General features: G+C 46.0%; 14 protein-coding genes, 8 long non-coding RNA genes, 2 other non-coding genes and 12 pseudogenes across 105 annotated transcripts, besides 119 other annotated features; 21 read left to right on the top strand and 15 right to left on the bottom strand.

Moving 5' to 3' along the window:
* Positions 11,974 to 12,865: an enhancer, noted in NCBI's record as "H3K4me1 hESC enhancer chr5:134880491-134881382 (GRCh37/hg19 assembly coordinates)". NCBI's record gives its function as "activates a minimal SCP1, AML or CMV promoter by ChIP-STARR-seq in naive H9 embryonic stem cells {active_cell/tissue: H9 hESC(naive)}" and the evidence as "EXISTENCE:reporter gene assay evidence [ECO:0000049][PMID:30033119]".
* Positions 12,866 to 13,756: an enhancer, noted in NCBI's record as "H3K27ac-H3K4me1 hESC enhancer chr5:134879600-134880490 (GRCh37/hg19 assembly coordinates)". NCBI's record gives its function as "activates a minimal SCP1, AML or CMV promoter by ChIP-STARR-seq in primed H9 embryonic stem cells {active_cell/tissue: H9 hESC(primed)}" and the evidence as "EXISTENCE:reporter gene assay evidence [ECO:0000049][PMID:30033119]".
* Positions 13,757 to 14,648: an enhancer, noted in NCBI's record as "NANOG-H3K27ac-H3K4me1 hESC enhancer chr5:134878708-134879599 (GRCh37/hg19 assembly coordinates)". NCBI's record gives its function as "activates a minimal SCP1, AML or CMV promoter by ChIP-STARR-seq in primed H9 embryonic stem cells {active_cell/tissue: H9 hESC(primed)}" and the evidence as "EXISTENCE:reporter gene assay evidence [ECO:0000049][PMID:30033119]".
* Positions 15,341 to 15,842: an enhancer, noted in NCBI's record as "H3K4me1 hESC enhancer chr5:134877514-134878015 (GRCh37/hg19 assembly coordinates)". NCBI's record gives its function as "activates a minimal SCP1, AML or CMV promoter by ChIP-STARR-seq in primed H9 embryonic stem cells {active_cell/tissue: H9 hESC(primed)}" and the evidence as "EXISTENCE:reporter gene assay evidence [ECO:0000049][PMID:30033119]".
* Positions 21,200 to 21,715: an enhancer, noted in NCBI's record as "OCT4-NANOG-H3K27ac-H3K4me1 hESC enhancer chr5:134871641-134872156 (GRCh37/hg19 assembly coordinates)". NCBI's record gives its function as "activates a minimal SCP1, AML or CMV promoter by ChIP-STARR-seq in naive and primed H9 embryonic stem cells {active_cell/tissue: H9 hESC(naive and primed)}" and the evidence as "EXISTENCE:reporter gene assay evidence [ECO:0000049][PMID:30033119]".
* NEUROG1 (neurogenin 1) lies at positions 21,702 to 23,384 on the top strand. Its single transcript, NM_006161.3, has one exon. The coding sequence runs from the start codon at positions 21,976 to 21,978 to the stop codon at positions 22,687 to 22,689; it is 714 nt and encodes a 237-aa protein (NP_006152.2). The 5' UTR covers positions 21,702 to 21,975; the 3' UTR covers positions 22,690 to 23,384.
* Positions 21,833 to 22,127: a silencer, noted in NCBI's record as "tiled region #242; HepG2 Repressive non-DNase unmatched - State 20:ReprD, and K562 Repressive non-DNase unmatched - State 10:DNaseD". NCBI's record gives its function as "represses a minimal TATA promoter and a strong SV40 promoter by Sharpr-MPRA in HepG2 and K562 cells {active_cell/tissue: HepG2 | K562}" and the evidence as "EXISTENCE:reporter gene assay evidence [ECO:0000049][PMID:27701403]".
* Positions 59,361 to 59,561: a silencer, noted in NCBI's record as "peak5480 fragment used in MPRA reporter construct". NCBI's record gives its function as "represses an SCP1 promoter by STARR-seq MPRAs in K562 erythroleukemia cells {active_cell/tissue: K562}" and the evidence as "EXISTENCE:reporter gene assay evidence [ECO:0000049][PMID:32103011]".
* Positions 66,311 to 67,167: an enhancer, noted in NCBI's record as "H3K27ac-H3K4me1 hESC enhancer chr5:134826189-134827045 (GRCh37/hg19 assembly coordinates)". NCBI's record gives its function as "activates a minimal SCP1, AML or CMV promoter by ChIP-STARR-seq in naive H9 embryonic stem cells {active_cell/tissue: H9 hESC(naive)}" and the evidence as "EXISTENCE:reporter gene assay evidence [ECO:0000049][PMID:30033119]".
* Positions 67,168 to 68,024: an enhancer, noted in NCBI's record as "H3K27ac-H3K4me1 hESC enhancer chr5:134825332-134826188 (GRCh37/hg19 assembly coordinates)". NCBI's record gives its function as "activates a minimal SCP1, AML or CMV promoter by ChIP-STARR-seq in naive H9 embryonic stem cells {active_cell/tissue: H9 hESC(naive)}" and the evidence as "EXISTENCE:reporter gene assay evidence [ECO:0000049][PMID:30033119]".
* Positions 67,473 to 67,767: a silencer, noted in NCBI's record as "tiled region #2127; K562 Repressive non-DNase unmatched - State 23:Low". NCBI's record gives its function as "represses a minimal TATA promoter and a strong SV40 promoter by Sharpr-MPRA in K562 cells {active_cell/tissue: K562}" and the evidence as "EXISTENCE:reporter gene assay evidence [ECO:0000049][PMID:27701403]".
* Positions 68,025 to 68,882: an enhancer, noted in NCBI's record as "OCT4-NANOG-H3K27ac-H3K4me1 hESC enhancer chr5:134824474-134825331 (GRCh37/hg19 assembly coordinates)". NCBI's record gives its function as "activates a minimal SCP1, AML or CMV promoter by ChIP-STARR-seq in naive and primed H9 embryonic stem cells {active_cell/tissue: H9 hESC(naive and primed)}" and the evidence as "EXISTENCE:reporter gene assay evidence [ECO:0000049][PMID:30033119]".
* Positions 72,263 to 73,111: an enhancer, noted in NCBI's record as "NANOG-H3K4me1 hESC enhancer chr5:134820245-134821093 (GRCh37/hg19 assembly coordinates)". NCBI's record gives its function as "activates a minimal SCP1, AML or CMV promoter by ChIP-STARR-seq in naive H9 embryonic stem cells {active_cell/tissue: H9 hESC(naive)}" and the evidence as "EXISTENCE:reporter gene assay evidence [ECO:0000049][PMID:30033119]".
* Positions 91,101 to 91,150: an enhancer, noted in NCBI's record as "active region_23175". NCBI's record gives its function as "activates an Ori minimal core promoter by ATAC-STARR-seq in GM12878 lymphoblastoid cells {active_cell/tissue: GM12878}" and the evidence as "EXISTENCE:reporter gene assay evidence [ECO:0000049][PMID:35858748]".
* Positions 91,351 to 91,490: a silencer, noted in NCBI's record as "silent region_16377". NCBI's record gives its function as "represses an Ori minimal core promoter by ATAC-STARR-seq in GM12878 lymphoblastoid cells {active_cell/tissue: GM12878}" and the evidence as "EXISTENCE:reporter gene assay evidence [ECO:0000049][PMID:35858748]".
* Positions 98,945 to 107,166, bottom strand: LOC124901073 (uncharacterized). 2 transcript variants are annotated; one of them, XR_007058945.1, is made up of 2 exons: positions 106,944 to 107,166; positions 98,945 to 99,362 (listed from the first exon to the last, which is right to left on the bottom strand). It is a non-coding gene; the product is annotated as an uncharacterized LOC124901073 (long non-coding RNA). The 2 variants fall into 2 exon arrangements; XR_007058946.1 differs by lacking the exon at positions 106,944 to 107,166 and adding an exon at positions 100,975 to 101,210.
* Positions 100,943 to 101,042: an enhancer, noted in NCBI's record as "active region_23174". NCBI's record gives its function as "activates an Ori minimal core promoter by ATAC-STARR-seq in GM12878 lymphoblastoid cells {active_cell/tissue: GM12878}" and the evidence as "EXISTENCE:reporter gene assay evidence [ECO:0000049][PMID:35858748]".
* Positions 101,203 to 101,252: an enhancer, noted in NCBI's record as "active region_23173". NCBI's record gives its function as "activates an Ori minimal core promoter by ATAC-STARR-seq in GM12878 lymphoblastoid cells {active_cell/tissue: GM12878}" and the evidence as "EXISTENCE:reporter gene assay evidence [ECO:0000049][PMID:35858748]".
* TIFAB (TIFA inhibitor) lies at positions 105,315 to 113,440 on the top strand. Its single transcript, NM_001099221.2, has 2 exons — positions 105,315 to 105,457; positions 107,717 to 113,440. Exon 2 carries the CDS (start codon positions 107,727 to 107,729, stop codon positions 108,210 to 108,212), a length of 486 nt encoding a protein of 161 aa, NP_001092691.1. The 5' UTR covers positions 105,315 to 105,457; positions 107,717 to 107,726; the 3' UTR covers positions 108,213 to 113,440.
* Positions 107,448 to 107,947: an enhancer, noted in NCBI's record as "H3K4me1 hESC enhancer chr5:134785409-134785908 (GRCh37/hg19 assembly coordinates)". NCBI's record gives its function as "activates a minimal SCP1, AML or CMV promoter by ChIP-STARR-seq in naive and primed H9 embryonic stem cells {active_cell/tissue: H9 hESC(naive and primed)}" and the evidence as "EXISTENCE:reporter gene assay evidence [ECO:0000049][PMID:30033119]".
* Positions 107,948 to 108,449: an enhancer, noted in NCBI's record as "H3K4me1 hESC enhancer chr5:134784907-134785408 (GRCh37/hg19 assembly coordinates)". NCBI's record gives its function as "activates a minimal SCP1, AML or CMV promoter by ChIP-STARR-seq in primed H9 embryonic stem cells {active_cell/tissue: H9 hESC(primed)}" and the evidence as "EXISTENCE:reporter gene assay evidence [ECO:0000049][PMID:30033119]".
* On the top strand, positions 110,318 to 113,452 carry DCANP1 (dendritic cell associated nuclear protein 1). Its single transcript, NM_130848.3, has one exon. It carries the CDS (start codon positions 110,558 to 110,560, stop codon positions 111,290 to 111,292), a length of 735 nt encoding a protein of 244 aa, NP_570900.1. The 5' UTR covers positions 110,318 to 110,557; the 3' UTR covers positions 111,293 to 113,452.
* Positions 120,228 to 120,387: an enhancer, noted in NCBI's record as "active region_23172". NCBI's record gives its function as "activates an Ori minimal core promoter by ATAC-STARR-seq in GM12878 lymphoblastoid cells {active_cell/tissue: GM12878}" and the evidence as "EXISTENCE:reporter gene assay evidence [ECO:0000049][PMID:35858748]".
* Positions 121,212 to 123,757: an enhancer, noted in NCBI's record as "VISTA enhancer hs1473". NCBI's record gives its function as "enhancer in: limb[8/9]" and the evidence as "EXISTENCE:transgenic organism evidence [ECO:0001131][PMID:17130149]".
* Positions 131,459 to 131,508: an enhancer, noted in NCBI's record as "active region_23171". NCBI's record gives its function as "activates an Ori minimal core promoter by ATAC-STARR-seq in GM12878 lymphoblastoid cells {active_cell/tissue: GM12878}" and the evidence as "EXISTENCE:reporter gene assay evidence [ECO:0000049][PMID:35858748]".
* Positions 153,695 to 154,261: an enhancer, noted in NCBI's record as "OCT4-NANOG hESC enhancer chr5:134739095-134739661 (GRCh37/hg19 assembly coordinates)". NCBI's record gives its function as "activates a minimal SCP1, AML or CMV promoter by ChIP-STARR-seq in naive H9 embryonic stem cells {active_cell/tissue: H9 hESC(naive)}" and the evidence as "EXISTENCE:reporter gene assay evidence [ECO:0000049][PMID:30033119]".
* Positions 157,178 to 157,683: an enhancer, noted in NCBI's record as "OCT4-NANOG-H3K27ac hESC enhancer chr5:134735673-134736178 (GRCh37/hg19 assembly coordinates)". NCBI's record gives its function as "activates a minimal SCP1, AML or CMV promoter by ChIP-STARR-seq in naive and primed H9 embryonic stem cells {active_cell/tissue: H9 hESC(naive and primed)}" and the evidence as "EXISTENCE:reporter gene assay evidence [ECO:0000049][PMID:30033119]".
* Positions 157,684 to 158,189: an enhancer, noted in NCBI's record as "OCT4-NANOG-H3K27ac hESC enhancer chr5:134735167-134735672 (GRCh37/hg19 assembly coordinates)". NCBI's record gives its function as "activates a minimal SCP1, AML or CMV promoter by ChIP-STARR-seq in naive and primed H9 embryonic stem cells {active_cell/tissue: H9 hESC(naive and primed)}" and the evidence as "EXISTENCE:reporter gene assay evidence [ECO:0000049][PMID:30033119]".
* Positions 157,684 to 158,549: a biological region, named in NCBI's record as "OCT4-NANOG-H3K27ac hESC enhancer GRCh37_chr5:134735167-134735672".
* Positions 157,779 to 223,285, top strand: MACROH2A1 (macroH2A.1 histone). Of its 32 annotated transcripts, none has more exons than NR_174486.1 (10): positions 158,435 to 158,604; positions 168,540 to 168,744; positions 187,524 to 187,630; positions 188,063 to 188,260; positions 197,062 to 197,169; positions 206,753 to 206,839; positions 211,609 to 211,698; positions 214,232 to 214,406; positions 218,091 to 218,238; positions 222,525 to 223,285. NR_174486.1 is itself a non-coding variant. In XM_011543730.4 (9 exons), the coding sequence occupies exons 2-9, from the start codon at positions 168,573 to 168,575 to the stop codon at positions 222,688 to 222,690; spliced, it is 1,116 nt and encodes a 371-aa protein (XP_011542032.1). In that variant the 5' UTR covers positions 157,779 to 157,880; positions 168,540 to 168,572; the 3' UTR covers positions 222,691 to 223,285. The 32 variants fall into 32 exon arrangements, 13 of the variants coding, with proteins under 13 accessions (XP_011542032.1, NP_001387330.1, NP_004884.1 ...); NR_174497.1 differs by having other exon boundaries at positions 206,753 to 206,843; NR_174498.1 differs by lacking the exon at positions 206,753 to 206,839 and adding an exon at positions 204,621 to 204,720.
* Positions 158,090 to 158,549: a silencer, noted in NCBI's record as "silent region_16376". NCBI's record gives its function as "represses an Ori minimal core promoter by ATAC-STARR-seq in GM12878 lymphoblastoid cells {active_cell/tissue: GM12878}" and the evidence as "EXISTENCE:reporter gene assay evidence [ECO:0000049][PMID:35858748]".
* Positions 158,560 to 158,729: a silencer, noted in NCBI's record as "silent region_16375". NCBI's record gives its function as "represses an Ori minimal core promoter by ATAC-STARR-seq in GM12878 lymphoblastoid cells {active_cell/tissue: GM12878}" and the evidence as "EXISTENCE:reporter gene assay evidence [ECO:0000049][PMID:35858748]".
* Positions 159,040 to 159,099: a silencer, noted in NCBI's record as "silent region_16374". NCBI's record gives its function as "represses an Ori minimal core promoter by ATAC-STARR-seq in GM12878 lymphoblastoid cells {active_cell/tissue: GM12878}" and the evidence as "EXISTENCE:reporter gene assay evidence [ECO:0000049][PMID:35858748]".
* Positions 161,913 to 162,002: a silencer, noted in NCBI's record as "silent region_16373". NCBI's record gives its function as "represses an Ori minimal core promoter by ATAC-STARR-seq in GM12878 lymphoblastoid cells {active_cell/tissue: GM12878}" and the evidence as "EXISTENCE:reporter gene assay evidence [ECO:0000049][PMID:35858748]".
* Positions 165,172 to 165,331: an enhancer, noted in NCBI's record as "active region_23170". NCBI's record gives its function as "activates an Ori minimal core promoter by ATAC-STARR-seq in GM12878 lymphoblastoid cells {active_cell/tissue: GM12878}" and the evidence as "EXISTENCE:reporter gene assay evidence [ECO:0000049][PMID:35858748]".
* Positions 212,986 to 524,392, bottom strand: PITX1-AS1 (PITX1 antisense RNA 1). Its single transcript, NR_161235.1, has 6 exons — positions 524,126 to 524,392; positions 505,144 to 505,212; positions 383,494 to 383,624; positions 223,505 to 223,908; positions 219,653 to 219,735; positions 212,986 to 214,511 (listed from the first exon to the last, which is right to left on the bottom strand). It is a non-coding gene; the product is annotated as a PITX1 antisense RNA 1 (long non-coding RNA).
* Positions 214,028 to 215,227: an enhancer, noted in NCBI's record as "CDK7 strongly-dependent group 2 enhancer chr5:134678129-134679328 (GRCh37/hg19 assembly coordinates)". NCBI's record gives its function as "activates an origin of replication core promoter dependent on BRD2, BRD4, P300/CBP, MED14 and CDK7 cofactors, with strong dependence on CDK7, by STARR-seq in HCT116 cells {active_cell/tissue: HCT116}" and the evidence as "EXISTENCE:reporter gene assay evidence [ECO:0000049][PMID:35650434]".
* Positions 243,841 to 244,041: a silencer, noted in NCBI's record as "peak5478 fragment used in MPRA reporter construct". NCBI's record gives its function as "represses an SCP1 promoter by STARR-seq MPRAs in K562 erythroleukemia cells {active_cell/tissue: K562}" and the evidence as "EXISTENCE:reporter gene assay evidence [ECO:0000049][PMID:32103011]".
* On the top strand, positions 309,489 to 321,432 carry LINC02900 (long intergenic non-protein coding RNA 2900). The gene is made up of 4 exons (NR_037895.1): positions 309,489 to 309,540; positions 309,854 to 310,053; positions 318,362 to 318,513; positions 319,677 to 321,432. It is a non-coding gene; the product is annotated as a long intergenic non-protein coding RNA 2900 (long non-coding RNA).
* Positions 309,840 to 311,039: an enhancer, noted in NCBI's record as "CDK7 strongly-dependent group 2 enhancer chr5:134582317-134583516 (GRCh37/hg19 assembly coordinates)". NCBI's record gives its function as "activates an origin of replication core promoter dependent on BRD2, BRD4, P300/CBP, MED14 and CDK7 cofactors, with strong dependence on CDK7, by STARR-seq in HCT116 cells {active_cell/tissue: HCT116}" and the evidence as "EXISTENCE:reporter gene assay evidence [ECO:0000049][PMID:35650434]".
* Positions 318,040 to 318,846: an enhancer, noted in NCBI's record as "H3K4me1 hESC enhancer chr5:134574510-134575316 (GRCh37/hg19 assembly coordinates)". NCBI's record gives its function as "activates a minimal SCP1, AML or CMV promoter by ChIP-STARR-seq in naive H9 embryonic stem cells {active_cell/tissue: H9 hESC(naive)}" and the evidence as "EXISTENCE:reporter gene assay evidence [ECO:0000049][PMID:30033119]".
* Positions 326,707 to 326,756: an enhancer, noted in NCBI's record as "active region_23169". NCBI's record gives its function as "activates an Ori minimal core promoter by ATAC-STARR-seq in GM12878 lymphoblastoid cells {active_cell/tissue: GM12878}" and the evidence as "EXISTENCE:reporter gene assay evidence [ECO:0000049][PMID:35858748]".
* Positions 326,767 to 326,926: an enhancer, noted in NCBI's record as "active region_23168". NCBI's record gives its function as "activates an Ori minimal core promoter by ATAC-STARR-seq in GM12878 lymphoblastoid cells {active_cell/tissue: GM12878}" and the evidence as "EXISTENCE:reporter gene assay evidence [ECO:0000049][PMID:35858748]".
* Positions 327,403 to 327,964: an enhancer, noted in NCBI's record as "H3K27ac-H3K4me1 hESC enhancer chr5:134565392-134565953 (GRCh37/hg19 assembly coordinates)". NCBI's record gives its function as "activates a minimal SCP1, AML or CMV promoter by ChIP-STARR-seq in naive H9 embryonic stem cells {active_cell/tissue: H9 hESC(naive)}" and the evidence as "EXISTENCE:reporter gene assay evidence [ECO:0000049][PMID:30033119]".
* Positions 329,669 to 330,169: an enhancer, noted in NCBI's record as "H3K4me1 hESC enhancer chr5:134563187-134563687 (GRCh37/hg19 assembly coordinates)". NCBI's record gives its function as "activates a minimal SCP1, AML or CMV promoter by ChIP-STARR-seq in naive H9 embryonic stem cells {active_cell/tissue: H9 hESC(naive)}" and the evidence as "EXISTENCE:reporter gene assay evidence [ECO:0000049][PMID:30033119]".
* Positions 343,355 to 343,855: an enhancer, noted in NCBI's record as "H3K4me1 hESC enhancer chr5:134549501-134550001 (GRCh37/hg19 assembly coordinates)". NCBI's record gives its function as "activates a minimal SCP1, AML or CMV promoter by ChIP-STARR-seq in primed H9 embryonic stem cells {active_cell/tissue: H9 hESC(primed)}" and the evidence as "EXISTENCE:reporter gene assay evidence [ECO:0000049][PMID:30033119]".
* Positions 366,246 to 366,425: a silencer, noted in NCBI's record as "silent region_16372". NCBI's record gives its function as "represses an Ori minimal core promoter by ATAC-STARR-seq in GM12878 lymphoblastoid cells {active_cell/tissue: GM12878}" and the evidence as "EXISTENCE:reporter gene assay evidence [ECO:0000049][PMID:35858748]".
* Positions 383,801 to 383,959: a silencer, noted in NCBI's record as "fragment chr5:134509397-134509555 (GRCh37/hg19 assembly coordinates)". NCBI's record gives its function as "represses an EF-1alpha promoter that drives an FKBP-Casp9 reporter gene in an ReSE screen in HepG2 liver carcinoma cells {active_cell/tissue: HepG2}" and the evidence as "EXISTENCE:reporter gene assay evidence [ECO:0000049][PMID:32094911]".
* Positions 420,612 to 423,304, bottom strand: LOC124901072 (uncharacterized). Its single transcript, XR_007058944.1, has 2 exons — positions 421,366 to 423,304; positions 420,612 to 420,755 (listed from the first exon to the last, which is right to left on the bottom strand). It is a non-coding gene; the product is annotated as an uncharacterized LOC124901072 (long non-coding RNA).
* Positions 421,449 to 422,331: an enhancer, noted in NCBI's record as "H3K4me1 hESC enhancer chr5:134471025-134471907 (GRCh37/hg19 assembly coordinates)". NCBI's record gives its function as "activates a minimal SCP1, AML or CMV promoter by ChIP-STARR-seq in primed H9 embryonic stem cells {active_cell/tissue: H9 hESC(primed)}" and the evidence as "EXISTENCE:reporter gene assay evidence [ECO:0000049][PMID:30033119]".
* Positions 422,332 to 423,214: an enhancer, noted in NCBI's record as "H3K4me1 hESC enhancer chr5:134470142-134471024 (GRCh37/hg19 assembly coordinates)". NCBI's record gives its function as "activates a minimal SCP1, AML or CMV promoter by ChIP-STARR-seq in primed H9 embryonic stem cells {active_cell/tissue: H9 hESC(primed)}" and the evidence as "EXISTENCE:reporter gene assay evidence [ECO:0000049][PMID:30033119]".
* Positions 489,269 to 489,958: an enhancer, noted in NCBI's record as "H3K4me1 hESC enhancer chr5:134403398-134404087 (GRCh37/hg19 assembly coordinates)". NCBI's record gives its function as "activates a minimal SCP1, AML or CMV promoter by ChIP-STARR-seq in naive H9 embryonic stem cells {active_cell/tissue: H9 hESC(naive)}" and the evidence as "EXISTENCE:reporter gene assay evidence [ECO:0000049][PMID:30033119]".
* Positions 491,341 to 492,032: an enhancer, noted in NCBI's record as "H3K4me1 hESC enhancer chr5:134401324-134402015 (GRCh37/hg19 assembly coordinates)". NCBI's record gives its function as "activates a minimal SCP1, AML or CMV promoter by ChIP-STARR-seq in naive H9 embryonic stem cells {active_cell/tissue: H9 hESC(naive)}" and the evidence as "EXISTENCE:reporter gene assay evidence [ECO:0000049][PMID:30033119]".
* Positions 504,096 to 504,155: an enhancer, noted in NCBI's record as "active region_23167". NCBI's record gives its function as "activates an Ori minimal core promoter by ATAC-STARR-seq in GM12878 lymphoblastoid cells {active_cell/tissue: GM12878}" and the evidence as "EXISTENCE:reporter gene assay evidence [ECO:0000049][PMID:35858748]".
* Positions 506,603 to 507,187: an enhancer, noted in NCBI's record as "H3K4me1 hESC enhancer chr5:134386169-134386753 (GRCh37/hg19 assembly coordinates)". NCBI's record gives its function as "activates a minimal SCP1, AML or CMV promoter by ChIP-STARR-seq in naive H9 embryonic stem cells {active_cell/tissue: H9 hESC(naive)}" and the evidence as "EXISTENCE:reporter gene assay evidence [ECO:0000049][PMID:30033119]".
* Positions 508,367 to 508,967: an enhancer, noted in NCBI's record as "H3K4me1 hESC enhancer chr5:134384389-134384989 (GRCh37/hg19 assembly coordinates)". NCBI's record gives its function as "activates a minimal SCP1, AML or CMV promoter by ChIP-STARR-seq in naive H9 embryonic stem cells {active_cell/tissue: H9 hESC(naive)}" and the evidence as "EXISTENCE:reporter gene assay evidence [ECO:0000049][PMID:30033119]".
* EPIST (esophagus epithelial intergenic associated transcript) lies at positions 517,619 to 518,835 on the top strand. 2 transcript variants are annotated; one of them, NR_105050.1, is made up of 2 exons: positions 517,619 to 518,065; positions 518,445 to 518,835. It is a non-coding gene; the product is annotated as an esophagus epithelial intergenic associated transcript (long non-coding RNA). The 2 variants fall into 2 exon arrangements; NR_105049.1 differs by having other exon boundaries at positions 517,619 to 518,070.
* Positions 522,877 to 529,932, top strand: PITX1 (paired like homeodomain 1). Of its 3 annotated transcripts, XM_047417318.1 has the most exons (4): positions 522,877 to 523,164; positions 523,717 to 523,953; positions 526,158 to 526,390; positions 528,345 to 529,932. In XM_047417318.1, exons 1-4 carry the CDS (start codon positions 523,131 to 523,133, stop codon positions 528,885 to 528,887), a joined length of 1,047 nt encoding a protein of 348 aa, XP_047273274.1. In that variant the 5' UTR covers positions 522,877 to 523,130; the 3' UTR covers positions 528,888 to 529,932. The 3 variants fall into 3 exon arrangements, with proteins under 3 accessions (XP_047273274.1, NP_002644.4, XP_047273275.1); NM_002653.5 differs by lacking the exon at positions 522,877 to 523,164 and having other exon boundaries at positions 523,438 to 523,953; XM_047417319.1 differs by lacking the exons at positions 522,877 to 523,164; positions 523,717 to 523,953 and adding an exon at positions 524,126 to 524,228.
* Positions 523,922 to 524,554: an enhancer, noted in NCBI's record as "H3K27ac-H3K4me1 hESC enhancer chr5:134368802-134369434 (GRCh37/hg19 assembly coordinates)". NCBI's record gives its function as "activates a minimal SCP1, AML or CMV promoter by ChIP-STARR-seq in naive H9 embryonic stem cells {active_cell/tissue: H9 hESC(naive)}" and the evidence as "EXISTENCE:reporter gene assay evidence [ECO:0000049][PMID:30033119]".
* Positions 525,725 to 525,932: a silencer, noted in NCBI's record as "fragment chr5:134367424-134367631 (GRCh37/hg19 assembly coordinates)". NCBI's record gives its function as "represses an EF-1alpha promoter that drives an FKBP-Casp9 reporter gene in an ReSE screen in K562 erythroleukemia cells {active_cell/tissue: K562}" and the evidence as "EXISTENCE:reporter gene assay evidence [ECO:0000049][PMID:32094911]".
* Positions 527,879 to 528,563: an enhancer, noted in NCBI's record as "H3K4me1 hESC enhancer chr5:134364793-134365477 (GRCh37/hg19 assembly coordinates)". NCBI's record gives its function as "activates a minimal SCP1, AML or CMV promoter by ChIP-STARR-seq in naive H9 embryonic stem cells {active_cell/tissue: H9 hESC(naive)}" and the evidence as "EXISTENCE:reporter gene assay evidence [ECO:0000049][PMID:30033119]".
* Positions 529,935 to 530,620: an enhancer, noted in NCBI's record as "H3K27ac-H3K4me1 hESC enhancer chr5:134362736-134363421 (GRCh37/hg19 assembly coordinates)". NCBI's record gives its function as "activates a minimal SCP1, AML or CMV promoter by ChIP-STARR-seq in primed H9 embryonic stem cells {active_cell/tissue: H9 hESC(primed)}" and the evidence as "EXISTENCE:reporter gene assay evidence [ECO:0000049][PMID:30033119]".
* Positions 530,730 to 531,319: an enhancer, noted in NCBI's record as "H3K4me1 hESC enhancer chr5:134362037-134362626 (GRCh37/hg19 assembly coordinates)". NCBI's record gives its function as "activates a minimal SCP1, AML or CMV promoter by ChIP-STARR-seq in naive H9 embryonic stem cells {active_cell/tissue: H9 hESC(naive)}" and the evidence as "EXISTENCE:reporter gene assay evidence [ECO:0000049][PMID:30033119]".
* Positions 531,532 to 532,731: an enhancer, noted in NCBI's record as "P300/CBP strongly-dependent group 1 enhancer chr5:134360625-134361824 (GRCh37/hg19 assembly coordinates)". NCBI's record gives its function as "activates an origin of replication core promoter dependent on BRD2, BRD4, P300/CBP, MED14 and CDK7 cofactors, with strong dependence on P300/CBP, by STARR-seq in HCT116 cells {active_cell/tissue: HCT116}" and the evidence as "EXISTENCE:reporter gene assay evidence [ECO:0000049][PMID:35650434]".
* Positions 532,112 to 532,571: a silencer, noted in NCBI's record as "fragment chr5:134360785-134361244 (GRCh37/hg19 assembly coordinates)". NCBI's record gives its function as "represses an EF-1alpha promoter that drives an FKBP-Casp9 reporter gene in an ReSE screen in HepG2 liver carcinoma cells {active_cell/tissue: HepG2}" and the evidence as "EXISTENCE:reporter gene assay evidence [ECO:0000049][PMID:32094911]".
* Positions 545,970 to 589,759, bottom strand: CATSPER3 (cation channel sperm associated 3). The gene is made up of 8 exons (NM_178019.3): positions 589,577 to 589,759; positions 587,574 to 587,727; positions 561,154 to 561,393; positions 549,527 to 549,709; positions 548,685 to 548,825; positions 548,176 to 548,295; positions 547,136 to 547,293; positions 545,970 to 546,145 (listed from the first exon to the last, which is right to left on the bottom strand). Exons 1-8 carry the CDS (start codon positions 589,672 to 589,674, stop codon positions 546,043 to 546,045), a joined length of 1,197 nt encoding a protein of 398 aa, NP_821138.1. The 5' UTR covers positions 589,675 to 589,759; the 3' UTR covers positions 545,970 to 546,042.
* Positions 566,941 to 567,505: an enhancer, noted in NCBI's record as "OCT4-NANOG hESC enhancer chr5:134325851-134326415 (GRCh37/hg19 assembly coordinates)". NCBI's record gives its function as "activates a minimal SCP1, AML or CMV promoter by ChIP-STARR-seq in naive and primed H9 embryonic stem cells {active_cell/tissue: H9 hESC(naive and primed)}" and the evidence as "EXISTENCE:reporter gene assay evidence [ECO:0000049][PMID:30033119]".
* Positions 580,289 to 580,801: an enhancer, noted in NCBI's record as "NANOG hESC enhancer chr5:134312555-134313067 (GRCh37/hg19 assembly coordinates)". NCBI's record gives its function as "activates a minimal SCP1, AML or CMV promoter by ChIP-STARR-seq in naive H9 embryonic stem cells {active_cell/tissue: H9 hESC(naive)}" and the evidence as "EXISTENCE:reporter gene assay evidence [ECO:0000049][PMID:30033119]".
* Positions 589,760 to 595,021: 5,262 nt separating the features above from the next.
* PCBD2 (pterin-4 alpha-carbinolamine dehydratase 2) lies at positions 595,022 to 652,535 on the bottom strand. Its single transcript, NM_032151.5, has 4 exons — positions 652,443 to 652,535; positions 647,200 to 647,331; positions 598,546 to 598,626; positions 595,022 to 597,080 (listed from the first exon to the last, which is right to left on the bottom strand). Exons 1-4 carry the CDS (start codon positions 652,524 to 652,526, stop codon positions 596,985 to 596,987), a joined length of 393 nt encoding a protein of 130 aa, NP_115527.3. The 5' UTR covers positions 652,527 to 652,535; the 3' UTR covers positions 595,022 to 596,984.
* Positions 629,139 to 629,273, top strand: MTND3P25 (MT-ND3 pseudogene 25; annotated as a pseudogene).
* On the top strand, positions 629,340 to 629,636 carry MTND4LP30 (MT-ND4L pseudogene 30; annotated as a pseudogene).
* MTND4P12 (MT-ND4 pseudogene 12) lies at positions 629,630 to 631,005 on the top strand (annotated as a pseudogene).
* Positions 630,396 to 631,039: an enhancer, noted in NCBI's record as "OCT4-NANOG hESC enhancer chr5:134262317-134262960 (GRCh37/hg19 assembly coordinates)". NCBI's record gives its function as "activates a minimal SCP1, AML or CMV promoter by ChIP-STARR-seq in naive H9 embryonic stem cells {active_cell/tissue: H9 hESC(naive)}" and the evidence as "EXISTENCE:reporter gene assay evidence [ECO:0000049][PMID:30033119]".
* Positions 631,207 to 633,018, top strand: MTND5P11 (MT-ND5 pseudogene 11; annotated as a pseudogene).
* Positions 631,886 to 632,647: an enhancer, noted in NCBI's record as "OCT4-NANOG hESC enhancer chr5:134260709-134261470 (GRCh37/hg19 assembly coordinates)". NCBI's record gives its function as "activates a minimal SCP1, AML or CMV promoter by ChIP-STARR-seq in naive H9 embryonic stem cells {active_cell/tissue: H9 hESC(naive)}" and the evidence as "EXISTENCE:reporter gene assay evidence [ECO:0000049][PMID:30033119]".
* On the bottom strand, positions 633,022 to 633,543 carry MTND6P4 (MT-ND6 pseudogene 4; annotated as a pseudogene).
* Positions 633,613 to 633,907: a silencer, noted in NCBI's record as "tiled region #11731; K562 Repressive DNase unmatched - State 16:ElonW". NCBI's record gives its function as "represses a minimal TATA promoter and a strong SV40 promoter by Sharpr-MPRA in K562 cells {active_cell/tissue: K562}" and the evidence as "EXISTENCE:reporter gene assay evidence [ECO:0000049][PMID:27701403]".
* Positions 633,617 to 634,363, top strand: MTCYBP18 (MT-CYB pseudogene 18; annotated as a pseudogene).
* Positions 651,452 to 652,037: an enhancer, noted in NCBI's record as "H3K27ac-H3K4me1 hESC enhancer chr5:134241319-134241904 (GRCh37/hg19 assembly coordinates)". NCBI's record gives its function as "activates a minimal SCP1, AML or CMV promoter by ChIP-STARR-seq in primed H9 embryonic stem cells {active_cell/tissue: H9 hESC(primed)}" and the evidence as "EXISTENCE:reporter gene assay evidence [ECO:0000049][PMID:30033119]".
* Positions 652,038 to 652,622: an enhancer, noted in NCBI's record as "H3K27ac hESC enhancer chr5:134240734-134241318 (GRCh37/hg19 assembly coordinates)". NCBI's record gives its function as "activates a minimal SCP1, AML or CMV promoter by ChIP-STARR-seq in naive and primed H9 embryonic stem cells {active_cell/tissue: H9 hESC(naive and primed)}" and the evidence as "EXISTENCE:reporter gene assay evidence [ECO:0000049][PMID:30033119]".
* Positions 652,038 to 652,979: a biological region, named in NCBI's record as "H3K27ac hESC enhancer GRCh37_chr5:134240734-134241318".
* Positions 652,220 to 652,979: a silencer, noted in NCBI's record as "silent region_16371". NCBI's record gives its function as "represses an Ori minimal core promoter by ATAC-STARR-seq in GM12878 lymphoblastoid cells {active_cell/tissue: GM12878}" and the evidence as "EXISTENCE:reporter gene assay evidence [ECO:0000049][PMID:35858748]".
* TXNDC15 (thioredoxin domain containing 15) lies at positions 656,031 to 683,896 on the bottom strand. 2 transcript variants are annotated; one of them, NM_001350735.2, is made up of 5 exons: positions 683,183 to 683,896; positions 669,484 to 669,971; positions 664,011 to 664,174; positions 661,242 to 661,372; positions 656,031 to 658,177 (listed from the first exon to the last, which is right to left on the bottom strand). In NM_001350735.2, the coding sequence occupies exons 2-5, from the start codon at positions 669,868 to 669,870 to the stop codon at positions 657,981 to 657,983; spliced, it is 879 nt and encodes a 292-aa protein (NP_001337664.1). In that variant the 5' UTR covers positions 669,871 to 669,971; positions 683,183 to 683,896; the 3' UTR covers positions 656,031 to 657,980. The 2 variants fall into 2 exon arrangements, with proteins under 2 accessions (NP_001337664.1, NP_078991.3); NM_024715.4 differs by having other exon boundaries at positions 683,136 to 683,295.
* Positions 680,190 to 680,249: an enhancer, noted in NCBI's record as "active region_23166". NCBI's record gives its function as "activates an Ori minimal core promoter by ATAC-STARR-seq in GM12878 lymphoblastoid cells {active_cell/tissue: GM12878}" and the evidence as "EXISTENCE:reporter gene assay evidence [ECO:0000049][PMID:35858748]".
* Positions 682,268 to 682,835, top strand: LOC124901071 (uncharacterized). Its single transcript, XR_007058943.1, has 2 exons — positions 682,268 to 682,422; positions 682,534 to 682,835. It is a non-coding gene; the product is annotated as an uncharacterized LOC124901071 (long non-coding RNA).
* Positions 682,623 to 683,328: an enhancer, noted in NCBI's record as "H3K27ac-H3K4me1 hESC enhancer chr5:134210028-134210733 (GRCh37/hg19 assembly coordinates)". NCBI's record gives its function as "activates a minimal SCP1, AML or CMV promoter by ChIP-STARR-seq in primed H9 embryonic stem cells {active_cell/tissue: H9 hESC(primed)}" and the evidence as "EXISTENCE:reporter gene assay evidence [ECO:0000049][PMID:30033119]".
* Positions 682,623 to 683,549: a biological region, named in NCBI's record as "H3K27ac-H3K4me1 hESC enhancer GRCh37_chr5:134210028-134210733".
* Positions 682,660 to 682,729: an enhancer, noted in NCBI's record as "active region_23165". NCBI's record gives its function as "activates an Ori minimal core promoter by ATAC-STARR-seq in GM12878 lymphoblastoid cells {active_cell/tissue: GM12878}" and the evidence as "EXISTENCE:reporter gene assay evidence [ECO:0000049][PMID:35858748]".
* Positions 682,910 to 683,019: a silencer, noted in NCBI's record as "silent region_16370". NCBI's record gives its function as "represses an Ori minimal core promoter by ATAC-STARR-seq in GM12878 lymphoblastoid cells {active_cell/tissue: GM12878}" and the evidence as "EXISTENCE:reporter gene assay evidence [ECO:0000049][PMID:35858748]".
* Positions 683,260 to 683,549: an enhancer, noted in NCBI's record as "active region_23164". NCBI's record gives its function as "activates an Ori minimal core promoter by ATAC-STARR-seq in GM12878 lymphoblastoid cells {active_cell/tissue: GM12878}" and the evidence as "EXISTENCE:reporter gene assay evidence [ECO:0000049][PMID:35858748]".
* Positions 683,570 to 683,619: an enhancer, noted in NCBI's record as "active region_23163". NCBI's record gives its function as "activates an Ori minimal core promoter by ATAC-STARR-seq in GM12878 lymphoblastoid cells {active_cell/tissue: GM12878}" and the evidence as "EXISTENCE:reporter gene assay evidence [ECO:0000049][PMID:35858748]".
* C5orf24 (chromosome 5 open reading frame 24) lies at positions 697,931 to 724,064 on the bottom strand. 6 transcript variants are annotated; one of them, NM_001300894.2, is made up of 3 exons: positions 711,454 to 711,698; positions 702,339 to 702,768; positions 697,931 to 700,309 (listed from the first exon to the last, which is right to left on the bottom strand). In NM_001300894.2, exons 2-3 carry the CDS (start codon positions 702,763 to 702,765, stop codon positions 700,269 to 700,271), a joined length of 468 nt encoding a protein of 155 aa, NP_001287823.1. In that variant the 5' UTR covers positions 702,766 to 702,768; positions 711,454 to 711,698; the 3' UTR covers positions 697,931 to 700,268. The 6 variants fall into 6 exon arrangements, with proteins under 6 accessions (NP_001287823.1, XP_016864539.1, NP_689622.2 ...); XM_017009050.2 differs by lacking the exon at positions 711,454 to 711,698 and adding an exon at positions 724,043 to 724,064 and having other exon boundaries at positions 697,931 to 702,768; NM_152409.3 differs by lacking the exon at positions 711,454 to 711,698 and adding an exon at positions 711,929 to 711,986 and having other exon boundaries at positions 697,931 to 702,768.
* Positions 711,252 to 711,987: an enhancer, noted in NCBI's record as "H3K27ac hESC enhancer chr5:134181369-134182104 (GRCh37/hg19 assembly coordinates)". NCBI's record gives its function as "activates a minimal SCP1, AML or CMV promoter by ChIP-STARR-seq in naive H9 embryonic stem cells {active_cell/tissue: H9 hESC(naive)}" and the evidence as "EXISTENCE:reporter gene assay evidence [ECO:0000049][PMID:30033119]".
* Positions 711,273 to 711,322: a silencer, noted in NCBI's record as "silent region_16369". NCBI's record gives its function as "represses an Ori minimal core promoter by ATAC-STARR-seq in GM12878 lymphoblastoid cells {active_cell/tissue: GM12878}" and the evidence as "EXISTENCE:reporter gene assay evidence [ECO:0000049][PMID:35858748]".
* Positions 711,353 to 711,732: a silencer, noted in NCBI's record as "silent region_16368". NCBI's record gives its function as "represses an Ori minimal core promoter by ATAC-STARR-seq in GM12878 lymphoblastoid cells {active_cell/tissue: GM12878}" and the evidence as "EXISTENCE:reporter gene assay evidence [ECO:0000049][PMID:35858748]".
* A 2,480-nt stretch (positions 724,065 to 726,544) lies between the features above and the next one.
* Positions 726,545 to 798,887, bottom strand: DDX46 (DEAD-box helicase 46). 6 transcript variants are annotated; one of them, NR_125341.2, is made up of 23 exons: positions 798,711 to 798,887; positions 793,574 to 793,762; positions 786,667 to 786,763; positions 783,805 to 783,970; positions 779,941 to 780,092; positions 776,420 to 776,533; positions 775,580 to 775,745; positions 774,601 to 774,721; positions 773,125 to 773,300; positions 772,080 to 772,201; positions 769,075 to 769,153; positions 767,444 to 767,560; positions 767,114 to 767,196; positions 762,652 to 762,816; positions 761,516 to 761,678; positions 749,725 to 749,918; positions 746,308 to 746,445; positions 745,821 to 745,970; positions 741,060 to 741,236; positions 739,952 to 740,170; positions 738,662 to 738,806; positions 730,646 to 730,719; positions 726,545 to 729,007 (listed from the first exon to the last, which is right to left on the bottom strand). NR_125341.2 is itself a non-coding variant. In NM_001300860.2 (23 exons), the coding sequence occupies exons 1-23, from the start codon at positions 798,725 to 798,727 to the stop codon at positions 728,960 to 728,962; spliced, it is 3,099 nt and encodes a 1,032-aa protein (NP_001287789.1). In that variant the 5' UTR covers positions 798,728 to 798,887; the 3' UTR covers positions 726,545 to 728,959. The 6 variants fall into 6 exon arrangements, 3 of the variants coding, with proteins under 3 accessions (NP_001287789.1, NP_055644.2, XP_011542060.1); NM_001300860.2 differs by lacking the exon at positions 767,444 to 767,560 and adding an exon at positions 790,606 to 790,749; NM_014829.4 differs by lacking the exon at positions 767,444 to 767,560 and adding an exon at positions 790,606 to 790,749 and having other exon boundaries at positions 741,063 to 741,236.
* On the top strand, positions 752,498 to 752,924 carry RPL34P13 (ribosomal protein L34 pseudogene 13; annotated as a pseudogene).
* Positions 798,623 to 799,112: an enhancer, noted in NCBI's record as "active region_23162". NCBI's record gives its function as "activates an Ori minimal core promoter by ATAC-STARR-seq in GM12878 lymphoblastoid cells {active_cell/tissue: GM12878}" and the evidence as "EXISTENCE:reporter gene assay evidence [ECO:0000049][PMID:35858748]".
* On the bottom strand, positions 805,509 to 819,118 carry CAMLG (calcium modulating ligand). Of its 2 annotated transcripts, NM_001745.4 has the most exons (4): positions 818,874 to 819,118; positions 816,143 to 816,603; positions 813,614 to 813,679; positions 805,509 to 806,907 (listed from the first exon to the last, which is right to left on the bottom strand). In NM_001745.4, exons 1-4 carry the CDS (start codon positions 819,043 to 819,045, stop codon positions 806,716 to 806,718), a joined length of 891 nt encoding a protein of 296 aa, NP_001736.1. In that variant the 5' UTR covers positions 819,046 to 819,118; the 3' UTR covers positions 805,509 to 806,715. The 2 variants fall into 2 exon arrangements, with proteins under 2 accessions (NP_001736.1, XP_047273747.1); XM_047417791.1 differs by lacking the exon at positions 813,614 to 813,679.
* Positions 819,481 to 819,530: an enhancer, noted in NCBI's record as "active region_23161". NCBI's record gives its function as "activates an Ori minimal core promoter by ATAC-STARR-seq in GM12878 lymphoblastoid cells {active_cell/tissue: GM12878}" and the evidence as "EXISTENCE:reporter gene assay evidence [ECO:0000049][PMID:35858748]".
* Positions 828,749 to 828,916: a silencer, noted in NCBI's record as "fragment chr5:134064440-134064607 (GRCh37/hg19 assembly coordinates)". NCBI's record gives its function as "represses an EF-1alpha promoter that drives an FKBP-Casp9 reporter gene in an ReSE screen in phorbol 12-myristate 13-acetate-treated (for megakaryocytic differentiation) K562 erythroleukemia cells {active_cell/tissue: K562(+PMA)}" and the evidence as "EXISTENCE:reporter gene assay evidence [ECO:0000049][PMID:32094911]".
* Positions 829,757 to 909,284, bottom strand: SEC24A (SEC24 homolog A, COPII component). Of its 7 annotated transcripts, none has more exons than XM_017008961.3 (23): positions 909,231 to 909,284; positions 896,080 to 896,547; positions 890,670 to 890,843; positions 885,780 to 885,857; positions 882,891 to 883,051; positions 882,449 to 882,621; positions 881,541 to 881,643; positions 877,938 to 878,064; positions 875,184 to 875,293; positions 870,764 to 870,876; positions 869,367 to 869,485; positions 865,009 to 865,064; positions 863,733 to 863,939; positions 860,420 to 860,540; positions 859,609 to 859,767; positions 853,734 to 853,907; positions 852,229 to 852,339; positions 848,778 to 848,953; positions 842,505 to 842,642; positions 839,493 to 839,597; positions 836,576 to 836,668; positions 833,996 to 834,099; positions 829,757 to 832,686 (listed from the first exon to the last, which is right to left on the bottom strand). In XM_017008961.3, exons 1-23 carry the CDS (start codon positions 909,247 to 909,249, stop codon positions 832,572 to 832,574), a joined length of 3,204 nt encoding a protein of 1,067 aa, XP_016864450.1. In that variant the 5' UTR covers positions 909,250 to 909,284; the 3' UTR covers positions 829,757 to 832,571. The 7 variants fall into 7 exon arrangements, with proteins under 7 accessions (XP_016864450.1, NP_068817.1, XP_047272604.1 ...); NM_021982.3 differs by lacking the exon at positions 909,231 to 909,284 and adding an exon at positions 908,493 to 908,881; XM_047416648.1 differs by lacking the exon at positions 890,670 to 890,843.
* On the bottom strand, positions 842,084 to 842,183 carry RNU6-757P (RNA, U6 small nuclear 757, pseudogene; annotated as a pseudogene).
* Positions 856,388 to 856,494, top strand: RNU6-1164P (RNA, U6 small nuclear 1164, pseudogene; annotated as a pseudogene).
* Positions 866,703 to 866,901: a silencer, noted in NCBI's record as "fragment chr5:134026455-134026653 (GRCh37/hg19 assembly coordinates)". NCBI's record gives its function as "represses an EF-1alpha promoter that drives an FKBP-Casp9 reporter gene in an ReSE screen in K562 erythroleukemia cells {active_cell/tissue: K562}" and the evidence as "EXISTENCE:reporter gene assay evidence [ECO:0000049][PMID:32094911]".
* Positions 895,877 to 895,936, top strand: LOC124901192 (U7 small nuclear RNA). The gene has a single exon (XR_007059144.1). It is a non-coding gene; the product is annotated as a U7 small nuclear RNA (small nuclear RNA).
* Positions 908,696 to 909,233: an enhancer, noted in NCBI's record as "H3K27ac hESC enhancer chr5:133984123-133984660 (GRCh37/hg19 assembly coordinates)". NCBI's record gives its function as "activates a minimal SCP1, AML or CMV promoter by ChIP-STARR-seq in naive H9 embryonic stem cells {active_cell/tissue: H9 hESC(naive)}" and the evidence as "EXISTENCE:reporter gene assay evidence [ECO:0000049][PMID:30033119]".
* Positions 908,696 to 909,270: a biological region, named in NCBI's record as "H3K27ac hESC enhancer GRCh37_chr5:133984123-133984660".
* Positions 908,981 to 909,270: an enhancer, noted in NCBI's record as "active region_23160". NCBI's record gives its function as "activates an Ori minimal core promoter by ATAC-STARR-seq in GM12878 lymphoblastoid cells {active_cell/tissue: GM12878}" and the evidence as "EXISTENCE:reporter gene assay evidence [ECO:0000049][PMID:35858748]".
* Positions 909,281 to 909,340: an enhancer, noted in NCBI's record as "active region_23159". NCBI's record gives its function as "activates an Ori minimal core promoter by ATAC-STARR-seq in GM12878 lymphoblastoid cells {active_cell/tissue: GM12878}" and the evidence as "EXISTENCE:reporter gene assay evidence [ECO:0000049][PMID:35858748]".
* On the top strand, positions 922,721 to 922,822 carry RNU6-1311P (RNA, U6 small nuclear 1311, pseudogene; annotated as a pseudogene).
* Positions 924,387 to 924,943: an enhancer, noted in NCBI's record as "H3K27ac-H3K4me1 hESC enhancer chr5:133968413-133968969 (GRCh37/hg19 assembly coordinates)". NCBI's record gives its function as "activates a minimal SCP1, AML or CMV promoter by ChIP-STARR-seq in primed H9 embryonic stem cells {active_cell/tissue: H9 hESC(primed)}" and the evidence as "EXISTENCE:reporter gene assay evidence [ECO:0000049][PMID:30033119]".
* Positions 924,387 to 924,966: a biological region, named in NCBI's record as "H3K27ac-H3K4me1 hESC enhancer GRCh37_chr5:133968413-133968969".
* On the top strand, positions 924,838 to 956,517 carry SAR1B (secretion associated Ras related GTPase 1B). 4 transcript variants are annotated; one of them, NM_001033503.3, is made up of 8 exons: positions 924,838 to 924,938; positions 925,471 to 925,589; positions 933,629 to 933,704; positions 936,614 to 936,733; positions 944,910 to 944,975; positions 947,992 to 948,095; positions 949,163 to 949,294; positions 950,600 to 956,517. In NM_001033503.3, exons 3-8 carry the CDS (start codon positions 933,647 to 933,649, stop codon positions 950,714 to 950,716), a joined length of 597 nt encoding a protein of 198 aa, NP_001028675.1. In that variant the 5' UTR covers positions 924,838 to 924,938; positions 925,471 to 925,589; positions 933,629 to 933,646; the 3' UTR covers positions 950,717 to 956,517. The 4 variants fall into 4 exon arrangements, with proteins under 4 accessions (NP_001028675.1, NP_057187.1, XP_047273213.1 ...); NM_016103.4 differs by lacking the exon at positions 925,471 to 925,589; XM_047417257.1 differs by lacking the exon at positions 924,838 to 924,938 and having other exon boundaries at positions 925,467 to 925,589.
* Positions 924,917 to 924,966: a silencer, noted in NCBI's record as "silent region_16367". NCBI's record gives its function as "represses an Ori minimal core promoter by ATAC-STARR-seq in GM12878 lymphoblastoid cells {active_cell/tissue: GM12878}" and the evidence as "EXISTENCE:reporter gene assay evidence [ECO:0000049][PMID:35858748]".
* Positions 925,017 to 925,126: a silencer, noted in NCBI's record as "silent region_16366". NCBI's record gives its function as "represses an Ori minimal core promoter by ATAC-STARR-seq in GM12878 lymphoblastoid cells {active_cell/tissue: GM12878}" and the evidence as "EXISTENCE:reporter gene assay evidence [ECO:0000049][PMID:35858748]".
* Positions 931,072 to 931,216: an enhancer, noted in NCBI's record as "145 bp enhancer 267 fragment used in the MPRA reporter construct; PK_construct_1619". NCBI's record gives its function as "activates an SV40 promoter by MPRA in HepG2 cells {active_cell/tissue: HepG2}" and the evidence as "EXISTENCE:reporter gene assay evidence [ECO:0000049][PMID:23512712]".
* Positions 931,137 to 931,150: a transcriptional cis regulatory region, noted in NCBI's record as "HNF4 motif; enhancer activity is reduced when this motif is scrambled". NCBI's record gives its function as "necessary for full MPRA enhancer 267 activity {active_cell/tissue: HepG2}" and the evidence as "EXISTENCE:site-directed mutagenesis evidence [ECO:0005528][PMID:23512712]".
* Positions 962,503 to 962,572: an enhancer, noted in NCBI's record as "active region_23158". NCBI's record gives its function as "activates an Ori minimal core promoter by ATAC-STARR-seq in GM12878 lymphoblastoid cells {active_cell/tissue: GM12878}" and the evidence as "EXISTENCE:reporter gene assay evidence [ECO:0000049][PMID:35858748]".
* Positions 963,048 to 963,187: an enhancer, noted in NCBI's record as "active region_23157". NCBI's record gives its function as "activates an Ori minimal core promoter by ATAC-STARR-seq in GM12878 lymphoblastoid cells {active_cell/tissue: GM12878}" and the evidence as "EXISTENCE:reporter gene assay evidence [ECO:0000049][PMID:35858748]".
* Positions 964,654 to 965,247: an enhancer, noted in NCBI's record as "NANOG-H3K27ac-H3K4me1 hESC enhancer chr5:133928109-133928702 (GRCh37/hg19 assembly coordinates)". NCBI's record gives its function as "activates a minimal SCP1, AML or CMV promoter by ChIP-STARR-seq in primed H9 embryonic stem cells {active_cell/tissue: H9 hESC(primed)}" and the evidence as "EXISTENCE:reporter gene assay evidence [ECO:0000049][PMID:30033119]".
* Positions 966,068 to 966,127: an enhancer, noted in NCBI's record as "active region_23156". NCBI's record gives its function as "activates an Ori minimal core promoter by ATAC-STARR-seq in GM12878 lymphoblastoid cells {active_cell/tissue: GM12878}" and the evidence as "EXISTENCE:reporter gene assay evidence [ECO:0000049][PMID:35858748]".
* Positions 974,439 to 1,033,657, bottom strand: JADE2 (jade family PHD finger 2). Of its 26 annotated transcripts, none has more exons than NM_001437916.1 (12): positions 1,033,627 to 1,033,657; positions 1,021,751 to 1,021,808; positions 1,019,583 to 1,019,677; positions 1,005,457 to 1,005,614; positions 997,676 to 997,836; positions 996,709 to 996,920; positions 995,299 to 995,466; positions 993,056 to 993,172; positions 991,086 to 991,550; positions 983,904 to 984,021; positions 980,770 to 980,898; positions 974,439 to 979,172 (listed from the first exon to the last, which is right to left on the bottom strand). In NM_001437916.1, the coding sequence occupies exons 2-12, from the start codon at positions 1,021,806 to 1,021,808 to the stop codon at positions 978,349 to 978,351; spliced, it is 2,505 nt and encodes an 834-aa protein (NP_001424845.1). In that variant the 5' UTR covers positions 1,033,627 to 1,033,657; the 3' UTR covers positions 974,439 to 978,348. The 26 variants fall into 26 exon arrangements, with proteins under 26 accessions (NP_001424845.1, NP_001424843.1, NP_001424844.1 ...); NM_001437914.1 differs by lacking the exon at positions 1,033,627 to 1,033,657 and adding an exon at positions 1,033,406 to 1,033,611; NM_001437915.1 differs by lacking the exon at positions 1,033,627 to 1,033,657 and adding an exon at positions 1,033,406 to 1,033,611 and having other exon boundaries at positions 974,439 to 979,169.
* Positions 975,527 to 976,058: an enhancer, noted in NCBI's record as "H3K27ac-H3K4me1 hESC enhancer chr5:133917298-133917829 (GRCh37/hg19 assembly coordinates)". NCBI's record gives its function as "activates a minimal SCP1, AML or CMV promoter by ChIP-STARR-seq in naive and primed H9 embryonic stem cells {active_cell/tissue: H9 hESC(naive and primed)}" and the evidence as "EXISTENCE:reporter gene assay evidence [ECO:0000049][PMID:30033119]".
* Positions 976,059 to 976,591: an enhancer, noted in NCBI's record as "H3K27ac-H3K4me1 hESC enhancer chr5:133916765-133917297 (GRCh37/hg19 assembly coordinates)". NCBI's record gives its function as "activates a minimal SCP1, AML or CMV promoter by ChIP-STARR-seq in naive H9 embryonic stem cells {active_cell/tissue: H9 hESC(naive)}" and the evidence as "EXISTENCE:reporter gene assay evidence [ECO:0000049][PMID:30033119]".
* LOC124901191 (U7 small nuclear RNA) lies at positions 979,476 to 979,535 on the top strand. Its single transcript, XR_007059143.1, has one exon. It is a non-coding gene; the product is annotated as a U7 small nuclear RNA (small nuclear RNA).
* Positions 1,002,448 to 1,002,547: a silencer, noted in NCBI's record as "silent region_16365". NCBI's record gives its function as "represses an Ori minimal core promoter by ATAC-STARR-seq in GM12878 lymphoblastoid cells {active_cell/tissue: GM12878}" and the evidence as "EXISTENCE:reporter gene assay evidence [ECO:0000049][PMID:35858748]".
* Positions 1,002,618 to 1,003,137: an enhancer, noted in NCBI's record as "active region_23155". NCBI's record gives its function as "activates an Ori minimal core promoter by ATAC-STARR-seq in GM12878 lymphoblastoid cells {active_cell/tissue: GM12878}" and the evidence as "EXISTENCE:reporter gene assay evidence [ECO:0000049][PMID:35858748]".
* Positions 1,008,214 to 1,009,213: an enhancer, noted in NCBI's record as "H3K27ac-H3K4me1 hESC enhancer chr5:133884143-133885142 (GRCh37/hg19 assembly coordinates)". NCBI's record gives its function as "activates a minimal SCP1, AML or CMV promoter by ChIP-STARR-seq in primed H9 embryonic stem cells {active_cell/tissue: H9 hESC(primed)}" and the evidence as "EXISTENCE:reporter gene assay evidence [ECO:0000049][PMID:30033119]".
* Positions 1,012,506 to 1,012,845: an enhancer, noted in NCBI's record as "active region_23154". NCBI's record gives its function as "activates an Ori minimal core promoter by ATAC-STARR-seq in GM12878 lymphoblastoid cells {active_cell/tissue: GM12878}" and the evidence as "EXISTENCE:reporter gene assay evidence [ECO:0000049][PMID:35858748]".
* Positions 1,013,106 to 1,013,205: an enhancer, noted in NCBI's record as "active region_23153". NCBI's record gives its function as "activates an Ori minimal core promoter by ATAC-STARR-seq in GM12878 lymphoblastoid cells {active_cell/tissue: GM12878}" and the evidence as "EXISTENCE:reporter gene assay evidence [ECO:0000049][PMID:35858748]".
* Positions 1,013,266 to 1,013,535: an enhancer, noted in NCBI's record as "active region_23152". NCBI's record gives its function as "activates an Ori minimal core promoter by ATAC-STARR-seq in GM12878 lymphoblastoid cells {active_cell/tissue: GM12878}" and the evidence as "EXISTENCE:reporter gene assay evidence [ECO:0000049][PMID:35858748]".
* Positions 1,013,636 to 1,013,865: an enhancer, noted in NCBI's record as "active region_23151". NCBI's record gives its function as "activates an Ori minimal core promoter by ATAC-STARR-seq in GM12878 lymphoblastoid cells {active_cell/tissue: GM12878}" and the evidence as "EXISTENCE:reporter gene assay evidence [ECO:0000049][PMID:35858748]".
* Positions 1,013,966 to 1,014,065: an enhancer, noted in NCBI's record as "active region_23150". NCBI's record gives its function as "activates an Ori minimal core promoter by ATAC-STARR-seq in GM12878 lymphoblastoid cells {active_cell/tissue: GM12878}" and the evidence as "EXISTENCE:reporter gene assay evidence [ECO:0000049][PMID:35858748]".
* Positions 1,016,062 to 1,016,993: an enhancer, noted in NCBI's record as "H3K27ac-H3K4me1 hESC enhancer chr5:133876363-133877294 (GRCh37/hg19 assembly coordinates)". NCBI's record gives its function as "activates a minimal SCP1, AML or CMV promoter by ChIP-STARR-seq in naive H9 embryonic stem cells {active_cell/tissue: H9 hESC(naive)}" and the evidence as "EXISTENCE:reporter gene assay evidence [ECO:0000049][PMID:30033119]".
* Positions 1,016,554 to 1,016,633: an enhancer, noted in NCBI's record as "active region_23149". NCBI's record gives its function as "activates an Ori minimal core promoter by ATAC-STARR-seq in GM12878 lymphoblastoid cells {active_cell/tissue: GM12878}" and the evidence as "EXISTENCE:reporter gene assay evidence [ECO:0000049][PMID:35858748]".
* Positions 1,016,644 to 1,016,883: an enhancer, noted in NCBI's record as "active region_23148". NCBI's record gives its function as "activates an Ori minimal core promoter by ATAC-STARR-seq in GM12878 lymphoblastoid cells {active_cell/tissue: GM12878}" and the evidence as "EXISTENCE:reporter gene assay evidence [ECO:0000049][PMID:35858748]".
* Positions 1,016,994 to 1,017,924: an enhancer, noted in NCBI's record as "NANOG-H3K27ac-H3K4me1 hESC enhancer chr5:133875432-133876362 (GRCh37/hg19 assembly coordinates)". NCBI's record gives its function as "activates a minimal SCP1, AML or CMV promoter by ChIP-STARR-seq in naive H9 embryonic stem cells {active_cell/tissue: H9 hESC(naive)}" and the evidence as "EXISTENCE:reporter gene assay evidence [ECO:0000049][PMID:30033119]".
* Positions 1,017,925 to 1,018,856: an enhancer, noted in NCBI's record as "H3K27ac-H3K4me1 hESC enhancer chr5:133874500-133875431 (GRCh37/hg19 assembly coordinates)". NCBI's record gives its function as "activates a minimal SCP1, AML or CMV promoter by ChIP-STARR-seq in naive H9 embryonic stem cells {active_cell/tissue: H9 hESC(naive)}" and the evidence as "EXISTENCE:reporter gene assay evidence [ECO:0000049][PMID:30033119]".
* Positions 1,019,550 to 1,020,103: an enhancer, noted in NCBI's record as "H3K27ac-H3K4me1 hESC enhancer chr5:133873253-133873806 (GRCh37/hg19 assembly coordinates)". NCBI's record gives its function as "activates a minimal SCP1, AML or CMV promoter by ChIP-STARR-seq in naive H9 embryonic stem cells {active_cell/tissue: H9 hESC(naive)}" and the evidence as "EXISTENCE:reporter gene assay evidence [ECO:0000049][PMID:30033119]".
* Positions 1,024,712 to 1,025,212: an enhancer, noted in NCBI's record as "H3K4me1 hESC enhancer chr5:133868144-133868644 (GRCh37/hg19 assembly coordinates)". NCBI's record gives its function as "activates a minimal SCP1, AML or CMV promoter by ChIP-STARR-seq in primed H9 embryonic stem cells {active_cell/tissue: H9 hESC(primed)}" and the evidence as "EXISTENCE:reporter gene assay evidence [ECO:0000049][PMID:30033119]".
* Positions 1,029,987 to 1,030,046: a silencer, noted in NCBI's record as "silent region_16364". NCBI's record gives its function as "represses an Ori minimal core promoter by ATAC-STARR-seq in GM12878 lymphoblastoid cells {active_cell/tissue: GM12878}" and the evidence as "EXISTENCE:reporter gene assay evidence [ECO:0000049][PMID:35858748]".
* Positions 1,030,407 to 1,031,526: a silencer, noted in NCBI's record as "silent region_16363". NCBI's record gives its function as "represses an Ori minimal core promoter by ATAC-STARR-seq in GM12878 lymphoblastoid cells {active_cell/tissue: GM12878}" and the evidence as "EXISTENCE:reporter gene assay evidence [ECO:0000049][PMID:35858748]".
* Positions 1,031,537 to 1,031,796: a silencer, noted in NCBI's record as "silent region_16362". NCBI's record gives its function as "represses an Ori minimal core promoter by ATAC-STARR-seq in GM12878 lymphoblastoid cells {active_cell/tissue: GM12878}" and the evidence as "EXISTENCE:reporter gene assay evidence [ECO:0000049][PMID:35858748]".
* Positions 1,031,827 to 1,031,906: a silencer, noted in NCBI's record as "silent region_16361". NCBI's record gives its function as "represses an Ori minimal core promoter by ATAC-STARR-seq in GM12878 lymphoblastoid cells {active_cell/tissue: GM12878}" and the evidence as "EXISTENCE:reporter gene assay evidence [ECO:0000049][PMID:35858748]".
* Positions 1,032,037 to 1,032,256: a silencer, noted in NCBI's record as "silent region_16360". NCBI's record gives its function as "represses an Ori minimal core promoter by ATAC-STARR-seq in GM12878 lymphoblastoid cells {active_cell/tissue: GM12878}" and the evidence as "EXISTENCE:reporter gene assay evidence [ECO:0000049][PMID:35858748]".
* On the top strand, positions 1,032,064 to 1,035,053 carry LOC124901070 (uncharacterized). Its single transcript, XR_007058942.1, has 3 exons — positions 1,032,064 to 1,032,200; positions 1,032,583 to 1,032,760; positions 1,033,622 to 1,035,053. It is a non-coding gene; the product is annotated as an uncharacterized LOC124901070 (long non-coding RNA).
* Positions 1,032,277 to 1,032,326: a silencer, noted in NCBI's record as "silent region_16359". NCBI's record gives its function as "represses an Ori minimal core promoter by ATAC-STARR-seq in GM12878 lymphoblastoid cells {active_cell/tissue: GM12878}" and the evidence as "EXISTENCE:reporter gene assay evidence [ECO:0000049][PMID:35858748]".
* Positions 1,032,907 to 1,033,226: a silencer, noted in NCBI's record as "silent region_16358". NCBI's record gives its function as "represses an Ori minimal core promoter by ATAC-STARR-seq in GM12878 lymphoblastoid cells {active_cell/tissue: GM12878}" and the evidence as "EXISTENCE:reporter gene assay evidence [ECO:0000049][PMID:35858748]".
* On the bottom strand, positions 1,039,574 to 1,039,856 carry RN7SL541P (RNA, 7SL, cytoplasmic 541, pseudogene; annotated as a pseudogene).
* Positions 1,047,917 to 1,048,590: an enhancer, noted in NCBI's record as "H3K27ac-H3K4me1 hESC enhancer chr5:133844767-133845440 (GRCh37/hg19 assembly coordinates)". NCBI's record gives its function as "activates a minimal SCP1, AML or CMV promoter by ChIP-STARR-seq in naive H9 embryonic stem cells {active_cell/tissue: H9 hESC(naive)}" and the evidence as "EXISTENCE:reporter gene assay evidence [ECO:0000049][PMID:30033119]".
* On the bottom strand, positions 1,048,436 to 1,051,114 carry LINC01843 (long intergenic non-protein coding RNA 1843). Its single transcript, NR_105045.1, has 2 exons — positions 1,050,832 to 1,051,114; positions 1,048,436 to 1,049,260 (listed from the first exon to the last, which is right to left on the bottom strand). It is a non-coding gene; the product is annotated as a long intergenic non-protein coding RNA 1843 (long non-coding RNA).
* Positions 1,050,846 to 1,051,500: an enhancer, noted in NCBI's record as "H3K27ac-H3K4me1 hESC enhancer chr5:133841857-133842511 (GRCh37/hg19 assembly coordinates)". NCBI's record gives its function as "activates a minimal SCP1, AML or CMV promoter by ChIP-STARR-seq in naive H9 embryonic stem cells {active_cell/tissue: H9 hESC(naive)}" and the evidence as "EXISTENCE:reporter gene assay evidence [ECO:0000049][PMID:30033119]".
* Positions 1,053,859 to 1,054,198: an enhancer, noted in NCBI's record as "active region_23147". NCBI's record gives its function as "activates an Ori minimal core promoter by ATAC-STARR-seq in GM12878 lymphoblastoid cells {active_cell/tissue: GM12878}" and the evidence as "EXISTENCE:reporter gene assay evidence [ECO:0000049][PMID:35858748]".
* On the top strand, positions 1,057,382 to 1,057,488 carry RNU6-456P (RNA, U6 small nuclear 456, pseudogene; annotated as a pseudogene).

The raw sequence follows: 1,080,959 nt of genomic DNA, 5'->3' as shown, positions 1-1,080,959 counted from the left end.
TCCACTGCAGCAGGCAGCCTCCCCAGCACCCAGCAAGCGCCACCCCTGGAGGGTTGAGTCTGTGGTGTGTGTCTGAGCACTGGGAATGGAGGGGGCTGGGATGGTGTACCCCATGCGGCTCCTAGGGTCCCAAGATTCCAAACAGCAGCAGCACAGCTGGTGAGAGACAGTAGCCTAGTGCCCCTCTAATTGTCCCTCTTTGTGGTGTTCAGTTAAGGACTCAGAAGAAACCAATCTTTGTATCTTTTCATGGTTAAAATTCTACATAGAACTGAAACCTGAAAGCAGCCACCAAGCCAGTCTTTGTTGGGTTTCTAGGCAGTAAGGACGCTGCATCTCAACACTTAGCACTCTGAGAGAAAGGGACTCGGTGATTCAAAGGGGAACTCAACAAGAGCCTTTTTCTCCCAAGTCCTGGCAATTTCCGACTCACTTTTAATCCCCGGAAAAAACGTTGGATCCATTTTCTCCTCCACATCGCATGGTTGTTCCTTTGAGTTCAGAAACTGTTGGCAGAAGATTTTCATGAGTAATTGAGCAGTTCCCATTTTCTACCCCATTCTAGTAGAATCAGCCGGTTTTTTTAGAACACCAAAAGGCTCATTTTTGGAAAAATTCAATACACTCAGAAAGTTTTTTTAAATTCAAGTGCCTGGAAATCAAAGAAATCGACGCGTTGTAGTTTCACAAACAAGCCTCAACTGCAGTCCTCAAAAATAAGGTGAAAGGCAGTGATATGGTTTGGCTGTGTACTCACCCAAATCTCATCTTGAATTGTAGTTCCCATAATCCTCACGTGTTGTGGGAGGGACCTGGTGGGAGGTAATTAAATCACGGGGGTGGGTTTTTCCCTTGCTGTTCTCATGATAGTGGGTAGGTCTCATGAGATCTGATGGTTTTGTAAGGGGCAGTTCCCCTGCACATACTCTCTTGCCTGCTGCCATATAAGACGTGCCTTTGATCCTCCTTCACCTTCCTCCATGATTGTGAGGCCTCCCTAGCCATGCGGAACTGTGAGCCCATTAAACCTCTTTTTCTGTACAAATTACCCCTCCTCAGGTATGTCTTTATTAGCAGCTTGAGAAGAGACTAATACAGGCAGGTTTCTGAAGAAGCCACTCAGTGGAAGTGAGTTTAATATACTTGTCCTAAAAGAGCATATTTATCCCAAAAGTCCATTCTCCAGATATGCTCTCCCAGATAGGAAAGGGAGTGTTTCCAGCTCAATGAAGAATAAGCAGCTTCTAAAAGCAAAGATCTCTTGCTTTCTCTGGGCCTGGAATTCCTCTCTGGGCCAATCATCATCATGTCATCATCATCATCATCATCAAAACTATCATTTCTAGAGCTGCTAAAATATGCCAGACCCAGCCTGAAATATGTGACTATTTCATGAAACCCTCCAGCTTTCCAGATAATAGGAATACTTGTCCCTATTCTGCAGATGAGGAACCTAAGGCTCTGAGGCTCTGAAGAACCACATATCTAACAGGTGGCAAAGTAAGGAGTCAAGCCAAAGCTGCCAGGCTCCAGATGAATTCTCTTTGCCCCAACATCCGGCACCCCTACTCTTCTCCAAAGCATGGGCTCAGCTAGTGAGAAGATCTATGAGTCTGTAGGTCAGACTGATGTTGAGGTAGGAAATGTTCCTCCTCCTCTTCAAGAAGCTTTCAGTTGACCCACCCAGATGGGCTGCTCCCAAATAAATGTCCTCTGACCAATTTCCCCAGATAAAATGGAACTCCACACTCTATTCTTTATTATTCCAGTCACCTACTGATTGTACACAAAAACCCAGCTGGGGAATCCTGAGATCCAAAAGTAATGTTGGTCCAGGCATTCTTTAGGATAGTTTGACACAATGTATTATCATTTAAAATGCCCATTTCTAGCATCCTACAAAATACCTGACCAGTACTCCTCAAAACTGTCACAGTCATCAAAAACAGAGAAAGCCAGAAACTTCGACAGCCAAGAGGAGCCTGAGGAGACATGATGACTAAACACAATGTGGTTCCAGGATGGGATCCTGGAACGGAAAAGTGACATTAGTGACAACTAAAGAAATTGGAATAACTATGGAGTTTGGTTAATAATAATGTCTCAGCTGGGCATGGTGGCTCACACCTGTAATCCCAGCACTTTGGGAGGCCAAGGCGGGCGGATCACCTGAGGTCAGGAGTTTGAGACCAGTCTGGCCAACATGGCAAAACCCTGTCTCTACTAAAACTACAAAAATTAGCTAGGCATGGTGGCAGGTGCCTGTAATCTCAGCTACTTGGGAGGCTGAGGCACGAGAATCGCTTGAACCCAGGAGGCAGAGGTTGCAGTGAGCCGAGATCTCGCCACTGCATTCCAGCCTGGGTGACAGAGCAAGACTCCACCTCAAAAATAATAACAATAATAATAATAATGTCTTTGTATTGATTAATTATAACAAATGTGCCATGCTAAAGTAAAAAGTTAATAAGGCCAGGCACGGTGGCTCATGCCTGTAATCCCAGCACTTTGGGAGGCTGAGACAGGTGGATCAACTGAGGTCATGAGTTTGAAACCAGCCTGGCCAACATAGTGAAACCCCATCTCTACTAAAAATACAACAATTAACTGGGTATGGTGGCGGGCACCTGTAATCCAGCTACTTGGGAGGCTGAGGCAGGAGTAGCTGGATTACAGGCTTGAACCCGGGAGGCAGTGGTTGCAGTGAGCCAAGATCACGCCATTGCACTCCGGCCTGGGTGACAAAGTGAGACTCTGCCTCAAAAATAAATAAATTAAGAATTTAAAAAGCACCCACAATTCTGTGCACATTCTAGCACATATATTTCTGGAGGAGCCCCCGAGTAACTGGTTGCCTCCAGGGAAGACAGCTGAAGTCAGCAGAGGGAGACTTTCTTTTCTGGAACTCCTGGGCTCAAGCAGTCCTCTCACCTTGGGCTCCCAAAGTGTTGGGACTACAGGCGTGAGCCACTGCACTTGGCCTTTCTTTTAATTATACTTCTTTTGATATGTCTGATTTTTATTCCTGTGCTTATACTTCTTTTTTAAAAGGAAGCAGGTCTTTTTTAATAGCAATAATTTTCTTTCTTTACATATTTAGAGTATCTGCTAAGTACAGAGTTCTCCATTTGGTGGGATACAATAACTGACTGCCATATTTACACGACTTCAGGGAGCAACATTTGCCAAAAAAAAAAAAAAAAAAAAAAAAACAAAACTGCCTCGTGGAATCATGCAATGCAGCAATCCATTGAGGAAAATACCAAAGCCACCTCAACACAAAGAGAAACTCACACTAGGAGAAATTGTAGACTTGGGAGCTGGACACTGCCCCAGATCGGCTCTGAGAATGAGGCACCCACTTCAAGCTTCAGTTTACGGAAGGAAGGACAGAAAGAAGAAAGGAAACCCCTGCTAACTTGGCAGGGCAGAAGGGGTCTGGTTTGAGTGTCAAGAAGAGATTTCCCTTCAAGGCAGAGATTCTACAATCCCCATCAAGGAACAGGGGCGAGGGAGGGTGGTGAGCTGCCCTCTGGGCACTTTTCTTTCCAAGTCTTTTGCACCCACCTCCCAACCCTCCCCGTCTGGAAAAGGCTTCCGGGAATGAAGAGGAGCCCTTGGGAGGCAGGCATTGAGCTCCACCTCGTGGCTGCTCAAACAGCTCCCTGGAAGTGGCAAATGATTTCCAGAGTGAATGCAGGGCTTGGAAATGCTCCAAATAAAGACGTTACCTAAAAGTTCATGGGACACCTTCACTTCCTCCTCCATCACTCCTTTTCAGTGCTGTGCCAGGTGAGGAAGTTTAGCCCAAGTCCCATCTGGGATCATAGCTGCATATCAACTTCTAGAAGCTCCCCAGCAGCTGGGCCCACTGGTTGGGAGAGAGCCCATCAATGGCCCTCAGACAACAGCCATGCCCATCTGCTGAGGTCCTCAAGAGGACAAAATGCCAAAGCAAAATGTCACATCTCTGGTCTACATGAAATAAATAAATGATTTGAACTCCTGCAAAACTAATGAGATTTTGCCACAGGATCTCTGAGATTTTGTCAGGCTCTTAAAAAATATTAATTCATAATATAATATGGTGTGGTCTAGAAACAGAGATGTATGATACCTGGCTTCTCTCCAGCCTGTTATTTTTATTTATACACTAAATCCCTGGAGATAATGTTAAAGTTTCAATTGCAGCCCATCCTTGCTGCATCTCCTATCCTCCCTTTATGGAGCACTTACTGAGTAATCGGCAGGACACTTGCACAGATACAGAGTTCCAACTCATTCTCACCAGATGTGTTAGCAAACTCATCTCGAGGCTAAGGGGAGAGAGACTGACCGGGATCAGCTGAGCTAGAGGACTTGGCCTCTGCACCTGCCACCATAGAACCAAGGATGCCTCTTACAAAGGCAAGGCTGGGGAGGGCCCTGTCCACCCACCTCCTAGTGACTCAGATGAAGACACTGAGGTCCTGAAGGGGCAAAGTCACAGCCTAGAACGCCCTCCCTCCCCAGCCCCCTGTCTAATACTCTCTCCATGAAGCCACACTGTCTCTAGCTAAGGCTCAGAGGGAGGTCATTCTTACTGTAACAGAAAGAGGGGGAGGCCACACCCACCAGAATATCATTGGACCCCATTCTCTGAGAAGTGTCATAAGCTTTCCAAAGTGTTCAACACGAAGGCTGTAGAGACCAAATTCTGGAAGGCCTCCAGCAGGTCACCTTGCCCAACCCTCTCATTTCACAAATAGGTAAACGCAGCCTAGTTATAAGAGCTGGGGAGCAGGGGCAATAGCCAAGGAGGCTCCCCCCATCATGCTTTATGTCATGACAGGAAGCTGAGTTTCATGGAAACTGAGGCATGGTCCCAACCCCATTCTCTGCACCCAAAGTGCAGTGCCATAGCTGCTCATATGGACAGACCAGGCTAGGCCTGAGACAGTGGCAGATAATGGAGGCAGGGTATAGGCAGAAGATCAGGGGACCTTACCAACTACACTGTGACCTCTCCCCCTGTAAAATAAGCAGCAAAAGCCACCTCTTTGGAATTGAGGTGGAGAGAAACTGGCTGTGTTGTTGCTTTTTCAATACACCTTGGAGACTTTTCCATATCAACGCATAAAGAGCCTGCTCATTTTTTACATACTTTATTCTCCCACACCTCTACTGATGGACACATGGGCCATTCCCAACTTTTATATTTCAAATAACATTGCAGCAAATAGCTTGTACATACATCATTTCACAGGTGTGCAGAAATACCATTTTGCTTTTCCAAGTCCTTGCTTGCTCAGGTTTTGCCTCTTTGATGGAGCCTCTCTAAGCTTCTCAGGCCAATCCAGGTCCCTCACTTCTTCCGCTCTCCTTCAGTTTATTTTCACAGATCTTTAGGCACCCACAAGAAAGGACAGAAATGGGCGGCCCAGGCTCCAACTCACACCTTTCGGTTCTGCGCGGCAGAGCTGTGCTTCCAAGTTCTCCTGCATTCCCCTCACCTCTCATCCCACTTCTCTTCCCACAGTCTTATACATACAGCCCAGTGCTGTGGGTCCTGTACCCAATGGATGATTAATAAACACTTCATGGGTGACAGATCAATGCCAAGTTGTTGTGCGGCCATATCTTATTCAACCAACAGGTGGCGTTGTTCTCCACCTCTGGACAGCTAAGGCCGCTAGCTCTGCTGGATGCCGCCTCCTGAGAGAGCAAACTCCTGAGGGTGGGATGTGGCTTCAATGATGACTTTTGTTCGTGTGATTGTCCACACAGCTTTCTACACAATCCCTCCAACAGCCCAAGGTCCTCACTGCAATTTTCTTTGGTATCACCCTCTTCCGTCCCATTCCATTGAGCAGGTGTGTGGCAGTTTGTATTGCCCTATATACGGGGAGACAGAATCGGAGACAGAATCGCCTAGTGGTTATGAACTTGGCCTCTTGAATCAAACTTATGTTCCAAACTCGATGCCACCACTCAATGGCCTCTAGCAACTGACTCCACCTGTCTGAGCTTCCATTGCCCTCAGCACAATAAGGAGTGTAACAGCACACACCTTGTGGAGTTGGTGTGAGGAGGAAATGAGACGCTGTGTGCAACATCTGCACAGCGCTAGGCACATGGTAAGTGCTCAGCAGACACTTGTTCTTGTCCATGTTATGTGGCTATGCATAGTCTGTTCAAAATTGTCTCTGCATCCTGCTCCTGTGCTCCTGAAAGCTATTTTTTTTTTTTTTTTTTTGGAGATGGAGTCTCACTCCGTCACCCAGGCTGGAGTGCAGTGGCGCGATCTCAGCTCACTGCAACTTCCACCTCCCAGGTTCAAGTGATTCTCATGCCTCAGCCTCCCAACTAGCTGAGATTACAGGCGCCCACTACGATGCCGGGCTAATTTTTGTATTTTTAGTACAGACGGGTTTTCACTATGTTGGCCAGGCTGGTCTTGAACTCCTGACCTCAGGTGATCTGCCCACCTCAGCCTCCCAAAGTGCTGGGATTCAAGGCAAGGCTTTCTTAATACCCACTGGTCCTCCACAGTTCTTCCCACACTAGAAGCTCGTTCCTGCTCCAGAGTCTGCACCTGCTAGTGCCCGGCCTGGAATGCTCTCCCTCTAGCTTACCCCATGGCTGGCTCCTTCTCATCCTTCAAGGTCTCAGCTTCAAGTCATCTCAGAGTTCTTCCCTGCCACCCCAGCTGCGGTAGGTCTCTCCTGATTTTCCCCACAATGTCACCCTGTACATTTAGCACTTGCTGCCACCTGCTGTGATCAGAAGTGTGTATTTATGTGACTGGGGTCTGTTTTCTCATGGGAATGTGAGCTCCATGACAGCAGCTCCATGAAGTTTTCTCCAGTTTCCCAGCACCTCACATGGTGACCCCGGCCCCTGGGAGGCGCATCAGTGGCTGGCGGGTGTCAGGTGAGTGCATGGCCATGTGTAAGCAGAGCTGCATCTCGTTCACTGGCTCCTTGGCATGCTCCTGTTTTCCTCCTGTCCCCAGGCCAACCACCACCTCTCTGATGGCAGGAGTGGAGTCTTTTCCCACCAGCCCTCAGCTGACCCACCACCAGTGCTCACGGGGAAGAGCCAGGACTTAGAGTGCTGGGGAGCAACTCAGAGGGCTGCTGAGGACTTAGAATGGGGCCAGAGCTCCTCACACTCCCCCACCCCAAGTATACCTCAGGGTGCTTCCTGGGAATGATGGAGGTGCGCTCACAAGTGGCTTTCCTTAAAGCCAGTTCCAGGCCTCTTGCTGCTGATGCTGTGACCCAGGTGTGCCCCGCACTCAGCCACTGCTCTGTGCCCTCTCACTCTGAGGAGGCCCTCCTCTTCCCTGGCCCTGGTGAGCATTCTGATGTGGACTGGAAACCCTGTTCATGTCTTTTCCTACATTGTGAGAAGCTGCTTGCATGGCTGTTTTTCACAATGAAAAGACATATTTACTCTGGCAAGTGCAGAGGGTTCCTCTGAGCACACACAATATGATTCAGAGACTCCCATGGGTGCATGCTTGACACAAAATCACCCTATGGAAGTCAGGTCTTCCATATTCTGTCCACCAAGTCAGAAAACATCCTCATGCCCCATGTTCACTTTGGACACACCCCACTTAGAAGCACATAGCTTCACAAATGTGGAGCAAATCACTCACACAGGCTTCATTCTCCCCTTCAGACAGATTTGACTGGAGCTTCCCAGCTTCCATATGTCATGGCAGGGCAGTCACTTTATCATTTAAAACACGTTAGATCCATGTCCACATTCAACGACAAAACATACTGAGCACCTCTTACGTGGCAAAAGTTGTTCTAGACATTGGGAACATGAGGTAATAAGCTAAACAAGGTACTGCCACCATGTGGAATTCTCAGTTTAGTAGAAGAGGCAGACAAGGAACAGGTAAACAAATATATAAACTGCTCCCAGCTGACTTGCTAGTGGAGGCAGTGTGATGCGATGGGGGTGACTGCTGGGGCCAGAAGGGTGGCTTTGGCCAGGATCAGGAGGGCTTCTGAGGCCAGACCTGGAGACTGAGAAGGAGCAATACAGGGAGCACTCCAGGCAGGAGGAAGCACGAGTGCAAAGCCCCGGGGAGTGTGAAAAACGCAGAGAAGGCCAGTGTGCTGGAGCTCAGAGGGCAAAGGGGGAGGACCTGGAGATGAGGCTGAGATACCACCTCCCTCCCAGGTCAGCAGGGGTCAGGTAATCCAGAGCCTTGTTAATCACACTTAAAATGAAGACACAGAGGTATTCTAAGTGTAATGAAAAACTTTTGAAGGGTTTTAGGTGGGGAATTTAAGTGATCTTTTACCCAGAAAAAGTTGATTAAACAGCATGGCAATGAATGAATAAAAGAACTGAATGAACAACTTCTGAATCTATAAACATATGCTACCTAGGGTCTCTTGGTGCCAAGGTCATGCTGAGTTCTGCAGGAACATAGAGACAAGAAGCTCAGGACAGCCCACAAACTCTAGAACCATGAATGCCACACCAAACCGAATGTTCCCTCCACTGCTTAGAGAAACTGCCCATTTAGTTCTCTGGGCCCCTCATAAACTCGACCCCCTGTGTGGGTAGGGAAAACAGATTGGAGAGCAGATAGTTTAATATCACACATGGAGCTGCCTCCCCAAGATCTCAGCTGAAGGCAGTGCTGCTCCCAGGATCCTGGAGATCTCTAGCTGGTCTCCAAGTCCCTGGAGGATGCCTTTATACCCCTCCACCTCCCACCCTCATCATCTCTTTTTGACATTCAGAAGATGAGGCTCAAAAAGGGATTTTTTCCAGGTAGCAGAGGGAACCCAGACCTCCCAATTCTCACCAAGATAACAGGAACAGAGACCAGCTCCAAACACAGCAATGTCCCCTGTGTGCCCATAGTCAGGGCCCTTCCCCACAAGAGCAGCCAACCCGCAGACAAGCACAGACCTTCTCCACCTTCCCCACAGAGCCCTACCCACCTCCACAGCTGAGGACTGCCCTCCCTCACAGAGTGGGACTACGGCTTCCATCCCCACGGCCCCAGCACCTTGCTGGAGCTGGCCACAGAGCAGGTGTTTACATAATGGGGCAGAAGGAGGATGGTGAATGGTGAAGATCATGGGCACTGAAGCCAGAGAGCCCTGAGTTCCATCCCGGGCTCTGCTGCCTGCTGGCCCTATGACCTTGGACATGAGTCTTAACTTCCTCAAGCCTCAGTCTCCCCATATTTTAAAGGCAGACAAAATACACCAGTCACAGGTTTGTGTCTGGATTTAATATAATCCACATACTGAGGGCTTAGCTGAGTGTCTCCCTCACAAAACTAGTTTACAAATGGTTTTATACAAATCTGAATGGTGATGCTGATGATGGAGTCAGGAAGTCAAGCAGGACTGACACTGGCACTCCTGGTGCTCATGCAAACAGGCACCTGGGACATATTTGTTAAAGCCAGAAAGAAGGAAGACTGGGATGTTCTAGAAAGATTCCTGCTTTTCTAAACAAAGTTTTCTGCGTAGCCCTCAAATTAGCAGAAAATCTGGTCCTGCTAGGTTCCCAGCACTCTCACCCCACCCTGTGCCAAACCCTAAGAGAGCCACCTCCCAGATCCCACTCCAGGACACCTCTCTGGGTGGTAGCAGGTGTTGCGGTGAGCAGCTTGTGGTTTTGAGAGCTGGTATTGTCACCGTGACAACTCCCCACTTCTCTCTCCCTCAGTGTCCAGAGAAGAGGCTGGAGGCGTCTGAGGGAGCAGAAAGAGTATCATGTGGCCAGGGCTTTGGCACAGCTTGGTGACAACTAACTGTGGCCATGGGAGTGATCCGCAGCAGCAAAGGCGTGGCCAGGGTTTCTATCTGCCCTTGCCTGACGCCCACCAGCAGCAGGGGTAATTAGGGACCTCTCCTCCACAGATTACGGTGCCTCCATTTCCCATCCCACTCCACTTTTATCTCCTAAAGTCACACAACCACAGAATGGGTGAATGAACACCCACCCAGCAAGCCCTCTTCTAGCCAAGTGCTGAGCACCCATCACAGAGGGCCTGGGGCTGCTGGTGCCAACTTGTGGGCCAACTCTCAGGTTATAGGAGGTGGAGTAATCCTGGAGAAGTGGTGCAATCCAACACCCCATGCCCTTCTCTTCTCCCCTTAAGGTGAGGAAGAGCTATGTATGTGCACGCATGTATCCATGCATGTCAGCACCCATGCAGGCATGAACACCTGGTGCCCATGCACAAATCCATTCCCTCCACAAATATCCCTTGAGCGTCAACTATACTCAAAGGATATGAATGATGATGGTGATGATGATGAAGTCAAGAAGAGGGACTGACACTGAGCATCCTGGCCCTGGGCACTCCCAGTGCTCATGCAAACAGGCACCTGGAAAAAGCTAGGCACTGCCAAGCACTGAGGGTACGGAAAAGGGTGGTGCAGAAGAAAAAGGGGTAGTCTGCGGGCAGATGTGGAGAGGTCACCTTTGTAGACTCCACCCACAGGCATCTTTTTTCCCAGCACTCACTGTCATTGCTATTCCGATTCCAGTCATGTTGGGGCACTGGTGCCTCTCTATTGCATCCCCTGCCCCCAAAAAGGGCTATTGGATTAATTCATTCCACTGTGACCTGGCTTACTTAGATTGACAATGAGTAATGTCCTTGTGTCCCCAGACTTCGGGTGAACCCACAGTGCCCAGAGCTGGAGCTGCAATTGGGAGCTGCCTCTCTTCCTTATATAAGGAGCAATGCCAACTTTCTCTTTCTCACCAAGGAGCTGCTTTTCCCACCTTCCTTCTGTCTGCCTCACCTGGGTTTGTATCTTCCCCTCTCTTTTGTCCCCACCTTCCCCAGGCCTGGATGCCTGTCACCTGGTCCCTGCTTCTCTTTTACTAATTCTGTTTCAGAAATACTCCATAAAGTGTTCATCCAGGCCCCAGTTAACATCAGCGGGGCACTCAAAGAAGTGAAATCTAAGCATTGTCACTAAGGGAGTATTTCATTCAGAATGTCCTTTTCTCTGTCCTCATCTCCCAGCATGGGGTACAAAGAATGAGGGGGCAGCAACGACCACCCCACTCAGCATATCCAGATTGTGCATACATTTTTTTCCAACACACACTGCTAATTTGTGATTAGATGTTGTGGCTCTGCACCCACTCATGAGCCCCCAGGGTCAGGCAGCCCTAGGCTTATCGAGGTCTACGTCCTCGTCCTCCTGGCTGTCAGGCCCCAGCCAGAACGCTGTCCTTTAGGGAAGTCGGAGTGGGCGGGGTCCCCTCTTCACCCTCCCCCATCTCCACTTCAGATGCAAAGTGCACATATGGCTCATCTCCATCTTTGGGGGAGGTTCTGTCTAAAGTCCTCCCAAAGATTCAGATTGTATGACAAATCACGTTCTAGACTACCACGGGCAAGAAAGGGCCCAGGCATTTGCATCATTACCCCCAGACAACAGCTTCATTAGGCTGAAAGGGAGGTTTGCAGCCTCTCGAGCTCCGAGCTCCGCCACTGACCTGGGCCTCTCACTTTCCCATTGTCTGTAGGCTCCAAGGCTCTCGCTCTAAACCATATGGTCCATTTGGGCATCTCACACTGCCTTCCAGGGAAAGCAGGCCTTGGGAAGCACTTGGGGCAAGTTAGAGGCCTGCTGCAAGATCCAGGTGCGAACTCGCCCCAAAGTGTTGTCAAACTGGGCCAGAAGAGAGGAACCACCAGCGACCAGAGAAGGCTGAACCCTAAAAAGCAATGTGTGGGCCCAGGAGGGGAGGAGGAAGGGTCCTGCGCCAGAGGGCAAAGGAATTAAGAGCCTCAGTATTTGACCCCTCAGAGAGCAGGTGGTCTGTTGGCTCCATGAGTCTGACAGCATGTTAGTATGGAGACCCTGGGATAGCAGTGCTCAGGCTAAGTCCACCTCTCCTCACCCTGGCCCCCTCGCGGGCCACAAGTATTTGGAGATTTCTCAGGGGTCCCCAGACTACAGACATTTCTCCCGTGAAGCCAATAAGCAGATGCACACTCTGGCAGCTGGAGTGTGCGGTTGCCATTCCCCTTCTCCAGTCCCCAAGACCCTGAAAACCTTAAAAACCAGATTGTCCCTGAGGATACGCATGTGTCCAGTTTAAAGGGGATTTGGGGGGCAGGGCCGTGAAAGCCACCCCAGCCTCTATCTCTTCAAAATCCCACCACTTTGAAACTCCATTTTGCTCCAAGCCTTTGCAAGATTCCAAACACTTGGAATTAACCCGGAGGCCACCGCCATCCCCAGGCAGCCACAGGGGCCTGGTTTCCCTGGGAGAGAAACCTATCCAGAGCACGCCCTGACCCCCGGTAGCCCTGAGGCCGCCAGCCCTGGGAGCGCACTCCAGGGAAGGAATTCGTCCTGATCTAGAAATGGGCCGGTGCGGACCTCGCGGATGTTTCTTTAAGAGCAGGGGAAGAAAACACAATCTCTCCTTGTGGTGCAGCACTTCCACCCCCGCCAACGGGGCGGATTAGGGCCTGGATTAACATTTTAAACTCGGCCAGACTTTCTGACTCAAAGATCTCTGGTTAATCGTATTACTATCCCTGGGATTACTGCTTTACTCGCTGCAAAACAGATTCTAAAATCAAATTGATTAAAGTTCCCTCCTGTCTTCTCTTTACTCCTTTTGGGGCGATAGGGGGAGAGGCTGTAGCTTCTTAAGGTGACGACTTTTAAAATCGAATCTTACTTCGCATTTCTCTCCTTGCCCCTCCTATCCTTCCAGGCCAGGCAGCGGTAAGAAGACTGGCTGGCGACACGATTCCTTTTTTCCCGCCCACGTCAGCTCCTAGTTCCTGGTAATTTATCCCATATTAAAACTTCTTTAAGTAAGAATGGACAAGCATCAGCACCTGCTATGCAAATGCGGCCAAATCCAGCCCGGGCCGCGGGGCGTGCGCGCCCGCCGGACCGCGAGCGGCCATTCAGCGCTCCCAAGGCGCCGGCTCGACCCTTCATATGGAAACCCGGCGGGTCCCGACAGATTGCGGCGGGGAGGGGCGGGGGCCAGAATGCCCTCCCAACCTCGGAAGGCGCCCAGAGGGGACTATCTGCACCTCTCCAGTGGGCTTTTTTCAGCCATACTCCATTCTTCAGCCATCTTTGTTGTTTCCTTAACGAATGTCCTATTTTAGTGCCAATGCCCGTTTTGCCGGATTTCCCTCCAGAATTCATCCTTATTCTCCATCCCAGCTCTTCCGGAGCGGCGGCAGGTTTTGTTTTGTTTTGTTTTGGTTTTGGTTTTGTTTTTGTTTTTGTTTTGAGACGGAGTTTCGCTCTTGTTTCCCAGGCTAGAGTGCAGTGGCGCGATCTCGGCTCACTGCAACCTCCGCCTCCCGGGTTCAAGCGATTCTCCTGTCTCAGCCTCCCGAGTAACTGGGATTACAGGCATGCGCGTGTTGGTAGTTTTCTAAGCGTAACAACTTTCCCACCGCTTTTTGCAGGCGTGGTGGTCACCAAGGACTGTAGGACCTTGCCCCGAGGGTCCCAGGAATGTGGATGGTGTGGGGTAGATCGTCATTGCAGGCCCCAAATCCGTGTCAGGGGCTCGGGAGCCAGGCGCACTCCCCGCCCGCAGCCAGACGGAGGAGGCAGGCCGGGTGCTGGCGCGGCCGCGGTTATCCTGCCGGATAACAAGGATTAGTGCGTTGGGGACGTTTGAAGCCGTGTCTGTGCTCACGTGGCTGGAGGCCGCGGCGCGGTCGCCTCTCGTGCGGCCCTAATCCCCTCACGCGGCTCCGGGCGAGCCGGCCCCATCGGGGAACTGGAACTTGCTGGCCCAGAGTCCCGGCTCTCGCTCCACGCGGGCGCGGGGTCAGGGCGCCCACGCGGCAGTGCCCACGCGTCCCCCCGCGCGCCCCGCCGGGTTCTCCGAGGCCCCCGCCGTAGGAAGAGCCACGGCGCTAGGGTCGTTTGCTCAAGACTTGGGGGGAAATCCCCTTCTTCCAGCCTAGGAGCCTTTATTTGTGGCTGCATAAAAGAAATCCAGAAACGCCGGGTCTCCCCAGCCAGAGCAAAACCGAAGTGGCGGCGGCGACGGCGGCGGCAAGGGTGGGGGCGCGGCCGGCGTCCCAAAGAGATGCAAAGTGATAAATACATTGTTTAGAGGCTGCCCGCTCGGTCCGTCCCTTGGGGGCATAGAAAATGAGGCGCTTTCCTCCCCCTTTAACTCGAGGGGAGTACTAATAATTCATGTATGTTATAATTCTTCACTGCCCCTAAGTAGTCTGGGAAAACTGGAAGAAAAGAAAATGCCAGAAAGTTATGGTAAAACTTAAGATGCGGCCGAAGTCGCTTTCTTTGCCCCTGCTGCGAGTGTTTGAATAAGAAGAATGCTCCTGGACTGTAACAAGCAAAAAGAATGAAGAAGACAAAAGATTTCCAGAAAAAGGTTTAGCTAGAAGACAAGGCAAGTGAAACTGAAAGGAGAAAAAAAGCTTTTACAATGGAACAATAAGTGTACTAATCGCTTTGATATATTATACAAGCCCAAAGACCCAAAACATTGTGTAATTATTTATAAATGACTTCTCCACTCCTGTGTATAATGCAGAGGAAAGAATAAAACTGCAGGCCACTCTCTAAATTATTTCTAAATAGACCTGGTTCAAAAGAAGGCAGAAGTGTTTGAAATAAAATAATTAATGGTGGATTTTATGGTTGTCTCATTAAAACATTTTAATTACTACAAACAAAATGCATTTGTATTTGAACCCAACATGAATTTATGTAGCTGAGTGTTAAGGTAGAGAAAAGCAAAAAGAAAACACTTAGCAATTTTTGTGTTTATTTCTGAATTCTTTCCATAAACCAATAGTCAGATTCCATTAGGATACATTTCACTGTGACTTCTTTTGTACACACAGAAGAAAACACCCTCACACAGTTTTCCCACACTTGACCCACAAGCATCCAGGGATGCGGAGGGCCGGGGGGTGGGTGGGAATGTGTTTATAATCTCTAGTAAAGACCTTCTCAAGAATTCAAAAATGAAGCTGGCAAAAATGAAACTGCTCAGGAAAATTCACCCTGGCTTTAGCAACTTCCTGTGGCAGGTGCAGCCTGGATTTGGGGAGCTAAACCTAGTGACAGCAACAGCAGGGCTATGGTTAGGGTTTTTGTTTTTATCTGAGCACAGAAGATTTAACTTCAAGTACTCTAAGAGAACCAAACTCAGAGGCTTTGAAGGTGGGTCTGGAAGGATTCGCAGCCTCTAGCAGCTGATGTGAAAATGACTGCAGGCCTCACTGCTGAGGAAGGGTGGGGCAATCACCTCCACCTACCCCCTCTTCAGGGCCTGCACCCTCCCTCGTGGGCCCTCCCTGCACAAGTGTGCACACCCCCCTCGCCTCCCCCACTGGCCTTTGGGCACAAAAAGGACATTGTTTCACCCAAGACTGGCCCTAACCACGAACACACTTCAAACCTTGGCCAACCCAAGCACATGCTGTCCCCCCATACCAGTGCAGGCTAGAGAACCCCAATCAAACTTGACAGATGCTTGTGGAAATAATGTGTTTGGCTGCAGAATTGCCCAGTGTCATTTGGGGAGGCATTTTGGACATAGCACAGAATAAAGGAGATGTGTGCCAGAGCTTCCGCTGGAGCCCAGGACTCAACCCGCATGTAGGCAGATTGCACTCCACCAAACCCATCAGCAGACAATGCTGAGCAATATTCAAGCCGACATCTCCAAATTGGGAAATGCATACAGACGGCACTGTATTTAGCAGGGCAGGGGCCGAGGGGGCCTCCACGGATTTCTAGAAACCATGGATAATTTGCCATTTTCCTTGCTCTGTCACTGAAAGACCCCTCTGTTTCCCCCCTCCTGCCTCGTTTCCCCCCTCTCTTTTGCCCCCCCTTCCACAACTGTCATGGGTCATCAGTAAAGAAAATAGAGAATTGTTTCTCTTTTCCAACCCCACCCTTCTTCTCTTATATGGAAACCCAACTGCATATCTTTGGGTGTATCTGATGCACTGAAAGGAACCTGCGAGCTCTGTGTCCAGCCTCATCATTCATCCCTTCCTCTTGAGGAACTGCATCTTTTTCTTCCTTCTTTTCTATAAAGATCACATTTTCTTTCTAAAATGCCACCCACAAAACCAATACAAATGCCCCCCAGATAGCTTCAGAAAGAAAATCATCATCGAAGTCAAGCAGTCTTGTTATAAAGGGTGGCCCTCTCCACAACTTCACTTTGTGTAAAACTCTCCACAACTTCACTTTGTGTAAAATTCCCCAACAAGGATGCCGCTGTAGATATCAGCATTGCCCAGTGGCCTTACAAACTCGGTGCAGTGCATTGACTGCCCTGTCCCCAATACGTGAGTGGCTGAGTAAGGTGCCCACAACATTCCCGTCTCCTGTCATAAGCTGCATCTGCAAGTTCATGTGTACTGTAAAAAACAAAACAACTTTGCTTTGAAACCCCACAAAACTCAGGTCTACATGGAAGTGCCACAGCACTCTTGAAATTAATATTCTATCTAACCAACTGGAGGGGATGGAGAATAATCAATCTGAGCTAAAACAATTTAGCAAGGAAAGTATGAAATGTGATAGTGTCCCCTTCCCCTCAGCCCCTTCAGATTATCATCTCAGTACTTGTTATTACAGGACACTAACCTTCCAGTCCAGTTCCTGTTACAGCATCTCTTAACCCCAGGTTGAAGTGTTTCTGATAACCAGCAGAGAGGCTATTTGGCTCAACCTTGCTTTTACAAAAGGGCTGGAAGGCTATGGACTCTAACTCCAAACGAGGACATACACATGGTCACTGAGACACTGACAGGGTAGAGGAAGATGCTCCGTCACAAATTCCAATCTGGATCCATCCCTGGATCTCTATGCCTACAGGCACTATAATTTGATGGTCACTTTAAAATCCTGAAATTGCCTTGTGAACAGCACAGACTCCTTTATATTTTTATTTGTTAACCACATTGATTTATTATATGTAAACTTTTATAATTTACCACCATTTCTCCCCTATTTTGGCCTTTATTTAAAAAATAATAATAAACCAAGTCTCTCAAGACCCTGGAAGCATCCAACACCTTGCTGCACCCTGAGAGTCCCTCCCTCTCACCTCTCAAGAAAGCTGTTTCTTCATCAGTGTGTCGATGCCAGAAAGGCCTTCTTGATGATGAAGTAAAATCACATCCCTGCTGGTCCCACCAGAGTCTTGAGTCAGATCCCTAGGGCTGCCTGGAACAGGTATGCCCTTAGAGCTCATCTTAGCTGTCACATAAATGTACTTGACCTGCTTCAAGAGCTGAGGCAAGCACAGGATAGGAGGGTGGTTGCTAATGCAAAATATCGATTCTAGTGTGAATAAATTGGCTCTAGGTATCAGTCAATAGTGACTTTAGCATGTGCTCCAGAGATTCTGATTCCAGGGGTACGGGGTGGGGACCCCCACCATCACTACTACCCCAGGTAACCACAGTGTAAGAAGCTCCAGCTTAATCCTTAGTCCCTTGGAACATCTGCCCCACCTTGGAACATCTGGCTACCCTCCCCTGCCCCCCAGCAGATTGGCAGCTGGATGTCCACACATCAGGCAGAACACCTGGTATGGTGCTCACCATAGCAGCGCCTGCTGTGGTTGGATTTATTACATGCCCACATCACCTTCTATTATACTCTGAGAATGAGGGTACACTCAGGTACTATGCTTAGAAGGCTTCGAGGGGCAGGAGAAACTTTCATCTTCCCTGGCAAGCATGCACATCCTTCTAACTGTGGCCTGGCCTTTTTCTCTTGAGGAGAGGCTCTGGGCCTCTTAAGCTGCCCGTTCATTCTCATCCTGCCAGGGCTCAGTTCCATCCTCAGTAGATCACTTATAGGAGGGCCCCCTGCAGATGCACTTATAAAAAGCACAAGGGGTAGGCACTAACAGCCAAGAAGGAGCCACAACATGCCCTGCCCAAGAGCCAGGAGCAGGCAGGGCAAGGCTTGGATGCTTGCCTGCTCAGCTCTCTAAGGTTCAGGAAAGGGAGTGAAGCATGGCAGGAGAAGGCACAGACCTACTGCTAGCTCATAAGGTGCGTCTGGACATATTTGACAAGGTGCCCTCTCTGAACAGGTGTAGCCCATGTCAGGGTGCATGGTTTGGCGGGTGGTAGAGAGGCTAGATTTCAGCCCTTACTTGCCCCCTCTACCAGATGTCCTTGTACAGTGAATGACTAGAACAATTTTAACAGCCCTGCTCAGAGAAAGAAGCAAGAGGAGGAGATGGAATGGAACAAGGAAGGCTGCCCTGGCCATTCAAGGGCCACCATAACTGCCCCCTTACCCTCTTTCCACTGGGTTCACCCAGAAGCCCTATCCTCCAGACCAGCACCCACATAGCCACTATAGTAACCCCCAGTCCTCTCTTTCCTTAAATTGTCTATTCGCATCCCACCCATCCTTCAAGGCCTTCGCGAGTCCCCCCTCTGCCAAGAAGCCTTCCCTTTGGGAGGTGCACAATGCTCTTCAGATCTGCTCCCTTAATAGGCCCTCGACACCTCTCTAGTCCTAATGCTACATCTCCTCTCCTTTAGGACTATAGGCCTGCTTCACACTCCACAGAGCACCTGACACAGGGCAGCATGCAGTAGGTTCTCCATGTATATTTGTTGATTGACTATGATGGAAGAACATAGAGTAGGGCCTGAAAGGACTCTTGAGTCTGGCCTAGTTTGACCACCAGCGATCCCTGGGGTAACCTGGAAAAAAGACCTCCCCATCTCCCACCTCAGTTTCCCATGTATGAGGTGCAGTGGATAGATGAATAATTTCCAAAGGTTCTGCTGGCACTGAACCCTGGCTTGCAAGACTCAGAGCCCATGATACCCATCAGCCAAGTTTATCACCCCTGTCACCCCAGTGTCCAGCACAGTGCCTGGCCCAGCACAGGCAATCAACATAGCCAATGGATTACTTCAAAATAATACAAGGATAATTCTCTATGCTTCAGCAACCTGAGGATTTAACTTGGTGTTTTATTTATGAAACCGCAGACACTAATCCTGGCTATCTGAAGCAGAAAAGCCCCACTAACGAAAGGCCCGCTATGGGAGGGCTCATGCAATCAGTGGGAAGGCTGGAGAACCAGGCTCAAAAAACAGATGGAACAAGGGCTGGCCCTGGGAAGAGTTCAGACAGGATGTCCACTGGTTCCTGGCCACCTCTTCCACCACTGGTCACTGGCTCTCCCGGGTTGTTGCCATGACACAAGTGAACTCTAGACTGTCACCAGCTCTGAGCCTAAATTGCAAATGGGGCAGCTAACTGCCTGTACTAAAATCTTTTGGCCACACCCTAATTGCTAGGAATGGGGAAGGGGTTCTCATGCATTCAAATTTCTCAACAGGAAAGCTCTTCACGTACCTGTCAGCCAAAAAAGTGACACTGGCCAAACCAATTCTCTCATTCAGGAATTTGGAAAACCATTTGTTGTAGTGGGTTGAAATAGTGGGCCTCCATAAGATATGTCCACCCAGAATCTCAGAATGGGACCTTATTTGGAATAAGCATCTTTGCAGATATAATGAAGGCAAGGGTTGCAAGATTAAATCATCCTGGATTAGCTGGGCCCTAAATCAAATGACAAGTGTCCTTACAAGAGACAGAGAAGGAGAAGACACAGAGAGGAAGGCCGCATGAAGAAAGGAGGCAGAGATTGGAGTGACACAGCTGCCAATCAATGAATGGCCAAGATGGCCAGGAGCCACCACTAGAAGCTGCAAGAGAGGCATGTCACAGATTTTCTCTCAGAGCCTCCGAAAAGGAGCCATCCCTGCCAAAAACTTGCTTACAGACTTCTGGCCTCTTGAACTGTAAGAGAATGAACTTCTGTTGCCTTAAACCCCCTAGTTTGTGGAATTTTGTTGTGGCAGTCCAAAGAAAGGAAGCTGACACAGGGAGAGAAACAGAGGTGGGGGGCAGAGAGAGGACCCTTGGGCTCCTGCTGGTTTACACAAGTCCTCGAAGCCCTTGAGTTCTTGAGAAGCCCCCGTATCCATCCAACAACTGCCCTTTCCTGAGTGAGCTGGTCGAAGCCACTTTCTGTGACTTCTAATAAATCTCGAGCCCTTATATATGACTGTGTCCTAGCCTTCCACTGAGATCAGGGGTACCTGCAGGGTGCAGTCGGGGAAGGGGACAGCTGGGCAGAGTCCCCTGAGCCAGAAGGCAAGCGCTGGTCAGTGAGTCGAGGTGGGAACTGCCACTACACAGCCCCCTTTCTCAAAGGGGCCAATCCCCCCCCAACCCAAAGAGTCAGCTAGGCTCCCATGGCAGCAGGCCAGGCATCCGGCCTGAGGCTACCACTTGGATATCAGGTGGGGGGCAGGCACTTTGCTGAAAGCTGCTCATTTTGTTTTTAATACCCTCATCCTATAATCGAGTGCTGTTCCTTACTATTTATCCTCCAAGTACAAAGTTGGGTGATGTCTGGGCCCCTGTGGCTCCTGGGTGAGTGTAGGTGACAAGAGAAAAGTAACTCCTGACATGCAGAGGGAAGACCTGCTGGAATAGGCGAGTTTAAGACACCGAAGGCGGGAGGGGGTTTGGAGGAAAGGGGTTCCACTGTCACCTGCTGCCCTCCAGGGGCCAGCTCTCTCTCGGGCCAGGGGAGCTGGATCCCCTGGCTGGCTCACCCTGAAGAGGGCCACAGAGGCTGCAAGCAGGGCTCCAAGAGACGGTGTGCAACGGATTTCTCCGGGCATGGGGCAGGCAAGGTTTCAGGAACGCCAAAGAAAAGGAAATTCTCATATTAATAATTATATTCTCATATTATTATTTATATAAATTCTCATATTATTAATTCTTATTAAGAATCTTGAGGTGACTTGTGGGCAGAGGTGCGGAGGAGGGTGGAGAAGGGAAGGGAAAGAAGGGAAGGGTGAGACCAAGACTCAAGGCAACCTGGGAAATCACCCGATCCTCTTTTCCACTCTCCTCTTCGCACTCCCCAGATGAAGGTCAGATTCTTTCCCGTTTCTTCATCAGCCTGAACGGAGCAGCGACACTTATCCTTGCCCTGCGCCCTGTGCCTCTGGCATGGCCACTCTCCAGTCTATTTGAAAATGATTTTCACCCTGTTCAGCGGATGCTGCACATTTAGTGTTCCACAAACATTATATCTGATCATCCTCCACAGGGTAAACTTTTGTCTCATCTTACAGGTGGGGAAAGCAATGCTCAGGGAAGTTAAATTACTCGTCCAAAGTCACGCGACCACTAAGCAGCTGGAGAGGGGATGCGAACCCAAACTCCAAGTACCCTCCAGGTTTCCGCAACTCACTGGGCGGCTCACACTTTCGCGCTCGCGCCCCGCCTCCCCGTCCCACCCCAGCGAGGGGCGCCCAGCCCGCCCCAAGAGGAGCGTGCCTCGGCCGCTAATCGCCCGCCGACCCCGCCTCTGTTTCACTGCCTGGAGACGCCCTGGCCAGCTTAGCCCGAGCCGACTCCCGGGGCCGCGCGACGCCGCCGATTGGCCGGCGGTAATTACGGGCACACTCCGGGTTGGGGGAGGGGCGATGGCGGCCTCCCGCGAGCATAAATTATGCAAATACCCGGGCGCTGCACGGGGATGACCTGCCGCCTCGCTCCATTCACCCGGGCTGCCGCGGGGGCGGAGGTGGCAAGGGAGGGGGGCGCCCATTGTTGCGCCGGGTACTTAAGGGGTCCTGAGGCCAGTCGTGTGCCACACTCGGTGCTCACACGAGCTGATCTGATCGCCGGCGACATCACTCAGGAGACCGGCCGGGCGCGTGGCCCCTGCAGGCGAGGCGAGGAGGCCAGGCCAAGTTCTCCGTGCGCCCCTGCACCCTTCCAGGCTCTCGCACCCGCAACTGGCACAGAGTAACAACCCCAGGCTGTTGGGAACGTAAGTGCGCCCTGGCGGCTCTGCCCTCAGTCCGGGCTGCAGCGCTCTGAGCGCCTTTCTATCTGTCCGTCGGTCCTGCACAGCGCAACGATGCCAGCCCGCCTTGAGACCTGCATCTCCGACCTCGACTGCGCCAGCAGCAGCGGCAGTGACCTATCCGGCTTCCTCACCGACGAGGAAGACTGTGCCAGACTCCAACAGGCAGCCTCCGCTTCGGGGCCGCCCGCGCCGGCCCGCAGGGGCGCGCCCAATATCTCCCGGGCGTCTGAGGTTCCAGGGGCACAGGACGACGAGCAGGAGAGGCGGCGGCGCCGCGGCCGGACGCGGGTCCGCTCCGAGGCGCTGCTGCACTCGCTGCGCAGGAGCCGGCGCGTCAAGGCCAACGATCGCGAGCGCAACCGCATGCACAACTTGAACGCGGCCCTGGACGCACTGCGCAGCGTGCTGCCCTCGTTCCCCGACGACACCAAGCTCACCAAAATCGAGACGCTGCGCTTCGCCTACAACTACATCTGGGCTCTGGCCGAGACACTGCGCCTGGCGGATCAAGGGCTGCCCGGAGGCGGTGCCCGGGAGCGCCTCCTGCCGCCGCAGTGCGTCCCCTGCCTGCCCGGTCCCCCAAGCCCCGCCAGCGACGCGGAGTCCTGGGGCTCAGGTGCCGCCGCCGCCTCCCCGCTCTCTGACCCCAGTAGCCCAGCCGCCTCCGAAGACTTCACCTACCGCCCCGGCGACCCTGTTTTCTCCTTCCCAAGCCTGCCCAAAGACTTGCTCCACACAACGCCCTGTTTCATTCCTTACCACTAGGCCCTTTGTAGACACTGTTACTTTCCCCCTCCCCTAGTCAGCAGGCAATAGATGGGGCCCCAGCTGCCGCCTCGGGACCCCCTCTCCAGGCGGAGGGAGGAAGCGGGAGCTTTAAAGCAGTCGGGGATACCTGAGCCGCTTGTTAGGTCGCCGCACCCTCGCGGCGGATGTCTCTTGGTCTGTTTCTCCGGCCCTCAGCCCAGCGCCCCTCCTGCCCGCCCCTAGACGGCCTTTCCTTTTGCACTTTCTGAACTCCACAAAACCTCCTTTGTGACTGGCTCAGAACTGACCCCAGCCACCACTTCAGTGTGATTTAGAAAAGGGACAGATCAGCCCCTGAAGACGAGGTGAAAAGTCAATTTTACAATTTGTAGAACTCTAATGAAGAAAAACGAGCATGAAAATTCGGTTTGAGCCGGCTGACAATACAATGAAAAGGCTTAAAAAGCAGAGACAAGGAGTGGGCTTCATGCATTATGGATCCCGACCCCCACCACTGCAGACTCGCTCTAGGAAGAACTGGAGACTCTTGCTTAGCTATTCAGGCACAGGGCTGGAGAGTACTTTAATTTATTCAAGATGCTTCATTCATATGAAAATGTATTTTTGTACATAAAGAGTTTATTCTATTATGAGCTATCAAAGTTTACATTTTTGTACTGCAGACGCTTCATGTAAATAAAAACTAAAAATAAGTCGCCAAGTTTCTTGCCTAATATTAGTGTCTCTGGGGCTTTTCTTGCTTTTCCCTGCTGGCTCAACCACTAAAGTGAAACACTATCCCACTCACCTCCAAAGCCTCTGTTCCTGTTTCAAAAACAATTAAAAAATAAAACGCACCTGATTTCCACCAAGAAATGGATAAAGACAGACTAGGGCATTTGGGATCTATCATTCCTTTCACCTTGTAAACACAAGGGAGATCTTTCAGGCTCCCCATAAGCCAATTAAGACTTTTTAGTAGGGAATTAGCCCCGGATCCGCAGCTACCTGTTGAGGTAGGGGCAGTGGGAGAGTCTTTCTTTTGAGGAACTCCACATCAGCTGGCTCTGTGTTTCAAAGAGAGGGGATTAAAAAGATCAATACAGTGTGACCACTGGTTAGGAAGTCCCAGTGACAGGTGGGCCTAGGCTAGGCAAGCAGAAGGGTCCACTCTTATAACAGCCTATTTAGAGGGGGAAATTAATTTGTAAACAATGCCTCCAAATTGTTGTCCATTGAGGCCGAGTTCACCCTGGCTGTGAGGTGTGGGATGAATCATGCTGGTGTGGTGTCCTGAGTGGGGTGTGTAGCTGCCTAAGATTGTGAGCTAGGGTGCCTGCATTCTTCTCAACCCCCATCCCCCCAACACACACACACACACACACTTAACACCCGCTCCGGCCCATAGTGGTGGGGAAGGGGGGGCACACAGAGGGAGGGCTCGGGTGCAGGGCTTGCTCAGCCAGGCCTCAGGGGCAATAGCTAAAGCTTTCATTTGATGCCAGAGAAATCAGCTGCCCAAACTCAGTGGGGATTTTTCTGGCTGCAGTGTGTTTGTCTGTTGTCTGACAATTAGCTAACAGCATCAGCTAGTAGCAGTTTTTGTTTTAAAATTTTAGAATGTGAGTAATTACAAGAGGTAGTTCCTAAAATGCTTTTACTATTTCCTCAGCTCACAAGTTACCCCACATTGTTAAGACCAGATCTCAGCCAGGAATGGTGGCTCATGTCTGTAATCCCAGCACTTTGGGAGGCCCAGGTATGTGGATCACTTGAGCTCAGGAGTTCAAGACTACTGTGGACAACATGCAAAAGTTAGTCAGCATGGTGGTGTGCACCTGTGGTCCCAGCTACCCAGTAGGCTGAGGAGGGAGGATCACCTGAGCCCAGGGAGGTAGAGGCTGCAGTGAGCCCTGATGGCACCACTGCATTCCAACCTGGATGACAGAGTAAGACCCTGTGTCAAAAAAAAAAAAAAAAAAAAAAATCTTTTTTTTCCCCACTGGATTCTTCTTTTCATGAATATAGTGATTTGGTGGCAAGGGTACAGAGGAAGATGGGAATGGGTTCAGGAAAATGTGTCCTGAACACAAAGCTGGTACAGTGAATGATATTTATAGAGAAAATATATTTGTTTAGGAGGCACATAGAAGCAGAGGGCCAGAGTACAGTCACTGATAGCAGGTTCTACTTATGGAAGCATTTTCCCTCCTCACATGTTATCATGATGAGTTGGATCCACAGATCCATACACTAGGTCCCTGAAGGCATCACTAAGCCCAGCCATTGGCAAGGCACCCTCCTTCAGACACAAAGGCTACTTTGCAGAAGGTTCTGGAAGTTGAATGCTTTCTCTAAGTGCCCCCAGAGAGACAAAGTCATTCAAGAAAATCTTCAAATCTCTTCTGCTAAAAGCTCCAAGGAAAAAGTTGTGTCTCTAAAATAACCCAGCCCAGGGTCTCACTCTGTTGTCTGTCTCAGAATTGATTCATTTGACTAGCTTTGTGTCTTCTGTTTTCCTAGCGCAAACAGCAAAATGGTCTGCATCAGATTTTCTGCTCTCCCTTGCCTAGGATGCTTGGAAGTGACTCGCTGTAGCTTTCTGAAGGGCACGGGCCAGATTCAAGAACGGCAAGTCTCCTATGGAGAGTCCAGCCGTAATATTGGCACACGTGTCTGGGACAGGGGAAGAGAGCAACAGATTGTGTCCTGATTATTGTCCAAGATCCTAGGGGAAAGCACTGGCAAACAGCTGGAGCAGGAGCTTTGCCTCATACAGCTGCATATGTGCAGCACTGGAAGCAGGGGGGAAGACATGTACCACTGAGACTGAACATAGCAAACCGTATCCTCAAGTTTGTTGTCACAATAGGCTCACAACTCAAGATGTATGACCCAGAGCACCTTTCCAGGACCCAGAGCACCTTTCCAAAAAGAAACGTCTTTAACAACATCGTTGGTGGGGGGTATCTCTACTCCCGCCGGTTAATTCTATTCTTCTAAGGAAGTAAGCATATATGTGCAGCTCTTGGAGTTCTCAAATAGGGGAAAAGAAGAAAAGTGATTAAAAATGCTTATCCCCACCTCAGGGACCTCTTTCTTCCTGCAGCAAACTCTCATTCATCCACAGGCACCTGTGGAGGTAGGGGGTGGGGTAGGGGATCAGGGGTGGGGTGGGAGTAGGAGAAGAGCAGGCTGGTTACTAAAATATCCTAAACAATGATAGAACATAGACCTCCCTGCTGACAGCCATGTCTCTATCCTCCACATAGTCTTCCACTAAGCAACCAGGAGGCACTTCAGAAGGCTTCTTCATTCTCTACCTTTATCTCTACATTTATTTTTGCCCTGGTTTAACATATGTATTTATTGGCTTTTGTTTTTTTTTTGAGACAGAATCTCACTCTGCTGCCCAGGCTGGAGTGCAATGGCATGAGCTTGGCTCACTGCAACCTCTGCTTCCTGGGTTCAAGCAATTCTCCTGCCTCACCCACCCAAGTAGCTGGGTGTACAGATGTGTACCACCATGCTCGGCTAGTTTTTTGTACTTTTAGTAGAGACAGTGTTTCACCATGTTGGCCAGGCTAGTCTTGAACTCCTGACCTCAGGTGATCCACCTCCCTCGGCCTCCCAAAGTGCTGGGATTACAGGCGTGAGCCACCACACCCAGCCAACATATATATTTGTATACACTGCTTCCAAGCCTTTGTGAAAGCAGGGAAGGGAAGATTAGGACGAACTAGTAAAATAAAGATTCCACCCATTCTCTTATTTCTTTAGTGACTCCTCATCAAGCCCCTACTATGTGCTGAGCACCTTTCCAGGCACTGGAGTAACCAAGACAGACAAAGTTCTTGGCCCAAAGGAGCTTTCATTCTAGTGGGGAAAGGCAAAATAAATTTATGAAAGATTGTGGTAAGTTCTGAGGAGAAAAAATAAAGTAAAAGAAGGTGACTCTGGAATGCCAGAGTGGGAGAATGGTTGCTGTTTTAGAAAAGGTAGTCAAGGAAGGTCTTTGAATGTAGTTACATTTAAGCAAAGGACTGGATGAAGACAGGGAGTGGGGAAGTCATGCCAATATCTCTGGTGAGGGGAGCATCCCAGGGAGAAGGCCCAGCAAGGGGAAAGCCCTGGCCATGCAGTGTATTAGAGGGGCAGCAAGGAGGCTGACATGGCTGGAACAGAGGGCAAGCCATGGGCAAGCATGGACAGAGAGATGGTGATATCATTTTGCTGTGTCCCTACCCAAATCCCTTCTTGAATTCCTAGGTGTTGTGGGAGGGACCGGGTGGGAGGTAATTGAATCACGGGGGCAAGTCTTTTCCATTCTCATGACAGTGAATAAGTCTCATGAGATCTGATGGTTTCAAAAAGAGGAGTTCCCCTGCACAAACTCCCTCTCTTTGCCTGCTGCCATCTATGTAAGACATGACTTCCTCCTCATTGCCTTCCACCATGATTGTGAGGCTTCCCCAGCCACATGGAACTGTAAGTCCAATTAAACCTCTTTCTTTTGTAAATTGCCCAGTCTCAGCTATGACATTATCAGCGGCATGAAAACTGACTAATACAGATGGGGTGCACAGTCAAATCACGGTGAGCCTTGTAAACTATTATAAGGACTTCAGGTTTTTTCTCAAGGTGATTGGAGGGCTGAAAACAAAGGTGTGCTATGAATTACCTTATATTTTTAAAGGCTACACTGGTTGTTATACGGATGATAGATGCTGGAGCCAGGGCAGAATCAGGGACCTAACTAAGCAGTTGACCATTAGTCCTGTAGAAAGGAGTATATGGTGCAAAGCTGATGAAAAGTGGTCAGAACCAGGACACACTTTGAAGATAGAAACACCAGGATTTGTTGTTGAGCATGAAAGAAACAGAGGAATCAAGGATGGCTTCAAGGATTTGAAGTAGGAGCAATGTGGATACAGAACCTATCCCAGAAAGCCCTCTACAAATGGGTAATTTTGCCTGAAATGCTCATTTTAGTACCTAAAACAAAGATAGAAACATGAGTCTCGGGGTCTGTATTAGTCTGTTTTCACACTGCTGATAAAGACATACCTGAGACTGGGCAATTTTTTTTTAAAAAAAAAAAGAGGTTTAATTGGACTTACAGTTCCACGTGGCTGGGAAGCCTCACAACCATAGTAGAAAGCAAGGAGGAGCAAGTCATGTCTTACATGGATGGCAGTAGGCAAAGAGAGAGCTTGTGCAGGAAAACTCCTCCTCATACTATCAGATCTCATGAGACTTACTCACTATCATGAGAACAGCACGGGGAAGACCTTACTTCCCACGTCCCTCCCACAACACATGGGAATTCAACATGAGATTTGTGTAGGGAAACAGCCAAACCGTAACAGTGTCCATGAGCTAAAAAGACAGGTTGGTGCTCAAGAGAACCACAACTTTGTCTGAATCGGGGCCTAAGATAAATGCCCCAAAGAAAATTTATGGCAAGGGTAGGGGAAGGGACTTGTGGTGTCACGGCCAATGCCCTCAGTATCACCAACCCATCCTTGCCACCCTAGTTAGCCCTTACGTAGCACTTACCCTGTATTCTGTGCACTGCTCCAAACAAACCACACATAGTAACTTATTTAATTCTTCCACCCATGAGGTTGATAATATAATTATCTCCATTTTACAGATGAGGGAAGTGAGGCACAATCAAAGAACTTACCTAAGATAACATGGCTAGTAACCCACGAAGCTGGGATTTGAACCTAGGGAAACTGGCTTCAGTGCTCCTGCTGTGGTTTCAATTATCTCTCAAGGAATAAAAATGAAGTGCAGCTGAGTGAAAAGCTGGGGCTTAGCTTCAAGCCCCAGTCTAACACAGGAGTAAGCTGGATCATAGCAGGAGGCAGGGCCACAGCTGCCATTCTAGGGCCTTTTGCTGAATGAGGAAAAGGGCACGTTCACCCTATTCTCTCACTTAGGTAGGAGAGAACTAGCCTGAGAGGGTTTAAGGGTGAGTTCTCTGGCAAAGACCTGGGGTATCAGTTTGCAGAACCAACAGAGCTAAGAACCTGGTGGCATCCTCTTGTGAAAAATCAGTCTCCACAAATCCACATCTCTCTAGAAAGCCCCATACATTTTACCAGTCAGTCCTAGACTTTTTTTTAGAAAATATGTATGCAGTTGCTCCAACCTCAGCCAAGCAGGGAATCAAGGCTGCAAAGTTCAACACCAAAGAGACCAATGGTGAAGATTTTAGCACAGAAGATGCTCCTGGTAAGTTTTACCAGTTGCCTGCAATGGCCATAAGCCAGTAATATGCCTAAGTATATCTCTCTTTAGGAGCTGTCACTTCCCAGAGAGGCTCAGGACAAACTCTCAGCTCAAGCACTGAGTTTACCTGCTGCTTACTGGGCTAATGGCCAGAAGCCAGGCAACCCTGAAGGCAGGATGGTAAAACTAGATGTTGGGGTTTCAGATGGCTGAGCTTATGCCATCCATTTTGGCAGGGTACTGTTTGTCTTCTAAGGTCACTGTCTTGTTCAGATGAAGACCACTGTGTCATTGACAGATGTCATCTTCTGGTCTTGAGAGTAAGGGGAAACATGCATCCAGTTTATGCCAAAGTGGTCTCAAGTCTCTGAGATACAAGCAAAAAGGAGAACCAGAGTATACACTGTTTCATTGACTCAAATTTGATCTTCGCTCTGTCTAAAGAACTGCACTTGGCCCTTAATTGTATGCTGCTTGCTTCTATTAGGTTAAACTCATCCTGACACAAACTGAACACCTCCTGCATAGCCAGCATATGAACTTGGTAGATTGTACTATTGTTCACAATTGTTGGTTCCTTCCCCTACTTTTACCATGCACTCCTATGTAGGCTGATAGTCCTTCCTGTCCCAGTGACTCTGGCCTTGGTAATGGGACTGGCTTTGGCTAATGGATTGTGAGTGCACGTAAGCTATGCCACATCCAAGCAGATGCTTTCCTTGCATTTGTACAGTTTGTCTTTGTCTCCACCTCTGCTTTCTCCAGACTCTGCTTTCCACATGAGGACAGCAGGACTGAGAAAGTGGCCACCTGTGTTAGTTTATTTTGCATCACCATAAAGGAATACCTGAGGCTGGATAATTTATAATGAAAAGAGGTTTAATTGGCTCACAGTTCTGCAGGCTGGTCACAAAGCATGGCACCAGCATCTGCTCGGTTTCTGGTGAAGCCTCAGGGAACTTTAATTCAAGGCAGAAGGCAAAGCGGGAGCAGACCCATCATGTGGTGAGAGAGAGAACAAGAGAGCGTGAGCAAGACAGTGAGGAGGAGGTGCCATGCGCTTTTAAACAACCAGATCTCACATGAACTCAGAGCAAGAATGTACTCATTACCATGAGGACAGCACCAAGATATTCATGACGGCTCCACCCCCGTGATCCAAACACCTCCCACCAGGCCCCACCTCCAACACTGGGGATTACATTTCAATCTGAGATTTGGAGGGGACAAACATCCAAACTGTATTGCCACCCCTTCAGCTTCAGTTCCAAATGAGAACTACCTGCTCAATTCCTCATCTCAGGGTCTGCTTCTGGGAGATTCAAAAAAACAAGGTAGTCTATATCTGAAATCTGTTCATAGTCTTTTCCTCAAAGAAATCTGATCAAAATATGCTGTACCACATAACTACACCTGGCTCTTCCTAGAACTGAATCCAGCTGCCTTAGCTTGTATACTCACCCATCCTCTCCATATCACCTAGGCCAGGACCACAAGAGCCCTCTCACCACCCACCAAACACAGCAGGGCCTTTCATGACTCTATGTCTTCTACCCACTTGTCTCCTATCTGGCTATCCCCAGGCCCTCACTCATCCTTCAAACTGCAGCTCCAGTGCTTTTTCCTCTGTGAAGCCTCTTCAGATATCCTAGGCAGACTTAGTCATTCCAACTTCCTCTGGGCTCTTATCACACTCAGTCACCTTCCTGATTATTGTATACACTGTGAACATGTCAGTTTCTAAGGGACTTCAGATTTCTTAAGCCCAAGAGGCAGCTCCAAGCCCCCTAAGACCTCTAATAATCCCCAGAACTTATATGCCATTATTCATGCGGTGCTTTGGTGCAATTCACAACTTGACTGGAGAATCACTGAAATAGTTCCCAGTCTTCCTAGGGAGGACTTAGGTAGTTCAGGCCAAGGAGAAATAAGTTGACTTTATTCGATCTTTCATCTGGTCCCAGCCATTTTCCCTGAAGGGAGAAGGCTATAACTCTGCAGGCAGACAGCCTTGTGGGTATGGGAGGGGGAGAGATACAGTAGAGAACCAGCCGTCACCTCAGGAAGGTGGCCAAAGGAACTGACCACTCACTTTTGTTTCAGCCACAGCCAACTCAGAGGTGCCCAAAGCACCTTGTTCTCTTCAGATTTCTTACCATCTCAACAGGGCTAACACCAAGGATGGAGCCAGTGATTCATAATTGCTCCAAGCCCAGAATCATTTTTGTTTTGTTTTGTTTTTGTTTTTGAGACAGGGTCTCTATCTGCTGGGAGTGCAGTGGCAATATCACAGCTTACTGCAGCCTTCACTTCCCAGGCTCAAGTGATCCTCCCACCTCAGCCTACCTCAGCCTACTAAGTAGTTGGAACTGCAGGGACATGCCACCCCACCTGGCTTTTTTTTTTTTTTTTTTCTTGTAGAGATGCAGTCTTGTTATGTTGCCTAGGCTGGTCCCAAACTCTTGGGCTCAAGCAAGCCTCCTGCCTCAGCTTCCTAAATTGCTGAGATTATAGGCATGAGCCACAGTGCCCAGCCACAGAGTTATTTTAGATTTCACTTGTTTGGAGCCTGGGGACTGAGGCTGCTGGGTATTCACTGAAATCTCTTCTTTACTTATTCTAGGACACATGACTAGACTATATTTCCCAGAATCCTTTGCAATTAGGCATGACCATGTGACTGGGCCCTTTTCACTGGGTCATGAGTAGAAATGTGAGCCATTTCTGAAACTTAGACTAAGACAATGGTGGAAACTTGAACTTTCATGTAAAATGTAAGAAGCTCAAAGAAAATCACTCTTACTCTAAAAATGAGAAAATCCAGATAATCTACAAAATCATTACTTTTCTTGAGCCAACAAGAAAGCTGAGGTCACAAATTGATTAAATTACAAAGATGGGAAAGCCCCCCTGACCAGGGGAGACAGGGCATGTTGACTGTTTCACCTCAGTCAAAGCACAAGAGAAAGAGGTGGCTTAAGGTAGGTAAGAATAAATCAACTAAAATTTTAATAAAATTTTTAACACCAAGTTAGGGCTAGGGTGTCAGTTTGGAACAGGGGAGCACACACCTACTTGCAAGCTGTTATCCATGAGCCTTCATCAGGTATTCACAAGAAAGATCAGGTCAGAACAGAAGACTGGAAGTTCCTCTGGTGGTAAAGGAGTTTAGGAAGTGATTTCTGCTTGGGAATAGGCACAAACCCCACTCATTTTCCCAGAGATTTCTATCCTTTAAGCAGACACATTAAGCCACTGAAGAAGGTAAACTATCTTCCCTAGAATATAGGCATATACCTATTGGTTCTATGGAGAAATAGAAACAAAATCCACCTGCTTCTTGTAGAGGTGTAGGAAATTATCTCAACCTCAGGACAAAGGCAAAGATCAATTGCTGCTAGAGGAGAAGTAGAGGCAAACACCGTATTTCCTGGGGGAAGGGTAAGGATCCTGTACCAATACCAAACAAAGTCTGCTACTCTGAAGGGAGAGAAAAAGGAAATTCCTTCCTTCCTCAGAACAACCAAGATAGGGTTTGCCTGCCAGGCAGGTATGGTGCTGGAAATCTTTAATTATGAAGCCAAGATGCCTAGGACTTGCCAAAGACTGAGGCTGGATGCTGTTATGAGCCTAACATTGAGTAATAAGCAACATCAGTCTAGTCCTGGAAGAGGAACAAGAGTATGGATAGAGATGCCCCCCTGGAGCACAGGCAGCCAAGAATAGTTGAAAGCTGAGGGAGAACAGAAAAAAAAAAAACAAAAACAAAAACCTCTTGCATCCCCCTCATCCCACTCTAATGAAAGAACATAGTAACAGTCCACTGCTGACGGGATTGGAAGCGTGTGGTGCACTTGATATGCTTTGGCTGTATCCCCACTCAAAATCTCATCTTGATTTGTAATCCAAATTGTAATCCCCATATGTTAGAGGTGAAACCTCATGGGATGTGATTAGATCATGGGGGAAGTTCCCCCATGCTGTTCTTATGATAGTGAGTGAGTTCTCATGAGATATGATGATTTTATAAGGGGCTTTTTCCCCCTTCACTTGGCACTTCTCTCTCCTGCTGTCATGTGAAGGACATGTTTGGTTCCTATTCCACCATGATTGTAAGTTTCCTGAGACCTCCCCAGCCATGCAGAACTGTGAGTTAATTAAAGCTCTTTCCTTTATAAATTACCTAGTCTCAGGCAGTTTTTCATAGCAGTGTGAGAACGGACTAATACAGTAAATTGGTACCAGGAGTAGGGCACTGCTGTAAAGTTATGAAAATGTGGAAGCGACTTTGGAACTGGATAACAGGCAGAGGTTGGAACAGTTTGGAGGGCTCAGAAGAAGACAGGAAAATGTGGAAAGTTTGGAACCTCCTAGAGACTTGTTGAATGGCTTTGACCAAAATCCTGACAGTGATATAGACAATGAACTCTAGGCTAAGGTGGTCTCAGACGGAGACGAGGAACTTTTTGGGAACTGGAGTAAAGGTCACTCTTGCTATGCTTTAGCAAAGAGACTGAGAGGCAGCTTTTTGCCCCTGCCCTAGAGATTTGTGGAACTTTGAACTTGAGAGAGATGATTTAGGGTATTTGGCAGAAGAAATTTCTAAGCAGAAAAGCATTCATGAGGAAGCAGAGCATAAAAGTTTGGAAAATGTGCAGCCTGACCATGCAATAGAAAAGAAAAACCCATTTTCTGGGGAGAAACTCAAGCTTGCTGCAGAAATTTGCATAAGTAACGAGGAGGCAAATGTTAATCACCAAGACAATGGGGAAAATGTCTCCAGGCCATGTCAGAGACCTTCACAGCAGCCCCTTTCATCACAGGCTCAGAGGCCTAGCAAGGAAAAATGGTTTTGTGAGCAGGGCCCAGGGTCCCCCCACGCTCTGTGCAGCCTCAGGACATGATGCCTGCATCCCAGCTGCTTCACTCCAGCTGTGGCTAAAAGGGGCCAAGGTACAGCTCAGGTCATTACTTCAGAGGGTGAAAGCCTTGGTGGTTTCCATGGGGTGTTGAGCCTGTGGGTGCACAGAAGTCAAGAACTGAGGTTTGGAAACCTCCACCTAGAGGATCAGAGGATGTACAAAAACACCTGAATGTCCAGGCAGAAGTTTGCTGCAGGGGCAGAGCCCTCATGGAGAACTTCTGCTAGGGCAGTGTGAAAGGGAAATCTAGGGTCAGAGCCCACACACAGAGTCCCCACTGGGGCACTGCCTAGTGGAGCTTCCAGACCCCAGAATGGTAGATCCGCTGACAGCTTGCACTGTGTGCCTGTAAAAGCCACAAGCACTCAATGCCAGCCTGTGAAGGCAGCTGGGAGGGAGCTGTACCCTGCAAAGTCACAGGTGCAGAGCTGCCCAAGGCCAAAGGAGACCACTTCTTGCATCAGTGTGACCTGAATGTGAGACATAGAGTCAAAGGAGATCATTTTGGAGTTTTATGGTTTAATCACTGCCCTATTGAATTTTGAACTCTCATGGGGCCTGTAGCCCCTTTGTTTTGGCCAATGTCTCCCATTTGGAATGGGTGTATTTACCCAATGCCTGTACCCAGATTGTATCTAGGGAGTAACTAACTTGCTTTTGATTTTACAGGCTCATAGGCAGAAGGAACTTGCCTTGTCTCAGATGAGACTGTGGACTTTGACTTTTGGGTTAACGCTGGAATGAGTTAAGAATTTGAGGGACTACTGTTGCAAGGGAATGATTGTGTTTTGAAATGTGAGGACATGAGATTTGGGAGGGACTGGGGTGGAATGATACGGTTTGCCTGTGTCCTCACTCAGAATCTTATCTTGAATTGTAATCCCCATGTGTTGGGGACAGGACCTCATGTCAGGTGATTAGATCATGGGGGCAGTTCCCCCACACTGTTCTCATGACAGTGAGTGTGTTCTCATGAGATCTGATAGTTTCATAAGGGTCTTTTTCCCCCTTTGCTTGGCATTTCTCTCTCCTGCTGCCATGTGAAGAAGGATGTATTGGCTTCCCCTTCCACCAGGATTATATGTTTCCTGAGGCCTCCCCAGCCATGCAGAACTGTGAGTCAATTAGACCTCTTTCTTTTATAAATTACCCTGTCTTGGGCAGTTCTTCCTAGCAGCATGAGAACAAACTAATCCCACTGAAGATAATAATAACTAGAAGAAAACAAACTAAGCTCAGCTCCTGACTAGACTGACTGAACACCCACCCCTCCTTACATATTAACTGCATAACAAAAATAGTGGCATGTCCAGGCATAACATTATGCCTCAAGCTCTACTGTTCCTCTACCTATGATGCTCAACATTAATCAAAAATCACAAGACACACTCAAAAAGAATAAGAAACAACCTACTCCCAAGAAATAAAGTAATCAACAGATCCAGACTCAGATGCAGCCTAGACATTAAGCCTAGATGTTAGAATTTTCAGATAGGAAATTTAAAATAGCCATGATAAATATTTTAAAACTCTGTTGGAAATGATGGGCAACATGTTTGAACAGATGGGGAATTTCAGCAGAGAAATGGAAACTATAAGAAAGAGTTACATTAACATGCTAGTAAATAAAATAGAATATCCAAGATAAAAAATGTATTTGATGAGCTCAGCAGTAACCTGGAAAGCCGAGGAAAGATTGTAACCTTGAAGATAGGTCAACAGACTTTATCAAAACTGAAACACAACGAAAAAAAGAGTGGGGTAGTTCAGTGTTCAGAGCAGAACATTGAAAAAATGTGGAAAAATAGAAAATAGTTTAACATACATGTAACTGGAGTCCCAAAAGAAGAAAGAAGGAACAGAGCAGAAGAAGTACTTGAAGACATAATGATTTGGAATTTTCTGAAAATAATGGAAGACTTCGTAGCACAGACTCAACAACCTCAGAGAAACTCCAAAGAGAACAAGTTAAAAAACAAACAAACAAACTTTAGGTGTGGCGGTTAATGGTTTGGATGTCTGTCCCCTCCAAATCTGAATTGTAATCCCCAGTGTTGGAGGTGTGGCCAGTAGGAGGTGCTTGGATCATGTGGGCAGATCCCTCATGAATGGCTTGGTGCCATCCTCACAGTAATGAGTGAGTTCACATGAGATGTGGTTGCTTAAAAGAGTATGGCACTTCCCTGCTGTCTCTCTTGTTCCCATTCTCACCATGTGATACACTGCTTCCTCCTTCACCCTCTACCATGATTATAAGCTTCATGAGGGCTCACCAGAAGCGGATACCAGCACCATGCTTCCTGTATAGTTGCAGAACCATGAGCCAAAATAAATCAATTTTCTTTATAAACTACCCAGCCTTAGGTGTTTCTTTATAGCTATGCAAAAATGGACTAGCACAGTGGCACATGCCTGTAGTCCTTACTTGGGAGGCTGAGGAAGGAAGATTGGTTGAGCCCAGGATTTCGAGACTACAGTGAGCTATGATTGTGCCACTGCACTCTAGCTGTGTAACAGAGTAAGACCCTGTCTCAAACAAAACAAAACAGAAAAAACTAGACACGTTGTAATTATAGTCAAACTGCTGAAAACCAAAGATAAAGCAAAAATCTTGAGGGTAACCAAAGGACAAAAAGACACACTGAATACAAATTAATAAAGATAACAAATATGACACTTTTATCATCAGTAATTATGCAAGCCGAAAGACAATAGAGTGATACCATAATGTGCTGAAGGAAAATAACTATGAACCCAGAATTCTATACCCACCAGAGAAAATAACCCTTTCCAAACTGAAGGCATATAAGGACCTTTTTCAGACAAACAAAAGCAGTGAAAATTTATTGCCAGAAGACCAGTGCTACATTAAATTTTAAGGAAAGATCTTGGAGAAGAATAAGTTTTGTGATATTGTTAAATACATATTTGGTCTTTGTCCCTCTTTCCTGACACATAGCTCCTAAAACCCTTGGAATCTACAGAGGAATAAGAGTGTCTTTTGAATGCTAATGAGATGACTAGTGGCTAGCAGCCCCTACACAGCTTCAAGATAGGAGCTGGTCATCAGAAAGACCAAGGTATAAATACAGTGTCAGGACCAACCCACCAACCTCCAGGGAGGGAAGAGGGGCTGAAGGTTGAGTTGATCACCAATGGCCAATAATGTCATCAATAATGCCTATGTAATAAATCCTTCATAAAACCCCAAAAGAGCAGAGTTTGGATGGGCTTCTAGTTAGCTGGACATATGGAGTTTCCTGGAGGGTGGTGCACCAGGAGAGGGCATGGAAGTTCTACACCCCTTTTCCCATACCTCACCCTAAGCATCTTTCCCATCTGGCTTTTCATCTGTATCCTTTGTAATATACTTTTTAATAAACCAGTTATCTAGGGATTTTCTCGAGTCCTGTGAGCTGTTCTAGCAAATTAATCAAACCCAAGGATGGAGTTGTGGGAACCCTGATTTATAGCCAGTCAGTCAGAAGTACGGCTCACAACCTCTGCTTGTGATTGCCATCTAAAGTGGCGGCAGTCTTGTGGAACTGATCCCTCAACCTATGGGATCTCCAGGTAGACAGTGTCAGAATCGAATTAGAAGAAACTCAACTGGTGTCTGCTGGAGAATCTCCTGCAGAGTTGTCTGCTGGTGGGGAGAAATCCCTGCACACATTTGGTGACTAGAGTGGAAACGTTGTATTGAGTGACCATGTGAGAATTTTTACAAACACTTTGGTATGTATACATAAAACTTTGATGTCAAATGAAAACTTGAATCTATACAAAGAAATAGAGTTAAGGAAATGGTAAAAATAAATGTAAAAGACCCTTTTTCTCTTATTTTCGGTGACTTTAAATTGTATAAAACAAAATGAATAGCAATGTATGTGGGGCTTATAACATATGTAAAAGTAAAATATATGGCAAAAATATTTCAAAGAATGAGAGGGAGGAATTGGAAGTAGAGTCTTGAAAGATTCTTTCACTTTATATGAAGTGGTATAATATTCTTTGAAGGTAGACTCACATAAGTTAACAATGTATATTGTAAACCAAAAATTTTAAACAAGGTATAACTAATAAGCCAATAGTGGAAATAAAAAGAAATAATAAAAATAATTAACCTAAAAGTAGATGGTAAAAGAAGAGGGGAAAAGGACTAAAGAACAGATAAGACAAATCAAAAACAATTAGGAAGACAGAAGATTTAAATTCAATCACATCAATAATTATATTAAATGTAAATTACACTTAAAGGCAAAGATTATCACATTGGACAAAAAGGCAAGACCCACTTACATGCTATCTACAAGAAATTCACTTCAAATGTGAAGTTATACACAGATTAAAAGGAAAGGAAAGAAAAAAGGTGTACCATGCAAATACTAATTAAAAGAAGCTAGAATGGCTATATTAATATCAGACTAAATAGACTTCAGAAGAAGGATTATTTCCAAGGATAAAGAGAGACATTACATAATGATAAAGGGAACAATTCACCATGAAGACATACAATCCTAAATGTGCAAACACTTAACAATGAACCTCCAAAATACATTTAAAAACTTATACAATTCAAAGAACAAATAGATAAATCCACAACTATAAAGACTTCAAATCCCATTTCTCAGTATCTCAGTAATGTATAAAGAAAGTAGACAGAAATGGGCTGGGTGTGGTGGCTCACGCCTGTAATCCCAGCACTTTGGGAGGCCGAGGCGGACAGATCACAAGGTCAAGAGATCGAGACCATCCTGGCTAACATGGTGAAACCCCGTCTCTACTAAAAATACAAAAAAATTAGCCAGGCATGGTGGTGGGCGCCTGTAGTCCCAGCTACTTCAGAGGCTGAGGCAGGAGAATGGCATGAACCCTGGAGGCAGAGCATGCAGTGAGCCGAGATTGTGCCACTGCACTCCAACCTGGGTGACAGAGTGAGACTCTGCCTTAAAAAAAAAAAAAAAAAGAAAGCAGACAGAAAAACAGTAAGGGGATATAGAAGATCTGAACAACACTATTAACTAACTTGATCTAATTGACATTTGTAGAACACTCCACCCAACAACAGCAGAATGTATTCTTGTCAAGCACACATAACATATTCACCAGGAAAGACATATTCTGGACCATAAAGGCATATCAAGAAATTTTAAAAAATTCAAGTCATACAAAGTAGATTCTCTGGCACAGTAGAATTAAACTTGAAATTAATAGCAGAAAAAAAATCTCAAAAATCCAAATAATTAGAAATTAAACAACACACGCCTAAATAACCCAATCATGGAAGAAAAAGTCACAAGAAAAATCAGAAAATACTTTTAATTGAACAAAAATGAAAACATGAAAATACTTGCCAGAATTCTGGGAAAGTTGCTAAAACAGTACTTTGGGGAAAATGCATAGCATTAATAATTGCTTTATTAGAAAACAAGAAAGATCTGGACTCATTCATTTAGATTTCTTCTTAAGAAAATGGAAAAACTAAGAAAATTTGACTCAAAGCTAGCAGAAAGACAGACATATTAAGGCAAGAGCAAACTTCAGTGAAATTGGAAACAGAAAGCCACAGAAAAATTTTACGGAACCAAAAGTTGGTTTTTAAAAAATAATCAACAAAGTCGATAAACTTCTAACCAAACTGATCAATAAAAGAGTGAAGATATAAGTCATCAGTATCCAGAATTGAAGATGGAACATTATTCCAGATCATGTGACCTTATAAATATAATAAGAGAATATTTTAAAGAGCTTTATGCCAATACATTTGATTACTTAGATGAAATGAACACATTTCTTGAAAAACAAAGACTACAAAAGCTTAATCTCAGAGAAATAGGTAATCTGAAAAAGAAATCTGTGGTCAAATACTTCCCATAAGGAAACTTCGAGGTCCAGATGGCTTCACTGAAGAAGTCTATTGTATTAGTCAGCCTCGGCTGCTAGAACAAAATACCATAAGCTAAGTGACTTAAAGAAGACAAATTTATGTTCTAAAAGTTCTGAAAGCAAAGCTAGAAGTTCAAGATCAAGGTTCCGGCTGACTCAATTTCTGATGAGGACCCGTTTCCTGGTTTGCAGATAGCAATCTTCTCACCATGTCCTCACATGGCCTTTTCTTGGTGTGTTTGTGGAGAAAGAGAGAGAGAGTGGGAGAGACAGCTGCTCTCTGGTGTCTCAAAAGGACATTAATTCTATCAGATTGGGACCAATACCCTTATGACCTCATTTAACATTAATTATTCCCTTATAGGCCCGAGCTCCAAATACAGCCACATTAGGAGTTAGGACTTCCAACATACAAATTGGGGTTGGGGGGATGCAATTCAGTCTGTAGCATGTATCAAACACTTAAGTAAGAAATTATATAAATTCTATAGAAATTACTCCAGAAAAGAGAAGAGGAAAGAGCATTCTTAACTAATTTTATGAGCCCAGCATTATCCTCATATCAAAACCAGGCAAAGATATTACAAGCAAAAAAAGCTATAAATGATATTCTTCATGAACATATACGTAAAAATCCTCAATAAAATAGCAGTAAATCAAATCCAGCAGTATATAAAAGGTTAAATGTACCATGACTAAGTGGGGTTTATCCTAAGAATGCAAATTTATTTCAACATTTGAAATTAATTAATGCATATCCTATAAACAGACTAAAAGAGAAACACAGTATAATCTCTACAATAGATACAGAAAAATCATCTGACAAAATTCAGCATCTATTCATGAAAAGAAAAATATCTCAACAAACTAGAAATTGTTATCAACACAATAGATGACATGTATGAAAAACCTTCAACTCATATCATACTCCAAGACTGAATGTTTTCCCACTAAAATCAAGAACAAGACAAGGAATTCTGCTCTCATAACTCTTATCCAAAATTGTATTGAGAGTTTTGTCAGTGGAATAAATCAATAAAAAGAAATAAATGTCATACACATTTGAAAGGAAGGAAAAAAAGCTGTCGTTATTTGCACACAACATAGCCATCTATAGCTACAGTTTTGGAAAGCAAGAAAAAAGTTGGATGATACACACCACCTGATTTCAAGATGGTGTGGTATTTGTGAAAGGATAGTCTCAGAGATAAAAGAAACCAAATAAATAATTCTGAAATAAACATACATATATATGGACAATTGATTTTAGACAAAGGTACCAAGGTAATTCAACTGAGAAAAGATAGTGTTTACAACAAATGATGCTAAAATACTGTTAGATAGCCACATGAAATAAAAACAAATCTTATACCTCACACCATAGACAAAATTATCTCAAAATGTAAGACTTAAAATTGTAAAACTTTTAGAGGAAAACATTGGAAAAACCATTGCCACCTGGGGTTAGGCAGACAGTTCTTAAATAAAACACAAAAGAACCTGGGCAACATAGTGAGACCCTGACAATAAAATAAAATAAAATAAAAATTAGGTGTGATGGCACATGCATATAGTCCTAGTTACTTGGGAGGCTAAGGTGGATGATCACTTGAGCCCAGAAATCCAAGGGTACAGTGAACTATGAAGTTCAAGAGTACAGCGAGCTATGATCATGCCACTGCACTTCAGCCTGGGTGATGGAGCAAGATCCTGTCTCAAAAAAAAAAAAAGTCATGAGCCATAAAGAAAAAAAAATTGAAAATTGTATTTTATAAAAAATTTTAAATGTCTGCTCTTCAAAAGACATTGTTAAGGAAGTTAACAATGATAGTTAACAATGATAAGCTATAGACTGGGAGAAAATATGGGCAAAACACATTCTAATAAAGGACTGGTATCCAGAATATATAAAGAACTCTCACAAATCAACAACAAAAAACCCAAACAACCCAATTTAAAATTTGGCAAAAAAAAAATTAAAACTGTCCTCTCCTCCAAAGAAGAGATAAGGTTGGCAAATGAACCCATGAAAATATGCTCAACACAATTAGGGAAATGCAAGTTCAGACAACAATGATATATCACAATCACACAATTCCTAGAATGGCTAAAATTAGAAAAACTGACAATACCAAGTGCTGCCTAGAGTGCAGAACAATTCAAACTCTCATATATTCCTGGTGGGAGTACTATTCCCACTTTGGAATAGTTTGACAGTTTCTTTTGACATTAAACATACATTTACCATATGGCATTGAAATCTCACTCTTAGGGACATAAGCTAAAAGAAAACATGTTCACACAAAGGCCTGATGCAAATGATTACATCACCTTTATTCATACTATCCTAGTTGAGCCCAGGTGCCTGTCAACATAATATATAAAGAAATTATTATATACCCAATTAAAATCAATTTCTTGATACATACAAAAAACATGAATTAAGCATTATTCTAGGTTTTAAAAAAGGCAGACTCAAAATGCGAAATACAGTATGATTCCATTTATATGGTGTTTAGAAAACGCAAAACTGTAGGGACTGAAACCAGATTAGCAATTTCCAGAAACAAGAAGAGGAGGAGATTAATTTAAAATGGAGCGAGAGAGAATTTTGGGGGGTAATGGAAATGTTCTATGTCTATGTCTTAGTAATTTCACAATTTGTCAATACTCATACCTCTGTGCATCTTAAAAGGGAAATTTATGTAAATTATGCCTCAATAAGCCTGACTAAAACTATAAAAATAATCATGGGGTGTTATGGGGCCTTGTCCACCCTCTGTTCTTTTTCCCATGACTGTCACCTGAACATGATGGCAACCCAGCTTCAACCATGGGGATGATGACAAAGCTTCAGACCAGTCCTTCTCAAAGGGTTTCTAGCACCAGTCCACAAAGAGGTAAGTACAGAAATTGAGAGGGTGAAGTTAGTAACTTTTACAGAAATTTAAGTAAGTAATATTATGGCTATTATATCTAATAACAAAACAGTGTAGGCTTGCATTTTGTGTCTTTGGGGTTTTTTCCTTTTATTTTTTCAGAAATTCATTTTTATTACTTTTTACAAAAAAATAAAAAAGAAGAAATTAGTTCTTCACCATATACAGTTTGAGAAGCACTGCCCTAGGGAATAGTGGGCCAACTTAGAAGGAACCTGCATCCCTGAATGACTGCATGGAGCAGAGCCACCTGGCAGCCTGGAATACTCTTCTTGGACTATTACATGAATGAGAAATAAACTTTGTTCTTTAAACCACTGTATCTTTGTGCCTTTCTGCTGTAGAAGCCAAACCTTACTCTAATTGTCTGGGACCTCCACAAGGACAGCTATCTGCTGACTCTGGGCCAATGCTTTAGTCCAGGAAAAGCTAAAAGCAAGAACTTTTTGGAGAGAGCATAAGCTCAAAACATATGGGAAAAGCAAGCAAGTCGAGCATTATTTTTCATACCACAGAGGATGTCTACAAAAGAAAACCAAAGTTCTTACTTTTTCAGCAGTGTATACAGCAGTGTACAGAGATAGAGGGATGGAATCATTCTAACAGCCTTCAAGTCCCCAGCACAACTTGGCTTTCTCCGGCTGCTTTTGGGAGAAGCAGAACTTCCATCAGCAAGGTCAGTCTTGCATCACTGGGATAAGTTCTGAGAAATGCATCCTTAGGCCACTTCCTTATTGTGTGAACATCGGAGTGTTCTTACACAAACCTAGATGGTACAGCCTACTGCACACCTAGGCTACGTAATATATCCTACAGCACTAGGGACAAACCTGTACATTTACATGTTACTGTACTGAACACTGTAGGCAATTGTAACACAGTGGTAAATATTTGCATATCTAAACATAGAAAATGTACAGTAAGCCCGGTGTGGTGGCTCACTCCTGTAATCCCAGCACTTTGGGAGGCTGAGGCGGGTGGATCATTTGAGGTCAGGAGTTCTAGACCACCTGGCCAACATGGTGAAACCCCATCTGTACTGAAAATACAAAAATTAGCTGGGCGTGGTGGTGGGTGCTTGTAATCCCAGCTACTCGGGGCTGAGGCAGGAGAATTGTTTGAACCCGGGAGGCGGAGGTTGCAGTGAGCCAAGATTGCACCACTGCACTCCAGCCTGGGCAACAGAGCAAGACTCCATCTCAAAAAAAAAAAAAAAAAAGAAAATGTACAGTAAAGATACAGTATTATAGGCCAGGCACTGTGGCTCATGACAGTAATCACAGCACTTTGGGAGGCCAAGGCAGGCAGATCACGAGGTCAGGAGTTCGAGACCAGCCTGGCCAACACAGTGAAACCCCGTCTCTGCTAAAAATACAAAAAATCAGCCAGGCGGGGTGGCAGGCGCCTGTAGTCCCAGCTACTTGGGAAGCTGAGGCAGAAGAATTGCTTGAACCCAGGAGACAGAGGTTGCAGTGGGCCAAAATCATGCCACTGCACTCCAACCTGGGCAACAGAGCAAGACTCTGTCTCAGAAAAGAAAAGAAAAGAAAAGAAAAAGGATATAGTGGCTGGGCGTGGTGGCTCACGCTTGTAATCCCAGCACTTTGGGAGGCAGAGGTGGGTGGATCACAAGGTCAGGAGTTCAAGACCAGCCTGGCCAGCATGGTGAAACCCTGTCTCTACTAAAAATACAAAAAATTAGCCAGGCGTGGTGGCGGGCGCCTGTAGTCCCAGCTACTCGGGAGGCTGAGGCAGGAGAATGGCGTGAACCTGGGAGGCGGAGCTTGCAGTGAGCCGAGATTTTGTCACTGCACTCCAGCCTGGGCAACAGAGCGAGACTCCGTCTCAAAAAAAAAAAAAAGAAAAAGGATACAGTATGATAATCTTATGAGACCACCATATATAGGTCCATCATTGACTAGAATGTCCTTATGTAGCACATGACTATGCAACAGTAGCAGCTTAAACAACTATAGCTGCTGCAGAAAGATGGCTTTGGGGTCTGCCTTCCTTGTATGGGCCCAATTAAGGGTTGGTAATTCTTTTACTGAGGGTGCTCAGGCAATGTAATGATGTCAATACTCAAACAACTGTGCTTCTTAAAAGGGAACTTAAAAGGGAACTGGACCAGTCCAGTTCTGCCATTTTCTAATTTTAACTTCATTTTCGCCTCAGTCTCCTCATCCATAAAATGGAGGATAATGATAGTGTCCACCTATATTATAGGATTTTTCAAGGTTTCAGTGAGAAGCAATTATTGTAAAGAGCTAAAACTAGGCGTGGCTTATTGAAGGAGCTGGATAAATGTTAGCTATTGACTGATTTAGCTGCAAGCCAATTACCCTTTGTAATGAAATGATCTTTCTGTGGTCACCAGATGGTCCCTACCCTGCTGAAGGCTGTAGGCCTTGAACACAAACATGACTGATATAACTTGATCCTAACACAGCAGTTTAGTGACCAATGCTATACTTCAAATGTAAAACCATGATTGGAGGACTAAGAGGGATATTACATTATACCTAGTGATAGTCTGGCTCAAGCCCAGATTCAAATCACACTGCCTTTGAGAATTCTCCATCCTGAGCATGAGCACATGAGTATAGTGTCTTCCAGGTTACAAAGCAATTTCACATCCATCATCTGACATTAGCTTCTCAGTGACCAGTGAGGTAGAAGGGATTATTGTATCTGTAGCACAGATGAGGCAAGGGGCTCAGAGGTTAAGTGGCTCACCCAAGGTCACAAGGTTAATGAGAGGAGAAGGTGGGGCTCAGAGCTGCATCTGGTTCCAAGTCCATTTCTTTTCCTGAGATACTTTCCACCTCTCCAGGCTTGCCTCCCATGACCCAGAGTACACCTCCACATCACAATTGTTTACATACCATGATGTGTAAGCAAGCAAAAGATTAATAATAGTGGGTATACGATTAAGTTGAATCATATTAAATTGCTAGTATTTAACTGCAGAAATAGTAATTTCATATACTTCAACCTAGTAATTAACATTTACTTGGATACTTACCAGCAGTTAGGCACTAAGCCAAGCACTTTGAATTGCATTGGTTTATATAATCACAATAACCCTCTTATCTCCATTTTAGAGATGAGGAATCCAAGGCCAGGGCTCCAAAGCTATGCAATGTGGTGGGGGAAGGATTTAAATCAAGGCATCTGATCCCAGGGCACAAGCACTTACCCACTGTACTGCCCTACCAATTCATTCCCCAGCAAGAAGACATTAACTCTTTTTTTTTTTTTTTTTTTTTTTTGAGACAGAGTCTCGCTCTGTCGCCCAGGCTGCAGTGCAGTGGCGCGATCTCGGCTCACTGCAAGCTCCACCTCCTGGGTTCACACTATTCTCCTACCTCAGCCTCCCGAGTAACTGGGACTACAGGCACCCGCCAACATGCCCGGCTAATTTTTTGTATTCTTTAGTAGAGACGGAGTTTCACCATGTTAGCCAGGATGGTCTCGATCTCCTGACCTTGTGATCCACCCCCCTCAGCCTCCCAAAGGGCTGGGATGACAAGTGTGAGCCACCACACCCGGCCAAGAAGACATGAACTCTAATGACAGAAACTATGTCTTATTTAACTATATAATGCTGCATGCAACACCTGGCATTCATTCATTCATTCAACAAATCTGAGGGCCTCCTAGGCTTCTTGTTGTGAGGCAATTCTCCACAGGTCCCAAGCATTTCTGCACATCTTGTGAGCAGATGCACTGACTGCTCTTTGTTCTGGACTACCTTTTCAAAGACATGTATATCAAACAACTCTGGAAGATAGAGATGGTGTCTCCCTCCAGAGCAAAGAGCAGACAGACTGTCCATTATAGTCAAGTTCCCTAAGCTCAGGGCTCCCCTCATGTAACTCACTGAGCATGCAGGTGTCATCAGGCCCTCTTTGTGTCACTCTGCGGAAGTCAGGGCTTGAGGTATCACTAAAAAGATGCTAATACTCTGCAATTGCTGTGAGTGATAAACTATCCTTCCTCTCTGACCCAAGAGTCTCCTATCTTCTATCAGAATGAAATGGTGGCAGGCAAACTTGTTAGCTTGCCAGTAAGATAAAGTCTCAGATTCAGAATTCTTGACAGTACTATGTGAGTACTGGTTAGTGAATAAAATGGATAAATGCATGTAAATGAGCACTCCCTTTGCACAGGGTACTGTGTCCTAAACATCCTTATAGTGTCTCCCAGGGAGCTGTTGCTGCCATTCACCAAGAGGTAATACAAGGAAATAGCCAGGGGAGTGGGTCTGGTCTCCCTGGGCTGACCACTGATCTGCAAGAAAGCAATGCTGGCACCAGCATTTACTGAGAACCTACTGTGTACCCGGCTTCAAATTTCTGAATTCCATAATGTCTACCAAGGAGCATTTATAAGTGCTTGTTGAGCAAATGATCCATTCACCTATTCAGCAAATATCTGTTGAATGCCAACTATGTGCCTGGCTCTGTTCTACAATTTGGGGGAATAAGATAGACAGGACCCCTGCTTTCATGGGGCTTATCAATTGCTGGAAGAGATAGTCAATAAACAAGCAACTACTTAAGTAAACAAAAAAAATCATTGGTGAAAAAAGCTCTGCAAAAGTTTAAAGAAGAAAATGTGCTAAGGAGTGAATGGGAACCACTTTAGAAGGGGTGGTCAGGAGAGCCCTCTCGGAAGAGGGGATCACTAAGCTGACAATGGAGTGATGAGAATCACTGTTGCTAAGATCAGAGGGACAAGCACTCCAAGCAAAAGGAATGGCTGGGACAGGAGGGACGTCAGTGTGGGTGGAACCAGTGAGGTGGAGGAGAGGGCGGAGGTGATCACAGAGAGGCAGAGGCCAGATCATGTGGGGCTTCATGAAGTTAAAAGGATGTCTCCTGTCAAAATGACGGTGGACACAGCTGAGTTCTTCCCATCAGATCCTATCAGCCCCAGTAACAAGGATGACCATACTGCAGAAGGTGCTGGATCTCGCGCCATGAGCTACTTTCACCTCAGCAACTCTGTCATCCATAAGGCAGCCACTTGCTGAAATAAATAAATAAATGAATAACTTAGGTAGCATGACTGTCTAGAGAAGGAGTATTTACCAAAATTACAGATGGCATGGAGTGTGCTTTTTTCAAGGGTAGAGCTCCTGCGACACCCAGCTGAGGTCAGTTGACATGAGCTCTTACTGAGAACCCCTCATGGAGATTGCCCAAAGAACAAAAGCAGGAGTTTCCCATGATGATGGGATACTCACGGCCACTGACGTGTGAAGGGCTGTTTCAGACATCAGAGGAGGGGCCGAGGAAGACCTTGCAGGTGTGCGTCAAGTCTAGAGTTTTTAAAAGGAGGGGAAAGAGGCAGGGCTGGAAGACTGGAGAGCTCTTGCAAATATCAGACAACTCCAGGGCCATCTTTCATAATGTAGCTAAAGGAAATATTGAAAAGAGAAAAGAAAAACTCGATAAACATGATGAACAGAAAATCCATTTATAACAACCAGAAAAAATCCCTAAGTACTCAAACCCAGAGGAATTACTCAATAGAGAAGAGCAGAATTGCATCATGAAAAAGTGTTACCTACCAAAAAGCAGTTATTACAACTATATAAACTATATAGCTTAAATTAAATGTTGGAGGGAAAGAGATTGCAAACTACATCCACATTATCAAGACGATTCAAAAACTAGCTATGTTACAAAGAAAAAGCCAAGTTTGGAGGACTTAGAGAGAGATGTCAATAGTAGTTCAGAAATGGTGACAGGGTGAAGTTACAGGTTTTATACAGTTGCTTACTCAATTAAAACATTTGAAATAAAAGGTCTCTCCTGATTTCAAAACAGCAATACAAGTTTTGAGGAAAACAATGTTTTCCAAAACCAGCAAGACCTAAAATATCAGAGTCATCTCCAGCTAGAAGTCAGTCACTCTGGCCAAGCAATTCTCTTGCAAAGATACTGCAAGAATTATTAGAAATAAAAATCACACCATTCGCCTTTGAATGTCCTTAGGCATTATGGCTTTTTCTCTGCCATAGGCAGTAGTTTTAATAAGTTGCCCTGCCAGATTCCCCTAATGATATGCTTCCTACATAAAAAAGGGCTTGTGAAACCTGATTCCTCTGACAGAAGTGAGCTCGGGTCTCTGAAGCAGCGAAGATTTCAGATTTCCGCCGGGTTTCCTTGCACCTGCCCTTGCGAGGCATGAGGTTTTGTGTGCAGAAGCCTCCAGGGGTTGAAATTTAGCCCTGTCCATGTAGCAGGAAGGTCAGCTGAAGTCACTGGGTCCCAAGACACTGGACTTCAATCTCCGACCAAAAACAAAACATCAAAACACTTCTATTCACGGGGACGTGCTTAGCAGCGCGCTGGCATTTACAAATGTAACGCGGCACCGCGAGACTCAGAGAAGGGGCTCTGCTTAGAAAGTCGATTGTTCTTCAGAGATCTGACAACCTCTGTCAGATCTGTGTCAGCCCGGCTCCAGCAAACACTCAGAGAAAGCCAGCCTCCTTCAGACCGAGCCCTGGCTGCCACCTGATACCTGAATGAAGAGCACAGCCAGCAAAATCCAAACTCCTTTCGGGATGTCTGCTTTTTTGGGAAATGGTTTTGACTTTCTCAAAAAAATTCATGTGGAAGAAAATTAATTTCCAATTAGCCTTTTTTTAATTTTTAACACAAAATAATGTACATTATTTATTTATTTATTCTAGATTCAAGGGTTACGTGTGCAGGCTTGCTACTTGGGTATACCGCGTGACATTGAGGTTTGGGCTCCAAGGATCTTGTCGCCCAAGTAGTGAACACAGTACCTGACAGGCAGTTTTTCAAGCCTAACCTCCCGCCCTCCTTCCCCTCTTTTGCAGTCCCCAGTATTTACTGTTCCCGTGTTTGTGTCCACATGTACCTTTTTTGGCCTTTAAAGACTGATGTGACGTACCCACTAATTGGAATGACGGTCTTTCCCAGGGAAGAAAACTTTTGCTCCATTTACCTGTGTATTTCTTTTTCTCTTTTACTCTTTTTTTTTTTTTTTTTTTTTTTTTTTTTTTTTTGAGATGGTCTTGCTCTGTTGCCCAGGCTGGAGTGCAGTGGTGCAATATTGGCTCACTGCAACCTCTGTCTCCGGGACTCAAGCTATCCTCCCACCTCAGCCTCCTGAGTAGCTGGGATTACAAGCACATGCCACCATGCCTGAATAATTTTTTTTTAAGAGATAGGGCTTTGCCATGTTGCCCAGACTGGTTTCGAACTCCTGAGCTCAAGAGCTCTCCCCACCTTGGCCTCCCAAAGTGCTGGGATTACAGGCGTGAGCCACCATGCCCGGTCTACGTATTTCTTAGTACTTTCCCATCTGGGCAGTCCCCTCAATTTATATTATTATTTGTTATAACTATGATAATTACAATAGCAGCCAGTGCTAACTGAATACTTACTGTGTGCCAAACACTATGCTACTCAGGTCTCACAACAGGGAACTATTGGTACCTTTACAGGAAGGACACTGAGGCTCAGAAAGTTCATGGGGCTTGCCAGAGGTTATGTGGATAGTAATTGGTAGAGCTTGGACTCAAAGCTCTCAACTGCTCTAGGCCTTGCTTTATACATGTCATGACAGTCCTTAAACAACATAAGAAAGCCCCCCGAAACCAAATAGCCTGACAAATCCCAGTTTAACCTGGCAAACATTGAATAGCTGCCTACCATGTTTGGGGCTCTGTGCTAGGCCCAACCCTCATACTACTGGGTGCCCACAGGACAAGGAACCAACTACACAGGTAGTAACAGTAGCCCAAGGCCAAATGCAACGGCTTAGCAGAGACACCAACAAGGGCAATGAGCACCTAGAACAGGGGGTAGTAATTCATTCCAACTGAGGCCCCGGCTAGTCTTCCGAAGGAGACAGCCTCTGAGCTGAGGCTTCCAAGCCAGAGAGAACATTTTCACATTGGCAGTATTTTTGTTTTTATTTTTTAAGGAAAGTGATAAGATTACTCTAGAGAACTTAGAAATATAGAAAAGCATGAAGACTAAAATAAAAATTATCTTTAATTCCATCACCCAAAAGTATCACCTTCCTCTTTGCATCAAAATAACTTTATTGAGGTATAATTTACAGGCAATAAAATGCACACGTTAAGTGTCAATTTGTTGATAATTGGCACATGAATATACCCATTTAACCACTATTGCTGCCAAGATATAGAGCATTTCTATTGCCCCAGAAAATTCCCTCATGACCCCTTGCATTCAATTCTCTTCCTCCCCTGGCTCCAGGTGCTCACTGATTTGCTTTCTGCCACTTTAGTTTTATTGGTTCTGGAATTCCATTCAAGTGGAATCACACAATATGTGCTTTTTTTTGTTTCTTTCGCACAGCATAATTTTTAAAGATTTAGTCATATTATATACATCAGTAATTCATACTCTTATTTGCTGAGTAACATTCCATCATATGTACATATCACAATTTGTTTATCCATCACCTGTTGGTGGACATTTGGGTGGTTTCTGGTTTAGAGTTATTACGAATAAGGCTGCTACGAACAGTCATATATAACTTTTTTTTTTTTTTTTTTTTTGAGACGGAGTCTCCCTCTGTTGCCCAGGCTGGAGTGCAGTGGTGTGATCTTGGCTCACTGCAACCTCTGCCTCCCGGGTTCAAGCAATTCTCCTGCCTCAGCCTCCCAAGTAGCTTTGAGTGGACATATATTTTCATTTCTCTTGGGAAAATACCAAAGAGTGGAATTGCTGAGTCATATAATAAGTGTATGTTTTACTTTGGTAGTAACTGCCAAACTGTTTTCCAAAGTGGCTGTACCATTTTACACTCCTGCCAGCAGTACGTGAGAAATATAATTGCTCCAAATACTTGCCCAGACTTGATACTCACATTCTTTTCAATATTAGCCTTTCTAGTGTGTGTGTGGTGGCATCTCATTTTGGTTTTAATTTCTATTTCCCTCATGACTAATGATGTTGAGCATTCTTTTCTCTGCTTATTGACCATATATATATATATTCTTTTGTAAAGTGTCTGTTCAAGTTCTTTGCCCACTTATACAATCAGATTAATGCATCATATGTGGTGGATAGTAGTTAATCCCAAACACTACTATGAGAGAGATAACAGAAAAGAAAAAAATCAAAGTAGGAGTGAAATGTATTTCTGAAACAAAACTCATGTTACGTATTTTTAATTTTATCAGAGTTAATTCCTGCCACTTTTTTTTCCTTTGCCTATTTTCATATTGTTTGTGTTCTTATGATAAGTTGGGAAGGCTCTTTATGTATTCTAGATGCAGCTCTTTTTTCAGACATACTCATCACAACTATTACTTTCCATTCTGTGGCTTGTCTTCTCTTTTTTTTTTTTTTTTTTTTTTTTTTCCCTTTTCTGGGGTAGGGTCTCACTGTGTCACCCAGGCTGGAGAGCAGTGGCGGGATCACGGCTCACTGTAGCCTTGTCCTACTGGGCTAAGGTGATCCTCCCACCTCAGCCACCTGAGTAGCTGGGATTACAGGCGCCCACCACCATGCCCAGATAATATTTGTATTTTTAGTGGAGATGGGGTTTTGCCATATTTCCCAGGCTGGTCTTGAACTCCTGGGCTCAAGTGATCTGCTCAGCTCAGCCTTCCAAAGTGCTGGGGTTATAGGCGTGAGTCACTGCGCCCGGCCTCATTTTCTTAACAGTATCTTCTGCTTTTATCATTCAGGCTTTTGTTTCATATCTAGGATATATTTGCCTATGCCAGGATTGCAAATATTTTCTCCCAGGTTTCTTCCGGAAAGTTTATAATTTTAATTTTTACATTTAGGTCTATTATTTCTTTGAACATAGATATCTTTGGATATGTTATATCCTTCTTTTAATAAGATCTCGTGCTTTTTTTTTTTTTTTTTTTGAGATGGAGCCTCACTCTGTCACCCAGGCTAGAGTGCAATGGCATCATCTTGGCTCACTGCAACCTCTGCCTCCCTGGTTCAAGCAATTCTCCTCCTTCAGCCTCCTGAGTGGCTGGGATTACAGGCATGTGCCACCATGTCCAGCTAATTTTTGTATTTTTAGTAGAGACGGGATTTCACCATGTTGTCCAGGCTGGTCTCGAACTCCTGAACTCAAGTAATCCACCTGCCTCAGCCTCCCAAAAGTGTTGGGATTACAGGCACAAGCCACTGCGCCCAGCCTCATGCTCATTTTTGACGGGGAAGGCTATGTTCCTGAGAGAAAAAGCGAAGTGATGACAGGGCCAGCCCATCCCATTGAGGCCAGCCCTGAAGTAGATGACCAAGGACATGACCAGGTCAGATCAAGTAGCTGGCACCAACCATGAGCTCACACACTACCTGTAACATTTAACAGGAAAAGGCAATACCACCGCCTTGTCCTCCCATGGGCTTCAGGAGGTCCAACATGGCTCCCCAACATTCTCTCCCATGATTCCCTCAACCCCCCATATGGCAAGTAACCTCCCAGTTCACCTAGCATGGTGAGTTTCCCATGGTAGCATTCAATAAGGGTTTCCCACCCAGAAAATCTGTAGTCGCAGGTGACTCCTGAGATTGAAGCCTGATGATTAAGAAGTCCAAAGCCCTTGCTGTTCCCCCTCCTTCCCTGTGGCCTTAACCTCACCCAGGGTATAGCTTTTTCCACCCACCCTCAACAGGGCTTCTCCAGCTGCTGCTCTGGAAGTGTCCTGACAGCCTCAGCACATCACAGCTGTAAGTTCTGGGAAGTCTACTGAGTTGAATGTGAGCAGCATTTACTAGGGGACATCTCAGGCTTTTGCACGCACCAACACAGCCACTCTGAATGATGGCAGCTTCATAAATATTCGTTTAATTGCTCCTGATTTGCACCAAGAATTTCCTGGAGTCAGAACAGAAAGCTTCACTGCAGGATGCAGTTTGAGTTCTCTGCAAACAAAGGTGCTCTAGCAGATGGCTGCGGAGAGAGAGGGGTGTAGAAATGTGGGATCCTTGCACCCTGGCATGAGAACCAAGTTCTGCTCTCTTGGATGAAGTAAATGGTTTCAGCAGCTGTTGCGAGCAAAGCCAGGGTCAGAGCTGAAAGACACCACTAGGATAGGAAGGGAAGAGAACCAACTTGCCTCCTTCCTCTGTCCCCACCCTCTACTGGGGACCCTCTTGGAAAGGGATGTCATCCTCTGAGCAGGAATCACAGCAACAGAATATTTTGCTTCTGAATTCCAACCCCAGCCCATCTCTACAGTCTGATGTCATCTCCTACAGGATGACCATAGTCCCTGCCCATCTGCCCTTTCAGGCCTTTTGGTAAGGGATGCAAAGTCAGGAAAAGAGGAAGAGAGGAGATGAGAGATTTGTGAGGTGAGGAGTGGACTAAAAGGCTCCTTCTGGCTCTCACCTCTGGTGTGCTTACATCCTTTTCCACCCAAGTAACTTAACAGCCCGTGGGCCAAAGAGATCATTTATATCCAAATCGCAATAACTCCAGTCCCCACTTATTCTGCCTCCCCCTTCCCTGGTACACTTTTCCCTATGTTTGACATCCTGGGAGTAGTTTCTGTTTTCTCGAATTCTGAGAGAGTCTCAGCTGCTGCCCTAGCCACATCCTGCCAATGCCCCAAAAGACCCCCAAAGAGAGAGGCCCTGCCGGGTTGGCTCTCCCCACAATTTAGAGGGAGAGTTCTTCCAGGGACTTTCCTGGCCCAGGAGAAAGAGAAAAATGGGTGGAGCTTCTGGGGGCAAGGCAGTCTAATGAAGTATGCACCAACAGAATGTGACCATCTCACCTGCCACAGACAGGAGGTGGCAGATTCTAAGAGAAGGGGGAGATGACGCACATTTGCCTTAATTCCCTAGTTCTGCATTTCTGATCCCTACTGTCATGGAGCTGATGTCTAAAGCATGAGTTGGTATTAGACGGTGACCAGTAGAATGTGCACAAAGCAAATCCTCATCCCCTGACCACACACCATTCCCCAACCCAAATAATAATCGCATCAGCTGCTGTGACAGTTGGCTTCTAACAGAATTGCCTTCAGCTGCAGGGAGCAAGGAAACGTGTAGGTGGTTACTCCATTCCCTCGGGGCAGCCTGCAGCCAATGATCCAGCAATGAGGGTACATGGTGGAACAATCTCGAGGTGCTATTCATACTCCAAAGCCTCCTATAAGATCAGCCTTCTTTTCTGGTTTCTCTAGAGGAAAAAAAAAAATCAGGCTAAGGCTGGACGTCAGCTGAACCCACAACTTTGCTTAGCTTCTTCCCCTGAATATCCTGTATAGGTTTTACCTGGAAGCACTCATTTAATAAATAGCTTGCTCAACAATACCTGATCTAGGTTCTGCTTTCAGAGAAGGCAACCTAAGACAATTAGCTAGGCTTTCAAAACAAGATGCAGCTCTCCCTAAGGCCTACATTGACAGCAGGTGCTGATTATATCTTCTTTCTGGGTCTCAGTTTCCCTATCAGTCAGGAGGATTTATTAGAATCCTTTACTGTGCTCATATTCTGTCCCTGTAGTGAGGGATCTGTGATCTAACTGGGACAAATGGTGTTTTGTCCCCCTTGCTTCTGCAGAAAAATCCCCCCAGAATACACCATTCTACTTTGACTATCATGAGGCATCAGCATACCTGCCACTCCACCAGCCCTGATACGTGTCATTTCAACCAATTAGGGGATGCCTATATCACTGCCCTCACAGTAAGAGTTCCCTCGTGCTAAAGGCAAGCACCTTTTTATATTCATTATTGATTATATTGGGTGCAAACTCTCTGAGATGAATCACTCCACAATAGACTTCACTTGGGCGTCTAGAAAACAGCCTTCAATTGTAAGCCTGTGAAATGCTATACCATAATTACAGTTTCCAGGCACCTCTAATGACCCATTAAGATGGATTTGTAGAGCAGGCAGGGCCTATGCAGCCAAAAGCAGGTGAGACTGCAGGGCCTAGCACTTTCTCTCCATGGGCAGAGACCCACCAGAAATCATCTGCTATAGAGAAAAAATCAGGAGAGAAGAGGTCTTATCATCTAATGCTTATCACCACAGAGAAGACAAATCCTGAAATGTTGACATTTGCTGGACTAAAAAAAAAATCACTTTGAGCATCTTGTACTTGACTTATGGGAATGCAGATTGGTATAATCACTTTGGAAAACAATTTGACATCATCCTACAAAATGCTATTCATCCATTACCCTGGGTCCAGCAATTCAACTCCTAGTCTTATATTCTAGATAAACGTTTGCACTTGAGCACCAGGAGATAAAGAAGCATTGTTTATGATGCCTCAAAGTGGAAATAACTTGAATATCCATTTTCAGGAGAATGGATAAATGTATTGGGGTACTAGTACCCAACAGAGTATTAAGCATGAATGAACTACAGCTACTTACATCAATATGAATGACTCTTAAGAAATATAACATTAATGGAAAAAGCATGGGCAGAGGGAAACTCATAATGATGATCGCAGTTGGTTTAAGAGTGCGCCTAAAAAAGATATGTCCAAGTCTGAACTCCTGGTACTGTGAATGTGACCTTATTTGGAAATAGGGTCTTTGTAGTTGTAATTAAGAATCTCAGGCTGACATCATCCTGGATGTTTGGTGGGCCCTAAGTCCAATGACGGGTGTTCTTTTAAGAGATAGAAGCAGCAGGTTTTAGACACAGACACAGGAAAGAAGGCCAAGTGAAGACAGAGGCAAAGATTGGATTTATGTTTCCACAAGCCAAAGAATGCCAGGAACCACCAGATGCTGGGATAGGCAAGAAAGGATTCTTTCCAAGAGCATTTGGAGGGAGTTGAGCCCTACTGGCACCCTGATTTTGGACTTCTGGTCAGAACTGTGAGAGAATAAATTTCCTTTGTTTTTAGACACCCAGTTTGTGGTAATTTGTTATGGCAGTCCTGGGAAATGAATGCTCTAGATCAATGGTCCCCAACCTTTTTGACACCAGGGACCGGTTTCACGGAAGACAATTTTTCCACAGACCAGGGTCAAGAGTTGGTTTCAGGGTGATTCAAGAGCATTACATTTATTGTGCACTTTTTTCTATTATGATTACATTGTAATATATAATAAAAATAATTATAGAACTAACCATAATGTAGAATTAGTGGGAGCCCTGAGTTTGTTTTCCTGCAACTAGACAGTGACAGATCATCAGGCATTAGATTCTTATAAGGAGTGCACACCCTAGATCCCGCACTTGTGCAGTTCACAATAGGGTTTGCGCTCCTAGGAGAATCTAATGCTGCCACTGATCTGATAGGAGGCAGAGCTCAGGGAGTATTGTGAGTGATGGTGAGCAGCTATAAATACAGACAAAGCTTCAACCACTCACCTCCTGCTCTGTGGTCTGGTTCCTAACAGGCCATGGACTGGTATAGGCCCATGGCCTGGGGATTGGGACCCCTGCTCTAGATCTTAGGTTGGGTGATAAGTTTCTGGGTACTCATTTTGTGTTGTAACTTATGTTTGTCTTATGTGTGTACCATTGCATGAAGCAAATATTGTAAAACATGCTAAGAACAAAAAGTTAGAAAAGCATATATAACCAAAGGAAAAGTTAAGATCCCTGAGAGATGTGAGGGATTTCATGGTGTCAGATCTCTACTATGTTGAGGGATCATGCCAAGCATTTTATTTTTATTTTATTTTATTTTATTTTATTTTATTTTATTTTATTTTATTTTATTTTATTTTATTTTATTTTATTTTTTTTATTTTGAGGCAGAGTCTCCCTCTTTTCCCAGGCTGGAGTGCAGTGGCACGATCTCAGCTCACCACAACCTCGGCCTCCCAGGTTCAAGCGATTCTCCTGCCTCAGCCTCCCAAGTAGCTGATATTACAGGTGCCCGCTACCATGCCCAGCTAATTTTTGTATTTTTAGTAGAGATGAGATTTTACCATTTTGGCCAGGCTGGTCTCGAACTCCCGACCTCAAGTGATCTGCCCATCTTGGCCTCCCAAAGTGCTGGGATTACAGGCGTGAGCCACTGCGCCTGCATGCCAAGCGCTTTATAGGTGGTGTGACTTTTAATCCTCAAAGCAACCTTGTGGTAAGTATGTTACCCATTTTGCAGATATGAACACTAAGGCTGGGGGCAGTGAAATACCTGCCTTCGGAGAAAGAGAATAAGTGGAAAGGCAAAGACTCAAATGAGGATCAATTTGCCAAATCCAGGCCTTTCCCACCATAACACACAACCCTAGGCACATGCATTTACAACCCTCAAATACCAAGGTTACCAGCTACAACTCCAGCAAAAAAGGTAAACACATATCCATTTTATTTCAGATTTCTTTTCGGGCAGAGCCGGATGAACATCTTTGAGCTCACCATTTTCACATGAATTATGCATTTAATGGGCCTTATGTCTTCCAACATATCTCACCATGACCTATGTAGATCACCTTCAGTTAATCGAAGAGCGTGCTTCATCCATCATCCATTCCTTGTTACCAATCACAGTGCTGCCAATGCAGAAATCTAAGATGAAATGAAGTTTCCTTGTTCTCTTACTCCTAGGGGTGGGGGGGGAGGGGGAGTAAAGTTGCTTCTCCTGTAGTTAATAAAGGGATCAGCTGAGCAATCTATTCAGAAGTAATAAACTATCTGGAGGCAGTTACCTTGGGGGTAGGACAACCTGCCATCCTAGTTCACTTGGAACTGTCCCTGTTTCAACACTGAAATTCCCGCATCCCAGGAATCCCCTCAGTTCTGGGTAAACCAGAATGGTTGGTTACTTTTCCTGGGGAAAATGCTCCTTTTCTTCTAGGATCTGAAGTATTTACAAAGGGGTGGGAAAGAGCAGGTGGGGTCATCTGATTCAACCTTGTACTCCCTTCTGTGGCTCAGCTTGAAGCCTTGCTCCCCCCTCTCCTTCCTTTCTTCTATGAGAAAAGACATTTGTCAGACTCTGAGGCCAAGCCAGGATGCTGCAGCTGGGGGCAGGGGACACGCTCACCCACCCCGTTAGAGCAGGTGCCAGCTTCATCCTTTCTCTTCCCCGCCCCCTTTAGCAATCAGTGAATTTTAATTCATTGATAACCAAAGGTCAGCTTCCAAAGCTGCATCCCAGCTTCCCTGCCATCCATGCTTGGGAGTGAAAGCTGTGGCGACACCTTGCACTGATGTCCCCAAGTGGCAGCATGCCTGGTCCTAGTTGAACGCTGGCTCTTAGGTTCTGCTTCAGCACCATCAACTAATGGCAGGCCCAAGTACCTCTACAGTTTAAAAGACCTCATGCATACAGTGACTCATTGGATCCTCAGGTGAACAGCAGGCATGTTTGTCCAATTTTATGATGGAAACAGACTAAATGTCAGGGTCAGAAAAGTGGCAGAGCCAGACCTGAGACTGGATCTGACTCCCAGGTGCACCCGGCCTCAGGATGCCAAGGCCTGGCTCTGCATGGCTCCAAGAACAGCAGGGAAGAGGTGGAGAAGGAATCACCAGTTTTTCACCCTCTCACCTCCCCCACTGCTTTAAAAAATGTATCATAATCCTCAAGAACACACTCAGCAGATGGTAGATTCAGGAATAAATTCAGGACTGCCAGATTTTCTCCACCACAAAAACCTCACACATGTCTCCCGCCTTTGCCTCACACACAGAGTGGGAGATGAGGATCCCTACGGTGAGCACCCAGCACGAGGGAGGGACCTAGCAGCAGAGGGAAGAGGCACAGGAGACCCAGGGTCCCCTCTGTCCCTGCATGTCAGGTGGAGGATTCCCTATCACCCATCAAAGGGAGTGAGTTAGTTCAAGATTTGCAGGCTGGCCCCAGAGACCTGTCCCAAAGTCCCCAGGCTGAGCATGACAGATGTGTCTCCCTTTAACTGAGATCTGAGTCATCTGACTCAAAAGAAAAAGCACTCAGCTCATCTTTCGCTTCCCTGGCTATGAAGCCAGGGTCGGGAGGGAATGGGGTGGAGACTGATCTGTTAAATCCTATTCTGGAAAATAGCCTGGGGTAGGGTGGGGCGGGGAGGCAGGCACATGTGTGTACATGTATGTGTAAATGTGGCGCACACCTTCTCTGCAGAAAAGGTTTGAAAGCAGTGCTTGAATTTGTTTGCCAATGTCATCTACTTACTGGGTTCTGCTAAAAGAGCTAGACCCTGTGCTATGTTTTATGGAGGAGGTAAAGATTGGTGGGTCTTAGGCCCTGGTCTCCAGAAGAAAATGAATCATGTAACCATCGTCTTTATCCCAAGTGTACGATGAGCCAGGCATAAAATTAAATGCTGGGAGTAAGTACAGGGTCATTGTAAAGGCTTCAGTAGCATTTCAAATGGGATAAAGGAGAAAATAGGGGGTTGTGGACTTCTCTTCTGAAATAGGTGTCCTCCTCTCCAGTAGAAGAAAGCAGGTGCAAAGTCATTGGACCAAATCCCTGCCTCCTTTGTTTTCCACTTTTGAATAGTAAGGTGGTCCCCCAAGGACTCCCTCCACTGGCAGTAACTGGGGCAGATCATCAGGGAAGAAACCTTAGATTCTTCTTCCAGATGAGACTGGGAGTGTCCCTGGGTCATGCCCAGTGGAATCCTGCAATCCACGATTTCTACCCATGGCTGCAGGGTCCCTGCACCAGTTTCCCCTCTCATCTCCCTGCTTCAGGTCTCACCCATTCTGGTCTGTCCTCCAGAAGGCCACCAGTGGATTTTAAAATACAAGTCTGACACACTCACTATTCGTTTACCTATTTCCAGGGGTACAGAATAAAAATCCTACAGGATAAAATTCCAGCCTGTTTATTTCCTCTGTACCTTCAGCCTCATCTGTCTTTATGACCTCCACGTGCTCCCTCCCACTACCCATATCATGCTTGCAGGCCTTTGCCCAAGCTGTTTCCTCTGCTGGGACATAACCTTCCCTGCTTCCTATCATTTATGCTCCCAACTCTTACCCAACCCTAAAACTTAGTTTATATCACCCCATTTATAATGCTGTCTCCGCACCACTTATTTCCCCAAGGGTCCAGGGACTCAACAACTGCACTGACCACTATATCAGAATGAGTGGCTTATCTGTCTGTCTTTCCCTAAAGACAGTGAGTCCCCTGAGGCCAAAGATTGCACTTCTATCATCTCTGCAAGCCCAGGACCAGTACCTACAGGATCTCAAATGATAGCCTGCTAAACGTGCTCTTGAGTTAGCAAGTGGATCGCACAATTTCCTCAACTTGCCCAGGAAGATTCCTAAATGGCATCCAGGTTGTTTCCAGTCATCCAAGTCAGCAGGAGCCTCAGTGCGGGTGTTAACGACATACTTTCGGCACAGGACAACATGCCTGACGCATTATCCAGGCAGTCCTAAAAGTTTCAGAGAGGATTTCTCCACCTTTCTCACAGCCTGTTTCCTGACTCGATGACCTCTAAAATTGACTGATATAGTTTATTTTTTGGGTGCTTACTGTAGGAGATATACTTTACTTTTAATCCTTTAAAAGTAAAATATCTCACTTAATCCATAAAACACCCTAGTATATAGTCAGCAATATTCGATTTTTCAAATGAGGAAACTGAGGAACAGAAAGATTTAAAAGATCCCTTTTATTTCCTGTAGAGTTGAAGAACAGGATTATGTCCCTGTAAATCTTGCTTAGTAGCTACCTTCAAATACAAGAGTGCCTTATTTTAAAAATAAAATAAAAAGGCCAACATAGCAAACACTGGACGTATCTAATAAGTAGCAATAAGAGACAGTGGATTCTTTGGTTTAAAAACACAAGTCAGAAGCACTAATTATCAGTTCCCCCACCCCCTTCAAGTGGGGGAACTGATTTTTGTTTGGAAATAATTCAAATCAAATTAATGCAATTCAATAAATATCTATTTCATGCCTTCTATGTAGTAGGCACTATTCTAGAAACTTGGGAAACAAAGAAAGACAAAGAACCCCGCCTTCAAAGAGCTAGTAGTGAAAGAAAAACAATGAAAAATAAGTGTAATAAACAAGAAAATATGTACCATATTAAAAGGTGCAGTAGATAGCCTCTAAGACCACTCCAGTCATCCTCGCCGCCCAGTATTCAGCCCCTTGTGTAGTGTCCTCCTACACTGATCAGGGCTGACCAATAGGATTGATATGGTTTGACTGTGGCCTCACCCAAATCTCAACTTGAATTGTATCTCCCAGGATTCCCACATGTTGTGGGAGGGACCCAGGGGGAGGTAACTGAATCATGGGGACCAGTCTTTCTTGTGTTATTATAGTGAGTAAGTCTCACGAGATCTGATTGGTTTATCAGGGGTTTCCATTCTTGCTTCTTCCTCATTTTCTCTTGCTGCTGCCATGTAAGAAGTGCCTTTTGCCTCCTGCTGTGATTCTTAGGCCTCCCCAACCACGTGGAACTGTAAGTCCAGTTAAACCTCTTTTCCTTCCCAGTCTCAGGTATGTCTTTCTCAGCAGCATGAAAACAGACTAATGCAAGGATGTTACAGAAACGATGGACTATGACTTCCAAGGCTGCGTCAGAAAGGACATTGTGGCATTTTCCTTGCCACTGTTGGAACACTTGCTTTGGGGGCAGCCAGCTAGCTGCAATGTCTTGAGAATACTCAAGCAGCCCAGTGAAGAGGTCTACAAAGTGAGGAACTGAGGCCCTCACCAACAGCCAACACCAACTGCCCACAATGTGAGCATGCCATCTTGGGAGCAGCTCTTCCATTCCCAGTCACCCCTTCAAAAGATTGCAGCCTCAGCTGACATCTTGACTGCAACCACATGAGACACCCCACAACAGAACCACACAGCTAAGCCATTTCCAAACTTCTGACCCACATAAACAGTGAGACAACAAATGTTTACTGCTGTTTAAACCACTTGGATAAGGACTCTTGCACCTCTTATCCCATTTCTAGGAGTCTGGGACAATTCCAAGGTTCCAATTTACAACAACCTAACTTATGCAGTTTTCCAGAAAATGTCTTCTACAGAAACAAAAAGCTAAACCTGCCTAGGAAGTGACGTCAGAACCATATGCAGTAAAACTGTGAGAAGAAGAGCTTGCTAGGGTAGGCAAGGAGTCTCCTCTCTGTCTGATGACTTCCTCCCGTGGCTGCTCTGTGATTCTCTTGGTATTTCTAAGCACCTTCTGCGCATCAGGCTTATGCTGGGTTCTAAGGGCTCTGGAAGGAAAGACAAGGCCCATCTCACACATGTACTCAATCAACATTTGTTGAAGGAATGTGAGCTGCCTTGGAATGAGTTCCTAAAATGCTTAGTGAACTTTCAATCTTCAAATATCCTTTGACCACGTAAAAAAAGAAAGAAAGTAAACCTGCACTGTCAGAGGCACCTCTTGAGCATTGCCAGCCAGTGGCTGGCCCAGGGCCTCTCCAGAAGGCAGGAAGGGAGAAGTGGTTCAAGCCTCTGCATCTTTTACCCCTAAAGGAGGCAAGGGAAGGACAGGGAGGCTTGAACCACTGGCCATGTCAAGCATGGTGGGCTGGGGGGCAATGACTTGTGCCTGTGCAGCTCCACACAAAGGAAGTCTTAATGATGAATCAGGGCAGCAGGGTAAATATTTAGAAAGAGAAGCCTCTCCTTGGAGGGCCAGCCTTTGTCTTCTTGTTCGAACTGAAAGGACTTGGTCGAAAAGGGGTCTGTTACAATGGGATGGGAAACAGGGAGTAGCCACAGCCAGCACAATGCTGTGGCCTAAATGATGGAGGGACTAGCGGTATGTGGAGAGCTGAAACAATAACCAGAGATAGGAAGCCTCTGCCGGGATTCTCCAGGGCACCGCCCAGGGACCTTCACACATGATGCTTTAAGCCCTGGCTTCAGCTCCTGGCAGGGCTTGGTGGTGTGCCCGGGATATTCTCCATTTATCTGTCTCTAAAAGCGAATATTCTCAAGGCTCCAGAGGACAGAGAGGGCTATGCACTGACTCCTCAGTCCTTCCCCAAGCCCATCTTTCCAGCCTCATGATCTGCTCTCCTCTCTTCAGTTAAGCCACCCCTGTGGAGCCTGTTTCTCAAACATGGCTCCAGGCTTTCCCCTCACAGCTGCCAGCAACTCTGGGTGGTTAAATTCCTCCCATTCCTGACTCTTCACCTCAAGATGTTCAGGACCTGGTTCTTAGAGAGAAAACCTTTTAAGCCTCTTCTTGGTAAGAGGCCATTAAGGTCTCTTCTGAAAGAAAACATAAAGATTTGTTTCAGAAATAAAGGGAATCATGGATTAAGTTCCACCTGTGTGTGATAGTCGGGAAGAGAAAGCCGTGCCTGCCCTGGCCTGCTTGGGCCTCTGTCTTGGCAGACACCAACGTTAATGGCCACTGCTAACAGGAGCTGCTCTAACTCACAAAAGGGAAACAGATTTCAAGTCTTGAAGCCTGAATCAGCCAAAACTACTCATTTCTTGAAACAGGCTTTGTTTTGTAATAGCCTCATCATGACTCATCATCAAGAAATAGGGCACTGGTAAGACCTTCCCTGGCACTCTGGTCTCCCTACAGAGGTCCCAGCCAGGGAGAACCATGCCTGAGTGCAGCGCAGCTTATGGAAAAGGTAAATACACACGCAGCAGAACACACTGCGGCCTTGGGCTGCCTCATTTTTCGTTGTATGAGAACCAGTTTTGTTGCTGGTGGCCCTCCATGGAAGCTGTGGTTTCTGATTTGATAAGCATTCGTACGAGCCATGCTCTGCTCCTGTAGGACAACATAAAAAGTGAGGAAACTAACATGGTAGCATTCACGGACCACTCGCCCCACCTGACATTAAACGTTCATTAGAACACAGGGCTAGAAGGACACCAGAGGCTTCCCACACCAGTTTCCTGCTTCATTTCCAGGAGTCTGCACTTCTTGGCACTCTGGAACAATCTATGGCCCTCCTGCCCACACACAGAGTTGGTGCCCATTCTGCCTGAGGAGGTGGAAATTTGTCCCAAATGGGGCCAGCCACCATCCATTCACCCATCAAAGTGACACCAGTTTATTGTGGGGTTATTGCCACTAGCCAGCTATATATAATCTAGGTGAAATGATAAATCCAGGCACCTGTATCTCATCACTGAAGATACAGGGCCATCGACACTGCCAGGCCAGCATATATATAAGACCAACCAATGTCCTCTATAGAGTTTGAGTCCACAGCAATTGGCAGAGTATGCACTGCTCAGATTGCTCCTGAGTGTCCTGTCTGCAGTCATTCCAGACCTCAGACCACCATTACAAGGGATAAGACATGCTTACTTGTCCCTTAGTGTCAGGGGCACAAAGGGTATCCAGCCCACTCTGAAGTGGGCTGGAAAGTGAAAAATGGGCAGCTGGATGTTGGCTGGAATGAGGGCACTAAATGAAAGCTTTAGAGGGACATGCCACATTTCTAAGGCAGCCACTGGGGCAGGGAGAATTAAGGTCAACAACATATGCTGACATTCATGTAATAAACCAGGACATACAGGTACCAAGTAGGGCCCCAGCATGAAAAAGATCAAAATCCAGATGACTTTTCCCATGATCCTAGGTGGCTTGTGAACAATAGTTGCAACACCACGGTTCAGCCTGCTTCCTCAAAGGTCCAGTAGCCCTAACCAGCAACAAGTGTTGCCTGAACACTACTTCATGCTCCAGCCCTACCCGCAGGAGCCCAGTTTCATCAACCACACAACCATGCCAGATGGGTGTGTACATAAGTACAAACCGCAATGATGGAGAAGAAAGTGGGGAGGTCGCCTGGTTTGGGTAGGGGGTATAGCTAGGGAAGGTAGACAAACATTCAACTCTGGGTTTCCTGTGACCTCACAGCCTCCTGAAGCAGCCCTACTCATGGCCTTGAAGCTCCCTCTCCCAGTACCTCTTCGGGGTACTAAGGCTCCCCTCTTAGCTCCAGGCATTCTTGAGAGCAGAGGGCACTTCCCGTGGTTCCCCTAGGCTGCCTCTCTGGCAGGTTAGGAAATTGACTCATTAGGATTTCATCCACCTTTTCACTGGCTACCTCTCCCGCTCCCCACCCCCGCCCTAGACTGCCTCACTAAGTCAACACTGCAATCTCTCTGGCTCAGCTAAGTGGTCCCTAGTGAGGAGCAGGCCTGAGCGCCGGGTAACCGAGGAACTCGGAGGCACCTGGCCGCCGGCATGCTCACCTGCAGCGCTCTAGGATGGGGTGCGCAGTGGGCAGCCAAGCGCCCCCCACCCAGACGGAGGAGGGGCGGGAGGCCCTGTTCCCGACCTGTCAATCACTGCCCGGCCCGCAGCTGCGCTCTCCGCAGCCCCAGCGCGCTGTTCCTCTGAGGGAGATAAACATCGAGAAATCCAATCCAGCGCCGCTTCAGAGATAAACAGATGTGCGGCCCTCTTCGGTCAGGAGATAACGCCCCTGCCCCGCCCCACGCGCCCGCCCGGCCTGCACCTGCCTGAGGCGACAGGGACGCGCCTCTCGGGAGGCAGGTTGCGTCCCCCAGCCTGGAGAAATGGTCTCCAGAGCTGCGGGTGGGGGTGGGGTTGGAGAAGAAAGAAGCTCGGTTTGTAACAAACTCATAATAGACCCTAGGAATCAACTGCCAAGGCTCGAATCCTGGCTCTGCCACTGTTTGGCAGGCGACGGCAACTTTAAACCTGGATGTGCTCATCCGAAAGATGGGGATAACCACAGTAGCATGCTATTGGGCGTCTGAGGTGGGGAAAGCGCTGTGGCCTCACAAACTCCGGCTCTAACAAAGGAGCGGCTGGATGGCCTCTGGGGCTAGGATCTACTACCAGAAGCTAGGAGGCTTCTTCCTTGACACCCAAAGTCAGTCACCGCTGAGCCCTTGGGAGACTTCCCTGCCCAGAGCACCACACAACTCACTCATCTATTCCACTGACAGCGGGGAACACTTTCCACGGGCCACTTCCTGTGGGGAGTGAAATATGACCTCTGCCCTTAAGATGAAGTTTAGGGACTCAGGAATGACAGCCGCCTGCAGATTATACACCTCCGGGCTGCCTCTGAAGCCTAAATATTCCCAGTCCTTTGTGAGGCGACTTCTTCCCTACCCTAGCAACTGGCTTAGACCACTCTCGCTTAACTGTGAAGGAAGGGTTTGTGGGACTCTGGAGCTACGTATAGCTTGATTTCTGTCCCTAAGACCACCAGGTCGGAAGCTGGGTGAGGGCAAAACCCCAGGGGCTTCAGCAAATGTGGGTGGCATGGAAGTAGGTCTCCCAGAGCGGGGAAGAGGGCAAAGGTGGAAGGGGCTTTTCCGGGCCCTCAGCGCACGTGCCTGCTCTGGCTAGGCCGCCCATCGCGTCCAGAGCACCTGCTGCGTGCGGCGACGGGAAAGGCCCCGGCCCTGAACTGGAGGTGGAGGCGGCTTGGCCACAGCTGGCTAAGACCGCGCCTACGCTGGCATCTTTTACTGGAGCTTCTTCCTCGCTCAGCCTGGAGTCTAGAGGTCCCGACATCGTCTTCTGAAGGGCCAGGAAATGCCGAGCCTCCGGGGTCGCCAGCCCCACGTGAGTTTGGGGTGCATTAAGGACTGCACCGGCAGGCCCCAGGCTCCTCTACTGGCGAGGTTAGAAGGAAATGCCTGGCCCTCCGTGCAGCGGCTGCCCTTGGGCCTCCGAGTGACGCTGAAAGACTGAGTCTGCGTACTGCGAGGGGCCAGCAGGGCGCAAGCCCGCTCTCACCGCTGAGCGTTGCGCGTTAGTTACGAGCTTATTAGTCCCCTCGGAGGGGTGTGAATCTACTGTGTTGCAGTAAGGTCCGAGTGAGCCCTTTCATGCTATTGTGCGCGTGGCTATTTAGCGCGGCGTTTGTGGGCCTGAAAGGTCCCGGGGGCCTCTCCGGTCCGCGCATTCCCGCGGCACCAGCTTCGGCTGCACCTCAATCCCCGCCCGGCCCGAAGCGCGTAGTCCCCCGAGCCACCGCACTCTCCTGCCGGTCTTCCGCACGCTGCAGCTCGGGTCGATGGCACGAACCGCTGAACCAGAGCAGCCCTCATACCTTGCTCCCCAAGGCCCTCGCCTCCTCCGCCCCTCTTCCAGCCAAAGTGAAAAAATGCATGTGGACTCTTTACCTCTACTTGGGGGCAATTGGACTAGGTTTAAAGGGCTATTGAGGCCGCGAGAGGCTGCCTCTCTCTGAATAGCTTTGTGCAATGTTTGCAGAGACATTTGCATCTGTTTGCGCTTGGGGAAACGGCCCCGAAGGCTCAGTAGCGAGAAAGCCCGAGGATTGTTTTGTGTCTCTCCCCGTCCCCGCCCTGCTCCGCGCTAGACGATTTTGTGCAGCGCTCCACGGGCTCGGAGCGGAGGCATGCAAAACCCGACCAGTTCAAAGATTGGGCGCCCTCGCTCTCGGCCCCCTTTTAAACAATTGCTGTTAACAATGCAATTTTAAGCATAAAATCGTCTAACTAGATTAAATCCACATGACATAAAAAAACAGGGGTGGGAAGGGGAGTCCTCATTGGCATAGAAGTGCGGACGCCTAACAGGATAGAAAGTGTGAAATGCATGCAGAGGTGGAAAGACCGGCAGGTGCCCCGGCCTCCCTCCGGCCGGACAGGGGCTGGACCGCTCGCCTCCCTCCAGTCCCGACACCCAGGGAGACGAAGTGGCTCCCAGGGGAACAGGCGCGCAAGGCCAGGCGCCCATCCTGGGGGACCCTAGGAGGGGTGAGGTGTACCCAAAATTAAGTCCCGGGCTCCTCTACCTCCTCCACCTGCAGGCCCCGCGATCCTGGCCCTGCTGCTGCGTCCTACCCTCCCCAAGTCCGAGGGGCGCGGGGCAAGTCTGGGGAAGACGGAACGCCCTCTCCACTCGCGAGACTGGGCAGACAGGCTCTTTCATGGAATCGGAATCAAAGTCAGGCCTTAGAAAGGCCCATTGCTATGGCAGCAGAGTTCCCTGAAAGCGACAAAGCCCAGGGCCCTCCTCCCTCCCTTCCCTTGCCCAGCCGTCCTCTCCCCTCCCCCTGCGCTGCCTGGAGCCACGCTCGGAGCGCGCTCGGACGGGTTAATCACTGTAAAAACAAAGAGATGAAAGGCTCTCCAATTGGAGAGCCCTCGGCGGCCTCCTCCCCGGCCTGGGGGAGGGGAGGAGGCCACTCCGGCGGAGCTTCTCTAGCCAGCCAAGAAGACGCTTCTGCCCTCCGCCGGGTGGAAGCCCCATCCCACTGTCCCCAGGCGATGCCGCCCACACAATCTGGCGCCTCCCGAAGGACCCGAGGAGGCTAGCGGAGGGAGACAGGCCGTCACCCAGCCAACCCCACCCACAGCCACCACCCCGCAAAACATAAGCACAAAGCCGCGGGCTTTTTCTCCGGGGCTAAAGAAAGGTTTGAGACTTGAGAAAACATTACTGGCTCTAAAAACAAACAAAACACGGCAAAAACGAAATTCATAAGCATTGAAGTAAATGTCTCTAATATAACATTGTTAACTAGTCAAGTTTAAATCCACTAGCTTCTATAGTTCTATATAAATTTAATTCCATGTGGGATCTGGAAGCATTTTATTTTTAGTATCATGTGGGGTGATGTTCAGGAAGATGTTTTAAAGGCTTAGAGTTTTCCTTGTAAACTTCACTTGGGGTTCAGGGCCATGCAGTGCAAAGCTGAAGGTCCTTGTTTATTCTGTGGCTGGTCCTTTGGGTCCGTGGCCCTTCCTCACACCTCACCCCCATCCCCATCCTCTCGGGCAGACTGGCAATGCCTTTGGTCCCCATTCCCTCAGTGCAGCCCCATTTAGTGCAGCTGAGGTGGGAAGCAGAACAGGGTTGCCTTGTCGCTCAACCTGTCACAGGCTGTGGAGCGCCTGTTGTCTCTGGCTCCTTCCTTTCACCCAGTTTCTACCCTCCGAGAAGATGCGGCACTGGGAGGGAAAGGAGGGGAAGATAGGCACATCTGCAGGGGTCCAGGGCTCCGGAGATGGGCTTCCCAGAGACTGTGCCTGAGTTTTGAGGAGATTACCACAGGGCTCTTGGAGAAATGGGGAGACTCTCCCTCTAGGGACAGCTTTCAGTAACTCACAAAGCCGAGCGGAAATTTTTTTTTCTTTTAGCTGTAAGCTCAGGACCACCCCGGTGCCCAGCATTGCCTACGCCAAGTGTCATCCATCCTCTCCCTGTCATCAAACCTCCCAGGGCAAACAGAGCTTCCCAACACACATGCACACACACACACACACCACCCAATGCCAATTCACTTCATTAAAGCTCCTGATTTAGGGTCCAGAGCCCTCAGATATTCCCATAGACATTCCCCCATCTAACAGTAAGAAAAATATTTTCCCCTTCGTGGGCCTCAATATCCCCACAATGACAGTGAGATTCCTGGAAAGCTCAGTGGGTACTGAGTGGAGGGGAGAAGTGGGCAGGAATACTCCAACCCTGACCTAGGTGATGCCAGTTGAATATCCCTGGACCTGAGGCTGCCTGTGGTGGGCACTGTCATCTGCTTCATTTCACAGTTGGGATCTGAACAGAGGGTGTGTCTAAGGTCCCCCAGGGTGAGATAGCTCTGCCATCCCCAGCCCTTGCACACAACAACTGGGCAGCTCTGACCCATTTGTCCTCTCTGTCCTGCCAGTGCCACCTTTACTGGGGTCCCCAGGCTGCTCCAGGGGAGAAGTGGGGCAAGGCCCCCAATTATAGAAGTGCCCAGGAGGGAAGTATCTCTCTCCATGAGCTTTGTTCCTAGGCTGACCCTTCTCCTGCCAATGAGGCAGTGGTTTCTTCTCTCTTCCCATTTGCCTCTCAGGGCACTGCCATCTGTCCCTGATTGCCACATCCATCCCTGCTGGGAGAGAGAACAGCGTGGGCCCCACCCCCACCCACTCAGTCTCAAAAGCCCCCATCAGGGAGGCTGCTGAGCCCACACATTTGGATCCACTTTCTGTGGTTTGTGCCCTGGGCCTTGGCAGGTCCTAAAACCCTCTCTGTGTCCTGGTCAGGTATGCAGCCAGGAGCCAAGCCATGAGAGCAACAGCTACTTCTGCCTTTAAAATCTTCCATTTTCACCTCTCTCCAGTTCTTTCTCCCAGGGACATGGGTGTTCCTTCAGCCCCTCCACCCTTCTTCACGGATGAAGGTAGGCACAGCCTTCTGCCCTTATGGAGCACCGTGCCCAAGGCCTAAGGTCAGGGTAAGCATAGGGCTCTGAATCCAAGGTTTGGCTCAAACCCAAGCCCACTTCCAAGCCTCAGTGGGCTCCTCTGTAGAATGGGGACAGCAGCAGTTCCCCTCCATGGGACTGTTGATTGGATCAAAGGCCACAAAAAGTAACAGGTAGTACTCACAGTGGAGTAATCACTTTGAACATCGTATTCTTTCAATGCCTGGCACCCTCTTCTTGTTATTTGTAGTGTGCTTATCAGTTGTTGAGCACTTACGCTGCTGGCGCTCTCTGTGTGTTTTCACGTGCCTGCTCACGGACGCTCCATTATTACCCCGGTGTGTAGATCTGATGGGGGGAACCACAGAGAAGTTAAGTTGCCTGTCCAAGCTTCACAGCCAGAAATGGAGCCTGGGATTAACCCACATTCCTCCTGACTCCAGAGCCATGCTAGGAAGCCCCAGCAGGTCCTCAGTGCCCCCTTGTCAACATCGGGTGTGCCTTCTCCAGACCAGCTGCCTTCCTTTGACCCACCAAGATGGGACTCCTCCACAGTCCTGGAAGAGCCTGTGGCCTTGACCCAAGTGCCGTGGAGAGACAGTTTGAGCACTCCTCTGAATGGGAACAGAGAGCCCCTGCAGGGGGAAAAGTTCAGCCTGTGAAATTTCTTTCCCTTCAATTTCCTTCTCCACCGGGTCTTGCTCACACAATGCCCATCAAAGGTGTAGCCTTGGTGGTGCTTTTTGCAGCTGTCCACAACACTTGGTGTGTCCATTCTGCATGAAGCGCACACCTCTGGGTTGCCACCATCCTGACTGGTGCACTATAGCACTGCCCCTGGCTGAGAGGCAGGCAGGTAGGATAATATCCCACCCATTCCCACTGGATGGAACTCTACTGTGTGCTCAGGACAAATCAGAACCCTCGAGCTTGGATCAGGCTTGATGAATCAGGCCCCTCTGAATCAAAGCCATTTGCTCACCATAGCCTCTTGGGAAGGGGAAAGGAAGGTGGGCAGATGGGAAGGGGTTAAGTCTCAGCTTGGGGTTCACCCTCCTCATTGCTCCATCACAGACCAGCAGGGTCTGCTCTGATCACCAAGATCCTCAGGAAAACAATGTTACAACCTCCCTTAGGAATTCTGATCAAGTCCAACCATCCTTTTCCCTTTTATCTGTCTTGTCTAGACTAATTTCCTCTCATTGCCTGAGAGCAGAAATGTATTAAGGGCTCTAATTGACCAAGATAATGAAGTATCTGCCACTGATTGTCAATCAGTCAAGTCCAAACTCCTTATTCGGAAGATGGGGAAACAGACCCTAGGAGGCAGTGACTTGCATAAAATCTGGGGTATGGACCTTCTATACCGGGAGGATGGTGTTTCCTTAGTACAGTCTTGCACTGCACAACAACGTTTTTCAGTCAACAATAGACCACACTTATATGACAGTGGTCCCATAAGATTATAAGGGAGCACATATAGAAATCTGACATATGGCACTTGATACTGACATTGCAGATCAAGTAGGAGAGATGACTGATTATCAGTAATGGTGCTTGGACATTTGGTTTTCCATATAAAAATATATAAATAAAAGCATATATACCATCTAGGCTTGTGTAAGTACACTCTATGATTCTGCACAACCACAAACTTACTGAACAATTCATTTCTTGAACATATCCCTGTCATTCAGTCGTATGACTGTAAGTAGATGAACATTCCCTGAAGGCCTAACTCTGCTCTAGGTTTCAGGAAAATACCTGTGAGATACTTGTCTCAGGGCTGATGGGTGACCTTCTGGGGTGAAGGCTTAACCCCTCTTAACCTTTGATCTCTGGCCATCGGTCCCCAACTTCTTCTCCAGGCTAAGTGAGTGCAAATCCGGCATCAGTCTGCCCAGAGGCCACCTGGGGGGGACATAGAGGCCAAGAGGCCCAGCAGGGACACAGCCTCTTTAAGCCAGATCAGTCCTGCCTGAGTGAAGGGAAGCCCAGAGGGAGAGAGGTGGTCACCCTGGGTAGGACAATTGCAGGAGGGACGAGCTGGGCCAGGCCTGGGCTCCACAAGGGCCCCTCTGTTCACATTCCCCGGATCAAAACCCACAGCTGGGATGTGCAAAATGCTCCTGGGAATGGTGAGAGGAGCAGCTGGCTTGAAAACCCCACATCCCAGTCTGGAGCAGGCTCCTCCAGGAGAGGCGTAAGGCCAGCCACGGTGCAGGCTCCAGAGAGCTGGGGACTTTTAGCCTACTTGAAAGAGCAAACAGCTTTCAAGTGCTCTCTGGAGCACCTATTTCAATGCTAATGAAAGACTCTTCTCTACGCATTAAAGCACATCTCCAAAAGACTCCCATGTAAGGGCTGCGTGTCCTTGTGCCTCTGTGTGTGTGTGTGTCTCAGAGTCAAATAGGGCCCAGGAAACAGAGTGCATGGGCTTCTGAGCTTCCCAGTACACCCTGCCCACATTCATCTGAATTAGAAGTGACAGAGAAGGACTTGTTGCCAACATCTCACCCATTTAGAAGTCACTCCAAGAAGGTCGGGCGCAGTGGCTCACGCCTATAATCCCAGCACTTTGGGAGGCCAAGGCAGGTGGATCACGAGGTCAGGAGATCGAGACCATCCTGGCTAACACGGTGAAACCCCATCTCTACTAAAAATACGAAAAAACAAAATTAGCCAGGCGTGGTGGTTGGCACCTGTAGTCCCAGCTACTCAGGAGGCCGAGGCAGGAGAATGGCGTAAACCCGGGAGGCGGAGGTTGTAATGAGCCGAGATCGTGCCACTGCCCTCCAGCCTGGCCGACAGAGCGAGACTCCATCTCAAAACAAAAAAAAAATTGCACAGAAGATCATCAAGCTGTGTGGGGACCTAAGTGAATCAAAGTGTGAGTTCCCAAGTCAGACAATCCTAGTTCCTGTCTAGACTCCACATTACTAGGCAAGATATTGGCCCTTGCTTTGAGACCCTATTTCCTCATTTGGGGCTCACCCCCCTCATTACTGCATCACAGACCAGCAGGGTCAGCTCTGATCACCAAATGGTAAGGATTATGAAGGCCAGGGGTTTTGGAAAGCATTTGTCACAGGCCCAGCACATAGCAAGGAGTGATCTCTGCTTGGTTGCTCTTCCCCTGGGCCCTGGCTTAGTGCTCAGCACACACAGGATAGATGAGTTTGGGATGAAGATTTCGGAAAGGAGGAGGCTGGCTGTTGGTGGTCAATATGGTGGTCGAAGGTGGTCAGGCATGCTCCATTGATTTTCTTTTTTGGAAAAAATAAACTGGAGTGTTTTGTTTTGTTTTGTTTTGTTTTGTTTTGTTTTGTTTTGTCTAAACAGGGGCCCAATAAGGGGCAACTTCCTAGAAAGCCTGACAGTTCATGGCCAATTCCTCAATGTCCTCTGAACCAGGCAGGGCTCTGCCACCTACCACGGACATCCCTGGTCAGTGACTTGGCCTGTCCATGCCTCAGTCTCCTCCTCTGTAAAATGGGGATAATAATAATGCCCTCCTCATAGAGTTCTTAAACACATTAAGGAAGCTTAGCCCAGTGCCAGGTACCAGAGTAAAGGCTCAATAAATGTCATCTTCCACCATCATGCACATCCTCCCATGATGATATGCATCCCACCTGCTGAGAATCCTGGTGGGAAGTGGCAACCCAGATGCAGACCCCAAATGAGGCAGCAGCCTAGAGAAGCAGGACCTCTCAGGCATTTTCTGAGGTCAAAAATGACTTCCTAGAAAAGGAGAAATGGAAAAACATTTTTCTAGTGGCTTTGTCCCCCACCCCATCTCACCTCTACATACAACTCCCTGCTCCTAGGGCTGCGGAGAGATCAGGGTGGACTAGGGGGTGAGGAAACAGCTGTAAGCAAGCTGGGGCTCACCTGTGCCCCGTTCCCACCCCCTCACCTAAGGGGCCACGCAGGGACAGGATGCTCACACAGGGTGAGGAGAGGGCTTGTTGCCTTGGGGAAGAGAAAGCCCTCAAGAGCAGGCCACTGATCTCAAAGGGAAATAATGGGATTTTCTGGGATTCACATTGATCCCCAAAGGAGAAAAGCTTCTGTTTGCCTTTTTTAAGCCGCCAAACAAGGAACTAAAGCCTCTTTGAGCCCTGAGTCGGGGCTGTCCTTTCTGAAGTCCTTATTATCCCTGGGGCACTAGGAGACCAGGCCCCAGTGCCTGGCCCTCCATGCAGGGAGATTTCCATTGGGCAGAGGCCTGCCTGGTTTCCTAGCTACTGTTATATACCCCACCGGACCGCAGGCACTGGCACCTTGACCCACAGTTCTTGCCTGAGGCCTGGCTCGGGCCCAGCTCCTGTCCTTGATCTATCCGGGATGCGTTTCCACATCCAGGAACAAACACGTGAAGCAATAGCTCTCTAAGCCACCAGATGCCACATCCCAGCACCCCCCTCCCCTCCCACAGCTGAGCAGAGATGATGACAGTGATGATAGTAACAGCCACATTGACCTAGGCAGTCTTCCCCTCCACCCGGCCTTGCCTCTGAAGATCTCAGTATCTGATCAGACAACCAGTTCTCACCCTGAAGAGCTGATCACAATTGCAGGCCCCAAGTGACTCCAGTGAACTCTTACCGCTCGAACTGTTCTTATAGCCACACTCCAGATGTGGTCATCATCCACCTCCTCAAGCTTCACACACATTCACACACTCTCACACCCCACAAGCACACACACACTCATGTCCACACACACCCCGCAAGCACTCACACACTCACACCCACAAACACACACTCATGTCCACACACTCACACCCCACAAGCACCCACACTCATGTCCACACACTCATACCCTACAAACGCAAACACACACTCATGTCCACACACACCCCACAAGCACTCACACACTCACACCCACAAGCACACACACTCATGTCCACACAAGCATTCACACACACTCATGCCTGCACACTCATACCCCACAAACACACACTCATGTCCACACACTTACACCCCACAAGCACACACACTCATGTCCACATTCACCACACAAGCACACACACGCGTGTCTGCACACTCACACCCCACAAGCACACACACCCTCATGCCTACACACTCATGCACTCTCACACACCCCCACAAACACACACACACCCCAGACTCAGTTTCCAGCCTTCTCTCTGTCCAATTCTTCCACCTTCACTCCCTCAGACATTCCTCCACCCCAAATGCCCTCTCCACCCTTAGTCAACTTCCTCGAACTTGACAAAATGACCTGATCCTCCCCACACTCCAGCCTGTTTCTCCTCTCCACCCTCCAGCCTGTTCCTCCTCCACTCCCGTCGCCAGCCCAGCAGCCTGGGAGGCCTCCTCCTCTCCTCTCACTTCCTCTCTCCACTCATCTCCTTTTGCAGATTTGACTTCCTAACGTGCCAGTGGCTCCCCACTGCACTTGGAGATAAAGCCCAAGTTCCTTTTTGAGGTTCATGAGCCACATGGTTTATGACTTGCCCATCCTTCCAGCATGATCTCTTGACAGCATCCCCTGGACATGGCTGTGTCTACACACACACGTATGCACACACATGCACACACAGAGCGGCATGCTGCTGGACTGCACTCCTGTGCTCTGCTCACATGCCACCCTCTGTCTGGAATAGCCCTTCCCCTCCGCCCATTCCTCTTCTTTTTTTTTTTTTTTTTTTTTTGAGACGGAGTCTCGCTCTGTCGCCCAGGCTGGAGTGCAGTGGCACCATCTCGGCTCACTGCAAGCTCCGCCTCCCGGGTTCACGCCATTCTCCTGCCTCAGCCTCCTGAGTAGCTGGGACTACAGGCGCCCGCCACCTCGCCTGGCTAATTTTTTGTATTTTTAGTAGAGACGGGGTTTCACCATGTTAGCCAGGGTGGTCTCGATCTCCTGACCTCGTGATCCGCCTGCCTTGGCCTCCCAAAGTGCTGGGATTACAGGCGTGAGCCACCGCACCCGGCCCTCTCACCCCTCTTTTCCATTACTTCTGCCTTCCTGGGGTTGAACTTCCAATAAAATGTTAGTACTTAAGTTTTTGTGCTCTATTTTTTAAGGATACCGACGGGTATCATGTTTGGGGACCAGTAAGAAAGTGCTATGGTTGGAAAGTGGGAGAGTGATGTAATATAAAGTTGATGTAAAGTCAGATGGTGTTGGGTCCAGGTGCTGACTGCCAGGGCAGGAGTCAGTGCTTCTCCTTGAAGCCACTTGGGCACCGTGAGAAATGTGAAAGCCTGCACTGGGTAGATATCTGCATTGTTCCTGCCACAAGCTGCCAAGAAGCTACCCCACTACAAAGCCAAGAGGAGAACACCAAGTAAGACTGCAGTAATTCTCACATCAAACCAAAGGTTGGAACTATTGAGAGGCAACACAGTTGCTATCATTGTTGCCGCTGCTGTTTTTACATTGCAAAGTGATTACACACCTAGACCCGGGAGCTGACCCATCTTTGCTTCCTAGCTAGGTGACCCTGGGCAAGCTGCTTTATCTCCCTGTGCCTCCATTTTCTCATGTGTAAATTGGGGATAATAATGGTATCCACCTCATAGGGTTGTTGTGAGGACTAATGCACAGTGCCTGGCACATGGTATGTGTTTGATAAATGTTAGCCATTATTATCGTTACCATGAAACATCTCAAGAGAAACACCCATGCACACCTCTTAAATCACACACTAGCTAAGCAATCTGCTGGCTCTGAACTCCGGTGGTCAGGGTGGGCCAGTCTCATCCTAAATGCCAACCAAAAATGCCACCTGGCAAGGGAGCTGCTATTTCAATTGCCTATTAATGCACTAAGAGACACAAGATTTAAGCAAACTTTAACAAAGGCACAGTGTCAAATCTAGGATCCTTGAGAACCCATGCATGAGGTTCTTCCAGAGCTTATCCTAGACACCCAGACAACTGTGCACCTCATGGGGCCATACAGACCTCACTGGCTTCCATGATGCAGAAGTGTTGACAGAGAATATTGGATACGCAAGAAATGACCATTCCCTGAAGCCCACCATTTCACTTCTAAGAAAATATCCGACAAGTGTGTCCTTACATGTATGCTAGGTTGAATGTATAAGAGACTCAAGCTGAGCAATTAGACTCTATTTCAGGATGTTTGCTAGAACTAATGAGAAATCCACACTCTCTTTTTGCTGGGGTTGTTTAGCTCATAGGATGTAAGTCTGGAATGGATGATACTATCTTGCCTTCATATGAGCACAAAACCAGAACAGAGGGAGCAAAGCTAAGAGACAGACAGACACACACACAGAGAGAGAGAGAGAAGCCATCATAGGAGCACTAGGATTCTGCTGTTCTTGAAGTCAAAGCCAGGTTCATGACTGGCACAATTCAGCAAGGGCATTCCAGGTGGAGGCACATCAGAACAAAGGGCTGGGACTGGCAGGGGAGACACAGTGCAAATGGGGATAGGAAACAGCCTGGCCTGGCTAGGATGAAGGGAGGGTGGAAGAGGGGAGCCCCAGAAGGTGCTCTTGGAGCCACTCCTGGGGGTCCTTGAGCATCAAGTTGAGGAGCTGATTGTTCCTCTTTAGACAACGGTGTGTGAGCAGAAGAGTCACAGGATAAAGGTGGCTCTTTATCATCAAGATGGAAGGGAGGGGGTGCAAAAACCAGGTCAATGCCTTGGAGGCCCATTGAGCAGGTGTTTGCCTGGCGGCTGGTGGGCAGAATGAGGCAGGTGCAGAAGGTTTTGGCCCTGGCCCGCCCTCTGTCCGCAAAGGCAGCTCCAAGGCCTGATTCTGGCCCAGCTAGCTCCCCTGCTGGTGGCTTGTACCACTCCCCCCACCACCACCAGCCACCCCCACAAAGCTAATCAGCTTAGGATGGCAGCAAATGAAGCCTCCAGAACTGCAGAGCCCTTACTCTCTGCAGCAGCAAATTAACACTTCAATTAAAAGCCAGCCAAGCCAGGCCTGACATCCACACTCTCACTGGGTGAGGATTTAATTAAGGATGGTGGGGAGGTAGAGGGGAGGAGGCGACCTGGGAACGCCCCACCTTGAGCTGACCACCATGGTCAACCTATTGTTGTTTCCAGCTCAGACTATGGGCTTGAGACCACCGAGCACATTGGAAGCAGCAGCGTTTCTCAAAGTGCAACAGAATCCCCTAAAGGGGTGGAGAGGACTGTCACAAATGCCTTTTTCTGTGCCTCACCCCGCCACCACTTATCCCAACTTTCTGAGATAGCCCAGGAGCCTGCTCTTTTATGCATTTCAAGGTTGGGTTCTGATGCCTGTGGGTGTTGAGAACGGCTGTTTCTGTAGATTGTGAAAGCAATTTCGCAGATCAAGATGATCAGCATTTTAAACAATTGAATGAAATGAAATGGAATATCAGAATAGAAAATATCAGAAGACATCGCATAGAGTGAGAGGAAGTATTAGTTAATGCATCTTTTGCTTTCATTTTGTGTGTGTGTGTGTGTGTTTATATTGAGCTGCTATGAATTTTTTTAACTGTAGATTTCAGTAAAAAGAAGTAAAAAAAACCCAAAAAACAAAAAAACCCACATTCACAACATTTCAGCAACAAGGAGGTGTTAAAGCCCTCACAGGCACCCAATTCAATGAAATCTTAACCATAGCTGTTCCTTCAAGCCTATTGATCCTAAAACATCATGATCGCTGGAAGCCTGCCCTTTCCCAGAAGTCATCTGCAGACAAGTAGGAAGGTGCAGCCATCTGCTCTTCTGGGCGTTGACAGGCCCATTCCAGGCCCACACTGGGGCAGGTGTCAGAAAGGGGCCCCCAAAAGAGACTGCAGCCAGGGCTTGTATTGATGGCAAGAGCAGAGCCCCAAAGCCAGCCCCACAACCAGACTCAGAGTGTGGGGCAACGCAAAGGTGCCAGCAGCACTACCCTACCTTCTAGAGTTCATGGCCTGCATGGGAGAAAGGGGAGGAGGTGCAGGAAAGGGTGTGAGCCTGCAGTGAGGCAGCAGCCAGGGAGGAGTGGACAGAGGGCAGGCCTGGGCAGTGCAGGAGGGGGGCACCCCAGGCCAGGCAGACGGCCTTCCCGAGTGCCATATTCCCCAACCCTTGCAAGGCCAAGCCGTCCCTGCCCTCTCTGCCTTGGAAATCCCTTTGAGCTAGAGAGGGCAGATGGGGGTCAGAGAGTGATGAGCCCTGGCCCCAGCCCTGTTTGAAATCTCGGGCCAGGGGCGAGGCCTTCGAGGTGGGGTCGCCACCTCCAGGGCAGCGGCGTCCTCCAGACTAGGCCAGCTCGTTGCTAGGGCCCCTCTTCGGAGGCATCAGGTTATAGGGCCGCGTGGAGCAGCCCATCTGCCGGCTAACTTCTCACTTTCCCCCCTAAGGCTGCCTGTGACCCGGCTCCCCGGGCTCTGGCCCGTGTGTAAAAGTGGCGGGGGGCCTTTATTCCCACCGAGCCCCTTCTCAGCAGCTCGGCAGCCAAACTGCTCTTGGATTACATTTTGATGAGTTTTCAATTTAGGCTTAGCAGACAAGGGAAGGGAGGGTACGGGGGCAAGGCGGTGGGGGGGTGGGCAGGGGGCGGGCAGGGGAGCCAGCGGAATAAATGCAACAGATGGGTCCAATTGTACTGCCTAGGCAAATGAAGGAAGACATCTGTAGCTCCCGAATACTGGTGGTCTGAAACGCAATTAGCCCTCTGTGAAAGGGGCCCCTCACAGCCCCCTCGGCCAATCCCCTCCGAGGCACTGCTCACGTTACAATGGCCTTGACCACAATCCATTGAGTAGAAAAAGGAAAAAAGAAAAGAAAGAAAGAAAGATTAATCCAGGAGTTGCTGGGCGGTGGGGCTGCAAGTAGAGTTGCTATGCTGGAAAGGAAAGGTTACTTACGTTTCTGCTTTTCTCTTTTTTTGCTTCTCAAGATATCTACTGTAGGTCCTTATTCAAGAGAAGGAGAGAGGGGAGGGTCTCACTTTTTCGCTCGGTGAGGTTATATGGACCCACATCTCCAGTGGTTATTAATCTGCAAATTGCTCAGAAACCTCAATTTTCTACTGACTTGTTTGGGAAATAATGAATGAAGACACAAGTCCCTGCGGTTGAGACTGGGCCCCACCCCCTGCCCCCTGAGGAGTGAGAAAGCTGTTATGTGATAAGACCCCTTCTGCAAGCGATAATTATGATGGCTGCTGTGAGTTCCAGGGAGTTGTCTTGCACAGTTGGAAACGTGAGTTCTGCCCGATTCCTCTGAGTTCCTGCCTCCAAATTTCCTTCTTGTCCCGAGTGCTGGGGAGCCCCACTGAAGAAATGGGAAAGGATTTGGGCCTCAGTTATTCGTGCATATTTATGATTGATGGATCCTGGTAGAAAACGGGGTGGGGAGCTCAGTACAATAGTAGGGGCTACCCCTGGAGGGGGTAAGACAAGGGTACCTTTAAATTACCCTCCTGGCTTTGTTCCCCTCCGGGCTGGTCCTTGGCCATCTGACGGGGAGATGGCCGCTCCCCCAAAGAAGGTGAAAGAAAGCCCACGTTCTGGCGACCCCTTCTTGGGTTTCTCTGCCCGTGCCCTTCAGAGCCATCAGACGGCCCCTGAAGTGCCTGGGCTGGTGTCACAGGGTCCCCCCCAGGACATCCACAGCAGCTCAGTGTCTCCCTCACAAAGAATCTTTACAGACTAAGAACCATGGGGCACACTCCTGTTGTTTGTTTTGTTTTATTGTGGTAAAATATACATAATGTAAAATTTATTATTTTAACAATTTATTTTTTTTGAAATGGAGTTTTCGCTCTTGTTGCCCAGGCTGGAGTACAATGGCACAACCGCGGCTCACTGCAACCTCTGCCTCCCAGGTTCAAGCGATTCTCCTGCCTCAGCTTCCCAAGTAACTGGGATTACAGGCATGCACCACAACGCCTGACTAATTTTGTATTTTTAGTAGAGAAGCGGTTTCACCATGTTGGTCAGGCTGGTCTTGAACTCCTGACTTCAGGTGATCCACCTGCCTCAGCCTCCCAAAGTGCTGGGATCACAGACGTGAGCCACCACGCCCAGCTATTTTAACCATTTTTGGGTGTACACTTTAGAGACATTTAAGTACATTCACATTGTTGTGTAACCATCACCACCATCGATCTCCAGAACTTTCTCATCTTCCCAAACTGAAATTCTGCAACCATTAAACACCAACTCCTTATTGCTGGCTCTCCCCAGCCCCTGGCACCCACCATTCTGTTTTCAGTCTCCATGGATTTGACTACTCTAGTGACCTCGTATTAAGTGGAATCATAAAGTATGTGTCCTTCCGTGACTGACCAGCATATTTTCCAGGTTCATCCATGTTGTGATGTGTGTCAGAGTTTCATTCCTTTTTAAGGCTGCATAAAATTCGATTGTATGGATATACCACATTTTGTCTATCCATTCACCTGTAGATGGACACGTGGGTTGCTCCCACCTTTTGGCTATTGTGAAAACAACTGCTGTGAACACGGGTATACAGATACCTATTCCAGTCCCTGCTTTCAATTCTTTTGAGACTATTCTCAGAAATAGAACTACTATATCATATGGTAATTGTGTATTTAATTTTATTGTTTTTATTTTGTTTTTTTCTTTGTACCTCAAGTCTGGAAGCTCCACACGAAGGAGATATCAATTCAGTCCCCAGCAGATGTCATTTAAAGACCATATTGATGATGATTTCTAATAACCTTAGAAAATGGATGCTTGGATTCATTTTGAATTCAGGTCCTAGTTGTTTTGGTTTGCTTGAATTTAGAATTATGCATGATACAAGCCCTGGGTTCTCTGTAACACTGGACTGGTTGCTGAAGCTGGTTTGGGGTTCACATTCCACTTGGCTCAGGTCTCCATCAAAACCTGGCTGCTCTGGTCTTTTTCTTTCCCCAGGTTGGCTAAAGTTGCTTTAAAAATGATCCAGCTCTTTTTGGTTTTTGTTGTTATCATTGTTTTCACAATTATTCTCATATGTGTTTAGACAAAATAGTGGACACTTGCACTTAATTTTTCAAGCTTCATTAAAAAAGTGCTCTAAGATTCAGGGATTTTTCTAATTAGTCAGCACCTGACGCCATTTGGTTAATCAAGGGAGCCAGAATTGAAATGAATTGTCTGCGTTCAGACTCTGCACTGGCATAGAGATGGTTTGAAAATATTAGCAACTGCCCCTGCCCCCAATTTTCTGGGCTGACCCTGATTTCAAGTGCTGTATTCTGTTGTGTTATTTCCATGAACTCTCTGCTCTGCACAGTCCAGAAATCACAGCATTTTATCATCCAAACTACCTCTCCTGTCCTGGAAATAAAACAAAAATATTGTGTCTGGCCACAGGCCCCATGGTTTGGAAAAAAAAGTTACTTGTACCCCAAGAGTGCGGAAATCACCGGAGCCTGAGGGAGGTAAGTGAATTGCTCCTGCTCAGGAATCTTCCTCAAGTCTGAGTCAGTTCCTCCAACAAAGGGCATAAAAATCCTGAAAGGCATTCCGCCTCAAGGCTTCTTGGAGCAGGTTGACCAACCAATGCTGTTGTCTCTTCCCTGGGCCTACCACTGTACCCTCTTTCAAGGGCCAACTACACCTACGGAATTATGTGGGCCTTCACCCTGCTCCCAACCAGGCTACGTTCTCTATTAGAAATGCCGCCCCCAACCCAACCCACATCAGACGTCAGGATCCAGTGGGACTGGCTGATAAGACCAGCATTCCGGAGGGAAAGGGCAGGGCTGCAGAGCTAACGGAGCACACCTGCGGCCATGCACGTGTGGCCATTTCTGCAGGAGCCTCCAGGGCTGATTCTCCAGTATCCTTCACAGAAGCTGCAGCCCAGTCTTTGCCCACAGCTGCAACTGGCTAGGAGAAAAGGGAGCTCTGACCTGCCAAATAAAGACCTGCCCTCCCAGTGAATGGGCTGCACCCCTGGTCCTCATCATGGGAGTCCTTTCCCCGCCTATCTGGGCCAAGGCTCCACCTGCAGGTGCAGACTCTCCAGGTACACTTTGGCCAGCACCAGCATGTAGAACTGTGCCTCATGTATCTGGATGAAAGGAGCCCTATGTGCTTACTTACTGCACATCCTGCACTATAGGGCCAGGAAGCACTTTGAGATGCAGCCCTATTTGAGCCTTCAACCACCCAGAGAGACCAGGAGTCAGCACCCTTACCCCATTCATCTTTGCTCACACTTACTGAGTCCCTCCCATGGTCCAGACTCAGTTCTAGGCACTGAGGACAGAGAAAGGAACAAGAGACAAGGAACCTGCCCTCAAAGAGCTTACATACCAGAGAGGCAGCTAGTCGGTAGCTAATATGACTGATATGGCTGTCAGAAAGTGATAGGTGCTATGAAAAACTCCAAAGTCAGGAGCAGTAGAGACCACTGGTGCTCAGCCTCTACCAGTTCTCTCTTTCAGGACACTGACCACAGAGAGGCTTGTATTCTCCCCCACCTGCAGTTAGGCAGAGCCATTAGGCTAGGAGTGGCCAATGAGCTGTGAGTCCAAGTGATCCCTGCCACTTCTAGGCTGCAGCACTAATTGCTAGTACAAGACTCTCTAGCTGTCCTCCTCTGTCACAGTGACCCACAATGTTCCAGAGAGCATATTGTCATTCAGCCTAGTTCCCTGAGGGAAAAAGTGGAAGACAACCCTCCATCAATCCATGGTGGACATATAGCATAAGCAAGATAATACTCTTTGTGCATTCAGCCACTGGGGTTTGGGGTTATGACTGCCACACAGCCTAGCCCATTCTCTCTTTTTTTTTTTTTTTTTTTTTTTGAGTCAGGGTCTCCAGCCTATCACTCTAGGATGGAGTGCAGCGGCACAATCAGGACTCACTGCAGCTTCGACCTCCCAGGCTCAAACAATCCTCCTACCTCAGCCCCACTAGTAGGTGGGACTAAAGGCACATGCCACCACACCCAGCTAATTTTTTAAAAAAATTTTTTAGTAGAGAAGAGGTCTCACTATGTTGCCCAGGCTGGTCTCAAACTCCTGAGTTCAAGTGATCCTCTTGCCTCGGCCTCCCAAAGCACTGGGATTACAGGCATGTGCCACCACACCTGGCCCCTTAGCCTATTCTTATTAAAACACTGTCAGGGGCTAGAGTGGCAGTTTTCAAACAATTTGATCTCTTAAAAATTACTGAGGATCCTGGAGGGCATTTGTTTATGTGAATTGCATCTATTGATATTTGCTTTTTTAGAAATCAAAAGAAAAATATTTATTTTAAAATAACACCATTGTATGTTAACATAAAATTTTTATGAAGAACATAGTTTGCAAAACAAAAAATTAGTGAGAAGAGTGACATTGCTTTATGTTCTTGCAAATCTCTTGAAATGGCTTAATAGAACACAGCAGAGAGATTCATATTATCTGCTTCTGCATTCAAGCTGTTCTGCTATGTTGTTGAAGTATGTGAAGATCCGATCTCACATAGATATGTAGCTGGAAAAACAAGGACCATATAAACCTCCTTAGAGGATCCTAGGGACCCTCTCCCCAGGGGTCCTTGTAACACACTTTAGAACCCCTGGACTGAAGAGGACTGAGAGAACTGGCAGCTAGAGTGGGGTTGCCTAGCCCAGAGGCAAAGGTGGACTGAAAACGGTGGGTCAAGAGATGACGGCCTGCAAGATTGAAACGACTGACCTTGTTGAATTGGGACCTGGCGTTTTGGAGGCTCTGATAGGCAAGAAGGCCAGAGCAGGCAAGGAAACTGTGAAGCCAATGACTGGCCAGTTTCTACAGCTCTCGCCAGGTAGAGCAGAATGTGGGGCTATCTGGGCTTCTAACACCAGCCTCACCCTCTGCCCACTTAGACATTTAGGACAGTCTTCACCTTTAAACATCTCGCCACCATTCTCGGGTAAATTATTTGTCAGTTGCTAAGGTCTCATTGGAAGGTGGACCTCCTCAGATATTCCCCAAAGCATCTGCAAAGGATGAGTCAGGGAGAATTTCAGCCTTATTCTCGGTTCCTGGGATGTGCCCCAGAGACTCCAGGACATCAAAGACTCAGCTCTGCTGACCTTAGGACCAGTAGTGAGGAACTGGGACATGTGCACAGGGGGCGGGGCAGGGGCCCAATACATGACCAGGAGCATGGCACAAATCCCCTGATCCAAAAGAAGGACAAAGGAATGAGCCCTCCTTCCTTGTAAATAATTATAAGTGAAAGTAGACATTAGTAATAAGAATCCATCTCCTTTATTAAGTTCTAACAAAATGCCCAGTATTTCCTCCCAACCTCCTTCAGAGGCAGATATTATTATCTTCACAGCAATTTAAAAGCCCACACAAGAGTGTGTACAGGTTGTGGATTTTCTTTTTTGGTAACTTGTTATTTTAATAATTTTGAACTTTCAAAAAAGTTTCAAGAGTAGTAAAAAGAACTCCCAAATACCAAGATTCACCAGTTGTTTGCATTTCCCAGCATGTGCTTTCTCATTCTATCTGTCTCCCGATAGACAGACAGATGCCCACTTTTAAAAAACTGAACTATGTGACAGCAAGTTGCAGACAGCATGACACTCAGCCCTAATACTCCAGTGTGTATTTCCCGAGAAAAGGACTTTTTTGTTTGTTTGTTTGTTTGTTTGTTTGTTTTTGAGATGGAGTCTCGCTCTGTCGCCAGGCTGGAGTGCGGTGGCGTGATCTCTGCTCACTGCAACCTCCGCCTCCTGGGTTCAAGCGATTCTCCTGCCTCAGCTTCCCGAGTAGCTGGGACTACAGGCGCCAGCCACCATGCCTGGCTAATTTTTGTATTTTTAGTAGAGACAGGGTTTCGCCATGTTGGCCAGGATTGTCTCGATCACTTGACCTTGTGATCTGCCCACCTTGGCCTCCCAAAGTGCTGGGATCACAGGCGTGAGCCACCGCGCCTGACCAGGACATTCTTTAACATAACTTTAGCACTATGATCAAAATCAGGCAATTCAACAGTGACACAATGCTATCATCTCACACCTGGTCCATAGTCAAGATTATCCCACTATCCTGGTCATGTCCTTCACAGCTGCTTCTCCCAGGCCAGAATCTCATTCAGAATCCTGCATTGCTGGGTTCTGCACACCTATCTCCTATCTCCCACTCTGTTGTTTTGGCAATGAAATTATTTTCTGTCATCTCTTTTCTCTCCTTTCACTTGGATTAGTTCTTCAGCCTTTCTTTGTTTTTCATGACCTTGACATTTTGGGGGAAGTACAGGCCAATTATTTTGTATAATGTCCCTCAAAATGACTTTTCTGTTCTTTCCCCATAATGACATTCAGGTTATATGTTTTGGCAGGAATACCAAAGAAGTGATGTGTATCCTATCAGAAGGTGCTTGATGCTGAATTGTTCCACGTTGGGGATGTTAATTTTGATCATTTAGTTAAGGTAGAGTCTGCCGGGACTCTCCACTGTGAAGCTACTATTTTTCCTTTGTAACTAATAAGTGAAAAGGTATTTTGAGACCATAAATATCCTGATCCTCATCAAACTTTCACCCATTAGTTTGAGCATTTATTGATGATTTTGCCTGAATCAAGAATTGGTTTTGCAAATATTATTATTTAATAACTTAATGTTTGCAAAATGGTGATTTTTGAATTCCATCATTCCTTCTGCATTTGTTAGTTGGCATTTTACTATACAGAAATGCTTTTCCTTCTATTCATGGATTAATTGTTAATTTATTTATGCCAGTTTAGACTCATAGATTCTTCTTTTATTCGACCGGGTTACAATACTATCATTTATTTGATGTTTAAATTGTTCCAGATGCAGCTTGTGGGAGCCTCTTCAAGCTGGTTTTCTTGTCCTTTCATGCCTCCATCCTTTTTTGCATACTCCCTTATTCTCTGACGTAACAAGACGCTGCAGGCTCATCTTGTACTTTTCCTGTCTCAGCCCTGAAATCAGACAGCCTACAAGGAACCCTGGTTCTTTTTATTCGTCAATGGTATTTAGAAACTGAAATCTGAGTAAGTGTGCTCATTGCTACTGTGGTTTTATTGTTTCTAGACCATTTCATTATACAGAACTAGGAAATATATGTATTATATATGTACATATACGTGTGTGTATATATATATATATCTATCTCTGTGTGTGTGTGCATATCTCCAATCTTCCAGCTCCAATTCAACGCCATAGAATTATTGCAAACCTTCCTCAGTTCACTATTTGTGACTTTAATACATTCATTCATTTGCTCAATCTTACAATACACAGTATATGGCTATACCCATAACACTGTGAAGGCACTCTTTCTATGTAGAGTTCAATATTGGTGTGCAGCTTTCTTTGCCTTTACACTGGGGGTATGTAGTCAAAAGTATTGGGTCCAACAGTTACTTGGCTTTCCTTTTCTCCCTTTAGTATAGTTATTCTGTTCCTTGGAAGTACAAATTAGGTTTATTTGCTTCTGTTTGTATTTCATTTTGATGTTTTCCCCCTCCTAGTTGATTTAAAGGAGGCTGTACCCTTAATCACTAACTGTTGTTATAATTCTTGTTCAGCTGTGGGTCCAGGTAGTACAGGACTCACACACTGCCCACACATTGCCCATACTACCTGCACCCACATCTGAACAAGAATTATAACAACAGTTAGTGGCTAAGGGTTGTTGTAGAATTTTTTCCTAATCCTACAATATCACATATGTTCATCCTGATTTACAATTCTGGGAGACCTTCCTAACCATCCATTCCAAATGTAGCTGCCACAGACCCTCTTCTCTTCTTCCAAACTGGAGTCCTACTTCCTCACTTCCTGGCCTCTGCCCACATGTTCCTCGACTCAGACATCTCCACTATGTCCTCTTAGGTGCCAAACCCTTCAAGGCCCACCCAAGTTCCACCTCCTCCAAGATGCTTTTGAGACCCTTAGGAGAACCAGACCCCAGCTCAACATGGTTAGGATCATAGGCTGGGCCCAAGGAGGTGGGGGGAGCCCCTGTGAATGAAATACCAAGTGGCCCTGGGTCATGTCCAGGCCCTAAGGTGCAACCCAAGTGGCTCCTATGACTGTGGATGTTCTGCTGTGCTTTGGCTTCTTTGAGGGGAGACTCAGAGGCAGGAAGTTCCTGTGAAACTCATACACTTAATCAAGTTTTCCTACTATGTGAATGGAGCCTGCGGGAAAGTGGACCCACTGGCAGAGCCCTGATATTAGGAACTGGAGCAAACCAGTTCAGTTCCTCTGTGGAAAGTCCATCCCGGAGGGTGGGAGGCAGTGGGCTCTGGGATGTAGGGAATCTGAAGGCTAGGTTTGGGGCAGAATCTCCCTCCCTGCCCACACATACACACCCCCAAGTCCAGATACTTGTGCTCTCAGCAGCCCTGGGCAGCCCCCCATCAGGACACATGCCCTCTGCAGAACCCCATATGGAGAACACAACCCAGAAGAGGGGAACTTAGAGTTAGATGTCAAATAGCATCACCCCATAGTTCCACCAGTAGCCCCATCACAGAGGTCCTTCTTGTTTCTTAGCCCCCACCTTGGTTCCCAGGACTTTGGTCAAGCCTTGGAGGATTCCCACTCTCCCTTTGCCTGGGCTATGAAGCATGCAGTCCTCGTGGTGCTGACCGCCATCAGGGGCTCATGAGGGGTAGGCGCAGTTTGAGTTTTTAATATCTTGCCACTGGGTGCTCCTCCCTGGTCCACTGGCAGCCTCCATCCACTCCAGGTCCCTCCAGACACACACCCTCCTTGGATCCATGGCCCACAGGATGCATCTCTAATGCCCCATCAGCCCACCATGGCCTGTCAGTGTTGCAGAGACCAGCAGATGCTGCTGAGCCCTGAAGGATATAGTTTGGCATTCCAGGCAGTCTGTTTCCACTTGGGGACAGTGAGTGAAATTTAGCTCTTATTACTCAGACACTCCTCCCTCTGCATGCACATCTAATGAGGCAGTGTGTACCCCTGGACACACAAGCTGTTAAACTGCAGACAGGCTGCAGCTTTCCAGTGAGAGTGGATTTCAAGGGTGTATTTTTATAAGGAAGAAATGACATAAGCGTCCCCCTTTGTTATTTAAATTTCATGAAAATCAACTATAGATGGTGTGTAATTGAGCACAGAATAGGGCCCAGAATATATTCTGAAATAACGGGAGCCCTTTTATCAGGTTATATATGAAAAAAAATAGTCAAAGAAAAGCAAAATCTCCATGCAAAATAATGAACTATTTGAAGGAAGAAAAAAAAGAAAAAGGGGATGAAGTGCGCCTAGGAGAGTATTCAAGCAGCCGGTGTTTTTTTCTTGAGAAGTTTCTTGGGAGCGGAGTTTAGAGATGGGGTGGGTTGCAGTCATCATTGGTTGACCTGGGCTCAGAATCAGGCCGTACACATTACTTCAACCAGAAACCAGGCCAACGACATTGCAGGAGTCTTCCAAGGTGGATGACCCTATGTGAGGCCCAGAAGCACTGCAGGTCCTAAGAGGAGGCCTCCTACTGACCCTCCTCCCCACCCTACCCTCTGCACTTTCTGTCCTGTGGTCCCCGGAGGCCATGAGCCTGGGTAGCCAGGCACTCTGTTGGGAAATGAGAGCCGATCTGGGGGCTTGAGTCGGGTGGAGCCTGGTGGCGCCTGTGCTCAGGAGCTGGCCTGACTCCGGGCGGGTGTTCGCTTGCTGCTGTGGAAGGCTTCTTTGCACTGATATGTTCACAAGCGGCCCACAACAGGCCCCCTCTCTATCACCAGCAAAGGAGGGGCCTGACCCTGGTCTTCTCCACGCACCCTACTCCATGTGCTCACAGCTCAGCTTCTCCTGATGGGTCACTCATCTCATGCCTGAGATTTGCCTTCTCTGAACCTCCATTATCCCATATGCCTAACGAGGACGAGAACATCTCTGGAAAGGGTTGCTGTGAGGACAGCGTAGGAGACAGCGCTCAGCGTTCAGGCTCAGTAAGGTGCCAGCCACCTGATCGGTACTGAATGCAGACAGCACCTCCCTCTTTCTGGCAACCCCACCCCCCTCCACTCATTCCCTGCCGCCCCTGCTTCCTCTGGGGGCTCCCTGCAGCTGGAGCTCCCTGCAGAGGCCCGGGCCAGCCCTGACGCCTGGCTGCGGTGGACGCCCTCAGAGCTAGGGCACCCATCTTCCAGAGAAGGTGCCCAGGCTGAGCTTCGTCGTTAAACTCCGCAGAGCCTAGAGGTGCAACCGGAAAGAACAAGTCCCCTGGAAACGACCCCGCTGCTGCCATCGCCACTGCTGGTGCTGCTGCTACGGCAGGCCCTGGCTCTCCATGCAGTCTCCAGAATGCCCTCATCTACTCCCATTCATTTCTTGAGCACCACCTGTGTGCTTGGTCGTGCCTGGTCGTCTGAGGCACAGCCCTGCGGCAACGCTAACTCTAGCCTTCTTCCCAGGAGGCGCAAGTTTAGAAATCTTCCAGAAGGCGCAGTTTAGAAATCAAGTGCTCTCCGGTCCTAATTGCGGTCACACTGAGTTGCAGTGGCCCTGCGATGGCCTTGTATATCCTCTCCCAGGAAGGCTGAACACCCAGCACACAGGACAGACCCTGGTACTCAGCAGGTGCTGCATAAGCGTCTGTTAAATGCAGGACTGGAGCAGTGCAGAAACAGCTCTTACTCTGAAATCGCAGGCGCTTCCCGGGGAGTCCCGCACCGGCGCAGACGGCGGATCCAGGGCGTGGAGGGGGCCGGGGAACGGGTTCAGAGTGCCATCTACCGGCAGTTCGTCGGACTGGCAGGAAAGGCCTTGGCCCTGCGGCGGGATGGAGCCCCCCAGACTGCGCTGTTTGCTACGCTGCTCCGGATCCATTCACTCTCCAACCGCTCTGCAATCACTTCGCAATCACCAGTAAACTTTGCCGCCTACTTGAGAAGAGAAAGGTAGGGCCCAGGAGTAATTAGCAAGTCCTGAATTGTGCTGAGAATATCCAGGAAGGGGGCTTGTCTTTCACCAGCTTCTCCTGCGGAAGGGATTTCCCCCAAATTCTCTTTATTGGGAGGCTTTGAGCAGGAGCCAATGACTGCAGTTCCTGCAGAACCGGGGCAAGGGCCTGCTCCCTGGGGGACCGGCAGGGGCTGGGGTTAGTCAGACCCAGTGGACATACCAACTCTGCCACTTACCAGCTGTGTGACTGAGAGCAAGTTACTCTCTGCGCCTTAGCTTCCCCATCTGTAAAACAAGCCCCATGATAGTACCCCATGGTAGGATAGTTATGAGGATGTAAGCCAGATGTAACCCAGATGCCAGACACCCACTGTTCCCGAGGGTCTGGCTGCCCTTTAGTGTCCGATAGCAGAAGAGACCCAGCCTTCATCCTCCTTGGTCATCGTATGGCCAACTTTCATCCAGCTCCCCTCCCTCTGTGCCCTGGGAATCAACAGGTTGAGCTTGCCCACCCTGGCGATACCAGCTTGTGGCTGGTATTCCCTCATCTCACCTCCTGACTCAAGCTCCCCACTCTCCTTATCTCGGGTGATCTCTCGACATCTCATAACAAGTTTTCCCAGGCCCCACTGCTCCCCACAATGCTTCGGCTCACACGTGGTCAAGACTGCTGCTACATCTTAAAGCAAAGTAGGACCAGACCTGACTGGGATAATACTAGGAGAGAACAACAGAGCATGATGGAAACCTGCAAACTAGCTCCTGGGTGCGGCTAGGCTCAAAGTCCTGAAACCACAGCCCACAAAGGGGTCAGCATCCCCTCGAAGAGGGACTGCCCCAACCATATGGCCCTCTCCTCCAACAACACACTCCTCCAGCTTTCTGAGACTCTGTAAGGAAACTCGCTTCCTTTCTATTTCTGCAATTCCTCACATTTCTGCCCTGAGTGAAGACAACCTTTGCTGTGATTCTACAAAACAAAACTCTCAGTATTTTTCTTTTGCTGCCTGGAACCTCTGCATCCCAGAGCTGCAGCTTGGCTTTTTCTATGTAAAATCAAATGCCCTGTTAATTTTTTTCCCTTTTTCAAAACACAAAGAATAGGCTGCTCTCAAAGATGCCTCCTACAGAAACTAAAAGTCTAATGGGCCAGGCTCATGTGTGTGATCCCAGAACTTTGGGAGGCTGAGGCAGGAAGAGGATCACTTGAGGCCAGAAGTTCGAGATCAACCTTGCAACATAGGTTGGTCTCTACAAAAAAAAATAGAAACAAAAACTAGTCAGGTGTGATGATGTGTGCCTGCGGTCTCAGCTACTGAGAAGGCTGAGGTGGAAGGATGGCTTGAGCCCCAGAGGTCAAGGCTACAGTGAGCTGTGATCACGCCACTGCACTCCAGCCTGGGCAACAGAGTGAGACTGTGTCTCAAAAAAATAAAGTAAAATAAAAATAAAATGACAACGGTTGACATTGATTTTCTGATTCCTAGTCCACGATCCTGTGTAAGCTGTGTGCCTGTTTATCCCTTCACCAGTTCCCAACAACACTGTGAGGCAGTCACCATTTTGTCTGCATTTTTTAGAGGAGGAAAATAAGTATACGAAGGTTATGGGGGTCCCCCACATTCACATAGTTAAGTGTCTGTCTCCAGATTCAAACCCAGGCAATCTGGCTTCTTAAAGCTTCACCTTTAGCTTAAAGGTAAAAGCACAGGATCTGAGATTTCAAAAATGCTGGAGTCCCATCTTGGCTAGAACACCCTGTTACAAATGTGGGTGTTGAGTTTTCGCAGCATGGCTGGAGCACGGGAGGCGCCCAGCGAAAGGGGCACCTGGGGCCAGCAAAGCCTGTAGCCAGGCAATAGTGCACCAGAGAGGCAGCCTCCCATTCCACCCCTACCTCTCTAAGGGGTGATCTCTGAGTAAGGGGCATCTGTTAGCCTTGCCCCATCTCAGGCACCATCCTCAGTGGCTCACATCCCACGACAGCCGACATCCTTCAACAGCTCCTTTATTGTCTTGGAATAGAATCCAAACCCTCTACCAGAATCTAAAAGGCCCTGCAAGGACTATCTAACCCCACCTGGTTTCCAGCCATCTCTCTGTTACTGCTCTTCCCTTCGCTTGCAGGCAGTTCCCTGTCTAACCAAGGCTGCTGCTTCAGGGCATTTGCACTCAGGACCTCTCGGCCTGCTGCCTTACTCCCTTCAGCCTCTGATGAACCAGAATCTCCCCAGGGGGGGTTTCTGAATGCACAGTCATCCCCCACCGCAGCTACATGCTCACCATTCCTATTCGTTTCCTCCTTCCTTTCCAGACTGTCTCTAGAATGCAAGCTTCCTGAAGGAAGGCTTGCCAAACGTGATAGGCTTAGTAGTGGCCCCAAAGACACACCCACTTCCTAAACCCTGGAACCTGTGACTGTCACCTCATGTGGCAAAAGATGGGATCAAATTAAGGATCTTGAGATGGGGAGATTTCCCTAGATTATCTGGATTGACCCTAAATACAACGACAGTATCCTCATCACAGGAAGGTGGTGGGAGATTTCACACTCGGAGAAGAAGGCCACATGAAGATGGAGCAGAGAGATTTGCCCCAATAGAGAGACCCTGAGCACTCCAGTCTGTCTGGAACTAACACCAGCCACCCAGGCTATCTGCCCCATGCCCCAACTCACGTGTAGACTTTGGCTCCTTCATGGTGATTTCTGTTATTTGGTTCTGCGGGGGCTCATGTCCTAAGGAAAAAATTACATTTTGGCTAACTAGGGTTTACCACACCTCACAAAAGGATTGCAAACTCAAAGGCTTACAGGAGCCTAGAACATAAAATAAATATATACGAAACAGGACTGGGGGAACTGAGGCAAACTGGGATGGAGCGCCAAGCGTCTGCACCAGCAGACGAGTGCCCTGCAGGAACCCGAGCCCAGGCCAGCCTCATCTCCTGACTTTTCAGCTGAAGCTGCAAAAATTGAGGGTTTTATTTCCAGGCTTCCAATTTTAAAATGTTGACAACTTGGACAAAATGTATACAATACCACACTGTGTGGCCCATAGTAGCTGCTAGTTTCTTCTTTGCGGACAGGGACCCACTGAGGCAGAAGGCACCAAATCCAGGTGGCTCCTAGCTTGATTGGGGTGCCTGTCCTGAACATTAGGACCACTTTCCCTGCAGGATCCATGGGGGAATTCGATTCTCCCAAGTGAAAACATCAGAATTCAGTTGAATTCCGATGCAGCTGCACGTCTGCAACAAACACTTCCAACAAATAATAGAGTTGTGACATTCATCATTCCAACAATGAGAACAAATACCAGAATTGAATAAAAAGTTGTGTCCTTGATTTTCCTGGGTGCTGTTGTTGGAAGGCGGGGGTGGGGGGCACCTCAGCTCCTATCTAAAAAATCATCCAGGCCAAGCAGTTGTCAATTAAAGACTGAGAAAGGGAGGAGGGAAAGGCAGCCCTACTCACATCTCGCAGGGCAGCTCTCCACCTGAGCTGAGGTGGGCAGAGTTAATTCCTCCAAGAGCCTTCAGCCTTGAAGAGGTGACATGGAGGTAGCTCTAGCCCTGCAGGGGGAGCAACTATGCCGAGTCCCTGAGAGCTGCCTGAGGGTGGGGACAGCTGTCCCCACCGAGCGTCGCGTCCTCTGAAAACACACAAGCAGGCAATTTCCTGTGCACAAAAGTTGCCCAACAGTGCCCCCTAGCACTCATAATGACATACCTTCTTAGAGTAGGGCCTGGGAGGTTTTAGAAAGTTATCTGAGAGAAGAGACTAGGGAAAAATCTGGTTCTCCAAGTCATACTTGCCAACAACATTTGGGTGTGTTGGGGTTGGCGAGCAGGAGTGGGTAGGGGATGGGGGGGAAAGGAAGGCAGATTAAGGGTGGCATTTATCAAGCACTGGCCCTAGCATTCGTGCCAGGGTTCCCTGTTTCCAGGAGGACCAGATCATGGCTTACACTGAAGACACATTAAGGCTTGCCAAGGTTGAGCTGAGAGCCCCCAGGCTTGATTTAAAGGTGTTGGAGGCATTCCATGGTCTGTGGCAATCCCATCAGCAGTAGAACTTACCTGCAAATGGCTGAGCCACGATGGCCCTGAGCCTCAGTTAGAACCTCTGCAGCTCTACAAGCCACTTCTTACTGCAGATGGGCCCATAGGAAAGTATGTGCCCATCCCATGCCATGGCCAGCCAATTGCAGGCAGACAGCTAAAGGCCAAACACCAATGACAGGTTCTGAGGTAGGTTCCCAACACGTACACAGCAGACACCCTTCAGGTAAATGGCCAACAAAAAGAAACAGCCAAAGTCACTAAGTGAACCACTGGGTGACAAGTTGCCCAGGCCCAGTTGGTGATTTATGGCTCATGAGGTGATGCAGTCCCAGGGAGCTTCTGGAAAACTACTTGGAGAGAGCTCTGTAGGCAGGATTGCTCATTTTCTCATCACTTTTCCATTTTCATGATATAGATCCCCCCTGGGGCAGAGGGAGGAGGAAAATGCTTTTTATATTATGGTAGTGGCCATGTGGAAAAGACATATTTCCCTCAACATTCGATTCCGAATGAAAACGCACGTTTGTAAAGCATATGTGAAACATGTCATGCACGAAAGGTATGAAATATTTATTGTCATGGCTTGGGTTCGTTTTGTGAAATATCACAGGACAGGGAGAAAACTGTTAAAAGTGAGAAACTGCTGGGGAGAATGGGAGCTGCTGGCCTTAAGGATACCTTCACAAAGCAAGGCAGCAGACAGTGCTGGGAACAGAGTGGGGTGGCTGGAATATAGATTCATGTGTGCTTGTACTCGCATCAAGACTCTCTGGAAGGATACACAGGACACCATTACAGCAGTTACCTGTGGGGAGGAGTGTGAGAGAGACTTTCCTCTCTACTTTTTATTTTGAAAAAAAAAAAAAAAAGTGAACTATGTGAATATGTTACCTTTTCAAAATGGGATATAAAAATAAAACAAAGCTTTTCATTTTGGAAGGCTCAATCATTGAAGAGAACTAAAACATTCAGAGCATATTTTGATGTAAAAATTTTAAAAATCTCAAAAACTAAATTTCCTCCCTCTAGCCATCCCTTTCTGTGTATCCAAAGGTTGTCCATCAGCTATGCTCCAATTGCTGCTTATCTGCTTCTCCAGCTCCCAGTCCTCTCTCTCAGGGCTGTCTTCCCCACAGCAACACCCCAGCCCCATGCTGCTGTCCTTGGCTCTTGGCTTTTGTTCTGCACTCTGAGAACGTGGAGGGCTGACCATGGCACTTCTCAGTGCAGCAGTTCTGTGGAGCCGGCTCAGCAATCAGTCTCTCTCAGTGAACAAATCTGCAGCCGGGGAGCCCAACAGGGTGAGGTGCAAGCTTGAGAAGTCTTTCCAACCCTTGAAGAGTTTGCAGTTCGGCTGGGAAAAGGAGACCCTGTTGTCTTTCAATATCTATTTCCCCTTCTCCTATAATAATAGAACCCTCCTTTTGTCATTGATCACACAGCTCCCAGGCACCCTGACAGCTAGGACTAGCCATTCCCTGAGACCAGCCAACAGGATGCAAGCAGAAGTGATTGGGCAATTTCCAGGACGCATCTTCCGAAGGAAAGGATGTGCTCCACGCTTGCCCCCTGCCAGTTCCCCCTGTTTGGATGTGGGTATGGTGGGGGTGAGCCATGTGAGGCCACATGGGCAAGGGCAATGCTCTAGGGTCGGCAGCGTGGCAAGGGGGAAGGAGGCTGGGTTGCCGACACTGTGGAGCAGCCATCGGGGCCCTGGGCTGCTCACACCTGGCCTATTAGGTGACTCTTGTTCAAGCCACTGCTTGAGATCCAAGTTTTCAAAATAACAGAGAGAGGGAGAAAGAGAGAGAATATGTAGAGAGAAAAATTTAGTAAAATGAAATAATGTAATGAATCTGGAAAAGACAAAATAGTAGATTGCCACTTTGTCTCTCTTCATCCAGGTGCAGTCAGTCAATCAATACTGATCACAGTGAGGGATAGTTATTAGGTTAATGCAAATGTAATTCCGGTTTTTGCCATCGAAAATAATGGCGAAACCACAATTACATTTGCACCAACCTACTATTGACCCACTTATGCCTAGTGTTCCATTATTGGAATGCTAAGCATGTGGGAGTTATCTATATCCTACTGCTCAAGGTCATTACCAAGGTCTGATTGCAAAAATTCAAAAAATTGCAACCTCAGGCATAAATGGGTTAAGCTCTCACTCTAGCAGGCTCCATGTTCTGTGCTTTAGAAACACAATCTCATTTAATCTTTACTCTGTCGACATTTTACAGAGAAAAACTGTGGCTCCATGAGGTTAAATGACTTGCCCAATTCCCTTGGCTCATGAGAGGTGGTGCTGGGATTGGAACTCAGTCTCCCTGACCCCAGAGCCCATGATCTTGGCCACTGAGCCACACTGCCTCCCGAAGAACCCAGGTTTCAGGTTCTCTGGATGTGACATGTCCCAAGCTTACAGCTGGACACTTGACCTCCTTACTTTGATGGCCTCCTGTGTCCTGGGGGCAGTGACTGCATATTTTTTATGAGGGGCTGTGGCTGTGCCCTAAGATGTAGGACACTCAGCAGGACAGCAGAGACAGGAAAACAAACTAGGTGATGAAGGTCAACATGCCACATCATCCGGCCTCTAGGGCTTTGGAAGAGTCGGGGAGAGACTGGAGGGAGGACCCAAGAGGGCTCGGGGCTAATACAGCAGAAACCTCAAGTGCCTCTGCAACAGCCTGGGAAGAAGCAGCCTGATCCAACTCCCTGTAGTCCTCTGGGGTTGCCGGCTCTCCCACATTTCTGCTCCTTTGCTCGAGCAGGTCCCCCTCTTGGAATGTCCTCTTCTCCTTATCAACTTAGCCACTCCTACCGGTTCTTTAAGACTCAGCATTGGTATCAGCTCCTCAAGGAAGCCCTCCTCCACCCCGAGGCATGCCTTGGCAGCTCACCAGGACTCCTCCCATGGCACTTGCCCTACTGGTGCAGAGCCACCCAGGGTTGGGTGCAGAGGAAGCCAGGGTCTCTCTGGGCCTAGCCTCCTCCTTGGGAAGAGATCCAGGAGCCCCATGGGAAACACAAATAAACACACAGGAATTTGGCTTTAGAGGCATGTGGGGCAGAGTCTTGAAGCTGAAATCTGGCAAGCATCAAGCTCCTGCCTCGCTGCTGTTCTGTTCGTGGTCAGCTATTAGTCCCATGGGTTCAGAGCACATGTACACATAAGGATGGTCCAGGAGCCCCAAAACCTAGGGAGCCTGCCACCAAAGCCGCCACTCCCTGGAAGTTCCCAGCATCTCACTTCTCTACCCCAGACCCCAGGTTGCGTGGGGTCTGTCATCCACTCCAAAGTGAGGTTTCTGTCATTCACTGGATTTTAAATTCCAATTTTTATTTAATTGGTATAGGGGAATTAAAAGCAGACAATTCAGTTTTGCAAAACAAATTCACAGAAATTGCTGGAGGAATTTTCCTTTGTTTTGGCAAAATCAAGCCAGGTCGCGCTACCCATGGTGATGGCAGCTTCCTGGGGCGCATTGGAGGCTCACAGCTGTGAAGCTGGGTTGGGCTATTTTTCTTGGCACCAGAATCCCCCTTGATTTTAGGGTTCTTCTGAGGAAGCCTCCAGCTCATGATGACTATTCCAGATTCAGGAGATGGCTTGAAGGTGTTAGAAGCAGTGTGAGATGGTGGACACTCGGCATGGGCAGCACAGGCCCCTCAAGCTCCCACACAGTGGAGTTCAGTGTTCCTGTGGGTATTAGCCAGCATTGTAATGAATCGGCTTTCTGGAAAGAGTTTTAAATGAGGAGTCAATACAAAAGTCCAGAAATGCTGTGGACCCTCTGGGTTTTGTGCACCTACCATATTGGGAACGCAGAACTTTGCTGTGGGCTTTGAGTCTGTGACCCAAACTCATTAGAAACAGTGTTTGGTGGTGATGGTCTGGCCACAGCTTTACGTAGAAGCCCATGGTGGGGGAAAAAGAAACATAATAATCACATAACCCTTGCCCCCAAAATTTGTGACACCAGGAATACTTGGGAAAGCTCAGTGAGCGAGTGGCACAGAATCCAGTTCATGGGCAGGAAATGGCAGAATCCAAGCCTGGCAGGGAGCTCATGGCATAGAAGATTCATCGATCCTCTCATTAACACTTCCCTGAGATTTATACTGTTACAAACAATCCACACTGCTGAGTGGCTGCTTCCCCTGCTTCTGCTCTGACTCCTACTCTTAGCTCCATGCTCATTATGAGTGGGAGGGGCATTGGGTGTGGATTCACCTGGGGTCCATTCAGGGCATTTTGACTCAGAGAAAGGAGGACCCCTCTCCCTCCTCCAGCGCAGCCTCCTGCCATGGCTTCCCCAACCTTTCAAACTATCCTCCCTCTTGGGCCCCAAGAGAGGATCAGTGGGTTTAGGGATGCTGCCACCTGGTGGCCACAGGCTATCGGGACTCAGCGGCCAGCCACGTTAGCTTGCTAGGGCTGGAACCAGGTACTCTCCGCTGAGTGTCACTGGTGGCCAGCGGGCTGGAGCACACATTTTGAGAAGGCCAGGCAGCTGGACTCCAGAGACACCCTACCTTTGAGGCCTGAAAGCTTCATGGTTAAACCCAAGAGTCTCAGAGACTGTGTTCAAATCCTGTCTCCGAAACTTCCCAGAAGGATGACCTTGAGCAAATCAACTACCTGCTCTGAGCCCCAGCTTCCTCATTTGTGAGATGGAGAGCCTTCCTGGACGTCAAGGATACAGGTCCCAGCAATTACTTGGAGACTTCCTTTTACTTTATTATAATATAAAATGGAATTTATAGGAAACTCATGCACATTAGGAATTCAACTCTAAAGCCATGCTTATTTTAAGCAAAAACTGGAGCTGTCTGAAAACTTAGGTTTTGTGTGCGCAGTTGTTAAGTCTCCTCTGACAGCCCGTATCCCCAGGGTGCATTTTTGCTCTACCATCAAGGGTTCTACTAAGAGCAGTTCTCACTTATCAATTCTCACCGCGTGCTTGGCACTTTCCACATATCTCATTGAGTCCTCACAACAACAGCAATTTGTCCCCATTTTACAGAGCAGAAAACTGAGGTGCAGAAAGGCTGCATAACTTGCTTGAGTTGTTGCACGTAGGAGCCAAGCCTCAGACCTGAGTCCGTCTGGCTGCAGAAGCCTCACTGGTCTAATGTTGGAGAAAGCCCTGGAGGTGGGAGTTTCAGGGGTTGCCTGGGGAGGCAATTGTTCTGTCCCTGAGCCCTCCCTGAGCACATGATGGGGGACATTTGCTGACTGATGTAATATGTCCCAGGATCCCAACACCAGATGCCCAACACCCAACCAGAGGCTGTCCTAGCCAAGGGAGCCAGGCTGAGTGAAACCGGCACTTCCCCAGCTCTTACCCTTCGGGCTCTTACTCTCCCTTCGTGAGACTTCCAGCTCCCATCTGCCTCCGGAAAGCCAACAACCAGCACTGTGTATGCATACTCCTACCCACAAACCTGGGGCATTCCTCCTGGCTTCTGAAAGATGCAGACTGGGCAGGACTTCTCCTTGCCAGGGAATTCCCTGGTTGTTTCAGTTCTCTTTCTTGTTGGAAACTGCTGTGACCCAAGTTATGAAGGACACAGGCACCATGAACACATGTCCTCTCGCCAGTCACCCTCCCACGCCAGGGCTGTGAGCACGGACATAGCCCTCCCCTCATGACTCACGATTACAACAGAAGGCAGTGGGAGGAAAATAGGCCCAGGGAAGAGATAGGACTTGCCTGAGGTCACATATCTAGAGATGACAAAGCTCCCTACCAGGCTTCTGCCCACTACCTTACTCTGCTGGTGGGCAGAAATAACTGGGGATCACTGAGGTCTTGCCCAGACTGGAGCCCTGAAGATGAGGCCCTTGCCCAGGGTTTAGGGATGCTCAGCAGGCCAGGTGGTCTTTGGACCAGGGAGACTGATGAGAGGAAAGGCCCTGGAGCATGGCCAGCCACCTTCGCACAGTAGGCTCAGCCCCATCTATGTGCCTTTGCAGCCCTTGAAGTGCCTTGATGTAGCCATTTGGGTTTTCGGTCATTCATCTGTCTATCACTGCCCTGAGTAGGGGTGTGGTGCCGGCAAGAGGCCTGGGATCAAGTTTAGCTGCCTAGCCTACACATGGCTTCTCTCCCACCTTGGAGTGGCCATTCGGGTTTTTGATCATTCTAGCTACCTTGCCTGCACTTGGCTTCTCTCCTGCACAGAGCAAGCAGCAGGTCTGGCATGCTCTTAGAACTACTCCTTTAGGTTACTACTGCCTTCCATAGGTTTCTAGAGAAGGAGTCATAGCAAGTCCCCAAGAATTGTCAGGAGAGGATTTTCTCAGTGATCTGAGCTTTGCTCCCTACCCTTCCCCAGTACCAGGAAGAGCCAAGGTACAGGAGATGGGGGAAGAATACAAGAAAAGGCAATTGGAGAGATGTAAAGACCATGATGGGGCCTTCACTGAGCTTCAGTCACCTGTCTTGCTTGGTCTGCCACCAAAGATCTTGTGGTTCTGGGGGCTAGCCCTGCCCCTCACTGCCCTCCCCCCAGATCCCCCACCTCTCTGCTTAGCTTGCTATCGAGGGACCAGGAGCCACATTTGTTTCCAGACCCATATGACTGGCCCCAAGTATGACCCAGAGGGAGTATGTGGCACAGCTATCAAGCTATCTGGACCATGGAGGTGTATTGTGGCTAGGCCAGGGGACTGGAAGTCAGCTCACCTAAGTCCTCACCCAGCTGTGCTACAGATTTGCTGTGTAACCTTGGCTGGTCACTTCCCTTCGCTGAGCTTCCAGGTCAGTTATTTGAGCATCTGGCCCTGAGGATCTCAGGGTGGTCAGAAAAGGCCCAAGAGTAACCAGTGAGGCCTCCAGAGTAGCAGCCCACCGCCCGGAGAAGAGCAGACTTAGAGACCCTTAGAGGAAACAGCCTCCAAGGCCACCATGCTGAAGGGTCCCAAGTGCCTCAGCCTAGAAGAAGGCAGGAGGTGAGCTACTGGAATGGGTCAGTATCTGCCCAGGAAGAGCCAGTGCTGGAGCCCTTCTTCTCCCCTTCAATTTTACCCAACCCAGGTGCAGGCCTGGTCTGGGGCTGTCCTCATCCTCCCTACTTGGATGTCCTCCCTGTTCCACTGTGCCTTTCCAAGGCTTCTCAGCCTTCATTGTCATTGCTAATGTATTACTCCACTTCCCATCTATTAGCTTGTCACTAAGACATTATTATTCTTTTACTGATTATCCTAGAGATTATATCATGCACCTTTGACTTATTAGTGTCTACCTTAAATTGTAGTTTTATTGCATCCTGGACAATGCAAGGACCTTGGGACACTATAATTACATTTTTACCCCTCCCACTTTTGATGTTATTGTTGTCATATACTTTAATTATACATATATTCTAAATACATTTTAAAATGTCATCATCCTACTAGCAAACTAACACAGGAACAGAAAACCAAACACTACATGTTCTCACTTATAAGTGGGAGCTAAATGATGAGAACTCATGAACACAAAGAAGGAAACGACAGACACTGGGGTCTACTTGAGGGTGGGGGGTGGGAGGAGGGAGAGGAGCAGAAAAGATTACTATTGGGTACGGGGCTTAATACCTGGGTGATGAAATAATCTGTAAAACAAACCCCCATGACATAAGTTTACATATGTAACAAACCTTCACATGTACCCCTGAAACTAAAATAAGTTTCAAAAATAAAATGTCATTATTATTGTTTTTCATATGGTTAATATTCACTTTGATTTATATGAATATATCCATTTCCATTGCTCTTCATTTTCTTCTACATTTCTATGCTTTCATTTGGGATTACTTTTCTTCTGCCTGAAGAACACTAGAATTTACTTTAGAGTAGGTGTACTGTTGGCAAATTCTTCAGTTTTTGTGTGAAAATGACTTTATGTCATCTTTATTTTTGAAGGATTCTTTATCTGGGCATGGAATTCTAGGTTGGCGGTTACTTTAGAGCAAAATATCTTCAACAAACCAGGAATAAATGAAAACATCCTCAATTTGAAAAAGAACATTTGCAAAAATCCTGCAGTTAACATCATACTTACTGATAAGAAACCAGAAATTTTCCCACTAAGATCAGGAGCAAGACAAGGACATTTCCTCTCACTATTCTTTTTCAACATCGTTTAACCAAAAAGTTTTAACCAATGAAGTAAGATTAAAAAGGAAAAAAAGGTATACATATTGGGAAGGAAGAAAAAAACTGTCTTTATTTGCAGATGACGTAATTGTCCATGTAGAAAATCCAAAGGAATTGACAAAAAAGCTCCTGGAACTAGTAAGTGATTAACGGACGATTGCAGGATACAAGATTAATACATAAAATCAATTACTTTCCTATATGCCAGCAATGAACAAGTGGAATTTGAAATAAAAAACACAATGCCATTTCCATTAATATTCAAAAAAGAAATATTTCTGTATAAATCTAACAAAACATATACAAGATCTATATGAGGAAACCCATGAAACTATGATGAAGGAAATCAAAGAACTGAACAAATAGAGAGATATCCCATGTCCATGAATAGGAAGATTCAATACTGTCAGGATGTCAGTTCTTCCCTCCTTTATTGATAGATTTGATGAAGTCTCGTCAAAATCCCAGCGAGTTATTTTGTGGCTATTAACAAACTGATTCTAACATTTATATAGACAGACAACTCAAAAGAGCCAAGACAAAATTGAAAGAGAAGAACAGAATTGAAGGACTGGCAGTACCCAACTTCAAGACTTACTACAGAGCTGCAGCAATCAAGACAGTAAGGTATTGGTGAAAAAATAGACAAATAGATCAATGATACAAAGTAGAGAGCCCAGAAATAAACCCACATGAATACAGTCAACCAATCTTTGACAAAGGAGTAAAGAGAAAACACTGAAGGAAAAAAAACATGGTCATTTCGGAAAATGGTGCTGAGACAACTGAACACCTATAAGCCAAAAAAAAAAAAAATCTAGACACAAACCTTACACATGTCAGAAAAATTAAAATGTACGTATAGAACTATAAAACTCCTAGGAGATAACGCAGGTGACTTGAACACACTGGTGGACTATGAAATGCTGGGCTACGTGAAGGGTTAGCACCTTCACATTCCAGGGCAGCCAGAGCCCGCAGTGCTGGACAAGCGACCATCTTCACCCCTTCCAAACTGCATGCAAATAGGCAGAGCTCGGGCGATGGGGAGTGGGCATGAGAGACCACCTTCTCACTGTTCTGCAGGAGAGATCATGTTCTATGAGTGGCCATTTACTGCCCTCTCCATCCTCCCCGTCCCCAGGCCCTGCCCTCTCCTGAGACCCTCAGGGAAGTGCCATGTTGCCTACAGTTTCCTTGGCCAACCTCTATCCAGCCAGAACGCTCTCCTCATTCTCCCACACTCAGGGGACTCTCCTGTCCCGTAGCCATCTGTCCCAAAAAGCTCTTCTTTTCTAACATGCCTGGGCTGCTTTGACCCCATCCTACTGGCAGGTGGAGAGGAACTTTGCAGATACCCTGGGTGCAGGTCCTAAGGTCCCTGGGGGTGGGGTAGGAGAGGCTGGCAGAACTGAAACCCAGGAAGGCAGGCCATCTGTCTCAGAAGGGGCCCCACGCTGGGGTTTCTCAAACTCTCAGCAGTGGAATTGCACTTCTGCAATGAAAAATTACACTTCTATTTTCTTTCCTAAAGGGAAAAAGGAAGAATGCAACAAAACTGAAGTATGTTCTGCCACGTTCCTGAACTGCAGCCATAGGAGCCCTCCCAGCCCTACCCAAACCAGCCTACTCCCTCTCAAGAGCTCACAGCTGCAGGACTAGAGCCAGATGTGCCCCGGCAATAAGGTAAGTTGAAGCCAGAGGGGCTTGAACCCATGGGGAGAAGGGAGGGCCTGGTGGGGCTGGGAGGAGGGCTCCCCTGAGACACACATTCTGGAGTGTCTTCCTCCTGCCCCGTCCCAAAGGCTGGATTTGTAGGGCTGGGTTTCTGTTTCCCCAGAACACCTGGGATCCAAAAGACACGGGACAGCCTGTCGTGGATGGGCTCCTCTTTAGTGGGAGATTTCTGTTAGCTCTGGTTGGAGCAGAGAGTAAGGCCACACAGCAACTGTGAATCTTTCTTCCTGAGGGATTCTTTCAGGGTCTCTGTGCCGTGATATTAGTTTCTGGGAGTGAACTCTTGAGTTTCCAGCCAGGCCTGACAGCATGGGTTGCCCAGCCCACCTGTCCTGGGCTCAGCCTGTAACGCATACCTCGAGAAAAGGCTTTCTGGCTGGGCGTGGTGGCTTACGCCTGTAATCCCAGCACTTTGGAAGGTCGGGGCGGGCGGATCACCTAAAGTCAGGAGTTCGAGACCAGCCTGGCCAACATGGCGAAACCCCGTCTCTACTGAAAATACAAAAATTAGCTGGGCATGGTGGCGGGCACCTGTAATCCCAGCTACTGGGGAGGCTGAGGCAGGAGAATCCCTTGAACCTGGAAGACGGAGGCTACCATGAGCCAAGATCATGCCGCTATACTCCAGCCTGGGTGACAGTGTGAGACTCCATCTCAGAAAAAAAAAAAAAAGAAAAAAAAGAAAGGCTTTCGGCAGACTATGGCCAGATGGGGTGTGGGTAGAGGCATATGTGTGTCTGTGCCTTAGGGGAAAGGGGGTGCCCTCAGGCCTCTGATAGTGAAAGGGTGCCCTCACTATCAGACTAAAAGGTCTCAGCCATTAACCTACTGCATCTAAAAGGCAGGAGGGGCAGCAGGTTCAAGACCTGGAGGGACATTGAGTTCAAGCCACCTGCAACAGGCTCGCTGTCCCACAGCCTTTGAGACATGATCCCATTTGTGGTCTCTCTGGGTGATTTCACCATGTGTGTGTGTGGGCTTCTCATTTAGCCACTCGGCAAATGTGCCCCTGGACATTTATGGTGGCCAGGCCCTATTTGTATGGGGCAGTGGAACATGGGGCAGCAAGAACCACAGCCCAGACCATACCCAGCCCTTGGGAGGCCTCAGGGGCAGGAAGAGAGGAACTCAGGGAAGACAGGACAAGGGCCCACAGAACTTGGGCATGAAATGCAAAGATGGAATGAATGGAGAGTAAGGTTGGCCAGGTGTCCTGGGGGATTCCCCCTGTTGTGGGAGTCAGAAGGCAGCGAAAGGTCACCTTCCCCAGGGAAGGGAGCTTCACAGGAGAGGTAACACTTGAACAGGGCCTTGAACCGTGGGCAGTATTTGGACACAGAGTTTGGGATGGAAGATGCATTCTTAGGAGAGAAATAATGTGAGCAAAAGCCTGGTACCCAGAGAATGTATAATTAGTTATTCAAATCCACTCAACCCTTGGTTCCTGTTGAAGATGATGGCAGGTCCTGGGCCACAGGGTGCTGGTGGACATAGCAGAGTTTGTGTTCCTCAAACCCATGCAGGAACAAAGCTGGCCATTGTGAGTGGCCTTCCAGCAAGTGCCCATAGTAACCACTCGGAATGTGCTAGCTGTTTACTCTTCACCAGGGTTTCTAGGCAGCCTTTCTGGTGGCCAGGACTAGGCTAAGCATCCTCCTTCTGTGTCCTTCCACACATCCTGATGCTAGAAACACCTCTCTCCTCCACCAGTGGGTGCTCCCAAGAGTCAGGGCTCGGTTCGTTGTTGAATCTGCTTCTCCCCAGCAGCTGGTTCCCTGCTTGGCTCAAAGGAGGATTCAGCAAGGGTTTGTTGTGTGACTGTCAGATACAAGGAAAATGTAGCCAGTCTGTCTACCCTTTCCTTTCCAAGAAGCAGGGCCAAGTTGTCTCCAAATAACCAAAAGATTACCAAATCCCCACCCTGCAAGCCAGCATGCCTTATCCCTTGCATAGACAAGGACAGATATATCTATACTACAGAAATCCAAAAGTCAGACAGAGTGGGTGGCATGTTCTATTCAGAGTATGAGAGAGACTAAGCTCATGACCTTCCACACCAATTCCAGCCTTGGCTCCATCCTGGCTTGGGCAGAGTGATTGTATGAACAGGCACAGGGCCCCTGAGGTGGGCAAGTGTGTCTGGGCTCAGGGAGCCACAGAGGTCTCTGACTGAAGCTGAGCCTGTGTGTCCATGTTCCAACTTCCCAGGACTTCTTCCATGGAGAAGCCCCTCACCGTCCTGCGAGTGAGCCTGTACCATCCCACGCTGGGCCCATCTGCCTTTGCCAATGTCCCACCACGGCTGCAGCATGATACCAGCCCTCTGCTTCTCGGACGGGGGCAGGACGCCCACCTCCAGCTGCAGCTCCCTCGCCTCTCCCGCCGTCACCTGTCCCTGGAGCCCTACCTGGAGAAAGGCAGTGCCCTGCTGGCCTTCTGCCTCAAGGCCCTGAGCCGCAAGGGCTGTGTGTGGGTCAATGGGCTGACGCTGAGGTACCTGGAGCAGGTCCCCCTGAGCACCGTCAACAGGGTCTCCTTCTCAGGCATCCAGATGCTGGTTCGCGTAGAAGAAGGCACATCCCTGGAGGCTTTTGTCTGCTATTTCCATGTCAGCCCTTCACCCCTGATTTACAGACCTGAGGCTGAGGAAACTGACGAATGGGAAGGCATCTCCCAGGGGCAGCCTCCCCCTGGTTCAGGGTAGCAGATCCAGGTTGCCTGGGGTTTCTCCACGGCCCTTCCCAGACTTGGGACAGCCCTCTCCAGCCAAGACCTGGAGGAGGAACAGAAATACAGCTCCAGAGGGAACCCCCAGACAGTGCACTCTGCTAGCCCTGCCACTAGAGCAAGCCTTTGCTAGATGAAACAGGATTTGAAATACTTGAGCTGCATCATGCAAGGTTGACAAGCAAAACCCACTGGCTGCCTTGCTCATAATGAACCAATTCTGCAAACACCGAACAAACAGCCCAGGGGGGAGAAGCACCCTCTGTGGCCAGAGCTATGCAATGTAATGGGAACATCATATACTTTTAGAGGCCCTGAGGGGTTCTGGGGAGCCTCTCTCAGCATTTCCACACATTTCTCCCTGTTGTCTGACTAGGAGTTACTTTATGTGGTTCATTTTGTGTGCTGCTTAAGAGCAGGAGTTTGAGGTTGCACCAGGAATGCGTGGACACATGTAACAATTACATTTGTGGTAGCTTGGGGTTACCTTCAGCTTTCAAATACCCACAGGCACGCGGGGCTTAGGAAAGCCTGAGTGTAATAAACTGCAAGTATTTCATTAAGCTGGCATACCCAATAGGATTCCCTGATCCCCAGATGGGCCACATGCACGCCACGCTGTCATGCAGACGTGGGGGTGGGAAATATAGACGAGGTGTAAGAGGAAATTGGAAAGGTGGGACTCACATTTCTGGAAAGGATGCAGGCAGGGCTCAGGGTTTCCTGAGGATGGGAGCTGGGAGCTGGGCCTGCCTGGAAATTCATTGTCCCCCTTATCATCCTCATCCTCACACTCCGCATTCTCTGTCACTTCTGGATCAAGGCCTTGGTTGACTTGAGGGCAAGGTCTTTAGGGAATGAGGGGATGGGGTGGGGGTTTGTGTAAGAACTCAGCCCAGCAGTTATTTCGCTCAGGGTGAGTCACACACCAATGGGGGTGGGGGAATTCCTTCCAAATAAGGGACTCGTTAGGAGCCAGGTACGCCAAGGGCAGGAGGATTTTCTCGGTGAACAAGGGCAGCAGCTATTTGCCACGCCATGCTGAGAAGGGGAGAGTGTGGTTTAGAAACAACGTTCACTAGTGTGATGCAGGGAGGGATCTACATGGTCACCATGATCCCAGACCCCACTCTCCAGGGAATCTGAGGCACCAAGGGCACAGCCCTGTTCCCCTGGCTGACTCGAATCTCTGGGTCTGTAGCTGTCAACAATTTCTGTTTTCTGCCCAAAAGGATGATCGTTTTGCACCCAGGGCAAGCTACAAGGAGGTCCAACTTCACTCACAGGCCCTGAGCATCTTCTCCATCAGGAAAACAGAGGTGGGCAAGACCCAGGCTTGCCCTGGTGTGGGAAGCTTCCTCTCCAATAGGGATGAAGCAAAAACACTCAGATCACAGCCACAAGGCAGGGAGAGCAGGGCTGCTAGGAAGGGGCTCTCTGATGCTGTGAATGACCCCTTGGGACCCCCAAAGCAGTTCCTCATTCATTCAGCAAACCTTCACCAAGCACCCACCTTGTGCCAGATCTGTGCAAAGCCACGGAACTGAACCAGAAGTGAATAAGGCAAACTCCCTCAGGGAGTTTACCTTGCACTCAGGAAAGTCAAGCATTCAGGAGTGCATTACTTATTTGATCACTACTATGATTAGTGCTATAGTCATTGTATTTTTCTCTCTCCTCCAGCTGGGCTCACATTCTCTTGTTAAGTGGCCTTGCCTGTTGAGTGCCTACCATGTGCTTAGCACTCTGCTAGGTGCTGTGTGTATTAACTGCACTTAACAGATAAGGAAACTGAGACTTGGAAAGGTTACATATCTTGCCCAACATCACACCATCAGTAGCTATGCGATTTGGGCAAGTGATTTAGTCTGCTCTTGCCTCTATTTCTCCCGCTGGAAAATGGGTAAGATAATAGTACTACCTGCTAGAGTTACGAGGGTCTTAGAAGGTGACACCTGTAAAGCATTCAATCAGTGCCCAGCACACACTTAATAAGGGTTAGCTACTATCATGAGACCTGAGAGAGGAGGGCTCACCATCCACACGGAGCTAAGGAAGACTCACACCCCAGTAAGCTGGCTCCAGAACCCAAGGGCTTACCTGTGCTCTGTGATTCCCCAACTAGGGATTTAGTTGTAGCCACGGACCTGGTAGGCAACAGGGAGGGGATTTTAATCTGCTCCTTGCATCAGAAGGTCCAATAGGCAGGGTTAGTATAATGGGAGATGCCCTGGTAGGGCTGGCAAGGAGAAGAAGCCACATGTATTTTGGTCTGATGAAAAGCAGCAGTGATCTGTCACTGACCAAAATGGTCCCCCAACTATGCATTACGGAGCAGCAACCCACATACAGAACTCGAGAAGCCACGGCCTGGAGACTGTACCTGGACACCAAAGACTGGAGAGAGGAGCTGGTGGGGAAACCCCAGAGTTCCCAGGGTGCCACTCCCCAGCTCCACCAGAGAACTTTGGGAATGAGCTGCTGCCCCTGAGTGCCCCTCTCCAGGGCCTCAGTGAGGGTCTCTACCCTCCAGGGAGGAACAAAACCTTGCCAGCTGGGGTCCTGCGAGAGGGGGCAGTTCAATTCCTCCACAGGGGACTCTGCAACTCCAATCTTTCGAGTGAAGCATCTGCGAGGCCCTCAGGGACCCAGGATGAACTGCATAGCAGCAGAAGGAAGACAGGCCAGACCAGGCGGGAGGGAGCCCGGAAACATCTGGTTTGTAGTTTCAGACTCTACCCGTTCACAGTTCACACAGTCTCACCGGGAAACTCACACCTTGCCCTGTACCAAGTTTTTAAGGCAGTTAAGCTCTGCCCATCCGAGACTTCATTTTTCTTGAGTAGAAAATCACTGAAATCATCAGATCCATGGCACCCACCTTCACTTTCTCCTAACAGCTGGAACCGTCAGGCTGGCTTCAGGGCCTGGTCTTCGCACTTGATATCACTATCCCTCACCTGCTCAGACAGCCAGAGCAGGCGGGTGAGTTCCTCCCAACAACCTCCACTGCATTCTCTCAGCTCCCACCGCAGGGCAGCCCACGTGCCTGAGTGAACATGTGTGCGTGTGCACACACGCAAGTATGCACAGACATACACTAAACACGAACATACAGTGCACATGAACGCTGCTCCCAGCTAGGGCCCTCTGGTCAGACTGCTGCCTGGGTTAGAATTCTTGTCCCCACCCCCACTTACTATAGTTCTGTGATCCTGGACAAGTAACTGAATCTCTCCGTGCCACAGTTTCTTCTTGTAGAAAACGGGAAAGTTCACAGTACTTACCTCCTTAGAGTCATTGTGAAGGTCAGTTTGAGGCATCACAAATTTAAGGCACCCAGACATAAGGGTCAACAGGGTTAGCTATCACTGTCCAGTTTGGTGGGAGGAACTGAATGCATGTAGGCACATGGACCCAGTCTACACTCAGGCACAAAAGGAGCTACATTAGTTACATTCAGGCATACCCCAGAGCACTACAATTCTCTGAGACATTGTCTGGAAATCTAGAAATCATCTCCTTGCCCTTTAAGGTATTTTAACCCTCGCATTCCTCTGCTTTTCCAAGAATGTGAATCTTGCCAAGCTGTCCGTGAGAGACACGGGCTCCCCTCGAGGGAGACTTGCAAATGCTCCATAAACAGCCACAGTGTGGGGCTCTGCCATGAGGAAGTCACAGCAGACACGCTAGACAGCATAGTCCTGGATGCAACCTGGAGGAAGGGAGGCCCATGGTGGAGCACTCACTCCGTGCCTGTCTGCCCGGTGAGACCTCAAGTTCCTTGCAGACAAAGGCCATGGGTTGTTGGCTCTTGTGTTCCCGGTGGCCTTTCCAGAGCTGAACAGAGGACAGATGCACAGACGGGGGGGCTCTGGTGGTCAAGGCAGCAGTCCCCTTGGATACTAAAGTCTGAGCCAGGCCCCTCAGGCCCGGCATGGGCAGTGCGAGGCCCATAGTGGTGGGAAGCCAGTTGGCCAGCTGGGGTGAGAAGGCCGCGAAGCCATGGGCAGACAGGAAGTGGAGGTGAATGTCTCTGCCTCCTGTAGGCCTCAGCAGGGACAGCACAGACCCTCTGGCTGGGGCAGCGCAGACCCTCTAGCTGGGGCAGAACAAGGCTGGTGCTTCCTTCTAGTCCTTGAGACTTTGTAGCTCTAACTCAAGCAGAACCCTGGGGTTTTGGGATTCTGTGTGGTGACTGCTGAGGAAGGTTTATGGATTTGACAGGGTGCATGTCACAGAGAGACAGTTCTCAGTCAGCACTTCCTGTCCCCTGCAGAGGCTCATAGGGGACAGCCCCTGCCAAGGAGACCCTGGAGGGGCTCTGAGGATAGCAATCAGAGGTTGGGCTGGCTGGACTGAGCCCAGGCCTGTTGCCCACCAAGTCTCCATAGGTTCTAGTCTGACCCCTCTCTCCACCCCTGGGCTATGCAGGCCAGCCCGTGCAGACCACCCCCGACGCGTCCACTTGCAACACCCGCCTCACTGTGCCAACACTCCATCCACACAGGAAAGGACTGAGAACGTGATGCTTAACCCAAAGGAGTGAGTTTCATAGGATGGGTGGCTTTAACAGTTTCACAGCAGGACACTGAGGGAATATTTCCCTATCCCTTCAAATGGACGGTCACTACAGAAACGTGTAGAGCAAGACTTTGTCAAGGGGCTGTTTCCAGGTCTCCCGGTGTCTAAATAGCAGAGCTGGAATGGGAACTGAGAACCGATTCTTTCCACAACCGCCCACTGAGCAGCAAGGCTGCAGCCAGCAAAGAGGTGCGGAGGCAAGCAAGCTCCATGTGGTGGGGACAGCGCATTGCGACCTCCACCACCCCTGCAGTGGGCTGCCAGCTGAGCCACCTGTCTTCCACTGTATCTACTGTACGAACTTCTCCAGCTCTGCTCTGTTTTCTCTTCCTCAGCATCCACCCCGTGACACGTAGTGGTGGCTGATGTCGCCACAGTACCATGAGGTTAACAGGTCCTCCCTCCAGCTTCCCTCATGGTGGCAGCCTAACCTGCATTGCAGCCGTTCACCGGACACCGCACCAGACCCTCAAAACCCATCCAAGACTGTGGGAGGAGTAAACAACCCAGCCCAGTTAAGAGGAGATGCCGAATTTAATGAACCCTATTTGAATTGCAGGGCTGTGATTCCTCTTACCTTTAACGTGAACTCACAGGCGGATTAAAGTGAAATAAAACCTACCATTTGAGTTACATTCTCAGCTGATTGGAAACATGCATTGCCTCCCCATGACCGGGCCGTGAGAAGGGAAGTTATTATCTTTCTTTAGAGTTTGTAAACTCTTTATGGCTGAGGCAGCTTTAATCCTGCTGGGGAAAAAAAAGGATCCGGGAATCAATTGCTCCTATTTACCTTTGTTTTCCAATCACATGCTCCAGTGGGAATAAAACATCCTAAGTGAGGGGATGTGGGGAGCCAGGTGATCCCTGACAGAAGAGTTTGATTATTTTCTTCTCTAGGCATGTGAATTGAAGGAACTTTAGAGTTCTATTTGGCAAGGGGTCTCATTTCACAAAAATGTGCACCCCAGTAAGGATATCAGCACTCCTGGGCCATTACTGGTTCCTCTGCCTTTTCTTTCCAGAGGAAATGCCCTCCATTCCCCAACCATGCCCACTTCTTTAAGGGGTGCTGGCAGCAAAGGGCCCAGCTCCAGGCATTTGGCCAGGAAGGAGTCCGAGTACAGGCAGATTTGAATCCAAATCAAATCAGTCCAGGAATGAGGAGAAAACCTGTGGAGACTGGGGCTGTGGAGGAGGCTCTAGGCTCTCTTTCCCCCTCTCCCGTTTCTCTGACCCTCCCTGTGTGTTACCTGACAACACAGTTCACATGCAGCAGGTCCCAAGTAAGGCCGGCAGGAGGGCCCAGGCTCTGAGCCAAGCACTCTAACTGCTGGAAGGGGGCCTGGCTGCGATGTTTGCCTTGCTTTCCTTTAAAGATGTGGAGGCAGGGGATAGAGGTGGGAGTTTTCAGAATAAGGCAGAGGCATAGGCCTTTGGAGCGAGAGCACAGCCAGGCAGCCAGACACGAGGTTTCCATAATTGCTTCTCTGAGGGATCAGGGGCTGTCATGATGTCATTTGCTCAGAGGGCTTGCTACAGATGGGCTGAACATGGACCCTATTAAGTCACCTTGTTCAGTGGGAGGCCTATCATTCAGGATCCAGTCAGAAATACAAAAGCCAGTCTAAGTATGCAAAAAATGTAATTCAGGGAATTGGGTAGGGAATCACTGAGAAGCCAAATAGGGAATGTAATTCAGAGATTAACAGAGATTGTTCCCACTGCTGGCTCCAGGCTGGAGCGCAACTGAGAGGGGGTGTTACTGGAGTCACAGTGGGGAATGTCCAGCCCAGGGCTAGAATACCATGGAGGCCCCCTATGGTAGCTGGGACCTAGAGGGAGAGGAGCCACAGAGGAGAGGCAGCTGCCGCCAGCAGCTGATGAGGTGATTCCACTTGACAGGCTGACAGAGGAATGAATACGTTGGCTTCTCTCCTTCTTTGGCCCCCCAAACCCCATTGGCTGAAGCCAGCCAGAGGAAAGCTGACTGGCAAGCCTGAGAAATGCAGCCTCCAGGGGTCAACTTCCCCGCAGTACAGAGCAGGGGATGAAAGAGAGAATCACGGTCCTGACGACAAACAGCCAAATGGCCAGTACAGAGACCATGGCCATGTCAGTGCCCCTCAGCCTCGCCTGGGGCCCTGGGGTGGCCACCAAGTAGGGAGAGCAGGAAGGAGAGGCCACACCACAGAGGACTCCACCCTGCAGGGACTCCTGAGGGGCAAACATAGGTCCCCACCATCATTGTCACCCCAACCTATGTGACCTTCAGCATCTGTAAGGATGGAGGGAGGAGGGCAAGTACCACAGATGAAGCACAGAGAAGACCCAGGTACAGCCTGGCTGGACCCACACACAACTCACCCAGATGCCCTGCTTTGAACACCAGCTCCCGAGATAGGCAGAGGGCAGGGCAGAGACACCTGTCCTCAGGAAGCCAACAGGCCCAAATCCCACTGCCTTCCACTTACAGAATCCAGAAACTTCCTTCCTCCCCCAAGCCACTTTTCCCTCACCTATACAATGGGGATACTATGAGTACCTATCTCACCTCTGTGAAGATGAAAAACACAACATGAGTGTGCCAGGTGCAGGGCTGGGCCCATTTCACATGCCAGTCGGCTGGAACCTCCCACTGGCAGGCAGAGCCCTGCCTGTGGCAGAAGCCGTCTTGGACATGTCTGTAGGTGAGCAGCCACCTACACACAGTAGGTCCTCAGTCAGGGCTCTCTTGACAGGAGAGAGAGTTGAGAGGAAGAATTTGGGTGGGGTGAAAGCAGACCACTAGGGTCAAAGCTCTGAGAAGAACCTCAGTCAAACCACAATACAGCTCCTGACAAAAAGGGGAAAATATATTTTAAATAAATAAGTGCCCTGAGTGAGAAGAGGAAGGGTCAGCGGTCTTGCTCAGTGAATGGAACCACGGTATCCAGGGGACCCTGAGCCCGGAAGCCCATGGCAAATTCCAGCAGGGCCACGCAGGGCCCCACACCCCATCCCTCTGCTACCTGCCAACAGGGTTTCCTGTTTCCAGATGGGCCTCGTCTCCTTGGTGTGACACGACCACCCAGCCCTTCCCACTCAGAAATACACGCACAAGGTCCAGAGCTCCCAAACTTGGAGAGCTGCCCCGGGAGTATTAGAAGCAGGCAGGCTGGAAGCTTGACGTTAGAGGCTTCCAGATCCAGCGCTGGGCCTCATTACTGGGAAACACATGGTCGTCCCCTGTGGACACTCTTGGAGGCCAAGGCAGGAAGCTAATCCTCGGGGGTCTCTGTCTTTCAGTTTTACGTTCCTCTTCCCCTGGGCCTACAGGGTCTGTGGTTGCAGTGCAGAATTCAAGCCAAAACATCAGAAAGCCTCATGTGGTCTGACTTCTCCTTCCCCTCTCCATTCCCCAACACACACACACACACACGCACGCATACACACACACACACACACCCCTGCATACACATATCCATCCATACATACACACATGCATACACACATACCTGCATGCACACACACACATGTATATACACATGCATACATACACACACACACCTGCCTCTGGGCTCTGTCAAGCACCCCAGGTAAAGTGTTGGTTAGAAAACCACATGATAATTATGAGCTGTGAGTTTTGCTCCACAGTTATAGAAAGGGAAAATACTTCCACTTGAGATTCTCAGCCCGCTTTACACACCGGAGTGAATATTTTGGCTTAGCTCAGAGGAAAACAGAAGCAGAGAAGCGACCCCACTAGAGGAATGGTAGGGGAGCATGCTGGGAAGGTCAGAGTGTTCTGGATAAAGGGATGCATGCCGTAAGAGCTGGCCACAAGTTCCTGAGAAGGCTGGAACAGCTAAGTCTGATGAAGAAAGCACTGGATTGAAAGGAAGACGTTCAGCATGGCTGAGCGATTCTGAGAAAGTCACCAGGAGCTCTGCACACTTCATTTTGCCCATCTCTACAGACAGAATTGTGCTGACAAATGTTTAGCAGCTCTCTGAGTGGCAGAGGCGCTCTGATTGTAGTGTTTGCTGATGTCCGTGATGTAAATTGTCTTACCACAGTCAACTTCAAGGTATCAAAATGACATCACTGAATGTGGAATTGGAAAGAGACACACAGTAAGCCCACCATCATGTGGCATTCCCACCACACAGATACAATCAGTGTAAATAGCCCCAAGGCCATAGATATAGTAAGGTATAGTAAAATAATTAGGAAGCAGTGAGTTTTGATTTATTTATTCACTTTGTATTTAATATCATTTTGCCATAAGTTCATATAATTGTTAATAACTTAGTTACATTAAAAATTTAACAGTTTAATGAGTCATTAAATATAATTTAATCATTTAACAATCAGCTTTTATCAAACACTGTGAGACAGTTCCAGCGCACCACTGCATGGAAAAAGTTCCAGACCCTTGTGCTCAAGTGCTGGCTGGAAAAACAAGTTAATGTCTTGGAAATAAACTTGGTACCTAAGCAGAAGCCCTGGAAAGGCCAGAGTTACCATTCTAAGAAACACGTACAATATTTTGTTATTTAAAAGTGAATTCATTTATATTTATCATACTAGATATTTAAAATAACTTTGAGGATGTTAAACCATTCCATGGTATAGATGAGGAAACAGGATCAGAGAGGGAAAGGGAGGCCAAGCCCACTCAGCTGGCATTTGATTTACTCTAAACCCCTCTCTTGTCTCCACCCCTCCCTTCGTGGCCTTGGTGAGGGGCAGCCCACACCAGCACACAAGCTCTGACTGCACTCCACTGTCAAAGCTCACCTTACAGGCATCGCCAGACACGGTTCACAACTGGAGTGCCTGTGCCAGGCCTGGACTTGGCCCTCTGGCTTTAAGGGAATATTAAGTAAGAGGTCACACTCACTTCTTTCCTAGGACTTCTGTCACAGAGCTCGGGGACAGTGACATTCAGAGGGTGCCTTCCTTCCAAGATTGGAGGAAAACACAGCTCTCTGAGATCCACCCATTTCTCTGCCCTCTGGGACACAGGATGTTGGTGTCTCTGCTAAACTGATCAGAAGGCAGCAGAAGGGCTTTAAACTCAATTCTCTGAGCTGTAGCCAAACCCCAAGGCCTCCTGGACACCGAGAGCTGGACAGTGCCTGGCTGACCACCCAGGCTGCATGCAGCGTTACCCAGCAGCCCCTTGGAGATCCCCAGACAGGCCACCACCCCGCCCCGCAACATGGAGCAGCCAGCACTGGATTCCAGGACCTCTGCTTGGGGCTCAGATCCCAGACCCCCAAACTCACATGTGGCTGGAAACCAGCCCCCACAAAGTCCTCCCGTGCAAAATGAGACCTTCTCCCACCTCCCACCTTCCCCCAGCTTGGCTACTTCCCCTCCAGCTTCTGGGTAGGAGATACTCCATTGCCCAGGCCACACCCCCTCAATCCTTTGTCATTTCAAATTTTCTGGCATGTAGGTTTGGTATGCTTGGCTCTTTTAAACATCACGCTTTATGGCCCTTTGCAGTGTAATTTCGTTCCTGTCCTGCCATTCAATTTGAATTAAATATCAAACAGATGTGAGTCATTTTTTTTGCTCTTTTTAAAGAAAAAGTTTAATATTAGAGAGCATGCCCTCCTATAAGATCAGGAAAGCCATTTGGAGAAATAAGCCCCTTCAAATTAAAAAAGAATCACATTGATTAACGTTAAGATGCTTTCAAGTGATACATTTCGAAGTGCTAAGGGAAGGTGTTTCCAGCAAGCTATAAAGCAGCCCGTAGAAAGAAGGGGAAGATATACGGCCCAAGGCTGATGGGGAAATTGGAGCTCTGAGAAGGGGCAACCCCACCTGGGAGGAAGCTCTGAGCTTGGAGATGAGGTTCACAGATGATGTTGGGGGAGGCCATCTTCCCTGAAGGCCTTAAGCGGGCCCCTGTGCTCTGCAGCCTGTGTGGTCAGGCCGGGAAGGGAAGCGTGAAGGAGCTCCATTTTGCTCAGAGAGCTGGCCTGGCCTGAGTGCCCATTCCTCTTCCTCACATGCGTGTGCTAGCTTGGCCTGTCTCCCTCAGCCAGCTGTCCCCAGTGATTTTGTATGTCTGGACATGCTGAATGGCTTAATCCACTCATTCCTGCTGCAGTCTCTCGGGTAGTGCAGTCTTTGGCTTTTTGTGGGTCTTGGACACCTCAGAAAATGATAGCTATGGCTTCTCTTTGCACATAGGAACACACGCAACTTGCATTCAACCTCAGGAGCCTATGGTTTCCTGGTGTAGATTCTCCCTCTTCCCCCAGCCCAAGACAGCCAGAGCGTAGAGCATTCCATTACCAGGACACTCAGTGCACAGGGCCAAGGCCTTCCTCTCACAGAGAACGGGAACCTATGTTTACTGAGCACCACGTGCCTAGCACTGTGTAGGGGCTTTTGCATGAGCCAGAGGAGCTGGTCGGTCTCCAAACTGCTCTCCCTTCTTGGCAACATGCATACCTGGAACTCAGTGTTATTGGACCTGCTGCCGTTCATGGCTACAAGCCAGGGCTGCTCCTAGCGCCGCCTCAGGCTAAAGTATTTCCATGTGGTCCTTTGACTCACTGCACCTAAAGGCAGCTCTCCAACGACAGCCGGCTCACTACAAATGGCATTTCCACGTGGCAGGGCAAGGAGCCAGAAGGCATCTGATTCCAGCTGGTCTTGAACATCCTGGACCCTGGGACAAGGCTCTGCATACCCAAGGTTTGCCTCTGGGATGACGTGCAAGTGCCCAGAGACCATGGGGAGCATCAGGCCCCACTGATGAGAAACAGAACCAACACTTCCTAGAATTCCTCAGACAAAAGAGAAGTTGAGTTGAGGGATTTAGAGCAAAGAAAAGCCTAGACTTCGGTCTCAGACAGCCAAAGTCTGGATCCCAGCTCTACCACTTACTGGCTCTGTGACCTTAGGCAAGAGCTCAACCTCTCCCAGCCTCAGTTTCTTCTTTCTGTGAAACAGGAGTATCACAGGTCTTACAGGGTGTCTGGGAGGATAAAATGGGGGTGCCTGTGAAGGACTCTGCACCGTGCTTGACCGACATTAAGGCCTCAATGTTTGGAAATTATCTTTTTGCCCCCTTCCCTCCAAGGTGACAAGCCTCCTATCTGATGGTGCTTGCTGGGGCCTGGGGGACTGGGAAGTGAGTCACAGCAGGCTCAGTCCCTGAAGGAACCATACCGATGGCCACAAGAGGAGCCGCAAATGCAAAAGGAGTGTGCGTTACTGTCTCATAATTCCTGTTTCAGGGGAGGGAAGAGGGGGGAGGGGAGAGGGGAAGAAAGCAGCAGAAATATCTGCAAGTGGTTTTAGAAGAGGAATTGAAATTCACAAGCCACTGCTGCCATTCCAACCGTTATTTTCATCCACGGCAATTCAGTCGCAATGTACCGAGATTCATCCTGAGAGCCTTGGGTGTGGGGGCTGTGGCGGGTGCAGCACAGAAATGGTGAGGCCCAGCTTCTGCCCTCCAGGGACCCAGGACCACATCCAGATTCCAGAAGGACTCTGAGCTCAACCTGACAAAGGCTGGTCTGGGCAGAAGGGGTTTCTGAGCGGGGCAGGGACGAAGTCATACCTTGAAGGATGGGCCGTCTGCTGAGAGAGAGGGACAGCCCCTGGCTATGCCTTGCTGCCCACTGGGCAGGGGCCCAGGGACAAGGTAGCCAGCTCTCTGAGTTCTCCATTTAGCCCCCTCCACCTCCCAGCTCACATAGCCCCACACGACAGACATTTATTTGTGTTTCACTAAGAACAAGAGGTCCTTTCTAAAGGGGCTGCTCGCTGCCCAGCCTGGAAACTCGTAACAGCAATGAAAACACATTTCTCTTACTCTGCAGCTAACAGGGTCAGCAGAGTGTCACTCAGAGTCCTGAGGATGTGGGTGAGGCTCCACTCCCAGCCCCTCCTCAGGAGCCCAGGTCTCTCTCCAGGTGACAGGGGCAGGGGGAGACATGAGGCCCTAGGCTGTTAAAAGGGGCTTACTATGACGGTGGCTTAGCCCCATAGCCTCCAAGATCCCCAGGATGCCCAGTCTGAGTCCAGAACCTCGTGTGGTGGCCACATGCATTCTGTTGACTGTTTCCGTGTTCCCTACGGGGCAAAAGCTCAGCCACAGGCTTTTCTCCAGCGTTTGGGACCACATACATTCTGTCCTGGACTGATGACATGGAGTCTTCTCCTAGTAGGAACTTGATAACTTAGACACATTCATATCTGTCTCTGCTCTTATTTAATTTTCGTGTTTTAATATGCATTTAACTACGTGGATAACTGAAATGTATTTAAATAAACATTTACTTACATGCCCCTCCAATCTTCCTCAGGGTACACACTTTCTCACAGTTGTAATCAGGCTACACAGACTCATTTTCCTCAGTTATTTCTTGGAATTTCATATGGCTCCATCCTTGTCATATTGAGCTTATTGGTTACACATTATTATGTCACAATACACCTTAGTCTATAACTAACCAATGAGCATTTTAACTGGTTAAAATGTTTTTGCAATGGTTAATGTAATACTTCAAAGTATTCATCAAATACTTTTTCTTTGGAACAATTCCCTTGAGAATGTTCCCAGGGGCTGCATGCTTTGTGGATCCTCTATGTGCCTGATGTTTTGCAGACTATCTCATTAATCCATGTGCTGATCCAGCAGACTTTGTTCCTATGATGCCCATTTTACAGATGGGAAAACCAAGGTGGGTAGGGTTGGAGTGGACATTTGCCCAGAGCCAGCCAGTGTGTCTCCATGAGCCATTTCTTGGAATGCCCCTCCCTCCAGGTATACTCTAAGTGTAACGGGAGCCCCGAGTGCCTTTACCCATGGCAGTGAATAACAATGGTGGGATGCTTCAGTGGCAGTGAAAAGCTGGTATGGGATGAAGAAAGCTGCTTCTTCAGCCTCTGAAACCACTGCTACAGATGGCCATCTTGAGCCAAGCCCAGGGCTGCCCTCCCCGACCCCTCCAGAGACCCTTTAAGTAAAGGAGGAGGTGGTTTTTGGATCTCTAAGCCCCTCTGAAGATGTGAAAATGGGGGCAGGTCAGCCACATGAAGCGCCAGCTACAATGTGTAAACACACCTCAGGGCGATGCTAATCTCCAGGTCAGGCCCTGGTGCCACCAGCAGCCCACTGCAGACACAGAGGCTGGGGTGGTTCTGGCCAAGGGCGCTGTGTGATCTCGTGTCCATGGCAGAATGTCACCGGGTTCCCAGGGCCAGGCAGCAGACCACTGGTTGGCACCTCTGTCTGCCCTGCAACGGTGTGAGTGCCCTGTCCAGCCTTCCCTAGATGCAAAGCTGCCACAGTTGCCAAGCCAGAGAGGGGCCCATGGGCTCATGCAGGCATCTCAGCCCCTGGTTGTGCCCCTGGGTGAGGTGCACGGGGCTAATCAGAAACACCTGTGTACATGGAATTTCCTGCCCCAGTTCAGCCTTCATTTCCTCTGCCAGTAAAAACCCAAGACGTGCAAAGGTGAAAGAAACCAGCCAGTCAATCACCCAGACGACGGCCACCAGGGCCGCAGAGACAGGACTTTCTAAATTAAATTTTAATTCCCACCCGATGGCCCAGCTGAGACAGCCATGATTCAAACCTTGCAACGGGCTGCCTTGGCCAGGCAGACCTTCACCCAGGTCCTTGCAGGAATTAACCCCACCCCCTGGCCAGCGGACGGTGCTGTCTGCCTTGGCCATCGGGTTGTAGAATGAGACCCCAAGAATGAAAGGGACCCCCTTTCCCTTCAACTTCATTGTGCAGCTGCAAGAGTTGCCCAGCTGATTAGCTGCTCACTACTTCAGACTGAATTATTAGGTGCTGGAGAGATCAGAGCCCGCCAGTGACTCGGGGACATTTAGCAAGACAACATCAAAGGCAGGGGCTGCCCGGGTCCAAAGTGTAGGATAACGGTTAGAGCCCGAGGGTCTGGGCTCTGTCCTGGCGCAGCGGGTTTAGGTGAGGAGAGAGTCGTAAAAATGCCTCCGTTTTTCCAGAACATTTTTCCAGAGATTCCTGCAGGCTCGGGGAGGAGGGGCTTGGCGTGAGAAGAAGAGAAGTATTGAGCTGCCCACTTTATGGTCAAACAAACTGCAGCATCTTCTGGGAGAATGACTTGCCTGACCACACAGCTGGCTGGGAGCAGCTCGCCAGGCTGAGCCCATCACCGGAGACTGAGTCACGACCCCCATCTCCCAACCTCAGCCAGACATGGGAGGGACAGGGAGGTGGCCTTTAGAGGCAAATATCCAGGGGTAAGAACTCGGGCTTGGGAGTCATGGAGTCCTGGACACGAAGCCCAGCTTGTGCCCTTCTGCAGGCTGACTTTCCCCAGTCTCAGCCTCATGGTCCACAAAATGGAAAATAACTGTAGCCCCCCCTAGCCCTAACCCTCATAGGATTGCTGCAACGAGAACAAGGGCAGAGGGTGCTTTACGCTGAGGAATGTGATGAGCCAGGGCCAGATGGGGCGACCTTTGAGAGAGAGCTTCTGCTTCTCTGCCTGTGGCCTATCAGCGACAGTCACCACGGGAGCAGGAAGAGATGGCCCTCCCTTCAGGAGGATCTGAACCCCTGCTGGACACCACTTCCTGTCAGCCTTATGTCCGGCACCACCATGGTGAGACACATATGTCCCCCTCTCCATTCTATCTGATTGGCCTCCTTGTCAAGGGGCCCAAATGCATATCACTGGCGATGGTGGGCGAGCCGGCAGGGTCAGGAGTACTGGCACAAATCCTCCTTAGTTTTGCAGAAGCAACTGCACAAGAGAATGTTTGGGATCTTCAGGGCAGCAGATGGGGCTGGAGGCCATGGGCCGACTTCCCAGCAGAAGGACTGTGTAGCGCTCCCCAGGAAGCAAAAAGTGTCCCAGGGTTTCAAATCTGCCTTCTTTTAAAAATAGCTTTATGATTTTTAAATGATCCATACCCGTGCTCTACTGCAACTACATACAGTAACAACATTGCTCAACAATGTTGAGCAAAGCCAGCCAGACACAAATGAGTTCACACTGTGTGATTCCATTTATATGAAGCTTAAAAATAGGCAAACAGAATCTCTGGAGTTTAAATCAGGAAATGGGTCAGCCCTGGGGGGTGGTGACTGGAAGTTGACACTGGAGGTAAGAGCGCCTGTGATGTTCCCTGATCTTGGTGCTGGCTACATGGGTATGACCACGTAGTGAAATCCCCTGAGCCACACACTTATGACTTGTGCACTTTTCTGTATGTCTGTTATATCCAATAATAAATTTCCTTAAAATAAATGGTCAGGCTCATAGCAACATTGTATGTACAAATAAATAAATATGAAACATTGGGCCAGGCACAGTGGCTCACGCCTGTAATTGCAGAGCTTTGGGAGGCTGACACAGGAGGCTTGCTTGAGGCCAGAAGTTCAAGACCCGCCTGGTTTTAAAAATTGCAACAACAAAAAAAATGCATAAAATAAATATAAAACATTGATCCTTATTGAAAAAATGTTTTTTACAATAGAAAATTGGAAACATGTCATTTATCCTACCATCCAGCTTAATTCTTATAATGTTTTATTATATTTCCTTCCCACCTCTTTCCATGTACTGTGTATGTATATTTGGTACTTTTAGTATTATTCTTATATGTAAAATTATAGATCTAACTTTTTTCTTTGTGTCATATTGTGAAGATTTTTGTACACATCTTTAATGACTTCTAAAAACTATCCTGATGAGTATACTATGCCACCACATGGACACATCATGCTTTAACTTAGTGGTTCTCAACCGGAGTGGATTTTGCCTCTCCCCAGAGGACATTTCACAATGTCTGGCTTGGGGAGAGGATACTACCAGTATCCAGCAGGTAGAGGCCAGGGAAGGTCTGTGTCTTGTTCACTTCCATTTCCCAGGGGGCTGGTCCAGACCTGGCACCTGGTCGGGGTTCAGTAAAAATCAGTAGGATGAAAGTGACCCTTCCTCTTTCCTCCCTTGCTTGTGAAGATGACCTGTACTTACATTTGAGTTTCTAGGCCAGGCTCTTTTCTGTCTTTTTCCCTGGATGGGACATATTAGAATAGTTTTTGAAAATGTGTCTAAGGGACTCAGGGTGAAAGTGCAAACCAATCTCAAAGAATACCTGAGTTGCCAGGCAGCAAGAAGACACTGGCACACATTCTCAAAGATGAGCCCAGAAGATATTTCATAATTGCCCAAGACAGTCTCATTACTTTAGTCTAGTAATTATTACTAGACATTATTATAGTCTAGTAATTTGCTTACTTTACAGGCAAGGAAAAATTTATTCAAAATATACAATATATTGTGCCGATTACTGGGAGTAGAATACTGGAAGAGAGATCATATACCACTGATGGAAGAAGTACAAACCTGACCCTGGCACTGGGAATATTAGGGAGAGAGAACCATCTCTCTCTCATCATTAAGGCACGACCATCTTCAACAAAACCAGAACCCAGAGTCACCTCCTGCCTCTGGCCTTTGCTGGACCCAGCAGAGGAGGCTGGCTGGAGAAATGCAGGGCGGAGAAGGAACCAGGACAGGGCTCTGAGGCCGCCCTAGAGATGGGTAGATGGCACTGCAGGGCCCCAGATCTCAGGGCCACCGGGTTGATTTTAGAGTCACTGCTAGTCCTTTGACCCCAAGACTGCCATAATCAGACTCAGCCTGGATAAACTAATGTGCCCATCCAGACTCTCAGACTCACTGGGGCTCAGTGAGCCCCTGGACCCTGCATGGAGTGGCATACCTTCCTCCTCGCAGTGTGGAAAGTGCTCTGCTTTCAGGACAAGCTCTGAAAAGCAGCATGAACTGTTTTGTTTTCTCGTTTTGTGCAAGAAAGCCAGTTGGCATACCCTATCTGTATTTCTAAAGTGGCCATGGATTACCTACATCAGAGGCACTTCGGATGCTTGTTAACAAGGTACATACTGGGGCCCCACACTGGACTTCCTGACTCAACCAATCTGGGAGCAAGTGCCAGGAATCAGAATCTCAATAAGCTCTTCAGGCAATACACACACACACACACACACACACACAATATACACATATACATACATATATACACACATATATATACACATATACATATATAAAACATAAAACATGTCATTTTAACCATTTTAAATATTCAAGTCAGTGTAATTACAATTCACATTGTTGCACGAACATCTTCACTGTTTTCAACATTTTGTGTGTGTGTGTGTGTGTGTGTGTGTGACGAAGTCTCACTCTGTTGCTCAGGCTGGAGTGGAGTGGCACGATCTAGGCTCACTGCAACTTCTGCCTCCCAGGTTCAAGTGATTCTCCTGCCTCACCCTCCCGCGTAGCTGGGATTACAGGTGCCCATCACCACGCCTGGCTAATTTTTGTATTTTTAGTAGAGACAGAGTTTCACCATGTTGTCCAGGCTGGTCTCGAACTCCTTACCTCAGGTGATCTGCCTGCCTCGGCCTGCCAAAATGTTGGGATTACAGGTGTGAGCCACCACGCTGGGCCGGTTTCCAGCATTATCACCCCAAACAGAAACCCTATCCCCATTAAATAATAATGTTTTCCCCTTCCCCCAGCCCTTGTAACCTCTAATCTACTTTCTGTCTCTGTGAATTTACCTAGCCTAGATATTCATCTAAATGGAGTCATACCATATGTGTCCTTTTGTCTCTGGCTTAGCTCACTCAGCATAATGTTTGCAAAGTTCATCCATGTTGTATCATGTAACAGAACTTCATTCTTTTTTATGGCTGAATAATATTTCATTGTATATATGCACGCTACATTTTGTTTATGCATTTATCCTTCTATGGACACTTGGGATGTTTCCACCCTTTGGCTATTATGGATAATGCTGCTATGAGCATTAGAGTTCAAATATCTACTTGAGTCCCCGCCTTCCTTTTTGTGTTTGTGTGTATACCTAGAAGTGAAATTGCGGGGTCATATAGTAACTCTATGTTTCACTTTTTGAGGAACTGCCATACTGTTTTCTATAGTAGCTGAAACATTTTCTATTTCTACCCACAATGCATGAGGGTTCCAGTTTCTTCACATCCTCACCAATGCCTGTTATTTTCCTTTTTTTTTTTTCTGCCTAATGTGCATAGCTTTGGGATGTGGGAGGAAACCCGAGTGCCCAGAGAAAACCCACGCAGGTATGTGGATAATGTGCCAACTGCACACAGACAGTGGCCCCAGGCCGGAATTGATTGTTTTTTTTTCTCATCAATCTTATAACGAAGCAACATTGGATGAATGGACATTATGGGAGGACTCACTGTATAGCCGTCTCAGTAGGTGCGAAGTGGAATCTCACTGTTGTTTTCTTCAGATCATTCTCACACACGCTAAAGTTGGAGAACTCTGTTGTCAATAAAACAGAGCACTCAGCAGAGAGACAGGGACCCAGGGTAAAGAGAAGGGGATTTTTGTCACTTTTCAAAGAGTTCATTTTTTTAAAAAACAAACGCTGGTTGCTAATGCTGAGTTCAGTGGCCCATCGAGAGCATTCCATAGTCCTGAAGTGAATTTGAAGAGTTTGGGGGCTGCAAAGACTGGATTTAGAGTTGCGAGGCTGCAGGCAGGCTTGCGTGAGCGGGGCAGCGGGCCAGTGTGGGTGACAATGGTGCTGTGGAAGCCCATGGGCAGGGCTGCACTCTCATTAAGCTTTCGCTGGTGAAAGGGATTGAGTCTGAACATCTCTCCAGGGTCTAATAATTTTATGAGTCGGCTTTGTGGGATAACTTCACTTTTTTGGAAGCACTGTAATGAGAATGCGCAATAGGAAAAGTGCCAACTGGCTTTTTAATAAAGTCATCTGAGGCAGGGGTGGAAGAACAACTTCCCTGCCTTCCCACCAACACAATTTGTGCAACAGGACTCAGAGGGGAAGATACCAGGCTTCGGGCCCATCTTGACAGACACCAAATAGAGGGATTTTCTTATATTCCAGGACTCTGGTCCAGGCTGAGTAATAAATCTCTCTGGAAGCGGGGGATGCCTCCTCATAACCCTGTATCAGCTGCCCATTAGTCATGGGGGTTCTGAGGGTCTGGGAAGGGTTGCGTGGTACCCAGAGCTGACCCCTGAGCCCCCGTAGAGGCTGCTCTCTTCCAAATCCCAAATCCTGCCAGAAGAAATGCTCATTGCTTTAGGTGTAATTGTGCTTATTTGGCTACACTGGGACAATTAGCAAAGCAGAGTTCTGTGGGTAAGAGCACTCTCAATGGGACTTGTAAGAGCCACAGCCAAGAGATCAAATAACCCCCTTGCTCTCTGTGCAGCAGGCCTGGAGTCCATCAGAAGGACACGCCCAGCCAGCCACGATGTAACGTTGGTGCAGACAGCTAGCGGGGCAGTGAAGCAAGCAATAAAGAGGCCTAATCTCTTAAGGCAACATGAATTGTTGGCGAGAACACAAGGGGAAAGCAACGTTAGCCAAGGATCATTTTCTTCTTGTTGTAGATGCCTGCTGACTGCTTGGAAAAACCAAAGTGGGAAAAAATCCTGCTAACACTGGTGGGCAGCAAGATGCAATTTACAGGACTGGTTCTGTACACAGTTAGTCTTCTTGTAATGATTAGTGACTACTATTGACTGAGCGCTCCTTCTGCAACAGGTATTTTACATTTAATAGCTTGCCTAATCCTCATGATCCTGAAAAATTAGCAGTATTATCACCCCGTGTTGGTCAAGTTCAGTGTAAGAAACAGAAGTCACTCTAAGTATTTCAAGCAAAAGAGGATTTTCATAGAGGGAATCAAATGTTTATAAGATTGTGGTTAGGGCTGGAGGAGCATGTGCAGGGGGGTGACAATGAGCAGTTGGATATGTGGACACATCACACAGCTGAGCTATCAGGAAGCTGCTGTAGCTGCCACCAGAGCTACTGTCACGACTACTTCTCCCACCCTTGAAGCTAGTGACCATCTTCCTTGGCTGCCTCTAAACTCACCACAACCAAGTTTACCAGCAACCTCAGAGGGAGGAAGAAGGTGTCCCTCAGTTCTGCCTTATAGACCTCTCACAAGAACCATGACTAGTGGAATTTATTTCCAGCCAGAGCCCTAGCTGCAAGGGAGTCTGGAAAGCTTTCCAGGCTGCCCAAGGAAGGAGAGTAGAAGTGAGAATTAGAAGACCTTGCAGCCCCATTTTTCATTTGAGTCCAGAGAGATTAAGTCATTTGCTCAGGATCATCCAGTTGGTAGTGGAGCCATTACTTGAGCCCAAGTTTGTAGGACTCTGAAGCCTGATCTTCCCATTGCTTTCCAGAGAATTTAGGAGAAAAAGCGTACTACATGTTCTAAGCATTCCTTTTAATTATAATTATATTGGATGGTTATTATTTGATCTGATTAAATTCCCAGTGGATTATTCTGAATTTTAGAGATAATGACTCGACTAGGGCAATTGTGACAAATGAATTGTTCCAGTATGAGGGGAGAGGGGGTAAAGAGGGTGAGAGAAAATAAATGGGTCTAGTCTGGATTTAGGTGCAGAGCAAACCTGTTTTCCCCTAGATCCCTATTCCAGGCTCCAGGTTCTGGAGCCCCAGCCATGGGCAGCCTGGGGAGCTTTACAGCATCATTGTTGGAGGACAAGCATGGAAGAGCAACACTCACAATTTAGTCTTACTGGCATTTAGGTGTCATGGATTAGGGCATTTCATCCACACAACAACTTATGAAGGAGGCAACTATCTCCATTGAATTTCATACGAGGAGATTGCGTCTCAGAGAGGTAGAATGACTTGTCCACTATGACACAGACCATCTGTGGTAAAGCCAGAGTTGGCCCCTGAGTCTGTTTCAGTCCATATTCTGAAATTCTTAGCCCTTGGCCATGTCTATACCTCCCTGACCTTACAAGTTCTGGCAGCCTCTCAGAGCACACAAAAACCTGGACTAGTCCAAAAAGGCTGACCACCAGTTGGGTGGAAACTGTTTGTGGCAGAGCCATGGTCACCGACTCCCCTGACTCCAGTCTGGAGAACTCAGTGGAGTGGGCTCCAGCAGGCCCGGGAACCACCTGGGGCTAGGCCATCTCTCTCTACCAGTGATTGCTTCCAGATCCATCGTGCAGTTCCCCACTGCACCTCGTCCTGTGAGACTTGGGGCAAGTCCTGAAACCACATTGCTCCAGCTTGAGAAACCTTAATGGCTTGTTAGTCCAACCTTCCCATTGCACAGATGGAGAAGCAGAGACTCTAAGAAGGTACCCTGCCAAAGATAATTCCCATGGCTGGGATCGGGGAGGGCATAACCCAGGCCTCTTCATCCTCGCTTCAACTTTGGTGCTAACATTTTTAAAAAGAGGCATTATAGCCCAAAATAATGGGCCAGCAACTGAGCACCCCTTGAATTCCTCTGATCACCGAGAACCCCTCTACCTGCCCTTCCTTGCTGGCAGCTTTGGAGACAGTGGTAATGTTCCATTTCTCGACCTGGATGAGAGTTACCTGGCTATACTGACCTGGTGAAAGTTCATTGGGCTGGACACTTACTTTTTTTTTGTATTTTTCTGTATTATGTCATGCTTCAATTAAAAAAAAAATCTTACTTAAAAATAATGTTGGCTGTACACCTTCCCCAGGACCAGAAAAATATTCCCATGTTTTAATTGAAAGGTATCTTCCTCTAATCTCAAGAGGCTGAAAAACTGTATCCAGTGCTGCTGTCAACTCCAGAATTAAGTAGACTTGGAGATGAAAAGGCCAAGAAGGTTCAAGGGCTCTGACAGAAGCTGAGACATTCCTTTTACTTTACTTCACGAGGCAGAAATGCACCCACACAAATGACACCTGTGGCAGAGACTTAATAGTTGTTTACAAACTACATCTTCCTCCTGGGCAACCAGCTAGACTACACTTCCCAGCCTCCCCTTCACGTAGGCACAACCATAAGACTGAATTCTGGCCAATAGAATGCCCAAAGTGGGCAGACGTGATGGATGCAAATTCCAAGTCTGGCCCATAAACACTCCCTTGTACAACCCCTGATTGCCTTTTTCAATCTACTGAGTAAATAGAAAATTCTCTGAAGCCTTAAGAAGAGTGGAGCCATTAGCTAGGAGGAGCTTGTGTCCCTATGACATCACATGGAGGAGAGCAACATAGGAGAGTTACCTAACCAGGAAGACCTATGATGGGTCACTGCATGAGCAAGACATAAACTTTATTTTGCAAAGCATCGAAATGCATAACTTATTTGTGGCAGCAGTTGGCCTACTCTGAATAATACAAGAGCCATTCTAAAATTAGGCAAATAATCTTCTCAACCTAAAGTCAGCCCCAAAGTATTTTTAAAAATCTGAGAAGCTACAGTGGCCTCTTGCCTGTTACCTATTGACTCATAAATCAGAAACAGTTTTAACAAGGGCAATTCACCTCTTTCCCAGGTCATTAGGGCAGCAGATCAATGGAGAAAGATTCATTCTTATAAAATGTGAGATTTGGTAGTCCTTTTTAAAAAACTATTGTTCTGTCTCCTCCCTTGTTGACAAAGAGCATGTAATAGCAACGTTCTGGACCCCTTTAATACAGGGGCTAACAGTTCTGTACCACCAGAGGGCGATACTATGTAATAGCTGGTGCACATAATACCTGAATCCTCATGACAGTGAGAAATGGAGTCAACATTTATAGAAAGGGGCCAGAGGCAGACACTAGAATTGTGGACAGGTTCCCGAACAATAGGATGGGAGACAGCACAGAAAGCTCCTTTCACACCTACCCCCCAGCTTCCATCTCCTTTGCAATTGTCCTCACAACTAACTCTGCCCATATTTTTCCAACACGTATAAAAATTCTCCAGCTGAAAGACCTGCTTGCATAAGGCAAGGAAAAAATGTGCTCAAGCTACCACCTACCAAAACATCCAAACACGTAGAGCTGTTAGAAAATGAAGACACTGAGAAAAAACAGAAAGAAGAAGACAGGCACACAACGGGACAGGCCCCATTTTGTTCTCTGTTGGGTCTGGGGCCTGCAAGAGTCTACAAGAAAACAGCAGTTTCTCCAGCATTACCCTGTGGTTTCCTGTTAAAACCAAGGGTTGAGAGTTCTGCTTCCTAGAATGGGGAGCTAGCTTTTTTCCAGGCCAAGCCTTTAGCTGAAAATAACTAGAAAAGGACAAAAATATGTCATTTAATCTGTGTGATGGCATTGAAGAGTAATGACAGACCTCCAGAAGCAAGATCTAGGGGAGAAGGAAGCCCAATTTTCTCTTCTTTCTTTCTTTCCTTCTTTCTTTCTTTCTTTTTTTTTCTCTTAAGACAGAGTTTCACTCTTGTTGCCCAGGCTGGAGTGCAATGGCGTAATCTCAGCTCACTGCAACTTCCACCTCCCGGGTTCAAGCGATTCTCCTGCCTCAGCCTCCTGAGTAGTTGAGATTACAGGTGCCCACCACCATGCCCTGCTAGTTTTCTTATTTTTAGTAGAGATGGGGTTTCACCATGTTAGCCAGGCTGGTCTTGAACTCCTGGTCTTGGCCTCCCAAAGTGCTGGGATTATAGGCGTGAGCCACCACGCCCAGCCAAGGAAGCCCAATTTTCAGCAGTCCTTCTCCTTGGGATATTTGCCATTTCAAACTTTTTGGTTGAAAAGCTGGTCAGAAAGGTCCAGCTGAGAAGCTGAGAAGAACTTTTGGCCATCTCTCACCTGGGTGCAGGTACAAAAATTAGAATTCAAGATTTGCCAATCAGGAGAGGCTATGATAAGCAGCTCAGGTTTTAAGCTGGGATCTCGAATATCTACAGCATAGGAATAAGAGAATCTTGGCCCAGGTTTCCTAGAATGCAGAGCCCAAAGAAAAAGCTTGCATGCTTCCTAGGAAATACAATTGCAGGGAAGCTGGAGTGAGGAAGAAAGGTGAGTGAAGCAGAGTAGGATGAACATATATAAGGAAGTGGATCACTGAGCTTTACAACAATCACAGCTGACTGCTCCATTTCATGGGAAATGCTATGTGTCTCTGAACAGTCCTTCCAAGGGTATGCAGGTTGAGAATTTTCCTGCCAGTGCCTTGCATCTCTTGTCCCCTAGAGTAAAAGTTCACTCCATAGAGGGTTAACTCCTACATTTCCATATTATACGCCAATCCCTTTAGCAGTGCCAAGACAGACATATCCCACACCCTTTACATCTGGGTGTAAAAGCTGTAGGGGAAGCCAGAGACACTTCACAGCAGACTCATGTGTTAGAATAATGCTGACTTGAATGCCTTTTTCAGAGTCAGTAACCCTTGTGTTGGCCAGGGCTGAACAGGTAACCAATAGCCCTAAAGACAGGCGAAACTCATAGGATCTGAGAAAGAATGTAAGAGGTATTTGATACAACGAGTGGACCAGAACTAGACCAACTCTAGCCAAATCTAGCTTCCAATATTAAATCATTTCAATCTCTGATTGGATTATGGAGATCTGCCCCTGGAAAGGCAAGACTAAGATAAAGTCCAGTGAGGGACTCCCTCTGGGTGCAAAATGCAAGGGGGCTCAAAAAAAACTTAATACTTGTCATAAATAATCTATAATTGCAATATTTTAAAAATCAAAATTAATGCAAAATATTTATGACAAAGAAATATCAAAATGTTTGGAAAATGGTGTTTTGATTGGAAACTGCAAGATTAATGACAAAAGGAACTGCGCAGAAATAAGAAACTTTACTAGTGAAGCTGTTCCTCACAGGGATATAGGTTAACAATTCTGAACCTGCTGCACATATATGATGGGAATGAACAAATGAGTAAATGAAACAGAGAGAGGGGGTGGAAGCCAGGTTTCCCACTGTTAGAGCTAGAGGTTGCAGAGACGCATGTGGGGAAGGCTGGAATGAAGCATGTGGTTGTAGATTAGTGCAGACAGCAGTATGAACTCATGAGTAGCTTAAAATAGATACAGATGGAGAGAGACAGAAATAATTGCAGACATGTATGTATATAAATATATATGTGGGTTATTACATATGTACATATACTTCCTAGCTCTGTCTACTGAGAGGGCCTAGGAGCGATGATGTTCTAGCAACAGTGAGGATGCCCAGTGCCCTAATCTTGGTTTCTGGTAAAAGCACGCAGGGATCTTTGGAGAAATGGCTGATTCTAAGGCTGGGCCTGAAGCTCATCCTGTAGTACCAGAAAATAAGGAAGTGCTCAAAAAAAGCAAAACCATAGGGACATGACTCAAGAGCCAACCCGCAAGAGCTCTCAACAGCTAAATCTGGAACAATTTCAGCAACATGAAATTACAGTATTGGATTATAACCCCAAGTGTAAAATACATATCCATGAAGCCATACTGATACAAATTATTGAATAAATAAATCAAGGAATTCCAAATAATTTATGTAGCTACTCCCTGCTCCAGGAGGTGGACTTCACTCTCCTCTCCACTTTCAAATGTAAGCCATGCTCATTGAGTTGCTTCCTAAAAATAGAGTACAAAGAGGCGGAAAACACTCGCTTTATGGAGGAGAAACCTCGCCAGCACTATCTCAGCCCTGGGATAATCAGTGATGAGTCATGTTGATGGCGTGTACCTTGATATGATGTGATAAGACTGGCACTTCACCTCTGGTCTTCTTCCCCCAACCATGAGAAAAACATCAGATAAACCCAAACTGAGGGACATTCTACAAACCACCAGTACTCCTCAAAACTCTCAAGGTCTGAGAATTTGGAGAAACAAAGAAAGTCAGAGATTGTCACAGACCAAAGAAGCCTAAGGAGACACAAAGGCTGAATATGATATGGCAGAAAAAGAGCATTAGGGAAAACTAATGAAATCCAAAGAAAGTACGGAGGTTAGTTAAGAGTTATGCACCAATGCTGTTTTCTTAGTTGTTACAAATGTGCCATAATAATGTAAATTTTTAACCATGGGGGAAGTTGGGTCCAATATACATGGAACTCTCTGTACTATCTTTTCAACTTTTCTGTAAGTTCAAAACTATTTAAAATAAAACTTTGATTTAAAAATAAGATAAACAGGTAAATCCAAATAAATTTTCACTGTTGAAAACATCAATAATAACGTCTTGGGGGGATTATAAATATGTTTGATATTATTTATAATTAAATCATATTATAACAAATAACACATGTATTATGATTTATATATTAAATCATAATACATGTGTTATTTGTTATAATATGATTTAATTATAAATTATTAATTAAATTATTTACATATTAAATCTTAATAAATATAAGCATATACAATTATGCATGTAATTAAAATATGCAACAATAATAGCACACAAAGGGAATAAATGGAGCTAGGATGTTCTAAAATCCTTGCATTGTCTGGAAAATTGTAAAAATATTCATTTATATTAGATTTTAATAAATCAAAAATGCATACTGTAATCTCTAGGTTCATCACCAGTAGAATGTAACTAATGACTAATAAAGAAGAAAGCTATAATAATATAATATAAAAATAATACAAAAAGGAGTAAGAAAGGAAGTCGAGCTTAAAAGAGGTGAAACAAGTAGAAAATAAAGAGTAAGTTATAATGCTGAAACCCAAATACGTTATAAAATTAAGCATAAATGAAGAAAGTGCTCAAAATAAAAGTGTAATTAGATTAGATACAATAGCACTGACAACCAAAACCTGCTTTAAATATATACTTAAATATAAGGATACAGAATTACTTTAAAATAACTGGGTAAAAAAAATTTAATTCAAACATTAATTTTTAAAAGGTTGATGTAGCTAAGGGGACTTTAAAACAAAGCATTACTAGAGATAAAAAGGAGTAATGTATGTTTAAAGGATCAATCTACCACAAATATACAACAATTCCCAATTTGTATGCACTTCATAGGTTCAAAATATAAAAAGCAAAATTCACAAAACTAAAAGGAAAGACAAATCTACAATTAAATGGGCGAAGATTTAAATACATTTCTCTCAGTAATTGATAAAACAAGCAGAAAATAATAAGCAAGCATTTAGAAGATTTGAACAATATGATTAAAAAGTTGATCTAATCAACATATCTAGAGTATGACCTCCCAGCAGTGAAAGAATAAATATACATTCTTTTTAACTGCACATGAAAATTTGCCAATATTGAACATACATTAAGCCGCAAAGCAAATTTAAACAGATTTCAAAAAACTGGAATCACACAGAAGATATTCTCTACCCACAGTGGCATTAAGCTAGAAATAAATAACAAAGTTACTAGAAAATCCTCAAATATTTGGAAATTAAGCAATATACTTCTAAGTAAATCATGGGTCAAAGAAGAAATCACAGTGGAAAGAAGAAACTAACTGAATAACAATAAAAATACAACATACTAAAACCTATGGGATACAGTAAACCCAGACTTAGAGAGAAATGTATACCCTAGGATTCATATAAGGGAAAAGAGGAATGAGCATCTATCCCTAGGAAGTTAAAATTATGACAGCAAATTAAACTCAAAGAGTTCCACTTTTTAAATTTCAAAGTAGATAGTGGAAAGGCAACGCTCCTGCTAAAATGACCTAGAAAAATCAGACAACTTATAAAAATTATGTATTCAAAAGTATCAGAATTATAGAAATGATGGATTAGAGGAAATAAATTCCACTGAAAGGAGAACCTTTCAGGGTCAAGCTGAAGATATCTATCTTTGGGGTATTAGTAGATCCTGGGCACAGGCCACAGATTGAGAATCTGGGGTGGGACCTGTCACAGGAGTCTCCTAGGTGCAGAGTTTTAGAAAGTCACATGAGACTAGAATTATACAATTGGAGACTTGAGGGGCTTCAGACACATGGCGGGTTTCCTTTCCAAGACCTTAGCTGAAATCTCAAACTTTACAGGTCAGGAGGCTAAATAATTAATCCCAAATCTCAGAAAGCTGAGAATTTTCCACAGTCTTAATATGCTTGGTAGACAAAAATCTGCCTGGGGAGTGAGCAATGAGGAGCCCTAGGAATGATAATAATTGACACTGACAATCTCCCACTCCCTTTCCTGGCAACTGGGCATACCTGGAGGCCAAGAATCCAGTCTTGGCACCTGGCAGAAGCCTGCTGCCGTAGAACTGAGAAACCAGCCTGAGGTAGTTGGAGAGCCTCAACTACATTGTTTTCCTTTTCAGAATGACTGCAAAATTCTGAAAGTGCTCAAGGTAGGAGGCTAAAAATTTAAGCCAAAAACCTCTGAAAAGCAGAGCGAAAAGTTCCCATAGTCTTTAGGGGATGAGAAAAAAAAAATTGACACATCCGTGTCTCAATTCTGGAGAGCCGCAACCTTGAACAGGGACAAACCAGAAGTAAAATGCATTGAACTTAATTTGTGCCGTAAGTATAACTGAGTGGTATAATGGGTAAATTGTAGTAAATGTTATCAGTGACCTGATCAGATTCCTTTGGGCCATATCATTGTAGTACACAGTGACCTGACTTCCAGCAGTTTGATGGCTTTATTCTGGATGCTGAAGCCCACTCTACACATGCACACAGAAGAGTCAGATAATCAATGTTTCCTGGGAGCAGCCTTCAATCAATGACTAATGAGAGTTAATTAGTAAATATCTCCACACCTTCATCTGTCAGATAGGCAAACTCTTAGCATGTATTCTACATGGATGCTGAGCATTCCCAAGCAAGAGAAAACTCCAGTTACTTACAGTGAGAACTTGCTTGATAATGAACCCTTAGTTAACTGTATTTGCTCTCCTGTCTCACTTTTCCATTCCATTACCAGTGTTTTCTGGGATCATATTTTACATGAACAATTTGTTCTCAAATTCAAAATCAGGGTCCACTTCTAAAGGAACCCAAAGTAAGAAAGCAGAAGACAGGATCAATAAACTTGAAGATAGATTAATAGAAAATATCCAAGCTGAATCACAGAGAAAAAAAGAATGGGGGTTGGGGGGACGGGGGAACCAGGACCAAGTGTAAGCAACCTAAAGAATACAGCCCAAAAGCTTAACTTGTGTAACTGAAATTAACAAAAGAGGAGAGAAAAAATGAGGCAGAAGCACTATTAGAAAAAAATTATGGCTAATTATTTTACAAGCCTTAGGAAAGGCATCAAACCGCAGACTCAAGAAACCTAGTAAAACTCAGACAAGATAAATGCAAAGAAAACCACACCTAAGCACATTACCATAAAACCACTGAAAATGAAGACTAAGAGAAATCATGAAAGTAGATATAGAAAATGGACACACCACCCTAAAAAATCTCAGTAAGATGGAGAGAGAAATTATTACCAGAAATGAAAACCCAAATCCAATGAAATAATGTTTATTTGAAGTGCTAAAAGAAGCCAGGCATGTTGGCATGTACCTGTAGTTTCAGCTACTTGGGAGGCTGAGGCAGAAGTATGGCTTGAGCCCAGGAGTTCAAGGCCAGCTTGGTCAACATAGCAAGACCCCATCTCAAAAAAAAAAAATGAAGTTTTAAAATAAAATAATTGTCAACCAAGAATACTGCATTCAGTGAAAATATTCTTGAAAAATAAATATGAGGAGTTCTGGCTTCTGGTGAGACTAACACTTTTGCAGATAACAACCTTTTAAACACAGACAGATTTTAAAACATAATTATTTGAGGGTATTGAAAATTGAATAAACCAGACAGAAATTAGATGTAATCCCACCCCTGAAAAATGAACTGTAACAGATGAATAGTAAATTTAGAAGACTCAAAGAAAAAAAGCAACAGCTGGAATCTTGAAATAAGTAAACAGAGATTCCAGTTGCTGCCCAGCATAAAAGAGAAACAGTTTGAAAAGTTAACTTAAAGGACTCAAAGTTAACCATTTCCTAGAATAAAAATTATTCAGAGAAACATAACAGAATTCAGAATCTACAAAACACTACTCATGTTGTTCACTATTCAATCAAAAATAAACAGAACTGTGAAGAAACATACAAATATGACCTACATTGAAGAAGAATATCAGTTTATGGAAACTCAGATGTTGCAAATAATAAAGTCTTTAAATAACCATCATAAATAAATGTAAGTATTTAAAGAAAATGATGGACACATTAATGGAGAATCTCAATAGAGAAAAAAATTGTTTTAAGCCAAATGAATATTTTGGATCTGGATAGTACAATAACAAAAATGAAAAAATTCACTGGATGAGCTTGACAGCAGATTGGAAATGACAGAAATGAGAGTCATCGAAATTCAAGTCACAGCAAGAGAGGTTATCCAATCTAAAGAAAAGAGAGATGAAAGAATGAAGAAAATGAACAGAAATTCAGAGACATTGTGGCCAAATATCAAGTGGTTTACTGGTTTAACACACATATGACATGCAATTGGATTCCCAGAAGGAGAGGACACTTTTATTGCTTGTATTAAAAAAAGGAAAAAGAACTTAAAATAAGCGATCTAAGTCTTTACCTTAGAAAACTTAGAAAAAAGACAAAGCAAATAAAACCCAAAGTATGTAGAAAGGAGACAATAAAGATAAGAACAAAAGATCAGTGGAATTGAAAACAATGAGTAGAGAAAATTAACAAAGCCAAAAGTGGTATCTTTGAAAAAAAATCTATAAAATTGATAAATCTTTAGCAAGACAAATGAAGAAAAAAGAGGAGAAAGCACAATTACCAATACCAGGAATGAAAGAGGTAATATTACTATACTTCTTACTCAAAGGGGAAAAAAAGAGAATGTTATTCTCTATTTTTTTGAATAATAATGTTATTCAAAGGCAAAAAAAGAATATTATGAATAACTTTATGCAAACAAATTTGATAACTTAGATGAAATTAAGATATATTTTTAAAAACACCCTGTACGCAAATTTTCATAGAGACAAAAAATAGAATGGTAGTTGTCAAGGGCTTGGGGGGAGAAGAGAGTGGGAGTTATTGTTTAATGGGTTCGGAGTTTCAGTTTGGGAAGATGAAAAAGTTCTGGCAATAAGATGGTGGTGATGGTTGCACAACAATGTAAACATCTTAGGCCACTAAAATTTTCACTTAAAATTATTCAAATGGTAAATTTTATGTTATGCTTATTTTTCTACAGCTTAAAAAATGATTTAAGAAACTGACAGAAGACAAAATTTAAAATCTTACTACTCTAAAACTGTCAAAGAAATTGAATTTCTTATCAAACCCCTCTATAAACACACACATCTCTCTAGAACGAGATGATTTCACTGGTGAATTCTATCAAACATTTAAGGAAGACTTAATGCAAATCCCACATAAACCCTTTCAGAAAATAGAGAAAGAAGAAACACTTTCCAACTCATAAGACCAGAATAATTTTGATAACAAAACCAAACCAAAATATTATCAAAGAATAAAATACAATTATAAATCAACATCTCTCATAATAATTGATATGGAAAAAAACCCTCAACATGATATAGGTAAATCAAATCCAGCAACATATAAAATGGGTAGTATGTCATGGCAAAGTAAGGTTTCTTTCAGGAATATAAGGTTGATTTCACATTTAACAATTAGTTAATAAATTCCACCATACTAACAGAATAAATGAGTAAAATCATATGATGATAGCACTGCAGAAAAAGCATATGACAAATTTCATTGCCATTATAAAAATTCTCAGAAAATTTGAAAGAGAAGGGAATTTCCTCCATTTGCTAAAGAACATCTACATAAAACCTACAGCTAACATCATACTAAACATTTTCCCTCTATTATGAAAAGGCAAAACTGGCTTCTATCACCAGTTTTATTCAATGTTATATTAGAGGACCTAGCCAGTGAATTAAAACAAGCAAAAGAAATAAATTGTATTCACACTAGAAAGAAATAAAACTGCTTCTATTCTCAGACAATATTTTTTAACCTAGAAAAATCTAAGAAATTAACACCAACAATAAAATCCCTAAATATGATAAATAAGTTTAGCAAAGTTTTAGTATAAAAGGTTAATATATAATATTCAATAGCATTTCTACATATTAGAAACAAATAATTACAAAAATGAAAATCAATTGCATTAAAATAGCACCAAAAACTTAAAATGCATAGAAGTACACTTAACAAAAGCTGTGCAAAATCTTTACTCTGAAAACCACAAAACACTGCACCAAGAAATAAAAGACCTAAATAATATGGTAGATGGATATTCCATGTTCATAGATTGGCCAATTCAATTTTGTTAAGTTATTAAGTCTCCTTAAATTAGTCTATAGATTCAACACAGTCTTAGTCATAATAGTGGGCTATTTAAAAAAATAAAAATTAACTGCTGACTTTTAAATGTATATGAAATGCAAAGGACCTAAAATAACTAAAATAATCCAGAAAAGATGAACAAAACGGAAGCACTTGTATTATTTAACTTCAAGATTTAGTAAAAAGTTATAGCAATCAACAAAGTTTAGTGTTAGTAAAAGGATAGACAAAAAGAGCAATGGAACTGAATAGACAGCCTAGAAATAGAATGGCATTTATATAGTTAATTTGTTTTCAATAAAGGTGTCACATCAAGCCAATGGGAAAAGAGAAGTCATGCTATCAAATGGTGCTGAAGCAACTGTAAATCCATCTGAAATAAAATGAAGCTTGACTTCCTAACCTCACACTTTGTACAAGATTTAATTTAAGATGGATCATAAACCAAAATGTAAAAGCTAAAAGTGTAAATACATATAAAAATCTATCACCTAGGGCTAGGCAAAGATTTCTTGGATAAAACCAGAGACACATAATAAGAAAGAAATTTATTGATGAAAATTGAATTTATCAAAACTAAAATCTTATGTTTATTAAAAGATACCAGCAATATCATTCAGGACATAGGCATGGGCAAGGACTTCATGACTAAAACACCAAAAGCAATGGCAACAGAAGCCAAAATAGACAAATGGGATCTAATTAAGCTAAAGAGCTTCTGCACAGCAAAAGAAACTACCATCAGAGTGAACAGGCAACATACAGAATGGGAGAAAATTTTTGCAATCTACCCATCTGCCAAAGGGCTAATATCCAGAATCTACAAAGAACTCAAATAAATTTACAAGAAAAAAATCAAACAACCCCATCAAAAAGTGGGCAAAGGATATGAACAGACACTTCTCAAAAGAAGATATTTATGCAGCCAACAGACACATGAAAAAATGCTCATCATCACTGGTCATCAGAGAGATGCAAATCAAAACCACAATGAGATACCATCTCACACCAGTTTGAATGGTGATCATTAAAACATCAGGAAACAACAGGTGCTGGAGAGGATGTAGAGAAATAGGAATGTTTTACGCTGTTAGTGAGAGTGTAAACTAGTTCAACCATTGTGGAAGTCAGTGTGGCTATTCCTCAGGGATCTAGAACTAGAAATACCATTTGACCCAGCCATCCCATTACTGGGTGTATATACCCAAAGGAATATATATCATGCTACTATAAAGACACATGCACATGTATGTTTATTGTGGCACTATTCACAATAGCAAAGACTTGGAACCAACCCAAATGTCCATCAATGATAGACTGGATTAAGAAAATGTGGCACATATACACCATGGAATACTATGCAGCCATAAAAAAGGATGAGTTCATGTCCTTTGTAGGGACATGGATGAAGCTGGAAACCATCATTCTGAGCAAACTATTGCAAGGACAGAAAACCAAAGACCACATGTTCTCACTCATAGGTGGGAACTGGACACAGGGCGGGGAACATCACACACCAGGGCCTGTTTTGGGGCTGGGGGGGATGGGGGAGGGATAGCATTAGGAGAAATACCTAATGTAAATGATGAGTTAATGGGTGCAGCAAACCAATGTGGCACATGTATACATATGTAACAAACCTGCACATTGTGCACATGTACTCTAGAACTTAAAGCATAATAAAGAAAAAGAAAAGAAATAGGCAAACCACAGACTGGAAGAAATTATTTGCAAGATACATAACAGAGAAAGCACTTGTATACAGAATGCATAAAAACTCCTACAACTAAATAATATAAATGACAAAAAAGTCATAAAAATGAGCAAAAAACCTGACAGATACTTCACAAAAGACAGTATTCAAATAGCCAATAAGCCCATGAAAAAGTGCGCAATATTATAGAGCATCAGGAAAGTGGCAAGGATGTGGAGTGACCCAAACTCTTATGTTGTTAGTAGGAACATTAAATAGTACAACCATTCTGAGAAAACTCTTTGGCAATTTTTCTTTTTTAAATTAATTTTTAAATTTTAATTTAATTTTTAACTTAAATACCCTTAAGGGTACAAATGGTTTTTGTATAAACAAAATGGATGTATAAACAAAATATGCAAATGGATGAATTGTATAGTGGTGAAGTCTGGGATTTTAGTGCGCCTTTCACCTGAGTAGTGTACATTGTACCTAACAAGCAGTTTTTCATCTCTCACCCCCACTCCCAACCTCCCTGCTTCTGAGTCTTCGATGTTCATTATTCCATTCTGTTTGCCTTTAATAATTTCTTATTAAGTTAAATATGCATTTATACTTTGACCCAGCAATTCCAATTCAGTCATGTATACAAGAGATATAACAACATATGTCCGCAAACCAACTGGTACAAGAATGTTCATCTCATTTTTATTCACAATAATAAAAAATTTGAAAAAAAACAAAAAACTAATATCCATCAACAGGAGAATGGATAAACAAATCATGGTATGTTTATACAATGTAATACTATTCAAGAATAAAAATAAATGAATTATTAATATACACAGCAACATGGATTGACCTAAACATTATGCTGGACAAAACCAACTGAGCGCAAAAGAAACATACAGTATAATTCCATATATTTGAAGTTCTGAAACAGGAAAAACCAATCTGAGGCAAAAAACATTAAAACAGTAATTGCCTCTGGGCGTGGGGATTAACTGACAAGGTACTCAAGGGAACTTTTTGAGGTAACGAAAATGTTCTGTATCATGACACAGGAGGCATTAAGTGGTGCATCCATTTGTCAAAAGTATACAGCTGAAATGTCTGCACTTTCATGTATGTACATTCTACCTTAAAATAAAAGAACTGCTAAAAGTCATCATCATCAACATCATCAAGTGGAGGAGCTGTTGGAGTATAGAGATGCAAGAATTGCATAATTTGAGAATTGTTGTAGCTAGGAGATGAATACATGTGAGTTAGTTATGTTCTCCTCATTTTGTATAAGTTTAAATTTTTCCATAATAAATTTCTTGTTAACAAAAGTGAAATAAAGAAGTTTCAGACAAACAAAAACTAGGAGAATTATTTGTGTGCAAGCCTTTATTTAAGGAAACACTAATTGTAAATTTTCCAGGAAAAAGAAAAATGATTCACATAAAGACATGCATACACAAGGGGGAATAAAGAGCACTAAAAAGTATAAATATGTGGATAAACATAAATTTATATAATTGCACAATATAGTCCTAAGTAATGTCTTATGGAATTTAAAATATATGTAGATTTAGGATTCACGAAAACAATGCAAAAGTTGGGAGAATAATGAAGTTAAAATATTTCTAAATACTTATTGTAAATATTCTGAAGTGTTGAAATTACTATTTTTTGGTAACTGTTAAGGATGCAACTTGTAATATCTAAGGCAACTACTATAAGAATAGTAACATATTGTAAAACAACAAATTAATCAAAAGAACTGGAATATTAAAAATATTTTATTAATCCAAAAGGAGACAAGAAATGAGAAAAAGGAATATAAAACAGGTGGGTTGGCTGGGTTTGGTGGCTCACGCCTGTAATCCCAGCACTTTGGGAGGCCGAGGCAAGCAGATCACCTAAGGTCAGGAGTTTGAGACCAGCCTGCCCAACGTGGTGAAACCCTGTCTCTACTAAAAATACAAAATTAGCCGGGTGTGGTGGCACATGCCTGTAATCCCAGCTACTCGGGAGGCTGAGGCAGGAGAATCACTTGAACCTGGAAGGCGAAGGTTGCAGTGAGCTGAGATCGTGCCATTGCACTCCAGTCTGGGCAACAAGAGTGAAACTCTGTCTCTAAATAAATAAATAACAAATAAAACAGGTGGGTCAATTAAAAATCAAATGGTAAGATGGCGATATTAATCCAACTGCAACAGACAAACTTTAAATATGAGGACACAAAAAGTTTTAAAACAAATGACTGAAAAAATAGACCATACAAACCCTAAAAGAAAGCTGATATAGCAATGCCGACATCAGACCAAATCAATTTCAAGAAACGTTATCAAAACAAAAAAGGAAAATTTCATAATGATAAGAAGATCAATTCACTAGGAGTATGCCACACACATATATTACATATAGCAGTATATAATTAATAATATGATTTCAGTATATATAAAACCAAAACTGACAGAACCCAGTATATAATTAATAATATGATTTCAGTATATATAAAACCAAAACTGACAGAACCCAGTGTAAAATACGGTTTCAATATATATTAAAGCAAAACTGACAGAACCCAAAGAGAAATAGACAAGCCTACAGTCACAATGGAAGACTTTAACACACTATTCTCAAAACCTGATAGAATAACTAGACCAAAAAAGTCAGTATGGACATTCAAAGTTTGAAAAACACAATTTAAAAAAGCTAGAGCTAATTGACATATATAAATCATTGCAGCCAACAATGATAGAATTTACATTATTTTCAAGTGCACATAAAATTTGTGACAAAATAGGTCCATGAGTTGAAGCAAAAAGAGGCTCAACAATATTCCAGTGTTTACAAGCATCCATAGTATAATCTCTGAGTACAACTAAATTAAGCTAGAAGTAAATAGCAAAATCCACAGGTCTAAAAATCAAACATGTACTTCAAAAATAATATATAGTTTAAAGAAGAAATTACAGCTGAACGAGAAAATATTATGAACTTAATAATAATGAAGATGCTATGTATCAAAACTTATAGAATACAACAAAATCAGATAAAAATTTATAATTCTAACTACATATATTAGAAAGTAAAAAAGATCAATTACCTAAGCTTGTATCTTAATAAGATGTAAAAAGAACAGTGTGTTAAATCCAATGAAAGTAGAAAGAAGGAAAGAGGAGCTGAAATTTAATTAAGTAGAAAAACTTTAATAGAGAAATTAAATAAAGCCAAAAGTAGGTTCTTTGAAAAACTGATAAACCCTTAGAAATATCAATTGAGACAAAAGAGAGAAATCCCAGGTTATCAGTACCAGTAACAACAAGGAAGACAGCACTACAAATGCTGTATTAAAAGGGTAAGAGAGTATCTGAACAATTTTACTTCAAGCCAGAGAGCCCTCAACAGAAATTGAATAAGCCGACATCTTGATCTTGCATTTCCCAGTCTCCAGAAGTGTGAGAAATAAATTTCTGTTGTTTAAGCCACCTAGTTTATGTTTTGTTATGATGGTCCAGGCAAACTAAGACAAGTAGAGAGTCCAGAAACAAATCCACTGTCACTTGATCAATGACACTACGGTGCAACGGGGAAAGTATAATTATTCATTAACTGGTGCTGGAAAAATTAGATAAAATGATATCTTATATCATATTTTTGTATTCCAGATGGATTGCAAAGTGTGAAAGATACGTTTTTCTGCTTTCTTTTTAGAAGTGTTTTTATTTTTTAATTGAGCTATAACTTATATACAGTAAAGTACACAAGTCTTAAAAAATTGATGACAGTTTTCATATACCCAACAAGATCCTTCATGATCCCTTCCAGTTACACCCAAAAAAATCACTATTATGACTGTCAAAATAAGTAAGTTTTGCCTATTTTTTTCACTGAGATCTAGAGGGTCTCTGTTCTCTTACCCTTGAAAGACTGTGGGAAATTCATTTCAGCTCTTTGAAAGTGTTGAGTTTAATTTTGTATCCTCATGCTCCATACAACTGCAAAATCTGACAAATGTCGTGAAGCCTTTTTAGACTGGGTGGGTTTTTGAGACAGGATCTCTTCCTCTAGCAGGACTTTGTCTCTTGAGCACCAAACTACAGGAAATTGTATTTTGCCTGTTAGAAACACTCTGCCGGACTTCTCAGCCTCCTACACACAAGCCTCAGAACTTATCAAGTGTTCTATGGGAAATGCAAACATGTCTGGGGGCTCTGCAAGTCTCCAATCTGTCATATGAATCCTGTGCAGCCACCAAAAGCCTTGCTGGGTTCTATTCCTTCCATACAGTCTCTCTGCATGAGTTAGATCCAAACTTCAGTCTGAGCCTATAATCGGAAAAGGCCCCTAGGGAAGGAAGCTGCTAGTAATCATCAGTTCACCCCCTCTGCAATTTAAATTCATATTGTACTTGTTGCTTCCAGAGCCCTTTGATGCCTTTTTTTAAAGTACACAACTTTTTACACAGTAAAAATGTCACAGTGAAATGTTGTCACAGTAAGAATGTTGGGTTGCCATGACCTACTCATCTTACTCAAAGGTTGATGACTGATAGAGGGTAGGCAAAGATTTCTTAAACAGCACACAAAATGTGTTAATCATAAAAAAAACCTAATAAATTGGATGGACTACATTAAATCTAGAAATTTCTATTTATCAAAAAACAATTAACTGATAAAAGAACCAAAGAATGCCTAAATAAATGGGGAGATATACTGTGTCCATGGATCAGAAGACCCAACATAGTAAAGATGTCCATTTCTCCAAAACTGATCTATAGGTTTAATGAAATTTCTATCAAAATCCCAAGGGTTTTTTGCAGATATAGACAAGCTTATTTTAATATATAGAAACTCATAGGTTCTAAAATAGCTAAGACAATCTTGACAAAAAAAGAACAAAGCAGAAGTAACCACTCTCCTGGTATTAAGGCCTAATACATAGCTCCAGTAATGAAGACATGGACTGATATTGGCAGAGGGACAGACACATGGGCCATTGGAACAGAATAGAGAACTCAGAAATAGACCCACAGCAATATGCCTAACTCATTTTTTTTTTAATTGATCATTCTTGGGTGTTTCTCGCAGAGGGGGATTTGGCAGGGTCATAGGACAATAGTGGAGGGAAGGTCAGCAGATAAACAAGTGAACAAAGGTCTCTGGTTTTCCTAGGCAGAGGACCCTGCGGCCTTCCGCAGTGTTTGTGTCCCTGGGTACTTGAGATTAGGGAGTGGTGATGACTCTCAACGAGCATGCTGCCTTCAAGCATCTGTTTAACAAAGCACATCCTGCACTGCCCTTAATCCATTTAACCCTGAGCGGACACAGCACATGTTTCAGAGAGCACAGGGTTGGGGGTAAGGTCATAGATAACAGCATCCCAAGGCAGAAGAATTTTTCTTAATACAGAACAAAATGGAGTCTCCTATGTCTACTTCTTTCTACACAGACACAGCAACAATCTGATTTCTCTATCTTTTCCCCACATTTCCCCCTTTTCTATTCGACAAAACTGCCATCGTCATCATGGCCCGTTCTCAATGAGCTGTTGGGTACACCTCCCAGACGGGGTGGCGGCCGGGCAGAGGGGCTCCTCACTTCCCAGAAGGGGCGGCCGGGCAGAGGCGCCCCCCACCTCCCTCCCGGACGGGGCGGCTGGCCGGGCGGGGGCTGCCCACCGCCTCCCTCCTGGACGGGGCAGCTGCCGGGTGGAGACGCTCCTCACTTCCTACACGGGGCGGCTGCCGGGCGGAGGGGCTCCTCACTTCTCAGACGGGGCGGCCGGGCAGAGGCGCTCCTCACATCCCAGACGGGGCGGCGGGGCAGAGGCGCTCCCCACATCTCAGACGATGGGCGGCCGGGCAGAGATGCTCCTCACTTCCTAGATGGGAAGGCGGCCGGGAAGAGGTGCTCCTCACTTCCTAGATGGGATGGCGGCCGGGCACTTTCCAGACTGGGTAGCCAGGCAGAGGGGCTCCTCACGTCCAAGACGATGGGCGGCCAGGCAGAGACGCTCCTCACTTCCCAGACGGGGTGGCGGCCGGGCAGAGGCTGCAATCTCTGCACTTTGGGAGGCCAAGGTAGGCTGCTGGGAGGTGGAGGTTGTAGCGAGCCGAGATCACGCCACTGCACTCCAGCCTGGGCAACATTGAGCACTGAGTGAACGAGACTCCGTCCGCAATACCGGCACCTCGGGAGGCCGTGGCTGGCAGATCACTCGCGGTTAGGAGCTGGAGACCAGCCCGGCCAACACAGCGAAACCCCGTCTCCACCAAAAAAATACGAAAACCAGTCAGGTGTGGCGGCGCGCGCCTGCAATCGCAGGCACTCGGCAGGCTGAGGCAGGAGAATCAGGCAGGGAGGTTGCAGTGAGCGGAGATGGCAGCAGTACAGTCCAGCTTCGGCTCGGCATCAGAGGGAGACCGTGGAAAGAGAGGGAGAGGGAGACCGTGGGGAGAGGGAGAGGCAGAGGCAGAGGCAGACCGTGGGGAGAGGGAGAGGCAGAGGCAGGGAGAGGGAGAGGGAGAGGGAGAGGGACGCCTAACTCATTTTTGACAAAGGTGCAAAACCAATGCAATGGAGGAAGGACAGCCTTTTTTGCAAACGGTACTCAAGCAAATAGACATACACAGGAGAAAATAAAATAGGAAAGAAAAAATCTTGCTCTAAGCCTCGTACTTTATACAGAAAGTAATTTAAAATGGATTCTGAACTTAAATGTAAAACGTATGGCCGAGCGTAGTGGCTTACACCTATAATCCAAGCACTTTAGGATGTCGAGGCAGGTGTATCACTTGAGGCCAGGAGTTTGAAACCCGCCTGGCCAACATGGAGAAACCCGTCTCTATGAAAAATACAAAAAAAAAAAAAATTAGCTGGGTGGTGGCACGCACCTGTAGTCCCAGCTACATAGGAGTTTGAGGCACAAGAATCACTTGAACCCGGGAGGCAGAGGTTGCAGTGAGTGGAGATCATGCCACTGCACTCCAGCCTGGGCTACAGATGAAGACCCTGTCTCAAAAAAAATAAGTAAATAAATAAGTAAAAGAAAGAAAAAGGAGAAAAATCTTTGGCTAGGCAAATAATTCTTACTATGACTGAAAGAATAATCCATAAAAGGAAAAATTGATAAATTGGACCTCATCAAAAATAGAGACTAGAACAATAAAACATTATTTAACAACAAAAAGAGTGAATTACTGCTACATAGAACAACATGAATGAAATCCAAAGATAACAGGTTAAGCAAAAGAAGCCAGACACACACGAGTACATATTGCATGTCTCCATTTATGGAAAGTTCAAAACAAGCAAAACGAATGTGTGGTGTTAAACGTCAGGATAATGTCTATTTTAGGGGCTGGAAACTGAAAGAGGGTACAGAGGAGGAGATTCTAGGATGCTGATAATATTCTGTCTCTTGATCTAGGTGCTATTTACACAGGTATATTCACCTTGTGAAAAACTCATGCAGCTACACACGCTTAGAATTTGTGCACTTTTCTGCATGTGTATTATACTTCAATTAAAAAGTTTAAAAAATTAACCCCTCCAAAGTAGAAAGAAATAGGTAATAAATAAAATAATAGAATGATGAATTAAGAAACAAGCACAATAAAGATGATCAATAAAGCTGGTTCTTTGAACAGACTCACAAAGTGGATAAACCATGGCAAAACTGATGAAGAAAAAAATAGAAAAGACACAAAAAATGTATCAGAAATTAAAAAAAGAAAGGCCTATAACAACAGATCAATGAACGTGAAAAAAGAATTATGTAATATTATTAGTAATTTAATGTCATTAAATTTGAAAACTCAGTTGAAATGAATGAATTCCTAGAAAAACACAATTAACCAAAATTTACACAAGAATAGATCATTTGAATAGTAGATGTGCTTATTGCTACAGGGATGTATTTCGTTCTTGGCCCTTTCAGCAGACAGAGCTAGGAAATGCATGCATGTATATACACATATACATATACATACACATACATAGGTATGTACATATATGTGCACATATACACACACATATTTATATATACTTATTTTAAAAATCATGAGTTCACATCATTACTTCTGATTCCAGTACATCCCTATGTGGTACTTTCTTGCCTTCCTCCATTCCGTGGTTGTATGTCTCTTCTTCCACAGGGAGAAATCTGGCTCTCGATAACATCAGCACATTTACTCATTTGCTAAAGCCTATAATACATCCAAAATTATTTTAGAATGGATTTCCCCATGCCACTACAAAAAAAAAAACTCAAAAAAAAAATCTCAGGATGTGTTTGTAATTCCTCCCTGTCCCTCTTCCCTACCATAGACTGAGAGTATCAAATACTGTGGTCATAAATTTCTTGGATTATTTCTTTTTCTCCCTTTTAGTGGGATTATGACATTCATATGAAACACAATTAGATTCATTGGTTTTAATTTGCTTTATGTTTTAGGAATTTTCTCCCTGCTCCTTTTTATAGGTGTCGTTTTAGTTTTTTAATATGTAGAACATTAACACATTTCTAAAAGTCAAAAGTATACAAAAAAGTATACTCAGATAAGTGTCACTTTCTTCCTTATTCTTTCTGCCCCTCACTCCTTATAGGTAACTATTGTCATTGTTTTGTAGTTTATCCTTCCTGTGTTTCTAGTTGTATTTGTAAGCAGATATATGTATGTTTTCTTAATTTCCCTTTTTTCTTACACAAAATGTCACATACTCTCATTTGCACTTTGCTTTTTTCACTTAATATCTTTTGGAATTTACTTCATATCAGTTTACAGAGATCTTCGCCGTTCTTTTTTACAGCATATAGTATTCATTGTATGTATTATATCATATTCAACTAATTTCCTATGCTTGTACATTTAAGTAGCTGCCAATATTTTGTAATTCCCAATAATGAGGCAACAAATAACCTTGTACATATGTATTTTTGTATCATTGGTGATGTATCTTCAGGATAAGTTCTAAAAGCATAATTACTTGGTTAAGGGTAAATGCAGAGATAACTTTTATTAAATATTGTCAAATTTCCCTCCATAGATTTGAAGCAGTTTGTATTTCTACCAGTCATGTATTAGAGAGACAGCCTGTTTCCTACAGCTTTGCCAGTATAGGTTCAAGCTTTTGAACTTTTGCCAGTCTGGTAAGTAAGAAATGGTTTCTATGTGTGGTTTTGTTTGCACTCCTTTTATGTATGAAGTTGAATATCTTTCCATACTTTAAGTACCATTTTTATATCTCTTTGTATTAGTTGTTCATATCTTCTGGATATCTTTCAATAAGATATTAATTAATTTTCAGAAGTTTTTTTTGTTTTTGTTTTTGTTTTTTGAGACAGGGCCTGGCTCTGTTGCCCAAGCTGGAGTGCAGTGGCATGATCTCAGCTCACTGCAGCCTCAGGCTCCCTGGCTCAAGCATCCTCCCATCCCAGCCTTCCAAGTAGCTGGGACTACAGGCACATGCCACCACACCCAGTTAATTTTTGTATTTTTTGTAGAGATGGGGTTTCACCATGCTGCCCAGGCTGATCTTGAAATCCTGGGCTCAAGCTATCTGTCCATGCTATCTGCCCTCCCAAAGTGCTGAGATTACAGGCATAAGCCACTCTGCCTGGCCAGAAGATATTAGGGAGTGCTATGAACTAAATTCTGTCTCCCCCAGATTCATATGTTGAAGCTCTAACCTCCAATGTGATGGTAATTGGAGATGGAGCCTTTAGGAGGTAACGAAGTTTAAATGAGATCATAAGGATGGGGCCCTAATCCAATACAATTAGTGTCTTTATAAGAAGTGACATCAAAGAATGCTCTTTCTAGCCCCCCAATAAACCCCCACACACCCATGCAAAAAATGCTATGTGAGGACGAAGCAGTTGTCCACAAGCCAGGAAGAAAGGAAGAAAGCCCTTTCCAGAAACCAAACACTGGTGGAACATTGAGCTTGGACTTTCAAGCCTCCATAACTGTGAGAAAATTAGTTCCTATTGTTTAAGCCACTCAATCTATGGTATTTTGTTATGGCAGCCCAAGAAGACTAAGGCAAGGACAATAGTTTTTATCTGTGCTATATTTTGCCAATGTTTTCTTCCATTTTGTCATTTGACTTTTTAATGGTGTTTTTCTTTCCATGCAAAAGTTTTGCTTTTTTTTTTTTTTTGGGACAGAGTCTCACTCTGTCGCCCAGGCTGGAGAGCAGTGGCGCGATCTCGGCTCACTGCAAGCTCCACCTCCCGGGTTCACGCCATTCTCCCGCCTCAGCCTCCCTAGTAGCTGGGACTACAAGCGCCCGCCACCACGCCCGGCTAATTTTTTGTATTTTTTAGTACAGACGGGGTTTCACCGTGTTAGCCAGGGTGGTCTCAATCTCCTGACCTTGTGATCCGCCCGCCTCGGCCTCCCAAAGTGCTGGGATTACAGGCGTGAGCCACCGCACCTGGCCGTTTTGCTTTTTTTTTTAAGGAAGGAATATTACAGTACTCTTTTCAGATAATTGTGGATATTGTTCTCTGATTCTATACTAAAACTCAACAAGTGGTCAGCTCTTAAAGGTTAGTAGTTATGTAGAATCTGAAAACATCACTAACTTTTCATACTCTGTGACATTAAATCCATCGGTTTATCTTGCACTTTGAATGGATCTTTTTACCTATGCATAATTTTGTGACATCTTACATGGGTCATTTGAAAAATATTGGCTAGCTAACTTATGCAGATTTTCCAAATGTTGACTGATTTTAAAATACAACATCAAAAAGTCATATTAGTTAACACTATCACCAATCTCATCAGAAAAGTATTGGGAAGCTGTCAAGTTCATGGTAGCAGATACAAGCTTTTAAATTTTAAAAAATTTGTTTCATTAAGGACATTCTCAGTTCTTAAGTGAAACTAACACTCTCTTTCTGTGGTGTGTGTGTGTGTGTGTGTGTGTGTGTGTGTGTGTGTGTGTGTGAGATGAGGTGAAGAATTCTATGGCTGCTAGTACAGTTTGGGGCCACTGCCTTGACTCATGCTAAGCCTCCAGCTATTTACCCAACAATGCTTTTGTGTCATCAGTGCAGATGTCAACACAGTGAAAAAGGCAAATGAGGCTTTCATATTATTATGAAAATAGTTTTGGTCACAGATCACTTGAAAGGGTCTCAGGGACCCCATTGTGGTCTGCAGAGCACATTTTCACTGCTCTACAGGTATCCTAAATCCTTCAACCTGTATTTTCAATCCAGTTCTAACCTCAGGGGAAAAAATATTTAAATTCAGAGATGCCTCTAGGCATGAAAAGAGGTAATACAGTCCTCTTCCTTCCTACAAACTCTCTAGGATGGTTTCCCATGGCCCCTTTGTTATTCCTCATTAAGGGTAACTACTCACCTGTACTTATCTTAAACAAGGGCATTAACTGCCTCAGCTTCCTGACTAGATGCAGTTACAGGCCCGCATACCACGCCCAGCTAATTTTTGTATTTTTAGTAGAGATGGGGTTTCACCATGTTAGCCAGGCTGGTCTCAAACTCCTGACCTCAAGGGATTTGCCCACCTTGGCCTGACAGAGTGCTGGGGTAATAGGCGTGGGCCACTGCGCCTGGCCAATCTTTAAAAATATTCATAACATCTTTATAATAGAGTTGGAAACAGCCTGAAAGAAGAAAAAATAAGGAGTTGGTTAAATTAACGATGGCCAAGCTTGTGGATATTGTGAAGCAGTAGTTCTCAAAATGTAGTCTGCAGTCCCCCGAAGGTCACTGAGACCCTTCCTGGAGGTACAAAAAGTCACAACTATTTTCATGTTAACATTAAGACATTATTTGACTTTTCCCTGTGTTGATCTTTGCACAAATGGTGCAAGAACAGTAGTGGATAAAACTGCTGGCGACTTACCACAAATCAGCAATGGCATCATCCCATACTCATCATCATTTTATTATTTATTATGAAGCACTCACAGCCAAAAAAAAAAAAAAAAAAAAAAAAAGAGAGCCAGTTTAACTTAAGAATGTCCTGATGAAACAGTAAAAAGCATTAATTTTATTAAATCTGACCCTTTGGAACACATTTTAAAATATTCCACGTGACCAAATGGGAAGTACGCATACAGCATTTCTACTAGGATGGTCATCTTGAGGAGAAGCACGTGTGCAATTGAGCTGTGAGTTAAACTAGCTGCTTTTCTCATGGAACACTAGCTTTTCTTGAAACAAGGGCTGACAGCAAGGCTGCATTACACTTTCATGGCCCTAGGCACTTTTACCTTCATGAGTCCCTTCTTCTATAAAACAATAGAAAAAAAATTTTACAACCGTGTTCGTAGAAAGACAAATATATTAACATTATATATTAAAATATTTTCTTCAATATAAAAGAACTAACTTTCATTTTCTTCTGATTTTAAAAGAAATTAAGACATTTTCGTGGGCCCATAAAGTCCTGGGGGCCTGAGTACTGTTTCTAATGGAGAAGCTACACCTGACAGACAAACTATGGGTATTCAGAATTGGGTGTACGTAGGGCTGAATACTCCACGAGGCACAGTTTTAATATACAATATTAATTTATTTGTCTTTATACCAGTGCAGTTGTCTTTTTAGTGGAGGAAAGGGCCCATGCAGGCAAAAATGCCTATGGCCCATGAAAGTCATAATGTGGTCCTTTGTTTGTGGTAGACATTTTCTTGAAAATGAATGAAATGAACCTGTCATTTCTAGGAAAATCACTGTGACATTATGTTGTCAGTGATAAACTTGAGCTTTCAAGCAGAAATTACAATTTTGGGAAACTCGTATCTGCCACCAAGAGCTTGACAACTTCCCAATACTCAAAAACCTTCAGATGAGATCAGTGGTGCTATTAATAGATGTGATTTTCTAATATTGTACAATGAAATGTGTTTACATTTGTAAGATCCGTATAAATCAGTGAACTGATATTTCCCAAATGATCAATGTATGATTTTACCAAATTATGCATAGCTAAAGGACCCAGTCAAGATATAAAATAGGCCAATGGATTTTAATGTATTAACTGAGTTCAAAAGTTTATTGATTTTTTTTTTCAGGTTCTACATTGCACTTAACCTTTAAGAAACGACTCCTTGCATTTTGGTGTGGTATGAAAAAAGAACATCTGTAATTATCTGAAAAGGCGATTAAAATCCTCTATTCTTTCCCATATACATATCTACATAAGGCTGAATTTTCTTCACATACTTCAAACAAAACAACATATAGTGACCGACTGAATGCAGGAGGAGGCATGAAACCAGCTATCTTCTATTACACCAGACATTCAAGAGCCGTGCAAAACTGTAAAACAATGCCACTCTTCCCACTAATTATTTTTGTTTGGAAAGTATAATTATTTTTCTAAAATACATTATTTATGTAATATAATTTCTTTCCATGTTAACATTTTTAAAATAAATTAATAAATATTTACTTTTTCTCAGTTTTTATTTCTAATAAAGCAAATATTGATAGATGTAACCTATAAAACAAAAGCTCTTCAGGGTTCTCAGTAATTTTTAAGAGGGTCAAGGGAAACCCAAACAGTTCCAGTAATGTTATTGTAGAACAACTACCCAGTAAAATGCTCATAAAGAACCATTAAGTTTAAAGTGCAGGTGACAATCACTAAATAGAGTAGAAACTCTGTATGTTTAATGTTAAGTGGATATAGATAAAAAGGCTGGAATGGGAGCAGGCTGTTCTCTCCTAGCAATGAATGTAGAGTGAGTTTTATTTTTTGAGCATTTTTATTTTTCATGTTTTCAGAATGAGCATAGCTTTGTCATTGGAAAAAAATAAAAAACCTTTAACAGAAGAAGAAGCAATAGCAGCAGCAGCAGCTGGTACCCCTCTCTGAGCCAGATTAGGGGAGGAGACAGGTCACCGAAGTGGAAGAACAGGACACACAAAGCGCAGGAGGAGAGAGGGGAGAGAAGGTGGAGGCTTCTGGAGAAGGATGAGGTCAGAGCTGCTGCACTGAACAGCTCCAGAGGACAAAGGTCCTAGTGTGTTCTATGAGAATGGCACGCTGTAGAGGGGCATGGAGGTGGGGCCGCCCCAAGATCAGCTCTTGGAGGAGTGTAGACTTTAATTCCACCTGGTGGTCCCTACAGAACGGAGAGTCCTTGCCCAAAGGCACAGAGAAGGATGGAACAACAATGTGGTGTGTGGGGGAGGGTCTCTGCACCTTTCCTGACATCTTTTCTTCGGGAGATCCTCATAGAACCATAATGCTTTGTTTTGGGACCAGAAGCATCATAAGCATCATCATTTTTCCAGCTTCATCTCCTGTTACTTTCCCCTTCACCCATTCTACTCCAACCTCACACTCGCTCTGTCTTGACTATTTTGGACACACTCCTACCCCAGCCTTTGCACTTGCTATTCCTCATGCTCGGCGCAGTTCTTCCCCAGACATCCACACGGCTTGCTCCCTCAATTTCTTCAGGCTTTAAATGTTACTTTCTCATAGAGGCCTTCTCTTGTATTTGAGCCTCACTCTTATCTCACACTTCCTATTCCCCTTCTCCGCCTTATTTTTCTCCACCCCATGGAGACCCTCTGACACATTCTCCCGTTTGTCTGTCTTTCCCCCACGAGACTGCAAACTACAGGAGGGCAGAGATTTCTGCCTGTTCTCTTGGCTGTTTCATATCCAGCACCCAAATCGATGTATGACACAAAATACGTTCTCAGTACTTAATCGAATTAACGAATGCATGAATGGCAGGTATTGGACATTGTTTTGCAAACTCTTAAAGTAAGGTGTAAAGCATCCCGGTGAGGTGGAGGTTACTGCCGCTGCGATTCCCGCGCAGCCTGAGGACTGGGGGGTGGGGGTGGGGGTCTCTAATTACCTCCATAATCCCCAGTAGCGGCACTTTAAACTTCACATCAACCCTGAGGGATGTGTATTATTATCCAAATTTAGTTCACAGCTGGATGGAGAAGTGGCTTCCGGCTCCACACTTTGGAGGGAGGGGAGTAGAGGGCAGGCCCCCATTTAAGTACCCGGGATGGGGCACCAATGCCTTCAGGCGGTAAACCAATTTAGGAAGACGTGGCGGGCTTTGTGGCGGCTCCTCCTCTTTCGGCCTGTCCGCAGTTTTTAAAAAACGTGTGTGATGATAAGGAATCACTGTCTACATTAGTAATTCCCAACTTGGGTCCGAAAGTGAACTTTTGCTGAAGCGAAGTAGCTAACCGCTTCCATGTGCAAGGCAGGTTCCAGACTTCGGGGTGAGGAGGATTAACTGAAGGACCCCAGGGGAACCGGGTGCGCAGTAATTGATCTTGGGGCAGACCAGGGCTTGGCGGTGGCCTGTATCTAAAGACAGCGGGGTCTCTGAGGCGGGGCAGGGGGGAGTTGGCATTGACTGGGGAGGGAAGAGCGATCGCTGGTAACAGCCATTGTGCCTTCCCACTGGGTTAGTGGGAAGGTTCCTAAAGATGCCGTGGCAGCGACAGTCCCGTGCTCAGAGCCAGGCACACAGTAGGCGTTCACTCGAGACGCAGAGTCTGGGACGCGCCCTGAAGAAGCTCCTCTCCAGGGGCCTGGCCCTTCCCAAGGACTGGGCTCTGGGCGTCCCCGGGGTCATGGGTCAGACCTCGCGTCCGGGGTGCGGGCTGGTGCCTGGGCGCAGAGCGGCCGGCGTCAACGGGTAGGGCGCGGGCCCGGGGTCAAGGCCGGGGCGCCGGGCGGCACGGGCGCGGAGGCCGGACGCTCGGGGCCGCGAAGGGATGTGACGAGCGGCGCGCTGTGCATTGTGGGAAGCCGGCCGCGAGGACTGGTTCCAGTTCACTCGGCAGCGGCGCCGGGCGGAGGGGGAGAGCGCGGGCCGCGCGGGCGGGAAGCGAAGAGGCGGGCGGGCCAGCGAGGAGCGCGGAGAGAAAAGGCGCGAGCGGCCAGGAGGGCTCAGGCCGAGACACCTTGCAGCTGCCGCCGCCGCCACCGAGCCGCCGCGTAAGTGCCGCGCGGGCCCCCTTGCCGCACTCCCTGTCCCCGCCGCTCGGGTCCGGCCGCGGGTGCCCGGGAGCGGCCCGGCCTGGCGCGCACCGGTGTGGTGCGGGCCGGGCTCGGGCCGCCGGGTTCGGTGTGGCCCACGCCGGGTCCTCGCGCGTGCACTACGTCCTCCCAGGCCTTGTCGGGCCGCGCGGGATTCCCTTTGGTTTTGTTCAAAAAAGAAACCTGGAAACCAACTTCTCTTCGAAACGCATCCCCCTGCCCGCGCCTGGGCGCTTTTGTGGGAAAAAAGCGGTGCTGGCGCCTACCCTGGCGACCCTTCCTGGGGCGGGCTCACGGGCCAGGCCCGAGGCCGCAGGAGGCCCCGCGGCGCTGGCTAGGCAGTCTGGGCCTGGGCACCCGGGAGCTGCTGTGAGCAGAGTTGTACTTGGTGAGGCCCCCGCCGGCCCGCGAGTTGCCGGCCCCGGCACAATAAGTCGGGCCCGAGCCCCGGGGGGCCGAGGTGTAGGCGTCTGGCTCGCTATCTGCAGGGAGGGGAAGGCGGGGGCTACTCGCGGGATTGAAGCCGGGCTGGTGCGGGGGACCGGGTTGGGGAGTGGTCCAAGGATGGGCTGGAGAGGGGCCACGGGAACCCCCGCTGCTCCCGATTGTCTCGGTATCAGCCTTTTGTTTGCTTTGTGGTAGGAAGGGTTTGCTTTTTTTAAAAGGTAACTCCGGAAGGCTGTAGGCTTCCCCGGGTGGAGAAGGCCAGCAGGAAAGAGCCTCGCTGGGGGTGGGGTGGAGTGGGGAGGTGAGTGTGCAGGATGCTGCTGGCAGTGTCACCTGACAACAGGTGTGCGACATGGCGCTCCCTACCCCCACTCCTGCAGGGGCCACAGATCACTCAAGGAGTTGGTCAGTACATTGCTTGAAAGGTTCTTTTAGACAAGATGTTAGGGGAAATGTTTCTGAGTTTCAAAGTGAGAGACTTCTGTACAAACAACTGGGACAAACCTTGAATTCAACAATTACAATGACTATAAAGGCCTTGTAAGATTTTAATGACCCAGTAAACAGCACATAAGAATAGACAATTAGAGGGGGCACTCCTGCTAGCTTCCCTCTTTTCTTCCACCTTTGTGGTTTGAGGTTTTACCGTTAAAGTAGGGGGTAAGGGAAGTGTTTTGTTCCAAAGCTCCCTGCTCCAGGGAGTCGGGCATTTTTTAACAGTCTTAGGTTTGAATGGGAGACTCGAGTTGTAAATTAGGTGGAATTCACCTACTGCAGGCCACCTTTAGGCTACTAGCCTGTTGTCAGAGGTGTTAACTCTGAAATGGACACCTCTTGCCTGCAACTGGAATTAATACCCATTGTACACATTTAACTAGAGTTGGGCAGCAGCATCTCAGTCTTGCACAAGAGACTCTCTGATGAGGATGAGTATGTTTTCAAACTTATTTTTTCTTAAACACAACAAAACTCTTGAAAGACTTCAAATTCTTCCCCCTTCTAGTTTTACAAGGAGAGAGAAATCTTTCCAGTCTGTTCTTTGGCTTCGATCTGTCACCATTGTTAATGCTGATCCCTAGATAAGGCATTAAGAGGGTTGTCTAAATGAAAATTGTTTGAGGCAGGCCTTTAGAAGGAGGCATAATTTAACTCACATTTTATTAAACTTTAAGAATTGTCTGGAACTTCACATGTGACATTCTAGTATACAACCATGCCACTGGTTTAGTTTTTACCAAATGGGCCAGTGTCAGGGAGTGACACATCTCCATCTGATGTTTCTTCTGGTCCCTGAGAGAGGCGAACTTGAGGAGCGCCTCGCATTCCTTCCCCACTGAGAAGCTCAGAGGGCATGTGTTCTGGGACCTGCCTTCAGAGCTAATGCGGCCCCAAGTCACCTAAAGGAGATTTATTTAAATAAAAGCATAAACTGAAAACCTCAAGCCGAAGAACCCAACAAGACTCTATATGTGTTGTTCATCAGAACTGCAACAGCCTCTGGTTTTATTTGAGTGTCCCCAAGGATTTGTGACAGCCTTTTCAGAGCCCCATTCCTAGAACATGGGCTGGGAAGGGGCAGGAGTGATTGGGGCCCAGATCTCTGTGGGTCCTTCCCATATTCTGTAGGTTTAGAGGTCTTTTGGGCCCTGCCTCAGTGCTTACAAGTGAGCCTGAGTGAGTCAACTCTTCATTCCAAAGAGTTGTATAGCTTGTTTGCTTGGACCAAACCTGTCAGGTCAGTGTCTCAGAGTCTTTCCATAAAGATTTCCTGAGAATCAGCTCCTGTTCAGGCACTGGGGACACAGCCGTGATTAAGAAATGCCTAGCCCCTACCTTGGGGGAGCTGACTTTGGGAGAAGGCAGGCAAGTAGCTGTTGTAAAATCAGTGCAAAAGGCCCCACGTAGCCCCCCAGCAGGTACAGTAACCTAGCCAGGAGTGAGCCCTTATCTGGCTTGGAAAGGTCAAGCAGGAGATGGCTGGGCAAAGGAGGGCAGATGGGGACAAGTGTTTGAGGCCTGGGGAACCCCATGTGTGCATCTTAGAAGAAAAGAACAGAGGTCATGTGGGGAACTGCCAGAGGCTCGGGATGGCTGAGTCCTGGTGCGGAGTCAGGTGAGGCTTCAGGGAGGGACAAACAGGACAAATCACAAAGGATTCTGGTCAGACCCACACTTTATCCTAAGAGCAACTGAAGGGTTTTGAGCAGGAGAGAGACAGGATCAGGTGTTCTTTTTATTCTTATTGGGAACACGTCTACTCGGCAAATAATGAGTGGATTCTACATGCTAAGCCTTATCAGAGTCCTGTCCTGTGAAGCCCACACTTTAACTTTTCTCTAAATAGCCTTCCGTGAGACTGGTTATCTTAAGAGTTTGGCACAACCTTTAAAAGAGAGAGGAGTATGTAGAAAAGTTTTTTTGTAAAGCAGGCAGGCAGTAACTTGCTGTTAAAATGTAGCAAGCTGCACAGTTCCTTCAGTGCATCTCGGGAAGCGCATCACCGAATGGGTTTGCAGAGGTGAAATTTCAATCCCAGACTAGCTTCCCCAAAACTGTTTCTTGCTTGTGGTAAATGACATTTGTGTTTGTGTTTTGTTTCTTCCTGCCACTGAAAACATAACAGGAGTAAGACACATCTGCTGGAACAAAATGCATGGTTTATGATTTATTTACTATCTCAGTTGGTCTGTCTCTTCTGTTTGCAGTCCCCTAGTTCACTGAGAGTGGACTGTAGGTTCTTTAATCATCTGGCTCACTTTTTGATATGGTGTTTTATGAATGGAGAGAGATATTTTTCCTGATTGGCTAGAATACTAGAACAGGTCTCTGATCCAAGCCAATCAGAGTGCAGCTTGTGAACCCCAGCTCTGTGAGCAATGGTTGTCTAGTATATCCACATGCCTCTGGGGACATGACAGCGGGTGACACCGTTAATCATTTGGTGTGATAGGAGTAAACGGAAGAGGGAAGAGAATGCTGTAAACAGGATTAGTGTCTTGTCCTTCAGAATTAAGTTTCTCAGGTTGGCCTTTGTGATTGGAGTTGATGGGAAGGTGACAAATGCATGTGGATATGCGGGCATTTATCCAGCTGCCAGAATGGATGGCGTGGTTCTTCCTCATCAGCAGTTATTTGAGCACTGATAGCTCAGACTCCTCTATCCTCAGGGGCTGGAGATAGGGCTCTTTGACTAGCAACTCCCCAGCAGTTCTAATCAATATTGCATGGGATCAATAGGCATGTATTCATTGCTTAGATAATAAAATACTTCATGATTGACTATTCCAGCGGTTTCATGAGTGCCCTGATTGTTTAAGGGGTTTCTGTGCTGTAGCTTAAACAGGAGTCAATCTCTTATAGATGTGAGGAAGGTTAAGTATTTTCCTGCAGTCTATGGTACTGAGCCAGAGGCAGGAGGAGAGGTCACTGGAACCATAGAACTGTCACAGAGTCATAAGGCCTCAGTGTGCCTTATGCCCAGCTATCAGGGCAATTGGAGTGTTCCTTTCCTGAGAATCCCCAAGGTAGCTCTACAAGCTCCCTGAATTTTGAGTGTCTGGGCTCCTATAGGGATTTTGCCAGGTGTATGTACATGAATGTCCAAGAGAAGGTCTCTGATTGGTGTCCCACTAGCCATAGCTCCCAGTCCTGTGGGCTTTGGAAATGCTGCCCTCTCCTTTCTCCCTATCCACTGTCAGTGCCAACTAATCAGCTACCTTGTAGCTGGCATGTGCATGTCTACCGGGTGCCAGGCAGGGTGGTGGGTGCTTGGAGATACAGTGGTGAGTAGAGCAAATTGGTTCGTTTCATCAAGACAGACAGGTAAATAGGCAATGATGATACCATGCACTGAGTGCTAAGAATGGGATAGCTGGTTTCAGAACTTATATGTAAATGGGATCTAGAGTGACTGGCAATCATGATGGAAGGAAGGGCTGGAAACTGCATTTGCAGAGTACTGTATATAAGACTAAGAAAAATAATTGAGTATATTAAAGAATAGGGGCAGCCTGAGGGAGATTGTGAGGCACTTTTAGCTGGGCCCTGGGTCTGCAGCTGCCACATCCATTGAGGGAACTGGGAGGGAGAAATTCATCCCGGTGGATCTCTGGTTGTTGCAAATAGAGAGATGTGTTGGAGGTCAACAGGGCCTGTGCACAAGGTTGGAGTCTGGACATGCAGCTGCCCCAAACTAGACTGTGACTGACAGAAGGCATGGCCATGGCAGGAATGCAGAAGAGGGAGCACATTGATGGATCATTGCCAGGGAAGGTATTGGGACCAGTAGGCAGGATTACTCCAGACAAAGGGCTAGAGAGATGTTCAGACTGAGCATGCTGGGTGTGCTGAAGGTGCCAGTGGGAATGAAGGTGGTTTGCAGTGCAGGGAGCAGCCTGTTAGGATGCCTGCTGGGAAGGGATAGGAGGGTGTGGCAGGGCCTCCATGGCACTTTGGTTCTTTGCCCCTACTGCCCCTCCTAGTAGTACACAGCTTGTTGTTCTCATGTCCACCTTATTCATGGGGTCTACATAGCCAGCCTTCTAATTAGTCCTGTGCTAAAAGAACTGACTGCGTTGCTCCAGTCGCATCTCGATTGCTGAGGGGCCTGTGGTCAGACTCTGTTGCTTCTCACTGTAGCCTGACTCATCTCTCCATCCAGCTCCTCTATAAAAGTTTGTCTTTGGGTAAGCTTTGAGGTTTTATAAACAAAGTTAATGTTTATTGTGATTTATAATTGGAAGAGTTGCAGAAATAAAGACCACAGAGATCCCTTCAAGATCAATCACAGAACCTTCATTTTCTAGGCCAATAACAGCCAAAAGGGCAGTCAAGCTAATGTGCAATGATGAACAGACACAGTTGCCTGAGGACCTATCATTGTTTTCAAAGCATGCAGAGCCATGAGTGAAGCCTCCTGGTTTACTGAAGGAAGGAAGAACACATCTTTGTCAAGTTTGACCAGATAGTATAGCTGTTCTCCTGTGACCAGCTTCACTGCCCTGCAGAGGTGATGAGTGCTTAGGAAGCTGCTTTGTCTATGATGTAGGGCTGTCTGTTTCTCAAACAAGGCTGGATGCAGAACATGGGTCAAACAGGGCCCAACAGGTTTTGGGTGGTAACTCATTCTGGGGTTAGGGTCAGCGTTCAGATTGGTTTATCATGTGACAGAGACTGGCTGTTTCCTCTTTTCTTCTGAGTAAATAGCCAGAGTACATTTCCCAACCTCTCTTGCAATTAGTTGTGGGCATGTGACTAAGTTCTAGTTGATGGATCATGGTCAGAAGTGATGTGCCCCATTTGCAGGCCTGGCCCCTTAAAACCCTCATAGGTTATTATCCATGGTCTTTTTCTTTCCATGGCAACCCTGGGAATCATGTATTGAAGATGTGAGAGTAACAAGATGGGAGGCATCTGGATCCATGAATCACTATGTGGACAAGAAACACCAGCCAATCATGGAAACCCATTTTGGATTTTTCGGGAGTGAGAAATAAGTTGTAGAGACTTATCTGTTACAGCAGCTAGCAATGTCTTCAGCGCAAATGTCCAAGATCTGTTCTGCAAGAAGATGGCCTTTTTTCATCTTATTCACATTATTGTTTTTGTTAACTACTGAGAACTTGCCCAGTGAGTGAGTATCAGGCCCTTACATGGATGCTTTGATTCACTTCTGCCACCAACTCTTTGAGGCCCTTACTAGCATCATCTCCACTTGAAAGATAAGAAAATAGGTTCAGAGGGGTTAAATCACTTGCTCAAAAATGCACAGCCAGTAAGCGGCAGAGCCATGGTTATAATCAGGTCAGTCTGGCTTTGGACTTCTAGTTTTTAATTATAATGCTTAATTGCCATTGGCCTCACAGTCACTCTCCCCCTTGTCATGGGTGCCTGACTGGAGCTACCCACACCTGCATAAACCTCTGAAGAGCAGGATGGACCTGGCACATTCATGGGTTTATCTGGAGACTGCACAACTATGAGTTGGTTTTCAAAAGGGTGTTTTGAAAACCACCACACATTGCTGGATGTCATAAGGCTTCATGGCTTAGTCAGAATTCTTTCATAGCTGTGGCTGCAGCTTGGGGAACTATAGTTAGAAGTGCAGGAAGAACATGGGGAGGGATAAAGTACAGAATCTCTGCAAGACAACCCCATTGGTGGGGAGACAGACTTGAGGCCGCTTTATTGGACAGGAGCCTGACTCAGAATGAGAAGTGAAGATGTTCTTCTGCCAGCAGGGTGGCACTGGAGGAGCTGTGATATTTCAGACCTTTCTTGGGATGAGTTGACTACAGTGCTTCACATCGAATGGCTTGCAGTTCAGTCAAGTTGGAGAGGCATGTGCTGGGATATATATACTATGGGAACATGGAGCAGTGAGCAATTCCAGGCTGTGGTCATGTCCACAAAGCCTCCATGGCAGAGGGAGGCTGTGAGTGTCAGTTCAGCAAGTTGACAAGAGGACAAAGGGCATTCCAGGCAGGAGAACTGCGTGTTCAGAGACATCCTTAACACAGTGTGACAGGCTCAAGAAGTCAGGGGTGGCCTGAGGCATGTGAGCCAGGGCTGGGGTGACAGGAAGCAGTGCCACCAAAAGTAGCTGAAGTATGCTGTTTGTGGCTAGCTCAGAAGCTCAGGCTGACAGGGAATCATCAGAGTAGGCAGAGCTGCTTCTGGTGTCCATGGATGAAGACTGGTGCGGTTGAGAATAGGTCAGAAGTAAAGAGGCTGAACCAACGCAGGGAGGGTGATGAGAAGAGGCCTGAGAGGTTCTGCAGGCGGTTCAGCAGAGCTTGGCTAATGCTTGGGTGCTGTGGGGTGGACAGAGAAGTCTGGGCCAGGTTCACTGCTGTTTGGCTAGTTTGGTGCATGACATTGCCACTGATGAGGCTGAGAGACCCAGAGGAGTTCAAGGCACCCATGGGACTTGTAAGTGGGCCCTTGCCATCAGCAGTCAGAACAGAGCTCTGAGGCTCAGCGGCCAGGTGTTGCACTGGCATAGAGACCTGGGAGTCACTGGCATGTTGATGTAAAGACTCAGCTAGAGTCAGAGGAGGGAAAGACAAGGAGCACCACTTTTAAGGAGTCAGCGTGTCTAGGACCTGCCAGGTCTCTGAGTGCTAACGGATCCTTTCTGGAGGAGACCACTGTCCAGTTCCCACATAGGCAGCCCCAGACATGCCCAGCAGGTCAGCTGGGAAACAAAGCTGAAGTCTGTGCTCTAGTAGGAAAAGGGCTGAGCTGCTGTTAATCATCACTGACCACAGGCCTCCCCTGCTGAAAGGGGGAGACATTCCGATTTAAAAGCTCAGTCCAAAGGCATCAGGTTGTTGGTCTGTGAAACACATTTGTAGTAAAGCAAAAGACTGCTAGGAAACCCAATGACAGCCTTGCCTGAAAACACAGGCACACATACATATACACATATCATTTCCTGCTCAGAGTGAGCACAGGCACCTTTTTGCAAGGAATGTTTTAAAATGGAGTTCATTGCAGCAAGGAAGGGATCCAACTAATTGTTTTGGAAAAACCCAGACCCTTCTGGGTCTCTCTAGCCCTCAGTGAGCAGTTAAGACTGGGTGCTCCTTGACAGGGCGCTCATGACAGAGGCCTTTACTCTTCTAACATCACTCCAGAGCCAGGGCCTCTGCCATCTTACCTCTGTTGGGCCTGTCTACACAGTAGCCCCAGAGTGCCCAGAATTCTGTTTTCTGTCCTCACAGCCATCTCTGTGGCTCATCCCAGATGATTTGAGATGCACCTGGGATTAGAGAGGTGTTAAGTGTGGACCGTGGCATGTCCTGACAATGTCCCTAGTATAGGTTGAGCATCAGAGTAACAGGGACTCCTATCCCTGTGGCCTCCAGTGGTCACAGCATTGACTGCTGGTGCTGGAAGGCCCCAAACACCATGGAGTGTGACGTCAGTTTATCAGTACATGGGAGACCTGCCCAGTTGGTTCAGTGAGCAAACATGTTCATAGGGAAGACTTTAGGGGGCCCCAGAACAGGCCAAGGCCCCTCATATCCCCTCTCCCAGCACCCTGCACTGGCCCTTTGAAGCATGCATTACGTTTATCTTTTAAATGACTAGGGGGTTATTTATTGTCTTTTTCCCCACCAGTTCCACAGGGACCACATCTGCCCAGCATAATACCTGAAGTGAATGCATAAATGAACAGGATGCTCCAAGTAAACATTCGAGACCTTGGATGGTGCTACAGTAGGAATACAGTTAGGGGCACCCCTCCACCCACCTGCAGTCTGATGGGAGAATGGGCACACGTGCATCAATGCTGTGGTGTGCAGCACATGGGGCCCTGAGGATGAAACAGCCAGATCTCAACATTTGGGAGGGCTGGCAGAAGGCAGAGGCAAGTGTGAGAGATAATGGAGGTCCCAGCCAAAGGGAACAGCTACTGCCCAGGCAGGGAGAAAAGAAGTGGAAGGGTATTTGGGGGGAACCTTGTGTGGCTCCCTGTTTGCTAGTTTAGACCACAGGTGGCCCAAGGCAAAGCTGGACATGTGTGCCAGGCCTAGATTTCTAGGGCATTACATGGCAGGCCAAGAGTCCTGGTTCTATCATGAGAATTGTGGCAGCCACAGAAAGCTTTCAGGCCAGGGCCGGGGCATGTTCAGGTGGGTGTGTACCCAGATTGCCCCACCCATGGGGTAGAGGGTGGATTAGAGGAGAGGGGGCTCTGGTAGGGAGACCTTTTCAGGAGACATTTGTGACCACTTGATTAAAATAGTGATGACCAGGATCCCATCACTGGAGGTGGAGAGAAAGAGCCCCACAAGAGGTGTAGAGGAGGGTTTTCCTCTGGACTGGGTGACTGGATGGGGATTGGGAGCAAGGAAGGAAAAAACACCTCTCTCTCTCTTCTCTAAAGATTGGCCCATCTGGTGGACTAGAAGTGCTCAGAGGGCCTCTTACTGCAACCTGACTATACACTGTACTGACTCCTGTAAGCTGTTCTTGCCTCTCACAGATAAAGAATCTAAAATAGAGACACTGCTTTCATCAGAGAATCTAGGTATCTGCCTTTACATCATCTTTTTAGGGGAGGGTGTCATAGCTGTTTTTCTTTTATGAAGCCTTTGGTAAGTTTATCAGCCCCAGTCTCAAGTGTATGAAAATGCAATTATTAAACAAGTGTATAGAATGTGGCCAAGAAATCCCATTTCCTTTTTCATCATGTGGCATAATGGCAAGGCACTTAAGTAAAATTGATGTCATGGTATAAATTGTGCAAAGCCAAGCCTTTCTTTTCAGGGATCAAACTGCTCCAGCGGAGTGCATCACCTGGACCCGGAGGGCCCTGCAGCTACAGACAGTGGCATCTGCAGGCAGGCCTGGGGCCTTCCAGGGGACTAGAGTGTACCTGGAAAGGGGACATGTGCTGTCCCCAGCCACCCTGACCGGTGTGCCTCTCGCCTTCACAGTGTGCTCACTGATCCGCCTCCAGGGCCACCGCCATGTCGAGCCGCGGTGGGAAGAAGAAGTCCACCAAGACGTCCAGGTCTGCCAAAGCAGGAGTCATCTTTCCCGTGGGGCGGATGCTGCGGTACATCAAGAAAGGCCACCCCAAGTACAGGATTGGAGTGGGGGCACCCGTGTACATGGCCGCCGTCCTGGAATACCTGACAGGTGAGTGTACCTCAGTCAACCCAGACACCACTGGCTTAAGATGCAGAAGTTCTCATAGTTCTCCAAAGACCACTTTTGTTTCTTTTATTTTGAAACAGCTCAAACCTACAGAAAAGTTACAAGAAGAGTACAAGGAACATTTTCACCTAGATTCTCTAGTTGTTAACATCTTGCCTCATCTGCCTTATCTCCCCTCATTGTGTGTGTGCATGCAGGCATATGTGTAGATATTTCTGTATTTATTTTTGGCTGTTACATAGTCCATTTTGAAATTTCCTCAGCTGTCCCAATAATGTACTTTATAATTTTGTTTGGTTTTCTTTCCTAATCCAGGATCCATTTCAGGATCATATATTGCATTTGACTGCCAGTTTGTTAGTCTTATTTAATTTTGAACAGTTTGCCAGCTTTTAAAAAATCTTCCATGACATTGATACTTTTGAAGAGTCCAGGCTAGTTGTTTGGCAGAATGTCCTCCAATCTGGGTTGGTTTCAGGATTAGATTCAGGATGAGCATTTTCTTAGGAGAATGGCATCAGAGATGCTGCATCCTTCTCTGTGCATCACGTCGGGAGGCACCTGACGTGGTTTGTCCCGTCACTGGAGATGTTCTGCTTGCTCATTCAGTTAAGGTGGTATCTGTTGGATTTTTGCACATCCTGTACCACGGTATTTCACCCAGTGGCTTCAGCAACCCTTGATGATCTTACCTGAATTTGATATTACAGTGGTGGTTATAAAATAGTGGGTTTTTTCATTTCTTGGTGGTTATAAAATAGTGATTTAAAAAATTTATTTCTGCATCTCTTAGTTGGCATTCTTTTGTAATAAAACCTTTCCCTGTGCCCTTCCTCTGTTTTTTTTTTTTTTTTTGAAGTATCAATGTTGGTTTACAGATTTTTTAAAATTTAGTAAGTTATATTCATTTCATTACTCGCTTTAATGGTCACATCACCTCAAATTTGATCTTCAAGCTGGTTCTGATATCCTTTTGCCATGTCTCCATCAGTTTCTGTACATTTCCTTGCCTTCTAACACAATAAGGTATTCCAGCCTTACCCTGGACTTCCCTTGCCCCAGTCTGGGACTCAGCCTTCTCTCCAAGGGGTCCTTGGTCCTGTTCACAGATACAATCTTATTTGTGGTTTCACAGCAATTGTGCAAGGCCAGCTGGGAAGGGAGGGAGACTAACCCCATTTTTAGTGATGAGAAAGCCAGGCCTCAAAGCATAAAGGACTTGTCTGGGGTTATATACAGCCTGCAAGGGGTTGAGAAGGGACCCAAATCCTGCTGTCCTGTCGTAATGCTTTCACTGTGTATTGCCTGAGACATGATCAGGTGGGTCTGATCAGGAAAGAGTACTCTGATTCTTGCAGCCACCTGTGCTACAGCCAGAAAGGACGACTCAGTAAGACAGGGTACCTCTCCCAAAGCGATACAACCAGGCAGCGGAAGGGCTGGGTTGCTTCCTGCACTCCCTGCTCTCTCAGTAAGGCAAGGCCGAGGGTTTCCCCATAGCAAACACAGTCATCAGGAAGGTAAAGTTTTTGTGTTCTGTTGAAAGCATCTGGGCATGAAAAGTAATAGTGTTAGATTTAAGTATTTGTACATATTTTGGGACTTCTGACTTTCTGCTTAGCAAAGACTCTTATAGGTGGCAGGCCTGGTAATGTGAACTAAGCATGATTCTTCTGTGTAGATGAGGAAACAAGCCCAGAACTTAGGTGACACACCCAGGAAAGCTATGTATAGCATTGGCAGTCATCCAGGGAGACTGGGAGAAGTTGCTAGATAGGAAACAGAAGACATTTTAGTTCTTGCCTAGTTAGTGTACGTGCTCTGTGACCTAGAGGAAGCCACCTAACTTCCCTGGACCCCAATTTCCTTACAACTCAAATGGAGTCAACTGTCCCTACTCCAACTCCAGGCTGCTGTGAAGGCCAAAGGTGCTGTGCACATAATGGGAAAGCTAATGTGCTACACAAACCCAGGCAGCCCCTGGCTCGCGAATGCCATGATGCCCATTCCTGGGGTGTTCACAGACACCATCATTAGGTCAAGTACAACCTCAGTGTCATTTCTTCCATCTAGCTTTCTCTTCTTTTTTGAAGGGCATGAATGGGGAATACCATTGCTTTGTCATATCTCAGGCAACTACTACCGGTGCTGCATAGAAATCTGTGTTTTCCTGGTCTGGGCATAGCTGGTTCTGAATCTGAGCCCAGTGCTCCTGAGGTGGATATCAGCAGTCCATTCCCATGGGGGCTAGAGACGTTGACTCAGTGGCTCACACATCCATCATCCCTATCCCCAGCTATTGTGGGTGTGTAGGAGAGGTCACAGCAGGGCATAGGACTGGCCAGGAGAGCCCATCACTATCACTGGAAAAGTAGCTCAGAGCAGATCCTTACTCTGGCATCAGCCACATCAGCTCTTGTATATTAAATAATAATATGTATTTTTAAATTTTATGAAGACCTTACAGCAGGGCTATAGTTGGCTGAATCTGAAGCATTTCCTCTGCCTGCATGCGGCACTGAGTCATTGGCATGACCATGCCTGCCCCTAACATGGAACCAGGCCCAATTGACCTTAGGAGGATGTTCTGAGCAGTTAATGCATGCCCAGTCACTGCTGTGGTTACTTATGTCCTGTTTTGTGATGGGAGAGGAGCCAGACTCTGGGGCCATGTCTAGTGAGAATGCTGCTCTGTTCCACCCCTCAGAACAGTGCCACACACCCACACTGACTGTCCTCAGAAGGTGACCAGCCCTTAGCCGATTGGGCAGGGATGTGGGAGCACGTGGATGTTAGACATTCTGGGTCTAACTTAGACATTCTGGGTGACCCACTTAGAACTTTGTTTTTTGGCCCTTGAGTGAGAAGGAAGTGTGTCCAGGCCCTCTTTCTGCTCTCCTCTTCACTTTTGTTTCCCTAAAGGCCTTTTCTCATTCACTCCACATGCTGTCTGCCAGGCACCGTGCTAGGCTCTGTGTGAGAGTGCAGGAGTGATCAGGGCAGAGTGGCCTCTGCTTCATGGAGCTCACACTCTTGTCTGGAAAAGACAGCCAGCCAACCTAGATAGTTTAGAGACTGAAAGTGTTGCAAGGAGTAAAAGCAGGCCAAACGAGGGCCCAGGCTGCTTGGGGGCTTGGAGATGAGCTGGCCAGGGAAGGCTTCTCTGAGGAGGAGAAATCAGCTGAGCCCTGGAGAGGTGCCAGCCAGCCCCACAAGAACTGGGAAAGGGGATCTGCCAACCACTTATCTGTCTTGATGCGCCTGCTGGGTGCCAGGCCAGCCCCTTCCCAGAACATGGGGAAGCTACAGAGAGAGGGAGAAACTGGAGTACCAGCCTTCAAGCAGCTTAGGGTCTGGTCAAGGATGTGACCCCGACATTGTGCTCCAACACTAGGCAGACATCTGAGGGAAGTCCCACCCACTCAAGCTCTCCTTGCTGAGAGCTGTGATGTCCCTTGCACAGCTACACACCAACCCATCCCCACCCCCAAAGGGCTTCCTGTCCAGAAACAGGTATAGGCAAGAGAAAAGCTGTGGTGATGCAGGACCACCTGTGCTGCAAGGGGGGAGACAGGACTGCAAGTGGGTGTCAGGAAATGCTTTCTGGAGAATGCTTGTTAACCAGTTACCAGAGCTGCCCTGCTTGTTTAGGTGTCACTGAAGTTCCTAAGAAGGGATTGTTTTCTTCTCTGCATGGCCCAGACTCTTAGAGGTGGCATGTAGTCAAGCCCAACACCTGGCATGACAATTGCAGGCATGGTGATGGGATGTGCCACATGGAGGCCCATTTGAAGTAGCTGGGCCAGGCCCTCTGCCTTCCAAAGGCCCCTGTGGGAGAGATGGGAGGGGTCTGGATGCCCAGGGATTGCTAAGAGGACTGCTGAGCTGCAGTGCCAACCTAGGACTAGGTGCTTCTGAAGCAGGGAACTGGCATCTCCTTGGTGACCAGCTCTGGGGACCACTTGGGGTCCACTGTGTTCTAGAGCTGGGTGGTTTAGAGTATGGGCATTGGTGCCAGAGTTGCCACTTCTTACTTGTGGCTTAGGCAAGTCACTCACATCTCCATGCTATAGTTTTATACTCCGTGAAATGAGGATCACAGTAACTGTCTCATCAGGTTCTTATGAGGCTGATGTGAGAGCATGCATGTGAAGTCCTTATTCCATGCCTGGACATTGTAAGTGCCCAGATGTTAACTATTAACATTAGGGTTAAAGTATGAGAGAGGAAGGGAGTCTCCAGTAATCTTGTTCTTTTTCCTGTCTCTTGTCAATGACCAGAGCCTTCACACTCCTCCAAAAGGCACCCAGCATCCTCTGATAGCAGATGTCCCAATTTGAAGCTGCCTGTTGGTACTTGGCCAATCCTTGTGCAGTTTATGGAGCCAGCTCCTGACCTGGGGAAGAAGCAGGGTCCCATGAGTGATCTTTATCCACTTTACAGACTGGATGAGGCCCAGCCATTGGGCTTGACTATATCCTGAAATAAAACCCCAAGGAAAAGGGACGGTTGTTAGAAATACATCTTGTTTGCCATCTGGTTTTGGCTAACAAAGTGATTGTCCTCATCCCAAGTTTCAGCTTGTTTGACTTCCAGTCTCTAACTCAGGTCAGATGTTGCATATCCCTTTGGTGGTAGTCATAGGGCCACAACCCATCCCTGCCTCCATCTCCTAGAAGTGGGTAGAGAGAGCCTGTTCCTGTCAGCAGCACATCCTGTTACACTGATACTCATTTCAGCCAGCATCCACCTCACTTGGCATTTCTGATGTGGGATGGAATCCTACAAGCTTGGAAGATTGAGGTAGGCAGAGCCTGCAGTTGGTTCTGTCACTTACCTTGAAAATAAGTCCCAAATCTCTTTACCACCTTCCTATCCGGGACACTCAAATGTGTCCTGGACTCAGACAGCTAAAAATAGAGCAGGAAGAAGAGGACAGTCAGGCTTGGCTCTTTGATGCTCCAAGGCTCTAGGAGCTCCCACATCCTTGCTTGTTTGCATGAGTGCACCTCCCTTAGACTAACTGACGCTTCAGGCCAGAACCCAGCTAATGCTTGCTAGTACCTTCTTGGGCACTCATGCTGCACTGGGGCTTATGCCACAGCATTTGCTGTGTTCTGCAAAGCCCTTCCCTCACCCTGTTTTCCTAAAATTAAAACACACACACACACACACACACACACACACACACACACACACACACCACACCACATCACACAGGAAAGGGACAATTAAGAATTTTATCTTAATTCTTAAAGAATTCTTAAAGAATTTTATCTGAATTCTTAAATTAAAATTAAGAATTTTATCTTAATCACACGGGAAAGGAGCCAGGGGCTTACAGCTAGAGAAAAAACACTGAAGTTGAAACTCCAGTGGGTACTCACAGTGTGCAGACTATATTTAAGTGCATGTTCCCTTTTCTGGTTATGTGAGTAATTTGTTTGAAAATTGAGAAACTAAAACTCATTCATAATCCCACTACCCAGATTTAGCAGCTGACACTTAATGCCTTTTGTGTATGTGTAAAAGACAGACCTTAGTCTAATTATTTGTTGTTATTAACATACGCTATTGATGACCTTCATTGACGGCCAGTCACAGAAACATCACAGTGCATACTCTTACAAAGCAAATTGTGAAGTACTTTAGGAGGTGCTCCCCACATAATCTAAGTTACCAAGCTTCCTTCAGTCTCCCTGGGGAATAGATGATTCCATGGTGGATAAACATTCACTGAGCATTTGAAAAAGAATCAGTTCAACACTATGTGCCTTTGACATTTCCCTGATGATGTGGTATTATATGGCCAGCAAGTTAACAGACCCAAGTGGGTCAGGCCTCAGGGTTTGAGACTAGAGCCTGGAAGCCACCAGGAGGTGGAATTCCACCAGTACTTCTCTATCTTACCCAAGACGTGAAGGTGCAGCATAGCTTGATAACATGCTTCTCCCAGGGCATGTGAATCCAGCTGTAGAGCTCAAAAACAGTTTTTATCTGGTTCTTCATGGTCCTCCTAAAGAGTCCATGAAATTGTTCAGGAGAGCGTAAACATGATCTGGGCCTACTTTGTGAAGCAATGGGCCCATTTTCCTCTGCTCTCCCAAGGCCAGCGGTCAGACTATAATACTTGGATCTGAGAGGGGAAAGACCTCATTGCTTCTTGATGCAAATATTTTCTTCCAATCTGTGGCTTGTCTTCTCATTCCCCTAACAATGTCCTTTACAGAGTAGAAATGCTTGATTTTCATAAAGACCAGCTTAGTAATTATTTATGGTATAGATTGTACCCTTGGTGTTGTGTCCAGGAAGTTACTGCCAAACCTGAAGTCATCTAGATTTTCTCCTATGTTATCTAGGATTTTTATGGGTTTGCATTCTACATTTAGGTCTATGATCCATTTTGAGTTAATTTTTGTAAAGCTTGTAAAGCCTGTGTCTAGACTTGGCTTTTTTGCATGTGGATGTCTAGTTGTTCTAGCACCATTTGTTGAAAATCTCATTGCTATCTTGAAGATAAGCCATGGTGCCTGGAAATCTTCAAAAGTCAAAGGAGTGTCACTGCTGTCTCATGATATCACTTTGAAGGGCAAAATGCAACTGTTATTTTTACCATCAGGGTCTGCAGATAGGTAGACAAGTTCCACGTGGAGGGTTCTGCTTTTGCTTGGGCCAACGGACAAGCACACAACACCACAAAACCTGTTTCTGGTAGACAAGTTCCATATGAAGGGTTCTTCTTTTGCTTGGGCCAACAGACAAGCACACAGCACCACAAAACCTGTTTCTGGAATCAGGCAAGGAAAAAGGTGTGACCAAAACTAAGTGTGCCTTCTTTTCATCTAGACCTTCCATTTGGGATCTATTTACTTCTTATTGAAGTATATCCTCTAGAATTTTATTTATTGAGGGTCTTTTGGTGATAAGTGTCCTCCACTTCGGTTTTTGAACATGTCTGTCACATCTATAAAGTTTTCAGCCATCATTTCTTCAAACAGTTTATACTAGTCACTTCTTATGGAACACAGATTAAGCATACGTTAGTATTTTACTCTGTCTTCTGTATCTGTTAATCTCAGTCATGTTGTTAATTCATGTCTTTCTGGACTACTTTCTGGATATTTACTTTTCATCTGTCTTCTAGAACTATCTTCGTGTTTACTCTTTCTCCAGCTGTATCTAATCTGCTGTATTAAACAGATTCAGTCACTGAATTTTAAATTTCAGTCATATTTTCATTTATAGAAGTCCTATTTCATTCTTTTTTGAATCTGCTTGGCCTTTTTTTTGAAATAGGATCTCACTCTGTTGTCCAGGCTGGAGTGCACTGGCATGATCATGGCTCACTGCAGCCTCTGTCTTCTGGGCTCAAGTGAGCCTCCCACCTCAGCCTCCTGAGTAGCTGAGACTATAGGTGCATGCCACTGTGCCTGGCTAATGCTTGGCCATTCTTTATCATCTTTTTTTCTCTTCATTTTAAGTTTTATTTAAATATATTTCACATGATTATTTTATATTCATTATTTAAATAATTCTAATATATGGAGTCTTTGCATCTATTTCTGCTGAATTTTGAATCATTGTTAGGAAAGCCTACCTCCTTCCAAAACTATAAAGACTTCTCTTCATGCTTTTGCTCAATATTTTTATATTTTTTCACATTTATACTTTGACCTATTTGGAATTTACCATGTGATATGGTGGGAGATAGAGATCAAGTTAATTTTATTTCACATGGTTATCCAGTTATCCAAACACAATTGAATATTTCATCTTTTTCCTGGTGATCTGAGATGCCACCTTTATCAGACATGAAATTTCTAGATACAATTAGTGCTATTTCTGGACTTTTATTTTCTGCTTTATCTGTTTGTCTTGTTGTATACTTATTTCCCATATCCAGTAGGTCTTTGTCTTTTTACTTTTGTTGAACTTCTTTTCTCTAATAAGTAATAACACCAATGGTAAAATCCACATGCTGTCAAAGGATATACAGTGAGACATGCATTGCCCTTTGGGCTCTTTTGCATTTTCAGTTCTCTTCCCAGGAGATAATCCATGTTACTAGTTCTTATATATGTTATATATCTCTTTAATCTTTTCCCTTTTTATTTAAAAATAAATCTAGAAAATAAAATGCAAAAATACAGGAAATCAAAAGGATAATGGGCACATGTAGTATGCAGAGGCTGTCTTATTTATATTTGGGCCAAGATCTTGGGAGAATATGAGGATCTTTGATCTGCCCTTAATCCCTCAACACCCCTAGACCCCTCAGCTAACCTCGAGGCTGACATGGGACTGTGAGTTGAGGCCTGCCTGGATCCTGGGCCCAGCCTGAGGCTGCGCTCCCTGGGATGATAGCTTTATAGTTCATGCTGCCTGCTACGGAACCCAAGTGTGTGTTCTAAAACATGAAACTAGGCCTGGGCGTTGGAGAACCTTCCTTCACTGCCATCCTTAATCACCACTGACCACTGCAGTGCTTGGTTCACTTGTTTAGTAATTCGTTTGGAATGATTGATTAATGAAAGAGTTAGGTGCAAAGTCCCAAGCGGGGTGCTGGGGTCAAAAGAATCACGGTTGATTTCCACAGATTTGTAGGGTACCTATGACGTGCCTCACATCAGAGCCACATTAGTGATCCCAGGCCTTCCCCACCCCTCCCTCACCTTTGTATACAGCTCCCAGCACAAGGCCAGATATTCCGCAGCTACATGGTAAATAGTTTTTTATTGAAGGCTAAGAAGACCAGTTAGAGGAATGATGAGTTTCAGGGGGAGGGAGTATTGGTAATGTCAGATACTACCAGGAAATTGATGAGGATGAAAATTAAACTAGACCCCTGGATTTTTAAATGAAACATGATTAGGATTAACACGGGGGCAGAGTGGGCCACACCTGTGTGAGGGGAGGTATGCAGCAGGGCAGCTGTTGCTGGCAAACAGTAGGGCGTTAGAAATGTAGCAAGGGCTGATCCTCATGTCTGCCAAAAAAAAGCCACAGAGGAGGTCTCGGCAATACCTTGAAAAGCAGAGGAAGTCAGGAGCTGCCCAGCTGATTAGAGATAGCAGTGTCCCAGGAGTGGGACCCAGCATCCCAGGTGTCCTCCGTGGATGACCATCAGGACGGGCTTCTAAAAGAGCTATTAACACTTTGTCACTGAAAGGAGAAGGAAGAAGGTAAGAATTCCACAAATGTCTTTTCTCCCACTGTCTTCCTGTTAAAATACCAGCAACCGATAGAACATATTTACAGTGTTTCTGCTTGCTTTCTCCTGCCTGAAGGCTTCTATGTCTAGTCAAGTCAACCCAGAGTAAAATCTGAAAGCAAAGAGCCACTCCTCAGAGCTATAAATAAACTCTAGCAAGAAGACAAACCCAAAGGGTATTAATCATTGTCAGCCTCCGTCTCTTCCCACCACCCTCTTCCAGTTCTGGTTGCCAAGAAGATGACATAAAACCTCTTTGGGTTTGCCAGGCTGCTCCACTCAGCCTAACTCTCTGACCCTGGATCCCTCCCTTTCTTCCTCCTCTTCCCACCCCACCTGCTTCCTTTTTAGGCAAGTGCATCTTCCATTTAGTGGCTAGAACATGTGGGTTCCCTGGCACCCAGTGCTGGGCTCTTTAAAGGCCGATAGTAGCGCCTGGTGCTGAGATACCCTCTCACGGGGTTGACATCACCCCATCTGCCTACAGGGGACACTCTGGGATTTTATAGAAGGCGCGTTCCCTGCAGAGCTGTGGGAGCCATGTGGAAACAAACCCAAGGCCTCTGGAAATGGCTAATGTGTTGGTTTCCCTTGCCATCGATATTCTGATTGATGCTCCTTGTGGTAACTAGTAGCTGAGGTAGTCTTTGGTTCACATTTATGTTGCCTCTATAAATCTGAGTATTGACTGCTAAAAGTCAATATCTGCTGTTCATTCAGAAAATGAGGGTACTTAACTTGAGTAGCATTGTTTTTCTTGCCCTTTCACTCCCACCCCAGGCCCTGGCAGTCTCTAGTTCATATTCTAACTGTGGCTTGTAATACTAGTTTTAGGGACTTCGGGGGAAGTGCTCTGAATTCTAGGTAAAGGTGGAACAGTTAAGTTCCAAAACATCTGCCGTATGTTGAACAGTTACTGTGTGCTAGGCACTGATTAAATGCTTTACATTTGGTAATTCATCGAATCCTCAAACCACCTAGCTTTCTTAGGAGTAAATTGAGGTTCAGAGTTTAAGTAACTTCTCCAAAATCACACAGCACAGAAACCTTAGCAGTCAGAGGAATTGGACCCCAGAGCACTTCATCCACTTGGCATTTCCTTTGTCTTGAAGCAGCCACCGTACACCTCAGGAAGACTGGTAAATGCCCGGTCCCCAAGGCTGGCTCGATGAAGACACAGCCTGAGGGGACAGACTCTGCAACAGTCATGGGTGATTGCCAGAGACATTCCTGTGGCCTCGTATGGGCAGGGAGGACAGGGGTCCTGCAAGATAGGCCTTGAAGGATAGGCAGCCCTGGACAGGGATGAGGAAAGTCTAGAGCGCACAGGCAGGAGGTGGGTGTGAGCACAGGAGGGGCGAAGTCCCCTGGAGTGACATGTGCTGGCCCGCCGGGAAGGGGCGGTCTGGTGCATGTTAGAGCTGCTGCTGTAGCAGTGGCAGAGCAAGCGAGGTACTGGGCAGAGAGCTGCCCTGAGGAGCCACAGCAGGCGTCGGAGAGGGCAGTGCCCAGTCAGGTATGGGGAGCTTGTGTCACTCAGTGGCACTGAGGAGGGCTGGAGAGTGGGAAGCTTTTTGGCCAATGTCCTTTCATTGTCCCCTTAGCGAAGAGGAGGTGGAATCCTAGGTGTTGGAGCTTAGGCAAATCCTTAGACAAGCAGTCCTCAGCATCGGGAATCCACACCGGCAGACAGCACAGAGGCCAGGCTGGTAAAGACCTCAGGAGCTATAGTGCCCTCTCAGGGGCCTCCCTTTCTATGACACACTCACACTGCTCTAAAAACAGCCATGAAAAAAGAACCTAGAAAGTCTTCGCATGCTCAGAACCATTTTTTGGGAGAAGCAGGATTAAGCAGGCTGGGACAGAGTGTCTGAGGGTAAGGGGGCTTGTGACCTGTGGTACCAAAGGCCAGCTGGGGCAGCCGATAGCAGAAGTGCCTGCAGCTTCTCATCTATCCAGTGTTATAATTATTTTCATTTTGAAAGGAAAATATGCAGAAGATAAATTCAAACAGCACAAAAGGGAGTAGAGCAAAACGTCTCCCTCTGACCAAGTCCCTGATTCTGCTCCCAGTGGGCGAAGCTGCTCCCCTGTCTTGATGAACATGTGTAGCCCGATTGCAGACGTCGCCTCCTCCCCCAACACAGTGCAGCCCACGAAACTCACTGTTCTGCTCCTCGCTCTTTCGCTTTGAGTCCATCTGGGAAACCGTACCATGACAGGGCTCCTTAAATGAGTTTCCTCTTTACATTATACTCTTCAAATCATTTCATTTCAGCAGACATCGCTGATTGTTCACCCCTTCCTGAGATGAATTAAGAACAAATGGCTGTGGTTTTCCCTATCAAAACAAACATACATATTAACCATTTCCTTGTAACTTAATTGAGAGTCCTTGACAGCAAGTGATTGGTGGGTCAGAGGTCCTGCCCAGCTGCCAGCCAGGCCTTGGAGTAGAACAGGTTTCTCAGGGCCTCCCCAGGCACCTTCTCCTTCCCAGGGCCTTGACTTCTACTGCCTGAGCCACTGGCTCTGCACGCTCTGCTGTGGTCAGACAAAAGCCCCAGACCTCATTCCAAGGTAGAGATGCCTGTGGGGGCGCCCTGGGTGCTGTGTTCCATCAAGGCAGGTCTGGCAGCACCGAGGTTAATCGAGTTCAAGTGCATTTTTCAAACATATGTTAACTGTTAAGCATAACAGCAAAGAGTAAACTATTGGCAGAGGAAACACCAGGTTTTCTGTTGCTTTTTTCCTCCTTTTGGCACAAATCCATCCATCGAAATCATCCAGTTATAGATAGAGGAAATCGAGGCAAAGGAAGTGCAGTTTTCTCCTGGTAATCAAGCTTGTCGCACTTTTTTAACAGTGCAGTTGTAGCCTCAACAGTAGTAGCTTGAATTTACTGAGTATACTAAGCATTTTACTTGGTAACTCATTAATCTCATAAGCCTAGAGGTAACCTCAGGTATCACTCCCCCTGTACAGAATAGGAAACTGAGGCTTAGATGCACTTGGCCACATCTTACAGATAATTACAGGAGCTGGGATCCAAACCCCGACGGTCTGTCAGCAGACCCCGGGCTCTCACCACAGTGCCATTTGCGATTGCTGCCCTCCCCTGCAGACAGAGCGGGCAGCTGAAACAGCACCAGAGGTGAGGAAGGCAGAGGAAAACTTCCTGACAAGGAAGATATTCGGGCACTGAGTTGGGTTGGTGGGTTAGATTAAGGTAATGTTTGCTAAGAATCATAGCTCCCCTGTGTTATTATGTATAATGTAAACTTATTTATTTTTTACTTTGAAATAGGGCTGAAAGTTCCAGTCAGTGGAACTTACTTTACAGATTCCCAAATTAAGCTGCATTTCCATCTTATTGGGAGACTTTGTGGGAAGGCAGAAGACTGGACCAAATGCTGTCTCTGAGACCCCTGGCTCCTCCTGGACTTTTCGGAGGAGTCTGCAGTGGGCTTAACAACAGTAGAGGAGTTTGTGTCAGGCTTGGAACCATCTTTGGAATACTACTTTCAATCACTGCTGTAGGTTTTATTTTCTCTATGGAATTCTGGTTCCTTTGAGGCCCCTGGGACAAGCAGATGGAGAGCTTTGCTGTGGCCCAGAGCTCCCAGCTGATGGCTGGGCAAGCTTCAGACCCTGCCACTCAACCTCCTGAAAAGGTGGGATGGGGGCAATGGATTCTGGGATGCGGCTGCAAACACTCAGAGCCACCAAGGGAATTGGAGGAGGTTGTGGTGTGGTCAGAATGCAGGAAGCTCTTAGCAGTCACCTTCCGATTGGGGTTGATTGGGTTAAGGCCTTCTGGGATGGTGTAAAACAGTTCTGAACTCAAAGGACTGCTGATGGAAGGATGATGAATCGAAAGAAATACAATAAACAGATTCCTTGTCATGTTGTTGGCCTTGTAGCAAACATGTTTTCTCCTTGGGATTACGTGAACATTTGCTTTTCTTTGATTTCTGGTTGTTATTTTCAGTATTTCTTTTGTTAAATGAGCTCTGTTTTACAGAGCTTCAGACAGCTCCGTTAAAGCCCCTGACTCTTTCCTATTGCAAGGGTTGTGTTTAGAGTTTGGCTCAGCCTCAACACATCACCTGTTAGCTGTTAGGAGTCTAATTCTGCAAACCATGACTTCATCTTGCTGAAGGAAGATAGACAAAATGCTTCAATACAACAGATATGTTTTAGTTCAAGACATTTGGAAAAAAGAAAAAGGACCCTAAGCCTTTCGTCTCTGGGTGGACTTGCAAAGTAGACCTGTCAAAGGTATTCATGTTCAGACGGCTGGTCTGTAGTCAAAAAGGCTGCCAAACCATGCTGTTATCCAAGGATGTGGGAATTTTGTCAAGCGGCCTTAAAACAGTCATGTTCAATGAAGCTGGGGAACGTTTGGCCCAGGATGTCCCTGCAGGGCTTGCAGCTCTGAGGAGAGGGAATATGGTTGCATCATCTAGGCCACTACAGATGATGGTGCCAGCCACTCACTAGTTGCCAGAGACTGGCCCTGGCCAGGAGTGAGAACCAGAGGCTTATGTGTTTTGAAAAACAAAAATCTTAGAAGAGTTAATGAGCTGGCCAGTTTGCTCACCATTCAACTTGTTCCCTTTGCACCATTTATAATTGGGAACTTTACCACACTTACAGTCCTCTTCAGAGCAGACCCTAAGCGCCTTGGGCCCCAAATCAGTCTAGTATTGGTCATTGGTAACAAAACTTAGACTGTCACCGACTGAGAATACTTGGCTTGATGGGGTGGAGAACCTGGTAAGGGGTTCTGTTTCTTCTCCTAATTGTTCTTTTCCGTTTCTTCCTGTGGTTTCTTATGGATTCCATTTATTTTGGTTACAGCCTCCAGGCTGTGGCTCCTGAAAATTTCCTTCAAGAGAGAATCCAAGGGCTGAGCTCTGGAAACTCTGGAGAAAAGGATTTTTGTGTCCATAGATCTGGTGTTTTCCTGGTTATCTTTCTCAGAATCGCTTTTCTTTTAGACCAGCCACAGACAAAACAGAGACTCACAAAACCTTCCAAAACATGAAATGAATTGAGTGCAAGAACCCACCCTCCCCCTTGTAGGAAGGCATCGGCTCCATTCACTTTGAGGCAGAGGCTTAAGTTGGCTCTGTTCTAGCCTAGGAGAAAGCCCTCCTTGCTGGTGGGAATGTGAGGGCCATCCCAGTGTGCATGGGGGGCAGGCAGGCATTGCTGTACAGCCCTGAGCCTGGGGCCTCCATGACTTTGCCCTCCATATTATTGCAAAGCAGAGGATCACTTACAGGGAAGAAAACTACATCAGGACATCTCCTTTGGTGACGTGTGCCCTGTCCCAATTCCTCAGCAGTCAGTCACCCTCTCCGCTCCCCCCTGAATAGGAACATGCCCTGGAGAGCAGATGGGAACCGTTCCATCTTGTTGAGTTGCTGGCATTTTGCACCTCTGCTGTCTCTGCAGCAGGCAACTCTTTCTTAGCCAGGAAAGCCCTTTACGATGGCTTTTTCTAAACCTGGACTAAGGATGAGAGGGTGAGTATTACTGATGGTTGGCAGGGGATGAGTGTGTATTCTGGGTTACTGCTTTTGTTAAGTCGGGCACCCTCCATTTTCCCTGGCCATGGTGAAATGCCCCGGCCCTCTGCTGCTGCAGCACAGGAGAGGGGTGGGACACTGAATATACTTCTCATAAAAGGTGTGTTTCTGAGGTGCTCTGTCTTGTGTGTCCCTTAACGATGGGGTTACTATGGTAACTATCCATCTGAAAAAAATGCAAGAGTAAACAGAAGATAAAGCTCTTGCTTAACTAGCTGGAAGGTGGATCTGTGCCCCTCTTTGTTATCCCTACTTGACACAGCTCCCTCCTCCCTACCCACAGGGCTGAGGGCCCACCCTATGGTGGTAGGAGTATGGAGAGGCAGTAATTTTGGCTTGTGCAGATAAAAGATGAGCTGGGGTTTTGCAAAAAGGAAGAGTCTTGGATTCTGGGGCTCCTTGGTAAAGAAGGCAACAGAATGACATCCCTGCCCAGCTCTTTCTAAGGAGCTGAGATGCTCCTCCTTCTGCCCCTCCTTATCCACCTTGCTACTCACTGTCACTTACAGGTTGGTCCAGTGTGGCATCCCTGATTCCCAGTTGAATAGCAAAACATAAGCATGGTCCTTCAAGTTTCTCTAATGGAGAAACTGAGGCTACTGAACTTTTCAGTCACAAAGTAAGAGCATAAAGGGGTAAAGCTTGCGAAGCCAGGGATAATGTCCTCTAGCTCCTGGAGAATCCATTTTCAGGTTTCTCAACCCGATGTGCTTACTTCTGGGCTACTCTGTTGCTTTCTGTTCTTTACATACTACCTGCCCTCACCCAAGTCAGGGGCCCAACCACACTCTTCAGGTCTTTTTATCCATCATTCTCATTTTTCCTGCACAAAAAAAAAGTGAAGGCAGCACTGCAGAAAATATAGACCACATCCCTCCCCTCCTCCCCGACCACCAACGGCCACTGAGCCTTCTCTCAGGGAGGGCCTTCCTCCAACGTTTTGGGCAGGAAGAGGAAACAGGCCACCTCCACTTTCCTGAGAAACTGTACCTTCAAACGATTTTCTTGCCAAAGGGTTGGGCTTAGGACTTAGCAAAACAGGTCACCACTGTGGGCATTCTCCTTCTGCCTCCCTTCCTCTCTGTTAATGAGGGGGCAGATAAAGCATTCTTGGCACATTATGGTCAGAAGATTGTAATCCATCAGCCTCCTCCTGTATATTCTGGCTCTGCAGATACCGATGGCCCAAAACTTCGTTGTGGCCTCCAAAAGGGGAAGGTTGTGGAAGGGAGGGGAAGCCAGCAAAGTGGGCTACAGCTCAGTGGTGCTTGATATGCCTCTCAGGCCTTCCTGCCGTGAGGATTCTGCCCAGCACCCATCGTGGCTGACTCTCCTTCATGTTCCATTGCTCCCAGGCTCTGTGTTCTTGTTGGGCTTAGACTCTTGGTTTGGCATCCTCTTGGGCCGTGGGCAGGACAGTGGCATTACGGATGTGCTCTCCCGCCCATGAACACAGGAGAATGAAGGCCAAGCTGGGCTGGCCAGGCAGGCGCTTCTGCATTCACAGTACCCAGGGCCCAAGGTCACATAGGCATCACAGGCACCTTTTTGGCTTGGCCAAGGTGGGCCCATCACTGCTGGGCATTGGGACACTACCACGATCAATGATAGGGAAGCTTCAGTGAAAATGCTGGGTGGCCATCTCCCTCCTCCACTGGTAAACTAAACTGTGCTGACACTGGTACAGGGAAGGGAATAGCGTTGTGGAGACTGATGGGTGAAAGTGGGAAATGTGAGCCCCTCCACCAGATTCCATGTAAGCACTGGCTATCTTGCCTTCCACCCTGCCTTAGTTTTGTGGCTCTCACATGTATAAAGCCCAGGTAAGGGACCCTGTGGCATTCTTTATCACTCTCTGTATCACTGGCATGTGTAGCCCTGCAGGCCTGGGAACACTGAGAAGACAGGGGCCTCCTGGTGCCTTGGGTCCCTCCTGCCAAGCACAGAGTTGTGTGTCATCAGTATGGTGATTACTGAGCAAAGGAATTCCTGCCTTGGATTTAGGGGGAAACCTGCTATTTCAAGTGTGTCTGATCTCCTCCCGCCCCTGCCCCCAAAGCTAATATGAGAGTTTCCTTGAGTAGCCAAGCAATTTTTCAGCTTTACACACATACAGCAGGTTATTTGCATTGGGTGGAGCTGTTAGTACCTCTTAAAAATGCATGCCCTGTGTCATACCGTAAATTTTTAACACACGATTTTTATGCAGCTAGAATTTTCTTCCTAGTTATTTCATAATGATTCTGAGTGCTGGTGTTGCTGGAGAAATCTAGTGTTTACAACATAACTAAATATTAGAAATTCTTTAGTACTGGGAGGAGGTCAGATTTGAGTTGGGCCCAGAAGGGTAGCCTAGAATGACATCCCAGTGTGGGCAGAATTGCAGAAGTGGAGAATATAAGATCCATTCTGGGTCTATCCGTATGCCTCACTAAGAAAACAAGGAGACAGTGATGAGGTTGACAGGTTACCAAGAGAACTGTAATGCCAAGGAGAAAACCAGGTTTTGCCAAAGGGTACTTCCTAGTTCCCACCATCTTTGGTGCTGTGGAAAACCTGTCTTGTCTTGTGAGACTGTGCCCAGATGGCAGGTAAATCAGCTCTTAACTTAGTACTAACTATGGGTTATGCTCATAGCCCTTCTAGTTTTTATTTTCTTGCATACATTTTATTTTGAAAAATTTCAAACATACAGAATGTCAAGAATACACTGATTTCATCACCTTACATATTTGTTTCCTTGTGTTAAGAACTTTTAAAATCTATTATTTTAGCAATTTTTAAATATACATGATTGTTAACTATAGTTACTATTCTGCACAATAGATCATTAAAACTTCTTCTAACTGAAACTTTATGTCCTTTGACCAACATTCGCCCCGACCCCACCCCCAGTCCCTGATTCCACATAGAAATGAATTCATGCTATATTTGTCCTTCTGTGCCTGGCTTATTTCACTTAGCATAATGTCCTCCAGGTTTATCCATGTTGTTGCAAATGACAGAATTTCCTTGAAAGAGGAATGTTCTTATAATCATATACCTAGATTTAACAACTGTTAACATTTTGCCATATTTGCTTTATTCCTTAGAGCTTTTTCAGAATGGAGGGCAAGTTGTAGGCATCAAGATGCTTCACCCCTAAATACATCAGCATGTATCTCCTAAGAACAAGGATGCTCCCTACAGAATGGCAATACCATTATTACACTTAAGAAAATAATCCCGTGTGTCTGATACCCAGTCCACATTCAGAGCTCTTCAGTTGTCTCCAAAATGACTTTCCTAGCTTTTATTAAAAGAATCAGAATTTCATCAAGGAGTGACACATTATATTTGGCTTTTACATCTTTTTCACCTTTTGAATCTACAACAACCTCCCCCCACACACACACACTTTAAAAAATGTATTTGTGATGTTGACTTTGTAAAGAATCCAGTCACATCCTTCCAGTTTTGCATCCAGATGTGCAGGCATTCAGCATTGATGTAATCAACAAAGATTTAACAGGCCTCCTCAATAGCAAGCCATCCTGTCCTTGAAACTCTAAGCAGGCATGGTATACTCTCAGGGACCACACTGAGGACTTTGGGTTTGGCCCTGGTGACATCTGCAGTGCTAACTGCAAGCACCCTTTCTGGGAAATGAGAGCTGGAACTGGGTTCAGATCTCAGCCCTCCCACTCACTCACTCAGTGATCTTCAGCTGGTCCCTTCTCCCTCAGCTTCAGTTCCTTCATCTCCCAAACAAGGGCATTGGACCTGGGGCTTCCTAGGTCCCACTCAGCTTTGCCATTCAGCACCTCTGTGACTCTGCCCACAGCTTTTCACCTCAGGGTAGCTGCTTCCTGAAGCAGCTGCCTCTGCCCATTCCTGGCACTGTGAATGTGGGGACCGGGGCGGGGACACATGGTCCTCTAACATGACCATACACTCATCTCTGCTCCCCACAGCGGAGATTCTGGAGCTGGCTGGCAATGCAGCGAGAGACAACAAGAAGGGACGGGTCACACCCCGGCACATCCTGCTGGCTGTGGCCAATGATGAAGAGCTGAATCAGGTATGGGCCTCTCCCATCTCCCACTGATGTTTGAGCAGGTGGTCATACTGCCCAAGAAACATAGCTGAGAGGCTTTGGTGTTGGCTGGTTATGAAAGGTGTGGACTGCCTTTTGGATTAATTAGCAGCTTCTCTGCCTCCCATGGCAGTTTTTCCCCAAGGCCTTATTGGGAGTGTTGGGGGAAGCAGGATAATACAAGGTATTTGGCTCTCCCGAAAGGAGAGAGATGATCTAAATTCCATTTGAGTGAGGGACTCTGGGGACTGGATCCCTGAGCAGTGAGCTTGAGTCCTGGCAGCATCCTCATGGAGGATGCCATGGAGGAAGGAGCTGCACCAACCCAAAGCAAGACTGTCCTGGGCAGGGCTGGCTTCTTGAAGGTTAGAAGCAGGGTATCTGGCTCACTATCTGCTATTCTGGTTTTCCTGAAAGCTGCTAAAAGGAGTCACCATAGCCAGTGGGGGTGTGTTACCCAACATCCACCCCGAGTTGCTAGCGAAGAAGCGGGGATCCAAAGGAAAGTTGGAAGCCATCATCACACCACCCCCAGCCAAAAAGGCCAAGTCTCCATCCCAGAAGAAGCCTGTATCTAAAAAAGCAGGAGGCAAGAAAGGGGCCCGGAAATCCAAGGTATGTGATTTGGCCAGAATGTATGAAGTGGGATAGGATGGGGTACGGATAAACAGGGTTACCAGGGCACCCCCCTCATTCCCCCTGTGGGCTCATCCCACTGATGGGAGAATAAAGGAGGAACATGTAGGAGCTGATTACTCTCCAGAGGGGCTAGTCCAACACAAGTAGCCAGAGTCAGGAGGCCCTCCCAGAGTCTGGACCCAGTTGAAGGACAGAACCTCTGTAGGCAAGGGGGATGGGTGGTGGGCTTTCAGGGATAGTGTCAAGCTGGAAGGACTCCCAAGCTGGCCCTTCCAGGGAGATGCACACACCTGTGGGAAGGGGGCTTCCCTGTGTTAGGGGACAGCCACTGTCTAGTCCTGTGGCCAGCTACCTGCATGCCCTGATGCTCAGTTGCAGAACTCTCATGTTGCCATGGCTGCATGTCTTCCATCAGGGCGCTCTAGACAGTTCACTCCAGAATGGTTGCCTCTGTCAAGGAGGAAAATGGATGTATTACTCAGGTGCTTCTTCCTGGGCCTAACTTGGATTGGCTGGGTCCTAGGTGCTGGAAACCCTCTCATTAGTGTTATCTAATGTCATCTTGGGTGGAGAAGGCCAGCAGACTCCAGGTCATGATCCTCAGTGTGGAGGAGCACCCTCCGGAGGTCCAGGCCTGTGATTGCTGTGCTCACCTGTCTGAGCATGAGCTGGAGACTACAAGGCAACTGGGATACATTTTCTTTGTTCCTTCTTTGCCCAGTCCTACTTGTCAGCAGTTGTCACAGCCTCCAGAGCCAACAAACAATGGACAGTGCCACCAAATCTTGGTCTCTAAGAAAATGGAATCTTGAGGCTGCCCTGCTCTGAGGTACCCCTTAAGGAGTCCTCCTTCTGGCCTCCAGCCAGATCAGGAGGAAATTACCCATGGCAGAAGGTGACCTCTGTATTTTGCAAGACCCTCAATAAGAAGTCCTGGAAATGCATCTGTGGAATCTAATGATGCAGTGTCAGGAAGTTCTTCCTACATGAGCCCAAATCCTCTCACCTGAGTGAGACAGTGAGGACACCTTCCCAGGACAGGCTCAAGGAGCTGTGACCAGGTGAACAGAGCTCCTCCTGTCCTGTCAGCATGTCCTCTCCTTTGAGCCTGCCTGTGCCTCAGGCAGACTGGCTTTCACCCGCATGCAGGGACATCTTCTGTGAACCCCAACCTTCTTGCATCCACACTGTTTGTGGCTTTTAGTTGAGGTGAAAGAGGCTGTATTTCTTTGCATGCACAAAATCTAAATTCCTCTTGCCAACATGCCACCCACCCTTAGGCCCAGAATCACTCCCAGCTCTTTGAGAGAGAAACCCAATATTGAGGAGTGTCCTATAAGTTATTTCCAGACACTTGCATTCCATCTAGCTCACAAGTCCTGGAAGAGGCTTGAGGCCAGGCAGGGATTTCACAGAATGCGCCACTGCTCATTCCTGCTAACTATAGAATTAGCAGATTGGAAAGTTTCTTTTTCCCTTTCAACATATGCATTTGGGAGGAGGGCGGGGAAGGGAAGGCAGGAGGAAAGTGCTTGTGCAACCCTTTCTAAATGTTAAAAAGGCAACGAAGATACTGAATCTATCATCTTTTGATTATGAGCCCCAGAGACCTGGCTGCCCACAGAGCAGGGCCCTTGGTGCTGAGGACCAGCAGGGGCAGGACCACGTCCTCAGCTTAGCCTTTGCCCTGGCTGTGTCCTGAGCCATCACCCTCCTTCATGCGTTCACTGTTGATACTTGAGTGGGTCTCTCAGATGCCAGTGTCTGCTGGCAAACCTGGGCTGAATCTTGTTCCTGTTACTCTAGTCTTCCCCTAGTAGTTTTTGTTCTATGACTTTCTGAACTTTCCAATTTAGTAAACACTAGGAATTCATCTTACTTTTTGGACTTGAAGTATTTGGAGTGGGGGTGTCTTTAGCTCCTAGTAGCTATATTTGGAACTTAGTGTTTCTAATAACCATATGCCAATAATCACTCGACCACTCAAATTTCCCTTGATTACAAAAGCAGGAAGCCTGTTATGGTGGTCTGTTTTTCTTCCACACAATAAAACACATTGTCTACTTACTGTACCAGTATTTGGCTAACATTAAACCCTGGGGGAAGCTGAAATTGGAACCGTGAACAGCTAATTTTCAAAACATTTGTTTAATGTAAATTGTGGTGTCAGCTCCCAGAAACAGCAGAAAAGCCTGCATCTCTAGGTTTAAGTGGAATGTTCTGAAAATAACCTTTCCAGGGACATGCAGAGAAAGCCTTAGTAACATGCTAAAGCACTTGTAGTGAGAGTTGGTATTTTTCAGGTGTCAACACTTGAATTCCAAATCATAATTTTTCCCACAATTCTACATAATTTGGAGGTTTTGAAAATCTCCAATTGTGACAGCTGAGTCAGCTGTAGTGGAAATGGTTGGAGAAGGCAACAAACTGCACCAGGGGCTGGGTGTCCAGAGCCTGACTGTACACTAGGGCTCCTCTCTACTTGGGTGGCTTCAGGCAAGTCTGTTCCCTCTCTATGCCTCAATTTACCTCCATCTATAAAATGATCAGGTCCATTCCAGCCTTACAATTCAGTAACCGTATGCATATTACATAATGTTTTTGAGTAGGGCACATGTATGAGTTTGGACAAAAGAGTATGCAGTAAAAAAAATTTTGCTCCCACTGTAGTCCCTCACCCTACTTCTCCCCAGGGCACACTCAGTGAGTTTTTATGTCTCCTTTCAGAAAGTCTGTGCATATAAAAGCATATAGAGATGTAAATCCCTCCCCATCCTACTTGCTCTTTTTTTTTTTTTTAAATAAAAATCGTATGAGCCCCCTATTTTAGCAGTGTGGCATAGTGATTAGGGGTGCAGGCTCTGGGGTTAGCTATTTCCTAGCTGCATGATCTTGGCAGGTTGCAGAACATCTCTGGTGTTCAGTTTCCTCATCTTTAAAAAGGAGATGTAACACAAGTGGTTGTGAGGCTTAACAGAATTCATGGAAGTGCATAGAACCATGTCTGGCACCTGTGTTCACTGCCCCTGTCATATTCTGGGCAGTCCTTCCATGTCTCTGCATGTAGAGCTGCTTTAGTGTTGCATAGGATGACTGGTCACTTATGTGATATATAAAAACAGTGTAGCCAGCTGAATTAGTCCATTCTTACGCTGCTGTGAAGAAAGGCCCAAGACAGCAATTTATAAAGAAAAGCAGTTTAATTGAGTCACAGTTCCACATGGCTGGGAAAGCCTCAGGAAACTTAGAATCATGGCAAAAGGCACCTCTTCACAGGACAGCAGGAGAGACAGGAGCAAGCAGTGGAAATGCCAGACACTTATAAAACCATCAAATTTCATGAGAACTCATTCACTGTCATGGGAACAGCACAGGGGAAACCATCCACCATGATCCAGTTACCTCCACCTGGTCTCACCCTTGACACATGGGGATTATGGGGATTACAATTTGAGGTGAGATTTGGGTGGGGGGCACAGAGCCAAACCATATCATCACCCTTCTACAAGTGGACTTTTAGATTGTTGTAGCGTTCATTCTGACAAACAGTAACTGTCATTGTTTGTGGATCTCTGTCCTCACATGCAAGTAAATGTATAGGATAAAGTCCTCAAAGTGAACTTACTGAGGCAAAGAGTGAGTATATTTTTAGCTTTGGCTATTACTCACTTTTAGGGCATTTTAACTACATTAATCTCAAAAACTGCCTCATCTTTTTAACATTTAATACTGAGTTTTTAAAAAATGAATATTCATTAGACCAATTTGTATCTAGTCTGTATGCACTAGTTACTATTCTCAGTAGTGGAGATGTGGCAGAGAACAAAGTCCCTGCCTTCCCTCAGTGTTCAGGGAGGAGGTGCAGATTCATTACAGAAGGCAGGAGGGAGTAGCTGCTATGACAAAAATAAAGTGGCGTGATGGCAGAGCCAGTATTATTTTACATAGGCAGTGAGGTGAGGTTACTCTCATGATACTGGAGCAGAGCCCCAGCAGAGTAAGGTATTTGGCCATTGAAGTGACTGGGGGCAGAGAGCTCCTGGCAGAGGAATGGCAAGTAGGCCTGAGGTGGGAGCATGCCTGGCCCCTCTTAAGAGAACGTGATAGGACTTGCCTGTGGAATCCCTAACGTTTTTGTAACATGGATACTTTTGGCAGTGAGGGAAGCCTGGGGACCCTTACTCAAGATAAAGATTCCAAATGCATAAAATAAAATACCTAAAATTCAAAGGAAACTATGCCTAATTTTGTCCCTCAGGTTAAGATCCATCAGATGTACGCTAAGAATCATAGGATAACTTTCAGGGGATCTCTAAGAAGCCAGTTTTTGCCAAACTTTTGGATAAATAATGATCTCACCAGGGATTTTTTCAAACACAAACCATCAACAAACCTCACCCTATCCCCATGTGAAAACTACCCTCCTAGATCATAAATATAGGCTTGCTCCTTACCACCTGGCAAAAGCCCAAGGTGATTTTAGTAGAGTGCCTCTTTCTCTTGTTGAGGAATAAATATTTAAACTGCAAATTGAGTGATTAACGTTCTGGTAAGGGAAGCCAGAGAAAGGAATTGGTTCGTTTGAGAAGCTACTATTAGAAAAATTTGCTGGCCTTCTATTGAAATTTTAGGTTGTTCAAACATTAGAATAAGAGACTAAACATAGGTAAACATGGGGTGATGATTTTACATAAGTCTTTCTGGATGCTCAGTTCTACAGTTTCTTAAATGTCTCCCAGCTGACTCTGACCTAACAGGTTTTCTGCTGCTCAGAACAAAGCTGGGCGAGTGTCCAATACATGGAAATTTATGGGTTTGTAGGACAATATAAAATTATAACAGTCTTTCTGGAGCTGACAGAATTGCTTGCTAACTTTTATTTCCCCCAAACTGAGATATGAAAATAATCTACCACTTAGTAGATTCCATTTCATAGAAGAAAGGGCATTTTTTTTTATTATACTTTAAGTTCTAGGGTACATGTGCACAATGTGCAGGTGTGTTACATATGTATACATGTGCACAATGTGCAGGTGTGTTACGTATGTATACATGTGCCATGTTGGTTTGCTGCACCCATTAACTCGTCATTTACATTAGGTATTTCTCCTAATGCTATCCTTCCCCCAGCCCCACACCCTCCCACAGGCCCTGGTGTGTGATGTTCCCCGCCCTGTGTCTAAGTGTTCTCATTATTCAATTCCCACCTATGAGTGAGAACATGCGGTGTTTGGTTTTCTGTCCTTGTGATAGTTTGCTGAGAATGATGGTTTCCAGTTTCATCCATGTCCCTACAAAGGCCATCTGACAAAGGGCTAATATCCAGAATCTACAAAGAACTTAAATTTACAAGAAAAAATCAACCCCATCAAAAAGTGGGCAAAGGATATGAACAGACACTTCTCAAATGAAGACATTTATGCAGCCAACAGACACATGAAAAAATGCTCATCATCACTGGTCATCAGAGAAATGCAAATCAAAACCACAATGAGATACCATCTCACACCAGTTAGAATGGTGATCATTAAAAAGTCAGGAAACAACAGGTGCTGAAGAGGATGTGGAGAAATAATGCTTTTACACTGTTGGTGAGAGTGTAAACTAGTTCAACCATTGTGGAAGACAGTGTGGCGATTCCTCAAGGATCTAGAACTAGAAATACCATTTGACCCAGCCATCCCATTACTGGGTATATACCCAAAGGGTTATAAATCATGCTACTATAAAGACACATGCACACATATGTTTATTGCAGCACTATTCACAATAGCAGACTCGGAACCAACCCAAATTTCCATCAATGATAGACTGGATTAAGAAAATATGGCACATATACACCATGGAATACTATGCAGCCATAAGAAAGGGCATTTTAATACCAAAACATTAGGAAGAGACATGATTTCAGACAATAGGCTTTATGAAAAACTTGGGCATAGTTGCTATGATTTGAATGTGTTAACACCTCACAAGCAACTGTAACGACCTTAAGCACCTGCCCTGTTGTCCCGTTGGGTGGGTACCTTGAAGGGAAAAGGCAGAAGTTTTTTGCCAAGTGGGCAGGCTATATAGGACCAGGCAGTGATGGCTTGTCTCTGGAGTGCTTTACTACTTTCTAAGGCCAGTCGTTTAATCAGGAACTCTCCAGTCTTAGTCTCATTTTCTTTCTTTCTTTTTTTTTTTGTATTTTTGGTAGCAGTGGGGTTTTGCTGTGTTGCCCAGGCTGGCATCCTCCTGCCTTGGCCCCCCACAAAGTGTTGGGATTACAGGCATGAGCCACCACTCCCAGACCCAGTCTTATTTTCCAAATAAGGAATCTAAGGCTTAGGGAAAGGGAGCAGTTTTCGGGTCATGCTGTTGGGGGAGCCAGGACCCAAATACAGAACTTCAGAGTTCAAACTTCAGAGTACTATCACTTTTATGTCCTGTGACTGTTTTTAACAGTTGGAAAATTTACATTATTTTCTCCTTATTTCTCTTTTGCTTGCCCCACAAACTTTCATCTTAATGTAACACATTTCTATTCTATTTTTTAGTTCTGCAACAAAAATAATGTATATAAATTTCAATTTTGAAAAAGTGTTTTTTGACTTTTATAAAAGCATTAAGTAGTAGATTCTACAAGATTGGATAGTTAGCACATTTATTAATAATATACAATTGATCAAACTGACAAATGCATTACAAATTCTAATAACTGTTAAGGAAAAGGTAAAATTTTATTGGAAAAACATCTTGTAATGGGCTGGGTGGATTTTTTCCCCCTAACTAGTTCAGGTATCCTCAGATGAATATTACTTATTGTTGAAATGAAACAGGGCTTAGCATCCTATTTTTATATATTTCTAGGTATGAATGTCTGGAAAATCTTGTTCACTAAAAAAAATTGAAATGGAAAGGGTTTTGTTATAGCAACATCATTCAGTCCTCTGAACTCTTTGATATATGCCAACAATACATAGTGTAATCTCATCAATTTGTTTTAATAAACATTTTAGAATAGTGTTAGATTTACATAGCGTTACAAAGATAGTACAGAGAGTTCTTGAATATCCCTCACCCAGTTTCCCCATTGTTAACATCTCACATAACCGTGGTACACATGGTCACAACAAGGAAATCAACACTGGTCCATTACTGTTAACTTCACCAGTCTATTTTCTGAAGATCTATCAGCTGTTAACTCAATTAGGTATTGCTTCAGTTTTGTTGAAAGCACAGGATTAAAAACACCTGACTTGTGAAAGTCTGTTATGCAGCCTTTCCTATTCTTGGCTCCTGAAAAGTATATCAAAAAGGGCTTCACTAAGATTTACCATATAATTGTTGATTATACCTGTTTCTCTTTCACTCATCAAATGTTAAACACTCAGTAGGAAAATCAAAATAGTGATAATTTGTAATGTATATTTGCCAGTACTATATTTCTTGATAAAGTGCTTTTTCTCTTACTTATAGCATAACCTTGGAACTTGAGATTTAGCTCACTAAATTTAGAAAAAATGTTTGCCATATAACCTAATTGCTAAAGCAGCCCTTATTGTTAAAAGCCATTAGCAAAAGTAGACCTTACTTTTCATTGTAAGTAAAAAATGTTAATATGCTCCTGTTAATGAATTTGAATCCTAAATAGGCAAATGGATAGGACACAGGCCTTGCCCAGAGTTTATTCAGATTTATCCTTCAGGAAAGCATGGCCATCTGTAATATTTCTCACCCCTTCTTTCTGGATTTTCTCCCACTAGACCCTCCCTCAGGAGTGAAGTACTTTTTATTAATAATTTGGGGAAGGGAAAGGTGAAGTGTCTAAATGAAAACCAATGTTGTTCTCACTATCCTTACTCTACAATTTATTTGAATGCAGAAAATCTCCAAATTAGCCAAAGTATCCATTTCTAATACAGGCTTTGTCCTTAATAGAAATATGCCAAAAACACGCATCCCTACTCCCACAGTGGTGTGCCATATTAGTATTTACTCTGGGAAGTGGGAGGAGGGTAGTTATGAAAGGAGCTCTGGCGTGGCACCTTGACCACAGGTGTACTTCTTACGGCAGATCAGTTGTAGGAAAATGTTAGGAAGTAGAGGATCGGAAAGTTGTTTTCTTAAACTCTCCATGTCATGTACCTCTCTCAGAAGTTCCTTGGGAACTCCAGGGCATACATATTTCAGTCTTAATAATGCTGAGGAAGAAGCTGAAGACCAAGCCAAGAACCATGGGTCAAGGGGTCTGCAGGGAGACAGATGGTTCATCACAGCCACCACATGCGTCCTTCTCTAACACTGGCTTTAAGGAAGGAAGGGTGGAAGCGAGTCTGACCTTCTGGAGTCAGGAAGGTTAGAGGGTTATAGTCCTTAGTCGGCTTTTTGAGAATTAGTGACCTAGAACAGTTTTTCTTCTTAAGCTTGAATAGTATTACAGACATCTAGAAAGGAAAGACACTTAAAGATCCTTAATTAAGAGACATTTACTTGGTCTGAATTTATGAAAATGGTTCTATTCTAAATGATCACTGTAAAGTGAAGTTTTACCTTTAAGTGGCTGGTTTTTTTTTACGATCATAAAGTGATTAACATATAACTTAACACACTCCACAGAACTCTTGTACCTCAAAATGAGTCTGAGCTCCCCCTTGGAGAAACGCTGAGAACTGGTTGTGGTTTAGTTTCCTGTTTCCCCTTGGGTGTTATGGGTGAGGCTTGGGAGCTGCCTCTCTATTAGGATGCCTGTGTCTGTGTGGCCCACATTCTGACCCTTCCGTCTGTGCAAGAAGAAGCAGGGTGAAGTCAGTAAGGCAGCCAGCGCCGACAGCACAACCGAGGGCACACCTGCCGACGGCTTCACAGTCCTCTCCACCAAGAGCCTCTTCCTTGGCCAGAAGGTAGGCAGATGCGCGGCCTCAGTCTACTCGAGGGCCCCAAGGGACAGGTGGGCACAGGCTACTTCCACTGGAAGGCTGGGGGGATCCCGGGGGCCACTCCCAGCCTCGTGGGTAGACAGAGTGGGCTGTGAGCTTTGGGAGTGGCCTCAGGGAGGGCTAGATGCTGGGGAGGCCACAATGCTGAGGGAGGACCCTGGCAGCTGGGGAAGGGAGACAGTGGTAAAAAAGAAGAGGGCAGGCAGCTCCTGTGGGAGATGGGGACCCTTGGTTAGTCTGGAGGAGGAGCTGCTTCTGTGGGATAAACTGGTCATCAGATAGCACCAGCCAGGGAATCAGGCAGAAGTCAAGCCTTGGTGGTGGAAGGTGAACAACCTAGCCGGCAGCCTGCTTGTCCTGGGGGGCACTAACGGTAGAGCCTCAGGTCTGATTCAGGGCTCTACAGGGGATTGTTTTCAGACTGTACTGATGGGTGCACTGGGTTTCTTCACTGAACCACCAGATGACTCTTCCAGCTAATTGTTTGTTTGTTTTAACCATGGGCAATATATTTTCAGCCGCCCCAGTGATGCAACTTTGCCAGGACGCCATGGTTTTGTAAAAGACAATTCACTTTTATTGAAAATAAAAATGATGCAAAGGCTTTTAAGACCTGAGAATGAGAGTTAACTAATATTTCTTTATTGACATCAAAAAGGGGTGGGAAGAAAGAATTAAACTCTTCTTAATTTTTTAATCCTATACTTAAAGAATTAAAGGAATGAATTTGACGTTCCAAGTTAATCTGTGTTTAGTTTGAGTGTGGTAACAAACTTGGATCTGAAGCTGCATCATTTTTAAACCCTCACTGTCAATTTCTTTTGCATCACAGTGACACGGTTCCCTCGCTCACGTCATTGCAAGTTCTCCTCCTACCCCTTTCCCTCTTTCTGTCACTAATTGCACTCTCTCTCATGATGCAATTCCTGTGGTGGACTCTGTGTTCCAGAAAATAACCATTACTGTTTACATTTTTAACCATTCTTTGTATTTTGTATGCATTTTTCAAAAGAAAAAGTAGCACTAGTTGTCATCTTAAGGTCTGGGGATTTGAAAGTTTTTGTTTTAAAATATTTTTTGTTCCTTTAAAAATTTCGACTCAGCAGTGAAGACAACTGCCTGGGTCTACTTTCACCCCTGTAACATATTCCTTGGGTAATGTATTGAAAGTTAACGTGACCCATCCACATTACTTCCATTTGAAATACAGAGCAGTTCAGCCCTTGGGGTCACCTTCTCCCTCTTTTCCCCACTCTGCCCTTAGGCACTCCCACCCTGGCCTCTCCCCTGCCTATGTTCTTGTTACCTCCTGCCAGCCACTCCAAAGGCAGCCTCAGATCAGAATTCCTCATACCTCCCTTGCTGGATGAACTAAAATATTTCCAAAGTAGCAGCAAATATGGCTGTAAAAATGTCCATGCAAAATGCAGATGCCCTTCTTGTTGCTGTGATCTTCTGAAAGAAATGGGATCACGGCCTCCTCTGGGCTCTGTTTGTTAGCCCTGGAGGGGAGGGGGCAAACACCACAGACATCTTGCTAGCTTCTCCCAAGAGCCAGGAACATGTCAGCTCTCAGCAACTCAACTCTTCCTTTTCAGATACATCTGGTCTCAGGGCCAGGCATCACACGAATAAAAATAAAGTACAGTAGAGTAAAATTTTGGCTAATAATGACTGTTCCCTACTCAGAGTTGGTAGGGTGAGGATACAAAAAGCCATAGAAAAGTATTGATACTCTATAATAAATTACAAACATATCATTTAATGTTATTTTTAAAAATGGAGAATGAAAGCAGTGAACTTAGCTTAACAGTGAAATTAATGTGCTTATCTTGACTTTTGGAAGGAAAATTTGAAAGGAATGGTTAAGCTGCCACCCAGTATAAAATGGTCAGCCATAAGAGGGGCTGAATGTAGACCCAGACAGACCACCTAGCCTTCTTTCCCATATCACCCCCTTTTTAGTGGTGAAAACAAAACACCAGGCTACCAAGAAACTGCCCTTCCTGTTTAATGTGCTTGTGACTTTATGATCCAAGAGTCACATATCCAGGAAGAGGTACCCAAAAATCTAGTGCTGCAGACACTGTTTAGCAGAATAAACTCCATGTTTCCAAAATAAAGCAGCATCTTAAGTCAGCCTAAGCACCAGTGTTAGAAACTAGGGTTCCAACTGCCCTTTCTGGAATCCTACACCCCTGCAGCATGAGACGGAGTGAGCATTGATACATTAGAGCATTATTTTGAAGCATTACTTTCTGGCTTTTTATTGGCTATTACTGTCAGGTGAAAATCATGGCATATAGTGTAAAAAAGGCAAAAATCATGAAACTAACACACAGTTTTTACAAAAAGCACATTTAAAATATTATAGACATTAATTTTGACTTGGATTTTAGGAAATGTTTCAAAAGGGGTACTTTAGAATGGTGACTATATGGTACCCTGTGTCCTATGAATCTCATTTTTCTATCTGTGACACTGAAACCAGTGCTTGAAGATTGCAAGCAAGCTGGGGTGGAGAAAGGTGATATTGTGCATGCTACAGCCCTGTAAGGCATGGTTGCTAAGCTACTCAGGAAGCATGGCCCAGGCTTAGGAGCCTGACCATTGATGTTAATGATGTATTTCACATACTGAAGTCTCAGGAGTCATCATAGCCATTACTCTCTGATTTTGCCCAATGTTCACACACATTGTTGAATTGTTTTAAAAAAGAAATCAGTGCTGTGAATCTGAGTCAACTAAATGCTTTTGCTTTGTGTTCAGCCAAGATTTGCAGCCTTTTTTCAGAGGTTTTAAAATTTTCAGAAAAAACATTTCTAATGTGTCTAATGTGTCAGTGGTAACACTGACTTAATGGTAAATGGTAAATGATTTAAGTTTCCTTGTCAGAGTCAGTATTATTTGAAGGAGTTAGGAAGGCAGTCTGAGGCTGTGATGAGTCTCCTTACCTCCCAAATGATCAAGATGGCAACCCCAGCTCGCAAGCCATTCAAGGCGGGCATAACGTACCATGGGTTTTCTCCCTTTGATCCACATACCCTTCTCCCGGGAGCTGGAAGAACTGTGAGGAGAAAGGGAGCTCTTGAAGTTGAAGCATCAGTGAGGAGAAAAACCATTCACCCCTTCCCCCCACTATGGCTGAGGACTGGCTTCTGAGACAGTTTAGGAAACTGACAAAGCCATGAAGGAATGGCTCAGCTATCGACCATCTGGACATCCAGCAGTATCTATCCATGTCCTTATCTTTGTGGGGCTCTTTCTAGCTGGACACACTAGATTCTGCCCGGCCCAAGGCCTCTGGAGAAATCCAGCTTGGGCATGCATGCATGCAGGGAGAGCCACACAGCACAGCTGTGAGGGCAGGAGCCAGCCCTGGAGTGTGCCCCAGGGAAGACACAGCTCTCAGGAGGAGACTGGAAAGGGTCCTATGGAAGACATTGCCCTTCCCATTCCCCTCGTTGAAGTGAACTTTGGGGACAGGAAAATAACTGCATTTTAGGTGGTCAGCCAGGCTTCCTTCCTTATCTGTTATGAGAAAATGAGAGACACCAAAATCTGACAGTTACAGGCTAGATTTAACATACTACTCAGGCACTATCTTTAACAGCCACTTTCATTAACTAAAATTGGGTTTCTAATCATATTTTTTTAAAAGAACCAAGAAGGAATGTACTATTTCCTGTAGCCAAGTAGGTCAGGTCAGGCAGTCTGCATGTCCATCCAGACACTCCTTCCCTGTCATCATCGACAGACCGCCTCCTGCCCTGCCCTAAATGGTGGGGGCCAGCCTCCCATCCAGGCGAGGACAGCTTGGCTCTGAGCCACCTCAGATACAAGCCAGGCCCAGGGCTCAATTTCTGAGCTCTGGCATTTCCATTAACAATGCCTTAAAGGAAAGCAAGCAGGGGCAGTCATTTTATGAGTTATATCTAAGGATGTTTGATGTTCAGTTCTAACTCTACATGCCCAGGGGAACCCCAGCACTGGCTTAGGCACTGTGCAGCACTCAGGGTTAGGGGGCCACACCCACTCCTGCCTTCAAAGAGATTATACTCTGATGAGCATATACCATGAGTAAAGAACAAGGGTTTCCACGGACATCCTCACCACAGGGAAGACTCGGGTACTGCTTGTATCAGAAGCTGGCCCAGCAGAGCCAGTGAGGTTAGGATTATCGGATCCCAGTGCTGGAAGGGATCTTGAAGGTCCCTTGGCTACGACCCTTTCTGCCAACTGTGCAGCCACGCGGGGACCCCCTTCTGCTCTATAACTGGCAGTGCCCTATGATTACTTTCCTCAGTGGCTAACAGTCTTCATAGCTGCTTTAAATTCCTCATGCTGTGGTTTAAAACTTAGTTTTCCATCTTTCCTAACGACGGTACAAAGAAGCAGTCACCTTATTCAAATTCTGAAACCATTAATGATCCTTATTCCTCCCAGAAAATCAGACTAATTTTGGGAATTTTTACAGTTCCCAGAAATCTGATTTCCTAACCCACAAGGACCACTTCTCTGCCATGTACTTCAGATGGACACACACCCCTCTGGCTGATAAACCCCACTGGATCTGACCCTGGCTGGTGGGAGGGGACCCTGGGGCCTCCTAGGACTGGACCTCTGTCTTGGCTCTATCTCGCTTATTCATTTGTGACTGGACAGTGGGAGCCTGTCCAGACACATGTGTACCTGGTCCATTTGCACGCTATGCTCATGGGCTTTCTTCTGTATAGTGGAGCTACTGTCTTCGTTCATGATCATCTCACTGTCAGCTTCTGCCCACTGGCCCACCTGCCAAGCTGATTACCCATTTGTCCTTCCAAAGTACTTGAATTAATTTGTCTTCTCCCCTTCCCATTCTCTTCCCCTGATGCACACATCCCAAGCACACACTTTCTAGTCAAGATTGTTTAAAAATACATATTTGTACACATTTTACAGCAAAAAAACTTTTGTGGCTCAGCTGCATACCCTGAGGACTTCTGCTGAGCCCCAGTGCATAGCAGAGCATAGTTGGAAAATCACAGCTCTAGCCTCATCCACAGATGTGAAGAGTGAAACAGCACTTGGTTGGCAGGAAATCCTCAATGCTGAGTAGTAGTGGCTCCCTGAGGTACTGTAGTCTGCACTTCCAAGAGTGGGGATGCCTCTGGTCAGAAGGGAAGGTAGTGAGTCCAAAGGAAGCTGAGAATTCTCCATGAGCTTGAGTTCTGTTCGCAACTGCTCCCTTCCTTCAGCAAATCCAAGTTTCCCCCAGAGAATCCCATTCCCCTAGACAGAGCAGGTGGTTCTCCCGCGAAGAGAGTCAGATACAGGCCACTGAGGGGGTCTTCCTGGCTAGCTGAAGCAGAGCCCGCCAAAATAGCTTCTTTTCCAATGAAACATTTCTGAATATAACACCAGAAGCATCTATACAATTGGAAAAAATTGCGTGAATTTTAAGGATTGAACATGTATTGTTTTAAACATAGGAATTTATAGGTGCCTTAAAAGCATACACATCCACATTACACTGAGTAGATCGAGTCTTTTTCTCCTTTGCCTGCCTTCCTCACCAACCTCCTGCCTCTTCACACTGTGTGGGGTGTGTTTTGGTGGTGTGTGGTGGGGAGTATTGGCTTAATTTGAGTTTTTGTAAATAGCATTTGCTTGGAGCCAAATGCAGAACTAAATAATAGAGTAAAATCCTTTGCCTTGTTCTAAATCCTGAGAGTTCACTTGCCTTACCCTAAGGCCCCCGACTCTGTGCCCACCCACACCCCTACTCCCCAGTGGCAGCAGTCAGGCCCCAGCCCCCATGCTGTCTCTTTTCTGTGCCTCTGTCCTGGTGCCAGGGCTCTGAGCTGCTGAGAGCTTCGCTTTGTGAGATCACCCCCATGGCTTCCTTCAGCTTCAAGGGTGTGGGTGGCCTCTAAATCACTCTATAGTGCGAGGAGCAATAACCCAGAAAGTCCATATGAATAATACTTGGTCCTCTTCTCTGAGTCTTTAACCAAAAATGAAGTCCACTGCCCTGGCCAGAATTCTTCCTTGGCTGTTTGACAAAACTTAATTCCACAACTGTTTCCTCCCAGAGGATGACTCTTAGTGTAAGCACATCCCTCTTTGAGAATCTGACTGTTTCTGGGAATCAAAAATGTGGGTTTATATTTCCGATACTTCTGGAGTGCCAGGTTGTTTGGTTTTGTTTTCAACAAAATGTTTGGCCCTAGAAATGCAGCAACTTGCTCTGTTGCCAGGAGCTTCCCTGCCAAGTGTCTTGTGCACAGCCCTCTCCTGGGTGAGCTCCTGGACAAAGCCTCATGCCCTGGTAAACCCTGCAGACTGCAGCCACTATTCTGGCCTAGGTCATAGTCTTGAGCACCAGCTCTGCTAGGGCTACTCAGGCATTGCACTTGTCTGCAGGTGTTAGGAATTTATGTTACTGAAGAGTGAGCAATGTCATTGTGAGAGCATGTGCAAGAGCAAGCTTTCCTGCAATACCTAAAGAAAAGCAAGGGGAATAGTAGGACCTGGGACAGCAGTCCTAGGCCCATTAATTCCCCTTGCCCCTCTGACAGAATTTCGAACTCAGTATTCTTCGAATACTCAGATGCCAGGGTTGCCATTGTAACAGAATAACAGTGGCTGGGGGACACCCATTCAGTGGCTCTTCAGAAAGAACAAATTCACTGGGTGGATATAACACTTAAGGAAAATGCTCAATAAGCCACCCATTGAGTCTCAGAGCAACCTGACCAACAAGGTGAAAACCATTTAAAAGACACATTGTCTTGCTGGAGAACCTTCCTCCCCTGGGTTTCACCATGGAACTTCAGCATTACATGACTAATGGGCACGTAAATTAAATGTTACTAAGCAAGAGACTATTCTCACTTCTTGCCACCCTGAGCAGGGCAGGGAAGCCAGCCAGCAGTCACAGTGATGGGGACAGCCTTAAAGGCCCATAGTCACTTGGAAGACAATGGCAGAGCCCTTAGGGGTTTGCCCAAGCCAGGTAGGATGTTAGCACCAGCCTAGTGCTCAAGGATGAGGACAGTCACATCCACCAGCCCCCAACCCTCAGCAATGAGTACTCATTCTAGGTCCTGATAGCTGCCTTACTTTGGCCCCCAGATCACAAGTCCCTTTAAAGGAAAGCTGATCTCCTCGTCCACTGTGGCTTGTGCTTCCTTTTGTCCCAGGTGCCACCCACGGGCTCTGAACATTCATCCTAGTTTGCTTGCTCCCGCATCCCGAGCAGCATTTGAGTCTTATGTTTGAAATGGGTTCATTTGAGCCAGCAACTCCCTGCTTCCCTTTTGTGCCTCGTGCACTTGGAGTGTCCACTGTCCTTTACCTGTATCCCAAGGCTCCTTCTCTGAGACTTCCCAGCTCTCCTGTTATTTCCCACCTCATGCTTTTCTTTGCAGCTGAACCTTATTCACAGTGAAATCAGTAATTTAGCCGGCTTTGAGGTGGAGGCCATAATCAATCCTACCAATGCTGACATTGACCTTAAAGATGACCTAGGTAATTGGGGACGGGGTTCGGCACCACCAGCTGTCAGATGAAAAGTTATGGAACCCAGAATTTAGGCATTTCATCTTCCCAGACTTTACAGTGGTCAAGCCAAATTTCCAAATCCAAGATTGATATTTGAGTGTAGACGCTGAATATCAACTTACTCCAGGCCATTCCAAGTGTAAACGGTCTGTTTCATTAAGTGTGATTGGCTACTCTCTCCTCAATTGCAAATACATTGCCATCTGAATTCTCTTCCATAATGATCAAACTGACTGCTGGTTACTTGGGGAGGGATTTTTAAACGTGTTGGTTTTTGTTTGTTTTTTTGTTTTTACTTTAGAACTGAAAAATCTCAGGTAACTACAAAATGATAGTTTCTCCATTTAAACCTTAATTAGAAATGACAAAGCTTGAAAGAGAAGACAGGCCACATCAGTATGCTATTAAGCTGTCTTTAGTCCACAATTTACTACCATCACTTCAACTTTTCTTTAGAACTGAAAACAGTATATGACTGAATGCCACCTTCTTGAATTATTTGGCTAGAGGATGGTATTAAACAGAAGGGCAATATCTCCAAGTGAGTTCTTATGGAGGAAAACTGCCCCAGAGCCATGGTGTCTCCCTGTTCAAGATGGCAGATGGTTCAGGGCAGACTGAGAGGTGCCCCTCAAGTGTCCTGCCTCTATGGCTTTATCTTTGCATATGTGGCACTGTCAGCTCAATGGCACGACAGGGCTGCTCTGCTGCTCTTCGATGTAGAGGCTTGCCAGGGGAAATAGGCACACAGATGCAGCCTCCTTCCTAACCCTCAACTGCAATCTATTTTGTATCCCTTGAGCTCTCAGCTTCTGCTGTTTTTGTCAGATAGCAGACTTCCTTACTGGGAGATACACTCATTCCATGGGCCCAGGCCTGACCCACACGAACTGGGTGCAACAGTGGGCTGAAAACATGAGGACTGGACTCAAGAGTGTCCAGCTTGAACTTGTTTTCCAACTGCCTTATACAGATACTTAAAAAAAAAAAGGCCACAAGCTAGAAAAAGCAAGGATTCTATCCAAAGCACATTTTATACTAAAATACAAAGGCCAGGTGCAGTGGCTCACACCTGTAACTCCAGCGTTTTGGGAGGCTGAGGCAGGAGGATTGAGTGAGGCCAGGAGTTGGAGACCAACCTGGGCAAGATAGTGAGACCTCATCTCTACAAAAAATAAAAAACTTAGCTGGGCTTGGTGACACGTGCCTGTAGTCTCAGCTACTCAGGAGGCTGAGGCAGGAGGATTGCTTGAGCCCAGGAGTTCGAAGCTGCAGTGAGCTATGATTGTGCCACTGCACTCCAGCCTAGGCAACAGCAAGATCCTATCTGTAAAAAAAAAAAAAAAAAAAAAAAAAAAAAAAAAAAAAATTAAACCATAAAAATAAGATAGGCTAGAGTAAGAGATGGGCCTGGAAAAATATTGATAGAGATCGGCCCATATGTTGAGGGGAAAAAATAAAGGCAGTCCTCTACATATATCAATACTGTTCTCTGGGTTTTCAAGAGAAATCCCTTGAAGGTAGACAAAATGGTAAATGTCACAAGAATAAAAATCAAAGCCTGCAAGTTGACTGCTGCAGACAGAATGGAGAAACTTGTTGTTTTGGTTGGCCTGATGGTCCACTTTTTTTTTTTTTAAACAGATGCCATGTTTTAGTAGCCTTCTCAGTGGGATGCCAGCTTTATAGGCTTTTGCGAAGTGAAACGGGGCATTCATTTTATTTCTTTTAACCTTTGGAAATGATCTCATGTGTGTGTTTCTCTTTTTTTGGACTTCTCATTCAAATGTTTAATTTAAACATGTCACATTTGATATTCCTCCTCCTCCTGTCCTCACCCCCATCCACATGTGCGCACACTGCGTGGACTGATTGCCCCTTGGGCTCATATGTTGGAATCGACCAGGTAGGCCAGCCCTGCCATTGGGGCATTAGTAAATGTGCCTGTGCGTGGGTCTCGGTCCAACACAGTTGATATACATTTGTTTACCTGTTATAGTTGCAAGTTGTACAGGCTGACATTGCCTCGATCGACAGTGATGCTGTCGTTCACCCGACAAACACTGACTTCTACATCGGTGGTGAAGTAGGTAATGCCTAGCCGGGTGCTGCCGAGTGTGTGTGTGCATGGTCAGTCGGCCGCTGCAGACAGCTTGATCCTTTGACAGCTATGCAGGGCTGCATTCATTTCACACTTCCAGCTGTCCTGACCCTGTCTCCTGTCCCTGGGTTGTGAACCTGAGTAATAAAGCTAGCTGTCAGCCAGGATGTCATGCATCCTGGCTGATGCAGCTCACAAATGGACATTTCTGGTTTGAAAACTGGTTCAGCAGAATCGTTTCTTCACCTGCCCCACAAGGCACAGCTTTGTTGGAGACTGGGTTCACAGATGATTTCAGCTGCAGGAACAATACAGGCACATGGACTGAGTGACAACCAAGACCATCTCCATGCACTCTGAAGAGCAGACAGACACATATGCCTGTGCACAGGTCACCACCCCCACTCCCCTGACCCCCGCCAATCTGTCTCCATGTCAGAAGCACACTTGTTCCTGAAAATGGCCTTAAAGCCTCAGGTGCACAAGGAGGACCCTTTCCAAATGCTTGCCCACACTTAGGGTTCTCAGACTTCAGGTACATGAAAATCACCTCAATCTGACATGGTATCCTTAGACCACTCATGAGAAACATCATCCTAGACCCAGAAAGCACCTTCCTTTCCCTTGGCAGCTGATAAGGCATTGTTGGTTGATTCCTGGTGTGCTAAATAGCTGAGGGTGGCCAAGAAAGAGGGCACTTGAGATGCCATATCCTGAGGCTGCAGATTCCTGGCAGGAGTATCAAATAGTGTCCTGCTTTAAGAACACACTGAGGGACCTGAGGGGGAGGCACCCATGTGTGATAGAAAAAAAGCACAGCTTTAGAGCTAGGTGGAAGGAACTGGAATCCTACTGTCACCATTTACTGATCATAGGGCCTGGTCAAGTCACTTAACTCCTCAGTGCTTCAGGTTCCCTATCTATTAAGTAATGGTAATGATGGGAATTACATTAAATGTAAGCAAAGCACCTTGTTTTGTAAAGCCTGGCTCATGATTGGTGCCTGCTGTAAGGTATCACTCATGTGTATATATAATTTTTATAGTAAATGTACTGGTCCTGAGAGCAGCCCTCTGAGTGTGGATTCAAATACCAGCTTCCAAAGAGAATGGTTACATTTCCAGTCAGCAGACAGTGAAGTCATCTGGAAGGATGAGGAGATCAGGATTTTCACAAGCGTCCTGGATGCTAGATGTGCAGTAGCTCACAATCTCTGGCTGCCTGGCTCTGCTTGGCATCACTAGCAAAGACTGCTGTTCAGTCTTCCCCAGCCACTGCAATTTGGACTAATCACTCTCCTGGGCACTTTGGATTTTGGACATGGATGGAAAGACAAACTGGATGGAAAGTCAGAATTTGCCAAGTCTGCCAGGCCAAAATGAAATCGGGCTGTAAGCAGTTAAACTCCCCTTTCACAAGACTTTGGAGGAGTTAAAGAGCTCCAAAGTCAGGCAGCTTAAGGGAAAGATGCTTCCTTTTTAAACCAAATGAAAATTTGATAGAAAGGAAGTACTTATTTAGAGAAAAATAAATGAACAGCTAAGGGCTTGTCTTTGTCATAGCTGGGAGTGACTAAGGCCTGGGTTCATCCTGCCATTCAGGACATTTGGTGAAATGGGAATTATGAAACTTTCCAGGCAAAAGTATCTTACCCAGGTCCAGGGAGAGGAGAAAGTTGGCCTGCCTGCTGCAGCCTGAGGAAGGCCGTGCCCAGCAGGATTAGCCATGCCAGGAGGCAGAGTTGCAGCTTTGAGATAGGGCTGAAGCCTTGAGGAAGTAACAGGCAGACCCAGCTGTGCCACCCAGAAGAGCCCAGTCCTTCCTGAATTGTGACTGGAATGGGTCTCTTTGGAATAAGGATGGTGCTAATGCTTTTCCTCTGACATGTTCACCTACAACTCATTGATAGGCACAGGGTGGGGAATTATTAGCTTCCAAGCCACAGGAGCAATCTGGGCCCAGGACCCTGGCACACATCATTCACCGACACTGTAACACCTGCAGAAATCCTCAGCAGGTTCAGACACCCCAACTGGCCAAGGCAGAAAGACTGCCAGGTCAGAACCCAGTCTTCCAAAGCCCTTCAGGGCTTTTCTGCCCAGCGGACCAGTCCAAACCAGTATTGACCCCAGATATCTTTTACAATCCCAATGATAAACCAGATTCCTACATGGCCTCAATTGGTTCCAGCTCCCACTTTGATGTGTGAGAGGAGAAAAGAGGAAGCTAGTAATCACTCCATTTCTCATATTTGGTGTGAAGTCCTGAGACTGCTGGAAGAAGGAATCCGAGTGCAGGAATGCTTAGCCCCAGTGATTAACTTTTACCCATCAAAAGTTCTTTCTAACAGTGAAATAGACCACAGGCCTAGCCTGACATTTGTCCAAGCCTAAATTTTCGCTTAGGCTGTTTTGAACACTGATACTTATGCCTGCTTTCTAAGCATGAAATAATGTCCTTGTTCTCATGGGAGTAACACATGTTTATGCTTGGGGGCAAATAAGCCAATTGCTTTATGATTAACCCTGAAGTTAAGCCTAAAAAGCAAGAGTCTTACAATAAGAGTGTTGACAATATGGTTGAAAATGGGCCTGTTTCTTGTTAAAAAGTACATGTGTGTCTACATGAACATGTGCATACATATGTGTGTGTAGGAGTCAAGTCCTGACTGGGTTGATTGCCTGCAATCTAGGGTTCAGTTTTTAAGTTTGGGAAATGCATTTAAGTGTATTTTAACTTGGAAATTTCACTTTTACTTAAAGCAATATTTATAAGTAAAAATTTTAAACACTCTTCCTAAGATAAAACACCTTTAATTATAGATCAGCCCATTTTCTTAAATATTTTAGAAAGGAGTTGGTAATCATGATAAAGTAAAAACATTATTTTACCTTTCAAATTTCTCAGTTCTCACCAAAGAGTTAATCTGATAAAGACTGAGAATGCTAACTAGTCCAGCCTCCAGCATTTTTGTTGCCCTGCCTCAAGCTGGAGAATGGGTTTAAGACAGAAGGCTAGACTGGGCCCCAGGGGCAGCAGTGTGTGGAATCCAGCTGGTTCCGGCTCCAGATTCCTTTTTCTCAGCTGCAGGGATAGTTTAGGTGAACCTGTATTGGGGTCTCACTCGCCTGGGTTGCATCCACTTTGTAGTGGTGGAGTTGGGCTCTAAGCCCCCGGCCTGCTTCCTCCAGTGCATGCCCCATTCAGCTGCCACCTCTGATGCTGACTTTACTAGAAACATGCAGCAGCAACAGGTGTGACATTCTCACTCTGCCATTTAAAGCCTGTGCTGCTTTCCAGGACAGGTAGAGGCAGGAGGGCAGTCTGAGATCATGAAGGGTAACACAAAATCCCACCTCAAGGATGCTAAGTTTGTGCCACCCTCTCTCGGACACAGCTGAGAGCTCCCCTGGGCTATGGCTGCTGGTCATGTTCATCTGCACACCCCAGGTTTCCTACAGCGGGTGGGTACAGGCCCAGTCCTAGCCATTAGCCCTGGTTCTTATTTGGGACAAAGCCCAAGCTATTTACTCTTCTTCCCAGACACCTCCCGGGGTTAGTTCACCCCTGCAGAACAAACATTCAAAGGAGGCAAGTTTCACTAAGATAATTAACCCTGGTCATCGCAGGGTGACTCCAAAGAGAATTTGGGCTGGTGCATTCCGATGCACCTTGACCGTCCCATACCAGAATTGTGCCAGGTGCACCTGGAATTTTCCAAGACAGATGTGAATCTTAAGGGGAGTATTTTGTCCTCTTGTGAGGAAAAGTACTTTAAAATGTGCAAAACTGAGGAATCAGAGCTTAAGGAAGACTCAGACCCCATTCTGGCCAAACTTGAAAGGCTGATCTTGTTGCTAACTTTGATTGCCACTTGCTATCCCACATGAGCATCAACCCAGAGTTCTCATAGGTGTTGGTGATCTTGTTTGGGAACTTGGTTTTCACAGCAGGAACTGATTACTTAGCAAGTGCCCTAATTGAAGAAAACACATTGCTCCCAATCTCCATTGGCTTTTGTGAAAAATCTGGTCCTGAGCAGTTAGACATCCTCCTTTCCAAGCTTTTTATAGAACACAGATTAATCTTTAAGCTCTGCTTCTGATGTTGCCCTTCTTTACTGAAAACAATTCTGAATCATTAGTGTAATTAAGAAAATACCGTCTGAGGCCATTTTTATTTTGTATTTGCATATGACACCAAAGCTGCAAAACAGGAACTAAGCATGGTAATAATGCTGGTCCAAAGGTGGCCAGGTATGAACACTTCCTTCTAGGCCTGCTGCCAGGAGGAGAGCTGGCTTATTGATGGGAGCATTGTATGCTGCTGAAACCTCCTTACTTGGGGGTTCTCCCCAGAGACAGAGAAGAAAACCTAAGGCAGGCATTAGTCTTGGAAACCAGTACCAGCTAGTATCTCATGCCAATGAAAAGCATCCAGGACAAGCATGTTTGCAAAAAACAAGCATGTCCTGTCTCTTTCACATCTCTGGCACATCCATGATCACCCTGAGTCAGACCCAAATAAGGGGCAGCAGAGACAGCCAGATGAAGCAGCAATTTGAGGGTAGTAACTGGTGATGACAAAGCCCTTCTCAATTTTACTTTATTAACTTAGCCAAGGCTTAGTTCCTGTTTTGCAGCCTGATGGAAATTTAATAGATCATTTGAAGTATGTAATCACCTGACATGCTAAGTGTCTGTGTGTGCCGGAGACACAGAATGGCAACCTGACCCCACCCTGTCCTTGTCTAGGAAACACGCTGGAGAAGAAAGGTGGCAAGGAGTTTGTGGAAGCTGTCCTGGAACTCCGGAAAAAGAACGGGCCCTTGGAAGTAGCTGGAGGTGAGGTGGGAAAGCCACCGTGCTTATCTGGTTGTGACACATGCAGTATTAGGAAAGCCATTTTGTGAGAGGGCTTAGAATTCAGAGGTGTGTGGCAGCACAGCCGCATCTTCAAGATGGAGGCCAAGGACAGCCTGTAGCTTTACATCTTAGAGTTTCACCACATGCAGGTTGTCTGGGAAAATCACCTTTGCATTTTTTTTTATTACTTAAAATAGCTCCTATATGTTTGATGTCTAGATCACAAATTTTAAGAAATTATAGGAGCTGAGTTTGGTACATCTAAGAGCTGAGAGTGAGTGATACTGAGCCATCTGCAAAACTGCTGGTGAGAGATACAAATTAAAAATCTTCAGCCATCTGTGTGTGTAAGAGGAAACATATAAATACACATTTCTCATTTGCCAATTACACCTTCCCTGGTATAAGGGGAAGAAAACGACTTGGCATCTGATGTGGGGAGAATTATTGCTAAGACCTGGAGGCAGGGTACTTCTTACTGCTTCAGGCCTGAATTTAGGTGGTCATTTGGGGTGTGCAGGACAGAGCACCTCCTAAGGACCTGAGAGTCCAGTCAGTGGGGAGGCCCAGCTCCCCCACCAACTGTGTGAGGACAGATCACCCACTTCCTCACTTGGGGCTCTGGTTTTCTCTTCTTACTACCCGATTCCAATGCCTATTGTGTCTTTTAAATCCTCTGTTTTAAAAATGAATCTTAAGCTCTCTCGGAGGGTCCACCAGGCCGTGCACCTCTATTCCCAGTGACAAATGACACCCCTTCCAGGCTAGTCTCAGGATCCAGTAGGATTCCCTTTGCTGATCTGTGCCTTTGACCTCTGCTCTGCCACTTCTGTTTTACCTGCAAGGGGCATGACATACAGGGTAGTAATTATGAAGTTCTCCCAGGCAGTTCCACCAAAGTCCCACATTGTACAAGGGAAGGCATACACAGTTTTAACTACCTAGCCAGGGGCAGCTGGCCTTTCCCCAGGCCCTTTAAAACACCTGTTTGACCAGCCTGTGGGTCCTTTCCCATCGGGGTTCCAGCTTGAGTCCTGCTGGTAGCCCTTGGCACAAGGCCTGGTAGGCAGCCTGGTGCTGCCATGTACCAAACTCTGCTGGGGAAACCTCAGCCACAGCAGATGCAAACCCATTAGGTATAGCATGGTTCAAGATATTTTTGCTTGTTTCAATAACACTTTTGTTCTTGATTTTAAGGGCTATTTTAGAAACTGCTTTAAAATATTTTTGAAAGTATAAAGAGGTGAATAAAACATACTCCTGTTCCACTGTGCAAAGATAGTCACTGTTAATGTTTCTTTCCAGTCGTTTTCTATGCATAGTTTAGCCATGACTTCTCATGGGGACAAACCCACTGGTTTAATTCAACCCCCAATGTCAGGTTTTTATAGGTCAGCCCAGAGTTCTCAAGCCCAGTCACAAAGCAGAGCCAGGACTCAAATTCACACCCTGTGACTGAGCTGTTTCCACTGTACCATGAGACACTACCCACAAATCGCTCCTTCTCCAGTATCTATGACACGACCATAACAAACCATACCCCTTGGACAGATATTCCTTAAAAAAAAAAAAAGTTTCAGAAATAGCCAACCAAATACAAAAAGTTTGGATGTTTTACTTTAGCAGTGGTGTGGAGACTCTGGTGTGCTCTTGTATAGAAGCGTAGCATGCAGCTAAACCCAGTGCCCTGGAAACCTTCTTTGCAGAGCATCTGTGGACAGGGGTTCTGGAACATGCTCTGGGAGACATGGTACTTTGCAGTTTGTGGCAGACCCCAGGCCTGTGTCCTTAGATCTGGCAAGGGAAAGGCAAGTCTTTGGTGGAGATGTATAGCTAGAAAGGGGCCCCTCTTCTAGGAAAAGAAAAACACAGTTCCTTAAAAACTAATCTAATTCTGCCACAAATAAACAGGATCCGTTATTCACACAGTGAGGCCATCCTCAGCAGGGAGAAGACAATGGCAGAGTGGAGATGCTGGTCAGGTTGCTTAGCAGATCATTTAAAGCAGTTGCTTTCCTAGTAGCTTTGTCCTGAATTGGGTTTGGGAGATTTAGAGAATACATCATAGTAGAGACAAATACATCATATTGGTGTGCAAGTCGATAATTAGCACACCAGTCGACTTGAAGAAGAAGGGTTGGAAACCCAAAACAATTATTTTGAGGCTGCAAATGTTCTGACACGTTGAGTTTGCGTTCAGTTGAGTTTTGATGGATAAGGCTCTGCCTCTGGGAGAACCGTGTATGCTTTCTGAGAGTGGAGAGAGGCTTACTACGAACTTGGTCAAAATTCCTGGTGGTGACACATCATAATGCCAACTTTCCAAGGGTGTGGCTTGGCTCCAGCTCACGTTGGAATCACAACGCAGCAGACAGCTGTGGAACTCCTCGGACACAGGGCATTGGAGGGCCCAGGAAGATATACCGTGGCAGGGGAGTGGGTCTGTGTTTGGCATCTTGTGCTTTGCAGTGAACCAGAGCTCACTGTTTCTGTTTCATCCCCGCACCACTAGCTGCTGTCAGCGCAGGCCATGGCCTGCCTGCCAAGTTTGTGATCCACTGTAATAGTCCAGTTTGGGGTGCAGACAAGTGTGAAGAACTTCTGGAAAAGACAGTGAAAAACTGCTTGGCCCTGGCTGATGATAAGAAGCTGAAATCCATTGCATTTCCATCCATCGGCAGCGGCAGGTAGGGGCACATGCTTGTTACGTATCGGTCATGGGTGTGTCTCTCTGCGCACACATGGCCCATAATTGTGGTGCTCTCACTCTGTGCAAGGCCCACGGAGGCTGCCTTAACCAAGGAGACCAGAAGCACAACACAGGGAAGAATGCAGACATTAAATGATGGTGAGGGACAATTAGAGAGACCCAAATCCCAAGGATGATATAAAACTTAAGTTTTGATAGCAAATGTCATCACAGAAGGGGAACCCAGTGTGTACTGGGACCACAGAAATGGTACCTCAGAGAGTAAGTTTTGAGGGGCACAGTGACTTGGGTGGAGAAGATCTGGAGGCGTGAATACAGGGATACAAACGAACAGCTTGGCTGTCTCAGAATAAGGCTATAGCTGTGTTATGGTCTGTCCCCCAAACCACAGTATTCTTTGGATAAAGCCCTCTGCCCCTTTCCTTTCTACTCACAAGTATATTTCACCTCCTGAGAACCTGCATCTCTACCTGACTCCCTGTCTTACTGCCCTAGGGTAACCCTGCTGGCCTGCTAATGAGGTAATGGGACCTGGTGGAACGGAATGGGGAATTACGTGAGATTGAAACAGGGCTGGGCCCTACTCCACTTCCTGTCCCAGAAAATCCCCAGGTAGACTCACCAAGGTCTTCACGACCAACACAGTTGCCCCTAAGACATACACATACCCGGAGGACCACCACAGGAGAAGTCTAGTTTTTCGACAGCTGATGATGCAGGTAGGGCTCAGGGCAACCCCCACAATACCTACCTGGTTGTACACCCCACACATGTCAGCAAATAACCTATCAGGTTCCTGCCTGTTGGAGCAGCACTGCACTCTGGCTTAGGGGTCAGGCCTGGAGTTGCATCCTGGCTTGGCCACTAACCCGGTGAGTGATGACATGTAAATTAACCCCCATTCTGAGAAGTTGGCATAATAATCCCCCCATGCAGTATCTCAGGGTTGCTCTAGAAATTAAAGGAGCTCTTAGAAGGCAGAGTGCTTTCAGAAGTGTGTCCCATGATGCAGACATGAGGACCTGTCAGGGCAGAGCCACCTCTGAGATTGTGTCCCACTGCCCATTGCTAGGGTCCTCCCTACCAAGGGTCTAAGTCCAAGAGTCCAAGGCCTCTGGAAGGCTCGAGGTCTGCATTGGGCACTGAAGCAAAGAGAAACTGGCCTTTAGAGGCTGTAGCTGTTAACAACTTGCGCCCAAGAGGAGCCATAACCTGGGGTTCTGTATTGGCAGGTGGCTTGCTTTGGACAGAGTACCTGCCACTGCTCCTGGGGCTTCCCATCCCAGCTTGTGAGCCTTCTGGGGTCTCTGCCCATCAGCCCCTCCCAGCACCCAAGGAAGGCAGGGCTGTGCAGCATCAACTGCCTATGACACTGCAGGCTGTCCCTTCTGGGCGAGCCTGAGCAACAGTCCTCAGAACCATGTCCTGAACTGACAGCTGCTCTCTGCAAAGCACTTTCCTTCCAAACTTTCTAGAGGATAGAGAGTAGATTTTGCCATTTTCCGCTTAGGCAGGCCTCGTGATTTTGCCTCCTGCATGCTGCCATCACTGAGGTCCCACACCTCAAGTACTGGTGGCAGAACTAGTACAGAGTGGGCTTCCTGTCACTTGACATTCTGCCTAGTAAAAGGCCTTGTCCACAGGCAGATGGGCACTGCCACCGTTCCCCAGGGCTTTCTATGGCCAAGGCCATGTGTGACTGGCAGGACCCACCAGTACCAGGCTCTGGGGAAAGATCTCTGGTTGCACCTGAACCTTCTCTGGAGCCTGTATCACTGCCCGCCACCCGCCGCCACCCCCACTTCTCCCAGTCAAGGGCAAAACAGCAGAATGAGCATTTCCCCAGCAACCCCTCACCAGTTGTTGAGCTATGGGCAGGCTTGCCTCCCCCTTCCCTGGCCTCACATCTCTGGGCTGTCTGGTCCTGGGGTTCTGTGAGTGAGGCCCCTCAGCTCTCCTATCCTGTGTGACCTTTGGTTAAATGAATCAGCCTCTCTGCCCTGGTCTGCCTTATCAGCAAGTGAGGCTATAGGGACTGCCCATCCTCACAAATGGTTCTGAGGCTCAGTTAATTAGTGCTTTCAATGCACTTTGATCTGCTCTGATGAAAGGTGCTTCCGCAGAGGGAGGCAATAGGAAACTTTATTGGAGGTAATAATTTCACAACCTTTCATATGGGTATTGGGAAATTTTTAATTGAAGCATAAAAGTAATTCTCATAAAAGAGCATCTGTTATTACAAACTTATTTACATTTTTCATGGAGTAAAAAGTAGGAATAAAAATAATCAATTGAAAGCTTGAAGAGGGGGAAATGCCTAAGGCAGCACATGTGTACAGCTACCCAGGCCACATCTGCCAGGCAGACCTCACCCCATAGAGCTGTGTAAACAGCTGCCCTCTCTTTCATGAGTAAAAAAAAATGGGATTACACCAGAGCCGGCCAGTAAATCACAGTGGGTTTTAGGAGGGGAAATAAAACAGCTTGTTTGTTGCATCCAGTGTCTCTGGCACGGAAGTAATGTTGGAATTAAAACAGTATAAAGGTAAGCATGTTGGGAAAGAGCCATTGGTAAAGGATCACTCTCTTAGCTGAGGCCCAGTGGCACAGCCTACATGGATGGAAGATGACCATAACCACACCTGTGTGATGGCTCCCTCCAGCCTGTGAGGCCCTGGCATCTGGACATCCTGTCCTCAGCCATTCTGGTCACGATATTTATGGATACCCCCACTCCCTCAGCTCTGTTTCACATTAGGGGTGACCCCTCTCCAGAGGGGTAGTACATAGGGAATACTAGTTTGGGGCTTTGATTAAACTTTCCTTAGATTTATAAGCTTAAAAGGAAAAGCTGGTTTATTTTTTTCAAGCTACTATTTATGGGTATGTGTTGAGCCCCAGGCGCGGTGCTAAACCCTTTATCTGCATTATCTCACAGCAACCCTACAAGGTGAACAGCATTATTCCTTTCAAGGGCAAAGAAACTGAAGCATAGAGGGGTTAAGTAAATCATCTGAGGTCACTCAACTTGTACTTGGTAGAGTGAGAATTTGATCAGAAGCCCTTCGCTTCAGAGCTGTTAGGCTCATGGAACCCCTGCCTCCCATCTCCATTGGTCAGCCAGACCCCAGGTCCCACCACCTCATCCCACCATAGGACTGCCCCCTGCCTGCGTACTCTCTGTGCATAAAACACTACCTGGGAACTCCCTGACCTGCCCAAGTATAGCCATCAGCCTCTTTCCCCTCCTAAGCATTGGCCTCAGAGGTGAGATAAAAGGACAGAAACTCAAGAGACCTTTGAATGGGGGAGAATTTTTCATTTACCCAAAGCCCGGGGGCCTGGAGTGGGAGGCCACTTTGGGGCTGCCCCATCCCCTCTCTAGCTGCAGGGGGCACAGCTCAGGGGAGTGGTGGCCCCATCACCATCGCTTCTGAATGTTCTCCCTCCTGTATACCATTGCTCTCGGCTCAGGATCCTGATGACTTGGATCAAAGTGGCCTGTGGCTGGGGCAACTTCAACCTGGCAATTACTAAAAAATGGTAAAGGCCTAAGAGCAGCCCACAGCACAGTGCGAGGGGGACCTAATCTTAGCAGAAGAATGTCTATACCCTAAGTGACAGACAAAGAATACCAGAATCCACCTCTACTCCTCCCCAGCCGTCAATTGCAAGCTCGCAATCTGTCTGCTCCAGAAAAATCTCCCTGGACTCCCAGGATACAGCCTCTCCTGCTGTGACTCTCTGAGGTCCCTAATGAGCTCCTAGCCTGGATTTGCTGCATACCTGCCTGGCCCCAGCCCTGGAAGGTGAGCTCACTGAGAGCAGGGGTGCTTAGTGAAGTCCCACTCAAGGAGAGGGCTGAGAAGAGCTGGGATGTGGTCCTTGGTGCACCTAGAGTCCCTGCGTGTCCAGACAGGACCGTGGGACAAGCATCCAATGCGTACACCCCCCAGCCATTACTGAGGAGGCTGACCCAAGAGGGCATCTTGCACTGGCCCTGGGAAACTGAGGTCCAGGACTCTTGGGAAAGGCAAAGGGCATTACAGACACAACTGGAGTGAATTTAGGGAAAGCTCAGATGTCTCTTTAGTCTGCTTAAGGTCCTAGCCCTATGGTGTAGGAAACTCTTGACTCCAGAGGAACTTAAGGAACATGCCATAAACACAACCCACAGGCCAGGTCAGGGGCTGAAGAGAGAGTGGAAACAACAAACAGTGCACGCATCTCCCAGGTGGGGCTGATGGTGGCCGCAGTACTGGCAGCCTCATCATCACCACCATTGTCATCACTGCACAGACCCCTGAAACACCTAATTTCTAGTGGAGGAAATTAATGCTTAGAGAGGTTAACACCCTGGCCCAAAGCAGCTGGGATTCAAACCCAATTCTGACTCTAGAGTGGAAGCCCTTAGTCCCTCTTGCTCTGCAACATCTGATCTGAAAGATAGGCAGCACAGCTGTAGGACAGAGTGGCTGGCACAGAGGCCAGGCCAGGCAGGAATGGCTATTCAGAGGGGCCGTGGTTATGCAAGTAGCAAGTGAACCCAGCTGAGAAGCCAAAGATGCAACACCAGTGGGCATGACTGCTCCTGAAAGCAGTCAGTACTGCACTGGGGAGCCTCTATGTAGCCCCTGCTGCTGCATGCCCACGGTCACGGCCAGCAGCTCTCTGGGGTCTGAGGCCAACATTGTTAGCACCGTGTAACTGCAACGACAACAGCAGTTACCCAGTCACAGCTATCCCAGGGACGAGGGTGGAAGGGGCAGTTTTCTACTGCATGAGCCTTTTAAAAGACCCTTCAAAGCCACCTACTTTATAGACAGCTCCTCTTAACTGAAGACTCTCTGTGCCATGCCCCGGTGCTTTGCATTTTCTTGTCCCAGACTCTGATTCCATTTCACAGGATGGGGAAACAAGGCACCGAAGTGGGACCACAACTCAAATCCTGTGTGACTCCGGGAAATCCTGAGCTCTTAACCACTCTGCTTCTCTACCCTGGAGGGAGTAGGGCTGTCAGGCCACCCAAGCCTCAGAGGCAGACCTGGGTCTGACCTGCCTCAGCTGCTGCATGTGCCACCGCTGCCTCTGTCTGGAGGCTGCAGGGCTGTGTGTGGAGTGCTCTTGCAGGGCATCCACCTACACATTCCATTTTGCTACAAGCATTCTAACTGGCAGCAAGACATTTTGAGGCCCACCAGAAAACGTTAGGAAAGCCGTTACCTCCGCCATTCCTTCCTGGCAGCCTGCGCAGTCCAGAGCAGCCACAGTCCCATAGCAGGGTTTCTTCCTTAGGCTGTAGCTTCCTAGGACAGAGGGATGGATTTGTCAACAAAGGGTTGTCCTGGAAACAAATCCAGATTCATGTTCACCCACCAACAACCCTGAAATGCTTGCAAGGCCAGGGACATTCCGGTGGAACCGTCTGCTCTCTATTAACGGGACGGTAGGCAGGTGTGGGCACTGCAAGTCTAAAACATTTGATACTGACCTCTCTCCCCCACTTGCAGATCCTCAACATCTGGGTCCACCCTGCCAGCTTGGATTATAAAGTCCATGCTGGCTATTTGTAGAACAGCAGTTCTCAAAAGCTGCTAGACCTGCTGAATCAAACTGTTGTGTTTTGACAAGCTCTCCAGAATTCTGATGCAGGCTAAAGCTTGAGAACTATTGATGTAGAGGAATAGAAAAGAATATTTCCTCACTGAAAGTCACATACTCTTTTGTAAGGGTCCAAGGCAGAGGCAAGGAAAGCCTCAGGAGGGGTCTGTGTCAGAAAGCACTGGTCACAGGCAGGAGTGACTGGCACACTTTTGGTGTGTTCCAGGGAGACCCCTTGGGACCTCCCAGTCAGCATGGCATGGCATGGGCATGGGCCAGGCTACACTGTGTCTGCATCATACCACATCTCACCCAGCTTGTGTGGGATGTAGCTAACCGTTGTTGGAGACAGCTGCCTGGGCATGCAGCCCGGCTGCAGCTACAGAAGCCCTGCCCCAGGGCTAGCTCAGCTAGGCAGAACATCGGGCCACCTGACAACTGCTGTTTGCAGTAGCTCCACAGGCCCTCAGCCCAGCCCAGCTCCCTGTGCACGTGTGAGGCTGAGACAGGCAAGAGGGCACCTCACTGTAGGGACCTTGGAGCTGGCAGAGCATGGTCTTGGGATTCACATGCAAAATGCAACTTCTCACAGCTCCTCTCAGCACCCTGCAGCCCCCGTTGATCCAGGTCACATCCACAGACTGGGCTCTGCCTGCTCCAGAAGCCCTTGGCCCCTAAGTACAGGCTGCAACAGGACCGAGGATCCCAGCCCACAGTTAGAAGCAGCCTGAGCTGCTGGAAAGATGCCCCCCAAAAATGGAAGATTGAGTTTTTATCTCCTCAAGCAATTCTCAACGTGGCTCATTCCAGATAACCTGTCCTCTGTGCTCCTTGACTCCTGTGAATATAGTCAGGGCAGCTCTGCCTGGTGTGGGCCAAGATTTCAGATCTGCAAACAGCACTGGTGCCAGAGGAATGACCTGCCCACTCTCAGCAGAGCCCTTTTCTTTCACTATACATGCCGCCCTCCATCCTGGCCCACCTGTTAGTCTAGTCTAGAATCACCAGGGTCTCCCGGGAGGAAGCTGCGCAGGTCTAACACCACTCTCGTGGCCAGAGCGGCTCTGGAGCTCTGACCCCTCTCATGGGAAGAGTTGTATGCGCTGGCTGCTCTGTGGCTGAGGAGCTGCCGCCTGTGTGTGAAGGAACCCTGGGTTGCCCCCCACTAATTGCCCGCAGGCTCCTTCACATAGGCTGGGGGCACATCTCTTGTCCTCTAAGAGTGAACTCCACTCCTGAGGCATCCAGAAGCTCCTAAGTCTCCACCAGCCGGGTGAAGCCGTGTGTGGTCAAAAGCAAGTCACAAGAGGGTTTCCCCTGTGGCTGTGAAATGCACTGTGCACTGTCAACAGTGGATCGCTGAGATGTTCCAGGGCCAAGCCAGGAGGTTCAGAGTGCACAGGCATGCAGTGAGTGAAGCTAGCAGTACTACAGTAGATACCCACCTTACCACCTCTGGAAACCCCTCCACCTGGCAGCAGGTGCCTCATGTGAGGGAGAGCTCCAGCTGAAATAGGCGGGTTGGCCCAGCGCTTTGGACACCAACACGCCCACAGGCTCAGGCGGATCTGTGACTGTAGATCTGCCAATGAACAAAGAGCCTACCCATGAGAGCTGGCCCCAGACTCACCCTCAGTATCCTTAACTGTAAAATGGGACCAGTAAGGGATGTGAATCCAGGGCCACTGGCTCTAAACCCAGGTTTTCACTAGACCAGGCAAGCTGCCCATCTCCTCCGGGGTCCCCTGGGCTACCCACATGCCATGCTGACCAGGAGCAGCCTCAGGCACACCACAGAGCAGTGAGGGCCAGTCTTGCCAGTCCTGATTTCACATTTTTAAGTCCAGAGCACCTACCTCCAAAAATTGCCACGACATTTATTTGAAGTGGAAATGTGTGTGGATTCAAACACATTTGGCTTGGAAACTTGGATGATAGCCCAGAGTTGAAGAGCCCACAGCTCCCTGCGTTCTGGCCTCTGGGGTGGTACCGCTGGTGTGTGTTAGAGGGTGGATTCCTGGGCGGTGGCCCCTGGTGTGAAGGGGTAACTCTTCTGTGTGGGTGGATAGAGGTCAGTGCCTTCCCAGAGAACCTGCAGCCATCCCCTGGGGCTGACATCAAGAGCCTGGGCTATGGCTCAGGCACTGTGCTAGTCAAAGGTATCATGGAAAAAGAAAATCAGGAGCTTACACTGTACTTCGGGGGCTTAATGCACACCACAAAACACTATTCTGTTTGCTGGCTACTGCCTTCTCTAAAAGCACATAGCACATCCTTCTGCAGGTGCCAGCTCTCTGCCCAGTTGTCTGTCCCCCATCCCATCTTCTGGGCACTGGGCTTTCCCACACTGGCGTACAAGCAGACACGGGGCTCAACAGACACCGACCCAACACAAGGCAAGCTGCAGCACAGAGGGAGGTGGCCTGTAAGGTGGGGCAGGTCCTGCAGCCCCCGTGGCATCCCAGTTGCTGAGTGCTTATCTTCTCTTCTCCAGGAACGGTTTTCCAAAGCAGACAGCAGCTCAGCTGATTCTGAAGGCCATCTCCAGTTACTTCGTGTCTACAATGTCCTCTTCCATCAAAACGGTGTACTTCGTGCTTTTTGACAGCGAGAGTATAGGCATCTATGTGCAGGAAATGGCCAAGCTGGACGCCAACTAGGCTGAGCAATGACAGAACCAGCTGCACCATGTACCCCACCTTCAGTTTAAAAGAAAAAAAAAATCCCCTTCACTCCTACTGGGAGGTGGGACCCCTTTCATTTTCAGTTTTGCTCATCTAGGGAAAATAAGGCTTTGGTTTCCAGTTTAATTGTTTTTGACCTTCTAAAATGTTTTTATGTTAGCACTGATAGTTGGCATTACTGTTGTTAAGCACTGTGTTCCAGACCGTGTCTGACTTAGTGTAACCTAGGAGATTTTATAGTTTTATTTTAATGAAACCCTGATTGACGCACAGCAGTGGGGAGAACAGCGTCTTTTACCTGTCACCGAAGCCAGGAAGCCCCGTTTGTAAGCGTGTGTTGTGGTGCTTTATTGTACATCCTCCAGTGGCGTTCTTTTTACTCTAATGTTCTTTTGGTTTCCCCCCTCAGAAGAATCATGAATTTGCAACAGACCTAATTTTTGGTTACTTTTTGTCTTATTGATGGATTTGAAAATGAAAGATTTAATAAGGCAAAGCAGAATCTGTTGTCCTTAATTATATTTGCAATTTGGAATTTGTGTGAGTTGATTTAGTAAAATGTTAAACCGTTGTTGTGACTGGTGTGTTCCAGTTATTGTGCCCGTGAGTCACAGGTCTTAAGTCGGCTTCTGCAGTCCCAGGATGTGGGGGCAGGGCAGTCCATCCCCCTCAACCCCCACCCTGCTCCCACAACTCCTTGGATGCTCCACAGTGTTCACTGCAACCTGGGTGGGTGTGGGCCATCTGCTGGCCCCAGTGGTTTGTAGAGAGAATTTTTATAAAGTCTCACCTTTTGGTTCTGTGTGACCCTTGGGCCAGGGTGTTATCCCCATTCCCCGTTCCACAGATGAAGGAGGGAGTGTATCCAAAGCCGTGCAGGTGGCATGTGGCAGGCTCCAGACCCTGAGCCCAGCTCTCTCCTACCATTGTCCCCTTCTGACAGTCTGTGACTTAGGGCTGGGCCTGGCCACTTGCTGATGAAGCTGCTGGAGCCTCATTCCCTCTGCCGAGGCTGCTGGGTCTGTCATCCCTGCAGGACAGGATCCCTGGCAGAAGGGTGCGTGGAGCTTTCCAAGGAGAAGCCGCCACAGCCAAGGCTCCTGGGATGTGCTGGCAGCTTTCACGTGCCTTCTCACCGCCAAGGCTGTTGAGGGATGTTGATTATCTAGGAAGACCTCAGCCAAGCCAGAGTAGCTAAAATATATGTTAGCAAAACATGGACACTTTTTGCTTCAAAGGGCACTTACACCTTAACCTAAATTTGCCTAAAATACACAGAAGACTCTTTCCGTCTCTTGAAAGAAAGAAAGAGGAAAAAAGAAAAGAGAAAGAAAAGAAAGAAGCCTGCGTCTAAAGCAGACTTTAACCAGGAAGAAATATGCAGTACACTTCATATCGTGGCCGAATGTAAAGGATCATTTTTCCTTCCCAAACTGTGCCTAATACAAACTCCTCAAAACAGAAGGTCCTAGACCATCACACAACCAATCTTTTCCATGAAAGGCAAAGATTTCCAACTTAAACCTGAAAGTTGATTTTTCAAAATTTTATCTGAACATAAGGAGTTATGTTACGTTTCTTTTCCAAGATCTTTGCTGGGTCTAGATTATGTATTCCTATTTCTTGATTTGAAATGAGAGAGAACGGTGGAGGAGGTGGGGGACTGCATTATCTTTTTAAGAAGCTGATCTTAAAATGATACCACTTCATAGTTAATACCAGCAAACTGCTTAGTCAAACCATACTATGCGGCCCTCCACCCAAGAGCATTGTTTGTGCAGGTAGGATCTGCAGTGTGGATGGAGGGTAATGGAAAATTGTGGCCACTGTTAGCTGGTCAGACTGATATTTACTGTATGTCAGGTACTGTGCTGAGTCCTTCATGGGTATCATTTCGTTTGGTCCTTGCAATAACCCTATAGGGCAGGTCCTATTATTAGATGCATTTTTTAGCTGGAGGTGATCACACTGCTGAAAAGTGACAACCAGATTCAAATGCAGAGTTTCTGACTACTGTGATATAGGGTCCCGGATGGCACGTGCTTACCAGCAGCCAAAGAGAGTCCATTTGGCCTTGGAATTTCTAACTCAGAGACTGAAACACAGAGGGACTTGTAGGTGGAACCAAGGTTTAAATGACTTAATTGGATGGGCTTACCTTTGGAGGAACACCATAGAAGCAAATGTGTTTTTCAAAGATCTTCCACTAGATGTCACCAAAAGGACTGAGAACTAGAGAAAAGGGCTGCGATTTCTGCTCTCCTTGTAAGATTGCACAAAAGAATAAATTGCATTTATCGCTGTTTGCATGAATGATTTACCATAATCACCTAAATGTTTCTAAACTTTGAATAATCCAAAGTGCATCATGCCCTGTGATGTGGGCACACTGTAGAAATTCTTTTCAATGAAACTGAGGGAAAGTGAGCCAACAAGTTGCCTGGGGTTCCCACCATTGCTAAGCCACTCAGTTCGTTTTTAAAACTGGGATCAAAAACTGTTCTCTGATGTCAGCCTCATGCTTTAAGGGGGGAAAAAAGCTCATTACTTTTAAAAAATTGGTGCAACTGCAAGGAACGTCTTGAAATGCACACATGCCTCTATTCAAAAGACAAGTTTGCACTTAGTAAAACTTAACAGAAATGCAAGTATTTTGTGAGGGGGTAAAATCCTGCAGGTTCTAGAGAGGTTAAGTGTTGCAGCCCAGCCCTTCTCTTCACTGTAAGCCTTCAGAGGCAGGCTTGCAGTGGGTGTCACCGACAGAGCTGTCCCATCCACTGTCGCTGTGCTGAGTCCCCCCAGCCTCCCTCGAACTCAGAGCCATGCAACCCTGTGATCCAACAGCAGCATTAGGCAGACAATACCCACTCCCATTCATTTCTCAAGAACAATTCTTGCCCTCAACAGCTGGGCCCTGCCCTGAATAATCCAGACGATTTTCTCAGTGCTCCTCCATGGGCCCCTTTAAATGACATCTGAGATCTAACGCAATGCTGTGGCTCCAACTGGTACTGAACTGACAATAACAGCCACTGTATGTGTGTGTCCTCTACATACATCATTGACTTCTCATGGCAAACCTATGAGGTAGGTAATACTATCTCTGTTTTACAGACAAGGAAACTATGACACAGAGAGGTGAAGTGTATTCCCTAAGGTCACACAGCCATGAATGGTGGAAGTGGGATTTGAACCCAGCTCTGACTCTACAACGAGCTCCCTGGAGCTGAACTCTCCTTTGCTATCCATCCCAATATTTTGTTCTTCAGGTTATACAGGGCTTCTTACGTGCTCACTGGGAGCTCCTGTGTGGCTGGCCCTGGGAACATAAACAGAACTTGTTGGATGACAGATGAATAGGAATGTGCATTTAAAGCAATCCAGTGATCAACAAGGACTTACTAAATGCTTTCTATGAAAGAGGCCTCGGATTAAGGGTTTCTTACAAAGGCAGGTAAGCAAGCATTGTCCAGCAAGCACTAAACTCAGAGAAGTACCTGCTAAAAAGGCAGGGGCTCAGGGCAGGGAGTTTTGCTCACTGGCTGAGCAGGCTCAGGGAGGGCTTCTTGGGGCAGAAAACCTAGTGCTGAATTTGATAGGAAAGGTTGGAATCTCCCAGGTCAGGAGGGCAAAGCAATGGGTAACAGATGGCAAGCTGGCATAGAGGCTGCTCTATCAGCCCCAGCTGGGGAGCTCCTGCACCCTCTCTGTGGAGAATCTCAGTCTTCACCCGCTTCCCACCTAGGACAGCCACTTCAGCCCTGGCCTCTGCTCGCTACACGCCATCCCCAGCATTTGGAGTTGTCTATCCATGGATTTGTCTGTGGCAGAATTCCCCCTCCCATTCAGGGTCAGGTGACTGTATTTGGTCACAACTACAGTCAGCCCTGCCAGAGGAATTGGCTTACACTAAGGCAAAAAAAGAAGAGGTGGGTGTCCCATTCTCACCCAGCGTCCTGCCCCTCCCAGTCCTGGGGGTGGTCAGCCTTTCTCAGGAGGTGGAAGCCCTCACTGGGCCTGTCCACTCTGGGCCTGTCTACTTTGGGTCAGGCAAGCCTCTCAGTTCCTCATTTGTCACTCAGGCTGCCTCGTCCATCACCCCGAATGGTCCTGGAAAAAGGGCTTGCTCAGTTTACTCATTAGCAACTATGATGTTTAATTTTTGCTGCCGGGCACTCCTGGCCGATGTTATCTTGGGAGCTGGCCTTGGTGCCGCCTTCCAGTGATCCACCTGAAGGCGATGGGGCGAGGAGGGAGTCCTGGGACCCACTCCCTGCTGAGAAGGGGAATGCTCAATGGCTGGGGCGAGGCCACCTTTTCTTCGCCTTTTCTTCCACTTATAACTTGCCTGTTGTGTTTGCTTCTGGGGGCCCCCCATATCAAAACAATATCACATGAGCCTCCTGACAGGCAATAACACTGCTCATTAATCCCCAGCCCCCGCCCTGCCCTCCATGCTCCTCCGCAAAGGTGTGTAAATAGAGTGGCCTTTCCCTGACCCTGGAAACCAACCCAGCCTGGGCTGCCTTGTCAAACTCACAGAAGAGTGTCTTAGAAACACTCTCTCCATAGGAAGCACTTCCTCCTCACTCCCCTTCTCCCCACTAAGCGACTCCCACCCCTCCCACACTCACCCATTTCCATGGGTGCACACGCACACACACATACATTCACGTGCACACAGCGAGGCCCCAGAGCCCTCTGTGTTAGCAGAGTATAGAAATGAAGAACATGCAGACAAACACCCTTTGAACCGGCCAGAGAGCAGCCAGGATTCTGTCTCCCACAAAACATAGCTGACACTACTCCTCCAGAGGCCCTCCTTGGCCTAGTTTGCTCTGTGAAGTGACCGGAACTGTCTGCAGATCTTCTGCTAATAACTCCCTTGGCTAACTTAGAACAGGGTGCCGGGACTCCCCAGCGTCTGATGGGGGACCCAGCACCCACAGCAGAGGACAGCAGCCACTCACCACCACAGTCTGCACACACTCAGTGTCTGCATGAATGTGCCCTAGAGCACTCCTAGCAGGTCGTGTACTCCCTGGCAAGGAAGCCCTCTGATGGCCCTGCTGGGCCAGAGGAGGAAAACAGTCCCAATGTCACAGGTTAAAGGTCACCGCCTTGGCTTCAGGTTTGTAACTGCTCCTTGAGGAGAGTAAAAAGCTGAAAATCCCAGAAAGACACCCTCCAAATCTTATGTTCAAAGCCCTGAAGCCAGAGCAATGATCACTGAGTGATGATCACTGGCATGGCCCTAGAACACATGCAGGCAGGAGGTCAGATCTGCCTTGCTGGGGAGTCTCTTCCTGTCCTGAGCCCTGGGACAGGCACCCGGGATCCCCACATCAGGAGTCACACTATCCCCCATTCCCATATACACCCTTCCCGTCCACCAGCCTGGCCTGCTAGGCCAGAGCCCAGCTTCTTCTGACACAGGGTGATGGCACGTCCCCTGCTGACCACCACTGCTCACCCAGGTCGGGCCCCAGGCATGACCCTCTCAGCTCATCTCCCTGTTCACTCTCTGGCCAGACTGGCTGGGAAACCTGATATTTCTGTCCCTTGAAACGACAAGGCTTCCTAAGCTTAAGAGAATAAATTAGAGTTGAGTTCAAGTAGGCTCAGCTGCGGCGGATGGGCAAATTGATTTGCTTCCCATCTGGGAGATTAAATTCCAGTGCCCAGAAATGGCAGTGGGGTAATGAGCTGTCAGTCAAACGGCGCAGAGCCAGGGCCGCGCACGTAATTGAAAGCCAGCAGCTCCTCATTAGGTCCCATGGAGGTCCTGGCTGCAGATTCCCACCTCAAGGAGGCCGCTGGACCCCAGAGAGAATGCACTTGGCCGCGAGGCCACATCCTCTAGAGGGAAATGCCACCTTGGGCCACTGCTGGGCTAACTTTAAGGAACTTTCACTGAGCTCAAGGTGCTTATGATATATTTCTCCGCAGTCACTAACAGCCCCTCCAGGATTTAATTATGGGCAAATCCACTGGAGATTCCACCCAAGGGGCATCTTTTTCCAGGGGGCCCTCTCCTGTCCTCCTATGTGTCCCTAGTCATTCCGGGTCATCTCAAAGGGCCACACCCCACTCAGCCCTTTACACATACAAAACACCCACACTCACCCTGCCCGTGTAATCCTACAACACCTGCAGATAGTGATGGCAGTGTCTCCATTTGATAGCTGAGGAATCTGAGGTGCATGGAAGTTTAGAAGTTGCCTTCTAACACCTTGGCAGGCCTGGGAATGGAGAAAGGAGGGTCCTTTTCAGCCTCATCTCACACCATCCCCTCGCATGCTCTCTACTATACTTCCTCCCTAGGGCTACTCGTATCTCACCTTGAGGCCTTTGCATACACCAGTTCCCCACCAGAACACACTACAGCCTCCACTTATTTGTAATCCTACTCAACCCTGCAGGGCTCTGCTCTTAGACATCCCTTATGCTTCCTCCAGGAAGCCCTCCCTGACCATTCTGTCAGTGGGGAGGTGCCCTCTCTCTCAGTGCACCCTGCACTGCTGCCAGCCACAGTGCTGTGCCTTCTGAACAGCTGTCATGTGGTTACGTGGCCATCTACCCCATCAGATGCTGAGCACCACTCATGCACACATTCCATGAGCCCACTGGGCCAAGCTCTGTAATAGACTCTGGGGACAAGCAAAGGAGACCCTGCCCTCCATGAAGGCAGAAGCTAGGGGCCGCACACCTGCTGCGCCCTCACTGCCTCACCCCAAGGGCACAGGGCAGGGCAGGGGTTTTCTCTTGATGGCTCTAAGAATCAACAACAGGACTCAAAGGCCAAGCAGCAGGCAGAGGGCCTGACTCAGAGAGAGGAGCATGGGAATAACATGCCCATGTGAAAGTCAGCCCGGGTGACAGCTGGGGGTAACCCATCATGCTGGACCTCTCGCTTCAAGCAGGTGCATGGTGGCTTCAGAGTGGAGTCTGATGTTGGCACCAGGCCACAGCTCGGCCCCATCTTGCCACTGCTAACCACAGTCGGGGTCTCATGGCATCTAGTGCTTCTGCTCTTGCAAGCTCCTGACTTGAAAAGGGAGTGGACATGGGACCTTCCTGGATAGATGCCAAATCCAGTGTCAATCAACAGGGAAAACAGTGGGCAATGTCTGCAGGAGATGCCTGTGAATTACAGCAGCAGAGATCCCTGCCTGTGTGCCAGTCAGCGTGGGTGGGCAATAAGCTGAGGAGTCTGCGTGCATCATTTCATCAAATCCTCCTAAAAGCCCTGCCAAGGGAACATCATAGCCCCGCTTTCTAGGTAAAGGGAGCTTAGATCAGAGAGGTGAAGTGACTTGCCCAGGCCACACAGCAGGAACCTGGCAGAACCAGGACTCACAGCCAGGGACCTGCGACTCTGTGGTCAACTCTCTTTCATCCTGGTATGCTGCCTCCCAAGGGCCTCAAAAAGGACGAGAGGTTCGGATGAGCACCTCGTCCAAGACCAAAGAGCTGGAGAGAGGAGGACCCCGGGCAGGCCCTGAGAGTCTGGGCTTCCTTCTGGGCCTCCTGGGTAAAAAGACCAGGGACCCCAGCAAAGCCCAAATGGACACACAACGGGGCCCAAGTTCTGCTCCTCCCAGGTTGGGGTCCCGGCCCGGGCCTTCCAGTAATTAGTGCGCCCTTGTTAAGACTCAGTCGCGCCATTCCCGGGCCAGGACTTGTTTTTGTTCCCATGCGGAGGCCCTCGCAGGAAGGCCAGGCGCACGTGCGCAGCCCCATAAATCCAGCCGGCGTCGCTCATTACAAGGTTCCGCCTCACGGCTCCGCCTGCCCCAGCCCGCGCGGGCTTCTCTGGGACGGGCCTCCCTGCAGCCCGGCTCGGCTGCCCCGTGCCGCCCACAGCCTCAGACATGAGCTCATCCAGCACGACGCGTGTGAGGAGGTGGCGGGACGGCGCTCTCACAGCAAGGGGACAATGTGCCCATTAAGGCCTGTCAGCCTCCCCGCCGCCGACCCACCCACCCTCTGAGCAGGACCACCCCACTCCGGGCCCTGGCCAGCCTCTGTGGACGGTACAGCTTGAAGCCAGTTTTGGGGGATGTGTCCCGGGTGTGGCCGTCCACCCAGTGAATGCCACAGGAAGTCCAACAAGGCAGGGAGGACCTGCCTGGCGGGAGAACTGGGCTGGGCAACAGAAAGGCCCCAGACGGCCTTGCCTCCCTGCAGGCAGATTGGCCAACTCCCTGTGGGATCTCAGGCAGGTCGCTCCATCCCTCGGAGCCTCCATCCCCGCAGCTGTAACATGGGAAGCTACTCACGGCCCAGGCCACCCCGCTGTCAAGGGCATTGCCAGGAATAGATAACAGGATACAGGGAGGCGTCTCACCATCCAGGGGGCCCCGTAGAGGTGGCCTGGGTGGGGTGTGGTGGTGGGGGGGGCCAGGAGGGAGCCAGGTGAGGGAAGCACTGGGCATCTGCACCGGTGACCTTGAGCCTCTGCGCTTGGCTCTCCTTCAGTAGGAAACCCGGCTGGTCCTTTACTCTGATATGAGGAGCTGGTTTAGAGGCAGGAAGAGGTAGGCCACCATCGCGTGCGCTTTGGGACAAGTCACCACCCCTCTTCAGGGCATGTTTTCTTCTGTAAAATTGAGTTGGCCACACAGCATCAGTCGGAAATCCTTAGTGGATGGGAACCGCGACTCTTACTTTGATTCCCATGGAGGGTGGAAGCTGTGTAACTGCCACATCTGAAACCCAGGGTCTGGCTGCAGTCTGTGCTCCAGAGCAGCCAGCTCATGCCCAGGTGGCGATCACTACCACACCCCATCAGAGCCCATCTTTACTGCATGTGGCCAAGGGTGCTGGAGGCATCGGCCAGCCCCTCCATGCAGCGCTGTCACAGCTCAGAGGGGAACTGGGCAACATCCACTTGGAAGGAACATTCTAGAACTGCACTAATACAGTAGACACTAGTCACGTGTATTTAAACTAAAGTTAAATACAATTAAAAATTCAGTTCCTCATTCACACTAGCTACACTTCAAATGCTTGGCAGCCACATGTGGTTAGTGGCTACCATGTTGGACAGCAATGATTATAGACATCTCCAGCATTGCAGGGAATTGCACTGGTTAGCTCTGTTCTAGAACACTTAGCCATGGAGCCCTTCAGGGCGACACCCCATGTTTTCCATATCATTTGATTCAGTGTATGGAGCAAAAGCCACAACCAAGGCATTTCCCCCAAGCAAATGGTTCTATGCTAGTAATAACGATGACAGTGATATTATGATGCTAGAAACCATAACACCCATGGACTGAACATTTCTATGTCCCAGCACAGTGCTGGGTGCCCGACATTCACATCACATTCAACTCCCTCCAAAAGATTTTATCATGAGTGACACACCTCTATCTTACGGACTCAGACAAGCTAAGGAACTCCAGCAAGGCGGTGTCGCGAAACTAGCTCTGACTTCAAAGCCAGCCTGCCTCTCAGGCACAGAACCTGTCTAACCTCTTCCTGTGTTTTGAATAGATGTGCACCCAGAGGGATGACTGTCCTTTTAAAAAGGCGTCTGTGTTTCCCTTCCTGGCTTTCATTTAGCTTTGAACACCTCCTCCTCTCAGGAAAGCTCAGACTTGTTTGAACCTGGGCTAAAGGTCACTCAGGGGCTGGTGTGGAATTTCATGCCCTAGCCAGGCCTGCAAGGGGCCAATGAGGCTAGTCTGGTCCCACCAACCATCCCCAGTTTCTAGAGGGACCTGCTCACTGCCTGGCTTCAGCCACCTGAGGCCAGGTACCAGGTACCCTGGGGAGTGCGAGCTGATGGACTGAGGCCACAGCTGTACTTGCAAAACCCATTCAGTGACACAGCCCCCTGCACGGGTCAGGTCAGCAGAGCTGAGAGGCACGCAGATGTCAGGTGGATGCCCCGATGCATACGCACGTGCCTGTGAGCAGCGATGGCCCACATGCTCCTGCTCAACGCCATGGTGTGGCACACACGAAGGCATGGAGAGCAGGACAGGGTGGCCGTGGCCAGGCCCTCGGAGTGAGCCCTGCACCTGCATCCACTAGGCCACCCATTAGCTAGTGGGTGAATTAATGAGTGTTAGGCTCTGGTCTCAACACCTGCTGGGGTCACCTGGTCACCCTGCAGTAGCCTTCTGCAGAGCTCATCGCTCTGGGCCACAAAACGCCTGTCCTGCCATCCCCAAACTCCTCTAACTATATCCTCGTGGCAACCCCAAGAGACTCGCATGCAGAGTTAGGGACCACCCTCCAACTTGACAGATGTGGAAACTAAGACCTAGTGAGCAAACGCTGTTTCCAAAGCCCATGACTGCCTCCCGGGGCTTGTCCATGAGGCTCGTCACCTCTCCCTCAGCCGTCCTCTCCAGGGTGTGTCCCACAGGCGCGCAACTGTGGGCTCTATGGCTCCCAAGGCCAAACGAGTTCACCAGAGGGACAGCTCCAGGTGCCCTCCTCTCTGCCCCAGGCCTGCCATCCTCCCTCACCCCTGCAGGCCACCCCAGGACCCAAGTCACCAGGGAGGATGATTGCTGAGCTCATCTGGCCTGAGTACTGCACACAGGACATTTCTCCCACAGACACCTGCTTGTTTAGAAACCCCAAACGCCAGGCGGCCCAGCAGGCCCGGCCCAATATTCCCGGGCACGGGAACTCTCTCACCCTCATACCCCAGAGGGCCACATGGGCCAGTCAGTCTCCAGCAGGGACTCACCAGAAACAGCCCGGCAGCCTCAGAGCAGCCTTCACATCCAGACCCCTCTGCCCACTGGCATGAGCCTGCCGCAGCTCTATCTTAAATAGGCTCACACCTCTGTGCTGAAGGCTGAGGGAAGCACTGCACCCCCACAAAGCCTGATCCTACGTTTGTCTCGCTGAAGCCCTAGGGCTCCAGTTTAAGAGACTTTTTATAGACTCCTATAAAGGAGAAAGTGAACTTTTAACATGTTTGCACTCCACTAAGTCAATACGCATAAAAGGGACAGCAGCTGAGCTTCCGCTGCCCACTTGCAGTCCAGCAGGGCTGGAGGACCCTGTCAGTGCCATCCAGCTCTGTTGGGCACCTGTGGCTGCTTCTCCTTGCCCATGGGCCTGGAGCATGGCCCCCAATTCATAGGCTGTCTGTCCACCAGGGCCATGGGCGGGCACTAATGAAGCCAGAAAGCCCCCCCTCAGCTGGGCTAATGGGTGGCTCCCGCCCTCGTTCAGCCAAGACGGCCCCCCAGATGCATGATTTTCATGGGAAGATTTAGAGGAGGGGAAACATGGAAGCTGTAAAGTTTTACTAGGAATTCTCAACCATCCTCCTTTGGCCCCGACATTCATGCTGCCCTTCATTTTTAAGAGAGCTTCCTATTTGCTTTGAACTTACCCCTTAAAGCTAAGCAACCCTGTGCCCGCCTCCAGGATCCAGGGTCCAGACTCGGACTCCAAAAGTGCCTGCCTACCCAGAAGGAAGAGAAGGAGACTGCTCAGGGCACCCCAGAGGGCATTCTCGTGCCAAGCCTTGTCCTGGAACAGTCCCTAAGGACATCGTCTGCCCACTTGCCACCCTGTCAAGGTCAAGGGAACCCAGATTTTATGACTGAGACCCAACACGTGCTCCAGGGTTGGGTTTGCATACATCTGCACACAGCTTTCCGTTCAGTCATTGGTACTGAGCACAGTACCAATGTGCTATGTGCCAGGCACAAATGAGTGATGCCAACGGCAGCCTCCACCGATTGGGCACTTGGTGGGTATTAGCTCAGTGGTTCAGAAAGGACACATCAGAGTCAGTTCCTGGGTTTTGAGTCCCAGCTCTGTCACTTGCTACTATGACCTTGGATGTCATATAGCTTCTCTGAATCTATAACTTATCTATGCAATAGGAGCAATAATTACCCCACACACACATATACACAACCACCGTGAGACTGTTGCGTAGATTAAATGGCACGGTATATGTGCGCAGCATATAGTAAGTACTCAGTGAATGGTCATGTGGAACTCTAACAAACCTGTGATTAAGAAATAGGAAATGCCATTATCCCTTTCTTGAGAATGAAGGAGTTGAGGTTTAGAAGGTTAAATGACTTACTGAAGGTCACACAGGGACAAGGAGACGCAACTGAGCTTGGGTCCCAGTCCTCTCAGACTCTAAAGCCCACAACCTTAAACGCTGTCATGCAAAACACTCCAGGCTTGAGAAGCAATGCAGGTCCCTCGATAAGTGAGAAAAGTTCAGTGTCAATAAACTTACAATCATCAAATCTACAAAGTGATTATTTTAATTTCAGCGTCACAGTTCAGTGTTGGTTGTCTGGGGTTGGCAATAGTGGGGATGGTAGGAGTAGTACTACAATGTTTTTGATGCTTAGAGGAGTCTAGGGCCAATTTTTTATCGGATGCAGATCAACTGGACATGGCTCCTGAGAGGCCAGGCCACCAGAAGGTCTCTGACTGGCCGTGCACCCAGGGAGGGGTGGAGAGGGAAGCATTGCAGGCAGATGTCAAGGCTGCCCAGTGACTCCTCACAGAGCTGTCATCGCTCTGCCACATCCTGGTCCGGAATTCTCTGTGAAACTGAGATCTCTTTGCAAATTTTAAGGACTGTCTGCTGAGCCTTTTTGTGGAATTTTTTGGGACTCTTCATGAAAGAGTTTCTCCTTACCCCTGAATGCATCAAGAAGTCCTCAGTGTTAACGTATAAAGCTAGGACTGGGATTATGTTCCAGCCTGGAATTAACCAGTTGTACAAGTCAGAAATGGATGGATCCATGGAGAACAACTGCGGAGCAGGTAGGGAAACTGAGGCCCAGGGTGCAGAGGGACTTGCTCCACAGCCCATCACCGACACTTGTCAGCACCGGGAGACAGGTGTCACAGTCTCGTTTGGCTTTCTGTCTGTGCCTCTTTTATAACAGCCTTGAAATGCCCAAATCCCATGGCAATTGTCTGGGCTAAATTCCTCTGGATGAAGAGGTGATTTGTTTTTCTTAAGTTGTTCAAAGGTCTGGGGATGTGTGGATCCATGGGTTCTGGGAGGAGGCCCACTATGAGCAAAGGCTGGTCTGTTCATGGAAGATTCCCAACCCCCTTAACAAAGCAGAACACCAAAGTTGATTGTCCCTGGCCACCCTGCCCCCGTGTCCATCACCACAGCCTAACAGTCCCTCTCAACAAAGTCAGTTGCCGATCACACGCTCTCTTCTTAAAGCTGTGGATGAAGGTGTTGGTTTAGTGCTGGCTCTCTGAGTACAACAAAGCCAAAAGGTATTTCTGAAAAAAGCTCACACATCCCACCACTGTTTTGGCTTTCTATACAGGGACAAAAGTAGAGTGAATTCTCCTTCCTGTTCCCTGATGTTGCTCAGAAGCCATTTTCTGGCTGGCAGTCAGCCTTCTGGGAGCCCCAGCTCTCCAGAGCACAGCCACGGGGCCAGAAATTGTTGAGAAATGCAGCCAAATGGAGAGAAATCACTCACAATGCTCACAATCGTGATTCCATAGGAAAGAAGGGGCACCTTCCCACAGCGGTGACGCGGACATTGTCCCCGTGAACTGTATCCCTCTGTTTGCTCCATGCGCTGTCAGGTGTAATTCCAAAGGAGACAGATGCTGAGGCACTGCAGGTGGTTGGGCAGCCAGCTGGCAGCAAGAGGGGGACCAGGCCTCCACAGAAAGAGCACTTAGGAACAGTGGCCTGGGTACGGCAGCGGGGCCTGGAGGGAGGCAGCTCTGGTGCGTGTCAAGGACTGGGCTCTGCTGTTTTTCTCCTCTAACCTATCCTTGGGTCTTCATGACTGTACTAGTTTCCTGCTGCTGCTGTGACAAATTGCCACAAAATTCGTGGCTTAAAACAACACAAAATATCTCATCACTCTGGAGGTCAGAAGTCCACGATAGGCCCCACTCTACTAAAAATCAAGGCGTCAGCAGTGCTGTGCTCTCCTGGAGGCTCTAGGAGAATCTGTTTCCTCACCTCTTTCACCTTCTGGAGGCAGCTCACATTCTTTGGCTCATGGCCCCTGCCCCCATCTTCAAAGCCAGCCGTGGAGCATCTTCAGACGTCTCCCTCTCTCACTCCACTGTCATCATGTTTCCTTCTCTGACTCTGACACCCCATCAAGGGGAGGACATTGGGCCCAGCTGGAAAGTCCAGGATACTCTCCCGCTTCAAGGTCCTTCACTTAATCACATCTGCAAAGTCCCTTTGCCATGGAAGGGATCACAGGCACAGATTCTGAGGATTAGGATGTGGACATCTTTAGGATGATGACATCCTCATAGGTCCTTGGGGCATAAGTGCGCCTCACACCACCAGAAAGATGGATGAAGTGTCGTCATCAGGAAAGGTAATGGGATCTATGCACTCTGTTCTCAGAGAGAAGGAAATCCAGTAGATGAGGCTCTGCTTTCCCCATTCTTTCTCCCAGCATTGTCCACCCTTGGAAGGAGCATCCTGTGCCCTCAGGATGACTGGGACTGCGAGGGCACCTGCTGGCCAAGGGAGCACAGAGCCCCTCTCCTGTGGCTGGATTAGTCCCAAGGCCAGCTGGGCCCTTCTCCCTTGCAGGGGTTAGGGCTCAGGCCCTGTACCTCTTAACCTGTGTCTTCTCACAGCAGGTGGCCATGCCTCACTCCAATCTTTCATAGCACCCGCCTGACAAAGCTCAAACACGGGCTCCAGCCTCCTGCTTTTCAAGTTAGTTCTCAACACTGCAAATTCCTGGTGGGGGTGAAATATGAGTGCAGCAGAGCCACAGGCAGTCCAGTGGGGCAGGCTCTAGGCTCTCCCCAGGGCAGCGAGGGGACACAGCAGTGCTGGCTCTGAAGTCCACTCCTGCTTCCGCCGCTGTTTGGCTGTGCCACCGTGGGCAGTGGGCCTGGGCTCTCCAGATGCAGTTTCCTCAGCTGGGAAGTGGGGGTGTTCATGGTCTCCTCCCACAGGCCTACCATGAAAACGCAAGGAGGGGGAAGATGGCAAAATAGAGCAGGGGATGAACAGTGAGCCTTCAGGATGGTGAGTGGTGGCACTTGTTTCACTTTTAAATCCTGAGATTTTGGCACACAGTGCATCCTCGTTGCATATTTGCTATTATATTTGAAACATTTTTCGTTTGCATTTTGAGGTGCCCTGTCCCAGATGAACCGTGGCGTGGGTAGCCAAGAAACCCGACCATGCCTTCCAGAAAGCGGGCATGGTGAGAAGACCATACATTGGGCTTCCCTCTGCCCCTCAATTCCAGGTCCCTGCATCTGCCCCACTGTGGGCACTGAAGGGGACAGATGCCCTATCACACCTGCCCTGGGGGTTCCTCCCACAGACAATCTTGCTGCTGCTCTCCACCTGTTCTTCATATGCGCAGACTAGGGTAGTCATTCCCAGCTGGCAGGTCAAGCATCAATCTGCAAAATTTGCATGGGATGGAGTTGGTGTGGACATTCTGAGCCTTCTTGTCAGGGACCTCCTTAGGGCCTCAGGTGCCTTCATTAACCACATGGAGCATCAATGATGGATCGCCCGCACTCCTCCCTGGCTGAGCCCACAAGACCCAACATGATCAGAATCCCAGGCACAGTGCAACCCAGAGGATGAACATCTACCCTTTTCCACACATGGGGCATGCAGGCTTTCTAGGGCCCCTCAGGGGCCCTAGAGTGCCTGCCTTCTCTTTAGATTTCTGTCCTCAGCATCAGCCTCCTCCACAGCCTTCATTTAGGAAAAGCCCTTGCAACCCAACTCACATTTAGGCACAGGCACATAAGCACAGCCACCACAGCCTCCCAGGAGGACTTGGACATGGGCAGGCCAGGGCAGACCACCCCCAGCTGAGTGGGGAGCAGGGGACTCACTTGCCAGGGATATGAAGAAGTTATAGGAAGGGGCCTGCCCCCTTCAAGCCCCCTGCTCCCAAAGCTGGAGGGCCATCACTTGGCCAGGCTGTAACTCACAGTCTGAATTACTAGTTCTTTCATCTGAGCTCCCTTCCATCGCTCAGACCAGAGCCAACAGAACCCAGCACCATGGACTCTAGGAGGCCTTTCAAAACCAGCAACGACAGGTAGCATTTGTTAATTCCTTATCATGTGTCAAGCACTGAGCTACAGGCCCTACCACAACAAGGGAAGAACCATGACCCTCATTCTCACAGGTAGGGAAGCTGAGGCTTTGAGCATTTAAGGGACCTGCCCAAGTTCATATGGGCAAGCAACAGAACCAGGGCTTGAATCCAGGTCTGTGTGACTCTGAAGTCCCTCCCCGCCCCCCCCTTTTTTTTTTTTTTTTTTCTTGAGACGGAGTTTCGCTCTTGTTGCCCAGGCTGCAGTGCAATGCTGTGATCTTGGCTCACTGCAACCTCTGCCTCCCAGGTTCAAGCGATTCTCCTGTCTCAGCCTCCTGAATAGCTGGGATTACAGGCACCCGCCACTATGCCCAGCTAATTTTTTTGGTATTTTTAGTAGAGATGGGGTTTCACCATGTTGGCCAGGCTGGTCTTGAACTCCTGACCTCAGGCGATCTGCCCACCTCAGCCTCCCCAAGTGCTGGGATTACTGGTGTGAGCCACCACACCCAGGCAAGTCCACTTTCTTAATCACTACACTCCTCTCCCTGCCCTGGCACTTCCCCATCGAAACAGAATCCCATCCAGAGGTCCCAGCTTCAAGTCTGCTGCACTGAGAAAGTCTTTCTGAACCTAACTCAGCACACTGCATCCAGCAGCTGGGCCACCAGACCATTCCAGGGCCCGAGCAGAGCACCCGGCCCTGCCAGCCCAGGAAAGTGAGGCTGACACAGAATAAGGGCCCCTCTAGTCCCTGAGGCTGGAAGTAAAACCAGTTGTCAGGCTGCTCTGATCAGCTTCCTTTCCTCCTCTGCCACGAACATTGCTGGAGCCTTTCCTCCAGTGATGGGGACATCCTAGTATCAACAGAAGTGACCAAGCAGTGGAACAGGCTGCATGCGGCAGAGAGTAGTGCTTGGGGAAAAAGATGGAAATGGGGCTTTCATCATGGAAAAGGTATAAGCGGACACTGCTGGTGCAGGAGAAGATTTAAGTCCAAACTATGTGATGAACCCACTGGGATCCTTGGGAATGAATTCTGATTTAAAACAAAAGCTGAGGAGCCCAGGGCCCCAAAAGATCTTGCTGGTGAGCATTTGGGAGTCACTCAACAAAATAGCCACCAACACCCACACCCACCTGTCCCTCAATGTCTTGCATCCACACTCTAGTCACCAGAGGCTCCAGATCCTGACCTTAAAGACCACAATGCCTCGGTACCCCTCCAGTCCTAACCACACCACACAGCCCTTTGCCTGTGTGTACTGCATCCCACACCCTCATTTTAAAAGATTTACTCTTTGTGTCATTTGAGTGTCTACTACTGTCATGAAAAGGGAAGAGGAGAAATTCTGTCAAGGCCCACCCCAGCTGACATCCACAGTCAGCTTGCACATGCCACACTCAGAGCCGTGGCTGTGCAGGGTTGTCTGCCTGTCCAAGGGTCGTTCTGTCTGCGCTGCCAGCCACATAGCCTGGCCCAGCCCGTTATGCCTTGCCATGCCTTGTTTTCTGAAGAAACACAGGGCAGTGAAGAGAGGGTGGACCTCAGAGCCAGGCAAACCTGGCTTCTCAGTTCAGCCACCTACTAACCTTGTGGCTTTTTCTACAGCACTTGCCATTTTTAAGACTCAGTTTCCTCATTTGTAAACACTTCAAAAGGCTGCTGTTTCAATACAATTATATGAATAGGCAAGACACTAACATAGGGTCTTGCACACAGCAGATGCATTTAAAATGCATGAATTACTAGGTTCTTTCATCTGAGCCTCCCTCTTGCACGCAAGATGTAATTCATGCACCTTTTGTTTATATGTCCTGTCCTCTCTCTGACAATAGCCTCCATAAAGAGAAACTGGGTCTTTTCTTCCTCTGGATGGCCCCTGGGCTGAGTCCAGGGCTGTGTCCTAGAGGCTTCTTGAGAAACAGTGCATACTGTGTGCCAGGAAGAGTGAGGTCAGGGTGCTGTGCAACGGAGACCTGCTCCTGACAATGTAGCAGACCACCCTCCCACCATAACAGCCAGAAATGCTGGATAAGACATAATAAACATAACTTTACATGTAAGACTCAGCTGAAAAAGAAAAGAAAAAAGGACAGGTGTGGAAATCCACAGTGCTAAAAGCTGCAGCTGAGGCCAGAGTTGCATGAGCACGGCAGCCATGACTGTGTCACCTCCATGATCTGCCAAGCCCAACTCAATATGCCAAAAGCCAGACCCACCATTCTTTGGAGCCATCCATCGTGCATGCACTCACACAGTCTCTCACATGTGCTCAACTTAATTCTAGGTATTTGGGGCTCTTTAGGCTTCCACAGGAGCCATTTTGTCCTGTTAAATCAATCTACCAGGTATGACCTTAATCTAATCAGAGGTTTTAAGGTTTTACCAAAGTTGTGTGATGGCCATATCTGCAATCTGATTTTTGTTCTGAGACAATGTCTTAATGGCTATGCTTTAATTTCGTCTTTGACCTATGGCTATATCTTAATGGCTACACCCTGAATTTGGTGAGGAAACAGTTCCATTCTGCAACTGCAAAAGTCTAAGAACTTCAGGACTGTCAATTCTGTTTGCAAACCAGCCAGTTCTTTACTGAGTTCATTTCTTTCTTGTAGCACCTTATAAAATGCAACCAATAACAACTGACCCATACAAAAAAAAAAGCCTCGGACTCCCACTTTCTATTGGCAGAAGGTAGGCTGAGAAAGGTACTCAGCCACTCTAGGGAGGGTATATTTTTAATGCTTTTTTTTCTGGAAGTCGACAAGGAACATGGTGGAAAGGAAGGAACTCCCAGAGGGTGAAACCAGGAGCCAGTGGATCTGGGAGCTGTTCCCAGAGAGCAGAAGCAGGACCTAATCCAGGAATATTGTCTAACCCCAGGGTAGGAAGACCTCACGGTATTTTCCCCAAAGGAAGAATCTGCTGTGAACCCCTGTTCTGTGCTTCCTGCTTGTCCCCCTTTCAAATGGGACAGTTGTGGCTACTCTGTCCCAGCTCTTCAACTGTATATTGTGGTTTTTTGGTGGGTGAACTGGGGGCAAATACTTGTCTCTAGTTCATGGGCCTCTGGGTGAATAGGAACTGATGGAGACAAGACTTCCAGCCTGATGCTGTGATTGGATTGGAAATTTTTGAACCATCTGGGGAGGAAGTAAGTACATTTTGCTTGAGGGAGGGAAGTGAATATTTGTGATAAAGATGACAGGCTGAGGTAGATTGTATTATTGCTCAGCAAATAATCCCCAACTGACTCCATGGCTGAAGTGGACTTCTCACCCCCTTATTTGGAGCTTTGCCACGTGACTTTCTTCAGCCAATGGAGTGTGAGTGGCCATGATATGTGCAGAAGTTAAATGTACTTCTGTGGTTTGTCTTGGCCCTATAAGGCCTGAGAATTCACCCAGGTAACTGTGCCCCTGCAGCCTGGGTCCTGGAAGGAGAGCCAGGTGGATCAGACCTGAACCAAGTGGCTCTGGATGGAGCAGAGCCTCCAGGGCCAACCCACGAACCTGTGAGCAAAAAGTAATTGTTTTTGTTGTATTTGGTTGTATTCCTCTCAAAAATTTACTGTAAGATAGACTGAAAAAGTTTATTATATATCTAATCAGATTTCCCAAAGATAATAGGAGGAGGACGAAGAATTAAAGAGATGATGGCAGATACTTTTCCAGAATTGGTAAAAGTTGTTAACCCTCGGGTTTTGGAAGCCAACAAATTCCAAGTAGGAAAAGTAAAATAAAAATAAATAAATAAATATTTTTTAAAAATCACACTTAGACATATTGTAGTGAAACCGTAAAGCTCTGAAGACAAAGAGAAGACCTGAACGGTTGCCAGGAAGGATGAAACATATCTCCTGCCTGCATGAGTTCCGTGCCTGAGGGGCTGCACATGGGAACAAACACCTACACCCTTTATTGAGGAGATTTGCCAGGCAGGTGGCTTTATGGGTGTTATGTTATCTGGAAGAAACCTTGGAAGGCCTCTAATCTGGCCCCCTCAATGAGAGATGAGGACACTGGGTTCAAAAAGGGAGAGAGGAAATGTCTGCATCTGTTGTCCCATTTTCTTGGCAGATATGAGACTTGAGGCCACAACACCCACCTCCCAGCCTGTGTTTCCTATCACAGAGGCTGAATGTTCCTGGGCCTGGCCCAGGTGGTCACACAGAGAACAGGTGCTTCTCCAAGCCATGTGACAGGGTCTAAGAAGGCAAGGAGAGCCCTCTAAGACCCTGATGCATGGGTTGTGTAAGCAGACCCTCCTTGACTCATGATAGATGTGCCTTGGAAGAAACTGCCTTCAACGTGATAGCTGGCATTTGGGGCCTCTCCTGGCACTACACACCCCCAGTACCCTTCCCAAGAGAGCGCACAGTCCAAACCAAAACCAATCCCTGCCAAGAAAAGGCATGCCCAACCCTATTCAAAAAGTCCCCAGCTAGCCACTCATCCATCTTGGAATGACCCTCTCAATGCAGACACAGCATAATCTCTCTCTTATTCCCCACCTTGCCGAGGTTGTTCTAAGGAGAGTAGCCGACAGAAACAGCACATAAAAATGAGCCCAGGAACAAAATCCCCAACTCCAGAAAGATGAACATCTATTTGTGGGTGGTGGACCCAACTTCCTGGGATAGCTTCCCACAGCCCAGGGCCATCTGCCATGTCCCATAGGCCCAAAGGTGTCAGTGCAATGGGGTCTCCATAGACAACAGTTGTCTCGGGAATCTGTTCCCACACCTTCCTCCTGGGCCCCGAGAAGAAAGGACAGACACAGCTGCAGGTTTTACCATGGCCCAGCCAACATGGGATACCAGATGCAAATGAAGAGGCTGTGGAATGTGTGGACTGGCAAGTGAAGAAACAGCATTTGTCTCTGAGCAGAAGCTGCTGGGCCTGGAGGTGTGACTTGAGGCCATTACTCAGCTCAGTGACAACCAAGGGTTTCCATACTTTCATTGAAGAATCATCTGGCTAGTGTTTCACTAGATGGCACCCCTGGAATCACCTCACAAGTGGCTACTTATGGAGAATTCACTCCGTGGACAGACTTGGACCATCCATTCACACTTGGTCAACTCCTGGGCTCCTGTGTTGGCTAGAGGGTGTGAATTCTCACATTAACCTGCTGAAGTTAATGCAGAAGAAGCACCTCCAAGAAAAGAAACTGAAAGTCCCCCTAAACCAAATGTGGTTACAAGTTGATAACATGGAATGCAACTCTCAGGCAATCTTACCTCTTCAGGATGTTTTAGGGGCCAAGAAACAGGCCACAAGGTCTTTGAATAGCCCAAAAAACTGTCACAACTTCCATGCACTGAAAGCTCATTCCTCTTCCTCACAAGACACCTCCGTGAGAGCCAGTGATGCTTCCTCTAGCAAGCGGGTGCAGACAGGAGCAGCGGTGAGAAGGTGAGCAGGACTACCTGCAGGTGGACACCGACACCAGCAGAACACAACAGCTGCCAACTGGAGCAAAGGCATGCAGGACCATCCAAACAGATGAAAAGCAACTTTTAAAACGTGGCCTGCCACCATTCCAGGCAGGGACAGTGCCACATATCTAAGCTCTGAATTATAGCACACAACAGGGCCTGGCACATCATAACATGCAAATATGTTTAACTTTTTAATTGGAAACAACTGTAATTAATTTTGCCTGAATTAATGATTATTACTATGACTGCCAAATAGAGACCTTTCTAACCACATCGTTCCTTCCACATTGATCAGTTGGCATTCTACAATGAAAAGGAGCTTCTCTTCATCCACATTTATTTATCCAAGTGTGGGCTCATGGACTGCTGTTTAATGGGTTTTACTCCATCACCATATTGTACATTTTGATGTTCAAATGTCCCAGTTTGGGCCAACGGGAGCCCCTTCAAACTGTTTCCATGTCCTTTTGACATGTCTGCATCCTTCTTTGAGCACTTCTTTACTCTCTGGCATAATGCAGTGCTCCTGGCCTATCTTGTACTTTTCCTGTCCCAGTCCTGGAATCAACCGTTTCTCCAAAGTCCTGGTGTCCTTAGCAGAAAATGACATTAGAAACCATCATTGGAGCAACTAGGTATGCTATTTGTTGTATAAGTGTCATTGCTTCTAGGCCTGCCTGCTCTGTCGAAAGAGCTCAGAAGTATGCGCGCGCGCGCGCGTGTGTGTGTGTGTGTGTGACATAATGATATTTTAGTCAATGACAGACCACATATATAAAGATGGTCCCATAATATCATAATACCATGTTTTTACTGTACTTTTTCTATGTTTAGATACAGAAATACTTACCATTGTGTTACAGTTGTCTGCAGCATTCCGTGCAGTAACATGCTACACAGGTTTGTTCCTAGTGCTACAGGCCATACCACATAGCCTGGGTAGTAGGCTGTACTATCTAGGTTTGTGTGAGTACACTCTGATGTTCACACAGCAATGGAATTGCCTGATGACACATTTCTCAGAGCATCTCCCTGAAGTTAAGCAACACATGTGTGTGCATATATGTGTGTGTATATGTATATCATACATTTACATCTACACTTATTTCTATACCTACATTGAAAACCATGAGTTTACATCAATACCTCCAATAACACTGGGTTCATTTCTAACTTTCCCACTTCCATATCTATAACTCTTGTTTTCTAACAATGAGAGAACTGGTCTGTTATCCTCAGTATGTTTACTTATCTGGTCAATCCTCCTATATGTAACCAAGTTCTTGGACCCATCAGGCTGCCACCCACTCAGTTACTTTCCTCACATGGCATTCAACCTCTGCCAGGCCCTATTCCCTGTTTGGCTTGCATAAATGCTTTTCTTTTTAAAAATAATTTGAACAAATTATAAATTACCATAAAATTAACTCACTTTTTAGTATATGATTCAAAGATTTTCAAGTGAATTTATAGAGTTGTGTAACCTCCACCACAATTCAGTTTTAGGTACTTCCATCATCCTCAACAAACTTCCCAGTGTCCATTTGCAGCCAGTTCCCATCCCCAGGCAACCCTGATCTGCCTCTTCTAGAAATTTTATATAAAGGGAATTATATGCCTTTTTGGCATATGACTGACTTCACTCAGCATAATGTTTTTGAAGTTCATCCATGTTGTAACATGTATAAGTAGTTCATTCTCATTGCTACATTATATTTCATTTCATGGATATATCACACTTTGTTTAGCCATTTACCAATCGATAGACTGGATTTGGATTATTGCAAGCTTGGGGCTACTGTGTATAATGCCACTATGAACATTTACGTACAGGTCTTTGTGTAGGCACGTATTTTCGTTTATCTTGAGTAGTGCTGTAGGCAGAATAATGGGCTCCCAGAGATGTCCAGGTTGCTAATCAGCTGACCTTAAGAAAGCAAGATTATCCTGGATTATCTGGGCAGGCCTTGTATAATCACAAGAGTCCTTAAAAGTGGAAGAGCCAGAAGAGGAGGTCAGAGTGAAACAATGTGAGACGGACTCAATATGCTGCTGCTGGCTTTGAAGATGAAGGTTATGAGTCGAGGAATTGTGGGCAAGCTCTGAAAGCTGGAAAAGGGAAGGAAAAATATTCTCCCTAAAGCCTAGGGAAAGGAACGTAGCCCTGCCAACACCTTGATTTTAGCCCAGTGAGATCCTTTTGGACTCTAACCTCCAAAAGTGTAAGATAATAAATTTGCATTGTTTTAAACCACTAAGTTTGTGGTAATTTGTTACAGCAACGATAGAAAACCAATACAGGTAGATACCTAAAAGTGTATATTGGTTGGATAGTAAATTTATGTTTAACTTTTTAAGAATCAGCCAAGCTGTTTTTCAAAGTGGTTGTGCCATTTTATATTTGTATGAAATGTATGATCTTGCTCAGTTTCTAGAGCCTTTCAGGTGATTTTTACTGATTTTCTCCAGTTTTATCATTGCTTTTGGGGGAGAGGATTTTTCAAACTTCTCATTCCACCATACCAGAACCCAATGATTTTTTGATTAAATTATCTACAGAAAAGAGGAGGAAAAGAGGGAGGAAGCGGGGAAAGGTCAAATGTTTGTGTTGACTTACTGGCAATACTGGAGGGCAACAGATTTCAAGGGTTCAATCACCTGCCCGTGTCTTATTAGCTGTATGACCCTGGCTGGGCAAGTTGCCCCACTTCGGCGAGACTGTTTCCTCACTATAAAATAGTACTGGCAATTATAGGATCTGCCTCCTAGGTTTGTGATGAGGATTAGATAATACAGTCAAAGTACATAGTCAGTGCTTGGCCCCTAAGAGCTCTCAACTGTTGACAATGTTTTTAATGGTAAGGGCAACAAGAACAGGTTAAATTTTGTAATATCCTGTTCTATTTAAGTAAAAGATGTGTAATTGGAAAAACCACAGAGTATGCGTTCCTAGAAATGTAAACAGCTGTCTTGCCTGGCATATTTTTCAACTCACTCATTCACTTCAGGCACCTAAAATCTAACTACAGAATTTTACAAGTCATCTGTTGCCAATGACTATCCATACACCACCATGTCCTTCCATCAATAACAACCCTATACAATTGTATATGATTTATACTTTTTAAACATCTTTTCAGTATATATTTTCACAAGGTCTTCATCCCAGTGGATAGATAAACCAAGAATTCTCTCATTTGACAGATTAAGGAAACTGAGGACCAGAGGTGTCAAGTGATTCACTCGAGGTTCTACAGCAAGGAGGTGGCAGAGCTGCTTCCATTTCCTCCTCTTCATTGCATGTCACTGGTTTCTGCCCACGGGCATGGTTTCCTCCTCTCTCTCACTGACATCATTCATGTTTGTTCATTGAATGTGGAAAAGATTAGCTTTCATCCAATTCAAAGATGCTAATAACACACTTAATGTCTATGAACACATACTGATTTTATTATAATCCTGCTCCTCTTGCTGGAAGCAGCCATGCCTGGCTTGGTGGAGATTCAAGACTCACCATTACAAAGAGTAAGCTATGCTTAGGTTAAATTGGCGTTTGTTCTGAGCCCAGTGGCATTTTTAATGCATTTATAAAAATGGAAATGAGTCAAGGTACCCAAGGCCGATTAAACAGGCAAGTCAAACACCCAAAGAGCCCACAGCAAAGGCTTTGCCTGCAGATTCACAGCCCTGCCAACAGCTCCCATGCTCAGTCCTTCCGAAGGGCTCGCCTCCCAGCACAAAGCCCTATCAGGCCTGCCATCTTAGACAAATCTTCACAATGGCCTTACAGCTTCAGTCCTGTCCCTCTCACATTTCACAGATGAGGAAGCAGAGACTCAGAGAGGTTAACTGACTTCCTAAGACACACAGCTGGCAAGTGGAGTCAGGTCTCAAAATTCTTTGAACTTCTCATGCTGCTCCCGTGTTCACTGATAAAGAGACCCCCTCCTCCTGCCCATTCCTTGCTAAGCCCCCTCTGATCCAAAGAGCACAGTGTACAGGCTAAATAAGTGTATAGTACAAGAGAAGGGGTGTGCAGAACCATTTCAGCCACCACCCAAGGCCATCTCTGTGCAGCCTCTGCCCTCCCCAGGTTCATGTACAAGGTTAATTTCTGATTTGACGCCCTTGAAACAAAGAAGACTTGGAGATAGAAGACACTGGGTACAGAGGAGCAATGCCTCAGGGTCTCATGAACTTGTCAGTTTTACTATTGCTATTATCGTTTTTTGTTCTCATATGGTTTTTGGGTTTGCTGCTCTGGGAAAAGCTAATCCATTAAATGAGCGATGCCTCGTTCTCTTGAATCAAGTGTTTCACTTTGTAGAGGGCACGGAGAACAAGAAAGTAATGTGGAATTATACTAGATCCTGTTTAAAATCCAGGATAGATGAGTCAGAAAATGAAGAGCCACGTGTCTCCTCTGTCTCCTCGTCCTCTCTCGCATGCACACATATACATGACCAAAGTTCACATTCCAGCCCTGAAGGATGTTTTCTCAAGGCCCCTCTCCAAGCTGTTCCAAAAGCCTGAGAAGGCAGTCCCTGCATTCAAGCCTGTCCTGCACTGACAGCCCGCCTGGACACTGCAATAGCTTAGTGGCAAGGGCTGCACCTGCATGACCTCAGATGCCAGTGAGGGCCAGGGAGCATCCCCCACTCATCTTCCAGAAAACCTGGAGAGACAGGCCACATATGCAGCTCTCCCTTGTGGCCTTGGAGTGAGACCATTGAGATCACCTGGCCTCCAGGGCTGCTCCCCACATTCCCCAGGGTTAGGACAAGTTGGGGATATGGAAAAGGGGAACAGACGAGACACCCCAACCCTATTTTAGAAGGAAGGTTATTCACATTCATTCATTCAGCCCCAGCCAGGGCTGGCAGACAGCGTACTAGGAGCTGGTAACTATCACTGGCACAGCACTTCGTGGTTTCCAAAACTACTTATTTCCCACACGTTCTCTCTGGTGACTCACACAGGGCTCCTATTGCCAGACAGGGTAAATGTCATGCCCGTTTTACAGATGAGCACACTGATGTCCAGAAGTGACTTGCCCAGATCACAGGGCAAGGGAGTAGCAAAGCCAGGCTAGGAACCCAGAACACAGATGTGCAGGCAGGCCATGCAGGCCACACCGCCCAAGGCTTCAGAGCCGTCGGGGTCCTCTTGTGGCAGGAAAAGTGGGCTGAAGAGTGACACATCAGAAATGTTTTGGCCTCCACCTCAATTCCAGAGATGGTGGAGGTCAACATACACCTCCCTGCCTGTCCCGTCAGCACTGGGACGATCCTTTCACCAGCCAATCCCCACCCCACGTTCCCTGCACCTAACTGTTCTCATCTTTAAATGCACACATCATGAGTGGCTTCCTCATGAGAGCGCCACAGGAATTGAGAAGGATAAAGCCCACGTGGGTCTCTTCGCCATGCCAGGCACAGGGTGAAGCGCTCCCTAGACATCAGCTCAATGTATTATGATTGCTCCTCAGTGTCCAGCCTGGGCACACCATCAGGGCTCAGCACCTTCACCTGGATTGACCAGGGCCCCCAGGTCAGTAGGTTGGTGTCTTCCCTGCCCTGGCCCCCCAGGAGAGAGGAGGGCAGTGGAGGGAGGGAAGGAGGGAGAGGAGGCATCCGGCAGGGCCCTGGGCCACCTCGTGGCCAGGCATTCCCGCTCCTCGCCTTTGTCTGCACCCCTGTAACTGAGAGGCCTGTCTAGACTGAGCGGCTACTAGAAGTAATCCAGGGAAAATCTCCCTGAAACCCGATCCCTCCCCTTATCGAGGGGCAGGCAGATTAGCCTGATTGATTGAACAATGGACGCCGAGGCTTTAACACGATCTCCATGTGGCTCCCGTGCAGAAGAGGCTCTGGGCAGATGCAGGGCCTGCCTAGTGGAGGAACCTGTCCTGTGGGGTCAGCATCATCGGCCTCCCAGGCTGCTGGAGGGAGAGAGCTGAGAGGACCCACTGCTACCAGGGCGACACTAGAATCCTGACCACCACTTGCACCATGTAGGGGCTGCTTTCCCTGCACAATCCAGGTCCTTGGTTGGGCTTACGTGCTCCACATTGTGAGTGCCTGTCGTCTTCGTCATCGTCATCATCGTCATCACTACTGCTATTTCACAGGTAAAGGCACTGCGCCTAAGCAACTTGCTCAAGGTCACACAAGAAGAAAACGGTACAATCTAGAGTCGGCGCTGGTCTGTTTGACACTGAGGCCTCAACCCTTGCCCGCCCTCACATCCTGCCTCCTTGGTGTTCAGACTGTTGTGGTCAGTGTGACACAAGCCCTGGCCATTGTTCCAGATGACCCTCCAATATCCGTCAGCAAAGCAGTCCTCAATACCACCATAGGTGTAGAAATGCTCTGCAAGCCACACACACCTGGCAGCCAGCAGCAAGGCCAAAGGGCATCATTCTCTTTTGTTTTTATCTAAACCACCATGATTGGGAACTAACCTATAAACAAAGGCAAGGCTGTCCCTAGCTGCCTGCACCGAGAGCCTTCCAGAGTGTGATGTCCAAAGAGAAGGCAAGGATACTGTCACACATGGGGACCATCAGGTCAAGAATAAAAGGGTCATCCTGGCCACAATCCGTGGGTCCCCACAGGGCTGGCTGCAGGGAAGCCCCATTGGTACCTTCTGTAATCCATGTGCTCTGGGACAGCTTGCAGGCAGGGAAGGCAGAAAAGGCAGGGAGGGGATGGATGGATGGATGGATGGATGGATGGATGGATGGATGGACGGACGGACGGACGGACGGACGGACGGACCAGTCACAGCCCGGCCCATGCCCAGCACAGATGAGGCTAGCAGAGGGCAGTCCATGGCAGGAGCACTCAAGTGGGCCACACCTGACTTCCACATACCTCCACCAGTCACCTGTGACCCTGGGACAGTCACCTACCCTGTCTGAGCCACATCAGCTTCATTTTACAAACAAAATACTAGCCACCCACCCCTACCCTGCTCTCCCAGGATAGATAGAAATTAAATGAACCAACCTGCACCCTAAATGTAGGTTAACCTCCTTCCATGGCAACAGACTCAACTCCCTAAGAGTAGAGGCCCCACCCAGAAACTTTTGTTAAAACTCAGAATTGACGTAACTTACCAATGAAATGTAACTGTCTGATAGCAACAAGGCAGGAAAGTCACGTTTGACTGTCCTTGGAGTGCTGATCCAAGGTGGTGCATGCCAGGCAGCCCTTCAACACTGCCCACAGCACAGGGCTAGGGAAGCCTCTCTACCTCGGGCACCACCTGTGTGGCTCTGCAACGCTGAGCAGTGTCTGCTAACAAGAGGGCTGTGGCACATAGGCCTCATTCCACAGATGAGGAAACTGAGGCCCAGGAATATTTCATCAAGGAAATAACATAGATTTCCCCTTAGCTCTTAGCAAAAGGGTTTCCATGGAAGCATTATCAGCTCATTAACTAGAGTGAGTAACACTGATCCCCCAATAATACCACTTTGAGATTCGTTTGCAACCTGAACAGCCAGCTGGGGTCCTAATTCATTTCAGCAAATGACATTCAGTGCATGTCTGTCCTTGTGATCTCGGGTTGGATAATCCCTGCACTTCTGGTTTCCTGTTGGCCAGGTAACACCTGTGCTCCCCAGCAACACCCTCCCCACCCTCTCACTGTGCCCCACACAGATCTATGTCTGCCACCCTCCTTGCCACCCCACAACCATTCTTGTATCTTACTCCAGCTAGACCCTCAGCCCAGGACCTGGCCCCATTCCACCTTTGGGATTGCAGTCCCTTGGGTCCTTTTTTCTACTGCCTCAGGCAGCCAGCCTACCCACTTTGGAAGACACCTGCCCACTGGGCCAGAGAGCAACACCTTCATCTCAAATAATGGGCCAATTTCTTCCTGTGACTTTATTATCAGGCAGGGAATGGCCACTAAGGCCAGCCCTCCCTTAGGGATGAGGCCCATGCCAACTGGGGAAGGGGTCTGGGATAGTCCTGACACTGGCATGATACCAGGCAGGACATGACCACAAGGAACTCTGGGTGCTAAGGACAAAGGGGACACAAAGGTAGGTGTTTCCATGCAATTCAGTGTGCATGCCAGCCCCTACGTGGGCAGCAGGGGTGGGGAGACAGCCAAGATCCAACTCCTGCCCTCTGGAACCCCATCCAACCCAGGCTTAGCATGCTGAGGGTCGGGAGGGGCTGGTAGCTGAGATGTAATTTTGGGGGGTTGCTCCCTAGAAGTGGGGCCTCTGGGTTCTGCTTTGAGAGACAGGCAGGAGGTCTGGGGCACAGGTATCCCAGGAGAAGGCAAGATGTGAGGGAGGAAAAGGCACAACTCAGTGGGACTTCCTGGGGGAAGGACATGCCGGGCTCAGATCACAGGTAAACTGTGCACCATGGGAAAGGAGAAGCCACTGAAGATGCAGAGCAGGGCTGAGTTCTCCAGAGACCATTCTGGGGGCAGAGGAACAGGTGGATGGAGCACGCAGGCAGAAAGAGAACGGCAGTAATCGGGCATCACAGCAGTTCAGGCCGCAGAGGGCTCCAGGCTCTTTACCTTTTACAAGCTGTGTGACCTTGGGCAGATTACTTAACCTTTCTGAGCTTTGGTCTCCTCCTGGGTCAAATGGAGACTAAAACAGCAGGGCTGTCATGAGGATTGAACCTGATAATGCATGAAAAGCATTTAGCATGGTGCCTGGCACACAGTAAATGCTCAATAAATGTTTGCTTAAAAAACAAAAAGGCAAAGGCTGACTTCTTAGAGCCTCCTCCCTCCCTCAATCTCCCCAATCAATAAAAGCAGCCCTTTTATCTAAATCCCCGGGACCAAAGGGAAACCAAACACAGCAGCTGCTGCTCAGCCTCCCAAGACCTGCACCCCGCCTGCCCGCGCTTCTCCTGCTGGGGGCCCACCACTGCAGCTGTGGCCAAGGAAAGAATGCTGGCGCAGTGACCTGGCCGTGAACCTTCCCCCCAGCCTCCAAACATGCACAAAAGCATTTCGTCTACCTAAGCAACACAGGCACCACCCAGCCCAGCTCACCCTGCCCCACTGGGGAGCCCATGGAACCAGGGTGATCTGTGCAGGATTACACACCTGCCTGGGTTTGCTGCCTCAGACCAACTCTGGGACGCAAGAAAGAAAAAATGAAAGAAAAATGTGTTCTTAATATTCATGACTCTGGTGGTATTTTTGAGCACAGCGCTGAGTTCCTCCGTAAAGAGAGAAATTCAATCCAGCATAAAACATGCTTGATAGAGGAGGGGGTAACACAAGCTCCTGAAACCCTGAGAACGGTTTGTTGGTCTTTTCACAAGAAAACTGTGGGATCTTCCAGGTGGACCAAGAGTTTGGGAGGCACACACTCTGCAAAATTATCGGGGAAACAGATCAGCCCAGACTCTCAGGAACTTCAGAGACAAGTCCTGCTGGCTGCTGTTCTTGGTGATGTGGCAGTGGCCTGCTCCCTCGCATGGTCCTCGGTGGCTTGTAAACCATGGAAACATGCAGGCAATCTGCCATGGGCAAACACAAGCAAGATGGCATTTCACATCTGACAAGAGGGGGACTATTTCTTTGGCCATAGTTGGGTCACAATTTACTTCCTATAGTGCGATGTAGCAGAAAGATCATGGGTTTGGGGGTGGGTAAGACCCCAGGTTTGAATCCTATTTCACAACTTAAACACCACATTGCTTACCCAATCTGACCCTCAGCCACAGGTAAAACATGGAGAAAATGGGAGCTACCAGTGAGGCCTCTTCTGAGGGTAAAATTAAATGTGATTATGCTCATAAAGTACTGAGCCCTGTGCCTGGCCCATCACTGGCACTCCGTAAGTATCTGTCCCCTTCCCTCAACAAGTGTCCATGTGGGAACAAAGCACATCTACACGCCCCCACACCAAAGTGGGTCAGTGAATCAATTCTCTAGATAAGGCAAAATAATTTTTCAATGACCACCACTAGATAATTGAAATAAGGGATTTTTTCCCCATGGAAATTATCTAAATAAGTCTCAAGTTTCTTGTGGCTGCAATAGACATGGACTGATAAACAAGGGACTTATTCGCCCTGGATGAAAATCTAACCCCTGGTCATATTTCCAGAAGACAGAAGGACAACCTTACCTTTTCAGAAACTGGGATAAAAATGCAATTCCCAATCTCACAATAATTGTTTAGTACAAAGAACCAAGCTAGAGAATCCCTGGGGAGATACAAAATTCATATTAAGATAGTAGAAATTAAAAGTCCTAATGAATGTGACTTTACTTTTTGACTTCACCTTAAAAAGAAGCTTTTGAAAATTGATTTGTATTTTCCATGTTTAAGTGAGAATACCTACGATGAGAGTAGGAGGGTCTAAAATCAGAATTTCTAAATTAGACCCTGATTCTTGTTACTTAGTGAAACTTTCTGTCCACCGAAGGGTTTGGTTGGCATCTTCTTTTAAACTTTATTGGGGCACAATTTACTTAAAGTAAAATGTACCCATTTTGAGTGTACAGGTTGTGGAATATTGACAAGACCAACCTAGCACAGGCAAGATCTAGAACAGAGCTCCCTAAAATATTCCCTCATGCTCCTTTGCAGTCAAATCCCCTCCCCCAGCCAATAGTTTTGTTTGTTCTGAAATGACATATATATGAAATTTTGCAAGGTCTACAGTAGTCCCACTTACTTAGGAGGGATACATTCCAAGACCCCCAGTGGATGCCTGAAACCACAGATAGCACCAAACCCTATATATACTAACTTTTTCCTATACGTATATACCTGTGATAAACTTTAATTTATAAATTAGGCTCAGTAAGAAATTAATAGAACAATTATAACAATATACTGTTAGTAAAAGTTATGCAAACATGATGGTCCTTCTCTCTCTCAAATATACCTCACTGTACCGTACCCACCTATTTTCCATGATGGTTGGCCTGGGAAAGCGAACCCTTAGGTAAGGGCACACTCCTGTGCTCTACGTACTGTACTGTACTGTTCTCCTCAGCATGTCCTTGAGATCCATCTACGAGGTCATGTACATCAGTAGCTTATTGTTTTTTATTGCCAAGTAGTATTTCATTGTATGAATGTACCACAATTTGTCCATTCACTTACTGATGAACAGTTGGGTTGTCTCTGGTTTTTGACTCTTGTGAATAAAGCTATTAATATTTATATAAAAGTCTTTTGGTGAACACATGTTTCCATTTTTCTTGAATAAATACCAAGGATTGGAATATGTTAAGTGTGTGTTTAACTTTAAAAAAAACTGCCAGCCCGTTTCCCAGAGAGGCTGTACAATTTTACTGACCCACCAAAATACAACAGTTCCAGTGACTCCATGTCCTCACTAGCACTTGGAATTGGCAGGTTTTTTACCATGTGAAATATATTCTTACTCTGTGGATTTAGTGAGGTATAAATTACAGTGAATAACATTTCACCTGTTTCAAGGACTCAGTTTGATTAACTTTGGTAATTGTATATAGTTGTGTAACCACAAGCAAGATAGAGAACATTTATTTCACGCAAGAAAGTTCCCCTGAGCCTCTCTGCAGCTGATCCCCTCCTCTGAACCCGGATCCTCAGCCACCACTGATCTGCTTTTTGTTAACTGTAGTTTTGCCTTTACTTGAAATTCGTATAAAAGGAATTGTACAATATGTAGTCATTTTTACTTAGCTTATTGTTTTTTGAGATTCGTCCACTTTGTTGTGTGTATGAATATTTTGTTCCTTTTTATTGCCAACTAGTATTTCATAGTATGAATCGTTTACAATTTGTTTATGCACTCACCAGTGGATGCTCACTGGACTGTTTCCAGATTGCTTCCATTATTCTTGGGTAAATAAGGAGCTTAATTGCTGGGCTTGGCAAACATGTTTAACTTTATAAAACACAGCCAAATAAACTAAACTAAACTAAACTAAAATACATAGCCAAACTCTTTTCCATTTTGTCTAATTTTGCATCCTCACACAATGCAAGGTATGAGCATTCTAGTTGCTCCATGCCTTTGTCAACAACACTTGGCACTGTCAATCATTAAAATTTTAGCCATTCAGTGGATGTTATTGCATCTCCCTGCTAAATAAAGATGCTAAACCTACAGTCATATGATTATCATCCATTCATATATGTCCTTATGTGAAGTGTCTATCCAAATACCTTGTCTGTTTTAACAGTGGATTTTTTTCTTCCGCTGTTTTAAGAGTTCTTTACATATTTTGGCTAAAAGTCCTTCACCAGATATATGTTTTGTGAATATTTTATCCCAGTCTGTCATTTGCCTGATTAACTGTCTTTTTTATTAAGACAGTTAATTTTTTTTTGATTATGTGACTTTCTTCTCAAAGAAAAGATTATGATTTTTTTATGATTAGTGTGACATCTTTATGATTAGTGACTTCTTTCTTCTCAAAGAAACTTTAGCCTATTCCATTGTTGTGAAGAGTTTCTCCTATTGGTTCTTCCAGAAGCTTTTACATTTTAGCCTTTACATTAAAGTCCATGATTCATTTGAGTTAATCTTTGTATATGATGTAAAGTAGTAAAATCAAGCTGCCTCTTCTTTTCTATATAGCTAGCCAGTTGTTCCAGTACAACTGTTGAAGCAAATATTCATTCCCTTAGAGCCTCTGCTGCAAATCAAGTGACTGTATATGTGGCTCTATTTCTGGACCCTCTGTTCCATTCTTTTGATTTATATTCTGTCCTTACATCAGTATCCCACTGAAGATTGCTGTACATTTATAGCAATCTAGGTTTTGAAATCAGGTAGTTTAAGTTCTCTAACTTTATTCTTCTTTTTCAATATTGCTTTGGATATCCTATTGTGTTTCCATGTAAATTTCAGAATCAACATTTTGGTCAATTTCTATTTAAAAATATGCTGTGACAGATGTGGATTGCATTGAGTCTACAGGTCAATTTAAGGAGAACTGACATCTCAACTATACTGAGCATTCCAACCATGAGCATGGTACACTGCTCAATACCTTTTAAGTTGCTTTTTCTCAGTAATGCTTTGTAGTTTTGGGAGTAAAGGTCTAACATATATTCTATTAAACTTATTCCTTATGTAGTGTTTTTTTGTTTGTTTTGTTTTGTTTTGAGGTGGAGTTTTGCCCTTGTTGCCCAGGCTGGAGTGCAATGGCGTGATCTCGGGTCACTGCAACCTCTGCCTCCTGGGTTCAAGCGATTCTCGTGCCTCAGCCTCCTGAGTAGCTAGGATTACAGGCGCCCGCCACCACGCCCAGCTAATTTTTTTTTTTTTTTTTTTTGTATTTTTATTAGAGACAGGGTTTCACCATGTTGGCCAGGCTGGTCTCAAACTCCTGACCTCAGGTGATCCACCCGCCTCAGCCTCCCAAAGTGCTGGGATTACAGGCATGAGCCACTGCACCCAGCCCCTTATGTAGTTTTTAAATGCTATTGTAAGTAGAGTTGTCTATTGAATTATGTTTTCTAATTGTTTATTGCTAGCATTCAGGAAAATTCTGATTTTTGTAAATTGACCTTTTATCCTCTGAATTTGCTAAGCTCACTTATTAGTGCTACATGCTTTTTCGTAGATTCCTTAGGATTTTCTACACACGTAATCATATTGTTCATGAATGAAGACAGTTGAATTCTTCCATTCTACCTGTGTGTGCCACACTTCTTTTCCTTGACTGATTGTACTGGTTGCAGTCTCTAGTTCAACACTGAACAGAAGTGATGAGGGTAGATAACCTTACCTTGCATCTAATGTAGAGGGATAGACAGTGTTTACTATTTCACTATTAGGTGTGAGGTAAGCTGGAGGTTTTCTGTAGATGCCATTTATCAGGTTGAGGAAGTCCCCTCTGCTTCTAATTTGCTGATATATTTTATTACAGTAACAAGTGTAGAATTTTGTCAAATGCTTTTTCTGTCTGAGATAATCACATGGTTTTTTCCCTTTAATTCTGTTAATGTGACTTACATTTATTGATTTTCAAATATGAACTCAACTTTGCATTCCTAGCATAAACACTGCTCAATCACACTATATTATTCTTTTTACACATTGCTAGATATGATAAAGTTATATTAAGGATTTTTATGTCTATGTTCATGAGAGATGTTGATCTCAAGTTTTCTTGTACATCTTTGTCAGGTTTTGGTATCAAGGTGATGCTGTCCTCATAAATAAGTTTATTCTTATTCTTACCCTTTCACTATTTTTTGAGTTAGGGTAAGTTTCCTATTTTTCATCCCTTAAATTCTTGATAGAATTCACCAGTGAAGCCATCTGGGCCTGGAATTTTCTTTATAAGGAGGTTTTAGATAACATATTCAATTATTTTGACAAGTAGAGGCCTATTCAGTTCTGGCAATGAGTCCTTGGATATGACACCAAAAGCACAATCCATGAAAAGAAAATCTGATAAGTCAAACTTCATTAAAATTAAGAACTTCTGCTCTACAAAAGACATGGTTAAGAGAATGAAAAGGCAAGCCACAGACTGTGGAAAATATTTGCAAAACACATATCTGATGAATAATTTGTAAACAAAATATACCAAACACCCTTGAAACTCAAGAAGAAAACAACCAACCAATTGTTTAAATGGGTAAAAGATCTGAACAGATTCCTCACCAAGGGAGACATTCAGATGGCAAACAAGCATATGAAACGACATTTAAAATCACATATCATTAGAAATACATTTTACCACACATTTCAGTACACTCATGTGTGCATGCGTAGTATAAATTCATTAAACAAAACTTTCATAAAACCATATTCTTATTAATGTTATGTACTATGAAATACTATCTTCATACTATTTTAAAAAGCAGAGATGTATGTGATGAACACTATTTGGTCTAGAAATGTGTTTTTAGAACTCTTTGCCTAAGAAATTAAACTTATTACCTCAAAAATTCACTTCAACAGAACATCCCATTCCCTGAAATAAAACTATTTATAATTATCACGATGATGATTGTAATGACATTAACGAAAAGAAATGCCTAGTGTATTCATGCTGCTAGTCACTTTTCTATATTCAGTTCAAATTCTTTAAAGTCTCCAAGATAGATCTTATAACCTCTGTTTTACAGATGAGGAAACCAAGTATCTTAGTCTGCTCCGGCTGCCATAGCAAAATACCAGAGACTGGGTGGCTTCAACAACAGATATTTATTTTCTCACAGTTCTGAAAAGTTTAGGATCAGAGTGCCAAGTATCATCAGGTTCGGGTGAGGCCTGCTTCTTGCTATGTCTTCACATGGGGGAGAACAAGGGAGGGTGAGGGGTGAGAGGGAGAAGGAGGCACGCGCCCTCCAGTCTTCTCTTCTTATAAGTGCACTAAGCCCATCGTGAGGGTCCCATTCTCATGACCACATCTAAATCTAATCACCTCCCAAAGGCCCCATCTCCAATACCATCACACTGGAGATTGGGGCTTCAACAGAGGAATTTTGGAAGGATACATTCAGTCCATAGCACCATGGTTCAAAAAAGCTAACTTGATCAGTAAGTGGTAGAGGCCAGGCTATGCCCTTGCCTACCTGACTTGAAAACTCATGTGTTCAGTAGATAGCATCTCCTGTTAATAAAGCTGGGCTCTGAGACAGCCTCCAAGTCTGAGCTCCTGCTTTTACTAATGTAACACATTCACTGAAGAAAGCCGAAGCTGAGCATGAAAACCAAGCAACAGCTTTAAGAAAGAGCATGGGGTTCATGTTCCCATACCACTCCTGATGCCAAGAAGGTCTCTTGTGGGAAAGTTCATGAGACTGGGGCAGGAGGGGGAACAGCAAGAGGAATGAAGCAGGTGCCATTGTGGCCTGGGGTGCTTCTCTCTGCTGGGTCATAGGCCATCCCAGCCTTGGGCCCCACCAGCGCCTGCACCCCAGGCTTGACCTCTGGATTCCCTTGGATAGTAAGGAGGCCTGCAGTGAAGAGGCGTCTCTCGTAAGATATAGGACTTTTAGATAAAACATCCAAAAATAAATCGGCCAAGTCCTAATGTCTGCCTATCACCAAGAAATACAATTTTAAGAAGTTTCATCACATCCTCCTCACCCCTACCTGAACCCAGGGCCTCTCCCACTCTTACAGCTTCCTATTCAGGGGTGGGGGTGGAGTCAAGGATATCTATTGTTTCCATCATTCAGTAATGAAACAAGCCTTGTAAGCTGAAATTTTAATATATTTGTAAATGTTTTTCTTTAGATGTCAAAATGTCCCAGTGTCAAAACAGCCAAGTCAACATGTCCTGCTTCTAAATGGCATCCCTGAATCAGTCATGTCAAAATGCCCATCATAACACCTCCCTGGGTGGTAACCAGTGGGAGTGACAGATACATTAATCCACACCCTGTACTCCCAGACTGGGGGCAAGGTCACCACCCAGGAAATGTGTGTGTCACAGAGACCTTTGCTGTGAATCTGCCTGTGCCTGAGATGGAGGGAGGTGGGGGTAAGGAGGAGGGGACAAGGCTTAGCAGGTCCCTGGAGGGAACTAGGAGGCCTCTGGGAGGTGGCTGGGCTCACACCCCTAACAGGCACCTGAATGTCCACAGGGCAGATTCTGAGGAGACAGTGGAGAGAACCCTGGACTGAGCCTGGGTTCTAGACCCACCCCCGTCACTAATTGCCTGGACCTCAGTCTTCTCTGCAATAAAATTAAATAGAAATCTTGGTCCTGCTCAGTTATTCAATGAGACATGCATGTAAAGTGCTTAGTGCCTAGCAAATGCTCCATGCAAAACACTAATATTAAAAAAGAGAGTAAACTATAGACTTTACACATTAATAATTAATAAATACTACAAACAGCTCTGTATCTGTAAGTTAGACAATTTAAATAAAATGAACTGATTCCTTGAAAGACACTCACCCAAGAAAAAGTAGGTCCTTTGTCTGTTACAGATAGTTTGAAACATTCCAATAAATAAAACTCCAGGCCCAGATGGCTTCACTGGTCATTTCAACCTAATATTTAAGGAAGAAATAATACCAATTGCACAAATCTCATCCAGAACATAGAAAAGCATGGAAGACTTTTACCTTTTTTCATGAGGCTAGCGTAATTCTAATACCCAAACCAGAGAAGCACATTACAAGAAAAGAAACTATAAACCAATATTTCTCCTGAACACAGACACAAAAATCCTCAAAACAACACTAACAAGTCAAATCCAGCAATACATTTTAAAAAAATAACAACTGAGTGGGATTTATCCTAGGAATGCAAGGCTGAATCAGTATCTGAAAATCAATGCAATTCATTGTTAGCCAACTGTATTAATATATTGTAAAGCTAAAGAGAAGAACTGTACTCAAATACTACATTGTAGTCTGTGAACTTAGTTTCTCAGTTATGAACTATGAGAGTCACATAACATGTAAGCAACTCATACAGAGTATGAGTTAGCGATTTTGAAACAACATTCTATGTGCTAGAGTTGAACAAATAAATAGATGTAACTGGAAATAATAAACCCTAGGTTTCTCATACTCTGAGAAAGCAATTACAAATAAGCAAATGCAGAAGGCTAGAATGAACACTGTGGTAGTAAAATTAGAGTCATCGATATTAACTAACAATTTTTAAAATATATTCTCAGGTAAAAACAAACAGAAATGAACATATGCAAGCGTTAATATACACACATATTTCCAAGTTCTGTGCACTGATAAAACCTAGAAGCAATGACATCCCAGTAGCAACGGGACATCTACTGCCCAGATCTTAGTTTCTAAATACCATTCTCTAATTTAAAACAATAACAACAACAAAATCAGGGCTTCTTGATTCAGTGTTTTATTCCAGGGCTGGAACAGAGAAAATACAGAAGGAACCTGGAGCATCTCATGGTGCCAGAAAGTAAAGAAGTGCTCAAAACAGAATGAGGACATGCATGCAGGGCATGGGAACCAGCACTGAAGAATTCCCACTGGCCAAAGCTGAAACACTTGGAACAACAAAACGCAAAATAGAATAACCTACAGAATAAAATAAATAGACATGGGTCAATACTGATATAAGTAAATAAGGGAGAAGGGATAGCTCTTCTTTACAAGAAAAACTGCAATTAATATAAGCAGAAGGAATAGGGAAAGAGAAGATCACCGTTAGAAAACTATAGTAACTGTTGCAAACAAGATACATGATGTATGTTTAAACTAGTGAGAGAAACTTTGAGCAGACATGAGATATTTGCATCACCTCAAAATATCTTTCAAAGTATTTATGGATTACAAAGGGAAAGTAGTAACCTCCAGTGGAGGGTCCTGGCCACCACCACCTGAACTAGGTGATCCATGTCAACACCACCACAGTATTAAGACTTAATGACACTATGTGCCCCTCGCCATAGGATAAACTGAAAAGGCCCATCACTTCTGGAGGATCTTGGCCTAAAATGCACAAATGTCGGTCTAGTCATGAGGAAACATTAGTTCCAGCTTGAGAGACAGTCTACAAAATAACTCTTCAAGCTGTCAAGATCATGAAAAACAGTAAAGATAAGGAACTATCATAGATTAGTGGAGACTAAGGAGACATGACAACAAAGCACAATGTGGGAACCCGAATTGGCTCCTGGAACAGAAAAAGGACATACTAGAAACACTGCGGAAACCTGAATAAGGTCTGTCATTGAGTTAGTGGTACTGTATCAATGTTAACTTCTTAATTTTAATAATTATACTATGGTTATACAAGATGTTACTTAATATTAAGTGAAACTCAGTGAAGGAACTCTTCCATGCTAATTTTACAACTTTCCTGTAAGTCTAAGTTATTACAAAATTAAAAGGCCTAGAACTTCCTTTAAGAGGGATTTGGCTCTTTAATGCACCCTCTCTCATACACACACACACGAATATATATGAGATAATGACATATATATAAGTAAAACATAATTTAAAAATAGCACAAGGAATAGAATGGAGTAAATGGAACTGTACTGTTGTATAGTTCTTACATTATAAATGAAGTGTATAAAATTAAAGATGCATATCTTAAAACTTAAAGCAACCACTAAAAACTAAAAACTAAAATGAAGTGAAGATGCACCTAATAAACCATGAATGGAAATAAATCATAAAAAATTCAATTATTCCCAAAAGGCAGAAAGATACTTTTAACAAAGACAGTAAAAACAAATAGAAAAAGAAACAGCAAGATGGTAGACTTAAACCCAATCCAATTATATTGATAATTACATTAGATGTAATTCCAAACAGCCCAATAAAAGGCAGAGGCTCTCAGTATAGGGGGAAAAAACCCATCAAAACTATATATTCTCTATAAGAAACCTACTTTAAAATAAGACATAGATATATTAAAGTAAAAATGCATTAAAATACATAAAAGATATACCAGGCAAACCTGAATCATGAGAAATCTGAAGTGACTTTATTACTGAGACAAAGCAGATTTTAAAAAAGCAATAATATCAGATAAAAAGGCAATTTCATAATGATAAAGGGGTTAATTCATTAAAAACTGTAATTCTAAATATGAATAAACTAAATGGCAGTATTTCAAAATACAACAAAATGAGAAAATATTTTTAACCCCAATGAAAAGTGCATCATATCTAAATTTGTGTAAGAGTACTAACATCATGCTTAAAGGGATATTTGTAATTTTAAATACTTACATAAGGAAAGACAAATGATCTAAAATAAAGATTGAGACTTTACCTTAGGAAGCCAGAAAAATAAGAGCAAAGTAAATTCAAAATAATTAAAAGGAGGAAAACAACTGCAGAGATCAATGGACTGGAAAATGAATAAACAATAGAGGAAAACCAATGAAACTAAAAGTGGATAATCTTTTAGAAATCAGAATTAGACTAGACTCTTAAAGAAAAAAAGACACAAATTAATACCAGAAATAACAGAAGATAGACATTAAAATATTCACCTACTATGTGCACCTACTACGTACCCACAATAATTAAAAATAAAAATGTTCACAGGCATTAAAAATAATAAGGGACTATTGCAAACAACTTTGTACCAACAATTTTGGCAATTAAAAAGAAATACAAAAGTTCCTTAAAAGATACTAATTACCAGAACTTACTCAAAAAGAAAGATACAAATCTGAAAGGCCTGTATCTTTTCTAATTTTATGTTTTAAATTCATATACAGTAAAACTGACTTTTGGTATATAGTTGTTCATATCCTTTAAAAAACATCAAATTCATAACTTAAACTATTCCTAACATTTCCGGCCCAGATGGCTTTACTGGAGAATTCTTCCCTTAGAAAAGGGAAGAATGGGGAGTGACTGCTAATGAGTACGGGATTTTTTTCTGGAGTCATTAAAACATACTGGAATTAGATAATAGTGATGGTTGTATAATCCTATAAATATACTAGGAACCACTGATTTGTACATTAACTTTAAAATGATGGATTTTATGGTATGTGAATTATATCTCAATATTTCTTTTAAGGAAAGAAAGACTACCAATCCTACCCTAGTATTTCAGAAAATGGGGAAAGAAGAAACAATTTTCAGCTCATTTTTTGAAACCAGCATTATCCTAATACAAAAACAAAAAATAAAAGCAATGCAAGAAAACCACAAACTATAAAACATTATTGAAAAAAGCTAAAGAAAAGCTCAATAAATGGAAAAGCATTCAATGTTCATGAGTTGGAAGACTTAATATTGTTAAAATGGCAACACTCCCTAAATTAATTAAATGTAGACCCTATCAAAATTCCATCTGCCTTCTGCAGATATTGACAAGCTAATCCTAAAAATTATATAGAAATGCAAGGGACTGAAATATCCTAAACAATCCTGAAAAAGAATAACAAAGTTGGAAGACTCCCACTTCCCAGTTTCAAAATTTTCTACAAGGTACTCAATTGGCAAGCTAACTCTAAAATTCATATTTTCTACAGTAATCAAGAAAGTGTAGTACTGGCAAAAGGATAGATATATAGGTCAATAGGATAGAATTGACAGTGTATAAAAAAATCCCATACATCTATGGCCAATTGATAACTAAATTGTCAAGACAACTCAGCGGGAGAAAGAGTAGTCTTTTCCACAAATGGTGCTGGGACAACAGAATATTGACAAGCAAAAGAATGAATTTGGATTCCTATCCCACACTATATGCAAAACTTAACTTGAAATGGATCAAAAACCTAAATGTAAGATCAAAGACTGTAAATCCCTCAGAAGAAAATTTAGGCATAAATCTTTCCAACCTAGGGTTAGGCAGTGATGTCTTAGATATGATTTCAACAGAAACAAAAGAAAAAATAAACAGGACGTCATCAAAATTTAAAAATTGTATGCTTAAAGGACAGCATCAAGAAAGTGGAAAGACAACCCACAGAATGGGAGAAAATTTTTGCACATCACATACCTGACAAGGGACTTGTATCTAGACTATATCTAGACTATGTAAAGAACTTTTAAAACTCAATAACGAAGTGATAAGTAACCCATTTTTTTTTAAAAAAAGGGGGGGGGCAAAGAATCTGAATTGACAGTTCTCTAGAGAAGATATTCAAATAGCCAATATGCCCATGAAAATAGGCTCAACATCATTAGCCATGAAAGAAATGAAAATAAGGCTACAATGAGATACCACTTCATATCCATTAGGATGGCTACAATCAAAAAGGTAATAGCAAGTGTTGACAAGAATGTACAGAAATTGAAGCTCTGGTACACATCTAGTGGGAATATAAAATAATGTAGCCACTGTAGGAAACAATTTTGCAGTTCCTTAAAATGTTAAACAGACTTACCATATGGCCCAATAATTCCATACCTAGGTACATCCCCTATAGAACTGAAAATACATGTCCACACAAAAGTGTGTACAAGAATGTTCATAGCAGCATTATTCATAATAGCCAAAAAGTAGAAACAATCCAAATGTCTACAGCTGGTAAACAGATAAAATGTGGTATACTGATATACCAGGGAATATTATTCAGCCATAAAAAGGCATGAAGTACTATTGCATGCTAACACATGGATGAGTCTCAAAAATTGTACGCTAAATGAAGGAAACCAGATACAAAAAGCTGTATAATGCGGCTGGGCGCAGTGGCTCACGCCTGTAATCCCAGCACTTTGGGAGGCCGAGGCAGGCAGATCACCTGAGGTCAGGAGTTCAAGACTATCCTGGTCAACATGGTGAAACCCCATCTCTACTAAAAATACAAAAATTAGCCAAGCGTAGTGGCGCATGCCTGTAATACCAGCTACTCCGGAGGCTGAGGCAGGAGAATCACTTGAACCCAGGAGGTGGAGTTTGCAGTGAGCTGAGATCATGCCACTGCACTCCAGCGTGGGGAAGAGAGCGAGACTCCATCTCAAAAAAAAAAAAAAAAGGCTGCATAATGATCCCATTTATATGAAAAGTCCAGAATAGGAAAATTCAGAGACAGAAAGTAGATTAGTAGCTGCCACGGGCTTGGAGAAGTAAAGAATGACAAGTGACTGCTAATGGGTATGAGGTTTCTTTTGGGAGTGATAAAAATGTTCTGGAACTGGTGAGTAGTCATGGTTGAACAACCTTATGAATATACTAAAAACCACTGATTTGTACGTTAACTTTAAATGGTGGATTTTATGGTATGTGAATTATATTTCAATAATGAAATGAAAACCACACACCAATATCTGTCTTAAACACAGATGCAAAAACCCTTAAGAGAATGTTAGCAAATTGAACCCAACAATATATAAAAAGGATAAAATGGCCATATGTTGCTTATTTGAAAATAAATATAATTTACCACATTAACAGAATAAAGGATAAAAATATATATAATCATCTCAATGGACACAAACTGACAAAATTCAGTGCCAGTTGAAGATGACAATTCTCAGCAAACAAGGAAAGAAAAGGAACAACAAAAATTTATAATTTCACAATTTCCAGGGTCAGGAATCTGAGTGTGGCTTAACTAGGTACCTCAGGCTCCAGTATCTCACAAGACTGTCGTCAGACTGTTAGCCTGGGCTACAACCAGTCTCTTCTGAAGATTTAAATGGCAAGGGATACATTTCCAACTTCATTCACATGGCTGTCGGCAGGAGTCAGTTTCTCACATGGCTGTTGGCAGGAGTCAGTTCCTCACAGGCTGTTGGGCTGAGGACCTCCGTTCTTTCGTTCTTTCCTGTTGGCTAGAAGCCTCCCTCAGTTATTTGCCCTGTGGGCCTCTCCATAGGCAGCTCACGACATGGCCGAGTTGGTTTCTCTCACAGCAAGCTAGCAAGAGAGGGTGAGCCCCAAGATGGAAGCCACAGTCTTTTCATAACCTAAACATTAAAGTGATAGCCAATCACTTCTGCTGTATTCTATTAATTGAGGCAAGTCAACAAGTCCAGCCTACACTCAAGGAAGTTGTACCACTCAAGGAGGTGGTATCTTTGGGGACTATCTTAGAGACTGCCTCTGACAAAGGGCTCATGAAAAACTACAACTAATAGTACTAATATATTTAATGGTGAAAAATTGAAAGCTTTCCTCCCTAAGATAGAGAACAAGAAAAGGATACGCAGTCTCACTAATTCCATTTAACATTATACTGGAGGATTATTTTCAGTGCAATAAAACTAGATAAACAAACCAAAACTAAATAAATAAATGAGGCATAAAGATAAGAAAGAAATAAAACTGCCTCTCTCCTGAGGATATGATTGTTTACAGGGTAAATTGTAAAGAATATACCAAAAAAATCCACACTACTAGAAAAAAGAGAATTTCACAAAGTCAAGAATAAAAATCAAAATACAAAAATCAATTATATTGTCATATTCTAGTACCAAACAATAAATGATGCTTAAAACAGAATACTTTATTATGTATATTTAACCACAATGAAAAATTGGGGAAAAGCACAATACTATTTTCAATAACATCATAAACACAAAATACTTAGGAATAAATTTAATAGAAGATGTGCAAGACCTCTACACTGAAAATTACAGCATATTATGAGAGAAATTAAAGAAGCTTTAAATAAGTGGGGAGCTATACCATATTAATGGATTGGAAGACTCAACATAGCTATGGTGTTCATTCTCTTCTAATTGATCTAGAGAATTAACACCATCAATCCCAATCAAAATACTAGCAAGCTCGCTTGTAGAAACTGACGAACTGATTCAAAAAAGTTATTTGGAAGTTCAAAGGACCTAGATTAGCCAAAACAGTCTTCACACAAAAGAAATTTGGATACCAACTGGGCCAAACAGACCTATGCAGAGTACTCCATTCAACAGCAGCATAATATGCATTCTTTTAAAATACATGTGGAACATTTTCCAGGATAAATTATATGTTAGGACACAAAATAAGTCTCAACAAACTTAAGATGACTGAAATCATATCAGGTATTTTTTCTGACCACAATGGTATGAAACTAGAACTCAATGACAGGAGGAATCTTAGAAAACTCACAAAAATGTTGAAATTAAACAACACACTCCTAAACAATCAATGTGTCAAAAAGGAAATCAAAAGGGAAATTTAAAAATATATTGAAACAAATGACAAGGAAACACAATGTACCAAAACCTATGAGATGCAGCGAAGGCAGTTCTAAGAAGGAACTTTATAGCAATAAACACCTACATCAAAAAAGAAGAAAGATCTCACATAAATAGCCTAACATTACGTGCCTCAAGGAATTAGAAACAGAAGAACAAACTAAACCTAAAGTAAGAAGAAAGAAAAATTTTAAAATCAGAACAGAAATAGAGAATAGAAAAACTATAGAAATAAATCAACAAAACTAAGAATTTTTTTTGAAGAAAATAAGCAAAATCAACAAACCTTTAGCTAGATTAAGAAAAAAAGAGAGAAGATTCAAATAAATAAACAAAATTAGAAATAAAAATGGAGACATTATAATGGATACCCCAGAAATAAAAAGGATCATAACAGACTATTATGAACAATTATATGCCAACAAATTGGATAACCTAGAGGATAGATTTATGAATAAATTCCAAATACAGCCTACTAAAGATCAATAATCAGGAAGAAATAGAAAGCCTGAACCAAACAATAATAAATAAAGAGATCGATGTAGTAATTAGAAACCTCCCAATAAAGGAAGTCTAGAGCCAGATGGCTTCATGGCTGAATCCTATCAAAATTTCTTAAAGTTTTCCAAAACACAGAACTAGAGGGAATGCTTCTGAACATATTTTATGAGGCCAGTATCACACTGATATGAAAGCCAGACAAAGACACCGTAAGAAAAGAAAACTATAGGCCAATATCTCTGATGAACATATATGTAAAAATCCTCAATAAAATACTAGTAAAGCAAATTGAACATGTCAAAAAGATTATATATCATTATCAAAGTATATAAATCAACCAATGTGATGCACTGCATTAAGAAAATGAAAGATTAAAAAACCCACATAATCATGTCAATTGATGCAGAAAAAGCACTTGACGAAGTCTGACATCCTTTATTGATAAAAACTCTCAACAATTTAGGTAGAGAAGGAAATTTTCTCAACACAGTAAAGGCCATTTCTGAAAAGCCCACAGCTAATATCATAATCATAAGGAAAAACTGAAAAGTTTTACTCTAAAAATCAGTATTGAAAAAGAATACCTACTATTGCCACACCCACTCAACATAGTACTGGAAGTACTAGCAAGAGCAATCGGACAAGAAAAAGAAATAAAAGGCACACAAATTGGAAAGAAAGGGGTAAAATTAACCCTATTTGCAGATGTCATGATCCTTTATGTAGACAACTCCAAAGATTCCATAAAACAACTGTTAGAAGTAACAAATTCCGTAAAATTGCAGGACACAAAATTAACACACAAAAATTAATTGCATTTCTGTATACCAATAATAATCTATCCAAAAAAGAAATCAAGAAAAATACCATGTATGATAGCATCAAAAAGGAATAAATTTAACTAAGGAGGTAAAAGAAGTGTACACTAAAAATTCTAAAACTGATAAAAGAAACTGAAGAATACACAAATAAGTGGAAAGATAGTGTATGTTCATGGATTGGAAGAATATTAGAAAAATTCCTATACCATGCAAAGCAATATACAGATGCAATGCAACTCCTGCCAAAATTCCAATGGCATTATTTACAGAAATAAAAAAAAATTCTAAAATTCATAGGGAAGCACAAAAGACCCCAAATAGCCAAAGCAATTTTGCAAAACAAAAACAAAGTTGGAAGCATCACACTTCCTGATTTCAAATTATATTATAATGCTAATCATCAAAACAGTATGGTATCCGCATAAAAATGGACATATAGACCAATGGAACAGAGTACAGAAATAAATCCGAACATATGCATTCAACTAATTTTTGACATGGACACCAAGAAGACACAATAGAAAGAGAATTATTTATTTATTGAAGTCTCTTTGATAAATGGTGCTGGGAAAACTGAATATCTACATGCAAAAAAAGTTACATTGGACCCTTACCTTACATCATACACAAAAATTAACTCAAACTGGATAAATGACCTAAAGAGGAGATCTAAAACCAAAAAACTCCTAGAAGAAAACATAGGGGAAAACTCCTTGATCTTGGCCATTATTTTTTGAGATGTCAGACCAAAATCTCAGCCTTCAAAACCAAATAAATAAGTGTGACTATAGCAAATTAAAAACTTCTGTACAGCATAGGAAATGATGTAAAAAATGAAAAAGCAGCCTACATATTAGGAGAAAATATTTTCAAACTGTATACCTAATAAAGGGCTAATATCCAAAATATATAAAGAACTCACACAACTCAATAGCAGAAAAATGACCCAATTTAAAAATAAGCAAATGACTCGAATACACATTTCTCCAAAGAAAACATAAAAATGGTAAAAAGATATATGAAAAGGTGCTCAACATCACTTATGATCAGGGAAATGCAGATCAAAGCCACCATAAGATATCACCTTATACCTGTTAGAATGGCTATTACTAAAAAGATAAATGATAAGTGTTGGCAAGAGTGTGGAAAAAAGGGAACCCTTGTCCACTGATGGTAGGAATGTAGATTGGTGCAGCTATTCTGGGAAACAGTACGGAGATTCCTAAAGAAATTAAAAATAGAACTGCCATATAACCCAGCAATCCCTCTTTTGGATATATACCCAAAACAAATGAAATCCCCACTTTGTAAAGGTACCTGCACTCCCATGTTCACTGCAGCATTATTCACAATAGCAAAGACTTGAGAAACAACCTAAATGTGCATCGACAGAAGAATGGATAGAGAAATTGTGGTGTATATGTAAAATGGAACAGTCTTAAAAAAAAAGATTCTGCTATTTGTCATAACATGGGTGAACCTGGAGGATATTGTGCTACGTGAAATAACACAGATACAGAAAAATACTGAAGATCTCACTTATTTTTCATGCAGGAAAATACTGCATGATCTCATGTGAAATGACAGATATGTTAATTTTCTTGACTAAAATAACCATTTCACTATGTACATCAAAACGTCACGTGGCACATCTTAAATATATATAATAAAAATGCAAATTCAGGTACAAATTTGAAGAACTAACATACCTCATTTTAAGACTTATAAAACTACAGTAATTAATACAGCATAATGTTGGCATAAAGATAATCAAATATATCATTGGAATAGAATAGATAATCCAAAAATAGACTCACACCTGTCTGATTTTTGGCAAAAGAGCCAAAACTATTCAACTGATAGAAGAAAGCATTATTTTAAACAAATAATGCTAGACAGTTTTTAAAATAGTGATGAACAATTGAATATTGATATGGAAGGAAAATGAATTTGAAATTGATGATAGGGTCAAAATTCATTTTTACCCATATCAATAATAACCAGTTGTGTCAGCTTTTCTTCCTCTCCAGTGCTGGGTGTTGTTAGTCTTTTTCATTTTACACATTGATATTATCATGGAAGAGCAGCAAACAACATTCTCATGTACTGCAGGTAGAATTGTAAAATAGTGAAACCATTTTGGAAAACTGACAATGTCCTTAAAAACAGCAAATATATATCTATCTACGACACAAAATTCTACTCTATTACTCAAAAGAATAAAAACATATGTCTGCAAAAACACTCTTGTTCAGAAAAATTAAATATAATTAAGACACAAAAATCCACACAAAAGATCAATGAAACCAAGAGTTGGTTTTCTGAAACAATAAGATTGGTAAACCGCTAGCTAGATTAACAAAGAAAGAAAAGACCCAAGTAAGTATGATCAGAAAGGACAAAGCTGACGTTACAATTGTTCCCACAGAAATACAAAAGATCCCCAGAGACTACTCTAAACAACTCTATGCACATGAATTAAAAACTCCAGAGGAAATGGATAAAATCCTGGAAACACAGAATCTCCTGAGATTGAATCAAGAGGAGATTGAAGCCCTGAACAGACAAATATCAAGTTCTGAAATTAAATCAGTAATTTAAAAAACCTACTGTGTCAGTCTGTTTTCACATTGCTATGAAGAAATACCTAAGACCGGGTAATTTATAAAGAAAAGGGGTTTAATTGGTTCATGGTTCTGCAGGCAATTCAGGAAGTATAGTGCCAGCATCTGCTTCTGGCAAGGGCCTCAGGAAACTTACAATCATGACGGAAGGCAAAGGGGCAGCAGGCATGTCACATGGTGAGAGCAAGAGTGAGGGAATAAGCAGAAGGAGGTCCCAGACATTTAAACAACCAGATCTCACGTGAACTGAATGAGAACTCACTCATCACCAAGGGGATGGTGCTAAGCCATTCAGGAGGGATCCGTCCCCATGATCCAATCACCTCCCACCAGGCTCCACCTCCAACACTGGGAAAGACATTTCAGCAGGAGATTTGGAGGGGACAAACATCCAAACCATATCACCTACCAACCAAAAAAATGCCCTGGACTGGAAGGATTCACAGCCAAATTCTACCAGACATACAAGAAAAACTGGTACCGATCCAACTGAAACTGTTCCCAAAAAAAATCAAGGAGGAGAGGCTCCTCCCTAACTAACTCTATAAAGCGAGCATCAGCCTAATATCAGGCAGAGACATAACCAAAAAAGAAAACTTCAGGCCAATATTCCTAGTGAACATAGATGCAAAAATTCTTAACAAAATACTAGCAAACTGTATCCAGCAGCACATCAAAAAGTTAATTCACCATGATCGAGTAGGCTGCATTCCTGGAATGCAAGATTGACTAAACATATGCAAATCAATAAATGTGATTCACCACATAAACAGAATTAAAAACCATATAATCATCTGAAGAGATGCATAAAAAGCTTTCGATAAAAATCCAACATCCCTTCACGATAAAAGCCCTCAACAGACTAAGCATCGAAGGAACATACCTCAAAATAATAAGAGCCATCTACTACAAACCCGAAGCCAATATCATACTGAATGGGCAAAAGCTGGGAGCATTCCCCTTGAGAACTGAAACAAGACAAGAATGCCCACTGTCTCCACTCCTATTCAATATAGTACTGGCAGTCCTAGCCAGGGCAATCAGGCAAGAGAAAGAAATAAAAGGCACCCAAATAGGAAGAGGGGAAATCAAACTATCTCTATTCACAGATGATATTATACTATATCTAGAAAACCCTAAAGATTCCGCTAAAAGTCTCCTAGAACTGATAAACGACTTTAGTAGTTTCCAGATACGAAATCAATATAGAAAAATCAGTAGCATTTCTATACACCAATAATGGTCAAGCTGAGAGTCAAATCAAGAACACAATCCCACTTATGATAGCCACAAAAAGAATATGATACCTAGGAATACAGCTAACCAAGGAGGTGAAAGCTCTCTACAAGGAGAACTACAGAATAACACTGAAAGAAATCAGAGATGACATAAATAAGTGAAAAAATATTTTATGTTCATGGATTGGAAGAATTAATATCATTAAAATGACCATACTGCCCAAAGCAATCTACATATTCAACACCATTTCTACCAAACTACCAATGTCATTTTTTGCAGAACTAGAAAACTATTCTAAAATTCATATAGAACCAAAAAAAAAAAAAAGAACCCAAATAGCCAAAGCAATCCTAAGCAAAAAGAACAAAGCTCGAAGCATCACACTACCCAAACTTCAAATACTATACTATAAAGCTACAGTAACCAAAACAGCATGGTTCTGGTACAAAAAAAAAAAAAAAAGGCACATAGATCAACAGATCAGAACAGAAAACTCAGAAAGGAAGCCATAAACCTATAACCATCTGATCTTCAACAAAGCTGACAAAAATAAGCAATGGGGAAGGGAATCCGTATTCGATCAATGGTGCAGGGACAGCTGGCTAGCCATATGCAGAAGGATAAAACTGGATCCCTACCTTTCATCATATTTAAAAATTTACTCAAGATGAATTAAAGATTTAAATGTAAGACCTCAAACTATAAGAATCCTAGCAGAAAATCTAGGAAATACCCTTCTTGACATTTTTCTTGGCAAATAATTTTTGGCTGAGTCCTCAAAAGCAATTGCAACAAAAACAAAAATTGACAAGTGGGACCTAATTGAACTTAACAGCTTCTGCATGGCAAAAGAAACTATCAACAGAGTAAACAGACAATCTACAGGATGGAAGAAAATATCTGCAAACTATGCATATGACAAAGGTCTAATCTCCAGAATCTATAAGGAACTTACATCAATCAAGCAAAAGAACAGATAATCCCCATTTTTAAAATGGGCAGAGGATACGAACTGACACTTCTCAAAAGAAGACATACATGGGGCCGATAAACATATTAAAAAAAGTTCAACATCACTAGTCACCAGAGAAATGCAAATCAAAACCACAGTGAGATACACCTCACACTAGTCAAAGTGGCTATTATTAAAAAGTCAAAAAATAACAAACATGCTGGTGAGGCTGCAGAGAAAAGGGAATGCCTATACACTGCTGGTGGGAATGTAAATTAGTTCTGCCACTGTGGAAAACAGTTTGGAGATATCTCAAACAACTTAAAATAGCTACCATTTGATCCAGCAATCCCATTCCTGGGTATATATCCAAAGGAAAATAAATCATTCTACCAAAAAGACACATGCACTCACATGTTCATTGCAGCACTGTTCACAATAGCAAAGAAATGGAATCAGCCTAGGTACCCATCAACTGGATTGAATAAACAAAATGTGGTAAGTATACACCATGGAGTATTATGCAGCCACAACAAAGAATGAAATCATGTCCTTTGCAGCAACACTGATGCAGCTGGAGACAATATTCCTAAGCAAATTAATGCAGGAACAGAAAACCAAATACCGTATGTTCTCACTTATAAGTTGGAGCTAAACATTGAGCACACATGGACATAAACATGGGAACAATAGTCACTGTGGACTACTGGGTGGGGGGAGGGAGGGGAATGTGGGTTGAAAAACTACGTATTGGGCACTATGTTCACTAACTGGGTGAAGGGATCTGTATTAGTCCGTGTTCATGCTGCTAATAAAGACATACCCAAGACTGGGCAATTTACAAAAGAAAAAGGTTTAACGGACTCACTGTTCCACGTGGCTGGGGAGGCCTCACAATCATGGCAGAAGGTGAAAGGCACATCTCACAAGGCAGCAGACAAGAGAAGATAACTTGTGCAGGCAAATGCCCCTTTATAAAACCATCAGATCTCATCAGACTTATTCACTATAATGAGAATAACACTAGAAAGACCTGCCCCCATGAGTCAGTTACCTCCCACCAGGTCCCTCCCACAACACAGGGGAATTGTGGGAGCTACAGTTCAAGATGAGATTTGGGTGGGAACACAGCCATACCATATTAGGATCCATGCCCCAAAACTTAGCATCACACAATATACCTATATAACAAACCTGCACATGTACCCCCATATCTAATATGAAAGTTGAATTTTTTTAAATCTTGTTCAAGAATGTTTGTATCAGCTTCACTCATAATAGCCTCAGACTGTTAACAACCTAACCTCCTTCAAAAAGAAAATCAGTAAACAAACAGGTATTTTTATACAATGAAAATACTGTTCAACAACTTAAATAATGAAATACTGATGCATGTGACAGTATGGATGCATCTCAAAATATGATGCTGAATGAAGAAACCAGACACAAATGAGTACATAGAGTACATACTGTGTGACTTCACTTACATAAAACTCAAGAATAGACTAAGCTAACCTATAGTGCTAGAAATAAGAATAGTTGCCTATTAGAAGTAGGTGGGACTGACTGGAAGGGACACAAGGGACTTTCAGTGGTAATGAAAGTGTTCTATGTCTTGGCTCTGGTGTTGGTCAAAGGTGTGTATATTTGTCAAAATTCATCAGGTTACATATTTAAGCTATATGCATTTCCCTGTAGGTAAATTTTGCTTCAGATTTTTTAAAAAAGTGATCATGCTGGCTGCTGCATGAGAATAGACAGTCAGGCTAGAGGGAGTATGGGCAGAGAGCAGTCAGCAGGCTGCAGCAGTTACCCAGGGCAGAGACGGCAGCGACTTGGACGCAGTGGCAGCAGTGGGGAATGAGACAGATTTGGAATGATAGTCTTCTCTAGAGCATCTTCTCTTGGGATGACAGCCCTCATAAATCTCCTCTCTCCCCTTTACAGTATTGCACCATGGGACCCATTGCACTAATTCTACAAACACTATCGACAGCCATCCATGCCAAGTACCTGATCATTTTCCTCTTCTCAGGATTCTGTTTATATATATTGGGATCCTGCCTGTGTTCCAAACCAGACTCTATCCCTTATTAGTGCACAATCTTGGGCAAGTTTAGTAACTTTCCAGAGCCTCAGTACTATTTTTATGTAAATGGGGATAATACTTAACATTTATCCTGAGGACTTATTACAAGGATTCGACGTAGATAAAATAATGCTTATTCTTAGGTTTAAATCAATAATGGCAAAGTGGCTAGTCCACTATCAGGCACACAGTGTGTAGTGAAGAAGGGATACACCCTTCCCTTCTTCCCCAGTCTCCCAAACTAGGTTGGTGCTTCTATTCTTGTCTTCCAGACCACATAGTGAGCCACAATGATAGGTGTGCTGCGGGTCCTAAATAAATATCTGCTTTGGTTATTGGCCAAAAATATCACAAAATAAGATACTTCGCGGAGTGGATTCTGGGTGCAGATTTGCTCAGCTGAGAATGTGGTTTTAGAGAGCATGGCTTTGCCCTAATTAGAACCCAACAAAACTCAAAATTTCAAATGTAACTCAGATCTTTGTGGGCTCAGCTCAACTTTGTGGTTGCAAAGTTTTCAAAAAATGTGGTTCTAAATAAAAGCTAAGGTAAAAGCCTTGCTTTAAAAAAAGCTAATAAAGACTATTGACTTAAATAATGCTTTATGAAGCAATATTATGATGTATTAAAAGCAAAAAGAAAGAAAGAAACATATGGATTAGATTCCCCTGGAAATATATCAACTTTTAAAGTGTAGGGAAATGGCACTCAGGAAAATATGGAGGCTTTGTTCAACTGAAAACACAAACCATTTTCTGAGTTTATTAAGACGTTTGCATCCATGTGATAAGCTCAGAGTGGGCTCCCTATTTTTTGGTCAAGTGGTATCAGACCACTCATCTTCAAAAGCCAGTCAATGCATCATGCAGCAAAATCAAACATATTTGAATAAGATAGAGACATTTTGTGAAAACACCAGAGTTGAGGGAGAAATGGACTTGGAATCAAAGCTAACTTGTCCGACGGGCTTCTATTTGCTTTCAACAGAAGATGACATATAGCTTCCAGTCAAAGATGGGGAATTAAACATACATTTACCTGTACTCCCTCGAGAAACACCACTTAATTAACAGTCAAAAGAATTTTGTTATGGTATAATCCCCATGGACAATGAGAACAGGAAAGAATACAACAAGAAGAACATTTTGGAAGCTGGACAAGTGGTAACCAATTTAGCTGATCTAAACAATTTATTCCTAAATCAACAGTAATAAAAGTCAAAAATCAACTAGTCAGGAAATGGCCACAACATTATCTCTGGAAGTGAAGACCAATGTGCATCTAAAAAGAGGAGGATTGGTTTACAATCGGTTTAGGAATCTGCCAAACCTTCAGATACCTATCGTCATTCCGTCTAGCCAGATGACAGCCTCTTCACCACTCCTGCAGAAGACCATAAGATTATTTTCTGGAAAGGATGAAATAGTATTAAGATCACCAAGCACTGTTAAAGGTGGATGTATCAGAATGAAAACAGAAAGATTAAGTGAAGTTTCACATGCTGTTATGGACTGAATAGTGTCCCCCCACCAATATCCATATGTTGAAGCCCTAATCTCCAGTTTGACCATATTTAAAGATAGGGCCTTTAAGGAGGTAATTAAGGTTAAATGAGGTCATAAAGATTGGGCCCTGATAGGACTAGTCTACTTATAGGAGAGGAAGAGACACAAGAGTGCAAGCTTTCTCTCTCTGTGGACAGGCACAGAGGAAAAGCCATGGAGGACATAGTGAGAAGGCTGCTGTCTACAAGCCAGGAAGAGAGGCCTCACCAGAAACCAACTCTGCTGACCCCTTGATCTTGGACTTCCAGCCTCCAAAACTGTGAGAAAATAAATTTCTGTTGTTTAAGCCACACAGTCTGTCATATTTTGTTATGGCAGCCCCAAAGGACTAATATGCATATTGAATAAGGAGATGATGAGCCTTCGCCTGCTAAGCTCCCAGAATGCTGGTAGTCAGATATATATCCTCCAGGCAGAAGACCGGAGAAGATTTCTCCAAGCAATCTGATTAGTTTCAGAAAAAAGACCAAAAAGATACCAACATAGACCAACATAGAGGATTTTCTACGAAAACAGCCCAGGTAGATGACACTACATGAAGTTTATGATTCAAACAGCCCCACCCAAGTACCTGGAGCTTTCAGGTCAGCTTTGTAGTTACCTTCACTCTTAAATATGAGCAACAACCAAGAATCACTAGGCATTTGAGGAAACTACCTAGTAGAAAATATAGTGTACAAAACAAATAGGTAAGGAGAAGAAAACTTTGATAAAATTATTAATATTAGAGAATATTACATCTATGAAACAAGATGCTATTTTAAAAAGGAACATTTAGAAAACAGAAAAGAATTCTTAGAAATGTTTTTAAATGATGGTAGAAATAAATGCAATAAAAATCTCAAAGATTTAAAGAAGTGGCTTAGAAAACAGAGAAGGCAAAAAGATGAAAAATAAGAGAAAAATAAGAATATGGGAGAAAAATTCAATAGATCTCATATTCAAATACTAGGAGTTCAGGGTCAGGGAGGAGGGTGGAACATAAGAGAAAAATGAGAGAGAAAATCATCAAGGAAATAATTTTCACAAGTAATAACCAAAATTGAAGGATGTGAGTTTCCAGATTGAAAAGACCTACTAAATGCCTCACACAATGAGCAAAAATAGATCCAAATCAAGGAACCTTCTGAAATTTCAAAATAACGAGGACAAAGAAAAACTCCAATAGTAAGAGAGAAACAAACAGTTTTCACACAATAGCCTTCTTAGCAATCCTGGAAGCTTGAAGACAATGGCACAAGTCCACCAATGTTCTGAGAGAAAAGTATCTCCAACCTAGAATTCTATACCCAGCCAAACCATCAATTAACAATGAGAACTTAAATAATAAAAAAAAAAAAGAATGAGGATACAGGCCAGGCGCGGTGGCTCATGCCTGTAATCCCAGCACTTTGGGAGGCTGAGGTGGGCGGATCATGAGGTCCGGAGATCAAGACCAACCTGGCTAACATGGTGAAACCTCGTCTCTACTAAAGACACAAAAAATTAGCCAGGCATGGTAGCATGCACCCACCTGTAGTCCCAGCTACTCAGGAGGCTGAGGCAGGAGAATTGTTTGAACCGGGGAAGTGGAGGTTGCAATGAGCCAAGGTTGTGCCACTGCACTCCAGCCTGGGTGACAGAGCAAGACTCCGTCTCAAAAAAGATAATAATAAAAATAATAATGAGGATACAACAAATACATTCTCAGACATGCAAGGTCTCAAAAAAAATTGCTTACCTCTTTGTAAGTTAATGAAAAAAAAATGTGCTTCATCAAAATGATGAAGCAACTCAAGAAAGAAGAGAACATGGAACCCAGGAAACAAGATTAGTAGGAAAGGAAACCTGAGGAATCGCCAAGATATTCATGAAGAGTAGTCCTCAAACAACAGCTGAAGAGCAGACCTAGGAAGCACCCAGTCTAGCTCCAAAGGTTCCAGGAGAGATGTCCTCAAAAAGATGAAATTGGTAGAACCAGAATTGTGGATATAATTTTGAGACAAATTGTATTCAACTTGGGGAGAATTTGGTGTTGGATTGGTGACATATACATAAAAAACTAAGCAGAGGGGGAAAAAGATTAACTCCAGGGAATAAATGTGGATCAGGAAAGTACAAGTCATCACAGCTCAGCTGTGAACAGCGTTTTCAGGGTCAAAGTAGTATAATCACTGAATATTGATCTAATAAAATTACACTATAACTGTTTGGAAAGATGGCAGATGGGAAGCAGGGGTGTCGACAGGCAGTGGGGAAAACAGCTAACTCTTCTTCTTCTCCAGTGAGGAGTCAATACACAATGCTGAAAATGGAAAATTCAAGTAGCAGAAATATAAATATGACATTTAGAGATACATATTTTAAAAATTAGCTAAATTACTAAAAGTAGATGCCTCTAGATAGTAGAAAATTGTTGTGGAGGGGTGATGGAGAAGTCCAGGACTTTGTGTGCTTGCACGTGTGTGTTTGCAACAAGCATGCTAGAGTTATTCTACCCTCTAAACTATGTGCAAAGGTAACATTTATTTTGAAATTAAATGTAAAACAAAAACTAATTTAAAAAAAAAACTTTAAGAGAAAAAAAGGAGGAGGAGGAAGGGAAGCAGGGTGGGGAATGAGAGCAAAAAAGGCATGGCTGCTGTGCCTGATGAGAAGCCACAGGCCAGCTGCACAGGCGGCTTCTTCCAGAGGCTCCCACCTGTCTGACTGCACTCCCGACAGAGGCCTCCGCTAGCTCCCAAAGATTCAAGCACAGAAAGCATACATTGTTCCTCAAATTCCGTACACTTGAAAACTGTCTGGATGGCCCTCACAGGAAATGCAGATTTGCACACCCATTTGGAAGATTCATTTTAGTCAGACTGACCCCAGGGTCTCTCCCCTGGAGAACACCTGCTTACCAGCACAGGGGTGGGGTTGGTTCTGAGGACGCAGACGGATCTCAGCCCTCACCCCAGCAGCTGTGTATCCTAATTCAACAGGGGGACTTGAGAACATACAACCCACTGCCTATTCTTCAAGGCCTGGGAAGAACAGGATTCCCTGGACACTGGCAAGTTCAGACCCAACCCCTTCTGTTTCACACTGGTCCAAGCACCGCAAGACCCCATTTTATGCTTGAACCTTCTAAATAGGTGACTATGCCTGAAAGCCATTTCTTAAATAGTTCTTAGTAGGATCTTAGAGGAAAAACATTATCAGTCCAAGCACACCCACAAAACTTGGAACAGCATTTTATTTCTTAACTACTAATGTGTAGTTCACATGGTTTGACTTCTTCCTTTATAATTATAAAAGTAATTCAGGCATATAATAAGAAATTCTGACACTATGCATAAGTAGAATAAGAAGGCTCTCTCCCTGCCAGGCTCCCAAGACCTCTGTCTAAAGGTAATCACTGTGAATAGTTTCTTATGCATTCAAAGAGGGTATAATCTAGACATATAAACATATGTATGAACATATACCTTTCATTTAATACCAATGGGAGTATTCTCTACATTCTCTACATAATGCTCTGTACCTTTCTGTTTCTGTACTTGACATGTCTTGATGATATGTTAAGATCTTCAATACATTATAGGCCCTTCATGTTCTAACAGCTTCAGGATATTCCATTGCATAGATGTACTTGGTTTAATCAGTCCTCTCTCTGTGGACATTTACAGTTCTTTTTTTTTTGCTGTAATAAACAGTGACATGATGGATGTTCTTAAATTGATATCACTGCACTCATTTATGAACACGACTATATCCATAAGATGAATTCCTACATATAAAATTGCTAAATCAAAAGGATGGTACATTTTTCATAGAAATTGCCCAACTTTCCTCCAAAAGTCTTATACCAATTTACACTCCCTGCCCTGACTGACCATGCCTGTTTCCCCACATCCTTTCCAACAAAATGCATTACCAAATTTTAAATTTTCATCAGCCTGCTAGTTAAATGCTATCTTGCTGTGTTAATAGGCATTTTTAAAAATGTAAGTTTCTTTTCATTTGCTTATAAGCTTTTCGCTTGATTATAAATACTTCTTTTTCTGTGAACTTCCTGCTCAAGTCTTTACCCAACTTTCCATTGAGTTATCCTTTTTTTTCTGATTTTTAAAGGTTACATATAAACTCAGGAAATTAGTCAACTTTGAAGAATTACGTGCCTGACTTATTAAATGCTTTTTTTTTTTTTTGAAACCGAGTCTCTCTCTGTCACCCAGGCTAGACTGCAGTGGCCCGATCTCAGCTCACTGCAAGCTGCACCTCCCGGGTTCACACCATTCTCCTGCCTCAGCCTCCCGAGTAGCTAGGACTACAGGAGCCCGCCACCACGCCCGGCTAAATTTTGTATTTTTAGTAGAGACGGGGTTTCACCGTGTTCGCCAGGATGGTCTCGATCTCCTGACCTCGTGATCCGCCCACCTTGGCCTCCCAAAGTGCTGGGATTACACGCGTGAGCCACCGTGCCCAGCCATTAAATGCTTTCTTAAATATTAAGTCCTATAAGAAACGGGAGAGTCCTCCCCGTCTCATGGAAGCACCTAAAAGCAAGAGAGTAGTAACCACAACAGCAGTGCTAACAGGTGCACATTTAATAGGTGCTACTAGTGTGCTGAGCTCTGTTCTAAATGTTTTTCATACATCATCTCATTTACTCTTTACCATAACCCCATAAGGAAGGTATCATTACCCCCATTTCATAGACAAAGAACAGGTCTAGAGAGGTAAAGTAACTTGCCTAAGGTCCCACAGCCAGTAAACAGCAGAGCAAGGACACAAAACCAGGTTTGTCCCATTCTAGAGACCCAGCTATTAACCACTCCCACACTGTCTACTGTCTGCTTCCCAATGTTTGGCAGGAAGTAGGGACTGAAGGTCAGGTTGGTCACTCCAAACCTGGTGCAGCTTGATGCCACCTTGGAGATGCAAACCACCAGTCCAGCATGTGGGATCTGAGGGCGGGAGCCAACTGTCCTGTCCTCTGCTGTGTTCTCAGTTTCTAGGAAGGTCTCTGACACAAAGTAAGCATGCAGCAAATGGTGGCGGAGTGACAGCGTGAATGAGTGAATTTACCTGACTTCTCACTTGACCACAAGCTCCTTGAGGGCAAAGACTCAGCCGGTCAGCTGTTTCTCCCCAAAGCGTAGCCCAGTGTCTTGCACAGAAAGGGAAAAATCAAACAATGTTTGTTGAATGCAGTGAGCCCTCCACCGTTTTTGAAAGATGGCTCTGCCAAGCTTCAGCTTTCAGTCCAGGTGGAGGAACACCACCAACTCCAGGAAATATTTTATTGGACAACACTTGACGTGTCTCCCTGGGGAAACCCCAGGTAAAAGGGCTGGAGGTCCAGGGAAACAGGTCAGGAGGATGAGGGTGGCTCTCCCAACTCACAATTCAAGTCACTGGTCCCCTTTCCCCTCCCATGCCCCCAAGATTGTGGCCATTCATGTTTCTCAGCTGAGAATAACAGCAGTCCAAAGCGAGCACACAGTTACCTCCTAGTTCACTGAGTACAGACCCAGCTTTCTACCTGCATTAACTCATCTGCTCTTCAAAACAACCATATGCAACATGCACTATTATTGTCCTTATAGGTGAGGAAAGGCACAGAGAGGTTAAGCAAGTTGCTCAGGGTAACATAGGGCAGAACCAGGACTTTAACCCAAACACACCACTGGGCTTTTCTGCCCAGCAGCAATGCTCTCCTCTCCTGAGGGCCCAGCAGCAATGCTCTCCTCTCCTGAGGGCCCAGCAGCAATGCTCTCCTCTCCTGAGGGCAAACCTCTCACATCCTGTTCATCCTTCCAGACTCAGCTCCAGCCCTCCCCGCTGGACAAGGGTCCCAGTTCCCACCCATGGCCCTTGGGGTCCCTCAGCTGGGCATGACTTTGCTCCTGGTTCTGTTAGCCGCAGCAGGACCAGCCTAGTCTTATTAAGCTCCTTGGGGTGCAAGTACGGACTCTCTATGAGGGCTTGCCTGCCCAGGCTTCCTGTCTTCTGTCCCCAGCACCATGTGCCTGGCAGTAGGGCCCTCAAGGGCAGCCTCCCTAGCCTAGAAGAGACCTGTCCCCTCAAATGGCTTAGTGGGTGTAGGTGCCACCGGGTGTGCCCTTTCCTCTCCTGTCTGGCCGAGACAGCCCCTGACCCTGAGGGAACTGCAGTGAGGCCGCAGTGAGCTGGGCCCCCTCTCTCAGGCCCGGCTCCTTTAGGCAGGCATTCCTGCCACTTCTGTGACCTGTGCTGAAGAGCCTGGCTCTGGAGTCAGACATGGGTTTAAATACGCTTACTATCCATATGCCATTGGACAAGTTATTCAACCTCTCTGAGCCTAGGTTTCCTCAGCTGTAACACAGGGACAGTAAGTGTATCCACCTCACACCACAAGGGCTTGGGGAGGATTAGATTAGTTGTTAAGACCCCTTACTTTTCCGGAACCTACGCTGTAGTCAGGCACTGGTCTCGTATCACCACAGGGACCTGCATTATGGAGCCCTCAGAGTGCCGAAAGCCCTGAGGAGCCCTTTCCCTGGGGAGTGGCCCTCGGCCTCCCCGCCACTCCCATGCAGGCCCAGCCCCCTTTCTTCATTGCAAGCCCGGGATCCCTGACAAGACAAGTTCTAGTCTACAGCCAAGCCCTGCTGGAGAGGCCAGATGACCAATGTCCAAGGCCTGCCGTGGCTCCCTGCAGCTCCAGCCCCACCATGCTCCCATCCCCAGGTGAATTCTCAAGCCTGGCAGGACCCCTGAGAAGAGGGAGAGCCCAGAGAGAAAAGCTGTGAGGAGGTGGCACAGTCCTCACGCCAGATCCTCCGCACCACCTGTCTTGTCGTTCACTTGTGGGCCCTTGTCCACTGGGAGCAATAACAGCTCCTTCCTGCCATCTCCCAGCCGCGCTGGGCATCCCTCGCCCACCCTTTCTCTCCCTCCTCCCTTCCCAGAGCTCGGCTAAGCTCGCTCTTAATTGGCCTGACAAAAACAGTCACCAGGGGAAGTCCTTGAAGTTGGGGATTTCAACAAAGCTAAACCACTAAATCCCACGGCCGCCAGCCTGTCTTCACAGCTTCTCCGGCTCTGCCAGAAATCACACTTACTCCCATGCAGAAACCACAGCCCTGGCGGCTTCAGTGTCCTCCTGGCCCACCCCCACCTTGGGCCACCTTATCAAGGCAGGCCAGCCCATCCTTTATCTGCCTGCCATCCCTAAGTGCTTCCATTCCCCGACAGGCCCCATAAAAGCTGGTAAAAGACAAAGCTGCCCCACTTTTGACATCACTGACTTCAAAGGCCCCGCATTAGCTGGGGTCGATCCAGATGCCTTGTCAAGTTAGGAGTGATGCTTGGTACTCCTGGGATGGCCCTGCTGGTCTGGGAATCACTCTGAGAGCCCCAGAGTTGCTCAATAAATGCACAGAAGTGGTTAACGGCATGGACTCTGGAGCCAAAGCGGCCTTGGTTCAAGTTCCAGCTCTGCAACTTGGTAACTGGGCAAGTCACTTACCCTCATAGACCTCAGTGTTTTCACCTGCCAAATGGTGCTAATGAAATTTTCCTATCTGGTCCTCCAAATGTCACTGGGAAAGGCTTTACATGGTGCAGAAGGTGTGCTCCTGTATAGGGATGGCTGCTTCTCAGGACCCCTGAGAGCCATCTTTATAGGGCCCTTGGTAGCAGAGAGAACTTTCCTTTCTGGAGTGCATCAGGAAAGAATGAATGAAGAAAGGACCTCAGCCACATGATATCCATAGCATCCACTCCCAATTCCCCACCACATGCCCAGACCCATCAGAGTTCAGGTTCCAAAGCCCCTCATCCTTTAGTGACAAAAATCTGCCCCCTAGGGAATAGGGAGTTATCATTTAGTGGGTACAGGGTTTCAGTTTAGTAAGATGAAAGTGTTCTAGAAATGGATGCTGGTGATGGTTGCAAAACAATGTGAATATTTAATGTGAATGTGCTTAATCCCACTGAACTATACACTTAAAAATTGGTAAATCTTATGTTATGAATATTTTGCCACAATTGTTTATTTTTTGAGATGGAGTCTTACTCTGTCGCCCAGGCTGGACTGCAGTGGCACAATCTTGGCTCACTGCAACCTCTGCCTCCCGGGTTCAAGCGATTCTCCTGCCTCAGCCTCCCAAGTAGCTGGAATAACAGGCGTACACCACCATGTGTGGCTAATTTTTGTATTTCTAGTAGAGATGGGGTTTCACCATGTTGGCTAGGCTGGTCTCGAACTCCTGACCTCAAGTGATCCTCCTGCCTTGGCCTCCCAAAGTGCTGGGATTACAGGCGTGAGCCACTGTGTCCAGCCGACAATTTTTTTTTTTTTAAAGTCTGGCTCCTCTGCCTCCCCTCAGGTAGAGAAAAAAGTGGAGACTAATAGAAATAAGGTGCTTAGCTCTTCCAAGGGAAGGCTGCATAAGGGAAGGCTGACAGTGGAAATGAAGCCCAAGCCAAAAGCTGCCTACCTCCTGCCAGCCCCCAAAGCCATCTGTGGCCCCTTTAGCCCCCTGTCGATAGGCTGACCACATGAACATAGGCAAGAGGAGATCTTGGCGAGGGGGAGCTCTTGGCGAGGGGGAGATATTGGCGAGGGGGACATCTGCCATGCTCATGCCCGCCTCCCAGAGGCCATGGAGTCCAATCCTGCCTGGCCATGCCCAGAAACAGTGGCTGCTCCAGACCCCTGCTCCAGGTCCTCAATACAAAGAAATAAGTGCAGAAAGGGGAAGAGGGAAGAGGGAATTAAGTCATCCTCAGCTTTCTCCCAGGTTTCACTGAGAAGAATCAAGGCAGTTTTTGGGCCCATTGCCCAGAGACAAAATAGGAGATGAAAATATTTATTTGTTCCTAAGGCTCCAGCAATCCCAGGCTGAAAAGCCCACCTTGGTCATAACTTACTGCAGCTCGGCTGCTTCCAAGGCAGGCCCTCCCCACAGGCAGCCTCCCCCTCGCTTGGCTCTTGGGGAAGATGTTCCACTGCCCCACTGGGTGGGGGGAAAAAGTGGGATCCCTGCCCCAACAGAAACTGAATCTATTAAATAAGAATTATCCCCTATTGGCATCAGGGAGCCATAAATAGCCCAGCCGCCCCAGTTGAATCACCAGAGCTCGCACTGTGTCAGCGTTTCTGTATAAACCGGAGCTTGCTAGGGGATTAGCTCACAGCCATAAAAAATTTGCTCCAGGCTGAAACTTGGCCTAAGGAAAATCTCAGCCCGAGAGTAGACTCTGAAAAGAAAGCCAGGCGACACCACCCCCGAGCCTCCTGAGGACGAGGGTGCCGGTGACCAGGACCTCTTACACTGGGCTCTGTGGTCACCAGCACAGAAGTAGTCAGCGATTTCGTGCACCAGTTGGGGTTGTCATAATTCAAAATTTGGGTTGTTTTTATTTTTCAAGCTAAAAGAAGGGGCATTTTCTGCTATGAGAACTTTGAATAGATCTGACTTTGAAAATGTGTAATCCAAACCCTCCCCTTTTCCCTCTGACAGTTAAATATCAAGCAAAAAGAGATTTGCCTCAGCAGGGAGCCAGTGCCCGTGTTGTTGCCTGGGACACTGTTGGGACAGTGGGTGCTGCCTCCCACCCCAAAGTTTTGAAAGCAAGGCCTGGGAACCCAATAGATCAGAAGGGTAGAATAACTCCATATAGGACACAGGCGTAGTCAGTGGGAAAAGGATGTTTTGTTTTGTATTTTTCCTCCCCTATGAATGGTCAGTCCGACACCATCTATTAAGTAAAGCCAGGCCCTTCCACATTCCATGTACATAAATAACTTCCTGGTAGATTCATGATCTAAATGAAAAGAAAAACTATTAAAAATATTTGAATAAATTTAAAAGAATGTATATGTAAAGCCAGAGTAGGAAGGGCTTCATAAGTCATTTTTAAAAAGTCATGAAGAAAGAGAATGTTTTAATATTTAGACAATATAATTAGTTTTACATTTTTAGGAAGCCAGATTTGTCATAGATAAAATGAAAACAATAGATGGGAGAAAATATTTGCAATACATATGGCAAAGGGTTTATTTACTGTCATAATAAAGGACTCCTACAAATTAATAAGAAAAAGTAAAGAATAGCAGAAAAATAGACAAAAAACATGAAATGGCAATTTAAAGAAGATAAAATGCAAGTTGCCAACAATGATAAGATGTGAAACTCCACTGGTAGGTAGGGAAATATAAATCAAAACAAATGTGAACCACCAGATGGACAAAATTAAAATAGATTGGTAATGCCCAGTGCTAGTAAGGGTATGGGGAATAGGAGGTCTCATTCATCACTAAATGTGATGAATTGCTACAACCTTTAGGAAAGGTATGTGGCATTTTTTTTTTTTTTTTAGACAGAGTCTCACTCTGTCACCCAGGCTAGAGTACAGTGGCGTGATCTCGGCTCACTGCAACCTCTGCCTCCCGGGTTCAAGCAATTCTCCTGCCTCAGCCTCCCGAGTAGCTGGGATTACAGGTGCCTGCCACCACACCTGGCTATTTTTTTTTTTTTTTTTTTGTATTTTTAGTAGAGACTGGGTTTCACCATGTTGGCCAGGCTGGTTTCGAACTCCTGACCCCAAGTGATCCACCTGCCTGGGCCTCCCAAAGTGCTAGGATTACAGGTGTGAGCCACCGCTCCCAGCCAGCATCCGGTAAAATTTAAAATACCTGCAGTCTCACTTTAAGGAATATGTCCTTTAGGCCATATCTATAAGAATGCTTATTGCAGCTTTGCTTGTTAGGGCCAAAAATTAAAAATGAATGTCTACCAGTTAAAATGTTGAAAAAAGTATGTCTGTGCTATCGAATATAAATATGCAGCTATTGGAAAAAAAGAATATTTACATTTACTAACATAGAAAAATGATGGATTTTTTTCATTTTTAATTCCTCATATAACACATTCTCCTTTAACATCTTCTGCTTTATTAGCGAGTTTATCTCTTTTTCTTATTGTTCTTTTATATCCCTTCATATTTTTCAAAAGTTATTCATATGTATCTGAAGGTTTGAATTTGCCCATGCCCCTTACTGATAGGAGAGATGTTTTTTCAGCAAGTTTACTAGCTAATGTAATACCATGATGTGGCATTCATTAAAAACAATGAAAGAATGTAATGTTTAACAGGAGCAAATTTTTATTTTTTTAAAAGAAGAAAAAGGTAAAATCTCTAAGTATGCACCTATATTTTTATTTAAGTTTTTGCATGAAGAAAGGCATAGAGGTAATCACCATTTACTGTTGACACTGTAACTTCAGGGGGATGGGATTGAAAAGGGGGACTCACAAAATAATTGATTTTTTCCTTATCCATCTTTATGCTGGGTTTGGCTTTTTATAGCAAACATATATTAGTTTCATAATATTTTAAGTAGGAAACTTTTCAGTCACACCAAAATACAAAGTTTATTGGTAGAGGGGAAGTGGCTGCAGAACCTCAAGGCATGCTTACTATTAATAAATACTATGGCGTACACTCGTCAATAGCCACTAAGAAGCAGCCAGAGAAGTGGCACAGCTTCTACACACAGGAGTTCACAGACAAGGGAGACAAAATACATGATGCTTTGAGAGAACAATTTTTAAAATCCATAGGGTGCAGGGGCAGACAAGATATGAGCCTCAGATATGAGGGCTTCATGGTAGAGGCTTCTAAGGCCTTGAGAACGGGAGGACTTGGATAAATGGGGGATTAGGGCCGTGCAAGAGATAATGACGGCATAAACAAAAGATCTCTGGATCTGAATGAGGTAAGGAGAAGCCAAGGGCCTAAGGAAGGGCCTGGCACACAGTAGGTGCTCAATAATGCTTCCCAAGCTCTGCCTGGGAAACTTCCTACTCTTCAGAAGGTGGCACTGGTAAAAAGAGTTTGCACATCAGTCTGAAAACCGCCTATGCAAGGGACTCATTTTGGTTTCCCTTTAAGAGCCTGGTTCTCTAGGGAATGATTCACAACCAGACCGCCCTCTGCCCCGAAATACTGAGCCAAAGGCAGCCTCTCTGCATGTCTGGGAGCCCCACCAGGGAAGCACAAGCCTGAAAGACTCACTTCTAGGGTCACAAGAACAGTATTCACACTGGGGCCCAGCCACGGTCAGTTCCCACAGCCACCCCCAACTCCAGGTCAACTCACCCCCATCAAAACACACAGTCAGTTGCTATCATCCCAGGTATTAAAGTTCCCGGAGAGCAGCAACCACATCTGTCTGCTCACTCTTCTACGTCCAGTGCCCAGCCAGAGTGGGTGCTCAGGGAACACACACTGAATTAATGTTTGTTGAGAGAGTTGGTCTTTGCAGCTGAAACCTCTGACTTTTCTCTCTGGTCTCTGGCAGACGGATACTACCACCAGGGTCTGGGAAGTAAGAGGTGGAATCTGGGGGTTACAAGACTGATAAACAATGTTTTGTTTTTGGGGACCAAAAGAAAATAGTGACCCACAGCAATATTCTTAAGAGAGTATTTGAACTATGGAAGAGGGCAGGCTGTGCGTCATTTTCAATGAGGAAGGAGGAAAGGGGAGAGTTTGCAAATTATTTTCACCGGAGGCACAAGCAAGCCGTCTGTTTCACACGTGATTTCTAAAGGAGGAATGAGGAAAGAGGACAGTTTTCCCACAAGCACATCCTTAGTGAAAAGCATGGCGGTTTATTTGTTTCAAGCCCAGGAATGTCTTGGTGGGGTTTTGATCCTAGATTGCTCAGGAACAGCAAGGCCAGCCATGAAGTGAGACTCATCCCCTTCCTGCCAGTCCCGTCTCTCAGCCTTCAGATTATTCATTCCTAACCAGGAAGCGGACAGGCCTCCTTGCTACAGTGCATGTGAATACCCAGGAGAATCATGCCCCCAGCTCCCTCCCCATCTCCAGTTCACAACGGGAGGTATTCACTTCATCCTGCTCAGCCTGCGCCCCTTCACTGTCCTAAGAGGGTGCAGGAAAGACAGACAGGAGCTCCCAGGCACACACAATAGAGGGCTCGTCCAAACCACCCCCTTATAAATTCTAGCTCAAAACCAGAGTGTTGAGTGTCCACTCAGCATTAAGCCCCATGCAAGGAAAATCTGCTCATGGACTCCGAGCTGGCAATCCCCAATCTGAGACTTGTGGCTTCCCTCCCAGAACCCACGAGAGTGACGGCTCCTTCTTCCCTCCGAGGCACTCACTGCTTCTCCCAAAACACCAAAGTACTGGCTCTCTCTCTTAATTTCAAAATCTTTGGCTTTAAAAATGTGTGCTTTCTGCTCAGAGGTACCAAGATCCCTTCATTTATTCAACAAATATTTAGCAAGTGCTTCCTGTGAGCTAGGCTGTGATCTTCACAGTGATGAGGTAGCAGTGAAGAAAACAGACAAAAATCCCTGCCTTTCAGGGCTTAAATTTTAGCAGAGGAGGCAGAAAGAAAATCTAATTAATAAATAAGTCATTTACCTAAGTGCTCTAAGATCAAGCCAGGCCCAGGCGTGGCGGGGTGGGAAGGGATCATGTTCAACCGGGTGGTCGGGAGGTTCCTTCCCAGCTCCTGCCTGTCCAGCCTTTATCTTCCTGCCGAGATGGTGTTATTATGGTTCCCAAATGTTTGAGGTTCAAGTGAAGAGTTCATCTGTAATGGGATTATTTCTCGCCCTGTTTGCTTTCATTACAGACCCACTCTCTCCAAGCATGAGAATCTAACCTTACCGAAAGCATATTTTGGTAATCTGATATAAACTAAATTTAAACTTTGACCTCCAACAATAAAAACGCTACTTTCCTTCTCTGAAGACCTGAAATTCAGATTAAGGGCCTGCCAGCTTCACTTTCCGGGTTTCTAACTGACTTCTAATTAGATTCTAAGCTTTACTCAGAAGGGGCTGGGGACGGGCCGGGGCCCATGGCGGACGGCAGCCAACTGGCCTGGTTTCTCCTCATTCCCATTAGAAGTCAGATGCTTCTAGCTTTCCCACACCCCGAATCCTGTGTTTTTGGTATTGTCACAGAGTACCAAGCTAGTGCAGAAAACTCAAAATAAAATTGCTGTCTCAAGCTACATTGCAAATTTGCTCTGATCCCGTTTTGCACGAACTGCTTTAATCCTGCTGCGGGTAAAGGTTAAGTATGAGCTTACTCAAATCTGCCCCCACGTCATGTTCTAATTCCTGTAGGTTATCTTAGTTAGAAATTAAGGCAAGCAACTGCGAGTCCACATGGGGGCTGTCTGCGGCCAGGGCTGCTCCCTTCGTCTAAGCCTTCAACAGCCTCGCCTGCCACCCCACTCGTGAACAATTTTCTGTTTTTCAGAGCTTGACATTCATATGTTGTTCAGGTTTGCTACACACAAAATTAATGCCATGCATTTCTTTTTTTTTTTTTTAAGAAAGAAATTAAATAAATGTCACAGTCTGGACCAGAATAAGCAACTGAAAATTCAAATTCAGGGATGTCCTACATTAATAACTATTCACCGAGGAAGCATTTCCTGTTTATACATTGAGCTAATGAGAATCCATCACTCCTGTCAAATACACTGAACACCAAATTCAAATGTCAAACCAAATGTAAGAGGTCACACATTTCCTTTGCTAACTAAAAGTGTAATTCATAAATATTATTGCTACCAAACTCTCCATCTACAACATTTGTTTAGAAATATGCACATGTAATATAAATTGTGATTAAGTTAAATGGGTATATTATTTCCTGTTTTAAGGGCTAACAGCAGCATGAATTATGCTTTACTGCAAAGAAGGGCTCAAGTCACAAGCGGGTCTGCTCGAGCCCAGCCCCACATTTTACACCCCCAGATTGTTTTTTGCACATTCATTCATAAATACTTTACATTACCCAGCCGCACTGATAACTTTCACTTCTGCTGCCTTATAAAATAGCTCTTACTGTTGAAAAGGTCAGCTAAATGGACGTAAACTTTGTATCTAGCTACACTTAAAAATAAAAGTGGAAAAACAAAGAAGATTTACAAAGCCAGGGTCTTCATTTACCTCCATAAGCACAGTACCAGGATTCAAATTAAACTGAAACTTCGCATCTGTGGCATGATTTAGTGAGATGAGACTTGTTAGCCTGGGAAGTGACAACACAGCATTTTAACTTCCAAAATTACCAGGGAGTACAGAAACAATTGGGAAGCGACCTTTCATTATTTTTGTCAGCAAATAAATTCAACTAATATCCTTAGTTCAAAAAACCTGTATACACATTAACATTTGTATTACTTTAGGAGGACAAAATGTATTCTAGCAAAGAAAACAAGGAAAGCAGAAAAAACAGAAATAGATTCTCACCTAACAACCTGATAGGGAAATGTCCTCATGGCATTCAAATAAAAGGGTGAAAAGAGAGACCAGAATCAAAGCTGACCCTTCCTGGTCATGCTCCGGCAGTTTAAGAAAGGCGTATAGTTTCATCCCCCCCGCCACCCCCAAAAATTATTACCAGTGACCAAAAATAAATAAATAAATAAAATTTTAAAAGCAAGCAAATAAACCCTACCCTCCCAGGCCTAGATTGAGAGGTTTTCTCCCTATAGGCAAGCAGGAGAGCTTTGCTCCAAATCCTAGCAGAGCCAAGCCAAATGAATCCCACGTCCACATCAGCGAGGCCTCTGGCCGGGTCTCCCTGGGCCAAGCCCACGCGGAGGAGAGCGGGTGGGTCAGGTGCTCCTCGGAGGAGCTCTGACTCATCACTGTGTTCCAAACCCTTTCAAAGGGGAGCCGACCTGATGCCATCGTGCCAGACAATTTTGCAATGAAACTAAGTCTTTGATGTCACAGACTGAGAGAGAGGGATAAGCTGGGCTCTTGAATAGATAACCGGGATGACTCCCAGCTTTTGAAGTCTAGTGAAGAGCATTTCATAAACTCCAGATTTAGAAGCAGATAATTAACAGATACCATTAAGGCTCGTATCCGTGGCTATGGCTGTGACCGCTGCCCCACAGCCAAGACGGACACCCTGCCCACGTGTCACGAGGCAGGCAGGGGCCCAATCCTTACCTGCCCTGACTTCCCTGAAAGCTTAGGCTGAATGGGCAGATTTTGGTTCAAGAACAGGTGCTTCTGGAGGATAGATTTCTTTAAAGCATGTAGCCTTCATTCAATATTTCGAATTAGGCTTCTAATAGTTTTATCCTAGCACTTGTCCATCATACTATGATAGTTACATCATCGGTTATATTAAGTGTAGCAACTTCAAATTTGTTAATTGTGATTTGAAGTCCAGTGAAAGAAATGACTTTTATCTCACATTTTTTATTAAAGTATAATTTATATAAAGTCCAGTGCTCAGGTCTTAAGTGTTCTGATCAAACAGTTTTGATGAATACACATAAAGCCACAGGACATTTCTCACACTTCCCAGGCAATCTCCTATCCCCAGAATCAACCACTGGTTTTATTTCTGTCATCGTAGGTTAGTTTTTCCTAGTTTGGATTTTCTTATAAATGGATCCCATCGTATGCACATTTTCATATGCAGCTTATGTCACTCATCATATGTCTGAGATTCATCCATGATGGTATTAGTTGTTCATTCTGTTACACTGCTTGGTATCCTGTTGCATGACTAAACCACAGTGTCTTTATCCATTCCTCACTCATGGACAACTGGGCCGTTTGCCAGTTTTCGATTTTTACGAATGAAACTGCTATGAACATTCTTATACAAGGATTTTTGTGGAAATATATTTTCATTTCTCTCATGTAAATACCTAGGAATAGAAATGCTGGCTATAGGTAAGTGTATTTTTAACTTTTAAAGGAAGTATTAGTTTTCCAAACTGGTTATACCATTTGACACTCTCACCAACAATGCATAAGAGTTCCAGTTCCTCCACATCCTCTCCCACTTTTAGTGTCATCAGTTTTTTTCACTTTAACCAACTTCTAGTTGATATCTAGTGGTCACTAACTATAATTTTAATTTGCATTTCCCTGATATCTAGTAGTTGGTGTTTAAAACTTTTTCCTGTGTGTATTGGCCACTTGTATATCTTCTTTAATGATATTTCTATCCAAGTTGTTTTGCAATTTTTAATTACATTGTTTGTCTTTTTATTGTTGAGTTGCAAGAATTTCTCTATGTATTCCGAATGGAAGTCTTTTGTCAGAGATGTGTTGGCAAATCTGTGGCTTGCCTATTCATTTGTTTTAACAGTGTCTTTGATAAGCAGAAAGATTTTATTTTATTGAAACCCAGTTAATCAAGTTTTGCTTTTATGGCCTGTACTTTCCATGATTTCTTTAAGAAGTCTTTGCTACCTCAAGGTTACAAAAATACTCTGTTTTTTTCTAGTAATTTTATCACTTTAGTGTTTGCATTTAGATCAATGACCCATATTGAACTGATTTTTCTATATTATTAGAGGTAAGAACAAAGTTTTTTTTCAAATTAATATCTAGTTGTTTCTGTACCATTTGTTGAAAAGATTTTCCTTCACTACTGAATTTCTTTGGCACCCTTGTCAAAAATCACTTTCCCATATATCTTGGGTCTATGCATGGACTCTATTTTGTTCCATTTGTCTTTTAACCCATCCTTTCATCCATACCACACTGTGTTGATTAGTGTAGTTATATAGTCAGTCTTGTGGTGAAGTAGGGTAAATATTCCAAATTTGCTCTACTTTTTCAATATTGCTTTGGCTATCCTAGGTCCTTTGCCTTTTCATATAAATTTTAAAATTATTTTGTCCAAGATAAAAGCTTGCTGGGATTTTATTTAGGATTGGTCAGTTTGGGAGAAGTGACATCTTAATGTTGAGTCTTCTAATTCATAAACATGTTATATCTCTTAATTTATTTAGGTCTTTAATTTCTCTCATCAACATTATATAGTTTCCAGTCTTTCATATCTTTCATTAAATTTATCCTTAAGTAGCTGAATTTTTATGCTACAATTACTATTTTGACATTTTCATTGTTAATTAATTGTTCATTGCTAACATATGGAATTATAATTTAATTATATCCTGCAACACTGCAAAAATAAATTATTAGTTCTACTTTTTTTTTAATCCCTTAGGAAACTCAAAGCAATCTACAGATTCAATGCAATCTCTATCAAAATACCAATGACATTCTTTACAGAAATAGAAAAAACAATCCTAAAACATATATGGAATCACAAAACTATCCTGAGCAAAAAGAATAAAAACTAGAGGAATCACGTTGCCTGACTTCAAATTATTCCACAGAGCTATTGTAACTAAAACAGCATGGTACTGGCATAAAACCAGACAAATAAACCAATGGAACTGAATAGAGAACCCAGAAACAAATCCACACACCCACAGAGAACTCATTTTTGACAAAGGTATCAAGAACATAAACAGGGAAGACAGTCTTTTCAATAAATGGTGCTGGGAAAATTGGATATCCATATGCAGAAAAATGAAACTAGACCCCTATCTTTTGCCATATACAAAAATAAAATCAAAATAGATTAAAGACTTAAATTTAAAACCTCAAACTATGGAACTACTACAAGAAAACATGGGGGAAGATCCTCAGGACACTGGTCAGAACAAAAATTTCTTGAGTAATACACCACAAGCACAGGTAACCAAAGTAAAAATGGACAAATGGGATCATATAAAGACAAAAATCTTCTGCACAGCAAAGGAAACAATCAACAAAGTGAGGAGACAACCCACAGAATTGGAGAAAATACTTGCAAACTACTCTCTGACAAGGAATTAATAGCCAGAATATATAGGCAGCTCAAACAACTCTATAGGAAAAATTCTAATAATCTGATTTTAAAATGGGCAAAAGATCTGAATAGACACTTCTCAAAAAAAGATATACACATGGCAAACAGTCATATGAAAAAGTGTTCAACATCATTGATCATCAGAGAAATGCAAATTGACACTACAATGAGATAGCATCTCACCCTAGTTAAAATGGCTTATATCCAAAAGACAGGCAGTAACAAATGCTGGCAAGGATGTAGAGAAAAGGAAACTCTTATACACTGTTGTTGGGAATGTAAATTAGTACAACCACTATGGAGAACAGTTTGGAGGTTCCTCAAGAAAACTAAAAATAGAACTACCATATGATCCAGCAATCCCACTGCTGGGTATATATACCCAAAAGAAAGTAAATCAGTATATCAAATAGATATTTGCATTCCCGTGTTTGTTGCAGCACTGTTCACTATAGCCAAAATTTGGAAGCAACCTATGAGTCCCTCGACAGATGAGTAGATAAAGAAAATGTGGTACAGATACACGATGAAGTACTATTCAGTCATAAAAAAAAGAATGAGATTCTGTCATTTGCAACAACATGACATGGATAGAACTGGAAATCATTACACTAACTGAAATAAGCCAGGCACAGAAAGACACACATTGAATGTTTTCACTTATTTGTGGGATCTAAAAATAAAAACAATTGAATTCATGGAGATAGAAAGTACAAAGATGGTTAACAGAGGCTGAGAAGAGTAGTGGGAGGGTAGGGGAGGGTGAAGATGGTTAATGGGTACAAAAAATAGTTAGAATGAATAAGACCTAGTATTGGATAACACAACAGGGTGACTATAGTCAATAATAATTTAATTGTACATTTTAAAAAAAACTAAAAGAGTATAATTAGATTGTTTGTAACACAAAGGATAAATGCTCAAGGGGATGGATACCCCATTTTATATGATATGATTATTATGCATTGTATGCCTGTATCAAAACATCTCATGTACCCCATAAATATATACACCTACTATGTACCCACAAAAATTAAAATAATTTTTTTTAAAGTTAAGAATTCCTTAGGAATTTCTCTGTACAAAATCATGTCACTTATAAGACAATTCTACATCTTCCTTCCCAATCTATATATCCTTTATTTCTTTTTCTTATATTATTGCTTTGTCTAAGACTCCAAGTTAAATGCTGAATAAAAGTTGTAAGAGAGACATCCTTGCCTTGTCTCCAATCTGTGGAGGAAGGCATTCAATCACCAATAAGTATGTCAGCCATAGGTTTTTTGTAGATGTTATTTGGCAGATTGAAAAAAGACTCTTCATTCCTAGTTTGCTGAGAGTTCTTATCTAGAACGGATGTTGGGATTTGTCAATTGCTTTTTCTACATCAAAATGACCTTATAATTTTTCTCCTTTAATAAGTTAATGTGGTAAATTATATTGATTTTTTAAATGTTATACAACCTTACATTCCTGAGATAAACCCTACTTTATCTTTTTCTTTATATTATGGGATTTTATTTGTTAATATTTTGTTAAGGATTTTTATCAAAGATTTAGTTATGATAATGAGAAACTTTGGTTTATAACTTTCTTTTCTATAATTTCCTTGTATGATTTTGGTATCAAGATAATTCTAGCCTCATAGAATGAGTTGGAAAGTATTCTCTAATATTCTATTTTCTAAAAGACTTGGTGTAGAATTGATATTATTTCTTCCTTAAATATTTGAAATAATTTGCCAGAGAAAACTAGCTGGGCCTAGATTTCTGTTTGTGGGAAGTTTTTTAAATTACAAACTCAATTTATTTAATGACTATAGGGTTTATATTTCCTATTTCTTCTTGGGTCCATTTTTTAAGTTATGTTTTTCAAGGAATTTGTCCCTTTCATCCAAATCATTGAATTAATTGTCATAAAGTTATTTATAATATGACTACATTATCCTTTTAAGGTCTGTAGGCTATTTAGTGATGTCCCTTCTTTTATTCTTCATAGTGGTAATTTGTATCTTCTGACCTTTTACCTTCATTAGTTTTCCTAGGTGTTTATCAATTTTATTAATCTTTTTAGCAAACCAATTTCAGTTTTTGCTGATTTTCTTGATTATTTGTCTCCTACTTTATTGCTTTCTACTCTGATTATGGTTTAGTTAACTCATCTCTTTTAGCTTTTTAAGGTGGAAGCAAAGGTCATTGATTTTATACCTTTCTTATTTTCTAATATGAGCATTTAAAGCTGTACATTTCCCTTTAAATTTTGTGTATGCCAAAGATTTTGATTTTCATCATTGTTATCAAATTTTGATTTTCATTATCAAAATATTTTCATTATCAGTAAATTTAAGATATTTTCTAAATTCCCTCATGATTTCTTCCGTGACTTGTGGTTTATTTAGTCATGTGTTGTTTAATTTCCAAACATTCGAATAATTTTTCTAGGTATCTTATTGTTATTGATTTCCACTTTACATTTCATTGTGTTCAGAGAATATACTTAGAAATTCAATCTAAGAAGTTTATGGAGACTTGTTTTATGATCCAGTTCATGATCTCTTTTGAGAAATGCTTCACATGCATTAGAGAAATATGTGTGTTTTGCTCCTGTTAGGTGGAGTAATCTAAAAATGTCAATTAGATCAGGTTATCAGCAGTGTTGTTCAACTCTTCCATATACTCAACTAGTTTTTCAGCCTATTAATTACTGAGAGAGGGTATATTAAATTCTTCAGCTATGATTGGATATGTATAATTTCCTTTAATTTTATCAATTTTTGCTTCATGTATTTTGGAACTTTGATATTAGGTACAAAAACTTTGGGGATGTTTATGTCTTCTTGATTAATTAAGCCCTTAATAGCATTCTGTTTCTTATATCTTTTTATCAACTTGAAGTCTACTTCACCTGATATTAGTTTCACCTGTTTTCTTATGCACAGTATTTGCAGGTTATCTTTTTCAAATACTTTACTTTCAACCTGTTTGTGTCTTTATATTTAAAGTGTATTTCTATAGTTGAGTCTTGCATTTTTATCCAGTCTGACAATTTCTGCCTTTTAATTGGGAAGGTCAGTCCCTTTATATTTAATGCAATTATTCATCTATTTTGATTTTAAACCAAATTTTGGTTTGGTTTTTATCTTCTATGCTCTTTGTTTTTATGTTCCTATTATTTTTAGGATGAAACGTATTTTTAGTATTTCATTTTAGCTCCTCTATTGACATTTTAGTCATGCCTCTGAATTATTTTTAGTGATTTCTCTAGTGACTGTAATCTTTATCTTTAATTCCTCACAGTTTGCTTTCAAAAAAATATTCTATTACTTCCATTTTCTTTCAGCCTACAGAACTCCTTTTAGCATCTCCTGGAGATGGCTTCTTTCTGGTTTTTTCTGCTTGAAAATATCTTCAATTCACTTTTATTTTTGAATGATATTTTTATTGGATATAGAATTATAGGTTGACAAGATCTTTTGTTTTTTCCGGTAGCATGCTGAAACTGACATACTTTATCCTTTGTTTTCAGCAATTTGACTGAATCTGCTTGGGATTCTCTAAGCTTCTTGATAAGGCATATATTTACTCTTTAGTTTTAGAAAATGTTTTATTCTTTTATCTTTGAATATTTCTTCTTTCATGTTTTCTCTCACCTTCTTCTAGGACTCTAATTATATATAAGACATTTGATATTATACCATAGAACTCAGATACTATTTTTTATTCTTTTTTCTTTGTTTCAGATTGGATCATTTCTATTGATGTGTCTTTAAGTTTTTTTCTCTTGTATCCAATCTTCTAATAATTTCATTGACAGCATTTTTCATGTCTGACATCATGTTTTCTATTTTTTAGCATTTCTATTTAGATCTTTTTTTATACTGTTTTCATACCTCTGCTGAAAATCCCCATGTTGCCTTTTTCCCACTGGATCCTTTAGCATATTTATCTTAGCTACTTTACAGTCCCTGTCTGATAATTGCAACATTTGGGCCAACTTTGATCGTTCTATTGACTATGTTGTGTCTTGACAAGTGATCATATCATTGTTCATTTGTTTGGGGGTGTGTATGTGTTTGGTAAGTTTATATTGAATGCAACACATTGTATGTAAAAAATAGTAGCAATGAGGCAAATACACCAAAAAATGGAGAATTGTCTTCCTCTATCAGTCTGTTGATGCAGGAAGCTGAATTAGTATCTAATCTGTATTTGAGCTGGGTTTGGACTGTGCTATTGTTTTAGTTACATTCAATGCACTACAATCTTCAGATTCTCTTACTGGTGGACTATTGCTGGCCCCCACTTAGCATGAAGCCTAGTGTAATAAAGAGTTTCTCTCAATTCTCCCGTACCACCTTAGACTTCAGCAGGCTCTGCACTGTAGAAGAGGTCTCTCAACATTCCTGCCCCTCTCCTACTGTTATACTACCATCTGGTGCCTAATGCAAGGCCCAGCATTCAGAAGGATTTATTTAGGCAGCCCTACATACCTGGGCCTTAGAGAGGATCACTCTTAACTCTCCTCTCTCTCCCCTACGTGACATTATCTCGCACTCAGTGCAGAACCTTGAGCTTGGGCAGGTTTCTGGCCCTCACCCAGTAGCAGATAACAGCTGCCTTATACTCGGTGCAAGATCCTGAGTAAGACCTGGTTTTCTGCCCCTTTCTCAGCAGCAGATAACCACTGACTCTTGCCCATGCATGGTCCATGAGGGTTTCTCTTGGTTTCCCTGCCCTAGCCTTAGTGTTGGGCAGGCCTTGTATACCTCTACCTCAGGCATGCACCTCCCAGAACTTCCAGTGGCAGATAACCTCTGCCTCTTACTCACAAAAGGTCATGAGCATGGGAGGGTTTTTATTAGTTCTCTTGCTACAGACTTAGGCAGGTCCTGCACCACAGAGAGTTGTCTATCCTTTTACTCTGCCCCCAATTTTTTTGTGTAAGCTCTCAGTGGAAGCCAAAGGACAAGAGTGAGACACCCTTTGTCTCTTTACAATAATTCTAAACCATTAGGCTAGCCCATACTTGGCTCTTAAAACATGATTACACTTTCAGTTGTTTTCTTCTTACTATCTCTGTTGGTTACCTCCTCCTCCTGCTGCTCTGCCCAGGGTAATATCCTCGGAGGGGCTGCTACTCTTTTGATTTTAGTTCATTAGATTACCTTGTGTCCTCAGGGCAGACCTAAAAATATGTGATTTTATAAACTGTCTGGTTTGTTTTACTGTTAGGGTGGAAGCAACATTCTCTTGCATTTTTATATTCTATGTGGAAACTCCCACTAAATATGAATATTAATAATAATCTCTCTCTTTTGGTATAAATTTATATGCCTTAAAACACACTTTTACTTTTTGTGCATTTATTCTTCTCTAATGAAATTGAAATGAAATCTCATCCTTCCCTCTTTGTCCCATAGCTCCTTGCATGTGGAGCTTAGTCACAGTAAGTAAGGTAAAAAGCTTGTGAACAATCAATCAAGGATTAGAATAACATTAGAATAATTATAATTACAAAGCAACAACAAAATTTGGTAGGGCACACAGCAGATAAAGCAGGTGTTTTATTTATGCATTATTTCATTTCTCAAAATTCAATGAGCTAGATGCTATTTTCTAGATGAGGAAATTTATGTTCAGAGAAATTAAATGACTTGCCCAAGACCACACAGCTAATAACTGGAGACACTGGGACTTGAACCCAAGCAGTCTACATTAAGGTTCACACTCTTAATCTCCATGTCATGAAGACATGAGTGAGGTGTTAAATGTTTACTTAAGCCAGATTTTCTTTCACTGATGATTTGACATCTGAGTTCTACTAATTCATATAGCTCTCCACGCATTCAGGGCCAAAGCAACACTCACATATTTTTTTTTCCCTCACACATCTTGCACAAGGAATTGCTGCTTCCAGACTTAATCTCACCAGAATACCTTTACATCATTCTGCTGTCTTCAGGAGGTCCCTCTCCCTAGGTTACCTGCTCAAAATAACAGGCAGAGGGCCAAGATTGGATGGAGGTTGCAGAGTATGGCAGCAAAGCAATGCCCTAAAGCATACAAATGACTCCTCGGGCAAATGCAGACAGGTGTGACTGTCCAGAGCCGACCTCTGAGGGGCTGGAGCCTCGACAGGTGGCCTGACTCCAGGAGAAAGTGGGGAGCCTTGGTGCACTGAGGGTCATCAGCTAATGCATCTGAATGGCGAAGTCATGATTTCAAGGGGGCAGAAGGGAAAATTCATCTAACTCCACTTACAATTCAGCAGCATAATTTCCCAGACACATTGTCTAGAAATAGTGTGAGCTCTTTTTGAAGCAGCCTCTTGACTGTTCAAAGAAAGACTTCCCCCAGTCATTTTTAAAACTAGAGACATTGTCATTAGGGGAGAAGAGATCAAAAGCACCTTAATCTCCTCTATCAGCAGGCCAGCTACTTACCAAGTCTGAGAATGTTCCCCATGTGCTGCTTCCTGAGTCTGCCCGATAGTCCTGGGATTGGTATCTTGGATCGTAAAAAACAGAAATATGGTTTTACTTATACAGGTCTCTATCTCTGGGAGATGCGTGGAATGATAACACAATGGCCCAATCGACTCTCACCCCAACGGCTGCTCAAGGGTATTTCCAAATTCATAATTGGGATAGCTGCGGTTGCTTTCTTTAAAGAGGGATCAAAACATTGAAATCCATCCAAGACCACTGCTATGTAACCTGAGAGCGGGCAGCATTCATTAATGGGACACGCACAAGGCACTTGCCCTCATGTTCTTAAATAAGATTCCTTCAACAATCCTCAGGGAAAAGAGGGCCCTATGTCTCCAAGTGCTCAAGAAGTCTCCTCTTGTATGAGAGGCTTACAATGCAGGCATACCTATCCAAGGCTGTCTCTTATACCACCAGGCTGCTGCAAATTAAGGGTGCATTAATAGAAGTATGCTTCTAAGAACACAGGAGGTAAGGCCTTTCTTGCTTCTATGGGTAAGTCGTACAAGGGTATATGGCATTCGATGTCCTTGCACTTTAAAGTGAACTTTGCCCAATTAGAAGGATCAGCACATGTGAGATTAGAGTGCAGCATAAAGAAGGTGTGAGTGTGAGTTAGAGTGTTAATCAACAGCAACTGAAATAAAAACACAACTAGGCTAAATTTGTTCAGACCTTACAACCATTCCATATGTCTTGGTCCCAGACCTCCTGTCACTCTAAGCACCCAGTGCTGCTGTTGACTAATACCCTAACTCACACTCACACTTTCTTTATTCTGCACTGTCATCTCACATGTGTTGATCCTTCTTCAACTAAACTGTGAGCTCCTTGAGGGCAAGGATGGTGGGTGATTAGTACACAGTGCCTGGCTTGCTCGAGACATATTTGTTGAATGAACAAATGAACAGACAGACAGACAAACAAAACGACTGCCTTGGGAGAATGAGACCTCAGATACTCATATCCATGGGATGAAGGGATGACCCTGGCCTGATCATGGAAGGGGTAATGAAATTCTGGCCTGCCTCCCAGAGAGATGCCAGAAGCAGAAGGATTAGGCTCTTCCAGAGTCTATAAGCAAGCTGCATGCCCACTATAGAAGCAAAGTCATATATGCCAAATGTGATGAAGCCAAAGATAGGCGTCAATGGGGTCAGGAAGCTGTGGAACCTCAGGCAAACCCAGGCCAGGCTGTGCCTCTGCTTCCTTTTGCTGTAAATGACTAAAATCACAGATAGCTCACCAGGTTGCTGGATGTATTAGTCCGCTCTTACACTGTTATAAAGACACTCCCCAAGACTGGGTAATTTATTTAAAAAAAAAAAAAAAAGAGGTTTAATTAACTCACAGTTCTGCATGACTGGGGAGGCCTCCGGAAACTTACAATCATGGTGGAAGGGGAAGCAGGCATGTCTTACATGGCGGCAAGGGAGAGAAAGCATGTGAGAGTGCAGGGAAAACTACCATTTATAAAATCATCAGATCTCATGAGAATTCACTCACTATCATGAGAATGGTATGGGGGAAACTGCCCCCATAATCCAATCACTTCTCCCCTGAACATGTGGGGATTAGAGGTCCCTCCCTTAACACATGGGGATTACAATTCGAGATGAGATTTGGGTGGGGACACAGAATCAAACCATATCACTGGAAGAAGCAAATAAAATGCTATCAGTAAAGGGCACATTAGAAACTATAAAGGGCCCTAAATGGGCAAGGAGAGAAGACAGAGACAACAGAGGTAAGTGGCATTCTAGAAGGAGAGAACAGTCTGGCCTAGGACATGAGTGGAAGGTTGCAGGGAAGAGTTCTGGGACTGGCTGGGCCCAAGAGCACCCAAGCCCTTCACTTGAGGGATGGCCACCAGGATGTCCTGGATGACATGAACCCAACCAGGAGGCTGGTGCCAAAGGGAGGCTGACAGCAAAGCAGGAAAGAAGGGAGCATCTCTGCACAGGGCCTGGCGGCACCTGTGTCATAATCTGCACACCCAGGACAGTAGGATGAAGCTACTGTCGCTGTACTGTTACCAACACAACACTGATAACATACCCAGTCCCTCATAATTGTAGTCACCTCTTGCTTTGGCCGCCAGGAGACTCACAGTCTAATCTGCAGCCTACCCTCAACAAAAGCACTGGATCCATAATGGCCTTTCTTCCTCCCTCCCCCACCCTACCCCTGCACCTTTCCTATTAGACTGTAAGCTCCAGGAGGGCAGGAACCATGGCTGTTTTTCTGTTCACTGCTGTATCTACAGAGCCAAGCACATGGTAAATCCTCAGTATCCTTGCTGAGTGACAAACCACACTCCTATTTTCTTACCCTTCCTTTCCATTTGCCCCAGGTTCTTCTTATTTAATGTTTGTCCTGCCGCAACATCAGTGTTTCTGAAAGCCACCACAGATCCTCTTTTGTACAAGGTGGGATATAAATAAATACATAAGGAAAAGAAGACATAACACATAAAGAATCCACGGATGCACAATTCCCCCAAGTAGCTTATATAACAGCATGGCTCTGCTGACCTGCCCCCACCCTTTCCAGAGGCAAGCGAGGCAGGTGCAGTTGCAGAAGACGCTGTTTCTAAAGTTCAGTTTTGTCCTTAGGAGGCCTTCCTACCGGGCTGCTCCCAGAGATTGTGTTACCGCCAGGCCCAGCTGAAAGGTTGCCTAGCAACACTCAGCAGCCTCCGCGCCTCTAAATCCCTAATTTGTGTCTTACATGTACACAGCGCAGTGCTAGCATGACCCCAAGCAGTAGACACCTCTACAAATCCCCATCTAAAATAGGCCTGATCTGCCTGCATTAGCAGAGTCTGAGGCCCAGAACCTCCTCCTCTTCCTGGCCTGTGACTTCTAGCCTGGACACATGGGTGCCCATGGAGCATAAGCACAGAGGCAGGCGCTTTGAGTCTTGATGCTACTGTGTCTGGTTTGCCAGGAAGAAGCAAGGAAAAGGAGATGAGCTTGAGCTTAAAGCCCATATAGTTTAAGCCCATGAAGATCCCATCACCCTATGAAGAGCCGCCTCATTGGAGATTTTCTGCTCTCAGGCAAACACTTTATTTTTCATCCAGAAGGGTCAAAAACATGCCAACGTGTAAATAAATGAAGTGTTGTTTAAGATCATGTCTAAACAGTGTGCAAAAATAAATATCCTCACTCTAAAGCAAGACAGTATACAATATCCATCTGTGGAAGCAGGAATACGAGGAGTAATTTGGGGGAAAATTGCTTTATGAGACCCAAATTTCACCTGTGGCTTCTCAGAAACCATGATAAAGAGCAAAGAACCCCTAACTCATAGACTTCCAAACAAGGCCCAGGGATGTGGACATGGGTTCTCATCCCTTCTTTCTGGCTCAAAGAAACCTTGCAGCAACCTCCTTGCTGCCAGTGACTGTAGATTTTACTGCAGCCTCTCCAACTGCTTCTCCCGCTTAACTACCAGGCAATTGTGAGCCACAGCACTGTCCACAGGAAAACACTCCTCTTTTCCATTTCACTGCAAGAGGAGGCCATGCTTTCTTGTACTGGGCCTAAAACCAGTCAACTCCATCTGGCCTCTGTCTCTAAGCCAAAAGTTAAAACTTTAAGCATTACGTACATAAAAAAAACAAAAGAACAATTTCAGTTCTTGTGTTAAATTACATTTTTGATAGTGAAATGAAAAACAGACGAGGAGAAGGGGTGAAATCAAGACACTGTGGAGCTGTGATGCTCAGTACAGAAGCCACTAGTCCCGTAGGCCTATCTAAGTTAAAATTAAAATTAAAATTAAATAGAAGTAAAAAATCTAGTCCTTCAGCTGCACGAGCCAGAGCGGGTATTTCAAAAGCTCAATAGACACACAGGACTAGGAGCCACTGTGTTGCACAGCTCAGATCTGAAGAACATTTCCATCACCACGGAAGGTTCTGATGGATAGCACTGCCCTGGATGAGCCCCCGAGTGGACCATGGGCACAGAGGTCCATCCCCAACATGGCGGTGCCTATCAAGAAGCCCTGATCATCACTTCAGAGCTGGGTCCTGAGTCTTCAGTCTCAGAAAAACCTCTACAGCCAAGGCCCAAACACTTCTGGGAATTTGCCCAGGATCCCCAGTGCAATGTCTCACCCAGACTTATCCTCTTATCTCAACAAAAGTTCCCTTGTGACTCATCTCCCAAGGCCACACTGTCACACTGCTCCAGGGGTGTAGCGAAAATGGTGCCCCACTGCCCCACCACCACCAAGGATACGTCCACCCAGGACCCATGAGCATGAACTTATTTGGAAAAATAAGTCTTTGCAGATATAATTAAGTTAAAGATCTCAGGATGAAGACCAGGCTGACTCAACCAGGTTGTTCCTAAACCTGATGACAAGAGCCTTTATAAGAAGAAGAGATGTCACAGAGCAGGAGGCCACATGAAGACAGAGGCAGAAACTAGAGTTACATAGTCACAAGCCACAGCATGCCAAGGACTGCCAGCAGCCTCCAGAAGCCACGAGCGAGAAGCAGGACAGATCACCCCGCACATCCTCCCGAAGGAGTCAACCCTGCCAACACCTGGGTTTTGAACTTCTGGCCTCCAGAACTCTGAGAGAATAAATTTCTGTTGTTTTAAGCCACTTGGTGTGTGGCAATTTGTTGCAGCAGGGCTAGGAAACTAATATAAGGGGTTAATGGCAAATTATGACTGAATGGGTTTGCTCTCCCAGGAGAGATGCATTCAGCATGGATGCCTGGCCTGTGACTTCCAGCCTGGACCCATGGGTCCCCACTGAGCATGAGCGCTGAGGCAGGCAAGCAGACGGAGCCTCGGGCCCCAGGGCCACCATTTGATCTGCACGTGCCAGGAGGAAGTACCTGATGGCAGTGGCAGAGTGCAGGATGTGGGAGCAGTGAGGCCTTTGCGGCACTCCTCAAAAGATGCTACAGAGATGGCTCTGGTGCCCCCCACCCAGTCTCTCCTGACCTTTCTCCCCTTGTGGCTCCCTCCTCCACACCATCCTGGGCCACTGTGCTCTGCCCTTTCTCGCTTCTCCTCTCCTGCTGATCTCATTCCTACTCTCATCCCAAGGCTCATCTCAAAACCCACCTCCTCCAGGAAGCCTCCTCGGACCACCCCATCCCAGCATGACAGCTGCATGCCACGGCAGAAGGAGCCCTGAGTTCCAGGCTTGGCCTAGCCATGCCCTCCCTATGAGACTCCCATCAATCTCTTCATTTCTTTCTAGGCCTCAGTATCCCCATCTGCAGCATGAGGGGTGAGGCTAGACCAGCTCTAGGATTTCCAGCTGTCACATAACACGCTCACCAATTTGCACCAGTATTCACCTTTTTTTTTGCCTGGCATGCAAGAGATGTCAAATAATAGCAATAAACATTATCTATTTATTTATTTTTTGAGACAAAGTCTGCTCTGTCACCCAGGCTAGAGTACACTGGCATGATCTCGGCTCACTGCAACCTCTGCCTCCCGGGTACCAGCGATTCTCGTGCCCAGCCTCTAGAGTAGCTGAGATTACAGGCGTGCACCACCACGCCTGGCTAATTTTTCTATTTTTAATAGAGATGGGGTTTTGCTATGTTGGCCAGGCTGGTCTTGAACTCCTGACCTCAGGTGATCCTCCCACCTCGGCCTCCCAAAGTGCTGGTATTACAGGTGTGAGCCACCACATCTGACCTAATAATATTAATTATGAAATAAAAACTAGCAATTATGAAGCTGATCATAATGCTAAATGCTTTATGTGTGTTATCACAATAGCATTTTTTTGGATGGATAGATGCATCGGAGGAGGGGAGAGGAGAGGAAAGTGGGAGGAGAGGCTGCACTCTAAACAGGTCTCAGACTCATGAAGGCAGAACCCTTGTTCCCCTGGCTGGTCCCAGCACTGAGCTTAACATGCCACAAGGGGCTCAACACATATGGGGAGGGACACCAAAGAACTTACAGAAAGGAGACCAGATTTAGGAAGTATCTTACTTTTGAACAGGGTCTGCCCTTTCTCAATGACCTATCCACCCCCACCTGCTCCTTTGAACTTCAGAAGCTTCTGAAAGGAATCAGAGCTTCAAAGTAAGGGACTGCCAACCATAACAGGATCGCTGCACAGATACTGACCAAGTTGGGTGCATCTCTGATTTTTTTCTCCAGCCCTCTTGCCTGAGCAATCTGACGCAGAGGCACATGAGGAATCAGCACGGAACCATCGACCCACAGGGTTAATCCCAATGTCAATACCTGCTAGATGTCAGGGATCCCCTGGGCTGCTGGCGAGCCATTTGAAATGACCCATCTCCTGCCACCTTGGCCTGCTCCTCTGGGCCACCTCTCTCCACCTGCACTTGCTTACCGTGAGTAACCTGACCCCAGTGGGCCCAACCCAGGTGTGTTAGTCCTGACAGGGCCAAGAGGCCAGGACAGCTGCTGCCTGGCCTCGTTCTCAGTACCCTGTGGAGAAGGGGCGGCTCACTGGCATTACCCCATCATTCCGGCACTAGGACACACGGCTGGCTTCCCTTGGGGCGGAACTGCTGGTTCCATGGGCACAAGGCAAACCCTGGGAGGTCCTAGCCGTTCCTAGCGCATCCGCTAAACGTAAGGCATTTGCTCTCCTTCTCCCCCACGCCCCCAGGGAAGACGGCAAGGCCACCGGTGCACTTCGCAGTGCCAGGAGAAAGGCGCCTCATGCTATTAGCTCAAATAAGGAAAATCATGCCGGGAAGATTGAATTTTCTGCAGACTTGTTTAACCTGGTGATTTCTGAGCACTTGGCGCTGGCAGCCACGGGGGAGTGGGCTGCCAGCCGGCACTTTATCAGCCACTTCTCAGGACTATTCCTAAGCTTATTAAATCAGCATGAGTCACTCCCTTGCCTTCCTCACAAGCATGAATCACGAATCATCAAAACCCAAGCAAAATGCATGACTCAATAGTTTCTTCGGGGCCTAAAGGGGCTAGCGAGCTGGCGGTAGGGTGTTGTCAACCCGAGACCTCCCCCCACCAACAAGCAGTACTTTCCAGGGAAGGCAAGGGGGCTGCCACAGGGCAAAAAGAAGAGCTCAGAGGAACTTTCAAATACCTTGCATGGGCTCAGAAACACGCAGACCTGGGCTCAACCACACACTCGCGCAGTTCTGCTGTATGCCAGGCACCTTGACAAACACACTAGAGGAGCCAGCAGAGAGCAGGACTAGCCATTCTCTGCCCCCGCGTTGCTTACAGTCTAGAGGGAAGTGTTTGAAGTAGTTGGGATCCTATTTTTATTTCCTTCCTAGCTAGGAAAAACTTGGACAAGTCATGTAACATCTCTGAGTCTCAGTTTCCCCATTCTAATGCCTGTTCACAGGGCTGTCCTAAGGATTAAAAGAGCTAATATACATCAAGTCCCTCACACAGTCCCTAGTGCATTGTACCTGCTCAACAAGCATTTGCCCTTTCACTGGAGAGAGAATGACCCGTGATGTCTTACAGAGTTCAGGGAATCCTCTGCCAATCCCCACCTACCCTCCCCTTTGCACCCAGACCTGAACTCTGGGCACCCCTGCAGCTGTGGCAGGAGAGGGCAGTTTGGTCCAGGGTTTCCTTCCTGGGACAACTGCTCCCTAGAGCCTCAGCACCAGTTTCAGGTCTTCCTTCCTGGTAACCCATGGCAACTTTTCTTTCTCTGCAGCCTTTCTCCTCTGGTCTTTTGGCCAACAGGTCCTGACCACACTTTCAGCTTCTGGTCCTCATCTTTCTCCAAAGAGCTAAAGACTGCAGTAAGCAGCTTCCTCCCTGCGGCCTGAGTCACCCTACCCTGCCCCTCCCTGCTCACTCTCCCAGAGCAAAAGAATTGAGTCTTCCACTTTAACCCCCACACCGGACTCCCCTACCTCTCCAAAAACAAACTTCTCTCCCAGACCCTCATTTTCCAGTCCCAGGACTGGAAACATCACCTTCAGGGCTGCCACATACAGGGCAAAGGCTGTGCACTGCCCAATAGGGTCAGGGAAGGTCACATACACTGACATGTGTGGGCACCCTCGGATTGAGCAATAAGGTGGCCCTGTGCCCGATGCATACATTGAACCTGCATTGTTGGCCAACATTTGCTGAAACCTTCTGCATGCCAGATCATCTCCTTTAATCCTCACAATCCTATCAGGCAGGAACTATCAACTCCCCCACACCCCTGAGAAAACTGAGATCAACACGCAGCGAATGCTGGAGCTGAGTGAGGTGCCTGAGCCAAGACCTGGAAGAGATGAAGGGTGAGACTGTCAGGTGGAGAAGCTGGGGTGTAGACAGCAGAATCGAAGAGGCTGTGGGAGCTAAGTCAGGGCAGGGACATTCCTGGGGCTTTGCCATCCTTCCTTCCCACCACTGGGGCTGGCCTCTGATGCTGGGAGCAACTTTATAAAAAGCAGACTCTCCTCACGACAGTAGGGAGGAGACTCTATCTACCCACCCCACTTAGGACAAAGAACTCTAGAAGAGGCCCTGTGTCCACAGGTGATAGCAGGGCTGCCCTAAGTGAAGGGGGACGTCCCTTTCTGGGGCCTCCACAGCCCAGTTGGAAACCCTCAGCCTAGAAACAATAGAACACAACAGACACAGTGACTGTGTTTGAGCCATTTCACTGTAACTTCATTTTCCTACTTTTATCTAGTCCCCAAACATTATATAATTTTTAAATGGAACAAAATTTTAGCAAATATCAAAGGTGGAACAAGTGGAGGCAGATGTGGAAAAGAAGAATGAAGAGGAAAAAAAGAGAGAACATATGAAGATTGAGAAGGTGAGGGCGAGAGGAAACCATCAGAGCTAAATGTGAGACTTTTTGCCATTTTCAGGCCCATCTTTCCCTCAGAGGAAACAGTGATAGCTCCCACAAGCAGAGAGTGGGAGCTGCGTGAGGCCTCACCATCATCTGCAACAGAGGTCAGAGACACAGCCCGGCCCCTCTAAACAGAAGAAGGGGGCAAGAAGAAAGGGTCTGGCCAAAACTGGGGACTCCAAGCCACCTGTTTGCCCATCAGGGTCCCAGACCACAGCTGCCACTTTGGGCTGAAACTCCAGGGGCTCCTTGACAACTCCTGCTTCTAAGGAAGCATCTGCTGGTGGCAAGTGCCCGCCACCCACTGAGCCTCCTCCAACAAGGAAATTGGGACCCAGACTCCTAAGGCTAATTCTGAGCCTGTCCCTGACCTTCTGCTCAGAGCAGCCACCTTCACAACAGAGAACCCTTTGGGGCTGACCAAACACTTGCCCTTGCGGGCCATCACGGGAGACTGAGAGGAGCTCCTACCAGCACACACACACCCATCACTGTAGGCCACTAACTTCACAGGAGAAAGAGCCTTGCCTGGGTCCCAAGCACAGACACATAGCCACAAATAGGGGTGACACAGTCAACAACTTTCCATCCCAGTCTGAATGAGGTCCAGCAAGGCCTTCTTCTAATGCCAGAACCAAGAGGGACCCGGAAGTGACAACTGTGTCATGGTAGCGGTCAATTACCCATGCTAGTAACACATCTGTGCTGGGTCTCAGGGTCACCCAGATGGTAGGGGGATTTATGGCCCAAACCTGACTTCCCAGAATTCAACGAATTCAGGAACAGAGAGAAGCAGAACCAGAAAGAGCTCTCTTCCAGGTCTCGCTGGGAGCCAGTATATTTTTGGAGGGCTTTGGCCTCGCCGGCTTGCTGTACTTTATTGCTGGCAGAAAGATGGGAAATTTATTACTTTACAAATCATACCCTTTGCAGCATAAATGAACTGTCTGGCTGCAGCACGCTCGAGCCTAGATGATTTGCGAAATGTCTAATGGTAAGCAGGGTTATGCTATCTGCTTACGGCCTCCGAGACAAAAGCAAGCCGTAAGGCAGAGCATCTGCACAGTGTAACTCTAGGCCAGCAAATTGGCTGAGACGCGTAAATGTTGGCTCAGCAGCATTACATAATTCGGTGCGCTCGGCCGGGGACTCAGAGGAGCACAGGGCAGCCCCTCAGCCCAGGGAGCCGGCTCTGACGGGGCTGTGCATGACAAGCGGGGCACCAGTGGAGTTCAGGGCCCAAGGTCAGGGTCAGGCCGAGCTCCACAGCCTGGCTAGTCCTGAGGCCTGCTAGTGATCAGAAGGCTGGGGCGGACCCCTGGGACTGCCACGGCAAGGCAGTGCTCTCTACATCCCTTCTGCTCCAAATTCCCCAAACCTGAGGTGAGGGGGATGGTCTTGAAATCATTACAGCCCCAGTGTGCAGACAGGAGCTGGTCAGCACCCACGGCCCATGGGGTGTTCCCTCTGGCCCGGCTGGCAAGAGGAGAGGACTGATCACAGGATCCATCATTACCACTGACAGGCTCATCCACCGCCTGTGATGCAGGATGTGACTAGAAGGGAAGGGAAGGCATGCCCATGTATACAGAAAACCGAGCAAGTCACTTGATCTCTCTGAGCTTCAGGGTCATGTGAGTGGTAGTGCAAGACCCGAAGTCAGGCTGTTAGGATCTTGCTCCTCATGTATCTATGCTTTACATGGCACTTAACGCTCATTATCATCATGAAGCACTCAGAACCACCCATGCAGTATGCATATCATCATCCCCATCTGACAGGTGAGCATATTGAGGCTCGGGAGAGTCATAGCACTTGACAAGGCTCATGCGGCTAGTGAGTGGCAGAGCCAGGATTCAAGCTCAGGATCTACTGGTTCTAAAGCTTCTGGGTTTTTTTTTTCACACAGCACTTCTCTGCCTCTCATAATCTAGGGTGTCATTTCACGGCCCCCCATCATCTCACACTGTGCCGTTTGCTGGACCGGGGGGTCCTCAAGTGAGGCCTTGAAGGTTGGACTACTGACCCAACATAAGCTCTGCTGGGCCCAGGCATGCAGTAGAGGTATTGACTCAGACAAACCTTCTGTTCTTCTTGGCTCAGGGACTTGGGTGAACTTCCCAGAAAGGAGAGGAGCCAGCAGAACTGGCCCACTTTCAGATGAGCCAAAGGACACTGCCTGAGTGCAGAGACAATCTTAAACTCAGGCTTAGGATGTACAACTGGGAAAAGGTCAACTGGTACTGCTTCTCAGCCTGGCAAAGTCTTTAGCTGAAGAGTAAAAACAAAAAAGCTTTCGAACCATTGATTTAAAAACAGGGAATGGTATTTTTAAACACTTTAACAAAACTGTCTTGTTACCATGGCTAACTTTGTGCCACTTGGCATTAAAAATAAAAGGCTGTTTACTGAATACCTATCCAAAAATAGCCTCACTTCTATTCACAGCCTTGTGAGACAAGCAGTTGGCCCCAATGATATCGTTCTCTCACTCACTCACCTAATACATCCATTCACCTATTCACGCCTTCAGCGAAGCTCTCTCTTCAATCCCAGCAACAGCCCAGCAGAAAGGGTCCTTGGGATTTTCAATTCTCTCCACGTCAAATGCCAAGTACAGATTAGACCCCATGATCTCTGGAGAAGCTTAAATTCAGCTAATGGACTTTTTATGGCATGTAAACTTTGCCCTCAGTAAGGAAGCCTGTTAGCCACATAAATAGTGCACACATGTCCACATGAAGCCCAGACTGCAGGAGGGTGACAGTACCCACTGTCAGCACCACAGCCACCAGCGGGATGAATGTTTTCCGGCATTCCAACCAAGGCCATTGGCGTGTCTCCGTCAGAACATTTTTGGCACATAACTAATACCTTGTATGACAGCTGCTCAGGAGAGGGTGAAGCAGGCATTCACTGCTAGGTCTGATCTCTTAAGAGAGCCCCTTAAGGCCCAGGAAGCTTGGCCTTGACCCAGGCAGGAAGCCACAAGGGGAATATTCTGGATATGAGCCTATGCCAGCTTGAGTCATTCCACACCCCCTGCTTCCAAGGGCCACGAAACTAAAGGAAGTTCTTTACCCTGCAGTCACATACTCCAGGAGGCTCTCGTGGCTCCCCTGACCCCAGGGGTACTCTTGTGGAAGCACAGGGAGAGGAAGGCAGAAACACTTCTGGGCCCAAGTTTCTGTGCTCTTCTAAGCCAAGTGCCAACACCAAAACAGGCAAAGACAAGAGACTTTTCTCTTGGCACATGCATAAAACACAGCCCCTATGCACTTGTCTTGCACACCCTTTTCTGATGGCAACCTCCCCCAGAACTTGCCTATGGCAACAGCAGCCACCAGGAAAGTGACCAGGGAGGACAAAGACTCTGAAGACACCTCTACATTCCTTTGATGAAACCAAGCAAGGCCATTTGCTCCACAGATCTCACTGTGGTTGAGGACACAAGAAACCAGTGCAACTCAAATGTTCCAGAAAGCAGTGCCTTGTCACATGCCTGGGGCCAGGGGCACCTGGAAGAAGCTAATAGAGGCATGGACCCCTCTCCCCAGAAAAGCTCACACAGCACAACACTCATCCAATGTCAAATGATTCCTAAGCCCCTGAAGCTTCACAGCGGTGCTCAGATTAAGAAACTCTGTCATGAAAATTCCTTAAAACAAGAAGATCAAGACAGCTAAGTAATCTCCAAACCTGCCATTACTCTCCTAGCACACTAAGCTCTGGGATGCACAAAGAAGGAACCATATCTATGGCCGTGAGAAGGCCCAAGAGCCCCTCTGCACCCACATAGAGTCTCTGACTTCATGCTTGAAATGGAAATGAGGACTCTAGCTCATGAATCTCCTAGTTTTCTAGCTCTGTTTCCCTGCCTGCACATGACTATCTGGCCAGCTCTCCGTGATGGAGATACTTCTGCCAGGCTTCAGCTTCTCAGAAGATTCTGCCTCAACAGACATCTGTATTGATCATGGCCACCACCTGCCGGCCCCACCCCTGGCCCACTGACAACATGCCTTGTATGTTTCCTCTCCCATCTGCTACCTGTGGCACCAATCTATGGGCTATCATGGACCTTTGAGTTGGGCCAATCAGATTCCCTGATTGAGTGAGGAAATTCCAGGAGAACCACAGTGCAGCAGCAGATAAAGCCAAAACATCATGATGCTTCCAAAAGCTGGCAGCCTCTGGTTCTTTCTAGGTTGAAGAGACAGGAGCCAAGGAATAAAGAAATCCATGCAGAGGAGATGGTGAGAGCCATCCACCATTAGATGGAGACAGGTTGGCATAGGGAGTGGCTGAGCCCCCATCTCCTGCCCCTGGGACCCAGAGGTACCATGATCCAGAACTCACCTCCCATGGCCTGAGCTGAACTGGGCCATGGGGGCACTGAAAGCCAGGGAGAGTCCATCAAATGTGTCTCCTTTGATTGAGGTCTTTGAACCCCAAAGAGCCTCTCCAGGAAAGGAGACAGGCTAAAGAGAGCCAACTCGTGCAGTAGGGAGGGCTGTCTGGAGCATGGCCCAGCATCCTAACCCTCTGGGAAACTTCTAACTGCAGATATCTACACCCCATCCAAGGGCAATTGATTGGAGTGGAGCTGTCCGTGCACAGGTTTATAAGCTCCCCGGGTGCTCAGGATGCTAGGCAGGATTAACTTGGGCCACATACCCCCTTGCCTGCCTCACCAAAATGGAATCCCCAGTGTGTAGATGGCAGAGAACAGAGTGTGGGGAGCGCTGCTGTCTTCCAGTTCCATATCAGCCTGGCAAAACCTGTTCTCTTCTCTTGTGGGCTTCCAAATGCCACCCAGCCTCCTCCAGGAAGCCTACCCTCCTTATCTGAGTCCCATCTTCCTCATGCCCTAGATAACCACTGTCCCCTGCGGTTTTAGCCTATATCACATGTGGAACCTTTTTGGGGAGCTCCTGGCCTGCGGGAGAGAGGCCTGTGTCCTCTAAGGTGTGAAGCTGTCCCTAGGCTTCCACTGAGCTCTGCTCTAGGTTAGGCCTGGCTGAGGGCTGTGTGGGCGGGGCTGGAGGTGGGAGAAGGACTGGCTTGCTGTTGCTCTTTTGCATCTCTCGCGGGCTCTGTGGAGGGTGCACCAGTGGAGTGGAGACAGGCTCAGAAGGTATTCATTGGCAGAAGCAAGACATGCAGGAGAGTGAGTGGAGCAGGGAGGGGAACCGGCATGATTCAAGCTAACCCTTCATACCCCTTCTTTCTTAGTATAAGGCACTCCGAAAGTAGGTATGGGAGAGGCAGGAGTGAGAGAAGAGGAGGGAGGAGTCGTTCTGAAGCTCCTTCCAACCCAGGCAGGAGGCCGGCTCTCTCAGGCTCCAGTGCCAGCTACCGGCCTGTTTGCCACAGTTCCAAGCAATCTGGTGCAGCTGGAAGAGTGCAGGCATGGAGAAGGCCATATCATGCAAAATGTGCATTTGATCAAGGTTGAAAACATGGTGTAACATGAGTTCTCCTGATCTACTGGATTTCTACAAAAGAGCCCTGAACTGCTCAGTCAAGTTCAACCTCAGGTCTCGGGAAAAATGAGTTTGTTAATTCAAGCAATTCCCCAGTGGTCAGTAGTTTATACCACATGCTTTGAAACAATGTGGCCTAAGTCAGGGGAGAAGTTGAATTACTTCCTAGGGGAGAGCCAAGGACTATCTGTTAACCTTGACAGGCCCTGCAGCCTCCTGCGCTGGCTGGCTGGGCTCTCTGCAAGCCCCTTCCCATGAGGCTGGGGGGAGGGCTCCAGCTCCATGGCTTGCACATTGCTGCGGAACAGCCCCCTTATTCAGAGAACGATAGCTTTCCTACCATCCCCCTCCTCGCAGGCTGGAGGGCTGGGGTCTGCCGTCACCTGCCTCTCAAGAAACCTGTGCCTCCAGCAGCCACCGGGATCCACTGGGACTGTGACCCTCCTGCCAAGAAGACCCAGGAAAAGCCTGCTGGCCACTGTCGATGAGAGGCAGGCTCCCACCTGCAGGTCAGTCTCAGGCAGGAAGTTGTGGGGAAGATCCTTTTAAGAGAAGATTAATTATTGCCAAAGGCTCTAGGGCACCTGGTAAATTGCATTCCTTCATCCAGTGAATATCTATTGGACATCCATCATGTGCCAGCTTCACCACACTAACCCATAGGGCCTCCTGGATAGCAAAGTGTGGACCTGGGAGAACACACAGAGGATGACAATAATCACCACCAACACCTACTGATGTACCCTTTAAGGCCCTTCACGTGGATTAGCTATTTAATCCTCACAACAATCCCTGAGCAAGTACAGCCGCTATCCCATTGCACAGATGAGGAAACTGAGGCACCTGCCCAAGGTCACCCAGCTGCTAAGCGGTGCTATGGCGATTTGGACTCAGGAGGCTGGCTCCAGGGCCTTTGCCCTTTATCACCTCTCCATCACCATTCTCATTATCATTACAACAAAAGCATTCAAACTCCCTGCTTCTCTGTCCCAGGCAGGAGTACCTGGCACCCAGGAAGTGGTATTCTTAGGGTAAATCCAGGGTCTGAGTCCAGAGCCCCCACCATTGGCCTCCCTGCGCTGCCTCTCAGTGGAGTTCAGACGAGTTATTTCATTTCTCAGCTTCTGTTTCCCTTACTTTCAAAAGGCAATAGTAATTACCCATAGGGTTCTTGAGGTAATTAAATGAAATAATGGATAATAAAGGGTTTGGCATGGTGTCTGCAAATAAGAACCTACTAAGTCGGCTGCTCTTTAATTTATAATTATTAATAACATTATTGCATTAATAGGTGATACATGAAATTCCAGCATATAGAATCCCTGATCAGGCCAAATCTGGGGGAAAAGAACCATATCCGTAACACTTTCATGATCATAACATTATTCTTTCCAACTTTGGGCTGATCAGGGTTTATAAGGGCTCCCATTTCACCTTTTACCAAAAGAAAATATCTTTCCTTTCCATCACGATCAACTGTCCAATGCTCTCCTTTTCTTCCATCCTTCTCCCTCCTCACATCCCCATTGTGACCCCAAGCATAAGCACCAGGGCCACCAGGTGTTAAGCAACAGAAGCTGCCACTATAAACAAGACGGGGAAAAAGAAACGCTTGCCACTTTTCAGGGATTTCAGCATCAAAACCCCCGATGAACTTGATCTTTTTTGGCAGGGTGTTCACTTTGTGGCTCCTTCCAATAAGTCAAGCAAGATGGAAACATTCGAGCGATGCAAGGCAGCGCTACTTGGGGAAAGAGACACTGGTATGCCACATCAGCGAGGACCACCAGGAAAGACGATTCCTTTCCAAATTCCAAGCCTCAACAAAAGCGACCACAGCAGTCCAGACTCCTGTCTCTAATCCCTACTTCCCCATGTGGACAAAGAGTGGGGCTCTTTTGGCCTGAGCTCATGGGGTTTCACATCAGCCCAGCAGGACAGAATGCATCCCTCCTGACAGCCAGGCACAGGCTGGGGACCAGAGAGACCCAGCTGGCTCCACAGGGCAGGGCTGACACAGAGCCAGGGGAGGGTTGTGGCGGCCCACACTGCATGTCTCTACAAGGTGAAGGAACTCCTTGTGTTGGCTGCTGAGCTGAGAGGTCACAGCTCTGCCTCACAGCACCCTGGCCAAGTTTTCCATGAAATCATCCAAAGCCAACAGGAGTTCCGGGAACCATCCATCTGGAGCTGCAGCTTCCTCCCTGGCTGTGGGGATCTTCAGATCCCTTGGGCCTGGGATAAGTCCACTCTCCACACATGTAGGGGAAACATGCCAGAGGGCCAGCCCTTGTTCCCAGACACGGCCCTGGCCCCTAGCAAGCCTGCTCAGACACAGGGGGATGGTTACAGCAGACCTACCTAGCTGGCTAATGTCTCCCTAGTAGCCAATTAATTGCAGCATTCACTGAGGGACTAGGCAGTCATGCAGAGGCCAAGCTCTAAAGGGCACCCACCCCAGCCTGTCCCCCAACAACCCAGACACACAGACCCACAGCTACATCCCTGTGCAAATGCCATAATCCCAGCTTGGCTGCACGAACATGCGCACCTCTCCCATCCATGGCAGCGGGCCCAAAGGGCAGGCAACAGGCAGAAAGCAGCTGGACACTAGGGGTAAGCTGAGGAAGACCAGCCCTCGGCCCCTTCCTCTCTACACAGAGTGGTGGGGAGACAAGGAGGAGCGAGGGATACTGACCCGGGCCTGAGGAACACCTGACCCAGCAGCACAGAACAGAGATGAGAAATGGGCCCCATTTCCATCCCCCAAATCCTTCAAGATGACCACTGAAGCTGCAAAAAATCAATTTTCTGCAGCTTCTTCGGAAGCCAGGATTTATTTTCTGTGTGTGCAGAGCTATTGGCTCAGCTGTTTCCCATCAGCTTCCTGCATGCTTCCAGGCAGAGCACAGCCCACTGCCTCCCTCTCCTTCTTCCTCCCGCAATGCTCAAACCCACACCCAAGGTAGACCCCTAGGAAAAGCAGAGGGTCTTGACTTGGGAAAATCAAGCCACGTGTCAGGAGTTCACCCCTGGATATCACCACCTCATGTTTCCAGAGTCCCCAGTCACTTGCAAAGGACCTCACACATGCCCCGGCTAGGAGACAAGGCTAAAGCCTGTGGAGTCAGAGGACGAGAGAGAGAGAGAGAGAGAGAGAGAAGGGGCAGGACAGAAGAGCCGCTGGACCCCAGATTCACAGGGCACAAATGCATTCTCTAGGTGGTAACATCAGAGCCACCACTTCTCAGTGTCAGTCCATATTTACTGAGTGCCGACTGCCCGGGACCCTGTGCCAGAGCTGCGCCCCAACCCCATCCATCCCGAGCTTCATGATAATAACATTATTCTTTCCAACTTTGGGCTGATCAGGGTTTATAAGGGCTCCCACTTCACTTTTTACCAAAAGAAAATATCTTTCCTTTGCATCACGATCAACTGTTCAATGTTCCCCTCCCACAGGGGTCCTCTTCCCTGACCTATGTAGTCAGGCCCCTGACAGTAGTGACCATGGACTGAGATGCATGGGCAACACCTGTCACACATACACGCAGTGGTGTTCAGCAAGGGACACTGCAGACCTAGTCAAACCCCTGGGGGCACCTTTAGTGAAGGCTTTGTGCCTCACTTTCTCTCCACAGTCATTCTTGGCAAATCCTGGCACGGTCTGCGTTTGCTCTCGATCAGTGCTCTCAAGGTGTGGTCCCTGGACCAGCAACATCAGCATCATCTGGGAACCTTGGTGAACTGCATTCTCATGCCCCACCCCAGGTCTCCTGAATCAGAAATCCTGGGGTGGAGCTCAGCAGTCTGTGTTTTAACAAGCCCTCTAGGTGATTCTGCTCAAGGTTGAGAACCACCGCTCTATGCGCCCATGTTGTGGGGGGAACAGGCTGCAGGTGGGGGGAGGGGTGCCCCCCGGCTCCTCCCTCTGCCCTCCCTCAGCCAAGGTGCTATGCCGACCTGTCAGCTCACAAGCCTGAGGGAAGCCTTCTGCCCCCCAGGCTTCTCCTCTGTCTGGATCTGGGGTCCTCCTAGGCCCCCACACTAGGCTAGCTACCCCACCTCTTGCTGCAGGCTCCCAAACCCCCATGTGCTGACGAATATAAAATCTTCATTCTCAGCATAATTGAAACATACAACATGCACTGATCACATGCCCGTCTCAGGGGTCTTTGCACTTCCTGCTTCCTAAGCTAAAACCCGCTTCCCCAACTGGTGTGCTCCACTCCCTTGCCTCACACAGGTCTCTGAGTAAATGTCACCTCTTCAGACAGGCCCACCCAGACCACCTCGCCTAAGGGGAATGCCTCTTTTGCTCCATCTTCTTACCCAGCTAACTTTTCCTTCATCTCCACCGAATATTTTGTTGTATATCTACTAATTTGTTTGTGGGGTTTTGGTTTGTTCAGGGTTCTTTTTGTTTTGGGGGCTATTTCCGCCTCTAGGTGGTAGACTCTACGAGGGCAGAGCTTTCTTCATCTTTACTCACTGCTGCATCCTCCCTGCCTAGAACATGCCTGTCACGGAGCAGGAGCTCAGGCAATATATCCCGGGTAAATGAATGGATATGTATATAGAAACAAAAATTAGTGCAATCCACTCCTTGTATTTATCACCCTTGAACACATAAAAGCCAAAGCAAATTTGGAAATAAAATACAAACAAAACTACCAATAAAATTAGATGATGTGTTTTGCTAAAGTTAAATTGCCAAGAATGGGTTTAATAGTAGAAAGATGTGGCCTCGGGCCAGTTCTGTTTCTGTATTTCAATTTAATTAATACCAACGCAGAGAGTGACTGCCTGCAAACAGATGTATGCAAACAGACAAAGTAGCATTAATAACTTTAAGGCTTTGTTTGTAAGTTCGGGTTAACCAGCCTTGATACAACACCAGAACCCTGCACACAACCCTGAGGCATCAGTTTTAATGAGGGATTACCTGATAACTCTATAAAGCTGTCCTGTTCACTTGAAGCCACATTAGCCCATGGTGCTACTAAAATCTGCCTTAAATAGACATTTAGTTCATTTCTTCCTAATTCTAATCCCAGCAATCTCTTCCTCACATAGTTCCCAGCACATTTACTGCCAATGAACTCCAGCAAGTTGCCACATGGCAAGCCAGAATCTGTTTGCCATATGAACGTGACCCTGGTCACCAGCTAATGGGTGCCTGGCCTCCGTCCTGCCCACTGGCATGAGCTTTGTTCCACCTTCACTTTACCTAAACAAATGCAAGCAAACTGAACTTCCTTTGTACCGTGGACCTCAGCAGTGTTCGGCCTTCCCTCGGTGCAAACGCGAGCAATCGAACAAACACCGTTACGAAGACATGTAAAGGGTCTCTTCAGTGGTGCCGTAAATCCAAGTTACGAGGTGAGTACTCAGATAATCTTGATGAGATTGTATGAATTTTAACAGATTTTTATCAAAATGAAAACACAGACTTTTGAGAATTGAAAAACAGGGCTCCAAGCCACTGATGTCTTCACCTATTCCAGGGCCTGGACACTTGTCACCAGGTCCCTCTGAGCAGTGCAGCAAAGCACTGACGTGCCAAATTCCAGCACACAGACCAGGCACAATCTTACTATCCGAAAATGCAATTGGTAAGCCACCACAAACTGTTCAAGTTCCGACCACAGCTGTGCCCCACAGAGCTGTGAATCGTCTCACTGGATTCACACATGTTGAAAATGGTTCTACAATTCTGGCATCTGCCAGAGCTTTCCAGGGATGAAGGCATAATGGGTGCCAAAGGTTTAATTAAAAATTTATGGAAGAAAAACTTACGCTTGAGAACATTACATCCACTCTCTTCAGTTTGAGTTTTATTTCCCCTGCCAGTGTGGACAAGAGTGCCATGATTCTGTTTCATGACAACTTCTAAGTCCCGAGCCTCGCACCTGGAGGGATGCCGGCAGAGGTCATGCTCTGAAATGGGGCCAGCCTCGGCATCCTGCCCAAATGTTTATCCGGAAGTGGCACCTGTCCTGGTGGGGGGGGGGATGGTGCCAAGATCAGCTGCCCTGGAGGCAGATGCCAGGTTCAGTTGACCAAAGGGTCATCTTGTCCAATCTCCTGCCAGCCAGCAGGTCCTCAGCAAAACCATGGGATTTGGTGGATTCTCCTAAGACTCAGCTCCCCAGTCTTAAGCAAAACCAACTCTCCTTCTCCCATCTTCCATCTCCCCAGCTTCTGAGGACAGTGCAGGAACTATCCAGGGAGGAGACAACTCTCCCCAGCCTTTTCTTTCTCAGTAGGAGAGAGTTTTTCACTCAGCAGGAAGAGTTCTTACAGAATCTAGAAAAAAACAGCTCATGCTGCTCTCCATGTGGCCTGAGGACTAGCCCTTACCCTCCTGTGGCTCACTCTCTCCCACATGCCAGGCACAGCCTCTGTCCTGGCACACACCCTCCGTTCTCCAAGAGGAGGAGGGAGTGCCCTGTGTGTCCAGAAAGCATTGCTCTGTGTCAGTCATCTGTATCCACCACCCAAATCAGGGGCGAAGCCAGGAACTCACGAAGACAAAGGCCTGGCAGCCCAAGCAAGCTGTGGGCAGGCGGCAGGCCAGCCGGGACCCAGCAGCAACAGAGAACGGACCCTGGGCTGGCACAGCAGCCAGCAGCAGCAGCCCTCACCTCCCAGGGACGGAGCCGCCCTGCCAAGGGCCCCAAGGCCTGGCTCCATGCCCACCTGCCCCTCACCTGCCCTCAGGGAAGCTTCCGTGCTCTTCCATGTTGCCAGTGGCCCTCAGGATGCCTCCCAGCAGGACCCTAGTTTCAGCTCAAGAACCCCAGAAAGGAGTCTGGGGTCTCAAGAAGAGGGGTTTAGCCGAGCTCCCCTACAACCTAGTCCAGCCTTTTTTTTTTTTTTTTTTTTTTTTTTTTTTTTTTTTTTTTGAGACAGGGTCTTGCTGTTATGCAGGCTGGAGTGCAGCGGCACAATCACAGCTTACTGCAGCCTCAGCCTCCTGGGATAAAGTGATCCTCCCACCTCAGCCTCCTGAGTAGCTGGGACGACAGCTGCATGCTACCATGTCCAGCTAATTTTTTGTAGAGAAGGGGGTCTCTCTGTGTTGCCCAGGCTGGTCTTGAACTCCTGGGCTCAAGCCACCTGCCCACCTCAGCCTCCAGAAGTGCTGGGATTACTGGCGTGAGCCACTGTGCCTGGCCCTAGCCCCGCCTTTTTTTTCTTGAGGCAGAGTCTCGCTCTGTTGTCCAGGCTGGAGTGCAGTGGCACAATCTTGGCTCACTGCAACTTCTGCCTCCCGGGTTCAAGCTATTCTCATGCCTCAGCCTCCTGAGTGGCTGGGACTGCAGGCACGTGCCACCATGCCTGGCTAATTTTTGTATTTTTAGTAGAGACAGGGTTTCACCATGTTGGCCAGGCTGGTCTCAAACTCCTCCTAGCCCCTCTCTTGATGGAAGAGAACCCAGGGCTCCTCCCAGAAACACATTTTGGTTAACTGCTACCTTCTTTTCGTATCTCCTCACTAAAAAGCCTTTCTCTGAGAACCCTTCCTGACAATCATTAAAGGAGGGGGGACATAGAAGTGGCAAGTGCATGCAGTCTGGTCAGGTTGCCCACCTCACAGCAAATCTCCCCCTCTGTCTCCCCAAGCCAGGAGACTGGGCGGGATGGGTGGGGCAAATCTGACTTGGACCCCTCGGTAACCAGTGGGTAAAAAGGGCAGGCTGGTTCCTGCTCACTGAAGTCATGGCACAGTAAGGTGAAGGTGCCCCGAGGGTGGGGAAGGGCCCTGGCAGTCACCCACCTTGACCCAATGGGGCCACAGAAAAGTTGTGAAGAGGCCTTGGAAAAGACTGTGTGGAGGAAGACTTGAAAGGCTGGGTATTGGCTTGGACCCTTGAGAGGAATCATCAGCTAGTCTGTGAATCAGGGGCCTGCTCTGCCTGCAGTTCCTAAGTACCTGCTGGAACTGGGAGCTGTGTTAAGGCTTCTACAGACATTCAACCTTCCCAATGGTCCTAGGAAGTATATGATATTATTCCCAATTAGCAGATGAGATGACTGAGACCCAGCCTGAGGGGCCCATGGTGCCATTCCACAGGTGTTCTTCACTGCCACTCCACGCTCCTGAGCCACACCCTCCTGCAGTGGGGAAGCAGCTCCTCCCTCTGACCCTGGAGGCCCAGGGAGAGAGACTGACCAACCCTGACTCTGCCCTCTGTGGCCAGTCCTCAGCCAGCCCTCTTCCATGCTGTGTTAGTAACTGCATGGCCCCACCCTGCCTGGCCTACGCTGGCCTCTAGCTCCACTCACATGCCCTGTGCACTCCCTCTCCACCTTCCTGGAGCACATCTCTGGCACCAGCACTCACCTACTCCAAAACCTTCAATGGCCCCTGATTTTCAGACTCAAGTGTGGGCAAGCCAGTCGCTGAAGGCCTTGCGTGATTAGGTAATGACTTGTCCTTTCTAGAGGTCTTTTATGGGACTTTCTCCTGTGGGGATACCATCTCCCACTCCAATGGGACTACCCATTGGCACACTATCCTGGATCCTTGCTTTGCCTGAGATTTACCTTCTGCCTGAAACACCCCTCCATGCCCCAAAGACTTCAAATGTGTGCAAACCCAAGGCTGCTGCTTGGAGCTGGTGAGCATGCAGAACTGTGAAGAGAGCTTATCAGCTGGGGCAGGGGCAACATGATGTGGGAGAAGACTCAATGCGTACACGAGCAGGCCACTGGCCTGAAGAGGGAATTGTGGGCACTCTCTGCTCCACACTGGGGTGCTCCCAGAGGGCTCTGCACACGCTGCCCCTGCCCTGGCCCCTTGGCTCGCCATCTTGGCCTCCCTTAGCAACAGCAATGCTGAGTCATCCCTCTCCCATGGGCACGCAGCCCTCTCAGTTCTGTACAAAGCACAGCCGCAGCCACACAGCTCTTATGCAACTTGGCCCTTCTCTGTAAGGGTGTTGGAGGGTGCTGCTGGAGTGGGCTCAGGGCTTTCTCTCAAGCCCCATCTAGGGCACGTCTCCACACTCATGCCCTGCACTTGGAGGCTGGATGCTAGGCGCACCTGGGCATTGGATGGGTCTCTGCCAACCCTGAAGCAGGCATCTGGATGCAGGGATTCCTGAGGAGGGCGGTCCGAGGCAGCACTAGTTCAGTTGAGGCCTCTGCTGACAGCAAGCGGGCCTGTCAGCAGGGCTGGGTGCCTTCTCCTGACCACATACCTTTATCTGCCCCATGCCCCTGTGCTTCCCAAAGCTACCGAGAATCCAGAGGCTGAGCCTCAAGGCGCTGGGCTAGGGGACTGGAGCCTGAGTTCCTGCTCTGCCAGTCTGCTCGGAGCCAGTGTGACTTTGGGAAAGTCCCTGTTCCTCTCTGGCCTCAGTTTCTACATGCATAAAATAGAAGCTGAGACTAGACTGGTGGTTTCCCAGCTTTGTTCCTGGAAGCCCTGGAGTTCTGAGGAAGGATCTCAGGGACCCCTTCACAGGCATGTTGCTAAACCCAAACCCTTCTGCAGCCACACCTGGGGCCTGGAGGCCTATCAAAGCTGAGACCTCTGGTGCCTGGTGCATAACCCTGGGCAAGTGTTTCCCTTCACAAGACTGAACTCTGGCCTCACCCTTTCTTTCCACTAACATACAGGCTTCCACGAAGCCACAGAATGGGGACCTGGCCTAGAGGTCAGCGGGCCTCCATCCTGGGCAAGGCAGAGCAGGGCAGGATGAGGGAGGAAGGGCCAGGCAAGAATGATAGCAGGATCTCGGCAGGAAAACAAGTCCAGAGTCCATGCCCCATAAATCAACGAAGTGAACTAGTTACAAAGTTGCAAGAGCTACAAAGACAAGCAGGGAGCAGTGAGGCAAACAGAGATGAGCAACACCAGAGCCCTCTGGAGGAACAGCAGCAGGAAGAGGTGCTTCCAGAGCCCAGAAACCAGGGCCACCCAGGAGGAACTAAGGTCACCTAAGGGCCTCCTCAATCTGGGAGAGCTGAGGCCACAGAAAGAGGCTGATGAATGATGGCTAGAGACACAGAGAAGACACAACTGCTGCAGAGACACCACCAAAGCCAGAGCTTGGAGGAGACATACCCTTTCCTCTCTCTTCCGCCTGCCCTCCCATCTGTCAGTGCCTCTCATTGGCCAAACTTGGCCAGAGTCAGTTTTCAAGGAAGCCTGGGACCTGTGGTTTGCAAGGCCAGCCCTTGGGATACAGAGCCAAGCAGGGGAAGGGCAAGAATGGATCTGAGAGCGAAGAGGCAAATGGCAGCCATGAAGCCACTCTCAGACCCCCAGAGATCCCTGCCCTTCCAGGTCCTGCCCATACGCCAACATCCAGCTAAAACCATCTTCCCCCAGGAAGCCTGGGTTGCTGGTTCTGGGCCAGCCTGGATCTCTGCCTGGCCACACTCTGGCCTTGGTGCCCCCTTATCCATACAGGATCAGGGCAGGAGGCTCCCACTGCATGCTCTCCAGTCCCATAGATGTCCCTGAAGCTCAGCAGGCCTCTGTCACAGCTGAGCACAAAGGCTGATGAGCCTTTTATCCTCAATTCCCCAGCTGGGTTTCTTTCCAAGAAAATTTATTTTTTCCCAAATGAATATTCCCAGGTCATTTCTTGGGAAATGTATGTCATTGTCATTGGTTTTAAATAACTGGACTGGATGGATGCACAAAAGGAAGCCAAGCACTCCCCTGTAAAATTGCTCTAGGGCCAACCTGACCTTAGAGGGGAAAGGAGGAGGGAGTGCTGCACTGCCTCTGAGAAGACTCACTGAGAAATGCATGTTTAGAGCAAGAGATTCCTGAGGTCCTGGACAGAGGGAAAGATTTTCACTTCACTGAATATGATGGGATCTGGCCCGTCTCTTCCAAGGACCCTTCCCACCCCTGCCTGGCCCCAAGCCCTACTGCTCCCAAGAGTCAGCAGTGGCCTTCTAATTGGCCATGTTCTCCATCCCCTTTTCCCAAGACTCGATAACCCTGAGAGTTGCATTTTCAAACAAAGGCTTGACAATGTCAACTCTCCTCCTATTACCTCTCTGCTGTTTCCCAAATAAACTGCAAGCACCAGAATCTGAGAGATGAGGCCAGTGGAGTGCCAAAGCCAGCTCCTGCTAGCTCACAAGAACCTAGTATTCAGTGACATCAAACTGATAACTTGAAATCAGCCATGGTGGGAATATTTACACCATGGAAATTGGCAAATGCCTCACATCAGAGACTTTTCTACTTTTTTTCCTGAAGAGCAGCTGGTTGTTAAATGCTTACCAACACACCACTAAATGAGGTCTTTGATGTTCTGGGCACATATCACCCTAGCCCCCTCCACCACCACCAATCCCAGTCTCAAGTCCCGTTATCCTCTCTCCCACCCTCTCCCTCCCAGCTGTTCAGCCAACACACCAGGTCTTCCCAAGCCTCCTTGGGAAGCTCATGCTTCCCCCCTGCTGCCAGAGGGGAGAGAACATGAGGGTGCTTCCATCCTGGGTTCAGATCTATCTGTGGAACATTGGGCAAGTTGCTTGCTCTGTTCTCTCACCTATAACAGGCAGACAGCAACACAGGCCTTCATGAACATGAAATAGAAGCATAGCTGTTGCAAGTTCAGCACAGTGCTTTCCAAGGATGGGATCAGACAATGACAGCCCCTTCTCTACTAGCAAAAATTCTTTCATGCCTCAAGGTTCAGCCTGAATTCCACCTCCTTTGTGAAGCCAGATCTGTGAACCCAGCAGAAATGTCCTATTCCCTCCTGGCAGCCTATCCCTGGTGACTGTAGCTCTGTGACATGAGACCAGAGTCCCTTGTGAGAGCAGAGCAGACAGCTGGCAGGTGAGGGGCAGGGGTGAAGAGAGGGGGACAGGATTTACATGCAGCTTCATGAGAAGCAGGATTACAGGGCTGACAAAGCTACCAGGACCACTCATGCCCTTACCCATGGACTAGACAGACAAGAAAATAACAGAAAAAACTCCTTCCTAGGATAGAGACGCTCCCTCCTTCTGGCCTCACGCACCTGCAGGCACCTTCCTGACAGTGGCAGGAGGGAGATACAGCATGTGGGACATGTGGCCTTATGTGAACTCGGCATGAATCAGCCTCACAAAGCTCACCTCCAACCACCAGCCCACTTGCAAAGGTAAGGGAAACGTCCAGAATGTGAACCCCCATCAGCCCAGCCCAGATGCCACTGGCTGGCCAGGCCGCAGGAGCTCTGCTGTCTTTGGGATGAGAAATGCCACTCTCACTGCTTGGCTCCTGCCAGCCCTGGGCAGCTGAAGAGGGACAAGGCTGGGAGGGACTAATGTCATTTCTACCTCTTAGGAGGGCTGGACTGCAGCAGAACCCAGCGTGGTCAAGGGGGCACCTCCACCTTCCTGTGAAGAGCTCAGCAGATCCCCAGCAACTGGCAGATGTTATTATTCACAACTTACTTGCTGTGTAGCCTTCAGCAAGTTGGCTGACCTCCTTGGGCCTCAGTTTCCTCCTCTGTAAAATGGGGGAAAAAACAGTACCTTTTCCTAAGAAGTTATGAAATAAGTGATTAAGTACTTCAAGCTGTGTCTGACACACAAGTGCCTAATAGGTATTAGCTGTTATTATTTATTGCCCCCTTTTTACACAGGAAGAAAGTGGACTTTAAAAGGGAACTTGGGTAGACATAATTTGGAGTTTTTGTCCCAAGTCTCTGCAGGATCAAATCTCTAAAGGAAATGCTGTGGGTGAGCCTAAGCCTGGAGCCTCCCAAAGAGAAAAGCCTGTGTCTCTTCTGTCTCCAGCAAGGACAGTAGAACAGGGGTTCCTGAAGGTCTGCTTGGAGCCCAGCACTGCGTCTTCTATCACAGGGATCCTTGTTGCTATCAAGGGCCAGCATGGCCCTGCTCAGATTCCACTTGTAAAGTGTAAACTACAGAATCTCAGGTTTACAAGAAACTCTAATGACCATCCAGGTCCACAGCTGCTCACAGAGGCCCTTAAAACCTCCACCAGGACATTGCTTGAATACCTCCAGGGATGGGGAACTCAGTACCTACAGAGGCCTCACATTCCACTCCAGATGCACCTGAAGAGAGGGGAAGGGGAAATAAGTGAAGGGGTCAGGGAGGCTGGTACAAAGGCCGATTTTGCCAGTTTCTCAGTTGAGCCTAAGACAGGGCCAGACTCCAGCCACCCAGCTGCCACTACTGCTCCTGCCCAAGAACTCCGGTTCTCTAGAAAACTGAGAGCCCCTCTGGGAGGCCAGGCTTGGCAGGAAGATGTGGAAGCAGGCTGAGCCACAAACGAACTGGTTCCATACCATTAGGCAACAGGAAAGAAAAAGGGTGGCCCGCCCCGGGCCGGGCGCAGCAGCAGCGGCAGTCATGGAGATCAAAACACCCAGATAATGAGCCGAATTCTTCTCCCAGAGACACCAGCTAACGAAGGGAGCACAGGAAGCCCCATGTCACGGGCCCAAAGTGTTTATACAAGTGTTAAAAATACATTTCAAAAGAAAGCAGGGAAGCCCAAGGAAAACCCTCTGCCGCCCTTGGAAAACGGTTTTTGCAAACCACGTTAATTTGTTTTCCAAAAGGTGTTTGAAGTCTCCCTGTGTACCCCCTGGGCAACTTTAATTCCACCTCCTAATCCCCTATTAAACCTGATGCTCACTAACACAGCCCACTTAGGGGATTATGCTTTTTATTCTTCATTATACAGATACATATTTGGGCCCATGTGTGTTCCTATGTTGTCTTGTAAATTAAAAAGCCACTGTCAGCCACACTTCTCCCAGGGGCCCGAAATAGCCTGAGCGTCATTAAGGCACTGAGGGGATTTGAAATGAAGTTTAAAGGGTCAGAGAGTGTGATTTTTAAAATTAATTTCCAAAGCCTTGTAACCTTACAGCCAGAGATGAATGGGTCCGTGGGAAACTGCGAGAAGTAAATGTGCGAAGAGGCTAACCAGAGAGGACAGGGAGGTCACCTTTGCCACACAGAGCAGAGGTGGCTCCACAGTTCCAGGGGTTCGGCGTTCTGTGGGGGAAACAGGAATGTAAGCAGTAACTAGTATTTTCATCATTGTCAGCAGCAGGCTGTTTCTTAAATACCTACTACGTGCTGTTTCCACACCTCAACTCATTAAATTCAGCAGCCCTCTAAGGAGAGTATTATTGTCCCTATATTTCACATGAGGACACTGAGGCATGGAAAACTCACGTGACTCCCTAAGATCCCATTGAAGAAATGGAAGGGACAGAATAACATTGGATAACGTTGAGACCCATGAGATGTACTGAGCTAGTAGCACTCAATAGCTAATGTGTCCAATCCAATGGATATGCATGATCTCATTAAACCTCCACCAAAAGCCAGAGAGATAAATCCTGTCCTACTTTACAGATGAGGAAGCTGAGGCTCAGAGAAGTTTTTGTTTTTTTAAGCTGTCAAAGGTCACACAATTAGTAAGGACCTCGGACTTGAACCAAGGTCAGTGAGACTCCAGAGCCTAAGCCCCCAACTTCTCTCTGACTCCACAAACTCACAGCATGCTCCCCAGCTGCAGAGAGCTTCATAATGGTAGCATAAAAGATGTGACAAGGCAGCCTCCCTCCCACAGGCTCCAGCACCTCAGCTAGAAAGAAAGCCCTGTGGGTTGAAGTAACCTAGGAAGGCCCCTTGGAGGAAGGGTACAAGAGGCAGGCTGGGGAAGAATGGGCTGAATCAGTGAAGACAGTAGAAGTGGGTCAAATGACCTGCACAGGTGGAAAAGGACATGTGTGCTCACAGGCACCTGGCCAGAGATGTCAGGAGACAGATGGGCAGGAGGATCAGGAGAGAGGTCTGGTCTGGGGACAGATATTTAGGCAGAGACCCTAAGAGCCTTAGGGTCCTTCCACCAAATCCTCTCCTCTCTGCCTTCCCTCCAGGGACCAGGCCTGAAGATGGCATCCCTGTTCCTAATCAAGCTGGCCCCTGACTCTGCACACCCTAACCCACCTCCCACACCCTCTCAGTCATCTCTCCTGTCCGTGTCCCCACTCTCTTTGGATCATTACATTTCCCCTGTCCCCTGGATCAGCCTACAGTTTTGCTGTGATTTCTCCCTAATCTTAAAAAACCTTGCCTTGACCCCCACATCCCTCTCAAGCTGCCACCCTATTTCCATGCTTCCTGTTTTGGCAAAAACCCCTTGAGAACTGTGTAGATCTGACATCTCTTCTCCACCCTCCCGAATCAGGCCTCATCTCCACCACTCCACCAAACTGGCTCTCACTGAGGTCCAAGCCAACTCTCAACAGTCTTTCCCATGAACACGTCCTTTCTCCTGCCTCCCGAAACACTGCACAGCTCCCTGGCTGTACCTTCGCAGGCTCCCCTACTGGTTCCTCCACATCCAAGTTCTGCATTGCCTGAGGGCTTACTCCTCTGAGACCTCTTCACTTGTCTCCTCTCTCCATCCATTTCATCTAGTCCTGTGGCTTTAGGTGTCACCTAGTCCTGTGCCACTGCCATGCCATGTTGCAACAGGTCTGTCTCTAACCCCTGCCTCTCCTCTCAGACTCAGCACAACCAACTTGACATCAGCATTTGCATGTCTAATAGGCCTCTCAAATCAGACTGATCTTCACTGCCCACTGCCCCAAACCTGCACTTCCTCTTCTCCTCCATCTCAGCAAACAGCTGTTGGGGTGAAAGAAAGGGGGAAGTCAGGAATAGCTCTTGGCTTGAGCAATTGGATGGATAGAGTGGCGATCCATCAAAGTCCTACTGACTTTACCTCCAAAACACACCTGGATCCATCCCTTCTCTCCCTCCCCACTGTCCCACGTGAGCCTACACCATCATCATTTTCACCTAGACTCCACAATAGCCTCCTATGACCTCTCTGTCTTCACCTTTGCTCCCTACAATTCATTGTTCATTCAACAAAGGGGTCTTTTTAAACACAAATCTAATCATGTCACTGCCATCGCCATCCCATTGTACTTGGATGACATCCAAACTTCCAGACATTGGCCAGGACAGCCCTGGAGGATCTGAACCCTGCCTGTCTCATCAATGTCACCATGTGCCACTCCCTTCTGGATTCCACGCCCAGCTGGATTTCATGGTCCATTCTCTCCTTGAACACACCAAGCTTGTTCCACCCCCAGGGCTCTTGCAGTTGCTTCTTTGTCTCCTTGTAATGCTCTGTCCTGATCTTCTCACAGCTGACTCCTTGCCATGCAGATCTCCACTGAGATGTCACCTCCTTGGGGAAGCCAGCCTGACCACCCATCACATCACCCAGGTTTAATGCTCTACAGGATGCTTCTCACCCCTGACAATCTTCGTGTTTGTTTATATGTGTGTGTGCTGTCTGCATCTCACCAGAATAGAAGCCCCAGGAGGGCACAAGACCTTGTCTGTCATGCTCACGGCTATGGCCCCAGCATCTAGCACAGTGCTTGGCTTAGATCTGACATTCAGTCACCATGGCATGAATGTCTGCTTCCTCCCATCTCTGCATCCCTCCTCCCCGACCCACCTACCTCCCATAAGACCCTGGTCTTTCCCACGAGGCTCAACATGGTGAAGATTGAGTGTTCCGAATAATGTGAGGGCCTGGGGTTGGGGGTGAAGAGAGTGGAAATCTTAGTGGCCATCTTTGATCTCCCAGCCTCAGCTGCCACTTCTACCTTCCCACGACCAGGCAAAACCCCTTCAGACCTGTGTGTGGCCCTGGGTCACACCTCCCCTCAGCCAGGGGACTGCCAGGCAGGCAGCCTTGAGCTTGGGATTACCCACTCTGCAGTCAGACAGGCAGGGCCCACATTCTGGCTCCCCCATTTATGGCCAGGGGACTATGTAGAAGTCTCTTCAATTCTCTGATCCTCAGTTTACTCATCTGGAAAATGGAGCTAGGAACAGCACCTTCCTCTTGGGTTATTGTGATGATTTGAAGGAAATAATCATGTAAGGAGGGCCTGGCACACAGCACTTGCTCAATGAAATCGAGATGTTGTGGATACTATGGAGCCATCATAGGGTCTGGGAGCAGGCCTCGGGGAGAACAAGGGTTCCACGCATGTTCCTCCTGAACCAGGGCCAAGTGGAGCCAACAGATCTCAAGACTAAGAACTCAACACTGTCTCTGCTAATCCCACCAACAGGTTCAAACAGCCACACCTCCTCTGCCCTGCATTCCTTCTCAGTCAAATGACAGGGCCTTGAGTCAGTTCATGATAAGGTGACATTACAAATCATGGAACCTACTTATGCTGAACCCAAGCTCCTCCCATGTAGGGTGGCAGGCAGGGAACTGATTCACCCCTTGACACACAAGGCACTGAGAAGACAGATGGCCCACACACCCTGAGTGCCAGCACCAGATCTGGGCACCACCCCCAGGCCCAGCCCATGGAACGTGATCTGGACAATGGGATGGAAGGCCTGCACAGGGCCCCTTCCGGAGGGACAATGCCAGCTAAAACTCAGCACACCAAGCCTGGCCCCAGGGTTCCTTCTGATATGTATTTAGTAAAATGTGACTGTGCATCTTTATGTCCTCAGCCTACCAAGTAGCTAGACACAGCCCTACATGCTGGGTCAATTGTACCATAGTTATTACATTAAGCTACACTTAATATCCAAAAAGTAAGAGCTGTAATTACAGCCACATTGACAAACCTTTCGTCCACCCAGCCCTTGACTGCCAGCCAAAGAATTAGAGACTGAACCCTACAGCCTCGTTGCCTGGCAGGTTATACCTGGGCCACAGGAAAATATCCAGCTTGGAACAGTCTGCAAGGTATGCATGGCCCCTGGAGTCAATCTGGCACCAAGGCCTGAACACCCTTCCCAGCAACCAAAACCATCACTGCCAGCCCAACACCATCAATGCCACTCCCAAGTGCTTCCCAGCCTGTAAAAGAGCTTGCTCACACCACCCACTGGCATGTGAGTAGCCCAGGGGAGAAAGAGGGGTGGGAGTTGCTGGTCCCTCTTGATAGGCAGGGACACAAAGAACCAAAGACAGGCAGAACTTGCCCATGGCCACACAACAGTTAGGAAGGAAAAACTAGAAATCCAACAGCCTGACCCCTAACTCCATGTTCTTTCAACTCCTCTGTCCTAAATGAGTGAAAAAAGCAACAGAAATGGACTGGCTGTTATCATTACTACCCCTTTTATATCTCCATTGGTAAAAACAAAATTAAAACTTCTTCACAATGTGCTGTCTTTATCATTGTTTTCAAATCCATGTTATTATCTGGGCTTCACCACAAGCCTCTCAGGTTGGTATTCATCTCCACATCTTACAGATTGTGAACTGAGGCCCAGCGAGGCTTCTGGCTCACCCAAGGTCACGTGGAACTTCAGAGGCAGGGGCCATGTCTCCTGACTGCCAGCTCAGTGCTCCATGATCTCCACCCACCACCTCCCAGGCCTGAATGAAACTCCACCCTAGCTTCCCGTAGAACCACAGAACCACAGTTCCTCACCAACTACCAGTTGTTGGATGTACCACTCTGCCCTCTCCTGTACCTCTCTCCTTGCTAACCTCAGCCCATTGACCATGAGAAAACAGAGTCCATGGCCCTTGACCACGAGGCCTCTGGGATCCTCTGGAAGCCCCCATGAATGTACTGAAACATACCTGCCAAATATCACAGCAATCAGATGATCCTTCAACCCTTCCTAGAGCACAGCCAATGATGCCCCCCAGCTGGGTGGGGCATCAAGAAGGGGCCAGATGGCACAGGCAAGGGGCTAACAAAATACACAGACCCCAGCCCAGAGTTCTAGGTGGGCCTGGGTACCCCTCAGCATTTTCCACCCCTCTATTCATGCAGCCAGCCACTCAGCCCGCTCATTTCTGCAGAGGTCGGCCCAGGCTGGAGACCCTGCCAAGACCCAGCTTTACCCAGGCATAGCCTGGGCATCACAAGTGTATCATCCCCATCTCCAGGCTTATCTGTGGTCACTAGTCAAGGGCAAGCACTTAGGACACCTTTTTCCACTTCTGGGACATCTGGCGAACAAGCCCAAGTCTCGAGTGAAATGTGCAGACATTCTCCATGGGACAGTGGTTCAGGAAGCTGACTCTGGGACGACTGAGCCTGACCAAACAGCACTGAATGGGGGTGGGGCACCTCAACACAGAAGGGGCTGGTTCTCGGGGAAAGGCTTCAGCCAATACTGGAGGGATGGGACAGGGCAGGATAAGAGTCTGCAAACATTTGGAAGGCTCAAATACCCTGGAGGGATGGAATTACCTTGCCTAGTAGCCAAGTGTTTTAAGGCATCAGGCAAGGCCTTGCCCATAATTCACTTTCTATCTGTACATGAAAGTCCCACCAAGGATGAAGGATATGGCTGAACACTGGACCTGGTCTGGAGTGGAGTGGACTCTGAGAATGTCTGTCTGCTGACACTACCCTTGTTGCACTTCCTGGGGTAGGGACAATAAAGGAGACCCATGTGACCAGAGTCTCCACATCATCCCAGATGCTGGGCTTCCAGGGAGTATGGGAGGAACTGCTTAATGCACATCCCAGTAGCAGTGCCTCAGCACCACATCAGAATCTTCCTGGAGAGAGGCCAACCCCTGCCAGCCTCTCAGGATCCCTGAGTGCCTGAGCTCTTCATACAGATTGGGCAAGCGAGGCCCATAGAGGGTCACACAGGCATAGAGGGTCACACAGGGTCACACTGGCCCACTGCCAGGTCACACAGGCACGATAAGAGTTGGGAATACTGCTTTCTCCTGATGTCCATTGGTAGCGCCATGCCCCATTGGCAAGGCCTTGGCACTTTTTTTTTTTTTTATCTTCCCAGGACTTTTCCCACAGTTGCTTGGGTCACTATGAAACAGGTGATAGGTGGCCCTCGAGTGTTGTGACAGGAGACCTTTGCTTTATCAAAGGAGCTTTCCCATAAAGCGTCCTCAGTTCCCTGAACGTGGTCTCTCCAGGGCTGATGGCACAGAGCAGAACGCATGCCCAGAGAAACGACGGGAAAATGGGTATAAAATTACATAATAATGTCTGAGGCACACACCGAGAAAATCAATGTTCTCTCAACCATGGAGACCCACTGGGAAAAGACAAGGCGAGATGACCAAAGATTTGATGGGTCTTTTAAAGCTTTGTTTGGTCGAAATAGTTGTTCTTATTTTAAAAACTTCTTTGTCGCAGATAAAATTGTTCTCTAATTTGGTCATACATTTGGATTTCATTATTTTCCGAATGTATTCCAGACATCTAAAATTAAACAGATGTCATCAACCCCGTTTAGACCTAAAAGACTTGTAACCAAACAGTGACTTCAACCCCAATACAATACCGACTGGGAACACTGTGTTTTAGTCATTAAAAGTTTTAAAACTCTGCTCCATTTTTCTCATTTCCTATAATGAGATCTTTTCCCCCTCCTTGAAATACGCCAATTCTTCAAGGGTCAGTGGAAAGTCAAACTGGAGAGTAAAGCAAATTTAAATACGAAAAATGGAAGAGTGAAATATGAAATCCTTATCCACTGAAACCCTCACTGAGAAACCGAAGCTCAGTTTCATTGCAAAGGAGAAAAACGGTAAGGCAGAGATATAGAAATAGTATGAGTGCAGGAAGGGGATTTGGCTTCTAAAGCCTGAATTGTTTTATCGTTCCTTTTCTGACAGGGATTAGATTAGTGAGAATCCTCCAAGCTTGCTCAGGGCGTCCTGGGGACAGTTAAGAAGAAAAGACAATTCTTTCTCCTCTCCAATCCTCATCTCTGAGCTCACCCCCAAATGAATTTGTTAAACAGCGTAACCAGGTCAGAGGAAAGTGCCTATTGGAGATGCCCAGAATTCACAAACAGGGGCCTGTGGCCGCCAGGGAAACACCTGGGGAGGGGCTGGGGAATACATATGTTTGATGTTTGGAGGTCACATTGGGAATTTGGCTGTATAATGTCTTCATGAAATGTCCTAAGCAAAATGTAAATAAAATAGAGAATGGGATGAGAGAGGGACAGAGACCAAAAGAAGACCTTTGCCTCTCTCGTGGGAACTCGAGCCATTGAGTCCTGAACTGGGAGGCAGGCCCCTGCCTCCAAGCCCAGCCCCACTGTACACAGCTGGGGGCTTCAGGTGGGCCTGCTGCCCTCAGAAGCCCAAGCCCAGCACATCGCCCTGCCCTCCCAGCTCCTCAGGCCCCATCCTTCCCCACTCAACCCCCAGCCACCCCTCGCAGCAGAGGCTATCCAACACAGGAAGGAGGACAGGAGAGCTCCAGCCCATTCACCTGCACTTCCTAATGCTCACAAAGCAGCGCGTTTGCCCCATAACTCATCCCCCCCAACACCCAAATAACCCTCTGCCTAGGGTACTCTGGGAGGAAGAGCACCTCGAAATATGAGAAACCAGCTTACTTCAAAAAGACAGCACTTCCTAGGGCACCCAGCCCCAAATACCTGTTCCAGGAAAGAGGTTCAGGTTCCCGACCCCAGAAAGGGATATGGCCACTAATCTGCTCCTGCAGGGACTGGCAAGATTCTTGTTGGGGTCTGCCTTGTTTACCCTAGAAGAGGAGGCAGGAGGTCAAAAGACACAAACCCAGCTACCTCAGTTAGAGGACAAAGTCAAAAGCCACCTTTGAGGTGGGCAGGAGGAAAGGTGATGCCCCTGAAACACACATAGGAACGGGCCCACATTGGCCCTGAGTTGGGCCCCTCTCATGTGTCCCAAACTTGCCCATCACTTGAGATGGGCAACACCTCTTGCCTCCCCCAACAGCATCCAGAGAGGTGCTCACTCCTCAATGGCAGGCGAGTCACTTAGTGTCACTGGGCCTCGATTCTCAACTGTACCTCCCGATGATTTGTGAAGATTCACTCCCCACAACTGGCGAACAGCTTGGCCCCAGGTGCAACCCTGGCTGGCCCTCCAGGGGGCTCTGTTGAGGAGTACTGCATCCCTGGAGTTCACTAGCGATGGCTGCCTTAATTGTGGGAGAAGAGAAAAATGACAGCATCTAGTTCTCCTACTCACCAATCCAGAATCAGCCCATCTTATTTCACAGGTGTAGAAACTGAGGCCCAGGGACATAAGGTGAACCTATGCAAGGTGGTCACATTGGAACAGAAGACCAAGTGCTGAAAAGTTGTAACACTGGAAAGTTAGCAATGTGCCAACTGGTAGATTTCAATCTTCAGGGTTCCCTGGATTTGAATTATGTTGGACTTTTCAAAGCACTTTAATCCACTATCTTAGGGTAAGCCCTACACATTTGGAAGAGATGCATCAGGTAGGGGAAACTGAGGTCAGCTAGGTGAAGCGACACTCCAGCTCACATAGCAAGCCAGTGACAAAGCTGGGAGGAAAACTCAGGCCACTCTTCCCATAGACCACCTGCCAGTCAAATTGCCACTGTCACCCAACAATACTGACAAGTTAGGGCTGCCAGAGGGTATTATTTAGCTGGAACAGGGAGGAAGGGGAATGTGGAAAAAGAACTGGCTGTCCAATAGCCTGGCAGGGTGGAGGGGGGGTGGTAGTAAACAGTGACAATTTATTAATGGCCTTTACATCACTTCAGAGACTTGGAAGGGAGAGCCAGCTGACCAATAAGACATCATTACCACCAGACCCCTTGAGCTTACTCACACAAAGACTTTTTAGCCAGCAAATGTCACTCATTTCTCTAATAGGTGGCTGGCAAAGCTCTTTTAGTACCTATAATAAACTGAAGTCACAAAAGGGACAAATTAGCTGGCAATTGTTTGCTGGTAATTATTTGTTTTACCAAAGGATTGTTTTCTCTTTATCCCAGAGTTCTTATAAATAGCAAAAGCCCTTCTAGCATTTGAGTATAATCCCATTCACAAAGGCTCTGAGTACACCCAGCCATTCAGAAGCTCAGAGCTACTCATTAAGTTGGGACTTGACAACTGCCCTGCATAAAGCACCAGATCCTTGGCTCATGGCTGTTCCAAACTCCAAACCCAACCCCAAAGATCATGGGGGGTGGGGGGCATGTTTGACCACAGAAAGGATGCCAGGGAAAGTGGGCATGGGCTCCATGATAATCCCCAAAGTGGGGGCTGGAAAAGCTCTGGTCCTTGTTGAACCTCAGAGAGCAATGTTCATTGCACAGGTGCAGATGGAGCATCTGCTGTGTGCCAGGCATTATGCTAGGCATGGGTGAAATGGACAGCAAATCCAACACAATTCCTGCTTTCCCAGAGCATGGGGGGGGGGGGATGGGGGGGAGGCAAAGATCAAGACAAATATCAATCAGATAGCCACACTAATGAATATCTAACTGCAAAGGCACCTAAGGATCCTGAAGGAAAGGAACTCAGTTCCAGAAGAGCTCCCGATAAAGACACCTGACCTAGCCTGAGGGGAGGCTTTGCAGGAGTTGAGATCTAAAGGATCAGCGACAGTTAACCAGACAACAAGGGGTAGAGCAGAAAGAGGTCCAGGAAGAGGCCAGGGCATGTGTCAAGGCCCTGGGATGGGAGAGAACATGGCATGTTTGAGGAACTGAGAAAGGAAAGCAAAAAGTGCCTGGGCAGCAGAGAGCAAGGGGCAGAGTGATAACAGACGAGGGCTCATAGGTCATGCTAAGCAGTCTGGTCTTCATTCAAAGAAAAGTGGGAAGCCATTAGAAGGTTTAAGAAAGTGAGAGCCATGATCAGTCTTGGGTTTTGAACAGATGGTTCTGGGTGTTGAGTGGAGAAAGGACTGCAGAAGAGCAAGGTAAGATCAAGGTGACAGCAGGTGGCCAGCTAGGATGTGCTGTCCAGATGAGAGGTAAAGGTGACTGGACCGAGGTGGCAGCAGCGATGATGGACAGAGGTGGAGGGACTAAGGAGCTGTCGGACATAAAACTGACAAGGCTTCAGGATGGATTGGACATGGGGGCTAGAGAGAGGGCATGTCAGGGATGCCTCCCAGGTGGCCCCTGAGACGGAGACACTGGAAGAGAGGCAAGGTGACTGTGCTATGCTGGGTGGAAGGGTCAGGAGTGCAGCCATGACCATGGCTGTCTCAGATCCCTTTGAGACAGCCATGCAGAGGGAGACATGGAGGGGCCAGCTAAGTACCGGAGTCCCACAGGAAGATGCAGGCATATCCAGCCCTATGGTCCTTCAGGATGTTATAGGGCACATGTCTCTCTCCACAGCCTCCTTTAGTTCCTCCTTTTAACTCTTCTTATGAGGCGATTTCACAGGGAGATTGCAACATAGAGCTGCTTGCCACAGAGTCAGACGTCTTCCTGCATGAGGGAAATCTGTCTTCTCTCCCTGAGGAAACAGAGGAAGGAAGCCTCAAATCTGGCAATGGGGTTTAAGTGTAGACACTCAGGAGAAGTCCCTGGCTCTGAGGGTGGCAGGCTGAAAGGCTTGGGTAAGCAGGAGTCTGGGCTTCCCTTCCCCTGGGGGTTTCTGAGACAGGGTAAGATAGATGGCTATCTCTGGGGATGCCTAGAATCCAGTGCTGCCAAGAGGTAGGGGACTGGACCTGAGGAACCGAACCGAGAGGCTCCCTGCACCCAGGTGACTAAGTCATAGTCACAGGAACTCTATACACCCAGTAACAATAGCTCCATTCACCAAGTATTCCCAGGCACAGCGCTCAGGGGCTTCATCCACACTCCTTCCTTTGATTATCGCAACAATAGCCCTTGGTGAACACTAGTCCCAGGTGAAAGATACAACACTAAGGCTCAGAGAGGTTAGGTAACTTACCCAAAACCACACAGGAAGAAAGGTACACTGCTAGGATTCAAACCCTTACCTAATACCAAAGCCCACACTTCTTCCTCCCCCTTCTCCTCCAACCCCCTCCCCACTCTAGCATTTAATTCTATTTGAGAAGAGCCTGGTACTAACGTGCTGTTAGAAATGTTAATAACGTGGGCTATGGGCAGGGTAGAAAAAATCTGTAGCAGCATTTCAATACAAATTATAAATATAGTAAAACTTATAACACACAACTGCATCCCACAGAAGGAAAATTCAACTGCTCATTAGCAAAAAGAAAAAAACCTGGGAGAAGAGTCTGTAAGAAGCATACCTTTGTAGAAACAGAGAAAAGATAAAGCTTTGTGTATAGTTTAAATATATCTAATACATTTTGCCAAAGCACCTTTCAGAGATGCCGTGGCCATTTTCACCTGCATTACATGAGGGTTCCTACCCCCACATCGTCACAAACAAGAAAGTTCTACCGATTTGTAAGAACTCTTGTATATTCTTCATCTATCATATGGTACAAATGTAATTTCTCTGTCGGTTCTTGTCTTCATCATTTATTCTTTAGGTTCTTTTTCTAGATTTTAACTTTAATAATCTAGCTTACAAATTAGCATAAATTTATACTTTAAAGCAAAAATCAAGGAATCTGTCACCTATAAAGACAACTTTCTGCAGGATTTTAATTCTACTCTCCATGGTTGACAAAGCCACCGTGTCTGGGGAGTGACAGGTGAGGACCCTCCAAAGGGAAGCGGGTCTGTCCTGGGGCTCACCTAGAGTGGCTGTGGTGGCCAGTGGGTAAGTGCTCCCAGGAGAGACAGCCGACACCTGCTGTCCTGCTGGCAGGGTCCTGGAGCCAGCTGCTGCTGCTTGACCTTCGCATCAGGAGGCCCCACAGCTGCAGCCAGTAGCACAGCACCCAAACAAGAGAGCCACGCAGGAACCTAGGTAGCTAGCTGCATCCTCCCAGGGATCACACCCCGTTGAGAGGCAGCTCCATGCTCACTCCAGGCCTTCACCCAACCCAGTTCTTTGTCACACAGACACACACATGTGCCCAGCACATCTCCAAAACAGCAATGATCCAAATGAGCCTGTGCAACTCAAAGTTGCTCACAGGTCTCAGGATGGAGAGCAGGGAAACTGAGCTCCCCGGCCTTCCCTACACCCCACGAGAAAAGAGCCAGGAGCCAACAGCAGGCCTTCCAAACACGCTTTTCTTCCCCCTCACCCATGTTGTAGGACAGGGGTACCAGAGACACACTGAGCAGCACACGCCCATCTGTCCCCAAATTGCTGCAGAGGGGCCACGTCGGAGGGCTCCCTCCACAGCACCCACCCTTCCCTCTGCGTCACCCATAAGACTGCAGGGGGCTGCTGCAGGGGGATGAGACCTTCGAACACAGGAGCAGGCACTGGGGTGAGACCCCCACAAGTTTTGCGGAAGCAGCTGCCTCTGCCTGGGACCTCAGAGGTTACAGGCAGAGAGGGCTCGGCGGGTGACAGGTTCTGATGCCCCCCAGAATGTGACCTACCCAAGGACCCATTGCTTCCTGGAAACAGGGCCTCTGAAGCTCCCCTTTGACTCTATAGCTTTTTGTCTCTCCCCTTCCCCATGCTGCCCGGCTATGCAAACAAAGGCATGTTTGGGGGAAGAAGGGCGCTCATATTTAATAACCCTCAAATCGGGCTCCACATGTGGCTATTGTTAGGCAGATTTAAACAGCAATTACAGAGGTACCTCCTTCCTCCTCAGCAACAACCTAGGCCCTTAATCCAGCTAAGACCCAGAGAGTTTAGGGCTGAGCTCACTGAGATGAAGGTACCAGCTTAAGCGAGGCCTGCTCAGGACTGGGGGAGCTGGAACACAGACAACGGCCCTCCCTAAATTTACTCCTTCTTGCCAGCCAAAAAAAAAAAAAAAGTGGGGGTGGCAGTGGGGGCTGAAGATGGGGTTGCCTGGCTGAAGTATCTGTGGTAAACTGGCTTCCAGAGAACTCACATGGAAAGCTGCAGAAACGTTTGGACCAAGAATTCAGAAAGGAAGGCAACATGCCCCCACAGGAACCTCGAGCTCAGGCTGAGGCTGGGGGATGGGGGCTCCTCCTTCTAGAACACTTCGTATTCAAGGCTGCCAAAAGTCTGACCAGAGTAGAAAATAAGTTTCCACAGGGGAAACGTGGTCAGGGAGTGAGGAGAGGGTTTACAGAAAGAGGCCAAACAATGCACTGTGAGCATGCCAGCTGCGTTTCTGTCCCCTGCCCTCCTCTCTGCTCCTTCCAGTTCCCCAGCCAGAGGTGCCCTCCCCACCCTGCACTTGTCTCAGTCCCCCACTTCCCATCAGGCCCAGCTGGAAGGTTCTTGCTGCTGCCCTGGAGCTCAGGCCTCCTGAGATGGTACGCACACCGACTGTGCAGGGTTGTGGAGCTCACAGTGCTGATGGTTGGACCTTTGAGCCACCAGGTTCCTCACCCACTTGGGTAAAGAGGCACTGCAAGACAGAAGGCTGTGACTTCTGTCAGCGGGCCTGCGCTGGCTCCATCAAACCAACCTCCACTTTAAGAAGCAAGTCCTTCCTCCTTGTCCCAGCGTCAGAGTGGGGAGTGAGCTACCCACCACTGGAAGCCTTCCAGCCGGAAGACCCCTCGCACTGTGGACATCGCAGGACACTGCGTGGAGGCTGGAGGAAGCCACCACCTCTAGCTTTGAGGGCCTATGACTAGTGAATCGGCATCTCTCCAATTACCATCCTTTCAACCCTGGATTTTCTCATCTAAGTTTTCTGAGTATTATTTGGTCTGCCTTATCACAAAACAATAATGAAAACCATTTGGTGTCAACTGTAATCTTGGATCAAGGCCCAAGCCTGTTGTTGGTCTAGAGAGGCAAAGGAACTGCAGCCAGCCTTCACTGAGCACCTCATCCCGCCAGGTAGCACCATGGTAGAGCTAGAGGTGAAGGCAATGGCTTTGGACAGCACAGACCTGGACTGGGATTCCAGCTTCACCACCTAGCAGCTGTGCGACCCTGGGCAAGTTACCTAATTCTCTAAGCTTTCATTTCCTCCTCCACAAAGGGAAAATAACAATACAACACTAAGGGGCTGCAGAGATGAATTCAGTGAGTGTGTGCAGCCCTGCACAAAGTTGTAGTTCAGGACCAGCAGCATCAGCATCACCTGGGAACTTGGTAAAAATGCAAACTTTTCACCTTAGACCTACTCAATCAGAACCTCTCGGGGCGGGTCTCAGCAATCCCTGCTTCACAAGCCCTCTGGGTGATTCTCACGTACACTGTAGGTTGGAGAACCACTAAGCTGTGTGTGGAAGGTGATTAAGAACTGGCATCTGCCACGCAAGCTACAGTCACAACTGCAAGAATCGCCATCTGCCCCTCCTGTCTCCCTGGAGACAGGAGGCTCAGAAAAGTCAAGTCACTTCTCCAAATTCAAACAGCTAGAACCCAGGCAATGTGACTGCTGGGGCCACAGCCTTCCCACCACACCCTGCTGTCTTCCATTTAAAGCTCAAATCCTAATGCGGAGTAAGTGCTGAGGATGTTCTTTACAGGGCTAAACAGAGGCGAGTGTGGGTAATAGTTGTAAACACTCTATCACTCTGCAGGGAAAGCGAGAAGACTAAGAATAGAAATCATCCTTCCTAAAATATAAGGATGCAGAGCCTCTCAGGCCAGAGATGACTTCATTTCTTAGGAATAAAGGGCACTGGATACACAGAGGGTTCTCCAGGACACAGCTGCTGGGTACTCTTAGGAATGCCCAGGCATCTTAACAGCACTAACAGTAGCTATTTGAGCTATCGATTTCTTTAGTACTTTTCTAACACAAAATGGAAAACACAATTATCAGCTAGTCATGAACTTTGTGACTTTCTCTCCAGGTCTCAGTTTCTCCATGTGCAGACAGGGGAAGCAGTAAGCACCCAAATGCTCTATAGCTTGAGGAAGTGCTGTTTTCCCCTTCCCCATCTGCAATTTGGGCTGAGGCCTCCTCCCAAGGACAGGGTCTCCTTAGCTCGCACTGCACGGAGTCCCAGTGCACTGTGCACCTACTGTGTGCAGACCACTGGTCACATCCGCAGCAAGCACTCATATAAGCCGGAGCCCCAGGCTGACAGGGAGAGAGAAGAGTGTGTCGGTATCTGGGAAACCATTTTGCAGAGAACTCACAGAAACCAGGACCACTGCTGCTCTGCCTCCATGCCTCATCATGTCATCCCAAATTAAAGACCTCTGTGGGCTCTTTGCTTTCAAGAGGAAATTCAAGCTAAATTTAATCTGCCTCAACACCCTGTCTGGCAAGCACTAGGCCCCCAAAAAATGCTTTTATACCAATGCACATAAAGCGATTCACTCACGGTACACCCACCCCCAAACTCCATAAAACCCTGCTGGCCTTATCGGCCCCTGCAAAGCTCCTACAACCACAAGACTGGCACACGGCCTGCAATTCCACCAGGAGCTGCTCTTAGCTGGCCCTCACTCACCACACTCTAGCCACACTGATGGTTTTTAATTCCACAAGGAAACCAAGCTCTGCCCCTACCCCAGAGCCTCTGCAGCATGCTAGTCCCTCATCTGCACTGCTCCTCACTTACTGGGTTCCATCCCAGTCTTTACGCCTCAGCTCAAGAGTTACCTCCCAAGAGAAGCCACTGTATCCAGACTAGGTCCCTCTATCCCATTTGTTTAATAGCACTCTTCACAACTTGCCATTGTCTTTTAGTCTCTTTGTGCTTTATCTGACTATCCTTCCCACTCTAATGAAACAGCTCCAGTAAAATGGGCACCATGTCTGTCCTGCTCACCCATGTATTCCTAGTACCTGGTACGCTACAGGTACAAAATAAATGTTTGTAGAATGGGTGGGTGAATGACTGAGTTCCCAGGGAGAGATATTAAAAATAATTACCATCATCCACAATGAATAGAGGGAGTGATGGGGTTCCCTGGTTGGGGAGGTGTGGATGGGGCAGGCAGGGCAGGCTCCTGCCTCCCTCTCAGAGACTGGTGGGACAGACAGAGAATGGCACCAGAAAACTCACCATAGGACCGATGGTGACATTCTGCCCTATCACTAGCTACCCCTGAAGAGGGCATCTCAAACAGCCTGTGGTCCATGACCACAACATGCAGGCCAGGGTCTGAGCCCTAAGGGAGGAGACCTTTCCCTTCCCAGCCTACCTGTACCTTCTCAAGGTCTGCTGTGGGCCAGGGTCACTGGTGGGAGATAGGGAAGGGCACCCTGGAGAGTACAGCAGCCATCGGCACCATGTTGACAGGCCCCAATGGGAGCCTGATCTCATCACGTCTTCCCTGCTGACAAAAATGCAGCTCCCTGGGTGGGGACACTTACAGAGAACATCAGACCCCATGCCCAACCCCCCATATAGATCCCAGCCAACATTTCCAGTTTGCGAGTTTCTCTAAGCAGATGTGTGCCAGACTGGGCTGGATTACCATTGTAACATTTGCCTTTCATGGGAGTCTAAGCTTCTCCCTCCCAGACTTAGATTTGAAACAAGCTGTGATGGATGTTCATGCTAATAGGAAGACTAACAGCTGGTCACCATTTATTTATGCAAAGAACTTCACGTGGGGAGAAACGTCTACATACCACATCATCAACTAGACACCATTCTGTTACCACGCACAGGCCTGCCGTGTGGGGCTTCCTGCTAAATTAGAGTCCTCCTGTCCCCATGGCTTCTCCTGCCCAGGGATCCCTCACTGAGGAGGAGATGAGGCTGAGGAGGGGGTTTCTCCTCGCATTCATGTCCTCACTCACTCCATGGCCCCAGGCTGGAGTATTTATATAGCCACATTGACTGCTTGCAGCCAGCGAGGTCCATTAGTAGGATGTAAACAGCTCTCAGCTCTTCAAAGGCCAGGGCCAGCCATTCTGTGGGGTCTGAGTCAGCCTGCCAGGGGCTCGCGTTTCAAGCCTTATTCATCTTCCTGATAACTTCCATAAAGGGCCAATGCTGCCTTCCTGGTGTGCTGGGCCTGCCAACAGCACCCCCAGTGGGATTTTCACAAGAAATTGGCATTCACTAAGCTCCTGCTATATACATAACTCTTTCCCAGTCACTCTGGGGAGGGAGAAAAGAGCAGAAAATACATTCACTATCTTTTAGGGCATAAGGCACATGTGGGTAAGAAATATTATGAGTCATCACACAGAAAACCCAACCAAGGGCAGAGTGACATCGGGAAGGGCAGGGTGAGCCAGGAGGGCATAGAACTTAGTGTCCAAGGACATGGGCCACCTCTAGAGAGCCTGGGGTTTGAATGCTAATTGCCTTTAACTGTGTGACCTCAGTCAAGTGGCTTAAACCCTCTGGGCCTAGGTTTTCTCACCTACAAAACGGAGATGACAGCAATAAGATTATGGTGAGGACTAAACAAAATGGTACATGGAGAACACTTAGCATGATGCCTGGAAGAGAGTAAGTGCTCAAGAAACATCAGCTGTGGTTCATTACAAGAGGAAGCTTTCTGGAGAAGGTGAGTTCTGAGCATTCAGAACAAGTGAGGAACACAGACAGACCCCTTCCCTAGCTGGTCATCTTGTCTGTGGGGTGGTGACATTGGCACACACTGCCTCTCTGATTCAGAGTACAGAAGAGGGAAAGACCATTTGCTGGTCTTCTAAGTGTGGACAAAAAAATCCACTCCTAAGAGCCACTCGGTCTTCCAGGAAAAACGAGCAATCCTATAGCAAATTAGCCCATGGAAAAGATTGCCCAAAAGTTCAGAGTCAGATTGTCCTTAGTCTGGGGTAGCCCTGTCGCTCGAGGAAGCTGAGCCTGGCCACAGCTGGGGGTCAGGGCACAGGGGTGGTGGGGCAGAGAGACAGTATGCTTCCTGGCAACACTCCCATTGTCATCACTGCAGAGAGGGGCTTGGAGGAGAGGAGCACCAGCCTTGCACTTTGAAACTGTTACTGGCTTCTGACTCAGACCAAAAAAACCAAACCAAACAAACAACTTCTTTGATTATGCTGGGAGCATGCAAAAAGAAAAACAACAACAACAAAAAGCCTTCGTCTCCTGGCCAGACTTCAAGTCAGAGCGTAGAAGGAATATCTGCATCTGTGCAGATTTTCACAAAGCACTTTCTCATCCTTTGTCTCAGGGTACCCTTACAAGGATCCAGGAAGGCAAGCAGAGAAAGCATGAGTATCATCTTCAGTTTGCAGGTGAAAAATTGGGGTTCAGAGAGGCGAAGGGACTTGCCCAAGGTCACAAGTGACAATGTGGCAAAGCTCAAACTCAAACCCAAGTCTTCCAGTGCCTGATCTAGTCCTCATTGTCTTCCCCACCTGACTCTCTTCCTACCAGTCCCAGCTGCCAAAAATCAGGGCTGTTTGGACAGATAAAGAATATATACAATAAAAAAAAAAAGCTTTCAGCCATGCATGAGACTCCATGGGAGCAAACGATATATTGCATATGGCAACTTCCTTCCCAGATGTTCCCAAGATGGCAAGAGAGCTCCCAGAGGGAAGACAACAAGTTCTCAAGAAGGAAGCAACTTAAGTTCTGCCAAGAGGGAATGGCAAAATGAACTACATCATGTTCACACTGTGGAACAGCAACAGCCACAAGAACAGAACAAGGCTGATCTTGATGTACTGGCACAGGAAGAACACTGGGGCACTGACGAGTAAGAGCCACAGTTGTGAATGAAGCATGCTGTATGATCCCATGGATATCAAACAAGCAATGAAAACAAAACCACATACTGTCTCTGGATTCATAGACACATACGTAAATGCACGGAAAAACATCTGACAAGACCCACCCTCTATCAGATATCTTCCACTTGCCCCTGCAGGGCCACGATCCACCCTCTGGGCCCCAGGAGGTGGCTCTATATGAACTGCATCAGTGGGCTGCCTTGCAGCACCAGCAGGAGACCAAAGGAAGGGGAGAGAATGAGGTTGGAATACTTACTAGGTTGGTGCAAAAGTAGTTATTTTCCCAGTCCTCCCACCAGGAGGTCTCCAAAAACTGGCCACTTCCCTCAGCCAAAGATTATGGCTCCTTTCAAGGTGCCCACACTCTCCTCTTCCAGGTTCTTGTTCTTTGGGCCTAAGGTGAGAAAGGCTTTCTGCTGTAGCAAGCCCTGGAGTGCCGCACTATGCTTTGTGGATTCCCCTGCCCACAACTTTACAATCTTGTCCTTATAGTAAAATTATCCTAGTTAGAATGTGCCATCTGTTTCCTCCCAAGACAACACTCAAGTTATCCACTGAGGGGGCAGTGGAGGAAGAGAGCAGCAGGCACTGGTAGCTGAGGCTTGGCGATCTATAGTGGCATTAGCCTTTGCAGTAATTATATGCTCGTGTGTTTACTTTGTATCATGGAAAATTTCAAGCACAGGCAAAAACAGAATAGCGTAACAAGGTCCCAGGTATCCATTTCCCAGCTTCAACAATCATCAATTCATGGTCAATCTTGTTTCAACCATGGGCCTACCCACTTCCCAGCCCTATATTATTTTAAGGCAAACCCAAGACATCGTATGTTTTAAATTTACAAGAAACTATATTTCTATATGGCCTGGGTAATTAAAATTTAATTAAAAACAAAAAGAAATTCTCAAAACTAGAACTTCTGATGGTGAAGAGACCCTGTCTTTGTTTTTAGATTTTATCCAGGCCAAGGCTTTCCCCCTCCTGTTTGCCCCAGAACCACGGCTCAGAGGCTGGCCAGGTGGCCCTGTTGGCCCCTTCAGTGGGCTGGGGGCCCAACTAAGACTGGAAGTCCTTGCCAACCTGTTTTGAATGTGGAGGATCTTGTTACAAACACAAAGCCACAGGAATACCTCCCATCTGAGCATCAGCTTCTAGTTTTCACCCAGCTACTTTTGTCCCTTGGTTTCCTTGTTTTGTTTCTACTTTTTATTGAAGGACAACTTTATACTTGTGAGATTCATTCCATATTGTTACATATAATTGTGGACTGTTTAGTTCCACTACGGTATAGTATTCCATAGTATGAATTTAAACCACAATTCACTTACCCATGCACTCTTGATGGGAACTTGGGTGGTTTCCAATTTGGAGCTATTACAAATGGTATTACTATGGACATTATACCATATGTCTTTTGAGGTTCATATGTATGCATTTCTGTTTGTTGTACACATAGAATGGAATGTCTGGGTCATAAGAAGACATATGTTTAACTTATCCAAAGCGTATGAGATTTCTGGTGTTCAACATCCTTGCCAACACCTGGGTATCTTCTGGGTTGCTTTGCTTCACTTTAGTCATTCTTGTTGATGTGTTGTGTCTCTCATTGTGCTTTTAATGCGCATTTCCCCAATGACTAATTAAGCCAAACAGTTTTTCTTATTTTTTGGCCATCTGCATATCCTTTTATGGAGTACCTTTTCAAGTCTTTTGCACATATTTCTAGTGGGCTGTCCTCTTTGTCTTATCAGTTTGTAAAAGTTGTTATATACATACACAAGTCACTTATCAGTTGTAGGTTTTGCAAGTATCTTCTATGCTGTAGCTTGCTTCTTCATTTTCCTAATGCTGTCTTTTCATAAGGAAAAGTTTGTAGGTTTAATGTTGTCTAATGTATAAGCTTATTTTCTTGTACGATTAATAGTTTTAGCAACTTGTTCAAGAAATCTTTGCCTATACTACTTTCAGTTGTTTTGAAGATTCCTTTAGGGAAAAAAAAAAGGCAATTATTGGAAATTGAGTAATAAAAGCCTTAAGAAACCCCTGATGGAGACACCAAATCAGCCACTCCAAGAAGGAATCAATATGTGGTTACTTCACTGGAAAGACAATCTCCTGATTTTGTGATTCCCTAGTTAGCAGCCACCAAAGCTCTTCTTAACTGTAAAGGTGAAGAGAAGGCGGCTCGGACAAGTAATCTCTACCAAGATACAAAATGTAAAAACTTTGACTATTTTTAATGCTTAAAAGAAAAGTACTAAATACTTAACAATATGCCAATGACCAGCTTCTCATAGATGAGAGCAGGAGTTCTTGAACCCTAAGGAATGGTAGAAAATGCTAGCATTAAAATTGAAATGACTTCCACAGGACAAGTGTTTTTACACAAAGGCGGAAACGACAGACACTGGGGTCTACTTGAGGGTGGAGGGTGGGAGGAGGGAGAGGAGCAGAAAAGATAACTATTGGGTACTACTGGGGCTTAGTACCTGGGCGATGAAATAATCTGTACAACAAACCTCCACGGCATGAGTTTACCTATGTAACAAACCTGCACATGTACACTCGAACCTAAAAAAATAAAATTTTAAAATAAAAATTAAAAATTAAAATTAAAATTATTTTTTAAAAGAGAAACAATTCTCTTTCCATAAGGGCCTCCTCTCTCCCAAGAGAGGTTTGCATCCTCTCCTGTAGGAAAAGATTTCTAAAATCTTCCACCAGGGGGCATTTCTCCCACTGAAAATAAGTGAAAACATGATCAACACATTCGGTGGTCTTACCAACACCAACTATATTAATCCAAGTAATTTTTAAAGCATTTGTTGAAATGACAAAGATTCCTTTGAAAACCAATGTTTTCACTGTTTAAAGAGCAATAAGTCTGAAAGGTAATGGTGGCTTCCTAAATCCAAACCACTTCAAACAGCTTAAAAAAAAAAATTAACATCAACAAAGGGGAAAAAACAACAAGCAAAAATAAAATCTATGTATGACTCATGTCTTTGTCATTACTAGGAGTCACATAATACTATGAATTCCAAATTACATTTCAGTAGAGAAGTACCAAATTCTAACAAAGCACCTACCATTACTGGAAATCTGTAGGTGTAGAAGGCAGGAAACGGGAGTCTTAAGAAATTCCATGGAAACAAAAGGAGGAGAGAGAACAAACAAGACAAACAGAATCACCCCAGAGAGGTACAGTACAGCACTAAATGCAAAATAATGAACATAAGTCTGGAACTTCGTAGTTTACAGTAATGGCCGTCAGGAAGGTACTTGAAAGTGAGTAGGGTCAGAAGTGACAATGTCAGAGAAGCACTGCTTTTGGGAAGAGAAGAAAATAAATAGAAAATAGGTGTCTCTTAGAGATATGGCAGTAAAGAAAAAGAAGAAATTAAGCATACTGCAGGGGAAAAAAAAGACAGAAAACAAGACAAGCCCTCCTACTCCCTCTATTCATTCAATAAACTGCACTTCATCATATTGACAGAAGAGGGCACTCTTGAAATAGGCACTCACCACAAAATGCCTAGGAATAAAGGGAAAACTCGTACTAACTCCACATTGTTATTAGTATTCCTCGGCTAATCAGTGGAGCTGATTTTTTTTTTTAAAGATAAAATATGCACCAAAACATTTCAACTAATTAAAATTCTCCCCCACAAAGAAAATCAACCATGAAGCAGAAGTAAACTGTCATGTAACATTCCAAACTGAGTTAAATATTATAAAATAAGTATTTGAATATTGTTTAAAAAAACTAGAATCAGAGATTTAAAACTTAGAAGAGAACCTTTTAAAATCAGGAAGAAATGCAATGGGAGTTGATCAATTTCAGGAAATAAATTTAAGAAAAAGACCAAAACTATTTCAGAAATGAAGAACAAATTACAATGTGCCCAAGAGAGAATAAGTTCAAATGAAAATTTAATAGGGAGCATTTACAAAGGTAGTAAAACAAAAACCAAATGAAAATGAATTGAGAACGAGGTTAAAAAAAATCAGCGAAAGTGGTTGAAATGGAAGGCAGGCAAAGATGAGCTAACCTATGTATAATTGGAGTCCATGAAGAAGAAAAATAAAACAATAAAATAGAAATATTTTGAAATATAACCCAAGAAAACTTTCCAGAAATAAGATAAATCCTAAATCAACATAATGAAAAGGTCCACTGTGTGGCTTGGAGAAATGATCTAGAATGAACAACTCTGAAACATATCCTAGTAAAACTACTAGATTTTTATGACAAATAAAAAATCTTCATGACTTTCAGGCAAAAAGGTCAAATTTTATTCTGATAAAAAATGTAGGCTGACCTCAGGCTTTCTAAGAACAACACACGGAATTGGGTAAGAGTGGAACAGCATTTTCAAGAAACTCTGAATCACCCCAGAGAGGTAAAAAGTATAGCACTAAATGCAAAATAATGAACATGAGTCTGAAACTTAGTTCACAGTACTGGCTGCCAGGAAGGTACTTCCTGGCAGTGAGTAGGGATTTTATAGTGAGTAGGGATTTTATATCCATCCTTCATCCAACCAAGTGATAACTGGGGGAGCTTCTGCAAAAGAACCGATAATCATTTAATACATTTAATTACAGAGCTAAGATTAAAACTAGGGTGGGGTCATGGTATCAGAAGATTCTGTAAATATGACATGTTCTGACAAAGTAGAAAGAATGTAATCTTAAAATAGTACCAAAGGAGAAAGCAAAATATGACCATTGATTGTCGTTTAGGTAACAGGTGAGAGTCAAAGGATATCATGTAAAACTGACAGACTAGATAGTAAAAGTTTAAGAAAGGGGAGAATTAAGGGCACTATAAAAGGTATAAATATGATGGCAACCACTAGATCAAAAACATAAGCCTTTCTAAATGCCAAAAGAATTTTTAGACAACAATGAAAATACATCAAATAGAGAAAGAAACTCAGTAAATAAAACAATACAATCAGCACCTCAGCATCCTACTTAATATGGAAACACTAGAGGTATTCCCACAAAAGGAAAGAACAAGGCACTTTTCCGCTATTAACATTGTGCTGGAAGTATTAGCTAACATAGACAAGAGAAAACAAAAGGAGGCTTGAGGATTAGAAAAGAAGACAAAAAACTAACTCTATTGCAGAGGACACAGTAATTTATCAAGAAATCCTAAAGAATAAATGATAAAACTCACAAGTTCTCAAAACATTTATTCTCAAAATTCCTTTACACTCTTAAAAATCAAGGACCTCAAAGAGCTTTTGTTTATGTGGGTTATATCTATTGATATTTACAGATTAGAAACTAAAGCTGAGAAAATGTTAAATATTAATTTTAAAGTAAGAATATAAATGCATATTTTTGAAAAATAACCATAAACAAAAACTTTCAGTGAGAAGAATGACAACATTTTACATTTTTAAATATTTCTTTATTGTTGAGCTTAATAGAAAACGGCTGGATTTTCATGTTTCTGTAGTCAATCTATTATGATAGCACACATTACATAGCCTCCAGAAAACTCCACTGTACACTTGAGAATGAAAGTTAAAAGGGAAAATTATGTCTTAGTATCATAAATATGAGAGTCTTAGTAACATGAAAATGGTTTTGACCTTGTGAATTCACTAGTAAAATCTCAGGAACCCCCAAGGGTACCCAAACCATATACTGAGAGCCACTGAACTAACTCAAACAGTAAAATATTCAGCAAGTCAGTAGGACATAAAATAAACACTAAAAGTCAGTGGCCTTTATAGGCACAAATAATAACTAATTATAAGATGTAAACAGAAAAGAAACTTCCATTTATAATAGCAATGAAAATAATAAAATACTCAGAAATAAATCTAACAAGAAATGTTGAAAACCTATACAAAGAAAACCATAACACCCTCCTAAAAACCATAAAAGTTGACTTGAATAAATGCAAAAGATACCCCTTGTTCATAGTCAGGATGTCTCATCATTAAATTAATGATATAAATTTAATTTATAAACAGTTATAAAATTACTCAGTTAATTTATAAACTTAATATGATGCCTTAAAAATTCTAAATGGCTTTTTTCTGTAGCCAGACAAGTTGATAGTAAGGTTCATATGGAAAAATTAATTTGCAAGAATTGGTAGGCGGGAAAACACTGAAAATGCAAAGCTCTAAGGAAGGAACCAGCCCTACCAGGTATTTTTAAATATTACAAAGCCTCTATAATTAAAGGTATGGTAATAGCACACAAAGAGACAGACCAGTGGAATCGAATCCAAAGACCAGAAATAAGCCCAACTACATGTGGAAATCTAGCATATGATAACAATGATATCTCAAATCACTCAAGCAAAGATGATCTTATAATAAGTGGTGTTGGTATGGATAGACATTTGAGAAAATACAACTAGATCCATTCCTCACATCTATGCAAAAATAAATTCCAAATAGACTAGAGATCTAAGCGTAGAAAATTAAACTACAGTAGTACTAAGAGAAAAACATGAGTGAATTCTTCTATAACCTTGGTATAGAAAAGCTTTCTAATTATGAATCAAATTCCAAATGAAATCAAATTTTAAAACTGATAACTATAATTTTAAAAATTTTCAGAGCCAAAAAAAACCACCACAAGCAAAATCAAAAGACAAACATCAAACTTGGAGAAAATATTTGCAACTTGAAGAATATTACATGTATCACTGGTAAGGAGCCAATACACCTTTAAAAAAAAAAAAGACCTCAAAAAATCCTATAGAAAGACAATCAACGATATAAATAGACAATTCACCAAGAAGACATTAAAATGCCTCTGAAACCTATGAAAAAAAATGTTCAACTTTACACACAGAGAAGTGTAAATTAAGACTTCCCTACGATACTATGTCCCATCCATCAGATTGGCAAAAATTCAAAATCCCAACAATACATTCTGTTGGCAAAGCAGGAAGGAAATAGGTATGTTCATACATCATGAGTGGGAATGCATATTATATAACCCCTAGGAAGAGGAATTCAGCAATACTAACAACACTACATATTCACTTAGTTGATCCAGCAATCTTACTTTTCTAAAAAAATTACCCTAAAGATACACCTCCCACAAGAATATACATACATACAAGTTTATTCATTACATCATAATATTGAAAACTACCTAAATTCTCAAACACAGGAAATTGGTTGAAAAAAAAAAACTATGTTACATATATACAATGGAGTAATTTCCTGCTGTAAAGAAGGATGGAACAATCGAACAATCTCTATGAACTGATATGGAGTGATTTCTAGAATATATTGTCAGGTGGAAAAAGCAAGGCTCAAAAGAATACATAATATATACTAGCACTATGTAAGAAAGAAGAGGAAACTAGGAAACATACATGCATTTGTTTATTTTTGCCAAAAAAAAACATAGGAAGGAAAAATCAGAAAAATATAAAATTGTTTACCTTCTGGGGAATGGCGGAGGAGATAGAGTGAAAGGGATACAGAAGTGACACTTTTCTCGGTATTTTTTTTGTATAACATTTAATTTTGGAAGCATATTCATAAACTACAGAATCAAAAAACAAGGATGAGGGGAACAAAAACCAAATTGAAAGCAAACGAGCCAAACTGTATTGCAAATAAATCCTAAGAAAACTGCTGATGAACCCAAATTCAGAACCACACTGATGTGGGAAAGCACTAATCCTAGTAATTGTTGAACAAAGTATATTGACTATATGTCCTCAGCATAGAAGAAAAAGAACTGCAAACTAATTGTGAACTCTTTCACTTAGACTTGTTTCTCACAGCAGTATGGGTGTACCAATTTTGAAACAATCTTCTATATACAGTATAGGATTGAGACTGAGTAAATGTGAAATAATGCTGGAAGTCAGAGTTCTAAACATAGGGGAGATCCAAATATGGGAGTAGGGACACTCATGACACATATATACATACACAAAGAGACACAGACACACATACATTTTCAAATATGTATGTGTAACTCTGAATGTGTATGTGTATGCATACATACTTGTATATTTCACAGCTGGGATGGATAGGGGATATATGTGTATGTGTGTACATATCTATCCTAGATTTGAAGGAGCCTGGAGACAATGACACTCCAGTAGTGTTAGGCATAGTCAGTGCCTAGATCTTGGTTTTTAAATACCATTCCCCACTTAAAGGAACCAGAGTTCCTTAGCAAAACAGCTGATGCCAGGACTAGGTCAGGGAAGGTAAAAGGTAAGCCTGGAACATCTTGTTTATGCCAGAAAATAAAGAAGTATTGAAAGTAATGATGGTGGCACATGAAAAGCAGACAGGAGACAAGCCTGAAGGAGATCTCACTGGCTAAACCTAGGACAATTTGAGCACAAAACAAATAATGACAATAATATATTTGAGCCCATTAAATAAAACAGGAATCAATGAGGCTATAGTGATAAAGCAGCAGCAGCAGCAGAAGAGGAGGAGAAAAGAAGAAAGGAGAGAGGGAAAGCGGGAAAACTCAAAATCAGAGAAGAACGCTAAGCGGGAAATATGCAGAAAGTAGCAGCACTGGAAAATCACCATGTTCTGACCATGCAGTAAAGACTGGCTGAGGCAGGACTCATCAACAGACACTAAATTCAGCAGGAGGGGTGGGGTGTAGATTTTGAGGAGAAGCAGAATATTTGCACTTCAAAGTGTCTTCCCACAGATCGATTATTAGTTATAAGGGAAAATGGTAACTATACAGTGCAGTAACCAGACAAGATTTTGGCCAGGAAATCAAAGTTAACATCACCAATGAGAAGCAGACAGTCATCTGACAAACCTAAACTGAATTGGAATATTCTACATCCTGACCTGGTCTTCAAGAAAACATCAATGTCATAAAAGACATAGGCTGAATAACCACTCCAGATGAAAGGTTAAAGAGACCTGACAATGTGTGACCATAAACGCAATATGTTCTCAACAAAGTACTGGCAAACCAAATTCCACAGCACATCAAAAAGTTAATTCACCATGATCAAACAGGCTTCACTCCTGAGATGCAAGGTTGGTTCAACATATGCAAATCAGTCAATGTGATTCACCACATAAACAGAATTAAAAACAAAAACCATATGATCATCTTAACAGACATGGAAAAAGCTTTCCATAAAATCCACATTCCTTCATGATAAAAACCCTCAAGAAACTAGGCATTGAAGGAACATACCTCAAAATAGTAACAGCCATTTATGACCAATCCACAGCCAAAATCATGCGGAATGGGCAAAAACCGGAAGCATTCCCCTTGAGGACTAGAACAAGACAAGGATGCCTACTCTCACCACCCCTATTCCACATAGTACTGGAAGTGCCAGCAAGAGCAATCAGGCAAGAGAAAGAAATAAAAGGCATCCAAATAGGAAAAGAAGTCAAACTAACTCTTCACAACGATTCTATACCTAGAAAACCCTAAAGACTCCACCAAAAGGCTCCTGGAATTGATAACTTCAGTAAAGTTTCAGTATACAAAATCAATGTACAAAAATCAGTAGCATTTCTATATATCAATAATATTCAAGCTGAGAAACAAATCAAGAACACAATCCCATTTGCAGTAGCCATCAAAAAATAAAAATACCTAAGAATACATCTAACCAAGGAGGTGAAAGATCTCTACAAGGAAAACTACAAAACACTGCTAAATGAAATCATAGATGACACAAATGGAAAAACATTCCACGCTCAGATTGGAAGAATCGATATTGTTAAAATGACCATACTGCCCAAAGCAATCTATAGATTCAATGTGATTACTATCGAACTACCAACATTATTCACAGAATTGGAATAAAACTATTCTAAAATTCATATGGAACCAAAAGATTGTGAATAGCCAAAGCAATCCTAAGCAAAAAGAACAAAGCCAGAGGCATCACATTACCCAACTTCAAACTACACTGAAAGGCTACAGTAACCAAAACAGCATGGTTTGGTATAAAAACAAACACATAGCAAACAGAACAGAACAGAAAACTCAAAATTAAAGCCACAGACATACAGCTATCTAATCTTCAACAAAGTTGACAAAAATAAGCAATGCGGAAAGGACTCCCTATTCAATGAAGGATGCTGGTATAGCTGGCTAGCCACATACAGAAGAATAAAACTGGATCCCTATCTTTCAATGTATACAAAAATAACTCAAGATGGATTAAATATTTAAATGTAAGACCTCAGATATAAAAATCCTAGAAGAAAACCTACAAAATACCCTAGGTTTTTGGCAAGGCCCTACCCATTGGCCTTGGCAAATAATTTTTGGCTAAGTTCCCAAAAGTAATTGCAATGAAAACAAAAATTAAACTAGTGGAACCTAATTATACTAAAGAGTTTCTTCATAGCAAAAGAAACGATCAACAGAGTAAACAGACAACCTACAAAATGGGAGAAAATATTCAAAAACTATGTATCTGACAACAGATCTACAAGGAACTAAGATCTACAAGGAACTGAAACATTGAACAAGCAAAAAACAGACAATCTCATTTTTTAAAATGGGCAAAAGATGTGAACAGGTATTTCTCAAAAGAAGACATACAGGTGACCAACAAACATGAAAAAATGCTCCACATCATTATCAGAGAAATGCAAATCAAAACCACAATGAGGTACCATCTCACACCAGTGAGAATGGCTATTACTAAAAAGTCAAAAAACAACAGATGTTGGCACTGCTGCAGAGAAAGGGGAACACTTACACACTGTTGATCAGAATGTCAATTACTTCAGCCACTGTGGAAAGTAGTTTGGTGATTTCTCAAAGAACTTAAAACAGAGCTACCATTCCATCCAGCAATCCCGTTACTGGGTGTATATCCAAAAGAAAACAAATTGTTCTACTAAAAAGACACATGCACTCATAGGTTCATCACAGCACTATTCACAATAACAAAGACATGGAATCAACCTACATGCCCATCAATGGTAGACTAAAGAAAACATGGTACATATACACCATGAAATACTATGCAGTCATAAAAAAGAATGAAATCATGTCCTTTGCAGCAACATGAATGCAGCTGGAGGCCATTCTCTTAAGCAAACTTACACAGCGACAGAAAACCAAATACCACATGTTCTCACTTATAAGAGGGAGCTAAACATTGGGTATTCATGGACATAAAGATGGCAACAATAGACACTGGGCACTGATGGGGCAGGAGGCAAGGATTAAAAAACTAAAGGCCAGGCGCGGTGGCTCATGCCTGTAATCCCAGCACTCTGGGAGGCCGAGGCAGGCGGATCACAAGGTCAGGAATTCGAGACCAGCCTGACCAACATGGTGAAACCCCATCTCTTCTAAAAATACCAAAATTAGCCAGGCACGGTGGCGCATGCCTGTAATCCCAGCTACTCAGGAGGCTGAGGCAGGAGAATCGCTTGAACCTGGGAGATGGAGGTTGCAGTGAGCCAAGATCGCACCACTGCACTCCAGCCTGGGCAGCAGAGCAAGACTGTCTCAAACAAAACAAAACAGAAACTAACTATGTGGTACTATGCTGGGTGATGGGATCATTCGTTCTCCAAACCTCAGCATCACGCAATATGCCCAAGTAACAAACCTATACATGCACCCTCTGAATCTAAAAGTTGAAAAAAAAAAAAAAAAGAAACAATATGTGATCATTGCCCGGATCTTATGCTGAAAGGAAAAATTTGGAATGTAGACAGTAGACTAGGGTAAATAATAGAGTTAAGACTAACCATTCAAGGCAAAAGTCTTCCAATTCTGAAAGGGCCTTTTGAAATCTAGACTTGGCAAATGCCCCAGCATATTCTTCCCCCACAGCTATGTCACACTGCCCTTCCCCAGTGAATATGCAGGCGTTCCAAGAAGGGCAACCAGCCGGGCCCTGAAGAGGGCAGCCCCAGAATCATCAAGTTTAATCTGCCCAAAGAGCATATATGACTTAAGTGTTTCCAGCCTTCTACAGTGGATATACTTGGCAAGAACATACCTGTAGGATCCCCTGGAGAAGACAAGGCCATTATGGAAGCCTAGAATCCAGGGGTGTGGTCTTCTTCTGACCCTCTGCCAGGATGGACATGGCCCAGAGGGCCAAAACCCAAAACTCTCCCCAGCTGGAGCTCAATGACCTGTGTAGATCTGGCAGCAACCCCAGGCCTTAGCAAGCCCCTGTAATCTTCCTCCCAATTCTGGCCGGCCCACAGGAGCTGTCGGCAGCCACCCCAGTGACTCACCCAATATAAAAATGGTGGGGAGGATGGGAAATGAGTGATCATTCACTTTGAAATGCATTTTTTTCTTCTTGGAGATTTATTCTGGATTATTGCATCTGACACCATTCATATACTGAGAATAGCTTTTGTGCAGGAAACAAAAGGAAACTGTGAGATAGCTTTTATTTTATGTTCTTAGAGATTTATTTGGTTGGATTATATCTGGCATCAGGACGCCCACAGCTCCATCAGATTGCAATGGCAGAAGACAGGACAGACCAAGTAAGGAGTCCACATTACCAAAGTTGCTGTGGCAATTCTGGAATTTCACAATGTTCTCCCTCATAGCCAGGTGAATACTACAAGATTCCAGTAGGACATCCAGAGGAGAGGGAGAGAGAAACAGGGACATGGAAATCCAGGGAGAAAGGCCTGACATATGCGATGACAGTTTTATCATCTCCTTTAGTTCTTCTAAAAGTATTTGTTCCTATGCTCTTGAATCTCATTTGAGGTCAAGATGCAATTTCAATTCAAGCTAATAACAAGGGCTCTGAGAGTGGTGTTCTGCTTGCTGGAGTCAAAGCAATGCTCAGCTGTCTATGCTGAGATCAGGTAGAGAAGAAAAGCAGGGCTGAACTTTATCTCTAAAATGAGGGTGACCTAGAGCATGGCCTCTTGTGGGGATTAAGTGGCTAATAGCAATGACACTCAATGGTCAGAGCACATGCTAAGTGATTGCTTGACAACGAGTGACCCAGTTGACTGTTGTGAAGTCCATTTTGCCTTCTTTCCTCTCCAGATAAATACCATGATGAATTCCCCAACTGATAATCACAGAGAATTCCAGTGTTTTACAAAAAACAGTCTTATCACCCCCAAATCCAAAGTGCCACTATAGCCTCATCACCTCTCGGCTTTGTGAACCAGGAAAGCATCAAGGTCTTCCTGAACAGCTCAGCCTCACAACCAAGAATGTTCCCACTTAAAAGACCTTCCAACACCACATTTTCTTTTCACTGGCCCCCGGAATATGTTATCTTGGGAGAGGGAAAGTTAAAACAAATGAACTCGCAGCAGCTGGGGAGGAAGACTGAGAATGACTCAGGAGTCATTCTCCCTCCAGACAGGGTAATTTCCTACCCAGTCATAGGCAAGGTTGAGAGCTGAGCTGCATCTTAAAGCTGCCTGGGGTGAGAGACAGGAGTTTAGTGATGTAAAGAATAACTGCTAATAAAGTACTTTCTCTCTTTATTTGCTACAATTCTGTGAAAGTCTCTCAGTTCCAGATGCATAAAACTGGAGAAGCGGTCCACAGCTCAATCACCCACCTTCTCTTCCAAAGAATCCACAAGTACTAGAGGGACAGCATCAGCAACACGCCGGGCGGAATCACTCGGGGGCCTTGGAAGACCTGTTCTATTTGCTTCTGAAGGTGAGAGAGTGGAGGACCCCAGAGAGTCTTTCCTCCCATGGAAAATTCTCATGACTGAGCAGCTTTAAGCTCTTTGGAGCCCTACGGGGCTGAGAGGGCTACTTACAAGAGAGGTTGCCCAGACTCTCCCAAGGCAGTTGCATAGCCTGATTTTAGAATAATATGTGGCCACAAAAAGAAGTCAGTCTGCTGGGATTCCTCTGGAGAGCCTGAGAAGGGGGACAGGGCAGCCAGCTGGCTGGCAGCCACTCCAAGCACAAAGGTGGGAGCCAGCTGTGCCAGGTGTGTTTAAAGTTCATCTTACCTTTGGTCCCCCAATACCTGTGTGATGGATGGCATTGTGGGAAGGTGTATTCAGCCAGTAATGCATTTCTGTCAGAGTGGCTGGAAATAAAAGGGAGATGATGGGAGGGGGGCTGCTTTTGTGCTCGGGGTAAATAACCAGTCGGCTAGGGTTTTTCTTCTTCTTCTATTCATGTTCATGGGGCCAGGAGGGACTAAAAGTTTACTGACTTTCCTAACATTCCTTCTTCTCCATAAAAATGTAAGTCCAGGGTAGGTAGGATTCCTCTCCCTCCTTGGCTGGCCAGCCTCAGAGATTTCAGTGAGCCACTCGCAGTCCCTGAATGCGCAGACCTGGCATAACAAGAAGATTTCTGACTACGGGGCATTTCTCCGTACAGAACGGCTGGCTCTAAAGGCAGTCGGCACCCAGGAGAAAACATGCCAAATAATTTTTTCTACATTAAATTATGAGGTGAGCTGAAAAAACACAACTAAATCACCCCTAGTCCAGGGCTTGCATGAGCCCCTTGACTAAGAAAATAACTTTTCAGGACTAGGTTCTGAGCAGCCATTTGGCCAAATACCAGAGTCTCTTTCTATGATCTCAGAGACCAGGAGGTAAGAACATTTTGGCCTCAGATAAGCCAGGAGACAATCACCTAAAAACAGACATCCTTGGGCTTTGACAGCCAACTCCCTCTATAGGGGAGAGAGAAGGTGTCTGGGTTAGATACCCATGGGTCCTGCTGCTACCAGCTGAAGGCCCCATGGGAACTGCTTGACCTGTGCTGGTAAAATGAGGGTGCAAGGGCAGTCCAGCCATGCTGGACGCGCAGCATGGAGCACGGATGCCCTGCTGCACCCAGACGCCAAGTATCATGCTTGCACATGCTGCAGGCAGGCGTGGCCAAGCAGGACACAGCCTTTGTGTATAAAACCACCACAGAACGAGAAAACATTGCGTCTGAAATGGGGCCAAGGCTCCTCCATTGACAAACATCTACTGTGATTCCCAGCCCCTTCTGAAAAGGCCTAGGGGAAAGTCATGGCTCCAGGCCCCCTTCCCCAAGACAGGAATGAGAGTATCACCACACACAGCCTCTCCCCTCAGTGCTACTGAGCCCCATGTGACATCCTCACAGGCCAAATCCATTCACAAAACTCAGTCCCCTCAGGACATAGATATCTAGTTTTGCCCCCATGGTTTAGAAATATAGCTGCTATACTACCTTCTACCCAAAACCCAAAACAGCCACCAAGAGCCCCACTTTGCTGGAGACTTCCTGATAGGGTTGTTTGTGTGGGTAGATTCAAGCCTGTTTGTGGTGGATACCTAGGAACCCAGCCCCTGGGAACAGAATGGCTAATCCATGATATTTGAGGGTGGTCCATGACTTCCAATGAAAAGGCATGGCACCGTCCTTGGATCTGAAGCTCCTCAAACCTTCTTCCTGACTTCCGGCGGAAGCCCCTGTGCTGCTCTTGGGAAGTAGAGCCTGCTCCCAAGCTGAACAAGCGGGTTTATACCCCGCTTGCCCCACTGTACCCCGCCAAGCAGGGCACGCCAGCAGAACTGTCCAGAGGAAGCCATGGCGCAGCCTGGCTCCCGCTAAGGCTCTCCCACCGCACTGTCGCAGGAGAGCCCGGGACGGCCTGGCTCCTGCTCTCAGAGATACCCTCAGCAGGTCGGCCAGCCCAGGACGTGGAGCGCACAAGTCATGAATTCCAGGCAAGCCACTGAAGCGTGGCTTCTCCCCGTAGCGTCAGCACCACCGGCGGCCAACAGGTGGCAGGAGAGCTTCGGGGAGCGCGCACCTGAGGCCCGCGGCTGGGTCTCAGGCTGCAGCGGCAGAGGCCGAGGTCTCCCTCTCGCTGCGACCCACGGGGGAAGACAGAGCCTGCCGGGGCTAGGAAGAGAAGGCGCAGAACGGCGTGCGGGAGCGAGCTAGCGGGGCCTCTACTTTGCGCCGCAAGCCGCGAAGCAGCTCCTGGCCGCCAGCCCCGCAGCTGCCCCCTCAGGCCTCCCTGGCTGCGTGCAGACCCGTCGCGGGACCTGGCCGGGAGCCGACCTCGACTCCACCCCCGGGGCTGGCACCCCCACCCCCGCAGACCCCAGGCCAGGGCCAGACCATCTGGGCTGTTCTGGGTCCCGCGACGGGGTTTTGAATTACTTCTAAATCATGTCCTTTGCTCCTAAAGAGCAAGCAGGCAGTGGCCGATGGAGGTGAGAGAGACAGCCCAGAGATACGGGGTCGTGGCCGTCATCGGCACCCCTTGTTGGCTTCCTGCTACAAGCCGTGATGATAAAATTACGGTTTTTGTGAAAACCAGAATGGTAACAGAGGAATTTTTCCTTTTTATAAATAACTAACATTTCCTACCACCAAATTCCAAAACTGCCAGAGGGAACCCCTTCCGCAACGCCACAGCACTTTGTTCTGCATTGCCCCACACTACACAGGCAGCGAAAGGAATCCATCAGGTTTAATTTGTTCTGCTCTGGTCAGAACTGAGGTCTCTAGAAGCCTCGCATATACTTTACCATTTTAAGTTTGAGAACCCTAAACTAATGATGTGAAACTAATGTAGTGTAACACCAAGTGCCCTCTCTGCCAGTAGGAAATAATTTCTGCAGCGCTTCTAAAAACCAAACCAAACCAAACAAATAAATCAAATGATTTTACAATGTGGAAAAGCCATGAGCGAGCCGGCTGGGCCGTGGCTCTGTTTGGGGGAAGCAGGCGGTTTGAGAGGCTCAGCGACTCAGCCGCGAGCAGTTTTCCTGGGCTGGGGTGTCTGCAGCTGGGAGCGGCATTCGAGCTCTGGCCCAGCAGGCCTCGGGAAAACAATCTGGGCCACAAATTCAACATGACAGTTTTAACAAATACGATTTCAACTTTTATATTTGGATTTAGGAAGGAGATGATGGCCTTACCCCGGAATCACTATTAAATAATAAGCTTATAACATATTTGCTGACGGCAATATAGACCCTGCTTCAAATTAACTTTAAAATGTGCTGCCGATACATACGGCTTATACTTAGAAAGAAAACAAAGCTGGTGACCGGGCAGATTGAGTCAAGAGGCAAATGTACAGAAATGTACACAGAGTTGATCAGAGTTTTTGCTACCTGAACAGCCAAAGGAGGCTTTAAAATTCAAGTTAGTTCTTTAAAGACTTATAATAATAATTTTCCCCCAACTGATTAGAATATCAGTCTTTAAACATTTAAAGCAAGCTCAAGTTCTGACCATTTCAGCTTCTCAGAAGTGTAGACATTTTTTAATGCATTTACTTTATTGTGAAATTGCAATATTTGTTAATGAAAGAGAATTGGTTGCATCTGTCTATTTTACAGGTTTTTAATATCCACTAGTCATTTGACCAATGTAGAAAGCAAATAAATATTTTCCCCTCATGTCATTTTTTTAATTTCCCAGAAACAAGTGTTCCTTTATTATCTGTGACCTACTCAAATGAGAATTATTTTTAAAGAGTTGCAGGTTTCTATACCTGCTGGAGTGTTTAGAGCCCAAAGCACTGTATTTCTCTAGAACATTTTTGTTGAGCTTTAACACAGTCTTACCTGCATATCTTATATTACTTGGAATTGGGTAACATACATCACTTTGGAAAAGATAAACAGGCTACTATAAAAGACAGGAAATAAATAACTCATAAGGTCACCTTTGGTTGAAGCAATCTTATTCTAGTACTAGAAAATATTCGTTTATTTTTTTAAAAAATACAAATAAAGGAGCAAACCTGAAAGAATTAACTAAAGATTCAAATAATACAACTGTCTGTTGCCTTGTGTCCATGTGGGGTTTCACACAAAATTGGGTTTGAGTTTATTGGAGAAATTAAGGTTATTTGAATCAACACTGAGACGTAGGTCTACAAATCATTTATCACTCACTCATTCACTAGCAGAAAAGCATCTATGGGACCCTTTTGTATGGGAAGGCTTGCGTTTCTGAGAGCAGAGGCACAAAAGAGAAGCCTTCGTTGTTGGTTAAAAATGATTACAGCTAATACCTGACCGTGGCCGATTTTCCTGTCGTTCACCACTTTAACATCGGAAACATGTGATCGGCCCTCCAGATGCCCATTATTAATTGCATGCCCTTTGATGTCTGAACATCGATGGAATCTACAAAAGCATTAACGTAAGAAAATATGCCTCCTGAAAAATTCCCAAGTCACTGACTGGTGATCGGCGCATGTTCCCATTCGTTTGCTCACCTTCAGTGGCACTGTGAAAATAGCCCCAAACCCCAGACATTTTGCCACGAGTTTGGGCAAAAAAAAATTTCAAGACTTGTTTACAGTTTCTACTTCAAGTGGGGGAAAAAATGGCACATTTGCACATTCAAGAAGTATCTGTGTAATTTAAGATAACACATTTCTAAAATGCTTAAGGTTCAGGAATTTGCATGAACATAATTATAAAGAAAGAAAGAGAGGAGAGATAAAACAACAGTTAAACAGTTCCACTGGACAAGTGAATAAAGGCACCTCATTATAAATATCTCCACTTCGCTATGTTTATTTTCTCCCAAGAGACAACTTTATTTTTTAAAGCCTTATCATGAAGGAAATCGCTGACTATAGGTAAATTTCTTTTCTCAGGCGGAACTCAAAGATATTGTTATAACATGTTTTCTTGTGTGCAATTTCAAAACAAATAGACTTTTGTTTTTACAAACCATTTATTTGGGGAGGTTTATTTGAAGAAAAATTTTCCTCTGCAAAGAAAAATTTATAAAAAGCTACATGTGCAGATTACTTGACCCACTGCCTATCATAACATCTTTACACATCTCAAGGATTTAACATAGTGAAAGGAAAAGAGTAAAGAGGGTTTGAAGGGTAGCCCAGCACGGCTTGCATGGATGGCTGCTTTCCTATGCAGAGCTCAGAAACACATCCATCCCAGAAATATTTGTTTATCATGAAAAAATATTTGAGCCACTCATACTGAATTCTTTCACATTTTTGGGCAAGGTCTTTTTGCCATCTGGAATTAGGTATGTTAGTGAAGCTTATATTTTCAAATATTAGATTTTCTATCATTGTCTGAAATTCTCTCAAAGTATTGAATTGAACAGTCTTACCTTACCAAAAATAGAGGTAGAGTGCAGCAACTAAAAATAATAATGTTTAAAGAAAAAAAAAATCTCTTCCAAAGAGTGAAGCTGAAAAAAGTATCACAGTGTACATCTTTCTAAGAGTTAAATAACCTCCGACAGAGCTACAATAAAACTGATCGGCATTCGCTATCTGAAATGATGTGCAATTAAAAGCTAAGTAAATATTTAAAACAATCTTCCTTGCTCAAAAGAAGAATTGGAAAATTAAACATTTACAGCCAGAAATCTTGGAATCTCAATTTTTATACTTTGCAAGGGTACAAAATAAATGTGGAGATGCAGTTACCAATTCTTGAAAGATTCCCTCTGCAAACAATATCATGGCTTCTACGTGTGTGCAAGCCCCGCAAACATAATGATGCATTAGCTAAACATAAACCCTCTCCGAATTCCTGGTAAATCTAAATATGTACGAAATTAAAATGGAAACAAGGAACAAGTCTAGTGTTAGTCCTTTCAAAATACTAATTTAATAACTCTCCAAGAAATAGAGTGTTTTAGGAAAGGCAACCCAGATGTCAGCATATAAAATCAAGCTATAAAGCACCCTTCAAGTATATTTCAATCATTTTTAAATATTTACATTTAATAAGGACAAGTTTTTATGGCAAGAAGAGGTAATTACACTTATCATTCATGGAAAAATGTACTTTTAATGGCTTGTATATTGATTTGCAAAGGTGAAATAGTAACCTAAAATATGTAATTGTCTTTTTTTCCCTTCTGTTCAGCAATTTGCTGCTCTGGCAAAGCAAAATATGAAATGCTAGATGTGCCGCTGTTAGCGGCGGTGAGGCCGGTGTTGAAAATATTCACTTACACACATTGTTCCCTCTTTTCTCCACGTCTCCTATTATGCTAAACTGAAACCCCAAGTATCTGTGCTTTGGGGGATAATTAGAAGAATCTTATCGGGCTTTTATAGCCCTTCCTAATGAGGCTATTTATTTGGCAAACATTAGCCAGCCGAAGGATTAGTATCACCTTGATATGGACCTTATTGAAGCTGCTACCCTCTTGCCTGCTCTGCACAAAAGCCTATCTTATCAGCAGAATAGGCTCAGTGCAGGCAAGTCATGGCTTCTGAAAATTCACCAGGGGTCAGCCTTCATTAGTCAGAAGTTCTGACCAGAAGCTGAGGCAAATTCAGGTTTGGCCACTTTGAGGCCAGTAAACCCAATCAATTCAGTGTGGTGGGTTGCTGGGAAGATGGGGAGGGGCAGGAGCCCAGCAATCATCTGGGTGAGTCTTGGGAGAAATATCACCAACATTCGGCACACAGAGTTCACCCCTGGGAGGGATCCAGGCCTCCAATTCCCAGGGACCTTCCTCCTTACAAGGAAATAAATACACTTCAGGGATCTCAGAGAGCAAAATGACATAGGCTTTCTCTACCTGTCCATGTCAGCCAGGAAAGCAAGTCAATGGGAACTGGTTACCTGTCCTAAAATACCTTGCTCCAAGCCAATGCCCTCTTATTCTGATGCTTTGACAGAATCCCAGAGGGAGCGTCTTAATTTGATTAAAAGTGATTTTGAAAGTAATTTAAAATGAATTCATAAATAAAATACTCTCACCTCTGGCAGGGAGGGCAAAGGGCTTTGCATGCCTGGACTGGGAAGTCCTGACACATTCTGGAACTCTAAGAAGAACAGACTAGAGAAATAAACCGTTCAGGCAAGCTTTTCAAAATCAGCCAACGTGGAATTCTTAGTCCAAGGCTTCTGACTTCATTTTGGGCAACTAGGCTGGAGGGGACAACCTTGGGGTGGGATGACAGGGGTTAGGTTTGCAAATGACCTAAGGTGAATAAATATTTGTAAAACACTTTGAGAGTTAACGAGCTACACAAGCACCTCGGCTATAGAAAAGGCCTCCATTCCGTCACTTAGGAAATGTTTCAGGGGATCTGATATTTGAGGCCTAAGTCAAAATGTGGCCTGAAGGAGCAGACCCCTAAGGGCAGGTGACCAGACTCTGGGTGGCAGAAGGCTCCATAAAGAACACTGTATTGTGAGTTTGCCTCGAGAAAGAAATTTTCAACTCCAAAATCTGCCATCACTGACTAGCCCTTTCTCTGTTGGTAAGCCTACTTGTGGGTTCTCTCTTGGAATGCCTGGCGACCACTCCCTTCTGGGACCCTAGACCCCTAGAATAACTGCTAGGGCAAGATGGGCATTCTGAAAGGCTGTCACCCCTCCTCCTGAGCTAGGGCTTGACAACGTTCAATCCTTAGAAGGGAGTGAGGACTGAAGCTGCTGGGTTGGCCTCCCTGCCTTTGTCTAAGACAGGCACTCTAACCACAAAAACAACTCTTGCAATTGGCACCGCTTCCATCACCATAGCAACTGGTGCTTCTAGAAAGGCTAAAGAATTGGTTTAAGATTCACAGCCAAATTTAAATTTCCTCAGCTCACTTTGCTTCTCCCTCATCCCCTACCCATCCTCTGGGACTTTCAAGAGCCTGGGGCTTTAGGCAGCTGGCAGGCTGCATAGCAACACCAGCCCACAGCTGCTGGGCTCTGCCTGGGAGAAGCGGCTGTGCACCCATGCCCAAATGCTGACTGATCACCCTGCTGAGACAGGTGAGGCCACTCAGCCTTCCGCTGGGTTTCTATAGCAACGGAATATTTGTTGGACCACTCATGGGGGAAGGGGAAGCAGGAAAGGTAGATTTTCATTCCTGTTATGGAAGCAGCTTGGGTCACAGTGAGCATTTAGGCCTCACTTGGCCAGAGAAGGCCAAGCTGGGCTCTGCTCACCGGGCAGCAGCCTTGAGATACGAGTCACTGACACCAGCAGGCTGGTGAGGAGAAAGGCATTTGGGGTCCTTATCCCCCACAACCACCACCCTCATTAGATGGTACTTAAACTAATATAATCTAAAGCCATGGATTCTGCCCCTCACATAACATGATACCCCATAGCCCCTCAAATACCTACTTTGCTTGAATGAAAAGGCACACTAGCCTCCAAACTGCCCCCAAAAGGAATAAGGATGTATTGGGGACACTCAGGCCTTGCCCCTGGACTGTAGAGGTGGGGGTTGGCAAGGACATAAAGCAGAGTTTAGTCTAAACCTTGGCCTCTTGCATACGTCTTTGGCTGCGTCAGTCTCCCCGGCTGGGTGAGATATCTCTTCCTGACTGTCTGGGTCAGTAATAATTTGCAATGAGGGCCTATTCCACAAACTAAGAGAGACTGGAGATGGGCTATTAGCTTCAGCTCCTTTCATGTGGAATTACGTCTACTGGCACTAATATGCCATCATTTGAAAGCCTTAACCCAAATGGACGGGCGTCTGCCCCAAGCCAGGGCCGCCTGGACCAAGGCAGCGGGCTCCATGTGCTAGCTATTACAGGGTTGTTTTGTCCCGTCCCCAGTCGGCATTTGTTGCTGCACACTGAGAAACTGCTGTCAGGAAATGTTCTTTTCTAAATTACATAATTAGGGTATTGGGGAGTGTAGTGAAGGCAGATTAGGGGCATCACTTGTTCTTACTGCAAGCAATGATTCAAAGCACATAAGTAAACACTTAAACTACGTGAATGGTTTAATATTGATTAAACAATGATCTCCAAGACTAAACTCTAAGCATGGTAGGTAGAAGGCTCTGGAAGGAGAAAAAACAAAGAGTGGGCTTAATGGTGTGCATTGATTTACAGAGAAGTGTGGACTTTGACCTGCCAGATCAAAATCAGGATTTGCAATGATTACCCAAAATACAGTCCTAGGGTCCCACCCCTGCAAGCTGATGGTGAGGCTGGGGGCTGAATGGTCAGGGTCAAGGATCAAGTTCTTCCCTCAGAAAGGCCAGCTTCTCATCCACACCCACTTCCAGAAATGGAAACTCAGGCAAAGTGTGGGCTCAAATTGCATTTCATTTATTGTTTCTAACTACGGGCCACAGACTTCAACTTGATTAGAAAATTGTGCTGACGCTTCCTGTGAAGCATATCCTGAGACTTCCAGAGGAACTTCAGAAGGGAATTTTTTGCACGTACCCACTTCTTCCAAATGGCATTCCCCCTGCTTGGCAGAGCCTGTGGCCACACATCTGCCCAGACGCCTGGGCAGGAGACTCTGCCAAGGAAGCACTGTTGACCAGCTTCTTGGGCTCCTGTTGGGAGAGGGAAGGTAGGTTCCCTCTAGGATGTGGCTGGAGGACACAGAACTGGTCCCCACTCATTCCTGAGACCACCACCTGTCTGGGGACAGGGTCCTTGCCAGGGGGAAGCCCAAAAGCCACCTCTGGCCTCCTGTGAATGCAGACTCGGCAGTCTCGACTCGCCTCCCTAACTCCTGGCTCGTGCTTTGCATTTTCTCTCTCCCTCATCTGAACTCAAGGCAAGACACTGCCAATTGAACCGGGAGACAGCTGCCAATTAATAATAATATCAATGATACAAATCATTGACAGTTTTGTAAAGCTTACCTTGTGCTAAGCATCGTAAGCTCATTCTTCATCATACTGAGTCATAGCCACCCTTTGTGGTAGGTATCAATATCCACCCCATTGTTTAGATGAATAACCTGAGGCTAAGGGCAACTTACCCCAGATCACACGGCAACTTCATACATTTTCTTTACTTTACAAGCACTCACATAGCTCTTATTTTGTGCCAGGACTGTTCTAAATGGTTTTAAACTATTAACTGGTTAAATCCTCAATGCAACCCTGAGTAATAGGTATTCTTCTTCTTCTTCTTTTTTTTTTTTTTTTTGAGACAGAGTCTTGCTCTGTCACCCAGACTGGAGTGCAATGGCGCGATCTTGGCTCACTGCAACCTCCGCCTCCCCAGTTCAAGCAATTTTCCTGCCCCAGCCTCCAGAGTAGCTGGGATTACCGGCACCCACCATCATGCCCAGCTAATTTCTGTATTTTTGTAGAGACGGGGTTTCACTATGTTGGCCAGGCTGGTCTCAAACTCCTGACCTCAGGTGATCCACCCACCTCAGCCTCCCAAACTGCTGGGATTACAGTTGTGAGCCACTGCGCCCAGCCTTCTTATTTTAAAACGAGCAAACAGACACAGAGAAGTTACTTGTCCTGGGTCGAACAGCCAGTAAGCGACTAAGCCAAGATTCCAACATGCGCAGTCTGACTCCAAAACCCAAGTTCTTAGCCTCTCCATGGGGCTAACAGCAGTCTCTAACAAAAGAAGGAAAAGGAAGTGCCGCTGTGAGAGGGAACAGCCGTGGCACTGTGCTGATGTGAAAAGCGCACAGGTCCACAGCCCAGAGGCCCGGGCCCCAGCACCAGCTCTGCTGTGTGGTGACTGGGAGGCCTCACCACCTGGATGCTAAGGTGACTGGTGGGGACCAGGGACCCTCCAAGGTCTCAAAGTCAGCCTCTAGAAGATTCATGGGGGGTAGGTAATTCTGCCAAGAGCCCTAGAAGACTGGGGGTGCCCTGCTCTGCTCCTCCCCAGCCCTACTCCCACCCTTCCTCACCTTCCCCCTTGAGCCAGGCCTGGGGGGATTCTCTACTGGGGAATTCATATACATCCCCTTCCTCTGCATGAATGCTCAGGCTCCTAACTCCACACACAACCAATTCAAATGACGTTCCCATTTCTGCCAGTCCCCTGCAAAACCAATGGGGGCAGAATACAGAAGGGCACGCAAAATGAAAATCCTGCAACGGTATATTCCTTCTCATGTATATGTTTAAAATATGTCCAAAAAATAAAAATATCCCCCAACCCACCCACATAAACACACTGCCATAAACAGCTGAAGTGCTCCGTGTGGAAAATCCATCAGGGTAACTATGGACAAAGCCATTCAGGCTCAGCCCTAGTCTAGCCTAGGGCCTCAGAGTCCTCAGCCTCCCTTTGCTCAGGGCTGGGCCAGCAGCTGGCTGTGGGACCACGTGGAGGCTTCCTTGCTCTCCATGTTTCCTATGGCTCAATGGCTCTGTCCACTGTCTCCCAGCCTTGAACAACCTCCAAACATCTGGGCTAGGCCATGCTCACTAAATTCTATTCGTAACCTCCAAAATCAACACTTATGATTGCTTTCATGGTCATTTGCAGACATGCATAGAGTACTGAAACACCTGAGTCACCTGATGTACAAGTGTCCAGCTGAAGTTAAACCCTCTGCCTTCTTGTCTCAGCTCATACTGTAAACAAGTGTCCTTTCTTTCTTTTTTTTTTCTTTTTTTTTTTTTTAAGATGGAGTTTGCTTTTGTTGCCCAGGCTGGAGTGCAGTGGTACAATCTCGGCTCACTGCAACCCCCGCCTCCCAGGTTCAAGGGATTCTGTTGCCTCAGCCCCTGAGAAGCTGAGATTACAGGTGTTCACCACCAGGGCCAGCTAATTTTTACTATTTTTAGTAGAGATGGTTTTTCACCATGTTTGGTCAGGCTGATCTCAAACTCCTGATCTCAAATGATCCTCCTGCCTTGGCCTCCCAAAGTGCTGGGATTACAGGCATGAGCCGCCACACCCAGACAACAAGTATCCTTTCTGCTGTGTGTAGGGTTATGTGTTTTTTCTTTTTTCTTATATTATTGTTCTTTTTGTTGGTGGTTTTGCTGTTTAAAATAGCCCCCAAGAATACTTCTGTGAAATGTTCCTAAGAGCAAGAAGGCCATGATGTACTTTATAGAGAAAATAGTTGTGTTAGAGCAGGGGCTTCCAATCTTTTGGCCTCCCTGGGCCACATTGGAAGAAGAATTGTCTTGGGCCACACGTAAAGTACACTAACACTAACGATAGCTAATGAGCTAAAAAAAAATCGTCAAAAAAAATCTCATAATGTTTTTAAAAAGTTTATGAATTTGTGTTGGGCCACATTCAAAGCTGTCCTGGGCCTCATGCAGCCTGCAGGCCACGGGTTGGACAAGCTGTGTTAGATGATAAGCATGAGTTACAACGCTACTGGCCATGAAGTCGATGTTTCTGAATCATCAACATATATTAAATAAGGTGCTTTAAACAGTAACACACATAAAACAAGGTTATGTATTGATCAGTTGACAAAAATGTGACCAGAAGCTCACAGGAACCTAACTTTGTATTGTCCCTAGGAGCAGTGGTTTAGTATTTGCTAATTCGGTGTTGGTGGGGACTTTATAGAACATAACTAGTGCAAGTAATGAGAATCGACCGGAGTTTCGGTCCTTGGGAAGATGGGGATGCAGGAGACAAAGTGCCAATAGCTAATGACAACTACTATTCGTGGAGCACTCTCTTCCTGGGCCAGGCCCCTGTTACCTCACAGAACACTGTCTTTTTCTTTAGTCCATTTATGCCTAGTGTTCCATTATTGGAACACTGAGCATGTGGGAGTTATTTATATCCTACTGCTCAAGGTCACCACCAAGTTCTGATTGCAAAAATTCAAAAAATTGCAACCTCAGGCATAAATGGGTTAATAATCATGTCTAACATAATAATAATGGCTGCTAACACCAAGTGAACACTCACTGTGAGCCAGGCACATACCAAACGCTTCATATTGATCACACAGATCTCATCGAATCCTCCCGTACCTGTGAAACCTGGGGGGTTTTAGGCCTCATGCCTGCTGTTCACAGCAAGTGTTCAGCACACTCACCTGTCCCGGGTTTTGGGTTTCTCATGTGGCAGGCTGTGCCTGGCTGGGAAAAGCCATTGCTTCAAGGATTTTTAGAACATTTTCCAGCTCTGGAGTGCACAGTGGAGGATGAAGGAACCAGGGACTCAGCCTGCTTGACAGTGGCTAAGAGAGCAGGCAGCCAGCTCATCCCCAGGATGTGCCACAAGCCTAGTACCACTGAGTCCCAGCCAACCGCAGGGCTGAGCTGCCCCTCTGCTGACCGCAGCAGGTGCCATACTGACATCCCTCCTTGTGACTTAGCTACCAGCAACTTGCTCTCACCCACCTTGGTGTGGAGGGAGAGCCCAGTTCCCAGCCTCAGCTTCACCCCAGCTAAGCTGCAAAAGCCTGAGCATGGTAGCACTTGGCACATCAGTGGCCCTAGGCCACAGTCACCTTCCCCAGGTGACGCTAAGCAAGCAACTCACTTCTCCTACCTGTGGTTTTTCCTGCCTACAAAGTGGGAATAATTACACTCCCGCTTCCAAGTTTTCACATCTACTATCTCACAATTTAGAAGAGAAACAGGCAGGGCCAGTTAAAAAAAAGAAAACACAAAGACAGTGATTGTTATTATTGCTGATAACATTAGATGAATAAAGTAATATTCCCTGGACACTAAAGAGAAACAAAGTGGCAGCATTAATTATCTCATTTTTGACATTTTTCATTATGGCAGGATAGGTGGGGCTCCTCAAAAGCCAAATGCTCAGAATATTCCTGCCATTGAGCTGTCCATGGGAAGAGGTGTATAAGGCGTCTACTGACCACCAGGGGAACTAATCCCCTCTAGGTTGCTGCCAGTCCTACCCACAGCCAGGAAGAGTGAGAAAGGCTCAGAAACAGCCCCCAACAGGTGAGGAGAGGGAGCAAAAGCCCTTCTCAAAAGCAGGGCCCCAGAGAAGATATAAACAGGGCTGAGCGGCAGGATGGGCTGGGACAATTCCCTCCTCCTGCTGCGAGGTAGAAGCTGTGACCCTGCAGTCCCAACAGCCCCACCTGCTTCTTGGCTGCCCCTGCCGGAAACACGCAGGGCCCAAGCCTGGACAGCAGGAGCCCAGGTAAGCGGCCCCAGGTGCAGAAGTGGCCTTGGCCACAGGAAGTCCTGTCTCCCGCCTACGGCTAATTGCCACCACTGCAGAGGAGCCGAGCTAATTATACAAAAGTATGTGGCTCCCACATTCCCGGGCCACCACACACTTGCACACACCTCACAGGAGACCAGCCTGACTCCGGCATCCACCCCAGCCCCCTCCTGGCTCCTCTGAGCCTCCAGAGATGTCCCCTCTCCTGCAGCCTTCTCTATAAGCTCTTCAGGTAAGCCCCAGCAGCAGTTCCCTCCACTCTCCCTTTGCCTGCCTCTGAGGCACTTAACCCTCATCTTTACCTAATGTAAATATTTAATCCTGTACATTTAGGATCTGCCTGTCACCTGCCTCCAGTCTGTTCTCTCATCATCCAAATGGTCTTCCTGCCAGACCCGGGGCAGACCCAGGACTCCAAAGGGCTCTCTCTCCCCAGAGAGCTCCCCGACACAGCCCGGCACCTAGCTGACAGTAACCATGCATGGGGGGTGACAAATGTTCGAACCAGTTGTGCAACCTCAGTCAACGTGTGCGCTCTGAGCTTTAATTTTCTTATTTGTAAAATGAAGCTACCACCACCTGCCTCACAGAGTTTCTGGGGAATTGAAACCTAGCACGGTGCCTGACATATAGTAGGTAGCTCATAAATGCTTACTGAATTCCCAGCAAGCATTCGTGATGGGCTGGGGCCTTGCGCATCTAAAACAGAACTCATCCACCCATGTGCAAGTATCCTTCCCTCCCCGCACCCACTCTAACGAGAACTCGATGCCAGCCCATCCCTGCCTCCGTGATGCACTCAAGAGCCTGGTAGGCAGGACAGGGGAGGATGGAGCTGCAGAAGGGCTGAGTTGAGAGACAGGGTCCACCCACATAATCAAGTCCTGGAAAGGGGGCAGGAGAAGAGAAAAGGAAAAGCTGGATGTGGGGAGAGACCCTAAGGGCCGTGGGTGGCCAAGACCTGCACTGGCCAGGGCTCAAGAGTGCTGCTGGGGCACAGGACAGGGATGCCCAACCTTCAGCCTTCTTTCAGAAGACAATAAAGGGTCAGCTTTCTAATTACTTCTGGCTGCCTGAGTGTGCAGAGACTGGGCCATGAGGGGCCCTGGGGCTAGGAGGATGACACACCCTTGTCTTTGTCCATGCTCTCAACACTCCTGTAAGGCAGATTTTTGTCTCCATTAAACAGATGAGAAAACTGAGGTTCAGAAAGATTAAATGACTTGCCTGAGGTTACACAGACAGTCAGAGCCAGAGCCAGGCCTCCCTCCAGATCTGCTGTCTTCTGAGCCTGTGCTGCTAACCATGTCATGCTCAGAAAGTGGCATCACCGCGCGGCATCACTGCTTTACTCTAGAACATGGGGGTGAAGACGTGCCCACTGAGTGACTCCTGCCACTTCTTGAGGAAATGTGGTCTCACCTCAGCAAATGGGGTCCTGAGCCCCTACAGAGTGTCGGGGTGCCAGGCCCCATGGGGACACACACAGGAAGGATAGGCCGGCTGAAGGAGCCCCTCATCCTGCAGTCCTTTGCCAGCAGAACCAGCACCAACACAAGGGAGTGTGTGGGGTAGTGACAACCACCAGCACCAAGGGTGGTGCCCTGAGCCAGGAGAGCTGCACTCGGCCTAAGAGAGCTAGGAAAGCTAGGGAGGCTTCTCAGAGGTGGTGATCTATGGCCACCTGGGAGGATGAGCAGGACTTAAATAAAAGAGACAGGGACCTGGGTAGAGGAAGTGAGATAAGCACAGGTGTGGAGGTGTGGGGGCACCAGTGTCCCCTGGGGAGGAGGGCAGACAGCGGGACCCGTGGATGTAGTGGGTGTGCAGGCTGAGATGTGGGACATGAGGCTGACTCCACAGGGCCTGTGTGCCTGGGTGAGAAGTCGGGACATCTTTCCAGAGGCACCAGAGAGGGATCTGGTGGTGGTGAGAGAAGCAGCACTGGGCAGGGACCTGCCTTCCTCCCCCAAGATGAAGTCTCCCCAGATAGCAAGGGTGCCTTGGGCTCTCTCTCACCTGAGGCTCTCAGGCCCTACTGGAGGAGGAAGGTGCAGAACATGGAGCTTCTGAACCAAGAGAAATGGTCTTCCTAGCCTTCTGAGGGATGCATTCCAAAGCGAATCGAGATTGTATGTTTCAGAGTAAAGAGAAGGGTGGTTAGGCTCCCCTGACCACCACCTCACCACCTCCCATGGACCCTGCCCTACCTGCCATGCCTGGCCCATGGAGAGAAGCTCCATGATGCCACTGGCAGCACCCACAGGTGGGCCAACACTGCAGCTTCCTCAACGCTGCCCTGCCTGGTGCCCTGGGGGGCTCCCTCCTAGGCGGTCCACCTCCTGTGCACCCTCACAGAGCTGGCTTTCCCTGAGAAGTGTACCAGGTCTGCCAGAGGCCACTCGTCAGCCTGCTGCTGACATCCAGGCCTTTCCCTATGCTCTCCGCTCTGCCGTGACCACATGCCCTTTCCCCCATACCCTCCATTCCCTGCTTCTTCAGGTCTCAAGCCAGATGTGCCTTCCTCCCAGAAGCCTTCCCCAAGCGGCCCTCCTCCGCATGCCCACAGCCTCAGTGCAGTCATCAGTCACCAATGCCTGTCCCAGTCAGTCATCCCCATGGGACTGTGACCACCTGAGGGCAGAGGCTGGTGTGTCCTCTTCACCTAGGCTATATCCCCAGTTCCTGGGCCAGGCTCTGGCCCATAGTTACTGCTTGATAAGGACCACCCGAAAGAAGGATTCCCACAGCCCAAACTTTCTCAGACACCATTCCCTAACCTCTGGACTGAAGGACTCCATCCCATCGCCCAACTAGACTGTTGTCCCTCTAGGTACCAGTCCCACCATCCCCTCGGCTTGGCACTTGCTCAAGCCTCTGAGAAGAACCCATTGTGTGCCAGCCCATCCCTGCCTCCATGATGCACTCCAGAGCCCGGTAGGCAGGACAGGGGAAGGATGGAGCTGGAGAAGGGCTGGGTTGAGAGGCTGGCACTCACTGGAACCTCTAAATGGACTTCCCCGCTCTAGCATGCACCCCACCCAGACAGCACTGGCTCCCTGTCCCTGAGGAAGAAGCCAGCAGGGACTGGAGGTCCAGAGCTCTCCCACCCTGCTGCCTGGCTCTTCTCACCACCAGCCCAAGGCCTTTCCTTTGCCTCCCAGGTCACTGGGCCCAGCGCAGGCAGCTGGCTCCCTCACGCCCTATGATGCCTTTGGCTCAGCCAGGCCATGGCTCCCAGGCCCTCCTCAGGCAGATACACTTGGTCCCTGTACCTCCCTGGGCCTCAATCCCTCATATGTAAAATGGATTCAGCACCTGAGAGATCTGGCAGGAACCTGAGGGGCTTTTTGACACATTGGTCCCCTCCCCTGTTCCTTTAGAAACTTAGGGCAGGCCCAGGGAACATATGCAGAAGGGGAAAGGAATTGTTTTCCTCTGACTTAGCTCAGTACTAACTTTCTAGAAGGCTATTTAGCTAAAAGTATCAGAAGCTTAAAAAACACAGACACCTGGGCCAGTCATGGTGGCTCACGCCTGTAATCCCAGCACTTTGGGAGGCCGAGGTGGGAGGATCACAAGGTCAGGAGTTTGAGACCAGCCTGGACAATATGGTGAAACCCTGTCTCTACTAAAAATACAAAAAAATTAGCTGGGCATGGCAACGCACACCTGTAATCCCAGCTACTCGGGAGGTTGAGGCATGAGAATCATTTGAACCCAGGAGGCAGAGGTTGCAGTGAGCCAAGATCGCGCCACTGCACTCCAGCCTGGACGATAGAGCAAGACTCTGTCTCAAAAAAGAAAAAAAAAAAAAACAAAACATAAAATAAAACAAAACAAAAAACACAGACACCCTTTAACCCCAAAATTCAACTTCCAAACTTTTCTCTTAGAGAAAAGTACACCAAAATGCTGGAACAAAGATGTTAGTTACAATGTAGTTGTGAGGGCTAACACTCAGAAATAACCTATATATCCAAATACAGGAGTGTGGTTTTGAAAACTATAGTATATTCATACCACAGGCCAACATTCCTACCATGCAACCATCACAAATGATGGTGTCAGGGTAAAAGGCCACCATGATATATTATTAAGCAAAGAGAACAAGTTTAAAAAAATGGATCATACTATTTTGTAAGAAAAAGTAACACATATATTTATAGGGGAAAAAACTTCAAAATGTTGACAGTGGTTACCTCTACTTTTCCCGGTTTTTCTAATATTAATATATATTACTTGTGCAGAATAACACTTTTAAAACAATTGTTCATTGATAAAGCCACTGGTTAGATGTCAAAATAGGAAAACCCTAATAATAATCCCAGCCCCACCCCGCCCCCACCTCGCAACATACATACACAGGAGTTGGCACTGAGGCATATACCTAGGTGTATGCATACACTTCCTCTCACCCACCCAGCCAAGCCAACTCACCAGCCATCGGCCCAAGGCTTATTTTAATCCTCAACTGAAATTATTACAACTAAGCAATACAATCCACTGCACTCCAGAACAGATTCCAAGTAGCCACCAGCCTATGTCCTCTACAGGCAGTACCCAGCAACTCCCTGCAGGAGGTGGTAGTAAGACAGCTGCGCTCTGGAGAATGACCACCGACCTCAAGCTCCCAGGGAGCACCAGAGACACGCAATGGTAGGAATTAGCCATGGCTGTGAACCAGCCAGCCAGCAACATCATCGACCTATCAATTGCAGTGATAATTCTCTTAGGAGCTGATGCCTTCATCCATCACACTGAGGTCCCATAAGCACCCCTTTGGGTCTTCCTCATTCTCAGGGTATGGGGATGGGGCATAGGTGGGTGTTGGCCCAGACTGCTGGTCCAGCCAAGCCCATAAACAAGGCAGGAAAAGGACGGTGTGACATAATGCCAACTCCATGCCAGGCATGATGTTTGGCACCAGACACACTAACAGGCCTCAGAGCAGTTTGGCAAGGAAGATGTGGGACTCCAGGATCCTCATCTGTAAACTGGGCATGACTTTCCCAAGGTCACACAACTAAAAGGAGGCAGAGCTAAGATTTGAACTCTGATCCTCCTGCCTCTTCCATGAGCCCATACTTCCAACATGACAGGGCTGACTCAGTTCCCTGGTCTCATGACCCACACCCCCAGGACCTTCAGGAAGTCCACGGCACCGGAATCAAAGCTGGGCGAAGCACATAAACACGGGGCCGATTCCTCTCCCCAACCCCTCCCTTGCTCTTAACACAGAAGAGGCTGGGGCTGCCCCTCTGCCATCGTGTGCTGAAGAATATAACATGAACCAGAAGAAAATATCAAGAAAGCACTCACCTGGCCCGGAGGCTGCGGGTCACCTGGTTCCATCACAGCACAGAGGCCTTGTCTGAACTATCCAGAGGCAGCTTGGGGGCTGCTGTAGAGGCCTTGGCTGATGTTATTAGGGTGGACCTGAGCAGGTGGTGCTGGGGGAGACAGGAGAGAGAAAAGAGGGACTCACTGTACAGGTCTCCACTGCCGAAAGAACAAAGCAAAATATTTTCATTCATGAGTTCATCCAGCCTAAACACGCACCTAATCCCTAGGAACTGACAGTGCAAAACAGCTCCCAGGAAGAAGAGACACAATGCTCAGTTCAAAGGAGGAAGGGCTGGGCAATCACTTATCACCTGGTGACCATCTGTGGAGTCAAGGAGCTGCCTGGGCTTAACAAATCCAGGCCAGCCAGAGAGGCCAGCTGCTTAAATGACAAGGGCCCAGAGTGTCACCTCTTGGTCTGACCACCATCCTGCCCCTGTGACTGGACCCCAGGGCAGAGGGAAGGGGCGCTTTCTGCTTGGTTGCTGGGTGCAGCTTCACTGGAAAGCACAAAACGAACTGTGAATTTTCTCTGGGTACAAATGATATGCTCAGTTTGGGTGCTTTAGCTTCATAAAATTTGGCACCACTAGGAAGAGAAGTATGCTAGGAAGAGAAGGGCAGGGCTGCAAAAATCTAAAGGATTCAGACATTGTTCCTGCTGAGTTCGAGGGGAGAGGCCCCCCTCCCCCAACCAGGAAAATGCCTGCCTGGTACCACCTTGATGCACAATTAGTTTCTCAAGGGGCTGCCTTGCTAGACCAGATATTTTTCTTGAAAATATCCATCCAAATATGAGCCATGGGGATTTCTTTTTTTTCTTTCTTTTCTTTTGGTCTACTAGAAGTCCCTAAGGGCAGTCATGTCTCCCAGAAGAGATTACAAATTTTGGATTGTGTAAACACTCTCTGCCCAGAAAGCACCTATGGAGATCTTCGTTATTCCAGCCAACCTGCCTTCAAAAGGTAGAGAACCTGGCCAGCTCTGCCAGAAAAGCCTCCAGAACCAGCCTTTGAGGCTAGGAGTGCCCCAAGCCTGCTTCCTTGAACCCTCAGCCAGCCTTGCATGGGGAGGCAGGGATGTTTGATCATTGTCTCTGCCAGGCTGGTGCTGAACACAGCTTTGCAGAGCCCCTGCCTCCCTCTTTTCCCCCTTCTCCATGGTCTCCAAGGGCATCCAAAGACCCTTTCTGGCAGAGCCCAGGAGTGTGCTTGAGCAGAATGTACATCTTTGCCCATGTGTGTGGCCCCCTCACAGCTGCTGCTCTGCACTTTCTCCTCGGCCAACAGCTTCCCACGGAAAGACAAGGAGGATCCCAAAGAACTCTCAGGTGTCTACATGCAACTGAGCCCCAATGTTCACTGCACCACCAGCTGCCAGGCTGGATGCCATACCTTTCACATGCTCTGTGCTAATAATCCTCACTCAGCAAGGTAAAGTCCCACTTTACAGATGCGAAAACTGAAGTTCAGAAAGGTAAAACAACTGCCTTTCATAGGTAGTAAATGGGAGTGTCAGGACACAGCCCAGGGCTCCAAAAGACACTTGAACAGAGAGACAAGACCCAGGCAAGCCCAGAATCTGCTTTCTCCAAGGACGTCCTACTTGGCAGCCATCTGTTCTGAGACTTCAGGAGAAGATCAGCAGCCCTTAGGAAAGAGATTTTCAGTGTCAGTGATGGTAGAGTGAAAGCTAAACATGGATCTGAACCACAAAAGATCCTGAATAACCAAAGCAATCCTGAGGTGGGGGCAGTGGGCAGGGAGCTGTAGGCATCACACTACTGACTTTAAAATGTACAACAAAGCTATAGCCACCAAAACAGCATAATATTGGCATAAAAACACACAGACCAATGGAACACAATAGAGAGCCCAGAAATCCTTGCATCTATAGCCAAATGATTTTTGACAAAGGTGCAAAAACACACATTGGGGAAAGGACAGTCTCTTCAATTAATGGTGCTGGGACAACTGGTCGTCCACAAGCAGAAGAATGAAATTAGGTCCTTATCTCATATACAAAAATCATCCCAAAATGGATTAAAGACTTAAATGTAAGACCCAAAACCATGAAACTACTGGAAGAAAACATTAGGAGAAATGCTTCCTGATGTTGGACTGGGCAAGGATTTTTTTTTTCGATAAAACCTCAAGAGCACAGGCAACAAAAGCAAAAATAGACAAATGGGATTACATCAAACTAAAAAACTTCTACAAAGCGAAAACAGACAACAGAGCAAAGAGACAGTCTACACAGTGGAAGAAAATATTTGCAAACTATTCATCTAACAAGGGTTAATAACCAGACTATATAAGGAACTCGACTCAATAAAGCAAAACAATCCAATTTTAAAATGGGCAAAGGAAATGCGTTAATAGACATTTCTCAAAAGAAGACATACAAAATGGCTAACAGGTATGTGACAAAATGCTCAACATCATTGATCATCAGAGAATCATTAATTCATCAAATCAAAGCAATGATGAGATACCACCTCACTCAAATTAGAATGGCTACTATCAAAAAGACAAAAGACAACAAGTGTCAGCCAAGATATGGAGCAAAGGGAACCCTAACACACTGTTGGTCAACATATAAATTAGTACAGTCACTATGGACAACAGTATGGAAGTTCCTCAAAAATAAAAAACAGAACTACCATATGATCCAGCAATCCCACTGCTGGTTACATATCTAAAGGAAAAGAAATCAGTTTGTCAAAGAGGTATCTGCACTCCCATGTTGATTGCAGCACTATTCTCAGTAACCGATGTAAAGAATCAACCTAAGTATCCAATGATAAATAAATGGATAAAGAAAATGTGGTATATACACACAATGGAATACGAGCCAGCCATTCAAAAGATTGAAATCCTATCATCTGTGACAACATGGATGAACCTGAAAGACTCAATGTTAAGTGAAATAAACCAGACACAGAAAGGCAAATACTACATGATCTCTCTCATATGCAGAATCTGAAAGAGTTAATCTCACAGAGAAGAGAGTAGAACAGTGGTTACCACAGCCTGGGGAGTGAAGCTGGAGAAAGGATGTGGAAAGGATGGTCAATGGGTACAAAGTTACAATTAGAAAGGAAGAAGTTCTGGCATCCTATTGCACAGTAGAGTGGCTATAGTCAACAACAAGGCACTACAATATCTCAAATAGCTAGAAGAGAGGATTGTGTACATTTCCAGCACAAAGAAATGATAAATGATTGAGGTGATAGATATGCTAATTATCCTGATTTGATCATTATACAATATATACGTGTATCAAAATATCCCATTGTACGCCATAAATATGTAGAAAACATGTGTCATTGAAAGTAATTTTTTTAAACCCTGGATCTGAAAGTGGCCCACTCCACCACTGTATCCTTTCCCATCTGAGCAGCCCTGCCTCACCCACTTGTCACCCTGCCAGGGGCCCACCTGACTACATTGCCATTTCCCTTCACCCAGTCAGAAGACCTCAGAAACCCTCTCACTCAAAGGTCAACTTACCCAGAAGGAAGTATGTCTTTATGGAAGCATTTCTGGCACCATGAAAGTGACATTCTGGGACTTTCCTCCAAAGCACACAAGCCCTGTTATACCTTTCATCTGACCTCTGGAGCCCAGTTTAATTGGTAGGAAGAACTCTGAATTTGGAACCAGACCCTAGGTTCTAGTTCTAGTTCTGGTTGCAAGTTCAAGGATCTCATTTTGTCTGAGGTTCAGCTTGCTCATCTGTGAAGTGGAGATGACAATTCTGTTGGCACTGCCAGCTCATGATGTTGGTGAAAACACTTTGCCACAAAATGGGACAAGGCTGCAGCTGGAAATAGACACTGTGCCCCCAGATGCCCTCTCACCCATCAAAGCAGGGTGGCAATGCTCCCCAGGTATCCCCAGGGCTCACCTCCTCTCAAAGTGACCCCCTCGAAGGAGAACTGCAGGCGCATGCACAGCAAACCCAACGGCATGGTCCCCCATGGATGCTCATGGTCCTCATGGTCACCTGTTAACCACATCCCTGCTCTGGGATTTGGAGCCCCAAGATGGGCATTTAACTCATGGGACTGCAGTGAGGCAATGTGGTATCATGGTTGGGAGGAAGGCTTTAACCTAGACCTGTCTAATTCTAGGGTCCCAGCTCTGCTATTAGCTGTGTGACCTTGAGCAAGTTACTTCACCTCTCTGAGGTTCAGCAACCTTATATTTAAAATGGGGGTCACAGTACCTAGCTCGTAGGGCTCTTGGGAGGATTAAAAACATGTTAAGGTCTTAGCACAGAGTCTGGCACGTGTAAGTGTCCAATAAATAGCAAGCTCAACCACATAAAATTATGTAACAACCTCAAACCTGAACAAGAGTCAGAGAAGGCTCTAGATGTTCACTGTCCAATAGAAATATAATGCGAGTCACAAATGCGATTTTAAGTTTTCTAGAAGCCACGTTTTAAAAAGCAAACGAAAGAGGTGATGTTAACTTTAATATTTTATGTAATCCAGTATCTCCAAATGTTATTTCAGTATGTAATAAATATTTTTAAATTATTGAGATACTTCACATTTTCCCATATCATGTCTTCAAACTCTGGTGTGTACTTTACACTTACAGCACATCTCAATGCAGATGCTACATTTTCCTGAAATACTTCATCAGTATCTAGAACTCATAAAATTTACAGTTGTAAAGGTAAATTGACATACCCAAGTTGTTCCGAACATACTTAAAAGTTTCCCAATACCTTGAATCCTTGGGTCTGCCTTTTTATAGTTTTCACTCCTCCCTGTTGGCAGGCTGTAACTGTTTTTCAAATTAAATTTAAATTTTTAAAATTTAGTTTCTCAGTACCATCAGTCATATTTTAAGTACTCAAAAGCCTCATGTGACTAGCAGGACTGTCCTGGACAGGGCAGGACGTAGACCAAGATGCTGAAGGGTCGCTTTGCAGCAGAAACATGCCCTTTCTACGCGACTGGGTCCATTGCTCCACCCGTTCAACTCCACAGCATCTCATGTTCCCCCAGCTCTGTTCCAGAAGTGTCCCCTGGAAAAGCCACCCGTTGCGCCATTTCCACAGCTGCTGTGACCAGGGGAAGGTCCCTCAGCACTGTACACGGATGTGCCTCTGTCCACAGTCTAAGACTGCTCATAAACTAGGCGTGGAACACGAAGGCAAAAATGATGAAGATGTTTTTCAATTTGCTAACTAGCTTTCTCTTTGAAGACACCAGTCAATGTTTGACTGTTTCCCTGTGCATGCTGGAAGTATCTGGACATGAAGAAAGGATGAGAGAGCTCAAGTTGGGAGGGACAGCCTGCCAACAGGGAGGACAGAGGAAACTATAAAAAGCAGACCCAAGGACAACAGAAGAATAGCCCCCGGGACCATTTAGTGCAGGACAAACTGTACACCTCACCCTCAGAGGGTAGCCGTGGACCACAGCCCAGAACAGGCATGGGGACCTGGACGTGCCACAAAAGCACATTACAATCTTTCTTGCCTTCTGAAATGCAGAATATGGAACACAACAAAACATTATGCAAAGATTTCCATGCAGAACAGTAAAAGGAAGCTGGTGGGCTCTCCAGAGCCAGGACTGCCCATTCTCCAGAAAACCAAGATATGACCATTGTGACACACAGACATGTGTCTGTGTGTGGATTTAAACCAAACAAAAAAAATTTAATCCAAAAAAATACAGAAATCACTTAGATTTGGTAGACAAAACTACTCTTAAGTGCAGCCTGATCTCTGGACACATTATTTGTTTATTTGTCTGTTTTTCTTTGTTTTGGGGTTTTGAGACAGGGTCTCACTCTGCCACATGGGCTGGAATGCAGTGGCACAATCACAGCTCACCGCAGCCTCAAACCCCTGGGTTCAAGCGATCCTCCCATATTATCTGTTATTTGCCTCCCCCCGCCCCCCTACCCCTAGGATATAAGCTCCATGAAGGCAGGGATTTTTCTTTCACTCCCTGCTGTATCCCCAGTGCCTGGCAATGGTGCCTGGCACTCAGCATGCTAGATGAGTGGATGTGCTCTAAGCTGCCCCCTAAATTCAACACCCTTTTGTCATTCAAGAGATATATGTTTTCCCATGGATCACCTGCCCCAAATTTTGTACAGATTGAATTTTTCATACAGAGAAAGTTCTAGATGCTCAGCTCAAAAAAACTGTATATTGCCCACTTACCTGCATCAGGTTCCAAACTGCCCCCAGACAGTGTGGCAACTTTCTCCAAGCTGCAAGAAGAAGGGGTCAACACATCCCGAGCCCTGGGTGTAGAGTTCAGCGGCAGGATCCTTCCTCCCCCATACCTGGGCTGTCAGCCTGCTCCCACTGGAAGAGCCAAGCTGCCCCAACTTTCCCCTGGGTGCCCCCTGTCACAATGAGCTGTGAAGACCTCGTGGCCACAGAACAGCCTCTTCTATCTCAGGGGAGCCACATCAAGGCTTGGCAGTTCCACGTGATCTGCATGTGGTGGGTCCAGAAAATAGAGCTGCATTTTCAGCAGCATTTATACCTGTGTTTAATTTCTGCTTAATAAGACAGGGAAAATGTTCTACCTAAAGTCCAGCTGACTGCAGGACGCACATTTCCGGATTAACAGCTCTGTTAGAGATGTTTCCAACAAGCAAATGACCCCTCTGTGGTGTCTATAATTATATCCATATAACATATAAATCTCAATACACTTTTAATAAGCAGTTAATACTCTGATATAAAATATTTACATCTCAACCAAATTCATCCTGCATGGAGTAGCCCTGGTTTACTGAGTTATTAAAACCACTGCCATCAATCAGTCGTCCCAGCTAAACAGAGAACTGAGAAGCTAAAGAAAGCTTCCTTTTCACTTTCAGCCTAGGCTGAAGCCTGGAGTTTAAATATCACCAAATGTCTCTGCCCATTGTTCTTCACTGAATAGCAGGAACTCTGTCACTGCAAAGTCATCCATCCTAGCACCCAAGCTAGAAACCCAAGAACGCCATGGAGCCTCCACCTTCTGTCCGGCATTGGACTGATATGTTATGAGGACCGATGGTGGGTCCTAGGCAAGCTGCCAGGGTGGGAAGATGAGGCACATACCCTGCAGAACTCACAGCACAGCCAGCCAATCACCACCTAAGTCCAGCTCAAATGTCAAATCCTCTGGGAAACCTTCTTGAGCAGGGCTCCAACTTTTGGGGCAGCCAGACCACTGCAGCCAGTCATTCTCAATGCCCCTCACACCCCACATGCAACCTAGCAACAATTCCTATGGCTCTCTTTTCAAAATCATCCAGCACTCATGTCCTCCTCACACCCTCCACTGCTGCTGCCCTAGCCTGAGCCACCCCCATCTCTGACCTGGCTCATTGTAACAGCCTCCTCCCCAGTCCCCACCTGTCTTGGTGCAACAGAACAGCCAGAGCCATGCTTTAAAAACCTAAGTCAGAGGCCAGGCACGGTGGCTCACACCTGTAATCCCAGTACTTTGGGAGGCCGAGGTAGGCAGATCACAAGGTCAAGAGATCAAGACCATCCTGGCCAACATGGTGAAACCCCATCTCTACTAAAAATACAAAAAAATTAGCTGGGCGTGGTGGTGCATGCCTGCAGTCCCAGCTACTCGGGAGGCTGAGGCAGGTGAATCACTTGAACCCGGGAGGCGGAGGTTGCAGTGAGCTGAGATCACGTCACTGCACCCCAGCCTGGTGACAGAGCAAGACTCTGTCTAAAAAAATTTAAAAAGCCTAAGTCAGACCTCATTCCTATGCTCAAAATCCCGCAACAGCTCCTCATTTCCCTCAAAGCCCAAGTTCTTAAGGTGGGTTAGCAGATTCGGCATCACAGGTTCTTCACTATCTTTGAGCCAGGGACACCCCTAGCAGTCTGGGGAAGCCTATGGACCTTGTCTCAGAGAAATGTTTTAGATGCATAAAGCTTACATAGCATTAAAATGAAACCAGTTACACTGAAATAATGTTTTTTTGTGATATTGTTATGCACATGCATTAAATAGTAAGATCTCATGGGCATTGTAATTTCAAAGTAGTGATAAGCAGAAATATTTCAAGATATCTGAAATAGTTAGCAAACTGTTTATTGCATAGGTTTTCTTCTAGAAAAATTTTGCAGTCTATCCATCTGACAAAGGGCTAATATCCAGAATCTACAAGGAACTTAAATTTACATGAAAAAAAAAACAACCCCATCAAAAAGTGAGTGAAAGATATGAACCAAAACTTCTCAAAAGAAGACATTAATGCAGCCAACAAACATATGAAAAAAGCTCATCATCACTGGTCATTAGAGAAATGCAAATCAAAACCACAATGAGATATCATCCCACGCCAGTTAAAATGGGGATCATTAAAAAGTCAGGAAACAACAGATGCTGCAGAGGATGTGGAGAAATAGGAATGCTTTTACACTGTTGGTGGGAGTGTAAATTAGTTCAACCATTGTGGAAGACAGTGTGGCGATTCCTCAAGGATCTAGAACCAGAAATACCATTTGACCCAGCAATCCCATTACTTGGGTATATACCCAAAGGATTATAAATCATGCTACTATAAAGACACATGCACAGTATATTTATTGCAGCACTATTCACAATAGCAAAGACTTGGAACCAACCCAAATGCCCATCAATGATAGACTGGACAAAGAAAATGTGGCACATATACATCGTGGAATACTATGCAGCCATAAAAAAGGATGAGTTCATGTCCTTTGCAGGGACATGGATGAAGCTGGAAACCATCATTCTCAGCAGACTAACACAGGAACAGAAAACCAAACACCGAATGTTCTCACTCATTAAGTGGGAGTTGAACAATGAGAACACATGGACACAGGGAGAGGAACATCACACACCGGGGCCTGTCAGGGGGTGGGGGGCTAGGGAAAGGATAGCATTATTAGAAATACCTAGTGTAGATGATGGGTGGATGGGTGCAGCAAACCACCATGGCATGTGTATACCTATGTAAGAAACCTGCACACTCTGCACATGTATCCCAGAACTTAAAGTATACTTTAAAAAAAAAAAAAGAAGAAAAGAAAAGAAAAGAAAGCAAAAGGGAAAGGGAAAGGGAAAGAAAAAGAAAAGAAGAAAAGAAAAGAAAAAAAGAGAAAAGAAAAGGCTTTCCATTTGGGGTGGTAACAAGTTCCTGGAACTAGATAATGGTGATGGTGACGTAACATTGTGAACATACTTACAGCCACTGAATTGTGCACTTTAAAATAGTTAAAATGGTAATCTTATGTTATGTGTATTCTACCACAATAAACAAAACCAAAATTAAAAAAAAAATCTATAGTTTCTATTGTTGACAAAGTCACAAGTAACTCTATACTTCTGTGGGAGTTTTTTTGTGTTTTGCTTTCTGTTAGGGTTTTTTTTCTTATTGCCTACATTCTCAATCAAAAGGTGTACTAAATTTCACTTAAAGTCTAACGAAAATTAAAAATAAAGATGTGATTTTTTTTTCCATCCAAGTGGGAATCTGAATCCCATTCAGAGATCCTCTGAACACTATCCACAAAGCCCCTGGGAGTTCTGTGATCTGCACCCCTCACCTCTCTGCCCTGTCTGTGCCTCTCCTCCATGACGGCGTCACTCTAAGCATACTGGCCTCCCCTGCTGTTCCTGAAACACACTGGACACATTCTTGCCTTATGGTTTCTGCTTTTGCCCTTCTCATGATCTGGAAATACCCTGCTCCTGCCCCTCTCTACACAAATAACATCTACCTCTAAGTCTATGCTCAAATCTCACCGTCTCATGGGACAGAACATACCCTGTGTACCCCCAGCATTTCCTAAACCTCTAGGCCTGCTGTTTTCTGTAGCCTTTCTTACATTCTAGCATACTACATCATCCACTTATTTATTACAGTTGTGCATTCTCATTCTCTCTTCTCCTTTTCCTCCCTCTCCTCCTCTCTTCCCTCCCCAACCCCAATCTCTCCGTCTCTCCCTTCAACCCTTCTTTCTCCTAGAATGTAAGTTCCCTGAGGACAGGGATGGTTGTCTATATGTTTGGTGATATAGCATTAGCTCTTAGAATAGGGCCTGGCAGATAACAGAAACTCAAATATTGGCTGAATGAGAAATTAACAAATGAATGAACAGCCCACCTCCTCAGTGGTCTCACCCTGACACTAGTCTGCACCCTCAACTCGACATCTGATCACATTGCTCCTCAAATGTGCCAGGGACTCCATCACCTCTGGAATGGCCTTAGTGGGACCCTTGGGGCCTCCACACTTTCTGGTCCCTGTCCACCTCTCCAGCCCCATCTCAGCCTCTGGTCCTGAGTGTCCCATCTCTCTGTACCTACCTCTCTTTTACCATTTTTCCGTCTTCCACTTGTCTCTGTCTGCCTTTCTAAACTGTGAAGTCCACGAGACTCTATCTGGTGTAGTTCACCTTTGGGTCTCAAGCACCCAGCTCCAGGCCTGGTGCCCAGCTAGCACCAGGAACTGTTTGATGGATGAATGAATGAGTGGAACAACTAGTGGCTGAAGCAGGAGCAGAAGCCTGCCTGGGTGCCACTCAGGCGGCAGGCTCACTGACACCGAGCACATGCCCTGGGTGGGGCGTGTCACTCTGGCTCCTGACTGAGCGTTTCACCTGGGACCCACAGGAGCTGGTTCTCAGTTTGAAGAGATAATCCAGCTAATAACAGGATTAGTTCAGGCACATCCCCTAAACCATAGGCTTGAAACCTCTACCTGGGCAAATGTTTGGGGGGACTCTGCCAGGATCCCTACGCTCACCAACCACAGGTCCTTCCCCATCACACATGGCTCCTCAGCTCTGACAAGCCACCCATGGAGCACAGGCAGGGGCTCGGAGATGAGCAGCCTGGAGGCTCTGATGTCTCTAGTGCCACAAGTCCGCACGGCACTGCACTGCCAGCCTCCACCCTATGACACCACCTACTCTTCCCTGTGCCAAGGAAGGTGATTATGTGGGCACCGTGGAAAAGGAGACCCCAAGAGGACAAACACCAGTGACTCTGAACTGACAAGTGACATGTGGTAGCGCCTGGGAAAGCAGGCTCTAGGACTGTGCCACAGCTCACGTAGAGCAAAAGTGTCGCCATGTGTCTCAGTACTGGCATCCAGAGCCTGTGTCTAGCCTGGGCACTTCTGCCACCCTACACACCCTCATCTCCTGCCAGCTCCCTGACTGGAACAGACCCCAACTCCAGAGGGATGGCTGCAGGAGGGTTACACAGAAGGCTTACAGGGGTTGTGCTAGCCCATGGTCGAACAGCAGAGGGAGTGGAAATGTTCAAGGTTGGGGCTGAAGTCAGAGGGAAGCGGCCACATGGCCAGAACTGCCCAACTCCAAACCCCTCTCTCATTATGGCCCTAATTCTGTCACATGCTAAGTTAAGACCCTGGGCAATGTAACCTGTAAGAGCTGTGCCGTCTCATATGGTAGCATCTAGTCACCTTAGCCATTTAAATTTAAATGAATACTAATTGAAACTAAATAAGATTGACCATTTAGTTCTTCAGTCACACCACTCCCACTGCAAGGGCTCAATAGCCACATATATGCTGTTGGCTACCATATTGTACAGCACAGAATAGAGCATTTCACTCATCACAGATGAAGTTAAATAATATAACTGTTGTGAAAAAAGCTCAGCACAGTGCCCAACATGTAGTAGATGTTCAATATCCTCCACCCTTCCCATAAGCTCCAGACACTCCAGGGACTCCTCACTGCCCTTGCCATGCCACCTCCTTGAGGCACTCTTGGCTAGCAGCTGCTCAGTCCCCACAGCATGCCTGCCTTGGGTTTGGGAGATAAATCAGTATCCTCTGTGCTCTCCACTGCTACTTAGGGACTACGTCATCATCACCCCATTTTACAGATAGAGAAATGGCAGCCTGTAGAGGGTAAAAAACGTACCCATGGTCAGGAGACTGGATGCTTACAAAATCATTGAAAGGGCTAGAAAATGGGCTCTAGGTGGGCCCCTGGGAATGACTTCCAGAATCCCACTGAGCTGACTTGCCAATTTGGAAGTCAGGTGTTGTAGACAGAATAATGGCTCCCCAAAGATGTCCATGTCCTAATTCCTAGAACCTGTGAATATTCATTTTTGTGACAAAGGGAATTTAGGATAGCAGATGAAATTACAGTGGTAAAATGGCTTCCTTCGAGGTAAGGAAATTATCCTGGATTGTCTGGGTGTATCCAGTGACTACAGTATCCCAGTGTAGACACGAGGGTTCTGAAATGTGGAAGATGAAGAAGAGTCAGTGTCAGAGTGATGTAATGTGAGAAAGACACAACCAGTGGCTTTGAAGACAGAAGGGTCTTCTCTAGACCCTCCAGAAAGAAATGCAGCCCTACTGACATCTTTATTTTACCCCAGTGGAGCCCATTTTGGGCTCCTGACCTTCAAAACCACAAGATAATACATTTTTGTTGTGGGAATTTATTATAGCAGCCACAAGAAGTAAATACAGTTTTTGGTACCAGAAGCGGGGCTGCTGTAACAAATACCTAAAAGTGTGAAAGTGACTTTGAAACAGCAGTTGCACAGTCTAGAAGAATTGTAAGGAGCATGATAGAAAAGCCTAGGTTTCTTTGAACAGACTATTAGAAATATGGATGTTAACAACTTTACTAAGACTCAGAAGGAATGAGGAACATGGTAAAGAAAACCAAAATCACTTTAAAAAACACTTCAATTGTTGTGAAAGAACTGTTTGTAGAAATACGGATGTTGAAGGTGCTGCTGGTAAGGGCTCAGAAGAAAATGAAAAAATGTTATTCAAAACTAGAAGAAAGAGGATCCTTGTTATATAGTGGCAGAAAGTCAGTGGAATTGTGCCCTGCAGTTATGTAAAAGGCAGAAATTGCAAGTGATGAACTTGTGTATTTAGTTGAGTAGCAGTTCAAGAAAAGTGTTAAAGGTGTGGCCAGGTTTATTTTTGCTCCTTATAGTAAAATGCAAAAGAGAAGAGATAAACTGGGCAGGTGCGGTGGCTCATGCCTGTAATCACAGCACTTTGGGAGGCCAAGGCAGGCAGATCACGAGGTCAGGAGTTCGAGACCAGCCTGACCAACATAGTGAAACCCTGTCTCTTCTAAAAATACAAAAATTAGCCAGGCATGGTGGCACACGCCTGTAGTTCCAGCTACTCGGACGGCTGAGGCAGGAGAATAGCTTGAACCCGGGAGGTGGAGGTTGCAGTGAGCCGAGATTGTGCCACTTCACTCCAGCCTGGGCAACAGAGCAGACTCCATCTCAAAAAAAAAAAAAAAAGAGAGAGAAAGAGAGAGAAGAGGTAAACTGAAGGAAAAATTGTTTTTAGTTGTTGTTGTTTTTTGTTTTTGTGTATGTGTGTATTTTTTTTTTAAGGAAACATGACTTGATTTAGGGAAAGTCTCAGCCTATCTAGATTGTAAAAACACTAAAATTAAGAGTTACGTTCAAGAAAGTATGACAAGAGGCAAAAAATAAGAGTGTGGCTTGACAACCCATTGCTGGTACCTCAGAAAGATCAAAAGATTAGTCACACAAAAGCCTCTTTGAAAAGAGTGTGACTTATCTATCCTCTTGAATATCTCAGCAGAAGCCAAAATAGAGATGAGATTATCTAGGAATGACTGGTGGAGGAGGAGAAGACCTACAAGATTCTTAAGAATGTTATGCCAGCAGAAACACTGCAGTTTTTACTGAAGAGGGCTGAGAGGAGATGAAAAAGAAAAAAAGATTGTAGAACCTCTGAAAATCTCCAGGCAATAAACAGGCTGATAAAACTCCTCAGCTGCAAACAGATGCTACCTTTAATGAAAAAGAAAAGTTGACTCAGAAGGTGGGGTCTTGAACCCAGATGGTGAGCCAAGAATCACGGAGAAGCTTTAAAGCCAAATGAAGTTTGCCCAGCTGGATTTCAAAATTGCTTGGGACCAGTGATTCTTTTTTTCTTTACATTTTCTCCCCTTTTGGACAGAAATGTCTAGAACTATTACCCTATGCCTGTACCCCCACTATATTCTTAGAGTGGAAAACTTACTGAGTTTCACAGGTTCACAAATAAAGTGGAATTATGCTTCAGGATGGATTATACCTAGACAATGACCCATACCTGATTTAGTAAGGAATCAAAAAGCTGCCGCTGCAACTACTTGACATCAAGAACACACTGCCACAACTACAATCCAGGGGTATAAAAGTGCTGTCACTACCATGACTGCCTCTTAATACCCACACAACTAGAGACCAGACACTAGAACTCCAACATGGAAAATTCAACAGCTGTATGACCATGTTTACTGTTGCTATGTTTGTTGCCAAGACAGAAGACAGTCTCTACTTCATATCTGCCTTCCAAATCTCACACACATACATCTAACTGATAGAACCCATCTGCATTCATACTTTTGGCATAGGGAATCTGAGACATATACTTTTTAACATTTGTATGCAAGGTTTACTAGAAGGAGGGTGGTATGGATCTGAGTGCCAATTCATTTCACCCACCAAAGTCACCCATTATGCTAAGCATCATTTTATTTGATCTTAAAACCAACTTAATAAAATAGACATGATTATTTTCCTGATTTATAGATGAGGAAATTGAAGCTCAGAGAGTTTAAGAGACTCAAATAATACCACATAGCTAAGAAGAAGCAAGGATCAAACTCAGAACTCTCTGAATGTAAAGCTCATGTTGTTAACTACCACGTGCATTTTAGGGTCATCTTGATTTCTGAGGGATCAAAAATATAAGGTAGAAGTAGAGGATAACTGAGTTGCATATTTAAAGTAATGGCAAAAAAGAGGGTACACAAGAAACAAACTTGCTGGACCAAGTAAAGGAAGTAGAAGTCATTCCAATCATAAGTAATCCTTGAGTACATAACACATCAAGGTCTGCTTTAGGTGCTCGGGATACAATGGTTACCAAAACAGGCATAGGCATCTGCCCCGCCCCTGCCTGCATGGACTTACAGTCTGGAGGTAGAGATAGAGGTGTTAACCAAATAACCATACAGACGAACTGATTAGTACAACCATTGTGAGAACTCGTAAGGAGATAGCCTCATTTTATCAGTAGAAGACATAACTAGGAAGCCAGATCCATGTGGGAAGTCAGAGAATGCTTCCTTAGAGAAGTTACAATTATACCAAGAGACTTCTGCTCCCTTAGGAGGAGCTAGTGAACTTGAACCAACCTCCTACAGAGGATACCTGAAAAAGTCTGAATAAATTCAATTTTCTCAAAAGAATCAAAAAGCTATAACATGGCTAAGAATTACCACACCAAAATTTATAAAAACGTGAGGACATAAAAAAATAAGCCAAACCTTCAAAGCCACATTAGCCCTGAGGACATTTTCTGATCTGGAAGAAGTTGGTGGTGACCTTCTAAAATGAGGGGTACAAAAGTCAAAGTGTCAATTCCACCTATGTAAAATGAGCCCATAAAGGGGTTTACTCCCAGCATGAGGGTGAACTACAAATAAACTAGCCCTCTTGTGAGCCTGTAGCTCCTGTTCAAATAACCCGAGAGTTAAATGAATCTCATGTTTAAATTAACAGACAGCACTCCACAGCCCAGAGGAAGCAAATAAAATCCTCTCTGAATGAATTATTTCTAAAATAATTTAGCATTAATGACCAGCACATAGTCAAAAATAACCAGGCACACAAGGAAATAAGACATCATGAATCAAAATACTGAAACAGATTTACATTTCAGATAACAGAATTTTCTCAGAGTCTATTAAAAAAATTATGTTTATGATGTATAAAAAAATAAAAAACAAGGTAGAAAATATCTACAGGGACAACTGCTCTAAGAACCAAGAGATGAACAGGAGTTAACCAGATGGAAAGGAAAAAGAGAGGGATGTAGGAAGAAAGGCATTCCCAGCAAAGAAGCCAATAGTCTCCGCGTTCTATCCCACCATGAGGCCTCTGTATGTCAGATATTAAGAAAGAGGCCAGCATGGATGGAATGTAGAAAACAAGGGGACAGGGAAATAGTGTGGCATTGAAGAACTGAGATAAGCAGAGGGTGGATTCTGATAAGCATTTTGGCCTCTCTCCTGAAAATAATCATTGAATGTTACCATTGAAGGAGCCTTGAAAGGTTTCAAATAGGAGTTGGGCTAGACAAACTTGGATTTTTGGAGAATTCTAGTCTTCTGCTCAGCTCTGAAAGGACCTTCTCCCCTTTTTCTCTGGAAACTCACACAATCCCAAGATCCATACTGAGCCAACACTATTGCCCCATTGAGCAGGTGGTAACACTGAGACCCTGAGAGAGGCAATGACCTGTTTTAAGGGCCCTGTTGAGTAACCTAGGTCTGTTGGGCTTGCTTCATCTGGGGATACAGCATAGAAAAAAAAGTAGGTGGAGAAGTCTTTGTTAGCAGAGTCAACTAGAGGGTCCCATGACCTGAGGCCTGCTTAGACTAAATATCCGTACCCAGATATGGAGTCTCCCAGCACCATGGCCTTGAGTAGTCTGAGCTCCCCAGCAACATGAATCATACAACCTCAGCTGGCAAGGTAGAGCGTGTGTGTGCGCACACACATGCATGTATACATGGAGAAGGAGGGACAGGGTCTAAGAAGAAGGGCCAAGGTTTTCATCCCCAGTGCTGAACTGAGCCCAGACGTGCAGTATGGGTAAGGTTTCTAGGGAACATTTGCAACCCCTATAAATTGGGCCACATTTTATGGGAGGACAAACATACCTGCCTCCCCAGCAGCTCATGAAGCTCCTCCCTCCTCATGCCAGGTGGGAGGCACCGTAGACACATCACCCACCCAGGGCCCAGCCACTCCCACTCATACACCACTCATTTCTCCCAGGCCTTTGTTCCTGCATGTCCAGGAGCTGCCAGCCTTCTCCTTACTCCACAGCAGGCTCCTAGAGGATCCTGGACAAGTCTTGACCCCATCAGGAGCCAATACCCACCCCCATTCCCTGCTCTGAGGCTGCCAGCGGATCGCTACAGGGGAAGCAGGCAGACCACCATTGGCCCAGGCTCCCCAGGCAGTGGTGGGGCCTTTGAGGGGAAAGTTCATTGCATCAATCAGCTCATTGTTGGCCTGCCAAGTGCAGGCTCGTCCTCCCCCGGTGTGTCACTGGGCGCTGTTGACACAGATGTCAACTGTCAAGGGTGCCCTCCACCCTCCACCTTCTTCCTGGGGCGTCCTGCAGGTCCAGCACAAGGGCCTCTGTCGCAATGCTCCCCACTGGCCCCTTGCAACCAAGATTGCCACACCTTTGGAATTGCCAAAACTTGACTGGATACTTCATCATGCGGATTGGCCATGAAGGCTGCAGCTGACTCGGCCAGGTATGGCAGATACTTGACTGTTTGCCAGATGACAAATCCCAACCGAGTGAAACCTGCAGACTTCACAGTATCTATGGTGCAAGCTTCTTCCCGCCCGCCCAACAGAAGTGGCAGGTGGTAGCTTTCTGGGGCCCATTTCCAGCATGGGAAGGAGGAGTCCACATCCCCACAATCTGTGCATATATGGGCCCAGCCAGCCGGTTAAATCCATGGCAATGACTTAGCTGTCCTTGTTCCCTCCAGACCCATCCCACGCCTGCCTCCAGGAAGGGCTGGGGAGCAGTGAGCACATGGGAATCTGTGCAGTGGGACCCAAGGGGCCCTGTCCCGATTCCTGTCCTTCACTAGTCCCTGGGCACCTCAGGATAGAGGGCAGCTACACTGTGGCAACCCTCAGGCGGAAAAGACCACACAATTGCAGGCATGATGAGGAACCACCAAAATCACTTCATGCTAGGCCCCAAGGAAAGCTGTTAGAACCCAAGGAAAAATATATGATGCACAGGATACTTCACTCCCTAGATCACCATGATTCTGAGTTATTTGTCATGTTTGTGGATTCCAAGTATGTCCACATGCCATGGAGGAGGGAAGTACTTGGGCTCCCAATCTTGATGGAGAAAACATACTTACAAAGAGAGAGAAGAGAGACAGAGAGAGAGAGATTACAGCACAAGGTAGGAAGTGTGTCCAGTGAATGGGTCAATGGAAATCACAAGGAAGGAAAATCACTGTGTGCTGGAGTAGACAAGGAAAGCAGGCTTCCCAGTGGGGCTGGATTTGTTCCAGCATAGCCAGGTGCAATCTAGGAAGCGTGATGGCTTAAGCTAGAAAATGGGGACGAGCATACCACTGTGTGAGGATACTGAGCCTGGAACCACAGACTGGCTGAGACTTTCTGGTGCAACCCACCATCGCCACTGTTGTCCAGGTAGGAAGACCAACGCCTGCAGGTGAAGGGACTTCCCCAAGACCACTCAGTCAAGTGGGAACTGGTGCCCAAGCCTGGATCTGAGGTCAGTGCCCCAGCCACCAACAGAGATTGCTGTACATGGCAGAAGATGATGCCCTGGGCCCTTTCTCAGGACATGCTGTTATGCACATGGCTTATGATCCCTTCCCAAGATCAGGCAGGATTTAGTACCTGGAGCCCAATCCTACAGAGCTGTAGCAAGAGGTTGGGGAGAAAAGACAGGAGTTAGGAGCCAGACAGCACCCTGGCCTAGCTCAGGCCAGGATAGGCTGACAGGATAGGGCTTTAGGTCTTCCCATTTTGAAACCTCTGTGAAATAACTATTTTGAAATCTTGCTCAATTTTGAAATTTCTGCAAGATAAAACCAAATCTGGTTGTGATGAGTTGATACCTTGATCATTGGCCTGGTATGTGGTAAACTGTCTCCCCTGTCCTCATGACCTTGGGGGCTGGCTCTATGAGCCCTACACTGTAGCCTGTCAGCAGGACAGGACCTGGCACAGTGTGGGTCTCTGCCCTGGGAAAATGCTGCCAGTGGGAGTCAGCTGCCTGGCATAACAGAGGAGACACACCTGGACTCCCTCCTCAATGCTCGAGCTCCAGGCCCTGTGTCTATCATGAGGCTGTGGCACATATTAGTATACGATGGACACGTGTTGCCCTTGTGGTCCCAATACCAATTCTAAAAATCATCCAAGCACCTACGGTTTACCTGCCAAATGCCGTCAAGTCCACGGTTTCCTCCTTCCAAAAAGCTCCACCAGTTGAACCAAGGCATTGCTTGGGAAGAACTCTGAGCTGCGCAGACCACAGCCTTGGCCCATGACCCAGGACAATCTTAAAAGAGGCCCAGGGCCCAAAGAAGCTAATTGGCTTGCTTTTCCACTGAAGGGAACAGGTACCCTGGACGCTCCCACAGCCAACCACATAGAGACCATGTGGGAAGCTCCTGGTTTGATGGAAGCCACTGACTTTTCTTTCTAGAAAGTCCTTCAGAGAGCACATCTTCTCACCCCCACCTCATCATACCTTGAATATGGGGCTGCTGCAGTGAAGAATATCCCAGAAGGCCAGCCTATTTTTTAAGTCAACATTTCTTCCCTGGGACAGAACAACCAATGAGGCCAAGATGAGGATCTACACAGGTGAAGTGGTCAAGAGTACCCAGGGCTGGTATAGATGACGTGGAAGTAGCAGTGGTAGGTCCACCATAAGATGCCTCAGTTGACAGAGCTTTATCTTTCTTTCCCACCCGGATAGAAATTCAGTCCTTTTCCACTGCAGCAGAACATACAACCCTGCTGGTTATGCAACTCAGGTCATGATTCAAGTTCTGTGTGCATTGGGCAGTTTAGTCATGTTTGAGAAATACCTCCAAACACTGTTCACTCATTCAACTGACTTCTCCTGAGCACTTACTAAGCCACAGGCTAGGAACCAGAGCAGCGCCCAGTCCAGCGGGAGCAGATGAGGGCCTTTCCGCTGGGAAGGGAGCAAATGGAACACTCTCTCTCTTGAGCTGTGCCCACCTTCCACGACTCCCTCCGAGGCCAATCAGGCACATCTGCCAATCGCCAAGACCGCAGAGCACAGTCAGGAGATCATGAGTTCTGACCTAGAATCAGCCACACAAACAGCTTCAACCCTCTAGGCCTCGACTATCCCATCTGTATCATGGGGATAAAAGGAGCTGCCCTGGGTAGCACCAAGAGCCAACAGGAGGAGGCTTAAACAACAAAGGTGATGCCCCTCATCATCACTGTTGGATGACTCCTGCAGAGGAAGGGAGAGGGAGCCAGGGACAAGGGTCCCCTCCTTAGGAAGGGCTCTCAAATCTGTCCTCACGTCCTGTCAGTGCACACCTACCCTAAACAAGTCTCCTGGCTAGGCCACCTCCCCCTCTTCTCACCAGAGCTGTGCCACAACCTAGACTAGAGCTAGTCACCCTTCCCGCCCCAGGCAGAGGCAGGAGAATGACACAACTCAACACCCTGTTTAATCCTGCTCAACTTCAACACTAGGACGGAGTTGGGGAAGGAGATAGGTCCTCACTGTGACTCACTTGCAAACAAGGTCACTACCCACAAGACCAGGACTGGTCTGACCTGGAGGTAACCCCAAGAGTGTGAAGGAAGGTCCTCTCTCCACCTTAAAATCTCTCTCCCAATATCTGCATGACTTCAGTTCATACCACTAGGTTGAATTTCTTTGGATGCTAGAGAGTTTTGGAGGCTTGAGAGTTCCCTGTTAATAATCACTAACATTTTTGGCAAGTGAGCAAGTCATTGTACCAAACACTAATTTAAACCTCATAACAAACCTACAAGGCAGGTATTCTTCTTATGCCCATTTCACAGATAAGCAAAAGGAGACAAGTTCAGAAACACGCCCAAGGTCACACAGCTAGTGAGTGGCAGACCCAGGAATTGAACACAAGCTGTTCGATCGTAGAGCCCATGATCTTAATCTTCACACCTTAACCCACCGGGGACTTAGCTTAGGAAGATGATTTATAAGCCATTTTCCAAAAAGCCCTAGAGTTGCATGGTGGCACCTCAGGAGCCACCAAAGGCAGCAGAAGGAGCAGAGGGTGAGGCTCCAGTCCCCTCCCCCATTTTAACCAAAGCAGCTTTCTTAAGCAGAATCTTAATTTTTAAAAAGAAACAATTTCTAATTAGTTTCTAATTTCAATCTAATTGTAAAAATAGATCTCACCAATTGCTTGAACCCAGGAGGCGGAAAGTGCAGTGAGCCAAGATGGTGCCACTGCACTCCAGCCTAGCGACAGAGTGAGACTCCACCTCAAAAAAATAAAATAAAATAAAAAGATCTCACCAGCAAAAACAGTTCTGAAATTTTCCTCTTTAGGAAAACCCCAGCTCATACTTTATAGAATTTCATTCCCAAGGGATCTTCTTCTGATATGGGGGATAAGACACAAGGGAGGTTTTCAGGAAAAACTTAGAAGTCTTCAGAATCTAGCCAAGAGTCATCAAACTCAGGGCCTTGGAAACCAAGGGTCTCCTCCTTTCTTCCCTAAGCCTCTTGGGTCCAGAAAAGAAAATGTGATCACAAGGTCCAGAAATGTGGCTGGCACCAGTAAATAGAGTAGGGAACCCAACTCCTTCCACCAACACACATAGCCACACACTCTCTATTTCAACCTGTCCTCCGCAATGGACTCAGATGGGGTGACCCATGAGTGATCTTTGACCCCTGATCAGCCACAGCCACTTATGGGGCACCCGGGACATCCACGTGGGAGCCATGAGCCCAGGATCCTCAACTGAAAGTGAGTCTAGGATGGACAGAGGGATCATGGCTGTGATGGGGCCCTGATCTCGTCTCCCTTTGCATGGCGACAGAGATGACCTTAGAGGACAGGCCAGGACGGAGAACAGTTTTTGGAGAAAGGAGTCAAGACACCCTCTGGCTTCCCAGCCCATTGCCAGGGCACAGAGAATCCTGGAGCATCATGGACAAAATCCTGGGAAATTATACATGGCTCATAACTGGGCTTCATCTCCTCATTCCCTCTCCTGGCCCTCCTTCTCCCCTGAAAGCTGCCACAAACCTCTCAGCCTGGACCTCTGAGGAACAGCCATGTTCCTTCCTGCTTTCCCACTTTTTTTTTTTTTATACTTTAAGTTCTAGGCTACATGTGCACAATGTGCAGGTTAGTTACATATGTATACATGTGCCATGTTGGTGTGCTGCACCCATCAACTCGTCATTTAACATTAGGTATATCTCCTAATGCTCTCCCTCCCCCCTCCCCCCACCCCATGACAGGCCCTGGTGTGTGATGTTCCCCTTCCTGTGTCCATGTGTTCTCATTGTTCAATTCCCACTTATGAGTGAGAACATGCGGTGTTTGGTTTTTTGTCCTTGCAATAGTTTGCTGAGAATGATGGTTTCCAGCTTCATCCATGTCCCTACAAAGGACATGAACTCATCATTTTTTATGGCTGCATAGTATTCCATGGTGTATATGTGCCACATTTGCTTAATCTAGTCTATCATTGTTGGACATTTGGCTTGGTTCCGAGTCTTTGCTATTGTGAATAGTGCCAATGCCTGCTTTCCCACTTTAAACTCCCCACCCCGGGAAAGAGGCATCAAAACCTGGAGAGAGCAGGGGACAGTGTGGCTAAATGAGAACCACACAGGAGAAAGACACAGGAGTGGGTGCTCGATGGCCACAACAACACCCAGCCAGAGCAGGCTACTCCAAAACACCTTCACTTCCACGCGGCTCAATCACTTCTCAGAAAGCCGAGTGTCTCCCTCCCCAACCAAGGGCCCCCATTGATAGGCATGGCTCTGGCCCTATGAGGCATTTGCACAGCTGTGGCAAGGCTGCTGTATTGCACAAGATCCAAGTGAAGTTCAATTTGGAATCAAAAAATGCTATGTTGGAAGAGCTACACCCCCTGGAACGTGAGCCCTCCCACCCCAACCTATGGTTCCAATTTCCCCAAGAGATAACCTGGATATCATCTGATTGGTGATATTGCAGGGGTCAGCTCAGAGAGACTGAGGGTCTTCTGTAAGATACAACAGGTCCCTGCATTGCTCCTGTCCCCAGAATGAAGAGGCAGCAGCCAGGAAGAGGCACAGGCCTTGCTGTACACAGAGACAGCTTTGCTCTCATCTCCCCCACACACCTGCAGCACCCCCAAAGCAGCCCTATGTTCCCCTCAAAGGACACCCAGGTAAGATGCTGAGGTCTGAGAGGGGTGAGTACATCAGTCTGTCCATTCAACCCACTTGCTCAGCTTAATCTGCCCTCCCCATTTAACAAGGGCTCAAAAGAGGTTTCACCAGCCCCCACCACCCAATCGGGCGCCTTTCTCAAACCCCACACTGGCAATTACTTCCAATTACACAATGTGACAAGGCTCTGGGGCCTGGGCTCCTAACTCAGGCCCTGCATTATGAAATGTTTTTAATCCTCTTACTTAAGGTGGAAAACCGATATGGTGCTCTGAGTTCACGTGAATGACTGGAAAAATAATTCTAAGAAATAAAAACATTGCCATCAATATCACCTTACAGCCTCCCTGAAAGGATTAAAAGGATGCATACTTTGAATTTTCAAATGCCCCTGCTGAACTCTTTTCGAGGCTTTTTGATGCAGACATTCCTCAGAGGGAGAGGGACTGAGTGGGGATTCCCTGGTGAAAAGAGTAGTCCCTCCATGGCTGTGGGGTGAGGTCCATTAGCAGGAACCCTAGAGCCCGCCAGCCTGTGCCCATGGCCACAGCCAGGGCTGCGTGGGCCTCGCACTCTCCCAGAGCAGCCGGGGTGCACAGACTGGGGCTCCCCTATCCACGCAACGCTGCCCAGAGCCAAAGCCTACACGTCCCTTATCCCTAAGGCAGGTCCCACCTCACTTGGCTGGGAAAGATCCCTACTGCCCTGCCCCCAGAATGCCCAGGCCTCTGGACATTCCCACAGGCCACAGAGATAACCCTCTCAATAAGGATGGAGATTTCTTGAGTAGCTCAGGCCCTGACAAGGCAGGAAGGCCCCTGCATTCCCATTAGCACGTCCTTAGCACACAATGGGCTCCCTGATTTCTTCACCATGAGCTCTGCTATCAGTCCTTGCCAGGCTGCCATGCCATGCTGAAGTCATGCATTGGCCACCCAGCAATAGGTGGGCAGGTGGACAAGCGCCAGGACATGCCCTTCAACGCCCAAACCCAGCCCACGGCCTGGCCTTTGGATGGAAGGGAACAGCCCAAGACCAGCAGGTACAATTACAGTGGCTGGGCCCATTAAACCCTGGGAAGAAAGAGCTGCCTGGTAATTACCCCTAATCCCCTTCGAGTCTTTGTCTGCTAGCAGCACTGCTATAAGCCTAATGGTGTGAGATAAGTGGCCAGACTCCCCAGCCTTCCCCAGAGCTGCCTCAGGCAGGGCTAAGGTGGGGGCACCCATCAGCACAAGCCCACCAGGATGCCATTCCTAAAAGTCTCCTGTGACAGGACCCTCCACAAAGAGGCAGTCCCCACAAGACAACGAGGTCCCTGGGGCTACAAGATGGCACCAGAGGAGGAGGAGGGTCCCAGACCCTGGAAGGGCCAAGTGTCTGAGCAAACAAGACTCATGTCACCTGGACCCCACAGCCATTTCCAAAACCATATTCTGATCATGCTGGGACCTAAATCCTGCACTCCAGGAGCCATGCACAGGATGCAGCTCGTGGTACAGGGCAATTCACCAGAACATCGTGCGGCCCTCAGAGCTCTGATGAGTGAATGACCTGCCTGCCGCAAGTCATTCAGAGGCTTCCACAGGTGGGAGGTGGCCCTTCTGCTCTTCATAACAACCCAGAATGGAGGGGGCACTTATGGACACATAACATGCCCTTCATCCTCTGGCCCCCATGGCCCCATTCAACACTTGCATCCTGAATTGCAGGGGTCCCAAACTCAGAAGCTCCTGGGCTCAGCTGTGACACAAAGAAGTGAGGCCAGCCCAGGATGCATCTCAACACTGGCACAGGAAAATGTGGCTCTACATGCACTGGCTCATTTCCCTGAAACACAGTTATCCCAGCCTCCCCCTTCTTCTCTCTCTTAATAGAGACTTTGGTCCATGCCCATTTAAAGACGGTTGCTCTTGGTGACTGTTACCAAATCTTATTTCTCTAGAGAAGTCAGAAATCTAAATTTCTAGCCAAATATCTCCTAGTTTTTTTTTAAACAGATTCCAATAATGTAGAACACTGGATGAATCAATCAAATGTGTCTGCAGGACCCCAGTTTACAAGCTCTGCTGTCCTGGATTTGCCTGTTTGGGGGTCCCTCTACTCCTACCTCAAACCAAGCTCCTTGAGAACAGAAACCACATCATGTTCATCCCTATAATCCCAGCACCTAGCCTAGGGCCTGGCACACATCAGATACTCATTAAATGTTGGGTAACTGGTTGAATGAAAGGTGAAGAAACTAAGGGCAGAACAGTTAACTCACCTGTGCAAGGTGACCCAGCTGGTGAGCACAAAACAGACATAAGCAGCCAAGCCCAGGCCCCTGGCCCAGTGCACCTGCCACAGTACCTTGTTGCTTCCCCCGCCCTAGTCATTCACATTCCTAAAAACAGCCCTTCTTTCATTCCATAGTTCTTATCCACAATAGTTTAAATTCTGGTGTTTCAAATGATGTTTTACACAGCATCCCTCAACCCACCCCACCCATGACATCTGGGCTGCAGACCCCTTGCAAGCATGACAATTGGGGGTACATGCATAGTCTATGCATTGGGCACAAAGGTTTTCTGACCTCAGCAACCCTATGATGCAGGAAGAATGACCCCTCATGAGGGAGAGTACCCCCCTGAACCTAGGAGGCCCCTCTTTTCCAGTATTCTGAATTCTGTAAGAAGAAATGTAAATGAAGCCTTGGGACAACAGAATCCTGAGAAGCTCCTGAAGACCATTCCACTGGGGCTGGACATTCCACTACACATGGTTACCAGGCCCAAGAAACCAAAGCATGAGGGCTAAACTTCCAGTTCAACACAGCAGCTCATATCCTGCCTGTATTCATTATCTATTGGTGCACAATAATATCCTCACAAACATGGCAGCTTAAAACAATACACATTCATTATCTCCGTTTCTAAGGGTCAGGAGTCTGCTCTTTACTGGGTCCTCTGCATCAGGGTCTCATCTGAAAGCTACAAAAAATATGTCAATGAGGCTGCAATCTCATCTCAAGGCAGAATATGGGGAAGGATTGAGATTGGCACCCCCAATCTCATGTGGGGTTGCCATAATTCAGTTCCCTATAGCCCATGGGACTGAAAGTTTCTTGCTTGCTTTCAGCTAGAGGCCACCCTCAGCTCCTCGCTGGGTGGTAGCTGGAGACTGCCCTCAGGTCCTTGCCATGTGGGCCTCCCACATTGCTGTTTGCTTCATCAAAGCCAGCAAGGGAGGGAGTCTCTGAGCGAGGCTGATGTTACGATCTGATGTAACGTATCATGGAAGTGACAGGATGTTCTACTGGTTAGAAAGAAGTCACAGGTTGTGACCACACTCAAGGGAATTACACAAGGGCATAAGTACTAGCAGGAGGAGATATTGGAACCATCTTAGAGTGTCCAACACACTGCTGATATGGTTTGGCTGTGTCCCCATCCAAATTTCATCTTCAATTATAGCTCCCATAATCCCCACGTGTTGTGAGAGGGACCCAGTGGGAGGTAATCGAATCGTGGAGGTGGGTCTTTCCCATGCTGTTCTCATGATAGTGAATAAGTCTCATGAGATCTGATGGTTTTATAAAGGGCAGTTCCCCTGCACACGCTCTCTTGCCTGCCGCCATGTAAGATGTGCCTTTGCTCCTCCTTCGTGTTCCACCATGATTGTGAGGCCTTCCCAGCCATGTGGAACTGTGAGTCCATTAAACCTCTTTCCTTTATAATCTACCCAGTGTCATGTATGTCTTTATTAGCAGCATGAGAATAGACTAATACAACTGCTAACACAAAGTAAAGGAGATTTTTTTTGTTGCATAAGTCCTAGAGGATGAAGAGAAAGGAAAGGAAAACAAGAGCAGGTAAGTGATGTCAACGCTATTTTGGAAGCCAGCAAGTAAATGAATCAGTGATACTGACTTACATTCCAGCCTGCTACACCTCCAGTGGGTCAACCTTCAAGACGCAAGTGGCTGTGTGTGAAGAATCTCACAAAAGCAAGAGAATTGGAGCCAATAGGTGCTTGGAAGGCAGAGGTGCAACTGCAACAGAAAACAGACTGGTTTACAGTCTTTAGAGGAATCATTAGATCCCCCAGGTGCCTTCCCTCAGCCCTGACAACCAAGTAACAATTTCTTCTTCAAACTTGCAAGAGAGATCCCTCTGGATCCAGGGATTTAAAAAAACAAAAAACAAAAAACTGAAGACTATGGTGAGATGCTGTAACTGGGGATTCTATGAAAATGAACATACTGAACAACAAAATCCCCCAAATTCCTTTTCTCTTTTTGGTTCTAAAAGTTATACACGTCAGGCAGAAGACTGGATGATCCCTCTTCAGAAACTAACCAGTCCCTGAAAAACTCCTAAAGATGCCATTATTTGAGTGTTCCTCATCAAAAGAGGTGGCTTCCTATCCAATACCATTTTGGAGAAGCCCATTAGCCAACAGGCCCCACCCATGCCCAGAGAGCTTCCAACCAGCATTTTGGTGCCTTGTCTCAAATACAAAACAAGAATCCCCAGACATTGAGAAGAGTCTCCAACACAAAAGACAAGACTAAAACCAAGAGGAAATAAAAAGAACCCAGAGGAAAGATACAATATAGGGAGCAAAGGAAAACTTCAGAAAAAAACCACAATATCTTCAGAGAAATAAGAAAACATAAAGCATATATGAGAATTGAAAGCTACACAGAACAAACAAAAAGCTCTAAGAATTTAAAACTATCAAAGCAGGAGAAAAAAAACCAATAGAAGATTGTAAGATAAAGTCAAAGACTTAGTCTAGAACAACAGTGCTCAAAATGTGGTCCTCAGACCCCAAAGGGCCCTGAAGCCCTTTCAGGAGGTCCGCAAAGTCAAAATTATGTTCATAATAATCCTAAGCCATTATTTGCCTTTTTCACTGCATTGATATTTGCACTGATGGCGCAATAGCAATAGTGGGTAGAGTTGCTGTAGTCTTAACAGAAATCAAGGCAGTGGCAGCAACTGCACTCACAGTCACTACCTTCTTCACTACCACACACTCACAGTAAAAACAAATCAGTCCCACTTAATTATGTACTTGTTGAAGAAGCAAAAGTTATTAATTCTATTAAATCTCAAACTTTAAGTACACATATTTTTTACTATTTTATGTAACAAAATTGAGGACATAGAAAGCACTTCCACAGCACACCATGTAGGATCAATGGCTATCTCAAAGCAAAGCACTTTAGCGACAGATCAAGTTGTGAGATAAACTAGCCACTTTTATCACAGAGTCCTATTTTTACGGAAAAAACAACTAACAGTCAAATGACAGTTATTCAGACTTGGGTATCTGGCATATATTTTTCTAGAAAATGAACAGCATACACCTGTCAATTTCAAGGAATGTACTATTTGTTACTAATATTTGTTACTAATGTAACTGTAATAATTATTACTAATGATAAAATTTGAGCTTTCATGCAAAATTAAAGCTCTGAAAAACTTATCTGCCACAATGAGCTTGAGAACTTTCAAATATGTGCTTTTCAGCTGAGATCAGGGGCAATATTTACAAATCTGATTGTTTGATATTATATCAAGAAATGTGTCAACATTTGAAAGATCTGTATAACTCAGTGAATCAATATTTTCCAAATGACCAATGAATGTTACAAACACAGCCACAGTTAAAATTCTACACCACAACTAACCTTTAAGAATGCACTAATGTTGAGTTCTGGTGTGGTATCAAAGGGTATCTACAATTAACTTAAAAGCTTATTAAAATACTCTTTCCCTCTTCCAACTACACATCTGAACAAAACCAGACTTTCTTCAATACTTTAAATCAAAACATATCACAACAGACTAAAAACAGAAACAGTTGAGAAGACAGCTGTCCTCTATTAAGCTACACATTAGGAAGAATTGCAAAAATATAAAATTATTTTTTCACTAAATGCTTTGTTTTGGGATGTAGTTCTACCTTTTTTTTTTTTTTTTTTTGAGTCTTGCTCTATTGCAAAGGCTGGAGCACAGTGGCAAGATCTTGGCTCACTGCAATCTTCGCCTCCCAGGTTCGAGTGATTCTCATGCCTCAACTTCTCAAGTAGCTGGGATTACTGGCGTGTGCCACCAGGCCCAGCTAATTTTTTGTGTATTTTTAGTAGAGATGGGGTTTCACCATGTTGGCCAGGCTGGTCTTGAACTCCTGGCCTCAAGTGATCCGCCTGCTTCGGCCTCCCAAAGTGCTGGGATTACAGGAATGAACCACTGTACCCAGCCTATATCGACATTTTCATAAAATTATATACTTAACATATAATTATTTTAAATTAATATTCTAAGATTTTCTCAGTATTAATCTCTCTATAGTAAATATCAATAGATAGAATCCACATAAGTTCTTTGGGATTCTCAATGATTTTTAAGAGTGTAAAGATGTCCTGAGGCAAAAGAAGACCTGAAACCAAAATATATTAGAACTGCTGGCATCAAAATAAAATGACAAAAAGATGAAAAAGAGAAAAAGTTAGTGAAGCAATCAATTCAGGAGGTTTAATGTTAAAAAAGAACAACTCCGGAAAAAGAGAAAACAGAGTGCATGAAGAGGGCAACTTTTATCAAATAAATAACACAAATCCCTGGTATTGAAGTCTGGAGATTTAAAAGGAGCTGCACCAAGTGCCCAAAACATTGAATTTAAAAATTCATCTTGAATGATGAAAATGCTATATTTCAATACCCTGGTTATAAAGGATCTATCCTCAAAGTTTCTGGGTGGGGGTGGTGTAGAAATTATCATGTTCCAAACATATGAGAAAAGCTCATCATCACTGGTCATTAGAGAAATGTAAATCAAACCACAATGAGATACCATCTCATGCCAGTTAGAATGGTGATTATTAAAAAGTTAGGAAACAACAGTGCCGGTGAGGCTGTGGAAAAAAATAGGAACGCTTTTACACTGTTGGTGGGAGTGTAAATTGGATCGATTATCATGGAAAACAGTGTGGTGATTCCTCAAGGATCTAGAACCAGAAATGCCATTTGACCCAGCAATCCCATTACTGGGTATATACCCAAAGGATTATAAATCATTCTACTATAAAGACACATGCACATGTATGTTTATTGCAGCACAAGTCACAATAGCAAAGACTTGGAACCAACCCAAATGCCCATCAATGATAGACTGGATAAAGAAAATGTGGCACATATATACCATGAAATACTACGCAGCCATAAAAAAGGATGAGTTCGTGTCCTTTGCAGGGATGAAGCTGGAAGCCATCGTTATCAGCAAACTAACACAGGAACAGAAAACAAAACACTGCACGTTCTCATTCATAAGTGGGAGTTGAACAATGGAACACATGGACACAGGGAGGGGAACATCACACACCAGGGCCTATCAGGGGTGGGGGGCAAGGGGTGGCAGAGCATCAGGAGAAATACCTAATGCATGTGGGGCTTAAAACCTAGATGACAGGTTGATAGGTGCAGCAAACCACCATGGCACATGTATGCCGTGCTTCCTACATAACAAACCTGCACATTCTGCACATGTATCCCAGAACCTAAAGTAAAAATTAAAAAAAAGAAATTATTGCGTTCCAAAGACTGGGACACAGAGAAGCATGCAACTTCTCAACAGTCATGCAGGAGGCTGGAAGACCAGTTTCTAAGTGAAAGTAATTTCAACACAGGACTTTACATTCAGCCAAACTATTAATCAAGTATAAAAGTATAACAGGCTGGGCATGGTGCCTCATGTTGGAATCCCAGCGCTTTGGAAGGCCAAAGCAGGAGGATAACTTAAGGCCAGGAGTTTGAGATCAGCCTGGGCAACCTAGCAAGACCCCATCTCAATGAAAAAAAACTTTAATTAGCTGGATGTGGTGGTGTAAGCCTACAGTCCCAGCTACTTAGGAAGCTGAGGTAGGAGGATGGCTTGAGCTCAGGAGATCGAGGCTGCAGTGAGCTATGATCACACTAATGCACTCCAGCCTGGATGACAGAGCGAGGTCCCATCTCATTAAAAAAGAAAAAAAAAAGTAAAACAGATTTTCAAACATGCAAGATCTCAAAGATTTTGCCTTCCATGGACCCTTTCTTTGGAAGACACTGGAGGATGCACGTCTTGAAAGTGAGGGAGTAAATGGAGAGAGAAAGCCACAGATTTCAGGAAATGGGCGATTCAACAGGGTTCCCCAGATGATGGCGAAGGGAGGACTCAGATGAGTAGCGGGGCCCAGAGAACAACTCCCAACTAGGGAAAAAGGAGACAACTACCTGATGTGTTTGAACATCTTCAGAAAACATCTCCAGTTTAGCCAGAATGGGAGGATAAATAAATAACAGAAAACTAAGCAAATGACAAAATCAGATACTATGCACCTAATTCCAAGGAAAACAAAACATCTTTGAGGAAAATGAAAATGTGATTCCAGTACACTACACAGCTCCACCGTGGGTATTTGCACAGTGAGGCCTGGAGGCAGCTGTGCTTTGGGGAAGGGGGAGTGTGTGGGTATCTATTTGGTCAGAAGAGAACTGGTATGAAAAACTTACTCCCTGTCCTCTATAATTGAAAGTCAATAGATAATAACTAAAATTTAAAAATCAAGAAAAAGGTGAGATAAGTAATCTTTTTAAGAAATATGGTAATCATCAAAAACACTAAAAGGATTTTAAAAAAAACTTAATTTAAAAAAGGATTAAAAAGTTACCGATAGAAAGCAGAAACCAGGCAGGGAGGGCCATGGGCCCAGCGGGGCTGCTGCTTCTCATGAGAAACTTATTGCTGCTGGGCTATGAATATGTACTCCTTTGACAAAAATCAAAAACTACTAGGGCACCAGAGGAGCCTAACTTTCCTCCTCACAGTCTTAGCCTAATAAACATTCAGTGGGTTTTTACTGACTTCTACCCACTAGCCACGGGGCCAGCCAGGACTGAGTAGGAAGCATGGCATGATTGGGAGTGCCGAAGTTCAGGTCTCTCATCTAAAGGCACCACCTGCCTCCTGCAGCTGATACCTGAAGCCACCCAATAAGCCCTGTCGTCATCCTCACCCCTAACTGAACTCCAAATACAGGGCCTGGCTCATAGCGAGTGCCCGGTAAACATGACGTCACCCCAAGACCTAGGCACTATTGTTTATCTTTTTCCGGGCGAGGCTGATGCTCAGAGAGGTCAAGAAATGTGGCCTGCCGTCTAGGCTTACTGAGTTTGCAGGTTTCAACCTAGGTGCTCAGTGTATCTCTCAGAGCCATGTTAAACTTCAGAGCTAGTCCCTGCCTCTCCCTGAGGCTTCCACACCCTCACCCCCAAACCTCAGAGCCACCTGCTCGCCTGACACCCTCAGCATCCCAGGTGCCCTCAACAATTCACGCACATTTGGGAGAAATTGAGGGCATGTCCCACTGGAGCCTCCCCATCGTGACAGGAAAGGGGCAGGACAGGCATCATCACACCTCATGTGACAGAGGAGGAAACTGAGGCCAGAGAGAAGGAGGGGCCTGCCTGAATCATGTAACAGGAACCCAGGTGGCCTGACTCACCTTCTGGCACCCCTTCAGTGATCCTCCAAGTAGGCCCCTCCTTGTCCTATTCTAAGCTCTGGGCTTGGCCTATTTTCAAGGAAGAACCGCCCACAAGTCCCCAAAGTCCAGCTCTGTGTTTACTCTTCAGTGAAAATGGTGGCAAATGTATGCAAAACAGATGCTGTGACACATGGTTTGTTGTCAAGAGCAGAGGTCAGAGGGCAGGAGGACTTGTTTGTAGGGGACAGATTGAGGTCTGATAGCCAAGACATTCAGGGTGGGGAGTCTGCTGGGACCCACAAGCTTTAAGGGAAACATCTGACTTCCCAGAGGGGTACAGAGCTGTTCCTGGAGACCAAGGTGGAGCCAGGGATCAGCAGGTGGGGAGGGCACAGAGGACAGCCAGCATCCCCACGCCAAGTACTGTGTCATGTCTCTGCCCCATACCCCCACAGCAGGCAGCCCAGCTGGGCACAAGGAAGTACCCTACCCCCACCCTTGTTAGAGTCACTGATGCTGGAACCATTCCGCCTGAGCGTCTTCCCCAATGCTGAAGACACGTCATACCCAGGGCTGGACCCAGAGTGGATGCTGGCAGATGCCTGCTGAATGAATCTGCAAATCCACAAAGCCAGGCACTGCTTCATGTGGCAGCAAGCCGGCTCTGCCCATATTATAGGAGGCACCAGCTTCCTTCTCAAAACAAGGAAGTGGTTCCGTGGATATCGTGAATCCTCTTTCATCCTCTGAAAGGCATGAATCACAAGTTCTCAGACCCAGCAAAGTTGTGTAAAGGATTCCCACCAAAGCCCATGCACTTCTCTCTTTCTTGATCAGTTGTCCTCCAAGTGCGATCCCTGGAACACAGAGTCACCTGGGACTTGTTAGAAATGCAAATTTTCAGGACCCACCCGAGACCTAATGAAGCAGAAACTCCAAGGGTGGGTGGGGGCCAGTGATCTTCTTTAACAGGCCCTGCAGGTGGTTCTAAGGCATGCTAGTTTGAAAACCACTGCTCTGAATAAAATCAACCAAAATAATACCCCTTGTGCAAAGCAGGGTTCTTGCTCCAAACAAGTGAAAAATAGCTGATATCCCAGATCACTCATCATTAGCATCAAATCAAATTCCTCCAAAATCAGTTATTCAGCATCTGTTCTACATATATCTGTGTAAACCTACAGAAAAATGTGAGTGCATATAAGATACGACAAAGGGAGGGAAAATAAATGAGTTCACAACTTGTTACAGTTAGGCATGTATGTTTATGTTTGTGTATTTTTCCTACCTATTCACTGAGATCTCAAACTTCCTGAGCGTAGGACTCAGCTTTCCTTGGAACATCGGCCCAGTCCTAGGGACTTTGCAGAGAGGGTGGCTCAGTCCACTCTAGGGGACCCAGCAGAGTTCAAATCCAGCCCCTGACCCCAGGGGCTCACACCAAGTCTTGTCTGAAAACTCCTCCAGAGGATGTACGACTCTTCCCTCCTCAACATTTCTTGCTACACTCCTTTGCCCTCTTCCCACTCAATGAGTCATATCACATACCCTGTTATTGTGAAATCCCAGAGCATATTTCTCCTGTTCCACTTTCCATCCACAGCCTCTGATTGGGCCTGTGCACCTGGCTCCTCCCACCTCTCTTCCCTGACCGACCTCTCCCCATCAGCTTCAAGAAGCTCGTCATTCAGGGTGCTTCACTGTCCTAGGGTCCCGCATTGTATGTCCTTGTTCCCATTTCACACTCTAATCCATTACAAGCCCATGGGAAGTTGAGGAAGAGTTGGCCCCCTGCCTGTGTTTTCCAAGTGGGTCCCCCCAGGAGCATGCCACAGGCAATCCCAGCTGGAGACCTGCGCCTGCACCATGGACCCCTCTGAAAGCCTCATGAAAGCATTCCAGGATGTAATAAACCCGTCAGGCCCTGGCTAATTTATATCGAAGCAGATGATTTCCCATTTTTTAGAATGTAAATGTTTAGATTGCAGCATTCCCCTGCCTCGGCATCTGAGGTCCTGGCACGTAAGTGATGAAATCGGCCACTTTTCCAGATGGATCCTTAGATGGAAGAGCCACCATGCCAGCATCCACCCACGGGAAGGATCCAGCTCTCAACAGGCACATGTACAAACCCCACACCAAAGTCAGTATACCAGCATTTGCTTAATGTCAAGAAGTCTCATCTGGCTTTCGCAGAGGATGGGAGGAGAAATAGAGCTTTCAAAGGCAGGGCTTCAGAGCAGAGACAGCAACTGAGATTAGCTAGGTATTCCAAGATCTCTTTCCTTTTATGCTTCTTTGCAAAAAGTTCCTCATTTACTCTGGCCTCAGATACATGTTATTAGATCTCTGTGTTGTATAAACAGGCAAGAGGAGTAGATTAGTGGAAATAAATATAACACAACCCAAGAAAACAGTTCAGCTTGGCCAGTCGAGCCCTGCACATCCCACTGTTCACTCTGTCCTGGGCTGTGTGCATTGACCCATGAGACCCTGCCACCAAACACCATGGGTGGCCCATCCATGAGGCAGCCTCCACCAAGGGAGCTCCTAGCCCAGGGAACCACAGATGTCTTCTTGGGTTCCAGGCACAGGAAAACCAGTTTCCCAAGACCAAGGGAACTCAGAAATGGCCCCTGTAATGAACCACTAGCATCCAAGGGCTCCAACTACTTCAACCAAAATACACCCATTGTCCTGGCACCATTTTCTATAGACAAGTGCCAATTCATGCACAATGTGAGCCCTACAAGCCACTCAGCCTTTTAGTTTCTTCACTGGCCAAATGAAGCTATCCTCTCCATCTCCTGACAATGATGGGAGAAGTCCAGATATGCTGCAAGGAAAGCTTGAGGGTCCTAAAAGGAACTCTAGGCTCAGATGGCTGCTTCACCCATCAAGAAGGCAACAGAATGCGGTACTTGGGCTTGGAAGTGAGTCACACTGCTGAGTTACAGTACACTGCCTCTAGGCTATATGTCTTTGGGCAAGTCACCTCACCTCTCTGAGCCTGACTTTCTTTATCAATAAGATAGAGATAATATAGTATCCATCTCTTAGGTTGTTATCAATAATTAACATGTATTGAGTATTTACTATCCTAATCCAGGTCAGATCATCTGAGAGCAGACTTCCTGCCTGGCCAAATGATCCACTCTCTTGAGCTCTGGATGGTGCCAGATGGTGCCAGGCAGCATTTGAGCAATATTTTCCAACATGAGACCTGCAGTGCATGGCTGAGCTGGGAGGAGGGCAGACACGAACCAGACCTGCTCCTTCATTTAAGCAACAGGCTCTGATTCACCTAGAGGGCCAGGATTCAGCCCGCGGCTCTCAGCTCCAGGCCTGTGCCACCCTTATCAGGAGTAGTAATGCTAGAAGGTTGGTAAAACAATCACTATGATCTGCACAACCAAGGTACCCCACCTGTCCTCAGGACCTATGGAAAAAACAGGAATCAAGGCAAGTTTGGGCTGCCCATTTACAGACACAGCACCTGAGCTTCTCTGAATCACCTGAGGGCAAGATTTTCAGGCAAATGCTCAAAAGCCCCTCAAGTTCCATCTCAGCTTTTCCCCAGGTCTGAAGCTCACTGGCAGCCTCAAGGAACTGAAAGGCTCACATCCACCTCTGCAGGATGACAAATCCAATGTCCCCTCCAGCCCTGAGGCTGGCGAGGACACCAGAGCAGCCATCTCCTGACTCAAGTCTCTGCAAACCAAGCCTTGTCCAGCTTCCCACTCAGGCTCATTCCCTCCTAATTCTGAGTCAAGGGGGAAATGCTGTGAGAATTAGCAAGGACCCCTTCTGGAGCCCCAGCCCCTCATTTGCAAACAGTTAGGGGCTTTCTCCCTTCCTTCCAGTATGACTGCCCCAAACATCTCCCGGCCACGGAAAATCCCTGCCTACTCCACCACTGGGCAGCCTGGCTAGAGATTTTATTCCATTAATTTTCATCCTGATAATTAGAAGCAGCTCTCCTCCCTGCTTCTGTAGGGTTTAATGAGCTACATAACGTCACATTTCCCACTGAGGCTGCTTAAACCTGCATTTCACTCCAGGGACGCTGCCACCCCATCCTGCCCTATCCCAAGCTACCCCAGGCCCTGACGGCAGCCAGTTCTTCTTCCTCTCTGGGGTCAAGCCTCCTCAGAGCAGGGCCCGGAGCTCCAGCCTCCACAGGGGCCTCTGACAAACCCCTTGGTAGAAAGCAGAATTGAATCATCTTTGGACCCATGTCCACATTATGGGTAATAAAGGCCTTTGTGTGCCTATAAAGCAAAATTCCTGCAAAGCCTTTCCATCTCAACATGCCACGTGCAACAAAATGAGTGCTGCTCGCACACGGCCCTTACACGTGCCAGGGTCTACCCACACGCGCTGCGACCAGGTGATACCTGCACCCACCTGACCTATGTATGCATGGGGTGCCAATCCCAGCCCTGGGACCTACCAGCTAACATGAGCCCATCACTTCATCTCACTGAGCCCTATTTTCCTGCTCTGGAACATGGGATAACAGAAGCACTTAATTCACCAGACTGTTACAAAAGTCCAACTTGCATTTTATTCATTCATTCAATTATTGAACAAACACCTGGTGAGTTCCTACCCTGTGCCATGCATGTTCTGCACACAGGAGATACCACACTGATTGTCAAGATCCATGCCACCACAGTGCTTCCATCCTAGAGGGAGGAAACACACACAAAACATGGAAAGAATGAATGAACTTAAATCTGAGATAATGAAGACAATGAGACCAGGGCCAAAGTAGTGTTGTGGGCGGGGGAGGGGGGAGGGGTGCTACTCCAGAGTGAGGATTAGGGTCATATGAGTTTATGCATGTGAGCACAGTATGGCTAGAACAGATATCTACTATAATAGTGTACTATTATGGTGTAGATGAGGTGCTATCCTGCATCACAGCACAACTAGGCTTACTGAATTGTGAGGTGCCTGCAAGACCCAAAAACTCGGGATGCCTCATGGGAGCTGATGGCATGCCTAGAGCTTTGCTGCTGCCACTTCATTATCTGGAATGATTTCTGGGGGGCTTATCCCAGAGGTAGATTATACTCCTCCCACCTCTACCACTGCCACCAAGTCCTCCTGCCTCCGCTCAGGGCGAGTCTGTAGGATCCCCAGTCCCTTCCCTGGTGATCTGTAAGGGCCAGGCCCATGCCTGTCCTGCTCAATGACCAGCACACAGCAGGTGCTCTGCACAAGTGAAGGAGCTGAGCTTGAATCAGGTGGTGCTGCAAGTGTGACCCAGCTCAGCCCCCAAAACAGACCTACCCCAGATGCAGGGTCCGAGGAAGGAAGCCACATTTTGTCCAGAACAACTGTAATATCCAGATAGGGCAAGAGACTCATGCCACGTCATATGCTGGTCGCAGTGCCAAGTCCCTTCTGGCTCCCCTTTCAATAATCTCGATTACTTCTGGCCCATCTTTCTTGTTGAGTCGAGCGCCACCCCCCTCCCACCCATTTCCCGCTCTGCCAAGACCGTGTCATCCACCTCAATAGCCAGCTCTGACGTTCCTCCAGCTCACCACACCCCGGCAATCAGGGCAGTGAGCCAGACCCACTAACCCCATGCAGCAGCTGATGCAACAGAGGTAGAGCAAGGTCACCAAGGAGCCACACCAGTGTGCAGTGTGTCCCAAGAGAGATGCTTCGGCCCATCTGTACCTCATCTCCTGCAGCATCAGGCAGGTCCATCTGACCCTGAGTGGACAGACTGGCCCTCCACTCCATGTCTGGCCATGGGCTGAGCAGCATGACGGGCCTGGGGACAAAGCAGCACTGCTCCTGCTGTCAGTGGAGGGAAGATGGCGATTGTGCCTTCATTTGGCAGACATCCTAGATCAACATCACAGGGTCGCTCTGCCAGAGGAAGTCATGCACAGCAAGAGTTACCTGTGAACAGGCCAGGAGAGAGCGTAAAAGGTGCACAGGTGGAAAGAAAGGAGCATATTTAGGAGGCAGGGGTGTCTAGGCTGGTGGGAGGGGGTTAAAGGTGGGATTGGCACCCCATGCATACACAGGTCAGGCAGGTGCAGGCATCACCTGGTCGCAGTGCGTGTGGGTAGACCCTGGCACGTGTAAGGGCCATGTGCAAGCAGCATTCCATTGCACATGGCATGTTGAGATGGAAAGGCTTTGCAGGAATTTGGGGGCCACCAACAATGCTGGCCCCAGCCTGACAATGCTGACAAGGGCTGAGCTGGGTGTAGCAGGTCAGGATGCAGCCACCCAACAGTTAACCCAGAGTGAATCAGGCAGGGGACAACAGTACAGCAGCACAGCAAGATGGGAGAAGCCTGTCCTGAAGCCACAGCAGAACTGAGTCCCAAGAGTCAAGCGCAGCAGCCTTCACAGAGCCTGGGGCATGGGACGTGTGGTGGCACTGAGCCACAGGGATACTATCCTGTGCCAGCCGCCTGCTGTGTTGGGACACTCTTCCTCTCCTGCCCTAGTGACCACTCAGAAACCCAGAGCCGGGGCAGGACTGCAGCTGGTCATCCATTTGCCAGGGGGACCCCCAGCTCAGTGGGGAGAATAGGGTGGCCACTTCCCTGAGGAAACCCCACCAGGGCACGGGAGAGTGGATCTTCTAAAGGGTGCAGGGCCACGACATGGCATGGCATGGCCCTGCCCAGGTTGCCCAACCTGCTGCAGAGGACAGAGAACAAGCACTGTCACACCCTGTGTGGGTTGGGCACCCTTCCTCTCCAATCTCCAGTGCTCTGGGCAGTTTGACAAAGCTGCCTAGCCCCAATTTTCAATGAGGTGAGGCCTCGTGTGTCAGGGCACAGGCACCCATCAGGGCTGGACCCTCAGACCACACCCCTATCATCTGGCAAACACCTGGAGCCCTTTGGCAGCCACCTCAGGTCACAGCTGCTCTAGACGCCAGTCTGCAGGGTCCCAAAAAAACTCTAACAACTAACTGGAAAAACCTACACCTGCCCTTTGTTTCTGGAATGGAACGGCTGGGGTCAAGCCACCCCTGCTAACACACCCCCAGAGATGGGAGGTGTGTTAGCTGGAACGAGGGACCAGAGAGCTGACAGAGGAGAGATGGGAGGTGGCCCCAAGGTGGCCAGGCCTATGGATGGACACTCTGATAGGCAGAGGTTCCTCCTCCCCGTGAGCTGGCATCGGTCTGCATAGAGCTTCCGTGAGGCAGCCTGCGTCCTGCCCCTGAGGCCACACAGTCTGCAGTTTCCTCTTCCAGCCGAGAGCCCTTCAGCTCCCTGAAGATGCCGTGTCCCTTATCGCTCCATAATCATTGACAGGGTAGGGGCCACGTGTCGGGCGGTGAGTGAGGAGACAGAGGGAAGACAGATAAGGGCCCTGCCCCAACTGTCTGGCGGGGAGGACATGAGTGAGGAGGTAACACAGGTTGGCGAGATAAGCACTCCCACATACAGTGACCAACCCCTGCGGGAGCAGAGGAGGGAGCCACCGACTCCCAGGGGTCAAAGGTGGCTTCACAGAGGCAGCCACATTGGGGGTGGACCTGAGTGAGAGGAACAAGTCACCACGTGGCAAAGGGAAGAGCAGGTATGCAGCCAGGCCCAGGGCTGTGGGGGGACTCTGAGAACCAAGATCGGGGCTGGGCAGGGACAGGCCTGGGATCCCCTGTCCCTCCTCCTGCTCACCACACCTCTGCACCACTGAGTCACCGCTCCGGGCCCCTAACCCTTCTCCAAGGCTCCTGATCAGCCAGGGGTCCTCCAGGGGTGAAGCTTACTAGCTGTGGTGGTGGCCAGCATTCATTCATTCACTTGCTCCTTCATTCATTCACTCACACACACACACACACACACTCAATCTCTCTCACCCACCAGAACTGTCACAGGGCCCTGCTTCACAGCCTGGGAGGCTTGTCCAGCCTGTCATACCTCCTCTGTCAGCTCTCTGGTCCCTCGTGCCAGCTAAATTGAGATGGGGTGGAGGGGATAGTCCCAGTCACCACCCTAGTCACGGTAGCTTTTCTGGTCCTTGCACTTACAGAGCTAGCTGGTGGCAGAGAGAAAGCAGGGGCACCGCAGCTCCTGCCTATGGGCAGCATGTGATCTTCTCCCACGTTCTAAATTGGCATCACCCCCTCCCTGCCAGAGCTCATTCACTCAACAAGTATTTATTAAGTTCCTACTCCATTGTCAGCACCGAACAAGTATGTTTTAAAGTTTCCACCCTTACGTCACTGCGATAAAATCTCTCTGCATCCTCACACCTTCCAATCCAAGTAATCATCAAGTGCTTACGGGTCTCCCATCACTGGGCAGCGCTGCTGGACACACTACCTGTGCGGCTTTGAACCTGGTGACTGGGGTCCTGGCTGTCACAGAGCTGAGTGTCTAGAGGGGAGACAGACAGTAAACAAGCGCACACACCAGTGCTATGAAGGCAAAATATGGGAACGCGACCACGTGACATGAGAGTGGGAGCGCTTTATACTGGGTGGTCAGGACCAGGCTCTCTGAGAGGTGATGCTGAGCTCAGACCTGAGTGGAAGTGACACGTATCTGTTCATGCTGTGTTGGCCCACACCAGTCACATGGCCACACTTAACATCAAGGTGACAGAGAAGGAGAATCCTACCACATGGCCAGGAGGAAACCAAGACATTTGGTAGGCAGAACATTTGTTGGTTGAATGGGCTCTTGGAGTCAATGGGGAGGCAGGCCTATGATCTGAAAGAACACCCTGATCATGACAGGTGCTGATGCCTCTGATGGAAGCCAAGACTCAGTTTGGAAATGGGAGTGTAAGTGGAGCCGCACACCAAGCGTATCTCCCCGTTCTTCCCCACTGTGAGCATGGCCTTTGACCAGGTCTTTTGCTGTGATGCATACCCAATCATGAATGCCCTACCTTGGAAGTTCTACACATATTAGATTCGTGTCCTCCAGCCTCTCCCCCTTGCCTGGATTGGCCTCCAAACACACCATCTCAATTCTTTCATGAGGCACAAGGTGCCACAAAGCAGCAGCCTGGGATTAGAAAGCTGTCCCATTTCCCCATCCTTCCTCAAAGGCGCTGACTTGCTCTCTTTGCTCTTCTCTCCCTCTGGGGCCATGAGGAAAGGACCTCAAATTCTGATGCAACCATGGCTTCTCTGGGTGAGGCCAAGAAACTTCCAAAACCATAAAGATGTCCAAACATTGGCCCAGCTTCCTCCAAACAGACATAAAATGCCTCGCTCACATCCGGGCCCACCACACCCCTCCTCCGGGCTCCAGGCACCATCTGGCACCTCCATCCTCATAGCTGCATGGGTGGTGGGAAGTGGGGCCCAGAGAAAAGGGGCTCAGCCACTCCCAACCCCAGCTCCCCCCATGGCTCCAGGGGTGGGAGGCCTTTGATGCCTATATTCACCCTTTGGCTGAGCAGTGACAGCCTGCACGCTAGATTTGGTGCCAAGCCACCCCAAATCCAGTTATTTTTAGTCTGTTTGTTTATCCCATTTCAAGCTAACTCTGTGTCACCACTGGTTATCATAACAGAGAGCACCTGGACGTGGCTCGGAAAAGCAACAAATAAGCTTTGGAGAGTGCCGGGGATTGCCAGGAACACCAACTGTGTTTCTAGCCTGGTGCCCAGTTGTGACAAGGCAGATTCCTTTCTTCCCTCCACACGAAGGGCCTAATCCAGATAAGCCAGGCAACAATGGCTGCCTGGCTTCTCAAGACCTTCCTTCCCGCTCATCACCCCATGCCTAGTGTCAGGACTCACACTCGATGACATCAGCCCCATGGGCCTGAGTGCGAGTCCTGGCCAAACACCAGGTCCCAAGAATGTCTTAACACTCAAGGCACCAGCTTAGGCCAAGAGCAATCTTCCCTTCCACATGCCAGCCTCAGGCCGGCCTGTCCACCAATAGCCAGAGCAGCTGGGGACTGGGTCAATGTCTGGAGGGGCAGGTAAGTCAGTGACATGGTTGCCCATTTGGATAGGCCAGGAGGGCACAAGAAGAATCATCTGACCATGTCCTGCCAACCCTGTCCACGGAGAGGTCACAGAGAGCTGCAGCACAGCAGGCCTTTTGCTAATGTGGCTGGGTGCTGGAGGTCACACAGCAACCCCAAAGGGGCTGGGCAGAGCAGGTGCTCTGGGGGCTGATCCAGAGCCTTGTCCTCACTCTGATTTGTCCTTTGTCAGCATGACTTCTACCATCACCATCACAAAGCTTCTATTAGCTAAGCACTCCCCACACCCAGACTGCAGGCTAGGCTCTGTACACACAGTACCTTCAGTGATGCTCATGGTAATCGGCATCATCATCATATTAGACAGACTAAACAACTTTCCATGTCCACCATATGGGAGGAGCTTCCAAACCACAGAGCCACCATCTCTGTCTTTCTCTATCTGGCTCTCACCTGTGATTGAAGAGAGGGAAGGATGACAGAGTGCCCACTGGGAATGCCTTTCCACCCAGTTCTCAACAGGAGTCACGGCCCAGGTCAGCTCTGGGCCAGCATCCCCTGAGCACCTGCTGTCTGCTAGCCTGTGTGAGCTGCTTTACAGAAGGACACACCAATGGGAAGCAGCAGCCCTGCCTTCAGGAAGGCCCAGCCTGGGACAGAACTGTGCCTGGCACTTGGACAGAGAGGCCCGGGAGGCATCAGGTGGAGTGGGCCCCTCCTTCCTACCCCCACTGTCCTCCCTGACCCAGGCCCTCCTCCCCTCAGACTCTCTCACTGCCTTTGAAATGGATTCCTCATTTCTAGTTCCTCCTCACCCAGGACCAGTGACTCTCTCTGATCTGTCACTCTCCTGCTCAGAACCTTCGATGCTCTCATCATCCCCTTGTCCATTCACTCACCAGTTACTGAGTGCACACATGTGCTGGGTATATGCCAAGAGCTGTGGCCGCAACAGCAGGCAAGACATACAAAGCTGATGAGTGAGGTAGGGAGGCAACCCTTGCTCCAGAGGGAGGTTGGATCTCCAGCATCCAAAAGCACCAGTGCTCAGGCAGACCCATTACTGAGTCTCACCGCTGCCACTCACCACACACATTGGCCATTATTGCTGCAACAACCACCACCTCTACTAGTTCCAGGAACTGTGGACACTGATCCCAGAGCAATCCCTGGGCAGAGAGCAAATCTGTCACTGGAGAATGGCTCCGTCACAGAGCCCGTGACCTCAGTCTCCAGTGGAGAGGAAAATGAGAGAGGAGAAAGATCCCAGTCTAGGTGAGTAGCTTGAACAAAGGCCACAGAGGCCAAAAGGCACAGAGTCTGTCTGGGGGAGGGTGAGTAGGTAGATATGGAGGGAGACTGGATTTGGAGACCAGAGCAGGAGGCAGGGGCCACTCACAGAAGTGACCATTACTGGCCTTTGTTCTCCTGCTAGGCAGGAGGGGCAATACCCAGAACTGCCATGAAGGGGCAAGGAATTAGCCAAGGCAGCTGTAGTGGTTAAGAAGGATGAGCTGGGGGGAGACTGCAGCCAGGGAGGTCAGAGAGGAGCCTCGGGTGATGTGCTGAGGGGCTGCCCTTGCACTGGGGCATGGGGAACAAAGGGAAGGAGGCAGAGCATAGAGAACAGACAGCTCTTAATGAGATGGCTCACTAGGCCAGGAACAGGGAGAGCAGGTCCATACATCGGGCTGACACCAAGGAGGTGTACCACCCTGTAGGCACTGCAGCACAGAACGCTGTGGGCTGCGAGGATGCCCAGGCCTGGAGCCCAACAACTCAGAAAGGAGTCGTGTTCCACAAGCAGCTGCCCTAGCTGGAGTCCCAAGGGTGAGAACGCTCTGAGACACAATGCAGCATCTATCCCCCTGGCTGCAGGTGGGACTCCCCTCCAGGCACGGCAGGGAGAAGGCTGCCTCACTTTCTTCCCTTGGTCTGGGGGCTACTCTGTTTCTCTGTCACCATGGACAAGTGAAATCACAGCCACGTCCTCCCCAGCACTCCAGGCAGTAGCTTCTCCTCACCCAGCCTTTGGTCTCCTTGCCCCTTCCTGTCGCTCAGCACATGTCACTGAGTGCATGTGTACTGGTGAGAGCCCTCTGGAGAGTGCCGACCTGCCTTGCAAGCCAGTCACACAGCACTCCTTCTGAACCCGCCTCGGGGACGGCACATGTGTTCACCACGCAAGCTGCACCGAGCCACGCACAACCAAATCAATGCAAAACAAAACCACAATGAGATACCATTTGTCATCTATCAGATTGGCAAAGATCCACGAGTCTGATAGCACTTTGTGTAGGTGAAGATATGAGGAAACAAGCCACTCGTACCTCGTTGGTGAGGGAGGAAATCACCTCAGTCTCCTGGCAGGGCAATAGGATAGAATCAAACCAATTTAAATGTGCATATACACTTTGACCAGCATTTCCACCTCTAGGAATCTCTCCCAGGTGCATATGGTTACTGAGACATTTGCTGCAGCAAGCAGCATTATTTATTATAGCAAAAGACAGAAAGCAGCCAAAAAGCCCATCAATAGGGCACTGGTCAAAAACTCATATGGAGGCCAGGGTGGGAGGATCATGAGGTCAGGAGATCGAGACCACCCTAGCTAATATGGTAAAAACCCCCTATCTACTAAAAATACAAAAACTTAGCCGGGCGTGGTGGCATGCACCTGTAGTCCCAACTACTTGGGAGGCTGAGGCAGGAGAATCACTTGAACCTGGGAGGTGGAGGTTGCAGTGAGCCAAGATTGGGCCACTACACTCTAGCCTGGGGGACAAAGCGAGACTCCATCTCAAAAAAAAAAAAAAAAAAAACAACCTTGTATGGTCCATCTATACAATGGACTAATATATAGCTGTTAACAGGAACGTGGTGGCTCTGTATAAGATGATATGAAATGAATGCCAAGATATACCAAATGTTGAAAGGAAATAACAGGACAGCTCAGCATGTACACAAAAGCAAAAGTCTGGGTGCATGGAATATACGCTTAAGCACTGACCCCTAAGTGCTTGAATGAGCACGTCTCTGGGAGGGCACAGCTGATGTACCAGTGACAGTGGTTGCCTCTGGGAAGGGACACTGATGGCTGGAAACAGGTGGGGGGTGCACTCATCACCACATACCCTTTTGTAATATCTACTCTGTGACAGTTTCACCATATGTCTGTATTACTTTAAGGAAATCAACACACAGATCTGCTTATGGGACAGTGCTTCTCCTGCCTACATCAATTTATGTTAGATTATTCCCACCCCTACCCCAAGATCGCTGACAACTTACCCATGTGCTATTTTCCCCGAATCCTCAGTTCCCCACACTGTGCTTGGCAATGAGGTACTTGGAAAGGGGCTGAGTGAGGAGGGGCCAGCACTTCCAGTCCAAGGGTCTCCACTTCTCCCTGGCATGCTGGAAGAGACCAGAGCTCACTGTCCCACCCAGGTTCTATGAGACTAGGCATGGGGCAATGGGCTAGGCCATCAGCCTCCAACTATGTGGCTCTGCAATGAGCAGAAATCCCAGCCCTGGAAGCGCACCCACGAAGCCCATGCTCTGTGTCCGAAAAGACACTCCCAGCAGGCACGGCGCCTGCGCAATGCCTGCAGCCAGCTGCCTGTGGTCCCGGGAATGGCCTCTGTTGACTAATTTCTGTACATAATTCCACCCAGGATGAGTCAACAGTCAGGGCAGGCAGGACTCCTCACAGGCTGGCCCGAAAAGCCATTCAGAAAGATGAAAAGCAGAGCACAAGGTGCCCAAGCCACTGAGATAGAGGATGGGCACCCCCTCTTTGGATCAGACAAGCTCCCTCTGCAGGGGTTTTTGAAAGACTCCCCAGGCCCCACCACGGCATCAACCACGCAGGGTGGGGACAGGCGTACCACAGCCCCTCATTCTGTCCAGGGCCTCTGCCCCATCTACTGGGTTGGGTCAGCACCACCCCACCTGGTTCTTATTAACCACCCTCTAGAGGCAGCCATCAATTACACAATGCTGCCATTTATCTAGCCCCTCATCCCCACACAAGTCACCATGACCTGACCAGGGGCCCAGGGGCTGACCCTTCCCATCCCTGCTAGGCACCTGCCTGAACAGGCAGGCTTTTCCAGTCTCTCAGATCCCACCCCACCACTGACTGGGTCACCTGGGGCCAGTCCTGTCATTTCTAGTGCCCTTGCCTATAAAATGGGCCTATGACACATCTCCCTCAGGGTTGCTGTAAGGATCGAATGGGATGACCCCAGCACACTCCGTACAAGATAAGGGCTCAGTAACTGGCAGCTGCCATCAGAATTGTCATCGTAAGAGGCCACAGGAAACCCATTCCATTCCATCCCCCAGGCCCTTCCCTGCAGGCAGCACTCGGGTCTGGGCAGGGAAGGGTGAGAGAAGGTTCAAGGAAAGAAGAACCACTCCCGCCTGGGCTTGGCACCCTTGCAAAGACCAGTAGCAGCACCTCCTCCCCTACCTTTGTTTGCTCTCTCATCTCCTCAATCCTGTGCAGGCCTTCCCATCCCCAGCCCCTGCAGCCGCGGCAAATCTTTGTCAGCAAACAGCACATTAATTGCTTCTTGGCCACATTTCAAATGATATCACAGAATCAGGCTGCTCAATTTGAGCAAATGGAAAGGAAGAAAGAGGGGCACCCAGCAACTCACACAAGAGCCAGGGATGATGGGTAGCTCCAGTTACTAATTAATCGACTGCTCAGATGGAACAAATCTGAAACCCCAACAGGTCGGACTGGTGAGCCCTGGGCTCCCCGCCAGCCCCCTTCATCAGAGGGAAACAGAGCACTGGTCCTGAACACCTTCAGGAGGGGAGCCCTGGAGTCCCGCCGCCCACTGCCCAGGAAAGCTAACAGAGGCTCCGCCTCAGTGACCATGTCCTGACCAGGCGGCCTCCTGGACCACTTACAGAACCACTCACTCACTCAGCAAGCACACTTGAGCTCCCAGGATACCACTAGACTAAACTCCAAAAGAGTGGGGATGTGAATGCAGGGCTCACCACTGCACCCCATTCCCAACACAGCACCCAGCATGAAACAAAAACAAAACAAGCGGCACTCAGTATATGAACATCAAGAGAATGAAAGAATAAATTAAACAAGGAGTACCAAGCATGGTGTTAGGTTCTAAGGGTATAGTACTGAATGCAAGCCCTGGCCTCACGGCACTCACATTCTAGTGTGGGAACTACTGTTAACCAAACAGCCAGACAACGACAGCAATATTGCAACCATAATAGGTACCATGAAGCGGAGGCTGCCAAAATAGAGAGAGTGGTAACAGTGGGACTTGTCCCCATGTGGTGGCCAAGAGGAGCCACTAAGCGGGAAAGGAGCTTGCCACCACCCCAGTGTGCTCATCCAAGGCGGCTTCTCCACATCCCAACTCCCTGAATTCCCCCAACACCCCTGCACCCCATCACCACAAAAGACCACCAGCGTCTCATCCACCTAAGGTGGGGCAGGGTGGCAGCCCAGGGAATGTGGGAATGAGATTGGCTGGAAAAGGTCTCCTAGAGCAATTGTGCCTCCTCTCGAGTACTGCCTGCTGCAGTAGGGACCACAGGCACTAACAGACACACAGGGCCCTGCAATGCCCAGGCCATGTGGGACCCCAAACTGCCAGGCACTTTTCTTCATCTTCTAAGAACGCCCAGGTCACCACGCCCAACTGAGATCTCTTAGCCTCTCGATGCCTGAATGTTAACATGTGGACACCCCTCCATCCACCTGGCATTCCTGGACATGGCATGTTTCTGAAAGAGTGTATTTGGAGAGGGCGGGGCACAGGCCTGAATTTGAGCCTCAGCTCTGTTTCTTCCTAGCCGTGAAACCTGGAATAAACGATTTAGCCATCTCTTTTCTGTAAAATGGGGGTAGAACTGTCAGCTGAGGGGCAGCAACCATGTCAAGAATACAAAAATGGCAAAGGCTCATACAAACCCAAGGATGGCCCTCAATGATTTTCCTCCCCTTGGCTGCCTTTTCTAATTATTATTGGGGTAGGGTATGGGAAACCATTCTGGGCCCCAATTTCTGCTTTTCCCTATGGTCTTTCAGCCTGTGCCATCTTTTACTACTCAGGTATATGTAACCAGCTACCAATCTGCCTTCTTCTCCTGAACCAAGAAGCATGCACCATAGATCCAGGGTCCTTTTCCACCCAGATCTGCCAGACAGTTAAAAAGTGGCAAATTATTTTGAAATGTTATTGTCTGCGCCAACATTAATCCATGATGGCACCAGAATTTCCATAAACAGAGGCTTGAAGGTGGCCATCTGCTTAGAAGTAGGGCTAGGAACTTGTCTGGAGGCTGCATTTGCATAGAGAACACAGTTTTGCACGGATTGTGTTTCTTTGGGATCTCTTTGGTATAATAATATCAGTAACCCCCACTTCCACTAATTGTATCAAGCACTGTGCCAAGAGCTTTACATACATAGTCTCATTTAATCTTCTTCACAACCAATGAGGTATTATTGTCTCCATTTTACAGATAAGTAAACAGATCTGGAGAGGCTAAGTCACTTGCCTAAGATCTTGCAGTTGGCTCAGGCCAGAGCCAAGACTTGAACCTAGGTCTGTCAAATGCCAACTCCACTGTTGCTATGAAATAAACTGCTACTCTCCTAGTCACACTCCCTAGCTGTCCCACGCGACACTCTCCTTCCACTCGAGGACACCCACCCCACCCCGCCCGACCACCCAAGCTGCCCGTCTGCAGCTGGAGGGCTTCAAACTTCAAACTCCCCACAAATGGATTTCTGAGCATGATTTTTTTTTCCTGGCAGGAGTCTGAAAAGGCTGTTCCTCTCAGTTACTGCTGTCTAGGGCTTTTGAAAACATTAGGGAGGCTTACACCAACTCAGGAAGCCAGTATGTGCCCGCTAAGGTCTGAGCCCCTTGCTCGGGTACCTCCCCCAAGTGGAAGTAGTACAGGGGGCTGTTCCAAATTCCACCCTAAGGAGTGTGCTCCCTTCCTCGACACAACTGACAGATTTTCTTCCACAGATGCCGGCCCAGCCCGAGGCTGCACCTCACAATAAGCCCCCACCTGCAAAGAATGTCTGTAAATCCTGGGGCTCTGCACAGAGCAGCCGGATTGCAGGGAACGGCAGCAAATCCCAGGATAAAAGCAGAAGCCATCCTGTTGACAATTCATTCGTGTTTCTCCCCCAAATCCATCCACAACAGAACTGTTAAGCTCATGTTTCCTCTCCTGTTGCAAACAATTGTAAAAATGATTGGTATCTGCCCTCAGTGTAGAACCCGTCTGCTTCATCCCCAGGCTAAATCTTTCTGGAAGGGCTGCATGTGTGAAAAACATGCATTCCCAAGATGTGCAGATAATGGTTGCTCTTAGAGACCCTAATCACTCAGTTCACAGAAGAGAAATGCAAAGGCTGGTCAAAATAACTGATGACTTTCTAGAAACCAGAGGTCTGCTGCAGAGGCTGAGCTGGGCACCTGAGGGCAGGAAGGCTCAGGGTCGCCCTTGGAGACAGAATGGTCCCACAGGGTTTCATTCTGCTACTGGAGCTCCCATCATGAGTCCTCTATCCTCCTGCATATACCTCCTGTCTTTGTTTATGGCTCTAACATCTCTTCTCAAAGTAGAAATGGTATCAGGGAGTCGGGGAAGGTATAAGGAAGAGAGCTCAGGCAGTGGCCAGGACACCTGGTTCTGATCCTGGCTCTGACACCAACTGGCTGTGCCTTCACCTCTCTGGGCCTTGGTTTTCTCATCTGGACATCTGGAACAAATGACCCCGAAATTGACAACCCATGAATCTCACATGCAGATTCAGAGCTGTTTAAGCCAGACAGCACTGCAGAGCCCAGTGCCAACAGCCAGTCCCAGTCAAGCCAGGAAGCTGGCATCTGTGGGGCAATATGGCTGCAGCTAGATACATACTACGAGACTACACATATGGGTCCGTGGGAGCTCAGGTAGACAAGCAAAGAGGAAAATATCCTTTCAGCCTGAAGGAACCTAGAATTGATGCACTAATGCGCAGATTTTCTAAAATATACATTGCTATCTATGATGAATATACTTATATTTCTCCCCATATCCATCTTCCCTTCTAGCAAAAGCTCTAATTTTGTTGGAGAATCCATCTCTCCCACATCTCAATACACTTGAAGCACAAGTCCCACATCTAGGCCAATCAGTACATGGCATTCCCCTGGCCAAGTAATTAGTTCAGAGGAGGGCACATGACCATGCCAATCCAATCAGAGTGAGCCACAGTCCTCTACTAGGAATGCTAGGATAGAGATTCTCAACCTATCCCACTGGATCGAGTAAGATAGGATGTAGGGATAGAGCTGCGGCAGCCATCTTTTAACCATATGGGGACTGAGAACAGAACTAACTCTACTTAAGGGAACCAAGGAATGGGGAGAATTAAACTCTGTCACGGAGAAAGTTTGGGTGCTGGATCAAGTCACACCTGATCTATCTATGGACTATTCAGATAGAGCTACTAAGGAAACATCACATCCAATTCCTCAACATTCCCAATCCTCTATTTGAAAGAATCTTTTGCTGATTGAAAGATAGGATAAGACCTAAGAAGCACATCCAGCAAATTCTCTGGGTTGGAAATGGATTCATCCAATCATCTGCTGATTCAACAAATATTTACTGAGTAATTATCAGCTTTATGCCATTAATGGTGATCAAGGCACAGACTCTGCCCCAAGAGCTCTCTGATTGTGGGGCCACAATCTCACATGTTGGTGGTTTTACTGCAGTGTGATGATGACTGTAATAGAGTAAGTATAAGTGAACTGTGGATACACTGCCTCTAAGCCACGAGGAGGGAGATCAGGGAAGCCTTCTCAGGTGGTGTCTAAAGGCAACCATGATGCCCTTTTAGATTTAGCACTGACAAACCTCAGCAGTCCTCAAAGCAACACTGTGTCACAGATTTGGCAGGAATTTCCATCCCTATGCAATAGAGAAAGCAACAGAGACCTAAGGTTCAGGCTCGCACAGCAAAATGAGGCTAAGCAGAGAGGAAGGAGAACGAAAATCTCCTTGTCACCCTGTGACAGCACAACCGCCTTCTGACTTGATGGCTGCATGGCACCCCAAAGTTGGCATCAAAAGGACAGACACACAGGATGTCTGGGGTGCAGGGGAGGTGCTGCAGGGAGTCAGAGACAGGCCACACACCTGCTGGGCCAGGGACAGGGCTCTGTGTGCCCATGGCCACAGCAGCAGCCCTTCTGGACAGACCCAAGCCAAGCTCCTGGGTAGAGCATCATCATCACTGGGGTCATCCTGGGAAAGGGAAAGTTTTCCAGAATCACAAATGCTTCTCACACAAACCTCAGCAGAGCCCCGAGCAGTTGGACACACTTTGCATTGTCTATAAGGACAGCAAAGGGCCCATGGCCGCTGACCAGGATGGAGGAGTCAGTGCCTCATCTCAACGCACCATCCTCACTCTACAGGCCATGAGGTCCAGGAGAGGCAGGCAATGAAATCCTCTCTTACCTTTTTGTACCACGGTATGATGAAAAACAAGAGAAAATAAAGGCTACTAGAAGAGATTAAGAGCATGGACTTCAGAGGCCGGAAGTCCTGAGTTTTAGTCCATTTACTAATTTGTGTAACATTTTCCTTTAAACAATCACAGCAAGTAGTAATAATAGTCACTGAGGGTTTCTGAAACTCAATTTCCTTATATGTAAAATGGAGATAACACCTACCTCCTGGGGCTTATAGGCAAATACATGCAAAGCACAGAGACATGCACAGTAAATGGCATGAATATATATATATATATATATATTTTTTTTTTTTTTTTTTTTTTGAGACAGAGCTTTGCTCTTGTTGCCCAGGCTGGGGTGCAATGGCATGATCTCGTCTCACTGCAACCTCCATCTCCCAGGTTCAAGCAATTCTTCTGCCTCAGCCTCCCAAGTAGCTGGGATTACAGGCATGTGCCACCATACCCGGCTAATTTTGTACTTTTAGTAGAGACAGGGTTTCACCATGTTGATCAGGCTGGTCTCGAACTCCTGACCTCAAGTGATCAGCTCACCTCGGCCTCCCAAAGTGTTGGGATTACAGGCGTGAGCCACTGTGCCCAGCCGCAAGAATATCTTTCGATTACTATTATTCCCCTGTAGAAATGGCCACTCTCTGCCTATCCCCACACATAGCTATAGAATAAAACTGAGGACACACCAACTGAAGACAACAGAGAAAGAGCCTGGGGTCTAAAATGAAGCTCTTCCACAAAAGCAAAATACAAGGGCAAAAATACCAGAAAAGCAGCCATGGCCTCAACAGACCTCCAGAGCCCACAACTACAAAACCATGGCCTCACTCCCCATTCTAATCCTCTGCACGCAGCCAAATGAAGACCTCTTCCATCAAGGGACATGAGGCCAGAGCTCAGAACCCTCACTTTCTTCGCCCGCAAGGGGGCTCCAGGATGCTTGAAAGAGCCCTCCTAATCCTCTCAGGACATTAGAGCCCCATGCCCACCGGCCCTAGGACACGGTAGTGCTGCTGCCCCTGCAAGCATCCCCAACAACCCTGCGCCCCCGCCGCCCCAACTCCATCAGGGTAGGGTAAGACCTGGTAGGTTTTCCCACATGAGGCTTCCAGAAGCCTCTCCTTTCTCCTTTCAGTTGTCTTCTCCAAAAGCAGGCCTGGCTAGCCATGCTGCCAGCCTCACAGAGGATTCTACCTGTGGGTGTCAGCCCAGTTCCCACTGGGAACAAAGAGCTCAGCTGTGGGGCCCAGGGCATGGTGGCAAGGGCACCCTTCAGGCCCTGCAGACATTAACCTCAATTCACAAATCACATCACTAGGCCCTGGGAGGGCAGGCTGGAGCCTTTGTGGCCCACTAGGGTTAAGCAGGGTAACGCAGACTCAAATAACCACTTTGCCCCTCTCTTCTCACACGTTCCTCAGAACAGGGGTTCCAGGCTCCAGGCAGCCTGAAGTCCCAACACCATCTTTCTCCTGGCCCCACCTCAGGTGTCTCTCCCTAAAGCAACCTGACCTCCCTAGGCAGGATCCCCCATCTGCCTTGTACCTTCTTGGAAGGCACCAATTCCCTTGCAAAGGTGGGCCTCTCGGCTCCAAACAGATCCGTTCTGGGCCTGTTTAGCACCAAGGATGACTACACGTGGTCCCATCCCTCAGGAGCTCACAGGGTGGTTGTGGCAGTACCAACAATGCCAATAACATCACAATAGCTACCACTGAGTGCCTCCTATGTGCCAGTTACTATCCCAGCTGGGCCTCAGTTAACCTTGCAACTCCACAAGTGAAGTATTACAATTCCCCATTAGAGACAAAACTGAGGAGCCAGCTAAGATTATCTTTCCCAAGGATACATAGACAGCAAGTGGCAGGGGTTACACTGGGGTCATATGTACACCCGGATTGTCTACGCAGAAAGAACATTGACTGTGGGCTTGGCCACGTGCACTATGCTTTTTTTTCTTTTTGAGACAGAGTCTCACCCTGTCGCCGAGGCTGGAGTGCAGTGGTGCAATCTCAGCTTGCTGCAACCTCCGCCTTCTGGATTCAGATGATTCTCTTGCCTCAGCCTCCCAAGTAGCTGGGATAACAGGTGTCCACCACCACACCTGACTAATTTTTGTATTTTTAGTAGAGATGGGCTTTCACCATGTTGGCCAGGCTGGTCTTGAACTCCTGGCCTCAAGTTATCTGGCTGCCTCACCCTCCCAAACTGCTGGGATTACAGGCATGAGCCACCACGCCCAGCCTGCGCTATGATTTGTTCAATGTTTTTCTTTAAATACTTTTAATGACAGTAATAACAACAGCTAACACCAACTGAGTCCTGATTATATGCCAAGCACTTTGTAAATGCCTCACATGCATTAACTCAATTCTCACAAGAGCCCTAGGAGGTAGGAGCTATTATTATCCCCAAGTTAGACAAGAAGAGGAAGTAAGCCCAAGGCCTCACAATCCATAAGTGGCAGAGCCAGGATTTGAAGCAGGCAGTCTGGCCCCGGAGCCCTGCTCTTGCCAGCGTCCTCTGCTGCCTCTACAGACCTGGGGTCTCATCCTTGGTTCCAATACCTGAGAAAACACGGTCTCACGTGTTGGTTAACATTTTCTAATAGGCATCAAACACAACCATAACTATTAACTTCAAAAAAGTTCCCCATAGGACCTCCCAGAGTCATTGGGGGTACTATTGGTAGTACACAAACCACAGTCCAGAAAACCCTGCCTTGGTGAGGAGAAGGCCAGGTGACAGAGGGTGGCCCTGAAAAGCCTGGAGCCATCACAGGTCCCATCATCACTCTGGCCCTGGGAGGACCAGTCCAGAAGGAGAAAAGAGCCAGGAAGCAGAGACAACGGGCGCTTGGCCCAGCAGCTCAGAGACAAAGTGAGAAATCAAGGTGCTAATGCAACACAGCCCGGTATGCTCTGCCCTTTGCTGGGGCCTTGAAGGGGATTGGCAGTACAGAGGCTGAGTGCAGGACAGAGACAAAGGAGACAGAGGAGACACAGGGGATAGAGGGGACAGGGCTACCCCTCAGCCCTGCCCTAACACCTCCCCGAGAGGAGGTCTCGCCACCACATGCCCTGCCCTCTGGCTGTTTCCATGGCATCAGGAAATGATTCTATGGATAAGCCAAGCATAGTTTTTATTTCTCTTGAAGGACACCTAAAATGAGCTGCCTCTGCCTGTCCTCTGTCCGGGTGATTTTTCAAGCCTTGAAGGCCAGTCACCACATCACCCAAGCTGACCTTTCCACCTCCACAGCTGAGACACGGGTGTCACATCACACACAAGGGCACCCACTACATCCGTCATCAGCACCAACTGGCAACCGACGGAAACAAATAATGGGAGCTTTTGCCAGATACTCCTTTTTCCTTCTCTATTGCCTCCTGGCTCAGAAATCACACAGGGGTCCCCTCAAGTCATTCCCTGGGTACCAGATGGCTACCAGACATGTGACACGTCCCTGTGCTATTCCTAGAGAAGACCAAAACCCTGTTGAGAAGAGGAAGAATATAATTAAGTTGTAAGAAAAAAAGGCAAATGATGTTACATATACAGCTCTACATTTATCACATTTCCAGACACACTGATGTCCTTGTGTGTTGCTTTATTCTTCAGATTCAACAACTGCCTTCTCCCAGCAAGCCTCGTTTCCCAGGCTCTCCAGGCGGCAGTTCTCGCCAGGACTCCATCTCCCTGCCCCACTAGAACTCTCCCAACAGCCACACCCCAACATGTACGTTCCCCAACGAGGAGGAATCAATCTGCTTTAACCAAATGTCCCCAAACCACACTCTTCCTATGATCTGGAGGTTTTCTGGGTGATGCCTCAAATTAGAAAATGCTCAAAACTGGTGTCTCATTCCATCACCACCACGTCTTCCTCCATCACACACCCCTGTAGCCTCTCTCCTCCTTCCTGTCCCAGGCCGGGTCCATCTACTCCTCACTGGGGTAATACACCACACACTGGGGTCACAATCCCAGCACGGCCAACTGCTTCTCGGACACAAGTCAGCCAGATTGTCTGCCAGCATTTAAGATAGGAATACAAAATGGTCGCAGCAGGGGTGCAAAATCAGAACCCGACTCTGAAAGCTTGCTGAAGGAGAGCAGAATTAGCAGAATTAGCTTGGGAGAAGGGTTCAATGGCACCTACTTCCTGCAGAGTGGCTCCTGCAAAAGACAGGAGGAGGGCACAGAGTGGCCTCAGTTCAGTCACTTAACTCTTGCCCCAGCTCTGCCTCCCACCTTAGGATGAGGCTTTTGGCCTTGGCTGGGAAGAGCGGGTGCCACACTTTCCTTAGACAGCAGGCAGCAGCTGTGCGGCCCACGGCTCTGTATCCCAGACCCTGCCTGAGAGGAAAGCCTGCTCAGCCCCGGGTTTGGAGAGTGGCAGATCATATCCCAACCCGCTCTCTTCTCTCAGCCCCAAACACTATCATGCTCATCCCTGGGCACAGAAGGAAAACATCCAGTTCAGAGTCTTCAGCACAACACCAAGTTCCCAGGGAAAAGGCTGCAGAAGGAATAGGTTCAGTACTGGGGCCTTCTTTACACTAACACAGTGGTTAAAGGCCCATACCCCTCGAGTCGGACTGCCTGGGGTCAGAACCCAGCTCCACTGGCCTAACTGTGTGACCCTGAACAAGAGGTTACCCCCGACATCAGTAAAATGTGTCTAATACTATTGACCTCACAGGTTTTTTGTGAGGGTTAAGTGAGTTAATGCCACAAAGCACCTGGAACCCTTTCTGGCATGTTTCTAAGCACTGTGTTAGCTTTATATTTTTTTCATTTTTCAGCTTAATTATTATTACCACTAGCCCCCAGAGTAGAGCCCCTACAACAAATGGCCTCTGCATTTTCAAAGTAAGATCCTAACTTCTGTCCTCCTCATGTGACATCTTAGAAACCACAGCTGACCTAACTTCTCCTCTTTCTATGCTGGGCCCACCACTGCCCCTGCCCCTGCCCCCACCCCAGCACATCACACAGCTCTGGGCACACAGCTGGTGCCTGGTCAGTGTTTCCTGAATTGAACCAGTGAGATTTCAGGCCCCTCCCACCCCATGAACTTCCTCTCAGTGAGTATTGCTTTATCTCTGTCCCCTGGAAAAGGAGACATCAAGGCTTATGTGGTTCCTTTATCTCTGGAAGCCCTTGAAAATACTAAACAGAGCCGGCCAGGCGCGGTGGCTCACGCCTGTAATCCCAACACTTTGGGAGGCTGAGGCGGGCAGATCACGAGGTCAGGAGATTGAGACCATCCTGGCTAACACGGTGAAACCCCATCTCTACTAAAAAAAATACAAAAAATTAGCCGGGCATGGTGGCGGGCGCCTGTAGTCCCAGCTACTCAGGAGGCTGAGGTAGGAGAATGGCGTGAACCCGGGAGGCGGAGCTTGCAGTGAGCCGAGATCACGCCACTGCACTCCTGCCTGGGCGAGAGAGCGAGACTCCATCTCAAACAAAACAAAACAAAACAAAAAACTGAACAGAGCCAATGAGGAAATGAAAGTTTGGGAAACAAGATGGTGATCATGAACAGAGCCATGGGGACAAACCTAAAGTGTCATTTTTCCACTTGGAGAAGTCACAAGGGCCATCTCCTTACAAGAAAGACACATTTAGGAACTGAAACTGAAGTCCCAGGAATCAGCCTGCAGCATCACAGAGACCCCATCTCCACCCACCATAGGCTCATCACCCAACAAATCATGCCAGGGGAATGGGGCTGTGGGCGGTGCAAGTAACACTCCCAGAACCACTTCCCCAATGGGAGATACACAGGCTGGAGGACGCCAGAAAGAACTGCGAGTGCCCACATGTCCACACCCTGAAGTAGTAACAGAAACAGAGCCTGCCGGTGTCGAGGCCCCACATTTGTACAGACAGGCACCTGAGTGTTTACATAAGGCCTGCAGGCCCTCCTCGCATGAGGCAAGATGCCACCAGCAGTGGAGGTTTCCACTGCATATGAATTCCTAGGGCTAGACCACGGGGGCCCAAACCTCCCTTTTCCAAGGGGGGGATCCCTCAGGGAGTCACATAGACTTTGGGTTGGGTGAGCCTCTTATAAAGCAGCTGGAAGGCAACTGCCCTTAACAAGGGGCCTCTTTTCCCTTCCCATGTGCCTTTATAGGGGCTTCTGCCACTAATGAGCATTTGAGTAGAAGAAAATATGAAAAAAGAGAGAGAGAGAAAGGAACCACACTGAATTTCCCAGAGCCACAGACTAGCTTCTAGACCAGCCGGTGCCCAGCACGTCAGGGACGGGAAATCAAGGACTTGGGCTCAGAGAGGCATCTTGATAATAAGAACTTAACCTTAACCCTCGCTGAACCCTCAGACCACGTGATAACTCCTAAGCAGTGCCAGTTAGATATGTTCAACTGAGAAACTGCAACTAGTAGAACCAAGTCTTTGCCATTTTATTCAAAAATGTTTACTTCATCTTTCCCTACTAAATATAAGCAATTTCCCGTTGTTTATATTTGCACCACATTCACACAATGTGTTCCCCATCAACATTTGAATTATGGGTACAGGCCCTGAAATGTTAGTTTTGTGCTAAGATAAATATTGGAATAATATTCCCTCTGCTTTTTTGAAGTAGTCAACATTACAGTTTGTGATTGAAGAGCAGAGGCCCCATTTGCTTTGTTAAATAACAAAAGGATAACCAAGCAATCCCCCTTGGGGGAGACAGATCAAAATGACCCCCCGGAACACTTTCGCTGCCTTTGTCATTGCTTTATCTGCTAACAATAGACTAGACCCAGCTTCTCTGATGGCGTTGGGCAAACACCCTGAGCTTCCAAGCCCAGCCCTGTGAGGATGATGGTGTCCACTGTGTGCCCAGCACCTGCCACCACAAGCCCTGACACCGTCACCAGCACCCCACATGGAAGCCCCAGCACCATCACCAAACCTAGCATGGATTTCCTGGCAATTTTGCTTGGAGCTCCAGAAAGAAAAAGGAAGAGAGAAAGAAAAAAGAAAAGAGAGAGAGGGTGAGCTTACATAAGGCCCCGGGAATGAATTCCTATTTGGGGCACATTGGCTGGAAAAGTTCTTGTCCTCCCTTCACACAGCCCAATGCCTCTCACAGGTGACTCACCTGAAGGTTTGCCTCCACAAGCTGGGGAGAACAAGAACCACTGGGGAACAGCTCAGAAACACAATATGCTCAGCTCTGCCACACAAGATCCACACAATGGTCATATCTGGGGAAAGCCCCAGAGCTCAAATCTAGGCTACCCCGAGTCAGAAGCCCCAGTTCTGGTGATCCTGATCATGCTGGCCATTTTGAGAAGCTCAAAATGATGCTGGGGTTGAGGCCAGCAGCTTCCCCTCACAGGTGAGTGTCCCCTGGGCTGATGATCCTGACACCCTGGCAGCAATCTGCGGGGGGCCCTCTCCCCTGCATTAATTCTCTCTCTGGTGTCACAAACCAACTCTGTGTGTGGGGGGGGGAACAGGGGAGCAGAATCCCAGTTTTACACATGTGAAAACTGAGCCTCAGAGAAGCTTACCTAAGATCAGCTGGCTGATGGCAGAGGTCTCCCAGTCCCCTCCAGAGTCTGTCTGTGAATGGCAACCCTGGAGCCTTCCCTCTGTTGTCTGAGAAGGCTAAAAATCTGGATCCAGGGCCTGTCAAAAGCCATCTTACAGCCTCTGAGAAGCTCAACTGTAAATTAAGGGGGCTGCCCTAATGATCATTATGACTGTTACTGCTATCAAAAGTATTAGCACTTGGTGGCCATTTCCAGCTCTAGCTTTCACTCTTGCCCTGAGTGTCCTTTTACAATCCAGACAGCCATGCCCAGCTGAGAGCTATGGATCACAGCTAGGGAGCACCTGCTGTCTGGCCCCCTTCTCACAGCCCCTCAAGGTCCCCAGCCTCGTGGCTGCACCCACTAAAACTCAGTCAACAGGACATTGCAGTGCATGACCCTGGCGGCTTCTCTCTGCCCTGCCAAATATACTCTCTTCCCCATAGGAAAAATGTGACACAGTTGGATCTGACTTGGAGAGCATTAGGTTATGATAATTTGAGCTCTGTTCAATTATTGCTATTAAATGCATGAACAGAATACTGTAGCTGGTGGGCTGGATTCTTAAGAAAAATAAGTGGGTTTATATTTCAAGCTGGAAGACATCTCTAACCAAAGGATCCAAATGAATGAAGTAACTTTAGACCTTTTCCTCTTGCCATGCTTTGCTCTGAAGAGAAATATGCCTTTCAAACCAGAATTCCAGGCCCATTCTGGTGATCTGCTCGGCTTCAATCCAGCTAATTAAATTAAGCCACAGCCACCTCACTCCTAGCCAGGCAAGAGGGGACCCATAAATTACACTGCCTTGAGCTCCCCAACAAATTGCCTCTCCCCAAAGAGGGTTTCGCCATTTGAGAAAATGCATCCAAAGGCAGTGCGTGGCGGTGAGGCCCCGATAATTGGTCTTCCCACTCCCCCGCCAGTGGAGAAATAATGAGCGGCCCAAGCTTGAGGGGGCCCAGCCAACAGGGCGAGCAAGGTCTTGGGCTCCAGAACTCAGGCCAGCTGGCTGGCCAGACTTATTCCAGCTAGCCCAAAGCACCATGGGGCAGGGGCAGGGGCAGAGGCGGGCAGGGGGCTGGACTAGGGTGGAGGGACAGGAACCTGCTCCTGGGTGTGGCCTCCCTGCTCTATCTTAGACATACTTCTTGGAGCCCATGAGCCATACCAGCAGGTGGTGACCTGGACAGTGGGCAGACAGCAGATCCTATAGATGTCTCCTCCAACCCCAACCAGCTCCTCAGACTGCACACACCCAGGGGTGCCACATGCAAAGTGTCCCCAGAGTTATGCAATAGGAGGGCCCTGATACTCTGAGCCCCAGAGTGGCAGCTCCAACTCTGCCCATCAACTCTCACAAATTCCTAAAGAATTGGGAGGCTAAGGCAGGCAGATCACGAGGTCAGGAGATCGAGACCATCCTGGCTAGCACGGTGAAACCCCATCTCTACTAAAAATACAAAAAATTAGCTGGGCATGGTGGCGGGCGCCTGTAGTCCCAGCTACTCAGGAGGCTGAGGCAGGAGAATGGCGTGAACCCGAGAGGCGGAGCTTGCAGTGAGCCAAGATCGCGCCGCTGCACTCCAGCCTGGGCAACAGAGCGAGACTCCATCTCAAAAAAAAAAAAAAAAAAATGCTACAGAGTAAGTAAAGCAGGTAGCACTTCCTGGAGGATGAGGAAGAACAAAAATGACCCTTGGGAGTCCTACACAGTTACCTAGAGGGACCTGACCCTCCCCACCAAGGCACCCTCACTCAGCTCTTTGCAGTCCTTCCCAAAACACCCAGGGAACAAAGCAGGGGGAGTTGTTGCAGCTAATGTCTCTGCCTCTCTGTATTTCCAGCAGAAGTTACTCTTTTCCTGCCAGAGCAAAGAAAAAACTCTCCATCATTTTAGCAATGGGAGTGGCCCCCATTATGTGTGGGGAAATCCCCTGGGTGTGTAAGGAAGAAGATCAGCAAGAACCGTGCAGCAGGGAAAGTAAAAATGCAGGCAGGCCTGGGATGGGAAGTTTGCAGAGCGCTAATCCCCTCCGCACCAAGGGACTGATTTTAACAAGGCAGGCTGTTTGTGAGGGGATTCGGGCTGACTCACATGTGCTGTTGTGGCAGGCTCTTCTGCTTTGTTCTGCATTCAGAAATTTCTCATTTTAGGCTTTCTTATCCAAAAATGACTGTGCTGTGGAAACCAGCTCCATTTTGGACAACTCCTCAATTTAAGGAACATTTTTTTAAATGTCACTTCTCTGTAGCACACTGCCACTCAAAAAGGCAGGGTGGAGAGGGTGATTTCAGTCTCACTCCCCAGCCACATCTGTCTCTGCTCCCTGATGAGCTGGGGCAAGGACCCTGAGGAGGAGGCTGAGCTCCTCAGCTGAGGGGCACACCAGGTAATTGGGCTCTGAAGTTACGAAACCCCGAAGGCCACAGGGGAGCTGGGTAGGTCCCTGCCCACACTGTTTCTCGGACTGCTCTCCCAGGATTTGGACGATAGCTATAATAGCGAACATTACTGAGCACCATGCGCCAGGCACTGTGCCAGGCCCTTTACATGCACCGTTTCCTTTAATCCTCACAGCAACTCAGTGAGGTGGGCACCATTATCCCCTCTTACAGACAAAGAAACTGAGGCTTAGAGAGGCGAAGGGAGTTGGCCAAGGGCCCAGAGCTGACTAGAGAGAGAGCTGGGTTTCCAACACAGCGTGGGCTCCCAAGCTCATCCCCTTCTTGGGCCAAGCAGGCATCTGCTCTGCCCTGTGCTTAGGTTTTGGAAGGCAGAGAGTACAGGATGCTGGACTGGGAAGAACTGGTGAACACAGAGAAAGAAACCTAAGGCTGCTGGGTCTCCCTGCTTTCCTAGTAAGTCAATCCCAGCACATTGCCAGGAGGGTGGATTCCCACATGTACCTTAGACAAAACTGCCACAGTGCGTCAGTAGAACCAAGACCCAAGTCAGGGGGCATTGTGAGACCTTGTACAAAGCCCAAGGGGAGGCATCTGATGAAGTGCCAGAAGAAACTGGGGCATCAGAAAGCTCTCCCCCTGCACCACCCAACAGGTCTACCAGAGTGCTGGAGGCAGCCGGCTGGGCCACTTTCTGAGTCACAGAGGGGTGTGGGTGATGCCAGGAAGCCGAGCTGAAAATTGACCTTCTCCCTGAGGTCACTGCCAACACAGCGCTCATCACATGGCAAGCATTCGCCAATGGCTTAACCCGCTGCAAAGGAGAAGAGGGCAACTCGATGGGCATGTGATATGAAACTAGCATTGGAAAATCCACCAGTCCCTCTCCCTAGCAAGAAGGACCAGCAGACAACATCCCCAGCAAAGCCAACACCACATGACAGAGTCCAAACCCAAGTGCGGGCACCCATTCCGACTGCTCTCAGTAGCTGGCATGCCAAGATGAGGCAGCCACACCTTCCCCAGCCAGCATCACTTCTCAACTCCCCTAGATAAACACATGCTGATTGGCACTTGCTTTGAAATCTGAATCTCCGAGATGGAAACCCAGGGTTGTAAGCCATCAGACTTTGTTAATTTTGCCAGGCATCACCCACAGGACTGAGCACAGTTCTCAGGGTGTGGCCACCATCCGCCAAACGAGCCACATCTGCTTGCATTTCATCACCAACATGGTAAAGCTTGACTTTCAGCTGACCTTGAAATTCACAAATTCCAGCAGGGGAGGGGGTGAAAATGGGGGGATAGGAGCCAAGTGAAAGCCACTAAAAGGAAGCAGAAATAAAATAAGCTGGTGCTGCCCTGTGTCCCCCCAAATTAAAACCAAATGAACATATCAAAGGGCACTTTTCCCAGCTATTTCAGCTCTAACACTCCTCAGCTCTAATCAAGTCGCTGGGAGAGAAAGCCTCAAGTGGCTGTAATTTCCTACCTGCCTTCACCTGCATAGCTCAGGACTGAATCTGGGAGTTATTTGGGGCTGGTTTTCCCTAAATGCACAAGCCCTTCCGAGATGCCGTCTGCCCAAGCCAAGCCTGGTTCCCTAGGCTCTGACAGGGCATCTGCTGGCCCAGGCTTTCTCAGCCCTAAAGAAAGCAGCAGGATGAGGGAGAGGTTTGCTTTTGCCTCTAGGGTGTCTGGAAGGACCTCGATGTAGGCCCTGGCTCAAAGACTAGGTCGTTCAGACAAAGAGGACGCAGTCGCCACTGGCAAGGGCCAGACATCAGACCCTGGGGATGCTAATAGCTGTGGATATACCTTTGTCTTCTACCTCCTGGTGCTTGCAGAAAGTAGAGGCAGGGAGAGCACGTGGGAAGAAAAGGCTGCCTCACAATCCAAGCCCCACGTCTCTCTCGCTCCTTTCTTGTGGGACCACAGGCCAGCCCCATCCCTTTCAGGGTCCCAGATGCCCCCTCAGCAAAATAAGAAGACTGGAAAAGATCATAAATGATGCAGCTTTTCCCAATACGGTTGCACATATGTTAACAAATATACTCACAGCTTTTCACTTGACAAAGACTCACTTCAACTTTACAAGAGCCCCAAGGAGCAGGAACTGTTGAGCCTGCTCAGAGAGGGGAGGTGGGCACCCCAAGGCCACAAAGCTGGCAGCTGACAGAGCCGAGATGAGACTTGGGTCTGTCTGGCTCCTCAGTCTATGCCCATTCCATGCTGCCTCTGCGGGCCTCTCCAGCACTGGCATTCTCACGTCTATTTAAAGACGTCCCTAAGTTTTGCTCTAGGGAATCTCCTCCAGAGAAATTACAGTCTGTATTCTAGAGTGAGCCGCAGAGGCCCAGGTGATAGAGAGGAAGCTAGAACAAGCAAGACACATTGTGAAAGGGGAAAGGGGACTACAGCCCCATCTACAGAAAGAAGGGCCACCTGCACTTACTGAGCACTTACTGCATACCAGGTGCTTTCCATCCTTCATCTCATTCAATTCCCCCCAAGCCTCTGACATAGGAACTACCATAACTCTCACTTTACAGATTTGTTCTTTACTCAATAAGCATTGGCAGTTGCTTACATGTCAGTCACCAGATGAGAAAACTGGGGCTCAGAGAGAAGCAGTGACGTACTTACCCCAGGTCCATTTCAAGTTGTGGTATAACCCCAAGCACACTGATGGCATCTGGGTGTGGGGCCCCACCAGTCCATCTTTCCTTCCTGGGCTGGTTTTCCCTCACCCTAGAAGCTGCCTTTCTGATGGTGCGTTCCAGGGAGTATGCACTGCCCATGGAAGGAACTCTGGGTAGATGCACGTGGCCTTGCGAACCTCAGCTGGACTCCGAGGCCTCTGGCCTCCCCATCGACTGCCTCTGGGCTGGTGGTCGGACAGCTACCCTGCCATGGAGTGCAGATGGACCATGTCAGGTTGGCCTACTTATGGCTGGCCAGCCCGATGCAGAGCCCCTGCCTGGCCTCCTGCATTGGAGCACCATCAATGGGCAGCCCCAGCACAGCAGCCCTATGGGGCTGGGCCAGAGCAGCAAAGCCAGCCTCAGAGAATGGGGGCCCCCTTACTCCTGCTTGGCAGGCCTTCCTTCTCCAGCCTATCCTCTCCCTGCCAGGCACTCTGAGCTGTGGGTTACAGGGGAGCATCCTGGACTCTCTTCACAGAGGAGTTGACACCCAGAACAGCCAAATGATGAAGACTGTCAAGGTTGGCAGGACCTTCAGGCTGACAGAGTCCTCACCCCTAAGCCCAAACCTCTGTCACCCCCAACATGTAGCCCTACCAGAAAGAGAAATACTCCTGTTTGAGGTCAGACTGCCTGAGCTTAAATCCTGCTCTGATCTTAACCTTTCTGAGGATTGGTTTTCTCATCTGTAAAATGGGGATGTTAACAGGGGAGGTGGGTTGGGCTGGCTAAGCCATCAGCGTCGGGGAGAGGAGCTGGGACAGAAGAGGCTGCAACAGGTGAGCAAGAAAATTAGAACACCTGTGACGGAAGTGGAGGCTAGGCATGTGCAGTGCTGGACCTGCCATCAGTGTTGGTAGGTGGCTCAAAGAGGCCCCAAGCAGGTGAGAACACCACCAGGGAAGAGGAAGGAGTAAGGCAGTCTAGCAATAAGAATTCATTGAGCATCTGCCAAAAACAAGGTGCAGTAAGAGGACTGGAGAGAAATCAAACCTTCAAAAGCAACAGCCAACCCTGTGGTGCTCCTGGCTCAGAGGGGCCTCCCTGACAAAGACAGATGCTCAGCCTGCCCCACAGGGCCTTGAACCCCACTCTGAGGCTCATTTTAAAGAGTCCAAAGCATTGTCTGGCTCCCAATCAAGGAAGACCCTGAGCTAAGCTAGTCTCCCACATGGCTCTGCCCTCCTTGGCCCAGCCCTGGCCCCCCAGCTGCAGCATGAGCCCCAGCAGGTGTCTCCAAGCTCTGAGGTCACCTCTGCCCAGCTCCAGGACAAACCCCTGCCACATTCATGGAACACCTCTGGGCACTCGCTGCCCTGCCTGGGGACCTCAGTCTTGAGGCAGCATCAGGAGTGGAGTGGAGGACATGGTGGGGAGCAGGGAACCTGTGGGTCATGAGAGCTCTTAGGGACCCAGAAGGTCCCACGTGCATACCCAACCAAGACCACCTTCCTACGGTCAGGAGACCCCGCAGGACCCTCAAGGGTGGCCAGAGAGGCCTTGATCTTCTGCAGGAAATGAAACAGTCCTGTCCTGGGTTCAAGTTGTGAGCCTGGCCCTTAACCAGCTTCCAGTAGGCCCCTGGTTCGCAACTTCCTTTTCTGAAATTAGTGGGGTCAGGCTGCACAGGGTTTCTGTGAGGAGCAGAGGAGATAAAGCGATCGTCTGGTGGGTATGCCAGACCCTTCTCTCTGTGCCTGAGTCCTCTCGCTGCCCAGCCATCCTGGAGGCAGGTCACCGGCCCCAGAGCCAGGGCAGTGCTCTTTTGTAAGGTGAATAAGAGTCAAACCAAAGTCTGTCGTGGGAAGATTCCTGGCAGGAAGGAGGCCCTCGCATCCCCCTATGATGAGGGCCAGGAGGAACATCTTTCCCAGGTGCCACCAGGACAGAATTCCCTCTTTGATTAACTCTCTCTAGGGGAGGAGGAAACAACCCCTCTCCCCTCGGCCCCCAGCAAACAAGGTTGCGCCAGCCAGGACATACTTCCACAGACTGTAAACCAGGGCCCAACCCACTGCAGAGCAGGGCGTGCTGCGGTGCGGGCAAGGCGACCTCGGCAGCTGGATGGCTTCTTGACAGTTATTGGCAGGGCCTTGCTACTGAGGACGAGCGGGGGAAGGGGAAAAGGAAGAAAGCCAATTTTGTTTCGATTGCTGCTGACAGCTGTCCATAGGAAAGCGGAGGCGTGTGCCCACGTAATCTAAACTCGAGCAGCCCAGGTCTCCCCTCAACCCAGAAATGAGCTTGTTAGAAGAGCCTGGATCCCGGCCGTTTCCCTTGACAGCTTCCTTCCCCTAATACACGCAGCAAATTGGCAACCTGTCCTCGGGCATTTGCATCCTGCGTCCCTGGAGGGAGATATCTCTATTATTCTGTTTTGGATAAAGGAGGCTGTTTGAGATGACAGGTAGCAAAGGCCTCTTTAATAAACCACACAAGCAGCCAGAGAGAGCCAGGCTGTGGAGAGGGACTTGACAAATAGGTAAATTTGCAACCCGGGAGCATAAGCAGGGCCAGTCAGAGCCATGAGCAAGGGAATGTTGGGGCTGAGATAAATCACCCCCTTGTTATTCTGGTTTAACCCTCTCACTGCTGGAGCCTCTGTCCACTCCCACCTCCATGAGGCAGCCTCAGGAAATGGACTTACACATCACTTTCTGGCCACAGACCTGCAAGCTGCAACTTGATTCTCTGAGCTCATCTCCTAGCCATGGTGTGGCAAAACTTCCATGGCAGTCTGCAGATCTTTAACAAATGGCCCCTGCCTTTTCCTCATCTCTATCCCAGTCTCTACTGCGGCTAAATCTGCTGTTTTTTCAATAATCCCAATTTTAAGACAAATAAACATTTACTGAGCACTAATCATGCTCCTCTTGTCTTGCCCCAAGTCACAGAAGCTCATTCCCCTCTCTTGTTTCATTTCCCTTGATGCAACTATTTACTCCATTGTACAAACAGCTTCTTGTTCAATTTTCTCTTTCTGGGCCCAATCTTCTCCCCCTTTCCTTAATCCAAAGGAGCTGGGCCTAGGATTTGGGTTCCCTCCAGTGGCGTGCTGGTAAATGTTTAACAGCCAACTTTCTGAGAAAATAAATAAACACCTGATTTGTAGTGTTTGCCAATTTCTGTGGTGTAAATACTCCCACTTGGCTGGTTTCAAGCTTCCAACGAGATGTCACTGAACTCAGAGATGGGAAGAAATATGCATAATCTGCATGTGAGAGCTGGCTCCAATACCCGACTGATTCTGTTTCTCCTTAGTCCCATCTCCTTCCCCTCAGCCCACAGAAAAACACTTCCAACCCTGAAATTCAGTGAACACACACACACACACAGAAACCTCTTCTGCTGACCCCAGCCATATCCTCCCACAAATGACTCCGCCCAAATGAACAACAAGCCCTTCACCAGTACCACACGGAGAGCTCTTCACCTCTGACATCCCGGATTCAATTCACTGCTCTATCACTTAAGAATATCGCTGTGACTTTGGGTACATTCCATAACCTCTCTGTGCCTTAGTTTCGACACCTCTAATGGAAATCTTAGCTCGTGAGGGAATGTGAGAGTTAAATGAGGCCATGTGTGGCACAGTGCCTGGCACACAGTAGATGCTCAAGAATGTTGGCAATCCTCCTCATCTCTGATCTGAACACAGCAGGATGCTCCCACTTCCTTACCCAAGGGGTTTGCCACAACCCTGCCAAGGGTTGCCCAAGCAGGACCATGGGTTTGTTTGCTTCTCAAGGGCAAATAGATGCAGTTGTGCTTGGGCCCAGGGTAGAGCCATGAATTCCTGCTCACCTCCACTTCCTACAACACCTACTCTCCCAACGTGGCTCTGGTGCATCTGCTCACCATGGCTGTGCATTACAATCACCTGGGAAGCTTGACAAACTACTCATGCCTGAGCTTCCCATCCCCACCCCATTCTGATTGAATACGTCTGGGGTGCTGTCTGAGCATCGGGATTTTTTTATCTCTCCAGCTGATTCTCATGTGCAGTCAGTCAATGTTGAGAACCTGGTGAAGACTGATGTGCAGGACTACTCAAAGTAGCAGCTCAACATGACTGGGAGAGCTCGGCTTTTGCTCCCAGCAGGCTCTGGCCTGAGGCCGCCTTCAGATGCCTTCTTCCTAGTGCCATAACTTCAGGCCAGTGGACCCCTGTGGCATGGACCCACAGATACTATGTTGCAGAGGGGATTCCAACAACCAATGAAGCCCAGGACCAGGGTCTGTAAGAACTCCCTGACCAGGAATTCTGGGGCTTCATGCAACCATCCATGTGTGTCTAGTTCAAATGCCTTGTCCCTTTCCTGTTCCAAGAACCAAGACTGGGCTGTAGTGGTGTGAAAAGCGCTGTGGGGAATTGTGCCTGCCCATCCTACCTGACTCTATGCTATGGCCTCACTTAAGGGCAGCAAACACAAATACAGGAGACTGGGGCTAATTTTCCAACTCAACCAAGAACAAGTCTTCCAGAGTCCTCCCAGGCACTGTTTGGGCAGGTGGCCAAAACACAAAGTGTCCCCTGTGAAAAAGGAAGTGGCATTGTTGGTGTCCCAACATGTTTTCTACAGATTGCTATAGTTCTGTAGATGGTCATCAGGCATACAGGAGGGGCATGCTTAGATTCAAATATATTTGAAGGAAGCTAGATGAGAGAAAGTTAAATCAGTTTCTTTACTGAAGGACTTCTCACAGCCTTTGATATAATAATGTGCATGAGGATTCTCCAAGACAGTAGATAAGATACAGTATTTTCCAAACATATTAGACTATGGAACCCTTTTCCCACGTAGTATCTCCCAGGACCAGCGAGCCACAAAACATATCTGTGAAAGGCTCAAGAATAGCTAAGGTGGGCCGGGCACGGTGGCTCATGCCTGTAATCCCAGCACTTTGGGAGTCCGAGGCAGGCGGATCGTGAGGTCAGGAGATCGAGACCATCCTGGCTAACACGGTGAAACTTCGTCTCTACTAAAAATACAAAAAAATTAGCCAGGCCTAGTGGCATGTGCCTGTAGTCCCAGCTACTCGGGAAGCTGAGGCAGGAGAATCTCTTGAACCCGGAAAGTGGAGGTTGCAGTGAGCCGAGATTGCGCCACTGCACTCTAGCCTGGGTGACAGTGAGACTCTGTCTCCGAAAAAAAAAAAAATAGCTAAGGTGGCTAACACAGGCACTGCCATAGCATCAGCCAGAAGATGAGCCTGCCTGTCCTCCTCCCTACCAAAGGACAGTCACCAAGAGGAGAAGCTGCTCTGGAAGCACAAGGGGAAGACTCTAAGCCCAGGACCCACTCCAGATCCCACAAATAGGTTTTCACAGGCTTGGGCAAAGTGTGGATTATGCAAATATGTATTTAGGGACTTTTTAAACACAGATTATTCACCCAATTAACTCTAATGGCCCCTCGGAGCTGAGAGAGACTATTGTGTAAACATGTGGGGCTGAATGTGGCCTCAGCCCCAAGATTTCCTCAAAAGACGGGGTTTATGAGTCCCCCATAAGGGTTCCCTCTGGGCCCCAACTTGGCAGATAAGTTCATTGCCCGGAAGGGAATTCTTGCCTAAAATTTGAAGAGGGTAAGAATAAAAGAAGAATCCAGTCCCCTTTAAGTGAGCAGGGAGCTCTCTGGGTACAGATTTTATATATATTTTCATTTGCCATAAAACATACATTATAAGACACAGAACATCTGGTAGCCTCTGGTAGTCTAGCTCTTTCCCGATAATGGGAGAAATTGTAGATTTCTCTCGTGCGGCCACTTACACTCACATATTCCAAATGTTTCCTGCTGGATACAACACAGCCGGTAGGAAGGCCGACCCACGTCTGCCTCGGTGAGGCAGTGAGAGCCCCACACACAGGCAGCTCTGCCTGAGACCAAGAAGGCCAGCACACCAGCCCCCGCATGGACCCCTGGAGGGAAGCTGGGCCTCCTCCAGATAGGCCAGAGGCCAGCCCCCCAACACGACCTCGAGGTCAAGTCTGACCCACAGTCAAGTCTGCAGACCGACAGGGGACCCAGGGTTAGTCTTCCAACATCAACCAGGAATACATCTTCCAGAATCCTCCTGGGCACTCAAGGGAAGGACGAGAGTCTGAGGGCCCACCCCTCACAGATCTGCAGGGAGATGAGCTGAGGGCTGATCTTCCCACAGCTCTCCACCCACCCATCCAGTCACATCAGCTGGAAACCTGGGAGTCGTTGTTTTCCTCCCTCTCCCTGACTGCCACATCCCACCCATCACCATGCCTTGTCACCTTGGCCTCCTGAACCCCCAAAGTTCTCTCCATGGCCTCCATCCCAACCTGCCAAGTCCCTCCCTGGGACAAGTGCCCCTCCTCACTGGTCTTCCAGCTTCCTCTCTGGCCCTTGTCCATCCATTGTCCACTTTTTCAAATGCACATGTGATCTTGTCCTGCTTTGGCACTGAATGCCTCCTGGCCCTCTCAGGTCAAGACTTTGCCATGGCTCATGCTGACTGGGTGCCACTCACCCTGCTGCTGCCTCTGCATGAAGTGCTCTTCCCTCCCACTTTCTCCAAATTACCTCCCACAGATCCTCCAGAGCTCAGCTCAAATGCCACTTTCTCCAGGGAGCCTTCCCTGATCCCTGACAAGCTGAGATCTCTCCACCCACTAGGGCTCTCACAGCACCGTGTTCCTCCACAACTCCTTGCTAGCAGACACCCAAACAAAAATTATTCCCAGTGTCCAGTACCTGGCACACTGTCGTTGTTCAATAAACATTTGTGGGGTGAAAGGGCTCCACTGAGAAAAATAAGCAGAGGAATAAGGCGTCTCTGGGCCTAGCACTAAGAATGGTGGTAGAAGCTAAGAAAGGAGAGAAGAAGCTGCAGGCACACCCTGAGCAGGCGACATCCACAGTCTCCCTCGGTTTAGCCCTCCCAACAGCTCTGTAAGGTCAATGCTCTTAAGTGCATTGTAAACAAGTGGTCAAGTCAGGATTTGAACCCACATCTAGCTGACTCCAAAGCCCATGCTCTTTCTCCTACAGGAGTCTACTCAGGAGTCTAATAGGATAACTGGGGCATAGTCCCATGATGACAGGTGAAGAAGACAGGGTGGGTCCAATCAGAGGACTCAGCATCAGCAAAAGCATAGCAGTGTGAGACAGGCAGTGAGTCTGGAAAATGCAAGAGGTTCAGCAGGGCCATAAGAAGTTCTACAAAACAGAGAACCTAGAGCAGCCTGGGGAGCCTGGGGAAGGAGGTCACGGCATGCTAGCCTTAGGATCCCGGGTGTTATCCTGGATGGCAGAAACCACAACGTTAGACCTCTCCTCCATGCCAGAGACAGTCACCAACTGCTCCAGCCTTGTAAGAAGGTAAGCCCCATTAGAGCTTTTTAGCAGATCAGATCGCATCACCAGCCTCAACACAGAGTGAACAAGCAAGCAATGAACAGCAGGCACAATATGCTTCTCTCTCAAAAACAGACCCTGGGTCAGCATTAGCAATTAGCGTCCGTCTAGGATCCAGGTTAAGTATCCCCTACACCTGGTACAATCTTCTGAGGGCTCACAGGACCGGAAAAGAGGAAGATTTGAGCCCAAAGAGAGTCCTTGAGAATAAACTACATGCCATTGCCTAGCTCGAAACCCTCACTGCTCCTTCTCCAGGAGGGCTTCCAGGTGAAGGGAGCAGCCAAGTTATCCTAACCTTGCTCTGCCTGGGAGTGCCCCTCTCCCTCTTCACTGCCTGTGCACCTTTTTCCCACTACACAGGAGAACAAAAACCTGCACTGCCAGGTTTTTAACACCAGCTCTGTGTTACCCTGTTAATCCCTAGTCCTCAGTGATCCCCTCTCTCCCATCATCGCTGCGGCTCTCTCTTCACCCCTTTGAAAGGGGGCCAGCATGTGCAGGCAGGAACCTAAAGCCCACTTGGACCTGAAAGCATTTCAGTTCATGTTTATGTGTTGGCTAACTCCAAATCAACCAGGCCACCAACATTTCATGAGGGCCTACTATGTAACACACACTGCTGAGAACACACAAATATGGGAAATCTGAATTCACCGCCTCATTGCATCAACAAATTCCATCTCATGGAACATTATAACAATATAAGGTGTAAGGGAAAGTTCAGGAGAAGGGCGTTCAAAGGCATCCTGTGCTTAAGGACCATGTGAACGACACATAAGAAAGAGATCAGCATTCAGAAGAGGGAGGGCACCTGAGCTTCGGACGAGGCCAGGTAGAGAAGACTTCGAAAAAGAGCCAGATGAAGATTTGAGCTGAGCCTTCAAGATCAGCCAGAATTTCCATCTGTGGAAAAAAGGGAGATGTCAGTGCCGCTGTGCAGAAGGACCAAGGGAAAAGCACCAAAGCGAGGCCTACAGCGAAGACAGGCTAATGATGGAAATCTGCACCCACAGACCCGGCCAAGTGATTTTACAATTTGGCCCAGAGAGTAGGCTGGGGTCCCAAAGACCAACAGCTCTATGCACATGTATATAGGTGTGCATGTACATGCGCACACACACACACACATACATACATACACACACACACAGCATCACTGGCCAAGGTGAATTATGCAAATAATGGGACGCTGGGCTGCTTCTCTCATGGGAACCAGCCTGTGGGCAGTACTTGGGGCACTGAAAGTGCAGTCAGGAGGTGCCAATCTCGACAGTGATCCTTATCATGCTCTTGGAAAACACCCATGGTGTCAACCATGAAGACCATAGAACAGGAAAGGCCCAGAGAAGGAGCCAGAGTATACCACCCCCCCAACACCTTCCCACAGCAGTTTAGCAAGGCCTATCCTCAGGGCCACCCCAGAGTTCCAGGAGATTAGGCTTTGGCGTTACCTAACACCTCCGTACCACTGTCCGTGGCAGCCAAGAGCTGTCCTGGCTGCAGTGCTTACTCAACAGGCTTCATTGCAGGGTATGGATCTTAGAGTGCGCCCAAGCTCATTACAGCATGTAGGAAAGTTGAAATTGCTGTCCACGTGGCAGGGGACTTTGGGAAAGTTCTCTCCCATCTTGGAGCATCAGCTTCTTCAACTAAATGTGGCAGCATTGGACTTTGTGATCTTTAAGGACCAGTGTATTCTACAACTCTAAGACCCAAAGGAATCACACAATTCCCATCTGCTCAGCAGTGGGGCAAGAGCTCACCTGGGCACCTGCCTGACCTGCTTATTTCTACAAGGGAGACCGCCAGTCAGCCGTGTCTGCAGTGGAATCTTGTGTAACAGCTCTGAGACTGAGCACACATAATCCTATCACCATGCCAAGAGGTCAGCTCTGCGTTGACCCTGGTTTGAGGATGTGAGGTCAGTGGGCTAAGAGTCACAGACCTGGCTCTCCTCTAACCATACCTGTGGTTTGGGGCAAGCCTCTGTTCCTCCTGGGCTCAGAGTTCAGTGATCTGAAGTGAGGGCCAATTACCTTCCAGCTAGTATTCCTTTTTTTTCTTCCTTTTTTTTTTTTTTTTTTTTTTGGAGAGATGAAGTGTCACTATGTTGCCCAGGCTGGTCTTGAACTCCTGGACTCAGTCTCCCAAAGTGCTGGGATTACAGGAGTGAGCTGCCATGCCTGGCCCCAACTGGTATTCTTTAAGGCTCCTCTCCCACATGCCCTGGAAGGTGGGGAGAGGGATCACTCAGGGGGAGTGGGAAGAGCCCGGCTCAGGGCCTGACAACAGACATGAACAAGTAATTCATAAAATAAGAAATACCAATGGTTACCAACCATCAGATAAACGGAAACAGACACAAGATATCATTTTCTACTACCACACTGGCAAAGAATAGAAAGATTAACAAAGCCCAGATTGGTCAGAAACAGGCATTCTTTGTAGTCGGTACCCTGTGTAGGAGCCAAGTTGGTACTATGTAGCAGAATGATAAACATGCAACCCTCTGCCCCTGCAAAGAGATATTGTGACAAAGATATTCACTGAAGTGTGTTTATAATAAAGAAAATTGGAAACAACAACCTAAACAGACATGAAGGGAAGGCTAGCCGAGTAAGTTATGATATTTGTGGAACACTGTAACTCTGCAAATGAGCCATTCTACTTCTGAGGCTGAGATGATAGAGATGGTCACTGTTCCCGTTCTACACGTCTACGGTTGCCCCTCCTTATCAGCAGTTTTACTTTCTGCGGTTTCCATTATCCACAGTCAGCCATACTCTGGAAACATTAAATGGAAAATTCCAGAAATAAACAATTCGTGATTGTAATCCCAGCACTTTGGGAGTGTGAGGCAGGCAGATCACTTGAGGCCAGGTGTTTGAGACTAGCCTGGGAAACACGGCGAAACCCCATCTCTACTAAAAATACAAAAATTAGCCAGGCACGGTGGCGCATGTCTGTAATCCCAGCTACTCAGGAGGCCAAAGCACAAGAATCCCTTGAACCCAGGTGGTGGAGGTGGCAGGGGCCGAGATCACAGTGCCACTGCGCTCCAGCCTGGGCAACAGAGCGAGACCCTGTCTCAAAAAAAAGAAAACAACAATTCGTAAGTTTTAAATTGCACACTACTCTGAGTAGCATGATAAAACCTTGAGACATCCTGCTCCTTCCCACCCAGGAAGTGAACTGTTCCTTTGTCCAGCAAATCCATGCTGTAGATGCTACCTGCCTGCTAGTCACTTAGGAGTCACATAGATCAACTGCTGTGGTGGCGCAGTGCTTGTGTTCAAGCAACCTCTGTTTTACTTCACAAGGTCTCCAATACACAAGAGTAGTGATGTTGGCTTATTGTTATAATTGTTTTATTTTATTATTAGTTATTGGTGTTAATCTCTTACTGTGCCTCATTTATAAACTGAACTATCATAGATATGTATATATAGGAAAAAACACAATGTATATAGGGTTTGGTACCATCCACAGTATCAGGCATCCACTGGGGGCCTTGGAACGTGTTATCCTTGGAGAAGGGGAAAGATACTGTATATCTGAACATTTTACAATGGCTGTGCACTACCTTCCTAATCAGAAAAATATGTTCAAGGTATAAAATACCTATAAAAATATGATCTTAATGAATATGGACCATCTACCATATAGGTTGTGTAGGGAAAAAAATTGCAAACAGCATAATACACTATATACAGGTGCATGTTCATGGGGGAAAAAAATGACAAACAGCATAATACACTATATACAAGTGCATGTTCATCGGAGTTTCAGCAAAATGTCAACATTTCTGGTAGTGGAATTTCCATTTTGTTTAAATTCCTTATTTTTTTCCTTCCTTTGTACTTTTATGTATAGTCTGAGAAATTTTAAGTAAGCAGATATCATTTTTTAAAAATAATATTAACTCTCACTTTACTTCCCTAACCCAGGAAAAATCTACAGCAAGGAATAGTTTCCCTTTGGTTGTGTCTTTTTAGTTTACCATTATAAATTCAGAGTTAGTAAGTGTCTGGTACAGAGTAGGTCCAAAAAGCAGAGGAGTTTTTTTTTTTATTAGCAAGAACATGGAAAGTCATTTCATATTATTATTATCTTATTTCAACAGCTTTAGGAGTACACGTGGTTTTTGGTTATATAGTGAATTATATAGTGGTAAAGTCTGAGATTTTAGTGCATTTGCCACCCAGGTAGTGTACACTGTACCCAGCACGTAGTTTTTTATCCCTCACTCCCCCAACCTTCTCCCCTTCTGAAGCTTCAGTGTCTATTATACCACTCTATATGACTTTGTGTACCCATAGATTAGCTCCTACTTATAAGTAAGAACATACAGTATTTGATTTTTCATTCTGAGTTACTTCATTTACAATAATGGCCTCCAGTTCCATCCAAGTTCCTGCAAAAGACATTATTTTCTTCTTTTTCATGGCTGAGTAGTATTCCATGGTGTACATATATCGCATTTTCTTTATCCACTCATTGGTTGATGGGTACTTAGGTTAATTCCGTATCTTTGCAATTGTGAATTGTGCTGCAATAAACATATATACACAGGTGTTTTTTCAATATAATGACTTATTTTCCTTTGGGTAGATACCTAGTAGTAGGATTGCTGGATTGAATGGTAGATCTACTTTTAGTTCTTTGAGAAACCTCCATACTGTTTTCCACAGAGGCTGTACTAATTTAATTCCCGCCGGCAGTGCGTAAGCATTCCCTTTTCACCGCATCCACGCTAGCATCTATTGCCTTTTGACTTTTTAATAATAGCCATTCTGGCTGGGGTAAGGTGGTATCTCACTGTGACTTTAATTTGCATTTCCCTGATGGTTAGTGATGTGGAGCATATTTTCATGTTTTTTGGCCATTTGTACATCTTCTTTTGAGAAATGTGCATTCATACCATTTGCCCACATTTTAATGGGATTATTTGTTTTGTTCTTGCTGATTTGAAAAACACTGGTTTTTGAATGGCTAAAAAATAAAAGTCAACTCTGGTTCTCATATATCTGGGGAGGTCCCCACCCACCTCAGTAGTTCTGCCCACTGGTACGAGAAACACCTGAGCTGCCCATAGGCGCCTGGACACCTGATTCTAAATCACCCCAGGCTCCTCCTAATAGATTCCTCTGATCCCTCCTGGACCCCATTACCACCTTACACTGATTTTACATTCTGAACTTGGCTCCCAAAAGGAGCTCCCTCTCACCAGATGCTCTGAACACATAAAAGGCAACCTGGGTGGCAGGCCCCAAAGGGGAGATGGGTAGGGCAAGGGAACCACCATCCCCATCATTATCCCAGATGCCTGTTACTGAGCACCCGCTCTGTGTCAAGCACAGTACTCTTCATGCACAATTTGTTAGTCAGTATCCCTACTTAACAGATGAGGAAACTTGGGCTTTAAGAAGTCAAGTTGCGTACCCAAGGTCACACAACTGGAAATTGGGATTCAAATCCAGACTCCATAACTCCAAACCCTGTGCTCTCAACCACTACTGTCTAAGGATGGGGCAGAGAGCTGGGAGGACCACAGCCCCATCAGCAAATGCCACGAGAGCAGCAGCAAGATGGAATCCTGAGTAGGAAGGGCCCGGGAGAGCAAGTCTGAGCACAATGCTTGGAAAACAATGGAAAGGCTCAACATTGCCCACACTGTGACAGGTGGGGGACACAGAGTGGCCTCCACTGAGCCCTGGGGACCCAATCCAGAAAAGAGGCTGCACACGCCACAGGGGATGACCTCCACGCTCTAGGATGGAGGGAGGGAGGCTTGGGAATCCCACCCTGGTTGCCGGTCCTCTCCAGAGTGAGGAGGCAAGGGTGGGTACTATGGCTGTGCCCCAACATCTCAGGAAGACCCCCCTACCCTCAGGTGAACAGGTAAGCACTGAGGGCTCAGCAACTGGGTGAAGATGCAGTGACTTAGGAGCCAAGCCAACCCCCAGGCAGCCCCTCAGGCCACGATCCACACTCTGGCCGAGACACACACAGGACACACCTGCTGCACTGGCCATGCCTGACATCTTCAGGTCACCTGAATCCAGGCTTTGGCTTGGGATCCACCACTGACAAAGGACAGGGGTCACCTGGCCTGTGGCACTAAGGGACTACAGTGGAGGTCAGGGAGAAATCAAGAAGGAACCCAGGACATAGAAGAATCTGGCAAGGGAGTTTAGGAGGTCAGACTCACTAGCCAGGGATTCTCAGGCCTTCTCTAATCAGGCCTAAGCAACAGAAATCTGTGTTCAAACAAAAGTTACAATGAAAGCCCAGGAGGCAGTCACACGGGGAAGAAGGCTCGGGGGCCAACAACCTGTTGTGTGCCAGCTCTGAGCTTGTTTATCCCTGAGAAGAGAAAGAAGGGAAGAGCCCTGCCCTCCAGAAGTAGTGTAAAGCAAGGACTCCCAATGAGGGAGGGGAGGGGCCAGCGCTCACTTTGGCCTTCAGCTGGCTGGGGTCAGAGTGGTTTCCTGGGCCAGGGAGATGGAGACAGTTTCAGGAAGGTCTGAAGGTCCAATCTGGGGAACAGGCACATTCCATTTAGGAATGCGGGGAAGAAACAACCATAGGACAAGTCCGAGAAGAGGTCCCTGCCAAGAAGCGGCTGAGCCTGTTCTGGCCAGAGCAGAGGCAAAGACAAGACAGAGCATGGGAGAGGTAGCAGACCTGGGGAACGGCCAGAAGCTTGAAGGGATCATTATTTACCAATTCTGCTTTAACTGAGGAATTCCAGGACTGGACCACAGTGTGTCACTCAGCCCCACACTCTTGTGGCAACCTGTGCACCTGCCAGGCCTGCCCCCAGCTAAGCAGCACACAGTTACCCCAGCACTCCATGGGGCTGGGCTCTCAGCAAACATGAGGGAGGCGATGTCAACAGTCACAGGTCTGGTGTTTAGGGCCATCCCCAGGCAGTGACATGGGGCAACCAGAGGACAACCACCCACAGCAGGTCTCAACACCTCATCTCCCAGGAGAGCAGGGCCCCTTCCAAACCTGCCAGGGATCCAGAGCACACACCAGCCCCAGGCAGAGGAGGGTGAGGCTACAGGGAAGACCCTCACTTAACCCTGGAGGCATGTGCTAGAAAGCTCCGAAGAGCTTTACAAAGGCTGGCCTGACTTTGGCCGGATAAAGGCAGGGCATGAGTGAGAGGAAGAGAAGAGGCTTGGCAGGGAGACCACATGGGTGGGTGAGCAGCAGGAGGCCAGACCCAGGCAGGGGCCATGGACAAACAATCAAGAAATACTTCAGAAGCAGAAGGGGTGGCAGCATCCTCTGCCTGGGCTGGAAACCCAGGACTTTCTTTTTCTTCCCCATGCCCTTAGCCTAATTGGCCCCAAAAGGGAGCTTTCCATGGGAGGGGCAGCGGACCTGGGGAAAGGTGTGTGGACAAAGACTGCAGCATGAGCATGGGCCTTGGGAGCATCCACTACTGGGCAGGACACACCCTGTCCTGCTGGGTCACGTGTCCTCAGACATCTTATCCCCTGGAATGTGTCTCCCTCAACGTCCTATCCCTGAGCTGAATGCCATGCCCATGAGAGTACACAGTAGGCACTCAGCCTGAACTGACTGAGTAAAGAGGATGCCCAGGAGGTAGCTGGTAGTCTGTCTCTGGAGCTCAGGAGAGAGCTCTGGTCTAGCAAGCGAACAGGGAATGATCAGCAAAGAGCAACAGTGGCCTGGGCTTTCTGAGTGCTGGCTGCCTGTTGGGCACTGATCTAGGAGCTTCGTGTAGATTAATTCAGTCAGTGCTCATAACCACCTTAAAGGTTTACAGGTGAGGAAACTGAGTCACAGAGAGGTTAAACAACTTGCTTAAGGTCACACAGCTAGGGCACGAGAGAGCCAGAAATGGACCCAGGCAGATTGGCCCTTCTTAATTGCTATGCTAGAAGTTGCAGCCAACAACAAACATATGAAAAAATGCTCAACATCACTAATGATCAGGGAAATGCAAATCAAAACAACAATGCGATACCATCTGACTCCTGCAAGAATAGCCATAATCAAAAAACCAAAAAATAATAGATGTTGGTGGGGATATGGGGAAAAGAAAACACTTTTACACTGTTGGTGGGAATGTAAACTAATACCACCATTGTGGGAAACAGTGTGGAGATTCCTTAAAAAACTAAAAGTAGATCTATCATTTGATCCAGCAATACCACTCCTGGGTGTCTACCCAGAGGAAAAGAAGTCATTATACAAAAAAGATACACATGTTTATAGCAGCACAATTCACATTTGCAAAAATATGGAAGCAGCCCAAATGCCCATCAATCAACAAGTGGATAAAGAAAATGTGATACACACACACACACACACACACACAAACACCATGGAATACTACTCAGCCTTAAAAAGGAACAAAATAATGGCATTTGCAGCAACCTGGATGGAATTGGAGACCATTATTCTAAGTGAAGTAACTGGGGAATGAGAAACCAAACATTGTATGTTCTCATTCCTAAGTGGGAGCTAAGCTATGAGGATGCAAAGGCATAAGAATGATACAATGGACTTTAGGGACTCGAGGGAAAGGGTGGGAGCGGGGTGAAGGATAAAATACTACACATTGGGGCCTGGGCACAGTGGTTCACACCTGTAATCCCAGCACTTTGGGAGGCCAAAGCAGGTGGATCACCAGAGGTCGGGAGTTAGAGACCAGCCTGACCAACATGGAGAAACTCCGTCTCTACTGAAAATACAAAATTAGCCAGGCATGGTGGCGCATACCTGTAATCCCAGCTACTCAGGAGGCTAAGGCAGGAAAATCGCTTGAACCTGGGAGGTGGAGGTTGCAATGAGCCGAGATTGTGCCATCGCACTCAGGTCTGGGCAACAAGAGTGAAACTGCATCTTAAAAAAAAAAAAAAAAGCGCTACACACAGGGTACAGTGTACACTGCTCGGGTGATGGGTGCACCAAAATCTCAGAAATCACCACTAAAGAACTTATTCATGTAACCAAACACCACCTGTTCCCCAAAAACCTATTGAAATAAAATAATAAATAAATAAATAAATTTAAACTAGTTAAAATTTTTTAAAAAAAGAAAAGAAACTGCAGCCAAGATGGAAGCATGAGAAGAGGGAGAAAAGAAAAGGACCAAGGACAGAGCCCAGGGCAAGGAGCAGCCTGAGGCAGTGAGGCCCCCAGGGAGGAGGAGAGAGGAGATGAAGGAACTCAGGGGTGTCCTTTTCACAGTGAGCGCTCAGTAGGTGCTTGAATTAATTAGTGAGCCAATGAGTACGTGACGGCTAGTGAATGGGAGTGATGCAGACACGACAAAGCAGACCGGGGTGAGGAAGGAGAGGGTGTATGGTCAGCTGCGCCCGCTGCAGAGAGGCAGGAGGCCCCCCCTTTGGAATTGATTAGCAGCTGCCAGCTCTGGCCTGTCCCAGCCCACAGGGCCTGGTACTCAGCCTGGGGCCAGCCAGGTAAGAGAAGGCCTCAATCCACTCGACACAGCTGCAAAACTCACTTTCTCTCCATCCACTGGGACCCTTCCTCTAGGCCACATTCTTTCAAGTGGAGAAAGGACTTGCTACCCAAGTAGTTCACAGCTATTTCTAAAGCTCACACTGCTAGATGTTACCCATTTATAAACAGAAATTCCTCCATACTCAAACTGGACACGCAAACGTGGCAACTCCATATTGCCTTTGATTTTGTTTTAAATAGGAAGAGCTCAGAATTGCATCCCTGACTGTATCCAAGTTATTCCTTTTCCCCATATATGGCTGGATCCACTGTTTGCCAGGACAAGCCGTGTTTTCCTTATTAAGCAATATACAAAGCTAGCAAACAGAGACCGCTCACTGCCCCATATCCCAATCCCAGCCGTCACCACAGGAGCAAGGCCCTGACCACGCTGCAGAGCATCAGAGGGCCCCCATGACAGTAGGCACAGACCAGAACTCTGGGCTGCAGGTCAGGGAGCCTGTCCCAGTCTGGCCACCACTGACCCAGGTACAGCCTGGACATCCACAACAGTAGTGCCTGCTGGGTGCCAGGCTCCAAGAAAAGTCATGTGAAATCCTCATAACAACCCTAAGTTGTGGGCATTATTCTCCCCATCTTACAGATGAGCAGAATGAGGCACAGAGAGGCCATGTGATCTGTTTACAGTCATCCAGCTGGGATGGCAGAGGTGGAGGGGGTCCCATTCTGTCTGACTGCACAGCCCATCTTCAGGTTTCCATGGGCCATCTCCTGTCTGCACTCTGGTTTACCCATTTGTTAAAGGAGATGGTTGGAAAAAATGTTGCTCAAACCCCCTCCAACTCTCCTGTCAGCACTTATTCTGTTATGGGGTATCAGACCTTCCACTGGGCGCTTTGGTCAAGGTCTAGAATGGGTAACACAGATCCTGCACACCCCAAAGCAGATTCCAAAGGCAGCAGCATGGGGCCCATCTGGAACTCAGAATAGAGCCTTGCGCCTTCCTGCTCACAGGGTTTTCCCAACCCTTCAAGGCCTCCTCCTCCAGGAAGCCTGCACAGGCTTCACCATGACCCTGCATAGCCTGCACCATGACCATGTCCATGGCTGCTGTCTGGGCCTCACAAGACTGTCTTTAATTCCCAGGCCTCTGGTATTTGGCAGTGGGGACATACAAAGCGGCAGGAAATCTCTATCCTCCCAAGGGCAAGGATCCACTGTGATTGAAACAGACAGGACCCATTCCCCACTTGGCATCTTCAGAAAATGCAAGACTGGGCTGACTTCTCCATGGATCCCACTACTCCTGAGAACCACCTGGGGTGGGTGGCTGGGTAAAACTGTGGGGCTCCAGTCCAGGCTTCTAGGTGTGAATCTTGCGGGTGGGCCCTCAACCTTCAGGCTTAACCAGCACAGGATTTTACAATGGCATCAATGAAACTCACTGCCCTAGGACAATACATGCTGGTCTCTTCCCCTGTCCCTCCCACCTCACATCTTTGTTCCCACCTCCTACCTCCTCCTCTATATACATGAATCCAAACATGTAGCCTGTGGGAGCCCCACAAAATGCCACATGCCTATAACTATCCTTTATAATTGCACTTTTTAGTGCTTTTCACATTAATCTGACAATAATAAACCAGCATTTCAAGCTGCTTTTTATACCCCCAGGAACTAGAGGATCTGAAAACACATAGGGGTGAAAAGTGCACTGTTTCTAACTCACATCTTCTCAGGACCTGCCTTCTATCCATTGCCTTCTGATGTATGTTTTGCAGAGGTTAATATCAATAGATATTAGCTAAATGAATATATGAATGAATAAACAACCTTAAAGCAAGCCAGTCTCAAGCAGTTGATTTATTTCACATTGGTAGAATTTTAAAAGATTAGCAAATGTTCCAAGAAATGACTGTTACTGTTGGATGGCAGATGTGTTTTAATCTGTGATGACAGTTTGTCTTGTATTATAACCTGACATACCTTTTCCAACCAGGCATTGACTGGGTGCTGCAGTTTTCTGAAGACATCTCATTGCCCACTGCAACCAGATAGTCCTGACCCACTACAATTCAAAGCTGTTTCTTGGAGCTCAGCCCCACACAGCCCATCACCACCCAGGTACTTCAGACACCCTGTCTTCTTTTTTGTTTTGAATTAAAGCAAAACACTTATCATTTTAATTAGTAGTATGTATTTTTGTAAGAATGTCAAATGATACCAAAGTAAATGAAGTATACTGTGACAGCTCCAACCCCAGCCTGAGCACGGTGGACAGACAGGGAGGCCTCCTCCTTTCTTCTCAGGAGACCCTATGGCCTTCAACACTCTGCTGGCTCATTTGAAGTCACTGAGTACTTAACAGCTAGCACAATTCAGTTCCACCTGCAACTACCGAGAACGCAGGGGTCAACAGGTGCTGGGTGGCCCTCCATACCACTGTCCTCAACACCAAGACATCTCTGCCTGACTCCCCACAGCCACCTCTCCCCCATTCAAACCATCTCACTTATGGGACCTTATCATCTTTCTTCAACTTTTTTTTAACATTGACAGCAACTATAACAACACACCTGTTGGCCATTTGTCTGTCCTCTTTTGAGAGATGTCTGTTCTGGTATTTTGCCAGTTTTTAATTGGATTAGTTGGTTCTTTGAGTTCCTTGTATATTCTGGATATTAATCCTTTGTCAGATGAATAGCGTATTAGTCTCTTCTCATGCTGCTAACAGAGACATACCCAAGACTGGGTAATTTATAAAGGAAAGAAGTTTAATTGACTCACAGTTCAGCATGGCTGGAGAGGCCTCAGGAAACTTACAATCATGGCAGAAGGGGAAGCAAACACATCCTTCTTCACATGGCAGCATGAAGAAGTGCCGAGCAAAGGGGAAAAAGCCCCTTATAAAAACATCAGATCTCGTGAGAACTCACTATCAGGAGAAAAGCATGAAGGTAACCACCCCCATGATTCAATTACCTCCCACCAGGTCCCTCCCACTACACATGGGGATTATGGGAACTACAATTCGAGATGATATTTGGGTGGGGACACAGCCAAACCATATCAAATAGATTGCAAATATTTTCTTCCATTCTTCTGATTGTCCCTTTACTTTGTTGATTGCTTCCTTTGTGGTGCAGAAGCTTTTTAGTTTTATATAATCCTATTTGTGTATTTTTACTTTTATTGACTGTGCTTTTCAGGTCTTCTACATATGTCCAACAGGTATATGAAAAACTGCTCAACATCACTAGCCATCAGGGAAATACAAATCAAAACCACAATGAGATATCAACTCACCCCAGTTAGAATGGCTATTATCCAAAAGACAAAAGATAATAAGTGTTGGCAAGGATGTGGAGAAGGGGGAATTCTTATACATTGTTGGTGGGAATATAAATTAGTACAGCCATTATGGACGACAGTATGGCAATTCCTCAAAAAACTAAAAATAGAACTACCGTATGCTCCAACAATCCCTCTTCTGGGAATATATCCAAAGGGAGAAAGATCAGTGTATCAAAGACATACTTGCATCTCCATGTTTATTGCAGCATTATTCACAATAACCAAGATATGGAATCAACCTAAGTGTCCATCAATGGACACAGGGAAAATGTGATATATATCCACAATGGAATACTTTCCAGTCATAAAAGAGAATGAAATCCTGTCATTCAAAGCGACATGGATAAGCTTGGAGGACATTATGTTAAGTGAAATAAGCCAGGCTAGGAAAGACAAATACCACATGTTCGCATTCATATGGAGAAGCTAAAAACGCTGATTCCCTAGAAGTAGAGAGTAGAATAGTGGTTATTAGAGGCTGGGAGGTGGGGGAGCAGGAGATAGAGGTTGATGAATAGATACAAAATTACAGCTAGACAGGAGGAATAAGTTCCCATGTTCTAAGCACCATAAGGTGACTATAATTAATAACAATTTATTGCATACTTTCCAATAGCTAGAAGAGGAGACTTTGTTCCCAATGCAAAGAAATGATACACGTTTGACGTGATGAATATGCTAATTGCCCTGATTTGTTACTTATTGTATGTGTATATCAAAATATCATACTGTACCCCATAAATATGTATAATTATTATGTCAATTAAAAATAATAATAAAAGCAAAAAAAACTAGCAACACACCTCACTTCTCAATACTGATAAGAGTTCTCCATCCCCAGAAGGAGTTCTTCTATCCCTCCAACACCCAGCCCCTACCTGCTTTTTCAGACTGAGTCTCCTATTTCACTTCTGCACATCATCTGAACATCCCCTGGTCCCTTCTACAAGTCCCCACTTTCCTGTCTTCTTAAAATTGCTCAAGACTATCCCCCTGGAAGTCTTCTCCACCCCAACTTTGCAGGACCAAATCACTTCCTCATATTCTAAGCCTTACCCCATAGGCCACCTCCCTCATGAAGCCTTGCCTGATGCTACCAGCTGGAAGCAATGATTGATTGCTAAGCAAACTTGACCCTGGAGTGAGGCTCCTGAGACAGCCATGCTCTCTCACCTGGCCTGCACCATGCTCCTGGCCAATTCAGGCGCTGTGGCTGGTGCCCCAGCATAAGGTTCTGGACCAAGATGACTGATCCCTCTACAACTCCCCTTGCATGCTGGGTCCTCACTGTCAGAGTGGACTCTCCTAGCCAGGCACTGCTGGGGGTTAAAGGAAAAAGGCATCTAAAATCTTAGCCCAAAGCCCTATCCAAGGGACTCAACAGAATATGGCTTAACGTGGCCAATTTTTGTTCCTCTGAACAGCAAATGGATGCATTGAGCCTCCCTCTCTGCCAAAAGCTAAAGCCAAGTCCACAAGTCCACATTGTCCACAGACTGGCAGGAACAGGGGCCAAAAAGGGGGAGAGTTAGGCTGCCCCATACCCTGTAAGGTCCTAGAACACCACCCACACCTAAATAGCTTAAATTGGGTTTGGTGTGCCTTGAATTTCAGCTTGTACTCCAAAGTTCTAGTACCCCGAGGGATACTGGTCTAATGAGGCAGCCCTCAGGCTGATGGTCAGAACACCATCCCTGAGAGAAGTGAGTTTGTCAAACAATCCAGTCATGGGGCAGAGCCTAGAGGCTGGGACAACCCTCCTCCCCTCAGCCAGTGCCCAGGATCTGCCAGCATCCATGAGGTGAGCCTAACCCCATGCAGCAAAATTCATCTTTCTGGGGCAAGTCCCTCCTTGCTTCTGCTTGCTCTTGCCTACTCTACCTCCAGCCCCTTCAACCTAACTTCAGCTGGAGCTATGCAAGAGCATCTACTACACACATGTGCACACGCCCCACAGGTAGACAGACACAGGTGAGCCGTGGCAGCCTCCTGGGCAGGACCACCCTTTGCCCAGGTGGGGCTGGTCCAGGTGACTCAAGAGCAACAGCTTAGGGGGAAGAGCCAGAGGTAGGCAAGCAGATAGGGGTGACTCCCACGATGGTGACTCCCATTGCTCTGTCCAGACCTCTCTACTGAGCCCCACCCAAAGGCCCACTCCTCACCTCCTACTGGATGAACCTCAAACATGGCTCATCAAAATGGAACTCATTTGTCTCCCTTCCAGACCAGCTCCTCCACCAGCACCTCCAACTCTGGAGTGGCTCTGCCCTCATGCAAGCCCCTCCTCCTCCCTCTCCTTTAGCATCCATCCCATTGGCAAGTCCTGCCCCTCCTACCCTGGTTCTCTTCATGCCCCTGACACTGCTCCCACCAGGATCCCAGCAAGAGTGACTGAACCAGTTCCCCCTTCTAGACCCTTCTTCCACACAGTGGCCACGGTGATCTTCAAATGCAAATCTGACCCAATGTGCCTATAACCAAAGCCCCCTCCAGGTACAGTCCCCTGGGTAGCTCATGGGGGCTGCAGCTCCAGCCCCTCTCACCTGCCCCACCCAGCTCTCACTCCTCCTCCTTTCACTCTCTTCTCCAGCCACGCTGACCTTCCCTGCACCGCCCCCATCATAAGGCCTCTGCACATGCTCTTCCCCTGCCACAGTCACTCTTCCCAGCCCCTTGGCCTAGCCCGCAGTCTTCGTGCTTCAGGTCTACTTTCATGCAGGACGACGCCTCCCTGACCACACTACTCCGTGCCCAGCCCCGCATGCCACCCTGCTCATCCCTCCATCCCCCTCACTGCACCACCCAGTACCAGAGAGCCCATCCCATCCTCAGAGAACTTTCTACTGGACTGTGAGCTCCCTGAGGGCAGGCATTGGACTCTGCCCTGCTCCTCACCGCTACCCCATGCCTGGTTGACAGCAGGAAGCTGTGTGGGGGCTGAACAAGTGAAGGAGCCACTGACGGGGCAGGAAGTGGAGGTGGGCAAGCACTGTGAGGGCTGAGGCCTGTCCACTGTGTGTAGGGGATGCCCCTCAATGCCCCGGGACATTCCCTCCCCGGGGCTGGTCACTGGGGGAAGACATCCCCTCTGGGGATGCACCACGGGGCTGGTGCAGGAAAGGGAGGTGAACCATGAGACAGGAAGGTTCTCCAGCCGGGCCCCAGCCCGGAGTCAGGAGCACACAGCGCAGGCAGGTCCAGTCTCCCCTCAGCTGCCCACAGCCCCGTCCAACCCACTAGGAAAATATTCTGCACAGAGGACACTCCTAGAGGAGGAGGAGGCTGTGCTCACACAACATGGCCTTGCCTCTGGGGGTCAATGCCTTGTGTCTGACCCAAACCCAAACCAACCAACCCGGCCTGCCCCAGAGCTTCCTGCTCTGGATTTCTGGGCTTCTCCTGCTCCTTCAGGTTCCACCCAAATTCCTTAGGTCTGACTATTCCCTGAGTCTATCAGGGCACAAGTCAGGGAAGTAGGGCTGAGAGGTAAAGCACAAGTCACAGACTCAATGCCCCCTCCCCACGGACCAGACCCCAGCCCCCTACCTAGAGCCCCCACAGCTGAGTGGTCCTCCCATGACTCAGGGATGCCCCTCCCCAGCCAGAGACCCTGGGGTGGGCTGGAGGGTAACATCAGCCCAACGGTCAAGGGCAAAGTGCCAGCTCCACTTGCCACGGTATTATTAAAAGTCAACTGTCTCCCAGGGTGGTGGTTACATGGTGTTTACTTTATAATAATTTGTTAAACTGAATATTTTCTATATGTGTTATATTTCACAATTTTGCAAAGTTTTTTTTTTTTTTTTTTAAGGCAACTGCCTTCATGGAATGCAAACCCTTGTGAATGCCAAAACTCAGGCCAATGCCAGAACTACCCACCAGGCTTCAGGCACTGATGGAGCCATGTGTGGAGCCACCTAAGAGGGCCACACTGCCCTCGGGGCCTGTCACTGCAGGCCAGTGCTAATGAGGGAGGAGGCTGTGCTGACTCCCAATTAAGCGACTTTGCTCCAAGGAATCAGAGAAATCTGGGAGGGTGGCACACACTGCTCTCTGGACTACCCCACCCTCACCCCATGCCTCTGCCCACTATCCACACAGCCTCTGGACCCCAGAGACCCATGACACCCAGGCAGCAAAGCCAGGGATGAAGTGGGGTCTGAGGCCTCCCTTCTGAAAGAGAAAAAGCTGCACAGAAAGCCAACAGTTCACAGGGGCATCACACTGGCCACAGACACACAGAAAAAGGCTTAGCCCTGCTATTCAAAGAAAGGCGAGTCAAAGCACCATCAGATACCATTTCACCCAACTAACTGGCAACAACTAAAAAGAGCGGTAAAGGCAGGAGCAGGAAAGGAGAAAAGCCCTCTCACTCGCCGAGGAATGGAGTACACGCTGGCCCACCTCTCTCGAGAGCAATCTGACACTATCCTAGCCAAGCATGCCCATCCAGCAATCCCACTTCAAGAAAATGCCTAAGGAGACAAAAGGACAGGTTTGCAAAGATGTGGGTACACTCATATTCAGAGTAGCAAAAAGTCGAAAGTATCCTAAATGTTCATTAATAAGAGACTAGGCATGTAAGTTATGGTATGATAGAACATTCTGCTCCTTATTCAAAAGAAAGTAGTAGCTCCTTAAATACCATTGAAAGACATCCAAGACTTGGTGTTGGGGGAAAAGACTGGTTACAGAACATTGTAGTGTAATGTGATCTCATGTATATTTGCAAAGTGTGTGTGTTTATATACGTGAGTATTTATTTCAGCATACACATGCATATAATTCACAAAGGCAAAACTATCTGGAAGGATAAATACTTAAGAGTAGCTATGGAGAGGGCATATTATGAGGGAAGTTCACTTGCTCTGGATGGTTTTGATTTTTATAATGACCATGTACTATCAAAGAAGTGATAAAGACATCCCATTAAAGTAAAGCACTATGTACCCCCAAAAGGCCTAAATCCACAAGGATAGGAAGAACATAAGAGAAAACCATAGCAACAAAATGTTGGAAACTGGAAAGCAGATGGATGAGGGGAACTGACTTAACAGACCTAAGTAAACTAAATCCTAAGTCAGCAGTGAAGAAAGCCAAAAAGCCACCTGACATTTGCCATAGAATTATACAAAGCCTTAGGAATTAGAGGCACCAGAGACCTGTGGGAGGAGGGGTTGAGAACAGGAGGGCCGGCTGAAAGCCCTTATCATCAGCCTTTAGAGGTACAGGTACCCTCTCCAACTCCCTGCAGCCAAGTGACTGCCCCCCTCCCTGCTGATAGAAGACTGGAGGATTTTCTGGGAAGAGTTAAACAGAAGGACTCTGGTTTGGGGGACACCAAGGACAGATGAGAGGTAAAGTACCATACTGAAAACAGAGGAAGTGAGTGAAAGTTTACATTCTGAATGTCAAGGCCCCCTTGACTTTTTCCCCCATCAGATTCACATAAGGCTGGCAGCTAGGTGAATGTCCTTAAATCTGCAGAATGGGAGGGGGCTTCTCTGAGTCCTCCAGCCAGTCCTAGAAAAAAGAGTTAGAAGTTCCCCCAAAAAGATTGCTGTTCTGTGAACAACACAAACACAGTGTTCCAACCAGTTTGTTAGTGAATATGAAAGCACAGGCAAGAAATACGAGACACCATCTCACACCAGTTAGAATGGCAATCATTAAAAAGTCAGGAAACAACAGGTGCTGGAGAGGATGTGGAGAAATAGGAACACTTTTACACGGTTGGTGGAACTGTAAACTAGTTCAACCATTGTGGAGGTCAGTGTGGCGATTCCTCAGGGATCTAGAACTAGAAATACCATTTGACCCAGCCATCCCATTACTGGGTATATACCCAAAGGACTGTAAATCATGCTGCTATAAAGACACATGCACACGTATGTTTATTGCGGCATTATTCACAATAGCAAAGACTTGGAACCAACCCAAATGTCCAACAATGATAGACTGGATTAAGAAAATGTGGCACATATACACCATGGAATACTATGCAGCCATAAAAAATGATGAGTTCATGTCCTTTGTACGGACATGGATGAAATTGGAAATCATCATTCTCAGTAAACTATCACAAGAACAAAAAACCAAACACCGCATATTCTCACTCATAGGTGGGAATTGAACAATGAGATCACATGGACACAGGAAGGGGAACATCACACTCTGGGGACTGTTGTGGGGTTGGGGGAGGGGGGAGGGATAGCAGTGGGAGATATACCTAATGCTAGATGACGAGTTAGTGGGTGCAGCACACCAGCACGGCACATGTATACATATGTAACTAACCTGCACAGTGTGCACATGTACCCTAAAACTTAAAGTATAATAATAAAAAAATTAATTAATTAATTAAAAAAAGAAATACGAGACATTAGAAGAAATTATCTAATATGAAAGAGAACAAAGGAAACAGAATAACAAAGCTATTTGGAGGAAAGATTCAATGCAAGAAGACAAAACTTTAAAGAATAGTGAATGCAATGAGAAATGATCTTGCTTCCATGAAACAAGATAGGATGCTACAAGGCAACAACATCATTCAGAGAACCAAAAAGAGTTCTTGGAAATTAAAAATATGATAGCAGAAATGAAAAACTCAGTAAGGGGGATAAAAGATAGTGTTGAAAGACTCTCCCAGAAAGAACAGTAAAAAGAAAATTAGAGGACTATGCTAAGAAGTCCAATATCCAAACAATCAGATATATCAATTATTGCCACAAAAATTCTTAATAACAACAATATCACAGTGGCTTACAACAACAAGCATTTATTGCTCATGTATCCAGATGTCTGCTTACGTTGGCTGCTCCACCTGTCTCTCATACCTTCCTGGAACCAGTGGACTAACCTGGGCATGTTCCTCTCATGGCAATGGGGGCAGGCAAGAGCAAGCAAGCTCAGTCACCTTCAGTGGCTTTCAGTCCTCTACTTGTATTGATTACCAACATCCCCTTGGCCCAAAGCAAGACATATGGCTGAGCCCAGAGTCAGAGTAGTCAAAGTTACATGGCAATGGGCATGGAGACAAGGAACAGGTTGTTTTTACAACCTGCCACATAAGAGTTCAAAAAGGGAGGCAGAAAATAGAAAGGACAGGAAGATAGATAGATACATAATTCTAGTAGATTTCCTAAAACTAAAGGACATGAGTTTCCCAACTGAATAGCCCACTGAGTGCCTAGCAATGAAACAAAATAGAATTATATCAAAATCATACCAAATGTCAGTTTCAGAACATTGGGAACTGATATGATTTGGCTCTGTATCCTCACCCAAATCTCATCTCGAATTGTAATCCCCACACGTCAAGGGAGGGACCTGATGGGAGGTGACTGGATCATGGGGGTGGTTTCCCCCATGCTGTTCTTGTAATAGTGAGTTCTGATGGTTTTATAAGTGTTTGGCAGATCCTCCATCACAAGCTCTCCTCTCTTCTACCACCTAGTGAAGAAGGTACTTGCTTCTCCTTCGCCTTCTGCCATGATTGTAAGTTTCCTGAGGCCTCCCCAGCCATGTGGAACTGTGAGTCAATTAAACCTTCTTTCTTTATAAATTACTCAGTCTCTGGCAGTTCTTTATAGCAGGGTGAAAACGGACTAATATGGGTCCAAAAAAAAAAGGTCCTAAAAGCCTCTAGAGAGAAAATAATGACAGGTTTCACACAAAAGATCATGAATCAAAATGGCATGAGAATTTTCAACACCCACATCAAAAGCTAGTAGGTAATGGAGAAAACCTTCAAAATTCTTAAGGAAAATTACTTCCAAATTGGAATTCTATACCCAGCCAAACTATCAAATTAAGTGTGATAGGAAAGTAAAGAGTTTATAACATGTAAGTGCCTTTAAAAACATTACCCGCAACACACTCTTTCTTGGGAATCCACAGGGAGTATGCTCTGACAAATGAGGGAGTAAACCAAGCAGGAAAGCATGGGATTCAAGAGACAGGAAATCCTACTTGGAAGATAAATAAAACTAATTCCCAGGATAATGGTGAAGGAACATCTCAGGAATACATATGTACACCCAGCATAGAGGGCAACCAGCCCAGACCAGAGCAAGTCTGAATGTTCCAGGAGAGATTTTTCTCAGAAACATTAACCTAGTAAATACCTAATGCATCTAAATACATTGAGAGGAGACTTATACAACCAGAGAACAGTGTGCAAACAAAATAATGACAAATACACAGAAAACTAAGCACATAACAATAATTATTAACTGTGGGGGAACAAAACATTGTGTAGCCAAAAGAAAATGCTCATAGTCTAATATGACATAGCCCAAATAACTGATTTATCAAAACACAGAACCCTTTGGGGAGCACAGGGGAGTATCATGAGGGCATGGGATGGAGCATGTGGGTGAGGAGTATAAAAGAAAGCCGGAGGCTAATCTCCCACAGTGAGAAGTCAATAGATAATGCTCAAAACTGAACAATTTTTTTTTTTTTTGTATTTTTAGTAGAGACGGGATTTCACCATGTTGGTCAGGCTGGTCTCAAACTCCTGACCTTAGGTGATCCGCCCACCTCGGCCTCCCAAAGTGCTGGGATTACAGGCATGAGCCACTGTGCCCAGCCTCAAAACTGAACAATTTAAAAGAAACAATACAAACATGTTTTATAGAGTTATAAAAGTAAATACTCTTAAAAATCAGCTAGAAGGATTGAAATTGCTTTTCTCTGGGAAGTAGAAAATAGAGGTAGATGACTTGTGTAAAAGTGTATGGCACCTCCCCCATCTCTCTCTTCCTCCTGCTCTGACCATGGAAGATGAGCCTGCTTCCCTTTCCCCTTCCGCCATGATTGTAAGTTTCCTGAGCCCTCCTCAGAAGCCGAGCAAATGGCCAGCACCATGCTTCCTGTCAGCCTGCATAACCATGAGCCAATGTAGCCTCTTTTCTTTATAAGTTACCCAGTCTCAGGTATTTCTTTATAGCAGTGTGAAAACAGACTAATACGTTGTTCTCCAAATATTTATTGAGCACTTAACTATATTAGTCACTATATTATTTGGACTTTTTACAGTGAGTATCAGCAGAAAAAAATAAAGTTTTAGAAATTTAAGAAAATAAATGCTAAAATAACTAATTCCAACATGTTTTCATTTTAAAAAATAAAATGTCACCCAGAGGACACATGAGGAGGTGTGGCCCCATCAACCCCAGGCTAGGGAGGGACCATTCCAGAAAGCTGAAAGCCTGTGAGTAGGTCCTCTGCCTGCTTCCTGAGCTAGAAGCCTTGGCCACGCTTGCTGGTGGGCACGTCTGGCCCTGCAGGATCTGCCCCATGGGAAACAGGACTCTCCCTGGTATGATATGATTGTGCTCCAGAGGCTCATTTTGGGATCCTTGGCTGGGAACTGCAGAGAGACCTAGCTAGCCTGGACCTAGTGAGGCTGGGATGATAGTCACCATTGCTGTTAAGTGGGGATGTTCTCTGGTGCCCTGAAGGTGTCCTTGCAGCCTGCACCAGGTGTGAAGCACCCTTTCAATCTTGATTAACAGATCTTCTCTGGTGGTGGGTTTCCAGACTCCTAAGAGGTGTGAGTTGAGGGTCTGCCTGTCTTCAGCAGCATAAAACGGTGGAAGGAGAACAGGCCTTGAAATCAACTAGCTCTGAGCTCTGCCACCAGCTGGCTCTGTGACTCTGGAAAAGTTCCTCAACCACTCTGAACCTGTGCAAGCTGGGGTAATGTGGCCCTCATTCCAGGCCCGCTGGGAGGATTCCTGGAGAGATATATGTGAAGTAGCTAGCATAGTGCCTGGTGCATGGTAAGGACTCAACAAGTCCTCATCTACTTTTCAGAAAGAGGTTGAAGGCTTGCCTTCTGGCAGGGCAGCTCCATCTCCACCCTCCTTCAAACACAGCCAGAGCTAACTACATCTTATGACCTCAGGCACCAGAGGACTGAGAAGTCAGGAGGGTGTGGGGGTAAGTGGAGCAGTCACCAAGTTGAAAGGATGATAACACTGAATAAAAAGACAACGCCAGGAGGTCCCTTACCAGAAAGTCAGCAGGCTCTTACCAGAATCAAATTCCAGAAGCAAAAGCAAACCACAGGCAAGTATCAGAAGTGGGGACACTTCCTTGGGTTACACAAGGCAATCTCCCAGGGGAGACGAGGCTAGTCAGAAGGCTTGGGACCAAGCTCACTGCAAGGTGTTTGCTAGGAAGCACTATCTCAGCTGCAGGGAGGACCTCATGCTAATAACAGAAGAAATGCAAATTAATATCCAAAAACCAAATTCCTTCTTTTTTACCTAATAAATAGACATTTTAAAATTTATAATCCACGGTGGTAGTGAAAGATGTGGGGAAAAAGACATTCTTAGACTCTGCTGGTAAGGGGGTAGATATAGCCTTCCTGTAAAATAATTTGCTGACATATATGAGAGTATAAAACATGCACACTGATTTAGCAATGGCTATAAAAACTGTAAATGGACATAATTCTCCAACTCAACAATTCTGCTCCTAGCATTTCTCCAGTTCTGCTGTGCAACTACACCAAGACATAAGGATGTTCACTGAAGCATTTTTAAAAAAATGCTTTGTGGCCAGGCACGGTGGCTCACGCCTGTAATCCCAGCACTTTGGGAGGCCAAGGTGAGCGAATCACCTGAGGTCAGCAGTTCGAGACCAGCCTGACCAACATGGTGAAACCCCATCTCTACTAAAAATACACAAATTAGCCAGGCATGGTGGCGTGCACCTGTAGTCCCAGCTACTCGGAAGGCTGAGGCAAGAGAATCCTTTAAACCCAGGAGGCGGAGGTTGCCGTGAGCCGAGATCGTACCACTACACCGAGTGAGATTCCATCTCAAAAAAAAAAATGCTTTGTAATTTTTTTTAAAAGAGTCCATTGATAAGAGACTGGTACAGCTATGTCATGAAGCTGCCATGCTAATGTGGGAAGTTGCCCAGGACACCTTATTAAATAGAAAAATCATTGTTCATACTGTTATGAAAGTTATGAATCAATTTGTCCTTAAAAGGTACACACATACATGCATGCGTGCACACATGCACAACTTCTGGAAGGATAACTAAGAAATTAGCAGTGGTTATTTTAGAGAGTAGAGGATGGAGAAGTCTTCAAGTTCTCACTATATTCCCTTCTGTACTGTTGAAACTTTTTACCATGAATTTAGTAACTTTAAAAACACATGATTTAGCCCACCAAATCCACCTGCAGGAATTTATCCCACGGAAAACATGCCTCACACCCAACAAATATTTGTTAAAGAATAAATGTGAGCAGATTTGGCCATGAGGTTGTTCACTGCCAGTGTTGAGGAAAACAGAAGTTACAAGCAGCCTAGGTTCCAACCAATGAGAAGATAGTCTGCAGCCCTAGAGATGATGTTGTTTAGGACTATTCAGTGACAGTCACAAGCATTCACAATAAAATAAGACGAAAAACTGGAGTTATAAAAATGTTACATAATTTGCTGGGCACAGTGCCTCACGCCTGTAATGCCAGCACTTTGGGAGGCTGAGGCTGGTGAAATCACCTGAGGTCAGGAGTTCAAAGGCAGATCACCTGAGGTCAGGAGTTCAAGAGCAGCCTGGCCAACATGGTGAAACCCCGTCTCTACTAAAAACACAAAAATTAGCTGAGAATAATGGCATGTGCCTGTAATCCCAGCTACTCGGGAAGCTGAGGCAGAAGAATTGCTTGAACCTGGGAGGCAGAGGCTGCAGTGAGCCAAGATCGCGCCACTGCCTGGGTGATAGAGCGAGACTCCATCTAAAAAAATAATAATAATTAGCATGATCCCACTTTGTTTTACATACAAAGGTGGTGAGATCATTAGAATATTTTTTCTTCATATTTTCTGCCTTTCCACAATAACCATGTACTACTTTATAATAAGTAAAAACTTTTTTCTTATAAATAAATGATAAATCTAGAACAAAATCTTGGACAAGAGGCTGCCTCTGTAGCTAATGATTTTCTTAATCTCAATAGTGATCGAAAGAATCAATGGTGCAATGCGAGCAGGTTTGGATCAGTACCAGCTTGTCCCACAGCACCAGGGGAGTAAGGGACTGGTGCCCTAGCTTCAACAATGGGATGTGGTCCACACTTCGATGTGGTCTCAAACTATAGGCTCCACATTTCAGAAGGCCCTACGTACCAGCCCCTTGCACCTCCAGGAAGCCAGTAGGACAGAGGGCTAGAGCAGGCTGGGACCGTGGCAGTAAGGAATGGGACTGAAAGGCATTGTATCAGTATTCCAGGTCTGCCCCGCTCTGGCCTGCTGGGGGACCTTGCAAGGACCAACTCCTGTCTGACTCTGTTATCTTTATAAATGACAACAACCCCTGCCCTGCCTACCTTGCAGCAGGGCTGATGGAAGGAGCAAATGAGATGCCTCCTACTTGCCAGGGACTGGCAAAGTGCTATGTGGATGTGAGGTTATTCTGTGTCCATTCTACACCCCACAGCCAGGATAGACACCAGAGATGACCCCAGGAATGTGGTAAAGTTCGTTTCCAGCAATGCCCCCCAACTCCTGCCCCTTCCCCCCACCACCTCTCAGAGCGCCCAGCCACACACACCTGCCGCTCCCTCCCTGATGCATCTTTCAAGGAAGTCAGAGTCCCAAAGAAAAGCAAACCCCTTGGGCAGCTGCTGGAAGCAACAGTAGCCCTACTGTTCCAGTTATGAGAATCCCTTTGCAAAGAAAGTTTTTATAAAGAGAAAGGCAAAGAGAAAAGGGGGGTTATGACAACAGAAGCGCAGAGCAAACCATTTCAAGTCCTGACACAGGCAAACTGGTTCTGAAAGTCACCTGTTTCTGAACAGGAACGCAAAGCCCTGTCCTGTCATGCCACACAGCTGGGTATCTGTGCATTGCCAACTGACTTATATAAGCTCTTCAAAAAACCCATTCGTTTGAGTTCCCTGTTTGTGCAAATACTGTCAGGGGCGCATCCGAGCACCCCGGCCATCCATCATCACCAGTGCATTTCCCAGGCTGGCGGTGACTCACCCCAGTCCGAACCCGCAGTACATTCTGCAGGCAGCTTCTGTCACCGTGAGGCCTTGCAGCCTGTTAATGCCTCTTTCCCATTTATCGGGCCCACAATAGGCATATTAGTGATGCTGAAACCCTGAGCACTCCCATGGAGAAGAAAAGAGCCGGGTGACTGAGAGGATGTGTGTGTGTTTATTTTCACCATTCAGCCCAGCCACAGCTTGGGTGTTCAGAAACCACTCCTCTGCTCTGGCAGTACATCTGCCCTGGAGAGGAGACAGCCATGGGTCTACAGGCCCCTCACTGGGAGCACTCACGCCAGCCCAGAGTGAGAATTGCAAAGAAGGAAAAAGCTTGGAGACCTTGATCTCTGCTACCAGAACTCATGGGGCAGTGAGACCCTAAGAACCCAGGGTCAGCAGCTGGTCGGTGTGAGGGTGGAGGAGGCTCATCCAAAGCCTCTCAGAGACTCCCATGTCCACGCCTAGGGTCAGCCACACCCACAGAAGACCAGGTCTGTCCCAATCAATGCCAAGTCAGTTATTTAACCCGCAGATAGGAATTCTTCTCTAGAAGTCCAATTTAAAGAGGAAATACAGACATACTGATTTGCAGCCTCAGAGCACAAGTTCCATGGACCAAGAAGGGTTCAAATACACACACACACACAGTCCTATTCTGTATTCAAGAGACCCGGCTGCCTTGCATCCAGTGCTCTGGCTTAACACATCCGTGGAAAACACACAAACTCCATGTGCATCCCTGAAAATGACCGACATGCGCTTAGTTGCATATTTGACATGATCTCAGATGAGCAAACAGTACAACATACCCTGTTACGGTACTCTCAAAATGTATGCTTCAGTGAGCCGAGATCACGTCACTGCACTCCAGCCTGGGCAACAGAGCAAGACTCCGTCTCTCAAAAAAAAAAAAAAAAAAGTATGCTTTAAATTTTCAGAATATATTGATCTTTGCTATTTGTGTACATAAACAAATACATACACATTTAGACATACATGACTAAGGCAGAAACCCCAGCTAATGTTCACATTAGGCCACTGATGCCAATACTACTCAAAGAGACTGGGAAGTATGGAAGAACCACCCACAACATGATCCTCACTAAATCAGCACCCTGAAAAATCAGCAGGATTGCTTCCACAACCTCCCAGGCAACAGAACTGGGAGGTCTACCTGGGGAGCACAGGTCCTTTTGCTTTCTCCAAAGAAGAAGGGTTTTCCAGGAGAGCTTGGGCCCTAACCACAAATCCAGGATGCGTTTATCATTCCAACAGGAAAGATTTCAAGCAAACCCAGTTATTATTGAGGTTTTTTCCTATTTATCCACCGACTCTCTGAGCCAGATACTGTTCCAGGAGCTGGGGAAGCAGCAATGAACAGAGCAGACGCATCCTCACCTCAAGGAGCTGACTGTCTACTAAGGAATTTTACTTTTGCTGATTTGTTTCTTAATCAAGGTAGCAATGTCCTTTTCACTTCACACTTGTGTTGAGTCTCATTTTTCTCAAATATTTAAACCTTGGCTCCAACTGAGATATCTATTAAAAGAGCCACAGGATCCTGAGGTTGGGTCCACGCTGAGTAAAGAGACCTGTGAATTGTAACACTAGGTCCTATTTTCTGTCTCTGAGTTCCTCCAGACAAGTCAGATGTCAATGTTCAGCATACCTGAATTCCCTCCCATCCAGCTGTGGGAAACCTTCGAGCATCAGACCACCTGCTAGGAATCCAGAGAGACCTTCAAACATCCAGCAAGTCTTGAGATGTTTCTAAGGATGCCCTGCAGAAAGTCAAACATTAGAAGTGTTTCTTGGAAAAACACATCACCAGATAAAGATAATTGATTTTGAGGGATCTAATCATGGGTTCCAGATTATTCCCCAAAAGGGAAATAAGGAGGAAGGGTCATGCTTTCCAGGGCATGAATCTCCAGCAAGGGGTCTGATCTGGCAGAGCCCAGGGGAGACACCAAGTGAGGGGAAGCTCTGCACAGCTCGAGGAAACAGCTCAGCCAGCTTGACGCGGCCGGGGACAGGCCACACAGCCCTGTCACTCGTGACAAAAGAAGAGAGCAGAGTGGACAACTTCCCCTCTCTGGCTTTGGCTATAAGTCTTCCTGCTGAGCCCCTCACCCGGCCTGACTTCTGAGAGAACACCCCGCTCATCTGAGAAAGGGCAGCATTGCTCCCTCAGCAAATCAGGGGGAGAGGGAGCTTTCCCAGGCTTTTAATCACTCTCTGATTCAGCGCCCAAAAACCCAGGGACAGGAAGCCCAGCAGATTTTGCTCAGAACTGAGATAATATATTTTCTAACCAGAAAACACATCTCAGCTAGTTACCACCTCATTCATCTTTCCAGAGTGGTTATAATTACAGTATTCATTTCATAATTGCTGCCTATTTGCAAATACAAAATCCCTGAATCTTAAAATAAATTACAGTTCTCTTTTCTATTTAACAGCCATTGTGCTGCTAGTTTACAAAGAGGAGACAATACCTCCAATTATTATTTTAATAACAAGCCTAAGGTGAACAAGGCTTGAGTTTTCAGAAGACGACGTGACTCATTAGCACAAAAGAGAATTATTGAAAATAATTTCATTGAACAGCTCAGTTATGGATTTCTCAATTCTAGGCTCAAGGGCCAATGACAGCAACTTTTGATCTGCCCTTTTTCTGGCTTGCTGCTGACCTTGGCACAAATGATGAGGCGGTCCAAGCTCGCTGTGGTCAGTGTGCCTCTCCCTGCCACCCAGGGCATCTGGTATTACTGACTTAACCCGGTGATTCTAATTCTTTAACGACTATTTATAAAGGGTTCTGGAGGAAAGTGCGTGTAGTACGGGGTGTTATTTTATGTCTAGGGGCTACGGGGAAACACATGGTGAGCTGGGCCTTGGATGTTGGCACTAAGGCAGGCAGAGAACAGACGTGCAGCTGGGGCCAGGGCAACAGGACCCAGCCAGGCAGGAAGGCGGCAGCAAGTAACAGGTTTAAACCTTACTTTCGACGTGCCTTTTGCCTGTGAGTGAGGCCAGCAGCTGACACAGCTGTCAGAGCCCAAACGAGAATGTTCGGAACGACTCCGTGCTGCTATGCAGAGAGGAGGGACTGACAGAGTCACTCCCAGCCCGCAAGATGTTTGAGCCAGGTGTGCCCAACAAAAGGCCATACCACCATGCTACCTCCTACAGAGCCCATGTTTGCTCACAATGGGAGGGGCCTCCCAGCCGAAGAGGAGCTCACTCCAGGCTGCAGGGAAAACAAAGCCTAACCTTCTGAGATAGGCACCTCCTTTCCTGTAGGGGACTGCAAGGAAGTCTCCAGCCCCAGATGCCTGCAGGTGTTCCCAGACGGGACTGCTCTCAGACCAAGGTGAACTCAGGGCCCCATCTGAGGGGCAGAGTCACCTCCAGGAGGCCAGAGACAGGATCATGGGTGTATCCCATGGTGGTCCTCCCTCTGCCTCACACCCCCAGACTGCTGTCCCTGCCTGCCAAGGCCACCTCTGACAGCCATCAACCCAAACACCTCTTCGCAGGGGTTCCTGGTGTGAGATTTAGGGATGTCACTGCCAGGAAATCAAAAACTCCTGGATGTCATTCACAGGGAATGAGCACCTTCTATGCCCCGGGCTCCAAGCCAAAAGCCAGTGACACACAGAAGGACAAACTGGTCCAAGTCCCTGCCTTCAAAGAGCTTGTGGCCTAATGTGGTCTGGAGACCCCTGCTGTTCCTACCAGTCACATGCCCTTAGCCAAGCCCCTCACCCTTTACCTTTGGCCCTCATGTGAAGAGGGAGACAAAAAAGACAAAATGACTAGATACGGATCACATACTCCGGAGCACCCCGGAGATGTGGTCTGGCCTAGCGTTAAGAGCAGCCCCGACAGATCGCCCGAGCTAGACACTTTATGCCTGTGTCCTACATGCCAGATGGCAATAAGAAGAGTAGCTGCCTCACAGGGCTGATATGAGAAGTAAATAGGTAAACATTGGAAAAATGCTGTGCACAGTGCCTGGCACAGGCTGAGTGCTTATTGTCATCATTATTATTGTTGTCACTCATTATTATCATATGACATGCTAGGGACATGACAGTAAGGACAAGACAGTCCTCGTCTCTGAGGGAGGTGGAACTGCCTGTTTGCCCATTTTGCACAGTGTGATCATTGCTTCCTTGAGACCACTCCACCAAGCCCAGGCTTGTGGGGATCAGAGAAAGCCCCTGGAGGAGAGACATCCTATTGCAAGCAGCTGAAGGCCAAGTAGGTATTAGGCAGGCCAGGCAGAAGGAACCACATGTGCAAAGGTACAGAGGCTTGAGGGACAGGGTAGGCTGGCAAGAACATGCGAGGTGGGGTGCTCTTGCTGGGCCACTGTGAGGATGAAGAGGATCTGCCCATCAAAGTCCACTGAGAACTTAGCCACTGTGCAAGAGCAGGGATTGTCCACCATTTGTTTTTCATTGAACTCCAAAATAAGTATGTGGAATAAGCATTTACTGAGGCCCCACAGCAGCCCTGGTCTGGGTCCTGTGGGGCAGATGGCCGGAAAAAGACCTTGTGCCTGGCTCAGTGAGGCCAGGGTTCCCACGCAGACCACAGATCCCAGACAGAGTCTGCCTGCTTCAGCAGAGGTGCTCACCCATGCGGGACCCAGAACTCACACGGCTCTCTGGTGGGGCCTGCCCTGTGTCTGTGGCAGCTCTTCTCTGAGACACACACAGCAGCCCACTGTGTGACTGACAGGTCATAGGGCCTCCCCACAACACCGCCAGTGCCTGTCATCTGGCATGGGGACAGCTCACCAGCCATTTCACAGGCAGGAATACCTTCTGCACATTGTAGGGTCCAACTGCTCCTTGTTGGATTGAGCCTCGGGGCTCATGGTTTTAAAACAGAGTTAGTCTCCACTCTCAAGGCTTTCTCGGAGTCCTGCTGCACCTGATATTGCTGGAGGCAGGTAGACAGGGGACAGGGAAGGAAAGCTGGGCCTGGTGGTCAGGTGGATTCAGAGTAGAGAGGACTCTGCTTGGGCTTCCCTCTCTGGAGCCACAACACCTATCCTGGCCAACGTGGCCAGAGTCTGCCCCTGCACACTCCCTCTGTGGCTCTGGGGAACCAGGGGCCACAAGTGAGGATGCTGGTCAGCCCTTCCTGGTGGAGACAGGAGAGGGTCTGGCAGCTGACAGCCCCCTTCCCAATCCGGGACCATCACCTCCTCGCTGTGTGATATGAGACACATCACCGTCTCCCTGCCTCAGTTTCCTCACCTATACATAGGTTTCCTAATAGTCCCTACCTCAAGACGTTGACCGATGATTAAAATAACACACATCAAGGGCCCAGGAGAGCCTGGCACAGTCTGGCTCTCAGTAATGTTAGCTATTATTTACCCCACCACTTTTCTGGAGAGGAAACGCTGATGGCAAAGCTGTTATTGGCACTTCCACGCAGCATTTCCTAGCTTCCTCCACTCCAGGCACACTCGGGAGCCAAATAACCCTGAATACCTCCTGTTTCCTGGGGACAACTCTAAGAAAAATTTTTAAAAAATTATTCAAAACGTGGTGGATACTGTTTCTGAAGAAATAAGTCATCGAAACCATCCCCTCAAATCTATTCTAAATCTAAGGCAAGTAAAACAGCAGGCGACGTGTAGTGCAATCCACGTGGTGACAAACATACTCACTGGGAACCAAAGTCAGGCCCCCCCAGAGCTGCTCTTGTTGTACGGTATGCTCACGGCAGTGGGGCTCCCTGCATGTGACGAATGTGGGTGGCACACCCACGCCCCTCTGTAGAGCTGGGGATCCACACTTCATTACCGTAATGCACCACAACCGGGGATTGGACATAGTGGGCTCTTCGTCCGTGATATGCTGTTGATGGCAAGTCCCACATGCAACATCTGTATCTGCCTCTGAGGAACAACAGAGTCCCCTCCACAGTCCAAAGACCAGGAGCAGGGGCAGGACCACAAAGCCCCAAACAGAGAGGCTCAGCAGGTGTGTTTGACAGCAACAGCTCCACAGAAGTGCTCTTGCACCACGACCACACCACGACCAACGGAGAGAGTCCACCTCCTGGAATGCACTTCCTCACACCTACCGCAGAGCCCTGGTGGGAGCTCTGTTCCCCATTCTGCCTTTTTTTCTTCTCCACGGGTTGCTGCAGCCCATCTCAGAAGCCAGCCCAACTTGACAGTGCTTGGGAGGATTCAGACATCTCCCCCAGTGATGACCCGGTCACAGCAGAGCTATCATTGAGGCCACCTCCAGCAGGTGGACAATGTCCCCTTGCAGCACAGCCAGCACAGAGCCTGAGAGCAGGCACAACTCAGCACTACCAGCCAGGGCCCACAGAACCACCGCAGAGCCCCACACCTTGTAATTAGTCCATAGGCCCGGGCTAGGGACAATGGCCTGGAAAAGCCAGCAAATGAGATACGTGCATTAAAACCAGGTCTCTGTGCCAAGCATGCGACTTAATTACATAGCCCGCGTACTCTCTTCCTTCATGAACTCTCACCCCAACCAGTGACGACACAAAGGAGGGATTAAAGACTGCCTGCCGGGGCCAGGGAGGCTAAGTCTGCATCTTCAAAGCAGAGAGGCTCTGTAAGCAACACGCAGAGCCGAGAGCCCCTATGCAGCCCCCACAAGAGACAAAGGAGGTGGGCAGGTATTCAGCAGCCATGACTTGTGTGAAATTCTGACTCTCCGTCTGTAACACCTTGCAACAATGGTGGCCTTCCAGCAAAGTGAAGAAGCCCGGCCAGCTCCTGTGACGCTCTTGCCCCACGCAGGCCTTCTCTGCATGGCGGGCATGGCCCCAGAAGGTGGCTACCAAAACTCACACTGCCGTTCTCTCCACAGCCAGGGCCAGATCATCTGGGCAGAGTAAGCCACTGGCTTTGGCCTGGAAATCTCCACTCTGCAGGCCCACAGCCTCACTCCAGCATCCTCTAGGATGAGGGTGCAAAACCTTGTCCTAGGAACAGCGATGGGGAACTGGACTGTTGGGGAAGAAAATGTGGTCACTGTCTCCACTGGACAGGGGGCTGAGCCACAGGAAGCCCCCTCTAAAAAGCTGAGGTCCCAATGCCCAGCATGGCCATTTCCCCTGACAGCCTGAGCAGGGTGAGGCAGATCACACAACTCAATGAGGCTGGCTCTCACCCTAAGCTGATCCCCTAGACCCCCAGCCCCTCGGGAGGACCATGACCCTCCTAAACCACAACTGGAAAAACCTGTGGTCAGCTCCTAAAGAAGTTAAGCAGCAAGCCTCAGAGAGACCCGGCTACCTCTCCTGGGGCTCTCTGCCGAGGTGTGCTGGCTCTAGGCAGAGGAGTTGGGCAAAGGCTGTTGTTACTACGGACTGGGTGTTCCATTTGGACAATTTCATCCCAATGCTCTGTAATGCCCCCTAATCCCAGCCCGCATGTCTAAAGACAGAGATCCCAGCCTTCAAGGATCTGCCGTGGTTTGCTCACAGCAATAGAAACAGTTTTTTTGTTGGTGGTGGTTTTTTTTTGGGGGGGGGGGTTGTTTTTGTTGTTGTTGTTGTTTTGTTTTGTTTTCTTTTTTTGAGATGAAGTCTCGCGCTTGTGCCCCAGGCTGGAGTGCAATGTCATGATCTCAGCTGACTGCAACCTCCACCTCCCGGGTTCAAGCCATTCTCCTGCCTCAACCTCCCGAGTAGCTGGGATTACAGGCACCTGCCACCACTCCTGGCTCATTTTTGTATTTTTAGTAGAGATGGAGTTTCACCATGTTGGCCAGGCTAGTCTCAAACTCCTGACCTCAGGTGATTCGCCCGCCTCGGCCTCCCAAAGTGCTGGGATTACAGGTGTGAGCCACTGTGCCTGGCCAGAAGCACAGTTTTTTATACCAAGGTCGATGGCTCCAAAGGCATGTCCTGGCAGAAGGGAAAGAGCTCAGAGGGCCAGAAGAGCCAAAGAAGGGCCTGCCAAGGGGGAGGCTCTTCCAGCCTGACCCCTGCCCTGCCATGAAGAAGCAGATCAGGCCAGGAGGACAGGAAGACATAGAGTCAGTCATATGCCCTGCCCTTCCCTGCCCTGCAGCCCCTAAAACACGCTGGGCCTGCACACCTGCCAGCCTCAAGGATGAACAGCAGCAGGCCTGGACTGCAAATCTGAGCAAGAGGCTTCTGGACTAATGGCAGGGCCCCTGGAGAAAGAAGAGAGAACCCCCACGTTTAGGGGGCTTAGACCCCTCAGCCCCTAAGCCCTACTGGAGGCCCTCACCCATGCCGCCTTTGATGTACCCGCCAAACCCGGCAGCCTTGAGGCCCTCTCTGCATTCCCGGGCCTGCTGAGGTCCCAGAACCGCACCTGTGCTGTCTGTCACAGTGGTCGGGGCCTGGTGGGCACCCACATCAGATCCTCCAGGCTGTGGTGGGCACACCAAGCCCAAGAGGCAGAGACTTACCAGGGCCACACAGCTAGTACTTCTCACTGCCCCAAACGTCAGCATCCACACTGCTGGCCATGCTGGCAGGGAGGGGAACTCTTTGGGCTGGCAACCTGTTGCCCGTGGTCCAGGCCACTCAGAGAGCCAAGGCAGCCCCAGAACCAAAATGAATGCACTCCATCCACTGGAGACTGTGGCAAACCATTATTCCTGCCACTGCAATGTTAGTGATCAAATAACCTCCCCCACATCTCTGTTTCCTCATCCGTGACATGGTCCCTCTGTCACCCCCACCTCTAAGGGAGGAAAAGGTAATGCAGTAGAGCACCCTGATCAAAACACACATTTTGACTTTCACTCTGGGGTTCCTTTTTATTAACAGGAGGCTAAATCTGTGACTAAAATTAAGTACTAACATTTAGGAATGATTTACCATCTCTATAGATTCACAGCAGATTTAAGGAAATTTCTGTAACAACATCCCTTTCACAGCTGGCTTTCCAAGGCACTTTCTTCAGGAAAGCAAAGCAAAGGAGAGACTGAGCACTCAGAGAGGAGGGGTCTGGGAGGCCTGGCCATGCCGGCAAGGAGGGGTCAGGGAGGTCTGGCCATGCCAGGGAGGAGGGGTCGGGGAGGCCTGGCCATGCCAGGGAGGACAGAGCACTGGGAGCAGCCCTGATGCTGCACTGCCAGCACACAGCAGCCTCCACCCCACCTGGAGGTGGGCAGGGTGGCCCAGTGGTGAGACCACCCTGGCTTCCTCCATTCCCACCACTTCCCTGTTAGGCCTCCCTGGCAGCAGCAGTCCCATCTCTAAGATGGGAGTCACACCGGCACCCCTCCTGGGGTTGGTGTATGGAAAGCACAGAGCCTGGCACATGCCGAGGCCGGTGGATGCTGGCTTTCACATCAGCCTCCCTGCACCAGCAACCCCATTCCTCCACTGAAGGGCTTGTGCTGAAGCTGCCAGTCTGCATGGGGTGGCTATAGGCAGGATGGCACTCTGCAGCCCTCCCCCACCTTGCCCACGAGGGATGAAGATGGTGCCTCCACACTTTGCCACTCCATTCCCAGTCCTCCCCAGTCCCGACTTGGCTTCCCTAGAGAGTCAGGATGAGCAGAAGCAGGAAAGGCACAGAAAGCAGGGGTGAGACCAGTTATGTATGAGAGTCTCTTAGAATCGTCCAGCTCCAAATGGTAGTAGTTTAGGGGTCTGGGGGATGCCAACAGGATGGACCAAAGCCCATGGGAGAAGGACCCAGAATCCAAAGGCTGGGGGATCATCCTAGGTTGGAGCAGCTTCATAACAATCAAGTGAGATGGGATTTCACAAAGGAGGAATCAGGCACAGAAAGAGCAAGGCATCTACCCAAGGTTACACAGCTAAGTGGTAGAGGCGGGACTGGAACCCCGGCAGTCTGACCCTGGAGCCCTTGCTCCAAATCACTACTCTGCAATGTCTTTCAACGCCACCCTTCCTTCCCGCCTCCTTGGCCACACCTCAGGCTGCCCAGCAAGGGCCAGGAGGTGCCAGGAGAGCAGCTCCAGCCTCTGCCCTTCCTCCGTACTACTGGTTCGCAGACCTCCACAGCCCAACCTGAGACCCAGGCCCAACGGCAGCCCACTCCCACACACTGCCACCTGGGAGAGCTGGCAGGCTCAGCCTACGAGGAGCGGCTCGTTCACAGGCTGGTAAAGGGGCTAATTAAACACCCAGCCCATGCCCCCCGCCATGATGAGGGAACCCTGCCACCTCATTGCCCTGCTGCCAGCCAACAGGCTCAGAGGAATGCCACACAGAATTCGGCAGCGGGCAGAGCAGGGTGAAATCCCTCTTTATAGAGTTATTTTTGCTGTGGAATTTTCACTGGCCTGTAAAATATTTTTATATTTATTACACGTTTAACGGGAGCTCCTAGAACCAACAGGGTGTAAATAATGAAAACTAGGGCAGTAAAGGCCCCAATAAACCTTGCACCAGCCCTTTGATTCTCCCTGTGAGCTCCAATTTCTCCTTCCTCCCCAGACTCCAACCCTTTGCCCCGGAGCAAGCCCAGAAGGCCAGCAGACCTTCGGGAAGCCCATCTTTGGCTCACAGAAAATAGACTCACTCCATTGGCAGCTGGAGCTGTGCTTCTGGCAGACCCCACTGAATGTGCTGACCGAGGAAAGGCCTACTGTGTGTTCAGCCAATGCCAGTGCTCAAGGGAGCTGAGCCAGGAGACTCCAGTGAGGGCCTCACCTCCCCCAGCCCTGCAACCTCAGATGGCTCCCATATTCCCAGGTCCCAACACCAGCCCCACGAGCACAGACATGCATGGGATGGTCACATTCCTATGCCCTCAGGGCCTCACTGGAGAACCAGAAGTCCTAGGAGAAAGTGCTCCATCCATAAATGCCGACCTCCACACCTCTGCAGCACCCTGGCTCAGTGTGCCTGCATCCTATGGCTGCATCCTATAGGTACAGAAGGCTCCCAGAGCCCCCATCTGCACCCCGCTCCCCATGTCCCCTCATATGATCCACAAGAAAAATCCAGGAGGAATCAGGCCCTTAGATCCTGCCCCAGGCAGGAACACAGAGACACAGAGAGGGGAGAGACCTACGCAGAGGGCAGATGCCAGTCAGTGGCAGAGCCAGGGCTAGCCTCGGAGCTAGAGACTCTTCAGTCAGGGTAAGAGATCTTGCCCGAGCCCCTCCTCAGGTAGGAATCATCTCTCCACATGTCAACAGCAGCTACCCTACCTCTGCCTGCTAAAATCCCCAATGACGAGGGGTCAGTTCCCAACAACCCAACCCTCTCCATTCTGGGTCATCCAACAGTCAGCAGCTGAGCCCAAACCTTCCTCCCCAAAGCTGAGCCCAGCTGCTCCCACCTCTTCACACATGTCCTTCCCATACCTGAACCCAGGTAAGCAACCCCTCCCAGACCATCCCCAGCTCTGAGAGCACACCCGCCCTGCCCCCCACCCCAACATGACGAGGTGCCCAATCCTCACAGCACCAGGCTGCCTGTGCCTCTTATAATGGGGACCAGCCCCAGGAGAGCACCCAGTCCCCTAGACCAACCAAGACACTGAATGTCTGTTCATACATCTGGAGGTGGCCTTCACTGGTGTTTCTTAAGCACTCACAGCATGTGACCAGTTGACCCCAACTTCGTAGCCAAAATCCTGGCTGTTGAGTCTGGTCTGTCCTACTAGACTCCAGGGAAATGATTCCTGACTCAATGCAAGAGTCTGCACCTGTGCTGAGCAAAGCACCCTCACGGGCTGTGGGCACCCTGCAACCCCCCTCCTGGGCACCCATGCAGTCAGGGCTGCCCTTCCCTTCACAGCGGAAGCCTCTGCACATCTGCAAAACTACAAGAGGGGCCTGTCCTTCCCAGATGCTCAGGAACAATGCCAGCCACACTCTATATGAATCACATCCCATGTCTGCCCCACCAACAGCGGTTGAACACGACCCTAGGAGTGCACAATCCCTGTGGAGCTGCAGACAAATGTGGGGGTGAAGGGTGTGAACCCCAGCGGCTCCTCAGACACGAGTCAGGCTGGAGCAGCTCCTCTCCGGGGGCAGATCAAGCTGCAGCTCCTGCCTGCAGCTGCTGCACCACCAGGAGATTCTTGTCTCTCAACCCCTGATAATTATAGTCCCTGGTGCTCGGTTAACAGCCGAGTCATTGCAGGGTGTTAGAACAAGCAGAGTCTGCGTGAAGAAAATTAAACAACAGCATTTGACAAGTGGCCCATCCCCTGTGGCACCTCCCTGAGCCAGGCAAAGGGGACCATCTAGGCCTCGCTGGCCCACCCGGGAGGAGCTGGCCCCTCAGGGCAGGAGGCAGGAGGCTCTCGGTAAGTAGGGGCAACGCCCACTTGGAGACCCAGGAGTGGAGAGAAGGGGAGCTACAGGGCCCTGGAAAGGGGGCTGTGGGAGACAGTCCTCTCACAGGGAGGCTGCACAAGCCCCACGGCCTCTGCACTCAAGAGGGGCCACCTCTCAAGGACCTCTGCACATCTGCTCCCCGGGTATCGCTCACCCAGAGAGCAGCCACAGAGCCAGATTCAGGGGCACGGTAAGGTGCCCTCTAGGAGCTGCCTGGGGCTCTTCATGGCTGAGCAGGTGGGGAAAACTCAGCCTCACTGGATAGAAAGTGGCACCTGTGCTACTACTACTCCAGTCCCTCCCTGACATCTTGAGGAAGCAGGCTAGGGAGAGATGGGGTCATGAGGGCTGTGCTGGGGCACTTCCCAAGCCTTTGCTGTGTCAGCCCAACAGCATTCCCATCTGGTCCCCAGCCTGGGAGCTGCAGCCCAAGATGTGGTGCTGAGCCCCCAGGTGCAAGAGTCACCCAGGAGACTCCCACTGAGCCATCAAGTCCCCAGAGGGCTTTGACATCAAGCACTCAACCTCCATCCCCTGCCCTCTGAAAGCTCCTGGGTCCCGCAGTCAATCAACAACAGTAATGGGTGTCAGCTGCATTGGAGCAACTTGTAGCAGACCAAGGATGTGCAGAACCACACACCCGCTGCCCTTGACCCCGCCTACCAGACCTGGTGCTAGTGTCAGCCACCTACACAGTCCTGCTCCTCATGGTCTTTTTCCATGGGATCAAGCTCAGGCCTCACATGAAGAACCAGCGACACGGATGCCCAAGCGACGCCGCCAGCAGTGCCAACCATTTGCACACACTCTAACAGCTGCTGTAACCTCCCATTTTCGTAAGTGAGAAAACTGAGGAGCTCAGAGAGGCCAAGTGACTTGTCTGAAGGAGCAGAGCCAGGATCTCAGTCCAAGGCCAACTATCCAAATCCCAGAGGACATCTGAGGACAGTCCAGGCTCTTTCTAAAGGACAGCTCAAGGGCACCTCCCCAGGCAACCCTCTCCAAGCCCCGCATTCCCAGCACAAGCGCCGGCTCCTGGCTTGCCCTCCCTGTGTCCCAAGCTGCAGCTAGGAGGAGGGGGTGTGCCTCCCCCCAAATTCCAGGCAAAGAGAGGCACAGAGCAGACTTCAGCTTCCCGGCACCCACCATGAGACAGAACACATGTTTTCTGTGTTCCCTCCCTCCTCAAGCTCCCAAACATGCTGGAGATATTATTATTTATTATTTGCTGAGTGCTGACAGCGTGCTGAGCATCAGGTCCAGGAGCCCAGGCCCTGCCAACACGGCTTGCAGTCAGACACCCAGCACGACACGGCCCCCGGCCACCCGGATACACATGCAGCTGCTGGGGCTGGCTGCCGGGGTCCCCAGCTCAGATAGCCTCCTCTCCTATCCTCAGACTCCACAGCCATGCCCCTTGGCCTCTCCCTACCCCAGCAGGGAGGTGTCTTTAGTCCCGGGCAGCCAGATGCTCCAAGGCAGGGCCTCCGACCCCACAAAGGGTGAGAGGATTCACCTGGAGCTGGGCTGGAAGATGCAGGAAAAGCCCCTGCCCCCGGGGCCTACTCAACCCAGCCCATGCTCATGCATGCCAGGTCACTGCAGCAGATCCCATGAAAAACCAAGACGGCCATGTCACCAGCCCGTCCTCTCCTGAACACCCAGCTCACTCTCGCCTTCTTCCTCTGGAGAGAGGACCAGAGGCCAGAGTCAGCTCTGGGGTATAGAGATTCCCTGCTCTGTCCTGGGAGGCAGGACCAGGACTAGGGTGAGCAAGTGAAACACAAAAGCTAAGGGAGCCAAAAAACTCAGGAATCAAGATAAACAATATTTCCACACAGTATTTCTAAAAATCAAAATTAATGCAAAAATCTATGATGAATAAAATACCAAAATGTTAAATAAAGACAGGATCGGTAGTACTGGTGTTTCCTTCAATTCAGGCTCCAGTGTGGCTTCCATGGCACTGCGGGGAAGGCCACTCAGTCCAGGGTGCTCCCCCAGACTGTCCTCTGCATTGGAGGAGACTCTGCAACCCCATAGCCATGTCATGGGTCAACATCCCAGACCCCCAAGTGAGGGCTCCTACAGAAGGTCAGCACCCACCCTGAGGGGCCTTCCTGGAGAAGAAGGTACACAGAGGTCAGAGGGAGCCTGCCAGCATCTGGGGGTGGCACAGGGAGGAAACGCACCCTGGGGTACCTGTGCTTCCCATTTGCTCAGCCCCAGCTCCTCACTCAGAAATGGGTCCCGGCCAGGTGTGGTGGCTCACGCCTGTAATCCCAACACTTTGGGAGCCTGAGGTGGGTGGATCACTTGAGGTCAGGAGTTCGAGACCAGCCTGGCCAACATGGTGAAACTCCGTCTCTACCAAAAATACAAAAAGTTAGCCAGGTATGGTGGCAGGTGCCTATAATCCCAGCTACTCAGGAGGCAGAGGTAGGAGAATCACTTGAACCCCAGAGGCAGTGGTTGCAGTGAGTTGAGATCACGCCACTGCACTCCAGCCTGGGTGACAGAGCAAGACTCTGTAGAAAGAGAAGAGAAGAGGAAAATAAAAGGAAAAAGAAAAGAAAGAAGGGGTCCCCTGTCTGGGTCCCCAGAAGCCACGGTCTCCCACGGGGATACTCGGTGTGCCCCACGTCATCGCAGCTCCCTCCCCCACCAGGAGTGCAGTCCTGAGCTGAGGCATGCTGCTGAGAAAGCCTGAGAAGGAGCCCTGCCCCAGGGCTGGGACAGGTAGAGGAGGGGCAGGCCTCACAGTCAAGGGGTCCCCACCAGAAATGACCCATGGAGAAGGGTCCTCCACACCCAGTTCTAGCTAGGGGGCATGGTTTCTGTAGGTTTGAGTCTTGGGGGACTGCCTACCTTCAAAGTCAAATAAGAGTCACAAGCTTCTTTGTCCCTGGCTGCCAAGATTCCAGGGCAGAAGGCTTCCCACCCACCCCAAGCAAAGATGCCCACGACCCAATCCCCAGAACCTGCAATGATGTACCTTACATGGCAAAAGGGGTCTTTGCAGATGTGATTAAGTTTGGGGGTCTTGAGATGGGGAAATTATCATGCATTACCTGGGAGGGCCCAGTGTAATCACATGGGTCCCTAAAAGTGGAGAGTATTCCCCAGCTCTGGTCAGAGGGAGAAGCAACGATGGAAGGGGGTGTCCAAGAAATGCAGTGTGGCTGGCTTTGAAGATGGAGGAGGAGGTCACGAGCCAGGGAATGCAAGCAGCCTCTAGAAGCTAGAAAGGTCAAGAAAACAGATTCTTCCCTAGAGTCTCCAGATGGAACACAGCCTGACCGAGGCCTTGATCTTAACCCAGGGAGACCATGTCCAGCTTTTGACTTACAGAATTGTAAGATAATAAATGCATGTTGACTTAAAGTCCCTTAGTATGTGGTAATGTGCTTCAGCGGTAATAGAAAACTAACACTGCCCCAGAGACTTCAGCCACCCTGCCCTCCCCTTTCCCAGGCTTCTTCATGGAAGGGCCTGCCCTTGGACGTTGCTTAAGGAGCTCAGCTCTGTGACTGACACAGCCTGCTTTCTAAATATGGGCCAAGAGTCCATGCTGAGACCGGCACAAGCTCACAGGTAGCCCTGGCCCCCACCTCTTCCACAGGGGCCCCTGGGCAGGCCCACTCTCCATAGCAGAGCCTGCTCCCATTAGCTGCTCAGTCTCCCACTCGGGCCCCAGACTGGTCCCAGACCCACTCATCCCTCTGTTTGGATGACACAGCCTTCCTTTACTGCCACAGCCCCTCTCAGAACACTCTGCTGGGTGCATCATCCTGCAACAGCAATGTCAACTTCTCACTGCCCTGCTGCTGCTGTTCTGAAAGCTGCAAGGCTTTTTTGCTATCCCCCCAATGCCATGATGTCCAAACTGTACTCCCAGAACCTTGGGGCCACTGGGGACTTTGGGAGGCGGTTTAAAGGGCAAGTGAATGGGGGTCAGAAACACCCAGCTAGCTGTTCTGCTGTGTACAGACAAGTGTTCACTTCAGCAAAGGGGTCTCCAGATAAGTGAAACGTGTGAATACCCTGGCATGAAGGGGGAAGTCACAAACCTGTGGCAAAACTCAGCAGAGAGTGCTGTCCCCATGCAGTATCAGTACTTTTGTGTCTATTGGTGCGATTGCTGGATTGATGTCTGTCTCCCTCTATAGGCTGTGAGCTCCCACAGGGTGGGACCATGTCAGTTTTGTCCCCACCTTGAAACCCCAGAATTAAACATGGTGACTGGCACCTTAGAATGAATACATGAATGAATGAATGAGTAAATGAATTAGTGAATACCCCTTACACACACACACACACACACACACACACACGCAGAGTACAGCCCCAAATCACTTCCCCAGCCTCTCAGCACACTGTCTCTAGGACACAGCCCATCTGAGAGCTGCACTTTCTGGGACCCCCTCAACACGCTCTATTGGAAATGCTGTGGGAAAACGTGGAGTAGAAAGGCTTCTCACTCATCTCCACTCTGCTCAGACCCAGCCCAGCTTAGGGCTGGACCTATCCAAGGTGCTAGCAACATCGACCCGACCTCAGTCATCAGGGCCAATGATGGGCCCATCAGGGGCTCCCTGAGGTCCATAAGTCCCTCCTTGGCTTCCTCTGCACTCACTGCTGCCTGCATCCTCACACAACCCCCAGGTTCGGCCGAGAGCAGGGGATCTGAGTGTACTTGCACAAGCGTGGGTGTAAGCGTTTGCAACAGAAAGGTCAAGTATCCCCCAGGAACCAACACTCACCAGCAGCATCCTGGGCAGTGGGTCCCCATGAGCTGAGAGAGGCTGGTCCTTCTGAGAGTGCTAGGAAGACTACTGTGAGGGAGGACAAGAAGAGCCCTGGGGTGTCGGGGAGGCCACATGTAGCTTGTCTAAGCATCTGAGGCCCTACCCTGAGCCTTGCATGCTCCCATTCAACAGACATCAAACACCTACTATGCACATACACTCTCACCGCCGCACCTAGCAGGTGCCCATGCACAAAGGTGCCTGCTCACTGCAGCAGCTGCTCCCCAAAAAAAATTCCCTGGGCCAGGAAGCTGCATCCTGCACCCTAACAACCAGGCAACTCAAGCCTTCACATGTGTGTGCATCTTCGTACGCCAGCAAGAGGCTGTGAGGGCCTGGGAGGTACCATCAGGGAGACAATCAGGTCTGTGTAGTGCAGTGATTCACAGCCCAAGACATCCCTCCCGAGGCTACTGTCGAATTATCAGCCCCACCATCTTCAATTACGAGGCTTGTCACTCATCTCCAACCATCAGAAGGAAGTGAGTGAGGAGATTAATGTCTTTTTAAAAACTGCTTTCATCCCTTAAAAGGATTCCTGCACAGATGCCATTTGCATTTCTAAGAGGAGAGGCAGAAGAAGCACTCAGAGACTCAGCTGCTCCCCGGCCCCCTCAGCCATCTTTGATCATCCATGTCTCTCCCAAGGCCCTCCCAGAGCTGTGAGGCCAGGCCGGGAAACCCTTCCGCTGAAGCCTGGGTGGGCCGGACATCCACGCTTGCTTTCCTGGGCTTCCCTCAAGAGAAAGAGGACAACTGAGCCACAAGTCCAGCAATCCCACAAAGCAGCGCCCAGGCATTTCTCTCAGGGAGTCTGTCACGGGTTGAACTGTGTCCCCAAAAAGACATGTTGAAGTCTGAACCTCAGAATGTGAACTTATTTGAAAATAGGGTCATTCCAGATATAATTTGTTAAGATGAGGTCATCCTGGGGTAAAGTGAGCCCTTAATCCAATATGACCGGTGTCCTTATGAGAAAAGGGAAATTTGGACAAAGACACAAGAAGGATGCCACATGATGGAGGCACAGACTGGCGTGACGCGTCCACAAGCCAAGGAAAGCCAAGGGTTGCCGGCCATCACCAGAAGCCAGGAGAGGGGGATGGAACGATGCCCCCGCAGAGCCCCCAGAAAAGAGCCAGCCCTGATTTTGGACTTTTAGCCTCCAGGAAGTGAGAGAATACATTTCTGTTGTTTTAAGCACCCAGTTTTTAGTACTTTGTTATGGCAGCCCCAGCAAACAAATACTGAACTCATGGTCATCCTCATCTCCTTCATCTTAAGGCATCTCCACTCTGGCCCCAGTAGGGAAGCAGACACTGAAAACTAAGCACAGATATGGTCCATGATGGGTCTCAGAAACAGACAGGCCCCTCTCCTCCTGAAGTGCTCTCAACTACTCAGTCAGCTCATTAAAGAATCACTGCCCCCAGCTTAAAGATGTTCATAGCATTAAAGATGTCCTCCAGACGCTGCACAACAGAGCCCTGGACAGATAGAAAGTGGGGGAAGGCATGGGGTCCTCAGAAATGCCCCAGGCCACCCCAGAGCTTGAGATAAATGCAAGCAGGGGTGGGCACCACCTGGGATCTGTGCCAGACCTGCAATGTAGGATTAAAATAATGTGAAAGCCATGCCAGCTGACGAGACCATGCTCCACTGAGGCAGGGACCACTACATCCCCAGTGCCTGGGCAGTAAGTGCATCATAACTGCAAGTACAATAAATGCAGAGGCAAATGGAGAGGCAAAGGAGAGGGGACTGCCAACCCCTGCATGGCAGGCAGTGGGGGTAAGGGAAGGAGATGTAAAAATATGCCTGAGTACATCACTAGGATAGCTCCAGGAAAGCCCTGACCCCCTGAGGACATCCCCGACCACCCCTACACCATGCACCTGTGCAAGGTTGCCAACAACCATCGGCGCCAGGACCCACCAGGTACGGGGGTGTCCTTCACTTCCCAGGGGCCAAATATCTCTGCTGTGCCTAGTAGGAAAGAAGAAATATTGTGCAAGTTTGAGAGCCTGGCTGCATAGGTTCAAATCCCAGCTCATCTGCTTACTGGCTACATAAGCCTGAACAAGTGTCTTAACTTGCCTGTGCCTCAGTTTCCTTGTCTGTAACATGAGGGGGTAACCACACCGATCTCTTGGGTCGAGGAGGACTAGATGTGTTAATGCATGGAAAGCACCTGGTACAGTGCCTGGCACATGGTACGTGCTTGGTAAGTGTAAACTGACACTATTTACTATCATTATCCCATGTCCTTACAACTCCAGGGAATAGATCCTTTCACTTGCTTTGTCGGCATTCACTAATGACTCTTCTCCGTATGACGACACCCAACAGCTATTTAGAGAAAATTATGCCTTGCGCCAGGAGCCCAGAGGAAAGTTACCAAGGCCCAGTGGGAAAAGCAGACAAAACACTCCAAGAATACGAGATATAAAACATCATCATCAGTAGAGATGGGATGACCTAGGAGGTCATGCTGATGAGGGCATGTCAGACCAAAAGACATTTGGGTCTTGAGGGTTGAATAGGAGTTTGTCTGGTGAGTCTTGCCCAGTCCCATAGTAGGTGTTCCATAAATAAACAGTGACTAAACTGAGGTAGAGTCACAGAAGAAAATTTCAGCCTAAGGGAAATGAGAATGTATGGTGTGTTCAAGAATAGAGAAGGCACAGGCTATGGTTTAGCTAAGGTAGGGAGTATGTGAGCAAAAAAGCAGGAAAATAGGTTGAGGTCAAGTTAGGCAAAGATCTTGAACACCACAGTCAGGGGTCTTGGCTTTATTAATGGCCTCTGCAGAGCCAAGACGGGGGTGAGGGTGAGGGTGACAAATAAGAGCTGGGTTTAGAAAGGTGGCTTGACTTGCAAAGCAAGTGACACAAAGCTGAAGGCAGGAGACCAGGGAGGAGGCCAGAGCATCCCCATCTTCCCTCACCAACCGAGCCCTGCCCTCCATTTGCCCTTCAACCATCTTCCTGGTAGAGATGTTCTCAAGCTCACACCCCTGAAGACCTTACACTCCAGCTATTCTGGCGAAGGACACAGTGCCCACAGCTGCCCACTATCAGAAGATGCCCTCAGCCAAGACCTTTCAGGGAAACGTTCATGTCTCCATGCAAGTCCCCAGTTGACAAATGGAATTGGGCTCAGAGACAAGTTCAAGCCATAAATTGGGAACCCTGAGAGCACAGTGACTTCTGGAATTCCAGGAAAATAACACTGAGCACTTAAAGCATGCAGGCCTTTCCTCTCCCTCACTCCCCAAAGGCACCCCCTTCCCGTCTGCTCAATCCAAGGATCCAGGCTAGTGGATTTCTTTCCAAATGCAGGCTGTGATGTTCTGTGTCATGTACACTGGAGAATTCCTCCACGGCTCTGTGACTTACCCAGCCGGGTCCCAAGCTGTGCTCTGACCTCACCAGCCTGGCAGAGAGGTTGCCGATGCTGCCAACACTGCCCTGACCGTCTGCCTGGCAGCTGGGGCCACACTTAGGCAGCTGCCCCAGCATGCACTAAAATTAGGTGGCCCATTAGACCCAGGACATGGTGATCACAGGCACATTGCCAGCACTGGCTCAGAGGATCATTCCTCCTAGCCCAGGACTCAAGCCAGGGCAGAACAAGAGTGGCCCAGCATCTCCTCTTAGGCCCAGGGAAACTGAGGTCTGGAGAAGGGTAGGGACCACCAAAGAAGTGTAAACTTTGATTCTTGTTTATTTATTCAATAATATTTCCTGAGGCTGAAAAGTAATATAGTAGAAACTGAAAATATATTCCATGAAGAGGTCAGGGAATTAAACAATCAGAACCCCACCATCTGAGCTAACTCACTTACATTCTGCTGTGTTTTATACAACAGAAAACATACTTTACAGACAATTTATAAAATATTTCTTTCTCCTACTTAGCATCATTTTTGCAAATCATAAAACATTCTTTATATACATTAATTGAGTCAATTTATAGTATTCCATTTTATTGAGATGCCATAATTAATGTAATAAAAATTTCCTACTGTTGAACATTTAACCTGTTCCTTGTTTTGCTATTATAAATAACACTGCAGTGAACATCCAGGTGCATGAATCTTTGTCCCCATCTATGACGATTTCCTCAGGATAGATTTTAGCCAATGGAATAAATGGGTCACCAAGAGAAGCATATTGTAAGGCCCTGATACAGATTGCCTGCTGCTCCCCAAAAAGCCAAACCACAGGCTAGCTTTTGATAGCAACCTCACACACCTCTGCCTGCACTGGCCGTGGCTCCTTACAGCCACAGTCTGCTCATTCCTGGGATAATTTCTCTCCCAAGGAATCCAGTGTCTATAAAGCCTGCCTGTCTAGCACTGCAACCACATGAATCTCTTCAGTGCAAGTCTGCCCCATGGTTCCTTTCCCCTAAACTAGCCAAAGCATCCAAGAGATACAGGGAGGAATCAAGTCCCAGGCCCCAGGGACTCAGACGTGCTGCTACTCCAGTGTATGTGAGGCTTAAATTAGGGGTCAATGTGAAACCCATTGATCACATCCTTTGAATAGCCCCAAAGACCTCTCCTACATCTCCACCTTTCCCCCGGTTCACCCTGCTGTACACACACCCAGGAAATGATCCCCTTGAGGGGTGCTATCCCTCCCCAGCAAGGTTAACTGATGACCCAAATTATGACAACAGACCTAAGCCATCAACCCATAAAGCAACTTGGCCAAGAATCGAATTGCCTTTGCATGTCCCAGCAGAGAAACTAAACTCCAGGCTCAGTGTAAATAAGCTGTCTCTGGTCCGACGTCAGCCCCTCTTGCCGGCAAGTTATGGATGGCACTGCGTATCACCCATCATAAATACAGCCCCTTGGCTAAACAAAGCCGACAGCTTTGTGCCAATAACCTTTGAACCACTCAAGCCCAGTGTCAATTGTATTTGTCTTCAAGCTAGGTTTACTCGAGACTGTTTGCTAAATCAGGGCTCATCTGCGGAGATAATTCAAATATATTACAGGCACCAGGCAGACACAAGGGCTTCCCCCACCTGGCCTCACAGGGGTCACCACCACAGCAGCCTGCACATCCCCTAACCACTCAGCAAGTTATTCTGGGAAAGAATAAGAAACAAGGGGCAAAAAGAGACACTGAGGCCAGGATCATAACCTTGGATCTGCCACCAGCTCTCTGCGCAACCCCAGTGAAGTCACCAGACCACGTGAAGCCTCTGTTTGCTCCTGAATGCAGGGAGAACCTAGTCTTCTAAATCACAGAGAACTTATTTTTGGAGGCCTATTCACAAGCAAAATCGGCCTGCATGAAGGAATCAGCTCTGGAAGTGCAGAAATGCAGAATGAGTTCCCACCTCGTGCAAGAGATGGATGTGCCCAGAGCAAAACCAAGTCCTGCTGGGCTGAAGAGCAGCCAATGTGAAAACAATCTTACCTGACTCTGGTGGGGCAAGGGGGGAGGTTCTAAATAGATATGGTGTAATACATAGATACCTTTTAACAAAAAGCGCTATAAAAAAAAAAGGGGAAGCCACTCTGTGGTCAAGGCAGGTGCAGTTACCATGGCCACCGAGGCTGAGCTAATTTGTACAATTTGCATTTCCTGAGTGCCTGCTGCATGCCAAGCACTGGGTGCTGCCAGAGAGACAGGGACTCAGGCAAGGCTCATGCTCCCACAGCCAGGGACCCCCACCCCACACCCATTCTGACCACCCCACCCACCCATCTTCAAAATCTGGGGCCCTCTCGCCCAGGACTCTGAGTCCCCAGTGCTTCTCACCATTTGGGGAGCTTTGCCAAACCCAGTCACGAGCCTCTCACCTGCTAGGATCCCAAACGACCCCCAGGACGTGGGACCAAGACCCAGGGAAATACCCCACTTTGCTTCGTCTCATGACCATGAAGCTGTGGGTTTGATAGTTCAGGAGGTTAGGGTAGGAGGACTAGGGAGTCAAAAGCTGTGTTTAGATTACGTCCCATGAGCTGCTCTTGAAAATGAATGAGAAGAAACTCCACAAAAAAACTCTGTCAAGAATGGAAGGGCCAAAGAGTGAACACAGCTGTCAAGAGAGGCTCCAGGCAAGCTGGCCCCAGGCACCCAGCACCTATGAGCATCAGCTCCTCTTATCTGTAAAATGGGAATCACATGTTTTGCCCAAGGAGTCACTGCAAAGATCAGACAAAATGGGAACCATCAAAGCCTTCCACATCCTGAAACACGCAGGAGGGATTATTGCTGTTATGGTTATAAGGCTGTGCTTCTTGCACCCAGTCAGGAGGCAAGAGATTCGAGTTCTGCCTCTGGTTCCACTTCAGGAAAGTGTCCCCCACCACCCCTGGGCATCACTAGAATAATGAGAGACTTGCACAAGGCAATCTCTAAAGTCTGTTCAGCTCTGATGCCATAGGATTGATTCTGTGATGTGGGTTAACTACAGAGGCCAGCCCATGGCAAGGTGTCCCCTCAGAGGTCAGCCCACCCCCCACCCCCCACCAATATGATGGGAGGATGCCGGCAAGACCAGGGTCGTTGTCACTCACGTTTGGGAGCCTCACGCCTCTCTGGGATGCCGGACCCCTCCAGCTTCCACGTCTCATCTCAGCTGGCACCTGGAAGACGGGAGAAAAAGGTCACCATGCTCCATGCCTGGACCATCTCTTTATCATCCACATACCTGGAAGCAGGAAGACAGCAAGGCAGCAGTGCCTGTGCTGAGAATGAAGGCAGAAGACATTTATAAATGACCCTCTTAGCTGTTTACGAGACACCTTCTGAGAGAAAGCAGAGGAGGAGAAATAAACTTGAAGTAGGGAGACCTGGCGGGCGTCGCGATACGCTTTGATAAGCCAGCTGCGCCAGCATTTCTTCTCCATTTTTATGACCACCTTTACGGCCCTGTGTTTGGGACTCTTTATCAGGGGCCGGAAGGAGAGCATGAGCAAGATCGAAGGCAAAGAGCCTTCCCCAGCAACTCCACAAGCAGATACAACCTCATCTGGAGATCAAGATAACCCCAGTTTTACTCCCAGTCCAGGCGGCCATCCCCCAGACACCCATATCTGAGGTGGACAAGAAATTCCTGAGCACGGCAATAAATCTGCAGATCCAAGCCCTCCTGGAAGCCCTGACTGAGCCAAAGCCACATGGAAACAAAACCAGGGCTGGGGCTGGGACTGAGGTTCTCCTGAGACCACTTAGCAGCCCTCATCGGTACACTCTGGAGCCCTTGTCCCACAGCCCACTGAAGTTGGAAAGAGCGTTTCAGGGCTCCCTCCCCAAGCAGGGTTTGGGGTCACAGCCAGGTTGGAGCTAGGACTCTGCCATCCCCACTCCCCTGAACTTGCCAGGATTGTGAAAAGGCTGAAAGCACCAGGGCAGGAAGCTCTTGCATCAGCCAACCTAAGTCTGAATCCCAATTCTTCCCCTTGCTGCCTGAGGCAGTAACTCCCTCTGGGCCTTAGGTTTTCTCATCTGTAAAATGGCCCATGCAACAGTACCTAACCTTGCACGATGGGACACACAGAAGGAACTCAGCCAATAGGAGCATTACATTGGATGACTCGACAAAGTAGCCAAGAGGCCAGAACTCACCACTTGTTTTCACAAACTGGCTGGGCCCTGGAAGCCTGAAACCTTCATACCAGCCTCATCTGAATGACGGTGGCCCTAACCCCTGCCCTACATATGTGACAAACCATACTGGGCTCCTAACATGTCATTGTGCTTGGGGGAAAGGAGAGTGCTTCAGAGATGGAGAAAGTCATAGTCCTGACTCCCAAAAAGCCTGTGACCAAAAATAAGCCTACAAAGGCAGGACATGCTAAATACAAAACTCCAGGATCATGGCAAGAGAACAGGAGAGTAGATATAATCACGGTCAGGGAGGGAGGCCGGAGAAGGCTTCTCAGAAGAGAGGTATCTGGGCAGGGCCTGAACAGGTGAATAGGAGTTTGCCAAAAGGAAGAGAAGGAAGAGGAGGAGAAAGCCATTCCCTGCAGTTAGTTAGGCTGATACTGGGTCCTTGGTGAGTCCCATGGAGAGGAGGCAGAGATGTCTGGGAAAGGGCAGCAGAGGGTGCACACAAATGGTGGACCGGCATCCAATTACCAAGAACCTTGAATGTAGGCTGGGCAAGCTCAGTCTCATGTTGAAGGTGTTGATCTGGAGTCTGGGATTGGTAAAGTTGTGGGACAAGGCAGCCACATCAATGTAGATCGCTTTGGGGAAACTGCGTTTGGATCACAGCAGAGGGGAGCGTTCCAGGGTGGCTGGCGAGGAGGCCAGAGAGCGGGCGGGAATGTTTTGCCTGAGGTATCAGCCGTGTGGACTCCAAGGTTGGGGTAAATCACAGCTGCCCCAGGTGGCTGGATCATTGCTCTCACCGCCTGCGCGCCCCTGCGCCAGCTCTGCTGGCAACCATGAGGCTGGGGACAGACGCCCGAGTGCGGCCCTGGCTGCTCCACGGTTCTCCGGTGGCACAGCGGGCTCTGCAACGCGCCGCTCTGGACCTGCGCGCGAGCACCTGCTGCTGGGCCACCCGGCACCTCGCGCGGAAGAGTGAGGCGGCGCGTAGTGAGCTCCGCGCCTCTACGCGCCCTCGCTGTCCCCAAGTGGTCAGAACCCTTGCAGGCAAAACCCACACGCGTCCTCCTCGCTGGGCACAGTTCGGGCCCTCTGTGCCCAGGCTCTGTGAGATGTGCTCGCGGCCCGCGATCGGCCTGTCGGTCCCAGCAGCCATGCCGGGATGGGCTCCAGCGAGGCTCAGGGCGCTCTCCCCCTGCCGCGCCACTCTTGATCTCCCCCTTCCATCGCCCTAGCCCCTCGCCCTCCTGCCCTTCCCAGGTCCCGAGACAGCTCCTGGTGTGCCATGAGGGCATGCCCGTCGCCCCACAAGCAGAACCTCAAACTGCCTAATTATTTACATTTTTAAACGTTTTATTTTGAAATAATATAAATTCACGGGAGTTGCCCCATATTTCCTTACCTGAAATAATATAGATTCACCCAGTTTTTCCTAGTGGCTACATCTTATTAGCACAATAGCCAAACCAGGAAATTGATCGGTATAAAGTGTGCATATAGTTCCATGTCATTTTATCACATATGTAAACTCATGAGATCACCACCGAAATCCAGACACTGAATCACCCCATCAACACCAAGATCTCCCCACTGCTCTCCTGACAGACACACTCACCCCCTCTCTTCCCACCCGTCCCAGCTCCTGGCCCAATCTGTTTTCCACATTGAAATGTCCATCATTTTGAGGGTGTTACATAAATGAAGTCGGACAGTATGTGCCCTTTTGAGATTGGCTTTTTTTCACTCAACATAATGCCCTTGAGACTTGGCCAAAAGGAATCAACTGTTCATTCCATTTTATTTCTGGGTAGTGTTCCATAGTATGGACGTACCAGTTTGTTTAACCATTCATCTATTGTAGGACATTTTAGTTGTTTCCAGCTTTGGGCCATCACAAATAAAACTGCTATAAAAACTCAGGTACCTGTCAGGAAGCCGAGCATCTGCCCCATTTTTAAACTATTCACATTTCTCCAAAATGTCTTTTTTTAAGTGGTTTGTGTTTATGATTTAATTATGTTTACATATTTAGACCCACTTCCTCCCAAAAGGCTTTGAGATGACCTTTTCTTAAGTACATAGCATAAAGCAAAAAAAATATCAAATCAAAATGGAGAACAGAGAATGAACTCAAGAGATCTAGCCTCAGACACACACTGGTGAAAAGGTCCATACCTAAATGAAGGTGGCTGGGGAAGTGGGGACCTTTTCTTCTCTCTTTCCACTCTCCACCCATCCCAGGCCCACCAGAGAGTGGAAGGCAAAACAGAAGTGTGAGCAGGAAGCAGGGAACTCAGACGTATGGACCCAGAACCCAGCAACAAGCTCCACAAAGGCCCCAGCCTGCATTCCTCTGTCCTCCAGGAGGGAGGGCCAGTCACCAGCCTTCCCATAAAGCAGTTCCCACACACACTGGCAGCCCCTCTTCCCCTGCTTGTAGGCTAGGGTGTGGGTGGCTAAAGAGGGTTTCCCCATTGCCATGCTAGAGGCCCAGATGGACCCTTGGCCAGGTGGGAACCCCACAAGGCTGCTGGAATGAAAGAAAGTACCTGACCTGGGGGTGAGTCCTTCCTGTCTTAGGCACTGAGGCCCCAAGCTCACCTCTAAAGCAAGGTACACAGCCAGGGAAGCCTGGACATCTGGTGATAGTTCCACAGTAATTCTGGGTGGGCCTGTGACAGAGCCCAGGATGGGGAAAGCACTCGGACTTTCTCTACCAAGTCTCCTGGTCAGCCCTCCTCTTCCTGAGGGCCCATGGAGGGGGCGCCTTGAAGAATACTGGACACAGGGCATGGAGAGCCAGAGGGAAGCATGGAGACACAGACTGAGGCATGGAGAGCTCAGGCCACATCCCAGCTGGGGGTCCAGGGGCCAGAGCCTGGGGGTCTGGGCCGCCTCCACTCAGAAAAAAAGGAGGCCCAGCCTTGCTAAGTAGGCCAGATCATCAGAGTGAACTCAGGAATTTGGCCTTCCCACCCCCTGCCAGGAGACCTCCTTCCCAGCTCAAAGGAAAAAGGCAGGGGCCCTTTATAGTCCTCCACTGGCCTCTCATCCAGACCAGCTCAGCCGCCTCTTGCTCCCTCCCTACCTTCCTACAGCAGAGCCCTGCTCAGGCCATTTCCCAGCTTAGACATCCTTGCCTGAGATGGTCCCCAGGGAGTGGGAAAGGCACCTCATCACACCCCCATGATCACTCTGGGCTCTGCCACCCTGAACTCAACTGAACTTGCAGGTCCCCAAACACTGCCCACCTTCCCCAGCTCCACATGCTTGCCTATCTGTGCATTCTCCTAAACACCCTCCCACCTGCTCTGAAGGAAGTCTTGCCAGGGTCTCGAGCCCCAGTGCAAATGTACCTCCTCCAGGAAGCCTTCTCTGATGCAGTACCTCACCTGATGCTCACAGTTACAGGCGGTGAGAAGGTGGGGGATCAGAGCTGGCTGGCCAAGGGTGAGGATCCCATATTACAGTGAACAAACTGAGGCCCAAATAGGCAAAGTGTCTGGTCTTGCCACCCTCCGCCTCCTGTCCTGCCCTCTTGCTTTAAAAAAGTAGGTGGCCATATTTGTCTGGAATATGGGCAGAAAGAACAAGGTTCCTTTGAGCCCCCCAGTTCTGGGGATGGGAGTATTGGGCCCCTCCCAGCCTGAGTATATCCAGGTGTCACAAGCTCCCAGGTCCCAGGGCTAGACCAGCTCTGCCTCTTAGGAAACTTTACCACTGTTGGCTTTAGCCAAACTTCCTGGTTCCTACAGGAAGAGGGACCTTGGGATGTGCAGGTCACACCAACCTCCTAGCCTGCCAGGCACCTCAGGTGACCCAGCACCCAGGGACTCCCAGGGAGATGGAGCTTGTGGGGCAAGAAGGTTGCCACCAACATGGTCCAAGCTCTGGCCAGCTGGCCCAAAGCATGTGGGAGAGGATGATGGCAGCTTTGGCAGAGGACACAAGCCTGGAGACAAGGTCTCATGGAGCCTTCAGGCCCAGGCCACTCCCTTTTCCTTGCTATTTATGGCCCCTTGGAGGCTGCTTTCCCCTTTGTTCTGCCAAACAAGCTCACTCCTGACTCCCAAGCCAGCCGGGGACTTGGCAAACATTTGTCAAGACTCGTCCCCTCACTTTGTGTTTGTCTACGCGGCAAAGATCTGGGCTCTGTGCACAGACAAGTTTCCCCTCCAAGGCCCAGGGGGAGCCCCCATCCTCTGTGGCCCCAAGGCTCCACTGCAGGTATACCAAAGTAGGAGTCTCTCTATCCACCAAAAGTTCAGCGTCCCTTCACCCTGCCTGAAATGCCACCATTGTTCCTCAATACCATGCATTCCCCCTGGGGCAAGAATAGCATCCAGACGGTGTCACTCAGACAGTCACACCTAAGTGCAGGCATTTGAGGAGTTTTGGAGGGGGGGTGGGGGGGCCTTTGAAGACTCAAGGCTTGAGATGGAGGGCTGAGGGTGAGCTAGAATCCAACAGGAGGCAAGGGAGGGGGAGACAGGTGCACCCCCAGCTCCAGCCTCCATGGGAGGGGCTGACCCCACCCTGTGTCCTGGACTCACCAGGATGGTTCTGCCCAACCAGTTGAGGTCAATGTGCCCTGATTAATGCTGCTAGACAGACAGACAGTCCCCAGTAAGGCAAGGTCTCTGGGGAGATGCCAGGTTCTCATTTCATAGTCAGTGCCAGGATGAAGAAAGACGGAGGTCGGTGCCAGATGGAGCCCCAGAGAGCAGACATATTCTAGGGAGAGTGAGTCTCTGGGCCTCAGTTTCCCTGCATACACAGTAGGAACACAGAGGGGAGCCCATTATCCTGGAGGCCATGGCTGCAGCTGCCTCAGACTCTCTGGCAAAGGGCAGGAGAGAGGGAGCAGCCCCAGACACAACCCAGACACCAGGCAGCGCTTTCACCTCCCTGCAACTTGACTTCTTTGATCCTTGAAGATGGAAACAGTCCCTGCTCTACAGATTCGCTTTGAGAACAAAAGGAGCTAATGTACAGGAAGATGTTTGCGAAGACCTGACACACACCTGGGGGCCTAATCCATGCGAGCTGGTGTTATTATTACTATTATTTGGGGCTTTAGCCATGTCACTGAGCCTCAACCAATTTGAGTTCCTCATGTGTAAAATGAGCTGACAGCCAGTTGTGATGGGGAAATAGCCTGATAAAATGAGCCCACTTCAGACCTAGCACACAGCTGGTGCTCAGAAAGTGTTAGCCCCTCTGCATGCATCCAGTAGGTATTCAATAGATGCTTGCTGACTTCAATCACAAATGGCTAACAGGATATTTAAAAGGAACAAGAAACAGGTCCCTGAGGGATAAAGAGGGAGGCTGCCTTGGCTATCCCCAGGGTCCAGGACCCTTGGAGGCTGGGCTGGAAAGCCTCTAAAGGGGCTCCTACAGTTTGCAAACTGTGGCCCAGGGAGCTCTGGAGCTCCTCGGGGTTGTCTATTGCATCAGAAGGGGCTAGAGGGGACAACAGACAGCAACCAGGGCATCATTTCATTCCTCTATTTAGGAGTCTTAGTAAAGTTTCATCTGAAAAATGTGCCCTGTTGCCTTAACTAACCTCACTTCTTGTTTTTTAGGTGAGAAAATAAAGCCCAGAGAGGACAATCAGCAAGGAATCCAGCACCTTGGAGCCATGGAAACCCTTCTTGGTGCCTCTTTAGGCTCCTCATGGCAGCAGGGGCAGGAGGGCACACAGGGTGTTGTGCACCTAGCCCCAGGTGGATAAGAACATCCAGATGCACCTGCCCTTCACTAGCTTTGTCATGGCCCTGCCCCCATCCCAGCTTCAGGGTAAACCCCTGCTACCTTCAGTGCTCAGCCAGTAGGTCACTTCCTCCAGGAAGTCTGCCATGACCACCAGGTTAGTTTTGCTCTCCTTGTTCTGTGCTCCCATGGCTCCAAAACTGCACCACTTCTAAAGATGCATTCATCTTTGGATCTGATCCCCTGTGAGGGATTGCACCAGCATTGTCCATCACTCCTGAGTCCCCAGCACCCCACCCAATGCCAGCACATAGTGTGGGTACTTAATAATTGCCTGTTGAATGAACGACTGAAGTATGGCCTCCATTTTCTCATCTGCAAGATGAATAAATACCACCTTCCAGGGTAAGAAAAGTGGGCCCCTCACTGGGCTGGCTGGTAGGCTGGCAAGCCAAAGGCTCAGACAGCAGGGGTCCTTCTCCTGCTGCCCCTGAGCAGCTTCCAAGGTCAGGCAGCCAGGCAGGAACCACCCACCAGTTTCCTCTGCCATGGCAGAGCCTCAATCTCATGAGCAGAGGCCTGGGCTGGGCATATGGGATCCCTTACCAAGACTCCAGTGCACCTCACCCACCAGAAATGCCTGCCAGGCTGGCACACACCCTCCTATTTATTTAGGATTTGCAGAGAAGGGAAAAATACAGAGTACTTCAAATAATCTGCAGAGGAAAAGAGACCACAAAGCCCTGGGGATCCAGTAGGGGCTCCCATAGCCAGCCCCAGCCTGACCCTAGGATCTACCAAGGGCTGCTCGGGATGGTCCCACGAGCTGTGGCTGAGGGCCAGGCCCTCCACATATAGGCATCTCTGTCCCTCACAACCCTGCGAGGCAAGAACTCTGCATCCCTCATTGAACGGCTAAGAAAACAAGGCTCACAATACTAAGGGGGCAGAACTGACACTCGCACGCAGGCTGACTCCCAGGAGCCTTGAGGCCTTGAGTACAGGGAGAATTGGGGCCAGGCATAAACATAGAGCATCTCAAGTCCCCAGGTTCTGTTCCCTCTCTGGTACTGGAGTGAGACTGGAGTGCCAGGATGCACAGCATGGAGTGAGGCTATAGCAGTGCTGGCCCCCAACCACCCTTACAACTGCACAAAATGCACTCCCATCTCCTCACATGGAGGTGGCCCAAGGACCCCCAGGAACAATGGCAGTCACTTTGAAGCCACTGGCCCCGTACATCCAGGGTTCCCAGGCTAAAGGGTAGCAGCCCACAACACTGAGGAAACATAAATATTTCATGGGCAACTCCTTCCCAGCCTCCAATCATGTGTTCAATTGTCATGAAACAATTCAGAATTTCCAACTCAGGGCTAATAGGCTGCCATCAGCCAGTCAGCCAGCACAGGCAAGGGCAATTACTTTAAAAGCTTCCAACAGGGTTGTTCACTGTACTGGCTCCCCAAATTGTCTATCTGTGATAGTGGCTGTGCCCCTTCGGGCCCTGAGCACCCTGTGTCCTGTGCAGCAGTCAGATATCTGGAGGGAGACTGAGGCACTGGCTGCAGAGCTTGTGATCATGAGAGAGACTCACTAGGACTACAGATGGGTAAACTGAGGCCTTCGAGGGGGCAGCTCCAGAAAGGCAGGGGCCATAATGTCTCACCTTCATATTTCCCGTGCCAAGCTGTGGCCTTCTGCATTCATGGCAGATGAGTGGACAAAGGCTGATGGACTGATGGAGAAACAAAGGGATAGATGGAGCAGCTGGGCAGCTCAGCAAATGATGCTGCAATGATCTGCTTCCAACTCACCTCAAATCCATCCTTCTCTCTCCAGGCAGAGTGGGCTTTTAAGATACACATCTGGCCAGGTCTCTCACTGTTCAAACCCTTCATCTGCTCCTTTTTGCCTTCAGGATAACATCCCACCCTCCTATCAAGGACTATGGAGCCCTGTGGGATCTGGTTCCCACTTGATTCTCCAACTTCCTCTTCCCCTATGCCCTGCCTTCTCATCTGTTCCAGTGCTATTATGAAGCCACACGTTCTTCCTTTATTATCAAGCATACCACAGTTTATCTCACCTCAGAGGCTTTGCACAGTATATTTTCCTAGGGAGGGGTCCCCAGGTGGTAGAAAAACGGTTACAGCCAACTCCTCCATGTGTCACTCAAGACCCTTCAACAGCAGGCTGCAGATTTCCTCTCCAGCACTGTGCTCCAACTGTGTAATGGATTTCTGTGTCTGCCTCCTTGACTCAACCCAAATGAACAAGAGCCATCTATCTCTGTATCTCTGCAATCACAGGCACAAAATAGGTGCTCTCTACATTTTTTCCAACCTGAGAGGCCATTCTAGAAGGGTCTCAGGCCACGGTTCTGTCCAGTATTCCATGCAGATGCTGACAGGACTGCAATTAAAAAAATACTTGAGATGCCCAAATGCCCAAATAGCTTCTCATTTTGCTTTGACTACCAATAATTGCACAGTGCAATAGAATAATGCTCAAATACATTAACATCTTACTTGATCCTAGGGGGTCCTCTCTACTTTTAAAGCCTCAAACTTCCTCCCTCTCACAGGTGAAAAGGGGAGTACAAATACATTCCCTCCCTTGCTCTGCGGATCCATTCCTACAGGTAGTCAAGACTCTGAGCTTCCCCTCTGACTTTCTGGCAGTGCTTCACCTCTCCCCACAGATGAGTGCAGGAACAATTCTAACAGACTTCAGACTCTTCCAACAGAGCCAATCCCTCCCCATCACGTTGGAGTGGACTTGCTACCCACACCATCAACAGGCCCCTGAGAAACTTCACAGGGCAGGGGCTTCTTTGGTAAAACCAACCCTTTCCTTCCACCAGCTCAGAGAAGTTGTTCCAGATAGATGCCAGGATTCTTGGAGGAGCATGGTGATTCTGGGGTGGAGCCTCTGACCCTGGCCAACCAAAGGCCTGAGCCACTCTTCCCCCACAAAGTGATTGGCGCAGGAGTGGGCATGTAAGCTGGACCCAGCCAATCAGCATAACCAAATCCCTTGCCCACCCTGGGGAGGGTCCTATAGTTGTTGCCAAGAGAGGCTCACCCCTGTTCTCAAGAAGCTTACAACTGGTAGGGGCAACAGGTTTTAATCTATCATTACACAAATATTTAATTTCAATACTGTTGCAATAAGAGCTATGAAGGAAAAGAACACTCCCCCTACTTTTACTTGGTGTTAAGATTTGAAGAAGAAAAAAAAAAAACACTGCCTGAAGGATTGTTATGGCCTTCTATATAATAGTGGCTGCAGACATTTGCCCATTATGTTCAGCATGAACCCATGTGACAAATTCATCAAAGCGTTTTGCACTAGGGAGAAAAATTTGTATTAGAGGAAGCACAGCAGTTTGGACTGAAAGACAAAGAAAATTCAGCCAATTCTGCTGATCTTTTTTGATGGGGCACCTGGAAGCTGAAAGCTAAAGTGGTACTCAGGAACAGGGACTGCTACTTCTGTTCCTGGTGAATCCTGCCCCAAACCTCCTCTCTCTCTGATTCCTGATTCCACTGTGCCAGTGGGAATATATGCTCCCCAAGATGTCAAAACTAAAGGGAAATTGCAAAAAATATATACATATATTTTTAGAGAGAAAATAAGATTATAAAAAATGTGTTTTGTACCCCCCAAGTTTCACTAAGAACTTCCTGACTTCCAGGCCCTGGTTGTGCCCCACGCACCAGCCTGCCCAGCTTTCCTGGACCAAACTTCCTAGCACCTAAGCAGGGGATGAGGGCAGATAAACTAAATCAGAAAAGGGATCTGTTCCTCCTAGACTCAACCAACATGACCACCGTGGGGAAAGAAGAAACAAAAACAAGAGCAAACTCTCTTAAAGAGCAGCCTGGCAGCTATCACCATTAGCATTCAGCCCCTCTGTCCACAGGACTCAGGACCAAACCCCTCACCTTCACTATCCCATCCGTTTCCCAAGAAGCAGAAATACTTATTCTCACATTTCACAGATGGGGAAGCTGAGGCTAGGAGAGGTTATGTTATTTGCCAAAGCCACACAACTAGTAAAAGCCACTGACAAGATTCTGGCTCAGGCCATCAGGTGCCAGAGGCAGCATTTTTTGGCACCACAGGCCCTGCCTGGGAACAAGAGCATGCAGAAAATCTCACAAGAGATGGGAACAAAATTTGGAAAATTGCTAGCGTGCAGGGAGGGGGGAAGGTGTGATTTCCTGCTACAGACGCCAGAGTAAAAGCCACCCCAGGAGTGCCTGTGCAGCCCTCCATAGTAAGGTCCAGCGGCTGCATTTATGCCCAAAGATGCCCCTGGTGCTTGGAGTGGAAGGAAGATTCCAGAGACAAGATTAGAAACTTCTCAGCTTAGCAGCTCTAGGGCTGGACCCGCCAACAAGCCATTTTACACATAAAGCAGTCAATGGGAGGGGGTAGACGTAGGGGGCTAAACTCCCCACAGCACAGGGTCCAAGTTGGTAGACTGCACTTTCTCCAGGCGCAGGTCCGCTAGTGCCGGCATCGGGGACTCGTTATCTTAACTTGCGACCCTGGGTGCACAGAGCCCTGCACACACCACTGGAGAGGGGTTCCTGCTGTCGAGGGTTGAGAGGAGGGTATGGAGTCCCTGGAACAGCACGACAGGGTGCAGAGGCCACCTGGCAGGGCCTGAACACCGAGGCCTCTGTGAGCTTGGGTCGGGCCGGCTTCCCGCTTCGGAGGTTGGGGAGGGGGTCGTGGGTCTCTGCGTTCCCAGGCCAAGCGGCCCTGGAGGCACGGACTAGCAGGACGCCGAGGTGGCGCGGGTCGCGGCCTCTCCCGCAGCAGCTGTCGGCGAGAACCAGGCAGGGAGGCGCCGCTGCTGACTGCATCTCATGAAAGATTCAGGCCCGGCTGCCGCGCTGCCATCTCCCGGCACCTTGCGCCGGAAACGGTCGCTCTGGAGCCCGTGGCCGTCGGCGGGCAGGCTTAGCCGCTCCAGTCCCTGAGAAAGGCAGGCCACAGCCCGACCTGCCCTGTGGTCCCATCCCATAATCCCAACAGCAAGCAGGCTCAGGCTGGGCACTTCGGGGTACCAGGAGTAGGTTCGGCCAACTGGTTTCCACCATGAGGCTTCGCGCACAGGGTTATCTGGCCACGAGGCAACGCTGGGGAGCCCTGTGGCCTGAGGGTGGGCAAAGGACAGGCTCCCAGTTCCCTTGCGTCCAGCCCGTCTCCCAGCGGCAGCCAGCCAGGAACGGCCTGCGGGGCCACAGGGGTGGAGGCGTCACCGTTCGCAGGCCCGCAGCAGGATGGTCGCTGGGGGATGTGCAGGCATAGGGGTTGGACAAGGGGCCCCAGAAGTGTCTGTCCTGAGGGGTTGGTGTGCCCTTTCCTCACCAGCCCAGCCCCTGAGGAGAGGGAAGAAGGCAATTCCCCCAACCAGGGCAGGTCGGGCGGTTGCCCCACCCTAACACCCCCTACCCCCAAACACAGAAAACCTGGGGTCTGTCCTCAAACCTCCCTGGCTGCCACGCTCTGGGCAGCGGACTCTCCCTGCCAACACGCAAGACCAGCTCCCTCCCGCAGGCTGAGCAGAAAGAAGAAAGGTCCAATCTCAAAACCCCAAACTCGACCACCAGCCCCCGTCTAAACGGAAGTAGGGCCAGCCCCTCACGAGTCAGGTGGGAAACTGGGCCCAGGGAGAGAAAGTGCCCCAGGGCCAGGCTGGGACCCGCTCTGGCTTCGTCCGCATGCGGCAGGGCCCCTCCACGGAGGTCCCAGGGCGCGCTCCCCGGCCTCGAGGCCCGGCCGCCAGCCGCGCGGACCCCAGCCTACGCCCCGAGGGAGGCCAGGACCCCTAGCCGGCGGGACTGCGCGCCGCCCCTCTCCCCGCAGGTCCCGGCGAACACCTAGCTTCCCCTCCCCCCACCCTTCCCGCCTCCCGGCCAGTGTCCCCGCCTTCCCCGCGGGCGACGGGCGGCGGCGGCGGGAGGAGCGGGCCGAGCCGAGGAAGCCCCGGCCTCGCGCGCTGGGATGTAGCGAACCAGCAGGGGCCGAAGAACCGTGCAGTGCCAGAGCCAGAGCTGGATCCGGGGCCCCAGCCGGAGCCGAAACCTGAGCCAGAGTCCGCGGCGGGCGAGCCCGGAGCCCACGAGCCGCAGACGCAGCGCTGCCCAGGTGGGGTAAGAGACGCTGGGCTAGGGGCGCAGGGTCTCCGCGGTGGAGGGGCGCAGGGAGGTGGCGGCCGAGTCCTGCGCAGTTTGCTCCTGGCGTGTGTGGGTCCACCCGGCGGCGCGGGACAGCGCAAGGCGCGGAAGGTCAGGAGCCTTCGAGGCAGCGCGAGGAGCTCGTTCCTGCGCCCAGGGCACAGTCATAGCCGCCGTCACCGGGTGCTACCTCACCCAACCGGCGGGATCAACCCTCTGCTTTGGCTCCGGGCACCTCAAGAGGGTAGCAGCCTCGGGGGCACGGGCCACGGCCCCGCGAAGGGCACAACCTGAGAAGCCCGTGGCAGCCCCTCGCAGCGTCGGGTGACACAGGGCTCCCCCACCCCCAGGAGAAGTGGGCAGGAGAGAGGGCCGCCCGCTGCTCCCCGCTGCGTCCAGGGATGGAGGGCCCCACCACCCATGGAATTGCTGGCCCCTCTGCGTGGCCCGGGACTTCAGCCGTGGCTTCGCGTCAAGAGGGTATTTTTCCTAAACGAAACCGCTTCGTTCGTTCGTTCGTTCGTTCGTTCGGGCAGCAATGCCGCAGAAAAGCAGCAGACGTCGGTCCGCGCCCTGGCTCTCTTCGCCCCGGACCCCGACGTCCCGCCGCAGCGCTCGGAGGTGCCCCCAGCCCAAGGCAGCCTGCTCTCGCCGGCACAGGTCGGGCTTTTTCTTCCCAGGAGAGAAACCCCAATTCCCTTCGTAACGTCCAATAAAGACATTCCCGCGGCTTCTCCCAGGTTTGGTTGTTGACGCAGGGTCCCGGAGCACGCAGTCGCTTCTCAAGAACCGGGTCTCGGATTTCTGAAATTGACCAGCTTCGTAAATTGGAGCCTATTCTCCCGCGGCAAAGGCAGGGCCCCAAAGCCGGGATCGCAGTAATGGGAACCCCAGGCTGGAATCCGGGTCCCAAGCTTTTCCGATTTAGGAATTCCCCGAATCTACAAATATTTAGTCCACTTTTCTGAAAAACTAAATTCTGAAAAACACAAATTCTCTTGACATCCCTGTGACCTCTGAAAGCCACCAGGGCCAGAGGGAGGAAATCCCAGGTTGCTGTCCACTGGGGGAGGATTCAGGTCTAGGGTTCAGGTCTACGGTAGTCAGGGCAAAAGCTACAGGCAGCAGGGGCAGCACAGGAGACTTGCTGTCCCCGTGCCCTTTCCCGGGGCTGCTTTCGGCCTCCCGCATCTCTTCCAGGGAAAGGAAAAGAGGTGGGCTGGGGCTTGGAGACCAGGCTGTCTGGACTCTAGGATGCAGAGGCCTCCAGACAGGCTCAGGGTGCTCTTCTCCCATGAAAGCAGCCGCTGGGAGGAGGAGGCTATGGTGCATCCATAAGTTGCCCCTCTGCTCCCCAGTTGTGCGACCAGCTGCTACCTCCTTCCTAGTCTTCTTCCCCACAGCTCAGCCATTCTCAGGAACCAGACAGCGTCCATGGACTTAGGTGAGAGATGGGCCGGGTAGAGCCATGGGTCCTACCAGCCGCTGACTGAGCGGCCCACGGCACAGAGTCCTGAGTTCCATACTCCCATCTGTGCCTCACTGGCGGCAGTCCTGCTCAAATACATCCTGGCTCTCCCCGGGACAGGCTGGGGATCCCCATTTGGCAGGAAGCCTCAGACTGGGGTCCCAGGAAGCCTAAAGGAGCCAGTGAGGTCTTTCCAGCCCCTACCTGAGCACCCTCCTCCCCACTTACCCAGTAATTGCTGTATTCAAAGAAACGGGAGCTTTTATTGGGGAGGGGGTGTTAGATCAGGCAGAAAGAGGTAGGTGGTCCAAACCTGCACTCCCAAAACAGGGTTTTCAAGTTTGAACTTCTCCACGGACTAAGAGGCTTAGGGCTGGAATGTCCCAGAGAGTCATGGATAGCCCTGGTGGCAGGCCATGGCACATTCCTTCCTTTTTCCTAAAATACCTTGATTCTGGGAGCAAGGATTAGGGCACGGTGCCCCCGTGGGTGGGTAGAAGGATGCCCCCCCACTGAGAGCCTTCCAACCACCCTTCCCAAATTACATTACTAAACCATTCTTGGGCACAGGGTGTTTTTAGTGAGCCAGGCTTCAGGAAGGGTCCTCATGGTGACTACTTCAACCCCACAACAGCCCAAGCTCTTCTGCTCAGCCCAGCCAAGACCCTAAACTCCAAAATTCTTGAAAATCAGAGAATCATTGCTGGCTTTGTGTGGTCACGGAGGGGTGGGGAACAGGGCACATGGTTCCAGCTCCACTAAGCCCCCTTCCCTCCTCTCTTCGTGTCCCATCAGCAAGTGAGCTGGATGCTGAAGCAGCAGGCAGAGTCCGGTGTTGGACATGGGAACTGAGGCACAGTGCAGATCAAGCCTTAACCTTGAGGGAAACACAGGTCACATAGCACAGCTGGGGGAACACAAAGCCTCTGCTTACTCCTGAAAGAGTGCTGTTTTCTGTCCTGTATGTGTGACGTGTCTGTGAGCGTGCAAGAAGCCCCTATCTTGACTGGGACAATGGCCAGTGAGTGTAGCTGGGGAAGAATTGAGAGCATGTCCAGGTCCCTTCCCCAGCCAACGCCCAAGATCAGGCCACAGCCTCCTCACAATCAATTGCCTCCTCACTCCTTGATCACTCAGTGCTGCCCAGGCCCAGCAGAACAGACTCTGCCAGCAGGCCCCACTAGCCCCAGCTCCTCTTTGGGTCTCAGGTCCCCTGAGGATATGGGGCTTCACCTGAAATGGTCTGAGGGCTTTTCCTTCTACACAGCAGGCATCAAGATCACCAAATAAAGGGACTATTGTGCCTGCCTGGAGCCCTGCCAGAGGTTTGGGCCCAGAGGGGCACACAGCAGGTGCTCAATAACTGCATTAAATGCACTAACAGTGAGGAAACACGCCCCTCAGACTAAGCAGTGAGTGCTGCTCACAGAATAGTCCCCATTGGGGGATGGCCCAAAGAGTCACTTTGGTCCCTCTGGGAAGTGAGAAGGCAAGTGAGAAGGCTGTGAGTCTTAACCTCCTCTAGAGGCCCACAGACAGACCATTCATTTCTAAGTCTCTACCCAGAGACGCACTGTGCTTCCCACCTTGGCCTGACATGTGGCAGGGTTAGAACACACCTCCTATCCCCTGCCAGCCCGCGTTCATGCCAAGTAGCACATATATGCCTAAACTCAGCACTTCCATAGTGCAGTGAATACATGTGTGTGTACAGCATCTCCGCATGGATGTACAGGATGTGTGTGTGTGTGCGTGCCCCCATGCTGTCTGCATTCAGGCTGTTCTTTTTGGTAAGACAGCTAAAAAAAGAATGGTCTGTGAAGGGACACTCCCTAGCACGCTGCAACACCTGAATATCTCCTTGAAAGGAGGGATCTTCTACTGCAGGAGACTCGTGGTAAAGGTGGCCAAGAAACATGGCAACGGTGGGGCTGAGGGCAAATGCTGGGCAACTGTGCTTCCCCATGTTCCCCTCCCCGTAGCCAAGACTCATTTCATGGAGGGAGATCTCAGCTTGGAAGAAGGCAGGAGTCACTGAGCCTCCCCAATCCAAACCCCTGAGAAGTGTCCTCCCTCTGGCCTCAGACCCTGCATCCTGTGGTCACAGACCCACAGTGAGAAAGGACCAGGCCCTAAGGAGCTGTGCTGTCTCTCCACGGCCCAGAGCGGGGGATGGGGATGGGGATGGGGATGGGGATGGGGATGGGGATGGGGGTAGGGGTGGGGGTGCTTTGGACTAACGTGGAGGGAATGGAAGGCAGGCCTGGTTCCACCCTGCATGCCCGACCCTGGCCCCAGCAGCCCCCACAAGGAGCTCAGCTGACCCTGGGTGTCTCCCTGTGATGGGAAGGGGTAAGACGAGGACTCAAAGGCAGAACCTGCAGAGTGCCCCAGACGCTGATACCTGCACAGTCAGTGCCACCCACCCAGGAGTTGAGGAGGCACTGGGTTTTGGGGTGAGGACACTGGACACCTCCCTGCTTCTTTCCCAGGCAGACAATCCTGGCGCAGCTCCCTTGGGTTGCTGTGTCTGGTGGAGCTGATCACAGGTGAGGGGCAGAGGGCAGTCTGGGGTCCGCCTATGGCCAGAGGAGCAGGTCAGGGCGGCGCCTTGCCGCCCCAGCTGTGGCCTGTTTGCTCAAGACGCTGAGGTCTCGGGGCCAGCTAACAATTGTTGAGCAAAATCCTTCGACAAACTTCACCTACGTGCAAGGACTCGAGGAGGGAATCACTCTTAGGAGTGGGAGAGTAATGTCTTTGCCTGTGCCCAGTGAAGGCCCATTGGAGCTGCAGCTCAGCTACCACTGTGTGGGAGAGAAGCTGGAAGACTGAGGGCTTCCTGGGCTGCTGGCCCAGGGTTGGGAGACAGCAGTCACCTGGCTTACCAGGCCTATGCCTGAAGCCCTGGGAAGCCAGGACGCAGGCCCCAGGCTGGGACAAAGCTACCCTGAAGGAGGGCAAAGGCTGCCAAGGCCAACCCCATGCCTGCCAAGGCCAGGCCTGGCCCATTTGGCCAAGGCCTAAGGTGTAAAACAAGGGGAGAGGTACAAGAGGCTGTGGGGTCTGGCTGGGATCCTTGGGGTCTTCCTTCTGCATTCTCCAAACGCCTAGAGCCAGCAGAAACGTTTCGTCTGATTAGAAGCCATCATTTCTATCCCAATCCCGGAAAATTGACTGCGGTGCAGAGAGGGAGGCCTGAGAAGCAGCCGTAGGGGAGAAGGTCCAAGCTAATTAGGAGGCAGCATCCGGGGGCCCATTAGAGCGCAGGCTGCTGTCACTCAGCCGGGCTGAGTTCCCGGGAGAAGAGGCTGGAGAAGGAGGGGCAGGCGGCCCCTCGACGAGGACACCGCTGGGAGCTGCCGGAACGGGCCCCGGGCTCTGCCCCCGCCCCGGCGCTGGCTCGAAGGCGCCCGCTCGGTGCGATCCTGTTCGGCAAACATTCACTCATCCTGGGCTGTTCTCGCCAGGGCTGGGGACTTCGAGGCGGCCGAGACGGGAGTTGATTCTAGGCGAAACAAGTCATTTGAGGCCTGAGGTGTGCACGAGCCGCCCGGGACTCGCAGGCCAGATGCGTTTCTTTTGTGAGGCCGAGGGAGAACTCGGTGTGTCACCGGGGAAGGAGGGAGAGGCGCGGCGAGGCCGCGGGGGGCGGGGAGGCGGCGGGAAGGTGGCTGCGGAGGGGGAGGGCGCGGGCGAGGCAGGGAGGGAGGGAGGGCGGCAGTGAGGGCGCGGCGGCGCGGGCGGCTTGGGGCTGGATTCCGCCCGCGCTCCCTCGCTCGCTCGCTCCCTCCCCAGCCCCCTCCCACCCAGGCCCACCCCACCCAGCACCCCTGGCGCAGGGACTGCTGGAACCTGGCTGTGCGCGCTGTCGCTTTAAGACAGACTCTGCCGGCGCCGTCCGGAGCCTTAGAAACCGGCCCCGGATCGCGAGCCGGAGCCGGAGCCGGAGCCGGGGCCGGCCGGGCTGCTGAGGCCCGAGCGGCAGGAGCGCAGCGCGGAGCGCTGAGCCAGGCGCCCAGTCGCGAGAAGCTGCCGCCGCCTCTGCCCGCCCGGCGCCGCAGCCCCGGGCGGTCCATGGGGCGGGCACGGCGTCGCTGCAGGCGCCGGCAGCCCTGGAGGGCAGCCGCTTAGGCGCTGCGCTCTTGTCCCCGCAGGTCGCAGCCAGGGCGGCGGGGCGCGCCCAGCCCCGGCCCCTGGAGCGCCCGCCGCGGTCCCCACCTCCATGGACGCCTTCAAGGGGGGCATGAGCCTGGAGCGGCTGCCGGAGGGGCTCCGGCCGCCGCCGCCGCCACCCCATGACATGGGGCCCGCCTTCCACCTGGCCCGGCCCGCCGACCCCCGCGAGCCGCTCGAGAACTCCGCCAGCGAGTCGTCTGACACGGAGCTGCCAGGTAAGCGCCGTTCCCCGCGCGGCGCGCACAGAGCCTACCCGGGCGCGGAGCACGGGGAGCTGGGAGCAGGGCCTGACGCCCGCGCCGCGCAACCAAGCTCCCTCTCCGCCCCAGAAGCGTCAGGAGCTTTCTTTTTCCCGTTCTCGACCTGACGGTGAACGCGGAAACTTACGCACACGCGAAGGCACTTCCACGCGGTCCCCACGCGCCAAGAGACTGGCAGATGCACGAGCCTACAGCTGGAGGGTTGGACTGACAGCCCCTCTTGATCAGGAGTAAATAGAACGGGAAAGAATTTGATTTGCGCAACTGGGCGCTAAGGAGCGGCTCGGACGAAGGGAGAGGAGGAGACCGAGAAAGGAAGAGGGGTGACGGGCGAGAGAACGCACTCAGAGAGACAGAGAGGGAGGTTAACACCGTGACAGTAGGCGACAGAATGAAAGAGACCAAAGAGAAGGGGCGGGCGGGAAGGGTAAACGGGGGGAGAGGGGTCATCAAGTAGAAGGGAGACACAGAGGACGGTGAGGGCGAGCGGGCCAACAGGCGCGGCCGGACTCCCAGCAAGGCCAGCCGGAACGCCGATCAAGGGATCCGGCCCACGTGCGCGGCCGAAGCCCGGAGCAGCCCGGCTCTGGCCCCCGCCCCGGCTCCTGCGCGTCTCCCTCCGCGCTGCCTTTTTTTGTCCGAGCTGGAGCTTTTTTCCAGCAGCGAACTGGGCCCGCGGGTGGCCGGCGCGGGCAGTGGGGCAGCGAATCCGCTGCCCAGCGCAGCCGGCCGGGTTCCGGAGGGGCTCCGAGCTCCCCGGTGTGGGCGCCTCTTCTGCGTTCATTTCTTAATACACAGCTGAATGTTTCTCTCCACTTTCTTAGTATCTGTTTCTCTTTTGCATCCCTAAGTGATTTTTCTGAGAGGTTGTTTGCTTGGTTAAAACATAATCAACGCTGAACTCTACTTTTGTTTTCAAAAGTTTTAAGCGCGGTCTTTGGTTGGTTTTATTTTTAAAACCTAGAGAGATATATAATCGTATATTGATTTTTTTGAACCAAATCTATGAGGATGAATTAATTTTAACTGTATCTTTCGATTCTGAAAGAATTAACGTACGAAGTGTAGGTCTGGAATTTAAAATATCTACATGCAACATTATTCTTCCGGAGATTTTAAAAAGTCAATCCAAAATGGCGCGTTTCTCCGGAATTTTCTCAAAATCCATTTACAGTGGTGTTATTTGGGGAATTTAAATTATCTAACTATAATGTGTTTCTCTGGGATTTAAAAATTATCTCTACAAGGGCCTTATTGGGAAGGAGTTAAAAATCTATCTACAACGGTACATTATTTTTTTAAATCCCAGAGAAATAAATGCTTCTGTCAACCTGGAGTTTATACACTTACAGCTCTGTATTTAGTTAGGGGTGTGTTTGTACGGAGCTTTCTGGCTTCTTAATTTACATTTGCTCTGTGTTTCTTCCTGTCTGATTTTGAGAATTTGTGGCCCTTTCAGTGTCTTTAGGCATAGAGCTGTGAGCTTTTCTGGGCTTCTGTGTTTTGTTTTTAAACTCTTTTTCTTTATGTATTAATGTTTCTATGACTGCGTGTGTTTTGTGTAGCTTCAAAGAGAGACAGACTAAAGCCCGAGGTCACCTAGACAGAGTCTGTCTGTCTGGGCTGCAGTTGGTGGGGTTTTCTAGGCTTTGGGACTGGAGGCCTGGAAGCAAGGCCGAGAACCCGGCTGTGTTGTGCCTGCCCAGTGGGGCTCCCATACACCCCTGAGGAGAAGAAAGTGGAGGGACTTTAGGCTGGAGAGATCTGATCCTAGTTCAGAAAAGCAGAGACCCCCTCAGATTTAGACCCCCTAAGAGTTCGCAAAACAAACAAACAAAAAGCATACATTTGCTGGGAACATCAGCAGCAGGGTCAGAATCTGAGCCGAGCTAAGGGTGCAGGCCCTGCCCAGCCAGGAACGCAGGCCCGCGGCTCCAGCTCCGATTCTTGGGCTCTTCTCCGCGGCACACCAGACTAGAGGTGCCTACTGACGACCAGCACCCGGCGGGCGCTTTCCAGTGGGGACAGTTCCCAGGAACCCTAGAGGGAGGGAGGGAGGGAAGACCGCCAGCGCTGGTGGCGAGCGGTTCGGTGGAGCCGGGACGGGGTGCAACGGGGCGTAAGCCCAGGTGACCCGCTCCCCGTCCTGCCTACTGCAGAGAAGGAGCGCGGCGGGGAACCCAAGGGGCCCGAGGACAGTGGTGCGGGAGGCACGGGCTGCGGCGGCGCAGACGACCCAGCCAAGAAGAAGAAGCAGCGGCGGCAACGTACGCACTTCACAAGCCAGCAGTTGCAAGAGCTAGAGGCCACGTTCCAGAGGAACCGCTACCCCGACATGAGCATGAGGGAGGAGATCGCCGTGTGGACCAACCTCACCGAGCCGCGCGTGCGGGTGAGCAAGGGGTGCGCGCCTAAGGGCACCCGCGCAGAGGGCTCCCGGGCCGCCTCTGCTGCAGCCCTCCAAAGCTTAGACCCACAAGCAGAACTTCACTCTCCCACCATTCAGACCTGCTCCCTCCCTCCACCGGAGATCCCCACCTTAGGCCCTGGCCCACTAGCGTCTGCCAGGCCTCCAGGCGCCTCGGACCTTCAACCCCTTTGACCCTCATCCTACCTGATCCTCGGACTAAGGCAACCCCAGCCCAAAGACCTGTGCCCCCAGGGGACTCCCCCATGCCCTATGGGGCCCAGGACCCACTCAGATGTTAGCAGGATACCCTGGGCCAGAGACTGGGCAGTGGATTCCCTGCCGCTGGGGACCTCGGGAGCTGTTGGCCTTATCCCGAAAACGAAAGGGAAAGGCAGGTCCTGTCTGGCTGCCTCGGAGAAGCCTGAAAGGTGCCTGGGTTTGGGGCTCTCAAAACTTCCTGGAGCAGTGGTCCCATCTCATAAGCAGATTCTCTAAAAGCTCAAGATATTCTCCACCCTCCCCAGCCATCAGTAGGACCCTTTGCCTTCTGCCCTTTCCGGAAGGTCTCCCGTCAGGTGAGGTGGGGGGTGGCTCCGGGAGCCAAATGTCCTTCCCAGTCCCTTTTAGGATATGCCATCTCAGACCCAAGACCAGCCTGCATTCTCCCTCTTCTCACCCGTTTGGTTTCCAGTAAAAGCAAGGCTTTCCTGCCAGGGTAGCAAGAGAATCATTTCTTCCCTGGGGGCGTAAATATTTAATCAGATATTGGGAGCACCTCCCAAGTCGACCAAAATCCCAGCTGGCCCACAGACTCCTTACCATAACCCCAGCCCTCACCCCTCCCTAGGCAGGCTGGCCAGCCCAGTGGGACTTGGAATGAAGACACAGCACTCAGTAATCCTGAACTCACTAATCCTGCCCAGGTTTATGGTGGTAGGGGTGGGTGGGGGTGGAATCAGGTAGTGTCAGTGCTGGGGACTAGGGAAAGCTGAGAAGCAGGGATCTGGCAAACTAGCTCAGGAAACTCCACTCAGAACTGGAGGAAAATCCGAGTGGGCAGAGGGCATGCGGTAGGCAGATAGGTAAGGATGGGGGAGGACTAGGAGGTTCTTACCAAATTTGGGGGGAGAAAAGGAAGGGCAGGAAGATTAGAAGAATCTAGTAAGAATAGAAAAAATTTAAATATTTGTGGAGAAACATATTTGGCATATATTTAGGCGGCAGGAAAGAAATTAAATAGGAAGCAAAAAGATCAGGTATTTGAGAAAAAGAATCAACTGTTTAAGGGGAACAGTGCAGGTCAGATATTTGGAAAGGATTCAAAAGCCTAATATTTGAGGACGATTCAAAAGGATCAAAAATGGGGGATAAACAAGAAAACAGACTGAGGGAGAAGAAAGAGGTTCAGACAGTGGGGTGGACTGAACGAAAATAAACATTTGGAGCCAAAAAGAAAACATCAAATATTGCCGATAAAGATGATAACAAACTATTTGAGCGATGAAATAGATCGAAGAATTGGGGGAGTCGGAAAGTCCTATGTCTCAGGGAGGAAAAATACCTTTTGTATTTGAGGGAGAATAAAAAGACTGAAATATTTAGTAGATAGAGCGAACCTGTTTGGGGGAGAAGGCAGAGGTGAACTGGTTGAGAGAGGAAGAAAGAAAACGAATATCTGTTAAACGAGAATCCGTATTCGGAGAAGAAAACGGATATAATTTCGGGAGAGGATAAAGATCGGAAAAAGAAATTAGTATTTTCTGGGGACAGGAAAGGAACCATTGTGGAGGGAATGCAGGAGCGGAAATATCGGTCGAAGGAGAGAAACGACGTTCGGAGGGCAGCGGGCCGACGGAAGGCTCCAGGCGGTGGGGAAGGGGGTGGGGTCCCTCCCGGCCCGCAGCGGCCCTGACCCTTCTCCCGTCCCCTCCCCCAGGTCTGGTTCAAGAACCGGCGAGCCAAGTGGCGTAAGCGCGAGCGTAACCAGCAGCTGGACCTGTGCAAGGGTGGCTACGTGCCGCAGTTCAGCGGCCTAGTGCAGCCCTACGAGGACGTGTACGCCGCCGGCTACTCCTACAACAACTGGGCCGCCAAGAGCCTGGCGCCAGCGCCGCTCTCCACCAAGAGCTTCACCTTCTTCAACTCCATGAGCCCGCTGTCGTCGCAGTCCATGTTCTCAGCACCCAGCTCCATCTCCTCCATGACCATGCCGTCCAGCATGGGCCCAGGCGCCGTGCCTGGCATGCCCAACTCGGGCCTCAACAACATCAACAACCTCACCGGCTCCTCGCTCAACTCGGCCATGTCGCCGGGCGCTTGCCCGTACGGCACTCCCGCCTCGCCCTACAGCGTCTACCGGGACACGTGCAACTCGAGCCTAGCCAGCCTGCGGCTCAAGTCCAAACAGCACTCGTCGTTTGGCTACGGCGGCCTGCAGGGCCCGGCCTCGGGCCTCAACGCGTGCCAGTACAACAGCTGACCGCCCCGCCGCACCACGCGGGCCGGCGGCCGGAGCGGGGAAGGGCGCGGGCGCGGGCGCGGAGGACGCACGCGGGGCCCCGGCTCGCAAGCCCCAGCTCACCGCGCCGCGGACCTCACACCTGCGCAGCCCCCTCCTCCCACTTCCCACTCCGGGTTGGTTTTGTGTTTGCTTTTCCGGACCCCACTCTGCCCTCCAAAAAGACAAAAAAAAAAAAAAAAAAAAAAAAGCAAAAAGACGTCGGAGAAAAGTGCCGCGAAAAAATGGATGAGTTGCAATTTCTCTCGGGATGGCGCGGGTGGTGTGTGTGTTCCCACGGGCCCCGGAGGCCCACTCCGCGGAGGGCACGCGGCGCGGTAGGCGAGCGCCGAGGCCCAGCGGCCGGGGGAGGACGACCTCGTATCCCGCGTCCCCGCCGCGCTGGATCCGGACTGAGTGGCCGGGCCTGCGGACTGGATGTGCGGGGCCTGGACTTGCCTAGGATTTCCCGACCCCGTACAAACCAAGTTGCCCTCTCCGAGCTAGGCCCGGCCGAGAGCGCCTTAGCTCGAGTCGGATCCGTGTTGGGGCGGGCGTTGGGTTTGGGGGGACGGTGCCCCCAGCCCAGGATCGGGCACTCAGTGGAGCCGCACACGGCCCCGGCGCGCCTGGTAGAGCCTCGCTGGCCCCGCGCCCCGGAGCCCTATATTAAGGCCACGGAGCGACAGCGGGCAGTGCGGGCCTGGCGGGAGGTGGGGGAGGTCCATCTCAGAACACCCCAGCCTTGAGCTTAGCTGCAGGCCCAGGCCCTCTGCTCTGCTCCCGGGCTAGGAGGTGGCCCTCTGTCTGGGCGAACAGCCCCCTCCTCACCGCCCGCCGTGCAAGAGTCGAGCCGGCAGAGCAAGGGGCGCGGCCCCAGGGCCCTGCGCCCACTTTGCACACCCGCTCTCCGGCCCGCGCCCCTGTTTACAGCGTCCCTGTGTATGTTGGACTGACTGTAATAAATCTGTCTATATCGACTTGTCCATGTACGTCTATTAAAACCATAGTCCGAGCGTGCTAAGCACTGCTGAGCCCCGACTGCTTCATTGGGCTGAGGAGGGAGGCGGATAGAAAGGGAACTGTGGGTAGAAAGGGAACCGGGCCCCTTGGGTAGGAGCAGAGCGCCGAGGCAGCCCCCGCCGAGGTCTGCCTACCCCGCTTCCCCACCACCATTCTTGACCTGCTCAGCCTGGCTCCCATGAGGGCACCGTCCTGCGTTGCGAGCCTGTCCGGTGCGCACCCGCTAAGCTGTGCCTCTCGGCGTTGTCCGCGGGACGCCTTAGCGAGAACCCCCTCCCTCCGCGGCTGCGGGACTCTACGGGTTTCTTCCCAGGCCGGGTCTGCGGTGACCCTCGAGGCCCCAGGGTGCTATGGGGCCCTTGCCTGCCAGGAGCGTTCGGGCAGGGGCTGCTGAGAGCCTCTTTATGCCTGGGGTTGCCTTTTCTTCTGTGGGCCCAGCAACAGCCCCTCTTCTCTCCTCGGAGCCAGGGCCAGGCTATTCCAGGAGGACTGAGGGGGCTGGATCTATCAGAGTATAGCGAGGGCCTCCCGCTGCCTTTCTCCCTAATGCCCGCAACGTGCCGAGAGCCCACCGAGGGGCGTGCGGCTGTGCAGGAGAAAGTGTCCGTCACACAGGACTCACTTCTCACTTCCAATCCATCCCAACTTGTGGGGACTGCTGGCCGCCTCCGCCCTCCCCTGGCTTTTGGAAACTACTGAACAAGACCAGCCTGTAAACTGCCTGTAAAATTCTGCTTCCCTTAAGTAAGTCATTTCTAATGGCAAAACAAAATGTTTGCAGCTGCAGTGGGGGAGGAAGGAGGGGTTGATATTCTGCTTTAGAATCACCTTATGATGGGGGTTGGCACTGCCCTGGACCCAGGCAAGCCCTAGCTAGGAGTAGGGCACAGCCACAGGCCTAGTCACGAGCTGACAGCTGGAGAGCCCTGTGCACACATTCTCAAGCCAGGTCAACACAGCCTTTGAGGTCAGGAGTGTTGTCCCTATTTTACAGATGGAACCAAGGCTCTGTAGCTGGGCCAAGGTCACACTGAGCCAGTAGGTTTTTTAATTCCAAAGCCAGGCATCTTTCCACTGGTTTTCTCACCTTCAGATGAGGAATGAAGAGAGGTCCTCCCTGGAGGATGGTCAGCCTGATGCTGTGAGACCTGGAGTGTGGAGCTCTGAGATGGACAGGGCCAGATACACAGGCTAGTGGGGGTGGGGGTGGAATAGGGCAGGGTGTTGGAGCCAGACCACCCCTCCCCCAGCGGCTCCAGTCCAGAGCTCCGACCCCTCACTCTCTGGGAACATAAACACAACCACATCTGGACTCAGGGCCTCCCTCAGCCTCACGCATCTGCCAAGGCCAGAGGGCCCTGGTCTCAGCTGAGGGCAGGAGTCAGGGGAGACCTAGAAGGAGGCGGGCTGGAGGAAAGTGAAGAGCAAAAAGGAAGCCTGTCCCGAAAGTCAGGTCTAGCACCAGGTGCAAGGGGAGCCACACAGGGCTCAGGTGGAGATGCAGTGTATCTGTGGGGCCACAGGCCAAACAGCTGCAGACGGGTCGAAGGGCAGAAGTAGTCCCAGAATGACCCCGTCATCCATCAAGGACTGTGGCCAAGCAGGTGAGTGAAAGACCCAGCTGCAGGCCCCTCCCAGCTGTTCCCACCCATCTGTGGCTGGCAGAGACTACAGCATGCAGACCTTCCCCGCTGCTCCGGCTGCAGGGTCATCTCTGAAGGGGGCTAGAGACTGTAGGGGGCTCTGAAAGCCCAATCCTCTGGAAAAAAAAAAAAAAAGGCAGAATTCCTAGCCAGCTTTGCCTGAAGAAGACGGGGAGGAGACCGCCATTCATTCAACATTGACTGTGCCCCTGCTGTCAGTGCTAGGATGGAGCAGTGGAAACAGACGCAGCCCCCGCTCTGCTGGACAAGTAAATAGACGTGTGTAATTACAACCTAGGCTGAAAAACAACAGGATGCTGTGAGAGTAAAGGGGGTCTCACTTTAAACCAGGTGGTCAGGCAAGGCCCTTCTGGGGAGGTGGCTCCATCCCTATGTTCAGTACCAAGCTCCAATGCTGACTGAACCAACACAAGGCCCCAAGCCCCAAGCTAAGTGTACACTCCTCATTCATGAGCCCCTTTACCTGCACGCAGCCCTGTGAGGCTGGTATTGCTATTCTTTTATTAAAGTGAAATGCCCTGGTTCTCCTCTTGAGGTCCTATTCCCCGCTTTCTGCATTATTAGGACTTACCTGTCAAAATTTCTCAACAGGTCACTTTAGACGTCATTTGGGATTTTCCCAGCTCAGCTTTCCGTCCCCACCTCTGCAGGGTGTCCTGAATATGAGTCATGATTGACAGTCTTCCTGGCCACACCCCCACCCCACCCCAGGAACTATCCTAGATTCTGGGCCCTCGATCACCCAGCCTATTGTCCTGTGGTACAATCTCCCCACCAATCTTTTGTGGGCCAGGCCCTGGGAGAGGAACCAGACCCAATTCCTGCCACCTACCTGGCCTCTGGGGAGAGGCAGAGCCCAGTCAATACCCTAAGAGATGAGCAGGGACAGGACGCGGGGCAGGGGGCGAAGCAGGGGTACTCACCCCAGCATGCTCTTCTGGGGGCGCCCAGCACCATGGGGCAAGGATGCCTGGACACTTCTTTTTGTTTGCATATCATGTTATGAGTAGCTAACAGCAGGCTCTTCCTGAGCGCCAGGCCCCAGCAAGCTCCTCAGAGCAATTTCATGAGGGAGGGATTTGTTATCCTTATTTTTCACGGGAAGAAACTGAAGCTCAAAGGGAATCAGTAACTTGCCCAACATGGCACAGGCAGCTAATGAGGGGTAGAGGCAGCACCTGAACTCAGACCCTCTGACCAGGGCCTGCGCTCGCACCCACTGTGCTGTACATTACCCTTACATGAATCACATTTGTATTCAGGAGGGAAAGGAAATAAAAAATTAGAATTCTCTTCAAGAAGCTAGACTCAGCTGGGCTCCAGGACTGAGACTGAAAAGGCCCCAGGCCCTAGGATTTGCCCTCCTAAGCTCCGGGCTATGTGACAGCAGCAAAGCGTACAGGTATCAGGGACAGAGGAAGCCCTGGGGTAGGGGCAGACAGAGGCACAGAGCAGCTTTTTGGTGAAGAAAGGGCCCTGAATTCTCAATCACAAAATCCAAGCTCCCACGTCAGTCCGGATTACAAGTTTCCTGTTTCCGAGATGGGGAGACCCCCCCCAACCCTGAGGCCACCCCCCCAGCCCCTGCTGGTCCCTGCCTCCTTGCCTCTCCCATCAGGGGAACCCCACTCTTCACACTCCCACGTTGCTTTTGCAGGTTCCTGGGTCCTGCCTCCTGACTGGCTGGTACTGCCCAGGGCAGGTGTCTACCTCTACCTGTCAAGCAGCTGCAGAGCACTCACGAGAGAGGGCCACTGGAGCCCTGGCTGGAGGGGCTGCAATTCCATGAATCAGACCACTGCTGAGGAGCAGGTCAGGGTGCAGGAAGCTGCTTGTGGAGCAGGGAGGAGGCAGAGGGCAGGCTGGCCCTCACAGGGGATGAAAGCTGCTGTGGCTGGCTGAGGCATATGTCTCACTCTGTGCTGTCCCCCACTGCACTTGACATGTTTCATTTCTCTTATTAGCTTCATTTTATAAATGGGAAATGGGGAGCTCAAAGAGGTCATGTAACCTGTCCTAAGCTGTACCACACCACTTTAGGGACTCAATCCCTAGCCTGACTGCAGAGTCAATGGGCTGTGACTATAAGCACTGCCTCCCAGAGGCTGGCCCTGGCAGCTGAACAGGATCAGTGTAGTCAGACAGCCAGCATGGTGAACTGAGTCAAACAGGTATAGACAGCAACCCCTCAGAAGTGTCTGCACATAGTAGATGCTCAATAAATATTTGTTGAATAAAAGAATTGAGGCACTTTAGGAGGCTGAGGCGGGTGGATCACGAGGTCAGGAGATCGAGACCATTCTGGCTAACACGGTGAAACTCCGTCTCTACTAAAAATACAAAAAAAAAATATTAGCTGGGTGTGGTCACAGGTGCCTGTAGTCCCAGCTACTCAGCAGGCTGAGGCAGGAGAATGGCGTGAACCCGGGATGCGGAGCTTGCAGTGAGCCAAGATAGTGCCACTGCACTCCAGCCTGGGCGACAGTGCAAGACGCCATCTAAAAAAGAAAAAAAAAAAAAAAAGAATTGAGGGAAGGCCCTCCCTCACCCCCACATTCCACAAAACAAATCTTGACCCTTTCCCCCTCTCTGCACTCCTTTGTGTCCTCTCTCTTGCATCTTCCCTTCTGCCACTCACTCGCTCACTCCTTTTCAGCACAGGCAGCTCTTGGCACCGCTTTTAAAAGTGTTTCTGAACAATAAAAAAAACAAATTCAAAAATGGGCAAAGGGCTTGAATAGACATTTCTCCAAACAAGATATACAAATGACCAATAAGCACATGAAAAGAGGCTCAACATTGCTAGTTATTAGGAAAATGCAAATCAAAACCACAATGAGATAGCGCCTCACACCCATCAGGATGACTATTATCAAAAAAGAAAATAACAAGTGTTGGCAAGGATGCGGAGAAATTGGGACCCTTGTGCATTGCTTCTGGGAATGTAAAATGGAACAGCCACTACAGAAAACAGTACGATGGACCAGGCGCGGTGGCTCACGCCTGTAATCCCAACACTTTGGGAGGCCAGGGTGGGCAGATCATTTGAGGTCAGGAGTTTGAGACCAGCCTGACCAACATGGTGAAACCCTGTCTCTACTAAAACTACAAAAAAATTAGCTGGGCATGGTGGCACATGCTTGTAGTCCCAGCTACTCAGGAGGCTGAGGCAGGAGAATCGCTTGAACCCAGGAGTTGGAGGTTGCAGTGAGCCAAGATCATGCCACTGCACTCCAGCCTGGGCAACAGAGTGAGAGTCTGTCAAAAACAAACAAACAAACAGCAACAACAAAAAAATAACAGTATGATGATTCCTCAAAAAAATTAAACATGGAATTACCATATGATCAGTAAGTTCTCTTCTGGGTATATACTCAAAAATAAATGAAAGCAGAGGCTCAGAGAGATATTTGCATACCCACGTTCACAGCAGTAGCTAAAACATGTTTATCGCAATAGCCAAAAAGTGGTAGCAACCCCAGTGCCCATCAGCAGATGAATGGATAAACAAAATGTGGTGTATACATATGGTGGAATATTATTCAGCCTTAAAAAGTAAATTCTGACACAACTACAACATGGATGAACCTTGAATACATTGTGATAAGTGAAATAAGCCAGTCACGAAAGGACAAAGATTGTGATTACACTTACATGAAGTTCCTAGAAGAGGTGAAATCATAGAAAATAGAATGGTGGCTGCCAAGGGCTGAGGGATGGGAAAAGGGGAGCTACTGTTTAATGGGTACAGAGTCTCAGGAAGGATGAAAAAGCTCTGGAGATGGATGGTGGTGATGGTTGCATAACAATGTGAATGTACTTAATGCCATTGAACTGTACAGCTTAAAAGGTTAAAGTGGTAAATTTTATGTTATGTATATTTTTACCTCAATTTTATTCCAAAAGTATATCTGTGTTTATGCCCTTCGTTACCCAGAGAGGCATTTAGAGGCTGGTTCCCAGGACTCCCAGGGGCTGTGTTCACTGTTTGGCAAACCTTTCCCTAGAATCCTCTTCGACCAGCAGCCCCTTGGAGGCCCCAACAATAGCTGACCCCTTGCATGGCCCTCATCCTGACTCTTCATCTTTCTATGCAGCATAGCAGTGGGACCCCATTAAGGACACTTCCTTTATCTAGCGTCTACTATGTGGCCAAGAAAGAGCAACCCGGGATGCATGACTTTTCTTTGTAAGTTTGGCATAAAATTAAATATAGATTCACTATTGCCCTTTTTCTTAACCGAGCTTCTCTGTCAAAAAAGCTAAACAAGGCAAGTAACAAAACAGTCTTAAGCACAGTGCCATTTTTGTTCTTATATATGCACAGAGAAATTTATGGATATGTACAAAGTGTTAATAACACCTACCTCTGACGGGGAAAATGAGCATTTTTTAAATTTGTTCCTTTCAAGGTCTTTTTGCACTGACAATGTATCAGTTTTGCAATGATGAAATAAAATAATGATTATTTTAAAAATACAAAACCCTGTGACCCGCAGGACAGGGAATAGCCTTCCGCCCACTGCCCCTGTCCTCCCACTGAGGTGCCAGTCATCACCTACCTGGGATGCAGCCTCATTTGAGGGAGGCCAGTATGACAGCTATCAAGTAAACTTTTACAGATTTTTACAGAAATGAAACTTTTGTTTTCAAATACATTCTTCTTTGAACAGATGTCATACTAGTAGGTGCCAATAAAAGTGTTCAGTGAGAAGAATTTATAACGATCTTTGATTACTAAGCAAAAGAGTTCAGTGTTTGAAGCAGGTTCTCCTAAGAGGGAGTCCTTCCCTTTTCCTTCCGTCCCTTCTTGCACCCTCCCCGCTCCCCAGCCTCCAACTCAGCAACCGATCTGCACCCCTACCTTGCCCTGACACACACACAACACACACACACACAGTGTGTGCCTGCCAGCCACCATGATCATGGAATCTTTATTAAAGAGGTCCAAATTACCAAGGTTTTACTACACTACTAAAAATAGTCATGCTTACTTAGCCTGTTTAATAAGCACACCATTTCTAATTTTTCTGCCTGAGTAAACTGAAACATCATTCCAGAAATACATTTTTACTGAAACAAGAAGGCTCGCTTTTTTCTTCTTCATCCATACACCGTTCTCTCTCTTTCCCCCTCCTCTGCCTCGCCTCCTGTATCTGTCCCCTGTGTCCCCCTCAGCTCCCACCCCTATCCTTTTTTAAGTTTCCAACATAAAGGGGAAAGTAACAGTAATTTGAACTTGGCTTTCACGCAAAATGGACCAATTTTTTTTAAGTGTTGGTAATTTGTCCTGAAAATGGATATCGGGAGTTGGGCTGGAAAGACTTTGAAGAATGGGGTTTTATGAGTGGAAAATGCGGCCTGAGCATGCGGGAATGCAAGCCGCCCCCCCTCCATGCCTGGGACAGTGCAGCACGTGTAATAATCGCAGCTAATAGCACCATTATTGCTATTATCACATTATATTATTATTCCTCATCAAAATCAGACAATGCTTATTAACCCATTTAATTGAACCAAGGGTTTAACATCCCAATGACTTCACAGAAAGTGCTTGGCAAACTCTCTAAGGCATCGTAGCCACAAAGTGGCTGGCCACTTCACCACCTGCCAGGCTGTGGCGGGGCCCAGCAAGGGTTTCCCCAAACCGTTCCCTCCTGTGGCCTATCTGGGAACTTTCCAGGACACACTGGGATGGATGCGCATCACCACCCAGACTCCAGCCTCTTTGTGCACACACATGCCCACACAGGCGCACACACACACACGCACACCTCTCTCCCGCTGGGTAAATGCAACTCAATAAAGGATACCCTTACACAAAAGACCCCACCCCAGGCACGGTGTGGCCAAGGATCCTTCCTCCATCCCCAAGCTGGCATTCCTATTGTCACCAAGGCCGGAATGAGTACAGGCACACACAATTCATGGTGAACCCCTGGCTTCTCCCAAGCTTGGCATTATCTCCACCAAGGCCTCTCAACTCTCCCACAGTCCAGAGCCCACAGTGGGGCAACTGAAGCCCACCCAGCCCCCCAGGCTCACAGAGACTCACCCAGCCCCTCCAGGCAGGGATATCCACTGAGCCCAGGCTGGTGGAGGGGCCTGGAGGAGGGCACGATCCCCTCGGGGAGTCCAGAAGCCCAAATCCTAGCCCGTGAGCTGGGCTCTTCCCAGGGCATGATGTCACCTCACAGAACCCCAGTAACCCTCTGTCAAGCGGGCATTGGCCCCACCTGCCTACCTCTTGGGATTTCCTGTCAGGGTTTGAAAAGACCCTGGATATGACCATTAAATATTGCTGTCAAGTAGGTTGTTGCTTCAGAAGCACAAAATTACTCATTTTCATCTCACTGACCTCGTACTGCTGGAGGATTTCTGAGTGAAGACGCTCTTTCTTGACCAACATGTCCAACCTCCCTCCCCTCCAGACAGGTTCCCCAGGGAAGCCTCTTGCTTTGCTTCCTTGGGGGTAGTGGCACTTCCAAGCCCCCAGCAGGGATGCTACACTGCCCCAGATCCTCCAGCAGGTCAAGAGCTCCCCCTTGGGTGAGAGGGAACCACGTCCCCCTCTGAAGTCCCTTAAGTCCTGGGCTTTCACCAGCCTCCTGCTCTGGCCAGCAAGGCCTAGGAAGACCCTGCCTCAGCCCACCCAGCCCAGCCTACCTCCGGGTGTGGTGGGGAAATGAGGGCCAGAGACAAGATCATGGAGGTTAAGAGCACGAACTTTGGAGTTAGGCAGAGCCTGGGTTTAACTCACAGCACCACCACTCATTCACTGCCACAGAACTTCTCTGAGCTTGTTTCCTCATCTGTAAAGTGGGGAAAATGTGAAAAGTTACATATGGTGTTTGGCACTGTGCCTGTGACAGATAGGCATAAAATAACTGCTGGGTCTCTTTGCTGCCCTCCTCCTCCCTCCCTCCATCAGGATTCTAAAGCTGGCATATCTCAGGCAGGCTGATCACTGGCATCCAGGTGTCAGGGACGACCCTGCAGTCCACAGCCCTCCCCAGCTGGTGCTACGAAAATAAATATCTATGGGTAGAGGAATTAAGGTCTGATACAAAGTAGGATACAAAAGGTCAAGGGTGACAGCATGAGAAAGGAGAAATCAAGGCTAATGGGAGCAATCTGGGAAAGCTTCCTGTTAGAGGGAGCCTGGTACTCAGCCTTAAAAGACAGGCAGAACTGGGATGGGTATGCAGGAGTAGAGGTGAGACTGAGCCAGGCAAAGAGGATCCCTGGCCTGGGAGGCATGGGAAGAGGAAGGAGAGACAGAATAGAGAGAATAGAGGAGCCTTAGATGCCAAGTGAGGGGGATACAGCCACCCTCAGAGGCAGTGGGAATGAAATCCAGCCAGGTCACTGCTTTGCTTACCACGATTCCCATCCCTTAAAGGCCAAACTGCCCCGCTGAGCATGTGAGCCCCTCAGGATCTGGCTCCAGTCTACTGCCCTAGCCTCCAGTCCCCCCACCCCTCACCCCACAGCACAGGCTGCAGCCACACTGACCTCGGCACTCCCTTAACCCTCACGGAGCTCCTGCCATCTTTCCTTTGTGCATTTGGTTCCTTCTGCAGAGAATGCCCTTCCACCTACCACAGGGACACACATACAATGTTTTCAAGGTAAAAACTGTTGTTTTTCCTGATCATAAAATACACACTCATTCTTAAAATTCAAAAAGTTCAAAAAAGTGTGAGGACAAAAGTCGAGATCCCCCAAACCACTATGAATATTTTTATGATTATCCTTGCAGATGTCCTTCATCAGACATAATGTCTATATGCTCATTCTATATGCTCACTCACTATTACTTAAAGGATGCCAGATCCCATGCTGCTCTAGAAAGCCACGTTTTTCACTCAATAAAATATCAAGAACATCTTTTCTTATCAAGAAATCATTACTTTTAATGGCCACAAATATGGATTCATAATAATATAGCCAGTTCCTCACCAATGAGCATTTAGGTGATTCCTTATATTCCTATTATAACAAGCCACAGTAAACATCCTTATCCATGTGTCTCTGTGCATTTGACATTTATTTAGCTCCTTGGGATAATTTCAAGAAGTAGAATGATTGGGTCCTAGAAGCACACATATAAAATCTAATCCACATTGTCTTATGAGAAGGCCACACTTACTTGCATTGCCAAAAGTGGACAAGGGTGTCCATTCTCCACACCCAGGCCTATCCTAGGTTTTTTGCTTGTTCGTTTTTGTTTTTTGAGACAGAGTCTCACTCTGTTGCCCAGGCTGGAGTGTAGTGGTGCAATCTCGGCGCACTGCAACCTCCGCCTCCCGGGTTCAAGCAATTCTTCTGCCTCAGCCTCCCGAGTAGCTGGGACTACAGGCGCGTGCCACCATGCCCAGCTAATTTTTGTATTTTTTTTTTAGTAGAGACGGGGTTTCGCCATATTGGCCAGGCTGGTCTTGAACTCCTGACCTCGTGATCCGCCCACCTCAGCCTCCCAAAGTGCTGGGATTACAGGCCTGAGCCACCGCGCCCGGCCCGATCCTAGGTTTTGTCTATCATCTTTGCCACCTAAAAGAGAAAAAAAAAAACCTCTCACTGCCACTTTATGTGTGGTGTTTTATTTATTTCTCCCTTTTCTTTTTCATTTTAATGCAGATGGTGTCGCATATGTATAGTTCTGCAGCTAGCTTTTTCCACCTGATAATGTTTTCTCTCCTTTTCCACTTGCCTTTTCAAGGGTCAGATAAAAAACTCCAGCCAAGAGTCTCTCAAGGCACCCCTTCCAGATGCCCACAGCTGCCACTCCTGCTGATCGAGTTATGAGTGGGTGCAAGGGCAGGCAGAGGAAACTGCCTGCAAGTCGCCACCCTAGAGGGCCAGCCTTGTGGGCATCCGGACACCGACCAGGCTGGTGCATCCTGCCTGCTGTGACCTGCTCACGCCTGCTTAGCACATCCCATCTGCAGCCAAGCCTCCACCATGTGGGCCTGCTGTACTGAAGCCCAGGGAAAGGCGATGTCAAGCCAAACCTCTCTCTCTGCCCAGGCTGTAATTTCCTGATTAGACGCCGCAGTCACCACCCTTTCTGCACACACTGATTTCTTCCTGCTGTCCTCCCAATCTCCCGGCTCCCGGGGCTCCCAGGGCCAGCAGACTTCAGAGCCTGGACCAAGCAGTGAGAAGGTGCCAGTGAACTCACTGGCCAACCAAGACCCGTCTGTGCAACCACCGCCCCCTTCTCAGAGTTAGGCCCCTCTCAGAAGGGAATCATGGCTTGGTTCTTAAAGTTGAAAAAATAGCTGCTTCAGTAAGAAAGAATAAGGTTGCTATGAGGCAGTAGAGCAGAGGGGCCTGTGTTCAAATACTGACTCTGCCCTTTAATGATAACCTTGGCCCAGTGAGTCTGAGTGCTGGCTTGCCTGCCTATAAAAGGGGACAACAATTCCTTGGAAGATTGTTGTGTGGCACCATAGCAGTGGCTAAAGAGCCAGACACACTTGGTTGTGAATCCTGGTTCTTCCCCCTTAGTTGTACAACCTTGGGTAGGTTACATCACCTCTTTGAACCTTAGTTTTGCCACCTGTTTAATGGGAATAAGTGTTGTTATGTGATTGAAGTCATACATGTGAAAAAATCTTATAAACAGAAATACTGGCAAAACAGAAGGCAGTATTTCCACAGTCAGTAAGGAGAACAGGCTGTGCCGTTGAAGCTCTGGCCTGACCTCTGTTTGGATCCCTCCTTCTCTGGGCCAGCATCAAGTTTTTTTTCTTTTTCTTTTTTTTACATTTTAGAGACGGGGTCTCACTATGTTGCCCTGGCTGGTTTCAAACTCCTGGCCCCAAACTCCTCCCAGCTCAGCCTCCTGAGCAGCTGGGATTACAGGTGTGAGCCACCATGCCCAGCTCCAACGTCAAGTTTTGAAGAGTTCTTTTTATCTCAGGCCCTGATCCCAGGGATCGAAGTAGCACTGGAGAGAGAAGAAGTCAGGGGCAGTGTTCCCCAAATGCCAAGTTGGAGGGCAGCGAGGTTCCGCTGCTGCGAGAACACCACCATGGTCCCATCACCAGTTCACACAGGTCCCAGTCACTCTGTAGTTTCCCAAGAGTTTTGAAACAGGCTCTTCATCACCTTCTGGTTTCTTCCACACTTCCCTTCTGATACTTTAGTTTCATCTTGCAAGAAGACAGTCATACCTGGTGCCACCACCCTCTGGTATGCTTCACCTGGAGGCCCCTGATCCCAGCTAAGGGCTCAGTCCATGGAAAGCCCTCTTAGCATTTCCCACTGTTAACCCAGTAGGTCTCTATTATGCAGGGTGATCTTTTATATAACCTGAATATAACCCAGACTCCACCTGGTCTAATCTATCCATAGGGCTTCATTTTTAAAAGGTAGAGCAACCAAAAATAATTTTTAGATAATTCCAATCATCATTTGCCTCTCTCAAAGAACACCCATAGGGATCCCACTGTTAACCCACAAGGACACTTAACCTTAACCCCCTCCTTTATCCTGTCTCCAGGACATGCCCACCAGCTATATCATAGCTGCTGTCCACAATTCCCAGACTCTCAGCCCTCAGATTTTGCTTCCTTCTTCCCTCCATTTTCCCGGCTCCCTGTTGTGTTTTCATCCAACCTCGCTGGTCTTTTAACTTTCCCTCTGTTTTGCCCATTGACCAGCATGGAGGAGAATGCAGGAGCTGGCTGAGAAAGCAAAAATACTCCCCTTTCCCTCTAGCTCTGCAGGCCTGGCTCTCCACCATTCTCCTAATGCCACATCACACAAAGCCTACAATAAAGTCAAACATAGAACTTGGGGCAGGTGTAGCCTGTGGCCGACCAAGCACAGACAAAATTCTTTGTAGCACAGTATGGGGAAGAGTGGGGATGCCCGTGTGTTGATAGATTTTTGCACCGTCACATTTATCTCCTTCCCCTCTTTCCAACCCCTGTGACTATAATCAGAACAACCTCCTCTCTTTTCTGAGTAGCCTAGTCAGGAATTCAGAACCATCGTCTCTCTTGAGGGCCTGTAGGACAACACAGCAGACCCATCTGGGGCCAGGGACAAAGCCTGACACAGGCAGAGATGCCCAGAGAGCCAGACCTGACCTGTTGAAGGCCAGTTTGCTCTAGGAGGTGTGCTAAAGCATTTGAAGAAAGCCTCAAGGGGCACGGTCTCCAGAGTCCCAGTATCAGATTTCTAGGGGCTGTTGGAATGGACAGGGGCATTCACATTCTCAATCACTGCCTCGATCTCCACAATACAGGGCCTGCTTCCTGCTGGTGGAATCAGAAAGCAGTTTTAAAAAAAGAAAATCCAGCCACCTTCCAAACACCTCCAGCCTTGAATTCCAGATCCATCCCACAAGAACTGGGGGAGGGCTTGGGCATGACCAGGAGGAGACTCGGGCCCAAGTCCCCTGTATCCCACTGTGGCCCCCAAACCATCAGACTGGCAGGCTGGAGACGAAGGAGCCATTTAGGGTCAACCCTACTAGATCCCAGGGTCGGGGGAGGGTGAGGAGGGTCCTGCTTTCCACAGCCAGGCGTGGGTAAGCAGAGCCACTTCTGCCCCAAGCAAATCAATTAAAGGTCTTGGCCAAGCCTGTTTGAGTTGGTGAGAGCCCAAGTGGGAATTCCAATCTGCCGTGTTTGCTCTGCAGGCGAATAGAGCCAAACAGAAATGCTGCTTTGTGACTTTGTGCCAAATATCCATCAGCTTGCTCTGCCAGCAGTGCTGGGCCGGCCCTGTAAACGTCACCTCTGCCCCCACCAGCTCTCTGCTCTCTGAAAGCCTTCTTCTTGTGCCCTTAAAGTCAGCTTGCCTTTTGATACAATTTGGATGTGTGTCCCCTCCAAATCTCATGTTGAAATGTGACTCCCAATGTTGGAGGTGGAGACTAGTGGGAGGTGTTGGATCATGGGGGCGGCTCCCTTGTGAACGGCTTGGTGCCCCCACTTCGTGATGAGTGAGAGCTCACTCTGTTAGTTCACTCGGGAGCTGGTTGTTTAAAAGAGTCTGGTAGCCCTCCTCCCCTCTCTCTTGCTCCTTCTCTCACCACATGACACACACGGGCTCTGCTTTGCCTTCCACCATGAGTAGGAGCTTCTTGAGGCCTCACCAGAAGCAGGTGCTGCCATGCCTCCTGGACAGCCTGCAGAACCATGAGCCAAATAAACCTCTTTTCTTTTAAATTGCCCAGCCTCCAGTATTCTTTTATAGCAACACAAAATGGACGAATGCACCCTCCCACACCACACCCTGGTGGCTGTGCCCAAAGTCTGCCTTCCTAGGCATGGGATCTAGGCCTTCCAGATCTGACGTGCCATCTGCCTATTCTGAACCAGCTCCATCCTGGGACCCATTCATACCCCTGTATAGTTCATGACCTCTGCATCCTGCTCTCAGCTCCATACTTTCCCCACCAACACCAGCGTCAAGCTCGCCTTGTCCTTCTCAGCCCCTGACCAGCACAGCCCACTACACGTGCCCCCAGCAGAGGCGCAGGGCTGACAGTGGGGAAGGGTGAACCATGAGTTGACTACCTCTTTTCTCACACCTTACAGAGATTTGATCCTTGCACCCAGTCATTTTATCATCGCATTTCTCACAGGAAATAGGTGAGGCTTGAAAGACCAGACACTTTACCCAAGGTCTCCCTAACAGGGAACACAGGTGTCCCAACTCCAAAACCATGGCACTTTCTACCTTGCCCCACTGAGGCCAATTTTTAAATCTTTTTTTCACTCTCAGATGCCTAGAGCAATTCCAAGGATTCCTGATGAGAGTAGCTGGATATGTTTTAGCGTTCCCATGGCTATGTTGGCACACCCTGTGTGAGCAGCTGGCAATGTCTGCTTTGCCCCGGCCCTGAACTGGAGCCATTGCCTGGGGCCTGCCTGCCCTACTAATGGGGCTGCACCCACAAGAGCACCCCTGGAAGCCCCAAGCCTGGCGTCATCCCTGGACCTGTCAGACCCAGAGCAACTCCCCCTGTCATGAGGGGCACAAACACCCTATCTACCCCAGCCCAGCTTCAGGGCATGGACACAAAGCTCTCTCCGTGCCGGAAGTGGCCAGGCATTTCCTGCCCTCAGAGGATTCCCCCACAGCACCTCAACAGGTCTCACCCTGAAGAGCCATCCTTCTTTCACACTGTTTTCATGATGCTCAATGTGGCCCTGATTCTCTCTACGCAGTCCCCCCACCCTGAATTCAATGATTGTCACTTCCTCAGTGGCTGGATGACTGTCTTCCCTACAAAACTGTGAGCACCAAGAGAGCCAGGGAGAGACCACGGGTTTCTCATCATAGAAGCCCCAGCACCCAGCATAGCTCAGTAGATAGCAGTCGGATGTATAGATGAAACCAGGAGGACAGGTTCCTACGGCCCCTGTCCTGTGGCTTCAGGGGTGCCACCACCCAGGGCTGACTGTTTGTGTGGCCACTCTCCGCTCTACCCCATGCATTTTCTGCTAACCTGAATCCCCAGTGTGGGTATGGGGCCTTTCTGCACCCAGCTATAGGTCCCAGTCCCAGAACACCCCTCCCCCTCTGTGTGAGGTGGCACTGCCAAGGTGACAGGCCTCGGGCATACTCTCCAGCAATGGTGTAGAGTGGGCACTGCCAGGCCTCTGGGCTGGCCAGTCTGAAGCAAGGAGAGTCACCTGTGCTGTGCTACCCTGCTGGGGCCTTCAGATGGTTCCATCATGGCTAAGCCAGAGTGGTGCCAGGACCTTGATGGCCCTGGTAGTCATTTGGCTAGGAATGACAGAGAAAATGCCACCTTTTAAGTGAAGAGTCCTACCTAACCATATGAGGCAGCAGCCCACAGTGCTGATGATGCCACCTGCCCTGGGCTCTGTGCAAGGTGCCCTGGCATTGCCAGCAGGCCACTCCCCCAGATTGAGCTCCAGGCCCACACGACAGAATCCTGCCAGTCCTAGCAGCACCCCTTAGGCTGAGCCTAGGGGAACTCAGAGTAGCCTTCCAAAGAAGGGTCTCTGCAGCAGTGGGCCCACAGAGAGAGATGTGACTCTGTCAGTATGAGAACACCCACACCCAGATCAACAGGGCCACACCAGCTCAAGGGGGCCATGTGCTTTGGGGGGTAGCTGGAGGCCCTCTTGGTCTGTGGTCCTCAGGCAGCTTCCCCAGGTCCTTGCTGCTAGGTCCAGGGAGCCTAGAGCCAGCATGGGCCCTGGATCTGGCCTCTGGCCAGGACAAGTCTTGAGCTTCCCTCTCCCCATTCCCTAGGTCTGCATGTCCTGTGGTGGGGGACGGGGAGTTGGCTCTGGGGAATCACACTTCATGAGCACCTGTCCAGGCCCAACTCTAAAAGGTGGGGAAATGCCATAATCACAGCAACTCTGGAGAGGACAACTCAGAAAGCCTGTGTTTAATAGGGACCTGTCATGGTCTGCAAGGCTCTCGGCACATGGGTGCCCCATGCCCAGCTACTTCTCATCCACCTTTTCCAAGGACTGGGGCTTCTCCTGGGGCAAGTCTTCCAGCATTAGGCTCAGCACATGCACGATCTCATAGTACAGCTCTTGAAGCCTGAAAAATGGAGCAGGAGGAGATAAGATCTGAGGTCAGAGGCAGGCTCCAGGACCCCCTGGCCCCACTGACCACACGTTTGCACCTGCACAGGTGTAGGGTCAAAGAAGAGCAAGGACTTCAGAGCCAGATGAGGCTGGGTTGGAATCTTGGATCTGCCACTCTGCCTGGGGCCCCCTGGAGCAAAGTATTTTACTTCATGTGTCAGGTGGAAATAAATTCTTAGGTCCTGAGAGAAGTAACTGTGTGGAGGTGCCCAGAGAGTGACTGACCCCTGCTGGGCCAAAAGTGGGCATTCCCCAACAATGCCTTCCTTTTTGGTTTCTCCCATCTCTAAAGCCCTCCAAGCAGCTTTCATTGAGAAGCCAGGCTAATTATATCTGTCCTCACTGAAGAGTCCACTGTAGCTCCCTAGTGCCCACAGCCCACCGTAGCTCCTGATGCCCACAGCCAGGTTTTTACATCCTTCCTGCTCAGTAATGGCTGCTCATAATCCCAGCTGACTCACACTGAGCACAAGCCCTGGGCCAGGCCACACTCAGAGCTTCACATATACTGTTTTCATTGAATCAGCCCAGTAGCCCCTCATGTGACAGATGGGAAAGGGGCAGAGAATTGCCCAAGGCCACACAGGAAGGTAGTGGCACAACCAGGCCAGAAGCTGAGGCTACCCAGTGGTCTTTCCTCTGCACTCTGAAAAGGGGTTAGTGAGGAGAGGCCTGGAGACTTCAAGGAGCTGGCATTTACATACAAGTCAAGGTGGGTTGGGGAGGGGCAGGAGGGGCAGATTCCCCCCAGCCATGGCCCGTCCACACAGCAGCCCAGCCCCTGTGTATATATGGAATCCTGTAACCCCAAGAAAGCCATGTTCCACCCACCCACTGCCCATCAGCACTTCAGTCATCACCCCCTTCACTCTCCCAGGGCACCTGACACAGCCCAACCTCGAGGAAGCCCTAGGGACCAGGGAAGGCTGGGGCTGGAACTGACTTGTGGACAGTTGTGTCCTGGTAGTCCAGAGTGGAAAAGTAGATATCGATGAAGGGTAAGCTAGTGCCAAAATCATCCAAGACCATTGGGTCAGTGTGGCTCAAGGTCTTCTTAAAGTTCTCCACCAGCTCACTGAAACTTGTGCAGTCAGCATTTTTCTAGAGAGGAAAGCATAACGAGAGAGCAGTGATGAGGAGGTGACAGCCGAGCTGCACAGAGACATGGAGACTCTCCAGGATGGGCCCCAGGCAGCGGCCTGACCCTGGTCCTGGAAGGAAGCTTCAGCCTTGTCACAACTTCATCCTGACCCCTTCTGAACCTGGACTCCGGGGTGAGGCGGCCACCATTGAGGACAGGCAGCACATGAAGTCCAACTGAGGCTCAGCGCAGGCTCTCCCAACCCTGGACGAACCTTGGGCACGGTGAAGACAGGCACATGTCTCCACCCCAGAGAAGAGGACAAGGAGAGACACACCCACCAAGGGAGGGAGGCCCAGCAGAGCACCCAAAGCTCAGCATGGGAGGCTTAGAGCACTCAGGCTCAGGGGGAAAATTCACCCGGGTCCCTCATGGTTGCATCATGCTTGACAGAAAATCTCCAGCCTGGTTTGCCCATTCTTGTTCTGGGTTTAGGAATGTGAGAGAACCAAGGTTGTCTGGCACTCTGTCAGAGCCTCTGCATCCTCGTCCACTCAGTGGCCTGGGGCCATGGCTGCCTGGCATCCAGTGAGTCCCCAAGAAGAAGCCTCAGCACAGATTGCCTGGCCCCAAAGGGCCCAGCAGTGGAGTTCTGCCCACAACAGAGGGAGACATTATAATCACAGTACTCAACACTCCGAGAGGTCCAGAGAAACACAAAAATGCCGAGAATAAAGGCTGATTCTATAAAACATTGGAGGAAGGCAGCTGTCTTACCTAAGGCTGCAGATGCCTGAGGCCACCTGCTCTCTACACAGGCACCACGGCCCCTCCTCCTGGCCATCTCATCAGCCTGACGATCCATCCACCCATCTGTCCACCTGCCTGCAGGGGCCACTCACCTGTATGTGCATCAGCCTGCTGATCTCCTCCTGCTGCCGCTGCAGAATCACCTGCTTCTCTCCCATGAGCATCTCCTGCTGCTCCAACATCAGCTCTCGCTCAAACTTTCTGATGGAGTCCTAGAGAGTCAGACGATGGAGGTCAACTACAGGCTCTCGCTACATGCCCAGACCCAGTCTTTCCTCTTCCCCAGTCTTGCACCGCTGCTCAGGCCCTCAGCAGGAGCACTTTTCCCCACACAGGGCCAGCCGCCACTCAAGCTGCCAACTGTAGCTGCAGAGGCTTCTTAAGCCCCACCGTCCTGTTGACCACCATCAGCAGGCAAGGCAAATGCACTGGCTCAGGGAGGAGAGTTGGGCCGGGTGAGGGACAGGTCCATCTGGCCACCTCTACTCCACTTCATTGGGAAGACACAGCTACACAGCTCCAGGTCCTCCCTGGAGACTTGCCCTACAGCTCCATCTGCCACACCTGCCCTGACCTCCGATCCTCACAGGTGTGGCCTCACCTCTGTGTGCATGATCATCACACCCACGAACATGTTGAGGAAGATGAAAGAGGCGAGCAAGATGAAGATGATGGTGAATGCCCGGCTCAAAGCAAATTCCCGATTGTCCAACTGCTTCTGCAGGTCTGTCCAGCCATCAACCTGCTCAGGCAGGGAAGAGTATGCTGAGGGCCCAGACCCAGTGGCACAGGCCTCCTTTTCACCTATGCTAGAGGAGTCCCAGGCCCACTGAGGAGAAGGGTGGCTCCGCTTCCACGTCATCCCCTCAACACCTCCCAGTCCACTGGCTCCAGCACATACGTGATGGCCTGGGAATGCAGAGCACCCCTGGGTGGGGATGCTATTGACCAACATGCCTCGAGGTCTCTTTTCTCAAGGCCTCCCAACCTTCCCAGAAAGACACTGCCTCTCTGCCAGGCCCACCTTTAAAAAGACCCCACTCTTTCCAGAGTCCAACAGAATCTAGATTTCTAGATTTGGGTTTTGCATGCTTCTTCTAGGTGGATTTGTGACAGCCAATTCCCCAAAGGCTATATGACATGGGTTTCATTTATAAATTAAACTTAATCCAAATGAATTATCATTTGAGGACTCTGCAAAGTTTGATCACCCTGTGAGACATGTGGAAGCACTATAAGGAATCACAGGCCTAGAGACAGCGATGGAGCCCCGTGCAGGGTGCTGGCTTGTGATGGGGAACAGACCCCAGCTTCCCTAGGCCCAGATGAGTACCTGGACATGAGGAAAGCCCCATGTGAGGCCCCACATGTCCACACGCTTGCACCACCTAGGCTGTCCCTTCCTAAGGCCCCTGCCCTCACCACTGTTCCCAAACACAGTACCGTGGCCAAGCTGAAGAGGGTGAAAAAAGCTGCAGCCAGGTTCCCCCAGTTATCATGGTCACCATTGTCTGGAGATCCAAACAGGCAGAAGCCCAAGATAGCGAAGATGTACATGAGGAGGAAGAGCAGGAGGAGCACAGAGGCCACGGTGTAGACTGTCTGCCCCACGGCGGTGATCAGCGTCTGCAAGGCAGGGACACTGTGGTAGGCGAGGGTACCACCAAGCTGGGTGGGCTCCAGGGACAGAGGTCCATTCTGCCCAGTTCACAGCTGTCCCCAGCAACTGTTGCCATGCCTGGCACAAGGTAGATGCTCAATAAGGGTGGGTGGGTGGGTTGGTTGGTTGGTTGAATAAACTAACGAATTAATGAAGTGAATCAGAACTGTGCCCAGATTGAGGGCTGGATCAATTTAACAGTGCTTTACCAGTGTCTGACATCCACCCTCAGTCAATTCTCTCAGGTCTGAGGTGACCACTCCACTTGAACCCCAACCTGGCTGTGTGGTCATCTCAGGGCGTCCTGCTTTTGCTTCTCAGCTGAGGGCCAGCCCTGAATGCTCTCTGCCCCGGGCCCAGGAGGAGTAGGGGAACGACTCTGGGAGTGAGTATACAGAAGGCCGAGAGGAATGTGGCTCCCTGGTCCTTGTCGACCCCGTCTTCACAGGTAGGTCCCTGTCTTGTAACCTCAGTCTTGCCCCGTATGAAGTGGGCATTTGTCTTATCTCCCCGCTACATTGCCCATTTCTGGGGAGCACCGTGTATGACTCCTTATCATTCATTCTTCCTGCTCTGGAGTCTTGCATGCAGTAGTCACTCAATGCATGTTCACCTACCTAGACGTTTCACAGACATAACCTCAAGGTAGGTAGGTGTTATCATTCTTCCCACTTCAAAATGAGCCGTCAGAGGCTCAAAGAAGCAAATTGTCTTGGCCAGGGTCACACTCCAATACAATGGCAGAGCTGGGACCAACTCTCAAAGCCTTTGCCCCATGCCACCACCTTCAACCACTAATGACCCTGAGCACAGAGACTGTTTACTGGCTTAGTACTAGGAAAGGAGGTCCTTAGAGCTAAGAAACAAGGCAGTACAGTTTGGACAGTTTGGGGTAACCTGGGAAACAGAGGCAGTCCAAGAGCCCTGGGCTGCCCTCCATGCGGAACGGTTTGGCGCTGCCTGCAGGGGTGAATGCACACCAGATGCCTCCCATCTCTCCTTGGGAAAAGAAAATAAATGTTTTTGGATTAATTGCAAAACAGCTGAGATTTTATTATTATTATTATTATTATTTTTTTTTTTTTTCGAGACGGAGTCGCTCTGTCACCCAGGCTGGAGTGCAGTGGCGCAATCTCGGCTCACTGCAAGCTCTGCCTCCCGGGTTCATGCCATTCTCCTGCCTCAGCCTCCCAAGTAGCTGGGACTACAGGTGCCCGCCACTGCGCCCGGCTAATTTTTTTTTGTATTTTTAGTAGAGATGAGGTTTCACGTGTTAGCCAGGATGGTCTCGATCTCCCGACCTCGTGATCCACCCACCTTGGCCTCCCAAAGTGCTGGGATTACAGGTGTGAGCCACGGCGCCCAGCCGATATTTTTTTTTTCTTAATGCCTTCCTCCCAACTAAACAGAGGCAGAACTTCTTTCCCAAGGACTAAGATGAAAGCAGTAAATCCTCATGAGAAAAGCTGTGATGAGATATGGTCTGCAGATCAGGTTTTGAGTGGGAAGGGAGGAACACTGGGTGGTAGAATCCAAAGCCTGTGCAGAAGGGTTGCGGAGAGGCCTGGTTGGGCCTCCCACCTCCAGGCCAGCCCACAAGCTGGTGCCACCTGAGGTCCAAGCTGAGCAACCTTTAGAGCAGCAGTGGAGGAACAGACACGCTCTCCTGGGAGCCCCATAAAGGACCCATGACAGCTAGAGTTGGCCAAGTTCTTTAAGCACAATCCACGCAGGCCCTCTTAGGGTGCAGTCCAGAAAGGTGCGGAAATCCAGTCCTAGGAGAGGGTTGCCCAGTTCCCCTTAGGCCAGTAGCTCCCTCCTGAGGAAGTTCTAAGTTTTGAGGCCCATGGTCTGGCCCCCATTGGATGTGTGATTTTGAATTCCCAAATTCTTTTGGGGGGGCAATTCCCTGTACCCAGTTCAGCTCTCCCGGGCTCTGGATCAAGCCACAGCCCTGGGGCATTCTGGATGTGGAAAGGAGCTCCAGGCAAGGCAGGTGCCCAGGCCCAGTGCTTGGAGGGACCCCTCCTACACAGCCCATTGGATGTGTGGAAGATGATCTGGCCCCAGGAGGAGGAGGCAGGGAGGAAGGGGGACTAATGCTCACATCACAGCCCAGCATCTGAAGGTTGCTTCCGGCTGAAATGCTGATGAACATTTGTGCATCTCTGTGCAAAACAGCATTTCCTCATGGTGCAGGTTCATTGTCATAGGTAGAAGGCAGAGTGTCATTTTAATTAATCAGGGGTCAGGAGCCAAGAATGCGCCAGAGCGCCATCTCTGGGCTCTGAGATTGTAGCTCTTTATTTAAGGATTCCTTTAGACTTCAATTAATAGAAATTAGCCCAGAGGTACAAGTCCCGACCATGGGCAGGTCCAGCTCCCCATGGCCAGCAGGCCAGCCAACATTCAGAGGGCATGTTATCCAGGGTCACTTCTGTGCCTCTGGGGATCTAGGGTCCCATGACATCCCAAGGCTACAGGAGAGCCACAGCTCAGGGTGGCTGGTGATCCCCAGGGAATCACTCTAGGATGCAAGGCCCTGCTTAATGACAGAAAAACCATGAGGCCAAACCTGTGGTGCATGCGTGTGTGCCTGTTGCCTCTGCATGCCCAGGGTCTCTGTGCATGCCTGCAAGGGCCAAAGGCTGAGCAGTCCCCAAGCAGGCCGGCTTGCTCTGGGATACAGCCCTTGGCCAGCAGGAGCCTTTGCCTTCTAATCAGGCTGCCACAATACAGCCAAGACGGTGCACTAAGCCAGCAGCAAGTGCCCCCAGCCTTGAGGTGCCAGTCTGGGTCAATGCCCCTTTCTTCCAAGATGGAAGCCCTCCCTGCCACCAGTCCTTTTTGCTTCCCTCCTCCCTGTGTGGTCCTGGGTCTCCTTTTCCTCAGCCCCCTGCCCTCCGCCCTGTTCCTCGCATGATTCCCACTGGTCTCTGGCACCCTCATTCCACAGTTCCTCTCTCCTGGCCTCACCTGAAAGTCCTCTCTCAGCAGAGGACATCACAACCCAGTTCCCCTCTCCAAGAAGGCTGCCTATCCCCGACAGCCCTCAGATTCAGGGGGCCACCATCTACCTTATCCTGGGATCCCCTGTTTTCACAGGCACAGACCCTGCTTTTGGGCAGGGCCAACCTTCCAGCTTCCCCCTCTCCCTCATGTCTTGAAGTCTCTGCCTCCAGACTCAGTACCTCCTTCTCCAGGCAACCCTGCTGTCAGCCTGGGGACCTTCCACATCTTTATGGAAGATGCCAGGCCTCTTCACCCCTGGACTTCCCTCTCTAGTGACCCTGGTGCCACTCCTGGCCCCTGCTCCCTTGGTGCCCAACACCTGGAAAAACCAGATTACACTTCCCACTGCCAGATCCCGCCCTCACTCTGGGGTGCCCATCTGACCATGAACACCTCGGGCCTCCAGTCTTCTTTCCCGTCCACCTGCCTTCCTCTCATCCCTGCTGACTCCAGTGCCCAGCACCTTACATACTCCCTTCCTCTTAGGACACACTGCAAGGTCTGTCTGTAGCCTGAAAATGGGGAGCCACCCTCAGGCTTGAAACCTAGGATGCTATGATTGGATGTGCACTTTCAAGATCCTCCCCACCCCACACGGGCATTTCTGTTCCAGGGCTCCCAGTAGTGTGGGACGCCAATGCAGGAATCCAGGTGAGGCTGATGGTGACAGGAATGAAGAGATGTGGACAAGTCAATAACCACTGAGGAGGCCACACAACAAAGCTTGAGAGAGGAGTCTAAGCTGACAGTCAAATTTATGACTTGGCAACTGAATGCGGGTGGGGGACCCCTCTTTACCAAAAGACGAAATACTGGAGGAGATGATGGCTGAATAAGAACAACTCCAGTCTATAGCTCCCAGTGTGAGTGACGCAGAAGATGGGTAATTTCTGCATTTCCAACTGAGGTACTGAGTTCATCTCACTGGGGCTTGTCGGACAGCGGGTGCAGGACAGTGGGTGGAGCCCACTGAGTGAGAGCCGAAGCAGGGCGAGGCATCGCCTCACCCAGGAAGCACAAGGAATCAGGAAATTCCCTTTGCTAGCCAAGGGAAGCTGTGACAGACGGCGCCTGGAAAATCGGGTCACTCCCACCTAATACTGCACTTTTCCAACAGTCTTAGCAAATGGCACACCAGGAGATTAATATCCCGCACCTGGCTAAGAGGGTCCCATGCTCACGGAGACTTGCTTATTGCTAGCACAGCAGTCTGAGATTGAACTGCAAGGCAGCAGCGAGGCTGCGGGATGGGCGCCTGCCATTGCTGAGGCTTGAGTAGGTAAACAAAGCGGCTGGGAAGCTCAAACTGAGTGGAGCCCACAGCAGCTCAAGGAGGCCTGCCTGCCTCTGTAGACTCCACCTCTGAGGGCAGGGCATAGCTGAACAAAAGGCAGCAGAAACTTCTGCAGACTTAAATTTCCCTGTCTGACAGCTTTGAAGAGAGCAGTGGTTCTCCCAGCACGGAGTTTGAGATCTCAGAATGGACAGACTGCCTCCTCAAGTGGGTCCCTGATCCCCGAGTAGCCTAACTGGGAAGCACCCCCAAGTAGGGGCAGACTGACACCTCACATGGCCGGGTGCCCCTCTGAGATGAAGCTTCCAGAGAAACAATCAGGCAGCAACCTTTGCTGTTATGCAATATTCGCTGTTTTGCAGCCTCCACTGCTGATACCCAGGCAAACAGGGTCTGGAGTGGACCTCCAGCAAACTCCAACAGATCTGCAGCTGAGGGTCCTGACTGTTAGAAGGAAAACTAACAAACAGAAAGGACATCCACACCAAAACCCCATCTGTAAGTCACCATCATCAAAGACCAAAGGTAGATAAAACCACAAAGATGGGGAGAAACCAGAGCAGAAAAACTGAAAATTCTAAAAATCAGAGCACCTGTCCCCCTCCAAAGGAACGCAGCTCCTCACCAGCAATGGAACAAAGCTGGATGGAGAATGACTTTGATGAGTTGAGAGAAGAAGGCTTCAGACGATCAAACTTCTCCAAGCTAAAGGAGGATGTTCGAACCCATCACAAAGAAGCTAAAAACCTTGAAAAAAGATTAGACAAATGGCTAACTAGAATAACCAGTGTAGAGAAGGCCTTAAATGACCTGACGGAGCTGAAAACCATGGTACGAGAACTACGCGATGCATGCACAAGCTTCAGTAGCCGATTCAATCAACTGGAAGAAAGGGTATCAGTGATTGAAGATCAAATGAATGAAATGAAGCGAGAAGTTTAGAGAAAAAAGAGTAAAACGAACAAAGCCTCCAAGAAATATGGGACTATGTGAAAAGACCAAACCTATGTCTGATTGGTGTACCTGAAAGTGACAGGGAGAATGGAACCAAGTTGGAAAACACTCTGCAGGATATTATCCAGGGGAACTTCCCCAACCTAGCAAGGCAGGCCAACACTCAAATTCAGGAAATACAGAGAACACCACAAAGATACTCCTCGAGAAGAGCAACTCCAAGACTCATAATTGTCAGATTCACCAAAGTTGAAATGAAGGAAAAAATGTTAAGGGCAGCCAGAGAGAAAGGTCGGGTTACCCACAAAGGGAAGCCCATCAGACTAACAGCTGATCTCTCGGCAGAAATTCTACAAGCCAGAAGAGAGTGGGGGCCAATATTCAACATTCTGAAAGAAAAGAATTTTCAACCCAGAATTTCATATCCAGCCAAACTAAGCTTCATAAGTGAAGGAGAAATAAAATACTTTACAGACAAGCAAATGCTGAGAGATTTTGTCACCACCAGGCCTCCCCTAAAAGAGCTCCTGAAGGAAGCACTAAACATGGAAAGGAACAACCAGTAACAGCCACTGCAAAAACATGCCAAATTGTAAAGACCATCAAGGCTAGGAAGAAACTGCATCAACTAACGAGCAAAATAACCAGCTAACATCATAATGACAGGATCAAATTCACACATAACAATATTAACCTTAAATGTAAATGGGCTCAATGCTCCAATTAAAAGACACAGACTGGCAAATTGGATAAAGAGTCAAGACCCATCAGTGTGCTGTATTCAGGAGACCCATCTCACGTGCAGAGACACACATAGGCTCAAAATAAAGGGATGGAGGAAAATCTACCAAGCAAATGGAAAACAAAAAAAGGCAGGGGTTGCAATCCTAGTCTCTGATAAAACAGACTTTAAACCAACAAAGATCAAAAGAGACAAAGAAGGCCATTACATAATGGTAAAGGGATCAATTCAACATGAAGAGCTAACTATCCTAAATATATATGCACCCAATACAGGAGCACCCAGATTCATAAAGCAAGTCCTTAGAGACCTACAAAGAGACTTAGACTCCCACACAATAATAATGGGAGACTTTAACACCCCACTGTCAATATTTAACACCCCACTGTCAATATTAGACAGATCAATGAGACAGAAAGTTAACAAGGATATCCAGGAATTGAACTCAGCTCTGCGCCAAGCAGATCTAATAGACATCTATAGAACTCTCCACCAAAAATCAACAGAATATACATTCTTCTCAGCAACACATCGCACTTATTCCAAAATTGACCACACAGTTGGAAGTAAAGCACTCCTCAGCAAATGTAAAAGAACAGAAATTATAACAAACTGTCTCTCAGACCACAGTGCAATCAAACTAGAACTCAGGATTAAGAAACTCACTCAAAACCGCTCAACTACATGGAAACTGAACAACCTGCTCCTGAATGACTACATAACCTGCTCCTGAATGACTACATAACGAAATGAATGCAGAAATAAAGATGTTCTTTGAAAACAAGGAGAACAAAGACACAGCATACCAGAATCTCTGGGACACATTTAAAGCAGTGTGTACAGGGAAATTTATAGCTCTAAATGCCCACAAGAGAAAGCAGGAAAGATCTAAAATTGACACCCTAACATCACAATTAAAAAAACTAGAGAAGCAAGAGCAAACACATTCAAAAGCTAGCAGAAGGCAAGAAATAACTAAGATCAGATAAGAACTGAAGGAGATAGAGAGACAAAAAGAAACCCTTCAAAAAAATCAATGAATCCAGGAGCTGGTTTTTTGAAAAGATCAACAAAATTGATAGACCACTAGCAAGACTAATAAAGAAGAAAAGAGAGAAGAATCAAATAGACACAATAAAAAATGATAAAGGGGTTATCACCACCAATCCCACAGAAATACAAACTACCATCCGATAATACTATGAACACCTCTACACAAATAAACTAGAAAATCTAGAAGAAATGGATAAATTCCTGGACACCTACACCCTCCCAAGACTAAACCAGGAAGAAGTTGAATCCCTGAATAGACCAATAACAGGCTCTGAAATTGAGGCAGTAATTAATAGCCTACCAACCAAAAAAACTCCAGGACCAGATGGATTCACAGCCAAATTCTACCAGAGGTACAAGGAGGAGCTGGTACCATTCCTTCTGAAACTATTCCAATTGATAGAAAAAGAGGGAATCCTCCCTAACTCATTTTATGAGGCCAACATCATCCTGATACCAAAGCCTGGCAAAGACACAACAAAAAAAGAGAATTTTAGACCAATATCCCTGATGAACATCAATGCAAAAATCCTCAATAAAATACTGGCAAACCGAATCCAGCAGCACATCAAAAAGCTTATCCACCATGATCAAGTGGGCTTCATCCCTGGGATGCAAGGCTGCATCCTATGGGACGCAACATATGCAAATCAATAAACGTAATCCATCATATAAACAGAACCAAAGACAAAAACCACGTGATTATCTCAACAGATGTAGAAAAGGCCTTTGACAAAATTCAACAGCCCTTCATGCTAAAAACTCTCAATAAATTAGGTACTGATGGGACGTATCTCAAAATAATAAGAGCTATTTATGACAAATCCACAGCCGATACCATACTGAATGCGCAAAAACTGGAAGCATTCCCTTTGAAAACTGGCACAAGACAGGGATGCCCTCTCTCACCACTCCTATTCAACATAGTGTTGGAAGTTCTGGCCAGGGCAATCAGGCAGGAGAAAGAAATACAGAGTATTCAATTAGGAAAAGAGGAAGTCAAATTGTCCCTGTTTGCAGATGACATGATTGTATATTTAGAAAACCCCATCGTCTCAGCCCAAAATCTCCTTGAGCTGATAAGCAACTTCAGCAAAGTCTCAGGATACAAAATCAATGTGCAAAAATCACAAGCATTCCTATACACCAATAACACACAAACAGAGAGCCAAATAATGAGTGAACTCCCATTCACAATTGCTTCAAAGAGAATAAATACCTAGAAATCCAACTTACAAGGGATGTGAAGGACTTCTTCAAGGAGAACTACAAACCACTGCCCAGTGAAATAAAAGAGGATACAAACAAATGGAAGAATGTTCCATGCTCATGGATAGGAAGAATCAATATCGTGAAAATGGCCATACTGCCCAAGGTAATTTATAGATTCAATGCCATCCCCATCAAGCTACCAATGACTTTCTTCAGAGAATTGGAAAAAACTACTTTAAAGTTCATATGGAACCAAAAAAGAGCCCGCATTGCCAAGACAATCCTAAGCCAAAAGAACAAAGCTGGAGGCATCATGCTACCTGACTTCAAACTACAAGGCTGCAGTAACCAAAACAGCATGGTACTGGTACCAAAACAGAGATATAGACCAATGGAACAAAACAGAGCCCTCAGAAATAATACCACACAACTACAACCATCTGATCTTTGACAAACCTGAGAAAAACAAGCAATGGGGAAAGGATTCCCTATTTAATAAATGGTGCTGGGAAAACTGGCTAGCCATATGTAGAAAGCTGAAACTGGATCCCTTCCTTACACCTTATACAAAAATTAATTCAAGATGGATTAAAGACTTAAATGCTAGACCTAAAACCATAAAAACACTAGAAGAAAACCTAGGCAATACCATTCAGGACATAGGCATGGCAAGGACTTCATGTCTAAAACACCAAAAGCAAGGGCAACAAAAGCCAAAATTGACTAATGGGATCTAATGAAACTAAAGAGCTTCTGCACAGCAAAAGAAACCACCGTCAGAGTGAACAGGCAACCTACAGAATGGGAGAAAATTTTTGCAATCTACCCATCTGACAAAGGGCTAATATCCAGAATCTCAAAGAACTTAAATTTACAAGAAAAAATCAAACAACCCCATCAAAAAGTGGGCAAAGGATATGAACAGACACTCTCAAAAGAAGACATTTACACAGCCAACAGATACATGAAAAAATGCTCATCATCACTGGCCATCAGAGAAATGCAAATCAAAACCACAATGAGATACCATCTCATACCAGTTAGAATGGCGATTATTAAAAAGTCAGGAAACAACAGGTGCTGGAGAGGATGTGGAGAAATAGGAACACTTTTACACTGTTGGTGGGACTGTAAACTAGTTCAACCATTGTGGAAGACAGTGTGGCGATTCCTCAAGGATCTATAACTAGAAATACCATTTGACCCAGCCATCCCATTACTGGGTATATACCCAAAGGATTATAAATCATGCTGCTATAAAGACACATGCACATGTATGTTTATTGTGGCACTATTCACAATAGCAAAGACTTGGAACCAACCCGAATGCCCATCAATGATAGGCTGGATTAAGAAAATGTGGCACATATACACCACGGAATACTATGCAGCCATAAAAAAGGATGAGTTCATGTCGTTTGTAGGGACATGGATGAAGATGGAAATGATCATTCTCAGCAAACTATCACAAGGACAGAAAACCAAACACTGCATATTCTCACTTATAGGTGGGAACTGAACAATGAGAACACTTAGACCCAGGAAGGGGAACATCACACACCGGGGCCTGTCATGGAGGGGTGGCGGGGAGGGATAGTATTAGGAGATATACCTAATGTAAATGACAAGTTAATGGGTGCAGCACACCAACATGGCACATGTATACATATGTAACAAACCTGCACGTTGTGCACGTGTACCCTAGAACTTAAAGAATAATTTTTAAAAAAACAACAAAAAAAAGAAATACTGGAGGGGAAGCCAGGGTTTGGGATTTGAGGTTGGGGATGGGGGTGAGTGACAACTTCAGTTTAGACACATCAAATTTGAGAAGCCTGTGAGATGCCCAGAGGGCAGCTGGGTCTAAAGGTCAAAGAGAGAGGGGTAGGCAGGTGGAGGGTCCTGGAAAGTGGAAAAGATCACCCAGAGAGAATGTGCAGAGGGAGCAGAGGAGGAGAACTCAGGGACCATCCCGAGAAAACAGCGTGTATGAGCCAGGCAAAGGATAAACGCTCCTGAGAAGTCAGGCTGGAGGAAAACCAAGAGAAAGCAGTGACAAGGATGCCAAGGGAACTGGCCACTGGATTTGGAGACAAGGAGGCTGCTGGCAACTTCAGAGAGGCTAGATATTCTGGAGTGTAGGGAAAACAGCTAGGGCATAAATGACGGACAGGGAAGTGGGACTGGAAGTACAGACACCTTTCCCCAGAAGGTTCGCCATGAAGAGAAGGAGAGGGAGGGCTGGACTGCGTTGTTTGAGAGGGGACACACACAGGCAGGCGTTTGTTTACATGACAGCAAGAAACAAACAAAGGTGTGTATGCAGCAGGGGAGACCTCTAACGTTCCCCTTCTCTTTTCTACCCAGGCCTGGGGCTCCCAGAGTGTGGGGCCAGGCCCTAGACGGCCAGCCACCCAAGCCCAGGCGAGGGGCAGCCTCCGGCAGGACAGGACGACACACCCCGACTGAACACGGGAACCCAGACCAGCCCCCACCTGGAGAAGGATGGACACTGGGTGCAGAGCTAGGTGAACCTACGGTGCACAGGACAAGTGCCTGAGGGCACGATTCAAGGCAGGGGGGCAGCCCTGAGGTTCTTTCTGAAGCCTCTGAGTCAAGGGAGTGTTGGTCATGGTTTTCAGCAACCCAGAAAGACTTCTCAGCAGGAGTAGCCCTTCCAGAGCCACCTTAACGAAGCACAGAGACTATTTCCAGCAAGAGAGCAGACTCAGCTGTTTGGGGAAAGCAGCTAGTGGCCTGGGCCACCAAAAAGCCAAGGCGTCCTGGGCATGTAGTTCAAAGGATGCATAGCATAAGAAAATCAGGCACTTTGCAGCATGAGAGAGAGGAAAAGTTCAGACGTGGCCTCTGGAGTCAGGCACGCCTTTCAAATCTCAGCTCTGACATTGCACCGCTGGGTGACCTTGGGCTTCAATTTCTTCATCTGTAAAATGGAGCTAATAATACCATTCTTAGAATTGTTTTAAGATTAAATGAGATAATATTGGTAAAGATCAACCTGCCACACACGTTGGACTCAACAACTGGAAGATGGTAGTAGAGTCATTATTTCCTTAGTGTCTTGGGGGCAAATGGGCCTACGGCCTGCCCTCCCAGCACCATGACACCCCCAGTGCACTCACCCGGATGCCCTGGCTATAGCCGATAAGCTTGAGGATGCGCAGGGACTGCATGCCATCAGCGATATACAGGTAAGTGAACTGTTTGCCCATGAGCTGGCGGAGGGCATAGGGTAAAAACATAACGATGATAATGATCACATCCAGCAGGTTGTAGCCGTTCTTCCAGTAGTTGATGGGGTCCACATAGACCTTCATGGACAACTCAGATGTGCAGATGGACACAAAGAAGATCTCCGAGAACTACAGGGGTAGCAAGGGTTGGAGAAGTCAGATCGAGCTGCACAGCCCTAGAGCTCTGGCCTGCTCCCTGCGTGAGCCCCGGAAGGGGTGCTCCTAAGTCACCCACATGAGAGAGAAACCCAGGCAGAGTTTCTGGCACACAGCACACGCTCAGTGTGCCTGATTCCCTTCCCCTTCTCTGTCCTCCCTACCCCGTGGCCCTACACCTGGGGCTGGGTCTGACCCTGGGTACTTGGGAATGACTGCCTGGCAGACAGAATGACTGTATAAGCTCTAGCATACTGCAACTCAACCTGAATATAAGGTTTCCCAAGGGAAGGTCCCAAGAGTTTTCTGACCAACATGAATATACAAACTTTTAGGAATATAGATGAAATACTCAGATATCTACTTATGTTTAATCTATTAACTTAATCATACATATTCAATCTGTTTCTGAAGAATATTCTTTTACACTTTATGAACGAATCTTCTTCAAATTCTTTTCATGCATCTACAACTCTAATGGCTTTGTTTTTACCAAGAAGTACTCTTTGTGTCATCTAAGTGTTTCCTTCCCATCAAAATGGACTTATCTTGACTATCATGCAAATCCATTCATTCACTGGAAGAGCTGTGACTGAGCACCCACCCTGTAACAAGCAAACATCATTTTAGGCACCGGGAAATGCAACAATGAGTAAGGCAGAAAACGTCCAGCCCCCGGGAAGCTTACAGTCTAGTAGGAGAGACAGAAATAAATGCTGGAACAAATGTATATAGAATATAATGTCAGGCAGGAAGGAAAATAAACCAGCCAAAGAAGATAAAGGGACTCGCCAGGTTGGAGGAGAAGAGGAAGTCCTAGCAGCTATTTTAGAAAAGATGGAAGCAACCAAACACAGAAGGACAAATATCACATGTTCTCACTCATATGTGGGAGCTAAAAAAGTGGATCTCATGAAGATAGAGAGTAGACTAGTGGTTACCAGAGGCCAGGAAGGGCAGGGGATGAAGAGAGGTTGGTTAATGGTTACAAATACACACCGAGAAGAAATAAGACCTAATGTTCAATAGATCAGTGAAGTGACTATAGTTAACATCAATCTATTGTGCATTTCAAGATAACTAGAAGAGAATAATTCAAATGTTCCTAGCACAAGAAAAAGATAAATATTTAAGGCAATTATCCTGATTTGATTATATGAATGTATCAAGTAGCCCAAAATATGTACATCTAATATGTATTGGAAGGAAGGAAGGAAGGAAAAAGAGAGAGAGAGGGATGAAGGAAGGGAGGGAGGAAGGAAAGAAAGAAAGGAGGCAGAGAGGAAGGAAGAAAGAAAGGAAGGAAGGGAGGGAGGTAGGGAGGGAGGGAAAGAAAAGGTGGTCGACAGAGGTCTCGCTGAAGCCAGGAATTGAGACAAAATAAAAACTGGGGGAACACTTTGAGGAAGTGAAGAAATGGTGAGTCCAAGAGCCCCAGGGAGAAAAAGAGGCTGTTCAAGGAACAGCAAAGTCAGCATGGCTAGAACAGAGAGAGAGAGAGCAGAGCAGCAGAGGTGGTTAGACAAGCAAACTGTCATGCCTTGTAGGCCTGGTGAGGACTTTGAATTTTAATCTCAGCCTCAGAGGATTTTGAGGAAGGAAGTGATCTGAACTAATTTACATTTTTAAGATATCTCACAACAATTCTTGTATGTTTTATTGTACACATGTCTAAAGTATCTCTCAGATATATACCTAGGAGTGGAATTACTGCGTTGTAGGATATGAACATCTTAACTTCACTATATATTGGCAAATTGTTTTCTGAAGTTATTGAACCAATCTACTTTAATATCAGCAATGTTCCTCTTGTTCTACATCTTTGCTAACACTTTGACTATCAGACTTCATCAATGTGACAAATATGAAATAGTATCCTATTTTTAAATTTTCATTTCTCTATTAATAAAGTTGGGCATTTTTATATGTTTAAATTATGAATTGCCTGTTTCTAATCTTTTGCCAAATTTTCTGCTGGATTGTTTTGTCTTTTTCTTATTGATCAGGAAGACATCTTTATACATTTTGAATCCTAATGCTTTGCCTGTTATATGTGTTACAAATATCTTCTCCCACACCGACTTATCACATTGACTTTTCACCTTTTTTATAGTTTTTTTTGAGACAGAGTCTCAATCTGTCACCCAGGCTGGAGTGCAGTGGCACAATCTCAGCACACTGCAACCTCCGCCTCCCAGGTTCAAGCAACTCTCCTGCCTCAGCTTCCCAGGTAGCTGGGATTACAGGCACCTGCCACCACGCCTGGCTAATTTTTGTATTTTTAGTAGAGATGGAGTTTCACCATGTTGGCCAGGCTGATCTCGAACTCCTGATCTCACGTGATCTGCCCGCATTGGCCTCCCAAAGTGCTGGGATTACAGGTGTGAGCCACTGCGCCTGGACAGTTTTATATGTTTATAATTATACCTTCCATGCAGGTAAACCATATAGTCCAGGTTAGTTTGTTTTGGGCAGTAGAAATTTTAAACTAAGACAATGCTTTATAGCCATTAAAGGATATATAATGTTTATTTCAAGTTTTTGCTTATTGAGAATCAGTTTTATAATTTTTTTTAGAAAATTATCTATTTCAGCTAGGTTTTCAAATTTATTGGCATAAAATTGTTAGACTTCTGATATCTACCGTATCTGTACTTCCCTTTTTAATTCCTAATTTAGGGCTTCTATTTATCTTGATCGTCTCATGAAGAAAGTTCTTTATTTTATAATTATTTTCTGTGATCTAACTTTGACTTTATTGATATTTTCTTTTTAACTATTTTGTTGATACTATCATTTTTAACCATTTTAAGGTGTACAATTCAGTGGCACTAAGCACATTCACAATATTGTACAACTATTACTACCATTTCCAGAAGGATTTCATCATCCCAAATGGAAACTCTGTACCCAATAAACAATAAGTTCTCATTCCCCTCTCCCCGCAACCCTAGGTAATCTCTAGTCTACTCTCTGATGGTATGAATTTGCCTATTCTAGGTATCTCATATGGGTGAAACCATACAATATTTGTCCCTTTGTGTCTGGCTTTTTTCACTTCATGGAATGTTTCCAAGGTTCATTCCATGTTGTAGCACGTGGAATAGAATGCAGAATTCTATTTCTAGCATGTGTTGGTTTCTGATTTAAAAATAGAATTCTATTCCTTTTTAAAGATGAATAATATAGCATTGTATGCATCTACCATATTTTGTTTATTCATCTGTTGATGGGCATTTAGGCTGCTTCCACCTTTTGCCTATTGTGAATAATGCGGCTATGAACATGTATGCACAATACAAGTATCTGTTTGAGTCCCCACTTTACAATCTTTTGGGTATATACCCAGAAGTGGAATTGCCAGATCGTGGAATACTATGTTTAACTTTCTTAGGAACTGCCAAACTGTTTTCCACAGTAGTTGTACCATTGTTACACTCCCACAAGCAATGCAGTTCTAATTTCTCTACATCTTCACCGACACTTGTTAGTGTCCATTTGTTGTTGTTGTTTGTTTTTTGAGATGGAGTCTTGCTCTGTTGCCCAGGCTGGAGTGCAGTGGCATGATCTGAGTCTCACTGCAACCTCTGCCTCCCAGGTTCAAGTGATTCTCCTGCCTCAGCCCCCCAGGTAGCTGGGATTACTGGTGCCCACCAACACACCTGGCTAATTTTTGTATTTTCAGTAGAAATGAGGTTTCACCATGTTGGCCAAGCTGGTCTCGAACTCCTGATCTCAACTGATCCACCCGCTTCGGCCTTCCAAAGTGCTAGGATTACAGGTGTGAGCTACTGCACCCGGCCCCATTTTTTGTTTTTTTTAATAATAACTATTCTAATAGGTGTGAAATTGTATCTCATTGTGGTTTTCATTTGCATTTCCCTAACGACTAGTGATGTCAAACATCTTTTCATGTGCTTATTGGCCATTTGTAATATCTACTTTGGAGAAATGTCTATGTAAGTCTTTTGCCCATTTTTAGATTGGGTTGCTTGTTTTGTTGATGCTGTTGTTGAATTGTAGAAGTTCTTTATATATTCTAGATATCAATTCTTTATCAGATATATAATTTGCAAATATTTTCTCTCATTCTATGGATTGTCTTTTCACTTTTTTTTTTTTTCAAAACAGGGTCTTGCTCTGTCATCCAGGCTGGAGTGTAGTGGCATGACCATGGCTCACTGCAGCCTCAACCTCCCAGGCTCAAGCGATCCTCACACCTCAGCCTCCCAAGTAGCTGGGACCATAGGCACATGCCACCACACCTGGCTAATTTTTGTATTTTTTGTAGACAAGGTTCCATCAGGTTGGTCCAAACTCAAACTGGGCTCAAGCAATCCTCCCACCTCGGCCTCTCAAAGTGCTGAAACTACAAGCATGAACCATCATACTCAGCCTCTTTTCACCTTCTTGATAGTGTCCTTAGATGCATGAATGTTTTAATTTAATGAAGCCCAATTTGTCTGTTTTTTCTTTTGTTGTCTGTACTCTTAATGTCATGTGTAAGAATCCATTACCAAATCCAAGGTCATGAAGATTTACCCCTATGTTTTCTTCTAAAAGTTTTAGTTCTTATATTTAGGTTGTTGATTCATTTTGAGTTTGTTTTTGTGCACGGTGTGAGGTAGGTGTCAAACTTCAGTCTTTTGCATGTGAATACCAAGTTGTCCAAATACTATTTGTTGAAGAGACTACTACTCTTTCCCCATTGAATGGTCTTGACCCCGTTATCAAAAAATCAATTGACCATAGATATTTGAATTTATTTCTAGATTCTCAGTTCTATTCCCTTGGTCTATATGTCTATCCTATTGCTAGTACCATGCTGTTTTGATTACTATATCTTTGTAGTAAGTTTTGAAGTCAGAAAGTGCAAGTCCTCCAACTTTGTTCCTCGTTTTCAATATTGTTTTAGCTATTTGGGGCCTTTTACATATCCATATGAATTTGAAGATCTCCTTTTCCATTTCTGTAGCAATAAAAAACACTATTGGAATTTTGACAAAAATTGCATTGTATCTGTAGATTGCTTTGAAAAGTATTGCCATTTTAACAAGATTAAATCTCTTCCATGAACACAGGATGTCTTTTCATTTATTCAAGTCTTCTTTAATTTCTTTCAGCAATGTTTTATAGTTTTCAGTACTCATCTCTCATCACCTTAAATTTTTTCCTAGGTATTTTATCCTTTTGGATGCTCTTGTAAAGATAATTTTCTTAATTTCTTTTTCAGATTGTTAATTGATAGTGCATAGAAATACAATTGATTTTTTTCAGCTAATACAGTACAGAGAAAAAGAGAAATATAATTGATTTTGTTGTTAATCTTGTATCTTGCAACTTTGCTGAATTTGTTTAATACCTCTTGTGTGTATGTGAGTATATGGATTCTTTTAGGATTTCCTATATATAAGATCAAGTCATCTGCAAATAGAGATACAGGCATCCCTTGTTTTATTGCACTTCACTTTATTGCACTGTGCAGATCCTGCAGGTTTTTCACAAATTTAACTTTCGTGGCAACCCTACATCAAGCAAGTCTATTGGTGTCATTTTTCCAACGGTGTGTGCTTATTTCATGTTTCTGTGTCATATTTTGGTAATTCTCACAGTATTTCCAACTTTTTCATTATTATTATATCTGTTATGATGATCTGTGATCAGTGATCTTTGATGTTACTATTGTGAAAGGAAAATATCTTGGGCACTGAAATTACTAAGCTAAAGGGAGAAGTCAAGCTGAGAACTGCTTAGGGCAAACCTACCTCTCATTCTATTCAAAGTCACCCCTCTGCTCACTGAGATAAATGCATATCTGATTGCCACCTTTGGAGACGCTAATTAGAAACTCAAAAGAATGCAACCATTTGTCTCTTATCTACCTAGGACCTGAAAGTCCTCCCTGCTTGAGCTGTCCCGCCTTTCCAGACTGAGCCAATGTTCATCTTACATATGTTGAATGATGTCTCACGTCTGCCTGAAACGTATAAAACCAAACTGTGTTCTGACCACCTTGGGCACAAGTCGTCAGGACCTCCTGAGGCTGTGTCACAGTCATGCATCCTCAACCCTGGCAAAATAAACTTTCTAAATTTGCTGAGACCTGTCTCAGATTTTCGGGGTTCACGCTATTTTAATTGCTTGGGATGGCATAAACTGGATCCATATAATACAGCAAACTCAATGAATGTGCATGTTCGGACTGCTCCACTGACCAGCCATTCCTCCATCTCTCTCCCTCTCCTGGGGCCTCCTTATTCCTTGAGATGTAACAATATTGAAGTTAGGTCAGTTAATAACCCTACAATGATCTGTAAGTGTTCAAGTGAAATGAAGGGTTGCAAGTCTCTCACTTCAAATCAAAAGCTAGAAATAATTAATCTTAGTGAGGAAAGCATGTTGAAAACCTAGACCTCTTGCACCAAAAAGTTAGCCAAGTTGGGAATAGAAAGGAAAAGTTCTTGAAGAAAATTAAAAGTTATTCCAGTAAACACATACATGATAAGAAAGCAAAACAGCCCTATTGCTCATATGGAGAAAGTTTTGGCAGTCTGTACAGATCAAACCAGCCACAACATTCCTTAAAACCAAGGCCTAATCCAGAGCAAGGCCCTAATTCTCTTCAATTGTTTGAAGTCTGAGAGAGAGAAGGAGGCTGCCGGAGAAAAGCTGAAAGCTAGCAGAGGTTGGTTCTTGAGGTTTGAGAAAATAACTTATCTCCACAACATAAAAGTACAAGTGCTGATAGAGAAGCTGCAACGCCTTATCCCGAAGATCTAGCTAAGAGAATTGATGAAAGTAGCTACACTCAACCACAGATTTTCAATGTGCAAAGTAGATAAAAAAGACTTATATCTGAAGAAGAAGCCATCTAGGACTTTCATAGCTACAGGGGAAAAGTAAGGCCTGGCTTCAAAACTTCAAAGGACAGGCTGACTCTCTTGTTAGGGGGTAATGCAGCTGGTGACTTTAAGTTGAAGCCAGTGCTCATTGACTATTCCAAAAATCCTAGAGCCCTTAAGAATGATGCTAAATCTACTCTGCCTGTGCTCTAGAAATGGAATAACAAAGCCCGGATGACAGCATATCGGTTTACAGCATGGTTTATGGAATATTTTAAGCTCACTGTTGAGACCTATTGCTCAGAAAAAAAGATTCCTTTCAAAATGTTACTGCCCATTGACAATGCACCTGGTCACCTAAGAGTTCTGGTGGAGATGTATAAAAAGATGAAGAAGTTGTTTTCAGGCCTGCTAATAAAACATCCATTCTGATCAAGGAGTCATTTCAACTTTTAACTCTTATTATTTAAGAAATACATTTCATAAGGCTATAGCTGACATAGTGATTCTTCGGATGGGTCTGGGTAAAGTAAATTGAAAACCTTCTGGAAAGAATTCACCATCCTAGATGCCATTAAGAACATTCAGGACTCACAGGAAGAGATCAAAATATCAACATGAACAGGAATTTGGAAGAGGTTGATTCCAACCCTCGTGGATGACTTTGAGGGGTTCAAGACTTCACTGGAGGAAGTAATTGCAGATGTTGTGGAAATAGCAAGTGAACTAGAATTAGAAATGGAGCTTGAAGATGTGACTAAACTGCTGCAATCTCATGATAAAACTTGAAGAGATGAGGAGTTGCTTTTCATGGGTGAGCAAAGAAACTGGTTCCTTGAGATGGAATCTACGCCTGGCGAAGATGCTATGAAAGTTGTTGAAATGACAAGAAAGGATTTAGAATATTCCGTAAACTTCGTTGATAAAAGCAGTGGCAGGGTTTGAGAGGATTGGCTTCAACTTTGAAAGAAGTTCTACTGTGGGTAATATTTCAACAAACAGCATTACTTGCTATAGAAAAATCTTTCATGAAAGGAAGAGTCAATTGATGTGGCAAACTTCCTTGTTGTCTTATTTTAAGAAATTGCCACAGACACTCCAGCCTTCAGCAACCATCATCCTGATCAGTTAGCAGCCATCAACATCAAGGCAAGACCCTCCACCAGCAAAAAGATTATGTCTTGCTGAAGGCTCAGATGATTGTTGGCATTTTTTAGCAATAAAGTATTTTTAAATTAAAGTATATACTTTTTTAAGATCTAATGCTATTGCACACTTAACAGACTACAGTATAATGTAACCTTAACTTTTATATGTACCAGGAAACAAAAAAATTCATGTGACTCACTTTATTGTGGTGGTCTGGAACTTAATCCACAATATCTGAGGCATATCCATAGCTTTACATCTTTCTTTTCAATTTAGATGCCTTTTATTTCTTTTTCTCGCCTGATGACTCTGGCTAGAACTTTCAGTACAATGTTAAATCGTGGTGAAAGCAGTCATATTAGTCTTGTTCCTAATTTTAGGGGGAAGGCTTTTCGTCTTTCTCAATTAAGTCTGAAGTTAACTGTGGGTTTTTTCATAAATGCCCTTTATCAAGTTAAGGAATTTCCTTTCTATTTGTAGTTTAATTTTTTTTGTATAATGAAAGAATGCTGGATTTCATCAAATGCTTTTTCTACATCAACTAAGGTGAATTTTTTTCCTTCACTCTACTGGTGTATTACATTGATTGATTTTTGTATTTTGAATCACCCTTGCTTTCTTGAGATAAATCCCACTTGATCGTGGTGTATAATCCTGCTAAGTATGCTTCTGGCTCCAGTTTGTTACTCTCTCAATGACAATTTTTGTATCTATATTCTTAAAGAATATCTGTCTATAGTTTTCTTTACTTAATGATGTTTTGTGCTGGTCTCATGGATGAGCTCAGAAGTCTTCCCTCTTCTATTTCTTGGTAGAGTTTGGGAAGAATTGGTGTTAATCTTTCCTTAAATGACTGGTAGAATTCACATGTGAAACTACCTGGTCCTGAGATTTTCTTTGTTGGGAGGTTTTTGATTACTGATTCAACCTTTTGTTATCTGTTCTGATGGGTCAGTTTTCTATTTCTTCTTAAGTCAATTGTGTGCTGTCCATTTCATCTAGATTATTTAACTTGTTGGCATATAATTGCTTATAGTATTCTCCTATAACCCTTTTTGCTTCTATAAGATCAGTAGAAATGTCCCAAATTTCATTTCTGACATTAGTAATTTGAGTCTTATTTTCTTAGTCAATCTAGCTAAAGGCTTGTCAATTTGTTGATCTTTTTAAAGAACCAACTTTTGATTTTGTTCATTTTCTCTATTGTTCCTCTACCCTCTATTTTGTTTATCTCGTTCTAGTATTTTGTTATTTCCTTCCTTCTGCTAGCTTTATCTGCTCTTCTTTTTCTCGTTCCTTAAGGCATAAAGTTAGGTTACTGATTTGAGACCTTTCTTCTTTTCTAATGTCAAGCATTTATAGGTATAAATTTCCCTCTGAGCACTGCTTTCACTGCATCCTATGAGTTTTGTTATGTTTTTTATTTTCATCTTATATTTTCTAATTTCGCTTGTGATTTCTTCTCTGACCCATTAGTTAAGAGTATGCTGTTGGCTGGGCATGGTGGCTCACGCCTATAATCCCAGCACTTTGGGAGGCTGAGGCAGGTGGATCACCTGAGGTCAGGAGTTCGAGACCAGCCTGGCCAACATGGCAAAACCCCGTCTCCACTAAAGAATACAAAAATTAGCTGGGCGCGGTGGCATGCACCTGTAATCCTAGCTACTCAGGAGGCTGGGGCAGGAGAATTGCTTGAACCCGGGAGGCAGAGGTTGCAGTGAGCTGAGGTTGTGCCATTGCACTCCAGCCTGGGAGACAGAGCAAGACTTCATCTCAAAAAAAAAAAAAAAAAAAAAGGGTATGCTGTTTAAGGCCAGGCACAGTGACTCACGCCTGTAATTCCAGCACTTTGGGAGGCCGAGGTGAGTGGATCACCTGAGGTCAGGAGTTCGAGACCAGCCTGACCAACATGGAGAAACCGTGTCTCTACTAAAAATACAAAATTAGCTGGGTGTGGTGGCACATGCCTATAATCCCAGCTACTCAGAAAGCTGAGGCAGGAGGATCGCTTGAACCCAGGAGTCAGAGGTTGCAGTGAGCTGAGATTGTGCCATTGCACTCCAGCCTGGGCAACAAGAGCCAAACTCCATCTCAGAAAAAAAAAAAAAGAGTATGCTGTTTAATTTACACATATTTGAAAAATGTAGTTTTCCTCTGTAGTTCCGTTTCATTGCTGTCAGTGAAGATACTTTGTCTAATTTTATGTATATATATATTTAAGTGACTGGTAGAATTCATTATATATGTATATATATATGGCTGTGTGTGTGTGTTTCTTGTGTGTGTGTTTCTTTTTAAATTTTTTTAAAATTTCAATTGTTTTTTGTTTGGGGGGATTTTGTCAGTTTGTTTGTTTGAGACAAGATCTTGCTCTATCACGTAGTCTGGAGTGCAGTGACACAGTCATGGCTCACTGCACCCTTGACTTCCTGGGCTCAAGTGATCCTCCCACATCAGCCTCCCAAGCAGCTAGGACTACAGGCATACATCACCACTCTTTTTTTTTTTTAATAGATGGGGGTCCCATTATGTTGTCCAGGCTAATCTCAAATTCCTGGACTTAAGTGATCCTCCCATCTTGGCCTTCCAAAGTGCTGGGATTGCAGATGTGAGCCACTGCCCCTGGCCTATTTCAATACTTTTAGGGGTACACATGGTTTTTGGTTACATGGGTGAATTGTGTAGCAGGGAAGTCTGGGACTTTAGACTACCTATTAGGTGCAATGTACACTACTTGGATGCACCCATCACCCATGTAGGTGTGCATTGAACCCAATAGGTAGTTTTTTGTCCCTCACCCTCCTCCCAACCTCCCCCTTCTGAGTTCACTGTCTCCCCACAATGTCCATTATACCACTCTGTTTGCCTTTGCATACCCACAGTTTAGCTCCCACTTATAAGTGAGAATATGCAGTATTTGGTTTTTGAATCCTGAGTTACTGCACTTAGAATAATACCCTCCAATTCCATCCAAGTTGCTGCAAAAGACATTCTTTTGTTCTTTTTTAATGGCTGAGTAGTATTTCATCGTGTATATATATCACATTTTCTTTATCCACTCATTGGTTGATGGGCACTTAGGTTGATACCAATTCTTTACAACTGTGAATTGCACTGCAATAAACATATGCATGCAGACCTGGCACAGTGACTCATGACTGTAATCCCAGCACTTTGGGAGGCTGAGGTGGGCAGATCACTCAAGGCCAGGAGTTCAAGACCAGCCTGGCCAACATGGCAAAACCCCGTCTCCACTAAAAATACAAAAATTAGCCAGGCGTGGTGGCGTATGCCTGTAATCACAGCTACTCGGGAAGCTGAGGCGGGAGAATCACTTGAACCTGAGAGCAGAGGTTTCAGGGAGCTGAGATCGTGCCTCTCACTGCACTCCAGTCTGGGCAACAGAGCCAGATTCCATCTCAAAAAAAAAAAAAATGCATGCAGGTGTCTGATATAGTGATTTTTTTTTCCTTTGGGGAGATAGTCAGTAGTGGGATTGCTGGATTGAATGGTAGATACACCTTTAGTTCTTGGAGAAATCTCCATACTGTTTTCCATAGAGGTTGTCCTAATTTAGCTTCCTACCAGCAATGTATAAGCATTTCCTTTTCACCACAACCACACCAACATCTATGTTGCTTTTTGACTTCTTAATAATGGCTATTCTGGCTGGGGTAAGGTGGTATGTCATTGTGGTTTTAATTTACATTTCCATGCTGATTAGTGTCATATGGAGCATTTTTTCAAATGTTTGTTGGCCATTTGTGTATCTTCTTTTGATAAAAGTCTATTTATAGCCTTTGCCCATTTTTTAATGGGATTTGTTTTTCTTTCTAATTTCTTTGAGTTCCTTGTAGATTTTGGATATTATTCCTTTGTCAGATGCATAATTTGCAAATATTTTCTCCCATTGTGTATGTTGTCTACTTACTCTGATTATTTCCTTTGCAAAAGCTTTTTAGTTGAATCGGGTCCCATTTATACAATTTTGTTGCATTTGCTTTTGGGGTCTCAATCATAAACTGTTTGCCTAGGCCAATGTCCAGAAGAGTTTTTCCCAGGTTGCCTTCTAGAATTTTTGTGGTTTCAGGTGTTAGATGTAAGTCTTTATTCCATTGAGTTAATTTTTGTATATGGTGAGAGACAGGGATCCAGTTTCATTCTTCTACATGTGGCTAACCAGTTCTCCCCACACCATTTATTGAATAGGGTGTCCTTTCCCCAATTTATGTTTTTGTATGCTTTGAATATGGGTTGGTTGCTAAGTATTTGGCCTTATTTCTGGGTTCTCTATTCTTTTCCACTGCATCTATGCATCTACTTTTATACCAGTACCATGCTGTTACGGTTACTATAACCTTGTGGTATAATTTGGAGTTGGATAATGTGATGCTTCCAGACTTTTTCTTTTTGCTTAGGATTGCTTTGATTTCAATATTTTAATTTATTGAGATTTGTTGTATGGTCTAATATATAATCTATCCTGGAGAGTGATCCTTGTGTACTAGAGAAAAATTGTTTTATCTTCCTGATGAATTGATCCCTTTGTCAATATAATGTCCTTCCTTTTCTCTTAGAGCAGTTTCTGCCTTACTATCTATTTTGTCTGATATTAGTATAGCCACCCCAGCTATCTTTTGGTTTCTATTTGTTTGGAATATCTTTTTCCATCCTTTCACTTTCAACCTATTTGTATCTTTGGTTTGTTTCTTCATTTGTTTGAGACAGAGTCTCACTCTGTCACCCAGATTGCAGTGTAGTGGTGCAATTTCAGCTCACTGCAACCTCCGCCACCGAGTTCTAGCAATTCTCATGCCTTAGCCTCCTGGGTAGCTGGGACTACAGGCGTGCACCACCACACCTGGCTAATTTTTGTATTTTTAGTAGAGATGGGGTTTCACCATGTTGGCCAGGCTGGTCATGACTATTTGTACCTTTGAATCTAAAGTGAGTCTCCTGTAGACAACATATGAATGGGATTTTAAAAATCTGTTCATCTCTGCCTTTTAATTGGAGAGTTTAATCCATTTATATTTAAAGTAATTACAGATAAAGGACACACTTCTGCTGTTTTGCTATTTGTTTTCTATATGTCATATATTTTTGTTCCTCAATTCCTCCATTACTGCCTTTTTGCATATATACCTGATTTTTTTGTACTGTGCCATTTTGATTCCTTTCTCATTTCCTTTTCTGTACAGTTTTTTTGGTTGTTCCCTTAGTGCTTACCCTTTGGATTATAATTAACCTCTTAAATTTATAACAATCTATTTTTAATTAACACAACCTTAGCTTCAATAGTATATAACAATTCTGCTCTATACAGCTTCATCTCTCTCCCTTCATGTTTTTGTGATTATAAACTACTCCTTCAAACATGTGTGCCCATTAACTATAACATTGGTATTTTAAACCATATATTTTTAAAAAGAGTTACAAATCAAAATACACAATAACACTAGCTTTTGTATTTACTGATGCAGTTGCCTTACCCAAGTTCTTTATTTCTTTGTATGAGTTCAAGTTACTGTCTTGTTCATTTCCACCTACAAAACAACTTTTATCATTTTTTTGAGGGCAGGTTTACTAGCAACAAACCCTCTCATTTTTGTTTATCTGGAAGTCTTTATTTCCCCTTCATTTTTGAAGGATAATTTTGCTGAATACAGTATTTCTCATTGACAGTATTTTTTCTTTTATATTTTAAACATGGCTTTTCACTGTGTTTTGGCCTCCATAGTTTCTGAGGATAAATCGGCTGTTAATCTTATTGAGGTTTCTTGTATGTGACAACTTGCTTATCCCTTGCTGTTTTCAAGATTCTCACTTTATTTCTGGCTTTTGACAGTTTGATTACATGTCTTAGTGTGGCTCTTTTTATGTTTCTCCTTCTTGGAATTCATTGGAATTTTTGGATGTATATATTCATGTCTCTCATCAAATTTGGGAATTTGGGGCCATTATTTCTTTAAATATTATTTCTGCCTTATTTTCTCCTCTCCTTCTGGAACCCCTATTATGTGTATATTAGTATGTTTTATGGTGTCCCACAGTTCTCATAGGCTCTGTTCATTTATCATCATTTTTTCTTTCTGCTTCTCAAAGTGAACAAGTTCAACTGACCTGTCTTCAAGTTCACCAATTCTTTATTCTATTTACTCAAATCTGTTACTGAATCCCCCTAGATAACCTCCGTCTCCTGGGTTCAGGCAATTCTCCTGCCTCAGTCTCCCAAATAGCTGGGATTACAGGCCCTGCCATCAAGCCTGGCTAATTTTTGTATTTTCAGTAGAGGCAATGTTTCACCACATTGGCCAGGCTGGTCTTCAACTCCTGACCTCAAGTGATCCACCCACCTCAGCCTCCCAAATTGCCGGGATTACAGGCAGAAGCCACCGCACCTGGCCTCTTTGAGCATTTATTTTTAAAGCCTTTGTCTAGTAATTCCAATGACTGGGTTTCCTCAGGAAGAGTTTCTGTTCATTGTATAAGTCAGACATTTTTGTTTCTTTGATTGCTTTATAATATTTTGTTGAAAACCAAATGTTTTAAATATTGCAACGTGGTAAGTTTGGAAATCAAATTCTTCCCCCTCCTCATGGTTTGTTTTTGTTGCTTTATGTGAGTTGTATTTACTTGTTTAGTGACTTTTCTAAACTATTTTTGCAAAGAACTATATTCTTTGTTGTGTGTGATCTCTGAAGTCTCTATTTCTTCACTTTCTGGTCAACTAGTGTTTTGACAGGGATTTTCTTTCTATTTATTTTTTGAGACAGAGTCTCACTCTGTCACCCAGGCTAGAGTGCAGTGGCACAATCTCAACTCCCTGCAACCTCTGCCTCCCAGCTTCAAGCAATTCTCCTACCTCAGCCTCCCAAGTAGCTGGGATTACAGGCACCATGCCTGGCTAATTTTTTTGTATTTTTATTAGAGACAGGGTTTCACCATGTTGGCCAGGCTGGTCTCGAACTCATGACCTCAAGTGATCTGCCTGCCTGGGCCTCCCAAAGTGCTGTGACTACAGACATGAGCCACTGTGCCCGGCCAACAGAGATTTTCTTAAATGTCTCAAGCAAAAAGAAAGAAGGAAAAAAGGGAGAGAGAGAGAGGGTTTGGGGAAAAAATGAAGGGAAGAAGAGGGAAAGAAGAAACAAAAGAAGGAAGGGAGGAAAGAGGAAGAAAGAAAAAGGAAAAATAAAAAGAAATAAGAAAAAGAGAGCAAGAGAGAGAGAGAAAGGCCAGGCATTGTAACTCATGCCTGAATCCCAGTGCTTTGGGAGGCCAAGGCAGGAGAATCTCTTGAGGCCAGGAGTTTGAGAGCAACATAGTGAGATACTGTATCTACAAAAAACATTTTTTCATTACCTGGACATGGTGGTGTATGCATGTAGTCCTAGCTACTCAGGAGGCTGATATGTGGGGATCTTTTGAGTCCAAGGGTTTAAGGCTGATTGAGCTATAATCATGTCACTGCACCCAAGCCCAGGCAACAGAGTGAGACTGTCTGATAAAGAAAGGAGGAAAGGGGCCAGGCGTGGTGGCTCACACCTGTAATCTCAGCACTTTGGGAGGCTGAGGAGGGAGGATCATGAGGTCAGGAGATTGAGACCATCCTGGCCAACATGGTGAAACCCCATGTCTACTAAAAATACAAAAATTAGCTGGGTGTGGTGGTGCATGCCTGTAATCCCAGCTACTCGGGAGGCTGAGGCAGGAGAATCACTTGAACCAGGGAGCTGGAGGTTGCAGTGAGCCAAGATCACACCACAGCACTCCAGCCTGGTGACAGAGCAAGACTCCATCTCAAAAAAAAAAAAAAAAGAAAGAAAGAAAAAAAGAAAGGAGGAAAGGAAGGAGGGAAGGAGGGAAGGAGGGAGGGAAGGAAGGAAGAGAGGAGGGAGGGAGGGAGGAGGGAAAGAAAAAAAGAGAAAGGAGAATAAAGGAGAGGAGAGAAAAAGGAAAGGAAGAAGATAGGCTAGGCATGGTGGCTCATGCCTGTAACCCCAGTGCTTCGGGAGGCCCAGGCAGGAGGATCTCTTGAGGCCAGGAGTTCAAGGCCAGCCTAGGCAACATAGTGAGACCCCATCTCTACAAAAAATTAAAAAATTAGCTGGGCATGGTGATATATGTCTGTAGTCCTAGCTACTCAGCAGGCTGAGACAGGAGGATCCCTTGAGTCCAGGAGTTTAAGGCTGCAGTGAGCTATGATCATGTCACTTCACTCTAGCCCAGACAACAGAGTAAGACTTTGTCTCAAAAAGAAAGAAGAAAAGGAGGGAAGGGTAGGAAAGGAGGGAGGGAAGGGTGGGAAATGAGGGTGGGAGGGAGGGAGGGAGGAAGAAAAGTTCTCCTAGATTTTTTAGATTGGCTCTGTGTTGGGGTACTCTTTCAGGGCTTAGCAAAGCCATTTACAACTCTACATTACCCCTAACTTCCAGTTTTTACTGAGCCTAAAGATCAGCTAAAGGTGAAATCTTGAGACCTTAGGTCTTTTTGAAACATTCGTCCTGCCTTGGGCATGAATGCTTTCTAAATTTCTCCATATACACCGGAGCTTCTCAATGTCCTACTTATCCAAAGAATCTCCCTTCTAGGCCTTTCTTCCTACACTTCAGTATGTCCGTTGTTTGCTTTAACTTTTTTTGCCCCAGGCAGCAATAGACTGTTCACATGCCTTTTAATGTTTGTAAGAAATTCCCTCTCTATAGCCACCTTTCTGCTTTGAGAAAATTCCAAGCTAGGTGAAACAAAAGCAGTCAACTTCCATCAGTCCTTCACCTGGCTCTCAGGTCAAAATGGACCAATACAATTCTTTAAGAACAAGGTCTGGGTTAGTGCATGGTGGCTCATGACTGTTGGGAGATCCAAGGTGAGTGGATCACTTGAGCCCAGGAGTCTGAGACCAGCCTGGGCAGCATAGCGAGACCCCATCTCTACAAAACATACAAAAATTAGCTGGGCATGATGGTGCATGCCTATGGTCCCAGCTACTCAGGAGGCTGAGGTGGGAGGATTGCTTGAGCCCAAGCAGCTGAGGCTGCAACGATCTGTGATCACGCCTCTGCACTCCAGCCTGGGTAACAGAGCAAGACCCCATCTCAACAAACAAACAAATAAAGTCTGCTCTGGAACCAAGGACCAGGGTTCTACATTAGGAATGTGAGCTGCTGTCTTCAGGATCATCACCATGCTGGGGAGGGGAGTGGACAAGGCAGTGAAAATATAACAAAACTGGCTGGGCACGGTGGCTCATGCCTGTAATCCCAGCACTTTGGGAGGCCGAGGCGGGCAGATCACAAGGTCAGGAGATCGAGACCATCCTGGCTAACATGGTGAAACCCCGTCTCTACTAAAAATACAAAAATAAATTAGCCGGGCATGGCACCGTGCACCTGTAGTCCCAGCTACTCAGGAGGCTGAGGCAGGAGGATGGCGTGAACCTGGTAGGCGGAGCTTGCAGTGAGCCAAGATGGCCCCACTGCACTCCAACCTGGGCAACAGAGCAAGACTCTGTCTCAAAAAAAAAAAAAAGAAAATATAACAAAACTTTCCTAACTTTTAAAATATATATGTGAACAAAGACAGTTTTATTTCTTCCTTTCCAGTCTTTACATGTTTATTTCTTTTTCTTGTTTTATTGCATTAGCCATGACTTCCAGTATGATGTTAAATAGGAGTGGTGAAAGTAAGCATCCTTTTCTTGTTCCTGATCTTCGTAGGAAGGCATCAAGTTTCTCATCATTAAGTATAATGTTTGCAATCAGTTTTTTTATAGATTGTGTTTTGTTTTTTAACGTTTATTTTGTTTTTAATTGACATATAATAATTGTATGTATTTATGGGGTACAGTATGATATTTCAAGACATATATACAATGTGTAATGTCAAATCAGGGTAATCAGCATATTCATCACCTCAAACACGCCATTTCTTTGTGATAAGAACATTCAAAGTCCTCTCTTCTAGCTATTTTGAAGTATACAACGCATATTGCTAAATATCATCACCCTATTGCACAGAACACCAAAATTAATTCCTCCTATCTAACTGTAACTTTGTACCTCATTAACCAACCTCTGCTCCTCTCCTTCCCCCCTGCTCTTCCCAGCCTTTAGCAACCACTATTGACATAATACGGTTTGGATGTTCGTCTCCTCCCAATCTCATGTTGAAATGTGGTTCCCAGTGTTGGAGATGGGGCCCAGCAGGAGTTGACTGGATCGTGGGAGCAGATCCCTTATGAATGGTTTAGCACCATTCCATTGGTGATAAGTGAGTTCTCACTCTGAGTTTACATGAGATCTGGTTGTTTAATAGTGTGTGGCAGTTCCCCCCTCTCTCTCTTGCTCTCTCTCTCACCATGTGACATGCTGGCTCCCCTTTGCCCTCTACCATGTAAGCTTCCTGGGACCCTCACCAAAAGCAGATGCTGGCACCATACTTCTTTTATGGTCTGCAGAACCATGAGCCAAAATATAACCTCTTTTCTTTATAAATTACTCAGCCTCAGGTATTTCTTTACAGCAACACAAAAACTAATATGGGAAAATGGTACCAGAAGTGTGGTACCGATATAAAGGTACCTGAAAATGTGGAAGCAGCTTTGGAACTAAGTAACAGGGAGAATGGAAGAGCTTGGAAGTCTCAGAAGTCAGGAAGACGAGGAAAAGTTTGGAACCTCTTAGAGACTGGTTAAATGGTTGTGACCAAAATGCTGATAAAGACATGGACAGTGAAGCCCAGGCTGATGAGGTCTCAGATGGAAATGTGGAGTCTATTGAGAACTACAATAAAGGTCACCCTTGTTATCCCTTAGCAAAGAACTTGGTTGCATTGTTTCCATATCCTAGGGCTTTGTGGAAAGCTGAACATAAGAGTGATGACTTAGGGAATCTAGCGGAAGAAATTTCTAAGCAGCAAAATGTTCAAGATGTGTCCTGGCTGCTTCTAACAGCCTATGATCAGATATGGGAGGAAAGGAGAGGTTAAAGTTGGAACTTATATTTAAAAGGGAAGCACAGTATAAAAGTCTGGACAATTTGCAGACTCGCCATTTGCCAGAGACAGAGAAAGCCCTATCAGGAGAGAAATTCAAGCAGGCTATGAAGCAATGACTTGCTAGAGAGATTAGCATGACTGAAAGGGAGCTAAGTGCTAATAACCAAGACAATGGGGAAAAGGCCCTGAAGGCATTTCAGAGATCAAGGCAGCCCCTCTCATAACAGGCCCAGGGGCCTAAGAGGACTGAATGATTTCTGGGGCCAGGCCCAGGGCCCTGCTGCCCTGAGCAGCCTTGGGACACTGCTCCCCACATCCTGGCTTCTCCAGCTCCAGTCTTAGCTCAAATAAGGTCTGCTCTGGAACCCATATTGCTGGGGCCATGACTTTGGAGAGCACAAGCTGCTGCAAGCCTTGGTGGCTTCCACATGGTGTTAAGTCTGTGGGCTTAGGGAATGCAAGAGTGATGGAGGTTTAGCAGCTTTCCCCTAGATTTCAGAAGATGTACAAGAAAGCCCAGGTGTCCAGGCAGAAGCCTGCTATAGGGCCAGAGTCCTCACAGAGAACCTTTACTAAAGCAGTGCAAAGAGGAAATTTGGGGCTAGAGCCCCCACACAGTCTCCACTAGGGCACTGCCTAGTGGAGCTCTGGGAAGGGACCCACTGCTCTCCAGACCCAAGAATGATAGAGCCATGAGCAGCTTACATCCTAAGCCTAGAAAAGCTGCAAGTACTCAACTCCAACCCATGAGAGCAGACACAGGGAGTGCACTGTGCAAAGCCACTGGGGTGGAGCTTCCCAAGGCCCCGGGAGCCCACCCCTTGCACCAGCTTACATTCCCAATGTGAAACCCTGCTCCTTGGTTGCAGAGGCAATAGAACAGACCTTGGGTTTTTTTGGGGGTGGGGTGGGGTGGGGTTTTGTTTTTGTTGTTTTGGTATGGGGTCTTGCTCTGTCACCCAGGCTGGAGTGCAGAGGTGTGATCACAGATCATCACTCAGGCTCAAGCAATCCTCCCAAGCATCTGGTGCCAGCATCACCAGAAGCAGATGCTGGTACTATGCTTCCTGTACAGCCTGCAGAACCATGAGCCAAAATAAAACCTCTTTTATTTATAAATTACCCAGCCTCAGGTATTTCTTTATAGCAATGCAAAAACTAACTAATATACTACCTCTATGAGTCAACTTTTTTAGATTCCACATGAGTGAGATCATGTAGTATTTGTTCTTCTGTGCTTGGCTTATTTCACTTAACATAATGTCTTCTAAGTTCATCCACATTGCTGCAAATGACAGGATTTTGTCCTTTGTTACATATGAATAGTATTCTATTGTGTATATATAGCACATTTTAAAATCCATTCATCCATTGATGAACACTTAGGTTGATTCCATATCTTGGCTATTCAGAACAGTGTTACAATAAACATGGGATTGCAGATATCTCTTCAATATACAGATTTCATTTTCTTTGGCTATATACTTAGTAGTGGGATTGTTGAATCATATGGTAGTTCTAATTTTCTGAGGAACCTCCATAATGTTGTCCATAACAGCTGTACTAATTTACATTCCTGCCAACAATGTATGAGTTCCCCTTTCTCCACATCCTCACCAGCATTTATTTGTTGTCTTTTAATAAGAGACAACGTCTCACTCTGTCATCCAGCTGGGAGTGCAGTGGTGCAATCATGGCTCACTACAGCCTTGACCTCCTGAGCTCAAGCAATCCTCTTACCTCAGACTTCTGAGCAGCTGGGACTATAGACACATGGCACCATGCCTGTTTTTTTTGTTTGTTTGTTTGTTTGTTTTTCCCCACAGAGACAGGGTCTCACTATGTTGCCTGGGTTTTTTTTGTTTGTTTGTTTGTCTTTTTTTATAAGCTTTCCTACAGCATTTCCACATGTTCAATGCTCTAGCAACTTACCACTCTGCCTCAGCCTTCATTTCCTGCTTGCACAGAGCCTCAAGGTTAGCCAGAGGTGAGAGATCAGGGCTCTCTCACATCTTTCCCGGCACCTTCAGTGGAGTTCCCAGAAGTGTTAATAATTTCTCAGTTTCACAGTTAACCAGGGGCTTTCATACATGTTATTTTCAATGGCTGTACCACCACCCTGTAAGTTGTATATTAATTATATCATTTTACAAATGTTGCAGACAAACCACAGAGAGCTTAAGTAATTTGTCCAAATTCTCAGTTAGTAATAAGGTAGGAAGCTGGGGCTTGAACCCAAATCTGTATAACTCCAAAGTCTGCCCATCACAGAACATCCCCTAGGCTTGCAAACCAGGTCCCTAAACCAGGATACATGCTTAGTGACCCTTATGGCATCAGGGAGGCAAACAGAGGGTTTAGGCTCCTCAATTTGTCTCTTTCCCTGACCCCTGCCAAGTCCTATACCTAACATGATGTTCCACAGTCCATAACCAATCTCTGGATTTGTGGTGTGGAATTCACTGCCATACCAACATGTTCACAGAAGTGGTGCCAAGTGGATCTGACACATTTTAAGCATTAATTGTGGTATCCCACCACCTCGACTGCCTCTGATACCACATTATGTTTATGCTAACCTTTTCACCCCCAAGAAGGAAATGTGTTATTTATCCTAAAGATAAGAAGAGTATATTTTTAACCTTTTTATTGCAAAATAAACACACATATAGAACCACATGAACAAATATATAGTGTAATAAATTATTTCAAGGCCAATATCCCTGTAACTACCACCTAGGTCAAGAAATAGAACTCTGCCATCCCAGAAGCCCCTCACATGTCCCACATCCCAATTACAACTCCCTCCCTCCACCCAAAATTAACCACTATCCAAATTTTTATAGTAATTAATACCTTGCATTTCTTTATAGATAAAAATTCATGCATCCATCCCTAGAACTAATAAGTCGTCTTGCCATTTTATAAATTTTTAAACTTTTGGTGTATCTTTTAAGTCTCCCATTCCTTTTTCTTTCCTTACAATTTATCTGTTAAAGAACCTGGGGAGTTTGACTTGTAAAATCTCCCAGTCTGGATTTTGCTGAGTGCACGCTCATGGTACAGTTCAGCATATCCCTCTGGCCTCCATATTTCCTGATCTCTTTGGCAAGATTAGAGGTGCTGTTCTTTTATAGACGGCACATAATTTCTGGTTGTCTCTCTTTTCATTGATGCTCAGTGCCTAGATCAATAACTTCTTTGGGCATTGAAAAACTGTGATATTCTATCATTTCTTTTTCATTTATTAAGGGGGACACATCTATAAAAAGATGTTTCCCCTCACCTACTATATGCTTACTCAGTATTGCAGTTCACATAAGGTCAGTAATGCTTGACTCTTTCCCTTAATTTACTAATTATCAAGATAAAGGATTAGCTCCTTATCATCCTCCAAAAGTGGACAGTTTGTTTTGGGGTATCATTAAAACCTCATAGATTATTTGGTGAATTTCAATACATTGCAATTATTATTCTTACTGGAGCCCAAACTGTCCCATCTTTGGCCAGTAGTAAAACCTCACAGATTATTTAATGAGTTTCAATACATGGCAATTATTCTTCTTATTGGAGCTCAAACTGTCCCATCTTTGGCCAGTAGGACTCTTCACATAGTCTCCTGAGACTTTTGACATGACCCCAGTAGTCTTTGATAGCTTCCTTGCTAATGTCTATGACAAGATAATCATGGTTCATCTTGTGTACCTCCTGCCCTAGACCTGGAATTGGTTATTTCTCAAAGAAGTCCTGGGTTCTCTCCTCCATGAGTATCCTGGTTCTTAAGAACACAGGAGATGACAGAAATAAACTGTCCCATAATTACTCAATTGCCTTATCCTGTATTACAGACATACAAGTCTCAGAATAACACTACTAATACTGTTGCCACTAAGTTGATTACTGAAAATGATTTTGAAACTTTTTATCTTGGCTTTCCCCATTGTCTCCCATTTTTTAGTCATACTCTATCTTCACTGTCAGATGATGCATTCATTATATACTATATTCTCTCTGCTAAACCACAATTAATATTAGTTCTACAAATAACTACATATTTAATGCTCATCTTCAGTCCTAATGTTGATGCTTCTCTAATCATTTTGGTTGGCTGAAACCTATTCTTTAGTAAATTACTAAGGAAGGGCTCTTGGAAACAATATTCCCCAAGTTTTTGAATATTGATGAATTTGTCTATGTCCTTTATACTTGAAAGTCAATTTTTCTGATCTAAAATTCTTGGTTTACATTTTCTTTGCTGAAGTATCTTAAATATGTAACTCTATTTTCTTTTGGCATAACATATTACCATAGCAAAGTTTGATGATAAGTGATTATCTTCTTATAAGCCACATTGCATTGATACTTAGTTTCCTTCACCCCCTCTTTCCTTTAAAATCCAATAATTTTACTAGAATATGTTTTGGTGTTTATTGTTCAAACTCCATATTCTCAGGTATGCAATGTGTGCTCTTTCAACGTATAGTTCCAAATCTTTTGTTTCAGGTAACTTTTCTTGGATTATACACTTTAGCATTTGTTCTGTTCCTTTGCTTTGTGTCTGTTTTATTTCAAATTCAGGGGCTCCTATTGTCATTACACTGGATTTTTTTTTCCCCATCTTCGATGTTCATCATTTTCTCTTGAAACCTTTTCATGTCTTCATTTCTTATTGATTTAAAAAATTTCCTACATTTAATCCTATACTTCTCTTAAGCTATTATCTGTTGCAATTAATTGCTTAGTCTATTTTAGTCTTTATTTTTGAAATTTTTATTTCTAGTTCTTTCCTGAGTTTTGTCTTTTCACTTCTGTTCTTTCCTATCTTGTATCACTTTCTTAAACATCTGGCTTGTTTTAAAGTCATATGCTACAGTCTCTCCCTGTTTTGTGGGCATGTCTTTGTGGTGGGCTTTCATTATCTACGGGTTAAGTATCTCTTATCTGAAATGCTTGGGAACAGAAGTGTTTTGGATTTCAAAGTTTTTGGATTTCGGAATATTTGCATTTTCTTTACCAGTTGAGCAACCCACATCTGAAAATCCAAAATCCAAAATGCTCCAGTAAGCATTTCCTTTGAGTGTCACGTCAGTGCTCAGAATATTTTGTATTTTGGAGCATTCCAGGTTCCAGATTTTCAAATTCGGGATGCTCAGCCTGTATAAGGGGATTATTCTCTACCTCATTCTCTTTTTTCTTACAGTAATTGTGTATGAGACTTTATCTCAACCCTTTTTTTTCTAAAAACACAACTATAGCAGCATCAATCTTTTTCTATTGTGCTGTTTTACATAAAATTTGTTTTCTTGAGCTTTTAGAAGATGGTGTGGTTCTAACCTCACTGAGCTCATTCTTCTGCTTTTGTGTTGTGTTTAAAAACGCAGTAGCTTGATTTTTGAGGTATCCTGGTTCCTCCTCCAATTTTATCTGAACCTTCTCTTCCTTCATCTCTATGTCTCTAACCTGCTCAATTTTTATTCCATTTCCAGTATTTATCCCAACTGTGGGATCCTGTCTTTAAAAAGACCTCTAGCTGGTCAGCTTTGAAAGTTCACACCATCTGCTCCTCTAGCCCCTTCAAAAATTACCAGGAACCTCTTGATCTAGCCCAGTATTGGATTAGACAATACTGTTACTGATATCAAATGCTGTTCTCACATCAGCCCATCACACTTTCTAATAAATAAATAATGGCTTCCCTCTGTTTCTTTCCCCACAGAGACATACTATTCAGTTCTTACGGCTTGTAGTAAGGAAACTAACCAGTTTTGTTGTAAATGCTGCCTGTGGGTTCTTGGCTTTGCTACCTAGTTGCTCTGGTTTTTTTGGTTGGTTGTTTAGGACAAGGTCTCACTCTGTTGCCCAGGCCAGAGTGCAGTGGTGCAATCACAGCTCACTGCAGCCTCGAACTCCCAGGCTCAAGCAATTCTCCCACCTAAACCTCTAGAGTAGCTGGGACTCAAGGTATGCACCACCATGCCCAACTTTTTTTTTTTAATAGAGATGGGAGGGGCCGGGCACAGTGGCTAACGTCTGTAATACCTGCACTCTGGGAGGCCGAGGAGGGCGGATCACGAGGTCAGGAGATTGAGACCATCCTGGCTAACACGGTGAAACCCCATCTCTACTAAACATACAAAAAATTAGCCGGGCGTTGTGGCGGGCGCCTGTAATCCCAGCTACTCGGGAGGCTGAGGCAGGAGAATGGCGTGAACCCAGGAGGTGGAGCTTGCAGTGAGCCGAGATTGCGCCACTGCACTCCAGCCTGGGTGACAGAGCGAGACTTCGTCTCAAAACAAAAAAAAAGAGAGATAGGAGTCCCACTTTGTTGCCCAGGCTTGCTCAGTTTTTGAGAGGAGATTCAAGGAGACTTAAAAACCATGTCACTGGCCAGGCGCGATGGCTCATGCCCGTAATGCCAGCACTTTGGGAGCCCGACGCAGGCAGCTCACTTGAGGTCAGGAGTTCAAGACCATCCTGGCCAACATGGCAAGACCCTATCTCTACTAAAAACACAAAAATTACCCAAGCATGATGGTGTGTGCCTGTGATCCCAGCTACTCAGTCGGCTGAGGCAGGAGAATCACTTGTACCTGGGAGGCAGAGGTTGCAGTGAGCCAAGATAGCACCATTGCACTGCAGGTTGGGCAACAGGGCGAGACTCTGTCTCAAAAAAAAAAAAAAAAAAAAATCCACCATGTCACCACTGCTGCTCTTGCCACCCTCTTCCCAGATTTTAGAGTATTTTTAGAATTCTACAGAAAATTTCTTGAAGCAAAATACCCTTAAAATCTTATAATGGGCTGGGCATGGTGGCTAACGCCTGTAATCCCAGCATTTTGGGAGGCTGAGGCGGGTGGATCACGAGGTCAAGAGATCAAGACCATCCTGGCCAAGAAGGTGAAACCCCGTCTCTACTAAAAATACAAAATTAGCTGGGCGTGGTGGCGGGTGCCTATAATCCCAGCTATTCAGGAGGCTAAGGCAGAGGAATCGCTTGAACCTGGGAGGTGGAGATGGAGGTTGCAGTGAGCTGAGATCACGCCACTGCACTCCAGCCTGACAGAGTGAGATTCTGTCTCGGAAAAAAAAAAAAATCTTATAATGTTTCCAGAAATAAAGCATGTTTTAAAAAAAGAAGAAAATGGACCCATTTTGTCTGCTTACCTCAAGAAGTCTGAACAAGCGGTACCTTATGTCATAACTGGTCCACAAGGCCATAAAAAACGCATTCGATGTGACAGTGCTAATCATAATTATCTTAAAGAAACGGCTCATTATGACTCTCTTCACAAATGCCCGACATTCATCATCGTTCCTCCTGTCAAAAAGTTGAATGTGAAGTATGGTTACAGCACAATAGAGCTAGATCCCCATAAAATGCATACCTTTTTGTAGGGACAAGGCTCTGCTTTCTCCCTTGTGTGAATATAAATTTACATATACTTTTAAATAGCAATGAGATGTTGAATAAATGACCACTGACATATATATGATGATCATGGATACTCTGTCCTCACTCAGTTACTTAGCTCCCTCTCCCTGGACCTCTGAAAAAGAATGGTCACCACTCCTTCTCCAGCAAAACAAAGTGTCATCTTCATTGACTCAACAAATCTTTATTGAGTGGCAACTACATATCAAGCAATCTAGTAGGCACTGGGAACACAGTGACAGCAAGACTAAATATTGCCAGTCTACTAAGCAAAACTGATAATCATCAAATAATCACCCATACACATGCTCACATCAGTAATAAAAAACTGAATACCCCAAGAGAAAATGGGCACACAATCTATTCATGAAATAAACACCAAAGACAAACAAACTTCTCCAAATATGTTCTACAGCAATACCAATCAGGGAGATGCAAAGTAAAACCATTGTTTTTGTTTATAAAATTAGCAATGACTTAAATGTGATAAGATCTAATGCTGGCAACAGTGTAGTATGATTGAGCACTCTCAAAAACTGCCAGAGGCATAAAAACTGACCAGCTCTTTTGAAAAGCCTGAGAACCATTCATTCTCTGACCCAAGATAATATAACCTGAAATGAAATAACTTCAACTAAACATGTCTATCTCAGTATTTTTTCCAGCACTGAGAAGCTTGAAAACAACTTAAACATCTAACAAAAAGGACTGTGTAAGTAAATTATGGTATGTCCATCTTGTGAAATACAGGCACTAAAATATGTCTATGCATTTTTCAGGATTTAGAAAAATGTTTATGATCCATTTTTATATCTTTTGTTTTTGTGTGCAGCAAAACACAAAAACCAAAGATACAAAATTCTCTGTTCAAAATTATCTCACCTGTGCAAAAATCAGCAGTAGAAAAAATCAGCAGGAAATATGCCAAAATTTTAACAGTGTCTGTCTATGGATGGTGAGGTTATAGGTGATTCTTTTTCCTGTTTATTTCCATTTATCTGTGCTTTGCAATTTTTCTCAGAGTACGTATTACTGTTTCCCATTATATGTTACAAATGAAATGAACACATTCTCATAAGTTAAAAAAATATAGAATATATATTTTTCTTTTTCCTTTTCTTTTTTTTTTTTTCTGAGACAGAGTCTCGTTCTGTCACCCAGGCTGGAGTGCAGTGGTGCAATCTTGGCTCACTGCAACCTTCGCCCCCCAGGTTAAAGGGATTCTCCTGCCTCAGCATCCTGAGTAGCTGGGACAACAGGTGCACACCATCACTCCGGGCTAATCTGTGTATTTTTAGTAGAGATGGGGTTTCGCCACGTTGGCCAGGCTGGTCTCAAACTCCTGACCTCAAGTGATCCGCCCCAGCCTCTCAAAGTGCAGGGATTACAGGTGTGAGCCACCGTGCCCAGCCAGAATGTATATACTTTTCTAATATATCAAGATATGTAATTTTCATTATCTGATTTGAGATGGGGTCTATTATAAAAAAAGAGAAAAGCCTTCAGATTATCTAACAGTCAAACTGGTCAAACTGGTCATTCAAGTCTACAGGGCACATAAAGGTAATAGCATGCCAGCCTCACCAATCATAGAAACCAGATTGTCAAGGACATGCAACTTATTTTGGTAAGCAGACGAGTATCTGAGGGAAGAGGCTGAGAGAACACTGACACCCTGCCCTCACACTTCTACTAGCACATTTCTTAACAGGCAATGGAGATAGATAATATTTACTTAAATTTCTTGAATGTTGGGCAAAATCCCACCGATGTAGTGTCAACTGGTGAACTAGAAATGACTCTCGAGTGGCGCTGGTGACGGTGTTGAGACATTTTCCAAATTTTCAACTTTTATTCCTTGCTTTTAGCATCCAACAGAAAATCTCTGCTTAGGGATTTTCCTTAGCGTCTGGATTCTGAGAGGCAGCAGAGAAGGGGCCACGAAGGGAATCCTTGCTTTATGAGGTCACTCTTGGGCATTCTGTTGCATTACCAGTGTGTAGGCCCCTGAAGTGGGGAGCTCCCAAGTGGGTCTATCATGGATTCTCTCTTCCCAAGGAGACTGAGTGCCTCCATTCAGCAAAAAGGCTATGGGCACCCAGCAATCATGAGGCTCTGGGTTAAAGCTGGAAGTCACTAGAAACAGACCACACAAAGGCCCTCCCTTCAAGAAGTGCCCCCAGCTGATAGACACAGGCCCTTAATAATGTGTTAGAAAAAGTTAAGGGTCATATATAAGGGGGAAAAGCAAGTTCTCTGGGCTCTAAGAGAAAGAGAGCACATCCAGGGCACAGCACTGGAAAACACCTGGAAGGACAAGAAAAGATTGTGATGGGTTTGACTTAGAACAAAAGAAAACAAGAGAAGCAAAGAAGGTAATAGTGAGGTAGGGATAGTGGCTCACACTTATAATCCCAGCAACTTGGGAGGCTAAGGTGGGAGGATCACTTGAGGCCAGGAGTTTGAGATCAGCCTGAGCAACATAGTGAGACCCCCATCTCTAAAAAAAAAATAAGAAATAAAAATCAGCGACGAGGCATAGCGGCTCATGCCTGTAATCCCAGCACTTTGGGAGGCCAAGGCAGGCAGGTCGCTTGAGGTCAGGAGTTTAAGACTAGTCTGGCCAACATGGTGAAACCCCATCTCTTACTAAAAAAAAATACATAAATTAGCCGCGCATGGTGGCAGTTGCCTGTAATCTCAGCTACTCAGGAGGCTGAGGATGGAGAATCACTTGAACCCAGGAGGTGGAGACTGCAGTGAGCCAAGATCGTGCCATTGCACTCCAGCCTGGGCGACAAGAGCGAAACTCCATCTCCAAAAAAAAAAAAAAAGGAAATAAAAATTACCCATGGGAGGCTGAGGCAGCAAGATAACTTGAGCCCAGGAGTTCAGGACTAGCCTGAGCAAGATAGTGAGACTGTCTCTACAAAAAATAAAAATAAAAAAAATTAGGTGGGTGTGGTGGCATGCACCTGTAGTCCCAGCTACCAGAGAGGCCAAGGTAGGAGGATCACTTTAGTCCAGGCGTTGGAGGTTACAATGAGCTGTGATCACACCACTGCACTCCAGTCTGCATGATAGAATGAGACCCCATCTCTTAAAAAAAAAAAAAAAAAGAAAAAAAGAAAGGAGGCAATATAAACCCTGAGTTGGCTAACTGCAGGCATAGGATGGGATGTGCACATATAAACCACCTAAACAGAATATAAAGAGTGAGCACATGTGGCAGAGATGTTTTAAGTACAAAAGTAATAGGGATTTTTGCTCTGTTCAACTCTCAGGATTAATATATTCTCCCCACTCACCTTCTCCTAACTCCTTTGGCTTTCAGGGCAAATCAGGACAGTGGGATCTGGGTAGCCCTGTGTTGTATTAAATGCTCAGTGGCTAAATTGGTCAATCTCCTGGACACCAAAGTTCTTGGGCTGTAAGAAAAGGAAGTAACTACCCCACCATCTCTGCTGTCCCTGGTATTCTACAACAAGTATATATGACCATTCATGGTAGGAAAATACTTTGTGGGCAACCAATATACTGAACTGGGAAATAACATCTTACGTACTCATTTTCTCCATTTAAAATCATCAACAGCAAAGTTTTAAGAATCACTGTGATTAATGTCCCCACAATTCAAACTTTAGCCCCATCTTCTCCGTCTTCATTGTTTCCCTCAGGGATCAGCTCCTCCTATAACTCCTGCTATGTCCTTTAGTTATATGCCCCTAACGTCTCAGGGCTCCTGCCCAACATCCATCCACAGGGGCCTCCTGGGGCAGCTGCTCTAAGACAGCCCGCATCAGCTCTCCATCTGTTTCTACCTGCCCTGATATGTCACTGTGCTCAATCCCCTAGGGCACACAGAAGGCCCTCAGTAAGTGTGTGCCGTATGAATATACAAAATAATGGCATCAGGGATCCCTGTGCTCATTCACATAGCTAGGGACAACAGGATTTCATCTCCAGGAAACTCAGTAGTATACTTTTGTGACTTCTCTCTTTAAGCACCAAAGCATACTTTCAGGGAAAAACAAAAAAGAGATTAAAAATGTAAAGAATTCTTTCATGCTGCTTGGAGAGGTGAGGGAAGGTAGCCCACTGAAAGTGACAGAGAAGAGCCCAGTTGTTCTTGGTGTACTACATCAGCACAGCCACAGATGAATGCTGTTTCTGAAGCCAATGATGAAGACTTTAGTCTGGAAATGAAACTCCAGCTGAGTGAGTGGAAAGCAAACAGGAAACCAGAGGTGACAAGCTGATCCAGGGCCTACTGAAATCATACATATCTTCTCATGGATTGGTGGGCAGGGCAGGCATCCTGGGATGAGAAGCCCAAGGGCCATCTCCTGTGCCCTTTCAGCAGCAGCTCATGCTCTGCGTGACCTAAGCAGCACCATCTCAGCCACAGATAGCCGGGGAGAGTCAGCCAATGGCAGGTGCAGCAGCTTGGTGACCCTGAAGTCCTCTGGACAGTCATTAATTTACTAATCCTGAGTAACTGGCATTGAAACACAAAGCTCACATATGATGGCCAAACCCTCCCGATGTTTTTCTGATAACTTTACAAAACTGAAAGCTACAGAGTCCACCTAGAATGTTTCTGAATGCTGAATCAGAAAGTGTACAGACCGCTCCCTACTAACCCTAGTGGTCCAATAGTTCAATATATTAACCGAGGCAGGCTTGTGTCCAAATACAATGTACATGCTGCTGCTTTTTGTCTATAGCAAAAACATAAACAGCCATGCTTAAGCTATTTATCCAGAGGTTTCCTAAATCCTATCAATGTCAGAAAGTAATCACTATTTTCAGAACTTTCATTAACTTCATTGTAGAAAAGGACATCGTCAACCATGTGTCGGCCCGGTTTGCTATCTGTGGAGGTCATGCAAGAGGTCAAAGGTCATGTCTGTTTAACTCCTCTCTACTCCAGTGATCTTTTAGAAAGAAAACAGAAGAAAGCCAAAGCTTACCACATCAGAGAAACCACTGTCATCATGCAAAGATTTGGAACAGACAGGAACCTGGGGGCCTCCAATTTTGACAATATCTCTTTCAAATTGAAACGTGAGTTACTTTAAGCAAGTTTGGTGTTTCATTCTGTTGGAATTTACCACCATGAGCATTTCCATAGACTTCGGATACGGGATCTTTGATTCTCTATAGTAAAGTCTGTGAGTTCCAGCAGATGCAGCGACCCATAACATAGACCTATGTCAAACCCTAATGTAGGTGATAACTAGCAACTTCATTCGCAGGTCTTCACCACTGTCATTATGAGCCATATCCTGCTTTCTCCACTGTGCTACACGTGACATATGTTAACACAGCCATCAAGTTTAGCCTCTCAGACTTCTGCTGAAAACAGAGGAAAAGGGTTCCGTTTAGGGTATAGTAAAACAAGTTAAATGACACCACAGGAAGAAACAAACAAATCCAGAAAGCAGAATATTCTACAGCACAACTGACCCAGTTTTTACAATAAATAAATAACATGGGGAACTGAGGAAGGGAGGGGAGCTTGCTCCAGACTGACAGACTAAAGAGACACAACAACCAGATGCGATTGGTGGGCTTCATATAGATCCTCGATTAGAACCAGATTACTGTCCAAGGACATTCATGACCTTCAGGACAATTTGATTTTGCCTAGGTATTAAGTGTACCAAGGAATCACTTTGTTAGGTATAAAAATGGTACTGTGGGCCGGGCGCTGTGGCTTATGCCTATAATCCCAGCACTTTGGGAGGCCTAAGCGGGCGATCACGAGGTCAGGAGCTCGAGACCAGCCTGGCCAACATGGTGAAACCCCATCTCTACTGAAGATACAAAAAAAAATTAGCTGGGCATGGTGGCGCACACCTGTAATCCCAGCTACCCGGGGGGCTGAGGCAGGAGAATCGCCTGAACCTGGGAGGCAGAGGTTGCAGTGAGCCAAGATCACGCCATTGCACTCCAGCCTGGGCGACAGTGTGAGACTCTATCTCAAAAAAAAAAAACAGAGGTACTGTGGTTTATACAAGAAAATGGCCATATTTTCCATAGAAACTTACTGAAGGATATAGGGGTGAAATGATAAGCTATCTGGGATTTGCTTTTAAATACTTTAGCAAAGAAGGAAACAGGGAAAATGAAGCAACTGGGACAAAATCTTGGTAATTTTTATATCTGGGTGATATGTATATAAGGCTTCAATGTACTATTCATGTACTTTTGAATATGTTTAAATTTTTTCATGCTTAAAAAATTCATGTAAATCCAGGTGATGATTCTCAAAAGAAAATTTTAAAGAATTAATGTTGAAAATTGAAGCACTTAACTAAAAATATTTGGTAATAAAATGTATAAAAGTCCCAAATCTACACTATAGGAAACCAGCTTATAAAAACACAGTTTTGTCTTTTCCTTGGGAAGAATTCTAAGAAACAGAAGTTCTAGTGCTAAGAGTCTGGATCCCCTGGCAGCCAGAGAGCCTGAGTGGCTCTTTTCCCTCTTCTCTCCCTGCACACCACATGTCCACAGGGCAACTGACCACACCTGCCTCTCCCTGGCCAGCAAAACCAGCCAGGAACTGGCTTCAGAGAGCTCAGCCTCTGTGCCATGTTCCCATATGTTTCTCAGGTTTGGGGCAAGGGTGACATGGAGAGGGAAAGGTTTGCTTGTTGTAACAAACAGTGATTTCTCTGGCCCCTAAAGAGAGGTGGGTTTACAAAGATGATCCATGTTAAATTCCACTACCATGATGCTTCAAGGGACTAACAAATGCTTCATGGATGGATATACCTGCATCATAATCTCGTTAGTAGTACATTCCTGAATTCCTTCAAAAAACACTCTTATTACAATTTTTAAATAATAGATTACTTGATATTCCTTTTTACATCTGTCAGTGACACATGGAGTAAGTAGAGCTCACTACTGATTAACACCCTTCTAGCTTCTAGCTTCAGTGGCCGTAGACCCTCAGTTCAGGAGTCAAAACATGCAAATGATGGGGGGAAAATGACCCTTAGTTCCTCCTTAACTCAGTAAGTCAAATAATGACTTGGTGAGTTGGCTGCTGTAACAGTAAATCTTATATTGCCACACATTCCTGGAAGCCACAGACAAGACACTTGTCCTCTCCTTCAACTCTCTGTTGAAAGAGAAAAGTAAAGAAAACACACCAAGATAGCTCATCCAATTTTTGTGACTTGTTTAATCTAATTAATTATATAAGTAGTAACGGCAGCTAAAATCCAAATCAACTTTAGCTTCATAAGAATTGTTATAGGCCAGGCGCAGTGGCTCACGCCTGTAATCCCAGCACTTTGGGGGGTCAAGGCAGGAAGATCATTTGAGCCCAGGCATTCAAGACCAGCCTGGGCAACATAGTGAGACTCCATCTTGTATAATTATTAAAAATAAATAAATAAAAATTTTAAAATAATTGTTATGACACAGTGGCTCACACCTGTAATCCCAACATTTTGAGAGGCCAAGGCAGGAGGATTACTCGAGCCCAGAAGTTCTAGACCAGCCATGGCAACATAGTAAGACCCTGTCTCCACAAAAAAGTTTTAAAAATAAGCCAGGTGTGGTGATGCATGCCTGTAACCGCTGCTACTCAGGAGGCTGAGGTGAGAGGATCACTTGAGCCTGAGAAGTCAAGACTACAGTGAGCCATGGTCGCACCACTACACTACTGCCTGGGCAACAGAATGAGACCCCGTGTCAAACACACACACACACACACACACACACACACACACAAACTGTTATACTGGCTGGGGGCAATGGCTCACACCTGTAATCCTTGGACTTTGGGAGGCAGAGGTGGGAGGCTTGCTTGAGCCCAAGAGTTCAAGGCCAGCCTGGGCAAGATGGGAGACCCCATCTCTACAAAAAATTTAAAAATTAGTCAGGCGTGGTGGCACTTGCCTATAGTCCCAGCTACTCTGGAGGCTGAGGAGGGAGAACTGCTTGAGCCCAGGAGGTTAAGGCTGCAATAAACCGTGATCCTGCCACTGCACTCCAGCCTGGGCAGCAGAGCGAGACCCCGTCTCAAACAAAACAAAACAAAAGAAGAATTGTTATTTAAAGTTAAAACTCACTATCTGTCGAGTTCCTAATTCTTTTTCCACCTTACAACTATTCTCCAAAACAATGCATTTGTAGTCACCAGAATTGCTTGAATTTCTGGGTTATAAAATGTGTGAATACTCCCCATCCCAATTTCTTGAATTTAAGAATGCCACTTCTGGCCAAGCGCGGTGGCTCATGCCTGTGATCCCAACACTTTCGGAGGTGGAGGCAGGTGGATCACGAGGTCAGTAGATCGAGACCATCCTGGCCAACATAATGAAACCCCATCTCTACTAAAAATACAAAAATTAGCTAGGCGCAGTGGCACGTGCCTATAGTCCCAGCTACTCGGGAGGCTGTGGCAGGAGAATCATTTGAACCTGGGAGGCAGAGGTTGCAGTGAGCCGAGATCCCGCCACTGCACTCCAGCCTGGTGACAGAGCAAGACTCCGTCTCAAAAAAAAAAAAAAGCCACTTCTCTTTCTGAATATTATTAATATAAGTAACTGGGTTGGTTTATCTTAGGTATATGATTAGATAGCATGAAAAATACCTCAGGTTCCAGTTTAAATCATTGCGTATTTAAGCACTGATTTTACCAAATGTAATATATAAAGGCAAACAATTTACACAACTTAAATTGTTATTTTTCTTTTTTCTTTGCTTCTAGATATGATGCCTTAAGAACAATTCAACAGCCAGGCATGGTGGCTCATGCCTGTAATCCCAGCACTTTGGGAGGCTGAGGCAGGCGGATCACGAGGTCAGGAGTTCGAGACCAGCCTGACCAACGTGGTAAAACCCTGTCTATACTAAAAATACAAAAATTAGCCAGGCGTGGTGACACGTGCTTGTAATCCCAGCTACTCAGGAGGCTGAGGCAGGAGAATCACCTGAACCTGGGAGGCGGAGGTTACAGTGAGCCGAGATCATACCACTGCACTCTGGCCTGGGCGACAGAGCAACACTCTGTCTTAAAAAAAAGAGAAAAAGAACAACTCTATTTGTTCACATAAATTTCCTTCAACATACATTGCAGCTAAGATGTGTACAAGATTTTACATGTATTTTGGAAGAAATCACACAGAAGCAGCTGCTTTTTCAATAAACTTGGCCAGCTTCACATCTTTTTTGGTCAGTTCACCACAGTCATGTGAGGTGAGAGTTATCTGGACCTAAGAAAAAGAAAAGCAGTTTTTAAAACTCTGAGCAGCAAATCATGGTTATTTTCCTTTGGCAGTTCAGAAATCAGTCTATTATTCAACATTCATATTTGAGAATTAGGGGGATTAAATGATTTAGAAAATACTACATTATGAATAAGCAAAACATTTCCAAAACCCAGCGAACTCCAGGGGCATAGTCTACATTAGGCCTGGCTCAACAGCCACCTTGAAATAAAAAGTTCTCTTCCATGAAGAGGCAATGCAGCTGCCAGAATCTCAAATCTTGTTTCTTTAAATAAAAAGAGAGACTGAGGTTCCAATTGAACTCTCGTTACTTTAATTACATCAACTATTTTCAGGCCACTGAGAAAAACCAAGCTATCAAATGTAATATCTTAGCAGCAACGTTTAAAAAGCACATTTTGGCTGGGCATGGTGGCTCACACCTGTAATCTCAGCACTTTGGGAGGCCGGATCACCTGAGTTCAGGAGTTTGAGACCACCCTGGCCAACATGGTGAAACCCCGTATCTACTAAAAATATAAAAGTTACCCTGCACGCCTGTGATCCCAGCTACTCGGGAGGCTGAGGCAGCAGAATCGCTTGAACCCGGGAGGTGGAGGCTGCAGTGAGCTGAGATCGCAGCACTGCACTCCAGCCTGGGCAACAGAGCCAGACTCCAACTCAAAAAAAAAAAAAAAAAAAAAAAAAGCACATTTCTAAATTAGGGAAATGGGAGTAAAGGATGGAATGCTGTTTCTTGATGAACTGATTATAAAGTAAAAGCAAAATTACGAGCAAAGAGAAGCAAATAGCAAAGAAAAGTTTAGCCTGGTACCAAGGTGCTCTGAGTTATTCTATTAAGTCACGTGAGTATTGTGAAATTCTCTTTTTTCAAAGATTTTCACAGAGAAGACTTCATAGAAATCTAGATGATAAGACATTTCAAATGGCATGACCATAAAGGCAAGGACACTTTGGGAGGAACAAGGTTCTTCTCACTGTGTTCCCTCAAAACTTTTTAGTCTGTCCTTTGTCTTAAATAAGGTCATTTCCTACGCAGGATACAAAATTTAATAGTTTTCAAAGCACAGTTCTTGAGTAAAAATATTTCAACGAGATAAATGAGGCCATATCTATCTGATTTGCTACCATTTCTTTCAATAATTTACCTTAAGTTTTGAAACGTATCTGCATGGCTGATACTCCGGTTTAATTCAGGAGCCTCATTTGGCCCAACTTTCTCATATTAGCTTCAGTAGAAAGACAAGCATGAAAATAAAGAGCTTATTCACTGTTCTTAGGAGCAGACCTGAAAATGTGTTACTAATTTGCAATAATACACAGGGATTCTGAGAGAAAGGATAAGACTTTCTTAAGTACAATGACATTTAGCTGCACAAGATGACAAGGAAGAAAGAAGTTTCTTAAACTCCATAATTAAGGTGATTCCCAAATAAGGCAGTTTAGTTACCTTGTTGTATACATTGAACCATTCTGGGTGATGATTCATCTTCTCTGCTTGTAGGGCAACTCGGGACATAAAGCCAAATGCCTGCATAAGATGAAGTCAAGAGTAATTACTGACATTGTCCTCTACCCTAAGCCTGAGAGACACAACAGAGCAATCCAACCACATAAAGGCAGGCAAGGATCCTTAGGGAAGCCTGTGGAAATCAACTATGAAAGGACTGCTCTCTGCAGGCCTCTGGGGTCACAGTGCAGCAGGACTGTGACCTACTGCTGGATGGTGAAAAACTATCAGGCTCGAGTAAACAAACCAGGAAATTGGTCTCACCTAGTGACCCGTCTGGACTATTTAATTGTCCTCAGGACAAGACTCTACAAAATAGCACGGGAATAATTTCCCTTCAACCCAGTGCTCTGGGTCTCACTACCTGGCTCCAAATATTAGGAGCCACTTTTCTTGCAGCTCTGTTCCTTTTGTTTTTAGTGATTGGGTTGCTAACTAAGGCAACCCACAAGACTATGGAAAAAGGTCTCCTGAGGGTGTCTTAAGCAAAAGCACCAGCAGAAATGAACAACTTCTTCATCTCACCTCCCAGGCAGGACAGGAACAAATCAAAGACTATTGGCACCTAGAGTGAAACAGAAGCCCAGCTTGCCTGCTTGGGTTCTTCCTGCTACTGCCCTGCACTGCCATTTCAAGGTGACAGTGCACCCACCTCAGGGCAGAAGGCAAGCCAGGAAATGAGCAGAGGGCTGCAAACCAGTCACACGACTAAGTGTGGACTGACGGGGCTCTGTCTTTATACCACACGGGGAGTGGAAACAATTTTGTTAAGCAGAAGGTAAACTTGTCTTCAGAAGAAGGAAAAAACTCATTTTTTTGTTTGTTTTCAATTTTTTATGAAGGTAACTGCAAACAATAGGAGAGTCTGTCTCTATTGTTCCAGAATGCACAAATACTTGGTAAGACTCTTAGGGTAATGGCACATGAATTACAAAGTTAGAGTGGCATTCACAGGGCAATACCCATTACACCCACGTAAACAAATATTTAACTTCATTACCCCTATCCAGAAAAACCAATATGATGTTAGTCAAGCCATGTTTTTGGGATCACCAAATGACCTAAGTGTGTATTTCCTAGTTAACAGTGAGAAATACAGAAGATGCCATTTTAAACAATTCTATATCATTCACTATGGTACCTCTCTCGGAGCCAATTTTATTTGGGATAAAAGTTTCCATGTTGACATTTGAGGCCTGAAGGTTTTCCCTATAGGAAAAGGGAGAAAGTTCAAGCAAAATCCATTTGACCATGTATGGAATTATCTGTGGAAAAACAATATTCACTTTCCCAGCCCTTCTCATCTCATAATCTGATTGTCTAGATTATGTGAAGGGAAGGGACAAAAGCCTGTTTTTTATTTTTATAGAGACAGGGTCTCACTATGTTGCCCAGGCTGGTGGAATGCAGGGGCTGTTCACAGGCACAATCATAGATCACTGTAGCCTCAACCTCCTGAGCTCAAGGGATCACTCAAGGGATCCTCCTGCCTCAGCCTCCCAAGGAGCTGGGACTACAGGTGCATGCCACCATGCCCAGCCATGAAAGTCTGTTCTAATTATTCAAACATAGAGTTAACCCACATTAAACTACGTATAAGGAGAATTTCTACTCTGCCTATAATGCCTTATTCTTGTTTAGCATTAGAAGATGTACAATGCTAATCAACATCACTGATAGACAGCAATGCAATTGTTAAGGGCATGGCCTTTTGAGCCAGGGAGTCCTGGATTCAAATCCTGATTCTATCACTTAATTATCATGCAATTTAACTATCAGTCTCAGTTTTCTTTTTTCTTTTTGAGACAGAGTCTCACTCTGCTGCCCAGGCTGGAGTGCAGTGGGATTATCTTGGCTCACGGCAGCCTTTGCATCCCGGATTGAAGCGATTCTCCTCAGCATCCTGAGCAGCTGGGATTACAGGCACCTGCCACCACGCCTGGCTAATTTTTGTAGTTTTAGCAGAGACAGGGTTTCACTATCTTGGCCAGGCTGGTCTTGAACTCCTGACCTCATGATCCACCTGTCTCAGCCTCCCAAAGTGCTGGGAATATAGGCGTGAGCCACCATGCCTGGCCCTCTCAGTTTTCTTATCAGTAAAATGGAGACAATAATTTTAAAAGTCATGTGATTACATTCTAATAAACAATGAGATAAGGTATATAAAGGTACTTAGCACAGCACTTGGTACAGAATAAGAGATCGGTAATGGCACATACTGCTGTCACTACTGCTTCTGACCAAACTACACAAGGTAAACCTTACAAAACACAATGAGTGGTGAAAAGCTCTCCATGGGCTTGAGAATCTAAGATTCTAGTTGCTGTCTTCCAGAAGAATGGCTCTTTCCTTTTTCCAGTTGTCATAAATAGAGACTCGCACATGTAGAGCAAACGAACAGATAATACATTGTGGGGTAACATCCTGATGCACACTGACTGGGGAAAGCAGCTTAATGGCAAGAAATTATGAGTGCACAGTCACTGCCCAAGTTCTTACACCCTGTGGCCACAATTTCTTTGAACCATGTCATTCTAAAATGTCTAAAGTGATGCCTACAATTCCTTGCCATTTCCCATTAGCCAAGTGGATCAAGTGGATGATCGGAACACAGAAGTGGTCCTCAAATCTTTGACCACTGGCATGCCATCAGTATAGTAGCAAAATCTATTCCATCACAGATATAAGGCTTGAAAGGAAACACAGCCACAGCCTAAGAGGCATACTGATCAAAGAAAAAACATCTACCATATCTACATACAATTAAAAAACTTTTATGACACATCAAAACCCCTCAAATTTGTATTTTTCTCAGCTTTGCATATTTCCCTTCAACTGTCACATAATATTTGCATTTAATAAAATACTACAAAGCCTGATAAACCATTTACACAGGATTTATTCTTAATTCTTCCCCGGGGAAAATAATAATCTGCTCTGGAAGCAAAAAGACAATTCCATAATCCTTCTTCCATATAACAGAACCAACCAATCCCCAAAATATGTATTTTTAAATCCACAAATTAAAAACTTCTTTCAAAATATACACTCAAAGAACTACTCCAAGGAATTTAGATGACTGAATAAGAGAGAAAAAAGGCAAAACTCAAACGAAAGTTTGATTATCTGGAATACAATGAAGAAGATACAATGCCAAACAGCTGACTTAGCAGATGGTGAAAAGCATCTGCTCCTTCTTTCAAAGATTTCTTTTTACAGTCTTAGTTACTTGCTTATGGGATTCCAGCTCAAAGGCTTTGAGCTAACTAAAAGACAGGAAAGCTAGAAACAGCCAGAAGCAGAATAGACACCACTAACAACCCAGTAAGAGACCCAAGAGGACAGGATCCAGAAAATGGGCAAAATGAAATAGAAATCAACAAGAGTTTAGAAGAACTAGAAAAGAATAAATGTAAGGACAAACAAAGGAGATCTAACATAAAGATCATTGTTGGCTGGGCGTGGTGGCTCATGCCTGTTATCCCAGCACTTTTGGAGGCAGAGGCAGGCAGATCACCTGAGGTCAAGAGATCGAGACCATCCTGGCCAACATGGTGAAACCCCATTTCTACTAAAAATACAAAAATTGGCTGGGCATGGTGGCGTGTGCCTGTAGTCCCAGCTACTCGGGAGGTTGAGGCAGGAGAATCACTTGAACCCAGGAGGCAGAGGTTGCAGTGAGCCAAGATCGCACCACTGCACTCCAGCCTGACGACAGAGCAAGACTCCATCTCAAAAAAAAAAAAAAAAACCATTGTTGCTATTTAACTGAACAAAAATACGAAACCCCCAAAATTAGAGTGTAATTTAAGAAAACTTTCTATGACTCAGAACACTTGGGGATAAAAATTTAAAAAAAAAATAAGTTTTCCAAAAATAAAGGGTTTAAATCTATAAATTGTAATATTTCAATCATATATATATATATATACTGTAGCAAAGTTAAACTCGGAAGATTAAAAAATCCTTTTGGCATCTAATCAAAAAGATCAATTCATCAATAAGGATGAAAAGAATCTGGCCAGACACAGTGGCTCACACCTGTAATCCCAGCACTTTGGGAAGCCGAGGCAGGCGCATCACTTGAGGTCAGGAGTTAGAGACCAGCCTGGCCAACATGGAGAAACCCCATCTCTACTAAAAATACAAAAATTAGCTGGATGTGGCAGTGCGCACCTGTACTCCCAGCTACTCAGGAGGCTGAGGCAGGAGAATCACTGGAACCCAGGAGGCAGAGGTTGCAGTGAGCCAAGATCGCACCACTGCACTCCAGCCTGGGTGACAGAGCAAAACCCTGTCTCAAAAAAAAAAAAAGATTCTGCTGACTTCAAACATTCACATACCAACATTCAACATTAGAAGTCAGAGGGGCAATACCTACAAAAACTTTAAGAAATGAAAGTTGAAAACCAGGAATTTTATACCCAGCTAAGCTACTTTTCAAAAATAAATGCAAAAGACAGACATTTTAGAAATACAATAAGTCAGGGAATAATTATCACTCATCCTTCTTGAGGAAACTATTAAAGGATGAACTATAAGTAACTAAGAGATGAATGGAGAAACTATACCAAAGGTATTAGCAGTAAGCAATATATTCATTCAGTTCTAGGAATACATTTAAAACAACTGTGGGAATTACAGTTACAGAATGGAATGCAAATGTTATAAACTATTAAAGGAGTTTAAAAGAGAAAGGACAAGATGAAGAAGGTATATAAAAGTAAACAAAATCTTTGAAAGATGAAAGATCAAGTTAGAGACATAAGTATACTTAAATGTGTAAAACTTAAGTACTAAGGCTGGGCACAATGGTTCATGCCTGTAATCCCAGCGCTTTGGGAATCCAAGGTTGAAGAACTGCTTGAGGCTAGAAGCTCAAGACCAGCTTGGGAAACATAGTGAGACCCTATCTCTACAAAAAAAATTTTAAAAATTAGCTGGGCATGGTGGCATGCACCTGTAGTCCTAGCTACTCAGGAGGTTGAGGTTGGGGGATCCGTCGAGCCCAGGAATCTGAGGCTGCAGTGAGCTATGATCATACTCCACTGCACGCCAACCTGGGTGACAGAGCAAGACTCTGTATCTGATTAATTAATTAATTAAACATAAGCACTAGGACTGAAAAATAATATAAACTAAAATTAAACAGTGAACAAAAAGTAGGAGAAAATATTATTTCAATATTGCTTTGAGGGGGGACCATAAATGCTATATAAAGAAATAGAAGACTATATTTTCTTTTTTTGTTGTTGTTATTAAGATGGAGTCTCACTCTGTCGCCCAGGCTGGAGTGCAGTGGCACAATCTCAGCTCACTGCAACCTCCGCCTCCCAGGTTCAAGCAATTCTCCTGCCTCAGCCTCCCAAGTAGCTAGGACTATAGGCACGTGCCACCACACCCGGCTAATTTTTGTTTTTGTATTTTTAGTAGAGACAGGATTTCGCCATGTTGGCCCAGCTGGTCTTGAACTCCTGACCTCAAGTGATCCGCCCGCCTCGGCCTTCCAAAGTGCCGCGATTACAGGTGTGAGCCACAATGCCCAGCCAGAAATAGAAGACTATATTTTCTATGTAAAATTATAGGTATATAATTTTATAGGATCTTGTAGATACCATACATAGGTATAATAGTACATATATATGTATATAATACTATATATAGGTATTATATATATATACGATATACTATATTATCCATAAGGTACTATCAAGTTATATACCTATATATAGTTATAATAGTATCCACAAGAATCAAAATAAAAATATAAACATTCCCAGTTAAGTAAAGAAAAACATAATTAAAATGAAACAAAGAAAACACAGTCCATATCATAATTTAAAATAAGGAAGAAAAAAGTATTTTGGTTCTGCCATGTTTTATAAGACTAAACTCATCTGTGCAATCAATAAATGTAAAGAACATAAATCCAACCAATCAAAATAAAGAGAAAACTTTCACGCTGGATCACAAAGCAAAATTCAATCATTAAAAATAAAAGCACATAAGCAAATGCAAAAAAAAAAACTTGTTAATAAATTATATTGAACAGGCTAATTTAGGGCAAAACATTAAAAGTCCTGAAGCGGGTAATTTGCATTTATAAATTTGCATCCACCAATGAAGATTAAATAATTACAAATATCTACACTACAAATAATAACATGGCATTGAATAAGCCCATGTAGGAAATATAGGAATAAATAGAAACATTTATAGTTGGAGACTTTAATTAACTTTTTTTTTTTTTTTTAAGAGACAGGGTCTCGCTCTATCTCCCAGGTTGGAATGCAGTGGCACGAATATAGCTTACTGCAACCTTGAACTCCTGGGCTCACGGGATCCATCCTATCTCAGCCTCCCAAGTAGCTAGGACTACAGGCAAGTGCCATTATGCCTGGCTAATTTTTTTAAATTTTTGTAGAAATGGGGTCTTGTTATGTTGCCCAGCCTGGTCTTGAACTCCTGGCCTCAAGTAATCTTCCCACCTCAGCCTCTAAACCTGTAAGTGGCAGGATTACAGGCATGCGCCACTGCACTTAGCCTAACTTACATCTCTTAACCCATGACAGATTAAACAAACAAACATAATTTTAAAGGTAGAGCTAATTGCTATACTTTAAACTCTAAAAACTGAGAATAACACTTTTAAAGCGCTCATCAAATATTCACAGAAATTAAACATATATTAGTCCACAAAGAAAATCTCAATCAATTCCAAAAAGTAGAAATAGTACTGAAAACATTCTCTGGAATGCTGATAGATAGGAATAGATGCATCCTTCCTTAATACGATAGAATATATTCTCAGTCCAAAGGCAGCATCATTTTTCTTAGCATCATTCTTTATAGGGAAATGCTAGAATTCCCATTAAAGTCAAGAATAAGACAAAAAAAAAAAAAAAGTCAACAGCTTCTCATACAAACAATAACCAATTAGAAAATATACCGAAGAAAAGATATCATTTAAAATGGCACCGAAAAACAATCTAAGAGTAACTTAACAAGAAATTTATAAATTCTATTTCCTGAAAACTTTAAAAAACTACTACTAAGAAATAGATAAATCTTACTACACGAAAAATTTTTTTCTGTACTGCAGGAAGAAGACAGGCAAAAAAAATTTTTTCTGTATGGTAATAAAATCCAACAAACAAAAGCAAAAGATAAACAACAAATTATATTTGCAGTATATACTTCCTTAGCATATAAAAAGCTCCTACATATTAATGAGACCAACCACCATTTTTTAAATGAGCAAAGGACATAATAGATAACAGAAAAGAAATTCAAATGGTTCTGAAACATAAAAACTGCTCAATCTCAATCATGGTAAATACAAATTAAAAACTAAGTTAAACCTATTAGCTTGAAAAAGATCAAAATATTTGCTAATATTCTGTTGGTGAGGATATAGAAGAAAAGGTATTCTCACATGCTGCTGGTGAATATAAGTTGATATCATCATCATGGAAGGCAATCTGACATTATCTGTCAAAACTGAAAATGTCCATGCCTTTAGACCAAACAATACTTCTAGGAATTTGTGCTGCAGACATACTCATAAATTACAAGAAAGGTAATTGCAGCACTGCCTGTAATAGCTATAGACTTGAAACAGCAAAATCTCCATCAACAGGGAACTGATTAGAAAGATTATGGTACATTTACACACTGGAATACTATGCAGCCATTAAGCAGAACAAGGAAACCATTTATCCTCTGACATGGAAGTACCTCTAAGATACATTACTAAATGAAAAAAAATATATGCATAACAATAGTTCATGAAGCATATAAAAAGGAAAGAAAAGAAATTATATGCTTGTGTATGCATTAATATCTCTGGAAGGATATACAAGAATGATGGGAGCAATGGTGAAAGATGAGGAGAGTGGAGAGTGGGAACTGGATGGTTGAGAATCACAAACAGGAAGACTTCCTACATTCTTTGGTACCTTTTGAATTCGTACCATGTGTATACCTGATCTATTTTTTAAAAATTAGTTTGGGAAAAAAATGAACAACATGCAAATGAAGTTCCCACTGTAAAGGGAGCTGGAATCCTTTAATGTACATAACCTGGTTCACATTAAAATATTTTGGCTCATGTTAACTTCTTAACATATGCCTACCTGTTTAGGTGGGTTTTTAGTGCCAATTTACAGCATAGTTTGTCTATGAGCCATGTTCTGTTGAGCCACAGCCATTTCAAACAAACATATGGCCAACAAATAACGTATAATGGCTGATAATAGTTTCAGTCTTTCCTCTATTGCAAATTACAAACATTTTATGAACAAGTCAATGAATGTATGATGAAGTATGACTTTTTAAGTTACTCTACCATTTTAAGGAATGTAAGCAATACAATCACAGTAAATTGGGCCAATGAAGTTTGTCATTTGGAAATCTCCAAACCATCAGCAATTAAAGATTTTTCCATGAACCCCAAATCAAGTATTCTTTGGGAACTTTAATTTTTCTTAAAGTTCCTTTTGTTTCATTTTATTCCATGAAACTATGAAAGACTATCAGATGCACAAAACCAAGACAAAAATCGTGCATCAATCTGTGAAATGTTTAACAGCACCCTGAATTTAAAATACAGCTTCAGTCAAATAACATGTATGATTTATTAAAGTTCTAAGACTTCTAGCACATACTTACAATACAAATCTTTCGTTACTCAGAGCAAGTCTCTTTGATATACATTCTTTAAATCAGCTGCCTTTTATATTTTGATTATAGACTATTTTAATTATGCACTAAAAAAGAACATATCTCCCACTAAGAAAATGAGCACCAGCTACTCCAAAGTAATTTCCCCAGTACAATCTCCATTAAGCCTCTAAATACTTCCTTTACTAATTCAATGAATTAGACATCTATTGTTTATGAATCACCATTATGTTTGTAGGCCTATAACCCTTCTTTTATAAAACACAATTGCTATGGAAGGAAATGATATTTATGTCTGATTACAAATGAAAACACTATTACATAAATCAGTTTGGGCATTTCTTCACGTCTTGAAACATGATCAGCAATTTACTCTAATTGGTGATCAAGGAAACTATCTTGTGATCAATTAAAGTAATTACCAGATTCCGGCAACACAACCTACCTTAATTTCAGCTAGAGTCTGCACTTCTTCAACTTTAATTAAAAATAATGAAAATTATTAAGCAAAATGCAAGGCAAGATCATTGCCAAGCACGCACATGTCACAGGACAGGACCTTCCCCTGGTGTTGGTGACTTATCAATCACATAAACACTGTCTAGTGCACCAAGTAAAGGCATTCTTTGCCACAGAACATGATTACATGTCTCACCAAGACTTTCACGTGGAACACTGTTAACTGTTCTAGCCGCTGCAAAGGAAACGTCAGATTTTAATTGTAGGCAACACAAGAATATTCTCAACTAAACTGTGAGGAACAGATCCAACCAAAGATGTATTTAATCCATGCTTTTTTTCTCTGGACTGTCAGACATATTTTTAGCACACTGGTCAACTAAGTTCAGTTCCTAGCTCTGCTATTCACTAGCTATATGACCTCAGAAAAGTTACTTAACTTTTGAAACGAGTTTCAGTTTCCCCATACGTAAAAGGAGCTAATTCATGTAATATACTTTACAGTATGCCTGGCACTCTATTAAGAACTCAGTTAATGCTAGTGATTATTATCATCATCAATAACACTTTGATATTATAGTGTCTGTGGCCTGGAAAGGAAGAATTCCTTTCCAAACCTAGCAGAAGACCAATTTGAAGGCCAAAGAAATTCACCTTTACAAGGCTCAGAAAACCAGAAACATCTTTAGCACTGTTTCTCTGAGTGGGTGTCGGCACGGGAAGATTTCCTTGCGGAACTGGCAATCTGTCAGCGAGCATCTCAGCCAAGCAGGTGACTCATGTCTCCCTGAGGAAGTGGGGCTAAAGGCCTGCTTGAGGACCATTCCCTGTGCAGTCCCTTGTGTGTCTGGGGGCAGACACAACTCCCACCAATCCTAAGCCACTAGTCTACTTGCCATCTACTTGATCCGCCACAGAGCTCAACATTTCCAATAACTCAGGCCAAGAATATCCAACTATGAAATTAAAACTGGCTTCTCCAGGCACTGAAGACAACATCCACAAGCTACTGAAAAAGCTGCCTGCTCTTCCAGGCCCCAGACGAAATGAGTCCCCCTTAGCTCATGGTAATAAGTACATTTTTTAAATGTCACTGAACAGGTCAACACCTGTGAGATAGCATGCTCACTTCTAAACACTGCTTTCAAAAGCTGTTTTCATACTGTAGCATTTTAGAGCCTTTTAAAAAAAAAAAAAAAAGCTTCAAGTCACTATTCTTGGCAATTGCCATAATAGCCTACACAGCCAATTGAAAAAATATGGCAACTCTTTAGCTAATGACATGGTACCATCTTCAACATATACTGTTAAATGAAAAGCAAGGTGCAAAACAACTTTCTTTTGCAGAATTAGGACTTTCAATACATCAGTAAATTTCTACTGAATTCCCAGGCTAGGAAAACTCCTCTTAGATAGGAGTATATTAATATAAATCCACTATTCTCCAGGTGGCAGGGTTTACATCCACAAAAAAAAACTCTACACACGATTTTACCAAAAGGCCCTTCATTTCTGTTTCATTTTTAGTGAAAGTTCTCTAACTAGATAGAGTTCACACAGCTGATGTATACCAAAAAGACATTCTGGCCAAGGTGATCACTAGCTATGAGTATCTTTTCCCTGAAGAGACACTACCGGTTTCCAAATTCCTCTGCACCTAAGTTTAAATTCATTTCGCCATATCTTCATCAGCTACTATTGGGCAGACCAATTGCCCAGTCTGATTAGCTCTTTCTTAAATTTCTCACAATCTTTCAGTTTTGAATTAGCACATTTCACCAGTTTTCTACCCATTCTTTTCTCCTAAAGCAAACAGAAGCACTGGTTTTAAAACCACCCCAAGAGAAGCCCCTTACCAGAGTTCCCTGGTGTCAAAATAACTTGTGATGCTTTGCAATTCACTGGGGCTGTTCATTATTGCCAATCAGCTGCCTCAGAAAAGTCCTGTTGGAGGTTTTCTTCCCTAATCTGCTGATAATCCTTATTTGTTGGCTTTCAGAGTCTTATGAGGTGAGAGGTATTGCAAAGATTACCAAAGTTTAGTTAGTTTTGTTTTAGCAATCCTTTTAAAAATTGTATTTAAGCTCCTTGGTACTGTCATCATTATAAAATTATAAGAAATTCTACTTTATATAAAAAAAAAACGACTTCATAGGCTTCAACTTTGTGCTTCCGAACCACTAAGATACACAAAGTACCTGCCCAAATATATTTTTAAAAATTGAGGTCAGGGGGCCGAGCGCGGTGGCTCACATCTGTAATCTCAGCACTTTGGGAGGCCGAGGCGGGTGGATCATAAGGTCAGGAGATCAAGACAATCCTGGCTAACATGGTGAAACCCTGTCTCTACTAAAAATACAAAAAATTAGCCAGGCGTGGTAGTGGGCACCTGTAGTGCCACCTACTCGGGAGGCTGAGGCAGGAGAATGGCATGAACCCAGGAGCTTGCAGTGAGCCAAGACTGCGCCACTGCACTCCAGCCTGGGTGACAGAGCGAGACTCCGTCTCAAAAAAAAAAAAAAAAAAAAAATTGAGGCCGGGCGCGATGGCTGTAACCCCAGCACTTTGGGAGACCAAGGCAGGCAGATTACCTGAGGTCAGGGGTTTGAGACCAGCCTGACCAACATGGAGTAAACCCCGTCTCTACTAAAAACACAAAATTAGCCAAGTGTGGTGGCACATGCCTGTAATCCCAGCTACTCGGGAGGCTGAGGCAGGATAATCGCTTGAACCCAGGAGGCAGGGATTGCAATGAGCCATTATCGCACTATGGCACTCCAGCCTGGGCAACAAGAGCAAAACTCCATCTCAAAAAAAAAAAAAATTTTTTTTTTTAATAGCATGCAAAATGACAGTCTACTCCCTAACTTTTCTTCTTTATAATCAACTGGTTCCTTTCAGGAGACATAACTACTACTAACACTACATAATTCCAGTTTATATATGACATAAAACTATCTTGCCCTATTACTGTAATAAAAATAATTTCTATGGATCTAGTTTTAAAGAGAGAGAAGGCAAAAGGGCTTCTGCTTAAGTTGGGATGTGTTAAGCTGAAAGTCAAGATGCTACAATAACAACCAAAAGGGTGGAGGAAGAGAACAAGTGCTCTGGGCAGAAAGAATGCCTACTCCCCCATCATCTGTGGGGCAGCCACAGCGACTCAAAAAATATTTTAAGGAAACAAAGCAACACCTAAGTTTGGCTTAGTGGTACAGTAAATACATTTTCTATAAGCAGTACACATTTTGTAAAATAGAGTATCATCCCATTTCACATCACAAAATATCTGATGTTCTAAAGCAGTTGCACACCATCAATGAAATCATGTTTATCCTTTCTTTTGCTTATTTTTAAACTGGGAATCCATTCCCCTTTTAAAAGTTTTTAAAGCACAGTTTCTGCAACATTTGCTAATATTTTCTGCAAGAAAAGTACATCATCCAAATATTAGCTCCTGGTAACTCCACAGAGGAACTTCAGTGATAAACGGCAGCAATGTGTCCATGGAAGAAAAAAGCCTGCCAGAGCCATGTTTCAGAAAACTGTGTCAAGCAAGAAGCCCAGCAAAGAAACCGTCTCATAAGTTGTCTGTATTTGTTTCAAAATCCACACACAGGTTGCAAACTTGGAATAGTCCCTGAACCTGTGAGAATCTTCAGACATCGAGCTGAAGGAAACCACAAATATATTCAGGATTTATCCTTAACCTGTTATTTTTCTCTCCTTAAGCCTACCCAACCTATAAGGGTAGGCTTAAGGAGAGAAACATTCCTACCCTTATAGATGGAAAGTAGGGATTTTTTGTTTTTGTTTTAAACAATCTTATTTAAGTATATTTATTTATTTAATAATAATTTTAATTATTTGTTAAAGAAAAATACCAGGGCTTATAGCCACAAAGAAAGGAAAGTAAGCTTAGCACTTAAACCCTATTTTTGGTATCAAAGACAAAGTCTGGTGGGTGGTATCCTTATATCCTGAAAAATGCTAATCCTAGCTATGTCTCATTCTATGGCCTTCAGCAAATCCTAAACCTCTCTTGCCTCTACTACTCTGTAAATCTGAGGCTCTGTTACTTCTTAACATCACTACTGGGTGTGAGGAGGTCTCACAAAAATGCACAGTGCTTTGCGCAGAAAATGTGCTTCTTTGGGACACTGAAGCGGTTCCAATTTGCTGGAATCATACATAAAGTAATTTTATGCCACTTTTTTAAAATCTAGAAAATTTGTTCTGTGTAGCCAAACTTAGCTGAATCTTGAATATAAATGAAAAATTTTAAGTCTCTGTGTCAAAAATTCACAAATTATGCTAGTAATTCAGAAAATAGCAATGAAGAGAGAAAACATTTAAAATAATAAATTCTTAAGTCAAATTTTTCCGCATTTCTATATAAATTATCTTAACTTCAGCTGTTGATCTAGGAAGTTTCTGGAGAGGTTGGCTTTTTTTATATAAGTAATTCACAATATCCTGAAAGAAAGAAAAATGGTTTGTTTTCCTGAGTGTATATAAACAAGATCATTTGTTTTCTCCTCCTCAGAGCAGGCTCCCATTCTGTTCTGCCACGGAGCAATCACCTTCTCTGTGCAGGTAGGGTTGACAGGCACGCAGCACACAGCAAAGCTCCATCTCTGCAAAGACTGCTCAGCTCATTTGCAATCCCATCAGAGGAAAGTCATGCAACTGGCTCTAAACCATCAGGGCAAAAAAAGCACACTGCTGGAGGAGGAGTGCACTGCCATTTGATGCAACTGCTACAGGGAAATTCTTCCCTTTTGTTTTTACAAGTTTATTATTTCATACCTTATGCAAATCATACTTTATATATTAAGCAATAATATTTGAGACATACTCAAGTCAAATTAAAGGCTTCAATAGCCTTGCCAAAAGCACTGTGATTTTCCTATAAAAAATTATTCCAATTTGTTGATCTTACATAGGATGAAACATACTGTAACAATCTTCATAATTTATGTCCTGTTGGGACACAATGATTTAAAGTAACATAATACAAAGCTGCATCACAGCTAATCTAAACCACCTGACCAGATAAACACCAGCTTCCCTTCTCTCTTCAGCAAGGGCATTTCTGTTTATTGTCATATCATTTCCTCATTCTAGGAACATGCAGAATAAATGCAGCCAACCTACATTTCAGTGGGAGGCTGAGCCGGTCTTTCCCATGTCAGGAGGTTTGTGAGCATACAGGTACCAGTACAATGTCAAGGGTTTATAAGATAGAAAACAGTCCAAGAATTCCACCCTCAAAATCATTTATGGCAAAGCAAATATGGATTCATCCAGTACAATCTGGACCAGGTGTGGTGTTATAAACCACAGTCTTTTGGTTGTTGTTTTTGGGTTGTTGTGTTTTTTTTTTTAATGTCACTGAAGAGGTAATTCTTTAAAACAAATTATAGGGCTTAACTCTGAGCCAAATTTTTATAACTGCTTCAATCATGCCTCATGCCATGCTCACGGGCACTCATGATCAGATTAACCAAACCGAAATGCCTATATTAACCAACGTCTCCTAGGGGTGAGGAATCTTGGTAGAAGAAAAAGACAAAGAGCACAATATGGCATTGACCATGTTCATTTCTGGTGTACAACTGCATAGGCAGATTTCAAATTGCAAAGTTTCTCCAAGGTCCAAATACCTTCACCCTCCTCACACATGCAAAACCTTACTAGGCACAGGGAGGTTTTTAGGGGAACTTAAGGGAAGGGTTTAAAGTTTCAATCATGAAAGAAAAAGTGCAGGAACACATGTGCATTCGGCAGATAACAATTCACTGAAAATATTTTAAATCAAAACAAAACGCCTGTCTGACCAAATTTTTATAAACTTGGTTGGGGAAGAGGAAAACAATTTTTTAAGGGTGGTTTCAAATGTTGCTTTCTGCTGTTGCTGAGAATTTTCAAAGCTTTTCATGCTCCATTGGAAGCAGCTCTGCTTCACAAACTGTTCTAGTAGGTCTTGCCAAAGAAATGGTCTGATACACTTTGTTACAAGTTTATTAATTTGCTTACCCAGGCAAATATATATAATTATCTTTGCTCATAAAGATCAGTGTAAAATAGGATCCCTCCACTGAAAGCAATGAGATTACTAAAACACAAGTGGATGAGACAGTACTAGCAGACCAGGCATTTGCTCCCCAACCCCAGCTCCACTGCAGTCCACACTGCATTCCTACCGGTCCCAGAAGGCACAGAACCCAAGACAACTTGACCAACACCATTTTTCAGTCTCTTGTGGGTCTCTGTACAGGAATGGAGACAGCAAGTAGTGACATTTCTGTCACAACCTGGAGCCTTTTGATTCAGGAAATTAAAGGGAAAATATAATTTTGAAGTATCCTTTTCAGGCAACAGACATTCAGTAACTTGGGTCTGAACTTTACACCATGAGCATTTGTAAAAGTTTAAAGTAATAGATTACAAATCTGCAATACTGGTGGCATTCTGAGTGCTATCAACAGTGACTTTTCCTTAAAAGTGATTATTTTTTGTCCTAAAGCACTCGTAACCTAGACTGAGGCCCCACTTGCTAATTCATGTTTCCGTGATCTTTGCACCTTATGTATACCGTCCCCAGTTTTCAAAACCACTTCAAAATCAGATCACACTGCTCCGAAGTCACAAGTGCTTCGGTCACCATGGATTTCTATGGCCTCATGAATGGAAGGGGTTTTCTGATGACAAACAGCCTGTCCCTGGGCTATAATGTGAATGTCATCAAGCCCAGACCTTCTCATAATCCTGGTTTTTCATTTTTATTAATCCATGTACCAGAAGTTATCCCAGCAATTCCATTTCTAGATTTATGCTGTATGGAAACTCTTACACTTATGCACAAGGAGACATAGGATGCTTGTTACAGAACTGACCGTACTAAAACCATGAGAAAGACTCTAAATGTCCATCAATAAGGAAATTAATAAATGATAGTTACTTTATTTATGTATTTGATTTGCAAAGGAATAAGACATTTTAAAAATACATTTACTTTATCAGAAACAATGCAATATGATGGAAAGAGCATCAGACCAGGAATCCAAAACCTGGGCTCTCAACCCAGACCTTAAGCAGGCTGTATGACTTGGCTGGGCTGCATTTCCCATCTAGGTAAGATGAGATGATATGAACCAATCACACAGCACAGTGCCCTCACATACACAGTAATGTTCAAATTTAAAACTAATAATATTATCATCTAGTATACACAAGGAACAGGATATCTCTGATTACCTTCTATTTTGGTATTAATCATAAATTACTTTTTTATTTTCATCATCTCAATGGCAATACCTGAATAGCCTCTTTTCTGATCAAGTAGTACCTTCTGAACATAACTTGATTCTTGCTGACTATGGATCTGAGTGTATCTCAGAGTCATTACTCTGACCACTGATTCTCATCATTCAGTTCTAGGATGAAGAAGAGGAGGGGAAAATATAATGAGCATTTATAAAATAACTACTCTGGACCAGGTACTTACTGCAGCCCTGTGAACAGGTTTATCATTCCTATTTTACAGAGAAGAGAACTGAGGCTCTGAGGGGTTAAATCACTTGCCCAAAGTCACGCACCTCATAAAAAGTGAGGCTGGGATGCAAATTCAAGTCCCCTATGTCCAGCTCCAAAGCCTCCATGTGTGCATCTTTAGGTACAAATCCCTGATGTCAGATTATACTTTTTCCATTTTTTTTTTCTTTTACTTAAAAGTAAATTTTAGCAAAAATAAGTTTCCTACAATCTTTTTTTTTTTTTTTTTTTTGAGACAGAGCCTTGCTCTATTGCCCAGGCTGGAGTGCAGTGGCATGATCTTGGCTCACTGCAAGCTCCGCCTCCCGGGTTCACGCCATTCTCCTGCCTCAGCCCCCCCAAGTAGCTGGGACTACAGGCACCCGCCACCACGCCCGGCTAACTTTTTTTTTTTTTTGGTACTTTTTTAGTAGAGACGGGCTTTCACCGTGTTAGCCAGGATGGTCTCAATCTCCTGACCTCGTGATCCACCCGCCCCGGCCTCCCAAAGTGCTGGGATTACAGGCGTGAGCCACCACACCCAGCCCCCATAATCTTATTTTTTAAATTTAATTACAAGAGATAAAGTATAACAGGTTTTAGAAAAAGAAAAAATTATTACGTAGTTTTTTTCCCTGTGCCCTTTTTTCCAAAACTGTTATAATATTCATTTAATTGTGTATCCTGAATCACTAAATACTATTAAAACATCCGACTCATTCTCCATGTGGCACCATGGTTTTCTTTACTTATTTTTAGAAGCTTCACAGTCTCACATACAGCGAGTAACTGTCTCTTTTAGAAACCATTTTATGGTTTCATGTAGAAGAGAGACATGTATACCAAATATATCTTTTAAAAGCCAGGCCTTCTGAATATAAAGATCTTTGAACTCTCTATCAACATACATTGCAGTTTCAGGGGCAAAATTAGAAGAGCAATTCTATACTTGGGGATTTATGGAATAAATGAAAAAGTTTTTTAAAATCCCTTTTTTCAACTCCCAGTGGAAACATTAGATAATATGATGAAGTCCTCTTTTAGCTGAACACCTATTAAAGCAACCAATTAATTCAGGTATTAACAGTCTAGTGTGCCAAAACAATGACAATTAAACCTGTCAGAACAAATAATCTACCTACCAAAACTGAAATGGCAAGGATATCATCATCAAATCCTCCAAGGTGCAGGCAGTGTGTGCTGTGGAAAGATCCTCAAAGTAGACTTCTCAGGAACCAAGTTCTTTTTTTTTTTTTTTTTTTTTTCCTTGAGATGGACTCTCGCTCTATTGCCCAGGCTCGAGTGCAGTGGCGTGATCTTGGCTCACTGCAACCTCCAACTCCCTGGTTCAAGCGATTCTCCTGCCTCAGCCTCCGGAGTAGCTGGGATTACAGGCATGCGCCACCACGCTAATTTTTGTACTTTTAGTAGAGACGGGATTTCACCGTGTTGGCCAGGATGGTCTCGACCTCATGATCCACCTTCCTCGGCCTTCCAAAGTGCTGGGATTACAGGCGTGAACCACCATGCCCGGCCAGGAACCAAGTTCTTATGCTCAAAATACTTCTTCCTGTCACATGTGTCTGTGGACATGACACTCAACCTCCACACTCAGCCCCTGCACTTGTCCAAAAGAGGGCCACTCACCAAGGGATTGTGAGGAGGCTGAGAAGTCAGGAAAAAAGAGCTTCATTCACTTCTATCTTTAGTGCCTAGAGAATAGAGTACTGCTCTGAAATACCTCATATCTTATGTTTTCAAAATTATGATATTTAAAGAGTTTCATGATAAGGTCAAAGTCTCCACTACCCTCTGGGTCTGCCTAATCTTACCTCAAGCACCCAGTGCAAACTTAAGAGCCATTCCTACCCTGGTGTTCTGAGATACATTCTTTATTGAAACCTTAGGAAATATGACCACCTGCACATCCAGGGTTATTAAAAAAAAAAATATATATGCTGCACCATGACTATGGGATGTGGGCACAAGGTCAGAAATAAACTGGGGTGGTTCTAAAAGAAATGTACAACCCAGAGAACCAGGCCTCAGGAGACCAACAGGGTTGGAGCCGGCAGGGACGGCAGCAGTTACTTGCCCTAAACCCCGGAGGCTTGGAAAATCATGCCTTACAATTGTTAGAGTTTGATTTCATTTTATTTACAAAAGTGGTACTCTGCTTTAACTTTAAATCTCTCTGGGCCATGCAGAGTATAATGGAAAATTACTCAAATAGTCCTGTGACACCAGAAGTCCACAGATAGAGAAAGGAAGGTGTACCTGGGTGCAGGTCTAGCTCTTTCGCCTGGGAGAGTTACTTCTCCCTCTCAGCCTCAGCCTTCCCATAATGGGAAGAAGTGGGTGGACCAATGATAGGTGTTCTTCCCGCTGTGTGACCTGATGGCCAACATAAGGAAAAAAGTGCCATGTTCCTGGTGATTTAAAAAAAAAAAAAAATTTCTTATTACAGAGTGGGGGTCTCCTTATGCCAGCAATTACATTGTTTAGGAAGAGAGGGCTGGTTTTTCATGGTGGTTGGGAAAGAATCTAGAGGGCTCTGTCTGGCATAAAGGACCTCTTTGGGACCTCGGAAGTGTCTTTACAAGCTCTAGTAAAACTTTAAGGTAGTTAAGTGTCCAATCTATCTTTCAGTTTCATATACTGTGAGGCAGACCCCAAGTCACAGATGTCTGTATCAGCCTTTCCAGAAAGAGTATTTTTGAACCTTCTTGGGTGTCTCATGTGAAGCTGTTGCTCATTGCAGGCAGAAGGCTGTCCCTTCCTTAGATGCATTTAAAGTTTTAAGAATGGAGGTTGTCTGTACATGGTAGATGCTACACAGGATTTTAGGAGCCTCTGGTTTTTTTGAACAGACAGGGGCACTATGCACCATTCTTTCTCCTGACTGCTTCCGATTTCCCTAAAAACACCCTCCAAAAGTGAAGATTCCTCCTATGGCCCAGCAGATGCCCCATATGCATTACATGGGCTTAAAAAGTTATAAATACAAACTTCTAAAAACTTCAGAATCTCAAAAAAAAAAAAACAACAAAACATCAAAACCTGAAAATAAAAAATGACTACATTAACATGAGCTTGTAATAAGATACAAATTCTGCACCTTCTGTCTGTGTACCACTTTTTAAGAAGACAGGACGGTACTGAATGATGACAGTACCTTAGGAATGTCTATTTTTGGAAGGTTACATGTTGGGGTTTTCTTTCAAAATATACTATTCAATATTTTCTTTAAATATATTTCCTTTAAATAGTAAGTATAGTCAGGTATATTCCAAACATGATTTTTAAAAGAGTAAAAAACAATTATAATAATACATTTAAGAAAACAGATTTATGCGTGCTCACAAATCTGACAATATGAAGGCTATATTAATATAACCAGTACTTACATTATCCCATTTAAGTAAAGTCTTTGGATTTTAGATGTGCAGCTAGGCCCTGCTTTATTTAAAAGCTTAAAAAATTATGGCTAAAATGGTTTTTTGTACAACACCTTTCTTTTGCCCCTTGTAACTTTATGAGTTAGTAATAAATGAGTTTGGTTACGTCAAAACAAATGGGAAATAGTTTGAGTTTTAATGCAATATTTTAAAACCTGGTAAAAATTCCTTTAACAGTATTCTAAGTATATATTTTTTAAAGTAATTAAAATTTCTAAACCTCTCAGACAGCATTCAAGCATTCCTAACTTCACAGCCTCCTAACTCTATCCCCTCCCCCTTCTCCACTCTCACACACAATTAAGTCAAAGGTTAATTTCCATTCTAAGTCAAACTCTAATCCAAACTCTAATCCTGTGTTCCCAAAGTACCCCACCCAACACATAAAGCTCCCAAGCACACAGACTCTTCTCCAGAATAGGAAGGTCACAAAAGGGTGAGAGGACACCCTCGTCATATGGTGAAAATCAGCTATAAAATTCAGAAGTTCCATCAATACCCACATCATTTTATAAACAAAAAATGGTCATTCAGAGAAAAGGTTCCTTCAGTGTCTCTGCTGCTGTTCCTTAGTGAGAAAATGACTTCTAAAAGGGAGGCAAAGAGGCATGAGAGGCAAGTCTACTGAAGCAGGACTGGTTTCACTTCTGGCACCAAAGTCGATGGCAACAATGACGGATCTGGAGACATGCCTTATGATAAATACCAAAAGGCAGCGACATCGTAGGCATGGCAGCTACAGGCACTGCAGACCAAGAAGCAGAGCTTCAAGCCCCACACTCACAAGGCTAAAACGTTTCCTCGTGTGAGAAACAGAACCACCACTAACAATTTTTGGAAATAATATTTGAGTCTTGGCTCCCAACTGGATAATTTTGTTCTGCACCAAAAGCAATTCCATTCAAATTCCCAAAGTCTTCAAGCGGCTTCAGACTAATTTCAAGACACAGTTTCCTTCCAAGCCCAATGAAATGAAAGGCAGAAACCAACAAAAGAAAAAAATAAAATTAAATAACATGTATAAGATGGTTTGCCATTTTATGAAAAACAAATGAAGACTTACGCTTGCATCAGACTGATAAACTGAGAGTCTGCCAGTGGTTCTCAGGGCAGATGTAACATTTTAACAAATGTGATTGTTTGTGAACGAAATAATTCTGATCAAAAACTTAATTGCAGCCAAAGTGGGCCCTGGGCTGTGTCACCATAATCCATTCTGACAGGAAGCAGTGAGTGGAGATTCCTACTGTGAACGGAGCACATGTGAAAGGTCAGCTTTGGCCTGGAACTTCAAAACCGTTAACGTGTAAAACAGTGTGCATTAGAGCCCGGAACAGCTAACCACTGGATTAGCGGATGTCCGCTGTGTGAGTCTGATGTGCTTTTGGCAGGTAATGGTTAATTGGTAAATAGGCAATGTATTGTAACTTTCTTCTTTGCCTCTTTCCAACATTTACCAGCAGAACCTATTCTTAATTATAGTCCTAAAACACTGCAATATTAGATTTATAACCTAGTCTCAGAATACCAAAGTAACTGATTTCTCAAATAAAATTCATCTTTTTTAGTAAGGGAAAAGTTGCATGTATTTTAAAAAGAAATATCTGTAGATGGAATGAAAAAAATATTTTCATGTAAAATGGATATATCTGTTCATCCAATAGTAACCATATTATTATAATAGCCAAAATTTGCTAAATAAGGATTTCATTAGAAGAAATAAATGCTTTACTTATGTATTATAATCTGAAATCTGAAAAAACAAATATGCAATACTATTTTACATAGCTTAAAACGAAATTCTAAATAAAAATAAAGTCAATACCAGTTTTTATTTTTCAACATGGAATGTTAATTATGAAAGAACCAAGCTAAACATTGCCTTTTAAGTCAATGCACACAGAAGTAGTTTATACCTATTTAGTGCTATAAAATTGGCTCATTTGGTTTTAAATTATAGCCATTTTTCCTATACCTAAGGTAATAGGGCACTAATGAGTGACAAAATCTGGCAATGTGCACTTCAATGATCATTTTAGGATTTAACTCATCTCTGAGTTGAAGAGAGAAATAATGCTTCTCCCTGAAAACAAGCAGGTCTTCTATTCTCAAAATCAACCTTCTAAGGTTCTGTCTTTGGCCACTGGACAGATGCAGCTCCTGGGCCCTTTTAGGCTAAATTCGGGGATCTTAAAGGTAGCTACCTGGCAAGCAGCCTTATCACCAGCATGTCATGAATCCTGTCCCCTTCAGAACATTAACTGATACCTTTAGAAACAAAATCATACTGCAATGGATGACCTGAAGAGAAAAAGGATCATGGTCAGCAAAACAAGTTATCAGTTTCTTACGTTTCTGCTTTCCACACAGGATCTGAAACCTTTAACATGTCTGGAAATCCCAGAATCTTCCCAACAGTCTGTTCCTGAAAGCATGTGATATAAACAGTTACCAATCTGCTGCTCTGTACCCAGCACCTTCCTGGGCTCTGGCCCTGGTCACAGCTCCCGTTCCTCAAGGAGCGTCCAGTGCGACTGAGGAGGACAGAAAGGTTAACCACAGAGAGCTATTAAGGAGTGAAGGAGCAGAGGTAAAACAATCCAGAAGGCTGTGTGAGAGGCCGGGGCTGGGCACAGCCATCTCCTTCTTACTCTTCCTCTCCACAGATGTCCAAGGGGAACCTGCACAGCAAGCCAGGGTCACAAACAGGGCACCCAAGTTACCCACGGGGCTCAACTGATCCTAAGTACACAAAAAAGACATTAAAATTCGCCAAGAAATATTTTACAAGGTTCCACATCAGTTATTAATGGTATTTTCTTATACTGTTAAGTGACTAATTACACTTGGTAACATATTAAATTATAATTTTAGCCTCACTTCTAATCATCTTTTTTCTATCACCACAACATTTTCAGCATAATAATTCTTGGCTGCCGTTCCACTTCCTTAGTGAGACCCAGGCCAAAGAAGCTTACAACTTCCCTCCAGAAAGATCAACAGAGCAGAAAGAACCTCCACACTGAGTTCCAGCTTAAAGCAGGCATTTCCACTCAGGGCTACGCACGCTGCCCTAGCCTCGGCGCCAACACTTAACATGACAACTGTCTCATTCAGGAGCAAGATGACTGCCAAGCCAATTGCAACTATTAATGAGGAAACAGACTTTGCTTATTTCTTAACTGGTTTATATTTTTTAACATGTTTTAAAACACAAAATTTCCAGAAAGTTGAACTTATACTTTTAATTCCATTCTGGACTGCTAGCTAAATTTTACAAATACAAAGAAATATGTTATCAGTTTCTTTGTCAAATGAGAGGACACCAAAGAAATTCATCATTCAATTCTTATTTGTAGGAGCAGATTCTCTGTAACTTGTAAATTATTTTGATTTACAGTGAATCATTATTGCATTCATAAATGCTGGAAAGTTGGTGAACAACATGATATAATGACACCCCAAAATAATTTTATAACTGCAGGTGTGCAAATCGTAACATGTGGGAGATGACTCAAAGGATAATGGGGAATAAAGGAGTTTAGGAAGGTCACATAAAGGAGGGAAAGGGATGAGGGCATGTACCCAATTTTCTAAGATGTCTTCAAACCCAAACCACTCCTGTTTAGGCAGATGCAGTGGCGCAGTCAGGCACGGGCAGCAGAGTCAACAGTTACATTTAAACCAGCAAAAGCAAAATGCTTCATAATTTACAACAACCCAATCAGATTGCTCATTCTTTTGAGGTTAAATGCTACTGACATAAGCTACACCTGAATCCAATCAGTGCAGAAACATTGAGAAGATTCACACGAAAGGACTAAATTTGTCACAAATGGGTTGGTTTCCGATCTTAATGTAGCCAAGTTGCTTTACTCTGACCTCCATTGAACAAATCAACTTAATGGGCACTAGGAGTGCTATAAAACTTAACAATGGAGTGATTTTTAACTTTTAAAATATAGTTATGAAGCAAAATGTTGGATAGCTTCTACAATACTGGAAATCAAATTAAATCTAGATGTTTTTTAACAGTCTTGACAGATATAATCCTAGTTACCATGTAAATTTATGGTAAGCTGCTGTGATATTAGCCACAGGTGCTACTTTTAATATATGAGCCGCATCTGGCTGGGAATAGAATTTCTCAGAGGACTGAAAATGACCTCACTATCAGACAATGGAAGGGAAAAAAACAAGACCACTGTGGCATATAAAAAGCTGAAGATGTGGTCCACAACTAAATATTTCACATAAAATTCATTTTAACTCTGCAGTTGTAGGTTAAAGGATATTATGCCTTCAATATTTAAGAGGCATAGATGTATTTCAACCAAAAAGCCGAAAGATTAAGAATGTAAGACAGTTATGAATACCGTGGCTACAAATATAATACTAGTTTTCCAATCTTTGATCAATGTCAGAAAAAATGATGCACTAAGACTTGAAAAGAGAATTATTTCATGGTTCCCAAGCACACGACCTGATTAGACACCACGGAGCATACCAAACCATGATGTAACAATTACTGATCTCTAAGCAGCAGCCACTCTCCAGCACCTGCCCAACATTACTGGTTGTGTTGTAAAAGTTCTTTGGGGTCATTCATCGGGCCCAAGAAAACATTTTCACCAAGTGAAATTTTTTTTTTTAAAATCATTATAAGTAATTAATTACCATTCTGAGTTTGAGAACCAGCAATATCACCCAGAGACAAATACAAAGGGGAAAGTACATGTCCCTTACTTATCCAATTCAAAAATAAAAACACAAATATGTATAAAACATGGAATTGTTTGCTTTCAGGAAACCCTTCCTGAACCACTCGAAAGCCATCATTTGCCACAGAACTAGCAAGTGTGGAAATGTGATAGAGGATTTACAAAGATTTAATTTCCTATGAAATAACTCTTCCTGAATTAAACAAGCCTTCTTTATCCGAAAAAACTCTCTAAAAGAGAAATATTTCTGTGAAAATATTTCCTACACCATTGCACTAAGCTGTGAGAATGGTGGCTACAAAGCCCTATAACATAACATTTTCCTTCTGGCTGTCTCAAGTAACTTGAAGGGCTTGATTTTTTAGCTTCAATGGATCAATTCTATCTAGGTGATGATTTCTATTTACTTTTTTAACAGGTGACTGGATCTATTCCTGATCTCAATGGGCATGGAGATCCTGAGTATATTTAGCAAGAACTACCCAGTACAGCTCCCTGACACTTTTGTGTCCAACTGACAGCATTAATACGGAGCATTTAGAAAAGGTGGGCTCACAAAGCCTCTTCTGTGAGGATGGTTACCGTAGAAAGGGATTGGCTAAATTAAATATGGCTTTTTTGTTCAATGGAATAATTTATATATCTCCCACCATTCAAAATCGTGTGGTAAGCCAGCTGCAGTGGCTCATGCCTACAGTCCCAGAACTTTGGGAGGCTGAGGTGGGTGGACTGCTTGAACCCAGGAGTTCAAGACCAGCCTGCGCAATATGGCAAAACCCAGTCTCTACAAAAAATACAAAAATTAGCCGGGTGTGGTGGCGCATGCCTGTAGTCCCAGCTACTCAGGAGGCTGAGGTAGGAGGATCATCTGAGCCCAGAAGATAGAGGCTGCAGTGAGCCAAGATGGCACTACTGAATCCTGCATAGGTGACACAGTGAGACCCTGTCTCAAAAAACAAAACAAAAAATCATGAGGTAAAATATTTTACTGATGTGAAAATATTCACTATACATGAAATGAAAGAAGCAACTGACCAAAAATATCTATAATATGATCCCAAATATATATACATACATAAACATTCACACAAATGCACATTCACAGCGTTTTTAAGTGAGCAGAAAGATTACAGGTATATTTTTCTTCTTTATACTTTTCTGTTTTCCAAATTATAAAACATATTATGCAATCATAAAAAAAAATTTATTTACCAGCTGAACATGCCACTCAAATGTTAACAGGAGGGTATCATTCCTATTAGAATGAGAGGCCTGGTGGATGTGGATCTCTGTGGAGTATGAGTGACCTATAAATGTTAAACCCTTCTATTTAAAGCTCACAGTTTTAAACACATAGAAAAATGGAAGAGACTCACCCACAAGCTTACATAACAGAATCATAGTTTAAGAAACTCCGAATTGGCCAGGTGTGGTGACTCTCGCCTGTAATCACAGCACTTTGGGAGGCCAAGATGGGAGGATCGCTTGAGGCCAGGAATTCAAGACCAGCCTGGGCAACATAGTGAGATCCCATCTCCACAAAAAAAAGTAAAATTAAAAAATTTGCCAGGGGTGGGCATGGTGGCTCACATCTATAATCCCTGCCTGAGAAGGCAGGGGGGATCACTTGAGGTCAGGAGTTCAAGACCAGCCTGGCCAACATGGTGAATCCATGTTGCTACTAAAAATACAAAAATTAGCTGAGCGTGGTGGCGCATCCCTGTAATCCCAGCTACTTGAGAGGCTGAAGCAGGAGAATTGCTTGAACCCAGGAGACGGAGGTTGCAGTGAGCTGAGATCGCACCACTGCATTCCAGCCTGGGTGACAGAGCAAGACTACAACTCAAATAAAAAAAAAAATTAGCCAGGCAATGTGGCATGCATCTATAGTCCCAGCTACTCAGGAGGCGGAGGTAGGAGGATCGCTTGAGCCCAGTAATTTGAGGCTACAGTAAGCTACGATCACGTCGCTGCACTCCAATCTAAGCAACAGAGACCCCATCTCTTAAAAAATAATAAAAAGAAACAAAAAAAAATTGTTTAAAGAAACTCAGAATTAAAATGGCCCTCTCTTCTATGCATCTGTATCCACAGCTATACGGTTAGTGGCTTCGATGTTTATCTTCTGTATGCAGAGTTCCACTTCTCCAAATAAAGTTTTCAGCTGCTCTCTGCAGACCTATCTGGAAGTGACTTTCCCCTCTAGATAGATGCTCACCTCCAATCTGTAACAGACTTAGAACTGATCATTGATCAATCCAGTATTATAAACTAATGCTTTCAGGGTAGGGCATAGGGAACCATGTAGCAATTTACAAGTCAAATTCCTTTCAGTAGCTGGCAATCTTTTTCTTCAAAACATGCAAATAACATACGCCTCCTTTAAGCACTCCAAAATAAACATTTCTTCCTAAACAGAACAGATTCAATTCTGAATAGCAGAGTTGCCCATTCAAAGCTCTAAGACATTCCTAAACAAAACTGCAATCCATATCCTTTGTTATTCTACAATTCTTCAAAATACAGACTTGTGTTAAGAGAAGAGCAGTCACCTTAGGGTGGGATATCTGGCCTTGGAATGATGGTCCCACTGCCCACTTCCTCTGGAAGTTTGAGCAAGCTCTTTAACTTCCCTGACTTTTCCACCATTAGCAAAATGGGAATACGAACACCTAACCTTAGGAGGCTTCTGGGAAGCTTCAATGAAACAACCTATGTTAGTTCATAGGTCACCTAACAATGAGCTACTATACCCAATAGACACTCAAACACTCATTAGTTCATAAAATACTTTGTAACCCTCTAATCTGTCACAAAGAAAACTGATTTGGCTGCATTTCAGGTAAATGATGCAATATTAAGAGTTACCTGTGTACAGAATGACCTTAAAGCAACATTTTTATATCCAAATTTCTAAAATTAATTCCTCAAATTACTGCCAATATATTTTAGCTTTTCTTTATAGCACACCACCAAGTTATGATTCAAAAAAAAGAAAAAGAAGGCCGGCGCGGTGGCCAAAGTGCTGGGAGGCCAAGGCAGGCAGATTACGAGGTCAGGAGATCGAGACCATCCTGGCTAACACGGTGAAACCCTGTCTTTACTAAAAATAAAAAAAAATTAGCCGGGCATGGTGGTGGGTGCCTGTAGTCCCAGCTACTCGGTAGGCTGAGGTGGGAGAATGGCGTGAACCTGGGAGGTGAAGGTTGCAGTGAGCCACGATCATGCCACTGCATTCCAGCGTGGGCAACAGAGCAAGACTCTGTCTCAAAAAACAAAAAGAAAAAGAAAAATCAGCCAAGAACGCTGGACCAGTGGTCACAGAAAAGGAAAGGGAAAGAAAGAATTTGAGATTAAAGAATTGTCTTGAAACAGAAATGAATGCCTAATGGATAGCCAGCGAACAGGCCTGTGGCAGCCTCCCAGTGTGGTATTTGGTCGAGTATCTGCCACTGGCCCTCAGGACATCAATATTCTCATCCGATTGTGGCTGTAGTTGTGGGTGGCTGAAACCGTGGTGCTAAAATACTGAATGCCAGTCTTAGTCTCTCTCATGGTTGGAGACAACTGACTAGAGACACCATGAGCAGCCATTTTCTTCTCTGATGTCTCAGTACTGCATGCAGAACAAAGGCACAATCAATGCTGCTGTTCTGGGAAGCACCCTGTGGCAATGCAGAGCACCCTCTCTCATCTCTCAGACACAGCAACTTAGCAGCCAGATAAGCTGGTCACCATTAGGAATCATCGATATCTAGGAGTAAGGAGATGAGGGAGAGGAAAAGTCCCTGGTGAGAAAGGGTTGTATGTATCCTACAGGGAACAAAAAGATGAAACACTATGTTCCCCTGGGACTAAGTGCACTGACTAGGATCACCCATGGGGAACCTAATCATGGGCCCTCATGCATTCAAAATACAACTAGGTAACCCTGGGCTAGGTACTATGGGAGATGTACACAGGTACAATCCAAGTCTCTGTCCTCAAGCTGCTTATACCTTAGCTGGAGAGAGACATGAGTAAACAGTTACATGACCCTGTTCATAATCTAAGTTGCATTTAGTCTTGTCCTAACTTTGCCACTAGTTCGTTGTCACCCTGGGCAAACTACATTACCCCTGGGCTTCAGTTGCCCCATCCTTTCTAGCTCTAATATTGATAGGCCCTATATCAAAGCTCTAAGATGCTTAATTAATATCAAAACAAGGCTGGGCTGGGAACGATGGCTCATGCCTGTAATCCCAATACTTTGAGAGGGTGGGGTGGGAGGACTGTTGAGGTCAGGATTTCAAGACCAACTTAGGCAACATAGCGAGACCTTGTCTCTACAAAAAATGTTTTAAAAATTAGCCAGGCATGGTGGCATGTGCCTGTAGTCCAAGCTACTTGGGAGGCTGAGGCAGGCGGATCACTTGAGCCCAGGAGTTGGAGACTGCAGTGAGCTATGATCACACCACTGTACTCAAGGCTAGATGACAGAGGAAGACCCCATCTCTAAAAACAATGTTTTTAATTTAAAAAATAAGTCTGAAAGAACACCACAAACAAGTATAAGTCTAGGAATGAATTCTAAATGGAAAGAAAAGACAACAGACTAATGTCTGAGACTACCAGGTCTGTATAAAGCATAAGATCTCCACCTCCTCTCCAGGCTGTCCTGTGCCCCACCCACCGAAACCAACTTTGCTACGGTCACTGATGTCCTCCATGCTGCTTCCTCCAATGGGCATCCCCTGGTACTCATCTTACTTGGTGTCTCAGCAGAATTCATACTTCCCTCCTTTTGAAACACCATCTTCTTTTGGATTCTGTGACATGACATTGACCTGATTTTCTTCCCTTTTTTTTTTTTTTTTTTGAGACAAGGTCTCGCTCTATTACCCAGGTTGCAGTGCAGTAGCACAATCATAGCTCACTGCAGCCTCAAACTCCTGGCCTCAAGCAATTCTCCCGCCTTGGCCTCCCAAAATGCTGGGATTACAGGCAAGAGCCAACAGCCTTTTTCCATTTATCTAACAAATCTTTCTTGTCTTTGCCAACTCCTCCTCTTCTAACTCACCCCTAAATGGACCAAGTCCTGAGCCATCCTCTCTTCTCACACTATAATTTCTTCTTGAGTCATCTCATCTATTACCTTGGCTTTTTTCCATAAATACCTATGATTCTCCAATTATCTCCAACCCAGACCTCACCTCTGGCTTTCTAATTCAGACATAAATTTTCTGGAAGTTGACATTTGGATGTCTCACAGCACTCCTTAAACAGTGTCCAAACCAGAAATCTTGATCCCTGCATCCCAAACCCATTCCTCTCCCACACTTCCCCAGCTCAGTAAATATCACTTCCAGCCACCTATTTCCTCCTTTCCTCCAGGCCCGAAATCTGGGAGTCATGTTGCCTAGGCTGGAGTGGCACGATCTTGGCTTACTGCAAGCTCTGCCTCCCGGGTTTACACCATTCTCCTGCCTCAGCCTCCCAAGTAGCTGGGACTACAGGCGCCCGCCACCACGCCTGGCTAATTTTTTTGTATTTTTAGTAGAGACGGGGTTTCACCACGTTAGCCAGGATGGTCTCAATCTCCTGATCTCGTGATCTGCCTGTCTTGGCCTCCCAAAGTGCTAGGATTACAGGCGTGAGCCACCGCGCCCAGCCTGGAAGTCATTCTTAATACCCTTCACTCCTTTTACCCTTGCCATGAGCCCTACAAACAACTAACTTACCACTAATAGTCACATCGTCCCTCTTATTAATCATCATCCTAGCCCTAAGTCTGGCCTACGAATGATTATAAAAAGGGTTAGACTGAGCCGAATTGGTATATAGTTCAAACAAAACGAATGATTTCGACTCATTAAATTATGATAATCATATTTACCAAATGCCTCTCATTTACATAAATATTATACTAGAATTTACCATCTCACTTCTAGGAATACTAGTATATCGCTCACACCTGATATCCTCCCTACTATGCCTAGAAGGAATAATACTATCACTATTCATTATAGCCACTCTCATAACCCTCAACACCCACTCCCTCTTAGCCAATATTGTACCTATCGCCATACTAGTCTTTGCTGCCTGCAAGGCAGCAGTAGGCCTAGCCCTACTAGTCTCAATCTCCAACACGTATGGCCTAGACTACGTACATAACCTAAGCCTACTCCAATGCTAAAACTAATTGTCCCAACAATTATATTACTACCACTGACATGACTCTCCAAAAAACACATAATTTGAATCAACACAACCACTCACAGCCTAATTATTAGCACCATCCCCCTACTATTTTTCAACCAAATCAACAACAACCTATTTAGCTGCTCCTTATCCTTCTCCTCCGACCCCCTAACGACCCCCCTCCTAATACTAACTACCTGACTCCTGCCCCTCACAATCATGGCAAGCCAACGCCACTTATCCAATGAACCACTATCACGAAAAAAACTCTACCTCTCTATACTAATCTCCCTACAAATCTCCTTAATTATGACATTCACAGCCATAGAACTAATCATATTTTATATCTTCTTCGAAACCACACTTATCCCCACCCTGGCTATCATCACCCGATGAGGCAACCAACCAGAACGCCTGAACGCAGGTACATACTTCCTATTCTACACCCTAGTAGGCTCCCTCCCCCTACTCATCGCACTAATCTACACCCACAACACCCTAGGCTCACTGAATATTCTATTACTCACTCTTACTGCCCAAGAACTATCAAACTCCTGAGCCAATAACTTAATATGGCTAGCGTACACAATAGCTTTTATAGTAAAAATACCTCTTTACGGTCTCCACCTATGGCTCCCTAAAGCCCATGTCGAAGCCCCCATCGCTGGGTCAATAGTACTTGCTGCAGTACTCTTAAAATTAGGCGGCTATGGTATAATACGCCTCACACTCATTCTCAACCCCCTGACAAAACATATAGCCTACCCCTTCCTTGTACTATCCCTGTGAGGCATAATTATAACAAGCTCCATCTGCCTGCGACAAACAGACCTAAAATCGCTCATTGCATACTCTTCAATCAGCCACATAGCCCTCGTAGTAACAGCCATCCTCATCCAAACCCCCTGAAGCTTCACCGGCGCAGTCATTCTCATAGTCGCCCACGGACTTACATCCTCATTACTATTCTGCCTAGCAAACTCAAACTACGAACGTACCCACAGTCGCATCATAATTCTCTCTCAAGGACTTCAAACCCTACTCCCACTAATAGCCTTTTGATGACTTCTAGCAAGCCTCACTAATCTCGCCTTACCCCCCACTATTAACCTACTAGGAGAACTCTCTGTGCTAGTAACCACATTCTCCTGATCAAATATCACTCTCCTACTTACAGGACTCAACATACTAATCACAGCCCTATACTCCCTCTACATATTTACCACAACACAATGAGGCTCGCTCAGCCACCACATTAACAACATAAAACCCTCATTCACACGAGAAAACACTCTCATGTTCATACACCTATCCCCTATCCTCCTCCTATCCCTCAACCCCGATATCATTACCGGGTTTTCCTCCTGTAAATATAGTTTAACCAAAACATCAGATTGTGAATCTGACAACAGAGGCTCACGACCCCTTATTTACCGAGAAAGCGCATAAGAACTGCTAACTCATATCCCCATGTCTAACAACATGGCTTTCTCAACTTTTAAAGGATAACAGCCATCCGTTGGTCTTAGGCCCCAAAAATTTTGGTGCAACTCCAAATAAAAGTAATAACCATGTACGCTACTATACCCACCCTAGCCCTAACTTCCTTAATTCCCCCTATCCTTACCACCCTCATTAACCCTAATAAAAAAAACTCATATCCCCATTAAGTAAAATCCATTATCGCATCCACCCTTGTTATTAGTCTCTTCCCCACAACAATATTCATATACCTAGACCAAGAAGTCATTATCTCAAACTGACACTGGGCAACAACCCAAACAACCCAACTCTCCCTAAGCTTCAAACTAGATTATTTCTCCATAATATTTATCCCTGTAGCACTGTTCGTTACGTGATCCATCATAGAATTCTCACTATGATATATAAGCTCAGACCCAAACATTAATCAATTCTTCAAATACCTACTCATCTTCCTAATCACCATACTAATCCTAGTCACTGCTAACAACCTATTCCAGCTATTCATCGGCTGAGAAGGCGTAGGAATTATATCCTTTTTACTCATTAGTTGATGATACGCCCGAGCAGATGCCAACACAGCAGCTATTCAAGCAATCCTATACAACCGTATCGGCGACATCGGTTTCATCCTTGCCCTAGCATGATTTCTCCTACACTCCAACTCATGAGACCCACAACAAATAACCCTCCTAAGTGCTAATCCAAGCCTCACCCCACTACTAGGCTTCCTCCTAGCAGCAGCAGGCAAATCAGCTCAATTAGGCCTTCACCCCTGACTCCCCTCAGCCATAGAAGGCCCCACCCCTGTCTCAGCCCTACTCCACTCAAGCACTATAGTTGTAGCAGGAGTCTTCCTACTCATCCGCTTCCACCCCCTAGCAGAGAATAACCCACTAATCCAAACTCTCACACTATGCCTAGGCGCTATCACCACTCTGTTCGCAGCAGTCTGCGCCCTTACACAAAATGACATCAAAAAAATCGTGGCCTTCTCCACTTCAAGCCAACTAGGACTTATAATAGTCACAATCGGCATCAACCAACCACACCTAGCATTCCTGCACATCTGTACCCACGCCTTCTTCAAAGCCATACTATTTATATGCTCCGGATCCATCATCCACAACCTCAACAATGAACAAGATATTCGAAAAATAGGAGGACTACTCAAAACCATACCTCTTACTTCAACCTCCCTCACCATTGGCAACCTAGCATTGGCAGGAATACCCTTCCTCACAGGTTTCTACTCCAAAGACCACATCATCGAAACCGCAAACATATCATACACAAACGCCTGAGCCCTGTCTATTACTCTCATCGCCACCTCCCTGACAAGCGCCTATAGCACTCGAATAATTCTTCTCACCCTAACAGGTCAGCCTCGCTTCCCAGCCCTCACTAACATTAACGAAAACAACCCCACCCTACTAAACCCCATTAAACGCCTAACAATCGGAAGCCTATTTGCAGGGTTTCTCATCACCAACAGCATTCTCCCCACATCCACCCCCCAAATGACAATCCCACTTTACTTAAAACTCACAGCCCTAGGCGTCACTTCCCTAGGACTTCTAACAGCCCTAGATCTCAACTACCTAACCAACAAACTCAAAATAAAATCCCCACTGTATACATTTTACTTCTCTAATATACTCGGATTTTACCCTAGTATCATACACCGCACAGTCCCTTATCTAGGCCTTCTTACAAGCCAAAACCTACCCCTACTCCTCCTAGACCTGGCCTGACTAGAAAAGCTACTACCTAAAACAATCTCACAACACCAAATCTCCGCCTCCATCATCACCTCAACCCAAAAAGGCATAATCAAACTTTATTTCCTCTCTTTCTTCTTCCCACTCATCCTAACCCTACTCCTAATCACATAATCTATTCCCCCGAGCAATCTCTAGTACAATATACACACCAACAAACAATGTTCAACCAGTAACTACTACTAATCAACGCCCATAATCATACAAAGCCCCCGCACCAATAGGATCCTCCCGAATCAGCCCTGACCCTTCTCCTTCATAAATTATTCAACTTCCCACACTATTAAAATTTACCACAACCACCACCCCATCATACTCTTTCACCCATAACACTAATCCTACTTCCATCACCAACCCCACTAAAACACTTACCAAGACCTCAACCCCTGACCCCCATGCCTCAGGATACTCCTCAATAGCCACCGCTGTAGTATATCCAAAAACAACCATCATTCCCCCCAAATAAATTAAAAAAACCATTAAACCCATGTAACCTCCCCCGTAATTCAGAATAATAACACACCCAATCACACCACTAACAATCAATACTAAACCCCCATAAATAGGAGAAGGCTTAGAAGAAAACCCCACAAACCCCATTACTAAACCCACACTCAACAGAAATAAAGCATACATCATTATTCTTGCACGGGCTACAACCACGACCAATGATATGAAAAACCATCATTGTATTTCAACTACAAGAACACTAATGACCCCAATACGCAAAATTAACCCCTTGATAAAATTAATTAACCGCTCATTTATCGACCTCCCCACCCCATCCAATATCTCCGCATGATGAAACTTCGGCTCACTTCTTGGTGCCTGCCTAATCCTCCAAATCACCACAGGACTATTCCTAGCCATACACTACTCACCAGACGCTTCAACCGCCTTCTCATCGATCGCCCATATCACCCGAGACGTAAATTATGGCTGAATCATCCGCTACCTTCACGCCAATGGCGCCTCAATATTCTTCATCTGCCTCTTCCTACACATCGGCCGAGGCCTATATTACGGCTCATTTCTTTACCTAGAAACCTGAAACATTGGCATCATCCTCCTACTTACAACTATAGCAACAGCCTTCATGGGCTATGTCCTCCCATGAGGCCAAATATCCTTCTGAGGGGCCACAGTAATTACAAACCTGCTATCCGCCGTCCCATACATCGGAACAGATCTGGTCCAATGAATCTGAGGAGGCTACTCAGTAGATAGTCCCACCCTCACACGGTTCTTTACCTTTCACTTTATCTTGCCCTTCATTATCACAGCCCTAGCAGCGCTCCACCTTCTATTCCTACACGAAACAGGATCAAACAACCCCCTAGGAATCACCTCCCATTCCGACAAAATCACCTTCCACCCCTACTACACAATCAAAGACATCCTCGGCTTATTTCTCTTTCTTCTCACCCTAATGACGTTAACACTATTCTCACCATGGTTAGGCCTTCCCTAACCATGCTCCTCAAAGAGAATTAGGTCTTCCCATTATTCTCTCTCACAGCACTCCTTTCTGATGCAGAGGCAGTATCTGAGCCACTAACAGTATGGATTGCCTGGAATCCAATCCTGACTCCACACTTACTAGCTGTGAGACCTTGGGCAAGTCACTTAGCAAGTCTCAGTTTCCTCCTCTGTAAAATTTGGGAAATCTATTTCACAGAGTTCTGTGAAGATTAAATGAATGAATACATGTAAAGTCCTTCCCATAGTGCCATGACCCATAGTTTAAGTGTTCACTAACCATTTGCTGTTAAGATTTTCCTTCCTAGGGCCGGGCAGGTGGCTCACGCCTGTAATCCCAGCACTTTGGGAGGCGGAGGTGGGTGGATCACGAGGTCAGGAGATCGAGACCATCCTGGCTAACACGGTGAAACCCCGTGTCTACTAAAAAAATAAATAAATAAATACAAAAAATTAGCTGGGCGTGGTGGCGGGCACCTGTAATCCCAGCTACTCGGGAGGCTGAGGCAGGAGAATAGCGTGAACCCAGGAGGCGGAGCTTGCAGTGAGCCCAGATCACGCCACTGCACTCCAGCCTGGGTGACAGAGCGAGACTCCGTCTCAAAAAAAAAAAAAAAAAGATTTTCCTTCCTGGCACTTAGCATAACTTGTAATGATACATTAACTTTTTTCTTTGTTTACATTCTCCCTCCCCCACTATACTGTATGCTCTGTGAGGATAAGGACAGTATCGGCTTTGTTAACTGATACCCCAGTGTCTGGCATAGTGTCTAGCCTACAGTAAGTGTTTGATAACTGTTTATTGTTAAGTGCATAAAAATCAAGAAAAACTTTCTAGAAATAGGTGGGATGTGAACAGAAGGGGCAGGATAGTGTGAGATGGGGCATGGAAAGGAGAAGAACAGTTTGAATAAAGGAAGAAAAGAACTGAACTGAGGAGCTGGGTGTGGTGGCTCACACCTGTAATCCCAGCTACACAAGAGACTGAGGCAGGAGGATCGCTTGAGCCCAGGAGTTCCAGGCTGCAACCTGGGTGACCGAACAAGACCCCATCTCTAAAAACAAAACAAAACAAAAACAAAAAAACCACTGAACTGAGATGAAAAGGGCCTTGGTTCCAATTCCTGCATGGACACTAATTTTTGTGGCCTTGGTCAAGGTACTCACCCTGTCTGAGCCTTGTTTTCCCCACTTCTTCAGTGAAAGGGATGAGTAGGTGACCTCTCATGAACATTGCAGTTCTAATCTCTGAGCAAAGAGGCTTCTTGCAGAGTAATGCGAGGTAGGCTTAGGGCTGGGCTGTGGGCAGCTTTGAAAACCTCTGAGAAGATGAAGCATGCCCTATAAAATATAATTGGAAGGCAGTGAGATTATCTGAGCAGAGACCAACTTGGTCATGACAAAGTGGCACGCAGGCCAGTGGAAGCAGGAAGAGCCTAAAGGTAACATGTGGCCAGGAAGCTCCTACCAGAACTCTAGAGGGAAGGCAGCTGTATCCAGGCCAGCAGCACAGTCCTGTGAAAGGCACTACAGGACGACTGACCAGTTCTTGGTAACAAATCACCAGGATAATTCTTCCGTTTCAGGTCTAGGTGCTTGAGAGGATGCTGGTGTGGCTACTGAGAGGAACAAGCCATTTGAAGGACAGTTAGAGAGACAAGAGTTTGCTTTCAGACACCCTAAACTGGTGGGAAAGCTACCCCAGGAGAGTACGCCACAGGAACCCCCCTGTACTCTGTGGCCCAGCTCACTGAACCCATTTTAGGGCCCTTATTTCCCAACACACTGCAGACAAAGTATGTCCTCTTACTCCCTGTCCTAGACCTATGTCACCTGCTAACCCCTCCCTTAGTGCCTTCCCTTACAACCACATACCAGATCTTCAAGAACCAACTCAAAACTCCCCTTCTCCAGGCAGCAGCCACCCTGAAGTGCACCTCCTGTGGCTTATTAGCACAGCACTTCACATTCTAGTACCTGACTAACATGGTAAGCTGAAAAAAATCAATCACCTTGTACAATTCAGATGTGCCACCTCCCCAGCAAAACTAGGAGATCTTCTGGGCAGAAACGAAACCAGGTCCTTCTGTTGCATCTTCCTCCTTCCACCTCTTGGATCCAGACCAGCACTAGCCCCTCAGTGGATATAAGCCCAACAGCTCTGCTGGGTTCACGAATCCTGACAGAACCACACCATGTGACTCCTGGCCCAGCCAGCCTGGGGCTGCTCCACCCACCTGGTGCATGTCCACCGACAGGGCTGCGATGGCGAGGACAGGGCACTTGAAGTCAGTTTGATGTATGATATAGCAAAAAGCCTCAGCAGCTGGGCTCAACGCCTGTATTCCCAACACTTTGGGAGGCCAAGGCGGGCGGATCACTTGAGCTCAGGAGTTCAAGTACAGCCTGGCCATGTTGGCCATGTTGGTGAAACACCATCTCTACTAAAAATACAAAAAATTAGCCAGGCTTGGTGGCAGGTGCCTCTAATCCCAGCTACTTGAGAGGCTGAGGTGGGAGAATCGCTTGAACCTAGGAGGTGGAGGTTGCAGTGAGCCAAGATCACACCATTGCACTCCAGCCTAGCCGACAGAGCGAGACTCCGTCTCAAAAAAAAAAAAAAGCCTCCATCCTGCCCTGTTGGCAGAGAGCACACAAGCAAACAGAGTCATTAGCAGCATTTGCTGTTTTGATAGGATTGATTTTAATGATACAATTAAATGACCTTTGATTGCTCAACAGTGATACCTGGGCTACTCCCAAACAAGTACAGCTTTGTTTGTTTCAGCTGGCGAATATTCCCTTCCTCTGGGAAGTATGGTAAAACCCATTTAAGGGAGAAAACTAATCCAGCAAGTAGTCCTTGGAAAACAAGATCTCGCCTAAAACAACAAAATCAAAAAAACAACCTTTCTATGTCACAGTAGGATCTAAAAATGTTGCTGTGGGAACCAGGGATGTGAGTCTTGCATCTGGTAACTGTGACATGACCCAGTATGACCACAAGTAATTCCATGATCTCAATCTTGTTTAGTGTCTTTCTGCGAAATTCAGTAAATGAGTCAGAATGCCCCACTCTAACCTAGATCAAAAGCGCAACATAATAGTAATTCTCTGCAACACAGGGGAGAGAATATTACTGCTTTGTTTTGTTTAAAAGGATGTAAGAAAAAGAGCAAAACATGGAGAGCTCAAAGCCAGGAAGAAGAACCTCAGCCACCTGCCCACACCGCTGGACCGAATCCCTCCTGAGGGCAGAAAGCAACTGGCCGCTACCCAGCCACAGGAATGTGAGTGCAGCACTGCTCAGCCACTACAGCTGCTCCATCAGGCACCCAATATTTGTATTCTGACACATCTAAATGCAAGTTCTGTGTCATGGCCCTAAAGCACCACAACTATGGACAAAACTGCAGTGCAAACCCGAAAGCTATTGATAATGGCAGTACTGAAGCGGTGGGCAGGCATACTAACGAAAAACAGAAACAGAACAGAAATGAGCAAGACCAAAATACTTTTAAGTTATTATTTAAGGTCTCCTTTCAATTATTTTCTGCAATTATTGAGCCAGCAGTCTATTGTTATTAATTCACAGTCAACCTATTTAAGCGGTACCAGCAATGCAGGCAAATGCCTCAGCAATTTCCTAAGTTTTGGGTGTTATTTTCTTGTCAGTTAAATTTAAAGCAACCCATTTGTGACCACTTTATACCAAGTTAATCTCATCTAAAGTGCTTCACAGACCCTAACAGCTACACTAAGGTTTTATACTAATGAAAGCAATTTACATAAATGAAATTTATGTCACTGCATTTCATGACAAATTTTTTATTTTATAATAATTATGGTACTTATATGATAACATCTGTTGATATTCACAGTCTAAACCTGGCACAGATTTAAACCCACAACATTTTCCATGCATCATGTACATTATCTGTGAAAAGCAATAAAAAAAAGCAATGAATGCATTAATCATACCAATATCATCTGCAAAGCATAAATCTGAAATACCTTTCACGTCAGCTCAAACTGCTTTTTTATTTTTTACACACCTGATTTTACTCCATCTGTAAAAGGGCAAGACAAAGACTGTTGAGGAAATTATACTTCTTGGCTGCTTGACTTTAACAAAATACTCAGGCTAAGTTCTGTAAACAGAAGATTTACTACATGACTAAGAGCAAATTATGCAGTTAAAAGTCCATTTTTATTAAAGGGTGGTGTAAGGACCATGGTGTTTTCACACTGCAGTGTGGTGTCATATTTGCATTGTTGACACCTGTTTTACATTTCTCCTCATCTATCTGTTGCATGCGCTTTTACAAATACACGCCAGGTCTAGACCTACTGTACGACACAATCAGCAGCAACAAAGCTCCAAATGATAACATTTCAGGCTCTTATTTCCCTACCCTGGTGGACGCCAACACTGACATTCTAGCCACCTCCTGGGAGCATCAGCGTGGTCCTGCTCAGGAAGAACTCCAAAGGGAACACCAACATGAACACTACACAGATATTTTTACTAGCTTCTCACACTTTAGGTAAAGTTTGCTAAAATATGAGTGTCTCTATTCTATTCCAATGAAAACTATGAACACTTTCTCAGGTTTCTAGTCTGCTGTGGTTACAAAGCCAATCATGAGCACATGTTAAATGCAACAGTGTGTGTGACAGCCATACGAGTTTTCACTTTACCTGGTGCCAGACACACAAACACTAGCTTATACTTTCAAATCAAAACGACATTTTTTAATTTTTATTTTATTTTATTTTTTGAGATGGAGTACTCTGTCGCCCAGGCTGGAGTGCAGTGCCGTGATCTCTGCTCACTGCAACCTCCGCCTCCCGGGTTCAAGCCATTCTCCTGCCTCAGCCTCCCAAGTAGCTGGTATTACAGGCACCTTCTACCACGCCCAGCTGATTTTTGTATTTTTAGTAGAGAAGGGGTTTCGCCATTTTGGCCAGGCTGGTGTCGAACTCCTGACCTCTGGTGACCCGCCTGCTTCGGCCTCCCAAAGTGCTGGGATTACAGGTGTGAGCCACCATGCCCAGCACAAAATGACATTTTCTAACCTATATGATGCCCAGGCCACAGGCATCCTCTTTGGGAGTGCTTCCCTATCCTCCACAGGTAGAATATCCTCTTTAAAGAGTGCACAGATGCATTACTCACTCATAACTTTGATGTGCACAACAAAGAACAATCAAACCCAAACTAATTCATTCACAATGAGAGCTATCGAGACTTCCACCAATATTCTGTGGAGGATTGTTAAGACTTTCATCAGCAGTTGTCTTTCTTCTGGTATCATCAAGCCTTTGACTTCACTAAGTGTTTCAAAATGTTCACCATAAGCCTATTATCAAATTCCTCAATAAAACATTTTTATAAAGTAAGGCAGCAAAAGTAACTTTGAACTGCTCTACACAGGAGTCTCTGTGGACACAGGAAAAGAAACATTTTACGAACCCCAAAGTCACATATGGTGCTACTGCTGCTAGGATGTGCAGAGCACCACCAACCCAGCCTGGGCACCCAGAGAACTCCTCCTCCCTCCCGCTGCAGCTCCAGAAAGCTTCAGTGGCAGCAGCACAGCAACCAAAAGGTGAGGGTGATGAACAAGATACAAAACCAATAAAGCTTGGACTTTGCCCTGAATATCAACCAGCTCATATGATTCCATCCAATATGACTGAATGCCCTGCTGGGCAGGCCCACCGAAGAAAGCACAGACAGGGCCCAGGAGCTCCTCCGCAGAGAACCACCGCTGATTCTCACAAAGCTTGGTCCCTTCCTCCTGAATCACCATTGGAAACTCCTCATGTCCTACACACAAAATTTATCATTCACCCAAGCGCCCAGCCACTGCCGCTTACCTGTTCCTGATCCTGAGCTTATTTCCATGCTGAACAAGGGTAGCCCCAGGTATTCAGAAGTGAAAGAACAGGGACAGCCTTCTGGGGGGCAGAAAGGGGTGTTGCCGCCTGGCCCGGCTGGGCTCCTGCCCTGGAGGGCTCCACCTGCTGGCACCTGTAGTAGCTATTTCCTAGGTTCCAAAGCCTCACCTTCTGCACCTACTTTTAAACTTAAAATCTCCTCGGATTTTGTAAGCTTCCAGTTCATCCCATACATGTCAATGCATAACAAAATCTGTCTTTATGGGACTCTCACACCCACATTTCTACCTGACATTTTGTTCTTTCAACACAGACATCCTGCAGTTACCAAACACCTAAGTTTATATGTCACTTGCAGACCTCTCCCACCTTCTGTCTACAGGAACAACAAAAAAGCAAAGTTCCTTTACAAATGCCAATCCCACCCTGTCTGGGTCCAAGCACTCCTAGTGTGGAAACTCCCTGCCTCGAGTCCCACCACTGCCATGCTCTGTCTGCTCACAGAGTCACTGTCTGTCACCAACATACTGTCCATTGACGCACTGCAGAGCCCATGTACCACCACCAAGGGTGGAAACAGGAGGCTAACAGCAACTGACACCTATGGCTACTTCATCCACCTATGCTAGGAGAATCCCTTGAAAACTCCGTACTTATAATCTCCAAGTATTTGTATCCATCTGAGCTATCCAATGAATTTGGATTATTTGGAACTAACCATACCTTAGAATAAAACTCTGAGAGAAAAGAAGTTCAAATGTGTTTTGGGGGCTATTTATTCTTATAGTAAACCTGGAATAACTCAAAGCTTCAAGAAATAGGTTTTTCATCCACGGTCACTGAAATATTTCCAAAATAGTTCATTTTTCATAGCAGCAAAAGAAATGAAGACTAAAGCAAACTTGTGATACCACTGTACACAAACTACATTAGCAAATCATTTAACTGTGACACCCAACCAAGTAAAATCATACTCCTGAAAATTGTATTAAAAATAAAAAGACTAAAGAACTGAAAAATGCTCATAACCTATTGAGCAATACAAACAAAATGAATTTTTTAACCCTATATTCAGCAAAGATTTTTTTTTTGAGATAGTCTCACACTTTCGCTCAGCCTGGAGTGTGGTAGTGCAATCACAGCTCACTGCAGCCTCTACCTCCTGGGTTCAAATGATTCTCCAACCCTAGCCTCCCTCCCATGTAACTGAGACCACAGGTGCATGCCACCACTCTTGGCTAATTTTTATTTTTGTAGAGATGGAGTCTCCTTGTGTTGCCCAGGCTAGCCTCAAACTCCTTGGCTCAAGCAACCCACTCAACTCGGCCTCCCAGAGTTCTGGGATTACAGGCGTGAGCCATCGTGCCTGGCCCCCAAATTTTTTTCCAATATGACACCACCAAGTGTGGGTCACACTCTTTCAGGGAGAGGGTGTCTTTAGTTCTGACTGTGGCTTTGTCCAGTCTGTAGAGCTCAGGCCAGGAGAGGTGCTGCCATTGCTATGAGTATATGGAGCACAACAGGCCTCCCTTAAACCCCACTGAGGGCAGGGTTGCAGCAAGGGAGATATGTTCTCACCATGGTGTGCATATGCTCATGGAAATGGCTGCTCACAATAAAAAATTAGAGGCCTGGTGCAGCGGCTCATGCCTATAACCCCAATACTTTGAGAGGCTGAGGCAGGAGGATCACTTGAGCCCAGGAGTTCAAGACCAGCCTGGGCAACATGGAGAAACCCCCTTTCTGCAAAAAAAAATTCAAAAATTAGCCAGGCATGGTGGCACACACCTGTAGTACCAGCTACTCAGGAGGCTGAGGTGGGATGATCGCCTGAGCCCAGGGAGTTCAAGGCTGCAGTGAGTCATGACCACACCACTGCACTCCAGCCTGGGCAACAGAATTAGACCCTGTCTCAAAAAAAAAAAAAAAAAAAAAAAAAAAATTAGAGGCCCATCAGGCTTTAATAGACATCCCCATACATCCTATTTGCATACATGCAGAACAATATTTAGAAGATAAATTTCTAGGTTAGGACAATGGATATGTCCTTTTTTTTCTTTTTTTGAGACACAGTCTCGCTTTGTCACCCAGGCTGGAGTGAAATGGTGTGATCTCGGCTCACTGCAACCTCCGCCTCCCAGGTTCAAGCGATTCTCCTCCCTCAGCCTCCTGAGTAGCTGGGATTACAGGCGCACGCCACCACGCCTGGTTAATTTTTGTATTTTTGGTAGAGACAGGGTTTCACCAGGTTGGTCAGGCTGGTCTCGAACTCCTGACTTCGTGATCCACCTACCTCAGCTTCCCAAAGTGCTGGGATTACAGATGTGAGCCACCGCGCCCGGCTCTGGTATGTGAGTTTTAAAAGTTGATAGGCATTGCTCAATTTCCCTTCAAAAAGATGATGTCAACTGGGTGCAGTGGCTCATGCCTGTAATCCCAACACTTTGGTAGGCCGAGGCGGGCAGATCACCTGAGGTCAGGAATTCAAGACCAGCCTGGCCAACATGGCAAAACCCCATCTCTACTATAAATACAAAAAATTAGCTGGGCATGATGGCGGGCGCCTGTAATCCCAGCTACTCTGGAGGCTGAGGCAGAAGAATCACTTGAATCTGGGAGGTGGAGGTTGCAGTGAGCCAAGATCGCACCATTGTACTCCAGACTGGGTGACAAGAGTGAAACTCCATCTGAAAAAAAAAAAAATAGATGATGTCAAATGACACTCTCAGCTCATCACTATCACCTCCCCATCACAACTGTACTTCCCTACCCTGCCGAGACTCCAAGGGCCAGCGTTTCTGTCCCTCCCTTTTTTCCCTTGTCCCTCTGTTCCTCCATTGCATTCATTTAGCAAAAGTTCAGTCCTTGTTAAGCCCAACTCTGCATCTACTCCAGCTTGTGCACAGCAGCGGAACACAGCAGGAAAAAAAACATACAAAATGTTCACTTTAAATGTTTGACCCCAAATCTGTAGTGACACTGAGAACTGCTTAGCAACCAGCCACGTTTCTCAAGTTTTTTCACTATCTTAGTCTCCAAAATGACTATTCCACTCCTTCTCTTATCTCCCCAGGTCTCCAACACTCTTCCCTTCCACCCCTACTTGCTCTCAATTGATGATCTCACTAAAAAACAAAAGCAATCAGGAGAGAATGGCCCTCTTTTTCCCAGGATGAATGTAACGGCCTATTGGCATCTAAACCACAATGGACATATCATCGCTGTGCCTCCACTGCCCATCTGATCCTGTCCTCTCCTGCCTAACTGGACCATGCTCTCACAGTGATCCCCTCTGACAACTCACAAACTGCTGTCTCAGCCTGAACTCCAGCCTCTTACACCCACCTCCTAACCCAATAACTCCATTTGGATGACTAATAAGTACCTCAAACCTGACATGTGAAAACAGGATTCTCACCTCCATACCCCTGCCCCCCACCTTGCACCCCATCTTCCACAGCTCAGTAAATGGCTCCAGTGGCACTACCCTTTACACTATAGCTTGAACCAAAACCTTGGTGCCATCCTTGACCCTCCCCTATCACACATCCAATCATTCAGCAAGTCTTGATTATTCTACTTTCAAAATATGTGGAACCCTACATTTCTCTCCATCCCCACTGATACCTCCATAAGACCCCCATCATCCCCGGTCTAGACATCTGCAACAGTGTTCTACAGAGTCTGCCTGCTTCCACTCTGACCTTCCTACCGCCTATTCTGAGCAGAACAGCCAGGGTGATTTTTTAGAACACAGCCACAGGATGACACTTCTCTGCCTGAAATCCTCCATTAGCTTTCCTTCACAGAATAAAATCCAAACTCCTCACCACGCCAAGAAGGCCCCCATGCTCTGACCCTTCCCCTCGTCTCCTCGCCTGCTCCACTCCACACTGGCCTTCTGCTTCTGGCTCAATCATGCCAAGGTCATTCTGCTTTGGAAACTCTGTGCTTGCTGTTCTCCAGCTGGAAAGCTCTTCCCTTGGATCACCATGTGCTGAGCTCCTTCACATTATTCAGGCCTCAGAGATCCCCTCCCCAGAGAGGACTTTCCAGACCACTCTACCTCCAAGAGTGCCTCTGTCCCCCTCCACTCCAATTCCCTACTTTATTCTTCAGGGTACTCATCACTAGCTGAAATTATATTTCCTATTCATCTGTTTATTGTTTATTTTCCCACTGGGATGGGAGCTGTATGAGCTTAGAGTAGCACCTAGCACACAGAAAATGCTTAATAAATCTTTGTTGAATTAATAAATATTTCATGATAAAATTTAAAAAATTTTTTTAAATGTAACCACATGTATAACTGGCATGCTCTGGCATACTTGGCAAACAAACATACCCATGGAGAAAGACCAGAAGAGAACAGAGAAAAATAAAAGTAGTTGCGATTGGAAATTTTTTTTACTTACACCATCCTATTTTAATGTTATGCTGTTGTTACAATAAAAAACAATGGCTTTTCTGTCCTAAATGAAAGATGAATGAGGACCCATCAGCGCCAGAGGGTCACTACTCTACTCACGAGTTGTGAGCAAGAGAAAACCAACTCCTGACACCTGGGCGCTGGCCTGGTACTATCAACCAGTCCTTGGTGCTCTCCTTTCGAACATCAACATCAACACCAGACAAGGCCACTCTGTGACCATGATGGATGAAGACAAAAACAAGACCACTCTGCAATACCTGAACACAGACAAAACATGAACATTGTCCAAGCCACAAAATACCAAACATCCTCCTCTCCCAGCTAATGAGTGACTATTGCTTCTTCTTCAGTTTCAGCTTTGGCACTGCTTTAATCTACTCTCCCTATAGATACGATTTATTAAAATACCAAATGACAGAGTTGCCCATTTCCTGACAGCATCTAATCCAGAGTAAAGTCCCCAAATCACTACCACAGCCCAAATCCTATATGGGCTCACCCCACGGTGCCCTTTGGTGTGCACTCTCCCTCACAGCAATAAGCAATAAGCTCAACTTGTTCGACTGTAGGTGTGTTCCTAGTTGTGTTTCGCTGGAGGGCACTGACAACTGTCAGGACACCAGTTACCATTACAGGCCATGGTACACGCAGAAGTCATAGGAGCCTAGTGGGAAAACTGACCCCCGGATATAATCTCAGTGTTGGTTCTCTGAATACATTCCCTGACATCAGCTGATTTTCTTGTCATCTGCCTCTTTTTCCTAAAAGTTGGGTGAATGGGAAAAAAAAAGTCTACTTAATTAAATGCCCCAGTGAATAATGTTACAATCAATCCAGTATGCTTCCCTACCATTGCTGAAAGTCACCCTGAGCGCAAGGTCAGAATGGTGCTGGAGGACTGAATCATAGGCAGGGCCTGAGGCAACACCATTCGAGTACTTTAAGCCACATGTTCAAGCCCAATAAATTAGGCCAGGTTTAAAGAAGTCAAGCTGTACATATGTAAGAATTTTAATAAGCTTGGAAAATGCTACCTAGAGCTTATGCACAGGCTTACTGTACCAATGGGATTCCCTGCCACCAGCCACAGCGTGCTAAGCCCCTAACAAGAGCTGTTGAGCACGTGGGGCAGCGGGGACAGGGAGTCTGCTTGGTCCAGGTTTCCTTAGGAGTTGGAGACTCACAGCAGAGGCTGGCAGCCAGATGGATAGAGAACAGAATCGGGCATGCAGCTCAGTGGAGCCAATGACATTTACTAGGAAAACATGCCGAAGGTTTCTTTGGTGCAAATCTGGTCCTCACACACCCTTCTAGAAACTAGCAAACACTGTAATCAATGTCTGCATTTATCAAATGCCTGTTTGTACCCAGAACTGTGTTGGGTACAATAGAGAGTTATTTAAGCAAACATGGTCTCTGACTTCTAGATGCCGACACCCAATATAAATAAAAACAATAAATCTGTCCAAAGGATTACCAAACTAACTGAACAAACAAAATAGTCAAAAGCATTTACCTTTTACAAATGCAGTGGTGTAATAACTGAAGGTTAAGTCATGGGAGATGACTCTCTAAACAGGGTGGGTCCCTAATGGAACAGTTACCTTGTTAAAGCTGACTTCCAAGGGGGAGGTCAGGTTTTAAGAAAAGGTTCAGGATCTGGCTACTGGGCTGGAGAAAAATAAGCCAGTCAGGGAAAAGGGTGCAGCCTGGGAGATGACTGAGAGATAGAAATTTAACTGCAGGAAGAAAGAAAAATTACCAACGGCCCAGAAAAAGTCAGGGAAAATAAGTCAAGCAGGTACATCTTCCTCAACCAGTTTTATTCATGCCCCTTTCTGATAAGTATAAAAAGCTCAGGCTGGGCACAGTGGCTCATATCTCTATTCCCAGCACATTGGGAGGCCAAGGCAGGAGGATCGCTTGAGGCCAGGAATTTGAGACCAGTCTGGGCAACATAGCCAGACCCTGCCTCTCCAAACAATGCAAAAATTAGCTGGGCATGGCACATGCCTGTAGTCCCAGCTACTCAGGAGGCTAAGGTGGGAGGATCACCTGAGCCCAGGAGGTCGAGGCAGCAGTAAGCCACAATCATACCACTGTACTCCAGCCTGGGCAACAGAGCAAGACCCTGTCTCAAAAAATAATAATCAATAATAAAAGGCTTACACTCTCTTTTAATGTTATTTGAAATTTCAAAAGAAACTACATATCCTAACCAACACCATACCAAAGCAATAGTGGTTTCAGAATTTGTTTTCCAAGTAACACAAACCACCCTCTTCCCCCAGAGCTAAACACCACCCAGGTGGGTGGTAGCAACTGTCAACAAGGATGTCACTCTATCACTGAATTCTTAAAGAAGGGAAGAGTTGAATCCTAGATCTACATGGGACCAGACAACTGGCAGAATCAGAAAGTGTTATGGCCTAAGGTGACTAAAATAGACCACAGCCCTAGCAAGAATTTATAACAATTACCTGATTAAAATTGTGGAAGGAGAATTCTTTGTAGATGGCATCTCTCTCACTTAATTCCGACCATCCTGCTGCTTTAAGGTCAAGTATAGCTTGGTTCCTCTCCTCTGCAGTCAACCTGTGAGTACCTGATGACTATGAAGAGAACACATTTCATATCTGAAAATGTACAAGTTTACTCAAACTCAAACTTATGGCTCCTTACCTTAAGCAGAGATGTAGAAAAGTCTGAAAGGCAACAAATTCTAACCATCTTTCATTCCTTTGTTCTCTTAAAGAGACCAAAGCAAGGCTAGCTCTGTGCAAAATAAGCTGCCTCCATGGCATGTCACCTCTGGCTCCCTTACTGCTGCCTCAAACTTCACAATTCAGCTTCTCTGGTTGGTTGGTTGGTTGTTTCGAGACAGGGTCTCGCTCTGTCGCCCAGGCTGGAGCGTAGTGGTGCAATCACAGCTCACTGCAACCTCCGCCTCCTGGGCTCAAATGATCCTCCCACCTCAGCCTCCCAAGTAGCTGGGACTACAGGTGCACACCACCACACCCAACTAATTTTTTGTATTTTTGGTAGAGAGGGATTTTCACCATGTTGCTCAGGCTGGCCTTGAATTCCTGAGCTCAAGTGATCTGCCCACCTGGACCTCCCAAAGTGCTGGAATTACAGGCATGAGTGACTGCGCCCGGCCCTTCTGTGGTTTATTACAGATACAACAAAGATTGACTATTACCACCGGCCATCTTGGACACTGCAGAATTCTAGGACTTGTGGCAAGTCTATTGGCAGGACCAGAATTAAAATTCAAGGCTCCAAACTCCTGGTCTATTGCTCTTTGGATGGCCCTACATCACCTCAGTAGCCTTCACTACTCTCTGTTATATCTCTAATAAGCCAGAGAAGCTGAACTGTGACGTTTGAGGCAGCAGTAAGGGGGCCAGAGGGAACATACCATAGAGACAGCTTATTTTGTACAGAGCCAGCCTTGTTTTGGTCTGTCTTTTGAGAACAAAGGAATGAAAGATGGTTTTAACTATTTGGAATTACCATCTCCTGTCACATCTAATGAAAACCAATCCCCGGATGGGGAAAAACAAATGCACATTTACATAGGATTTTATCTAACTTCTGGGGGTCCACAGATCCTCTGGACTACAGGTAAAAAGCCCTGGCCTCAGTGGGGTGGGTTTATGAAGCCCTCTTCTCAGAGCACCAGTCAGACAAACTCTCTCCATAGTTTGGCCAGAGTACTGCCCAGTCCAAAGCACTTGTGTGCACTGTCTGGCCTGTTTCTACGCATCCTGGGGATGACATTCACAAAGCCAGGTTCTGTTGGTTAACAGGCCCACACTTCCCATGCTATTGGTTTTTTAACTGAAATAACTTTAAACATCAGGGCCAGAGAGAAGATATGGACACTTGACTAGAAGTCAGGAAAGCAGGGTTCTCATTCCAGGCAATACTTCTTGCCTTACCTACTTGCAGAGTTACTGTAGGCTCAGGTGAGAGAGAGGCTGTCACCCAGAAAGATGAACATTAGTGAAGGCTCCTCATCAAAGGGCAACTGTGGGCTAAGCTGCATTCCCTGGATTCTCTGCCATTAAGCTGCAACTCACTCCCACTTCAGAAATCCCAAAATCATTTATCACTAATATTAAGAGAGGAAAAAGATTTTACCTTTAGACAACTTTTTCTATGAAGAAAAAAATACTAATAAATCAGTTTTCTAGTTTTTCTTCTTTGCTAGGTCGGCTATTCTTCCCCACAACTAACAAAAGGAAAGAATGAGAGTACCTTTTTTTTTTTTTTTTTTGAGACCAAGTCTTGCTCTGTCACCCAGGCTGGAGTGCAGTGGTGTGATCTCAGCTCACTGCAACCTCTGCCTCCCAGGTTCAAGCGACTCTTCTGCCTCAGCCTCCTGAGTAGCTGTGATTACAGGTGCATGCCACCACGCCCAGCTAACATTTTGTATTTTTAGTAGAGACAGGGTTTCACATGTTGGCTAGGCTAGTTGCAAACTCCTGACCTCGAGGGATCCGCCCACCTTAGCCTCCCAAAGTGCTGGGATTACAGGCGTGAGCCACTGTGCCCAGCAGAGAATACTTTTTAATTAAACAAAAATATGCAAAAGCTTGTTGTTAAAAACCACTTACTAGATTAGTTGGGCATGGTGGCACACGCCTGTAATCCCAGCCATCCAGCCTGGGCAACAGAGTGAAACTCTGTCTCAAAAAAAAAAAAAAAAACATTTACTAGGGCTGGGCACAGTGGCTCACATCTGTAATCCTGGCACTTTGGGAAGCTGAGGTGGGAGGATCATTTTAGGCCAGGAGTTGAAGACTAGCCTGGGCAACGCAATGAGACCTCGTCTCTACAAAAAAATTTTAAAAAATAGCCGGGTGTGGTGGACCATGTCCATAGTCTCAGCTACTTGGGAGGCTGAGGTGGGAGGATCACTTGAGACCAGATGACTGAGGCTGCAGTGAGCTATGATCACCACTGCATTCCAGCCTGGGCAACAGAGTGAGACCCTGTCTCTTAAAAAAAAAAAAAAAAGTCCGGGCGTGGTGGCTCACACCTGTAATCCCAGCACTTTGGGAGGCCGAGGTGGGTGGATCACGAGGGCAGGAGTTCAAGACCAGCCTGGCCAAGATGGTGAAACCCCATCTCTACTAAAAATACAAAAAATTAGCTGGGCGTGGTGGCAGGCGCCTGTAGTCCCTGCTACTCAGGAGGCTGAGGAAGGAGAATCATTTGAACCCGGATGATAGAGGTTGCAGTGAGCCGAGATCGTGCCACTGCACTCCAGCCTGGGCAACAGAGTGAAACTCCGACTCAATTAAAAAAAAAAAATCAAAAGAGATTCATTCATCAGTTTTCCAGTGACAGTTCTGAAAAACTTACACATACATCTATCATAAGAAATCTAAAATTCTTGGCCAGGCGTGGTGGCTCATGCCTGTAATCCCAGCACTTTGGGAGGCCGAGGCGAGCAGATCACAAGGTCAGGAGTTCGAGGCCAGCCTGGCCAAGATGGTGAAACCCGTCTCTACTAAAAATACAAAAATTAGCCAAGCGTGGTGGCACGCGCCTATAGTCTCAGCTACTCAGGAGGCTGAGGCAGGAGAATCGCTTGAACCCAGGAGGCAAAGTTGCAGTGCGCCAAGACCGCACCACTGCACTCCAGTCTGGGCAACAGAGCGAGACTCCGTCTCAAAAAAAAAGAAAGAATTCTGAAATTCTTATTAAACACTTATTTTGTCAACTCAGAGAATTTTGGAAAAGAAACAGAATTATGTGTGTCCACACTGAGTAGCTGCAAAGAAAACCATTAAACATGCTGCCTGTAATAAGGCAGGAACCTGGAGTCTGTAGAACACACTGAGCTGTTTTCTCTGAGTGCTGGACCATCCACATCCCCGCTAAGATCAGTGGTATGCACTTTATGCCCACAACAGACACCTGCCCAGCAGCAGGGACCACACCCAGGACTGGGAAATGGAGCCACTTCATCTACATAACATCAAAGGCCCCCATGAGGGCACATTCACAGCAGAACCCTTGGTGGTGGGCTTAATTTTTTCAGGGGATGGGGGGTAGGCTAGGATTTGAAGAGAGTAAACTAGATCTAAGGCCTAACTTTGTTACTTTTAGCTGTGGGATACTAAACTCCGCTTTTCTGAATTCCGGGATCCTTCTGTCTGTAGTGGGGATATTATAATATCTACCTGCCAAGATTTTTTGAAAGGCTTAGATTACAGATCTTGAATGTGAGGGTACCTAGCATTGAGCCTGGCATGGGGCAGCGCTCAAATCATGTCTGTTGACTCATTCCTTCCCAGAACACCCTAATCTTACTGGATCACTAGCACCTGGGGCAGAGTACGCCTGAAGACACGCCTAGGTGACAGTAGGCACTCAACTTGTGTTCTCCCCTTCGTGGACAAGAAGCGGCGGAGTGCCTATCTTCCTCCGTCTTCGAGCTATTTTAAATTTCTTCTATTACAGCACTTTGGGAGGCCGAGGAGGGTGGATGACGAGGTCAGGAGATCGAGACCATCCTGGCTAACACGGTGAAACCCCGCCTCTACTAAAAATACAAAAAAATTAGCCGGGCGTGGCGACGGGCGCCTGTTGTCCCAGCTACTCGGGAGGCTGAGGCAGGAAAATGGCGTGAACCCGGGAGGCGGAGCTTGCAATACGCCGAGATCGCGCCACTGCACTCCAGCCTGGGTGACGGCGTGATTCTCCTTCTCAAAAAAAAAAAAAAAAAAAAAAAAAAATTCTTCTATTAAAGAATTTCAGGCCAGGCGCAGTGGCTCGCGCCTGTAATCCCAGCACTTTGGGAGGCCGAGGCAGGTAGATCACCTGAGGTCAGGAGTTCGAGACTAGCCTGGCCAACATGGCGAAAACCCCTCTCTACTAAAAATATAAAAAATTACCTGGGCGAAATGGCACGCGCCTGTAATCGCAGCTACTCGGGAGGGTGAGGCAGGAGAATAGCGTGAACCCAGGAGATGGAGGTTGCAGTGAGCCGAGATCGCGCCACTCCACTCCGGGCTCGGCGATACAGCGAGACTCCGTGTCGAAAAAACAAAACAAAACAAAACATTTCAAACTGAAATGGGCGGTTAAAATGCAACTTAAAATGAGATGGTGAGTTTAACGCACCACTTTTCCACTAGGTGGTGCTGCATGTTAAAACTTTCCCTCCATTTACTCCAAAATATTAATTTCTACAGCAGGAAAACTGACGGCCCCTTGGAAAAGGAAAGAAAAGTCAATATGTCACCAAAAAAGACAATTTATTAATAACTCCTCCAAAACCTCTGTGGGTTCCCCTTGGAGTGAAGCGCGAGCAGGGAGCCGCCATAGGGAGCCAGGCCCGCAGCGCCGTTCGTCCTCAGCACAACGAGCGGCAGCGGGCACCGAATTGTTCTGCAACTACTTTTCACATCTGCCTTTTGTAGTTGCTGAACAAAATTCGTTCCCATTTGTTTCCGGTTGGCAAGTTCGTAGGCTTCGGCGGAAGTGTAAAGTCAAGGGCAAGTGGCGGAGGCTGCGGCCACCCCGGTCTCTGAGCGGCGCACCGGACAGGTGGTCAGTCCCGGGACGCGGTGACCCGACGCCCGAGCTCCAAGGCTCGGCCCACGCCGGGTTCGCCCCAGTCCCGCTGGTCCCTCAGCCGACGCCGCCGGGCCTCGCACCGCCCCCCGACCCCGGACCCCCACCCACGCGGCCGCTGTGCACTCACCATGGCCGCTAGCCCTAGGCTCTGGCCTCGCAGCGCCGCCAACAAGCGCCGCGTCGCCCCGAGCGCCCCGAGCACCGCCGCCATTGGCCGTCTGCCGAGGGCTGCCCCGCGCGCTGCCTGCCGGCCGCCCACAGCCGCCCCCGACCCGACCACGCCCAGCTACCGCCAGCCCTGGTAGTCTCCCTGCGGGGCTGGCCCGGAGCGGGGTCTGTGTGTGGGAAGCGCCCAGCCTTCCCGCGGGCACAGGCGCAGCCCGGACCCCGAACACCCCCAGGAGCTTCAGCGGTCGCCAGCGCCCTTGGCCGCCAGGTGGACTCTGCGCGCCCCACAGCCGTAGGCCCAGCAGGCGCGCGCGGTCCCCGCCCCGTGCGGGCCCGTCGCGTCTGTGCCCGGGACGCAGGTCGCCCGGCGCGCGCTGGCCTTGCCCTCCGGTCCTCGCTGCGCTAGGAGGAACTTCGCCCAGCCTCGGGCGCCGGCCTCCTCCGCTTCGCGGGCGCTAGCACCGAGCTGGGCTCCCCGCTTGGCGGCGCTGCGCGCAGTCCATGCGGGCAGGAGGATGTCGTAGGCCAGGGCGGGGCAGTTGAGCGGCGGGGCTGGGGCAGTGAACCACGGCAGTTCCCATCGGGGGCTCCTAAGTCTTGCAGTAGTGGGTTCGAACGCAGCCTCTGTTCAGTCATCACGCAGCTGCCAAGTTCTTGAGCCAGCTGGCTCGTCTGGGTTTGCCTGGACCAAAAAGTGTGGAAACCCGGCCTGTAATCCCCTCCCAAACGTGTCCGTGCCCTGTTTACCCCCAGGCTCAGCACACAGTAGGAGCTCTGCAGACAGCTGTGAACAGATTTAGGTGAATCTTTTCTTGTATCATTTTTGGGGAGGTATTCTTTCATTCTTTTTTTTTTTTTTTTTTTGACTTTTTTGAGATGTAATTGACATACTATTAAGAATACTCACTTGTATCTTTTTTTTTTTTTTTTTTTTTTGAGACGGAGTCTCGCTCTGTCGCCCAGGCTGGAGTGCAGTGGCGCGATCTCGGCTCACTGCAAGCTCCGCCTCCCGGGTTCACGCCATTCTCCTGCCTTAGTCTCCCGAGTAGCTGGGACTACAGTCACCCGCCACCACGCCCGGCTAATTTTGTTTTTGTATGTTTAGTAGAGACGGGGTTTCACAGTGTTAGCCAGGATGGCCTCAATCTCCTGACCTCGTGATCCGCCCGCCTCGGCCTCCTAAAGTGCTGGGATTACAGGCGTGAGCCACCGCGCCCGGCCTCTTTTTTGTTTGTTTTTAACTGAATAGTTTAAGCAGGCCAGGCATGGTGGCCCGCACCTGTAATCACAGCACTTTGGGAGGACAAGGCAGGAGGATCACTTGAGGCCAGATGTTCGAGATCTGCCTGGGCAACATGGCAAAACCCCATCTCTATTAAAAATACAAAAATTAGCCACGCGTGGTGGCACGTGCTGGTAGTTCCAGCTATCCGTGAGGCTGAGATGGGAGGATGGCTTGAGCCCGGGAGGCTGCAGTGAGCTGAAATCACGCCACTGCATTCCATCGACAGCAAAATACCCTTTCCCTCACCCCCCTCAAAAATAAAAAAAAAAGTTTATGCAAATTAATAAGCAGTTTTGCAGAGGATATGGCAAAATATTTTTTTTAAGAACAAGAGTCCATTTAACTTCAACTTAGCAGTTATTAGCAGTCCATCCATATGGACCTAGAAAAAATAAAGCATTTTGCCTCAAAGTAGCCCAAAATTCACGGGCTTCTGTTCTTCCCATTTGCCCACTTGACAAAATGTAACCATTTCGCCGGGTGCAGCGGCTCATACCTGTAGTCCCAGCACTTTGGGAGGGTGAGGCGGGTGGATCAATTGAGGCCAGGAGTTCGAGACCAGCCTGGCCAAAATGGTGAAACCCCGTCTCTACTAAAAATACAAAAATCAGCTGGGCATGGTGGTGCGTGCCTGTAATCCCAGCTACTGAGGAAACTGAGGCAGGAGAATAGCTTGAACCCGGGAGGCGGAGGGTGCAGTGAGCTGAGATTGCACCACTGCACTCCAGCCTGGCAACAGAGCAAGACTCTGTCAAAAAAAAAAAAGATGTAACCATTTCAAAAGCAAAACTCGGGAGGAATCACACTGGGGGCCCTTATCAAATGTTGCTGGTCCTAAAGAATTAAAAGTTATATTTCCAACATTTACATTGACTGTTTATGATCATGAAAACTACTACTCAGATTCGCTCATTAAAGTAAGAACTAAAAAATGAACCAGTGGATGTGAGTAAACAAGTGAACCTTCATTATTTTCAGTAAATTTAATCATTTTCCTTCCTTAATACCACTGTATGAAACTGGCATCTGGGATATAGTCACTGGCCAGGCAAAGTGGCTCACGCCTGTGATCCCAGCACTTTGGGAGGCTGAGGCGGATAGATCACTTGAGCCCAGAAGTTTGAAACTAGGCTGGGCAACATGGTGAAACCCTGTTGCTACAAAAAAGTACAAAAATTAGTCGCGCATGGTGGCGCATGCCTGTAGTCCCAGCTACTGAGGAAACTGAGGCAGGAGAATCTCTTGAACCTGGGAGGCAGAGGTCAAGATCGGGCCACTGCACTTGCACTCCAGCCTGGGTGACAAGAGTGAAACTCCACCTCAAAAAAATAAAATAAATTTGATCATGCAGATCTAGTCAAAAAAGCAGCGAACGGCAGATGCTAGGGCCCAGGGAAATGATGACATCAGTGGATCACATCACAGGGGCTGTGAATTGTCTGCCCACACATGTAGCTCCCCAATTAATAGGATTTAAGTCCCTTAGCAAAGATTTACTGGCCACATGCTCTGTAGTGGAACCATGCTTAGCTTGGGCTGTTCAGCTGGTCTTTGATCACTTCCTTCCCCTTTTCACTTTCCCTCAACACTACTGGTGTTTTTGTTTTGTTTTTCTGATTTTGGGGGTTTGAGACATGATCTCGCTCTGTCACCCCGGCTGCAGTGCAGTGACACAATCACGACTCACTGAAGCAGTCCTCCCACTACAGCCTCCCAAAGTGCTAGGATTCCAGCCATGAGCCCCCGCACCTGGCAGCACCAGTGTTTTGAGGCTGATCCTCTCTATACTTGAACCTCCTCTCCAGGGAATGGCTCTGCTCCACATTTCCCTCCAGGGGAACCCCATGTAGCTGGGCCATGGTGCAAAGGCAGGGCAGGGTGCCATCCCACATAAAGGTTTTGGAGTAAATTTAAAGCCTGGTTCCAGCCACTGGAAGCTGCATGAAGGAAAGCAAGTTATTGAGAGCCTCAGGTTTTTTCTTTTGCTTTGAGACAGGGTCTCACTCTGATTGCCTAAGCTGGAGCGCAGTGGCATGATTACAGAGCTCACTGCAGCCTCGACCTCCTGGGCTCAGGTGATTCTCCCACCTCAGCACCCCGAGTAGCTGGGACTACCAGGACGCACCACCACACCCAGCTAATTTTTTGTACTTTTAGTAAAGACAGGGTTTCGCCATGTTAACCAGCCTGGTCTCGAACTCCTGAGACTCAAGCAATCCACCTGCCTCAGCTTCCCAAAGTCCTGGGATTACAGGCGTGAGCTACTGCACCAACCTAGTTTATTCTTTAAAAAGGATATTAAACAAAATAGTATATGTAAAGCATCTAAAACAGTACTTGGCACTCACACAGTAATAACTCAATATAAGAGGTGGACTCACTAGAGTTTTCCTTACATTTGTATTTATAAGTACACACATGTGAAGATTCAAATCCCAGCTTCATCAACTTACAATCTGTGTAACCTGGGCAAGTTATCTAACTCTCTATGCCTCAATTTGCTCATGTGTAAAATAGAAATAATGTGCCATTCTGAGATACGGTCCCCTCCTGCCAGTGACCACCCCAAACACAGCTGTTGGAAACATGACACATAAAAGTTGTAAACTCCCATTCATTGTAACACTCTAAGAAGGAGACTCATCTGAGGTTTTATTTCTATAGAATTTAGGGTGCCTTGTGAAATAAACATTCAACTACTCTAAAACCCTGGAAACAATTAGTATAAAAGTAATTTATGATGAGGTAATTAGCTGTCATATCTGAATTTAAGGAATCTTTTAGAAACAGCTTTTCAAAAAGTTTGTTTAGGCCAGGCGCAGTGGCTCACACCTGTAATCCCAACACTTTGGGAGGCTGAGGCGGGTGGATCACCTGAAGTCAGCAGTTTGAGACCAGCCTGGCCAACATGGCAAAACCCCATCTCTACTAAAAATAGAAAAATTAGCTGGGTGTGATGGCACAGGCCCATAGTCCCAGCTACTCAGGAGGCTGAGGCTGGAGAATCGCTTGAACCCGGGAAGCAGAGGTTGCAGTGAGCCAAGATTGCACCATTGCACTCCAGCCTAGGTGACAGAGTGAGACTTTGTCTAAAAAAAAAAAAAAAGTTTGTTTAAATTACATGTTGTCTCTTTACTAAACATGTGTCTTGAACTAGACTAGAATCAACTTGTGGGCAAGAACAGTGTTTTACACTTCAATACTTCTTTTTGTTTGTTTTTGAGATGGAGTTTCGCTCTGGTTGCACAGGCTGGAGTGCAGTGGCATGATCTCAGCTCACTGCAACCTCTGCCTCCCGGGTTCAAGTGATTCTCATGCCTCAGCTTTCCCAAGTAGCTGGGATTACAGGTGCCCGCCACCACGCCCAGCTAATTTTTTGTATTTTTAGTAGAGAGAGGGTTTCACCAAGTTGGCCAGGCTGGTCTCAAAAGTCCTAACCTCAAGTGATCCTCCCGCCTTGGCCTCCCAAAGTGCTGGGATTACAGGCATGAGCCACTGCGCCCAGCCTGCTGGGAACATTTTAAGGTTCAATTAATGCATGCTGCTTAGGTAACTATGATTAAAATGTATACGTTAGCATAGAACTGATAATAATTGAGCTTTAGTTACAGCATTTCCTTTCTCCTAACATCTCCCTTACCCAGAAACAACTTAAAACACTTCAAATTTTTTGAGTTAGAGATCACAAACATCAAGGTATTTGACTCTTATTTTCCATCACTTGCTACTTGAGGGGGTCACACTAACCAATTCTGGTTACATACTTTCCTGCTATGGACTCTAGAAGAAAAACTGCAAAGAAACAGAAAACTAACCTTCTTAAACATATATAAGGAATCAAGGGTTTCCTTAAACTATTACCTGAGAGTCCTATTTTTGCCTTCTGTATAGTAAGCATGTCATTCTACTCACTATTCTGCCGGAATACATCTTCACATTTCAAACTGGATTACTTTCCAAATACTGGATTACGTTCATGCAGTAAAAACAAGAATAGTGCATCTATTGAATATTTTTGCATTTGCTTATTGCAATACTAGTTAAAACACCAGTTTATAATTTTTTTATACATTCAGTTGTTCAACAAATGATTCTTTTAATCTGCCTGAAGTTTCAAGTCAACACGTCACTGGAGAAAATGTATGAAACTGTAGCACTAATTTCTGAAACGAAGGATTGAAGTTCCTCTTTCCAACTTCTTTCAGACCATCACTACTCCACATGTTCCTGCTCTTGTCCTGGAATTAGCCACCGAATACTCTCAGTTCGAATGGTAGCATACATAATAAAACTAATTAAAAAGAATAAGGAAAATACAAGCAACCAGTCCACACTTTTTATCAAAGTGCTGGGAAGAGGGCCTATTTGGTCGGCTTGAGTTACCACCACATTCTTCTTGGCTTCTATACCTGAAAGAAAAATCACTGGTTTCAAATCAGGCAGAAAAAGCACCCACCACAGATTTTTCTCAAGTATTATGTATGGTATGCAAAATGACATGCAGTCCTAAAATAAGCATTGCCACTAGTATATATATAAATATATGGGATGGATTTCACTTGCCTATCAGTGTAATTTGTAAGTTGCCTTTCTCCCCACTGCATCAAAGGATCAGGAACCCATTCAGCTGTTCACAACTAAAACACTAGAATTTCTGTGAACTCATCAGAAGTTTCTTAGTCAATGTGTTTATAAGAGTTGTATTTTGGTGTCTTTTGAGACCAAAGTTCAGTAAGTAACTAGTAAAACTCCTCTCAGGTGTCTACAGAATGTTTTCACAGGTTAAGTAATGCTAAATTCGAAATGCTTTTTTTTTTTTCTGTGATGAAGTCCTGCTCTGTCTCCCAGGCTGGAGTGCAGTGGTGCGATCTCAGCTCACTGCAACCTCCGCCTCCTGGGTTCGAGCGATTCTCTTGCCTCACCCTCCCAAGTAGCTGGGATTACAGACACACACCGCCATGCCTGGCTAATTTTTTTGTATTTTTAGTAGAGACGAGGTTTCACCATGTTGGCCAGGCTGGTCTCGAACTCCAGACCTCAGTTGATCTGCCCACCTCAGCCTCCCAAAGTGTTGGGATCACAGGTGTGAGCCACCGCACCCAGCCCCAAAATGCTTTTAATAATTTACTGAAAGAACTGTTATAACAACAAGCCACCAACGGAAACAGGGATTACCAAAGATGCTCTGACTCCCAGATTTGTGTTCTAGGTTTTCTTAGAGCACTGAATAAAATGGCTCCCTCTCCACACATCAATCGAAATGACAATCAGGGATCCATGACAAGACTTGGACTAGCTAACCACCTTGTAATATCCTACTTTTACTCCTATCAGCCAACTCAGCTCTTTTTTCTTTAGTGTTAGCTAAAATGATTATATGCAATTTAATATATATGCAATGTGTGTTATAATTTTTATTTATTTCCAGTGAGCATACTTTGGGAAGAGTGGGATGCTCACAATTGAGACAGTGAGGCTTTAGAGGAATGAACTTTTCCAATGGAGGTAATTTTTTCAATTTACAATGCTTTACAATGTTTTACAAACAATAAAAAATAAGGCCATATGTTTTGGCAAATATTAAGGAACTAAGATAGCATCTACAAATGGATTAATAAATGGAACAGTAGCAGCAAAGAAAAAGAACAAAACATAACCATACATGACAATGCAGGTGCATCTCACAAGCATACTGTTGGATGAAAAAAACAGACACAAAATAAAACATCCTGCATGTCTCCATTAATATGAAGTCCAAAACAAGTAACACAGTCTATGATATTAGGAGTCAAGACTGTGGTTATCTTTATCTTTGGGGAAGGCAGGAGCAGTGGTGCTGAAGGGAGGCTGGTAATGTTCTGTTTCTCTTTTTTTTTTTCTTTTTTTTTTGAGACGGAGTCTCACTCTGTCAACCAGGCTGGAATGCAGTACTGTGATCTCAGCTCACTGCAGCCTCTGCCTCCTGGGCTCAAGCAATTTTCATGCCTCAGCCTCCCGAGTAGCTGCGACTACAAGCACCCACCACCATCCCCAGCTAGTTTTTGTATTTTTAGTAGAGACAGGGTTTCGCCATGTTGGCCAGGCTGGTCTCGAACTCCTGGCCTCAAGAGATCCACCCGCACAGGCTTCCCAAACTCCTGGGTTTACAGGCATAAGCCAGTGCTCTGTTTCTTGATCAGAGTGGTTACCCAGGGTGTTCACTTTGTGAAAATTCATCACCCTGTACACTCATGACTTATGCATATCTTTGTGTAAATATTAAGTGAAAAATGTGCGTTAAAAGTTATAAGTAAAGTGTATGGTATGTGAATTATATTTCAGTAACACTTGTTTTAAAGTATCTATAATAGGCCAGGCACGGTGGCTCACACCTGTAATCTGAGCACTCTGGGAGGCCAAGGCAGGCAGATCACTTGAGGTTAGGAGTGCAAGACCAGCCTGGCCAACAGGGCGAAACCCTGTCTCTACTAAAAAATACAAAAATTAGCCAGGTGTGGTGGTGCGCACCTATAATCCCAGCTACTAGAAAGGCTGAGGCAGGAGAATCGTTTTAACCCAGGAGGCAGAGGTTGCAGTGAACTGAGATTATGCCATTGCACTCCAGTCTGGGTGACAGAGCGAGACTCCGTCTCAGTCAATCAAACAATAAAGTATCTATAATAGACCGGGCACAGTGGCTCACACCTGTAAAATCCCAGCACTTTGGGAGGCCGAGGCGGGTGGATCACTTGAGGCCAGGAGATCGAGACCAGCCTGGCCAATAAGGCGAAACCCTGTCTCTACTAAAAATACAAAAATTAGCTGGGCACACGCCTGTAATCCCAACTACTCTGGAGGCTGAGGCACGCAAATCACTTGAACCTAGGAGGCGGAGGCTGAAGTGAACTGAGATCATGCCACTGCACTCCAGCCTGGGCAACAGAGTGAGACTCTGCCTCAAAAAAAAGGAAAAAAAGGCTGGGTGCGGTGGCTCACGCCTGTAATCCCAGCACTTTGGGAGGCCGAGGTGGGTGGATCACGAGGTCAGGAGATCGAGACCATCCTGGCTAACACGGTGAAACCCCGTCTCTATTAAAAATACAAAAAATTAGCCGGGTATGGTGGCGGGCGCCTGTAGTCCCAGCTACTCGGGAGGCTGAGGCAGGAGAATGGCGTGAACCCGGGAGGTGGAGGTTGCAGTGAGCCAAGATCGCACCACTGCACCCCAGCCTGGGCGACAGAGCAAGACTCAAAAAAAAAAAAAAAAGGGAAAAAAAAAGTATCTATAATAATTAAAATTACCTATTCATGTTAAACTTCATACTGATTGGGAAGTATTTAACAGGATCATAACAGTTCATTAGAAGAGAAGTTTTACAACTCAAAGTCAGTCTTGAATCCTTCACTTAAGGATTATAGCAGATCAGAACCCACAGAAGGCACAGACCCCCAGCAATAGAATATCTTCTTCCTCAGCACATTACTTCCACATACCTGTCTGATTAAAAATGAAGATTTTCAGTGTTTCCAGTGTTCGATCTGTATGATTAAATCTGGCCATTGGTTTAGCTCCTTGAAATAATAAAATATTAGGAACAGCTACGGTGCCAAACCTGGTAGAAAGGCTACAAGAGAAAGAAGTCAAAAAACCTGAATTTATTATTAATAGAGGGCTTTCTCATACAATTACCATCTCAGAATAGACAGAAATAAATGAGGAAGTTGCGTGTGACCTACGGAGATTTCTGATACTTGAAACTTTTGGCTTTTTCATTTGTTTCTGACCTCTTTGCTTATGGGTCATGGCTGGGGGGCACTCCTTTTCTGCAATCTGAGTTGCTTTCAATTATAATATGGATCTACCAATGGCACAATTATTCCACTAGTTAAGTTCCTGTCTAAACAAACCAGACCAGAAAACTCTAATTCATGGACAAAGCACACTGTGTCAACTTATTTGACAGAAAAAATTTCCAACTCTTCAGAATGCCCATCCCTGTCCCTCAAAAAAGATCAACTTACAGTAGGCAATTGGTTTGGTAAGCTGGCACAAGGGAGTATATGATCTAACAAACACACCAGGATGTTCACAATTAGGGCAGGATGACTTGTTTAGAAGGAATATAACTGTGCGGGCTTATTTCACCTTTACATAATACAGACTAGTGGTGATAAGCTCCCAAGTCAAAACACTCTGGGTTGAAGCCTCAGTTCTGCCACTGAACCAATGTGAACTCTGGGCAGATTATTTAACCTTGCTAAGCCTCAATTTTCCGCATTAGTAAAATAGTAATAGTGTATAACCAGGATTTTTTTCTTTTGTACACATGCTGTAACTTAAATATTAACATAAGAAGCAAACATGTCCCAGCCCATATAATAACAGCAAGAGCCTTAGTCTCCATAATTAAGATACAACATGGAGCTGAAGGAAGGAAAGAAGAAAGCAGGTTAGGGAGGGAGTTGCGGGAGAGGCAGGAGGGACAGTGTGAGACCCAGAACCAAAGAGCACTGAGTATGCCTGGGGGCAGTGGAGGCCCCACCAAAGCTGGACACTGACGTGATCTGTCCTTCCAATCAGTCTGCTCCCTTGGGCCCAGTCACTTAGATATAACCCAGAAGCCTATATGAAAATTACTAATTTGTTGAGCCATTTCTTTCTTCATAAAAGTTTCAGGTAAACATTGGCAGTTATATTCCCACAATGAAAATCAGTGGAATACAATTTTTTTTTTTTTGAGACAGGGTCTCACTCTGTAGCCCAGGCTGGAGTGCAGTGACAGGATCACGGCTCACTGTGACCTTGACCTCCCCTGGTTCAGGCAATCTTCCCACCTCAGCCTCCCAAGTAGCTGGGGTACCACAGGTATGTGCCACCATCCTCAGTCAATTTTTTGTATTTTTTTTTATAGAGATGGAGTTCTGCCATGTTGTCCAGGCTGGTCTCAAACTCTTGGGCTCAAGCAATCCTTCTACCTTGGCCTCTCAAAGTGATGGGATTACAGGTGTGAGCCACTGCACCTGGCCTCAAGTACAGAGTAATGGAAGTTTACTCAACTTCATTTTACCACCAATTGACCATTTTTCAGATGTTCTAGATTTATTTACACACAACCTCCTTGTTGAGGCTGACCTACTAAGGAGCATCTGATTTGGAAGAGAAGAACAGTTTATAACTCAGGCACAATCGCAGCACTTAGGAGAAACATATACCATCTCAACAAAGTTCTCTGTAACTTACTTTACTAAACATTTAAAAAAGACAAAAAGTGGCTCACACCTGTAATCCCAGCACTTTGGGAGGCCGAGGCTGGTAGATCACAAGGTCAGGAGTTCGAGACCAGCCTGGCCAACAAACGGTGAAACCCCGTTTAAAAATACAAAATTAGCCGGCATGGTGGCAGGTGCTTGTAATCCCAGCTACTCAGGAGGCTGAGGCAGGAGAATCACTTGAACCTGGGAGGCAGAGGTTGCAGTGAGCCTAGATCACACCATTGCACTCCAGCCTGGGTGACAGAGCAAGATTCCACCTCAAAAAAAAAAAAAAAAGAAAAAAAAAATGACCAGCCTGGCATGGTGGCGCATGCCTGTAGTCCTGCTACTCAGGAGGTTAAGTCAGGACGATCGCTTGAGCCCAGGAGTTCAAGGCCAGCCTGGACAAAAACCCAGTGAATGATACACGAGAAATATAAAACAAAGATAAATGTCATGTTAAAGAGCTAAATTAATTCATGACTTGATCGAGTGCCTACTACAGAACATGACTGCAAGAATAAGTACGCAGGAAAGAAAGAAGGAAAGAGGGAAAGGGAAAAGAAGGAAAGAAAAAGAAAAGGAAGGGAAGAAATCCTGAGTAGACACAAAACAGGGGTGCTGGGAATTGGGCTGCCTGGGATGGGGATTTAACCTGCGCCTTAAAGTCACAAAGGAATATCCTACTGTGATACCAATTGTGCTGATTCAGTCTGGCTATGGCCCTCAAAAGTCTTCTGGCCCCTCCCCTGCCATCAGGTGCTACCACCTGCCACCTTTAAATCCACCACACAGAGAACAGCCCACTTTCTTTAAGGGGCCTCCATAAAGTGACACCACCAGCTCCCTCAGGAGTATGATAATCCTCACTATTCACTCTTGCCTTGCCTTCCATCCCAGGACACAGTTCATGCCCCCCCTCTTCTGCTTCTAACTTAACTAATTAGGACCTCCAAATAACTGCAACCATCAGCCAGGAGGATGGACGTAAACCCCACCAATGGAAGATACCTGCTGTGCTGAGATGCATCCAGTGCCAAAAAGTGAAGAGCTGGAAATGCCCGGGGCAGAGAGTTAAAGTGAGGGGCCAAACTGGCAGAAAAGCGGCACCACGGGGTGTAAAACAGGACTAGAGTACAGTCACTACCGTTTGGGTTCAGAAAATCCATAAGGTCCTGTGGTAAAAGAAACAAGCATTAAAGTTAGCAGTAAAAGTACATTTTTCTGAAAGGATACCCAAGAAACAGGACACACTGCTGCTCCAGGGAGAGGAACGGGTGGGTAGGAGCAGCGAGAGAAGGAACCCTCGGAACCTTTTGGATTTTGAACCATATGAATCCAGGAACCAGCAAAAAAGTATGATCAAATGACAAGTTATAAACTTTCACTTTTTTTAAGTCTTGCTGAATTAAGCAGAAAGTTTTAAACTTTCCTCTGCGCTTTCCTAATATTACAAGTTATTTTAATATTTTTCATAATTCATCATTTCAAATACAGGCATACCTCATTTTACTGCATTTCACTCCATTGCACTTTGCTGACATTGCATTTTTTGCAGATTGAAAGTTTGTGGCAACTCGGCATCCAGCAAGTTTTTCAGCACCATTTTTCCAACAGCATGTGCTCAATTTGTGTCTGTGTCACATTTTGGTAATTCTTGCAATATTTCAAACTCTTCCATTATTATTATATCTGTTATGGTGATCTATGATAAGTATCTTTGATGTTACTATTGTAATTGTTTTGGGGCGCCACCAACTGTACCCATAGAAGACAGTGAACTTTATCAGTAAATGTCTATGTTCTGACTGTTCCACCGACCAGCTATTCCCCATCTCTCTCCCTCTCCTCAGGCCTCTCCCTGAGACACAACAATATTGAAATTAGGTGAATTAATAACCCTACAGTGGCCTCTGTTTAAGTGAAAGGAAGAGTTGTACATCTCTCGTGAAAGGAAGAGTTGTACATCTCTCATTTTAAATCAAAGCCAAAAATGATTGATTAAACTTAGTGAGGAAGCCATGCCGAATGCCAACATAGGAGACAGGCTGAAAGCTAGGCCTCTTACACCAAACAGCCACATTATAAATGCAAAGGAAAAGTTTTTAAAGGAAGTTAATGTGCTACTCCATCCAGTGTGGTGACCTCTGATGCTTAAAAATAAAAATAAGTGCTACTCAATGAATATGCAAATGATAAGAAAGCAAAACAGCATTATTGCTCATATGGAGAAAATCTTAATGCTATAGATAGACGATCAAACCAGTCACAACATTTAAGCCAAAGCCTAAATCCAGAGCAAGGCCCTAACTCTCTTCAATTCTACGAAGGCTGAGAGAGGTGAGGAAACTGCAGAGGAAAAGTCTGAAATTAGCTGGGGTTGGCTCATGAGGTTTAAGAAAGAAGCTGTCTCCAGAACATAAAAGTGCAAGGTGAGGCAGCAAGTGCTGATAGAGAAGCTACAACATAGTAACATCAAAGATCAATGGGGAAAAAAAAAAAGAAGCTGCAACAACTTACCCAGAACATCTAGCTAAGAGAATTGATGAAGGTGGCTATACTCAAAAATCAATTTTCATGTAGATAAGACAGCCTTCTATTGGAATAAGGTGGCTTCTAGGACTTTCATAGCTAGACAAGAGATGTCAATGCCTGGCTTCAAAGGACAGGCGGACTCTTTTTAGAGGCCAGTGTAGCTGCGGTCTTATTTATTTATTTAACAATAAATCTTATTATTTATTTATTTATTTATTTGACAAGGTCTTGCTCTGTCACCCAGGCTGGAGTACAGTGGCGCAATCATGGCTCATGGCAGCCTCAGCCTCTGGGCTCAAGCAATCCTCCTGCCTCAGCCTCCCAAGTAGCTGGTGCCCACCACCATGCCTGGCAAGTTTTTGTATTTTTTGTAGAGATAAGGTTTCACCATGTTCCCCAGGCTGGTCTGGAACTCCTAGGTTTAAGCAATCCACCCACCTTGGCCTCTGAAAGTACTGGGATTACAGGTATGAGCAACCACAGGGCCAATGCTCATTGCTCATTGCCCATTCTGAAGATCCTGGGGCCTTTAAAAATTATGCTAAATTTATTTTGCCTGTGCTCTAGAAAAGGAACAACAAAGCCTGGATGACAGTACATCTGTTTACAGCATGGTTTCCTGAGTATTTTAGGCCCACTGTTGAGACCTACTGCTCAGAAAAAAAGATTCCTTTCAAAATATTATACTCGTTGACAATGCACCTGGTCAACCAAGAGTTCTGGTGGAGATGCACAAGGAGATGAATGTTGTTTTCAGGCCTGCTAACACAGCATCCATTCTGCAGCCCATGAATCAAGGAGGGATTTCAACTTTTAACTCTTATTATTTAAGAAATACATTTCATAAGGCTATAGTTGCCATAGATAGCAATTCCTCTGATGGATTTGGGCAAAATAAATTTAAAACCTTCTGGAAAGGATTTACCATTCTAGATGACTTTAAAAATATCTGTGATTCATGGCAGGTGGTCAAAATATCAACATTAATAGGCGTTTAGAATAAGCTGACTCCAACCCTCGTGGATGACTTTGAGGAATTCAAGACCTCAATGGAGAATGGAACTGCGGATGTGGTAGAAATAGCAAGAAAACTAGGATTAGAAGTGGAGTCTGAAGATAGGACTGAATTGCTACAATCTCATGATAAAACTTGAAGAGATGAGGAGTTGATTTTTATGGATAAGCAAAGAAAGTAGGTTTTTGAGATGGCATCTACGCCTGGTGAAGATGCTGTGAACACTGTTGAAATGACGACAAAGGATTTAGAATATTCCATAAACTTAGTTGATAATGCAGCAGCAGGGTTTGAGAGGATTGACTCCAACTTTGAAAGAAGTTCTACTGTGGGTAAAATGCTATCAAACAGCATTGCATGCTACAGAGAATTCTTTCGTGAAAGGAATTAAGAAACTGTGGGCCACAGGCCAGGTGTGGTGGCTCATGCCTGTAATCCCAGCACTTTGGAAGGCCAAGGTGGGCAGATCACTTGAGGTCAGGAGTTCAAGACCAGCCTGACCAACATGGTGAAACCCTGTCTCTACTAAAAATACAAAAATTAGCTGGGCATGTGAAGCACGCCTGTAATCCCAGTTATTCGGCGAGAGGCTGCAGTGGGAGAATAGCTTGAACCTGGTAGATGGAGGTTGCAGTGAGCTGAGATCACGCCACTGCACTCCCGCCTGGGTGACAGAGTGAGACTCCATCTCAAAAAAAAAAGAAAGAAAAGAAAAGAGAAGAGAAAAGAAGAGAAGAGAAAAGAGAAAAGAAAAGAAAAGAAAAGAAAAAAACGAAACGAAACTGTGGGCCAGGCATGGTGGTTCACGACTCACAACACTTTGAGGGGCCAAGACAGGAGGATCACTTGAGCCCAGGAGTTTGAGACCAGCCTATGCAACATAGTGAGACCTCATCTCTACAAAAAAAAAAGAAAAAAATTAGCCAGGTATGGTGGCACATGCCTGTATTCCCAGCTACTTGGGAGGCTGAGCTGGGAGGATCACTTGAGCCTGGGAGGTCAAGGCTGCAGTGAGCCATGGTCTCACCACCACACTCCAGCCTGGGTGACAGAGCAATACTCTGTCTCAAAGAAATTGCCAGAGCCACCCCAACCCTCAGTAACTACCATCCTGATCAGTCAGCAGCCATCAACATCAAGGCAAGACCCTCTACCAGCAAAAAGATTACAACTCACTGAAGGCTCAGATGATCGTTAGCATTTTTTAGCAATAAAGTATTTTTAAATTAAGGTATATACATTTTTTAAACATAATGCTACTGCATACTTAATAAACTACAATATAGTATAACTTCTGTATGCACTGGGAAACCAAAATATTCACGTGATTTGCTACACTGCGATATTTGCTTTATCACAGTGGTCTGGAACCAAACCTGTAGTATCTTTGAGGTATGCCTGTACTAAGTACTCACAGGGTCCAGGCAATTGCCCCCACCTTTGAATTGTGCATCTCAAACCATCTAAAATGGAATTATTAGAGGACTACGATCTCAAATCCAAACTATCATCTCAGCAGAGCTAAGTCTGAACTAAGCAGTCATATCGATATGTTTGGCCAAAGGTTAGATCAATTCAAGAGTACACTGTCCTAGCCAGCCACAGTATCTTACATCTGTAATCCCAACACTCTGGGAGGCCAAAGAGGGCAAATCAGTTGAGGTCGGGAATTTGAGACCAGCCTGGCCAACGTGGTAAAACCTCGTTTCCACTAAAAATACAAAAATTAGCCAGGCGTGGTGGCATGTGCCGTAATCCCAGCTACTCGGGAGGCTGAGGCAGGAGAACCACTTGAACCCGGGAGGCAGAGGTTGCAGTGAACCCAGATCATCCCATTGCACTCCAGCCTGGGTGACAGAGTGAGACTCTGTGTCAAAAAAAGAAAAAGGGTACACCGTCCCTGCCACCACCTGTTTAATCCATAACTCAGACTGTTTAAACTGCTCTCTCCCAGTCATGTGAGTGACACCTGTGGGAGTCCCACAGACCACAGCATCTACAGGCACTCAGGAGTGGATGCAAAGCCAGCGCCGAGCACTGCCCTTGGAGGAGCTATGTGCACTACAGGTGCTGTGCCCTCACTGACAACAGTCACAGCTCTTAGAGTCAGGATTTACCTCTCTTACATAAGCAGTGTGAATGCATCCTACCCTTCTGTTTTCTGAACCACCCCACAGAAATTGTCAGTCATTGATGAAAGAGAAAATTTCATCAATATAACATATTTTCCAGGGGCATTACTAGTCTAAATAATGGTAAATTATAATTTTAGTAATCCAGATATGTTTAAATTGCCTCTGTAATAAATAAATACTTCATTTGGAAGAAGAAAAATGGCCGGGCACGGTGGCTCACACCTGTAATCCCAGCACTTTGGGAGGCCGAGACGGGTGGATTACCTGAAGTCAGGAGTTTGAGACCAGCCTGGCCAACATGGTGAAACCCATTTCTACTAAAAATACAAAATTAGCCAGGCATGGTAGTGCATGCCTGTAATCCCAGCTACATGGGAGACTGAGGCAGGAAAATCATTTGAACTCAGGAGGCGGAGGTTGCAGTGAGCCGATATCATGCCATTGCACTCCAGCCTAGGTGACAAGAGCAAAACTCTGTCTCAAAAGGAAAAATGCTATGATTTTGGTGCCAAGCAACTATCTGTCCACTGGGATTTCTATCGTGAGGTTTGGTGGTGAGACTGGCCCAAGGATAACTAGGTTTAGGCCATCTGAAAAGCATAATCAACACTAGTTATATTTCCTCGTCTCCCTATAAACATCACAGAGGGCAAAGTTGATTTTCACTGAAGCAGCCATTAAATGCTATCTCGCTTACAATATGATCAAGATCATGATTTTCCATTTCAAAGTTGATAGGGTATTAATCATAAAATAAATGTACTGAAAAGGAGAAAAGCACTAAATAATTTTTCCTTACCTGTGACATATTTAAAATTTTCAGAGTGAAATTTTCTAATCCTGTAATGTTTCTCTCCTCACAGTTCACCTTTGGGGATTTCAGACTTTCAGTGTTATTGGAGTCCTCTGTCGGGGCTGCGTCAGATTCCGCCACTTCTGGCTCTGTGTAATACTCCTCTTCTCTGTCAGGGAAGTGTGCTCCAGCGCCATCCAGAGAGAAAAGGCTCTCTCGGACGTTGCACCTTGAGTCCTCCGCTCCTCCAGCACCACAGGTGACGCCGCTAGGCTCTGAACTCACTTTGTCCTCAGCTTCCCCAGGAATCACAGACAGCATCACCATGTGATCGCCTTGGGTGTCCAGCCCCAGCACCGCATTGGCCTCTTCTGCTGCCCTGTCCTGGCCCATCGGGTCATGCAGGAGCTCCTCCTCACCCAGGTACACAGCCCCCACCTGGAGAGGGTGAGCAGGCTGCTCCTCTGACCATAAGCGACCACTTTCCTCTGCAACTAAAACATGCCAGCACATTCAGAGTCATATTTGACTTCAAAACAAATGAACCCCAAAGAATTACAGTTCCCCTCTAACACGAAATTTTCCCCTCTGGAGACAAAAAGGTCTCCTTTCATTAAACTATCAGAGAGCTACTCACCATTTCCCAGGTTAGGAAGAAGGTCACAAGCAGGTACTATTAATAAATTAATGAATGTCAAAGAAGGCCGGGCATGGTGGTTCACACCTGTAATTCTAGCACCTTGGGAGGCCCCAAGTCAGGTGGATCACTTGAGGTCAGGAGTTCAAGACTAGCCTGGCCAACATGGTGAAACCCTGTCTCTATTAAAAATATAAAAATTAGCCGGGCATGGTGGCAGGCACCTGTAATCCCAGCTACTAGGGAGGCTGAGGCAAGAGGATTGCTGGAACCTAGGAGGCGGAGGTTGCAGTGAGCCAAGACTGCGCCACTGCACTCCAGTCTGGGCGACAGAGCAAGACTCCGTCTCAAAAAACAAACAAACAAACAAGCAAACAAAATAATGAATGTCAAATAATAGACAAACACACAGCTCTGCCCTAAACTTGCTGCTTGCCATGTGGATTATAACCAAAAACATTCCAGTTCAGATATCTCATTAGGAAAATAGAATATAAACACTTTCATTTTTTGATAAGAGTTTCATTTGTTTGATAATATCCAAGAAAAGGATCATGGTTTTATGCAAGATTCTACTAGAACAAAGCATCTTTGCACACATTATAACAGTCCTGTGAGATGGGCAAGACAAGGGTTACCAAGACCACTGAACAGGTAACGAGGCAAGGCACAGAGAGGCTCAGCACAGTGTCCGATGGTACACAGATAGTAAGCAGCAAAGCCAAGTCTGCGAGCAAAGTTTTCTGGCTGCTACTCCAGAACGAGCCGTAGGCTCCCTGCCATGATACCTCGGGGATGCTGAGCCACACTGCCTGAAGAACACTGTTCAAGCCACACAGCAGCTCCTTCCTGAGGTGGCCTCTGACAGCTGGACTCTGCTCTCCTGCCTGCCACCCTTGGGCTGCTGCCCTTGGGAGTGCTGGGAGATGGGCTCGGCAGTGCAGAGGCAGCAGCAGGAGGAAGAAGAGAACTTTCCCCCACTTTGGAGCTAGAAGGTGGGTCTTGAGCATAATGCTCAGATAAGGGAAGAGTCCCAGGTAGTCTCGTACATCTATTTACCCAACTCCACTCACCTCCATAGCAATGCCTCCTGCCCTCCAACTCATCAACTCAACACCAGCTGCCAGACTTTGTGCCAGGCACCAACCAGCAGAAACCAGTGAGGCCAGCAGCCCTCACGAAAGCTCACCATGTGGTTAAGAAACCACCCGCTGGGTGATGAGTTCTGCGTGCCAACAGCATGTCACTGGAGTGTCAGTGACCAACTGACTTCAAAGTTGGGAAGGTCTGGGGGCTTCCTCAGGTATGCACATTTGTATAAGATTTCAAAGAATATCCCTGTAGAGCTTTTTGTTGTTGCTGATGCATAACAGATGTACATGTGATAATCACAAAGCACATGTGATAATCAATATATTCATGCAATTTGTAAAGATCAGATCAATGTATTTGGGATATCCATCACCTTAAATATTTGTCTTTTCTTCATGCTAGAATCATTCAAATTCTTCTCTTCTAGCTATTTTAAAATATACAATAGGCTATTATGAACTACAGTTACCCTACTGATCTACCTCACACTAGGGCATAGAGCTCTGTGGATTCATTCAGAGATTCAAAAACATTATCTGGGAATTCTGCTTCTGGCCAAGATGGAGTAACAAGAACCAGATTTACCTTACCTACTGAAACAACCAAATAGATAATATATATAAAACAACAGTTTCAGGAAATCAGTTATGAGGCAACAGAGGATAGTGACATCCGAGAAACAGGCGACAAATGAAGAGAACCCTACAACTGCTCCAACTTACTGCCTTGATGGCGTTCCCACTGTGGCTCAGGGAGGGGAAATCCAGGCAGAGCCCAGCAGACTCTCCCAGTTGAGGAGATGGAGCTAAGAGTCCAAGGAGACCAAGAAGCCATAGTTTGCAAGACAGAATACTGCAGATGAGAGGAGCTATCTAGAGAGGGGACTCCAGAGATCTGCAGAGGCCCCCCCAAGTATACAGCAGGGTACGGGTCATCACATGCATGTGAGTAAACTACCCAGTGCCAGAGAAAGAACTACCAGAAAGGATGGGAAGGAACAGTACCCAACATTCACACAGAGCAGGGAATGGTACCTCTTCTTACCAGCTAGACTGAAAAACTTCATAATTCACAGGGTATTGAGTAGAGTATACAAAAGGACCTGCGTCAGTAGTGGGACACTATTAACCCTAAAGAAAATAACAGCTTGCTTGCTTAAAAGCAAAACCTGAAAGAATCAAGCTGTTCTCAAGTAACTTCACTGTACCCCAGAACAAAGCTCAAGAATATATATACGGGGCCAGGTGCAGTGGCTCACGCCTGTAATCCCAGCAATTTGGAAGGCCGAGGTGGGTGGATCACCTGAGGTCAGAAGTTTGAGACCAGCCTGACCAACATGGTGAAACCCTGTCTCTATTAAAATATAAAAATTAGCCATGCATGGTGGCGGGCACCTGTAATTTTAGCTACTCGGTAGGCTGAGGCAGGAGAATCACTTGAACCCAGGAGGTGGAGGTTGCAATGAGCCGAGATCATGCCACTGCACTCCAGCCTGGGCAACAAGAGAGAAATCCGTCTCAGAAAAAAAAAAAAAAAGAATATGTATAGGGAATCTAAAATATCCAGCATTCAACAAAGTAAAATTCATGTCTGGCATCCAGTAAAAAATTATCAGACATATAAGGAAGCAGGAAAATAGGACACATAATGAGAATAATCAATCAAGCCACACTGACCCAGAACTTGCACCCATGTCACAATTAGCAGACAAGGATATTAAAACAATAATTGTAACTGTATTGCATTCAAAAAGTAAAGTAGATATCAAGATATAAGATATTAAAAATATCAAATCGACCTGGGAGGCAGAGGTTGCAGTGAGCCAAGATCAAGCCATTGCACTCCAGCCTGGGCGAAAGAGTGAGACCCTGTCTCAAAAAAATAACTAAATAAAAATAAAAACAATCAAATTGGCCGGGCTCGGTGGCTCACACCTGTAATCTCAGCACTTTGGGAGGCTGAGGCGGGTAGATCACCTGAGGTCGGGAGTTCGAGACCAGCCTGACCAACATGGAGAAACCCCATCTCTACTAAAAATACAAAATTAGCCTGGCGTGGTGGCGCATGCTTGTAATCCCAGCTTTTTGGGAGGCTGAGGCAGGAGAATCGCTTGAACTTAGGAGGCAGAGGTTGTGGTGAGCCGAGATAGTGCCATTGCACTCCAGCCTGGGCAACAAGAGCAAAACTCTGTCTCGGGAAAAAAAAAAAGATCAAATTGTACCCTTTTTTTTTTTTTTTTTGAAACTGAGTCTTGCTCTATCGTCCAGGTTGGAGTGCAGTGGCACAATCTCAGCTCACTGCAGCCTCCACCTCCCGGGTTCAAGCAATTCTCCTGCCTCAGCCTCCCAAGTAGCTGGGATTATAGGTGCCTGCCACCACACCTGACTAATTTTTGTATTTTTTAGTAGAGATGAGGTTTCGCCATGTTGGCCAGGCTGGTCTCGAACTCCTGACCTCGGGTGATCCTCCCGCCTCGGCATCCCAAAATGCTGGGATTGCAGGCATGAGCCACCGCGCCTGGCTTTCTTTCCTTTTTTTTTTTTTTTGAGATGGAGTCTCCCTTTATTGCCCAGGCTGAGTGCAGTGGCACCATCTCGGCTCACTGCAACCTCCACCTCCCAGGTTCAAGCAATTCTCCTGCCTCAGCTTCCTGAGTAGCTGGGATTACAGGCACCCACCACCACACCCAGCTAATTTTTGTATTTTTTTAGTAGAGATGGGGTTTCGCCATATTGGTCAGGCTGGTCTCAAACTCCTGGCCCCAAGTGATCTGCCTGCCTCAGCCTCCCAAAGTGCTGGGATTACAGGTGTGAGCCAGCGAGCCACCAGGCCTAGCCTTTTTCTTTTCTTTTTTTTTTTTTTTTTTTTTTTTGAGACAGGGTCTCGCTCTGTCACCCAGGCTGGAGTACAGTGGCACAACCACCTCCCGGGTTCAAGCGATTCTACCACCTCAGCCTCCCAAGCAGCTAGGATTACAGGCATGAGCCACTGCACCCAGCTAATTATTTTGTCTTTGTTTTTTTGGTTTTTTTTGAGACAGAGTCTTGCTCTGTAGCACAGGCTGGAGTGCAGTGGCACGATCTCACTCACTGCTACCTCCTCCTGGGTTCCGGTTCAAGGAATTCTCCTGCCTCAGCCTCCTGAATAGCTGGGATTACAGGCATGTGCCACCATGCCCAGCTAATTTTTGTATTTTTAGTAGAGACGGGGTTTCATCATGTTGGCCAGGCTGGTCTGGAACTCCTGACCTCGTGATCCACCCACCTTGGCCTCCCAAAGTGCTGGGATTACAGGCGTGAGCCACCATGCCCAGCCTAATTATTTTGTATTTTTGCTAGAGATGGGGTTTTGCCATGTTGGCCAGGCTGGTCTCAAACTCCTGGCCTCAAGTAATCTGCCCGCCTCAGCCTCCCAAATTCTGGGATTACAGGCATGAGCCACCGTGCCCAGCCCAAATCGTACTTTTAAAGACGTAAATTATAATAACTACAATGTCTGAGATGAAAATTGCACTCTATAAGAATAATGGTAAAGTAGACAATACGGAAGAAAATAGTCAACTTGAAGATAGCAATAGAACCTGTCCAGCTCTCCCTCTCCCTCTCCCCCTCCCCCTCTCCCTCCTCTTTCCACGGTCTCCCTCTGATGCCGAGCCGAAGCTGGACTGTACTGCTGCCATCTCGGCTCACTGCAACCTCCCTGCCTGATTCTCCTGCCTCAGCCTGCCGAGTGCCTGCGATTGCAGGCGCGCGCCGCCACGCCTGACTGGTTTTCGTATTTTTTGGGTGGAGACGGGGTTTCGCTGTGTTGGCCGGGCTGGTCTCCAGCTCCTAACCGCGAGTGATCCGCCAGCCTCGGCCTCCCGAGGTGCCGGGATTGCAGGAGTCTCCTTCACTCAGTGCTCAATGGTGCCCAGGCTGGAGTGCAGTGGCGTGATCTCGGCTCGCTACAACATCCACCTCCCAGCAGCCTGCCTTGGCCTCCCAAAGTGCCGAGATTGCAGCCTCTGCCCGGCCGCCACCCTGTCTGGGAAGTGAGGAGCGTCTCTGCCTGGCCGCCCATTGTCTGGGATGTGAGGAGCCCCTCTGCCTGGCTGCCCAGTCTGGAAAGTGAGGAGCATCTCTGCCCGGCCGCCATCCCATCTAGGAAATGAGGAGCGCCTCTTCCCGGCCGCCATCCCATCTAGGAAGTGAGGAGCGTCTCTGCCCGGCCACCCATCGTCTGAGATGTGGGGAGCGCCTCTGCCCTGTCGCCCCGTCCGGGATGTGAGGAGCGTCTCTGCCCGGCCACCCCGTCTGAGAAGTGAGGAGCGTCTCTGCCCGGCCACCCCGTCTGAGAAGTGAGGAGACCCTCTGCCTGGCAACCGCCCTGTCTGAGAAGTGAGGAGCCCCTCCGCCCAGCAGCCACCCCGTCTGAGAAGTGAGGAGCCCCTCCGCCCGGCAGCCACCCCGTCTGGGAAGTGAGGAGCGTCTCCACCCGGCAGCCACCCCGTCCGGGAGGGAGGTGGGGGGGTCAGCCCCCCACCTGGCCAGCCGCCCCGTCCGGGAGGTCAGGGGCGCCTCTGCCCGGCCGCCCCTACTGGGAAGTGAGGAGCCCCTCTGCCTGGCCAGCCGCCCCGTCCGGGAGGGAGATGGGAGCGTCAGCCCCCCGCCCGGCCAGCCGCCCCGTCCGGGAGGTGAGGGGCGCCTCTGCCCGGCCGCCCCTACTGGGAAGTGAGGAGCCCCTCTGCCCGGCCACCACCCCGTCTGGGAGGTGTACCCAACAGCTCATTGAGAACGGGCCATGATGACAATGGCAGTTTTGTGGAATAGAAAGGGGGGAAAGGTGGGGAAAAGATTGAGAAATCGGATGGTTGCCGTGTCTGTGTAGAAAGAGGTAGACATGGGAGACTTTTCATTTTGTTCTGTACTAAGAAAAATTCTTCTGCCTTGGGATCCTGTTGATCTGTGACCTTACCCCCAACCCTGTGCTCTCTGAAACATGTGCTGTGTCCACTCAGGGTTAAATGGATTAAGGGCGGTGCAAGATGTGCTTTGTTAAACAGACGCTTGAAGGCAGCATGCTCGTTAAGAGTCATCACCACTCCCTAATCTCAAGTACCCAGGGACACAAACACTGCGGAAGGCCGCAGGGTCCTCTGCCTAGGAAAACCAGAGACCTTTGTTCACTTGTTTATCTGCTGACCTTCCCTCCACTATTGTCCTGTGACCCTGCCAAATCCCCCTCTGCGAGAAACACCCAAGAATGATCAATAAAAAAATAAATAAATAAATAAATAAATAAATAAAAAGAACCTATCCAAAATGAAACACACAGGAAAAAAAAAAAGAATGGAAAGAAATTAAGAGCATCAGTGGGCCGTAGGACAATTTCAAGTGGTCTAATGTACAGTAACTGGAGTACTGGCAAGAGAAGAGAGTGGAGGAACAGAAAAATATTTGAAGAAATTATAGCCAAAAACTTTCCAAACTTGGTGAAAACTATAAATCCATAGATCTAAGAAGCTCAACAAAACCCAAACTCAATGAACTACAACAAAGCACATCACAATCAAATTGCTCAAAACCAGTGACAAAGAAAAAAATCTTTAAAGCAGCCAGAGGAAAAAAAACAAAACATCATGTAGAGAGGAACAAAGGATAACAACAGGTTTCTCACTGGAAACAAAGCAAGCAAGAGTGCGACTCCATCTCAAAAAAAAAGAAAAAAATGATTTTGGCTGGGCATGGTGGCTCACGCCTGTACTCCCAGCACTTAGGGAGACCGAGGCAGGTGGATGACTTGAGGTCAGGAGTTCCAGAACAGCCTAGCCAACATGGTGAAACCCTGTATCTACTAAAAATACAAAAAAAAAAATTAGCCTGGCATGGTAGCGGGCGCCCGTAATCCCAGCTGCTCGGGAGGCCGAGGCAAGAGAATCGCTTGAACCCAGGAGGTGGAGGTTGCAGTGACCTGAGATAGTGCCACTGCACTCCAGCCTGGGCTACAGAGCGAGACTCCATCTCAAAAAAAAAAAAAATAATAAGTGAAATAAATACTTCTTCACTTCTTCAGACATACAAAAGATAAAAGAATTCATTACCAGCGAACCCACATGACAAAAATCTTCAAGGAACTCCTTCAGGCAGAAGAAAAATGTTAACAGATGGAAATATGGATCCACATAAAGAAATAGAGAAACCAAAATGGTAACTACATGGATAAATATACACAATTCTTTCCAAAAATCTAGCTATAAAGGGGGCGAGGAAGGTAGGGTAGATTCGCTACAGGCAAGGAAGACTAAGGGAGGTTTCTATTTTGCTATTTGGAACATAGGAGCAATCTGAGGATACACAAAGCTGATGAGAAAGCAGGTAAGAAGGGGCTGGGCGCGTGGCTCACACCTGTAATCCCAGTACTTTGGGAGGCCAAGGAGGGCGGATCCCTTGAGGTCAGGAGTTCGAGACCAGCTTGGCCAACATGTTGAAATCCCGTCTGTACTAAAAATACAAAAATTAGCCAGATGTGGCGGCATGCACCGGTAATCCCAGCTACTTGGGAGGCTGAGGCAGGAGAATCACTTGAACCTGGGAGGCAGAGGCTGCAGTGAGCCGAGAATCACGCCACTGCACTCCAGCCTGGGTGACAGAGCAAGGCTCTGTATCCAAAAAAAAAAAAAAAAAGGCAGGTAAGAAGGGAGAGGTGGCAATGGAGGTTACATAGGACAGAGTTTAAGGCTTGGGCAGCAAAGTGAGTCTTTAGCAGAAGGTCAAGCACTTCTGTGACTACAATCCAGAGAAGCGGCTGGGTGCCTGGGAAGGGAGCTTTGCCAAATTGGTGGAGGGGCGGGATCACATTGGCGGTATTTCTATAGCCTTTTATTTCTATAGCCTTTGGTTAATGAGTGTGTATTGCCTGTATGATCAGAAGAAAAAACAAACACACATGTTTTCTGTGTCAGCCACAAGACAAAGCAGGAAATGAAGCCAGAGAGGCTAAGAGTCTGGAAAAGAAAGGATGCCAGGTTTGGGGTCCAACCCAACTCCCAAACACCACAGTTCTTCAGAGATTTGCTCTTGCTACCTAATCAACATTCTAGATTCCACAAGTAAATGAAGAATGCCAAAACGAAGAACCTCAGGATAAAAAAATCAGGGCACAAATTTTAATCTGGTTCTCTCTGATGACCCTCAGATAGCCCCTGCACAAAATCAAAAGGGAATGTAAGTGGTGCATGGAGCTGGTATTTTAAGTTCAAGAGTGTTGTCCCCTCCATCCCCCTGCACATTGTAAAAATATTTAAGTACACAGTACAGATTAGGAACAAAAAAATCTTATGCCTTCAGGTACCAACGTTTTCATTTAGGAATTAGGAAGAAAAGAAACACTGAATTATTCCACACGAAAATAAAAATGTCATACTATGTGACAGTCATTGAACCCTCCCTTGGTAATGTGCTTTTATTTTTTATTTTCTTTGAGACAGAGTCTTGCTCTGTTGTCCGGGCTGGAGTGCAGTGGCACGATCTCAGCTCACTGCAGCCTCCATCTCCTGGGTTCAAGCAATTCTCCTGCCTTAGCCTCCCAAATAGCTGGGATTACAGATGCGCACCACCACACCTGGCTACTTTTTTTATTTTTAGTAGAGATGGGGTTTCACCATGTTGGCCAGGCTGGTCTCAAACTTCTGGCCTCAAATGATCCAGCCACCTCGGCCTCCCAGTGTGCTGGGATTACAGGCGTGAGCCACTGCACCCGACTGGTAATGTGCCTTTTAAGAGACTGCAGTTTGAGCTATACATAAAGTGATAATTATTGCATCACTGGCAGCAAAGAAGTTGTCTGAAGGACAAGTGTGAGGGCACCATGCCAATTCTGCCAGGGAGCCCTAGCCTAGGTCAGCACCTTCACACCCTTCCAGCTTTTCTCAGAAGGCTCTTTACCAGCTGCAGGTGTTTTCACAATGGCTTCTGGCAGGAAAGGCAAATGAGGAGGGACCAAAAACAGTCAAGGGTTGGAGGGACAGCAATCCATACTTTCCATAGGCAATACTGTGTGCTCATTTAGCAAATGGAGACAATACCACCAAAATGTAGAAAATTATGAGGCTACTGTGAAGATTAAATGAGAAAAGATGTGTATGGTCCCTGCCACAGGTTAAACACTCCATAAATGGCTGTGGTGATGATGATGATTATGATGAGTGGTGTTTACAATTCAAAGAGATGGAAAGGCACAATAACTAAGTTCTATTAATTAACCTGCACACTGGGCTTGCTGGTTCATACCTGTAATCCTAACACTTTGGGAGGCCAAGGCAGGCAGATTACTTGAGGTCAGGAATTCAAGACCAGCCTGGCCAACATGGTGAAACCCCATCTCTACTAAAAAATACAAAAATTAGGCCAGGCGCAGTGGCTCACGCCTGTAATCCCAGCACTTTGGGAGGTCAAGGCGGGCAGATCACCTGAGGTCAGGAGTTCGAGACCAGCCTGGCCAACATGGCGAAACCCCATCTCTACTAAAAATACCAAAAATTAGCCGGGGTGTAGTGACGGGTGCCTGTAATCCCAGCTACTCAGGAAGCTGAGACAAGAGAATCGCTTGAACCCGGGAGGCAGAGGTTGCAATGAGCCAAGATCGCACCATTGCTCCAGCCTGAGCAACAAGAGCAAAACTCCATCTCAAAAAAAAAAAAAAAAATTAGCCAGGCATGGTGGCGCATGCCTGTAATCCCAGCTACTCGGGAGGCTGAGGCAGGAGAATCATTTGAACCCAGGAGGTGGAGGTTGCAGTGAGCCAAGATGGTGCCACTGCACTCCAGCCTGGGTGACAAGAGCAAGACTCCTTCTCAAAAAGAAAAAAAAAAATTTCACCTGCTAAACACATTCACAATCCATCTACTTTCCCCATCCCAACTAACACTTCTCAGCAAAGGCCACAGCCAATTCTTGTCTGGGCAACTACTGTAGCCACCTAAACTGGTCTCCCTGGTCAGCCTGCTATCCCCCCTCCAGACCCTGACCTTCACAGCAATACAAGTGAAACTGAAAGATAAAAGGCATATCTGATCATGTCACTCCCCTGCTAAAACTCTTTCAGTGGCTTCCCCTACCCTGTGAATGCATCTGCATTCTGTAGCAGAGCTACCAGGCCCCAATGTGGCCTCTGTCTGCACTCTCACCTGTGGCCATCAGATCCCTCTAGTCCCTGATCATTTACACTCCTCCTATCCCCACCTGCCTTAGAGCCTTCCTGAGGGCTGTTTCTCTGCTGGGAAGCTTCCTCCTGCCAAATCCTTCATCCTCCTCATTCAGATCTCACCCTAAATGTCACCTCTGTAAGGACACATTCCCTGACCCTCAGACCAGGGTGGGAGGTCTCCCATTACAGTTCCCAAAAACGCCCTGGGACTCTCCTTGATGCATTTCTCAGTCTTGCAATTTTCTTAGTAATTTGTAGTTATTTAGTGGCTGCCTTCCCCAAAGGCCTGCTGCTCTAACTCACCACTGGATCCCCAGTGCTCAGCACAGTGTTTAGCATATGATGAGTGCTCAGTAAGAATTTGCTAGCTGACTGCCTAGGGAAGAGTGGCATAGGGGTATTGAAGCCAGGAGTTTGCTTCCATTCCTAGACACCTGGATAGCATTGCTACCTCCAGGTTGCTTAGTCTCTCAGGGCCTCAGCACCTGAGGCCAGCATAATCTGCCAGTGGCATCCTCTGCAGAAAAAAAAAAAAAAAAAACACCTCAGATTTTCAGCTACTCTGAGAAGAAATCAGCTGGTGAAGTTTCTTCTGTCTTCACCCCATTCATGGCCTGGCCATGATGACCAAAGACCCAAGCTGAACCCTGAATCAGCCAGGGTTCTGCCAGGAAACAGCACATTTAACTTGGGCAAGTTGAGGAGAGTTTAATGAAGGGACCACTAATGTGTAGGCTGGGTGCAGAGAAATGAAAAGCAATGGTAAGGAATTCCAAGGCCAGTAACAGTAGAGGAGGAGCCAGTTACCACTCATAGACCTTAAGAGTCTGGAGAGAGAAGTAGTCACAGAACCTTGAAACATCAAGGGTAACACAGAGGGCAGCTTTCTAGAATTCAATGCTTTCCACCGGGGGCAAAGCCAGCCTTCAATAACTTCTCAGGGAGGGAGCGGAGAGAATCAATACCCTGACCTCACTCTCCCCTCATTCCAACACAATGGAAGCAAGACGGTAGGACAGCTGGTATTTATTCCACACAGGACAGCCACACAGGGCACAGAGCACGGTGGAGGGGCTGAAACAGAAGATATCCAACCCATGCCATCCCCTCTGTGAGGCTAGCAGTTAAGTATAGTGAAAATGCAGAGGTTGGGCTCTGAAGTCAGGCAGACATGGGCTTGAATCAAGGCTCCTCAACTTCTGGCTGTATGACCTTGTCAAAGGACTTATTGGCTCTGAGTCTTAAGTTACTTCTATAAAATGAGCATGATAACATCTACTGCATATGCATTTAAAAATTACTAAGGCCAGGCACGGTGGCTCAAGCCTGTAATCCCAGCACTCTGGGAGGCCGAGGTGGGTGGATCACCTGAGGTCAGGAGTTCCAGACCAGCGTGGCCAACATGGTGGACCATCATCTCTACTAAAAATACAAAAATTAGCCCAGTGTGGTGGCAGGCACCTGTAATCCCAGCTACTCAGGAGGCTGAGGCACGAGAATCGCTTGAACCCGGGAGTCAGAGGTTGCAGTGAGCCAAGATCGCGCCACTGCACTCCAGCCTGGGCAACAGAGCGAGACTCCATCTCAAAAAAAAATAAAAATAAAAATTACATAAACCGGGAGCAGTGGCTCACATCTGTAATCCCAGCACTTTGGGAAACAGGTGGGAGGATCACTTAAGCCCAGGAGTTCAAGGCTGCAGGGAGCCATGATGGGCCACTGCACTCCCGCCTGGGCAACAGAGCAAGCCCTCATCCCTTAAAAAAACAAAAACAAAACAGTAAAGATTCCAAAAGATGATGCTCGTAAAGCACTGAGCACAGCATCTGGTACACAGTGAGCGCTTTCATTCATGGTAATTGTGTTACTATGACTCACCCTTCTCCACAACTCTCTGCTGTCCTGCCTCCATCCAGGACACCCCAGGGAAAAGAAAGACCTGCCTATTCCTGTTAAGGTCTAAATGACAAGCGAGACCGAGGGTCTGGACTTTAACAGGACTATGAGGAGTGGGGTGAAGGAGCATGAAAGTAAGGCCTCCACTCTCCACCCTCGCCATGCCTCTAGAGTGGCTGCCTTCCCTACCGGCAAGTTGGGGGTTACCGGGAGTCTCCCGTGTTTCTCGTCTGTTTTTCATGCAGGGAGCTGAGCAAGACTGGCCTCCTTAAGACAGTGGTCCAGCAGCGTGGACTCCAGACTGGGCTTTGGCGTCAGAGAGACAGGCTTCTGCCACGTATCAGAAGCGCAAACTTAGGCGGGGCCTGAGCATCTTCATCTGTGAAATGGAGACACTAAACGGAACCGATCTGACAGGGTTTGTGGGAGCATTAAATGGGATAATGATGTAAATAAAGCACGATGCACAGTTCCTGGCTCCTAATACGGCCACAACAATGTCGGTATTTGATATAATGTTATTAATAATAAATTGCTTATCACCAGAGGGTATGCCTCAGCAGCGCTTACCGCACTGTCCCTCCTGGCTACCAGCCACGGGCTGAGGGCGGCCTGAACGCGGCCCAACCACCCCCGGGCTCCCGTCCACCGGCCCTCAGCCCACCGGCCCCCTTTCGCGGGCCACCAGCGGGCGGTGCGCGGGGAGAGAAGTCGGGGAGACGCGCCCGGGGAGACGCCAAGAAGGGGCGAGTCGCGCACCGCCGGCCTTCGCGCAGGTCCAGAGCGTCGCCCGGGTGGACCTCAGCTCGCCCCATCATCTCATGCACCGCCCCCGGCCCACACTCACCCTCCACGCCGCGGACGGGAAGTCCCAGCACCCACAGCAATACTTGCCACCAGCCGAGGAGCCGCATGACGCGGGGCGGTCGTCGACCGGCAGCCGGGACCATTGCCCAGGCCGAGAGGCAATCGGCGCACGGCTACGCGAGTCGTGCTGCCAGCCGGAGGAAGGCTGGGGGAGGAGAGCCTGGGAGCGCGGGCGCGGCCCCGCGCCGCCATCTTAACACCTGGCAGCTGTGGCGGGCGCCATCTTGGAGTCGGGCGGACGGCCTCTAGCCGCTGGCCGTCGGCGCTGGACTGGAGACCTCTTTAGGAGCTAAGCGCCAGACGTTGCAGGTCGTTTTGAACTCTGCTGACCCCAGAGTGCAGAGCATGGCTCTGGCAGAGGCCCATGGCCTCCTTTCTTCCCTCGGAAGTCAGAGCTTGGCTACTTGAAGCACTGCGCCCGCCTAAGGAGGGTTTTCCACGCTTCATTCCCAGAGCCAGAAAGGCCCAGGAGCCTTCCTGTTCTAGTGTCCCATCGAGGTGCAGAAACTTTGGAGGCTGCAAATCTTCTAATCGCTTGCCTAACCTGTGCTCCCCTACCTAGGGTTGCCACATAGAATACCTGATACCCAGTTATATTTGAATTTCACATAATGAATATTTTTTACTATAACCCTTATAGTATAAGGGATATACCTTAAAACTGAGCATCCTGTAACTTCGTGACATCTGGCAACCCTAACCCTACCTATCCACTCAGGGCAGGAGAGGTTGGTTTTAACTGATTTACCTTGCAGGGCAATCTCTTTTTAATCATGGTTGGGGCCGTGAGCATCATTGGCTCTGGCTCATGGTGGAGGTGGAGCCACCTCGAGCATAAAGTAGATAGGAAAGGGCTTAGAATGAAGAAAGCATAGATGGGGAGATGAGGAACAGGGCTCTGCATTCCCAAGCAAACGCACAGAGCGGGAGTCTTAAGAGAAAATTCTTGGAATAGAGAGGATGACACCACTAATTGGGGTATTTTGCCGGGGGGCCTGCTAAAATGGAATAAGGCAAGCTTTAAGCAGCCACCAGTCAGTGCTAAATCAGTGCAGAGTGCAGCTTTTCAAACTTATGAGGTTGAAAAAATAGAAACTGATTTAAAATACATCAGTCTATTGGTTAACATAGCAATGGTAAGGGGAACCTGTGCTTTTTGGCCGCTTGGTGAATCCCAACTTCAGCACATGTGATAGTTCACAGTCAGCAGGTTATGTAACTTAAAGTTAAGTTTCTTCAGCTGTAAAGTGGAAATGACGTTATATAGAGTCTTATAGATGAAATGAGATGTAAAGTGATGAGCACAGTGTCCTGGGGCACAGGAAGCATTTCAAAGTGGTAGGCATTATTAATTGAATAATACAATTCTGATGGTGTGGCCATAGTCCCCTTATCTCTATGCCCATCAAAAAGACACTGTTAGGCCAGAAAGATGCATCATTAATCTGTCCCTGTGGATGATTCTTTTATTCTAAATACGTTGGTATGGTTTTGCTGTTGTAGATCCTCAAGTGCCATCTTGTGGGTCCAGAAGAATATGAAACAATGGACATGGATAAAAGAGCCCACAGTTCTAGAGCTTATTACTAGTCATCATTTCGCTAAGTACCTCCCTCACCCCTAACAGTGGAACAACAAACCTTTCCTTTTTAAACTATCTTTCTCATACCCCCATACATGATTTGAAGGTGCATGAAAAGCCAACAGGACAGAGCACCAAAAGGATTTATGACTAATGAAAAGGAAGCTGATCTGGATACTCCAACATGGATGCCCTGTGGTTACTACTCCTTCCTTTTTATTATCTCCTTTCCTTTCCTGTATGTGTGTTTGTTTGATTTTTTTATTTTTTGAGACAAGAGTTTCGCTCTTGTTGCCCAGGCTGGAGTGCAATGGCGCGATCTTGGCTCACTGCAATCTCCACCTCCCCGGGTTCAAGCAATTCTCCTATCTCAGCCTCCCAAGTAGCTGGGATTACAGGCATGCGCCACCACGCCCGACTAATTTTATATTTTTAGTAGAGATGGGGTTTCACCATGTTGGTCAGACTGGTCTCAAACTCCTGACCTCAGGTGATCCACCCGCCTTGGCCTCCCAAAGTGTTGGGATTACAGGCATGAGCCACTGCGCCCGGCCCCTTCCTGTGTTTTTACTTTAGCTCTGTGTTTGGGACAGATACGCTTACAGATGTTAGAATTAGATGTTAGAATTGGATGTTAGAATTGTCTTTCAATTTTTTTTTTTTTTTAGGCACAGTCTCGCTGTCACCCAGGTGCAATTGCTCAGTTATGGCTCATTGCAGCCACAACCCCTTGGGCTCAAGCGATCTTCCCACCCCGTTTTTAAATTTTTTTCTAGAGATGAGGTCTCACTGTTTGACCCAGTTTGATTTCAAACTCCTGGGCTCAAGCAGTCCTCCCGCCTCGGCCTCCCAAAGGGCTGGGATTACAGGCTTGAGCGTCTTTGAATAAATACTGTATATACCCCCTCTAATGACAACAAATGTAGTCCACAGGTTAGAATCCTTATTTAACTGTCTCACCACCAACGTGCACTTCTTTTCAGTGAGAAAACTGCCTTCACAATTGTCCTGGTTTCTATCAAATTTCTGGGGGTGAGGAAAGAAAAGCTGACATTATTCTCTTCCTTTGGCTGAAATTAAATCCGCCAAATTTGTCTTGCTATCTCAAAAGGCCTTTCTGTGAGTCTGGGACATCTTATATCAAAATGCAAAACTTAAATATATAAGTAAATAAATAAATAAAAGAATACCAGGGTACTACGGTCATTTAGAATGACTGAGGAACCAAACTGGCTCCTACTTGCCAAAGATGGGATGATTTGAGCATAAAAATGAAAAATTTCAATAGACTGAAATACACTGCATATGTTAACATCTATGAGTTCACACTGCTAACAAAATTTTTTTAAAACTAGTCGGCCGGGCGCAGTGGCTCATGCCTGTAATCCCAGCACTTTGGGAGGCCGAGGCGTACTGATCACCTGAGGTCAGGAATTCAAGACCAGCCTGACCAACATGGAAAAACCCCGTCTCTACTAAAAATACAAAATTAGCTGGGCATAGTGGCTGCATGCCTGTAATCCCAGCTACTCAGGAGGCTGAGGCAGGAGAATCGCTTGAAACCGAAAGGCGGAGGTTGTGGTGAGCCGAGATCACGCCATTGCACTCCAGCCTGGGCAACAAGAGCGAAATTCCATCTCAAAAAAAAAAAAAAAAAAGAGAATGTAATTGGATTACTTGTAAATCAAGGATAAATTCTCGAGCGGATGGATACTCCAATCTCCCTGATATGCTTATTTCACATTGCATGCCTGTATCCAAACATCTCTGGGCCAGGCGCGGTGGCTCAACCCTGTAATCCCAGCAGTTTAGGAGGCCAAGGTGAGCAGATCACTTGAGGCCAGGAGTTCGAGACCAGCCTGACCAACATGGTGAAACCCCATCTCTACTAAAAAATACAATAATTAGCCGGGCATGGTGGCCCATGCTTGTAATCCCTGCTACCCAGAAGGATGAGGCAGGAGAATCACTTAAAACCCGGGGGGTGGCCGGGTGCGGTGACTCAGTCCTGCAATCCTAGCACTTTGGGATGCTGAGGCTGGTGAATTGCCTGAGCTCACGAGACCAGCCTGGGCAACACGATGAAACCCCGTCTCTACTAAAATACAATAGAAATTAGCCAGGCATGGCGGCATGTGCCTGTAGTCCCTGCTACACGGGAGGCTGAAGCAGGAGAATTGCTTAAACCCGGGAGGCAGAGGTTGTAGTGAGCCAAGATCAGGCCACTGCACTCTAGGCTGGGCAACAGAGTGAGACTCCGATTCTTAAAAAAAAAAAAAAGAATCCCGGTTGGGTGGAAGTTGCAATAAGCCGAGATCCTGCCACTGCACACCAGCCTCGGCAACAGAGCAAGACTCTGTCTCAAAAAACAAAAACAAAAAGAAACTCATTTATTCCATAAATATATACACCTACTATGTACTGGCAATTTTTTTTTCTCTTTTCTTTTTCCTCGAGACAGAGTTTCACTCTTGTTGCCCAGGCTAGAGTGCAATGGCGCAACCTCGGCTCACCGCAACCTCTGCCTCCCGGGTGCAAGCTATTCTCCTGCCTCAGCCTCCCGAGTAGCTGGGACTACAGGCATGCGCCAGCACGCCTGCCTAATTTTGTATTTTTAGTAGAGACAGGGTTTCTCCATATTGGTCAGGCTGGTCTCAAACTCCCGACCTCAGGTGATCCACCCGCCTTGGCCTCCCAAACTGCTAGGATTACAGGCATGAGTCACTGCACCCGGCCAAAAAATTTTTTTAATAATTTAAAAATTAACAAAAACAACAACAAAAACTACCAGAGATAATAAGTGAGTTTTGGAAGGTTGCCAGATAGAAGGTCACTATGCAGAAAACAGACTATATTTATATATGCTACCAAAAATCAAAAAAAACTTCTATTCACAGTAGCATCAAAAATAATAAAATATCTAAGACTCAATTCAACAAAAGAAGTTCAAGTTTTATACACTAAAACATAAAAAACACGGCTGAAAGAAATCAAGACAGATGAAAATCAGTGGAGAGACATACTATGTTCTGGATTGAAAGACAATATTGTTATGATGGCAATTCTGTCCAAATTGATCTATAGATACAACTCCTAAAAAAATCCTAGAGATTTGTAGAAATTGACAAACTGATCCTAAAATCTATATGAAACAACCAAAATGATTTTGAAAAAGTAGGAAGACTTACATTACCTGATTTCAAAACTTTAATTAAACTACAGTAATCAAGACTGTGGTATCGGCATAGGTATTAGCAGACAGATCACCAAATTAGACAAGTTAGCCCAGATATACACCTACACATCTACAGTCAACTGATCTTCAGTAAACATGACAAAGCAATTCCAGATGGAAAGGATAGCCAGTGCAGTGGCTCACACCTGTAATCCCATCACTTTGGGAGGCCGAGGCAGGCAGATCACGAGGTCAGGAGTTTGAGACCAGCCTGGCTAACACAGTGAAACCCCATCTCTACTAAAAATACAAAAAATTAGCCGGGTGTGGTGGCGGGCGCCTGTAATCCTAGCTATTTGGGAGCCTGAGGCAGAAGAATGGCATGAACCTGGGAAGCAGAGGTTGCAGCAAGCCGAGATCGCACCACTGCACACCAGCCCAGGTGACAGTGCCAGACTCCGTCTCAAAAAAAAAAAAAAAAATGGAAAGGATAGTCTTTCCACCAAATTGTGCTAGATTAATTGGATAGACACACACACACACACAAAATTAACAATGGGTAAAATTTATGATATGTAAATTATACTTCAATAAAAAGAAATAGCCGGGCGCCGTGGCTCACACCTGTAATCCCAGCACTTTGGGAGGCCGAGGTGGGCGGATCATGAGGTCAAGAGTTCGAAACCATCCTGGCGAACATGGTGAAACCCCCGCCTCTACTAAAAATACAAAAATTAGCTGGGCGTGGTGGCTCACCCCTGTAGTCCCAGCTACTCGGGAGGCTGAGGCAGGAGAATCACTTGAACCCGGGAGGCGGAAGTTGCAGTAAGTGGAGATCTGCCACTGCACGCCAGCCCGGGCAACAGAGCGAGATTCCCTCTCAAAAAATAAATAAATAAATAAAAATAAAAATAAATAACAACTAAAAAACATTTTTAAAATGCTGGAACAGTTAGGACAATTTTAACACTAGATGCTTGATACTTATAAACATTGTTGATTTTTTAAATTGTAATAGTGGTACTGTGCTTATGCTTTGAAAAAAGTCTTTAGGCCAGGTGCAGTGGCTCACGCCTGTAATCCCAACACTTTGGGAGGCTGAGGCAGGCAGATCACGAGGTCAGGAGTTCGAGACCAGCCTGGCCAACATGGTGAAACCCTGTCTCTAATAAAATACAAAAATTAGCCAGGGGTGGTGACTGGCACCTGTAATCCCAGCTACTCGGGAGGCTGAGGCAGGAGAATTGCTTGGACCCAGGAGACAGAGGTTGCAGTGAGCTGAGATCATGCCACTGCACTCCAGCCTGGGTAACAGAGTGAGACTCCAACTCAAAAAAAAAAAAAATAAGGCTTTATTTTTAGATATATGTACTAAAATATTTTAGGATAAAATATGACTTGGAGAATTTGCTTCAAAATAACTGAGGGGGACAGGGAGTGGGTGGGGCTATACATGCAAATAGATAGGTTTTGAATTTTTTTTTAATTTTTTTCTGGCTTTTATTTCAAAAGCAGGTATACTCATGAAAGGTCTTAACTTTTTAATTGCTAAAGCTTGGTGATGGACACATAGAAGGTCATTATACTCTATTTTTGCTTTTTGTATATGTTTGAAGTTTCCAAAACAAATTTTTTTAACACAACTTAAAAAAAAAGCCCTCTTTTTGGCATTTTTCTGACAGCCCTACAGTGAGTTACTCTGAAAAAATCATAATCTGCTTCAGTCATCATTCATTCTGCACCTGGCATAATGAGGATGTAATAGTACTTTGCAGTTGTTTTTATTTTTATTTTTTATTTTTGAGATGGAGTCTTGCTCTGTTGCCCAGGCTGGAGTGCAGTGGCGCAATCTCGGCTCACTGCAACCTCCACCTCCTGGGTTTAAACAATTCTCCTGCCTCAGCCTCTTGAGTAGCTGGGATTACAGACACATGCCAAAATGCCTGGCTAATTTTTTTGTATTTTTAGTAGAGACGGGGTTTCACCATGTTGGCCAGGCTGGTGTTGAATTCCTGACCTCAAGTGATCCTCCCACCTCGGCTTCCCAAAGCGCTGGGATTACAGGCGTGAGCCACTGCGCCCAACAGTTATTTGTTTTTATTATGTGACAGAGGAAGCACACCAGCCATTTAAGTAGCTCCCAACATTATTTAAAAGCCACTATCAGCTGGTCAAGGTGGTTCATGCCTGTAATCCCAGTACTTTGGGGGACCCAGGCAGATCACTTGAGTCCAGGAGTTCGAGACCATCCTGGGCAATGAGGCGAAACCCCTGTCTCTCCAAAATATACAAAAAATAGCCAGGTGTGGTGTTGTGTGCCTGTAGTCCCAGCTACTCAGGAGGTTGAGGTGGATAGATTGCTTGAGCTCAGGAGGTAGAGGTTGCAGTGAGCCGAGATCGCACCACAGCACTCCAGCCTAGGTGACAAAGTGAGACCCAGTCTCAAAAAAATAAAAACGAAAATAAAAGCCACCATCATCATCATTTATAAATGACTTTTTTTTTTTTTTTTGAGAGAGAGTCTCACTCTTTCGCCAGGCTGGAGTGCAGTGGCACGATCTCGGCTCACTGCAACCTCTGCCTCCCAGGTTCAAGCAATTCTCCTGCCTCAGCCTCCTGAGTAGCTGGGACTACAGGCAAGCACCACCACGCCCAGCTAATTTTTGTATTTTTAGTAGAGACGGGGTTTCACCATGTTGGCCAGAATGGTCTCAATCTCTTGACCTTGTGATCCGCCCGCCTCAGCCTCCCAAAGTGCTGGGATTACAGGCATGAGCCACCGCGCCCGGCCTATTTATGAATGATTTTTTAATCTGATACTTCTGAGCTTAAAGAGAATAAACACAATAACCAGCTTTTTCGGTGAAATCGTCTAAAAATTCACCTAAGGCTTAGGAATAGGCGGATGGACTGTAGTTTCACTTGCTATGCACTAAAATCATTAGCTAATTTATGAGATAAAACATGTTTAAAATATCAGAGTGAATAAAAATTGACATTACATGGTTTAAGTTTTACACATCTTAAGACGTTTGTTTCCTCTTTCTTCCTTTTTTTTTTTTTTTTTTTGAGATGGAGTCTCGCTCTGTCACCCAGGCTGGAGTGCAGTGGTGCGATCTCCACTCGCTGCAAGCTGTGCCTCCTGGGTTCACGCCATTCTCCTGCCTCAGCCCCCCTGAGTAGCTGGGACTACAGGCGCCCACCACCATGCCCGGCTAATTTTTTGTATTTTTTAGTAGAGACGGTGTTTCACCGTGTTAGCCAGGATGGTCTCGATCTTCTGACCTCGTGATCCGCCCGCCTTGGCCTCCCATAATGCTGGGATTACAGGCGTGAGCCACCGCGCCCGACTGGCATTTGTTTTGTAATACGAGTTCCTTGAGGATACTGACTTACGTCTTGTTTGATATGGGAGCTGCCACATTGTAGAGCAGATGCTCAGAAACTATTAAGGTTTGTTGAATTGTTAAGTCAACTGAAAACATAGAAAATTATTACTAATTAGGCCGGGCACGGTGGCTCACGCCTGTAATCCCAGCACTTTGGGAGGCCGAGGCGGCGGATCACAGGGTCAGGAGATCGAGACCATCCTGGCTAACACGGTGAAACCCCGTCTCTACTAAAAATACAAAAAATTAGCCAGGCGTGTTGGCCAGTGCCTGTGGTCCTAGCTACTTGGGAGGCTGAGGCAAGAGAATGGCGTGAACCCGCGAGGCGGAGCTTACAGCAAGCCGAGATGGCGCCACTGCACTCCAGCCTGGACGACAGAGCCAGACTCCGACTCAAAAAAAATAAAAATAAATAAATAAATAAATTACTAATTAAAATGGGTTTCTACTTAAAATATATCAGTATCTCTATGTATAAGAGTAGTTCCTTTTTGCCCCATACCCTCCATCAGATATAAAAATAATGTCCACTTTCACCTATAAAGGGTAGATTTTGGGCTAAACTAGAAAAAATATCATGTCTTTATATAGGCAGGGGTCATCTTAACCTGTCATATTTGGCTTGGATACACTCCTAACCACCTCCCCTCACCTTCTGTGCACATGCATGCAGGCACACACACTGCTCCATAGACTAGTTAATACTATGTTGCCACTCAAGTCAGAAACTGGGCGTCATCTTAGACTCCTCTTTTGTTTATTCCTGGCACCAAGTTTTATTACTTCTATATATCTCAGTTCACAATTTGTCCACTTCTTTCTTCCTCACTTTCCCAAACCTAATCTGAGTAGCTCATCCAAATGAGACTTTACTACTGTGCCTGACTCTGACCTCTGCTCCTCCGAGCCAACCTAAGCTATAAATAAGAGCAAGTCATGACCTTATTTAAATTTTTCCAATGGCTCGTCATTTGTCCTCAGAAGAAATCAGAAACTCTTTAGACTGATTTTCAGGGCTCTTCTATGATCTAGTCTGTTTCATCTCCCCTTCCCAGCGCGTGTTCATTGCCACCACCTACCATACACATTTACTTGCTGAAAGGTCATTCATGCTTTCCAGGCTTTTGCGTGTGTTTCCTTTCTTTAACAGTCTCTTCTTTCCACATACCAATCTCTACTCTTAGCTTAAATGTTATTTCTTTTTGGTTATTGTTGGAACCCCCACTCTCACCCACCCCCATTTACTCCAGAAATAGTAGTAGTCATCATATATATGTTTTTTGAGACAGAATCTTATTCTGTTACCCCGGCTGGAGTGCACTGGTGCAATCACAGCTGGGCTCACTGCAGCCTCAACCTCCCAGGGTCAGGGAATCCTCCCATCTCAGCCTCTTGAGTAGCTGAGACTACAGGCACAAGCCACCAGGCCTGGCTGATTTTTGTTGAGATAGGGTTTTGCCATGTCACCCAGGCTGGTCTCGAACTCTTGGGATCAAGCAGTCTGCCTGCCTTGGCCTCCCAAAGTGATGGAATTACAGGTGTGAGCCACAAGCACCTGGCCTTTCATATTGTATAAACTCTTCACTTGTCCAGACCTTTCACTAGACTATAAACCAGGAAGTAATCTAGTGTACCCAGAATAGTGCTTGGCTCAAATACGATATTCAAATCTTTGGTGAATTAACAATTTTTTAAAGGTAACTAGTAACAATTTAGTTTCAAAAACCTCAATTTGGTTTCATGTAATCTGTAGGTATGTGTGCTTCTTCATTCCACCCCAGTCTCCACCTACAAACCTTTACCTACAGATATGTGGTAGAGATTGCCATTAAAATCCATTCTCTCCCTCCACATTAATAACTGGACCTGGTTGTTCAAATAGGGACTATGCTTCCCAACACCTCTTGCAGCTATACGTAGCTTCACCTTATTTGCCTAATAGGGCTTGGACTTCCATAACTCCTCTCATCAGACTGGGTAAAATGAAGGCAACTAATCTTAGAAGCCATGTTTTTGTTTGTTTGTTTGTTTGTTTGTTTTTTTGAGACAGAGTCTCGTTCTGTTGCCCAGGCTGAAGCGCCCGGCCAGAAGCCATGTTTTGAAATTGGCAACATCACTGTGAGCTTAGGTCCTTGAAATTCTGCATGGAAAGCATAGGACAGTTATATGAGAAATATGCTAATTTTATCAGAGCCACAGCATTTTTTTAATTAAGAGAAGGGGTCAGCTGGGCGCGGTGGCTCACGCCTGTAATCTCAGCACTTAGGGAGGCTGAAGCAGGTGGATCACTTGAGGTCAGGAGTTTGAGACCAGCCTGGCTAACATAGCAAAACCCCATCTCTACTAAAAATACAAAAATTAGCTGGGTGTGGTGGCAGGTGCCTGTAGTCCCAGGTACTCGGGAGGCTGAGGCAGGAGAATCACTTGAACCCGGGAGGCGGAGGTTGCAGTGAGCCGAGATTGCGCCACTGCACTCCAGCCTGGGTGACAGAGTGAGACTCTGTCTCAGAAAAAAAAAAAAAAAAAAAAAAAAAAAAGGAAGGGGTCTTGCTCTGTTGTCCAGGCTGGAGTGCAGTGGTATGATCCCAGCTCATTGAAGCCTCAAACTCCTGGACTCAAGGAGTCCTCCCACCTCAGCTTCCCAAGTAGCTAGGACTACAGGCATGCACCACCACATCCAGCAATTTTGGGGTCTCTTTGTTACAACTATAATTACTGTAAGGACTAACTGCTACACAGGATATAAATAGGCAGGTGAAATGGAAGACTTAAGATATTCAGAAACACAATGTTAATCTAATAAAGATTAAAATTTCCCATAACATGAAAAACAGCATTAGTAGCAACCAAGGGTTACATAAATATAAAATTAGAAAAATTCAAAAATACTTAAAAATATTTTCCTTGCTTTTCCAACTTGGGCCTGGCAGAATAGCTCCCACAAAGAAGGGTGGTGAGAAGGGCTGTTCTGCAATCAAGGTGGTGACTTGAGAATATACCATCAACATTCACAAGTGCATGCATGGAGTGGGCTTCAAGCAGCATGCCCCTCAGGCACTCGAGATCTGGAGGAGATGGGAATTCCAGATGTGTGCATTGATACCAGGCTCAACAAAGCTGTCTCGGCCAAAGGAATAAGGAATGTCCCATACTGTATCTGTATATGGTTGTCCAGAAAACGTTAATGAGGATGAAGATTCACCAAACAAGCTCTATGCTTAGGTTACCTATGTACCTATCATTTTCAAAAATCCACAGTCAATGTGGATGAGAACTAACTGCTAATCATCAAAATATCAAATAAAGTTATACAGCTATCCAAAAAAATTTTTCCTTTATGATAACTGAAAGTGATTTGAGGCAAATTAACAAAATTACCAAGAAATAAGTTAAGTAAAAACAATGCAAAGAGGACAAGGAAAAAGAACTTACGTATCTGTGGGACCTGTAGGTCACATGCAGCTATAAGGCAGCAACTTATAGGGTGACTGCCACTCTACAAAAGCTAGCCCGAGGAAGGAAACAAACGATAGACAGTAAATCACAAACAAGTTTTTTTTTTTTTTTTTTTTTGACGGAGTCTCGCTCTGTTGCCCAGGCTGGAGTGCAGTGGCATGATCTCCGCTCACTGCAAGCTCCACCTCCCGGGTTCAGGCCATTCTCCTGCCTCAGCCTCCTGAGTAGTTGGGACTACCAGCGTCCACCACCACGCCTGGCTAATTTTTTGTATTTTTAGTAGAGACGGGGTTTCACAGTGTTAACCAGGATGGTCGCGATTTCCTGACCTCGTGATCCACCCGCCTCAGCCTCCCAAAGTGCTGGGATTACAGGCGTGAGCCACTGTGCCTGGCCAATGACAAACCAGCTTCTTAAGTGATCATAAACCAGCACCAGGCAGATTAAAGACAAAATGGGCAGATTCTGTACTTAAAAGCATGCCAAGCCCATATGGAAATAAACACCTAACAGAATGGACTAAAAATCTCCAGAGAAAAAAAATTTTAAGAGAGTTCACAAGAAAGACAAATGACAGAAAATTTTAAGACTGATTTTTTTCTGTCACTTTCCTAAGAAGCTACTTCAAAGCCCCAAAGTTCTCACAACAGAATGGCCGCAGAGATAAAATGAAATGTATCAGCTTCCATGGCCACATTTATCTCAAATCCAGTACAAAAACACTACTACTAGGCCAGGCATGGTGGCTCATGCTTGTAATCCCAGCACTTTGAGAGGCCAAGGCGCACAGATAGCTTGAGTCCAGGAGTTCAAGACCAGTCTGGGCAATGTGGCAAAACCTGTCTCTCCAAAACAATATAAAACATAGGCCAGGCGTGGTGGCTCATGAGGTCAGGAGTTCAAGGCCAGCCTGGCCAACACGGTGAAACCGTCTCTACTAATAATACAAAAATTAGCCAGGAACAGTGGCAGGCACCTGTAATCCCAGCTACTTGGGAGGCTGAGGCAGGATAATCGTTTGAACCTAGGAGGCGGAGGTTGCAGAGGGTTGAGATCGCGCCACTGCACTCTAGCCTGGGCGACAGAGTGAGACTCCATCTCAAACAAACAAAAAAATATATATATATACACACACACACATATATACACACACGTATATATATTTGAAACATTAGCCAGGCATAGTGGTGTGTACCTGCAGTCCCAGCTACCCAAGAGGATGGGGTGGGAGAATTGCCTGAGCCCAGAGGGTTGAGGCTGCAGTGAGCTGTGATCACACCACTGTACTCCAGCCTAGGCAACAGAGTGAGACCCTGTCTAAAATTAAATTCTAGGTGATAAATGGAGACTGCCTTCTCTTCAACCTACAGATCTTCAATTGGTTAGCTTTTTCAAATGATCTGCTTGAGAATATGGGGAAATATAATTACAATGGACAATTAAATATTACAAACTCTATGAAGAACTAGAAAAAATTGGACTAAAATATATTTAATAAACAATAAGTAATCCTGTGAGCCCAAGCAAACTGTCCGTACTATGATGGTGTATATCTTTTCAGGAATAGCCCACCTAATCAATAGCACATGACCATTTATGAGTGAAAGGACTTTTAACAATCTAGGCAGGGTAGGTGTAGTGGCTCACGCCTGTAATCCCAGGCCTTCGGGGGACCGAGTCAGGAGGATACCTAAGAACCCAGGAGTTCAAGACAGGTGTGGGCAACTTAGTGAGGCCACATCTCTATTTAAATACACATGCACACGATTAAAAAAAAAAAAAATACAAACTAGCCAGGCATGGTAGCACATGACTGTAGTCCCAGCTACTTAGGAGGCTGAGTTGGGAGGATCGTTTGAGCCCAGGATTTGGAGGTTGCAGTGACCTAAGGTCCTGCCATTGCACTTCAGCCTGGGTGACAGAGCAAGACCCCGTCTCAAAAAATAAATAACAAAATGAGCTGTTGCTTCTGTAATCCTAGCACTATGGGAGGCTGAGGCAGGACGATTGTCTTAGGCCAAGAGTTCAAGTCCAGCCTGGGCAACATAGCAAAACCCTGTCTCTACAAAAAAAACTTAAAAAAAAAAATAAGCTGGGTGTAGTCCCAGCTACTTTGGAGACTGAGGTGGGAGGATCACTTGAGCCCAGAAGTTCAAGGCTGCAGTGAGCTATGATTGTGCCACTGTTCTTTGGCCTGGGTGACAGAGACTGTATCTCAAAATAAATTTAAAAATGAGCCATGTTTAATATCTAATTTTTAAAAAAAACCAAAAGGATCAATAATGTTTAAATTTAAATATTAGCCTTTTAGTAGAACTATTTGTCTGATGCATCTTTTTTTATTTCTAGCTGTATTCTGATTTATCTTTTTTTAAGTTTGTTTGTCGTGCAGGCTGGAGTGCGGTGGCATGATCTCGGCTTGCTGCAACCTCTGCTTCCCGGGTTCAACCAATTCTGTGCCTTAGCCTCCCAAGTAGCTGGGATTACAGGCAACTGCCACCACGCTCAGCTAATTTTTGTATTTTTAGTAGAGATGGGGTTTCACCATCTTGGCCAGGCTGGTCTCAAACTCCTGACCTCGTGATCCACCCGCCTTGGCCTCCCAAAGTGCTGCGATTACAAGGGTGAGCCACCACGCCTGGCCAGAGACCAGGAGTTTGAGACCAGCCTGGGCAACATAGGGTACCCCATCTCTACAAAAATTAAAAAATTAAGGCGTGGTGGCGGGCGCCTGTAATCCAGGCTACTCAGGAGGCTGAGGCAGGAGAATGGCGTGAACCTGGGAGGCGGAGTTTGCAGTGAGCGGAGATCGCGCCACTGCACTCCAGCCTAGGAGACAGAGTGAGACTCTGTCTCCAAAAAAAATAAAAATAAAAATAAAAAAATAAAAAATTAGCTGGGCATGGTGGCAGGTACCTGTAGTCCCAACTACTCGGGAGGCTGAGGTGGGAAGGTAGGAGGACTGCTTGAGCCGAGAAGGTTAAGGCTGCTGTGAGCTATGATCACGCCACCGAACTCCAGCCTGGGTGACAGAGTGAGACCCTGTCTTAAAAAAGAAAAAAAAAAAAGCAAAATTCTAAGAAAAACACAAGATCTACAGTCATGAAAAAGGTTTACCATTTACCACTTAAGTACTTGAAAAGTACCACACTAAAAAACATAGTAAACATAGCTGGTTTTAAAGTAATGACTTTATTAATAAATATACATCCATATGATGATGTAGATACAAATCATGAACACTACTCCATTCCCATACACATAATTGCACACGAGTAGCTCAAGTTCATGGACATAAAAACATACACAGTATCTATTCAGACTTTTTACAGCAGAGGACAGCGTGCTTATTATCAGTTAATTGGTAATTATTTTCTCCAAAATTACCTGTGGAAAAAAGAAATTCTGAAAACTTAAAAGAATCAAAGTGATCTGATTACTTTAAATCACACACTTGATTTACTATATAGCATTAAATTTTCCAAAAATTAAATACATTACATGTGAGAGCACAGATTTATATATTTGGAGGAGGGGGGAAAAAAGGAAAGATTCAGATACATCCTAGAGTTTAACAGCATACAGTTAAGCTGTAATAAAAACAAAAATAGAATAGCATCAAAATTTTTTATGTCCAAGGAAAAAAATCTTTTGAAAAACTGTTTTGAATTCTTTATATTCCTATAAAGGGACCATAAAATTTTACTGCATATAGAGACAATGACCGACAGAGTAGCAGTTATCAATAACCCCTGAATTGTTCTTTTAAAGCTTCTTAGAATATAAAGGAGAAATTTACTTTTTTTTTTCTTTAGCTCACACACTATGGTTATTTTTACACTGAATGGGTCAACTTTAACCTAATAAATGGACCCACATATATATTTTTTTCTCCTCAACTCAAAGAAACTCTATTCTTAGTTCATGAAAATAGACATGTAAATTCACACAAACATCAGTTTGGAATCAATATTACTTTGACAGATGTTTCTTTAAAAAGTAAATAAAAAATATAAAGAATTTTTAGTCTAATTAAAACATTGATTTTTTAAAATGTCCCTAAATATTAAAAATTAAACCAGATACTACTCATTTTCTTCCAATACATTGTGCCAATATATTTTTTAATATCCAATGCAAAACTCTAAAGATAGTATCAAAATCACCCTAAATACTACTTATGCAAGGTTATATCTGTCAAAAAATGAAAATTTCATCTGTTATTAGCTCATTTGCTAATATAATAAATAAGGCATGTTAAAGTACTTTTTAAAGAAAAAAGTAATGCAGACTTACTTGAATTGCAGATCATTTTCTGACCAACAGTTTAAATATAGAATAATGAAACCTATTTTGTGAAGAACAGAATTACACTGTATAAAATTAGCAATTTACCTTTCAAGAAACAATCATACAGTGGGGGAGAAAAGGCCAGTTTTCCCCAACTGATTATATTAAAGTATAGGCAACTGTTTAACATGCTATTTCAGTGTTTATCATAACAAGAGACAGTGTTAACAAAATATGCACAATGTAGTCTTTAGTTTATATAGCAGTAAAAATACTTTAAATTTTAAGACTTCATTCATGTTATCACTTAGATGTCTTTCTCTTCAGCATGGCACCGGTAAACTGTTCACAGGGAGAAAAGTAAGTGGAATCAGGAGATGCTCACCAGTGCATAGATATAATACTCCAGGTAACCGCTCAGATGAACAGTAAATTCGGCTTTCTAAATGATGTTATCCATTTACAACTGTAGCCATTTGCCCCTCCCATTTTTTTTTCCTGGGACATAGCTGCTGATAATAAACACTGTTATGAACATGCCTCCTTTAGTTGATCTCACCATTTCATAAACATGTATACAAAATTCATTATACAATAATACACCTGTTTTATCTTCTGACACACAGCACAGCACCAGTAAGTAGATGTGCTGGAGGGTAGAGGAAGAGGAATGAATGTACGAAAGGCAGGGGAGAAAGGGAAGGGTATGTATAACAAAATAAGGAAGGAAAATAAACTGAAAGGGAAATAAATGTCAAATGGACTTACTATAAAACACAATAATCAAATCTTTGACAATGGTGTGCATTATTCTATGGTAGAACATTAAACAAATGTCTTTAGAAACTGGCTTGAAAAAGATTTCTAAGCAGCCAACTGCTGAACATCATCTTGAGAAACAGCTAAATGACAGATACATGTACAGAGTAGGTAACGAACATATGAATAAAGAGGCAAGCATTTGTGTGTGTCAGAAGTTATACTGTTCTGAGTAAATTATTAAAAATCTTGTATTTTAAGCTTTTGCAAGAAAAAGCTCTTGTAGCAATTTAGCTGCCAGAATGTTATAACTGATTATGTAACCATCCAACATCGTTCTCTATGGTTTGTGCAAAGCTAATATTGTTGAGGTCACTGTCTTAGACGCCAGTGCACATAGTCCCCACATACAATGCAACACCTCTTACTGTAAAGAGCAGCATAAAGTCCAGCTCAATTGTGTCAGGCATCACTGGAACACCTGAAGGCTTGCTGCTTTTTTCCTGATAAAAAAGGTATGAAACATGACATCCATTTGCAATCAGAGTTTGCATTAATAGCAAGCCCAAAAAACACAACATGTGCTCTTTTAAAATTTTAATTATTTTAAAAGTTTTTGGGTCCTGCAATTCTACATTTTAATCTCAAAGGCATTTAAAATCCCAAATACAAACATTGTAACTTTAAAGTTAAGTGGAATTTTTTCAAGTCTGAAGTTTATAATATTTTATTTAGAACAAACTCAATAAATAAAATGTGTAACAAGAAGTATTACTTTCAGAAAGGAAAGAAGAAAGATTTCCCTCTGTCCCTACTATACATATCTACCTAATACTTTTTTTCCTTTCTATCTTGCTTCTAAAGCAAACATCATTGGGGGAAAAAAAATCTTTTGGATGAGATGGTCTCACTGGACCCACAATAAGATTTTTAATTAAACTAACCAACATATTTTTTACATGTTTCATGCATAGATGGATTCCTATATGCTTCTTAATATTTGGGTTCTGATGGTCGGGAAACTGCATTCTGTTTATACCAGTTTTACAGTCTACCATTCAATTTGTGTCCTTTGGTAGATATCAACCTGAAAACACAGTAAGTGCTAATGCAATGGGACAATTTCTGAGAAAAACTAAAAACGTTCCAAATAAATGAGCAACATCAATAAATGGTTTTATTTATTTATTTATTTATTTATTTATTTATTTATTTATTTGAGACGGAGTCTTACTCTGTCACCCAGGCTGGAGTGCAGTGGCACAATCTTGGCTCACTGCAACCTCCGCCTCCTGGATTTAAGCAATTCTCCTGCCTCAGCCTCCCCAGTAGCTTGGATTACAGGCGCCCGCCACCACGCCTGGCTAATTTTTATATTTTTAGTAGAGATGGGGTTTCACCATGTTGGCCAGGCTAGTCTTGAACTGCTGACCTCAAGTGATCCGCCTGCCTCGGCCTCCCAAAGTGCTGGGTGTGAGCCACCACACCCAGCCAATAAATGTTTTTAAACATAATACTTTAAAACTTTCTATATGAAAGGCAAAATATAGTGACTATAGCTACATGCAAACCTAGAGAATGCTTCTTTTTCTATTATATGAAATATGCTATCCTCAGAATGCACTATATTTCACCAAAAATGTAATGTGCAGTTTTTATAAAATAGTTTAAATTTTCTGTAAATATGAATTGTTTGTAGTGTTTGGTATATATGCTCTTAGGCAATTAAAAAATACACAACCTATCACTGCTCAAAGGCAAACACTGAAGAATTATTTCAGGTATAATGGTTAAATCAATTAATGCCATGTAGATCAATAAATTACAAGCTGCTTAAACCTAAAACATTAAAAATAAGTTTTTTAACATTTGAAGTGGATGTAAATGCCAAAGCATACAAATATGTGTCCCATCTTGTGAAAATAAATGTTACAAAAACTCACACAGCCATTACCTCAAGTAATCCTGATTCATTAGTTTGCTTTTTTGCTCCATCAGTTAAAAATACGTTAGTGTCTTTATTATACTGTAGGCTTACTTCACAAACTAATAGGTATAATGGTTTCAGTTGTTTATCACATAAAGCATCTATTTAGAACAGCCCCAAAGTAGTAATGAAACATGAGACATGACCATAACTCTAAAGGAAAAGGAAAAATGATTTAGTTAGGTGTTACACTTGAACCTATGTACAAATACAATGCCGCTGCTCATGCCCTGAGTGCATCTGTCAGCATATGGCAGTTTTTGAGCAAAAGCAGGAAAAAAACCAAACAGGAAAACAAATTTGGAAAGCCCAGGCCATAAAATTATGTATATCAAAATAAAACCAAGAAGCTTTGGGATTATTCACAATCTTCCTTCTAAACCTGGCCCTCTTTTCCTGCCTCATTCACTCATTGGGTGGTTTGACTTCACTGCTAGTTTCCTCTACCCCATGAACTGCTCTGCCATGCATCATAGGGTAAGGAAAAGCAGCAGTGCCACAGCCATAACCAAGATCGGCAAGACGGGATAGAGCTTTAATGCTACCTGGAGGTCTGCCTGGGCTGACTTTGTATCCCGCAGCTTTAGTTGTCCCCAAAGGTCTGCCTGGACTTGTCTTAAATCCAGCTGCTTTGGTGGTTCCCAGGGGTCTGCCTGTGCTGGTCCGGTATCCTGCTGATTTGGTGGTTCCCGAAGGCCGGCCACGCTTACCAGATCGGTTGAGATTCTTCTTTTTCTTTAGTTCATCTTTTATTTCTATGCTTCTGCCACTTGTAGTCTGCAAGTGTGTTTCATTTAATGGGTCTTGCCTCTGACAAACCATTGGTTTGTGGTTGACTGTGTGGCTGTATTTGCTTTGCTGGGAGGAATATATGTCAAACTGATCAGCAGCTCTCATGGCATCTTCATTGAGGCAGGAAGGCTTGCCAGGCCCACAGAAAGCTGGATTACTGCTGGCAACAGGATGCATCATTTTCTACCAAAAATAAAAGACAAATATATATAAATACACACACACAAATACATACCTGTATGCAGCATTCAGTGAGAAAACAGTCTGTCTTCCAACAACTATGCAGGCTACATAAAATTAGGCTAACAGGCAGGACTCCAGACCACTTATAAACAAACACACATCAGCAGATTCAAGGACACTTCTTCTCAATTTAATCATGGGACAAACATCATACAAGATAACTCTATTATAATACTGATTTCATAGCTATAATGCTCTCCAATTAGGAACCAGAAAAGTGTGTAAGTCAAAAACAAATGTTCTATTCTGTGGGCTTTTCTCTTCTAGATTACTAAACCTCAAAAGAATAATAGTAAAGCCAAGAACTCTTATTAACACAATTCTTTTTTTCAGTTTGCCTGATGTTCTTAGAATGCCTCCTGTTGGCCTTTTATTGTATTTCTCACATGCATACTTCTGGCCTGACAACAGTTTCCACAAGATGGACACTCCATCGTTATTGTAATTTATTATTTATACAGAACCCTGAGTATATGTTACACTTCACAAAAGACAGCATGTGCCAAGCAATGAACACAATCTCTACTGCTTCTTGGCCTTTTGGCTAAGATCAAGTGTAAAGAATACAATCTCTTGGCCCAAGGTACTGACTCCCTTCAAACATCCTCCATTCCAACAGAAGGCAGTACCAATACAAAAGGTAAACAAAGGTTTCCATTAGCTAAAATGAGTGAACATTATACAAATGCTTAAGACTTATACTACAAAAATATGGATAACAACCATAATAAAGTATCTCCTTTTTTAAAAAAATTTTTGAGATGGAGTCTTGCTCTGTCACCCAGGCTGGAGTGCAGTGACTCGATCTCAGCTCACTGCAACTTCCGCCTCCTGGGTTCAAGTGATTCTCCTGCCTCAGCCTCCTGAATAGCTGGGACTACAGGTGCCTGCCACCATGTTCGGCTAATTTTTGTACTTTTGTAGAGACAGGGTTTCACCATGTTGGTCAGGCTGGTCTCGAACTCCTGACCTCGTGATCTGCCCGCCTCGGCCTTCCACAGTGTTGGGATTACAGGCGTGAGCCACCGCACCCAGCCAATACCTCCTATTTGTAAGGTGTATTTATCAAGACAAAAAGTTGAATGTACAACATTGCTTTCTCCCTTGATCATAAATACAGTGTGGATCATCTTCCCTTACACCACAAGCCCTGTGACTTATTAAAGAACAGTCCAGCCAGGCATGGTGGCATCAGCTATAAGGGAGGCTGAGGTGGGAGGATCACTTGAGCCCAGGAGTTTGAAACAAGCCTGGGCAGCATAGCAAGATTCCTGCTCTTGAAATAGAAAAAAAAAAAAAAAAAAAAAAAGAAGAAGAAGAAGAAGGTCCAAAGTCTCTATTTTGTCTGTAAGGACATCCCTGTGATTTTTTTTTTTTATATAAAGGACTTATTAAAACCACTACCACAACAAACTAGCTCTAAATAGCCATATCATTTAGACAGAGGAAATGACAGGTTTTTTTTTTTTTTTTTTTTAGGTGGAGTTTCGCACTTGTTGCCCAGGTTGGAGTGCAATGGCACAATCTTGGCTCACCGCAACCTCCGCCTCCTGGGTTCAAGCGATTCTCCTGCCTCAGCCTCCCGAGTAGCTGGGATTACAGGCATGTGCCACCACGCCTGGCTAATTTTTTATTTTTATTTTGTATTTTCATTTTATTTTTTATTTTTTTTTGAGACTGAGTCTTGCTCTGTCACCCAGGCTGGAGTGCAGTAGCGCGATCTCAGCTCACTGCAACCTCTGCCTCCCGGGTTCACGCCATTCTCCTGCCTCAGCCTCCCAAGTAGCTGGGACTACAGGCACCCGCCACCACGCCCGGCGAATATTTTGTATTTTTAGTAGAGATGGGGTTTCACCGTGTTAGCCAGGATGGTCTTGATCTCCTGACCTCGTGATCTGCCTGCCTCGGCCTCCCAGAGTGCTGGGATTACAGGTGTGAGCCACCGTGCCCGGACTGTATTTTTAATAGAAATGAGGTTTCTCCATGTTGGTCAGGCTGGTCTTGAACTCCCAACCTCAGGTGATCCGCCTTCCTTGGCCTCCCAAAGTGCTGGGATTATAGGCGTGAGCCACCGTGCCTGGCTGGAAATGACAGTTTTATAGAGACTACAGTATTATGTTGTGATGAGGTAAAAGAGATAAAGATATGGGTTCCAATTCGGATTTATAAAGAGTCACAAATGTATATTAAGGTCCAGCCTCAAGTTGTTAGGAGATATTTGTGTGCACCCTTCATACATGTGAGAGTGCACCAAAACCTCAGTTATGAAAACAGTTACTCCTAGAGGCTGCAAACAGGTAATAAGGTTAGCGAAAACCACTGTAAACTTACTTTAGTTTGTAAAGGCAAAAGGAAATGAGCATGAAGTCACAGAATCAAATTCTGTTAAATTATGAAACATTTGCTGAGAATCAACAGAGCAATTGGCAAGCTGGCTTAAAGTCTCAATTTGATGGAAAAATATCTACAGTGAGAAGCTACTTGTTTATGGCAAAAGCTTTTTAGACTTGAGAACATAAAACAAGACTGGGCTAAACACAAATATTAAGTGGAATAATTTTTTCACTCATTCCCCACAGATACAAGAACTAGATTATTGGCCAGGCGCGGTGGCTCACGCCTGTGATCCCAGCACTTTGGGAGGCCGAGGCAGGCGGATCACAAAGTCAGGAGATTGAGACCATCCTGGCTAACACAGTGAAACACCGTCTCTACTAAAAATACAAAAAATTAGCTGGGCGTGATGGCACGTGCCTGTAGTCCCAGCTACTCAGGAGGCTGAGGCAGGAGAATTGGTTGAACCCGGGAGGCAGAGGTTGCAGTGAGCTGAGATCGTGCCACTGCACTCCAGCCTGAGTGACAAGCAAGACTCCGTCTCAAAACAAAAAGGACTAGATTATTAATTATCATTTCACTAGCTCAAATTCTAATTTCAGATGAGAAAAAAGGAGACTCTCAAGATGAGTTCCAAACATAGTATTGGCTGAAAGTTAGCAATTTTTTAGGATTTTGTTATGTGCCAGGCAATAAGCTTGGTTCTTTGCACATTATCTGATTTAATCCTCAGTACAAGCCTATAAGGAACATACAATATTATTTTACAGACTTTAAGCATTCTGCCAGGGTCACACATTAGGAAATGGTTAGCCAAATATGACTTTTGATGATTCAACTTCAGAACCAACAATTTACAATGTAGCATACCATGGTTTTTCAATAGCAGCACTGTCATTTGGGTCAGATAATTTTGTTGTGGTTTGTCCACTGCATTGTACAATGTTTAGCAGCATCCCTGGCCTCTACCCACTAGATGTCAGTAGCAACACCTCTCTCCCTTCCCCTAAATATTTGACAATGAAAAATTTCTCCAGACATTGCCAAATGTTCCCTGGGGGGTGGGGGGCGGGGAATCCACCCTTCACCATGAAATCACTTGATTATACTAAAATGAAAACACAGACCCAACTTAAAATATTCTCACTTAAGTTTTTATTCACCTTTTTAGCCTCTTCCTCACCAAATATCCACAAATTCTTTCTTACTGCAAAGTCAAATAGATTTGGTTTCCAAATGGAAGAAAAGCAAATGCCAGAATTAGTAAAGACAACCAGGATGGCCACGATGGCTCACGCCTACAATCCCAGCACTGTGAGAGGCCAAGGCGGGAAAATCACCTAAGGTCAGGAGTTCAAGACCAGCTTGGCCAAAATGGCAAAACCCTGTTTCTACTAAAAATACAAAAATTTACAAAAATTTTGTGGGGGAAAAAAAAAAGTTCTGTGACTTACCAGGAGGGTAACAAAAATAAATAAATAAATAAATAAATAAATAAATAAATAAATATATGTATTTCTGTATGTATAAAATATGTATGTGTGTGTAGTGTGTGTGTGTGTGTGTATATATATATATATATATGAACATTCATAATCTATCAGAGAACTCAGGATATACAGTCTCAGCTTACATTATGTTAGGCTTTTAGAGGCAAAATGCCACTATCCTTGACTCAGATATCAATCCACACTGAAAAAAACATACCATTAAAAAATTAGTCGTGCGGCTGGGCATGGTGACTCATGCCTCTAATCCCAGCACTTCAGGAGGCTGAGGCAGGCAGATCACCTGAGGTCAGGAGTTTGAGACTAGCCTGGCCAAAATGGTAAAACCCCGTCTCTACTAAAAATACAAAAAAAAATTAGCCTGGTGTAGTGGTGCACGCCTGTAATCCCAGCTACTCGGGAGGCTGAGGCAGGAGTGTCGCTTGAACCCAGAAGGTGGAGGTTGCAATGAGCCAAGATCGCAACATTGCACTCCAGCCTGGGAGACAAGAGCGAAACTCCAACTCAAAAAAAAAAAAACACTTGCAATTTTTAAAAAGCATGCATCTTGGCCAGCCATGGTGGTTCACGCCTGTAATCCCAGCACTTTGGGAGGCCAAGGCGGGTGGATCACCTGAGGTCGGGAGTTTGAGACCAGCCTGACCAACATGGAGAAACCCCATCTCTACTAAAAATAAAATTTAGTTGGGCGTGGTGGTACATGCCTGTAATCCCAGCTACTCAGGACGCTGAGGCAGGAGAATCGCTTGAACCTGGGAGGAGGAGGTTGCAGTGAGCCGAGATCATGCCACTGCACTCCAGCCTGGGCAACAAGAGCAAACTCCATCTCAAAGAAAACAAACAAAAAACCACATATCTCCATTTCTTCATTCCTTCAATATTGTCCAGAATTTATGCCTTTAGTTTGTATTATGTAAATTTAGTTCTGACATAACTCACATTTATTGAGGGCCAACTCCATGCAAAACACTATTCTAAGCACAAATTGACAAGAGTAAAGCTATTTATTCCAATGGAAAGATAATGAGACACTGACTTAGCCAGGTGTGGTAGCTCACGCCTGTACTCCCAGCACTTTGGGAGGCTGAGGCGGGTGGATCACTTGAGGTCAGGAGTTCGAGACCAGCCTGGCCAACAGGGAGAAACCCCGTCACTACAAAAAATACAAAAATTAGCTGGGCATGGAGGCATGCACTTGTAATCCCAGCTACTCGGAAGGCTGAGGCAGCAGAATTGCTTGAACCCGGGAGGCAGAGGTTGCAGTGAGCTGAGATCACACCTCTGCACTCCAGGCTGGGCAACAGAGTGAGACTCTCTCTTTAAAAAAAAAAAAAAAAAAAAAAAAAAAGACACTGACTTAACATTTCTGAAGTGCAGGGCTTCTGTATGTTCTATATATTCCTTCCCTGCTACTGCCAAGAAATCAGTACAGTATTCTACTTAATAATTAATAAACAAGCTGGACAAGGAATTTAATATGAGAATTACTCGTAAATAATTAACTTTAAAAACGCAAACAGAACTAAAACCAATCCTTTCCTATTTTCAGACTTCAACTTTATTAAGTTGGGAATCAGCACTATTAGATGCTTATGTGCATAACCATCACTATATATTTACATGCAGCATATTTATGTTTATATAAAAAGTATTTGCATGTGAGCTTAACCCTGCACTCCATAATGCCTTCCTCCTCCCACTTCCGAGCTAACTATTGTTGAAACACTCCCTTTTTTTTTTTGAGACGAAGTCTAGCTCTGTTGCCCAGGCTGGAGTGCAGTGACTTGATCTTGGCTCACTGCAACCTCTGGAACCCCGGTTTAAGCGATTCTCCTGCCTCAGCCTCCGAAGTAGCTGGGATTACAGGCATGTGCCACCACGCCCAGCTAATTTTTGTATATTTAGTAGAGATGGGGTTTCATTATGTTGGCCAGGCTGGTGTTGAACTCCTGACCTCGTGATCCACCCGCTCAGCCTCCCAAAGTACTGGGATTACAGGCGTGAGCCACCGCGCCCAGCCTCTTTTTTTTTTTTTTTTGAGACGGAGTTTCACTCTTGTTGCCCAGGCTGGAGTGCAATGGTGCAATCTTGACTCACCGCAACCTCTGCCTCCCGGGTTCAAGCGATTCTCCTGCCTCAGCCTCCTGAGTAGCTGGGATTACAGGCACATGCCACCACGCCCAATTTTTTTATTTTCGGTAGAGACGACGTTTCACCATGTTAGTCAGGCTGGTCTCGAACTCCTGACCTCAGGTGATCCGCCTGCCACAGCTCCCAAAGTGTTGGGATTACAGGCGTGAGGCACCACGCCCGGCTTTTTTTTTTTTTTTTTTTTTTGAGACGGAGTTTTGCTCTTGCCCAGGCTGGAGTGCAATGGCGCGATCTTGGCTTACCGCAACCTCCACCTCCCGGGTTCAAGCAATTCTCCTGCCTCAGCCTCCTGAGTAGCTGGGATTACAGGCACGTATGCTAGGCTAATTTTTATACTTTTTTTTTTTTTTAGTAGAAACGAGGTTTCACCATGTTGGCCAGGCTGGTCTCAAACTCCCGAGTTCAGGTGATTCGCCTGCCTTGGCCTCCCAAAGTGCCGGGATTACAGGCGTGAGCCACCACGCCGGGCGGAAAGACCCTTTCATTGAAAGTATGCAAGCGACATTTGTTTTTTGTTTTGTTTTGTTTTGTTTTGATATGGAGTCTTGCTCTGTCGCCCAGGCTGGAGAACAGTGGCCCGATCTTGGCTCACTGCAAGCTACGCCTCCCAGGTTCTCGCCATTCTCCTGCCTCAGCTTCCCGAGTAGCTGGGACTACAGGCGCCAGCCACCACGCCTGGCTAATTTTTCGTATTTTTAGTAGAGACGGGTTTCACCATGTTAGCCAGGATGGTCTCGATCTCCTGACCTCGTGATCCGCCTGCCTTGGCCTCCCTAAGTGCTGGGATTACAGGCCACAGCCACCGCGACCGGTCCCAAGCCACATTTCTTAAGAGTCAGAATGGTCCGGCGCGGTGGCTCAGGCCTGTAATCCCAGAAATTTTGGAAGCCCAGGTGGGCAGATCAGTTGAGGTCGGGAGTTCCAGAGTAGCCTGGCCTGGATAACACAGCGAAACCCTCTCTCTAAAAATCCAAAAAATTAGTCAGGCATGGTGGCGGGTGCCTGTAACTCCAGCTACTCCAGAGGCTGAGGCAGGAGAATCGCTTGAACCCAAAGGCGGAGGTTGCAGTGAGCCGAGTTCGTGCCACTGTACTCCAGCCTAGGAAACAGACTCCATCTCAGGAAAAAAAAAAAAAAAATAGGATGAATACTACATTTCCAGACAGCGTGGACTGAATAGAAGCCAAGAGTTATAGAACAGGTTGTGTAGACTATCAAAGGTTAAAGATCATCTTTTTAAATAGTTACTGAAGCCGGGTGCAGTGGCTCACGCCTGTAATCCCAGCACTTTGGGAGGTTGAGAAGGGTGGATCACGAGGTCAGCAGTTCGAGACCAGCCTGGTCAACATGGTTAAACACCATCTTTACTAAAAATACAAAAATTAGCTGGGTGTGGTGGCGCATGCCTATAATCCCAGCTACTTGGGAGGCTGAGGCAGGAGAATTGCTTGAACCCGGGAGGCAGAGGTTGCAGTGAGCCGCGATCGCGCCACTGTACTCCAGCCTGGGGGACAGAGTGAGACTCCGTTTCAAAAAAAACAAAACAAACAAAAACAACCAATAAATAGTTCCCTGAATGTACAGGAGTCAACTAAGAGCTTCTATATATTTGGACTGTGACTAAATTCGAATACTTAAAGCATAAGCTAAAACTTACCATCCTTGAAGTTGTTTTATTGTGTTTAACTCCTAAAGTTTAACCCCTAAAATGAGCCGTTCTTTATAGAACAATTCCTTTCTCTTCTCTTGAATGTGGCAGTCATTACTGCCAACATAAAGAAATGTAACTATTTTTAGTAACTTCACAAAGCATCCCTGAAGCTTTCTAAACATGGAGAAAGCTTCCTTTCAAGAAACCCAAGTTCTGTTCTCCAAAGATCAAAGATCACGTAATTCTCAGAGATTTATTTCAGGTCATTTGACTAACTATTATGTATAATCATATACGTTTCATAATTCTAAATGAAGATTTGCAACTCACCTCAATCACTCTGAAAGTCCATTCAGCAGAGGCCAATAGCCACGCACCCTGCCCCACCACGGAAAGTTTTGATAATAGGACGGCACATAAATAACGGCCTCCTTTGTCTTCTTCCTGCTCCTTAACTGTGCCCCACGGTGCACAAATAAGGACTCTCCTTATTTTGACACGAGGCGTTTAGAATGTATTACCTGTTGTGTGCTGAAAGCGACTATTAGCGTATTGGCAATAACAAGTTTGCAGAAGATGCACGCCACCCTAGAGAAAGGGTTGTGTACCCTCTAAAAAGCAAAATTCATAAGCCGCTATCCGTCCACTCGGAGTTCCGCAAGCGTAGAAGTCCACGGGCACTCCATCGCGACGCCGATCTCGAGCCGGCAGGCTTTTATTTAAAGGCGAAGGGCGGACTGCGGATTCTGACCTCTCAAAGAAAAGAAAGGGGGCTCCCTCCCCCCGCCGCAGGAGGAATGTCCCCCCGTAATGGCTCCACACCGGGGAAGAGCAGGCTACGTCCGGGGCCCCTCCTCTCACTCCGGCTACACTAGGGCCCCTTGGCAGGAGGCCTCTTCTCCCCGGTCAGCGAGGCGCCCGTTCTCGCCGCCGCCCTACCCCGCTCCCGGCCGGCTGACCAGCCCGCGCACCCCTACCTACCTCAGCCGCTCGTAGCCCGGCCCCTCGGCGCGTCTAGGGGCTTCCCAGCGGCTGGGAACCTCGTGCTGGCGCCGCTCCCTCCCCAGCCCGCCGCCTCTGCACGGTGCGGAGAACGGGCCAAGACGGAGTGGCAGGCAGCGAGGGCGGCGGCGAGGCAGGCGCTGGCTCCCAGCACCCGCCGCGGCCGCCGCGCACGGTCCTGCCCCGGACGCAGTACGAAGAGGCCGCTACCACCCTGTAGTGTTAGAGGCGGCGTGCGCGAGCTCGCGAGGGCCGCGCACGCACACGCTCACTCGCATCGCGAGACCCGATCTCCCGCCGCCAACCTGCACGCAAGCTTTGGGAGGGAGCCAGGCTGGCAGGCTGCGCTTGCGCGTCGTGGCCTTAAGCCTGAGCTGCTGGTGATCCGGCGTGGACCGTCCCCAGTGGCTGGGGTTGAGGAACCCACCAAATGGGGAATTAATAACTTCCTTACTTGTATTGGTTTTCACCACAATTCTGAGATGCTGGAACTCCTGCTGACCCCATTTCTTAGATACAGGACAAATAAATGATAGTCAGGGGAGTTGGGACTCTTCATGCCCAGGATCATGTGATAATGAAAAGCTTTATTTTATGGGACATCCTATGATCCACGCAGATTACAGGCGTAAGCCACCACGCCCCAGGAATTGTCGCATTCATTATTCCATAATCACAGGAAAGGATGGAACAACAAACTACCGCTATTATGTTTTTCTTGTGAGATATCTGACATATCAGTCACCTCACACAAACCCACTTAGAAGGGATTCATTTCCTCACTCCTTCCTCCTGTGAATTTCCAGATGTCAGAATGGAGAGGATCCAGAATTAGGGCAGCTACTGAAAGGGAGACACTTTATTAAGCAGTGGGAAGAGGCTAGAGGAGGATGCTTGCCCTTTTCCCCCATGTAATGAAGGATATTTGAGGATGGACAATTCATAGAACTGAGTTCTACCATAAGCACAGCCCTGAGCCAGGTACTGCCCTGCCAGTAGGAAAGAAAGGAGGAGAAACAACTTTTCTGGACAAACACACAAGCCAGGACACAACACACGAAACAAGCAAGCCCATTCATTCAAACTACTGAGGGACTGGAGACAGATAAGCCATGTGAACAGTTGATCAAACCTACACCAATAAAAACTCTGGACAGCCTGGGTGCGGTGGCTCACGCCTGTAATCCCAGCACTTTGGGAGGCCGAGGCGGGCAGATCACGAGGTCAGGAGTTCGAAACAAGCCTGACTAACATGGTGAAACCCCTTCTCTACTAAAAATACGAAAATTAGTTGGGCATGGTGGTGCGCACCTGTAATCCCAGCTACTCGGAAGGCTGAGGCAGGAGGATCGCTTGAACCCAGGAGGTGGAGGTTGCTGTGAGCCGAGATCGCACCACTGCACTCCAGCCTGGGACAGAACGAGACTCCGTCTCAAACAAACAAACAACAACAACAACAAAAAACTCTGGACACAAAGCTCAGGTGGAATTCCCTGGTTGGGAAGCTAGGATTTTTTTGGCAGACGGAGATTCATAACATGATTCTAAACATCATTCCAACTAGGTGGAGTGATTCACACCTGTAATCCCAGGACTTTGGGAGGCCAAAGCAGGAGGCCAGGAGTTTGAGACCAGCCTGGACAATATAGAGAGATTCTGTCTCTACAAAAAATAAAACAATTAGCTGGGTGTGGTGATGAGTACTTGTAGTGCCAGCTGCTACGGAGGCTGAGACAGAAGGAAGGACTGAGATAGGAGGAAGGAGACTGAGGCTTCCTTAAGCTGTGTTTGTGCCACTGCACTCCAGCCTGGGCAACAGAGTGAGACCCTGTCTCAAAAAAATAAAATGCTAAAAAAACAGGATTAATCATGCTAGTGTTATTTATATGTAAAAGGAAAATACCAATATAGAAAAGTTAAAATATGTACACAGATTTTAAGGCATATTAAGTAGCCTATCTAAAAACAAGTTTTTTTTCTAAGCAAGGTTTTTTTGCTCTTGAGGTGGAGCACTCCCATACCATATAATCACTATTCCAAATCTGTAACTCTAAACTCTTGTCTGAAATGGCATTTGTACATAAAAACATTTAAGAAAAAGAAATTTTCATTCTAAAAAAGTCAAGTAATTTGCAGGCCCAATGGAGGGGTAGCCAGAATAACAAAGAAGTCAGGCAGCCCTGAGTTTGAATGCCTTTCTGCCACTTGCCTCCCATGGTATTTTGGGCAAGTCATTGCTCCACCAAAAGTTTCCACATGTAAGAAATTAAGACAATGTCTTCCTTGTAGAGCTGTGAAATTAAATAAGGTAATAGGACTATTTAAATATCCATCAGTGGCCAGGCACAGTGACTCATGCCTATAATCCCAGCACTTTGGGAGGCCAAGGCGGGTGGATCCCCTGAAATCAGGAGTTCAAGACCAGCCTGGCCAACATGGTGAAACCCTGTCTCTACTAAAAATACAAAAAATTAGGCATGGTGGTGCATGTCGCTAAATCCCAGTTACTCGGGAGGCTGAGGCAAGAGAATCGCTTGAACCTGGGAGGCGGAGGTTGCAGTCAGTTGAGATCGTGCCACTGCACTCCAGTCTGGGTGACAGAATGAGACTGTCTCAAAAATAACTCAGCTTAGCTACTTGGTAGGCTGAGGCGGGAGGATCGCTTGAGCCTGGAAGGCAGGGATTACAGTGAGCCACGCCACTGCACTCCAGCCTGGATGACCAAGCGAGACCCTGTCCCAAAAGATATAAAGAAAAAAGAAAATATTCACCACTACTTAGATGTTCATTATACTATTCTATTTTCAAATATTTACCATTTTCCATAAAATATTTTAAGCTCATACAAGTTATATTGTTCTTGAAAATAACCAAATAATTCCAATAAAATCTTGAATAAGAATTCATGGGAATAAGGCCAGGCACGGTGGGTCATGCCTGCAATCCCAGGACTTTGGGAGGCCGAGGCAGGTGGATTACTTGAGGCCAGAAGTTCCAGAACAGCCTGGCCAACATGACGAAACCTCGTATCTAGTAAAAATAGAAAAATCAGCCAGGTGTGATGGTGCACATCTGTAATCCCAGCTACTCGGGAGGCTAAGGCACGAGAATCACTTGAACCCCAGAGGTGGAGGTTGCGGTGAGCCAAGATTGGCCACTGCACTCCAGTCTGGGCAACAGTGAGACTGTCTCAAAAAAAAAAAAAATTATGGGGACAAATATTCATCATTACAGCTAAAGGGAATAACTGAGGAAGACTTGCAAAGGATTTGAGTTTCGAGTTTGGATTTGAAAGTGCCAGACATGAATTGGTGGAGTAGAAGCTGTGGTGGCTACAGGGAAGACAAAAGCAAGTACATTTATAATGGTGGAACCTTTGCCCACTGAATGCTCCAGGAAGGGTTGGAAGTGGGCTTTAAATGCCACTTTAGTCTGGAGATATTTCACAGAAGCACCATGAGCCAGGAAATATCAGCAAGAAATCTCCAGCCAGCTCTCTTTAGAAGGAGATCTAGCCACCAAGATGAAACTGCACACTTACATCAGCTGATGACCTTAGTAAAATAACACCAGCCATTTGGTGAACCACTAGCTAGTGGGTATTTGATCAAGGAATAGGAGACATTCCAGGTTTACTCACCCTCTGACACATCTACTCATTTATGCTATATGTTGACTTTAGCTTTTTTTTTTTTTTCAGATGGAGTCTCACTCTTTCACCCAGGCTGGGTCACTGGATTATGGCCCAATCTTGGCTCACTGCAACCTCCACTTCCCGGGTTCAAGCGATTCTCCTGCCTCAGCCTCCTGAGTAGCTGGGACTATAGGCATGTGCTACCATGCCTGGCTAATTTTTGTATTTTTAGTAGGGACAGGGTTTCACCATGTTGGCCAGGCTGGTCTTGAACTCCTGACCTCAGGTGATCCTCCCACCTCGGCCTCCCAAAGTGCTGGGATTACAGGCAGGAGCCACCGTGTGCAGCCAACTTATTTTAGATTCAATGGAGCAGACAAATGTTATAACCATGCAAAATAGTGCTTCAAGAAAATCTAAACTATCTTCACAATAGTCACTATGAGAGAAATAGTGACCAATTCATTTTTTATATAGGAATTTGCTACCACTCTAGGCAGCTCCTCTTATAAAATTCTAAAATTCTATAAACTTCTAAAATTTGACCTCATATTAAAGCAATCAGCCTCCTACTAATGTCTACCCACTGTCCTAGTTTTTTAGACTCACATTGCACAAAGTTAGTCATGTGATTCCACTTGACTCTATAAGGTGCTCATTTAGTTCAGGCCTCTAGAAGCTCTTTTTTGGATATATTATAAATATTATAACTAATCTCCACTATGTAGCTCCTCTGTACTTCTTCAGCCATCCCCTCCCCCAAAGTCAGGCATAGCCATGTGACTTGCACTAGTCAATGAAAGTGACAAATGCAAGATTCTCTGAGATTCTTCTCTGCCATTAGGACTGTGATGTTAGAGTTGCCATCAGTCTGGATCCTGGATTCTGGGGTTAGATAGATGTGAAGTAAAGCTTCTCCTCTTACAACACATGAGGATAATTTAGCATAGATGAGAAATAAACTTTTTTTTTTGAGACAGTCTCATTCTGTCACCCAGGCTGGAGTGCAGTGGCGAGATGTTGGTTCCCTGCAACCTCCACCTCCCGGGTTCAAGCGATTCTCATATCTCAGCCTCCCAAGTAGCTAGGACTACAGGCACGAGCCACCACACCTGGCTTTTTGTATTTTTAGTAGAGAGGGGGTTTCACCATGTTGACCAGCCTGGTCTCCAACTCCTGGCCTCAGGTGATCTGCCCACTTCAGCCTCCCAAAGTGCTGGGATGACAGGCGTGAGCCACTACACCTAGCCCAGAAAAATTAAAAAAAAAAAGAAATCACTGAGATTTTTCTTACTACACCATAATCTAGCTGTAGTAACTGGAAACTACAAACGTTATTTTTACCTCTGATGAAAAGCTAAGAGAGAATTGAAGAAATAACATAATCCAAAAAAATTGAGGAAACGGGCCCTTCTACGATGTAGAGGGGCAGGTGTAAAAAATTTAACCTTGCCAAAGAACAGTCTGGCCTTTACTGCTGGCTTCTTGGAAGTAATCCCTAAACCCTTGGAATGTCATGCTTCATAGTGTTTTTGTTTGCCTGGGGCCGTGGGTCATGCAAGATAGTCTAACAATGTGATTTAGTGTGAAAGAGCTGGGTCACATGGTATCAGCTCCACCTCCTGAGGGACTGAAAACTGATCAGCCATATGGCTAATTAATCATGTCTACATAATTAGCTCCAATAAAAACTCTGGATACCAAGGCTCAGATGAGCCTCCCAGACAGGTGCAATGGCTTATGCCTATAATCCCAGCACTTTGGGAGGCCGAAACAGGAGGACTGCTTGAGCCCAGGAGTGGGAGATCAGCCTAGGCAACAACATAGGGAGACCCTGCCAATACCAGAAAAAAAAAAAATGCCAGGCATGGTGGCACATGCCTGTGGTCCCAACTACTTAGGATGCTGAGGTGGGAAGATTGTTTGAGCCCATGAGGTTGAGGCTGCAGTGAGCTGTAATCACGTGACTGTACTTCAGATTGAATGACAGAGTGAGACTCTGTCCCCAAAATATAATAAACCAGGCACGGTAGTTCACGTGTGAAATCCCAGCATTTTGAGAGGCTAAGGAGGGAGGACCACTTGAGCCCAAGAGTTTGGGGCTACAGTGAGCCATGACCATGACACTGTACTCCAGCCTGAACAACAGAGCAAGACCTGGACTCAAAAAATATACAAATGAATGAATAAATAAATAGGGTGCTGCTAAGGCCACATCACTTCCCTGTTCTTTTTTTTTTTTTTTTTTTTTTGAGATGCAGTCTCGCTCTGTCGCCAGGCTGTAGTGGGGTGGTGCAATCTTGACTCACTGCAACCTCCGCCTCCCGGGTTCAAGCGATTCCCCTGCCGCAGCCTCCCGAGTAGCTGGGACTACAGGTGCACACCACCATGCCAGGCTAGTGTTTTGTATTTTAGTAGAGATGGAGTTTCACCATTTCGGCCAGGATGGTCTCGATCTCCTGACCTCATGATCCGCCCACCTTGGCCTCCCAAGTTTCTGGGATTACAGGAGTGAGCCACCGCACCCAGCCACTTACCTGTTCTTAAGGTTAAGTTACTCTAGGCTAGGTGTGGTGGCTCACGCCTGCAATCCCAGCACTTTGGGAGCCTGAGGCAGGCAGATCACTTGAGGTCAGGAGTTTGAGACCAGCTTGACCAACATGGTGAAACCCTGTCTCTACTAAAAATACAAAGAAAAAAAAATTAGCCAGGCATGGTGGCACGCACCTGTAATCCCAGCTACTTAGGAGGCAGACACGAGAACTGCTTGAACCTGGGAGGTGGAGGTTGAAGTGAGCTGAGACTGCGCCATTGCACTCCAGCTTGGGTGACAGTGAGACTCTGTCTCAAAAAAAAAAAAAAAAAAGGTAAAGTTACTCCTTAAATTTAACACTTGCATTAGCATCTACAATAACAGCATCCTCTTTCCAGTCCCTTCAGCTGCAGGGTATGAATAATAAAAGCAGTATTGACATATTCTAATAATGCTGCTTGATATAAGCAGGCCAAACTGAAAAAAACTAAAATACCATGTATGTACCACAAACCACATCTTCTATATAGTATTTATTGTTACCAGACAGGCAGGCTTTGGAATGAAGATAGATACGGATTTAAATGCCAGGTCTGCCACTTACTAGCTGTGTGACCATAAACAATTCAACAAGTATTTATTAAATGCAAAACTGAAGATACAAAATATAGGACATGGACTGTGATCTCAGGGAGCTCATATTCCACTGAAATCATTGAAATGGACAATCAAACATATCATTGGAATTTGGTGTTAAGTGCAACAAGAATGGTGGGTCTGATGTTTTTAGAAAATTAACTCAGATTGGGTTTTTTTTTTTTTTTGAGACAGGGTCTTGCTCTGTTGCCAGGCTGGAATGCAGTGGTGTGATCATGGCTCACTGCAGCCTCAACCTCCCCAGGCTCAGGGGATCCTCCAACCTCAGCCTCCCAAGTATCTGGGACTATGGATGTGTGCCGGGCCAATTTTTGTATGTTTTGTAGAGACAGGGTTTCCTCATGTTGCCCAAGCTGGTCTTGAAGTCCTGGGCTCAAGTGATCCTCCTGCCTTAGCCTCCCAAAGTGCTGGGATTACAGGTTTGAGCCACTGTACCTGGCCAGATTGGTCTTAATGAGGTGCTATAGTACACACAATACATACATAATGTACTGTCAAATGCAGAGGCTTTTTCAAGGGCATAGGTATTTATCAGTAAGTACTTCATCTGCAACAAGACCATACTTAGACAATTTTTTTTTTTTTTGTAGAGACGAGGTCATGCCATGTTGCCAAGGCTAGTCTCAGACTCCTGGCCTCAAGTGATCCCCTCACCTGAGCCTCTCAAAGTGCTGAAATTATAGGGATGAGCCACTGTGCCTGGAGTACACTTTTATTTGTTTGTTTGAGATAAAGTCTTGCTCTTTCACTTAGGCTGGAATGTGGTGGCGTGATCTCGGCTCACTGATTCTCCTCTCAGCCTCCCGAGTAGCTGGGATTACAGGTGCCTGCCAACATGCCTGGCTAATTTTTGTAGTTTTTTAGTAGAGACGGCGTTTCATCATGTTGGCCAGGCTGGTCTCAAACTGACCTCAGGTGATCTGCCTGCCTCAGCCCCACAAAGTGCTGGGATTACAGGCGTGAGCCACCGCATCCGGCCGGGAGTGCACTTTTAAACATCACACTATTCCACTTATCTCCCAACATTTTTTCTTCAAAAGTATACATCCTTGAAATACAATTTGAACTCAATATAACATTTTTCATAGTTTCTCCAAAAGCTTCAGCCTGGCCCAAGGTAGGCCATATCACATAGGCAAATCACCAGTGAATTTGTCTTTTGAATGATAAATAGTGATTATATAAATGTGAATAAAAGGAATATTTGTCTATATCTGGAATTTGGCTGCCTCTAAAGACCTTTCAATTGAGGGTACAAGTGTTTTTGTTTTGTTTTGTTTTTAAATACAGACGGGGTCTCCCTATATTGATCAGACTGGTCTTGAACTCCTGGGCTCAAGCAATCCTCCCGCCACTGCCTCGCAAAGTGCTAGGATTACAGGTGTGAGCAACCACACCCAACCCAAGTGTTCTTAGATACTTTCATATACATAGGAAAAAAATGAATCTTGCTTTGTACATTTTAACTTATCAGTAACAGCTGACTGTCCCTGCTAAATATATAGCTTTATATCAATAATAAAAAGAAAGATAGGGTCTTGGTCTGTTTTGGCTGCTATAACAAACTAATGGACTGAATGGCTTACAAAAGACAAAATTTTATCTCTGGAAGCTGGAAAGTCCAAGGTCAAAGTACTGGCCAATTTGGTGTCTGGTAGAGAGCCAGCTTTCTGATTCACAGACAGCTTTTTTTTTTTTTTTGCTATGTTCTCACATGGCAGAAGGGGCAAGGGAGTTCACTGGGGTCTCTTTTATAAGGGCACTGATCCCACTAGCCCTCATGACATAATCACCTCCCAAAGGCCTCCAAATACTATCAAATTGGGAATTAGGTTTCAACATCATGAATTTGGGGGTAGGGGGAGGGTACAAACATTCAGTGTATAGCAGAGAGCATAAGAAAATCTACCCCTATTCACCCATTATAATAATAGTGCCAGCCAACATTTATTGAATGCTTACCATATGCCAGGCACTATTTTTACGTGCTTTAAGCATATTTATGCTTTAAATGTATTATTTCACCTCATCCTCATAACAATCCTAAGATGTACATATTATATCTGAATTTTATATATGAAAAAACAGATAAAGTGGCCAGGCACAGTGGCTCACGCCTATAGTCCCAGCACTTTGGGAGGTCAAGGCGGGTGGATCACCTGAGGTCGGGAGTTCTAGACCAGCCTGACCAACATGGAGAGACCCCATCTCTACCAAAAATACAAAATTAGCCGGGCATGGTGACGCATGCCTATAGTCCCAGCTACTTGGGAGGCTGAGACAGGTAAATCACTTGAACCTGGGAGGCGGAGGTTGCAGTGAGCTGAGATCGCGCCATTGCACTCCAACCTGGGCAACAAGAGTGAAACTCCATCTCAAAAAAAAAGAAAAAACAGATAAAGCATTTAAGCAAGCCCAAGGTTGTTCAAGTACCCTCCCAATATACATACTTGATTATGTATATGAACTGTTATACCAATACAGTAACAATATATTATATAGCAACATATTATAAAAAACTTAACAGGCTGGGAGGGGTGGCTCATGCCCGCAATCCCAGCACTTTGGGAGGCCGAGGTGGGCGGATCACGAGGTCAGGAGTTCGAGACCAGCCTGACCAATATGGTGAATCCCTGTCTCTACTAAAAATATAAAAATAAGCCAGGCATGGTGGCACGTGCCTGTAATCCCAGCTACTCAGGAGGATGAGGCAGGAGGATCACTTGAACCCGAGAAGCGGAGGTTGCAGTGAGCCAAGATTGCGCCACTGCACTCCAGCCTGCATGACAGAGTGAGACTCCATCTCAAAAAAAGCAAAAACAAAAACAAAAACAATAACCTTACACAAAGTAAAATTTTAAAGAAAGGATGAGATTTAGAAAGAAAAATAAGGCCAGGCGGGCCCAGTGGCTCACGCCCGTAATCCCAGCACTTTGGGAGAGCAAGGCAGTTGGATCATCTGAGGTCAGGAGTTCGAGACCAGCCTGACCAACATGGTAAAACCTTGTCTCTACTAAAATTACAAAAATTTAGCCAGGTGTGGTGGCGGGCACTTGTAATCCCAGCTACTTGGGAGGCTGAGGCAGAATCACTAGAATCCGGGAGGCGGAGCTTGCAGTGAGCTGAGATCACGCCATTGCACACCAGCCTGGGCAGTAAGAGCAAAACTCTGTCTCAAAAAAAAAAAAAAAAAAAAAAAGCTTCTCAATGACCAGCCAGACATCAGGATGTAAAAAATAAATAAATGAGTATAGGCTTCTCACTAAGTTATTTTTATTTAGAAAAATATATCTTTCATTTAAAAATATTTACTTAACACATATGGGTTGTGAGTTTTTTATAAATATTCTACAACTTAAAAAAATAAAGAAAGAAAAAAAAATCCAGGTGCGGTGGCTCATGCCTGTAATCCCAGTAGAGGAAGGAGGATTGCCTGAGGCCAGGAGTCTAAGATTAGCCTGGGCAACATAGCGAGACCCCACTGCTACAAAAAATAAAAAATTAGCCAGGCATGGTGGCACACACCTGTATAGTCCTACTTACCTATTCAGGAGGCTGAAGTGGGAGGATCACTTGAGCATAGGAGTTTTGAGACTACTGTGAGCTATGATCATGCCACTGCACTCCAGCCTGGGCAACAGAGCAAGACCCTGTCTCTGAAAGTAAAATAAAGAAGAAAAAAAAACACAGAAGCTTCAAAATTTTCTTCCTGCTTTTCTTTTTGAGATGGAGTTACTCTGTCACCCAAGCTGGAGTGCACTGGCACGATCTGGGCTCACTGTAACCTCCACCTCCTGGATTCATGCAATTCTCCTGCCTCAGCCTCCCAAGTAGCTGGGATTATAGGCGTATGCCACCATGCCCTACTAATTTTTGTATTTTTTTAGTAGAGACTGGGTTTCACCATGTTGGCCAGGCTGACACTCCTGACCTCAAGTGATCTGCCCACTTCGGCCTCCCAAAGTGTTGGGATTACAAGTGTGAGCCAACGCATCCGGCCTCTTCCTGCTTTTCAATAAATTACTGTCACGTACCCCACTTTGGAGACCACAGCTTTAGTTCACAGGCAGTCAAAATCCAAGAGCAACAGTGAAGATTACCAGTATTTCTCAAACTTAAATGTGTATCATAGAATGATTACCACCCCCAGATATACTTTTTTTTAAGACAGTCTTGCTCTGTTGTCCAGGCCGGAGTGCACTGGCGTGATCTTGGCTCACTGCAACCTCTGCCTCCTGGGCTCGAGCAGTTCTCATGCCTCAGCCTCCTGAGTAGCTGGGATTACAGGAGCACACCACCACGCCGGCTAATTTTTTTTTTTTTTGAGATGGAGTTTAGCTCTGTTATCCAGGCTGAAGTGCAGTGCCGCAATCTTGGCTCACTGCAACCTCTGCCTCCCAGGTTCAAGTGATTCTCCTGCCTCAGCCTCCCGAGTAGCTGGGACTACAGGCACATGCCACTACACCGGCTAATTTTTTTTATTTTTAGTAGAGACAGGTTTTACTATATTGGCCAGGCTGGTCTCGAACTCCTAACCTTGTGATCTGCCTGCCTCAGCCTCCCAAAGTGCTAGGGTTACAGGAGTGAGCTACCGTGCCTGGCCTTGTAGTTTTGATAGAGACAGAGTTGCACCATGTTGGCCAGGCTGGTCTCAAACTCCTGACCTCAGGTGATCCACCCTCCTCGGCCTCCCAAAGTGCTGGGATTACAGGCATGAGCCACTGTGCCTGACCCCAGACACATTTTCAGGAGCAAAATTAAACCAATAAAAAGTTACAGAGGAATTTATGCTCTCTTTGAAGCTCCCAAGCATCCAGCCCTGCCAAGCTTTCCAAATCCTGTGCCACAGACACAGGCTGAGGGCTGGTTTGGGGATAGGGAGGACTCTTTTCCAAAGTTAACAGTATACTTTTGGGAGTATCAGCTCCAGAAAGACTCCCTTAGGCAAAGGCACAGAGAAAAGATGTTGCCTTCAAGGTTTCTGGGAATGGCTGGAAGGCACTTGAGAGCCTCCTAGGATTTCAGGGATAAAGGCCAAGGACACTCTAACATCCAAAGCTGCTACAGAAGTGCCTGAAGTTGCCAGGCTGCTAAAAATCCAATCACTACCAAGTTCAAATGAAAAGCTTTTTCTGTAGAAAGAACATGTTTTTCACACTGAATCGTCCCACATATCCCTTATTACACAGTATGCAAAGTTGTGAAGAGAGACTAATATTCAAAACATGGGCAACTAGGTATTTCTATATATTAAAAATGATTAGTTTTTTAAATTCTGAAATTCTGTCTTTTAAAGTAATCCTAACATGTGAGAGTAATGTTGAGTTCCAATTCCCCCAAAAGGTTAAACTTCCCTTTTTACTTCATATTTTTTTTCTTCCCAAAAGAACATGGTTAATGCAAAGTTAGAATTTCTTCTTTAAGGCTTGAGTTTGAAAAAAATCATGAACTCCTGTAAGTTGTTGCCATATTTGGAAGAGAACAAGTTCAAGACAAATAATCAAAAGTAAATTCCTCACCAGTCATGTAACTTGACAGTATGCACTCACACACACATAGCAGCTAAACCAAAAGGCACTTTTAAAGGGGAAAGTCAATACTGTGGGGACTTTGTGAAGAATACCTTTACACTTTCTCTTTGCATTCCTACTTGGACCCCTGCCTGAGAAAAATAATAAATTTATATATATTTTTAGAAGGCCTTCAAATATCCGTTAACAGTCAACATATCAGGGAATTTTTACCTGGTAAGGGAAACGTAGCTGTCTTTAGCTCCAGAGAGCTGACCTAAGAGTAGAGCAGATGTTTCATTAACCAGTATGTAAGACATTGCTATACTCCAAGTTAAGCATCTCACTTCAGTAAGTTTGCTTTCTGATGGTTACACCCAAACTAAATAGTTAAGACTCTCCCTCACCCCTCTACATACATTTACTCTCTCACTCCTGATACTTAACACACATAAATATACATACACGTACCTTTTTAAAAGATAAGCTTCAGTATGCCAGAAGCAGAAGGCATGAGAAAATGTCAGTAGATTCCCATTCGTAGGTAAAACTATGTACCAAAATGTGAAGAACTGACAGCTCTAGACTCAAATCTGACTGGAAGAGTATTTGAATGGCCCACATTGGGCTAGACACTCAGAACTCTTGCCTGCTTTAAGAACTTAGCATGATCCAGCCGAGCGCCGTGGCTCACGCCTATAATTCCAGCGCTTTGGGAGGCCGAGGCAGGTGGATCACCTGAGGTCAGGAGTTCGAGACCAGCCTGGCCAACATGGTGAAACCCCATCTCTACCATAAAAATACAAATTCAAAATTTGTATTCAAATTCAAAATACAAATTCACCAGGCATGGTGGTGAGCACCTGTAACCCCAGCTACTCGGAGGCCACAGCAGGACAATCACTTGAACCTGGGAGGCGGAGGTTGCAGTGAACCGAGACTGCACCACTACACTCTAGCCTGGGCAAAAGAGCAAGACTTTGTCTCAAAAAAAAAAAAAAAAAAAAAGAACTTAGCATGATCTATAAAGCAGCAAAATGGCACATTTTACTAAATAAAGTGTAGCTATTTATACTAGACTTCATTTAGACAACAATTTCCCCACAACCTCCTATTTTAAACAATATGCTAATCTGTCACTAAAGGACTTTGGCTGATGGCTTTATAAATCAAAGCATGGCACCAATAGTAAAAAGAGGTCAGAAACAACTGAGTTACAACTTTGGCGGTTTTCCTTTCTAGTTTGTGCTTCTTAAGATTCTGCTGTTACTTTGAAGCTGATTTCACAGCTAGCTGAATGGGATTTATAAATCCTAAGTATTCAATAGCTGGTTCTCCTTTAAAACAAACAAACCCAATTCTATACATAGGAACTGCCTGACTCAAAAGAAAGATTAGGCCGGGGGCAGTGGGCTCATCCCTGTAATCCCAGCGCTTTGGGAGGCCGAGGTGGGCAGATAACGAGGTCAGGAGATCGAGACCATCCTGGCTAACATGGTGAAACCCCATCTCTACTAAAAATACAAAAAATTAGACAGGTGTTGTGGCATGTGCCTGTAGTCCCAGCTACTCAGGAGGCTGAGGCAGGAGAACTGCTTGAACCTGGGAGGCAGAGGTTGCAATGAGCTGAGATTGTGCCACTGCACTCCAGCCTGGGCAACAGAGCAAGACTCTGTCTCAAAAACAAAACAAAACAAAAGATTAGCAGTCACATGTGCATTGCGTACACCAACAAAGCCAGTGAGACGTGAAATATATCAAATAGTGGCAGGGCGTGGTGGCTCCTGCCTGTAATCCCAGCACTTTGGGAGGCCAAGGTGGGTGGATCACAAGGTCAAGAAATCGAGACCATCCTGGCCAACATGGTGAAACCCCGTCTCTACTAAAAATACAAAAAAATTAACTGGGTGTGGTGGCTCACGCCTGTAGTCCCAGCTACTTGGGAGGCTGAGGCAGGAGAATGGCTTGAACCCGGGAGGCAGAGGTTGCAGTGTGCTGAGATCACGCCACTGCAAATCCAGCCTGGCAACAGAGCAAGACTCTGTCTCAAAAAAAAAAAAAAAAAAAAAGAAATATATCAAACAGTAAAGTGTCCAAAAAGTGTGAGGGAGAACTTAGCTATTATTCTTTCATTCTACATATCCTTTTTTTTTTTTTTTTTTTTTGAGACGGAGTTTCGCTCTTGTTGCCCAGGCTGGAGTGCAATGGCGCCATCTTGGCTCACTGCAACCTCTGCCTCCCGGGTTCAAGCGATTCGCCTGCCTCAGCCTCCCGAGTAGCTGGGATTACAGGCATGTGCCACCACACCTGGCTAATTTTGTATTTTTAGTAGAGACTGGGTCTCTCCGTGTTGGTCAGACTGGTCCTGAGCTCCTGACCCCAGGTGATCTGCCTGCCTCAGCCTCCCAAAGTGCTGGGATTACAGGCATGAGCCACCGCACCCAGCCTACATATCCATTTTGTAAGAGTGTCACTGTGGCAAAACCCCAACTGGTAAATGAACCTATTATTTCACCTATGTTTCTCTTATGCTAAATACAATGAACATAAAAGACTTAAGAGCCTTCTTCAGGAAGACATTTTTGGAACAGAATTATAAATATTTTGGGTAATAAGTTGCTAGAATTTTTTAAATAAAAATAGAGAGTATAATACTTCTCTCACCAACATAAACAAAATTAGAGAAACAGAAGAAAGAAAAAGCATTGAGGAAAGATAATTTTAAGAAAGTGCAGATTGAATTCGAATTAATTTTATTTTATAAGGAATTTAGAAAACATGAGCAAATATTCATATTGCATTAAAAAAACAAAGTCTATATATCATTCAAATTTTAAAAGTCAGTGTGACACTAAAAAATGTACTAACAAAGTAATATGTTTCATTTTAGAACAAAATTTTATCAGTGGCTCATCACAACTGATATACAAACAAAATGCTAAAATGATGTAAAACTGAATCTCAAAGTGATCCAGTTGGATGAAGGGAGCACCAATTATCATCGATGTGGGACTGCCATATACTCTACCAAAGAAAACAAACTACCATTAGGTGATAAAGATGAGCAAATAAATAAACTAGAGGGAGGGAATGAGCCCACAATTTCTGAAATTTTACAGTAAGTGGTTTATTTGTTTCTGTTGTTACATGTCTTTTGTCTGTTTTCTTCCTTCAAGAAATTAAGTGGATGTGTGAAGGATCCAAGAATATTTCCCAGGTATATCTTACTTTTTCAGGAAGAATAACTTTATACTGAAGAAATAATGATTAATACTCCCTATCACTTCAGCCACTGAATATACTATTAAAATTATTTGTTTTTACAACTATAGTATGCTTTTATTTATTTATTTTTAAACTGTAAGTCAATAATATTTAAAGAATGAAAGTCTCTTCATTTAAGAAATATACAGTCATCCTTTGGTATGAGAGGGGGACTGATTGCAGGACACCCCTTAAACCCCTCCTCTATACCAAAATCCATGGATGTTCAAGCCTCTTATATGAAATGGCTTGCTATATGCATATAACCGATGCACATCCTCCTGTATACTTTAACCGCCTGTATACTGTAACCTTTAAATTACTTAAAATACCTAACACAATGTAAATGTTATAGTAAAACTTTTACAGCTGTTAAACTGTATTTTTAAAATTTTACATTCTTTTTTTCTTTTTTTTTTTTTTTCTATTTTTGATCTGTGGTTGGTTTAATCTGTGGGTTTGAAACCCTTGGATATAAAAGACTGACTTTATTTAACTCCTGAAAAAAATTCCTTTTTTGAAAAGTGACAATAACATGAAGTTAATACATCAGGAGTCTTGAAAAGAATATTAGGTAATCCAATTATAACAATTTAAATTAGAATATTCAGGAACTGTATCTTGAAGGCTCAAAAATACTATTTATTTATTTATTTATTTATTTTTGAGATAGTCTCACTCTGTCGCCCAGGCTGGAGTGCAATGGTGTTATCTTGGCTCAGATTCTTCTGCCTCAGCCTCCTGAGTAGCTGGGATTACAGCCACCCACCACCATGCCGACTAATTTTTGTATTTTTAGTAGAGACAGGGTTTCACCATGTTGACCAGGCTAGTCTTGAACTCCTGACCTCAAGTGATCTGCCCACCTCGGCCTCCCAAATTGCTGGGATACAGGTGTGAGTCACTGCGCCCAGCCTCAAAAACACAATTTATGATTCCTTGTGAATTAAATTTCACTAAGATGAAGCACATCTAAGTTTAAAACTTGGGTACCATTATGTTTTACAATTTTTAAGAAAGAAAATTCACAACCTACTCAATAATCCTGAAGAAAAATCAGATTAAAAGTAGTAGGATATTTGTACATACAACATGTATAGATATATAAATAAACACTTTCTAGAAGGAAAAGGTATCATATTTAGTATTTATAGGCTACACTCTTTCTTTTAAGGAAGATTATAAAAGAGGGGCTAGGTATGGAGCCAGAAGTTGTGAGGGAAACCTCAAAGTAGTAAATACTATAACTCTTTGTAGAGTTTTACACTCAGTGTAAAGAAATGCAAAAAAATCCTTATACTATTAAATCTTTACTTGTATAAAAACCGAAATTAGTCCAACTACTTTTTGCCCATTTATGATGATAAAAATTGAAACAAAAACTCTCAACCCATTTTGTAAGACTTCTATTATAACATTCTTAAATCCAGTTCATATTGTTCCAGAGTCATGTAACATCAAGGTGGGGACACAAAATATGATAGTGAATTTTACCTTTTCTTAGGAAATGATCACAATTTCATTGAAAGTACAGGATAAAGTGAATAGCCCCTTAACGACTTGTGTACTTTATTGTCTTCAATAGAAAGTTCAAATATTTCCATTTTTTAAACCTCTAGAATATTATCCGGACATTTAAAATATTGATATTTGAGTTTACATTAAAGGACATCATACTCTGAAAACAGGCTGGCTTTAAATATAGTTTGACTGATTGTGGGGGTACTTACGGACAGATTTCTTTACCAAGTACCAGTTTCTTATATTTAAAAAAAATCAGCAAGATAGAATTTAAAAAATCTTCATTTACAATACATTGTAAACTGCAGACAGCAACTGCCACATACATCATAGACCAGCACAGGTAAAAATCTTTTTTCCGGATGTCTATAAGACTTTGTATCTTCCTTTATTTGTTGGTTGGTATGAATTTTGCTGTAATAGGAAATAAAAGATATGTCATCAGAGAAAGCAAAACAAAAAAAACAAAAAAAAAAAACGAACCAACCAACCAACCAAACAAACCCAAAAGGAAATATTTAAGATCATTTCCTTTGCCAACTTATAAAACTATTGGTTATTTAAAATTTTAAATGTTACTATTACTGCATTGAGAAAGGAAAAACTATTCAATAACTAATGAATTCTCTGTTCACTCAACTATTCCTTAACAACTATGTTTTGAATCAACCTAATGGTGGTAGCATCTATGGGCACAAGATTCTTTTCGACCACTCCTTGGTGAAATAGTATTAAGCACATGATTTAACAGCTGTTTTACTTTTTCCCTCTTGTTTTGTGAACCCACTTTTCATTAAACTTCTAACCACCCCCACCCCCCAACAAAAAAAGGAATGCTCTGTGAGGGGAATTTTAGAAAAGCTCTCAGAATTACACTTAGATAAAAGACAACGTTTCCTTTCAAAGGAAATGTACACACTGTAGGGAGTGTTTATAAGCTGCAACTGGCACTAAAGACACAAGGACATGTCTACCTCCTCGGGAAAGGCAGTCTGTAAAGGGCTTTTTCCAAAATCAAATTAAGTCATTGTTTAAGTTTAAAGACACTGACAACACCATGTGTTGGCAAATATGTAGAACAACTGGAATTTTCTACACTTCTGGATTGAGTGTGAATTGATGTAACCTCTTTGGAAAACTATTTAGCAATACCTAGCCTATAATTAACAATTCTACTCCGAGGTATATACCCAAGGAAAAAATCATGCTAATATATACCAAACGCACATGGAATAATGTTCACAGAAGTGTTGTTCATAAAAACCAAAAATAAGAATAGCCCCCAAATCCAATATATAAATATAAATTAATTGTTGTATAATCATATAAATATTATATGGCCATGAAAATGAATTATTGCTACATGCAATAACATGGACCGATCTCCTCAAAATGTTGAGTGAAGGAAACTAGATGCAAAAGGTGCAAACGCATGATTACACTTATGTGGAGTTCAAAAACAGGAAAAACTAATCTATGATTTTAAAATTCACAATATAGGGCCGGGCGCCACGGCTCACGCCTGTAATCCCAGCACTTTGGGAGGCCAAGGCAGGTGAATCATGAGGTCAGGAGTTCGAGACCAGCCTTGCCAACACAGTGAAACACCATCTCTACTAAAAATACAAAAATTAGCCAGATGCGGTGGTGTGCGCCTGTAATCCCAGCTACTCAGGAGGCTGAGGCAGGAGAATCACTTGAACGCAGGAGGCGGAGGTTGCAGTGAGCCGAGATCGTGCCACTGCACTCCAGCCTGGGTGACAATGCAAGACTCAGTCTCCAAAAAAAAAAAAGAAAAGAAAAGAAAAAAAATTCAAGGTATGGTTTTGTTGGGGGGAGATGAATAGTGACAAGAATAGACACAGAGAAGACTTCTGGGATATTAGTAATGTTTTTTATTTCTTGATCTGGGTAGTGACTACACTGGTATGCTTATTACTTTGTGAAAATTCATCAAACTATATGTTTATGATTTGAGTACTTCTCTGTATTTATATTTCAATAAAACACTTATTAAAACAAAACAAACGAAACTTTAAGGTTTTCACTCACCAGCCGGATCAGCTCTTCTTTTATGAGCCTGGTGATTTCTGCCTTTGCTTTCTGCACAGCCAGTTCATTGGCACCTAGTGATTGAGTGGAAAGCATATTATTCAAATTACTAAACTTACACTGTGTTTACCCATATCACGGAGGTCCAGGAAGAAACACTGTAGGTGACTTTCAGAAACACTGTACTGCCTGCCAAGATAGCCATTTAATGCCTGGTGGAACATTACCCACATTATATAATGGCTGCTTATTATTTTGATTACTTTCAGAGTTTCAAATGTAACCACTGAGGTCATATTATGTGTTAAGAGTTCCTAGTATGGTGATTAAAAAGAGTGGAATAAAAAGACTATTAGTGATTTGTCCAGGAGATAGTAAGAGAAGGCTAAAGGGAAATATAACTTCCTTGGTTTATTCATTTAGTAAGTATTTATTAGACATTTATGATGTTCACTGAAGTCTACAAATGTTTCAGAAGGGTCTCGTCTGAACAAAATCTTTAAAATGAAAGGAGGACTAGCCAATTGGAGGGAGGAAAGATACCATAAGAGTATTTTGCAAAGGAAATTAATTACATGCGTAATGGTACAGAGTTAAGACAAGCATGCTTAATTATTGAAGAATAAGAGAAGCGTAGCGTGGTTGGAAAAGGAGTATGAAAGAACACCGCAAGATAGCTGACTAGATGAGGTAGGCTGCAGACATTCATTCACAGTTATCAATTTCATAAACATTAAGCACTCACCTCTCACATACTGTGAGACATTTAACATATAAATAACAAATTCATGCTCTTTAAAAGCTTACAGACTAGAAAAACAAACTTGTAAAGATATCAAAACAGGATGAAAAGGAAGTAGTTCACAAACTTCACTTTTAAATACCACTTTTAGGAAGTTTTCCTGACTCTGAAAGGCACAGTTAAGTGTTTTTTTCCTTAGTGCTCTCACAATATTGTATTTATACCATCACAAGAGCACACTTTTGAGGTAGAATGGACAAGATATTTTTTCTGATGGGATATGAACAGTGAAAAAGAGAAACAAATTAAGATATTAAGAGCTGGCTGGCAAGTGAAAAAAGGCAGAAGTAAAAGAATATACTGATTCCAGGAGGTAAACAGGTGTTTTCTGGACAGTGATAATGGGTGAAATTTAATTCTAAAATTGCTGTAGTTGAGGTGCTCATCAGACATCCAATTGGAAATACAGATGAGGCCAATGGAAATATGAACCAGAAGTTTAGAAGTGGCAGAGATTAGAGAGCCATCAAGGGTAGGCTGGGTAGAATCTGGAGCCAATGGACAATGCCAGTGAGTAGGTAAGTACAGATAGACACCATATTGCACACTGAGAAGAGAAAAAGAGCTGAATCAAAGAAGACTAAAGATTGAAATGTCTAAGAATAAAAGGAGGACTGGGTTTGCAACGTAGAGAGCTATATTTTTATCATTCCGTGTATTTTTAAAAAACACAAATGAGGGAAAGATTTATAATAAACGAGAAAATTTCCCCCCATATTAGAAATGAGTAACTTTTCTGTCCCCAGAGAGAGACAGAGACGGAGCTAGAAAGAGAGACAGAAACAGTTGCACAACAGGAAGGAAAAGGCCAAGGGTATGGCTATGAAGTCATAGCAACATATCTAATTTAAATCCTATACCTCCACTAGCCACCAATCACAACACTATAAAACTACGTGGGGAAGGTGAGTGCTGGAAGGGAAGAGAAAAAGAAGAATCAAGACCGAAGTCAAACTGAAAATTACAACAAAAATGAAATTTAGGAGGAAAACACGTTGCTTGGTATGAGTTGGTGTGAAGCTTGTTGATATTTTTGTGCAACTTTAAAAAGAAGGAAAATGACACTCTCACCTAGATTTAACTGGAAAATCAATTTTCCTACTTTTATCAGAGCCCGACAATTTGGACCAGTTTAAATTCTGACTTATGTAACTTCTTGTAATAGGTTACATATGTTTATAAGCAGCTATGAAAAAAAGGGCATTTCCTTTCATTGGTCCTAAAACAACTGTGGCTGCTTTTAAGGGATTCTCCACTAGTAAAAAGAGAGGGTCACAGAACAGGCTATATAAATTATACAGGCTGACTAGGCATGTAAGTCCTTCCTGTTCTCCTTCCCTTTGCCTGGTGGGAGGCCTGGAGCTGCTGAGCCAAACAGAGCCTCCAAGGAGCCAGCCAGGCAGTGGGGTCCCTCCAATTACAGAACTAGAAACAGATGACACTAGGCTCATTCCACAGTAGCAACACCTGTTTTCATCCTGTTAGTGTTTAGTTGAGTTCGGAGTTTCAAAAACTAAATGATCCTTTAAAAAATCTAATTACCTCTGAAAATTCTAAAAGATTTAGATCACTTAAATTACCAAACCCTAGCTCTTATTCAATATCATTATATTTCTTTTTCTTTTCTTTTCTTTTTTTTGAGACAGAGTTTCGCTGTTTTTGCCCAGGCTGGAGTGCAGTGGCGCCATCTCAGCTCACTGCAACCTCTACCTTCTGTTTCCAAGGTACTCAGCCTCTCGAGTAGCTGGGATACAGGCTCCCGCCACCATGCCCAGCTAATTTTTGTATTTAGTAGAGACGGGGTTTCACTATGTTGGCCAGGCTGGTCTCAAACTCTTGACCTTGTGATCCGCCCGCTTCGGCCTCCCAAAGTGCTGGGATTACAGGCGTGAGCCACCGCGCCCGGCCATTATCATTATATTTCTAGATTATTCTTAAGATTTGCTTCAACAAAGTTGCTTTTTTACTGAGGAGACTTGCTTAGATTATTATAAAAATTAGACGTTATTTCCTGAGTGTAAATTGACAGTGGAGACAAATGACCAGAACCATTCTGGATGAAAGGAAAACTACATCGGAGCTGTGGAATCAGTGAATATCTCACTTCACATCACTTGGTAGTAGAGATGTGTTCTGATAAAGTTATACATAAATTGAAATTTGATATATCAATTATACCATACTAAGCAAACACTGCATTTAAATTAATAAATGAATTACGAAAAGAATTCTTTTTCAAAGCAAATAATCATGTCTCTCACTTACCTCTTTATAAGGCAAGCAGTTAAAATATTAATTTTGCTTAAATGATACCCATGTATTCAAGCAGAAAATAAAATCCTGACTCCATGTACACCAAAGGTTTTATTGCCACATTCCTCTATCATTGTCTTCAGCCTGTATGATCTAATTAACACAGTAGCAAAGACCTGTCCAGTTCCAACTACAGAAACACATCAGCTTAAGTTTTCTCTGCTTGAAGACCCAGGGGTCAGCAATCCCCATTTCACTATGTAATAAGAAACAGTGTCACCTGAGTTAGAAACATACTGGGTCATTGGCAGACCAAAAGTATTTCAGGATACACAAAAGCATGCCATTTTTAAACCTGACTTCAAATAGATCTAAGTCAGTTTCTCATAGTCACAAACATGAAGAAAAAAGTGTAGTTTGCCTAGTTCTGGCCACACATCCTTTGTATGCCATTTAAAAATATGTATGAAACTTACCATGACTCAATGGTAGAGTGGGAAAAACACGGAAAACATAACAGCTGTATTTGCCGGGCGTGGTGGCTCTCGCCTGTAATCCCAACACTTTGGGAGGCCAAGGCAGGAGGATCACGAGGTCAGGAGATCGAGACCATCCTGGCCAACAATGGTGAAACCCCATCTCTACTAAAAATACAAAAATTAGCTGGGTATGGTGGCATGTTCCTATAATCCCAGCTACTTGGGAGGCTGCCAGGAGGCAGAGGTTTTAGTGAGCCAAGATTGCACCATTGCACTCCAGCCTGGCGACAGAGCGAGACTCCATGTCAAAAAAAAAAAAAAAAAAAAAAGATGAAATTAAGAAATTCTCAGATAAACAAAACCTGAGTTAGTTGCTAGTATACCTGCCCTACAAGAAATACAAAAGGAAATCCTCCAGACTGAAGTGAAAGAACCCTAGATTACTTGAATGAGGAAACAAAGAATACTCATAGCTACATACGTAAATATAAAAGTCAGTATTATTTTTAGTTTGTAGCTTCTCTTTATTTCCTGTATGATTTAAAAATTACATAAAATAATTATGAATCTATGTTGAAGAATACAGAATGTATGAAGATGTACAGGTCTGGGCCCAGCATGGTGGCTCACGTTTGTAATCCCATCACTTTGGGAGGCTGAGGCAGGAGGATCACTTGAGCCCAGGAGTTCAAGAACAGTCTGGGCAACATAGTGAAAACCCATCTCTACAAAAAATACAAAAATTTAGCTGGACATAGTGGCATACACCTGTGGTCCCAGCTAAATGGGGGGCTGAGGTGGGAGGCTTGCTTGAGCTGTGACTGGGTCATTGCACTCCAGGACAGGTGACAGAACAAGACTCTGTCTCAAAAAAAGATGAGTAGGTTTGGGAGGCCGATGTGGGAGTACAAGAGAAGCCAGGAGTTCAAGACAAGCCTAGACTGTAACATAGCAAGACCCTGTCTCTAGAAAAAAAAATTTTTTTCATTAGCCAGGCATGGTGGCACAGGCCTGTGGTCCTAGCTGTTCAGGAGGCTAAGGATAGAGGATCACTTGAACCCTGGAGTTTGAAGCTACAGTAAACTATAATCTCACCTTTGCACTCCAGCCTGAGTGACAGATCAAGACCCTGTCTCTTAGAAAAACATATACAGGAATTTTGTGTCAATAACAACAAAAAAATAGATGGGACTGTATAGGAGCAAAATTTTTGTATAGTATTAAAACTAAGTTGGCATTAATTGAACTACGTTGTTATGAATTAAGATATTAATTGCAATCCACTGAGTAACCGCTAAGAAAATACCTGGCTGGGCACGGTGGCCCAGGCCTGTAATCCCTGCACTTTGGGAGGCTGAGGTAGGCAGTTCACCTGAGGTCAGGAGTTCAAGAACAGCCTGGCCAACGTGGTGAAACTCCATCTCTACTAAAAATAAAATTAGCCAGGCATGCATCTGTAATCCCAGCTACTAGGGAGGCCAAGGGAGAACTCCTTGAACCTGGGAGGTGGAGGTTGCAGTGAGACGAGACAGCACCATTGCACTCCAGCCTGGGCAACAGAGTGAGACTCCATCTCAAAAAAAAAAAAAACAAAAAAAAACCTAAAAATACATATAGCAAAAGAAAGAAGTAGGCCGGGCGTGGTGGCTCCTGCCTGTAATCCCAGCACTTTGGGAGGCCAAGGCAGGCAGATCATGAGGTCAGGAGATTGAGACCATCCTGGCCAACATGGTGAAACCCCATGTCTACTAAAAATACAAAAAGTAGCTGGGCATGGTGGTGCTTGCCTGTAGTCCCAGCTACTCGGGAGGCTGAGGCAATAGAACCGCTTAAGCCTGGGAGGCAGAGGTTGCAGTGAGCCAAAATTGCGCCGTTGCAGTGAGCCGAAATTGCGCCGCTGCATTCCAGCCTGGTGACAGAGCTAGACTCCCTCTCAAAAAAAAAAAAAAACAAAAAACCCAGAAACAAGAGCAAATCAAAATGGCACACAAGAAAATATTGCTTTAACACGGTGGGGCACAGTGGCTCATGCCTGTAATCCCAACACTTTGGGAGGCAGAGGCAGGTGGATCACCTGAGGTCAGGAGTTTGACAACAGCCTGACCAACATGGTGAAACCTCATCCCTACTAAAAATACAAAAATTGGCCGGGCGCAGTGGCTCACGCCTGTAATCCCAGCACTTTGGGAGGCCGAGGCGGGCGGATCACAAGGTCAGGAGATCGAGACCATCCTGGCTAACATGGTGAAATCCTGTCTCTACTAAAAATACAAAAAAAAAAATTAGCCGGGCATGGTGGTGGGCGCCTGTAGTCCCAGCTGCTTGGGAGGCTGAGGCAGGAGAATGGCGTGAACCCGGGAGGCGGAGCTGGCAGTGAGCCGAGATTGCGCCACTGCACTCTAGCCTGGGCAACAGAGCAAGACTCTCTCTCACAAAAAAAAAAAAAACGAAAATTAGCTAGGTGTGGCGGGGGGGCACCTGTAATCCTAGCTTCTCAGGAGGCTGAGGCACGAGAATTACTTGAACCCAGGAGGTGGGAGTTGCAGTGAGTCGAGATTGTGCCACTGCACTCCAGCCTAGATGACACAGTGGGACTTTGTCTCAAAAAAAAAAAAAAAAAAAGAAAAGAAAAGAAAAGATTACTCTAACACAAAAAAGGCAGTTAACGGAGATCTTTTATAATGCAGGCATTTACAGCTAGAAATTTCTCTCTAAGCACTGCTTTCACTGAATCCTGTTTAAGTTTCACGAAGGTACTGAGGACTGAACTGTACATTTTTAATGGTTAAAATGGACAAACTTTTGTTACATGAATTTTACCTCAATGTAAGTCCTAAATAGCAAAAGACTGCTACAGATTTTAAAAATAGTTCCAAATGGAGACAGTACAATCAAGAAGTAAGAGGTCTAGCCTGGCCAACATGGTGAAACCCCAACTCTACCCAAAAATACAAAAATTAGCCAGGTATGGTAGCACATGCCTGTGGTCCCAGCTACCCAGGAGGCTGAGGCACAAGAATCGCGTGAAACCTGAAGGCGGAGGTTGCAGTAAGCCAAGATCGTGCCATTGCACTCCAGCCTGGGCGATAGAGTGCTAAACCCTGTACTGACTACAATGCTATGGTGTCAAGGAAATGAAGCCAGAACAGATGGTGCTATTATCTAGCAGTCTAGTTCTGTCTTGCTTCCATTTCACATAATGTCAGAAAACAAAAACAAAAACCACTTAAAATACCAATAACAAAGATGTTAAATATAAATAAAGTGGGCTGGGCGCGGTGGCTCATGCCTGTAATCCCAGCACTTTGGGAGACCAAGGCGGGTGGACCATGAGGTCAGGAGTTTGAGACCAGCCAGGCCAGCATGGTGAAACCCCGTCTCTACTAAAAATACAAAAATGAGCCAGGCATGGTGGTGCATGCCTGTAATCCCAGCTACTTGGGAGGCTGAGGCAGGAGAACTGCTTGAACCCGGGAGGTGGAGGTTGCAGTGAGTCAAGATCGCGCTATTGCACTCCAGCTCTGGGCAACAGAGCAAGACTCCATCTCGGGGAAAAAAGCAAAACAAAACAAAACAAAAATCAAAAACATAAATAAAGTGTGACAGGGTGTCCTACTATGCAGTAGAGTAACACATCAGAAAAAACAAAATAGGCTGGGCACATTGGCTCATGCCTGCAATCCTAGCACTTTGGGAGGCTGAGTGGGGGCGGGTCCCTTGAGCTGAGGAGTTGGAGACCAGCCTGGGCACCAAAACACAACCTTGTCTCTACAAAAAGACAAAAAAAAAAAAGTCAGGTGTGGTGGCATGTTCCTGTAGTCCCAGCTACTTGGGGGTGTTGAGGTGGGAGGATCACTTGAGCCCAGGAGGTTGAGGCAACAGTGAGCTGATATTGCGCCACTGCACTCCAGCCAGACAAAATAAGACCCTGTCTCAAAATAAATAAAGATGGAAATTGCCTCTGGAATGAATTCATTCATGAATGTATGAAATAAAGTTAAAAACCAAACCTGATTGCTGTTACATAATGTATTATTTATATCCGTTAGGTTGTGGCATTGTCTACTTCTTATTTTGTTAAAGGCATAAACTTTCATGGGGATAATTTCACAGGCAATATTTGCCTAGATAAACATTCATTAAGTGGACTAATACACTTGATTTACTTTCCAACCTAAACTTAGGCCAGAATATTCCACTTACTAGAAGCATAAACAGGTCAGTCCTTAAAATGTAAGTTTTCTTTTAATTTTCAAATTTGACTAAATTGCCAAAACTGAGTCTCGGAAACAGATCATTTACCTTTGCATATGTACTGAAATTCTTATATATAAAGACCTCAAATGTCATAAGATTTTGTTTTCAGAGGTGTTTCTTACTTTCAGTTCTCTCTAGAATTGACCTCACATGCTCTTTGCGTTTATTACATCTACATCAACCTTGATCTAAATTCAAGATTGAAACAGAACTAACAGTACATACTTTCAATTGCCAAGTAAATCTTCCGCTCGCCTTCCTTGGGTTCTTTGCCAGGAGGGAAGTAGGTTCCTCTGATTGTAATTGCGGCTTCAGAGTATTCACTGATTCTCTGCAGAGCTTCCTTAGAGGTAACTTTCCACCTAGCAGTCTAAAAGAAAAGGTAAGGAAAAGAAAAATCACTTCATAACAGGACAAAAAAATCCAGGAGTGCTGACAAAGACTAGGCTGGCTGATATCATATTATGGTTGGTCTCTCTCTCTCTCTCTCTCTCCATATATATATATTCTTTTTTTTTTTTCTTTTGAGACGGAGTTTTCGCTCTTTTTGCCCAGGCTGGAATACAATGGTGCAATCTTGGCTCACCGCAACCTCCGCCTCCCAGGTTCAAGCGATTCTCCTCCCTCAGCCTCCCGAGTAGCTGGGATTACAGGCATGCGCCACCATGCCCAGCTTATTTTTGTATTTTTAGTAGAGACGGGGTTTCACCATGTTGGTCAGGCTGGTCTCGACCTCCCGACCTCAGGTGATTCACCCACCTTAGTCTCCCAAAGTGCTGGGATTCCAGGCGTGAGCCACCTCACCGGGCCCTATGGTCAATATTGAGATCATTATTGGCCGGGCGTGATGGCTCACACCTGTAATTCCAGCACTTTGGGAGGCTAAGGTGGGCGGATCACCTGAGGTTGGGAGTTCGAGACCAGCCTGACCAACATGGAGAAACCCCGTCTCTACTAAAAATAGAAAAATTAGCCAGGCTTGGTGGTGCATGCCTGTAATCCCAGCACTTTGGGAGGCCGAGGCGGGCAGATGACCTGAGGTCGGGAGTTCGAGACCAGACTGAACAACATGGTGAAGCCCTGTCTCTACTAAAAATACTAAAAATACAAAAATAAGCTGGGCATGGTGGCGCATGCCTGTAATCCCAGCTACTCGCGAGGCTGAGGGAGGAGAATCGCTTGAACCCGGGAGGCGGAGGTTGAGGTGAGTCGAGATCGCACCATTGTACCCCAGCCTAGGCGATAAGAGCAAAAGTCTGTCTCAAAAAAAAAAAAAAACAACAAACAAGCAAAGAAAACAAAGATCATTATTAATACATACCTGCATCATAAGTTCATTTAGATCCTAATGTACCTTGAACATACTCATAAAAATCAAATTTCTATTGTTATATCCTCCATTTAGGTAAAGAGTGAAGGAGCTATTAAAATGTTCATGGGTTTTAAAGATGAGATTTTTCCTCCAAAGAAGAGTTGCTACTTCACAATAAAAAAAGGTTTAAACCTGTTACTTGCCTGTGGGAAGTCATTGATCTCTAATTCTTCTTCATATCTCTTAAAAGATTCATTCTGTCCACCATCCTGTCTCTCTTCTTCTTGTTTCTCTAACGGCACATAATTGAGCTTGGCATTGATCTTTTCAGCAAGTTGTTCTGCAATGGTTTTTGCAGAAACAGTGGGAGCCAGAATGGTGCCACCCCTAAGAATTGCATTGGTGGCCTGCTGCATCACATCCTGTAGTTAAAGAAGACTTAGTTAAATCTCAAATGAGGGCAGAGACAAGAGTAGGGACCACACCACAAATTATTCTCTGAAAAGCTACTAACTTTGTATGCAAGTTTAATAAATAAACCTTTCTAATGCATAGTCTCATTGATATGTGTGATTTAGCAATATATATTTATAATGTAGTTTAATGTACCTCCTAGTGGATAAGAAAACTGGAGAACATTCAACTCTATTAAATATTCTACTAGATCATAGAGATGTAGTTGATAATTAGCTAACTCTTGATGTCAGACACAGTAAATATTTCGAAAATCATTTGCATACTCTAATTCCTAGGAGTCTCCTCCGAATTTGAATGTTTGTACTACTACCATCACTGAGCTCCTTCATCTCTATGACCCAACCCAACATTACAAACGTTATAGTTAATGACTGCCTCAAAAGCTTCAAAATAACAAGTAAGCTTCCAAGAAAAAGATAACGTGAAATATTTAAAAATCACATTTCTCCACTGTTTAAGACCATATTGATTTGAGTCATGTAACTGGGTGTTTGTATATCCAGGGAGTTGTGTGCCCAATAAAAGCAGATAAAGAAAGAAAAAGAGAATTATTAATACATCTTTAAGATTTTGTTAAGACTCATCAGAATACTACCCTATAAAACTACCAGTGGCTAACAGTTAGAAATTCCAGAATAGGCCCAAAGTCCTCAGTCAATAGCACTGAGAAATCATCCAAATGCAATTATCAAAAAATTCTGTATTGAGAATGTTAAATTCTCACAAACTCAATGTCTAGGACAACTTGTTTACTTGTGTTCAACATAATTCCTGAAAAGTAAAATCAAAGAACTTCTTAAAAGTATTGACTGAGACTTGGAACAAATTACTTAATACCTGAGACTCGATGCCCAAATTCTTCTGGGCATTGATTCTAAGAGCCAATCTCTTAGCAATTTCTAATTTCTCAGCATTTCCTGCAGTTGGAGCAGGAACACTTGATGTTCCAGGAGCAGCCATATCCTTTACTCTCTTCTTTGAATTAAACATGCTTTCAATTTGCTCATCAATCTAGATCAAAAGGAAAAAAAGGACTAGTAAAAAACTGAATTAGAAATACCAAATTAAGTTATTCTACAGAAATAAATAAGGAATGTTTCCACCAAAAGGCTGGAATCAGATAGTTATATTTACACAAATCCTACTACACAGATCCATGGGAAAATATACCACCTATTTGTTAAAAGTCACATTTCATTTAAAAAATCAGTTGTCTATGGTAGGGAGAAAAATAGAAAACAGAGAAACAACATTGCATGAACCACGTCATCAGACTCCTGAGAGGACCAGAAACTTCATCCCTGTTCAATAAATGAGGAAACATGTGCTTTCAAGACAGAATAGCCAATAGGATGCAGCTGACTTACCCCAGGGCTCAGGCCTTGAGACCAAATTATACTGCAATGAAACAGGCTGGAAGAAGGACTATAACTCAAGGTCAGTGGCCTACTAAAAATATAGTCAATAATTCTCAGGGGGAGTGATATAACATGTTCCTAAGGTAAAGCTCTCAAAACTCTTCCCAACCCATAAAATCCAATTGGATTTGCCTTAAAAACTGGGTAACTGAACCAGAAAAGGCTTATTCCCTTATTCCTTTGAATCAAGAAAGGAAACAAATGCAGGTTGTTTCCCCATCAAGGCAAGCGCAATGATGAATGCTTTGCTTTGACAGGAGTCACATGAGCCCTACTGCTAGGTGCATTTCTTTTTTTTTTTTTTTTTTTTTTTTTTGAGACAGAGTCTCGCTCTGTCTCCCAGGCTGGAGTGCAATGGCGCCATCTCAGCTCACTGCAAGATCCGCCTCCCAGGTTCACGCCATTCTTCTGCCTCAGCCTCCTGAGTAGCTGGGACTACAGGTGCCCGCCACCACACCTGGCTAATTTTTTGTATTTTTAGTTGAGATGGGGTTTCACCGTGTTAGGCAGGATGGTCTCATCTCCTGACCTCGTGATCCGCCCACCTTGGCCTCCCAAAGCACTGGGATTACAGGCATGAGCCACCACCGCCAGCCTGCTATGTGCATTTCTTTTAAAAAATGCCCTTTGCCCAACAGTGACTACTGATATCACTGATTACAGAAATACAAGCCCCCTTCAGAAATTTAGATCAGATTAATAAAGCTGTATCTTCTAGATCTCAAATGCACAGAAAAGCTTATTTAGGGCTTAAAAATTAATTGGTTAATTTACAAAGCTCTTTTACTACAATAAAAACAGTCCGTTTAGCTTTTGTATTTTTTTGAGACAGGGTCGCCTTTAACTCCCAGGCTCAAGGGTTCCTCATATCTCGGCCTCCCAAGTAGCTAGGACCACAGCGTGCACTAGCACGTCCAGCTAATTTTTAAAAACCTTTTTATAGAGATGGGGTCTCACTGTGTTGTCTAGGAGGGTCTTGAACTCCTGGGCTCAAGCTATCCTCCCACCATGGCCTTCCAAAGTGTTGGGATTACAGGCCATGAGCCACCACACCCAGCCTTAGATTCTTCTTAAAACATTTATTACCTATTAAAGGGTTTTAGTTATGGCCACGCACAGTGGCTCCTGCCTATAATCCCAGCATTTTGAGAGTTCAAGGCAGGAGGATTACTTGAGCCCAGGAGTTCAAGACCAGCCTGGGCAACATGGCGAAACCTTGTCTCTACAAAAAATATAAAAGTTACCCAGGCATGGTGGCACATGCCTGTAGTCCCAGATATTCAGAAGGCTGAGGTGGGGAATCACCTGAGCCCAGGAGGTCGAGGCTACAGTGAGCCAAGATCACGCCACTTTACTCCAGCCTGGTTGATGGAGTGAGATCCTGTCTCATAAAAACAAAACAAAACAAAACCCCAAGAAAACACCAACAGGGGGTCAGTTATCAACTAGTTTTAAAACTCAACATTTACCTGAGTAAAACCGTTTTAAATTAAATAGCATTCATGGTATTACAATCTGAACAAATTCATAAAATCAGGAAAGGGGGAAGTATACAATGCTAGCTGGTAGAGCTAACCTTACTTTTGATTTTATTCGTGTTAAGTACTGTTTACATTTTTCATAAAATTATATATTACTTTAACACCCGAAGAAACAATCACCGTATTTTATCACAAGATTTTAAAAAACAGTTAAAAATACTGCAGTTTTCCCTTTACACATGGAATACATTCCAAGAACCCCAGTGAATGCCTAAAAACAGAGATAGTACCGCACCGACATACACTGTTTTTTCCTATACATACATACCTATGATAAAGTTTAATTTATAAATTAGGTACAGTTAAGAGATTAACAACAATAAAATAGGACAATTATAGCAATATACTGTAATAAAAGTTATATGAATGTGGTCTCAAAATACTGTAATAGTTTCAGACTGTGGTTAACCTATGGCAACTAAAACCACAGAAAAGAGGAAACTACCATAATGTCAAAAAGTGACAGATGTTTTTAAAACATGGCTACAAATTATTTAATAGTCTTTTTTCTTGAGTGTGGGCTGGACTTAATGACTTCCTTCTAATAGAAGAAAGTGGGCTGGGCATGGTGGCTCATGTTTGTAATACCATCACTTTGGGAGGCTGAGGCAGGAGGATCACTTGAGCCCAGGAATTTCAGACCAACCTAGGCAACACAGTGAGACCTCGACTCTAAAAAAAAAAACATTTTAAAATATATATTAACAGGGCATGGTGGTGCACCCATAGTACCAGCTACTCAAGAGGCTGAGGTGGGAAGATCGCTGAGGCAGCAGTGAGTTGAGTTCGCACCACTACACTCCAGTTTGGGCAACAGAGTCAGACTCTGTTTCCAAAACAAAACAAAACAAGACAAAAAAAACCCCATAAAGAATAAAGTGGAAGTGACAGTGTGTAATTTCAGAGACAGTCATAAAAAGCACTAAAGCTTTCTCTTTGCTCTCTTTGATCACTCACTGTGGGGAAAGCCAGCTGCCATGTGGGTAAGGACAGGCAAAGAGGTGAAGAACTGAGGCATCCTATCTACATCAAAGTGACTGATGTTGGAAGCAGATCATCCAGCAACAGTCAAGCCTGCAGATGACTGCAATCTCACGAGCGCCTAAGCCAGAACTACCTGACTAAACTGCTCCTGATTTCCTGACCATAAGGAACTATGTGATAATAAGTGTTTATTGCTTTAACCTGCTAAGTTTTGATTTGTTACATGGTAACAGATAAATTTAAAAAATGAAATGTGGTCGGGCGTGGTGGCTCACGCCTGTAATCTGAGCACTTTGGGAGGCCGAGGCAGGCGGATCACGAAGTCAAGAGATCAAGATCATCCTGGCCAACATGGTGAAACCCTGTCTCTAGTAAAAATACAAAAAAAATTAGCCAAGCATGGTGGCGCGTGCCTGTCGTTCCAGTTACTTGGGAGTCTGAGGCAGGAGAACCACTTGAACCTGAGAGGCAGAGGTTGCAGTGAGCCAAGATCAAGCCACTGCACTCCAGCCTGGTGACAGAGCGAGACTCCGTCTCAAAAAAAAAAAAATGACTTTATTGGCCAGGCACAGTGGCTCACACCTATAATCCCAACACTATGGGAGGCCAAGGCAGGTGGATCACCTGAGGTCAGGAGTTTGAGACCAACCTGGCCAATATGGTGAAACCCCATCTCTACTAAAAATACAAAAATCAGCCGGGCGTGGTGGTGGGTGCCTGTAATCCCAGCTACTAGGGAGGCTGAAACAGGAAAATCGCTTGAACCCAGGAGGCAGAGGTTGCAGTTGAGCTGAGATTACGACACTGCAGTCTGGCCTGGGTGACAGAGCAAGACACGCCCGGCTAATTTTTTGAGCTAGTATGGTATCCTAGAAAGAAATGGCTTAAGGTTAATAGGACAACTGGGTTCTGGTCCTGTCTGTGTTAACTCCCACTGTGGTCCTGGACCTAACATCTTTTCTTGGAGTCAATTTCCTAATGATAAGATCAGGTTGAATTTCTGATTTCCAAAATTATTTTCTGAACTTAAGTTTAACATGATATGTCCAAAAGTGTTCTGAGATCAGGTATGTTGGGGAATTTCTGGGTTTAATGAAGTTAAACAAGATTCGTTAAAGACTTTTCACATCCATGGCCAGACGAGGTGGCTCACGCCTGTAATCCCAGCACTTTGGGAGGCCAAGGAAAGCGGATCACTTGAGGTCAGGAATCTGAGACCAGCCTGGGCAAGAAGGTTAAACCCCGCCTCAACTAAAAATACAAAAATTAGCCAGGCGTGGTGGTGGATGCCTGTAATCCCAGCTACTCAGGAGGCCAAGGCAGGAGAATTGCTTGAACCCAGGAGGCGGAGGTTACAGTGAATGGAGACCACGCCACCGTACTCCAGCCTGGGTGACACAGCCAGACTCCCATCGCAAAAAAAAAAAAAAAAAAAAAAGGACTTTTCACATCCTTTGAAGTGCTAATGAGTGGTCTATATATTGAGAGGAGGGGTACTGGTATGTAGTAGGCAGATTTTCCAAAACTGTTCTGGAACCAACCTCTTGTAAAGGTTTCCAGTGATTGTCTATCTTGATAACCATATATGGCAAGACCTCCAGTACAAAAGAAATAACTGCTTCAATTAAGAATGAGAGAATAATAGTACTTACATCAACTGCAGCATCCTCATCATCTGAATCTTGTAGACCAAGAGCTGCTTTTTGTAACTTCTTCCTCTCATTAGCCAAAGCTTGTTCTGTTTCATCAAACTTGAATCCCTTACCAGAGAACCCACTACTCTTTTTAATTATTTTCCCCTCCTTTCAAAAAAAGAAAACGAAGTTAATCTCATAGTAAAAACTTTAATGTTTAGGAATTCATACTAATTAAATATTTTTCAAGGTGGTGTATGTCAATGTAATAAAAACACTTCATCTAGCATGTAAGATAAACTAAGAGCTCTACATAGACACCACAAAATACTAAGTTCAAGAATAAGATAGGATTTTAGCTTTCACTCATTTTTCCCTCTAGAGAGAAATAAAAATAGTCGTAGCAAAATTTTCAAGTGTTAAATAAAAGATTTCCAAGAATTAAATAATCAAGGTTTAGTCACATTAATGATTTCTAGAAGAGTAACATGGGTTAAAAACTCACAGCTTTCTGCTGATCTTTGAAATCACTCCACAGTTTCTCTAAATCAGGAGGTACTGCAGTCCCTGACAATTCAAGAGCTTTAATTATGTCACCAGCATAGCGAGCTTGATCCTCTGTGATAAAAGTATAAGCATAACCCTAATGCATGATGAAAAAGTACAATTATTAGACACTAACAAGATGGATCCTACTTAGATCATAAGATAAAATCTGATCCACCTAATAAATCCTCGAGATTGACAACATTAACTAAAGAATTTTAAAAGCCACGAAAGAGTCTTACTAAATTACTTAATGGTTCAAAGTGAAATATCCAAGTTTAATTTTTATTTTTTGTTGTTTTTTATTTTTTTGAGATGGAGTCTCACTCTGTTGCCCAGGCTGGAGTGCAGTGGCGCAGTTTTGGCTCATTGCAACCTCTGCCTCCCGGGTTCAAGTGATTCTCCTGCCTCAGCCTCCCGAGTAACTGGGATTATAGGCGCCTGCCACTATGCCCGGCTAATTTTTGTATTTTCACTAGAGACATGGTTTCACCATGTCGGCCAGGCTGGTCTCAAATTCCTGACCTCAGGTGATCCGCCCGCCTTGGCCTCCCAAAGTGCTGGGATTACAGGCACGAGCCACTGTGCCCGGCCCAAGTTTAATATTTTAAAATAACACAAGCAAACTAGAAAATTTCTAATTTCTTTACACAGAGGTAGAAATATATGCAATTGGCTGGACGCAGTGGCTCACGCCTGTAATCCCAGCACTTTGGGAGGCCAAGGGGGGGTGGATCATTTGAGGTCAGAAGGTCGAGACCAGCCTGACCAACATGGTGAAACCCCATCTCTACTAAAAACACAAAAAAATTAGCCGAGTGTGGTGGTGGCATGCCTGTGATCCCAACTACTTGGGAGGCTGATGCAGGAGAATCACTTGATCCTGGGAGACGGAGGTTGCAGTGCATGTGAGATGGCGCCAATGCACTCCAGTCTGGGTGACAAGAGTGAAACTCCGTCTCAAAAAAAAAAAAGAAACATAGGTAATTTTACACAAATGCACAATTGTGTGGTCATACCTTTTGATTTTGTTTTTTGTTTTTCCTTTTTTTTTTTGAGATGGAGTCTCGCTAGAGTTTGCTATCTTCACAAAACAATCTGACCTTGCTGGGTACAATGGCTCACACCTGTAATCCCAGCACTTGGGGAGGCAGAGGTGGAAAGATAGCTTGAGCCTAGGAGTTGGAGGCCAGCCTGGGCAAAAATGGCAAGACCACATCTCCACAAAAATGTAAAAAACAAAACCAAAAAAACAATCTGACCCAAACAGTCAACTGTTGCGATTTTTTGTTTGTTTGTTTCTGAGACAAGAGTTTTGCTCCTGCTGCCCAGGCTGGAGTGCAATGGCACAATCTTGGTTCATCGCAACCTCTGCCTCCCGGGTTCAAGCTATTCTCCTGCCTCAGCCTCCCGAGTAGCTCGGATTACAGGCATATGCCACCATGCCCGGCTAATTTTTTATTTTTATTTTAGTAGAAACAGGGTTTCTCCATGTTGGTCAGGCTGGTCTTGAACTCCCAACCTCAGGTGATCCGCCCGCCTCGGCCTCCCAAAGTGCTGGGATTACAGGCGTGAGCCACCGCGCCCGGCCAACTGTTACGAATTTTAAAACATGGTTTAAGATTTTAATTCAGAAATATCTTGGCCGGGTGCAGTGGCTCATGCCTGTAATCCCAGTATTTTGAGAGGCCAAGGCGGGCAGATCACGAGGTCAGGAGATCGAGACCATCCTGGCTAACACAGGTTTTAGTAGAAACCCCGTCTCTACTAAAAATACAAAAAATTAGCCAGGCGTGGTGGCACACGCCTGTAGTCCCAGCTACTTGGGACACTGAGGCAGGAGAATCGTTTGAACCTGGGAGGGAGAGGTTGCAGTGAGCCAAGATCATGCCACTGCACTCCAGTCTGGGCAACAGAGCGAGACTCCATCTCAAAAAAACAAAAACAAAAACAGAAATATCTAAATAGCCACTGCCTTTGACCCATGGTCTGCTTTTGTACTCCTACGGGGCTACAAGTATTTACATTTTTATAGGGTTATGAACATATATACAATAACACATATATATACAGAGAAGGAGAGAGAAAGAGAAGAATATGTGACAGAGCCCAAATAGGCTACAATTTTCAGTACATGGCCCTTTCCAAAAAAATATTCTTGACTCCTTCCAACAGGTTAGAAGAATAAATGCCATTACTACTTATTAAATGTGCATAAGCAGGTGAGCTAAATCCTATGTGCATGAATTTTTCTCATCTATAAAATAGAGTAATATTATTTACCTCAAAGGAAAGTTTTAAGGATAAAATGACATTACATATGTAAAACACTTAAATCGTTTTAAGGATAAAATGACATTATATATGTAAGGATAAAATAACATTATATATGTAAAACAGTTAAAATGACATTATATATGGCAGATAATACGTTATCCATTAATGTAAGCTATGGCATATAAATACTACTTATTGCTTTATTATGCAATGTACAGGGTTAGAAAATTAAATATATCATAATCAATGTCTCCAACAACAGACTAGTCTGCTGCCTCTAGAAGGAATGAGTTAGACCCATACAGTTTCTAGAATACAGGTGAGTCAAAAAAGCAAGTAACATATGTATGTATGAATGATAGGGAGGTAAAGAGGGGAGTAGGAGAAATTGGTAGGTGTGGAGATGGGTATATTTTATGATCCCATGTTTTTTTTTAAAAAAAGATCCTGAAGTATAAACATTTATGTGTATGTGTATACAGATGGTCCCCGACTTACAATGATTCAATTTATAATTTTTCAACTTTACCATGGTGCAAAAGTGATATGCATTCAGTAGAAATTGTACTTTGAGTACCTATACAACCAGTTTTTCACTTCCAGTACAGTATTCAGTAAATTACATGAGATATTCAATACTTTATTATAAAATAGGCTTTGTGTTAGATGATGATGCCCAAGTATAACCTAATGTAAGTGTTCTGAGCATGCTAAAGGTAGGCTAGGCTACTATGATGTTTAGTACGTCAGGTATATTAAATGCATTTTCAACTTACGATGGGTTTATCGGGACATTGTAACCCCATCATAAATCAAGGAACATCTGTATAGAAACGTTTAGGCATGAGGGGAAAAACCTAAAAGGGAAGACAAACTGTTAACAGGATCTGCCTACAAAGAGCAGCTAGGTATCTGATAATTTGAACAACACTTAGACCTGTACATGTATATAAATTATTAACATCAACCACTCTTCACATTATGTGGATTAAAGATTTTCAAAATGTCTCCATAACTCCTATTATCTACTCCTTGAAATACTAAAGAAACACCTGTATTTTAATATAATGAAGATCAACTATAAAAAACTTATTTTTACCTTGTTTCCTGCTCTTCCAGTCCGCCCTGCTCTGTGTACATAATCCTCATAATGGTTGGGGCAGCTATAATTTACTACAAGAATCAGATGTTTCACATCTAGACCTCGGGCAGCAACAGAGGTAGCCACAAGAAGTTTGCAGGTCCCATTCTTAAAGTCATTTATGATGCTATCTCTGTCATATTGATCAATGCCTGCAAGTAAATTAGAGAGCTTTAAAACATGTTCAAATTAAATTTTCCATGTCTTCTGACCAAGAATCTAAACTCAGTGAAGAACAAATTGACACATCCAACTCCTAAAATATAGAAAATAAAAGACTAAGAAAATGTAATGGCAAGATTAAAGGTTATTGCTATTAACTCATTTATGAATCTTTCAACTCTGGTCTTGTATTGCCCCCTTTCTTCTATATAAGGTTTATATTTGCAAAGGTCCAATATCAGAAATTAATCTAAACCTGTTTGGGAGCCAAAGCGAGAAAAGGCAGAAACATTCAGCCTATATTGACAAGAGTTAGATCTTTCTCCTTTCCCTGTAGGTTATTTAGAGCCTTGCTACTCGGTTTTGTCCAAGGACCAGAGCAGCATCACCTGGGAGCTTGTTAGAAATGCAGAATCTAGGCCAGGTGCGGTGGCTCATGCCTGTAATCCCAGCACTTTGAGAGGCCGAGGCGGGCAGATCATGAGGTCAGGAGTTCGAGACCAGCCTGACCAACATGGTGAAACCCCGTCTCTACTAAAAATACAAAAAAAAAAAAAAAAAAGCCAGGCGTGGTGGCACATGCCTGAACCTGGGAGGCAAAGGTTGCCGTGAGCCGAGATTGCGCCACTGCACTCCAGCCCAGGCGACAGAGCATGACTCTGTCTCGGGGAAAAAAAAAAAAAAGGAAATGCAGAATCTAGGGTTATACTCCAAACTACCGAATCAAAATCTGCATTTTAAAAAACCTTAGGTGATTATCATATGCAAATTAAAGTTTTAGGAATACTGGTTTAGAAGTACCCAAATGGATATCTCTTAAATAAATGATCCAAAGAGGTTTAGTATGAATGGCAAAGCAGAGTATAAAATACCATAAAGTTCTATTACGACATGCCCAGACCACAAAATATTTTATGATGAGGTTCCCAGGAAACTCTGGTAATAGAGAAGGGAATAAGATAAACTCTCAAAACTTAAAACTCATGCTTTCAATGGAAGATTTCACAGAAAATCTGGGTTTAACATACACTGTTTAGCACGTAAATAATTACCAATATTAATTCTTAGTACTACCTAAAATTTTAAAGGTACTCTTCAAGGATTGATTTAAAGGAAGTATTTGAATCATTGTCAAAGAAACTGGAATCTAACACTTCACCAAAAAAATTGCCTAAGAAAATTTAATGAAATCAATATCAATATAAATTTGTTTATAATTTGAAAATACCAAAACTTTTACTTTAGCCTAAAGTATCCTTACTAACATAATCACATAAAATTGATTCCTTAGAATTGAATATAATATGCTAACTGAAGCAGCATATGGGATGTCAACCCAAAAACCATGAACCCCCTTCCTTTTTAAAATAACCCCAATTTTGTTCACATACCAACCCAACACATAGTCAGGTATACATCAAATGAGAGACGGGCCTAATCCCAGTCTCAAAGAGTGAATTGTGCTTGGTGTAAACCAGCCCTTCTCAAACTTTCTGTTTTCAGGATGTCTCTTTTTTTTTTTTTTAAAGACGGAGTTTCACTCATGTTGCCCAGGCTTGTGCAATAGCGTGATCTGGACTCACTGCAACCTTTGCCTCCCAGGTTCAAGCGATTCTCCTGCCTCAGCCTCCCCACTAGCTGGGACTACAGGTGACTGTCACCATGCCTGGCTAATTTTTGTATCTTTAGTAGAGACAGGGTTTCACCATGTTGGCCAGGCTGGTCTTGAACTCCTGACCTTGGGTGATCCGCCCACCTCCCAAAGTGCTGAAATTACAGGCATGAGCCACCAGGCCTGGCCTTTAGGATGTCTTTATATCTTAAAATCAATAAGAACCCGCACCCAAAGAGCTTTAGTTTAGGTCTTGTCTATCAATACTTAATGTATTAGAAATTAGAACAGAGAGGCTGGGGGCAAGGCTCACGCCTGTAATCCCAGCACTTTCGGAGGCCGAGGCAGGAGGATCACCTGAGGTCAGGAGTTTGAGACCAGCCTGGTCAACATGGTGAAACCCTGTCTCTTCTAAAAATACAAAAAAAAATTAACCAGGCATGGTGGCAGCCACCGGTAATCCCAGCTACTCAGAAGGCTGAAGCAGGAGAATTGCTTGAACCTGGGAGGTGGAAATTGCCGTGAGCCAAGATCATGCCACTGCACTCCAGCCTGGATAACAAGAGTAAAACTCTGTCTCAAAAAAAAAAAAAGAAAAGAAAAGAAATCAGAACTGAGGAAATTTTTAAATACTGGATTTGTTTAAAAATACAGTTCCTCAGCCAGAAGCGGTGGCTCATGCCTGTAATTCCAGCACTTTGGGAGGCCGAGGCGGGCGGATTACAAGCTCAGGATTTCAAGACCAGCCTAGTGAACATGGTGAAACTCCGTCTCTACTAAAAATACAAAATTTAGCCAGGCGTGGTGGCAGGCGCCTATAGACCCAGCGACTCAGGAAGCTGAGGCAGAATAGCTTGAACCCGGGAGGCAGAGGTTGTAGTGAGCAGAGATCGTGCCACCGCACTCCAGCCTGGGCGACAGAGCAAGACTCCATCTCAAAAAAAAAAAAAAATACAGTTCTTCTTTCAGGGGTGTTATCTAGAGGCACTCAGAATGGTCAAGCATTTGACATACTGCCTGTCATAGGCTTTCTACAATACAGCCTTTAACAAAACTAGGTTGTCTGGAATCCCTGGTAATAGAATTGTTTACCTTTATACCAACAAAGTTGGGAAAGCACCAAAATCTGCAGGTGGCATGTGCCCATGCAGACTTCAAGGGGTTTGTGTTGTGAGATCTAATATTGTTACGTGAATGTCCAAAACAAAAAAAAACATGTCAGCAGAGCCTATGGTGGTTCCATGTGTGTTAAATGTGATCATGACAGGATTAAGCATGCTTTCCTTATCAAGGAACAGAAAATCATGGTGAAAGTGTTGAAGGCACAAGCACAGAGTCAGAGAGCTAAATTTTAAAAATTATTTTTGAATAAAAATTAAAAGACTAAAAAAAATAGCAATGACACGTTAAAATAAAAAGCATATTTTTGTGAAAAATGACTTTTCCGGAACAATAAAATAATTTATTAAGACAAACGGGCCAGCCTGGGCAACATGGAAAAGCCCCCTCTCTACAAAAAATTAGCCTGGTGTGGTGGCACACGCTTGTAGTCCCAACTCCTCGGGTGGCTGAGGTGGGAGGATCACCTGAGCAAAGAGAGGTTCAGGCTACAGTAAGCTGTGATTGTGCCTCTGCACTCCACCTTGGGCGACAGAGTAAAACCCTGTCCCAAAAAAAATAAAAAGACAAATGGCACTGATTTACATTTTTGCCAATCTTTTTCAGGTCTCGCTTAATGGAAGATAATTGGAGTGTCATATCTTCTGTATTTAATCTGTCACAATATACCATGTCATTTAGTCTGTGGCAAACCCTACATACTAGAGAGAAGAGAGAATGAGAAAAAGGCAAATAACATCATTGGATTATTATGAAAATACATATAGCCTCATAAACCTCCTGACATCTCAGGGACTCTCAGAGGTCCTAGGACACACGTCTGTAATTCCAGCGCTTTGGGAGGCCAAAGTGGGCAGATCACCCTGGGCAACATAGCAAAAACCCATCTTTACAAAAAGTACAAAAATAGGCTAGGCATGGTGGCTCATGCCTGCAGTCTCAGCTATTCAGGAAGCTGAGGTGGGAGGACAGCTTGAGCCCTGGAGGTCGAGGATGCAGTAAGCTGTGATCACACCCCTGCACTCCAGCTTGGGAGACAGAGCAAGACAATAAGAAATTGTCTCAAAAAAAAAAAAAAAAAAAAAAAAGAAGAATCATCATCACTTGTCATTCTCTTTGCCTATGAAATGAGGCTTACGCATAGGATATGATACAATTCTGGCCAAAAAGATAAAAGGAGTATTAAAGACAAGTATTACGGGAAACAACTTCCTTACTATATAAAAACACACATTCCCAACAATGTAGGAGAAACCTTACTGGACCAATCCCTCCGGCAGGTAACAACCATGAACTCTGGGCAAAATAAAGAGCAACTACGTAAAGACACCAGAGAGCGACTAACAGCAGCAGAAATGGGAAGAAAGTTGACACTTGGAAGAAAGTATTGCACTGGCACTGGCAAAGTGTAGAGGATTCTATTTACTTACTTATTTATTTCAAACTCTTTGCTTAGGGGCAGGCCGTGCACAGACCAAGCGAGGAAGTCAAAACTTGAACAGAAACTCAGTCTTATAAGAAAAACCACCAGAAAGTGTTCAAAACAAACTCAGGACTGGGAAACAGAGGAGATAAATCCTGAGAAGAATGGAGCAGAAACCCACAACTGTGCGTATATATGCTGCCCAACTATCTGGCTGACCCCTAAGCTACAGATTCATGAGGCAAAAATCTAAGCAGTTGGGATGAAAAAAAAAAATTCAGAGATTTCAGGGCTAGGCTCGGTGGCTCAGACCTGTAATCCCAGTACTTTGGGAGGCCAAGGTGGGTGGATCACCTGAGGTCAGGAGTTCCAGACCAGCCTGGCCAACATGGTGAAACCCCGTCTCTACTAAAAACACAAAAATTAGCTGGGCGTGGTGGCACGCACCTGTCATCCCAGCTACTTGGGAGACTGAGGCAGGAAAATCGCCTGAACCTGGGAGATGGAGGTCCAGTGAGCTGAGATCACGCCACTGCACACAGCCTGGGAGACAGAGCAAGACTCCGTATAAAAAATAATAATAAAATTAAAAAGTAAGAGATTTCAGATGCTGCCCATTAAAGGCAGACAGAGTTTGGATGCTGGGTTCTGCCAAGTTAATGCCCTATTTGGAAACCACACAAAAACAAAAACAAAACACCACTTGACGGGGACATCAGAGAATTGAGAATTTAGAATCTCTACAATGGATCATTCACAAAGTCCAGTATGCAAACAGAAATTACTAGACATACAAAGACAAAACCATAAAACAAAAATCAAGAAAAAAGACAGTCAATAGAGACTGACACCAGTATGACCCAGATGTTAAAATTAACAAAGATTTCAAAGCACATATAATAATTATGATCAAGACTTTTTAAAAATGCTTACAAGGAACGTCTAGAAAATCTAATCAGACAAACAAGAAAATCTAAAAGAGAACATATTTGTAATTTTAGAACTAAAAAAATACAAAAACTGAATTCAAAAATTCACTAGATGGGCTTAACAGAATTTGATAGGCGATGACAAAAAAAAAAAAAACGATAATGTTGACAACAGGGTAAAAGAAATTATCAGGGCCAAACACGGTGGCTCACGCCTGTAACCTCAGCACTTTGGGAGGCCGAGGTGGGTGGATCACCTGATATCAGGAATTCGAGACCAGCCTGACCAACATGATGAAACCCTGTCTCTACTAAAAATACAGTTAGCTGGATGTGGTAGCATACGCCTGTAATCCCAGCTACTCAGGAGGCTGAGGCACAAAAATCACTTGAACCTGGGAGGCGGAGGTTGCGGTGAGCCAAGATAGTGCCATTGCACTTTAGCCTGGGCAACAAGAAGAAAACTCCATCTCAAAAAAAAAAAAAAAAAAAAAAGAAAGAAATTATCCAATTTGATCTACAGAGGGGAAAAAAAAGGTTGAAAAAGACTGAACAAAGCATCAGTGAGACAATATCAAAAAGTCAAACATATACATAACTGAAGTCCCAAAGAGAGAATAAGGCAGGAAAGAAATAACGAAGAATTTCCCAAATTCAGAACAGGACATAAATTTACAGATTCTAGAAGTTAAATGAACCCCACACAGAATAAATACAAATAATACCATCCCTAGATATAGTCACCATATGATGTAGCAATCCCATTTTTTGTTATCCATCCTAGAGAAATGAAAGCTGACATTCACACAAAAACCTTTATTTGAATAATAGCAGCTTTATTCATAATTATAAAAAAAACAACCAACTAAAATGTCCTTAAACAGATGAACAGATACACAAACAGTGATAAATCCATACAATGAATACTACTCAGTAATAAGAAAAAAAGAACTATAAGCCAGGCACCGTGGCTCAGGCTTGAATCCCAATACTCTGGAGCTTAAGGCGGGAGGACTGCTTGAACCCAAGAGTTTGAGATCAGCCTAGGCAACATGGTGAAACCTCATCTCCACAAAAAAATATAAAAAAATTAGTTGGGCATGGTGGCACATTCGTATAGTCCCAACTACTCAAGAGGCTGAGGTGGGAGCATCGCTTGAGCCTGGGAGGTAGACGTTGCAGTGAGCCAAGCTGAGAGAGTGCCACTGTACTCCAGCCTGGGCAACAGAGAAAAGTTGTCTCAAGGAAAAAAATAAATAAATAAACTATGCAAGAACTTGGAACTTGGATGCATATCAAAGTTATTAAGCTGAGTAAAAAAAAGCCAACTGCAAAAAGTTACATACTGTAGGATTCCATTACAAACTTTTTTTTTCATTTGAGACAGGGTCTCACTCTGTCGCCAAGGTGGGAGTACAGTGGCATAATCTCGGCTCACTGAAACCTCCGCCTCCCAGGCTTAAACAATCCTCCCTCCCACCTCAGCCTCCTGAGTAGCTGGGAGGCTAATTTTTTATAGTTTTTAAATTTTTTCATAGAGATGGGGTCTTGCTATGCTGCCCAGACTGGTCTCAAACTCCCAGACTCAAGCAATCTGCCCAACTCGGCCTCCCAAAGTGCTGGGATTACAGGCATGAGTCACTGCACCCGGCCTACAAACGTTCTTAAAAGAATACATGAGGCCAGGTGTGGTGGCTCAGCCTGTAACCCCAGCACTTTGGGAGGCTGAGGCAGGTGGATCACCTGAGGTCAGGAGTGCAAGACTACCCTGACCAACATGACGACAACCCATCTCTACTAAAAATACAAAAATTAGTGAGACGAGGTGGCACATGCCGGTAATCCCAGCTACTTAGGAGGCTGAGGCAGGAGAATCGCTTGAACCCGGGAGGCGGAGGTTGCAGTGAGCCGAGATGGCATCATTGCACTACAGCCTGGGCAACAAGAGCAAAACTCTGCCTCAAAAACAAACAAACAAACAAACAAAAACACACACGAGTGGTTGCCAGCGGTTATGGATAGGGAAAGGTACCTTTATAATTAATTACCTTTATAGGGACACGATGAGGGAGTTTTTTAGGAAGTGATGGAACTGTTCTGCAACCTGATTATGGTATATTCTGCGGGATGTGGCTAAAGCAACCAAAATACTGGAAGCAGCCCCCATCCCCAGTGTCCAACAGAAATGACTAAACTGTGGCATAGTCATATAATAGAATATTATTCAGCAATAAAAGGGGAAGAACTACTGATACATGCAACAACATGGATCAATCTCAAAAGGCATATGCTAAAAGAAACCTTACATAAATAATAATGCATTACATATGATTCCATTTATCTATAACTCTAAGAGGTAAAAAAAACTAATCCATGTTGAAAAAATTTGTTTAAAGTACTTAACTCAGGCCAGGTGCAGGAGCTCACGCCTGTAACCCCAGCACTTTGGAAGGCCGAGGCAGGTGGATCACTTGAGGTCAGGCGTTTGAGACCATCCTGGCCAACATGGTGAAATCCCGTCTCTACTAAAAATACAAAAATTAGCCGGGCATGGCGGTGCATGCCTGTAGTCCCAGCTACCCAGGAGGCTGAGGCAGGAGAATCACTTGAACCTGGGAGGTGGAGGTTGCAGGGAACCTAGATCATGCCACTGCACTCCAGCCTGGGCGACAGAGCGACATTCCATCTAAAAAAAGTAAAAGTGGTTAACTCTGGAGGGGTAGGGACAGAGATAAACTGAGGGAAATTTCTTAGATTTTTTTTGGTTTGTTTTTAAGAGACAGAGTCTCACTATGTTGCCCAGACTGGCCTCGAACTCCTAGACTCAAGCAATCCTTCCACCTCAGTCTCCTGAGTAGCTGGGACTACAGGCATGCAACACTGTGCCCAGATTAGGGTTTTTTTTTTTTTTTTCTTGAGACGGAGTCTCGCTTTTGTCGCCCACACCAGAGTGCAATGGTGCAATCTCTGCTTATGGCAACCTCCACCTCCCAGGATTAAGCGATTCTCCTGCCTCAGCCTCCTGAGTGGCTGGGATTACAGGCACCTGCCACCACGCCTGGCTAATTTTTGTATTTTTAGTAGAGACAAGGTTTCACCATGTTGGCCAGGCTGGTCCCAAACTCATGAGCTCAAGTGATCCACCCGCCTCAACCTCCCAAAGTGCTGGGATTACAGGCGTGAGCCACGGCACCCAGCTTTTTTTTTTTTTTAAATATTCACAAATTTTGCTATAGTCCCAGCTACTTAGGAGGCTGAGGAGGGATGATTGCTTGAGCCCAGAAGTTCAAGACAAGCTGGGCAGCATAGGGAGACTCTGTCTCAGAAAAAAAAAAAAAGTGAAACAAGTTTTGAACTAGTGTTAATGATATGCACATTGACATGAAATGTGATAACCTGATCTCCTATTTATTTGAAATGTGTGAAAAATTAAGAAAAACTGATGTGTGGGTAGACAAAGAATAGTAGCTAAAAAAATCATAAACAAATGTAGTCATCGCTCAGTATCCTCAGGGGATTGGTTCCAGAGCCCCTGGCAGATACCAAAATCCTAGGATGCTCAAGTCCCTTATATAAAATGGCATAGTAAGCCCATATTACCTACATCCTCCCGGAAACTTTAAAAAACTCTAGATTACTTAAAACCACCAATTACAATGTAAATGCTATGTATTAATAGATAGTTTTTATAATGTATTGTTTAGGGAATAATGACAAGAATAGATTTTGTGCATGTTCAGGACGGACAAATTTTTTTCCAAATATTTTCAATCTGCAGTCTATGGACACGAAGGGCTGGCTGTATATACATACAATGGAATATTAGTCAGCCTTACAAAGAAAATCTGACAAATGCTACAACACAGATGAACCTTGAAAGCATTTTGCTAAGTGAAAAAGACCAGTCACAAAAAGACACAATGTATGATTCTACTTATAGGAGGTACCCAGAATAGGCAAATGCATAGAGACAGAAAGCAGAATAGAGGTTATGAGCAACTGCTCAGGGATGGGAAAAGAAACTTGTTACTTAAAATGGTAGTTTCTATTCAGGGTGATTAAAACGTTCTAGAAATAGACAGTAGTGAAGGTTATAGCATTGTGAATATACTTAATGTCACTGAATTATATACAAAAAATGGTACATTCTAAGGCCGGGCGTGGTGGTTCACGCATGTAATCCCAGCACTTTGGGAGGCCAAGGCAAGTGGATTATCTGAGGTCAGGAGCTCAAGAACAGCCTGGCCAACATGGCGTAACCCTGTCTCTACTAAAACACACACAAAAAATTAGTCAGGCATGGTGGCATGCACCTATAGTCCCAGCAACTTGAGAGGCTGAGGCACAAGAACTGCTTGAACCCAGGAGGCGGGAAGCAGAGGTTGCAGTGAGCTGAGATTCACACCACTGCACTCCAGCCTGGGTGACAGAGCAAGACCCTGTCTCAAACAAACAAACAAACAACAACAAAAAAAAAAAAACGGTGGGGGGCGGGGATATTTTATATAGTGAGTATTTACCACACACAAAAAAGTCATTTTCGGGCCGGGCACGGTGGCTCACGCCTGTATTCCCAGGACTTTGGGAGGCTGAGGTGGGCGGATCACCTGAGGTCGGCAGTTCGAGACCAGCCTGACCAACATGGAGAAACTCCGTCTCTACTAAAAATACAAAATTAGCCAGGCATGGTGGTGCATGTCTGTAATCCCAGCTACTGGGGAGGCTGAGGCAGGAGAATCACTTGAACGTGGGAGGCGGAGGTTGCAGTGAGCCAGGATTGCGCCATTGCACTCCAGCCTGGGCAACAAGAGCAAAACTCTGTCTCAAAATAAATAAATAAAAAATCATTTTCAAACATTAAAAGTTAACCAAACACAAATCTTCAAAGCCCCTTTAATTTCATCCCATATGAAGCCTGCTGGAAGTAGACTGTATTTCAAAGATATGTCCTATTCCATATGCTTTTCTGCATGTGGGATGACACTCTCTCAATCAAGAAGTGACACCTATGCCTCCATCCCCTTGAATCTGGGCCAGTGTGGTAACCAACCTATTTGTATATGGCAGAAATGAAAGCTCTGCCAACTCCAGTATCATCCTTAACTGGCTGGGCAGCTTCTTGTTCTTTCCTCTTGGCCAAGCAGCCTCATAGAGAGGCCCACAAGGGCCCATGACCAAGGTCTAACTGAGCTCCTAGTCAAGAGCCAGTACCAATTTGCCAGCCACATAAAGTGAGGTAGATTGGTAGGTGATGCCCAGCTCCACTGTGTCCCAGCACATACAGCATGAAACAGAGACTAGATATATATAGTGAGCTCTGCGCAAATTGAAGATTCATAAGCAAAATAAGTAACTATTGCAACTAAATTTTGGAGTGATTCATTACTAAGCTACTGATAGCCAGAACACTTAGTTAATGAGAATAATTCAAACTGTCTCTGTTCCATGTGTTTTGTGTTTTTTTTTTTTTTTTTTTTTTTTTTTTTTGAGACGGAGTTTCACTCTTGTTGCCCAGGCTGGAGTGCAATGGTGCAATCTCCGCTCACCGCAACTTCTGCCTCCCGGCAACCTCCGCCTCCTGGGTTCAAGCGATTCTCCTGCCTCGGCCTCCCAAGTAGCTGGGATTACAGGCATGCACCACCATGCTCGGCTAATTTTGTATTTTTAATAGAGACGGGTTTCTCCATGTTGGTCAGGCTGGTCTCGAACTCCCAACCTCAGGTGATCCGCCCGCCTCAGCCTCTCAAAGTTCTGGGATTACAGGTGTGAGCCACCTCGCCTGGCCTTTTTTTTTTTTTTTTATGGAGAGAGTCTCACTCTGTTGCCCAGAGTGGAGTGCAGTGGCATGATCTCAGCTCACAGCAACCTCCGCCTCCCAGGTTCAAGCGGTTCTCCTGCCTCAGCCTCCCAAGTAGCTGGGATTACAGGCATGTGCCACCATGCCCAGCTAAGTTTTATATTTTTAGTACAGATGGAGTTTCGCCATGTTGGCCAGACTGGTCTCCAACTCCTGACCTCAGATGATCTGCCCGCCTCAGCCTCTCCAAGTGCTAGGATTACAGGCGTGAGCTACCATGCCCGGTCTGTGTTTTGTGTTCTAGTTCCACATACTGTGATATTGCTATTACATGCATGTGATAGCAATATCACAAGAAATTAAAACGTTACTTTGAAATTTCAATAAAAGCTCTTTAAAGTGAATCATGAAAACCTACAGATAGCACGTACAATGGAAAGGGTATAACACAGAGAAAAGTTAAATTCAATTCCTCCATAGTTGATAAATGGCGATGGAACTTGGTCAAACCAAAGTATGCCTGTATGATCTTCTTTCTCTTAGATGAGACAATAATAATCTTACTCCCACAAAGCACTTTAGAGTAAAAACTGACATAAAATTTAGTTCTGAATTATAGAGAACAAAGTAAGTATCATCGAGAACACAGCACAATGCTTGGCAAGTACTTAATAGATATTTTATGTGTGAATCAAGTGAATAATTACCTCCATGAAGAGACATGCAAGGATAAGATGCTCTCATTAAATCCTTAAGAAGACCATCAGCATGTTCCTGCTTATCCACAAATATAATGACAGATCCTGACTCTTGATAATGGCCTAGAAGCTCAAGTAACTTCAAGAATTTCTTTTCTTCTTCAATCACAATCTGAAAACACCATATTGTATCAAGTTAATGAAGTGAAAATGCAAATGGATCCCCTGGACAGAAATATTCATTTTATTTGTAGTGAATGAATGACAATATCTTGCTATATCTTTACCAAGGGCTAGGAAGATGTTGATTTTAATTGTAAATGATAAAAATTGTAAACTTTCAGGGTTTAACAGGCTTGCAAATGAGGGCAAATGATCATCTGTTCTCTCTGGCTCTTAATTTCATATCCTAGTAACCAAGAAATAAAATAGATATGTAACATTTCTTTTTCCTTTGTAGAGACAGGGGTCTCACTATATTGCCCAAGCTAGTCTCCAGCTCCTGGCCTCAAGTGATCCTCCTACCATGGTCTCCCAAAATACTGGGATTACAGGCATGAGTCACCATGCCCATCTGGTATGTGACATTTCTATATATCAGCTCACCATTCACCACTCACCACTTTTGGTGACAGAAACTAAAACAACGTTTTATTTTACTTGTCTTTAAACAGACAGGGCTCACTATGCCTAGGGTGCTATTCACAGATGTGCTCCAACTACAATCAGCACAAAAGTTTTGACCTGTTCTGTTTTTCTGCCCTGGACAGAATATCCCATTCTTTAGGCAATCTGGTGGTCCCCTGTTACCGGGAGGTCACCACACTGATGCTGAACTTAGCATGGACAAAGATAGGCATAGTGCACTACAGCCCAGAACTCCGGGGACTGCAAAGCTGCGACTTCAGGCATGCACCACTGCACCCAGCAAAAAAAAAACAAAAAAAAAAAAAAACAAGCATTTTAAATAGCTCCGTGGAACAGCACAGTTAAGTTTATCTGGTAAAATACTGAAGGCTAGAGTAGTGGTATACGACTTGATTTTAGAAATTACCTTGCCTACCTCACAAACAGTGATCATAGAAGAATCATACATACCACCTAAGTATCAAGGAAACTGGGAATTTCCTAAAGATGGTACCCACCACTTGTTGCTCCACATCTGAGCAAACCACACTCCTGCCTCCAACTTGTACTTCAATAGGTTTACTGAGGATCCTGCGAGCCAAAGCCTCCATAGCTCTGGGGAAAGTAGCTGAAAACATAACCGTCTGTCGATCAGGACGAACATTATCCACGATGCGCATGACCTGAGAAAAAGAAAACATTACAAATAAATATGGTAAATATGGTCTTCAAAGCTTATGCAATGTTAAAACCAAGTAAAAGGAACTTTTGAGAACAACTGTCTCAGTTTTGCCACTCCCACAGTCTCCCAATCTCAAGAAATGACAACTCCACACATGCTTAGGACAAAAATCTAGGAGACATCTTTGATTAATCTCTGTCACTCATCTTACAACCAATCCATCAACAAATATAGTGGTCTATCTTCAAATTATATCTAGGATACAACCAACTACCACTGTTTTCCTTCATTTATTCAACACATTTTTATTAAAGACCCATTTTGAACCAGGTACTGTTCTAAGTACTAGGAATATGCAACAAAAACAGACAAAAAGAGGAGGATTCTGGGAAGTTGGCAGAACAGGAATCACCAGGAATCTGTATCCACACCTAGACAACAATTGTGCTGATAGAATCTGTCTGATGTAACCACTTTGGAACTCTGGAGCCTACAGAAGGTTTGCAACTTCCTGAGAAAAGCCTGGAAGATAAATTGTGGCTATTTTCTGCCATTTTCAGCTGGTAGCACAGTAGCAGTTAACCATCCCCCACATACAGCCCAACAGCAGGCAGGCGTACACATGTTTCTGAAGCAAACTGTACAGAGCTTGCAAGAGCCAGGGTCATCAAGAAGGACTCTGTCCTCCAAATACGGAGGATCTCTGCTCTGATTGCTACTCTGATCACAGAGGTGAAGACAAAGAGACACCTGCCTGTTATTGTTGCATTCACACCCCGCCAACCACTACAAGCCCGGACCTCTCAAGCTGAAGTGACTAGCAGGGGATTTAAAATCTGATGCCCCTTCCCTCTGCCTTAATTTTTCTCCTTTCGACAGCCAAAAATTAAATACTAGGAGATTAAAAAACAAATGAATATCCAGAGAAAATTACAAAGTAACCACACATAGAGAATACCACAGGCTCAGAAAACACATGAAATGACCTTAAGTTTACACCTCAGGGCAATCCTTGCCAGACTGCCTACAACAATCAAAAATAAAAATAATAAACAATAACAGTAATAAAAAACAGTAAACCCTAGGGAAAGGGGAGAATCTGATTCCCAAGTTACCACATTACTAAATTCAACTGTTCAGTTTTCAGGCTGGGTGTGGTGGCTCAGGCCTATAATCCCAGCACTTTGGGAGGTCAAGGCAGGCGGATCACTTGAGCTCAGGAGTTCGAGACCAGTCCAGCCAACATGGTGAAACCCTGTCTCTACTAAAAATACAAAAATTAGCCAGGCATGGTGGCACGTGCCTATAATACCAGCTACTCAGGAGGGTGAGGCAGGAGAATCACTTGAACCTGGGAGGCGGAGGTTGCAGTGAGCCACTGCACTTCAGCCTAGGTGACAGAGTGAAACTCTGTCTCAAAATAAATAAATAAATAAAAATAATTCCCAATTCTCACTATTTTCAATACAGAATCATGCCTGGAAGCACACTACTGCTTGCCAACTCTTCTCTAGGCATAAGTCAGTGTGCAGCTTTGCATTCAATAGCACTAGCTTTCATTTACATGACAGTGTCTTTTGTTGCTACACCTCCAAATAGTGCTGCATGACACTGAAACCTTACTTAGTGTTTTTTTAATCTATGAAGCTCACAAAATAATCACAAACTAAATCGAAATTTTCCTCTTTTTTCTTGAGACACGGTCTCACTCTGTCGCCCAGGCTGGAGTGCAGAGGTATTATGTTGGCTCACCACAGCCTCTATCTCCCAGGCTCAAGCAATCCTGCTACTTCAGCCTCCTGAGTAGCTGGGACGATAGGCGCATGCCCCCACACCCAGCTAATTTTTATATTTTTTTGTAGAGACGAGGTTTCGCCATGTTGCCCCCTGCTTGTCTTGAACTCCTGAATTCAAGCAATCCACCTGCCTCGACCTCCCAAAGTGCAGAGATCCTAAGCATACATCACCACGCCAAGCCTCCAGCAGGTTTTCAGTTATCAACAAACAATTATTCAGCATTTCTCTCTCATGTACTTATACACATGTACATACGCACATACATGTACCTAAGCACATACACGGACATAAATACATGAGATAATGCTGAATTAATCATTTATTTTGTTTATATGTACTTATGTACCTGTATGTATTTATGGCAAGGAATGATTCACACTTTGCCTTTCAATGGAAAATGTTGTGTTGAACTCACTCTATAAGAACTTGGTTTACCAGAAGGTCCCTATCAATCACTCTATCTACTTAAAGCATTATAATAAAATCTAAGATTTCACATGATTGGGAAAGACATTAAAGGGCATGTGACTGTGTTCCATCTGACACTTCAATTCTCTTTACTCTCTTACCACAACAAACAGACCCCTTGACTCTGCTTGAACACCTGGAAGAAACAGATATTCAGTATATCCGCCCCCGCTCCCTCACGAAGCAATGTTTCCTCTCCAAATAATGTTTATTCAGTCCTTCCTCAAACTAAACTCAGATCAAGCTCCATATGACTTCCCCACTGGATCCCATTTGTACTCCTTGGGATGAAAAAAATAAATTCAATGCTGCTTTCATGTGACACTTGTTCAGAGTTAAAGGATGCTATCTTATCTTCTACTCAAAGCTGATTATTATTACTATTATTATTATTATATTATTATTTTTTGAGACTAAGTCTCGTTCTATCACCCAGGCTTAAGTACAGTAATGCGATCTCGGCTCCCTACACCCTGTGCCTCCCAGGTTCAAGTGATCCTCCTGACTCAGCCTCCCAAGTAGCTGGGATTACAGGCGCCCGTCACCATGTCCAGCTAATTTTTGTATTTTTAGTAGAAACGGGGTTTCACGATGTTGGCCAGGCTAGGCTGATCTCCTGACTTCAAGTGATCTGCCTGCCTCGGCCTCCCAAATTGCTGGGATTAAAGGCATGAGCCACCATTCCCTGCCCAAAGCTAAATATCATTTTAACTGTTTCGCATATGGTTCAAGCATTACCATAATCCTGCTTCCTCTGTGTTCCTCTATTTACATCTCATTTAGAATGCAGTCCCTAAATCTAAATACAATACATGCACTAACATATAACTGGCAATAAATTTTTGGAGAGTACATGGATAAACTGAAAAGGCTAAATATGACATTTGCCTTATCCCTTTTCCATGCACATTTCCATTACTATGGTCTCTTATAATCCTTTTTTATTCATTTTTTGGCAACTACAGCCTACTGACAATTCACAATGATCTTCTTAAGAAAACCTTCTACCACTTTTTTTTTTTTTTGAGACGGAGTCTCGCTCTGTCTCCCAGGCTGGAGTGCAACAGCGTGATCTCAGCTCACTGCAAGCTCCGCCGCCCGGGTTCACGCCATTCTCCTGCCTCAGCCTCCTGAGTAGCTGGGACTACAGGCGCCTGCCACCAAGCCCGGCTAATTTTTTTGTATTTTTAGTAGATATGAGGTTTCACCGTGAAAGCCAGGATGGTCTCGATCTCCTGACCTCATCTACCACCTTTAAAATGTGTTCCTATAAATGTGTATCACTGAAATTTTGTACCTGAGCAAAGAGCATATATAAGGAACATAAAAACCTAAGCTAGATAAATTCTTTGGGCCATTATCTTAGCAAACGTGAATGACTTTGGTAAACGTAAATGACGTGCTATCTAGACTAGATAATGAGGTATCTAAAAGCATGAATTAAAAGAATTTATTTAAAAAGACAATGGGCCGGGCACAGTGGCTCACGCCTGTAATCCCAACACTTTGGGAGGCCAAGGCGGGTGGATCACCTGAGGTCAGGAGTTCGAGACCAGCCTGGCCAACGTGGTGAAACTCCATCTCTATTAAAAAGTTAACCGGGCGTGGTGGCGGGCACCTGTAGTCCCAGGTACTCGGGAGGCTGAGGCAGGAGAATCGCTTGAACCCAGGAGGCAGAGGTTGCAGTGAGTAGTGATCGTTCTCCACTGCACTGCAGTCTGGGCGACAGAGCAAGACTCCATCTGAAAAAAAAAAATAAGGCTTAAGCTCTATTATTAGCACTCCAATTCTAGCTTTGTTGGTGTTGGTCTTAGATGGCTAAGAAATGCCGGTATAAATACCTCCTGAAGAAGTTTTGTGAGGAATCTGAAACATAAATATGTACTTCAATACTGTATGTCCCCAGTCTTCTGTATTACCGTGCAACAGAAAAGTGTGTGTGTGAATTTCAGAAACCACATGAACATTTCATTCTCATGGCAACTACAAAGTTATATTTACATTTCAAAACACTTAAGAAATTTAATGATTACCTGGGGTTCAAAACCCATGTCAAACATTCTGTCTGCTTCATCTAAAACAACATATGTCACTCTTCGAAGATTTGTGACCCGACCTAAGATGAAAAGAAAAATAAAGACAAAAAGAAAACTAAAAATCAGTCACAATTCATTTTATGGCTACCAAGAACTTTTAAAAACTGTAAAGGAAACTAAAATGCCTGACTTAACCAGAGGGGTAAGTTAGGTATCTTTAAAAAGTGAAAAGAAATTTTGATCTACAATGTCTTAATCTAGTGGCAAATACTTTCTGACAATGGGTATATGAGGCCCTTTATTTTGTCAAACTCGTCTCTTGCATACCATCATAGGGCCTGAAGAACCTGTAAAATTCAGAAAACAGCCCTCTCCAAAACACATCATAAAACTAAGACTGAGATGAAGCATCGAGCCACATCAGCCATTATCTGACAGCATCACCTAGAAAAAAACATATTAGAGATTACAGCGTATGTGTGGAAAGCAAGTTCTAGTGCTAACTATTTTAGACACAGAAAATGTCTCTCTATATTATTTTATAACCTACTTCCATATATTTAGAAGCTTCTTAAATGGGCATGTCAAACCCTTAATGAGAAGCTATTTGACAGCATTAGGAAATTAAAGTATCACACAAAAACTTTAAATACCAAAACACATTACATAAATACATTTTCCATACAAAGATATAAATCCCAATTTTATTAAGTGAACCCACTGACTTAAATAAATGCAACTGGCTTCCTAACCAGTGAAAACAAAATACATACATAGGAAATTCCTTCTAAAATATTAACAGAAGCATTGCTATCAACTGTTGAATCAATCACCTGGCAAAAACACGTATAAAATAGTTATTTAAAAATAGACCACAATGACAGATAAGAGAAAAAGGTAAAATTAATCAAGATGAATTTCAGGAGGAGACTTAATCAATGCAGCATTGAGAAAAAAAAAAAGGGATTATTTAATCAGCATTCAAACCAAAACTTTCCATATGCTAGACAAGCACAATGACTTCTCAATTTCGATGTCACTTTGCCAACTTCATGTACAATTAGAATTAGAAATTCAAGCAGAATACTACTAGAAACATGCACTAACTCAGTTTTTAATACTCTATTATGTACACACTAAATATTGCAATGGAAACCTCTGAGAGCATTTTCTTCAAAAAATAAAAAGTGCCAAAATAAGTGCTATCTAATATTTAAGTATTCCACACTAGCATTTGTAGCCCCAATTAGTTTTGCAAGGTCGGGAACAGCATTAAATTACCTACCTTTGATGGTTTAAGTCTCGGAAGCCCAGTTCTATAAATCTTGAAGGGCCTTTCTCCACAGAAGTTAAATAATGTCAACAGTTTAGTAAGAGTTTTGATAGGGAATAATTTAACAAAGCATAACATTTGAGCTACAAACATGCAATATTTACAAAAGATAAAATTTCTTGAAGCTGCAATATCTTAATTTATGTAGTATCTAAGAAAATACTAGCTCATGTGGAGAAAAAGTCTAAATTTTGTAATAAAGAAAAAGCTACTACCCCACTCTTTTACTAAGCAAAGCCAGGCCAAAACTGGATTAAGAATCCAAGTTATGATCAGATGGAGTTACTTCTGAAAAAAAATTTTAAATTGCAAAAATATCATTAATGCTTGTAATAATCAACTTGTTACAATTATTATTTTTTTTTTTTGAGACGGAGTCTTACTCTGTCACCCAGGCTGGAGTACAGTGGTGCGATCTTGGCTCACTGCAAGCTCCGCCTCCCGGGTTCAAGCTATTCTCCTGCCTCAGCCTCCCAAGTAGCTGGGACTACAGGCTACAAATTTTAAGATACTGCAGCTTTAAGAAGAAATATAGAAACCCTTTGTTGGTTTCTTGCATCTGTTTTAACAAAAAAAAGTAAAGAATTCAAAAATAAAAGACACCAAAAAAATACCCCTGACTTACCACTGTTAGCGGCTAACATGTCAATCATTCGACCAGGTGTGCAAACAATAATTTCAGCACCTCTTTTCAGCTCAGCAATCTAATAAAAAAGATGAAACTTTATAGTCTATTACTAATGCTTACTTAAACACTAAAAAATACTGCATTTAGTTCTTGCCTAGTCTAATTAGAAGACTTCCAAGCTTCCTGCTTAATTATTTTGAATCTCGGGGCACTACTAAAGAAATAGCAACAACGTGACCACATAGTGCCATAAATTTGAAACAAATAAGAACTAGAGAATTCTGCAAATTTGATTTGCCACTATCCCTCAAAACCAAGAAATGAACTTAAGAAAGCAGTTTAAAAAAAAAAAGTGATAATCTCTTGAGCCCAGGAGTTCAAGGTTGGAGTGAGCTATGATCACATCCTTGCACTCCAGCCTGAGCAAGAGCAAGACCCTGCCTCAGAAAAAGAAATTTCTAAGTGACCACATAGACTAGTGTTTTTCAAATTGAGGGTTGCCACATTAGTGAATCATGAAATCACTTTAACAGTCATAATCAGCTTTTTTTTTTTTTTTTTTTGAGACAGGGTCTCACTCTGTTGCCCAGGCTCTGTTGCCCAGTGCAGCAGTGTCATCATAGGTCATTGCAGCCTAGATCCTGGGCTCAAGTGACCCTCCCATCTCAGCCCCTCCCCCCACCACCCCACACACCCTCCCAGTATCTAGGACTACAGGCACTCGCTAATTTATTTACTGTTTTAAGAGATGGGGTCTCACTACATTGCCCAGGCTGGTCACAAACTCCTGGACTCAAGTGATTCTTCCATTTCAGCCTCCCAAAATGCTGTGATGATTACAGGTATGAGCCATAGTGTTCAACCACAACCAGCATTTTTTAAATGAAATGGAATGGAAAATACCAGAAGTCCCTTAACATCATAAAACTTTTGTTTGGCATTTATATAAATACAACGTGCAGGCATGTACCATGTTATTTTGTAAGTGTATTTCTACAAACTACAGTCATGAAAAATCATAAAGATAAACTTAGAAAATGAAGTAATTTGAAGTAATTAAAATAGCACTGGAGTTAACAAAAGCAAATATTCTTGAAGTGTGTTCTTGTAACAATAGTCCTAAGAAACAGTTTTGTAGTTAAGTTCAGAAAACGTCACTTAATTTATCCCATTTATCTAGCAACACAATATACATTAGCTTATTAAGAACAAAGAAGTCTTACAGGAAAGAAAGTGGTTTTAACTTTTTATACTCCAACATTTCCAAAACTTATCCAATCACAGAACCTACTTTTTTGCCTTCTTCTAGTTAAGCAAAATATCTGAAAACTATTTCATTCTTTAGAAGACAGCTGAAGGGCTGGTCACAGTGGCTCACGTCTATACCTTTCGGAGGTGTTACAAAGGGAAGCCAAGGCAAGCAGATTGCTTGAGCCCAGGAATTCAAGACCAGCCTGGGCAACATGGCAAAACCTCGTCTCTACAAAAAAATACAAAAACTAGCCGGGTGTGGTAGCATGCGTCTGTGGTCCCAGATACTCAGGAGGCTCAAGAGGGAGGACGGCTTAAGCCCAGGAGGTCAAGGATGCAGTGAGCCAAGGTCACACCACTGCACTCCAGCCCGGGCAACAGAGTAAGATGCTGTCTCCAATAAAACAAAACCAAAAAACAACAACAACAACAACAACAAAACACCTCTGATATTAATGCATCCCAGTAATCACCATCACTTCCGCCACCCCCCAAGATGGAGTCTTGCTCTGTCTCCCAGGCTGGAGTGCAGTGGCGTGATCTCAGCTTACTGCAACCTCCGCCTCCCAGGTTCAAGTGATTCTCCTGCCTCAGCCTACCGAGTAGCTGATATTACAGGCAGGCGCCACCAAGCCAGGCTAATTTCTGTGTTTTCAGTAGAGACGGGGAGTCTCGCCATGTTGGCTAGGCTGGTCTTGAGCTCCTGACCTCATGATCCACCCGCTTCGGCCTCTCAAAGCGCTGGGATTACAGGCATGAGCCACCGTGCCTGGCCACCATCACTTTTTAAAGATGTCAGCATAGATTAGAGAAACAAATGCTCAGAGATCAGAGACCTAGGTTCCAGGACAAACTCTAGAACGTATTAACCTAATTGGTCAACTTAATAAATCTTTCTGAATATTTCCTCATATGTAAAATGAAAAAAAAAATCTGCTTTCTCAGGCAGGGGAAGAGGGAGGAGGGATAATCTATGTAAAAAGATTCAAAAATTCTAATCTAGCATTAACATAGTATGTTCTTTTTTGCCACAACTATATTGGGTCATAATTAACAAAAATTATATATATTTAAGGTGTACAACATGTTTGATATACATATACACTCTGAAATGATGAACACAATCAAGCTAACATATCACCTCATATAGTTACCAATATTTTCTTTTGTGGTAAGAACATGTAAGATTGGTCAGGCACGGTGGCTCACACCTGTAATCCCAACACTTTGGGAGGCCGAGGCAGGAGGATCACCTGAGGTCAGGTGTTCAAGACCAATCTGGCCAATATGGTGAAACCCCGTCTCTACTAAAAATACAAAAATTAGCCAGGCGTGGTGGCAGGCACCTGTAGTCCCAGCAACTTGGGAGGCTGAGGTAGGAGAATCGCTTGAACCAGGGAGGCAGAGGTTGCAGTGAGCCGAGATCGCGCCACTGTACTCCAGCCTGTGTGACAGAGCGAGACTCCATCTCAAAAAAGAAAAAAAAAAAACATGATGTGAGATCTACTGGCTTAGCGAATTTTCAGCACACAATATAACATTAACTAGTCACCATGCTGTACATTACATCTCCAAAGGTATTCATCCTACATAAAATAACTAATTCTTACTATTATTTTTATACTTCATTTTTTAAATGATTTTAGAAGCAATCACTATTCAAAAAACTAAAAGTAAAAGTCACTTTTACTTTATTGAATCATCCAACTTGAGAAAAGAATGGAAAACATGAATGTTTCTTATATAACTACCTGCTCACTGATTCCTGTTCCTCCGTAAACACAGACCACTCTAAGTCCCAAAGTCTTGGAAAACTTCTTACACTCTTTAGTAATCTGTAAAGCCAGTTCTCGAGTTGGAGTCATGATGACAGCTGGAAAGATAAATACATCAGTAGCCTAACCACCAAAATTCTTAAGGCTGTGCTTTATAGTGTTCAATTTAACCTTTACAATAAAGTTCAGATTGTTTCACCTAATTTTTGTTTTGTTATGCATCCCTGAAAACTATTTCAAAAGTTGTATAACAGCAGAGGTTGTGGGGAAGGATAAATATAAGCAGATTTTTAAAAACATGCTAAAAGAAGATAAATGACAGTTAAATGCCTCATCCAACCCTCAGGAAAATACTTGGTTCAAAAGAATGCAAACAGTTTTCTAATGCAAATCACAGAACAAAGAAAATCAAGTGACTCACTGTGCCACAGAAGCCATACTGCTGCTTCCAGAAACAACCTTGGTCTGAGGGGCACAGACAGAGGAGAGATATACTATGCCCCGTGTTCCTAAGAGAGAAGCTGAACAACTTTCCAAAACCCTACTCAACTTTCCAAGAGTTATCTCTGCCAAGATGAATCAAGAAACCAGAATCTAAACAAGTAATCTTGAATGAAATGCTGGCATTATAGCCTGTTAAGGCCAAAAACTACCTAGGAAAATATGTTTCCCTAGGATATCTTCCATGTCGCTTTTATATATCCACTGATACTGGGCTAACAAACCTCAATATAAATAAACAGATAGATGCACGAGGAGTCTACCTGCCAAGTCAGAGTTTAAAAACTGAGCTGTGCCAGGAGAGGCTGTTTTTGTACTTCTGAGATGTCACTCCAGAGCTCTGAAGATTCTCACTCCACCTGCTGGTAAGGGGAAATCAGCCCCAAAGTGCCAAATTGATAAAGAAAATGTACATAAAGACAACTTCATTGTCATAATTAAGAACATTATAAACTATAAGGTCTTTCTGTTTGACAACAAAGCTGTTATTTGAAAAATAGTTTAATGAAAAGAATTGTACCTATTGGCCCCTCTCCTTCCTCTAATGACCTCTGATCCATGATGTGTCTAAACATGGGCAACAGAAAAGCAATGGTCTTTCCACTTCCTGTTTTGGCAATGCCAATCAAATCTCGTCCAGACATTATAGCAGGAATAGCTTGGGTTTGGATGGGCGTGGGCTTTTCATAGCCATGCCTTAAAAAGAAAACCAAAGGAAGAAAAGGTAAGAATTGAGATTGCTGGGCCCCAGACAGGTCCTATGTGTTCCCATAAAAATGAACTTCCAAAAGGTGGTATATATCATACAATAAAATACTATTTGGCAATAAAAAGGAATGAAGTACTAACACATTCTACAATATGGACTAATCTTTACAACATTATGTAAAGTGAAAAAGATCAGGCAGTAAAGACTATATATTGTTTGATCCCATTTACATGAAATGTTAGGAATAGCCAAATCTATTCTAGAGACAAAAAATAGATTAATGGTTGCCCAGGGGTGGGGAGAGGGGAGAAGACTGACTACTAATGGACAAAAGTTTCTTTTTGGGATAATGAAAAATTTAAAAATTAGGCAGGGCGCAGTGGTTCATGACTGAAATCCCAGCATTCTGGGAGGCTGAGATGGGAGAATCATTTGGGGCCAGGAGTTGGAGACCAGCCTGGTCAACATAGCGACACCCCATCTCTTAAAAAAAAAAAAAAAAAAGGCCGGCCTTGGTGGCTCACGCCTGTAATCCCAGTACTTTCAGAGGCCGCAGCGGGTGGATCATCTGAGGTAGAGAGTTCGAGACCACCCTCACCAACATGGAGAAACCCTGTCTCTACTAAAAATACAAAATTAGCCAGGCATGGTGGCACATGCCTGTAATCCCACCTACTTGGGAGGCTGAGGCAAAAGTATCACTTGAACCCAAGAGGCGGAGGTTGCAGTGAGCCAAGATCGAGCCACAGCACTCCAGCCTGGGCAACGAGAGTGAAACTCCGTCTCAAAAAAAAAAAAAAAAGGCCGGGCATGGAGGCTCACGCCTGTCATCCCAGCACTTTGGGAGGCTGAGGCGGGCGGATCACCTGAGGTCAGGAGTTCAACGCCAGCCTGACCAACATGGTGAAACCCTGTCTCTACTAAAAATAAAAATAACCAGCTATGGTGGCACACACCTATAGTTTCAGCTACTCGGAAGGCTGAGGCAGGAGAACTGCTTGAGCCCGGGAGGCCGAGGTCACAGTGAGCGCAGTGAGATTGCACCACTGCACTCCACCCTGGGCAACAGAGCAAGACTCTGTCTCAAAAAACAAAACAAAACAAAACAAAAAAAAACCAGTTGTATAATTTAAAGGGTAAATTTTGATATATAAATTATCTCAATGAAAGTTTTTTAAAACGTAAGGGTTTTTTTAGAGTAAAAATGTAACTCAGGGAGACACTGGTGTGGAAGGACTATTTTGAGCAGCAAGACACGGAAAACATAAACAACCACCAACCACTTACTTCTTGAGGGAATTTAAGATCTTCATGGAAATTCCACACTGGACCCAGGATTTAATTGGTTTGGGGCAACCTTTTCCTTTAACTGTAATGCCCTCCATTTCCAATCGAAACACATTTACCTCTACAAAACAAAACCCAGATTAAAAGTTCTTAAATATTGTTCTATTGGTGTCTTCTACTTTTCAATTAGGCATAAGATTAACAAACTTTAACTCTTATGCCAGACCCAGCGGCTCACACCTGTAATCCTAGCAACTAGCACTTTGGGAGACAGACGCAGGCAGATCACTTGAACCCAGGAGTTGAAGACCAACCTGGGCAACATGGTGAAACCCTGTCTCAACAAAAAGTACAAAAATTAGCTGGGTGTGGTGGCACATGTCTGTAGTCCCAGCTACTCGGGAGGCTGACATAGGAAGATCACCTGAGCCTGGGGTGGGAACGGGGGGTGTGGTAGGAAATCAAGGCTACAGTGAGCAATGACTGCACCACTGCACTCCAGCCTCTAGCCTGGGCAATGGAGTGAGACCCTGTCTCAAAAAAAAAACAAAACAAAACCAACAATTTTTTTTATTTTTGTATTTTTTTAGTAGAGATGGGGTTTCACCATATTGGCCAGGATGGTCTCAAACTCTTGACCTTGTGATCTGCCCGCCTTGGCCTCCCAAAGTGCTAGGATTACAGGTGTGAGCCACTGTGCCCAGCCTAGTTTTTTGTATTTTAGTAGAGACGGGGTTTCACTGTATTGCCCAGGCTGGTCTCGAACTTCTGAGCTCAGACAATCCGCCCACCTCAGCCTCCCAAAGTGCTTAGATTACAGGCGTGAGCCACCGCAGCTGGCCAATTAATTTTTGATCATTTTAAAAATATTTCCAAAACACCCTCCTTCATGAGACACTATCCACATTTCTCTTGAGCAATGTGAAATGTATCCTCTTCTGTTCCCTTATAACCAGTAAATGAAAAAATGGAATTTTACCTTCTTGAGACATTTTTGCTAGTTCTGGAACTTCAACATAGAAGTTTTTCCTAAATGGCTCATACTCAATTTTTCCATGATCAACTGGTTCTAGAAGCTTTCGCTGTTTTGTTTGATACCCTGTAAGGGCTGTCTGAAGATCAACTTCTTCCTCCTCTGAAGAATACTATAGTTTAAAAGAAAAAATTAAAGCGCTAAGTTCATTACTATTTTCCCCTTGTGGGAAGCAATACTCCTAGCTTTTCAAATCTTCCTCTCCTAGAAACTACTCTAATATTTTACTTTCTACGACACACTGTTTGACCCACAAGATTTTTATAGTGCTCCAGCACACTTAAACCTCATAATTTTAAAATCACCTCAAATGACGTATGACACCTTGAATTAGAAACGTATCAAGCAGCTCCTGAAGAATTTTTCAACTTAGTTTTTTTTTCTTTGCCTTTAGAAGGTTAAAATGCCAATATAAAGCTAAAACAGTAATCATCAGAGACAGCTCTAATAAGGCTTTGCTACTGTTTTTACTATATAAATCTTTACGTGTTAATGGAAAGAAAATTAATTCATTCTGTTACTCCATTTTTTTCTCTCCATATTGTATGCCTGAAGTGAGCTGATGAGGGGCAGAAAGATCATACAGTTAGGAATGAAGACATCAGAATGTTCCACTAAACAGATATTTAACTAGATACTATTATACTACTAAGAATAGCAAGAATGTCTCTCAATTCTGGGAATTTCTCCTAGCTCACACAAATGAAACGCACATCTCCATGAATGCTTTCTAATAAATGCTTCCAGGATAGTATCATAAACAAAGTCAAAATTAAGAAAAATCACCTCCATGGCATCCTGGTCATTCTCCATCAGCTCACCTTTCTTCTTATCAGAATCCACAACTGCTTTTTTGGTTGTCACAACAGTGACAACTTTTGTGACCGTTGGCCCAGACTTCTAAAATAAAGAACAAATATAGAATATTTTGCAAAGCTGAAACACAAGTTATATGACTGCTGAAGCACACAGTAACTGACACAATTTCATCTTTAGTTTTTTTTCTTTTTTTAGTGACATGGTCTCAGTCACCCAGGCTTGAGTGGTGTGATCATAGCTCACTGTAACCTCAAATTTCTGGGCTCAAGGATTCGTCCCATCAGTCCTCCTGAGTTGCTAGGACTACAAGCACATGTCACCAAACCCAGTTAATTTTTTTTGTTTTTTAGTAGAAAGAGTCATGCTATGTTGCCCAGGCTGGTCTTGAACTACTTGGCTCCAGTGATCCACCAGCCTCAGCCTACCAAAGTTCTGGGATTGCAGGTGTGAGCCAGGGCACTGAGCCAACTGAGTTATTAAATGAAAAGACAAACAATAGCCTGTTTTTCTCATTAATTTGTATAAATTTTTAAGCATAATATAATTATATTTTATAATACATCCATTCATAATTTACTGTATTATAAATAATTTTATATAATTATACATACTTTATTTATTTATTTATTTATTTATTTATTTATTTATTGAGATAAAGTTTTGCTCTTGTCACCCAGGCTGGAGTGCAATGGCATGATTTCAGCTCACTGTAACCTCTGCCTCCTGGATTCAAGCAATTCTCCTGCCTCAGCCTCCCCAGGAGCTGGGATTACAGGCACCCGCCACTAGTCCGGCTAATTTTTGCATCTTTAGTAGAAACAGGGTTTCATCATGTTGGCAGGCTGGTCTCGAACTCCTTACCTCAGGTAATCCACCCACCTCAGCCCCTGCAAAAGTGCTGAGATGACAGGCGTGAGTCAGCACACCCAGCCAATTATATATAACAATAATATATATAAAAATATATAATATATACACATATACGCACACACATATACACACATATACACATACACATACATATATACATACACACATATACATATACACATATACATGCACATATATACATATACACACACACACACACACACACACACACACACACACACACATATATTTTTTTCAGACTGAGTCTTATTCTGTCACCCAGGCTAGAGTACAGTGGTGTGATCTAGGCTAATTGCTCCCAGTTCAAGCTATTCCCCTGCCTCAGCCTCCCAAGTAGCTTGGATTAGAGGCGTCCGCCATCACACCCAGCTAATTCTTGTATTTTTAGTAGAGATGGCATTTTGCCATGTTGGCCAGGCTGATCTCTAACTCCTGACCTCAGGTGATCCGTCTGCCTCGGCCTCCCAAAATGTTGGGATTACAGGCATGAGCCACCACGTCCGGCATGATTATGTATTTTTAAACTACTACTAGGCTAGGTACAGTGGTTCATGTGTGTAATCCCAGCACTTTGGGAGGCCAAGACAGGAAGATCACTTGAGTCCAGGAGTTCGAGACCAGCCTGGGTAACACGTGAGATTCCATCTCTATAAACAATTAGCCAGATGTGGTGGTACATGCCTGTAGTCCTAACTACTAAGAAGGTTGAAGCAGAACGATTGCTTCAGCCCAGGCGTATGAGGTATGATCATGCCACTGCACTCCAGCCTGGGTAACACAGCGAGACCCTGTCTCTAAAAAACATTTTCTTAAATAAAAAATAAAATAAGGCCGAGTGTGGTGGCTCACGCTTGTAATCCCAGCACTTTGGGAGGCCAAGGCAGACAGATCATTTGAGGTCAGGAGTTCAAGGCCAGCATGGCCAACATGGTGAAACCCTGTCTCTACTAAAAATACAAAAATTAGCCAGGCATGGTGGTGGGCGCCTGTAATCCCAGCTACTCGGGAGGCTGAGGTAGGAGAATCACTTGAGCCTGGGAGGCACAGGGTGCAGTGAGCAGAGATAGTGCCACTGAACTCCAGCCTAGGCAACAGAGCAAGACTCCATCTCAAAAAAAATAAAATAGGACAGGTGCAGTGGCTAATGCCTATAATCCCAGCACGTTGGGAGGCCAAGGCAGGTGGATCACCTGAGGTCAGGAGTTCGAGACCAGCCTGGCCAACATGGTGAAACCCCATCTCCACTAAAAATACAAAAATTAGCTGGGCGTGGTGGCAAGGGCCTGTAATCCCAGCTACTCAGGAAGCTGAGGCAGAAGAATCACTTGAAGCCAGGAGGTGGAAGTTGCAGTGAGCCGAGATTACACCACTGCATTCTAGCCTAGGCAACAAAGGCGACACTCCATCTCAAAAAAATAAATTAAATTAATATAAAATAAAATAAAATGAGGCTGGGCACGGTGGTTCACGCCTGTAATCCCAGTACTTTGGGAGGCCAAGGCGGGAGGATCACCTGAGGTCGGGAGTTCGAGACCAGCCTGACCAACATGGTGAAACCCGGTCTCTACTAAAAATACAAAACTTAGCCGGGCATAGTGGCAGGCGCCTGTAATCCCAGCTACTTGGGAGGCTGAGGCAGGAGAATCGCTTGAACTTGGGAGGCAGCAGTTGCAGTGAGCCAAGATTGCGCCACTGCACTCCCGCTTGGGCAATAGAGCGAGACTCTGTCTCAGAAAAAAAATAAATAAATAAATAAAATGAAACAAAATACTACTAAATGGTATTTTCCAATCACTAGGCAAGCCAGGGGCTTGTAGCGGGAGCCTGAATAAATCAACAAATAACACAGGTAAAAGTCACTGCCCTTAGAGTGCTTACATTTTAGAAGGGAGAAGGGACATACTGTAAACACAAAAAAATTATATAATTTGTCAAAATGTAATAAATGCTATGAAAAAGAGGAAAAATAGAATAAAGTGAGGGGCATCAAGGGTATCAAAGACACAGCTGGGCATGGTGGCTCATGCCTGTAATCCAAGTATTTTGGGAGGCCGAGGCAGGTGGTTCACTTGAGGCCAGGAATTCGAGACCAGCGTGAGCAACATGGTAAAACCTCATCTCTACCAAAATACAAAAATTAGCCAGGCATGGTGGTGCACACATGTAGTTCCAGCTACTTGGGAGGCTGAGGTAGGTAGACTGCATAGGCCTGGGAGGTGGAGGATGCAGTAAGCCAAGATCACACCATTGCACTCCAGCCTAGGCAAAAGAGAGACTCTGTATCAAAAAAAAAAAAAAAAAAGAGTATCAAAGACAGGAGTGCTAGAGAAGTCTCCAGAGAACTTATTAAAAAGGTTAATATGTAAGCAAAGATATCAAACTAAGTTGATGGTGTTAAAAGAGTGACTTTTGAAAGAACACTTATAGCTAAAATTTACCAGTATCTCTGGTACTCAGAAAAAGTACTGCCATCTCTCAGATGAGGAGAAAGAAAACTGTTAGCTTTACAAAGTCATGCCAATCAGTAGGACAATGCAATGGAGAACTCAAGTTACCCAAGAGGAAACGGAAATCTTTAAAAATAAGAAATTCCATACCTTTTCATTTCCCCCACCACCTTTTACACTTCTCATGTTAAATTTTTTTACTTCCTCTTTCACTTCTTCCATGTAAGCATCTAATGGATCTAACTCCTCACCCTCCATTTCATTTCCCTCCTTTTCAGCTTCTGCAGGATCATCTTCGTCATCTAAAATACCAGAATACACATTCTTTAAACATCTGTTTAAAAATGCAGTATTTCACAATCAGACCACACCCCACCTCTCTAACCTTTTCTGCCACTGCCCAAACACCCCTTTTCCAATTACTCCAGCCATCCATCAGTTCAAATGCTCATATTCTGAGGTTTTTCCATTTTTACATGAAGCATGTATTACTTCTGAATATTAACAATGACAAAATAAATATGAATAAAACATAAATTGGTTGTAAAAGGGTCAAAAGATTAATTATGCCAAAAAAGGTGATCTCCAATAATAGATTTTACAGCTATACAGCTGGATGCAGAACTACAAACTTTCTCTGCTAAATGATGTTTTTTTTGAGACGGAGTCTCGCTCTGTCACCCAGGCTGGAGTACAGTGGCACAATCTCAGCTCACTGCAAGCTCCGCCTCCCAGGTTCCTGGGTTCACACCATTCTCTTGCCTCAGCCTGACGAGTAACCGGGACTACAGGTGCCCGCCACCATGCCACTAATTTTTTTTATTTTTAGTAAAGAGGGGGTTTCACCATGTGAGCCAGGATGGTCTCTAACTCCTAACCTCGTGATCCGCCCGCCTCGGCCTCCCAAAGTGCTGGGATTACAGGCGTGAGCCACCACGCCTGGCCTTTTTTTTTTTTTTTTTGAGACAGAGTCTCGCTCTGTTGCCCAGGCTGGAGTGCAGTGTCGCGATCTCAGCTTACTGCAACCTCTGATATCCTGGGTTCAAGCGATTCTCCTGCCTCAGCCTCCTGAGTAGCTGGGATTACAGGCGTGCGCCACCATACTCAGCTAATTTTTGTATTTAGTAGAGACGGGGTTTCACCATGTTTGTCAGGCTGGTCTCGAACTCCTGACCTTGTGATCCACCCACCTCAGCCTCCCAAAGTGTTGGGATTACAGGCGTGAGCCACTGCACCCAGCTAAATGACATTTTCAATTACAGTTGATCCCTGAACAACATAGGTTTGAACTGCATGGGTCCACATGGAAGCAAATTTTCTTCCACCTTTGCCACCCCAGAGACAAGACCAACTCCTCCTCCTCTTCTTCCTTCTCAGCCTACTCAATGTGAAGACAACAAGGATGAAGACCTTTAAGATGATCTACTTCAACTTAATGGACAGTAAGTATATTTTTGCTTTCTCGTAATTCTTTTTTTTTTTTTCTAGACAGTCTCACTCTGTTGCCAGGCTGGAGTGCAGTGGCACCATCTCGGCTCACTGACGGCAACCTTCACCTCCCAGGTTCAAGTGATTCTTCTGCCTCAGCCTCCCGAGTAGCTGGGACTACAGGTGTGCGCCACCACACCAAGCTAATTTTTGTATTTTTAGTAGAGACGGAGTTTCACCATGTTGGCCAGGATGATCTTGATCTCTTGACCTTGTGAACCACCTGCCTCAGCCTCCCAAAGCGCTGGGATTACAGGCATGCACCAGCGCGCCCAGCCTCTAATTCTCTTAATAACATTCTTTTCTCCCGCTTACCATATTAAAATAATACAGTATTCAATACATAAAGCATACAAAGTATGTGTTATTCAACTGTTCATGTTATTGGTGAACAGTAAGCAGGTAATGCTTAGTTTCTGGGGAGTAAAAAGTTACATATGGATATTTCACTGTGTGGGGGTTGGTGTGCTTAGCTACCAAGTTGTTCAAGGGTCAACTGTATTTTTCTTTCAATTACCTTTCAATCACAGAAGATAGCATATCTCAGTTATGTAAAAAAGATTAGATTGTCTAGAATTAAGACATCACGACTACTTGGCTGGGCGTAATGGCTCACACTTGTAATCCCACTGCTTTGGGAGGCCGAGGCAGGTGGATCACGAGGTCAGGCGTTTGAGACTAGCCTGGCCAACATAGTGAAACCCCATCTCTACTAAAAATAGGCCAAGGCGGGCGGATCACAAGGTTAGGAGTTTGACACCAACCTGGCCAGTGTGGTGAAACCTCGTCTCTACTAAAAATACAAAAAAATTAGCTGGGCGTGGTGGTGTACACCTGTAATCCCAGCTACTCAGGAGGCTGAGGCAGAGAATTTCTTGAACCTGGGAGGTGGAGGTTGCAGTGAGCCGAGATCACGGCACTGCACTCAAGCGTAGGCAACAGAGCGAAAAAAAAAAGACATCATGACTACTTATAGATAGAATCTATTTAAACCATTCTTTGGAACTTTCACAGACAATGGACCAAAATCCCATTTTCCTATAAAATTCTACAATCTCCTACTTTACTAAAATCTCGAAAGTCAAAATCAGATGTGAAGGGAAATGTTTCCATCCTAAATTATGAAATATCAGCAGCCAGGCACAGTGGCTCCTGCCTGTAATCCCAACACTGAGAAAGGTCAAAGCAGCAGGCTCTCTTGACCCCAGGAGCTCAAGACTAGCTGGGTAACATATCGAGACCCTGGCTCTTCAAAAAATGACAAAATTAGCTGGGCATGGTGGCTCACGCCTGTAATCCCAGCACTATGGGAGGCCAAAGTGGGAGGATCACCTGAGGTCAGGAGTTCAAGACCGGCCTGGCCAACATATTTTTGTACTAAAAATACAAAAATTATCCAGGCATGGTGGCAGGTGCCTGTAATCCTGACTACTTGAAAAGCTGAGGCGCAAGAGAATAGCTTGAACCTGGGAGGCGGAGACTGCAGTGCCGCCTGGGTGACAGAGCAAGACTCTGTCAAAAAAGAAAAAAGAAAAAGACAAAATTAGCCAGGCATGGTGGCTACTCTGGAAGCTGAGGCAGAAAAATCACTTGAGCCCAGGACGTCGAGGCTGCAGTGAACTATGACTGTGCCACTGCACTCCAGCCTAGGCAAGAGAATGAAACTCTATCTCCAAAAACATGAAAAAGAAAAGAAAAATCAGAGGAGGCACTTGAAAGCATGCCCTTAATTTACTCTCCTTACTAACGTTCACATTGGTATAATATATTAAAGAACTATTTACTGGCTATGCCCAATAACACTCAATGATTCATTCTAAAGTAAAATCAGTGATGCTTACTAAACACAATTCTATATTTCAAATTACAACATAAATATTAAAAGGAGCTTTTACAATCTCAATTCCACTTCTGGGTATATAGTTCACAGAACTCAATACAGAGACTCAAACAGATATTTATACACCAATGGTCACAGGAGCATTACTCACGATAACAAAAGGGTGGAAACAACCAAATTATCCAATGGCAGGTGAATGAACAAACAAAACTTGGCATATATATACAGTGAAATATTATTCAGCCATATAAAGAAAGGAAATTCCAACATGCTACAACATACATGCACCTTGAAGACATTATGCTAAGTGAAATAAGCCAGACACAAAAAGACAAATATGTATTATGATTCCACTTATGTGAGGTAGCTAGACTAAACAAATTCAGAGACAGAAAATAGAGCAAAGGTCACAAGAAGTAGCGAGAAAAGGCGTCATAGAGTTATTTAAAAGGTGCAGAGTTTCTGTATGGAATGACGAAAAAGTCATGGAAACAGACAGTGGTAACGACTGCACAACACTGCAAATGTATTTATCACTGAATTGAAACCTGAAAATGATGAAAATGGTAAACAGCATATTATGCATAGTTTTCAACAATAAAAAAGATTAAAAACCCCTTATGAAATATTATTCATATAATATTCTACATGAGGTGTTATACAGGCTATTAGGCTAAAAAATATACCATCATCGTCCTCTAAACTCCACTTTTTCCCTTGTTTCATCTCTTCGATTTCCTTTTTCAGTTCTCCTATGTTTTCCATAGCCTTTTTACGTTGCTCTTCTCGCCATTTTTCTACTCTTTCTTTTCGCTTTCTCATTTCTTCTTCCAGCTTATTCTGGTCAAAGTTCTTGGGGGAATAAAAGAAAGAAAGAGATGGGGGAAAATAAAAAGCAAAACCAAATTTAATAATTTTGCTCCAAGTGACATTCCAGTAAGTTCTTCAAAGTATAAAGAAGGGGAAAAAAGGCATATATACAAACCCCTCAGGGTAGACTTAGATCACATACCTTTATAAATATACACACAAATATATTACCAAAATGAAATCACAAAAAAAGCATCTTCAAATAAGAAAGCCAAAAGATAGATTTCAAACACTATAAATCAATCTCATTTTACTTACAAGCATTATGCACACATAAACTTTATTTCTTCCTAACAACAGAAACTAAAGTAATTAGCAAGCAAAGTTTCCCAGTTATTCTCAATTTTAATCCCCTAAACGCCTCCAAAATTGCCTCTATGAAAAGCAATTTTCTATTACAAGTTAGAAAATAAACGACATCAACATGATAAAGAAATTTTATGGCCAGGCACATGGTACATGTCTGTGGTCCCAGCTACCTGGGAAGCTGAGGCTAGAGGATCCCTTGAGCACAGGAGGTTGAGATCAGCCTCAGCAACAAAGGGAGACTCTGTGTTATTAAAAAAATACAAGTTTATGGCCAGGCATGGTGGCTTACACCTGTAATCCCAGCACTGTGGGAAGCTGAGGCTGGAGGATCCCTTGAGGTCAGGAGTTGGAAACCACCCTGGCCAACATGGTGAAACCCTGTCTCTACTAAAAACACAAAAATTAGCTGGGCATGGTTCCCCATTCCTGTAGTTCCTCCTTCAGGAGGCTGAAGCAGGAGAATTGCTTCGACTCAGGAGGCAGAGGTTGCAGCGAGCTGAGATCACGCCATTGTACTCCGGCCTCAGCAACAAGAGCAGAACTCCGTCTCAAAAAAATGAATAGGCCAGATACGGTGGCTCATGCTTGTAATTCCAGTGCTTTGGGAGGCAGAGGCAGGCAGATTGCCTGAGGTCAGGAGTTCAAGACCAGTCTGGCCAACAGGGGGAAACCCCATTTCTACGAAAAATACCAAAAAATTAGCTGGGCGTGGTGGCATGCACCTGTAATCCCAGCTACTCAGGAGGCTGAGGCAGGGGAACTGCTTGAACTCCCAAATTCCTGGGATTACAGGCATGAGCCACAGCACCTGGCCTCATGTCTAAATTCTTAAGTCTACATTTTTTTTTTCCAGACAGAGTCTCGCAGTCACCAGGCTGGAGTGCATTGGCGGGATCTCAGCTCACTGCAATCTCCAAGTCCGGGGTTCAAGCCATTCTCCTATCTCAGCCTCCCGAGTAGCTGGGATTACAGGCACATACAACCACACCCAGCTAATTTTTGTATTTTTAGTAGAGACAGGGTTTCACCATGGTGGCCAAGATGATCTCAATCTCTTGACCTCGTGATCTACCCACCTTGGCCTCCCGAACTGCTGAGATTACAGGCACGAGCCACCATGCCTGGCCTTCACATTTGAGACAGAGTTTCGCTCTTGTTGCCCAGGCTGGAGTGCAATGGTGTGATTTTTGGCTCACTGCAACCTCTGCCTCCCAGGTTCAAGTGATTCTCCTGCCTCAGTCTCCCAAGTAGCTGGGATTACAGGCATGCGCCATCACGCCTGGCTAATTTTTGTATTTTTAGTAGTGACGGGGTTTTACCATGTTGGTCAGGCTGGTCTCGAACTCCTGACCTCAGATGATCCACCTGCCTTGGCCTCCCAAAGTGGTGAGATTACAGGCACGAGCCACTGTGCCCAGCCTTAAGTCGAAATTTATACAAATTTTTTGGAAGGCAATTGATAATGTTTATATGGTAAGACTGCACTTTGTATGTAAAAACAGATATTGCGTATAGATGTGCAACTTCTTTTAGAAAATTTTCCCACAGGGGTAAATATTATTTAATCTTCCTTTTTTATCTTTCACATCTGGTTATTTTAAAATAAAGCTTACAGCATTAAAAAGAAAAAAATTTGTTGGCATAGAAACAAGTTTGTTTTGATTTTTGAGACAGAGTCTTGCTCTGTCACCCAGGCTGGAGTACAGTGGCCCAATCTCGGCTCACTGCAAGCTCTGCCTCCCGGGTTCACACCATTCTCCTGGCTTAGCCTCCCAAGTAGCTGGGACTACAGGCGCCTGCCACCACGCCTAGCTAATCTTTTTTTTTTTTTTGTATTTTTAGTAGAGACAGGGTTTCACCATGTTAGCCAGGATAGCTTTGATCTCCTGACCTCATGATCCACCCGCCTCGGCCTCCCAAAGTGCTGGGATTACAGGCGTGAGCCACCGTGCCTGGCCCATAGAAACAAGTTTGATGGCCAGGCACGGTGGCTCACACCTGTAATCTCAGCACTTTGGGGGTCCGAGGCAGGGGGATCACAAGGTCAGGAGTTCAAGACCAGCCTGGCCAACACAGTGAAACCCCATCTCTACTAAAAATACAAAAATTAGCTGGGCATGGTGGCGCATGCCTATAGTCCCAACTACTTGGGAGGCTGAGGCAGGAGAATTGCTTGAACTCAGGAGCCGAGAATGTGCCACTGCACTCCAGCCTGGGCAACAGAGACAGACAGAAAGAAAGACAGAAAGAAAGACAGACAGAAAAGAAAGAAAGAAAGAGAAAGAAAGAAAGAAAGAGGGAAAGAAAGAAAAGAAAGAAAGAAAGACAAAAAGAAAGAAAGAAAATTATTTTTAAGTTAATAAACATACGCCAGCATCTTTTTCTTTTTCATCCTCCTTGTCATCTTTGTCTTTTTTCTTCTCTTTAGAACTTTCCCCACCATCAGTTTTCTCTTTGGACCTAGATCTACCAAAAAAATAAAAGAGACAAGAGAAATGTCATTCATTTGTACTTAGAAACATTCATTTTTAAATACTTTTTTTTTTTTTTTTGAGACAGTGTCTCACTCTGTCGCCCAGACTGGAGTGGAGTGAAATGGTGCGATCTCAGCTCACTGCAACCTCCACCTCCCGGGTTCAAGCGATTCTCCTGTCACAGACTCCCGAATAGCTGAGATTACAGGTGCCAGCCACCACACTCATATAATTTTTGTATTTTTAGTAGAGACAGGTTTTCACCATGTTGGCCAGGCTGGTCCTGAACTTCTAACCTCAGGTGATCTGCCCACCTCAGCCTCTCAATGTGCTGGGATTATAGGCATGAGCCACCTCGCCCGGCCTTAAAATACTTTTACAGGTGGGGTAAGGTGCCTCACACTTATATACCCAGCACTTTGGGAAGCCAAGGCAGGAGGATCAATTGAAAACAGGAGTTAAAGAGATCAGCCAGGGGAACATAACAAGATCCAATCTTTCCAAAATATACTAAGAATTAGCTGGGTATGGTGGTGTGCACCTGCAGTCCTACCTACTGAGGAGGCAGAAACAAGACGATCACTTGAGCCCAGTAGTTCGAGGCTGCAGTCAGCTATGATCCCATCACTGCACTCAAGCTTGGGTGACAAAGTGAGACCCTGTCTCTTTTTAAAAAAAAAAAAAAAAAAAAAAAATTTGGTCAGGCATAGTGGCTCATGCCTGTAAGCTCAGTATTTTGGGAGGCCAAGGCAGGAAGATCACTTGAGCCCAGGAGTTCGAGACCAGCCAGGATAATACAGTGAGACCTCGTCTCTATTAAATTAAAACAAAAAATACATAAGTACACTTATTAGACTTGTATTCCAATATTTAGGTAAGAAATAAACTTCTAAGAGTCAACTGTGTTTTCATATTCCATTAACAAACACCTGGAGGCTGGGCATGGTGGCTCATGCCTCTAATCTCAGCACTTTGAGAGGCCAAGGCAGGCAGATCACGAGGTCAGGAGATCGAGACCATCCTGGCCAATATGGTGAAACCCCAACTCGGCCGGGCGCGGTGGCTCACGCCTGTAATCCCAGCACTCTGTGAGGCCGAGGCAGGTGGATCACATGAGGTTAGGAGTTCTAGACCAGCCTGACCAACATGGTGAAACCCTGTCTCTACTAAAAGTACAAAAATTAGCCGGGCTTGGTGGCAGGCGCCTGTAATCCCAGCTACTCAGGGGTGGGAGGCCGAGGCAGGAGAATCACTTGAACTCGGGAGGCGGAGGTTGCAGTGAGCCGAGATTGCACCATTGCCCACCAGCCTGGGAGACAAGAGCAAAACTTCACCTCAAAAAAAAAAAAAAAACAAACAAAAAAAACAAACCCCGTCTCTACTAAAAAATACAAAAATCAGCTGGGTATGGTGGCACGTGCCTGTAATCTCAGCTATTCAGGAGGCTGAGGCAGGAGAATAGCCTGAACCAGGGAGTCAGAGGTTGCAATGAGCTGATATTGCACAACTACATTCCAGCCTGACGACAGAGCAAGATTCTGCCTCAAAAAAAAAAAAAAAAAAAAAACCTTGAAAATATAACGAAAAAAATTAATCCCATGACACTAATGGGAAGCATTACTAAATATTTGGAAATTCAACCCAAGAAAAACTGAACATACTACATACAAACAATATAGTTTGTTTATAGGTAGGATAGTTAAAATGTGATAAATGAAGAAACAGACCAATATATTAATATTCTGCAAGATAATTTATATATGTAATAACGTTTAAAATCCCAAGGGACATGCATTTCGAATGTTCTAATGTTCTAATGATTTTAGGGGATTTTTTTGAGACGGAGTCTCTCTCTGTCGGCCAGGCTGGAGTGCAGTGGCGCAATCTCGGCTCACTGCAACCTCCACCTCCCGGCTTCAAGTGATTCTCCTGCCTCAGCCTCCCGAGTAGCTGGGATCACAGGTGTGTGCCACCACACCTGACTAATTTTTTACTTTTAGTAAAGACGAGGTTTCACCATGTTGGTCAGACTGGTCTCAAACTCCTGACCTCGTGATCCATCCACCTCGGCCTCCCAAAGTGCTAGGATTACAGGCGTGAGCCACTTCACCCAGACTTCTAATGATTTTTTAATGTTAAAATAACCTGCCATTCTTGGAATAAACCCAACTTGTTTACGCACCCCAACTTACGGCATCTCATAATGAATAAAATTTCTTAATTTTAATGTAATCAAATTAGTCAACCTTTTTTCTCCTTTATAATTGGTGCTTTTTAAAGTAGTTTAGAAATCCTTCCAGATTTGATGTAAGATACCTAGAGGTGAAGAAGAAGATACTCTCTGGCACAAACTTCTAAAAGGTTTAGAATTTTGCCATCTAATTTGGTCTTTGCTTGGAATTGCTTTTTGTACACAGAATAAGGTAGGCAGTCTTATTTCATAAAAGGATACTAGATATCCCTAGAGCAATTTAAAAATTTTTCTGGCCAGGCACGGTGGCTCACGCCTTTAATCCCAGCACTTTGGGAGGCCGAGGCGGGTGGATCACGAGATCAGGAGATCGAGACCATTCTGGCTAACACGGTGAAACCCCATCTCTACTAAAAAATACAAAAAATTAGCTGGGCATGTTGGCACACACCTGCAGTCCCAGCTACTCGGGAGGCTGAGGCAAGAGAATTACTTGAACCCGGGAGGCGAAGGTTGCAGTGAGCCGAGATTGCACCACTGCATTCCAGCCAGGGCAACAGAACGAGACTTTGGCTGTTAAAAAAAAAAAAAAAATCTTCACTTATTACATCATCACCTCTGTCATCTATCAAATTACCATGTGTATGGATGCCTTTCTGGGCTCTTTACATGGTTCACTAATCTGTCTGTCCACTGCTAAACAAATTGCACATTGTCTTAATTTCTGTTAACTTTTTTTTGTTTTTTTTTTTTGAGAAGGAGTTTCACTCTTGTTGCCCAGGCTGGAGTGCAACGGCATGATCTCACCTCACCGCAACCTCTGCCTCCTGGGTTCAAGCGATTCTCCGGCCTCAGCCTCCAGAGTAGCTGGGATTACAGGCATACGCCACCACGCCCAGCTAATTTTGTATTTTTAGTAGAGACGGGGTTTATCCACAATGGTCAGGCTGGTCGCCAACTCCCAACCTCAGGTGATCCGCCCACCTTGGCCTCCCAAAGTGCAAGGATTACAGGCGTCAGCCACCGCGCCTGGCCTAATTTCTTAACTTTTAAGACAAGTCTTGGCTGGGCGCGGTGGCTCAGGCCTGTAATCCCAGCACTTTGGGAAGCCGAGGTGGGCAGATCACTTGAGGTCAGGAGTTCGAGACCAGCCTGGCAAACATGCCAAAACCCCATCTCCACTAAAAACATAAAAATTAGCTGGGATATTATGTCTGCCTCTTCATATAATCCCAGGACTTTTGGAGGCCTAGGTGAGAGGATTGCTTGAGTCTACAAGTTTAAGGTTAGTGAGCTATGTTCTTGCCACTTCACTCCAGCCTGGGCAACAGAGTGAGACCCTGCCTGAAAAGAAAATGACAGAGTTTCTACAAAGATGTCTATAAAATACATTTCTGATTGACAGTTATGTATTAAGTAAGAATACAATGTATTGAATGTTAAAACTGACAGAATCTATTATTTTCCAGTTGAATTATAAACATTATAGCCAATTAAAATAAAACACTGCCAACAGTTCATGGTAGGAGCCAAATGCAGTTAATTCTCTATAAATACAAACTTACAGGGAAAAAAAAAAAAGGCGCAGAGAAGGGAAGCAGTCCCCAGTCTGCACTATAGATGCAGCCCAATGATAACATTACCTATTCTCAGTTTTCTTGCTTTTATTTCCAGGACTGGAGGATCGGGATCGCCGGCCCCGGCTTCTACTCCTTGAGCGTCTCCTGTCTCTACTTCGAGATCTTCTTCGCTCTCGGCTTCTGTCTCTCTCTCTACTTCTGGAACGTCTGAAAGGGGGACACTTTTCATTTATTCTATGACCAAATGGAGCTACTATTTCAGATCAGGGGATTCTGTCCCACATTGAAAGAATCTTAATCACTACCATTATTAAAGGTGGAGGTCTCAATGAAGTAAAGCCAAGTCTTATAAGTGCTCAACGAAAAAAATGAGAATACTAATTTATTTCTTTCATTTTTTTAAAGACAAAGTCTCACACCTGTCACCCAGGCTGGAGTGCAGTGGCACAATTGCAGCTCACTGCAACCTCTGCCTTCTGGGTTCAAGTGATTCTCCTGCCTCAGCCTCCCCAGCAGCTGGGATTACAGATGTGCATCACCATGCCCGGCTAATTTTTTTTTTTTTTTTGGAGACAGAGTTTTGCTCTTGTTGCCCAGGCTGGAGTGCAATGGCGCAATCTCAGCTCACCACAACCTCCATCTCCTGGGTTAAAGCGATTCTCTTGCCTCAGCCTCCTGAGTAGCTGGGATTACAGGCATGCACCACCATGCCCAGCCAATTTTGTATTTTTACAGATGGGGTTTCTCCATGTTGGTCAGGCTGGTCTCGAACTCCCAACCGCAGGTGATCTGCCTGCCTCAGCCTCCCAAAGTGCTGGGATTACAGGCGTGAGCCACCATGCCAGGCCAGAGAATACTAATTTCATAAAGATGTTTGTGAAAAAACCATAATAAGTCTGTAATTAACATCGATTGAAAATCGATGGTCTAAGATAGAATATCTAGTTTCAGATAGCCTAAACCTAAGTATAAGGATGGGCATAATGGGTCTACTAAAAGATCACTAATCTGAAGATGAAGAGGCAAGAATTTCTATCCTGCTACTCCTGGTAACTAATGACATGATGAAGGTCAGATCTCCAACTTTCTGGGTCTCAGTTTCATCATCTATAAAATATGGAGACTTCACTAGACATCTTTAAAATCCCTCTTGCTCTAAAATCTTGTGATTCTACTTTCACACCCAAAAGTCAAAGACCAAATGTTAAATAACCATTTTCACTTAAGTACTTGAATTAATTGTGTGAAATTGTTCCTAGGACCACAAAATGTGAAAATGCTATCCACATTGTCACGGGTGAATATTTTCCCTGAATCCTACGTAACAACAATGTACTCCAATGTCTGAAAAGGATAAAGTTAAATTCTTTCTATGATCCACTCACAACACAATCTTGTCTTCCTTTCCTATTTTAATGAGAAACTGGGCAAGGTATGGTATCTCATACCTGTAGTCCCAACCCTTTGGGAGGCCACTAGCAACACAGTTAAGACCCCCATCTCTATGAAAAGCTTTTTTTAATTGGCTGGGTGTGGTGTGCACAGAAGATTATTTTCTTTTTTTCTGTTTTGAGATGGAGTCCTGATCTGTCGCCCAGGCTGGAGTACAGTGGCACCATGTCGGCTCACTACAACCTCCACCTCCCAGGTTCAAGCAAGTCTCCTGCCTCAGCTTCCCGAGCAGCTGGGTTTACAGGCATGCACCACCACACCTGGCTAATTTTTTTTTTTTTTTTTTTTTTAGTAGAGACGGGGTTTCACCATGTTGGCCAGGCTGGTCTCAAACTCCTGACCTCGTGATTCACCCACCTTGGCCTCCCAAAGTGCTGGGATTACAGGCATGAGCCACCATACCTGGCCAACTTTGTCACTATTAAAAATACAAAAATTATCCAGGCTTTGTGGAGCATGCCTGTAATCCCAGTTACTCAAGAGGCTGAGGCATGAGAATCACTTGAACCCGGGAGGCAGAGGTTCCAGTGAGCCTAGATCGTGCCACTGCACTCCAGCCTGGGTGACAGAGTGAGACTCTGTCTCAAAAAAAAAATAAATTAAAAAAAAAAAAAAGATTAAGGCGCTCTTTAGTTTAAATCTATGACAGCTCATTAAAATAGTTTAAGAGGCTTGGAGAGGGTCTGCTTTGTTTCCTTTTTCTGCCTGCTTTAGAGGCTGCTCTAAACACACTGTTTAGCAAAATGAAGAAAGAAAGAGAAAGAGAGAAAGAGTGAGGGAGGAAGGGAGAGAGAGTGGAAGGGAAGGAGATAGGGAGGAAGGAAGAGAGAGATGGAGGAAGGGAGGGAGGGAAGGAGGGAGAGAGGAAGGAAATTTTACAAATTTCAACAAGGGTGGCAAAAAAAAAAGGAAAGAAAATTAACACCTTGGTCAGCTCTCCTGGAGCAGAATTGGAATAGAACCCTCTTGAATATAACTTATTACTTTACTTTTTACTTCATTTTGTATGTCCCTCAGAGGGCTTCAAGGGATGTCTTTGGGTTACAGGAAATACAGCCTAAAGTTTCCAAACTAAAAACACTGTTTGATGGTCGGACACGGTGGCTCACACATGTAATCCCAGCACTTTGGGAGGCCAAGGTGGGAGGATCACATGAGGCCAGGAGATCGAGAGCAGCCTGGCCAACATGGCAAAACACCGTCTCTTTTAAAGACACAAAAATTAGACAGGTGTGGTGGTGCACATCTGAAATCCCAGCTACTTGGCAGGCTTAGGCATGAGAATCGCTTGAACCCAGGAGGTGGAGGTTGCAGTGAGCAGAGATGATACCACTGCACTCCAGTCTGAGCAACAGAGTGAGGCTCTGTCTCAAAAAAGATTAAAAAAAAAAAAAAACACTGTTTGATAGAGTCTTTGTAGGCACATCCTTCTGGGTCTAATCAAACAAGTAGGGGATAAAGAAAAGGGCCTGCAATTGGGCCACCAAACTCCAGTTGAAAACATACTTTTCAAGAAGCCTGCTATAGCCGAGAAGGCCCAATTTATCACTCGTCTTTTGGAAATTAATTAATGTCTTACCTCAGACGCTTCCTGTCCCTTGACCGAGATCTTCTTTTATCCCTGCTACGAGACCTCTCTCTCCTCCTATCTCTATCTCTACTTCTAGACCGTCTGTCATCTCCACGTTTACTTCTTTTGTCTGAGGGTGAGCGACTTCTAGACCGACTTCCAGAGCGACCCCGGGATGCCGATCGTTTTCGATAGTGGCTAGAACAATAAGTCAAAGATTAAGTTCAGCAAACACCATTAGCTTCTATTACATTTTATTACATTTTTTCTAAAAATAATTTCAGCAGACAAATTTAACACTCAAAGAACTTTTTATGAATTTTTCTAAAATTAGGAGGGAAAAAATGAACCCTTCTGCTTCAGCACAGACACATGTAGAGGTGGAAAATCTGTCTTGAAAGAGAGGCAAGGACAGTGAACAAAACAGACCAAGCTCCTGCCTTTGAGCTCCAGGCAGCTTACACTCCGGTAAAGGAAAAGACGGCAGACAAGTGAAGAAACAAACACTGTATATAGTATGTTTATATACAATATAAATATGACATTTGTTACAGAGGCTTGGAGGAAATAAAGGAGCCATGTAGATATACAGGGAATTTTCCACGCAAAAGGCACAAGTGCAAAGTCCCTAAAGAGGAAGCTTGACTGGTGAGTTTAAGGAACAGCAAGGATGCCAGTTGTGGCTAGTGTTGAAAGAGTGACACAGCGTGCCATAAGACGAGGTCAGAAAAACAGCAGGGAAGCCAAACCTGGAAGGCCTTACTGGCCATTATATAAGGACTCTGTCTTTTACACCAAGATGAAAATCTACTGGAAGACTTTAAGCAGAGGAGTGACACAACCTCATTAATGTTTTTATTTTTATTTTTAGAAACAGGCCTCACTCTATTATCCAGGATAGAGTGCAGTGATGTGCTCACAGTTCACTGCAACTTCAACTCTCTGAGGCTCAAGCAATCCTCCCACTTCAGCCTCCCAAGAAGCCGGAACTTCAGGCATGCGTCACCACACTTAGCTAATTATTATTATTATTTTTTTTTTTTGAGAAAGAGTCTGGCTCTGTTGCCTAGGCTGGAGTGCAGTGGCACAATCTCAGCTCACTGCAAGCTCCACCTCCCGGGTTCACACCATTCTCCTGCCTCAGCCTCCCGAGTAGCTAGGACTATAGGCGTCCGCCATTACGCCAGGCTAAATTTTTTTTGCATTTTTAGAAGAGATGGGGTTTCACCATGTTAGCCAGGATGGTCTCGATCTCCTGACCTCGTGATCCACCTGCCTCAGCCTCCCAAAGTGCTGGGATTACAGGCTTGGGCCACTGCGCCCGGCCACTCAGCTAATTATTTTTATTTTATTTTATTTATTTTTTTTGAGACAGAGTCGCACTCTTGTTGCCCAGGCTGGAATGCAATAGCACCATCTCAGCTCACTGCAACCTCTGCCTCCCAGGTTCAAGCAATCCTCCTACCTCAGCCTCCCAAGCAGCTGGGATTACAGGCCTATACTACCACGCCCAGCCAGTTTCGTATCTTTAGTAGATGAGGCAGTTTCACCACATTGGTCAGGCTGGTCTGGAACTCCTGACCTCAGGTGATCTACCTGCCTCAGCCTCCCAAAGTGCTGGGATGGATTACAGGCATGAGCCACCGCATGCAGCCTTTTTATCATTTTTTTAAATTTCTTTTTTGAGACAAGGTCTCACTCTGTCACCCAGGCTGGAATGCAGCAGCTCAATTGCTACTCACTGTAACCTCAACCTACTGGGCCCCAGCAATCCTTCCACCTCAATCTCCAGAGTAGCTGAGACCAAAGGCACACACCACCGCGCCCACCAATTTTTTTTTTTTTTTTTTTTGGGTAGAGATGGTGTCTCACTATGTTGCTCAGGATTGTCTTAACCTCCCGGCCTCAAGCATCTTCCCACCTCAGCCTCCCAAGTAGCTGGGACCAAAAGCATAAAAGCGTGTGCCACTATGCCCACCTATTTATTTCTTTTTATTTTTCATTTTTGTAGAGATGGAGTCTTGCTATGTTGCTCAGGATGGTCTCAAACTCCTGGGCTCAAGCAATCCTTCCACTTAATGTAATCCCAAAATGCTGGGATTACAGGTGTGAGCCACTGCACCTGGCCTAATGTTTTTAAAGTATTATTCTGGTTGCTGAGAGAACAAACCAAACAAAGGGAGGCAAGGACAAAAGGAGAAAGAATAGGCAGGATTAGCAAAGACCAGCACTATAGCAATCATCCAGGCATGAGATAGTGGTGGCATAGATCAAAATGGAAGGTGGAAAGATTTTGAGAAATATCAAAATCTGGATATCTTGAAGCTAGCACCGATGGGATTTAATGATGAACTAAATGTCAAGTGTGACAGCAAGAGAGAAATCACTCAGTTGCCATTTACCAAGATGGGAAGGCTGAGGGAGAAATCCAGGGAGAAGGTGGATCAGAATATTAGGTATCCAAGTGGAGATATATAGTATATAGTTGAAATATTAGCCTGTAGTTCAAGGAAGAGGTTTCTCTAGAAATATAAACTGGACAGCTATTAGTGTACAAAGGCTATTTAAAGCTATAAACCTAAATAAGATCACTAGGAGATGAATGCACCTGATTATCTCTCAAGCACCTCAAGTTCAATCTGTAGAAACCCAAACTTGTTACCCTTCCCTCCCCAAACGATTAATCGTACCAACTTCCGGTCACTAGGCTCAAAACATTAGTCATCATCAATATTTTTCTCTTGCTCTCATTCGATACAATAAATAAAACACCAATTGGCTGGGCACAGCGGCTCATGCCTGTAATCCCAGCATTTTGGCAGGCCAAGGTGGGCAGAGAGCTTGACCTCAGGAGTTGAGACCAGCCTGGGCAACATGGTGAAACCCTGTCTCTACAAAAAATACAAAAATTAGCAAAGCGTGGTGGCACACGCTTGCAGTCCCAGCTATTCGGGAGGCTGAGGTGGGAGGATCTCTTGAACCTGGGAAGCATAGGTTGCAGTGAGCCAAGATTGTTTCAATGCACTCCAGCCTGGGAGACAGAGCAAGTCCCTGTCTCAAAAACAAAAAAACAGGCCGGGTGCGGTGGCTCACGCCTGTAATCCCAGAACTTTGGGAGGCCGAGGCGGGTGGATCACAAGGTCAGGAGATCGAGACCACCCTGGCTAACACGGTGAAACCCCGTCTCTACTAAAAAATACAAAAATTAGCCTGACGCGGTGGCAGGCGCCTGTAGTTCCAGCTACTCGGGAGGCTGAGGCAGGAGAATGGCGTGAACCCTGGAGGCGGAGCTTGCAGTGAGCCGAGATCCCACCACTGCACTCCAGCCTGGCGAAAGAGCGAGACTCTGTCTCAAAAACAAAAACAAAAACAAAAAAACAACCAAGTAATACCAATTTCACCTCTGTAATTCCCTTCACATTATATCACCTCCACAGAGTTCCAACCGTCACTATTCTATATCAGACATATCTACCTAGGAGATTCTTAAAGACTGTAGTCTTCCTGTTTCTATTACTTTTCCATTAAATCTTACTCATTGCTGCTAAGGAGAATTCTGATTCTATTACACACTTTTTACTCAAAATCTTCAAAGGTTCACAAACAAATTCTGATCTTCAAAATCTACAATCCACCCGCTTTCTGGGCCCAAGTCCTATTCAGGACCTACCTCCTACTACTTCTCAAAAAAGATAAAATCCCTTCATGAAACCTACATATGCAGAAAAATTGGGCTTTTTAGCTATTTCTCTAACACCTTGCGCCTTCCCACCTCTAAGCCTTTCATGATTCCCTGAACAAACCTAGAGCACAGGCCATGCACACCAGAGAGGTAAAGGAGAAGGCTGACGGGCTAGAATGGACCTTCTTGTGAAGGGCCTTGAAGGCTGTCATAGAGTTTAAATTTCATCTTGGAAGCAGTAGAAACCAATGGAGACTAAGTCAGGGGCATGCCATCATCTTATCTCTACTTCAGAAGTGTCACTCTGGCTGTAGTGTAAGGGATCTAACAATTAGGAGAGCAACAGAGGAAGACAATCAATTCAGAGAATCAATTTAAAACAGATGTAGTAGTCTGGACAATAAATAATTAGGGCCTCAATTAAGTCAGGGACAACCAGAATGGGCAAAGGATGTAGAATCTAACAGGCTGTGGGTAGTGAGAGAGAAGAATGAGTCAAATAAATATCACTTTCAGATTTCTGGTCTGGACAGCCTTCCGGAGATTTAAAACACCGTCACAGGAATTTTCTGTAGTTAAAGAAATATTTTTTATCTTCATCCAGGTGATGATTACACGGTTTATATATTTGCTAAATTTCATCAAGCTTTACCCTTACGTTTTGTCCATTTCCCTGATTGTTAATTGTACCTCAACAAAGAACTGTTAGCACTAACAACAAAAGCCTTCATTGTTCCTAGACATAAAATATCTTTCAGTCATTGCTAAATACATAGCAAATAGTCATTTTTAACATAAAAATCTCAAGGTTCCTAACAATCTATCAACAATCTAAAGTTGTGATGAGATCTAATGAGTTCTAATAAGAGCTCATAGTCCACAACTTCAAAAGGACAGAAAAGCAGGTAACAAAGTTACCTGCTTAAATACGAAATCTATTTGCGAAGTAAATGCCCACGCAACAAGTATTTATTGTAGCCCAGTAAAAGCCTAGTCGTGTATAGTGCTGTCGATGCGGTAAAAATGTCTGCCCACACGCTCCTTTCAAGTAACTTGGGAAAAGATCATACGCGCACAAAGAACTAAAATACAGAATGACAGGAGTCGAGGAAATGTTGGAAACGCGAAGCAATAAGCAATCCAACTGGGATCACTTCTGACTGAAGTAATCAGGGCAGGCTCCCTTGAAGTGGCGGGATGTGGTGCCCAATCACTAACGTCCTGGAGGGTTGTTCCCGCTCCAGGGGCTCGAACCCTCTGATGGTAGTGCAGGGGAAGCCGTCGCTGGCCCAAACACAACCATTCCCTCAGCCGAGGTCCCCCAGCCCTTCCAATGCTCGCGGGGCAGCGCTGACCGCACGTGGGGCCGCGCCAGGCCTGGCCCGGCGGCCACCTCAACTCCCGCCTCTTCTCACGACCCCAAGAAGCCGCTCGCCCGCTAGCCCGCTCGGCGCTCTGCCTCACCGTGACTCCCGACCCATGCTGCCGACCGCGGGAATACTGGTGCCCTTGAGTACCACGCACAGGCGAACCGGACAAACAAGGAGGCTGAGCTGCCCTCAACGCCCGGCAAAGACCAGCGCTAAACACTAGCAGCACCTACAGCTGTGGCGGCCATCCCAGCGCGGCCAACGAAAACAGGACGTGCTGGCGCCGGCAGCCGAAGGAAGAGAAAAGCCGACCGGAAGCTGCCGCTCTTCCACAGCGCCCCACCTCGACTGGAGGACGCACAGCGCCGGCCCCATCGAAAGGTGATGCCTTCGCCCCGCCCAGTCTTCCCGGCGCCCGCACCACGCCCGGCTGATTAGTGCGATGGAGCGCAGCGCGTCAGCCTCGCCGGCCCGTGAGGGTGTTTCGCGCCAGAGCCAAAGAGGCGTCCTGGGCAGGCTGATGTCTGCCTTAATTTGCGCTAAATAATGCGGCAACTTTCTCCGTACACGCTCTTTATTCATGTATACATTCACTCATTTATTTATGTTGTCATATGCCAGGCTTGTGCTAGATCCTGGGGAGCTCACAGTCTATCCGGGAAACAGATGACTAAAGCCAGCACAGTGGCTCACGCCTGAAATCCCAGCACTTTGGGAGGCTGAGGCGGGAGGATCTATTGAGCCCAGGAATTCAAGACCTGGGCAACGTAGCCCTCGTCTCTGCAAAGAAAATAGTAATAATAATAGACTTGACTAAAAACACAAGCAGAAGTAATACAGCAAGGAGAGTCCACCATTGGAGACGGATTCAGAAAACACGTTTCCCTTGGAAGTGAACTCTGAGGTGAGATTTGAAGACCCGGTAGGTGTTAACCTAGTAGAGAACAAAGAGCTAAAAATACTTTGGCAAAAGATTAGTTCTCAACATTGCTTGCACTGGGAAGCTTAAAAATAAAACAAAAAAACAAAAAAAGGGCCAGCCATGGTGGCTCATGCCTATAATCCCAGCACTTTGGGAGGCCGAGGCAGGAGGATGGCTTGAGCCCAGGAATTCAAGACCTACCTGGGCAACATAGCGAGACCCTCTACAAAAAATAAGCAAAATAATTAGCCAGGTGTGCTGGCACGCCTGTGGTTCTAGCTACTTGGGAGGCTGAGGTGAGAGGATCATTTGAGCCAGGGAGGCTGAGGCAAGAAGATTACTTGAGCCCAGGAGTTTGAGGCTGCAGTGAGCTATGATGACTCCAGCCTGGGTAGCACAGAGAAATCTCATCTCTAAAATATTAGTAAATAAAATAGAAGCCTGGGTTCCACCCCTATGTTCTGATTTAATTGGCCTGGAGTGCTTCTTGTGCACTGGGAATTTTTAAGCTTCCCAGGTAATTCTGAAGTACAGTCAAGATTGAGAACATTATTCGAGAGTTTGGGCACCAAAAAAATGTATATGTATTGTCTCATGCAACACACACAGAAATGTTGAATTTTTTTTGTTTTTTTTTTTTGAGACGGAGTTTCGCTTTTGTTGCCCAGGCTGGAGTGCAATGGTGAGAGCTCAGCTCACCACAACCTCCACCTCCTGGGTTCAAGCGATTCTCCTGCCTCAGCCTCCCAAGTAGCTGGGATTACAGGCATGCACCACCACCCCAGCTTATTTTGTATTTTTAGTAGAGATGGGGTTTCTCCATGTTGGTCAGGCTGGTCTTGAACTCTCGACCTCAGGAGACCTGCCCGCCTCGGCCTCCCAAAGTGCTGGGATTACAGGCATGAGCCACCGTGCCCGGCCATGTTGAGTTGTTTTTGCAAAAAGCTATAATGGAGTTGGAGAAAGGCTCATATTTTTACTTTACTTGCCTCTGTACTATTTTACTTTCTTACACCTAAAGATGATGGAAAAGTTCTGTGTCTTGATTTTAGTGGTCATTGAATAGATTTGCACATTTTTCAAAATTCACTGAACTGTACCCTTTAACTGTACATGACTTATTGTATGTAAATTTTACCTCAACATAGTTGATTAAAGAAAAAAAGCAAACCAACGAGTGACACTCCAAGATGAGTTTATGCTCCCCACGCCCCCCGTGGCTTGCTGCCCACCTGTGGTAGCTGCGAGAAGCATTGAAGAGGGATAGAGACTGGAGGTTCTGGCAGTCCATGCCAAGGGTAAGAAGGCCTGAGCTAATTAATGAGTGACAGGATGGACACCAAGGAGGGTTAGGAATCCCCCTGTAAATTGTTTGGATGTGGGCTGCAGGTAGGGAATGTGGATTTCAACCTAAAAGACATAGAAAACCACCAGTGGCTTAAACAATGAAGACTGAGAAGTGATCAGATTCTGGGTGTATTCTGGAAGCAGCTCTCAAAGCGCCAATAGATAAACTGGATGTGAGCTATGACGGAAAGGAAGGAATAAAAGATGACTGCCAGGTTTTCAACAGAGCTATTGTGGACTGTGGTGAATTTGTGGAGATGAGAAAAGCATGGAAGCAACAGATTTAGTGGAGGAAATAGAGAAAGTCATTGAGTTTGTTTCAGTCATGTGATATTTGAGGTGCCTACTAGACATCCAGGAAATAACAGCTACAAATAGAGGCGGGAGAGATATGGGTCCTCAGCATTTTATAGAATGTATAATACACAGTATTTGAAGCCATGGACTGGATGAGGCCATGCAGAAGTGAATGGAAATAAGTCCTTAATTTTTGAAATTAACACAATTTGAATATTGCTTAGAATCACAGGATTAGGGCCAGATGCAGTGGCTCATGACTGTCATCCCAGCACTTTAGGAGGCTGAGGCGGGTGGATCACATGAGGGCAGGACTTCAAGGCCAGCCTTGCCAACATGGTGAAATTATGTCTCTACTAAAGATACAAAAATTAGCTGGGTGTGGTGGTGCGTGCTAATCCCAGCTACTCGGGAGGCTGAGGCATGAGAATCACTTGAAACCGGGAGACAGAGGTTGCAGTGAGCCAAGATCGCGCCACTGCACTCCAGCCTGTGCGACAGAGCGAGACTCTGTCTCAAAAAATAATAATAAAAAGAATCATGGGATTAATGTTATAGATTTTTAAAATCACAAACTCAAACTTCTTGATTTTAAGTAACAAAACTGAGACTCAGGAAACATATTTCATCCTAGATCACTAACCTTGTTGGAATCTAACCTGGAACTAGAGTCCAGAGATCTGACACTTAGGCCAGAGCTGTCTTCAAGATACTTTATTTCCAACTCCCCTTTAAGACAACACATTAACAAGACAATTCTAACTGGCTTAAATATTTCTTATATATATAATATATATTCTAATTAATATTACATTAATATAATATATATAGAATATATATTTTATATATATATATATATATATATATATATATATTTTTTTTTTTTTTTTTTTTTTTTTTGAGACAGGGCCTGGTTCTGTTGCCCAGGCTGGAGTGCAGTACTGTGATCTCGGCTCACTGCAGCCTCCTCCCAGGTTCAAGCGAATCTTGTGCCTCAACTTCCCAAGTAGCTAGTAGCTGGGACTACAGGCACACACCACCCCACCAGCTAACTTTTGTATTTTTCATAGAGAGGGTTTCGCCATGTTGCCCAAGCTGGTCTCAAACTCCTGGACTCCTGGTCTCAAGCGATCTGCCTCTCTTGGCCTCCCAAAGTGCTGGGATTACAGGTGTGCACCACCCCCACTCCACCACAATATATTTATAGTAAATTCACATCAAGTCTGTCCTGGAGGAAGGCTTTTTTTTTTCTTTTTTTAGAGACGGAGTTTCACTCTTGTTGCCCAGGCTGGAGTGCAATGGCGCGATCTCGACTCACTGCAACCTTGCCTCCTAGGTTCAAGCGATTCTCCTGCCTCAGCCTCCCAAATAGCTGGGATTACAGGCATGAGCCACCACTCCCAGCTAATTTTGTATTTTTAGTAGAGACGGGGTTTCTCCATGTTGGTCAGGCTGGTCGCGAACTCTCGATCTCAGGTGATCTGCTGCCTCGGCCTCCCAAAGTGCTGGGATTACAGGTGTGAGGCTGGAAGATTTTATCTATTTAGATAGGTGAAAGAAATGACTATAGTCTGTGTTCTAATACATCACTTTCAGTAAACTAACCTGTTTTCCAAAGCAGCAGATTTTGACTGTGACTTGACTTACTAACCCAGTATTGAATATCTAATAACCCACTTGCTGTTTTTAGTGCCAACTGTGATGACACATGTCCATTTACACAACTAATTGAACTAAAAAAACTACTAGGTTACATGGTCAAGATGTCACCTCTAAACAACCATCCTTGTCCCTCTAGTTTTAATCCATATACCTTTTTTTTTTTTTTTTGAGACAGAGTCTCACTCTGTTGTCCAGGCTGGAGTGCAGTGGCGCGATCTCAGTTCACTGCAACCTCTGCCTCCCGGGTTCAAGTGATTCTCATGCCTCAGCCTCTTGAGTAGCTGGGATTACAGACGCGCCCGCCACCACACCTGGCTAATTTTTTTTTGTTTTGGTTTGGTTTTTTTAGTAGAGACAGGGTTTCACCATGTTGGCCAGGCTGGTTTCAAACTCCTGACTTCAAGTGATCCACCCGCCTCGGCCTCCCAAAGTGCTGGCATTACAGGCATGAGTCATGGTGCCCAGCCAGTCCATATACATTTCAAAACCCAGAAATTTCCAAATAAAAAACGTTTTAAACTATTCCAAACACTAAGAAACTTCAATTCCCAGGCCAGGCGCAGTGGTTCTCGCTTGTAATCCCAGCACTTTGGGAGGCCAAGGTGGGTGGATCACATGAGGCCAGGAGTTCGAGACCAGCCTGGCCAACATGGTGAAACCTGTCTCTACTAAAAATACAAAAAATTAGCCAGATGTGGTGGCATGCATCTGTAATCCCAGCTACTCGGGAAGCTGAGGCATGAGAATCGCTTGAACCAGCCCGGGGGGCGGGCAGAGGCTGCAGTAAGCTGAGACTGACATCACTGCACTCCAGCCTGGGCGACAGAGACTCTGTTCTGAAAAAAACAAAACAAAAATTAGCCAGGGGTGGTGGCACATGCCTGTGGTCCCAGCTACTTGCAAGGCTGAGGTGGGAAGATTGCTTGGGCCTGGGAAAGCAAGGCTGCAGTGAGCCCTGATCATGCCACTGCACTCCGACAGGGGCAACATAGTGAGACCTTGTCTCAAAAAAAAGAAACTTTCAGGTCGGCTGCAGTGGCTCACACTTTTTTTTTTTTTTGAGACAGAGACTTGCTCTGTCGCCCAGGCTGGAGTGCAGTGGCACGATCTTGGCTCACTGCAAGCTCCGCCTCCCAGGTTCATGCCATTCTCCTGCCTCAGCCTCCCGAGTAGCTGGGACTACAGGTGCCTGCCACCATGCCTGGCTAATTTTTTGTATTTTTAGTAGAGACGGGGTTTCACCGTGTTAGCCAGGATGGTCTCGATCTCCTGACCTCATGATCTGCCCGCCTCGGCTTCCCAAAGTGCTGGAATTACAGGCGTGAGCCACCACGCCCGGCCTCACACTTTTAATCTCAGCAAATTGGGAGGCTGAGACAGGCAGATCACTTGAGGTCAGGAGTTTGAGACCTGCCTGGCCAACATGGTGAAACCGCCATCTCTACTAAAAATACAAAAATTAGCCAGGCATGGTGGCAATGCCTGTAATCCCAGCTACTCACTACTCAGGAGGCTGAGGCGTGAGCACTGCTTGAACCTGAGAGGCAGAGGTTGTACATCATGCCACTGCACTCCAGCCTGGGCAACAGAGTGAAACTGTCAAACAAAACACAACAAAACAGGCCGGGCGCAGTGGCTTACACCTGTAATCCCAGCACTTTGGGAGGCCGAGGCAGGTGGATCACCTGAGCTTTGGAGTTCCAGACCAGCCTGACCAACATGGAGAAACCCCGTCTCTACTAAAAATACAAAATTAGCTGGGCGTGGTAGTGCATGCCTATAAACTCAGCTACTCGGGAGGCTGAGGCAGGAGAATTGCTTGAACCCCAGAGGCAGAGGCTACAGTGAGCCGAGATTGTGCCATTGCACTCCAGCCTGGGCAACAAGAACGAAACTCTGTCTCAGAAAAAAAAAAAACAACACAAACAAACAAAAAAAACTTTCATTTCTACTTGATATTATTCAACAAATCAAGCAAATGATCAGGGAGATGCCTATCAGTTAAAGACAAAAAATGGCACCAATAGATACAGATATCTTATAACTGTCTTCAAAATATAAATTTGATAATGATCTACAATTACTAAAATTTTGCATGTGTCAGCTGGCTAAATGATTTTTTTTTTTTAAGAAAGAAAAGTAGGCCAGGCACAATGGCTCATACCTGTAATCCTAGCATTTTGGGAGGCCAAGGCAGGAGGACTGCTTGAGCCCAGTTTGAGACCAGCCTGGGTAACATGGTAAGATCCTGTCTCTACAAAAAATCAAAAAATTAGCCAGGCATTAATGGTCCCAGTTACTTGGGAGGCTGAGACAGGAGGATTGCTTGAGCCCAGGAGGTCAATCAAGGCTCCAGTGAGCCATGATTGTGCTACCACTACACTCCAGCCTGGACAACAGTGGTAAACACTGTTTGGAAAAAAAAAAAAGCACCAAAAGAGTAAACATGTGCAATGTGCAATTGAAGACCACTAGTATCTTCTCAGCGATTAAGGAAGTGACAACTTTAAGGATGATTTACAACCCTTTAGATACTAGATTCATTATGGAATCAGGAAAAATGTGTGCTTATAATCTTTCACCCAAATCAGAAGAATAGACTTAAATTATTCTTCATTACCCTGGTTCAAAATGAAATGACAGAAATCAAGACTTAAAGAGTAATTTTTTAAAAAGTGTATGTGTTTTTAATGTCACAAGGATTAACCAAATTAGACTATACAAAAATCTGTAAGGAAATGTAACACCAAGTGACATTAACACTTTAGTCTTATATTCTTTTAAGAAGACAACCCAACAAAATATGGCAGTTACTGAGTTAGTTAAAAGGATATTTATAAGGCCAGGTGCAGTGGCTCACGCCTGTAATCCCAGCACTTTGGGAGGCCGAGGTGGGCAGATCACCTGAGGTCAGAAGTTCGAGACCAGCCTGACCAACATGGAGAAACCCTGTCTTTACTAAAGAATATAAAAATTAGCTGGGCGTGGTGGTGCATGCCTGTAATCCCAGCTACTTGGGAGGCTGAGGCAGGAGAATCCCTTGAACCAGGAAGGTGGAGGTTGCGGTGAGCCGAGATGGCGCCATTGCACTCTAGCCTGGGCAACAAGAGCGAAACTCTGTCTCAAAAAAATAAAAACAATGTTTATAATAACTCATCTAGACCATATTTGGGGGGAAAAAGGACATTTATGCTATTGGGTTGCATGCCTCAATTCTTCACATCCCATTTTGTTTTTGCTTGCTTAAAACATACTTCTAAAAAGTGAAACTCAAATGTAAAAAGTTCCAATTCTGAGTTTGGTATACAGCAATAAAAATTTTATAAATACCTTCCAATTTCACATGTATGAATCTTTTCTTTGATTAAATACTTGTGCTGGAGTAAAAATTAAGATACTAACTCAACAAGAAAAGTTACAATGTGCAGAGTTAACATTAGACAATTCAGTTTCTTTCATTTTATTTTTCAGATGACTTCATTTCTCAGGACAGAATGACACAAACACAAGAAGCAGTCTCTAGGGCTGGCTGAGACCACATTTATCTGTTCTCCTAAAAGCACTAGCTCAGCTCCCAAAAGAAGAATTACAAATCTGAGAAGTTAGAGGAAAGGTACAGAATAGGAATTCTGATTAACAAGAAAAATCAATTAATGACATTGGTACTCTATTCTTCATATCAGTAATAATACAAACTCAGCCCTTTTAAATCAGAGAATCTGCCATTCTATATCTAATAAAGTAGCTTTACAACCCCTAAAGTAAAAGAATTACATGAAGGTGTAAACCAATTTGCCTCCTTTAGAGACACTGCAATATAGAAGAGGATTTTTTTTTTTTTGTAAGCTTCTCCTTCTCAGTTCTACAGGCTTCATGGTACTTCAGAGCCCCAATAATCAAGCAGTTCATGACAAAAGATAAAAGTGAAAAAGTAGACACAGAGATCTGTGAAGACTTCGCCCATTTTGCTATAGGTATCCATTGATCGATTTATCACTTCGGCAGGAATTCCCGACAATAGAAGTGCAGCTGTTAGTACTGTTGTCTTTATCTTCTTTTCACTCTGTGTAGAGAAAGACTCAAATTAATCTTCAAAGTTTCAGCAGGCTACATTAAGCTCTATACAAACATGATCAGTACTGCTGTTTTTAACCGAAATGATTTAAAAACTGTTAATGATGTTTCAAAACAATCAGTAAGATACCAACATTTACTGAGCATATAATATGTAACTCATCAATCTGCTAGGCAATAGCAGACATCAGTCTTGCTTTTTTTTTTTTTGAGATGGAGTCTCGCTCTGTTGCCCAGGTTGGAGTGCAATGGCACGATCTCGGCTCACTGCAACCTCTGCCTCCCGGGTTCAAGCGATTCTCCTGCCTCAGCCTCCTGAGTAGCCGGGATTACAGGTGCTTGCCACCATGCCCGGCTAATTTTTGTATTTTTAGTAGAGACAGGATTTCACCATGTTGGTCAGGCTGGTCTCAAACTCCTGATCTCGTGATCTGCCCGCCTCAGCCTCCCAAAGTGTCAGGATTACAGGTGTGAGCCACTGCACCTGGCCCAGTCTTGTTATTAGAAGTTTTTAAAAAGTGTTATCTTGGAAGTATGACATAAATAACAATTTATGATATATACAACAGTACAATATAAAAACAAGAAAAATATTACTAGACAGGACATAAATAACTGCTAAATGACTGACATGGATAATGTGTGACATAGGAGCTCACAGGAGATATAAATTACTCCAGTGTTTTATGTAAATAAAGCACAAGGAGGACTTCAGAGGAAGTAAAATTAAAAACAGGCCTTCAGGCCAAGTGCAGTGGCTCATGCCTCTAATCCCAGCACTTTGGGATGCCGAGGCTGGGTGATGGCTTGAGCCTAGGAGTTTAAGACCACTCTGGGCAACATAGGGAGACTCTGTCTCTACAACAAATACAAAAATTAGCTGAGCATGAGCCTGTAGTCCCATCTACTCAGGAGGCTGAGGTGGGAGGATCTCTTAAGAGGTTGAGGCTGCACTGAACTGAGACTGCACCACCGCACTCCAGCCCACATGACAAAGTGAGACCCCCGTCTCCAAAAACAACAACTAAAAACAGACCTTCAAAGAAGAGCAGGATTTAGACTGGCAGAAGTGAAAGTTTTTTGAAGCGTTAAGTCTCAGGACAAGTTAGAGGCAGAAGAATGCTTGGAGAACAATGAGTAATTTGTCACAGACTTATAGGAATGTAGGGCCCTAATTGTTATGCAAAGGAATCCACACTTGATTACACATCCAATAGGGTATCACTGAACAATTCAGTATACTTCTGGTGGAAGAGAGAACATTTACTTATTAATTTTCTAGTCTCATTTTTTTAAGAGATTAAAAGCTGAATTTTTCTTTATTATCACAAAATCCAATCATACGGTTTAAAATATTTTTAAATATAAAAACCTATAGTTGGCCGGGTGCAGCGGCTCATGCCTGTAATCCCAGCACTTTGGGAGGTCGAGGTGGGTGGATCACAAGGTCAGGAGTTCGAGACCAGCCTGGCCAATATGGTGAAACCTCGTCTCTACTAAAAATACAAAAAAATTAGCCAGGCGTGGTGGCACATGCCTGTAATCCAAGCTACTTGGGAGCCTGAGGCAGGAGAATTGCTTGAATCTGGGAGGCAGAGGCTGCAGTGAGCCGAGATCGTGCCACTGCACTCCAGCCTGGGTGACAGAGCAAAGCTCCATCTGAAAAAAAAAAAAAACCCTATAGTTACCTAAAAGAAATGAAAGCTTATGCTCACAAAAAGCCTCATACAAGAAAGCTCTTAGTTTTAGTCATAATAACCCCAAAACTGAAAACAACCAGGATGTCCATCTATAGGAGACTAGATAAATGGATATAGTCATACAATGTAGTATTACTGAGCCAAGAAAAAAAAAGGAATTAACTACTGATTTATCCAACAACATGGATAAATCTCAAAAATATCATGCGGAATAAAGAAGGCTTGCACAAAAAAGTAAAATCAAGAATGATCCCACTTACATGGATTACTATGCCAGACACAACTAATCTATCGTGGGAAAAAGTTCTTTGGGGTATAGGGACTGGGACTGCCTGGAAAGGAGCATGAAAGAAACTCCTGGGGTGACAGTGAAGTTATAAACCTTGAAAGAGGTATGGGTTTCATAGGATAACAAACGTATTAAATGGTACAATTAAGACAAGCATTTCAAGCAATCAATTAATTACGCTGGTACCCTACTCTTCATATTAGAACTAATTTTTTTTGTTTGAGACGTAGTCTTGCTCTGTCGACCAGGCTGGAGTGCAATGGCAGGATCTCGGCCCACTGCAACCTCCGCCTTCTGGGTTCAAGCGATTCTCCCACCTCAGCCTCCCCGGTAGCTGGGATTATAGGTACCCACCATCATGCCCGGCAAATTTTTGTAGAGATGGGGTTTCACCATGTTGGCCACACTGGTCTTGAACTCCTGACTTCAGGTGATCCGCCCATCTCGGCCTCCCAAAGTGCTGGGATTACAGGTGTGAACCACTGCACCCGGCCTCAGAACTAATTTTACCTTAAAATTTTACCTAAAAGCCAGGTGCGGTGGCTCACACCTGTAATCCCAGCACTTTGGGAAGCGGAGGTGGGCGAATCACAAGGTCAAGAGATAGAGACCAGAGACCAGCTAATTCTAGCACTTTAGGAGGCCGAGGTGGGCAGATAATCAGGTCAGGAGATCAAGGCTGTCTTGGCCAACATGGTGAAACCCCGTCTCTACTGAAATACAAAAAAAATTAGCCAGGTGTGGTGGCACATGCCTGTAATCCCAGCTACTTGGGAGGCTGAGGCAGGGGAATCGCTTGAACCTGGGAGGCGGAGGTTGTGGTGAGCTGAGATCTCGCCACTGCACTCCAGCCTGGCGAAAGAGCAAGACTCCATCTCAAAAAAAAAAAAAAAGAAAGAGACCATCCTGGTCAGCATGGTGAAACCCCGTCTCTACTAAAATTACAAAAATTAGCTGGGCTTGGTGGCGTGTGCCTGTAGTCCCCGCTATTCGGGAGGCTGAGGTGGAAGAATCGCTTGAACCTGGGAGGTGGAGGTTGCAGTGAGCCAAGATTGTGCCACTGCACTCCTGCCTGGTGACAGAGCGAGACTCCGTCTCAAAAAAAAAAAAAAATGCCGAGCATGGTGGCTCATGCCTGTAATCCCAGCACTTTGGGGGGCCGAGGCAGGCGGATCATGAGGTCAGGAGATCGAGACCATCCTGGCTAACACGGTGAAACCCCGTCTCTACTAAAAATACAAAAAAAAATTAGCCGGCCGTGATGGCGGGCGCCTGTAGTCCCAGCTACTTGGGAAGCTGAGGTAGGAGAATGGTGTGAACCCGGAAGGCGGAGCTTGCAGTGAGCCGAGATGGCACTCCAGCCTGGGTGACAGAGCAAGCCTCGTCTCAAAAAAAAAAAATTACCTAAAGAACCTTAAAACAGTAAATTGTAAGTCAGTGTTATGTAAGAGGGGTGAGGTATACCGATGTGTACACCTACAACATACTTTGAAATGCATCAAGAAAAATTTGATGGAAAAACTTTACAGAGATTATCTTGGGTTTGAAAAATAAAAGAAAACCTGATAGATACATAATATAATAAGATGTTAATTGTAGAATCTAGGTCGTTGGTATTATATAAATGGGTGTTCACGGCACAATTCTTTCAACTTTTGTGTTTATTTATTTTTGAGATGGAGTCTTGCTCTGTCGCCCAGGCTGGAGTGCAGTGGCGCTGTCTTGGCTCACTGTAAACCTCTGCCACCGGGTCAGCAATTCTCCTGCCTCAGACACTGAGTAGCTGGGATTACAGGTCTGTACCCACCATGCCAAGCTAATTTTTGTATTTTCAGCAGACATAGCGTTTCACCATGTTGGCCAGGTTGGTCAAGAACTCCCAGCCTCAGGTGATCTGCCCACCATGGCCTTCCAAAGTGCTGGGATTACAGGCGTGAGGCACCACGCCTGGCCAACTTTTGTGTTTAAAAACTGCTATAACAGGCCAGGTGCAGTGGCTCACACCTGTAATCCCAGCACTTTGGAAGGCCCAGGTGGGCAGATCACCTGAGGCTGGGAGTTCCAGACCAGACTGACCAACACGGTGACACCTCGTCTCTACTAAAAATACAAAAATTAAGTGGGTGTGGTCACTCACACCTGTAGTCACAGCTACTTGGCAGGCTGAGGCAGGAGAATGAACACAGGAGGCGGAGGCTGCAGTGAGCTGAGATCGTGCCACTGCACTTCAGCCTGGGCGACAGAGTGATACTCTGTCTCAAAAACAAACAAGCAAAAAAAACCCTGCTATAACAAAATGCTGTTTTGTTGGGAGAATATATAAAGTCTCCCTTTTCTCTCTTCCATTTACATAGTACCCATATATACATCTCTATCACACACATAAGTATTGTTAATAATTTCATGTATAGTCTTTCAGTTTGTTTATGCATATATAAGCAAAATCAAATAATACATTATTTTTTCTTTTCAAAAAGAAATTAGTATAGATTCTATAGATTCTATTCTGAATTTTGTTTTTTTTTCTCTTAATATTTCTTGGAGAGCTTACCATTGTCAGTACATTGAGAGCATCTTCATTCTGAATAGATACGTTATAATTTTTTTTTTTTTTTTTTTTTGAGATGGAGTTTTGCTTTGTTGCCCAGGCTGAAGTGCAATGGTGCGATCTCGGCTCACCACAACCTCCACCTCCTGGGTTCAAGTGATTCCCCTGCCTCAGCCTCCTGAGTAGCTGGGATTACAGGCATGCGCCACCATGCCTGGCTAATTTTGAATTTGTAGTAGAGACGGGGTTTCTCCATGTTGGTCAGGCTGGTCTCGAAATCCCGACCTCAGCTGATCCGCCCGCCTCGGCCTCCCAAAGTGCTGGGATTACAGGCATGAGCCACCGTGCCTGGCCAATTTTTTTTTTTTAATGTAGTCACTCAGTGGACATTTAGGTTCCAAACTTTGCTACTGCAAAACTACAATCAATGTTTCAAAGGTGATTTTCTTTTTTTTTTTTTGAGACAGTCTCGCTCTGTTGCCCAGGCTGGAGTGCAATGGCACAGTCTGGGCTCACTGCAACCTCCACCTCCCAGTTTCAAGTGATTCTCCCTGCCTCAGCCTCCCAAGTAGCTGGGATTACAGGCACCCGCAACCATGCCTGGGTAATTTTTATATTTTTAGTAGAGATGGGGTTTCGCCATGTTGGCCAGGCCAGTCTCGAGCTCCTGACCTCAGGTGATCCACCCCCCTCAGCCTCCGAAAGTGCTGGGATTAGGGCGTGAGCCACGGCGCCCAGCCTCAAAGGTGAATTTCTTTCTTTTTTTTTTTTTTTTGAGGAGTCTCGCTCTGTCGCCCAGGCTGCTGGAGTACAGTGGCGCAATCTCGGCTCACTGCAAGCTCCGCCTCCCAGGTTCACGCCATTCTCCTGCCTCAGCCTCCCGAGTAGCTGGGACTACAGGTGCCTGCCACCACGCCCGGCTAACTTTTGTATTTTTAGTAGAGATGGGATTTCACCCTGTCAGCCAGGATGCTCTCGATCTCTTGACCTCGTGATCCACCTGCCTCAGCCTCCCTAAGTGCTGGGATTACAGGCGTGAGCCACCGCGCCCCGCCTCAAAGGTGAATTTCTAAACAAATGCTTAATTAAAATTACAATGTTATTTACTCTTTTACTTCTTATATTTGACCTATTTGACCCTTCAAAAATACAAATGCTTCAAATCCATTAAAATCATACACAGGTCTGTCAGCCCATTAAATATAACACGCAGACAGCCAAGTAGCAATTTTTTCAGCAAAAAGCTCCCACAAAATTCGATCACACTAGTTAGGCTATCGTCTATGTCAGGCAAGCCAAGCCTCATAAAACTGTATATATCTGTAGTCAAGTAGGCCAGGTAAACATTGACTCTCAACATCATTCTGTTCTGTAATATTGGCCAAATATTTATTGCAAATATCAGGCCCTCAACACTGAAGATAAAGTGCACTGCTATTAAGTGTCCAATATGAAGTACAATGAGATAATCAAATCCATTTTTTAATTAATTTCCTTTATTATAGACAAAATGAATTACTAAATTTACTAATTAAATTTAATACTTTGCTTAAACAAGTACTATTCACACTTTTTCATGAAGGACCTCAATCCACAGTATTTTTGTAAAACAGAATAACAATGTTATGGCAATGTCAAATTGCTATAAAAGTTTCTAATTACTCTTTTTTTTTTTTTTTTTTTGGAGACAGAGTCTCACTCTGTCACCCAGACTGGAGCAGTGCAGTGGCGCAATCTTGGCTCACTGCAACCTCTGCCTCCTGGGTTGGAGCAACTCTCCTGCCTCAGCCTCCTGAGTAGCTGGAATTACAGGTGTGCGTCACCATACCTGGCTAATTTTTGTATTTTTAGCAGAGATGGGGTTGCACCATGTTGGCCAGGCTGGTCTTGAACTCCTGACCTCAGGTGATCCACCCACCTCAGCCTCTTAGAGTGTGGGGATTACAGGCGTGAGCCACTGCGCCCGGCCAATTACTCATTTTTTGAACTTAATGTATAACAAACACAAACACATAGTTTGGAGATAAGTGGGCAAACCACACTTTGAGTAGCACTGATTCAGACCGTAAGCAGGACTAACATTTTTAAGTTCCTTCAATTAGCTAGTCATAAATCAATCCAAACACATCATCGAAATTTAGAAAAAAAATTAATTTACCTTGGGAAAATATTTGTATAATCCCATGTACGCAAGTTGTAAAGTAAGAAATGGAGCAAATATGGACTGTGAAGATAGAAGATAAAATTAAATATTTCCAACATAATCATTCAAATCACAATAAATCAAACAGCAGCTAGAAAATTCCAAGCAAAAGCTGTAAGAAAATGTTGTTATTATTATTTTTTGAGACGGAGTCTTCCTCTGTCACCCAGGCTGAGTGCAGTGGCACGATCTTGGTTCATGGCAACATCCACCTCCCAGATTCAAGCGATGCTCGTGCCTCAGCCTTCTGAGTAGATGGGATTACAGGCGCCCGCCACCACACCTGGCTAATTTTTGTATTTTTAGTAGAGACAGGGTTTCACCATGTTGGCCAGTATGGTCTAGAACTCCTGACCTCGTGATCCACCCACCTCGGCCTCCCAACATGCTGGGATTACAGGTATGAGACACCGCGCCTGGCAATTGCTTTTTTTTTTTAAGATGGAGTCTCGCTCTGTCACCCAGGCTGGAGTGCAGTGGCTCAATCTCAGCTCACTGCAACCCCTGCCTCCCCAGTCCAAGCAATTCTCCTGCCTCAGCCTCCCATAAAATAGTAATTTTAATGGTTAAAAGTAATCTTTTTTCTGCAGAAGGGTGAAGAAAATAAAATATTTGATTTCCTAACATAAAATATGTTTCTCAAGTCATACAATTCTTTCATATTCTTTTAGCGTCCCCAAAACTGTCTTCTCTCATAAAAACTTATCTTTTAAATTATTTAAAGTATTAAATGGTGACAGATGTTTAACACAGTAACACAGATGCGGTAACATCTCGGTCACCCAGAGGGAATTAATTGATATCCAGGAAGCATACAGAAAAGGCCCAGCACTCAAAATACGTGGCATTCTTCCAGCTATGCAGAAGGCTGAGGCAGGAGGACTGCTTGAGCCCAGAAGTTCTAGTCCAGCCTGGACACCATAGCAAGATCCTATCTCTAAAACAACAACAACAACAAAACTAAATGCTTGGCTGGGTGCGGCGGCTCATGCCTGTAATCCCAGCACTTTGGGAGGCAGAGTTGGGTGGATCATGAGGTCAGGAGATGGAGACCATCCTGGCTAACACGGTGAAACCCCATCTCTACTAAAAATACAAAAAATTAGCCGTGCGTGTTGGCACATGCCTGTAGTCCCAGCTACTCGGGAGGCTAAGGCAGGAGAATCGCTTGAACCCAGGAGGTGGAGGTTGCAGTGAGCCAAGATCACATCACTGCACTCCAGCCTGGCGAAAGAAACTCCACCTCAAAAAAAAAAAGATTTACAAAAACTGTTTTGCTTAATGATATAAACTTTAATTATCTGGATATTTATGTGCCTGGTACATATACTTAAAATGTCTACTGAATGGAAAAACCTCAGAGCAAGACACTGAACTATGAGCTATGCTTTTCTGCATTCTTTAATATACTATAAAACAAAATGACTACATCATGGTACAACCAAAATGGACTCATTATGATATATTAGGAAATGCTGAAATGTCTTCTGAACCATAGGAAGATTACCTCATATTCAGGACCAGAGGAACTGCATTTTACTATTTCAAATTATTTGAAAATTGATAATATACAGTATATATATGTAAAGCACTTAACCCTTTGGTTAAGGACTGAAACTGCCAGGGTTTAATCCTAGCACCGCTTAGTAGCTGTGTGACCTTGGGCAAATGGTTTAACCTCTCTGAGTCTTCATTTCCCAATGGATTCACATAATACCAAGTTCATAAGAATGAGGATTAGATGAATTAATGTATGCAAAACAATGAGAAAGGTCCGTAGAATGAAAAATGGGTTTTAGTACAGTCATCCCTCAGTATCAGCAGAGGACTGGTACCAGGTTCCTCCTGATACCAAAATCCATAGATGCTCAAGTCCCTTATGTAAAACGGCACAGTAAATATAACCTACTCACTTCCTCCCATATACTTTAAATCATTTCTAGATTTTTTATGCCTAATGCAATGTAAATAGTTGTTATACTGTTTTTATTTGTATTATTTACTATTTGTTATTGTTGTATTGTTATTTTTCCCCCAAATATATACACATACATATATTTTTGAGACGGGGTCTCACTCTGTCACCCAGGCTGGAGTGCAGTGCCGTTATCCTGGCTCACTGCAACCTCCACCTCCCGGGTTCAAGCGATTCTCCTGCCTCAGCCTCCCAAGTAACTGGGATTACAGGCGTGCACCACCACGCCCGGCTAAATCCAAATATTTTCAATCCACAATTGGTTGAATCCACATAGGGTGCAGAACCAACTGATATGGAGGGCCAACAGTAATTATTAGGCTCTGTATTTAACCAGAACACTTCATTCTATGAGATGAATAGCAAAGTTAATAATATATCTTCAAACAGCCACATGGATCTGGTAGATATTAATACTGGCAATGACTTCTATGATCAAAAGCACTCATAATTATTAACATTTTGCATTTTCCATTAAGTTAGTTAATAATTTACAGATCTTTTCTTACCAAGTATTTGCAAACAAAAGCTCTGACTCCAAGAGCAAGAAGAGCACATCCCACCAATCTAAATATTCGAAAAGAGTCAAATTCTTCTGTTGTATTTCCATCCTCTTGACTGGGTTTTTCACTAATCAGCTGTTTCCTTAGCTTCATTGCTTCTTCGAATCTGGAAAGGTACTGCTCTAGGCCATGGCGGGAACCCCTCTGGACCGAGTCCGCTGTCAGGTCCCCTCTGTTCCGCTGCCGGAGCTCAAGGTTGACATCACTACTGCACTCAGGTGGTTTAATGAACGAGTCCAATTTGTCTCCCAGTTGGGTCCCCTTTACCTCGGCCACACCACCCTGCTGGTCAGTTGTTCCTGTACTGACTGAATCACCCAGCACTACTCGCTTTGAAACGGAAGGAACGCTGAGGGAGTTCAGTTTATCACTGTCCTGCTGCTTTGATTTTGTTTGACTTTCTTCTTCTGAGAAAAGAAATGTAAAAGCCTTATGTATTTATTCCATACTGGCAAACACCTTACATGTTTATGTTTTAAAATATGCTGTTGCAGCTAGAACTCAGCAGCCTCTGCATCAAAATAAATAAATACCGATTCTGCATTAAAGAAAAGCTGGTTTCGGCCAGGTGCCGTGGCTCACGCCTGTAATCCCAACACTTTGGGAGGCTGAGGCGGGCGGATCATGAGGTCAAGAGATTGAGACCATCCTAGCCAACATGGTGAAACCCCGTCTCTACTAAAAATACAAAAATTAGCTGGGTGTGGTGGCGTGTGTCTGTAGTCCCAGCTGCCTATAGTCCCAGCTACTCTGGCTGAGGCAGGAGAATCACTTGAAACCCGGGGGGAGGAGGTTGCAGACACTGCGCCACTACACTCCATCTGCATCTGCCTGGCGACAGAGTGAGACTCCATCTCAAAACAAAAAAAAGAAAAAAGCTGGATTCTTCCTCTACACCCTCAAAATGTATCACCCAAAATGAATATTCTGCAGAGGAAATAACCCAAACTTTGTGGGTAGGAGATAAGATTAGTAGACAAACTGGGAAAGATATTCAGAGATGGAGCAAGCTGAAAAGACCAACTTTTTATGGATAATATATCCCAGATGTATGATTGCATTGCCTGCCTTAGCTTATTTGGTTAAAAATATAAAATCAGTAAAGCCTTTTAAAATCTATATTTTAAAATTAGATTTCTGAATCCAGTGCCCTATGAGCATAGGGTGTGGCATATCCCAAAGCTACTGTTTATGTAGTCAGGCAGCCATTAGTAGGCACTTCAGCAGTTTTAAGACACTACTCTGGGGTTTTGTTTTTGTTTTTGTTTTAAAAAAAAGGCCAGGCACAATGGCTCACACCTGTAATCCTGTAAGCCCAGCACTTTTGGAAGCCAAGGCTGGTGGATCACTTGAGCCCAGAAGTTCCAGACCAGCTTAGGAAACATAGTGAGACCCCCCCATCTCCACACACACAATTTTTTTTTAAATTAGCCAGGCATGGTGGTGTACACCTGTGGTCCTAGCTACTCCGGAGGCTGAGGTAGCAGGATTGCTTAAGCCCAGGAGTTTGAGGCTGCAGTAAGCTATGATCATGCCACTGCACTCCAGCCTGGCCTACAGAGGGAGACCCTGTCTCAAAAAATAAAACAACCTTTAAAGACATAAAATTTTCAAAGCAAAAGAACAAAATATAGAAAGTACCTCAGGTAAGATCATAAATAATGCTTTAAGAATAAATAGCCCGATAGAAAAATGTTTCTTCTATTGTTCTAGAAGAATTTGAAATGGTTTTCTTACCTCTCATTTGAACTGCCTAAAAGTTCAGAGCTATACACCTAAAGCCTTACAGAACAAAAGTCACAAAGATATAAGGAGCTTGCGACCAGTGACTAAAGGCCAATTACTAAAGGAAACACTGGAAACTTAGATAACACTAGGGCGCGCTAATTGCTCAATTATACTCACGTGAAATAAATTTTTTTTAAAGAAAATCATTGGACATGTGTTTGGGGGAGGAAGGAGGCGCTCTCCTTAGAAATGCAGCTCCAGACATCAATCACAACAATATCCCCTCATGAGGAGAGGAAACTCTCAGGTGTGCACTTCGCACTTGCTGGGTCTCTGAAGAATGCTCACTCTCACTTTTCCCACCTTTTCTAGCCGGCCCGTAGGTGACAGTGTTGACGGCACTGAACACAAACACTAGGATATGAGCACAAGAGTCCCTGATACACGTAGGATGAACTAGCGGGCAGTTCAGTAAAGACAGGCTGATGTGGGCGGACAGGAGTTACACAGCAAAAGGCAAAAGAAGGTAGACGCTAGAGAAGGCACTGTAAGGAAAAGCACTTGGAACCTTAAGAAGGAAAGCCATCTTCCTAAGGGGAGCAGTAGACATGACAGTCTGGGGATACAACGTGCGCCCTTCAAGAAAGGCGAGGAGTGGCTAAGGAAAAAAGGGGCTGTTCAACGTAACTGGGAAGAGGGAGTGAGAGCTCTGCAGGCAGGGTGGGGAAAATCTCACGGCGAGGCCCCGGGAAAATTGAGGGGAGCGACTAGGAACATCCTGGGGTTCAGGGATGAGAACTTGGGATATCACCGAAGGGGCGGGACAGAGAGGAAATCAAAGAGCAAGGCTTGGTCAAAAAGGTCAGAGGAGTGGAGGTGGGAGAGGGAAGAATGACCCTGAAGATTCAAGGTGATGGGCGGGAGACTGAGGGGAAATCGAGGCTCTTACCCGCGCCGCTCCCGGGCCTGTGAAAGCCCATGATCCGGTTGATGCGCTGTTCCGAGTTCATGAGCAGCTTTCTCCGACGCAGCTCCGCCCGACGCTGGGAAGCCGACAGACCTGAGCCCGCTGGGACCCCCGGCCTCTCCCCGCCGTCGGTAGCGACGGCCATCGACTCCATCCTCCCGTCCACAGTCTGGGAGGGGTGGCAGTGGCGGTGATGTTGGCCGCCGCTGCGAGGGCGATGACTAGAGGCCGGGCCGCAGGGCGCGCGTCCCCTTCCCACTATAGACCCGCCCCCGAGCGCGGTCCCGGAGCCTGTGAGCTAAGCACTCACGCACCGCCCCACGCGACCAAGCGCGAGGCTCTGGCCGCCATCTTGAGTGAGGGCAGCGCTGGACGCCCTCGTGCCTCCCCAACTCTTCTGGCCCTCACCCAACAGCCCCCTCTGCTGTTCACTCGGAGGTGAAGAAAACCAGCACCCAGGGCCGGGAGTGGTGGCTCACGCCTGTAATCCTAGCACTTTGGAAGGCCGAGGCGGGCGGATCACGAGGTCACGATTTCGAGAGTAGCCTGGCCAACATGGTGACCCCCTCCCCCCTCCCCCCACCCGTCTCTACTAAAAATACAAAAACTTAGCCGGGCGGGGTGGCGCGCGCCTGTAATCCCAGCTACTCGGGAGGCTGAGGCAGGAGAATCTCTTGGACCCAGGAGGCGGAGGTTGCAGTGAGCCGAGATCGCGCCACTGTTCTCCAGCCTGGGCTACAGAGCGAGACTCTGTCTCGAGAAAAAAAAAAAGAAAGAAAAGAAAACCGGGAGTGGGAAAGGGATGGCAGTAAGTAGGTCAGCCTAGATTTGGTGCCAGGAAGCAAAATGGAGGTTGCAGCGGCAGTCGCTTGTTTACAGACCCGCGGCCTCGCCTGTAGGCAATGGGAATACGTAACCCTGGGAGCCGCACTTAAAGGGAGCCTTACGCTGGGATTTGTTCTTGGTGCCTGTTCCTCATCCTTAACTTCTCTACGGCAAAGTATACGGCTGATGTGTTCCTAGGCTTTCCTCGCGTTTTGTGCGTTTTTATTCAAATTAGAATTTCCCATTGAAACCTTTCGTGCACATTCTATCTAAATTGCCAACACTCCCCATTCCCCTTCACCTTGTTTTTTCTCCTTGTCGTTCATGACCACCTCGCATGCTAAAGATGCTCCAGCCTGGGCGACAGAACGAGACTCCGTCTCAAAAAAAAAAAAGGAAAAGAAAAGAAAAAAACAAAAAGGCCGGGAGCGGTGGCTCACGTCTGTAATCCTAACTTTGGGAGGCCGAGGCAGGCGGATCACCTGAGGTCAGGAGTTCGAGACCAGCCTGGCCAATATGGCAAAACCCCGTCTCTACTAAAAATACAAAAATTAGCCTGACCTGGTGGCATGCACCTGTAATCCCAGCTACTTGGGAGGCTGAGGCAGGAGAATCGCTTGAACCTGGGAGGCAGAAATTGCAGTGAGCCGAGATCATGCCACTGCACTCCAGCCTGGGCGACAGAGGGAGACTCCGTCTCAAAAATACATATATAAAAGAAATAAATAAAATAAAATCAGAACAAATGACTGGGCGCGGTGGCTCATGCCTGTAATTCCAGCACTTTGTGAGGGCTGAGATGGGTGGATCACTTGAGGCCAGGAATTCGAGACCAGTCTGGCCAACGTGGCAAAACCCTGACTGTACTAAAAATACAAAAATTAGTCGGGCTTGGTGGCGTGTGCCTGTGGTCCCAGCTACTTGGGAGGCTAAGGTGGGAGGATCACCTGATCCTGGGGAGGTTGAAGCTGCAGTGAGCAATGATCGGGCCACTGCACTCCAGACTGGGTGACACAGTGAGACCCCATCTCAAAAAAGTTTTTTCAGAAAAAAATAATATATTTGCTATATTGTAATGGATCCAGTCTGGATTATAGTCATCATTAATAGCAATACAGTCATAAAATATAATTTTAAGTATGTTTTCAGGCAGGAAGGAGCCACAAAGGCAAAAGAGCTTAGGGCCCTTGAAAGTCATAATGCAGCCTTGGCATTCAGTAATGACTTACTAAGTGAATGATTAGATGAATGAAGGAATTGAATCCATCAACCCTTGCTAACAGGGAGCATGGCCAGTTCACACCTGAGGCTGAGGAGGGTTTTGAAGCAGCTTACTGGGTGGGCCCCCTGCAACTAAGCCTGCCACACAATCACCCTCAAAATAAGGAAGTGGGTGAAATACCACTTAGAAGATAATAAAATACTATATTTATATTAATACTGAAAAAGAAGTGAAAACAAAAGAAACTTCGGTTTGGATTCAACAACATAAGGAGCTCAAAGAATATACAGACTGAACTTTCACCCTTGATTGGATGAAAGTTAAATCCCAGGGACATCCACTAGTTAATAATTTTAAAGTATTAGAGGAAGTTCTTCTGCATATCTGCACAGACATAGATCTCTGAGCCCTAGACTTCCTTAAAACAATTTTACACACAACTGAAAATAATGGAAATAACTGTCAAATAGTAACAAATGTGCAGAATTTGATGAGGCACAGCCCTGATCAATCAAGACGGTTCCAGAAAGGGTTTGAGGAGCTAAATTAGAATTATAGTGTTATATTCAATGATATAAGCATCAAGCAAATTATTTCCAAGTAATATTTCATTCCTCCTTGAAACTGAGGAAGCCGTATAACTGAACTTGAACAGAATTATAAAAAATGTCTGGGCTGGCATGTGGGAGGTCCAGGCAGGAGGATCACTTGTGGCAAGGAGCTCAAGACTGACCTGGGCAACATAGTGAGACCCCCTTCTCTATTTAAAAACAAAGAAAAGAGATCGGGAGGCCAGGTGCGGTGGCTCACACCTTTAATCCCAGCACTTTGGGAGGCTGAGGTGGGTGGATCACTTGAGGTCAGGTGTTCGAAACCAACCTGGCCAACATGATGAAACCCATCTCCACTAAAAATACAAAAATTAGCCAGGCATGGTGGCACACACCTGTAATCCCAGCTACTCGGGAGGGTGAGGCAGGAGAATCACTCAAACCCAGGAGGCAGAGGTTGCAGTGAGCTGAGATTGCACCACTGCACTCTAGCCTGGGCGACAGAGTGAAACTCTGTCTCAGAAAAACAAAAAAAAAGAGTCCAGGCGCAGTGGCTCACACCTGTAATCCCAACGCTTTGGGAGGCCAAGGTGGGAGGACTGCTTAAGCTTAGGAGTTCAAGACCAGCCTGGGTAACATAGTGAGACCTCGTCTCTAGAAAAAAAAAAAAATCAAAAAATTTAAAAAAATTTAAAACGAGGCAGGAAGTTTGCTGCAATGAGCCATGATTGCATCACTCCACAACCACCTGGGTGATAGAGCTAGACCTTGTCTCAAAAGAAAAAGAGTAAAAGAATGAATTGATGAAACTGCTTAAAAGAAATTCAAGAACAATTTTCAGAAATTAGCAAATTACTTCCTCTAAATTCCATAATGAGTCAAATTTTTATTTTTATAAACACAGGGTCTTACTCTATGGCCTAGGCTGGAGTGCAGGGGCACAATCATAGCTCACTGCAGCCTACAGCCTTGAACTCCTGGGCTCAAGCAATCCTCCTGCTTCTGCCTCCTGAGTAGCTAAGGCTACAGGATTGAGCCCAGATAATTTTTTTTTTTTTTGAGATGGAGTCTTGCTCTGTCGCCCAGGCTGGAGTGCAGTGGCGCAATCTTGGCTCACTGCAAGCTCCGCCTCCTGGGTTCAAACCATTCTCCTGCCTCAGCCTCCCAAGTAGCTGAGACTACAGGCGCCGGCCACCACACCCGGCTAATTTTTTTTGTATTTTTAGTAGAGACGGGGTTTCACCGTGTTAGCCAGGATGGTCTCGATCTCCTGACCTCGTGATCCGCCCGCCTTGGCCTCCCAAAGTGCTGGGATTACAGGCATGAGCCACCGTCCCCGGCCGAGCCCAGATAATTTTTTAAAAAAAATTTTTTGTAGAGATGGGGTCTCTATGTTGCTGGTCTTAAATTCCTGGGCTCAAACAATCCAATCTTCTCAGCCTCCCAAAGTGCTGGGATTACAGGTGTGAGCCCCTGGACCCAGCCAGAAATTTTATTTCAATAATTTTCTCAAGTATAGTTGTTAAACACCCTTAAACACTCAAAGTTTAAAAGAAACAGAGTGAATTAACAGTTTCAATAGGAGACATGTCAATAGTCCTCTCCTTAATGAGAATGGAGCTTAGTATAACAAACTGAAAGCCAAGTAATGAACCTCATGAAATAAATGTAATTTTAGATGGTACTGAATATTTTGTTTTACAGTATTTATTTATTTATTTACTCTGTCGCCAAGGCTAGAGTGCAGTGGTGCCATCTCTCGGCTCAGTGCAACCTCCACCTCCTGGGTTCAAGCTATTCTCCTGCCTCAGCCTCCTGAGTAGCTGGGATTACAGGCGCGCACCACCATGCCCAGCTAATTTTTGTAATTTTAGTAGAAATGGGGTTTCCGCATGTTGGCCAGGCTGGTCTCCAACTCCTGACCTCAGGTGATCCACCTGCCTCGGCCTCCCAAAGTGCTGAGATTACAGGCGTGAGCCACCGCGCCGGGCCTATATTAACTTTTAGTATGTTATAAACACTGCAAAACAGGCCGGGCATGGTGGCACACGCCTGTAGTCCCAGCTACTTGGGAGACTGAGGCACGAGAATCGCTTGAACTCAGGAGGTGGAGGTGGCAGTGAGCCAAGATCATGCCATTGCACTCCAGCCAGGGTGACAGAGGGAGACTACGTCGCAAAAAAAAAAAAAAAAGTTAATATAAATGTGTGGATGTTGCCGTGGTTTGGGACAAAATCATTTGGCTCCTTGGATAATGTTACTCTCCGATGTTACCCCAGGGTGACACTGATGAGGATTTCTGCTACTCTAGGAGAGTGGCAATTTAAGGTTTCTGGCCTCCCTTGCTCAGGCAGTCCCCATGCTTTTTTTTATTCTTTGAGACAGAGTCTCCCTCTGTTGCCCAGGCTGGAGTGCAGTGGCTCCAACGGGGCTCACTGCAGCCTTGACTTCCCAGGCTCAACTGATCCTCTCACCTAGCCTCCCAAGTAGCTGAGACCACAGGTACATGCCACCACAGCTGGCTATTTTTTATTTATTTATTTATTTAGAGACAAAGTCTCTTGCTCTATCACCCAGGCTGGAGGGCAGTGGTGCGATCTCGGCTCACTGCAACCTCCACCTCCCGGGTTCAAGTGATTTTCCTGCCTCAGCCTCCCAAGTAGCTGGGACTACAGGCATGTGCCAGCATGCTTGGCTAATTTTTTGCGTTTCTAATAGAGATGGGGTTTCATTGTGTTAGCCAGGATTGTCTCAATCTCCTGACCTTGTGATCCACCCGCCTCGGCCTCCCAAAGTGCTGGGATTACAGGTGTGAGCCACTGCACCTGGCCTATTTTTTATTTTTAAAGACAGGGTCTTGCCATGTTGCCCAGGCTGTTCTTGAACTTCTGAGCTCAAGCAATCCTCCTGCCTCAGACTCCCAAAGTGCTGGGATTACAGGCATGAGCTACCACGCTTGGCCTCTCCAGGCTTGTGAAGCCCTCCTGTACCTGCTGTTTTCAGCACTCCTATAAAGTGAATTATTTTCATGCCTCATCTCTTTTGCCAAATCATTGCACATGAGTATTATCCTGACTCAAAACCCCTAATACTTGAAGGAAGAATTCAGGGAGAAAGCTTCCAACACAGACCAATTGGTTTGTGCTGACCTTGCCATAACCCTGGCTGAATTGCTAAGAATCTTATCCTTTTAAATGATACTGCAGTTGGATGTCACCACGGAGAAGCACGATTTGAGGAAGTGATAATTATGACACACTGATTAATCCTGCCAACCAATATAAAGAAATAGTCCCCGTTCATGAGGACAAACCCATGCTCCAAATCATAACATGCTGATGATAAATTAGCATTCTCATAATATGTGGTAGGAACTAAAAAAAGTCTCTTGATTTATAATAGTAATCACTTAAAACTTAACATAGGTAAAATATTCACAAAAAGGAAAAAACAAAAACAAAACAAAAAACTGGCTGGGCATGGTGGCTCACACCTGTAATCCCAGCACTTTGATAGGCCGAGGCTGGAGGATCACTTGAGCCCAGACACTCGAGACCAGCCTGGGCAACATGGTGAAACCCCATCTCTACGAAAACTACAAAAAATAAAAATAAATAAAAATAGCCTGTAATCCCAGTCACTTGGGAGGCTGAGGTGGGAGAATCCTTTGAGCCCAGCAGGTCAAGGCTGCAGCGAGTTATGATCCTGTCAATGCACTTACTGTGTGACAGTGAGACCTTGTCTAAAAAAAAAGAAAAAAAAAATGAACATGTAGATGCTCAATGAATAACTGTGAAAACTTGGAATTAATTCATATTTCCAATATTGAGAGAAAAATAATAAATATTGATTAAATAGCTAATAATATGCTATTATGCAAACACTAGCAATGCTAAAGTAGTATGTATAATGTATAATGCAAAATTGAATCTTAACTATGATTTATGAGAGAATACAAAATTCAAATGCATTGAACAAAGAGTGGAAGGGAATAGGGAACATAAAAAGACACCTTTTATGATTGTGGATGGACTTTCTAGTTTCACTAAGTTATGTCTGAGCTTGTTCATTCATTCATCAATTATTTGAATGCCTAATATATATCAGCTACTAAGCTAGTTAAGAGTGTAAGAGTGTTAAATTTTCAGGTGGAAATAAATTCCCAGGAAACAATCCTCTACCATCTCAGTGTCTCACCAGTTATCTAAAATAGTAGTGTTTTTTGATAATCTCTAGGTTGTAAACCCTCAAATTGGCATTCATAAAGCAATTGTGAAGACCTATTTAGAATGTAATTAGTGAACATCTAAAAAAGAAAGGTTAAATTATAAGAAAGAAACTCATATTCAGAGAGGTCCAATCTCCTTTTGTCGTAGTCAATGTCTAAAGGAAACAAACATAACTTAGGGTTGTGGGTATCTACCTAGAAAAGCGTCTAACCTCTTAAACATACAAGTAACAACGTGTCTCTTCCCTCTTCTCCTTTAATAACAAAGTTGGCTAAATATAATCCCAGGGTAAACAAAAGATTTTTTCATTTGAGATAGCCTATAAAAGCCAGATGAAAGTTTCAGTTCTTTAGATAGATGTTTTGAAATATGATGGCTCATTTAAGTCAGGTGAGAGTTAAAGTGTCAAGATTTCATGTTATGTGCTTACCAATGTCTGGGGAACCTTTTCCTGGTGGGGTTTCTGTAGTTTCAGTTATCCTTCCTAGCACATCTCAGTGGTATGTGATTCTTTGATAAATGATGTGCATACATTCATACTAATTTCTATCTCCCTCACTATAGACTTTACAAGGGCAGGCCCTTCCTTTTTTTTTTTTTTTTTTTTTTGAGACGGAGTCTTGCCCTGTCACCCTGCTAGAGTGCAATGGCACTATCTTAGCTCACTGCAACCTCCACCTCCCAGGTTCAAGCGATTCTCCTGCCTCAGCCTCCCGAGTAGCTGGAATTACAGGCACATGCCACCATGCCCAGCTAATTTTTTGTATCTTTAGTAGAGACGGGGTTTAACCATGTTGGCCAGGCTGGTCTTGAACTCCTGACCTTGTGATGCGCCAGCCTCGGTCTCCCAAAGTGCTGAGATTACAGGCATGAGCCACCACACCCGGCCAGGCCCTTCCCTTTTTTAAAAAAAGTACCACTTTGCCCCAAGTCTAGCACTGAGTACCAGACTTTAGTACTAGACTAAATTTACCAGAATATTTGCAGAAATTTTTCTCTTAGAGCAAGTGTCAAAACTTGGCATTTTCAGTGACTTTTTTATATGATTTGTATTTGATCCTAGTATTTTTTTAGGTAGGCTAATATTAGTAATTTTTAAAATAAACTGTAGATACAAAGCTGAACAGATTGAATAGCAATAATTAAGTGATAAAATTAGAATCCAGTTTTTGGGGTTACAATTATGGCAGTAAGTTGATGCTTGGATTCCTCTACTACACACAGTTAAAAATAAAAAAGGAGACAAAAGATAGCTTGCTTGATTCAAAACCATGAGAGGAACATCTCAGCAGATCAAAGAGTCAGAAACACAAGGAAGTGTAGAGTTGAAATCAGATGCCTGGTGGGCTGCAGGTCCAGAAGCAGGAGAAAGAGAACATTTTATGGGGTGACAGGCATTATTCATGCTCTATATGAGACAAGGAAGACCAGACCAAACTGTTTAAAGCCTGTCCTCACTCCAAAATGTTCAAATCATAACTCGCTATTGACCTACACAGCCTTGGATTTCCGCTTTAAAAGAAAGAAGGCAGAAGGGAGGGCAACAATTACACTTCCCACTATAGGTGACTGCAATGATGATATCCCCAAATCATTACAGAATAGGAGCCCAGAAGCACCACTAAGAGCCCTAGTTCTGGAAAAGGGGTCAGGAAAAGGCAATTATAAAACCCTTAGATAAGAGGTAGGCATAAACAAAGAGAGAAGAACTAAAACAAAAATAAAAATACTTCCCCTCAAATATGCCTGAAAACCCATATTCCAACGAACATGAAGAAATACAACACTTAAATTCTTCCAGCCGAGTTAAAAGTTGGAATAGAAATTTATTCCAGAAAGAATTAATTTTATAGAACAGTTTTCAAATATTTGAAAAGGAAATGGCTGGGAGTTTTTCAGAATTGTAGACAAGAATCTTTAAAGTGTGCTCTGAATAACAAGCAGGATAAAAAAATAAACAACAGGCTGGGTGCGGTGGCTTATGCCTGTAATCCCAGCATTTTGGGAGGCCGAGGCGGGCGGATAACCTGAGGTCGGGAGTTCGAGACCAGCCTGACCAACATAGAGAAACCCCGTCTCTACTAAAAATACAAAATTAGCCAGGTGTGGTGCTGCATGCCTGTAATCCCAGCTACTTGGGAGGCTGAGGCAGGAGAATTGCTTGAACCCGGGAGGTGGAGGTTGCAGTGAGCCGAGATCATGCCATTGCACTCCAGCCTGGGCAACAAGAGTGAAACTCTGTCTCAAAAAAATAAACAACAACAACAACAACAAACCAACAGTAATAAAACTATAGTACATTAAGGATAAAAGCCAAGACAGGTGGATCACTTGAGGCTAGGAGCTCGAGACCAGCCTCGTCAACATGGTGAAACTCTGTCTCTATTAAAAATACAAAAATTACAGGCATGCGCCACCACGCCCGGCTTATTTTGTATTTTTAGTAGAGATGGGGTTTCTCCATGTTGGTCAGGCTGGTCTTGAACTCCCAACCTCAGGTGATCCACCTGCCTCAGCTTCCCAAAGTGCTGGGATTACAGGCATGAGCCACCGCGCCTGGCCAGTTATCTTTTTATGACACAAGGGTACAGAAAACAATGGAGTAATATCTTAACATTATCAATGGAAAAATAACCTTTGATATAGAATTTCAAACCCAGCTATCCTTGAGAAGCAAGCATCAAGAATTCAGTTTATGACCTCCCAGACATCTACATAGGCTATTTAAAGCATCTTCAGCAATAATTTTTTCACTGACATAATTTGGATGCACAACATAGCACTACTTAGTAATTGGCAAGTTGTTCGTGTCACTTTTTACTTAAAGAGACAGGGTCTTGCTTTCTTGCCCTGGGTGGAATGCAGTGGCACAATCATGGTTCATTGCAGCTTCACACTCCTAGGGTTAAGGGATCCCCCTGCCTCAGCCTCCTGAGTAGCTGGGACTACAAGCGTGAGTCACCATGCCCCGCCACCTTTTTTTTTTTTTTTTTTTGTGACTGAGTCTCACACTGTCACCCAGGCTGGAGTACAGTGGCGCGATCTCGGCTCACTGCAACCTCTGCTTCCCAGGTTCAAACGATTCTCCTGCCTCAGCCTCCCAAGTAGCTGGGATTACAGGTGCCCATCACCACGCCCAGCTAATTTTTTGTATTTTTAGTAGAGATGGGGTTTCACTATGTCGGCCAGGCTGGTCTCAAACTCCTGACCTTGTGATCCTCCCATCTCGGCCTCCCAAAGTGCTGGGATTACAGCACTTTTTTCTACTGGGATTACACTTTTTTTTTTTTTGAGATGGAGTCTCGCTCTGTTGCCCAGGCCGGAATACAGTGGCGCGATCTCAGCTCCCTGCAACCTCCGCCTCTCGAGTTCAAGCAAATCTCATGCCTCAGCTTCCCAAGTAGCTGGGATTACAGGCACCTGCCACCATGCCCAGCTAATTTTTGTATTTTTAGTAGAAACGGAGTTTCACCATATTGGCCAGGGTGGTCTCAAACTCCTGACCTCAGGTGATCTGCCCGCCTCGGCCTCCCAAAGTTTTGGGATTACAGGCATGAGCCACCACACCTGGACTTTTTTTTTTTTTTTTAGATGGAGTTTTGCTCTTGTTCCCCAAGCTGGAGTGCAATGGCACGATCTGGGATCACTGCAACCTCGGCCAGGGTTCAAGCGATTCTCCTGCCTCAGCCTCCCAAGTAGCTGGGATTACAGGCATGCGCCACCATGCCTGGCTAAGTTTTTGTACTTTTAGTAGAAATGGGGTTTCACCATATTGGCCAGGCTGGTCTCGAACTCCTGACCTCAGGTGATCCACCTGCCTTGGCCTCCCAAAGTGCTAGGATTACAGGCGTGAGCCACCACGCCCAGCCTACTTTTAAAAACTATTTTGTAGAGACAAGTTTTCGCCACCTGGCCCAGACAGGTCTTCAACTCCAGGCCTCAAGTGATCCTTACACCTGGGCCTCCCAAACTGCTGGGATTACAGGTGTGGGCCACCATACCAGGCTCATATCACTTTAAATAACTAGTCACTATATATAAGCTCTTTTCAATTAACTTTATTGAATAGCCAAGTTGATAAGTTAGCATAGATCAAACAATGGTCTGCATGGGTTACAAATGACTTTTTTTTTTTTTTAACAGGAATAAAACAGTGAAAATTACAAACTGTAAAAAGGAAGACAAATCTTGTCTCCAACTTTTCAGAGAAGCAAGATTTAACACAGCACATTGAAGATCAATACATATTTGAATTTAAGAACAAGAATTTAATATTACAATATTATACACTACTTTACAAAATTAAAATTTCTATATAAGGATTACATTTGTAATAGTTAACAAAATTTTGAAATCACATTTGGTGGTCCCCTAGATAATAGCTGTTATGCATCTTTGATTAGAAGAAATAAATCTTTATTCTAATTATTGCAAAACAGTCTATTAGACTCAATACATTAAATTAAAAACAGTGAAAATATATGCAAACTAAAATAAATGGTACTGCTTGAGTGACTATTAGTATGTCAGACTTACAGAAATGTTATTTTAAAAATCCTAGAAATTAGAAAAATAGAGTACTTTTTATGGTAGAACTGCCATGCTCAGATTTAAATACCAAGATTGCCCTTGTCTGTTACATTAGTAGTTGTAGATCTGTAGAAAATTCAAGGATCTTTCATAATTTACAACTATAATTAAAAAAAATATGGCATAGTGTAAATATTAGTCGCTTTACATCAAAAAGTAATACAAGATGATATGGCAGGTAGTGCCCTATTGGGGGAAAAAAAAAGAATCAAACTAAAAAACACATTCAACATTGCAAAAAATAATTGCCTTATATCAGTATCTCCAAAGGCTCATTCATTCTCTCATTATGTGGAGAACAAATATTGTGAATCCTAACTAAAGTTATGTTTTTCATGACCTGTTATAAAATTATTCTGAATTGCACATGTTACACCGTATCTAAAATAATATTTAAAAGTAAATTTGTGAAATATACTAAAAAAGCATGTGGTAATAACAAGAGTCATACCCACTTAGGGATGTAGTGAGGCACAAGGAAGATTATCCCTAAAAGCACAAATGTTTCCCTCTAGAAGATTCTTTACTACTAAGAAAGGACCTACAAATAACTCCATTTAAAATCACATTAAGAGGAACATTTTAGTTATTTTAAGAAACATCAGCATATAACGACTGTTTCTTTAAAAGAGGGGATAATATAATTCGCTACAATTTGAAAATTGCTTCTTAATAGATGAAGCAGCTTTCAAGAAAACTTCCAGTTCAATGTGCCACTTACACACTGCAAACCAACCTTAACACTGCTTAAGGGAGATATTTTCATAAAACATGATTATTTTGATCCAGCTGGCAAGCAGTAGTTGTATACTGTAGAGGGACTGCTTCTTCCCTATCCCAAACAACTCAGTTAAAGTCAGCTCATATTGATATAAACCTGGAAGTTACTATTCCATTGGTGATCATATAAGACCAAGATTGTAAACATTTTCTAACCCATTAAAACAAAACAAAAAACCCAAAAATATTTTGATCAAGTATTATACATGAACATATTTAAGAAATTCTTAAGACAAAATGAATCTGTGAAAACTGAGCCAAACTCTTAAAGATACTATGTCACAGCACTTTAAATATACAAATGTATAATTTACCTATTTGTAAACAAAATTCACTCAATAGTTTTGACTATAATATTTCTCTAGCTGAATCAAGAAAGCAGTCTCTTAAGGATTTTCAGAAGTCAAGTTTCTTTCATAACTTTAATATGTTGGATGTGTATAATCTTAATATCCACCAAATCAAACAGCAGCATTTATGCTTTCATAGATTTTCATATTCAAGCATAAATATTTCTTATGAATGACTTCCAATTTAACAATTAAACTCCTTAGAAAAATGTTACTGATGTATTTGGATAGCACTTTAGAAACCTTTCATTTCTTCACTCATTTCACCAAAAACCCCCACTTTTATTATATACCCAGAGCAGAAATGCACCAAATAAAATCCACTTAAAGGATCAAGATAATTAAAGTTTCTTATCTCCCTATTATCATTGCTAGTCCCAGTGTTTATGAAGACAGCTCAAATTCTTTTCACTATAGATTAAGACAGTATGTCCAACTCTTCATCAGGAAATCAGAAAACCACCTAATGATAGTTCTCACTTCAAATCAAAGTGACTTTGTTCTTCAAGCATAAAGAATACTGACAGATTTTAAAGCTTGAATGTGTTTCTTCATATTTTTCTCAAGCTATACTAGAATTAGTTTAGTTTTAGTCAACATGATCCTTTCCCTTAACAAAGAAAAAAAAAAGACACGTGTGGGGAATGAATTCTAGTTTTCCTACATTATATTTACTTTCCATTGTTTTTATTTTAAAAACATCACTACCAATCAATTTGTAACTTCCCTGCAACACTTAGGTTTGTGAGGTTTTAAATGTAGCAGCCAAAGATTCAGAAAAATTAAAAATGAGAAATATACATGTAGAACACAGAAATCTTTATTTTACAAAATGTACTTTGCCTCTGCAATATTCTTATTTTAATCCATAACAACTCAAACATAATTGGCAAGAAAAAAGTATCCAATCATACGTAGCTATATTCTGATTTGAAAAATACAGTATTTCAGAGTTGCATGTTTGATTCTCTGCTGTGGTCTTTTATTTGCTATAGGTTGTTGAAATCACAGTGAGAACATCTCAATCATCACATTAGTCCACAAACATAATAGAAAAAGAAGGTATTACACATTTCCAGGTATTCTGCACTATCGTGACATTCCTTAAAAATAAGTCAAATTTCTTCATTCATTCATTTATTCACTTGTTGCTGTATATGCAACAGGAATTCATAATATGATAATGCAGATTCTGTTCTGTCTTCTATCATGTTTTGAAGGAAGTTTGCTTTCATTGGACTCTCATCCCTTAGGAATAAAAGGCAAAAAAATTTAGATAAAATGTAGCAGTAAAATAGACTTGTCAGAAGGCTTTTGATTTCCTCATAACCCTAATAACATTTACTATATAAACAGTTACTTCTAGAGGCTTTCTCTGAGAATACTTGGTTGATTATGTAAATTTCAAGTTGTTTAAGGGAAAAGCTTATGGTGGAATTAAGAGAAATAGTTGATCCAGAAATTCCATTTCTGAATATATATCCAAAGGAATTGAAATCAGTATATCAAAGAGATGTCTGCACTTCCATGATCACTGCAGCATTAATCACAATAGCCACGATATGGAAATAACTGAATGGATTTTTCAAATGTGGTATATATATACAATGGAATTCTACCGAGCCTTTTTTTTTTTTTTGAGATGGAGTTTTACTCTTGTTGCCCAGGCTGGAGTGCAATGGCACGATCCTGGCTCACCACAACCTCCACCTCCTGGGTTCAAGCTATTCTCCTGCCTCAGCCTCCCGAGTAGCTGGGATTACAGGCATGTGCCACCATGCCAGGCTAATTTTGTATTTTTAGTAGAGACGGGGTTTCTCCATGTTGGTCAGGCTGGTCTCGAACTCCCAACCTCAGGTGATCTGCCCGCCTCGACCTCTCAAAGTGCTGGGATTACAGGCATGAGCCACCGCGCCCGGCGACTTCAGCCTTTAAAAAACAGGAAATTCTGTCATTTGTGACATTATGCTGAGTGAAATAAACCAGGCACAGAGAGACAAACACCACACGATCTTACTTATGTGTGGAACCTAAAAAAGTTGAACTCATATAAGTAGAAAGTAGAATTATGGTTATTAGAGGCTAGGAGGCAGGAAGTGGCTATGGAGAAGGAAAGAAGAAATGTTAGTCAAAGGGTACAAAATTTCAGTTAGGATGAATGGATTCTGGTGATCTATTACACAGTATGATGACTATGGTTAATAATGATGTATTGTATATTTTAAAATAGGCAAAATAATGGATTTTAAATGTTCTCACCACAAGGAAACAATAATTGGCTGAGAAGATGAATATGTTAATTAGCCGAATTTGATCATTCCACAATGTATACATGTATCAATAAATTAGTGTACCCCATAAATATATACACTTATTATTAGTCAATTAAAAATGAAAAAAGTTCTGTATTTCCAATCATTGGATATAAGGTATGATTTACTGCTATTTATTGAGAAGAACTCTTTTTCTTTCTTCTTTTTTTTTGCTATACTCTTGTCAGGTCCTGGCAAGGCCAAACAAATTGTTTTACTACTAGCAAATGGAAAATTCAACTTACCTTATTACATAAAGTATTGGGAAAAATGGTCTCTGCTCTCTAAGCCAAGAGATGAAAGCTATTATTCTGGCAGATTCTGGTGTATCAAGTTCTGGAAGGTCTGTCTGTTAACCAAAACCAACAATATCCAATTACTTTAATTACATATCTAATGTATGGTCTATGGTACTTTTCAAATTTTTATTTTTTTAATTACATTTTTTTTCTTTTTTGAGACAAGGCCTCTGTTGACAGGCTGGAGTGCAGTGGCATAATCATGGCTCACTGCAGTCTCAACCTCCAGGCTCCGGTGATCCTCCCACCATAGCCTTCTGAATAGTTGGGACTACAGATGCGTGCCACCATGCCTGGCTAATTTTTATATTTCTTGTAGAGATGGGTTTTGCCATGTTGCCCAGGCTGATTTCGAACTCCTGGGCTCAGGCGATACACCTGCCTCGGCCTCCCGAAGTGCTGGGATTACAGGAGTGAGCCACAGTGCCCGGTCTACTTCTCAAATTTAACTTATTTTTTGAGACAAGGTCTTGCTCTGTTGCCCAGGCTGAAGTGCACTGGTGTGATCATGGCTCACTGTAACCTCCACTGCCTCCTGAGGCTCAAGTGATTCTCTCACCTCAGCCCCACCAAGTAGCTGGAATAAGAGGCGTGTGCCACCTGCCAGGTAATTTTTGTATTTTTAGTAGAGACGAGTATCTCACCACGTTGCTCAGGCTGGTCTTGAACTCCTGGGCTTAAGCAATCTGCCCACCTCGGCCTCCCAAAGTTCTGGGATAACAGGTGTGAGCCACCATGCCTGGTCTTGAATTTTAACATGTATATGAATCACCTGATCATCTTCTTGAACTACAGATAATGATTTAGGAGGTCTGGGGCAGGGTTGTGGTCCTGAGATTTTGCTTTCCTAAAAAATTCCTGCAGTGATGCCAGTGCAACTTGACTTGGGAACACAATTTTCTACGAATATTCTAGAACAGGAGTAGGCAAACTTCTTAAAGGCCCATATAGTAAGTACTTTAGGCTTGCAGATCATTTGGTCTCTGCTGCAACTACTTAACTTTGCCATTGTTTTTTATTTTTTGAGACAGAGTTTCGCTCTTGTTGCCCAGGCTGGAGTGCAATGGCGTGATATTGGCTCACTGCAACCTCTGCCTCCCAGATTCAAGCGATTCGCCTGCCAGAGATTCTCCTGCCTCAGCCTCCAGAGTAGCTGGGAGAGTAGTTGGGATTACAGGTGTGCGCCACCACACCCGGCTAATTTTGTATTTTTAGTAGAGATGGGGGTTTCTCCATGTTGGCCAGGCTGGTCTCGAACTCCTGACCTCAGGTCATTCGCCCACCTCGCCTTGAGACGGGGGTTTCTCCATGTTGGGCAGGCTGGTCTTGAACTCCCGACCTCAGGTGATTCGCCAGCCTCGGCCTCCCAAAGCGCTGAGATTACAGGTGTGAGCCACCACGCCCGGGCAACCTTGCCATTGTTACACCAAAGTAGCCATAAACAATACATAAGTGAACAGGCATGGATGTTCCAATAAAACCTTATTTACAAAAACAAGTAGCAGGTACCCCTTGGGCATAGTTTCTAAGCCCTCATCTAAAAAAACCTCTTAGTTCTTCCCTTCATTTTAGCATGACGTCAAGAATTAATTGATTCGTTCAGTTATTATTAAAAATATAACAATTTCTTACTCATTACCTAAAACGCTTAGTCATCCAGCCCAGTAGTTCTGTTTAAGGCCTGAAAGCCAGTGCTTATCCTAGCTATAATCCTGACACAGCAGTCTTTTATTTATTTATTTTTTGAGACAGGTTCTTGCTCTGTTGCCCAGGCGGGAGTGCAGCAGCATAATCACTGCTCACTTCAGCCTCAACCTCCCAGGTCCTAGCACTCCTCCCATTTCAGCCTCGTAAGTAGCTAAGACCACAGTTGTGTGCCACCATGCCCAGCTATTTTAAAAATGTTCTGTAGTTATGGGGTCTCACTATGTTGCTTAGGGTGGTCTCAAACTCCAGGGCTCAAGTGATCCTCCCACCTCAGCCTCCCAAGGTGCTGGGACTACCAGTGTGAGCCACCACGCCTGGCATATCTATCTTTTTTTTTTTTTTTTTTTTGAGATGGAGTCTCACTCTGTTGCCAGGCTGGAGTGCAGTGGTACAATCTTGGCTCACTGCAATGTCCACCTCCTGGGTTCAAGCGATTCTCCTGCCTCAATCTCCTGAGTAGCTGGGACTACAGGTGTGCGCCACCACGCCCAACTAATTTTTGTATTTTTAGTAGAGAAGGGGGTTCACCATGTTGGCCAGGATGGTCTCGATCTCTTGACCTCGTGATCAGCCCGCCCTGGCCTCCCAAAGTGCTGGGATTACAGTGTGAGCCGCTGTGGCTGGCATATCTGCCTTTTAAATATATAAATTCCCTAATGATTCTATGAGTGGAGTCATAGAATCCATCAACATGAAAACCCATCAATAAAAATTTTTGGTATGATTTTGTTATTATTTTCTGATATCAAAATAGGGGATATTCATGTTTTTGCCAACTTTGAAATGCCCTTTATAATCACTATAATAAAAGAGTCTTACCATAGGCTGTGGAATTGATGCATAGTTTTGAACTCCTAGAACTTGGCTGAGAAAATTCTGTGTACAATTTTTTCCAACCCAAAGCATCAGTACCTAGGGACAGGAATAAAATTATTTTGAGATGCAGCATACATAAAGGTGAGTCTGTTGAGTGAGTACATTTTATTTTTATTTTATATATATATTTGTGAGATAGGGTCTCACTCTGTCACCCAGGCTGGAGTGCAGTGGTGTAATCTCGGCTCACTGCAACCTCCGACTCCTGGGTTCAAGCGATTTCCCACCTCAGCCTCCAGAGTAGCTGGGACTACAGGCGTGTGCCACCATGCCCAGCTAATTTTTGTATTTTTAGTAGAGATGGGGTTTCACCATATTGGCCAGGCTAGTCTTGAACTCCTGACCTCAAGAGATCTGCCTGCCTCAGCCTCCCAAAGTGCTGGGATTACAGGTGTGAGCCACCACACCCAGCTTGAGTATATTTTAAAAGGTCAAAAAGGTAAGTATATTTAGTGAGATTGTACAGCCTTTAACTGAATTAATAATAATTAGTATTTACCTGATGAGACATTTTATGCTTGGCATGAAACAAGGAAGATATGGAGGGGAAAGGTGGCAGACAAATGTACTGCCATGAATCCACTGAACAATGTGGATACATGCTGAGAAACGTGTTGTTAAGTGATTTCTCTGTATGAACATCATAGAGTGGATTTACACAAGCCTTAATGGTATAGCCTACTGTACCTAGGCTACAAACGTCTATAGCATGTTACTGTACTGAATACTGTAGGCAACTGTAAAACAATGCTAAGTATTTGTGTATCTAAACATAGGAAAGGTATAGTAAAAATATGGCAGAAGGGATAAACAGTACACCTGTATAGGGCACTTAACCACGAATGGAGTGCACAAGACTGAAAGTTGCTCTGGGTGAGTCAGTGAGTGATGAGTGAATGTAAAGGCCTAGGACATTACTGGACACTGCTATAAACTTTACAAACACTGTACATTTAGGCTACACTAGAGATATATAAAAAAATTTCTTTCTTCAATAATTAATCGTAGTTTACTATAACTTTATAAACTTCTTTTAATTTTTTTTTTTGAGACGTAGTTTTGCTCTTGTTGCCCAGGCTGGAGTGCAATGGCACGATCTTGGCTCACCACAACCTCCACCTCCCAGGTTCAAGTGATTCTCCTGCCTCAGCCTCCCAAGTAGCTGGGATTACAGGCATGTGCCACCACGCCTGGCTAATTTTGTATTTTTAGTAGAGACGTGGTTTCTCCACGTTGGTCAGGCTGGTCTTGAACTCCCGACCTAAGGTGATCCGCCCGCCTTGGCATCTCTAAGTGCTGGGATTACAGGTGTGGGCTACTGCGCCCAGTCTCTTAATTTTGTTTTTGAGACAGGGCCTTGTTCTGCTGCCCAGGCTGGAGTGCAGTGGTATGATCTCAGCTCACTGCAGCCTCAACCTCCTGGGTTCAGGTGATCTTCCCACATCAGCCTCCCAAGTAGCTGGTATTACAGGTGCACGTGACCACGCCTGGATTTGGTATTTTGAGTAGAGACAGGGTTTTGCTATATTGCCCAGGCTGTTCTCGAATTCCTGGGCTAAAGGAATCTGCCATCCTCGGCCTCCCAAAAGGTTGGGATTACAGATGTGAGCTACTGGGCCCAGCCAACTTCTTCTTTTTTTTTTTTTTTTTTTGAGACTAGGTATCAGTTTGTTGCCCAGGCTGGAGTGCAGTGGTGTGATCTCAGCTTACTGAAGCCTCAGCCTCCCCAGCTCAGATGATTCTCACACCTCAGCCTTCTGAGTTGCTGGGACTACAGCCTGGAGCCACTATGTCTGGCTAACATTTGCATTTTGAGTAGAGACAGGGTTTCACCATGTTGCCCCGGCTGGTCTCGAATTCCTGACCTCAAGCAATCCGCCTGCCTTGGCATCCTAAAGCGCTGCAATTACAGGCATAAGCCACCATGCCCGGACAAATTATTTTAATTTTTTGACTCTTTTGTAATAACACTTAGCTTAAAACACACATTGTACAGTTGTACAAAAATATTCTTTATATCATTATTCTATAAGCATTTTTCTATTTTAAATTTTTTTTTTTTTTTTGAGACAGTCTTGCTCTGTTGCCCAGGCTAGAGTGCAGTGGTGCAATCTTGGCTCACTGCAACCTCTGCCTCCTGGGTTCAAGCGATTCTCCTGCCTCGGCTTCCCAAGTAGTTAGGATTACAGGCATGCCCCACCACGCTCGGTTAATTTCTTTGTATTTTTAGTAGAGATTTTCACCATGTTGGTCAGGCGGGTCTTGAACTCCTGACCTCAAATGATCTACCTGCCTCGGCCTCCCAAAGTGCTGGGATTATAGGCATGAGCCACCGTGCCCGGCCCTATTTTTAAAATTTTTTATCTTTTACTTTTTAAATTGTTTTGTTAAATACTGAAACACAAACACACATTAGCCCAGGCCTATACAGCGTCAAGATCATCAATCTCACTGTCTTCCACCTCCACATCTTGTCTCATTAGAAGGTCTCCAGGGGCAGTAACATGCATAGAGATGTCATCTCCTATGATAATAAGATCTTCTTTTAGAATACCTCCTCAAGGACCCGCCTAAGGTTAACTTTTTAAAAAATTAAGTAGGAGTACATTCCAAAGCAATAATAAAAAAAAATAGCATAGTAAATACTAAATGATACGAATTCTTCAGCTCCATTATAAATCTTATGGGACCACCATCATATAAGCCATGACTTACACATCATTAATCAGTGTACGACTGTATATAGGTTAAAATATGAAATCTGTTCAGGAAGAGAGATATTAAAGGGAATGAAACCAAATGCTAAATTAAAACAGTATAGTAGTTTGCAGTGAGGGTCAGGATAAGTCAAATTACTTACAGAGCCTGCATCCATGAGGAAAGCTCCATCTCTGCTCAGCTTCTCCACTGAAAGCTGAAGAATGGGGGGCTGAGGTATGGTTCTATCACTGATGTTGAGTGCTCCCTGAGGAATTAAGTAAAAGAGTAAAGGTTTTAAATATAGGAAATATGGAGTCACAGTTAAACAACAACAAAAAATTAAATGAATGTTACCTCTACAAGTCTGGGCCTTGCTTAGGTAAATCACAATTATTCTTATTTATTTATTTATTTATTTGAGACGGAGTTTCGCTCTTGTTGCCCAAGCTGAAATGTAATGGCACAATCTCAGCTCACCACAACCTCTACCTCCTGGGTTCAAGCGATTCTCCTGCCTCAGCCTCCCGAGTAGCTGGGATTACAGGCATGCACCACAACACCCAGCTAATTTTGTATTTTTAGTAGAGACGGAGTTTCTCCATGTTGGTCAGGCTGGTCACGAACTCCCAACCTCAGTTGATCCACCCGCCTCGGCCTCCCAAAGTGCTGTTACAGGCGTGAGCTACCGCACCCGGCCAATTATTCATATTTACATATAAAGAAGATGACGAAATAGTTATCACTTATCTAACTAAGCTACTGTGACTCCCAATAAAGCCAAATTAACTTCTGATCTTGTTTCCTTTTTCTTTTTCTTTTTCTTTTTGAGACAGAGTTTCACTCTTGTTGCCAAGGCTGGAGTGCAATGGCACCATCTTGGCTCACCGCAACCTCCGCCTCCCAGATTCAAGTGATTCTCCTGCCTCAGCCTCCCGAGTAGCTGGGATTACAGGCATGCGCCACCATGCCCGGCTAATTTTTTGTATTTTTAGTAGAGAAGGGGTTTCACCATGTTGGCCAGGCTGGTCTCAAACTCCTCAAACTTCAGGTGATCCACCTGCCTCGGCCTCCCAAAGTGCTGGGATTACAGGTGTGATTTACCGTGCCTGGCCATTAACTTCTGATCTTAACCTTTGCTTCAAAAAAGAATGCAATAGGCCACCACAGTGGCTCACGCCTGTAATTCCAGCACTTTGGGAGGCTGAGGCGGGTGGATCACTTGAGGTTAGGAATTTGAAACCAGCCTTAAGAACATGGTGAAACACCGTCTTTACTAAAAATACAAAATTAGCAAGATGTGGTGGTGCACGCCTGTAATCCCAGCTACTCGGGAGGCTGAGGCAGGAGAATTCTTTGAACCTGGGAGGCGGAGGCTGCGGTGAGCCGAGATCAGTCCATTGCACTCCAGCCTGGGCAACAAGTGCAAAACCCTGTCTCAAAAAAAAAAAAAAAGTAAAAAAGTTACCTCAAATTTCATAGGCAATTTTCTTTTACATATGTAAAGTATCTTAAATTCTTTTTTTTTTTTTTTTTGAGATGGAATCTTGCTCTATTGTCACTCAGGCTGGAGTGCAATGGCATGATCTCAGCTCACTGCGACCTTTGCCTCCTGGATTCAAGTGATTCTCCTGCCTCAGCCTCCCGAGTACCCAGGATTACAGGCGTGCATCACCACGACCAGTTAATTTTTGTATTTTTAGTAGAGATGGGGTTTCGCCATGTTGGCCAGGCTGGTCTCGAACTCCTGACCTCAGGTGATCCACTTGCCTTGGCCTCCCACAGTGCTGGATTACAGGCATGAGCCACTGCGCCTGGCCCACATATTAAATTCTTTAAATTTTCAAAGGTTTTTTTTTTTTTTTTTTTAGACAAAGTCTCACTTTGTCACCCAGGCTGGAGTGTAGTGGCATAATCTTGGCTCACTGCAACCTCCGCCTCCCGGGTTCAAGCAATTCTCTGCCTCAGCCTCCCGAGTAGCTGGGATTACAGGCACCCGCCACCAGAGCTGGCCAATTTTTTTGTTTTTCGTATTTTTATTAGAGGCAGGGTATCACCATCTTGGCCAGGCTAGTCTTGAACTCTGGACCTCCTGATCCACCCGCCTCAGCCTCCCAAAGTGCTGGGATTACAGGTGTGAGCCACCATACCTGGCCTGAAAAGTTTTTAACCAAAACATCACTTCCAAAATATATATCTTAACTTGATCACAATTTTAGAAAGATTATGATTTGACATTTTCATTCTTGTGACTTTAATTCTGGTAAATTTCTACCAAAGGAAAACAATGTTACAACTTAGAGAAGTATTTTTTCTTTAATTCAAGGACACTGTTACATTGAACTGGGTGTTCAGATGTAATTTCACTCTCAGATCTAGACGTGCACTTGTTCCATTCTGGAATGATTTCTGTAACAAAAAACCCCCATTCCCCAGAAAAAATATATTTTAAAAATACACCCAGAACTTTTTTTTTTTTTTTTTTAATACTTTAAGTTCTGGGACACATGTGCAGAACGTGCAGGTTTGATATATAGGCATACATGTGCCATGGTGTTTTGCTGCACCCATCAACCTGTCATCTGGGTTTTAAGCCCCACATGCATTAGGTATTTGTGCTAATGATCTCTGTCTCCTTGTCCCCACCCCCTGACAGGACCCAGTGTATGATATTTCCCTCCCTGTGCCCATGTGTTCTCATTGTTCAACTCCCACTTATGAGTGAGAACATGCAGTGTTCGGTTTTCTGTTCCTAAAAATGCTTCACGAATTTGTGTGTCATCCTTGTACAAGGGGCATGCTAATCTTCTCTGTATCATTCCAATTTTAGTATATTTGCTGCTGAAGCGAGCAAAAATGCACCCAGAACTTTTAAAATGTCAGTTGTTAAAAGATCGATTTGTTTGAATAAATTAGTAAGTTGCTCTGGTCAATTTGACAATCTTTCCATTTCTTAGATCTGCTCTACAGATGGTATTTTAGGAAACTTAAAGGCACTATTTTTAAGAGCTTCCCTATACTAAAATTTATTTACTCAGACTTAGCCAAAAAAATAAATAAATAAAATAAAAGCTAAAGCCTTAAATAATAAACAAACCCTTCCTCATTTCTGTACTGGACTATGATTAGGCTTACTAATCTTCAAGTAAAACCACAAAAAAGCAATCCATCTTACCTCATCTGAGAGATTGTCAACTCTATACAAACTGGGATGAGTTGTGAGCATAAGGTAAACCAAGGGCTGGTTTTTCACTTGACACATAGCAAAAATGCGTTCATCTAGACGTGCATTTGTCCCAGTCTGGAATGATTTCTGTAACAGAAAACCCCCATTCCCCACAAAAGAATATATTTTAAAAATACATCCAGAACTTTTAAAATGCCAGTTGTTAAAAGAATATTTTCAGAGAGAATTCACAAATTTACTGTTAATTTTTTTAAAGTATCTTTTTTAAGAAGTCACACACATCTATTAAACTGTAGCTATAGCCCCACCTAAAAGTCTTTTGAAATTAACTAACTGACCATGGCAAAGTTATCTGATCTCCATGGTGTCTGTTTCCTAGTTGATAAAATAGATCTAAACACTCTATCTACCATATAATGATAGTGATAATGATGTAACAATCCAAGCAACACCATAGGAAGGATGAAGTTATATTGCAGATGACAAAGTAAAGGCATACATGAAGGACCAAAAAGATATCCATTACGTCAGTGGTCCTTCTTCGTACCAGGGACTGGTTTCGCAGAAGATAATTTTTCCACAGACTGGTGGGGACATGGTGGAGGATGATTTTGGGATGAAACTGTTCCACCTCATATCATCAGACATTAGATTCTCATAAAGAGTATGCAACCTAGATCTCTCGCATGCGCAGTTCACAATATGGTTGGCGCTCCTATGAGAATCTGATGCTGCCACTTATCTGACAGGAGGCAGAGCTCAGGCAGTAATGCTCCCTCGCCCACTGGTCACCTCCTGCTGTGTGGCTCAGTTCCTAACAGGCCACCCACTGGTACCGGTATGTGGCTGGGGGGTAGTGCACTTAGAATACTGCACTAAGTGGCCCATGAGTGCTGGGTGATGACTAATGGCAGCTGTCATTGATTCTCCCACCATACAAACAATGTAACAAAGAATACTAATAAACAAGAAAAAATAATACTACTACAAATGAGGAAAGCTTCTTAGTAAAATGAGTTAATAAGTAACTATGATATTTAACTGTTATTATTTTCTTTACACAGATAAAAATGGAGAAGAAAAAAGTTATGGGTAAGGTTTTTTTTTTGTGACGGAGCCTCCCTCTGTCGCCAAGGCTGGAGTGTAGTGGTTTGATCTCTGCTCACTGCAACCTCTGCCTCCCAGGTTCAAGCGATTCTCCTGCCTCAGCCTCCTCAGTAGGTGGGATTACAGGTGCGCGACACCACACCCGGCTAATTTTTTTTTTTTTTTTTTGTATTTTTAGTAGAGAGCAGGTTTCAGCATGTTGGTCAGGCTGGTCTTGAACTCCTGACCTCATGATCCGCCCGCCTCGGCCTCCCAAAGTGCTGGGATTACAGGCGTGAGCCACCGCACCCAGCCAGTTATGGGTAAGGTTTTAAGTATTCCAATTGATGGAAAGGAGTAAAACAGGCAGAGAGAAAAGAATAATGAAATTACGTATTAAAACAAGTACACTGACTATATTAAAGGAAGATAATAAAAGCTCTTAAGATTTTAATGGAAGAAGGAAAGTTCCATCTATTCATTCAAAAAATATTTCCTGATTGTCTATTATATACTAGGAACTGTTCTAACTGCTAGGACAAAAAAATGAATGAAAAAGATAAAAATCCTTGTCCTCATGGAGCTTACATCCTATTAAGGGAAGAATAAAAATAAGCAAAATATGTGGTATGTCAGTGATAAATGCTATAGGAAAAATACAGGAGGTAAGGGTGATTAGGGGTGTCAGGATGGTGAGGGATGGGGTGGGATTGGGGTACTGCATATTAAATCGGGAAGATCAGAGAATGTAGGCTTTAGAAAAAAGTATTTCAAGAAAGGCCTGAAGAAGAAAGAAGAGCTCAGATTTTTAAACGTCAAAATTTAAATATTTCGGCCGGGCGCGGTGGCTCACGCCTATAATCCCAGCACTTTGGGAGGCCGAGGCGGGTGGATCACAAGGTCAGGAGATCGAGACCATCCTGGCTAACACGGTGAAACCCCGTCTCTACTAAAAATACAAAAAATTAGCCGGGCATTGTGGTGGGCGCCTGTAGTCCCAGCTACTCGGGAGGCTGAGGCAGGAGAATGGCGTGAACCCGGGAGGCGGAGCTTGCAGTGAGCCGAGACTGCGCCACTGCACTCCAGCCTAGGCGACAGAGCGAGACTCTGTCTCAAAAAAAAAAAAAAAAAAAAAAATTTAAATATTTCCAGGCACGGTGGCTCATGGCTGTAATCCCAACAATTTGGGAGGCTGAGGTGGGCGGATCACAAGGTCAGGAAATTGAGGCCATCCTGGTTAACACGGTGAAACCCCGTCTCTACTAAAAATACAAAAAATTAGCCAGGCATGGTGGCACACACCTGTAATCCCAGCTACTTGGGAGGCTGAGGCAGAAGAATCACTTGAACCCCGGAGGCGGAGGTTGCAGTGAGCCAAGATTGTGCCACTGCACTCCAGCCTGGGCAACAAGAGCCAGACTAGTCTCAAAAAAAAAATTAAATATTTATGTAATCTGTGTACTTATATTCAGAAATAGAAATAAATAATTTGAGTTAAAGAAGTGAGAACTAGAGACCGGGCACGGTGGCTCATGTCTGTAATCCCAGTACTTTGGGAGGCCATGGAGGACGGATCACAAGGTCAGGAGTTCGAGACCAGAATGGCCAACATAGTGAAACCCTGTCTCTACTAAAAATACAAAAAATTAGCTGGGCATGGTGGCGGGTGCCTGTAATCCCAGCTACTCTGGAGGCTGAGACAGGAGAATCACTTGAACCCGGGAGGTGGAGGTTGCAGTGAGCCAAGATCACGTCACTACACTCCAGCCCGGATGACAGTGTGAGACTCCATCTCACAAAAAAAAAAAGAAATGAGAACTGTAGATTCAAAAGCCACTCCTACTAGAAAGTAATGAGTTGCTCTTCTCACCTGGAAAAAACTACACATAACAGACAAGTAGATCCCAGAGTTCAGGAAAAATACAAGATGAAGGCCTGGTGTGGTAGCTCACGCCTATAATCCCAGCAATTTAGGAGGCCGAGGCCAGTGGATCATTGAGGTCAGGAGTTCAAAACCGGCCAGGCGCGGTGGCTCACGCCTGTAATCCCAGCACTTTGGGAGGCCGAGGCGGGTGGATCACGAGGTCAGGAGATCGAGACCATCCTGGCTAACACCGTGAAACCCCGTCTCTACTAAAAATACAAAAAATTAGCCGGGCGTGGTAGTGGGCGCCTGTAGTCCCAGCTACTTGGGAGGCTGAGGCAGGAGAATGGCGTGAACCTGGGAGGTGGAGCTTGCAGTGAGCCAAGATTGCGCCACTGCACTCCAGCCTGGGCGACACAGCGAGACTCCATCTCAAAAAAAAAGAGTTCAAAACCAGCCTGGCCAACATGGTGAAACCCCGTCTCTACTAAAAATACAAAAATTAGCCAGGCGTGGTGGTGAACACCTGTAATCGCAGCTACTCAGGAGGCTGAGGTCGTAGTGAGCCGAGATCGCCACTGCCACTCCAGCCTGGGCGACATAGCGAGACTGTTAAAAAAAAAAAAAAAAAAAAAAGATGCAGAGCAGTCCTTTATTTTTCTTATTAAAAAACTTTTTTTTGTAGGGGTAGAATCTCACTATGTTGTCCAGGCTGGTCTCAAACTCCCAGACTCAAGCAATCAATCCTCCCGCCTTTGCCTCCCAAGGTGCTGGGATTACAGGCATGAGCCACTGTGCCCAGCCAGCAGTCCTTGAACAGTTCTGGAATCTGCAGTGCTGCTTCAGGTGCTTTATTAACATGAGTTGTTTCTTTTTTAATTAAAAAAATTAAATTTTTTAGTAGAGACAGATTCTTGCTTTCTTGCCCAGGCTGGTCTCAAACCCCTAGCTTTAAGCAATCCTTCTACCTTGGCCTCTCAAAGTATTGGGTTATAGGTGTGAACCATGGCATCTGGCCAACATGAGCTTTTATTTATTTATTTTTTATTTAATTTTTCTTTTAAGAGAAGGAGTCTCGCTTTGTCACCCAGGCTGGAGGGCAGTGGTGCAATCTCAGCTCACTGCAACCTCTGCCTCCTGGGTTCAGGCGATTCTCCTGCCTCAGCCTCCCAAGTAGCTGTGACTACAGGTATGTGCCACCATGCCCTGCTAATTTTTGTATTTTTTGTAGAGACAGGGTTTCACCACTTTGGCCAGGCTGGTCTCAAACTCCTGAACTTAAGTGATCCGCCCGCCTTGGCCTCCCAAAGTGTTGGGATTACAGGCATGAGCCACCATGGCCGGCCAACACGAGCTTTTAAATAAAATTTTATAAGGGAAGTTTATCCTGAGGCAATAAGTTTGGACATTCAATTTTGGACACTGGATAAATAAGCCTACTCCACCAGACCAGAGTTTTCCTTCTTTTCTGGGAGGAAGGCAAAGAGCAGGCAGGGGAGACATATAAATAATAAGTAGCAAATGAAAAACCCTACAAACAAAACGAAACAAAGAAAAACCCTACAAACATTTAAACTCAAAGACAAGGATATGGAAGTCCAATCCAGATCATGGAAACAGGTATGCAAGTATACAGGTATAAGAAAGTGTATCTAAAGAAGATTAAGGACCAGGCATGGTGGCTCACGGCTGTAATCCCTGCACTTTAGGAGGATGAGGTGGGAGGATCACCTGAGGTTGGGCGTTAGAAACCAGCCTAACCAATATGGTGAAACCCTGTCTCTACTAAAAATACAAAAATTAGCTGGGGTGTGGTGGTGCATGCCTATAATCGCAGCTACTCAGGAGGCTGAGGCGAGAGAATTGCCTGAACGCAGGAGGAGGAGGTTGAACCCAGGAGGCGGAGGTTGTGGTGAGCCGAGATCGTGCCACTGCGCTCCAGCCTGGGCAACAGAGGGAGACCCTGTCTCAGACAAAAAAAAAAAAAGAAGAAGATTAAGAAGTGTAATGTGGTAGCTCATGCCTGTAATCCTAGCAATTTGGGAGGCCAAGGCGGGCGAATCACCCGAGATCAGGAGTTTGAGACAAGCCTGACCAACATGGTGAAACCTTGTCTCTACTAAAAATACAAAATTAGTCGGATATAGTGGCACACACTTGTAATCCCAGCTACTCAGGAGGCTGAGGCAGGAGAATCGCTTGAACCCGGTAGGCGGAGGTTGCAGTGAGCCAAGATCGTGCTACTGCACTCCAGCCTGGGTGACAGAGCAAGACTCTGTCTCAAAAAAGAAAAGAGAAGTGTAATGTTGCTGAAATTCTGTAGGGACAGGAAAGAGCCAATAAAATAAAATAAAATAAAATAACATGTATGGTCTCTTCTTTTTAAAAAAAAGTTAAATTTTTTGTTGGTGAAAAATTCTAATTATATATATTTATGAGGTATAAAGGGATGCTATGATATAGTATACAATGTGGAATGATTTAATGAAGCTAGGTAACATATCCATAACCTCAAATAGTTATCACTTATTCCTCCTAACTAAAACACTGTACCTTTTGTTCAATATCTCCCCATTCCTGCCCCACCACCCAGCCTCTAGTAACCACCATTCTGCTTTCTGCTTCCGTGTGTTTGATTTTTTAGCTTTCACATATAAGTGAGAACACACAGTGCATGTGTGCCTTCTTGCATCAGCAATATAATATACAATTCTTGTTCTGGAAAACTGATTATCAGTTGAATTTTTTATAATGTCACTGAATACTTTGCTTAGAGAAGCATCTTATGAACAAGGAACTTGCTCTGAATCAGTTTTCTCTAAGTTTCTTTGGTTATTAAACTTTTCAAAGTTCAAATAAGAGGTAAGGTACCTGTCGTCAAAAATTTAACCAGCATAAAGTTACATATACAATGTTTAGGGATTCATAGGATAAAAATTTTGCCTTTTGATGTTTCCATCGTGTTCGTTTCTTTCTTTTTGTTTATTTTGAGACAGAGTCTGGCTCTGTCACCCAAGCTGGAGTACAGTGGCACGATATGGGCTCACTACAACCTCCGCCTCCTGGACTCAACCATCCTCCCACCTCAGCATCCCAAGTAGCTGGGACTGACTACAGGTGTGCACCACCACACCTGGCTAGTTTTTTTGTATTTTTTGCAGAGACCAGGTTTCACCATATTGCCCAGGCTGGTCTCAAATGCCTGGACTCAAGCAATCCACCCACGTCAGCCACCCAAAGTGCTGGGATTGCAGGTGTAGGCCACAGTGCCTGGCCATCATTGTGTTAGTTTCTATATCTGTTTTTCTTACCTGTTTAAGGAGAGCCAACACAAAAAGTGGGAAAAGCCGCAAAGAAAAAGGAACCATGAGTCCAGGCTGCTGGTTACTTAAGACTGAAGAACGGTAAGCTGAAAGGGAGTCAATGACTGCATTCACTAGAGCATCCCGAGCGTCACTCAGACTGGCAGTCATAGATCTGTCAACAGCTAAGCAAGGTGAGGGTAAGGACAAAAAAGAAATATGATAGAAGTTTAGCTAGTCCACTGTTAAGGATAGAAGAGATAATTTTTAAAAACTATACCAAGTATCTCTCCAATTTACTACATACACAAATGAGACAAAACACAGCAGCTAAAAGCATGGTCTGGAGAACTGAGCCAACCTCTGTTGAAATGCTGCTCTGCTATTTCCTAGCTGTATAATGATTTGGCAAGTAACTTAACCTTCCTGAGCCTCAGTTATGCTACTGATTGTAATCCAACACTTTATATACCATTGAGAAAGAAAAACATTGCAATTAAACACACAATGCTTTCCTGTGTTTCCTGAAATGCACAATGTTTCGAAACAGAGTTCTTTTGAAATTTTAATTTTAATTAATTAAAACAATTTTTTTGTACCAAGTCTCCCTATGTTGCCCAGGCTGATCTCAAACTCCTGGCCTCAAGCAGTCCTCCTGCCTCAGCCTCCCAAAGTGTTGGGATTATAGGCACAAACCACCATGCCCAGCCCAGAGTTTTTATTTTACATTTACAGAAAGAGCTCTTAGAGTTATTTATTAATTTATTTAGAGACAGAGTTTCGCTCTGTCGCCCAGGCTGGAGTGCGGTGGTGTGGTCTTGGCTCACTGCATCCTCCGCCTCCCAGGTTCAAGCAATTATCCTGCCTCAGCCTCCTGAGTAGCTGGGACTACAGACATGTGCCACTATACCTGACTAATTTTTTTGTTTTGTTTTGTTTTGTTTTTTTGTATTTTTAGTAGAAATAGGGTTTCACCAAGTTGGCCTCTTATTTAGACAGATTTTCATCATTTGCCATGACACTCTGTTTATACGCATTTCTGCATAAAAACATTCTTTCAATACTTAAAAAAAAAGCATAATTGAAGACTTCTCAAATAACTAAACTCCATCCATGTGGCACTAAAAATACATTCAATATGGTAGCAGAACCAATACTTACAAAGTTGTGACAGTTTATCAAAAATCCACAAAACCCATCTAATAGTTACTGCTGTCAATAATAATAATAATCATAGTTACAAAAAAAAGTAACTTAAACAAAAAAATAGGCCAGGCGCGGTGGCTCACGCCTGTAATCCCAGCACTTTGGCAGGCCGAGGCGGGTGGATCACGAGGTCAGGAGATCGAGACCACCCTGGCTAACATGGTGAAACCCCGTCTCTACTAAAAATACAAAAAATTAGCCGGGTGTGATGGCGGGCGCCTGTAGTCCCAGCTACTGGGGAGGCTGAGGCAGGCGAATGGCGTGAACCCTGGAGGTGGAGGTTGCAGTGAGCCGAGATCACGCCACTGCACTCCACCCTGGGCGATAGAGTGAGACTCCACCTCAAAAAAAAAAAATAAATAAATAAAATAAAGGCAGTGATCTTCAAATTTCATAGGTCACAATCTTGAACATCTAACAACATAAAAGACTAAAGTGTGGGTAAATCCTTTACCAGGCTCCACGTAAAACATTTTTCCCAATAGGAAATTCAAGAAAGTGGGTAACTATTCCTGATACAGACAGAATTAAGTTTGAAGCAAATGGACCTACTGAGGCCGGGTGTGGTGACTCACAGCTGTAATCTCAACAGTTTGGTAGGCCAAAGCAGGAGGATTGCTTGAGCCCAGGATTCAAGATCAGCCTGGGCAACATGGTGAGACTCTGTCTCTAAAAAAATTTTTTTTAAAGTTAGCTGGTTGAGGGCCAGGCGTGGTGGCTCATGCCTGTAATCCCAGCACTTTGGGAGGCCGAGGTGGGTGGATCACGAGGTCAAGAGATTGAGACCATCCTGGCCAACATGGTGAAACCCCGTCTCTACTAAAAATACAAAAATTAGCTGGGTGTGGTGTCGTGCGCCTGTAGTCCCAGCTACTTGGGAGGCTGAGGCAGGAGAATCACTTGAACTTTGGGGTCAGAGGTTGCAGTGAGCTGAGACTGTGCCACTGCACTCCATCCTGGGAGGGTGAATGAGACTCCATCTCTAAATAACTAAATAAATGAATGAGTGAATGAATGAATGTTAGTTAGCTGGGTGTGGTGGTGTGGGCCTGTAATCCCAGCTATTCAGGAGGCTGAGGTGGGAGGATCCCTTGAGCCCAGGAGGTAAAGGCTGCAGTGAGCTAGAACCACACCATTGCACTCCACCCTGGGTGACAGAGCAAGACACTGTTTTCAAAAACAAAAGAAAGAAAATGGACCGACTGAAGTCTTCCCTCAAGTAGAAAGACCACAAGAATCAAAATGATGTTATTAAGCTGTATGTATTTGAAAAGGAACCAAAAAAATCAAGAGGACAATTGTATCTGAGATGGAAATAAATACGTGAAGATATCAGTAAGTTTCCTATTGGCTCACATGATTTGGCTGCAAACAAATGTATGGTGGTAAACTGGTTTTCAATCCCAAATTCCATGACTCTAAGTCTAATGATCTTTATGGTACACTGCTTCTCATAAAAAGAGTATTAAACAGCACTAATATTAACCATTACATAAGATATAGTTGGCCAGGCACGGTGGCTCACGCCTGTAATCCCAACACTTTGGGAGGCCAAAGCGGGTGGATTACATGAGGTCGGGAGTTCAAGACCAGCCCGACCACATGAAGAAACCCTGTCTCTACTAAAAATACAAAAATTAGCTGGGCATGGTGGCGCATGCCTGTAATCCCAGCTACTCGGGACGCTGAGGCAGGAGAATCGCTTGAACCCAGGAGATAGAGGTTGTGGTAAGCCAAGATTGCGCCATTACACTCCAGCCTGGGCAATAAGAGCGAGACTCCATCTCAAAAAAAAAAAAAAAAAGATATAGCTAAGTTCAGTGTAGACAAATATATAAATATATAGAGACAGAAAGTAGTTTAGTGGTTACTTAAGGCCAGTAAGGGAGGGAGGAAGAAGTGGGCAGTAACTGCTAATGAGCATGAGGTTCCTCTTGAGACAATAGAAATGTTATAAAATTAGATTGTGGTGATAGCTGTACAACTCTGTAAAAACACTAAAAACAAATGAATTATCAATTAAACTGGGTGAAGTGGTATGGTATGTAATTATATCTCAATAAATTTGTTTAAATAAACAAACAAAAAAGATAAGATTATCTGCAGCAGATCTTTTCAAATAGTTACTTAGCAGGCACCCAGGGGATCTAAAACATTCAAACTATAAAGCTAACTATTTAAAGGAAAACAAAACTGTTTGGATGTGCCTAATGTTATTACTTGTAAGATATTTATAACAGATAACAACTCTTACCCATATTGGCCAATAACCCTGAAATTGCTTGAACATCAGCTCCAAGAAAGACATCATTCAGAGTCGAAACTACTGGCAAACACAAAGTATGAACACGAATTCTTCTTTCGCCTTTGGGGAAAATACACAAACAACAGTGAGGGGCAACTATATAAAACAAAAGATTATGTTAAAGTCACTTGGAAAAATCACTTCTTAGCTGGGTGCAGTGGTGCATCCCTGTAGTCCCACCTACTCCAGAGGCAGAGACAGGAGGATCCCTTGAGCTCAGGAGTTTAAGTGCAGCCTGGGCAATACAGTGAGACTCCATCTCTTAAAAAAAAATAAATTAATTAAAAAAAAAAAAATATATATATATATATATATAAATATAAATATAAATAACTTCTTTTCGATTTAGAACCAGGTAGTATAGTTACATAGTAAGCAGAGACAGTATCAAACGTTTTATACTGGCCAGACACAGTGGCTCACACCTGTAATCCCAGCACCCAGCACTTTGGGAGGCTAAGGTGGGAGGATTACCTGAGGCCAGGAGTTCAAGACAGGGCTGAACAACATAGTAAGACCCTATCTCTATTAAAAATAAATAAGTACATAAATATTAAAAATTTCATCCTTTTTTTTTTTTTTTAGAAACAAGGTCTCATTCTGTTGCCCAGGCAGGACTGCAGTGGCACAATCATAACTCACTGCAGCCTCAAACTCCTGGGCTCAAACAATCCTCCCTACTCAGCCTCCCAAGTAGGTAGGACTACCAGTGTGTGCCACTATACCTGGCTAATTAAAAAAATATTTTTTTAGAGACAGTGTCTCACTATGTTGTCCAGGCTGGTCTTGAACTCCTGGCCTCAAGTGATCCTCCCTAGTCAGCCTTCCAAAGTGCTAGGTTTACAGACCACCACACCTGACCCTACTTCTTTTAATTGTTTTAACTATAAAATTCTTTTCATTCAGGTTATTACTAAATGAACAGGGATCGCATTCAAATGACAATATGCTAAATTTTTAAAAATCTCTTTTTTGAACTTTTTAGTTGGTTTACTGCTTTTGGTAATGAAAATTTTAAGGGCTGGGCGCAGTGGCTCATGCCTGTAATCCCAGCACGTTGGGAGGCAGAGGCGGGCAGATCACGAGGTCAAGAGATTCACACCATCCTGGCCAGCATGGCAAAACTCCATCTCTACTAAAATTACAAAAATTAGCTGGATGTGGTGGCGCACACCTGTACTCCCAATTACTCGGGTGGCTGAGGCAGGAGAATCACTTGAACCCAGGAGGCAGAGGTTGCAGTGAGCAGAGACTGCGCCACTGCACTCCAGCCTGGTGACAGAGTGAGACTCTGTCTCTACATAAATAAATAAATAAATAAATAAATAAATAAAAACAGCAATTTTAAGTTAGCACACATAAGATATGCTACATGTATTTTATAGCCCATTTTGACATTTGAAATCCAGACAATATTTGAACATTTGAAATCCAAAAAAAAACAAACAATTTACCTTTGCTGGATGTATACAAGAGTGCTGACTGAAAAGAAACCAACTGAGTGTCAGTAAGACTCTCTTCCACTGACATCTGTACTGCATACCCAGCGTCTGGGTTGACGTTAGGCAAAGACAGTAAGTCGGTTGACCTAACAAAGAAGTTTCCATGGAAAGTATGAATGGAAAGACCTAGAAGAGAAAAAGGTAACAAAATTATTTTTATATACCTACATACTGATATTTACATTTTATCCTAGTTACTTATCAGATTGGCAAAAAGTAAAGAAATCTAGATAATACACAGTACTTAGTGAGGTTAAGGAATAACAGATGGCTTTTGAAATGAAGGTGGGGATACTAATTTTCAAAAAACATTTTTGGGTCAGGTGCGGTAGCTCACGCCTGTAATCCCAGCACTTTGGGAGGCCAAGGTGGGTGGATCGCCTGAGGTCAGTTTGAGATCAGCCTGGCCAATAACATGGTGAAACCCTGTCTCTACCAAAAACACAAAAATTAGCCGAACATGGTGGCAGGCGCCTGCAATCCCAGCTACTCAGGAGGTTGAGGCAGGAGAATTGCTTGAACCCGGGAGGCAGAGGTTGCAGTGAGCTAAGATTGCGCCACTGCACTCCAGCCTGGGCGACAGAGCAAGACTCTGTCTCAAAAAGAAACACAAAAAACATTTTTGGACGATAATTTGGCAGTATCTATCAAAATTCTAGATACTTATTTTGACTTTAGCAATCCCATATCAAAGAATGTGTCCTACAGATATACTCATTTAAGTGCCAAATTCACACATGCAGAAAAATTTCAAGTAGACTGGTGTGTCACAGCAAAAAAAATTTAGAAATACCTTCAATGGGTATCAGTAGAAAAACTAGGCCAGGCACAATGGCTCATGCCTGTAATCCCAACACTTTCGGAGGCTGGTGCAGGCAGATCACTTGAGGTCAGGAGTTCGAGACCAGCCTTGGCAACATGGTGAAATCCTGTCTCTACTAAAAATACAAAAATTAGCCGGGCATGGTGGCACACGCCTGTAGTCCCAGCTACTCGGGAGGTTGAGGCAGGAGAATCGCTTGAACCTGAGAGGCAGAGGTTGCAGTGAGCCAAGATCGCGCCACTGCACTCCAGCCTAGGTGACAGAGTGAGACTCTGTCTCAAAAAACAACAACAACAACAACAAACAAACAAAAACTAAACTGTGATTTGTTCAGTCTGCTGAATACTAGGTAGAATAGGCAGAAGTTTAAATTAATGTGATGGATTTATATGATCTAAAATTAATGAATCTTCAAGGTTTATTGAATAAAAATACATACAATATGTCACTTATGTAAATCGACCATAAGATACATTTTCCATGGAGATGTACCTAAGTATGCAAATGTATAGGAAATTCGGTATATACCAAGTGATATATACCATTTTTAATAAGAAATTCTGATACATACCATTTTTAACTACATAAAAATGAAGTGAAAGTGTATGTGTCGCATACACATGCAAGCTGATACAGGAAGACTTTAGCTTTATCAATAATGTTTTTATTTTTTACAAGAAAAACAGATGCACATGTTGCTTGTGAAATAAAAACCAACTTAAAAACAGTAATCAGGATGAAAAAGAATGCTGGGCATGGTGGCATGTGCCTGTAATCCCAGGTATTCAGGAGGCTGAAGCAGGAAGATTGCTTAAGCCCAAGAGTTGAAAGCAAGCCTGGGCAACATAGTGAGACCCTGTCTCTTAAAAAGAAATATACAACATTAATAAAGAAAGAAAGAAAAAGGAGAATGTGTGTCTGTACGTATAAAAATAGAAAGGTTTTCAAGATATTGTGATAAAAATAAAAAAGCCAGGTATAATTCCTCACTGCTTTTATTTGAAGTTAAGGCCAAAATATATGTTTATAAATGCCATGGGAAAGTTTCTGAAGGGTATATGATTAACTGTAGAGTGGAACAGAAGTTATGCTTGAGTTCTCATTTTATATCTTTTTGTACATTATCTTTTCTGTGTTAACTTTTCTAGAGTATGTATTTGATCTGTAGTGAATTTATCATAATAAAATAAAAAGAGAAACCTAAGCAAGCTAACCACAAAGCTTTATTAAATTAAGCACTCTAGAAAGAGGGTGGTGGGCTGCAGTGGCTCACACCTGTAATCCCAGCACTTTGGGAGGACAAGGCAGGCAGATCATGAGGTCAGGAGTTCGAGACCAGCCTCACCGACATGGTGAAACTCCGTCTCTACTAAAAATACAAAAATTAGCTGGGCATGGTAGCACGTGCCTGTAATCCCAGCTACTAGGAAGGCTGAGGCAGGAGAATCACTGGACCCCGGGAGGCGAAGGTTGCAGTGAGCCGAGACTGCGCCATTACACTCCAGCCTGGACGACAGACCGAGACTCCGTCTCAAAAAAAAAAAAAAAGAGGGCAAAGGAGTTGCCTGGCATATCCCAAAGCTGTTTATGCAAAATAAGGTACATATAAAAATAGCCTCTGTCTTGACAAGTAGAAAAGGTCTTAAAAGCACATTAGGATGTACACTTCCCTTAATTTATAACAGGTATCTGCAGAAATAAACATTTTTGAGGTCTGTCAGTCTCCAATGAATGGGATCCAACAAATATACCCTTTAAAACATAAACACTAAAAAACTATTAGGTACTCACTTCGACAGCATGTATACTAAAATTAGAACCATACAGAGAAGATTAGCATGGCCCCAGTGCAAGGATGACACGTAAATTCGTGAAGTGTTCCATATTTTAATTAAAAATTATAAAATAAAAACTAGGCCAGGCATGGTAGCTCATGCCTGTAATCCCAGCACTTTGGGAGGCCGAGGCGGGTGGATCACTTGACATCAGGAGTTCGAGACCAGCCTGGCCAACATGGCGAAACACCACCTCTACTAAAAATACAGTCCAGGCGCGGTGGCTCACGCCTGTAATCCCAGCACTTTGGGAGGCCGAGGCGGATGGATCACGAGGTCAGGAGATCAAGACCATCCTGGCTAACATGGTGAAACCCTGTCTCTACCAAAAATACAAAAAATTAGCTGGGAGTGGTAGCAGGCGCCTGTAGTTCCAGCTACTTGGGAGGGTGAGGCAGGAGAATGGCGTGAACCCAGGAGGCGGAGCTTGCAGTGAGCGGAGATCGTGCCACTGAACTCCAGCCTGGACAAAAGAGCAAGATGTGGTCTCAGAAAAAAAAAAATAAAGTAAAAAAAATAAATAAATAAAAACTATTAGAATTAATAAATTCTAATTATAGTGAAGGATAGATAAGAGAGACCTTCATCTTGCTCATGGTTTGACCAACAGATTTCAATGTGTAATGGAACAGGTTAGTGGATCTTTATCTTTTTTTTTTTGTTATAGATTTCATATAAATAATTTTTCCATTGAAAAGAATATTATTATACTGGGCGTGGTGATTCACACCTGTAATCCCAGCACTTTGGGAGGCTGAGGTGTAGGATTGCTTAAGTCCAGGAGTTTGAAACCAGCCTGTGTAACAAAGTAAGACCCTGTCTCTACAGAAAAATTAAAAATTAGCTAGGCGTGGTGGCATGCGCCTGTGGTCCCAGTTATTCGGGAGGCTGAGCTAAGAGGATTGCTTGAGCCCAGGAGTTGAGGCTGCAGTGAGCTATGATCATGCCACTGCACTCCAGCCAGGGGGACAGAGCAACACTCTGTCTCCAAAAAAAGAAAAAAGAGAGAGAAGAAGAAAGAAAATTACCACTCTACACCCCATTACAGAGCAATATTTATTTAAATAAAAACTCAATCTGTGCTCCACACCCCCTTACAGAGCAATAATATTTATTTAAATAAAAACTCAATTTGTGCAGCAGCAATGGAAAAAAAAACCCACCTTAAAAAAAAAACCCACCAGGTTGATAATGTGGAGAAATGAAAAACTAAAAATAAGAGTACAGGCTGGGTGCGGTGGCTCATACCTGTAATCCCAGCATTTAGGGAGGCCAAGGTAGGCGGATCACCTGAGGTCAGGAGTTTGAGACCAGCCTGGCCAACATGGCAAAACCCCGTTTCTACTAAAAATACAAAAATTAGTCAGGCGTAGTGTCAGGCACCTGTAATCCCAGTTACTCAGGAGGCTGAGGCAGGCAGAATTGCTTGAACCTGGGAGATGGAGGTTGCAGTGAGCCTAGATCACACCATTATACTCCAGCCTGGGCGAGAGAGTGAAACTCTGGCTCAAAAAAAAAAAAAAAAAAAAAGAGAGTACAAACTAAGAGATCCCCCACTTTTGGAAATAAATAGTTGCACAGTGAAAACATACTTGATGCCACTGTACAATTAAAAAATGGATAAAATGGGCCAGGTGCGGTAGCTCATGCCTGTAATCCCAGCACTTTGGGAGGCCGAGGCGGACGGATCACCAGATCAGGAGATCGAGACCATCCTGGCTAACATGGTGAAACCCCGTCTCTACTAAAAAATACAAAAAATTAGCTGGGCATGGTGGCAGGCGCCTGTAGTCCCAGCTACTTGGGAGGCTGAGGCAGGAGAATGGCATGAACCCAGGAGGCGGAGCTTGCAGTGAGCTGAGATCGTGCCACTGCACTCCAGCCTGGACGACAGAGCGAGACAGTCCGTCTCAAAAAAAAAAAAAGGATAAAATGGTAAAGCTTATGTTATATATATTTTACAAGTAAAAAAAAAAAAGTTTAAAAGCAAGATCTGTGGCTGGGTGTGGTGGCTCATGCCTGTAATCCTAACACTTTGGGAGGCTAAGGCAGGAAGATCACGTGAGCCCACGAGCTTGCAACCAGCCTGGGCAACATAGGGAGACCCAGTCTCTACAAAATAAAAAATAAAAAATTAGCCAGGTGTGGTGGCTCACACCTGCAGTCTCAGCTACTAGGAAAGCTGAGGTGGGAGGATCACTTGAGTCAGGGAGGTGGAGACTCCAGTGAGCTGTGATTGCACCACTGCACTCCAGCCTGGGCGACAGAATGAGACTCTGTCAAAAAAGGGTCTAGGCTGTGTGCGGTCACTCACACCTGTAATCCCAGTGCCTTGGGAGGCTGAGGTGGGCAGATCATCTGAGGTCAGGAGTTTGAGACCAGCCTGGCCAACATGGTGTAACCCTGTCTCTACTAAAAATACAAAAATTAGCCGGGCATGGTGGCACGCACCTATAATCCCAGCTACTCGGGAGGCTGAAGCAGGGAGAATCACTTGAACTCGAGAGGTGGAGGTTGCAGTTAGCCAAGATTGTGTCACTGCACACCAGCCTGGGCAACAGAGCAATATACCATCTCAAAAAAAAAAAAAAAAAAACAAGACTCTATCTTCTTCTTTTTTTTTTTTTTGGAGACAGTGTTGCCCAGGCCGGAGTGCAGTGGTGTGATCTCTGCTCACTGCAACCTGACTCCCAGGCCAGGCCCCAACAATCCTCCCACCTCAGCCTCCTAAGAAGCTGGGACTACAGACGTGCACCACCACGCTCAGCTAAGTTTTTGTATTTTTCGTAGAGACATCATTTTGCAATGTTGTCCAGGCTCGTCTCTAATTCCTGGGCTCAAGCGATCCACCAGCCTTGGCCTCCCAAAGTGCTGGAATTACAGGCATGAGCCACTGTGCCCAGCCGGAGATAAGGTCTTTTTTAAAAAACTGAGATAATTCACACACCATAAAATTCTCTATTTAAAAATATATAAGTCAGTGCTTTTGAGTATATTCTCAATAGGCCCCCTTTTTTTGGTTACAGTGTTTCTTCTCTCCTCTTAATTGCATATTCCAGAGTAGGCAAAGTATCTCAGAAGGGCAATCTTATAAGACCAGATAAAAACATGTACATTTACTGAAACCAAAAATATTATTCAGTCCTACGCAAAAAAAAAATATTCCTACCTTTGGTGCACCGAATCCTCATGACTGCCTCAAAGCCAATCTTCCGAGTAAGGTATCTCTGTAGTTCCTTCTGTAATTTCTGTACTTGGACTGGGTTGTGCTGATGATGGTAAGAGGGATAGTAATAGACACTACCTGCTGAATACCGAGAAATACAACCTGGAAGAGAACACACACTGTTTTAAACTGTGCCGTTAACTATTTCTACTACACCAAAGTAACTAAAGACATTGGAATCAATCTTTCTTTAACTTTCCAAGGTAAACTACTGTCAGAAAGGAGATTTTATTCCCTTTTTTTGAGACAGAGTCCCATTCTGTCACCCAGGCTGGAGTGCAGTAGTGATACCATGGGGCTCACTGCAGCCTTGACCTCTCCACCTCAAGCACTCTTCCCACCTCAGCCTTCCAGGCAGCTGGGACCACAGGTGTGCGCCACCATGTCTGGCTAGTTTTTTATTTAAAAAAATATACATATTATTTGCAAATACAGGGTCTTCCTATGTTGCCCAGGTTGGTCTCAAACTCCTGGGCTCAAGCAATCCTCCTGCACAGGCCTCACAAATTGTTAGGATTACAGGCATGAGCCATCATACCCGGCCTGCATTCCTTTAAATAGTAGAATAGAAATTTCTCTATTACTAAATGTTTAGAGTAGAAGACTATAAGGTTTTTAATAGACTAAACTGACTGATTAACTTTCCCAAGGGCATACATATTCTTTAACTTTGTTCTATATTTAGAACACTATCATATAAGGACCATTTTGATATTCATTTAACGGAAAAAAAAAATCATTACGAAGAACTTACCCAGAGAAGCCAAATCAGAATACTGTCCACTGAGAAGGAATAAGTCAACAGCAACTTGCTGACCAGAACAGTCCAAGGCTAATTTCTTATAGAAGTCAGTGGATGGTGTCATGTGTATATCCTATTTATAATAAATTATAAAGAGACATTTTAAAAAATCATTACATTGTCATAAAATCTAAATACACATCTACATACATCATGATGTTAACAACAATTGCAATTATTTCTGGGCATTCTACAAAGTCCTTTTCCTTTGTGGTACTACTTGATTTTTCATTAAGAAGCAAGTACTGCTTAGGAATTTTCTGTAAGTTCCAGCCAGGTGTGGTGGCTCACACCTGTAATCCTAGCACTTTGGGAAGCCAAGGCGGGTGGACTGCTTGAGCCCAGGAGTTTGAGACCATCCTGGGCAACATGACTTTATTTATTTAAAAAAAAAAAAAAATGGCCGGGTGCGGTGGCTCACGCCTGTAATCCCAGCACTTTGGGAGGCCGAGGTGGGTGGATCACGAGGGCCGGAGATCGAGACCATCCTGGCTAACATGGTGAAACCCCGTCTCTACTAAAAATACAAAAAATTAGCCAGGCATGGTTGCAGGTGCCTGTAGTCCCAGCTACTCGGGAGGCTGAGGCAGGAGAATGGCATGAACCCAGGAGGCGGAGCTTGCAGTGAGCTGAGATCGCACCACTGCACTCCAGCCTGGGCAACAGAGCGAGACTCCGTCTGAAAAAATATATATATGTTTTTTAAAAATTTTCTGTAGGTTTTTTTCCCTTTATTTTTAAAAAGAAATATATCTACTATAATAATTTCATAGTTGGTAAAGATTTTTTTATTGTAACTAAAATATATTAAATGTTCAGTATGCTGGAAACTGTTCTAAACAATTCATATGTAATACTTACTTAGTCCTTTCAACTACCCTAAGAGGTAAGTGCTATCATTTTCTTTTTTTCTTTTTCTTTTTTTTTGAGATGGGAGTTTTGCTGTAGTTGCCCAGGCTGGTGTGCAATGGCATGATCTCAGCTCACCGCAACCTCTGCCTCCCGGTTTCTAGCGATTCTCCTGCCTCAGCCTCCCGAGTAGCTGGGATTACAGGCATGCACCACCATGCCCAGCTAATGTTTTTTGTATTTTTAGTAGAGACGGGATTTCATCATGTTGTTCAGGCTGGTCTCGAATTCCCAAAGTTAGATGATCCGCCTGCCTCGGCCTCCCAAAGTGCTGGGATTACAGGTGTGAGCCACCACACCTGGCCACTATCATTATTTTCTTTCTTTCTTTTTTTTTTTTTTTTTGAGACAGAGTCTCACTCTGTCACCCAGGCTGGAGTGCAGTGGCGTGATCTCAGCTCACTGCCTCCCGGGTTCAAGCAATTCTCATGCCTCAGCCTCCCAAGTAGCTGGGACTACAGGTGCACACCGCCACCCCCAGCTAATTTTTGTTTTTTGTTGTTGTTGTTTTGAGACGGAGTCTCACTCTGTCGCTCAGGCTGGAGTGCAGTGGCACAATCTCAGCTCACTGCAACCTCCCAGGTTCAAGCAATTCTCCTGCCTCAGCCTCCTGAGTAGCTGGGATTACAGGTGTGTGCCACCACGCCCGGTTAATTTTTGTATTTTTAGTAGAGACAGGGTTTCACCATGTTGGTCAGGCTAGTCTCGAACACCTGAACTCGTGATCCACCCACCTTGGCCTCCCAAAGTGCTGGAATTACAGGCGTGAGCCACCATGCCCGGCCAATTTTTGTATTTTTAATAGAGATGGGGTTTCGTCGTGTTGGCCAGGCTGGTCTCGAACTCCTGACCTCAGGTTATCCGCCTGCCTCAGCCTCCCAAAGCACTGGTCTTACAGGCATGAACCACCACACCCAGCCATCTTTTTTGTTGTTGTTGTTGTTGTTGTTTCCCAAGTTGGAGTGTAGTGGCACGATCTCACTGCAGCCTCCTGGGCTCAAGTGATCCTCTCACCTCAGCCTCCAGAGTAGCTAGGACTATAGGCTCTCAGCATCACACCTGGCTAATTTTTTTTGTATTTTTGTAGGGACAGGGTCTCACTATGTTGCCCAGATTGGTCTCAAACTCCTGAGCTCAACCGATGCTTCCATCTCAGCCTCCCAAAGGGCTGGGATTATAGGCACAAGCCACCACACTTGACCCTTTATTTTCACCTTATATATAAAGAAACAAAGGGGCAAAGAAATTAATTTTTCAAGTTCCCAAGTGTAATAAACAGTGAGACTAGGCAGTCTGACTCCAGGAATGATACCATACCCAGTATAGTACACAGGTCTCTCTTTCATAATCTTTTGGGAAATACGGGTCTCAAAAACCTTAAAGTTTATGCACACAAGGTGCACATAAGCACCTTGGCCATCAATGTACCAAATACAACTACTCTTTTTCTTTTCTTTTTTTTTTTTTTTTGAGACGGAGTTTTGCTCTTGTTGCACAGGCTGGAGTGCAATGGTGCGATCTTGGCTCACTGCAACCTCCGCCTCCCAGGTTCAAGCAATTCTCCTGCCTCAGCCTCCTGAGTAGCTGGGATTACAAGCATGTGCCACCACACCCAGCTAATTTTTTTTTTTTTTTGAGACGGAGTCTCGCTCTGTCACCCAGGCTGGAGTGCTGGAGTGCAGTGCCGCAATCTCAGCTCACTGCAAGCTCCGCCTCCCGGGTTCACGCCATTCTCCTGCCTCAGCCTCTCCAAGTAGCTGGGATTACAGCGCCCGCCACCACACCCGGCTAATTTTTTATATTTTTAGTAGAGATGGGGTTTCACCGTGGTCTCGATCTCCTGACCTCGTGATCCGCCCGCCTCAGCCTCCCAAAGTGCTGGGATTACAAGCGTGAGCCACCGCGCCCAGCCAATTTTGTATTTTTAGTAGAGATGGGGTTTCTCCATGTTGGTCAGGCTGGTCTCAAACTCCCAACCTCAGATGAACTGCCCAACTCGGCCTCCCAAGATGTTGGGATTACAGGTGTGAGCTACCACGCCCAGCCAAATAAGACTATTCTTAACTGGTCAATCAGGTTCTCTTTGTCCCTATCAAGCATATTCTGTTAGTCTCCCAGACTATCTCTCTGAAGGCAGGCTGAATTGCTAGTGGCCTGCTAAAGATACTAAAAATTAAGGAAGGGTGAATCAGGTAGAGAAAAATGTAACAAAATAAAAATGTCTACATAAAAGTTAACTTCCTTATAGTCCCTCCTCCCAACAATTGACAAATAAATTTAAAGAAAAAACAAGTTCTATGGTCACAGGGATGGAACACCAGCATAAACCTTATCAGACATTTCATGACTCTCTAACCTTAGCAGATGACCTGTGGTTTGGTTCCTCTCGTGGTTTCAGGGCTCCCACTCCAAGAGTTGGGAGTTGTGTTTGAAAGACAGACATTCGACCACCAGTTGGAGACATCAGCTTAAAGGCAGCCTGCAGTGCAGGACCCAAGGCACTCTGGGTCTCCAGAGTCTTGGTAAACATTTGTGGCAAAGTTTTCAGTAAATCTTGCACGAGCTTGTAAAACAAAGCAAGAAAACTCAAGTGTCATAATTAAAATTTTATTTCACATTAAGTCAGTATCTCATACAATAGACAAGACATTGAGTCATGATGATGGTCAGAGAATCTACAGACACTAAACAATGAAGTTGGTCAAATGACAAGAAAGCCATTTTAAGTCAACATTATAAATTGGCAAGCAAGACAAATCAAAGTTGGGCCTTACAGTTCTTGCACATGCAGTAGTCCAGCAAGACTATAAGTCCAAAATGTATCCAAAAGAACCATCACAGTTTAGAGATTTGATGTATTTTAATGCCATGAAATATGGCCTTCTCCATCACCTCTACATACTTTATTCTTGTAAGTTCCAAAGCGAGTTTAGCTCTTCCCTGTTGCAAATCTAAGATATCCAGTAACTTTGCCAACTAGTAATATCACTACAAAAGAAAAACAACTACCTTTACAGGTTAGGTTGTACAAATAGAGTTAATGGGGAAAAAAATACTTCGCACTATGGCACAGTCACCATTGCCAACAGCAGAGACCATAGACTTGCTAGTTAAAATGTTACCCCTACGGCATATATGCATGTACAGGGTAGACAACATCCCCCCTTCAGACACATTCTGTTCACCTCTCACTGTATTATCTCATGGCAATTTCCAGGCAGGTAATAAGAGTTTCTTCTGAACTGACCCCAATGACACTCTGTGAATCAGAAAAGCAAAGGGCACTGAAAGCAGCCTACCTAATGTGCTTCTATGTAGTGACCAGAAGCTTTATCTCAGCAACCCTCCCAACTTCCCAAATGGCTGACAAGACAGATTTCCTTCAAGTGTTCCTCCTTTATGGAATATGCTTATTTTCTACCCTACTACAAATAACTTGCTTCATTAGACTTAAAAATGATCAGCTCAAGGTTGAACTCAAGAGCTGTTCATCTAATTATAAGAGCAAATATAAAATGCTACACATCTTAGAAATGTCACAGAAATAATCAAAATTTTACTTAAAGTTCATTTCAAAAACATATTCCTTCAATATTTCAATTAAACATGTCAGGTAGGAAAATGTGCCTTACCTCTTTACTTTCATTTAAGTTTACTAATAAGTTCTCTGGCATAGGTATAAAAACATCTGAAAGAAGAAATACATATTTATTTTAAACAAAATGTAATAATTAAAAGTGTGCCAAATATATAACACTAATGCAATTAACCACCCCCTTCCTTAAAAATAAGCCACCTCCTCCACTATTATAGCACTGTTTACATGTGTCCAAAGAACCACCAAAAAACCACCACAATGATACAGGTATCTACTGCAAATTTTCTGCTTCTTGTCTGCTACCTTGTAAAAGGTACAGCCTCCCAATTAGAAAATATTTATCTGGGCCAGGTGCAGTAGTACACGCCTGTAATCCCAGCACTTTGAGAGGCTGAGGTAAGTGAATGACTTGAACTCAGGAGTTTGAGACCAGCCTGGGCAACACAGTAAAACCCTGTCTTTACAAAAAGTACAAAAATGAGCCAGGCATGGTGGTACATGCCTATAGTCCCAGCTATGTGGGAGGATTCCTTGAGCCCGGGAGGCTGAGGCTGCAGTGAGCCAAGATTGCACCACTGCACTCCCAGGCTAGTGGGGAGGTTGAGACCCTGTCTCCAAAAAAAAAAAAAAAAAAGGAAAGAAAAAAAATAAAATATTGATCTGTACTCACTGAATTTGTGTAAGTGCTATGCTTCTTAGGCTAAAGATAATAATTTACAATTCTGCTTTGACCTTTTTTTTTTTTTTTAAATGGCTGGCCCTGGAAGCCAGCCAAAGATACACTCTTGGCATTAAGAAATTTTTTTGACTAACATGACACACAAGAATGCTGTCTTCATAAGGAAGCAATACAGCTCACCAATAGCTCTGTCATTCACAAAGCAGATGCTTTCTCATAAAGAAGGTCGGCCGGGCACGGTGGCTCATGCCTGTAATCCCAGTACTTTGGGAGGCCGACGCGGGCGGATCACAAGGTCAGGAGCAATGTGGTGAAACCCTGTCTCTAGTAAAAATACAAAAAGTTAGCCAGGCGTGGTGGTGGGCACCTGTAGTCCCAGCTACTCGGGAGGCTGAGGCAGGAGAATCACTTGAACCCGGGAGGCGGAGGTTGCAGTGAGCCGAGATAGTGCCACTGCACTCCAGCCTGGGTGACAGATCAATCAAGACTCGTCTCAAAAAAAAAAAAAAAGAAGGCCCACACCAGTGCCTTTAAAAAGGGACTATGGGCTGGGTGCGGTGGCTCGTGCCTGTAATCCCAGCACTTTGGGAGGCTGAGGCAGGTGGATCATGAGGTCAGGAGTTCAAGACCAGCCTGGCCAAGATGGTGAAACCCTGTCTCTACTAAAAATATAAAAAGTAGCCAGGCGTGGTGGGCACCTGTAAGCCCAACTACTCGGGAGGCTGAGGCAGAGAATTGCTTGAACCCAGGAGGCAGAGTTTGCAGTGAGCCACCAAGATCGCGCCACTGCACTCCAGCCTGGGTGACAGAGCAAGACTCCTTCTCAAAAAAAAAAAAAAAAAGAATGGGACTATGGAGGCCGGGCATGGTGGTTCATGCCTGCTATAATCCCAGCACTTTGGGAGGCCGAGGTGGGCAGTTCACTTGAGGCCAGGAGTTTGAGACCAGATTGGCCAACATAGTGAAACCCCATTATTTACTAAAAACCACAAAAATTAGCTAGGCATAATGGCACATGCCTGTAATCCCAGCTACTCGGAAGGCTGAGGCATGAGAATCGCTTGAACCTGGGAGGCAGAGACTGCAGTGAGCCAGTGAGCCAGTGAGCTGAGATCGCGCCACTGCACTGCAGCCTGGGCAACAAAGCAAGACTCTGTCTCCAAAAACACAAAACAAAACGAACAAACAAAATTAATGGGACTGCAAAATCAAGTGAATCAGAAGGTATGCTACCTGACCACTTCAGATGAGCCTCTCAGGATTCACATTTATTCAATAATTGCTTAGGAATTCTTCCTTAGAAAGGGAGCAAACTGGGAAGAGAGTGGTGGAGGATTACAAGGATAATCACTTTCTAGATTTCTATATTTTGTTTCTGATTACAAAAAAATAAGGCCTGGCCAGGTGTGGTGGCCCATGCCTATACTCTCAACACTTTGGGAGGATGAGGCGAAAGGACTGCCTAAGGCCAGGAGTTTGAGACCAGCCTGTGCAACTTAGCAAGACCTTGCCTCTACAAGAAATTTTAAAAATTAGCTGGGCGTGGTAGCGTGTGCCTGTATTTCCAGCTACTTGAAAAGCCGAGGTGGAAGGATCGCTTGAGCCCAGGGCTTCAAGGCTGCAGCAAGCTATGATTGCACCATTGCACTGCAACATGGGCAACAAGAGTCTCTGTCTTTAAAAAAATAGTAATAGCCAGGCACAGTGACTCACACCTGTAATCCCAGCACTTTGGGAGGCAGAGGCGGGCAGATCACCTGAGGTCAGGAGTTCAAGACCAGCCTGGCTAACACGGTAAGACCTTGTTTCTACTAAAAATACAAAAAATTAGCTGGGCGTGGTGGCACGCACCTATAATCCCAGCTACTCAGGAGGCTGAGGTAGGAAAATCACTTGAACCTGGGAGGTGGAGGTTGCAGCGAGCCGAGATGGCGCCATTGCGCTCCAGCTTGGGCAACAAAAGTGAAACTCCATCTCAAAAAAAAAATGTAATAATTATGACAACTCCCTATTAATCGCCCTCCCCCCCCAGCCCCTGGTAACCTCTATTCCATTTTCTGTCTCTATGAATTTGCCTATTCTAGGTACTATATATAAGTGGAACCATACAATATTTGTCGGTTTGTGTCTTGCTTATTTCACTTAGCATGTTTTCCAGGTTCATCCACATTGTAGCACGTGTGAGAATTTCATTGTTTTTTTAAGGCTGAATAATAAATATTCCATTATACGTTTTTTTTTTTTTTCTTGAGATGGAGTCTCACTCTGTCGTCCAGGCTGGAGTGCGGTGGCACGATCTCGGCTTGCTGCAAGCTCCGCCTCCTCCCGAGTTCACGCCATTCTCCTGCCTCAGCCTCCCGAGTAGCTGGGACTACAGGTACGCACCACCACGCCCAACTAATTTTTGTATTTTTAGTAGAGACGGGGTTTCACCATGTTGGCCAGGATGGTCTTGATCTCTTGACCTCGTGATCCACCCGCCTCGGCCTCCTGAAGTGCTGGGATTACAGGCGTGAGCCACCGCACTCGGCCCCATTATACGTTTATACCACATTTTATTTATCTATTCATCTGTTGATGGCTACTTGGGGTGTTTCCACCTTTTGGCTATTGTGAATGATTGCTATTGCTATAAACAATGATGTACAAGCATCCGCTTGAGTCTCTGCTTTCGATTTTTTGGAGTATATATTGAACGGTGGAATTGCTACATAATGTGATAATTCACCATTAACTTTGAGGAATTGCCAAGGTATTTTCCACAGCAGTTATGCCATTTTACATTCTGACCAGCAGTGCACCAGGGTTCTAATGTTTCCACATCTAGTGGCATAAATATTTGCCCCTGTTTTATACTTATAGCTCTTAAGTTTAGGTCTTTAGTCCATTTCAAGTTAATTTTCTTTACATGGTATAAAGTAAAGGTCCAACCTCATTCTCTTACATAGGCAGTATTGCCACAACTATTTGTTGAAAAAACTGTCTCTTCTCCCACTGATTGTTCTAGGCACCTTTGTCAAAAATCACTTAACTGGCTGTGGGTGGTGGCTCATGCCTGTAATCCCAGTACTTTGTGGGGCCAAGAGAGGCAGATCACTTGAGGTCAGGAGTTTGAGACCAGCCTGGCCAACATGGTGAAACCTCATCTCTACTAAAAATACAAAAATTAGCTGGGCATGGTGTTGCATGCCTGTTGTCCCAGCTACTCGGGAGGCTGAGGCAGGAGAATTGCTTGAAACCGGGAGGCATAGGCTGCAGTAAGCCAAGATCGTGCCACTGCACTACAGCCTGGGCGACAGAGTGAGACTCCATCTCAATAAATAAATAAATAAATAAATAAATAAAATCAATTGACTATATATGCTAGGCTTTATTCTGAGCTCTCAATTCTATTTCCTTGCTCTATATGTCTATCCTCAAATACTTTTTGAATGAATAAATGGGAAGAAGGGGGAAAAAAAGCCTAAATTTGATCTGAGTTCTAACATTAACTTGTTTTTGTTAACTTGTTCAGCGGGTTGTCTCCATAACCCCCATTTCCTCCTCCATAAAATGAGAGATTGAACTGAAAGACTCTTACAACTCCAACAATCATGATTTTATACTCAAGATTTTCCTTGACATACTACAAACAACACACATCCAATTTGTCAAGTAATCAAGAAATATTTCTAAAACTGAAAAATTATGAAAGTAGTTCAATAAATCTATACCTTCAATATCTGAAACTATTAGCATCTGAGGTTGAGAGAGACTTTCCTGAAGACCGTAGAAATGGATTGTACTGTCAAATGTTATGAAGCCAATTTTTGTTCTAGTGTTGCCAGGAAGCCTAAAAACAAATTCAGAAGAGTATTTTATCAAGTTTTAACCACATACAAATACACATAAAATATGTCCTAAGAGTTACATGAAAATATCTAATTCAATATTATAGAAATTGGCCCAACACAAACAAATGTTTAAACCACCCAACGTTTACCATGAAAACATATCTGACTCAAAGGGAAAACACTACATGTAAGCCAAACAATAAACAAAAAACAGCAATAATACAACAATCCAAAACCAAGTATAGCTATGTAAAGCTACATATAATCACTTAGGAAACAGTATGTTAAAAATACTGAAAAGTATTAATGAAATTTTGCAGATGATTTTAAGTTATAAAGCATGCTTCAAAATATTATGATACAGAAACTCTAATATTTAAGAACAAAGAAAAGCAAAAGCATCTATTTTAAAGAACTACAAATATGTGGAACTACAATTATATAAGGGGAAGAACAAACTGTTTTTCACTCTTGTTCATGCATGGGTGAGTCAGTGACAATCTCATCAATTCACAATCCCCATTCACAATCTACAACATTAAAAATACAAATGCTGGCAGGAACAAGAATGAGCTTTTCACCAAAGTGAAGGAGTTACTCCACTCGTGATGAAATTTGGCCTTCTATATGCCTCCACACCACACACAAGCACTATACTTCATTACATAGAAAGGTCACATTAGCTTTGATGGGTTACACTAGGTCTCTAAGCACCACTGGAAATAGTTATTTTAAGAGACTTAAGACACTTGATAACCAAATGCAATGTGTGTATACTGTTTAAATTCTTACTCCAATAAACTGACAGTAAAAAGGCATTTTTGAGACAACTAGGAACAAAAAATAAACTAGGTATTAGATCATATGTGGAATTACTGCTAATTTTCCTTAATACTTTAGTATTATAGTTAGGTATAAAAGTTAGTCTTGAAGTACGTATAGGTAAAACAGTATGCTGGCTGAAATTTGCTTTCAAATACTCAAGGTGGGAAAAGGTATGTGCATGAAAGGGGAAGGATGAGATTAAGCAAAAATAGCAAAATGCTGAAGATGATGAATCTGGGTGACAGGTGACTGGAAGTTCATTACATTATTCTTCCTACCAACTATAGATTTAAAAATAATGTTTCGAAGAGAAAGTGAGGCCTAAATTAACAACTGATTTGGGTGGAGTTTTAGAACATAATTATACAGCTTTTATTTTTTAATTTCAAAAACTACTTATTCATTTAGAAAATATTATTAGTTTCATATTTAAGCTGAATTGAGAAACTTACAAATCCAGATTGTCTAACAAACTCTGGCAAACTGAATTCAAGTATCCAGTTTCGACTGCATTGTGAGACACATCAAATACAAAGAGATACACTGGAGGCTGAGGTGGTCGTAACTGAAGAAAAAAAGATCTTGTTAAGTACATTTAACAGGATTAAGTTTAAACTTATTTGCTGGGTACACATACAGCAAAACAATTTAAAAAGCATTATTTACAGATTGAGTAGAGATTATAATAAACAGGCAAAGCTATACTATATTGTTTATAGATGTACACTTAAAGGAAAAATGAGTCTGTGATTGCCGTAATTCAGAAGAGTGTTTTCTCTAGAACAGGAAGGGGAAGAGATGTAATCAGAAGGGCCTGTGGCTGGGCGTGGTGGCTCATGCCTGTAATCCCAGCACTTTGGGAGGCCAAGGCGGGCAGATCACCTGAGGTCAGGAGTTCGAGACCAGCGTGACCAACATGGCGAAACCCCGTCTCTACTAAAAATACAAAAATTAGTCAGATGTGGTGGCAGGCGCTTGTAGTCCCAGCTACTCTCGGGAGGCTGAGGCAGGAGGATCACTTGAACCTGAGAGATGGAGGTTGCAGTGAGCCGAGATTATGCCACTGCACTCTAGCCTGGGCGACAAAGTGAGACTCCATCTCAAAAAAAAAAAAAGAAGGGATTCTGGGAGTATTAGCAAGGTTCAACTGCTTGGCTTGGGTTATACTAACAAAAGTGTTTAGTTTATAATGATTTGGTAATCTGAATATTTTGTGTTTTATTGATTTTTCAATATGTTTGTTGGATTTCACAATTTAGGGAAATTATAGCTCTGAAAGTTACAAGTTAGCTTCAGCTGGTTATTTAAACAACAAATTACAGCCAAATCTCATAAAAACATAAGACTGTATTTTTTTTTTTACTTTGAGATGGAGTCTCGCTGTGTCCCCCATGCTGGAGAGCAGTGGTGTGATCTCAGCTCACTGCAACCTCTGCCTCCTGGGTTCAAGAGATTCTCCTGCCTCAGCCTCCTGAGTAGCTGGGATTACAGGCACGCGCCACCACGCCCGGCTAATTTTTGTATTTTTTTAGTAGAGACAGGGTTTCACCATTTTGGCCAGGCTGGTCTTGAACTCCTGATCTCATGTGATCCGCCCGCCTTCGCTGCCTCCCAAAGTGCTGGGATTACAGGTGTGAGCCACTGCACCTGGCCAAGACTGTATTTTAAACTTCCAAATCCAAAGATTTGTTCTCAATTCAGTAAAAAGCATCAAATAGCCACAGTCAGAACTGGGTATGTAGTATACAATCTTCCCTTGGTATCTGCAAGAGATTAGTTCCAGGATCTCCCACCTCGAATACCAAAATCTAAGGATGCTCAATTCCCTTACATACAATAGTGTATTATTTGCATATAACCTATGCACATCCTTTTGTATACTTTAAATCATCTCTAGATTTTTAAAATAATACCTAATACAACATAAATGCTATGTAAATAGTTGCTATACTGTATATTAAAATTTGTATTATTATTTTTTTTTTTTTAGAGAGAAGGTGTTGCTCTGTCACTCAGGCTGGAGTGCAGTGATGCAATGCAATCACAGCTCACTGCAGCCTTGAACTCCTGGGCTCAAGCGATCCTTCCACCTCAGCCTCCCAAGTACCTGGGACTATAAGCACACACCACAATTCCTGAAATTTTTTGCAGAGACTTGGGTCTCGCTACATTGCCCAGGCTGGTCTCGAACTGTTGGCTTCAAGCAATCCTCCTGCATCGGCTTCCCAAAGTGCTGGGATTATAGGTGTGAGCCACCATGTCTGTCCTATAATATTTTTTACTGTGTTTTTCTGAACATTTTCGATCCATGGGTAGTTGAATCCACGGATGCAGAACTCATGGATACAGAGTCAACTGTACTTTTATATATTTTTGCATGTATCACTTGCCAAATCCACACAACCTGCCCCTCAAGAGATAGAAAGGAGCAAACACCTTCTGCTATAGGAAAGTTTCTAAATTTAAAGGAAGCAATTTTTGCAAAGTGTGGGTGATAAAGGGAAACTAGGAAGGTAAATTTAAAAGAACAAGTGCTTCTGGTTTTTTTTGTTTTAATCCAATAAAGGAACATCTACTCTGTAGATGGCTATTACCAACCACTTAAGTGCAACAAAATGTTTTCTTTTTCTTTTTTGTTTTTTGAGATGGAGTCTCGCACGGTTGCCCAGGCTGGAGTGCAGTGGCGCAATCTCGGCTCACTGCAACCTCTGCCTCCCTGGTTCAAGCAATTCTCCTGCCTCAGTCTCCCAAGTAGCTGGGATTACAGGCGTATGTCACCACATCTGGCTAACTTTTGTATTTTTAATAGAGATGGGGTTTCACCATGTTGGTAAGGCTGGTGTCGAACTCCTGACCTCCAGTCATCCGCCCACCTTGGCCTCCCAAATTGCTGGGATTACGGGTGTGAGCCACTGCACCTGGCCAACAAAATGTTTTCTATATAGAAGCTTTTCTGTGGTAAGGAGACTGGTTCCTCATAAGTTTACAGAAAAATGGACCCAACTGCCCAGATAAAGACACAAAAATATATTAATTTTTTTTTTTTTTTTTTGAGATGGAGTTTCGCTCTTTTGCCCAGGCTGGGGTGTGGTGGCGCAACCTTGGCTCACTGCAACCTCTGACTTTCGGTTTCAAGCATTTTTCCTGCCTAAGCCTCCCAAGTAGCTGGGATTACAGGCACTCACCACCAGGCCCGGCTAATTTTTGTATTTTTAGTAGAGACGGGGTTTTACCATGTTGGCCAGGCTGGTCTCGAACTCCTGACCTCATAATCCGTCTGGCTTGGCATCCCAAAGTGCTGGGATTACAGGCAGGAGGCACTGTGCCCAGCCAAAATACACTAAAATATTAAAAGGTAGTGTTGAGAGTTATCTTCATATTCCCTTTTCCCAAGAGATAATTATGGCATGGTGAAAGAGTAACCAAATCAAAAGGCCTAAATTATTATGCAAGTTCTACTACTAAGTGAAATTTGGCATGTCACTTAACCTAAGTCTGTTTTCATATCTGTAAAAGAGGATTAACAGCATTTTTCTAGCTTGCTTCAGAATACTGTTTGTGCTGATCAAAAGTGTACGTGCTTTATAAAATGTAAAGTGCTAATTAAACATTAGGCATTCACAAGCAGCCTAAGCAACATAGTGAGACTCTGTCTCTAAAAAACTTTTAAAAAATTAGCAGGGCATGGTGGTGCATGTCTGTAGTCCCAGCTACTTGGGAGGCTGAGGCAGGAGAATTGCTTGAGCCCATGAAGTTGAGGCTACAGTGAGCTATGATAGTGCCACTGCACTTTAGCTTCAGCAACAAAGTAAGACCCTCCTCTCTAAAAGAAATAAACGTTAAACAAAAAAATTAGGCATAGTAATTAGTTTTAAAATGCAAGACCTCAGATATTCTCACGGGTGTAGAAAAGAACAATATTTGCAAGAGGATCTTCATCACAGCATTATTTCTAATAGAAAAAAAATTTGTATGAAGGAAAAATGAAGCAATAGGGAAAAAAAAACTGACTGTAACTTATAAGTAAATATGAGCTGGCCGGGCACGGTGGCTCATGCCTGTAATCCCAGCACTCTGGGAGGCCGAGGTGGGAGGATCACAAGGTCAGGAGTTTGAGACCAGCCTGACCAACATGGTGAAACCCCGTCTCTATTAAAAACTCAAAAATTAGCCAGGTGTTGGCTCGCGCCTATAATCCCAGCTACTCAGGAGGCTGAGGCAGGAGAATTGCTTGAACCCGGGAGGCGGAGGTTGCAGTGAGCCAAGATCACAGCACTGCACTCCAGCCTGGGTGACAGAGTGAGACTCCGTCTCAAAAAAAAAAAGTAAATACGAGCCCAATATCATATTGGAAATTTCTGAATGTCACATAAGACACTTAAATGGGACTTTACATAAACTTTTACCTTTCAAATATACCCTTATATATTAATTACTTTAGTAATAAACAAGTATTACACTTTTACACATTTAAAAACATAAAATTTTGGCTGGGCACAGCGGCTCACACCTGTAATCCCAGCACTTTGGGAGGCCAAGGTGGGCAGATCACTCGAGCCCAGGAATTCGAGACCAGCCTGGGCAACATAGCAAAACTCTGTCTCTAATAAAAATAAGCCAGGTGTGGTGGTGCGTGCCTATAGCCCCAGCTACTCAGGAGGCTGAGGTGGGAGGATCACTTGAGCACGGGAGGTCGAGGCTGCAGTGAGCCTTGAACCTGCCACTGCACCACTGCACTCCAGCATGGGCAATGAGAGTGAAACTCTGTCTCAAAATAAAATAAAATAAAATTTTGTTACAGGATGCTGTATTGTTTTACTTAAAACCTGGTAATAAAAAATGGGTATACTGTATCAAAAAATAAAAGTTTACCATGTATTCTGAAGGAGCCATAAACTCAATAGTAGCATTTTGAACTTCTGGTCTTCTGTGAGGTTCTCCATAAACTCTGGTCAAAGGGTTGTACAAGAATTCTTCAGGAACTATATAAAGTTAACAATACACATATTGAAAAAACTGAAAAGAATTTAATGTATTTTGCATTTGGCCACTTTCTTCCTTGAAAAGATGACAAACATTCATTAAATGTCAATTATTTTCTTTTTTTTTTTTGAGACAGAGTTTCACTCTGTTGCCCAGGCTGGAGTGCAGTGGTGCAATGTCAGCTCACTGCAACCTCCACCTCCTAGGTTCAAGCGATTCTCCTGCCTCAGCCTCCCGAGTAGCTAGGATTACAGGCATGCGCCACCACGCCCGGCTAATTTTTTGTATTTTTAGTACAGACGGGGTTTCTCCATGTTGGTCAGGCTGGTCTCGAACTCCCAACCTCAGGTGATCCGCCCGCCTTGGCCTCCCAAAGTGCTGGGATTACAGATGTGAGCCACCACACCCGGCCTATTTTCTTAAACTTCCCAATTATACAAGGATATTAACATTTCACATATGAAATGTACAGACACTAGCTGGCACTAGAAGCTATGGTAAGACAATTTCAGAGGTCAAGGTCATAAGGTTTAGTAAGTTTCATTAATTAATGAGAACTTTATGGAACATCACTTAACCTAACATCATACCTACCACTTATAATACACTAGTGGTCAAAGAGTATTTTCTAAATTAATTATCATTGTATCTGTCTTCCTACTAATTGTTTAGAAATTCAAATCCCTATGCACTCTAAAGGTTAAGCTATAGTTCAGGAAATAGCCTGGTTTGCAGATGAAAGGGGCTTCAACTTTTATTATAATTTCATTTTGTATATTAAAGCACCTACACATAAAAATTTTAAAGGTAACTAAATACTTCATGTACATTTTCAGAATTGTTACAGTGCAAGAGAAAGTTCTTAGCCTATCCTTACTTTTCTATACTCAAAACACACACACACACACACACACACACACACACACACAAACAATAAAACTGTTTTTTTGTTTTGTTTTATTTGTTTGTTTGAGATGGAGTTTTGCTCTTGTTGCCAAGGCTGGAGTGCAATGGTGCAATCTCGGTTCACTGCAACCTCCGCCTCCCGGGTTCAAGCGATTCTCCTGCCTCAGCCTCCCGAGTAGCTGGGATTACAGGTGCCCGCCACCACACCCAGCTAATTTTTTTATATTTTTAGTAAAGATGGGGTTTCACTACATTGGCCAGGCTGGTCTCAAACTCCTGACCTTAGGTGATCCACCCACCTCAGCCTCCCAAAGTGTTGGGATTACAGGCATGAGCCACTGCACCTGGCTCTGTTTTGTTTGTTTTTGAGACAGAGTCTCGCTCTGTCGCCCAGGCTGGAGTGCAATGACTCGATTTCGGCTCACTGAAACCTTTGCTTCCTGGGTTCAAGCGATTCTCCTGCCTCAGCCTCCCGAGTAGCTGGGATTATAGGTGCCCGCCACCACACCCGGCTAATTATTGTATTTTTAGTAAAGATGGGGTTTCACTGTGTTGGCCACACTGATCTCGAACTCCTGACCTCAGGTGATCCACCGCCTCGGCCTCCCAAAGTGCTGAGATTAGAGGCGTAAGCCACCGTGCCCATCCAATAAAACTGGTTTTTAAAAACTCTTGGCCAGGGCTGGGTGTGTTCTCGGGAGGCTGAGGCAGGAGAATTGCTTGAACCTGGGAGGCAGAGAGGTTTCAGTGAGCTGAGATCATGCCACTACACTCCAGCCTGGCGACAGAGCCAGACTCTGTCTCAAAAACAAACAAACAAAAACAAACTCTTGGCCGGGTGCAGTGGCTCATGCCTGTTAATCCCAGCACTTTGGGAGCCTGAGGTGGGCAGATCACTTGAGGTCAGGAGTTCTAGACCAGCCTGGCCAAAACGGTGAAACTCCACCCCTACTAAAAATATAAAAATTAGCCGGCCGTGGTGGTGGATGCCTGTAATTCCAGCTACTCAGGAGGCTGAGGCAGGAGAATCGCTTGAACCTGGGAGGCGGAGGTTGCAGTGAGCCAAGATCGTGCCACTGCACTCAAGCCTGGGCAACAGAGTGAGACTCCATCTCAAAAACAAAAACAAAAACAAAACTCTTATATTCCTCTATTTCTCAAATCTTTCAAATAGACACTGTGGATACTGGCATACCCACTTCCTTCTCTAATACTAACAGAACCCTGTTGATTACATTATAGTCCTCAAATAAAAACTGTGACATAGTTATTGAGAGAAATCTCCTCCTCCTCAATTACTGAGAAAACTACATTCAACTAACCTTCTAGCACTGCCTACTTCCCTTCATTCAGCAGTGAATGAATTGGGCAGCTATTCTGTGGACTTATTTTCTTTCACCCTAGAGAAAAGGCGTGGGACAATTTCTAAATAAAAATGTTTCTTAAATTCCTGGCTTAAGTAATACCATGAAATATACCACTTATTATATACCCAATACAATGTAAAAATGGGATATCCATGTAATACTATCATTATTTTTTGCTTAAAAAATAAATAATTAAATTTATTTATAAATATAAACGCACAGAAAAAAGTTACCTGTAGTTTTCTCTGAGTGGAAGGATTGACTAGAGGTAAATAAAAGGGTTTTTTTTTTTTAACTGTGCATTTGTATCATCTGATTTCCCTACAATGCAAGTAGAAACGTTTAAATGTTTCAAAAAAGCATCCCATACCATCATTGACTCGATAACATAAGTTACACTTCCATCTCCTTTGATCAAGAAAGCTGACGAAAGGATTGATGTACGTCCTGCATGAACGGCATCTCACAATTGTACTGGAGGTAACCACAGGCAATTGCTGGAAAAAAAAAAACAGAATTAAATTTTTAAAGGCAAAAATCATCATGTTGAAAACATAAGCATGAATCCATCCTGTCTAAATAACTGTTGGGATATTATCATTTTAGAGAAAACTTAGAGTACAAGATGTATCTAAACTGCCATACACAAAAACCATGTAGTTGAAATGTATTAATTTTAAACCCTACTATTTTGCTCCAAGACCATTCTCATTAAAAGTTGTCTTAAAAAAAAAAATTATTGGCTGGGGACAGTGGCTCACATGTGTAACTCCAGCACTTTGGGAGCCAAGGCGGAAGGATTGCTTGAGGCCAGGAGTTTGAGACCGGCCTGGGCAACATAGTGAAACATGACCCTCTCAAAAGATTTAAAAAATTAGCCCAGTGTGGTGAGCTGGGTTGAAGTGGGAGCATCACTTGAGCCTGGGAGGTCAAGGCTGCAGTGAGCCATGACTGAGCCACTGCACTCCAACATGGGCAACAGAGCAAGACCCAGTCTCAAAAAATAAAATAAAATAAAAATGTAAAAACCATTTTTTTCCTCATTAAACACTCATATTGCAAAACCAAAATAGCAGGCCAGGCACAGTGGCTAACACCTATGTCTAAAATCCCAGCACTCTGGTGGGAGGCCAAGGCAGGAAGATTACTTGAGGCCAGGAGTTTGAGACCAACCTGGGCAAGAAAGTAAGACCCTGTCTCTATTTTAAAAATAAAAATAGGCTGGGCGTGGTGGCTCATGCCTGTAATCCCAGCACTTTGGGAGGCCAAGGCGGGTGGAACGCGAGGTCAGGAGTTCAAGACCAGCCTGGCCAACGTGGTGAAACCTCGTCTATACTAAAAATACAAAAATTAGCTAGGCGTAGTGGCAGGTGCCTATAATCCCAGCTACTCAGGAGGCTGAGGCAGGAGAATTGCTTCAACCCTGGGAGGCAGAGGTTGCAGTGAGCCAAGATTACACCACTGTACTCCAGCCTGGGCAACAGAGCAAGACTCCATCTTGGAAATAAATTAAAAAAATATATATATATATATCCCAGTGCTTTGGAAGGCCAAAGCAGGAGGATCACTTGAGGCTGGGAGGTAGAGACCAACCTGAGCAACACAGCAACAGCCCATCTCTACCAAAAAAAAAGAGTTTTTAAATAAATAAATAATAAGTTAAAAAAATAAAACCAAGATGGTAAATTTACAATGTACTTTTGGCATAAATGGCAAAGAAAAAAAAATCAACATTCTAAAATATATGACCAATGAAACTATTACAAAGTTTGTTGATGTTACATTAAGAAGCTTACTTAGTTCTCAACTATAATAAAGTAAGGTGAGGTTAATTTAAATAACCAGTTAAACTTTGGAATTACACTCCTAGTTAAAGTTTATCCTACATATTAAAAGTTCTAAAGTCTTAGCTGGGTATAGTGGCCAATGCCTACAGTACCACTTACTCTGTCTGGAGGCTGAGGCAGGAGGACTGCTTGAGCCCAAGAGTTCAAGGCTGCAGTGAGCTATGATCATGGAACTGCACTCTAACCTGGGTGACAACGAGAGACCCGGTCTCTAATAAATAAATAAATAAATAACAGTAAATACGTGGGAAGGGTCTTTGTAAGACTATCAGATTTGGGGAGATTTGTTTTGATTTACCAGAAACCCTGAGACAGGTGAACACTGATCAACTTAACTGAGAGCCAGTGCCTTGGACAACAAAGTGACATAGCATCTCATCTTTAAAGAAAGGTTTTATTTATCTTTTTTTTTTTTTTTGAGACAGTCTCACTCTATTGCCCAGACTGGAGTACAGTGTGGGATCTTGGCTCACTGCAACCTCCACCTCCCGGGTTCAAGCGATTCCCTTGCCTCAGCCTCCCCAGTAGCTGGGATTATAGGTGTGCATCACCATGCTTGGCTAAATTTTCTATTTCTGGTAGAGACGAGTTTCACCACGTTGGCCAGGCTGGTCTTGAATTCCTGACCTCAGGTGATCTGCCCGCCTCAGCCTCCCAAAGTGCTAGGATTACAGGTGTGAGCCACTGCACCTGGCCTTTATTTTTTTTTTTTAAGATAAGGATCTCATACCCAATCCTGGGCAATGCAGTTAAGACTCTGCTTCTTAAAAAAAAAAAAAAAAATCAATACAGGCAATAAAATTATATCACCACCAAAAAAATCCTATCACCAAAAGTAGTGTGTTTTGGGAAAGTCAGCAATCCTCAAGAGTATGTGGCCACAGAGCTTTAGGACAAAGGTAGATCAGTTTCTTTTTTCTTCTGAAATAACTTTTCTTTTTGGATACAGGGTCTCACTCTGCCACCCAGGCTGGAGTGCAGTAGTACAATCATGTCTCACTGCAGCCTCAACCTCCTGGGCTCAAGTGATCCTCCCACCTTAGCCTCCCGAGTAGCCAGGACTAAGCTGGTCTTGAACTCATAGACCCAAGCAATTCTCCCACCTTGGCCTCCAAAAGTGCTGGGATTACAGGCCATGAGCCACCATGTCTGGCTTAAAACAACTTTTTAAAATAACAAATTTTACTGCAAGGATGGCAGAACGGGGAGACTAGGGTAAAGTACTTTAATGGGTAAATAATTCACAACCTATTAAAATAGTATGATTCATTTATTTAGTTTCTCTCAGTACCTCTATTCTATTCAGTACTTTTTGAATTTTCCAGCAATATACTTACTTTACCTAGTATTTGAAAGTGTTTAGTAATAAAATTTTTGGTTGAATTGTAAGTAATCTGTCAATCATCGACTTCCTAAAGACAGATCAAACAAATTCTATATGTAATTCTTGCATCATTGCAGAAAATTTTCATCACCAAGATAATTTTGCACAAAAGACATTTACCTTCACTAAAGAGGCCGGGTGTAGTGGCTCAGGCCTATAAATCCCAGCACTTTGGGAGGTGGGCAGATCACTTGAGGTCAGTTCGAGACCAGTCTGGCCAACATGGTGAAACACCATCTCTACTAAAAATAAAAAAATTAGCTGGGTGTGGTGGCAGATGCCTATAATGCCAGCTACTTAGGAAGCTGAGGCAAGAGAATTGCCCGAACCTGGGAGGCGGAGATTGCGGTGAGCCGAGATCTCGCCACTACACTCCAGCCTGGGCGACAGTGAGACCCAGTCTCAGAAAAAAAAAAAAAAAAAAAAAAAGAGCCGGGCGCAGAGGCTCACGCCTGTAATTCCAGCACTTTGGGAGGCCAAGGCAGGTGGATCACGAGGTCAGGAGTTCAAGACCAGCCTGGCCAAGATGGTGAAACCCCCTCTCTACTAAAAATACAAAAATTAGCCAGGCACGGTGGCAGGCACCTGTAATCCCAGCTACTAGGGAGGCTGAGGCAGGAAAATCACTTGAACATGGAGGGCAGAGGTTGCAATAAGCTGAGACTGCGTCACTGCACTCCAGCCTGGGCGACAGAGGGAGACTCCGTCTCAAAAAAAAAAAAAGAAAAGAAAAGAAACATACCACTAAGTCTTTGAAAGGATGAAGCAGCAGCCCCAAAGGAAGTTTGGCTTTATTCAATAAGGCCTGCGTCTGAGGAATGCTAGTCAGCGTGCATCGAAATAACCTATATCAAAGTAAAAAGTATGTATCAGTTGCTGCTATGATTATTTTTGAAGAAAACAACAACAAAGATTTAAAAGGTATACATTTTAATACTGGATCAGATTACAGATGAAATATTTCAATAGAGTCTCAAAATTTTATCCCATTTAAATATTTAAATCTAAGTCCTATGCAGAAATAGAGTGGATGGTTATCCTATAACTAAAATATAGTCTCTTTTTGGCTTGTGTGTAAAACAGTCTAAACTATCAAATGACTTATTTTTTGTTTTGTAAGTCTAGTTGACACTGGAATTAAATTAAACTTAGGTGATGGCCCAAATTGCAAAGTCTATTATTTAAAAGTTCAGTTTTGCTGAAGATTCTAAATACAATTTAAAGGTACCAAATTTAATTTATCAGAAATTATTGATCATATACATTTAAGCTTATGGTAAGTTTTTAGGAAAAAAAGGTATTATGTTTGTTATGAAATTAATTTTAAATGAGAGCAAATAAAGGATTATGTAGAAACAAATCCCTGTACTTTGGATTTTGAAGAAAGAAAGTAACCACCATAATGATAATGAATATCATAATCTCATTAGAGCTGATAAGAACAAAATCACTTCAGGAGTTACATCCCTATTTCTTGACGTAGGACTTTTCAAATCTCTATTAAGTAAACAAGTAAAAGAGTTCTATCATCTGTATCCAGAACTTTCATAAATTAATAATTTGTACAGCTTATTCATAACACCTGATGTGCCCCCTGCAAAAAGCTAGAAAACTTTTCGGACATGCATAATGTCACATCTGAAGCCTTACTCTGGGTTACAGTTGAGTTTCTGGATGTCTTCATGCAAATTTGGAACTGGAGGCTTCAAAGGTGTTGACGGAAGCATGTTTCTTTCTTGAAGAAGATTGACAACTCTTAGACCCTCTGGTTGTAGACTTAATCCACTCATGCTTGTGGTTAAATGATTAGCACCTAAGGGAGTCTACAGATACATAATTTTAAAGTAAGTAACTTTTATTAAGTGTGTAGGGAAGTGGTTAATTTCTCTGTAAATAACAAAAGTGTAATCTAGATCTCTTGGCCAATCTTTTGGTTCTGGAAAAATGTATAAAGACAAAGGCTTTATGAAATATCCATTATTATTCTAAATGGTTATAAAAATGTATAATATACCTTCCTAAAACTTTCTTCATGTGTATACAGTTTAAACCAAATGGAGAAATAGGTTAAAGAAAATCCCAAAAAGTTTACCTGAGTAAAGGCTTGTGGCCCACTTGGGTAATTCAAGGAAGAGGGTGGTACTCCAGTTGCACCAGGTGGTGTTGTGTTCTGATAACCAGGTGGTAAGGAGGGATATGAATATCCAACACTTCGGCTCATTTTGGGATTCTTGTTAGTAAGCTGTGGTGTTGCTAGAAACAAGGTAACTTTTAAGTTCTATTTTATACTCCAGAATACTTGATTTATTTATTTTAAAAAAACATTTTTTTTGGAGAAAGGGTCTCACTATTGCCCAGGCTGCAGTGCAGTGGTGCAATCACACCTCACTGCAGCCTTAACCTCCTAGGTTCAAGTGATCCTCCTGTGTCAGCCTCCCAAGTAGCTGGAATGACTGGTGTGTGCCATCATGCCCGGCTAATGTTTTTGTATGTTTTGTAGAGACGGGACTTCACCATGTTGTCCAGGCTGGGATTACAGGCGTAGGCCACCATGCCTGGCCCAGAATGCTTTAAATCAACACATAAATCTAATAAGTTATAGGTATTATAACTCCAAAATTCTTTGGATAATTTAATACTTTCATTTATCAAATTTTTAAAATAAGACAAACACCAGTAACAAATAGCAATGACTAAAATCTATTTATTTTATTTTATTTATCATTTTATTTTTCGAGATGGAGTCTCACTCTGTCGCCCAGGCTGGAATGCAGTGACACAACCTTGGCTCACTGCAACCTCTACCTCCCGGGTTCAAGCGATTTTCCTGCTTCAGCCTCTCGAGTAGCTGGGACTACAGGTGTGTGCCACCACACCACCTAATTTTTGTATTTTTAGTAGAGATGGGGTTTTACTACGTTGGTCAGACTGGTCTCAAACTCCTGACCTCAGGTGATCTGCCTGCCTTGGCCTCCCGAAGATAGGATTACAGGCCATGAGCCACCGTGCCCGGCCAAAAATCTTGTTAATGGATTTACACTAGTTAATATTTTATACTATAGTAGTAGACACAAAAACTAGTTTGCACAGTTAATTTACTTTCATGTCGGCTGGGTGTGGTGACTCATGCCTGTAATCCCAGCACTTTGGGAGGCTGAGGTGGGTGGATCACTTTGAGGTCAGGAGTTGGAGACCAGCCTGGCCAACACAGTGAAATCCCATCACTACTAAAAAGTACAAAAATTACCCAGATGTGGTGGCATGTGCCTGTAGTTCCAGCTACTTGAGAGGCTGAGGTGGTAGAACTGCTTGAATCCAGGAGGTGGAGGTGAGCCGAGATTGTGCCCACTGCACTCCAGCCTGGACGACAGAGGGAAACTGTCTCAAAAACAAAAACAAAAACAAAAACAAAAACAACAAAACAAAAGAACAGTTAATTTACTTTCATATCATGTACTAAATTTTGTATTCAGACTAAAATTTTAATTCAAAACAACTTTAATTATAACATCCTGGCAGGGCGAGGTGGCTCATACCTGTAATCCCAGCACTTTGGGAGGCCGAGGTAGGTGGATCACAAGGTCAGGAGATCGAGACTATCCTGGCCAACGTGGTTAAACCCTATCTCTACTAAAAATACAAAAATTAACTGGGCGTGGTGGCACGTGCCTGTAATCCCAGCTACTCGGGAAGCTGAGGCAGGAGAATCGCTTGAACCAGGGAGTTGGAGGTTGCAGTGAGCCAAGATCACACAACTGCACTCCAATCTGGGCGACACAGCAAGAATCCATCTCAGAAAAAAAAAAAAAAAAAAAATCCTAAATGGGCCGTGTGAGATGGTTCACACCTGTAATCCCAGCAAATCGGGGAACCAAGGCAGGAGGGATCTCTTCAAGCCAAGGGTTCGAGACCAGCCCAGGCAATATATTGAGACCCACCCCCCCATCTCTACAAAAATAAAAAAACTAGCCTGGCATGGTACCATATGCCTATAGTCCCTGCTACTCAGGGAGGGTGAGGTAGAAGATCGCACGAGCCCAGGAGTTTGAGGCTACAGTGAGCTATAACAGTGCTACTGCACTTGAGCCTGGGTGACAGAGACCCTGTCTCAAAAAAAAAAAATCCTAAAAGTACTCTATAGTCAAAACATAATAATAATAAATCCATGATCCCAATTCTGACAGAAGAAAAACTTAACAAAAAATCTAATGCATAGAAATAAAAAATGTTAAATAATAGAGCCAGATGTTATGGCACATGCCTATTATCCCAGCACTTTGGGAGGCAAAATGGGCAGATCGCTTGAGCCCAGGAATTCAAGACCAGCCTGGGTAACATGGTGAAACCCTGCCTCTACAAAAAATACAAAAATTAGCCAGGGCCTGGGCATGGTGGCTCATGCCTATAATCCCAGCACTTTGGGAGGCCGAGGCGGGCAGATCACTTGAGGTCAGGAGTTAGAGGACAGCCTGGCCAACATGGTGAAACCCTGTCTCTACTAAAAATACAAAAATCAGCAGGGTGTGGTGGCGGGTGCCTCTAATACCAGCTAACTGGGAGGCTTAAGTGGGAGAATCACTTGAACCCAGGAGGCAGAGGCTGCAGTGAACCGAGATACTGCCACTGCACTCCAGCCTAAGCAACAGAGCGAGACTCAGTCTCAAAAAACAAAAACAAAAACAAAAAGCTGGGCATGGTGACACGTGGCTATGGTCCCAGCTACTCAGGAGGCTGAGGTGGGAGGACTGCTTGAGCCCAGGAGACTGAGGCTGCAGTGAGCCATGATCGCACCACTGCACTCCAGCCTGAGCGACAGAGTGAGACCCTGTGTCCAAATAAATAAATAAATAAGTTAATAGTATGTATGGCTACATGATTATGAAGTTTCCCTCTTAGTTTCCTATATATTTGTACAATTACCACATATTATTTCTATAATCAGAAAAAAGAGATTAAAAAAAAAACTTTCATAGCATCTCACCCAATAAGCCACCTCCTTCAATCTCGTCGTAACTACTGTGGACCACCATAGATCCGTTATTGGTATTTGATGTAATACCTAAGAAGGAAGTTCATCAACAAGATTTTAATTAGAATGATTATTACAATCTCTGTATGATTTTAACTAATATCCAAAATTTTAAATAATTTTCTAAACAACAAATAATTTAAAACCACAGCCTATTAACAACATAAAAAATCCAAGTTTTTACATATACGATAGTTTCAAGTAATTTAGCTGCAACTTCAGGGAAAGGAAACATGAGTCTTTGGAAAGAGTCTTTTTTCACCTTACATTGTACCTAAGCCAAAGGCCCAAATAACAAGGCTTTTTCAAAACCTACTCCAGCAAAATAACTTCTAGCAAAAGATGGTTCTTTATGAAGTTTATAAAATTATATACCATCTGAAAGATTTCAGCAGTTGTGAGAGCTGCATTAAAAACCTCTAAGGAGCAGTACACAATGAAAAAAAATTATCAAAATCAAAACTACCTAAAGAAAAAGAGGCCAGGTGCGGTGGCTCACGCCTGTAATCCCAGCACTTTGGGAGGCCAAGGCGGGCGGATCACGAGGTCAGGAGTCAGAGATCAGCCTGGCCAACATGGGGAAACCCCGTCTCTACTAAAAATACAAAAAAAATTAGCTGGGTGTGGTGGCGCGTGCCTGTAATCAGCACATGCCTGTAATCAGCTACTCGGGAGGCTGAGACAGGGAATTCCTTGAACCTGAGAGGCAGAGGTTGCTGTGAGCCAAAATCGTGCCACTGCACTCCAGCCTGGGCGACAGAGCGAAACTCCATCTCAAAAAAACAAACAAAAAAAGAAAGTAAAATTATGAGGAGCAAAGACCTTACTTTCTTTTCTTTTCTTTTTTTTTGAGATGGAGTCTCACTCTGTTGCCCAGGCTGGAGTGAAGTGGTGCGATTTCAGCTCACAGCAACCTCCACCTCCTGGGTTCAAGGGATTCTCCTGCCTCAGCCTCCCATGTAGCTGGGACTACATGTGCCCGTCACCACGCCTGGCTAATGTTTTTGTATTTTAGTAGAGACAGGGGTTCACCATGTTGGCCAGGATGGTCTCAAACTCCTGGCCTCGTGATCCGCGTGCCTTGGCCTCCCAAAGTGCTGGGATTACAGGCATGAGCCACCGTGCCCAGCCCTTATTTTCAAAATATCTAACAATGAGAGTGGAATCCAAATTAATTTGAAGATGACATAAATGAATTAGAACAACTGCTTTAAGTCCAGAGGACAACCACTAAAATAGAATTAAAATCTTAACATCTCTTCTCCCAAAATTATACAGGATTAAAGACAAATGCCAGGGACATCTGTTTATGAGAACTAAATATTTATTTCTAGTTACCTCTACTAAGTATGAGCTCTAATTCAGGAATAGAAGACACTTAATTCAGTGAATAGCATTAACCTCTAGCACCTAAGTACAAAACTGCTAACTTCAATAGCTGTATTAACACGAAGTAGATACATTTAATGGTTTAAAGTCAGTAACTTCTTTCCAGTTCTCAAGACCAACATGATTTTAGCCATGAATTTGTAACAGAAAACCACAGTAAAACTTTTAGGAGAAACAAAAACACTGGGCATATTGTGAATTATTTTTAGTTGTTAAAAAAATGTAGGCAAGGCGTGGACGCTTACACCTGTAATCCCAGCACTTTGGGAGCCAAGGCAGGCAGATCACTTGAGCTCAGGAGTTCACACCAGCCTGGGCAACATGGGAAAACCCTGTATCTACTGAAAATACAAAAATTAGCTGGTTGTGGTGGCACATGCCTGTAATCTCAGCTACTCAGGAGACTGAGGCACAAGAATCGCTTGAACCTGGGAGGCGGAAGCTGCAGTGGGCCAAGATCCTTCCACTGCACTCCAGCCTGGAAAACAGAACTCCAGCCTCAGCAAGAGTGAGACTTATGTCTCAAAAATAAATAAAATAAAATATTAGCCAGGTGTGGTGGTACACACCTGTAGTTCCAGACCAGGAGGCTGCAGCTGTAGCCTCCTGCACCTCTGCATTCCAGCCTGTGTGACAGAGTAAACTCTATCTCTTAAAAGTTTTTTTTTTCTGGGGCCGGGCGCAGTGGCTCATGCCTGTAATCCTAGCACTTTGGGAGGCTGAGGCAGGCGGATCACAAGGTCAGGAGATCGAGACCATCCTGGCTAACACAGTGAAACCTCGTCTCTACTAAAAATACAAAAAAAATTAGCCGGGCGTGGTGGCAGGCGCCTGTAGTCCCAGCTACTCGGGAGGCTGAGGCAGGAGAATGGCGTGAACCCGGGAGCGGAGGTTGCAGTGAGCCAAGATCGTGCCACTGCACTCCAGCCTGGCAGACAGAGTGAGACTCCATCTCAAAAAAATAAATAAATAAAAATTTTTTTCTGCCGGGCACAGTGGCTCACGCCTGTAATGCCAGCACTTTGGGAGGGTGAGGCAGGAGGATCACCTGAGGTCAGGAGTTCGAGACCAGCCTGACCAACATGGAGAAACCCCATCTCTACTAAAAATACAAAATTAGCTGGGTGGGGTGGCGCATGCCTGTAATCCCAGCTACTCGGGAAGCTGAGGCAGGAGAATCACTTGAACCCAGGAGGCGGAGGTTGCGGTGAGCCGAGATCGCACCATTGCACTCCAGCCTGGGCAACAAGAATGAAACTCCCTCTCAAAAAAAAAAAATTTTTTTTTCTTATTTAAATATTTAATGTAACTTGATTTTCAAAGTAATACTGTGGCAACCAATGAGACAATGCCTCATCATTTTGATACTCTTTTTTTTGAGACTGAGTCTTACTCTGTCACCCAGGCTGGAGTACTGTGGTGTGATCTCGGCTCACTGCAACCTCCACCTCTCGGGTTCAAGAGATTCTCCTGCCTCAGTCTCCCAAGTAGCTGGGATTACAGGCACATGCCACCACGCCTAGCTAATTTTTGTATTTTTATTTTTTATTATTTTTATTTTTTTTTGAGACAGAGTCTTGCTCTGTTGCCCAGGCTAGAGTGCAGTGGGCAACACTGGAGTGGCCTTACGGGTTCAAGCAATTCTCCTGTCTCAGCCTCCCGAGTAGCTGGGATTACAGGCGCCCACCACCACTCCTGGCTAATTGGTTTTTTTTGTGTGTGTGTGATGGAGTTTTGCTCTTGTCACCCAGGCTGGAGTGCGATCATGCCATCTTGGCTCACTGCAACCTCCGCCTCCCAGGTTCAAGCAATTCTCCTGCCTCAGCCTCCTGAGTAGCTGGGATTACAGGTGCCCGCCACTATGCCCGGCTAATTTTTATATTTTTAGTAGAGACAGGGTTTCGCCATGCTGGCCAGGCTGGTCTGGAACTCCTGACCTTAGGTGATCCGCCCACCTCGGCCTCCCAAATTGCTGGGATTATAGGCGTGAGCCACCGCACCTGGCCTTAATTTCTGTATTTTTAGTAGAGATGGGGTTTCACCACCTTGGTCAGGCTGGTCTCAAACTCCTGACCTAAGGTGACCTGCCCACCTCGGCCTCCCAAAGTGTCAGGATTGAAGGCATGAGCCACCACGCCCGGCCTTGTTACTCGTTGCTAACATTATTCTTTTCCCGACTTATAATACTTAATGTAATGCTAGAAGAAAACACAAAAATGATAATATTGATTGTATTCAGTAGTAGAATATGGGCAATGGTTTTACCCCCTCATCTGTTTTCTACATCTTGCTGCAACGATTATATTACTGCTAAAATCAAAAGCTCTCCTGCCTCAGCCTCCCAAGTAGCTGGGATTACAGGCACATGCCAGCACACCAGGCTAATTTTTGTATTTTTAGTAGAGACAGGGTTTCACCATGTTGGCCAGGCTGGTCTCAAACTCCTGACCTCAAGTGATCTGCCTGCCTCAGCCTCCCAAAGTGCTGAGATTACAGGGGTAAGACACTGTGCCCAGCCTAAAATCAAATTTCTTACTTTATAAAATATCTTATTTAAATGAACACTCTTATTTCCATTACATCCCAAGATGATGCTTTAACATATTTTACTTACATAAAATTGCATGTAGCTAACATTGATTCCAGGGAGGGGAAAATCAAATTTCAAAAGCTTGTATTTTTCCACTGCTTGTATAAATGACTTTTATTTAGTTTCATAAGTATGTGTTAACATTTACGATAATAGTGGCAATCAAAATATATCTTGTTTTTTTTTTTTTGTTTTTTTTTTTTTTTGAGACGGAGTCTGGTTCTGTCGCCCAGGCTGGAGTGCAGTGGCGCAATCTCGGCTCACTGCAAGCTCCGCCTCCCGGGTTCACGCCATTCTTCTGCCTCAGCCTCCAGAGTAGCTGTGACTACTACAGTCGCTTGCCACCACGCCTGGCTAATTTTTTTGTATTTTTAGTAGAGATGGGGTTTCACCATGTTAGCCAGGATGGTCTCGATCTCCTGACCTCGTGATCCGCCTGCCTCAGCCTCCCAAAGTGCTGGGATTACAGGTGTGAGCCACCGCGCCTGGCTCAAAATACGTCTTGAATGAAAAAGGTCAATATTTTAAAAGGATATTCCTAACATTCTAACATCATGTCAAGAAAAGTAGTAATTCTCCTCCAAAAGCCACCTGACTTTATAGCCATGATTTTTAAAAAATCCGCATAGCAACAAAAAAAGTAACAAAACACTAAGAGCTTTTTTCCCAATGGTAGTCACAGCCCAGCGGATGGCAATGGAATTCCTGAGGAACTTTAAATTGTAAATTCCTGTAGCCCATCCCTAACCAAAACTAGATTTTCTGGAAAAAATGTGATTTTAATGCACAGAATTCAGCTAATATTCATCTTTCTACCCTAAGTCAAAACTTGAGGATTTGACTTTGTTTCTTGGTTCACTTACCTTCTTGGTTGACAGCTGAATTAAATAAGGGCTGGGGTACATCTCTATATGATGATGTCAGGGGCGTGAGGGCCCTCACTGGGGGTGGGCCTCCAGCTGGAGGGGGCCCATGAGGAGCTCCTGGTTGAAAAGTTGTAGGCAGAGGTGGATTCACTAAGGGAGGTACAGAAGGACCTATGGAAACATTGGTTTTTCACACGTCACTTGAGAACTCAAGACTATGGCCAAAATCAGCCTTTTACCAAAGCTGAGTAACTTCCAAACTTACATTTAAATTATAATAACCAAAGAGTTACCAGAAACATGTTAACTTCCTAAATTTACAATTTTTCAATCTACATGCATATTTTACAAATTTCTCTCTCTTCCTTCTCTCCCTCCCTCCCTTCCTTCCTTTTTTCTTTCTTTCTTTCTTTCTTTTCTCCTGCCTGCCTTCCTGCTTTCCTGTTTTCTTTCTTGTCGCCCAGGCTGGAATGCGATAGCGCTATCTCAGTTCACTGCAACCTCCACCTCCCGGGTTCAAGAGCTTCCCCTGCCTCAGCCTCCTGAGTAGGAGGGACTATAGGCATGTGAAACCATGCCCGGTGAATTTTTTGTATTTTTAGTACAGCCAGGGTTTCACCATGTTGGCCAGGCTGGTCTCGAGCTCCTGACCTCAGGTGATTCGCCCGCCTTGGCCTCCCAAAGTGCTGAGATTATAGGCGTGAGCCACTGTGCCCGGACCATATTTTACAAATTTCTAACTCTCCCCTACCAGGCCTCTTACCTGTCAATTATTAAAGCAGAGTAAATATAAAATTTGGATTAAATCACTTTTAGAGTAGATACATTGCCCTGTTTGTTTTTATTATTAATAATTTAAATCTTAATAAAATAGAGACGGGGGTCTCATTTTGTTGCCCAGGCTGATCTTGAATTCCGGTGCTCCAGTGATCCTCCTGTCTTGGCCTCCCAAAGTGCTGGGATTACAGGCGTGAGCCACTGTACCTGGCCAGCCCTGTTTATTAATTTTTCATTAACTGATCATTAGATTCAATAGGCCATGTGTCATATTCTAGTACAAATTAACATGAATAAAATTTCAATGTTATTAATTTTGTAATATTTTGTTAATTTTGTTTACCAACATAGTCTGTTCCATTAACATCAACTAAGTTTAGAGTGAGCCTGAAAATAGAGGGCTGGGCCAGGCACAGTGGATCACCTGTGGTCAGGAGTTCAAGACAAGCCTGCCAACATGGTGAAACCCCATCTCTACTAAAAATACAAAAAATTAGCCAGGTGTGGTGGTGGGCACCTGTAATCCCAGCTACTTGGGAAGCTGAGGCAGGAGAATCACTTGAACCTGCGAGGCAGAGGTTGCAATGAGCTGAGATCTCGTCACTGCACTCCAGCCTGGGCAACAAGAGCGAGACTCTGTCTCAAAATAAATAAATAAATAAATAAAAATAAAAATAGGGGGCCAGGAGCAGTGGTTCATGTCTATAATACCAGGACTTTGGGAGACCGAGGCAGAAGGAACACTTTTTTTTTTTTTTTCTGAGACGAAGTCTCACTCTTGTCCCCCAGGCTGGAGTGCAATGGCGCAATCTCGGCTCACTGCAACCTCCGCCTCCTGGGTTCAAGCGATTCTCCTGCCTCAGCCTCCGGCAGCAGCTGGGTCCACAAGTGCGCGCCACCACGCCCGGCTAATTTTTGTATTTTTAGTAGAGATGGGGTTTCACCATATTGGCCAGGCTGGAGGCTGATCTCAAACTCCTGACCTCGTAATCCACCCGCCTCGGCCTCTCAAAGTGCTGGAATTACAGTCGTGAGCCACCACGCTCAGCCTGAAATTTTTCAAAATGTTTCACCAATACTGTTAAATACTCCAGTATCAAGTTGAAAAATTGCCTATTAGGCTGGGTGCAGTGGCTCACGCCTGTAATCCCAGCACTTTGGGAGGCTGAGACAGGTGGATCACAAGGTCAGGAGTTTGGGACCAGCCTGGCCTATATGGTGAAACCCCGTTTCTACTAAAAATACAAAAAATTAGCTGGGCGTGGTGGCGCATGCCTGTAATCCCAGCTACTAGGGAGGCTGAGGCAGAAGAACTGCTTGAACCTGGGAGGCGGAGGTTGCAGTGAGCCGAGATTGCGCCACTGCACTCTAGCCTGGGCGACAGAGTAAGGCTCCGTCTCAAAAAAAAAAAAAAAAAAAAAAAAGAAAAAGAAAAATTGCCTATTACTGAATCTTACAACTGCTAACAAGACTATCAGTGCCTTGTTGACAAAAGTGAAGACAAAGATTATTGCCATGTAACTCCCTTATCAAAGAAGTGGTCACACATATCTATGGCAGTATAGACAAGTCAAAGGAACAAAGGGGCAAGGTACATGGCCAACTCAGCATGAACAAGAATGTAAAATACATCTGGCCACAAAGATGTAACCTACAACCTAATGTTTAACGAATAAAAGTAAACTTACAGAGATTTTCACAGCTTTTAGAAGACTATTTTTGAACAGATAATCATATATTTCATAAAATGAACATTTTTTCAAGTTGAAGAATTCTTATTTACGACACTGATAGCTAGAGTTTCAGAGTCTGCCCTCTCAGCCCCTAAATGAGTATAATGATGCTTAAAGGTGACCTATTAAAAAAATTCAGGAAAATTTAATATATGAACTAAAAACTTAGTATAACCTAAATACTCACAGCTTTGATACCAGACTATCAGGTACCAACTCTCAGTTATGAGTTGGAAAAAAGAAAAAAAATGAGGAATTTGAAGGTTCTTTGAAGGTTCAAATGAGAAAAAAGAAGGTTACTTTTTAGGTTCATTTTATTAGTTTATATGTTTTTATTTCCCCTTCTTTCATAAGTTTCAGCACTTTTTTTTTTTGAGATGGAGTCTTGCTCTGTCGCCCAGACTGAAGGTAGTGGTGCAATCTCAGCTCACTGCAACCTCCGCCTCCCAGCTTCAAGCGCTTCTCCTGCCTCAGCCTCCTGAGTAGCTGGGATTACAGGCACGTGCCACCATACTTGGCTAATTTTTGTATTTTTAGTAGACACGAGGTTTTCACCATGTAGGCCAGGCTGGTCTCGAACTCCTGCCCTCAGGTGATCCACCCGACTCAGCCTCCCAAAGTGCTGGGCTTACAGGCGTGAGCCACCATGCCCAGCCTCAGCACTTATTTATGTCTCTCTCACCAAATCTGTAGTGGAGACAAGGTGCTCTGAGGGTTTCTATTATAGCTAAAGAAATTTCAGATTATTGATAATGTACCTTTTTAAGAGAAGCTACACCTACTCTTAGTATTTATTTATTTTTAAATAAAATTATTTAAAAAAATAGAGATGGGGTCTTGCTATTTTGCTCAGGCTAGTGAACTCCTGGCCTCCTGGCCTCAAGTGGATCCTCCTGCCTTGGACTCCCAAAGTGCTAGGATTATAGGCGTGAGCCACCACGCCTGGCCCTTAAATAGTTTTTAAATAAATGTTTTCCCAAACTATTTTACTGTGGCTTTGGGCAAATTATTCAAGTCTTATACTTTAGATCTGTAAGAGACTGTTACGAAGATTAAACAAGATAATGCAGGCCTGGCTAGGTGGCTCACACCTGTAATCCCAGAACTTTAGGAAATCCAGGCAGCAGGATGGCTTGAGGTCAGCAGTTACAGCAAGCTATGTTGCAGTTAAGTGAGCTATGATCGTGTTACCCTACTCTACCCTGGGCGACAGGGTAAGACCCTGTCTATACAAAAAAATAAAGAACAAAAGATTAGCCAGGCACTGTGGCACGCCTACTCAGGGAGGTGAGGCGGGAGGATAGCTTGAGCCCAGCAGTTTGATGACACTAGGATTGCACCACTGCACTCCAGCTTGGGAAACAGAGAGACAGCCTATCTCTAAAAAATAAAAAGCAAAACAGAAAAACAGATAATGATATCAAAGTTTGATAGAGCCTGGAAAATAATATAGATAACATTTTTTTTAACACTTAAATTTTTTTTTTAGACCAAGTCTCACTCTGTCACCTAGGCCGGAGCGCAGTGGCACAATCATAGCTCACTGCAGCCTCAATTGCCAGAGCTCAAGCAATTCTCCCACCTCAGCCCCCCGAGTAGCTGGGACCACACATTCATTCATTCAAGTGATTGATGTGTGCCACCATATTCATTCATTTCAAGTGATTGATGCTCACTCATGGTATCAAATGAATTAGAACAAAAGTAACATGAAGGATTTTAGCTCTACTAATTGCAGGTCAGAAGATTTCCACAAAGAAACTTAAGTTTCTAGAAGCAGCTTTAATCTTTACAAGGCCAAAATGCATTCACCAGGGCCAATGTCTGATCAAAGGCTTGGAAAAATAAAGTTTCAGCCATTAACAATTTACAAGCCTGATGGAGTATATGCCATATAAACATACATAAGGTTAAAAAGGTAACTATTGATATTACTATTTCACTTGGAAGCCTACACTATTTCATAAACTTGAGGCTGTCTGCTGAGAAGTATCAACCTGCAGATCCCAATACAGAATTTTAAATGCTTTTCAAAGAAATATTGGCTCACACCTGTAATCACAGCACTTTGGGAGGTCAAGGCGGGCGGATCACGAGGTCAGGAGATCGAGACCATCCTGGCTAACACGGTGAAACCCCGTCTCTACTAAAAATACAAAAAATTAGCCGGGCGTGGTGGCGGGCACCTGTAGTCCCAGCTACTCGGGAGGCTGAGGCAGGAGAATGGCGTGAACCCGGGAGGCAGAGCTTGCAGTGAGCCAAGATCACGCCACTGCACTCCAGCCTGGGCGACAGAGAGAGACTCCGTCTCAAAAAAATAAATAAATAATAAATAAATAAAATAAATAAATGTGGCCAGGTGTGGTGGCTCACGCCTGTAATCCTCGCACTTTGGGAGGCTGAGGTGGGCGGATTACCTGAGGTCGGGAGTTCAAGACCAGCCTGGCCAATATGGTGAAACCCCATCTCTACTAAAAATACAAAAAGTTAGCTGGGTGCAGTGGCACGTGCCTGTAATCCCATAATCCCAGCTACTCTGGAGGCTGAGGCAGGAAAATTGCTTGAACCAGGGAGGCAGAGGTTGCAGTGAGCTGAGATTGTGCCACTGCTTTCCAGCCTGGGTGACAGAGCAAGACCCCATCTCAAAAAAAAAAAAAAAAAAGAGAAAAAAGAATGAAAAAAAAAACTACTAATGAGTGTTATAGCTTACTTAATTTGTCTAGCAGGCTTTCTGGTTTTTGCTGGAAAGCCGAAAAACAAAAAACAACAAAAAACTACTAATAATTTTAAAAGTCACATTTTCCATATGGTTTTCAGGTTTCAAGTATTATTTCAAACATCTAAATAAGCAAAAGTTTCACATTTCTACATTTTAAGCACTTCTATAAGAATACTACCTGACTTTATGAAGCTATTTTGAAGTGAAGGATATCCAGAAGAAACATATTGATGATTTGTGGTTAAACTTGTATTTCCAGATACAGTTGGTTGGGATGATGCACGAGGACAATGGTTTGTTTGTGAGGCTGTGGATGGATAGTTATATTGCCAATTCAAAGGTGGTGGCAGGTTGGCTTCAGGAAGAAAGCTACTAGAAGGCATTGGTGTAGTAGCTGGGTTCTGAGAAGCAGGTAATGGCATTCGGGGAGCAGGACCACTATGAAGCGAAGGTGTCACTGGATTAGAGGCCACAGGTGGTCTATTAAGAGTCTGCCCAGATCCCTGAGAACCACCATAGTTAGACTGTCCAGAGACTGGATTCAAAGTCTTTGCTGGTATTGGATGAGGGTAGGATCCTGGAAGCTGGAAATTGTATCCTTGGCTCACTGACTCTTGTGAAGACAGCAATGCATTTTGGACAGGACCTTCCAATAAAAGGAGGAAAAATTAGTCTTACCAACGAATATAGCAATACTTTAAGAAATAAAGTAAAACATATATTCTTACAGTCAGCAATAAAAACACATAACTCAATTAAAAAATAAGCAAAGGACTTAAATAGACATTCAAACATACTTCCAAAGAAGATAGCTAATAAGCACATGCCAAAACATTCAACATCATCAGTCATTAGAGAAATACAAACATAATTAGTCATAACAGAAATGTAAATCAAAACCACAATGAAGGCCAGCGCAGTGGCTCACATCTGTAATCCCAGCACTTTGGGAGGCCAAGGCAGGTGGATAGCTTGAGCCCAGGAGTTCAAGACCAGCCTGGGCAACATGGTGAAACCCCATGCCTATAAAAAAAAACAAAAAGTAGCCAGCCTTGATGGTATGCGCCTGTAGTCTTAGCTACTTGGGGGGCTGAGGCAGGAGGATTACTTGAACCCAGGAGGTCAAGGCTGCAGTGAGCCAAGGTCACACCATTGCACTCCAGCCTGGGTGACAAAAAAAAAAAAAAAAGATGGACTAAACAGTAGCAAGTAACAGAGGGAATACAGAGATGTCTCAATAAATGAAAACATTTGTAAAAAAATAATATATAAGCATATGTTGGGTCACTTGGATAAAAATAGGCCATCTCACAGCCCAATGTTGCCACAAGATGTCCTGGCCTAGTTTCATATTTGTATTACAATTTTATTTACTTACTTATGGATTGATTGATTGATTGAGACAGCACTTTACTCTGTCATCCAAGCTGGAGTACAGTGGCACAATCATGGCTCACTGTAGCTCTGACCTCCTGGGCTCAAGCGATCCTCCCATCTAAGCCTCCTGAGAAGCTGGGACTACAGGCATGCACCACCACGCCGGCCTAATTTTTTTTTTTTTTTTTTGTAGAGACAGAGACTCACTATGTTGCCCAGGCTGGTCTCAAATTCCTGAGCTCAAGTAATCCTCCTGCCTCAGCCTCTATAAGCGCTAGGATTACAGGCGTGAGCAAACAGGTTGTATTTACAATCTTATCACAAGCTAATACGCTAAAGAGGTGCCTTCAAGCCAGGTACAGCCAAGTGAAAGCCAAATACCATCAAAATGTACAAAATAAGCAAAAATTTGACAGGCCAATAAAGATGAAAACATGCTGGGCATGGTGCCTCACACATATAATCCCAACACTTTGGGAGGCCAAGGCGGGCAGATAGCTTGAGCTCAGGAGTTCGAGACCAGCCTGGACATAATAGTAAGACCTCGTCTCTATAAAAAATATAAGAATTAGTTGGGTGTGGTGGCGCCTGCCTGTAAGTCCCAGCTACTTGGGGCTGAGGCAGGAGGATCACTGAGCACAGGAGGTTAAGGCTGCAGGGAGCTGCGTTCACGCCACTGCACTCCAGCCTCTGTGACAAAGTGAGACCCTGTATCCTGTCTCAAAAAAAAAAAAAAAAAAAAGAATATGAGGTCATAAGGCCAACTGGCAGGAAGACAGATACAAAAGAACTTGTTTTGTGGTAGTCACCATCATAGACCTATTGTGAGTAACTATTACATGAAAATTTTTTTTTCTGACATCCCTCCCCACTATGTGAAAATCATATATGGATCAATTACAAGTAGTTCACAAAAAGTGTAGTAATAAATATATAATGACACCTTCACTAAATGGATAATTTTTTTAAATTCTGAAGTCATTACTAAGTAGCCCATCAAAATAATGGGTCTGTGAGGCCAGGCGCGGTGGCTCACGCCTATAATCCCAGCACTTTGGGAGGCCAAGGCGGGCGGATCACGAGGTCAGGAGATCAAGACCATCCTGGCTAACATGGTGAAACCCCATCTCTACTAAAAATACAAAAAAATTAGTGGAGCGTGGTGGCGGGTGCCTGTAGTCCCAGCTACTCGGGAGGCTGAGGCAGGAGAATGGCGTGAACCCAGGAGGCAGAGCTTGCAGTGAGCCAACATCGCGCCACTGCACTCCAGCCTGGGTGACAGAGCAAGATTCCATCTCAATAAATAAATAAATAAATAAATAAATAAATAAATAAATAAAAATAAATGGGTCAGTGATTGTGAAGGGGTCCAGAATACGCTACTATGGCATAAAAATTATTTTAAGCAGAAGGCATTTGAGTTCCTAAAATCTCTTATCTGCCTAAAACAGAGCCTTCCAAAAGAACTCAATTGTCATAATCTACTTCCCAGGGGCAACCAGGAAAGATGTCAATCTGACTCATGACCTGAGATGAGAAATTTCCACACCACACCTAAACAGATATCATCACAAAACTATCATATCTATTCTAAAAGCCCATTTATCCTTCCTATAAGTCGTCTGTTTTCCAGTAAATGTCCTCTCCCCCACCCCATTCTTCCCCTATTAAAATCGTGTAGAGGTTGGGCATGGTGGCTCATGCCTGTAATCCCATCACACTGGGAGGCCAAAGCAGAACTACTTGAGCTCAGGAGTAGGAGACCAGCCTGGGCAACACAGCGAGACTCCATTTCCACACAAAAAAATTAAAAATTAAAAAATTAGCCAGGAGTTGTGGCACATGCCTGTAGATCTAGCTTCTCAGGAGGCTGAGGCAAGAGGACTGCTTGAGCCCAGGAGTTTGACTTCAGTGAGCTATAATTAGGCATTCCACCCTGGGCTACAGAGTGAGAACGTGTCTCAAAAACAAAAAGGAAAAAGTGAGCATGATAGTCACCCAAGTAATGTTCCAACATATTCAAAATTAAAACAATCAAATCAACTGTGGTTTCAAACAAAATGTAGCATATTGTTTAATGTTTTAAAATTGAATTATATTGCTTTTGATTTTTTTTTGAGACAGAGTCTCGCTCTGTTGCCCAAGCTAAAGTGCAGTGGTGCGATCTCGGCTCACTGCAACCTCCGCCTCCTGGGTTCAGGCGATTCTCCTGCCTCATTCAGCCTCTCGAGTAGCTAGGATTACAGGTGTGCACCACCACGCTGGCTAATTTTGTATTTTTAGTAGAGACGGGATTTCACCATGTTGGCCAGGCTGTTCTTGAACTTCTGACCTCAAGTGATCTGGCCACCTCAGCCTCCCAAAGTGCTGGGATTACAGGCGTGAGCCACCATGCCCAGCCATATGTTGATATTTTTAATGTTTGGTTTTACAATAGTACAATAGCTATAACCCTATGAAGTTTACATCTAGTTTTGTGTTTGCATATACACATTTAATAAAAATAATTTTTGCCAGGCATGTTGGCTTGATCTTGTAATCCGAGCACTTTGAAAAGCCAAGGTGGGAGCACGGCTTGACCTCAGGAGTTCAAGAATAACCTGGGTAATATAGTGAGACCTCGTCTCTACAAAAAAATAAATAATTAGCCAGTTGTGGTGGCACGTGCCTATATTCCCAGCTACTTGGGAGGCTGAGGCGGGAGGATCACTTGAACCCAAGAGATCAAGCCTGCAGTGGGCTGTGATCATGCCCCTGCACTCTAGCCTGGGCAACAGAGTGAGAACCTGTGTCAGAAGTAAAATAAATAAATAAATAATTTAACATTGGGACAGCAGAGAAATATTTAGTATCTATACATTACTCAAATTTTTAAAAACTGATTTGAGGAAACAGCATTCATGGGATTTTATGTGGAATTGAATATGGGTGATGAAGAGAGGAAAAAATCTAGGATGACTCCTAGGTTTCTGACCTGAGCAACCTGGTGGATGGCCGTGTTTATTCATTTGAACAGAAAGAGAAAAGAATAGAAATGTAGGCCAGGCACGGTGGCTCATGCCTGCAATCCCAGCACTTTAGAAAGTCAAGGTGGGAGGATCACTTGAGGCCAGGAGTTTGAGACCAGCCTGGGCAATAGCAAGTCCCTATCTCTACAAAATATAAGTTTTGGTTGTGTGTGTGTGTGTGTGTGTGTGTGTGTGTGCGTTTTTCAGAAATGAGGTCTCGCTCTGCCACCCAGGCTGAAGTGTCACAGCTCACCGCAGCCTCGACCTCCCAAGCTCAAGCGATCCTCCCACCTCCCCTCTTGAGTAGCTGGGCCTACAGGCGTGCACCATTATGCCTGGCTAATTTTTAAATTTTTTTGTAGAGATGGGGTCTCCCTAAGTTGTCCAGGCTGGTCTCGAACTCCTGGGCTCAAGGGATCTTCTTGACTCGACCTCCCAAAGTACTAAGATTACAAGCATGAGCCACTCCACCCACTTGATCAAGGATCAAGGATTACTTGAGCCCAGGAGTTCAAGGCTGCAGTGAGCTATCATTGCATCATTGCATTCCGGCCAGGGCGACAGAATGAGAGCTGTCTTTAAAAAAAAAAAAAAAAAAAAAGTCGGATGCAGTGGCTCATGCCTGTAATCCCAACACTTTGGGAGGCCGAGGTGGGTGGATCACCTGAAGTCAGAAGTTCGAGACCAGCCTGACCAACACGGTGAAACCCCGTCTCTACTAAAATACAAAAATTAGCCGGGCATGGTGGCACACGCCTATAGTCCCAGCTACTCAGAGGCTGAGGCAGGAGAATTGCTTGAACCTGGGAGGCGGAGGTTGCAATGAGCGGATATCGTGCCACTGCACTCCAGCCTGGTTGACAGAGCAAGACTCTGTCTCAAAAAAACAAAGGTGGGGAATGGCAAAGGGAAGAGAGATCGAAGAGTTATTTTAAACACACTAATTTTCAGGTGCCACCAAGAAATCTAAGTGGAGATGTCCAGTATAAAGATATTTATCTGCGCTGGGCGCGGTGGCTCAGGCCTGTAATCCCAGCACTTTGGGAGGTCAAGGCGGGCAGATCATGAGGTCAGGAGAGCAACACCATCCTAAGACGGTGAAACCCCATCTCTTCTAAAAATACAAAAAATTTGCCGGGTGTGGTGGCACATGCCGGTGGTCCCAGCTACTCCGGAGGCTGAGAAAGGAGAATCGCTTGAACCCAGGAGGCAAAGGTTGCAGTGAGCCAAGATCGTGCCACCTCACTCCAGCCTGGGCAACAGAGCAAGACTCTGTCTTAAAAAAAAAAAAAAAAAGATATTTAGCTGCAGCCAAAGTGACAGATTTCACCTTAAGATATAATTATGGGAGTCACTGATCTATGCATAAGATTTAAAACCATGGGAATTAAAGACACCCAGGGAGTATATAAGAGTAAGAAAAATAGGTCACCTTGAAGAACACCAATATTTAAGGAGGAGAGAGAAAAAAACAATCAGAAATGGAAGAAATATTGAGAATACTGCTGTTGAGAAATAGCAACCAAAAAAAAGAAAGAAAACCATAACTACCCTTCTGGTGATATCCTAGAAACCAAAGAAAGCAATTGTTGTAAAAACAAAATAACAGCCAAAGGTATCAAATGCAGCTCGGAAAATGAGAACTGAAAAATATTTTTCTATTTAATAACCAGGAAGCCATTTGTGGCCTTATTTATTTATTTATTTATTTTGAGATGAATTCTTGCTCTGTCGCCCAGGCTGCAGTGCAATGTCATGATCTCGGCTCACTGCAACCTCCACCTCTCGGGTTCAAGTGATTCTCCTGCTGAGAATCACTCAGGAGGCTGAGGCCTCCTGAGTAGCTGGGATTACAGGCGCACGCCACCACACCCGGCTAATTTTTGTATTTTTAGTAGAGACAAGGTTTCACCATGTTGGCCAGGCTGGTCTTGAACTCCGGACCTTGTGATCCACCCGCCTTGACCTCCCAAAGTGCTGGGATTACAGGCATGAGCCACCACGCCCAGCCTTGTGGCCTTATTAAGGACAATTTTGGGATGTGTGGGTAAAGAAGCTAAATTAGAAAGTTAGAGGCAAGAATGAATGCAGATGAGTGCTTCCCACCCAACCAGCAGCTTCAGAATCAGAGGAACCTGCTATAATAATGGTACAAATTGAGATCCCAGGTCCCACCTTTGTAAAATCCTATTTCATAGGATTCAAAAGGATCCCAGAATCTGCATTAGTAAAAAATCTCATGTGGCCGGGTGCGGTGGCTCACACCTGTAATCTCAGCACTTTGGCTCAGGCGGGCAGATCACCTGAGGTCAGGATTTTGAGACCAGCCTGGCCAAAAAGCTGTACGTTTCTTTAGGAAAGCCTGGGCCAGGCGTAGTGGTTCACACCTGTAATCCCAGCACTTTGGGAGGCCAAGGTGGGAGGATCACGAGGTCAGGAGTTCGAGACCAGCCTGGCCAAATGGTGAAACCCATCTCTACTAAAGACACAAAAAAATTAGACAAGCATGGTGACGCACACCTGTAATCCCAGCTACTTCAGGGGCTGAAGCAGGAGGATTGCTTGAACCATGGAGGTTAAGGCTGCAGTGAGCCAAGACTGCACCACTGTACTCTAGCCTGGGGGACAAAGTGAGACCATTTCTGAAAAACCAAAACAAAACAAAACAAAACTGCAGTTTCTAACTGGCTTTGCAAGTTGATTCAGTCAATAAAGGCACTAATTAATGGTGGGAGTCATTATTTGCCTTTAGCGTTAATACATGATAATCAGATTAAGATCCATTAGTTTAAGGTCTTGTAGTCTGCTATCAATTTTTGCAAAGGAAATATGTATACACAAAGACTTAGAAAAACCTCTCAGCTGGGCGCAGTGGCTCACGCCTGTAATCCCAGCACTTTGGGAGGCCAAGGCAGGCAGATCACGAGGTCAGGAAATTGAGACCACCCTGTCCAACATGGTGAAACCCCGTCTCTACTAAATATACAAAAATTAGCTGAGCATGGTGGTGCACGCCTGTAGTCCCAGCTACTCGGGAGGCTGAGGCAGGAGAATCACTTGAACCCGGGAGGCAGAGGCTGCAGTGAGCCAAGATCTGCACCACTGCACTCCAGCCTGGGTGACAGCGTGAGACTCCGTCTCAAAAAATATATATATATATTTTTTTTTTTTGAAAAAGGCTACTGTTAGGTCTTTTGTTTTTTATTAATTTATTTATTTTTGTGACAGGTTCTCACTCTGTTGCCCAGGCTAGAGGGTAGTGGCATGATCATGGCTCATTGCAGCCTTAACCTCCTGGACACAGGTGATCCTCCTACCTCAGCCTCCTGAGTAGCTGGGACCACAGGCTGGCACCACTACACTGGACTAATTTTTCTTACTTTTTTATAGATATGGGGTCTTCCTATGTTGCCTACCCTGGTCTGAACTCCTAGGCTCAAGCAGCCCTCCTGCCTTGGCCTCCCAAAGTGCTGGGATTACAGGTGTGAGCCACTGCACCCGGCCTATTTATTTATTTTTGAGACAAGATACTGCCATGTCACCCAGGTTGTAGTGCAGTTGTGCAATTGTAGCTCACTGCAGTCTTGACCTCCTGGGGTCAAGTGATCTTCCTGTCTCAGCCTCCCCAGTAGCTGGGACTACTGGGCCCGCACCATGCCTATTTTTTAAAAATTCTTTGTAGAGACAGGTTCTCACTATGTTGCCGAGGGTGGTCTTGAATTCTTGGGCTAAAACAATCCTAGCACCTCGGCCTCCCAAAGTGCTGACATTACAGGTGTGAGCCACCACACCTGGTGAGGTCTTTTGACTATAATATATAAAATATCTGTGCTAGATGTTGTGGCTCATGCCTGTAATCCTAGCTCTTTGGGAGGCCAAGGCAGGAGGATTACTTGAGTCCAGGAGTTCAAGACCATCCTGGGCAACAGAGTGCAGCTCTGTTTTCTAAAAAAAACTGTTTAGTTAGCCAGGTTTCAGGGCATGTGCCTGTAGTCCTAGCTTCACAGGAGGCTGACGTGGGAGGATCACTTCAGCCAGGAGGTTCGAGGCTGCAGTGAGCCATGATCAAGTGACTACACTTCAACTTGGGTGACAGAGCAAGACCCAGGCTCTTTAAAAAACAAACAAACAAACGAAACTGGAACGGGTATGGTGGCTCACACCTGTAATGCCAGCACTTTGGGAGGCTGAGGCAGGAGGATCATGAGGTCAGCAGATAGAGGCCATCCTGGCCAACATGGTGAAACCCCGTCTCCACTAAAAATACAAAAATTAGGCCGAGCACAGTGGCTCATAACTGTAATCCCAGCACTTTGGGAGGCAGAGGCGGGCAGATCACGAGGTCAGGAGATTGAGACCATCCTAGCTAATATGGTGAAACGCTGTCTCTACTAAAAAAAAAAAAAAAATACAAAAAATTAGCCGGGTGTGGTGGCGGGCACCTATTGTCCCAGCTACTCGGGAGGCTGAGGCAAGAGAATGGCATGAACCCAGGAGGCGGAGCTTGCAGCGAGCCAAGATCGCACCACTGCACTCCAGCATGGGTGACAGAGTGAGACTCCGTCTCAAAAAAACAAAAACAAAAACAAAACAAAACAAACAAACAAAATACAAAATCAGCCAGGCATGGTGGCATGTGCTACAGGTGCCTGTAACCCCAGCTACTCGGGAAGCTGAGGCAGGAGAATCGCTTGAACCTGGGAGGTGGAGGTTGCAGTGAGCTGAGATCGCACCACTGCACTCCAGCCTGGCAACACAGCAAGACTCCGTCTCAAAAACAAAAAACACCAAACTGGCCAGGCACAGTGGCTCACGCCTGTAATCCCGGCACTTTAGTAGGCCGAGGTGGGCGGATCACCTGAGCTCGGGAGTTCGAGACCAGCCTGGGCAACGTGGCGAAACCCCGTCTCTACTAAATATACAAAAATTAGCTAGACATAGTGGCGCATGCCTGTAGTCCCAGTTGCTCAGGAGGCTGAGGCAGAATTGCTTGAACCCAGGAGATGGAGGTTGCAGTGAGCCAAGATCACGCCACTGCACTCCAGCCTGGGCAATAGAGAAAGACTATCTCAAAAACAAAAAACAAAAGCAAACTGAAGATCTAATTATACTGTAATATGTAATTTAAGCAAACTTCATTAAATACTTAAGACTTTTCGGCCAGGCGCGGTGGCTCACGCCTGTAATCCCAGCACTTTGGGAGGCCGACGCGGGCGGATCACCTGAGGTCAGGAGTTTGAGACCAGCCTGACCAATGTGATGAAACCCTGTCTCTACTAAAAATACAAAAATTAGCCGGGTGTGGTGGCATGCACCTGTAATCCCAGTTGCTCAGGAGGCTGAGGCAGGAGAATTGCTTGAATCTGGGAGGCAGAGGTTGCAATGAGCCATTGCACTCTAGCCTGGGCAACAAAAGTGAAACTCCATCAAAAAAAAAAAAAAAAAGAGTTTTCAACAGAATATGCAAGCATCAACTACTGCTTTGGAATAGTTAAGCAAAACTAGATCCCAGCATTGAAACGTTTTCTCACCTTCTTGAAAAATATCCTGTTCTCCAACTTGATACCATATCCCTACTCTCTGTATTATTAGCAGGATGAACAATAAAACAACCCAGGCTAGGCTTGGTAGCTCATGCCTCTAATCCCAGCACTTTGGAAGGCTGAGTCAGGAGGATCACTTGAGGTCAGGAATTTCAGACCAGCCTAGGCAACATAGAGAGACTCATCTCTACAAAATATATATAAAACATTATATATATAATATACATATATCTTTACATTAGGCCGGGCGTGGTGGCTCATGCCTGTAATCCCAGCACTTTGGGATGCCAGGGTGGGCGGATCATTATGAGGTTTGGAGTTCAAGACCAGCCTGGCCAACATGGTGAAACCCCATCTCTACTAAAAATACAAAAATTAGCCGGTTGTGGTGGCACAGGCCTGTAATCCCAGCTACTCGGGAGGCTGAGGCACGAGAATCACTTGAACCTGAGACATGGAGGTTGCAGTGAGCCGAGATCGAGCCATTGTACTCCAGCCTGGGCAACAGAGTGAAACTCTGACTCAAAAAATAATAATAAAATATATACATTATATATATATATTATATACTTATATAAAAAATGGGGCCTGGTGGTATGCACCTGTAGTTCTAGCTACTGGGGAGGCTGAGGTGTGAGGATTGCTTGAGCCCAGGAGTGACAGTGAGTTGTGATCCTGCCACTGCACTCCAGCTTGAGGGACAGTTTAAGTAAGATCCTGTCTCAAAAAAAAAAAAAAGGCAAAATACAAAAAACCTGTAGAGGCCAGGCACAGTGGCTCATGCCTGTAATCCCAGCACTTTGGGAGACCAAGGTGGGTGGATCACTAGAGGTCAGGAGTTTGACATCAGCCTGACCAGCATGGTGAAACCCCGTCTCTACTAAAAATATAAAAATTAGCTGGGTGTGGTGACACGTGCCTGTAATCCCAGCTACTTCAGAGGCTGAGGCAGGAGAATTGCTTGAACCTGGGAGGAGGAGGTTGCAGTGAGCCGAGATAGCGCCATTGCACTCCAGCCTGGGAGACAAAAGCAAAACTCCGTCTCAAAAAACAAACAAACAAACAAACAAACAAAAAACCCTGTAGAAATGGAACTTATAAAAAGACTATGAAAATTATATTTTAAAAAAGAGGTCTGGGTACCGTGGATCAGGCCTGTAATTACAGCACTTTGGAAGGTTAAGGAGGCAGGAGAATCGCTTGAACCCAGGAATCAGAGGTTGCAGTGAGCCAAGATCACCACCACTGCACTCCAGCCTGGGCAACAGAACAAGACTCCATCTCAAAAAAAAAAAAAAAGATGTGGAACAAATGTCTGTTGGACTGTATCAAATCAACATAGTGACAGTATCTCTAATACAGCATACCACAGTGGTCAAATCCCTTTAACATTTCAATATTATGACAACTACACTCATATATAAATGTTGAAGCACATTTGAGGATTTGTCATTTAAAGTTAATGTAAAACTGCAATTTATAGATTATAAGAAAAATCCATAGCCATGTAACATTTTTTCTCATCCTCAGTGTAAATGTTACTAAATATTCTAGAATAAAATGTAGTGTACATAATCTGTTACCATAATTTTGAGAAAGAATGGTTAACTCAGTACCCTTTCAGTGGCTTTCCTCCACTTATTCTTTCTTCTGCCCACATAGTTGCCTACTCACAGACATTTTTAAAAGTCTTTTAGAGCCATCTTTGTAAAGAAAACAGCGGTCTTCTCTAAAAACAATGTAAATTAGAGATTTTAGTCACTGTCTGTATTCTCCAACTTCACAGAACTCTTAGACTCTAATGGGCAACTTAAGTTCTTTAGCATTATTCTACTAGTCTTATTTCTGTAAACCAAAGATTTGTAAGTAAATTGGTAAGTAGGCAATCTGTCGGCAGAAAGTCTTTGTCTATTGTAACAACTGAAATAATCTTAGCAAATCACAATGTAGGACGATTTAAGGAATCCTAGAAGAGGTATAAAATTATAAGACATTCTCACATCAAATGACAAACTATAATGTACATGTAGACTCTTGTCAGAGATTCAGAGAGTTGTGTCCACCCACTTTCCAAATGCTGTCCAGACATCTAGAAGTCAACCAGGAGATCCTCCCTTCTATTTGGTTTTTCCACAGCTGAAACATTGAACAGCTGTTGTAGGTACAATTCTGGGAAGGTTCTGGGAGAGATGAGTAGGCCCTAAAGGGGTGTCCCAAAAGCATGCATTCATCTCCAGAAACTCAGACTGAGTACGACCCCCACCCCACTTCAGGGCCTGCGGAACCCAGAAGAATCAGACCCCACATCCTGCTCTCTAGGAGACTGGGGTGAGGTGGCAAGGAAGGCGAAGGCACACAAACACTATGATCCTTATATTCGAGTTTTGAGGCATTTTCTCACCCGTGTTTCACCCAGGGCGTTGCATACAGCAGGTGCTCATTTACTGTTTTGGTGACCGACTAAATAAATGTGAAAGACTGAGACGAGCCTGGGGCTACAGGTGCACAACTGCCGTGGTCCCCTGGCCCAGCCGCCCACCACCATCCGCGCCAGAACCCGGTAAGGAGGTCACTCTCTCTATCTATGTCGCCTCAAGCAGCAGTGGCACGCAAAGGTCAGTCAGCCCTGGCCAGGCTGCGCCCTCCCCCCGGACAGCACTCACCGTTGGTGTAGGGAGACCCCGAGGCCAAGGCGGCTCCGTTCTGGGCCTGGAGGCTGGCTGGGGCGCCGCCGGAGGCCGGTATTCCCGGCTGGGACATGATGACTGGGTTGGAAGGGGCTGGTCGGGGTCGACAACAGCGCACAAGAAGAGAGCTGAAAGACCACTGCTGAAAGCGGAGGGAGGAGGCTAACGACTTAAGACTGAAGACTGGGAGAAGAGGGGGGGGCGCATTAAGCCCGAGGCATGGCGCCGCACTCTCCCCAGGCCACCGGCGGCCACAGCCTAGCCTGGGAGCTGAGGCTTGAGAGTCGGGCCGGCGGGGCCGCGAACGCCCGGCTAGAAGGCGGCAGCCAAACCTAGAGAGAAGGAGGGAGGCCCTGGCCGGAAGTGCCTGTCAGCCGCCGGCCGCGCAGCCGCAATCAGGACACGTGGCACTTCCGGCTCCGGGCTCGCAGCAGCCGCCGCCGCGCCGGCGAACTCTTCTCTGCCAGCCGGGCTGCCCCGAGGCCACCTGACAGCTCCTGGTGCCCCGACCCCGACGACCGTGCCCGGCCTCGCCGCCACGTCACCGACTCTCACGGCCGGCCGGAAGTGCCGTGTGTCACCGCTACGGAAATTCCCGCCGTTGTGAACGTGACCTCGCTCGCAGAGCCAGGATCGTGGGGCAATCTGAGATTCAGTAGCCGCTTTCGTGGGGTGGGACTGACAGTTCCTCTCCTCGGGTTTTGTGAAGATTACCTGAGACCATAGAAGTCATCGTCCTCTGTTGAGACCGTACCACCACTGGGAGCTGGGGCGGTTAATGTTCATCGCAGTATTTCATTCACATTTCGTCTTCGTGTTTCAGATGTAAATTATAAGGGGTTTTAAAAAGAGGTGGTTAAATATGTGTACATGTTAATAGTGTGATCAAGCCAAGAAGGAGGCCTTTGTCTTTGACTGGAGGACTCAGAGGAATTTTAATTTTGAAACTCGCTGATTCACAGCATAGTCACGCTCAAGTTCATTAGCACATTTAAATGGCAGTTTTGTTTCCTCTTCTAAGAGTTTACAGTAAGGTAAAGAACTCAAACTTCCTTTCAGAGCAAGTAGACTTTTTTTTTTTTTGCAAGTTGACTTTTTTGACTTTTGAAGCCAAAGGGAGGTCGAAACTGCGGTGATTGGACAACATAGTTAATTAATGATTGAGTAATCATCTTAGCTGCCTTCATTCTATTTAGGTTTTTCCTGCTCTGTGCTGACGATAAAGCCCTCCTTTACAGATTTGTACTGTGGATTAAAATGTCATGCCACGCGGTTTCGAAACCTCAGTGTGAAGTACATCTTACCTAATTCATTTAATACCAAATGCCTGCTATGAAGTGTTATATTACATACAAAAAAAAGCCAGATCTAAACCACTGTGTCGGGCTGGGCAAGGTGGCTCACTCCTGTAATCCAAGCACTTTGGGAGGCTGAGACAGAAGGATTACTTGAGGCCAGGAGTTTGAGACCAGTCTGGACAACAGGGAGAGTCCCCTTATCTCTATTTAAAAAATATATATATATATATATTTTTGAGACAGAGTCTTGGTCTGTTGCCCAGGCTGGAGTGCAGTGGTGCCATCTCCGCTCACTGCAACCTCCGCCTCCTGGGTTCAAGCAATTCTCCTGCCTCAGTCTCCCGAGTAGCTGGGATTACAGGCTCCTGCCACCATGCCTGGCTAATTTTTGTATTTTTAGTAGAGACAGGGTTTCACCATGTTGGCCAGGCTGGTCTTGAACACCTGACCTCAGTTGATCCACCCGCCTCAGCCTCCCAAAGTGCTGGGATTACAGGCGTAAGCCACCATGCCCAGCCAATGTTTTTAATTAAATAAATTTTTAAAAAGTGGCCAGTGTGGTGGCACATCCCTGTAGTCCCAGCTACTCAGGAGGCTGATGTGGGAGGATCACCTGAACCCAGGAGTTCGAGGCTACAGTGAGCTGTGATCTCACCACTGCACTCCAGCCTGCATGACAGAGTGAGATCTTGTCTCTAAGAAAAGAAAAAGAATAAACCACTGTGTCAGGCCTAAAAAAGGTCAGTAAAAATTCAAATAACTAAATACTAAATTTTATACTAACCCTGTTTTCATCATTTGCCTCAGAACTTTACTAAAAATGTATTTGCTCGGGCGTGGTAGCTTACAACTGTAATCCCAGCACTTTGGGAGGCCAAGGCGGGCGGATTACCTGAGGTCAGGAGTTCAAAACCAGCCTGGCCAACATGGTGAAACTCTGTCTCTACTGAAAATACAAAAATTAGCCAGGTGTGGTGGCACATGCCTGTAATCCCAGCTACTCAGGAGGATGAGGCAGGAGAATTGCTTGAACCCAGGAGACGGAGGTTGCTGTGAGCCAAGATTGTGCCACTGCACTCCAGCCTGGCTGACACAGCAAGACTGTCTCAAAAAATAAAAAATAAAAATAAATAAATATTTGCTGTAAGTAGCATTTAACAATTCAATTCCTTTGTACAAGATCCAAGTACAATAACTTTTTTTTTTTTTTTGAGACAGTCTGTTGTCCAGGCTGGAGTGCAGTGGTGCAGTCACAGCTCATTGCTGCCTCAACCTCCTGGGCTCAAGCAGTCCTCCAGCCTCAGCCTCCTGAGTAGCTGGAACTACAGGTGTGTGCCATTATGCCTGGCTAGGTTTTTATTTGTTTGTTTGTTTGTTTGTTTGTTTTTGTAAAGAGAAGGTCTTGCAAGAGATCCTCCTGCCTCATCCTTCCAAAATGAGATTACAGGTTTGAGCCACCACGCCCAGTTAAAATCTTAAGATGAAGATGATACTTTTGGTCAAATTGTTTACAGTTTGGAGCCACTATAACAAAATCCCAAGTTATAGATCCAAAAACACTTTAAAATTGCACAGACACAAGCCTCTCAATGTTTTGAAGAGGAAATAGAGCTCAGAGAGAAACAACCTTTCTGAGGTCAGACAAAATCAGGGTCACTCTTCAAAGAGGCAAATACCTGATCTCAAACCTGCATTAGTTTAATTATCTCTTTTTATTCAGCTCCTTTTGAATGATCTTGATTTGTTTTGACCTTGGCACAGTGGTTTGATTTGGTTAAATCAAGGTTTCTTTGAACTTTGTGCTATTTAAGCAGTATCTGTGTGTTCAGAGATTTTTTTTTTTTTTTTTTTTTGAGACGGAATCTCGCTCTGTCGTCAGGCTAGAGTGCAGTGGTGCGACCTTGGCTTGCTGCAACCTCTGCCTCCCGGGTTCAAGCTATTTAAGCAATATCTGTGTGTTCAGAGATTTATTTATTTATTTATTTATTTATTTATTTATTTTGAGACGGAATGTCGCTGTGTTGCCAGGCTGGAGTGCAGTGGTGCGATCTCGGCTCACTGCAACCTCTGCCTCCCGGGTTCAAGTGATTCTCCTGCCTCAGCCTCCCGAGTAGCTGGGACTACAGACGCATGTCACCATGCCCAGCTAATTTTTGTATTTTTACTAGGGACAGAGTTTCACCATGTTGACCAGGCTGGTCTTGAACTCATGACTTCAGGTGATCAACCTGCCTTGGCCTCCCAAAGTGCTGGGATTACAGGCCTGAGCCACCGTGCCTGGCCCCAGAGATTTTAAAAAGTAGTCTAGTTGGTTAAATCAGGTTAAATCAACATAAATAATTTTCTAATAAGTAAACAATGCTTTCTCTAAAATTTGTTCCACCCCTAAGTTGCTATGTTACTGTTCGTGTCCTCAAAGCAATGATTAAGTATTTCAAATGGTTTTTACACTCTCGGTGTAATCAGCACTACAGTATTGAGGAGAGCTGGGCATGGTGGCTCACGCCTATAATCCCAGGACTTTGGGAGGCCAAGGCAAGTGGATCCCCTAAGCCCAGGAGTTGGAGAACAGCCTGAGGAATATGGCAAAACTCCATCTCTACAAAAACATACAAAAAATTAGCTGGGCATGGTGACGTATGCCTGTAGTCCCAGCTGCTCAGAAGACTAAGATGGGAGGATCGCTTGAGCCTGGGAGGTTGATTGTGCTACTGGACTCCAGCCTAGGCAACAGAGTAAGACCCTGTCTCAGAATACATATATACATATATATAGAGAGAGAGAGACAGAAGAAAAACAGCATTTGTCATCTGCCTAACCTTTGGGATAGTAGGAAGGTAAGTTTAAGTAACTGAGATGGGACAACATATTTTAAAAGTTTTCATATTAAGTATTATCCACACAATATCAAATCATTTGATGACTCATTTAAGTGTGGCCACAGAAATATGAAAAAATTATTGGTGATAGCAATTATAACAATTGCTCTTGGCCAGGCGTTGTGGCTCACGCCTGTATTCCCAACACTTTGGTAGGCCAAGGTGGGTGGATCACTTGAGGTCAGGCATTCGAGAGCAGCCTGGCCAACATGATGAAACTCTGTCTCTACTAAAAATACAAAAATTAGCCAGGCATGGTGACGGGCGCCTGTAATCCCAGCTATTTGGGAGGCTGAGGCAGGGAAAATTGCTGAACCTGGGAGGCAGAGGTTGCAGTGAGCTGAGATCTTGCCACTGCACTCCAGCCTGGGCGACAGAGGGAGACTCTGTCTCAAAAAAAAAAAAAAAATGCTCTTACCAATTGTTATTGATATTTCTTTGTTCAATTACCTGTATGTACACTACACTACTATACATTTTTCTAAACTGATGTCAGTAATATATTCTACTTTTTTATCTTTATTGTCCAGAAAAACAGAATCCTTCTGCCATATATACAACCTTCATAAGGCCATTATATGATTTTCTGCATATTTTCAGAGCCTTCAACCCTAGTTAAGAAAATTGTAGGCCCAGGGCAGTGGCTCACGCCTGTAATCCCAGCGCTTTCGGAGGCCGTGGCGAGCAGATCACAAGGTCAGGAGTTTAAGACCAGCCAGTCCAACATGGTGAAACACCTGTCTCTACTAAAAATACAAAAAATTAGCTGGGCGTGATGGCAGGTGCCTGTAATCCCAGTTACTCGGGAAGCTGAGGCAGAAGAATCATTTGAACCCAGGAGGCAGAAGTTGCAGTGAACCGAGACCACGCCAGTGCACTCCAGCCTGGGCAACAGAGCACAACCCCGTCTGAAAAAAAAAAAAAAAGAAAGAAAGAAAATTGTAAAGAACAAAATAAGTGACAAGAAACTGTTTCAGTAAGGATATAAACATTATACTAAGAATATTCCATTACATTTGATTATTTAGACTCAAAACTGGGAGACAGGCATTTCTAATAAAATTTGCTGATATGCAGAAGTGGACTTAGGCTCACACCAGAGCTCCTTTGCCTGCCTGCTCATGACTGTTGCATTTTCAGGTGATAAATAGGATCAACTTGCTTTACTTTTCAGGAAGGGGTAAATTATTTTGGGTTCTTTAATTATTAAAAATACTGTTCGGCCGGACACAATGGCTCACACCTGTAATCCCAGCACTTTGGGAGGCCAAGGTGGGTAGATCAAGAGATCAGGAGTTTGAGACCAGTCTGGCCAAGATGGTAAAACCCCATCTCTACTATAAATACAAATATTAGCTGGGCATGTTGGCAGTTCCCTGTAATCCCAGCTACTCGGGAGGCTGAGGCAGGAGAATTGCTTGAACCCGGGATGTGGAGGTTGCAGTGAGCTGGAATCGTGCCACTGCACTCCAGCCTGGGGGACAGAGCAAAACTCCGTTAAAAAAAAAAAAAAAAAAAAAAGACCGTTCCATTTCTATTTCAAACAAAGAACAGTTTCAGTTACAAACAGGTTTATAAGAACAACAGTTTTGTTTACTGAAACTCTTTTGGTTCCATTTTAAGAACAGTTCCTTTGGCCTCATTTGCTTCTGACAGGACAGCTGTTTGTATCTGAAGTCAGCAGCTCTGAAGCTACATCACAAGTACATTCATCCCCACCAAGCCTGAAAATCCCATTGCTTTCTTTGAAAACTTCTCATTTTTATGTAGCTCTTACCATTCTTCCTGCCCATTCTGGTTACTTTTCATCATCTTGCACTTGAACTGTTGGGAATGAATCGCCTTCTGGATTGCCTCTAATCCATCCCACATGTTGAATTGAGTTCCTTAACCACTGATTCCATTTTTACTTTCCTATACTCCCAGATCTGTGATTACTCCCTCTGCTTGCTCCATCAAGTTAAAATTTTTCTGCATGACTTTTCTCATCTCAAGCTAAGTAAAATCCAGAGTGCTACCCCGGCCCCACGTGACCTGGCCTTGCTACCTCTTTGACTTCCACACTCCTTCCCACTCACTCCACTCCAGACACATTTGCTATTTCTCTAGCTATTCAAGCACAAGCCTGCCATTACACTTATTTCTGTTACTTGGGATACTCTTCCCCAAGACATCTAGGGAACTCAAACTCACTCCTTTAGGCCCTTGTTCAAATATTACTTTAATTGAAGAGGGCTTCTCTAAATATCCTACCTGACACAGCTCACTCTGTGTTCCTCTTACTCTGCTTATGTTTCTTCATAACACTTATTATTGTTATATATTTGTGTCTTTTTTATTATCTTATTTGATAGAGATGAGGTCTCACCATGTTGCCCAGGCTGCTCCCAAACTCCTGGCCTCAAGTGATCCTCCTGCCTCAGCCTCCCAAAGTGCTGGGGTTATAGGCGTGAGCCACTGACCCTGGCCCTATTCGTGTCTATGTGTCTATGTTTATCTTTTTTCTTTTTTTTTTTTTTTTTGAGATGGAGTCTCGCTCTGTCGCCCAGGCTGGAGTGCAGTGGCGCAATCTTGGCTCACTGCAAGCTCCACCTCCCAGGTTCACACCATTCTCCTGCCTCAGCCTCCCGAGTAGCTGGGACTACAGGCGCCTGCCACCACGCCCGGCTAATTTTTTGTGTTTTTAGTAGGATGGGTTTCACCGTGTTAGCCAGGGTGGTCTTGATCTCCTGACCTTGTGATCCGCCTGCCTCGGCCTCCCAAAGTGCTGGGATTACAGGTGTGAGCCACCGTGCCCAGCCTGTTTATCTTTTTTCAATGGACCATAAGTCTATACATAGCCTGTGAATTCCAAGGTAACCATGTCTGTTTCCCTGTTAGACCGTCAGTGAGTAGAGACCAAGGACTGTGTCTTATTCACACAAGTGTGGGTATTCTCAACACTTGGCTTGGGGCCTCACACTTAACAGGTACAATATTCAGTAAACATTTTTGAAGGAATAAATTTAAAGTGTCTTTATCTTCCAGACTTCTGACAATTTTAATTTTGTTTTCTTTTTTTTTCCTTTTTAGAAACAGGGTCTCACTCTGTCACCTAGACTGGAGTGCAATGGCGTGATTATAGCTCACTGTAGCCTTAACTTCCGGGGCTCAATTATCCTCCCACCTCAGCCTCCTGAGTAGCTGGTACTACAGGTGCACACCACCACACCCACTAATTTGTGTATTTTTTGTAGAGACGGGATTTCACCATGTTACCCAGGCTGGTCTCAAACTCCTGGACTCAAGCAATCAGCCTGCCTCGGCCTCCCAAAGTCCTGGGATTACAGGCATGAACCACCGCCCAAGGCCTATTCTAACTCTTTTGACCCTCATTAATTCATTACTATAAGTTACTATTGCACTTATAGCCTAAACCACATCACTAGCACTTGTTTCTAAACTATGTTGGTCTAAGTTCTTTTTTTTTTTTCACTTGAGTGCTTAGTAATGAGAAGTCTCAAGTTCTTTCAGGTTCTCGACTGTTATGTTATATCGTGATAAGGCCTAATACTGTAGTTGAAGTAGTGCCAGCCCCTGTTCAGGCCCAGCTCACCCGGGAAGGGCTAGAGGTACAGTATCAAATGCCAATTCTTTTTCCTTTTTTCTTTTTGAGACAGAATCTCATTCTGTTACCCAGACTGGAGTGCAATGGCGCGATCTCGGCTCAATGCAACCTCCGCCTTCCAGGTTCAAGCGATTCTCCTGCCTCAGCCTGCAGAGTAGCTGGGACTACAGGCGTGTGCCACCGTGCCCAGCTAATTTTTTTTTTTTTGAGACAGAGTCTCGCTCTGTCACCCATGCTGGAGTGCAGTGGCATAATCGTGGCTCACTGCAACTTCTGTCTCCTGGGTTCAAGCAATTCTCCTACCTCAGCCTCCCGAGTAGCTGGGATTACAGGTGCCCGCCAACACACCCAGCTAATTTTTGCTTTTTTTTTTTTTGACGGAGTCTCACTCTGTCGCCTGGGCTGGAGTGCAGTGGTGCTATCTCAGCTCACTACAACCTCTGCCTCCCGGGTTCAAGCGATTCTTCTGCCTCAGCCTCCCAAGTAGCTGGGATTACAGGCGCCTGTCACTACTCCCACCTAATGTTTTGTATTTTTAGTAGAGACCGGGTTTCACCATGTTGGCCAGGCTGGTCTCAAACTCCTGACCTCGTGATTTACCCGCCTCAGCCTCCCAAAGTGCTGGGATTACAGGCATGAGTGGCTGCCCCCAGCTAATTTTTGTATTTTTAGTAGAGATGGGGTTTCACCATGTTGGCCAGGCTGATCTCGAACTCTTGACCTCAGGCCATCCACCCGCCTTGGCCTCCCAAAGTGTCTTTTTCCATTTCTAAACCCAACTATTTATCTACAGATACCCTGACACCACAGTATTAAAGATGTATACCTTCCCCTCTAAACCTACCTTTTCCTCATGACACTTTCTCATGAATAACTTCACCAGCTCCTTCGTTCATTCATTTAAAAAAAATTTTTTTTTTTGAAACAGAAGTCTCACTCTGTCGCCCAGACTGGAGTGCAATGGTGTGATCATAGCTCACTGCATCCTCAACCTCCCAAGTTCAAGCAGTCCTCCTACCATACCCTCCCGAGTGGCCAGGACTACAGGCATGTGCCACCACACCTAGCTAATTTTTAAAATTTTGTGTACAGGCATAGTCTCACTATATTGCCCAAGCTGGAAAAAGTATTTATTTGTTTTTTGGTTTTTTTTCTTTTTGAGATGGAGTTTCACTCTTGTTGCCCAGGCTGAAGTGCAATGGCACCGTCTCATCTCACTGCAATGTCTGCCTCCAGGGTTCAAGTGATTCTCCTGCCTCAGCCTCTCAAGTAGCTGGGATTACAGGCACCCGCTACTATGCCTGGCTAAGTTTTGTATTTTTAGTAGAGACGGGGTTTCACCTTGTTGGCCAAACTAGTCTCGAATTCGTGACCTCAGGTGGTCCACCTGCCCTAGCCTCCCAAAGTGCTGGGATTACAGGCATGAGCCACCGTGCCTGGCCGGAAAAAATACTTACTAAATACGTTTCATGTGCCAGGCACCAAGTAAAAAGGAACAGGACAGAGAAGATCTCTTCCTTCTGTGGATCTGTGGAGTTTATAGTTGAAAGAAACAATAATGTAGATAAATATATATTTTAAACTTTTAAATTGGTAAGTGCTATTGAGGAATCAGTGCTGAGGCAGAAAATAGCAAGGAAGGACCCGGTTTGGGTAGGATGGTTAGGACAGGAGATGACATTTGAGCTGTGATCCAAAGGATGAGGAAATTATGCGAAAAGAGGAGCTGGGTTGGGGAAAGGGCTCCAGGCAGGAAGAGCATCTAGAAAGGCCCAGTGCCAGGAATCAGCTTGCTGTGGTTGGCAAGGCAGAATGGTGTGAGATGAGATTGGAATAGTAGAGGGGGACAGAGCCATGAGAAACTTATAAGCCATTTTCAGGAGTTTAGAGGTTTGGAGAAGCAATTGAAGATTTATAAATAGAAGAATAACTTGGTCCAAGTATGATTTAAGATGAATCCATTAACAAAAACTCAGGCCATGCAAGTTGGCTCATGCCTGTAATCCCAGCACTTTGGGAGGCCAAGGCAGGAGGATCACTTGAGCCCAGGACCTCGAGACCAGCCTGGGCAACATAGGGAGACTCCATCTCTACAAAAATTTTAACAAATTAGCTGGGCATGGTGGTGCATACCTGTGGTCCCAGCTGCTTGGGGGGCTAAAGTGGGAGGATCACTTGAGAGGTTGAGGCTGCAGTGAACCATGATCGTACCACTGCACTCCAGTCTGGGCAACAGAGCAAGACCCCATCTCAAAAAAAAAAAAATCTAGCCAACCACTGTGAGGATAAGTTATTGGAGGGGAAATAATGGAGTTGTTGCTGTAACTGGAGCCAGAGCTGATGGTGGCCTGCAGTAAGGTCTTTGCACTAGAGATAGAGAGAAGTAGACTTACTAATTCAGGTAAAACTTTGGACTTTGCTACCTCTTTGCTTTTGCTAGCCACATGCAATCAATCATGAATTGTTTCTTTTTGTTTGTTTTGAGATAGAGTCTTGCTCAGTCACCCTGGCTGGAGTGCGGTGGCACGATCTTGGCTCACTGTAACCTCTGCCTCCTAGATTCAAGCGATTCTCCTGCCTCAGCCTCCCTAGTAGCTGTCACTACAGGCGTGCACCACTATGCCCAGCTAATTTTTGTATTTTTGTAGAGACAGGGTTTCTCCATGTTCGCCAGGCTGGTCTTAAACTCTGCCCGCCTCACCCTCCCAAAGTGCTGGGATTACAGGTGTGAGCCACTGTGCCAGGTCAATTATGAAATCTTTTTTTTTTTTCTTGAGATGGATTCTGGCTCTGTCACCCAGGCTGGAGTGCAGTGGCGCAATCTTGGCTCACTTCAACCTCTGCCTCCCAGGTTCAAGTGATTCTCCTGCCTCAGCCTCCCAAGTAGCTGAGATTACAGGTGTGTGCCACCATGCCCAGCTAATTTTTGTATTTTTAGTAGAGATGGGGTTTCACCATACTGGCCAGGCTGGTCTCCAACTCCTGACCTCGTGGTCTGCCTGCCTGGGCCTCCCAAAGTGCTAGGATTACAGGTGTGAGCCACTGCGCCCAGCCATGAAATCTTACAGATTCCAACCTTTACAGTTTCTCATAGGATTCCCTCTTTCTCTGTTCCCACTGACTCAACACAGGCCCTTGTTTCCTCTCACCTGTGTAATTGCAGCAGCCTCATTACTTATCTCAGCTTTCAGTCTTGACTTATTCCAATAAAATCTGCACACTGCTGCCAGAGGAAACATTTAAAAACACAATTCTGACCATGTTTCTGTTCTGCTCAAAACCCCCAAAAGGTTCTGCAGTTTGGGAGTCAAGGCCCCCAGTGGGCTAGGCCAAATCGATTCAGTTAAACTATAATACTTGCCTGGTGCTTTTCCTATATCTATTCCTTTTTGTATGTTATTTTCTCATGATATCATTCCTTCGGGATATTAGTCCCCATTTTACAGATGCAGGAACTGAAACTTTTGAGTGGCTAATGTTGGAACCAGTCTTTAACCTGTAGTCTGTAGCTAGATTAAGTTTTTCATTTTAAGTGTTTTATAAAAGTGTATAGAATGTTAATCTTTTTTTTTTTTTTTAAGAGACAGGGAGGGTCTCGCTCTGTCACCCAGGCTGGAGTGCAGTGGCACAATCATATCTTACTGCATCTTTGAACTCCTGGGCTCGTGCAATCCTCCTGCCTTAGCCTCCCAAGTAGCTGGGACTTCACATGCACACTACCACACCTCGCTAATTAAAAAAATTTTTTTTCAGAGATAGGGTCTCACTTTGTTGTCCGGGCTGGTCTCCAACTCCTAGTCTCAAGCAATTCTCCCACATCAGCCTTCCAAAGTGCTGAGATGACAAATGTGAGTCAGGGAGCTAGCTCTACCTCAAATTTTTAAAAGGCTGACCAAAATGCCAGGGATATCAGGAAAGAAAGCGTATCTAGGACAATAGCTGTAATCTTGAGGAGTTGAGGAGCCTTGTGAATTGCCTCAGGCCACATTAGTGTTTATTAAACCAAACAATTCAAGACTAGGTGAGTAGAGAGACTGTAGAGGGAAACCCAGACTGGAACAACAGGCTCTTCCACCGCAGATTAATGAACTCTAAAGAAACCCTTCTGGCCCGCTGCAGTGGCTCATGCCTCTAATCCCAGCACTTGGGGAAGCCGAGATGGGTGGATCACTAGAGGTCAGGCGTTCGAGACCAGCCTGACCAACATGGTGAAACCCTGTCTCTACTAAAAATACAAAAAAAATTAGCCAGGCGTGGTGGCAGGCACCTGTAGTCCCAGCTATTTAGGAGGCTGAGGCACGAGAATTGCTTGAACCAGACAGGCAGAGGCAACAGAGTGAGACTGTGCCTCAAAAAAAAAAAAAAAAAAAAAAAAGAAAACCCTTCAACGCCCAGAGGACAAAAATGTTCCTAGGACCCCTTCATGTTACAAATCATATTTATTAAGTACCTATTTTGTGCCAGGCCCTGAAAATAGGTTCAGGAGGGAAAAAAGTATATAGGGGCCATAACCTCAGGAAGCTTATGAAATGTCTGCTGGTGGTGTGATTATTTAAACAAATAATCACACATATACAATTATATAACTTCAGTGATTAAATTGTAAACCGAGCGCCGTGGCTTATGCCTGTAATCCCAGCACTTTGGGAGGCTAAGGCGGATGGATCACCTGAGGTCAGGAGTTCGAGACCAGCCTGGCCAACACTGTGAAACCCCCGTCTCTACTAAAACTACAAAATTAGCCCGGCATGGTGGGGCACAACTGTAATCCCAGCTACTCTGGAGGCTGAGGCAGGAGAATCGCTTGAACCCAGGAGGTGGCGGTTGTAGTGAGCCAAGATCGCCCCATTGCACTCCAGCCTGGGCAACAAGAGTAAAACTCGGTCTCAAAAAAAAAAAAAAAAAAAAAAGTAAATCATAAAGTTGCTGAGGAAGCTTGTTACCCAACCAAACTGGAGTCTGCTTCCCAATGCAGTAAGGCCTGACATCTATATGGGGGCTTTACATGAGGGTGTTTATTTGCAGGGCACCAAACAAGGAGAGTCTGTCAGCTCACACTTAAGACCTGACCTCCCCAATGGCTTACAAGCCAGAATTTTTTTTTTTTTTTTGTCAGTCTTACTCTCTAGCCCTGACTGGAGTGCAATGGTGCGACCTGGGCTCACTGCAACCTCCGCCTCCCAGGTTCAAGTGATTCTCTGCCTCAGCCTCCCAAGTAGCTGGGATTACAGGCGTGCACCACCACACTCAGCTAATTTTTGTATTTTAAAGAGAGATGGGGTTTCACCATGTTGGCCAGTCTGGTCTTGAACTCCCGACCTCAGGTGATCCGCCCACTTCGGCCTCCCAAAGTGCTGGGATTACAGGTGTGAGCCACTGTGCCTGGCCTAAGCAAGAGTTTTTAAAGGGAGGGGTAAATTTCAGAAAAGCAGAAGTTACAGGCAAAATTGTATATCAGTAAATGAGGTTATACATTGGTTTGGCCTAAAAAGATGGAATATCTTTTTTTTTTTGGTGGGGGAGATGAGGTCTCACTCTGTTGCTCAGGCTGGAGTGCAGTGGTGGGATCATAGCTCACTGCAGCCTGGATCTCCCAGGCTCAAATCAAGCAATCCTGCCACCTCAGCCTCCCAAGTAGCTGGGACTACAGGCATACAACCATGCCCAGCTAATTTTTTTTATTTTTTATGGAGATGAGGTCTCACTATATTGCCTAGGCTGGTCTTAAACTCCTGGGCTCAAGCAATCCTCCTGCCTCAGCCTCCCAAAGTGTTGGGATTACAGGCATGAGCCACCACACCCGGCTCCAGTGGGTCCATTTGATGTGGGTCTGGGTTTCTGAAAAACAACTCAGGGACATATGTTAAGATGTTATCTTTAGTTTTTATAAAGAACCAAACATCTTATGACTCAAACTTCTTAGGCTGTTGTTTTGAGCTACTATTACTTTCTTGCTTATCAAGTTGCTCAGGGCTAGCTAGGTGTGGGGAATTTCCCTTAAAGGAACTCGAGATTTTCCCTTACTTCCATACTTGGTTGGGAGAGTCAGGCAGGCCCCTAAGAGGGGTCCCTGCTCCATCTCAAAATCTGTAACAGAGGACTTAACCAAATCTGGGAGGAAGGCCTTGATGAGAGGAAGACCTGAAGAGTTGAGACCTGAAAAGTGTGTAGGAGTTAGCCGGGTGAAATGCAGAGGTGGGTAGAAGCTTTTCTGGCGGAGGGAAACCCTAGTGTCAAGGGAGAGCGCATGGAGTGAAGCACTTCCTGAGGCTGGAGCAGAAAGAGGAGATCCAGCAGAGCCAATGATAGGCTTTGCTGAGAATCCCTAAACAGCTCTTGATGCATTTAAAGAAGGCAATGCCAATCCATTAGAAAAGAACATTGGTGTCAAAACAGTCTTGTTTAAAGCTGAATACCTGTGTGCTCTCTTTGGCAGCACATATACTAAAACTGAAATGATACAGAGAAGATTAGCATGGCCCCTGCACAAGGATGATAGGCAAATTCATGAACTGTTCCATAGTAAAACAAACATACAAAAAGGCTGACTACGGCCAGGTGCAGTGGCTCACAACTGTAATCCTAGCACTTTGGGAGGCCAAGGCAGGTGGATTGCCTGAGCTCAGGCATTCAAGACCAGGCTGGGCAACACGGTGAAACCCCATCTCTAATAAAATACAAAAAATTAGTCGGGTGTGACCAGCCTGGGCAACACCATGAAACCCTGTCTCTACTAAAACACAAAAAATTGGCCAGGCATGGTGGACTGCGCCTGTAATCCCAGCTACTTGGGAGGTTGAGGCAGGAGAATTGCTTGAACCTGAGAGGCGGAGGTGCAGTGAGCAGAGCTCAAGCTCGCACCATTGCACTCCAGCCTGGGCGACAGAGTGAGACTCCGCCTCCAAAAAAAAAAATGCTGACTATCTGACTACACTCCTGTAATCTCAGCACTTTGGGAGGCAGAGGCCGGAGGATCGCTTAAGCCCGGGAGTTCAAGATCAGCGTGGGCAACATAATGAGACCCCTATCTCTACAAAACAATTCAAATATTAGCTGGGCCTGGTGGCACACGCCTGTGGTCCCAGCTACATGGGAGGATTCCTTGAGCCCAAGAGATTGAGGCTGCAGTGAGCTATGATAGCACCACTGGACTCCAGCCTGGGAGAAAGAGCAAGACCGTCTATATATATATATAATTTTTAAATTTATTTTTAATTTAATTAATTTATTTATTTTTTGAGACGGAGACAGAGTCTCGCTCTGTCGCCCAGGCTAGAGTGCAATGGTGCAATCTCGGCTCACTGCAACCTCCACCTCCCGGGTTCAAGCAATTCTCCTGCCTCGGCCTACCGAGTAGCTGGCGTTACAGGCACCTGCCATCATGCCTGGGTAATTTTCGTATTTTTGTAGAGATGGGGTTTCACCATGTTGGCCAGGCTGGTCTTGAACTCTAACCTCAGGTGATTCACCCACCTTGACCTCCCAAAGTGCTGAGATTACAGGTGTGAACCACCGCGCCTGGCCAAGACCGTCTATAAAACAACTGAATAACCAGCTGAATAAAAGCTGAATAACCAGCATCCAACACATTATCTGGTACGTAGCTACATTGTGTAAATCACTGGTGAATTCAATAAGCACAAATAACAAAAAAAGAAAAAAAAATGAATTCAATAAGCACGTGTACTTTGAAAATGTATTTTAGGCAGGGCGCGGTGGTGATCCCAGCACTTTGGGAGGCTGAGGCAGGTGGATCACTTATGCTAGGGAGTTTGAGACCAGCCTGGCCAACATGATGAAACCCGGTCTCTACTAAAAATACAAAAATTAGCCGGGCGCAGTGGCTCACGCCTGTAATCCTAGCACTTTGGGAGGCCGAGGCGGGCGGTTCACTTTAGGTCAAGAGTTCGAGACCAGCCTGGCCAACATGGTGAAACCCCGTCTCTACTAAAAATACAAAAATTAGCCGGGCATGGTGGTGCGCGCCTGTGCTCCCAGCTACTCAGGAGGCTGAGGTAGAAGAATCGCTTGAACCCGGGAGGCGGAGGTTACAGTGAGCTGAGATCGCGCCATTGCACTCCAGCCTGGGCGACAAAATCGAGGCTCCGTTTCAAAAAAAAAAAAAATTAGCCGGACAGTGGTGGCGGGTGCCTGTAGTCCCCGCTACTGGGGAGGCTGAGGTAGGAGAATCTCTTGAATCCAGGGGGTGGAGGCTGCAGTGAGCCGAGATCGTGCCACTGCACCCCAGCCTGGGAGACAGAGCGAGACAACGTCTCAAAAAAAAAAAATGCCAAAAGTAATTTCCCCTAGGGAGGCATGGGGTGTTCCTTTCTCGGCACGCAGGCCCCTAAAATCCCTTCGGGCGGGCGGGTGTGGGGAGACCAGGCGGCTGGGAGACCCAGGCGGTGTTAGGGGTTGCGAGCAGCCTCGCTCAACTGGGGAATTGGCGGCAAGACTGCCAGGAGGCGGAACCTAGGGCGCTCGGCGACGCGGTCCTGCGGACTGTCGCTAGTGAGGCACCCGCCGGCCCGGAAGGGGCTGATGCGAACTGGGGCCACGGCAGCCATCGCGCTTTGCAGTTCGGTCTCCTGGTGTACGGCCAACGCCAAGTAGGGGATTGCGTTCCCTCCAGTCGCAGGTGAGTGACAGCCCCTCCTTCTGGGAGGACCGGTGGGCAGCAGCTATGGATCCCCTAGAAGGCGCACTTTTAGGGCCAAGACCTACTCTGAGTCCCTGCCTGTGGCACTGCGTGAAGGGGCGCCTGTTTTTCACCCCGGGGTTAGGCGGCGCGAGGGAGGACAGGTCTCATCCATGCTCCGCGGGGCCGTCTGATAGCCCTCGAGGCAGAACACTGCTGCTGTCAGACGCTTGGTCTTTTCAGGAAAGAACGAGGTGGCTGCAGGCAAGCCCCTTCCTTCCCCTGGGCCTCAGTTTCCTTACCTGGTAAGGTGAAGGTGGCGGGTCTCACTGACAGCTGAAGAGGCTGTGACACGGCCTGGTGTTTTCAGCGCTCCCAATTAGTGTAGAGGCAAATTGAGCTTCCTTACTAGTACTGGTTAACGTTTTCCGTAGCCCAAAGTCCCAGTTAAGTGGAAAAAAGATACACTGTTGAGAAAACTGTACTGATTTTTGTTTTAATTTTTTAAATTTTTGTTGTTGTTTTGAGACAGAGTTTCCCTCTTGTCGCCCAGGCTGGAGTGAAGTGGCACGATCTCGGCTTACTGCAAGCTCCGCCTCCCGGGTTCACGCCATTCTCCTGCCTCAGCCTCCCGAGTAGCTGGGACTACAGGTGCCCGCCACCACGCACCGCTAATTTTTTTGTATTTTTTAGTAGAGATGGGGTTTCACCGTGTTAGCCAGGATGGTCTCTTATCTCCTGACCTCGTGATCCGCCTGCCTCGGCCTCCCAAAGTGCTGGGATTATAGGCGTGAGCCACCGCATCCGGTCTAACTTTTCTATTTTTAGTAGAGATGGGATTTCTCTATGTTGGCCAGTCTGGTCTCCAACTCCTGACCTCAGGTGATCTGCTCGCCTCGGCCTCCCAAAGTGCTGGGATTAAAGGCATGAGCCACCTCAGTGGGCCACTGTACTGATTTTTAAGGTGTTGAAGCTTTTCCAAGAAGATTTGTTTTAAAACAGCTAAAACTTTGACATTGTTAGCTGAAAGAACCAAATTCGTCAGCAATTTAAGGTGTTTGGTACAGTGGACAAAATGAGGTGAAGAAGTCCTTTTAACTTGAAAAATTAAACATAGTATTATTTATTTGTGTGTTCTTACATCAGCCTCTATATTACTAAGTGTCTTTGAAGACGTCCTATATTCCGTGTTAAAGTATCAGTGAAGAGTAGGTCACATTGAAACAATGAAAGAAGGAAAGAAAAGGAACATTTATTGACTACTATGAGTAAGGCACTAGCTGTCATTTTACAGATGACAAATAAATGGTGGTGCCAGTATAGCAAAGCAACATGATTATCTACTATTATACCTTTCAGTAGACTTGTGTCTGTCACCAAAATGTTTTGAACTTAAAAAATGTTAAGATAGTTCATTGGCATTTTCTGAGTTTGTAGAAAAGGAAGGTGTCTTCATTTTAGAAATGTCAGAGATGCACTGTCAGTAATTACAAAGATTAGCAGTTTAAATAAGGTATATTTTAACCTTCCTTTGACTTGCATTATTGTACTGGAATAGAAATTCAAGCAAGAATTAAGAAAAAAGATGAGTCTAACAGAAATGAAAATCAGCCTGGGCAACATAGCAAGACCCAGTCTCTACATTAAAAAAAAAAAAATTTGCTGGGTGCAGGGCCCTGGCTAGCAGGCCAGTAGTCCCAGCTACTCGCTGCTGAGATGGGGGGTTTGCTTGAAGCCAGGTCAAGACTACAGTGACCTGTGATCATGCCACTGCACTCCAGCCTGGGTGAAAGAAAAAGACATTGTTGCTAAAAAAAAAAAAAAAAAAAAAAAAAAAAGAAAAAAAAAGAAATAGAAAAGGAAATGAAAATCATTGCCACATCATTTGAAGCTTACAAGTTGGAATGCTATATTAGTATTTCTTTTCTTTTTTCTTTTTTTTTTTTTTTGAGACGGAGTCTCGCTCTATCGCCCAGGCTGGAGTGCAGTGGCTCCAGGCTGACTGCAACCTCCACCTCCAGGGTTCAAGTGATTCTCCTGCCTCAGCCTCTCAAGTAGCTAGGATTACAGGCATGCACCACCACATCCTGCTGATTTTTGTATTTTTAGTAGAGATGGGGTTTCACCATGTTGGCCAGGCTGGTCTTGAACTCCCGAACTCAAGTGATCTGTCCGGCTTGGCCTCCTAAAGTGCTTGGATTACAGGCGTGAGCCACTGTGTCCTGCTATAGGTGTATTTCTACACTTACTTTTTTTTTTTTTTTTTTTTTTGAGATAGAGTTTCGCTCTTGTTGCCCAGGCTGGAGTGCAATGGCGTGATCTCCAGCTCACTGCAACCTCTGCCTCCTGGGTTCAAGCGATTCTCCTGCCTCAGCCTCCCGAGTAGCTGGGATTACAGGCATACACCACCACACTCAGCTAATCTTGTATTTTTAGTAGAAACAAGATTTTTCCTTTTTGGTCAGGCTGGTCTCGAACTCCCAACCTCAGGTGATCCGCCCCCCTCAGCCTCCCAAAGTGCTGGGATTACAGGCGTGAGCCACCTCCCCCAGCCTTCTACACTCATTTCGTTAAGTACTCACTTGGCTGAGCATAGTATTTCTACGCTCGCTCACTTTAAATACTCATCCCAACTCGGGGTTTCACTATGTTGGCCAGGCTGGTCTCGAACTCCTGACCTCAAGTGATCTGCCTGCCTTGGCCTCCTAAAGTGCTGAGATTACAGATATGAGCCACTGTGCCCAGCCCTCACCTTGGCCACTCTTAAAAATTTTCTACTATTTATATTTGTCATGGTTTTATCCTTCGTTTTCTTTTTCTTTTTTTTCTTTTTTTTTTTTTTGAGACAGAATGTTGCCCTGTTGCCTAGGCTGGAGTGCAGTGCCACGATCTTGGCTCACTGCAACCTCCGTCTCCCGGGTTCAAGCAATTCTCATACCTCAGCTTCCTGAGTAGATGGAACTACAGGTGCCTACCACCACACCCAGCTAATTGTTTTTTTTTGTTTGTTTGTTTGTTTGTTTGTTTTTTTGAGATGGAGTCTTGCTCTGTCGCCCAGGCTGGAGTGCAGTGGCGCGATCTTGGCTCACTGCAACCTCTGCCTCCCAGGTTCAAGCGATTCTCCTGCCTCAGCCTCCTGAGTAGCTGGGATTACAGGTGCACGCCACCATGCCCAGCTAATTTTTGTATTTTTAGTAGAGAAGGTGTTTTACCATGTTAGTCAGGCTGGTCTTGAACTCCTGACCTCGTGATCTGCCCGCCTCGGCCTCCCAAAGTGCTGGGATTACAGGGGTGAGCCACCGTGCCTGGCCTATTTTTGTATTTTTTCTTTTGTAGAGACGGGGTCTTCCCATGTTGCCCAGTCTGGTCTCAAACTCCTGGGTTCAAGTGATCCCCCCACCTCGGCCTCCCAAAGTGCTGGGATTACAGGCATGAGCCACTGCACCTGGCCTATTTTTGTATTTTTTTTGTAGAGATGGGGACTTCCCATGTTTCCCAGGTTGGTCTGAAACTCCTGGGTTCAAGTGATCCCCCCACCTTGGCCTCCCAAAGTGCTGGGATTACAGGTATGAGCCATCATGCCCAGTTCATCCTTCTTTTTTTTTTTTTTTTAAAGACAGGGTCTCACTATGTTGCCCAGGTTGGAATGCAGTGGTGTGATCATAGCTCACTGCTTGAATTCTTGGGCTCAAGCAATCCTCCAGCCTCAGCCTCCTGAGTAGCTGGGACTACAGTTTCTTGCTACCATACCCAGGTAATTTAAAAAATTTTTTGTACCGGGCATGGTGGCTCACATCTGTAATCCCAGCACTTTGGGACACCGAGGCGAGTGGATCTCGAGGTCAGGAGTTCAAGACCAGCCTGGCTAAGATGGTGAAACCCTGTCCCTACTAGAAATACAAAAAAATTAGCTGGGCTTGGTGGTGGGTGCCTGTAATCCCTGCTACTTGGGAGGCTGAGGCAGAGAATTGCTTGAACCCAGGAGGTGGAGGTTGCAGTGAGCCAAGATTGTGCCACTGCACTCCAGCCTGGGCGACAGAGTGAGACTTAGTCTCAAAAAAAAAAAATTTTTTTTTTAGAGATGGGATCTTGTTATGTTGCTCAGGCTGGTCTTTAACTCCTGGTCTCAGGTGATCCTCCTGCCTTCGCCTCCCAAACTGCAGGGATTACAGACATGAGCCACTGTGCTCAGCCTGGATATTTGTATTCTAGGACAGTTACTACACCCATTTCACCATAGCATTACCATGCTTTGCATCCCAAAGTTATTAGTGCATTGATTCTACAATCATACTCTGATGTCATATTTGCCTCTTTAGACTATTAGGTCCCTTATTTTCTCCCAATAGTACTTTTTGGGTATTTGTATTTTGTCATCTTATGTGTATTTTTTTTTTTTACAGGACCCCTGAGAACTAATGTGTATTTTTTATTTTTATTTTATTTTTTTGAGGCAGGGTCTCACTGTCACCAAGTGCATGCTATCACATCTGGCTAATTTTTGTATTTTTTATAGAAATGGGGTTTTTCCACGTTGCCAAGGCTGGTCACAAACTAAATATGTATTTTTTTTCTTTTTTTTTTGAGACGGAGTCTTGCTCTGTCACCCCGGCTGGAGTGCAGTGCAGTGGCACGATCTCGGCTCACTGCAACCTCTGCCTCCCAGGTTTGAGCGATTCTCCTGCCTCAGCCTCCTGAGTAGCTGGGATTATAGGCATGCACCACCATGCCCGGCTAATTTTGTATTTTTAGTAGAGATGGGGTTTCTCCATGTTGGTCAGGCTGGTCTCGAACTCCCGAACTCAGGTGATCTGCCCGCCTCGGCCTCCCAAAGTGCTGGGATTACAGGCGTGAGCCACTGCTCCCGGCCCTTAATGTGTGGTTTTATTTATTTATTTATTTATTTATTTATTTATTTATTTATTTTTTGGGATGGAGTCTCGCTCTGTCGCCCAGGCTGGAGTGCAGTGGCGCAATCTCGGCTCACTGCAAGCTCTGCCTCCTGGTTTCACGCCATTCTCCTGCCTCAGCCTCCCGAGCAGCTGGGACTACAGGCGTCCACTACCACGCCCGGCTAATTTTTCTGTATTTTTGGTAGAGACGGGGTTTCACCGTGTTAGTCAGGATGGTCTCGATCTCCTGACCTCGTGATCCGCCCGCCTCGGCCTCCCAAAGTGCTGGGATTACAGGCGTGAGCCACCACGCCCGGCCGGTTTTAAAAAGTAAATGAGCCAGGCATAGTGGCCTATGCCTGTAGCCCCCAGGTACTCAGGAGGTTGAGGTGGGAGGATTGCTTGAGTCCCCGAGATTGAGGTTGCAGTGAGCAGAGACGGCGCTCCCTGGGTGAGAGGGAGACTCTGTCAAAAAAATAAAAAGTGGCGGGGCGCGGTGGCTCACGCCTGTAATCCCAACACTTTGGGAGGCCAAGGAGGGCGGATTACGAGGTCAGGAGATCGAGACCATCCTGGCTAACATGGTGAAACCCCGTCGCTACTAAAAATATAAAAAATTAGCCAGGCGTGGTGGCAGGCTCCTGTAGTCCCAGCTACTCGGGAGGCTGAGGCAGGAGAATGGCGTGAACCTGGGAGGTGGAGCTTACAGTGAGAGGAGATCGCGCCAGTGCACTCCATCCTGGGCGACAGGCGAGACTCTGTCTCAAAAAAAAAAGTAAATGGTTTTGTGTAATTACTCATGTAAATCAGTTTTAAATATTAAATGCCATATAAGCTTTTTAAAATTTGCTTTTAAAATTTTTCTATAATAGCTTTTTTGAGATATAGTTGATATACCATAAAATCGACCTTTTAAAATTGTACATTAAGTGTTTTTAGTATAGTCACATTGTTGTGTAAACATCACCACTATCTAATTCCAGAACATGTGATCATCCCAAGAAGAAACCCAGTACCCATTAGCAATCATTCCCCATTTTTCCTTCCTTCAGTCTGACAACCACTAATATACTTACTCTATGGATTTATCTATCCAGGATATTTCATTTAAATGAGCCATCCATGTAGTTTAATGGAACAAGGCTTTAAGAAGTTACTTGTAATCTGAGATTCTGTTCCATTACATCCTTTGCACTGGTTTTCATGTTACTTGAGTAGATCACTTTTCTAATCTGCAGAGAGACTTTTCCTGTTTGGTATTGGTGCAATAAATAAATCTGCTGACGTGTGTATGTTTCCTTGTTCTTGACCTTTGCTCTTCACATGTCTTAATAGTGTGTTCATGGTGTTGTGTAACCTGTTTTCTGGGCTCAGGTATCTGTTTGCAGCTAAGTAACTTTTATTCTTAGTTGGGCATTTTTACTTCTACTTAAAATAACAATAAAAAAACAGTTAATTCTGTTTCTAATTACTCCTAGTTTGTTTTAAGGTTCCTAGAAACCACATTTTTTTTTTTTTTTTTTTTTTTTTTTTTTTTGAGGCAGAGTCTTGCTCTGTGGCCCAGGCTGTGGTGCAGTGGCTCGATCTCGGCTCAGTGCAACCTCTGCCTCCTGGGTTCAAGTGATTCCCCTGCCTCAGCCTCCTGGGTAGCTGGGATTACAGGTGTGCACCACCACACCCAGCTAATTTTTGTATTTTTAGTAGAGATGGGGTTTTGCCACGTTGGCCAGGCTGATCTTGAACTCCTGACCTCAGGTGATCCACCCGCCTCAGCCTCCCAAAGTCCTGGGATTACAGGTGTGAGCCATTGTGCCTGGCTGAAACCACAATTTTAAAGAAATATATATATTATTATCTTCCAAAGCAGAGTTTGTGTCTTCTTAGATTATCTCTCTTGGGACAAATTTTACAACAGCAAATTGGTACCATCCTTATGCAAAAAATCCTTTTTCTGTCAAGGCTTTTCACCATTCTTTAGCTCTCACCTACCAACAATCATCTTCAGTGAGGACTTTGCCACTTGATTCACAGTCTGTATCAGTGCCCTCCAGTCTTCCAGGTGATTACACTGCCTGTCAATGTGGACAGTGTACCCTCTAGCCTGGCTTCCAGTATCTGTCACCTCCATTTTTCTTTATCGTCCATGCCAGAGCCAGGCCTTGGAGTTTGCCACCACCCAACCCTGAACTTCTCTTGAATTCTTGAACCCCCTATATTCTCTTCCACTTTGCTGGCACAATTCTGGCACTCCTTTCACCTCTCTCACCCTTTTCTGTTTTTGGCTTAGAGACTTTTTCTACCCTATTTTCCCAATTCTGTTCTGTTGAGAAGCCTGCCTTTGATCACCGCTCCATCTCTGTATACTACCTTTCTTTACCTTTGTCCACTCAACTTGAACTTCTGATCAGATCCCTACAGCCCTCTCACTAGTACTCTCAAAATCCTGTTCCCCTTGTCCTTTTTCATTTCTATTCTGGATGTTCCTAATCTCTAGTCACTCCATGTTGAGCACTGCTGGTGGAGGGTGGAAGGTTGGAAATCAGCACAGATTGGCACTGCTGTGAATGTTTGAGTTTCAATTCCAACTGAGTCCTTGGCTTTTTTTGGCAGTCTTTTAACTTGATTCATTCCCCATAGTAGCTATTGTAATGCTTGCTCTGCTCCTCAAAAATTCTCTATACCCTTTCACTTTTGGAGTCAGATTCCCACCACCTCCACAAATTTTCTGGCCATCTTTCCTCCTAATCTTAGACAAGAGACATAGGCTGTCAGTCCAAGCTCCTCTTGGGACTTTGTCCCTTTTGGTTAATTCCTTTCTTCCCTATTACTTCTTCCATCCCACTATCTCCTTCTCTTTAGTTTATCATCATACTCAAGCCTCACCCTTTTTGAGAAGGAAATTTCACTTCCAGGCCTGGGGTGGCTCACGCCTGTAATCCCAGCACTTTTGGAGGCTGAGGCAGGCGAATCACTTGAGGTCAGGAGTTGGAGACCAGCCTGGCCAATACGGTGAAGCCCAGTCTCTACTAAAAATATAAAAATTAGTCAGGCATGGCAGTGCCTGCCTGTAATCCCAGCTACTCGAGAGGCTGAGGCAGAAGGATCGCTTGAACCTGGGAGGAGAAGCTTTCAGTGAGCTGAGATCGAGCCATTGCACTCTAGCCTGGGCGACAGAGCAAGACTCTGTCTCAAAAAAAAAAAAAAAAAAAACTCACTTCCCTTATCCCATTTCCAACATTTTTTTAAACGATTTTAGTTTTTTACCATTTGAAATTTTTTGAAATAGGAATCTCTCCTCACTGCCTCACCTATTAACCTCTTATCCCATTTACTGTCACCCTGGCTGGAGTGCAGTGGTGCGATCTCGGTTCATTACAATCTCTACCTCCGAGGCTCAAGCAATCGTCCCACCTCAGCCTCCTGAGTAGCTGGTACTGCAGGTGTGCACCACCATGCAGGAGTACAGTGGCACAATCTCCACTCACTGCAACCTCCACTTCTTGGGTTCAAGTAATTCTCCTGCCTCAGCCTCCTGAGTAGCTGGGATTACAGGGGCCCATGACCACACCCGGTTAATTTCTGTATTTTTAGTAGAGTTGGGGTTTCACCATGTTGGCCAGGCTGGTCTCAAACTTCTGACCTCAGATGATCCACCCACCTCAGCTTCCCAAAGTGTGTAACTCTTTGTAGTAAAGTTGCTGTAGGATTATCTACTCAGAGTTGGTGTTTAACAGTATTGGAGTTTAATGTATATTGGTGTTTAATGTTGACTACTAAATTCAAACTCTTTTTTTTCAGACCCTATCAGATTTGGATATGTCCTTCATATTTGATTGGATTTACAGTGGTTTCAGCAGTGTGCTACAGTTTTTAGGTAATGTTGGTCCTTTGTTCTCTACAGTTATCCCCTTTGGTCTTATTTATTTAATAGTGCTTATCTGTGTCAAGTCTCTTTATAGATAAGCCAGTAGTAAAGAATAGTTAAGAATATGGGCTTTGAAATCATACATAGATGTTCAATTACTCATTGTATCCCTTTTAAATTAAGTAATCTTTGGCAAATTACTTTTTTCACCTTAGCCTGAGTTTTCTTATCTGTAAAATGGCAGTAATAATTCCTACCTCTTAAGGTGTTGGGAATATTACTAACAGAACTATCTACCATTTATTAGCTAGTTTACCTATATGCTTTAATGCTTTATGTCATTTAATCCTTACAGGATTATTATTAAAATGCATGTTCCATAAAGTAGCTTGTACACCATAAATAGCAGTTTTTAATAAGCCAAATGAGACTTCTTTACCCAGCAGTTCTTTTTTTTTTTTTTTTTAATTTTATAGAGACGGAGTCTTGCTATGTTGCCCAGGCTGGTGTTTTGTTTGTTTGTTTGTTTCTGAGATGGAGTCTCGCTCTGTCGCCCAGGCTGGAGTGCAGTGGCGTGATCTCAGCTCACTGCAAACTCCACCTCCCAGGTTCAAGCGATTCTCCTGCCTCAACCTCCCGAGTAGCTGGTACTACAGGTGTGTGCCACCACACCAGCTAATTTTTGTATTTTTTGTAAAGATGGGGCTTTGCCATGTTGGCCAGGCTGGTCTTAAACTCCTGAGCTCGAGTGATCTGCCCACCTCAGCCTCCCAAAGTGCTAGGATTACAGGCATGAACCACTGTGCCCAGCCTTGCTACAGTTTTTTCTTTTTCTTTTTTTTTTTTTTTGAGACAGAGTCTCACTCTGTTGCCCAGGTTGGAGCGCAGTGGTGCGATCTCAGCTCACTGCAACCTTCGCCTCCTGGTTCAAGCAATTCTCCTGCCTCAGCCTCCCGAGTATCTGGGATTACAGGCATATACTATCATGCCTGGCTAATTTTTTGTATTTTTAGTAGAGATGGGGTTTCACCGTGTTGGCCAATCTGGTCTCGAACTCCTGACCTCAAATGTTCCACCTGCCTTGGACTCCCAAAGTGCTAGGATTACAGGCGTGAGCCACTGTGCCCGGCCTCCTTGCTACAGTTTCTAGGTAATATTGGTCCTTTGTTCTCTATAGTTATCTCCTTTAATTTTATTTATATAATAGTGCTTATTTGTGTTGAGCCTCTTTATATATGAAGCAATAGTTAAGAATAGTTAAGGCCGGGCGCGGTGGCTCACGCCTGTAATCCCAGCACTTTTGGAGGCCGAGGCAGGCAGATCATGAGGTCAGGAGATCAAGACCATCCTGGCTAACACGGTGAAACCCCGTCTCTACTAAAAATACAAAAAATTAGACAGGCATGGTGGCACGCGCCTGTAGTCCCAGCTACTTGGGAGGCTGAGGCAGGAGAATCGCTTGAACCCAGGAGGCGGAGGTTGTAGTGAGCCGAGATCATGCCATTGCACTCCATCCTGGGTGACAGAGCGAGACTCCGTCTCAAAAAAAAAAAAAAAAAAGAATATGGGCTTTGTAATTATACAAATATGTTCAATTACTCGATTGAACAAATATGTTCAATTACTTTTAAATTATGTAATCTTGGGCAAATTACTTTTTCGTGACACTCATAGTAGTGACAGTCATAGAAGTAGATTCCTTAATGATAAAATATATATATAGTTCTGCCCCCAAAACTAAAAGATTAGGACATCAAACAATTTACTTCTTAGACTTAAGCATGGACAAAGGAGTAAGTGTTATTTTAGTATGAATCTATTCAAAAACGGATGGCCTGAAACTATAATTGCCTAATGTCTTTAAAAGTTTGTTTATTTCAGTCAGGTGTGGTGGCTCACATGTAATTTTGTGGAGGTTAGACCATTAAACATGTAAAAAATAAAGTTTGGCTGGGCGTGTGGCTCACGCTGATAATCCCAGCACCTTGGGAGGGCAAGGTGGGCAGATCACTTGAGGCCAGCCTGGCCAACATGGTGAAACCCCATCTCTACCAAAAAATACAAAAATTAGTCAGGCGTGGTGGTGCACACCAGTAGTCTCAGCTACTCAGGAGGCTGAGGTGGGAGGATCACTTGAGCCCAGGAAGTTGAGGCTGCAGCAAGCTGTAATCATGCCACAGCACTCCAGCCTGGGCAACAGAGTAAGACACTGTCTCTAAATAAATCAATTAATTAAGTTCAATATGAAATTTAGCAGTTCAATTCCAGTCTATTATAAATTGGTCAATGCTGCCTTTTTTCTATTTATCAATTTATCTATCAATCAATACCTGATTGATACTTCTAAAATTAATCAGCATTTTGGCATTGTAGATATGTTAAGGCAAAACACATATTCTATTGACTGGGTTGAAGTTTGGTTTTATAATTATCTGAAGTCCCAAATCATGAATAGATTTATTTATTTATTTATTTATTTATTTATTTATTTATTTTTTGAGACAGAGTCTCACTTTGTCGCCCAGGCTGGAGTACAATGGCATGATCTCAGCTCACCACCGCAACTTCTGCTTCCTGGGTTCCAGTGATTCTCCTGCCTCAGCTTCCCAAGTAGCTGGGATTACAGGCATGCGCCACCACACCTGGCTAATTTTTGTATTTTCAGTAGAGACGGGGTTTCACCGTGTTGGCCAGGCTGGTGTCAAACTCCTTACCTCAGGTGATCCGCCCACCTCGGCCTCCCAAAGTGCTGGGACTACAGGTGTGAGCCACCGTGCCCGGCCATGAATAGATTTAAAATAGCTTTTTTAAAACTGAAAATAGGTTTAGAACTTCAAGCTTAATTGGGCCAAATTTAAATTCATTTGGATAATTAGTATCAGATATCACTTTGACCAATCATAGCTCTTGCTTTGCAGGATTATATAAGAAAACTGGTAAACTGGTATTTCTTGGATTGGATAATGCAGGAAAAACAACATTGCTACACATGCTAAAAGATGACAGACTTGGACAACATGTCCCAACATTACATCCCAGTAAGTATATTCCTACATACAATGTGATACTTGATCAAATGATGCTGAGTCATATGCACTAACCAAAAGTGTTTTGTTTCAGACAGGGTCTTTCTCTGTTGCCCAGGCTGCAATGCAGTGGTATGATCACAGTTCACTGCAACCTCTGTCTCCTGGGCTTAAGCCATCCTCCCGTCTCCCAAGTAGCTGGGACCACAGGCATGTGCCACCATGCCCAGTTAATTTTTATATTTTTTCAGAGACCAGGTTTCGATATGTTTCCCAGGGTGGTCTTGAACTCCTGAGCTCAAGTGATCAGCCTCTCTCAGCCTCCGAAAGTATTGGGATTACAGGCGTGAGCCACTGCACCTGGCCAAGTTTTTTGTTTGGGGGGCATTTTCTGGTAGATAAATTATGATCAGGTGATTTGACCTGTTCCTAAAATAATAAATTATAGGTGACCTCGCTCCCAGGGAGAATATTTAGATCTTGAATTAGTACTCATACCTTTTTATCAGCTAGTACTCCCTTCTCTAGCTTGAGGAATTAAAAAGTTTTTGTCTGAGGGATTGTGACATGATTGGTAAATAGTCCACCATCGCCTTGTTTACATAACCTGAATTTTTTCTTTCAGATTTTTTTTTTTTTGAGGTGGAGTCTCACTCTGTCGCCCAGGCTGGAGTGCAGTGGCACGACCTCCGCTCACTGTAAGCTCCACCTCCCGGGTTCACGCCATTCTCCTGCCTCAGCCTCCCGAGTAGCTGGGACTACAGGCACCCACCACCACGCCCGGCTAATTTTTTGTATTTTCGGTAGAGACGGGGTTTCTCCGTGTTAGCCAGGATGGTCTTGATCTCCTGACCTTGTGATCCGCCTTCCTCGGCCTCCCAAAGTGCTGGGATTACAGGTGTGAGCCACCGCGCCCAGGCTTCTTTCAGATTTTAAAGCCATATTACTTTATTTTATTTGTGTAGAGACAGGGTCTTGCTCTGTCATGTAGGTTGGAGTGCCGTGGTATGATCATAGCGCACCATTTAAACTCCCAGGTGCAAGTGATCCTCCTGCCTCTGCCTCCCAAAGTGTTGGGATTAAAGATAGGAGCCATTGCACCATGTACTATTTTAAGCACTAATTCAGTAGATACATTACAATTTTATACATGGCTGGTAACTCAATTTGTTAACCAGTTATTTTTCTAGTCTTAATAACCTCAACAATATCTAATGTACACCACAGAATTAATCTAAAGAAAACAAGGCATATATTGACACACAGGAAGTTTTAAAACAAGGGTGGGTGTGGTGGCTCATGTCTGTAATCCCAGCACTTTGGGAGGCTGAGGCAGGAGAATCACTTGAGCCCAGGAGTTTAAGACCAGCCTGGGCAACATACTGAGACTCCATCTCTACAAAAACAAAAACAAAAAATTAGTCTGGCATGGTGGCATACACCTGTAGTCCTAGGTACTTGGGAGGCTGAGGCAGGAGGATCACTTGACCCTAGGTGTTCAAGGCTTCACTGAGCTATGATTGCACCACTGCACTCCTAACCTGGGCAACAGAGTGAGACCCTGTCTCTAAAGAAACAAAAAATACCAAAAAAATTGAAAGTTTTTTTTTTTTTGAGATGGAGTCTTGCTCTGTTGCCCACGCTGGAGAGCAATGGCACGATCTCGGCTCACTGCAACCTCTGCCTTCTGAGTTCAAGCAATTCTCCTGCCTCAGCCTCCCAAGTAGCTCAGATTACAGGCATGTGCTACCACACCCAGCTAATGTTTTGTATTTTTAGTAGAGACGGGGTTTCAACATGTTGGCCAGGCTGGTCTCAAACTCCCGACCTCAGATGATCCGCCCACCTCAGTCTCCCAAAGTGCTGGGATTACAGGCATGAGCCACCACACTTGGCCAAAAATAATGTTTTTTAATAATGACTCTAATTTTTTTTTTTTCCTTTTTTGAGACAGAGTCTCACTCTGTTGCCTAGGCTGAAGTGCAGTGGCACCATCTCGGCTCCCTGCAACCTCTGCCTCCTGGGCTCAAGCAATTCTCCTGCCTCAGCCACTGGAATAGCTGGGATTACAGGCATGTGCTACCAAGCCCAGCTAATTTTTGTATTTTTAGTAGAGACCAGGTTTCGCCATGTTGGCCAGGCTGGTCTCGAACTCCTGGCCACAAGTGATCCACCTGCCTTGGCCTCCCAAAGTGTTGGGATTACAGGCGTGAGCCACCACACTTGGCTGACTCTGTAAATTATTTAATAAATTTTATTTTGCATTTAAGGTTATGTAACGAATTTGAGAATAAAGTTAATGTTAAAGTGGGTAAATTATTAGAAACAGAAACCTAATTTAACCTGTGACCTTACTTTTACAGGTGAAAATTTTATGAATCAGATAGACACAGAGTTTAAAGACAAGTTAATCTATAGATTAATTATGAAATAGTAAGTGTAGCCTTAATAATGAATATAAAATTGAGAACTGGACCAAAAAGTAGATAATACTGTAATTATTTAGTCCAGTAAATGTTCAAAGAACAAAGAATGAGGATAGAACAAAACAAAGTATTTTATCTATAAAACAATTAGTGAGGTTGGAAAAGGAAATTGACAAATCTTTTTTTTCTTTTTATTTTTTTTGAGATGGAGTCTCGCTCTGTCACCCAGGCTGGAGTGCAGTGGCACGATCTCGACTCACTGCAACCTCCGCCTCCCAAGTTCACACCATTCTCCTGCCTCAGCTTCCCGAGTAGCTGGAACTACAGGTGCCCGCCACCACGCCTGGCTAATTTTTTGTATTTTTAGTAGAGACAGGGTTTCACTGTGTTAGCCAGGATGGTCTCGATCTCCTGACCTCGTGATCTGCCCGCTTCGGCCTCCCAAAGTGCTGGGATTACAGGCGTCAGCCACTGCGCCCGGCCAACAAATCTTTTTTTTATATTAGGAGAAAAAAGTGGGGCTTGGCAAGTAAGATTCTGATATAAGAACAATTCTGTTAAAGAAAAAATGATCATGGTGAAATTGAGTAGATAAAATTGTCTGCAAAAACAGCGTAATTTCCAACCTGGCCAACATCGTGAAACCCGTTCTGTACTAAAAATACAAAAATTAGCCGGACACGGTGGCACGTGCCTGTAATTCCACCTACTCGGGAGGCAGAGACAGGAGAATTGCTTGAACCCGGGAGGCGGAGGTTGCAGTGAGCCAAGATGGCGCCACTGCATTCCAGCCTGGGCGACAGAGGGAGACTCTGTCTCGAAAAAAACAAAAAACACAGAAAAAAAACCCAACAAAAACCAGCATAACTGGAAGAGACTACAGAGTGGTCTTAAATATTAGGTGTAAGTCATTTTTTAATTTTTTGACGTTGCTCTATTTCATTTATTCAAATATTTATTGAGCACCTACTTTATGTCAGACATTGTTCTGGATACTAGGGGAAAACAGATGCTATCTCAACCTTTCCTGCAGCTCACATTCATTTCAACTCATATTTTTTAATTAATCAAAAGCATATGTGATCTATTCTGGTGTGGAAAAGAAAACATTTTTGAAAAGGAAAAAAAAGCATATGTGAAAACCTACATATATCCTATGATCTGGCAGTTCTACTCCTAGTTACTTACCCGAGAGAAATGAGAAAATACATTTACCAAAAACCTTGTACAAAAATGTTTATACTAGCTTTATTTGTTGGTGGTGAGTTATTATTATTTTTTTTTTTTGAGTCAGTGTCTCACTCTGTGGCCCAGGCTGGAGTGCAATGGCACAATCGCGGCTCACTGCAGCCTCAACCTCCCAGGTTCAAGTGTTCCTCCCACCTCAGTCTCCCAAGTAGCTCGAACTACAGGCACATGCTACCACATCTGGCTAATTTTTTAATTTATTTGTAGAGATAGGGTTTCACCATGTTGCTTAGGCTGGTCTTGAACTCCTGGGCTCAAGCGATCCTCCCATCCAGCCTCCCAAAGTGCTGGGATTACAAGTGTGAGCCACCATACCCAGCCTATACTAATTTTATTTGTAATAGCCAAAAACTGGAAACACCTCAAATGTCCATCAAAAAGGAAATTGATAAATAATGGAATGCTACTTAGCAAGAAAGATGAATAAACCACTGATACATTCAGTCATATTATGCTACATGGCAGAAGCTGGTCATAAAAAGTTATCTACTGTATGATACCATTTATATGAAATTCTAGAACAGACAAAACTAACCTGTGGTGATAGAATTCAGATCAGTGGTTGCTTCCGGAGATGAAAATGGGGATTGACTGGGAAGGGGCTAGAGGAGACTTTCTGGGATGTTAACAGTGTTCTGTATCTTAAATAGCCTAATTCAGACTTCTTTTATAAAGCAGAAAGTATATTGGGGATTATTACCATAGAGGTGGTTTGCTAACTAAGCATTATCTTTTCCTTATGAACAGTGACTTTGAATATAGATTGTATTAAATATTTTATTCATTTGGCAATCTACACATAGAATTTCTTTCTTTCTTTTTTTTTTTTTTTTGAGACAAAGTCTCGCTCTTGTCCCCCAGGCTGGAGTGCAATGGTATGATCTCAGCTCACTGCAACCTCCACCTCCCGGGTTCAAGCGATTCTCTTGCCTCAGCCTCTCGAGTAGCTGGGATTACAGGAGCCTACCACCACTCCCGGCTAATTTTTGTATTTTTAGTAGAGACGGGATTTCACCATGTTTGCCAGGATGGTCTCGAACTCCTCACCTCAGGTGATCCGCCCCCCTCGGCCTTCCAAAGTGCTGGGATTACAGGCATGAGCCACCGTGTGCCCTGCCCTTTTTTTTTTTTTTTTTTTTCCGAGATGGAGTCTCGCTCTGTTGCCCAGGCTGGAGTGCAGTGGCCAGTCTCGGCTCACTGCAACCTCCGCCTGCCACATTCTCCTGTCTCAGCTTCCCTAGTAGCTAGGATTACAGGCATCTGCCACCACGCCTGGCTAATTTTTGTATTTTTAGTAGAGACGGGGTTTCACCACATTGGCCAGGCTGGTCTCAGAACTCCTGATGTCTCAAGTGATCCACCCGCCTCGGCCTCCCGAAGTGCTGGGATTAGAGGCATGAGCCACTGCACCTGGCCTACATACAGAATTTCTTTATTTATTATTGTTATTTTTTGAGACGGAGTCTTGCTCTGTCGCCCAGGCTAGAGTGCAGTGGTGCAATCTCGGCTCACTGCAAGCTCCGCCTCCCGCGTTCATGCCATTCTCCTGCCTCAGCCTCCTGAGTAGCTGGGACTACAGGCGCCTGCCACCACGCCCAGCTAATTTTTTGTATTTTTTTAGTAGAGACGGGGTTTCACCGTGTTAGCCAGGATGGTCTCGATCTCCTGACCTCGTGACCCACCCGCCTCAGCCTCCCAAAGTGCTGGGATTACAGGCGTGAGCCACCGCCCCCGGCCCAGAATTTCTTCTTATTTTCAGACAGAATCTCTCTCTGTTGCCCAGGCTGGAGTGCAATGGCGCAATCTCGGCTCACTGCAACCTCCGCCTCCTGGGTTCAAGTGATTCTCCTGCCTCAGCCTCCTGAGTAGCTGGGATTACAGGCACCTGCCACCATGCCTGGGTAATTTTTTTTTTTTTTTTTTGAGATGGAGTCTCGCTCTGTTCCCCAGGCTGGAGTGCAGTGGGGCAATCTCGGCTCATTGCAACCTCTGCCGCCAGGGTTCAAGCGATTCTCCTGCCTCAGCCTCCCTGGTAGCTGGGATTTCAGGCACCTGCCGCTGCACCCAGCTAATTTTTTGTATTTTTAGTAGAGACGGGGTTTCACCTCGTTAGCCAGGATGGTCTCGATCTCCTGACCTCGTGATCTGCCCATCTCGGCCTCCCAAAGTGCTGGGATTACAGGCGTGAGCCACCGCGCCCGGCCCCCAGAATTTCTTAAGAAGATAAAAACTCTGGGCTAAAGTAGCTACACTAAAACTTATGTTGTCATTATGGGGCACTTGTGCTTTTGGCCATAAGTGAGTACTGGTTCTGGAATTACCCTCCCACTGTACACAACTAGAAAACCGGACAAAAAAAGATGCTACAACTGTTTTCAGACATTGGGCAACAGCTACCACAGGACTGTGATTCCTGAGAGAAAGGAAACAACTCTATTTTGGTTTTATGCCAAGAGGTAATTTTCAGACCATGGTGCAAAGAGAGGACACCCAAACATAGTCCAATAGTCTTGCTGAGTTGAGGAGATGTAGACCAGAATTTGGAAAGGCCAACAGGACTAGAATTTTTTTGCTAGGACAGAGAGGAGGGAGTACCGGAGAGGAGGGACCTCTGGAGAGAAAGGACTCTAGAAATTTACATAGCTGAATACCAATCTGTGCATGCAATGGGTAAAGCTCCAAAAGGCTAGTCAAAGAACAATTGTAAGAATGCTGTTAGCCAAATAATTACTAGAGCTCTCATGGGGCCAGGAATTGTTGTTTAATCCCATTTAGCCTTCTAACAAATGTTAAAAACTGATCTGTAAGCAAGTGAACTGTCAGAACAAAATTCAACCTTCTTCAAAAGACTACAACAAAATCCAGCACTCAATATGAAATTACTAGACATGCAAAGAAACAGGAAAGTGATTCAGTCAGTAGAAACAGACACAAGTGTGACAAAGATGATGGAATTAGCAGATTAAGACATAAGACAATCGTTATGAATGTGCTCAGGGATTTAAAGGAAAACACAAACATGAGGAAAGAAATGGAAGATATAACACAGAATCAAATGAAACTTCTAGAAATGAAAAATACAGTATTTGAAATGAAAATTTCTTTTTTTTCTTTCTTTCTTTTTTTTAATAGAGACAGGGTCTCCCTGGGTTGCCCAGGCTGGTCTCGAACTCCTGGGCTCAAGTGATTCTCCCACCTTGGCCTCCCAAAGTCTGGGCTTACAGGTGTGAGCTACCATGCCCAGCCTGAAATGGAAATTTCACTGGATAGGATTAATAGTAAATTAGATAGTGCCAGTACTGCAGAAAGAAAGACCACTAAACTTAACTCAATGCAACAGAAACTCCAGAATGAAGCACAGAGAGAAAAGTGACTGAAAGCAAAATAAACAGAGCCTCAATGACTGGTGAGACAACATCAGGCAGTCTAACAAACCTGCAACTGAAGTCCCAGAAGTGGAAGGGAGGAGAAAGAAAGATAGTTATGGAAATAATGGCCACAATTTTTTATGGTAATTGTTTTTGTAATTAAAGACTGTCTTATGTCAGCCATAAGAGAAAATTATTTCACCTGTATCATTTAAGATGAATTATATGAACAATTATTAGATTGGAGCAGTTATTTGAATTCATAGCAAATAATTGTCTGAAGAGATTAACATTTTCAGCAGGAAGAATAGAGAAGGAAAAATAAATGTTGGATTTGTGGTGAGTAGAATACTAGAACTGAATATTACAATTATTTGTTATATTGTCAGTATGAATTGGTGTATATCTAATTACAAAAAAGTATTATTGTACCAGTTTGTAAATGTTTGATTTGACCTTATTTGCAATAAAAGTAAATCAAACATTAAGTAGTAAATATAAGCTATTGTTAGAAATGCTTGTTCCCTGGTGCTGTAAAGGATAGCACTTGAACATAAATTTAATTTCCTCAGCAAGGCCATTTTTACTTTCTGCAGAAAGGGTACACTTGCCAGCAGTTTTGCCACAAGAGTACACCGAACAAAGGAGACAGGGTCATTTATAATCTGATGCGTCCACCCTACTGCTGTGTCCGGTTTCCATTGGCTGGAATGGGACCTCACATTCTGTATTTGTCCTGATTGGCTAGCAACTTAGAACTTTTTAAAAGAGGCAAAGGCAGAGGAGAACAAAGGAAGGAGGAAGTAACTTGTGGAATGCTGAGAAAGGTAAAAACACCTTCAAATAAGGAAGAGGAACAGGCTATGACCTAATGCTTGCTTGGACCAGTGTAAGTATGCCAGGGCAAATATTTAGGCTAAATTGTGGGAGCTAAGAACATAAAGTACATTGATTTCTTTATTACGGCTGGCAGATATTTAAGAATGTTAGCACGGGTCTTTGAATCAATTTTGCTTCTAAGAGAAGTTACTATTTATTCTTAATTAGATGGGGAGGAAAGTCTTTGAAAAGGAACCTCTACTTTACTTTTTACACGATTAATGGGTTTCTAATTTTCATGTAAAAATATTTTAAAATCTTATTTAGCTTCCGAAGAACTGACCATTGCTGGCATGACGTTTACAACTTTTGATCTGGGTGGACATGTTCAAGGTAAGATTCTTTTTTTTTTTTTTTTTTTTTTTTTTTTTTTTTTTTTTTTAGACAGGCTCACTCTGTCTCCCAGGCTGGAGTGCAGTGGTGCAATCTCAGCTCACTGCAACCTCTGCCTCCTGGGTTCAAGCAATCCTCATGCCTCAGCCTCCCCAATAGCTGGGATTACAGGCATGTGCCACCGCGCCCAGCTGATTTTTGTATTCTTAGTAGAGATGGGATTTCGCCACGTTCAAGGTAAGATTCTCTTACTCTTACAGTCACTTTGTTTTATTTTAACTTAACAAAAATGTGGCCATTAGTTCTAGTGCATGAAATCTCATTCTAGTCACGCAAGGCCAGAGTAGATTTAAAATTTAGGGATTATTACTCCCCGATAAATACTTTAAAAGCAAAGGGTGATTTTCATGATACTTCTGGCCAATTCAAATGAGAATTGCTTTTGGTGGTAAAGTGTATGAGTAAAATTAACTTCCATTCTCTCTACTTCAATCTACCTCTCACTGTCATAATCATGTTTTGAACATGTTACTGCTCTGTAAAACAAAAACAAAACAAAACAAAACAAAAAAACCTTCAGTGGCTAACTCATTACTTACAAAATAAAGGCCAAACTCATTAACCTGGCATTCAGGATCTCTATGATCTGGTCCCAGTTTACTTTTCTGGGCTTTTAAAAATTATCTTATAGAGACAGGGTCTCACTCACTATGTTGCCCAGGCTTGTCTCCAACTCCTGGGCTCAAGCAATCCTCTCATCTCAGTCTCCCAAAAGTTGGGATTATAGGTGTGAGCCACCACATCTGGCCTACTTTTCTTTTATTTCCCTCTATTCCCCTTCCCGTTCTTTTTGCTTCAACCAAATCAGACCTTCTTGGTGTTTTCCTCTGTGCTTTTGTTCATGCCATCCCCATCCGCACATGAGTAACCCCTTTAGGCCCCAGCGTATGCCCTGCTACCTCCCTTGGGAAGCCATTCTCAGTTGGAGTGCTCTCAGCTATACTTCATAGCACTTAGTATATTTGTGTACATGTCTACAACAAGTTTGGAAAGACTGCCTTATCTCTTATATTAAACTTGCGGGGACTAAAATCCTGTTTTTTGTTTTGTTTTAATTAAAAAAAATTTTTTTTGTAGAGATGGGGTCTCACAATCTTGCCCAGGCTGATTTTGAAGTCCTGGCCTCAAGCAATCCTCCTACCTCAATTTCCCAAAGTGCTGGGATTACAGGTGTGAGCCACCACACCTGGCCTGTTCATTTTTTATATCCCCAAAAGTACTTGGCAACATCTACCTCATAGTAAGTCATAACTAACCAATATTACCGAATTGGTGGGCATTCTAAAAACCTGATGCGACATATAGTTGAAAAGATTGTAAATGGTTCTGGCTAGTGAAAGCACATTTGAGACATGTAATTGTCTGGCATATACACAAAATAATTTCTGGAATACGATGATTAGAATTGGAATCTAATGGAATTTGTCTGAGACTTCATTTCTATGTTGTTTCAAGATATGTCATAATGGCTGGGTGTGGGGTCTCAGGCCTATAATCCCAGTGCTTTGAGAGGCTGAGGTTGGGAGGATCACTTGAAGCCAGGAGTTCAAGACCAGCCTTGCAACATAGCAAGACCCTGTCTCTACACAGAATTTAACAATTAATGGGGCATAGTGATAGACACTGATAGTCCTACCTACTCAGGAGGCTGAGATGGGACTATGACTTGAGCTCAAGAGTCTGAGGTTGCAGTGAACTAGCCTGGATGACAGAGCAAGACCCTGTCTCTTTAAAAAAAAAAAAAAAAGGTATGTCATAAAACTCAAGTCAGTGAAGAAAGTTATGTTATGGAAAAAATTACTCTTATGATTTCATAGACTTCAGTTAATTATTAACATTTGAGCTTCTTTTCTGAGTAAAACAATTTTGTTTTGGTTTTTTTTTAATTATTTTTTTTGAAACAGAGTCTGGTTCTGTCTCCCAGGCTGGAGTGCAGTGGCATGATCTTGGCTTACTGCAGCCTCTGCCTCCTGGGCTCCATCCTCCCACCTCAGCCTCCCAAGTAGCTGGGCAGGCACACACCACCACACTTTCTAATTTTTTTTTTTTTTTTTTTTTTTTTTTGAGACGGAGTCTCTCTCTGTCACCCAGGCTGGAGTGCAGTGGCATGATCTCGGCTCACTGCCACCTCCACCTCCCGGGTTCAGGTGATTCTCCAAGCCTGGCTAATTTTTGTATTTTTAGTAGAGACACAGGGTTTCACTATGTTGGCCAGGTTGGTCTCCAACTCCTGACCTCAGGTGATCCACCTGCCTCAGCCTCCCAAAGTGCTGGGATTACAGGCATGAGCCACTGTGTCCGGCTTGGCTAATTTTTTGTGTTTTTTTGTAGAGATGAGGTTTCACTATGTTGTCCAGGCTGGTCTTGAACTCCTGAGCTCAAGCAATCCACCTGCCTTGGCCTTCCAAAGTGCTGGGATTACAAGTGTGAGCCACCACACCCGGCCTTATTATTTTAACAAGCTTGTACCTGATATTAATTTCCTTCTGTCACTCATTCCAAATTTATCACTGGCAAAAAAAATCTGATAACTAGAAATGTCAAAAAATGAACACTGCATATATATGTAATATAAATACACACATTTTATGTATATATAATCACATATATGTAGTTTTTTTACTGCTTATATTTTAGATCTAGTAGCAGTCCTCCAATGAACTTAACGTGTATTTTTTTTTATTTTTATTTTTATTTTAAATATTCTACTCCTTACATATGATAATTGGAAGAGACTAAAGTATTTGACTTGCCCACAGTCAAGGAAAGCCTGAAATTCCCTCTTAGTTATTCTCAGAAGAATTTGGCACCACTGGGTAAAAGATTAACTTGAATATATTGTGAAGTACCAGCAGCTAAGGGATTACCGCACTTGATATCTGGTTGGACTCTTTGCTTAAACCATCTGCTGGGTTTGACCAACAAGTAAACTCTAACCCCTGATTGTTTTTGTTAGCTCGAAGAGTGTGGAAAAACTACCTTCCTGCTATCAATGGCATTGTATTTCTGGTGGATTGTGCAGACCACGAAAGGCTGTTAGAGTCAAAAGAAGAACTTGATGTAAGTTAAATAACTGAAACTAAATATAGTCAAATCACTCTGGTAAGCCTGCAGAAGTAGGTCAGAGATACAGGTATCAGAGTGCAGCTTTTCTGCAGTCTCTGATGAAACTCTTGGCAATTTGTTGAGCTCAGTGATTGCTTTAAGTAGTGATTACTTAGAATGCAGAGGGAGTAACTGAGTAATTGTAGCTATTGAGGAAGTACTAACACAGACATCTTTTATGAAGACTTAAGAAGCTCACCCTGTACAGAATGTACCCTTTTAGTATATTTCATGTCTGTTATATTCCTGGAGTGGGTTGATCTTGAGTCCCTGGTCATGCTAAGATGCTATATCTTAAGCCACAGCCTGGAAATGATAGGACATGCCATCTTTGACACTACTCCCAGGAGTGAGCAGAGGCATATGTAGCTACCTCCCCTCCAGTATCCCAGGTCAGATATTTTGTAAAGGGGCCCAACAGCAGCAGGCAAGGTCAGCACCAGATCTGGGGCCACAGAGTAAGCAGGTCCATGATTTGATTGAAGGTTGATCATACCATGGCTCTGCCCAGAGCAGGCAAACAAATACTTGTACGTGTGGAAAAGTCCAGGTAGGTTCTATGGTTACAAAACAAGGACAGAGAATGCCTGAGTTCCTACTTTGTTCCAGAGACTGTGCGTATTACTTGATTTAATTCTCAATTTCATAGGGTGGATGCTACTGTTCCTAATTCTCTCTAGAGCTTCAGTCAGGCTAACTTGCCCAAAGTCACATCTCAAAAGCAGTAGAGCCAGAAGTGAAACCACATCTGTTCACTTCTAAGGTGCTGGCTCTATACGTTCTATGTCACTCCTTTAAAGGATGAGCAGAGTAAACATTTACAGGAAGAGCCTTAGGAAGACAGAAGAATTTAGCTTATGGTTTCATTGAGGTCACTTTAAAATGTGGGGAAAGTTTGACAAAGAACGTTGGTATGACATGATATGGTAGAAAATGAGTCCTTTATTGTTTTATCATATCAAAATAAGCTCTTTGGATGGTTTCATATCAACTCTTGTTTTGTATTGTTTTGTTTTTTTCAGTCACTAATGACAGATGAAACCATTGCTAATGTGCCTATACTGATTCTTGGGAATAAGATCGACAGACCTGAAGCCATCAGTGAAGAGAGGTTGCGAGAGATGTTTGGTTTATATGGTCAGACAACAGGAAAGGTAAAAAAAAAAAAAAAATTATGATGGGTGTGTTTAATTCTACAGTACAAATGTCTTCTTAAATTACTATTGTCCAACTATACAAGCCCATTATCATTTTCTTAAAGAAAACTGTCATTTATACCTGTGGGTCTTTTTAATGTCCTCATTTCTTTCTACCATGGAATGAAACATTTTCTTGGTGACAACAAAAATGTCAAGGATGAGTTATGCCTAAGGCTTGTGCTTATAGGAAACTAAATTAAAGCTTTCAAAGTTATTTATCATACATTTTCAGAATTAGCCACCAAACGATATATTTGAGTGTTTAAGTATACCAGTAGTGTGTTTAGGCCCTGAGTTTACCAGAGATAAATAAGACATAAACTTGGAATATTTTACGGTTTTCTGAACATATACTTTATAATAAGCTTTAAGACGGATTGTTTTGGTATTCACTTTTCCTAGGATTTATTTTGGGGGAAACATCAGCATTGAAAAAATCCAGATAAACAGTGGAAGAACCCCAGAGATTTACAAAATTTTTTTAGTTTACATATACTATTTCAGGGTGGAGAAATACTGCAGCATATAGCAGGAGGCTCTTTTTTTTTTTTTTTGAGATGGAGTTTTGCTCTTGTTGCCCAGGCTGGAGTACAATGGTGCAATCTCGGCTCATTGCAACCTCTGCCTCCCAGGTTCAAGCGATTCTCCTGCCTCAGCCTCCCTGGTAGCTGGGATTACAGGCGTGTGCCAGCACGCCCAGCTAATTTTGTATTTTTGGTAGAGACGGGGTTTCTCCATGTTGGTCAGTCTGGTCTCGAACTCCTGACCTCAGGTGATCCGCCCGCCTTGGCCTCCCAGAGTGCTGAGATTACAGGCATGAGCCACCACGCCCGGTCCGCAGGAGGCTCTTAAGTCAGACAAAGTAGACTTTGGTCTGTTTTCTGTCTTCTTTTTTATAAATTAGCTTGATATTAATTTTAGGAAATGCTTTGTTTGGTCATAAACCTTCTCAGGGAATGTTTGTCTTTAATATTAGTGAAGCCAGTTTGGATTTTTTTCTAAGTCAGATTATTTTTATTCTTGGGTATCTTGCAAGCTAACCTCTTTCCCACTGAGTGGCCATCCTGCCCTAAGGTAGAGTGAGAGAAGGAGGCTTCTTGTGTGTTCATGGGGCTTGGATGCCAAGCAGCCACGACTTTATCACAGTCATGGATTTATCACAGCCATTCTTTGTTCTAAAATAGAACCTATAATTCTGCTGGGATGTGGGGCTTTATTAATTTTATAAAATTCCAACGAAATGTCTCTCTTCTATTCTAGGGGAGTATATCTCTGAAAGAACTGAATGCCCGACCCTTAGAAGTTTTCATGTGTAGTGTGCTCAAAAGACAAGGTTACGGAGAAGGCTTCCGCTGGATGGCACAGTACATTGATTAACACAAACTCACATTGGTTCCAGGTCTCAACGTTCAGGCTTACTCAGAGATTTGATTGCTCAACATGCATAACTTGAATTCAATAGACTTTTGCTGGTTATAAAACAGATGTTTTTTAGATTATTAATATTAAATCAACTTAATTTGAATGAGAATTGAAAACTGATTCAAGTAAGTTTGAGTATCACAATGTTAGCTTTCTAATTCCATAAAAGTACTTGGTTTTTACAGTTTATAATCTGACATCACCCCAGCGCCATTTGTAAAGAGCAACTTTCCAGCAGTACATTTGAAGCACTTTTTAACAACATGAAACTATAAACCATATTTAAAAGCTCATCATGTTAAATTTTTTATGTACTTTTCTGGAACTAGTTTTTAAATTTTAGATTATATGTCCACCTATCTTAAGTGTACAGTTAATAATTAGCTTATTCAATGATTGCATGATGCCTTACAGTTTTCAATAACTTTTTTTCTTATGCAAACGTCATGCAATAAAACAAACTCTAATGTTTGGCATCCTTGTTGGGCAAATGTTTCATTTAAATGTGTCTTATCTAGCTAGTATACTCTGAAAATTTGAGTATTTAATATTAGGCATATGAAGTGGTTGTTGGGAAAGGAGATTCCTTCAGAATATTTAGAATAGCGTTTAAGGCTCTCAAGGCTTAGGTATTTACCATGAGATGGTTGTGGTCAGTTGCACCTGATACCATGTATCCCTGAATCATGTGTATTTTTATTAGTAATGCAGCCACTACCATTGCTGATGGGGTCTGTGTCCTAGTCCCTGTGGGATTGGCCTTCTGAAGAAAAGCACATTTATGGTACACAAGGTTGATTCTCAGTTTGGTAGGCTCTATAGTTCCATCCCAGCTGTCTAATTCTGAAGTGCTCCAGTCTTATTGGTGCCCAATGGGGTAATCTGTGCCTCTTCCCCAAAAGCAATGACAGGCACCAGTGTCTCCACATTTAGATATATTCCCAGTCTCTGTACATTTAACAGTACTCTCTGGGGCAAGCAATAAGTAGGACCTTGTGTGCAGTTTCATTGTAGAGACATGTATATCTGAGGAATAAAACAGCTTGTTCTGTGTCAGTCTGAGATATGTGGAGATTTTGTTCCTATCCTATAGCTCTTTTGTATTCTTTGGCATATTTTATATCCTGGTAGAAGAAAACAAGTGCTTGTTTCCAATTTTCTTTTTTCTTATTTGCTCTCAGGTAGTTCTTACTCCATACAACAAAGACTTTTTGTTTGTTGGGCTTTTTTTTTTTTTTTTTTTTTGCTCTGTTTCATTTTGTTTTAGAGACGGGGTTTCACCATGTTGTCCAGGCTGGTCTCAAACTCCTGACCTCAAGTGATCTGCCCGCCTTGGCCTCCCAAAGTTCTGGGATTATAGGCGTGAGCTACCATGCCTGACCTGACTTTTGTTTTTAGATATTATGCTTGCCATGTGATAGGGCCTGCAAGCCTCATTGCTAGGCTTACTAAGAAAATTTTAGTTTTTCAAAAGCATTATAATTTCCTAAGAAACTGAATTCTTTTTTTATATGTTTGAGATTCCCATCATTAGTAATATAAGATGAAAGGTAAGTGCCAAAAATGTATTTTTAAAGACCCTCAAGTTTAAGATTTATCCTGATTATAAGCCAAGTTTTATAGTATATTTAACCAATTCCATCAAGAATAATTTTAATATCAAAAATTAGTGTTTTCTGTAGCCATTGTCCATGTCAGAGTTACAGTCCTTTTTGTCATTGATAATATAACCTATGAAGCAGATAAGGATTGAGGAATATGACTGGAAGGAATTACTATTTAGCTAAGCTGACAAGGTCGCTTCTTAAGATGACATTTGGTTTCAGTAATCTGACTATTCTGTTTTCACTTTCATCTTCTTTCTAAATGAAAACAAAAGTGCTCCCTCCCTTCCTGGAAACCTCAGTAACACTATGGGAAAAGTAGAACATGACATTGCAGCCTATTGATTTCTTCTTCCAGATAGGTTTAAAGTACTCCTTAAGTTCTGACTAAATAGAACTAAGCCTTATTAAAAATAACTGCCTCTTGTTCATGTTATCTGTACCTTCAGGGACCTGCCTTTCTTCAAGTATTTCCTAGAGTATCTATTATGATACTGAAGAAGCTAATTATTTGTGTTGTAAATGGGTATAAATGAAAAAAAAACATACTGGTTTCTCTAGCCAGGAAAAATGCTTTCTGGTGTAATATATCTTGCTCCAGAACCCTCATTCTAATTGTAACACTAGGATCAAAGAAACAAAGTCACTTTGTGGACCACAGCTAAACTGTGGATATTTTCCCAAAGACATAAGATTTTTATGGCCCGAGCCTCTAGAAAGGAAGCCATGTTTAGGAGCAACCAGCTTTCCTCCCAGCTTTAGGGGGCAGAGTTCCTGAGCCAGAGGACTTACTGTCCAGCTTTGAGAACCTCTCCAGAGTATATGCACTGGGTACTGCTCTTTTTCAAGAGAACCAAATTAAGAGGATGGCAAGAAACAGTAGAAGCACAGAGGAAAGACAACTCTGCATGTGCCTGTGTGAATGTGTGCATCCATGGAGTATTTCCCAGGTAAATACTAGTACTGGGGACATAGGCTAATTGTGTGTCCCACACTGCAAGATGCTAGGGCGTAGTTAACACTGTGGTATACATACAAATCAGGCACTGTCCAAAAGATTTTTTAAAATCTAAAGTCTGAAATGTAAAAATATAAGGTCTCAACCCACTTTTACACTTTTAAAGAGATCCCATACCTGTTTCACTGACTGCCGTTAATTACACTTTTGGATCACAGCTGGTTAAATTGATAGATTTCAGTTTATCTCAGTGAATTTTTAGAATGGAGATTATAGCATTTTTTAATTGGAGAACAGACATTTCCTAAAGTATATGAAAAAAAATTATTCACTGTTGGTTTAAACCAGTATCTTTGTATGAGTGCCAAAGATATATGAACACAGATACTGCCTGTGCAGACCTAAATTTTAGTTTTGTGTACCTGGATCCATATACAAATTTTTTGTGGTTTATAGCATAAAAGCAGAACGTTGTTTCTTTCTTAGTTTTCAACCGGCTCATCTTTTGTTTTTGTTTTTTGTTTTTTTGTTTTTTGTTTTTTTTGAGATGGAGTCTTGCTTTGTTGCCCAGGCTAGAGTGCAGTGGCACAATCTCTGCTTACTGCAACCTCCACCTCCGGGGTTCAAGTGATTCTCCTGCCTCAGCCTCCTGAGTAGCTGGGACTACAGGCGCGCACCACCATGCCCGGCTAATTTTTGTATTTTTAGTAGAGATGGGGTTTCACTATGTTGGCCAGGCTGGTCTCGAACTCCTGACCTCGTGATCTGCCCACCTCAGCCTCCCAAAGTGCTGGGATTACAGGCGTGAGCCGCCATGCCCGGCCAATTTTCAACTGGCCCATACTTTATAGTGATGGAAAGCGCATAAACTACTTGTAAATCATTAAAATAGGGTGATAACTGTGATAATAGTGTTTCTTGCATTCTAGAAAATTATTTTATTAACTACATTCAAAACCCAGCATTTCACAGGTTCCATCATTAGAAACAGTATAGTTCTAGTTAACATGATTGGAGAGTTTCAGGGGAAAGGTTTACATTTTCTGAAACTGTATTTGGTATGTGACTCAATGTGGTATTTCAGTCTTGTTAGTCACTTACATGACTGACGTTTGCAAGGATTTATTGCCAAGTAAAATTTGACCAGAGTGCACTGAGAATAGCTACATAAGGGGAAATCTCTCAAAATTCCTTCTGTTCATTTAATTTGGAGCATATTGTTTAAATCATTTTAAACATATGTAAAAAGTTGAAGCATTAAAAAATCTTCAAGAAACAATGAAAAAATAGAAATTAGCAAACATAAGTTTCTTAATGCAAAATTAATAGTGAATAAAATATAGCCTACATTAAAAGCCAGAGGCTTTGCTATAAATATAAGAGTTTAGAAAAACAGTGTGCTTCAATTAAGGACTAAATTATCAAAACTGCATGTTTGTTTTTTCTTTTCTTTTCTTTTTTTTTTGAGATGAAGTCTCACTCTGTTGCCCAGGCTGGAGTGCAGTGGTGCGATCTTGGCTCACTGCAACCTCTGCTTCCCAGGTTCAAGCGATTCTCGTGCCTCACCATCCCGAGTAGCTGGGATTACAGGTGCACCACACCATGCCCAGTTAATTTTTGTATTTTTAGTAGAGACAGGGTTTCATTATTTGGCCAGGCTGGTCTCGAGCTCCTGATCTTAAGTGATCCACTCGCCTCGGCCTCCCAAAGTGCTGGGATTATACACATGAGCCACTGTGCCCAGCCTAAAACTACATGTTGAAGCTTCCGGTCATTTCCATTATTATCCTTCTTTTGAAATTCAAGTTAGTGCTTTTTAACCAAATAAAAGAAGAACCAGCTCTTGGGATATGTGACTCTGCCTCTGTATAAAGTGACTGGAATTTTGTTAAAACCGTGTTTCCACTTCTGAACCCTGTTACCATTCCCCCTCACAAATCCCCACCCAACACCTGGATTTTAAAGATCCTCCAGTGTCAAGGGAAGCCACAGAGTCTATTAAAGAGGCAGTTCTGAACCAATTAATTTTTGTCCTTATAATTTAGAGCATTAAATAGCTAATATATTTAATGGCACTAATTGTTGTTCACGGCTTTCATCATACTTTTAAACAGAATCCAAAGTATTCAAAGGAAAGTAAGCGAAGTTATCCAAAGCCAACTTTGTTTCAGGTGTGTCCCCTGCCCCAAATAGATTTTAGGGCAGAAATAGAAAACTGAGTTTACACAGAACTATTTTTGGAAAAGCTGCACTGGAGTAGATGGATTCTTCTTCAGCATACTTTTTTGTTTGTTTGTTTGAGATGGAGTCTTGCTTTGTCACCCAGGCTGGAGTGCAGTGGTGTGATCTCCACTCACTGCAACCTCCACCTCCCAGCTTCAAGTGATTCTCCTGCCTCAACCTTCCAAGTAGCTTGGATTACAGGCGTGCGCCACCACAGCTGGCTAATATTTGTATTGTTAGTAGAGACAGGGTTTCACCATGTTGTCCAGGCTTGTCGAACTTCTGACCTCACGTGATCCACCTGCCTCAGCCTCCCAAAGTGCTAGATTATAGGCGTGAACCACTGCGCCCGGCCAGCATGCATTTTAAAAGTGGCTTAGATTTAGTTTTAAATATTTTGGGGTGAAAGGCAGGAACAGTTCTGTTTTTGACATACAGGTTTTCTTTGGGATTGTTTTCATTTTCAAGTATAGATTCATGTCAGAATGGCCAACTTAACGTGGGTTTCTGTATTCCCTGGTGTTGCTCTTAACCTGAACTCATAATCAGTTGCCATACTGAGGCAAGAGCACTCAGGGTGAACATAGTCAAGTTACTTTAAAAGTGATAAAAGTGTTTTTCCATGGTGAAACCTTCAGTATTTGGCTGAATGTAAAGTATGTTGAAGTGGTATATTGATGGTAAGTTGTTAATCACTAACCTTGTTTGCACTTTTGTACACCACTGCTTGCACTAGGATCTTGGTGTGAATTTTCAATTGTTTTACAGTGTATACAGATTATTAAGGATAATTTATATAAAGATGTTTCTGTTTAACTTTGTGTGTTTTACAACAAAGAGCTATAATAGATGGTTAAACGTTTTTGAATTGTGTTTATATGTTAGTTTGATTATGTTCTATTATCTTTTCACCTGCCATGAATTTGAGTGTTAGGAAGGGAAAAATAAAATACTAATCTGGTCTTGAAGAACTCTAGTGTCAAGTTCCATTTTTATTATTCAACCATAATTTTCATTTTGTTTGTTAGAAATTTCTTGGACTTTGAAAATTGCAAAGATTGTAGAACTTTTTCTTAGTGCAAGGATTCTAAGGTACCTTTGCTCAAGTACCAAGGCCTAATTTGCATGGTAAAACTGAAAACAACTTATGGACAAACTGAAGTAGTACACAATGTCGACTCAGTTGAAATGTGAAAAATAAGACAACCATTTTATCTATATTAAGTTTCTCTAGTATGCACAGAATCTCCTGGAGAGCTTTAAAACACACACACACACACACACACACACACACGCTTAAAAAAATTCCTACCAGAGATTGTGATTCACTAGATCTGGGGGTGGAAGTGGGAGGCAGGAATCTGACTCTTTAACAAGCCTCTCAGTTTTTTTCTTTTCTTTTTTACATACTCTCTCTCTTTCTTTTTTCTTTCTTCTCTCTCTCTCCCTCCCTCTTTCTCTCTTCTCTTTTGTTTTGAGATGAAGTTTCGCTCTTGTTGCCCAGGCTGGAGTGCAGTGGCACGATCTTGGCTTACTGCAATGTCCGCCTCCCAGGTTCAAGTGATTCTCCTGCCTCAGCTTCCCGAGTAGCTGGGACTACAGGCACGTGCCACCACGCCCAGCTAATTTTTATATTTTTAGTAGAGACGGGGTTTCACCATGTTGGCCAGGATGGTCTCGATCTCTTGACCTCGTGATCCACCCACCTCGGCCTCCCAAAGTCCAAAGTGCTAGGATTACAGGCGTGAGCCATCACATCCGGCTTTTTTTTTTTTTTTTTTTTTTTTTTTTTGAGATGGAGTTTTGCTCTTGTTGCCCAGGCTGGAGTGTAGTGGCGCCATCTCTGCTCACTGCAACCTCTGCCTCCCAGCTTCAAGTGGTTCTCCTATCTCAGCCTCCTGAGTAGCTGGGATTATAAGCACATGCCACCATGCTCGGCTAATTTTTTGTATTTTTAGTAGAGATGGGGTTTCACCATGTTGGCCAGGCTGATCTTGAACTCCTGACTTCAGGTGATCTGCCCTCCTCGGCCTCCCAAAGTGCTGAGATTACAGGCATGAGCCACTGCACCCAGCCTTCTTTTTCTTTTTTTTTTTTTCCTTTCCTTCCCTTTCCCCTTCCTTTCCCTTTCTTCCCTTTTTTTTTTTTTTTTTTTTTTTTTTTTTTGTGGGGACAGTGTCTCATTATGTTGCCCAGGCTGGTCTTGAACTCCTGGCTGAAGGTATCCTCCCACTTTAGCCTCCCAAAGTGCTGGGATTACAGGCATCAGCCACCACGCCTGACCTCTCAGCTTTTTCTGATGCTGAAGTCTAAATTTTTCATTTGGGAGAAATATTGATATAACAATACTGCTAATAATAAATGATCCTTAGCCAATCAGTGAAACAAAAAAGAAGTAATGATTTTGGTAAGGATTATCAAGTTAGAGATTTAAATCTAAATATAAAACCTTTCTATAGCCATCCCTTTAACCTTCCCACTAACAATGTACAGCAATGACAAGCTTTGTGCTAGCTCTTCAGTATAATCCATCACAGCTCTATTACAGTTGGGCCTATCAGAATATTTACCTATGGAGCCGGGCACGGTGGCTCACGCCTTGTAATCCCAGCACTTTGGGAAGCCGAGGTGGGCAGATCAGCTGAGGTCGGGAGTTCGAGACCAGCCTGACCAACATGGAGAAATCCCGTCTCTACTACAAATTCAAAATTAGCCAGGCATGGTGGCACATGCCTGTAATCCCAGCTACTCAGGAGGCTGAGGCAGGAGAATTGCTTGAACCCGGGAGGTGGAGGTTGCAGTGAACTGAGATCGCGCCATTGCACTCCACCCTGGGCAACAAGAGTGAAACTCCGTCTCCAAAAAAATATATATATATATATTTGTTGAGTTGAAACTAACAAGTAGAGGCTGGGAGCAATGGCTCATACCTGCAATCCCAGCACTTTGGGAGGCCGAGGCAGGAGGACTGCTTGAGGCCAGGAGTTCGAGATCAGCCTTGGCAACATAGCAAGACCCTGCTTCTATAAAAAAAATTAGCTGGGCATAGTGACACATACCTGTAGTCCTATTCAGAAGCTGAGGTGGGAGGACTGCTTGAGCCCAGGAGTTCGAGGCTGCAGTAAGCCGTGATTGTGCCACTGCACTCCAGCCTGGGCAACACAGTGAGACCCCGTCTCAAAAAAAAAAAGAAAAAAGAAACTAACAAGTAGATAGAAATAGTGAATGCACTGAAGGGACCAATGCTTAAAAAAAATTTGTGGGTCCAGGCACAGTGGCTCACACCTGTAATCCCAGCACTTTGGGAGGCTAAGGCAGGTGGATCACCTGAAGTCAGGAGTTTGAGACCAGCCTGACCAACATGGTGAAACCCCATCTCTACTAAAAATACAAAAATTAGCCAGGTGTGGTGGCCCACGCCTGTAATCCCAGCTACTTGGGAGGCTGAGGCAGGAGAATCACTTGAACCCCGGGGGCAGAGGTTGCAGTGAGCCAAGATCACGCCACTGCACTCCAGCCTGGGTGACAGAGAGAAACTCTGTCTCAAAAAAAAAAAAAAAAAAAAAAAAAAAAAAAAAAAAAAATCTCTGGGCATAGTGGCTCACATCTGTGATCCCAGCACTTTTGGGAAGCCAAGGCAGGCGGATCCTTGCTTGAGCCCAAGAGTTTGAGACCAGCCTGGGCAACATAGCAAGATCTCGTCTCTACAAAGAACACAAAAATTAGCTGGGCATGGTAACATGTACCTGTAGTCTTAGCTACTCCAGAGGCTGAGTTGGGAGGATCACTTGAACCCAGGGAGGTCAAGGCCACAGTGAATGGTGATTGTGCCATTGCACTCCACCCTGGGAGACAGAGTGAGACCCTCTCTCAAAAAAAAAAAAAAAAAAAAAAAGAATAAAGAAAATAAGGTCCAGTTAATTTAGCTCATTTTATTGAATTTAGATACACACATAATTTCAACTAGACTATCTGATGTTTGTATCAACTAGACTATCCAACATTTGTAACTAATAGTGTACAAGTAATGTAGGTGTCACAGCTCCCAGCAGAGTTGAAAGGCACTTTGTTGGGAATAGGGAAAATTCCTAGGAAACAATGGAAATGAAGCCCTCTGGGTGGTGACCACCATCCTCCTAATTGAAAGGTGGGGACAAAAGTTTAGTAGCCTGTTGATTAAAAACAAAGATTCTAAAACAAAGATCCTAAAATAGGCTCTATTTCTGCAGAGTCCCTTATACAGGGTTCAACTGGGGGTTTAGTTAATTGACAAAAGTCAAGACCTATGTTTATAAAGCCTCTTAATTTATTTAAAATTAGACATTAAGGCTCAACACTTTTCTTGCTTCTACTTAGTAAACAAATTAAGCCTTGCCTTGGAATGTGGATTTTTATTCTGGGGGCAATATGGAGAACAATTTGAGATTTTTTTTTTTTTTTCCAAGACAGACTCTCTGTCACCCAGGCTGGACTGCAGCTGCAATCATAGCTGCAATCATAGCTAACTGTGGCCTCAACCTCCTGGAGTAAAGGGATCAGCCCACCTCAACCTCCTAAATAGCTGGGACTGCAGGCACACACACCACATCTGGTTAATATTTTTATTTTTTTTGTTGTTGAGACAGGGTCTCGCTATGTTGCCCAGACTGGTTTCAAACTCCTAGCCCCAAGCAGTCCTCCTGCCTTGGCCTCCCAAAGTGCTAGAATTACAGTATGAGCCATGGCATCTGGCCTAAGATGTGTATTAAAGTCACTGAGACTTCAGTGATGGCAATATACTACTACAAACAAGCTGATAATGTTATAAAAAGAAACTGAATAGTTTTTTTGCTTGATTGTATTGAAGAGGTTTGGGATAATGGGTAACAGATTCCTTTAGTCAAAAAACTTTGCATGAAGCATGTCATATGGATGTCATGGTGAAAGATCACTGGAGGTTAGGTAAGGATGAAAGAGAGAGAAGCACTTGTTGGGGGATGGGGGGAGGGGGCATAAAACGGAGATTTTTGTTCCCTGGTTTGTGTGTGTGTGTGTACGTTGTTTTTGTTTTTTTGATACAGAGTCTCACTCTGTCGCCCAGGCTGTGGTGTAGTGGTGGGATCTTGACTCCCCGCACCTCTGCTTCCCAGGCTCAAGTGATCTTCCTGCCTCAACCTCCTGAGTAGCTGAGACTATAGGTGTACACCACCATGCCTGGCTAATTTTTGTATTTTTAGTAGAGATGGGGTTTTGCCCTGTTGGCCAGGCTGGTCTTGAACTCCTGACTTAAGTGATCTACCTGCCTTGGCCTCCCAGAGTGCTGGGATTACAGGTGTGAGCCACTGTGCCCTACCTATTCCCTGGTTTCTTGAGCTAAAAGGAACTTATTTATTCATTTTTTGAGACAGTCTTGCTCTGTCACCTAGGCTGGAGTGCAGTGGTGCAACCTTGGCTTGCTGCATCCTGGGCCCAAGCAATTCTTGTGCCTCAGCCTCCCAAGTAGCTGGGACTACAGGCGTGCACCACCACAACCGGCTAATTTTTGAATTTTTTTTTTTTTTTTTTTAGTAGAGTTGGGGTTTCACTATGTTGGCCAAGCTGGTCTCGAACTTCTGATCTCAAGCGATCCACCTGCCTCAGCCTCCCAGAGTGCTGGGATTACAGGCGTGAGCCACCATGCCCAGCCTGTTCCCTGGTTTTTTGAATTAAAAGGAATTTAGGCTGGGTGCGGTGGCTCACGCCTGTAATCCCAGCACTTTGGGAGGCCGAGGCGGGCGGATCACAAGGTCAGGAGATCGAGACCATCCTGGCTAACACGGTGAAACCCTGTCTCTACTAAAAATACAAAAAAATTAACCGGGCATAGTGGCGGGCGCCTGTAGTCCCAGCTACTCGGGAGGCTGAGACAGGAGAATGGCGTGAACCCAGGAGGCGGAGCTTGCAGTGAGCCGAGATCGCGCCACTGCACTCCAGCCTGGGTGACAGAGTGAGACTCTGTCTTAAAAAAAAAAAAAAAAGGAATTTAATGCGAAAGTTGATGGTATTGTAGTCTTGTTTCATATGCGATTAGTAACATCTCAGAAGCTGGAGAGATGGTAAACATTACAAAGTAACAGCACCATTCTTGGGGTTCTCTCCAAGCCCCTGGGTTTGAGTTGAAGTCACTAGGTCCACCTCCTGATTTACTAATCAGAAACCAAACCAGATTGATTGCAGTCTGGAGAGAAGCAAGTTGACTTTCTTCCATTCCAGGGACTTCAGTTTTGAGAACTGAGAGTCCAGGAGCCCCTCTTTGGGTGATGGACAGAATAGGTGAGTTCTAGCCCCGTTCTGGGTCCCAGAGAGGAAAAGTAGGTGGGAGCTTGTTTGTGACTGGGGGCTCCATTGTATGAGAACACAACTCTTACAGTTACTGAAGGAAACCATGTAATGATTTCTTTCCTGACTGCCTGGCAGCAGATGGCAAGGGCATGAAGCTATTTAGAGAACACGCTGAGTTTTTTTCCCACCCCAACTTCTATTTAGGGCCAGGCTCAGAATCATGAGTCCCTTGAATCCTCTGGCACTCGGGTGGCAGTGGAGCCCCTCTTGGATTTACTCAATCTGCCTTCCTCCTTGGAAAAGTGATATCTTGACCCTTCTGATGACCTGGGACTGGGTGGCCTTTTTGCCCACTCCTTATGACAGTGCTGGGCTGGACAAAATAAGGGGCAAGGTCCCTACTCACAAGATTGTCTCTTTTCTCTCTTTCTCTCACACACACAAAACCTTACATAAGGGAAATGATTGGTTATCACCAGGGACTTAACCAATTGTGCTGAAGTGTTAGATTCTGGCTTGGGTGCTTGGTCTCACTTTCTGTCTGCCTGCCTTTTAGTCAGCCACTCAGCAGGCACTTCCTGAACACCTGCCTGCTGGTGGCTGGCATGGCATAAAGAAAATGTGCAGAGATCTGCCCAAGACAGAATGGAAGGCAAAAGGAGAAGGCTTCCACACATTATGGAGGAGGTTTATAGAAAGGGGGCACCAGAGCTGAATCTCGGAGTACAAACTGGTTTAGTGGAGAAGGGGCAAGAGGGGATATTCCAAGCAGAGAGACCAGCAAAGACAAAGGTGTGGAGGCAGGAAAGAGCACACAATGACTTGGGAGCTGGTAGAGCTCAGTGCCTGAAGAGGTGTCACGTGGAGAGTGTCCTAGAAGGAGGCGAGAGTGGAGGGTAAGACCACAGAGCATGAGGCCTGAACTATCTAACACCAATTCCAACACCAACAATTTTATGACATATGGCCATGTTTTCCAAGCCAAGGTAGAAGCCAGTGATCCCCCAGGATAGTCTGCTTATGGGGCCATCAGATCAGGATAGACTATTTGAAGTTGAGACCATCTGGACAGACATGTGTCCTCAAAATGCCAAAATGACTGTTGAGCATGTGTACCAAAATGTGTGGTACTGATGATGGGGAAGATTAAACACAAGATGAAGCTGTTGAAACAGCAGGCACTGCTGCCTACGCACAAAAAGCCTGGCTGGGCCCTGGGGGTGGAGATGGGGACTCACTGTAGAGAGCTAGGAGCGGGGAGCCGAGACAGCACCCCTCCCCTCTCTGACACTTCTCTGACACTCTGACCTCCGCCAGGTGCAGTGGTTCATGCCTGTATTCCCAGCACTTTGCGAGGCTGAGGCAGCAGGATCGCTCGAGTCCATGAGGTCAAGGCTGTGGTGAGTTATGATTGCACCACTGCACTCCAGCCTGGACAACAGAGTGAGATCAGTCTCAAAAAAAAAAAAAAAAAAAAAAAAAAAAGAAGGCGGCCAGGCACAGTGGCTCACACCTGTAATCCCAGCACTCTGGGAGGCTGAGGCGGGTGGATCACTTGAGGTGAGGAGTTCAACACCAGCCTGGCCAACATGGTGAGACCCCGTCTCTACTAAAATACAAAAATTAGCTGGGCATGGTGTCACATGCCTGTAGTCCCAGCTACTTGGGAGGCTGAGGCAGGAGAATGGCTTGAACCTGGGAAGCGGAAGTTGCAGTGAGCTGAGATCACGCCATTGCTCTCCAGCCTGGGTGACAGAGCAAGACTCCGTCTTAAAAAAAAAAAAAAGAAAGAAAAAGAAGAAGGCTGGGTGCAGTGGCTCACACATGTAACCCCAGCACTTTGGGAGGCCAAATTTGGGGGAGCACTTGAAGCCAGAAGTTCAAGACCAGCCTGGGCAACATAGCAAGACTTCATCTCTACCAAAAAAAAAAAAAAAAGCTGGGCATAGTGATGCATACCTGTGGTCCCAGCTACTGAGAAGGCTGAGGCAGGAGGATTACTTGAGCCTGAGAGGTAGAGGCTGCAGTGAGCCATGGTCATGCCAGTTCACTCCAGCCTGGGCAACAAAGCAAGACCCTGTCTCAAAAAAACATAAAGCAAAACAAAAAAACCTCTGACCTGGGACTGTCTTTGCCTGAACAGTGGAGCAGTATGGTGGTTTCATCCATTAAGCAGAAGTGTAATGGATGAAGAAGGGAGAATACCCTGTGTTTTAATCCCCTAGGAAAGTACTGAACTTGAAAAATCAAGTGGGCAGAGTAGCTTAACTGTCATGAAATAGTCCAAAGACTGCCCAGTGAAAGTGAATTGGACTTCATCTATGACTCCAGGACTCAAGAGGACCTGTGAATAGAAATGTCAGGTGTCAAAGAGACATTACAATTGAATTTAAGAGAGACCTTTTTAACACAGCTGTGGGTTGCCTTTCAAATGATGGGCTGTTGTTGGAATTCAAACAGTCTCTCCTAGAGAGGGGAACTCCATGGGATAGTGATTGGATGAAATGAGCTCTCACACTCTCCCCAAACTCAGAGGTCCTACAAACCACATGAGGCTTTTCAGATGAGGGCCATGAAGGAGTTAAAATTGACGGGGCAAGTTAGTGCCAATCCCATGCCCTTTCTTGACTGGATGGAAGTATTCCTGGAGGGGAGAGGAATCCCTAAGATTTACTCTCTTCTTGAGAGTCCCCTCTGATCCCCGATGCCTCTACGGGGGCATGTCTACTTCTCCTGTGACATTGGCTCACTTGAGACTCTTTTTTTTTGGGACAGGGTCTCACTCTGCCACCCAGGCTGGGGTACAGTGGTATGATCACAGCTCACTGCAGCCTCCTGGACTCAGACTATCCTCCCACCTCAGCTTCCTGAGTAGCTGGGACTACAGATGCCCACCACCACACCCAGCTAATTTTGTATCTTTTTGTGGAGATGGGGTTTTGCCAGGTTGCCCAGGCTTCACTTGTGACTCTTACCTGGATGTGGCAGAGATAAGGCCCATCCATCAGACCTCCCTCCCAAGCCTCCTAGGATGCTACTTCAGTAAGGAATGGGCATGAATATTCCAGCTGGCATTTAGGGAGCAATGCTTTGATACCAAGCAACAGGCACTAGAACCAGGCAGGCTCCCAGAGTCCCAAAATAGCAGTTCAGAGTACCCACAGGTGAAAGTTTATTTTGCTGAGTCACTTTTCCTCCTTGGCTTCTACAAACCCTTGGCTGTTCTTCTGAGTTTCATGTTAATCACAACATTCAATCCCTAGCAATGGAATGTTCCTTTTTTGCAAAAGGGGTGAGGTGAGGGCACAGGAGGGATGTCCTATTCAACTACCTCTAGCCTCTCGGGTTACAAGCTTTCAGGTGTGAAGGATGATCACAGAGCTGACAAGGGGCCTGAGTAACCCACAAGGCTGGGGAGCTGTGTGGTTTTTTGGCCCAGGCAGCTGACTGTCAGATATGTGACTGAAGCGGCTTCTCTGACCATCAGCTGTTTGCAACCAGCCCCCATCTAGGGGCTGCACCGGGCCAGTCCCTAGAGTGGAACTGACCCCAGACCACCGTTGGGCTTAGGGAGGCCCGTGAAAACTTGTAAACAAACAGGGTTTACCGGCTCAGAATCCGGGAAGTGAGAGTTGGTAAACAAATCCCTCTGGCCTCCTTGCCTCTGGTCAGTCAGCAAGTCTGTGAGTGCTCTCCTGTACCACTGTGTCCTGCCCTCCTCTAACACCTTTTGTGGCTCCTCATTTTGTCCACTTCATACCCATGTCCTCTTTGAGCCTCTCAGCCACCCTGCATGGTGGGCCCAGCAGGAGCTCTCATCCTTATTAACAAATGAGGAAACTAAGGGCCAGAATGCAGGTCAATAATTTTCCATTACCCCAAGGACAACAAAATTCCATTTCTAGCAGCTTCCTCTTTCGTGGTGGATTCATGGATAAATTCTCTAGACTTGAATGGCCACATGTTGCTTAATGTTCATTGAGAATGGAGGGAAGTGGCCGGGAGCAGTGGCTCATGCCTGTAATCCCAGCACTTTGGGAGGCTGAGGTGGGCGGATCACCTAAAGTCAGGAGTTTGAGAATGGAGGGAAGAATAAGGGGGACCACCCACTAAATACAAACCTCTAGACCCGAGGCAACCCACTTGAGCATTATCCCAAAGACAGAGGCCTCCATCCCTATCAGGGAGGCCTAGGCCCCCTTCCAAGCCTGAGGAGGGATGCCTCCTCTTCTCTTCCAGTGCCTCTAGGCCCTGCTCCATGCTTCACCGTGTCACTATCCCAGCCCGACCTGGCATCTCACCCCATGACCACGCCCATGACTAATCCTGTGCTCCTAATGGCACACTCACCTGGTGACAGATGAGTCAGCCGCCACAATGGTGTTCTGATGGTGCAAAGGTGACAAGCTGAGTGGATAAAGCTTCTTCCTTCTCTCCTCTGCCCAAGTTGTGTATGGAGGCTCACCCAGCCCCATCTGCCAGCTAGCCCCACCTCACCCAGCTGGCCTCAAGTTAAAGGGCCCTGGTGAGATAGGAGAATAGGGAATTAGGGTCACCAAGGATCAAGGCATAAGCAAAAGAACAGCAGGTGCAGCCACTTCTAGGCAAGATTAGGCAGCATACAGGCCACATCCTCACTCCTGTGATAACAAGACAGAAATTTCCACTTCAGCCTCTGATTGACCACGGGCCAAGTATCCACTTCAGCCTCTGATTAGTTGCTGGCCAATCTGTCATAGGGTATAACCAACTGGAGGCCTTTAAAGGGTACCTAGGAGTGTTACCAAATTCTTTTTTTGTTTTTGAGACAGAATCTTGTCCTATCACCCAGGCTGGATTGCAGTGGCTTGATCTCCACTCACTGCAAACTCTGCCTCCTGGGTTCAAGCAATCCTCCCATCTCAGCCTCCAGAGTAACTGGGACCACAGGCACACCACCATGCTCAACTAATTTTTTCTTTCTTTCTTTCTCTCTCTCTTTTTTTTTTTTTTAGTAGAGACTGGGTTTTACCATGTTGGCCAGGCTGGTCTCGAACTCCTGGCCTCAAGTGATCCACCCGCCTGGGTCTCCCAAAGTGCTGGGATTACAGGCGTGAGCTCTAATCCACCAGCCACCAAATTCTTTTAGTTTAATAAGAACCCTAAAGAACATTGCAATGGGGCTCTGGAGCTGCTTGCTCGAGCCTGCTCCCACTCTGTGGAGTGTACTTCCACTTCAGTAAATCACCTTCATTGCTTCTTTCGTTGCTTTGTTCTTTTGTTTCTTTGTGTGTTTTGTTCAATTCTTCGTTCAGTGCGTAAGAACCTGGACAACTCACAGTCAAGACCTTCCATCCGGTAACACTGGAAAGCTTTCCCTTGCCCTCTGACCACAGCCCCTCCCCACAGGAGATGGACTTCAGAGGTCACAGATATCCCCCAACCTCTTCTCCCATTGTACAGATGCAGAAGTATCTCCCAAGTAGCTGGGTCCATCAAGTCAGTGGCAGAGAGAAGACTTCTCGCTCCTGGGTCAGCCGTAATTTCCTAGAGCAGTGTGCAAAAAGCCTTTTAGGGAAGGGAGGTGATTATAATTTCAAAAGAGCTTTGAGTTTGAGTTTGAGTTGGGGGACTTAGGGGAGTCACGGATGGTGCTCTAGGAAAAGCAGAGGCCCAACATGAACTCTTTTTAAAAAAAAACTGTTTTAAAATGGTTTCTTCTGATGGCCGGGCACGGTGGCTCACGCCTGTAATCCCAGCACTTTGGGAGGCTGAGGCAGGCGGATCACTTGAGGCCAGAGTTTGAGACCAGCCTGGCCAATGTGGCGAAACCCTGTCTCTACTAAAAATACAAAAATTAGCTCGTTGTGAGTGCCATAATGCCAGCTACTTGAGGGGCTGAGGCACAAGAATTGCTTGAACCCAGGAGGTGGAGGTTACAGTGAGCCAAGATCGTGCCACTGCACTCTAGCCTGGGTGACAGAGTGAAACTATCTTAAAAAAAAAAATTCCCCAGAAGTAAAATAAAATGGTTTCTTTTGCTTTACATTATGTTTGTTGCAACAAAGCAGTTGGGTGGTATTACATGTAGCAGGTTTTTTTTTTTTTCTACAGTATCATTTTTTTCTTAAACTGCAGCAAAACAAACAAACAAAAACCCCAAAAACACAAAATTCACTCTCCCGGGCTAGGTACGTGTAATCCAGCACTTTGAGATTCCTCGAGCTCAGAGGTTTGAGACCAGCTTGAGCAACTTGGCGAGACCCTGGCTCTACTAGAGAAAACAAAACAAAACAAAACACAACAAAAACAGCTGGTCATGATAGTGTGTGCCTGTGGTCCTAGCTATTCGGGAGGCTGAGGTGGGAGGAGCACTTGAGCCTGGGGGCATGCAGAGGTTGCAGCAAACCAAGATCGTGCCACTGTACTCCAGCCTGGGTGACAGAGTGAGACCCTGTCTCAAAAATAAAAAAATAAATTCACCCTCCCAACAATTTCCAAGTGTAAAGTACAATATTGTCAACCACATGCCATTGATGGGCAGCAGAGCCCTGGAACCACCCTCCCGTCCTGACTCTGTGCCTCCTAATCAATTCTCTTCCTCCTCCCCCCAGCCCCTGGCAACTACCTTTCTACTTTCTGCTCTATGATTTTGACTACTCTAAGTACCTCCTATAAGTGGAATCATACAGCATTTGACTTTTTTTGACTGGCTTATTTTGCTTAGCATAATTTCCTGCAGGTTGATCCATGCTGTAGCACAGGACAGGATTTCCTTCTTTTTTAAGGCTGAATAATATTCCATTGTATGTGTATACATTTTCTTTATCCATTCATCTGTCAATGGATATTTAGGTTGCTCCTACCTCTTGGCTATTGTGAACAGTGCTCCCACCAATCTGAACTCTTTAGATGTTGAGCTGAGACAGCAAATAAATGGGCTTGTGAGCTCTGGGGAGCAGAGGTCCTTCAAGGACACTACGGAGCTTCTGTTCAGCATTGGATTGGAATGTCAGGTATAAGGGAGGCTGTGGCTGAGTTAAGACAGGCCCAGCTGTGTCCTGGGTCACTGGCTGCAGCCCATTTTCCATTGTTCTCACACTGTAGGTGTCATCATGTTGGGGTTGTTGGGATAGTTTAGGATTTGCCACAGTGTATAAAACATGGAAAACCATGCTCCTGCCTCAGCCCCCTGCCTGGAACACAGTGGAAAGAGGGACCTGAGGCTTCCCACTAGGAATGCCAGGGAAAATACAGGATGCAATATTTGGAAAATGTACTGAGGAACTACTCTCTGAAATTTGAATGTAACTACATGCCCTATATTTTTATTTGCTAAATCTGACAGCCTCCCTCCTACCCACTGAAAATCTCTCCAGCCAGCAAATGGGGACCCTGTATCCCTACCCATGTTTCCTCAGAATGGGCTGGTGCGGATGCTTCTGAGCTCAGGCCTGGCTTGGAGTACTGGGGGCCAAGCAATACTCTGCTACGATGAGCTTGCCCTTAAGCCACCTGCTTGACTGAAACCCCATCCTTTCTTCCCTCCCTTTGACTCTTGGCAGGGAGTCCATCTGAACTCAAAAGGCTGCCTTGAAGTCCATATTTTATTATCTCTCTAAAAAAATTTTCTTCAGACAGGTATGGTGGTTCATGCCTGTAATCCCAGAGCTTTGAGAGACCAAGGGCTGAGGTGGGAGGATCACTTGAGCCCAGGAGTTGAAGGCTACAGTGAGCTGTGATTGCACCACTGTGCTCTAGCCTAGGCAGCAGAGTGAGACCCTATCTCAAAGAGTGAGACCCTGTCTCTTTTTTTTTTTTTTTTTTTTTTTTTTTTTTTTTTGCAGTAGAGATGAGGTCTCACTATGTTGCTCAGGCTGGGCCTGAACTCATGGGCTCAAGCGATCTTCCCAATTCAGCTTCCTAAAGCACTGGTATTACAGACATGAGCCACCACTCCTGGCCAATCTCCTTTTTTTTTCAGATGGAGTCTTGCTCTGTCACCCAGGCTGGAGTGTGATGGCACCATCTCGGCTCACTGCAACCTCTGCTTCCTGGGTTCAAGGGATTCTCCTGCCTCAGCCTCCTGAGTAGCTGGGATTACAGGTGCCCGCCACCATGCCTGGCTGATTTTTGTATTTTTAGTGGAGACGGGGTTTCACCATGTTGGCCAGGCTGGTCTCAAACTCTTGACCTTGTGATCCGCTTGCCTCGGCCTCCCAAAGTGCTGGGATTACAGGTGTGAGCCACCGCGCCCGGCCCTCCTCTTTTTTATTCATTATTTTTATTTTAATTTTCTTTTCTTTTTTTTTTTTTTTTTTTTTTTTTTTTTTTTTGAGACAGGGTAGTTGCGAGGCCACTTGGAGCTACCTGCATTTCCAGCATGGGCCAGAGGTGCCTATGTGAGTCCTGAAGCTTTCATCGCCAAGAAAAGATGCCTTTGCTGCCTCCTCTGGCCGCTCTGAACACAGTCGGAGGCTGCAAGGAGGACTGAGGCCAGCTCTAGAAGGACCAAGTGCTCTCTCTCTCTCCACTCTGCTGTGAACTTCCTTCCTTTCTTTGGCAGGGTCTGGGTCTCCTTAGCCACCCATCCAACCCGGGACTGGGCACCCAGCGGACCTCAGCCAATAGTTTATTCTCCCAAGAGGCGCCTCGTCCCTTAACAACCACCCTGTCACTGAAGCCTGATAGAGAAGACTCTACTCTGCCCTGGCTGGCAAGGGGGCATGCAGCAGGAGGTGCTGGAGTGCAGGAGCCTCAGCAGGGACAGAGGAGGGGGAGGCTGGAGCTCTGCAACCTGGAAATGAGGGGTTGGCCCTGGCCCTGTGGGCCTTGCCACCCGCGGTGGGAGTTGCCAGGGCTAGGGCCTAGCGGGCAGCAGGGGGCGCCCCAGACCCTATCTTGCAGGAGTTTGGAGCGACTAAGGGAATTCAGAGAGGGCAATGGAGACTTTCCTCACCCCACAGATTAATACTCTCTCACTAGCAGCACAGTCTCAGTGTGTCACTGCACACTGATTTGTGATTATCTACTTAAAGTCTGTCTCCCACTTTGGCCTGGTCTCTGGAAGGGGCGTGTTGTCCCCACAGTGTCCTCAGGGCCCTGCAGCAGATTCTCAGTGAGTGCTGAATCAATATCTCAATATCTGCATGAATGAAAGGTGGTTCCCTAGGCTGGGCGCAGTGGTTCACACCTGTAATCCCAGCACTTTGGGAGGCCGAGTCAGACAGATCACGAGGTCAGGAAATCGAGACCAGCCTGGGCAGCCTGGTGAGACCCCGTTTCTACTAAAAATACAAAAAATGAGCCAGACGTGGTGGCGAGTGCCTGTAGTCCCAGCTACTTGGGAGGCTGAGGCAGGAGAATCGCTTGATCCCGGGAGGCAGAGGTTGTAGTGAGGAGGGATCGCGCCACTGCACTCCAGGCTGGCCAACAGAGTGAGACTCCGTCTCAAAAAAACAAAAACAAAAACAAAGGTAGTCCCCAAGACCACCCCCAGCCTCCCATCAGATCCCTATGCCATCAGCTGTGAGTCCTGGTGGCAAGAGGACTGGCCCACCATGAGGGAGCTGCGACCAGGTCAGTGCCATCCTCCTCCAGTCCCACACTCAGGGGCTCTCAGCGGGCAGGGATAGCCAACTCCAGGGGAGAAGCCTAGGAGTGCTAATCAAATGTGAGACTCCCACCCTCAAGCAGCCATGTAGGCTGGTGCAGAGAGGATCCCAGAGGGACCAGGGCTGGGAATGCAGGGCCAGGCCTGGTGGTCCTCAACCTCCTGCCTTCCCTTGGGGAAGGGGGTCAGGGGTTCCTCATGGCTATCTGTCTCTCACTCCATAGGAGCCTGGATGACTCCTGGGCAACTCAAGGGAAGGCTGAGGGTCTCTAGGGCTCTGCTGCCCAACAGGGTAGCTACTAGCCACATGTGGCTTTGAGCACTTGAAATGTGGCTAGTCTGAATTGAGATGTGCTGTAAGTGTAAAATACACCCTGGATTGTGAAAAGAATGCAAAATCTCTCATTAATAGTTATTTTACATTGATTACATGTTTAAAGACATTTGGATGTAATGGGTTAAATAAAATATATTATTAAAATTCCCTATATCTGTTTTTGTTTGTTTGTTTTTTGAAACAGAGTCTCACTCTGTCGCCCAGGCTATAGTGTAGTGGTGCTATCATGGCTCACTGCAGCCTCAACCTCCCAAGCTCAAGCAATCCTCCCACCTCAGCCACCCGAGTACCTAGGACTAAAAGTGTGCGCCACCATGCCCAGCCAATTAAAATTTTTTTTTTTGTAGAGATGGGGTCTTGCCATGTTGTCTAGGCTGGTCTCGAACTCCTGGGTTCAAGCAATCCTCCTGCCTCGGCCTTCCAAAGTGCTGGGATTACAGGCATTAGCCACCATACCTGGCCCTGTTTTTCACTTTTTAAAAATGGGGCTACTAGAATTTCAAATGTGACTTGCACTATATTTCTAAAGAACAGACCAACATGTACCCTGAATCCCCCTGCCCTACATTTATCAGCTGGGTTAGGTTCACAGGTGAGGTTTTATTTATTTATTTTGTTTGTTTTTATTTTTGTTTTTTTTAAAGACAGACTCTTGCGCTGTCTCCCAGGCTGGAGTGCAGTGGCATGATCTTGGCTCACTGCAACCTCTGCCTCCCGGGTTCAAGCAATTCTCCTGCCTCAACCTCCCTTTAGTCCCTGTAGCTGGGATTACAGGTGTGCATCCCCACACCTGGCTAATTTTTTGTGTTTTTAGTAGAGATGAGGTTTCACCAGGTTGGCCAGGATGGTCTCAAACTCCTGACCTCAAATGATCCACCTGTCTTGGCCTCCCAAAGTGCTGGCATTACAGGTATAAGCCACCTGGCCCAGCCGACACAGGTGTGGTTTTAGAGTGAGGGGCAAGCCTGAGTCATTCTTCTGGATCACTGTGGTCCTGCTTTGGGCTGGCTGCAGGAGGAGGGAGAAGCTGTGGTGCCAAGTCCACGGCAGCTGGGCCATGGGGCTGACAGTTTCTTACCATGGCCAGGTGGGCTGGCCACCCAGATACCCCCTCAGCCCCAGGGCTGATTTCCTGCCAGCATCCCATGCTGATTCCACAGTTGAGGACGCTGAGCTCTTCCCATTCACAGCTGAGCTGCTGGAGCTGGGGCTGAGAGAACATCCACAGCCTGTTTTTCCAGGTTCCCAGGTGCCCTAACAGGGAGACCTCCCTCCACGGGCATTTTGGGCACACACACACTCCACCCCAAATTTACTTCCAATACCTTGTGCATTGTGGACTCAGAACATTGGATCTGGAGGCACCCTTGGGAACCTACCGTCTACTGCTCTGGAGAGGAAATGGGTCAATTCTCTGTGGCAAACAACTAAGTCAGTGGCCCCAGAAGCTAAGATGCTTTGAGTCTTAATGTAACCTCTGTCCCTCACAGCCTTGTTCTGAGCCCTCAGAGGAGGTTCAAGACCCTCCCGATATAGCTTGATCCATCTTTGCATAGGCCAAACCCTCTATGAGGAATGCCCGTCATCCCTTTCTCCGATGCAGCTTCCCTTGGGCTAGCAACTATTTTTCATTAGGTCTCCAATGTCTGGAGGTTCTAGGGGGACAGGGGCCTGGTGACATGCACAGTATACAACCCAGCACACTGGCAGTGAGGTGTCCGGTCAAGACTACTTGTTGAATGAATCAATGAATCAATGAATTAATGGTGTCACTTCCTCAGAGAAACCCTTCCTGAACCCCTTCACCCCTAGACCAGCCCAGGCCTCCATGAAAACTCCCAGTTCCCTCACTGCCTGTGTGAGCCACCCCAAGCAAGGACAGCAGCTATATTCCCCACACTCTTTTCAGAGCCTGGCTCAGGGTAGGTGCTCAGAAAATCATGAATGAAAAACAAACTCAAGCAAAAATCTTCACTGACCTAGGGACACTCCCTGGAGGCTCCTCCCAAACTTTCCTACGGTCCCAGACAGGTGGTTGTAGCAGGTGGGGAGTGCAGCAGTCCTGCCTTGGATGCAGAGCTTTACCTCTTAGCACATCTTCGACTTTAGGTGCATCCCTCATCCTCTCAATTCCAGGGGAACATATTGAAGATCAAATGAAATACTGCCCTGAGGCTAGGGGCGGCTTACGCCTGTAGTCCCAGGACTTCAGGAGGCCGAGGAAGACGGATCACTTGGGCCCAGGAGTTTGAGACCAGCCTGGGCAACATGGGAAAACCCTGTCTCTACAAAAATTACCAAAATCAGCCAGGCATGGTGGCATGCACCTGTAGTCACAGCTACACGGAAGGCTGAGGTGGGAAGACAGCTTGAGCGCGGGATGTCAAGGCTGCAGTGAATCAAGATTGCAGCCTGGGTGACAGAGTGAAATCCTGTCTCAAATAATAATAATAATAATAATAATGAAAAATATAAATACTGCTCTGAAATTATAGCCCTTGGTGTGCACTGAACATCTTTATTATGATTCCTTAGGAGGTGGCAGCTGATCCCTTGGAAAACTCAGGGACCCCGTGGTTTTGCTGAGCCCATTGTCGGGTGTGTGTGTGGGACTCCCAGGGTTCCCTACCCCATCCAATGCAATGGAGCCTCACACCAGCCAGCACAGAAAACACTGCTTTATTAACTGCGTTTGCCAACACACGAGGAGTGCAAAGGGCTCCCTATGACACAAGCCCTGGTGGGGCCGGGGTCTGGAAGCCCCCATGAGTGAGCAGGACAGGATGGGGCTGGGAACTATGCAGCAGCGGCAACACAGAATCATGCAGGGCACAGCGGGCACTGGCCACACCCAGGTGACCATACATTCTATTGCTCGTTAAGGGTTGCGCACATGGACAATGTACAAAAAGGAGAAATAGGTCTTTGCGTTAATGAAAAATACATTTTTTCTCTACAAAGGAATCTTTTCTAATACAAGAAAATAAATATTGCAACATAAGCCAAAAATAATTTAAAATTGCTCTTTTCAATATATTTTCAATATTTCTCTTGTATATTAACAAATGGCACATCACTTTCTTTGAAACAAAGACAGAAGGTGTCTCCTCCTGTGACATTCATATCATCCCCCCACCGTCCCCTCAAACTGACGTGGAACACAAAGTGTTTGTGCCTCTGAGGGAGAAAGTGGCAGGAGGTGCCTTAAAGAACAACCAAAGGTCTCAGACTCCAGCCCTGGCTCATTGGCCAATGTGGCCAGCGAGGCCAAGGGCATGGGAGAGTGCCCTCCCCAAGGGCCTTGCTATAGAAATCCAGATCATTTTTCAGTGGTTTGCATATGGACAAAGGTTGGCCACATCTGGCAGTTAGCAAGGAAATGCCAAGTTCAGCCGCTGCCAATGTTGGTTAGAATTGGGCAGTTGAATCTCTAGGAATTGTCCCAGCTAGTCCCAGTGTGCCCATACACAGTATACACAGGCATGCCTGCATACGGACACACGAGACGTGGCCTGGCACACCCCCCACAAACAATTCAACATCTATGTCTGGAAACCTGGGGTGGCTTCTCCAAGGAAGCTGAGGCCCTTACATTGCAAATGCTCACACACTGTCACTAAGTCAGGCTCATTTAATAAAATAAACCCTTCTACCTTTCTTCTTCTCATTTGTTTCAAAATACATTTATGATACATAAAAATACTTTTCTTGCACATTATCCTTTGTCATGTGATGAGGGGGAAGGAGGTGGTGGGCGGTCAGGTCAGTGAGAAGGGGGACGATAGCCAGAATGAGTTACAGAGCAGCTTCTCCTTCCCTGCGGAGGAGCTGTGTGTGGAGGCAGATGTGGTTGAGAGAAAGATCTACCTCCACCTCTGACCTGGAAAAGGAACCTGCCTCAGTCTCAGGGACAGCAAAGCCCTCTACACTGGGGACAGTAGACCGGAAAAAGACAGAAGCGGCTGTGACCAACAGGGGAAAGGCTGGGAACTGGGGGAGGATGGGTGGCTGGCATCCTTCTCCTTGCAGCCTGCTGGACATCCTGGAGGTGGAGACAGCTGCCTGAAGAAGATTGCTCCAGGGCTTGGCCTGGGAGTGAAAGGGCACCCCAAATGAAAGGCCACCCCCCTCCCCTCGCAGCAGCCAGCCAGCCTAACAGACATCTGGGTTCTGCAGGACACAGGCTCAGCAACAGTCCAGTCCAAAGCAACAGCCAATGAAGAAGGGCCAGAATCCAGAGGCCAACAATGTGAGCAGAGGCTCTTGGAAGAACACCAGCCAGCCCGAGGCAAGGGGCCAGACTCGTTGCACCCTCTCCCTAATTCTCCACCCACCCCTGCCACCAGGGAGGCCCAGCCCCTGCCCCAGGATGGTGTGAAGGGGCAAGGGGCCAAGTGCTGAGACTGCTGGACCCTGGGCTTTCTGGGACCCCTGGCAGAGTTTGGTTGTTCTTTAAGCTCACCTCTTTGCTTCCTGCAGGGTCAGACCGGGCAATCTGGCACAGACAGGGTTGCAGCCCGAGGTGACCCAAAGCATGGGGAAGGAAGAAGTTCTGTTCAAAGGCAGTAAACAGAGACTGGGGTTGGGACACTGATGCTGACACTGACTGGTCACTACTACCAAGGCGGGCAGGCAGACTAAACTCTACAGGGTAGCTCATGCCATCCCAACGCCCAGAATCCTTGAAGCCCACCCCACTCCCTCCGAGTCCACCCGGACTAGACACATTTGTCCGATCCTCTGAACTGAGTCATTATCTTTGTTTCCTGTTTTGCTAAAATTCACATGAAATTGAGTGTCGATGACAATGCCACTGTCGTACCTTGATAGTTTTGGAGTTAGGGGTGGATGAAGGTCAAGCTGTTCCCCATCCTGCTTATTTGCTTTATGTATTTGGGGAGGAGGGAACCACATGGTAAAGACGTTTTCCATGCTGGTTTCACCGTCAGTATCTTTCCCCTCTGTGAGTCTCACAGTTTAGGAAAGCTCACAGTGGGCTCAGCCCAGGATCTGAAATCTAACACCCAGGTACACTTCAGCAGCAGCAAAGCATCCTCTTCCAAGCGCTTGAGCTCTTCTCCTTGGGTGTGTGCAATGAACATGTTTCTATACTTTGTTGCTAAAGAACTCCATTTAAAAAAAAGTCCAAATGACAAGTTGTCAGGTCCAGGCTGTGCTGTATTATGGTCAAAATATTCTTTGGCATCCACAGAATGATTCGACTGATTCACTGGACTTTTTGCAAGGTTCTTTTTGGAGAAGTTCTGGCTTTACCAGTGGTGGAAGTGACCCAGGAGTAATTCATCAAAGAAAAAAAAATGTTTTCACGGAATTCCTTTTTTGTTGTTCCCTGAGCTATCACCCTGGGGCCACTCTACTGAAACTCTTCAGAGCAACTACCTGGGACCTAAGGGTGGGGTGGGGAAGGCAGGACGGCGGGGGGGGATGGCAGGACGGGGGGGGGGATGGCTGTGCGAGGGGTTAAGGCTCAGGAACAGGGGAACATCCAGCAAGACTTACAACAGCCCCAGCGGCCAACACCGGCCCGCCCTGGGCCCCGGGATCCCACTGCTTGTTGGAAGGAGGAGTTTCCAAAAGGAAACCACGGAAGAAGCTCATCTTGTAGCAGGACTAGGAAACTTGAAAAGGCAAACGGTCTGGTCTGGTCAGCTCTGTCTGAGCGTGACCAGACTTCGGCCGAGACTGGCCCCGAAGGAAGGAAGGAAGTTGGAGCCTCAGAGTGATTCTCTACAGTGGGCTGGTCTGAGCCCCATGACCCTGTCTGGGCACTGGCCCTCCCCTACAGCCCTCCACCTGCACTGGCAGCTGGCTGTTTGGGAGTCCCCTGAGTAAATGGCACAGCTCAGGAGGGATTCTGGGAACCCCTTCCCAGAGCCGCTGGGCTGGGCACTGGCAGGGGCAGAGCAGCAAGGGAGGGGAGGGTGGCAGGGTGGGCAGGCAGGCCTCAGATGATACGGGCTGATCAGGAACAGCTTTCAGTTCCCCTGGAACTAGCGGGCCCTCTGCACCCCCTCAGTGCTTTCTCATATAAACTCGTTGTGCTTGTGACAGTGAGTAGACTCTGGCTGGGTATCGTTTATTATACTTCCTTGGGGATCGGTGGAGTGTAGCAGGACCCCCCAAATGGACCCCAGTGGGATCTGGGGGCAAGGCGGGGTAGGCCCTGGACTGGCCCATCTGCCATGAAATAATGCCCAAACGACAGTCTGTGTCACCCAGTGGCAGTGGGCTGGAGTCCTGAGCTCTTGTCCACCTTGCTTGCATCTAGCCAGGAGCCCAGCAATACCACGTGGGCAGGGCAGGGATGGTGCGCGGGACCTGGCAGGGTCCTAGCGGCCGGAGCCGTGGAAGGAATCCTAATGTCCTAGGCCAGCACAGAGGAAAGACAACAGTGTAGAATTCAAAACTCTCTCTATATTAAAAATAAAACCACGACGGAGTGGCAGCCTCGAGGGTCTGGGACACTCAGCAGAGACTGGAAATGGCAGTTGTGACTGGGCTGAGGCCTTGTGGGGGGACCAGGGCAGGGCCTGGGACAGGGAAGGGGGTGAGTTAGGAGGCCAGTACGCCCATGCGGACCACCTCCTCTGCCCCTGCCTCCCGGGGACCCCGCTGCACCCCACCGTCCTCGGCCTCTACATCTGAGTCGCTCATCTCCCCATCAGAGAAGTAGCCATCAGTCTCAGTGTCAAAATGCAGGCTGACCTTGGGCCTCTCAGCCACAGCTGAAGGTGGTCCCATCCCAGCATCAGGCCTGGCACCCGGCAATCTCCGGGTTACCTTGCTCTCGCGGGGTGGCCGGAGCCGGCCCAAAGGCTTAGGGCTTGCTGCAGGGCCAGGCACTTGGACATCTGAGTCAGCAGCTACTGAGGCTGCCTCGTCCGGGGTCTCAGGGGCCAGTGGCGGGGGGCTTTCAGGGGTGGCTAGGATGGGACAGTCCCCGGCTGCAGGGCTGGACGGCAAGTGAGAAGATGTCCGACGTGGTGGCTTCCTGGTAGGTGGCCCTTGACCCCCCTTGCCACTGCCTGCATCCTGGCCCCAGGTCTTCTTGGGGGCTTTGTCTGGAGTCGTCCGTGAACCAGGCCCGTCCTGCGGTGGTGGTGGTGGTGGTTTCTTCTTGGCAGGCAGGCGGGTGCGGCCTCGGGCCTTCCTAGCAGGGTCACCAGGTCGCAGCGAGGGGTCCCGCATGAAGCTGAGCAGTGTCTCCTCGTCCTGCAGCAGTTCCTCTGACAGCAGCCCTGGAGCAGGGTCCTCGCGGTGCCCATTGTTCAGTGGCCACTCGCTCATGGCCATGTTCTCTGCTGTGATCTGCACCGACTGTGCCAGCCAGCTGTTGAAGAAGGTGCCATCGATGGGGAATGAGGTGGACAGGCCTGCTGAGGGGAGAGAGGAGGCAAGTGAGACGCCAGCAGACGTGTGTCCCACCCTTTCAGGAAGCCCACTGACGCTCCCAGCACACCACCAGGCATCGTCTTCTCTCTGTCCCCCTGTGCCAGACCCAGGTGAGCTATCTTGTTTTGTCCATCCCTCCTGCCAACACCACCAAAGAGTAGGGACTACTTATACGCTTCTCTCCAGAAGGACGTGCTGCCCTCAAGATGGGCTTCATAATTTGTGGGCTAGAGTGTAAAATGAAAATATAGGCTCCTTGTTCAAATATTATTAAGAATTTCAAGGTGGAGTGTTATAGCTCTTTTAGTTTGTCTAGCAGGTTTTTTGGATTTTACCAGAAAGCCTGCCATGGGAAAGAAAATTCAAGGTGGCAGCAGCAGAGCATTAACCAAGAACAAGGACCCCGTGGCACTGCACAGGTTGCTACCCACGAAGTTGGACCTGCCCACTACCCCCATTCTGGTGGGGTTGGGGAAGGAGGAATCTGGAGGAAAATGCCCTCAGGCCGCCAGAGGGCGCTCAGTCTTTATAAGCGTTGCCTCCCAGCGCTTGCAGCAAAGAGCATGGATAAAGGGATCAGGTACGAATAGGGGTAGCAAGCAGTATCCAGTCCCTCCTGGATGTCAGGGAGAGGGGAGGCAAGTGAGACGCCAGCAGATGTGAGGGCGGCAGAGCCTTCCTTCCTTACCGAGGTCTTGGGAGGGGGCAGCTGGCGAGACGGGAGACTGGGTTTCCTGTTAGACACCCAAGTTATCCCCTTCTTTTTGCGGGAGGGGTGTGAAATGAAGGAACAGGGTCTTGCTCTGTCACCCAGGCTGGAGTGCAGTGGCATGATCATGGTGCACTGCAGCCTCAACCTCCTGGGCTCAAGCGATCCTCCCAACTCAGCCTCCTGAGCAGCTAGGAATACAGGCATGCACCACCACGCCTGGGTTGTCCCCTTCTTGAGACAGAGGGACAGAAAGGATGACCTGGGGCTTCCATCCCAGAGGCAAGGTCTGGAAGGGGACTCCATGATGCTCCCTGAGATCTCTGGAGGAAGCACGTGAGGTCCATGAGTCACACTGCTCCCATTAGGCTGCTCTGCCTAACAGGAGGCCTGGGACAGTGGAGGTGGTGGGCAGGGCCAGAGCCTGCAGCCACTCCTCTGGGCAGCTCCAGGAGAGTCTGCTGCTGTTGCAGGAAGGGCCCACTTAGAGGATTCTGGGAGAGTAGGACAAGGATGGGGCTTTCTGGCAGATCCTCCCCTCCCAGCATGGGGCTGTCCCAGGGGCCTCTGGGAAAATCCAGCACCCAGGACCCCCCAGCCAGGGGAATGACTGGACAGTTCCTGAGTGGGCGTGGCCCAGCCTCCATCCAGGTCTACAGACGGGGCATTTCCCAGGATGTCACACGGGGCTCTGAGATCTGTCTCCTTTGTGGGTGGAAGGTGTGTGCACCTGGGCAAGCAAGGGCCTGGTTACCGCTCTTGAGCCTCAGTCTCCTACTCTGTGCAGCTGGCCTTCCGCAGGGCAGACAGAGCTGCAAGCGTGGTGATGGTCAAGCCTGCCGTGTCTGCAGGCCAGCATGGCCCTCACTCACCCAGCTGCCCCAGGACTGAGTCAGGCCCCGCCTTCACTTTCTCTTTCTTCTCAGTGCTGCCCTTGGAGCCCTCGCAGCCCTTCCTCTTCGAGTCACTCTTCTTGCCCTTTGCTCTCCTCCCAGACCGCTCTGTGTCAGGGAAAGTGAGAGGAGGAGGGAGATGGTTACCCTGAGTGGCCTCGGTCAGCACCAAGATCCCTGCGTGGCAGCCCAGGAGTCCTCCATCAGCCAGTGCTCACCCTCCACAGCAAAAAGGTTGGAGTTAGGGGATGGCTGGCATGGTGGGGTGGACCAACTGTCCACTGTGGCCTGTGGGGGACTTGGGGTGGCCACAGGGCCACGAGGAGAGGCCCTCGCAGGACCTGGACTCCAGTCTGACCTGCACAACCTGTAGTCTTGGGAGAGAGTGTGGGTGGTGGGAAGAATGGCTGGAAGGGAGTCTGGACAGGGCAGGGCCTTGAATGCCAGGCTGAGGAGCTAGACATGTAGGTGGAAGGAACACTACCTGAGGGGTCAAGAGGCTTGGGTTCCATTCCTAACCCCAGGGTCAGCAACCCTGAACCAGTCTCCTGCCATGGTCTCTTGGTTGGCTTTCAAAGTCAGGCAGCAAACTAGATGGGAGATTCAGGGTGCACCCCTGGCCCTTGTATCCTTTCAGTTCAGGCCAGGCCTCAGTCTCATCTGTTTTGGTTTGTTTTGAGAGAGAGTCTTGCTCTGTTGCCCATGATGGAGCGCAGTAGTACAATCATAGTTTACTGCAGCCTTGACCTCCCAGGCTCAAGCGATCCTCCAGCCTCAGCCTCCTGAGTAGCTGGGACCACAGGTGCATGCCACCACACCCGGCTAATTTTCAAATTTTGTAGAGACAGGGTCTTGCTATTTTGCCCAGACTGGTCTTGAACTCTTGGGCTCCAGTAATCCTTCCACCTTGGCCTCCCAAAGTGCTGGGATTACAGGTGCGAGCCACTGTGCCTGGCCACATCTGTTTATTTATTTATTTTTTAGAGACAGAGCCTGGCTCTGTTACCCAGGCTGGAGTACAGTGGTGTAATCATAGCTCGCTTGCAGCCTCAAACTACTGGGCTCAAGCAATCCTACTTCTGCTCCCCAAGCAGCTAGGAATACAGGCATGTGTCACCATGCTCAGCTAATTTTTGTATTTTTTTTTTTTTGTAGAGACAGGCTGGTCTGGAACTCCTGGCTTCAAGTGATCTTCCCACTGTGGTCTCCCAAAGTGCTGGGATTTTAGGCATGAGCCACTGTGCCTGGGCAATCTCATCTGTAACATGGCATGTAACTAATGCCTAGATACTCTGGAGGCAGGCTCCTGAGGCTCCCCACTGCTCTCAGGACAGTGTAAGCTCCTCCCCCAGGCTACAAGAAGATCTCGCACATGTGACCCAGGTTACCCGTCATCCCCACTTTAGGAGTCTTCCTTCTGCCTGGTGCAGCCATTCCAGCCTCCTTCCAGTTTCTCTGCCAAGACATGCTCTGGCCACTAAGTCTCCAAATATGCTGTTTTCTTCTCCTATCCTTCACCTGATTCAGTTCACAGGCCAAATATCATCTCCACTAGGAGGCTTTGTCCAGCCGCCAGGCCAGACAGCCTCGCCGATATGCACACAGCCCATGTCCCACCCCAGGCGTCAAGCCTCTCAACAGTGTGAGCAGCAGCTTTGGACAGGGCAAACCAGTCATCTCCAAATACCCTGCCCTGCCCTGAACAAAGAGCTGCCTGTTGTTGACACTCAAGACAAGGAGTTGCAAATGTCCCCAGAACCAATGTGGGGATGTGGACCCTCCAGGCTCTTGCCCATGCTTCTGGAATCCTGTGCCTGAGGGCACTGCTCGTGGCTTGCCACCCTCTGCTTCCTCAACTGTGGGTGCCTTGCATGGGCTTCTCCTTCTGCAGCCGATATGTGGCCACAGCCAAGTGCCTGAGATGTTGTTGGAGCATCACTGCTTCTGGGAAGACATCCCTGATACTTCTATCCCTAAACTGGCAGCAACTGTAGCGTCTGCGATACCACATTCCTCTCTCTCTCCAGATGGTGCATTCCACAAGGGCAGCAACCCTATCCAGTCCATGCTCAGTTAATGCTGGCTGAGTGAATAAACAGAAGATAGGGGGCCTGGAAAGCTCCAGCAGCCAGGAAGCTGCCACAGTCTTTGGGTACACGGTGAGCTCTACATGGTCATGACTAGCACCTGAACTTGGCAAGGCTAGATGTTGGGGCCAGAGTGGGTGGTGATGCCAAAGCACAATCAGGTCAGCTCAGCTCTGGGGCAGAAGTAGGGGCAGCAGAGGTCCTCAGTCATTTGCTCCAACGGTGGCTCAGCAGCTTTCCTCTCCAGGCCCAGCTCAGCCCTGAGGCTGAAGTGGCATTGGCAGACCCTGGCTCAAAATCTCTCTCCATCCAGCTATTTCTGCTGCATGTAAACGCAACACTGGGGTACTGTTTTGGGGGCTAAGTGTTGCCCTTCTTAACATGTATACGCTCCAAGAAGGGCCCTGTGTCTGGCAATATCCACAATTAACAGATACGATCAATGTCAGCGCTTCCTTCAGCCTTTGATTTCCAGATCCACTAAACGCATGTGACGCCAAGAGAATAAGAATAATAAGAATGAAACAGTGAAAAACACCGCGGATGCAGGGCATAAATCCTGTTAGGGTCAGAGAGAAACAACAGCCAGGTCCTGTCACATCTCTGGGACAGCTGCCTTCTTCGGAACTGACTCCCAGGCACACCAGGGTTCAGGGAAGCTCACCAGCTTCTGGCCCTTCCTGCCTCAGCACCAGCAGAGAGCCACTAGGACTTCTTCTCTGTACCTGTTCACATGCAATCAGCTCCTGAACTGCTGTGGCCTAGTCAACCAGAAAGCTCCCTGAGGGCAGGCCTGATGCCCACATTCCAACCTCTGGCTCTCTGCCTAGTGACGCACAACTCAGGACCCTTGCAGGCCCCCGTCTGGGCCTACTAATTGGATGGTGAAGGGTAGGAGTGGGGGCCAGTGGCCCTTGGCTCCACGCACATACCCCCACCAGGATCCAAAGACACACCCTCCTTGGGACCCAGCCCCGCAAGAGAGGGCACAGGGAGGTGGCGGCGGCAGGTGGGGAAGGCGCCTACCTCGACACAGATCCTGTTCAATAAGTTTCATCTGCAGGTGGAATATCTGCTCCTGGAGTTTGCAGATGGCGTGTTTCGTTCTCTCGCGCCTTGTCACCATGTAGCACAGATTTCTAACCTGAGAAAACAAGAGAGATTTTCCACCTTACTCACAGGCAACCACCCCAGACCTCCCAGCTCTGGGGACCTTGCTATGGGTGGAGGCAGTGCCAGGGGCACAGGCTACCGCCACAGCCTATCCTGCCCAGAACATCTGCAAAACAATTCCCAGACCCTGAGCGCATCCTCAGCCCTGTGCTGCATGTCTCGGATCCAAAACCTAAGGCCAAACACAGCCTCAGCCCTGTGGTCCCCGGCTGAGCCAGAGCAGCCAGGGAAAAGCATCTGGTTAGGTCAACCCGGCATGCCCACCTTCCTCCTCTGAGTCTTACCTTCCTGGTAAGGTCAGCCAGGCTGCCTCCCAAGGCCCTGCCAACATGGTTGCTGTCCTTTATAACCACAGTGCCCGCAGACTCATCAGGGTCTCACCAGGTCACCAACCTCATCCCTCTGCCTCCTGTCCAAGGCCTTTCTTTCCCAGCAAAGAAATTCTTCAGACATAAATGGCATGGCAAAAACTAACACTTGTCCTGAGCCACAAATGGCCCCGGTACTTGCAGCCAGAGAGAACGCCATTGGAAGAGCTTTGAGCAGAAAGTCCTAACCCACCTGTGCCCAGCCTGCAGCCAACCCATGTCTATCCGCTGCACTGGGACCTGAGCCAGGCTCACGCCATGCTGGCCAAGGCTTCCACATCTACACAGCCACCTTCACTCTGCCACAGTGACAGAACTCCTCAGCAGAGAGGGTAGAGGCCTCTCTGACTGCCTCAAGGCCAGCTGGGAAGAGCCCCTTGGGGCCTTAGACACCAGCTTGCTAAGCTCATGGGACATGGACCCTTCTTATAGGTGGTCCCACAGGAAGCACCTGCAGGATGGACCATGCTACTGCCTGCCCACCTGGCACCTTACCCCAGTGGGCCATCCCTCCCTGGCTGCTCTCAGGGCAGGCCACACTTCTGAAGCCAAGACCAAGCCCCCTCCCTTGAGACACTTCCTTGGTCTTCAGCACAGGATGGAGACTCCATTATCAGGGACAGTTGGCCAAAGCTGCTCAGCTTGAATCCTGGGTCCCACCAGGGTCTTTCCAGCTGGGACCAGGCTGTTTCCCGTTGGGTTCCATCTTCAAGGCTGAGTTCAGCCTTCATGTCCTTAAGCTGGGGTGACCTCTGGTTCCAGACCCCCTGCCTGTTGGCATAACCATTTCTCCCAGTCCGAGGGCAGCCAAGATCAGACCTCTCTTCTGCGTACGGGTATCCTCCGTTCTTTCCTGAGCCCAGCCGTGAAGGATGTACCACAAAGGTGGCTCCAGCCTCAGGCCTCCACACGATGTGCTCTGCATGGACTCTCCGTGGCCTTCCACGCTGGTGTGTGCGCCCTCAGCTCGAAGACCGTGAGCACCAGGCCACCCACCTCTGAGCCTCAGCTCCGCCTATCCCTATGGCCAGTACCACTCCGGGGGGCCACCCTGGGCTGCAACCACCGGTCCCACCCTACTGGGATGAACCACCTTCCTGTCAAAACTTGGACCTCCTGAAAACCACCTTCCAACCAGCCTCCTTCCCCCACACCCTTAAGCACTGGCTACAGCTCTGTGGACTTGCACTGTGTGGGGCCCTGGACTCAAGTGAGCAACGCCGCTGGGGCCCCTTTCTTCTCAGGGGAGGTAGGTGCTGACCAACTACTGACAGGACCAGGTGGCTCCGACCCACACTTGGGGGTGCTGAGCAAGGCGTCTTGGACACACAAGCAGCCAGTGGGAGTGGGAGTTGATCACACGGCAGGGCAGAGCCTGGGAACGAGGAATCCAAGCCAGGCCAGGCTGGGGGAGGCAGAGCAGAGCCTCGTGGCAGGAATCTGAAGGGAGCAGTGAGGAGTGTCGGGGCTGGCAAGGGAGGAGGCCAGGTGCTGAAGCTTGACTGAGCCAGGCCAAGGGAAGCCAGGATTGGATTTTCTTTTTTTTCTTTCGAGACGGGGTCTCGGTCTGTCGCCTAGGCTGGAGCGCAGTGGCACAGTCTTGGCTCACTGCAACCTCGGCCTCCCGGGTTGAAGCCATTCTCCTGCCTCAGCCTCCCACGTAGCTGGGATTACAGGTGCCTGCCACCACACCTGGCTAATTTTTGTATTTTTAGTAGAGATGGGGTTTCACCATGTTGGCCAGGCTAGTCTTGAACTCCTGACCTCCTGATCCGCCCACCTTGGCCTCCCAAAGTTCTGGGATTACAGGCGTGAGCCACCGCGCCCGGCCCAGGGCTGGATTTTCACAGAGTAGTGAGACACTTCCCTTCTCCCCTTAAAACCTCCAGTGGCTTCTGTACGGGATTGAATAGTGTTCCCCCAAATTCATTTTTACTGGGACCCTTGCAATGTGACCTTATTTGGAAATAGAGTCTCTGTAGATATAAATAGTTAAGATGAGGTCATACTACATTAGGGTGGGCCCTTGATCTACTATGAGTGGAGTCCTGACACAGGTGCCTACAGGGAGAAGGCCATGTGACCTGGCAGAGGCAGAGGCCAGACAGATGTCCGCAGGCCAAGGAACAGCAAAGATTCCTGGCAACCACCAGAAGCTGGGAGGCACGGAGAGACTCCCCCGCAGAGCCTCCGGCAGGAACTAATCCTGCTGACACCTCAACCTTGGGCTTCCAGCCTCCAAAACCATGAGGATAAATCTCACCATCCAGCTGGTGGCACACGGGCAGGCCTAGGAAACTAACAGGGATGCTGGGCATGAGATGCCGGTGGCCTTTAAAAGGGACTTGGTGTGGAGCTCAAAAGGGAGGGGCAGCCAGCACCCCCACGTGGGGCAAAACTGTGGGCAGCCGTGAAAGACAGTGGAGCCTGAGGTCTCCAGCCCTGGGAGTGAGCAGTCAGGGGAGAGCAATGGATGACCATTGAGGCCAAGGAGCAGCCAGAGAGGGAGGGGGGTAAACCAGGACCTCAGGGGGGACCTGGTCAGAGCATCACAGAAAAAGGACTCCAAGACTAAGGGCAGGTCTGATTGTGGCAGCCGCTGCTGAGAGGATCGGGGGATGGAGAGGTGGGCAGGGAGGCTGCAGGCAGCCCAGGTGGCAGGCTCTGGGATGTGGCGGAAACCCGGCCAGAGTGGGCAGCAAGGATGCAAATACCATGAGGGATGACAGGAAAGGAGAGATGGGGGTGGGAGCGGAGGAACCCACGACTAGAGGGAAATAGGGAGGGAGGATTCGCTTTTGAAGATGAGAGAGGGTTGAACAGATTCAAATATTGGTGGAAAAGGACCCGCAGAGGGGATGAAGAAAAGACAGACTCGTCAGCTGCAGGTGTGGGCTGGAAAAGAGCCCCTGTGGGGGAAGGAAGACAGGAGGGAAGGGAAGAGAATGGACCGAGAGGCTCGGCTGGCAGAAGTTAGAGGCCCTGGTATGAGGACAGAGGGGACGCTGTCCTGAGGGAGGCAGGGCTCAGCATGTGGGCAGCAGGTATGAGGTGGGGTGTGCGGCAGGGACTGCCCTGCTCAGCGCTATGGGATTTCTCCTGGTGGAGGGAGTGGCTCTTACTGGGTGAGGCTCTGCCAGGGTTCTGGCCTCAGTGAGGGACAAGGGCTGGGGCATAGCAGGCCAGTGCCATACAGGGAGTGAGTGAAGAAAGCAGGACAAAGAAGGGTGGAGGGCCTGGGAGACAAGTGAGCAGGGAGAGCAGTAGACTGCAGGCACGGAGCAGGATGTGGCAATTTCTGGGCTACTGACCTGGGAGCAGCTGGAGGTGGTGACTGGGCTTGGGTGAGGCAAGGGCACTAATGGGTTGGGGGAGCCCTAGAGATGGAAGGCACAGGGGCAGAAGAGCCAGAGGTCTGCAGGCTGGAGCTGCCCAGGACAAGGTTGGCTTTGGTGGGAGGCCAAAGGGACCACCATCCAGGCACTGAGGCCAGGACCCACTTCCTTCTGAGCCTTTCCCTCCTTGGGAAGTTGTCCCATATCATCCTCTGGGCAGGTGTGTGTCTCAGAGCCGCCTCCACCCTCTTGGCCTCCTCCTCAGGCCAGGTCAGGCTCCCAAATAAACTCCTGGTGACCAGAGCCAGAGCCACAAGCAGCAAGTCCCTGCACAGCCTGCTTGTCAGCACGGTTGCTAGGGGACACCAGCCGGCACTTGTCGGGCTGATCAACAGTGCTGCGATTTTTGTCAGCCGTAAATAACTCTGGGAGGCTGCAGTGGCCATGCCTTCCGAGCGTCCGCTGGGGCCGAGGCCCAAGGCTGAAATTTTAGGAAAGCACATCTGGTTGACCATAAAATGGGATTTCATGCCGGCAGCAGCCCCGGCTCCTGTTTCTCTCAGCAAAACCCCTGCCTGGCTGAGGAGGAACGAATCAATCTGGGAGGATGCTGGGTTCCCAGGCCCTAGCACTGGGCCTGCCCTTTTGGTCCTCTGTGGAGCCCACCCTCAGAGCGCACGGGCTGGCCTCCCTTCTTCTAAGAGCCAAATGCTGAGGGGCCAGGACAGTAACAACAATCACGGCCAACAATGGAGGGCACTGTGCTAAGCTTTGTCCCCCACATGCACTGTGACCCCAAGGTCAGTCTGATCCTTATTCCCATTTTACAGACAAAGAAACTGAAACTCAGAGAAGTAGAAACTGAAACAAAGAAGGTATAGAGCTGGGAGTGCAGGAACTGGATGCAAAGTCAGGCTACCAAGGCCTCGACCTCAAGCCCTGCCCCATCTTCCGATGATTCCTGCCCAGGCTGGCTTAGTGCCCAGTTACAGGCTGGATACTCCCGGCTGCTGGCACTGGGCCACGGTCCGAGACTGGGCCCGCTGGCCAGGCCACCAACCACCATGGGCCTTTGCAGAAAGCCTGCCCCGTGGCAGGGTTCTTGTCGCTGTTCATTCACCCAAGTTGCAAATGTGTGACCTGGAAAGGCCTTGAGGCTGGGCCGCTGATGGGGGTCAGCTTGGCTCATGGTTGTCCCTCCTCGGCCCTGCCAGGGCTGTGCATGCCCCTGCCCTCATTGAAGCTGGTGCCCGCCAGCCCAGCTTGGTGGCTGCTCAGAAAGCAGCATTTGACAGGGCCCCCTGAGCCGTAAGAGGCTGCACATACTTCAAAATTGGCCCTGCTTCCTCTTCCCAGAGGAGGAGTGGGACGGTTCACACCTGACTCTGGAGTGTTCTGGCTCCCACTGCAGGAGTCTCTGCAGCAGCTCTCATTCCCCGGAACCCCAGAGCCCGCCAACCTCAGCCCCAGGCTCCACCTGAACCAGCCAACACTGGGGTGGGAAGATTAGGGGACTGAAAAAGGGATGCTTTTGCCCAGGAAATTTACAGAATAGAGAATAAGCCAACAACTCCTTTTCTGCCCCCGACTGAGGTCCAAATTCAAGCTCAAAACCCTTGGAATGGAGTTCCTCTAAGACTTCCTGTTATTCGTCTCTCCGAGCCCCAGTTTCCTCATCTGCTCAGCAGGGCTGGGAGGATCTTCCTCAAGTCTCTTTTTCCAGGATGATGACTACATAAGTGAGTCAAGCCCTTGACCTCCCTGGACAACCCAGCCAGGGACAGACACATGGGCTGACCAGCACAGAACAGAGAGGTCAGTTCTGAGGGGTTGTTTGGGAAACAGTAGGAGTAAAAGCAGGTGTTTCCACTGGAGATCCAGCGGGTGGAGACATGGTGGCCTAAAGAAGACTCTGGAAGCAGCTTCGGTCCCAGAAGGTCTTACACCTGATGCCCCTGCCACATGTGACAGGAGGCTGGGCTGGCCAGGAGGTGGTGGCTGCAATGTAGGTAGCCTTGCCCTCTGTCCTGGCTGGAGCCAGGGACATCTGGTTCCTCCCACCTCCACCTCTTCCTTCTGGCCTGGTGGCAAGCTGGCTGCCAGGCAGTGAGGGCTCTCTGGGGGCAATAGGTCATTTCCCTCTTGAGCAGGCAGCGCAGATGAGTGGGAAGGAGGGGATTGGGGAAGCTGGGTCCAGTGCCCCTTCCCTGACAGTACAACACCCCTGGAGATGTTCTACCCATTTTACAGCCTTGCCCACTGCGATGCAGATAAGAAAAGCAGGCGCCTTGGGTCACACAACGTTCCCTGCATGCTCCTGCCCAGGGCTATTTCCTGACAGGACCCAGGGAGAGGGTGAGCATGTATGTCTGAACCCAGGGGAGACACTGTGACACGGTCCCATATGCTCTGGAACCCTAGAAATGTCCCAGAGAGGAGAGACCAGAACAGCCTGTGGGGTTCAGAGGACTGGAAAAGGATCCAGAAATCCTGCTTCATTTCACTCAGCCCCCTGGACCAAGCCACCGTCACCTGTTTCCCAGCACACAGCTGGGGGTGGTTTTCAGCCAGCCCACCCATTCCAGACTCTGGGACTTCTCCTCCAGGGAGTGTTGGGTGCAAGTCCCAGCCACAGTATGTCAGTCCCTCCTTAGCACTTCTGCAGCTTCCAGACACACTGTGATCCACCAGCCCAGTCTCGTGCGATCCACCAGCCCCTTTCACCTCTTCCTTCCACTCCACCGTTCCTTGAGTCCACCCTGTCTCCTTCGTGCCTCTGTTCTGTTTGCCCAGCACCCCACGGAGCCGCGTTTACCCATCTACCCTGCCCTGGCCCGGCACGTGCCTGTTTGGCTGCTCCTGGCTCTTGATGCCCCTGGCTTTCAGCATGGGTTACGGGGACAGCTTGGGAAGCTCCAGTTCCTCCTCTGCCTCAGATTCTCAATGCAAGCTCATGTGTTAGGACCAGGCGGGGCCCACAGAGGCAAGCAAGTGCCAGAAGCCTAGGTCCTCGCCCTAGCTCTGGTGCTCTCAGCCTCATGACCTTGGCAGGGCCCCCACCATTCACCAGGCCTGTGACAGGGCTAGGACAAGAGGGACTCGGAGACTCAAGAACTGGACTCTTCTCTGTTCTGTAAAGTGTCAGTCACCCCCATACTCTTTGGGACCTGAAAGCCCTCAGCCCCTTGGCAGGCTCCTGCAGCAGGGCCGGTCCACCAGAGCTCACAGTTTGAGTCCTGGTGAGTCCTAGCTGCTCCAGGGCAGTGAGTGTGGCATGGAAAGGACTCCTGGACCCACCAGGCAGGGGGTGGGCAGGCGGCATGGGGACTCACCCTCTCTAGGTCCTGCCGCAGATGGGTGAAGAGCTTCAGGCGGCGGTAGAGGACGTCCTGCTCCTGCTGGGCCAGGTTGTCCACCTCGTCGGTCTTGGGGGTCAGCAGCGGCTGGTTGGCATTGGCTTTCCTCTTCAGCTTCCAGTACTGGTAGATGAAGTCGACCAGTGCCTCAGCCAGGTCCAGCCGCTCAGCCACCTCAGCCGGCTCCACCAGCTCGTAGAAGTCCTCCTCTAGCTGCTGCAGCCGCTGCTTGCGCAGGGTCACCTTTTCCAGGTCCTCGCCAGCCTGGCTGGGTTCCGTGGGCTCAGATGTGGGCTCATTACGTGGGCCCCCGTCACTGTGCTCCTGGCAGAATGACTTGAACTTGACCTCATCGTTGTCTGCTAATATAGTCCGCATTTCCAGGCCGTGGTCAAAGGCGCATGTGACATGGAACGCTGTGACGCAGGAAGGCATGGAACACTGAGGGGAAAGGAGGGGCAGGATCAGACATGGAGGGAGCCTGGTGGGAGGGGAGAAGACAGAGGGGCTTCCCCCAGGGCTCTACTGAGAATGCGCAATGCTGGAGAGAACCTAAACAGAATGGCATGGGCTCCCAACCTCCTGTGCAGGATGGGAGTTACGGCAGGGGAGGAGGAGGAGCTCTGGGGTGCCTGGAAAGGTAACCCATTCAACACCACATGCTTTGGGGAAGTCAATCAGAAGACGGTTGAGAAACACCTCTGGGGACAAGCTGCATTTTTTTTTTTTTGAGACAGAGTCTCACTCTGTTGCTAGGCTGGAGTGCAGTGGTTCCATCTCACCGCAACCTCCGCTTCCCAGGTTCAAGCGATTCTCCTGCCTCAGCCTCCCAAGTAGCTAGGGCTACAGGCATGCACCACCTAGTTTTTGTATTTTTAGAGATGAGGTTTCGCCATGTTGGCCAGGCTGGTCTCGAACTCCTGACCTCAGGTGATCCACCTGCCTCGGCCTCCCAAAGTGCTGGGATTACAGGCGTGAGCCACCGTGCCTGGCCTCAAGCTGCATTTTTGTGTGGGCAAAATGACTTTGGCATCACAGAGCATCAAGAGAAAGGCTGATGATGGGTCACTGGCTCATCTAAGATGGGGACTGTGGTCCCCTTTTTGTCCTCTGGGAAGAGGGGCTGGACTTAGTCCCCTTCCCTCTCCTTTCATCCAGACAGCTTGAGGCCTGACCCTCTCTCTTAGCCTTGGATGATGATAACTGTGTCAGCAATCACGCACCCAACTATTATGACTGCTGATGCTGCACTCACAAATCCTTTTGAAGGTCCGTGGATGGGTGAAGGCACAACTAACGTTTACAATGACAACTCTGTTCCTAAAAGATGAGGGGGACAAAGGATGACTCCCCCCTGCACTCCCAAACTATAGACCTGAGGCATCAACATCCCTTGGGAGCTTGTTAGAAATGCAAGTTCTCAGCTTCACTCCAGACCTACTGAGTCAGAGCCTCTCAGGAGTAGGCCCAGCAGTCTATGTTTACCAAGCCCTCCAGGTAATTCTGACGCATGCTAGACTTTGGGAATAGGCTTTGCTAAAGACAGACTGGTACAGCCCTTCCAGTGTCAGGACAGTCTATTAGCTTAGCTAGATGAGAAGTTTGATTCCTAACCCCTAACGCGTCAAATTCAATGTCAGAAGTGAGGCTAATGTATTCATCAAGCCCCAAGACACTTGCTTTCAGGGAAAGCCAGAGTTCTCAGCACTCCAATGGGGTGGTGAGCCTTGGTTCCCCGGGTCTGTTCCCACTCCCTAGAAGACCAGGGGATGGAGAAATGCTCCCCAACAGGTGCGATTCTGACTCTGGCCCCAGTCCCACACCCCTCTGGGGCCCATCAGTCTGCAGCCCCATGGAGGGGAGAAGGTGGTGGCAGCTGCTGTCTGAGGCCCCAAGCATGCCTCTCAGCCAGCTCCTGGCAGCAGGAGGTGAAGTAGGCCACATACCTGGATGCAGGTGCCTGTGCATTCCTTGCAGAGGCTGCAGGACAGAGCCCAGCGGCTGGCTGGGATATGCGAGATCTTGGTGATGGGCTCCATCTTCTCTGGGCAGCCGATGCTGACCTGGGCAGGACACAGGGGGCTGCATCATTCCTCTCATCCCCAGCCTGCCTCCAGGGATCTCCAAAATGGGGGTTTGTCTGCTGAAACTAGGTGGTGGGCAGACAGGGCAGTGGCTGAGCCCCTGAATCCCAAGTCCCTCCTGACACCAAACAAGCATGGCTCAAAGGCCGGAATTCCTCCTCACTCTCCCAAGCTCACCACTGGATGAGTGTGTTAGTGTGTGCTCATCTGAGACTAATCTTAAATTGTCTGTGAATGTGTGAGTGTGCCGTCAGTGTGTGTAGTTGACTGTGTGTATGTGCTTAAGACTGCGTGGGCCTTGACAGACAGGTGCTTTGGTGTGCGCATAGGTACATGCAAGATCCTCCTTCTTTCTGCACTCAGGCCTTTGTTAATAACATCTTCAGAGTTCTTGTTACGATTTGTATTTGTATTACTTATTTTTCTAGGCACCAAGAAAAGCCTCATTGTGGGATCTCCTCTTGAAGGTCTTTAGGGCTCTCCTGGGGATATGCCTTTGCTGAGCCCTTCCTATGGGGACAGCCCTACAACTATGCCCAAGTCTACTGGGCAGAGACCACCCCACAGCCCAGAGGCAGGGCACATTTGTCTCCCCATTGCTAATGCCTGAGGATGGAAAAAGCAATTCTCTCCAAAGGTCCTGAGCCAAAGGGTCTTCATGATGGAGTCCCTGTTGGTTCTGTCTCTGCCATGCCCAGCCCAGGGTACACTCAGAGGTGGTCCCAGTCTTCAACATGCTGATCTGCAAGCAAGTGCCTACTGCTGACACAAACAACTGTTATCACAGAAGCCCGCATTGTGGGCTTCAGACTGTGAGCCCAGGAAGGAGAGTGCCACTTATGGACAGGGCCACCTGGCTTGCTTCTGGGCACAGGCAACACTGGAGTGGGGCCTCAATCTGAGTCAGTCCACACAGCAGGGCTGGGGCTGAAACTCTGGTGCATTTCAACATTTCACATTTCAAATAAAATGGCTGGCCTGCCAGGCACCCAGGACCTCTGCTAACTCACTGACTCTGGACCCAGCCTGTTGCCCGTGGCACTCCCACATGGACTCAGAAACACACCCACCCCACCATCCTAGCCGCAGCCATAGCAGCAGGCCCACTAGCCAACTTCCCATTAGGCTTACCACCTGATTCTCTTTTTTTTTTTTTTTAAACAGTCTCATTCTGTTACCCAGGCAGGAGTGCAGTGGCGCGATCTCGGCTCACTGCAATCTCTGTCTCTCGGGTTCAAGTGATTCTCGTGCCTCAGCCACCCAAATAACTGGGATTACAGGCATGTGCTAAGCCCAGCTAATTTTTTTTTTGTATTTTTAGTAGAGACGGGGTTACCATGTTGGCCAGGCTGGTCTTGAACTCCTCACCTCAAGTGATTCACCCACCTCGGCCTCCCACCCGATTCTCTTTGAAGGTCAGCTGGCTTATCTTTGTTTTGAACATGTGGCTTGACTTTGGTTGGAACAACTGCTAAGGTTTAGATGGACCCCACAACCTGCTTTCCCCTCTAGTCAGCTGCCTGACTTCTGTCCAGACCTCATCCCTATCTCCTGAAATCTCCTAGCGGTCCCTAACCCCATTTTCTCATAGAAGTCACCACCTGAGCTCTGTCCAAGTCCACAAGCAAAGCTCCCTATAGCTGCGGCCTGGATTCTTTGCTGGCCCATCACCTGAGATCCCAGTGTGTGCTTTGTTTTGTTTTGTTTTTCAGACGGAGTCTTGCTCTGTCACCCAGGCTGGAGTGCAGTGGTGCGATCTCGGTTCACTGCAACCTCCAACTCCCAGGTTCAAGTGATTCTCCTGCCTCTGCCTCCTGAGTAGCTGGGACTACAGGTGCCTGCCACCATGCACTCCTAATTTTTGTAGAGAGGGGGTTTTGCTATGTTGGCCAGGCTGGTCTTGAATGCCTGAACTCAGGTGATCCACCCACCTCGGCCTCCCAAAATGCTGGGATTACAGGCGTGAGCCACCGCGCCCGGCCGATCTCAGTGTTTTAGTGCGAGTCCATCACCTTCTTTTCCCAGTGCTCTGCTACCTGAGTCCCATGCAGACCCACTTCCCCACGGGCTATTCCTTGGGCTGCCTCACCTCCACGCTCACCCACCTCAGGAATCCATAGGGCACAGCTGACATGCACCCACTTGGTCCCACTTCTAGTGGGCTTCAAGGCTCCTCCTCGCTTGGGGCAGAGCAGGCACTTTGGCTGGACACCCAGGGCACACGTCCGGCACAGCCAGCTGCCCGTGGGCACCTTGAGGATCCCGTAGCATGCCTAGGAGAGAGCAGGGTGGTCATGAGTCAGCGGAACTGGCCAATCTGTGTCTGGTCAGCAGTCAGCTGCATTTGGTCCAGTGCCAGCCCCATGCTACACTGCTACACAGCCTCCCATCTCTGGCACGTACAACTTCTGAGGAGTTACAATGCAAGGAAGGAAGGAAGGGCTCCTGGAAAGCCCTCCTTGGCCTGCTTGTATGCCTGAAATGCCACCATTTCAGTCCTCTGTGAACGGGTTCAGGTCTGCCCTCTGCTGGGAGGAGAGTCAGTTTAGCCGGAGGTTCCTAACCAGCAATAGACTTAAGGAGAGTCCAAGAATCCCTTTAAGTTGAATACAAAATTGGGTGTGTACTTCCTGGAAACAAGTCCCAGAGCCCTCATATTTCTTACACAGGGACCCATGAAGAAGGTTGCACCCCTCTATGGCTTGGGTGAGACACATGAACCTAAGAGCTGCTGGGTATAAGGGATGTGTTTGTTTATATGAGACTTGCACTGCCCACCTACCTGCCAGCCTGGCAAAGTCCCTACCTCTGAGCTCCCCAGGGTCAATTCCAGCGATGGTGCATAAGGGCAGCCTCAAAATCAGGGCCAGAGTGGGTCCACTAGGTCCCAGTCAGGTCTGCAGTCAAGGCCCAGAGATACTCAAGACCTAGAGCCTTGGGCCCCAAACCAAGGGGAGCCTGGCCAGGCTGCACTGGCACATAAAGCCAGTAATGGTGACAAATACATATAGCCCTTACTAGACTGTTCTAAGCAAAGACCCACAGTAAACAATTTAATCCGTGCAACAATCCACTCTTATTTATGCATAACTGAGAAAACACAGGCCCAGAGAGGTTACAAAACTTGCCTAAAGTTACATAGCTTGTGAAGGGCAGAGCCACGATTTGAAATCTGGCAGCTTTGCTCTCAGTCACAGCAGTGGGCTGCCTTTTAGTAAATTCAGGACATGAGGAGCAGAGGAGGAGGGGCAGGGACAGGGCACAAGGTGGAGAGGGTCTGAGGGAGGCTGATGGGACAGTGCAGAAAGCCAATGGGCTCTGGCTTGAGTCTGGCCAGCAAGTCTAAGCCAAGGGGCCCTGGGTGCACATGGTACCATGAAGCATCCTCACCATTCCCTTCCTCCTCCTTCTTAAGGGCTTCTGTCCACAGTGCCCCTGGAGAGCCAAGTGGGGGTCGCTGCCAGGCAGCGTGTGTATACATGGCACAGGTGAGGGTGACTGGGGGGTCTGCCCACCTGATGCACACAGACGTTGCACTTGTCACAGAAGACCATCTCGTTGCCATCCTCGCCCTCAGGAGAGCGACACACGTCGCAGACAACATCCTCGTCGTACTCGATGCCCAGCCCCTCCTGCGTCTCAATGGCCCTGGCCATATTCTGGTGGCACAGGGTCTCCAGCTCCTCCAGCACACGCTCTAATGTCAGCTCGTCCAGCTCCGGCCTCTCTGTGAGGAGGACAGCAGGGCATGGTGGTGTTAGGAGCCCAGCCTCCTTTGAGCTTTGAAGAGGACTTGGCTCCTGGAGTTGCAGGAATTCAGGGCAGATGTCTGGGAGGGTTTCTGCCCACCCACTGTTGGACCTGGGAGAAGCAGCTCCATCCTCTGAAAACTGAATGGTCTGGACCATCCCATCTCAAAGGCCCCTGACCTGTCCTGGAGTTCTGACTTTAGACAGCCTGCCTGTGACCACAGGGACACATGTGTACAATTAACATGGAAGTGTCTCTGGGATGCGGCCAGCTCCACGGAGAAGGCACTGCTTGTGCTGTGTGTATGAGGGGACCTCTGAGTGTGGCTGAATAGGGTCGAGTTAACCCTTCCTGGGACACATTATTGGGCTCCAGCCAGGTGGCCCACACCTCCTGACCCCAGCCCCATTTGCCATCCTGACCCTAGCCCCATGTGCCATCCTAGCCTCCCCTGCATGCTCACTAACTCTTCATGTAACATTCATGCTTACCACTATAGTCCCAAGAGCCCTGTAACTGATGTGCTATTATTGCCCCCACCTGATAGCTGCAGAAACTTCAGGTGGCACAGAGACACTAACCAGTGAGGTCCCCATTCAGTAATGCAGTATGGAGACTCCCTCCAGATCCATGCCATACCATAGCCCTGCCTGGGCCACTGTCCCTCTCGGGATGGGGAGAAAACCCTCCCTGCCCAGCCGTGATCCCATTCTTAATGCAGTGGTCACCTACCCATCTCCTTAAGCTCCGAGTTGATGAGCTCCAGCCAGTAGGCATCAATCTCGTCCAAGTCATAGCGGCTGCCCCCTGGCCAATCAGGCTGGGAGCCCTCACCAAGCATGGTGCTGCTCGGGGATGCCTGGGCAGGGGGGCCTTCCAGTGGTGGGAGGATCCTAGAAAATCAAGACAGGATGTCATGAAGGGAGGGGCCCTCAGCCTGCCGCCATAGGGGCTCCAGGGAGCTGACCAGTCCAGCTCAGGAGCTGATGGACAAGTGTGCTTTGACACCACACAGGGCCCACCTCCTTCCACCCCCTCCTTCACTTCCTCCTCCACCATCTGCCCACCCTGCAGAGACTCAGATGACTGTGGGTGAACAGGCAGTACACAGAAAACCCAAAGGGCAGTAGGGCACAGTGGGGGATGGGAGTCAGGGCTGATCCGCAGCCTTGCTTACCCTATAAACATCCACCTGCCCAGAGCTCATCCCACTTCCTGCCATCAGGGTAGCGGGGCCTTAGCTAAAGCCCAGCAGTTTGGATCTAACACTGCTAGGGCCTGTAAGAGGTATCCTATGTGCCATCATGGGCAATGCCCTGTGCCAGCAACAAGTGAGGTAGTGCCAGCTGGATTCTAGGTCCTTCGGCATACCCTTCAAGGCTGCGGACAAGGCAGGGGTTGTCTACGTACTCTCAGAAGCCCAAGCCCCCTTCTTACCAACAGCCTGAAAACTCCATTGACTTGAGTAGAACTGAGGCCACGTCTCCTCTGGTGTCAGGAGGAGCCCTACCTGGTTACACGGCTGCGGCCCAGGGTGACCCTTTCCAGACAAAAGGTCCACATGCCACCCTGCCCTTCTCCCAGATACAATGTCATGTGAGCAGTGAGTGTCCTGCTACACAGTGTTACCCGGCCCCAGGACCAAGACAGAGGCCAAATCCCTTGGATACAAAGATGTGCCTGCTGCAGTCCCAGGATCCCTCCCCAGCTCAGCCTTCCTTTGTGGCCACAGCTCTGCCGCTGAGGCAGCTTGGAGAGGCCTGCCCGCAGGGTGTGGACTCAAAGCCCAGCTTCACCACTTATTGTGTGACTCTGGGGAAGCCACTAAACTTCTCTGGGCCCCAGTGTTCCCATCCCCCAAAATGGGTTAATAATAATAGTACCAGGCTGGGCGTGGTGGCTCATGCCTGTAATCCCAGCATTTTGGGAGTCCAAGGCGGGTGAATCACCTGTGATGAGGAGTTCGAGACCAGCCTGACCAACATGAGGAAACCCCATCTCTACTAAAAATACAAAATTACCCAGGCGTGGTGGTGTATGCCTGTAATCCCAGCTACTTAGGAGGCTGAGGCAGAAGAATTGCTTGAACCCGGGAGGCGGAGGCTGTGGTGAGCAGAGATCGTGCCACTGCACTCCAGCCTGGGCAACAAGAGCGAAGCTCCGTCTCAATAATCATCATCATCTGGATTAAAGATTTAAACGTTAGACCTAAAACCATAAAAACCCTAGAAGAAAACCTAGGCATTACCATTCAGGACATAGGCGTGGGCAAGGACTTCATGTCCAAAACACCAAAAGCAATGGCAACAAAAGCCAAAATTGACAAATGGGATCTAATTAAACTAAAGAGCTTCTGCACAGCAAAAGAAACTACCATGAGAGTGAACAGGCAACCTACAACATGGGAGAAAATTTTCGCAACCTACTCATCTGACAAAGGGCTAATATCCAGAATCTACAATGAACTCAACCAAATTTACAAGAAAAAAACAAACAACCCCATCAAAAAGTGGGCGAAGGACATGAACAGACACTTCTCAAAAGAAGACATTTATGCAGCCAAAAAACACATGAAGAAATGCTCATCATCACTGGCCATCAGAGAAATGCAAATCAAAACCACTATGAGATATCATCTCACACCAGTTAGAATGGCAATCATTAAAAAGTCAGGAAACAACAGGTGCTGGAGAGGATGTGGAGAAATAGGAACACTTTTACACTGTTGGTGGGACTGTAAACTAGTTCAACCATTGTGGAAGTCAGTGTGGCGATTCCTCAGGGATCTAGAACTAGAAATACCATTTGACCCAGCCATCCCATTACTGGGTATATACCCAAAGGACTATAAATCATGCTGCTATAAAGACACATGCACACGTATGTTTATTGCGGCACTATTCACAATAGCAAAGACTTGGAACCAACCCAAATGTCCAACAATGATAGACTGGATTAAGAAAATGTGGCACATATACACCATGGAATACTATGCAGCCATAAAAAATGATGAGTTCATATCCTTTGTAGGGACATAGATGAAATTGGAAACCATCATTCTCAGTAAACTATCGCAAGAACAAAAAACCAAACACCGCATATTCTCACTCATAGGTGGGAATTGAACAATGAGATCACATGGACACAGGAAGGGGAATATCACACTCTGGGGACTGTGGTGGGTTCGGGGGAGGGGGGAGGGATAGCATTGGGAGATATACCTAATGCTAGATGACACATTAGTGGGTGCAGCGCGCCAGCATGGCACATGTATACATATGTAACAAACCTGCACAATGTGCACATGTACCCTAAAACTTAGAGTATAATTAAAAAAAAAAAAAAAAGTTATTTTCAATGTAAAAGACTGAATTTGAACACTTTTAAACATAGGCAACATAATCTAATAAAGAGCATGGGTTCTGTCTGAAAAAAAAAAAAATAAAAAAAAAAATAAAAAAATAAAAGCTTGAAAACAACAACAACAAAAAAAATAATAATCATCATCATCATCATCATAATAACAACAATAATAATACCTACTTTATGTGGTTGGTGAGAGGATTAAATGGATTAAGTTTGCAAAACTCTTAGGAAAATGCCTGACACACAGTAATCACTGTGTGTGTGTGTGTGTTTGTGTGGTGTGTGTGTGTTTTATGTGATGTGTGAGGTGTGTGTGTGGTGTGTGTGTATGTGCTGTGTGATGTGTGTGTGTGCATGTGGTATGTGTGGGGTGTGTTTTGTGTGATGTGTGAGGTGTGTGTGTGGTGTGTGTGTATGTGTTGTGTGCTGTGTGATGTGTGTGTGTGCATGTGGTATGTGTGGGGTGTGTTTTGTGTGATGTGTGAGGTGTGTGTGGTGTGTGCGTGTATGTGCTGTGTGATGTGTGTGTGTGCATGTGGTATGTGTGGAGTGTGTTTTGTGTGATGTGTGAGGTGTGTGTGTGGTGTGCGTGCGTGTGCATGTGGTATGTGTGGGGTGTGTTTTGTGTGATGTGTGAGGTGTGTGTGTGGTGTGTATGTGTTGTGTGATGTGTGTGTGTGTGCATGTGGTATGTGTGGGGTGTGTTTTGTGTGATGTGTGAGGTGTGTGTGTGGTGTGTGTGTATGTGTTGTGTGATGTGTGTGTGTGTGCATGTGGTATGTGTGGGGTGTGTTTTGTGTGATGTGTGAGGTGTGTGTGTGGTGTGTGTGTATGTGTTGTGTGATGTGTGTGTGTGTGCATGTGGTATGTGTGGGGTGTGTTTTGTGTGATGTGTGAGGTGTGTGTGTGGTGTGTGTGTGTGTTGTGTGATGTGTGTGTGTGTGTTGAGACCTTGGGATGTTACCCCTCTCCTGAAATGGAATATAGGGGGCACTTTGCCTCAGGAGGGCACGGTTTCCCCTTGGCTCAGCTGTGTGCTGCCCCTCAGTTCCTGATGCCAGTTCAAAAAGCCAGCTCTTCCCACCCCCCGCTGGTTGCCATGGTTATTGCTTCGGAGCCTGGCCTCCATCTGGCCAGCTCTGCCAGGGCGGGGAGGCCCCTTACTTGAGAGGCATCCTGGGGTCGGGGGCAAGGCTGCCAGAAGCTGTGACTCAGCGCTGACAGGGAGGAAGGGGCAGGGCTTTAGATGGCACAGAGACATGGCAGAGCTGTGGCGAGGGCTCCTGGGCTTCCCCATCACCACACCCAATGTCAGCAAAAAGGGCAGGAAGGATGAAGGAGACGGGGAGGCAGGGGCCCAACCCGGCAGAGAGAATGGCCTCCGAGCCAGGAGGAAGGCCTATATAAGGTCGAGGGGGCACGGAGAAGGGGAAGGGGCTTGGCACCACCTTTTCCCACACAAGAGGCCCACATGAAGGAAGGTTCTAGGTCATTATCAGGGTATGACCACACCCCACACTAACAGGTGATTCCATATGGAAGCAATACTAACACACTCGGTCCAACACAATTCTGCCTTTCCCCATGAAACTGTTACTTAACAAACACATTCTTTTAAAAATGCAGCCTGTAATTTGGTTGTGAACCAGCTTTGATTGTGCCCTAAGCACATGCTGAGTGGGGGTGTCCGGATGCCCACCACTTCCTGGCATAACTACCCACATCTGCTTGCCTGGTCAGCGGCCACCTGGCCAAGCCTCTTGGGATCAAGATCACTGTGCTCCTTCTGAAGAGCCAAGGTGAAGGGACTCACAATCAGAAGGTATCTGCTGTCCTTCCTGGGTCTCTCCTCTTCATCTGTTTGCCCCCTTCTGGCTCTGGCTCTGAAGGAAGCTCTCCTACCAGGCATGGACTGACCTGACCCTAGGCCAAGGCCTCACCCTCAGCTGTAGCCAGGACGGCGGAGGTCAGCTGGGAGGAGGGCGTCAGCTGGCTGGGATCTATGGGAGGGGAGGGGGTCTTTACCCTAGAAGACCAGACACACACCAGAGGTGGGTTCTGCCCTGGCTGAGACTTCTGGCCCCAGTGAGGGGCAGGACAGGCCCTCACTCAATTCAGTCTGGAGAGGGGCGAGACAAGTGCTCATTGTTCAGACAGATTTCAGACCATGAGGTGGGCAGACCCACCCAAAGGCCAGGGAGGGAGGGACAGAGGGGGCCTGGGGTGGCAGCTGGGGGAGGGCAGCCAGAACCAGCATGCTGGGATGACGGGGGCACAGGGCTCTGTCTCTGGGCCTCACAGGGGCAGCCCAGGGCTTGTTCTCGGGGCCTTTGATTTCCTGGCCCAGCCCACTAGGCCCCGGTGGCCATGCAGGGAATTCCCCAGAATTTCCCGACTTCCTCATCTATAAAATGGGGACAGTTACATGCAGTTTGTAAAGCTAATATGATTGTTAAATGAAAAGATGAACACAGGCTCAGCATAGCAAGTCCTCAAGAACAGGGTTTCTCTAACAATTCTGACCCGGGCAGCTACCAGGCAGCCTTCCAGATGAGGGCTGTGCAGTGGGAGGTGCCAGGAGGATGCAGTGGCTGGGCCGGAGGGAGATAGCAACAGAAGAGGCGTGGAGATGTCTCTAAGGGAGCACTTCCCCACCCCCAGTCCATCCTCTCCAAAGATCACGGACAGGCCAGGAGTGCCCAGCTCACGTCAGCTTAGCACAGCCATGCCTATGCTGGGAATGCACCTCGTAAAGTCAAAGCAGCCGGAACACGTGCCCTCCTCTTGATGTCAACAGATAAAGCACCCTACAGGCAGACTGAAGCCAAGCTACTGGTGTGGAAACATCTGCAATTAATTACCCAGGCCAGGAGATGTTTCCGGAACCAAATGACACTGACATCAAGTAGAGAGGACAGACCGCTGGGCCAAGCCTAATCAAGACTGACCTCGCTGTGCCCACCTGGTGGCCTGACCTTCACCCCTTCACCCTAGGCACTGGTATGTGTGGCAGTGACCTGGCATGCATATTCTCACTTCTGGAGAGGCCTGGGGCACCCCTGATTCTCCGAAGACCCCAGACAAGTATTAATAAACACTCAGCCATCAGGAGTCACTGGAACAGGATTGCCTGACCCCTCCCCTTCCAATCCCCACAGATCACCCTATTGGGGCTTCGAGTCTGCTGTGCCTATGATCCAATCAGATGCAGCTGCCACGAAATGAGGGTGCCAACGTCAGGGGAGGTAACAGCTGTGATCTTTGCCCCAGGCCTGGTCTACATGGGATCGAGCAAGAGCCACAAGGTTGCCAAGGCCAGGAGTAGACAGCCAAAACCCCAAGCTGCCCAGACCAGGCAGACTGGTGGGTGGGGGAGGCCAGGACACAAGACCCCTCTGCCCTGAGACATGACTTGGAGGGTTTCCCAGGTTGCATAAAGAAGCACTTGGCTGAACTCCGTAGCTGGAGGCAAGACCCAGGGCCATGTGGCCTCCTCCTGACAAGAGCGGCCAGGGGTCTCTCTGCCTCATGAGACCAGAAGAGTATAAAGCCCAGAGGACTCATCTCTGAACCAGCCCTGGCAGGGGAACCTACCCAGAGGCCGGTAATAGCAATGGCTTCCTGAACATCTGCTGTATGCCAGGCACTTGACTCCCCCTCTAAGAACTCCCGTAAAAGGTTCAAGATGTCAAAAGCATGGCTTACGGCCGGGCGCAGTGGCTCACGCCTGCAATCCCAGCACTTTGGGAGGCCGAGGAGGGCGGATCATGAGGTCAGGAGCTCGAGACCAGCCTGGCTAACATGGGGAAACCCCACCTCTACTAAAAATACAAAAATTAGCCAGGCGTGGTGGCACGCACCTGTCATCCCAGCTATTCGGGAGGCTGAGGCAGGAGAATCGCATGAACCCGGGAGGCGGAGGTTGCAGTGAGCCAAGATCGCACCACTCTACTCCAGCCTGGCGAAAGAGCGAGACTCCGTCTCAAAAAAAAAAGAAAAGAATAAAAGAAAAAAAAAAGCATGCCATATCTCTCTCTTAAAGACTAGTGAAAAGTCTGGAGATTTCCCTCATCAGAACTGCTTTGGGACTGGGCATGGTGGCTCATGCCTGTAATCCCAGCATTTTGGGAGGCTGAGGCAGGAGGGTTGCTTGAGCCCAGGAGTTAGAGACTAGCCTGAGCAACATAGCAAGACCTTGTCTCTACGAACAATCAAAAAAATTAGCCATGTGTGGTGGCATGTGCCCATGGTGGGAGGATCACTTGAGGCTGGGAGGTCGAGGCTGCAGTGAGCTGAGATTGCACCACTGCACTCCAGCCTGGGTAACAGAGTGAGACCTTGTCAGAAAAAAAAAAAAAAAAAAAAAAAAGGCCAGGCCCAGAGGCTTACGGCTGGCTACCTGCAATCCCAGCACTTTCGGAGGCCAGCCAAGGCGGTGGACAGATCGCTTGAGCCCAGGAGTTCAAGATCAGCCCGGGCAACATGGCAAATCCCCATCTCTACACAAAACATGAAGATTAGCTAGGCGTGGTGGCATGAGCCTGTAGTCCTAGCTACTTGGGAGGCTGAGGTGGGAGGACTGCTTGAACCTGGGAGGTCAAGGCTTCAGTGGGCCAAGACTGCACCACTGCACTCCAGCCTGGGGGACAGAGTAAGACCCTATTTCTAACAAATAAAAAAAGAAAGAAAAAAGAACTGCTGTTGGGCCCAGTTTGGATCAACATTACAGAGTGCTTGCTGTCTGCCAGGCCTGGTGCCAAGTGCCTTCCATGCGTCATTTCATTCCATTATCTCAACATTACAACTGCATGAGTAGGTTAGTTATTGTTAGCATTCCAATTTCATAGATAAGGAAACTGAGGCCCAGAGAGATTACATTTCTGGTCTAAGGCCACACTGAATATGAGTGTCAACAGGAACGCAAGCATTCTGGCTCTATAGCCAAGCCCGAGCCCAACCCCCTAGCCTCTCAGTTAAACCACCAGTATTTCTGGAACATTTCAATGGTTTGTTGGAAAAGGGAATGGAATACAGAATAGAGATGGACTAGAAAGGAATTCCAGGACTGGCAGGTCACCTAACCTGGAAAGCAGCCTCCCCTTCCTCCCCTGTCCCAATGGCCCCCTAGCCTGGGCTGCCTGGCTCACCTCACCACGGGCTCTGGGATGGCCTCTGCCCCGGCAGGCACCTGCACACCTTTCTCCCATTCCTGTCGCCATGGGTCTGCCAGGATGTAGTAGTCATCCGGGCTGAGCTGGTATGAGTCCGGGATCTTCATGGCTGTGATCAAGTCTGTCCGGAAAACCTGTGAGGGGCAAGAGGGGAAAGAGTGACTTCAGACTGCCTCAGGGCAGTCTGCCCCACAGGCCAGAGGAAGAGGCAGATACATGCAACTCAAGTGGACATTCTGCCTGCGCACTTAGAAATAAGACGAAATAAAAGCAATCAGCACAATAAATAACATAGCTCTGAACTCTGCACATGTTTTGCACATAGTAGACGTTCCATAAATGTGATTAACTGAATTCACACTGCTCTGACCTATTAAAGGACAGAGTTTGAGGGATAGTTGGGAGTGGACCTATGAGAGAAAGAAAGACTGGCAGAGAAAGGCAAAAATCAAAATAAAAAGAGGAAAACCTCAGAGGACAGAGAGGCTAATGTGAAAGCAATACTGATGGCCGGGCATGGTGGCTCATGCCTGTAATCCCAACACTTTGGGAGGCTGAGGTGGGATAACTGCTTGAGGCCAGGAGTTCAAGACAGCCTGGGCAACACAGGAAGATCCAGCCTCTACTAAAAATTAAAAAATTAAAAAAAAAAAAAAGGGCCAGGCAAGGTGGCTCACACCTGTAATCCCAGCACTGTGGGAGGCTGAGGAGGGAGGACTGCTTGAATCCAGGATTTTGAGACAAGTCTGGGCAACATGGTGAAACCTCATTTTTACAAAAAATTTAAAAAGTAGCTGGGTGTGGTCGCACATGCCTGGGGTCCCAGCTACTCTGGAGGTTGAGGTGGAAGGATTGCTTGAGCCCAGGAGGTTAACCCTGCAGTGAGCCATGATTGCACCACTGCACTCCAGCCTGAGTGACAGTGAGTCCCTGTCTCAAAAGATCAAAACAAAATAAATAAAATAAAATAAAATAAAAAATACTGCCATTACGTGACTGTTCAAGACATTTCCACTGAGGTTCACAATCATGTTATCTATCTGCACCCCCAGACACAAGTGGAGGTATAAAACAGCACAGGGCGCCAACCCCAGGAAAGGCCTTATGCAAACCTTATGCAAACAGCTGGGGGACGGCCGGGGCTTAGGGCAGCCTAGATAGTGGCTTCACATGAGCTGGGACTTCCAAGGTCCCTCAAGAACAAGGACACTCTCCTAACTCGACCGGCTTTGTGTGTGTTGGGGAAGGGGGGGTAGGAAGGCAGGAAGGAGAGGGTTGTCTTTGTTCTTAATCAAGCACATCCAAACCCCTCAGAGCAAAGCCATGAGTGGTCACACCCTGAGCACTTGCTCACTTGGGGCAAATTGCTCTTGCCAGAGTTTTGTCTGCTGCTCCCACCTCCACCCCCAGTTCCACCTCAGAACAAGCTCTAAACTCTGCCTGGGCTGGCACTGGCAACGCCTCCTGCCCCAGTCACCTGATCCCACTGCGTGATCCCCCCACAAAGCGCTATTGTGGAATGTGGTGGCACCTCTAGACACCATGTGACTTGCTCAGGTACCAACTTTCCCAGTGATCACCGTCATTTGAGAATCACAAGTTAAAGAAGAACTCACATCACTGAGACAAGAGAAACCACTTCAAGGAGTACTCCAGGCCTGAGACCAAACTCCAACCCCACATTCCTCCCTGGAAAAGTCAGCATCCACCGCTGTGCCCGGTGCTAAGTCAGTTCACTCAGCCTTCTGAAGGCTCATGACAGACAGATTCAGCAGTAACCTCTGCCTGCTATGTGCACCTCATTTGAATCTAGGTCCAAAACCACAAGGAGAACACTGGAATGGATGGACTGAGGGGCCTGGAAGCAGCATCTTGCAGAATCTAATTAACGTCTGCATCTAGATGGAGACAGCCCTGGCTTGAAAAAGGTCAAGTTTCTTGAAGACTTTACTTGCCAATATAATTTAATTGTTAGGACTAACACCCTAACATTTAATTAGGGTGCCAGTGTGAAAAAATTAAAACCAGATTACAATTAAATGCTAATTAAACAGAAGATGGAATGTGGCTAAGATTTCACAGCCCAGATAATTTGCATATCTTATTAGCAAGTAGTAAGACAGTTAATGCAAAAGGGCACACTCAGGCACTGCGTGCTTTTAGGGGGCCCTTCAGTAGGGGCCTGTGCCAGCGAAGGCCTCTGGAGACTCTCCTGAGCTCAGTAGGGCTGGGGCTGGGTTATTTCCCTGTGGGCCCCAGCACAGGACCTGGCAAGGAAGAACTGACCCCAAAGTGATTCATAACTACCTCAACGTTCTCCCCACCCAAGCAAGCCAAGTGCTGCATCATCCCAAGCCCTGTTGCTCTGAAGCCATGGAGAACCACACACTTGGGACAGTGCATCATTCTGCCCCAGAAATCAACCCTACAATAGCCCAGTGTCACTATGTGCCCTCTAAAGAGGCATAGGTGGGTTAGAAACCTTTTGCTGTTCTCTCATCCTGGGCTGTAACTTTTTTTTTTTGTTTTGAGACAGAGCCTTGCTCTGTTGCCCAGGCTGGAGTGCAGGTGCACAATCTCGGTTCACTGCAGCCTCTGCCTCCTGGGTTCAAACGATTCTTCTGCCTCAGCCTCCCAAGTAGCTGGAATTACAGGTGCCCGCCACCTTGCCTGGCTAATTTTTGTATTTTTAATACGGGGTTTCACCATGTTGGCCAGGCTGGTCTCGAACTCCTGACCTCAAGTGATCCACCCACCTTGGCCTCCCAAAGTGCTGGGATCACAGGTGTAAGCCACCCGCACCTGGCCTAGTTTTTATATTTTTAATAAAGACAGGGTTTCACCATGTTGGCCAGGTTGGTCTTGAACTCTTGACCTCAAATGATCTGCCTGCCTCAGCCTTCTAAAGTGTTGGGATTACAGGCGTGAGCCACCGCGCCCGGCCCTGGGCTGTAACTTAACTGTCGCCTCCTCAGGGATTCCTTCCTGATCACCAACTGAGGGAGTGCCAACTGCCTGACTGAGCCACTTTCCATCTCACCCCTGCCTCATTTTCTTTCCAGCACTTACACTCCTGAAAAGTACCTGGTCGACTCACATTGCTGGTTTCTTGTCATCTCCCCTGCCATGCCTTGTCCTGCTGTCGGCTATATTCTCAGTGCCTGGCACTGCATACGAGGGCCTCTCTGGGGAATTTTCTGATGAATCTGAGGCCCCTAGCTGGCTCCTGGCAGTGCTTTCTGAACCCCCATAAGCAGGATGAGATACCTCATGGATATACCCAGTGGCCAAAATCCCCAAACACATGGACCTGAACAAGCGCCTCTGAGCAACAGGCAGCCTTTGTTCTGCTGGGCTTTAAGCTCAAGGACCAGCATTCAGCCCAGGCTGGAGTGGGTGAGACCAGAGTGTCCCACCACACCAGCTGGTAAGATGTGGTCCAGACCCAGAACCAGGCCTGGCACTGAGAACTCAGGGCAGGAAGGGCTCCCAGGGTCAACTTCAGAGTCCCTTCCCACTACAGTTAGGGAGATTGTGGGAAGACAAAAGAGTCTCGTTCCAAGAGAGTTCCACGTTTCATCCTGGGTCATGCAGGGAGCAGGTGGCAGACTGGACACTACGGGCTCTAGCAGGCAGGAATCATGGACGCACAGGGAGGGCAGCACTGTCTTAATGGTGTCAGCCCATGCTTGCAGAGACTGTGTGCAGAGTGACAGTGTAAACGCTGTTCCTGAATTAATCTATTATTAGCCCCTCCACCCACTCTGTGAGGTAAGTACTACCATCATCCCTATTTTACAGTTGAGAAACCTGGGACTCGGGTTAATTAAATCACCCACCCAAGGTGTGCGTGCTGGAAGTGGCAAATGAACCCAGGCCAACACAACTCCTGCCCCTTTTGGCCATGTGCTCACTGCCTAATGCCCTTGAGTTAACTTGATGCCAAATCAGGTGACTTCTCCAAGGGTTGAAATATGCAAATCCGACTGTGGTCTTTGCAAGTTCCGAGGCCTCCAGTCGCTCTCCACTGTCCTCCCACTGTGCCCACACTGAACTGCAGAGCCAATGAGGCCCTGTGACCACACGGATGCACTTGCAGTCTCCCAAGCACATTTAACCCTTTGCACACGGGAGAACGCTGCCTGGGACACTACTCCCTTGCCAGAGTAAAGCTGGCACACTTCATCCTTAAGGTCTCAGTCCAGCCCACATCTGCTCTAGGAAGGCTTCCCCAATCCTAGGCTGGGTTTTGGGCTTTGTCTGAAGTTCTACGGCCCCTGTGTTAGAATCTCCTGGTTTTTTGCCATGTCTTCCCCACTAGAAGGGGAGCTCAATGAGGTCTGGCTGAGCCGCAGGGCTGGAGCCCAGCAGTGCAAGCAGGGTCTGGCACATGCTAGGTGCTGAGAAATCTTGAATGACTCAAGATCCTTCCATGGGCCAGCCACCTCCTTCTTTGGTTGCTGTCCAAGACTACAGCTGGGTACTCCATGCCTTCCAAAAGAGCCTCTGTGCATTTATATAAAAACTGCCCACAAATATGGCAGCCAATTGTAACCTAAACATCATTTTGTGTTGAATTTCCAGGAGGCAGGCTTGGAAAAGGCTTAAATGTTCTCCTAAAACTCCTTTGAATGATTTATGAAAACTAAATAAAGAATAAAATGGACACTGATGAACGAGAAGCCTTGCTGTGGCAAGAAAGTTGGAAGCTGGAAAACAAGCAATTTTCTTAGAATGTGAATGTTTACTATTTTTCTCTCTTTTGGCAGAAATTGACAAATTGTCTTTAAAGGTCTGCTGCCTAGCAACCAAGTTCTGCTGAGCTGCTTAGGAGATGTTAATTGTAGCTTCTTCAAACAGTATGAAGAAATGTTTAAAGGCTTCAAACTCTAATTGAATCACCAATCTGAGTGCTAGGGGTGCCAATGCAGCCCTGGAGGGGGCTAAAGAGTCTGCTCTGCCCAGATGTAGGGACGCTTCTCCAGAAACACATCACATGGCCTTGCCTTCACGTCTTTTTCTGAGACTGCAGATCACAACCATTCAAAAGTCTAGCTTTCTGTACCTATTTCCCTAGGAAGAACTCTGCAAGAAAGCAGAGCATGAGTGACCTCCAAGAGCAAATAAAGATAGTGACAAAAGGCAACTTTCACTGTGCACTAACCACATGGCCAGTAGACACCAGGCTACAAGGTTTAATATACAATCTCAAGATTTGTAGCTAAGATTTGAACACTTCATCCTGGGACTTTGGTTCTCTGCTTCCTTTTCTCAAGGGGTGAACTACTGTATCACAGAGTATTTCAAACTAAGAGGCACCAAGAGGAAATTTAGTTACTTAAGAGAAAAGCTCCAGCAGTTACCACACTACAAAATATAATTACTTGTGTAATTATATATACACATTTTTTTTTTTTTGAGACGGTGTCTCGTTCTGTCACCCAGGCTGGAGTGCAGTGGTGTGATCTCGGCTCACTGCAACCTCCGCCTCCCAGGTTCCAGCGATTCTCCTGCCTCAGCCTCCTGAGTAGCTGGGATTACAGGCACCGGCCACCGCGCCCAGCTAATTTTTATGTTTTTAGTAGAGACAGGATTTCACCATCTTGGCCAGGCTGGTATCGAACTCCTGACCTCAAGTGATCCACCCACCTCAGCCTCCCAAAGTGCTGGGATTACAGGTGTGAGCCACCACGCCCAGCCTATTTGTGCAATTATATTTTTAATGTCCATCTCTTCTAATAGTCAAGCTGCAAGAAGACAGGGACTGCATATGTCCTGTTTATCACTGTGCCTGCTTTTGGCACAGTGTTTGACACACAGCAGGTACTCAAGAAATGCTTGTGGAACAAAAATTAGCCAGTTATGGTGGCTTGCCTGTAGTCCCAACTACCTGGGGGGCTCAAGCGGGAGGACTGCCTGAGCCCAGGAGGTAGAGGCTGCAGTGAGCTGAGATCATGCCACTGCACTCCAGCCTGGGTGACAGAGGGAGACCCTGTCTCAAAACAAACAAACAAACAAACAAACAAACAAAAAAACAAAAAACGAAATGCTTGTGTAAAGAGTCAGTGAATGAATGAATGAATGAATCCCAGGATTTGTATGAAGTATGACTAAACTTTCCTGCCCTGTCTTAGCAGGGAGAGAAGAGGCAGGAGGCTGGCAGGATTCTTCCAGGTGAAACTGAGAAACTGGTCTTGGTCACTGTCCCAAAGCCAATTAAAATGGCTTTGGCCAGGACAATCTCTCCTGGACATCTGTCTACACCAAAAGTCCCAACGTAGAGCTGGAAGTGGTGCCTTCTTCCTCACCCCTCAAGGAAAGTTTGAAGGTCTGTACTTAAAGAGCCAACCTCATCACAATTGTTTTCTGAGCACCTCATCTCATTAGAAATGACAGCTAACAGAGAAAGGTAATTGCCCTGTTAAGGCATGTCAGGTATTATGTTAAAGTTTTACATATATCGTGGCTCCTAATTCATATTACCCCCATTTTACAGATGTGGAGACTGAGATTCAGAAAGGTGAAACCACTTGTGTGAGGTCCCCACTGTCCTTTAACCACAGCAATACTGCTTGCAAGACACAGAGGGCTCTTCTTTTAAAAAATCTTTTCTGGGCCGGAACCTGATAAAGAGTTTCCCAGCCAAGAGCAAACTTATGCAGTTAAAATTCAGTATAAAACACGAAAGAAGGGCTATGAGAATAGCTACCCCCTGCCCAGTTGTGTTGCAAGCTACCACTAGGCTAAGTTCGTAAGACACTTAAAAAAAAAAAAACCCCACTCAACGTCTCTTTCTTTTATTTTCATGAGGATAACAGCACTTCCTGCTCTTAAAGAGAATTTATTACACACATTTCTTTTGCAAGACAAGTCCCAGAGGCCAGGAGGCCCTTCCAGCTGGCGGAGCAGCAACGTTTCCAACTATAGAAGTGGATCCTGCCCCCCACCCCAGAGAAAGGCAGTGTGAGTCTCAGAAAGCAGGCACTTAGCCTAGCGGAAGGGCTCGCCCCAACCCGCCTGCCTCACAGGGTAGCAAAGGAACTGCTGGTGGGCTGGAAACTTGGCTCAAAACCACAAGGGCAAGCACAAAACCTTTTTTTGGATTCTCCTGTTTTATCTATCAAATTATGGGCATTTTGCATTTTACTGTACCATACGCCTTCATTGTTCTACTATAAAATGGCATTTCAAACATCTGGATAACACCTCTGCTCCTCAGAAGGCATCTTATTTATCCTGTGGTTTGGAGCCCCAACACAATCTGGCCACCCCTGTCTTTACCCTTCACCCAGGGTAGAAGGAGGATTCCATTTTTAAAAGCATGGGTTGAGCTAAGAAGCTGCATCTCCACTCGCTGTGTTTTTTGGGGGAGTGGGGGGTGGCACTCCATATAGAGGGACTTTCAAGGACACTGGGTCTGGGGGACACCCTCTTGCTGGCAGCAGAGGCTTCTCTCAGGCCCCTTCCCCAGGGACTAAGTGCTACACATTGGTGAAGGGCCTCAGTGGTACATGCAACTAGGGATGTACTAATTTGTCACCACAGCCTATAGAGGAGCTGACAGCTGAATCCCCACTCCCACCATCCAGGCTTCCAGCTCAGGGTGGCCTGCTTTACCCGACACTCCCCACCTCCTGCCCCACTCACCTCTGGGGTTCCCTTCACCCCCCAGGGCTCCATGAGTCTCGGGAAGGAGTCACATCTACAGATCATCAACTCCCTGGGAGGACCCAGGGCAGAACTCTATGATAAGGGCTCTGAGGCTCACTCGCCTGGGGTCACAGATGTCCTCGGGCAAAGCCTGGGTGTTTTGGCAAAGCCAGGCTGCACCTCCCATAACAGACACCTTCCTGTGTAGCACCTGCATCCTGCTGACAAAGGACAAGCTCCCCAGGGACAGGGCCTGTGCTTTCTGTCCCCAGCACTGAGCTAGGCCCACTAGGTACTCTTAAGCACTTGCTGATTTTGATCAGCATCAGCAGCTCCCGGTCCAGAGACCCAGGCCTCTGCCCACTGGCTGACTTCTGGGGACTCTGACTTCCTGAAAATGCAGCTTTCTACCTCAAGACAGCCTGCTTGGGGAAACCCCCACCGCTTGGCCTGCCCTTCCGCCTGTGTCTCTGCCCAGGCCAGAGGAGGACACTACCTCAAACAGTAGCCCTCCAAAACATGCGGCTGGCCTCCAGGTCTCTCCCAGAACTGTCCTTCACACCTCCGGCAAGTCCGGGGTGGGGCAAAAATTTGTTAATTCCCCAGCCCCTGTGGGAAGGACATGGAGTGGTGGACTGCCCCCACCCACACTCCCTGACGTTGCTTAGATCTTTGAACCAGGCTGGAGAGCCTCCCTCCCTCTCCTTCAACCTAGCCACAGCTTCCACTCCCCACCCCCTCAAAAATACTCAAAGAAGCTTCCAGGGAACAACCAAGCCAGGAACTCCTGTTTTAGGCAAAGGGAAGGGAAAAGTCTATGGCAGTTGTCTTTTTGCTTTTTTTGCTTTTTTTTGTTTTTGAGACAGAGTCTTGCTTTGTAGCTCAGGCTGGAGTGCAGTGGTGCAATCTCGGCTCACTGCAACCTCCGCCTCCTGGGCTCAAGTGATCCTCCTGCCTCAACCTCCTGAGTAGCTGGGATTACAGGTGTGCATCACCATGACCAGCTAATTTTTAAAATTTTTTTTAGTAGAGACAGGGTTTCACCATGTTGGCCAGGCTGGTCTTGAACTCCTGACCTAGAGTGATCTGCCTGCCTTGGCCTCCCAAAGTGCTGGGATTACAGGCATGAGCCACCGCACCGGGCCTATGGCAGTTGTTCTTAACCCTGGATCCCAATAGCAGGTCTTGTTAAAAAAGTACAGGTACTAGGGGGCACAGTGGCTCACGCCTGTAATCCCAGCACTTTGGGAGGCCGAGGTGGGCGGATCACGAGGGCAGGTCAAGACAAGCCTGACCAACATGGTGAAACCCTGTCTCTACTAAAAATACAAAAATCAGCCAGGCATGGTGGCGTGCACCTGTAATCCTAGCTACTTGGGAGGCTGAGGCAGGGGAATTGCCTAAACCCAGGAGATGGAGGTTGCAGTGAGCCGAGATCACACCACTCCACTCCAACCTGGGCGACAGGGTGAGACTCCGTCTCAAAAAAAAAAAAAGAGTACAGGTACTGGCCAGGTGCGGTGGCTCATGCCTGTAATCCCAGCACTTCCTGAGGCAGGCAGATCACTTGAGGTCAGGAGTTTGAGACCAGCCTGGCCAACATGGCTAAACCCCGTCTCTACTAAAAATACAAAAATTAGCCCGGCATGGTGGCAAGTGCCGGTAGTCCCAGCTATTCGGGAGGCTGAGGCAAGAGAATCTCTTCAACCCAGGAGGTGGAGGTTGCAATGAGCTGAGATCACACCACTGCACTCCAGCCTGGGGAACCAAGTGAGACTCCATCTCAAAAAAAAAGGCCAGGCATGGTGGCTCACGCTTGTAATCCCAGCACTCTGGGGGGCCGAGGCAGGCGGATCACCTGAGGTTGGGAGTTCGAGACCACCCTGACCAACGTGGAGAAACCCTGTCTCTACTAAAAATACAAAAATTAGCTGGACGTGGTGGCACATGCCTGTAATCCCAGCTACTCTAGAGGCTGAGGCAGGAGAATCACTTGAACCCAGGAGGCAGAGGTTGCAGTGAGCTGAGATCGTACCATTGCACTACAGCCTGGGCAACAAAAGCAAAACTCCATCTCAAAAAAAAAAAAAAAAAAAAAAAGGTATAGGTACCTAGGGTGCTACTCCAGACCATGTAAGTCAGAATACCTGGGGTGGGGTGGTATTAAAACAATAATCTCTGCTCTGTAAATTCCATTAGATTCTCAGAGATGTGTTCCACAAAGGGTTAAGCACTAACAATGGCTACACCATTTAGTGAGCCAGGCAAGGCCAGAAACTCATTGTGTAAATTATTATACTAGCTCCCTAGGCCAGGCTCAGGACTTCAGGGCCAAAAGATAGATAGCTCTGTTGGGATGCCATAGGCAGCAGAAGACAGCAGGCTGAGTTCTCAGGGGCAGCTCCACCTTTTCCTTCTACTGCCTTAAGGAGCTCCCAGGGCAGACTTCAGGCTTTGCGCACTTCCACCAAAAATCCTAGCCCAGCCTCCCAAGAATCCCAGGGCCCATGCCTTCAGCTCTCAGCTCGGAGGCCCGCACTCACTCCCCCTTCACTCTGGCTGAGGGAAGGGCCAGCCATTGGGCAAGGGCCAGATGGGAAGCTGGGCCTCCAGGCCTTAGCCCTGTCCAGGGTCCTGACTCCTGGTCAAGTGCTTTCTTCAGCCCTGAGGCACCTCACTTGCTGTAGAGTGCCCCTTGGCTTGCGCCCTTAGGGTGCACTGGGAAAGGGCAGCCCCTGAGAGGTCATCAAAGGGCATCCCTGCCTATCCCACCCAAACCCAACCCCAGCCCTTTCATAGCTGTTGGATTCACTGTGTCCCCCACCCCATCATTGCCCACATTTAGAGATGAGGAGACAAGTGAACCACGAGTTCCATGGCTCTGCAGCCACCAAGGAGGGGCTTTCCACAGCACACACATCACTCCGTAAGTGTTCCCACTGGGGACTCCTGCCACACTAAGCAAACCACATGACCAGCCTGACAGCCACCCCATAGGCTTCATACTCCAGGGGATTGAGTAGATGGGGCTCCCAGAACCCCTTTCACCAGGGTATCCAAGGCCCAGGCTCAGCAGACCATAAAGGCCCCGCCCAAGCCATTCACAGAAAGAGAAGAGAGCAGTCCGTGAGATTTAGTGCAAACATTCTCTGCCGCCAAATCCTCGCTTTCATCTCTGCCCTCTCATGAGCCAAATAACTTGGAAGCGTTCATTGATGGTTTCCTCTCTGCCCCAAGATAAGTTGGAATTTATGCCGGCCACGGCTCAACCTTGTCACTTAGAGGACTAGGAAAACCTCTCAGGCTGCTCTCCAGCCTACTGTGGGAGGAAAAGCTTGTGCTGGGCAACAGTTCAAGGGTTCTGGGCGGGGAGGACTTCATTGGCCCTTCTAGAGCCCAGGACTTGAGGTGGGGAGGTGTCTCCCAGGCAGACCTCAGAGCCTGCGGAGGCTCCTGGGCTTGGACCCAGGGCCACGTGGAGCTAGTCCCCAGCAGGGTTGGGCATCGATACTTGTACAATGGGTTTGACTATTTTTAGGTGTGGAAAGGTACAAAGGCTCTGGGCTGGAAAACCCAAGAGGCAGGGGAATTTTCTGCCCCATGCAAATTGCTCTTTCTTCTCAGCCTCCGCTGACACCTGTTTCCTCCCAGGCAGGCCTGATCCTTGGTGCAGATGGCAGCCTTGCGCCTGGGAGGTGGCCCATCCTCCCACTGGAGATTGGAGGAAGCAGAGCAAGGGCAGGAGACTGGCTTAAGTTCCCCCTGGAGTCAAGGAGATAAGCCAACCCTAGGAACTCCCCAAAACTCCCCATCCCACTTCAACTTGAACAGCTACAACAAACAGGAGATAGGTGGGATTCTCGAAAGACAGGTTCTTCATGTCTGAAATGGGCACGACAATTCTTGCCTTCCAGGACCAGGAAGGCACATAAAGGTAGCTACTGTTTTACTACTTCAACCACAGCAACTGGGGAGTCCCTGTAGTTCTCAAGACTGGGGTGAGGCTAGGCGCAGTAGCTCATGCCTGTAATCCTGACACTTTGGGAGGCCAAGGTGGGAGGATCGCCTGAGCTCAGGAGTTTGAGACAAGCCTGAGCAACACAGTGAGACCTTGTCTCTACTGAAAAAAAAAAAAAGACAAAAAAAAAAATTAGCCAGGCATAGTGGTGTGCACCTGTAGTTCTAGCTACTCGGGAAGCTGAGATGGGAGGATCACTTGAGCCTGAAAGTTTGAGGCTGCAGTGAGCCATGATTGCACCACTGCACTCCATCCTGAGTGACAGAGGGAGACCTTGTCTCAAAAGTAAAAAGGAAAAAAAAAAGACCGAGGGTGGGGAAGGTCCCAAACAACCAAGAGCCAGCAGGGCTCCCCAAGGCCCCACCTGCCTTTTGCTTCCTTGGCTGCGCTTAAGCACATCCCATCCCCCTACCAAGCAGGGCTACCCCAGGAGGGCAGTGAGAGCTTCAACACTGTCCCACCCCCACCTCCACCTCACCTCCAGCACTGCATTCCCCTCTCTTAACAGCATTCCCAGAGAAAACACTGTCTATACCCTACCCACCATGGGGCCATGGAAGTCAGGCTTGGGGGATGGGGCATCAGGTCTCAAAGAATCCCAGCCCCACCTCCCCAGGGGAGAGTCCTAGAGGAGGGCAGCTCCTGGAGGAGGCAAGGCGGAGTCCTTTTTCAGATGCAAGCCTCTGCAGAAGCCCCCCTCCAAGGGCTGGCTAAAGACAGTGGAGCCAGGACTGCATCTGTGGTGAGGTAGCATAGAGGAGGGGCCAGCATGGAGCAAAGACATCCTCTCCAACCCATGACGAGGGCCCCGCCACCAAACTCTGGGCCTTTCTGCCCTTGGCATTGTGAGCCCCAAGGATTTAAGGTCTTGGCTAAATGACCTTGCGATCCTCACTTTCCTTATTTTCAACAGGACTGAGAAATTCTGGGCTAGTTTTAATGATTAAAAAGGAGTGTCCAGCCCCAGTGCCTGGCTACTTCTTGGCTGTAGTACAGTGTCCTACTTAAGAGCCAGGATTGGCCGGGCGCGGTGGCTCACGCCTGTAATCCCAACACTTTGGGAGGCCGAGGCAGGTGGATCACCTGAGGTCAGGAGTTCAAGACCAGCCTGGCCAACATGGTGAAACCCCATCTCTACTAAAAATACAAAAATTAGGCCGGGCGCGGTGGCTCATGCCTGTAATCCCAGCACTTTGGGAGGCCAAGGCGGGCGGATCACAAGGTCAGGAGGTCGAGACCATCCTGGCTAACACGGTGAAACCCCGTCTCTACTAAAAAAATACAAAAAATTAGCCGGGTGTGGTGGCGGGCGCCTGTAGTCCCAGCCACTCGGGAGGCTGAGGCAGGAGAATGGCGTGAACCCAAGAGGCGGAGCTTGCAGTGAGCCGAGATCACGCCACTGCACTCCAGCCTGGGCAACAAAGCAAGACTCCATCTCAAAATAAATAAATAAATAAATAAATAAATAAATAAAATAAAAATAAAAATACAAAAATTAGCTGGGTGTGCTGTGTGCACCTGTAATCCCAGCTACTCGGGAAGCTGAGGCAGGAGAGGCATTTGAACCCAGGAGGCAGAGGTTGAAGTGAGCCGAGATCATGCCACTGCACTCCAGCCTGGGGAACAGAGAGAACCTCAGTCTCCAAAAAAAAAAAAAGAGCCAGGATTAAGACCCTCCATCTCTCCATCTCTCCAAGCTTCTGCAGCCCCATCTGTGCCAAAGGCTTCTTCTGTGGTCAGTGCAATGAATACCTTGTGGCATTAGCACTGAAGACCTACAAGAAGGAGCAATAAGGCCCTAGGGTGGGAGTTTTCAGGGACCCCAGAAGGAGGGTCCAGGTGTCCAGGAGTCTACCCACCCCCAGTGCGCTTCTCAGTTCCAGAGGCCATAAACCTCTACCTGCTGTAAGAAACATCCCAGGTCAAAGTAAGGAAGGCTTCAAATGCAGATGCCTGTGAAATGGGTATAAGGAACCTATGACTAATTGGATGGCTCTGAGGACTCCACCCCTTATCCCTGCACCAGCAAATCCTTATCACTCTTGGCTCGGCCTCCAAAATGTCACAAACCCTGCTGCTTCTCATTCCACTGCTACCACCCAGCTCTAAGCCACCACTATTTCCCTGCTGGATGACTGCAACTCTCCCTTCTCTCACAGCGGCCAGGGGGAACTTTCACTAAAACATCAGGCTGTGTCATTACCCTGTCTGAGATCCTTGAAAGGCTTCTCCCCTTGCTCAGTTCAATAGGAACATCTTCACAACAACCTGGAAGGCTGAGGGAAACTGGCCCCTACTCCCCTTCATTCCACTCGGCCACGCTGGCCTCCCTCTGCACTGCCCGTGCCCTCTGCCAGGAATGCTCTGCCCCAGTCTCCGCAGGGCAGCTCACTCTCACTCCCCACAGATCTCTGGGAAGCTCATCACTACCCACCTCGGAGGGCTTCTTTTCGTTCTGTCGGGGCCAGCCCGACTTGGTGCTGCTGGGCAGTTTGGAGCATCTTGATGCGGATGTAGATGTCGCATGACCTGCAGAGAGAGAACAGTCCATTAGGGGTCCTGGAGGGCCAGGAGCACCACCCACTCATGCCCAAGAATAGGAAGCTTCTAAGCAAAGCCCCGGCTAGAATGTTCATGAGGGAGAAACCTCTGTGAGACCTAGTATCCCTGCTCTGGGCCTCAGTCTCCCCACTGATGAATGGGGACATGAAGCCTCCTCTACTCGCCAACCAGAAGGCTGGAGAAATCAAAGGCTGTTACTGGGGCTCAGTATTAGTTTAATGTGTGACCCCAGACAAGTCCTTGGCCCTCTGTGGGACTCTGCTCAAAGACAGCTGGAATAAGCCTTTCATGCCCACACTCCACCCTGCCCCAGGTTAGGTACTGTCCAAATACTCTGGGATGATGCCAGTGGGTATTCAGAGGCAGAGCAGGGCAATGGGAAGAGAGATGCTCTGAAGCAGATCCAGGTCATCAGCAGAGCCCTGACCCAGCCACTTACTAGCTTGTCACCCCAGGCAAATGACTCAATCTTGCTGAGCCTTAGTTTGTTCTTCTGTAAAATGGGGGCAAAAGAATAACTATCTTCAAAGGGCTGTGGTGAGGAATAAGTGATATCATGCCTGTAAAGTCTCAGCACAGTCCCTGGCACAGAGTGATTCCTCAATAAACATTAGCTATAATTATTAGGGTCTAAGGCCCTTGCTGGATGACAGTGCTGTGGCCTCCGCCCTTATGAATCAAAGGAGCAGCAAGAAATAGGGCAACACTATGGTTTTGGCTGAATAGGAGTAGCAGCCATGGGTGGGCACAGTGGAGGGGGCTGGTGGGGAGCCTTGCAGGTACCTGGCTCTCTCAAAGGGCTCCTCTGCCTGCAATAAAGTTAGAAATGGAGGATGTGGTTTTTGGTTCCACTGAGCCAGGCCACAGGCAGCATGTTGTAGCCACAAAAGGCCAGATGCTGTGATCTCCTGCTGTAGGGAAGAAGGGCTGGCCAGGTGGGACGCCAGAGCCAAACTGAGCAAACAGAGCCCAAAGGACAACAAATGAGACTTGGAGGTAGGGATGGGGCTGAGACCTCCTTGGCCATCCTAGTGGATCTACCCTTAGGCTTTTGTGGGGGCTGTGGAACTCTGGGAGCTAGGAGGGGCCTTGGCAAGCCCCCTAATCTTACTTGCTCATAAGTGTGAAGAAACAGGTCTAGAGTTGCACAGCTCCAAGCCCGGCCTCCTTGGCAGGGCAGCCTCTTCCTTAGCCTGGGCCTCCAGCAGGGCAATCATTGCTAGGTGAGATCTTCCTGGCAGCACAACTCTCCTACCCACAGCAGATGGAACTCCTTACTCCAACAAGCACAGGCAGGCCTGGCTTTCTGGGCACCCGAGAAGAGCTGCCTTATGACCTAGTACCAGAGCCCTCACTTTGCATAAACCTCCCTTCTCTTCTCCAAATTTCAGGGGGGCTCCCTAAACTTCTTCTGCTGCTTGATAGTGCAATCCACGCACCCCTCCCCGCAACCATCACGTCCAATTGACATGCCAATCCATACACAAGTCTACCTCTGGGATTCTATTGCCAAGATTCTATGAAGGTTGGGTATCTTCATTGATTTGTTCAGCAGACATTCACTGAGCATCTACTATGTGCCAGATCGTAGCTGGGGATATAGTGGTAAGCAAGACAAGAGACCTCTTATCAAGGAGCTTACCACTGATTGGGAAATGGTACTTATCCGGTAATTATGGTAAAAGGTGACTGGTTTTGTATCTGTTGTATACAGACTTTCTATATGGACCTTCACTTAATATATGCAGAAGCCCAGAGTGGAGCCGATCTGTTCCAACCAGAGCAAAACAAATGGAGCTGGGACCTAGAGGATAAGGGGGAGTACAGCTGGGAGAACAAGGCCCTGGAGGTCACGGAAGGTGCAGGGACTTTTTTAGAAGTGGAAGGGCAGGAGTGGAGAAACCTGACTTGATTTATGCTTTCATCAACATGCCTCTTAGTGAAATTAAGACCACAGGGCAGCCTCCTCCCATCTGGGCCTGTGGGCCTGATCACTGTTCAAATGCTTTCCCTGTAGGAGCCCAAACTGGAAGGCCTTACTGTCAGTGGTGTCAGAGTTGTCACTGCTGATGGAGTATTTTCGCCTCTTCTCTTCCATCTGCAACAAAAGGCAAGCCCATTATACTCACGGATGGCTTGGGAAATCCTCAACCTCTCAGAAAATCACCCCATAACCAACCTCCCCACACTTATGACACTGCAGAAAGATAAGAATAAAGCCCTGTCCTAGCCTTCTTCTCTGCCAGCACCACCCTCTCCCACCCACCCACAGAGGCCCTGGGATTCTAAAAGGCTGCATCTCCCACCTCCTGAGCCCAGAGCCCTTGGTTGAGCAAGGGTCTAACCAAAGCTGTTGTAGAGGGAGAGGACATGGGGGCATCAGCAAGCCCAAACTGAATAGTGACCATGACCTGCCCAGTCCCAGCTGCCACCCAAGGACACTCAGGCCCACCACTGCAAAGGCCTCCTGAGCCACAAGTCCTCTAGGGAGGTAGGTGGGTAGAGGACAGCAAACAAGACTGATTCTTCCAGGAGGACCATGCTGTCGGAAGTTAGGGACAAGCCAGCACAGAAAACACTGAGGGCCTAGTCCTGCGAGTGGTGGTCAGCAGTGTACAGAAGCGGGGGAGAGGCGGGGGACACTCCAGGCTGGGTCCCTGAGACACATCAGGCCCAGGGTGACTGGTCCTGGGCTGGGCTACCCTGCCCTCCTACTCCCCACCATCCTTCCCAGATAAACGTACAAATAAACTCTACCTCAACTGCAACATCTAACTTCAAGGTATTAAGGACAACTCTCACATAGGGGCCTCATACTGAGCTCACGCGGAGTCTTCCTTTATCCACATCATCTCCTGTTCCTAACCAGGTGAGCTGTGAGCTCCATTTACAAGTGAGGCCAGCACCTTGTCCTGCTAGTAAGTGGCTGAGATGGGACTGAATCCATGAGGTCTGATCCCCAGGCGCATGCTGAGCTGCCTTTTTACCCTCCATCAGCTCCTGGCTGCTGAAAGTGTTTTCCCACCACTGTTTCCTATAATCCTCACGAGTCCCAGGTGGCAGAGCCTGCTCTCATCCCCTTGGAGGGGAGCACAGCAGGTGATGCGTTAACCTGCTCTGGGTCTTACAGCTCGCCTGTGGCTGAGTCCTAATGTGGGAACACATTGGGGGCTCAGGGTTCAGAGCACGCTCCCCTGTGTTCCCTGACTGACTCCCCACAGCAAAGGATAGGGAGGGAGTCTGTGTCAGTAGAGAGAAAGCCCCACTGCCCAGCCCATCTGCACCTAACTCCAGCTGCCCCCAACCCCAGTCCATTCCTGCTGAGCCCTGGGATGCCACCATCTTACTGCAGCCCTGCAGAGACTAGTGAGCATCTGCTCTCTAAGGTGGGTGTGAACACCCAGATCTCTCAGCTGACCAGGATGGCCCTCCTGCCTTGGACTTGATCTTAGCCGGGAGCTTCTCTCTACCCCAGTGCCCACCACCAGCAGGACCAGGATGGCAGGAAGGCTCATTGAGGCTGCCTGCCGCCCAGCTTCAAAGATGCCGGTAAAGTGCCCTCCAGAGGCTGAGGTTCCAAGGGACACTGGTGGTGCAAGCAGCACAAACGCAGGAACAAGGATGGCTAAGACTGCTAAGCGCTCACAGTAGCGGGAGGGGGTTCCACAGGGTCCACAGGGACCTCAACGAGTCCCTAGAGCAGCCCTTTGTTATAGGCATATATCATGGCTGCTTCCCTTTTGCAGAGGAGGAAACTGAAGCTCAGAGGTTAAGTGACCTGCCCAAGATGTCAGTGACTGTATTTGATTCAGGAGACCGTGCTCTTGACCTTCTGACTTCTCCGTCTCTGCGCAGCAGAGTACAAACAGCTCAGCAACCCACAGCTGCCACCCTCACTGCCTTCCAGAGTCTGCGTGTCAAGGGTGCGACACCTGTAATCCCAGCACTTTGGGAGGCCGGGGCTGGAGGATTTCTTGAGCCCAAGAGATCGAGACCAGCCTGGGGAACGTAGGGGGACTCATCTCTACAAAAAATTTAAAAATTAGCCAGTTGTAGTGGCACATGCCTGAGGTCCTAGCTATGCAGGAGGCTGAGGTGAGAGGATAGCTTGAGTCAGGGAGGTCAAGGCTGCAGTGAGCCATGATCGTGCCACTGCACGCCAGCCTTGGCGACAGAGTAAGACCTTATCTCAAAAAAAAAAAAAAAAAAAAAAAAAAAAGAGAGAGTGTGACAAAGGCTGACTGACAGAATCCTGACTCCTGATTCTAGCCTACGTCTTCCTCAGCTCAGCCCAGCCCAGCGCAACCCAGCTTTGTCCTGACATCGGTGGGTGGAGTGGGGGGGAGGTGCTAAAAGTGCACCCACCCATTTTCTTTTGCAATCCTGTAAGCGAATTCCATTTCTCTTCATTTCCTGCAAAGAAGGTACTTCCGAGCCAGCATCTCCCACAGTATTAAAAGCAGAAGTTGTTGATGGGTTCAAATCCTAGCTCCTCTCCTCATAGACCAGGGACCTTGGGAAAGACATACCTCCCAGAGGAGATAAACTGGAACTGGCTTTTTACATAAATGTCCTTAATTTAAAATGTTGGCAACTGAGTCAGAATTTTTACAACACTTTGAAAGGGCCAAACTAAACACATCTGTGGGCCAGAATCAGCTGGTGAGAATAAATAAGAACAGTGTAAAGCCCTCAGCACAGTGGCTAGAGATCCATATGGGTGCCAGATAGTAATACCATGGCAGCCTTGGACCAGGTCGGAAAGTCCTGGAGGAGGGGCTCCTAAAAAAGAGGCAGTGACCCTATACAGTAAGGAAGGTGCCCTCGAAAGGACTCCTTGACTGCCCAGAGACCAACAGGTGACAGCATGCAGACCTACACCCCGCACCAAGCCAATTCCCCATCTAACCCTGTCCTCCACAAAACACCCCAGAGTGCCTAGGGATTATTCTGGGTCAGGGCTGTCCCATGGGAGGCTATTATTAAGGGAGCAGATTTTGTGGTGGCTTAATTGTTATAACAACTAGGCTTGAGAAGGAAGCCACTGTTTTGTGAGTGCAGCTTCTTTCCTTTAAACCAAGTCTTCCAAAGGCCTCCTTGCTCCAGCGAGCTCCCACTGTCACAGTGGCTAATGAGGCCTGGGACCGCACTATGTCAGCTTTTTGCCCCATGGATCACCCTCCTCGCAACCTCAGCAAGAGGGACAGGGAGGACTCCTTTCCCAAAGCTGAAATCCAGGACTGCAAACACACTTGGGGGGTGGAGGTGCTTAGATGTGATCTTGGCCTCTGGTTTTTCCTTTCCACTGGCTTCCCCCATCTCCCCCAAAGCAAGGTCTGCTGTGGGAGAAGATTTCAGTGTCACAAGGCACTTGCTTTCGAGGACAGAAAGTGCTCCCGAAATCCTACCTATAAAGGAGACTTTAGGAAAGAAAAGATCTCATTTTCCTGCCATTTGCACTAGTCTATTGGCACCTCTCATGCAACCCCCAGCATGGAGACACAGGTAGGAAGCTCTCCTTCAAAGTGTGGGTGTCGTAGAGTCCCCTCAATGAAGCAAAAGCCCACAGCCTCTCTGTATCCTCGGCCCCACCAAGTCCACTAGGCTTTGCCTCCAGAACACACCCACTTTCTTCCTACTATCACCACACTGGTCCAAGCCAATCTCATCTCTTGCCTGAACCACTTGTTCATCTCCCAGCTTCCAGTATCAATTCACCCATGTCCAGGCTCCACACAGCTGCCAGAGTGATGTTTAAAAAGCATAAATCAGTCGGGGTGCGGTGACTCACACCTGTAATCCCAGCACTTATGGAGGCCAAAGCAGGTGGCTCACTTGAGCTTAGGAGTTCAAGATCAGTCTGGGCAACATGGCAAATCCCCGACTCTATGAAAAATACAAAAGTTAGCTGGGCATGGTGGCGTGTGCCTGTGGTCCCAGCTGCTGAAGGGGCTGAAGTGGGAGGCCAGGAGGTTGAGGTTGCAGTGAGCTGTGATTATGCTACTGCACTCCAGCCTGGGTGACAGAGTGACACCCTGTCTCAAAAAAAAAAAAAAAAAAAAAAAAAAAAAAGCCAGGCACGGTGGCTCATCCTTATATTCCCAGCACTTTGGGAGACCAAAGTGGGTGGATCACTTGAGAGGTCAGGAATTCGAGACCAGCCTGGCTAATGTGGTGAAACCCCGTCTCTACTAAAAATACAAAAATTAGCCAGGCTTAGTGGCGGAAGCCTGTAATCTCAGCTACTCTGGAGGCTGAGGCAAGAGAATTGCTTGAACCTGGGAGACAGAGGTTGCAGTGAGCCGAGATTGTGCCATTGCCCTCCAGCCTGGACAACAGAGTGGGACTCTGTCTCAAAAAAAAAAAGGTATAAATCAGAAGCTGGACATGGTGATATGCACCTGTAGTTCCAGCTACTTGGGAGGTAGAGGCAGGAGGATCACTTGGGCCCAGGAGTTCAAGGCAAGCCCGGGCAACACAGCAAGACCCCATCTCTAAAAAAAATTAGAACAAAATAAAAATTTTAAAAGGCATAAATCAGATCATATCATGCCCCTAAGAAAATCTTTCAAAGGCTTCATAGATCAAAAGACAAAGCCTAAGCTCCTGACCACAAGACCCTACACAATCTGGCCCCTGCCACCTGGACAGCTTCATACTGACCACTATCCCCTTCCTCACCACCTTCTAGCCATGCTGGGCTCCTTTCATTCCTTTGAACAAGCCAAATATTCCATACTTCGAGCCCTGTGCACACGCTGTACTCCACTCTGTTTGGAATATTCTTCTATGTGGTCTATGCATGTCTGACTTTTCAACCTTCAGGTTTAAGCTTCAGTGTGGCCCATGTCAGTCTATGCTCATCACACTATCTGAAGAAATTCACCACCCAGTGTCCACGGAATACCCATCCCAGCTGTGCTTGTTGAGCTACTTGTTGCATGTCGTTCTCCTTGGGAATGTATATTCCATGAAGAGTAAGGAGCATTCCATTTAGACTCCAGCCAGAACCCCAGTGACATACTAGGGAGTGCTGAGTGTGCTCTCGCTCCCTCCCCCAAGAAGTGTCGGGACCACACAGTCCAGCTGGCCTGCCTGTGGCTTGCAGGAACAAACACCCTGGCCCAAGATTTCGCCCTTGTTTTCACAGCCTGCCTTCCCCGTCTTAACCTCACACATTTTCCAGGAGGCTTTATTTGGTTGGGCTCCTGGCTAATGATCAATGTCAACTCAGTAATAGGGCAGCAATTTGGTGGCAGATGTTTTCTTGGCAGCACTAGTGGTTGGCCTTAGTGAGGGCCTCAGGTCTGGACTTAAAACACCAATGCCCAATGCCAGCCCCCTTTAAAGACCTCTCTGCAAATAAACTCAAATAAACACCCTGGGCCTCCATTAACGCCCTTCCAGCTGACCCTGGGAACAGTGGGCCTTTCAGGCCTGCCACTGCAGCCACTCCCTGGGCAGTTAAAACACCCCAACCTGGCCTCCAGCCTCTCCTCTCCAGGGGCCACTAGGCCTGGCCTGCCTGCCACCACACAGCAGGATTTCGTCCTCTTCTTTAAAAAAAGGGGAAAAAAGGGCTTTCAAGCAGGCAATTTACCATTCCAGACACAATCTTTCAAAGAGAAACAAAAACTCTCCCTGTCTGAGGCAGACCGCTAAGGCGTGTGTGTAATAAGATGCTAATACAATTTAATGATATTTCGGCTGGAAAACCTGTCCTCAGAGCCTCCTTGTGTTGGGAAGGCCAGACATTCAGAAAACAAGAGCTGCACACTCTTAAACCGCTTTAAACCGGGGTCACAGCCCCACTCTTTCCTATCTCTCATTAACTTTAATGCCTTCTCAGGGACAGTAATTGCAGTTACAAAAATGATTTTGTATACAGAGTAGAGGGCTGCTGCCTGGGATCCTCCAGTCGGCTTCCTGGACCTGCTTCTCCAAGTCTAGAGGAGCCTGAACCCTCCTGCAACACCAGCCATTGCCTGTCTGCAACTTCAAGTGTCCCAGAGGGGACTCAGCTCCCCTTGAAGACGCTGCCACACCCACCCTCCAGACCAGTTCTGGGGACGTACCAAGGGGATGGTGGGAGAATGAAAAGGCTCTGTCTACTTTGTTCTTCAGAACCTTCTCACCCTACTCTTTGCCCCAGAGAGGGCAGAGCTCCGTCTACTCGCTCCCATATCGGCTGCCTATTGGCACCTGCAGGATCCTTCTGATCCCTTCTGCAGAGAAGCGAGCTGGCTCTCTGGCCTAGCCTAAAGGTGAGAGATCAAAGGTCCAAGCTGCATCGGGGACCCTCCCCAGGTATAATAAGGATGACTAATACTAATCACGTGCTTATCACATGCCTGCTTTGGGCTTAGTCTTTTTTAGGTAATCACTTATTCTATACATCCACTATGAGATAGGTACTGTTATTAATCCCATTTGCAGAAAGTGCTCCTTGTAACAGAAGGAACTGAGGTATAGAGCCATTATGACAGTTGGTAACTGCACAGCCAGGATTCAAACCTAGGCTGTCTGACTCCAGAAGGTGTACCCCATCTCCAGTGGGCTGAAGTGTACAGGCCTACAAGTTCCAGGGTATGGGTATTCTAGATTCCTATGGGCTGTCTGAAAGGAGCTTTGAGCAGACCTACAATTGTAAGCTTTTGAGCCACATGGTAAGGGTCCTATCTGGAGGACAGGGCAAGCCAGGGGTATCCTGCTCCCCAACTCTGACCTGTTCTCCCCATCAGAGAACCTAAAGGGAGAACTGTGAGGTCCCAAAAAGCCTGCTGCATGTGCCATGAAGAATTTGGACTAGAAGCCTCTTACCTGTGTCATGAGCATAAGACAACTGCCTTCCTGTTAAGAGGAACACTAGGTTAGAGCCAGAACACCCTGCCTCCCAACCTCAAGGATGTGGGGGTCAGTGTCCAGGGCCTATACAGTGTCAATACTCCGTGGTGCATCTAGGACCTGGGGACTGGCAGTCCCACCTCACCAGTCCATGAAAGCTAAGTGGAGATTTCTGACAACCTCTTGGACCACTGTTACTGGCCCTTTAGCCAGGCAATTTAGGGAAAGGAAAAGCATTTTGGACGGGAAAACATTCTGGAAACATTTGCTGCATCCTGAGCCCAAACAACTCTATCCTTAAACACTTCATCTCCAAAAGTGATGGGGGGACCCTTGGCCAAACAATTTCAAAACCAATATTCACTGCAAGTCCTGCTGCCTGGGGCGAGGACTTCCCTCTGTGAGGCATTTGCTGCAGAACCAAATGCTTTTCCACTCAAAACAACAGCCAACAGCACTTGGGGCAACCTAGAGGGCTCCAGATCAAACAAACATCCCTTCCTCTACCATGCAAACTTGCTCAATAAATTATTCGCCCACTTCGGATCAAAGCCTGTTTTTGCAGCCTGTGACCCAAAAAGCAAATAGCATCTCTTAAACATGAAAGCCCTCCTCCCTGCCTGGGTCAGCTTTATTACTCATTCCTTCCCCCTTATAGTTATTCTGTTGTTATTTTCCTCCTCTGCTTGTTAGATGGCTCTGCGAGTCCCAGCCCGTCTAAGGAAGATGGGACAAGACGGACGGTGCGTTCATCTGGGGCCCTAAGGTGAGAAAGAAAGTCAGGGTAGGGGAGAAGCCCTGGGAACCCAGGAAACAAAGCCAGGCCCGGTTGGCAGCTCCATGCCGAGCCCTTTTGCCAAATGTCCTACTGGGAATTTTACCAGTGAAGGGAGGGAGTTAATGCCACTCCGAGAGGAGGGGCCAGGCGGCCCTACCACCTCCCAGGTCCAGGAATCAGTTTGCAAACATAAATGCTAAGGGGGCGTCCTGACAGCCTGTCTGGGATCAGAGCTCAGGGGTCCTCCTTCCAACAAAGGCAAGGCAGCAGGTCCCACTCAGCCCCTTCCTAGACGCTTTGGAACCGCTCTGAATGGAAACATGACACCTCTCGATGACCCCCTACAAACTCTGACCCGGGATACAACTTTGTGCCTCGGGATCCTGCAGAAGATGACCCAGGGGTGCTAGACGCAGCGGCGAGGTTTGGAAATCTGCAGAGACCAGAATCGCCGGCCGCAGTGTGCCTTCGGCATACGGCAAAGACACCCAGTGACCCTTCACCTCCCCCAGCCTCCAGCAAGAGGCCAGCAGCCAAGCTGGTAAAAAAGTGCCCAGGCCAGCGGCAGTGGCTGAGGGGATTGGGAGGGGAGTTGCGCGCGCCTCCAGCCCGCCCCTGGAGGCAGTCCGCGGGACCGCAGGCTGGAGGCGCGCCGGCGTGATTCCGACCGCCGGAGCCGGGAGGAGGAGCCGGAGGAGGCTGCGGGGGGCTCCGGCCCAGGCGAAGGAAGGGCAAGAGGCTGTTCGACCGGGGGCGGCGCCGGGAGGTGGGTGGGCTTAACACCCAGGTCGGGGGAGGGGTTTAAGAGACACCGGGAAGGGCAGCCGAGCCCCAGGGGCGGGTGGGGTGGTAGCTGTGTGTAGTAGGGGACAGGGCTGGGCCTCTGGAAGCTAGAGTGAAGCCTTCCTGGCTGTCTCGCAGGCAACCCCATCCTCTGGCAGAACAGCTGCGAATCGCCAAGTTGACCCCTCTCGTCCCTTGGCCGAGAGGAGAGGATGTCTCAGGACCCAGGGATGGGCGGGAAGAAACCATGGGGAGCCACAAGTCTGCACCCAGGCGGGGAGGAGGCGGGCGGGCGCCGCTCCGCAGGCGCAGGCGAGTGGGTGGGAAGAAGGGAGGGAGAGGGAGGAAGGAGGTGAGGCCGGGAAGATGCCACTGCCGGGGGCGGGGCGGGGCCGGGGATCCGGCAAAGGGACTGCAGCAGCGCTAGGTGGGGGCGGGGGCTGCAATGTCACTCATTTGAGAGTCAGGTGTGTGCGTCCCAAACGGGGTCCGCCACAAGCCGGCATCTTCCTGGTACCACCCATGGTGCAGGGCCCTAGGCAGAGGGCTGGGGACTGCGGATCCGTCCCTGAAGCGGGACGCGAACCGGCAGAGTTGGGAGAAGGTAAACAAGGGCCACGCCCCCTGCCGTCGCCCCGCGGGCGCGCACCCGCCGCTCCGGCCGCCGCCGGTACATTTCCACTCTCCCAGCGCCTCTCCCCAGCTGGACTACCGCGCGGCCCCGGAGGTGGAGGCTGCCCCCGACCCCAGTCCTCACCCCTGGCGCCGAGGCTCCGCACCCTCCACACTCACCTGGAAAGGGTGTCCCCCGCCCCTCCAAAAAAACTGTCTAATTTGTGCAGAGCCTCCAACCCCAGGAGCCGAGCATGCTGCCCCCGCGTGCAGCGCCCGCGTGCACCGGGCCGGGAGAGGGGGCGACAGGGCGGAGGCGGTGGCCCCCGGAAGGTGTCTGGGACCGGACCGGCTGCACGTGAGCCCAGCGCGAGGTCATGTGCACCGGCTCAGCCCGGTTCGGCGCCCGGACGTGCTGCGTATCAACAAAATGAAACTCGGGGAGACAGGAGGGCAGATAGCTCCAGGTTCTCGGAGCCCCCGCCCGGGCCGCTCGACCTCCCCACCGTACCCATCTCCCGCCGCAGCCCCTACGCCCGGCCGGAGCCCGCGGGGAAGTTGCAGCCCTGGCGCGCCCCCGCCCGCCCGCGCCCCCTCGCCGGCCCGGGGGCGCTTTGCCGCAGTCATTAATAAAGAAGGTCGCCAAGCTCACCCTTCCAAAAGTTGTTGTTGCATGCGCCCCTCTCAGCCTCCCCGCACTGTACTCTTTAAAACACGACTGACCAACATGCGCAATCTCTCTCCCCTGTGCTGTGCATCCCCCCCCTCTCCGCGCTGGCTTCCTAGAACAGGCAGCCAGCAGGAGAGAGAGGGAGCGAGCGAGCAAGAGAGAGCGAGGGAGCGAAGAGCGCTGGCAGATCTGTTGCAAAAACGCCAAATAACGTCGTGGAGATGCGCAGGGCCCATCCGCCGGGGGCTGGATCTTACCTTGCTCCGCGGTGCCCCCCTGACGGGCGCTGCCCTCGGCTACGCGCCGCTGCAGGGACCGGCGCGGGAAGGATGCTCCCGAAGCCGGGAGCTCCTGGGGCCGGCGCGGGAGGGCGGGGGGCGCGCATCCATCCGGGGTCGCGGCGAGGGAGGCGGCCGGGCCCGCGGCGTCCCAGGCCCCACGCCCCCCGCCGGGGACGGTCGGCCCGCAGGACCTAAGCCGGTGCCGCTAGGAGTGGGCGCAAAGTAACTCCATGGACGCTACTCACCCCCCCCAAAAAATAGCCTCCAACTGCGATGGCCGCGGTCGGCACCATTCACCAACCCCCTGTGTATGTTTCTGTTTCTTTTTAAACCAAGACTTCCTTGTGATCTCTTTAGAAAAAAAAAATGTGTTGGGGTGGGGGTGGGGTGGGGGCGGGCAGGAGGAGCGAGGGAGGGGGAGTAGCCACTTTTTTCTTATTCACTCGGATCTCCGCTCCCGACACCCCCGTCGCCGCCCCCCCAACCCCCCGCCCAGTTGTTTGGCTCCGGCGGGGAGTCCAGGTAGCGTTGCGGGCCCCGTGGGGGAAGGGTGCCCTCCCTCGCAGCCCCACCACCACGCCTGCTGGCACCCTGGGCCCGGACTCCCCATGGACTCTGGGGCGCCCCTAGCCCGCCCTGTCCCCAGGGCCGGGCCCGAGCGGCGGCTGCGCCCGTGCAAGTCCCATCAGGTCTGCTCACACTTCACACACTCACACACATACCCCGCCCCTCCACTCTTTCACTCACACTTTCTGCTCACACCCCGCCCCCTACGCGCCCCAGACCCGGGCGGCGCCCCCCGCAACCTTAAAAAAAAAAAAAAGCGAGCTTATACTTAAAAAAATCTTTTGGCGCCATATTAATGACGTACTTAAAATTTGCCATTTCTCCCTGCGTCAAAAAGACGTTTCTTTGCAAATAACAGCCTGGAGGCGACACTCGCGGAGGGAACGAGGTTTGCACTGAGCACCCCGCCCCCCGGGGCTCCAGCGCTGGAAGACCCTCGCCCTAGGCCCTGCTTCTGAATCGCTGGTTTTAAAATGCGAATCGAATAAATTGCGTGGCGTTTTGCAGCACCAGAAGTGAGCAGAAAGTGCTGGCAGGAGGGGAGTGGAGGGGCGAACGCGAGTCTTGGGGAGGGGGCGCGGCCCTCCTCCCCGCACCCACTCCAAATGGAAAACTAACATTCCGGGCGGGGGAACTTGAAATTGTAGGCGACCTCAAGAAAAGAGGGGCGGTCCGTAGAGAGGGTCCCCATTGGGCTCGTCGCCCCCTCCCCCCTCCCGGGTGCCTCCTGGCGCCTAGCGCTGCCCCGCATTTCCGGGGGGTGGAGAAGGCAGTGATGAGCGGGTGGGTGGGTGGTTGCACATCCTGGCCCCAGCAGGATTTTGCCCCGGGGCGACCCCTTCCTCCTTGCTCTTCCTTCCCATTACCCCGAAAGGGTTAAAAACCGAGGGGTAACTTCCAAAGGCTGGCACATGGCGAGGAAGCGGGGCGCCCCTCTCCCCACCCTTCGCCTCCTCGCCCCTCCTCCTCCGGCTCCACTTCCCGACTTGACCTTGTGGTGCACAAACAGTACGCTCGGATCCTCGCAGTTTCTGGAAGAAGAGCCTGCGCTCGCCAGGCGGGCGGGCTGTCGGGCTGCTAGCCGGCGGTGGCGGGGCCTTGGGTCTGTTCCCGGAGCCGCGGGCCACACCCACCCAACCCGCTGCGCCCGCCGAGCTCACCTTCTCTCGAGGAAGGAGAAGGACTGGCCTCCTGGTTGGGGAGGAATCGGGGGTCAAGCTCCAACCTCCTCGGAATGCCTCTAGCTGGGGAGGGGGTGGGTCTGGCCTCGGGAGGAGGTTGTGGGGAGCCTGGCCCAACATCCCCAAAGCATCGTGGCCAACTTTTTCTTCCCCCTCATGGTCGGCTGCCCCTCAGATTATCCAATAATTTTTCAGCTCACCTTTGGCTTTGAAGGCACGTGGGTGAGTTGTGAATGGACACCGGAGTCGCCTTCCCTCTCCAAGACTGAAGATTGTTTATTCTTCCTTTCCCCTCCACCCCCTTCCATGGGAAGATAAATATTCAATTTACATAAGATGACATTTATGTGACAATTAAGAAGATTCCCCGATGGAATGTTGTGAACACATTTGCTTATAGGAGAAATAAATCTAATAATAAACAAACTCATAATAACAGCACAAATCCTCCGACAGGGCGGATTGTCTACCCAACAAAGAGGGAGATGATGAATGCTGAAATAAGCAGTTTTTGCAACAAGAAAGAAATATGAGCTCAAAGGGAGTCACTGCAACATTTCTTCTTCCTTGGCCTTCATTCACAAAGTCTGAGGAGAATTGTCTGGCAAGAGGATGGTCTGGGTATTACCTTCCAGTTAGACCTGGCTGTGGCTCTCAGTGGTCAATTGGTGGTATTTTTCTCTAGCCAAGCTCAGAGTCTGGAAACAGGTGCTGCAGACTTGGAGTGTGTAACAAAATAGTTAAATACTTAGGTTCTAATCCTGGCTTTGCATTTCAGAAGCTGTGTGATGTGGGCAAGTGAATTCATCTCCCTGGATCGCTTTTTCCTTTTGGGTAGAATGGGGTGGTTGGAGGGTTCTTGAGGCCATGTGTGCACATACACATATATGTATGTACGTACATATACAGGTGGTATGTGTAAAGCAGCAACTGGCACAGGGTGCATAGTGCTCATTAGCACCTTGCCTGGTACCTAAGTGGGTTTTTTTTATTTTGGAAGGGTGAAATTGTTCTCTGAAGCTTGATGGTCAAGGTCCAGATGTCCATTCCGGGGTGGGAGTGAGGGTACCAGTTTACAGTGGCACAGTCTAAAGAGATGACCTCCAGAGATGGATGAGGGAAGTGTGACCATTTAAAGTGCACCTGCAGTGTACTGGTCACTTTGTGAGCCATTCTATCTCATCCTCCCCCAAACCCCTTCCTCCCTTTTCAGAAAGGTTTAGTAACTTACCACAGCCACACAGCTAGTAAGTGCTGGCAGAATTGGCTCCTAGGTCTAGCTGACCTTGAGACCTATGTAGTTTCTATTTTACCACACTGCCAGAAATAAAAAGTATTACTATTATTGGTTTGATTGGGGATGGGGGGATCTGATTGCTGTCTTGGCAAGAAAGAATTTTATGAGCAGCACTTTGCTTCTGAGGTGGTTCCCTGACTTGGGGTGAGACCCAGGCCTTCTAATGAGCCCTTGAAAATACCTCTTGCTTAGGACTGGAAGCCCTATCAAAATCCTTGGATTCCCACAGTTCTCTGCTGCTGTTTAAGGTTAACCTTGGAAGCTTTAACAGAATGATAACGATAAAGCTAATTGTAACTCCTTAATCTTTATTAAAAGTCTCACAAATCATTCATTAACTTTTTTTTTTTTCCTTTTTCCACAATCTCTGCTTTGGACGTAATCATTCATTAACTTTTTACAGGAAAGAAATGAGAAGAAAGAGAGTTCTTGGAGATGTAATCCTTCATTGTTTTTCAACAAGCCTCCCGTATGCCAGAGACCATTCTTGGTGTTGGGGACACAGCACACACACACACACACACACAAATAAGTAAATAAATAAAATAAATGAGGAGCAGGGCAGGGAGAGCATCAGGAAAAATAGCTAATGCATGCTGGGCTTAATACCTACGTGATGGGATGATCTGTGCAACAAACCGCCATGGCACATGTTTACCTGTGTAACAAAACTGCACATCCTGCACATGTATCCCAGAACTTAAAAAAAAAAAAAAGGTAAAAATGTTAGCTGCTAGAGTGAGCAGGTTATTAAAATTGGACATGATTTTATTCTAAACTCTAAAATATAAAAATAACTATATGTTTGAAAGTGATTAAGTGCTGTGGAGAAACTCTTAAGAAGGAAAGGGCGATACACAGTGTGGGAGTGCAATTTTAAATAAAATAGGGAAGTTCTCACCGAGAAGACAGTCTTTGAGAAGAGCAGGTAAAGGAGTGAACTGTATGTGGGAGTATGTGTGTATGTACATGGGGGAAGAGAAGCCAGCCGTTCTTAACCTGGAGACCATAGACTCTCCTCTCCATGGGTCTGTGGATAGAATTCAGAGGATCTTGACCTTAGGTGAGAAAAAAATTACAACTTTATTTTCACTAATTAAAATGTAGCGTGTCCTTCAATTATGAATACAGATAACAAATCAGTGATATTAGCAGCACCTGTGACATTACTGCTGGTAGAAATCACAGATATTTTCATATCACTTTAGAGTTGTTGCAAATATCTTAAAATATCGTTACACTTTATGAGTAATTTATTGAAAAAGTATCATTTTACTCATCACTACTTCAAAATCATGCTGCTAACTCTTATAATTTAATGAATTAATAGAGAAGCACATATATATGTTTAAATATTTCGAGAGTTGTATTTCAGTACAATTTGTTTTCTTAATGATTTGTGGAACTTATTTTATGGATTTAAAGATACTATACTCAGAAGGAGTCCACAGGTGTCACAGACTGCCAAAACAGTCCATGGCACATGCACAAAAAAGGTTAAGAACCAAGGTCTCAAGAGACCAGCAAGTGCAATGCCTCCGAGGCAGGAATATGCTTAATATGTAAATGAAAGAGATTATATAGGGCCTTTTAGGTCATTGTTAGGAATTTGGCATTTGCTAGAGTGATATGGAGAGTTTTGAGCAGAGGACTGAGATGATCTGACCCTGGGTTTAACAGGTCTCTTGGCTGTTACATGGAGAACAGATTTAAGAGGCAAAGCTGAAGCAGGAAGGCCAGTTGGGAGACCACCTGAATAAACCAGGTGAGAGATGATTGGACCAGAGCGGTAGCAATGGAAGTGGTGGAAAGCGGTCATCTACATTTTGAAGGTAGCTCTGACAGAATTTGCTGATGGAGTGAGAGAAAAAGAAAGAAGTCAAGGACAACGATAAGTGTTTTACCTTGAACCAATGGAAAGATGGAGTTGTCCTTAACTGAGATGGAGGAAACTGGAAGGAGTAGGTTTTAGGGGATTAGGAGCTCAGTGTTGGACATATGAAGCTTGAGATGCCTATTTGACATCCAAGTGCAGCCATTGACAGGCAGCTAGACATGATAGCCTCAGCTCAGGGGCAAGGTCTGGGCTGAAGATGTCATTGGAGAGTGGTCAGTGAGCAGATGGATGGTATTTAAATTTGAGATCATCAACTAAGTGAACATAGAAAGAGAAGGGGCTCAAGGATGGTACCCTTCAGCACTGCAAGGTAAAGATGTCTGAAAGATGAAGAGGAATCAGCAAAAGTGTTGTTAGTGTTGTTTAAAGAAAAAAAAAAGCATTCAAAGAGATAGGAATATCCTGGAAGCCAAAGGAAGTGAGAGAGAGTTGCAGGAGGGAAGAAAGCCCTATGTCCAAAGCTGTGGAGGGGTCAGACAAGCTGGAGGCTGAGAATTGATCATTGGAATCATCAACATGGAGGTTACTGGTGACCTTGACAAGAGCCATGTCAATGGAATAATGCTAGCAAAAGCTTGATTGAAATAGTTCAAGATAGAGAGGGAAGGTTTCTAGTTGTCACAACTTGTTCTCAGATGCTACCTGAAAATGAGATGTCCTCTGTATATATTTATCTGTGAATGTTTATAGAGATGGATAACTACGTATCTGTAGAAATTTAATTCAAACAGCTTCTGTTGAGGATCTTCTGTGTACTAGGCATGGTAATGGATGCTACAAATACTGAGAGAAATAAAACACATTAATTGCCTTCCAAGGGTCACAGTCTAGCAAACTTTGTTGGCACACGAAATACACACAAATCAATATACATGACTAAATACACACAGTCACTCTGGACATCAGTTTTTCTAGTGTAATAGACAATATGATTAAAACTGTGGATTCCAGAATCAGGCAATCCTTTGTTTGAGTCCTGTCTCCACCATTCTCCAGCTCTGTTACTTTGCACAAGTCAATCAACTTCTCTGTGCCTCAGTCTCCTCCTCTGTAAACTAGGGATGCAATCATTTCCAAACTTTAGTGTGGATGGGGTGCATGGGATGCATGTTAAAAATGCAGATTTTTTTTTTTTTTTTTTTTTTTTTTTTGAGACAGACTCTTGCTCTGTCGCCCAGGCTGGAACGCAGTGGCACGATCTGGGCTCACTGCAACCTCCGCCTCCCAGGTTCAAGCGATTCTCCTGCCTCAGCCTCCCAAGTTGCTGGTATTACAGGTACACATCACCATGCCCAGCTAATTTTTGTATTTTTAGTAGAGACAGGGTTTCTCCATGTTGGCCAGGCTGGTCTCGAACTCCCGACCTCAGGTGATCCACCCGTCTCGGCCTCCCAAAGTGCTGGGATTACAGGCGTAAGCCACTGCACCTGGCCCCAGCCTTTTTTTTGAGATGGAGTCTCACTCTTGTCGCCCACGCTGGAGTGCAGTGGCACCATCTTGGCTCACTGCAACCTCTGCCTCCAGGGTTCAAGTGATTCTCCCGCCTCAGCCTCCTAAATAGCTGGGATTATAGGTGCCACCATCATACCCAAGTACTTTTTGTATTTTTAGTAGAGATGGGGTTTCACCATGTTGGCCAGGTCTCGAACTCCTGACCTCAAATTATCCGCCCGTCTTGGCTTCCCAAAGTGCTGGGATTACAGGCGTGAACCACCGTGCCCGGCCAAAAATTGCAGATATCTGAGCCTTATCCCCAGAGGTTCTCAGTAGGCAGGTCTGGGGCAGGGCCCGCAACTTTTTTTTTTTTTTCAATTAAAAAAAATATCTGCAGTGTTTTATTTTTTTGAGATTACAGGAGGCTGCCACCATGGCTGGCTAATTTTTGTATTTTTAGCAGAGATGGGGTTTCACCATGTTGGCCAGGCTGGTCTTGAACTCTTGACCTAAGGTGATCCACCCACCTTGGCCTCCCAAAGTGCTGGGATTACAGGCATAAGCCACTGCGCCCAGCCAAAACCTGCAGCTTTTAACAAGTACTTGGTCATTCATAATGTACATGGCATTGAACCACACTTTGTGAAACACTGAGAACATGTCCACATGGTTCCATGCACTGGCCTGGCGCTCAGTCATTGCTCATTAGACAATAGCTATTTTTCCAGGGGTCCTGGTTCGGAACAAAAATTCTTTTTTTAGTTTTTGTAGAGACAGGGTCTTGCTATGTTGTCCAGGCTGGTCTCGATCTCTTGGGCTCAAGCAACCCTCCCGCCTTGGCCTCCCAGAATGTTGGAATTACAGGAGTGAGCCACTCCACCTGGCTAAAAAAAAAATATATATATATATATATATATATACACACACATATATATGTGTGTGTGTATATATATATATTTTTATATATATACATATATATATATATATATACATATATATATATATATATATATATTTTTTTTTTTTTTTAAGACACAGTTTCACTCTGTTGCCTAGGCTGGAGTGCAGTGGCGCCATCTCGGCTCACTGCAACCTCCCCCTCCTGGGTTCAAGTGATTCCCTTGCCTCAGTCTCCCGACTAGCTGGGATTACAGCTGTGCACCACCACACCCAGCTAATTTTTTTTTTCTTTTTGAGATGGAGCTTCGCCCTTGTTGCCCAGGCTGGAGTGCAGTGGCACGATCTTGGCTCGCTGCAACCTACGCCTCTTGGGTTCAAGTGATTCTCCTGCCTCAGCCGCCCGAGTAGCTGGGATTACAGGCACCCGCAACCACGCCAGGCTAATTTTTTGTATTTTTAGTAGAGACGGGGTTTCACCATGTTGGCCAGGCTGGTCGTGAACGCCTGACCTCAAGTGATCCGCCCGCCTCGGCCTCCCAAAGTGCTGGGATTACAGGCGTGTGCCACTGCGCCCGGACTAAAAATCCTTTCAAATAACTTTCAGTACATGTCCAGATGCAGAAGTACAGCATACCCTAAAAACCCTAAACTGAGAGAATAGTATAAGATTGGTTCAACATTCATTCCCAGGATATTTATTGCCTGCTATGTTCCGACCTGGGTCAGTTCACCCCTCCTTAGGCAACTTCGTGGTCCCCTGCTCCCAGGAGGTCACCATATTGATGCCAAACTTAGTGCAGACACCCAATCCACATAATGAACTACCACACAGAACTCCTGGGCTCAAGCAGTCCTCCCGCCTCAGCCTCCAGAGACTACAGGCACGTGCCACCACACCTGGCACTTGCTATGTTCAAGGCGGTATACAAGGGTTGGAAAGAAACAGAAAATACCTGACTCAACAATTTGAGTCATCAAGGTAGGCAGAAGCCGCAGATGTAGTTAGCCACACTCCCCAGCAGCCCACTTCTGTGCCAGGTGAGAAGTCCTCATTTGGGTTCTAGACTTGTATTCACATACTCACTGCTTAGGGCAATGCTTGTCCGACTACACTATGCACACAAATTACCTGGGATCTTGTTCAGATGCAAAGTCTGATTCATTAAGTCTGGGAGAGCTAAAAGTCTGCATTCTTTTAAATTTATTTTTTATTTATTTTATTTTATTTCAAGCGATTCTCCTGTCTCAGCCTCCCGAGTAGCTGGGATTACATACGCATGCCACCATGCCCAGCTAATTTTTTGTATTTGAGTAGAGACGGGGTTTCACCGTGTTGCCCAGGCTAGTCTCGAACTCCTGAGCTCAGGCAGTCCACCTGCCTCGGCCTCCCAAAGTGCTAGGATTACAGGCGTGAGCCACTGTGCCCGGCCTTTTTTATTTTTATTTATTTATTTATTTTTTGAGACAGGGTCTCACTCTGCTGCCCAGGCTGGAGTGCAATGGTGCAATCACAGCTCACTGCAACCTCGACCCACCTCCTAGGCTCAAGAGATCCTCATGCCTCAGCCTCCCGTGTAGCTAGGACAGCAGGCGTATGCCACCATGCCTGGCTAATTTTTAGAAGTTTTTGTAGAGACAGAGATCTTGCTGTGTTGCCCAGGCTGGTCTTGAACTCCTGGCCTCAAGTGATCCTCCCATTTGGGCCTCCCAAAGTGCTGAGTTTATAGGCGTGAGCCACTGCGCCCAGCCAAGAGTCTGCATTTTAATTATTATTGTTATTATTATTATTATTTTTTGAGACTGAGACTGTCTCTGTCGTCCAGGCTGGAGTGCAGTGGCACGATCTCAGCTCACTACAACCTCCACCTCCCAGATTCAAGTGATTCCCCTGCCTCAGCCTCCCGAGTAGCTGGGATTACAGGCACCCGCCACCACGCCTGGCAATTTTTTTATTTTTATTTTTTAGTAGAGGCGGGGTTTTGCCATGTTGGCCAGGCTTATCTTGAACTCCTGACCTCAGGTGATCTGCATCCCTTGGACTCCCAAAGTGCTGGGATTACAGGCGTGAGCCACTGTGCCCTGCCAAGTCTGCATATTTAACAAGCTTCAAGATGATGCTCATGCTGCTGGTCCACAGATCACACTTGAAATAGAACAGGTTTAGAGATTAGAAAAATTGGGTCACAATACCTGCCCTGTAACCTTAGGGTTCCTGGAGAATTCCTGGGAATCCTAAAGGGAAAGAATGGAGTGGGAAGACTTGCTAATTGCACAGATCCAAGTAAGGTTTGCTCACACTTCCTTCTGTTTCTTCTGTTTCTGTCATCCCATCTTTACCCTGCCACATGTATCCAGTGGGATGAGGTGGCCTCCTCTAAAGGAGGATGAGCATTCATTCAGTAAATATTTCCTATGTGCCTACTATGTGCCAAACTCTGTAGAAAACATATTATTTGGCATTCAGGGAGGACAAAACCAGCAGCTTCTGCCTTCTGGGCTCCAGGCAGAAATTGCAGCTTGGGTTTGGAACAGAGGGAAAATCTGCTCAGGTCTGTGTTCATGGCTGAAGACACTGCCCTGGAAAGATCCAGACTTGGCTCTTCCTGGGGTGCACTACAAACACATGCCTGGGAGAGGCACCCCTCTGGAGCCTTAGCCAGCCAGTTCGGAGACGGTACTGCCCAGTCCCAGGAGATGTCTGGATAATGTGCCAGCCAGGCCACCTGTCCCTCTTAGACTCTCAGATCCAGCCTGGTGGCTACAGATGGCAAAAGGAAATGAAGATCCCTGGGGCCTCCAAACGCTTCCCCGGAAACTGGCAGCAGCCAATAACTCCAGCCAAGTCAAGGGCCAGCCCAACCAGAGTCAAAGTGTGACACGCCCCATTCTGAGCTGAAAGGCCTGGCCCAATCCAAGGACCACCAAGAACTGAAGGTGTTGGCTCTAAGTCAAGTTGAGCAGTATAAGCAAAACCCTTACTTTCACCTTTCCCAGGGTTTCTGATCAATCAAAGCAAATCTCCCCACATCTGATAGTCTTACAAAGACCCTTTCCTTGTATTTACTGATTTATTTTTATTTGTTATTTATTTATTTTTTAGACACGGGGTCTCACTCTGTCACCTAAGCTGGAATGCAGTGGTGCAATCGATCATAGCTCACTGTGGTCTCAAGCTCATCTTGGGCTCAAGTGATCCTCCTGCCTCAGCCTCCTGAGTAGCTGGGACGGCAGGCATGAGCCACCATGTCCAGCTAATTTTTTATTTTTTATAGAGACAGGGTCTCACTATGTTGTTCAGTCTGGTCTTGACCTCCTGGTCTCAAGTGATACTCCTATCTCAGCCTCCCATGGTGCTGAGATTACAGATGTGAGCCACCATACCTGGCCCCATGTATTTACTGATTCACAGTCACCCTGGAGGTAACTTGGCTTATATTAGAAATAGCATTACATTGGGGCAGGGTATGGTGGCTCATGCCTGTAATTCCAACAGGTTGGGAGGCTGAGGCAGGAGGATTGCATGAGCCCAGGTATTCGAGGCTACAGTGAGCTAGAATTGCTCTACTGCACTACAGCCTGGGTTACAGAGCAATACCATGTCTCTAATAATAATAATAATAAAAAGTATGGGGCTGGGTGCGGTGGCTCATGCCTGTAATCTCAGCACTTTGGGAGGCCGAGGTGGGCGGATCACGAGGTCAGGAGATCGAGACCATCCTGGCTAACATGGTGAAACCCCGTCTCTACTAAAAATACAAAAAAATTAGCCAGGCGTGGTGGCGGGCGCCTGTAGTCCCAGCTACTTGGGAGGCTGAGGCAGGAGAATGGCGTGAACCCGGAAGGCAGAGTTTGCAGTGAGTCGAGATCGCACTGGGCGACAGAGCAAGACTCCCTCTCCAAAAAAAAAAAAAAAAAAGTAGCATACATTTACAAACACACCATGAAGGCTCTACGCTAAGGCAGTGAGCCTCAGATCCAGATCTCCCTTCACTGGATTTAAGCCCATTTAGGAAGACAGGTCCTTAAGCATATGCAGGATGGTCAAGGTACAACAAGCCATCTGAGGATCCTGAAGGTTGAAATGGGCAAGAGAGTTTCTTGAGAAAGGCCTGGAGGTGGACCTGCATAGTGACGGTGATTCATATGAGATGGGGTTGGGGGTAGGGGAGAAGTGGAGGTGGGAAGATACAGGGGAAGTCAAAGTCAGACAGATGGATGGTGTCTGCCTGGTTTATAGCATGCAGTGGGGTATGGAGCATGATGCTAACCCCTGGGGGCTCCTTCTGAGGAGGGAACTGCCCTTTGTTCCAGAAACTACATTTGTGAGCTGCTTGAAGTGAAGGTGAGACCCTGCAGTTGCCTCACATTGGAAGGAGATGAGAGCGTGCAGCTCTAAATCCAGGAACCCTCCCCCACCCCCCGCTGTGAGACCCTCTGATGTGGGCACAAGGATGGCAGTTTAAGAATAGCCATTACAGCATTGTTTGTAACAGTGAAAATGTGGAAACAGACTGAATGTCCATTCACTGAAGGACTAACTAAATAATGCACAGTGCAAATAGAACAAAGCAGCCAGCTGGGCGTGGTGGCTCACGCCTGTAATCCCAGCATTTAGGAGGCTGAGGTGGATGGATCGCCTGCGCCCAGGAGTTTGAGACCAGCCTGGGCAACGTAATGAAACCCTGGCTCTATAAAAAAATACAAAAAATTAGGCCAGGGGCGGTGGCTCATGCCTGTAATCCCAGCACTTTGGGAGGCCGAGGTGGGCGGATCACCTGAGGTCAGGAGTTCAAGACCAGCCTGACCAACATGGTGAAACCCCGTCTCTACTAAAAATACAAAATTAGCTGGGCATGGTGGCACATGCCTGTAATCCCAGCTACTTGGGAGGCTGAGGCAGGAGAATTGCTTGAACCCGGGAGGCGGAGGTTGCAGTGAGCCAAGATTGCGCCATTGCACTCCAGCCTGGGCAAGAAGAGCGAAACCCCACCTCAAAAAAAAAACAAAAAAATTATCTGGGCGTGGTGGTGTGCACCTGCAGTCTTAGCTACTTGGGAGGCTGAAGTGGGAGGATTACTTGAGCCCAAGACTGCAGTGAGCCGTGACTGCACCACTACACTCTGGCTTGAGCAATAGAGTGAGACCCTGTCTCAAAAAAAAAAAAAAAAAAAAAAGAAAGAGAGAGAGAAAGAAAGAAAAGAAAAACGAACAAGATAGCCAAAGAAGTGGCATTGTGCAGTTTTGTATACCTGGTGTAAAAAGAACCTTAAGAAAAGTGTTGGCTGGGCGCGGTGGCTCACACCTGTAATTCCAGCACTTTGGGAGGCATAGGCAGGCGGATCACGAGGTCAGGAGATCGAGACCATCCTGGCTAACATGGTGAAACCCCGTTTCTACTAAAAACACGAAAAATTAGCCGGGCGTTGTGGCGGGCGCCTGTGGTCCCAGCTACTCGGGAGGCTGAGGCAGAAGAATGGTGTGAACCTGGGAGGCGAAGATTGCAGTGAGCCGAGATCGGGCCACTGCATTCCAGCCTGGGCGACAGAGCCAGACTCTGTCTCAAAAAAAAAAAAAAAAAAAAAAAGAGAAGTGTTAAGTGACAGACAACTTTCAGGGTAATATGTGCAGTATGATCCCACTCATAGTAAAAAAAAAAAAAAAAGCAAACAAAACAAACAAAAAAAAAACCCTACAAAATGAAAGTTTACATTTTTCTCTGAACACACACAGAGACACAAACATGTGCATTTTTGTACGGGAAAAAAAGGTCTGGAAATGTATGTACCGAATTCATGAATTTGCTTGTACTGGAGTATGTAGGGAGCAAGACTGGGAAGGGGGGAAGGGCAGGGGCAGGAGCTGTGGAGATGGAGGGGAGGAGTCGACCTTGGGGTTACTGGGGGAACCCAAGAAGCCCTCTGCATTTGGGCAGTGCTGGTTGCCCCGCAGGTGCTTGGAATCCACCCAGGGACAGAAACATCATTGGTGTGGCAAGGACACGCTTCTCCTGGTAGGAAGGGGCAAGAAACCTGCCCTCTAGGCTAGCCTCAGGGCTGCCCTCTGTGTGGCCTGGGGCCTGTTTGGCTCTCTCTGGGCCCCAGGATTAGGGTCTCTCTGGGCTGTTTCAGCTGGACCAGTCTCAGATCCTAAATGCATTCTAGAGCCTTCTCATGGACGTTGGGCTCCAGCAGGGGCACAGAAAAGCCTCACTAGGCCTTTGGCCTGCTGAGACTTGGGTGGGCAGCCTGGGGCTGGAAGCTGTGTGGGAAGAAAGTTTCTGAGCGGCATGGCCTCCAGGAGGTGCTCCCTCCTCCAGCAGGTGGAGTGCCCTTTCTTCCCAACAAATTCAATCTGAGAATACCTGGCCCAGCCTGGCTCCTGAGACAGCAGAGTGGGGACAATTCATTACCTGGTGGAGTCTAAACAGTTCATGAGAACTCACTGAGTTGGGGCTCTGGGCTGGCCTCAAGGGAAGCGGAGATTGCCTGAGGCCAGGGCTTGGGCTCTAGGCCTGCAGGGAAGCTGGTGCGAGCTGTGCTCAGGGACAGATCTGTGCTGCAGACGCAGTAGCTCTGAGCCAAGAACTGGGCCGGCTTCAGGCTACAGAGATGTGTTACATCAGGATGGGGGAGGGGCAGACACCAGATTCTAACAGGGTCAAGTATGTGGACAGATCAAGGCTTAGAGTGGGGTGAGAAGCAGCAAGGCCAGCTGGCCCTGAGATGCCTCACCCTAGTCAAAGCTTCATTAACGGTGTCCTGGCCTTGATCTGCCTCCCACTGCTGGGAGTGTCTCCAGTGTACAAGGTGGCTGCCTTGGGAGCCTCCTTCAGGCACTAGTGAGCAAGCTGTTCTTCCCTCAGGGCCTTGGGCACAGTGACTTGTGAGGCTGGGGTGGCCCTGGGTACTGTGATTGCTGGATATTCTAGGACCTGTGGCTCTGGCACACAGTGAGCTGTCTCCAAATATGCTGGACCTCCATCCCGTGTGCTAGGGAAGAGACTTGGACACAAATTGGCACTGGATGCCCATGTGAAGGAGACGCTTGGAAACAAGAAATTCTTGTTGAGTTGATCCCCAGCTAGGCCAGCTCTAGGCAGATTATCTACCTAACACAGCTCCTCTAGGAGAGTGCTACAGAAAAAAGAAACCTATGTTATCTGGCATCCGGGTTGGGCAGGAGAGGCAGATTCCTGGGGGGGCAAAGAGGCTGCCCTAGAGAGCGTCTACCACTGGACATCTAGCTCCCTTGCCTCCCTGATCCTCAACTGCCCTCGGAGCTCAAGGAAAGGCAAGCAGCTCCTAGGTGTCCAGTCCTCTGGCTGATCAGACTAGGAGGGCACACCTAAGGAGAAGCAGACACCATCTTTGCCCCAGAAGACCTCACAGCCCAGGTGGGGAGGTGAGATTCCTAGGCTGGAAACAAGATGAGGTAGGACATGACTCAGTGCTGAAGTATTTGCTTTGGCCCTTTGTGTGAGTGAGGGGCGGAGGAAGCCAGGAAGGAGCTGCTAGTGTGGGGGCAGAAGGAAGAGAGAAGGTGCATTTGTGTGTACCCATATGCGTGTGTGTGTGTGTGTGTGTGTGTGTGTATGTGTGGTGTGTCGTGTGTCTGCATGTGTCACATCTGAGGTCATATCTCTGGATTCCCCCCACCTTCTGTGCTATTTGCCCAGACAACCTAAAAATAATTTCCATTTAACTTTAGGATTCGTTATTTGATGCACTAGATGCTTGCCCAGCAGATATACTTTTCCACCCACACTTTATGTAAGATCAACATCAAGTTAAAATGAGTCTGCATTATTTATGCATATACAAGGAGGCTAGTAGGCAAAAGGCAGACTAGAGCAGCCTGGATTTCACTGGAAAGTTTATATAAAAATGGTCCCTGGACAGGGCCAGTGGCTCATGCCTATAATCCTAACACTTCGGGAGGCTAAGGGAGGAGGATTGCTTGAGTCTAGGTGTTTGAGACCAGCGTGGGCAACATAGTGAGACCTTGTCTCTTAAAAAATACAAAAATTAGCTGGGCATGGTGGCACTTGCTTGTAGTCCTAGATACTCTGGAGGCTGAGGTGGGAGGATTGCTTAAGCCTGGGAGATTGAGGCTGCAGTGAGCTGTGATCACACCACTGCCCTCCAGCCTGTGTGACAGAGCAAGAGCCCTATCTCAAAAAAAAAAAAAAAAGATTCCAAGGTGGATGACAAAATTGGACAGTGTGCCTGGATTGGTGATCACAGCATTGTTGGGGATAATGATAAAATGAAAAAGGACCCTCTATGGCTACTGGGAGTGTCAGCCCCTTATTTCACCCACACATGACATAGCAATGGGCACGTGGCCAGCACTCAGTGGATATTTACTGAACTCATATCTATCGATCTTTTCAATAGACATTGAGAAAAAATGTCCACATCTGTACAACATCTGCAAAGATGGAGGTAGATGATTGATAATTCATCATGGACAGAGGACAACTAAATGATAGATTGAGTTTAACGTTTAGTTTGTTAGACAGATGGCTAAGGGGTGATGCTGTTATCAGAGTAAAAGATCAAAGCCACTGAGGAATGATAGATTGATAAATAACTTATTGAAGCTTGATAAAGGGGTAGGAAGAGAAATAAATTGTGGTCAATAGATCCATGGTCAGGTTCAAATAAATAGGTAGATAGGTAAACAGAAATGTAGCGATAGAGCAAGAGAGACAGACAAGAGGGTGAGAGAGATACTGCGGTAGACACAATAATGCCCATCCCTAAAGATGTCTGCGCTGCACTCCCCAGAGCCTGTGAATACGTTCCCCGACATGGCAGAAGGCACTTTGCAGATATGATTAAATTAAGGGCCTTGAGAGGGAGGGATTATCCTGGATTGTCTAGTGGGCCCCGTCTAATCGCATGTCCTATCACTGACCTCTCTTTCACTGTGCTGCAGCCTCCCCTGTGCTCTTTTCAGTTCTTGATCATGCCAAGCTCGTTCCTGCCTCAGGGCCTTTGTACTCGCTGTTGTCTTTGTCTGCTCCTTTTCGTCACTCAAATCTCACTCAGTTCGCCTCCTTGCTTCTAGATTTTTGTCCTGAAACCTTGAGTACACTCTGTTCCTGGGGACTGGGTTGGGGTAATGGGATGTCCAAGCTCCTTGCCTATGCTGGCTGGCACTGTCCCCAGCCCCAAGTCCTGCCCAAGGTTGTGGAATGGAGCAGTGTGCATGAGTCATCAAGCCACAGACACAGTCCCCTTGTTGGAGGGACCTGAGCAATTACGTTGTGGCTAACTCCAAGGGCTAATGGCTCAATTGAAAGGGAAGGTTAGGAATTTCCCCAAGTTCCTCAGACTCATATGGCACCAAGAGGGAACTGGAGAGTGGCGGAGCTGGGAATGGTCTGTGTGGAAGATGCTGTGACCTCTCTGAGCACTGTCATGTCCCTAGCCTGAGCTGAGCCAGGCTGTGAAGAAGTAGATGGCACATCCCAGTCTCACAGGGGCCCATCACCCTTCGAGCATTCCTTTATTTACCCCACATCTAAGGAGCCCCTATTCTGTACCAGGCATCATGCTGCCCTAGCACAGGTTAGGCCTGCCCTGAAGGAGCCTTCAGTCTAGCCAGGGAGATAGGCTGGCCAGCAAAACTTACAGGTCTGCTGAATAAGTGTCCAGAACTGGGGACACACAGAGGGGGAGCCCGAGCAGGTGATGGGGCTCGAAGGCAGTGAGAGACCAGCTGGAGGGATGAGAGAAGGGCACACTGGGCAGCAGGAGCAGCCTGGCTGGGTCAGGTTCCTGGGCTGCTGTAACAAAGTGCCACAGGCAGGGTGGCTTACAGCAGCAGACACTTATTCCCGCTGTTCCGGAAAATAGACATCCCAAATTGAGGTGCTGCTAAAGCCATGCTCCCTCCAAGGCCTTTAGTGGGGGATCCTGCCTTGCCTCTTCCAGCTTCTGGCAGCCCCCGGCATTCCTTGCCTTTCGGATGCATAACTCTGGTCTCTGCCTTCATTTTCACCTGGCTGTCTTCCCTATAGTGTCTTGCTCTGTGGTCCAGGCTCAACTCCGCTGGCATGACCATGGCTTACTGCAGCTTCGACCTTCTGGGCTCAAGTTGATCCTCCTGCCTCAGTCTCCCAAAGAGCTGGGACTACAGGCACAGGCCACCATGCCCAGCTAATTTTTAAAAATTTTTTTGTGGAGACCGGGTCTGGCTATATTGCCCAGGCTGGTGATGAACTCCTGGGCTCAAGCAATCCTCGTGCCTCAGCCTCCCAAAGTGCTGGGATTATAGGTGTGAGCCACTGCACTTGGCCCTGTTTTTAAAAAAGTAAAAATAAAAATAAAAATGTTTTATTGCTGCATAATAGTTGTACCTATTTTGGGGGTACGGGTTATATTTGGACACATGTATACAATGTATAAAACCAAATCAAGATAGTTGGGATACCCATCACCTCAACAACTTTCCCTCTTCTAAGGACACCAGCCATACCAGAGTGGGGCCCACTCTAATGACCTTATTTTAACACTATTAAATCTGCAAAGACCCTGTTTCCAAATACAGTCACCTTTACAGGTACAGGAGGTTAGGATTTCAATGTATATTTTTGTTTTGTTTTGTTTTTGGTTTTTTTTTTGAGACGGAGTTTTGCTCTTGTTGCCCAGGCTGGAGCACAATGGCACGATCTCGGCTCATCGCAACCTCTGCCTCCTGGGTTCAAGCGATTCTCCTGCCTCAGCCACCCGATGAGCTGGGATTACAGGCATGCGCCAGCACGCCCAGCTAATTTTGTATTTTTAGTAGAGACGGGGTTTCTCCATGTTGGTCAGGCTGGTTTCGAACTCCCAACCTCAGGTGATCCACCTGCCTTGGCCTCCCAAAGTGCTGGGATTATAGGCGTGAGTCACCGTGCCCAGCCCAATGTATATCTTTGTTGTGCATGGCATGGAGACACAATTCAACCATAAGCATGGGCAAAGGCTTGGAAGGGTATGGAGCTCAGGGCAGAGCTCTCCACCGTTTGCCACCTCATTACCCACAGCCTTTTTACACATTTCCCCTGGTGACTCACCAGTCCTTACACCTGCCCGGCATGCTCGCACCTCCAGACTCTTGCTCCCATAGCCCCCGTGTCTGTCTCAACTGCTTTCTTTCTCAATTACCAGGCCCACCTCTTCAGGGAGCTCTCTCTGACTTGGAAGTGCCAGTCCCTTCCTCTGTTTTTTTTTTCTTTTTTCTTTTTTGAGACAGGGTCTCTTTCTGTTACTCAGGCTGGAGTGCACTGGAGTGATCATGGCTCATTCCAGCCTCAACCTCCTGGGCGCAAGCAATCCTCCCGCCTCAGCCTCCCAAAGTGTTAAGATTACAGGTGCAAGCCACCACACCAGGCCTCTTTCTCTGATTTCTGAGACTTTCACAGTCTGAGGGTTCATTTAGTCTACAGTGCCCAGGTAGGCATCTTTTTACCTGCCCCCTTCAGCTTCCTCCCTTCTCCATGCCAAGCCCAGGATCAGGGAACAAGAGACCTTGAGTCCAGCCGGATGCCATGGCTCACGACTGTAATCCCAGCACCTTGGGAAGCTGAAGTGGGTGGATTGCTTGAGCTCAGTTCAAGCCCAAGAGACCTTGAGTCCAGCCTCTCAGCCATTTCCAAATTTCCTCTGCACCCTCCCTGCCCAAGTTTCTCACCTGTGCTTGGATGTCCCCATGACCAGGGCATCTGGGCCACACTGTGTCTCCCAGGAGCTCCCTCCCACTGCTTGGAGCCCCATGGAGTCCACTTGGCTTCCCAGTAACCATGGCTGCAGTGGAGCATGACCCACACCTGAGGCCATCTGAGGGACTTGCAAATGGCTCCCTAGCCCAGGGGTCTCTTTTACCCACCTGCCACATGCCAGAAATTCCACCATTAGCAAGTCTGACAGCATCCACCCCTGATAAGGACAGACGCCCCAAGGAGAGACTCTGCCGCGAGTCGCTGGGCCAGTACTTGCTGCCAAGAGCCTGACAGCCTGTTGCTTGGTGACATCTCACTCAAGTCCTTCAGGAAACTTGCACCCCAAAGGCAGGAGGGGGCTGAAGGAGATGGGGCTCCTCTGCAGAGCTTTGTCCAGAGGCAGCAGGCTGAGAGGTGGGGGGGGGAATCTAAGGCAGCCCAATGACCCCACCCTGCCCAGGGGAGAGGCTCTCAGGCCCCACAAGCTCAGCCTCTTCCTGTCTCCCCACACCCCCTTTATTCCTGCACCTCCCTGGCTGGAGAACCGCCCCCTGCACACACTCCCAGCGGCTGGGCAGTTAGTGACCTTTGGACTGGGAAAGCACTGGAGCCTCCTGGGCCCCACACCCTGGCTGGCATTCACCGGGAGCAGGGAGAGTCCCAGAACTGTCACTCTCAGGCAGGCCCAGTCCCTGGTGTCCTCAAGTAGCCAGTCCTGTTCTCCCCTTTCTTCCATGGGGAGGAGCTGGGCACAGGGAAGAGGGCTGGGCCAGTCCTGGCCGGAGGCACTGTGCTGCCACTTGCCCTCAGCCCCACAGGTGCCCCTGGAGTCTGTGCAGAGGCCCGGGGCAGAAGCCCTGGGGGTGCTCCTACTTTCCTGCCAGAGGGGCTGGAGGATAGGATGAGGAAGTGTGCTCAGTGCAAGACCCCGAGAGTCCCAACAAGACTCATTTAGGAGGGTGAGCTAGCCCTGTCTAATAAGGAACTATTTCAGGTTTGCAGTAATCAAGTCTAGCTTGAGGCTGTCCCAAATAGTCAGATAATGGAAGCCAAATGTCTGCAACCATGATTTGGCTCCTGGGCCTAGCTGTTCAGTGCAGACCCAGTGAGGGGCCTCAGCCCTGCACCCAGCTTCCAGGCCCCCACCTCTACCTCAAGATATCAGTGCAGGCCCAGTCCTAGTAGGTCCTCTGGCTAATGAAGCCTCCTGGAGCCCATAGCCCTACCAATTCCAGTTAGAGCCCACATAGCAGACAGAACAAGATGCTTTTTTTTTTTTTTTAAATGGAGTTTCCCTCTGTTTCCCAGGCTGGAGTGCCATGGTGCGATCTCGGCTCACTGCAACCTCCGCCTCCTGGGTTCAGGTGATTCTCCTGCCTCAGCCTCCCAAGTAGCTGGGATTACAGGTGCCTGCCACCACACCTGGCTAATTTTTTTTTTTTTTAGTAGAGACGAGGTTTCACTGTGTTGGCCAGGGTGGTTTCGAACTCCTGACCTCAAGTGATCCACCTGCCTCAGCCTCCCAAAGTGCTGGGATTACAGGCGTGAGCCACCGTGCCCAGCACAAGATGCTTTTCTTTTCTTTTCTTTTTCTTTTTTTCTTTTTTTAAGACTATGTCTCGCACTGTCACCCAGGCTGGAATGCAGTGGCACGATCTCGGCTCACTGCAACCTCTGCCTCCCAAGTTCAAGCGATTCTCCTGCCTCAGCCCCCAAAGTAGCTGGGATTACAAGCACATGCCACCACACCCGGCTAGTTTTTTGTATTTTTAGTAGAAAAGGGGTTTCACTCTGTTGGCCAGGCTTGTCTCACTCCTGACCTCGTGATCCGCCCGCCTCGGCTTCCCAAAGTGCTGCTGGGATTTCAGGCGTGAGCCACCGTGCCCAGCCTACAAGATGCTTTTTAAATTAAGGGCTTCATGAAGAATTTCGTGGTTCCCCAGAAAGTGTAAGGAATGTTTAGGGTTTGGCTAAGCCTGGCTTTGAACCTGATGCTAATAGGGGAGAAGGCATCTTTAGACCTGACCTGAATCCAAGTCAGGGGTCCAGTCAGTTGCCTGGCACAGCTGGGTTGGTCTCTTTTCTCAGAGACATCTATCGGCTGTGTTACTGAGGACAGCAAGTTGAGGGTTGCCCCCACCCCAGGAGCACAGCCCATCACTGGCCCTATTGGCCCTTCATAGGCGTGGTCCTCTGCTAAGGATGGTTAAATTCTGCCAAGCTCCCATCGTCCCCCCCGTCAAAGGGGAAGAGGGACATTATGCATGGTGCAGCATGGGGCTTGTGGTCCTCTGTCTGAACCTTGAGCATGGCACCCATGCTGGGTTGGGGAGGTACATACAGAGACACCCAGGGGCATCCTTGGAGAAGGGCTGTCTTTGCTCGGAAAGTAAATGCTCATTTCTGCTCTGTAGCAAAATCCTGCTATGTATCCAATTTCCTCCTCAAGCCCTCGACAGATTTTCCAAATGGTCTCGAGGGGTTCAGCATTCAGACTGTAGGTAGTCTGGGCTTTGCTGGGCTTAGGGACTGTGTCCTCATGATCCCTGGTCTGGGAACATGGTCTCCAAGCCTAGCAAACCCCAGACTTCTTAGTATTCTCTGGATGTCCCTATGCAGCACCAGGAAGAAAGAACAATTTCTCCCCCGACCCTACTCTAGACTTCTCTGCCAGTCTCATCCCTCCCTTGCTACCTGTGGGCTTCCTGAGCCCTCAACCCTCAAAGCCACAGTCTAACACAGTTAGAGTTAATGCCAACTGCACCTCATGGTAGCTGTGTGACCTTGGGCAAGGTACTTATCCTCTCTGGGCTCCATTTGCCTTCCCCATAAAATGAAAATGATGATAATCCTTAACTGAAAGAGTCATTGTGAGGATCAGATGAGATCATTGAAAGGCTGGCACGTCGTCAGTGCTTAATAAACAACAGGTGGTATGGTTATCATTGTCATCTGTGGATAACTGTCTTTAACCTGGACCTCCTTTTCTGCCCCTCTCCTCCATCTCCCTAAATCCAGACTTGTCACCTTCCTAAAGCCCCTGTGGCCAGAACTGGGGTGGCTGGTCAGGTCCTTCTCCCAGGCAGGCAGGAGGCAGGGAAGTGTGTCTGAGCAGCCTGCATCCCTGGTAGAAAAGATAAAACGGGTCTTCGGAAGCCGGGGTGCTCCCACTTTGGTCATCATTCATACTCCTAATTTAAGAGGATTTCAAGAATCAGCATTTCTGTGGTAGAAGCCAAAGCCAAAATACAGAGAGCGCGAGAGAGTCATTGAAGGCCACAAAGCAAGTCCAGGCCAGAGCAGGGTGAGAGTCTTGGTCAACCTAACATCCAGCGCTCCTCCCCATCTGACTCAACAGCTCTCATTTCTCTAGAAGCCTCATTCTGAAGCTTTCCTGTTCAGAGAAAGCAGCAAACAAAGCGCAGAGCCAGCCCCCTGGGCCTGGAGCCCTGAGCTCCCTGGGCAGACCCACAGGCTGACAGAGACGTTACCGGAGTTGATGATTCAACTTCCTGCCTTTTGAGAGCTCCCAGACCACAGAGGTTTTCCTGCATGGAGGAGGGGGCATCTCCTTGCAGAGGGCCAGCCCCAATGGGACAAGGCCCTACCACAAACCACAAGGACAAGGCAATGCCTGGAGGGGGCCCTGGGGGCCACACCTGAACCCTGGCCAGCTGGCTCCTGAAGCCTGGCCCTCTCTGGGTTAATGATTACTACCTAGGGTGACCAACTGTTCTGTCCTGGTTTGCCTGGGACTGTACTGGTTTTAGCACCAAAAAATCTAAAGCCTAGGAAACCCCCATTCCTGAGCAAACCAAACAGTTCGCCATTCATACCACCCGTATGGTAGGACAGGACTTACAGCCTCAGTGATTATGGGGAATCTGAGCCCCAGGATGGCACATTCTACAACAGAGAATTGGCCAACTGTGGCCTGAAGGCCAATTCTGGCCCACTACCCATTTTTGTATAGCCCATGAGCTAAGAATAGTTCTTACTTTTTTTTTTTTGAGACGGAGTCTCACTCTATTGCCCAGGTTGGAATGCAGTGGCACAATCTCGGCTCACTGCAGCCTCCGCCTCCCGGGTTCAAGCGATTCTTCTGCCTCAGCCTCCCGAGTAGCTGGGATTACAGGCATGGACCAAAATGCCTGGCTAATTTTTGTATTTTTAGTAGAGACAGGATTTCACCATGTTGGCCAGGCTGGTCTCAAACTCCTGACCTCAAGTGATCCGCCTGCCTCGGCCTCCCAAAATGTTGAGATTACAGGTGTGAGCCACCGCGCTCAGCCAGATATGTAAAAATTATGTGAAATTCAAATTTCAGCGTCCATAAATAAAGGAATACAGCCACACCTGTTCATTTACATGTTTCCTCTGGCAGCTTTCACATTATAAGGCAGAGTTGAGGAGCTGCAGCAGAGAATCTATGGGCCTATGGACTTCAAAGCCAAAAAGATCTACCATCTGACCCTTTACAGAAACAGTTTGCTGACCCCTATTCTAGAGGCATGCAAAGGGTGGGTGGGTGTGAGTAGGCAGTGATGCTTTTGTGAAGAAACTCAGGACTGGGGAAGGAGAGGGAGATTAGAGGAGTGGGCGTGATAGCACAGCACTTATCCAAGATTCAGCAGATTAGCTGTGAGGCAGGGACTAGGCACCTATGCCTTCTAAGACTCAGTTTGCCATCTGTACGTGGGGAGAAGGCAGGGCAATAGGAAGGTATGTGCTTCTCTCTGACTTCATGGACTAGTTTTTCAAGCTGCCACTGTCCTCTCCAAGAACTCAGCCACCACCAGGGACTTCTGTGTGGCCTAGGGCAGGTCCTGCCTTCTCTGGGCCTAACCTTGAGGCCTCTCCACCCTACAGAGTAGGTTCTTACCTGGCTTTAAGGCAGACCCAGGACCGGACACTTCATTCCATCTAGACTTTCAACAAGGGTGTGGAAGTACCTACTGTGTACAAGGCACTCTTAGGGCCCTCTGGCATTGAATGGTCCAGTGAATACCTCTTTGCCTTTCATCCAGACATTTGGGTGAGGAGCTCTCCTCCCTGAGACATGGTGCAGGTGGGGCCATTAACTCCTGCCTTCCCACCCCCACTCAGGTGAACATCACTGGAAACTTCTCAAGTGCCAAGCCATGCCCTGAGGGTTGCTGAGCTTGGCCAGCAGGAAGCTGACAATCTGGGAGAGCTCAAACAATGTAGAAAGACACTGGTGAAACTGGGATCCAATGCCCAGCCTAAAGTGGGCCCAATTCAGCTCCTCCACCCACCCCTGCCTACAGCCTACAATAAGATGCTCTCTCCTTTTTATTCTAGAGGGCTAAGGAAGGGGTTTATCTGAGCAGATCAAGGTTCTCGGAAGGCTTGTGGGGAGCCAACCTCAGCTCAACATAGACAGTGGTCTCTTTGGTCCGCTCAGGCAGGGCTAGAGCCATCCCTTTGCAGAGCTTCTGTGTGCCCAGTGACACTCTCAGCCCCTCCTGGGGACACTCATCCTACTAAGCCACCTCCCTCTTTTCCTCTGTCCCCACAGCTCTGGTTGCTGACATCAGGTTTTAGGACTTTGGAAAACCTAGTAACTAAGGATCAGCAGAAGATACCACCGAAAGAGATGCTCAGTTTCCAAGCTCTCCCTGGAATTCTCTCATGCAGTAGCGTCAGCAGGTTTAGCTATTTACTTATTTAATTATTTATTTATTAGACCGAGTCTCGCTCTGTCACGCAGGCTGGAGTGCAATGGTGTCATCTCGGCTCACTGCAGCCTCCGCTTCCCAGGTTCAAGCAATTCTCCCGCCTCAGGCTCCTGAATAGCTGGGATTACAGGCAACCGCCATGATGCCCGACTAATTTTTTTCTATTTTTAGTAGAGACAGAGTTACACCATGTTGGCCAGGCTGGTCTCAAACTCCTGACCTCAGGTGATCCGCCCACTTGGCCTCTCAAAGTGCTGTGATTACAGACGTAAGCCACCAAGCCTGGCCGCTATTTATTTTCTTAAGTAAACTTTTGTGTTGAAGTATAATATACAGTCATGTGCTGCACAATGATGTTGCAGTCAACAACAGACCAGATTATAATGGAATTGAAAAATTTATATTGTCTAGTGACATCATAGCTGTGGTAATGTCATAGTGCCACACATTACTCACATAGTTGTAGTCATGCTGGTCTAAACAAACCTACTACACTGCAGTCGTGTAAAAGTATAGCACATACAATCATGTACGGTACATAATACTTGATAATAAGCGACTACGTGACTGGTTTATGTATTTGCTATACCATACTTTTTATCATTATTTTAGAGTATACTCCTACTTACTAAAAAAGTTAATTGTCCAGGCGCGGAGGCTCACGCCTGTAATCCCAGCACTTCGGGAGGCCGAGGCGGGAGGATCACGAGGTCAGGAGCTCGAGACCAGCTGGACCAACATGGTGAAACCTTGTCTCTACTAAAAATACAAAAATTAGCCAGGCGTGGTGGCACGTGCCTGTAATCCCAGCTACTCAGGAGGCTGAGGCAGGAGAATCGCTTGAACCCAGGAGGCGGAGGTTGCAGTGGGCCAAGATCTCACTGTTGCACTCCAGCCTGGGTGACAGGGCGAGACTCCGCCTCAAAAAAAAAAAAGAAAAGGGAAAGGAAAATATTTTTGCACAGCTGTACAATGTGTGTTTTAAGATAAGTGTTTTTACAAAAGTCAAAAAATTAAAGTGCTTACTTCAGCCGCACATATACTAAAATTGGAGCAATACAGAGAAAATTAGCATGGACGCTGTGCAAGGTTGACACGCAAATTCATGAAGCATTCCATATTTTTCTAAATGCCCATCAGTGATAGACTGGATAAAGAAAATGTGGTACATATATACCATGGAATACTATGCAGCCATAAAAAGGAACAAGATCATGTCCTTTGCAGGGGCATGGATGGAATTGGAAGCCATTATCCTCAGCAAACTAACGCAGGAACAGAAAACCAAACACTGCATGTTCTCACTTACAAGTGGGAGCTGAATGATGAGAACACATGGACATATGGAGCGGGGAACAACACACACTGGGGCCTGTCGGGGGATGGTGGAGGGAGGGAGAGCATTAGGAAGAATAGCTAGTGGATGCTGGGCTTAATACCCAGGTGATGGGAAGATCTGTGCAGCAAACCACCATGGCACACATTTACCTATGTAGCAAACCTGCACGCCCTGCTACGCCCGAACTTACAATTAAGTTGAAGAAGAAAAAAAAAGTTGAAACAGAATTTAAAAGGTTACAGTAAGCTAAAATTAATTTATTATTGAAGAAAGAAAATATGTTTTTCGAGACAGGGTCTCGCTCTGCTGTCTAGGCTGGCACAGTCATTGCTCACTGCAGCCTCAAACTCCTGGGCTCAAGCAATCATCCCACCTCACACTCCCACCTCAGCCTCCCAGGTAGCTGAGCATACTGAGCTATTATTTTTTATTTTTTGTAGTGACAGGGTCTCTCTATGTTTCCCAGGCTGGTCTTGAACTCCTGGCCTCAAGTGATCCTCCCATCTGGATCTCCCAAAGTGCTGGGATTTACAGATGTGAGTCACTGCGCCCAGCCTGAAAGAAAAATTTATTTTATTTTTATTTTTTATGGAGTATGTGGATTTTGTTTGTTTGTTTTTGATACAGGGTCTCACTTTGTTGCCCAGGCTGGGGTGCAGTGGTGTGATCACAGCTCGCTGCAGCCTCAACCTCCCAGGCTCAATCCTCCCACCTCCCAGCAGTCCTCCCACCTCAGCCTCCTGAGTAGCTGGGACTACAGGCACGCACCACCAGGCCTGACTAATTTTGGTATTTTTTGTAGAGACAGGGTTTTGCTATGTTGCCCACACTGATCTCAAACTCCCAGGGTCAAGCAGTCCTCCTGCCTCAGCCTCCTAAAGTGCTAGGATTACATAGTAAGCCACCACACTTAGCCTAAGAAAAAAATTTTAAATAAATTTAGTGTAGCCTAAGTGTACAGTGTTTATAAAGTCTATGGTAGTGTACAGCAATGTCCTAGGCCTTCACACTCACTCACTGTTCACTCACCCAGAGCAACCTGCAGTCCTGCAAGCTGCATTCATGATGAGTGCCCTAAATCTTTTACACTTTTTTTTTTGGAGACAGAATCTCACTCTGTCACCCAGGCTGGAGTGCAATGGCATGATCTTGGCTCACTGCAACCTCCGCCTCCCGGGTTCAAGCAATTCTCCTGCCTCAGCCTCCCAAGTAGCTGGGATTACAGGCACCCGCCATCATGCCCAGCTAATTTTTGTATTTTTGTAGAGACAGAGTTTCACCGTATTGGCCAGGCTGGTCTTGAACTCCTGACCTTAGGTTATCCACCCACCTTGGCCTCACCCTCCCAAAGTGCTGGGATTACAGGTGTGAGCCACCATGCCCTGCCTACACTGTATTTTTACAGTACCTTTTCTGTGTTTAGATACACAAATACTTACCATTGTGTTACAATTGCCTACAGTATTCAGTATAGTAACATGCTACACAAGTTTGTAGTCTAGGAGCAACAGACCATACCTTACAGCCTAGGTGCATAGTAGGCTGTACCATTGAGGGTTGTGTGAGTATACTCTATGATGTTGCCACAATGATAAAATCACCTAACAATACATTTCTCAGAATGTATCCCCATCATTGAGCAATGCAAGGACTGTACCTACAGAAAAGTGCATCAATCATTAGCTAATCACAGCTCCTGTGATCACACCTGAGTAACCATCACCTGTGTAACCAGAAACAGAACATCAAAGCCCCCTCTGCCCTCTCCAAGTCACTGCCGCCCCCGAGATAACCAGTATCATGGCCTCTCACAGCATAGATTAATTTTGCCTATTTGTGAACTTTATGTCAATGGAATCAGATAGTATATACTATTTTTATGTCTGGCTTCTCTTGCCCAATGAGATTTATCTATGTTGTTGAGCATAAAATACTCTTCTCAGTCTCAGAGCTATATTTTGTGACTATATCACAATTTATTCATTCCACTGTTGATAGAAATTTGGGTTGTTTCCAGCTTTGACTATTACAAATTGTGCATGTCTTTGGGACACATATGTATGCCTTTCTGCTGAGAATATGTATTTAAGAATGGAGTTGTTAGGCCATACGGTATGCCTATGTTTAACTTTAGAGGCTACTGCTGAACAGTTTTCAGGTTATTTTACCGGGGGTTAATTTTTTTTAACAGCACAGGCTGAAACTTCAGGTGATGTTTTTAGAACTACTTATATTGGTGGTGAAAGGCAACATCTCAACCTATTTCTCAGGCTGCAAATACTTGCCATGTCGACTCTAAAAGAGGTCCAGAAATGCTGCCCATGGAGCCTCTTCTGAACCCTATTCTTTTTTTTTTTTTTTTTGAGACGGAGTCTCACTCTGTTGCCCAGGCTGGAGTGCAGTGGCACAATCTTGGCTCACTGCAACCTCCGCCTCCCAGGTTCAAAGTGATTCTCCTGCCCCAGCCTCCCAAGTAGCTGGGATTACAGGCGTGCACCACCACACCCGGCTAATTTTTGTATTTTTAGTAGAGATGGGGTTTCACCATGTTGGCGAGGCTGGTATGGAACTCCTGACCTCAGGTGATCGGATTACAGGCGTGAGCCACCACGCCCGTCCTTTCTGAGCCCTATTCTTAATCTGCACATCAACTCTGCTGAGCTCTGGCTTATTGAGAGTGTGTGGGGCCTGCAGAGCACATGCAATACCAGGTCCTTTGCCCGAAAGGCAACACTGTCCTCAGTGGGGCCCGCAATTTCACAACCCAAATCAGAACATGGAGTCTGACAGCTAAGCAGGATATTTGAAGCTGGGACTATCCTAGGAAGCCAGTTTTTCTCTCTCTCTTTTTTTTTTTTGTTTTTGTTTTTGTTTGTTGAGACAGGGTCTCACTCTATAGCCCAGGCTGGGGTGCAGTGGCGAAATCTCGGCTCACTGCAGCCTCTGCCTTCTGGGCTCAACTGATCTTCTTGCCTCAGCCTCCCAAATAGTTAGGACTGGTCAAGTTGCTCTTGAACTCCGGGACTCAAGCCAGCCTTAGCCTCCTAAGGTACTGGGATTACAGGCATGAGCCACCTTACCTGGCCAGAAAGCCTATTTTTCTTTTTTTTCTTTTTCTTTTTTTTTTTGAGATGAAGTCTCACTTTGTCACCCAGGCTGGAGTGCAACGGCATGATCTTGGCTCACTGCAACCTCCGCCTCCTGGGTTCAAGCAATTCTGCTGTCTCAGCCTCCCAAGTAGCTGGGATTACAGGTGTGCGCCACCACACCTGGCTAATTTTTTTGTAGAGACGGGGTTTCGCCATATTTCCCAGGCTGGTCTTGAACTCCTGGATTCAAGCGATCTGCCCGCCTAGGCCTCCCAAAGTGCTGGGATTCCAGGCATGAGCCACCTCGCCTGGTCGGGAAGCCTATTTTTCTAATAATGGATGAGAACAGTGAGGCTCCAATATGATGCTAACGTTATCACATGGTACTGTAAATATAACCAGTGCTTGGGTAAGCATAGGCACAGAGAAAACAACAACAACATAACCCAGCCCGCCCTGCGACTGAACAGACCTCTCTACTTGTGCCAAATTCCTTCCACCTATGTAACTGACTTAGCTCAGAACTGCTGGGGGATTGGCAGGCTGTTTTCAGAGAGAGGCAGGGAAAATCCCCATCTGGTCCCTTTCTGAGATGCTTCTAATTCATGGGACCTCATGTCAGTCTCCCTGGCCTAGGTCTTCAGCCCCTAGAAGGGATGGAGCTGATTGCGTCTCTAGTAGAAACTCGCCTCTGTATTTTCCTTGGGAAAGAGAGTGGCTCCCTTAAGGTTTGGGTAATTATTTCCATCAGTTTGAAGGACTGGACATTAAGGGCAAGAATCATGGGGCCGGGCGCGGTGGCTCACGCCTGTAATCCCAGGACTTTGGGAGGCCGAGGCGGGTGGATCACAAGGTCAGGAGATCAAGACCATCCTGGCTAACACGGCGAAACCCCATCTCTACTAAAAATACAAAAAATTAGCCAGGCGTGGTGGCAGGTGCCTGTAGTCCCAGCTACTCGGGAGGCTGAGGCAGGAGAATGGTGTGAACCCGGAAGACGGAGCTTGCAGTGAGCCGAGATGGTACCACGGCACTCCAGTCTGGGCGACAGAGCGAGACTCTGTCTCAAGAAAAAAAAAAAAAAAAATCATGGTTAGTTTGCTATTCACCGGTGCGAGCAATGAAGTTCAACCAGTACCCATGGCCCCCTTGGGTTCTGGATCATTGTTGTGAGGGACTGGTCTCCCTGGAGACTGTCTTTGAGGAGTCCTGGGCCAAGAATGGGTGGGGGCTCTCAGCTTGAGTATTACCATGATGCCAGGAAATAGTTATTTATTTCTTTTTTTCTGGGCCTGTGCTTACCCAGGAAATATTTCATAATAGACCCAGGTTAGTTTCTTCAGCTCCACATAGCCAACAAGTGTACTTGGCTAGATATCCCCATCAACCATTGCCCCAGCCATATGATCAGGTTGTTTGCAGGCTGAACCTCCCCAGACTGGCTTCCATGGGCTTATTCCTGAGCTTTGGTGAGGTTGGGGAATGGTACCAGAGTTCCTTCATCCAGACACCTGGTCTCTAGATTGCTGCTGAATAGCCCTGGCCATTGGTCAGTTGACCCTCCGTCTTCTCTTTTGTATAGTGGGAAGATAGCGGGGGACTTGCCTTACCCTGGGGCTCTGAAGAACTACTGGACCAGAGAGAAGACCCTCTGGTGATTTCATTATGGACATTCCCAAGGAGTTGGCTCTAGGCTGGTGCTTTGACAGGGTGTGTGGGTGAGAGCCAATTAGAACATTTTTAGCTGCAAGTGATATAAAACTCATCCAAATTGGTTTAAGCAAGAGACCTATTTATTTGTTGGTTGGTTTTGTTTACATAATGGAAATATTCTGGGGCTTCAGGCACAGTTTGATCCAGGGGCTCAAAAATATCATTGGACCAGGCCATTTTTCACTTCTGCTTTCTTTAGAGTTGGCCTTGTTCTCAGACTCTGGTGGCAAGACAGCTGTCAGCAGCTGCTGATGCTCTCACATCTCCAAGTCCAAGAGAAAGAAGAGCATCTTTTTCTGTCCACTTGAATATCTGATATTCGCTCTGATTGGACCTCATGGCTTGGCTTGGGTCCCATGCCCATCCCTAAACCAACCACTGTGCAGCTCTGCATAGTGCATAATGCGCTATACAGCTCTGATTAGCCAGGCTTGATTCACCTGTGACTCTTACGCCATGGAATTAATTCCACCTGAAGTACATGAGCTGAAAATGACAAGAGTAGTTCCCCAGGTAAAATTGGGGTGCTATTACCAGAAGAGGGGGAGTGGGTACTAAGCAGAGAAATGACAACAGCTATCAATAGGAAACAGTCATGTATGGGCAGGATTCTTCTGGTCTGGGTCTATATAGGACATCGGTGTACTGATGCACAGGATACAGAGAGCATATGACATACCACCCAACTCCAAGAAAATGTTGGGCTGTCCCAGAAGCCTCCAGATACTGCCCACCCCTCTGAGACCTAGTGTTTCATAGTTAATCACCATGTAATCTGGACATTCAGAATCCACAAGAGTCATCACCCTCTGCCTGGAACGGGGGTCATCTGACCCATGCCTTCTTACTCCCTGAATGTACTGTGTTTTCTTTGAGGGTAAGGACCACAACTTTGCCCTTTTAATATCTGCAGAAATACTTATGAATGAATAAGAATAATCTTTGGCAGGTGTGTAGAGCTTGATATTCTCTCTCTTTCTCTTTCTTCTTGTTTTTTTTGAGACAAAGTCTTGCTCTGTTGCCCAGGCTGGAGCGCAGTGGCATGATCATAGCTCACTGCAACCTCCAATTCCTGGCCTCAAGTGATCCTCCTGCCTTAGCCTCCCAAAGTGCTGGGATTCCAGGTGTGAGCCATGGCGTCCAGCCCCCAAGCTTAATATATTCTAAAACCTCTTTAACATCTATATCTTATTTGATTCTTTGTTCTTTCTTTTGGCTACCCAGGATCTGAGCCCTCTTCCTGTGTTGGGAAATTACCTTCACTCTGAGACAGAGCCCATTTCCCTCTTTAGAGGCTGCAAGTACCATGTGCACTCTTTTGCCAGCCTCCCAGTGGCTGGGTAAGGGCACAAGACCTAGGCTCTCACAATCAACCACACAAGCTCCAGACTAACCCAAGAGCTAATGACCCCAGGAAGCAGAGAACACAGAGAACTCTCCTTAATGGTTACTGTGGGTGTAGCAGGCTGGCGTCCTCAGGGTGGTAGAGGTGGTGGCACCTGAGGGCACGGACATGGTCCCTGCAGCCTAGCCTGCAGAGTCTAGAGCATGGTGTCGGTGATGACCATGATGGCAGCAAGGCCCTGACTAAACCAGTTCTTCAGTGTGATCTGGGGCCTTGCTCATTGCTGTGTAGTCCCTGGGTCTGCTTTTTCTGCTCTGTCCAGAGATTCTCTGAGCTGCTCAATATCTTTATTATTTTTCTCCTTAAGTCAGCTAGTCAATCTGCCTAAGTTAAGAGCCATTTTCTGTTACTTGCAGTTAGAAATCCTTGAGGTAGGACAACTTTTTTCAGATGAATAAGCTGAGGCTTAGAGACTGGCCCAAGCTCAGGCAATGTAATGATTTCTGAGTTAAGACCAGAACCCTGGACTAGGTGGGACGGACCTACAACAGGCAAGTGGGAACCCAGGCAAGGAAGAACTTTCTCACAAGGGGAGCTGCCTCACCAGGTAGGAAGCCCCCTGTTACTGCAGGTGTGCCAGCAGGATCTGGGGAGATTTAAGGGAGAGGCCGCACAGGGTAACTCCAGTTCTCTTCCTCCTCATGGATTACACATGTCACCATTTGCCCAACCTGGATGACTCTTGGTGAACACAGGACTGTAAAGATGACAACACAACCCCTGGTGCTGCAACTTCAAGCTCCCACAATCTCTTTGCCAGCGCTCCTATCCTGGCCCATGACATAACTGTTGCGAGTCCTGTGTCCCAGAGCAAGTCATGGTGTTTATGGGCCTCCGTCACTTTAATGAAAAAGCCCCTACACCAAACAAATACAAGCACAGACATTTGCAACTAATTATGGTATTGCTGATCAGTCAAATTTCATTGCAAATTGCATGTTGAAATTGATAGTGGGCGAGTCATGAATAAACTGGTTGTCTGGAAAATGACACGGGCACACAGGAGTAGATTAATAATTCAATTTAGACTCAGCCAGACACCGAAGAAGAGAAAAAGCAGATTAACATTGCCCCAAGGTTGCTTGTTTACCTGGGTACCTCCTGCCAATATGCCTGGCTTCTAAGGGAAGCCCGTCCTGCTTTAGGATCCTCCCACTTTGGGAGACCACAGGACACTGAGTATTCCAGGCTTTAATTCTTGGTTTGTAAAATTGCAGTTTTGAGTGGTGTGGGGAGGAGAAGACTGCCCTACGTTCCCATCCACTGCTGAGAAGCCCACTCAGAAGACTTTTTGGAGCACAGACGCCTCTGGCTGCGGCATATAGCACTCCTGGCCTCCCATTTGTAGTTCCTGGGCCTGGGGGAATGTAGCCCACCTTAAAAGCCCAGGTGGGTCGCTTAGGTCAGCTATGGCTTCAGAAGAGTGAGCCCAGAAAAGGTGGGTGAGGAGCCAGAGTGGCCTTACAAAGCTCTCTTACTGTTCTCCCCAGTGCGGTCTCAGAAGGCTATGAAGTCCAGAAGAGAGAGAATCCCAGCTTGGTGTGGAGGCTCCAAGATTGATGGGCAATGTCCTCACAATTGGGGCCCTCAGCGATGTCCTCCTGGAATGCGTTACTGTGCCACTTCACCTGTGGAGGAAGGCAGAAAGAAGACACAGGGCAGGCAGACTACACAGGTGCCAAGGGGCAGGCACTCGTCCACTTGTGAGGTGCGGAGATGCAGCCACAGTGACCACACCAGGCTGGCTCAGCCAGCTCAGAGTGGAGAGTGAACCACCTGGCCCACAGTGTCCACCGACCCACTGCTCTCACCCTATAGGCCTGTACAGAGGAAAGGTCTTAATTTGTACCCTATAGATTGGGGGGTCAGAATTCAAATGTCTACCTGAAAGCGGGCCAGTTATGGACAGCAGGGAGTTGGCCAGCTGAAACTGATTGGTAAGGGGCGGCCATGACTCAGCTTCAAGAGACTGGCTAGAAACAACAGGAGTTGCAATTTAGAAAAAGGTTTAGGCCAGGGATATCCAGGTGGAAGTGGTCAGCAACTGAATGGCCTTTAAAGCCAGGACCCTGCAGGAGATGATGAAGAGAGTGAGTGTAGACGAGAGACAAGAGGAGGCCCAAGGATTGAGCCTTGGGGGTGAGGGGGTGTCAGCGAGGAGACAGAGAAGAGGCAACTAGAGACATAGGAGGGAAACTGGAGACAGAGATGTGAGCCTGACACCAGGGAGGAGAAGCCTGTTCCACGCTACGGAGGTGCAAGGAAGGTGAGGTCCGATAATTGCCCGCTGCATCTAACGTGGAGAGTCCTTGAAAAGGCAGTTCTGCTGTAGTGGTGGCGCCCTGATGGGAGCTGGGGGAGAAAAAGGAAGGAAGGGAGGAGAGGAGTTGAAGGTAGCAAAGAATTCTTTCTAGGAGTTATGCCGTAAAGAGGAGAGAAGAAATAGGGTCAAGAGGAGGGCTTTCTTTGAGAAGAATTGCAGCTTTTTTGTGTGCTGACGAAAATGATCCTGGAGAGAGGGAAATTTGATGCTGTGGGTGAGAAGGGGGCTAGGTGTTGGCATGAAGTCTTTGAGTAGGTGGGAGGGGATGGCATCTGGTGCACGAAAAGGGGCTGCCCTGAAATAGGAGCACGGACGGCTCGCCCATGTCAGTGGGATGGCAGGCAGAGTGGAGGGCACAGATGCGGGTGGGTGGGGGAGTAGTGGTGGGGCCTGTGGAACTTCTCTTCTGAGAGCTTCTATTTTCTTAGCAAAATCGGAAGAGGTTGTCAGCTGAGAATGAGGTGGAAGAGGAGGTGTGAAGCAGTCGTCTAGGAGAGGGGGTGTGAATAGGCTTGGAGATATAGTAGGATTGCTGGGCAGCTGTTAGGGCTCACTCAGGGAGGGTTGTGGTCATTAATTTAAAGTGAGACTGGTCAGCCCAGTTATGAGATTTTCTTCAGTTCTGGTCAGCCTGGAGGTGCACAGGTGGAGGGGGCAGAGGACTGAATTTAACTGAGGTTGTGATTTTGCCAGGTGACTACTGTGGCCAGCGGGAGAGTATAGTATTGGATCATGAACTCCAAGCTGGGTAAGGAGGGAAGGCGGGCACTATGAGGATGAGGAATGGTGAATATTTGCTTGGAGCAGTAGGTTCCAGGAGGAATTGCTGGCTTTGGGGTCCTGCGGGAGTGAGCTGGAGAGCAAGGCAGTGTTTATTGGAGTGTGAGATGCATGAAATTGAGATGACGAAGGGATTGCATTGACAGATAATGGCGGGTTCAAAATCTGGCTATGGGAGCAAGAGGCTGAGGTACTAGGGAAGCCAAGATCGTGGAGAGGAGGTCAAGGGCCTGAGAGGCATTCATCTACATGAATGCTCACATCGAAAACTGCAGCAGGAGTCGGGTGGGAGACGAGGACTGGGAGCCAGGAGCAAACATCCTCAAGGAATGAGGGAAGTGACCCAGGGCTTTGTAAATTGCTACAAAAAGGAGGAATAACAGTGATCTTGTCTGACAGTATGACATTCAAATATGGGTGTTTCTAAAGAGGGTGGCAAACTGTCTAGCAGTGGCACTGAGGAGCAAAATGGGCACCTCCTTACCCCTAGACCCGGGGCCACAAGGGCCACAGAGGGAAAACGGCCACCTCTTAAGAGGCTGCAGAGGGGGCAGAATCCACACAGGAGAGGCAGTTTCCATTAAAGCAAGAAAGTGAAGGGGACATTCAGAAATGGGGCTGAGAATATAGGGCCATACTGGTGAGTTTCAGAGAGTCCCGTGAAAGGATTTCTAGAGATGGGGTAGGGAGATGAGGTCAGCAAAGCAAAATACAGCATCCGGTAGGGCTTCGAGTCCTGGGGTGCAGGCTACCTGAGTGTTCTGGGCCTCCTGTGGGAACTGCTGTGAGCAGAGATAAAGGGTCTGAGGGGCCCAAGGCTGGGCTTGTTGGCAGGTGGAGGGGTTTTTCACTCCTGCTGATGATGGTGCTGTGAAGCTCTGAGGAGGGGCAGTCTTTTTAGAGCAGGTGGGGCTCTGGCTCCCTCCTTACTCCCAGGTAGGAATGTCAATCAAAACTCTCAGGCCAGGCTCAGCGGCTCATGCCTGTAATTCCAGCACTCTGGGAGGCCAAGGCGGGCAGATTACCTGAGGTCAGGAGTTCAAGACCAGCCTGGCCAACATGGTGAAACCCCATCTCTTCTAAAAATACAAAATTTAGCCAGGCATGGTAGCACATGCCTGTAATCCCAGTTACTTGGGAGGCTGAGACACGAGAATCACTAGAACCCGGGAGGTGAAGGCTGCAGTGAGCCAAGATTATGCCGCTACACTCCAGCCTGGGCAACAAAGCAAGACTTTGACCCTTGCCCCCACCAAAAAAAAAAAAAGCTCTCTTCACAGAACTAATACTAAGCCACAGACACATCAGTGAAAAATAATTGCCCAGAAATAGACTCATATATGGCATAATAAATCTGTAGTAAACTTGGGCCTCAAAACAGTAGGGATAAGAAACATGATTTTTTTTTTTTTTTTTTAATTTTTGCAGGGACAATTGGTTAACTAATGGGGACAAAATAAGTCCAGATCTTTACTTCAGATCTCATACTAAATGAATTCATGTGAATTAAAAACTGTAAAAATGTAGTGTTTGTGTAAAGATAGAACACTCATATATATGGTCAATAGATTTTCAACAAATGCTACCAATGCAATTCAATGGGGAGTGAACAATCTTTCCCCAACAAATAGTGCTGGAACAATTGTATAGCCATATGCAACATAATGAACCTTGACTCTTAGGCCAGTACAAAACGCTAACTTGATATGGATCATAGGCCTATATGTATGAGCTAAAACTATCAAACTTCTAGAAAAAAACATAGCAGAAAATCTTAGTGATCTTGGGTTTGGCAGAGACTTCTTAAATGGGCTACAAAGAGCACAAACTATAAAAATCGATAAATTGGGCATCATCAAAATTAAGAGCTATTATGAAAGGCAAGCCACAGACTGGAAAAAAAAATTGTAAAACATATATCTTAAAACTCAATAAAAAGATAACCCAATTGAAAAATGGGCAAAAGAATTGAATATGCACCTCATCAATGAAATATATTTAGATGGCAAATAAATACATGAAAAGATGCTCAACACAGTTTGTCATTAGGCAACTACAAATTAAAACTACATGCCCCCTAGAAGGGCTAGAATTTAAAATAACTGACCAGGCTAGGCGTGGTGGCTCACATCTGTAATCCCAGCACTTTCATAGGCCGAGGCAGCCGGATCACCTGAGGTCGGGAGTTTGAGACCAGCCTGGCCAATATGGTGAAACCCTGTCTCTACTAAAAATACAAAAATTAGCAGGGCATGGTGGCATGCGCCTGTAATCCCAGCTACTTGGGAGACTGAGGCAGGAAAATCGCTTGAACCCAGGAGGTGGAGATTGCAGTGAGCCGAGATCTTGCCACCGCACTCCAGGCTGGGCGACAGGGCGAGACTCCATCTCAAAACAGAAAAACAAACAATAAAACAAAATAACTGACCAAATCAAGTATTGGCAAAGATGGAGTCCAGGAAGGGTACAACAGGAACTCTCTCATATGCTGCTGATGAGAACGCAAAATGGAACAACCACTTCGGAAAACACTTAGATCATTTCTTAAAAAGATAAATATATACCTATCATATGACCCAGCCATTCCATTCCTAGGTATTTACCAAAGAGAAATGAAAGCATATGTCCATACAAAGTTTTGTACACAATGTTCATAGTTGCTTTATTTATAACAGCCCCAAACTGGGAATAATCCAAATGTCTATCAACAAGATAGTGGAAAAACAAATTGCCATATATCCAGATAATGGAATACTGCTCAACAATAAAAAGGAATGAACTGCTGTTACATACAACAACATAGATGAGCCTCAATATAATTAGTATATACTGTATAGTTCCATTAATATATGATTCTAGAAAAAAGACCAACCTATAGTGACGGATCAGGAGGCACAAGGAGACACTAGGGGATTATGAGTATATTATATGAACACTGCAGAGTCTAACCTTTCTTCACTTGATAGGCATTTATGTTGTTTCCAGTTTGGGCCCTGTGGTAGACAGAGAGATGTGTCACCCAGATCCCTCTTCAAGGAAGGATTTGCTGTCCAGTTGTAGAGGGTGTGATCAGCAGAAACCTTCAGATGACAGCTTCTTTGGGGTCCACCTGAGCTGCAGAGAGCTGCCTTGCCCAACATCATATCCTTTCCAGAGCACTTTGCATCTAGTATCCAACGAAAGCAAGTGAATGGAGGCTGGGCCATTTTCATCCAACACAGGACAACTCAGATGCAGACTATTTGCACCAGAGTTCCCCGCCAGCTTGGCTTGGGTTTCATTAGGCCTGCATCACAGTTTTAACTTCTGCCCAATCCTGCTTTTTCTCCCTTCCCTTCAGAGATGTTTGTATTAGTCTATTTGTGTTGCTATAAAGGAATCCCTGAGACTGGGTAATTTATTAAGAAAAGAGGGTCGGGTGTGGTGGCTCATGCCTGTAGTCCCAGCACTTTGGGAGGCCTAGGTGGTCGGATCACCTGAGGTTAGGAGTTCGAGACCAGCCTTGCCAACACTGTGAAACTCTGTCTCTACTAAATATACAAAAATTAGCCCAATGTGGTGGTGGGTGCCCATAATCCCAGCTACTCGGAAGGTTGAGGCAGGAGAATTGCTTGAACACAGGAGAAGGAGGTTGCAGTGAGCCGAGGTCACGTCATTGTACTTTAGCCTGGGCAACAAGAGCAAAACTCCATCTCAAAAAAAAAAAAAAGAAAAAAGAAAGAAAAGAGGTGGAGGGAGAAGAGCAGGAAAAAAAAGAAAAAAAAAGTAGGCTTATTTGGCTCACCATTCTGCAGGCTGTACATGAAGCATGATGCTGCCAGCATCTACTTTATGGAAGGACCTCAGGAAGCTTCCTCTCATGGTGGAAGGCAAAGGGGGAGCAGGTGTGTCACATGGCAAGAGATGGAGCAAGAGAGGAGGAAGTAACAGGCTCCTTTAAACAACCAGCTCTCCTGTGAACTCATTACCACTCATTACTGCAGCAAGGGCACCAAACCATTCATGAGGGATCAGCCCTGTGACCCGATGCCTACCACTAGGCCCACCTCCAGCATTGTGGGTCACATTTCAACATGATATTTGAAGGAGACAAATATCCAAACCATATCAATGTTGATCCTAATAAATATCTTGTACCCCAAACTCTATCCCAGCATGTTTCCTGAGAACCTGACCTATGACAAGACTACTACAAACAATGCTTCTATGAACATTCTTGTCCATGTTTCCTGATGCACGTAAGCTCACTTTTCTGTAGGATATTTATCTAAGAGCAGAATTGCTGGGGCATAGAGTATGTTATTTTCAGCTTAATTGGATAATGCTGAACTGTATTCTAAAGTAGTTATACAAGTTTGTGTAAATTTACATGAATGAGTGTTTTTGCTAAAACTTGGAATTGTCAAAATTTTAAATTTTGGTCAGTTTGGTAAGTGTGTAGTAGTACTTTATTATGCTTTTATTTTACCTTTCCCACATTACTAAAGAAGTTGATCACATTTTTATGTTACTGACTTTTGGATTTCTTTTTTGTAAAGTTCCTATCTTTTGCCCATTTTTCTGCTGGATTGCCTGTCTTTTATCACTAATTGATATGAATTCTGTATATATTCTAGCAACAAGATTTTTGTCAGTTTTATCTGTTGCAATTATCTTCTATTACTCTGTGGCTGGCCTTTCACTCAATGTTGTCTTTTGATGAACAGATATTCCTAATTTTGTCCATCTTTCCTTTGCGATATTACTTTTTGTACCTTACTTAAGAAAACTTTTAAAATCCAAGACTATGAAGATATTCTTCTACATTATTACTTTAAAGCTTTGTAATTTTGTCTTTTATATTTAGGGCCATATGACACTGGAGTTGATTTTGAGGTATGGTGTGAGGTAGGGGTCCAATTTTATTATTTTCACATATGGGTACTCAGATATCCCAGCAAAGTTTATTGAGAGTCTTTTTGCCACTGCTATATAGTGCCATCTCTGTCATACATCAAGCATCTAAATATGTGTGGATCTATTTCTGTGATCTCATCTCTTTTCCATTGGGCTTATTGCGCATCCCCAAATCAATGCCATCCCCTTTTAATTACAACAGCTTTATAGTAATTTAGTACTTACAGAAATTTAGAGCAATTTCTTTAACTTCATTCTTCCTCTGTAGTGACCTAGCTCTTCTCGGTCTTTCACATGTCCACGTAAACGTAAAAATTATCTTACCAAGTTCTAGAAAAAAATCCATCTCGCTTTGTCACTCAGGCTGGAGTGCAGTGGCATGATCATAACTCATTACAGCCTTGAACTCTTGGGCTCAGGTATGCCTCCTACTTTATCCTCCTGAGTAGCTGCAACTTCAGGTGTGTGCCACCATGCTCAGCTAATTTTTATATGTTTTTTGTAGAGATGTGAGATGTGGTTTCGTCATGTTGCCCAGCTGGTCTCAAACTCCTGGGCTCAAGCGATCCTCCAGCCTCAGCCTCCCAAAGTGCTGGGATTATAGACTAATGTGAGCCACAGCACCTAGCTACATGGGTTTTTATTAGAAATTACATTGAGTCTGTATATCACTGTGAGAAGAACTGACAGTGTTTGTAATATTGAGTTTTCAAATCCATGAACATCATATATTACTCTATTTACTGAGATCTTCTTTGGTTTCTGTCAATAATACTATATATTTTTCTGCATTAGAGACTTATTCAGCTGTTACTAAATTCTGAATAATTTGGTATTTTAAAATTATATTATGAAGGCTGTCCTTTTAAAATATAATTTTCCCTTTGTTGCTGTTAAACACATTGATTTTTGTATATTGATTTTTTTGAAGTCCAGGAAACTTGAATTATAGATTAATTCTAATTATAGATTTAAAAATTCCTTCTGTATACAATCATAACATCTATAATTTTTGCTTTTTTTTTTTTTTTTTTTTTTACAATCCTTATTCCTTTTCTTTTCTTTTTTGGAGACAGAGTCTCATTCTGTCACCCAGGTTGGAGTGCAGTGGTGCAATCCCGGCTCACTGCAACCTCTCCCTCCCAGGTTCAAGTGATTCTCCTGCTTCAGCCTCCCACGTAGGTGGGATTACAGGCACCTGCCACCATACCCAGCTAATTTTTGTATTTTTAGTAGAGGTGGGGTTTCACCATGTTGGACAGGCTGGTCTCAAACTCCTGATCTCAAGTGATCCGCCTGCCTTGACCTCCCGTGAGCCACCGCGCCTGGCATCATTACTACCACTTTTATTTAACATTATACTAACGGTTCTGGCCATCACAGTAAAAAACAAAACAAAACAAAACAAAACACGGGCCGGGCGCGTTGGCTCCTGCCTGTAATCCCAGCACTTTGGGAGGCTGAGGCGGGTGGATCACGAGGTCAGGAGATCAACAGCATCCTGGCTAACACGGTGAAACCCCGTCTCTACTAAAAATACAAAAAATTAGCCGGGCGTGGTGGCCTGCGTCTGTGGTCCCAGCTACTTGGGAGGCTGAGGCAGCAGAAAGGCGTGAACCCAGGAGGCGGAGCTTGCAGTGAGCAGAGATCACGCCATTGCACTCCAACCCAGGAGGCGGAGCTTGCAGTGAGTGGAGATCACGCCATTGCACTCCAGCCTAGGAGCTCGCAGTGAGTGGAGATCACGCCATTGCACTCCAACCCAGGAGGCGGAACTTGCCGTGAGCGGAGATCACGCCATCGCACTCCAGCTTAGGAGCTCGCAGTGAGTGGAGATCACGCCATTGCACTCCAACCCAGGAGGCGGAACTTGCCGTGAGCGGAGATGACGCCATCGCACTCCAGCCTAGGAGCTCGCAGTGAGTGGAGATCACGCCATTGCACTCCAACCCAGGAGGCGGAGCTTGCTGTGAGCGGAGATCACGCCATTGCACTCCAGCCCGGGCGACAGGGCGAGACGGGAGTCTCAAAAAAAAAAAAAAAAAAATGTAGTAATGAATGTCTCTGTTTTGTTCCAGTTTTCAAAGGGAAAACTTTCATTGTTTTACCACGAGGTATAATCCTTGTTTTATTTCTTTAAAGACAGCCTTTATATAATCAAGACAGCTTCTTTACATTTCCAGTTTGATAAAAGTGACCTTTAAAAAATTATTCAGGCCGGGCGCGGTGGCTTACGTCTGTAATCCCAGCACTTTGGGAGGCCAAGGCGGGCGGATCACGAGGTCAGGAGATCGAGACAATCCTGACTAACACGGTGAAACCCCGTCTCTACTAAAAATACAAAAAATTAGCCGGGCGTGGTGGCGTGCGTCTGTGGTCCCAGCTACTTGGGAGGCTGAGGCAGCAGAAAGGCGTGAACCCAGGAGGCGGAGCTTGCAGTGAGTGGAGATCACGCCTTTGCACTCCAACCCAGGAGGTGGAGCTTGCAGTGAGCGGAGATCACGCCATTGCATTCCAGCCTAGGAGCTCGCAGTGAGTGGAGATCACGCCATTGCACTCCAACCCAGGAGGCGGAACTTGCCGTGAGCGGAGATCACGCCATCGCACTCCAGCTTAGGAGCTCGCAGTGAGTGGAGATCACGCCATTGCACTCCAACCCAGGAGGCGGAACTTGCCATGAGCGGAGATGACGCCATCGCACTCCAGCCTAGGAGCTCGCAGTGAGTGGAGATCACGCCATTGCACTCCAACCCAGGAGGCGGAGCTTGCTGTGAGCGGAGATCACGCCATTGCACTCCAGCCCGGGCGACAGGGCGAGACGGGAGTCTCAAAAAAAAAAAAAAAAAAAAAAAAGTGGTAGTAGTGAATATCTCTGTTTTGTTCCATTTTCAAAGGGAAAACTTTCATTGTTTCACCACGAGGTATAATCCTTGTTTTAGTTATTTTTTTAAAGACAGCCTTTATGTGATCAAGAAAGCTTCTTTACATTTCCAGTTTGATAAAAGTGACCTTAAAAAATTATTCAGGCCGGGCGCGGTGACTCACGTCTGTAATCCCAGCACTTTGGGAGGCCAAGGCGGGTGGATCACGAGGTCAGGAGTTGGAGACCATCCTGGCTAACACGGTGAAACCCCGTCTCTACTAAAAATACAAAAAATTAGCCGGGCGTGGTGGCGGGCGCCTGTAGTCTCAGCTACTTGGGAAGCTGAGGCAGGAGAATGGTGTGAACCCGGGAGGCGGAGCTTGCAGTGAGCCGAGATCGCGCCACGGCACTCCAGCCTGGGCGGCAGAGCAAGACTCTGTCTCAAAAAAAAAAAAAAAAAAAAAAAAAAAGAAACAAACAAAATACAAAATTATTCAAGGCTGGGCATGGTGGCTCATGCCTGTAATCCCAGCACTTTGGGAGGCCGAGATGGGAGGATCACTTGAGGTCAGGAGCTCGAGACCAGCCTGGCCAACATGGTGAAACCCCGTCTCTACTAAAAATACAAAAATTAGCCAGGCATAGTGGTGGGCACCTGTAGTCCCAGCTACTCGGGAGGCTGAGGCAGGGAATCGCTTGAACCTGGGAGGCAGAAGTTGCAGTGAGCCGAGATTGCGCCATTGCACTCCAGCCTGGGCAAAGAGCAAGATTCTGTCTCAAAAAAAAAAAAAAAAAATTCATTCATTTAATTCAATGTTGTGTTTTATAAAATACTTTTCCTGCATCCACTGAGATAACTGTAGTCCTTTAATCTGTTAATATGATAAATTGCATTAACTTGTTTTTTTGTTTTGTTTTGTTTTTTTGAGACAGTTTCACTCTTGTTTCCCAGGCTGGAGTGCAATGGTGTGACCTCAGCTCACCACAACCTCCACCTCCGTGGTTCAAGCGATTCTCCTGCCTCAGCCTCCCGAGTAGCTGGGATTACAGGCCTGCACCACCACGTTGTATTTTTAGTAGAGACAGGGTTTCTCCATGTTGGTCAGGGTGGTCTCGAACTCCCAGCCTCAGGTGATCCGCCTGCCTCTCTGCCTCCCAAAGTGCCGGGATTACAGGCGTGAGCCACCATGCCCGGCCAATTTTTTTTTTTTTTTTTTAATATAACCTGATGGTCATATGTACTATCCTTTTTATATGTTGCTAAATTTTAACAATACTTTGTTTAGGGTTTTTATATCTGTGTTTATAAAGGAGATCAGTCTTTAATTTTTCCATTTTGACCTTGTCAGATTTGGGGACCAGGGTCATGTTAGCTCTATAAAATAAGTTGAGGAAGGTAACACCAGTTCTTTGGGAATAGAAACTTCTGAACTTCTAGAAGAGTTTGTGTAGGAATAGAATTTATTTTCCGTTGGATATTCAATGTAATTCACAGGTTAGGCTATCTGGGTTTGGAGTTTTCTTTGTGGGAAGATTTTAAATTATGGTTTCAATCTTTTCTTTGAGACAGAGTCTTGCTCTTGTCGCCCAGGCTGGAGTGCAATGGCGCAGTCTGGGCCACTGCAACCTCCACCTCCTGAGTTCAAGCGATTCTCTTGCCTCAGCCTGCCAGGTAGCTGGGATTACAGGCACCTGCCACCATGCCCAGATAGTTTTTTGTATTTTTAGTAGAGATGGGGTTTTGCCATGCTGGCCAGTCTGGTCTCGAATTCCTGACCTCAGGTGATCCACCTGCCTAGGCCTCCCAAAGTGCTGGGATTACAGACATGAGCCACAGTGCCTGGCCAGTTTCAATCTCTAATAGTTATAGGACTATTCACGTTTTCTCCTTCTTCATGAGTCATTTGGTAAATTATTATTTCTGGGAATTTTTTCATTTCATCTATATGTTTTTATTGGCAATAAGTTGTTCATAACTTCTTAGTAATTTTTAGATGTATATGTGATCTCTTGTAATGTCTTCTTCATTCCTAATATTTGTTTATTCTTTTTTTCTTTGTTAGCTCACCCGAGTTTTGTCATTTGAATTAGTCTTTTGGAAGAACAAAGTTTCATATTAAAAAAAAATTATTGTCAAGGCATGGTGGCTCACACCTGTAATCCCAGCACTTTGGGAGGCCGAGGCAGGTGGATCACAAGGTCAGGAGTTTGAGACCAGCCTGACCAACATGGTGAAACCCTGTCTCTACTAAAAATACAAAAATTAGCTGGGCGTGGTGGTGTGCACCTGTAATCTCAGCTACTCAGGAGGCTGAAGCAGGAGAATCGCTTGAACCCAAAAAGTGGAGCTGGCAGCGAGCTGAGATCATGCCATTGCATTCCAGCCTGGGTGACAGAGTGAGACTCTGTCTCAAAAAAAAAAAAAATATTTCTATTGTTTGTTTGTTTTTTATTACCTGAAATTTTTCTCTTACATTTATTATTTCATCTTCTTTCTTTGAGAATAACTTCCTGAAATATATCCTTGGTTTATCCATTTTTAACAAGTGTTCTTTTAAAATGTATGCATTTAATGCTATAGATTTTTCACTAAATACTGTCCTAGCTATACCCACAACATTTTATATGTAATATTTTTACTATTTAAGTAGTCTCTTCGTTATCCAGAGATTGGCTTTCTGTGGTTTCCATTATCCATAATTAATCGCAACCTAAAAATATTAAATGAAAAATTCCAGAGGTAAACTATTCATAAGTTTTAAACTGCGTGCCATTCTGAGTGATGCGATGAAATCTCACAATGTCCTGATTCTTCCCACTGGGAATGTGAATTGTCCCTTTGTCCAGGGTATCCACACTGTATACACTGCCCATCTGTTAGTCACTTAGAAGCTGTCTGGGTTATCCAATGGACTGTCATGGTTTTGCAGTGCTTGTGTTAGGTAACCCTTACTTTACTTCATAATGGCCCCAAAGTACAAAAGTTGTGATGTTGGCATATTGTTATAATTGTTCTATTTTTTTTATTATTGTTACTAATCTCCTAGTGTGACTAATTTATCAATTAAACTTTATCATAGGTGTGTACATGTAGGAAAAACCATCATGTACATAGGGTTTGACACTATGCATGGTTTCAGGCATCTACTGGGGTTCTTGAAATGTAACCCCCATGGATAAGGGGGGATTACCGTCATCAGTTATTTTTCTTATGAAATGGTAGGAGTTCTTTACATTCTGGATACAAGCCATTTACTAGTTATTTCATAAATATTTCCTCTTACTTTGGGTCATTCTCATAATGATATTTTGATAAACAAATTTTAAATTTTAGTATGATTCAATTTGTGCATCTTTTTGCATGTTTAGTTTAATAATTTTTTTTCTATCCTGAGGTCATAAAGATATTTTCCTATAGTACCTTTTAAAAGCTTTCTATTTTTGGCTGGATGTCGTGACTCATGCCTGTAATTCTAGCACTTCGGGAGGCTGATGTGGGAGGTTTGCTTGAGTCCAGGAGTTCAAGGCTGCAGTGAGCTATCAGTGTGCCCCTGCACTCCAGCCTGACAACAGAGTGAGACCCTGCCTCTAAAAAATAAAAATAAAAAATTTTGAAAAGGCTGGGTGCAGTGCCTCACACCTGTAATCCCAGCACTTTGGGAGATCGAGGCGGGTGGATCACTTGAGGGTCAGGAGTTCAAGACCAGCCTAGCCAACATGGTGAAACCCCATCTCTACTAAAAATACAAAAAATTAGCTGGGTATGGTGGCAGGTGCCTGTAATCCTAGTTATTCAGGAGGCAGAGGCAGGAGAATTGCTTGAACTCGGGAGATAGAGGTTGCAGTGAGCTGAGATTGCACCACTACACTCCAGCCTGGGCGACAGAGCAAGACTCCATCAAAATCAATCAATCAATCAATCTTTATATCTTCGCCCTTTCTTTTTCTTTTGAGATACGATCTCACTTTGTCACCAAGGCTGGGGTGCAGTGGTGTGATCTTGGCTCACCGCAGCCTCCACCTCCCAGGCTCAATGAGCCTCCCACTTCAGCTTCCCAAGAAGGCAAGCACCACCATGCTCAGCTAATTTTTAATTTTTTGTAAAGACAAGATCTCACTATATTGCCCAGGCTGGTCTCAAACTCCTAGCCTCAAGCAGTCTTCCCACCTTGGCCTCCCAGAGTGCTGGGATTAAAGGCGTGAGACACTCTGCCCAGCCTAAAGACCTTTTTGAAATATAATAATTCATAATGTTGCTCAAACTGTGGGAAAAATACTGGCAGTTTGCTTGAAGAATCTTACAAATGTTGGCCCCTCCCGTTTTGATGCAAGGCAGGCAACCCTTCAAATTGGGACTTAGCCTGGGAGGGTTCTTGGCTTTGCCCAGGAAAGAAATCAAGGGCAAGCTGGGGGTGTTAGATAGCAACTTTTTTTTTTTTTTTTTAATTTTAAAAAATTTTTTGAGATGGAGTCTCTCTCTGTCCCCAGGCTGGAGTGCAGTGGTGCAATCTTGGCTTACTGCAACCTCCACCTCCCGAGTTCAAGCGATTCTCCTGCTTCAGCCTCCCAAGTAGCTGGGACTGTAGGCACGCACCACCACACCCAGCTAATTTTTATTTATTTATTTATTTTTTTAGTCGAGATGGGGTTTCACCACGTTGGCCAGGATGGTCTTGATCTCCTGACCTTGTGATCCACCTACCTTGGCCTCCCAAAGTGCTGTAATTACAGGCGTGAGCCACCGCGCCTGGCTATTTTTGTATTTTTTGTAGAGATGGGGTTTCACCATATTGGTCAGGTTGGTCTCGAACTCCTGACCTTGTGATCCACCTGCCTCGGTCTCCCAAATCCCACACTGGGATTATATGCGTGAGCTGCCGCGCCCGGCCAGACAGCAACTTTTACTGAAGGGTGAGCTGGAGGTGTTAGCCAGCCACTTTTATTGAAGTGGTGATATTCAGCAGCAGCAGAAGTACTGCTTCTTGTGGAGCAGGGATACTCCATAGACACTATGCTGAGAGTAGCAGCTCAAAGGCAGGTCTGCTGTCATATTTATATCACTTTTTATTAAATGCAAATTAAGGGGCAGATTATGCAGAAATTTCTAGTAAAGGGATGGTAACTTCCAGGTCACTGGGTCGTTGCCATGGAAAGGGACAGTAACTTCTGGGTGTTGCCATGGCAGTGGTAAACTGACATGACACACTGGCAGGGCATGTCTTATGGAAAGCTGCTTCCACCCAGTCCCTATTTTAACTAGTCCTCAATTTGCTTCAGTGTCAGCACTCTACTTCCGGAGTCGAGTCCTGACCCCTGCCTCACTTTGACCCAATTACTTCTAGGAATCAATCCTAAGAAAATGGTTCTCAGATCAAGCATGGTGACTCACGCCTGTAATCCCAGCACTTTGGGAGGCCAAAGCAGGCAGATCATTTGAGGTCAGGACTTCTAGACCAGCCTGGCCAACATGGTGAGAGTCTCTACTACTAAAAATACAAAAATTAGCTGGGTGTGGTGGCAGCAACCACCTGTAATTCCAGCTGCTTGGGAGGCTGAGGCAGGAGAATCTCTTGAACCTGGGAGGCGGAGGTGGCAGTGAGCTGAGATCCTGCCACACTCCAGCCTGGGAGACAGAGCAAGATTCTGTCTCAAAAACAAAATAAAACAAAACAAAAAAACAAAACAAAAAAAACCAAAAAGGGTTCTCAGTAAATAATAATTACTTCTAAGAAACAATCATAAGGATATTCATTAAACCACAACATGTAATGATAAAAAATGTTAGATGAGTTAGATATATAGTAAAATAAGACATATTTATAATGAAATGTTTTGTAGCTATTGAGAATTTATTATGGGATTCTGAGATTGCACATAATCCTTAACTATTATTTCACTTCATCACAAATATGTACATATGTACGTATTGTAATTTAAAAATCAAATAAGTTTTTTTTTTTTTTTTTTTTGAGATGGAGTCTCACTCTGTCACCCAGGCTGGAGTACAGTGGCAGGAACTCGGCTCATTGCAAGCTCCGCCTCCCAGGTCCACGCCATTCTCCTGCCTCAGCCTCCCGAGTAGCTGGGACTACAGGTGCCCGCCACCACGCCTGGCTAATTTTTTTTTGTATTTTTAGTGGAGACAGAGTTTCACCGTGTTAGCCAGGATGGTCTCAATCTCCTGACCT

The sequence above is a fragment of the Homo sapiens genome, chromosome 5 (assembly GCF_000001405.40).
Source record: "Homo sapiens chromosome 5, GRCh38.p14 Primary Assembly".
NCBI lineage: Eukaryota > Metazoa > Chordata > Mammalia > Primates > Hominidae > Homo > Homo sapiens.
This window is presented reverse-complemented; position numbering and strand designations above follow the sequence as displayed.

Bases quoted from the DNA above. Each gene is read 5' to 3' on its own strand.
- NEUROG1 (NM_006161.3), top strand. From the start codon at position 21,976: ATGCCAGCCCGCCTTGAGACCTGCATCTCCGACCTCGACTGCGCCAGC.
- TIFAB (NM_001099221.2), top strand. From the start codon at position 107,727: ATGGAGAAGCCCCTCACCGTCCTGCGAGTGAGCCTGTACCATCCCACG.
- DCANP1 (NM_130848.3), top strand. From the start codon at position 110,558: ATGCATTACGGAGCAGCAACCCACATACAGAACTCGAGAAGCCACGGC.
- MACROH2A1 (NM_001400401.1), top strand. From the start codon at position 168,573: ATGTCGAGCCGCGGTGGGAAGAAGAAGTCCACCAAGACGTCCAGGTCT. The intron at 204,721-211,608 runs GTAATTGGGGAC...GTCCTTGTCTAG, and splicing joins TGACCTTAAAGATGACCTAG to GAAACACGCTGGAGAAGAAA. The intron at 211,699-214,231 runs GTGAGGTGGGAA...CCGCACCACTAG, and splicing joins GCCCTTGGAAGTAGCTGGAG to CTGCTGTCAGCGCAGGCCAT.
- PITX1 (XM_047417318.1), top strand. From the start codon at position 523,131: ATGCGTTTCTTTTGTGAGGCCGAGGGAGAACTCG. The intron at 523,165-523,716 runs GTGTGTCACCGG...TTGTCCCCGCAG, and splicing joins TGAGGCCGAGGGAGAACTCG to GTCGCAGCCAGGGCGGCGGG. The intron at 523,954-526,157 runs GTAAGCGCCGTT...TGCCTACTGCAG, and splicing joins GTCTGACACGGAGCTGCCAG to AGAAGGAGCGCGGCGGGGAA.
- CATSPER3 (NM_178019.3), bottom strand. From the start codon at position 589,674: ATGTCTCAACACCGTCACCAGCGCCACTCGAGAGTCATTTCTAGTTCA. The intron at 549,710-561,153 runs GTGAGTGCACTG...CCTGCCTTGCAG, and splicing joins GCTATAGCCAGGGCATCCGG to ACGCTGATCACCGCCGTGGG. The intron at 547,294-548,175 runs GTGAGTGGCCCC...TTTCCTCTCTAG, and splicing joins GCAGGCTGATGCACATACAG to AAAAATGCTGACTGCACAAG.
- PCBD2 (NM_032151.5), bottom strand. From the start codon at position 652,526: ATGGCGGCGGTGCTCGGGGCGCTCGGGGCGACGCGGCGCTTGTTGGCG. The intron at 647,332-652,442 runs GTGAGTGCACAG...TTCTCTTCATAG, and splicing joins GCCTAGGGCTAGCGGCCATG to TCATCAGGTACTCACAGGTT. The intron at 597,081-598,545 runs GTAACTAAACTG...TCTTTTTCTTAG, and splicing joins GGTTCAATGTATACAACAAG to GTCCAGATAACTCTCACCTC.
- TXNDC15 (NM_024715.4), bottom strand. From the start codon at position 683,238: ATGGTCCCGGCTGCCGGTCGACGACCGCCCCGCGTCATGCGGCTCCTC. The intron at 669,972-683,135 runs GTGAGTGTGGGC...GGCATGTTTTAG, and splicing joins TCCCGTCCGCGGCGTGGAGG to TTGCAGAGGAAAGTGGTCGC. The intron at 661,373-664,010 runs GTATCTTCCATT...TTTCTCTTGTAG, and splicing joins GATGCATCTCAGCACAGCAG to CCTTTCTACCAGGTTTGGCA.
- C5orf24 (XM_017009050.2), bottom strand. From the start codon at position 702,765: ATGATGCATCCTGTTGCCAGCAGTAATCCAGCTTTCTGTGGGCCTGGC.
- DDX46 (NM_001300860.2), bottom strand. The intron at 774,722-775,579 runs GTAAAATTCCAT...TTTGTTTTGTAG, and splicing joins AGCAAAAATGTCTCAAGAAG to AGGTAAATGTGTTTCGATTG. The intron at 738,807-739,951 runs GCAAGTAACAGG...CTTTTCTTTTAG, and splicing joins AGATCAATGACTTCCCACAG to ACTGCTAGGTGGAAAGTTAC.
- CAMLG (NM_001745.4), bottom strand. From the start codon at position 819,045: ATGGAGTCGATGGCCGTCGCTACCGACGGCGGGGAGAGGCCGGGGGTC. The intron at 816,604-818,873 runs GTAAGAGCCTCG...TTCTTTTCTCAG, and splicing joins CAGGCCCGGGAGCGGCGCGG to AAGAAGAAAGTCAAACAAAA. The intron at 813,680-816,142 runs GTAAGAAAAGAT...CTATCTTCACAG, and splicing joins CTTTTGTTTGCAAATACTTG to TCCATATTTGCTCCATTTCT.
- SEC24A (NM_021982.3), bottom strand. From the start codon at position 908,589: ATGTCCCAGCCGGGAATACCGGCCTCCGGCGGCGCCCCAGCCAGCCTC. The intron at 882,622-882,890 runs GTAAACTTTTTG...ATGTATCTGTAG, and splicing joins GGCCACAAGCCTTTACTCAG to ACTCCCTTAGGTGCTAATCA. The intron at 834,100-836,575 runs GTAAGACTCTTT...TTTGGTTAACAG, and splicing joins CATCAATTCCACAGCCTATG to ACAGACCTTCCAGAACTTGA.
- SAR1B (NM_016103.4), top strand. From the start codon at position 933,647: ATGTCCTTCATATTTGATTGGATTTACAGTGGTTTCAGCAGTGTGCTA. The intron at 944,976-947,991 runs GTAAGATTCTTT...TGTTTTTGTTAG, and splicing joins TCTGGGTGGACATGTTCAAG to CTCGAAGAGTGTGGAAAAAC. The intron at 948,096-949,162 runs GTAAGTTAAATA...TGTTTTTTTCAG, and splicing joins AGTCAAAAGAAGAACTTGAT to TCACTAATGACAGATGAAAC.
- JADE2 (NM_001437914.1), bottom strand. From the start codon at position 1,033,546: ATGTTGGGCCAGGCTCCCCACAACCTCCTCCCGAGGCCAGACCCACCC. The intron at 1,019,678-1,021,750 runs GTAAGGCCTTCC...CTCTCTCTGCAG, and splicing joins CAACTCTGACACCACTGACA to GTCATGCGACATCTACATCC. The intron at 993,173-995,298 runs GTGGGTGAGCGT...TGTCCTGCCCAG, and splicing joins GTGCCCTATGGATTCCTGAG to GTCAGCATCGGCTGCCCAGA.